Consider the following 1,126,851-nt stretch of genomic DNA (forward strand, 5'->3'; position numbering starts at 1 on the left):
GTGAAAAAGAACGTTGCAGAGACATGATTCAATTACAAGAATACCACTCCCACAAACATGTAAATAATATTGCTATTTTCACACCTTTTAAACAATCACTTCTACTTTCACACAGCAGTCTCAAGTGGACCTTAATTCCTTGATGCTGTAAATCATTTTTTTAAAGTATAAAAATAGAACACACTAGAACTACAGAAGTGACACTACTTTTGTAATTGAATCAATTTACAATGTAGCAATGAAGACTTTGCAACTCTCTTTTGTTGGTTTTTTGCTGAAAGATGTGGCAATTAGGAAATAAGAACCAATAAATCAAATAAAATCCTCCTCTTAACTTTGCTTGCATTTGAAAGAATTGACTGAGCAACTCTCCATCTTACCAGCTACAGAGTAAATCTGTCCAGCCAAAAACTGTTGTTGTTTGTAAACAAGATGCTTCTGAAGGAAATCTGATTTCACATTCCTGTGACTTGAAGGAGACAGGTTTCCTGGAAAGGCATACAAGGGGATGATGGCCAGCTTTCTTTCCAGAATTTCCAAGGATTCACACCTTTGGGTACAACACAAGCTTGTAGTGGGCACAAATGAGCAAACAAGCATAGAGGGGAGGGGAAACAAACTGGTATGTTTAATAACTATTCAGGTGTTACTAGTATTTTATTAAAAGATCTGGCACTAAAAGATTCTTTCTCATTTACCTAAACCAGTATTAAAACATTAAACTTTGGGAAAACTTTTTAAAAGTAAGACTAATCAAGCACTGATATAATTTGTAACTTTAGTAGGGACTTTTCATAACAGGAATTTTAGGAGGTAGTGGGTTGCTCAGTTCAGCATTTTCAAAAACAGGTAAAACAAAAGTCTGTCAGGAATTGCTTAAAAACAGTAGGTTCAGCTTGGCCCATGAGAAGGATTTGCCATTTTCCTTTCAACCCTCTTTCCTACATGAAATTAATTCCAGAAATAGTTTTGCTTCATATTGAGCAGTTATATAAGGACAGGAATAGAAAAATTTGATTCTTCTGCAAATTATAATTGTTAATATTTGTTCCATTGGTGACAAGATGTGAAATGGATTTCTGTTGCAAAGATGGTTTTAGTAATCTAACTATTAGACTCTACCATATGTATAAGTATTCAAAGTAAGAAAATGGAAGTAGTGGTGGTTGTAGTCAAGAACACTTTTTTCAACTCCTTGCTACTATTATATATCTCTTTTCTATTTTGTCATTCACATTTAATTTCTAATTTGATTCAGCAAAAAAAATACAATGCAACAATATTGGCTGCAGGTTATTGAAGAGCCTTTTAAAAGCAGTATATGCTTCAAGGAAATGCCCTGAATTTAGATACATGTGTTATTAAATGAGATGGTGTAATACTTTTATTGCTTTTGAAATTAATTTTCCTTTGTAAATAAAATCTAGTAGAAACATGTGCTGCTTAGTGAAAGAAGGGACAAATAGCCCCTTTAAAGCACTGATTTACAGACCTGAACAGATAAGATGTTGATCCAAACACTTTGTTATTACTATTTTTTTCTACTGAGAGGCAAAGATGCCTCATTTCACCAAAAAAAAATACAGCTGTAGATGCACAGCAACACAGAAAAGAAGATGGGGATTTTGATTTATGAAAGAAAAAGAGTAGAAAAGACAAACAAATAGAAGATTACTAAAATAAAGAAATAAAAGCCTAATGGGTAGCAGGTGGAGTTGACCACAGAAGACAAGCTGAAAACAATTGGGTTTTGTTATAGTTTTATTATGAATGGAGACAAGAGCTCAGAGAAGTCCTGGCTGTTGACTCAGATTTCTGGCAGTAGCTCTGTTTGAGGCAGCCAGCACCCCAACTGTGTCTTGATTACAAGTTCTTAATAATGACTGATCAGGTCTGTTACCACATGAATTATTTCTTGAACAGACACAAGGAAAACAGACACAAGGCTTTAATGGCTTCTTACCACACAAAATAAACAAAAGAAACACTCCTAGTAGGTTCATAAGACAGTGCAGGGGAATAAAGGTACATATATTACAGCTAGAAAATAAATAGTATAGAGTAGGAGCCAATGTAATTTATCAAGGAATGACAGTGATGTACAGGAGTTTCCCTTCACTCTACTGCCAGCAGGGTAACTCAGGATCAACATCTCCAAGGACACCTCCCCACACACTCAGAGAGTGAATTAGAGATTTCTGATTTTATGAAAATTCTAGTGGGCTTTTATATTTTATAGAAGTGCTGTGTCTGTCAGTCATGAATTTTTGCTTATCCTTTCCTATGCATTCAGGGAAAGATGTTTATTGCTGGCTAAGGATGTTTTTCAGCCAAGATAATTCACCACAAAGCAAGCTATTCCAGCTTAACTGAGCCATGTAGGGAAAAAAGATAAGCTTTTTCAGTATCAGGGCTGAAAAGTCCTGTCACACACTAGAAAGGAAAGAAGCAGCCTCAGCCAACTCAACTGCCTCTCTTACTACAGAGTACTGGGCACATAGCTTTAAAACTGGGTACTGTGGAAAGTGTCCAAGGAGGACTGGGAAAAATTGCCCCAAATCAACAGGGGTTTATTGTTTTCTTTAGCCCAGTTGCACTAAAAATGCCTATCAAGACAGACAAAAAAACAAACTTTAGCCAACTAGATACTCAGAAAAGCATGTCAAGAGAGAACATTGTACAGCAGGGATCTTACTGCTTTTCTGGCCTTCTGTACTATTCTTAAACAACTCCCTCAATCTTTTCTTTTTCTCTTTTCTCTTTTCTTTTTCTCTTTTCTTTTCTTTTCTTTTCTTTTCTTTTCTTTTCTTTTCTTTTCTTTTCTTTTCTTTTCTTTTCTTTTCTTTTCTTTTCTTTTCTTTTCTTTTCTTTTCTTTTCTTTTCTCTCCTTCTTTCTCATGGTTAATTTTTCAATTTGAAGAGCTATTGGTATAAAGCATGCCTCATTAGCTCGTGGGAGGTAGTAGTCTCCATTAATTCAGTTCTCACTTCATTTGCTTTGCATATAGTTATAATTAGCTTCAGAATAACTCTGGTAACTTCAGCAGATTTATAGCTTCAGTTTTATTCTGCATTTGGTTTTTCCCTCTTGTTTCAATGTGTTGTATGAGTTTTAAAAAATCAAAACCAACAATGATTGCTTCAGGGAGGAATTTAATGTTTCACTTTAAGAGTGACAGTCTGTTTACATCCCTCTGTATGTTGAGCTACACAAACAGTTAAAACACTAAGTGTTACACAATCTCCAATCATGTTTTCTTACACACAGGCAGAAATCCACACTGTCTGATGTGCATTCTCTGAAGGAGCAATCCTATGCCATGTATGCCAATCCCCACCAGAGTGGATGTGGCAGCACAGTAACACACCTCCCTCCTCATAATATTCTGAGCTAAGGAAGAAATCATGTCAGTATTTTAGTGACATCCTACAGTCAAAAGAGGATTTGGTCTATTCCTTGGAGGCATACTCCTGCAGTAAGGATACACATGCAGCACTACACAATTCAGCCTTGTTTATCTAGGCTGTCAGGGCAGAAATGCTATTTTAAGAAGGGCAAAGAGTTAAAGATGACAGAGCCACAGCATCTTCTGACACCTTTGTAAGGCTGATACCACAGAACTACAGAATTTTTAGGGCTTGAAAGGACCTTTGGAAATCATCTAGTCCAACCCCTCTTCATATTCACACACAAATTGTGTCAGTGTACTTAGTACATCAGCCCACCCCTGGCCAAGCTGATTATTGATTTCTTCTTGTGGCAAAAGCAAAGTGCTTTATGCCACTATATTGGGCCGTTTGGAGTAGGAGGAGGGAAATTAAACCCTTCAGAAAAGTTCCAGAGCTTTATATAAACTACCATTTTCTTGGCACATACCAAGGTACCACCACCAAGAAAGATGCAAACACTTCCAGAAAGAAGCCACAGCCTCTACTAGAGAGAACCCTAAGGTATATCTGATGTTGTAAAAAAGTTTAAGTGAAAAACATATGTGGCAAAAATAAGGTATCCAGTCCCTCCACAGACACCATTTGAGAACTGAGTGGGGGTTCAGGACAGGACAAGAGTGGGGTTTATAAGTGCAATATTAACAGCAATACTGCAAAGACAGCTGTTTTCCTGGCTTAAATAAAAGTCAGTCACAAAGCTCTGAAATCTCTGTGCATCCACAGTGTGCCTAGCCACCCTAAATTCTCTACAAAGCACTGACAACTCCAGCACCTCCCCAAGGAAACCAGAAACCTATGGGTTAATGCTCTGTAACTGTTATACTTCTCCCTTATTTCAAAAGCCAGCTAGCAGACACCATCTAAAGCAAAATCAGGCTGAGAGGAAGTTCTTCAATAAGTTGTCAGCAGCTCAGCAAATAGTAAGAAAGAAGTAAAGTGATGTTGCAAATGTTGGTAACCTGCCAAAATCCTGTTAACATCTTTGCATGGACTACAAAGTTGTGCCTTCTTTAGCAGTCCATATGCTGACTCTCAGATCTTGGAGAACAGCTCTCCCCCATGGCTGGCCAGCATGGGATCATTCCACTGAGCCAGAATGATGGTGTTCCTGCCTCACTCCACATCTTCCTAAGAAAAATGTTTTATTTGCTCTTCAATACCATCTTCATTACAGGTCAAACATTGGACTCTCAGGGATGTGATCAGTCACATCACTGCCACCAGATGAGCACCAGGCAAGTCCAAGCCCAACATTCAAGTAGTATCCTTACATCTGCCATAAAACCCATAGGTAATTTCACTCTGCTTGCTCACAGAAATGATTAAATGACATGCCTTCAACAGCAGACCACCTTGCAGAACAAATTGTGGATGGAAATCCAAACATGCAGAAAATTGAGCTGACTTAGTACTTGTAAAACTCCTGGCAGAGCCTCATGAGCAGAAAGTATGTTTGAGCAGCTTGTGCTGGTCAGATTTCAGGCAGGTCTTGGCATTTGGAAGGATACAAGAACAGTCCATTTTCCATATAGCCTGAGTCACCTGTCCCAGATAGTTGATTTTGTGTCATTCCTCCCATACAAGAGTCTTCCCTGAGACAACCAGTTAAAGAATTTTGTATCATATTGGACCTGCTTCATTGCGAGCACAAAAGAGAGTCAAGCTATGTCATTGAGAGGATGGTTATGAAATTATTTGTGATCAGTTTTGATGCAGAAATTGCATCAAAGAGTTGCTTATATATCTGCACAAATGTAAGAGATTTTCATCCTGACAACACATTTTCTTTTCTTCATTTGTCAGATAAAGTCTCCAGCCTGGAGAGATTCCAGAGAAAGATGATCCAAGGACTGGGAAGGCTGCCATATGAGGAAAGTCTAAGAGAACTGGGTTTGGTCCACAATGAGATGAGAAATGGAGACCTTATCTCCATGTTCTGGTATTTAAAGAGTGGCTTAAAAGACTTTTTAGGAGTCACATGGAAAAGAGATGGGTTAATGGGTAAATTTACTCATGGGATGATTCCAGTTGGACACAGGAGGAATATTTTTCACAATAAGAACAACATCTATTGGAATTATCTTCCCAGGGAAATATCAGATTCCCCCAGTATTGGATACTTTTAAGATTTGGCTGGACAAGTACTTGGTTATATCTAGACGGTGTTTATGCTAGAAAAGCTTGGATAATATGATCCCAGAGGTTCCTTCTGATGTGGTATTCTATGATTATATGATATTTAAATAGATGCTTTAAAAAAATAGGGAAAAAAAAAACCTGTAGATGAGAGTAAATCTTATGTCCTTTAAAATGCTGGGTATCTCTCCATGGATGTGTTCTGTGGCACACCACGGGAAAATTTATTTGGTTTCTGTTTGGTGCTTTATGAAATCAAGGTGACATCCAGAGAGAGCCCCGTGTCATCTCTCCCCACAAGCCCTTTTCCACCCCCCAAGCAGGACACATGTCTAGACAACAGTTCCTACAGCCCATCTGTGGCACTTGGAGATTGTGCCCTACTGTAATGATTTCCCTGTGCAGGAAGACCCTTCTCAATGACACCTTGGCACACAGCCAGAGGCTGCTGTTTGCAACAGAACAGAAATGCCTGAAACCAATTTGAGACACTATTTCCTGGGCCTGCAGGAGCTAGAACAGCCCTGTGTCAGTTCTAGGAGTGGTGATCCTATTTTTGTTATCCCAATTATCCATCAGACAAATGGAGAGGTCTTAGGTGAAGTGTCTAAGGTTACCCATGCCTTGGTCCCTTGCAGAACCTTTCTTCTATAAACAATAAAATAGATCATGGCAGACCTAGGAGGATATGGGGACTAATTGCTGAAAGAATCCATATTTCAAGCTGGAGAAAGCTTTGCACAATTTTTATTAATATTTGAAAAATACTGTTTCTCCCTTCCTAATGCATCAGTACTAGCTCTCTTCATGTTTTCTAGTTAGAGCAAAGTAGTGAGATGAACAAAGCCACGGCAAATGTTTTTAGCTGAATTTTCTCCACCTTTCCTAATTACTTTCCATTTAAGAGCTCAGCCAAAAGACTTTAAAAGTTGGCTATAATAAGGTAAAGGCTGCAGCAGTAATAGACTGTCTCTGAGTTTTTTGAGAGATGCAAAAAATTGCTTTAAAAAAAGAAAATTGAATTGCAAGCAATGCTGTGAAAGATCCAACATCTGGAAAAGGATTTGTGTTGCTAGCTACCATGAATAGTCTCTAATTATACCAATAGTCTTAATCCCAAGAAACTGGGGTTTTCAGCACAGGACAGTGGGCTGCAATCAAAGGCACACAGTGAATTCCAGTTCCAGAAAGTTAAAGATGCATTGAAAAGTCATAATGAAAGGTACAATTGGAAACATTTATCAGTGATTCTGTTCCAGCATGAGCCAAGCAATTGACTGAAATCACTGGAAGCTGGTCTGTTGGCTATTCAAAATCTAGATTGAAGAGCTGATTGAGCTTGCATACAAATTTTTAACTTAAGCTTTCTGACTTCAAACCAATGGGAGTGCATACTGCATGATTGAGAGGAGCTTTGACTAAGTACATCCAAATTCTGCCATTATATCCTCACATAGTCCAGATTTTCAACAGTTCAACCTTAATTTCCCATGCTGAGCAGACAAAAGCAGCACAAGTGGAGGGCCTTGTTCTTTTTCATAATTTAACATGAAGCAGAAAAATAAGGCAAGAAATTTGGACCCAGATCCCCATGGCCTCTCAAAGGTCTTGTAGCTGGGCTTTGTCAACAGAAAGACTCCAGCCACATTCTCCCCCATGTATTTTCCAAAAGTGTCATCAGAAGGCTGAAATCATTACATTGCCTTTTGCTACCTGAACATGCAATTCCTTGATCATCTTATTCACTTCATGTTTTCTTTTTTTTTTTTGTTGATATAAGAATCTGTTGTATGACTAATAAGTACAATACTATTGCAATTCTTCTGTCAATTGAAAGCATCAATCTGAATTGTTCCTTGATTAAAAAAAAATCACCTTTTAAGATTAAAAAGTGGTCTCTTGTCATTAATAAAGAAACTTTCATGTAAGAGAGAGATGGAGATAATATTTGGGATGCCATCAACTGACTGTATCTTTTAACCAAGAAAAATAAAGCAATTTTGCCTGAATACCAAAAACAATGGATATACAGGAATGGTGGTTACCAAATATTGTTCATCATTTAATGGAAAAAATGGGTGGATTATCATCAAGGATTATTACCCAAAAGATGGTTCTATTTCTTTTTTTGCATTTTTAAAACATGAAAGAAGGAGGATTACCTATGGTGACAGAAAGCTTTCACTTCTGCTCAGACAGCTAAAGAAGAGGCCTCCTACTACACAACTTTTCAGCAGTGATGAGTTGAGTATTGTGAATTGAAACACAGAACAGTCTACACAGAATCTGAAAAAGGCTCTCAGGAAGCCATCCCTTGACCAGAAATTCTTTCCTCCTGTTTCACCCTGTCCAGCTACAGCTGAGCCCATCTTCTGGCAGTGCTGGGCTAAGGTGTCCTGACAGAGGGGCTCTCAGCATGTAGGACCCAGGTCAGTACCAAAGTCACCTATCATTCTTCCCCAAAGCCTCACAGAGTGCTCCTTCTCCTAGAAGGGCAGGCAGAACACAGCCTTTATAAAAGCACCATGAAAAGCCAATGTATAAATGGATGTGCTTTCAGTCTGAAATTAAAACCTATGTCAATTGCAATGGCAGAAATATATGTTTTAAATAGACTCAATTTGCTTTCAGCAAAAAGACATTTGAAAGCATCATGAGCAGATTGAAGTTTCCAAAAACATAGCAGCTGCCAACATCAGAAATCTCTGGAGTGCAGTAGAGAGCAAAAGATCCTCCTCCACTGAATTTTGCCTGCAGAAAGCCACTGCAGCCTGGAGTGTCTGGATGTGTGGAAGGAATATATTTTTAAATGTGCATTAGTACCAGACTAGGTCAAAATACAAACATGAAAGAAGGCTTGATATTTCAAAGACTATGGAAGTGTACCATTCATTTTACCATTGAATGCAGCCTAAATTACAAAGCTGCAGATTTTTGCACTGCCAGGATTCAGCTCTACACATGCTTAATCAGTCACCCTAACAATAGAACAAGGCTGAGAACTGCTTTGCTTTCTTGAGAGATTATGTTGTTGGCATTATCCTGTAATGACACAACAAATTCTATAGACAAATTTTTCCGCAAAAGCAATTTCTCTCATTTTCACCTTAGAAAACCTGCACCTGAAGTAATTAACTTCACAGCAGTTTCATTCAGCAAAGTAATACAGCACATAAAATAAAATATTCATTAATAATACATTATGAAAACTGTAGTTAAACTATGACCAGCTAATGTAATAGCTAGCAGCTATAAAAATATATAGGACTATAAGAATATACAGGATTTGGTTCTTCACAAAAACAAAATATTTCAAACAAACTGAGGGATTTTGGAAAGAATAACTCTAGTAAAATTGCAAAGGACCCTCTACAAAATGGATTGCCAGGAGTGCAGTGAGCACTTTTTACAAAGTTTCAACCCATACTACAGAACACTTCCAAGAATTAAATCATTGATAATTTCTCCAAAAGCCAGTAATATATTTCTTATAAAAATTTCAAGGACCAGCCAATGATTCCTTCTCAGAGATGACTCAAACTGCAAGGAAACAGAACTGCATTACAAATAAAACCTTATCATGATGTATGGTGGAATATAGAAGGAAATGACTGAGAAGTGCACTGAATATAGCCTTTTGTTTTCATGTTAAAGCTTTATTTACTCTTTTACTCTGTCTTTCACAACCCCCTTAATTTCAATTTGTTGATGAATAATGGGAAACAAACAGAAGTCTACTAACCATGTCTGCCTGTGTTACGGTGTATTTTTTCCCTCTCACTTCTTTCTTTGCAGGATAAAAATTTGCTAATTAATTTCTGCCTAAAAGAGACCTTGAAGCTTAATGGACCTCGGGGTCTAATGCTTCAGCTTTTGTATGTTTAGCAGCCGCAAAACCTTTTAGTCAGAAAAGAAAACAAAGGCAATAGATATACTTAGTCCCAAGCTGGCTTTTTTTTTTTAACTGTGTAGCTCACCTTTCATAATTATTCTACCCATGCAGACTGAATGGTGCTGGAAAATAAATCAGAGGCAGCAAACTGACATGTCCTTTCTGAAAAGAAATGTTAGAAAAAAGCACATATGAGCTCCAGAATGCAGAAATACATTTTGATAAGGATAAAAACCTACTTTAAAGACTATTATCTCTTTCTTCACAAGGCATCAGATTTTCCAAGGCATGAGTCTGAATATGAAGCCAAGCTTTCTTTGGTACATGGATAAAGCCAATACAATCTAAAATGCCTACAGAGATACTGAGCTTACCAGCCACAAAGGCATCAATATAGATGCCCATGCCAACAGATCCTTCCATCTGTGTCCAAAACCTGCACAAACTGGCAATATTATACAAGACTTATAGGAGACACATGCTTTTCATTGGTAATCTATATAATATAGATCTATAAGAGAGCCAGGAATATAGGTGGTAGCACTTTTGGATGAGGTGAAAGACTCCCCAGTCTCCCTTGGCTGGGAGCAGGATCAGGTACCAACACCACAGTGCGTCCAAGGTGTCACAGGACATCCAAGACACTTCCACAGGACACGATGTAGGACTCACAAGGGATCTTTTCTTCCTGGACAGGCTGCTCCAGCCCAGGCAGCAAATCTCAGACAATTAGGTAGTACAGCTGCTGTTACAAGGCAACTGAATCCCTCACTAGAATCTTCATGCAGGAGTTTGGGCAACTGGACAGCTTGTGGAAAACTAAAATGGTGAGGTTTTGTTTAGGATTAAATCCCAGCATAGAGGTCTACATGGGAACCCTATTTCCCTGACATTCAAACAAGCTCAAAGGGTTCTAATTCATACTATAAATTTGTCACCAGAGACCCAAATATGTAACCAAAATGTTCATAATGAATAAATTTAAGCCTCAGTTCCCAAACTTCTCTCTTGCATTCTTGCCAACTGTGTATCCTCTCAAAGAGAATAATCTCTGTCCCCATCTGTACATCTCATGTTTCTCAGTTAGTGATGTATGAAGCCTTCTCCTTTTTTTTTTTACCATGAAAAAGGCACTGATGTTAATCTCATTACAACCAAACACATCCTCTTCTTTTTTGTTTCAAAACTTCTGGTTACAAAAGGAGAAAAAATAATTTCTACAATCATGCAATAAAAAATAGATTTTTCTTACTGATATCAGAAGTTTTGTAAGTGGTATTGAATGGACAAAGTCTGTTCAAATCCTTCTTCAGAGAGCAATTCCAGCTGCAAGGGCAGAGGGTACTGTCTGTAGGCATTTAAAACTGTTGCATGTGATCACTGTAACAGTGTCACTCCTTAGATCCTGTAAATTGAGGAAAACAAATTGAAGAAATTCATAAATGTGCACTTATTTTTTGGGGTTTCTAGGAACTCACATAATCACTTTTCATCACATACATGCTTCATTTACATTTTCAAACATAAAATAGAAAGCATTAAAAGTGCCTATTGTCTAGGTAAGAGACACTTCTAACAGCAGAACAGAAGATCTTTAATAGTACATACAATATACAATGGCTTTGGATAGTAAGTGAGAGTTAATTTCCCATTGGGAACATGGGATGAATGTGGATTACCTGTTTCATCCTTATATTGACTATTAACTAGAATCCTTATTATCAGAAACCACCTACAGTCTTTTTAAGGCTAGAAATATCAGAGACATCTGTCTTTTTCAAAAGAAAATAAAAGTTTAAAAAAAAACAGACTAGAGGGATCATTTACATTTGTAATATACCTATCACCTGTCCTAAATTATCATCAGAATGCCACCTCATGAGGAAAAAATAAATTCCTTTTTTAAAGCAAATAGTTAAAGTATATTAAAATCACCTGCAACTAGTCAGCCAGCTGTATCTTGATGCCTTTGCAGCTCACTACCAAGAGAAAGTTGCTGCTACACTAGTAAAGGATTCCCAGAGATATTCAACTGATCTTCCTAACATCACCTAAACCCACTCTAACAGTACAAATCAACAGCAAAGCAGTGGAGAGAGCAGGCAGTGGGAAGTATTAGGTTTCTAAGCCTTAACCAACACCTGAATTTCATCCAGATAAAGATAGAAATGCACAGAAGCGCAGTTCTCCTCCACTCCAAGGGCAAGTAGCATCATTTTTCCCTAGAAAACAAAAGCAGAATGGATTTACTCCAAAGGGAGATAATCTCAACAATTCTGCCCACTGATAGCTAACATCAAAATTAGGGCAAGCCCTCTAGCCAGGAGGCACAGAGATTGTTGACTCTGGCAACTCTGCTAAAAATTGTCAACTGGACATCAAAGGAGAATTCCTATCTGCTGAGAGAAGATCATAATTCACATTTAGTTTCAACCAAGATATTCTGCAGTCTCTTCTAAAGAAAGAAACAAGCAAGCAAACAAACTAGACTGAGATTTATTCCTTTATCAATAAGGAACCTGAGCTTCTTCTTGGCTGGATTCTTCTTCTTCATCCCCAAAATCAACTGCCATGCTAATTGCATTAAAAGCAAAAGATCTAATAGACTATTAATGAAAAGAGAACAGAATAAGAGGCCATTGCAAGACAGACAACATGTTGAGCAGCAAGAGGTAATTCTACTAAGTGCAAAATAACATTTACTCAGTCTTACCTAAAGAGGACTTTCATTTATTTCCAAACTCACGAAATTTTTAAAGTCTCCATAATGTTAACAAGAGAAAGTTCTCTCCCTAAGTAAACTAAAAAAAGACTATTTTAAAAGTAATAAGCTGACTAGAAATGTTAAGTTTTGTTTCTTTACATTATCAGTAAAAAAAAAAAGTTATAAGTAAAAAAATATTCCAAAGAGTTTATTTTAATTCCTACTTTTATTTACTGTTAATAAAATTTTCTTTATACCCTTTTGAAGGTTTGAGCCTGCTTTACCTTTCTCCTAATCCTATCTCACAGCAGGAAGTGAGTACACTAGTAAATAACCAGCACTGAAACCCCCTACACTCATCAACACAATAGTTAAAAAAAAAATCTCAAAATTAGAAAAATTTAAATTAGCAAACTAAAACCACGACATCAAATTGATGTTTCTGCCCTGTTTCAAACTGAAACCAACACATCTTTATTAGGAGTTTGCTTTCTTTCCTGTTGCCTGAAGAAGCTGGGTGTGCATCCAACAGATATCACGTTTCATGCCCATGTGTCCTCAGAAGGACACAGAAATTATCTGCTGATTAGGCACTTACAGACCTTGTCTGCCCATTCCAGGAATGAGGCTGCCTGTACTAACAGTGTTAAAGCTATAAAGACAGCATAGCTAAAACAGTTTTGGAAAAAAAAAAGGAGCAGAATTTCAGAAAAAAATACCTCTCTGGCACTCCCAGTTTTTACTCTCCAGTATTGACTCTGATGTAATTTTATTCTTCCATTTGTCTATATATACTCTATGTGAATTTGGGGAGAACTTAGACTGAGTAAGTCAGTGTTGCCATAGTCAGATGCATCTGTTGGTGAGACACCACTAAACTTTTCACCTCTCTGTGGCTGCCTAAGTACACTTTCTTTCCTTATCCATATTTCAGGAGTCCTTATGGAACATGAGGTTTTATTCAGAAATCCTAGCACTAAAAATATTTTTTATTCCACCTCAGAAGCCAGCAAACATGAGAAGACTAATTGAAGGACATGGAGATTTCAAAGTCTGGTACCATTCTGTGTTTTCAGCAAAGCTGAGCTAAACATTTGTTTTCTAAGACCCTTACCCAGCTAAAACAGCATCTTACAGTTTTGGGGGTTTAACACAGAAGACACACATGACCCTGTACATTGGATAATAAAAGCACAATACATTGAAGTAAAATGACTGCTATATAGGATGAATTTGTCCATCACTGTTCTTTTAATAAGTTTTGATTCACTTTCCTGGCTATTAATGGGACTTACTACTCCTCTGTTTTGCAAAATTTTGTATTTTGGAGGATAATACGTTGCAAACCTTAGTTTCTCTGTGTTCTTTGAAGACATCCCAAGCAAACGAATGATTTTTATTTCAGACTCTCATTTCACTCTGCACTTTCATTGCTATGAGGACTTTGTAATGATTACAAAATGCTTACCCAAGCAAAATAAAACTAAAAGTCATCTAAGGTACCCTGAAGTCTACTACACTATCATCAAAAATGTGTCTTATTATTTTCAATATTTTTTTGACTTAATGAAATGTGACTATGTAACCTTTCATTTTTCTTTCATCCAAATTCACACTACCATTAACAGCAGAAAAATTACATATTTTCAGGTGCAGAAGCAAGATATTCCTCTTTTTGTAACTAATCTAAGTCAGCTTTGATTAGTTACAAATGGCTTCATGTCCATTTTTAAGCCAAAATCTGTAGCAAAATTTGTCATGTGTTTCATTACATACACGTGCCATTTCTCTTTCATTGCAAAATCGAAATTAGTTTACAAACTCTAATTTTTGCTTTATTACCAAATGCTGATTCCTGGTTTCCTGATATTTTTGAGCAAAAGTTGCCTTTTAACTTTTCACATTTTTAGCAGGCTTTTTTTAATTCAAATCCTTCCATAAATGTATTTTCTACCTGCATATTTAAATGTGGTTTGTGGTTATTTTTTAAATTTAAACATTTTAAAATATTGTCTCTTATGCATTGCAATTAAAGGGCACCATTATATATTTCTAAACTCTGAAGCAGTGTTTTCTTACGGTGACAATTTTGTATCAGGAATAAATCACACAAAAGTGCATAAACCTTTGATATACAAATGAGGTCATAAAAATAATGTGTGAATTAGAAGCAATCTAATTCACACATAGACAAAATTGCTCCAAACATAACCTGCCATCCTCTGAACCTTTAAACAGACCTGTTAACAGAGAGGTTAATGACTGTGAGTAATCTAGATATGCACTGTTTCCAGGTTTGTTATTATACAGCAATAGCAACAATTCATAGACAAGCAACACCTGAGATGTTATTACAGTTGTTAAACCTAATTGCTTCCAATCCTTGTCCAAGGCAATCCAACACATGCTCAACACAAAAATAGGCATTGGACACTAATATTGTTTTAAAAATAGGTTCCATGTCCAGATAAATGATTTGTGAGCATGCTGCAAAATCTGGGTGAGTGTTACCCCAGTGTAGAAAAGTTATATTAAGCCTTCAAATATTTCACATTAAATGACAAAAGAAAAGATCACAACTTGAGTGTCCAAGCTATTTCTTCACAGGGATGTCTAAACACACATGAAGAATAACTTCCTTATATGATGAAGGAATATTCCTTCATCATATAAGGAAGGTCTGTGAATATTCCTTTCAAAAAGGAATATATCTGTGCTCTTTTTAGAGTTAATTCATATGGAAAAAAATCTTAAAATTGAAAAATAATATGAGAAGGGTAATAAAATGAACTTACTAACATGAATATGGCAGAAAGGAGAGATGCTGAAGTGAAGACTGAACAAGAAAGAAGACAGCAGCAAGTAAACATGCTGAACAAGCCAGCCATTAAAACCACTCCTGAAAATGCTGCTGTTTTGTTTTCCCTCCAGCATAAAATTTCACTCCAGAAATATGCTGTCTTCTAGGTAGTACAATTTCTAAAACCTACAATAATTTGCTTGGCAGTTACAATTTAGTGATCCATTAAAGACTTATCTTTAGGCTCCAGTTCTCTGAACCCATCAATCAGAGCTGAAGCAATAAAAGCTTGCTGAGGGCAGAATATTTGGGGCTCATTTTGAGAGCAGCTAAGCACCCTCAACTGTCAAAGTCATAGGTACAGGTCCCCAGCACAATAAAAAACCCTACTTCTCCTATTCTGTAATGCTGGTTTCCTTCACCTACACTGTCACTGAGCAGAGAAAATCTGCTTTAGTGTATTTCTCAGTAAGTCAGCTCTCACATTTCCAAGAGTAGCATGCATGACAGTGTGTTAGGATCAGAATCAGTCCTTCAACAGTAGTTTCATATTTTTCTTGGTCACAGTAAAGAGCTGCCTAAAACTACAGCAGACAAGGAAAGAGCAAGAAGGAGACAGTAAAGTTGTACTATCATGACAAGGAGCATTAAGGAGAAGCTGGACAGTCGCCTTCTCTTGCCACTGAACCAACATCCTTCTAAGATGTTCTAAGAGCTAAGAACTGCTGTTCAGAGTTGGAAAATGTTTGAATTCAGCAATTTTATTCAGCACAGGCATGGCTCTGGACCATCCCAGGTAAGAACTGACCAAGCTGAGTGTGTTTCACCAAGCTACCAGGTACAGTTTACCACTGGGGCTGAAGATCTGCTCTAGTCTGCTAGCAAATTTTTCTGAACAAGAAGTTGGGATGTGATTGCCAAGATGCACACAAGATAATAGTGTTGCCAGCTCCCCCACTGTTGGTATTTATCTCCTGATAATAGTATTTTTCTTCAAGCTCCAGTTCCTGAAATTAATGCCTCAGTTTTCATTAAAAAAGAAAAAAAAAAAAAAAAGAACCAAAAACCAAAACAAAAATAACAACCCAAAACAAAAACAAACAAAAAACCCAAAAATTCTGCAGATTTCTAGCTCTTTCAGTTGCAAGGAAAAGTTGGAAAATGAGACTTCAGAAGCTCTGAACATTTTAGAAACCCCAAAAGGGAGGTGTTTTATTTGGATTAAAGAAATTTGCTAAAAATTAATCTGGGGAATCTGATTCCCTGTTTGTTAATGCACAAGAATGGCGATGATGAGAAATACACAGAGGATCCCTAATGCAGGTCAATGGGACTCCAGGAGAGATACAGAAGATATTTTGGTCTTTTCTCTGCAAGAATAGCTCTAAACTAGTCAATAAAAATTGTCAGTGGGAAGAGAGTTGCTGTGACTTGCCTTCTTTATGTTTTATTTTCCTTTCAGGGCAGCAAAAAAGCATGCATGGTAGGCCTGTGTGAACTGCAGAGCTTGCATCATATGAGTGAGCAGGATAGCCCTAGCTGGAGACCAGCTGGAACACACCTGGAGAGGGCTGCAAAGGGACATAAAGTCACTATCAATTTATTGCCAACCAGCAGAACCATAAAGACACCAAACTCAAAGACAAGAAGTTGTTGGATACCAGATGGACACCAAACTCAAAGACAAGAAATTGTTGGATACCAGATGCCAGGGTAACAAGAAGAGTGAAATGGAAATTCCCATGGGTAAGGGGAAATGTGATTTAACTGGCAACACTAAAATTAAAAAATAATAATTCTTATGATTAGAATAGTAAAATCATTGGGATAGGTCTGAGGGAATAAAAGGTGTTAGTGGGTGATATGGTGTGCTACATGAAAGAGAAGGCATTTCTGGGGGAGTAAATGAGGACATTGAGCAGCACGTTCTGCACATATCAGTTTATGAATCTATGTGTTAAGGAAGGCCAGACAGTCTAAAAACAGGGTGTGTAACAGACCACTAAAACAGCCTGGGTAAGAGGATAAGTCCATCCCCCATAATGAGAAAAAATAGACATTTTATCCAGAGGAGTTTTGGTTGGACAGGATTAGAGCTGCTTACAGCAGGTACAGAGTATAATGGTCCAGCATGAACTCCAACAGAGAACTTTCACAATTGGGGTTTGCTTGAGCTGAACTGATGGACTAAAAGGGATGAACTGATGTCTGTGGTAGGAGCTGTTGCCTATTATTACCTGTAAAAGTGAGTTAAGACTACTTAGGGCACCACTGCTTCTTTGTTAGAAGTTCCTCCAGATTAAATTATTACTTATCAACAATTGGTTTCAGTAATCAAGAGTACAAATCAAGTTTTTGGTGAAATCAAAACATTTGTTTATTTTGTTTTTTCTTAACTCACTGTGGCAAAATATGGCTGCCCTTCTGGAACAGTCTTTAAAGAAGAACCACCTCATTCAGCTTGTGCTATGTGCCCCACTGTCAGTTGTGCCTTTGGAAAATCTTTCCAGTATCACATGGAGCAGGTAGGCAGTGTGCATGACCCCGCAGAAAACACTGGAAGACAGAAATACAGCAATCTCCATCTTGAAAATGTGGCTGCTTATAACCAAACCAGAGGGGGAAAAAAAAGAGGCAGAGTGCAAAAATCCCAGCATCAGATGACACCTATGGATCTAGGAATGCTCCTGGGACAAATAGCTTGATCTGACAGATCTAACAAACCTGTGACACATCCCAAAATCCGTAAATGCTGTTGATGTCAATGTAAGATGAACAGGGCTTGAATCTCACTCCATCAACCCTATATGCTCCTTTCTGATACCAGCAGGGAGAGAGAGAGCCTGAGAGAGGCAGCTGGGACATGGTTCTGTGCCATAAGACAAGGAGAACCTTTTCCACTCCTGTCAAAGGATAACCTGAATCTGTGTTGCAGTAAGGAGGCTTTTTACTAATCTGGAAAGCCCACAACACTGCACATTCACAATCACTAAAGTAGTATTCTCTTGGGGTGGTCTCACAGATCTCCCAGCCCTGGTTCATGCAGAGTTAAAAGCTTCATTCTTAAGCAGAATTTTCAAGAGATAATTACATGAACTTGATTTTTTTCTGGTATATCTAAAATAGGTGGGCATGGCATTCCTGTTTTTTCTTCTTCTATTCATATTGCAATAGAAAATGGCATTGCAAACTGTGGAAGCCATAAACCAGCTCATCCTAAACCATCTGAGATTTTATTTTGCCAATTTGTATTCTTAAGTACCACCTCCAGGCAGGAATTTGAGAAGAATGCTTTGTGTTTGGTTTATTTTGTCACAAGGTAGATATGGACTGAGTTTTTTAAATGCACCTATCTTATTTTCATAACACCTTTCCCTTTAATATGCTCAAACTGGAGTTGCCCACTAAAACCAGTAGTATGGAAGTAAAAATCCAGCAGTAACAGGAAGAGACAGTGAAAAAAAAATTATGTGCCAGTTACAGGGTTCTGGGGAATGCTGGAGAATTCATACAGCAATTGACAGTCACTAACTCCTTCCTCTGCCATAAGTGCATTTGATGAAGCTCCAAGAAGTATGTCAAGGTCACGTTTACCCAATTCTAATGAAGCAAAGCAAAAGTCACAATTTGTTAGCTATCCACTGGGAATAAAAGTGTAATTTTTTTTTAACAGCTAAGCAATTAAAAAGGCAAATGTGTTCCATATTGCAAGAGTGTTACTATATTAGATTAGGGAATGGTTCATGACCAAATGACACTGTTAATATGACCAAAAATTATCTGGTCTCCTAAATTACTATATTTCCCTTAGCAGAATGTTAATTTCAGGTTAGTAATTTTAATTGCCCTAGTATCTGACTGCTTAAAATTTCATTTCATGTCTTTTTTAAGTTGCTCCTCTTTGAATTTCTCTTCCTCCTACTCAGGGTTCTGTTTATTTTAATTGGGGGTTACTTATGCCAGATTGTGTACTGACTGCCCATGATTTTTTTAAACAAGCAATTTTTTTTTCAAACACACCATACTGTGGAAAGAGTCACTATAAATAACAGAAAGAATTTAAAATCCAGTCTCCCTTGAATGGAGGGTCTCTCTCTTCAAGATGCAACATCACCTAATAGTTTCATGGCACTACATGTTTTTTGCTTGATTCTGTCACCCTTCTTCATGCTGATTAAAAATGTCTTTTGTAAGCAGTGGCCCTGAAATCAGTGTAAGAGGAAAATAATCATTTTTACTTAGTCATCTGTTTTCCACAATGGTGGAACCATAACATGGCTACTTTATCCAGTGTGGAAATACAGGAGGAGACAGTAATTACATAACTTCTCCTTTTCTCTTAGTTTTACTATGAGAATTACAAAATAGCTTTACTTTCCCATTAAAGACAATATTTGCATAATGATTTCTTTCTTTACCAAAAGTTTGTTTCCTTGGTAACTAAAAACTTTACCACAAACTCCAAAGAACAACCAGCAAAGCAAATAAATAGTTACCAAGATGATTAAGCCAGGAGCACTGACCATCAGCAGCCATACAATGGTACCACAGTTTTTCTTAATCAAGTGCAGGTTCTGCTTAGGCAAAAATGCAGGGAAGGCTGGGGACAAAGAGAGAAAACTGAGAGAGAATTGTAATTAGTGCTGAAGGGGGAAAAATTGGTACTGATTTTTCTAAGACAAAATGTTTCCTGAATTCCTAGGAAAGCTGAACTGAAAAATATACGGGAACTTTTCCTGAAGATTTTACTGATCTCTAATTTATTGTTATTAATGAGGTACTTCTTGGGTACCCACTGGGTGCAGGACACAGTGAAGGTGACAGCAATGTATCTTTCTAGCTGGTGATGTGACCTGCCATTCTGCACTCTTGCCCTTTGGACATCTCAGTTAACTGAGCACATTCCTCAGTAAAACACACCCAAGGGTTTGGCACCCACTGTAACCACCTCTGGCCTTGCTCTGGCACTCTCTAATGCAACACTGAGCAAACTGCTCCAGGAGTCACAGGAGGGTGCTGTGATGGCCCCCTTTAACCAGGTCAGCACCTTCTGGCAGAGATTTCCCTAGAATAAAATATCCCACTAAAGACAGAAGTATGTGGGTAAATGGTCATAAATTAATCTTGTAGGTTTTACCAGGCGCAGTAATGACTGAAATGCTGTGTATGGTGTCTTTGTTACTCAATCTCCATTTCAATAGGCACAAAAAGTGAGAATGAAAGTTAGAGAAAATTATACAAAAAATTATTCTCTCCCAGAAGGTAGATGACTTTTCATTTTGGCTGAATCCTCATGTAAGGAGCAAAGAAGGCTTTTTTTAACATTTTCTATAAAGTGTATTTGTATTTGGAGTTGTTTTCAAGAAAAAATAAATCAGAGCTGTTTAAATAATAGTAGTTAAACCCACAAAAAGGCACTGATATTCTTTGGTATATGATTCTAATTCATAAGGAAACTGATGAATTCACAGACTTTGTTGAAACTTAACATGTGTTCAAATACTATAAGCACTGAATTGCTCGTGTACTTGCAAATAATTCTAGGAATCATTCTGATACCAGCAACTGAAAAATGACAATCACAACATATCATCTACCAGACATTGTAGCAGACAGATGTATGTTCCTTAAGAATCAAGGAAAAGGTATAGGTGTTGCTTTTTCAACAGGATATTAGATATACAGGTAGTTTTTCCAGTTAAATCATTGTCTTAGTGATTTGTCTTACTGTAGCATTTCTAAAAAAAAGTTATAAATGAAAGGTTGTACTGGCACAGAAGAGAAGAGAAAATAAAAATGCATACTGATTTTAAAACTTTGAAGGTACAGGTGAAATCACTTCACCTCATGAATGGGAGGATCTGCAAGAGCAGCTTTGGTTACTGTTTTGAGAGGTAGCAATAATGGCAAGATTTGGCTAACTGTAAAAGAGATAAAATAACTCCATAATGAGTTTACCACTATTAAATACTCATTGAAGAAATAAACAAATTTTTCTCTTTAAGAACAAGTTTAAATTGGATACACCACAGATATCACAGTATTTGGAATTCTGAATTGACAAATGGAGGATTAAATGTATCCATAAAACATTATTTTCATTAATTGAGATGCACTTAATGCATCTTGGTCCTCTGATTTTATTTGAAGGAACTGAATAGCAGAAACTTGCTGCTATGTCATGTGAATGTCACATAGTCCAGGGGAGACTAAAATAATGTACAGACCTGCAGAACTAACTACTCAAGACAACTTTTACAAAGAATATGAGCAAGAATAAATTTCCTTTGCAACCCTATATCTGAGTAAGCCACAATATCTCATCTACTAGCTACCCACATTTTCATATTTAAATAGAAAAGGAAAGGTCTGATATTATAGCAAGGTCATGATTGGGAGGAACTTTTTTGTTTGTTTTGGGTTTTAACTACTGTAAAAAATTATGACTGAACCAGTAGGCAAAAAATGTCATTGAATGATGAGACCTAAAGCTTCCACAATGTCTATTCATTATTAAAATTGCTTCTTATTGCAACGGGTGGGGAGCTGATGGTGAAACCCTTCACAGCCTTCGAACCTCAGGAAGTCTGAAACTTTTGAAGAGACACAGCTCCATTTTCTAGCATGTTTGGTGCAAGGTGAATGTCAGAATCCTAAAGGAAGTATCTTTGGTATTTTGTGTACACAAACTTAAATGCAGTACTTGATTGTGTGCTTTCAGAGGCCCCCAGGAAGCTGGTTAATCTTTGTAAGAGCTCTTCAAAACTAGTGGCTAATGGAGGCTGGTAAGTATTGCAAAGTAGATATTACCCTCAATGGGATCCAGTAACGATGTTTTCACAGTCTGAAAAACGACGAACGAATGAAAGAAAGAAAGGAACGAAAAAAGAAAAACGACAAAAGAATAAAAGAAAGAAAGGAACGAAAAAAGAAAAACGACGAACGAATGAAAGAAAGAAAAGAACGAAAAAAGAAAAATGACAAAAAAATGAAAGAAAGAAAGAAACAAAAGAAGGAAAACGACGAAAGAATGAAAGAAAGGAACGAAAAAAGAAAAACAATGAACGAATGAAAGGAACGAAAAAAGAAAAACGAAGAAAGAATGAAAGAAAGAAAGAAACGAAAAAAGAAAAACGAGGAACGAATGAAAGAAAGAAAGGAACGAAGAAAGAAAAAAGCGACGAAAGAATGAAAAGAAGAAAAGAGCGAAAAAAGAAAAACGACGAAAGAATGAAAGAAAGAAAGGAACGAAAAAAAGAAAAACGATGAAAGAATGAAAGAAAGAATGGAACGAAGAAATAAAAACGATGAAAGAATAAAAAAAGGAAAGGAACGAAAAAAGAAAAACGACGAAAGAATGAAAGAAAGAAAGGAACAGAGAAATAAAAACGACGAAAGAATGAAAGAAAGAATGGAACGAAAAAAGAAAAACGACGAAAGAATGAAAAAAGGAAAGGAACGAAAAAATAAAAACGAAGAAAGAATAAAAGAATGAAAAGAAGAAATAAAGAAAAACGACGAAAGAATGAAAGAAAGAAAGGAATGAAAAAAGAAAAACGATGAAAGAATGAAAGAAAGAAAAAAGAAAAACGAAGAAAGAATGAAAGAAAGGAACGAAAAAAGAAAAACAAAGAAAGAATGAAAGAAGAAAGGAAACGAAAAAAGAAAGACGACGAAAGAATGAAAGAATGAAAGGAAGAAAGAAAGATAAACGATGAACGAATGAAAGAAAGGAATGAAAAAAGAAAAACGACGAAAGAATAAAAGAAAGAAAGGAACGAAAAAAGAAAAATGATGAAAGAATGAAAGAATGAAAGGAAGAAAGAAAGAAAAACAACGAAAGAATGAAAGAAATAAAGGAACGAAGAAAGAAAAACGACAAAAGAATGAAAGAAAGAAAGGAACGAAAAAAGAAAAACGACGAACGATTGGAAGAAAGAAAGGAACGAAAAAAGGAAAACGACGAAAGAATGAAAGAAAGACAGGCAGAAGGAAAGAAAAACGATGAAAGAATGAAAGAAAGAAAGGAACGAAAAAAGAAAAACGGCGAACTGTTGTGTTGCAGATTTGACTTCCATTTATGATGTTTTCTCCTGTTTGTATTGTTCTCCCCATTTCGCAGTGTTTTCCCCAGTTTGTAATCCTAAGCATATTTTGATGGTCCAGCCCTCGTTTCCCCTCTTCCTGAAATGGTTCCCTCCCAGTCTGGGCATACTGCCAAGCCCTTGTCTTCACCTCCGTTTCCCTGGTTACCACCCCTCTTGTTGCCTTTCCCCTCCTCCTAGGCGCTGTCCATCTCCCGGGGCCCTGCCCATTTCTCCAGAAACTTCTCTCTTCCTTGGAGGGTGATTGGGCAGGTGCTCCCGGCCCCTCCCTAGCTCTTATATCATTTAGTTCTTGCCCGTGTCATTTATGTCCGATTCCCCTCCTCGGTTTCCCCCATTGGTTCTTGTACTGTATCAATACCTATGTTCCACCCCCTTTATATACTGCTGTTACTCATTACTCTCGGCCTTTTCTCGCCTGGATCCCCTGGACACAATAAAATCTCTGGGCTGCACCAGCCGAGTCTAGGTCCTCTTTTCTCTTAAGCTTCTCCACTTTTTCCTCACCTCCCGATATTGCTGCCCGGTCGAAGGCGCTGCCTGACGCCCCAGCACATCAAGGTAGTGCCCCTCCGCTGCTATCTGCTGCTGTGCTCCCTGCTAGCCGGCGCTTCCTCCTCCCCACCGCGTGGGGAGTTGAGACCCCTCGACACAGCAGCGCGGCAGTTTGGCGCACAACGTGAGGCGAGAGAAGACCGCCTTTCCCCGCGGCAGGAGTTAGTGACTTCGAGAGGAGTTTCACCTCTCTCCCGTCGCTCGCCAATTGCTTCGTGGCTGTCAAACTACCCTGCTCCGTTAGCAGACCCCGTTTTAGGGGTGGCGCTCCGGACAAAGATTTATTTTTTTTCTCGGTCGAGAAAAATTGGCTCAATTAGATTCTGTGGGGAGATCAAAAAATAAAACATTAGTTTATTGGAGTTTCCAAAATATTACAGCATTAAGAGAACAGCAGCAGAAACCGAGAGAACAACCACCCCCCCGTTCATGTCCTCCCAACCTCCGTGTTCCAGACCCTCGTCCCACCCCTTCTCTCCCTAAGAATAGAAGAACCCTTAGGAGAGCAGCTCGCGAGAGCACCGCGCCGGCTTGCTACCACCCGCCGGGCTCTCCTCAAGGCTCTCAGACCCCCCGCCTCCAAACTCCTGGCCAGACTTCAGAGGACTCTTTCCAATCCCCCACTTCCTTTCCCACTAAGTCCCCAGTTGCAAAGCCCAGAGTTAAGTTTGCAGTTTCAGAGAGTGGCAGCCCCCAGAACCTTCTACAAAATGGCTCCCATGGAGCCCAAAATGGCAGCGACCGCATGGCTTTTCCCGCCATCAGTTTTTTTTCTCCCCATAATCCTTTCCTTTCTCCCGCCAACCCTTTCCCCACCCCTTCCCTCTTCCACAACCCCGCCCCTAATTATGTTAATCCTCCCCCCAACCCTCCGCCTTTCTACACGCCCCTTTCTCCTCCCTCTCCCCAAACCCCGCCTTCTGTACCCGCCCAACAGGCGGAGCCAACTCCACCAGTTCCACCTCTCAGCTCCGTCCCGGATCCCACCCTCGGCCCCGCCCCTTCGCTTCCGGGTTCCCACGCCCCACTTTCCGGTTCCCACACTCCAGCTTCCGGGAGTGAAAGTCAAGGCAATTTGAATTCAACCTTACCACCTACAGTAACCGCAGCTCCTGTTTCTTACTTACGAGAGAGTGAAGAGCCCCCCCGAGCGCAATGGACCCCATTCCCCCATTCCACCATAAAGGAGTTGTGCAAGGCCCAGAGGGAGTTCTCCCGAGAGAGCGAATACTTCCGGGGGCTCCTTCGAGCCTCTTTGCTAGAAACTAATGTTGTTCCTGCCGATTTGCGGACACTTTTTCCATGCCTCCTCCCACACCAAAAACTCGGTATTTGAAGAGGGCCATGTTAGAAACTTCTTGGAGAACTGCGTTCTCCGCTCTGGACACTACCCTGGCTACATATGCCGAATCAGTCACTAAATTGAAGGGCTCGGAGAACTTCTCAAAGACTCTGACGACTGCGGCCAACTCAGCGATTTGAGGTGATCCCTCAACTGTAGCAACATCGGTCTCCCATTGCTGATTTTGAGGATCCCTCCAAGTCACCACAGACTTGTGGGATGCTCCGGACGCGTCAGTAAAGACAGTCAAAGCCTTTAAGGGCTTCCGGCTGTGAATTCTTTTTATAGATAATTTAAATTGACCGTCTTGATTGAACAATTTGTGGGCCAGTTTGTGAATTGAAATTTGTCCGGTGTAGGAATCCAGAGCAAATTGGAGGGCTTCATTCTCCATGAGGAGATGTTCTAACATGGCCTTGGTTAGTTGGCCCGATTTCAATTGGATTGGAATGTGGATGCATGTGAAGTCGACACCGGCCAATTCTCGGATCCGGAAGCGAGCCTTCCGGATCCGCTCAGCTATCAACTCTTGTGGCTGTGTCATTCTTTTGGACTTGTGATGGCTGAGGAACACCTACTCTATAATTAAGAGGGGGTCCTTCAAGCCAGGGTCCTGAGATGTCTTTGCTGACTCATCCCATTGAAAAACCAACCCATGGAGGTGTGGCAAATTTCCTAGAACGATGAATTTGAAAGGCAAAAAACAGTCTGGTTCTTAGAGTGAATCCTTCTCTAAGAAAGAACATTAATAATAGGCAGAAACCTACAAAGTGCCATAGCATTTGAAGGCAGGAGAGTGTGCTGGCATCATCCAGTCCTCATGACAGACAGGGAGAATTCCAACACCATATGCTATCAGCTGAAAAACGCCTACTTCTGAGTAAAAGTGCCCCTTAAAATTAAAATTATCTTTCTGCAGAACTCAAAGTCATTTGCATGTCTGCTACTTTTAAACAAGCTCAGAAGTAAGATTAATGGAGTAATGAAATTAACTCTGCTCCAAACCAGCTTTATATTCTGAGTCTTTCAGCAGGTTCTGAATTTCCATGACTCCTATGCAAACATATATTCACAGGACTCAAGTCAAAACTGTTTATCATCTTCCCCATAGCAAACACTAGTTCTCTCTTGCAGCATTGTTCTTTTTGTGGCATCTGGAGATTAGACAGTCAAACATAATTTAAAAAACAATTCAATGTTTAGCGTCACTCTATTTTCACTGTTTCTTCAATTATGTCATGTCACTTACCCTGAAGAATTAAAACATATCCTAAAAAATACCTCAGAAGAGTGATGCTTTCATGATGTATCACAAGATTTTGCTGTTAGCCTTATTCTTTTTCCAATTACCAAAATACACATTGCAGACAGACTGAGATCCTCCACAATGTCCAGAGGTGATTCTGCAGAGAAGCACAACTCCCTTGTACAGTGCACTCTATTGTACAGTGGCCTATTATAATTCCTTTGACAATGAAAAATCAGTGGTAAATCAATTAAAGTGCTCAAGTTATTGGCAAACTAAAAAATAAATACTGAAAATGTGGCAAATTGAGAACCTTTTTTTGGTATCAAAGCAAGAGGGATGGTTTTAGGGAGGTCTAACCAAGGGTTGAAAACTACTGCAGAGATAGCCAAGGGCAAAGTCATTCCATGAGTGCAGCCCACAGGGATGTTAATTCTCACTCTTTTAAGAAACCAGTAAGGGATGTACACCAAAAATATGCTGCAATGTTTAAGAGAGAAATGAGCAACGCAAATGCAGACTTCTGAAATGTGACATATTTACATTTTTTTCCTGCTGTATTTTTCATTGCAGGGATGATAGGATAACAATAACATAGATATATTTATTTTTTATACTGGATTTACATGAGAAGCTCACAATACCTGAAAAAAGCTATGAAAGCCTATCATTCAGGTTGTATTATCCAGGACACTTTGTAGCTTTCCAAAGTGGCCTAAACAGGCAATACAGGCCCAGGGATGGATTGTTATTTCTTTTCTCTGACTGACACAAAAGCCTTGCAGTGGGAAGGAAATTGTGTTGCGAATCACACGCCATCAAATGACTGTGGCATACAATGGGCTCCATATATCACCAGCAATATTCAAAACAAACAGATTTCACAGCACTGTCAGCCCATCAGGAAGTGGTTCACCTCCAGAAAGTCTTAATTTTCATTCTGAAAACCCTGCCAAAAGGGCTTTGTCTTTCTCTTCCATTGCAGCAGACTCAGCTGCCTGCAATACATTACACAATGTTTTCACTTAAACCCAACAACTGAGCTTTGTTATCAGAGCTATATTCAGAAACACACTTCAGCCTAAAATGGAATGAAAATCTATTTTCACCTGTTATATGGAGTGCATTTGCTTCTTCACTGAGGTAACACTATCAGAGGCACACACAGCTTAAACTTATTATTGATTTTTAGAAATTAAAGCCAGTTTCACATAGCTCAGGGCTTCCATGAGTCATAAAACTCCATCAGCAGTTAGTTCAGACTTTTTTTGTTCCTGGGGAAGATATGGATGGGTTCATGTGAACTGACAGGTGGAAATGTATTCAGTGTGAAAACTTCTAAAGGAATTTTTGAAGTATGACTTAGCAGAGAGAGGTTGATTTTAACTAACCTACGACCAGCTGAGTACAGAGACCAATTTGTAGAGAAATGAGGTCATTGCATTAGGGAAGTCTGAGATTCAACCTGCAGATGTTCATGCTGAATGCTTAACTGAACCTCTGGAGTCCTCGAAGCTACACTTTAAAAATGTATTTTTGGGTTTTTTTCTTATGACATATACATCTCATAGTAATGCAGAAAATGCTCAGACCACAGTCTCCAGTTCAATGACTTTTTCTCTTTCTTGTTTCAGGGTATCTAAAGATGCTAAGATGAAAAGCTGATTTTAAAATGAAAGAAAAAAAAACAGCTTACAGAAATAAAACCATACATTTCTTAAGAAAAAGTATCTTGAATTTTTTCATGGTGTTTCTATCACTACCCGATGCTTTCCTTTAGCTGATATTCCAGTACATACAACTATCTAAAAAAAGCCATTCTTTTTCTCACAAAAAAATATATATCAGATCATGCTCAAACTCAAACATGTTCAGATATGGAAAATGTCTGTTCCCTAATATGTCAGTAAGTAGAAGCTATAAATACTACCACCAAAATAGTTATTACTCAGACAGAGGCCACTGAGTCTCAGTGTCCCACTCTATAACAAGAAGTTAGCAGGTATTCTGAAAACAGTGAAATGCATAAAGCTATCCAGAAAAGAGCAAAGAAGAACCCCTAAATTTATTTTATTTCTGGAATTCTTTGTAGATGCTTGCCTCCCATCACCAACAGTGCACCTGTGCAAGTCATGAGCAGCCATGAGTTCCTCCAGGAGAATGCTCTGGGAAATGGTGTGAAAGGCTTTGCTAAAGTCCAGGTAGGCAACATCCATAGCCCTTCCCTCCTCCACCAAGCAGGTCATCTTATCATAGAAGGAGATCAAGTAAGTAAAGAAGGACCTGTCTTCCATGAACTCATGCTGGCTGTCCCTGATCTCCTGATTGTCCTGTCCATGCCACATGATGGTACTCAGAATGATCTGCTCGTGATGGCACTCAGCACCAAGGTCAGGCTGACACTTCTGTAGTTCCTTGGATGCCTCTTCCAACCCACCTTATGGATGGGTGTCACACTACCTAACCTCCAATCACTTGGAACTCCCCAGTTAACCAGGATTGCTTTTCAATGATGGAAAGTGGCTGAGAACTTCTGTCAGCTTCCTCAGTACCTTTAGGTGGGTGCCATCCAGTCCCACAGACTTCTGTGTGTTTAGGTGCTGTAGCAGGTCACTGACCATTGCCTCTTAGGTCATGGGGGCTTCCTTCTGCTCCACATCCCTGTCTTCCAGCTCAGAGGCCTGGTATCCAGCTGTTACTATTAAAGACTGAGTCAAAGAAGGCATTAAGTATCCCAGTCTTTTCCTCATCCTTTGTCACTGTGTTTCCCCCCACATTCAATCAGAGATTCTCCTTAGTTCTCCTTCTGTTGCTGATGTATTTATTATTGATTAATAAGACATTATTTATTGTCTTTTACAGCAGTGGCCAGATTAAGTTCTAGTTGGGCTTTGACCATTCTATTTTTCTTCCTGCATAACCTCATGACCACCTTGTAGTCCTCCTAAGTTTCCTGCCTCTTCTTCCAAAGGTCACAAACTCTCTTTTTGTCCCTGAGTTCCATCCAAAGCTCTCTGTTCAGCATGGTTTTTACCCAACCCTAATGTTTAATTCTTCTACCTTTCAGATTGAGATCATCCACAAGACCTTAAAAAAATTTTTAAGAGTTTTCCCTTCCCCTAATTATAGTTTAACAATTGGTATAATGAAGGGATCTAAGATCATCTACAAAATGGCACTCATGGGACAGCAGGTCCAGGTCACACACACTGTTTTCAAAAACTCTCCACTCATATGAGCGATCTGCATACCAGTGTAAATCATTGCTTTCTCAGCAAGTACATTCCTGTAAACTAATATTAATGTCAAGTTTATACTCATGAATTCATGCAGACTGAAAAGAGAAGTGACAGGCATTGATTTAATTTCTTGTCATGCATATATTTGCATAGTATTTACAGATTAATAAATGAAACATACCTTGTGTAAATCAATATCTACCCTGCCTGTATAGTGTAAACTTCATTATTCATGGTCTTATACTATGTTGAATGAAACATTAAAGATACAAGTAAAACTACTATGGATTGCTTTGAAGGACATAGGGAAGGTCATTGACTTAGAAAGAACAAAGAGAGGTACATGATTTCACAAATTTCACACTCTGACCCTTCTTTGGTTCTTTCATATTTTTTTATCTATTTCCCACTCCGTCAAACACAGATGAAAGCGTCTCAAAGGGTCATCATGAGAGGATACCAGTTAATGTTTGCAAATGTCTGAGAAAAAGAATAATATTTTACAGGCATGGATGCCTTCTAGTTTACAGCATCATTAGGTTATTCCCTAACCTTGTATGTCCATATGAAGTGACTATTTCATTTCAAAGAAAGGAGGCTGCATGATAAATAGAGGACAGCATTTGCAACCTATCTCCCCAGAGAATTTTATCACCATACAGTGATATCGTGATTAATTTTTGATTACTGTTGTAGATTAAGACAACATAATTTCAGCCTCTTTCTGTTCACTTTACAGAAACAAGACTCTGTGGAAAGCGCTCCATGTATGTGGAAACATCAGAAGTCCCTAAGTTCCTTTCTGGAAAGCACACTGGGTACAAGTGGAGGGAGTAGGCAGGGAGAAGAGGATTTATGATGCACTCCATAAAACACAATAACAGCTTTGTCCCAGGGGAACACTGCTGGCAACTAGAAGTTTGGTCAATCTAGTGGTCATGCTGGAATGACTGCTCTGGACAGCAGTGTAATGTAATGGACATTGGGCTAAGGTTTTCCTAGCTAACACTCAGGACAGAAATAGCAGCATTCACTGTGACAACACTTAGCTTCTAACCTGCTTGACAAGGCAGAAAAAAAAGTGTTTGGGACTGGAAAAAGTTCTGTGACAAGAAAAGCAGGAGATTTGTACTCCGCTCAGTCCAGAGCCTGTTCAGGCATCTGGACTTCCTTCCTTTCCTCCAGGAACTAAGGCAAACCAGTCCCCACAGCCACCAGAAGCCACTGGCTCCTGTGGACCAGGAAGCAGAAATACCTCAGATCATGAAGCTGATCGGACCCAGTAAACTCAAGGATGTCCCCCGTACAAAAAGGATGAAAGTGCTCCTCCCTCACCAGCGCATCAAGTATTTCCAGAACCCAGATTCTAACTGAAAAATATCAAGTAATTTCAGTCTGTTCTTACCACACCATGAGCATCTGGTGTATTTTCTGCCTTTCTTCTTCCATAATTGTTATCTTTGTGTTATCTTTATAACAGAGATGGACTGAGCTGAGATTAGGAATTGTATTGGGTTTGTGTGGTCTGGTTTTGGTACCAGGGGAGTTACTGGGGTCTTTTCTGTGAGAAGCTGCCAGAGGTTTCCTTCATATGCAGCAGAGTCAATCCCAGTGTGTTCCAAGATGGAAACACCACTGGCCAAGGCTGGGCCAATCAGAAATGGCAATAACACCTCTGTTATAAGATATTTAAGAAGAAGGAAAAAAGTTATTGCTAAGATGTAACTGTGGCCTGAGAAGAACAGACTGAGAACATGTGAGAGGAGCAGCTCTGCAGACACCAAGGCCAAATGCAGGAGAGGGAGAAGGTGCTCCAGGTGCCAGAGCTGAAATTTCCTGCAGCCCCTGGTGCTGCCCACGGTGAGGCAGCTGTGCCCCTGCAGCCCATGGAGATCCACCTGCAGTCCTTGGAGGAGCCCCACACTGGAGCAGGTGGATGCCTGAGAGGAGGCTGTGACCCTGTGGAATGCCCATGCTGGAGCAGGTTTCCTGTTAGGGCTTGTGACCCCATGGGATACCCACAATGGAGCAGCCTGCCCTCAAAGGACTGCTCCACATGGAAGAGTGACCCACTCTACAGCAGTTTGTGGAGAACTGTCTCTTGTGGGATGGACTCACATTGGAGGAGTTCATGGAGAACTGTCTCCCATGGAAGGCACCCCACAATGGAGCACAGGAAAGATTCCACTCCCTGAGGAGCAGCAGCAGCAGAAACAACTGTGATGAACTGGGGTTGTAACCCTCTATTTCCTGTCTCCCTGCACCACTGGTGGAGGAGATAGAGCTGGGAAGGATGGAGGGTGGGGGGAAGATTTTTTTTAGATCTGTTTTAACTTCTCATTATCTAGGTAGTACTACATTCAATTAATATCTCTAGTCTGCTTCTCTCACGAGGGTATTTGGTGAGTGATATCTCTGTCCTTATCCCAGCACATGAACCCTCCATTATATTTTCTCTCCCCAGTCCTGGCATACAGCTAGGGTCAACCCACTACAGGAATATCATCATGCCATAACACACAGTATTCCACTAATCTACTGACACAGTTTTGTGCCCAGATTCTATACATATTATGTTTGAACTTTTCTGGTTTTCATATATTCAGCAAAACCAGTCTACTGTATCAGCCAAGTTCCTCTAACATGGTATTGATCAAACTAGCATCATTTCCAAGCAGTGAAATGTTATTACATTGAACCTGGAACCAATTTTGATTTTCCATAACTGAAAAAAACCAAAGATGAATCATTGGTATTGAATTCCAGTAAAGAAAAGACAATCAGTAGAGATCATGGAGTTTTTCAGGAATTTGTCTTTCACCTGAAATTGTGAGCTGGGAAGCAGAAGAAGGATACTGAATGGGTAGACCATTCTTCTGCTGGAGACAATGCAATGGAAACTGTGAACCCTCATTGCTCAAGCCAAGCACAGAAGGCTGATGCTATGAATTTATGAAGATAAAATGCAACCAGAAAAATCCTCAGCATGCCCTGCCTGATCCTATAAAACCTGTCCCACTGTACCACAAGATCTAATCTTATATAGTTGACAGCACTATTGGTCTTTCATAACATTAAAGAAAATAAATCCCCAAAGAAAAAAATAAAGCTCACATAAAAGCATGGTTTAAATTTTGGGTTACTTCTCAAACACCTTTTGCTCACCCTGACTGATCTTAGCCTGATCAAATGGAAAACAAATCTCCACAGAAATAACATAGCTGTCTCACTGGGCTCTCAGATTCTTTGGAGGGGTGGAGAGGGCACTCAAAACTTTAAAGTGTTGTTTTCTGGTTCTCTTTTACCTCCTTCTCAATATTAAAAAAAAAAATTAAAAGAGCATAGAAAAGGGGGTGAAGTCCTTCAAACTTGGAAGAGAAAAACTTCCAACTTTCTTAGCAAAATGAAGAAGTTAAAAGGTTAAAGACTACTAGTGGTAACAGATGCAGGAAAATTCAAACACAGTGGCTTCTAAAATGGCTTAAATAAAAACTTGCAAGCATGTCCAGTCTTAATATTCAAACCCCAAATATGATTCTGAGGATATGAGAAAGGGAGTAAATGCAATAAGAGGGATCAGAAGTCTTCTGCCATCTTTTATCCAGGAGACAAACAAGTATGAAATGGATGAAAGGATGAATGGAGCAAGAGGCAGGCTGTCTGGTAGTCATATACATCTACTGCTGTGCAAATGTAGGAGGTTGAGGAAGGGATGGGGAAGCAGGATGACAAAATTTCACCCGTTACATCCTACCACATTTTTCACAGGGAGTGAATGAAAAGGGCAAAAGAAAATGGAAAATCTCTCCACTGGGAGAAATACTAGACTGTACATTGACAAAAACCCGATAAAGCAACTTGAAATCTGCTTGCTAGAAAATATGGGGCTGAGAGGAAAACAGCCAGGACTTCAAGTGCCAAACTAAAAGTCAGAACCTAGACACCTCAAGGAATAAAAAACTATTTTTGTTTTTCTGAAGTCACTACAGCCTACACACTTCCTCACACCTTTGCAGGAGCCCACCACTGCTAAAATAAAACACAGTTGCTGCAGAGAGACAACTTGTTGAGTACACAGCCAGACTGATCCTTTTCCAGGCATCATAATCCAGAGGGGACAAAAAACAAGATTTCTTTCTATCCCATGATCCTAATGGCTATTTTTGTTATTGTTCTTCAGCAACAACAACAAAACCACTGGAAAACTGTACTGAGCAGCAAACTAAAATATGCCTACAGCAAGAAGCAGCTTTTAAACTTCCATCTCACTAGTGCTTGTCTATACAAATAATGTCACCATGTCACTGCTTTCCTGCATTTTGTTACAGAATATTCTTCCCCCAGTTTTATTATGCTATTCTACTTCAACTTGATGAATTATCTATATTATGTTTTTTGAGAAATATTCCCTCTAGGGATGCACATATTTAATTTAGAAAGTTTTCAGCTGAAAAAAAAGGGTAAGAAAAACAGAAATTTCCACATCTCCACTTTTTTTAAGCTACTCCTGGGACTAGGACATAATTACCTACATTCTGCAATTGCCAGCCAACTCTTAGCTGAATGATGAAAATCAGTGGTACTGAGAAGTGACGTTTGGGCAAGTCTAGGCAGAAGGAAAAAAGAGTCTGTTAGCAAAGAGCAAGAATGGGAAGCTGAAATCACAACATGAGGGACCAGCCAAATAGTTTCTCTGACACTGAGTTTGTTTTTCTACTCTTTTCTCCATGGTTCTAAAACCACTTAGGCATTTAGCCAAAGAAACCAAACTCAACAACCTTTGTTTTGAAAGTGGCACAAAATAAGAAAATAGCTATTCCCACAACAACATTTAACATTTAGCAGGAGAGTAGGTGGGCATGCTCTGAATTGTGTGGTAAAACAGATTTAATGTCTGATAGACACAGATTCAAGGCTGAAATATGTGACTCCATGAATATAGTTTTCACTATTTCTTTTTCTCCAACATGAGAAATAAAAGGAAATAAAGTATGCAAAGTCACCTTCTCTTTTTGGGTACAGTTATGAATGGATTTTGTTATAATACTTCATTTCAACAGACTTTAAAAAGCATTGCTAATAAGATATCTTCTCCCTTCTGCAATGCTAAGGACCCCACAGGCCAAGCATGCATTTTTTGGCTTGTCTGCTGCACTTACAGCAGTCTATACCTCCACGTGAATACGTTAACTCATTCCCATGGTGTCAGTCTAGAACAGAAATTCATTGCTGGACATGTAACCCATTCAGGTGGGTTGATGCAGATACTCTTTTATGCTCAGAGATCTGTTTTGTCACCAAAGTCATTTTGAACAAAGAGACCCTATAGACTTTTTTTTAAATTAAAACCAAAACAACCGGAAAAAAAAGTCATTTTGGGAACATAAATTTCATCAGCTGAGTTGAGTTTCAAATAAGCTTGTAACTAATAATATGTATTCTGCTACTGTGAAAATCTTTATAGGACTAAACAGTCCATGAGGAACTGCAAGCCAACATTGCCATGTAGGAAAATAGTAGTACAAAACCTCCTACTTACCCTTCCTTCATATTTGTTTGTTTTATTTCTGTTGACTACTAATTGGTTTTTAAGAATTGTAAATACTTAAAATTCAAGAATGTTTATTTTGTTTAGAATTGGGACGTATCTTCCTGTGCATTCAGTTAGAATGTAAAACATTGTGCAAAAATCTTCCCAATTAAGCATGTATCACATAAACTTTATGGGCTTAGTGCTGTTTTCTTTTTTTCCCTTTTGAAGATCTGGCTCATTGCTGTTTTGTTATGTAGTGGAAATGATCCACCTGGAGAGCCTGGTAAGCTTTCCATTGCTATGCAAGTGTCCAAGGCTTTGACTTCACACAACAACAACAGTTCTTACTGAAGACACATTATAGCAAGTTCTAGACTTACAGTCTAGCTGTAATTTTGTCTCATCACTTGGTTTAGGACATTTCCCTCATAGAGGAATTTCATGGTTCTGGTTCACTGTGGATTTGGAACTTAAGGGTGCATTTCTGAAGTGGCTATATGTTCTTGTTTCCCAGTCGCTAATTGGCTACAATAAAAAGAAGAAAGAGCCCACTTCTCTAGTGATTTTTCCTTTAAAAAAAGGAGAGAACAGGGAGGTTCACTATTGCCTCATTGAGAAAAGTTGCTTACATACCCAGGGCATGTATATTGCTTCTTTCAACTTGTAGGTTCAGGTCAGTTGTATGACATTACAATGGATGCAAAGAGGTGACACTGGGGGAAAACACCTTATCTTCAGGAGGCATGTCTTCAATTTTCATTGCTCAGCACATGCAAAGACAGCTAAACAAAAAGAGAAAGCAGTTAGCCAAATTTTAAAAATCATGTTTATGCCAAGGGTTGCATCTGTTTCCTGAGCATGTAATACCCACTAGTTTCTTTGCATGGAGGGGAGGAGGTTACACATTTTGGAAAAGGTTCATCCATCAGCATCAGAATCCATTATCACATTTCCATAAGTTTTCACATACAATCTCTTGAGATGAAAAATTATGACACCATTTATTGTGCTTAGCCTTTGTTGCATTAAGAAGATGATCATATTTTTAGCTGAGAGTTTCATTACATGTAATCTTGACACTTCTCCTCTAAGTTTCACAGAGGGAAAAAAGTCTGAAGGTGTCTTGTAAATAGTTTTGTTTCTTTTTTTTTTCCCAGCTGGAAGTCTTGCTACAGATAAGAAATCAAATTTTGGTTTACCTATGACTGGAATTAATCTGTTCTTAGGCTCTTCAGGCTACTCACTTCTGTACTGACAGTCTTTACATTTACACCATTCTCCTCAAAAGGAAAGATATTTAGTCTTGCAACTACTTGGAAAGAATCTGAAACATCACTATACACAGAGTCATTCTTTTAATTGCAAGAAGCCAGAAGAAAAAACAGTGAAGGTGGAATAGCCTAGAGGTAGAGCATTTGGCTAGATTGTCAGGCTTTCAAATGAGTTGGCAACTGTAGGCTTCCTCAAGGAGATTGTCTGTTCTCTAAGGCCACCTTTACTCACTTGGATATAGTAAGGGAACTCAGACTGGAGGAGGAGGATCCAGCCCATTCTTAGGGGAGGCCCCACACCTTTAAAACTCATACTTTCCTTGTACCTTGAAATAGCCTGGTCCTGATGGCCTCCAGACTACACTGCACAACACTACTTTTTTTCAGAGCTTTGTACATAATAAAGTGGGTGAGACTAAAAATATTTAAAGGAATGATTTTTCAGCAGGAGTGACTTTCAGTTCTGCATTTATGATAATTTCTATATTATGTCAAAATTCTGGGCTCAAATGAATGTTTACTGTTTCAAAAATCTAAATAAATACATAAATTCAGACAATATAATGAACTGCAGCTTTCAAAATAAATATACAATGTTACAGTTATGCATATATTTCAAGTAATGACCATCTCATTAAAGTCTGAATAATGGTCAGGTAATAACTATTTCACAATACTGCATTTAAAGAGCAGAAGTTGAAAGACACAAAAAATTGTATTTACAGATTCTTAAAAGATATTTTTTTAAGACTTATCATCTTAGCAACACATGTCACAAAAAAGAAGATGCAAAAATAAATGGCTTTATATACAGGGCACTTTTCGTCAGTCTGATTTCTCAACAGTTTCTTGGCCAAAAGAAACTGCAGGCACCAACTTTATGAATTTCATGAGAGCCATTAAAAGGTAGTTCCAATTAATAAAGGTGGTAGGCCAAGATAATTTAGACCCTTTCTATCTTGTAGAGGTCCCTGAATAACGTTCAAGAACGTGGCACAATTTGAAAGAAGTGAAGGTATTTCTGCCTTGCATAACCAAATCTGTCCCTCCCGACCCTGCATTCAGCAGCAACATCTGTTCTCTTTTGACCCATGATAAGGTAATAATCTCAGGGTGGCCTGTGCTGGGTGAAACCATCCCAAATTTGTAGAAAAGTAATTTTTCCCCAGAAACAATGCTGCACACTTAAAACACACAGAGCATATAAACCAAAGTTAATTGAGCACATAATGACTCTTGAGTCATAAGGTTAAGTAGTGAAAAACAAGGAGATAAACAAATCCCCTACACAAGACCACGGAGCAAGCCAAGTTGTAGCTGAGGTAATACACTGCTCAGCTTTCCTTCAGAGAGAAACAAGTTTTAGGAAGTGAAGCAAAGCAAATCATGCATTACCTTAATTGAAAAAATGGTCATTGTATTAATTTGAAAGAAATGTTATATCAGAAAAGTCCTTCTAATCTTGTAAGAATTTATTTTAGGACTATTTCACGGCTAGAAAAACCACAGAGGTTATTTCTGTCTGTAGCTATATTTCCAGAACCAGATATATTGAATGCTGGGTCCCAGTTTAGTGCTAGTAAGTCAGGGCCTCCAAGTTCTGTCTGTCAATAGATGTTTACCTGCAATATTTAAATCTTTATACACTACCCAAACAGTCAAACAAGTCCTATCTATTTTATTGGATTTACTTATTTTTCCAAGATGTTTCCATTTTCCCTTTTTTCTGCTGCAGCTATTATTTTAATTTGAAACTGAAAGCTGTTCTTTAAATACAAAAAATTTCTGCTGCTTCCTAGTAATATAAATTTAGATTCCCATTCATTTTATTTAGGAAGTATTGTTGGTTTGCATTTTTTAAACATTCAGAAATCTAAAACTGCCTCTCAGAGATTAAGACAAGTGAACATAGATATCTCATTTTGCCTGTCTTTCATCTAGGATTGAATTCTCTTTTTCAGTTTGAAACAGAAAACTATGCTACAAATTAATTTTCTGGTCAAATAACACAATACAATAATTGCCATAAATTCAACTACTAGAATAATGAACATTCCTTCATAACAATCAAACCCAAGAATTTTGTAGTAGGGAGACAAAATAATAGCTAGAGTCATTCCAGGATTAAAATAATTATTTTATTACACACATGCAAATGATGCTTATGAAAAGCTCACTAGCCTTGAAAATTTAAGCAAGAATCCTTTCTAGACCCCCAAGATAGAATTTTGAGGGCTATAGACTGTTACATACTTCAGTAATAAAAACTGGTTGTATCTGTCACCTTCCCTTCTCTGCAGAGTATATTTGACACAGAGTGACATAAGTACTGTACTCTAGAAATGTGGGTAAGTGTGCTACTACCCAAACGTGGAAAAAAGTCCAAACAGCCCCTGCCTTGCAGATGTTAGCAGGCATTTCACATGCCATGGCAGGAGATGCTGTCTTTGCTGCAAAGCACAGAAAATAAAAGAAAAATAAATCAGTAGGGTCGTCATCCAAAATAGCGTTTGAATGCCTGAAATGTCATAAATCCCTCAAATTTTCTGACTGGAATCTTGCCCACGTCTTTTACTGCTTAGAAACTCTGTCATCATGGTTGTACAGGCTATTAAATGAAATCTGCCTTTTGCATGGGCAGAATTTCTTCCAAAGTTAATATCCTTGATTCCAAGCCCAAAAGAGGCTTGATCTAACAAGGATCCAGGAATTTTATCCTCCATGTTGCTGCAGAAAGGCTACCAAAACAGCCAAATAATGAAAGGAGTGGTGGTGCCTTCCTTTCCTTCTGCTGCAGCTCCATAACTGGAATACCTCCCCAAAGCAGAGAGAAAAGAAACCCCCTGACAGTTTCCAGTCTAAAAGGGTGATGATCATTGCTCCTCTCCCTTCCAGAGAAGCTGCATGTGCCTCTATAAAAAAAGAAAAAAACCTACACAAGACTAAAGTCATTTTTCATGTCTCATTTGCAGGAAAACGCAAAGAACGGGGAAACAATATGGAGAGCAAGAAAGGGGAATTTTGATTCTGGAGGACATATGGGGAACATGATTCTGATCCCAACCCCTGCTCACAGAACTACTCTTCCTGGGATGAAAAAATAGGGATTATCCAGAGATGACTGAAATTGTTTTTCTCAAAAATGAATTGGAGCTCTACAGAGCTTATCCAGTGCTAAGATGGTCAATCTTGCAATGATAGGTTTAATGAGGCCCTTTGGCATGTTATCATATCCTCCTTTTAAACTTACAGATTATAACTACAGATAACAGAGACAGTCAAAAGTCATAAGAATGAATGTCTGGAAAGTGGCTAAGCCTGGTGAGAAATTTTGAAGTATTCCTAGTCCATCTGTAGCATTTGTTTCAGCTCTTCTTCAAAATCTCTGATGTCACCAGATCATTAAAGCAGCCTCTTGTGGATTTCCACAATTTTAACAATGAGAAAGAATTTTTGATATAAACTTTCCAGCCATCTTTCCTTCAAATTAAATAGCTTCTTTTTTATTTTGCCCACAGGCTATGTGGAATAGTTGATCACACTGATCTTTATAAAACTCCTAAACATCTCAGAAAATTCTCCAGTCCCTCCTTTGTCTTTCAGACTTTCAAAATAACAGCCACAGTTCTTCCAAATTTTTGGGTTTTTTTTTTTTGTTGTTTTTTTTTTTTTTTTTGGTTTTGCTTGGGCTTTGAAACTTTCTCATAGGTACCAATGTTTTTTTTATGGATGCTATCCAATTTGTTTGCAACTTTTCTGAGGTTCAGTATAAAACAACAGACATGGTTCTCCAGATAACCTCACTGGCATGGAGTGGGGTACATTAATTACCTTCCCTGGCTGACACAATCTCTTCCTTATAATAACAATTCTGGAATGACATTAGGTTCCTGGCAACAACATCATTTCTCAGACTGTTTTATATGCCTCTTGTCATATAATCCCCTGCCTTTATCAGAAGTGCTGTTGTCTGCTTACTTCCACCTTTCCATATTTGTGTTTCATACTTCCCTGTGGAGAACAGAAGGCTGTGCTCAGGCTCATTTCATATTGCAGTTAGCAGAGCACTTTCTCAAACCATAAGCACAAATGAAAGATTGTGGAGCCACTGTTTTAATCTGTTTTCCTTATAATAATTTGGGTGAAGATTATATTTTTTTTGTGATTTCCTGTATGTTCTTGTCATTTTCAAGATCTAACCCTAATTTCTTACACCCTTTGCACTTTTCACCCAGACATTTTCATTTTCTCAATTTTTCCCTATTTTTTTCTTAATTCTTATTCTCTTTAACTTGGAAGAAATTGGAGAAAGACTAATTTTTTTTCTTTCCTTGTGGTATAAAGTTCATTCTTGATAGCACGAAAGTGTTACAAAATGTACCTGCACTAAGAAAGAAAATAAATCTTTGTACCAAAAATTGAAAGATAGAAAAATATGGGCTCAAGCCTGATCAAAAGATCATTTAGATCATTTAACTGAAGCAAGAGCCTTGGTGGGTTAATTCATGTCACAGGACTACTTAATTTAATGTAGATATTACCTTCTTATCAGGAAAGATGTCAAGGAGCAAATGTTACCTCTCTAGGTCACCAACTAAACTAACTGACCTGTTGGAAAGTGTTTTTCATAGGGGAAAAGATCACAGATATTGTAACAGTGGAGTATTTCACACAGAACCAAACCAGCAGAAAATTTATTTTGAAAATAAATATTTTGATTATTCTTTAAACAAGTATTTTGAAATTGGATAGCACAAAAAACCATCAAGAGTTTCTAATCAGCAGAGGAAAAGTTATTGCAATACCAAGGGGAAAGGGATCTGGGGGAAAAAAAGCAAGAGTGAAATGACATGTTTAGAAAAAAGTAGAAAGGGGGAAATTTTTTAAAAAACAGTATTTAGAAAGACAGTTTTCTACATATTGAAAAAAATGTCAGGATTTAATCTCCTCTTCGAAGGAGGAAACCTGTTGAAGAGACAGTTGCTCAAAGAAACTCTTAATGATTAATACAGAAGCAATTTTACCACAGACAAAAGAAAAGAAGTCCAGCCAACAGACTGATATGGTTAAGCCGTGGGAGTTTGTAGATTTCAAATGCAGGGAGAATGCATACAGATATGGTGAGAAGATCAGCTAAGACAAGACAAAAATCAAAATTTTAGCATGACAAGAAGAGAAAAAAATTATGGTGCAAACTGGAAAGGAACTGGCAAAGAACATGGAGAATTTTCCACACCTGGAAGTTTTCCATACCTTTCTTACTCTCCCTTGCTGCATTTTTGTGTGCTTTTCCTGTATTCTCATCCCAACATGAAGAACAGGGGTTTGCATCAGTCTGTCACACATCTAAAAACCTTCAGCCTGGTCTCCTTTGATCTTCTCTTCTAATCCTTAATCACATTATCTTTTTGCATTTTCTCCATGAGATCACAACTTCATTGAGTACAGCAGTTGCTATTCAGTATTTTGCTTCAACCTTCTTGTTCAGCTTATGATTCAGATTTTTTCTTCTCCTTTTTTTAGTAAACATATATACAAAGGTTTTGCCCAGATCACAAAATTGTTTGTTTCCTTCTAGTCTTTCCTTTGAGATGCACTGCATTTGAACACTTTAGAAGCATAATTTGTTTCTCTCCATAAAGCAATTGTTATGAGATGGATGCTAAGCTCTTTCATCTGAACAGGTGGGACCTGAGGCACAGAAAATGAAGTTAGAATTGCTAAAAGCATTCATTAATCACTGATCACCAAGTTTAGCCAAATAGGAGTGTGATCCTTCAGATTTTATGCAAGCTCAATACCCAGCAAAGATGTTAAAAATCCACTTCAGCAGATTAGTCCCTCAGTGTAACACACTGGAAACATCTGTGTACGTATAATAAAATATGTTTTTAAAGTATGTGCATATGTACAATATACTAATAATAATGATAATTAGCAAATAGTGCATAAATTGAAAAAAATATTATAGCTCCAAAAAACAGATTACAGCTTGAAATCTGTTTTTAACTTAAGACACCATGAGGAATCTGTTTGTTATTAAAAACAGAATAAATCCTCAAATTCCCCATACAGTTATCTTTGTATTGTGTCCAGAACAGGTAAAATTAAGTTGTCCTGGTGTCAGATTTTTCTTGATGTAAAATTTCCATGCTGTTCATGTACCATAGTGCTAAGCATAGTTGAACTAGGAATAGAAGCACTGGAAACAGATTCCTGACTTTCGAGTGAGAAATGTAATTTACTCGTAGCTGTGGAAGGACACATTTTTTCCTACCAATAAATTTTATCAGCCATTCAAATTCACAAAACTGGCTTATCACACATGGTTCACAGCCCAGCCATCAGGGGAGCTGGGCACTTCCTCTGCCAGCTTCTCTCTCCCACAGTGTCCTAAAAAGGAAAAATGAAAACATAATGGATGTAGCAAACCCTTCCTAAGCAGTTCAGCACAGCAGAGGAGGAGCCCAGAGGGGACTGCACAACGCTGTAGGGGACAGTCTGCAGTCCCCTCTTCTGGCTGGTTACCCCACCTGAAAGCAGGTGGAGCCCAGCCCTGTCAGCAGCCCAGGAGTCACAACATAGGTCAAGAAAAGAGGATCATCAAAGACCTGGCCAAAGCTCAAGAAATCAGGGTTTGTCTCCTGTAAGCAAAGGTGCTGTGCAAAGGGAGCAGGCAGGAGCAAGGGTTTCTAGGCAGGTCAGGACTCACAGCCAAAAAAGTGAGTTTTGAAGCTAGACTAGAACAAGGCTTAGAAGGTCATTTCAAGCCAGTTGGCCTCTAGTGACAGAGGGTTCAATGTCTTGAACACATTTAGAATTTAATTTAGTATAGGCACAGCACAGGTGTCTGCAAGCTGCTATGACATAAAACTGCAGGAAGCTGTGCTTACTTGGGTTTGTTCAGTGGCCAGAATACAGAAGCAATGAAACTGTTCATAATCTTAAATAGAAGCTTTTCCTCACTAAAAAGAATTAAACCAAATTAGAAAGTGGTAAAATTGAATGTTTCTGAATTTTTGTGCTATAGCTGCAGGTAAAGTAAGTGGAAAAGAAACAAAGTCAGAAATTATCAGATTACCTTGGGTAAAGTAAATTAACTTCATCCTTTCCAGTTAATCATATCCATCAAAAGATTTGAAAAATATCATTTTATTATCCTTCTTAATTATTCAGTCCTTCCCATGATTCTAATTTAAGCCAGCAGTAACTAGTACTAGCAGAAATCTAAGATGCATTATTTTTAAGTTATGTATCTAGACCATCAAAAACAATGAATATAGAAAGCTTTGCAGGTTTTCTCAGGCTGTTTCTATTTCAATACTTCTTGGCATACTACTGAAAAATAAAATCTCCCGTCATAACAAAATAAGTGTTCAGATCTACCAACCTCATTTAGATTCTTTTTACAAATGCCAGGGGGAAATTAGACACCAGACACATTGTCTGGTTTCACTAGCATTGTTCTAAGTCAGGTGTCTGCAACCTGCAAATCCTTAAAAAATTTCAGAGAAAGGTGGAGACCCTCATAGAGCAAATTTAAGACTATTCTAACTTGGATTTTGAGACATTTTCAGATACTCTAGGCAAAAAACAATTAACCATCACATTTTAAGTTTCAAGTCCGTGTTTAATTCAAAACAAAAATATCAATATTCAAAACAAACATATTCAAAACAGAAACAAAGACCTTTCTATTTCACCGTTAAAAACAAATGCTAGGGAAAATTACAGCTGCCAGGACAGCAGTGACTTTTGTCTCCATGTGATCCAATCTGTTCACTGCTTCAGGATGCTTTTGCATGTCCAGAAGCTTGAGATGTTCACACAGTGTGCTACAGGTTCAGATCAATGAGGAGCCACATGCAGACATAAACATGCAGGTGACTCCTGCCCACCACAGTACAGTAGAACCTTAGGGTGATCCAACAGAGCTGGGAATGAGCCAGTAGCAGTGACCTTAAATCCTGTGCTGTTTCAGCTTTGTGAATCAGAAACTGACTGATATTTGTACCATGCAATCTGTATATGGCATCACTGTTTCACATTACACCAATCCTCTAACCAGTTTCTACATTAAAATGTGAATTCCCCCTCCATTCATCCATCTTTTCTCCAAAGAAATTATTGCTCTCTCAATGGTCTATAATTTTCTGAATGTTTTTCTTCACAACAGAAAACTTACCATGCCTTTCTCTGTTCATATAGGGGTTCTTATATATTCCTATCCAAAATCAGGGGAGATTATTTCAAAGAGACAGAGAAAAGATCCTGAAAATTTGCCTGATCATCTCCATCTCCAAGCCTTGGAATTTCATTCAGTTCAGAACTTTTCAACTTTTCACTTCTGGCATCCAATCCCTCCTTGACTCAGTGAAATACTACTTCCCCTCCAAGTAGGGTGAATTCCTGCCATCCCTGGGCCAGCAGTTCTGTGCATGGTCCCCATGCCCCCATCACCCCAGCCCCACTCTGTGTCACCTCCTAGCATGGCTGGGTCTGCACCTTTTCCCTGCCTGTTCTTTCTGCCCCTTGTATCTTTATACTGAGGGGCCCTGACATCATCTTCCACAGCCAGACATACTCTGTTCAGCTCCTGCAGGATCCACCCACACGTTAGGAAGCTCCAAAGTTCTTTATAAATACAACCCAAAATTTGAAAAAAAGTTCACAGCACATTTACAGCAACATATAATTTGCAAGGAGAGACACAATGAGTGCATTGTTTAAATATAAAATCTGATTTTCTTCTCATGCAAAATACATTAATCCTGTCAAGCAACAGGCAACACTGTAGGAAATAATGTAGCAATATTTTTGCGGCCACATAGGAAACCACAATAACAGACCATACAGGGTGGTTGTATTTTTAAACAAAAGCAGTTTCAGTAGTTGATACTCATCTTCTCCTATCTACATTCTCAGAGCTCTGAAATGTGTGAGCCCTAGTCATTTGTCCAGCACCCAGACAATAATGTTCATGCAGGTGCTGTATCTAGGAGTCCTTGCCATGACATTGGGAAGAAGAACTCCAGCTGTCAAGTGGTTCTTTCATCTTCTGTGCTCTTCTAATGTTGGTGACCATGTACTGGCCTTAGATAAATAAACTTTTTTATATCTGTTAGGAGCTGTCAATTTCTCCATCCCCACCTCCCTTAGGGTTTGCTCACTGCCTTTGTCTCCCAGTCCCGGTGGGAAGCTGCAGGGAGATGCGTGCTAAGATCTTGCTGACCACCAGCACACACCATTCTCATAGCCATTCTCCTGACTTTTCCTCAGTGCTTCCACACCCAGGCATTCCCAGGTTCAAGATTTCTAGAATACCTACTCTGACACCATCTACATGAGAAAGGTTTTAGTGCTGCAGGTTGCAGGATGTATTTGGAAGAAGTCTGGGAGTTCAATAATAGTTACTTCTTCAGAAGACAGTGCCTAGAATGATTTTTGGGCATGTAAGACAGTTTGAGCTTGAACCCAAAGACAGCATTAATTGGAACTCTGTTCTGTGAGTTGGATGTGCACCAGTGGATATTGCACCAGTGCAAACAGCCCACTATGAGTAGTGGGGGATCACAGGAATACAGACTGAGTTTTTCACTTGCCACTCTCAAGGTTCATTTATATATCTCAGAGCCTGTGTAAAATCCCATCAAGGGAAATGCATTACTTTTAAATAAATTGAGGGTTAGGATATTTTCAGCAATAATCATTTTTACTTCAGTAGTAACTAAGACAGAAACATTCCTATAAAACATTCTCAAACAATTCTTTCCACAGAAGATCACACACACATCAACAAAAACCAAACAAACAACCCTGAAACTAAGCCAAACAAACAAATAAAATAAAAACCCTACTGATGGAAAACTGCTATACATACAGGCTTCCTATGTTCTCACAACATTCAACCTAACATATAGAAATTGTGAGCAGAATAGGAAAAATATTATGTATTAACCATACAAAACCTAGTAACAAAATTTAACAGCCAATAGATGACTCACCTGATATATTTGCTATTTGTTCCAGAGCCTGTGTATTTCCCTGCTCTCAAAACTCAGTGTCTGAGCATCAGGCCCCTGATACTACCCAAACACTTCCATGGACTGCCTTCTCCTCAGCAGCTCCTGCCTCAACCCCAAACTGGCACTTCCAAGTATCAGCAGTAGCACTACTATAAATTTGATCTTTACTGGGCATTACTTCACCCATATTGCTCATCTCAGACCCTGCTTTTTAGAAGAAAAGGTCACAGACAACAACATGCCCCTAAAGCAACTCACAGAACTGATAATGTTACATCTCCAGCACTTGAAAAACCAATGATTTCTCTCTGACAGAGTAGTTAAAGATCAGCCTTCTTATAAGTCCAAGCTACCATGGCTGCATACAGCATCAACACAGCAATAATATTATTAAAAAACAAATTGAGGGTCTAGATAATTTTCTGCATGTTCTTTCAGCTGGAGATATATATACATACATACATATATATATATATATATAAAGAACAGTATGTGGGTAATATTTATCTATTCTATTCTATTCTATTCTATTCTATTCTATTCTATTCTATTCTATTCTATTCTATTCTATTCTATTCTATTCCTTTCATTTTATTTTGTCTGTGCAATGTTCTTTCTTCCAGCTACAAAAAAAAAATTTTTTTCTCTTTTTCTTTGTTATTTCAGTTGTCAAGTATTCAAGGCTATTTGACTGCAGCTTGTTCACCACCATGAGAACAATTATATTGACAGAGAAGTGTCTCTGACAAAAAAGTATCAGTGCCTCTGAAAGTATAGCATTAAGTGCATTGGTATATACCTCAGGCTTCTTTGGGGCTAATAATAATAATAATGACAGAGAGATGTGTGATGCTCCCATGATGAGAGCTCTGGGCTCTAAGAGCAACTCATTTGTTCAGCTGCTTTTCCAACCTCCCTGCTTTGTCATTCCAAAACAGCAGCCCAGCAGCGAGCTGCCATGGCAATGCACAACATTTTCTGGAAGTAAGGGAAAGACAGGGCTACATCCCTGAAGGAAAAAAAAAAGGCTTAATCTAAACATGTCCACAGCTCCACACATGGCCAGAGGGCTGCCTGCATTCAACCCTCAACATGAATTTTGTCTTGAGAATTGGTAAAAGGAGCGGTTCTTAGCATCATATTTTAGAAAGCCATGGTCAATTTGGGGCTTGAAAGTGGCCTGGTTTTATGCTTTTACAAACAAACAAACAAGAAAGAATTCTGAAGAACTGAAGAACTTTTATTTTAATAAAAAGCATAATAACCACACAGTGGGATCCCTAGAAATTCCTAGCTGAAGCAGGCATTTTGCTAATATAATGCTTCATGTATAAACTGAATTGGTCTACAACAAATTTGTACAATTTCATTAAAATTTATCCTATACAACATAGAGATTCTAATACATAACAGAAAAATACATCTAATTGGTGTCATATTTATACCATCAATATTTGCTTTACAATGAAGTTCTAAATATGCATGGCTTTTTACATAACAACCTGACTACACTGCTTCCAAACATGACATTTCATGGCTGCATATGCATATTTTTAAATATTTTTTATTTTTAATCTGCATACAATTGCACTTATGTATGATGCACTTGAGGTTAGTGCAGTGGAACACATTTTACCCAAAAGGATTTGTGTCAGCTAATCTTCTCTATTTAATGACAGCAGATCTTCTGCTGAAGAAGTTATGTCTCCAGATTACAGATAACCTATTCCATTGAAGTGGCTGTGATTAATGATTTGCTCAGTGTCACAGCAGTGGCAGCCAACAATATGTTCCTGTTCAGCTATGCAAAATCAAAAGCCTGTGCACACTGGAAGAAGCAGTCCTTCAATCCTCTTAATTATAAATAACTTAAATTATTGTGCAGCTAATCATACATCACCTTACAAGAGGAAAACATCTGTAATGTTCATTTTTTATACACTGTCCACCTGGGGTTTTCATCTGCTTGGTTAGTTCATATTCTTTTTCAGACATTTCATAATATTGCAGCCAATAGGAATGAAGACTTTTTTGTTTCTGCATAAAGCAGGACTGCAGAGCAAGATTACATCTGCCAGAAATGGTGTGTGTCTGCCTCCATGCAATGCACTGACAAACAAATCCCACCCTGATATAGTCTCTACAGGTGTGAGGGAGTGCTGCTTTTCACACAGCACTCTGATTTATCTCACTGCTATGTAAAAAAGCTGCAAACAAGGCAGTTTAAGGGTAACAACACATCTGCAAGCACAGAGAAACACACACCATTCCAGCTGGGAACAATATAAGTGAAATTTCTGCACATGGCTGTGCTGCTCCCATGGCTGTTCTAGGGCTCTATCCCACCCTCCCTGCTCACATCCCACAGAGTGAAACAAAGGTGAGGAAGAGCCTGAAGGGAAGATTTTACTCTTTGCCAACATAGGTGAACATGTAATTTTTATATCCTGTATATAAAATTATCATGAACCTGAGTAGTTATGTCACATGTGCACAAATAATTGCTATTTGTATGGACCTGAGGATGAGCCCTTTTAAAGAAAGGTGGTACTATGAAGAGAATCCTACTTAAGACATTGAATATATTAATAATATCATTCTTAGGGAGTAAAAGATTATAGAGTTGCCATTACTATGTGGGCTAGCCTGAAAAAGTGTTTCAGGGATGAAAAATTCTCTTGTGTTATTTAGTGAGACAATAAAAGTGACAGCATCGAATGTCACCCTTTTTTCTGTGCATTTCGGGATGAGCTTTGTCAGAACACATGATCAGAATTCTATAACAATTTAGCATTGCAAAGAAAAAAAAGCACAGTGGATCTGCACACACTACATTGCTTGCAATGAAATGGCAGCAAGCATAGGAAGGAAAAATCAGGAGTACTTAAGATACATCTTATGTAGATATAATTGCATGATTTCCCCTTTAACCTCTGAACTCAAGTGGGCATCAAAGGTGCTCAGCACCCTGCAGGAGCAAATCCTTTCCTTCCTCTGCTTGCTGTACATGCCTGCCTTGTAGATATTCTCTGCTGCCTCTATGGCTTCCCCCTGCCACCCCTTACTTCTCTATTTAGGTACTCCAGGGCGTGTCACAGCAAGCTCTGCTCACACCTTAACTGCTGTTTTCCTTTTCAATCCATGTACATCTCACATTTTCTGTTGGTTTTGTCTAAACACAGAAGTGCTCCCAGTTCAAGCACTGTCATATCCCCTTTCCTGCAATCCCTCTCAGCTGCTGGAGCAAAACCACAGCTGTATTGGTGGAGACAGAGGGCTCCAAACACTCACTGCTGGCTGTGCTGTTCCCACCAAAGACCAAGGAACAAGCACATCTCCAGGAGGGAGCATGTGCAGGATGACTGCCCTGCTCTGTGTCAATCTTTTCAGCAATTTACATGAGATAATTAACTATCCCTCATGACACAATGGATAGGCCTTTTACCCTAGCTTTTGGGTTATGTGTCATAGATGCATATAGTGCAACTCTTTGGGTCTGAATTAAAACTATGGAAAGAAATCCAGGTTTCCATGGCTTAACCTAGCACATTTTTGTCAACCTTCACATTTCCAGAGAAATGTCATTAAAATGTGCAATGACAAAGTCCACAGTGCCAAGAATCACACAAGCAGAAACTATTTACCCCAGAACCTCCACCTAGCATAAGGGCAGCAAAGTCTCTTAAAACAGTTTGCAGCAGGATTATTTTATGTCCTGAGCAGGACCATCTACATGTCCTCTAAACTAGAAGGGCAAAAGCAATCCCTGTGGCACTGGAAACAGTGGAGTGAGTGGTGGAGTCAATGCAGGGCTGGCAGTCAGCAGCAGGGGACTCCTGAGCTGTAACTAACCCATAGAAGCACCTGATTTATTAAGTGGCCTTAGGCAAAATCCCTTCATTCCTCTGCTTTCGTTTAGGCATCTGTAAAGTGAGAACAGCAACGTGCACTTTGCAGGGATGCTGTGGCCATGGGCTGCAGTTGTGTCAGTGACTCCCAGCCACACTTTCCTAGGAAACTTTAGCCCACCCATGCAGAAAGCAAAGCCTGTTCATTCCCCTGGCACAGGCTCAGCAGAATAAAACCAGAATTGTGTGGAGGAAATTACCAAATTAGAAAGTAGAGCCTGAAAAACAGAGGCTGAAAAGGCATTGCATTCAAAAAGGCACCAGCTTATGTGGGATTTACTGAGCCCCAGGTGGATCATAAATATTCCTACCTCTGTTTGAAGGTTCTGGGGTCCATGAAGGGAGTATTTTACCCAAGGCAGAACACAAAAGCCACTTGATGTGACTGTAATTCTGACAAAAGTCAAAAGGGAACTTTTTATTCAGACATTTGAGCCAACATTATCAAATCTGTAAACAATATCCATTTTCTGTGTGTCATGATTCACTTCTGATATAAGCAAAGAGCCTTCATTTTTTACAGAGTACTGCAAAATACAACAGGTATTATCAAGAAAAGGAAAAAAGAATTGACATAGTCTATCAAATCTTGTCATGTTTTAACTGAGTCAACCACAGTAAACAACAAAATGTCCCAATGACAGCAGCTGAAGGAAGATGCACTTACAAGATAAAGTTCAGGCTTCATGATAAAGCACCCACTTGAGCAGTGAAGGGTGCACATGATCATTGCTTGGAGCATGTGCCTGGCAAGAAGGCGTTCTTACAGCCACAGAACTGGGCAATAATCAGACATGTCTGTCCCATTCTCCATCCCTATGCACCTGTGATATGTCTTCTGACTGCCATTCTCTGCCAAGCCAATTCTCTCATTAGCTTAGTTAAACACCTTCCTGTGACAAAAAGTAATTCTGAAACAGCAGTATCAGTGTGTTACACTCCCCTCCTGTTACAAAGCCAGCTACAAGTGGCAGGGACCTAAGAGCAAGGTGCACAGCCTGCACACTGCCATCTATTTCAGCCCTTTCCTTGTGCTTAGTGGCTTGACCTTATAAAATTAAAAAGGAACAGGCCTCCTATTTTTCTTCTAATTGTTGGAGGGAATGTTAAAACTATTGGAGTAAATTGTTCCAAACACCAAATCCACTGTTTAAACAGCCTCAACATTTATTCAAAGAAGGAAGAAAGATTTTCAGAAAAATGTTTGACGTGTAACTGTACAATTATTTGCATGTAATTGTTCTGAAACTGCTCTTTGATGCATTTCATTTTTGTCCTTTTTGGAAGCTTCTTAACAGGCTACTTTAATCCTTTTCAATGGCTTATGAATGATCTTCTGCACTTACCTGACAGGTAGTGTCATGACTCCAGTGATTCCCATACAATTACGATAATTACACCTTTTAATCTGCCAACACCCCTACAGCTCATGTTCCCACCTTCCTGCTCTCATCCTATCTGTTTACCTGTCATCACCTGTTTTTCCCCATAGCTGAGTCACCACTCCAAACTTCAGGTCTCTCTGACTCTCCTTCTGACATCGACTCTGCAACTGTTGTATGAATTTTGAGAGGAGATCTGTTGTGACTTTCTCAGGGTAGATTCATAGAAAACCCTCTAGTTCTTCTTTCAGCTAGCATTGATTCAGGGAAAACAAGGTGGAAAACATGCTGCTCACCTGGCTAGGTCATTTACACAGAATAAACCTATTCAGAAATCTACCAAATTAAAATTACTTTATTGCAGTAACGAGTGAGAGAGCAAGTGTCCCAAATCACACAGCTATCAGACTGGCATTGCAGCTGCCTAACAACATTTGAAGACAATTACCATTCAAAGCAGGGAAATACTATCTGACAGCATGAAGGTTCAACCAAAGATAAAACTATTCATGTTACAACCAATCACCCTGCATCACACACTGTGATGTTTGTGTACAGAGACCCCTGTCTAAGTTAAATAGCCCTTCTGCTATAATTTTGTCTGCAGTGGGAACTCCATGCTAGATTGTGACAGGAATAAGAGAGACTGTGAAGGGAAGAGCAGCTCTTTTCATCCTGTTTTACTCAATGCATTAAGTGGAGTTTTTATTGTACTTTGGTTCAATAATTTATAGTAATTGTTTGCAGTGCCTTCAAGATCCATTTGCAGGAAGTTAGGTCTGAGATCATTCCCTTTCAGCTGCACAGCAAATCCTCCTTAGAGTCCCCAACTCTGCCTCTTTCATCCCTACACAGAGGGCTAAGGATAAGCCAGCTGGTCACTGGGACATCAGGAAGACCCAAGGAGATTTGGGAGTATCATAGAGCAGGATAAGACTGAATCATCAGAGGCCTTTGTGCACAACCCTTGGAAACCCAGCAGGCTCAAACACAGCAAGAGCTCCTTCATCTGCCACTGGGGTCTGAGACAAGCCACTGCAGCACATGAGGCTTTTCTAAAAGGTTAAATAATTTATTTTTCATGTTTACAAAAGTCCATGGGCCTTGAGAATACTTTCCATCTCTCTCATCAGTTCAAGCCTGCTATACATTAAAGTACATAATACACAGCTAAAGACATTGCCAGGCTGGCTCTCTGCCTGCTTTTCCAATTTCAAAACACTAACCATCTTTGAAAAAAGTGCAAAAGATGTATTTGATATACATTCAAAAATAAACAGCTGGAGGGATAAAGGGGTGATTGTGCAGGGACTTCTCATTATAGTTCTACTATAAAAAGCCCAGAAAACAAGATTAAGTTGTTCAGCAATTGTTTCAAAGCTAATATGCAAAAGGAGGCGAAGAAATTGCTGCTTTAATTAAAACTGCAGGTAGTAGCAGCAATTGTGAGTGCATTAATCACAATCCCTAGTTCAGCAACAACTGATGCCTTCGTTTTGTCACAAGGACAAAGTGCTGCTGTACCATCATGGATACTGGGGGATGGATTCAGCAGTTCAGGAGGCTGTTGATCCTTCCTAGATGCCACAAGAAAGAGGTCCACTGCTGTAGTATGTTTATGCTAAATTATGACACCCATGTGTCTGTGGAAGAGCAGTGGGATTCTACCCATTCTTCCTCCCTTGTCCATTTGCTCCCAAATGATAAAAACAAGAAATATTTCTCTATTTATCCCAGCCTGACCAACAAATTTCTTAACCAAAAGGCAGGTAGGTGACAGTCACAAGACCCAGAGATTTCGAATGGCTGAGCTGTCTAATGATGTTCTGAAAGAAGAGTCTTGCAACTCAGGTATGATGCTGATGAAATATTACCATCATTCCTCCTGGAAGCGGATCCATTTGCCACAACTTTGTTGGCTTTTATTCCATAAATTCCAGATACAAAGGGGAAAATATGATGGTGCAAAATATTTTGCCATAATACATTAATATACTTACTGATTTAATAGTATCTATAAAACCTTTTAAGGAGAAAACTAGTATTCTTCTAATATTGTGGTATTCCTTTCAGTTGACTGAAATACAAAATTAAACAAAAGAACTCCCTTTAATTTCACAGACTGTGAGTCTTGCACAAAACTTTTAAAGATCAATTATGTCCCATCACTGCAGAAGTCAGGCTGAACTAAGTGATTTATGCATAAATAGCTTTATACAGTCAGCTACTACAGAATGAGCAACTCATCTGTTCAATGTGCATACAAAGTACTGTTATTTTTGTACATACTTTACCATTACATTAATCTTTCTGATGTTTTGTATTTTCTGTCATGCAGGCATCTTGTTGTACATGTAGCTCTGTGTGACTTTCATAAAACACTTGTGGTAGAACAAAATAGAATTTGGAATACAAGAGCAATTGTTTATGGATGGGCCTGTACAATATCCCAAACACAAAATGAAAACAGCAAATTAATCCTCTTCAAAGTCACCCTCAAAAATTTTCTTTCCATTCTTGTGGAATATAGAGGAAGCATTCTCCTTCCAGCAGAATAGCAGGGTGTGGCTTTTGAAGAAGTGACATTGCAATAACTTGTTGGGCCTTTCACATTAAACTGATGGCTTGCCTAAAAACTGAAGGCACTCTTCCTCATCTGGAGCAGGGCTAGCAATACTCAGGCAACACTTTGAAAACTCATTCTCCAACTCACAGGGGCTGGAAATATTAAATAGCCAATATATTGTGATAGAGCTTGTGTGCTCTGGTGAGAGCTGAAGAAAATTTTTTCTGCTTTATTTTTAGTTCTACAGTCCTAGCAGTCAGTCGTTTTAACACCAAGTAAATCTCAATGCTGCTGTGACACAGCAGCAGGACTCTGGGCAGTACCCACAGCTAATGGAGAGTGGGGAGGAGCAGGGAGCCCTTCTGGATCTGTCATTTCCCTCCTGCTGCAGGGAAGCTGCCAAGCTCCCTGCAAAGATAAGGTTGGGAGAAGAGATGAGGGGCAGGCTATGTCCCAGTGGGTGGCACAGCAGAGCTCTGTCACAGTAAAACAAAAGACTGCTTGTTGTTTACTCAGAGAAGCCAAAAATTATCATAGCAGGATGCTGGTATTCACTGGAACCTTTGTGAATCTGAGAAATGGTCTACTAAGTCAGAATCCAACATGAGAGCTTCAGAAATATTTTGGGCTGCCTCATAAAATATATCTGCCCAGCAGTGAAAAAGGTAGATTCATTAACAATTTCATTTCACTTTTTTAACTGAAGAATTAGAATCATATTCATAGTGGATTGCTAATCAGGCAGAAATGCCATTTTATTTTGCTTTTGAAGAGTCCTGAAAGTCTAAACTCAACACAGTACACAATGCAAATATTAAAGTAAGGAAGAAATTCTATGGCAGAGAAGAAATAAGCAATATCTATTTGGGCAGTGTCTAGCAGAGCAAAGAATCAACATTCAGAAATCCTTTGTGTAGTCTTGGGTCTTTGATCACCCAGTGGAGTAAATGAGTGGAGGTGCCCCTTTAAAACCCACCTGCAAAGATTGAAGCACATTGACGCAATACAAACCTTATCACACACCTAAATCTGTTATCTACAAGGAGCAGTTACAGCACTGTCATACCCAACAAAGCCTGCCCTGAAAACCAGGAAAGAACAGGCTTTTCTGCCTGCTTTAAGATGAGCATCTGGAAAACACATTTCTCTTTGGGCCTGAGGTATTGTTATTCATCCAGCAGCAGTGTAGCCGAGCCCCTGGGCACTGTGGTCTCTCTAGACCCTACAGGAGGCTTTGTGTCCTGTCAGTGGATGTGGGACCATTCTGGGCTCAGTCTGACTCAGGCTCCCCTCTCTTTCACAACCATGTTCTGGGTAGGGAGAAGAGAATGTCGCTATCTCAGTGTGCTGCAGAATGTTATAACAAAAACTGAAACAGAAATAACCATACAGGCTTAAGAGCCCTGTATCCAGCAGTCACCAGTCCTTAGGAGAATAATGAGGGACCAGGAAAGGAATTAACCAGAAAACTCTCATCTAAGAGAGCCTTTTATCAGGGGTACTTCCTCTGCTATGTCCTTGCATTCTCTGAGCACAAGGTACTTACAGAATTTCATGTTTTATTGTTCATCCCGTGTTTAAATTCAGCTAATGGATGGTACCAAATATTTAACGAGTTGGTCAAGGAAAGATTTTAAGTCATGCTGAAACACAGATGACTTGCAAACCCATGCTTTGCAGATTTTATGCAAGTGCTAGAGTGTCGCTATGGAACACAAAAGAACTAGATGCACACCGCTGCTCTAAGGTGAAGAACAAAAAAGGGAAGTTTATTTCTTGACTCTAACATTTATAGTTTTCTAAAAGTGACAGTGGATTGGAGGGTGGCAGTGCCACCTCTCCAATGCCACTGGGTAAACCAACAGTCTATCAAGTCTTTCTTCTTCCATAAAGGAATGCAAAACAATGTGTCATCTACAGACAGTGTGTGATAAAGTTCTCCACAAGAAGGTAAACATCAGAAGGCTTAGAAAAATCTTAGAAAATCAGGACGACACTAGAGCATCACAGCTTACACTTCAAACTCAGAAAATATTTTGAAAAACAAAGAACTGTCTGATTCCACAGCACTCTGCAACCTGCAACCTTTTACATATGTACCACACATAATGCAGCCAAACAAAAGCAGTATTTTTCATCTATTTCCCAGTGACATCAGCGAGGTACCTAACCAGGCAGATCATTTAGGAATGCATACAACTTTCAACACATAAGCAGTGTAATGCTACTCTCACCTTCCCAGCAGGGTAGACAGAGCTTCTGCTTTGGTAGATTTGGCCATAAATAATAGAAGACAAAGGAAAATACAGTATAATCTATTTAATAAGATGTGTTAGACCAAGAAGCTTAACACCCCTCATCAGATGCAAGGGAGTTCAGTGGCCAGTGTTATCCTCTGACAAGACATACAAACACACAGATCTGAGGGCAGACAGGGCAGGAAAGAGTGGTAACCCCCCTATTTTCTGAAAGGGCTGAGGTAGGATCATGTGTAAGATGGCATAACACCCCTATGGTAAAGAAAGGTGAAGTCTTCATGAATTCTGTATTACTTGTGTTACTATATACTAATGAGATAAGCAACTTCTTTTGTCCCTATTTCTCTGCTATGCTGATCATCTTCCTGAATCACTCCTTGCACAATTTCTTGGGTTTTGCTGAAGTTTTGCCTTTGTGAAGCAGAAGAGCACCAACACCTCCTGTGACTTAGGGAGAACTGTAAAACCCTGATTTGAAATGACCTCTGGGTCTGCTGCCTGGATGCTTCAGGCAGCAAAGGATCCACATGCTATCCAATTATGGTCTTCTGTGGCTGAAGGGAGCAGCAAGGGAATGTCACTCTCACTGGCTGGTAGCACAGCTGCTGAAGAATCTTTTTTACAGATTTTAAACATCAGGTCTCCCTTCTAAAGTAGCAGTGTTGCATAAACAGCACATGCTGTGCCTTAGCTTTCAATATTCCAGCTGCTGAGAACAACTTAGCCTGATGTCTGGGGAGGTTACTCTAAAAGTGTGTAACTACTGCATTACAGAATGATGTCCTACACATATATAATCACACAACCAGGTGTTATGTAAGGTAAACAGGTTTGCATGATGTATACACAATACACATACCTCTAAAGTCCATTGGAATCATCCATTAGTACAAAGAAATGTCAGATACTGTAGAACAGAAATTATTTTGTATTATTTATAGCTTTTTGTTTTAAAATTATGTATGTGCAGTCTTCACAAAATGATTCAGTTATGTACTGAATCCATAAGCATATGATCACATATGCTGTACATATCAATTTACACATGTATATATAGATATAGATGTCTATAGATACAGATGTCTGTAGATAGATATAGATACACATTCTCTGCAGGTCTTATGAAGGTCTTATTGTATGAAAAGGGAACATAACAGCTTGCTTCCAGTGAAATTACAGCTAAGGCCCTTAAGAACATCACTGCAGTGCCCACATGAAGAACATTAGTGATGGGGAGATAGGGGAGTAAGACTCACACTTGCATGCAAGGCAAGTTTACAAGGTTATTAAGAAGGCAAGGTTATACTTTTTTCTCCAGCTACCAGTGGCTGCTGAGCTCACTATGACCCAGGATGCATCTCCTCTCAGAGAGACAAGATACCACTGAACTGTTAGTGGCTCCCATCTTGCTCTTCAGCAAAGCCTTCCATCAAGCTGAAGATCTGGCAGTGTTTTAAAGGTAGCAGCATTTCAAAAGCAGCAGTACCATGCAAGTAATTCTACTTTTCTCCTTCTTTGCAACCTTACACACCACACACTCATACACAAAGCAAATATCTTCTCCTATATTTGTGAATGCATTTCTCTAATGCATGTGTACATACACAGCACAGAGTGGTTGTATAGGAGCTCAGGACAAATGGGTTTTAAAGCACTTAAGTACATACCCACTCCTACATATGCAGACTATCCAGGACTCTGTTACCTATAAACAGAACAAATGCAGATGAATGGAGAAAACTGCATAAAGCTGTGTTTGTCACCTATTTTATTTCTTTATAACATTTACAGAGGATTTTGCAGAGCTAATTCTCAATTGTTACTTGTCATTTTGCAAACATGTTTAACATCTGCTGCATCAGGTAAATGTGTAGCTATTTACCCTTCTGTAGAGATGGTGCTGATTACATAAAGGAGCAGGTGTATTTCTTGAGTAATGCAGCTGAAACAGAAATATTTTCTCCCAGGGGAAACCAGCCATGATGTATGAAATGTGCTGAGGATACAGGATGCAGTGCTTACTAGGTAAGTCTCAACCAATTCCCTTGCAAGGTATGTACATCAGGGGCATTACCAAGTGGTACCAGAATGTGTTGTAATGAAATTATTGCACCAACAACTGCAGACTCTGTGCTTTCAACAGAGAGGCCAACAGCATTTTTTTAATCAGCAAGAGAAACTAACTAAACCCTTTTTTCCCTCTCTCTGTCTCACACAAACACAAAACCTTTGCACAGGACAGACCCTTATGTGCTCTTCTTTCCTTTGGCAAGCACAGATATCCTAAATCCATGAGTGAATGCAGCAGGTCAGGAACGGGCTGTGCATTTTTTTACAGTAACAATCAAGAACCATTTCAAAATCTACCACTGTCTGCTCCTGGGCCAGTACCATTGTTGCCTCGTTCACTGGGGTCCCAGGATGAGGGAAGAGACGAGAAAGTTGACTCCATGTATCAGAAAGCTTGATTTATTATTATATGATAGATAATATATTAAAACTATACTAAAAGAATAGAGGAAAGGATCTCACTACAAGGCTAAGCTAAGAATAGAAAAGGAATGTGAAAACAAAGGTCTTCTCCCAGACCGAGACCAGCCGGACAGGTGATCTGTGATTGGCTCTTAATTGGAAACAACCAGATGAGGCCAATCACAGACCTCCCCTGTTGCATTCCACAGCAGCAGATAAGAATTGTTTACAGTTTGTTCCTGAGGCCTCTCAGCTTCCCAGGAGGGGAGAAATCCTAAGGAAAGGATTTTTCATAAAACATGTCGGTGACATACCATCACTTGCTGTAGGTGCTCTTTGCCATATTTAACCTCAAACTGCAGCCCACACCCAGCACTCTCTGCCCTGATGTCCTTGGCCGATTGGCATTCAGGTCCCAGGTCACACTCACAGCTACCACTGCATCTTCTTCATTTCAGCTTAGCTTTCCTTTCATCCAGACAAAGCATAGCACCTTCAAGCCATATCCCACACAGGCAGCCTGGCTTTGGATGAAGTTACCTCACAGTATTTACTACATCATTTGCTAGCTTACTCCATAATGGGCTCTGCTCCGGCTGCAGGCAGATCTAGTCAAAGTATGTTAATTAGCAAGCAGTCAGACCTATGAAATATTGGCCTGTTAATTATCCATTGAAAATTTTCATCTTACTGAACCACTTTTGAGCCCATCTAAATTGCTTCCATCAGCCCAGCAGAGTTGCTTGAGAGGTAGGGACTGCTACAGTACAAAGAGGGTGAACCTCAGTAATGAAACTCTTTCTGAGAGTAGTATGCAAATGAGATGTGTTTCATCCTTTATAGTCAGCAACTCTAAATGCTGTGTGGCTGCCCCACTCATTAGAGAAAAGGCATCATGCTGGATAAATACATTGCCCTCTATCCCTGTTGTTTCATTTCTCAGTAAAATTCACACTCTGGAAGAAGTGAGCAGTCAATATTATCCACTGAGCAATGCAGCGCAGTGGAACAAGGCTCTTGCAGAGAATACAGAGACACACTGCAGCCTTCTCACTTCTGAAAGCCAAAGTGATTTCCAGATGTTGTGCTTGCAAACTCTGCTCACTATCTGGAAATTCTGAAAAGGGTTTTAGTTCAGAATTGCACAGAAAGGACAATGAAATACTGCCCTGCTGGCAGTTCCAAGTTAGGTGCTGCTCTGACTTAATAAATTGTGAGAGACCACAGGTTCCTGCCTGATGGAGAACTTCCTTGGTGGGTTTTTAACAGCTCTTTGATCTGAGGCTTCACAGTGTGGTGCAAAGATTGACTGAAAGACACGGTGATGTTACTGAAGTTTGAATGTTGTTTGATTGCTGCTGTACTACCTCCCTTTGTCTCCTGTGGCACTTAATTTGGTCTTTCTTGCTCTTCCTCCCTGACATTTCTAATCACATAGAACACTTTTGTAAAGGCCAGGGGTGTGGAGCGGGATGCAGGCCATGGGATTGTTTTCAGCCTTTTGCAAATCCAGTGAACTACCACAGTATTTCTCTCTTTTGCAGTGGTGCTTTCCTGGAGTTTTCCTCCATTCTTCCATTGCATTTGTACAAGTACATTCAGAGATGAGAATTCAGAAAAAATATAAAAGCACAGACCTTGCAGGAGGTGACTTTCTCATTATTCTCTTTAATGGCATTGATTTTCTTTTCATTTTCACTGCTGAAGAAAAAGGAAGAACTGTAAATAAGAGAATAATGCTACTGTCTATCTGACATACTGTAATGAACAGCACCATGCACCTTGAATGAAAAACACAGGAAAGCAGTTCTATAAATCTACCATTTCCAGGGTCACAGGTAATATATTTATCGAGGTTTAATTTTTTTTCTGGCTTATCATGTAATGTAACTCTAGAAATGTAGAACCAGAAGATGCCCATGGGGTACAGTAGGACAGCTCCCAGAGAGACATTTAATGTCCTTCTCTGAGGATAGGGGGGTTTGGCACCTCTACACCTCTCCTGGCATGCAAGGACCAAGGCTCAGCTGCAGAAAGCCCAGGATGAGCTGCACCTCCCCAGCATGATCCTTCTGTCTCTACAGCAGCCCTGGACCCATGTGGTAAGGGCAAGCTGAGAGGACTTTGGCCCAGAACAGACCACTACTGCACCAAAATGAGTCACCCCAGCCTCCATAATCAATGAACTTTTGGGTAAGCCAGAGCCAGACATCAGGCTGAAAACTTCTGATCTGTCCTACCCCTCCTTGTACCACACACAGTCCCCTGTCTCTGGACCCCCACACATCCAATTATCTTGCATGAGCTCAACAAAAAACACTCTTTGACTATGCATGCTGCATTAACTCCAGAGAGAAACCTTTTCCTGGTATCAAAACTAAATATTCTCCCAATGTAAATTAGACTAATTTATTCTGGTCCCTCAGCAGAAAGTAAACCATAGCATAAATTACTTGTTCCAGAAAGATCCTGCTCCATCTTCCTGTCATACTTCAAGATAAAGCCTGACCCTAAGCAAGTTGAGGCATATGTTTTGAGATAGGACTGTCACAACAGAATCCAGCAGAGGGTAAGGATAGAAAGCTTTACCATTTCTTAGTGAGAAAGCTGCTTGGAAATAGCTCTTCTTGGGGTGATGCTGAGCTACAGAAGAGTAACTCATAGAAGTCTTACGTGGTAGGATTAGAGACAACTCAACAAGATGACTTAAAAAATTTGATCTGATGATAAACTGTGCAAAGAAAAAGTAAGCCTGCTTTAATTGAAATATTTCCTGAAATAACTGTTTGGAGATATCTGAGTTCATCAGTGAGTCAGACACAAAAGGAATGAAGCTATCTGCACTTACGCAACCAAATCCCATTTAAAAAAAAAAAAAAACCAAAAAAATCTCTATTGCAATGGGAGAAATGGGGGAAGGGAAGGGGAATAACCACTAGGTTAAGCTAACTAATAGTGTTTTTAAAAATTTAAACACTTTTTAAAAGAAAAAAAAGCCAAAAAACTCCAAACCCTCAAATGCATTTCTTTGCATCGAAGTAGCAGCCCAGAGGATATTGTGAATTTTTCTAGATTTCAGCAGATTATCAGTCATAGTGATTTTGTCCCTCTACTATTTAGAAATAAAACACTCACATTTTACTTGATCCTGGATGCAGTTCTTTAATCCTTCTTATAGAGAAGACTTTACTGAAACAGATTGTTGTACAGCCAGGTTTTTGGTATTTCCACTGCTGTATTTATCTCTCTATAGATTTCTGAATGAAAATAATCAGAGCATCAGCTTCTTTCCAACTGCACAGAAACAGGAAAGGTTATGAGTTTCACTGCTCAAGACTGCCTCAGAGTCCAGTATTTTAAATTAGGCCATTTGAAAGAGAACCAAACCCCTGAAAATGCCATAAACTTCCTCGAAGAGTTTGAATTCTTATACAAGTTAAACTTACTTGCAAGGCTGAATTTACAGTTAGCTTTAGTATAGACTTGCAACAGAGGGAGGGAGTAAATGTCATGATGCCATGCTGAGAAAGGCCTTTATGTGAAAGAAAAAAATACATATGTGAAATCCTGAAGTACTTGAAAAGCAGTGAATCTGAGCATTAGTGTCCAGAGAGGGAATTTATGTGACACACAGATTTATCTGCCCTTATGAGGTCAAGTCTTTTATACTGGTGGCTTAACAGTAGGAGCTCAGTTTTCGTGCTCACAGGAGTTTTATGACACTGGCTTTCTGAATATCTCTTTGCCTATCAAGCACTCACAGACAGGAATAAAGATCAATGTATTTTTAACTTACTTACATGGTACATTTGTTACAGATTATGCCACTTTAAATACAGACAAGAAGCCTCTGTGAAACAGACCTTCAGCCAAAAGATGAGTTCTGCCTATAAGAAAAGATTCACAAGAAAACATAAATGAAGAATTGTTGTATGCCAGACAATAAAAACATGGAAGGAAAACCACAGGAAGAAACAAGTTAACTGTACACCAAGAAATGCAAGCTGGGTCTAGTCAAAGACTGTCTAAGGAGAACCTAAAGAGCTGATACACCAGAAAATCACTAGCTCTTCCCCTCTACTTGTGCCAGACAATGCATCTGTGGGCTACTGCCCAGGCCTCTCTAGAATAAGCTCTACAAGTAGGTGGGAATTTTTACAAATTGATGTTAGTCATGAAAGGGCAGAAAAAAGGAGAGCAACCACTGAGCAGCAGGATAGTCCAGGGTAATAAGGCAAGCAGGAGGCAGTGGGAGCCACAGGGACAGGTGTGCTGGACCACACTGAGTGGGCAGAACACAAACAAGAAGAGCTTCAAAACCTGACACAGAAATCCAAGGTAAGGCAGATGCTGTCTGAAGCTACAGCAGCAACCTAAGATGTGACAGACTAGCTGTGCCTGAAGCTGCAGCCCAGCAAGGGCCAAGGAGGTGTGAGATTGACATAGAGGAAATGGGCTCTAACCCTGGGAGGCAAGTCTGTAACAGGGATTTGTTTGGATGATTGAAGGTGAGTGAAAGATCATGTTGACCCTGGTTTTATCGACTTGAAACTGTCTGCTTCAGCAGGTGAAGTGGCTGCACAGAATTTCCAGGTCCAGAGGGAACGCACCAACACCAGGAGGTACCAAAGAAACATCACCATCTTTCCCATGCACTGTAACTCAGACTTGGGGACATCACTCTGAACTAGTTGCATTTACCACAGAAGTTACTCACACTTGCAGCTCATATCTATTGGTTGCTTAATTTTTAATGCTTCCCTTAAGGAATTTCTAGATATCAAGACTGGCATCGTGCACATGAGGAACCTGGTAGCTGGAAGGTGGTACAATGTTTTAGAAGCAAAAGACAAGGAATCCAGCTCCTGCTCACAGCAGAGTCAATACAGCAGCACAATATTAGCAGGTAGCTTCAGTGACATGAAATTTAACTGATGCAAAAATGCAACCAAATACTGTAACTGAATGGCTTGTAGGTGTCTGCCAAAATCCAACTGTCTGTCACTCCTGTGAGCTCAGAGGCATCACAGGCTCCTGAGCAAGAGGAGTACATCAGCACCACCTCCTGGCAGCTGAAAACGCCAGAGATTTAAGAAACAAAGGAGAAGGTGAGAGAAAAAAATTCATCTCTATGTGGGAAAGACTGCAAAATCATGCTGTCCAAGCAGTTATGACAGTATTTCCAATTCCTGTAATGGTCTTTTGGTACCAGGATATATACCTGCTGTTTGGGAGCAGGGGTCTAGTCAATGCCTTGAATGACTACAGGGCACCACGGCAGGAAGAGGGGTAAGACATAAACACATCAAAACACATATCTTTGATACATAAGCACAAGGTTGAAGAAACCCCAAAAACTCTCCTCACATCAAATGTTGTCATCTGAAAACCAAAGCACTCTGAAACCTTAGTGGAATGGCCCGAAAGAGGATTTGAAATGTGTCTAATCAGTCCTTGCAGTGTCTGAGTACATTCTTGCTTTACTTGCTCCTCACAGCAGCTGCACCTGAGACTGTGGTCTCCTTACAGAAGTCAGAAAGGCAATGTCAGCATTGTCTTGAGCAGAGGAGAAGCAATTCAAAGACAAGTGCTGGCAGCTTTCTTCAGAAGGTGTTGGATCATGTACTTGAACATGATGGCCTCACAAAGGGCAGCATGCTGATTACCAGCACCATAAAAGGACCAAACAGCTCTCCAGCTCCTTCTTTGCACAATTGGCAGTGCAAAATGATGATGTAGGAGGGAAATATGTGAGCATAAAATGCTCCCTGACTCTGAAAAACCACGAGGAAGAAAAAAGGAAGAAACATTTGCAATACTAAATGAAACTGTATTATTCTTATGCCAATTGTTCAAGCTGTAAGATTACTCAAGCAGAACTGCTGGTGATCAGGAGGGCCAACTGGCAAATTGAAACCTGTTTATGTCTATGGGGAAGATAAAGGACCTAAAATAGATGGGAAATAAACCTTATAATTTTTAACTAAAACTGAAAAAGATGGTTCTGGGAGAAATCCTGGCTTTAATGTCTCAGAAAGAAGCTGCAAACTTCAACATTTCATGAAAGGTAAACAGCAAACTCTGTGGATCTACACAGAGAGCTTCTAATTTGGAGGTTTGACAATTAATTTTCTCACTCCTGAACTTCAGTTAAAGGTTCTCAGAAGCCCTCTTCTTTTCTTGATTTATATAGCCCCCTTCATTTTTTTGTGGCCAAATGCAACTTCTACTTTACATCAATAGAAAATCTATTTGCAGGCATTAGCAAGGTCTAGCACCATTTTTTCTTCTTGACACAGAAACAAGACCTTTATTTTAATAGTGGATTAATCTATGTGTAATTTTTGAAGGATAAATTCTGCTCATTCACTAAAAAAAGAGTGTTACAGGTAAATTTGATTTTTTAGGGACTATAGAATGGCATTCCAAGGATGGACTTGGTCCCTCTGCTCTTCAGCTTTTGAAGAGTCACCTGAGTAAATCCTTCTGCAAAGCTCCTGTAGGCTACTGTGTTACGTTCTATTAAACCTGGCAAGAGATGAATGTTCAAAGCTAAATCTCACAGATCCACTTCCCAAAGTCAGACTGTCCAATATCTCCATTCTCTTGGAATCAGAAGGAGGGGATATTAGTAACTGAGATGAGTCACAAATTCTGTGTCTCACCTACCACTGCCCAAGCATACTAAATACAAGGTATACCATCTTTATCCAAAAATTGACTGAATGAGTCTGTTTCACAGGCTAGAAAGAACCAGAGGAGGTGGATACTCAGCACACATACCCCCAAAAAAGCCAGGTCAGCTTTTGCTGAGGTACAGTAGTTTTTGTATTAAGCCTTCTGTTGAGGTTTAATATCCCGAAGCAATGTCAAGTTGATTCCTAGACTGGACATCCAGCCCCTATTCCAAGTTTCAGAACTTCCTGAATTTTTGATACTGAACCATAAAATTAAGGAGGAGGGGATGGATAAGCTGTCCATAGCTTCATCTCAAGTGGGCACTTGCTGGCCACAGTGAGAACCATAAGATAGAAAGCACCTATGGTGAAACTTCCTCTGAAACTTCCTCTGAAATTGTTCAATGTTTTCAAAGGCTGGGAATGCAGTTTTTCTTTGTTTGGTGCAACAAGCTCTTATGGAAACCAGAGGTTTAGTGGGACAGAGCTGAGACAACTAATCTGCTCAAAGCAAACAATCATCCAGAGAGGACTCCTCATTGCAGCAGGTGCTTCTTTGCTATGTGTGCCTTTAAATATGATAATGTATAGCACGTGTTTGAAGAAGGACAATAAGTATTCATGCTCCCAAGCTAAGGGAAAGTTACTCAAGTCTGTTATAAAAAGCAGTGTGCAAGAATTAGTATTAGTATCAGTTCTATAAAGAAGAATAACTATCATTGTTAAAAGGCCTAGACAGATGGAATTTAATTCAGAGAAAATTCTGGTGAACAAAAGCACAGACTCCAAATGTTTTGCTTACCCTAATAAAAAATTTCTTAATGACAAAGAGACAGCTATAAACATAATGGTTATTTTCTCCTAAATGGAGTATAAATATCAACTGAGAAGTTTGGCTTAATAAAACATGCTCAACTTTTTGCAATCAAATTATATAATTCAAGTTAAAAACTTTTAATTAAAAATGCTTTATAAATTGCATTCATTATGTATATTTGCAGTGATATATTTCTTTGCCCTCCAGAGCAATTTGTTTTCCTTGGTTTATTTTTTTTTCACTAAATAAATTATCCTCATTTACACAAAATGTTAATGCCAAACTCTTTATTAATAGGATAAATATGGACTTCAGTAACAACAAATTATGTGCTGTCACTATTAAATTAATGCTGTCACTATTAAATGATCTTCCCCTTCCCAGCCAAAGTTCACTGTTCAACACCAAGCCTGCAAATGGTTTGGCAGCTGCTTTTTTCAGCACAGCACAAGAAACATTCAAAGCAAAGATTTCAGGAGTTACTCTTTTGGGATGGTCTAGCACAATTTGATGTTTCCTGTGCCTTATTTTGAAACAGAACAGTGAATGTTTGCTGCACTGGCTTTCTTCCCACAGTGCTGCAGCAGATTAGGACGCACAGGAAAGCAAGAGGCAGAACAGATTGGCTCTGTTTCTTGGCTGACATGAACAGCTTGACATTTGAACAAATTTAGGTCATGAGCCCCCAAATATATTGTGTGTCTCACAGATTTTGGCTGCTATATAAGATGTCCCATCCTTACAGAGACCACACAGACAGAGGTAACTCAGTGGAAACAGGCAAATACTGCTTCCATGGTAGAATTGCAAGTGGCAGGACATATCCAGGGATAGCAGTGTCATGTTTTTCTTATAAAACCTTACTGAATTTTTTTCACAAGAGCAAAATTTCAGGACATGATCTTGAGCATTCCCAGCTCTGGAACCCAGGCAGCAAGGAGAAGGCAGCTACTTAATGCAGAACCAGGGACAAAAAGGACACAGCTGAAGGAGTAGGTTAGGACAATAGCTAAAGATCCAGGAGAAGCTAGTAAGCCTGAGATTATCTCAGAAAGAGGACTGACTTCAGAGAACTGATGAAAAGACCATGACTGAGGTAGCAAAGAAGGATCTCTAACCACCAAAGGACCTTTGTCTTTAAGATGCAGAGCATAGTTCTAATTTCCCAATTTTGGTAACAGCCATGGGCTAGAAAGCACCTTGGAAAGGGCACTTTTCCTTCTCCTTTATTGCTGGTAAACAGGTGATGACAATCTGATGCTGCTATCAGTTATTCTGCTGCTGAAGTCACAGAGATCTCTGAGATAGAAGGCTCTGATTCTGTCAATAGATAATGTCTCATGAGGAAATTTCTGTTATTTTTGTCTGCCTTCTAAAAACCCAAGACTACACAGACATTTCTTCTGAAGAATCAGTCAGGTTGCAAAGTCAAGGATTTGAAAGTTAATGAATGGTAGAATTAAGGATTTACAGACAGCATCCCTTTGTGCAAATTTGCTGTGACACAGTTAATAACTACGGGGTCAGAAGAAGCCAAGGTGCAAACGTCAACACTTGGATAAATCCCTTATTTACAGACTTATATTTTCCAGAGTCTGGATGCTTATCTAAGCACATTTTTTAATACTTTCAGTGGCAGTTGTTGGGTGCTCAGCAGCTTTGAGCATTTGACTTAAACATATTCAGTCAAGTACAAAAACATGAGATCTTTCCAGACATTGGCCATGTGAGAAAAGTCGGTGGACAAGCAATGACCAGGAGTTTTGTGGCAGGGTCCAGGACACTGTCCCCCCAGGGCAGTAGCATTCCCTTACCTGAGTCTTTTTCCTTATTTGCAGTTCTCTCTACTTCCTTCTCAACATTTTCTGTTTCTAGGTGATTTTGCAGTTCAGTGACCCTTGGGATGTTGGCCATGCTTGTGGATAACAAAGGTAGGAGAGGGAAGAGGAAGCTGCCTCATTGCTGTTACATGTGAAGGCACTCCTGGTGTGAAGGGCTTGAAGCCCTCTGCAGCCAGACTTCGGGGGAGTTGCCATCACTCTGGGGAGCCTTATTTGCTCTACAGAGAGAGTGGACAGTTTGTAGCCATCTCACTGCTGTTTACTCTCTTCACCCTTATGGAGGAAAAGCAGGTTGGAGAGTGATGAAACTGTAGCCTGAGAAGAGAGACAGACAAGGCTGTAAAGACCTGCACAAAATCACATGCTTAGCTTCCTTAAGGAATAGGGTACTCCATCTCTTAGAAGGACTGTTTCTGTCTGTCCCTGGCCTGACCTCACAAAAAAAAAAAAAACACACAATTTTCCCTCTTTACAGACATTGATTTTAATAAAATATTGTGGTGGGCTGACCCTGGCTGTATGCAGGATACCCAGCAAAACCACTCTGTCACACCCCTCCCAGCTGGACAGGGGAGAGAAAACACAATGAAACACTCATGAATGGGGATAAGGACAGGGAGAAATCACCCACCAGTTAACAATTAGTAAATATGGAAAATGGACCTTCTTGAGATAAAAACTGAGTGTAACCACAAAGCTAATGGGTGTTATCACTTTGTGTTTGTTCATACTTCCTGATGACATTTTGACATGATGCTTAGCCTGGAATGGAAGATACAGAAATATATATTACACTTGGCAGCCTGACCTAGATAAACAGTATATCACTTTCATGGATACAGGATTTACAAATGTCTCTGGAGACAAGAAACTTCCTAGCCTTTTGTGTTCATATCACTTTGGTCTCTCGTATGTTAAATTATTCACCCATCTATTTTCTGATAGCAAAGAGCTAGGCTTGACTCATGTTTTCTTCAGCAACATGGGTCTGCAGAGCAAAGAAATGGTAGCAGCAGGCTCCTGTGTGCTAAATCACTTTTGTGATTTACCTTGCTGTGAGCATGTGCTACACTAGTGCCCATTTATATTTTATTCAATAAGTCAAAGTGTGAATTCCAAAAATAAAACCAAAAATGTTTCCCTTATGGGGAAAAATAGTGATTCCCAAATACATATACTTATTTTTGAGGATATGAGTGAATCAACAGCATGTCTAAGCTTTACTAGGGAATGGTATCTGTGTTATTCACAAATATTTTTTCTTCTCCTCTAATAAATTAGAGGATGGAAGGGGAGGTATCTCTTCTTTGCACAAGAGCTTGATGCAACACAAAAAGCATTGAACCACTAAATGTTGATTCATTAACTATACTCCCAGTAGAAGCAGTATGCAGTATCTTTGCACTATGTTTTACATTTTGTGTGCATTAACCCTCATCAAACAAAGTGCTTCTCATAAATACATAGGAGGGTCATTTTAGTTCCACCTTAAGTAGAAGTTTGACTTGAAAGTATTTGGAAGAAGCACACTGGTGACACCCTGTCAGTGCTAACCACACTTCCAAGATTTATCTGGCTAGTCTTCCAAATCCAAATGAGCTGCTCTAGAGTAGATCTGCAGAAAATACAGTTGGAAGAAACCCTGAGATATCCCTCAGCATGTGCTAAAAGGGAGGCTGTCTGACCCTTCCAGGGCAGGCAGTGCTGTACAGAATTACATCCCCCAGCAGACTTTCCTTGAGCACGGACTTGTCCTCACCAAGGAGAGCAGTGGGGCCACCATGCTGGACATGATGGCAGCAGTCAGGATGCCCGTGTCCCCTTCCTGCTGCTCTTGTTCCACTCTGAGCACTGTGCCATCACTGCCTGCCAGCTGCCCATCTTTCTCAAGGACCCATCCATGTCTCCACACCCTAAGGGAATTTCACACCACAAACCAGCATCAGGGTCTAGTTGGAGCTAAGACCAAAGATGCAATGAACATGTGTGGGCTAATAAACACTTCACAGCATTACAAACTAAGAAAAAGTCTTAATGCTGCCCCCACATTTCTAGGTAGCCTTAAATGCTGACATAAGTAAGTTGCTTTTTCAAATTATGGCCACTCTAAATATATAGTATAAAGAAGCACAATAGAAAGGGCTATATTTTCATTTTCATGGAGTGGTGGGAATTTTTTTGCTAGGATGTGTATGTTTAAGATTTAAACTACAATATATGTTACGGAGTTCAAAGGGCAGGTTCAGCCTGTGGTTTTGCAAAAGCCCTGCTTGGAGCCATACTCAGGGTTATCTGCCTTTGACAGCTTTATGCTCATGTTATCAGCATGTTCATCTTCTCTTGGGGTTTTAGCACTCTGAATGTTTATGGTATGGTGTCTTCAAATCAAAATAATGAGACACAAGCATCTTATATATGTCATTGTCAGTAATTGACAGGGACTGCTTACGTGCAGACCCTCATGGCTGTAACCCCAGCAAAGAGCTTAAACTCTATATTGAACTATAACTCTAAATTTAGAACCATTATAGTCCTTCATTAATAATAGCAATACTCAGCAGTTGAGCATAGCAGTGCCTTTTATAGGAGAACCTTAAATGTGCAATGAAAGCACTAAACAAGCCACAAAACGCCCTTAGGTAGTTCAGAATTATATTGCCCCTTCATTTTAATAAGGAGTTTCAAGAGGTCTTTTTATAAATTTTTTTCAATATCTTCATCTAAATGTTTGAAAGGAAAACCAGGCCTGCTTAGCTTAGTTGTTATTAGGTTTTGTGAACCTTTCTGCTTCTACTCATAAATTTTAAGGCCCTGTGGAATAACTATGATCTGACTTCATGGATAGTACAAGATTGCTTTCTGCCCAGAAGATGGACATTTTCCAGTTCTGTAGAGCAATATTATATCCATATCCTTAAGACACCCATTATTCACTCTATACATATATGCCATATATAGTCTCAGTAAATCAGTCCTGGTAGAATGAAATCAGAGTTTGTGGGACCCATCTCTCTTACAAATTCCCTTCACAGTGGATCTTTCTCAGCTGAGTACATGTCACTGCCATCACCCCCACCAGAGCACGGTGGTTTATGGACTGGGCTCTGCTCAGTCACCTCCATGGCTAGACACTGCAGAGGTTTGCTGCAATTAGTGTGGCATTCAGTGTCTTATTGCCCAGAGTGAATTACATCCTTACTGTGAGCAGAATATTGAGTGCTCAACAATAAAAGATGATGGATATGTGCAAGGAATATTTTTTAACCATTACCCTGAGCCACGTGTTCCCCATTAGCATAGCAATGAACTACTCTCTTCTGAAATAGCATGAAGGGAACACCTGCCACAGAGGTTTTCTCTTTCCTTTCATATGCAACTCATTTCAAACATGCATGATGTGAGAACAAAACAGACTAAGCCATTATGACAACATATAAGGATGTGCATAAATTCACTGGAAAACAATAGAGTGAGGGAAAAAAGTCCAAACTAAACAGGAAAGGTACAAGTATGCTAAAAGGATGCATACATAGCACAGCAAACTGAAACTGCTCTTTTACTGCTTTGCTTAATGCTATAGAGGAGTAATTATATCCCCTTCAAGGAAAATAAGTCATGTGTAAACCACTGGGCACTGTATTTTTAGTATTCAAAAGTGTTTTCTATCAGAATAGGATTTTTCCTATTAAAAAACCTTTTCCTAGGAGCTTTTCTGTCTATTGTTGAAACAGTGGCTGATGACAAATCAGTGAAAAGACCCTCTTTGGACAGCAGACTGTGCTTCTAAATATAGCTCTTTTTCATCAGAGCCTGGTGGGATTTAAAAGTAGCAGTGTAACAATAATATTCCAGGTATGTGGAGAACATTCTTGTCAAACTGTTTGCAAATAAAATCCAGGAAATGAAAAGAGAGGATATGAAGGAATGAGGGGGGAAATGCTTTCTACTCAGAGCATCTTGCCAACATATAAAAATGCTTGAGGAAGGTTATTTTATTCAGAGATATAAGTGGAATATATCTTGGCAACATTCTTTTGTTCTGTAGAACAAAACAGAGTGGCTGTTGTTTATGTGTCCTATCAGGGTCTCACATATGAAGAACAGAAAAAACGCATGTATCAGCTACCAGTCTGCCTCCCAATAAACCCTGAACAAGAAAAGCAACATGACAAGGCACGTGTTAAATCAATACTTTCAACATCTGGCAGAAAGGAAAGACGTTAAATATTTTGTTGTTGAACCAGCTGTAATTATGATAACAAAGAAAGGAATGGGGCAGGAAAAACACAGCACCAAATTTAAGGCACATAGAAACTAGTGACTTTAAAAGAATTTAGAAAAACAGAAAGAAACTGTCAGGCTCATGATGCATCTGCATTACACCAGCAGCCTGAATACAAGGCATACATGTCCATGCTAGGAGACTTGCACAAAAAGAGCTGTTGCCACAGCAGAATCTTCTGTGGTTACTGAATCCTTCCTGCCCACTGTGTGGAAAGGTGTGTTTTGCTGGGAATACTCCAGTATCCCTTCTCAGCCAATACTGCCAGGTGCAGACCTCCTCTGCCCCTCAAGGGAAGGGGACAAATGTCTTGCAGTAACATTTACAGGGTCTCTGCAAGTAGCTGGTGCTCAGCATGATTCTAACCATCCCACCTGAGGAATCATGGGTTAAAATAATGTGTTTAACAGCTGTGGGCAGAAGGGCTCAGGTAATAGGTCTTGCTGAATGAAAGGCGAAAACCACAAATTATTCACTCTGTGAAGTCAAAGTCTTGACAGTTATTTGTAAAGGCTGCTGAGTGTCTTTTCTGACAGGTCTTTTTAGCAGAGACTGGTCTGGAGGGTTATGGAGGTTGCACTAACTCTTGAGGAAGGCAGGAGTACAAGAATACTAGGGGCTACTGCACAGACAGCTCTGCAATGAAATTTACATAAGTGAGCAAAAGCAAGGGGGAATACCAATTATATGAAAAAATGTGGACTTCAATGCTTCAGTCTCTGTCCTTTTCCACATGGAAACATTGGGGAGGGGGTGGGGGGTTGGTTGCATTTGCATTTTAAATGCCACTGCTGCTTTTTTCAGGTAGAGAAAACATTGGTTTTCATACTCTTTAGAATATATTTACCCAAAAAGCAAATCATCTGTAATACAAGACACATACACACAGAGTTCTTACTCTTATACATCGAAGACCCTGCCATTGATTTTTTTACTGAGAGCTCCCATGAGGTCAATGAAAGCTGGGAAAATGGGAACATATGTTTCAGTCTTGCCCTTGGTTGGGTAGCTACTGACACCTTCTTTATCCAACATTAAAGCTTCTTCATCACATTTTATGTTTCAAAGGTATAAGTTATTTTAAAGTAATTGACTGAGATAGTGATCTCTGGAATTAAGATAGGTGTAATTTGCATAGACATCTGCTTTACTATAAATTGCTGGCAAGGAAATGCAGTATCTAAACTTAAGCTGCTTTGATTATTCCCATTGAATTTAATATGTTTGCAGTTAAAAATCTGTGGGAAAGGAAAAGGAAAAGGAAAAGGAAAAGGAAAAGGAAAAGGAAAAGGAAAAGGAAAAGGAAAAGGAAAAGGAAAAGGAAAAGGAAAAGGAAAAGGAAAAGGAAAAGGAAAAGGAAAAGGAAAAGGAAAAGGAAAAGGAAAAGGAAAAATTCAACCTCTCAATAAAAGCAGAATGACACTACCAAGACTTGTACAAAGACCCTTATTTAGTTTTTATCTTTTGGATGATAACAACAGTGTAGTTACAGCTGAATCTCCAGCCATATAAGGATATTTTTAAGACACAATTTTTGGTTTTAGTTAGGTGTTGCTCAGATAGAAGATAAACCAAAGGAGAAAAAGAAGCCCTCACATACAGAATCCTAGTATCATAAAACCACTTTGGTAGGAGGAGACCTTTAAGATTGAGTCGAGCCATTAACCCAGCATTGTCAAGCCCACCACTAAACCATGTCCCCAAGTGCCACATTTACACATGTTTTAAATACCTCCAGGGATGGTGACTACTTTTTTGCATTTTTGGCTTAGCCAAAATATATTGCCTGAAGTGCATGGTATGAATCCTTCAGGTGTCGCTTGTGTAAGACTCACTCAAAGTGAATTAAACCCAGCACTGAAAAAATTTCAGGCTGGTCCTGCTTTTAGCAATGAAATTCAAGCTGGAATTACCCTGTACCCAGGCCATTTTTAGAGCTTTCTATTGTAAATGAAGCTAAACATAAAACACTAGTTTATAATGCCGGGTAAAACACTCTAAATTGCTATCCAGCATCAAGCAAAATTGCAATACTCTCTTTACTTCCCCCCTAAAAACCACCCTATTCTTTTGCAGTAAGTTTTCCAGTAAGTTTTTTTATACTCAAAACCAAAAACCTCCTCATTATTCTATTTTTAGTATCATTAGAGAAAGTTCTGTAGCAGGTCTGTTGGCATCTATGTGCCAACAAATTTAAATCCTTGTTAGCAGGCACTGTGAAACATCTGAGTCTCTGCTTTAAGAATCATAAACTTAGAGAAATAACAGGCAGCCACACAAACCAAGGATGTTGCACACCAGAAAGAGAGGGGGCACAAGGAGAGGTTAGGACACTCAAAATAGATATTTGGAATAATAACATAATAAGAAAGCCAGTATGTAACCTGAAAGGATCCTTGAGAGACAATATAATCCATTTCTTCCCTATAAACAGGGTCAAATGTGCCTACACTGCTCCTGGCAGATGCTTGTCTAACCTAATCTTAAAAGTGCACTTAAGGATTGTGCCCTCAAAACTCTCAAAGCAACGTGTTTCCATGAAAATGTACCCCTTTAACACCAGAAAGACTTAGGGATTTTTTTTTTTTTAATATTATACTGTCTCATCCAAACTTGCCTTCTACACTGAAAACCCATTTATTTTTGTCCTATCCAGAGAGAAATTAATATTTGGAAAGACTTGTTTTTCTCTTTTCCAGAATAAAGAATAAAAACCATCTATTCCTAATAAGATAAAAATGGGTACCAAGTTCTCATTTCTTTCAGAATTTAATTTACCCTCCACAAACACCCAAAGATTAATAATGACTTGAGATTGATTCAGCCAGTTTTTACAATATCCTGGCACAGGTGTTATGATCCAGATAATTTGTTAAACTGCTTTAAGTGTTCTCCCATCTGTCTTTCAACTGGTCTAGCTTGAGCTTTCATCCAGTTATTGCCTGTCTAAATAGCAGTTTGTCAAGTGATAATCTGAGAAACGGAGCTAAGAAAGATTTAAATATTTCCATATTTTATTTTTCATCTGTCCACAACTTTCCCTCTTCCCTGACTGGAATAGGTTTTTTCCCTGTTGTTGTACTTACATAATATGTATTTTACACTGCATGGTCTTGCTTTATTTATCTTCAGATGTCTTAATTTTTCTGGACTTTTTCTTTCCTTCCTATTTAATTCTTTACAATTCATCCTCGGTAACTTGACCAAATCTCCACATCCTCTCTTATTGCACTTGGAATTTGTTTTTAGCTAACCTTTTTCTTATAGCATTTCATATTCTTTCTCTTCATTGAAATTATTAATATCTGAAGATTTAATATAGCTTCTCAGAGAACTGCCAACAATTCTTAACTCCTTTTTCCATCTCAGAGTTGTCTCCTGTGATTAGCAATACCACTGCAGCCATAAATCTGAAACCACATGCAGAAACCTAACACAACCTTTGCACATAGCAGGGAATGAATTTCAGAAGCAAGAAATTACTCACAGAACAAATATGAGCTCCTTCTATAAATATGAAATGGAGAAAGTCTCCTTTCAGATGGTACACGAATTTTACAGTTTTTGAAATGCATAATGATGGGTTAATATTACTGCATTTAATTCCAGTAGTCAATGGTGAAGAAAGCATACTTTCAGAAAATATATTTCTATGGTGCAGGAAGCTGCACAGAGAATTAGAAGCCATTTAAAAGCTTAAGAGAGCTTTTCAGAAGGGCAAGAGTCAGCCACTCTGAATAGCCAGATCTAACTTTATAAAAGGTTCTGTTGTTTGGACATCATATTCACCAGGTGTCAGAGTGACATGCTTTAAATACTAAATTTTAATATTAAGTTACTTAACAAATAACAGACAAAGGTATGTCCGACTTACATGATACATATAAAGGTTTGGGTGTTCCCATGGAGACAGAAATGAAGCTCACTGAAGTCAGTGCAAAGCCTCAGATTTCCCTCAGTAGTCTCCAGATCCACCTTTAATGTGTATGAAAAGACATTGTGAAGTGAAGAGTTTGACAATAAACACAATCAAAACATGACTGAAGAGTTCTGCAGTCACACAGACTTGTTAACCAAGTAGAGGTACATGGCATTGCTGCTCAGGCATAGGGAAATAAATAAAGTCTATCCCATAAGTCAGGTCTGAGAAAAGAATAAATAGGTGGTGATGCAGAAAGATCTATGGACCTGTTTATCCTGTTAGTGTTGAGCCAAGCTATGACTTGGGAACATATTGGAGAACATATAATTCAAGTGACTTTTATAGTGCTGTATAACAGACTGATTAAATAGGCTTATAAAACATTTAAGGACATAGAAAAACTATTACAGATTAACAAAAATGGGAAAGGAAAGGCAAAAAAGGATCTGAAAAGATGTAGAGGACTTGACAGCTGACATAAAAGTTACACTTCACAAGTCACTGACACCCTCAGTACTTAGAGGTACGTAGACTTAGAGGTCGGTATATATTGGTGGCTTGAAAAGAAATTAAAATCTAGAAAGAGAAGCTAAAATTTGTCAAGAATATTAATTCAAAAATGGAGGTTTCCAGGCTGCATGTTAGGATGTGAACATGGTTTTGTCAAAAAATTAAATGGCAATATCTTTTCTACTTGAACATTAAAAAGGTGATATTTAGATCACATCTTGTCTTCTGGACATCAACAGAGTTCCAGACAGAAATGGATTTCAAATTCCATAGGATCTCAGAATTAAGGTAGGAAAATAGCTCAAAAATCACCAAGCTCAACCTTTGACCAACACCACCTTGTCTACTAAACCACAGCACTGAGTGCCATGCCCAGTCATTTCTTGAACACTTCCAGGGATGGGGACTCCACCACTTCCCTGGCAGCCCATTCCAATGCTTGACAAATTTTTCCTTTAATAATTTCTGCCTGACATAGAACCCTCCCATGGCCTAGCTCAAGGCCAATTCACAGCATGATATCTGTTAACAGATAATGCAAATTAGTCAACTACCCATCCCAAATGAACAAGAAGTTTAGGGCCTTTAGCAAATAACTTAATGCAGACCAAAAAGTAAATAGTAACAAAAGACAACACTACTCTGGGGGAACAGAGACCACATTGCTCTACCCAGCAGTGGCTCAGCATCCCCCCATTAGTGTAACTGCCCAGATGTATTGTTTTTCTCTTGAAAAACAATATATTGCAAAGTGCTACACTGAACCAGACAAATGAGGCACATACAGCTTTTCCCTTCTGCAAAAAGTTACATAAACTGGTGTCCCTAGGGGAGCTCCAGATTATTCCAAACTTGAAGAGAGCAAACTGCTAGGAAATGGTAAGAAGCAAATAGTATTTTTTGGCATTATTTTGATCCACAAATTTTGACCTAAGGAACTTAGCAAGAAATTACTCAGCACTAAAGACATTGAGAAAGGACTTGAGTTTTACGTGAGTTCAGGACATAAAGGTACTTCAAAGGGAAACACCAAAAGAGTAATGACAGCTGAAAACATTTCCTTTTTTTTTTTTTTTTTTTAATGTCACAGATCTTTTTAGCTTCTTGGCAAAAATAAATAATTTGAAAGCCATTTCTGTGGCACCAGATGGTTGAGGTGTTAGGCTTGCACCCAGCAGCTACAGGGGTTTCCTATCCTGTGGCAGCATGAAGGCCAAGCTCCTTTTACTTGCATAAAGTCTGAACCTAGCACCTAACAACATTAACAGCAGTTTCCAACCGTATATAAAACATCTCCATTTGTACCCAAGCTTTGCTTTGAGCCGTGCTAGAGATACTTTCTGAACAGAAATATGATCTTTTAGGTTACTTGCTGCCCTTAGAAGACTCAGACAGATAAAAATGTGGCCCAAGAGTGCTTATGTAAGAAAAATGGAAGGACAGAAATGTTTTTTTTTCCTTTTCAAGAGCATTATCTATTATCCAGTCTGTCCACACAAGAGTTATGATCTACTTTTTACACTTCTTTTAGATATATTTCTTCTAAAATAAACACATTTAAATTTAGCTGTTAAAAATGCTTATGTTCAGTAAGCATTACTTATGTTCAGTAAATAGCAACATAAGTTCCAATATTACCAGATTCATGACCCTAGAGCTTTGTCATATATTACTGGAAGTATTTACAGTACATGGTGGGTTATGGTGGGTTATGGTGCAGGATTTGGAAAGATGAGATAATCTAACAGTATGGTGGTACTTACACAGCCAGTTGTTTATGAAAGAATTAGAAAAAGATCATAGCTCCCATGGGAATGACTCAAGAGGAGATTAAGGTACTCCCAGAGCACAAAAAGCTGCAGGTTACCTTTTCCCAGCTGACATTTGGCAGCAGAGCACATGCACTTCCAGGCATTTGCACTGCAAAATGAACAACAGGTATATAAATCACCCAAAATCTCAGCTGTTCACCTGACAGTGCAACAAAGAGTAGATGATTAACAGCACTTAGCTGTGACTAAGCAAGAAGTGACATGAGATTTACTTCATGTTTTACAGTCAATAGTTCACTTTGGTTTTCATCTCTGCTTTGCTTTGCATTATACTTTGTTAATTGCTTCAGGAAATGGTTAGAGTCTACAGGCTGCCTGGAAATTGGGATGTTTTAAGAGAATGGACTGAAGTGCATTGATCTGAGGGATATGGAATCTATTCTTCCCTGACTGTGCAGAGCAACTGACCTTACCTGATTGCTGGAGTCAACCACTCTTGCATTAATAGTTTACAGCTGGTGGTCCCAGTTTTCATCTGTTTTATATACGTCATAAATCCTTTAATTGAGAAGCAGCCAATATGCAGGACTCTGTAACACATTGAAATGCCTCTGTTATTTGAAACTGGGGTTAGCTCCTAGGCATGGGTTTAATTCTAGTCAAGAAAAGTGCTTTCTGTTGGCATATGCTGTTAGAAAAAGCAGTGACATGGAGACTTCTTAATTATGGAAAAACACATCCAACAACACCTTTAGGCAAGTCATCATGAATATATGAACACAAGCACCTACCAGTAATCTCTACTGAACACAGGTCATTCCTCTAAATACAGTGCTGATACAGGACACTAACAGCACCTATCTCTGTCCTTTAGCATTTGTTAAATTACATTATATCACAATCAGTTGCTTCACAGAGGATATAAAAGATTTGAACGAAAAGCTATAAGATTATAGAATGGTTTGGGTTGGATGGAAGCTTGAAGATCATCTAGCTCCAACTCAAGCCAAAGGCAGGTGTGCCAGCCACTAGACCAAGTTGCTCAGAGCCCAGTCCAACCCAGCCTTCAACACTTCCAGGGATGGCGCATCCATGGCTTCTCTGGGCAACCTGTTCCAGTGTTCACCACACTCACAGGAAAGAATTTTTTCCTGACAGCCAATCCAACTCTGCCCTGTTTCAGTCTGAAGCCATTCTCCTTTGCCTCATCATTACAGGCCCTTTTAAAAAGCCCCCTTTAGGTGCTGGAAAGCTGCTACAAGGTCTCCCCAGAGCTTTCTCTTCTCCAGACAGAGCAACCCCAACTGGTTCAGCCTGTCTCCATAGGAGAGGTTCTCTAACCCTTTTGTCACCTCTGTGGTTCTCCTCTGGACTCATTCCAGCAGGTCCACACCCTTCCTATGCTTGGAAGCCCAGAGCAGGATGCAGCACTGCAGGTGGGTCTCACCAGAGAAGGGTAGAGGAGCAGAATCACCCCTCACCCTGCTGGCCATGCTACTTTTGGTGCAGCCCAGGGTACAATTGGCTTTCTGGGCTGCAAGTGCACAGTGGTCAGACATGTCCAGCTTCTTGCCAACCAATACCCCCAAGTCTTTCTCCTCAGAGCTGCTCTAAATCCATTCAGCACCCAGCCTGTACTTGTGCTTGGGATTGCCCCAGCCCAGGAACAAGACATTGCACTTGGTGTTTTAGGTCTGCACAGACCAACATCTCAAACCTGACAAGGTCCCTCTGGACGTCCTCCCTTCCCTCCAGCCTGTCAACCACACCACACAGGCTGGTGCAGTTGGCAAACTTGCTGAGGGTCCACTTAATTCCATTGTTCATGTTGCCAGTGCAGTTACATTATGTTTTTCCTTTGGTCTCAGATCCCCCCACAACTCAGTGCCTGACAAAACACCCCTAGGCATTCTTCACAATCAGACATGAACCAGAGGCACAAACTCAGAACTGTCCTTTAGCATTGCAGCTTTATCTGAGACATAGATACTTAAAGATTTGGTGGGGTTTCTCTGTCATATCCATTATTTCTGTGCCATCACATCTACAAAGCATTTTCAGATGATCCAACAAACTAAGTAGCAGAAGTTCTGTTAATTACTTGATGCAACCACTGTCCAGAGAAGAGGGCAATTTCTGTCCTTGCCATTTCAACCACTTGAAATACATATGAAAAATTTGAGATTTTAGCTTCTCATTTTGTTTCTGAAGCAGCAAAGTATCAGCCACCATTAGCTATGTGCAATGTACCTGAAAACAAATGAGAAGGGAAATTTCAAGTGACTCTTATCTATATTGGTGCTACCAGGAGTGCAGTAATTCAATTCCCATATGGACAAGAACAGCCAAAACAGAGCCTACCACTGCTTTTCAGCAAGGTAAACTCCACATAGTCTAATCTTAAAAAAAAAAAAAATTCTATTCAAGTTGTAGTGGCAAGTTGTAACCACTTTGTAGTTAATAGAGATCAATATACATTTATCTACTTCAGTTCTCTATAGATGAAAACTGATGAGGGAACAGTCATTATTAAAAGAGACGTTATGCTGAAGAAAAATGGATTAGGATTGCAATTTTCAAAGGGCTTTCTGTTTACTTCAGAAAAATTGTGCCTGCAAATAAATGTTCATGAGGCTGTGATGTTTTGCACACAAATTTGAGAAGTTTAAAGTGGGATTGGCAGGTCAGGGAAAATTTGAGCTGTGAACTGTTTTTCTCCTCAAAAGAAACAGTTATGGTAATTTCAGCATGTCCTGCTAGAAATACAGGTATCAATACACAGACCAAACTGTGCCATGCCCCCTGGCAGAAGGATAAGTGGTGCCTGCAGTCCTGCTGGGGGAGGCAGGGCAGCCCCAAATCCCAGCCTGATGGATAAGAGATGCACAGAATCTTCTCCCACCTTCCCTCCTCTCTCATTTCCACTTTTAGTTATTAATTTAATTTAGCACTTCAATTTGCTAGGAGATCAGCCTGCAGTTTCTCCATAAGTTGCTCTTCCCTCTCTGCAGTTTGTCCAGAATGGATTGGAACAGAACCAGGGAGGAACAGCTTTCCTGGGCTGCAGCTGGCACCTGAACAAAACCATAACTCTTCAGCTGGATTCATGAGCCCTGCCTCCCTGAGTGGAAAATGTTCATCCCCAGAGTGATCCAAGGGTCTGAGAAACAAGAGTTTTCCCCAGGCACAGGAGTCTACTACAAGTAAATCAGTTTCCTAATACCAACATTTTTCCTAAGTTTCAAAAATAAATTTCTCAGTCAAAAACACAAGAGTTTTGCCCTTCTCATAAATATTTTGAGAATTTGTCAATAAGCCCAGAAAAGTTTACAAACTCCCATTTTTCAGTTCCAGTACCTGTGACTTGATATGATTTTGTACATGAGTTTAAACAATGTTTTATATTTTTAAGGGAGCCTTATAGACGCCTGAATATGCACTCTCCTGGTTAACAAAACCTGTGTTTGTTGCTGTTTTGCATACCTGATTTCTGATGCTGTGGCACAAACCAGTTGTATGCTTTGGGAAATAGACAGTAATAAAATTTTCTAGTAAGTCTGTGCTGTTCAAAAACCCAAAATAAACTGAAACTCCAGAAGCTTACACAGATTTATTTTCACTTCTCACTAAGCTTGACAAAGAATTCAATTTGCTGCAGTGAATCCTGCATACCACCAAATTTTGAAGATCAAAGGCCTACTTTATGGTGATAGTGCTGCTTGACTGCTTCATTCCTTTGTAAGACTGACTCTAGAGCAATGGAAGCTCTTCTTTACTCTCTGGAATAATGGCATTATGTCAGCATGGATGATATCAAACCTTATCAATAAAAAAGTTTTAATGTATAGAGTGAAATAATCATTGTCCTTGCCTTCATGCCTCTTGCCCTGAAACTATGGACACATGGCCATGAGAAAGGGGAAATGTACTGCTCCATATTACTCCTTCTCTTGGACACAATTCATAACATAGCTAAAAGACATCTAAAACTGACCATAACTTCTACAACAAACCTGCATGCTGCAGAGGAAATGGTCTCACATTAAGTGTTCTTCATCTTCCTGAAAGTTTTATTCACTTCAGGATGGGGTCCCAGCATGTCTCCAACAAAATCTTGTTTCAAAAAAAGCTCAGCTTCACAGACCAATTCTGCATGAGCAGTAGCAAAGGGTTTGTCATGTCTTTGTGATTTACATGAGATTGTCATTTCATGAATGAGAAGATGGGCTTTGCTGACTCCAGCTAACCCAGAGCTCTCTCTGGGTTAATCCAGAGTCATATACACCCTCTCTCACTGAAGTTTCCACAGGCTACATCCTTTCTCTGTGCCTTTAATGTTCTTCCACAGACGTAAGTAGGGTCTCAACTTGGCACCACAATCCAGACCTTATTTAATGATTATTTTGTGTTGGGAAAGTCAGAAAAAAATCCACTTCAGTCCTCTCCAGGTTCATATCCAGGGTAAGAGAAAGAAGAAAACATGCAGGAAAAAAAAAAGAAATTCTACTGCAATAGGCAAAACTAAATCCAAATCTGCATCCACATAGGAAATGAAACTGCTCTGTAAGAATTTACCACTTTTTTATATATTAGCTCTCCAGAGATAAACTGCCCTTTGAAACATGAATTCTGGGTATCAAAGTTAACAATGAGAGAATGAAATTCCAATTACTCGCCTTGGGCACTATGAGAAAACCTCAGAAAATAAACACAGCATTTCTCCTGTTCCTAGCAGCCCTACTTATACACAAGGGGCAGAGAGAATTTGTGATAGAGAGGATTCCTTTCAAGGTCACATCACCATAATGTTTTGCACTTTTGTTTTCCTTTATCTTGAGGCTATTCCCCTTCCAGTCACTGCAGAACAGGGCAAGTTGCTACTTAAAAGCAACAAGTAACCTAAAACAGCTTTATTACCATGCTCTGGGAACCTGGGAAACAGATAAATAATGACTCAAAAAAAAAAAAAAAGCTTTTATCTACTTAATGAGCAAATGAGCAGAGACCAACAGGAGTCTCTGATGGAAAGCAAGCAACTCTGAACTTTGGTCCAATGCAATGGTTACAAGAGACTTTCATGGGGACTTCAGCATGTTGAAAAACAAATTTAAAAGAGGACATTACATGGAAGAGAAGCATACAGGAAGTATATTTGCCTGTTTGATAGAAATGCAATAATATAGAAAAAAAGTTCAGTTCCTCAAGATGTAAAGAGAGCACATCATAAAAACTCCCAGAGAAAACGTTAAACTGTAAAAAACTTACCAGAAAACAATGTTTATTCTAGGCTAGATGTTACTTTACATTTTAAACCAACCTTTGTCTTATGTCACACATTATCACCCTCATCTGAGAAGAGTATGTGCTTGCCTACGTACAGTCCTTCCATGGATCAGCTCCAGGACACTTCCCACTGCCAAAAAGGTCCCCAGAGGCCCCCTCTGGCTGGAGAGCCACTGGTGCCAGGGTCACTCCACCCAGCATCACTGGTGATACTGGGAGGAAAAGGCCATCCCCTCCTTCCATTGCTCCTCCTCCATCCAGCAGCACAGCCACTCACATAACTGCACTGGGAAATGGATTAAAGAAATAATCTGGACTGGATTAACCCTCTCAGATGAGGTAGGAGAAGCAATGGTGTCATGAACTTTACTTCTGATTATCTGTTGAAAACCTTTTTTTCCTATTTTTTCCCCCAGCAGAGCTGCAACGAATGCATAAGCAGACCACAGTTTGAAAACTAACTTTGCAGATATTATGCTTTTTATGTAGTTTTGCACATATCTGCTGGGAATTCTGCTGTGGCTATTCTGAACTGAGTCCATATCAGAAAGGACTCTAAAGGAGTGTCTGAAGGAACAAGCTAGAGAAATATGTGATGTGGAGAAGTCTTCCCATCTTTCAGTACAAAAGGTAAAACTGCATTGTGTTATCTTCCAGTTAGCAACACAATGCTGAATAATTATATTTTACTGTACCTCACTCTTTTAATTTAACTTTTCTAGGGAAATTGGGAGAATATGTGATTGTAGGCAATTGACCTCATCTGCTCCAGTATATTCCATAAAGCAGTATAATTATTAACCAGATTAATTTCTGGACAGTAAGAGCAGAACTCATCTGTTTTTATTCTCCATGGCAGAGGATGAAGCAAAGAGGACTGACAAGTGTTGGAGCATCATCTCTGAATGACCCACCCCCATCTCCATTGCACAAGGGAAGCTCCAGGGCTGCCTTGCAGAGTCTGCAGTCCAACACCAGAGCCCTTCCAAAATATTTCTGGCATTTTACCTGTAAATACACAATGTTTTTGAACAGTAGAGAGCAGGAAAGGGGGCAAGGAGGGGATTTCTGCTTGGCATGAGAAGAATTTTCCCCAGGGGCCACCATGCCAGGCCCAGTCAGAAGAGGAAAACTCCAGAGTTGACAGAAATAATTTACAGCTCTCATTGTGTTCTTTCCTTCTCTCATAAATAAGATAACACCCCCATCCTACTTAAAACTGCTGGCATCTCATAGCTAAAGACAGGAATCACATGATGAAATGGGTCATTAAATAAAGCAGATGCTTTTATTGTAGCACATTAACTTCTGTGTTATTCTGGAAAAAATGCTTATGCTTGGGCTGAGAACATGTTCTATTCCTCCAAAGTCAGCCTGAGCTTAAACCATTTGTCAAGCATTAAAGGAGTCAGACACACTGTAACAAAGGTCACTGAATGCCTCATACCTTCATTTGCTATAATTTTCTTTTTTTTTAAGCAACCAAGTCAATTTTTTACAGTAACCTGCACTTGGTACCTGGTTCCTGTCCCTGTAATGTCATATAGCACTTTGGCATCTGTAGCTGCTCCCTGGGAAATCTGGAAGGTTGCCCTCAAGGAATGGTGGTCCTGGTCAAGGAGTAGCTTAGGTTTGGGGACTTTGGGTTTTAGGTTTAAAGCAAACATACTGCACTTGTATCTGTCATCCCAGCTGATTTTTCCAACACACAGAGAAACATCCTGTGGGATTCACAGAGCAAATGGTGCAGAGGGGGGTCTGGGTAATGGGACTGGTGCATTTATTTTCCAGAAAAGACACAGAAAACCTCTTAAGAAGGACAAGAGATTGCAACACAGAAAATATAAAGGGAGATAAAGCCATTTTCACGTATTTACACAGCATGCTCAGTGGTAAAATCAGATCCTTTTAGCTTCTAATCAGATGGATGCTTGGAGCTTACCTCTTTGTTCTGCTTAAGGAGACTCTGTAATGCTCAGGTGAATGTTCTTCCACTTAATATGTGCTTTCAGTTTCTGGAAATACAACCTTTAACATTTCAACTGCTCATACCAAAAGTCATTTTGATGTCAGATTGGCACTGCTCAGCATTGCTTCATTGGAAGGGTTGTTTTCCCCCAGCAACGAAATAAATTATTCATAGCAAAGGAAAAAAATAATGCAACAAAGGTAGAAAGAGAATAACTCCACAGAATGGCTGTGCAGTGGGATTCTTCAGACTAAGCTTGGTAAAAGAATTTTGTATTGGGATATCCACTCTCTTATTTTTCAGGTTTTTGGAATGTGCCTCTAGATTTTGGCATTGCAATGGGTCAGACATCTGTTGCACCAGAGGAGCAAGTCACAGATGTGCCACAGTCCAAGGAAGAGACTTAGAAATAAAGGTGCAGCAGCTTCATACACAACAGCAATGCCCTGTAGCCTAGGGGATCCCCATCAGTTGTTGTCAGGGCCACGTGCACTTCTCTTCTCCCTTGGCATGGACACAACAGAGGCAAGTTGGAAAAGGCACTGCCAGGTGAGAACACAACTCCCCCATCACCCTCTTTGCACCAGGTGTGGGTAGTGAGGGAAAGATTTCCTTGTGAAAGGGTGGAAGATCAACTCAGAAAAATAACTGCAGAAGCCAGAAGTCTGGCTTCTTTTAAGCATCAGTAAGCCAGGAACAGATTTCCCTCCCCATTACAGTAATTTGGATTTCACTCTGCCTGCCAGAACCATTTCCTCACTGCAGCTACCCAGGCAGAGAACAGGGTGGAATGCCTTGTGCTGCCAGCACATGGCAGAATTTTCCACCAAAAAGGTAGGAAATTTCCTGCTCTGTCTTCTCTTGCAATAACCTCAGAATAAAACACACTGCTTAAGGCTGCCCAAGCCATCAAGTGTGGAGCTGCCAAGCTGCCTCTCAGTGACACAGTCCTATAGGAGAGAGGAGCAGCTGGGGCTGGGCAGGATGGAAAGCAGCTGGCCAGCCCAGGAGCAGCCTTGGAGAGCTTCCTGTGGTCTCAGCATAGACAGAGCATAAGGGAGTTTTGGGAAAAGAAGGGGGTGCCAGGGCTGCCCCTCTGACCCCCAGCCCAGGGGTCAGCGCAGCAGCTCTCCAGGCTCTGCCAGGGACAGAGCTTGGAAACCAGGTCGTTCTCATAGCCCTGATTTTCCAGGCACACACCTCCTTTACCTGTGCATCAAACTGCACTTCATGACCTTTTCTGGCCCCTTTTGTCTTGTCTCCAAAAAGGTAAGCAATCACACACAGTGGGGTACAGGAGGGGTGGAGGAACTGCATGCTCCACTTCAGCATGCTCCCAGGCTGAGCAGCATTAGGTTAGACAAGTCTGCTTGTCCTGTATTAGTCCTCAGCTGAGGTGAAAATAACTAAAAACTGTGGGTTAGTACTTTTTAAGCCTTCCAACAGAAGGGCAGAGTTCCTGGGCTCATACCCTTCCACAGCAAAAAATAATTATACCTTAATCCTCCCAGTTAAATGCCTATTTCTCCCCAATAGCAAAAACTTTAGTGACTAACCAGAACCTTAAGCTTACTCCAACTAGGAGATTTAGTAACTGCTACTTTGGACTGTTGAAATGTAAATTAAAATCTCCAAGGACAGCTCTCTAGCAATTTAATTTCAGGCTGTGCAGAGCTGTGGAGGAATGCCAGGAAAAAATCTCCTTCTCCTTGCAGAAAAAAAACATATTAAAATATGGAAGCAGGTTTGCAGTCTATTGTGCTGTCATTCCCCACATGCTGCCTGTGCCAAAGAAAGGGCTGGGAATGAGGCAGCCAACAGCAAGTCTCAGAAATATCAATGAACTTTACATGCAGTCTTCACGCTTTGCACTGGTACCAGAAACACTTGACTGCATGAGTCCTCAGAGATGGAGCAGAAAAGAACCAGTGCTTTACCCTGTGGGACACCAACCTAGAGTAAAATGGGCAAGGTCTACCACAGAAAGGTTGTGTGGGTGGGAAGAGAAAATATTTTGTCTAGAGCTGCTGAAATTGTCTGATCCAGGGGCTTGGATTTGTTGTATTTTAAGTCTATCTTCATTGCTTTTGAGTCCCAAAGGCCCAAAAAAGGCCTTCAGGGCAAAAGCTCCAGAATCAGCAGCGCAAACTATTGCTTTACACAGTGCAAAGGATGCACCCATGCAAGGCAAGACTCAGCCCTTACCTGTAACAACGAGGGCCTGGCATCCTTCTGCAGCAGAGACTCTGTGGTTCCTGAAGACAGCAGGGCTCAGCTGCCCTGCAGCAGGCTGGCCAGGTGGCTTTTCCTGCAACAGCTGGGAGAAATGTTGGAGAATCTTGAAAGCAAGATCATTAGATGTGCATTTCACCATTGCCACCTTCAACAGCAAAAATAAGTCTGTAATCACACTAAGCTTGTCTTCCTGTGGGGCAAATTGAATATGCTGGAAGTACAGGGCAAAACAAATAATCTGATTTATCACAACAGACACCAGTCCCCATTTATAAAAACTTGAATTTGTGCTGTACAGTTGTTCTACAAAAAGCCTCGGTAAGTCATTCGCTATCCAATAGCTCCATTGAGTTATCACAGGAGCAGCCATTACTCACAGTGACAGTCCCAGCACAACATCCCCTGCTGAGAGCAGGAGCTTCTGCCTACATGAAGCAGATGAAACTAATGGATATCCATCTGCCTGGCTGAGCCCAGCCCTGAGCCTGGCTGTGCACAGGGGGACAAATCCACCACAAGTGCATCTCGCCAACAGCAGCTACTCTCTGCAGGAGAAAACTGACATGTTGCTGCTTCTCTTTAGACAAGCCTGGGTTTTGTTGATTTGGGGGTTGGGGGGGGGTGTTTCTTTGTTTTTGTTGAGTGAGTGAGAAGTAAAAATAACTCCTACATAGCAGACACCAGGAACATCAGGCAAAATATGAGGGACAGGAGGTAGGGAGTAACATTCAAAAAGTGATGGGAGCAAGCTTGGCTGACCTGATCTGCCTGGAACACTGGGGCACAAAGGTAACCAAAGGCCTGGATATGAAGCCTTCTTTTGGGAAGAAAGGGGCTGTGCAGGTTATCTTGGGGGCATTTCTAATCCAAATCTATAATTTTATTTAATTTATACCTCACACCCTCCTACATTATCAAACATCTTGAAAAGTAAGTTTTCTAAAGTTGCTGCCTGAGGGAGATCAGAATTTCTTCCATGGCTATGTCTCTTGATTAGGAGATATTTCCTGGCTGCAGGCAGACATTGCTGCATTTGAGCTGATTCCAAACCATTTTTGTTAAAACCTATTACCAAGCCTTAGAATGAAAAGAGATGATTTATTCTCTAACCAAGAATAGTAAGGAAGAAACAAAATGTACACCAGTTATTTTCCTACTCTCAAAGTTGCTTCATTGTAATTTTATAACTATTTCCTCCATCTCCTAAAAAAACTAATGGAATCCAGTGTCTGAAAGCAGAATATTCATCTTCTGACTTTCTCTTACTCCAGTTTTAGGATTTTATATCTTCACTGCATAATAGGAGGAAGAAAACCCCAGTAAGTAGCTAGTGAGATTGATTTCTGGAAATGTCATTTAACCTCTGGGGGTTTTGCAGCTCGTAATACAACACAGCCAGTAGGGAACAGTCACATTTTGTGTTCATTCATCTGAGTAAGGAGAAAAAGTCAGTTGCTAGTGCCACGCATTTAGCAGGGGATTAGATGAATTACTATGGTCTGAGTCATCAGGGCCATGCCTGTGCTCCATCAGTCCCTGCACACCCTTCAAGCAGGGAGCTGCAGGCAGAGTCCTGCACCCCAGTTCTGCAGTGCCACCACCCCAGAGCAGGCTCCAGCCACGGCCAGCTGCCACCACTCAATCCCATGGTGAGTTCTGCTCCCAAAGAGACAGGAGGAGAGAAGGGCTCAGAAAGTCCTCCTCGCCACAGGCACCAAGGAAACACTGCCACTGACAACAAGGAGGAAAATTATGCCTACCTGGACTCTTTTGTTTGAAGCTTTGTTTAAAAGGAACACGAGGCAGATGGGGACAGAATAATCTGCACTAAGAAATGAAGTGGGATAACAAACTGACAACACTGAACTCCACTCTTCAGGGGGCACAGCTACACTCTTTCCTAACAGTATGTCCCTTTAATGATAATTCACTGGAAACAGTTCAAAATCACATTAATATAAAAAATAAGTTCTTGCCTCAAGTTTAAATGACAAAGCTCTCTGTTAATGTGCAATTCTTACTATCTCCTTCCCTGGATGCATATATCTAATTTGCAACTACATTACTCTGGGGATTTAAGCTATAAATGACTCCACCTGATGCTGCAGTACTTTTACCCCCCCAGGGGTGGGAGGATGAGAAGCAGGTTCTCTTCTGGACCATTGCCAAACACCACAGCACAACAATTTCAGTACCTGATCAGGCAAAACCTCTTTTAAAAGGCAATAGTTATTTACAGAGACAGTGAAGAAGAGCTGAAAGAACAGAGCTCTGTTGAGTGGCAGAGACACAAGAAATTACAGTACATCTCTTTGCCCAAAGAGGAAGAACAGCACTTAGAGAAACCACAGCAAAACTGGTCAAGTCATCCTTTATCCATGGCATCTGCAGCTACCTTTGCAAGGCAGGCGAGATGATGATAAATATGGTGCCAGATATGGCATTAAAGTGTGTCTTTTTCCTGAACCACAAATAAAGCTGCCTGCAGGATCTGCCTTCCCAGAAATAAATGTCAAGGAGAAATCCAGGGAAAACAAAGGGAGCTGGTTAATTGAGTGATGCCCACATCACACAACAGACATGATCCTACAGAATGGAGCGTGCAGTTCCAATCTGGCACTGTTTACAAACATGATGCAACTGGCATGGTTTCAACGTTGTTGTAACAGGTGAGAACACATACAGCCTGGGGAGGAAATGGCATTTTTATTGACTGACAGATTGTGGTACTACATTACATTGAACATCCCTATAAAAAGAAGAGTGAGCCTTGCCTAAAATGTGGCACTGCACTGTGCAAAGGTGAGCAGTGCAGTGGTGGCTTTATGAAGGTTCAGGTTGTCCTGCAAAGCTTTGCTGGAACAGCTGTGCTGGTTATGAATGTTAAATAAATAAGTAAATACAAATCATATCTCAAAGCTCAGCTCTGCTAACCCCTGGAGCAGGTACAGATATGCTTTTATCAGATGAGTTGGGCTGTTGGAGGAAGCAGTGCAACAAAAGCAGAATGTCTGTGTGTGTCTGTGCTGCAGGGCTCAGCAGACACCTGGTGCCAGCACAGCTGCTGCTCCCACAATCAGCCAGCCCCAGCACGAGCTGCCTGCCCCTGGGTACGTGCACACACACAGGGTGGGTCTGCAGGCACATATCCTGACCCCCAAGTCTGGTTACAGCTGTGGCCCTCAAATGTTTCTGGAGCACACACAGTCCTCAGCAGCTGCTGGCAGTGCTGACATGTAGAGGGTGATTGTAGAGGGTGATCTTGTCCCCCAGTGAGTTGCAGCTGGACCAGTTGCTGAAGACTGGAGGCAGGCCTGATCTTGACAGGCTACACCTGTAATCAATAAGAACCAGTGAAACATAAGAGTAAGGAAAGAGGAGTGGGAGGAGTCAGATTACTGGGAGGACCTGGAGCAGTCTGTGTGTAGAGGAGCTGCCCGTGAGGAACATCAAGAAGGTATGAAGCTCTGACAATACAAACGCCTTGTGTTATGATGATGCTAGAACCTATGATATCTAAGACAACACTGACACTCACCCCACTGCCACTTCCCTTCGGGCTGCACTTCTGGCCTGCCTAAAACCAGATTGGGGAAGTACAAAGCAGAGAAAAATTCTTAGGTGCAAATTTGACACTTCCGATTTTTCAGAGATCTGAATTGCATCTCTGCTAATTACACATCTAGCTTTTCTTACTCTGACAGCTTCCTGACTGACATTTCTTTTTCTCAGATTTCTGCACTCATCTTCCACCCCTACAGCAGCCAGTGCTCAAGTATTCATTGAGTAGCATTACTCATCAAATACCATTGAGAGTGAATGTGTAAATCCTGTAGACTGGCCAAATAAGTCTGGATGGAATGATTTTCTTGTCTTGCAAGATTTCAAAGGTCTCAGGTTTGGCTTTTTTTTGTGCACCCAGATGAAAAGTGATTTGGAAAAAGACTAGAGATCACATATTCCTCAGAAATTACTACTGTAACAGTGAGAAAATCTACCTCGGATTAGAAATATGTAAATTAAATCCCACTTTTACTTCTTTCAGAACAGGAATTTCCTTCAAAAACCATTCCTTCTGAGAAAGACATTTCACAAATAAGTTTAAAAAAACAAATTTGGAAGTTTCTTATATTTCTGACTAAAAAATTTTGCTCTGGACTATCAGACATGGAGGAAAATGATAGCAACTTACATTTGGCTTAGAAACAACTATATTTAAACTAATTTTTCACTGAAAGAAGACTCACCCTGAGTGCATACAGAGCTGACCATTTCATCACCTGCCTGTATATGTGAAGGTGGATGGCTTAAAACCTGTCCATTCCTGTCCCTCAAACAGCAGCACAAGAACGAAGCTCTTAAAACCCTCAACCTCCCCTCCCATGCCAGTTGTGCCTCCCCTGAATCCAAAATCTCGCTGTTCCTCCCCTGAATGACAGGGCTGATGTCAGCTTCTACTGCAGAGCAGCTCAGAGCCAGCCCTGACTCCTAACTGGCCAAGCAGGCCTTCAGTCTGCCAGGAATTTTGCTGAAACACTAATGAATGAAAAACTGGAGGTATTTCTCCTGCTTGTTATGTCAGCAGCACCTATGTGGGCTTTGCATATGCTGAGGAGCAATAAGGAAACATCATCAGAATTTCACACATCTGTCACTCCACCTCTTCAGACACTGCCAGCCACTGGTACAGCAAAAGCTTCCCAGTCTCTCCTGGGTTCATAAATCCGAGGGCCTTTACAACTCCCAGTATCCCTTAAACTCTCCCTCACATTTAGACAGACCCAGCACAGCATTTCCTTCATGAAATGCAGATTACACAGAGCCATAAGTAAGGCTCCTTGGATGAAGCACAGCTGGAATGTATTCTGGGCAAGTAAATATTTCACCACTAATTATGACACTGCCCAGGAGCAAGGACAGAGAACATCAGTGTTTAGACAACTAAAAAACCAATATCTACTACACATGGATACCCTTGCTCAGTTATAGTCAGTAACTTCTCCTGAGCTTGGGGCTTTGGTAGCAAATGGATGAGTGGAGAGTGGGATCTGAAAATAAATCACTGTCTGGGAAGGTGCTCTCTTGAGCAGTATACACTGATATTTCTTACAGGAGAGAGAAACGCTTTCTTGGCTTCACCTTTGACCCAGGTAAGCCTGGTGGGAGCAAACAGCAGAAGGAAAATCCTGCCTCAGGTGTCATGCTGTGCATGCAGCTCATATTCCATCCAAGGTCATTGCTGCTCTTAGTTTTCAGAAGCCTGTACATTCTTGAAGAAACTGTGTGTTTCCATTAATAAAACCCCTACAGTGTGTTGAAAAGATGGAAAGCATGAAATTGTGCATGGGAAGGTAGGTGGGAAGATTACCAAAAGTGTTTTCAGTCTTTAATTTCTTCCACAGTCTGAAGAAAAGCTAACCCATATTGTCTCTGCAGTTGCTTCAGCCAGTTCTTGTTCTTAAAATTCATGGAAATAATAATTTTCAAAAGTGCATTTGAAGGCCACACAGGATTCCAAGGCTTTTTTTTTAATCATGAGACAAAAAAATCAGCAGCTCACAAGAGATAAAGGAGCCAAAACTTACTAAGTTTTAAGATATCTCCAGTAGTCCCAGAAGGATTTGGTCCAGAGTTTGCCTTGTGGTCTAATCATCCTAAAGGCTGCTGGCAATGACAGAATACAACTCCTCTTTTTTTCATAGTGAGAGTCACATGAATTGATAAATGCTGCCTCATTTGAAAGCTGGGTGCTTAGTCCCTGGCTCTAACAACACTCTGCAGACTTAGGACTGATTAATTGACAGGCATTTGGGATACCTAGGGATAAATATCAACAACAAAGTGAAATGTCAGCAAGCAAATGAAATATATTGCAAGGCTTGTGTGGATTATGAAAAGCTGTATTATCAAACAAGAGAATGAAGTCAAGGGATAAGCAAGTGTAGAATCAGAGCATGCAGGAGGATAGGGATAATTAAGTCCAGGGAGATAATTTTGTAAACGTAGATTTACCAGCTTTAGTCAGATGCTCATCTTTGCTTGTATAACCAGCAGGTTTATTCAGAGATCATCTTGGTAATCAACTCAAGTAGAAGTGGCAATGTGAGGAGAAAAGGAGTCGCACAGTGGAATGGTTTGGTTGAAGAAAAGCAGAATTACAGTCTCCCTGCTGCCTGCTAATGATTTAATGACCTCAAATGTGATCCACAGTGGGCTGCAAAAGAAGCTGTCTTTTGAAATTCATGAAGAAGTTTCACATTTGTTATGCTCATTTCCAGACATAATTGTCACCAAATTAATGTATAAAAAATCCATTTTGTCTGTCACTTTGTGCTCAAGCTGCAATCCTTTTCAGTAAATATATACACATATATATACTATGTATGCACACACACACACACACACACATATATATATCAGCAAGTAAACAATAATGTCTCCTAGGTTAGAGTTGTGACCTCAGTGTCACCCAGAAAACAAGCTGTGTTAATTGCCCAGCTGCAGTACCATGAAAATAAACACATCTAGTTGTGAGAATTGCCTGTTCTTACCTGTTGCTGGGTGCCCCAGAAACACCATCTTACTTTGATAATGAGTCTGGCCAGAAAAGAAATCAAAACAAAATGAAATGTTTTATATTTCACCACTGAGTTTTGCCTACCATGAGCATGAGCTGGACCAACCGTGCATGGCGTTGGGAGAGGACTGGAGAAAAGCAATAATAAGAAAATAAGATAATTGCTGTGAACATCCAGTGTTAAGCCACCATGCCTTGAGGTGCCTGATTTCCCAGCAGTTCCTCAGGTGCAGTACCATGAGACCATTGATCCACACTGCATGTACAAGTGAAATGAAGGGCTTCCAATCTGCAGCCTCCAAACCCATAGGGAGCCCACGGAGTGATTTTAAGATGTCCAAGAAAGGGGATTACAAAAGCAAGCTCCTATACTCTCTGTAGGTTGGAAAGGGAGTTTTTTGGCCCACAATTGCTGGAAATTGAAATTCTCTGAGTAAATTCTCTAGCAGCCTAATGGGAGTGATAATCACAATCACAAGGTGTGACCTGTGGTCTCATAAGACCAGCACAACTGGCTGTGCCACCAGAGGACCCCTCAGCCTTTCTGCTGCAAACACCAAGCCAGAACCTGAGAAGCCTTTGCCACAGACATCTTGTTAAAACGTGTGCCCAAAACTTGCAATTCCAGCAGATGATAATTTCCCTACATCCATAACTTGTAAATAATAATAACAATAATAATAATGAACAGAGGCAATACACAGTTTGCACAAAGCACTTCAGTCTTTGGGGTTCATAAGCTTAGAATCAAATGGAAAATTGGAAAGAAACTTCAGTGTAGTGAGAGATTACAACCCCTATTATCATAAATTACAATGAGAATAAATGTGTATTCATTTTAAAATTTGTCAAGTCTGATTTCACTATTAAGCTATTGTTTCATTATGATGGCTTTTAAATACCTATAATTGCATGTTAGTTACTATTGTTCAGACCATTTTGTATGAACAGATAGGGAAAATGCTCAGAAGTAAATCCCAGGCACTGACTATTTTTAATAGTGCAATGCTTCTTCTATGGTAATGACTGGGGTACAATACCCATTAACCCATTCAGCATTCCCAGAGGAATTTAAGTCAAAAGCAATCTGATTAAGGTAAGGGCTTCCCATATCTGCTTTCTCTCCCCCTTCTCTGCTCAAATAAATATAAATGTGTGTTAGCTATGCAGAGAATCAATGAAATTATATTAAATTTGCAATTCAGCCAAGAGTCTGCAAATTCAACTAATTATTTATATATTTGAGTCTTGTTGATGCAGCAGTTATTGTAAAGCTCAACAGTCCATCTCTTTATTGTAACCAGCACCCGAGGCTTTTACATGCCCATTTCATTAAATCTGAAACATTTTGTGACCTAGTTAAGTGCCATAGGCAGTTTTCTAATTATTTACCAGAAATTGTGAAAAATGGTTTAAGCTCCTACAGTGCATTTTATAAGGTAGCATATTTTCAATAGGTGCCAATAGCTTGGTACACATGCTTTATAAATATTTGGATGTTTGGAAATCGTTACCGACTGAGTTTACTTCCCATAGGACTTCTGTGAAAAGCTTTGGTGGTGGCTGGAGAGCAGCAGCTCCTTTCAGGCTCCACACAGCAGGCCCTGCTCCAGGAAACTGTGAAAATACCCAAAACCCCCCATCATTCTCCCTGTTCCAATGGTATGAAAGCAATTAGTTTGCTGTTAGCAAATCCTGACAGGGACAAAGGAAGCCTGCCCAAAGACATTGGGCAGCCATTTTCAATCTGTAATACGACAAATATTGGTGCAAAAATTTCAAAATTTGTTTGAATCCACAAGGAATAGTTCACTGCAAAGACCTCCTGTCCATGGTTGCTAAACACCCTGCAACATTCATCAGAGGAGTAACAATCTCACTTTTCCTTGGCAGATATCCTGCCTCCCTAAACTCAGCTTTAAAAATGTCAGTGGATTGTACATTACTCATTTCCAGCTTAGAAGTGTCCATTATTAGCAAAAATGACATTTTGGTAGAGAGAGAAACTATTTCAATGTAATCTACAAATTACTTGCAGGGGTTTTAGCAAAGCAATTAGGGGAATTTTCTGGACTACAAACACTGCAGTGTGTAATGTGAGATTTCATCTTGTCTGATAGACCTGTTAGGATTTCCATCCAAAAATGCAGCTGTGTTTCCCTCCTTGCACACCACTCTTTAATGAATTATATGTGAAATTTTCTTCTTTCCTGTATTTTTTATTAGCACCTTACCCAACTTTAATCCATTTCAATCCTCCCGTTGTCCCACTGAGCAGGACAGATGTCCAGCAGGACTGCAGAAAAAGGGACAAAACTGATGCCTACAGGGCTCAGGAGCCACCAAAGAGAAATGCAAACCAAATTAAACCTCTAAAACTTCCCAATTAAATCCCAAAACTTCCCATTGGGCAGGGGGAAGCAAGGTGAACCAATTTAAGTTCATAAGCAATCATAGAATGGCCTGGGTTGGCAGGGTCCTTAAAGATCTTCTAGTGCCAACACTATTGCTGCCCTGGGACACTTTTCATTGGACCAGGCTGCTCAGAGTTTAATCCAGCCTGGCCTTGAACCTTCCCAGGCATGGGCATCCACAAGTTCTCTGGGCAACCTGTTCCAGTGCCTCACCACCCTCATAGTGAAGAATTTCTCCCTAATATCTAATCCAAACTACCCTCTCTCAATTTTAAACTGTTCCCCATTGTCCTGTTACTATGTGTCCTTTAAAAAGTCTCTCTCCATCTTTTCTGGAGGCTCCCTTCAGATGCAAAGGCCACAAGTAGGTCACCCCAAATCCTTCTCTTTTCCAGGCTGAACAAACCTGACTAGCCTTTCCTCATAGGAGAGCTGCTCCAGCCCCCTGATCATCTTGGTGGCCTCCTCCAACAGCTCCATGTCCTCCCTCCAGTTCTGGGGAGCCCAGAGTGGGATGCAGTGCTCCAGTTCCTCCTGCCTGCATGGATGATGCTGCTCCTGATGTGAGCTCAGCCTTCTGTTCTGCTGTTTGCTGTCGCAGCCAGCTCAGACACAGCCATGCCAGCTGCACTGGGAGGGAACACAAGCATGGATAAACAGAACATTCAGAATAATTAGATACCCACAACACTGCAAATCATTTAAACAGGGGTTTTCACACTCTGAAGAGTGGGATGGAGCTGTTCATGGCAGATTTTTAGTGGCTGCATCTGAACCTACTATTAAAGCAAACAGCAGAACAGAAGAGTGAGCTCAGGAGCAGCCTGCACCACCCCTGCAGTCAGAAGGAAGATTTCCTTTCCTGCCTTATGTATGCTGTGCTGCAGCCCTTACACACAGACCATGCCCAGCCCTGATGGCTGAAGAAGAGATTATGCTGTGACAGAGGAGTGGGAACAATTCCAGGTGCACTGCTGGAAGCACAAAGGTTTGAAGGTAGGATCAAATGAGAGATGGAAATCCAGCATCTCTGGATCAACATGAAATCCAACATGACAGAATCAGTAACTAGGAGTGTCCCAAACACCCAGAACTTTTAGCATCAGGATGCTAGAGGAGGCTACCTGAAATATTTGTTCCCATTAAATCCCAACGTTATTGTTCAGGTAAAATACCCCTTTACATATATTGTGCCTGAAAAGAGAATTTTCATCATTGCTCATTGTTGAAGGCAGATGAGACAGTCTTCTCCAGATGTGACACAGGAGGAGAAACAATACATGTGGTACAGACTGATGTAAATGGGCCAGAACTGGGGTAAGGAGGAATGGTTCCCCCCCCTTGCAGGTGAAGCAGGTAGACAATTTGCCACAAATCACCGGGGAAATTCAGGGCCACACCTCAAATTGAACATAAGCTGTCCCAGGCTCTGCAGCATGGTTTCTGAGTGGCAAGAAAGGAGATGTTCAGTGGGACAGCCCTAAGAGCAGCAGTGCAGCTGTGCCTGCTAAGCCAACATGAATCTGATACATTTATTAGGAAGAGAAAATAAATTTGTTAATAAATTCACTGTTGTCCCAACATACAAGTGTGTCTCCACAAAAAAAAGTGTCTCTGCCCACTGCTGGCATGTGACAGAGAGATCAAGAGATTAATGAAGCAGAAAAAGATGGTGTCAACAGCAGAATGTGTTACTGCAGCTGTACCCCTCCAGAGCATTAAACTGCAATTTGGGTATTTGCCCCCTTCCCCACAATTTCCCAGGGAGACCACATTAAGACACAATGAGCAAAGTCCAGATATAGGCTCAGCCCTGCCAAAATTTCACTTAATGAAGAGAGAAGAGAGGGGTTTGCAATCAGCCTGTAAATCTGGAAATATTTGGCCTTAGGGTCATACCTGGCATTAAAATGTGGTAGTTTCTGGTAAGCAGACAAGACTATGTTTTTCTCATCATAACTTACTGGTCTTCCCATCATCTTCCAGTTCACAGAGGCAAAATCCTGTTCTACCTACCTCTGACAGCATTTTAACCTTCTCTTTCTGGCAGGACTGCCCAGTTAGTCCCTATTTACCATCCTTCATAATGCAAGCTGGACACTGCACCTGCTTGCACATCCTGAACATGTGACTCTGCACTTTTTCATTACTGCCTCTGAAAACCATTCTGCATCCCTTTGTAATGCAGGTAGATAAAACTATTCCCTCCCTCCACACCCTATAATATTTTAATTTTTCATATCTTTAGTAAAGCAACTAAAAAATCATATTAAGTGATTCCTTTTACTGCTATTTATACCTAAGATATGCCATTTTGTGGTGCATTCATAAGAAATATGTATGCCAGAACAAAGAATTACTAAGCTTCACCCACAGTGCATTGTGACAATGCATTTATTTCTGGCTGTATTCAACCCCCACCAGTGGCTCACAGTGCATCCTGACAGCTGCCACTGGTGTGTGACCTCCTGAGCAGTCCTCATTAGTAGAGTTTCTTAGCCTATCATTTCACAAAAAAGAAATTACTATGGAACAGCTCCCAAATGAGCACCTCTCCCTGCAACTAAAATTCAAGGGATGAGACAAAAGACAGAACATCTGCCAGAGAAGAGGATATTTTGTATGTTGATCAGCAGTGGAGAGCAATAAACTATGTTCTGAAAACAGAAAATTGACTTCCTCCAAATCAGGAGAGCATCTATGCTTACTCTGAAAAGGAAAAGCAAGTGACTGACTCTGCATACAAGAGCAGCCCCAGTCAAAGGCAAGGGAGCTCCCCAGCCTTGATACTGTTCAGCAGGCAGAGGAAATGCTCCCTTTCCCACAAAGGCTGAGGTTGCTGGATGGTGGAAACACTATCTCTTCAGGGTAGGCATTACTTGAAGGAGAAAAGTAAAAGAAAAAAAATTAAAATAAAAAATTTGCCTTTCTGAATTTTTTGGTTGGTGCCTTTTAGACTCTTGGATGCTCTGTCCTTGAAACTAAAAGCTCAAATGTGACTGCAGAAACAGATTTTTTTTTTCTTCAGCCTTTTGTCAGGAACAAAAGCATTTGCTTACTGATCTACCTGAAAAGAAACAAGCACTACTTCAAATACCCATTCCAAATCAGAAACAAAAGATAAAAGCCAAATAAGTGGGCACCTGCTCAGGCTTCGTAAATTTCTTTATGCGACTTCATTTCTACAACAAGCTTCTTTACCTGGGAGTACTATTTAAACCTGGGAAAAAAAAAATCTCTACTTTAAAGCAATTCTGGAATGGAAGAAAGTAATTAAGTGACCAGAATACTGTTTTAAACATGTTTCAAGTGCTTATCATGAAGTTTTTTGAATGCATTTGACTGGAAGCTCTGGAAATAAAAACCACATCAGGAAAGAGAATATGCTGGTTGTTTCACTCTAGACACATCTCTAAGTCTAACACATTAGGGGAACATATCTAGAGTGTGGAAGAGAGCTCTGTCATCATGTCAAAGATGAATAAAATATCAAGGTATACATTTTGGATATTCAAGTATTGAAAAACTGTTGCTTATTATTAGGCTGCATGTAAAAAGATAAATTAACAGAAAAAAAGAGTTCTCTTATTCCCTAGTCAACCAAATCTGTCAAGCAAAAGATATTTTCATTTACTTTTTTTGGCCGGGTAGTATTTTCTTTAACATTACAAATTGTTAACAATTAGTTATGATTATAAAATAATTACTAAAATATGAGATCTGTTTCATGGCATCAGTCCAAAATCATTTGCTACAGCACATAAACTAGGATATGAAATTTGCTGAAGTCAGGGTTTCACTCCAGCTATAAAATCACAAGACTAGAATACAAAACAGACCATTCAAATACAAAGATATTTATGAACCTTAACTACCTGTATTTAGAGAATAAGAGACCAGCAATACCCAGAGCAGAAGTGTTTACAAAGTATACACAATCCTATTCTTTGGTCAATCTGTAATACCATAAATAGTTTATATTTGGGGTATTTCATCCAATCTTCAAGATCTCTCATAGAGGAGTACAATGATAAAACATGGGGCTGACTTTGGCTTTCACAACACTGAAATCAATCAAGTACCTGTATGCAGTCCAGAGGGATAATAAATTGTGTTTGTCACACCTAAAACCAATTTTCTGGGAAGGAATAAAAAAAATCTAACACTTCAGAGGAGCCCAGATGCCCTATATTTATTCTTTTTCTCCTGAAAGCCAGAAGTGAAGACACAACACATCTCTCCTTTTTATTTATTTATTTATTCATTTATGAACTTTTTTTTTTTTTAAATAGAGCCTTTCTTTTTAGATCTAGATTTCTTACTACAGCTGAAGCTTCTGCTTGAGGCAGAAGCTATTTGAAATGTTTGAAACTGCACTCTGGGCTCCATGTAGTGGCCTAGACTATACTTCATAAAATGAAATTATATTAATCTCAGCATTTATCAGGAAGCATGAAAAAGGTTAAAATGCCTTAGCCTTTTCATGAAAAAACAATTACCATGAAAAATCCTTTCTATTATATGTGTTTAATTTACTAGCTCCTTCTACATATATATTCTAGTTACAAGACATGTTTGTTTTCTTTATTGGTAAATATTAGGACAATATGAGATTTTAGATTAGAAAAAATGCATGTTGTTGTGAGCTCTTAGTTACAGAATTACTTGTTTCCACTACATCTCCTAGATACATCACTGATCTATATAATCCTAATAAATATTCCAGCAGGTCAGTCTCAAACAGAGTTGCTTACCAGGCAGATGATGTTTCTGGAGCTAAGAAGACACAGGAGAGTAATTTTCCCTGCAGCTTGTCCAGCCACCTTTGGTTATCCCCAGGCAAAATTACCAGGTACACAGAAGCATTCCTGCAGGTTTGATATGAGAGGTGAACCTGTGCTCTGAGCACAAGGTGTGCAGTGAGACTCATTAGCTGCACTGCAACAGTGACCAGACAAGTCTCTGGGGCACTGGGACTGGAAACACAGCCTGAAGTCTGGGATGGAAATAAACCACATGCAAAAAAGACACAAGAAGAAGAAATATGAGAGACACAGAAGAACATCCATGTGCAGAAATACCAAACACAGTAACACTCTTCTGTTTACAAAAACCAGGACAGTTAGGACCTGCTATTTTGAGAAAGTGAAAATTATATTTCATATAATACAAAATCACGCATCATGGTAATACAAGAATTCCAAGACTAAAAGTTTAAGTAACTTTAAAAAACTGCTTTAAAATTCATGGACTACCCAGAGAAGGATCATTGCCCACTTGTTTCCTTCCTCTCCTAAGCATCCAATGAGTTGCAGATGTCAGGGATGAGGTATGGACTAGAAAGTTACAGGACTCCCTCAGCTTCATCAGGTAGCAAAAACTCATTTCAATTCAAATGCTCAAGGAGTGCAAAGCAGCAGCAACAGCAATGAAAATTTAAGATTTGCCCATCAGAATAAATATTACAGAATAGGCAATATACAGATTCTGTATATTCTATATACAGAATAGGCAATAAGAATATATCAAGCTTGTTATTGCCATTCTATGCTATGAGGATTAGAGCTGGGAATGAGACATGGCAAGTAGCTCCAGAACTCATCACCTGAGTTACAGAGCTACTTTCTAACCAAAGGTTTTTAAAAACAGAAGGCATCATGACTAGTTTGTGTGCATTGTATTCGCTTATTTTTATTTTGACTGAAACAAGCAAAGAAATCCAGCTTTTAGATGTCCTTATGACCACTCATAAATGCAACTGAGTGCACTAAACCCCAGTATATTAAAATAATCTTTATAAATAATTATGAGCTGACACCCAAGAGCTAACATGGCTGAAATGACAAATTGTCATTTCATGATGTGCATTAGCCTAGTGTCAGTCAAAGCCAATGTATTTTAACCCATATCAAATTAGAACTGCCAGCAACTGTGGACTTTTCTTTCCTTGCACAAGGTACAGGTGAAAGGCCTGCCAAGAGAAACCCACATTTCTTTTGGAGCAACCTACAAACTTTCTGCATGTGCCATTAATGTTGGACGTGGCAGCACAGGTGCTGCATGTCAAAATGCTTCTGTGGTGGAAGTGCTGCTTTGGAAAACAAACCAGGCTAACAAAAATGTGCTTTATAAGCAGAAAAAAAATATTACAAAGCTGAAAGAGACTTGGACAACATCAGAAACAAGACGTGGACTATTCTGTCTCCAGAAGTCCCAGGCAAAGAAACAAGTAAAGCTTTCTGAACTAAAGACCTTGTCAGGCACAAAAGCATCCTTCTCATAGACGTAGATGAGAAACAGGCACAGTGCCTTTTGTTGTCATTGCAATGCCACCTCAATAATCCAGAATTAGGAGTCAGAAAGTGAAAGCTGGTGCTCATACAAGAACTTCTGCATTGTCAAAGATCCTGCAAAGAAAGGTTTGTGGGCAGCAAGAGAACACAGAGTAAGAGAGGTACAGACTTCATCTCAGGGTTATTTTGCATATGATTTGATTTCATGTATATTCTTACTTTGTATTCATTGATTTAAAATGCTTCCTCAGTACCCAATTGCTCATACTGGATAGGCAAGTGGCCAGCAAAGACCATGGACATAATTAACATCTATTTTAACAACCCACCTCAAACCTTCAACAATACATGAATTTAAAAATATCACTGGTCACAGTCCCTGCCATTTTATATTTTAATCATCTGCCCCTCATATTTGTTACATTCACTCATTACCTCATCTCATAATTTAAACTGCAAACTGGGGACAAAAAATATTCCGTCTTCCATATTCTTGTGCAGTGATACCACGAACCATGAGACCCTGCCACAACAGCTCCTTTGGAAATAATTGATGTAACAACATTGTTATAGCCTTCCAACCTTTTCTTTATCATTTTGAAGTATGTTTTTTGCTATATTTCTTTAGGAGTAGCAATGGAAGCTGCTGTCTGGTTTGCACCTCTTTGCATTTTGCACGATGAAGCCCACATCTTCAATGGGAAAAGTGTGATGTAGGAGTAGCTGAGTGAATGAATTCACCAGGGTTTGTCCTTCAGGGGAAGATGCCTTGGTTTTGTCACACTCCATGTTTTTGTGGTGCTTTAAAGTCACAGGACAGCAACAGAAGCCTTCTTTACACCGGGAAGTTAAGATTTTACAAGTCACTTACAAACATCCCACTGAGACTAGTTCAGAAGTATCTTTAATTACTAGACTTCAGTATTCCACCTGGCAGAACAAACATGCAAAGTAACCCATGGCTTTAATAATTTACCCTCTGCAACCACAGCTTGGTCTTACAGCTAATTCATGCTGTAGATTCTGCTCAGTGAAGCACCACAAATTATCCACACAAGTAAAAAAAAAAAAAAAAAACAAAAAAACCCAAAACCACTTTCAGGGAGTAGATTTAGGTTAAGCAACATTCAAGGATTTGCATGCAAGACTTTCACCACAGTGAACTATGAAGACATTCACACCATGATACATTAGACACACCAAACACATTTATTTACTTAGAGCACAGAAAGAGCCAACTCTTCATCCCCAAAACAGTCATTCAGCAACTGTTAAAAATTAAGACTCTTCTAAAGTACCCAGGAATAGCATGTGTTGGTGTTGCTTGTTTGATTTGAATTGAAATATTTAGACATTTGGATTTTAAAGGAATGCCAGCAACCTTCAACTTACTGGTTGAAAGAAGTCCAAACCAAGTAGCTTATCTCCTTATGCAGCTACAAACTGAGCATTCAACTTGTGAATGAATTCTCACATGAATTCAGCCTGTGAGAGCTGAGTTTTCTAAGCAGTTGGTCAATGCACACAGTACATCCCACCTGCCTTCAGACCCAAATTCCTGTCCTCACATGGAAACAGTCGTGAAGACCAGTTCAGTCTGATACTAGGAATCTCAGCCCTGTTGAGACATAAGTGAATACCCATTGCAGAATAAACTTTGCTCAGTAAAAGGGGTTTATTCACTTCTGTATAACGTCAATTTAACAGCTGTGAGAAGTGGTCCTTACTAAAGCTGGAGGTGCCCTTGTTTAGACAATTCTTCCAGATTTATGGATTGCATCAGCTCTTAATTAAATGGTCTCTGTAGTTATGATGATTAAGAAGAGGACAACTGGAAGAACACTGTAATTCAGTGTTATTCAGAAAGTAGAATAGCACTATTTTCTTTTCTAAGATTTTGTTGTTTCAAGCTGCGGAAAGCTTCTCAGGTGATTTTTGTTAGAGAAAAAGATTATTGAGTCACTCATTGAAGAAGACACAGGTTTAGGTCTACTAACATGAAGGGTAAAAAACAGTAACTTACTAGGAACAAACATCTGGCAATAAGCTCCACTGAATTTAAAAAAACTTCAGTAACAGACTAATTAAAGAAATACAGCAATTTTTTTTCTGTTTAAATGTAATTAAAACTTTTTTTTAACAATTCTTTCTTGTTGAGATTACCACAAAATACTGAATCACTACAGCTGAAGAGTGCAAGTGAAATTTTGAAACAGCATTAAATTCTATTTAGGAAACAAGTCTTTCTAGAGTTTGCTGCTTTGTGAAAAATAAGATCAACTCCCCTAGAGAAACTGAATTTAAACTGTGAACTGAGAATACTGGTGGCTGGCATTACTGCAGAGAACTGGGTTTAGTGCTCTAAATCTACACAGCAGTCAATTTAATAAATATTGAATTTATCAAGTTATGAAAGAATCATGTGCTAAGAACACTTCTTGCAAAAATATGACAAGTCTGTTACAGTACAGCTGTTGTTATTCAGACATAAAACCCACTTAGAGAAAGCACTTTAGCAGAACCAGTTATACAGCATGATGGCATTCACAGAGAAATGATTTTTCCCTCCCAGATAAGCATTTAAGCACCTTAAGTAAGTGTCACACAGGCGAACTGGCTTAAATAGGTTCCAGCTACCTACAGGAGACAAGTGGCTCTCCTCTGCCATTTAATTTGATACATGCTGGGAGCACACATTGCAGTCAAAAAGAGTGAATATCCCATCAAACTTGCTTGACAGCCAATTTAGATATTCCAGCTTGATGGTTGTGCTTCAGATAATTTTGGCCTTCAGGTTGGAAGCAGTTCAGCAGGCTGAATATTCTACTATTTTCATTTCTGACAAGGATAGTGACGTTGGTTTGGTTTTCCCTCAACTTAAATCTCATTTACATATTCTCCAAAACAATTCAGAAATCAGAATAAAAGCTTTGCTTCAAGAACAGGCATAACTCAGTGCAACTACATCCCCCTGTTTAGAAGAAAATTCACTTAATTTCTTTACTTATCATTTCTTTTGATGAAAACTTTAGAAAGTGAAAGAAAGGATTTTATTTCATATGGCCTATGAAGGTCTTCAGAATTTTCATTGTGTAGAGTTTTTCCTTGGTGAAGCATGAAAAAAAATTAAGTGCAGTCAGATTCTTTAATCCAAAACTACAAAATCCTGAGGCTTCAAGGTAAGGCCTTACATAGCTCATAGGAGGGAGCTTAAGCCAAAGCATAGAGGCAAGAGACACAAAATCTATGAATATCAGTGATGAATTCAAAAAGGATATTCCAATGTATTTTTTCCACTGCATAACAAATTTGAAATTTTTACAAAACAAAATTATAACTATCTTTAAATGAATGGTAAAAAAGGGAGAAATCTACTTTTTAAGGCTCATTTCTAAACATACCAAGTAGAAATAACCTGGGAAAGCACTTCTTTCACATATGTTTGCACTCAGCAGATTACTATGACTGCACTACCAACCTATTTGACTGCTGTAACTCGGATTACACACCCTACAACTGATATGACTACTATATTTAAATAATTCTTTTTATTTTTCTTATTTGTATATTGATTCAGACATTTGTACTTGTTATTCTTGATGTACTAAAGTATTGATGAAACTGAGAAGACCATAGGTGAATACCTAAATCCAAGTGAAAAGTTTCCCCAGCTGTAAAAAAATGTATTTCTATTAATGCCAGATCCTGGAAAAGGAAGTTTTACAACCATTCCTTAGGATATCATAATAGAGAGAAAAACTGGATCACTGTAGATAAAACCACTCCTCAACAGTGCCTCCAGATCTAACCTAGAGACAATGTAAGAAAACCTTCACCTCCTTCCTAAGCCACAGTTGACAAGGATTCTCCTTTTCTCCCATTCAAAGTCACACAGTAACTGCAATTATTACTGGTTTTCACTAACAGCATGTTAAGAACTTCACATATTTTTTAATTATGCTCCAATACCAAAGATCAACTCAGAATCAAAGTAATTCAGCATGTTCCCTGGGATTTTTCTACAGCCAACAATTTCTCTGAAAACTGTAGCTGGCCAAACCACTGACAATTCCAAGATCTGGACATCGAGTGAGTGAATCACACATCTCTGACTCTTCCATCTCTCTTAGATTGCCTCTATATCCCACGCAAAAGCACCACAGTAGCTGCTTGAAGCAAGGACACTTTCAGCTTAGAAGATTAAATTTGCATTAAGCATAAAAATAAATCCACATGTCACAGACTTTAATGGCCAAAAAGGCCCAGCAGGCCATCCAAATTGAACAGTGCAACAGACACCATTGCATTTCATCCAGTGCATGCATCCATTTGACTGGTTCAGTTTGAGCAAAGATAATTCTGATCTAAATTATTCTTACTGAAGTTCACTTCATGAGTTGGGCCATTGAGCATGGCAGAGATTTTCTGTTTGCATAACATCTCCCATGATACAACTCTGATCCTGAGTAGAATGCAATACTCTTCTGAAAAAATAAACATTGTGCAGTATGTTCTTCCACTATACTGATTTCTTTTTCACTACCCCATGTTCACGAACCATCTTAATTAAAATTTATGATTATATGACAAAACATCTTCAACTTGGCTGAAAACTTTCAGCTAGAAACACAGCTTCTCATGATGCTTACATTGTGGTTGTAACTTTTATTCTAAGAGAAACTGAGAGCTCAAAGATCTTCCTTTATTTTTGCAGCCTAATCACCAAGTCCTGCTCTCCCCCAACTGAAACACACTGATATCACCTTCAAGTCTCCAGCTATTGATCTACTTTTCACCTAACCCTCTTCTAAAGTCTTCCAGTTCTCCCTCTGCTAATAAGTTAGTATTTAGGTATCTATTCCTAATATTTCAGAGCTATAATTCATTCTTGCCATTATCCCAACCATTTTTATACTTGTTTTTCAATTAATTTACCTATATGAACACTTCAGGTTCCTTGTGGGACTGAATAACCTTTGTCCAATTCAAACACCGTAAATCCTTCAGCATTTGAGGGATTTAGACAAATCTCAGCAAATAAGTATGTTAAGGGGTGAAAGTCTTTATTGTTCTTTCTGTCAACCAGAAACCACAGGTAGAAGTTTTAATGTTGAGATAATACCACTACCAAGAGTAGTTCATGAGTACAATCAGAAAAAAAGTGATTCTTGTGTGGGTTTTTAAAGGACTCTAAATAGATATGGATTTTAGAATATGCTATATATACTTTAAAAAAATAAGTAACAACAGAAGTATCATGATGTGAAATACACCCAAAAGAACCACTTAAATTTGGAGACCTTGAATACACCTTTCCATCTGTAATTATTAATTGGATTTTCCTGATATACTTGGGGAAAACAAGGAAAGCATCTCTAATTGCTTGCAATCAATAAACTTACCTGAAAGCTCACACAGACCACAAACTCCTGGGGAGGGATGAGGGGAAGGGGTGAGAATGAAAGCAAAAGGAAAAAAACAAACAAAAACCCTCATGGTTGAGATAAGAGCTGTTTAATAACTGAAACAAAAAATTTAAAAAATATTATTCCAATAATAGTAATGAAAAGCACAGAGAGAAAGAAAACCCAAAAGAAAACCCAAAAGAAAGAAGTGATGCACAATACAGCTGCTCATCACACACTGACTGCTAATTGGTGACTCTCAAGTAACTCCCCTCAGTTTACACACTGATCATGTGTGTCTGCAGCATGGAATATCCCTTTGGCCAGTTTGGGTCAGCTGCCCTAACTCTGCTTCCTCCCAACTTCCTGTGCAGCTGCTCCCTGGCAGAGCATGGAACACTGAGAAGTCCTTGATTTAGAGTACACCCTGCTCAGCAACATCTAAAACATCTGTGTCATCAACATTATTCTCATTCTGAGTCCAAAACACAGCACAGTAACAGCTACTGGAAGAAAATTGACTCTGCCCAGTCAAAACTAGGATAAATTACATGGACTTAAGACTGTCAGAAACGTTCACCATTTTCAAGGCAATCTCTCCAGTCACCTCCATTTGCTGTGCTTTGGTTCATGCTGCCAAACAGTCTGTGTGCGCGCAAACTGGGTCCCTTCTGGAAGAAATTCACACCAAAGGCACATTCTGCACATTCCTGTACCTGCTGCTGACCACTCCAGCCACAGTGCAAGACAAAAACTAGCCTAAGGAAACCTCCCAAAACACGCTGAGAAGGAACGCAGCGCGCTCAGCGTCGGGTGCACGGCCGCGCGGATCAGCTCCTGCCTGGCTGCCGTGACAGGGGTGGCATCTCCTGTCATTCCCTTGGCCATGGCAGCACCCCTCACCTCAGCAGAGCACTTGAAGCCTCACTCAGTTTGGGAGCTCCTCAGCCTTCCTTCTGCTGAACACCCACCAGTGACATCCTCTTCATCATTAGATCTTGAAAGGCTTTGAAGTCAGAGACGTTTTATTGCCTTGGATGCTGGCACTTCACAAGCTGTGGGCCAGCATTCCTTTTGAAATACCCAACTCCAAACTGAACTGGGGCACATTTGAGATTAGAGGTTGGACAGAAAGAAAACTACTTCCTACATCAGCCTGACTGCTGCACAGAAATACATGCTAATAAGCTTTTAGCTTCTTCATAATGAGTCAGTTGGTAGGGTATCTTTTTTTTATTACTTTTTTACGTACAGGTGTCTAAACTCTGATTATGTTCTCTTCCAAGTATCAAAACCAGCTCTCTAAATTTAGTGCCAAGGTACAAATTAGGAAGCTGATTTCCCTCGGCTCCTCATACAGAAGAGACAGACAGACTCCTCCAGAGGGTAATTTTGATTATAAGAACTCCTACTTAATTACCATCCCAATATAGTTTAAAAGAAAATACAAAAAAAAATTTGCTTTGCAATATTTATTTAGTTGATACATAGAAAAATGATCACAAAAGGGGATAAAAATATTTGAACTTTTTGAAGAAAACCAAAAAAAGGTAAGTCAGAAAAAAATTACGTAATAATTGTGAAGAAAGTTTCATTTCCCATCCTTAAACCTACCCTATATAAGACAGCTTCCTAAAGCAGTAAGAATAAATACTGGTTGCAATTACAGCTTCAATATTTATCTTTCACTTTTTCAGCCTTCTCGAAGCACTAAATGCTTCTGGTCTTCCAGGTGGTGAAGTGCATATTCCTCAGTACAGGGACAAATTCAGCTAGAGAAAGGGTATTAATAAAAGAAAGAAAAAATAACAAAAATAATACAGCTGCTTAGTCTTCAGTGAAGTATGCTTCCAGTCCTTCCAGTTCTGTATCAGCTTTTGCATTTGAAGAGGTGGGAGTAGAACTTGAAGTTATGCTTTCCTGACTGTTATTTTTTTGTTGAAAGTTTCCCGGGTTATTGAATTCCTTCTTCGGTTCTCTACCACCATTTAACAGCTTCTGACTCTCTGTAAAGTACTGATTAGGATGATTCAAAGAAAACCCAATGTCCTCAACCTGGACATAAAAGGAAAGGAACACCAAGTTATCACACTTATTTCTAAAAACCATCTTTTTCATATTCAAGAACAGATTAATTAACAATTTAATAAGTTCCAATTTTGTTGAAGAAAAAGGCATCAGTTTGTAAATAATGCTTCAGTAAGTGTTAGCCTAACACATATCTAGTTTCATCAGAAGCTTTCTTCCTTCACTGCAGAAATAAAATAACTTAGGCATATTCAAACATTATTTCACACTGTCTTTACTACAGTAAAGAAAAACAATACTGCAAAGCATCTAAGAGCACATAAGTAAAATGGCATCTCTTTAGAGATGTAGGACTATTGAACCTACACCTTAAAATGGACTTTCACCATTCAAAAGAGGGAGTGAGAGAGGTCTAGAGTGAAATGAAAGTGAAAAATACTGCTAGAAGTTGTAGCAACTGCACAATATAAATCTTAAGTGAGAAACTTAAGATCTTAAATGTGAAACTGCAAATGGAAAAGGGGAGCTTCATGTCTTTCCCTGGTTTCCCAAGAAGGCACAAATGCAATATTTACAAGGGAGTGAGCTAAGACAGAAGCCCCAAAGATCAAACTTATCCTTGCTCTATCAGTGCCACCATCAGCACCTGACTCTGGATGTACAACCAGTACCACAGAATATTTCGTCTTCAGTGCAAAAAATACAGAAAACTAACATCAGATTTGTATTACTAATTTTTACTTCAGCAGATGCATTGTTTCAACTCTGGAATTATTTTATAAATGAACATTCAATTAATGCTCTTCAAATCTTTCAAATCAAGAAAGCTTTCAGCTTTAAAAGGAAGCTGTTCTGATGCAATGACCAAGAACCAGAGTCATAACTTTTGTATTTCTTTTGGGAGGCTCAGAAGTTGGAAATGCTTACTTTCAAAGCTGCTTTCACCTCCTATTCAAGGCAACCTGCACCTTCCCTCTGCCTGTCAGTTCATGTGAATTATAGGAACATTTTTTAAAAACCACTGCTCTTAAATTACCTTGGAAGACTCCTCAAACATGGGTACAACACACCATGGAAGACTAAGAGTCATATACCTGGTCATTTCTGCTCCCACTATATTCCTTTTTTCTCAGAAGGGAGTGGCCAATTCAGGCATAATAAGCAACACTGCACTCACAGAGTCTCCTGAGGACATACTGTGGCTAATTTAATATGCCAAACCCCATCAATTTAAATTTCAGCTGCTTGTGAATAATCATAAAGCAGAGGATCAGTGTGTGCTCTAAATGGAACCCTGATTAAATGCATTACCACTGCCTAGCTTAGCTCCATTAGAAAATGGTGACATGGATAACAAAATCTAATTCAGACATGAATTAGCAACTGTAGTCAGTGACCTTGCCTGAAAAATCTTAAAAGTAACAGTCCTAGCACTCTAATTTGGTATTCAAAGGCATAACGAAAAAAACAAACCAAAAAAGCTAACCCAAAGTCATCACTGAATTTGATTTTAGTCTTATCTGGATGAGTTTCATCCAGCCAGCTTTCATCCATGCTCCAGTTTTCATTACATGGGAACTAAATTACTTCTTTACATGAAAAAAGCTTAAAAAGAAGTGATAGAGTGAAAACCTGGCTTTCCTTTTAGAAGCTTTTAATGAGCTCTGGTTGTTTTAACCTTAAAATCTCAGTTCCCTTCAGACCAATTTAGGAGTCACTTTGTAACTCTTAATTTTATTCTAAACCCTTCTCTCCCCAACAGTCTGGAAAAAGCTGTAGAAGCAGCTCATTGTATGAATGGAGCCTACAACCATGTTTTCAGAGGTGATTGATGGTATTTGTGAGTTTTCACTTGTGGGTTTTTAAAAGTTATTTATGGGTTGTTAGTTGAAATTGTTGTATGATTCCATGTACTATTTTTTCCTTTTCAAACTTGAATGCTACTTAAATAAAAATCTATCAGAATAAGCTTAGACAACTCTTAATTAGAAGAATTCCACCCATTCCAACCAGCAAGTTTTTGTGAGAGCCTTAAAAAAGAGAAGGGGGAAGATTTTTTCATTATCTTCATTTGTGATATAGTGATATAGAAAGAATTCTGTTCTCTGTAATTTTCAACAGGGTTCAGTAAGCATTTCTTTGAATAAAAATATTCTACTCTGGCTGGAAATTCACAAGAAATTTGAACACAAGAATAGAAGTCTTTTTTTACATTAGACTGTTCATACAACTTTATGTAAGTTTTACAATGTTTTAAAGTAAAAACTTTAAAAGCATATTAATTTTAAAAGCCTCATCACTAACTTAGAAACTAAGTTAGCTGAGACTTACTACAAGAAATAGAGAAAGGAGATTTTTCTAAGTTTTGCCAATTCACACTGGTAAGTCTATCTGGAATCCACCATAGCCAAAAATGTATTTTCTGTGCAGTCAAAACTTTAAGCTTTTAACATGCAAAAGCTTTAAAACTTTTTAAGCTTTTAACCAACTAAAAAGACCTGGCACTTCAGACATAACTGTATAATCCATCTAAGTAGGTGATACGAGCACAAGACTTTTTTTGGATTAGCACATTTTGCACATACTGGCTCTCATACAAACTCCAGTTTAATATTCCTGCTATAGCAAACACTGTTTTGAAAATCCTGAAATAATAATTTGGAAACTATAACATCTTTTAACCAAGAACTTTTAAAATGACAGCTGATAATGCCACAGCTGGTATTAGAGAAAAACTACATGGAGCAATCATGGTGCTGCAGTTTTCCTTCTGCACACTTACTGAAGAGTTAACAAATTGCCTACAGAGATCTTAGCTCCTGCCAGGTCCATGAATGAGCCACAAAAATGATGTTTGCTTTTGATCTGTGGTTGTGGAAAAGTGCAACCAAAGCTCAGGAGAGGTGTAGCACTGAAGTCAACAAGCCCAGGTAACAGAGAATACAGACAGCAGCTTTTTGTTAGCCCATGCTATTCGACCATAGCACTGAAGTGCAAGGACACAGCCCCCACCACCACCCCCCAAAAATCTATCTCAGCCTCCTCACTCTAGTCCAGCTGCATGTATTAGCACAGTCTTGGTGCCAAGCACTAGACTACTGAAGCTGACCCTGTGAACTTAGAGAAATACAATCTTTAACAAGTCCCTGTTACAAAGTCATAGTCAATCTTATCCACATCCACACCATATCTTTTAAGAATTCCAAGCAACACCAACAGCTCTTCCCAACACATATCCAACACTTTCCTTGTAAAACTTTTACATAATTTAAATTAAAATTCTCCATGTGAGCAAGTCCATTACTTCCATGAAAATTTTACTTAAGATTGTTCCCCTGCTCAAAGAAACAATCAAATTTATGCTACTTGATTCTTCTGAAACTCCCTTCAATGAAAAACTCTGCTAGTGATATACAGGAAAGCAAAGGCTTGATTGCAAGTAAAGGTCACCAGCTTCAGAGACACATCTTTTACCTCCCCATAGGAAAAAAAAAATTAATAAAGCATAGAGCTGTAGAATAGAAAAATCAGTCCAAGAAGGCTGGTAACAAGTTGAGCAGCTAAATTCTGTAAAAAATTTGCCATCATAAGCATGTGCCATTCAAACTACAGTGTGTGTGTATTTTGCTTTCTCTCACTGAAATAATATCAAGGGCAAAGGAGAAAGATGATTGTCAGAACAAGAAGCAAAGACAGATATTTATATTACTACAAAATGGATAAAAAAATAATGCTTTTCTGGAATTTCCTATGGAAGAATGGAAAGACTGCTTTCCTAAAATGCATAGCACAGAGTTATCTTTTGATGAATGTTGACCTTGGGGTCCACAGTCATCTTGAGAAAATATTATTTCTACTGACATGAGCTTACACAGAGCAAGTGTAACCTAAATTTAAAACTGTGTATTATTTTGAAATTCCTTCCAGATTAGCAGACTTTTTCTCACATTTTCCAAGGCCATAAGACAAAGTGCTCCTTTCAAAACACAGCTGCCAAAACAACACTGGACACAGGCTCAGGGTACACCTTTGCCATACATTCATACATATGACTGCTGGAAATATGTGAAGACAAACACTCCCAGTTAAATCAATTGTGAAAACCAGTAAGAACAAAAAAGTCAGTGGTAAATGCCTCTGGGTGAGTCATCTAATCCTCATCCATATCCTTAGTAAGGCTGTTCCACAGTCTGCTGTTTGAAAGGGATGCTTCCATTTTTTGGTTTGTGAAGAGAACAAAGCTGTAAGAGCTGTGCTTCACTGGGTTGTTTTTTTGTTTTTTTTTTTGATGACAAGGAATCTTGAAACAGTGAAAAAGCTGGATCTTTGAATCAAGAAATCACACAGGAGATGGAGTGTGACCATTTATTATCTTGAAAATTTTTTGAGAAAATTTTAAGATCACTTTGCTTACAATTAAGCAAATGGGAAAGCTCTGAGAATGCCTATCTTGACTTAAAAAAAATAATCACACATGACTACAAATGTGAAAAAATACCAAATAAAAATTAACAAAAGGTACCATGAAAATGCTGAGATTAAATCAAGAGGTTTTAGATACTTTCCTTTCTTTTTTTAAGGTTTTTATGTGTTTTATCTAAACACATCAAACTTGCTCCATGTATTAAAGCCTACAAATTTGATTAAAAGCAGGGTATTGAAAAAGCTAAATGACTTGAAATAGATAAGATTCAACAATATTGACCTTTTCAGGAAGACAGCATAATATTCTACAACATCTTGTAATACTGAGGGTAATAATAACATCAATATCTAAATGCAGAAAATTACAAAGGAATACTTGAAATTACGAAACAGATAACTAACAAGGCAAAACAGTTAATGATGGATGGGCAAAGTGAAAGTCTCTGGGCTTCATTCATCATTTCCAAGGGTGAACAAAGAGTACTCACATCATGGGTCAGCTCGAAGTACTTCTGACAGGCCAGCTGGAAATGCATGCCCTTCACCAGCTCCAGCACCTGCACGGGGGGAGAGCAACGAGACACACTCACAAGCAGCACACATCCAACCTACTGATACTTGCAACAACAAGGTGTTCCAGGACAGCCTTGAACAACAGCTCAGGGACATTTGCAGCACATGACACCTGTGAATCCTACAAACAGCTGAGAACATTTTCAAATGCCCTGGCTATGTTAAAAACAAGATAAAACCACAGGAAGGTACGCCCGACCCTTAAAATGTAATTTCAATACTCTTAACTTCAAGAATAAGTTGAATCTATATTTTGGTAATATCATTGTGACAGTTATTGTCAAACTATCATATTGCAACATCTCTTCTATAATTGCAGACATAAATCTAGCAATTCAAGTGGTTGAAGCATGAAGCAATCAAGGACATGATTTGTATTTTTATTTTCCACATTACCAGTTCATGCAGATGCACAGCAAAATACTACTGTGCTCCCATCAAGAAAATTTAATGCAAATCCTTTAGACAAGTATCTATGAGAGGGGAATGCTTTTACCTTCAGTCAGATTTGTCCTTTTAGAAATGAAGCTATTTCTAGTCAAGCTCAGCAGAATGTGTTAGTGAATAGGCTGTTTTGAACACGTATTAGGAAAATCATGCCATCTTTTGTAAATAAAATTTGCTTTCCAATTCTACTTCAGGTAATCTCTTCTGTGCTGCATGAAGTCCCATTCTTATCACCAGAATGCAATGCTGGTTGAAATATTTTAAAGTTTCATTACCTCCTCCCTCCTTTATATAATCAAAATGTATGCTCTCTCTGCTTATCAAACGGAGAAAATTGCTGGAATTAAGAGATAGCCTCAGTGGAAAGGAAAATAGTTTTCAAGAAATGTTAATTTCAAGCCATTTCCCAAGGCTAACCTTTGTGTCAAACACAGCAATATACAGCTGAAATCCCTGCTGTACTCATTATCGGATGCTGCCTTGTATTTATTGACAGATATATAAATAAATTACATTTGCTGAATGGATAAAAACAGCAACACACTGCCAGGAAAGTACTTAGCCCCATTATTTCTCTGTAATAGCCCAACTCATTACAGTTCTATCCCTCTTGCCACCTCCTGCTAAACCTTCTGTAAAGCACAAAGGCCAAGGCCAGCTAGGCAATGAAGTCTGAAATCTGCCACTAGCTGTGTACATAAATATGTTTCCATTTTTTCTCCTCTCTCCTTGAAATTGACTGAAAAAATTAGTAGTTAAGGATTGAAAAAACTCATCTGTTCTTAGCACCTCAACTTCATATTGCCTTACATTTGCTGCTTGGTTCTTTACAACATAACCTATGCCATACAAAAGAGCCATCTCTATTTTAAAGAAAATGCTAACCATGTTACATGGATATAGTTTCTTAAAAAGTGTTTTTCACCTAATGTGGAGTAATTATCAGAAGACCTATTTGTCTGTTGGTTAGTTAAAAGAAACATTCATGATATTCTGTGGCACTCAGACCTGTCTAAATTGAATTTTCTAGTTGAAGTAAGTCAACTAATTCAATCAACTTCATAAATATTTAAGATTTTGTCAAAAATCCTCTAATTTAATCAAGATTACATGTAATAACATGATACCAATAAAATGTTTTCTAAATTTAGATGTAAATACATTTTAAATCTCAGAACCTTAATTAAGCAAACAAATTAGGTATGCACTAATTCTTAGTGTAAACCCTAAGAGATTACAAAAGTTAGTATATATGTAAGTTTCAACTGGCCCCATCATGGAGGATCAGGTTCCACTTCTGCATATATGAAAGGGAGGGGCAATAAGGGGCACATTTAACATATCTAAAGAATAATACCTTTAGTAGATTAACTTGCTTTATCAGGGAAGAAGTTGCCAAGAGGAAACAAAAAAGGTTAAACACTGCAAAAGAATGGAGCCCAGCTAGGAAGGAGCCCTCTCTGTGAGAGAAACTAACAATCCTCTATTAAAATAAAACAGATTTACCATCCCTAATAAATACTATCTTTTCTACTACATTTCTGTCCATAATGCAAGCAAGCTTGCAGCTGTTTTTCCCTAGTGATTCCCAGAAACAGACCTCCACTCAAAGCTTCATTCACAGCAGCAATCTTTTGCCTCCATGTACCTTAAGCCATTTACACTGCATTGCTTAATTTTGTAAGTAAAGGTACCCACTCAAGGACTTTTCCTGCTAGTCCTTATGTGCCTTTTTCTTCACTGCCATCTGCAACTTGCTTTTCTGCTGTTGCTCTACTGACTGCTAATGAGGCTGAGATGATGTTTGGCAGATGTATGCAGCCACCTGCTTTTATAGATCCTCAGCACTCAAAGTAAAGATGTTGCATAGCAGGACAGTTGGGGCTCTATAATTATCCATTGCTATTTTCAGCTTACTCAAAGTGAGTTTGGGTTTGGGTTTTTTTTCATTGCAGAATTAACTTATCATGAAAATCTTTCTACCATAGACTCAGTTATGTGTGATTAATTCTAACTTCTCCTGGAAACTTTCTTCAGCTGCAAGGGAAAATATTTTTACAGACAGCAATAACATAAAACTTTTTAAATATTAGATCAACAAGGAGGTAGTTAAGGTGTTTTTCACTGTGGTGGTCTTGTGGTGGGTTTTTTGGTTTTGGTTTTTTTTTTTGTTTTTTTTTTTCAGGTTTGGCAGTTTTTTGTTTGGTGTTTTGATGGGATTTTTTTTTCATTCATAGAAACATATATCAATATCAGAGGCCTAGGCACAGACTGGTTTATTTATTTCCATCTCTGTCAAGAATCTCCAACCCACCAAAACACTAAATTTGCTGAAGAATATTACACAAAGTTCAGTGAGAAACTTAATAAAAACCTTTAATTTAACCCAGTTATAGGAAAAAAACCCAGATTTTTAAATCAAGAGAAGAATTCTACTAGAAGAAAAAGCCTCCTTCTGAAGTTTTCTGCTGTTCATTGACATAAGTATTTTTCCCTAAAATGCTTTTTCTCCTAATAGAAAAGCAAAAAGAACTAGTCTAGACTCTGTTTCTTCTGTTTGTAGAACCAGAAATTTTTACTATTTTTTGTTTTTGCCATTGTTAATGACACGATTTAGGAAAAAGGTAATTTCTCCAAGAAAAATTTCTGAAACAGGTAATCGATATTTTGAAATAACTAATTCAAAGCCTATCATTTCTATCCCTCTAAATGTAAGATGTGCAGGCAACAAACTACAGTGCATTTAGTACAGCATCACAACAGATGCATTAATCACAGAATCATAAAATGGTTTGAGTTGGAAGGGACCTTAAAGATCATCTAGTTCAGACCCACCTGCCATGGATAGAGACACCTTTCACTAGACCAGATTGCTCAATGTCCCATCCAACCTGGCCTTGAACACTTCCTGGGATGGGACATCCACAAATTCTCTGGACAACCTGTTCCAGTGACTCATCATCCTCACAGTAAAGAATTTCTTCCTTATATCTAACCTAAACCTCCCTTTCTTTCGGTTTGAAGTCATTCCTCCTTGTCCTGTCACTACATGCACTTGTTCAATGTAGATTATGCAAAAACATATGTTAACATATTCTTTAATCTTTATATTCTTCAAATTGATTAGCTGTTATCAAACCTGATTTCATTAGGATTTTACCTAATTAGCAGTATCCCAGAGAGAGAAATGAAAAATCATGCACTATAAATTCAAATACTAGGCACTTACACATCTACATATCAGATGCTCAGCCAATGCTTCTTTCTCCAAGAAGCATTTAAAAAAAAAAAAACAAAAAAAAAAAAAAAAAAACACTGCTATCACAAATATAGACTAACCTAAGGAAAATGTGAAATTAATACAAGTTTAATAATTCAGTTCTTGGAATAAACATCAGGATTACCTCTCTGTTTCAAGCACTTTGATAATCAGGCAAGACCTGTAATCATCTGCTGCATTACTTAGAGATGATTTCTTCAGCAGATACAATCCTAGACAAGATACAGCCTCAGAAAATCTGGACTGGAACAGCAGGTTGGATCCAAAGCAAGCAGACTCACATATTCAAATGCTTTGATCCCTTTTTTCATTACTGACAGCACTACCAAATGAATGCAATGAAAGCAGTCTAATGCTCAGACTGACTACTGAAGTCATGTGAGGTCTGGCGGTATTTGCTCTTTACCATCATCACATCATCTTTCCCTTTTCACACTCAGGCTTGTGAAAAAGCCCTTTAGGATGGGGTTTGTTCCTACCATGCAGCAATCAAATGCTTTACCTGAATTGGAAAAATTCAGAAACTCTTATGAACCTTAAAGGAAAGAGTGCATGTCAAGAGAATGGACAGTCCCAGAAACAGAAGGCTGAGAACAGCACTAGAAAACTGAGCACCTTGGGTAAAACCACAGCCCTTAGGGCTAGACACTAGCCCCCATTGTGGCTCACATAATAGCCATGAGGAACAAGCTTCAAAGACAAGGAAGGACCTTGTTTGTGGGTCTGGAGGGATGACAGAATTCTCTAACCAAAAGATGAAAACCCCAGTGGGGTACCAATTCATCAGCACATAGCTAAATTCAAAATAGATGTTTGAAAAATTATGCATCATTCCCAGAACATTGGAACAGAGCAAAGAATGAGCATAAGAGGTCCTGAGCCCTGGAAAAAACATACTTTGTATTGAAATACATAGCTGGAAGGTCAAGCTCCAAACCATTCATTAAAAATAGGTAACTACCAGTTTGTAAGGGAGCTCTTGTTGGAGCTGGAGTTAACAGGAAGCCTAAGAGTCAAGGGGTATGGTTTGAGTGAAAGCCTGTCCAGTTACATGAGTCACTGAAAGACTGGTAAACCATCCATCCCCAATATCTATTCACAGAGCTAAAGGAAAAAACCCATTTCTGATACTCAGCAACCATCATCAACATCAGAGAAAACTCCTAAAAGCCCTGTCTGGACTGAAGGATCCTGACCTGTTCTTAGTCACACAAACATTACTGCACCATGAAAAATGGAGCAAAGAGGAGGGGCAGCAATGACAACTTGGAGACTGATGGCAACTATTTTTCTTCCTCTTCTCCTACTGGATATCTCAAAGACTGATTGATGTAAAAGATTAATTTCTCAGAAGCCAAGCACATCCAACATTTAATTTATGTTATTTTATTTTTATTAGGCTTTGCATGGAGGGTGTATAACTTTGTGAGTTTTCTTTGTTTAACACTAGGAGTGGACACTGAAGAGCCCTTTACCCTAATTGCACTTAAACACCACAAAAGTCATGGACAGGACAACATCCATTTCTGGGCAAAGAAGATGTTGATGGACACAGTTTTTCTTAGTCACTTTTGATAAAAAATATACTGCTAGTGAATCCAAATTCTACCTTACCAAAAAACCCAAACAAAAACCCCTAAACACATACACACAAAAAATAAAAATCACAATTCACATTAAATAAGGAACTACATTAAATGTGAAGATACTGTGTTACTGTGCAAATTCACTGAAGAAATAACCTCAACTAAATCCTACCCACACATACAGCAAGGCATATAAGCCAGTAAATCCTCACCAATCTTTCCAATGATTAGCAGGATGAAAAATCCTAGACCAGCATCAATTCTTGATATACATGAGGAAAAAAACCCAAAGGAAAGTATCTCTAGGGCCTGTCAGATATATAGATGCTTATTGATATGAACCAGAAGAAAACAGGGAAAAAAAGAAAAAGGAAGCAATACTCCTATGAAAAAGTATTTCAGGAATTGTTCAAGAATTACTATAATGAACAATAAACTCTTTAAAACTAATTTTTTCATTTGTATCTTAGTCCTTCCAAGGGAGACTAAACTGCTTTAAGTGGAACTTTCACATTCTTTTCCACATGGTACAACAGTCTGTTGATGCCTGACAAACAATGCTGACATTCCATATGAACTAAATACAACAATTTTAAAAGCAGGTTTTTCCTAGGGATGTAAAGCAGGTTCCAGACAGTTAATACACAGAACTGTTTGGCCTCAGCTTAAATCTCACCAGTACCTCTTCTTTCAATGAAATTATGACACCCTCTTACTGCCTTAAGATCTTGCTAGAGAATGGAGTGGGAGACACAGTTCTTCAGGATACATCTCAAAGTTCCAATTCCTACATTGTTTTTTGCTATATAAGATAGATTTTTCAATTTAAGATTACGTTTTTTAAAAGCTGATGAAAATTTCTGCTTAATTCCATTAGGTGTTTTATGTGCTTTCGTTGTTCAGAGGAAGTCAGCACAAGTGATAATGAGGAATGTAGGGGTTTTAGAAGTTTATTATAGAAAATAATTACATTTGTGTACTGACTACATAGTAATCATCCACAAGTCACTGCAAGAATAAAAATAAATTCCCTAAAACACTGCCAGATTCATTTAAACTTCTTTTCTAATCACAGTGCAGTAAAACAAAGGATAAAAAATTTCTGGATTGTCTTCACTATTGGAATAAACCTCTTCACAATATTAAACAATAAAAGGTGGTGACAATAATCATCACATCAGTGGGAGCATTGCAGCCACAAAGCCAAAATTCTGGTATAAAACTTATATAAGAAGAACTATTTCACAATACACAGTGACAAATTGCATATGGCATTCCTACATGAATAGAAAGTAAAATTGAAAAGCAGTGCCTTATTAATGAAAGTGTCAAGCAAAATATGCCTTACCTGAGCTATTCCACTGGGAGGGATCTTGTATGACTGCAGCTTTTGCTTCAGTAGCTCGGGATCACTGTGGCGGAATGGGCACCCTGACAGCATAAAATAAGCAAGCTCACAAACAAGGCTGTTTACTCAGGAGTTAGTGCAGAAAGGCACTCAAGAGACCAGCTAAGCTGTTCCTAATTGTCTAACAGCTTATTAATAGGAAAGTTAATTACCCATGTGTACAATTGCCTTTTTTTTTTTCTTTAAATAATTACTTTACCGCAGAGTTATCAGGGCACCACAGGCTCAAGAGTCACATAAAATATCCCACCATAAAGAGGCCACAATTCTTATTCACTGACAGGAAAAGAGTTTAAGTTAGTGCCTTACTAACAATGACAGTGTTGGTACATTTAATAGCTGTGGAAAAAACCAAGAAAATAAAAGTCATGAAAGTCAACTGGTCTTTAAAAGCACAGTCAGTTTTGGGACACAACTGAATGGATGACTCAGTATCAGCATAACAACAGAGAAGCAAGTGTAGGTTTCCCATGTCTACTCATACAGCTGTAGGAGTTTTTAAAACACTCTAGCAAACTTCAGACTCCCTGTACAATTGAATTCATATTTCAGAACACCTCTAATTGGTCATTTCTTAAAGCATCTGCAGATTTAAAGTCTCCTTGAGCTGCATGACAACATATGCAAAAACAGCAGTTATCAAGTCTGATCTAAAGAGAATAGTTCAAGACCACCGTGGTCTGGAAATTACGTACACAATTTAAGAGACTACAGGAGAGAATAGGTTCCCTAGCCAAGAGATTCTGCTGTTTGTAAATGCTTGGGGTTTTTCCCCTTAAGGAACTCACCATGGTAATCCCCTTGACTTGGTGGATTGGACATGATAATCTTCATGCAGCTGTATGGGGTATAATCAGTCCTCTTTCCTTCTTTCCCATAGTTGTGGCGAATGCTGTAAGCATATCCTTTGTCAAACTGAATAAAAACAGGAGAATAAATTCTTATCTATTGGGTCAGTAATTCTACCTTCCCTGCAAACAGAAATATTGAATAACAAAATAAATTTTCCAAACACACTCAAACTGAGGAAATGAAAAACTTAGTTGCTTGCTGCTAGCTTGGAGTTTTGTATTACATAAACTCGCATTTGTACATAAATGTGCTTTACAGACACAACTCAAGAGAAGTGTGTAACTGCACTGATTTAAGGTCTTTTCAGCTGATTCTGTAATGGCTTTAAAGATAAGATGATATAAATATCAAAACTTTGGACCCCTCCAATATTAGTAAATGGAGAAAAAGTAGTAATTTATAATCTTTCACAAATGCCCATAAATTGATTGCCTGATCAGGGGAAAAAAAAACCAGAAATACAGATTTCTTTTTTCAGGTTTATGTTCTTGTTCTCCCAAGGTATAATGTTGCACCTAGACTTTGCTTCAGCACTGAAGTTCAATTCTTCAGATTCTAAAATGATGTATACTTTGCTTGTATAAAAGATTTTTTCTTCTGTCTACCAATAGACTACCAACTCCTCCAATAAAATGAAATCTTCCTAAGTATATAGATGTAATCAAACATTTATCTTTACAGCTGGGCACAAAGCTACCAGTATATCATTTTAGTTCATTTATAAATCCTGTGAAAACCATTCAATTACATGAGTTCATGTCATTTTTTAGATGGTAATAGGTGACAAAATCTATAGAGGAATCAGATAACATACAGATTCCATTAAATTGCATTAGTTACTATATGACATGAAGGAACATTTGTTCAAATAACATACTTCAAGTTCTAAAAACCACAAATATGATAAAATTTTGAAGCATCATGTTTAGAATTACACCTCTTCAGTCTCTCTTTGCCTCAAGAAAGAACTATGACAATACATAAAAGGAACAACTCTGCTCTTGCTCAATTCAAAATTCTAGCATTAATCTCAAATTCTCCATCTAAATATAGACAATTCCTATAGGAATTTAAGTTGTCTTCTAAAAAAAAACATTTTAAATTAATTTTTTACTCTGACTCTGGTATTTTACTGATAGAAGATAATGTAATATACTGAGAAAAATCATTCAAACATACCACTGCAAACACTACTACTGCAAGGATATTCTCATCTCTATTGCTAAAAGTAGTTCCCTATTTGGCCTGTGGATGTCCAAAGAGTACTTCAGAATTCATATACCTATGAAATCTCTTGACTGGCCTAAAGATGACAAAAGCAAAATAGAAACATGAATGAAGCGTTTCAGATTAAAAAAATACAATGATTTTGAAAATATAGTTACTTAAAACTCTAAACCATAATATGCAAATATACATGATAAATGTGTGTAAAAATACACACAAACTTTGAGAATAAAATCCTAAATTGCACCTGACTCAAAGAGTAAAAAAAAAAACTTCTCCATCAAGATGCTGCTCATAATCAAGTCAATACAAGAAGACTAAAATTCAGCACTCATCCCTAATAAGGCTTAAGACATCCAAAGCTCTGAACAAATATTGACTAATTAATCTATACTGTGCATTTGACAAAGTGACTTTACTTCAAAAGAGTTTTTAAAAAGCAGGAAGGGGAAGAAGAGAGAGAAAATAGCATTTTGTTTTCCAGCATAGCCACAGGCAGGATCAAGCAGGTGGGAATACTCCTTCCTATTTATCTTTTTGCTCAGGAGATATAAGAACTGCTGGCCTGAATAGCAAATGAACACCACTTTTCTAGCAACAGAGCTGGGCTCACCAACTTGCCATTAGGCAGAATTCTCTGGGTGTGTGCTCACACTCAGAAGGGCCAAGGAACAACTCCCCACCCATTCCAGGACATCAGCAGCTGCTGGCCAAGTCCTGCTGCTGCTCCTCTTGGAGCTGCAAGTGGTCTGATTACTCCTGAAAAACAGCAAGATCAAATACAAAGATGTCTGCATTTTAATTTCCAACCTCTGCATGAACCTGTTACACTGAAGATGGAATCTGTGATCCTGTAGCCACCTGTTCTTCTACCCAGAAGCTCTGGAATATATCCTCCTTTACAAGAGATGAATTAAAGCACATTTCATCTTCTTAACAAAGGATATTTGAGCAAGCAATTAAGTTAGACTAAATTTTTTTCCCCAAGGGTTAAGCAAATCATGAGTGCTTCAGGATGTACTGCTTAGTTTCCTAGAAAATTACCACCCCTCTTTAACAGCTCTGTATACTAAAATCTTGAGCTGTACTTCTCACATCACTTGCCTTAATGCCCACAGAAATTACTTTTAGTACCTAACTCATTACTTTATGCTGAGAAGCAGCTCTTGCAGTAAATAGAAACAACAGCTACATAATAACACAGCACAGCCTTGGGACAGGTTGGATATTTTCTCACTGCTTTCTTGTAATCCTGTTTGGCTCTCTCTTCTTGCAGAGGCAGATGGCAGAGAACAACACAGCTACGTGGTCAAGTTGGCACATGTGCAGTTACACACACCACTGAGAGCTCTCTCATCCCTGTGATTCTGCTTTTCTTATCATTGATCAAGGAAGCAGGATTTTAGCAGGGCTAGTATCTGACAGGCTGTGTGGTCATTCTCAGTGGGAAGAAGCCATGAATTGGGGCATTTCATTGCAGAAAAGCGTCCTGCAGAACAGCCTTCTTGTACACTGGGGAGTGAATTCCATGGTCAGCCTCATTCTCTCCTAATACCATTATTCTAGGATGTGCATAAAAATAAAAAAAAAAAAAAAACACCAACAAAACACAAGGAGCAACCTGTTTTGCTAGAAAAAGCACCAAGGAAAAATTAGACATGTTTGAAATCTGCAGAAACATGAAGGCAGAGGGATCTGGTCCTTCCTATTTATTCTAATGCCCCAAATTGAAGTGGTTCAGGTAAAGTTCCTTGAACAAAATAAATTATAGACAGCACATATCATGCATGTAGATGCTTGCAGAATCATTCTAATTGCTTAGTTTTGAACTATTTTAGAGAAACAGCTTTAAAACCCACAAACTACTATTACCATCCATTCTAACTGCAATCTATTAAAAGGGCATTATGGCAACAACCTGTAAAAGGTCAGACTCAAGTGATTTGAAAAATCACCAAAAACTTTTGGTGATTTTTGTATGAAATTTTGAGGGGCTTATTGAACCCTGATATGAACTTGCTCAACAGTAATGATGCTGCAGGAGCAAGTACATTGCCCTTGTACTCTGTGTGACAGTTTCCACTGAGATGAAACAAACATAAGACACAAAAAATTATTCATAGAAAAGCTGGGTATGTTCTACACATTCCACCACAGTTGTGCTAAAAATATCAACAGAATTGCCAAAGTTACTATGAAACAGTAATACTGAAGCAACATCATTACACTATTGAGATGACCTACAGCTGGTCACACTTGACAGCAAGGATTCTCTCCAGCTTTTGAACTGTTTGGCCCACATCAGGACTATCTCACTCACTTTGCCTCTATTTAGCTCTCTGAGCTTTCTAAAATCTGCAAAACGTTTATAATTTATGTGTGAGGTGAATGGGCCATGGCTTTGGCAAGGGAGAACAAGATCAAGAAATGTATCTCATTTAAGCACTGAACTGATTCACACTGAGGCCAAGAAGCTGAGGCAAAGGCAGCCCTGCCAAAAATTGTCATTAGGATCTTGGAATGTGTAAGTCTAGGCATTAGCAGCAGTGTGAATTTTTGTTTTAAAAGAAACTGCAAGTCAACCCTCCAAGCTTTAACTTGATCACTAAAGACATGTTTATTTAGGGACTTCTCTTTCCTTTAAGCATGGCTGTAGGATGCAGGTGATGTCATCAGCAGAGCACTTCAGAGCAGACAAGTGGGGAGTTCTGAGGTTTTATGCACCAGGGTCTGCTGTAATGAACTGACATGTCCATTGTATGACACTGAATGAGCTAATGGTGATACTGGGTATCCTGGTGACACTGAGGCTTTCTTAGATAACTCCTACCTATAAGAAACAAATCTCTGGGTAATGATGAGTGGGACAAAGCCAGCCATCCAAAGTCAGGACCAAGGAGGCTTGGGAGACAGTTCACTTGGTATAGACAAGTGTACTGTAGCAAGGAACTTATCTTTTGCTTTTATGTGGTACATTCCCATGAGTATCTGGGTTAGTTAAGACACATGTACTGTACTAGACAGCCTTCACTAGAAGATACAAAAGTTATAAATTAGAGTATAAATAAAAAGGGATAGATATAGATCCAGACATCTAAAAGCTATAAATTTGGAACTGGTATAGCCTAATACCACATTACCATATTCCAGATAGGAAGTTCCAGATAGGAAAAGCTTTTTTCAACAAGTTGTGATCACATAAATGCATACAAGATCTTTAGATATGGAATAAGGATGGACCTCAAAAGGACCATTTGGCAGGTGTATGCTCTCCTTTGAAGGAAAGTTTTCAAGAGACAGAGCAGGAAAGTATGGGTCATGTCTGCCCCATAATTATCAGTTTGATATAACAGAATACACTTCCAAAGCTACAAGAAACGTCATTCCCCAGCCACTCCAGTCACTGAACAATGGGCATCATGTCATCACTGAAAGCCACCTTCTTTATATCACTTGCCATATTTGCAGATTATTATCTGTAAATATAACCAGGTGCCCCATAAAATTTGTTATCGAATCTCAAATTGAGCATGCATATTAGGATGGAAAATAATTTGCTGAAAGGTCTTGCAAGCCCTGTACACTCAGGTTCACACTTCCACAAAACTTTGAGTTAAAACTACTTTTATATATTCTTGTAAGATTTTATGCATCTATTCCTTCCAGTACTGGGAAATGGATTCATTTAAAGTCTATTAACTAAGCAAAATAGTGCACTAACTTTGTCTAGCTTCTTGACTGACCACTGATTAGTTCCAAGTCTGCAAAATTCAAAGAAGTAATGGCTTAACACCTTTTTTTTTTTTCAAACAGTCATTGGGTAATTTCCTGTCTAAAATTGTTGAGCCTGTGCAGATAACAGCTTCAGATTCATAAATTTATCACACACAGTCATGTATCTGCTGAAATAATTGGTTCTCTTTTTCATTCATTTCCTAGGCAGTCACTCAAATCATAACTGTTGACACTGCTTAGTTGGCAGATCTTTATCCAAGCAACTTTTTTTTAAGCTCATTCTTAAAATAACCTCAACTTGAGATTACCTTTTTGCAAGCACAGTTGTATTTAGGAGCACAAATAAATGCTTCTCTATCTGCCAACAACAAAAATTTGTCCTAAATTACCACCCTGTAGCCCAATTTCTACCTCAAAGGTACAGATCAGAGGCATCACCTAAAACTGAGCTGGAAAACGATTACATTGTGTAGCAGTCAGCACAGACCAATCCACAGCAGTATAAAAAACCTTTTCCCCTCCAGTTCCAGGACTATCAAACTACATGAGGCAAGAACACTTAGCACTGGAGATGGTTTTATCTACTATAAGAAAATCAGAATTTTTTTATATCAGTCAAACAACTTGTATACTAACTACCCATATGAGCATAAAGTGTGGGGCTGATGAACCAACTAAAATCTGATACCGTAGGCTTTGATTTTCAGCAGTCTAAGCTTGCCTTCATATAATTTAGCTAAATACACAATTTATGTGCACAATTTTTCCACACATTTACATGCACCAAGACTTTGCAAAGGAAAAGTAAAGCATAAACCACAGCAGGCTGTCTTCTGCCTCAAGACACTGCATCTAATTATCAGCACAGCACATCCTAAAGCCTTCTCTATAACAACTTAATTTTTCTTAGGCACATGCTTGGTCCCCTATAAAAGATTTTATTAGCTACTTCAAAACATTGCAATATTTTTTCTGTATCTAAATTATTCTGATGGTTTCAGTTGGGATAAAGTTAATTTTCTTTCCAGTAGCAGGTACAGTGCTATGTTTTGGATTTAGTAAGAGAATGATGTTGTTAACACATTGATGTTTTGGTAGTTTACAATTAGTGATTATTCTGAAACAAGGACTTCTCAGTTTCCCATGCTCTGCCAGTGAGGAGGTGCACCAGAGGCTGGCAGGAAGAACTGACAGGACAGTTAGCTATGGGATATTCCAGACACAGAAATCATAAACTGCTCTCAGTTGTGTGGGTGCTGCTGGTCACTGCTTAGGGACTGGGCAGGCATTGCTCAGCACATGGTGAGCACATTTACTATCTATCACTTGGGGCTTGTTGGGGGAGGGAGGAGGAATAGAGGGAGGGGGTCCTCTCTCTGTTTTTATTTTGACAACTAAGTTCTACAGAAGTAAAATAGTAACTAACTGCATCTGCAGAGATAAGATTCCACTGCAAACATCTAAATCCAGACATCTCTCATTATCATCAATGGTGGTCAATGCAATCAGAGCAGCCTGGGGAGCAATTCCATTTGCTCTGGAGGTTCATTAAATAAATCATTCTCTAGACACTATTGACTATATAGGCTAGATTTCTATTGGTCATAATGGCAGTTTATAACCCAAGAGAATGTATACTTAGGAGAAAAGAGATTTAGTACATCTGTATCAAAACAGAGAAATCCATACTTACATGTATACCACAGCACCATGTATTACAGATTTACAGAGAAGAGGGATGGAGACTGGCCAGGGACCCAAAGCCCAAAAACTAATTTCCTACTGCTAGTTCAAGCCCTATAAATTCCCTAAACAAGAATGCTCTCATATGATGTTCTATAATTGTTCTAAAATGTTCTATATGATGTTATGACATGGTTAAACCTTTTGGATCAGTGACAGAACAAAAGGATACTAAGTCCCAATCACATGTTTCAAGATGTCAGCAAATCCTCAGTATAAGTGCAAATTTCAAAAAAATTGATTTATTGTCTAGATTAATTGATAATTGGAAAAAAAATCAAATAATTTTTGAAATAAAATTACAAGGTGATTGAGTAATGAATAAATTTCCTCAGGATGATAAGTATTCCTTATGTCTACTCTAGAAACATATACAATTAGCTTTTTTGAGGCAGTCATAAAAGAATGACAAAAGCAAGGCAATGAAACACAAAACAATACATGGACAGTAAATGTTTATTAACCCTCTTGAACATAGAGTAAACCAGATATTGGAGCTGTCCTAACAGCATGGTTTGGCTTAAGACCACTGACATTCTCTCTCTACAAACTCTGCTGTAAAACCAGATTTTTTTATTTACTAACAGGACAATAAAAAACAAAATCACATTTTAAGATAATGATCAAGCAGAAGTGCAGAAAACCAGGTACCAGCCCTTGCTGTCACAATAAAGAGAACTGCTTACATACAAAGAGCACTTTATGTTCTATCTTATGCTAAGTGCACTATAATCAAGACATATTTCAACTCTAGACTGCAATTACAACAAGAGGCTTTCTGCACTCAACAAAAGAAAGCTTGTTTCAAAAATACACAAGACTATTTTCCTATCCTTTTAGGTTTTTTCTGACTAGAAGATTACCTGACTGCACAGAAAATAGGAACAGAAGAATAAAGAAGCTCCAGTACCAGACTGCTCTGAACTGTCACAGAAGAAGTAAAGCACATCTCATTTTCAGTGCCTGCTGTAAACTTCTAAAACCAGGGAAATAACTGTGGTAGCAAAGTACAAGAAGAAGCCCAGCTATTGTAATTTATTTTTTTTTAAGTTTGTTAGAATTCACTTGTATTGCCCCAGTTCTCATGACCCAAATTCAAATCCATTAAGTACATGAAATAAAAAAGACCAAAATAAATTGGAATTTAAACAGCAAAACTTGCCATAAAGGCCACATGTTTCCACTCCTACATGTACAGCAGGAGACCAAAAGAAAAACAGGGAATCAGAAAACAAAGAAACAAAAAAATCCAAAACCCCAAAAAAAACCCCATATTTAAGGACATTTTGTTTTTCTTCTTTGTAAAAGGACTTGAGAGGGGATGCAAGGAGATGTAAAAGCCTAGCCTATGGAATTCAGTTTCACAACTAAATGGCGTTGTACATTTCATACAAAATTAGAATCCAACCTTCTTTCAAGAAGTAGAAATACCTCTAACGTTGAAATACTTGAGCCCTATCATAATTTCCCTTTCCTAAATCAGTATATTAAATTTTCCAAACATAAATTGCACATAGAACAAAAAATATATGAAAAGCTGTTCTGTCTTTATTCATGAGATCCAGCAGATTTCAAAGACATGAGGCAGAATGTTAAATCAATTCTGAAAGCAAAAGTACATTTTTATTTACATCACATGCCTATTGTGATATATCAGCAGTGTGCACACTTGATATAATATGCTGCTTTTCTGCATGACTGAATGTGAAACACAGCCATGATTTATTGCCTGAGTATAGACTGACTATGACAGCTATATGATGTTACAGCAATTACATGGACATTATCAAAAAATGTATTCAGAATCCTGGGTTTTGTTTTTGAAAACAGTTTATACAGTTGCAGGATATCTGAATTTTTGATAAAATTATTTTAAAGCATTATTTCAACTGAGAGCATCAAGATTTAAAAAATTTCTATCAAAACTCTTCTGTTCAAAAAGCACAGGAACAAAACTGGAAGATACCTGCTGTGTCAATCAGCTTGTCCTGGAAGGTAGTAAAAAGATGTGAATGAAAAGATTTGCATCTCAAAAACCACTAACCCCTGTCTCAGAACTTGGGGTAAATAGCCAAAGAATTTAAATAGATTACCAGTGGTGTGTGTAGCAATGTGCAGCAGGCATTTCTCAGCAGATGGTTAGAGCTGTATGCTTAAGAAGATATTCAAAAGAGTCTGCTAAAAGCTCTATATTTAGTGACACTCAGATACTTCACTACCCCTAAACATAGAAATTTATCAGCCACATAGGCAAATCCATCTATTACTTTTCTTAAAATGTCATGGAATGACTTTCTTGCTGCTGCTGCAAAGGCCAATAAAACAGAAACCTCTTCTGACAAGTGCAGTCCATCTACACTGATGATGAAGGGCGAGGACTGACAAGTGATTCAAAACTACAAAAGGAATATTTGAAAATTAAAGGTCTGGCTTCACCAGTCATTTTTATACATGCAGTTCTAACAAGACACTACATCAAGGAATATGTACAGCAATGTGTGTTGCTGAGAATAAAACAAGTCATGAGAGAGCAGATTCTGATCTAAATTAGTTTTAGTACAGGAAAGATAATTATTGCTTTCACTCTCTTCACTGCAAGAACCTTATCACCAACCAGCTCATACATTAGATTATTAAATGCAGATTTCTGTGCTGAATATGTAACAACAAAAAGTGATTCTATTTCTTCTTCTGGTAGCTAGCACAGTTAAACATCACTAAAACTATGCCAGCACTGTTAATGTCCTGGAAGAGATATTACAGCTAGAGCTCTTCCCTACCCCTAAGACATGCCATTTGGGGCTGAAAGACTGCCCAGAATCTTCCTTTTTAACGTAATTCAGAAGATGAAAACTGAAAATCACACATTTTTAACAGGTAAAAAAATACTGAACAAATTAAAGCACTTTAAAGTGTATAATCATAGCCAAATGTCGGCATAAGTTCAGTGTTACCACAAAAACTGCAGAGTTCCAGTTTCAACTAGAATAACTGGGGAAACTGAAAAGGGGATTGAGTTTGGAGTGAAAGAGCACACATTTTTATTACCATTTACTACTGTGAATCCTCAAATATTTATATGAACACTATAGCCTTTATGTATATTACAGTCTAATACTCTTCAATGTTTTCTAGCACCTCATCTTCAGTTGGGATTCATTGGAATAACACCAATGAAGCAAAAATATGGTGAAAAATAATGGGTCTATACCAGATCCATTTCATTTAAGAAATACTGCTTTAAGACTTTGAATCTATTATGCAAAATCCAGTGGTTTTTTAATTAGAAGTTTCTGTAACAAAAATACTCTCTTATGAAAAACAGTTACAAAATGGAAGTGAAACAGATTTTTTTCAATATTTCTAAGCATAGATAACTGTAAAACACTGATATGCTGGTTTTTGGCTTGAGAAAGGAAAGTTTCAGAGGAAAACACGCAGAAATATGATTGAGTTTAATCTGCATCTACATTAGCTACAGGACACAACTGAAACATAATTATGTCCCAAAGACATTTCTTCCTTAGCATCCTTAATGTCACTGATAACCTGTAAGCACCCTGGGTTTAAAAGGTCAGGCAATACTGTTTAAAATTCTTACAAGTAAAAGGTAAAAAAGGGTTTGTTTTGTTTTTATTCCTTTCAGTGCTCAGAACTTCCAGTGTGTCAGTCCAAATACAAATTATATGCAAACTGAAAGAAAACAGTATCAAGTGAAGTTACAGATTATTCCCCTGACAAAAGGAACTGGGGCAGCATCTACCCTTGGAAGGGGTGTGCATGTGTATTTATGTATTTATGTTTATATAAAGTTGTAAATTAACAGTACCTTTACAGTGTTGATTACATATATACTAGGCATACATATATTACATTTCTGCATATGGGCAGAAATGGTGAAAAGAAATTACTTTCATCTTAATTTCCTGAACTAAGTGGAATATGTACATCTAAATTTTCATCATCTGACTTTTTATGTGTCAACTGAAATTACGATGTGTTCTAATTTATCTAATTCGGAACCAAAAGTAAAACAAACTATAAGAGAAAGCCACGTAAGAAGTCTCTATTTTTTTTTGTTTAGTAAAGAGGTTAGAGCAGCAATACCTACAAACATATTTGTGTGTTAACTGTGAACAATGTAGATGTTACTGGCAAATCTCTTTGCAGCAAAGTCAGAATTTTTATCCATCAGGAAAGCAGAAATTGATCACATCAGGCAGCAATATCCACAAATGCAACACGGCATGTTATTTTAATGACAGCAATTCCAAACCATTATTTATATCTAAGTCCTAATAAAAATCATTATCTGATGCAAACAACTTTAAACAATTTTGATTTGATCTCACAGCTTAATTAAACAGGAAAAAAACAGCTATCTCTAGCTCTGATTAGATGAGCTAATTTTCTTCAGTCTTTCCAGAATCACTGTGTACACAAGACTAAACACAAGTAACACTGACAGTGCTAACAGGGACTTCCCTCTAGCCATGGTTATATCTTTACAGGCATTGCTAATCATCTCTACTTCTGATACAGCAGGGAAGGAATCTTGTCCCAGACCCTCCCTATGATCTGGCAGAATTTAACAGGACTCTGCAAGAATTTATTGAAGTACGATCACAAAAATATCGAATCGTTTATGTTAGAAAGACCTTCAAGATTGAGTCCAACCATAAATTTAACACTGCCAAATCCAACACTAAGCCATGTCCCTAGGCACTCTCCTTCTTGGAATACAATCAAATACAACCCCTGTGAGCCTGCTTTCTCAGTCCTCTCACTTCCAGAATCCACTACAGATCTCCATCCTGCTGCTGTAGTCAATAGGCACACACAACAAATTGACAAAAGCAAACCATGCAGACCAGTGTGGCAGTAATCCACCAACAGGACTCCAATGAGCTTTCAAAATTCTGAAGCACTCCACAAGAAAAGGGAACAGAATGCTACCAAGCATAAGCAAATGTGCCCAGGACACACAGGACAAATTCCCACCTATAAAACACAACTTTAGATAATAATATATGACAGCAAGAATCTTGCACAGACAACACACATTCTGTGATAGCTATAAAGCAAAACAAAAACCCCATTTTAATGGCAATTGAAGCTTATTTTCATTCAGCTAAAGAAGGATATTATGATTTTATGATTCTATGATTCTAAACTCAGTGGCCAGATGACAGAGGTTTTCCAACAAAACCCTACTTGTCAGGCTCAGCTCTAAGTATTCATATGCAACCAAATAGTGAAGAACCAAAGCTGCCCACAACATAAGTCCTCAGGATTTCAGTTATTTTAGTCTTATTCCTCACTGCTAATTAGCAAACTACCAGAGTCAAAGGAAAATAAAACAATCTTTTTCCAAATACAAACAAAAAGAATACTACTAATTCAGCCTGACTTAAATGTAACACCAGAAATCCATGTATTGATGCTTGAAGTCGTGCTTTTAATTCTCATGGCTGGTTGTATAAATTTTTACTATAAAACAAATTCACTCAAAACACTTCTCCTGCACATTGCTTATTAAACTACAAAAGGGACTCCAGAGCCTTCTCTTCAGCCAGGATCAAGGTAACTCATCGATCTCAGCCACCATCCATCTCCATGGGAATATCAACTACAAAAACAGTTATGACCCATTTGAACAACACACATCTTCTCCTCCAGGCTGCCATTCATATGAAAAAACCACTAAGGAAGTTATATGAAAGGAGTAGATCTCCTGATGTTTGATTCACTGATACTAAGCTGATTTCTGGAAACCAACATGAATAATTTTTTAACTTAGTGTTCAGTGTATCACTGTCTCAGAGGCTGTTCAATTCCTATCAACCATCTCAAAATATAACTCAACATCTTGGTTGAGTCACTTTGCAGTTATGCACAAATACTCTGATTTCATAGACTTGCCTTTCTTTTCTTTATCTGGCTCTTTTCTTTAGCCTTTGGGGTTAAAATTCAAACTAAATATTAATTTTTAGTTCAAGCCTACATGCCTAGTATGTAGGCTTTGGACCATCTACTTACTGTCTTGAGACCCCTAACAACTGCACATTACTGTATTTTTCTTTGAACTTGCATTGAAATAAAAGATTTAATGTAAATTAAACAGTATGCTTGGGAATAAAAATGAGTCATGCAAAGGAAAAATGCATTTTCATGTTTCTTCTGACAATTAAATCACTTTAAGCCTGTTATTAAAGAAATTTCAAGAGCTAACTTCGTAGAATACAAAACACATTTTGAAACATACTGTTTGAAACATACAGTTATACTACATAAGTATAGCCATTCAACATATAATAATGTTATGAATGGAATGCAATTTTGCCAAAACATCATAAAAATTATTCACTCAAAATCTTTAAAATTCACTTGTCGTATTTCACTACAATTGGAGTATGAAATTGTAAATTCCAAATAATCAAAGACAAATATGGAAGTGGTTCTACTGAAGCTGATTTTTACAGTCATTGGTGGAAACAAAAAAGACTTTGTGATTTTATGGTAAGTTTAACACAAAACCACAATTTAATCAATAATGTGAATATCTAGGCCCCTGATAACCAATGAAAGCAACAACAACATTCTTTACTACACTAACACTTTGTTACCATGACATAGTCCTTCACTGCAGAATTCAGGAAATAAGATCTTACTGCTAATATATGCTGCACTTTTATTACAATTTTGTTTTATATGTCCTAGAAGAGAAAACAACACCTTCAAATTCTATTTCAGTCTTTATATATCTCAAGAGAATTCAAGCCTAGCCACCTATTTACATTACAGTACTACTGATGTACAACTTTTTTAAAATGGGGTTTTAATTCATATAGAGGCATTTCAATTTTATCTTTATCTATTAGATGTTAAATATTGTGGCTTGCTGTCCAAAATGTCATTCTAGTCTGCAGCTTTGTAAAGTTTAAATAATTTAAGAATAAAAATAGTAGATAACATTCAACTAGAGAATTATAATTAAAAATATTTAAGAATAAAGATCCTTTTCTGATTTATGAATCTAAACTTTCCTAAAATAATAGCCAGCAATACCCAATATAAAGGAGGCAAGTAAGAAAAATCTAAGAGCAAAACAACCCACAAATCCCTAAGAAATGAGAAAGTAAAATACCAAACCCAAATGTAACCAACTGACTGATAGAGAAAATATTCCTGAGGATTTAAGCAGGTGGAGGTTGTTTTGAAGAACCACCATATCATCCAAGCATTATATTAAATTGCACTGGGGATAGTTGTATGTGCTTAAAAGCACTGACCTGAAGATTGCCAAGTGCCTACTTCTACTTTCATTTAAATACAAGGGGCTTTTTAAATAATTGTATAGACTTACAACACATTAGAGCATAAACACTAATTTACATCTATACATTGTATTTGTTTATTCCATACTATCTTGTCTCCCTCTAGTGGCTGACTCTCACAAACACGGGCTTCTACTGCAGAATCACGGGGTAATTCAGGCTGGGCAGGACATCAGGAGGTCCCTAGTCCACGCTCCCCCTCTAGGAATTTCTGGTTGGCCTTGGTAGAAACATTCATCACCAGCTCTTTGCAATCAAGGTAAAGGCTCACTCTCGAATCCAGACTCAAGAACCTCCTAAGATCATTTGGAAAAGAAATCAAAGAGGCAGGAAAAAAAGTCACTGGAACTATCATTTGGGATGTATCGTCATCCCACAGTTTCATTGTTTTTTACCAGAGTAAGAGACATACTTCTTTGCATATTGATGCAGTATATGGCTGTCACATTATCTGTCCTCAGCTTCAAACACGACCACCACGTGTGGAAGAAACATTTAAAATATATCAATGATTCAACTCAAGTTCAAAAGCTTCATTGTGAAGGGTTTGCTTCTTTACCAATAACAGGCTCTGAGCAAGGCTGAATTTGAATGAACTTTCCTCTTCCTTCTTCCAGCAAAACATCTGTCATGAGGGCCTTCACCAGCAAGAAGGGATGAAGAGGCACACCTCAGACAACCAGAAAACAACCTGCTCCTTGCCATTTGCAATCAACTGCAATAGAAAACAACATGCCCTATGAAACTACAGTAAATTAATCTGGAAGACTGAGTCAGGATGAATAAGAGGCTTTGCCAGCCTGAGTGCCACCACATCTCTAAAGAAAGAGTCCTAGAACACAGGGGCTAAAGAGCTGTAAGAAGTCACAACAACAAGAAAGCTGTTCTGTCACCAAGGATAGTTTTGTACATATAGTAGTACTCCAGTTCTGGAGATTTACTGAATAAATAAACCCCCACGCTCTGACACTCTGGCACAATTTTAAGATGCACTTCAGTAGCTTATGCAACAATAATTAAAACTAGTGCAATATCAAACTGCAGCACCCAAGGATTTACTGTCCAACACAGGAGTGTATAACCAGCAACTGTTACTTCTGCACAAGGAGGTAAAAAAATCAAAGTACTAGAAGACAGCATTTTGTACCACCATATACCAATAACTGCTAAGAAAAAAGAATATGTATCACATTTATATGTAGCAATGGGAAGCAAAAAGTGAGGTGCTGCCTTAAAGCCTTCCATCTGTATAAAAATCTCAGATCCAGGCTATTAACTAAAGAAGTAACTGAATAACACCTTAAAGAAACTGATGCTGCATTCCTTCTTTCCTTTGTTTGAAATACTGCATTATCTTTCAACTCCTCCTTTTTACACTCACAGGTTAATCATACAAAAATATCTGAAAACAGTAACAAACTCCACTAGAATGATATCTGTTAGAGGATTTTATTTTCAACTATGAAAGCATTTTTTACATCTGCACTCTAATTATTTAATTTGTCTTGTCATCTTACTACCTTTGTGTATTTTTAAATCACACTGGAGTTACATCCCCCCACCATTTTTTTGGTGGGTTTATTTTGGACAAGGTCGGGAGTTACTTTTTAAGTAAGAATAGTGAAAGAATCTATGAGAAATAATAGCTGTTTACAGTAAGATTTCAATTTATAGGAAAAAACCCCAGTCTTAAAATAACACTGAAGTTATGAATCCAATTGGCACAACCATTCATTCAGAAGTAATGCATCTATTCCTATTTGGCAGTTGATCCTTTCATCTGAAAAAAAACAATTTACCATTTAGGCACTCTTAACCTAGCAATCTAAAGAGTAATTTTAATTGCAGTGCCTAAATTAGAAAATGTTTTATTTTGCATTCTGCATTTGTCCCTGTTGGGAACATGCCAATACATGACCATTCCCTCCCCCATTCCACCAAAAGAGCATCTCTACCTTCTTTCCTTGCAGGTGTTCCTTGATTTTTTTTTTCCCTACTGACTACCTGATTTGACACTTCATTCATACTTCATGGATTCCTCTCTAAAGGTAAAATATCATTTCTTAAGTTTTTCTACAGTGTTTTTATCAATGAGGCCTGAGGTATGTAAGTGATTCAAAGCACAGGAGGATTTCTTTTTGGTGCAAATTGTCCATATGCCTATGCTCAACCTGGAGACCATGCTTAGCCAGTTCACTGCTGATGTGCTCATGGCAACTTCCTTCCTGCTGAAGACTGAAGGTGTGTGCCAAGAATTCTTAGGATTGAAAATTGCCATCGATGTTGCAGCTATTGAAGACATAAATGAACAAACAATTTTGAAATCATAACCACTTCCAGCAAATTGAACACTCCCTCTATGCAATATTAGACTCAATAGGTAATACATCATTAACCTTAATCTTTACAAAGTATCATGCATATATCTTCACAATGCTCCAGTAAAATGAAACTGTGTAATTAATTATGTCCACTCTACAGGAAAGGAACAAGGGCACGAATGCCAGAAAAGAAAAATGTCAAAAGAAGAAAACAGCATAAAGAATTGTACTAATCTTCCTTTTTTCACAACATTAAACATTGTATGACCCTACTGTGAAAAATGACAGGCCACCAACCTCAGTTAGTGAATGAAAAATTAGTTTTGTCTTTTATTCAAGACTGAATCTGGTTATCCAAAACTTGAAAAGGACAAAAATTACATGGAAAAGCAGCTTGCTTGTGAAAAATGTAGTGACCAAACTCCTTGTTTGATTCACAATGTGCTTTCTAACTCTTGAAGCTAAAAACAGGATCATAAAACTTCATTTATTTCTAGGGCCTATCAACAGAGATACTATAATAGAAAGCCATAACCCTGTGACTGAAAAGCCATAACCCTGTGACAGGATCCATGCATGTCTTCAAACATGTGCATGTACATATGTGGCCAAAGAACAAGTAGGTGGAATCAGATATGTTCTCCCAATATTTTTTGAAAACAGAAATAACTAATGTGATCCTATTTTATCATTTCTAATAGTTTGTTTTCATTCTTTCAGTTCTTTTACACACAGGATATGTCAACTGAAAATTCCGGATTTTCCTGAATTCAGGTAGTGTTGTGGGTTGATCCTGGCTGGATGTCAGGTGCCCACTCCCCTCCTCAGGTGGGCAGGGAAGAGAAAATATAATGAAGGACTCAAGTACACAGAGGGATCACTCATCAGTTACTGTCACAGGCAAAACAGACTTCACTAGAGAAAAGTAATTTATTACCAAGAAAATCAAAGGAGGGAAATGAGAAATCAAAACAAGTTTTAAAACACCTTCCCCTCATCCCTCCTGTTGGCCAGGTTTGACTTTACTCCTGATTCTTCTACCTCCTCCCACAGGTGGTGCAGGCTGATAGGAAATGGGAGTTCACACATTTCTGCCATTCCTTTCTTCTTGGGGAAGGACTCCTTACACTCTTCCCCTGCTCCAGCGTGGGGTCCTCCCCACAGGAAACAGTCCTCCATGAACTTCTCCCATGCTGAATCTTCCCACATCCGCAGTTGTTCACAAACTGCTCCAGCACAGTCCCTTCCTTGGTGTGCAGTCCTTCAGGAGCAGCTGCTGCAGTGTGAGTCCCTATGGGGCCACAAAGCCTGCCAGGAGCCTGTTCCAACATGAGCTTCCTACTGGGTCACAGCCTGCTCCAGGCAGCCTTCTGCTCTGGCATGAGGTCCTCCATGGGCTGCAGGTGGATCTCTTTTCCACCTTGATCCTCCATGTGCTGCAGGGGAACAGCTGCCTCCCCATGGGCTGCACCACAAGCTGCCGGGGAATCTCAGCTCTGGCACCTGGTGCACCTCCTCCTCCTTCTTCTTTTGCACTGACCTTGGTGTCTGCAGAGCTGCTCCTCTCACATGTTCACCCTCTCCTCTCACTGGCTGAAGCTGTTATTGTGCAGGGGATTTTTAGCCCCTTTTCTCAGATATGCTATCCCAGAGGTACCACCCACCACTGCTGATGGGCTCAGCCCTGGCCACAAGGGCTCCCTCTTGGAGCCAGTTGGCTTTAGTTCTGTCAGACAGTGGGGGAGGCTTCTGGCAGCTTCTCACATAACCTAACCCTGCAGCCCCACGCACTACCAAAACCTGGCCACATAAACCCAATACAACTAGGAATTAATTAGCATTCCACTGCAAGATTTACTGCCACTCTTCTGAGATGGTCTTGAGACCTTTGTAAAAAATGCATTCTGAAGGTTTTTTAACAAACTACCCATCTCCTTTTAAATCAAATTATATTTAAGGAACTAGATAAACAGAGGTTTAGATACTCATTCAAATCATACCTTTAAATTCCTTTCTCCTTCCCAAAAATTTTGCAGACAAGTTGATCTGTCTTCTGGGTCTTAAAAGAGGCAAACGTACCATAACTCATTTTAGCCGACCTTATTTTTTGCCCTGTATCTTCTATAAATAGCATGGCCCAAAGAACATAAGGTAAGGAAAGATTGTCTACCAAGCACTCCAAAAATACTTCAGGGTACTCTGGAAGGCTGAGATCTCACAACATTAAATGCAAAGTATCATACTCCACGCAAAACAGAAAAAGTCTGAAACTCTGCTCTAACACACACCACAGGCCAGGCAGAGAAGGATGAGGAAGGATGCCTGCTTCATGGTACCTCAATTGTTCAAGATAAGGAGCAGTCCACAATCCACCAAAAATTAAACATTACATCTTCTTCACCCACAATACTCCCAAAAATATTGACAAGAGTGAGGTCAACGAATAATATGTCAGTAATACCTCCCATTGCACTGAATAGTATTTTCTCACTATTTTCTTGAACACATTCTTCTGTCTTCAGTCCCCATTTTCTTCTTTCATTCTCCAACTGTAAATTTGCTAAGGCAAGACTACTTCACACAGAGCTGTCCAACTAATTTTTTTTTTTTAATAAACAACAAAAAAGTCTAACCTTGTCTTTCAGACAGTGCTGGGTTTGGTCACTGATGTGCTTGGTGAATGAATTTAGTTACATAGTACCTGTACTTCATACAGGACACTGTTTTCCTAGTAATTTACTGGTAAGGTTTTTATAGTCCACACTTATAAAAGCCTCTTTATGGCTCGCCTTTTTTAGCCACAGTTCAGGTCAATACCCAACAAAATGACTAAAACTATAAGGAAAGAGAACAAAAAAAAAAAAAAAAAAAAAAAAAAAAACCCAAAAAAAACAAAAAAACCCACAAAAAAAAAACAAAAAAAAACCACCAAAAAACACCCACAAACGAAAAAAAAAAAAACCAACCCTCCAACCTTTAAAAAGGTGTACCTTTTGCCCAATTTTCTGCTTCAAAAAGCATCTATTAAAACCTGTAGCACAACGTACACATTAACTACCATCCCCACATTTACATTTTGTTCAATTACCTTATCTGCATCCACTTTTCCTCTGATAAACTCTTTCTTCCAGAATTCCAGTGCCTGCTCCAGAGTCAGGCCGATGCCTTTCAGGAAGAGCCCGTACTGCATCCGGCCTCCGTGTCGGAGGTGGTGGCTCTCACGGAGGGCTCGGTGCAGCTGCCGCATGCACAGAGGGAATGACTTCACAGACAGCTGACAAGAGAGGAATTTCTCTTTAAGGCACACTGATCATTTCATTTGTAGGACATGTGTTTACTGCCATTAATTAGCTCCATTTGAAAATGCCAGTGGCTGGAAGCAAAGATAGGCATGTACTGAGAGCCTTGGGACTGAGTTCATACCACAAGTGAGTCCATAAACTACCCAATTCAACAAGCATCTCACGAACAAAATCCAGAGGAAAGAGTAATACAGCTGGTACTATCAGACTGTCTCCAGCTACAAAGTTACACAGGTTTAATTGCTGTCAGGAAAAATATACCCACACTTGCATTACAGTGTTTCTTGACTCTGCTTTTTTTTAGCATCTGGAATGGCAAAATGACCTTTTATAGAGTTTTAGGGTTGGGGAAGGGGAGAGGATTTTAATTCACTGCCAGAGAAACACTACCATGGTTAAGATGGATGCTGAAAACACGTGGTTCCTAAAATTCGGATGAAGGAGTTATCTTTTGTAATTCTGCACAATTTATGCATGGTGTTTTAAATCCCATGTTTTACTTCTATTTTATTTACTTCCTTGTTTTCAAAACCCTGCATGTAAGTCAAAAATCAGCATTGGAAAGACCAATACTGCAACACAGTAATCATAAGCTTCATGGTTTGCAAGATTGTTAAATAAGAAAATTTTGTTGTATTCTGCTTATAATTATGTTAAGTATTTGTGAAAGTACACAAAATTGAACAGCAAATTAAGCATTTCACTGCAACTGCACTCTGAGTCTGAATCCTGATTAGATGCATTTTCAGCTAATTCTGCTCTGTCATGAGCTTCAACACAATTTCATTCAACAGTTACAAAGCAAACATGAATAAAAAGAAGATAAAGGCTTTATATTTAGATTGTACATAGAGGACTTGAATTTAAAAAGTTATATTTCAACATCCTATATGACTCCAGAAACACAACTTACAGCATCAATTTGCTCTAGAGAAATTTTTCCAGTGTTCTTTTGGACGCTGTAATCTGGACCAACATAAGAATGGCTGAAAAAGAGAACAAACAGTATGGCATGATTTAAAGCAGCTCCAAAATATTTTTAAGTTTAAAAGTTCTGAAAGAAAATAATTTATCAATTATAGGCTGCGAATATTTCATATCAGGCAAAAACTAGAAACCAAGTAATTAGGGCTCATAAAGCAGTAGAGCTTTATGAGTCATAAAATAATGTCATAAAACATTAAAGAAAACATAGCAAAGAAACCTTCTTTCCCTTCATCTGAAAGGAGAGGTGAGGGATCATGTAGGGTTTAGATTAGAGAGACCACTGAAGATCATCTAGTCCAACCCCTGCTCAAAATGATGTTTGCTACAGCAGGCTGCTTAGGATTTCATAAAGCTGGGTTTTGAGCATATCCAAGGACAGAGACTCATAAGCTTCTGAGCAGCCTGTTCCAATGTTCAACTACTCTGTCCAAAAAAAAAAAGGTTTTCTTATGTTTAGGCAGAATTTCCTGTATTTCAGTCTCTGCCAATTGCATCCTGGCCTATCACTGGATACCACTGAGAAAACTCTCACTCTTTTTTTACTCCTCCTTATCAGACACCTGTTTACATGCACTGATAAAATGCACACACACACTTCCTGAAATATATCTCCTCCAGGCTGAACAACCTCAATTTTCTCAGTCTCTTGTCGCACATACTGGTGAGCCCAGGACTGGACACAGCCCTGCAGATGTGGTCTCACCAGTGCTGAGTAGAGTGGATGGATCATCTCCCCTGACCTGCTGCAAGTGCCCCTCCTAATGCCATGCAAGAGGACTGTTAGCTGTCTTTGCTTCACAGGTACCCTGGTGGCTCACAGCTTGCTGTCCAGCAGGACCCCAGGGTCCTCTTCTGCACTCACAGCCATTCAGCCCTCAACTTTCACTGGCACGTGGTGTAATCCTCTCCAACTGCAAGCCTTGCTGTTTCCTTTTGCTGAACTTCACAGGGTTCCTGGCAGCCCATTCTCCCTCCTGCCAAGTCCATCTCAATGGCAGAGCCCCTGTCTGGTGCAAACCATCCCCCCCCAGTTTTATATCATGTGAGTCTTGCTGAGACCACACTGAATTCCATCACCCAAGGCAATTAAGTAGAAGCTAAAGAAGACAGAACCCTAGGTACTCCACTAGTGTTTACTGTACTTAATAGTTTTTTTTTTTCATCACATGAAAGGGATAAATAATTTAAAATATTTAAACCATGGGTGTCTATTATGACTAATTTTACTATAGAAGCATCTAAATTCCCTTTGGTCACCTGTCTGTTCACTGCCAGAGGTCGCTTTTCAAGTTGCAAGTCTGACATATTTTGTTCATTTTAAAGGAACTCCCAAACAGGCAACTTGGAAGCATTTGTATCATTTTTTCAGCTGGTGACAAAATAAACTGGAAACAGGGCTTCCATTTTCAAAAAAGCAAAATGGAAGTGATTCACCAGCTGTATAACATACATACCCAAGGTAACATAAGAATGCACAAAAAAACCCAGTTGGCATAAATGTGGGGTATAGTACCCCTGCTGAAGTACCTTCTTTTGGAACTTTTTCTTTTTCCACATTTAAAAAAAAAAAAGCACAGACAGGACTGATCGTGATACTGAAGGACTGTTCCACTTACAGAGCATACATCAAAAGACATTTTTAATTTCTCAGTAATTACTGCTAGAAAGAACAGTTTATAAAAACCTAACTTAATTGCTCTTGATCTTCAAATTAAGAAAGGTGTACTACTAAGGCATATTTTTACAAACCCAGTAAGATGTAGGGTAATAAAATCACAGAAGGTTATTGGCATTCAGAAGTACATCCAGTTATGTAACAGTTACAATAACACTGCAATCCTTGTTTGCATTCATTGCTCTTGAACAAAGTTCAATCATATGTAAATAAGCAGAGATACAATGAAAGCTATTTTTCCTATTCTGATTTACACTAAAAACAACAAAACATAAAACTCTTCCTATCTAATAAAAATTACGAGACTTTTAAAAATCAAAATAAAATGTCAGGGTTTGGGAACAGATAGCTCAAGCAGTAGAGCATCGTAGAAAATAAGAAGCATGATCCAGCAAACTAGATCTGCATCCCAATTCCCCATGCAGTACTGCCATGATGGAGCCTCAACACTTCCATTTCTAATTTACCCAGCATAATTTCAATGCTCTTAATACCAAGATGTATGTGTTCAGAAACAGCTTTGACTGCTGACATCCCATATTTAAGTAAAATTCTATTCTTAGAGACATTAAAAATTCTACAAAAAGAAACACCTGAGCAACCTGATCTAACCAGGTCTGCATTGAGCATGGGCTAGATTAAATCATCTCCAGAGGTTCACTTCAAGCTAAATTATTCCATGATTCTAAACCAGCTCCCTCTAATTGTATAGACCTTGTCCTCCTGCATATGACCATAGTAAGAAAAGTCTCCCATATAAAGTGGTAAAAAGCAATCATATATATTATATCATATCATACAAGAAAAAGACCAGAGTTCTCTACTTACCTTCTTCTACAAACAAAGTAGAAAGCTTATATGCATAGACACACACACACACACATATATACACACACACACACAAGCATACATACATATATATATATATATATATATACACACACATATACACACACACACACACAACTAAGAGGGAGGCAAAGTATTTACTCTAATGGTTCACATTTTCAGCAATCTACATAGGTCCATTTAAAGCAACAAATTAGTACTCCATTCATCAATGACAGCAAAATCTTCCAAAAAGAGCAGGGAGTATAGAATATTTGCATCAAGGAAGGCCCATGCTCTGAGAACTGAAATTTGGAATATGTTTTCTTTATAAAGGAGCTTAACAACTTTGCACATGCTATAAAAAAAAACTAAAAAAAAACCCCAAAACACCTTTATAAAAGCTACAACTATTTTTTGTTACTTAAAAGCAACATTAGTTCTATAAACTATGTTCCATGTAATTTATAAAGCTTTTGTTAAGTTGAAGAATTACTTATGGGTTTTTTTCCAAAACCAATCACACAGATGAGGTCTGTAAAAAACTTGTACCTAAGGCATTCTACCAAAACAATTACTTTAATCTGTATGAAGGAATATAGTCATGCTTTCCCTTTATACTACCTGAGATGATTAAGCAGAGGTTGTAGTCTCTCATCGGACTGTATGGAAGGTAGTGATCGTGCTGTTAGCTGGAAGAAAAAAAGAAGTACAATTAATAAAAATATTAGCTTAAAAAAACTGATAGCACTAGGCAGGAATTGTGTTAGAAGTCACACTGCATTGTTACAACTTTATACAACATTGGGTAAGACATAATTTCTCCTATTAAAAATAACTAAGCACAGACTTCCAGAATCTGAAGCTAGCAGAAATAATTACAAGTTAACAAACAGTGAAAAATCATTTTTCTAAAATTACAATGTGAGAAGAATTAAATAGCAAGACATCATTGAAAATGGCATACATTTTTCCAAACATATTTGAACTAGAAGTGATGTTGTGCCTAGACAGCCTTCTACTAATGTAAATATAATTCATGAAGCCATATTATATATAATTTACATTTGTATAAAAGCAATTCACATAGTATTTAGCACTAAGTGACTTTATTTAAACATGCCTCTGTGTACACTGTTTCCTTTTAAATGGGCATAACCTATTTTGCAATTTGATTGTTTTAAAATATTTTTCCTTCTAACTCATATGACTTGTTAAAACATTCAACTTTTTCTGCAAAAATAAACCTAGCAATCCATAGATTAACAAATACCTATCACACTATTGTAAAATATTAGTTAATTGGTGTATTAACTGAAAAAAATTGAAAAATACATGTATTAGATTTGCTTAGTATCTGTATATAAGGTGGCTACCTTCACCTATAAAAGCTACAAACATAGCACTTTGGATAATTCTGACATACATCTAACTCAAAATACTGAACATAAACATGCATTTCCTGATTCTGTGGCTGCCATGATTCTTAGGCAGTATTTTGAAACCTTCCTCTGAACAAAGTAGAAATTTCAAGATATTTCACACTGTATAAATAAGCATCAAGGTCTTCAGTATTTTAATGGTAACTCAAAAATAGCATGCAGTATTAATTAATTGAATTATTATACACACTAATCAGAAATATGTAACTCCTGAAAGACCACCCATTTGTTACATCCATTTCACAACCTTTGCTGCTGGGCAGAAGTCAGACTGCGATCAAATTTGAAACGTGCACACCTCAAGCTCCCAGCACCATCCACCCAGTAAATGAGAGGAGGCTCAAAGCAGCTGTCTGCCAAGGGAAGGTTGAAGCCACTGAACACAGGGACAGCAGGGAAGGAGGAAGGGGCCATTTCTGCAGCTGAGAGAGCCCTGGACTGCAGCAGTCACTGTCTCACAACACGGCTCTTCTCAGCCCCAGGAATCCCAAATGTACTCGTCCGATCTGACTGCTACAGAAAACATTAACCTGGCACTCTCAGCAACCCATTCATCCTCCTTTTAAAGAAGGCAGCTGTCTTGGCAATTACAGCATGACCACCATTCTCTTGTTTTATGGGGCTAGATTGAGATGCATATGATACACTAAAACTTCGGTAAACTCCGCATTTATTCAGAAGTTTCTTTTAATTAAAAAAAAACCCTCATTTTCCTGCTACAGAGTTTTAAAGGTCAATATAAGTATTCTATATTCACATCCCCTATAAAGTAACCACTAACTTTGTTTTAAACACAACAAGAAAATCAGAAATTATTTCTGAAAAGAACCTGGAAGCCTTCTAAACACCAACCAAAGTTATCAGAAAAAAGACCACCTGAAACACAATATGTTGCTTTCTCCATTATTAAGAGATACAGAAAACAGTATTTGTGTGCACACTCAAACACATGGGTATAATTTTACATAAGACAAGCATACTATATTTTTCTCTACACAGTACTTGAAAAACTGCATTTCATCAGGAAAATAAGCATGCATTTATTACAGGATGTTTATGAAATTCTGACTGAACAATGATGCAAGCAGCAAAAAAAAGTAACATTCAAAACCTGAAAAAGTATCAACATTATTATCAAAGTTGTATATACAGTAAACTACATTTCTGTGTAAGCACTATCAATTTACAGAAACACTGGTTTAAAACTAATGTAGGAGACTTGTAGTAATTGAGACAGAACCAAGACCTAGTGATCTTTAACCAAGATTGTTCTTGATGCTGCAATGAAAGAATATGGAAGAGGTGGCCTATGCTTGGCAGTTTCAAGATCTACCATTAAAGGCCAAAAAAACCAACCCCGCCTTGAAGTCAAAGGTGAATACACATGGCCAATATTTTTCTAAATCTGCAAATCTTAAGAGCAAAATGACTCCCCATTTTCCTCTACTATGGTGCCTGGACAAGGTAATGTTCTCTATAGACCATCTTATTTTGACATTATCTGTGAAAGTAAGATCTAACACTTTTCAAATCTTAGAACAAACACTTAGTCCAGTTATTTCAAATGCTTAATTTCAGGAAGATGTGGGACCCTCATGACACTGCTTTTTTCTATCTACCACTAAGGACATCTTTCCTTATACATAGTTGAGGAGACATCACCAAAATATTTAAATAACTTTAATTGAAAGAGCACATTTTCCTTCAACTTGCCTGGATTATAAAAAAAAAGAAATATTTTCAAGTATAAAGTTTCTTCTTATAACCTTATATTTTTATTAACAGAGCCACCTTGTAAATAAAAGCAGTTTTACAAAAGACATGGAAAATAATTGCTGGTGTTTTTAAACTGCTAAGAATTTCATGAGCTTTTTCAATAGCATCTTTCTAAAAGATGATCCCTTTTACACATTCCAAACTGAGATTCTGAAGACTTTTTCCAATGATTCTGAAATGAAATTTAGACAAATTCCTACAAGCACAGCCTTGCTTCTACTTCTATATGATACTCAACATAAAGATCATCATACCAGAGAAAGAAAAGCAGAAACATGACATTTGGCATTTTAGATACATGAAAGACATGAAAATGTTGTCAAGAGCCCAGCTCCATACTGCAACCTTGTTGAAGCAGTTTAATTTACAGAGAACATAAACCACTTCTGACTTAAGATAATTCAAGTCCCACGGCCTTGAATGGCCTTGGATGATCAGAGAAGGGGGCAGGGTGAGCTGCAGACAGGCACAGGCAGACACCTCAGAGCTAAGCTGAGCTGGTGACCCCACAACCTCACGTTCAGCAATAACAAGGGGTGGTTTTTCCAAAGTTGCCATTGCTCAAGGCCTGGCTGGGCATCAGTCTGTGGTTGGTAAGCCCTGCTTATGGGGTGTTTTGTTTTGGTTTCCTTTTCCATTGAATAAACTATTTTTACCTCAATCCAGTCATGTCACTGGTCACAGACTGAAGAGATCAGTGTCTGCCCCTCCACTTCCCCTTATGAGGATGCTGAAGACTGCAGTGAGGTCTTTCTTGCTCAGTCTCCTCCAGGCTGAACAGACCAAGAGAACTCAGCTGCTCCTTACACAGCTTCTCCTCAAGGCCCTTTGCAATCCTTGTGGCCTCCTTTGGACTCTTAACAGCTTAATGTGCTTCTTTCATTGTGGCACCCAAAACCTGCCAGGGCAGAGCAGAGTGGGACAATCCCCTCCCTTGCCTGGCTGGCCATACTGTCCCTGATTCCCCCAGGACAGGGCTGGCCCTTCTGGCTGCCAGGGCACTGCTCACTCAGATTTGACTTTCTGTCACCTAGGACCTCCAAGTCCCACTCCACAGCGCTGCTCTCCAGCCTCTCATCCCCAGTCCATGCACACAACCATGCCCCATCCCAGGTGCAGAATCTGGCACTTTCCCTTGTTAAATTTCATGGTTGGTGACCACCCAGCCCTCGAGGTCTCTCATCAGGGCCCGTGCCCAACTTATTGCCTGACCTATCTGTGCCCAACAAATGCACTATGGGCTATTTGTTCCCATTAAATGCATCACCCAGTTGAGTATGAGCCTGCATAGTAGCAAACTGCAAGAAGGAAAGAAGATAAAAGCTTCTTTTTATAAAAATGGAAACAAAGATACGACTAAAACATGACATCACAGTACGACCTGCAGCAGTAACTCATCTAAAGGAATGGTACACAATTAGAAGTTATCTTTAGTGGAATGAAATAATATTACCTTTGCTCTACTAATGCAGCATTACTTTACCTATTCAGGTCTTTCTCTTGAACTTTTTGAAACAGAGACTGACTTTAACAGTAGCTATTTAACATTAATAGGCACGACACTCATTCCAACTAACTCATTAGTACTAGACAAACTTTACTCAAAGATCTGTTTGGCCAGCATTTTAAGGTGTTTTCTAAATGTAACCAATCTAACAGAATATCAAATTTTATGTAACCAAATCATTCATGGTTTTTTAATTGAGTGTACTGTAGCCGTGCCATATCTGAAAGTCAGAATAACAGATCCCAGCTTTCCCCCTTCACTGGGAATAACTGAGAAACAAAAGAAGACAGTAAGATGCTTTCTGTGAAAGTTTTTACCTTAATTCCACATTTTTTTCCTTAACCCGAGTTTATCTAGATTAGCTATGCTTCTGGAGTATACATTTGATTAAAAGAAAAAACAATCTTCAGGAGATGTTACAAAATCCTTTGGGAAGCTTTCCTCTCCTCATTCCTATTTTAAGATATGGAACAGGTTAAAAATAATGCTGCAGAAACGTTTTAGTTCTACTCAAAGACTGTGCCATAATATTGTTATAGATACTCTACACAATTTACATATTCATAGGATCAACACTGAATCAAAGGACAGTTTGGGCTGGAAGGGGCCTTAAAGCTCATCTAGCTCCAAGCTCTCTGTCATGGGCAGTGACACCTTTCACTAGACCAGAGCCCCATCCAACCTGGTCTTGGACATGAACTCTGCAAATATCCAGCAAGATAATAATAAACAGCAGGCCTTCAAGTCTCAGTTCCACTTACACAGAGTCCATGAGTCCATATATAAGGCCATGCCTTTATACAAAAATGGCAACTCTACCATATAATGACACTTGAAACATTAATCATTCATGTAAAATCTCTCACTGCAATCCACCTTCCGCAACAAAAAATAGTTTTCATGTACATTTTATTCTAGAATTCAGCCTACATAGAGGAGGTAATAGTTGCAAAAGACTTCTTAATACATTTCTCTCTGATTAGAAGCATTGTTGATGAATAGAAACTCTAAAACTTTAAAACAAAATCTGAATTTCAGCTGGCTATTCTCTAAAATGTAGCATTAAAGGATATGAATTTTCTAGCAAGGCATTTTAATGCACCAGGCACCAAAATACTTGCATTAGATTAAATTTCAGACTCAATATCTAGAAAGGTTTTGCACTTCTGAGAAAGCCTTAATATTACTTTGGTTTGCCTATTTTTTTTTTTTATAGACATTTTAGAATTATATTACCTGGTTTGTATGATTTTGCACTAAGAAGTCACGAGATGCAGATACTGCCAGAACCCAAGAATTCAAGTTAATTATGCTCCAGAGAAACACCTTCAACATCCAACTAAGCTGCAGGCTGTCTCGTACCAACAGAAAGTGATTGATTTTGAAACATCAGCTATGGTGCTAATGTTGTTAGAAAATGTCACAATGCAAATGCTATGCAGCTGGGGAACCTGGAATGAGAGCAGTGTTTGCATGCCAGTATGCTGCTGTACCTAGACAGTTGACATTTTAACACTGATCAATTTCCTTTTGAAAGAAGTTGGGCTTTAACCTTTCACAGCATCTTACAAATCTCAAGCACTGTACAAAATTAATAAGCAATTTTTGCCAAGGCTTCTTCAGCCATTAAAAGTTATTTCAGCAGCACTTACACTGAAATATGCTCAATAAAAACTACACCAAACAATGAATGTTACATCTATTCCACAACACACCACCTATATAACAGCAAATAACATTCTTCAAAACTAACAAAACTATGCAAAAATGCTTCCAACATTATGAACCTTTTCTTTTTAATTGGTCAATATAATTTAATACATAAAGCATTTAGATTATTTCCATCTAGTACCGCCCAATTTATGAAAGGAAGGAAATAAATAACATAGACTAGCACTACTGGGCTTCTAGTATAAATGTAACAATTCTGACATTTCTAAAGAACAGGGAAAAAGTTCCCTCTTGAATCCCTATTGGATGATATGAGTGTCAATATGAGGCTGAACTTGGTTTTGTGGGTTTGCTTTTGTTTTGTTATTTGATTATATAAAACTCCCCACCACCTCCTCACACACACACACACCCCCACACACACTCCTGTTCAGAGTAACACAAGCAAGCCAAAAGAAAATCACACAGAACACTCAGTGGCCTTCTATGTTTAAGGAAAGCAAAGCAAAAGGAGCAACTAACTTATTTAAAAATAAACAAACAAAATAATAAAGTTGTATTATTAGCACTCCCATTTTCTTTTTGGACTCTAAAAGACAGGGCACAATAGTTATCAATGTTGCTTATATGCTGCTTCTAAACATTTAAAACCTAGATACGAGTATAATAAAATATAAATTGTGTTGTAAAATAGATCTTCTAAATTATAAATATTACATATGCAATGTCTTCTTTTCATTTTGCCAGTTAATTCAAGCTGTCAAATGACAAATTTTCCATAAGAAAATAAACAAAATAAGAGTTGTGAAAAGTGTCCTTGCTAGCATGTCCTAGATATTTACCTAATGCTTTAAGAATGCTGAAGAAATCAAAGTCCACTAATTTCAGCTCAGCATTTGTCAAATGCACTCAGAATTATAATTAATGTTTTCCTGAGGCACTTGCTTCTGAAAGTAATTGATTTCTTTTTCCCATTTGGAAATGTCTAGGCTTTCATATTCACGCTGTGGTATAAATAACACCTGGATTAGAGTCTCATATTTAGTCTTTAAAGCAAAATTTTTCAATCATTAAACCTTGTATAATTGCCAAACAAACTGTTGCTGGGTTTTGCAGCATTATTGCTTGTGCATATAATCATTTCACTTGCATTTGAGGGTGGCAGCATGTAAATGAACTCATCTCTTGTACTTTTTGGCATACCAAAATAAAGCTGAAGTTGACAGTTATGAAGATGCTCATCAGATATTTTCCCCCAAAAATAAGTTACTGATTCCACCTTTCTTACCACAGTGCATAGTGTGTTAATTATATGTAGATTGAAGAAGACATTTAAGAAGCTACCTTGTCAGCAAAATCCAAATCTTCTGTTAATAGTACTGCTTCCCACAGTTGTGAACATTCTTCAGTGATTTGATCAACTGACTTGGCCTTTACAGAGAGCTTTCTCAACTTTTAATTTAGTCCCGAGTCCTTTTTTTCTATCAGCTTTCAGATACCTACTATTTTCAAACCAAATAGACAGTGTACTGGAACACTCACCTTCACAGCAAGCATGGAAAATGAGATAGTTTTCTTTTACTTCATTTTATTTCACCATGAACTTCTGATTCATGCAAACAGTTCTTCCTCTCTTCATTACTGCTTACTATTCTGTGGCTGCATGCAAATTTTTTGTTTCTTCTTCTGGCATTATTTATGACCAGTTTGTTGCTTTTCCAGTCCTTCTCCCAGGTTCAGAGACTAAATGGTGATACCAGTACCCTAGAGTAACCTGGAATGTATTCCTCAGTTCCACTACACCATGATGCTTTAATTAACTCGCATCCATGGAGCATTACTGATGTGGGAGAGGCTAACTCAGATAGCAGTGATTTCCCCATGTCAATGTTAATGTTATGAGTTTAAAGTTTCACACACACACCCTGCCCCTTGCACTTCACTCGTGAGAAGGAAATTTAAAAATACAAAATCTTCATAAAATCTCTTCTTGGTAGAAGCTACTAGCCAATATCACGTAAGAAGCAATTGGTTAGAACATATGAAAGATTATTATTTGAAGACCCTCTACGTCATTGTCACAAACCATGGCAGGTGTTTCCATCACAGACTTCATCAGTCTAGCACTGTGGCCCAAAACTGCTTTAAGAACAACCACACTAGCAAAAGTTCTCTGATACTGAAGACTATAATGTCAAAAGAGAAAAAACAACTCTCTATATACCCATCCAATATACTTGACTAAAAGCTCATTCTCCATAATCATCATTACTACTACAGGGCTTCATCACTGTAGGCCTTCATAAAAACCTAGTTAAAAACTCTTATGTGTTTTATCTTTACAAACCCCATTGCTAAAGCCCTATGCACTACAGGAAATACAAGTCTGCTACTGCATAAAAATCAGGTACTATGAATCAGTTTTATTACAGAACTTCAAAAGAGATAGTTAGATTTTATTAGTACTAGGATTTTAATAATTGATATTATCATATGTCCAAGTTCTAGGCTCCCCTCTAAAAGAGAGATGGACATACCAGAGAAAGGCCAACACAGGGACACACAAATGGAGGGACCAGAGCATCTGCTAAGAGGAAAGGCGGGGAGAGTTGGAAACTGTTCAGCATGGAGGAAAGAAGGCTCTGACGGAGTCTACCAATGCATATAATACCTGAATGGAGGGTGCAAACAGGACAGAGCCAGGCTCTTTCCATGGGTAACCAGTGACAGGACCAGATGAAATGTGGACAGCAAACTGAAACACAGGAAATCCCATCTGAACACCAAGAAAGACTGTCTGTACTATGCATTGTGCATTTGGTTTTCAACTGGGATTCACAATGTGGCTGAGGTTTGAATGCACCTCTGAAGAACATCTGGTCCAAGCCCTCAGATTGAGCAGGGCCATCTAGAGCTGCTTGACCAGGACTGTCCAGGCAGGGTTTGAGTATCTCCAAGGATGGAGACTCTGCAATCTCCCTGAGTAACCTGCTGAAAAAAACCAAATACATAAAACAGCCCATAACACAGCAACAAGTATTTCTGAACTACTAAGCCTTCCTGTTTTGCATATAAGAGCTTCCATTCTCTAAGCAGCCTCCAAAGTCCACATTTTCATCTGCACTGAAGGGAAATTTTAAAAATGACTTGTGATTTTCTTAACCAATTCTAACAAGTTTGTCAAGTCTTTTTTCAGGAGGATGAACTGAAGGGATATTTTTGGAAACAAGATCATTTTACTCTTAGGTTTCCTTAAAAGAAAAATTATTAACAAAAGATCTTAAAAATCTTAAAATCTTGTTCCCAAAGTCCAGGAGCACTTCTTGAAGTTGACTCTTACCAAGGCTGTGCTCTTAATTAAGTCCTTAAACAATAAGATAGAGACACTAACATCTAGGGGAAAAAGGACACTATTACATTTTTCTGTGTTTAATGAGTTTCTCAAATCTCCATATATTTACATTTTTCCCTTGACAAATTTACTATACAATTTCAAGTAAGTTTAAATAATCCTTAAGAATTCCATACCTGATCTTTAGAAGCAAACAACATAGAAAAGATTTTATTACAACAGCCTGCATGACACCAATCTCATACTTTAAAAATTTAGAAGGCAGCATTTGAATTTCAACTGTTTAATCCTCTCAACATGTGGTACTGCTTGAAAATAATTGTTTTGTTGCTAAAACTTGGAAAAATATCCATATTTTAAAAGTAAAAAGGTATTTGGAACACTTTACCTCATTTGTGCATATTTTAAAGTATTGATTATCTTTTATTAAGAAGCAAAATCAAATCTTGCCAGCCTTTGACAGAGTTTTAAGCCCCAGTTTCCCATATGTTCAAGTACCAATGGTTACATTCTTATCTTTAGTGAGTAGAGCTAAAAACATGACAGACACTCAAATTTCATACAGCTAAAACCCAGCATTAATCTGAGCCTACTTATCATTTCCCAACATTTAACTTCATCTCAATTCTCAATTGCCAGTAACAAATTCTCAGACGTGAGTAAGAGTAAATGTTTAAGTCTTTGCTTTCCAAAACAGAAAAGGAAGGACACTTGTATCAAGGAGAACTACTAGCAACTCCAGTGATATGCAATCCTCTAATTTTTTTTTATGGTTATTTGCATTTACAATTATTACAAATGTTCTGAATAAACAAATACACTCTGACATAAGAACACTTCCCCAGGAGTAAATTTCACTAAGCAGAAAACCAAGCCTTCAAAACAGCTACTTATTTATAAAACAGAAATACTGCTGCCTTAGAACTTAACTCTGGAACTTAACTATTGACCTTATGAAGGCCTGTGGCTCAGAGCCTTCCAGAGCAGAAGTGTACACAGCAAGCTGCTGAAGTGAAGCTGAAGCTGATGGCTTCAAGCCCCAGGGATGTTCTCCTTCCCAGCCCCTGACCATGTACTCCTCATACACACACACTGTGAAGACACTGCTGGCCACCTCAAGAACTCCACACACACAAAAACAGGCACCAAAAGACTATGGAGTCCAGCAGCCAAAAGTACAGGATTGAAAGACATAAGTTGTTTGAAGCCAGATGACTGTGCAAAGGAAAACCAACCCAAATAAATACTACATCAGGTACTGCAAGGGCATTTCAGAAGGTAAGGTAAGCTACTTTACAGTAAAGCCTTCAAACATAGGAAGTACTAAAAAAGAGGATTTATGAAGAATGTACTCTCCTACCATTAGTCTTTGAACATGTCTGGTATCCATCTTCTGAAGCAAGAACATACTGTCAAGCAAAACCTGTTGCCAAACATCCTTTGTATTTTTGTATCACTCTAAACATTCTTCAAACCACAGTTTATGATCCATTGGGAGCCATGAAAATATAAAATGGCATTGGCCAAGTGTCTGGCAACAGACTGCAGAAGTTTGGTTTCTCCTGAGTCACCCCAGTTCAGCACCCTCAGGGCAGAGAAATAGAGGATGTAATTACTACTGGCAGAGGATCAGAGGCTCTAATCAGTAGTTCAAGTATTTATATTAGCCAAGGAACTCTTGCTGCTAGCATCAAATCTGTTTCACTATGGCTGCTGAGTAATTATAAAGCCCTGAAGGATCTCTAAGCTGCTCACAATTACTTGCAGCATGCTCTCATAACAGAAAATAACCCGTGTAGAGAAAGCATACATAAAGTACATAAAGAGCTACTTTCCACATAGTTCAGCAAAGCCATTGTTAAATATAGTATAAAACAACTAAGGTCTATGCACAATTAAAAGTTACTAGATCCAAATACATATCATACCAGTTCTGGGTAGTTTACCAACATAGCAACAGCAAATAAAAATTAAAACTTCACATACCAATGAGAGTCAGCTTACTAATTTTTTTGCAGATGGGTTTGATATAACCCTTGGACACCAAAATGGCTCCAAAGCTCTCACTAAACTGGAACCAGGTAAACTGAGTGACACTTTTGTTATACATACCCATTAGCTACTTTCTTATTTCTTGAAACAGTGTTCACAAGTCCTACTAAGCATACTTTCTACAGCACTCAGCATACTGCATCATCCTTATGACCATAAAAACACAGATTCCAAACCTGTGCAATTCTTTAATTTTGCTTTTCACAACACTTTCTCTAATGGTTACTGAAAATCATGTGAAAGCCCACTGTACATTTTGCTTAAGAAAATTACCTTCTTTTCACACAACTTGTGACTTTGCACCCTGACTAAGCCTGTACAGAATACTCAAGCAGGAGGAAAATTATCTGGGACAATAAGGTTACCAAGGTTGGGAAAATCATATTGCTTTCATCTACGTGCAAGAGATAATGGAAGAGGTTAGGAAAAAGCAGAAGACAATTCCCACAAAATGCCAGAGCAATCACAATCACTCCTCAGCCTATCTAGAATGTTGTTTTAGAAAGCAAAGGTAAATGAGAAATTTCTATCTAAAATATTCTCTCTTTTCTTTAAGGTCAATTCACTAAGTGAAAATAGAAGAACACATGCAACAAAACATCCTGATTTTCCTTTATTCCAACTTTCTGTTCCTAATGCCTTCAAGAAGTGACAGAAACAACTGTGTATTGTCCAAGTGTGCTTGGAAGTGTCACCCAGAAGATAGGAATTTGACTACATTTGTCCAGCTCTAGCTTTTTAGATGACAATATAAACTGGTAAAATGAAGAAAGAACAGATTACTGGTGTAATCTTGCCCAAATAACATCATCTACCTTGTTCTAATGCTTTAGGGAAGGGTGGGACAAAACCAAGAAGAATGGATGAACTCATAAGAGCTTTGCATTCTTACACTTGGGCCAAAATGTGAAACAATGACAGCACCCCAGGTAACACCAGCAGATGGGCTTTAGATACAGACAAGGTCAAAGAGACAACATCACCAAGGAGGCCACTGACAGCTTATGCCAAGTGCCTAAATTAGAATGCAACAAATAAATAAAAAATAATAGCCCTGAATAGCAGGAGGGGACTAACCCATGAACACTGAACACTGCAAAAGGCTAAACCCAAGAGGGAGCCACTATGCACAGAAACCAAGCCACAAGCCAAGACCTGACCTTGCTGGGAGTGCCCTGCTCAAAGTCCATGGTACCAGCCACAGCTTGACAAGAGGAGATTTGTTTGATGTAACTCTCTTTTATTAAAAGAATGTGGGAGAGGGTCATAAAACCATTTGGTGGGTAGACCTTGGCTAAGCACCAAACTCCCACCCAGCCATTCACACATTTCCCCTCCTCAACAGGAAGGTGGGAGAAAATACATCTATAAACTCATGGATTACTTATCAATTGCCATTATGGGCAAAACAGACTCAACCTGGGGAAATGCTCATACATTGACATCTATAAAAATAGATTTGGGTGGCAGGAAACAAAGACAAAAACCAAAACGCAGCCTTGCTGTGACCCTCCTCTTCTTCCTAAGCTCAGTTTGATTCCTGTATTCCCAATTTCATAACCCAGCCCTACCAAACAGTATAGGGTGAAAGGAAAATAAAGAGAGTAAATCAGAACCAGTGTGCAGTGTTTTAAGAGACTGCAATGTTCTTAACCGTATGCTCTAAAACACATATTAAATTGTCATGCAAATTTTTCAACTGTTTTTTTGTTTTTAAATAGCCAATTATTTATCTTTCAATTATATTTCAATGATATACTATATTTTTCAATGATACAATCTATATATGAACAAAAAGTACAGAAAATTTACTACCAGCAAAGCAATATTAAAGATGACTGTCTCTTCTGGAATATCTGGCAAGAAGCTGTTTTCTGCCAAGTAAGGCCAAATACCTTTTATTTTCAGGAAGAGCCACTTCAGCTCTGTCTCTGACATCTCCTGCCACTTCAGCTGTTCTTCACTGAATGTTTTATCTATAGAGTGCTCCAGATGAGGAAGGCAGTGTGTACATGGACTATAGAATTTTGTTTGCCTGAGACAGTCTGAAGCTTGGATAAAGTCAAGGATGACAATTTTCACCAAACTGGGCCCCTTTATCTACAGCACAAAGTGAATACTGTGTGGGAGCATTTGCCTTGCTCTTGAGCTGACCATTGCTAAAGCACTTTTCAACACTGTGAAGCTACCACTGGCCAGATCAATATTTTTCAAGAATATTCCCACTATGGAAATACAACTGGACAGTAAAACATCCCAACTTTGCACCAAATAAGCATCAAAAAGATCAAAAGAGATCAGAGATTGAAAGCCACATGCAAGGAAAGTCACAGAATTCCATCAGGGCTTCTGGGTAGGAACAGGTAATAGAACACAAGTTATACTAGGCTAAACAGTCAGGTCTAGATGCCACAAAATTTAAAATAAAAACCAAGACTGTCTCCATAAAACATCATTGCTTAACCCAAACATTACATTTCAAATCCTAAAAAAATCTCAAGTTCTTTTTGAACCAAAACACAGCAAAGATGTTTAAAATAGCATGCTTAATTTTTGCATATCACCAAATAATCAGAAACAAGATTCTGTCAATTCCCACATGTGTTTTCAATAAAAATGCAACTATTTTTCATATAGTCCTAATGGTTAACCAAGTACACCCACCAAAAAACCAACCAAATAAAAACCCCTTCACTCAAAACAAAAAGACCTTTACATTAATAGTCTGTTATGCACAAAAAAAAAAAAAAAAAAAAAAACACAAAACAAAAAAAAACACCAAAACAAAAAAAAACAGGAATCTCTATTGAAACCCTATTCCAACCTAGTTCACAGAATGAACTAGGTTGGAATAGTCTAATTTTTTGAAATAGTCTGTTTGGATTTAATCTTCCTTTGTGTGTTCCTAAGAATTTTTAATGACTTAGTTGATATAACAAAGACTGAGTAAATCCTCACCTTTTTTGAGAAAAGTACTCAGGACTGATAACGTGAAAAGGTAAAATAAGCCAACAAAAACATGAACCATTCTCACCATTCACCTTGGTTCATTAATGAGGCAAATATTGCCTAAGGAATGACACATCCATACCTTCAGTATACAAACACTAAGTGAATATGTCTTCTCCATAATGATTATCTGACCACAGCAGTGACACATATCTTCTACATTAATTAACAGTGTACTAAATTCAGTGACAACACTGATAGGTCTGTTTTGTTTTCCTAAAATTACATATTCTTTTGATTCAAGTTTTAAATAATAAACCACAAGAATAAAAATATTATATTTGTGTATATATATATACATATACATATATATTAAAAACTCCATTAGTCATTACAAGCATTTAAGTGCACTGCAAGATACACCAACAAATAGCAATTAACTTTTTTGTAAGAAAAATATAATTTATTAGAACTAGTTTGAGAAACTTAGAACACCTGTTTTAAGTCATACAGTGTAGTTTTAAGGTTGGTTTAGAATCACTTCATATACCAAAGATTTTTTACTTAATCTTGCAGATAAATAAAATCTTTTTAAAAAGAAAAGCAAGTAAGTATGAAAGTATACCTGACACTGTCCTTCTTCATTACAGACCTGCAGTTTCATGGGTCCATGGTCAGCAAGAGGCATGAAAAAAATCTTTACAAGTGCTCAAAGTGTTTTCAGCTATCTGTTTTTTAAACAGATGTTTTTCTGACTAATTTAATGCTGGATAACCAGATCATAAGAATTGATTAAGCTATACTTTAAATTCAACACAGTACACAAGTGTATACAGCACTGCAATTCTGACTGAAACTTCACAAAAAAGGCTTAAAATGGCAGGTCCAGGAGAACACAGAAAAGAATTTCTATTGTGAAGGTATCACTAACAGGGTTAGGATTTATAAAGTCCCATCTCTACTACTCAGGAAGTACTATGCCTCTTATTAGTTTTATTATTTTGAGAAGGACCATTGCAAACAGCAGGAGGAAATGTTGTTACAGGAGGAAAACAGCAAAACTGAGCTATATAGGAATCACTGCTTACAGACAAATTATGTCAGAAAATGTGTCAAATATTTTTCAAAGCTCTTTTATTGCTTTATCTTGCTGCAAGAGCAGACAACTGCAGAAGCATTCCAAACTGATATATTCTTTTACTCAAGCCCCTATTTCTCCAGTGGTTTACCAGCTAGAACATAGACAGCAACAGGATTTCAGCTTGTTCCTGGTGTGTGAGACAACCTAAATTTATATTGCCATTTAAATCAGGCAGATGTGAGCTGAAGCAGAAGCAAATCTGAACTATGCTTGCACTATATTAAAGTTCACATGCAGAAAAACTGTATTATGTAGAATGATTTTCAGAATGTACATGCCTCCACATATGCTAAACACACAGAGTTTTTACTAGAGATACCACCACAAGCCCTAATGACAAAATCATCATGTTAGCATGGTACCCTATTGCTACTTTCATCTACTTCTCAGTCATAGCTTGGCATAACACAGATATGCTGTGAAAGGTAATAAAGCCACATGTCACTAACTGTGGCTCTACAAAGAGTAAGTAACATGGTTTGTTTATTTACTTTTATTGCAGCCTATAGCAGAGCTGTGCTTTGGTTTTTTTAAGCTTGCTGAAGAATTGGATTTGTTGCCAGGCAGGGAACACACAACTCAACATAAGCTAGAACTGACAATAAAGATAATTCAACGAGAAAAGAAGTCTGGGAGAAAGAAGATTGTAAGACGCTCCATTCTCTCATTTTAAAGTTTTAGACACAACCTTGAGATATTAGCTACAACCTGGAATACATCTTTTCTACAAGGAACCTGACACACAATTTCATAACTGACAAGAACAAAAATCTGTGACTGAACCCCTGTGCCACTGTGGCTCCAGAGTACCAGGAACAGGCTGTGCTCTTCTTACAAAATCGAATGCAGGACAATGCTCTAAATATCCAGCTGGTAAAATGGTATCTATGGAGATCCAATACACAATATTTGCAAGAAAAGATCAAACACAGAGATCTTAAACTAGAACACTGGTCATATTAAAATTAGGTGTGATGAATATAACCACATTGAGACAAAAAACAACACAGGATGACTTTTACAGCCACTGATGATGATACATGTGTAGTATTTCAGGTCATAGAGGACTTGAGAGAAAATGCTCAAGCAATGACCTCAGAAAGCTGAAATGACAGGCAAACAGAAGCAGTTTTCGAAACAAATGAGTAGCCAATTAAGTAGTAACAGTTTTCTACTTTTTTTTGGTAAATCCAGATAGCATTATTTTCCAGGATCAACACTAGTTGGTAAAAAAAACATTCAGAGAGAAAGAGCCACTCATCTTTTAAAGATCACAAAAAGCTTTTAACATAGATTATTAAAAAAGGAACATATGTCCATTTAATTAAAAAAACTATGGCATCAGGAAGAAAATTAACTAAAACACTAGGGAAAGAAAATAACAACAAGGAACTGACCATAGAAATCATTGTCTGGTAAGCAGTCTCAACCATGATTACAAGAAAAATGTAATTGCTCATTTATGGTCAGATATTGGTTTAGTTGATGCCAAGTCTACGGAATGAAGTCTAACGACTGAAAGATTACCCTGTATGGTCCTAACATCATAGACAAAACAAAATATTACCTAAGACACTCAAAACTTGGAATGCACCAGATGTAAAAGATGGAGCTAGAGCTGACAAACACTCAGAGGCTTGGGGAGCGCCGTCCCAGCCACAGCCTCGCCCCACGGCGCTTCCCTCTTCTGCAGGGAAAACGCAGCGTCCCGCAGGGAAAATGCTCGGGCAGGCTCTGCCTAAGCCACACCAGGCTCACAGGCAGGCTCCCAGACCTCACCACATCACCCATGTGCTGGCCAGAACTCAACCTGCCACCGTGGCTTATAGAGTCAGCTCACAAAACACAAAACTGAGAAAGCCACTCCAAACTCCACACTCGGTGGGTAAAAATGTCCAATTGGAACACATGATGTCAGTTGTGGACCTGCAGCAGCCTGGAGACAAAATTCATACAAAGAATTTGATTTTTAGTATTTTGCCTGAGCTTGCTTTTCTGAAAGTTTCCTTAAATTCAAGCCCAACACAGAAAACAGAGTGTTCACAGAGCTCACTTTAACAAGCTGAATAAAGACTTCAGGAGGCAAAACAATCTAACTTGAAAACTGACAGAATTATCCGGAAGTATTTTGAAATTCCTACACTCTGCCTTTTGAATCCTACAAATACAGGAAACTTTTGAGTCCAATTATGCAGTCACTGAAATTTAATTGCTATAGCATTTCCATGTAATACTTAAAGCACATAGTTTAATTATGTTTGCTAAGTGACAGGACATAGTAAACAAAAAATAAAAAGAAGTACTGCATATTGACTTTCCAAATTTCCAAAAGTAAACAGAAATCAATTAGATCTTAAGTATTTTAGCTTCTAAGAGTAATGCCACAAATTAGAGACAAATGCAACTTTGAGAGCAATTCTAACCTTCACATTTTTCACTCATCTTTACTGATAAATTTCCAGACATTTACACCTTATAAAGATTATTTAAGGAAGCAAAGAACTACCAGTTCTTTGCAGTCAAAAAGGATTCAGTACGAGATCAACAAAGAAATATCCTCTAATGCCAAATCTGTGAAACCTGACAGGATGTACCTGAGGGTACTGAGAACTGAAGTTATGAACCCACTCTCCACCTTGGCTGGAAGGCTACTCTCATCAGCAGATGCTCCTGATGACTTAAAGGCAAGTCCTCCATTTATCTTCTGATGGAGCAGTAAGGATGAGTGGGGAACAACAGGCCAGGCAGCCTCACTCTAGACCCCAGGAAAGTCGCAGAGCTTAGAATTCTTAAAATGCACTTATAATTAATTTGTTTTTAACCAACATGGTTGCCTTCTGTCACAATAACAAGTACATCTGTGAGTAAGGAACAGCAGATCTGATTTGCCTTGGCTTTGACAAGACTTTTGATAATGGATCCCTGTATTTAAGCTGCAACTTTATAGTCCAGGTTAAATAAGATGGCTGAAAAGCTGTTGGAAGGTTGGAGTGATGCTAACACCTCACTGCTCATTGCAAAATGCAAGCAGCTAAGGATTCTATTCACAGTAAACCTGAGTAAGCCAAGCCTGGACAGTTCTGCACTGCATGTATTGCCTGGGCTTGTGTTGTGCCAACCATATTCATTGTCTGCAGGAGAAATTCAGGTGACCAATTGTAATTGAAATTCACCAAGCACAACTGAGAAGTCCCCTGCACAGGATGATGGCCAACTCACTGGAGAGCTCTTCCAAAAAAGAGCTGAAAATCTGGTAAGCAGTAGCTTCAACTTTGGCAGTAAAGCCAGGTAGAAAACACAGATGGTAGAATTTTACGAAACTTGCCCCAGTTTATCAGCATCTTGTACTGCAAGCCCCCAAACTAGACATAATATTCTAAATGTGGTCTATCAAGTGTAAAGTAAAGGAAGAATCAGTTCTCTCTACCTACCTGCTACACTTCTGTCCATACAGCCCAAGGTACTGTTGACCTTCTCTGCTGCCAGGGTGCTTTACTGGCATACACTGAAACTCCTGTTTGCTTACATGTGAACTACACTCAATCCAAACTGCATCACTTGTACTAAAAGTTTAAGCAATAGCATCACATAATCCCACTGTGGTTGTATTTGCTATACTATTTAAGAGGCTGATGGAACACCCTCCAATGACATGGGAAAATCTTGGAGACTGTGACTTAGATTTCACTAGTGCTACCCAACATTCAGAAAAAAAAAAAAACACGTAAGGAAAAGAGTTGAAGAACTAATCCTGAGCTCAGAGTAATCACTTGGCAGATGAGAGTATGTTACCATTTGCTATACAAAGGATTTCTGTGGTGAGCCACATCTTAGAAATAATAATAAAAAAACCCAACATACAAGACCAAAAGCTGCTTCTTTCCCTGAGAAATTCTCTGTGGCTTCTAGACAGTGTCCCAAAGGCAAAGGATGTTATGAAAGAAAATAAAATGGATTTCTTTTTTTCAAATATCTCATATCCTTCTCCTGCTTGTAATAGCATTCATGCCTGGGGAAATGTTGTCCACTTGAAAGAAGTGCTCACAATGACCCTCACACAGCTTCTGCACAGATTTGCCAGCAGTGCTGGCAGAGCACCCTGCACCGAGCAGGACAGGAGCTTTCATCCTCCACTACTCCACATCTACTCCTAAATCCCTCAGCAGCAGAGCACAGGTTTATGCTCACACCCTGTATGATGTATTCTCCCTTGCACCAACTGAATTCAAGCATCCCACATCTGTGCCTGAAAAAACCCAATTCTTAAGAGCTGAGTACCAAGTTGTGGACTTCATTTCATAAGAATTGCCCATTGTCTTGGAGCCATTATAAATTTCCAAAGTCACAGACCTAAACACGGTGCTGGTTTGAAAAACATCTAGCTTGAAGAATTTTTTATTATTGCCTCTCTAATTATTAGTTCAAACATCTCTGTTCTCACTGCAGGCTCTAATGGCAATTATCCTATAACATTTTAAAAAATATATAGATTAATAGAAATGTCTAATAGTTTTCCACTAGAAAGGGCAATAATGATGAAAACCAAGTATTATTCCACAGCCTAAATTTTGGCAAAAGCACATCATCAGATGTGCTACACTATACTCCCCTCTTCATTCTTCCTGAAATAACTTAAGATCCAAAGTCCAACTGGATTTGCTATTTAAAACTGGTTAGTCTAAAAGTGGCTAGCAGTACTACGAGTGATAAAAGCACTGACAGGGAAGAAAGAAAAGGTAACTAAGGGCATTAAGGTGCCTGCTCTCCAAAGCCTTTTGTTTCTTAGACAGTAACATCAGAGAACATACCAATTTTAAAAGCAGATTCACCCCAAGATATTTGTTCAGTAGCAACAATCTAGAGAAAGAATTTCAGTAAAGTTTAGAATCATATTTCAAAAGAAATAGAGTAATTTGCCTTTGAAATCACACTTATTAAAGTGTCTAACACAGCAAAATGTATTGTTTGTGAAAAATAAGAGACTGATTTTAAATTTAAATATATGCTAAAATAATTCATAGCTTTTATTTTTCCCTATTACATTTCTTTTATTTACTTGCTCATGCAATATGAGCTATCATCAACGTTTATTTAAAAACAAGTATTTGCTTTCTGTCAACAAGGGGTGTCAAATCCCTAGCATTCTACAATACTGCCTGGGAGACTCAACTCCTCCAAAAATTACTTTAAAAGCCTGTCATCTGGAGTAAGAAGTGATTAATAGTTTTATTCATTTACTCTGACAACTGGTGGCATTTTTCTCACTTTGAAAAAAAGTAATTCTACATTTCCACCATCCCCAAAGAAGATTCTCCTGATTCACACTTCAGTTTTAAAGAGAGAGATTGAGATTTGGGGGCAATGTGTTGGAATTTCCACATTTTTAAATTTTATTTTTACTGTCTATAAATCAAAAGGATGGAGTAAAAAGAAACATAAATAATACATGGGATTAAGAAATCTGGTAACAGAACAACCTTCACCTCACTTGGACATCGTAGCTACAAAAAAAACCAACGAAAATGCATTGGTTCTTCTTTTACTTAAAGCTCTAAGCAGTACACCCAAATTTAATCAATTTTTTTTTATGTGTACACACATAACAAAGGCTGCAGTCATTAATAAACCAAGTCATTTTGCTTAACATGCAACAGATGGTAATAAAAAGACCTTTGCTTTCTGGTATTTGTTCAAGAATACAGATTATTTAAATTAAACATCAATCCTTACAAACTAGAAATACTAGTATTTACATGAAAAGGAACTTGTTTACATAAATACTGAAAAAAATTACAGCCAAAAAGATCTTTCTCAAGCTACGTGTAAACTGAAACTGAGTATCTTCATTGGACTGTTTTTCCCTGATACCTCACCTTATTTTCTGCCTTCCCACAACTCAGACATTGGACAGCTAATTCAGTGTCCCTGCAAAAATCTACAGAGCACATGCAAGATTTTACAAATTTTCACATAAAACTGGAGACTTCCAAATACATCATCACCTTCCAAAATCCATTTTTACAACAAAATATCTGTATTAAAGTACTTTACTGTCTCCTCCCTCACACAGATACCATCAGACCAATAAGATGATAGAAAACATTTATATATGTTGACACTGCCAAATGTACATAACTCATGCAGGATCTATGGAATAATCCAACAGGAAATCCAATCAAAAGAAGCCCCAAATCAATGATTCCTCTACTTTAAAACATCCCTGCAGTCCAAACATCCAGGGATACAGCAGCACACTCCTAAGGCAGGTAGGTCAATGGCCACTAGAAGGAAAGTGATGATCCAGTAGGAGCCTGGCAGCAGGGCACAGGCAGTGCAGAGACACCTGATGCTTTCCTGGAGACAAGACATTACCCAAGCAGGGACCTGCTTCTTTTCAAGCCAGAGGTGCAAGATGAAGCCACAGCTGGGAAGGGACAGGACAGGATTCCAATGCCAAGTTTAACTACTCTAGCTCATATCTGCAGGCTAATTAAATCATGCTTCAAATATTTTAGGAATATTTTCTGTGGTAAAAATTCTGTTCAAATACACAACCTCTGAAACATACCCTGCTTTCCTATTATTAGGAAAAAGTTATTCTGAAAAATAACCTTCATTTATAAGAACTACAAAAAAGTCCACTTCATCTATAGCACAGGTATGCAAATTAGCAATTAACTGAAGAAGCAATACATTAACAGGTAAAATATCCTTTGGGAAACTGCAGTAAAAGGGAAAGTCATACAATGAGGCCACTCAGAAATTAGGTGCAGCAACACTGACAGTGACAAGCATTTCTAAAAATATTCACTTCATTTATATTTAAAGTCTGAAAATAAATATTCAGTAAGTTCAAAAAGCATATTGCTACTTTTTTCTTAAAAGAGTTCAAAACACTTGAGTTGTGTAATCAGTAAAATTAGTGGGGCTTTTAAAAATTAGTTTACAGTAGAATTTCTTTTAAACACATCTTGGCAAAAACATTGCTGAGATAAAACTTGTGCATACTTTACTCTGACATTCACTGCTTTAAGGAGTGCTCCAACCTCTAAAAAGATTCTATAAGTTAATCTGCCAAGACCTGAGATGACTACCAGGTGTTCAATTTATTTCAAGTCTGATTTTGATCTACTGACAGTCATTTCCAATTTTTCCTTCTGACTGAAAAAATGATTTAAAATTTAGCCCTTCCCCAAAGGTCGGCCAATCTTTATCATAAGTAGGAAAGGCAATGAACATGTTAATGTCACATGTGCAATGTACATTCCTTGGCTAAGGACATCACAACACTTTGCTAAGGAGAACAGCCATTCTCCATATTTTATTGCAAAATGTGTGGGAAAAAATCATGTAATTGGAGAGGTAGTCATCACAATTTTTAGTGATTCAACCCATTTCTTTTTGCCTGCTCCACAAACTTGCTAAGCCAGAGCACAGTGGATGAAATTAACTCCAGATGGATACTGCTACAGCCATCACATGGCCAATGGCTGTGGCTCACAGGCCACCAGAAGAAAATAATCAGGACAAATGCAAATTTGTAACAGAGTGTCAACCTGAGATACAGACTTTTGTTTACTCACCAACTGCATTTGCCATTGCAGTTATTTCTCACTGACTAAAGTGCATCATTCACAAATTATTGTTACCAGCATATTAATAAATGACATTTAATAGTGCCACATTAACTGACAAGTTTTCAGGTTATCTACCACACAACACAGAAATAAAATTGCACTTGCAACTAATATATTCAATTCCAAATTTTTTTCTGAAATTTGGGGAACAATTTATTTAGTTAGGCAAGCCTTCCACATGCTTCAAATACTGCAAATCTTGTTTTGTTAGCTTGACTATCACAAAATATCAATGTGGATTTGAAGACAGAAGCATTTTCATACAAATCAAGCTAGACAGGACTATGTAGAGACCAGAGCAATTGTTTAAGCTGCAAATTTTGTACTTAAACTATTATACTCCGTATGAAAGATGTTAAGAAGACAAGAGAAAAAATAAAGAGAAAAATACTGAATACGGCCAAATTTCATTTAGCCTCCTAACATTATCTATAATTACTTTATGTTAGCAATCTATGTGGTCTCTAGAAGGAACACATGTACTTCAATTAGTATAGGAGATAAAACACTGAAGGATGTATTTCAGAAAATAGCAATGGGACAACAGCCAAAAAAAAGCCACAAAGGCAAGTCCATAGTAAGTTGACACACAAGCTTCAGTCTTCTCTTGACACACACACATTCCCTCTCTAAATAATTTCCCTGAATATCACTTCTCCCACTCAAAATATCAATTTTATTCAATTGACCTGCACCTTAGACAATGACTTTGCAATACTCAGAAACCAAGACCAGCTGCTTCTCTGCAAAATTCTCACTGCCAACTTTACCTGAAAGATTCTGAGGACAAAGTCACTGTAATCACGTTTTACCTTACACTGCCTAAGTTATTACCTTACTAACCTTGTATGTGCATATTATAAAAATCATCCATTTATGTTACAGTGAATTACTATAAGTTAACACTGGGAACACAACACCTGAAATGAATTTCAAGTGACAAGACCATCATCAATCATACTTTCTCAACATTAATGCCACCACATAAAGCTTTCTGCTCTACTGCTTAAAAATATAGGTGTTTCAGGAAGAAAATGTTTCACAGATGGTGCTATGTATACTGATACTTTTCTCAATAGGAGATTTTTGTAACTATAGCATAAGTCAACCAAAACAGAATATGTGTTTGACTAATATTTCATTTTAAAAGACAAATCATTATAAATATTAGTAATGCAACTTATTTGATTCCCATTTCTAACTGTTTAAAAGATTACATGCCAAATCAGGAAAAGAATCAAGAAAAAATATACAAAATTAGAAAACACCAGTGAGGTCTTCCTCAAAACCCAGCAATTTTATTTGTAGACATTTTTGTAGACATTTTTTCAGATTACGAAAGATAATAATTCAAAGTTAAAAAGTTCTGGTATTAAATTAGGAAGAAAAATGCTCTATCAAGATTGTATGTATTAATACTGGAATCCATTTCTTATGGCACCAATTAGTGCTATTTCTAGGTTATATTTTAACTTGCCAACAGTAAGATGTTATATGATGTTCTGACAAAGAGTTTTCACAAAAGCAACTTTTTTGCAGTAATTCAGAGACCAGCCAAGTTATTACTTCAATTGCTAGGCAAAAAAGAGGCAGTATTTAAAAACAAGTATGATAAATCTATGGCTCAGTTATGCTAGCATAGATAATTACAAGTCTTTGTAAAATCAACTCTTCAACACACCAAAAAAGCACTCACAGAGCAGGAATATTTACACATTCTCAAGCATCAGCTTACAGCTTTAAAATATATTGTTCAAAAACCACTAAAACTTTAGGACAAAGCATTTTCCGAATTAAGGTTAAACGACAAACATTCAATCTATTTGAGTCAAACACTACTGGGAGGCATCCCAGTCAGAGTTGGGTTTTTCAGTATCCAGAATCCCCCACATCCTGAATTTATCAGGGAGCTGTTCCAGAGAAAGAGCCCAGGAAACACAGAAGCTAACATGGCTGTGTGAGCTGGAACCAGAGTGCTGAGCCTCCTTTCCTCCAGTAGCCAACCTCAGCAGAACCACAAGCCTCATGGCAAAATATCAGAAGAACAGCCCCAACTTTAGGGCCAAATTCCACCACAGATAAAGACAGGGAAATTGATAAACAATTACCACTGCAAGTGAACAGACTCAATGAGAGGGAAATAAATGTAATTTAGTGTCAATTAGACTCAGGTAGTGAGGAGCAGAGACAAAGAAGGCAAGGCCTTTGCTTCCCTCTCCCATCAGCATCACTGTGCCCCATCACCCCAGATGCCCACAGCTCCCCCAGGGCAGCAGGGGCAGCTGTGACTGGTCCAGAACAGCTCTTCTCCACAGCTCCTGCCTGCTCAGGATCCCCTCTGCTCTGGCATGGGCTTTCTCCCATGGGATGCAGTCCTTCAGGAAAACAAAAATGCTTAAGCATGGGTTCTCCACAGGCTGTGGTTCCTCAGGACTCTCCACCTGCTTCTGCATGGGTTCCTCCTTCCATCCTGCATCCATGTGTCTGCTGCTTCTTCCATCCTCTCCCCCTTTTTGTCTTACTTCAGGTTTCTCTTTCATGCAGTACTGAGTCCAATACAGCTCTGATACAGGTCTGTGATTAGTGTCTGAGCCATGACACTAAGCTGAATCTTCTGATTATTTTTTTTTAAATCAAAATTTAAAACTACTTTCCTCAAATATGAGATGCATAAATTTGCATGTTAGTGTAAACGCAGCGAAACCCTCATGAATAAAACATTAAGCAAACTTCTATGAATTTAAATTGTGTTACATTATAGAACAATTGTTGAGCTAACATTACAGCTCACATGTTACAGAAAATGTTTAAGCTTTCTAGAGTTTAATCATCATTAATGGCACAAGGAAATTATTTACTATCAAATGGGTCAGAGAATACATAAAGAAGGCCTTTGCAGTATTGATTTCACACATAAAATTAACATCTTCAGTTGCACTCGCAACTGCCAAGAAGGCTTGACTAATATCAACTCCTCTTATTATAAAGCCTCAAGAAATAGCCACAGTTGGGATGTCAAACTTGTTTTTAAATGATGAAAGAGAACATCTGAATGCTTCATGGGCTTGACCAGTAAGTGATTAAAGTGTAACTGACTGAACTGAATTTCTGCCACTGTCAACATTAAACTTTTTTTAAAAGTCAGTGCTATGAATTATTTACTGTTCTTTCAAAGCTCAGTGTCAACACATCAATTCACTCTCATTCTATTCCTCCCTTACAACTCAAACTAGAATCACTGTAATATGCAGGATGGTGACATACATCTGCAATGTCATGAGCAATGTAACAAGCCTAAGCAACCACCCAATTATTCAATCCTTTGAAGACCTAAGAAAAGCATCTTTAGCACAAGCACATTCCCATAAGGTATACAATTTCAGAACACCTTGGAAAAGACAGAACAGGCCATCATAATATCACTCCTGCATAGGCATAACTCCTTCCAAAAACCTGTGCACATGACTACTTAGAGTAGCACCAAATCAGCTCCACGAAGCAAAACATGGATCAAGTATAAATAGTCAATAATACAACCCACACTAGAAAACTATGGTGCTTTAACATTGAAAAATTGTGCCACTAAGAAGAGCTGTAAGAAACTACATGCTTGAAAAACCATCTCCCCAATATCTGTAACCAGGGTATTTTGTCCATTAGAAGTATACAGCAGACTGTGAAAACCAGAAGTATTGCCCAAAGTCACAGAATCAATTTTGCAAGAAAAGACCTGCGAGATGATCAAGTCTAACCAATGACCAAATACCACCTCACCAAGTGCCATGTTCAGTCTTTCTGCAAACACCTCCAGGCACTGGGACTCCACAACCTCCCTGGGTAGCCCACTCCAATATCTAATCATCCTTCAGTGAAGAAATTCCTCCTGCTATCCAACGTGAACCTCCCCTGGTGCAGCTTGAGGCTATGTCCTGTTGTGCTGTCACAAATCACCTGGAAGCAGAGGTCAACCTTGCTAGAATCTCCTTTCAGGCAGTTGTAGAGAACAAGAAGGTTTCCCCTGAGCTTCCATTTCTTCAGGTGAAACAACCCCAGCTCCTTCAGCCATTCCTCATGGGACCTGTGCTGCAGACTCTTCACAGCTCTGTTGCCCTCCTCTGGACACACCCCAATGTCTTTTTTTGAATTGAGGGGCCCAGAACTGGACAGAGGACTCGAGGTGTGACCTCACCAGGTGAGGTGTGATGAGTGCAGGGGGACATTCACTGCCCTGGGCCTGCTGGCCACACTATTGCTGATACAAACCAGCATGTCCAAGGCTTTCATTGCCACCTGGGCACATCCTGGATCATGTTCACCTGGCTGTAAACCAGCACCTTCAGGGCTTTTCTGCAGGGCAGCTTTCCAGCCACTCTGCCCCCAGCCCATGGCACTGCCTGGGGATGTTGTGAGCCAAGTGTAGGATCCAGCACTTGGCTTTGTTGAACCTCATACCGCTCATCTCCACCCATCTATCCAGCCTGCTCAGATCCAGATCTCCAGAGCCTTCCTACATTCCAGCAGATCACACTCCAACCCACCTTGATGCCATTCATGAATTTACTGAGAGTATACTCGAGTCCCTCATCTAGATCAGCAGTAAAGATGTCAAACAGGACTGGGACCAATACTGAGCCGTGGGGAACACCACCAGTGACCAGACACCAACAGGATGTGGCTCCATTCACCACCACAGCTGGGACCTGGACATCAAAATATCTAACAAAAGATACAATTTTTTAACCTAATTTTACAAACCCATTCTTTAGAAATAGCATAAGCCTAATTCAGATTATCATACCATTACAGTCCTAAATTCTCAAATTCTCATACAAGGATTGCCCCCACTAGAAAGTGCTGAGAACAAAGTGTGAACACCCAGGTGTTGCAAAACCACTAAAACATATTCCCAAAAGAACACACAAGTAATGCTTACCAAAGTGGTAATGTTATCAGATATATTCATTAAGAGAAAATTAAACAACAAAACAGGTGGTGATGTTCAAGGCTTTATTACTTCTTAATTAAGTCTGGCCATGATGCACAACTTCTATGCAAAGTCGTGAAGACCTCTGTATCACCAGAGGGCCTGAAATGAAACACATTTCTCTTGGGTGACTGCTCTTTTGCAGTGGACACAAAAAAGCACCCATGTCCTGAAAAAGCACAGGTAAACCAGCTGTACTTGCAGAACTTGGGCCTAGATCAAATAGCATGTCAACAACTACTTTTCACAAACAATACTTGAATTGTGCCACTGTGTCATAACTACTGACTCTTCAGTCCAGATATGGCTAAGGAAAATTGTTAAGATTATTCTCTGGATTTATATATACATAATCCTTTCTTTAAAAGTGCATTCCTACAGTTTCACTGAAATGTAATTGATGTTTATAGCTTTGCTCCAGTGAAAACTACACTAAGTATCCAGCTACCAAGGATCACACTTCAATTAAGCCTCTGGTGTAACAGAGTAGACTGACCTCAGTAAAACATGCTGGAATTTCAGCCTTCATTTCCAAAGACTCAGTAATATCCCTAGCATCTCTAAGCCATGCACTGTGCTGGCTAAAATTAGCTGAAACAGTTTACTAAATATAGTTGTTAAATTAATACATTAGTAATCAAAACCCATCAGGTTCAATTAGGGATAGAGCTTTGGGATAGGACAGAAATCACTAATCTTTTATCCCTTATGTAGAAAATATCGTTAACTTTAACAAACAAAGCTTATTTATTAAAAGACTAATGCAAACCAAGACTAAAATGAAACACCACAAGAACTTCTAATACAGCAATTCTGTAGAAGATAGTTTTCCTAGGTCATGACTGCTCAAATTTCTAAACCATGGCTACTAAGTATCACATAAAGAAGCACTTCTTTCCTATAATGCAGTTACTGCCTTTAAGGAAGCAACCCAGGTGAAATGATTAATATGTAAGATAGTGCGTGTGTTCTCAGATTTCTCCTCAAACTAAGTCAGGGCCTACTCACAGCAGTTCTTACAGTTTTTCAGACTTTTCAGCCATTCACACAACACACAAATTTCAGACATTCACAAAGCTTCTCGAAAGTTTTTGAATAGATGCAGATAATGTACATATTTAGCTACATTTCTGTGGAATACATTCTTTCTTTTTAAATCCCACACAAGCGATACCAGCTTTCAGCAAGAATATTATGCATCAACTCAAATACAGGCATCTCTAGTTGCAGTTCTGCTAAAGAGTTCTAATGAAAATGTTCACATAAAACTATCACAATTTTCACTGTACATTAAATAATTCTACAAACTCCAGTTATATTCAAAATTGATAAGACTGCAGTATACTAATTTTCTAATTTGATAAAAGAATGGATTTTTGCTCCCCACTGTTTGTTTACTAAATGTTTGTGGTCAACCTTGTCATTAATGTAACATAACAATACAAGGCTTTGAAAACATTTTTGAAAAAGTGTCACCATCATATTTTCTGAAAAATCCTTTGCCCAGGATTTCTTCTCCTGGGAAGCTGAGAAGCCTCAGAGAAAAAGGAATACAATATTATCTCATTTGCTTCTCCTGTGTTTTGCTGCTGTGGAATGTGGTTTGGAGATCGTTTATCCAACTGGTCATTGTTTGATTGGTTTCATGTGAATTGTTTTAACTTAATGACAAATCACAGCCAGTTGTGTCAAGACTCTGGAGAGAGTCATGAGTTTTTCATTAGTATTTTCTTAAGCCTTCTGTAGGTATCCTTTCTCAATTCTTTAGTATAGTTTTAGTATAGCATTCGTTAATATAGAATAATATAATATTATATTATAGAATAGAATATTCTATTATAGAATATTATAGAATAGAATAAAATAATAAATTAGCCTTTTAAGAACATGGAGTCAGATTCATAATTTTCTTCCTGCCATGGGGGACCCCGAAAAATACCACAAAAAACAATCCAATCTGACTTCATGTTATTCAATGCTGCATTTTCTGTGACTAAAATTCTGTGTATTAGACATGATCCACCCTTTTAAATCCTGGGAAGAGTCTCAGAGATATTGTAGAACAAGCAATCCCTGAACTGATCACCAAATTACTAACAGAAGGACATTCACATATAGTGTTTACTACAGATGTCCTAACTAGATATGACAACTCAAATGTTCATGCAACAAAAATTTTACCTTTGCCTGACATATTCTGGCTTATCCTCATTTGAGTTCATAGAATATTCAGGGTTAAAAGGGACCCACAAGGACCTCAAAGCCCAACCCTTAGGTGTGTGACCTGTACACAGACTGAACTCATGACCTTGGCATTATTAGCACCATGCTCTAACCAAGTGAGCTAATCTCAGTCCTTACCAACAGAACATAGAGTAAAAATCCACAACTATTTCACTTGTTCCTACAAAAAACTGTTGCAAAATGTTGTGGGAGAAAAGTTAGACACTAGCAGAAAAAACAGTTGTGTGCATAGAGCTAACATGCTGAATGAAAGGCATGTTACTATCTCTGTGCAAAACAATTGCTAAATCCTCTTGCACAAATTTCTCTAGAATGCACATTATATGCTAAATACCATCTGAAATTAATGGGCACAGCTCACAATGAACGTTTTTTAGTGCTGCCAGCACTTTTGGTAAGGTTTCTGGTATTCTCCAGATGGAAGCATATACATTATAACCCCAAAAAGGCTATTGTCCAGGAGTGTCACCAAGCAATACCACACGAGTTTGAAAATCTGACTTCATCTGACTTACCGCCAGTGCTTTAGACAATTTTGTCCTGTAGTTATTCAAAACTATCACATCAATCTCCTTAAATGGCACAAAGGCAAAGCCATCTTTAATAAATACTCTTCTGGCTCTAAATAAATCCACAGCATCTGCAAGTCCAACCTGAGAAGGAAGAAAAACCCACATTGTGGAATAGCAAAATAACACAGTAACAATGTTTACAGCCCTAGGATTCAAGATGCACCAGTAAAGCTTTAAGTCATTTTCTGTCTTTTAACAGTGTCTCCAGACAAAACTCAAAAGTCTGGGAAATTAAATTTTGACTTAGGAATAGCTAATCATTATTTTGGTGGGAAAATATTGCTTGCCTACAGAAAGTCATGCAACTAGGCAAAATAAGGTAGTTCAAAGTTTGTGTCTACAAGTATTGATCCAATTATGTAGCTTTGCATCACTTACTGATTTGATATTTGAAAAGGGATTTCTGTTTCTAACATCTGGAAATCTTTGATTCACGTAAGCTATGTACAAAAGGTTTTGCAAGCAGATCTGGAACCCAACCAGCTTCATTTCAAAGAATCTGTGGGCCACATCACAAATTTTTTCCTCTGCCCTTGCTCTCTTGCAAAACGAATTTCTGACTGATACAATCAGACCACACCTAATTTCAGCAACACATGTTTGACAATGTCTCCATCCTGAGCAATCTGACAGCCAGGTAAATTAAGTCATTTGTCTGGGAAACATTAAAATTTAAGATCATTTTTGTGGCAAAAGTAAGGGATGGCAGAAGAGGACAGAAGGCATTATTAGTAGTGTGAAGCTTCCTTCATTTTCCCAGTCCCACCCTTATACTCACATGAAGTAGAGGAACTCTCATTAGTCTTTTAGATACTTTCAGTCTTTTGGATTTACTGTGGCTATTAGGTAAACTTAAAATTGGTAACTTTGCATTTAACTGAAAGAAAGTGAATGCAGATCTATGGGACTCAGCAATTTTTTACTTACCTTATAGAACATTTGTTCTTTTACTTTAGGCAGACTGAAGCCAGGAGTTGACACACTCAGCTCATTAGCCAATTGATTTTTCAGATCTTCGCTAATCTAAAATAAAGAATTGGTTTTAAAACTGTTAAAATACTTTAGGATAAAAGCTTCTTTATTTTATTAGCATGATCTAAAATATTACTTAACTTGTAATATTATCAGTTTAGTTGAAAAGAGAAAAAGAGCTACATATTCAGTAAGTGATCACAAATAATTAATTAACCAGAAACCAGCAAAACATTAGTGGTCAATAATGTTAAGCAACCTTACCTCTGAAGTAGAAGGGCAGATTTTAAATTACAATAATTTTAAGAATTAACAAAAACTGCAAAACACACTTTTCAGAAGTCACCTTCTGTAAAATAAAAGTTGTGACAATCTTTGCTTGTCTCGAGATATGCATTAAAACAAAGCAAGATGAATAAATGGGAGTTAGTAAGGACTTCATCAGATTTTAACAAAAAGAAAAGTTTCAGTTTATTTTAAAATAAAAATTTAAAAAAGCTATATCTAATCTTATATTCAGGAATTTAACTTGCCTTTTTCTAAGGAGTGAGAACAATGGTATCTTTATTGTCCTTTAAGTGTTAGCGCTTTTGCAGTTCTTGGAACAAGTGAGCAAAGCAGCAATGCTCTAATTTAACTTGAAGTACTTGAAAATCCCAATGTTACATTTCCTAATAAAAACACTTCAGTAGTGCATATACATAAATATACATCATGGAACCATAGTATATGCCTAGGTGGAAGGAACCCATCAGCATTGTGAAATTCACCTCCTGGCCCTGCACAGGACACCCCAAGAGTCACCCCATACCTGAGAGCATTGTCCAAACACTTCCTGAGCTCTGTCAGGCTGTGCTGTGACCACTGCCCTGGGGAGCTGTTCCAGTGCCCAACCACCTCTGGGTGAAGAACCTTTTTCTGATATCCAGCCTAAAACTTCTAAACAGCTTCAGGCCATTCCCTTGGGTCCTGTCACTGTCACCACAGAGAAGGGATCAGGGTCTGCCCCTCCTCCTCCCCTCAGGAGGAAGTTTCAGACCCCAATGAGGTCTCCCCTCAGTCTCATCCGGGCTGAACACACCAAGTGACCTCAGCCACTCCTCATACAGCTTCACCTCCAGATCCTTCACCATCCTCATGGCCATCCCTCGGACACTCCATAATAACTCTGTCTCTTTCTTGTACTGTGGCAGCCAAATCCACATCCATTGGCATAAAATGCTTCTGATGAAGTATAATGGCAGTAGTCCCTGACTGAAAGGGTTTTAAACGTCAAGGAAGGCAGAATACCTTCTCAAAACACAGACAGAAGTGACACCAAAACATAGCATGCTGTGTGACACTGCTCTCACGAACTGGATGTGTGCTCCAACACCTACAGTGAGCTGATACCAGGCTGCAGTCACGGCGGTTTTTAGAGACCAGTCAGGAAGCAAGCCCAGACCATCACATGCAATAGATGTCAAAATGCAAGATAAAGTCACCCAATATCCTTTCTCTCCATGGGAGGGATATGCTTAAGCAGTTTTATTCTCTGAATGGAGCAGAATATCTAAGTTGTTGACCAACACTGATATACAGTTACATGGGCATTTCAACAAAACATTTTTCCTTCTCAATTGAAAAACCCAAGAAAACAAACAAACAAACAAACAAACAAAAAAACCCTGCTTCTCTTGGAAGTCATAGGAAGGACCATTTAATTTCAAACTTGGACAAGCATCTTAGTGAAAACAGTGATTTGATATATGCATAGGAAATAGCCAAGGCAGCAATGTTGACAAGGCTTATGGTTACCCTGTCTGCATCTTGATGCAATCTGTAGTACTCTCCCAGGAAAACCAGCTTTAAAAAATAATAAAGATGCCAGCAAGGCAGAAGAATGTAGCTCTGAATAGAAAGGAAATACACAGCATTATATTTCTGCATGTAAAAATGTAAAGCTCAGCAGCCTGTAAAGAAAGCATTCTTCTTTAACGAAGCAGCTGTATCAAAACAATTAAATGTGTTTCTGTAAATGAAACGAGAAAATACTTTCTATAAAATACTCTCATTAACAATCTTATTCTTGTTAGACTTTGAAAAATTCCTGCTTTTCATGAGGCATTGAAACTCTATACAAATTTCACACAGAGGTACCAAACCTCCATTATTCCTTCCAGATGATCAATTTCTTGTCTAAGTAAATATAAATCTAAGTCACTGCATCAGCCTGCAGCCTGCCTTTCACCTACCAGAGACCTAAGTTTTCATTTTAATTCCAAAATAGTGGCTTCCATTTTCAAATGTAACAGTTTTATGCATTCTTAGTAGAAATCCCTTAGGAGAGCCTGTCCACCGTGTCATTCCAAACCCTCACTGACTGTGTAAATACACTGACCAAATAAAAACAGTACAACACGGTGTATAGCAGTGGTGGTTACAATTCCACTATCTCTTCTAGTGTATCTTACTAAAAATAACTCCACCAAACAAACTAAGCCAAGGACAGAGCAGAGTTTTTTTCCAGAGAGATATTAAAGGAGTCCAGAAACTGTTTTACAGACAGGCCAGCAATATTGAGGGGAGAGCCAGAAGAGGGAAAGGCAAGAATTCCTTCTTTATTTTTTCTTCCAAAACAAATTAGCTTAATTTCATCAACAAAACTGGTTTTTTTCAGAATTAGACTTTATTTCAAGGGGGATTTATTCCAAACTTCACAAGCTGTCAATATCCTTTTTTATTAGTAATTTGACCATATCAATATTTTATACAGATACAGTGACAGTCATTTTAGATTTTCTTGCATGTCACTAGCAAACAATTTAACATTGTTGGGGTAAAAGTGATTCTGGTGAACCCTCAAAAAAAACAGGTTTATGGGCCATGATTAAAGATTTAGATAAGACTGTGGACAGCATGACCAAAAATACAGTTTTATCTGAAATTCAGTTTTTTAAACTAACACAAATATTGTTGCAAAGCACTATTTATTATATACATAAATGATACACAAAGATATTAAATAATTTACTACTTAAAGGCTCAAATATATTATAGGTTAGGCAAACATTCAGCAGCCCCACAACCACTTTGCTCCTTGCCTTTTCACCAAATTCACACTGCCTTCATGTTTTCAGGTAATATAGAGAAAGAGGAAGAAGAAACAAGGATAATCCTAGCCCCTACCTAAAGCTGGAAAATGACTCCAGAATGCATTCAAAAATAAAACTGGCTTCCCTAAAGACTGAAACATGAAAAATAACCTTCCATTGGCATTAATGATGTCACCATTTTCACATCAGACTGACTGAAGGCACAGTGCAAAGAAATGCACTACTCACAGTCCAAAGCCAGACTCAAGCTTTCAGTTAGGCCATGCCTGTACTGCTGCATCATGAAACATGTATCCCAATTTTTCTTAGTTCACAGAAGCTAGAAAAGCTTCTTTTTACTGTTGTTTTTGGGGTTTTTAATTATTTAAATAAGAGTACTACAGTTTGTATATTTAATAATTTCATCCTAAAATAGCACCTAGAAAAAAATTAAAAATTAAAACATTAAAAAAATTAGATATAATTAAATACCACTTTTAGGATTCTAACAGAGATTAGAAAGATAAACAGGCTGCTTAACTTCAGTCAGAACTCGGTGATCTTCACCAGATAAAACACTGTTGCTCAAAATATTAAAAAAAAAAAAAAAATAGAGTCCTTCTGAGGGTCTCACCAGGTCATCATCTGACCTCTCACACAGAACTGATTGAACTCACCTCACAGAATTCACTTTTCTGTGAATTCATTTGCCTTGTTCTTCCATAGCCATTTTAGTAAGCTGTGTCAGACTTTGCTTTGCACAAGCAAAGAACATCAGGACAAGGATCTTCCCTTTTCAGTGACACAGATCAGCTAGCATAGCTTGAAACAATTCAACAATTCACTGCAAATTCCTGAGACTCAGGAAAAATAAAGACAGAAAAAGAGAGGAAGGGAAAGAAGCAAGTACTCAGGACTAGTTCCATTATTTCTATTTTTATTGCTTTCTACATGCAGTTTATTCATTGACTTTTAATCACAGAACTGTCCTGGAAACACAAAGACACATAAATTTAGATTAAAATATGAATAATTTAATATGCAGGGCTTGGTTAAACAAACACAGTCAGTGAGGCAGTCCAAAAACTTCAAAATAAATTTGATATCACTACTCTGTTTTAATGAAGAGATGAAGATGCATGCACACATTATACTGCTACATATGTGCAACACTAATTTTCCCAGTAAGGAACAAGAAACTCCATGCACAAAGTCCTTTCCTTTTCCAAACTCAGCTTCAGGTATTTATGTGCACATGCCACTGGTGTCCTTAGAAAGTGAAGTTCCTAAAATTTGCTTTTAGTTACAAAGCAGCTGGTACTCAAGTGGCACAACACCCTTCCCAAACACAAGTGGTGTCAATCTGTACTTTGCTGAATTGCAGCTCTAGGCATGAAGCAGAAAAAATAGTAATTTCCTAATCAATCTCCTCCATTGCCACACATAACACTACAAGCTAAGGTAGGACTAGAATACCAAAGTATTAACCTAGATACCATTAAATTTGAGAATATAAAGTGTAATCAGCCAGTTAATGAACTGCTTGATTAGCAAAGGACACCATTCCCAGCTCTCCTACCAATTAAAAGGATGAAGAGCCTAAAATAAAACATTCCAGAGGCTTGCAAATCTGTCATTCACAAATCTGATGATTATCAATTTTATTTTGGCCAAACACAAATTAAGAAGAAAATTTTATCTTCCAAAATACCACAACATTATATCTTAGCTGAAGTTCAGCTTGCTGGCATACCTAAAAATATAAAGGGAAGCATTAGGAATTATCTTTTCTTATCCATCAATTGAAACATTGTTTGGGCTTTTTTTTGGAGTCAAGAGTGGGCACAGAAAGAACATTTTATGATCTGCCTCACTATGCAGCTCATTCATGGTTACCACAATGACAGAGACACTCAGTGATACAGATTCAGTCTCCTACATTCCTGACAAACATCTCCCAATATCCATTTAAAGGAAAGCTGAACAAAACAATCCCTACAGAATTACCTAGAAACACTACCACCTACAAGTTAGAGTCACACATCACAGTAGAGCTAACAGAAGACTCTTCTGATAAATATATCAACAAGTTTTCTTTCATTTAAAAATCCAGAGAGTAACATGAGATGCAATTTTAAAGAAACTTGTTAACAAATGTTTCTCTAGATTCAATCATAGGACTAGCCAGGAAGAGTGTTTCAAAGTTGGCAGACCATTTTCTGAAGCTCATCCCAAACAGCAGCTAGTAAATTCTACTTGCAGAGTAATTACATCCTGCAGAAACCATCCTATCAGCTTTTATGCTGCTGTATTAAGGAATAATATAAACATGTCCAAAGCTACTGCATTCACTGCTATGTAAAAAAAATTAATTCATTTTTGAAACACTATGAACTTTAACCACTACAAAGAACTTAACACCTTGATTATTCAAAAAAAATTTCTTCTTGTACAACACATGGGTATAATTTTTTTAAATACACTATTGATTTCCCAATTTTCTCTTTTCTCATTTCCCAAAAGAATCTCTAAAATATTTATAGAAAAAGAGAAGACACTTGATGACACCTTTCTGCTTGTCTAACTGTTTTTTCCAAGAATCCAAAATTACCAACTGCTAAGAACTGAAAATCTATAAGAATGTGGTTAGGATTTGCTGTTTTTTCACCTTTTCCAAGCCTTTAGATAAATGGCAGTCAAGTATGACCTGCTCAACTACTGACTGCTAGAGCACATAATCACACAAGTAGCATGGTTCCCCTTTCCACTTCTACCTTAAGCTAAGGAGCCTGGTGTACCAAATCCTATTTTCCACTACATTTTTGGCACAGCTGCCATTTCAATTTTACTTTAGAAACCCAGAATTACAGCAGAACATCTGCCTCAGGATTCAGCCTGTATTCCAAATGTTGTCTAGCTGCTTTCAGCTAGATTAAGAGGAAGAACGTTTTTACTCATCGTATCCTTACCACAGCCTTTTCTGCAACTTTTATTTCAAAGCACATAACTTTTTCAAAGCAGTTAGAGATGTACTTCATCCAGAAAGAGCATACATAGTACCTAGGGCAGAAGGATTCAGCCTTACAGTGGACTGTAAAGTTCCTGTTTAACTCAAATGATGAATTAAACAAAGCCATTTAGAAACAATCACAGTGCCCCAGTGCTCTAAAGGGGCCCAAGGAACTGCACATTTTGTGGTGTAGTTTGACTTTACTTCCACAAGTCAGTTTTAAGCAATAAGGAAGACCTTCTAAGGGTCCATTTAGATTTCTGCAGATAATCAGCATCTGGTTCTAATCAAACTGAGATGATTGCCAAATTAAAATTTTAATTAGCACTTTGCATCATTTACAAACTGTTGTTCATTAAGTTTATGAAGGTGAAAAAGGACATCCCCAGTAGCTATCTATTCTTTAATCACATCTATTACTCAATTCTACAATTTCATAGAATATCACCAACACCATATGTGCAAATAAATGCATGCAACTAGAATTACTGCAGCAAAATGCACCAGTTTTCTCCATAACTTATAATAAAGTAATGCTTACAGCTCAAGGATCCATTAGAGAAGAGTAAAGGCCCCATACATCCTGCAGTGCACCAAAAAAATTAATTATTTTAAAATAAAAATAAGTTTTAAAGCTTTTTAAAAAAGTATGTGAGAGAGTATTAGCACTTATTTTAAGCTTATTTAAGCTTATTAAGCAAATATTTTAATCAAAACCTTATCCCATCTACCCATCCCTCAAAATGTTAGTCACTAAAACACCCAGGCTGCTTGGCAATCAACCCAATTACTTTTAGGTGAGAATAACTCACTATGTTTGCTAAAGCACTAATAGTATATGTTTCACAGTCCTATTTAATAAACTCTAGCACTTAAAAAACCACCCTACTCCTAAGCCTTTCCACATACAATTTTGTTTCTGTTATGACTCTAAGCATGGAGTTAAATGATTGAATACATCCTTTTGGCAGCAAGGCATATTTCCCACTTAGGCATGCATCCCTTATGACTTTTGCTGTCAACTCTAAGACAAGCATCACTGGTTTTCAAGCAAGGGGACAAATACAAGATTTAAGAAGTGGAAAAGAAAGATACAATTCAGAACTATTTCCTCAGCAAATGTAAACCATAGCCTACTTGCATAGTTATTGTCTTATCTTGGCTTAAGTTTCCACACAGTAGTGTAGACTCCAGACAGTTTCTACTTTTCCCCATCCTGTTTGGGAAAGGAAGAAATATTATTGGATGCCCCTGAAATGAAAAGCCGGAAGAACATTCTGGATTAAACACCTGTTCCAAAATGGATAGTTATAGTCACAGCCCTTCAATGGTTAGGCATGATATTGAATAGTCTCTCAAATGTATCTGTCCTTGATAGGGACACAATCCAGTCTCTCTTCTCATTAACCCACATCTGATTTTAGGATCTTCTGTACCAAATAAAGGCAGTCATAAAACGTTTTCTCAAGAAGCTGAACTACGAATATTTATACAACTGCCCTACTACCAAGACAAATGTTTTTGAAGAAAGCATAATAGTGATATCAGAAAGTCTCTCATAGGACTTCTCTGATCATAAAAATGGAAATTAAAGAAGTTTAATTTCTACTGCTTAAAGCAGCTAAAAAGCACTTCAACTGCATCATCAAAGAGCTGTTGTGGAAAAAAATTCCATCGCTAATGCATTTTGCTTTTTCCATTTCATTTTGCAGTTCTTATTCCTTCCACTCAAATGCCTGCAGATGCACTGAAGACCTTTAGCTCCCCCAGCTGACTATTCCCATCTGCCACTGCTTCCCCATTACTATGATCCAAAGCATTTCTTAGAATACTGTGCATCTAAAAATTAGGACATCTGATTCTGCAATAGCTGGCTGTTACCCAGAAAATAAGGCATCTAAATTAGAAGTTATTTGAAAGGTCATAATATCTTTTAAATTTCAGGAGGCTATCCAGAATTAAAAAAGTTCAATTTAAACATGATTTTTTTCCTGCTCTGTGGAGTGAAAACAGCAACACAGATGTATTCAAGATGAAATATACTACACTTAGAAGTTTTTTTTGTTTTGCACAATGCAGAAAGATAATAGTGAACAGAAGCATTGCAGGAAATATAAATCCAATTACACAACATCCTTACACCACAGATTAAGACATGATAATGCCTCTTAATTTTCATTTCTTCTGGAAGCAACAAAGAGGTACTAACAGTCTGAAGATAAAGAAACCAGAACATTCAAAATGATGACCAGAATAACACCAAAAAATAATTTCAAAATTAAATTTTGCATTCTACTCCACTCTATATTCCAGTATGTAAGTTAAATTCCCAGAAAGGCGTAGCCACAAATCAAAGCATCCAGTAGTACTTATGAAAAAACACGAGACAAGCAGCAATGCACCTGTGTCAAAAAATCCCAGCTGAGTTAAGCTGATTTCACAGCCCTTATCACAGTGCACAGACCTCAGGGGCATAAAAAAAAGCAGGTGCCATATTGTGTCAAACACCCTTGAAGTCAACAGAACACACTTTCACATGCAAATGACCAAACAGTTCCAGTGAATCTTCTATAACCTCAGTTCAAAACCCATTGGAAAAGACACGTGTAGAATTTAACTCAAAAGGGAAGAAGGATGTCTTAAGCCAAGTTCCACAACCAAACTAAAATTTAATACTTCAGTTCCTAACTTGTATATTAAAACAGGAGCAGATCACATACTAAAATGCCACGAGGCACTGCAAGAGCTCTAGAGAATGGGTGCAGAGAAGAAAAATCTGATCTAAAAATTGAAGGCTGTAAAATGGCAAAGGACACTCACAGAAATGACAAAATACCACAGAAAGAAAGGCTTAAAGAAGAAACAAGAAGGTATAATGACAGAAGGCAAGTACAAAGAGAAGGAAAAAACCAAACAAACTTAACAGCAAAAAAGCCCTACCCTTCTCAATGAGTGGATAGAACAAGAAGAAATATGTTAGGTTTGACATTATTTTTAAAAAGTTAAAAGGAAAGTAAAGCAGCAGAATGATGACCACCACTGTGAGACTTGAATATGCAGATGTGGGGAAATTTGCTAGCAAAGTTGTGACATTTTCACAGACAAGGCAAATGGAACTACTGCCATTTTCAAAATGGCATTGAAAGTGTTGAAGGAAAAAAAAAACACACAAAAAAAAAAAAAAAAACCCAAACAACAACAACAAAAAAAAAAAAAACACTACACACACAGCACTTTGAAAGTAACCACAGAACATTTTGTCCACCTGAACAGAAGAGACCCTAAGACCATGCCCTGAGAGAGAAAGTGCGACTGCTGAACCTGAACAGGTTTTTTGGCAAGTTTTCACAAGAACCAAATGGAATGGACCCAGAAGTTCATTAGATGCTCCAAATCAGCATAAGATGTATCACAGACCTACAGCTGCAGATGCTAAAAGGACAAATCTTCCATTTGATGTCTAAGAACAAGTGGCAGATCTTGGAGACTTAAAATTATGTGAGACAAAGCAGACAAAAGGCTAAAACTCAGACTGAGAGCTTTAAAGGAGATATTTCTGACCATGTCAAGAACAGCTTTGTAGCTGAAGTCAGAGTATCAGTCACCTGTAAAACCATTTATTTAATATAATTCCTTCATATCCTGAATTTACTTTGCGATTAAAATATTTTCTTCAATGATTGTAAAATTTAAAAGATTCACAAATTTCCCTTTAAATATCTTTAAATCTGTTAGTGCCTTTTACTGCCAGAAACTGTCAGGCATCATTGATGTAATTACTCATTTTTAGGAAGATTTTAATACTTTAATCTCCTAAATTGATGTAAATCTCAACTGCACACCTGTGTTTGCATATTCTCTTTGATGGGCTCTGTCACCTTAAATGTCAGCATTTACTCCTCTTGAGTCCTGCTTAAGGATTTCTGATGCTCCCTACATGACTGACTTTGCACACAGAATATTTAATATGCCTTGAGTGCTGAAAATTACATGCCATACATAAAAAGCTTTCCTATTTATCTGGATGATGAGAGTACTGTCTCTTCAACACCTTTATCCTTCTTTTTTTTTTAATATTTAAAGAATAAGACAAAAAACATTCTGAAATACCTTCAGAACCATTCCATTACTCTCCTTTTACTGTGACAGAAAACCAATCAATGCATCAGGGAAAAATACTCTTAAAGCACAGATTTATTCTTGCTTTCCTTCTACCCTCATCCTTTCTCAACACTTTATTCAGCATCATGCACTCTACCCCTCGCTCATGCTAGCACAAATTGATAGGTATAAACAATAATATTTCAGAGTACTGTAAGATTTTGAGCACCCAAGCAATGTCCCACTAGGCTGGGCAGCACCAGTCCAGGCATCTTCCACACTTGCCAGAGAAGAGACTGGCCAAAGCTGTTCCTACAAGGGATTAAAATGCAATCTACATGTTAGTAGTTCAAAAAAGTATCTCAAATACAAACTCAAAACAAGCTTCATTTTTTTCCCCAAGAAATCCAGGTCCCAGAGGCTTCTTACAAAATACTAGAGGGACTAACCTAATCCAGTGCCAGCTTTGGAAAAACTTTCCAAGGAAGAAGTTATGTAACCTTCAAATTTCCATAATTTATATTAAATGAAGAGAGGCTCATTTTCATAAACATTGTAAAAATTTTGAATTGCAATAATCCTGTGCATATTCAGACATATTCCTCATACTGAAGTCATCATGTTTAGCTTGATTATCACAAACTTTACAGCCTTCCTTTTTCAAGTGAAGGGCATCTTTATAATCAGGTAAAACTGCCCAGAGCAGGCATTTACTAACTGTAATAAACACTGTGCCACACATTTTGCTCCATCAGCAATACAAATGTCAGCCACTAGACATAAGAAACACTATTAAAAAATTAAAACATTAGTTTTCCTTACATTCCATTTCTATTTTTATTTACATCAAGCTCTTGCTCTTTGAGTAAAAATTTCTTTAACCATGAGATGAGAGCTACTATCATATCAAACTCTCTAAAGCTGACTATCACTTAAAAAAGCTCCAAAAATCTGGTATTTTTTTCTTCTAGTTGTTAACAATTTCATTCCTATTTGCTAAGTAAGATCTTTCTATCAAGTATTCAAAGACCTTAAGTACGGAAAGATCCTAACTTCGTATTATCCATAAGTGGGATTGAAGATTTCTTGATTCTATAAAGCAATAATTCTCAATCCACAATTCAAAAAATGTCAGAAATTAGTCTGCAAAACCCTTGCAAAATATATATGCAAGTATCACTTTCTCATGCATGTAAGCAAATAAGAAAGGGTGAGAGTGACAGTTATTGAATCCTTAATTTTAGGTTCACTTTGTTGGTGCTGTAAAAGATGACAACTGTGACAAAACTGCACAAGACAATCCATTTATTCCTCCTCCCCATAAAAGAGTTGACTCTTTTAATAACTACTGAGAATCACTCCTTACAGTGGTTCTTAGAATTGTTAACATTGCTATGCCAGACTACACCAAGGTCAAGCTTTAGCAGCGGTGACCTTTCTCAGATTACAATTCTGAAACCAGAACCAGTATCTAGAAAATGCAAGGTACCTCTCTTCTGGTTACAGAAATTTAACTACAAGTTTCTTAGTGCATCACAAGCAATTGAAAGATAGAAATAGAATTTCTATCCATCTACCCATATAGAAAATGGATTGTAACATCAGAACTTACTTTCTTTTCCTGAAGACCATCTTTTTTTTCTAACAGGTAGAGCACAAAGTTTGATTTCAGTATTGTTTTTTGCATAATAAGCCATGAAAACATTGTAACTCCTAACAGGGAAGCAGGAGGAGAATAGCTCATCCTGATTTCCTTTTCAAAGGAAGTGTCTCCTTTTACAAATAGAACATTGAGAAAAATAATATTGGTATTAGAGTGGCCTTACTTTTGTAGTGGCCTCTACATAGCTCCATAGCATTTAGACCTGTTTCAAATACATATGGAATTCCTTAGTAATACTCAAGAGTTTTACAAATGATAGTGCAAGTAAGGATTAGTTTTACCTAAATCCCATGAGAATTGGAAGCAGAGGGTGAAAGCAGAAGTAGATTTTTAATGAAATTATGCTTTTTTGCCTCAACAGGACTAAGAAAGTAATACCTTCTTAATCATTTTGACATATTGAAGGCACATTCAGTAGCACAGAATCAAGCCATATTCCTAGCTATTTCCAGCAACCTACAAACATGAATTTATTCTTACAAGCCCAGATGCTGAAACTGTGACAGGAGGCTGGGGAATAAGCAACAAAAATACAGCTCCACAAACACACCTTTCACTGAAAGGAATGTTGAACCACAGAATGGCACTTCTAATAGTCTCTCAAAGACACAGGAAAGCCTCTGCTACTCTAAACACTCCACAAATCCTATTTTATCAACATGCACTGACACCAGATATTTCAGTCCAGCAACACATCAGCCACACACCTTAGAATACTTAAGTGATTCTAATAAGCAGTATTTTAAGGGAAAGGCTTTCTCAGTGGAGTGATGATTGCACAATAATTTTTATTCACTCCAGTTTATAATGAGAGCTACAGGCAAAGCTGGAGTTTCCCAACAAAACAGTTCACAGCTGCAGTCCAATATACTGTAAAAATCATTAATGAAGACACTGCAATAGACGTTTTCCTTTACTCAACTCAGATAAACAAAACAGCAAATAACAGCAGGAACTCTTTTAAAATATCACTAAAACCCCAACAATAGTTGTTTGTCCAAACAGATTTTGCATGTTCAAGGTTTTTCATCAAAAGAAATAGAATGAATTTAAGTCAAAAGGGAAAAAGTTTTGAATCTAAGTTAAAATGATAAACCAACAACTGTGGAATGAGAACATTCACAGAATTTTGGACAACATATTCTGCATTCTCCATAGCACGTACTTAATGAGTGAAAATCAAATTGAATATTAAAAGAAAATAGGATCATTTACATGAATGTGCATGTATAAAGTCTAAGTTACAAGGAAGCTTATATAATTGTACATAATTTATTTTACAATTATAAATAATAAATAATGCTTATATAAATATAAATAATCCTTAACCACAATTTGTAGCTACTGTATTTAACACCAGACTCTAATTTTGTGTTATTTAAGCTAACTCATGGTCTTGGTTATACATCCATAGCTCCAGTAGCTCACATAACACGCACAAACAAGAAGAGTCAAAATGTTTTTTAGCATACACAAACATTGCATGTCCCCATGGTGACAGTAACACAAAAAGCTACATTTTTGAGCAATCCATAGAGGATTTTCATACTTGGATTATTAAATTTTAACTACAGCCTCAAAAGCTATCATAAGCACTCACTGAATGCACTTACTTTTCTTTCCCACACAGTTTTCCAGAAGTCAGTGTTCACAAAAGGAACTATGCACAAAGTCCCCAGGTCACTGTAGTTTGCTGTAGTTTCTATAGCAAGAAGCCACATCTTAATAGTTAAAAGATTGTAAAGGTTCTAGAGCAAAGTTTATGAATAAAAACATATTTTGACCACGATTGTTTTTCAACCCAAGTCAATAATGTGATGAGAACAGACTGCACATACAATTCAAGTAAGAATCAAATGCAGCCATTGCTTTTCTTATTACTGAAACATTTAGGGTGAATTATCACACAATTCAGCAAGAAAGCAAGGTATTTTAAATATTAGTGTTATTTGGCCCAGATGGCCAGATAAGGCAGATAAGACCTTATCTGAAGAACACAAACTAGGGACCTGATAAGATGCATCCCAGAGTCCTGAGAGACTTGGATGATGTAGTTGCCAAGCCACTCCCCCGGATATTTGATAAGTCATGGCAGTCAGAAGTCCCAGGTGAACGGAAAAAGGCAAACGTTGTACCCATCTATAAAAACCTTAGAGAAAACCCTGTCAACTACCAACAAGTCAGTCTCACCTCTATATCTGCAAAGATCATGGAACAAATCCTCCTAGAAGCTGTGCTAAGGCACATGGATAAGAGGGAAGTGATTTGGGACAGCCAGCATGGCTTTACCAAGGGCAAGCCCTGCCAGACCAAACGAGTGTCCTTCTATGATGGAGTGACCACATCAGCAGACAAGGGAGAGGCTACAAATGACATTTATCTGCATTTCTGTAAAGCTTTGACACAGTCCCTCACAACATCCATCTCTCCAAACTGGAGAGGAATGGATGCAATGGGAGAACCATTAGATGGATAAGGAATTGGCTGGACATCTACATTCAAAGGGTAGGGGACAATAGTCAACTAAAACACAGGAAGTTTCAACTCTACATGAGGAAGAACTTAATGCTGGGGGCTGCAGACCACTGAAACAGGCTGCCCAGAAAGGCTGTGGAGTCTCCATCTCTAGAGACATTCAAAACTCACCTGGTTCCTGTGTAACCTGCAATAGGTGACCCTGCCTTAGCAGGGTGATTGGTCTGGATGATCTCCAGAGGTCCCTTCCCACCCTAACAGTTCTGTGATCCTGCCCCTCTGCTTTACTCTGGTGAGACCCCACCTGCAGTGCTGCACCCAGCTCTGGGGTCCCCAGCACAGGAAGGACATGGATCTGTTGGAATGAGTGCAGGGGAGGGATGACAGATGGATAGAACACCTCTTATGTTAGGAAAGGCTGGAAGAATTGGAATTGTTCGGCCTAGAAAAGAGAAGGCTTTGGGGTGACCTAATTGTGGCCTCCAGTACTTGAAGGAAGCCTACAAGAATGAGAGACACTTTTCACAAGGGCCATGTGGTCACAGGACAAAGGGGGATGGATTCAAACTGAAGGAGAGTAGGTTTAGATTAGAAGTAAGTTTAGAGGAGAAAAAAATTATTTAATGTGAGGGCAGTGATGTCCTAGAATAGGCTGCCCAAAGGAGCTATGGATGTTCCATTGCTGGAAGTGCTCAAAGCTTCAAGGCAAGGTTGGATGGGACTCTGAGCAACCTGGTCTACTGGAAAGTGTCCCTGCCCACAGCAGGGAGTTGGAACTAGATGATATTTAAAGGTCCCTTCCAACCCAAACCATTCTATGACCTATGATCTAATCCACCCAAAATTTTGTCTCAAAAATACTCAACAGCTTTAGTAAACCTTGTTAACTTACCTGTGTAACTACACATTTTTTCAGCTGTGTTTATAGACTGAAGCAGACTGAGCTTCTCTTGTAGCACAAAATTAGATCACTTAATCCTCACACACACTATTCCCCAAGTTTGGAAGTTCTGTGTGGTTAGGTTTTTTTAAAACCATAACTGCACTTTCTATTTTTTTAAACGTGATTGCTGAAACTACCTTGATGAGAATTTAAAACCAACAGACATGTGCAACATAAATACAGAAAGTAACACACTCACAGCTTCAAATGATAAGTTAACATGTTCCAGGAATTTCTGCATTAAACTTTCAGTTAGTTGACTGAAGCGATATCGGAAGAGATCCATTTCTTGTTGAAGAAACCAACGCCTGAGATCCTCACTGAAAAAAAAAAAAATTAAAAAAAAATTCTGAATATACTTTTTTTCTTTGCTTGAAAACTAGACCACAAACCTAGTGAACACAACAGTAATGCTGACTTTGGCATGTGACCCACACACACTGAGAAGCTTGGAAGTAAAGGCAGGAAACCTTCAGTGACACACACTCAATCAATTGTGGAGAGACAATACTTTTTATTTGTTTTGGATAAAATAATTGTAGGTAACATTCTCCCTTGGTATTTAGAGGACAGGTTTTTTCTACAACATGGCACAATATTTCTTCATTGTACAATTAACATCACAATTAATGTAATGAGGCAAATACATTTTGAAGGCTACTTCTTTTAATTCTCACTTTTGCTGTATCTCAAGCTGAAGAAATATGCATACATCTCAGTAAATACAACAATAGTGCACTCTACTCTAGCAACAAACAGCCTGGAAAGAGGCAAAATGAAAATTTAAGGCAATGAAGTTGGGTGTGGAACACAAATAGAACATTGAACTCTTGACAAAAGAGAAAAAGGGGTTTAGCAACTGCAGGTGAACAAGTAGAAGAACAAACAGGAACACAGGGACAGGAGTTAGAAGACAAAATAAAACAATACTGAAGCCAATCCAAATACTTTAAATATTTATGGAACTCTTCACATCTTAGTGCTCAGATTCCCAGGCATCAGTACATTACTCAAAGCTACAGCAAGTGGCTACCAGAGTGCCAGTAAAAAAAGCCACCCCACATGTGCAAGCACAGAATGCAGATGATGCTGTATCTCACTAGCACAGGGCACTCTCTTAAACTGTCCTGAGAGCCACCCTGTGGGCCACTCCCCTTGGAATTCACAGAGCACAGAAATACTGCAGTTCTCTTTACAATATGTTCTCTTTACAATATTTAAGCATCTTTTCCCAAAGGGAATATGTGAATCACAGAGTTGTTTGTGGTTTTGTGGACAAAACCTCTGCTTGAAATATGGCTTGAAGAAAAGTAATTATTACATAAAACAGCCAGACAGAAAGGCTGTTAAGGTGCTTTGTAAAATATAATCCTGCAGACAGTCTCAGTGCTTGGGATGTAATAATCAGTGCAACTTAAAATGGAAGATAATGCTCTAATGACTGATCTGTTGCAGTTCTTCTGTGGCCATCCTGGACTGCAGTTAAATCCTGGGATGTGACAATTTTTCCATTTTCCTTGATTTACAGCACATTTGTTTTCCTATGGGGGGAACCAAACAAAACAACACCACATATATAAAAACAAACAAACCACAAACATGATTATATATAATTTCTTTGTGGAGGCCAGCCAGTCTGTTGTTCCTTTCCTTCAGAAAAGCAGATCCAAGGCTGTAATCCCACATATCCACTTAAGTTACCATAACAAGAAAATACTATTTTATCTTTTATACACACCTATGTGTATTCTTCCTACAGCTGACAAAATAGCTGACAAGCTGACCTCACACGGCTGTATGTGTCCAGCAAATACTTCTAAACTGACTTTCCTAGGATCATCATCATTAGGGCACTATACATCACTTCTAAAGCCAAACCATATTTTATACTTATTATTCACTGAAAAAAAATGTACACTCATCTCATACTAAGAAGTAATACTTATTATCCAAACCCCACACCTAACTGAAAAGCAATGTCACTGACATTAGCTTCAGCAGCAGCTTGGTTAGTTAAGAGAGTAGGAGGACACTGAAGTGTAGATGTAGGGGTATCTCCTCATTTTTTGCCACTTAACTTTCTGGTGTGCAGATTACTTAGCAGTTTAAACCAGTTCACAGATTCCCAACTTTAAAAATAATATAAGAAAACAGCCTCTTTCATATAGGGAACAGCACCTGAGGGGCTGGGCTTGGAGTAGAAATAATCTTCACCCCAAGGAGGAAAAATCAGCATAATTGTTAGGAAGCATGAACAAAGACATACTCTAGGGAAAGCATGCAAATTCTTGTAAATCTGGAATTTAAGACTAGTAGCTCCCATTCCACAATTAATACAAGAGCTCCAACCACTTAACAGTGATTTATGAAAACTCTGGGCATGGCCAGATCACTGCTTTTCTAGGCAACCAACACCAATGCATTACTCAGAGTTTAAGTTTTAAAGACTAGACAGCAAGGGGAACATGGGTACAGATAACACACAAGAGGAAATGCTACTCAACAAAGAGGGAGCTATTTTAGCAGAGAAGTCTGATTTATCATTTAGAAAAAAAAATATCAGGGAGTAGTGAACAGGCCTTGCTGAGTCTGATAGAGAATTTATGTCCTTGTTATGTGACACAGACACAAATCAAACAAAAAGAAACTTTTAAAAAGCACAAAAGTACGTTTGAAAGTTTCCTGGAGAAAAGAGTTTTGCCATCAGAGCAGAGGTAAAATTTATTTCTTCCATCTTAAGAAAGTAAAGTGAAAATTATGCTCCTGTGACTTTCAAGGTTCTTCACAGCTGATCTGATGAAGTGATGAGAGCTGCAGTAGACAAAAGCAAAAATGCACACTCCCATCTACACGCAAATAAAATTATCTTTACATCTGCATCTGCCATGAAAGCAAATCAAACAAGATTATTCTGTTTCCTGGTCTTGACAGATCTAGGTGCCATTAGAAGAGGTGTGAAAGAAAGAAGGGTATGAATGAGACTGTTCTCTTAAGACTGTAAATACCCTGTCATACAGGAACAAGCTTTAAAGTCGGATTTCAGAAAGCAGAAGAAGCAAAGTCAAGAGATGATTACTACCTTACAAATTTAACTGACCAGAATGGCGGAGCAGAACCAAAACAATCCAATTTACAAGTGAGGACTGATAGAGACTAGAACAGAAAAATCGATATAAACTTTTACCCCTGGATGGCACTGTTGGCCAACTGAAAAAGCACTATCACAGGAAAATGCAAACACATGTACACACAGCTGTCTCAGGAACTGACTTCAACCTAGTTTGCAGTTATGTCTACTTAAGTGCACTTTTTCAATCACTCCTTTTTTCTTCTTCAACAACTTTCTTCTTCAACTTTCTTCAGCTAATGATTTGTGCCAAGCTTATTTTTCTGACCTAGTATGATAAAAACTTGAAGTACAGTATATTCTATTTGCCTCAATTTTATGTTTTGAGAACTTGCCCATTGTAGACAATAGAAATATCCCCACAGTAGCTGCTTTTCAAGCAAGAATAGAGAACAGTGGGCTACAGGCTCACCTCAGAGTTCTTAGAATGCTATTTTCCATGTTATGAGTAAGCACTAAATCCATCTCTTCAAAGTACAAGTAGAAAGCCAAAAAGCTGACCAAAATCTGCTTTATCAAAATGCAGCAAGTTCATATAAATGAGAACACAATGTGGCAACTGCAAGTTGTCTAAACAGCGTCCCAGAGCTCTATTCAAAACCCCTCCTCCAAAGATGCCTTTTCCCCCCAGATTACAAAGCCAGGCTCTTTCCTGCTGATTCTGTGCCCCAAAACAGCTTGTACTCATTTCTGCACAGCAGCTCACCTTCATCAATCTGCCTATTTCTGCCCTGCCTATAGTCTAATTTTTAAGATAGTTCCCTGAAACACAGGGTTTGAACAGTAGCTGCAATTTATTTACTAAGCAAGAATTTCAGTCAAATTCTCACCTTCCACAAGAGCAGAATTTTCATCAGCTACCAAGACCCTTAAAGCATCTCACCTCCCACAAAAAAAAAAAAGTAATGGTCTAAATAATAATAAAATGTTCAAAGTAAAGTTTTGGCTTTGTAATTAAGTCAAATTGATAATTCAAAATGCCACTAATACAAACCAGTATGTTTTCAGGGGCCTTTTAGACCCCAGACTACTCCAGGATACTACACTTTAGGGGGGTTTTGGTAAACTTACACAACATGTAAAGAAAGAAATCATCAAAATCAGCAGGACTAGTATGATCAAGGGAGTTTATAAAAATACAACAAACAGAGGCACTAGAAAGAAGACAATATTACACTTATTATTCACAATCACTAATTATACATGTAGAATACAAAGGGATTTCAGTTGCAATTCTGTTATTCTTTCAGGATTTCCAGCTACACTATCAGAGTCACTGGAGTGAAGGCTGGTATTGATCTCCCACCCACAACCTGTTCCTCATGGCACATGCATCATGGATCTAGCAGGCTCATTGATCACACACATTGACAAACTGCCTTCAGCACAGCCCAGATGTCTTTTGAAAGGACAACAGGATAGGACATGAATGATCTGGAAGATTTCAGGGTGTTTAATGTCACCCAGGGCCTGTCATGGTGAGGTTTCATCCATCTGGAGCAAGCTTTTGAGACCTTTGCTACTTCCTACTCTGATCAGATGTTCTGCAGCAGGAAGCCAAAGCCATTTCAAAGAAAAGCCCCAGCCATTCCAGCTCAATATCCCAGCTTAGACCACAATCCCTCCTACTCAGTTTCCCTGCCTGTTTTTACTTCAAAATCTGTATCCATGGAAGCACTTCAGTCATGTCAGCTATCACAGTATCATAATATGCATTCTATCACAGTCACTTTATTAAAATGAACTGTATTGCAGCCTTAAGTACAATTGAATCAACAATTCAAGGCACTTCATATCTGCCAGTTTTAATTCTAAAAAGACCACAGTGATAAGAAGACTTCACACAAATGTGTAACAAAATTACCTGCAGACATGAAGCACTGACAACCTCTAATTTCATCCAAAAACTATAGGCGAAACAAAAGAATGGGTTTTACAGGATCAACACTTTGCTTGAAATTTCACATAATAAAAAAAATGCAGTGCAACCAGCCACAGCAATGAATATGGACAAAAACCAGAGGCAGTAGATGAAACCTCAAACTCAGATGGTATTTTTAATCTGTCAGAAACAGTGCTCTCTATACAGTAACATAAAGCCTATTTAAATAGCCAGGTCTTTGGTCAGTTATCAACAGTTAGCATATACAGAAGTTAAACCATGCTATCAATCGCTGCCTGACAAACAGTTAATACTGATGTGTGTTCATTTAGAAAAAAGCTGTCAAGAGACTCAAATCAACTGCATGTGTTTAAAAGCCAAAAGCTTGTAAATATTTTAGTTATCACAAAATCCACATCTTAATTGATTACACATATCCCTCTCCATCACAGATGAGATCAGATTCCTAGCAAAAAATCCTCTTTGAGCCAACCTCTCTCTTTAGCAGCCATGCAACTCTGAAGCATCTGTAATGTCTGTAATAAAGCCCTGCAGTTTCTGTATACGTTTAAAATTAATAACAAGGGTACAGCATAATCCAAGAAGTACTTACGACTGGCAGTAGGCAAGGCGAAGTATGAAATGAGAGATATGATCTTTTCTTCTTGCCTCATAATCATCCTCAGCCAAAGCCTGTAGAATATATTCTTATTATTCCTGAGAAATAATCTCTCCCAGATTAAAAAATTCACAATAAATTTACCACTGTTTTCAACAGTGTGTTAACAGTCATCTTTGAGACAATAAATGCCAACTTATTGAGGAAGGGGGTTACCCTAAAGGAAGAAAAACTTCAAAGAAAACCCTTCAAAGAAAAACTACATCTCTGACAAAATGACAGAGCTGCAGTTTTAGAAAGAGCATTTCATCAACTCTACTTTTATTCATTATTCTTGAATGGTATAAAGAAAAAAAAAGTGCAAGAGCATTCCGTATCTTGATCTTTACTTACTCTGTAGGGAAACTTCAGTTTCCGGAGCTCAGCCTCCAACTTAACTTTGTATGCATCAGAACTTCTTACATAGCTCACACCGAGATTTTCAATTAGTTTAAGCACTGGGCAAAAAAAGAAAATGCCCATGTTAGAGACAACATGTTGAAATCAAACTAAACATATGGCAGCTTGGGAAAGGCACAAACTGGGGTAAGGCCACAGGAATTACTTTTAATGGCACGAGGAGGAAAAGGGTGAGAAATAGGGAGGATAAAGTGTGGCCAGTGAGTCCTGAGCAGCTGGCCCAATTCTGGGATCCATACTGTCAGCACGGAAAGGGAGACAGCTGACTCTGATGGACCAGTTTCAGTTGAAACATCGGTTTCAACTCTAATGGAAACTTGGATCCAGTGTTCAGGACTTCAGGGAAAACCATTGTGGCTGCCAGGCACAATGACCTGAAATGCAATACAGAGACATCAAATGTGAAACGCGCTCATAAACCACCCCCCCCCCCCCGTGTAAACCAAAACGACACAGTCCGACAGCTGCAATAAACGCTCATTGTGGAATCTGTCTCGGCTCTCCGAAACGCCCAAAGCAACGCGTTTTCCTTTAACGGGAGCTGCTGGCAGTAGAGCAGCCAGCCCAGCTCCGTGTGTGTCAGCGAACAGAGCTTCCAGGCCTGCCAGAAATACACAGCCATCACAGAAAGGATTCAGAGCATCAAGGGAGGGAAGGGACGGGAGGAAGGAGAAGGGAAAAGGAAGCAGGAGGAAGAAGGAAGGAGGGAGGGAGAGACGCTACTCACGCCTCAGGCGGTCGATGGCAAAGCTCTCAAACTCCACCAGGGAGATGCTTTCCGTGGGGGGCTCCAGGTAAAACTGCAGGCTGTGAGGGTACTGCTCCCTCCGGTCTCCAGCCAGCCGCGCATGCCTCTGCCTTGCTCGACTGGAGAACTCCATGTCTCTCGCCGCGGGGCTGCCCCTGGCCCGTCTCCACCACCCGAGCGCCGCTCCCGCCGCTCCGCCCGACGCGACCTGGCGGGACCCAGACCCGAGCGCGCCCGGCCCCGCGCCCGACTTCCCGCGCTCCCCCGGCCCCGCCCACTTCCGCACGGGGCCGCGCCTCCTGGGCACCCATTGGCTGCGGGCCGGGGCGGTGCTGGCAGGACCCACACCCGGCATGGCGGCCCCGGCATGAGCAGGGAGATCCTGGCAGATGTCCGCACATGGCACGGCCGCTTCTGGCACTAGCACAGTCTCCACTGTTGGACAGTTTTACAGTTTTGTCGCTTTTCCAAGAGAATCGTAGGATTTGCTGGTTTTGCCGCTGTGTTAGCGATTTTGCCGCAGCTGAGAGTATGTTGTTTTATGCCCCTGCCACAAAAAGCTACTTAACAATTTTTCCCTAGAAGTCGTTTAATGATTTTACAAGAAGTTCGGAGCGTAAACGGGTGGGAAATCAGAACTGGCATACAGTTTGTTCCAACAAAATGAGGAAAATCACTAGTTTAGGCTGCCAAGTTGCTAAGAGCAGTGAAAGGATCATGGATGAGGACGAGGCCTGGTCCCGGGACACTCCGGGCGCTCTGACAGACCGCGCCCTTAACAAACGCTGCCCCGGAGCCCGCCTGGAACTGCAGCCTGCCTCTGCAGCCACAGATTAAACGTGGTGCTAAGCCCAGCCGAGCAGGGATAACCCACTCCATCTTCAAAGCCGGTGCCCACATCCACATTGCTCGCAGTGCATACTGCCACGTTCCTGCTGATTCTCTGTGGCGTCTCCTCTTTGGTCTGGGCCAAACCACTGCCACGGCAGTATCTGAACGTGTTAGCAAGACAGAAAATCAATTTCATTCCCCAAGACTCCTCTGTAATTTTCCAGGGCAAAACAGACTATTGATTTTTTTTTTTGTATTTATATTTTTGTAATATTTAATCGGAAGCAAGTTCTTATCTTTTATCTATCTATCTATCTATCTATCTATCTATCTATCTATCTATCTATATATATATATATATATATATATGCATATATATATATAAAAACTTTAACCAGAAGCAACGTTTTTTCAAATAGCCACTGCTCATCCCACGCAGTTTCTTCCCTTCACCACCTGGCTGCAGCCTGAGTTGCTTAGGAGTAAGGAGTACATCTGCCAAAATCCTCCTAATATTTGTAAGAAGATGGAGCTTTTGCCTTTGTTAATACCCAAAAGATCTTACAGAGACTGGCAATGCACTGTCCAGAGCAGGTCAAGGAGTCCCACGAGTTCCCACATTTGCTTGGAGTGTTGTACCCAGCCTGGCCCAGAGGGGGAGAAGTACGGCAGTGCTGAGGAGCACAGCAGAAACCAGAGATGCATTTCATTTAAATTTAATTCAATTTCTACTTATGTTTTAGGGTTTGGCACAAAAGCAGCACCACACCTTTGCAAACCATGGTTTGCAGTTTGCTGTCCATCGCTAATTCTACTGAGCCACGTGCTGCTGATTTTTGACAGGTCAGCAGCTATGTCTACATATGTTGTTTCTTCTGTTTATTTTACTTCTAAATAAACAGGGTTTTTTCCCTTTCTTGCTGATTATTAATCCCCAAATTGTCTGTCAGTAGGTGAAGATCTACCTTTTTTTATTTAGGTTTTTTTTCATTTCAGTTGTCTGGTGACACTAACAGCATTGCAAAAAGATTACTTCTGCAGAAATCAAGAATAAAAATTAACTTCTATATTACTCGACTTAATTACTATATTACTACACTTAAATAAAACTTACAACTCAAGACCTTACCCTATCACACAAAAATTATTTTCTTGGGAAAAGAAAATAGACAAGTGAAAAATTTTCACCTTGGGGTAAACCCTTCCCTCCCCCAATTTCAAACTTTCTAACTGATGCATCTGTTGAAACCTGCAGATGGTAATATTTTTTGCTGTATTTTGGTTGCCTGTTTCTAAATGTATTTTCATGACTCACACAGTAACATTACCACTGGGGGCTGATTTTCAAAGTAGTTTTTAAGAGAATTATTGATGTTGTAACAACCCACCTCACAAATGTTTTACAACAACATCCATATGCTCAGCTGTCAAGCTGTCCCCCTCATCCCATGCAAACACAGTCCAATTCAGCATACCCCAAACTGTTCTGCTGTTTAATCAATGCACTGTTGGAGGAGAGGGTTAAAAGCAGAAGAATGGCAATGAGGAGGAGGAAGAGGACCATAGATTCACTCAAGTGACCTTGCAGCTGGGAATGTCAAGGTCTGGAGAGTAAAGGTGAGGTGAGGACTGTATATTATGTCTACTGCTGTTTATACTCTGTTTTGAGAAGCATTTCTGTGCAGAGATAATGTGATGTTTTGAGAGAATTGGAGGCACTCTCAGGGCCATGCTTAAGCTCCCTGGTTTTGGGAGAGAGAGAGGGTCAGAGATCATTAAAAAAGCCAAGAGGACATCTCAGCATGTTAGTAAAGTACGAGTAGTGCAGGACCCTTGATAAATTGGTGCAAACAGCAGGCCTGCTTTTCACTCACATGGACTGAGCCTAGCAGTGCCTGCCCTTCTGCCTGTGGGGTGTGCCTCTGCCAGGGTGCTGCCTTGGGATCTTCCAGTTAGCAAGGTAATGCAATAAATTTTCTTTTTGCATTGTGTTTTTCTGCTTGTTCCAGCTGCCTTCTTGTGTCAACACAGACACACAAACACACACACACACACACAAAATCCTTATTTGCATTAAATATGTATCATTGCACAGCTGCTAGTCCCACTTTTGTTATAATAGCTAACAGACTGCCTAATGCTAAACTACCAGAGCCCAGTTCTCTATTTGCTTAACTACATCTGCTAATAAAAGGGTAAATATGGTGATGCTGATATGTAGACTGGCTTTCTAACCCCATCCATCCCTCATGTCTGGGATGTTTGGATCTCTGTGGATGGCAGTGATTAGCACAAAAGGTCCCTTCCCTGCTTCCAGCTCCCTTTCAGCTCTTACTGTTAATTGACAATCTTACTGCATGTATTAGCCTGATTGAATTCTCATGTAATTCTGTCTTCAAATATATTGTACTAATATCTTGGACTTTTGGTCTTTTCACTTCTTAAAACGTTCTTCTCAAAAGATTTTTTAATTTTTACTTGTTCGAAATATTTACTTACATATTTTTCCCTTGTCTAACTCTATTCCTTTACTGATCTGACCTTTTCAGAAAGCTTTTCTTGTAGTCTGTTGGTGTAATTCCTAGCCCAATTCCTATTCCTTTTTTCCTGTTTTGCAGTTCTCCTTTTTTTTATTATTATTATTTCTTTAAATGTTTGACATCCAGGTTATACTGGGATTTTACTTCTGACTAAAATGCACAGATACCTCTGAACTTACTATAAATAGCAGGGTAAATGTTCTGAGCTGGCCTTTGAATTCCTGCAGGCTCTGAAGTGAGTAAAGCATGAATCATGCAGGGAAGAGAGGTTCAAAGGGCTGCTTTAGCTGGAATATGCTCTCAGTGTTAATTTATTTAAGTGGAGAGTAACAGTGGTCACATTCCCTTGTGACACACTAAATCTTTCTGGCTCACTTACACAGGGCTTACAAATCCCAAATTTATTCCCCAAATCCCCTGTCCAAGATTCTAGTGCAGAGGCAGAGAAAATCTAGCTGTATCTTCACAATCTTCTTAAATTTATCCTGACAGGTAGGTCTGTCATTTGCCTGTGCCTCTCACTGCATGCATCTTCTTCATACTGAAGAAGTTTAGCCTGCTGTAACAAATACATTCATTGCATCTTTCTTCAGTTATATATCGTATTTTTGATCCCTTTGCATAATTTTTCAAGGTACATATAGGCAAAATCTGCCCTGTCCTTGCACTAGGCTTTTTCCAAAAGGATGCTATCCTTGTATTTCCTTACAAGATGCTCCATGTACTTGAAATAATTTTGCTTGTCATGCTGGGGCCTGGGGGAAAGGGGGAGCTTGTTTTTTTTCTCTAGCCAATCTTCCTCTGGTAACTTGTGAGCATTGAATCAATATTAAAGAGGCAAGTTGAAGTATCAAAGATAGATGCACTCATGTATTTGAGAAATTAGAGCCTGAGTAAAAAAAAGAGAGAAAGATTCAAATTTCTACCATGGAAAAAAAAAAAAAAAAAAGCAGAACTCAGTCTTTTTTGTGTGTGGAGCAACAGCAAGGAGACAATTAACACAAACATCCAGGTGAGCATAAATATAACTTGAGTTCAGCCATTGCTCCATCATCTCCAAAGAGACGGGGGAAGTTTGAACTATCCAGAATCAGGACAAAAAAAAAGTAGAATTAATTTCTAGACTTAATTTAATCTACTGCATAAGGATCTTCTTCCTAGTATGTCTATGTTCATCATATTTAAATTGTGAGGTTCTGGAACATACAAAGAAGTTTTTCAAAGTCAGTCTGTTTGAAGGGATAGTGATGTTTTCTTTGCTTGGATTTTTATTACTACTAAACTAATTTACAGTAAGAAAATGCTTTTGTTACATGTAAGATTTAAGATTTACTGCTTTTCTAATACTCTCCTGAGAATATGCTCTCCTGTAACAGAGAAGAATAGAATGCTTTCTTATCAAGTAATCTGTAAATAATTGAAATATTTCATTAACCCCAAAGTATTGCTATCCAACATAAGAACTAGATATAGCTATATACCTAGGATTTTTAACTTTTTAAATCAGATAAAGAATTATTTGTCAGGATTCAGAATAATACATCTCCTCATCCCCTCATCTGCCATTCCCCAAAGTTTAAAGTATTTTTACAAGTAAAATCTCTTATTGACTGAACTTTTTTAAATATTATTCTGTCTCCATTAAAAGAAACCCACTGCAGTTGAAGGATTTTGCTCAGCCTTTTTGGTGTTTGATGAGGGGTATTGTATAATACATTCTTGGCCAGGAAGACTTCCTGTTTCAAGCGTATGACTTATGATGAAAAAATGTCCTATTCAGTCCTGACACATACTGGGTGTTCAAATACTCAGACACTTTGTAAAGCAGTCTGCAAAATTCCAACCTAATTGTAAGTAGCCAGCCACGTTCCAATTGCTAATAAATGTTCATTTTAGACTTACTCAGAGCATTTCCACTATTACAAGTGAAACCCACCAAAATAAACATTGGGGTAGGATTTATTCTGCCTAATCTAGCCACTAAACCTGCACCAACCTTGTAAGCTCTTTGTTTAAAGGAAATAGTTTTCCTGAGAATACTTGGAAAGAGGTAGGTATCCTGCAGGCCTCTGAAAGGACATCCAGACTGCCTAAATTTAGGTTCTTACATAGCTGATGGTTTTCCCTTTGTTTACCTCAAGTTTGCTTGGCTTTTTTACTCGCATGTTTTCTGGTTTTGGGGTTTGTAGTCTTCTTTCAAATAGAAGTGATGTTCAGGGCTAGAAACTTAAGTATTTTTGCAGATTAGGAGAACAAAGTCTTCCTTGCATGTAATACAAGGTCATCTTCTCCCTTAGGAATAGATACCAGCATAAGGAGTTAGAGATGACTTAGATTCCCTATGTAAGCAAAATGCCAGTTAATTGGAAGTTGCCTCTGCAAGACATATGAGATTGTGATGATTAACAAACATAACAACCAATTCTTGAGCACCTTCCTACTGTAAACTAAATATATTACTTTGTCTTAGTTCATAGTATTTTGCCTTTGTGTTAGTTTTTTAATGCTCTGTAATTTCCTTTGTCTAAAACTCTGTGGAAATTGATCTAAGAAAGTAAAACTGAGTAGAAAAAGTTCCAAGTAAGGCTCCTCTTCCCTTTAAGTATTGTCTGAAGGTGCACTGATTTCACCAGAAGCAAAATATAGCCTCAGAATATAAAACCCTAACCCCATCCACCAGCACTGTTGGAAATCTCCTACTGTAATGCTCCTTAAAATTCAGGACTTGCTGATAAAACTTGATTTATTTTCAGACTACAGAGCTAGAATAACTATTGGCACCAGCATCTTGGCAATCTTTCCTCAGGTCACCTACATGAATATGCAGAAATCTGGTACACACATTGTTATTTTGAAAACTACATGGCACATTTGCATTACAAATTTAGAAGTTGAGACTCATCCTAATAGCTTTTGAATAACCATTAAAATTGCCTACAATATAGCCACACTAAGTACAAGGGTTTAATATGTTTAAATTTCCAGTTAGAAAACCAAGTTTATCAGGTGCACAGCCATTAACAAAATATTGTTTTAAAAAAAACAATGCTATTAGATATCTTGATGACCTAACTTTTTAACAAATCTGGTAACAGTTAAACAGCAAGGGTGAATCACTAATGTATCTTAAACAGCAAGGGTGGATCACAATGTATTAGGCTTTATATTTTAGGTGATATTTATGAGTATAGTAGTAAATAGTATATAGCAGATCATGTTACAAATGCTTTCAATAGGGGCTACTTTCTCTTCATACATATTTCATTTTTATGGACCCATAACTTACATGAGTACCTGGATGGTATTACACATTTAAGTGCCTGCAGTTTTGCCCTCTCAATGAAGTTAAACAGTTAAATGTGGGTAAAAATTATGGTAATTATATACTGAGTGTTGAGTACATGTGGTGTTAAACTTTCTCATCCAACCCCAACTAATCTCACCACCTTGCAGAAGTGAACAGATTATATTCTCAGGGAACAGACAAGAGCATTAAGTTATCTACAGGCCTGTGGGCATCCTGGTTTTTGCTTTGTATACCTGTGGCAGCCTACCAACTCTATACAGGGCACTGAGAAAGCCCAAGCTCTAGGAGGGGAGTACAGAGCAGGCAGTCTCAAAAAGAGAGAGACAGACACAGGTGTCCTCAGAAGTATGCTGCTTACACTGCCAGCCTTAGATCCTAAGTCACCTCATCTGCCATTCCAGTTCACTTGGCACAACTCAGTCCACTCTGACAGTTTCTAGGCCCTGGGAGCTCATGATGCTCATTTCTACTCTGGTCCTATCCATGTTTGTGTGTGTGTTTCCCCCTATTTCCTTTCCCTGCTCTGTCTTCTGCATAGACAGCATTTGGGTTACTGCCTGCCCAGATTGCCCAGTTCCCCAGGTGTGCAGGCAAAGCTCATTTGCAGGCAGCAGTAGAACACTAGTCAGAGCAGCAACCCCAGCAGCCTGGTGTCCTGGACCACACCACCACAGTTCACTTCTTGCCCTCCCTCACAGCCCCACAGCCAATCCTATTTCTTCCCACACTTCTTTTCACCAGCATCTCACTTACTAACCTGCTTATTCTGCACCTCCAGGCACTTGCCTTCAGCAGTGGCAGACAAAGTGATTTAGACCTTGTTCTTCATTATGGCTCCACCTCAGCCTTGCCACCCAAGGAGTTTACAGTGTCCAGGGAAGAGAAGCAAATCTCCAATCTCCCAACATTCTGCCCCTCCAAATGTAGGCATAGACCAAGTAGGCAACAGCAACACTTTCCCGATGCTGTCTCCTGACAGTACTGAAATTCAAAGGAACACATCAGACAAAGGGCTTTTCTGAACATTCAGTTATGTCATGTGTAAAAAGAAGAGAGAGGGGATAATGACATTTTAGGTAATTAAAAATACATTTCCTATTACAAATTTTTGGTGTTGGAGGGAAAAGACTAGCTTAATTTCTCATTGCATTTATTGTTCTTCTTAATGTTTTACTGCAGTGATTTTTATTGAGCGTTTTCTTGAGTCTGGTATAAAAATATCTGCATTCCCTCATAAGGTTTCTGTCTCCCTCAGTAAACTAAAGATGGATCCACTAAATTCTTTTTTTGAGGTTGCTATAACAGATTCTTCAAAGTTCAAGGGTAATAGCCTGAATATTGATGAGTTTTCACTAGCAGCCAAAGAAAATATCAGGAACTCATTCTTCCTGGCATTTTTGACCTTCAAACAAACTGAAAAAAAAGGCTGGCTGGGATTTTGCTCGAGCAACCAAATTTATATATCAATTTGGTTTGCTTGTTGGGACTCTGTACTAGCCTGTTTGTCAGCCACAGTTTTACTTTGGGATACTATCTTTTCCATTCTCCACAGGACTGAGAAGGCAGTTAGTTAGTATATTTGGATATCTGTAAAAACTACTTCAAAATAAGATGGCTCTGGAAATTCAACAGTACAATTTCTATGTTGTTTTTGTGATTGACAGATCATTTTCTATCAGCAACAACTTTCTGTTTTAAATTGTGCTCTACTGATGACAGGTTGACTGTAAGATGCTTACTCGTGGTCTACAGAAAGAGACTGACCACACAATTAGAAAAAGTAGAATATGCTCTATGATTTAATTTTAATTAGGCTTTACAGAAAGAAGAAATTATATTTGAACTTCCTGTGTACAATAGGTCATGGAATTCACTCTCTGTATGGACCATACAATTAAAACTGGTCTAAGTTATCTGGTTTAGGAAAAAGTGGATCTTGGCATCTTTCAGTTAAATCCAAATTTTCCAGAGTAAACTTGAAGCAAAAGGGAGATCTGGTTGCACCAAAACTTAGGATAGCTCACATGCTGTGGTCACAAGAACATAGAACATATATCTGAAATTTGCAGCAAGACATTGCAAACAGTCCTGCAAATCAATAATTATTTATTCACATACGATAGCAAGACTGGGGCTGGCAGAGACCACTGTTCATTTTCTTATTTTACCAAAATGTAAGGGTTTTTTTTCCCCTATAATCTGGCTGTAACATGCTAGAAAATAAAATTCTATTGTCCTATAGCTTTTAAGTAAGGGTAGTTTTTCTTAAGTATAAAATGCTTTCCTCTCTTGCTTGCAACAAAAGGCTTATAGTGGGAGGGCCCATAAAGACAGAGGCAGAATATTTCCACTGTCATCTGTACAAAAACATTCCTAAGTTGTCTGTATGTTTTCCAGTTGTTCTTTTGCTTTTATTAGTGCTTGTTAGTTTCAAATTTCTTGCCTTATTTTCCTCCTTATGAATGTAAACATAGATTTCATTTTTCTGTCTACATTGACATTATCTCAGCCTAACAGTACATCATGGAAAGCTGGAAGATTTATCAGCAGAAAAAAGCTTGTTGGAAAAAAATCTGGGTGGTGGTAATTGGAGAGTGAGTCAGTGTCTGGAGTCCAGCTGTGCTTACTACTCAAGCCTGACTAGAGCAGAGTTACTCATATTTCTTCAACTATCTGAAACTGGCTTTTTTTAAAAAAATAAAGGAATAGACTTTATATATACTGGATACATTTTTGGCTGAGAACATTTGTATAAAGGCAGCCAATGATCTTTTTTTCTTTGTTGTTGTTGTTAGTATTGCAGTGGCATGCAAGAACCATGCTCTTGGAGAAGCAATTCATTATCTATGCACAAACCAGCATGTCTGAATGATGCTGTGGCATCAACAGCTCAAAATGCACCAAAAATAGTTTGATATACAATCAGTTCTGTGATTAATATTGCAAAAAACCTACATGCTGACCCTGGGACACAAAGCTTTGCTACTTCTTATTGCACACATTTACAGTGGTTGAAACTTAAGAAGCACAAATCAATTCATGGTTGGTGTTATTTTAATTACTGGCCTGTGTTATGAGGCTTGCATCCCAAACATTGAAGTTCTAGCTTTTGGACCATACATAATTTTGAGGAAAATGGCATTTAAATGTCCTTAGAGAATATTGTTAAACTAAATACTAATTCAAAGCAGATTTTATAAAATTGATGTCTTAAAAAATCAAGGTCATAATTTTTATCTTTTTTGCCAAACTAATAACGAGTTAATTCTAAGTTCTTCACAGGTTAAAGAACCTCAGTGTAACAGGGGATATTTGTTACCTAATTTTGTTGCCAAGACTGAAGGAAAAGACCCAATTGTGAATTGTTTACATATTTTAATTCCTTTACACTTTAACAATTCCTGTAAATTTTGAGATATAATTAAGGAGTTTTCATGTTTTACATACAATTAATGAAAAATGAATATTTAAAACAAAATAAGTAGTACAGACATGCTATTACAATTTTGGACTACACAGAAGCCAGGATGAAAACAGTACTACAGGTGCCATAATAAAAGTCAGGATTGAAATTTGGGAAAATAAAAAAAAAGAAATCAATCAAACACTAAGAGTCTCATTTAAAACAGAAAAAGCCTTTGACAGTCAGCTGGAAGAACATTTTCAGGCAACACTCACATTAAAGCTGAAATTTTGCCAGCAATATGATATCTAAAACTATTTCAGCTCATAATAAAATCTGATGCTGTTGACCAGTTTCTTATCTCAGTTTTTGGCTTGTTTCTTGCAGTTATAATTGTAGATAAGTAGGCTAAAATTTCAGGAGAGCAAGCTTGACAAGATAGTATGTCTTGTATTTGTTACAGGTATTTATTACACTGTTAGTGGGGTTTTAGATTGACTTGGTAATTTAAATAAACTAAAACAGAGAAAAGATATTACCATATTACCCTTTCCTCTCTGTCCCCATTACTCCACACAAATGCTTCAAGACTACTCATTCCACCTCTGTGTAGCTATAAAGCCAGCAGTGTCTGCTGGGGCGTAGAGAGCTGGATGTCCAAGTGGCTTTCTTCCAGATGGGAATACAGAGTGACCCACTCAGTCTGCAGGAACAGGTCACTGGATAAAGAAGAACCCTGTGATGCATCTGAGACCTGGCATAATTCCTAAACTCCCTATACCATTAGAAGTACAGCATTTATCCTATATTTAGGAAAGCAGATACAATTTTGATTTTTATGGATCACCATTTTTTCTTCCCCCTAGCTTGCCTACAGTCCCCTGCTCCATTTCACATACAGCCTCTTCCCCATTTGTGTTTCCTAGTTCCTCCTCTTCTTCCTCACTGCCTGAAGATGACAGTAAATGTGAGCATAGCCTGCTTAGTTTAGTGGTGGCTATCAAATGTGACAGATAATTTCAGCTGTCTTCCCCTGGGTGAACATAAGCCTCTTGCTTCTACTGCAGCTATCAATATTAAGGCATGTTGAATGTTTACCATCTCCAAAATGTTTATCTATCTATATTAATTCAAATTTACCATTACCAACTGCCAACTCAAACAAAATTCTGCTGCTGCTGTTCTATTCAAAACAGCCTGAAAAGGCAGCCAGCAGAGATCAACTTCACAGACAGCATTTGCCACTCAAATAGTGAGTCCCTGTCTTCACCACAAAATGTCATGTGGAATGGGGACAATGCTGGCAAGTTTATATGGTGCCTATCTTGCAAATCACAGCACACTGTTTCTGATGAAAAATAAGACTTTTTGTCATTATATTTCTTTCTAGGTTCTCTTTTATTTCTTAGAGAAGGTAGTTTATTCCTTAAGAATTATGACTATCAGAATTCAGTTCTACAGAACTTCTGAACAGTTTATCCTCCTAATTTCCTTAATTTGCCTATCCACAACTCTTTAGCAGTTTCATCCAAGGTATCCAGATGTCCCAGCTGTCTCAGAATAGCTGCTGATCTGCTGGCAGTGCTCAAGGAAATAGAAAAGCACACAGGAATTTTAGTCCTTAGCATTACCTTTATGTGTTAGCCCAGAATTTTCCAGATTTCATAGCAAAAGCATTTCCTGATTTTCATGAAGACATTTCCTTCATTACTATTAATATGAAAATTATAAATAGTATCTTCTGATTGTAGTGAGGGAAAGAGGAAAGTGAGAAGTCGCATAAAAATAAAGAGGATCAAATGGTTCTGAAACTCTAAATGAGAAATAGGCAGTTCCCTGGATGTGAGCCACAGTTAACTCTATTCAGGCTTCTGATAAGCAACATTTTTGCATCACTGTAATTATTTTACTTTGAAGGCAGCTTTAACTACTACAAATTCACCCATGAAGGAAAGCATTTAATAACTGTAAAAGCGACAAAAAAAAAAGTAAAAAAAACCTGTTCTCTTCACAGTTTTCTTTCAAAAAATGTTTGAGCTATGTGATGTTTTAGGAGAGAAATCAGTTTTGTCTAATTTTCAAATGCAAGAGTGTTGCCAACATATTTTATGAAAAATCCTTTACTTAGGATTTTTCCTTTCCTGGGAGCTGAGAAGCCTCAGAACAAACTAAACAATTCTTATCTGCTGCTGTGGAATGCCACGGGAAAATCTGCGATTGGCCCCGTCGGACTGTTTCCAATTAAGAGCCTATCACAATTCACCTGTTCGGCCCGTCTCGGGCTGAGAAGACTTCAGTTTACACATTCCTATTCTATTCTTAGCTTAGCCTTGTAGTGAAACCTTTCTCTTTACTCTTTTAGTATAGTTTCTATATCTTATATATCATATCATAATAAATCAAAGCCTTCTGATGCATGGAGTCAACGTTGTCGTCTCTTCCATCATCCTGGGACCTCAGAAAACCCCTGTAATACAAGAGAGACAAGCTCTAAAGGCAAAGTCAACATAATAAAAGAAAAGATAAAAAATAACTCTTACCAATGCTAAGGAGACTGATAATCAGTCACAAGAGAGAGCCTCGGTATAGAAATAAATCTAAAGCAAGCAGGAGGACCACCATGCACTACCCCATAACTAGGACATTGGATTAAAGTGCCAATATGCTTTCATTGCCACCATCACCAGGGACATCAGTTATATAAGAATGTGACATAAATATGGGAACAGACAGATATCCTTCCACAAATGAAGAAAAAGGGGGTAATTTCCATCAGTAGTGTTGAAAAATGAAATACTGAACAACTTGACAGAAAAGATTAGAAGCCACTCATCCATCTTTTACAATCACTTTCTACCCCTGTCTGCTCACTAACATCAGGGCAATGCAGAGCATAGGTGAGTTGCCTTTTCACACAGATATCTGCATCTGCACAAAGTGCAGGAGCTGCAAATACAGGAGCAGCTCAAGCACCTACTTAATGTGATCTGGTTTTGACAGTGATTGGTTCCAGATGCTGCAAAGGAGATTTCCACAAAACCCATGAGGAAAGCAGTCATGAAGAACTGATGTGTAAGGACAGATTCTTCCCAGGTTTACTGTTTAGCTGGTTCATGCCCTGAAGAATGGCATCTTATGCCCTTTCTAACTTCACTCTTTTCCATCACGTCAATAATGTATGTCCTGTTTAGTGAAGCCTGTCTCTTTCTGTACTCTGCTTCCCCAATCCCCAAGGCTTTAGCAATCTCTGCACCAAGGATCCTCTGACACTCCAGCTACACAGCCTCTGCTCAGAATGCAGAAAATGAGCTGTGAATCCATACAGAGACAAGGAAAATAAATATTCTAGGTATGGTGAGCCAGGATTATTAGCAGCTCAAGGATTCAAGATGGAAAACACTGGCACAGGAAGGTATAAAATCGTAAATTAACACAGAAGGCTCCTTGGCCCAGAGACTATTCAAGAGCTTCTTGGTCGTATCACCAGTGCCATGAATGTCAGTGGAGCTGGTGGTAGGTGACTGCTCAGCAGCCCTGGGCATCCATTGCAGGGAGCCATGGGACAGCCTGCCCTCCCCACTGTGACTGATGGCTGAGCAACAACAACCTTGAGTACCATATCTGGAGCAGTGACCTCTGAGGTCTTCCTTAACCTCAGAGGTCATTAAATCCAAGCTGACTTTGTGAGGCAATAAGCACCTGTTTAATATCTCTAAACTGGACATGTCATGCTTGTGTATATCATGGGATATGGACAACAGGCCCAAACAATCTAACTCAAAATAGGGCCCATAATAACTGATGTGTGCTTATTGCTGAAACCTACTAGACTCTGAACCTTAGTCCTTACTGAACAATAAAATCCATGATTATGTGTTGTATCAAATATTGGTGATGCCTATGTTGTATCAAACATTGGTGATGGCTATGTAAACTGGGAGAAATTGCAGCTGTATGGGTCTGTGTTGCAAATACCTGATTGAAGCAAATCTTTTTCAACATGCTGTCTTAATCTCTGTAAAACCAACTAATTCCTACCTCTCAATTTGCTTATACTGCAGCTATTTGACCCTTGACATTTTCAGCAGATTCACCATAGGTCTCCAGTTGCTACATATGTGTACAGTTTATTGAGTAGATAGCCCACAGATATGTCTATTTTGTTTTTACAAGCATTTTTTTTAAGTTACACTGACAGAGCAGTCAGCAGGATAATATTTCATGAGGTCATCTTTTGCATTAATATTTTTTTGCATTAGTAACGAGAATTTCCACAACAGAATATTGTTGCTAATTATATTCACTCAGCCAATTTAACCACCTAAAGGCTAAGTCTAATTTAACCTAATTTCCTTGCCTGCCTCATTGTTTACTGCAGAGAGAACATGGTCTCAGAGAGCAAAAGATCTCCAGTGTATTTTTGAAACTTACCCTATCCCAAAATGAATCACTCTCTAGGAGTCCTCCTAAGTGCCAGTCCGGAGCAGGTTTGAGCAGTTCCAAAAAAGGGAAAGGAAAAATAATCTAGGGAAAAATTCAGACTGCTTAGCTAAACTAACTAATGAGCAGAAGCAAAAAGCAAGAACAAACAAGAGCAAAGCAAAGCAGAAGCAAGGGCAAAGTGAAAAGCAAGGCAGAAAGTAAAAGCAGCACTATGTACTGCCCCGTCTGTGTGTCCTGCCAGCCATGGGGGAGTGGCTGATAGCAAAACCAAAACAAAACTTTCACTCTTCAGAGCCAGTCTTGAAAGCACAGGACGTAATATCCAGCAAAACCAGAAAACACCAATGGGGATACAAGCATCATAATGTCACCCTAGGACACAAGTGCAGGGACATGGACCAAAGCTTGGCCAATTGATCCCCATTGAAATTGCAAGACTTTGTTTCCCTTCCTAAAAAGAAATAACATTTCCTTTCAGGAAAGGAAACGATATCTTGCGAAACAGAAAAGAAAGGCTTACAAACACTCTGGAAAGGTGATGTGATCAAATCAAACACAATTGAAAAAACCCCAAAAAATCAGAAAATCAGGAGATTTAGTGACTACAGCAAAGTGGACCGGTAGAAATGAGGCGCAGTGCTGTCCTAGTTTAGGGCAAATTTTGGAGAAAACCTCCAAGAGGGGGCTCCTGCAGGAAGCAAACCCACATGGCCCCTCCCCCCAGTCGGTTTGGGAAGGATTCCCCAGAGAGAAGTGGAAAGAAACTGTTTATTTAACAGGCACAGCACCCCCAGCACACAAAATGAACAATACTGGATGACACCACTCTTTTACCACTCTGAAAAAAAGATGACAAATTCAGAAAGTGCCTCCTGGGGGTGATCACTGTTATCAGTCCCTCTGGCGCTGGGGGTTAGCTGCTGCAGGCCACAAGGTGCAAACTGTTGGTGTTTCTTTCCGCTCAATACAGAGGTAGTCAAAATGACAGATTTAAAATGGATGCCCAGCCCTGCTTTTTTGCAGTGTACATATGAAGTTCTCTGCAGATGGACTACAAAGAAATGGCATTACATAGACACAGCTTGAAATCACAGTTAGTTGATGTGAATGAGTGGTTTAGGTCTCCTAAAAAGTCACTATCAAAGGTATTAGCAAAATCACATGTAATATAAATTTGCATTTTAAAAACCATTACTTAAAACTTGGCAGCAAGTTTCACTCTTACTTATTACACGGATGAAGTAGGAAGGAAAATTGTTTTAGGATCAATTTGCATGGAGATCAGGGTCACAAAAGGGCAAGGGGGTAAGGGAGATCCTCCCACTGAGACACAAGACTCAGAGTTGACCCCTCACTTTCTAAACTCCTGATGGAGCCTAGGTTGAGTGGTTGAGTCCAACCTTCACCTCAGACTTGGTCAACAGCTTATATCTAAAGGGTTTAATAGCCCTTAATAATTGACTAACTTAACAATGAATGATACAATAGGATTTACAATAATCACAGCAGTAGCTTAACTACAAATCAGAGATGGCAATATTCACATTACACTTGCTATAAGGTAATTACATGAATTACGTACAAAGGTACCTGTTAAAATTCTCCTCAAGTTTGGTGAAATATCTCAGATAATAAAAAGAATTGGGGATGGGTATTACTAGTCCAGGATCCATCATCAGCTTTCAATAATGATCCTCCAATTACCTTGAGCTTGAGAGCTGGCAAGCTCTGAGAAGCATCCCACTCAGAGCGAGATGCTGCAGCCCAGGAAACTCAAAGAGCCTCACTCAGGACTGCAGTTTATAGGGTGACCAAAGGTTTGGCTGAAATCATCTGTCAATCTCCATCCTGGCTGTAAACTATCCAAGACTGCAATTACTGAACTTTCCTCAGTAACTATAATATTGTTCCACTTGGGCTATGATTCAGGCAGAAAAATGTTCCAATGCTATCTGTTAGAAAACAAAAGTTTCTAAGGTAACAGAAGTTCCTGGGAACAGACAATGTTTCTGATAGGCTCAAGGGGAGTTTAAGTGCCCAAGAATCATTAATCAAGACAGGCCTAACGAGAATTCCTAAGGTCACAGAGCAGCCTGGAGAGGAAGAGGGATGCACCACCACAGCTAGGACATATTATTTCAGATGCAGAAAGAAAACTTGAAATTTTCTACTCCAAATCAAAGCCCAAGTCTTGGTCTTTTGCATTGCTAGGTTTAAAGTAAAATTAAGTCGGTAAGCACAATGAGTCTTTTGCATAGCTGTTCAGGTCAAGGTATTTCAGTTTCTTTTGTGGGGTTTTTTTTTTGGAGGTGAGGGGTTGGAGTGTGGCATTTCAATAGGAGCCATCATCACCAAAAGCCCAGACTGTTGCTGTCCCTTCGTGGGGGGAATCCCCGGCTGTCCCCCTAAATTGTGTGTTCGCTGGTAGCAGCAGGCAGGCAAGGAGACTCCACAGGGCTTCTGAGGGTGCCAATTAGGTGAGGGTTTATTGGGGATCCAACCCCCAGGAGCAGCGTGGTTTCTGAGAGAGAAGGGTGGAAGGGAAAGGGAGGGTAGAGAGGGAGAACCTAGGGAGAAAAAGGGCCAAGAGAGAATCTCGTGTCCCTCACACAGTTTAACAAGGAGATTCAAAGTGGGCGCGGAATAAACCTTGGGCCAATGGGATTACAGATCCATGATACTGCAGGGGAGCATCACAGGCTTGGAAAAGACTGTACATTTTTAAGGGGTGAGACAGAGCATACCACTTCATTAAAATGTAACACCATGCCAGACCACAAGGGAGAGAGGCCGTAAATATGGTTTTGCAACTGGTCGTCACATTTAAGAGGGATACATAAAAACTGGAGGGTGTAACTACAAGTAAAATCAATGATCGAAAATCAAAAGTATATAATAAAGTGGGATTTTTTTACCTAAGTAAAAGGAAGGCTGGTTGTGGAGAGTGGTTCCTGATGATTTTCAAAAACCATAATGAAGGAAAATCAATGATAACTGCTAGGAAAATTTCAGGGTAGGCATCAGGAAAAATCTTCTAAAAGTTAAGAAGTTCCTGGGAAAAATGCCAAGTTTTCATTACTGGAGCTTATTAAAACCAAGACAAATGTCTATCAGGAATAACTTAGGCATAGGTGCTCTGTTCTAGGAAGACGGAAATAGAAAAAATACATCCTTAATCTGTAATATTTCATTATCTAAATTGTTTATTGTTTAAAAGAAATTTATTTTATTTCAGTGTTTCTTATGACAGGAACCTCATGAAGTTCAAAAAAGAGAATTGTAAAGTCCTGTACCAGGGGAAGAACAACGCCAGGTACCAGACCCTTAAGATTAGGTCAGTTGGTGAGATCATGCTGCTGATAACACCAGGGTTGTGGGTTTACTACCTGTATGGGCCATTCACTTATGAGCTGGGCTCTATGATCCTGTGGATCCCTTCCAACTCAAAACATTCTGTGATTCTGTAACAAGAAGCAGCTGTACCCACTGGGGCCACCCAGATGGGAACCACCTTTGGATAAAATGACCTCAGTGTCCTGGTGGACATGAGGTTCATCATGAGCCAGAAATGTGTCCATGCCACAAAGGTGACTACTGTTATCCTGAGCTAGGATGCAGGAATGCTGCTGTAGGCAGGGGCAGTAATCCTTCCTCTCTTCTCAGCACTGGTGGGGCTATACTTGGAGGAATAGGTGTCAAGGCTGGGTCCCTTCTTAGCTTGCATTTTGAATCAATGAGTTTCATAATCCTTTCTATGAAGAGGAAAGCTTGAAAGTAATCCTAAAGAAAATCAAGTCTCAGGACATTCTGGGAGTGAGAGTGTATGGAATGGAGGGGGAACAAATACAAGGCTTTTATTTTATGGCTGGGCTTCTATGGGACAGACACCTTTCATAATGGATGCTGTGTCAGAAGAAAGGGTATAGTATGATAGGGTGGGTCTCAGAATACAACTTGGGCTCAAAGAACAGGTTCTTTTCACTTTCTGACAGCTGTGGATTTAGAAATAGTTAGGAAGCAAAGTGTATCCCCAAATGAACAGTGCTGTTAAGAGCAATAGACTTGGAATTAGGATCTGATGATAGCCTCATGTACAAACCTTCACCTTTTCAAAATAAAGAAATCTTATCCCTAGTCTAGCAAAATATCCATATGCTTGGCTAAATTCAATTTATAACCCAACTGATATCTAAGCAGAATTACTCTTTTCAGCCCAAATTATTTTTAGAAGTAAGTCACTGGTGAGTTTCCACATATTAGTTACTGCTACCTCTGAAGCTATAGTTTGCTTATTTAGCAGGAGTTCAGAATTCACAGTGCAGCGCAGAAGTGAAGTGTGATCTGTATCAATTTCAATAGAGCCACTGGCAGGGAAAGTCAATCACTCTGCTGACAGGAGCTATAGACAACCTTCTTGTGCAAGGCAAGCTACAGTGCTTTGCCTGGTTACTGTGCCTTGCAGGGGATAGCTATGCAGTAATTTCCTCCTATTTTTATTTTCAAGGACATTTTAGCTGACATCAATTTTATCAATGTCTATTTTTCTTTGAAATTTGAAGTTATATAGCTGACTCCAATGGTATTTTGGAAAATACCTGGTGAGTTCTCCTGGCATTTACAGTAATGTGCTGTCTTGGTTTTGGCTGGGATAGATTTTTTCATAGTAGCTAATATGGGGTTGTGTTTTGGATTTCTGCTGAACACAGGGTTGACAACACAGGGATGTTTTTTGCTGTTGCAGAGCAGCACTTGCAGAGTGAGGAGTTTTCTGCTTCTCCCACTGCCCTGCCAGCAAGAGGCTGAGGTGTGCTGGGAGCTGGGATGGAACACAGCTGGGACAGCTGACCCCAACTGACCAAAAGGGTCCATACATATGGTGTCATGCTCAGCATATAAAGCTGGGGGAAGAAGGAGGAAGGGGGGACATTCAGGGTCATGGCATCTGTCTTCCCAAGTCACATGTGCTTTCCTGGAGATGGCTGAACACCTGCCTCTCCATGGGAAGTGATCAATTAATTCCTTGTTTTGCTTTGCTTATGTGTGTAGCTTTTGCCTTCCCTGTTGAACTGGCTTTATCTCAAATCATGAGTTTTTTCACTTCTGCTCTTCTGATTCTCCCCCATCTCAATAGTAGGGTGTGAGCAAGCAGCTGCATGGGGCTGGGTGTGCTGCATGGTTTCTCTTAGGTCTCCATCTTTCATCTTTTTCTGTCCTAACTTTTCTAAGATCAAGGTCACAAACAAACGTTAGTATTAGCCTTATGTTATATATTAAATGATCCAGAGCTACACTGAGAGTAACAGTCCCCAGTCCAGATGGGCAGCAGCTATCACAGTATGATGGTTGAATCAGGCAAGCCCAAATAACAAGGAAAGAGGGGCACCTAAAACATTTTCTCTTGTATGGGTCTATTTTATTTGCTTTAGGCACCAAACCTAATTCCTATTTTAAAGTGTCATGATTTATGCAGGATTAAAAAGATCAACCACCTTCAGAGATCTTTTGTATAAAGGTCAAATTTTTGAGCATTCAGCTCTGGACCAGGGAAACCTTGGATTTCAGTCATATGCCAGCTGGGCAGGGTCTGAACTCACTACATCTAGCTCTCTTGACATGTTTATGAGGGTTTTTTTGAATATGCACTACCAAGAAGGGACTAGATAAAAAAATATAATGGCACGTAATAGCATAGACCTTGTATTCTAATTACCTATCAGCATTTTTTTTTCCCCTTCTGAAGTGATATGTGTCTTTGGAGAACTGTAGAGTTATTCAAAAAATGACGTCTGTGATGCCATCAACCCTACTCTATAAGGTGTGAATGGTCCTCAACCCACCCTGAATAGCTATAACTCTGCCAGCTTCATGGGCAGCATAGCCAGGGCAAATTAGAAGCCAAGGGGCAGTGATGGACATGGCACCTTATACAGAATATGGTGATACAAATGATGCCCTAAATTTTAGCTTTCGTATTTTTAGATTCTGCCTTAGTGTGTGATTCTGAACTTCATGTAAAATGTTGTTGCTGTTGACCTCGTTTCAGAGAGACGAGACACACCCTTTCAAGGGTTGAAAAAAGCTGACTTTATTTTATACATCCCTTTATACAGAGTTTTATAAACCCTCCCATGTCAATCCCCTATTGGCGAGTAAAAAGCTGTTACCTCGTAGTAAATGGTCAGTCTTGGACAAGGTGTCTACATGCAAGAAAGAGTTGTTTGTGATATATTGTTTTCATTCTTTTGCTGAGACGTTGGGATTGTTGAAACAGGTGCAAGAAAACAGCCCTAATCTGTAGAATTCTTTTGCAGGGAAACAAGTTGCTTTCCGCCATTGCAGGCTTCTGTTTTCATGAAGAGCAGGTAGCTTTCTCCTGGCTATGTCGGACCAAATCAGGATTCAGTCTGCAAGGCCTTATACAGGCCTGCTGTTTGCCACCACAAAGTGTTTGCAAGTTCTCTTCACAGGGTAGTTAGACAAAATAATCCTTCTCCAGATTGAGAACCAAGGTGAGCCATTACAGCCTCAGGCCTGAAAACCATGAACAATGGTGACTTGAAGAGAGCAAACTGAGAGGATGGGATTTCATAACCTGAGGCTGTAATTGGGCAATTAACTCCAATATGTAAATGGACAAAAACTTCTAAAAGTGTGAAGACTCGTGACCAATCATCTATTTCCATCCATCTTGGGTCCATCTTGGGCAGAATCCTGGTTAGGCTCTTGTACTGCCCAATGTGTATCCTTTAAAGGCCTCTTAATAAATACCTACTTTATTCCTTTAATTCTGTCCAGCCTCTGTTCCAGATCAGCCTCTCTAGGCATCACAATCAGAAGGCAAAAGCCAATTAGGTGACAAAGAAACAGAAAATTTGCTAAAAACTTACTTAAATAGTGCAAGGGTGAAAGGGTGAAGAGTTAAGTTCTCACACCACAGCCCACTCTTGTCATGATGTTATATGAGCTGTCTGCCCCCAAGGACGGTAAGACAAGAACAGTGAGCACCATGTACCACAGCAGTCATCTTCTGGTGACCTTCCAACCCCATACAAAGCATGAGGCAGCATCTTGGCAGTTCTTCATGCTTACTTGCCCAGTGCTTTGAGTTATAATTTGGAAAAATGAAATCTAGTTCACATTCTTCTTGTGACTGATTTAACTTGTATCTTTTAATCCTCCTGTATATTCTCCCAGTATATTGGTAAATACATGATTCAGATTACTTGGGCAGAGAGAAGGCTTGACCAAATGATTTCTTAATTAATTCATTCATTCCCACAGCAAATTATTTCCTTAAAAATTCATTTATTATTAAACATATACGCCAACTTCAATACACATAAATTTTCCTCCAAGCTCATCATGTTGTATGAACACAAACACAAATATTCCAAAGGAATCTACAGTTACTAGAAGGCAAATGTAAAAAACCCCAGCATTATGGAGTAAGCACCTACTGGGATGTACAAATCAACTTCATTAACCAAATAACTCATAATTGCTACTCTTTTCAGCAGGTATTTAAAACAAGCCTAGAGAATTTTAAGGTATAGTACATCATATGTTGAGAACAAAAGAAATTACTATGTAGGAATGGAAACTCATCACTACTCTCAGGACTCTATATTTATTACTCTATTACTAAATTATTACTTTTCTATTAATATCTGATTCCTTCACAGGAGACATGAAAATTTTAGCCATTCTTGATTAAAATGCTAAGTAAAATCTCAGAAAACAAGTTGTTGTGTTATTTTTATAGTACAATTAACAACTTCGCATATTTTGCATTTTGTCAGTTGTTACAGTCTGCACTTTTAGTCCCAAATAAGTTTGCCTTAATTAATTGGAGGCTTAGTAAATACATACCCCAACTATCTGGCAAAGCATTTGACTAAACTCCATGCAGCCAAAATGTTCTCTAGCTCTTCTCCCTCTATTCTGTTTCCCAAAAAAACCCCACACTTCAGTTTTCCAAGAAAAATATCAACAAATTCCCCCCCCTGTGGCTTTTGAGTCCCTGCTCCAGTAGCTCCAACAAGACACCATAGTCCAGCAGGGCCACTTCATCCTCATCCCAGAGGAGAGGCTCAGCTCTAAGACTCTGTGGGGTGTGATTTGGTTGGGCCACACAGTGTGGGGGAAGAACTGTGTAATTGTGACTTCAAGTTGCTGTCCTCACAGGAATGAACACACTCCAGGTCCAGATTCCAGTGTTCTAATGAATAGTTCTAAGGGAATTTCAGAGAAAATCAGATCTTCACTAGAAAGTGCTGAGGCAGAGCACAGAAAGGGACACAAGTGAAGGAGGAAGGGAAGAAAACAAGAAGAAAAGAAAGGAGGAAGGAAGGAAGGAGTGAAGGAACTGTAGCCTTACATAAAAATATCAAGAGTTTATTTTAACACTTTTTTTTTACTCAGGTAAAATATTGGCACTTATTTGTCTGTACTTAAATCAAATACAAGGTTTTGTTTGCTACAGATTTATTCAGTTTAATTCTGTGAGAATGAAAGGAAAATTCTATAGATTTCCAAGCAAATTCACCTATTATCCTTGGGATGGTTTGCTCGACAGTTATGCCTGAGAGTTTTCTGATTGCTCGAATGCAGAATATCCAGCTTCACTCTTGGAGAGCATCTTTTTCTGCCATCTTCATTTCTACTTAGACAGTTTTACTGATGTTTGTGTAAAGAGGGCAGTAACAAAGGTTCCATTTTCATAGAACAGATTCTACTAGGTTTTGTAAATATACTTACAAAGGTATCTGGGATAAATGCCCATAACATGGTGTTCCACATTTAAACTGCTTTCCATTAGCAAGTGCCTGCAAAGACAGCCATCTGAATGCAAGACTTATAATGCAGAGAACTAATGCTTCCAAAAATAAGGACACACAGATGTTGACCACTCAATACAGTTAATGTACACCTTCCATCTAATAGAGTATGTTTAAAATAAGGTTGTTTCAGTCTTACATATGACATTAATTTACTTCAACAATAGTTTGGACATTACTCATTTTTAAAGAAACTGATCTTCCCATTTTTACTAATTCTGAATTACTCTAGTTCCTGAAAAATTCCTGAAATAGTACAAACATGGCAACCAGGCAAATATATTACCTGCCTAGCCACAGGGATTCACATACATATGTTTTCTTTTCCTGATTCTGAAAGTGAACTGTACCATAGAAGTGTTTACAATGTAGGCATTAGGTAAGATGAATCTCAGCCACACCCCCAACGTCTCCCATGATGAAAACAGGGAAATATAATAAGGTACGCTTCCAAAATATTACGTTGGTATTAGGCAGGTAACAAATTTCTCTTAATGTGAAGGTTGTCCAGTTCAAGGCCTTTTGGAACAGAGAAGCCCTGGCATCAGACAGACTCTAAGATTATGAGCATTAACAAAATTAACATATACATTTCAAAACAGAAACCATGCATAAAATCTTACTATTCCTTTGGGATTAAACTGCACAATGTTCAAATCCAAAAAGTATTTATTTAGGGTCCTAACTGATGCTACAACAAAGATGTTGCCTTGGGAAGCACAGGACAGGCACAGAGAGCTCTCTGTTGTGGAAGGCAGACTTCATCAACCACACTTGGCAACACCTGAGTGTTACTTGGCCATCTTTGAGTAGCAGGAGGGCCGGGGGCACTAAGGGCAACCACCCCAGCCAGGGATGTGCTCTGCAGTATGGGAAGGGCAGTTAAGGCAGTGGACTTCTTCCGGCAGTTTAACTTAGAAAAGCAACCAGCCAAAAAAACGAAAATAAGGGGTTAAGAAAGGTTAAATTTTCAGATTTTAAGACTAACACGTCTACAGCTATGCCAAAACTTAGCCTGTTTAATGTATAGCCTGGGAGCTAGCAGACCACGTACCACGATGATGGGCACATGTTGCTTAAAAAAAAAAAAATAAAAAAAAGGGGGTGCAGCACAACACACAGGAAGGCAGCTGCCTTCCGTGGTAGCCTAAGGAAAGCCCGCGGCGGATCACACGGGTTTGTTTTCCATGGAGGATGAGGTGAGGAATGCCGACGTATAGGGAGTGGACCAGGGATGAAGGCACCCGTAGGCAAAGATCACACTTGTCCGGATGTTTCCTCAGGAACCCAGACGAAAACCCCTCAAAAGCAACTTGTCCCTCGCCTCAAGCCTGACTGGGGCGCACTGCGACCGCATCCCAGCCCCGGAGCGGCTCCCGGGCAGCCCTCACGGCGGGGTCCGCCGCGGGGGCGGGGGCAGCGGGCAGGCGCCTCCCCGAGCGGCGCCCCCGGTCCTGACGGCGCTTCCGGGCGGGGGAGCCGGGATGTGCGTCCGGGTTGGGTCGGCCCCTGCGAGTGGTTTCCTCTCGCCTTCCCTCCATCTCCTCTTCCCTGCACCGCCGTGCCCTCGGAGGGAGCGCCGCCCGCCCGCTCCGTGAGGGGTTGGTGAGAGGGGCCGCGGGCGGGGATCGGAGCCGGGGCGCCCGGGGCCACGGGCGGGAGCGAGGCCGGGCCGGGGCAGGGGCCGGGGCGGCCGAGCCTCCACCCTCGGCGTGACCCCTCGGGCAGGGCCGGGAGGTGCCGGTGGGATGGATCCCTGTGCGGAGATCCGTGGGTGGCTACCTCTGTTCTCGCCCAAAATGGCCATCCGGCTTCCCGGTGCTAACGGGGCTTGCCGAGCTCCGGGCAGCCGGGTGTAGGCTAATGCAGGCAGGAAACATCATCTGTCTGAGCGAGCCGAGCGAAGAGATCGGGTAGCCGCGCTCTGCCAGCACGGGTGTGAGTATGGTGATGGGCAGAGCCTTTAAAACGGGAGTATTTCCCCCTCCTTCGAAAGCAGCGTCATCTGATTCTTGAGAGGAAATTTGCAGCTGCAAAATGTTACTGTGATGATATCCCGACATGGCAAAACGTAGGGGAAACTTAGCTTTAATCAGGTGAGCAGTGGAAGAGTTGTAGCAAGTCCGAGGGCGGTCAAGAGAGACTTCAGAGCCTTGGAACAACTGGTTGAGGGAGCGGGAACACAAGCTCTTTTCTGGCCTTCCAATCACAGGGAATGAACTAGGAAGAAAGAGGAAGAGCCTGGTGTTACAGGCAGAATTTTGGATTTTTGGTGGTGGGTCAGTCTACACAACAACCATGCCTGCTGGCAATAGATGGGGTACATCTGTTTCACAGGAGGAAACTACTTTTACAGAGTTAGTAGGACTCACTGAAGTCTTAGTCTAGATGTGAGCAGGAAAGGTCTTAGACTAGATGTGAAAAGGAAAAGGCTCCCTAGAGAAAAGTTTGAAGGATGTGGTTGAGGGATGGAGGTCCAGAGAGTGGTGGTGAGTAGATTCAAATCTATCTGGCAGCTGGTTGCTAGTGGTGTTCCCCAGGGCTTGGTGTTTGTGCCAGTCCTGTTTAAAAACTTTACCAGTGACCTTGATGAAGCAATCATGTTCATCCTCAGTCAGTTTGCAGGTGACACCAAGTTGGATGGGAGTGTTGGTCTGCTGAAGGGCAGGAAGGCTCTGCAGAGGCGTCTGGACAGGTTGGATTGATAGTCCAATGCCAGTTGTGAGATGAAACAAGGCCAGGTGCCAGTGCCTACACTTGGGTCACAACAACCCCATGTAGAGCTACAGACTAGGGGCAGAGTGGCTGGAAAGCTGCCTTGTGGAAAAAGAGCTGGGGGTGCTGGTCAACATCTGTTGAACATGAGCCAGTGTGTGCCCAGGTGGCTAGGAAGGCCAGTGGCATCCTGGCCTGTACCAGCAATAGTGTGGCCAGCAGGAGCAGGGCACTCAGCACTGCTGAGACCACACCTCAAAATCCTGTGCACTGCTCTGGGCCCCTCACTGCAAGAAAGAAACTGAGGGGCTGGAGGGTGTCCAGACAAGGGCAGTGAGGGGAAGGGTCTAGAACACAAGTCCTATGAGAAATGGCAAGGGAGCTGGGGTCATTTAGCCTAGAGGAAAGGATGCTCTGGGGAAACATTATTGCTTTCTACAATTGCCTGAAAGGAGGTTGTAGCAAGGTGGGGGTTGGTCTCATTTGCAAGTTACAAGCGATAGGACAAGAAGGAACGGCCTCAAGTTGTGCCAGGGGAGTTTTAGGTTGGATATTAGAAAAAATTCTTCACTGAAAGGATTATCAAGCATTGGAACAGGCTGCCTGGGGCTGTGGGGCAGCATTGCCATCCCTGGAGATATTTAAAAGATGTGTGCATGTGGCACTTAGGGACATGGTTTAACATTTGGCAGTGTTGGGTTAATGATTTGACTTGCTGATCTTTGAGGTCTTTTCCAACATTAACGGTTCTGTGATTTTGTAGTTCAGTGCCTCCATTTCTTCCTCATTAAGAAAAAAAGCCACCAAAACATCAGTGAAATATCTTTGCATTAAGCCAAATAAATTATTCTCTACTTCTAATTTTTATTGATTTTCAATTAGTAAGTGTCAAACCAAAGCTAGTTAAGTAACTTGCCTGAAGTCACTTAAGCAATCTGTGACAAAGACAGAAATAACTTGTACTATCTATATGCACCCTAATCTGTGTGATCATCTTGCCTCTTGCTTTCTATTCACAGCATTTTTATGAACATAATAGCTATTTACTTTGTTGACAGAATCAGTAGTTTCCTGAATAAACCAGAGAGTCACCTGAGACGCAAAGATGTTGGAAGAAGATATGGAGGTGGCCATCAAGGTGGTAGTAGTAGGAAATGGAGCTGTTGGGAAGTCCAGTATGATTCAGCGATATTGCAAGGGGATTTTTACAAAAGACTACAAGAAAACTATTGGTGTAGATTTCCTGGAAAGACAGATCCAGTATGTATTAAACAGACGACATACTATTGATTTTTACCTCTCTCTCTATTTCTTTTTTCTGTTGCAATCCTGAATTTATGAAGGCTTAGAAAACAAGGCCTGCTGTTTCTGAAGCACACTAAAAGGAGTTGTTTTCTCTCTTGCACTGTGGGCTAAAGTTATATCCTTTATTCTCCATCCAAAATTTTAAATTATAAAGAAAATCTGGAATATCTGCCGTACCAGGCTCTTTGACAAGTTTGCTTTGTATTCTACCACCAGCTGATTATTTTTAAATTTTTTTTGTGATATCTTGTGAAGAAGTGAAACTGCTTATGATAAAAGAATTACACAAATTTATTAGCCAATATAGAAAAAAATGACTGTGAAAAAATTAGTGTCTTTATGCAGTATAAGCAGGTAATAGCCTATTATGTTTGGTAAAGTGAAAAATTGTATGATAATGAGAAATAAGAAAATTCTATAAATTCTGCAAGCTAATGAAGAAGGCAAAAGCACCATTCTTCAGGCACCTAAGTTTTGTTTTGATGTCTATTTTATTTTTCACTGTAGAGGGAAACATAGAGGAAGAAGAGGAAAGGAAGAAGAAAATGTAATACAGATTGTCTGTAAAGAACATATAATGTAGTTGAGGGACTATTGCCATAGTATATTATGAAGGTGAATGAATATTAATAATAAGTTGCATTATGTTTAAATCCAGTTAATTTATTTGGATTACTCTTATAGTGTAGAAACAGAAGTATTTCCATGACATTTGCTTTGATTTGTTCCTGTTACTGTATTGATCACCAAACTGTCTTGTTTATTTCAGAGTTAATGGTGAAGACGTCAGGCTAATGTTATGGGACACTGCTGGTCAAGAGGAATTTGATGCAATAACTAAGGCCTACTATAGAGGTGAAAATACCATATTTGTTGTTTGGTAGTTGGGGTTTTCTTGGTCTGCACATCTCTAAAATATTTTAATATTTTTGTATTAAGAATTTTAGTTATTTCACATGTGTGCAAAGCATGCTTAGTTCAGCTTTTTCAATTCTTAAGTATTTTTTCTCTTTGTGCAATTTCCTTGTCTTAATTATGTCCACTTTATGCAGTAATGCCCTTTAGGAAATATTGAATGAAATGAGAGAAATGTCTGCACAGAAGCTGGACAGAGTGTAGACATTTAAACAGTCAGATGCAAATGTGTATTTTCCCTCTAAAAGTGTTTCATTACTTCTGTGTGACACACATTTGTAAATATTCCAAAAACTGTGGATGAGGCACATAGTAATTAATCCAAGGGGGGGAAATCTACCAGTCCTCCTAGAAAGACAGTTTACAGGGCACAAGAGTTCTTTTGCTAATACAGTCTGCCTCAAATACATTAAAGAGCAGTAACAAAAGTGTATTTACTTCATAAAATAAACTGTATTATTTGTGTAAAGGCAGCTTATCTATTTAACCAGTTACAAATTGCATACTTAAGTTTTCTTTGCTTATAATTTAGCAATGGTTCTGTAAACATTTCTTTTTGGGTTTTTTTAGTGAGAGAGATACAAATGACTCAGCAAAGATTCTGCTGTGCAGTTCTTGCAAACTAATTACCTGAGATGGGGGGAAAATATACTGCTATGGTATAAAATTACCTCCTTTGGAGATAAAGTAATGATTATGCCAACCTGTTTCAAGGTGTTACAGTCTTATGATCATTTTATGTTTCATAATCAGTTTGCTAATTGGTGGGGTTTTTTGGTGATGCTTCCTGTTGTTGCCTATGATTGATGATTACTATTTCCTCAGAAAAAAGATCTTCTTTTGTCATGTGGATATAAATAATTTACAGCTGATAAACTGAGCATATGAATTTTGGATGGTAGTAGTTGATTCTCTTGGAGCTTCCTTTTCACTGTCATGGCCTTTGGTCCTCTTGTGTCCTTTGCCCTCCCCAGTTGTTTCAAGCCAAAGACTTTTTCTCCTAATTACTGGGACTGATAGGTTAGAATATGGAGCATTGAGAAGAACTCAGGACTACACCCACTGGCCTCACTTACCACAAGCAACCTGCTGGTTTAAAAACAAAATAAAAAATTTGCATGAATATCTTGAAATAATGGTTATGACTGAAGCCCAGTGTAGTGCTGTTAGATCTCTGCTTGGAGTTCTTTGTACAGAAGTTCTTTCAGCACAGTCAGCCTGTTCACATTGTAGCAGCATGATGGGTATACAATAAATAGTTCAAGGTGTCAGATACAGAGGCTGCTCTACGCTAGGCTTTGACTCATGAAGGACAAGGGAAATCGGAAGAGCCTGGAGTGCAATTTTGGTCTAGCCTCAACAATCACAGTATTATAGAAGCAAAATTCAAGCTTACTTTGGAGATGCCAGGCTTTTATTGTTAATAAGGGGAGGACACCTCTAAGATAGGTCAGATAGATGCTGGCTGTTAATTAAAGGTTTGCCTCTCTCACAGGTCACTGTCCCACTATCATTGCACCAGGGCTTACGTACTCCCCTGGACACTGTGTATTGTCAGTTCTTCAGTGCTCACACTTGAATGCTTCAGAGTCTGTCTCAGTGTTTCTTGTCCAGGGACCAAATTCATTCAGCCTTGCAGAGGAAGAGCATTGGAGCTGAAAGTGGATTTGTTGTGTGGTTTCCTATGTGCAAGCGTGTGTAGCCAGTGCAGTTGCATGCCCACAATCACACAGTGCAAGGAGTACAGCAGCCTAAATTCAGAGCTGGGGGAAGCACTGTATATATTTAATAATTTCTGTTTTGCATTATCCCATGCATCTTCTCAGCAGTTTCTATGTGACTGAAGTCAAATGTTTCTCAAGCAGTATTTGATCATTTCTTTGTGCATGTATCTTCTTCCTTCTACTACCATACCGCTGGCATATCTTGAAGTTCCTTGGTAGGTTTTTGATGGAAGACAGACATCTTGCTCATCAGCGTGTTAGTCAGCTGCTGATTAGTCAAATTGTCAGGATCCTCGTTTTGTTGCAAAATAGTTCATTCTTCATAATCAAGCCTTCATAGGATTGCTTTTGTTTGCATTTGTTAACCCCTTTTGTCTGTAGAAAATATGATAATGGAAGTCCCTAGTGCAGTTATTTTAGGTACTGTTAAGGAGGCATTAAATCCTGCTGAGCCTGTCAAAGACAGCCAGGATCCACAGAAGTTAAAACATCAGCAGTAATGATGATGATACTGGATTTTGATCTCAGTGTGAGGCTTTTATAGGGAATATGTGTTTTCTGTCCTAGCTTGGATAGCTGAGGCAAAGTACTGAGTGAAATGAATAGGGTCAGGTGTAAAGCCCTGTGAGAGTCCTCTCAGGGCAAGGAATTTCCTTACACTTTCTATTACAAAGGCTTTGTACCATTATGAAAGGAAAAAAAATGTGGTTATGTAGTCTATGAGGATAGGATAGTCTGCTGAGACCAATTCAGATGACAAGCTCATGCTTTCCTTGAATTAAGTAGCACTAGTCTCTAAATTTTTTTCTGAATTGCTCTAGGTGTAAATATTTTGTCAGTGATTCTGCAGGCAGTTGAAGCATTTTAAAATATAGAGGAATTATCAGCGCAGTAATTGCACACAATGTCATTTTCTTCAGTACTTTAAAGTAGCTTTTTGGAACAGCTTCTTACAAAGGAACTTTAATTTAAAATATTCATGGAGAACATCCTGAGCTGTTATGCTCCTGTTTGACACTATCCTGAGCCTTTGCTGCTGGTGCCTGTTGTTGCACATAATCAGTTGTATGACAGAGGTGGTGTATGACTCTATTAGCAGTGGATGACCGAGATAGTAATGTTACTGACTCTTGAATTCTGTCAGTATACCAAAGGTGTTTAAATTGGTTAAATGGTTAAATTCTAGGGTTTGTCTTTTTTTTTTCCTCCTTAGAACTCTTAGATGGATATTATAATTTCTTAAATCATTTATGTTTTCAGTAAAAATACTGAGTATTTAGCTGATTTCTTGAAGATGAAAAGAATTTGCATATTAAAATCTCCGCCCTGTGATGTCTTCTGTTTAACTCTGTTGCCATACTAACTTCTGCACCATACTGAAGCACACTACAGAAAGATCACAATTGATACTGTTTTGTATTCAACTTGAGAGGAAAACTACTTCTGTCTTTTCTTAAATAAGCATCTTACAGAGTTATTGGATTAGTTAAGTCTGATACTTAGGATCCAGTGATTGAAAACTTTGGCAGATGTTTGGAAATACACGATAACATGAGTGTATAGAATTTGTCTTTGATGACACAACTTTTACTGTTGTTTGTTGTCAAAATCTTAAAGGTCCTCAAAAATATTTCAGTTTGATTCTTTATTAAAGCCTGTTGTATAATTTCCTTTTGAAATTAATATGGGCAAGCTGAGATATTTTTACTGTCCTTGGCCACTGCATTCTACCTCTACTATGTGTAAACTGAATAAAGTCTGATGTAGTATGCTACCTTCTCTTTACCTTCCACATGGCTTTTCCCTCTAAACTTACTGTTACTTTTGGTAGCATTCAGAAGGAATGGGTGGAAGGAGGAAGATGAAGTGGAGGTGTCTTAGTTTGGAAACTTCGCAAAGGATTTCTTGGTCTTGAAACTGAACAAAGTGATGTTAACAGATGGTGGGAGTATTTTAATAAATTCTGTCATCTCCATTAAGCTACTTTTTGAGATAATAGGCAGACTAACCTACTTTGGAAAGAATAATGAATTTTACACCTCCGTCACAGGAATTGCATCAGAATAATTGCATACTTTAGAGTACAGTGTGGACAGTAGGGAAAACAAACAGTTTTACAACACAAATAATAGGGGACATTATGGGAAAAAGCATTGCTGCTTTTTACTGGTAGAGCTTCAGTTGAAGTTCTTAAGGCAGTTCTTATTGTTTTGTATAAAACCGTACCAGAAGAGTCTTAATATGCATGTGGAAGAATGTTAAAGAGCATAGGAAATCTTTCTGAAAATGGACTCTAAACCTGGCTTTTAAAAAGCTAAGTAAAAGCAAACCTAGTAAGAGAACTTGTGTGCTTTGTGCCAGAGAAATAGAAAGATAAACAAGTACAGGAATCGGGGATACTTCATGAACTCAGAAATAAAATTCATACTGATGAAAAATTTTTCATGCTATATGATATTAATGGGAGATGTTCACCACAAGATTATGCTAGAGTCTCAAAAACACTGGCTATCTATTCCTTTCATACTCTGTTACTAAATCACTAGTACATTGAAGGCATGTAAATAATGAAATGTGCAAAGAAAAGCAGTTTCTGAAGAATAACAAAGGGCAAAAGACTACACACTAATATTTCAGCTGTGGAGGTACCTTCTCAGTATCCAGGGAGTTTAACTGTTGTTTATTTACAAAACTGTAACAAAAGGTTTTTTATAATTTATCACAGTGCTCTGATAGAATTATTAGACTATCTGATAGTATTAATTAGAAACACACTTATTTTCTCCAAAAAGCTACTAACAATTTACTTGAAATAATTACCACTTCATCTGAAAACCTTTTAAAGTTTTCTGCTTTTTGGAATCCAGATTACTGTACTACAAAGAATAATGTGAAATGTGCTTTACAGGTACTGCATGCAGGAAAAAATCTGCCTTCTGGCCTTCATAAATCTGTCTGTAAAACAGCAATAAATGAACCTCCCCTTCCCTTTTTCCAGCATTACCAGACCTCCTCCTTTTCCTTTCCCCTGCACACATTCAATATGCTGGAATTAGCTTTAAAGGTAACAGACCCATACTCATCATAAAGATGGCTGTAATGATCAAAATAATATGGCAATGAATTTTCATTTGGGGAATCTATGGCCAGTGGTTTGACACAAGGTGGTAGTAAAAGTGCATGTTTGTGGGAAAATATTAAAAAATCCCTCATATTTTAAATACGTTGCAATTTTTTTCTGTTGTTTATTGGCTAATTTGTGTGTATTTGTAATTTATTTGTATATTTCTAGGAGCCCAGGCTTGTGTTCTTGTGTTTTCTACAACTGACAGAGAGTCCTTCAAAGCAATCCCTACCTGGAAGCAAAAAGTTGTGACTGAAGTTGGAGACATTCCCACAGTTCTTGTGCAGAATAAGATTGATCTTCTTGATGACTCTTGCATAAAGAAGTAGGAGTTCTATTGTACTACTTTTAAAGATCAATAGGTGCCTCCTGTATTCACAAGTTTTAAAAAACGAAGTCTGTGAGAGTTTCTGGTGAGGAGTTAGAGTATCTGGGTTGTCCCACCTGTGTCCTGCATCTAGACATGCCCTAGAAGCACACGGGGTGGGTTTTGCTGCATGAGTGTAGATACTTGGGCAGATGTGCTGCAAAGCTAGAAGCTTTCTGTTTGTTTATTTCATGCTGCATCCTGAAGCCAAAAGTAATAGAGGAAAGACATGAAAAGTTTGGTTCTGGCATAATATGATTCCCACCCTTTTTCTTTTTTTCCTAAAAATCTAAAACTAGATTTTCCTCCTGTTAAAAACTGCTGTGCACCACTGAAGGCACACTGTCTGTTTGGCTAGTGAATGCTTGCTAATATTCTTCGCTTTCTTTAATTTGTTTTTTATTATTCATTTTTATCAAAACATTGTGACTCTCTATAGAAATACATATGTGGTAATATTCTCAAACTGCATGGTGCTGAATCTTCCTTGCTGTATTTTTCGTTACAGATTTTATTGTCAATTCATTCTGCGCTTTTGAATGTGACCAATTTCATTCTTGTCCTAAAATCAGCTTAACAAATGTGTTTATTTACCACAGCATTTCATGTAGAAAATAGTGCATGATCAAGTTGATCATTTTCCACTTCTTCAATTTCTATCATCTTCCTGAGAGATTTAAATTATTTCTTCTTTTTTTGTTGTTTCCTGCACTGGCTTTCTTTGTTGTCTGTTTGCTATCATTGATGGCATAAATCAGCTTCTACTTCTTCTGCAAAGAATTCTGAGGATTTTTCAAAGGAAAAGCAAAATTGCATTTGAACTCATCCTTTATTCATGGTATGTCACTTAGGTTTGGTTCTCAGAATACTCTGTCTGCCTCAGTAACAATCTTTCTGATGATTTGATTTTCCTTAGGGATGTATTCATAAGTTTCTTAAACTTTAACATAAGTTCTTTTCTGCTTCACAGAAAAAAGTAATTCTTGATTTCATCCATGCACTCATCTGATTGCATAGCATACTGCTTCATTAAAATATGCTTAAGGATTAATTTTTGTTGTTTAGAGTTTGCAGTGATACTGCTGTTAATTACAGCCTCCTTCCTTTTGATTTCACCAACACACTTCTTTGAACCCTTGGGAAGTTTTGTTTAATGAAGTCAGTAAATACTGGGAAGAATTCTTTTGAGTCATAAAGAAACTGCATGTAAAATACCTTCTTTTTATAGTGGAGATACTGTAAGGAATTAAGGATTAGGTATTTTTTGACTGTCTTGAATTTCTCAAACCACTTTGCCATGTTTAGCTTTAAAAAGGCTTTTTTTTTAAAGAATAAATGCTGACAAATGAACCAAGTAAGGGCTTACAAAGCCATCTTGTGTTGTGCAGTGAGGAGGCGGAAGCGCTGGCAAAGAAGCTGAAGGTGAGGTTTTACCGAGCTTCGGTGAAGGAAGACCTGAACGTGAGCGAAGGTAGGCGGTGCTGCAGGGGGGCGTGGGGGCAGCCCTCTTTAGATTCCATAGCAGCACGCCTTAAACACAGCTAAAATTCCCTGATTTTTATATTCCATAGCAGCACGCCTTAAACACAGCTAAAATTCCCTGATAGCAGTGGGTTAGGCCCATTTCTTTGTGCACATCTTTCTCTTCCACAAGCACACCCAGCTGCGAGGTTCACAAGTGCCAGTGTGTTAAGGCTCCTTAGTCCTAATGAATGTCAGTAAGCAAAAGCTTTTAAAACAAATACACATAGTAGAAGCTCAATTATTGCAACATAAAAATCGTTGAACAGATTATTTTGTAATTGTTAATAGTTAATAAGTAATTGATATTAAAATTATTTTATATTTTAGTCATATTTAAATAAAGTACATTAAAAGATTTCATCTCTTCAGTGTTTTGTCTACTGGTGATATCTGATTAGTTCCTAAGTACCATTTTTAATGTACTTAGTTTCTTAAGAGTAGTGTTAAAATTTTGAGTCTCTGTCTTTTGTGGACTGGGTTTGAATAATCATGTACTATACTCCCTAATTATATATTCTTGTTTAATTAGCCAAGATTAATAGTAAACTCCCTGTTTCTTCTCTATTAACATCATTCACCATGAGAAAAATCTGCAAAAGAAAATGTAAAACTCTTTTGTATCATCTTTAAATGAGTTGAATTACAAATGTAAATAATCATAACACATCAAGGTTCTGAAAATTCTGCTTTAGTTGTATATTTTTTCACATACCTAGGTCAACTTTTTATATGCTAATAAAAATGAGGGTAGCATTAGTTAATTAGAAAAATCTTGTTGCCAGGTTTTATTAATAGACTTATTTTACATGACTACTGTTTCTTATGGCTTCTTGCAAAATTATGAATATATTAATAAAATTAAAGTAAATAAAATAAAATTAAAGTAAAGTAAATAAAATTAAAACATTGTAAATTCCTACATAACTGTAACAAGTTCCAAGTTGCATTAATTGAAACATTCGGCAATATGTGCGTGCCACTGTTTTTTTTAGAAGAACATTGAGATTATTTCTGTGCAGGACTTTAGTACTGCAATCTGTAAGAGCTGGGCAGACACTGGAGTGACCTGGATTCTGCCTAGGCACACAGGCTTGCCCAGAATCACTCACCAGCTTGTGCTAAACCTGTGTGTGCAATGCACTTTTGTCACCGTGCAGAATTTTGATATAATTGCATGATGATGATGATGATGATTATTATTATTATTTTTAAGCATTCTGTAATATACCTTTTTTCTTTTTTAACTTTCCAGTTTTTAAATATTTGGCTGATAAATATCTTCAAAAGCTCAAGCAACAAACAGCAGAAGATTCAGAAGTAGTACATACAAGCAGTAACAAAATTGGTATGTATGCTATAATAAAAAAAAAAACATAGAAACAGTATTTTGTGCCATCAAAACTTATGGTCTCATCTGTTTCCTTATGGAGTTAATACAAAGTGAATCAGAGTCTAATTATTTCCTCCCTATCTTAGGATATCATCTCTCTGTAAAATAACTTTGTGACTCTTTAAATTACAAGATGGTCAAACTGATGCACAAAGTTTCCAGCTAATATCTGGCAAATGCCCTTTTACTAAATTCATTTAAACAAGATTGTGCAAGGATTTGAAAAGGATGCTTGTTGGGTTTTTTTAAATGTAATTAGCATTTCATAGCATTGCTCATTATAAGACTCATGGGGAAAGAATCTGGCATGTAATCAGAAGGTGTTTGTAAGTTGCCTCCTCTAAGAAAACACTGAACTTGTGCAGTTCTTCGTTAAAGCTCTTCTGAGTCAGGTAATTTATTTTCCTTAAAGCACTCCCTTTTTATTCCAGCCTTTTATTTACCTTTATATCAACAAAGTTTCTGAATTTTAATTCGCCATCTATGTTTTCTATTATGTTACTCAACTTAACGCAACTTTGTTCAGTTAGTAACATACACATACATAGATGAGTACATATGCTGCCCTTCAATTACACAGATGCATACCAGCTTTAAATACTGCCTGGCTAGTAATTGCAACTGTCTCTACTTCCAATTTAGCTGCAAAATTTACTGAAAATAGATTTAAAAGCTAGTGTATACATTTGAGGTGCTCTGCTATGCCTTAGCAGGTGCTGCGTCTGAAGTGTTCATGTATGATGCTGTAAAGCATAAATGCAAACAAAGCAGTAAACAAATGCAAATACTTCTCTTGTCTGAATTCTGTAGGTGTTTTTAATACAGCTGGTGGAAGTCACTCCAACCAGAATTCTAGCATTCTTAATGGTGGAGATGTCATCAACCTTAAACCCAACAAACAGAGGACCAAGAAAAACAGAAGTCCTTTTAGCAACTGCAGTATACCTTAGACCACTTTTGGAGGAAATTCAGCAGCTCAGAGAATTGAATGAAGTTGTGCAATTGAATACAGAATAAAGCCAGCTGTTAGAGGTATTTTTACCGGTGCTTTAGCAAATCATGTGCCTCCTAGACAGAGGGTGGATTTTGATGAACTTGCTGTTGCCATGGGTTTCTTGTGTGGCGTGAGACACCTGGTGGCAACACACAGAACGGGGCTGCCTCATGCACTTTGTACAGATTAGGTGAGCTTTTCCTTTCTCAAGGAATTATTTACAGAGCTATGAACTAGGTATTGCTGAATTGCAAAGCACATTTAATGTAAGGATAATACTTAAACGTATAGGTACGGACTGTAACTCTATGGCCCAAGGTGATGTAGCAACTTTGAAACTAAATTTCAAATATTAGAATTGGTTAGTCAGGACACTAACAAGATAAATGAATAACAAAAAACTACTACTTCATTTTATGCCTGATCATATTAATTTTCTGCCAGGATTCTGGCAGTCCTGTGGGTGCAAGATCCTTGCATTATATATATGTGTGCATTATATTTGTAAACATTTGGGATGAATATTTAGGCTTGGTTCCAATGTATACGTTACTTGGAGATCAGCTAATGATCATCAAATAGCATCTTCTAATTGTCCTTTAAAAGTGTTGCATTTCAAATGAGGCTTTCCAAGCTGCCACTGTGTATGTTTAACTTGCTATACTTTGGGCCTAAAAGCTTAGATTTAAAAATGCGTGGTGCCAAAAATGCTCCTTTTTACCTAATGCTATGCTACAGATGTTTTGTAAGTTTGTTTTTCTCAGTCTTAACAGGTTGAACAAATAATACTAATAGCTATTCAGAAGGAACATATGATCATATTCTTGTTCAAATTTGATTGTTGTATCCTGTGTCATCTTATGAAAAAGGAATTTTCAAAGTGGTGTAACAAATTATTTATCTTATTTGAAATTTTTTCATACATACCATAAACTAAGTTACAGAGATCCAAAAAATTGCAGCCGATTATATTCGGGAGACATTCTTGAATGTTGTCTCAGATTTAAAGTTAAGGAAATCTAATTCTGCAAGATGAGAGACATGGCAAAAAATTTTCAAAGTGCTTCAGTAATTTTACAGAACTGATGTAAATGTTTAGGAGCCCAAATCTAACTTCAGGGTTATTTGGGCTAAGGCTCCTAAATCACTAAGGTGCTTTTAAAGATGCTAAGCAAGATACCTTTTAGCAAAAATGAACACTTTATATAATCCTCTTCAAGAGCATGCACGCCTTTTAAAAACTATCCATTTTGTTTACATGTTTTTGTATGGTATGATATAATTTTAACTTTCTAAGATTTCTACAAGTCTGCCAGTGACAAATGCAAAATCTGCTGCTTAAAAAAATCAGAGTTTTAATAATTTTGTAAATGGTGTATGAGAATGAAAATTGGTTGAGTGATCCTGTATATTTTTCAAGGAAGGACTTTTCACTATGTGAATTCATGTAGGAAGCTTGACTGACTTTGTTTCTAAGTCACTGAGTATGAAAACTGAAATGTATTCTTATTCCCACTGTCTGCAGGGAGAGAAGTGAGTGGCAAGTTATGCACAAATACTAAAGATCTCTGAACTCTGTATTTTATGTTTACTGTATTAGGCTTGTATTACCGAGTACCGCAGTTTCTTTGCAAACCGTTAGAGATCTCCTGTTGCTGGCAAGAAGGAGGGCACTCCATCCCTTTTGCTATTGCAACAAAACTGTCTGTTCTTCACCGTAATGTTTCCTGTTTCCTGTGTTTTATCTTGCATAAAGGCCTCTATTTTTTAACAAGTGCATTTAATCGCTGTATGTATAAATGGAGTCAAGTCTTACCTGTCGTAGCAGTTTAAGAAGTAAGGTACTTGGGATAAGATGATTGATCATCACCTCACAACTTAGGGAACAGTGTATGCATGAAGAATTTTGAGAACTGTTTTTAATATGGAAACTTTTACATTTCACTGTCTGTCTACAAGTTTCATGAGGTTTTATTCATTTCTTGTGAAAAACAAACAAAACCACAAAGTATTTGAAACATCTTTTTTTACCTTATTTGACTTTGTACAGCGTACTGAAAAGTAAGTCTTTATTATGTATAATGACAATTTGTACTATTTTATGTTATACTGTAACACACTGTACAATTAGTATAGGTTGTTTGCATTTACAATATGTCACTATAAACTACTGCTTTTAACAACTCAGCAGTTGTTTCATAGGTGGAGACTTTACAGACTTGATAAATTTAAGCTATGTTGAAATGCAGTGCATGTACTTTAATGTAGGAATAGTTACTTACAGCAGTGGGTAACAGTGAGTTTTGATTTTACTCCCACCCTAAATCTGAAGTGGATCTTTCTTTGTTGAGACCTTGCAATGCTTGTTCTCTAACGCGACTGTGATGGAAACTGCTCAAATCAACATCTTTCTGGGAAGTACCCTGCATGTACGCTGCTTGAAAATTTTGATTCTTTATTCTACTGGGGTTAATGTGTAAGTGTAAACCAGATAAATTGCATAGTGCAGGAACCCTTAGGTATTCACATCACCCTTCAGTGGCACTAACTTTTACCTTTTGGAAGAAGAGACATGCCTAAGTGTTTTAGCACTTGTGTTGTCCATCATGAATAATTTTTATTACAAACATTACTTCATTCTCCACTCAAAGCATACTCATTAAAATATCATATGTTTTAGATAGAAAAACCTACAGGTGCAGGGCTGGTAATAAAAATGCTCTTCTCTTTGCATCCCTGGGACTGCATGGTGGGTGAGGATGTGGTTCTGTTACGTCCGTGGTACCCTGGATTAAGAGCAAGAGATTCTCGTGCCATAAGACACAAATTTCATTGCACTCCTGTATATTCTTTTTATATCTTTTGAATAGCTCATTGGCTGTATTATCTGAATCTTGCCACAATTCTTTGCCCTTGGCTGATAAAGCTACCACTAGCAGGAAACTTCAGTGATTGTTAATGCCCTAGTGAAATAGGGATTCACTAAAGAGTACGACACTACAGCTTTGTCACTTCTGTGTTGTATCCATTCAGTGAATGGGTGTTCTCCCAGTACGTGGGGCATCGTTAGATGCAAAGCAGTAATGCTAGGGATGTATTTCCAACTGGAAATAGCAAATCTCAAAGTTGTATGACTGATCACACTGATTTTTGTGCTTGTGTGTGTGTGGTTAATTTAAAAGACTTAAATCCACTTAAGACAATTTTGAAGCTTCCTTATTTTCAGCGTTTCTTAAGGCAACACTTTTGTAGTCAAAATGCCTGAATTACCACACTGTCAGTCTGATTTCCTGTTTAATTTTTATGTTTCAGTAAAATATTACTTTTTACTTTCTTCATTATTGGGCTGCAGCACGTCTGACATGAACTTTTCCTTCGCAGCATTTCTGTAGAGGTGGGATAATCTAAAGAGCATTGAGCAGCTGAACACGCAGCACTCTGGGGGGTTATATGTGGTACATGCACAAGACTCAGCAAGCCTGCCCTTGAAGCTGTTCATGCAGCCTTCAGGCTGAGAGTTCCAGGTGTTAACAGGGTGAATGATCTGCCCCTCTCTGTGGGAGTTCATCATTCAGCAAGCCAACACACATGCTGCTCCATTCCAGTGACACTACCTGAGCCCCTGCTGCTTTTTTAAGTGTAGTCATAGAACTTCAGTTGAAGTTTCAGTACCTGAACACTAACTGTACCAAAATTAGAGTGCAAGAATGGTCCAGCAGGCTTGAATTCATCAAACAACCTTGCCATCTTTTTGTAGGAAGCAAAAGTTGTGCAGATCTTCTTTCTAATGCACAAATAGTATTGAGAGAAGAAAATAATTCTCTGTTAAATATGGCATCCAAGCAGATAATCAAAATTATTACAGCAATGCTTAGATTTAAGATGAAAGGTGCCTGTAATAGAATAAGAGAAACCTGCTAATGTTCCATGTTGAAGTGTTCTATACGAGTCATCTCAAAACCAGGTGAGTCCTAGTACCGAACTGGACTCATTCTCAGGTTTCTAGTAGAAGGGTAATACTGATAAATAGTTTGTCAGTTCTGCAAAACTCACTAAAGTTGATAAGAAAAATTAAAAAATTACTGTGGACCAGAAGAAACACCACTCCCATTGTGAGGATTAAGATGCATTGTTACTAATGGCTTAAATGTAACTGGCTAAAAGAGGAAATGTACATAACTGGTTTTATCACCATCATGATCTCAAGTTAATGTAACAGATTTGTAGAAGAAAAAAGTCAACTTACCATAAATCCTCAATCAGAAGAATCAGTGTTTAAAACTGAGTATCTTGTGTATGTTGTTCTGTAAAATCCCTACAAATTAATTCTGCTGTTCTCTTGTAAGTGACTCTAGTTTCATCATGCGACTTAAAATGTTTGTTTGCTTATTGTTGGGTCTGATATAAGTCACTATTTTTGTTGTTATATTAAATTGACACTTTATTAAATTTCAAAAATTGCTGTAACTACAAGCTCTGCAACCTCAATCTGATTGAGAAACGTGTGCTTGATTCTTGGGTGTGTGCTGCTGACAGCTGGGATCAAAGGCAGCACATGAGAGCACTGGAAGGAACAAGTGTGGATGCCCCTGACAAATAGAAATGGTTTTTCTTAGCTCTTGCCTCTGTTTTCTTTACCATGTGGTTGAAATACAAAATAGGGATTCTTTTCTGCTCTTTCTGGTCATTTTGCTTTTTATGATTGGTCTGGCCAATACAGTGACAAGGTTTAAGTTCAAGGTTGTAGACATTGGAAGTGGCATTAAAGTATTATTAATACATCCAAGATGCCTGGTACATTTTCTGAAAATAAACAGGTATATAGTCACTAGTGATTGTTGGCTGGGGGTTTTGCATTGTTTTGGGTTTTTTTTTTCTTTTTTTTAGTAAAACACAAATCAGCACTTGTGTCTGCCTCTTTACCCAGGTATCTGAAGAATATCAGAGATAACATATTCCTGCTTCTCTTGCATGCAGTTTTGAACACAGAAAAATCAATGTGTTTGCTTAATACCCTGATGAGGATTAATTAGCAGTGTTTTAGGCTCATTACAGAGGCATTGGACTAGATTACCTTCATCAGTTCCTTCTAACCTGCCTCTTCTGCAATTCTGTGATAGCATAAAGTGCTATAAAATATAAAAATTCTTCTAGGTATCAGTACAATGAAGAGGATCTAAGAAAGAAAACAAAAAGCCTTTTTGCCTGAATAACCTTATAATGGCCTTAAAAATCCAAATACTGAAGGAATATTCTAAGCAACAAGAAGCCATCTTCAACTTCAGCGTTGCACAGCACAAGTTCTGAAAACAACCCAGGCCGTGTATTACTGTGAAGGGTTTTAATACTGTTGAACAGATTGAAGATTTTTTAAAGTGGAATGCCAGAACTAATGTCACCAACTCTTAGAAACTTCTCACAGTCTCAAAGCTGAAACTTGAACTGCATTTGAAGCACCCAACTGAAGTGCCATTTCTGCGAATTAAATGCAGTGACAGTGACCTCATAGCAGCTGAGGTTTCCAAGAAGGACAGCTCATGAGTTTTCTTGCAGAGCCCTTGAGGCTATTCAAGGCATTTAAAATCACAGGGCTCCTGACTGTTGGCTGTGCAGGAGCCTGATATGCAGGGTCTCACCATGGGCTGGTTCCCTTAAAGCATCCAGGTGTGACACTCCAACTGTAACACCCAAGGCCCTGCCACCAAGGCAGCTGTGGTGGGTGGCATCACTCAGACCCTTCAGGCTCCCATCAGCTGAGCTTTAACCTGCTGATGGCTGAGCCAGAGAGCACCCTGCTCCCCTCAGGGAACCACCAGCCTTGGGTGAAGTACTACAAGACTGGCCAGGCTGCAGGGGGTTACAAAATTCCAGGCACACCCTAAAATCTGCAAGTTTTGACCACAGCCACAGAGCTCAGTGGTGATGTGCAGCAGTTACTGTGAGTGAAAGGGTAGAAGATGAAAAACAAACCAAAAAGCTCTCACACAAAGAGCTGAGTAATGATGGCTGTACAAAGTACCGTCCTACACAAAACACAAATGTGGCATTTGCCAGGTGAAGAGTCAAAATGTTTTGCTCTGTGGCTTCATAGATGATGCAAAAGTGCAGTAGTAGCTGATGTACAATTCCTATTAGTATTATCTTTTAAAAATAAACACACAGCAATCTCAAAGCTACAATGAGCTTGTGGAAGCAGAATGGGGCACCAGGCAGGGAGGGGGGATTTTGAGAGTCAGGTCATTTCTAGCCTGGCTGGTGATCCCTGGGATACATGTGTTGCTTTTCACTTCCTCAGTTACAAACTGGAGGTAGCTGTCTATCTCTAGAAAGTACTGTGATCGGTTTATTCAAAATATTCAAAAAGTGCAAAATTATTAATGGTAATGAGTAGGACACTGAGTTGTTTATGAAAATACCATAGACGGTTTATTAATTCTTTTGATTTATTGCCATGATTTTTCTTTTGTCCCCAAAAGTCTGGTTCACACACTATGTATACAGCAGAGAAAAGCTGAAATCTCATGATAGGCCAAAACAACTTTAGTTTAAAAAACCCAGGAGAATGGAGGAAAGGCTAGATTTTCAGTTTCTGTCAGTTCAGCAGAAGCACAATTACAATTTGCAACAGAGCAGTATTGACTCTATAGAAGAACTGATAGCATTCCTTATTGCCAAAAGAAAATGCCAATGCTACCAAAACCCATTAAATGCTTGCACCTGGCAATCAAAGATACTTTGGTGTGTGTGGATGTGTACATATGTGTGTGCTCGTACAGAGAATTCTTTTCTTGGCTTCTGTGTGCTTTTTATGGGCACTTGCTCATCCTGTGGTTTCTCAGAAGTAGCTAAGAGGATGCGTTAATCCTGTTTGCTGTTGCAAGACTGCCGAACAGATGATTTCTGATGCTCCAACAATGTGATGGACTTTTCAGAATTTTCCAAGTTTCTGAGCAGAGTCTCTAGGCGCCTTTTGATTTTCTTCTGATCCTCAATGGCACATCCGATGACCACAGACTGAAATTTCTGATCGATGGGTCCTGCTGGCACGTCGGACGTGCACGCACCGTAAAGTGACATTAGGCGCATTTTGGCGTCTTCCAAGTCATCGAGGAGTTTATTGACGATCTCATCGATCATCTTGGTGGCGTGCAGTAGGGATTCCTGCTGCTGCGCGTTGCGGATGGTTTCTACGGAAACCTCCACAGTGAGGGTTCGGCCCATCAGGCGATTAGCAGTCAAATTGAGTTCTTCTCTCTCACCTCAATTCAAAACAAGAAAATATTCTTGGTTACAGGTAAATACTTTCCTGTGCAAATAGCATCATCAAGACACTGAAACTGCTATACCTTAGCAGCAAACAATCTTTTTTTTAAGTAAGTGACAATCAACAAGATTTCCAGAAGGCAGAAATAAGCTTTTTACATTTGCCCAAGTCATACTCATTTCACAGAAGCCAGTATCTGATTTGAAATGAGGCATTAAACTCTACTAAAATTGTAAGCAATGTTTTTCCAGTGCTGACACAATGCTTGCTGTGTCACTTCAAAGCAAACATACAATATTGTGAGAAAACACTCAGTAACAGAACTAGCTCATTGAGGACTTCTGTGCCTTTCTGAGGGAGAGATTTAGATAATACCCCAGAAAGCCATAAAGAGAAAACTAGATATAATAAGAGGCCATGAAAAAAAAAACCTATTTTCTGAAAGTATATCTGCTTTTCAAAAATATGAAATCCAGGCTCTTGAACAGGCAATAAACCAGCAATTTAAAGTACCTAATAATCAGGTTTAGGGAATATATCTAAAGCCATGAATCACACAACTATGACAATGATATTAATCATCAGGTTCTTGCAGGCTGTACACTTTGTAGCACTCATGCCAGTCCAGTAGTCAAAATAATTTTCAGCTATATCGTCATCATCATCAAAGACTCTCCCCAGCAGAGCAACATTAATCTTGCTGAAAACGTATCAGTGAACTGAGTATATGCTTTCACATACACAGTAGTGACATTGATGGTAATCCACAATGTTCACCTGAACAACATGAATCTAGTCAAGAAGAGAAGATCTCAGGATAATGAGTAACACTTCAACAACCTCAGCTGGCTCCATTGCTGCACCCTTACCAGCAGCAGAGTGCTGCTCACAAAGAGCTGCTCCCTAAAACATGGGCTGATTAGACTTTGGTTCAGTTGGAGGGTACAGGAAAGCAGCTTCTCACCTTCGCTGATGTGCCTCATATCCTGGCTGTTCTGTATATTGTGGATCATTTCAAGCAGAATTTCTTTCTCTTGCTCCATGGCAGATGCTGCATCACGGAAAGCCTCTACCCTGTACATGGTTAAACCAAACAAAATGTTTAAATAATAAAATAGCTGTTCACCTATATAGCTGCAAAGAACTCTTGTTTTAAACTTCAGCTGAGAGTAAGTGCAGTCAGTTCTTGGTTATCCATGAGACAGATTCTCTGACTTCATGACCTTCTCTATCTTAACTTCACTTTTCAAGACTCAGTATAATTTTAAAAAACAAACAGATGGAGGGGCAAATGGAAACAACAGCAATTCAATCAGACTTAAATTTTATTTTACTGACAGTGCTGTCCTCTCCTACTCTGTGGTTAATCCGGATATGCAGAGCGTGATGGTACTACAGCCCCATAGCAGAAGTCCTGTAGGCAACTGGCAATAATTATCAGCTGCCTAACTAGGAGAGAAAGGGACGGAGTCCCCATCAGGGAACTTGATAATGAGGGTGGCAGCTGCAGAGATGGAGGCAGCAAGGGGCCTCGGCTCCCTGTGCGACCGCCAGGCCAGCAGAACCCACAGAATCCACCTGCAAAGCAACAAACACTCCAGAAAACTGCAATGCACCAAACAACACCTTTCACAAAGGAGAAAACCCTGTGAGTGGGACAAAGCTCACACACTTTTATTAACATGACAAGGCCTTCCCCGAAACCAGTGGTGTGCCTTGGTCACTGGGAGAAGATGCTGGACTGCCTGCTCCCGCTGTCACTGGTGCTTTCCATGGAGCGATGCTCACTGTAATTCACAGAGGGAGGAAGCGCCTGTGGGAGCAGCTCCTATTTCTGGGCTTGCAAGGAAGCATGAAACTTGGTCGCTCCTGAAACCAGACCCCTACTCCAGTCCCATTACAGTGATGAAACTCACATGTAATGCAGTGAGGACAAGAGGAAAGTCCATCAGAAACTGTAACTACTGGGTCTTGGTAAGGTGTGTGGTTCTGTGCCCACAGCCTGCTCTCCTTGTGGCATAAAGTGCAGACTCAGCTCACCATGGGCAATGTGAAAATGCCCCATGAGAAATCTGAGTCCAGTTTCTTAATTCATGTCTTATTCCCCACACAGTTTTAAAGAGGGGGCTTTTGCATTCAGCTGAATAATGGAAAAGAACTCTAATGCAATACTTTACTTGACCTGATACAAAGAGGGAAATGTCTCACTCTCTTGGCTTTTCTCTGAGATTTGAGGGTAGGGGCTTGCAGAGGGCTTTCCAAGCTGGAACTGGCTACAAGAGTTGCAAACCATCAACTCTGTGTTCACAGGCGAAACAGAAAAGCAAGAGTATCATGTGAACCTGGCTGATGGTTTGAGATGCTTGCAAGGCACAGCTCAGGAGGTCTAGCTGCATCACGAGAATCCATCCATCTATCCTGAAATGTTTATGAAACCTGGCCAGAAAAGGGGAAACAAACCAAAACATTGTTAAGTCTCTTAGGTGCTCTACCCTCTTCAACATTTCTGGGCGCTGCCCTGAGACAGCAGTGGCTCATTGCTGTCTCTGCAGATGAGGGCACGTCTCCTGGGACAGGAACAAGCTGCTGCTCCTTCATCACAGGCTGGCTGAAGGCAGTAACTTCAGGAAAACAGCAGTAAGAGAAAAGAGGGTGAAAGCAGAAGACCGGGAGCATTTGAGGATATAGTCAACTCTTCAACATGCAGCCTGCTCACAAAATAATTCTGTTTTACAAAATATTTAACCTAATTTAGTCAGTGAAAGCACAGGCTTCAGGCCTTGCCTTTAATGTTTTTTTCTGAGGAGTGGGAAAATTTAATGCAATGCAAATTCATGCCAAGAGCAAATACTTTTAATTATTATTTTGGACTGGTTAGTAAGAGCAATGAGGTAGGTGGAGTCATTTCAGACTTCAGATGTCTCCACTTTATAATTTAGGAAGTCTAGTAATATTTTCAAAATGCCTTCCTGTGCCTTCTTAAAAAAACTAGTCGCTGGAAAGTTGTAAATTAAAATTCTGAAGTGCAAACTTTCAGTTTTGATAGTGTTTTAAAATCAGATTCTGTATATCATTGTACTGATGTAAAAACCAAAGTTCTGCCTTCAGTAGATAGATCAGTCCATGATTTCCACAGGCTTTGCTGGGTCCTAAGAAGAATGTGGAAAAGCTGCATTGCAGGGATATATCCTGAATTGGTACACTTCTAAAGAGATGCCTAAAATATCATTGCTTCCAAAGGCCAGCTTGCTATGTGAGGTAGGACCTAAAAGCCAAATTAACAGAATTAATGTTGCATACTGAAAAAAAAAAGAAAAACACAGTTCACCAACGAGAGATTTGATTGACATTAATTTACTAAAGGTAAATATAACCAAATCTTAAGAACTATTTTATTTGCAATAATTGCTACTTCAGAATTATTTTTTACCATTTCCTAAACTGTAATATAGAGTGCCACACAACAATGGGACAGGGTCACTTCAGAACTGTGATCTAGTTGGCAGCGGGGGGGAACCCAACAAAAAAAAATGAATACTAGTCAGACCAACTTCAGGAAATAATGTGTCAGGATCACCCATGCAGCCAGTTCTCATAACTTCTTTCAGAAAATTCATGGTTTATTAACTTCACAGGTTTCTGCAAATCTTTCTTTGCCTTGTGTGGGGGACCCAAAAAAAAAAGTTGGAAGATTTAAACCTCTAACAGAGGTGACTGATTTGGGAAGGGGTGGAAACACAATCCAAATCTCAAAAAGCAACCAACCAAAGAATAAAAGGTGAAGATAAAAGAACAGAAAATACTCATATTTATGCCCAGATATCAATTGTTTTGATGCAGCAGTACAGTCTTTTTTCCTCAGAGATAAAAACCTCCGATCATATTTTTACTTGGATTGTATTTGCTGCTTTGAACATCAACTAAATATTCCATCTATTACTTAACATGAAAAAGACATTCCTTACTTCTGATTTTCCCTGTTTGTGAGCAATTAGCTGAGCAATGCCTTTTTTTGCTACATACCACTTACATGAGCAGAGCATTCCCCTGAGAAACAGGTGGACCAGGCTGTGCTTTTGTTTCCAGATGAGAAACTTGACACCCGCTTTCTTAGGACAGCTGCAATAACTCTGTCCTTTAAACTACTGACTGACTTAAATAACCCACTATTAAAGCCCACGTGATGGAGGTTCAGATAAGTTTTCAAAGGAAATAAGAAACATCTGAGGATGGAGCATCTTCTTTCCTGAAATGGAGCTACTCAGGCACACTGGAGGGAGACAAAACAGGGGGTTTCACCCTGCCATCCTCAGCTCCTTCAGCTGAGTGTCCACTCCCAGGTAAGCAGTCCTGTGAACACTGAAATGAATGGTGGCAGAACACGGTTGATTCAAAGAACAAGATAAAAAGTTCAAAACATGAAGATAAAAAACACCCAGCAAGAATCTGACTTACCTCATGTACCATCACACCTAAAACTGTGTTTTCACTTAACCAACAGAATGCAGTGACTCATAAACAGAGCCTCTGGTCTGGCTTCCAGCTGCTCCTGAGATATCTTGGCACCCACAGCAACACGAAGGTCCAAGCCCTTACAAGGGGCAAACGTGCGACCTGCCCCCTTGCCACCTCTGCCTCGGGCACTCAGTCCCTGGCACTCCCTGCCACACTGATTCCCCTTCCCTGCTCACTTTCCATGCAGAAGAAATCCCCTCTGCAAACATCTATCAGGGAGGTACAAAAATACCCCATTACTGTTGGAAAAGAAGCTCTCACAGTGGAAAGAAAGGGAGGAAAAGGAAGGCTGTTCAAACTGGAGCAGTTTACAATGGCTTTAAACTGAAAGAAGGTAGATGTAGATTAGGTATCAGGAAGAAATTCTTCACTATGAGGATGGTGAGACATGGAACACGTTGCCCAGAGAGGTTGTGGACTCTCCATCCTTGGAGTTGTTAAAGGCCAGGTGTTTGAGCCACCTGTCTACAGAAAGGTGCCCTGCCAGTGTCAGGGGGCTGGAACTAGGTGACCTTTAAGGTCCCTCCTAACCCAAATCATTCTGTGATCCTGTGATGTCCAGAGGGATGAAGCTAGCTTCAGAGTTCAGTTTACCTTAAGCAACTTGAGAACTGAGAATTGTTGAGGGTTTTAATTAAAGGCTGTAGTTCAGTTTGACAAATTTTCACTTATTATATTTACAAGCAACATCTTGAGGGTCTATAGCAAAACCAAACAAGCTGGAGAAGGAGAAAGTTTGGAAGTTTTTCCTCCTGTCATTCAAATAAATTTAAAATGAAGCATGTTAATTAGTTGTGAATAGGAAAAAAAACATAAGACTTGAGTGACTTTTATGAAATTAGACTTTTTTTTTCTCATTACTATTCCACATTTAGAATTATGGCTGTCTGAAAGAACCACAGCAAACTGGGAAGTTTAATTGAAGATTTAATTGCTGGCTAACCAAACCGTCTGCTTTGTTTCAGAGTCACTCAGCAAATCTAAAACACATTTTTGCATATTCTCATGCTAATTTTTAGATTATATATTCATCATACGCCTAGACCTGGATGTAAGCAGTGATACTTGTTTGCAGACAGTGATTTTGTTTAGTCAAATTCAGAGAAGTCTGCAAAGGACTTCAAGGAGATTTAATCAAGCTAAGTGAAAGGCTAATATAACAGCACATGGAGTCCACTCCTGAATAATGCAAAGTAATGCAGGCAGAAAGGCGAAATAAAACTCCTGCATCCCACAGAGCTCTTTTAATTACAGGAAAGTCCTAGAAACATTCTGGGTGGTTCTGTGAAAGCTGCTGATCAATATGCAGTTGTAATGAAGGAAAGGGTGTGTTGAAACAGTACCAGAGGAGGTGAATCAGTGGCATCCTGCACATCCATCCACCTCAGAAAGGACACTATGTAATTTAGCAGAGCTGAGAGGACAGGGAAGATGATTAAAGGCAAGGTATAATCTCTCATGAGGCCAAACTGGGAAAAAAGTCAAATGGTATTAGTTTGGGAACATCAAGCAGCAGAAAAAGTCAGGACATGTCTTGGCACAATGATGAAATTCACATGGCATTTACAATAACTTTGGAAAAACACACCTCAGCTGCAGAATACAATACTGTTCACATTTTATAGTGAGACGTTTTAACACACCTCAGAGAGGAGGTGGGCACAAACACAACAAGAACATCCACAGTAAATGCAAAGGGGGGTTTGGAAGACAAGAAGCCTCACACGCCACCATACAGCACTGCAGCTTAGAGGCTTGCCAAAGTCCCCGAGAGCCCGAATGACACCAGGTTTTGTCCTCGGATTTCCTGCACCTTCTTATAAAACACCTGCCGCCGGTGCGGGATAGGGACGACAGGGTGGGACGACGGACACGCTGCACCGCGGGCTCGTACCCTCCGTGTCACAGCTCGCAGAGCCCATCCCCGCCCGCTAAAGGCTCCCCACACCCTGAAGGCTAACAAATCCGAAGCAGCCCTTCGCGCTTTCTCTGAAAAACGTCTACTCTCGTACAATCGTATAGATATTCCTATTTTCGTGTACTTCCAGGCCACGCTAACTCACCTTAGAGCAGCAGCTCCCATTTTTAAACTTTGCCCCCCATGGAGGAGAGCTTTATTTCCCTCGGCTCCCTCCGAAGCCTCACACCGCCCCCCCCGCGCCCCAGCCGGGGCAGGGCTCCGCGCCCGGCCCGCCGTGCGGAGCCACCGGCTCGGGGCCGGCCGGCTCCCCGGCCCCCTCCCAGCGCCCGGCCCCGGCCTCACCTGAGCTCCAGCTGGTCCAGGTTCTCGAGCAGGCGGCTGGAGCGGTCGGCCATGGAGGTGGAGCGGTAGAAGCGGCCCCGGAGCTGCCCGCCCGACTGCTGCTGCTGCTGCGGCTGCTGCTGCGCCCCCTCGCTGGCCTTGGCGCTGATCCTGGCCTGGGCCATCCCACCCGCCGCTGCCGCCGGCGGAACCTCGCTGCGGCCGCTCCCTCCCCGCGTCCCGCAGGCGGCGGCGGCGGCCGAATGCCGGCACCTCGCTCATGGCCAAAGAAGGAGCCGCCCCGCCGCCGGCCCCCGCGGCCACCCCGCCCCCGCGCCGGGCCCGCGGGCGCCGCCTCACGCAGCGCGGCGAGGCCGGCTCGCCTCGGCCGGGGGGCAACAGGATCACCAGACGGGCCAGGCTGGGAGGGACCACACCGGGTCAGCTGGTCCAGCCTCCCTGCCCCTCTCCAGTGAGGGAGACTCCACAGCCTCTCTGGGCAATGTGTTTCAGTGCTCGATCACCTCGACAGTAAAGTTGTTTATATTCAGGTGGAACTTCCCTTCCTGTGCATCGGTTTCTGCCCATTGTCTCTTGTCCTATTACTTGGCACCACGGAGAAGAGGCTGCTCCATCTTCTTGACACCCATCCTTTAGGTACGTAATCACATTGGTGATGTCCCCTCTCAGTCACCCCTCCTCGAGGCTGGATAGACCCAGCTCCCTCAGGCCGCCCTGGTAAGAGAGATTGTCCAGACCCTCGGCTGAGTTCCCTGCCCCAGCTCCCTGTCCCTCTCGTCTCTGCCCTCTCCGCTCCCTGAGGCGGCTGAGCCGCGCGTGGGGCCGCGGCCGCGGCAGCCGAGTGTCCCCGGTTGTGACCGACCCCGCAGTGTCACCGGCCACCGCACACCCCGACACACGGCAGCCGTCAGGTGCCTCTGCTCCTCGCTGTCACCATCCGGGGCACAGAGACACACCGGGCTGTCCTGCTCCTGTCTCTGCTCCCCTTTGTGACAAAAGCAACAAAACCTGGGCCGGCCAAAAGCAGCCAAAACCACACTGAACTCTGGCTGTAGTTCAACCAGGAGCTACAGGAGGAATAATAATGTTTTCAATATCTGTGTTAACTTTCTGTGAGATGGGAGCTATTGGTATGAGGATTTGTGTTCCAGAACGGGTCTGTATGGCTGGTTCATTGGTTTGCTCTTTCATTAAAGAAAACAAGCCCACAACTACCCAAATGTAATTTTTATTTAAGTCAAATTAAATAGTAAACTACAAAACCGAAACCAGTGGAAAGTGCAAGAAAGAGGAGGAAAAAAAATAAAGGGCTTTGAAAATCTGGAAGCTTGAAAGGAGAGAAAAGTTAAACGAGAGACAACCCTTACTGCAAGCAGAACCTGAATAGAATTCCTATTTAAAAAAAAAAAAAAATAGGTACTTTGGATATGCTACTTATGGTGCATCTTTCTCCTGCCAACTGCAAGAGCCCCCTACCACTTGCAGAAAAGCAGCTGTTTCACCAGCTGTAATTGTAGGATTCTACAAAAAAGCTTACTGGAAAGAAAAGTGGTTTATGTTCTGTTTTTATGCCAGAGTGAAAAGATGTGTCTATTTCATGGTAGCCAAGGCAGTGGATTTACATCTAGTAATGACTTGTCCCAAGAACATATTTAATTTGCCTGCATGAAACGGCACAAGCTGTTCTCTCACAAGCATCAGCAATTCAAGTCACACATAAGTTTTACTTGCCACTGCTCTGAGTATTTAAAAAGGAATTTGCTTATCCCAAAAGACAAGGTTTGGGCAAATACCCCATGGCTCTAACAGACCAATTTTTGGCACCCAGCTAAGAGGGATTTTGTTGCACAGGGATACTGTTTTGTGTGCTTATCCTGCTGTGATTCAAAATAGCTGTTTTCTCAGGCTCGTCCATTCAGAATGATATCATGTCCCAAGTACTCTCGTTAAATTAATTGACTCAGTTTTCTTTGTTTTATGTGGTTGGATAAGCAAGGCTTATTGCCTGCGAGCTCATGGAAATAGCTTCATTGGAACAAATGTTCCATCCATCTCTCTACAGGCTCTATAGAAGATAATTAAAAACCATTTCCCACCCCAAACAGAACCCCTTTGTAGCCATGACACATAGTTTGCTACCATTTATTTCCTGGGATCCTTCTATTCTTCCCATGCCAATTTATTAAGCATCAATTAGATTGGGTTTAAAAAGTAGAAATCAAAGTAGATGAACAGCTTTGAACATTTTTTTTCCTCCACAGGTAAACGGGTTTAATTCCACGCAGATAGAAGTTACAACAGCTGAATCAGAGGCGCAGAACAGCTCTAAGCATCCAAATGTATCACACTTGACTAAACCTCTTTAATAGCAAAAGGACATTTTACATGGGAAGGAAGAATAGCAAAACTGTGGAAACAAAATGCAAATTTAAATGCAAAAATGGTCTTCCAGGACAAGTCTTGAAATTATTGCCTGTAGAAACTGGGATATTTTCCCTTTCAGAGACTTGGAAGAACCTTGAAAACTGCTTTTCCTCTCTAGAGGAGATTGCCCCCACCCCCTCCATTTTTGCCAAGGTATGTAAAGGGACAATTGGCATCACTTTTCCAAAATAATAACGGTTGGTCTAGAAAGATTGGAGTCCATCTCAGCAGGAAGGAAAGTGATTCACAGCTGAATTGGGAGAATTTTGAGGACACAAAGGCAGGCATTGATTCCTTCAGGCAGGCAAGGAGGTAGGCCCCCCACACATGAAACAAAGCACACATTTCCTTCTCCTCCTTGCCATCAGTGGTGAAGCATGATCAGGACTGCTGGTGATGTCATGCTAACATCCCTGTCTTCTCTCATGTCCCCACATCTGTGGTCATGTGAAGGACTGCACAGCCCTGCTCTGGCTATAGGCATCAGCAAAAACATGAGGAGAGGGTGTGTCTCATTGTTCCTGCATTCCCAGCACAGCAGTGAAAACATTGGCTGTCTCTTGTTTAAACTACAGCATTGTAAAAAATGGGTGCTGATTGCAAAACAGCAATGAACAGAAGTCTCATTCACACGCGCAAAGTCCCTTGAGACAGCAGAAAGAGCAACTTTCCCAGGTCTCAGACATCTGATGTATCCATAGAAATCCCAGAGCCAGGGAGATGACCTACACCAAAAGCACTGCAAATTGTAACACTAAATAGCACCTTAATTCCAGCTTTGCTTTGTTGCAAACCCTGATATATACCTTGTCACATAACCTAACACAATGAGCTGTCATGGAACAGGATCAAAGAAAAAGTCCACACCCAAGAAATGCCATGTAGGATTATTTTCCTGCCTTCACCTACAGGAATTTAGGATTTTCAAGCTGAAAGATGGGAAATTTAGGTTAGTTACTAGGAAGAAATTATTTTCTGTGAGGGTGGTGAGGCACTGGAACAGGTTGTCCAGAGAAGCTGTGGATGATCCATCCCTGAAAATGTGAAAGGCCAGGTTGGATGGGACTCTGACCAACCTGGTCTAGTGGGAGGTGTTCCTCTCCACAGCAGGCTGGAACTAGATGATTTTAAGGCTTCTTCCAACCCAAAGCATTCAGTGGTTAAGAACCTTTCTTCTGTGCAGGTCTTCTGGAAACACAGCAACTCCCAGACATGGCTGAAGGATGCATCCATGGCTCAGGCTGGCCAACCAAAACCAGCTGGCAGTCTCCCCAGCACCGCAACAATAACAATAAAGACAGGCCAGTCTGACTTTTCAGGGTTTGTTTTCAATCAAAATACATGTCTGCTATCACAATAGGCTGCCCCCTTACTTCACACCTGCTAAACCTGTGCTGCTGTGTCTTTACTGCTGTTCTTACCAATGCTAATTAAAACTAGCCCCGGGTTTGCCTCTACACGCTGCAGTTGTTTGAGTGTGTGGGCAAGCCCCGAGGTCCCAGGCCTTTTAGAAGTGTGAATGAAGCCCTCTGTCTCAGGAGCAATCCGAGAGCTGCTGTGACCATTTTGGGGCATGCAGCAGTTCATTCTCACTGGAGCAAAGTCGATGATTAAATGAGCCAGTGCATTCTGTACAGCTGCAGATGCTTGGTTGATTGACAGTGGAGCTCTGAGCAAAAAACCAAAGGGAAGGACTACTAGAAATTAGGATATTGCAGTCAGTGGAAGCCCATTTACACAGATTTACAAAGGGAACTTAACATTAAATTTCCATGCACGCAGAGCTTTGCTGTTCAAGTACACACTTGGCACATTCTTGCCATTTGCCATAAATTATCTGACTTGTTTACACCCACTTTTAGAATTTTCTCGGGCCATATTATTTGACCCAGATTGTTACTACTTAGCACCAAACCACTTGAACTAAGAATTTCTACAGGAAACTTGAAGGGGCTTAGAAGTACCAAAGAAAAGTGCAGATTCAGACTTTCATAAAGCTGCTTAGCTGGAAAGAATTGCCAGAAAGTATATTTGTGCTAATGTAAGCCAATTTTTCTGAATTAATTTTGAAACAATTCATCATTTATCCTCCTCACCTCCTTCCAATTTACAGCAGACTCTAAACATAGCCAGGACACTGCAAGCAGATGCTAGAACACTTTCCTTTTAAGAAAGACGATGGCGTGACTTCATACCTCTATAAACTTCACTATATTTGGTAAAGATTTCATAAAGGTTTGCATTCCGTGACCACTACAGGAGCAGTGATGGTCATTTCTGTATTCCTTGAAGAGCTACAAAAATTAACCCAGCACCCAAAACATATATAGAAGGCAAGTATCTTACAGTCAGCTTATCTCTTTCTAATATTATTAAATTACAGAAGCAACCAGGCAGATATAACACTTCAGTGATCCAGTGACTTTAGTAACAGTTGTACTGTCTTATTTGGCATCTCAACTTGTCTCTGAATATAACCAAAAGGGATTTTGTTTTGTAAGAATGTGGCACACAAAGAGCAGAAGAATTAAGAGCCTTTTAGCAATCTCAAGTTGTCACAGTTTCAGTTTTGTAAAACTTAACACATGCACCGTACAGAAATTAAAAGCACTGAAATGAACAGCTGGTGGTAGTCAGGTAGAGATTAGACTTCTTTCTCATTAAAGATAAATACAAAGAAGCACTACAGAATTACTTTAGGCTAATGAAGGATGAACTCAAACATCACCACAAAAGTAAACGCTCTTGAAAAAGACATGACAAGTCACTTCTAGTACAAATGTACTGGGCAAGCCCCTTTTAGAGACAGGTTGTGCTTGTAAATGCAGGCAGATTTCTCAGCATATGAAGGACAAACCTCAAAAATTTCAGCCAGTTAAACAAGACTCACCAGACAAAACCAATGAATTCTGAAACACATTTACAAGACAACTTTTCTAGCTGAAGGTATTCAACCACAAGATGCTGGTGAGTAACAAATCACGTCTGTACATGCAGTGTTTTAAGAATCCAATTTTCTCTGTTCTTCTGGAAACAGAAGTATCACAAGCCTGTGATGGTAGAAAATTCCCCAAAGAAAAATCTGTGTTAAGAACCTCAGAGACCAAAATTTTCTTCAAAATGAGGCCAAATTTCAAGACTAGTTCTGAAGACTACTGTTATAAAAATAATAGAGAAACTAGAACTCTATTTAGTTGTTTTATAAAAGCCAAGGCAGCAATGGTTGGGACTTGCTATTTGTTTTGGTAAGCAGACGACAAGGCCAATACAATGTGTTTAATAAGTGGAGCTTCAAGTATACAGAATATGTGTGTACAGACTTTTTTTAATGTAACCAATGAAGTCATGGCCCACCAGGTACAAGCAAATTTTAAATTTATGACAAAATAAAATGTTATGAAAAATAAAGTCCATGATCAAATTCTAACATAGCAGAATCTGGAGAAGATGATCTATCCAGGTTTTAAACGCTGTTGAACCAAAGAACTTTCTCAGACTGAAATATCTTTTCATGTGAAAGGAATTTGAAACTTCAGGATCTAGATGGAAAAAAAACCTGCCCAAAAGCTTCTATAACTTAGAAGGAGATGCTTTTGAGGATAAAAATTGTTTTCTGTTTCATTCCACCCTTTAACAGAAGCTCTAGGAAAAGGGTGTGAAAAATACTGGAACTAAAGACAGTAGTAAATTAAATAGCTAAAGACAACTCAAAATCTCCCAAAGTAGGGCTCTCAGAAGCAGTGTGAACTACATCCCTGAATTTTACCAGAAGTACAATTAATCCAAGACTGGCAGTAGGAAAACAAGCAACAGGCACTAGGAAAAACCACTAAGAGGTCCTGTTCACCCTGTAACATTTAGAAGTCACACTCAAATGCACTCTAAGTGTTCAAACTATTTTCTGGCATTTGAACAGTTTCTTCAAGCTGTGTGATTGCTAATGAGTGCTAGACACCTCAACCAGGTTCTTTCTTCATTCTACTTGCTTCAGAGACAGCAATTATATCAGTGATGATTAGAAATAACCAGTGTCAGTCTTCCAGTTTTTCTAACCACGATGACAAACAGCTGTAGTTACACTGAGTCTTTGGAATAGTGAGAAAAATCCAGCCTTCCCCACACCATATTCTCCACAAGAAGTCACAAAAAGTATCTACTTGCATAATGATACAGCAGGTAGAAGCAAACTCACAAGGTGAGTGAATCATAAAAAAGAATTAGGCTGGCATTTTATTACACTGAGATTTCTTACTGATTGACAGCAATCATTAACTGAAGGATAACAGGCTGGTAAAGCTGGACAGTTTGCATAGGTATTTTTAAACAAAACTGAGAAGGATGACAGGTAATTTTAAACACAAATAATTTCACTTAAAGTAAGGACAGTACAAAAATAATTAGCACATTTACATCCATTTATCCAAGGCCACCTCTTCATGAACAGAAGAGAACAAAGCCCATAGTATACAGAAATATTACAGTTTAAATCTTCTCACATGTAGTCCAAACAGAAAGTAGGAAGTTTATTTAGATTCTGTTCCCTTAAAAGGTTGTTCCTGCCTCAGGTAAGGGAGAGGCAAAAGTCATCAAACTGTAAGCCATCAAATCCAAATACTCTACCACTTTTGAAAAAACGAACACATTTATAAAAACAAAGCTGGTAAACTAACTCTACAGCCTGTGGTCCTGATTTAGACATTTATAACAAACAGGACAGAGAAAAAATTATGGCCTATGAAGTAAAACCAGCCACAGGCAAGTGTTAGGCCATATGTTCAACAACCCTGGGATCTAAGCTTCTCTTTATAACAAGATTAGCCAGGCAAATCTGAGATAACTGGAGTTTACTATTTTTATCTGCTGCAAAGACCACATGAAAAAGTAAATAAAGACAATTACATTTTGTGACAAAAAAATTAAATACATGAACCAATTTAAGAAAAGAAATGTGAACAACCAGGAACCCCAAAATACCTAGTAAGATCAGCCTACTAATTAGGCAACAATTTCAAACTGCTAAATTGTAGAGACTTCGTCATGACCCCTTAGAAACAAATATGAAAAGGCTTAAAAATTTCTTTTTATCAAACATAACACATTGCTGTGAACATGAATAAACTCCAGCTGTTCATCAATATGACAGGACATCAGATTATTAATCTAACAATTACAGACATTTCAAAAGTGGCATTTTTGAACCCTTGTAAATAGATGAAACAAGCATTCTTTTTTGTAAGCAGTTCTGATGGCGTGGTGTTAGTGTACAGAAGTGTCTTCATTTACATTTCCTCAAGGCTCCTTTTGATAGCTTCTTGCAGTTCTGCATCTTGCAGTTCTGTGTCCTGCAGTTCTGCATAAATAAAAGAAGACTGTAATGTCAAACTGCAATTGATAACTAGCTATAAACACAACTACCTTAATATTACTACATAAAGCATGAACTTATTTCTGTGGGCAATGTCAGCAGACCGCAAAAAACCCCTAAGAAACAGATGAAAACTTCCTCTCCTTGTTTTATGCTACCTTTTCAACACTACAAAATGTGGAAAACATCTCTACAACTTTTCACTGTCTTAACCAGGAGCAGCCCAATGATTAGTTTAAGACCATAATTGCAACTCTCTATTTACTGGTCAAACTAATAGCAAGATTAGAACCCATATGTATGCACCAAAGAAAATAAACCAAGTATTAAAACAAAAAAAACACATACACATAACAAGCAGAGAGGTTTCAGTATTTTCATTCTAGTTCCTTATCCAGAGATATGCCCATACCTACATTCTGACTTGGCAGCAGTGTTGTTACTCTTACTAGGTAGGCCAGACAAGCAGATAAAAAGTCATTCTCAGCAATAAGAATAGTCTAGATCAGGGCTGTTACACTTTTGACAGTGGGGAGGAAAACTGCATTGCAGTCATCTGATTTCTTAACAATCTCAAACAACTTTCATAATACTCAAAAAAGAAACTGGTTTTGCATTACATTTAGGTTGTTTTGGGCACTAATTGCTTGGTGTTAGTGACTAAATACCATAAATTTAACAAGGTTTGTACACACAGCAAATATTAATATCAATAATATAGCTGGAAAAATTAAAGCAGTTTTCAGACACACTGTCATTCATTAATTATTCTTCTTCTGCTTCAGGAGGACACAAGCACATCCTATTAAAAAGAAAGAACTGTCTATTATGAAAAAGGAAACAGAATTTTAAAACTTTAATTATTGTTGGGCTGTTTTATGAAAGGCTGAAATTTGGAACAGAGATCATATCACTGACTGCTCTCTCATGCATCTCTCATTACTTTCCTATAATATCCAGAACTACTGATAAAAGAGAGTTGCTTAAAGAAAAATATTACATGCTCACAGAAACAAACAAAACCAAACAAACACAGAAATCCATGTGCTGACAACTGCTTGCATTAAAATATGTTATTTAGACACTAAGCCTGTGCAAAAATACAGAACAAGGTCCAAGCTGTGACTCATCTGAAGCCAGACTGCTTCATAAGGTCAGATGCCTCCCCACTGCAGCATCAGAAGTGCGGCCTCCTGCATGCACCAAATGCCACTGCTATCCCAGTACTGGGGGGCCTGAATGCACCAAACTTTCAGTGCTGGAGATGAATGCTGGACATTTAACAACAGTGTTTAGTAACAGCTGGTAGACTTACAACTGAATGAATTCTGGGAACATAAGATTCAGTAATCTGCTTTATCACTCAGTTTGTAGAATTTTTTTTGTTTTTTTAATTTGTTTTATTTCCATCAGATGGAGGGGAAGAATCAAGTCTTTCAACAATAAATTATTTTCAAAGCACACTGTGGTCTGTCACCAAAAATGCATGACTACACTGAACACCACCAGCAAGTTCAACAGCAAAAAGGATGAAAACAATTTCAAATAATGTAAGATAGGATGTGAACGGACAGATGTGATGTTGATTTAACCTTGTGCATAACTACACAGCTCTTTCAGGAGACCTGTGAAATGACATCTAATCTTGAATTGTTTATTCAGAAGTTCAACTATTTAGTCAATAGTTCTGCTCTGAGACAACACAGTCACATTAAACTGGTACAAAGTGAACTCAGTCAAGTCTTTAACTGACCGGTACCCTGTGGTGTCCAATGAAATAGATTTTTAGTTTGATGGCATACTTCTTAGGTTAGGAACTTTTTTTATTTATAACTCATCACAGCATTCTTCACTACTCAAGACTGCCCAGCCTAGTTTAGAAAGTATTCCTAACAGGTCACTTGCTGCAAAACTGATTCTAAGTTCACTTTCTGTATCTTTCATAATTAATAGTGCTCTTGAACACAGAAAAGTAAAATTGACAGACCTTCTTGTTTGTTTGTTTCTTCTAAGCTCCGCTTCAGTGTTTCTTTCATATCTTCATCCTCTTCACTATCTAAACCTTAAATGCACAAATTAAATAAATTATACATTGCTTCTAATAAAGGTATTAACAGCCTCTCTTGCATTTCTTTTACTGTAACATCAACTGATTTGAAGAGTACACTTTTTATGATCTAAAAAAAATCAAGATAAAAATACATTCCAGTGGTAGTTTAAGACAGCAACTCAAGAGACAATTATTTTTCAGCTACCTCCTGCCCCTTCTCCTCACAATCTAGAGGCAGATTGCTTCAATTTGTTATTATGTTAAAGCAGTAAAAAGAAATAATAGGTGCAGAAGCTACCGTGTCTACTGCATTTGTGGGATTTTTGGTAATATTCAGTTTTTTAAAATGACTCACTTTCTATAAATTACTCACTTTCTGTAAAATGTATCATGGATTTAATTATGGGAAGAAGTGCCTTAGTGTGTTTCTGCCTACATGACTGCAGCTGTGTTTCATTGCCCAAATACTGCATTTGAACAATGGAGTGCTAAAACTCAACCAAGCAGTGCAATCCAGCAGATGTTGCTGTTCAAGTCTCATACAAGCAGAACGTTGATAGACTTAGTTTAATCTCTTAATTCATCACAACCCAGCCCAGACAAAACTCCACAACCTTTCCCTTTCTTAATAACACTCTCACAAGGCTGGTTTCCAGCTCTGGAAGAACAGCTTTATTTTGCAGTGTCTAGTGTACCTGAAGTCGTGTGGGGCTTGTTTGGTTGGTTATTTAGTTTTTTGTTGGTTGGTTTTTTCCCCATTAAAGAGAGGCACAGGAAAGTACAGGTTAAAAGTCAAGCCAATGAGTCACGTTATGCATTCATGCTCCTGCTACAGGCTATTGCTATTTTGGGAGATGGTCTCTGTAATGAGGTCTTACAGTATTAGCAATCAACAAGGTCTCCTGCAGTCATAGCAAGAGAAGCACTCCCCTTAAATTCATCACATTTATTAATACATCTATACACTTCTGATTACATGAACCAACAAACAACTTTCTGATACAGCCATCTAATTTACTGACTGGGTGACTTGTGGCATTTTGAATTAGCCAACTTAGCTATTCAAATTGTCAGGTACGCTTCCAAAATTTGTTTTCAAACCTCTGACACACAACCTGTTTGAGCAGAACCTTGCTGACTTTCTCAATTCCAGGAATAAAAATTCCAACAGCTGGTGTCAAACAGTGATCAGCAGCCCAAAAATAGGCTAGAAATAGAAATACATAGTTTAAGTGGTATTTCTCCACTTACTTGGCAGACTGACTGTGAACTTTTTTTGAAGCTGCCTACTATTTCTGAGCAGAAGAGATACTAATTTTTACATCATTTTCCAAAGCAAAGGAAAGAAAAATCCACACCCCCTCATCCCCCAAAGCAGTCACTACAATTACCAATGAAAGGGAGGAAAAAGCACAAAGGAAAGGCTTTTTGCAAGTGGCTTCTCCCTTATTAACTATCCTTTTAATCTTCCAGCCTGGAAGACATGTCAGACTACTCCAAAAAGTTTTATACCTGTTAGAGGTGCAACAGCTGAAGCAATCGCTCCCTAACTCAATTCTTGGCTTAGTATGCATGACATAAGAACACATCCAGGCATGGGGCATCCACAGCTTTTCTGGGCAACTGGTCAAGTGCCTCACTACCCTCCAAGTAAACAATTTCTTCCTACCATCTAATTAAAATCTTCCTTCTTTTAGAACAAAATCATTCCTCCTTGTCTTGTCACTATCTGTCCATGTAAAAAGTCCTTTTTTATAAGGCCCCTTTAAATACTGGAAAGCCACAATTGTACCCTCCTCAGAGCCTTCTCTGCCCCAGGATGAACAACCACAACACTCTCAGCCTTCCTTTCCAGCTCTCTGATCATCTTTGTGGCCTCCTCTGGACCCACTTGAACAGATCCATGACTTTCCTGTGCTGAGGACCCCAGAACTGGACACAGCACTCCTTGTGGGGTCTCATGAAACCAGAGTAGGGGGGCAGAATCCCCTCCCTTGACCTGCTGGCCACCCCTCTTTTGATGCAGCCCAGGATGCCATTGGCCTTCTGGGCTGTGACTGCACACTGTTGGCTCATGTCCAGCTTTTCATCCATGAGAAGCCCCAAGTCCTTCTCCACTGGTCTGTTCACAAGCAGCTCTTCTCCCAGCCTGTACTCATGTCTGCAATTATCCCCACCCAGGTGCAGCACCTTGCATTGGCCTCGTTGAACTTCATGAGGTTCTCATGGGCCCACTTCTCAAGTTTGTCCAGGTCTTCCTGGATGACATCCCACCCTTCAGGTGTGTCAACTGCACCGCTCAGCTTCATGTCACCTGCAAACCTGCTGAGGGTGCCCTTGATCCACTGTCTGTGTCACTAGCAAAGAGACCGAAGAGCACCTGTCCCAAGACAGAGTCCTGGGGGTCACCATCTGTCACCAGTCTTCACTTTGACATAGAGCCACTGACCACAGCTTTCAGGCTATGTCCATCCAGCCAATTCCCTATCCACCAACAAGTCCAGGCAGATGACATCAGAGCCTTCCCTTGTCAAGCATTGCAGGTGCTCCATCATAAAAGGCCACCAGACTGGTCAGGCAATGTCATAGAATGGTAGAAATTGGAAGGGACTTCTGGAAGTCATGCTGTCCAGCCTCCCAGCTCAGTCAGAATCATCTACTGCCCAGGAATCTGTCCAGCTAGCTTTGGAGTACTACTGAAAAGCCAATGTAGTGGGGAGCTCCAAACTTGTTAGATATGACCTTACTGAATAAAGTCAAAGGATCACCTTCCTCAACCTACTGGCAACAATCTTCTTAAAGCAGCCCAGGGTACTCTGGGACCTCTCATCCACCAGAGCACACATTAGCTCACGGTCAACTTGGTGTCCACCAGGTTCTTCCCTACAAAGCCATTTCCCAGCTGGCTGACTCCTGGTCAGCATACATTGATGCCTGAGGCTGTTTCTCCCCAGATGCAGAACTCTGCACCTCCCATTGTTGAACTTAATGAGATTTACTGTCAGCCCTCTTCTCCCCTGTCAAGGTTCCTCTGGATGGCAGCACAGTTCCTGCGGTGTATGAACTGCCACTCCCAGTTTTGTGTCATCACACACTTGCTGTATGTATACTCTGTCCCATCATCCAGGTCATTAACAGACATTAAAGAGGATCAGCCCCTGTACTGGGACACAGCTGGTTCCTGACCCCCATGCCACTGATCAAGATGTTCCAGGTCTGGCTGTTCAGCCAGTTTTCAATCCACCTCAGTTTTCTCATCCAGCCCACACTTCATCAGCATATACTGCTGGCATCTTCTAATGAATGTTTAATTTTGAGAAACCAGGCATGTCCTATCTCTCTTGTTAAAATGCTCAGCACGTGCTATAGCTCCCAACTCCTGTCAGAGGAAAAGCAGCTGCCCAGTTGCAAAGGCAAGAGATCCTAAGATCTCTTGTACTATTCTCTAGTACATTTTGTCAAATACACATCTGGTAAGAACCTCTGACTGTACCTGTTCTTTCAAAAGAAATCCTACTGCTCACTATTGTCCTCACATACTGACATATTCCTGCTGGAAGAATGAGAAAACAGGAAAGCAAACTCTGGATGAATTTAGAGCTCAGAGTGATATTTTTTTTTTGGCATTTAATGTCTCTCAGAAACCTGTTCTGGGGAGAGACCGGCAACTTTCACAGAATATAAGCGCCACCCACTGTCCTGCCACCAAAGCACCACAGCTTGAATTTGGATTAGCTGCCCACACAGCTTAGGGTAACATCCCCTCCCTACATCTGATCTTCTTTTGCAACCACCCCAGTTACCACCAACCCTTTCCTAATTTCCATCAGGTTTACCACCAGAGACTCAACTTTCCTTCCCCAGCCTCCCTCCTGCTCCCTTACCACACAACTCACCTCTCGTCCACTGTACAGTCTCACACCCCACCTCCACTTCCCTCCTAAAACACTCCTTCTCTTAGTCTGTGCAGTAACTCCCAATCCCACCTGCCCCTTTCCCATTCCAATGTACAGCAGCATTCACATCACACCATCTCTCCAACCCCTGACCCTTCTCCTCTTACAGCTGCTTCTGGAGTTTTAGCGCTACCTTATGGATACCATTTGTTAACTCAGTCAGGATCCCAGGAATTACTTAGCCAAAAGCTTTAGATCAGTACCCCACCCTTACCTTTGTTAACAATCACATTTGGTATGTGTGGCCATGCTGCCTTTAAAATACTTTCCTTGGCTTCTAGAATCTTTTCTTTTATTCCTTTTTTCATATGCCCCTGGATGATTCTTCCCCAATACTTACTGCTCTAATCTCTCTCCATATTAAGTTAATATCATCTGTAAATGCAAGTACAGCTGCTCCCTCTGAGGGTTACCACCATACAAGACCTTTCTTCCTCCATGCAAAGCAAGCTTCACTCTACGTATCTCTGCCTACAGTTGCTTATTCAAGTGTAGGAGAAACAAAAATAAAGCTCCCAAGCTGCCACTCTCCTCCAATTGCATTTCTTGGAAACTGTGGCCAATATAATTATAGTCACTCAGACTTTCATCTAACATTTATCTTAGACTCCTCTCTCAAATTCAAAGCCAGTTTTAAGCTAAACCTCAAGAATTTTTTTTTTGCATGATCGGAGTAGTGAGGTCTTCCCAGTTCATCCACTGGCCTACAATTGTTCAGACTCATTATCTTAGGTCTCAGTACATAGCTTTCTCCCTGGGGCATATACATACAAGAGATGCCACTGACATACCAAACCAACTAGTAACTTCCTGCTGTAGCTAACACCAGGTTACAACTGAAGGGTGACTTTCTTATCACTCTCTACTGCAATAACCTGTGGCTGCTATAATAAAGGAATATATTACCAGAGAAACTATAATTCATTCATGGTGCATCACTCTGCAGATGCTCATGCCCTTCACATTTAGTTTCACATTCAGGAAAGTGGGGGCTGGAGGCTCTGATTTGCAATCTGTGTTAACTGCTGGTTTGGAAAAGCAGAAAAGGGACAGATGTAGTACTCATACTGGACCTCAAACTGGACCACACATGGACGTTCACCCATGAAAATCTTCACTAAGGAGAAATAAAGCAACTATTCTCAATGTCTTCTATAAATTTATTCTCCTGTCCTCTTAAATTATTTTGTTGGCTGTAGCTAAAACAAAAGATTTTGGGTATAGTGGGAGCTAGGAAGCTTGGGAGCATTCATTAAAATGAACTGGAATCCTGCTCTACCAAACATAAAAACTCTCATGGAAGCTGCATTTGGTAGCATTTAAACATTTCAGGCAAGAGCAGCAGATTGAAGACGTAGGCTGGCAACTCCATTTGAGCACAGTGAAATGTACTTTATGGGTCAGTGAAAGAGCTACGGTGGCTATCTGGCAGACAACACTACATTTAGTACACCACTGACAGGCTCATGAGACAGACTGGCTCTTTAAAAGAAAGGATAAGAAATACTTTCAAAAATTTGCTCTTATTATTTTAAAGAGTCTGTTTTACATAAGAGCTCAGTCACTGAAGGATCTCATTTGAATATAACTGGGAGAAATACAGTTAACCTAAAGACATCCACTTACACAAAAACAACCTGTCAACCAAAAAGTTGAGCATTCCTGTCAGTGTACAAATGGATGTGATGACCACAACCTACTATGAGCTTTGCACTCAACATTGTCCAGCACTCATTAAAAGTACTTTCAACACAAAGAATATCATCAAGACACAGACAATGGAATAATGATATTTTTCTGCACACTACAGGTTTTTTTTGTTATAAAGGAAGACATTGAAAACTCTTCTCTTCTGCCCTTCCCAAACCATAATATGCATGAAGCTCTTGTCATGTGTTGTGGCTTCACCATAAAGGCAAAAACCTTCTTCATTTATGAACTCAGGCTTAGCAGCATCAGCGAACAAGTAAGAATGCCTACTCTTTTCATACCTCAAAGGAAGTTCAAGCATCTCCTCCAGCCAAGAGTTTCCTATAGTAACATACATTTGGTATTGTCTTGCAACATATGCAGAAAATTTTATTTTTATTATTTATTTTAAAATAAATGCAGTACTACAGTTCCCACAACAGCTGGACTGGTACAACATTTCATAAGATGCACCTGTCAGATTGCCACATCCAAGGTGATTTAGGGAAAGAGCTTTTTCATTTTGCAGCTCATCCAATACCAACAACGATATGATATTTTTCAACATGAGTCTCTGTCCTGTTTCTCACTTATTTCTCTCTCCAGAATAATAGCCATAGGCTTAAGAAAGTCACAAAGCAAGCAATTCTTGTTTGCATTTCCTTATACTCAGCTGCTTTTCCGTAACAGGTCAACAAGTTATACCAGCCTATGATACACTGCATGACTTTCCATCTCAACCCTCCATCCAGTTTTGCCACATTAAGACTTGCAAATGATGGCTGATGCTGCTGAGCCACACAATATGTGTGTACTGTGTGGTGGCTTTATCTTTTTAAAGAAAAACTTTATAAACTCTTGGTAACAACATCATCCCACAATGCAGCAGACCTATGACCAACAGTGAATTCTCTAATATTATCTTTTAATACAGGACATGGAGACAAAGGCACCTCCTGCTGTCTGGGCCCCCCATTGCTGACACTGACTAAAAAAGGGGACAATACTGTTCCTTACAAGTTTGTTAAGGAATGCTAACAACTAAAGGAATCATGTGTCATTTCATCAATTTCCTGTTCAAGTTTTTTTTTTATAATGACCACTAGTGCACTTTAAGTGGAATGCACAATGAGCAGTCAGCCAGCAAGTTAAGGTTTGCAGCCTCCAGGTAGGGCCAATTACCATAACAGTAAATATTAATGTAGTAAAGGACATTGAAAGAAGTGTTAAATTAAGAAACTTCTAATGCCTGGGGTGGCCAGAAAACTCTCTAAGCATCTTTTCTGTATAAAAAATACCTAAATCAATTCCAGCTCACCACATATAATATTTACTTCCAGAAAGCTATTTAACTAACCTATTTTTTCCCCTTTAATCAGTAAATGCCAATTCATCATTCAGAGATAGCACTCCGCTTTAATCTTCTTTGTGGAACAGCAGTACCATGCTATAGCTCTCATAAACCTGTATCAAGACTAGCAGCGTAAATTTTCAGAAAACAGTTTAGGGCTAACTCAGAAACAACTTTCTCTAACATACCCTAAATTTACAACCCTACAAAACTGCAACAAGAAGCCAGAAAAGGCAGAAATGTCTACGGAGAAATGTCAAGTCTTCCAGGAAAACAGCAAAATACTTTGAAATGCTGGTAAGTACTAAAACTCAGCTCCAGTATCCTTGGCATGAAAACGAGCTGGCTAATAATGATGCTTTAGCAGGGTCACATTTGTTTCAGGCACAGAATAAATCAAGCCAAACAGATCTGAGAACAAATTGATAGCTACAACAAAAAGGGCTTTAAACAGGTTCTCTTGAAATGGAAAGGAGTTTTCAGACTCAAACATCAGTTTTGTCTCCTGCTATAATAAAGAATACAGGGATGACAGAGTTTTTTATATTGAAGAAAAATGCTTAATTAAGTCTGTTTTCAAAATATGCCCAAGCATAATGATTTTCTAATCTATTATTCATTGAAATACCACTAGAAGAAGCAGCAAGCAACAGTTTATGTTATCAGTGTAAGTGTTCCATTTTTTTACTGGAAAGAACTATCAGTTTACTAGAAAAATTGTGTTTAATGTTTACTTTCTACCTTTTGTGGTATCAGAAATGCTGTTTAGCAAGGCACACATCATGTCTCCTTCAATGTGGTGAGGATTCAGGATGCGAGCTGACCGCTGGGTCATTTTAAACTGGTTTTCCAGTTCCAGGAAGCTTTTGTCTCCAGAAAGAACAGTGAAAGGAATTTGCTTGGGCAGGTGCTCATCCAGACGACCGGCCTATACAAAACAAATAACAGTGTTGAACAGAGATCATGTTTTTATCTCATGGCATTTGGCTAGCTTTGTGCAAGACAGGTCTTCACTGGAAAGTTTTCTACAGCAATTTATTCCTGCCTTTATGATCCAAGCCACATTACCCCACTGTGAAAGGCACTGTTTCAAAAGTTTGATGCTCATTTCTTCTCTATGCACAATAGATACTGGTGACGGCCACCAGAATAGTATAGATGGAGTATGGAACAAATTCATAAAAAGCAGCATTTTAGAACTGTCTCTACATAAGACAAGTGATCTCTGCAGAGCATTTTAAGAGTAACTTAAAAAGCATGATGAAACATAAAACCACTGTTGCAAAAATGTGCTTATACTAATTTATTTAACTGATGAAGCACTATATGGCCTCAAGTTGCACCAGAGGAGGTTTGGATTTGCATTGAAAAAAAGGTTGCCAAGCATTGGAACAGGCTGCCCAGAGAAGCAGTGGAATCACCATCCCTGGAAGTGTTCAAAAATCACGTGGATATGGCACTTAAGGACATGGCTTAATGACAGTGGTAGTGCTGGGTTGATGGCTGGATTTAATGATCTTGAAGGTCTTTTCCAACCTTAAAAATCTATGATTCTACATTAGGAACACGAGTCCTCGTGGCATCCCAGATTCCCATCCCTCACCTGCACAACCCCAACCCTGCCAAAGCCCAAAGGCTACTGAATAAAGGCACTGCTCTTTGTCAGCTCAACAGGGTCTGTGAAACCAGCACCCATTCAACTCCATTGTAAAGATGGCTTGAAATTTCAGCTACTTGAAGAGAAACAAAGGTGTTACGTATCACTCTTAAAGAGAAACTGTAAGAAGTGCAGGATTTTTACTCTTCATTCAGGCTAATTTTTAAGTAATTTCTCAACCACCTGACCCCACTCAATCCAGGTTTATTATTTTTTATAGGGGTTGCAGAAATGTCATGGAAAGAATCTAAAAACATCATCTGCAATTAGTACTTAACATCAATAGCAGATACCATCTGCTACCCTTCTCTGGGTACAGGACACAATAAAGCAAGTGTGCCCTAACTTACATGAACACAGAGAGCAAAGTCTGCTGCTTCTCTTCTGGTACTGCAACGTGGATGAAGAAAGAAACATCCAATCCTCTTAAGATAATTGTAAATTTTGCAATGCACTGGAGGCTTCCAGTTGCTGTATCCTCCTATACAGTGAAGGGGAATAATATTAATAATAATAAAAACCAAACATGAAAAACAAACAAACCGGGTTTGGGTAGAAACACCTCTATGAATTAAGAATGCAAGAAGGCAAAAGCAAAACTGTCTTTAAAGACAGAATTTATTCTGACCAATGTGAAAGCTAAGAATAACATATAACCCAAATCCCCCCAGCCTTCTTATTCTTTAGATAGAAGGCAAAACAAGTGGCTAGCCTGATGGCACTCTATCAATTTTGTACAATTTTTTTTCTTCAAATCCTGAAAAGCTTATCTTCTAGATATCATGTGCTTTTAGACACAAGGATGTGTTTTTCTCCAGTTCAAAGCACAGTTACGCCTAATGTGCAGAATCAGAAGAGCTCTGGAAACAGAGTACATGTACAGAAATGCTTCTCTTAGGGAAACCTGTACTAGAGGAGTTACACAGTCAACATGCACTGTAACTGCCTGACACATGCCATGTCAGAACTCATTAAAAAGAGGATCCAAAATCTGGAGCAACGGCTGAGAGAAATGCTGGTGTTCTGACAAACCCATGGATGCAGTCAATGACGAGCAAAATGAGGCTACAACTGGGAAAAAAGTACAGGAATTTTCTAAACAGTATGCTAAGCATGTAGTTACAGGCTAAGAAAATAGGTGGATAATAAAGACAAGCTGAGTACAGACAAAACCAGTACCAGACTGAAACAAGTTGCCAAGGAAATGAAAGAAGCAGGAAGTCTCTCAAGAAGAGAGGAAAAACTAGAAGAGCCTGCCCCATAACAATACATATGGCACCATAAAAAGGCAAGCAAATGGAAGGACAATTTGACCAGAGTGACTAAGAATCTTTTAACATTCCAATGGCTACCAAATAATGGGTCTGCAACATGGAGTTGCAGACAGCAACAAAATGTTGCTTTTTCTGCTAGATGATAGAGTGTTTGGATGTAAGAAATTATTTTGAACAGAAAATGAAAGCAGTCATTGATGGCACTTGACATGAGGACACGGGAAACCAACGTTCAAGTAACCAGGCTGCAGAGGATGGTTTACATCAAAGTGCCCACCCACAGTCTGACAAAGAAAAGCATTCCTCAGTAGATTTCTCCTGTTTCCCCCCTGCCTTTTCAGCCTAATGGCAAGAACATATACCAAAAATGATTGCAAAGACTTATTAGGAGTCTACATAGAAATGATTTAGTGGAACCTGTCCATAAGAAAAAAATGCTGTTTGCAAGTTGTTCTTGTCTGCCCTCAGCCACTGCTATTTGAGAAAGACTTGTAATCACCAGCCCTTTTTTTTGGCTGCATAAATGTGCAACATAAGCATTTGACCAGGGCAGCTGAAAACAATGACAGACCTGTATTTATGTCATTTGGTAGCCCACAAACAGATGAAAGACATCTGAGTATCTGAAGACAGAAACAATATAGAGTCCAGACAATACAATGGAGGAACTTAAAGCAAAGCTAAGGCTGTACTAGAAACAGGAATAATAGAAATAATGCAGATATAAAGTATAAAAATAATAATTAAAAATTCAGAAATCTTGTTTGGGAAATGCAGGAAAAAAATGTTGCTGCATTTTCACAGGTTAAACAAACAAGAATAGCATGCCTCAAGTAACTATACAAATCTTTATTATGAGAGGGTACCTACAACAATAGATCCAGATGTGCCTGGGAGCAACCTTAGTGTTCCCAGGCTCAAAACCAATACAGTTGACACTAAAACTGGTAAATTTTTCTTTAATATGAATATGGCCCATTTTATTCACAAGTAACTCTTTAGCATATTTTTTTAGTTCAGGTGCTTCAGGGGCCATTCCCATGAGGCAGCCTGCATGTAGCAAACCCATCAGGAAGTAAGGAATTCAGTAGTGCTGATATGGGCTGTGCTGTGCCATCAGGCACCTGTGTGTAAAGCATCTCTGGGCACAAAACTCTTAACAAGCAGGTACCAGATTACAGGTTCAGGAGCACAGATGACTGAATCTCTACCACTCTACATTAACAGCTATACTTGCTCCGCCTTCATCAGCTAACTGGAAAATCTGTTTCAAAAAGGGAAAAAAAAAAAAAAAGAGACCCTGGCATCAACAGGCTTTTCTGTACAACCTGAGCAGCATAAAAATTTTAAGCTTTCAGAATAGACTCATTTATCTTCTATGGGAAGAGATAATGAAAAACACTTAGCAAGGAAGTGCAGTGCTAAAGTGTTCAGCAAGTGTAAAACATACCTGACCTACAATCTGGTAAGATGATGCCTGTGTTCCAGGCCATTAATATTTTGAAACTATCCCTTATCTATATTTTACTGAAGAAATCAATGTACCAGAGACAAAATAATTGTAAAGGTAGATACAGAGAAAACCTGTAGAAAAAGCATGAGGGGGACAAGCAGTTGGTTCAAAACCAGTTAGATAAGAAAAAATGTCAAGTTAAATGGATGCTACTGGCAGACTTTGCAAAGTAGTATGATCTTTAAGGTCCCTTTCAACCCAAACCTTTCTATCATTCTATGAAACCCATGACAATGTGAATTCCATCAATCACTGGTATCTTCAAGATGGGAAATACACCTATTGTTGTACAGGGTGACCAGGACCACTCTCTACAGAACAGGCCAGAGACAGAACAAAATTAAAAGTCTAAGAGTGCAAAATCATGCCTTCTGGTACTAAAAACCCAAACCAAAATAAGAAATCCTAGCCCTAAGAGAAGGACTTAGGAGTTAATATAATCACTGAGTACTATGGGTGCCCTGATAATTATGAAAATATGTTACAGCTGAAGTAAGTTCATCAGGGAAGCCAGAAAGACTCCTAAACAGTTCTGCAATGCTGGAAGTATTCTACAAGGACTAGTAGGAGCAGCAGAAGTTTAGATGGAGTTTGAAAAGTTCAAGAAGCAACTTTAGAAGCCTAGTGCCTACTTGCTCCTGCTCTTTATTCTCTCAGATTCAAGGAATCTCTGTGCAAGTACATGTGTAGACTTGTTAATCTTATCTTTTAATTTACTTCAAACATTTTTTTTACCTTGAAAACCCCAGATAAATGTCCCTTGGTTCAAGTTAGCTGGCAGCTGTGTGAAAAAACTTCCCCAGTTGTCCAGATCCACCAACACAATGTGAGTCATGGTACTCAGATAGTCAAGATCAGGAAGTTCACCATCTTCAATGGGATAAAAAGGACACATTAAAAATTCATGTAACTTTCTGGTCAACCAACTTGCTTTTGAAAACTCTTGTAGTCACTTATGTAAGTGAAAAGTCACAGAAAGAAAAGCTACAAAACATGATGTTATTTGGTGACTGCATAGATTTTAAAACCAACTGAATTAGCACTTAAAAATGCACAAATCAGAGAGAAAAGTAGAATCTGGCTATATGATGGTGTAGACCTGGACAGTTTTATGGTAAGCACAGAGAGCTGTCGTCCTGCACCAAGATATTTTAATAACTCATTTAATATCCGGCTGTGTACCCCAGCGATGGCAAGTGTCTGTGACATTCAACTGCCTGCCTGCACAAAAGCACATAAAATGTTCAGATATGCACTTTTTGCTGTACTTCTAACATAAATATCTACCTTTTAATCAAAAGCATTATGACACACTAGTAATCAAGAAACACTTCCAACTTCTGAACACAAGCAAACAATACATACTGGGAATACAAATTCTCAGCTGATACTACTTTTTGGCAAGCTAAGAAAGCTGAGATGATGGTATAACAGCATTGCCCACACAGAAAGCACTAACAGGCTCATAAATATTTATATGTACAAAAAAGGCAAGTTTCTTTTGAATGTGTATGATTGATCACTTTTACACTTCTAGGCATTAGATCCCTAACTGGGGTGTCCTTGATAGTCCTCTACCTCTTAACACCAAATTATGCTCCAAACTAATTTAAAAATCAAATGTTTTGGTCTCAGAATTCTCACATCTGCCTTTTTGTTGTTTGGGTTTTTTTTTTTTTTTTTACTTCATACAAATGGCATATAACAATAAATTGTGGAGTCTGAGTTTTGGAAATTCAAGTACTGAGAATTCAGTATTTGAGAAATAACAAGTAGTAAATTCTGAGCTCATTTATAGAGTGGATGTAAACAAATAGTATGTGACATGTACTGACAATGAAACAGAGTGTGTTAAGGACAGCAATACTTTTCTAATGCTGAAAGAAATTTTCTACATACTTTCACTAAGTTCTTCAGAATGTTCTAAGTCCTCATTTTTTATTTTCTTTCCCTCTATTGGGCCCTGCAGAGAAGAAAACTGTGGTCTGTCCTGAGTTTTGGATGGAGATGCTTGAAATTGTTGCTTGTGAGGTTTTCTGACCACACAAGTCCCACTTGCTGAAAACTTGAATACTGTGTCTTCTGATTCTGATGGAAGACTTGATAGATCAGGTTTCTGCAAGAAGCAGTGTCTCATGTGATAGTGCTGATGCGCGCTTTGAAGATCATCAAAGTTTTTGTTGCACGCAGCACATCTAACAACATACATCTCTCCCCTAGATTTTACTGACTTGTGACTTTTGAAATGAGTGTTCATATCAGCAATATTCTGTGCCGTGGCACAACACAGGCAGCATCGAAACCATAAGTTGCCTTTCTGCAGCATGGCTTTCTGACAGCTCTCATGATCATTCCTCCTGTTAATTTTGGAGACGTAAGTTGTCCGGCAACCACAGGTTAAGCGGTCTCCTTGTTCAACTGGGAGGAAGTCCTCATCTTTTTTTATTGACAGTTCCATCTGCTCAGGCACAAATGTATAGTCCATGCTATGAAGAGCCTTGTAATGGACTAGAAATTCTTCCTCTGTGTTGAAGAAGAGATTACCACAAAGGCCACAGAAATATTTAGTCTGCATCTCCTGATTATGATGCTCTTGGAAGTGCCGCTGTAGCGTTCCTACTTTCCGAAAATGATTTCTACATATGCCACATGAGTACCTGTGAAATGCATGGCTTTCTAAGGACATGCAATGCTGTTGAACACTCTCTTCAGACTCAAACATTTCCTCACAAATGCGGCACTGCCATTTTCCCACAACAGGACCATTTTCAGGGGACAGTTCCACAGAGGCAGAAATGCAGCCTTTATCTCCACCTGCAGAAATGCTCACTGCATCAGAAACAGATGGGATAGGTTCATCTTCTACAGCTTCTTGCTCATAGTAGTAACTATGCCCACCGTGAAATTCAGTCACGTGTCCCATAATATCCTCTTCTCTAAGATCTACAGAGCATGCTCTGCACCAGAGAAGAAAATTAGTCAAGTGTGCTCCTCCATGGAATCGACTCATATGCAGGCGGATAATGCTTGAGTTTTCAGCCAGCTTTCCACACACAGCACACTTGTGACAGATCCTATTTGCTGATAAAATGTGCTTTTCTACTGACTCTTCTGTAAAAAACTTCTGAAGGCATTCACAAAACCAGGCTTTTGCTTTGGAAGCACTACCTTGACTCTGGCTTGGAACTTTATCTTCACTTTTACCTTTTGAATTACTCCTCCGTTTTGAAGGACTAGACCCCATTTCACTGGAGGGCTCATCTGGACTCAAATGTCTTTTCAGCAGTGGTCTTGACCGTTCTGCAGTATAGGCCAAATGAGACTGATTTTTATGTTTTCCATTGACATGGCAGAACATCAAGATTGACTCTTCCAGTGTAGTAAAAATTCTAATGTTATGTTGAGTGGTTTGTTTGTGTTGGGTCATCTGATTCTTATCAGCAAACAGTTCATCACAGTTCTCACAGTAACCTCTCATTTTAAAGATCTCTGCGACTTGGGAGATGCTTTTCTTTGACAGTGCCATGGGCCCAGAATTATAACAACGTGTTCTAGAATAGATAAAAAACATAAAGGAGGTTATATCACCACCTGAAACATTTGTAAACTTTCAGATATACTCAATATATTATCAGTAGCTACAGCAGTAAGTGCATGGAAACAGGGTGCTGTGTACTTTAACCCACCTACCAGCTCGTCAACAAAACCATGCAATGTATATTTAGTCTCTGAAATTTGAAGAGAATTAAGCACTAATTTCCAAAGCTAGCAAGTAGATTGATGCTTATGTTTTTGACTGTATATTTTCAAAATTAAATGCTGTCAACTCAGAAACAGTGGAACAGCAAAAAGCTTTTGTTCTGTTACAGAAAATACAAAAAGGATTCTGACATTGATCAGCTTTCTGCAGTGGGGTAAAGTTAAGGGGGCAGGCTTTTGATTGTTTATTCAGAAAGTCAACATTCAGATGGTCCTAGCTGCCCTGAAATCCACTAGTATCACTAAAAGCATGTCTGCAAACCTGTCACTGATCTATTATAAAGACAACTGCCTTTCACAAACCTGAAATGAGCTGTTAATTCCATATGTGAGCGCAGTATCTTGAAGCAGGACATACACTTCACTTGGAAGGAGACCTCTTTGCACAGAGATATCAAGAGGTTCTTTGCAAAGGATGGAAAAGGTAGTGGATTGCCAGGCTTCACTGCATCTGTGAAACAGAATGGCAAAAAGTGCAACCACACCTTAGAGTTTTCCAATACAATTTCAGCCTCTCTGATGACATAATTACTATTGTTACTTGTCTGTCACAGGGTTCAGAATGCAAGCTGACAAATGTCAACTGAGCTATAGTAGCTGTGCAATAGAAGCTGTAACTAAATCCTGAATTGTTTTAATTTCTGTAACTATCTTATACCTGAATCTGTTTGCAGTTTATTTTTTCGTACTCAGTGACTGATTTTACTTCCCTTTTCCTCCTTCTACAATGCCAGGTCAATATCTCTTTTAGGAAGGTTATTACCTTCTTCTCCTCCACCTATTACCAGCTATCTGCTCTTACTAGATAAAATTTTGTTTTAAGCCATACAGTATTTTTTCTGAAAGAGCATGCAATTTATCTAACAAGGTCCCACATACCCTGACCATCTCTTTCTTTCTTTCCCATCCTTAATGTTAAGTCTTAAATTATTAGATGCAGGCCTTTCTGTTGTTCTGAGTATATACTCCACAGCTAATTCCTAGTACCAGCAGAGTAAGAAAATTCTACTGAAAAGATAATGGAAAATGGTTTATGGATTATATATTGTTCATGTTCTGCACCTTAGCAGGCAAATTTCCTTTGCTTTTTCTGTTTTAGTAAGATGTGATAATCAGCAGGCAGTAATTTGAGGTTATGCCTTTCAGCTAACTTCACTGGCAGATCTCAGGCCATGCTGATGATTATTAATCATGAAGCCTAACTAATGCAAAGTAAAAAATGGAGCACTCAATTTTTTGTTCTGAGTTAAGCACTCTCCAACTCTAAAGAAGAAAACACTAACTTGTGCTTTTAATCTTTTCAAAACAATAGCTCACCAGTAGTCTTTTTTAAAACCTATGACCTGAATTTAAAAGCATCTGCAGTCATCACATTCAGAATTAATAACCTATTTGAGACTAAAAGTACATTAGAGTGACAATGCATAGGGGAAAGTATAACCATGCAGCTGATTGTCACTTCACTACAAGAAGGCAGCAGTACTGACTCGACCTGCAGGGGATTCCTTCAAAGTCTGTCTTTTCTGTACATTTCCTGCAGCCACTCTAGGGGACACCCAGGAGTCAAAGATACATTTATGAAGATGAGAAATAACTCTATGAATCTTTTTGGCCATGTAGGCTTGTTCAGACAGTTGCAACATCTAAAACATGGCCACTTAGCAGTTCAGCTAACAGCAAAGTAAATGCTTTAATGCTTATTGCTCATGTCAAAAATAAAATCAGTACAGCTACGTTGGGCATTAACCCTGTTTGCAACACCACGACCAGACAGATCTTTCCTCTGGACTTTATTAAGCATGGTTCAGGATGTTCCCAGCTTACAACATCGCCAGTATTTCAGCCTTCAGCAGTCATGTAGTCCATGCAAGCCATCAGACCAGCAGCAATGTTCCAGCTAAGCACTCTAAATTTGCAATTATATGGAGAAGACATTTTAACAAGTCTTTGCCCTCAGGAATGCCAAGGGCACTGACAAGAAAAACAGCCTCCAAGCACACTACAGACAGTAGAGTAAGGGGAAAGAACTCAACAGCCACTCTGACTGGAATTGAAAAGACATCTGTTTTGCTCTGAGTGTCTATCAACATGCTAAATGTAAAGTTATTCAGGAAAGTAGTTGCATGGAGTCACTGGAGAATGAGAAGCTTATATGAGAGACTCAACAGCATTGCATTACAGCAAGTGTGATAGAGGAATAATTTCTACACAAAAATATGGATTTCATAGCATCACATTTAAGATCTTAAAAATAAGAATTCATTAATAACAAACTTTAAAACCTTAAGCTTTTTTACTAAGCAGAAAAATATAAGTCAGTTCCTATCTTAAGGATGAATTATCAGAAAAAATTAAAAGCAGTACACTTAGTAGCAACGTACCACTCAGTTCAGAAACCTGGACGTGTTTCTGTTGCGACATATGCTGCCAACACTCATCTCTTTTGGTGAAAAGGAGGAAGCACTTTGGGCATGCAAAACACTGAATATGCTGTGGAGGAATACCTTTTTTATGCCCATCATTTTCATTTAGCTGAAAGAGAAAATTATCTATTTAGGAAAAAAATTAAGTCAAGAAACCAGGCCCAATTCTTGTGTCCTCCCATTCCTCTCTCATTTCTGTCGTAATATTTTCACTTTTAGGTTTTCAGCTACCACATCTGTATTTACCCCTGTAAATACCCCCCGTACTTACAGCCTACCCCTCTGCATTTCAGCTCACAAGACACAAGGAAGTGGCCAAAGTACCACTGTCAAACCAAGCTACTCATCCACCCTTATCTACACCAGCCATTTCTCCATCCCCTTCTTGCACCATTGGGAGCAAATACCTTCCCAGGGACTATGGGCTCCAGCAATTCTTAGCTATTCCCTTTGCCCAGGCTGTCAGAAAAAGCTCCCTCTGTCAATAAAGCAGCTCTTTTACCTCATGTCAGTTCTCCTCTAATCTTGCTAACCCCTAACTCCCAAAATGCTGCTCCTCAGAGAAGCCCAAAAGGTCTGTGTTTGCTGTAGAAGTCAACTTCCACCACCTTTGTCTTCTACATCAACTTCAGAGCTCTGCCTTCAGGGCAAAAATCCTTTAGTTCTGCTTCTGATATTTCGGCTTGCTTCTTTCTACATCACTCCAAGAATCTCCATTTTATGCTTAGAGCTCTGATTAGGATTATCTCCCCATTCCTTACACATCAAAGTAATCCCATCTTCTTGCTGTCTGCAGTGAGACACTCACTGCCCTTCCCCCACCTTGGCTGCTACTCCTGCTAATGTCCCTGAACCCATGAGAGGCACACAACTTTGAAGCAATGGAAAAAGAGCAGGGACAATGCAGTCTTTCACCTTCTCAGGTATGCCTAATTATCAAGTTATTACTACAAGTAAAATTTAGTGTGATTTTCAGAAAGTCTAACACTTGCCCAAATTTAATGCAGTTTCTGGAGACTTGGTGTGAATATTTGTTATTGAAACACCCAATTTTGAAAATGCTATCCACTATCCAATTCAACATCAGACTGCTTAAATAAAACCCCCATCTCCTTTTTGCTCCTTCACTTTGCTATCAAGGTATTTCATATAACTTCCTGCCTTTACCTTTCATAGCTTTGGAAATAAAAAAAAAAGAAAGGAATATCTATCAACAACACCAATAGATGGACAAGAGGTTCGATGCAGAACTATGGTCCTCTTGAAAGCATATGAAAAATACAACCTAATGGTCAGATCTAAAGGGAATACTGTCAGGCTACACCAGCTGTTTGAAACACAGCAGAATCAGAGAAAATAATCTTGAAGAGTAAAAGAGAGATGAGAGAAAGAGGGTTAAGGAAAAAACAAAACAAAAAACCCCAACAAGAATCAATGTACAATTTTAAGTCTTAAATCCTCTAGTACATTCAATCAGGTGAGTAATTTATCCTTATGCTCTTGCCTTAGATAAAAGATGATCACTGTACTGCTGAGAGGTTGAAAATCTTTCACAGCATATCACACAGGCAAAAGCATTATGTGGGGGTCCATGTAATGTGACAGTTGGATCACAAGGAGAATGATCAAACCTGGAGAAGAAGAAATAATTAGCAAACTAGTCCCCTCTAAATAGTCAAATAGCTTTTTTTTAATGGGAAAAATTCTGTCCTTTGAAGCTATCAGACAAAAAACCCCCTATCTAACCAACCTGAACTATAAAAATTCCTTACTTCCCCTATCATGAAATGTATCCTGTACAGAGATGATTCTCCCTGCAGCTTACGTGTTAAAACAGCCACTTTGGAGAGAAATCATACTGATTTTAGGGGAATTAACAAAACCTTAATTTCATACATACACATTTTAATTATTTATTTATTTTTATCTCCCTGTACTAGTTCTGGTTGGGATGGAGTTCATTTTTTGTAGCAGCTTGCATGGTTGTTGTATATTGGATTTATGAACAGCAGTGTTGATAGCACAGAGAAGTTCTAGCTATTGCTGAGCAATGCTTGCAGAGTGTCAAGGTCTTTTCTGTCTTTCAGACTGTCCCACCAGCAAGATGTTGGGAGACACAGCTGGGACATCTGACCTCCAATGGCCAAATGGACATCCCACAGCATAAGTCATCATGCTCAGCAATAAAAGATGGGTGGAGGAGGAAGGAGATAGTTGGGAAGACAAATGCCATCACTCCAAGTAACTATCACATGTGATAGAGTGTTAATTCCTTATTTTGCTTTGCATGTGCACACAGCTTTTGCTTTACTTACTAAACGGTTTTTACATCAGCCCACAGGGCTCTCACCTTTACCCTACAACCCACTAGTGTGAGTGAGTGAGCAGCTGTGTGGGGCTGAGCTGCCTATAGGGGTTAACCCATGACACTGTCCTCAACTTCTCAGCATCCTGCCTATGGACACATTCAGTAGTTAAAAGGCAGCATCTGCTGGAATTAAACACAGACACACTGAGTACTGACTAGCAAGATCAGCTATGAACACACAGCCTATAGCTTTTGTTTCCTCTTTCCCTGCATTAGGGGCTTTTCTTTTTATCTTTCCATCAACTCGTGTAAGTTAGCCTTTTGGTTTGGATGAGGATATAACTAAACTGGAATACAGAAATCTGACTTCTCAAAAAAACTCAGATATTAAAAAATGCTCAGCAAGAGGAATACATCAATGCTGAATGAAAAAAAAAAAAACCAAACACATCAAGTAAAAAACTAAACCAAACAATAAAAAAAAAACCTCCATGAAGCTCATCTATATAAATTGTAACATATTATTTGGCTCTCAAAATGAAGTGTTGTCAGTACAGGCAGTTTAAACCAGACTTGATGCACATTCTTTCAATATTATTCCTTGCACTGAATTCTTGCAATATAGCTCCTTACCTTTGAAGGTGACCTAGAAGAAGATGTACATTATCAAACTGTCTGTTGCAGTGCATCACAGGACAACATTTGGGACTGCTGTTGACTCGAGTCTGACCCATCCTCTTAAAAATATCCTTTCTTCCACCATTAACAGAACCTGGTTTCAGACCTGTGTTCCAAAACAAAGTACTTAACCAGAAGATGAATTACAGAAGCTTAAGGAAACAAATAACACACAAGCCCTAAAACATTCTAGAATCAAATTGTGGTGATTCTAAAAACCAAACTAACAATCTGTCCTTCAGTCCTACTAGAGTAAGTCTGCTCTTTCACTGCCTCTTCAGTTCCCAGTAGTACAACTTTTCAAACAGGTGCTCCAAGCAGTATTTTAAAATTCATTAAATATTATGAAGTTACACTTCATCACACTTTCCTAAGCAGCAGCTCAACAGTAATATTTTTTTCTTCCAGGCAACTTGGCTTATAAAAAATAAATAACATTGCCTTACTGGGTTTTAGAAAATTTAAGATACAAGGTTTAAGTAGCAAAGCATTACAAGAATAGCTTTCATAGAAAGAAATGTTTAGAAACTTTTAAATTATATGCTCTAGCAAAATTAATACTGTAGGATTTGGTTATGCACAAGGCATCTGCAAGCTCAACACAATTTTCACATGTTCTACTCCGTAATGCAGGACTTTAAAACTATCACTCAAATTTAGTTTTTTATTCTTACCTGGCATTTTTAACCACTGGTCTACACATAATCTTGCAGCTTCTGTATCACTGTGTTCCCGAATAAATTCTAGTTCTTGCAATCCGTGAGCATATTGGGAATCAACTTTCTCCTAAGGGAAAAAACATACTAGACAATGTCGTGATCAAATTGAAAGAATAAAAGAAAAAGAAAAAGATTAAGTATGTATCTCAAAAGTTACATATGGGTTCCTAAAAACACACCCACAAAAACCTAAGTGAAGGGGAAAAAAAAATCTTACAGCTAAACTGACTTCTACTTAATACAATAAAAATGGAATGTAATAGAAAAAAAAGAAAAAGGTGTTTTCACTCTGAAGACTAAATTTAATTCTGCAGCTTGCACTAAATGATCAAGAGTGAACAGCCAAGCAGGAGGAAAATATTTGTATTTAACAAAAGGATCTTTTAGTCTTCCTTCTCAAGCTGCTTTAAAAGCTACACAGTTACCTCTGACTCCACTTTACAGTTGAAGAACTGACACAAACAGATGGCCAAATCAAAGTGGAAGAGACATAAAGGGGATGTAGGCCTCCAGACTTCAAGGCTACCTTGGACTATATCTAATCTAGCCTTTTACTCTGTTGTACTACAGTTGCATAGTTTACCATAGACTGCAACAAGCTGTAACTATGGTAGAATTATGTGATTTTAATAGCTTTTAACAGTGTTGGGAAAATTAGGCTGGGAAGTCAGCACATTTTCCCAACTCTGGATTTACATTCGTCCCTGTTCAATTCCATCAAGTTGTTTTAACCACATTCTTTCAAGATGTCCAGCTCCCACTGAGAGCACTCCTACCATTACATCCACTGACTGGATCTCCCAGTTTGTAATAAAAGTAAAAAATTCATTCTTTTCAAATGGCTGCAAAGTGCAACTAAAAGGACTCAACTTTCAAATTATGTCTTAAACACTGAAACTTTTTTCCTCATGATGAAATACTACCTGATACATATTTAATGCAGCAAACAGCTTCCCAAAAATCTCAGACAAAAGCAGATAAATAGCAAGGCTTGGTACATCATGGTTTGTGATAACTATTATTTTTCAATTAATTGAAATATTAGAATATCAGAATAATTGATACTAAGGTTCCACTGCTATATCTAGAAACAAGAGAAGTTTTTGCTAGTGGTTTTTTTTCATTTAATTTTCCCCTTAGGAAGTGCAATAAGACTAGAAAATTGATCAGTTGAAAGCCACTGAAAAGACAAAGTCCATGTAGTGCTTCACATGATGTCCCAGAAGCAGAAGTCTAGCTGCTAATTCCAGATATGCCTCACCAATTTTTTTATTTACTTAGTAGTAAAAACAAAGACACTTGTGACTACAAGGCCTTTACTATGCAATTCTTCCAAAATAAAACACATCCAATACCTTAAAGGCTTTGTTTTTCTCTTCTTTTTGCTGTTTCTCTACTTCAACATGGCGTGCCAGACGATCCAGGGTTGATGCAACTCGTTCCTTCTGGTAGTCAATGTGATCCTTACGCTTGGTATTTCCCTGCAGGTGGAAGGTTCAACCCTTCTTTGGTGATTGTTACATAACAGACACTAACGGAAAAGTGATGCCCAAGCATCACGACATAATTCAGCAAAGATACTCTTAGCCTAAATTCCATGAGCTACCTTGTATCTTCCTCTTCCTTTTTACCAGCATCTGTAGCTTCTGTTAAAAATACAAAACCAACTCTCCCCCTCCACATATTCAAGGGAATTCAACATTAACATTAGCCTCACCATGCAGTAGAGGAACATGCATGATTGTGCTGAGTGTCCTAGAAGTCTCCAACAAATGAAAAGTTTAGTAAATTCTTCTAAGTAAACAAAATCCTTCCTGACTTCAAAGCCAACATGCAGCCCATCTAAAAAACCTGCAAACTGCTATTGTTCTTTCCCTAACACTGCCCACTATCTTCAAAAAGGCAGATCATGAGCTTCTTCTAGCCTAAGGGATATGCCATGTACTGTAGTTTCCTCTTCTTACAGTCAGCTCTAGTAATGATCCCTGTAATGACAGACAGTGCATGCACAGAAGATCACCTCTCCTTAACAATCAGGCTTATTACAAACATCCTCTGCTGCAATACATGAAAACAAAAGTCAAAAGACAGTCACTGCTGCCAAAACCAACTCTAGTAGGGTCTGTCAATGTCCCTTTCAAAGGCCTTGCAGAGCAGGCAGAATCAGTTTGGGGGATAGATAAACTGATGAGCCTGCTTCTGACTTGTACATTCTTAGAATGGATTATGAAGGATTAGGCTGAGCTAAACCCAGACTGTCACCGGAATAAGGTTGTTCAACCCATATATTGTTCCTAAAGAGTTATTTTAGAAAGAAAAGGCTTTGTAGTAGACCAGGTATGTTTTCAGGATAGAAACTGGACACCCCAACTTCCAAGGCTGCGTGTAAAGTGACATTTTATTTCCAAACATTTTTCAGATGACTGAAAGACAAATAAAAATACCAACTCATTTCAAGGCGGAAAAATCAAAATATTTCAATACTTGTTATTTAGCACTTGTTAAAAATACATCTAACAAGGCTTCTGTGAAGAGTAACTGATGGGAAAAAATACAGAAGACCAATTATTTTATTCAACCAAGATGTCTAAAATACATTACAACATACTCACATGAAAATAAGAACTGCTGTTAGGTTCCTCATCCTCACTGCTGACGAGATCAATGCATTCAAGGACAGGCCTTAAAGGTCCTTCCTGAAAAAAAAGTGTTAAAAACACTCACACAAAAGCATCAAATTGCCTTCCTCAGAGATAAAATGTATAATCTCTGCCACATATTACCAGTTTCTTCAAGATATTAACAATCAACTACGTAGGGCAGGCTAGGAAGACCTACTGCCTCATGATGAGTAGCAGAGAGAAAAGCAGCATGGAATCCTCTCTGCTGCTCTTAATGCAGCTCATTCTTTACATTCTTCCACCTTTCAAGGCACTAAAGCTGTTCAGCTGGCCAGGCATGAACAGTCCTCTGTCTCACTGGGGAGAGGAGGGATGAAATCTTGCACAGATGACAAAAGCCTCTGTGAATCAAGCTGCCAGCCTCCAATTACCCACAAAGAGTAACTCTTTATGATTAAACAAAGATAACATGGTTTTCTAAATGAAATATTAAAAAAAATCCACTGCAGATTTGCTTCTGTAGAAACTGACAGGCTCTGTCATGCTTTAAAAAAATTAAACCTTTATTAAACAGGTGTTAGCAAGTAAGAGTTCAAAGACATACTCTGACCATCTGACTGTTCAATCAGCTCAATACTGTGTTTTGAAATGTTCAGCTCTGATCCTAACAGCTTCTTTAAGGACAGAGATTTTTAAAATTTGTGTTTACTTACTCAGGGCTCAATAACTAATAAAAACTTACAAAAGTGACAGCTGTAATGCAGAAATGAAATGCAGGGTCTAGAAGTTCAAGTGATCAAAACAATAAATTTAACACAAGTAATATTACACTTGTTTAAATGTTTTCTGCACACATGAAAACATGTTCTTTTTCCTTTCAAAATCTGTGCCTTTTTCTAGGCAATTTTTGTGTACTGTTTACCTCCACAAGACAAGCCCCAAACTGAAAGTTATGAGAGTTTTAATTACTTTATTTTCCAGATGGTTCAACTAAATAGTAATGCAAAGATGGTGCCAACCCTGAGAAATCCATCATTATAGGACAGTTAGGAAGCTGAGGATCAGAGAGCTTCATCCTACCTGTTGTAAACTCCCCACTGGATGAGTAGGGGAGTAAATCTTGACAACAAAGAGCCTGTGATGTCAAAACACCAATATGGACAAGCTCTCAATGAACAGCTGAAACCTGGGGCTTCTCGAGCTGACTATACTGACATACTTGGCACCCAGAAAGACATCAAAGTGTTCAGATGTACCACAGCACTAAGATATATTTGCTCTTCACATCTTATCAGCAGATCCTTCACATTTAAAGAAAAAATAAAGAAAAAAAAACAAACCACCCAAAAACTCCCAAAAAACAACCAACCAAAACCAAAACAAACACCCAACCTAAAAACATCCCCCAAACCCCCAACATGATCCACTTCTAAACAATCTTCCTAAGCCATTCTTCTCACAAATCAACAGCCGAGCAACAAACAAAAATCACAGCTACTTTTGTGAGTAGAATTTCTAGGTTTTTAGTTCTCCAGGCAGCTGTGGCATCTCTGCTGATATTCACAGCTTTGCCTGGAAGCATCAACAGAACTGCAATTTCACTATGCTATGCAAAATACCCAGTTGAACTGTTAATACAATCATATTTGTTTAACTGGTAAAGATGAAGCCTCATATCCATCTCCAAGGAGAGTTTCTTCTCAAGGCATTCTGTGAGGCTCATTTTTATCCCAAAGCTTTTTCTGAAAGCCCTAAACTGATCTCTTTCATGCCTTTCCTCATTTCACTCAATCTGTGGGTGATCTGGCTTAGCTAACAGACACCTTGTGCACTGACACACCGTGCAAGGTGTTTTGTTATTTTAGCTTTATGTGCATTCAGACCAAATGCCCAGTTTACTAAACAGCACAATTCAACTTCAGCTTAATTATACACAAAACAGCATACAGAAAACATGAATCTAGCTTTCATGTATGGGACCACAAATTTATGTTTGACAAATAATTATGTGAGCACAATTGTGTATACACATGCAAAAATACTTATTATCACAGAACAAGTTTACATTAAAGTAAATTTAAAACAATTAAGACAAGTTGTACTATTTGTAATCTAAATCTGTGTCCCATCAGACTTCCAACTTTTAAGACTGCTGAGAACTGACCAACACTGTGAACCAAAATGCAGTTAATAAATTTTGACTTTATAACGTAGGAAATACAAAAATTCAAGTCCCTGGCTGACTTGGGACAGGTGCAGACATAAGAGTTGCTTCCTAACACCACTGCCATTTTATTCAGCTCCGGCTGTGATGTAAATAAAAGCCAGAGAGACAAATCTCATTCTGAATATCTAATATCTAACACCACAGAGGTAAAGGAAGCAAAATCTTTAATTGGTAACTACCATGTTTTATTGCATTACTTAATCTGGTATGTTAACTAACTCTCCTCTAAGTCCAGTGCTTTTGGTGCAAACTGTGGCAACTTGAATTATCCATCTGTTCACAGGGCATTACAATTGTGAATTTATTCACTCTTGCCTTATCCTTCCTAGTAAGCAAATGGGGGCAAGACCATCCTATGTAAAGAACACAGCTTTAGGGAGTAACAGGAGTAAGAGCTTGCATTGTAGATTAAATAACAGGAGTAACAGCTTGCATTGTAGATTAAATAATATTTCTCTGGTGGTATGTAAAGCTTAAAATGTAATAATTTTAAATGGACAAAATATGTTTTAATGAAGAATTAAAAGGTGGAAAATTATGGAAGAATAATTTTAAGTTTCTTGAATGAGGGTGAATTGGACTACAAAAGCAGAAAATCTCTGGCAGCAGCAGATTGACAAAAAGTCCTTATTTGATGGAGTAAAAGCAGAGTCCTACAGTATGAATTCAAACACCCTAGTACAAGTGAATGAAGTAGGAAAAACCCACCCCAAAACCATAAAGAAAAACTGCTCAAAGAAACAAAAAAAACACCACTAAAGCCACATCAGACTTTCAAGAAGGAAAAAAAAAAAAAAAGGAGTGAAAGGAAAAAAAACACAGATCACATGGCCTACAGATACTTGTTATCTATTAAAATGAGCACAGGTCGAGATACCCCAGTAGCTTCTCTAATTCAATGTATACAGTACCATCTTGTGCACTGGGTCTTAGAGACATGCAGATAATCAGGACGCATCCATCTGTAACATTTATGAAGAGTGTAAGTTTCCAGTCATACACATTATTATATGGAAATGATGACTGAAAGCTTGCCAAGCAGTCTAGAAATCCTTTTGCAAAGTGCATAGTCACCTTCACTCAGAGGAGCAAATGAGATCTGAAGACATATTGTTGATATTAGGTGATGGCCAGGGTCACACACCTTTCGTCTCATATTCATCAATTACAGCAATAAGCTACTCACCTCAGGATATAAATACTGCAAAAAATTTGAGCAAAGTCATCTTCCTATATATAGAAGCCTCTCTTGGAAGCAATAGTCCCCGGGACCACAAAGGATCCCTATTATCCACAGGCAAAGCCAAAGAAGAAAAAAAGGTAGACAGAAGTGTTGGTTTTAGTTCCTTTGTTTCAGTTCTCTTTCTGTTCTTGGTGCTCCAGCAGCCCTTCAATCCTTTCCACTTTGCAAGCTATACAAGGTATCCTTGTTCACTGCCCAGCTTGAGGAAAATGAAGCCTATTCAGTCACCATCACAGAATCATAGAATGGTTTGGGTTGGAAATTATCTTGTCCCAGTTACCCTGTCATGGGCAGGGGCATCTTCCACTATACCAGGCTGCTAAAAGCTCCCTCCAGCCTGGCCTTGACACTCCCAGGAAAGGGGGGCATCCACAACTTACCTGGGCAACCTGCTCCAGCGCCTCACCACCCTTACAGAAATTAATTTCTTCCTAATATCTAATCTAAACATACTCTTAGTATGAAGCCATTCCTCCTTGTCCTCTTACTATATGCTCTTGCTAAAAGCCCCTCTCCATCTTTTCTGTAGGCTCCCTCCAGGTGCTGGAAGGCTGCAATTAGGTCACCTTGAAGCCTTCTCTTTTCTAGACTGTACAATCCCAATTCTCTTATTCCTTCCTCACAGGAGAGGTGCTCCATCCCCCATCATCCTGGTGTCCTGGGCTCACTCCAACAGATCCATGGCCTTCCTGTGCTGAGGACCCCAGAGCTGGATGCAGCATTGCAGGTGGGGTCTCACCAGAGCAGAGCAGGGCAGCAGGATCCCCTTCCTTGCCCTGTTGGCCATGCTGCTTTTAGTGCAGCCCAGGACACACTGGAAGTGGGCTGCAAGCACACACTGCCAGCTCATCCACCAACAACCCCAAGTCCTTCTCTGCAGATGCACATGGATACTTTTGCATATATAATGAACTTTAAACTCAATCAATTTTGCCCAAATCAACCAAAATATTAAGATGACTCAAGATATAACCAACTACTTACAATTTTTTCCAAAAAACACCTATCCTCCATACTACAGCACCTAAATACCCCTGCAGAAAAAGTCTGTATGATGAACTTCAGCTTTAATCAAACATCATACAAAATGAGGAGGGGGTCTAGTAATTATTCAGCATATTGTTCAAAAATGAGACAAATCTACAAAAAAGCAGCCACTAAAAATACTAGTATCACTGAATCACTTGACCTTAGCAAAATGACTTGTTCCTTCAAGAAAAACATCTTCAGATGGGTAGACGTGGTCCCTAAGGAAATGGTTTAGTGCTGGGTTAATGGCTGGACTCAATGATCTTAATGGTCTTTTCCAACCCAAACAATTCTATGATTCTATGTAATCCTGCCATCCAGCACCACTTCACTGTGACAGACTGGGGCCAGAACATAAGCAACGTGAAAAACATTCTGCTTCTCTTGGATATCCAACAGATACAAGAGTCTTAAAATTACATTCACATCAAGCAGGTCAGCATTAGACTAGGTGTTGTGCAATAAAGAGGACCTCACAATTTGAGAGGATTGTAAAAGGCCTCTAACATCATCATTATTTCCTTCCTCTTCTAAACTGAGTACAGTGATTTCAAATTTATTCCATTAAGTTTAGAGGGACTAATCATAAAGCAAAATGCTATGCAATATGATTACCAGGAAAGTTATCTACAGTCCCTTCTCACATACCTCACTGATCACTGTAATACCCCCCTCACCTGCTCAGATACTCAAGAACACATTTTCTCCACAGGACCAACTGACATCATCTTATACCCTTCCAAGAAAGTGCAGAGAAACCTTTAAGATTGAGCTGTTATCTGCCACAAACATTCACAAATAAATTACCTTTATGTTCAAGAGTAATGCTTTACATTGAAATATAATCATCATCAGAAAATGAAGATCCCTCTCCTGTTTACTGGACTACTGAAAGTGTATTTTTTACAAGCAGTGTATTTCCAGTACAAGCTCTACTTACTCCAACGAATTCAATCTCATCTTCACTTCCAGAAGCTGGTGATTTACTCTTGCGAAGGCTGTCAGAGTTATGAGACTCCATTATCTAAACATAAACAAATCATACTATATAATTTCACTTTTTAAGTTTTGTTTAACTATACAGCATTTGCCATTTTACGCCTTCTTTGGCTTTGCAGTCAACAAGTCTCTATTATCCACCCCTAATTACCAGTGACACCACAAGAGCTGATAAACGACTCTGACTCGGATCACGCTACTGTATTTTTCCAAATATGTAAAACGTGGTTTTATCTACAAAGCGTGCCAATGCCTACACTCCTCCACCAGCCGTAGCTGCAGTGTAGCAGCCCAAGGACATGCCCGAGCCTGAAACCCCAGCAAGAGCCGAGACCCGCGCTCCAGCCTAGCGGCGCTCAGCCACCAACCAGCCAAGGCCGGCCCGTAACAGCTGCGGGCGAGCTCGGGCGGTTTTAGCAGCTGCGGCTGCTTTGGGGCGCTCTAGGACGGCGGCAGAGGACTGAGCTTCCTGCTCCAAAACAACGGCGGGGGCTGCGCTGCTGACTCACGTTCCCGTACCGCACGGCCCCGCGGCACACGGCTCTGCGGGCTCCGCACACCGCGCTGCCCGTGCTGCGGCTCACCGGGCCCCGCCCGCGACCGCTGCGCTGCAACCGCCGGCCCCGCGGCCCGCGCCGCGCCCCGGCCCTGCTCACCCGCCGCCGGGCCCCGCGGGCAGCAACGCCCCGGCCCGCCGTGTCCCCGCTTCCTCTGCGGCCCGGGGGCGGGGCGAAGGCGCGGCAGGGCTCGCCGGGATCGGGAGGTGCCGCCGCCGCGCCCCGCGTTCCCCATGGCAGGGGCCGGCGCTACCGCGGCAGCACCATGGCGCGGGCCCCACGGCCGCTGCTTCGGGCTCTTTCCTTCTTTTGGGCTCTCTCCTTCTTCCGGCCTCCCCTCGTCCGCCTTCAGATGGGCAGCATCCAGTTCCGGCTCCGAGAGGGAAAATCCGCACTCCGCTTCCGGGGGAGGAGGAGGAAGAGAGGGAGGAGGAAGGGCGGCTATTGGGGCTGGCAGCCGAGGGGCGGGAAGGCGGCAAAATCGCGTCTCCGGGCCCGGCCGCTGTCCCGCTGCCGCTCTCAGCCGTGCCGTGCCGTGCCTGCTCAGCCTGCCAGTGCTCAGCCGCCTCACACTGTGCTCGATCCAGCCCAGGCATCTGCAAAGGTCTTTTGTGAAGATCTTGAGGAATGCGTTGCCAAGGGCAATGGTGAAGATGTACAATGGCCGTTTCTCCACTCATCTACCAGGGCAATCAGTATCACAGAAGTTTGTCAGTCTGGTCAAGCCTGATTTCCCCTTGCTGAAGCCATACTGGCAACTCAATGATTTTCTTGTCACTGAAAGGCCTGGAAATAGTTCTTGAGATTTGTTGCTTCATTACTTTCCCAGAGATCAGGATGAGGCTGACTGGCCTGTGGTTCTTCCTGCCTTCCTCCTTCCTGCCCTGCTTGAAGATGGAGGTGGCATTTGCTTTCCTCCAGCCTAAGGCACCAGTCCCAGACACCGTGATCCATGAAAGATTGTTGGGAGTGATCTCACCATGACATCTGTCAGCACCCTCAGTATGTGTTGGTGCATCCTGTTAGGGCCCTTAGACTTAGCATGCATATGCCCAGCTTGCTAATATATGTATTCCCTGGCTTGATCCTCTCGCACCAAGGGTATATCTTCCTTGGTCCAGCCTTTCCCCCTGATTTTTAGAGCCTGAATTTGTGAAGGCTGGTCTTGCTAATGAAGACTGAAGCAAGTACTGTGTCACTATATCATCTGCCTCATTTTGAAATGGGCCTACATTTTCCTTAGTCTTCCTTTTGTCACCTATGTACTTATAGAAGCCATTCTTGACTTTGACATCCCTAGTTAGATCCAATTCCAGTCATGCTTTATCTTTCCTAACTTCATCACTGTATGCTTGAGCAATGTTTCTGTATTTCTCTGAGGTAAGCCATCCTTACTTCCATGCTTTTTGTATGCTTCCTGTTTGTGTTGGAGTTTGACCAGGAATTCCTTGTTCATCCACATGTGCCTTGTGGCATTTTTGCCTAACTTCCTGTTCACAGGATGAACTGTTCCTGAGCTTGGAGGAAGTTATCCTTACATATTAACCAGCTTTCTTGGGCCCCTCTTGCCTCCAGGGCTATATCCCATGGACTCTTCCAGGCAGATCTTTGAAGACACCAAAATTCACTCTCCAGAGTGGTGAGCCTGCTTTTTATTTTTCACACTCCCCTCAGGATCCGGAGCTCCATCATCTCGTGCTCACTGTAGCCAAGGTTGCCTTGAGCTTTGTATCTCCCACAATCCCTTCATGGGTATAGGTCCAATAAAGCATTGCTCATTATTGGTCCTTGTTGACTCCTTTATGACTTGAAAGAAGTTACTAGAAACCTCCTGGATTGCTTATGTCCTGCTATATTGTCCCTCCAGCAAATATCTGAATGGTTGAACTACCACATTAGGACCAGGGGATCCCACAATAGGACCAGCAAATACAATGCTGCTCCTATCTAGAAAAGGACTGGGAGATTTCTCCATTATGGTGTCTCATAGATATTTCTTTGCTTACATTCAAGAGCTGAAGGTGACCTCTCCTAAGCTCCATCTTCTTGATTTTGTGTCCTGTTCATGCCATATCACCTTATGCTCTTTGCTTTTTTCTTTATCCATCAATCCCCCACAAGGCTGCTGGTTACTCTCTCAATTCTTAGTTTAAATCTCTGCTTATGTGGTCATGATCCTACTGGTAAAAATAGCTTTGCCCTGCTTAGTGAGGTGGATCTCATCTCTGTCAAGCAGAATGTGAATTGCAAGCAGGGTCTCATGGTCATCCAGCTTAAATCCTTGTCACCAACACAGGTTCTGCCAACAAGTATTGACTTGTCCTGTCAGTGCCCCCTCACTGCCAGGATTGAGAAAACATCACTCAGACCCCCATGCCCATGATTCTTGCTATTTATCTGCTACTGTTCTCCTGCTTCTTTTTGTCACCCAAAGTAAAAGTCAGTATGAATCATCTTTACTCCATGCCTTGGGTTTGCATAAGCTGAACAGTGTAAATGTCACCTGTGAGTTGTGTGTCAGTATAAAAGAACTGCTTGCACACACTTCACTGGTGAGTGCTTATCAAATCCTGTAAACACAGGAGAGAAAGAATTCAAGGTTGATTGTTAAATTTTGGTGTAATGCAAGAGAATAAACAACTATCAGCAATATCATATCACATACTGTAAGGATTAATTAGTGCACTTATTTTTCTTGAAAACACAGAGTTACTACTGTTAGTATTAAGCCTCTTTCCTTATGAATGTAAAAACAGCTTTATGATAGAAGATAGACATATTGAGCTGATAGTTGTATCTACTAGTTATATACTCATTGACAGCTGTATGACATTCACTCTTGTTGGAGAGTATAAACAATACTCATTCATCTACTTTTATTTCATTATTAAAATAATGGAAACCAGACTGCCATTTGGGAAGTCATTGTTGCTGCCTAAAGTTTAATATTTTACATTTGTTGCTTGAATTTGCTAACGGAAAGTTGATAGCAGTCATTCTGTTTGTAGCTTGCATTTGCACTTGATAACTTGATTCTTGAGAACAGATAATACAAGGACCTGTAGTAAAAAATTACTAGGGCAGCATGGTGGAACTATATTTCCAAACTCTGAGACTCTATGCAAATGATACTCATTTAGATATGAATTTTTCAGTAGTCATTAATGTAACTGTAAAACTCTCGCAAATGACCAGTCCAAATTTCCTATGTGTATGTAAACAATACAGTTAAGGGAAAAAAAAATAGTAAGGGAGTTGCCATGCAATAATTTCCAATATGCTAACAAAACTCTGAATTCCAAAATTTGTGTATTTTGTCTAATTCCTGTGAAAGAACAGTTGTCAGTCTTTGGGCCAGTTTAGGAATGTTCTTGTGCAGAGCTTGTTGGGGAGGGTAGGGGAGGTGAGGTAAGAAGAAGTAGGGGTTTTTGTGAGATCTTCATAAGATCTCCAAGTCCAAAGCTCAAATGAAGCCCAGATATCACATAAGATGTGGCAGCTGTTTCAGGGCAGACGATCTTTATAAACTCAGTAATGCTCTCTAGCAAGTAATTCCACATATTCACTGTATGCCCTTAATTATAGAGTAGGTTTAGATGAAATATTATTAGGCAGAAATTCCTTGCTGTGAGGGTGGTAAGGCACTGGAACGGGTTGCCCAGAAATGTTCTATCCATGGAAGTGTTCAAAGCCGGTTTGGATGGGGCTTTGAGCAGCCTGGTGTAGTGGAAGATGGCTCTGCCCACGACAGGGGGGATTGGCACTAAATGATCTTTAAGTTCCCTTCTAACTTGAACAATTCTATGATTCTAATTCAAACATATTTCAACAGTTTTGCTTCTCTCCTTGCTCCCTTAAGTGAAACACTGATTGCCTTTATAACTATTGATTTCCCTCTTGTATCAACAGGGCATACTGCCATTTACTCTTGATCTAGAAAATTTAGATATCTGGTGGTTTGGTTTTTTTACTCCTATCTATATACCCTAATAACAGGGGACATAAACTGAACATGCATTAAACTCCCTGATTCATTTAACAGTATACTTTTTTTACACTTTTTCAGTAAGGTTTGTATCCAGTTCTTCACATACCTCACTATTCTTCCCACCTTAGAAAACAAATGCTTTTCTGAGCACTTCATGATAAACAGCTACCAAATTTTTTCTACTCTAACCTTCAAATTCAATCTAATGTGCAGTAATAGAAATAAATAGTTCAAATTATTAGTTTTAGTATTGCTTACCTTTTCAGTAGTAAATGTCCAGTTACTAATTACCATGCAGTCTAATACCACTACAGCTTCTGTGGCAGCCATCAGTCTTCTCCCATTCTGAGGACTGCAAATAATGTGCCCTCTGTTGCTCATATCAGAATTTTACACTTTGGAATACCAGACATTTACCTATAGCAAATTAATTTTTAATGTAAATTTTGGGAGAAGCAGCACTATGCTGGTCTGATGTCACTTTCTATTCCTTCTGAAGTTTCTAATCTGTGATTATCTAGTCTTTAATTTTGTATTCTCTGAGTTTCTCAGGGTAAATGTTTTCAATTTTGAAAAAAACAGTTTTATTTTGTACCTTTCTGGCCATACTGCAAGACACATGGCCCTTTTGTTAATGGCATAGTTGTGTAACAGCTATTTATCTCCTGTCATCCTGTGGGATAACATTGTTTCTATACTTTAGTAGGAGGAAGGAACGGTCTTTTTGCAGCTCGATCACTTTTTATCCTTTGTTACAACATTAAAATATTTCCTTTCATTTGTTGTTCCTTTTGTCCAGAATACCCACCTATCTCCCTGGCCCATGCCTGGGAGCAGGTCCTCCACCCTACTATGAAACTCCTCCTACACTTTCTGTGGTAAGCTGCCAGCCCCACTGTTTTTCCTTTGGCAACTGACCAAGCCAGCAGAATAGAAAAGCACACAGTGCAGCGGGATCTTCAGTGCTGCACCAGCCACAGGGAGAGCAGCTGCTCACCTTTAGCTCCACCTGCCTGCCCAAGGGCTCCAACACCTCCTGGAGGGCAGAGCAGCTGCAGCTGTGCCACATCAGCTGGGACAGCTTTAAGGTTAGAGTGCCCTTGTAAGGTGGTCCAACTCCTTCCCCTGTCACCATGATATTTTCTGAAAAATCTCTTCACCAGGATTTCTTCTCTGGGGAAGCTTCAGATTCTCCCTGTTTTGCTGCTTTGGAATGTGATTTGGAGATTGTTTATCCAGCATGTGAATTGTTTTAATTTAATGACCAATTGTGGTACAGCTGTGTCAAGGCTCTGCGGAGTCACGGTTTTTCTTTATTATTCTTGTTAAGCCTTCAGATGTATCCTTTCTCTTTCTTTAGCATAGTTTTGGTATAGCATATAACAACATAACATAACACAACACAACACATACATAACATAACATAATATGATATCAGCCTTCTGATAACATGGAGTGAAATTCTCATTTCTCACCTTGTCCTGGGGACCTTACAAACATCACACTTCCCCAGATAAAATGATGAGCTTTACAGAAGCTGGCTTCGGAGTAGTTATTAAAGAGAAAGAAAGGAAGAAAAAAACCAAAAAAATGAGCAAGAGAAACACCCAACCTTGTATGTTAGAGTGTATCACAGAGGTGATCTAAGTAAAGGCCCATTAGACTGTGAGGACAATAAAACAGCACTAAAACATAGTAATGTTTCATTTTATTTGATAGAAAGTTGCTTCAAAAATATTATTAACTATATACACTATTATATATGCGGTACATACAATTACATGTACAAAATTTACATAATAGCAAACATCCTTCTATTACATTTTATAGATGGTAGTTAATAGCATGAAATAGAACTAAGATATTTCATACCTGCTTTCATCCTGATCTTATCTACAAGGAATTGTTAGGTGAGAGATGAAAAAGGATAGCAAATCACTTAATTTGTACCTCAGCCTACAACAAGTCTTCTCCACAGTGCCTTCTATTACTGCCTTGCTCTAGAACAGTTAGATTTGCAGCACTTTTTTTTTTTCAGTGGTATTTGGCTGATAACCTTCAGATTTTTTTTTCAGTGTTCACCCTCATATTATTTCTAATTTATTTCTGTAACTCAGATGTCCTGAAATCCTCCTTAAATCAAGCTAGATTTCTTCAATATAATGTAATTTCATTTTTCCAGTCCGATTCGTTAGTTGCTCGTTTGCCATGTCTGAAATAGATTTAGCTAATAGTACTCTCAGTTCTGGGAAGGACACTCAAACAGAAAAGCTATAGTCCCAGGTATTCTCTCCTTCCCATGTCAGCACACTGGAAACCTGAAATCAGTCAGGAAGGAAAAAAAAATCATAAAACCACAGGATATGCTGTGTTGGAAGGGACCCATCGGGATCATTGAGCCAGCTCCTGCCCTGTGCAGGACACCCCAGAGTCACCATGTGCCTGAGAGCATTGTCCAAACACTTCTTGAACTCTGCCAGGTTTGGTGCTGTGACCACTGCCCTGGGAAGCCTGTATCTTCCATTCCTCCTCCTAAGGCTGTTATAGGGTTTGTGTGACTGCCAGCTGCTTCCTGGAAGAAGTGCAGTCAGATCTCAAGGGCAACTGCCCAGATACTGGGATTTTTCTGGTCCTTGTCCCATGAGGAATACTCTGCCTGTCCACTTTTCTCTAAGCAAGGGGTAGCATACCAAAATCAAAACACAGGGAGTAGAAGCTGGCAACTCTGCCCTTTACTAGTTGCTTCCACTGAAGTGTGCTCTATTTCCCCACTGAAGGGACCAGGCACCCTTATCCTATGGACCTATTGGTCAGGGAAGAAGAAGGAGTAAGAGCTGCCAAACCAGCAGAGTACCAGCAGCAGAATCCCTATAGGAGAATTGTTTCCATAACTAAACAGGCTCTCCTGGAGGACTCTTCCCTGAGCTACAAAGGAACATGGCTTCTTCCATTGTCTTTCTACTTTGAGAGGTTAAAAAGTAACTGCTTCTTTCCTGTAGATATCTTCAAAGTTATAGTTTCATTGGCCTAGGAAAGTTATTTTGTTTTCCAAGTTAGTAGCAGCCTTAAACATCTATTTCATTTCTTCCTCTCTGCTCATCTCGCCCTGTGCTTTCTACTCCAGTGCTGGCCACAGTCCTCATCTCACTAGGAGATCTTTCTGTCTTCTTTCCATATCTCTATATATTTTTGCATTAATAAACAATAACTTTCTTTGATCAGTTCAGCAGTTTTCCCTCAGCTGTCAAGGTGAAAGCAAGGGGAATTATGGTTCCTCATATATATATTTTTTGGTAGTACTTTAAATAATGTTTTTTTCTAACTAAGGGGGACTCTACTTGTAGTTTTCAGTACAAGTTTTAATTACTGCATAACATGCATATATCTTATAACATCTTAAATTCAAATATATTAATATGCCTTCAATTTTTTTCTAGTCTATGGGATTTTCATTTGTTTGAGAAAAAAGTTCTCAGGCTTCTATCTCTGTCCGCTGTTGGACACTACCATATATCTAGTACAATTTAGATATTATTTCATTTTGTTTTATACTGTTTCTTAATCTCTGTTGAGCACATGAGCTGGAATGAAACACCTGTTATTCCTTGTCTGAATTCCTGAGATCCTGTCCACAACCCTGGTTGGGAGAGGGCGCTGGTGAGCTGCTGGTGAGTTGAGACTCCACCTTAGAAGAAGTGGGTTTGGAACACTCCTGCTGACCTTCTGGGGTGGGAGGTGGAGGAGTCAGGCAGCTGTCACTTTGAAGTTGTGCATTAGCAGCTGGTGAATCATCATCCTGCTGGTCTCGTGTACAAGGAGGAACAGCCGAAGAGATGATGCCCTGAGGAGCAGCTGTTGAACCACTGTTCAATGAGACAATTTATAAGTAAGTTTGAGATATTAACATTAAATGTGCAATTAGTACTGTTCTTAGTTTCCAAGCTGCAGAGATTATTTGTTAGCTAGTTAAATAGTTTTCTTCACTGTCACATTGTCCTTTCCCTTGTTTCACCTCAGTTTCATGGATCTGAGATGGAAATTTGTCTGTCTTATTGGATTTGTTTCCATATTTTTTTCTCTTGGATCATAACTCTACTCTGGGGAAAGGTGGAGGAGGTGACTAAGGAAGAAATACCAGCAAGAGAGGAAATAAAAGCCACAGCAACACCAGTTTTCAAAGATAGTAACTTTTTTGGATAAATGGTTAGTAAAGGTCCTGCACAACAGAATTTTCTCTAGGCCTCTCTGTACTTCATTGATGAAAGGTAGATTGAAGGAGTAGCAGTGAGATTATGAGCACTTTTAAATTGTCTTACTTTTCTTACAGAGAATGTGTGTCATCTGAGTTAATGGAATCAACAAATTATCTTGATTACTTAGATGGTGCTTAACTGCTTTGACAGCAAGGGAATGCTTAACAGATGTAAAAAAAAATCATTATAAATGCATCAGTTCAAAAGACACTATTCAGGCAATATCTGAATCGGTTGCAATGGATGTTGGACTGGATTTTACATAAGCACTGATCGATAACAGACATAAGGACATTTTTAAAATATTGAAAGGGCATTTTAAAAGTATTGGCTTTAAATTGGAAGGTCCATAGGCAGTATTAAATAACAACCCAGAATCGTTTTAGTATAGCCAAGGTCTTCCTATCAAGGCTTTAGGAATACTATGTGTACATTAGAAGACTCAGAAATTAGCAAAATGTGTGGATCCACCTGATTAATATAAAGATTTAAAATATTAAAGATTTTCATATTTTTAAAGAAGACAAAATCTGTGGTTCTGTGCTGTTATTTTTCATGTCTGTGTAAAGGACAAGGAAGAACACTGCAGTGAATCATTGCATACTGTGTATTACAAATACACAGGACCTTTAATTTATGAAGTCTTCTCATCTCTAGGAGAAAAGCATTAACATAGTAAACTTCATTTTTGCCAGGCTGGTGCATTTGTTTATTGTTTCCAGATGGAAAAACCTGTGTATGTGGATTTTCCTAAGAGATATTCTGTAAGTATTTATTAAATAATAATTCACAGATCACTGGTGGTCCATGGAGTACTACCAGGTGGCTTAGAAAGGAATTTTAGAAGCAAAGCACTACAACTTTTCAAACATTCGTATCATAACATAGACAAATATCTTGGGGTGCTTCTTATTTGTTGTTATTGTTGTTGGGGTTTTTTGTTTTGTCTTTTTTTCTTATGAAGTGTCTTACAGTTACAAATTTGGATTTTAAAAGCATGCAGGAGATAAGTGAACCAGGAAGAAGAAATATGCTACTTCGGTATAGAAAGTCTAAGTAAGGACAAATCTCTTTTCCCTGTCACCCTGTTTTAATCTCTTGTCCTGTTCCTTGCTCATTTCTTATTGGGTTCTTGAGGAGAGGCTGAGTCAGCTGAGCCTGTTTAGACTCAAGAAGGCTCAAGGGGATCTCATCTGTGTGCGCTATTGTCTGATGGCAGAGTGTAGATGGAGGCTCATGTCAGTGGGGCCCAGTGGCCGAACCAGAGGCAATGGGCAGAAATGGAAGCACAGGAGGTCCTGTGTGAACATCAGTGGAGCAGCGGCACAGGGTGCCTGGAGAGGCGGTGGAGTCTTCACCTTTGCAGATACCCAACCAAACTCTGAGCAACTGGGCTGAGTGACCCTGCTCAGAGCAGCAGGGGCTGGACCAGTCAACCTACTGAGGTCCCTTCCAGCTCCACCCTTCTGTGATATGTGCATTTGTTCTATGTGGAAACAGTACTGTGCAAATAGCTGACTTCACCAACAGTAGCCACGAGTTTGGTAATTTTGTATTCATTTCATTCATAAGGCAAAAATGCCCTTAGTAGGTAAGATGTTATTTAATAATTCCTTTGACCCAATAATTTAGACTCTTGTGGCAGTAAAGGATTCCAGCTTAGCTCACCTACAGTACTCTTATAACTATATACCAAAAGGTGGGATTTTCCCTATATTCACTTGTGGGTTAATTGGGGTACAACAGGTGACATGAAAATGGAATTGACTTGTCCATGGTGAGCCAGAGAATAATAAGAAATGTAAACAATGTCAAATCTAAAATAGACATATTCAGCAAAGCAACTCCATGTGTTTACTTCTGTTTTCTCTACCTGTAATTTAATAGTCTTGTGCTGCTTTGTCTGGCACCAATAACTATTTTTGTGCAGTAATGTTAAGCTGGACTGCTTCTGTATTATGTGCTTTTTGTACAGGGTTATGGAAATATTTACTGGCTTGGTAGTGCATATACCAAGTAGGTAAATATGTATTGTTACCTGAATTTTAAGACTGCTTTTAGGTTTTATTACTATGAAGTAATATGCAGAATTAAACAGTGCAGGCATTTTTTTAATGTGACTTACCAAAAGCTATGTTTCTGAAAAGCACCTGAGTTAAGGTCTTTGCTTAAAATTGGCTTCTTGGTGCAATTGTTCAGTTTTTGTCCCATCATTCGCCTAATTAAAGCATCATCTGTGTTTGGAAACAACTGTTTTGTGATTCCTGCAAAATAAAGAGATGATATATATTTTATATATATATAGACCCTCCAAATAAGGGAAACAAGAAACGGGTGATATAAAATATTTCTTGCATCTTTTAAAATTCCAGCTACTTCAGCTTCCACTCTAGTTACTTCACAATCTTTACAAACTCCTTCATAGACGCTACTCAGCTCCTGTTTTCCTTTGTGCCTTCCACATTGCTGCCTGCTCTTGGCAGACTCAAAAGGAACTCCAGGGCCACAAGGGCTCCTGTAATGAGTGATTTGTGCTTGCTAATCATTTGCCCTTATGTTCTGTCCTCGATCAGAGTCCTTTTCCCATCTTCATCAGTGCTTATGACTCTGAATCTTACTGTTTTTTTTCTCATTATTTTTCATTTGCAGGTGATGTCACTTTTAAAAAAAATTTCCCTTCTGTTTTGCCTGGCTACATTTTTTGAATGCAACAATAACAGGACTCAACATGAGGAATGTGATTCCTGCTCCCTTCTTTTCCATCATCTTCCCTGCCCTTTAATTTCATTTTATTTTGAAGTCCCACAATTTCCATCTTCTTTAAATAATCTGATTTACTAACTCATTTTCTACAGCCCTAGAACTCCCAAGCTTCCTTCTTATTTTTCTTTTTCTCTTGTATAATGTTGACACTTTTCTCTTTAAATTTCAGAGTATTCTCTTCTACTTTAACAAAATTCTCTGATTTCTTTATAAGCTTTGTCACTGAATTCTCCACAACATGCTGTATTCCATTCTCTGATTACCTTCTCTGATTCCCTTTTCAGTTTTGCTTAGGCCCTAGTAGGATTCAGAATCATTAAGGTTGAATAAAACCGTTATGATTGAGTCCAACCATTTTTCTCATCCCATTGAATATATATTATATACTATTACCACATTTTTCTTAAATGTCATTCCAAAACTGTCTCATCTTACTGCCTCTAAATATATTTTTACCATCCTACGCACTCTTTCCTTTTATCTCTCTTTGGGCTTTTTTTTTCTAACACGGTTCTTAAGAAAAAAGGGTTTTTGCAACTGATAACTTTTGAAACTGCTGGCTAACTTTAACAAAACTGTACTAAGGTACAGGAACTGGAGCTAAACTGAGAAGGGAACCAAAGAGAACTGCAAAGTCCAAGGGAATGGCAATGGGGGTGGAATTATAGTACAGTAATTAAGACTATATTGTTCTAGTATTTAGTTATAGGCGTGAATCCAATTAAAATTTGGCTTCATATGCTCACAAAATTGTGTTTTCTTTAAAGCTAATACTTCCATCTGAAATTATTTTCTGTCCTATTCACCAGATATTTTCTGCTGTAAACCTCAGCATAAATCAAATTTTGTTTGTTTCTCTGTCCACTATTTCTGTCTTCTACAGTCTCATTTTGCCTCTAGCACTATTTGAAATGTCAGAATTCATAACATTCACTAAACTTCAGAACACAGAAGACATAATTTAAAATTTGATCCAAGTGTGTCCTCTTTTTGCCTTCCCTTATCTGTTATTATTGTGCTCCAAGTTTGACTGTTGCAGGTTAACCTTGCAAGGGCTAAAACAATTTACAGTATCACTGTTCCTGAGCATTCATCTAAATAAAACCCACAGAATTCACACAATAGAAATATTACAACATAGCATTTCACTGGCAGTATTTTTAACAGATGGTTTTAAAAAGCACGTAGCTGAAGAAGGAAACAGGAAGCAGCTCATCACCTGAGCAGACCAGCTGCTAAGCATGACAGCCCCTCCCTCCAAGAAAGCCCCCTGTCAAGCCAGAGCCACAGTGAGTAATGTTAACAAGCCATCACCTATGATTTCCTGAACTTCATTCTGATTCATAGCTGGTTTTGCCGCTTTATCCTTTGAAGAAGAGGACTTTGCACCTGTCAGGCTGTGTGTAGCCATGTATTCATGTGTATAAAGTGCTTGCATCAAGTCATTTATAAATTTCTGAGGTTTGCTCTTGTTACAAAGTGCAATCTGCCACTTTTCAATCTTGAACTGGAAAACAAAATTGGTCGTAGGCATAATTACTGCAGTTCTCTAGAAATAATATATACTATTACCACTGAAATATCTTTTTCATTTTCTATTTCTAACCCTCAATTTCAAAAGCAATCTCTACAAAAGTGGGCTTGAATTAACACCACACTTGCATACTGCTCAGCATCTGGGACTATACATACAGCTTGATTATTTTCCAGAAGGAAGTGTGGGGCAGACTAAGGACCCCATGCATCCTAGCAAACCCTTCACCATCCTCATTACTCACTAGCAGAGACAGAACACGTTCAGACATAGCAAAAACCTTCTGCTTGCTCCTCATGCAGGCTGGCTGTGGTCCAGTTCTGGCATGGTTTCTGTACTGCCTTGGTAGCATGGCACTGTGCCCAAGCAAATATTCCTGCCTGTGAGCAGACATGCCCTAAGAACTGTGACATCTGGTCCTGGGCTTTGAGAGTGGCTTCTGCATGCAGCAGTGGTACAGCCAAAGAGTTTGAACTCTCCTAATAGGCAATTTTGAGCTACCTCTACGAAGTAAGGCAGGCTGCTCAGAAAATGAGGTCTTTTTATTTCTTTGAAGATGTTAGGTCAAATTTTGTGGTTTCCAATATGCAGTAAAAACACACCACGATAATTCTTAACAGACTTCTTTGGATTTTAGCACTCCATGACAACACACAGGAATGATTTGCATGGATTAGCATGACCCAATGCATAATAATGTTTATGTAAATTGTGAATGCAGACATTAGAATCATTCTTTTGGTTGTGACTTCATTTTTTTCATGTACAGCCTCTGTGCCTTAGATGTCTCAATCATGTTCTGTTATAATTGCAGAGAATAAGGGAACTTCTTTACTCAGTATCTCTGTATACATGTATTTCTACTTAACTGCTAGCCAGTGTCTGGAACAGGAGAAGAAACATAGCAGCCTCCAATTAGAGATTAACAGTATTCATCTTAGATTATCTTTGAAATACTATTACTCCCCTTTGGCATCTAAACAATTAGGCTGGAAGTTATCCCTGGATCTTGGCATTTTCTTCATGCATCCACATTCTGCCCTTAGCCACAGATATGCAAGGTCACTGAAATTAAAGTGAATTTGAGAGTGTACAGGACACTGAATAAAAGCTAATACTTCTCATCCAAAGTGCATTCTGCACAAAAGGAGCTCATTAGTTATGTTATCAATGCAATGATGACAGATTATTTTACTGATGGTTATTTTTTACATTATGCTATAGCAGTAAACTTTATACAGTATATAAAGTTTCATGCCTGAAATTGCCTTTTAACTGACCTGTTTTTCAGTCTGTTGTTCCTCATCTTCCACATTCAAAGTTATTGGTGAGCTGGAGTTACTATGCATAGCCACACAGGAATCTGCTAATGGATTGTGAGATGCCTTCCAAACAGCATGTGGATGCAGACTGGACGTGGATGATGTCACTCCCCCTTTGAGCAGCGCTTCAGCCATCCCTACCAGTTCCTCAAAGTGAGTGACTGCCTGTGGCAACACTGAAATCCGATGAAAAGTGAGGGGTAAAATAGTAATTGGAGTCTGAAGCTTTCAGACTCCAATTTCTTAAGCAGGAATATTTTTGCAATTAGATTCCTGTCAAATAATGCAAAAGACTCAAAGCAGTCAAAGACATTTCAATATACTTCTTTCCTCTTCCCTCAAATGCTTTCCTGCCACTGCTGTCCCCACCCATGAAGATCTGAGCTCAGTTTCTGGAATAGATCACTTCAGTGCAAGGCTAAGAGGAATTATTAGTTTATGCCCATCCTGGCAGAAAACAGACTACTTCTCTTTTTTCTTTTCACAATCTCAAAACCTCTACAAGTCCATAAAGCTATTGAATATGGGCTAAGTGATGTCTGCTTTTTTTTTCCTTTCAAAGACGTTACACAGACTTCAGGGGCTTTTTCTTTTTTTTAATCTCTAGAGAATATGTTTTAAATAACCTTTCCTCAAAGTAATATTTTCAAATATAAACTTTTATTGCATCCATTAAGAAGAATCAATGCAAAGCAAAAAATATGCAAGAGATAAAATATCAGCAAAATACAGAATCACTAAATTAAACAAAATACTGTAAAAGACTAAGATAATTGCTCAGGATGCAGGCAAATTTACTTATATGTGTGAGAAAAGTTATCAGACATAAAGAAAATGTTTACAAATAATATTGAAAAAGCTGGAGATGAATGATTCAAACCAAGATGAATAACAAAAGAAATGCAATCAGGTGGGAAATGAAAATGATAAACAGTTGCAAAATCATCTGACAATAAAAAAAATAACAGATACCACCACATTGTCTAGGGATGGTATGATGTAGCTGGCACAGGAGGGAGTAAATTCTCTTTAAACCTTATTCAATCACTAGCAGTTTGAAATTTTGGATTCAGTTTTGGCTGCCCTAGAGTAAGGGATAGGGACAAGTGCAAGGCACTTCAGAGATGATCACTAAGAGATGAAGGGTTCATTTACAGTGGAACAGAATTTTTCATCTCTGGGAAAGAATTAAATTTGGTGCATCTGAAACTAACTCAGATTATCAGTAATGAGGAATCACCAAAGTAGTTAGAAGTTAAGTAATTTCAGAATAAATTAAATATCAATTGATCAAGAAAGACTGCTAGTAAAAAAGGGAGCTGGACTGGTCACTGAAGTATTTGAGCTTAGCCAGTGGTTACTCAGCATACAGAAAGGTTCTCTTGGGAACAACTGGCAGGATTTAGACACATTTTTCATTTCTAACTCTATGATTGCATGGCCTCTGTGCAAGTCAGTAAGTGCTGCTGGAATTAAATGCTGCCATGTATCACAGACTGTGATGCTAATGGTAGGCCTTGATCATGTCAGGTGCTTGAGCATCCATAATTCCCATCCAAATGGCCTCTTATAAATCAAGCTTTTTCTGACCTTCAGGCTTTCCTCTTCATCAAAATAGTCCCAACTTTACCTTGAAGCATCACCAGGGATTGCCTTAGGCGGCAATTTTCTCTCATGGTATCTGTCAGCTTCCTCTTGAGACTTTTAATTTTGGCACATAGTTCTATCTTGGAGAGTTGAAATAAAGGCTCTTCATCATCACTGCTACTTTCACTGTATAGAAAGTTGCTTCCTGAATATGGTTCTCTCTGAAAAAAACCCCAAAACACTGTGATATCTAGAGCAACAACAACATAAAATCAAAGCATCAAAACTAACATTAAAATATCTGGCTAAATAAAAAAATTCTCTTGTATAAACAGACTCAATGCATTTTAATAAAAGATTTTACCAAACATAGCTGTTAGTATTCTACTTGAAATTAAAAATGAAATGTCAGTGTAATATGTAACTGTTAGGTACCTTTGTTCTTTCTCTCTTCACCAATTTTCCAAAGCAGCATCTTTTAGAACTGTTAAATTCACTATGGCAAAAATCCTATGTGTCCCTCAAAAATACCTTTCAGACTGCTTTCACTTGATACATTGGTGAAAATGGATGTTTACCTGTTTGTTAATTAGAGATGTTTCAAGTTGACTCAGGATGTTGGCAGGAGCAGATGCCTGCAATGATTTCTTTCTTTTTATATGTTTCATCATCTTCCCCTGTAAAAAGTGCATAACAGTGCCTTTGCATTCCTATCGAGCCTTTCATTACAGTATTTCACAATATACCATAAGTTTTTATTCACTGTGCACTTGACATTATGGGTTAGAAGTTTTAAAAAATGTATCTGTAACTTTGTTAACTTTGATGTTTTCCTTCCCTATATCTTGTCACTGCAGATCTCAGCACAAGGCACACCTCAGAAAACCTGTTCCCTTGCCTTTTTTAAGCACTAGTCAAATTTCTGTTTTACAGGGGAAAATGCAATGGAGCTACAGAGCATCAAAGCCTTGAATAACACTCATCTCGTGACACAGAAAAGGACAAAATCCATTGGCCTAAGTAATTACTCTGACAGGTTATTGTGCTGAGGTCCCATGTGAAGGCTGCCTGTATTCCTACCTTTACTATACATCCTTTGTGTGTTATATCATGAAGAATCAGTAGCTACAGTCTATTTCATTCCTTTATGGACCTAACAATATAAGGCACATAAAGACACAAACTCACCTTTTCCTTATCCAGGTCACTGTCCTCACTTTCTGAGAATATCATTTCTATCCTCTTCCTCTTGCCTTTTCCAAGGACTTGTATTTTTGTGATTTCATCTGCTCGTAATATCTTTTGCATCATTTCCACCAGCTCTTGGGGGTCATCTGAAGTGATGGAAAGGAAAAAGGCCAAAGCACAGACAATCAGGCAACTATACCTTAAAAGCAGGTTTCATATCAGACAAATGTTCTGGAACTGCACTCACCACTCATGTACACAACTTTCACCAGGTGCTTTTCTGTCTTTCTTTCTCCCACAGGCCAGTTTACTAGTACGTGCTCATTTGGTTTCAGAAGCCTTTCTAGTTCATTGTCATCACAGGGAAGGTCCTGGATCCACGAAGTCTCTCCAATTTGCAGTGAATTATCATTTACAAAATCAAACAGTGTGAATTTTTTCATTGTTAAGTGGCTTTCTTGTCACACAGATACTTCCTGAAGGACATCATAGGAAAAATAGCAGTTACTGTAGCACGCCACAGGGATGTTACAAGACCCCTATGAAAAGCCCCAAACAACCCTCCTTTTGCTACATATTGGTAATTATCTTGTAGGAAAATACCCTAAGGAAGTGAAAACTAGCCAAGCAGTAAGCTGTAGCCCTCTTGAAAGATGGTAGATGGTCTGTTTAACACCTGTACATCAGACATTTTCCTCCAAAACTATGCACAGAAAACAGCTTTCACCCACAGAGTCCTGGCTTTCATATTACTTCTATGTTCAGTCTGGCTGGGATCTCTACTGTTACAACATTTGTCTCAATAAAATTTTGAGTTCAGCTTCTGACTAAAAGATACAGGTGTGATAGAACCCTTCCCTAGAATGGAGGAAAGTGCTAGCTATTCATGCTATTAAGTGGAATGTATGGTTATCATTTCATGGTCAGGAAGACAATTACAACCACAGAAAACCAACCCAGAACTATCCAGGACAACTGAGTGGGTGAGGTATGACACATCCTGGCAGTGGAAAACTTGATGCACAAAAGAAGTGACAGGCTAAGGACTGGAAGAGAGCTGGGCTGCTTCATGATGAACAACAGCAACAAGGAAAACCCAACCCCAAATATACAGTTAAATCATTTGCCTCATAAAAAAATGCTTTTAAAGCAATGTGCTATTCCGAGTTTTTTAAAGCACTGAATTTCTCTACCAGGAGAATGGAACAAGTCATACTTTGATCTTTATTTTCCCAATTAGGATGATAGCTTTTCATGAAAGTATAAATTCTACTGGAAATGTAACCACTTCTTTTAAGTGCTGCCATTATACTCAGAGAAGATATTTTCTACTTTAAAATTATTAAATCAATACATAGAAAATCTGATTTTCAAACCTGAGTCTTCTTTCCAGCAAACATATGCTTATACTTTCAGCTCTGTGAAAGTATTTCACCTGTCATAAAGGTGAAATACTTTCACAGAGCTGAAAACTCATGAATTCCTAGATGTGACAGTGTGATTTGCAATTGACTTGGCCTCAATCAGTCAGAAGCAAATTTAGTGCCTCATGAAGGGGCTGTCAAAAAGGTAACTCAGAGCTAGAAAAAGAGAATTATGTGGGGCTATTGTGTCAAAGTGAAAATATCTGGCTGTACTGCTCTATGAAGTAATTTGTTTGCAGAAGCCCAGTTTGCCACTATTCCACATGTCTGTTCTATGCCTCAGCAGAGCTGGCTTTCCATTCAGGGGTGAACTTGTTAATTTGCAAAGGACAGCTGCAGTCTTGTCAACATATTTACTGATACAATGGGGCAAGCAGTATAGATAAGAAATCACCATTAAAAGGAGTATTAAACCAAACTTTACACAGAATATGCTTAGTGTGATAGTAGTAGGATTGTAAAGTATAGCCTCACTGGAGAAATAAGACTGTGTTTGCAATAATTGCCATTATTTTTCTTTAAAGATCAGAAAACATCCATCCCATGCAAATTCTGGAAGAGGAAGCAGCCTGAATATCTCTGCCCAGCATGATTCACTAGAGCCCTCATTCTGCCACTGATCCATACTGGATGGATCCTCATACCACAGACAGGGATCATTCAAATGAATAAACTTATAGACAAAACAGAATCCAAAGGAACAAAAGTTCCAGCACTGACCTCGCTTTGGACAGGTAAGGTCCAAACTGGAACTGTGTGTTTGTCTGAACAACAAAATCCCAGATTTGAAAAAGGTGGACTATGCAATCAGTGGGGCATCAGTATTCTTCCTCCTTTTTCAAAATGCTTTTGAATATATACTTCACTCAGCCTAACATTTCTCATCTGGCTCAAAGATGTTACTTCTGCCTCTGATCAACACAGCACAGCAATCTCCACCACCCAGTTCTTTGATTTTCAAATGAAGTACTTTGATATTTCCTACCTTGGCCTTGGCAGTTGTGAGCTACTTCTTTACCCTCCTAAAAGCCCACATAAGAGCCACAGAATTGCAGCAGAGTTAGAGCTGCCAGTGTGCTAAGTCTAAGAACTGATTGATTGGCTTCTATATTTTTTTAATGTCTCCCTGCAGTCCTTTAACAGTTTGTCTTTTGTCTCTCATTTTGTATTAAGACAAATATTCTCTGAGCCATGGGACATTCTCATGGTCTGAACTTGTACAGGGTTAGTAAACCAGCCCAGGATTTCCAGAGGTACACTGGATACACAGGCCCTTCACAGCATGCAGGGCAAGTGGTGATCCCCCACATCAGGCACCAGGGCTAGTCACATACACACTGTGCCAATACCACGTACATCAGTAACAAATCCAGAAGCTTTTGGAAGGTATCAGACCTGCCTACATTTTTAAACAGCTAAGGCAGCCAGTGGAAATGTGGACTTCTTGTTGTACAGAGTACATGAGAGCAGCCTGGTGCCACTGGTAGACACTGTGAAGCACATGGACAACAAAATATCTCGCACAGTCTTTACACCAGGCAAGCACCTGGATCCATGAAAATACATCTGGCCTCTTTAAGCTAAGGACAATTTTACCACGGTCATGGCAGGACATGGAGCTCAGCAATTTATCTACATTAGATATAAAATTCTTCTGAGATGACAAGATTTTTGCCTGTGGTCAGAGTGTGTTCTAACAGCTAAACCAATTTCACTAAGGGCCTTAACAGCTGCCATATTCTTTCAGCATGCTGAGAGAAGGAATATCCTGCTGTTTATAAAGGGACCGAGGCAGGAAAGCAGTTTAGGGGCAGCAACAGCAACCGGCCAGGCCCCCCTTTCTGTGCTGCAGCTCTACTGAACCTAAGCCCAACTGCTTGTGTCATGGGTAAAATGATGAAATCATTACATAGCCAAATGTGAATCCTTACATCGGAAGAGAGTGTAGTCATTCGTTGCAAGTATTTTTATGTTACAGAGCAATGGCTTCAGCTCCTGCAGTAGACATCAACTATCAAACTATGTCTTTTCACAGAATTTATTGCGACAACCCATGGGCCCTGGGGATAACATCTAACTGTCTGCTGGCATCATCTCTAGCAGTGATTAAAGGGAATGGAAAGGTAGAACAAAATGTCACTAATAAGGGAGAGGAATGGTGAAACATTTCACTTTCTGGAAGAGAAGTCCTGCAGTGTTTTCTCACTCTGACTTCCCACAGGAGTCAATGTGAACCTTGTCCAAGGACTGCTGGAGATGCTTCCCTCCAAAATCTTATTTGCCAAAATAAATCAAAGGCAAATTATAATGTATCACCAGAAAACAAACAAAATAACTTGGGGACTGAGATTAACATTACCAAACTTTTACTGCCTTAAAAAGGAAAGGTTGTCTAGCCACATTTGGCTCAGTCACTGCAGAAAGGGAGGTGATTCATCTCACCCTATGACACGTGTCTAAAAGACAGCAGATGACTTACTGTCTGGGAGAGCTTATTTCTCTTCACCAACTACTCAGTGACTATAAAGTTGGTATGTCTCCTTACAGAAGCTGGCCTGATCCAACCCATCTTGTATTATCTTTTTACAGTTTTGAACAGATTTTAAATAGTAGGATAGATTCCAGTAGACCAGCAGAAGTTATAGAGAGCCGAAAGAATGGCATAAGCAATCTGTTAAAGTGTATCTGGTTCTCTGTTTTAAATCTTTCTAACACAGTTCTGCAAGTCATCAAGTAAGATTGCTGACACTGAATGCTTTGTTCAGTGGTTCATTTGGAGAAGCATTACCCTGTATGCAGCTACTAACCACAAAGACATTATATGAGCTTTGAAAGCCACTTATGCTTTACAAAGTTATTTAATTCTGCTATATGCTCCATTTGAAAACACTACTGGTTTGAGTAATACTGAAATGCAAATTTACAATTTTTTACTATTCTAGGTCATTTGTAGAAGGGAAAAAAGAAAAAGGAAGGAGCCAAATAATTTTCAAGTTCTGCAGAGGAAACATTAATTGGACTCTCAATTTTTACAAACATGTTAACACCTCACATACTGCACAAATGCTATAAATTTGTAATCATGATATTGCCACACAAAAAGCCAAAACAAAAACAAATCAAAACTGCACAAGAAACGCCAAAGCCACCAAAAATCCACAAAGGTCACTTAAAGACATAGCTCACCCTTTGTCTGACACAGTCTGGTCCATTCAGACAGCGAACTGGCAGATGACATGTTGAGATCATTACTTCTCTTTTCTTTTAGTAAACACAGTGCAAAGTGTTACAAGTTTACAAGATGAGATCGTGTACCTACTTGACGAGTCTGATTCTGTTGGCTTAAAACAAGGCTTTGACACTGGTTTCAGCAAACCAAGGAACCACGTACCACAGATCAAGGCACCACGACCATGTACCACAGATCCATAATTATGTTAAATGGCAGGCTTGCTACAGAGTTGCCTTTAGTTAGTGAAAAACTGATGAGACTGGTTGAGAAAAACAGGAGATGTGCCCCTGCCTATCTTAAAACTGGCTTGAGCAAGGTGTAAGGACTGAATGGTGACTGGGTGAAGTGGAAGTTTCAGAGAAGCCCCAGAGAAAACCTGCACCTCTCTACCAGCCACCCTGCATAAGCAGCCTTGTTATAAATGTGGTCTTTTAAGGAGACAAAGATGTACTCAAAGACTTCCTAGTGAAGGTCAGACAGCCTTTACTGCCACCTCAGCTGGTGGAGGAGGACCAAAGTGTTTATTCTACCTTTTGTCAACTATAAATTCTGACCGAAAATAACCAAGACACTCATTAAGCCCTATTTGCATATCAACTTTTACATCCTAAGACTGCAAATGAAGAGAAATGAAAACACACCTTACATGTATAATCATAACACTCAAAACCCCACCTATGACATAAAGGAAGGGAGGGTTTGGGGCAAAGAAAGAAAAAAGGAGAGAGGGGGAAACCCCTCTGCTTATTTGGGATCGGTTGACGGGCTGTCCTCCTCCCCTGAAGGGAGGCCTCTAGGTGAGCTTTGTGCTTTCAGTTCATTGTAAAGACCTGGGAATATTTTTATATTTCTATCTATATATCAGTAATAGAGCTCTGTTACTATCACCCTCTGTAGTGATATACTGTAGTTAGTGCAATCACATCACCAGCAATCCTGAACCTGCTTTCCTATTATTTCAGGAAACTACTTTTTGTGAATCTGGACTGTGAAAGTTTTTATTGAACTCAGATCTGTAGTATTGAACTGATAAGCTGCACTATTATTAAGTCTGTGATCATACAATTTCTTACTGAACTCAACCAGGCTGGTAATTCTGAGTCAGTTCTAACCAGAAGCTAAACCCAGCTGCATCCAACCCATCTGATTTCTGAGGCCCAGGTGGAATGCAAGGGGATTTATTTTAGGCCAAATATCTAGTTTTAATGCAATACCTAATAAATACATAATAAAGCTAACATTTTATTATGTACTAACATTTTATATTATTTACCTTCTGAGTTCAGCCTTCAATTATCCCAGTTTTCCTTCAGAAAAAAAGACAAACCAAAACCCAAACTTAACTGCTCTTAAAATAAATCTACCTCATAAACACCTATTTATTTCCAATTTAGCATGATAAGTGGTAGTGACACATTTGGGTTGTGTTATTTAGACTGTCACATTTTACATTGAAGTTGTCAGAATATTAAATACAATGCTGATTAAAAACTTGGACTGCACTGAAGTCTCAAAGTTCCCAATAGCAAGTGTATGATGGAAAACCATATTTAAATAAGTTATATGCCCTGTTGTAGGTTTTAATCTTTTTTACCTGAAACTAGTGTAACATTTACTAATTAATTCAGTGGAATTAGGTGCTGTCAGAATACAGCACCTAAAAAAAAGTGTAGTGTAACATTTACTAATTAATTCAGTGGAATTAGGTGCTGTCAGAATACAGCACCTAAAAAAAGTGTGTTAGTGCTCAAAAGATTTACAGTGTAATATCTTAGTCATTTCTGGGAAAAAATAATTCAAAAGCACAAATCTGCTGCTCTCAGCTGAGAAATACAGAATACAGATTTTCCAGAATCATCAGTATCACTGTGTTCCAAATTCAGCTGGGAATCTGGGGGACCATCTATCAGAACACTACTGCAGCTTTAAAGACTCTAAATGCACAGAAATGATCCCACTTGTCTTCCACAGGAAGGATAAAACTCTATGATTTTATTCCTGATATTCAAGAGGTCACTTCCTCACTGCAGATCACTATCCTGGTGTGACTCTGTGAAATAACCTGAGATACTTTTCTAAGAAGGGATGCTATTCATGGTAAAGCAGCAGCTCTGGCCTTATTTACCCAGATGGCCTCCTTGACTTTAAAGCCTCAGCAGCATTTACAACTCACAGGATTACACAGAGAACTTGGTGCAAACCTTGTAACCACATTCTAAAATCTGTTGAGTGACCCAAGGAATTCATGAAGCCATTCTTACTTTTCACAATAGTGCCCTCCTCCCACATTTTAGCAGCTTAGGAGTTCCATAAAATAATATTAATACCTCAATATGCCAAAGTCCTTTGTAGGACTGTGGCTTAAATCAAAAGCTTGAAGAAATCTATTGGAAAAACTCTGATTTTTGCATCAAATGATTAATTTTATTTGTTAAATTTAGTGATAGGAAAGGCTGAATAATGAATTTTTAAGCAGGTATATTTTGTATGTCTGGAAGTACTCAATTTTTTCCAATCATTTATTCAGCTATCAGTGAAACATGGCATTTATTGTAATGGATTTCAAGAGAAGCCAGAAACATGACTGGGTTTTCAGTACAGGATTCAGTTCCAGATTAAGATGCTTACATTTAGGTGTCTCTAGTGCACCAGGTGTCTTAAGTTATTGCTGTAATCACTGGAGATGCAGGGGGCAATTTGGCTCTCTAAGCAGGTGTCTGGCACCACTGTTATTTGTACTTCTAGAGTAGCAGCTGAAGGCCAAGCAAATCTCCCACAGTTTTTCTTATGACAATTGTCATCCTTTCAGAGATGTCTCAGCCTTGAGCAGCTCCAACAGTCATACGTGTGAAGCCCCTACTCAACACAGTTAAAGCTTCATGGAAAGCAATTCAGCTTTTTTCAACTGCTGTAGGGTTGAAAAAATTAAATGTAGGGTTCAATTCAGTGGCCTAAAAATAAATGCATGGTGCAATCTTAGATACCATGAGTTATTATGCCAGGCCTCCAGCTGCCTCTTCTGATAGGAACATACTTCCCACTTGGCTTGGACCCTCTTCTGGGCTTACAATGGTGGTTACTAACTCCAGGCACCCCAAATGGCACTAAACACAAATTCAGGGAAATGCATTGTTCTCTGAGCCTCAATGATTTACCTGAGTTTAAATAGGAGCCTAGATATCTCATATGCCTATAAACCATGTAGACTTATTTATCTGTATTTTAATCCCACACTCAGTGAAAGATTCACATTAATGTATCAAGATGCCAAATAAGATGCAGGAAGCTATCTTAATTCTACATGACAGATTAATATCTTTATTAAATAGCTATTTCACAGCTGACAGATGGAGAACTAATACTCACTCCAATTTGCTTGTTTGCAAATGCCATGCACAACAAAATGTATTAATATACAGACCAAGAAATAAATCTCTATTTATTGAACTGGATGAAATACCTATGCTACAGGAGTTTGAATAATCCCAAGAAAGCTCTTTCCATGCAGGTTAATATATCCAAACACTTAGAAGCAATAAGTAGCCTTGAAGAAGGAACAGTCAACATGGCTCTGGAAAGCCAAACACTTGGCCGTGCTCTTTATGACCTGGCTTGGGTAATCCAATGAAACCCATTTTAACAGCTCCCAGATTATAAACATTAAAGAGCAGTGATCCATCACTTATCTCGTCTAAAGATGTTTATGGGATCATTAGAGAAAGTTTGATCACATGCAAATCTCTGCTGAGGTGCAATAATTGTGCATTTGCTCCATGCAACAGCCCAAGCAAACTTTTCCTAAAAGGCTGAAAAAATATTAGACATCCTTTCAATTTGGACTTATTCAAACAAACCCTCTGATAACCTGATAAAAGATGTTAAAAAGGATGTACCTTACTCTTTTTATAAGGTAGTAGAAACTCTATCTTTCATTCTACCCCAAAGTGTTATTGTTGGTGACATTCTCCCTTCAACTCTTAAAAGCAAAAAGTGAAATATCAGCTAGAAAATTCCAGGCTCTATTTTTGGCCAGTATTTAATAACTTAGCAGCATCTTTATTATCTCTACTTCTATGTCTTTACTGACTGTCATAGGTGAGTGATCATAGTAGAGAAGTCATGCCTGATTAATACTCAAAGTGCTTGCTCTTTTACTCCAAATCTCTTCCCCAATTGCTCTGGTTTTGCAGTATTTTGGTAGGTGGGAGGAGGAAAAAAAAAATCTGCATTATTATTAAAGGTCATGAACTAGAAAAAGAAACATTATATTGTCCTCTTACTCCAGGGAATATTACTTTGACTAAGAGTAATTCTGCACACACTTCAGAGAATTGACAGCAATGCATCTAGCAATGCATCTTCCCTGCAAGGATAAAAACCTCAAAACTTTCTAGAGCTATTTTTTCCCTTCCTGTAAAATTAAATGTCTTTTTACTGTATGTAGTTCAACCTAACTTGATGAAGTAATATAAGAGTAGAATAACCGCTGTTGTATATCAGCCTGAAACAATCCTTAAACAACTTTCAATAATATAGTTAAAATACTAATGAAGTGCAATTCCCTCTGGGATGTAAGGCCACAAACAGATTGACAGCTGCTACTCTAAACATTGCCAAAAATGACCACAGAGCAACTTTAAACCAAGGACAAAGGGGCACACTGCTGCTGTAATTTAAAAAAAAGTGCCCATAGGAGCTTCAGCAGTATATTTCCATCTAGGCTCAAGAACAGCCTCTCTGTCTAGAAAGTCAATTTATGCCTACAGGATTCCTGCTAGCATTTTTCCAGCAACACTCTAATCCATGAGTGTACAACTGTATGGCTCATTCTCCATTTGATTTACATTCAGTCTCATAAAAAGAGGGAATTCAAATATGAAAGTTGTTTGAGCTGGCAAAATAAGGACAATTACTTCTACATATATAAAACTGACAAGAATTTGGTTTTACATGGTCACCTGTGACACCATTTTGCAGATGACAAAATGTTCCAGCCATGGAGGGTTTAGTCTGTAGCAATGGAATCACTGAGTTTGGTCTTGGGTAAATCATACAACCTTTACATTTATAGTTCACCTTTTCTTTTCAATTAATCTGAAATAACAATACACGTTCACCTAATTTCAAAGATTCTGTGAGAATTAAGTAATGTTAGCATGCCTTTTAATCACACAAAGCACTGTATAGAGTAAACAATTTAGGAAGTTTTGCAGAATGAAGATTTGTAATAACCCTGCTGAATTAAGAACATATAATTTCACATAACAAATTTCTTTTAAATGGGTTGCCTATATCAAGCCAGTAAATGTTATTCTTTCAACTAAGAAAGAGTTTCCTAAAGTCTAATCATCCACCAGAAACACTCACAACATTTGCTATGGTATATTTAAGCTGCTAGAGTAGCACTGATGGCATTTTGTAATCTGTGAGTAGAATATTGAGGGGGAAAGTCAATTATTTCATTGAAAGAAGTTGATAACACAAAGATACTATGTCTTCTGTATTTTATTTGCTTGCCTCTGATTTTGACTGTGTTTACTTTGGTTCTTGTTTGATGAGGAAAAACCCAAATATTTTTTTAGAAAGTATTAGATGATTAGAGAACCCTTCTTACCAGTTAAATAGTCATTTAGGCAGAATATTTCACTTAATTACAATTAATCAATACAAACACAGCCCTTAAAGCACACCTACATACCAGTGAAAAGAGATGATCTTACCCTTTAACTCCCTCAGCTACTCTTCTGAAATAATTTCATGCATCATCTCATATTCTTATGTCCACATCCTCAGATCCAGCTTGTGCCCTTTTTCCCCTCAGCTCACTGACACTGGGAGTTTTACAGCTGCAAAATGAGGTCTACAAGGCTTCAGTCTGCAGGAGCAGAGGTGCCTTCACAGAGCAGTGGAGTGCCCTTGAATCCCATGGCTCACACTGGGGGATGCCAGCAGACCTCTGAAGAGATGGTTTCTCCACTCAAAATGCCATCACTTTTTTTTTGCAATTTTTTTTGTCTATCAGCCTAACCTATGGCACTCAGCTAGAATTTTTTGTTTCTTTTAAAAGGTGTGGCTGAACATCACCTAAATTATCAAGGAATACGCACTGGCCCAGAGACTGTGCTGCAATTCTCCAAGCAGGACAAGGGTAAGGGAAGAAAGGAGCTCCTTCTTCAGCCTTGCTGGGCAAGACTGCTAAGTCAGAATAGGCTATCATGAGAGAGCAGCTGAAAGAATATTTGAGGTCAACATTGCCTTTTCTCCCTGCAGGAGGGCTGCTGCTGCTGCTACAGCACATTCCCTGTTCAACTCTTACATTAAACTGCAGAAGTTTGACACAATTTCCATGCTGTTTTCCTGCCTCACCAACTTGGGAAAATAGGTAACTTGCATTCAAGAGTAACCATAACCACAGAAACATCCTCCTGTGCCTTTCCACTTCCAAATATTTGCTGGTCACCTCTTCTTTGGGGGTTCTCTGAAGCAGAACTTCCCTTTTTGACCTTTCTGACCAAATAATTATCACCATCTGCTCCCTCAGCATTACTCAAGTGAAAGGCTGCTTCCCACACTGCCACCAAAACCTTCACCTATGCCAGTGACTTGGTCACTGCTCTGTTTGCCTGTGGTCCCCAACAGAACAAGCATCTGCGGGACCCTACGTCCCACCTGCTCACAACTCTGCAAAAGTGCACTCATATTATGTGTACTCTGAAATGGCAGCAGGACCCCCAGCTTACTGCAGAATCAATAACTGCCTTCTTAGATTAAAAAATACATAATTCCACTTCTCAACAACTTCTAACCTCCCCTCCCATTCCACTCCCCGTGATCACAGTTAGTCTCAAGGATTTGTTACCTTCTTTTACTTCTCCTCTGCAATGACTTCGCCTCCAGGATTTCCCTTCTGAGGTCAAATCTCAGATGAGAGGTTTTAACTTTCTCTCTTCATTTCTTTTGTCTTCTCTGTTTATCATCCTTAAGATTTAGGAAAAGTCCCCTAAAAAACATTCTGTAAGGAATCTTAGATTAAAAGTGTGATACATATAAAGCTTATCTTAAATTCTCTTTATTACTCTTTGGGGAAATAAAAATCCACCCACATATAATTTGCTTATTTTTCATGTGTAGTAACCATCACTTTAAACTTTAATTACCATGGAAGTAATATTTTAACCATTCTATCATACCCTGCAGTATTTAACAAACATAGAGCAATAATGAATACAAAGAAAGCCAGAGCAGCAATTTGGTGTACATGTGAGATAGTTGACTCAAAAGCCTGGAGCAGCAGCTCTCTAAAAAATCATGCATGTCAGCATTTCTTGCAATAACTGTACTCGCTTTCATATCTGGAAAAAAATTAAGCAGCTGTCATAAAATTTATTATATCCTTTAGGAAAAAAATTATCCTCAAGACACCAGTGAGCTCTAACTCTTAGAAGGGAAAAGCTATAAACTAAACTAAAAAGATTTCACTGGAGATTTTTCTGTCAGATGATTTCTACACACTGTTACCTGAGAACAATGTGAAAAGAACTGCTCCCCCTCAGTTCTCTGTGAATTTACCGTGCAGTCACTGCCGTGCTACTTTTGCTCTATCATCCCACTCTGAAACAATAAATCAGTGCAGAGCTAAAGGTGTCAAAAAGTTTCCTGCTCCTGCAATATCCTGCAGCGTGGCACTGCAGCACCATGCCAGGAGGATCACACCAATTTCCTTCGTATTTCAGTGAGGTAACGTGGACTGTTTGAATAATCTCCAGGTAATCTGCATTAAAACTATGCTACTGCAGTGTACTGCGGTATTAGGAAAGATTTCAATATTGCACCACGTGATGCAATACAACCTTACAGCGTTTGGCATTTTCCAGGCAGTGAGGGAAAGCTTTGAATCCATGGCTGCAATGTAGCAACTTTCCATTTTACAAAGTAATAAGGCAGACTATTTTAGCTCACTCTTGGCGTATAGACTGAAATGATACAAAATTCCTGGAATAAATTATTATAGAACTAAAACTAATTTTTTTTTTCTTTTTTGACTTACACCCCCTCCCCTGCTATCATGAGCATCTTTCAATGACAACAGATTTCCTTAACTATCAGGATACAATTAAGTGTTACAATGTCATTAACCTTAAGGGTACAGTAAAGTGTTACAATGTAATTAGCCCAGTGATAAATTAAAATTAATAATCTAGAGATTATTTTTCCTGTTCTTATTTAAATTACCACAGATACATTTCCCTGTCTTTCGAGCTCGCAGATTTTTTAGTTTAGCTTAAATTTACATGAATGCTTTTCTGCAGCTTCATATCAGTCATATAAAGCAGTAACATTTCAACGGTTCTCCAATATTTACACAGAGATTTTAATTATTTCTATGAAGTTTTGGGAACGTTCTACAGATTTATGTGCTCACATCAAAGATCCATGAAAAGCATGAGTTTTGCCTTGAATGAGCTTTTCCCCGCAGTAACATGAGTAAACGCAAAATGGTACCTGGCTATATTTTCAGCTAGTGATTTTTTTGGGTTTTTTTCTGCGTGTCTGTGAGAGAGTTTAGAACTCCATTTCCAAACACCTCTGAAACAGCCTCTGAAAGTCTGGACTATCACAGTAACAACTACAGAGGTAGAAAGAGCAACATCGGTGAACTCCTGTTACCATCTCCATTAGCGACCTGCACATGGCAGGATTTTGATGCTGCACCAGCTGCGGCCCGGCGGCAAGGGAAGGGCACGGGGCTGACATTGGCTGCAGCGCGTTGCAGTTTCCCGCAGGGCGAGGGTCCCTGCAGGTGCTGCTCTGCGCAGCCCCGGCGCTTTTCGCGCAGGGCACGGCCGGGCAGCGCGCACCCTGCCCCGTCCTGCCCGCGCCCGGCGGCCACTAAACGCCGGCATCGGGGACACGGGGCAGCACCGCACCTGGTCACGGCCCTGGTCACCTTGTCAGGATGGATCTCACTATCACTTCCCAATCCCTTCCCTCGCCAGGAAACCGGCCTTGACCAATGCTTCGGGTACAGGTTACGCCACAGACCTCCTCTGCCCCACGGACCTGCGCGGGCCCTCGCCGCTGCCGACACCCCGCGCCCCTCGGTCGCAGCCCCTCTTTCCCCACGGGGTCCCCCGGTACCTCGCAGCAGCCATTTTCCGAGTCTCTCAGCAGCTCCAGCGGTGATGTCACCGGCCGAGTCTCCTCGGCGGCAGGATGCACCGCTTCGTGCTCCTTCCTCCCTCCCGACGCCGGCGGCACCTTCTTCTTCTTCCTTCTCCACTACCTCCTCCTCCTGCCGCCGCCCCGCCCCGCCGTGCCCGCGCCGGCTGCCATGCGGCGCCCGGCCCCGCCCCGCCCGCCGATGCCCGCGGGCGCTCCGGCTCTGCCCGCCGCGCTCCCCGCTCCCGGCAGCCGTGCGGGCACGGAGGGGCAGCCCCACCGCAACCATCGCCACCGCGGCGGCTGCTGCTGCTGAGTCACGGCCTGAATCTCATCCCGCTCCTCCTCCTTCTCCTCCTCCTCCTCCTCCTCCTCCCCCGCGCCGCCGCCTCCCGCCCGGCTGCCGGCTCCAGCAGCGCGGTGCCGGCGGCGATGCCCGCCCCGCTGCCGGGGGGAGAGGCTGCCCGGCGCTGCCCGGCCCCCCGCCGCTCGCCGCAGACCCGCGCACGCACAGGGGCAGCCGGGCGCTTGAGCCATGATTGCCGCGGCTTTCCTGGTCCTGCTGAGACCCTACAGCATCCAGTGCGCCCTCTTCTTGCTCCTGCTGCTGCTGGGGACCATTGCCACGATTTTATTCTTCTGCTGCTGGCACCGCAGGCTCCAGAAAGGGAGGCATCCCATCAAATCCGTCTTTTCAGGTCGCTCAAGGAGCCGAGGTAAGAGACGCTGCCGGTTCCTGAGGGCGGCGGGGGGTGTCCCCGGCCCATCCCCAGCTTTGTGCCGGCGGAGGGCCGCCGTGGCACGGTTTAGTCGGGCAAAGGCTTTAAAGAAAATTCAAGCCGAGCCCAGGACTGCGGCAGCGTTGTCTCCACCCATCCCTCAGCGAAACCTCGGCTAGAGGGAGAGAGGTGAGAGGCTGGGAAGCCCCCCCCCCCCCCCCCCCCCCCAGCCCTCCTTGGTCTGTCAAAGCGCAGCAGAACTTTATGCCCAACTTCTTCGCGATGAATTAAATATAAATGCCGGGCGGAGCTGCCGGCTGTGCCTGAAGGGCCAGCGCCGTCCCGGAGTGCGCGCCGAAGGGCGAGCGGCGGGGTAAACCCGTTAGCCGGGGCGAAATGCGGGGTGCAGCTGGTGGAGCCTGTGTGTCTTTCTGCTTCCCTTCCAGATGCTGTCATGAGAACTCATCACTTTCGCTCTGAGGTAATTTATTTAGCACGCAATTTCAAGGTCAGAAGTTGTTCTCTTTACCCGAATACATATTGTCGTGGTCTTTTGTTAATGAAATCACATAGCAAACTTTTCATTTTGCATGAAAAACATAATGTCCTCTTTCATCTCTTGGTTTGGTTTTTTTTTTTTTTCCTACCCAACACAAAATGAGCTCTTCATCTTTGTTACCCTAACCGGCCTGCCAATTCGTGTCATTCCCCAAGGAATTGGTTACTTGGAGAAAAGCTGTGCTTACTGTACGTGCCAGAGCTCCCTGTGTCCAAAAGCAGCCCTGAGCCCAGTTGTTGACCTCGCTGTAAATACGTGCAGGGCTGGTGGGTTTGTGACTGCAGAGCCTCTGCTCGCTGCCTGTGCCCACAGCTCTCACCTGCGCCCGGCTCCTGGCAGGGAAGTTGCCTGCTTCCCTTGGATGTTGCCGCGGGAGATCCCAGAAGGATCCAGACTACAAACCTGCTTGGCAGGGACCTCGATGTGTGACTTTGTATTCAGAGGTCAGGGGAATCAAAACTCTTACATGCCAGTGATGAAAGTATAACACAAACCCCTAGGGATTCTGGATGAGGAGCATAATTGCTGGGAAAATATGAAAAATAGTATTTGTTTTAGTACCCACTTAAGTTTCCATACTGCCCTGTAGAGCTCCTGTCTGGATATTTCTCTTGCCTGGTTTGCTGCTATTGATTTAAGGCATATCTTCATGCCATTGCCTATTATTCTGAAAGCCTTGAGAGACAGTTTTGCACCCAATGATATTTTTTAAATTATTTGCATTTTCCCTTACCCTGCTGTGGGTGTGAACATTATCCAATTATGACTAATGTTTTCAAAAGTGTGCATGGGATACATTTTTGCAGCATGGTTTATATTGGCAATTAGTTTTAAATTCTCAACTGCTTTGAAATTTGTGCACACCATCATAAAAAGAAGATGCCATGGGGAGTGTCCTGTCTTTAAACCATGAAAAGCCTGAGTTTGTTGTTCCAGTGCTCCAGTAAAGTGAATAAACAAATGTGTATCTCTGGAAATCAAAATATTTTTTCACTATTTAGTTTATCCAATATGAAATGCTTGGTTTCCATGTAAAATTCACTCAGTTCTGAGCCTAGATGGAGATGAAGTTTAATGTTTTAAAATACGTGCCATCCTGCATGGTGACACTTCAGAGGGAAGTTGGCAGAGTAATTTATTTTTATTGCTTCAGCATGTGGTTGTTTGTTTATCATCCAGTCAGAAGCAGATGAATTTAAAATATTTCGTAGAAGCTTCCATTAAGTGAAACATGCTAGAGTAACTGTTATATTCTTTCATAATTTTCTGTATTTTGTTTAGATGGACTAATACTACAGCTAGTAGTCAAAACTGGTCTTTTAATTAGGTGGTAGAACTGTTTTTCCTTTCATTTTCTGATGAGACTTTTGATAGAAAAATGATGACTCATTTGACAACATTAAATTTTCATTTTCTGATATTTTTTCAAGTAAAATGTTATTTTAATGAATCTAATAGAATTCATTAATGAAAAAACTACAGGCATACTTCCAATAAAAATATTGGAAACATTATCTGAAGCAGAATTTGACATTCTCTATCTATATCTTCACAAGATATTATGCACTTCCAACTGCAGTACAATGTTGATGAAAGCAAAGCACGATACATGAAAATATGGGCTTTGTATAAACCCCCCACCCCAAAAATTAATGTAATAGCTCCAAGTTTTATAGCACAAGGTACATCTGCTAGCTTCCACCATGCTTAGCTGTTTGTCAGGTGTAGTTATAAATAGTGTTTCTTAATTAGAATAAAAGATAATGAAAAACAGGCTGATAGTAAATAGCAGTGGGTTGGCATTCATCTCCTGAGAGCTGGGTTCAAATCTGACTTCCATCACATGTGAACGTGCAGGTGGTCTAGCAGCAGTGCACAGAGAATTATAATTGCCCTATCTACAGAGCCTTGGCAATTCCTGCATGATTGACTGCCTGCCAGGAAAGCCTTATATTTGGAAAAATGGATGTGTGCAAATTTATGTTGAGATTCTTTGCCACAGCCACAGCTCTCATGGTGCATGCCTTCATTGTCTATGTACAGTGAGAACTATTGAATCCTTTTCTTTTAATACTGGACCACACAGTAAAAAAAAAAAGACTGCATAGTATGGGAGGGTAGATACAAAATTTGAAAATGTATTTATGATCCTTTTCAGCCCTTCTGTTTTGAATTTAATATGCCACTTGTGAAATGAATCCACAAATAGTTCATTTTTGTGGGCCTTGATTTTTAATGTCTCTGCAAAACATGCCTCATTATTATACATCAAAAGTCTATGCAGATATTGCTTATTATAGAGTGAACTTAAACACTTGACCCCCTGCCTCAAAAGGAGATAAATTTGCATGAATCATTATGAACATAAAGTAGGTGAAAGTCTGTCTGTCTTTGTTAGAGGTGCTTAATAACAGAAAACATTAACTAGGAAGATGTGAGAGTTTCTTGAGATAATACAATGATTGTCTCCACCTCCCCACTAACACTTCCTACTGTCTGAAATTTTTCAGGCCTAATTTTTAATATATTTTTTATTTTCGGCCCTCAGGTTCATTATGACTGTAACTGCTCTGAAGATTTTTCCATTCCCAAGTTACTATAGAAATTCCATGAAGTCACAAAGGAATCACACCCAGAATAGTTAATGTTCCTAATCTCAGGGAGACCTAGATATGCCACTGCTTTAAAAAGAAAACAAGTAAATTTCCAACAGAAATATTCATTGCTACATGACACATCAGACTTTGATGTAGTTGTTTGCACTACTCTGTCTTTATTTTGAGAATCAGTTGTAGAATGAAATATCTGTGCTGAACCAAAACCACACCAAAATAACAATATAACTCAGAGAGAGTTTTACCAAAGTAGGGATTATGATTAATTGTTTGGCCTCCTATTATTATTATTATTATTATTATTACTACTACAAAATGTAAAGGCTATAGTTGATTCACTAATTTTATTCTTTTTGTGCTCTTTGTAGAAGTTGTTTTTTTCATGAAGCAAAGGAATTTTCTCTGAGTACTTTGTGGGCTTGGGCTTGACACCTTTTGATGTTTATCATTTTATGCCTCAGGAAGAGGTCTGAAAGTCTCCTGTACCTTTCAATTTAAAAACATTGCTTAATGTGTTGGTGTTGGCACTCGTGATTTAAATTTCGTTCTGAATTAATTTTCCTCATAGTTGAAGCCTCTGGAGTCACTGGATTATGTGAGATTTTTACCTTTCAATTAAAAGGGAAGTAGGCTTCTAGCCTTAGGCTGGAAGGATTTAATCTGAATGGAATAATTCTTAATGTCTTTTGATTTGGTGGTAAGAACTGTTGAAAAGGAAGGTTCTCATTCAGGATTTATAAATGGTTGGGCTTTATGAGATTCTGAAGGGATTATTGTGCTAATTGCTAAAGTAGCATTTTTCATGTTTTTGAGGGAAAATTACCAGATTTATAAATCTTTTTCCTGAAATTTTCTCTGAGCTTCACAGTTTTTCTTTATCTTACCTTTTATGTTAGGGATACTATGACCTCAGGAACTGAAGGTATCAGTGTCAGTGGGTAGTCAACAGCATGGTATGAGTTTGTATTTATTTAATTTTGACTCACATATTTTGGGCAACTTTCCTGTGAATGCTTCCACTGAGACCTACAGGTTGAAAACTACGAGGAAACAAATCAGTACAAGTTTTACAGTCCACTGTTAACTACTGACTTCACACAACTCAGGTGGGACTAAACACACCAATAAGATAAACAGGAGTTGACACTTTGTGAAAAAACTCTCTGTGAGGGCTGGCAGTGTGTGTTAACCATGTCTGTAGTGAAGGAACAACATTTGGTAGTTTGAATTCTGCAGACCCCACATTTTCATTTTAGTAGAGTGAACAGTTGCTACAAGGTTGTATATATCCAGTCTTTTTCAATGTTCTTATTGACAACATGGATGAGGGTATGAGTCTTTCATCAGTAAATTTGTAGATGACACTAAGCTGGGAATGTGTCGACCTGTTGGAGTGTAGGATGGCTCTGCAAAGACCTGGAATGGTTGGACGGATGGGTAGAGTCCAATAGGATGAAGTTTAATAAATCCAAGTGCAGAGTCCTGCATTTTGGCCACAATAACCCCCTGCAACATTATAGGCTGGGGATGGTGTGGCTGGACTGTGCCCAGGCAGAAAGGGACCTGGGGGTACTGGTCAACAGCTGGCTGAACATGAGCCAGCAGTGTGCCCTGGTAGCCAAGAAGGCCAATGATCCCCTGGCCTGTATCAGGAATAGTGTGGCCAGCAGGAGCAGGGAGGTCACTCTTCCCCTGTACACAGCACTGGTGAGGCCACACCTTGAGTGCTGTGTCCAGTTCTGGGCCCTCAGTTTGGGAAGGATGTTGAGATGCTTGAGCACATCCAGAGGAGGGCAACAAGGCTGGTGAGGGGCTTGGAACACAAGCCCTGTGAGGAATGACTGAGGGAGCTGGGATTGTTTAGCCTGGAGAAAAGGAGACTCAGAGGTGACCTTATCACTCTCTACAACTCCCTGAAAGGTGGCTGTAGTCAGGTGGGGGTTGGTCTCTTTCTCCAGGCAGCAACTGACAGAACCAGAGGACACAGACTTAAGCTGTGCCAAGGGAAATATAGGTTGGATATTTGGAAAAAGTTTTTTATGGAAAGTGCTAAAGTACTGGAATGGTCTGTCTGGGGAGGTGGTGGAGTCACTATCCCTGGATGTGTTTAAAAAAAGACTGGATGTGGCACTTGGTGCTATGGTTTAGTTGAGGTGTTAGGGCATGGGTTGGACTTGATGATCTTGAAGGTTTCTTCCAATCTAGTGATTCTGTGATTCTGTATTGTCATGACTAGACTGGTAGTGAAATAGTTCACCCAAAACTGATGTTATTTTTTGAGAGTAAATGGATTTTCTAAATTATCTATCATGGTACAATGTGTGTAAAACTATAGTACAACAATCTCCAGGAAATGTATATATTACTTTGTCATCACAGATGCCCAGAAAATTTTTCATAAACTTATCCCTAAGTGTACCTTTGCCATAATCATGCCCCTTCTGAGGCTGATAGTGAGACAGTTGCCTAAAAATATGGTTCTAGTTATCTTACAAAACAAAAATGAATAGTCTTTGAAGAGTTGCACCATAATTCATCCTGAGCATTGCAGTTATTTATAAACTGCTCCAGATATATGCAGCTCCAGTAAAAGGAGAAATCAGCAGACCCTCCAAGCTGAATTTGAGTCTTCTGTTTGATCGGAGGGAGTGCATCCAACAAGCACCACAAATGTGCAGGACTAGCCAGCAAAATACATTCATTCACCTATTGAAAGGATGTCTCGTTGTCTTTACAGAGTTGAATCAGCCTGAAAATATTTTACCTTTGTGTTTGACATGATTTCCCTCAGGATGTTTAAACTATTTTTCCATTAGCTGTCTAAGAGTTAAGGTTCAAAGGAAAATAAATAAGAGAAAAAATAAATTGTTTTCTTAGTGTAAGAGAGCACTTACGTATGGGAATGAATGGAGAGCTATAAATACAGGTTACACTGTATAAGGACAAACCGTTCTGTCCATTTTTCATAACATGTTAAATAATGTGGCCCAGACAGAGTATGCCACACTGAGCTGTCACATGGCAAACCAAGTATCACTGAGATTTGGTTTACTGTATGTCATCTGTCCATCACTCTGTCAGATTAAGTCACAGCAGTGCTGCCTTTAGATAGCCCACAAGCATCGGTGTGTGCTGAGGAAGAGCCTGTTCAGCAGTTGTATCACCAAATATATGGCATTTGTCTGGTTGCTGCAGCCAGACTGCTCAAGTGCTGAGCTAAACTAACTCCAGAGGAGCTAACTTGGGTACTTTTACTCTGTATTACAATGTAGTGTACAAATGCCTGATATATTTACTGAGTCTCTGGTTGTCTGTATCTCTGCTCTGGATTCTGATGGTCTGCAGAGCTTTGCAATGCTGAGGGAATCACCTCTGAGCTTCACCAATCACCTAAAAAAGTACTGACATTGTGTTATGGTCCACATCAGTGGTCAGGCATGGTCCTGGGACCTGCTTTATAAGTGAACACATCCTAATGGTTCTCTAGCAGGACTGGGAAAACCACTGCATAAAGATATACTACCTCATAAAAGCTCTCCTCACTCTTTAGTTTCCCATTAATATACACTTATGCCAACAACCTCACGGCCATCGTGTAAGTACTTAGACATTCATGTTTCTCAGTATCTACTGCTGCCTCTGGAAATGTGGGGTTTAGATGAGCTGCAGTTCAGTTGTGCTGTGTGCCATTGAAGTGCACACTCCCTCTACGCACGAGCAGAACTGTGATGTCAAGGGGACACAGGGAAGCACAGCTTGTGGCCATCTGCCTGTGCACAGACACATTGTACACGTGTACAGAACAGGAACTTCTAGCTACTGTCTTTTGCCCTAAACAAACCTCAGGCTGAAACCATGAATTAGAATAGCTGAGGTCATACTTGCAGTGAGAACGTGTATTACCACATATCCTGTAGAAGCTGTTCTAACACAGACAGAAGGGATCATGAAGGGCTCGATAGATCACACAAGCAAAGCTTAATTATCTGCACTGATTTCTCAGTTATTGCAGTTAGATTATAACGGTGACAGATCAGGTTGGGGATGTTCCTTCAGAAACAGCTTAGCTCTTTAGACTGAGGGTATTAAATGCAAGAAAGCACCACATGAACAGGGTAATATGACCCTTGGGGTTGTAGCTCTCCAGGGCTCTAGCGTGTGTTTTCCTTGGGCATGGAAATCTCACTCACACACTCTTCCATTCCCAGACTGTAGAAAGTAGAGGCACCTTTTGATATGGCATGGAAGAATGTGCAGAGCACAGGGTGAAGTCACCTTGATGTTTCATGTAGGATCTGATTCAGCTGAGCTGGCTTTTGGGGCCTGGTCATGTCAGACATGAGAGGACACCAGCCAGAGCTGCAGCCGCTCACGCTGCTCCGCATGCTCTGCAGCCCGGAGGGGTCTCAGGCTCTGCAGAGTGGGCACGTGGGCTCCTCCTGGGGCAAGGACTCGGCCCTGTGTGGCAGAGATGCTTTAGCATGTCAGGCTCACAGTGCAGACAGCTGATCTTGGCTTAGTTTTAGCAAAACTGCCTTGGTTTTGAGCTTGTTTCTTGTGCTTCTGGTTCAGCAGCCAGCCTGGTTACTTGTACCCAAAGTGTCTGAGCCCCTGCTGGGCTCCCTCATGCCCTACTGCCTTGCATCAAGGAGAGTCAGAGCTTTGCTGTTCCTGACTCATCAGTGGGAATGAAACATGAGCTGTGGCTGAAGTGTGAAAACACCATATCAGCTACAGAAACTAACTGCACTTGATGTTTGGGCAAAGACACTTTTCTTGCAAGTTGTGCAAATGTCCTTATCTCCCCTGTCCACTCAGCTATTTAAATATGGCACTCTGCTTCAGGATGGTGGGGTAGGAGGCAGAGCAGACTGGAAGTGAAACACAGATCCTACAGGCTTCATTGATGATTATATAAATTGATAGCACAAATTATACTGAAATACATAATCATGTCAGGCTGAGGTATTGTATTTATCCTTCTTCCTTGTTCTAGAAAGAACAAAATGATACAGCCAAGTTCTCTTCTGATCTGCCTCCACTACCTTCCTTCATGTGAAGGTAGCAGTTGGAAAGTGAGTTTGTAAAAACAGCATTCCCTTATGCAGCCCAACAAGCTCACGGTAGGCATTTACAGATTACAGTCTGTAGAACTGCTCAGCTGACCTAGTGTTGATGTGTGCTTCAGGATGTGCTGAATGGTTCTTCAAGCCTCACTGAATGTGTCAACTAAATGTTTTATTGGTGATAACAGGAAGCAAAGACTTGTTCAGGTATGTTGCTGGTATCTGAATCTAGTTATCTTAATAGATACCTGAATTCTAGCCTAGTTATCTTTTTATGATATATTCCTGTGAAGTGTCTCATCAGTTATGCATCTATTTTACCATTTAGAAAGCACAGACGCATCTTGACATGCTGTGGTGGGATATATTCTCTTACCAGTTTGTATTTCAAACAAGCATGCTGGACAAAAAAAAAGTAAACTCTTTGTATTAGATGTTTGGAAGCACTGCTATGGTTTAGCAATCTCTGTTATTTCTTATTCAGCTTTTTACCATAGTTTTAATATTTAAAGCTAATTTCTTCTGGCAGGTCCTTGATATATACTGGACATTGCCCAAGATGAAGAGACATGAAGAGATGGAAAATAGAGGAAGCAGGGCTGGAAAGGGGACATGTTAGGGGAATGTGCTAGTATATTTTAAATTAAACCTTCCCTTGCAGACCACTGATCAAGCAGTGCACTGATTTTTTTGTTCTTAAATAATTGTTCCCTTCCTAGGGAGGCTTGCAGTGCCCTGAGGTACAGGGAAGGAACTGGGACAAGCCATCACAAAGCTGCAGTGGAGAGCTGCAGGCGTTCTTGTCAGAGAGCGATAGGGCTGCCTGGAGAAGGGGCCAGCCTCTGGCTCACAGCTTTAGACAGGAAAGAGAATGGAAAGGGTACCTTGAGGCATGACTGGGTGTGCTGTTGGGCTGTTTGCTTGCAGATCAGCAGATTTTCCCTTACAGATGTTACAGCTTACCTGTGCTTTGATAGGAACCCTGACCTTATGACAGGAGAAACCAAACATGTCATGTTAAACAGCAGGGTAATTTAGCATGGGTTATTACACACTGTGTTCTAAATTCACACCTAAAGCTAGGGGGTCCTAAATACCTAAATACAAGGACTCCTATGTATTTACATGGGGAGGGACTGATTAGGAGCTGCAAAGCAGATTATTGATGTTCTATTTCATAAACTCAGTTGGGAAAGTAATCTTGTTCAGGTTATGTAAAAAGCAATTGCTTTAAATGCCTTTGAACATGTGGACTTATCTTGGAATATTGCATGTGCCAAATCACAGTCTTCAATATCTGAGAAATGGTTCCAGCACTGCTTAGAGTTTAGATTTTATAAGATAAGAATAATATCTCCTAAAATAAACATACGGCATGCAAAGCAGCATCAGTGAAAGCTTGCTAATGAGGGAGTAGAATGAGAAATTGAATGTAAAATCTTACATTTTATTTATTTTACGTTTTAAATCCTGATTCAGATCTTTATAGGAGTAACCCTTTGTAAGATTAAAAAAAAAAACAAACCAAAAACAAATCAAGAGAACCACACAAAAAATATTGCAATCTATTTTTTTAGTTCTGATAGAATCAAAATAGAACAAATACAGTTGCATCCTCCTTGGGTGTTAGTGAAGTAATACACTCAGTGAGTGTAGGTAATCTTCCTGTGATAGAAAATTTACATTACTTAGCAATCGTTACTATAAATATCTTGGAGAATTAGCTTGAATCTTGGATTTGGGGTGGAACTTGCAGAACTGGCAGTTAAATAAATGTTGTGGGGTTTTCTTTGGTTCTTTGTAAACTGATGATATTTGGGATGGAAATCTCTATGGAAGAGGAAGGAGGGAAAAAATGCAATCTTGGCCACTTTTTAATTTAGAACTTTTTTACAGTCTAGATGCATAGATATATGCATATATATATGTATATAAACATAAATGATTTTCTATGTAGCAGAAGGAATCTCAAATTTTTCTCTTTCAGTGTGCAGGGGAATTTCATATAATAAAGTTAATTAATTTAAACCTGCCATTTTAGCTGAAGTAGGTTCTCCAACTATAGGGTTTAATTATATTTCAGCCTGTCTGTAGAACAGCTGAGAATGCCAGCATCTTGAGAAGGATTTGATGCTAGCCATATAAATGCCTGCAGGCCCTAAGATCCTGTGCATTGTGTAGACATGAAAGAGTTCCAAGTTTCCAAGACTTAAACAGGTGGTACCTGGCAATTTAAAGGCTATTTCTTGAGGCCATTAGTTGACAATGGTAACAGATGACAATTCTCATGCACATACAACCACTGTCAGAAACCTTAAAAGCAAGAACACAAATCTGGATATCCTATCTAAGCTTCTTCTAGCTTTGATATTTATTAGTGCACCTTCATCTACAGGAATTACTCAGATATCTGGAAGGGCCTTTGAAAATGCACTTGAGTTCTGCTGTCACTGAGCTGTGGTCTAATGCTAGCTAGCACTTTCTCTGTGATTTACTGAAGTTCTGCCAGAAGGTAAGCTGGGCTGCAGTCCAGTGCCCACTGAAGTTAATGCAAAGATTTTGTTGACTTCAGCTAGCCATCAGATAATGCACTTTTACCTCTATTGATGTTAATGCTTACTGACTCCAAAAACCCACACTGGCTGCAAAGGGTGGGTCCCAAGATCAGAATTCTAACAACCAATATATTCCATGTAAAATACTTATACACTGGAAAAAATGAAAACTGAATATGGCTTCTTATCAAGGATGAAAATAGAGATAACGTATGATGAAGGCAGTAGGGCTAGTAAAAACTAGAATGGAGAGGAGAAGAATCTGGTGAATTAACACAATTGCACATTGAAAGAATGGAGGAGCCAGAGATCTATATCACTAAAGCAATAATGCACACATGGGGTAGCACTGATGTGCTCATCTGGTGCTAATAAAGTATCAGACAATAAAATAAAAAAATAAATAGAGAAAAATAAAATAAATACAGAAAAAATAAGACAGTGAAAGAAAAAGGTTCAATACATTATTCAATATGTTTTATCTGTAAATTTAAATAAAAGCAAAAGCTAGACAGGTTTTTAAGGAAATTTAAAATTCCTGGTTTTATGAGGAATGGATTAGAAATGAGAATAAGCAAAAACACAGCAAGGATAGCAGAGTATGACATATTTGGTTATCAAATACCAGACCATATTGGAGAAATGGGGCAAATGATGTTGTTAACCAGTGCAAGATTGAGTACATTACAGAGAAAAGTCTTTAGCCACATTCTTAATTTTTAGGTTTATGATCTTCAAAAAGGGCCTTTTGAATGACTTTCAACAGTTCAGTGAGGATTACTTTCAGATGTGTAGCCTCATTTGAAAGGAGATGGGATGGGAAATGTTTAAACAGAACAGAAAAACATGTGCTACTGTTATATAAATCAGTATTTATAAGAGTACTGTACTGAATTATGGGGATCCATCAAGAGTGATATCTGTGAAAGAGGAAATAGGAAACTCTCATAGGAAAAAAAAAAAAAAGTGATGGAAGAGACCAGAATAATTTCATGTAGAAGGAGAAAAAGAAAAGAAAGTCTTACGATAAAATATGGAATGATGAATACCAGATTGGAAGCAGACCAAAACCTAGTCACCATGGATCTGATCCATCCTATTTAATTTGGATACTCACAGTATGGATGTGTGTGAGTGAAGTGGTCAGTCTGGGCTCTGGGTATGGCCAATGGAGAGAAATATGTGCTGTGAGGGAATGGCTCATCTCGCCTGCTGGCTTTGGTGGCTCAAAGGGTAACCTGGGGAGGGGATGTCTGCTGAATTTTGGTCAGAGAAAACCCACACATGTTTCTATAGATAAGGAATTAGTCACTAAATCAGAGCTGTGAAGTTAAAACTTGGATGGATAAGATATTTTTTACTGAACACCTTATTGTGAAAGTAATTTTACACAGTGTGCTCTGGCATGCTGTGGCCAGGCTGGCAACGTTCATCATCGATTTGGGTATAAAGATGGACAGAATAGGTTCTTTCAATATTATCACATCCCATTCAAGAGGATAAAACAACCAAACAACAACAACCCAACCAACCAAAAAAACCCCACAAACCCCCAACACTCAGAGATTTAAAAGGATGAATTTCAGCTAAAAAAGGCTGATCTCCCCAGCCTGCTTCCTCATACAGAAAAGTTCACTTGAGACCAGGTGAACTAGCCTTTGGCTCTGCAGCAGCCTCCAGAGACACATCTCCATTCCTGTTTGCTGTAGACTTTGATTAGGAAGATCACTCTTCCTGGCTTCCAACAGACTCTAACTGGAAGGATGCACATGAATGCTTTTGCAGAGAAGATAATTCCAGGTTCAATTGGCCTCGTGTCTTCCTCTGATATGCCTAAAACTGGTTCTGGTGGTCATATGAGTTGTTTCTTTAAGGAAGATTACTTTAGTGTAAATCTTTGTGCAGCTATTTTGGTATTTGGGAGACAGGTTTTCTAAAAATACATGTTTGAAGTTTTGTTTGGTTTGCCTTGTTTCAGAATTCTACAGCACAAAAATGAGTCAGGCAGTAGGTTCTGGGAATGAGCAACTCCCTCCCAGCACAAAGAACAAGACAAGGTTTTCATTGCCCAGTGACACAGCATTCACATGATACTGGAAACTACAAATTGTTTAATGGTGCTAGAGCAACCTCGTTGTAATATCCCTGTGATTTTAAAATCTCCAGCTTTTCCTCAGTGATTTGGTCTCAGGTGGTGTACTGTGCTTCCCTGAGCATTTTGTAACACTTTTCTGCTCATCTATGAGCACTGACTTGACATCTAAAATAGCACTGTCTTTGCCAAACAAATATTTGTGTGATTTCCATGGTTTTTGTTTTGATTGCTGTATTAATCTGATGTTTTTAATTCTGGACTAAGCTGAGGGATAAATAACACAGATGACACAAAAAGCTTCTGTTCATTTTACTGTTTAGAAGGAATCACCAGGCACTCTAATTTTGCACTGAGCATAGGAGTAGCAGCTTCCATATGTTAAATCACTTTTGCCTCCTGTCTTCGTTTTTCATTACCAAATTTTGAAATTTTCTGGATTTGCCTCTTTGCTCTAGCAAAGTCCCATTGCAGGAATGAGTAAGCATTTTGGGATTTGGTCTGAGGACTCTGCCCTTGTAACATTATCTTTGTAGATACAGAATTAATTTTCCACCTGAAATCATGATCCTCTGCCTTTATCACATTATAATCCTCCTCACAGCAACTATTTGTGATACTGCAGGCAGATTATGACTTCAAGAGAAGAATGAGCCTCAGCAAACAGAAGCAGATGAGCTCTTAAAGAGATAAAGATCCCATTTTCTTGCTAGTAATAAACAGCAGAAGTGAAAAAATACAGAAAAATATCAAGGCAAAATGCTGTCTATAAACAGATTTTTCTGGAAATCACTGGTGACTTTTTCATATTGAAACATAATAATCAATAAACCTAGACATATTTTGAGGTGAAGCCACTTGGTGAGACAGACCCACATACTTAAATCCCTATTTGGCATGTGTTTCTAAGCACTTTTAGAGCTGCTTAGCTTCTATCAAATTCTTCTGTTACATAAACATACTTTCCTGAAGAGTTTTATCCAGCTAATGGGATGGGAGTGTGGTGAGGGAGCAGTGCAGGGTGTATCACAAGGCTTTGGCCAGTGGCCCTCACATAAATAAACCATAATGCATCTAGCATTTTAAAAATCTATTCTGATTTCAGAACTTGGAATAGATTTTCTGGGTGCTTTGGTCTCTTAAGGAATATTTTGACTTGCTATGGAATAATCCCTGATGCACACTAGCATTTTTTTCTAAAAGGAAATTTCCACGAGCAGTAAGCCCCGCTACAGCAGGCTCCCTGAGTTGTACTTTTCCTTCTTATCCCAAATAGTCCCTAGTACCAGGTGGAATGATACATTGTAAGTATCTGTTAGCTATTTCACAGTGTGGAAAGAAAACGGGGCAATTAGCTTTCCTGCTGCAATAGTGTGGCAGAGTCTCAGATTTACATCTTGGAATGTTTGGAGATCCTCCTAAAACTGCAAAGATCTGCTGGCTGCAGTGGCTTCCACTGTACTGCTTGCTTTGGTTGAGATGGGCAGGGTCCTGCTTCCATTCAGACCCAGGATGTCAGGGTCTGTCCTTAGCTAAACTCTGAATGATTCCATTGTTTCTGTAGAGTAGGAGGGATCATAAAAAAAGATTCAGGAAACGTTGGCTGTACCTTTGCATCGTATGTATTGTACAGCCCCGATGCACTGCAGACATGAACCTCCCTGACTGACTAAGGAGATTTGGGCTCTATTTCTGTCCCTCCTCTCCAGGGTTCATGTGTAGAAGGTTGTTCCTTGGAAGTTACTTCACCTTTCCACTTCAGCCTTTTTACATCATCTGTTGCATGCAATGTTATCTATAGCAATTACTAGCATGTCTATGTAAATGTGTGTTTGTGTCTTTTGGCCATTTAAGAGTATATTTACTTAATGTGGAATGCATTTAAATAATGAAGATAGCTGTTTTTCTGTCTGAGTGTCCAGGACAGACACTGCCTTCCCTTACAGTCTCATGAACATTAGTGGAGGAAATCCAGTTTTCACAGAGCCATACTTTTGATTGTTTCAATTTACCAACATAACAGCATTTTAGCACAACTCTTCTGTGCTGATTTCCTAATTAAAACAACAACAAAAAAGGCAAAACAAATCCCAAAACCCAAAAGCTAATGGAAGGAGGGAGCAAAAGAACAGCAGATTTATATGAAAATGTAGTGCTCCCACTAGTTTTCTGCTGGCAGGAATTCAGGATATTTAGATTCACAGCAAAGATTTCTGCAGTTTTATCTGAAATCTAACCTCGCAGAAGTTGGATTCTAAAATGCTGGCTTTGTTGCATAAGGACTTCAGCAGGTATTCTGCTAGAAGAAAAAAGAAAGTAGAAAATTAGGAATTGTTGCATCTATTCTTGGTTTTGAAAAGAAATATAGTCCTTAAACTGCAGACTGTCACTAAGGACAGATTTGGCTCACCTATTCTGAAAGCTGATAAGACTAAGTGAATGAATATTTACAACCTGGCCAAGTTTAATATCAACCAACATTGTATTCAGTACAAATGGCCCTTGTCAGACTTGTGCATGCTCATGAGGAGACTTGGTGAAATGAGAGAATGCTCATTGTAAATGCTCTGCAGGTAGCAATAAAGGGATAGCATTAGACATGTTGCCATTAAAGGAATGAAATTCTGTAAGGCCATGAGCCATTCTGGATGATGCTCAGAGGTTTTCCCAGAAAGCCTGTAAAAAGCATTTCTGAAGGGCAGCTTTTCCTGAGTTTATTAATTTGGCCAAATATACCCGTATTTCTGAGATGATATAATTGTTGCCACCTATCAGTTTTGCTTCACTTTCATTCTCAGGAAAAATGTCCACATTTTCAGCCCGTGTTCCCTAAAACCATTTCTCGTGAGGCCAAGAATTAACCTGGAAAATTTTAATTATAAATTTTAAATTAGAACTTTTTAGTTATTAATAACTAAAAGCGTGAGCTTACAAAGAAATGCAACAGGAGTTACTGCTACTGGCTGTGTCTATAATACACATAATTGAGCAACATCAATCAGATATGATATTAACAGCACTTGGCAGCATCTCTTTTTTGTTACATGCAGTATATATGGACATTGTATTAATTTAAGGTGAGCATGCCTGTACCTTGAGTTGTTAAGATCCAGTGTGATGTTGCAGTTGTTACACAGCCCATTTTGGGAGATGCCAAACACCATGATTCCCTTTTCTCTTGCAGGGCTTTAGATCAAGCCCTCGCCATGCCAGAAGACGAGTGACACCTCGCCTGGAGGAAACACAACCCATAGTGGAAGCTCACCACCTCAGTGAGCAGGAAACTTCTGTAAGAAAAAGGAAAATCAAGAAAAGCAGCCGAGTCCAACCAGAATTTTACCATTCTGTTCAAGTCACCCCAACTCGAAAACCTGTAAGTATTCTGCCTTTAGGATAAATAGCACTTACCATTATAAAGCACTTACACTTAGAGGCATGTAATATAATTCTAATTTTTGAGCTATTTGTATTCTCATCCTCTATTTAAAAACCTTTTCAGTTCTCATATTCAGCAGCAAATCCAAATAAAAGTTGACAAGACTGTATTTAATGTTGATGTATAACTCTAAAAAATAATCATGTTCTGAAAAGGGTTTTTTAATTTGGATGTTTAGAACTCATTATTTAGACTATAGACTATAATCAAATTAGATATTAAATTTTATAGTTTTATAGTGATATTACTTAACAGGTTTTTAGAGCAAATGTGCATTTTATTTAAATTTCTTACTTAGATTTAACAGAGATGCTATGTACTGAACTTAATTTCTATTAAATATCATTACTAGATTTAATTTTGAGATCTCTTTTACTTTATATAGTGTTCACAGTCTTTCTGCTCAACAAAACTTAGATCAAATCTCATGATTCTTTGCTCCTCAGCTTGATTTACACACAGTTATTTTAATACTGTTAACCTACTTTTAGTATGGAAATATGACAGTTTGTGGAGACGTACAGTTCCTAATGTAAATTTGCATGAAGACCTATCCTGTCCTGCAGGCATAATGCTTTTCTCTTTTTAATGAGAGCTCATTGCTTTGACACATTTTCTGAAGAACTTTTCTGTGCCAGTGTTATGGGGCTTGAACAACTTTTATAGAGTCAGTATTATTAAAGAGGTAATTATTGAGCATACCCTAAACCAGATTATTGAAGCTGCTGGAACCTAACTGAGCCTTCCTACACTGGTGTTAACTGGGCACCAAGAATTATCAGTGAGCTCTGAAAACAGTTTGAGGAAGCTTTCCTTAGTGGAATTACATGGCCTGAGAGAACAAGCAACTTCTGCAAAGAAAACCATAGCTGCCAACAACTGCCAGAATTTTTACCTAGTCTCTGAATTTGTTTCTCTGATTTCACTCACTAGTCCCCATTTTCCCTCTGTTCTCTCATACTTTTATTTATGGTTTGTTTTACACTGCTCATGTTTTTGTGTTTAATTTGATCTGATGGGTTTGTCTTCTACTCTTCTTAAAGGATCTGCTGTCACTTTCTTCTCAAGCATCTCCCTTTCACTCCCATCCTATCTGTCTTTCTAGACTACTTTGTCTAGCTCTGTTACTCATACTGAGTACCCAGCCTCCCACCAGGCTCCCTCACTTCATTATTCACATTCTGGGTTCTTTCCCTGCTTTGCTGTCCTTCCTTCACCTCTTCCATCATCAACTCTTATTTTCCATACCACTCCTATTGGGGTTTATTATTCCCTTTTTTCTTTGATTGTTTGTATTTTTTCCCATGGTAGCCTATGCCAAGGGTAAGCCTGCCTGTCACTGCTGAGGCTGTGACCAATTTCCACTGATTACCAACACTGGAAAAAGAGCATCAGTGCCACTGAATTCAGAGCTAAAACTGTAGAAATGGTGTAAGGAGCAAAACAAGCTTGGAAGAATGGATTAGTTATGCTAAGAAAGTCCTGCTTTTTCCGAAAGTCAGTAACGTGTCAGGGATTTTAGGATGAGCAAAATAAAAAATATAAGAACAGAAAATGTTCAGTGTTACTATATAACTTTACTTTTGTATCATTTCATGTGTCTGCTGTGTCTAAGATCTACCATGGTGTCCTAGGGAGTCCTAGGTTTCAACAATAATAAATCCCAGATTTAGAGAAAACTTCTCTCAGTGCTGTCACCATTATGTCACTTCCTTGAAATTGCTTTTGCAGTGTATCTTTTATACAGTTATATAGTTCTTTTGATAGCTTTTCCTTCTACAGCCTTGATGAATGCACATTTCTACCAAAAAAGAATAAATTATCTTTATTATACTACAATCCAGAAAATATAAGTCACTGATTTAATTTCTCATGGACATTGTAAGTTATTTTCAGTGTATTATTAATGCCATGGTGACAGGGTGAGTAAGGTTTATGCCATTGCCATGACAAATCACTGCAGTGAAGTTCCAGGCAGTCACCAGGATGTCCACCCTGCAGATTATTGCATCTTCATCCCACTTAGTCTCAATGTCTTGAAGCTGAGGGACTTTTGACCTTCATCTTGGTACAGTTTTACATTATTCAGTTCCAGAAATGCTCTTGTTAATCTGTATAATTTCTCCTCCCCCCCCCCCCCCCCCCGCCAATATTCCTAGCTCTGCCCACTTGAACCACTCTAAATAAATAATCTGTTGTCTTGATGTTTACATTATGGCCATATTCTGCTGAGTCACCACTTGAAAAAAGTCCTCTATGATGTCTGCCAACCAGAAGATATAATTTCCCCTCATAAAACAGTTCTCCTTTTTGGTTTATTTTTTTTTCCCTCCTCATGACTTTTTGTCCCATTTTTTTCTGACAAGAATGGTATCTCCAAAATAACTATAAAAAAAACCTTAGGGAAAGCTTTGTCTTTGCTCCAGCAAAATTTAAAGTCCTAAAATTATATTAGTCTGTTTTGTTGCCATATTAAGATATATGCATAAAGACTTTTCAGATATTTCATTTAAGGCTCTGGTGGATATTTAGATGCTAAGCTTTCTTATTCTTGCTAAGTTATACTATTTTGTATTTGGTGGGTTTTGTTGTGTCTAAGTCTTGTTTTGCAGTTTCTTAGCTGCTGCTATAATTATCTGAATTTGCTTGTATTATTTTTTACTTCCTGCATGGCAATCTGAGATCTTTCCACTATTGTTCCTGATCTTGTCAGAACTAAATTAGTTGTAATTGTTTGGATGGGAGTAATCCTGCTGAAGACAATAATTACTCCACTTGAATATCTGCATGAGGAGATGTTTGCAGAAATAGAACATAATTTTTCTCTGAAAATGTAATTGTTTTTTTTTATACCTTCCAGGTTGTTAATGGGGATATTAAATATATTTTGTGCTAATACTGATCCTTGCCAAACAAAGTTTATAAGCCATTTTCATTTTTATTTATCTTACTCTAGTGCAACATAAGCCTAGTGCTGAGGCTTCCCCTTGCAGGGCACGTTGTTGTATCTCATGCCCTCTAGGCCACTCTCTCATTAGTGGCTGTATTATTTGTGCTGACATTCTCTGTAGGTGACAGTTTTACATCAGCTTCATATGGAGGAGAGTGCACAAACCTGCTACTGACGTGTACTTTGAATTTTTGAACACAGTGGAGAACTCTTGAGAACAAACAGAACTGTGGGTTTTAGGTTGGTGTGACTGCATGCAAATCAAGGGAGTGTTTCATATTGCTCCTTTCACAAACTGGGTACCTGATTCTATTAAATTTTCTGGAGGTGTGGAAGGATGTGCAAAAATCTCTTGTTGTGAGCATGCTGCTGCCTAGCAATACCTCTCCAGGGCAGATTTTGAGAGTTCTATTAAAGCATTTTGAAAATATTATCTATATTTAAATAGTACTTCTGCTCTGATGCAAAGTATAAAATGCTGCAAGTTATTCATAGGTGGCCTTGAGTTGTGTAAATATATGTGGCTCCTGAGCTGTGGGGTCAGTTAGGCGTACAGTTCTGCCAAGCAATGTTTGTATGACTATGAACATAATTGAAAAGAGACGCTGTCAAAACAGCATCTTTTGACATCTCCATTGTTAAACGATTTGAAAGGCTCCTAAATGACTCATGCAACCACCAGGATTATTTACAATCGTGAGATGTAGTACCAAAATTTGCACTTTTGTTTGTCATGATCACTCTAAGACATGGCAGAGTGATAAATAAACCTGTTTCCTTCACTTTCAGATGTGAAAGCCCTCTTTCTACTCAAAAGCCTTGTACTTTACACATCCAAAGATGATCTATTTTGCCCCAGAACTGTAACAGCAGCATATATTGAGGTGATTAACTAGTGAATATTGTTACAAAGAAAAGTATCTCTGAAATAACCTACAAAGAATAAACTGATGACAAATAATGATCTCAGAAGCACTGCTGATTGTAGGTATTCCTCAGGGTCTCCTGATTTACCTCTTTCTAATTATTTAAGGAGTGGCCTTTGCTGAAGCAATTTAGCTCCTTAGGAATGGGTGTAGCATCACTATAAGTCACTACAAGGAAAACTGAGAGGTCACATGTGAAAAAAATCCAATGTGGGAATCTTCATTTGGCTCCACTGAGACTAATCCCGTGGCCAAAGTGAAATCTGCACTATGAATGCCCTGATAAAGAAACCATGAAAGCAAAGTTTGATCAATTTTTAATGCATGTAAAACCATAAGCTGTTCCATTCATGGTCTTTTCAGCCATCCTGGTTTACTTATATGTTGCATTTAAGCCTTAGAACTTATGGGAAAATCAGTATTAGAGTTCTGTCTGAAAAATACTTAGGAGCTTTTTTTAAAATATCTGATACCAAATAATTCATAGAAGTCCCAGAAGTCTCACATTTCTGACACCTAACTTAAGTACAATTTTTTCATATGGATAAAGTTGTTCTACAGGGCCCTTTAGGAGTTTTTAATATGTATCATTAAATAATATTAATTTTGTTAATTTCCATTTATTCGTACTCTGATGTTATGTACTAATTTTCTATTACCACTATGTCCTTTACATGCTATTTGAATGACCTAAAACATAGGAGATGCCCAGATTGCCCATCACTCTGCAGAAGATGTGGTTATTTCCAACTATTAGCTATTTAATCTATAGATTGCATTCATATCTTCTTTCTTTTGGAGACATCTGCTCATGCTGGATTGTGTCTCCTGTGAATTGCATTTAGAAGCAAACTTGGCAAAACACTATCATGCCATCTTTCACTTTCAGCATTTTTATTAACATGATATTAACGTTCTCAAACGTGTGGCAGAGCTGCGAGCTGTCAGATTCTGCACGCACGTGTGCACACACACATGCATGGGTCCTCTCTCAGGACAATCTGAGCACAGCCATAAGGAACAAACACAGGGAAACATGTGAATCCATATAAAAAGGGAAATAAGAACTGCATTTTTTTCATTTTTAAGACAGCTATGGTTCAGTCTGGCATGCAGCTAAACACAAACAGCACCACAGAGCTGTTTGCTCACTGCCCCCAGTAGGATGGGGAAGAGAATAAGAAAAAGGTAAAACTTGTGGGTAGAGAGAAGGTTTAATCAGACTGAAAAGGAAGGGAAAATAATAAGAATTATGAAACAATGTTCAAATCAAGTGATGCCCAGTGCAGTTGGACAGCACCTGCTGACCAATGCCCAGTCAGTCCCTGAACAGGAGGCTGCCACCTCACTCTGCCATCTCTCGCTGGTCAGAGTGACTCTGAGATAAGTTAGAAAATCTCTTTTCTCAGCCCGGCGGCCAAAGAAGGACTTAGAGTTCTTAATTTTTTGTTCTCAAGGTTGTTTATTGTTTCTTATCTATAAAATTCTTTCTCCTGTCCTGCTGAGGTCCACTCAGCAAGACAGTCAGAGGCACTCTGCCTGCCCCTGGGGCAGTGTCATCTTTATATACTAAAATTACATGTACAATATTTACAATTACTTTCCAATACCTATCACCTATGTTAGACAGTGAGCTTTTACTCTAAACTAATCTAAAAGTGCCACCATCACAGCAGAAGATGGAGGAGAAGAAGGAGAAAGGCTGGACATGCCCAGATCCCTCCATCTTGCTGCCTGAACCCCTGTTCTAAAAGCTCCAAAACATCTATTTTTCACCCTGTGATAAATTCACTATCATTCTACTTAAATTTTTGTGGCTTGTAATTCTTCATATAAGGTTGGTAATAGTTTTTTCCAAAGGCTAGATCAAAGGCACAGGGGTCTTGGGCTCTGTGCCAAGGTCTCTGAGCCCCCTGGGCAAGGGCTTGAGCCCTCCAGGGCAGCCAAAGGAATTTCTTGGGTTCCAACAGCCACCCTCAGTCAGCTCCCCCCAGTTCTGTTGCTCAGCATGATGCCATAAGGTATGGAACATCCCCTTGGTCAGCTGGGGTCAGCTGTACCAGCTGTGTCACCTCCCAGCTGCTTGTGCTGGCAACATGAGAAGATGAAGAGTCATTGATGTAGTGTCAGCCATGCTCAGCAATGACTAAATCATCAGTGAGTTATCAACATTACTCTTACCTTAAACCCAAAACATGGCACTGTACCTCTCTACCACAGCTGAAACCAGGACAAAGACTTAAAAGATATTGATGGGGATTTTGAGAAGGTCCTGACAGGTTATTAGGTGATGGTTTCATAAAGTTTTTAACAAGATTTAAGTTTCTGGCCATCTTAAGCATTTTTAAAAATATCTCAAGGAACCTACTTTAGGTGCACAGGATCTTTGCAAATATGACTATTAATGCTAAATCCAGTCATGTTTGAAATGAAGAGAAAGCTTTCAGTGGCCATTAGGTTGACTTTGAACTTAGTTCTTTTTTCAAGAGACTGTTTACATCTCTTTTTTGGACTGCTGTATTTTATGGCTTCTCTTATAGCAAGTAACTCCTCTTCATGAACAGATTTGCCCAGAGAGTTCATTTTCCCACTGTTCTTCCAGCTTCTGTGACCTCCTCCCTTGCTGCCTGCTCCCCATTTCCTCTTGGCTGCTTTTCCCTCTCCACCCTGAGCTCATCCATTGCGTTACAGCAATTGCCCGTTTCTTCCACTCCTCCTGCCCAGCTCCTAGGCAGTTTGGGTTTTTGAAGGGATTTCTTAAGGTGTATTGCCATGAGTTTCACTAGGCCCTGTAAGTGATTGCATTACTATTTTAGAACTACTCTTTCCTAAAACACAACAGTGATTTGTTAAGAATTACATCTGGGATTTAATATTATTGTTGTCTTTTTAGTGGTTTTTTTCCCTATACTGAGTTACTAGAGCTAATAAACATAGTACAAAAGAAACAAGTTAATTGATATAGGGCTAATAATTGATAACACATTAATGGAAAAAGACACAAGAAGTAAGCATAGCAGTAACAGTACAAACTTCTATTTAGAGCACCTTAACTGACTTCACTGCTAGCTCTTATTTGGAAGGTTAAGGCCATTTGAATTGATTGTCCCCTGATCAGATCATGCTTGTTTTGAATATATTTACTTAGATTTAAAGTCATGTGGCTGAAAATAACAAAAAATCTGTTATTGTTCTGTACACCATTGCAAATTATCCTGTACCTGTGGGCAAAGCCCTCTAATACAGCAGGATTTTTCTTGATAGGTGAGCTGATTTCATACCATTTTTATTTTGTCTGAGCTGACTTTCATTCCCAGGGCAAATGCTTATTTACTGAAAATGGGATGAGAGCTTAAACCAGTCTAACTCTTTTCCATCTAAAGTGTTCAAAGAGGGTCATAGTGCACCCTTCATCCTTGGAGCTGAAGCTAATTTGCTACTAAAGTAGGAGTGAATGAGAGAAAATATTATTCAACTGTTGTATCTAAGAAATAGAGTTGTAAAACTCTGGCTTGAATTTTTTTTTTTTTTTTTTTTGCCACCATCATTTTGCCATGATTTCTATCAACTGGGCTTTTGTGTTCATTGATAAAATTTTACTACATGCATGCAGCATAGCCTCACTGAGAAATTAATTTTTTAGCTGTTCAGAATTTTTCTTTTTTAATCCCAGTGTCCTTCTGGGAGAGCTAGTAATAGAAACCTAAGCTGCTAAAATGTGCTAGCAGTCTTAACTGTAAAAAAAAAATGTTTTATGTATGTGATTATAAATGGTAAATTCTGTACAGTAGCTGAAAGCAGGTTAAAAAAATTAATCAGCTCTGATCTTGTTGATAGTGTTGTTTGCACAACTTAAAATGACCAGTAATTGTCTCACAGATGCCTAGTAATTATAGTCTAAATGCAGATGTTTCCTTTTCCTTCACTGCCACAAGAGTCATTCTTCAGAGCTGTATTGTGTAACATCCTACTGTGGCACATAAAAGTACATCTTTATATAGCAAGGGACTCCCTTATCCATTTGTATTTATATATAACACTACACATGGGTATGATGTTGAAAGAATAGTTTGGCAGAGGCAAGTGTTCAGCTATTATCAAGCACTGGAATTAAGGTTCCACGTGCAGCTTTAATTCAGTGGATTATGCATGTGTTTTCATACAGGCTTTAATTGTATGATGGTGTACTGGTTTTTCACAGGATGTACTCTGTATTCACCACAGGGTGGAAGTGCTCTTAGGATGACTCTTACATGTAGGAGTTCTGCTGCAGAAGTTGTAAAGTGTATAAATGAATAAAACAGGAGGTTGCAGGAAGACAGAGGATCTTCTATTTCTTTAAAAAGAGAGAGCGCTGCTTTGGAGATTGAAGGGTGGGCACAGGGACACTGTAAATAAGCTGAACAACTGGTTTAAAACATTTTTTTTTATCTTCCATTTTCTAAGTGCCTGAATCAAAGCATGTAGCTGGGTTTATAGAAGTTCTTAAACTGCCATTCGCCACTGAAATCTGTATTCAGTGCTGTAGTCTGAGTATTACTAATATGTAATATTAATGGCTCTTAAAAGTCAGATCCCTGGCATCTCAATTTGACCTAGGTAAAAAAAAATTGATCTCCTGGTTTACTTTGCATCCTGTGTAATGGGAGTGAGGCAGGTAGATACTTCTGTAGTGATGAGCACAAAAAAACAGTCTATTAAATAATAGCTCCTTCTTCATACTAGTGTTTGAATACCATGAAGTAAGTTAAGCTCTAGGGCTGCCCATTGAACTGAGGATAACAAACAAAATACTGAATAACTGTTTGTGGAGTGAATATCACCCATCATTTGCACTAAATAAGAGCAAGAATTTTATTAAGAAAATCACTGAGGATGTAATACTATATGATCATATCATTATGACTGCATTGTAATATACAAATAAAAAGGCTGAAGCAAGGCTGCACGGTGAACCTTAAGTCTGGGATTTGGTAACATTTTAGTACTTTGCAGCCCTAAGAAAAGTATTTTAACAGGAACTTTGTGTTTAATTTTCCTACTGTTGTTAAAAACAAACTGGAAAAGCTCAACTGTGTAGCTCATTGGCAGATTTTGACTACAATATGGAAAATTATGTTGTATTTCAGAGAGAGACTCATGGCATTTGTATTCCTCATATGAATCAGTAACACAGGGGAGGAGGTATTTTTTTTCTAGAGGAACTCTCAGATATTTGCTAATGGCTGGAGTTGGGGTGAAATTTCCCTTTCCTTCCAGGCTTCTTAGGGCAATGAGCTTTCCTGTGCTCATTCTTCCCAAGTGTGGCTGTTTCTGCCATGTCTCCTCTAGCCTCCTCCTGACCTGCCTCTGCCAACTCCTTCCTTGCTATCCAGTTCTCACTCCTCTGCTGACCTTGGCCTTTTTGCTCTTGCTCTGCCACTTCTTGTTTCATTCCTTCATGTCACAGCCCTTCCCAGGTTCACCTGGTCAATCCTTTCATGCTCTGAGGCATTTGTTCAAGCTGTCTCTTTGATTTCTGTGCCTCCCTGTGGCCCCTGGTTGCATACTCCATTCCTTGGCTCTTGTCTGTCTTCTCTGAAACCTTCATACACACAGTTCATACCCTCCTTGTTCATTAAACTGCCTTGTTCAAAGCCTCTTGCAGAGGCAGCTCCAGTTTCATGCCAGCATGTCAGACCCTGAGCTCTCCCCAGTCTGCTTCCTCCAGCATCGATGGTCCCTAATCCCAGCAGTTACCTTGCAGGTCCTGTAGTCTTTATCCACAGTCTGCTGCTCCCTTGAATGCTTTCCAGCTGCAGCTCCCTGACTCTGTCAGTCTGTGTTTGTCCCTCAGGCTCTCAGTCCCAGGGTATTCCTGCAGCCCTTTCCTGCAGAGTGCCGGTTCCGGTGTTTGTGCTCTCCACATTCCCGTCACTCGGCTTCTTCCTCTCGCTGCCTGCGCTCGGCCGAGCGAGCCACGGAGAGCACAAACCAAGAGTCTCGTGCCTCTCAGGCCTGCCTTGCCCTGCTCTCCATGCCTCTTGTCCACACTGCCATCCACCTGGAATCATGGCAAGCCACGATTAAGTGCAAAGATTAGTTTTTCCTCTGGATCTCCAAGCTGGAAGGATCCTGGTCAGCTCCTTGGTGGGGATGGTAGGTGTCCTAAGCGTGGAGGTAAGAGCTGTGAGGGTGAAATTTGCTTGGTCATTCTGTGATGGTGGGGTATTGGTCTGGCAGATCTGAAACCCCTGGGATACTCCTCTTTTTTCAGAGGTGGTACATTGAAGACATTTTAGTTGAGAATTTTGAACCCTGTTTAAAAAAGCCTGGTAAAATAACATTGGTAGTTACCTGAACACTAGGAATAGTTAAACTATTTGCCTTTGCAAAGAAGAACTGCTAGTAGGTAAGGAGAGATTAAAAGAAGTTCACTTGCTCAGCAAAACTGAAAGAAGGTGAGAGGAGATAGTATGCAGGCTATGGATACAATGGGGAAGCAAAAAGGTTATTTAAGGAAATGAACATTGTTGTTGCCAAAAGCCCCCAAAAGACCAGGAATAAGGTTGAGGTGCAACTAGAAGATCACTTGTAATCAAGACAGCAGGAAGTTCTGCAGCAGTTTTCCTGTCAGAGTAGTGAGATCAAACACAAACATTAAAAGCTTTACTTTATACTCCCTGATGCCAGGGATAGCAGATGATATTTATACCTCAAAGACTTATCACTCTGACAAATCTAGACAGATTTTTAACAAAGATGGCAAAAGACTTATGTCTAGCTTAAAGCATATTCATATTTGAAGTATCCATCCCAAAGCTTACAGTCTTCTCAAAAAAGATCACTGGGATTTTTTTAGTCTTTACAAATAACTACTGGACGTTTTCATAATGTTGCTCCCAGGCTTCTCAGTCAGCTTTGACTAAAACTTTTCAAGAAAATTAAACCTTGAGAAGGAAATAAGATAAAGAAACTTAAAATTAATTTGATAAGAGAAAATCTCATAATTTAACTATTAAAACGGGTATGTGTAATTACAAGAATATGCATTTTCAAATAGTTTTATGTTGATTGATTGCTGGATCGAGTCTTCAAGTTTAGTTCTTAAACATGGATGATAGAATAAACCCCGAATACTTATTTCCATCTTCTCCTACCTTTAGAAAGAAAGAATGTAAATTCTCCCTACAGAGCAGGTAGGTGTTGTCTTCATGTTTGAAAAGCCTACCTGTTTGCAAAGACAGTTTAACATAGAGCCAGACCCTGGATGATCAGGAGTTTCAGATTTAGTGTATTTGCCTCCCAACTTTCTGCTTATTGTTTTATGACATTAAATACAAACTCAGAAACTCTGTAGTAATTTTCATGTTTCCTGAAAACATAGGTACTTGGACATATGGATGTCCTCTTAAGTGAGTGGCACAGAACCAAAGAAAAATATTAATTTTCTATATCTACATCTCCACTGGTGATTTTTTTTTTAAGTTCATCATCACTGGCTTTACATTGTCCTTGTTGGTACTTTAATTTGTGTGTGTTTTGAACTTTGACAACATGCAGTTCCAAGGGACTCATGTAGCCTGATTACATACATTGGATATTTTATGTTCTGCATTTCATTATCATCTACCCAGGTTAAACTGGTAAAGATTTACTAATGGGACCTTGCAGTTGCCCTAGATTTAGTCTTAAATTTGTTAAGTTATTTTACTTTAAAAGTTGATCCACTTTAATATCATTCAGTCTGGGATGTTAAAGGACAAAAATAGCTGTTCGCTTTCAATTGATATTCTAAATTATTTTAAATTAAAAGGATTTTTTCTGAAACACAGTGAGTAAAATCATTATTTTAGTGCTTCATTTCTGTTGATATTTATCCATTTCCTGCAATAAGTATAGGAAAAGAAAAAATATATTCCAGGAATTCTGAGATAGTTTAGTATAAGTGAAATATAAATAACTCATAATGAAACTGAAAATTAAATGTCAGTGAGTGTTGACCTTTACTTCCCACAGCTTCCAAAAAACAGCATGAAAGGACGCACTGCAGTGGACAATTTTCTTAAAGATAAAATGTGAAAGTACAAATTATTTGATTAGAATTCAGCTGGCCAGCACAATCTCTGATGTGTCATAGGGTTGGGAAATTTTTGTAATATGAAGATAATTTGGTATCAGCCTTGCAGCAGCTTTTCCCAGCTGGTTTGCCTGACCGAATTTGAAACCTGACCTCGGCTAATGCTTCCTCCCTTAGGAATGACAGTGTGCAATCCCCGCTGTTCTCGACCCTTTCAGCTCCTATTTCCAGGTGCTTTCCTGTTCTCTGGTGCTGTGCAATGCTCTGCACCATTTGCCAGCTACACCATCTTCCACTCAGTCTCTACCTGATCTTCTGCTGTGCCTCACCTATGACAAACAGCAATTCTTTCCCTCCTCATGGGAAATCACGCCTTGGAACTTGGCCGAATCCCTCTAACAAGAAGTATACTAAATGATTCTTTGAAATCATCCCCGTTACTGGAAACCAGCTCGCTTTTACAGCACGGTTGCCAGCCTGACTCTCAGGCGGCTCCTGCAAATCCCCTGATTTGGTGGGAGCCCGCCGGCAGCGGCAGAGGGAGCTCGGCTCTGCGCTGCGGAGCCCGCCGCTCCGGGACTCGTGTGCGCTGTGCACCCCCGTGCGGCACCGGCAGCGAGCCGTGCCCGGAACCCCGCCGGTGGATGCTGCCAGCTCCGCCCGGCCGAGCTCCCGCGGGACGCGGCGGCGGCGGCGCCCCGAGCGCCGCGCAAAGGGCGCTGCGGCTGCACCGCTCCTGCGGAGCGGCCTCCGGGCTGCAGTGCGCTATCGGAGACAGAGAATGAGCAGCTGTAGCAACTGGGCTGTGACCTTACCGGCCTTCAAGTCCTGACCCTTGCGAAGTCCCTGAGAGTAGGCTAAGTAAGGATGATCAATATTTTGGGGGATATAAAAGACACTTCACTCATGTCGCCCCCCAAAAAGCGTGCTGTAGTATTAACTGATGTTTTTCACTTGCACACACCATGCAAATCATACAGAAATAACAGAAGTGCCTTACATATTTTGATTTTAACAGAATATAACAACCTTTTTTTTCCCCTATGTGTTGTGCTAATGGACCAGGAACTTTTTTCAGAATAGGACAGATGTTCTGCATTATTTCCTATTTTTTAAACTGCTTTAATACGTTGCCCTGATAGTGGAACACTTATTTGGGACTTACAACTCTGTCGGGGAAAATGTGTATGCTAGAAGCATAGAGTCCAGTGGGATGAGTGGCACACAAACAGTGTGCAAATGAGGAACAATTACAGAATTAATATCAAAGCTGTTAATTTACTCAAGCAAAATTGTTCAGTTCGTTATAAACACCTTTGCAATAGCAAAGTAAAAAATACCTAGGTGCTCAATATCTCTGTGGACACATTACTCAGAAGCATCTCCATGCTGAATAAGAAAGTAGACTGTAATTAGTTAGAAGTTGACATTTCTTAATGTTTTCCAGATTTTGTTGTTATGAAAAATTCCTTTCTGAACTTCCTACATTACTCTGAAAATGAAACGACATGGTAATTGAAGAGTTAAAAAGCTTAAGTGGGTTTTGATTATTCATTTGGTTACTGCATGTATCAATGAAGGTAAGATAACCTAAAAGCAGATAGCTAGTTGTAATACACACAGATGCCAAAGACTGTTCTACCATTGCCTGTTCAGTTTGGAGTGGAGTCTTCTCACATAGCTTATCTTCCAGTATTGTAGCAGAGCAGACTAAAAGGCAGACTCCTTTTTCCTAAAACTGACATCTCAGTAGACTGATGGTGCACAATGAACAGTTGTTCACAGTTCACTCAACAGTGCTTTTGGCTTCTACAGGTAGGAGGAGATGTTATGAAATATAATAATGGGCTGTGAAGGCCTCTTTTGAAAAAAGGAAACCCTAATGGATAAAATTTATAGCTTGCTTTCAAAAATAAATCTGAGAGTTGGGAGATCTCTCCCCAAAACTTCAATAGCAATTGCTATTGTACTTGTTCTTGCATATTTCAAGCTGCTGCATAAATACTAACAAACTATTGCTATAGCACCTCACAACACTGTGTTTGGTTTCTTTCCAACTTTCTTACTATAAGCTAGAAATGCAGAAGGTGAACAAGATGAAAGTCAGAATCTGTCTCTGTGGGTAGGTGTGATCCAAAGGTACTGAAGGTTGCTGATAGCCAGAAGAAGGTACAGGCCTGAAGCAGGATGTTCAGAGCTGGGTGGGATTAAAGGCAACACTTTCTCTTCTATGTCAAAATCTGGGCCTAAGGAGAGGCTCAAAGGAACCTAATCCTGACTAAGCACTTGAGGAGCCCGGGTAGCCCCACCCAGCTGGTACAGCAAAGTGCTCTGCAGCAAGCTGAGCACTTCCAGCTCTTATCAGGAAGTGACCATCCTGCTTTATGAGATCCAGTTTTAGTTTATTATACAAACTGACAGCCAAATAGTCTCTGCCCTAAAACTAATTATGAAAGAAATTTGAGCTAGTATCAGACATCTCCTGTTTCTGTTTTTCTGCACTTACCTTTTGCTCTCTCTACATCACAATACAGTGAAGAAGAATTCAGTTGATTGGTTTTATTTAGAATGTATTCATTCCCTCCCTCACAACTCACATGTTTCAAACTTCACCATGGTGTACTGTACAAGGAGAAAAGATAATTGGGGTAGAAGTGAAGAGGGTCAGAAGGAAAAAATACTAATAAGTGATCTCCTCTTATTATAACAGATTATTTAACTGTATATTATTTTTTGCTTTTATGCAGAGCAAAGAGTGCATCATGTTGTTTCTCTGGATTATGCAGATTCTGAGTTTTAAATGGGTAAAATACCCCCCATGACAGCTGACAGTAAAAAAAACATAAAAAGTCAGACAACAACCATACATTTTATCAGATTTCAATCACTGTACAAATTTCTTCTTTAAGAAAAGGTACCCTTTAAGCCCCTTTATATAAAAAAATAAAATTGAGGAAAGGGCTGCAATACAAGTCTAAAATACTATCTGGCTTAATAGCAAATCTGGGATCTAGAATGGCTGAATGGAGCTGTTGCTGTGTAACAAAATATGCTGGCTTTAAACTGAAAGAGGGAAGATTTAGATTAGATATAAGGCAGTAATCCTTCATAATGAAGTTCCAGTGAGGCACTGGAACAGGTTGCCCAGAGAAGCTGTGGAAGTGCTCAAGGCCAGGTTGGATGGGGCTTTGTGCAACCTGGTCTAGTGGAAGCTGTTCCTGATCCAGCAAGGGGGTTGGAAATAGATGGTCTTTAAAGGTCCCTTCCAACTCAAACAATTCTGTGAGCCAATGATTCTACTACATCTGTAAAAGTTGACAACAACACACATCTAAAAATTAAAATAATTGGACGAGCATCAGGTTGCACTTTTGAAAGGCTGTAACAGGAGCTCCCACATGAAATGACAAATCAAACCCATCATTTTCTTGTCTCATGCCTTGGAGAAAACACAAATCCCTTCAATCTGAAGATACAGAGTAAAAGTAATGGCACCTTGCTGTCCATTGCATCCTGATAACATGTGTTTAATGATGTACCTTGAATTTCAACACGGAGCTGAACTGTTACTGTTCACACATCTGCGTTTCCCACTTTACCGTAAACAGGGAAGCCAGACATGGCAGCAGTCCTCTCCCTGCATCAGTGTTTATTTACGTTTCTGGAAGAGCTCTTTTTTGAGTATCTGGGAAGCCTAAGAGTGGATACAGTTTATACACCGAGATCAGTCGTTTGCTTGCCGAAGTCGCCTGGCAAAGTGTGACTTCAGGCTGCCCATCGTGCCCTGCTGCCCGAAGGGGCTGCTCTGAGGAATCGTGTTCCTTCCTTCCTTCCCTCCCCGGCTCCGTCCCGGGCAGCGTGGGGCAGGGGGAGGCCCGGGCGGTAATAACGAGCCCGCCTTGGCTCCCGGCGGGCCTGGGTCTGTCCCAGGGCCGGATTTACCAGTAGCTCGGTGATGGCAAATCTTCCCCGTGTCCTGGCGGGGGAGCCAAACGCCTTCGATCTGTAGCCGGGAAGGTTGGTGGGGCTTTTTTTTTTTTTTTTTTTCGGCTGTTGTTGCTGCTGGGTTTATTGTTGGGGAAGTGGGAGGCTCATTTGCGAGCTGTTTGCCCAGCCGCAGGCCACGGCTCTAGCCCGACATCCCTCCAAATGCACTCCCGCTAAAGACCGGCTATTTTTGGGGGGATCACCCTGGGCACGCCGCACACGCACCCTTTTCCCTCTCTAAATTCACACCAATGGTGAGCGGCGGCCCTCTCCCCTGAGCTCCTTTTCCCGTGAGATGCTTTTCCACGCCACGCGGGGCGGGTATTCGCCGGCGCCACCTGAGGCCCTTCGTCCCGAGCTGCTCCCCACGCACCCTGTCTGTCTGTCTGTCTCCCCGTGCAGAGCTCCGGCAACGCGTCCTACCGATGCTCCATGTCGTCCTCCGCCGATTTCTCCGACGAGGAGGACTTCAGCCAGAGGTCGGGGACGGTGTCGCCGGCGCCGGGGGACACGCTGCCCTGGAACCTGCCCAAACACGAGCGGTCCAAGCGGAAGATCCAGGGCGGCTCGGTGCTAGACCCCGCCGAGCGGGCCGTGCTGCGCATCGCCGGTAAGGCGCGGTCGGGGGCGGCCGGGCAGGGGCGGCCAGGGGGCAGAGGGACCCCCGTCCCTTCTCTTTCAGAGTGCGGCCCCGCCGAGCGGTGACTAAGCTCTTTGGCCGCCTTTTCCGGCTGGGTGAACTGATGCGTGTGGAAGGCGAGCCGAAACACGCGCAGGTGCGCCCATTAAACTTTCATGCAAAAAAGCATCGGCGGCCGGGGGCTGCAGCCGCGGCGGGGGTCGGCTCAGCGGGGCCGGCGCTTTTTTCGGCCCACAAGGCCGAGGCAGCCCCCGGCCGCTCTGGGTGGAAGCGCCGCGGGACCGCCCGCAGCGCGGGGAGAGGCCGCGGGGGCCGAGGATGCTCCGTGAGGGGCGGGGGACCAGGCGCCGGTCTTTGTCCGCTCGGGGTGGACGGGGACCGGAATGGAGCCGCCCCGGTGTGCCAGAGGCGCCGACAGGCTCTGGTCCGCAGCCCCGCGACAATTGATGTCGAAAATAGGGCGGAGGTCTGCACCACCCTGGCGAAAGCTGGAAAACGCCTGTAAATTAATCCCAGAAAGATGCGGCGGCGGTCTTCAATGCTCCCCGGGGATACCGCTGTTGTTCTCCCCAACCACCCCGATTATATACCCGTCTCCGTGGATCCTTCCCGGGACACCATTTCCCAGGGTAACCATTCCTAGCGGCGCTATTAGCGGGGGCAGCGCTGCGGAGCCGGGCTCCCACCAGCCACAGGATGCAGGCGCGACTGGGGGGGTTGCGGAGCCGGCCCGACCGCCCGCGGATCTCGCCGCTCCCCGCGGGCAGGATGCGCAGGACGGGGCAGCGGCGGGCCGGGGGCAGGGCAGCAGCGACCGCACCGGAGCGGGCCCGGCTGCGGGGTCAGGGCCGGGGGACAGCGGGGGAGCGCAGGCGCGGCGGTGACACCTGCGGCGGGGCCGCGCCCGGCCCGCCCCTCCGCCGGGACTGCGGGAGCTCCCGGCCCCGCTGGCTGCCGGCTTGGGGTCGCTCCCCGCTCGGTCCCTGCCCGTGAGTGCAGTATCCCCACCGACCCCGTCAGCGCTGCAGGCGTCGCGTCCCCGCCCCGGCAGCCGCCACCCTCCTCGTAGCGGGGGGAGGCGGGGGCGGGCGGGGGCGGGCGGGAGGCGGCGGTGGAGCTCGCCGGCCCCGCAGGCGGTGCCTCGGCCATGGGGCTGGAGCCGGGGTCTGCGGCGGGGAGGCGGCCGCCGCCGCCGGGCTGGTGCCGCCCCTTCGCGCTCCGAGGGGCGGCTACCGAAACCCGAGCGGCCGCCCGCGGGGGCGTTTCCTCGGCCGGGCTGGCAGCGCCTCCCCCCGCCCGCCCCCCGCCCGCTGCTGCCGGGGCTTTTCTTGTGCCATCTCCGGAGCTGCTGGCCGCCCGGAGCCGCACAGGCGGGCAGGGCTGGGCGAGCTGCTGGCCATGGCTGGCTACCTCTCCCCCGGCGCGTATTTCTACGCCGAGGAGCAGGAGTACCTGCAAGCCTACGAAGATGTGCTAGAGAGATACAAAGGTAGGGCATTGCTCCCCGCCGTACCGCCGCGCCCGCCCGGCCGGTCGCCGCGCCGGGTGTGGCGACTGCGGACCCGGGAGGCGCTGGCGGCCCGGTGGGGAAGATTGGTGGCCCCGCGTCCCTGCGAGGGTCGGTCTGGGAGCTACGGAGGTGGGCGGCTTGTGCGGTAGATATAAATACCATGTCACCTCACCAGTGTGTGACAGGCGCTCTCGCGTGTTTAAAAGTCGCTTTTTCGAGTGCAGTGCAGACACAAGGATTTATGTCTCGATGTACATTCATATTTAAAGCTTCGGTTTATTTTTTTAAATTAATTAATTTATTTATTTGGTAGTTTTGGGCTAGGGCAAAGAATTAGCTTAGTTCGTGTAGCGCCCGAGTTTTTTTTATCGTATATAGATAAATAAGGAAAAAGGCATTTATCAGGGTGAAGATGCATGCAGCTAAATTAATCTTGCTAGAAATCTAAATTGCATTGATTTCTTAAGGACATCGGGATTGAAGGGATGGTTTGGATGATTCACTGCTGTTTTTCAGTACATTTGCTAGTACTAAATCTGAAGAAGCTTATCAAAAGTGTTACAGCTCTGATTTTAATCCAAGTGCGAAAGGGATGGAGTTAACTGTTCGCACTGAACCTTCATCCTTGAAATAGTTCTTACAGCATGCCACAGCATATGCTGACATTTGCAGTGCTGAGTCCTTTTGTAATGTTAGGGAATAAGATGTTAGGTTTCACATCTGAAGTTTTTCAGCTGTATGTCTTTAATCAGTCCTGAAGATTTTTGTTAAATGGTTTCCACTGATGGGAATGGGAGTGGCATAGTTTAAGATATCTTGATTTGAAGATACTGATAATTGATTTTATTTGTTCAGTGTTTTTAGTAGCAGTATTTTGAATAACAAACCCTCAACAGATGGTTATTTTGACTATGAGAACTTGTTGGGTCTGAATGTACTTTATATTGGTGTCACTTACAATTTCATGTGTCATTAGCAGTATTGACTAATGACTCCTTTGTGTCTGTTGCCCATTGTGTCAATGCAGCAATGGAACATGTGCACCGTTTCTGTACTCAAAAGCATTAGTGCATTTTGGCTGAGAAATAATTACCATTTGATGATTGCCATCATCTTCAAAACTATGTCTTTTTTCCATTCTCTCATTTTTTTAAGTCCTCAATTTATATGCAGCTGATCTGATTTGTGCAAAATTTTGGAGCCAGTAGGCTGTTTACTTTTTAAATAAACACTGAGAAAGCTTGTTTTTCTGCTTTGGATCACCTTTTATTTCCTGCTAGAATCAGGTTTAATAAGGTTTCTTCTCATACCAATTACTTGCCTAAAAACCTGGGAAAGAGATTAGGCCCAATTTCCCCTATTTCAATGGGTGTTTTATCAGGAATAGGACTGAAAGGTCTGGTTTTTATAGATTGGGGAACAATAGGATTTTAATTAAATAAATTCTGAAAGCTAATTTACATCTCTGTAAGAAATAATCCACTTTCTGAAAGTATTGAGTATATCTTATTGTGGGGGTAACACAAAGTCCATTCATATGGCCATTTTCAGTGACTCCTGAATCCTGAAATTATTTGGAAGGATCTAATATCTGTTGTCTTAGTTTTTAGTGTCATATTTTGTATATTGGTATACTGTGTTTTGCCACTCAAGGTAGACTTTATGCAGCCATTTGGAGGCTGAAGGTTTGGACTTGTTTTAATTAAGAGGTATTGGAAATCTGGAAAGCACATTACTTTCTAAAATGTGTTTTCAAGCCAGTCATGATTTCCCATTCGAGTCCCAGTAGTATGACTTCACTACAGCAATTGTTGTTCTGATGACTTGCTATGGGAGCTGATCTAATCAGAAAAGAATTGCTACAATATAGGCTTTGAAGAGGGAGTGCCATTTCTCTGAATTTCTCAGTTTTGTAAACACCTCCTTCAGTAAATTTCTTGATCAAATGTGAACTATGTTGGCTTTATAAGATGATCTTCAATCTTTAATTTTAATGCTGATAGTTCTTTTTTTATATTTTTCTATTTTACAGTCTGCAGAATGCTTCTTACTCATCTAGGCCATTATCAGGGTGCCAAATTATCTATGTCCCAGCTGTTGAGTACTGTAACTAGCAGAGTCAGCTGTACAAAATTCATTGCCTGTCTTGGAAGGCTTGGGATCGTATGATGCCGCATCATTAAGATGTTCAGGCAGTTTGACTTAGGAAGATAAAAGCTGCCCTTTGTAAACGTAGAAAAGTGAAATTTTACCCTTCCTCTGTTTCTGTTTCTAAAGTAGGCTGCAGATTGTGAAGATCATGCAATACCAAGTACCTTGTTGTTTTAGGAATTGAAAGTTGGATATTTGTGTGTCTCCAAATTCTGTCTGCTGATCATGTCTCTGGCTGTGACGGTAAATAATTAGGCAACTGTTTGCTAAATCTGACATAGCACTCAAGTGCTGTTTGCTATGGGAGAGTGTTGTTTTCTGATCCCTGGTCAGCTCAGTTGCTGGCTGTCAATTCGTTTGGGTTGTTTTTTTTTTTTTTTCTTGATTAGTAATTATTTGGCAGTATTTCTAAAGCATTTTGATGGAGGGAAAAAAAGTCACATTATCTCAGATGTTTTAGAAATCTGGTTGAATCCAGCTACTTATTCAGGGGAAAAAATTGCTTCTTTGTTGGTAGCACCTCTAAGAATTCAAAGGCAAACAGAGAGTGGCAATAAAACATCTAGAATAGTTTATCTGAAGTATTTTACATATTTCACAGCTTTTTTATGTAATATGAGAAATCATACAAATATTTGTTAATATAATAATAAGATTCAACATTTTCTCAAAAAATTATATTTGAGTTCTCTGGGAGGTTGTAAAGAACTTCAAAAATTATTCTTGGTGCTGTGTAAGTTACCTCACAGTTGCCTGGGAACAAAATGTAATGAAATTGTAAGCTGTAGCCTTTTTGATAAATAAGAAAATGTGCAATAGTATTTAAAATACCTTTCATTTTTAAAGCATTAAATGCCATCTCTGTCATATGGCATAGGAATGCATTGTTTGGTGCCATTATTATTTGAGCATTAAATATTTGAAGATTATGATTTTAAGCTGTGAGTGCAAGATGTTCATTAGATTTCCTCTGCTATAAATCTGAAGTAATAAACTGAGAGTCAAGTTTATATATATAAATATATAATCTTCTTCTGAAATGGTCACTTTTTAATGTATTTTTCAGTTCAGGTAGTAAACTTCTATTTGAATAGCAGTTGCAACAAGCCTATTCTGAAAGATTTTGAACAATTATGTAAACAGGTAGTCTCCATTTTGACATCATTTTTGATAGGGGTACATCTGTTAATGACAGCATGACTGCAGTACCTGGAAAAGAGCTAATTCATGGAGTAAAGTGTTGAATAAATCATAGTTATTCAACAACATTCTTTAACTATGTAAGCCCTTGAAGTTTGAAATATAGGGTTGTCTGAGCTGTGTAGAGCTATTAATGCTGTAGATTTTATGCATCTGCATCTATAGGAAACAGATCTATTAGAAAATTCAGCTTGACATAACTGGCCATGAAAAATACAGTCTTGCAGTTCAGGGACTTGACTAAATTGTTGCTAATGCTAGGGAAGGTGTCACATGAATCTTTTGTTTGCAATGGGTGGCTGATGAGTGCTTCCTTTGGATACTTTGAGCTTACTGCATAGCCCTTATGTCTGTAGGAAGGAGGGGTAAGTCTGGGAGACAGCAAAACTCAGGAAGGGTTGTTAAACTCGGGAACATTCTGTTTCACTGTTGGCGTTGCTGTCTTGCTTTAAAAAGATCTGTAATACTACACATTCAGCTGAAGCACAGCAAACAGCTCTGGTTCTGTATTCTGAGAACAAAGACACTGGAGATGGACGAGAGCTAGCAGGTCATCTGATGCATTTTGTTGTCTGTGTAGGGTTCAGAGACAATGTAATTTGTTCTAATGATTGATTGAGGGCAATGTCAAGTAAAGCTGTTCTGACATTGGGTACAGGTTTTGAATTAAGATGGAAACAATAGATGCCTGTTGTCCAGCTCCTTTGAGCTGACTTCAAGAAGGGAGCATTTGCACAGAATGGTTTTTACACATCTGAAAATTTTGAAAATGAATTTTAGGAATTGGGAGGCTCCTAAATGTGTTAGGTATCAGATTTAGTCCAGGGATATTTTTCTTTAGAGGTGACTTCACAGAGCAAAGACTGTAGGGGCCATGATAGATGCTCCTGGCTCTGGAATATGTGAATTTCCTTATTTATGCTTTGAAGTCAGCAGAAATCGTGCTCTTCTGGGCTCTCAGCTGTGAACTAATTGGATCTTCTGCTTCAGGGTTGATTTTGAATGCAGAAGGAAATTCTGAAGTGAGTAATTGATTAGGTAGCTTCCACTATGCATAGTTTTCTTTGACCTCTTTTCAGGTGCTGGTAGTATCTAGCCTCTGGTCTTGGGGTTGATCACTTTTCCTTTTTTTTTCAAATGGGAAAGTTATTTTGTCTGACTATTGGGCAGTGTGGATTATCCAGCTGCACGTCACCTAACCCTTCTTTTGCCATCATGCCAATCTTCAGCTAGACAACCCTGTTGTTTCCCATGTTCCTAGCACATTTCCTACAACAGGCTACCCTCCCGAGAAGGAGGACTTGTAGCCAACAAAAAATGTCTTCAGTTAGGGATGGAAACATAATAGCTTTTGTGCTGTCTGAAGTTGGGCAAAATTAATGGTCAACTTGGGCCACCTAACATGTGAAACCTGAAGTTTTATTAAGTTTCAACATTCCTGGAAGTGGAAGTTTTGACTTTTAAAGGGCTTGGAGATGGGGTGTTTCCTTGAGTACCTTAATCTTAAATATGAACCAGATCGTGCTGATTTGACTTGTTTGAGGTGTTCACTTGAGCTAAAGGGGAGAGATCTTGGAGTAAAATAGAAAGAACCTGAATGTTGGCCAGTTCAGTGAGGTTTGTTTGTGTAAAGGCCTTGAGATTTGGGCAGCATTTTCTGAAGCTGAATTTGATGGGATACATAACCTGTGGCTGCTTCTCCATGATTTTAATAGATACCTGTTTGGTTGACTAAGGCAGACAGAGTTTGGCCATTGATGTAAATATCTTTTATAAATGCATTGGAGAAGACATCAAAGGTCTGCTTCTTTCCTTTTCTGCTACTTCCCAATTCCCATTGAGTCAGCAACATCTTTTAAATAGAGCTCATAGGAATATTCCATAATTCTTTTTTTAGTATAAAAACCAAGAGATGGTCAGGTTTGAGGGGAGGAAGAAAGGAAAATGAACTTCAGTCACTATTGAGTTAAAAGGTGTATTTTGTCTCAGTCTGTATTTCTGGTTGAGGTGTTAATAATTCTTTTCTGTGATCAACTTGGCTAATTTCTAGTGGTATTTTGCTTGAAAACCAGATCATGCTTTATTATTTTTCCTTTACGCTATTTAAAACAAGCCTGATTTGAGGAACTTATTCCACCATTTCAACATGTACTTGGAATTAACTACTTTGTAAAATAAAAATGGGCTTATTCACATGCTTGAATTTAAGTGCAAGTATTTTATAAGTTCAGGCTTAAAATAATAACATTTTGTAAATGTCAAATATGAATGCAGCTTATTGCTGCGTGCCTGAAATGTTTTCTGTAAAACATCATTAAAGCCATTTAATTTAACAAAGCCTTGTTTTTCTGTGGTGGGTGAAAATATTCATGTACTGAATGCTTCCAGTCAGCCCAGCTTTCAAACAGGTGAAACAATGCTTACAAAGACACTTCAGTCTGCTGGTCAAGTCCTGAAGGGCATGGTAATAGCCAGATCTTACAAGCTGATCTGTGTAGGCAGACCCGGTGCTTTTGTGGGGGAAAGACTGGCCTTGGAAACCCATCCACCCACCCAGGCAGGGCTCTTCCCAAGCGTGGGGCCCAAGTAATAGTTGATCCTTTGATAAGGCATATTCCTCCAAAAGTCAGGCCTCCTGGAGGGAATTCCAATTTGGCTGTAGCTGCCTTAAAAGCAAGTCAGCGTGGCTCCTGCTTTAATTTTATTTTACCTGGTGAGTACATGATTTTGCTGTGGAGTGTTAATCTATTAATTCCTTGGATTTTGTACAAGATCACAATAGCTGCCAAAACGTCTGTGAAAGGGTGAAGATTCTAGGCAAATGTATTGAGGGTTAAATTCTGTACCTTGCAATCACACAATTAGTGTAGCTATTTCTGTAAGACAAGGAGGATTAGGTCTCTGATGGGCTTTCCAGTGGCATAGGCCAAAATCTGCTCTTGATTATAGCCACATGGCCCTTTTGAACTTGGTTTGCTTTTAAACACATCTTCATTGTTCAGTTTCATAGTTAATATGTGAAATTACAGTATTTAATGGTATGTTCTGCAATGCATATAAATACAGATCAGCAGTTAAGTGGGGTTCATAACCTAATTGTGTTGGAAAACGAAATTAGTTTGGCCTGAGGTTCAGGTATCCAGCTATCTGACAGCTATGACACTTGGCACCCCGTGGATCTAAAATTAGTAGAGCTCTTCTATACTGGGATTAGAGAGATGTGTGTATGTTTTAGTTCACAAAATAGGTAAAAGTCTGATTTTGTATACAGCTTTCAGAGGCATGTTTTGGGTGTTTTGCAGATGAGACTATGGGCGAACAGAGAAGTTCCAGAAAGTCTCTTGGTCTCTTGCTGGGTACTGAAATGGATATCCTGTCAAAGTCTGCTCATAGACTTTGCTGCTGCCTGATAAGATTACCCTCTGTGGGCTCCTCATGTGACAAGTCTCCTAGGCACTGTAGAAGCAACATTAGAAAATTAGTGTAATCATTTGGACAGACATTTTGCAGTAATGTTAATGATGAAGCATCCTGAACTGTTGAAGCAAAAGAGCCTTTTTGAAAGAGAAATGGCACTTTCAGTGCTGTGGTTTTTATTCAAACAAAAATTCTGTTTATTTTGGTGGGAGTCAGGAACTTAGCTATTGATGTTTATAAATATTTAATGCTTGAAATTACTTTGCCTTTAGATAAATTTTTAATTTTGAGATAAAGGGTTTACATTACATCCTAGGAATTAGGAAATGACTTGTCTGGAGAAGCCACTGCTGTGTGGTTGTATATAACTTCTGGGAATAAGGTATTATTGCTAAGGTAGTTCTGGTTTCAGAGTAGGATATTTACAAAAGAACATATAGCAATGTGATGGCAACTCTCAATGACCTTCAATAGCAATCGGGCTTTTCCCTGCTGTTTGTGCCTTGGGACTTTTCCTCCAGTGGCTATGTGTTCATTACTAAGATCATAACCTGATGTTGGAAGCTATTTCATAATACCATGTATTTCAGATCAGTTCTGCATTTAAAATTCAGTTTTTGAAATGTTTTAGATATGAAATCTTCTCTGGAGAAAAAATAATAATAATTTTTAGAAAGAAAGCTGATTTATGAATTAAGAAGGACATACATTTCAAACATACTGAATTTTTTTTCATAGAGCAGACTTGTCAGGCTTTATGCCTTCTACCCTCTTAATTTTTAACAAAGCAATTGCTGAGAACATTTGTTGTGGTTTTGGGTAGGTTTTCATTTCGCTTTGCTGGAAATTTTTGTCTACCTCCAGTTTACACTGGAGTTAAAGAAGTCTTTGGCTCAGTATCTCTTTAAAGTAGAGAAGAACAGACACAGATGAGCCACAGGAAGAAAGCCAAAGTTGATTAGGTCCCTTGATGAAATTATCTTATAATTTTACCCTGCTCAACCGGATACTTTTGCACTGTATTTTTTCTTCCCCAATATTTTAAAATAGAGCCTTTGTTAACAAAGTCCATATAGTTCTTGTGAGGCCAGATCCATCCTACCCCTGAGAATATTCACCAAAATTCTCATTTTCTGCTGTTGCAAATTGTATTAAATGAAATCACATTGGTTCTTGCAGACCTTGTATGTTTCTACTTAAACTGTACATTTATTTTTGCTTTCTCATGGATATACATTTCCTTCAGATCCTGGATTTCACTGAGTCCAGCCATCCAACATGCTGTTTAAAGTGGGTGTATGGTAGGACTGAGCAGCATCAAACAGTTATAATCTAATTTATAAAGATTATATTAGTGTCCTAGAAACAATGCATTAATATGCCTTAATATTTTGACTGTCATACTGAAGCATTCTTTTGCTTTGGGAACAACATTATACTCAGGAGAATTTCAATAATTAAGTTTACACTTTGAGAGATAGTGTGTCTCTCCAATAATTTGCAATTTAATACCAAATGTAAGGATTTGATTAAGTAACAATAGCAAGTGGGTGATCATCTTTATTCTAAGCTTGAATGTCATTTGAATTTGGTGCCTAGATTTTTGTAGCCATTTCAGTGGCAACGCTGTGAATCATCTATTGCAGGTCTGGGTGTATGACTGAATTGTTGATGGATCTTTATGGATCTTTGTATAATTTGTTCTGGATACTGGTTTTTTTTTTTTTTTTTTTCTCTTTGCATTTCCTCATCTGATACACTCAAAATACAGACTCAAAAGTCTACTCACTTCTGATCTTCAATCATTTGGCTTTTTTTGGGAATACTTCTTCATTGGAGGTTGGGGGAAGCTTTTGTTTTTTTTAAAAGACTTACTTCCTAGCATCTGGAAGACCCTCTGTCTTTGGGTCCCCTTTCCTTCCTTCATTACTTTTAAGTTAAATTTTAGCTGTAGGTTGGATTCTTCTGCTGTAGGCAGAAGATGGGTTTCCTTTGAGGGTGCTTCTTGTGGAGTTGAACACCAGTCATCAGGCTGGTCCCTTTGCTTCCATGGTGGAAAAGTCCTCTATTCCGTTCTCCTTCTGCTGCCACTGACACAGAGAGCCCTCGAGCACCAGCTCCAGTCTGGGAGGCAGTGCAGGCTTCACTCCCTGAACTGTGGTTAAAGCTGTTGAGACATCTTTGAGCTTTTCCTTATCGTAATGAAATGTAAAAATCTGTGTGTGTTGAGTGAGATTTCTCAGGCTGTGTGGCCACGTGCTGGTTCCTGCTGTGAACTTGAGTTCCTAGAGTCAGGATCAAGCCTGACTGGAACTTGAGTATCAGGTCATGCACTGACGTGCTCCTGTCCCACTGTGAGAGAAATTCAAGGCTGGTTTAATCCCTGTCAGGGAAAGTGCAGAGAGAGGGAACACCACCAAGGGGACAGACAGATCACTTCTGAAATGTTTCCTTTGCTCCTGGCTTCAGTACTCTACTTGCAGCTGGATGTGTGAGCATTGCTGCTCAGGGTGAGAGAGGCAGTCTGGTTTTGCACTGCCAGTGAAAGCAAATGCTTCCACCCTGCTGTTAATTATGAAATACACCAAGATGTTTTCTGTATCTTAACTGCATTTGAAACGCCAAAGATTTGTTTTCCATGTGTTGGCTTAATGACTTGGCTGGTAAATAATTTTAGTTTGATTTATTTGCTTATTTTCTTCTGAGTAAATAAACAGATTATCACAGTATTTGTCTTGATGACTAGCAGTTATTGTTGACCAAGATGCTATATGAAATAATGGAGTCTACTTGCAGTTTGATTTTATCAGTGCAGCAAAAGGGAGTCTAACATTTTTGTATTTTCATAATTTTTTTTTAGTTAAAATGTTTTTTCTTCAATATTTCAAGATTAAAAATCTCAGGATCTACAAGTTCTTTCTGTGCCATGGTACTAAAGCATTTAATGTCTGTACATATTCTTCAGTGCTTCTACTATTGATGTACTTTGTGATGTGAGTGTGATTGAATGTAGTACTTTTGTTACATTAGTGTTTTATGTAGTGTATCTTTGATATGAATTTAAGAATTCCCTTTCATTTATTTTTTCTTTTAGGTAGTTCTCAAATACCTGGTATAAGATTTATTGATTTGTATGCAGCTAACAGACAATTTTCCACTGATAGTTTTGGTAGTTCAGAGGTGTTTACCTTCTGTTTGTAATTTTGTTGTTTTTTTTTTTTTAACTTTAATAATATTTCCTATCTTGCCATTTCTGATAGTCCTCCCAGTTTCAGTAAATGAATCTGAGTCTTAACATTTTGGAGTTCTCCCAATCCAAACACATTGTCATCATCAGACAAGACTGAATGTTTTTGTTTGCTGCCTTCTCCAGCTGGTTAGTAAATGTACAATACATTGTTGGCTTCTGGAAGACCACACCTTTTTCTCATGTTGGAAGACAGTCAAGATTCAAGAGTTTATTATTCTGTAAGTAATTTTTCAGGCTGCAAAAGGATTGTGCCCTATATTCTTGTTGATTTTTAGTTAGCTTTTGTAAATATGAGTCAAATTTCCTTGTATTTATATGTACACACACACACACATATATATATATATATATATACACTGCCATAAACATAGCTGTTTTTGCTTTTAACTCAAAGGAAATCAAACAGTTATGGAGAAAATTGATTTATCATGACAGAAATTATGGGAACAGGCTGCCAAGGGAAGTGGTGGAGTCACCATCCCTCAAGGAATTCAGACACGTGTAGATGTGGCACTTGGGAACACAGTTCAGTGATAGTTTTAAGATTGATCTCAGTGATTTTGGAGCTCTTTTCCGTTCCATTACAGAACATAACATTATATTACAATATATGATGTTACATCACAATTTTCCATTATGAGCGTTGTTCCCAGTACTTTAGGTTTGGTTTTGTTTTAATTTGTGCTTTCCAGTTACTCTTGGTGGAACTGATTAGAGCTACACCAGTAATCTCTCAAGCTTTTTCATTTATTTCTTACAGTTTATCTGGATAACAGTGATCTGTTCTAGTGTAGGTTTTTGTAAACAGCTTTGTTGTTTTTTCTCTGATACTTTAAGTCCATTCTGAATTTGTAGTTAGTTGGTAGTAGATGGCTATGGAGGCTGCTTGTTGGTGGATGTGTTTAGGTTTCGTGTCTAAATAATTTATTCTTTGGGACTTCTTTCTGTGATGAAAGTTAGTAATTTTTCTGTAAAGGAGGCTGTGGGGAAAGGAAAAACAAATTACTGTCTTAAAGCCTAGGTGGTTTCTCAGTAAAGAATTAATTCAGCTACTAAGCCTTTGCAGTGGCTTGTCTATTCTCACCACCTCCCTGATTCTGATAATCTGTGAACATCTGTGTTATTGTCTGATTTTGTATCACAATTCTTATTGACTTTTGATAGTTACTGTGTCTCCTGCTTCTTTTTTTATCCTGATTTTTCCCACCATTGTTTGGTTAGGGCTTCTGTCTGACTAAGAATTTTGCTATGCCAGAAAGCTTTCCTGTAACATGTGCCTGTTTACTTGATGGCACTGGACATTTAGTCTGCTAGCCTTCTGGTACCAGAGTAGATTATACTCCCTAACTCCATTGCAATCTCTTTCCTTGTTTAAAAATTACTTTAGAACTTTCCCTCCATCACCTAACAATATCTGTGGTACATCTAACAGGTAGGAAAATGCTGGAAATAGGGGCACGTGTGTATTGTAAAGCAAAAATTTCCCTTAGTACCTAATGTTCTCTCATTTTATCCTGTTAAGATATGTATTTGTTCAATGTAGCTTTGGTTTCAATGTCTCCTGCTTCTATGTGACTTACCTGTTATGCTTTATTCTGTTTTATAATTGTAAATCCTGGTCATTTTTAATATAAGTAATTTAAAGATACTATTATTGGCCTTATTAAAATCCATTGTAATTTTGACATTTGAAATCTTAACTGCATTAAGATTTTTCAGTGTTTGGTAGCTACATATTGATCTTCTAAAATTTCTCCAAAACTTGAACAAGAAGACATATGGAGTGAAATCCTCACTGTTAAATGCTAGTCATCCTCAGTCTTGTCCAAAATACTGACAGTACATTGTGTTATCATGCAGATAAATGTCTTGTTAAATTATATCTTGAGGCAACTGATCAAAACAAAGACTGAATCATAGTTTCAAGATTTAACCTTTCCAAATTAGCAGTATTTTTTTTTTCTGACTTGGAAGGCACGAGTGACATTTTTATTAACTTCAGTAAGTACATATTTATATCTGCCTCTTCTCCCAATTGTCTTGCCCATGCTGAAGGTTTCCTGATGGACACTGTTGGCTGCTTTGTGAAGGGTGGGATCTATGATCTGGTTCTTCCTGTGAGTTTGTAAACAGGAATTTTCATGTGTCAGTTGCTGCTGATATTTTTAGTATGACAACTCTTTTATCAGCAAGTGGAGCATTTTATCTCACATGCTGGGCTTTTGACATCAGGGTAAAGCTATTTTTATGTTTAAATTGGTAATGGGCTTGAATGTCCCAGCCCACCCTACTGGGCTCCCCCCATATCCCACAGTCTGGGATGCCATGCCAGCTCCCTGGGAATGACCCTCTAGTGATTCCACAGCAGGGCAGGTCCCCGCAGCCTGGCACTGCTGGTTCCACCTGTGGGCCCATGGCCTGCCTCAGCCCATGCCCAGGGAGGCTCCCAGTGCCTGGAGCTGCCCTGGTGTCCCTGGCTGGGGTGGTGGGCTGGGCTCTGGCTGCCAGACCGTGCCCTGCTGCCTCTCCATGAGAAGCACCCACCACCCCCAGCACCATGACAGTTCTCTGCACATCCATCTTTTGCTTTGCCTAATTTTGTCAGTGGTGTATAATTTCTTAGTTTGTAATTTTGTCCTATTTCCCGGCCTCGTGGTATGGTGACTTTTCCTATTAGAGTGTGGTTTACACCTGCCTGGCTTTCTGTGCCTTCCTGGCAGGCTGTGTTATATCCCATCCTGTTTAATGTGCTGCCATATTGTGATGACTTGGTAGAAAGATCAAATGTGTGCTTGAACATAATGGCTTTTATTATATTCATTAGCAGTGCTTAATTACTTTAACCTAACAACCCAGTGACAGAGAAGGACTAGCCATAGAACAAGTTCATTGCACAACTTAAAAGGTTCTAAAAAGTGGCTTCAACAAGACACTAAGGAGGTGGGAAGAGCTCCCTTAGGAGCTAGGAGAGGCTCACACTTTATGCATAAATATTGCTGGTTGGAAATATAATTAACGTTTGGGAAATAGTGTGATTCTTGTAAGAAGTGCTCTGGAGTGTGTTGCTATGCTGATTTAATGCCCAGCCCTCAGGCTGCCCAGTGCACAGAAAGCTCCTTTGTCTGCTGCAGCCAGGAAATGAAGTCTGGGAGGTGCTAAAGCCTTAACGCAAACTCAGTGATGTCTGGCAGTATGGGCATATGTAACAAAACTATATAGAAGACAAAGGACAAAGTCCAGTCCTAAATCCTGCCTAAGTCAGGATGTTGAATGCAGTGGTCCATGTTAGCTGTTTTCCACCACTGCCTTCTTCTCTGGGTATATGAATTTATAAGGAGTATTAGTATATCTGTGTCTTCTCAGAAATACTGCCTTCCCAGAGGAGATGCTCTTGGCCTCTGCCTAGCGTTCACCATATGCCAAAAATCAGATAGCAAACTGCCTGAATGTTTTCTGTGGTTTGCTAAGCAGGGTAGCCTAATCCAAAACTGAATGCTGCTTCTGTATGAATTTGCATAAGAATTACAGTGATTTGAGGGTTTGAGAGTTAGGTGTATTTTTAGGTCTCTCTGAGCAGGAAGAGTTTTGATTATCTGCAACTAGAATGACATGAGTATTTTTTGCTATTTGGGTAGGAATATAATGATTTTCTTTTAAAGCTGAGTTACTGGGTGAACATGGGGGAGTAAAAAGGCTAAAAGGAAAGCAAGTTATAGATTAGCATGCAGGAGAGAAAAGTGTAGGTTCTGGTCTTTGCTTCTATGGTTGCTTTTTGCTTATTGTTTATATCTATAAAAATTAAAAGAACAGGATGAAACACTGAGCTGTACTCTCCAGTATGGTAACACTTTCACAAATAACCAGATCCAAAGAAATTCCACTAATTTACTCCACAGTGACAACCCATATGAAATGTAGAGCTGTCAATAAGAAGAAGAATATCAAGAGGGGTTATGATACTGCCTTTTGAGTATGCAACTGTTCACTGAAAGCACTTTCTTCTCCACTCCATTGAGAGGAGAGGATCCACACAGTGATCTGTGATAGGAATCTCTATAAAAATTCCAGAAGAATCAGACTGTGGCAGGCAGCCCAAGCAGTATTTATGAAAAAAGTGGTGAAGATTTGGGAGATAACTGAGATTTCCCTTCTCCATATCACCTTCTGTTGCTGTCGTCTGGCTCAGAAAACGGGAGCTCTGGTGAGCAGCGAGCACAGTCTGCTCTCCAAGGGAGAGGCTGCCCAGTGTGATAACAAGGCTGGTGGACACACTGTCCCCAGGGCCCATGACCTCTGAGCAGGGCCAGCCTGGGGGCAGTAGCTGATTTGGATCCCCCAGGTGTTTTGGGGTGTGCCCTGGAGCCTTAAGACAGCTCTAAGGGCTGATGGCTCTGCAGTAGTGGCTTTCCTTCAGCAAGGCTAATAAACACCTTGCTGCTGGATCTGTTTGCAGGCACTGCATCCCTCCTTCCCTCCCTCCCTGATACAAAGTGTTATTTCTCAGTGTAGAGTGGTTATTTCTAATATTGTTACACATTCCTTAAACAGGGTATCTTTGCAGAGATTTCTTTGCAGTACCATGTTGTTCGGGAAGGAAAGTTTGAGTTGTTCAAGTGGACAAGAGATGAGTTTGTTCTTTCCCTGTGGCAGCCAATATATTTCCTTGGCATGGTCTGGATAGGAACTGCTGTGTATAGCCCAGATGCTTTAGTTTAGAGAAGGGGATCATCTGATAGAAGAGACTGAATTATGTGTTGAAGTATTGAAGAGATTCCTGCACAGTCTTGTACAGTCTCATGTAGACTTCATTACTGACAGTCCTTGACTATTTGTTTAATTACAAGCAACTTTTTTTTAAAATTACACTTCAGCTTGTCACTGATAGTTTTTCTGCATTTCGTCCTTATGTCATGATATTAAAGCTTCTCTTAGCTGTCAAAAAGCCCACTGCTGCAAGGTCAGCTTGGGATCTTGTGATCTGGAAATTTATGAATCTCCCCTTGCATGAATGTTGCCTTCATGACCTCATGCCAAGTGAAATATCACTTGAGCTATTTTTGGTAGTTCTTCAGTGACAGATTTCTACCTGAGTCTCCAAGCAACAGCATTTCACCACAATCATGAAAATCCTGTGGTTCATTTCTGAATGGTGAATTTTCAACTAAAACCTCCCTTTTTAGAACCACATTTAGTACAGAAGAAATAAATATAGGTCTAATGTTCACAAGGTTCTAATTTCTTTTACTGACCATTTCCTCCTCTGTTTTGGGATGTGGAAGCTAAGGCAGCACAGCTGTGTTGTCACAGATTATCTAAAGTGCATAACCTAGTTAATCCTGCCAAGATGCCAGCTGTCTGATAACCTTTTCCTCCAGCTGAACATCAGGGCTCACTCCAGGAGACCAGTTGCTGCATCTTCCACCCACTTCCAGGATAGATGTGAAGGGGAGTAAGTGCAGCAGCAAAGTCATGTGAACTCTGAACAGCCAAGCAATCAATACAAGCAGCACACTTTGGGCTGAGCTGCTGGATCAGATGTTCAGTTCAGGAGAAGGGTGTTTCAGCTGCTGCTTATCCATGGCAGCTGAAATGGCTCTTCCATCTCTGTTGGAGAGGATGGTGTTGGCCAGTCATGTGCAGAGGGAGTTACAGACCCACTTGCAACAGGGTATGAGAGTTTTGTACATTGTAATCCAGTAAGACCCAGGGCACATGATCACTTCTGCCATTCAGAAATGCCCAGGCTCACAAGCATCACGGGTTTAATGCTGCCTGTCTGCATCTGAAAGGACTGCAATTGCTGAGAGGTGTTGCAAAAGGACAAGTTGCTCTAGACTAAGATAAAACAAGAGATGACAGTGCATGAGCCAGTCTGTATTAGCTGCCTCATGTGCCTGCTCATGCTCACTGGTGAAATGGGATGTAACTAACTCTTCTTTCAGCAAGCACTGTGCTTCGAGGCACATCTGACATTTGCCTCAGAGTAACTGTGATATATCTGATATGCTCTGTGTCCCTTTGTTGCCTGGCCTCACAGTACCCCACTTGTCTTGGGAAGGCATTTCCTTTTCCAGAATGCAGCAGTCAGCATGATTGTTTGCCAGGATTAAAGGTAAGGAGTTCAGGACAGTCACTACCATACTTTGAAACCCGGATTAAAAAGTTGAGGCAAAAATTATTTGGCAGTTACGTCAATGCCAGTAAATTAGCGTGATTAGGACAATTGTGACACTGAGCATCAGTGCCATAGAGGAGCCTTCATTCATGGTCTGAAATTCTTTTTCTCCATATTGGGCTACAGCCAAGCTCTGTTGGCAATGGTGGATGACCCATGTTCACCCTGAACTGTGCCTGAGAATTGTCTGGGGGGTGGGCAGCTGGCATGGGCTGAAAGCAAGCTAGAGATATGTCCATTAAAAACTTACTAGAATGGAGGGATTTAATTCTGCTCCCAATGAACACCTGGCTGGTGTTTAATTTGCTAGTAAGGATCTAGTCTGAAAAGTGTCCTAAAAATTTTTACAACTTTCATTTTTTATAATTACTAGGCTATAATAAGTGTTACAATTGCTTTCAAGTCACATTAATTAAGCAATCTAAATTCTGATGTTCTATTTTAAGGAGTATTCATAGTTGGTAAGATTGGAAAAACTGTATGTGCATATTTAGAGCAAAGGCTTTTTATTCTGGATATCAAGCTATGGGGAAAATTTCCAAGTTAATAAGTGTTATTTAATTTGTTATGATGTTTATTTGTTTGAGAAAGTGTGCCATCTGCTTGAATAAGAGGCTTCAGTGCTTTTCCTGACCTTTTTATAAGTTGTTACTTTGCAGTTATGAATTCAGTTTGTGTTTCAAGTGCGCATTGTACAAGGGAGTATTTCAGTGCATAGGATAAACGAACTCATGCCAAGGACGTTCCAGGAAGGATTGAAACAAAAAAAAAAAAAGTGAATTTAAGGTTTAGTGGTATCACTGCATGTTCCAAGCAATGCTTAAGTGGTCAGGAAATTTATATTCGAGCATTGACAAGTTGGGTGCTTTCCTGTGGAACTAGCAAAGCTTATGAAGTGAAGTTAACCAAAGATGTTTGCTTTCCTCTTCGGCCCAGTGGGCAAGCAGCATGCATTAATATTGTGCGTGTATATATGTGTGTGTGTATATATATGTGTGTGTGTGTGTGTAAACTATGTATATATTTGAAAAAATATTTTCATATTGTTGGTAATAGAAAAGTTAATTGAACATGGAAATATGTCAAATCCATGCTGGAGTTAGCTTAAGTGCAGTGGAAATGTGGCTACTGGTTCAGAGGCAAAAAGGGAATAGTGAGCAATCTACAACAGAGTTAAAAGCTGAAGGCTTACATATGATCAGTATTCCAGACTTATGTTGTAGTAAAAATATTGGAGATTGTGAAATTGTTGTGCATTGTATGCTGCTGTTATGTTCTCTCCTGTAGCCTTTGGCAGTATTGACTTTGAAAAATGTTGAAGTAATTTTCTTGGTTAAGTTGATTGAGTGGGCTATTCCTCATGTTTGTTCCAAATAAGAGTTCGTGTAATGTGAAAGATAGATAGTTCTCTTAGGTAAGACTTATTACTTCTAAAAATATAATCACTTTGTAGGGAAGGTGATTTTTTAATCATTTTTTTTTCATATTGAAGACATTAATTTTGTTTCCTAAAAGTGGAGAATAATAGACTTTTTTTTTTTATCAAAAGATAGATTACTTCCTTGAAGGAAAATAACTGATTTAAGTCTTCTTCAGAAGTCCTTCAGAGAGCACTTAATTGTCCTTGTGTATACACAAACCTGTACTGTGGCTCTGCAGCATTAAATTCTCATTTTAAGAAATGTAGTGGCCATGTAAAGTCCAAATATTCAACTGATAAGTTCATAAGAAAGGGATTTTTCTTTTGCTTAATAGCAAAAAAAAAAAAAAAAAAAAAATCTAAAATAGGAAAAGGGCATTTACAATTTGGAAAAAAAAAAAAAAAAAGACCAATAATATTTGGCAACTGAAAAAAACAAAACCAGGTGATAAAGGAATAAATCTCCTGGCTTGTCACTGGTCCAGGAGCTGCCAGTCACTCTGTGCTGTGCAGAGACGTGGGATGTGATGTGCAGATGACTGCTCATCATCAACTAAATTTTGACAGGCTGTTGGAAAGCCATGGTAGCCCATAAATGTTTTCAGCCACCAGGCCTGAGGGACTGTGACCTTTTCAAAGTGGCATGGGAATGCCTTGGATTCCAGTGAAGGCTGGGCACTCCTGAAATGCAGGTCTAGCTCTCTGTGGGGCCACGATCAGCACTTTCCTGGTGAGATGCTCCGGCTTTTGATGTGGTTTCATGATGTGGCCATGTGCCACATAATTTCTTTGGAACTGCATGGAGAAGAGAATGTGTTGTCACTAGGGATAGCTGGAAAAACATATCTAGAAGGGGTCTTCTCATGATTGGATTTATTTATCTATTTATATACGGCTTATGTGTTGATACAAACATTTTCTCCCTATACCATGGTGGTTGGTTTTGTGTGTGTTTAGTGCAGCTTGAACTGTGAGGTGTATACATTTGGCCTCATTGCTGACATTTCTTTTTCTTATTTTAGATGTGCATAATAATGTTTTATGCATGTTTCCCTTGTTTCCCTTCTCAAAGAATTGTACCTTTGTTTGGGGCTGTTGCTTTGCAGCAATGTTTAGTACTGTGTAACATGTGTCTAGTTGAGCTGTAGGATACCCTGATTCTCTTTGCATTAACTTTGCCCTGGACACCCAACTTTATGTTCAGACTCACTCCTTTGGCCTCATTGAATTTGTCTCATCTCAAGTTATACATTGTTCCCCAGTTTTATCTTTCCTGAAGACTTAAAAAGCCTAGCTCAGGGAGAACAGCCTGGAGTACATGAGATACAGAGTGAAACTGGATTACTTCCCAGTCCTTGTTTCCATTGTGATGTGAAGATGATGGGTTAGCAGCTAATGAGGTGCACTCATTTGCTTTGTACCCTCAGACAGATTAGACAAATTGAGTAGTAAGCATCAGCCCTCATAGAAGCAAAGATTTTAATGCATAGGCTGATGATTGGAGTTTAATACTAATTTCAGCTTCAGATAACTCTATTGGTTAGAGGAAAGGGCAAAAAGAAAGGTGACCAGAGAGCATATTCTGTATCAGTACATCAAAAAATGTATACTATGATGGCACCCAGGTTTTGGGCTGGAGCATTTGAATTCAGAACAGTTTCAGAAACATCTGGTTCTCCAGCTCGGGGTGCTGCTGGCTGATATACTGACTTTGGGAAAAATCTTATACTCCTCTTCAGGGCAACTGAACCATATAATAAGATGGAATTACCAGCACTGTAAAGTTGTAGCAAAATGAACAGAAAATGAAAATGCAAATATTAGATTTTTGCTTTTCCAGCAAACTAGAATGCATTTAAAGGACTGAAAGAGCAGGAAAATATATAAAAGCTGTGGTGAATACATAAATCTGAGCTCAGAATATCATGCTGTGCTGCAAAGTTTTATTTTTACTGTGGTGTATTCATTATGCTTGTGGAGGTGTATGTAGCAGGAAAAGAAAAATAGTAGAAGTACTTAAAGAACTGTACGGGAAATATGGCAGAGTAGGAAGAGTTAATGTTAAAATATATTTATTAGGCTTGTACATATTTTTTCCTTTGTTTTCTTAATCAGCATTTACTTCATTTACTTTTCTTTCCTTAATACTTTTCTGCAATCTGAAAAAGGATCAAATGCTTGTGAGAGCCAAATGCAGAGATCACCTCTTACATGAAATGTGGACATAGATCCCTTGTTCCTGTTTCAGCAACACAAAACAGGCTCTCCAGGAGTGATGTGGAGTAACTGAATTTGCAGCAGACAAGATCAAAGGCAATGCTTACTTTGCAAAAGTCAACCTTTTCTTTTATACTGCCACTGCATTTTGTGGCTTAGGCTAACTTTCTGGAGTCTGAGGAATTTGTTCATTGATCAGTTAAATATCTTGGTAAAACAAAATACTCTGAAAGCATGTGTGACCACCCAGCCCCAGAAGATAAGGCCTCATTCAACCCAGTGTTGATTGTTGTTATGATACTCATGATAAAGTGATTCACAGACACTTGTAGAAGAGCTGACATGTTTAGTGGAAAGGAGACAATTCCTCAAATAATGTTTTTGTCTTGGTGACTTTTCTCCCATGTTGGAGTTACAATTGCATTGCATAACTGACACGATCACTGCATAGGGTTAATATAAGTTTGTAGGAAAAACTAGTTGACCATAATTCTTTATTTATCTATATATATTTTTTTTTAATGAGCAAATAAATAGCCATGCAATATGGGAGTCTTTTCATGTGAGAAATAAAACCGTGAAAAGAAATGCAGAAATTCCTCAAATAAAAAGGCACCCTCCCACACTGTGGGCTGAATAGATCACTGCTGTAATCAAGTACCTAAGTTCAGTCATCACTTAACTTGATAAATGTCACAGTACTGTTACTGCAAGTCTTGTAAGAATAAAGAAAAGGCAATGAACTGCTGTTACAGAAAGGAGGGAGGGACAGTAGTAGTTGCTCTCTTCTTCCCTGTGTGAACCATGATAATAGATATTTATGCTTCTAAAAGTTGATAAATTTTTGCTAGGTGTTAAAAGGCCTTTATGTTTATATAATGGATGAGGAAATTTCAGGAGCATTTCACGACTTGAAATAACACAGCTTCACTCCCCTTGCCTAGTCATTGAATGATGGTTTATTTTCTGCATGTAGAATTTGTTCTGTAGAAGTATTTTGAAGTTAGGATGCACAAGATGGTATTTGAGCTTGAGTTGGAACTGATTTTTGCCTTTAAACTTTTTTGGTGATGAGTTACTATGATGCATAGCTGAAGCCTGAGGTACTCAAAACTGGTAATGTTCTATCAAATAACAAGTTATTTTTGTTTGTTCATATCTGTTAGTGGTAAGAGTAGTCCACAATATACAGGTATTTTTTGGCAAAAAAACTATAACTAGCCTGGTGGCATGAATAATTTTCAGAGGAATAAATGTTAAGTAGTGCTGCTGAGAGGCATTTTTCAAGGCACTTACTCATTAAAATAAAAAATTACATAAGCATAATTTCAGAAATGGGATTTTAAAAACACTGTGTGATACTTGTTATAGAAGACTTAATATTAAATTATTCCATTGCAGTTTTGTTTTTTTCTTATTGCAGTTAATATTTCAATGTATTTCAGTCTCTTATATATGTAGAATTGCACTTCTGCTTGTACAGGGTGTTGGCAGAATGCTAGAGAGTATCACACTTAACAGGGAGACTAGATGTAATAAAAGACAAGCTGCTATGTGTGTTGTCATTTCTGTGATCAAGGCTGTGACTTTTGTAACATTTTGTTGAAAACAAATCCACTGAGTTGGTAGCTTTGTCTTTTACTTTTGTAAATGGATGATGTGTCTGAACTTCTTACTCTTGTGCTCACTGTTGTATTTAAAAAAACCTCAACAACCTACAACCCCCCCCAGGCAAAAAAGCCAACATGGCCCCCTTGCCAGTCATTACAGTATTGAAGAGCATGCACAGGGCTGTGACAGAAATGTCAAAGTCAAGAGTAATCCTACCTCATTGAATTGTCAAAATTAGGAGTGTGGGACCTAAGCTTAGAACCACATTTTTTGGACATACCCCTTTCTGTTAACTACAGAGTGCTCTCCATGTCTCCTACCTCACAGCCTGTCCATGTCTGATTTAATATTGAGATGAGTCCCAAGCACATCCTAATTTTTCCTTTTGTTTTGCTTCTTCATTCAATCTGAATCCTGGGTTCCAAGAAGAGAAAACAAGGGCGTGAGGATGTAAGAAAGCTGCAGTTTACTCAGGTCAGCTCCTTGTCTGAATAGTCTTACAGCCTGTTGCAGAGCATGGATACTCTGCAGTGCAGGTGTAGCCTAAGAAACAGTGAAGTTGTCTGATGGCCCATCAGCAGATGATCCAAGAACTTCTCCACTGGAAATTGAAGAATAATGCTGACTAATATGGTGTAACATAATAGAGACAAATACAATGACTTTGGCAGAGAGAAAAACCAATAAACATTTATTTTATGTGTTTTTGCAAAGCCATACACTAGCAATGTCTGTGTCTAAATTTTAGGGTTTAGTTCCTATTTAGAACCAGTGGATTCAGCTATAAAATGGCTGAACAACTGAATATCTGTCTGCTGGTTAATGGTATGGAAGAGCGAAACCTTATTTTGAAGAAGTGATTTCACATGCTATTTTTGAGTTAATATAAGAGCATTATTGTGCTTCAGTTAGGTTTCTTGAGGCCAAACATCTACAAAATTTATTTCCTTAGGATGGTGAACTTAGGGGAGGACAGTAGAAGTAAGTAGTCATGGTGAATCTTAAGCACAGGAAGCAGATAATGTCCAAAAAGCATCAGGGTATTTATTATAGACACAAAATATGAAGAAACAAGTCTCCAGCAGGTAAAACTCCAGCCATGAAAACCTGATGAGATTTCTCTGCTAACCCAAGCAGATTTGCTTTTGCTTCCTTCCTGAAAAACAAATCTGCCTATAATTGTGAATACTGACCCTTTGAAAACTTTTGTGTTAGTTATAGTAATTGTGGCTTATGTGTGTAGGAGAAAAGTAGAAAACCACGTTGAATTGTTAATTTTCCCACTCTTCTCTGAGTGACCTCTCTATAGGCTGACAAACATCCCTACTTGCATGTTTACTCACTTTTCCTTTTGCATGAGGAGGTATGAACTTTAAGGCTTGCATTTGATGTAGTTAAAAGGTTTTATGTTTTAAGTACCAGTAGCTATTCTGAATGTTACAGCTTACCTTATAATTGCCAACTATCCTTTCAGAATGCTAACTAACATTTGGGAATCCATCATTATCTGGCCCATGTTTTTGATCCATTCCTTCAGAATAAAAATGTGGCCAAGGATTAACTTTTGAGAGCTGGTGAGTTTGCATTTTTGCCTTCAGTACAACTGCTCTAGAGTCATGACACTTGCACAGGTGTCTGGTGGGATCTGGCCTGCTCTTTGATTATTAAAGCATCATCCATTGTGGTTTCAAATATAAAAATTTAGGATATGGTTACAGAAATCATATGACTGGTATTTTCCCCTTTAAAAATAATTGTTTGAGGTTTTTTGGCTGATCTAGATGTTGCAGGGCAATTTGTGTAAAAAAATAGAAACCAGACCTCAACAAAATTTTTGACTTTTATCTGGTAGGTGTTCTGACTTAGTACATATTTTTGGATTAAAAGGTTATGCATTTTATCTTCCAAATATAAAAATGGTCTCATAGTTTGAGTTGAGGCTTGGCATTGGACAGGCAAGCAGACAAGAATTATTTCCCAAAATTCCTCAGGATTTGTGGCCCAGTGCTGAAGGAAGTTCAAAGTTCTCTGTAACACTCATAGTTGCTAATTAGAATTTAGAACTGTGCTTTCTTATTTTTGACACTTGTATTTTTACAGGATTTCCAACATTGGCAGCCAAATGTTTAACATATTATTTTTTTAGCGCTTTCATGATATGTGTTTTTTCCATTTACACTTATTTGAGGTGTAAAATCAATTCAGGAAAATCTAATAGTAACAAATAAAACATGAGTAAGTGGTAAAGGTTAGGTGACGTTGCAGATTAGTTTCATGAAGCAGCAGGAATTTGAAGACCTGGTTGGAAATTGATGGGTCCACGAATAAGACCTGACCTTCCATAGATGTATGATTCAGCAAGTTAAGAGGCTTGCTAAATTCAGTACTTACCATAAACATCAATTCGCTGTCGAAACAAAATTTACCAGGACCGTTAATGTCCTTTGCTAAGAAAATTTTGTTAGGTGGGGTTCTATGGAAGGGTGCATAAATTTGTGTCTAAAATCCTCTTCCATCTATAACACAAGACTCTGGACAATGTGTGCTCATTATCATTTAGTTAAATATTTTCACTCTTGTTTCATGGGTGGCCAGTAGCTTAGTCGTATAGCTCAGAAGTTCTATATGGTTTTCTTAAAACAAAGTATGTTAAGGAAAAAATCTTCAAATGCCATAAACTGAGAAGAAAGCAGATGTAAATAGTAAGAGGTGAGGAACCTTAGTGAAAAAAGTGCACATCTTCTCAAGTTCAAACTATAAAGTGTCATTTTCTAGTAGTGAGCTCTCTGAGGCTGCTAGGTCATGCACATTCTTTGTGTGTTTGTAGAAATAGCATTACTGTGCAATTGCTTTGAAGCCAGAAACTACTGGGCCAAAATCTCTGCTGAAAAGATCTGGTATGGTTTTCCTTATTTGAAGTTAAAACCTGACCTTGCAAATACCTGGATTTTATTACAAAAGAAGAATTGTTCAATACTTTTTCAGTTGTGGGTTTTTTCCCGTAGTGGTTTGCCAGATACCTGGCAAAAAAAAATCATATTTTACTCTACCAAAGAGTAAAATATGATTTTATTATATTCTCATGAAAAAGAAAAGGAAAAACTTTGAAAAATATTTGTCAGCTATTTTTCAAAAGATAGAGAATGTGGTAAAGATAGTGAAAAATAAAGAATGTGGTGAGGTGTACTATGCTGACCTATTTAGTCTATTTCATCTCACTGTGATAATCCTGGATTATGCTCAGTAATTCTGCTAACACTATTTACAAGAAACTGTGGTCTTTTTTTCATTTTCCTAAAATGGTTTGGAAGTAACAGAAATATTTTAATAGTGATGGATAGTCCAGAGTTTGAAAAGTACTCATGCTTGGAGAGTAATAATTGATGAAAGAATTGGCTTTTCAAAATTGGAAAGAAAATGAGACATTTTCAAGGGGAAATATTCCAGACAATGGAAAAAAATGTGAGAATTGTTCAGATGGAGGCAACAGGGTTTGCAGTCTTGCAAGAACTGCTTTCTTTTTGTCCTGGAATAAGCACCTTTACCTCTTGTAGTGATGGTAGCCCTCTTGCCTGATTTGAGTGATTTAGAGGCTTGTTTGCTCTATATTTGAGAGTGAGATCACAGTTCTCCCCTCCCTGTAGCTGCTTGGACAGCACTGGTGTACAAGAACTTCTGTTGTATGAGATTTTTGTTCCCTATCTATGCTGCTTCCACCTTCCTCCTCAGTGAGAAAAAGACTCATATTTCATAGAAACATGCTCTAGTATTTATTTAGTATTGAATTAGGTTTTCATTCATGTCCATGACAGAAATATTTTTAGGGTTCCTTAAGCTTCCTAAGCTGTGCTGGGGGGGGGGGGGGAGTATGTGTACATAGTTGCATTTTCTATAATTTTTGAGTCACAGTAGTAACTTCTGAAGTTGACCAGTTAAGTATTAGGCACCATGCTATTGTGCCAGTGCATAATGGCACTAAATCCTACTGCACATGGAGAATATGCATTTTTGGGTAAAGAGGACACTGACGTTCTGATTTCCAATTTTGCTGTCAGTAGTAATGAGTTTTTAATATGCTACTGAAAAGTCTAGGAAAATTGGAAGTCAGAAACTGGCAGGTAAATGTGATGAATTTATTTTGGCCTTGCTGTAGGATAAAGGAGAGCTGGAAAAGTCAGAGCCTGCCAAACTGAGCTTCCTGGCAAGAAGAACTGCCCTACCTCAGTCCTTTGGAAAAAACACTCAATATGACTAGATGTGTTACAAAAATCTCTCTCATTGCATCTGGAAAATCGTTTGCAGCCTGTTTCCATCAGTCCAGAAACTGGAATGTTCGTGTCTCTGCAACTGATTTGCATCCAGAGCCAAGGCACAATAACTAAGATTGACTATCACCGATGGATCTCTGTGTCATCCTTTTTTGTTCCAAGTCTGGTGATTTTATAGGATAACAGTGAATTTTGTCTTTATGGTTCAATTTTTTTAAAACAATTCCTGTTTTTCATTTCTGTGGTACCTGTGTCCCAGATGAACCTTGGCTCCCCACGTTCTCTTGGACTGTGGTTGAAGACCTTGCAAAGAGCTTTGTGGCAACCATACAAACTGCATTGCAGATGGATACTTTCAGAGTTCAAAACAAGCTTGCTCTGTTTTTTAAAAAATTATTTTAGTATTATAAATTACTCTTGTTAATCTTACAATTTTAAGAGCTTTACATTTTAAAAGACTTTTGCAGAGTCTAGTGGTGCAAGAGCAGCATGATCTTATGACTGGTGAAGGATCTGTTGTTTAAGATTTATCCAGTTTATTTGAAGGAATCAGGGAAACCAAATTGGCTGGAGGATTTAAGTTACTCTCATAAATCATTCTGAACAGGAAATTAAGGAGGAAAAATCACCCCACTGTGAAAGTGGCAATGCACTGTGAGCCAGTGTTAAAGTGCAGTAAATAGGAAAAATGTGTTGTGGCACGACTACATGCTTATAGCTTTACCTGTGTACTGACTCCATTTATTCATGCCACATAATAAATATGCTTGCACACTTATGAATAAGCAGGACCAGCAATCTGCTAAGGTAGTTCTGAGCACGAGTATTAGTTGTCATCAGAGGTTCTTTTTTATATTGGCAATAATTTTTACCAGATGATGTAATTCTTTTTTTTTCTGACCATACAAGTGTAGTGGATTGACAAACTAAAAGCTCATATAGTTTCTCAAAGAGGGACACAGATTTACAGATATAAGGTATTTTATCTCTAGTTTGTGGTTCAGATGTGGTGAAGAAATGGTGTTTTGTGTCCTTTCTCTCTCTTTCCAACTTGAGAAATTTTTAATTCTTGGGATAGTTAAGCAGTCAGCTTGACTGTTTGGAGAACACTGTCCTAAGTCTACAAATATTGGATAGACTTAATGTTTTCTTCCAGGTATGTTTAAGAGTGCAGAAATTAAAAACTAACATGATTTTGAGTATACTGACTTGCTGCCTTATCTGCATGATACAGCACAAGAGTTGGGTTCAGCTTGTCAAGTTGTGATAACTGTTCTTGACTGTCTGGGGTCTGCTGGGGCACCTTCGTGTTGTCAGATGGTGGAATTGGCTTCCAACCTCTTTTGGCAGATGGGGAATCAGTTGATCTTCCAGAGATAGTGTAAAGATGTGATTTTAATATCTCCACTTATCTTCTTTACTCCTCCAGACAACGGCGAAGTGAGAAAACAGATGAAGTATTGAACCTTTGATTTTCTGTAATTTCCCAAAGTCACTTATTTGATACCTCAAGTCTTCATCTGTGGTAATCATGGAGGCCTGCAATTGTTTCCTGTCTGTGTATTATTTTAATGTAGTTTTGTTGGAAGGCTGTTTGAAGCTATTGCAGGTGCTCTTGGTGATACCCTGCTGCTTAGTGAAAAGTTCCAATATTCAACTGCTACCAATTGCATCTTTATCTAAGGTGATCATTTAGGCTATTTGAATTAGAATTTGAATAATAATGAGACCAAAAGAGAAGAAGCTTAAACACTCAGTTGTGGTCCCTACTTTCACCCATCTTGCTTTTTGTAAGAATGTTCCTCAAGGTCTGGGTGTTTAAGTTTGAGGGAGCCGAATCAGGAAGCTGGCCTGCCTGGGAGAACATATCCCTGTTGTTCATACTGCATAGCTGTAAGATTTTTTTGGCTAGTGATATGACTCCTACAAAAAAAGCTGTGCTTTCCCATGCCAGTTCTGGTTCTGGAAGCACTGTAATAAGATGCCTCTTAAAAGTAGTTAGGTAACGAGACAGAATCCCTCAGCACTTTCCAATTTCTCATCCCTGGAAGGGAAAAGTTGAAGTTAGTTATTTTAAATTCACTCTGATTTATTTATATGCTGAGTCCTTTTTCTTGGTGAGGACACATATTGCATTCTGGCATTGCTACCTCACATATGGCTCAAGAGGCTCAGATCAGGTTTCTGAGCATGGAATTAATCCCATTCTCTGGCTATTTCAGCATCCCTTCCATCATCCTGGACTGTATCAGACCAATGCCAGGTTTCCACTGTCCTAAAACTTAGAAGAGTCTAATATTATTAACCCTACCTCTCAGCTTTCTGCACTAAGGATATTAAGCAATGCTTTTGTATCTTGTTTCTAGGAAATAAGAGACAGGGAGTGTAATAACATATTATTAGATGGCAATACGTAATGGTTACAAGAGAGTGTAGGGGTTTATTTAAAAATAAATCATGTTAATTTACTTTCTTTACAAAGTCAGTCCCTACTGAAATAACACTGTGTACAATTGCCCTTGGAGTAAAACTTAAGGAAAGATTTTTTTTTTTGTAATCACTATTTCATCATTTGATGTATTTAGTAGGTGAACAGTGTTAAGATTGGTAATAAAGAAAGTGAATTTATTCAATTGAAATAAGTTGTTAATTTTCCACAAATGAATTTTAAGGCTCTTTTTCTAGGATTTAAACATTATATTGATATTGATACAGAAATACACATTGAAGTTTAGCTACTTGGCTTTTTTATCAGGCTGTGGAATTAATCTCACTTGCTTTGGGACTCAAGTTTTAGATACCCAACTGAGAGGCTTAAAAATATTGAAGAGTAAACTTTGCAATATTGCTTTTAAATGCTGTTTCCTCCTGAGTTGGTATAGCATGTTCCAAAAGTGACTTCTCTACATTTATTAACTCCACATATCTGTTAACTGTTTATGTGCAAAATGTACAGGTGCAAGTTCTGTGGTAATGTGACATCAGTCAATATTAGTCACTTCAGGTGTTACCTGCTCCCTGTCTGCTAATCCAAAAAGGTGGGTGCTAATCCAAACCCACGTGAACCAGCAATTAGTCTGAAGTAGATGACTATGTAATTGTTGCTTATTTATGTTTTTTCAGTTATTATAGGAAGTTTTGTAAGCTTTACTTAAGAGACTGGGCACCTCTGTATCTTCAGTCCTCTTTGCTTATGTTTGCAGTTCTCCTTTCTGCTGAGTTAGTACACCTCCATTTTGCCTAATTAGGATATTATTTTGGTAACAAGTAAGGAGTACATTCCCAAGCCTCTTCTTCCCTGTCTTTAGTATACTAATTTGTGTTTAATCATGGATGTGTAGTAAAGCTAGCAAACTTGGTATCAAGGGATCATGGTAGTTCCCTACGTAATTCTGGTCCTATTTTCCTGTAATGGAGCTGAGCATTTGCTCCTCAAAAGAGCAGTGCTAAGGTAAATGTTCTCATTTTCACTACTGCTGTTCGACTGTGATAAATATTTATGAAAACTGTATAGCTGATTGTTGAGACAAATACAAATGGTACACAAAAATAATGGTTGGCTTTTACAGAAAAAATGCACCTTTGGAATCACATAGCGTGAAAAATAATTCACAAAATTGTAACAGAAAGAAGGAGAGGAACTCCTGAAAATACCTTTGCTGGAAGATGTCTCTCTGCTAGGTCTCTGTTTTGGAAATGCAGAGCTCCAATGGGTGCCACTGATACCTGTGCTAGGAAAACTGCCAGAAAGCATTTTGGTTGTCTCCTTGCTGTTTGTCTCCTAAGATACCAAATGTGCATGGAACAGAAGTGGGATCTGAAGGACTTGAAAGTTTCTCAAGTTTCTGACTTCAATCTCTTTTGCCATCATGGAGATAGAACTCCTCTTACTCCACAGCTGCCAATAGAAAAGATTTCAGTTTTCATCTGTAGTATTCCACTGACATAAAAATATGATTTAAATATAGTATTGAAACCCATGGTGGGTTTATTCTTGTCACTGCTTTTTGTTGTCTTAGTCATCAATCTTCTTCTTTAGCTACTTTGAAAGGGCACCACTAAAAATTGATGCTATTATTTTTCACTTTAATATGACTCTTGTTCTGAAGCTTCACTGCTTGTCACAATCTAGATTTTTCAGTGGCTGTAACTGAAAGCTAAAGCTAAACCTTTGTTTTCCCAGAAGTTTTATGCAACTGAAGTCAGATGCTGGGAATTTGGATTCTTGTGTTAACCCCCCATAGAGGGCTGCTCCCTCTATGTCATCAGGTTGTAACTTTGGGTCTGGTGGCCCTTTTGAAAATGCCAGGCCATTTTAGGATGCTTATCATACCATGGCCATGGGAGTGGGGTTTTGCCTCTGGGTAGTTTGGTCTTTGTGACTGCACAGCTGTTGTTACAAGGATGGTGCTGCTTTCCTCTTTGGAATCACAGTCAGCTCTCAGACACTCACATTTATGTAAATAAAGTCTCCATCTTGATCTCACTCAGGTTAACAGAAGTGTTTCTCTTTGATTGTAACATCTTTAGTTCAGACTGTAAGTTTTTAATAACATAGGTGTATACAAGGATTTACTTATTCATATTAGGATTAATTAAGGTTATATGAGTTGTTCAGTATTTAGTCAAGTCACTAAAGAAATGATTATGATTGACAATGGTGCAAGATGTTTGGGAAACTCTCCTGGCACTGAAGTTTAAGGAGCTAAGTGTAAAATTCATGAACGCTGACACAGAATTGAGTAATGAATATCTTACCTTTCTAGTGCACTTGTCACACAGAAGTGATACTTGACACATCCTTATTTCATCATTTGGGATCAGAATTCTCTGGGTTTTCCTTAGTAAGTCTTTCTCTAAAGTATAGTGTTATCATTGCTCCTCTTATTTTTGTGCCTCACAACACTGTTGGTACTAAAACTTGCATCTCTGTGTTTTCTGGTTTTAGAAGAATCTAAGTTTATATTACAAATGGTCAGATTTTTGGCTTGGATGGTAACAGTGAAAATCTTGGTAATATGTGTCTTAAAGATTCAAAAGCTGAAAGCAATCAAGGTGAGGCTAGTAAAAACAAAACAAACACAAAACCCCCACAAAAATACCAACAAATCCCCAGAAAAAAAAATCCCCTGCCTTTGTGAATTTGAAGCCATCCTTAAGCCAAACTTGGGGGTCTTTTTAGAGTTGTGAATAGTCAGAACTATTCGCAGATATCAGACGTGGAAATACAAAAGCTGTATTTTCTCCAGATCACAGAGAGTTGGGATGGCTTAGAAAGACCTACTGGGGCAAAAAAACCAAACCAAACCAAAAAAAAAAAAAAAAAAAAAAAAAAAAACCACACCACCAAAACCAAAAAAACCAAACAAACCCCAGGTGCAGCTTCTGCAGTTAGCTTCAGCTTGAATAGGAAAAAAAAAAAGGGATTGTCCTTGTATCTGTGGGGTGTTTTGTATAATTGCACAATTTACAGTTGAGGTTAGGTGAACGGGGGGGTTTGACAGAGTGTGTGTTTATTGCTGTTGACATGTAAGGCCAAAGGTACTTGCAGTGCCAGGTACTGTTTTAAGGACTTGACCAAAATGATTGTACTTATATTCTGTAAAAAATAACTAAAACTGCCAGTGTTGGAAAAGATGGTGATGAGTATTTAATTGTATGAGGAAATGATGGCTTTTTTAATGCAGACTCTTTGAATAAAAGGGACTGAGTGAGGTTTTATGACCTGCACTGTAGGATAGATGCAGTGCCTTTTTAAATATTAGATGTGAAAGAAGATTAAAAGTATGAAAAGGACCTCCCTCAGGAAATAGATTAAGAGGAGAGGGAGTTGAAAATCATGGGTTTGTTTTTTCACTTGAAAATGAGTTATTTGGTTTACTTGCTAGAGTAGCAGAGGATGCAGTAATACTTCTAAATTCTTTCTGACCAGCTCATAGGCTGTGGTTGAAGTCAGCACTAAACCTGCCCTGAAGTAACATTCAATTCTTAAAGCTCAGATAATTGAATTGACAGCTGCCACCCAGGAGAATTTTCTGTTAAGCTTTTAAATCTGCAATGTTTTGCCAGAGTTTGTACATTTAAATTTTCTATATATTTCAGACTGTACCCCAAGTGGGTTGACCTAATAAAGATCTTTCCCTACTGTTGGGCAAGTCATTTAGTGCTAAACAAGTTAGGGAAAACACTTCAAAAGCAATGGCAACAGCGTGCCTTCATCTGCATGATGGATGTGTTGTGTGGAGTTATTGCTGGGAGCTGCTGCAGAGGAGGAAGAGCACAGCTGTGTTCAGTGTGTTCCTGGTGCAGTGCTAAATGCATGGCATGGAGGGTGGGAGCCTGTGCTGATGCAGGAGCTGACCTTATCGAAGGAGAAAATAGTTTTAAAAATGTATGACTCTTTCTAATGCATTTTATGAGAGAGCACGGGGAAAAACTTGGTTGTGCCTGAAACATGATAGTCCATTTATTTTCATCATTCTTGGCCTGGTTTGTTGTTGTGTTACTTTTGCTGAATAGTGATGCAAATCTCTCAGTTCCAGTGGTGATTTAACTTTGGCAAAGGAATTGTGTGGATGCAAGGCACACCCATTATTATTATTTAAATATTTCTATTACAGTGCCATTTTTTTAGGTGGGAGGTGAGGATACATCTGTCCTCTGAATGACAGAAAACAAGTGCATGGGAATGTGTGGACAGATGGAGAAAGATAATTTAAGAAGAGAACTAGGATGATTTGGCAGATTGTTGATATAAGTCACTTTTATGGAAATCCAGTTCTTGGACCAAGATGTCTTTCTTGAATGGGAAGAAAAGCAGATACTTAGTAAATTTTTCATTCTGTAACTTGAAATCTCTGTATATTCTGACATTAGATGGTCTCTTTTCTGTAAACACTGTTGATATTTGTTATCACAGGGACTAATCATTGTGGAAGATAAACAGGTTGCATTAATACACAAATTCATATACACACCATGTGGAATGCCACTACATATTTCATTTTTAACTTTAAAAAGTCTCTTCCAAGAGGTGGTGTGACAGACTATGACTGTTCAGATGAAGTGGAAGTTGTCCAGCCTTTCCCCTGCTGCTCACTGGGGTGCATCCATCAGAACCTGGCACAGGACTGGCCCCAAGGACACGGCAGCTCTGCGTGTGCCAGCCCATCCCTCCTGGGGCTCCTCTGTGCCCCAGCCATTGCCCAACAGGGCTGGGCTGCAGCTCCCTGGCCCCTGCAGCGGGTGCTGCTGGCTCCAGCTCTGCCCTGACAGGAGCAGAGTGACAAAGAGTTCAAACAAGAACCTCTCCTGCAGGTTTCTTTCCTTTGGGAGCCAGTTCAGCCGCAGCATTGTTGGGCAGCCAAAGACACACAGAAATGCTGCAGTGGTCACCTGGATTTCTCTTCATTTTGTTCAGGGTGTATTTGATTGTTCAGTTGGTCCCTGTCCTTTCTTATGCCTGTTCTTGGCACCAAGATAAAGTATTTCTCCTTCTTGGACTTCTTCAACCAGAACATGTTACCATTTGTTTTCATTTCCTCTGCCAGGTGCGATCTGCCTTGCAGCTGCAGTGAGACACAGTAACTTCAGCCTCTGACTCTGTCTTGCCTGGTTTGCTGACCCCATCACTCCTGGGCCAGGCAGGGCTGTTACCTTTTCCTCACTTCTGTGACTTGACAGGCTTCTGGATAAGCAGTGCTGCAGACGCTGTATCAGCACAGTGCTAATAAATGCTCAGGTGGTGAGAGCCAGGGGGAGCCAAGGCAGAAGCCTTCCCTTAATGGAAGCTGTTTTCTTGGCTAGAAAAGTGCAAGGGAACTATAATTTCCATTTATAAGTGCATTTGCAGAACAAAAGCTGTTGAAAAAGGCAAAAAAGAAAAAAAAAGTATTATCATTTTCAAGAGCTTTGAAAGGAAAAAAGCTAATTTTGGAGAGATTTTACTTTGGTAGAAAGAGCAGGCTCTAGTCTCTTACTGGACTAGTTTAATTTTTCTTTTCCCTCAGCTTTAAGTTAAAATATTTTTAAAATTTTCCTTATTTCTTGACTGTATCTGTAACTAGTGTACCCTCTTTCCAATGTATTGGAACAACAATGAAGTTGTAAGAAATGGGCAGATCACTAAAAAAAAAAAAAAAAAAAAGAAATTTCAAAATTTTCAAATTTTAAAGAGTTTCCGCAAGGCTCTCATAATGGAAATCAAGGTTTGTGCTAGGAGCTAGTTCAGAGGAATTGTACCAGACTCTGAGGCAGCATGGACCTTGTAGGAACCTTCCTTCCATATGAATGAGGATGGGTGTGTGGCTGAGCTGCAGCTTTTTGTCTCAGTTACTTCCCAAACCAGTTGATTTTTTTTCTTTTCTGTTCATGGGTCTTGCACCACAGTTACTAGAGTAATAAAATCCTGTGCTAAAATTAGTATTGGAAGGAGAGGTTCTTTGGAAAAAGGGGCTTTGCTATTTAATTCTGGAATTTCTCTTTTATAACCCCATTTCTCTTTTCTCTTTTATAACTCCATTGCATAACAACCATAACAACCTCGAGCTTTATTTTTGTTATATATACATATATTAATGTTTATTGATTACATAACATAAATCTATAGTTTTACAGATATGTATATATGCACTTGGGCAGACGTTGTAATGTTTTGTCTTGCTTTGCTTTCTGCATTCGTTCCTGTCTGATTGAGTGGTACAAAGAGAAGTACAGATGGAGGTGTAAGATTATTTTCACTTACTTCCTTTAAACTTTTTTCAGGGGGAGGCTTTAATTTTAAACAGTTTTTGCAGAAGTGTGGCCTAAAGAGGAGAAAAAATAAATTGCTGTAGGTGTCTGTTCCTGTAGTTTTTGAGTATTTTAACTATGGAAGACAGTCACTACCACAGTACCAACAAACTAACAGAGAAATGGAATACAACATGTCATCTTTTCTCTGTCTTTTGTCTTCTAGCTTTCTATCACCCCCCTTAACTGGGTGAAGACAGGAAAGTGGCACACAGTTTGTGCTGTACTGCAGACCCAAGGCCCAGTGCCGTGGTGGGGACAGATGCAGCCAGGTTCCCCATTAGAGCACACTGGCACCCTGCTTAGGTGGTGCTTACAGGCATCAGCATCCTCCACGACTGTAGGAAAGTGACATGGATGGCTTTAGTGCCGTTGTTGCTACTCTGTTTCATATTTTTAAACACTCAGGTTTAACCACTTATTTATTTAGGTGTGCTCAATGCAGGTTAGAGGTTTTCCAGAGTGCTCACAAAATACTGTGAGAACATTTAATGTCTCCACTCCTCTAGGTTTCCTAAATATGTAGAGCTGACAATGGGCATGTTACTGCTTTTCATTTGTCATCACTTTATTTCTGTTTTAAATTCACATTTGTGTTTTGTTTTTGAGGGAGTTGTTTTGAAAGCAGGTGTGTTTGTATATTTATCGTGTTTCTTTCTGAAGATGTCTAAGCAAGTCACATTGAACAGGGCATGAGCTTCCATCTGTTGTTGGTAACCGTGACTCATCTGTGTTAAAAATAACACTCTAAGCATGAATTCATTTTTTCTTAAGCTCTTCTGATCCTTTTTCCTGCAGTTCAGTTTTGGTTTTTTTTTTTTTTTTTTTTTTTTTTTGTCTATCATAAATCAATCTGGAAACCTAGGTTATATGTCTGTAACACAAAAAGCTACCTCGAAGTGAATATTTTGGTAATCACTATTGTGTTGTAACTGGAGCTGTTAATGTAGGGTGACATTCTTGCCCCTTATTAGTCAGTATGCTTTGTGCAGCTGTTCTGGATGGCATCTGGGGAGACAAATCCATCACACCTACAGTGCCTGTAGAGTCCTTGAAAATGAGGAATGTCTCTGCTGTAGGCTGTATGATTCTTAAAAAAAAGAAAAGTATCTGGGAAAATCATGGACTTAATAATGCTTGTAAACACATCCAGTGTCCTGCTGATTTGGTTCAGCCAGTCTAGTGGAGATGTAAAGGAAAGAATTAAATACAGACTTGGGTTCTTTTTTTTTTTTCAATCTCCCCAGGAACATTGTTCGAGCCAATCATAAGAAATTTTTTCCCTCATAAATAATCGTATTTTCACAGAAGCCAGAACTTCTGCTGTGACTACCATTATAAGTAATGCTTTGCAAATCCTGGTTTTCTTAATAATCTTCTCCCTCCATAACAATGTCACGCATGTATCCCTCAGAGATGTTGAAGGTAATCCTCAGCATTGCGTGTCTAGTCCAAAGAAATCTGCTGGGGAAACTGGTCTCTGATCCAGCTTTAAGCTTTGTAGTGTTAATAAATATTGTGGTTTTTGTTATTTGGGTTTTTTTTTGTGATGGTATACAACCTCATAAGCCATCTATAAAATGTTTGCCTCTGCACAGACAGTGGTGCCAGGCTTCCCTGTTATACAGCTTTTTGCATGCTTTACCTTTTCATTGTTAATATTCAGTAATCTTGAATTCTCTAGTCATAAAAATACAGTGTTTAAAATATAGCTTTTTGGCACAAGTGTCCTGCACTTTTCTTTGAATGATCTTGTCCTGCTGACTGGTTTTTAAGTCATGGATGGCTGCTGCAGCATCTGCCCCAGTTACTCCTTGTTTCATATTTAGAGTCTGCACAACTCTGGATCTAGTACTTTTCTTTTTCATGAAACTGACAGAAATTGGTATTCATCATAGTAATTTATAGATAAGAAATATATGGTCTCATTCTGGTGTGGGACAGTTTCAGAAGTTTTGTGTTGGGACTTTGCTGGATTGTGTCGGTCTGTGGTTCATGGAGTGTCTTTGCTCAAGATAAGTTTCATTCATACCTTCGTTGTTAATAGCAGAAAATATTGCTTATTTTCAAGGGAATCATTTAATCAGGTTCACTGTTTATTTGTAGCTGTACCTTACATGAAAGAGTACAATTTTCATGAGATTGGATTTGCTGCAGCAAGTGTAAAATAATCCTGGTTGTTGACAAAAAAAAAATAAAGCTGGTTGTTGACAAAATCCTGTGAAGTTGTAAATAAATTTGTCTTCCCCCCCCAAGCTGTAGTTGCACTGCTACCAGACTACTGTAAAATCAAGTCTTTCATACCTTGTGACTAAGCAGACTTGTATCTTATTTCGTTACAGTAATTTCAGACAGTAATTAATTTGATCCTTTTATTTCAGGCAGTAACTATTTCAGGCTTACAAGCAGAACTTTGGACTCTTAGCTTTTGGATAAAAAAAAAGCTTCTCCTTTTAAAGGACTGGGGCACTTAGAGAGACTCTGAAGTGGCATCTGACCTTGCTTTTAGTAAAGTAGTGTGGGTAATACAGCACTTGAGATAGGTCAACAAGTGAGCAGTAGCTCCCTATGTGACCAGGTGCCATACACTGACCTCTTTTACACCCTTCCACATTCCCTCTGGCTGGACTGGCCATGGCCTTGCTTGCAAGCTGCAAAACAACTGTTTTGGCCTGACAAACTCTGTTTGGGGTGTTTCTTATATGCATCATTGCATATGTAAGGCAAGACTTTGATTTGTTCTTAACACTGTGGTGACATACAAGAGAAGAGAGACACACCAGTCCTGCTTTACCCAGCCCTTGTGCTGTTAGCCTTCATGGAGCTTTGCTCCTGGTTTCAGGAAGGTGGCTCTGGCTCTGCCACAGTGGGCAACTTTGTCCATCCATCTGTTGTAGGGATGTGTTCCTTCCTGTTTGAATGAGAGCAGTGTAAGTGAGAAGGCAAATCTCCCCTGTGGCTGAACACATGATTCCATTTCCTTTTGCATGACGGCTGCCGTGGCTTCTTCTGGGAGCCCCTTTTGTCCTCTATGGTCATGGCTGTCACCTGGTCTCCTTTCCTCAGTTCTGTCACACAACCCTGTGTGTCAGGAACGCTCCTTGGCCTGGTGCTTGGCTGGTGCCTGTCAGGGGGAGCTAACCAAGGCCATGGGGTTCACGATTGACCTTTCCTAGCATACAGTTGCTGCCTTTAGGATGTCAAATCCCTGTGCGTAAAAGTGCTGTTAATTCTATATTGCAATAATTAAAAAAAAGCTATTAGAACAACATCCATTTATAGTCCAGTAATATTTTCAAAGACTAAAAATATATCCTAACTTGGATGGAGAGTGAAATTTTGTTCTGGCAACCCCAGTGGTGGTAATCAAACCCTCTGCCTGAGACAGGCAGGTGGCCTGTCACTCAGCCTGCCTCACTTACTGTCATCCTTCTTCTGTTGGCTTGTGTTCCCTGTCTTGGCATACATTAGACTTCTTAAGGTTATATTTGATGATAAGTCTGGTTTTAGTTTTTAGATCCTGTGATCCTTTCATCTTTAAATGAAAGAAAATAAGAACAATTGCAGCGCCTTAGCTTTTTCTGTAAGTAATTAAATATTGCAAATATTATATTTAAATAAAAGATGTGTAAAATCCATCATTTAGCAGTGTTTTTTTTTATGTGACAACTTTGTTTATTTACAGGGAATGTTTTGGCATGTTCAGAGCTTTGTATTGACTTTGCTTTATTTAATCCTTCTTCATCTTGTTTGGCTTGAGTGACTGCACTGAAACAGCTAAGTGCACTTCCCTTCCTTCCTTGCTTTTGTTGCTCTCTGTGGTTGTTCCAGTGGCTTTGCCTTGAATGGAGTACTCCTTGTCCTTATTTTCCTTACTCCTTTGAGAGTGTGATGGCTCTTTGGTGGTCTTGCCTTCCATTCAGGATTTCTGGGCAGTCTGATTGATCCTAGTGACATCTGTTGCTGTAGTGAAGTTGATTCAGAACTCCCTGTTGTATTGGTCCACAACCTTGTCTGCATGTTCAGTCACCTTTCCTCTTTTTTGTTCCCCTGTGTGTGTCACTGTTGAGAGCACTTAGCAGCCTCTAAGGCAGAAACATGTGACTCTTCTCCTCAGGCTCTTATTCTCAGACTATGGAGTGGTTCTGGAAACTTGCATTTCTTTCTGTGCATGCAGCATAAGCTTTCCTCCAGAGAGGTCAGAGTCCTGTACTGACTGTCTCAGGATCCATCTTCATAATTCTCCAGATGCTAAGCTTAACCAGTTACTTCAACATTGATTTTTACTGAAATCACTATCTTTGCATATTGCTGCCCTGGAATCCTATTCTTTCACTATTTAATGTATTAGCTTCTTGTCTTTATCTCCAGTACCACTCACAGCCCTTTCTGCCATATCATTTCTCATTCCTCAAATTTTCATGTTCTTCAGACAGTACCATTTTCACAACTCCCTATGCTTGTGGTTCTTGTGTTTGTTCTTTATCAGCTGCTGTTTATGCTTGGCAGTGAATTCTCAGAACTGACCTTTTAATCTCCTTTGAAACCTTAAAATCTCCATCTGTGGTGACACTTTTCTGAGCTTCTATTCACAGGAAATTATCAGAGGTCCATGAGGGAGTTTAGGTGTCCCAACTGCAGGGGATCAGAAGAGCAAAGGTGTCCCAGCTCCTTGAGAGCAGCCTTGGCACCTTGCACTGCAGAGTAAAATCCCTGGCTGTGGTGGTGCAGTTAGATGGGAAGGTGCATTAAGGTGGTTGTAGTAAATTTAATGTATAAACAGGTACCTGCCCTCATATCATCCTGAAGCCTTACTGACCCCTTGTTCAAGAATCTTTAGTACTTTTCCAGGACTGATAAATTTTACATGATCATAATGGATTATGCAAATGGTACTGTATTTTCTTAATCAATGCAGCCATGAGTATGGGAAGAAAATGGTTAACTGAAAAAATATGCTATTTTAATTGGCTGTTTGTGTTGAAATTCACTTTCAGAGTGGTAATTATTTCAGGATAATATGTATCTAATTAATTAGCACTATTATTCCCTTTTCTGTCCTGAGTTAACAGCTCTCACACCAACTTAACCATATAAGCATAGCCACACAGAGAAATTTTGTGGTTAGCCTCTTTTACTTGCATAGGTGGGTTGTTGGTTTCATTAAGGGCAGAAAATTTGTGCTCCTATAGAACTTTCACAGCTGCCTGTAATGTTAAAGGCAGAAATACATTTTGATACAGACTGAATATATATTGTAAGTCTGACTTAAATGGGAGCATGCAGAAGTTGGATAAATGCTCAGCATTTTTGCATGCTCTCTGTGAAATCTAGAATAAGAATTTAAGATGGGACAGAGAATTTGATGATCAGGGCCACCTGCCTGCCTAGGTAGACTTCCCTCCATAGCATGCTATTTCCAGTTGCTTTCCATTGTTTTCCCAGATGGTTGTGCAGCTGTATATGCTGTGTAGAAGCTCCATATTCAGTATAGCAACCCTGTATGTGAAAAGCAGTCACATATTAGTCTTTAATAATTTTCCTACTAACAATCATTTTGCAAGTCTCAGCATGGCAGTTCAGCCAGCTGGCTTCTCTTTACCTGAATGAAAAAAATGCTTTGTTGGTAAGTCTTTATGAAATGGATTAAGGCTGTAGATATTCCCAGTGAAACAATATGCTCAAACCTGTTTAACTCAGTGGAAGTATTTACTTTAGGTTTGTGTGGTAATCAAGAAAAGCAGTCAATGAGATTTTGAAATTATTGTACACTTGTGTTACAAATAAAATGTGTTCTTTGGGTCAAGTCTTTAGATTGAATTGGCTGGGATCCTTTTTTATTTTCTGGAAATCTGATAGTGGCTTCAAACCATGTGTGTGTTCTTTGTCTTCCTACAACACAGAAAACATCCTAGTAGTTGTTTTTATATTTCTTTGTTGTGGAAGAGAATCTTCCATTGTTTAGGAAAGCAAAGGGAGAACAAGGGGTGAGTATGCTGGTGGAGATGAATGAGGAGCAGTATCATATATGTCTGTGGAGTAAACATCAGCTGGTGAGATTTTGTTTTAAATGCTCAGTGATTTTGATTCTTGTTCCCATTATTTTGACATCACATGCAAACCAAATTACTCTCTTTAGTAGAAGTGTCTCAGAGTTTGAAGGTCAGAGGAGGGAGAGAGACCTAATGATTTAACCAAACCTAGCAGCACAGATCTCTGCTCATATCCCCTCTTTCCAAGCTCTCTTGAGTCTGTTAGTGGGTATGTTCATGCCCTTTGTATGCTGCATTACAGTTTCATAGTCGTAGCTGATACTGAGGTCATGGCCCCATGGACTGTGCTGTTCAGAGCTGTGTGTCACTGCTGTGTGTGGAAACATTGCTGCTCTCCCTCCAGCCCTGCTCTGTGGCACTCTGGAGTTGGTAAGCATTCCCCATGCAAGCAGAGGGCCTGAGAGGCTGGCTGAAGAGCTTGCAAAGGGAATGCTATTCTGGGTCTTCTTTTCTTCTCTCAGGACCTTTACATGGGTTTCTTGGAACATATCCCACTGCTTTTTCTCCAGGGGCAAGTATGAAAAGAAAAGCAGAAGGACTTGATCAAAAGACAGACATAGACAAAATCAGCCTAGATCTCCACTGGCTTCTGGGGATTTGGGGGAAATGCTGGCAGTTTTCTTAGTGCAGTGATGCAGTGCATACAGTAAGCTGCTGTGACCTGAGTCTGCACTGGATTGATGAAATAGGCTTTATCCTCATGAGCCTTTGTTTAGTTAGACATGTCTCTCCAGTGTGGGATTTCTGTTAAAACCTGGTTCATCATTTCAAAGCATATAGTCTGTCATGTGGTGCTGTAGAAACCCATTTTGAATTTGTGTCAGAACTTCATTGATCGCTTATGAAAACCCCCAAACAACCAAAAAAACCAAACGCTGTGATCTGATAAGTGAGAGCTGTCTTTGCTCATATTAAGGTGCAAACAAGACCACATGCTAAAGTCAATAATACTGATTTTGTTTAACAGGAAATGTGAAGCAGAGAGATAGAAATAGAAAATGGGGGTGTGGAGAGAGGATGAGAGCAAGACAGATTAGGCAGCAGATAGGTACCACCCATGGCACCACCCAGTGCCATCCGCTGATCCTTCTTCACCCTGGGCTTTCTGCTGGTGGGGGTGCCAAGGTCATTCAAAACTTTTCATTATTTATACATTTTAGACAACAAAGGAGTTAATGCTCATTGGCTACTGATTACTCTTATTCTATTGGCTAATGTTATTTAGTCTCTTTCTCTTCTTTTGAGTTAGTGGTTGTGATTTCCTACTGCTGGAATTACATTTTACCCAGTGTGAGCTGACTTCAGCTCTGTTGCTGAGTTGGCTTTCCTTGTAGTCCATAAATTCTGTCATGATCAGTGGTACATTCTTCACCCCAGCTTTGTTTACCTCCTCCTAGGCCTGAGATTAGACAGGTGGTATTATTGTCCAAGTGTTGTCTCAAGTTCCTGTCACTATGGCTTAACTTACAGTCCAAGTTTCAGGTATCCCCAAAGGAATATTGTGGGGAGACTTAGGTGGTGTTTGGTGGTTGCAGCTGCCATCTGTCCTGTCACTTGGGGTAATCTTCATTTACCTGATGATACGTGTACAAGCAGTTGCTTCTTCACACAGTTTGTTGCAGTGGGAATTTTTTTTCTGGGTACAATACCCAGGATGTGCTACCCACACCTCCTTGCACCAGCTGTGGGGTTGTCACTTCATTCTATACTTATCTCATGGCAAAATCTTTGTCTGACCTTAACAGTTCTTGAGGCAGGCAATTGTGATGTTAAAGTCCTTACATCAAGCACACAAACCTTTTTTAAAAATTTGTTTAAATTCTGGTTGGAGTGGTAATTTAACATGGGGTGATACAGTCACAAGTCAAGGGATGCTACAATAAATTTTGCAGGACAAGGTATTGCCTACTGATTTTTTTGTTGGACTTCATCCATCTACCATGTGTCTTGGTAGATGGATATGATATATTCACATGGGCCTTCTCTCTCTCATTTAGAAGGAAGAAGTCAAATAACACTGGAAACTAATTATTTTCATGATAGTGTTCCAGTACTGCTAGTTGCCATCTGTGCAGTTCTACTTCGTTGGGCTCTTTGTAATAGTTCAACATGTGTTCTGCCCTAGGGCTTAAGGAAAAGGTCTGCACAAAAGAAAATACTGTAGAAGGTCACTGAGCTTTGGGAGGTTTTTTTCACAGGGTATTGTGCTAATGCAAAACTTACCCAGGAGTGACTCTCTCAGCATAAAAGAACTAGACATGGAGACCTGCAGTGCTCCAGAGGACAAGAATATTTTCTTCTGTGATTTCAGTTAATCTGAATTGGTTAATGATGTTTTTTTTTTTAATGCCTAAATAAGAAAGTTGGATGCTCTATTGAGTTCTTTTGTTCCTTCCTAAGTGGAACAGGCTTATAGGTAACCACTACTGATTCATTATCTCCTGTGATCTGCTTATATCTCTTACTGATTTCTTGTCTAATTCTTCAGCTATCAACTTTGAGCAGCTGGGACCCTTGTTTCATTTATGATTCTGAATCTTTTAGAACACTCATTGCTGGGACTGGAAGACACTAGAGGAAATGCTTTTTGAACTTAATTTCATGTCTCTCTTCTGATTAGTTTTGAAGTAGCTACTTAACCATGCCAAAGGGCTGACTGAGATAGTATGAATTTTGAAGTCATCCCTCAGGGTTCCTCTTGGTTTTGATGTCTGTGCACACACTGAGATCTGGCAATATTTCCTTCCATACAGTGGAAATTATTAATTTACATTGCTGCAAATCATACCAGAAGTATGACTCTTCCAGTAGTTTAAGTTTCACATATTATCTTCTGCATGGGATGATAAAGCCAGGCAGGCCTGCAGTTTTAATGCAGTATTTCAGATGTAGGACAGCTGAATTCTTCATCCTGCTTCAAGCAGAAATACAAAGTAGTGGCTAAAAGGTGGTCCAAATGAAAATTTGAGTGCAATTTCCTATGGAGCCAGATGGGTGTGCAATTAGCAAATTGTTGAATGATTTCAGGACCAAAAGCATTTATTTGCTGCCAGTTGTGGTTTCATGTTCATCTGCATTTGTCGGGTTGAGTGGTATTACAGAATATCACAAGCTTAAATGGCGAGACAATTGTTTTTATAGTTTAGATTTTTTTTGTGTGTGTGATTTTTGTCTGCACATGGTCTTGGTTTTGATTTTGAAGGTGGCCATACCTCTGTCAGAACCAATGGAAATGCAGTGATGGCCCATTCATCTGCACTTAGGATTAAATTCTGACCTCCAAAAAGATCAAAAAGTCTTATTTTGTTTTTAGTAGACTATAAAACACTATTTTGTGTTGTGCCTTTAGTCTTTTTGTTTCAGCAAATATCTCTTGATATCAGTTGTGCCAGTCTGGGGTGTAAATATTGATGTTAATCAAGCCTGTCTGACATTCAGGCTGTTATGTGTGATCACTTGGGAAGCAGCTACTTTGGAAACTGGAAAGGGTTTAGCTGCAGCAGTTTTTCATAAGCTGAAAAATCTGTCTGTGACCTGGAGTGTGAATTCAGGGTCCCAGGTACAACTGGTTTACTACAGTTACTCAAAATAGGTTGATAGGTTGTTAAAGCATGCCCAGGGTCTGTCACAGGACTCTGAGGTCTTCCATGAGTCCAGGAAGCAAGTGTACCCAAGCCACGTGGGCAGCCGGAACTCCTGGGACTCCAGAGAAGTCTTTTCCTCCTGGCTCACTGTTGGAGTTCTTCCTGCTAGATCAGTATCTTACATAGACTCAGGGAACTGTGCTTATTTGTTTGTTTATAGAATTGTGTCTTTTGTATAAGAAAAAAGCCTTGAACTGGTGTGTGTGCAGCTGGAGGGGATGATGGAGCTAATGGTGATTTTATTGCTGAGTCTGTATGAAAATTTGATAAGCCCATCTAATCATTTAATGGATTATTGTGGGCATGAGAGTCTAAACATTGGATTTTATTTTACAGCAAGGTAGCAACATATCTTTCAGACAGAGCACTGTATTTTGCAATGCCTTTTACAAAAGCAAATAGAAGAATTTACATATGGCTAAGGACTTCTTTTATTTCATAAGTCTTTTAATTTTGTTGCAAGTATACTACTAACATATCAAAACAATTAATTTCAGATTTTAGTAGATAGACATAATAATCAAACAGATTATCCTGATACTTATTTGGAAAAAAATGCAGAGTTTCAAAGATAAGTATCATTCCAGATCACAACATTTAAACTTCTGTATTATTTTAAGTCTTCTCTCCATGAATTAATCTGCACTTTTGTTCTATTCCTTTGCTTGGAAGGTAGGAGGCTGCTGAAATGGATCACTGGAGTTGGCTGAACAAACATGCATCAAGTAAAGCACAGAGGAAAAGACAATATCTTTGGATTATGTTTGCAGCTGTTGCATTCAAGAAAACTTCATTGGGAAGCCCACTTCAGTGATGACTGAATGTAATGCAAAAAAAAAATGCTGAAGTTTCCCAGTTTATTTTCAGTCCTTGTATTTTTATTATGTGTTTTCTGCCAACTTTTACAAGACTTGCCAGTCTTTGATGCATTTATGTCTGTTGTCAAATTTAGTTTAAATTCAGCCTACAAATTACATTGCTCATATCTTAAAAAAAAATTTTCTCTGAAAACATTTGCATTTTTATAGCTGAATGCATACTCATAGAAACAACATGGCAAGTAAAATTTCCAATACTATTTTGTAAAAGAGAAATAAAAATATTATTTTTGAAAAAATGTCAGAGGTTCTAAACATTTTTGTATTTAATGAAGGCTGAACCTTAATAAGAGATGCTAATGAGGGCTTAACTTAGTGAAATGTAGCTGTTAACTTCACAATGAGTGTAAGTTTGGTCTTATTTGACTAAAATTCCAAGAAAACTGTATTATTTCTAGTTCATTCTTAGCTCTTAGTGCATATAGTTCACAGTTTAATAAAAATAGAGCATGAAGGGAAATCACATTTCAGAATAAGTGGGCAAAAATTTTTATTCTGATTCATCTTTGTAATCAGATCAGCTGTATGTGTGACCTTTCATCCCAATGTGTAAGAGATTTGATTGGTTTTCAGAGGAAATGAAACTGGAGAGAGACTTAAATTTTTCACAGACTTAATGGAAGCAACCAGAAAAATTAGGAGAAAACCTAAACTGAAGTTTGTATTTCTTTGCTATTTAAATGAACAACGCAAAGCTTAGAAAGGTGTAAATTGGAAATTCTTCCATAGCTGTGTGCATATCTGATGTGACATGATACACAAAGTGAAGCTTTATGGGAGTTGATTTGATTAGGAGAATGCAGAAGAGGAGCCACTCTTTTGAAAGAACCTTGTCAAACCAGTGCAGACCTCATCAGGGGGCAGTATTGAGTGGGATGCATTTTCTGGAAAAACACAGGATAGATGATCCCAATTGTAAAATTTTTGTTTGTGAGGGTGGAAGTTGACTTTGAGAAACATTGGGGAAGCCCTGTTTCACCTCAGCAGTGTCCTCCTCTCATGGCAGCTGGAAGTGAACAATACAGAAGGATCCAGTGGGACTTCTCTCATCCTTGGGGGTATGTGCTTAAAAATATTGCTAGCAGTGATGGATACACCAGCACATAATGCAAACTTTTCTTCAAGGGTTTAAACACAAATAAAAACCGTTTTGGATGTGAGAATTTTCCCCTAGGTTATTCCGGTTGCTGATGGAAACTTTGCTTGAATAGCCCAGCTTTCCTCTGTGGCACTGCATCAGTTTCACGTTTCAGGTATGTGAGAGAAGCGCAGTGGGAAAGGAGCTCCTTGAGCCTCATTCTTTTCTCTGGAAAGCTGCATGTGTATATGCAGTGGCAGCATCTTTCATGCCTCTTTGTGTATGTGGGGACCACAGAAGTGGTAGTTGAACCTTCCCATCCCTAGGCCACATGAGCTGGAGTTCAAGCTTCTCATGAATGTGGAAGTGATGGAATAAGCAGAAAGTGGGAAAGAGGAATGGAATAATTTCACCTGAATGAATAAGAATTTAAAATTGGGGTTTAGGTTTTCATTATTTTTAAGTGACCCTCAGTTAAATGATACATTTCAAGAGTTTGTGCCTTACTTATGAATGCCTAACAACATTCATTTTTGCTTGTATTTCTTAAATAGTAGGCAATATCCTATGTGTAAGGATCCTTAGTGTACTCTTTCTCTGCCTCTTGGGATTTTTTTTTTTTTGCAGTTCTTTCAACAGGATGAAACCCCATCATTATGACTTATCTGAAATCTCTTATCCAGATTTCACCATCTAGACTTGTTAAATATATATATAATTATATATATAGTTTGAATTCTTCCTTTTTGCATGTGCGCTTCTCTTGATCCATGCCCATACTATCTTTCTTCTGTATTTAAACTGTATACCTTACCAGTCTGTCTGTAGTTATGCACTTGTTTTGTATCTGGATGACAAGGCCTCCATTCAATTGTAAAAACAAAAAATAATGTGATGTAGACTCCAAGACAAGTTCCTACAAACTGCTGACATTATTCCCTAAACTGTCCTGATACAGTTGAATACCAACAGGGGAATAAATGAAATATCATGAGTTCTGATTTCATAAATCCAAGAGGAAGCTGATCAAATTTTAAAAAAAGAGGGGGTAAAATCTAAAATGTTGCTTTTAAGCATGACAGATGTCTCCTACTCAACAGCTGATTTAAAAATAGCACCATTATACATTAAAATGCATGAAGTGTTCTTTTGAAATCTAAAACATAAAGCACTATCTCTAGCAAAATATTCTGTTAGAGGAAACAAATGCCTAAGAAGAAGCTGGATTCATAGTGAGGTTACTATGAGAAAACTGTCATATTTACCCAGGACTTTTGAAGGTGAAGATGATAAGAACTTAGAGATCCTTAAGCCAACAACCTAAATTTTCGTGACAAATACTAAGTGTACATTGCAATTCTAGCTCTCTGTCACTTTAATTGGTTAAGTATTGCAGAGGTTTGGGTTTGGTCCTGCAACTATCACCCTTGTACACTTGTTTATCTTGACTACTGTACTGAGGTTAAATATACAAAACCACCTAGCCTCTAAATGTATTTTTCCAGTATTTCTTAGAATTTCTACAGGACCTTGCCATAGCTTGATATATTTACTGTAGAAGGATAAATGTATTTTTTATTCTGGGAAGGGCATTGCTAAAGTATGTAAGATTTTCCATACTATATGTCTTAATGGAAGTTTGACACAACAGCAGACAGTTTGTAGCCTTGGTCAGTACTCATACACTTTCATAATGGAGTTTTGTTTTTTTTTTGCTCCTAAATTGATCTAGGTAAGGCTATAACTAAGAATACTCACTGATTATATTAAAGATATAAGAACCTGTTATTAAGGTTATTCAACGCTCCCCTTTAGAAAAACATATAGCTTCAACTTTTCAAACTAGCCTTGTTTGAAGTGAGATTTTACCTTCCTGGAGACTGTTTCAGATGGTGACGGGTTTGTTGAGTGTCCCTCAGTTCCTAATTAATGAGCAAGAATGAATAATTGGTATAGACATGGAAGGCCTGTGAGAAGTTAAGATCAAGTTTGGATCAGCAGGAGCCACCAAGATAAGGTGTTTTAGCACAGACTGGAGAGATGTATTTGTTCCCTATTTATTGGATATTTTGTGATTCTGGGTAACACCCTAAAACAAAGGTTTTCCCAAGAGACCATACATTATTATGCTCTGTTTTCTGAATGTGATGTTGGAGATACCAGGGTCTAGCTTACAGAAGGAGTGTTAGCAGTACCAGGGAAAAACCTGTCATGAAATGAATTTTGTGTTCAGAGCTTGAAAAATGATGAGTGAATTGATGCTCCATTTTCAACAACAACATGAAATACATTTTTGAATAACTGTTTCTTAAATGAGTAGCATTTCTTCTATGCTATAGACATCAGTTTTCTAAAAAAGTACTCATTTGTATATGAGTATTAATGTGAGATGGGTGAGTATGACATGAGTTTTCTTATATAAATATAGGAAAGCCACCTGTCAGTGTTTTGGCAAATACCTGGGCACATGTAGAAAAACCTGTTGACTATCTGGCTATTCATGTATGCAAAACAGTATCAGCAGAAAAAGCAAACATAACTTAGCAAAGCCAAAAGCTGCCTAAGAAAAAGAGACTCCTTTTTCTAAGTCTATCACTAGGTGTAGGAACTCCAAACTTTGATATTGTCACCATTAGAATGAAGAAACCAGCATAGAAATTGGCAGCTCATGTGGAGAAGAAGGAGTTTGTATTCCTGCACTTATTTTGCATTTTCTTATGTCACTGTGGAGACAGGCACATTGTTCTGCTCATTCAAGCTGGTGGCATCTGGTGTGGTTGCTCAGAGAAGATTTCAAGTTTGCCTTGAGGTGGAGAGGAGCACTCAGTGGCTTCTGCATGTGAGCCCCAACAAGCCCATGCCGTGCTACAGGCTGGGGGCAGAGTGGCTGGAAAGCTGCCTGGTGGAAAAGGACCTGGGAGTGCTGATCCACAGTGGCTGAACATGAGCCAGTATGTGCCCAGGTGGCCAGGAGCACTTGTACATCTTGGTTTGTATGAGCACGAGTGGCCAGCAGGAGCAGGCAGGGATTGTCCCCCTGCACTCAGCACTGCTGAGGCCACAGCTCCAGTGCTGGGTCCAGTTCTGGGCCCCTCGTTGTGAGAAAGGCACTGAGGGGCTGGAGCCAGTCCAGGGAAGGGCAGTGGAGCTGGTGAAGGGTCTGGAGCTCAAGTGCTGTGAGGAGCAGCTGAGGGAGCTGGGGGTGTTTAGCCTGGAGAGGAGGAGGCTCAGGGGAGATCTTGCTGCTCTCTACAACTGCCTGAAAAGAAGCTGTAACAAGGTGGGGTTAGTCCCTTCTCCCAAGCAGCAAATGACAGGACGAGAGGAAATGGCCTCATATTGTAGCAGGGGAGGTTGAGATTGGACATTAGAAGGAATTTCTTCACAGAAAGGTTGTCAAACACTGGACAAGGCTGTCCAGGAAGATAACTGAATCACCATTTCTGGAGGTGTTTAAAAGACCTTTAGATGTGGCACTTGGGGACATGGTTTAGTGGTGGACTTGGCAGCTTAACTTATTAAAGGTCTTCTTCAACCTAAGCAGGTTTGTGCTTCTCCCCAGGAGAGCACTGAAAAGGCATCAATGTCATTTGTTGCCTTTGGTGTAATCCTGATAGTGAACTTGACTTCCAGAGAAACTGTTCTGATTTCCAGACACTCTGAGCCATGTAATTTTTAGTGGTTTGTGGAAGGGAGCATTGGTGTTAGAAGGATCTGGCTCCTGAGTTTGTGCTTGGAATTGAGGAATGATGTTTTTAACAGGTTATTCAGACTGGTGACATTTTACTGAGCTACTTTCCAGGTACATAAAGCATAAAAGACTTTGAGTTTGTCTGATATATCAGAATAATGTCTGCAGGTAAGAGTGGATGAGCTTAAGTTGGTTAATTAACCACAGAGGGTTTATTGTGATAATCTGTAGATCAGATTATCTAGCAATATGTGCTTTCTTTCTGCAATTCCTACTTCACCTGTGTTCTTAAATTACCTTAATGAGTATCTGGCTGCTGGTTTAGGGTGTCTCTTTCCTTGCTGCTCACTACTGGGAGAGGAAAAAAACCAGACTTCCTTGTTTGGAAAGCTCAACGTTTGTACTCAAATGTCTATTAGTGCACCTAAAAGTTAAAAAAAAAAAAAAGCAAAACCCTCAAACACAGATCCTTAATTTGTATCTTGTTGTGAGTTAAAGCCAGAGGGCTCATAGTTTTGATTGCTTGGACAGCACATGGGCTGTTTGCTCCTGTTTTTTTAAAAAAGGGGTGTTGCTACTCTCTGTCAGCCAGGAGAAGCCCTGGTCACTCCTTGGCTCTCCTTTCCCTGAAAAGAAAGGAAGCTCTGAAGTCTTGAAGGGCAGAATGAGAGAGTGTGGTGAAGACAGAAAGGAGGAGAAAGCAGAGCTGGTGGGAATCATGTGCTGCATGGGTCAGTAACGCAGCCCGGCGCGGGGCTGGCAGGGCTGCCTGCGGGACACCACAGAGCTCTCTGGGGGGAAGCTTCTCTCGAGGGGCTTTCTGTGGATTGCCTTCCTTAGCTGCTGTCTATGTGGTCATTTATCTGTTTTCTGCTTCATCTGGGGAGTTTCATTTGGTGTGCTCTGCTCTGAGCTTGAGCATGCTGAACGCTGGCACTGTATTTCTTCTCCTAGTGTGCGTTTGCTTTTCTGAGAACATTTGGGGTTTAGATTTAAAATCAGTTGTGGTGTTTTGGTGGCCTTTCCCCCCTTTAATACCGGTGTTTGTCACAACATGACAGGTGTCAGCTTTCTTCTTCCTGATGCATTTGGGTCTGTCAGTTACAGAATTTTTCAGTGTTTGTGTATTATATATGTATATATAAAGGAACAAGGGTAGTAACCATCAATTGTTTTGTGCGTTAGCATTTTAATTGAAAGCAGAGTTGAAATGAATAGTGACTTTGTATTCTAACATGATACAAAAAAGTGGATTTTTCAACCTTTTAGTTTTTCTAACTGTCATCAAAGTAACATTTCCCGAAATGTAAACTTCTGTGTAAACTTGGTCAAAACTAGATGGGGTTACCTTAGTAAAAAAGATACTTTGTACACATTGTGAAATTCTGCAGTTGAGAAACTTTGTGCTCTTTCTAAAAGAGCTACCCATAATGAAACAGTTAAAAGTGAAAGTGTTTCTGGAATTATTTTCTTTCTGATATTTTCTGTTCTCTACATTTACTTACTCAAAGCTTCCACCTTATTATGGTAAATAACTTATGTCAGAAATGGTATCTGGCTTAAATGATGGCTATGGAGAAATGTATGTAAAAGCAAAAGATTTTCTTAATCTGCCAGGTTTTTTTTTTCCCAGTGGTGCAGCTTTGCTCTCTAGTTTCTCTGTCTCCTCTTTATTTGGGTCTTCAAGTAGAATAAGAGACTGTAGAGCTGTGAAGTGGGGGAAAAAAGCATATGCCAGAAGCTTGGAATATCTTGAGTGGTGTGGAAAAAGCATTTAGGAAATGGCAACTCTTCTGTAGAGAGCCAAAGGTACAAGTAGGCTTCACATACTGCGTGAAGATTTCATTGCCACAGTGAGCTGGGGCTATAAAAGTTATAGGTGTGTTAAAAAGGATTGGAAAAAAACCAGAAAAAAATGTATCCATGACTATTAAATGCAAAGATATGAATGAGCATGTAGAAAGCCTGTGAGTCACATAAGAGGACTATGCAAAGGTTTCACAGGCTTTTACTTGTTTTGTTTTTGCTTCTGTTCCTCAATAGTAATTTCTCACTACTGTTATGAACCCCATAAGGTGCTCAGTTTGGAACAGGATGAATTCTTGTATAATGTCTTGCTGTTTTGAAAGACTTCAGTATCACACTAGAGATTTGAAAGACCTTCTGTGAATTTATTTTAATTTATTAATTGTTATATTTGCCCAACCTGAAAACTGTCTTTTTTAATATAAAATACAGGACTTGGTTCAGTCTTTTAGTGATGGCAGTGGGTACATAGGGATTTTGTTTTGCTACCTGGGTTCATTGCTCATTCTCAGCCACACTGCAAATAGCCTGAGTCAATGAAACAGCTGCAGCTGTGTCGTACAGGGCTGAAGGGCTCTTGCTATTTTAGACCTGCACAGGCGGTCCCAGTCCTAGTGCACTGTGACTCCTGCTCTGGGGGACTCTGGAATGGTGACCAGGCTCTCTAGCAGTTGTGTTGGCTGTGGCCCTGCTCAAGTAGCTGGAGAAAGCTCTTGTGCTGGGGTGGTGGTTAGATTTTCTCCAGTGTAGCTTGGCAGAACACATGCCAGTGCTCCCTGCCCATACGTGGGATGCTTTCTTGCCCTGAGTCCATTGCATTTATTATTTCTCCCCAGCGTTTTGTGAGCAATCATTGATGCTAATTGCCAGGCCAGGGAGCAAACTGCTGGCAGTGGCTGGGCCCATATCTGGGTTAGTGGACATCCCTGTTTATTTTGTAGAGGGTTAAGAGTCCTTTGTCTGGCTGAAGCTGTAACTAGCCCTTGTGTGTTTGGACAAGGGTGCTCTGCCAGTTGAAAAGCATAATGATTGAAAAAGTTAGCTTTCATATCGCAAAAAAATTTTATTGCCTAATACACCAGTAATAATTTGATTACATAGACCATGAGTAGCATTTATAGTTTTTAAGAGCTTGCCATGATCTTTTCAGTACATTTTGAATGCCAGTTGACTTCTTCTAGGCAGCTGGATTTTTATCAGTAGGCTACTGAAATACCTGAGGGGCTGTTGCCCTGAAGGACTCACCTGGAGCAGCAAGAAAATTTTTCATATCATGCTGTGATGTACTGAAAATACCATTTCTGTACTATTATTTTGATTTGACATTTTGGAGCTTTTGCAGGCTATTTTGTTTTGAAAATTTATCAGAAAATTAGTTTTCTAGAGGTCCTCATAAAAAAATCTTCTGCATAATTTGTAGAGCTGTTAAAACATTTGTTTTTCCTTTTTACCTCTAGATGAGCGTGACAAAGTACAAAAGAAGACATTCACAAAATGGATAAATCAGCATCTCATGAAGGTCAGTTGTTATTTCTGTCATGTCTGGATGACTGATTGCTACAGCAGTGATTGTGTCTGTTACTACATGTTTGATTTCAGGATGCAGCTGTGTTACATGTAAGGAAGATCTTAAATTGTGAGGTTTATGCATGTGCTTTGCCTTTGAGGAGTCATGGGGGAGTTGAAATGCTGCTCAAGGTGATCTGATTAAGTACTTGAATTTGAAATTAAAATGAGTCCAAGCTGATTTCTTTCTATAAGGCTTGGCTTATTTTTGGAATTAGTGTGTCATGGCTGTAGTACCACAGCTAAGGCAAATGAAGGAAAAAAAGGTTTGAAGTACCAAATTGAGGAGATGGGAATGACCTTGAGAGAGTGATCTCTAGATCATCCTGTGGCATCAATATGCTGCTCATGATTAGAAAAGAAGTTTTCCAGGGGCAAAAGTCACTTTTCAATATCTTTCTTTTGAGTAGCAGTGAACTTTGCTTCAGGGGCAGAACATATTATTTTAACACCATGTAGGGATTTTAGTTGACAGAGAACTAAAAGCTGTGAGTTCACCTTTACTGCATGGCCCTTCTGTTCTAAATTTGCTGTCTCTGGAGAAACAGACTGTATAATTACTTGACATAACTTCCTTTGATATCCCCCCTCACTCTGAGGTTAAATTCATGCAAAAGTCACATTAAATAAAGATGTATCTGAGCTGATAAAAATGAAACCTGTCAGAACTGAGACTTAATTAATGAGTGCAATGTTCAAATACTGTTGGAAAGATCTCCTTGCATTCATGTTTAGAGAAAAATAGAATTTTTTAGGGAACAACTTCATTATTTCTCTCTTTCTTGTGCCAGCTCTTATGGGTATTTGAGCAATATTGGACACAGAAACAAAAGAGAATTTCTAGAGGGCTGTGGATGTTTAAAACTACCTTTTTCCCCCCACATCTTTTAAAGTTTTGGAATGTATGTAGCTCTTGGAAATGGTGTGATGTGGGAAACTAACTAGGCTCAGAATTGGAATTGGACTCAAATTTGTCTTTTGCAAGAGACCTCTCTTCCAGAGGGATCTTTTGGTCCTTCTCATCATGACTGAGCCATCAGCCATCATCTTGCCATCAGCCCCTGTGCAGCACACAACCTTTCTGTGGGCAGGGTGAGTCTGGAGTCACAGAACTGCTCATACCAAAAGGTTTCCCTTTGTGAACTTTGTTAGACCCAAGGGAAGCATGCTGCATCCAGAAACAGCTGCTCCAGGGACCCTTCCTATGCAGAAACCTCCTCCATTTATTCCTAAAACATCCAAGTGGCCCCTTGTCCCTGTAGAAAATTTTACTTGCTAATGAGAAAAGACAAAAGGCAGTTCTGCAGCCTTCCTTTAATGAATTTTGCCTCATGTTTATAATATAGGAAATGTATCCATTGTAGAATATTTCAGAGAAATTAAAGGGGAAAAAAGGCATTCAGGAAGGTTGCCAGGACTCTGGAAGTAAAATGCAATATCCAAATCCACCATCAGGCATTTCTTCATCTAATTGAGGGTAATTGTTGTCATGTTTATAGGAGCTGCTCATGTTTTTGTGTATTAAAGAATCATTTTAAAAATGCAGCTTTAGTTTTCTGTGGGATTCAGAAAAACCTATCTGAAGCTTTTTGGAGAGCAATCCTTTAATATGGGTTAAAAATAGTGTCTTATTTTACAGAAGAGCAGTGCACTGAAAATGATATTTCTAGACAACTTCATTTTACCCATTTCTAAAATATGCACAGTCATCATTGCTATGCTGTCGACCTCTTGGGAGTAGCTTAAAAGAGATTTTGATTCTAAACCCGTAAAGAAATGAGGGTAAAGAGTTCACTCTAAATCCTTTTGCATTGCCTGCCAAGGTCAGTGGCCTTAGGCCTTCATTTCCAAATAGTTCTGGGCTGGGTGATTGCAGAGGAATAGACACAGATAGAAGAGACAGATGGGGTGTGTTGACTGTGTGTATTGCTGGCCTTGATCTTCATCTCAGACTGCTCGCTTTAGAATTCAATTTAAGAGTTGCTAGCTCACACAAATATAGTTTGACTGTAGCTCTTCCATTAACTTGGAATTTATGTAGCAACTCAACTTTGTCTTCTGGAAATATTTGAAAGCAGGTGATGATACAGTTGTCAGATTCCTGTTATTAGACATTGTTTCTAGAACAGTGACTTGTATGGGAATTAAAATCTATCTTTTGAGTGTTTTCTGCCTTAAGAAGTAAGGGCACATTTAGAAAACAGTATAATGTGGAGGGATTGTAAGAAAATAGCAGAGTAAATGAGTACATTTCTAGCAGAGACAATGACCTCTCCTGACATGAAGTTGAGCCCTCATTTTCAGCTACCCCATATTTAATACAAATCATATTCAACTCATATTTGTACATTCACTGCCAATACCTTGTCTCAGACAAACCAAGATGGGAATTGTCTCATTTCAGGCATTGCAATAGGTTTATTTGAGCTGGTTACCCAGACTTCTTTAGTAGATAACTGAGGGAACAGGCCCTTTTAAATGTCCCTCCACTGGGACATCTACCTAAGAGGATGAACTTTAAATTTGAATTTTTAAATTTGAATTTTATCCTAGAAATGCTTTTGCTCCACTGACTGTAAAAGGAAGTCATTGTGCTTTGTCTGTCATGTGTAGAGTTCATCAAGAAGCAGAAGAGATGATGAAAATTATGGGAGTTCTTGGGAAGGACCAGACCACACATGTGGACATGTCCCCATTATGGGCTTGGGGATGGATCACATTTTAATTTCATATTTTTTCCTTCCTATTTGTGTTCTTTGCTTTCTTTTTCCTCATATTTTCTGTGTACCCTGATTATTCTTTTGCTGGTTTTTTCTCTTTCTTTTCTCATCTCTTTTCACGTTTTCCTTTTTTATTTAGTGCTTTCTTTTCTCATTCTAATTAAGCTTCTATTTTCCCGCAGTCCTGAATTTTCATGCTTTTAAACCAATATATCCAAGAGGTTTTATTCTAGGTCAGCAGCAATGATGTTTTTATGAGTTCCATCTTTTGTTAGGGAATGGCATGGAAGCCTACTGTCACTCTCCTAATTAAGTTCTGTATTTATAGGATTTACTGAGTAACCACAAACAACAAATGACTATAAATATTTACCCTTCTGCTGTCTGTTGCCCATCTCTAGTTGCATTAGATTCAAAACGTGTGAGTGCATAATATTTAAAATTCACTGTTAGTCCCTTGTCAGTTTAGTTGAGCAGTAAAGCAAGTTATGTGCTTTGCTAAAATAGAAACATAGTCATTGCAGAAATATTTCCTGCTCATGTTCCTGAGATACCTAGCTTTTGACAGGTATTCAGTGGGTTATTTGCAAAATTCAGCTGTTTAAGTTATCTTTGAATTCCACAGTTTAAGGTCAAGTGGACTGTCACTACATTTTTTATGCTGAAATTTTTCTTTTGAATTGACAACAGATTTTCTGAGGACTGGTTGGAGCTTTAGACTTGCCATGGCTACTGTTTGCTGTCTGATGGTGTGGCTCCAGTTTAAATGTTATCTTTTATGTCTTGTTGACATACAGACTGGAGAGCTGAGATATTGGACTTTAAACTTGCCTGCTGCTGTGGTATGAGCTTCCAGGGAGAATTCACATGCCAGTGTAGTGTGGTGGTGGGGCAGAGGTCTCCTCTCTTCTTGGAAGCAGCCTCTGCTTCCAGCAAGGGTTTCACTCTGCTGCTGTAAAAATAGGGTGTTAAATCTTGCTTGAGCAGTAAGTAATCCTTGATGTGACAAGAACAGGTAAATTTGTAGCTGCAAGTTTTATTCTAGTGAAGTGTTCTCATGGTCCTAAAGTGCCCAAGGAGAAATCCAGCCTCCATGAAAGCCCACAAATTCTTCCTGACATCCTTTGAATTCAAAAGCCCAAAACTTAAGGAAATAGTGAGGCCAGTGTGAAACACAGGTGGAGGATGAGCTAAAAATCAGAAAATAAAAGAAGCTGTTGATGAAAATGGAATAAAAGCAGATGAATTCCTCTTTGTTGTTGATTTTCTTTTTCAAATCAATTAAAAAATATTTTTGTAGTGCAAGGTCCTAGTCCTGAGAGATTAAGTGGGCTATTTTGCAATACTTTGTTTATTTATTAGAACTTACGATGTACAGAAAATAGAAGTAAAGGCAAGGCAAGCGGAGACTGGCCAGTGGTATAGTGAACAGGTATTCCCTCTAAGGGAAAATGTTTCTTCCTTTTCATGGAATAAAAAGTTGTAGAGAGCCTCTTAATTGGCCCTCTAGCAACACTGTGTGCCTGGGCAGCTCCCTGGAGAGGGAGAGCTGTCCCCTCCATGGCACTGACAGAGCCCCCAGACCCCTGGTACCACCCGCAGCGTGGGCTGGGTTTTGGGACCCTTGGCTGACCATACATTGGGAGAAACAAGCTGCTGATGGGAGCAGTGGGCAGCATCCCTTCACATTCATTAGTTGCTCCAAAAGTCACTTTAAAAGGTGTTATTAACCAGAAGGCTTTGGTAAGTAGCAGGACAAAATACTTTTGGAAACTATTGCAGTGTTCAAAACCATGTACTGTGTTGCAGTGGTAGTGCATTAGCAAGGGAGAGAACAGCTTTTTGTTGTGCAAAGACCAATGAATAATTCAGAACAGAAACCTGAAGTTATTGATTCCTGTGTGTCCTTCAGGCAGCAGATGGTTTGCAAATGGCTTCTTAGGTCGATTGCTTTGTGAAATGTTCAGGTATGACCTTAATGGCATCAGGATTGACTATTCCTGATAGGGTGCAGTCATTCCTTGCTGAAAGCTGGCACTTTACTGACACTGGTGGTTATCATTTTAGATAGCACTCCTCTCTCTCTTCTCTTCCAGCCATGCAGTTAAAATGTCATTTAAAATTCCCCACTTCTGCTTTTAGAAATGAGTACTTTGTAGCTCTACATTGCTATTAAAGGATGAGGTGCCTGGTGTTAGTCTAATGCTAGTAGCTTTTTAAAAAATTCTTGATTTAACACCTTTTGATTTTGAAACACACTCAGAAGAAGCTGCTTCTCCCCCACCATCTTGTTAAATAAATTAAGACTGATTCCTTGCTGCACTGGTGCATCTAAATGAGCTTTGTGTACCCTCCTCCCAGTTTATTCTGACAGCTGCTGCAAACTGTGTTGGGCACAACTTCCATAAAATTCCACTTCCACGTGGTCCCAGCTTGCTTTAGGCATTGAAGGCAACCAGAGGATCAGTATTTCCTCCTCTATTTTGCAATTCAATTGTTTAGCTATGCCTGCTGTCTTACAGGTGGACAGAAGAATATTTCAATTTTTCTCAAAATTTTTTGCTGTTGTATTTTCTGGACTAATTCTGAAAGGTCTTGAGGGCCTTTTTCTTTGAGTCAGTCCTTCTAAAAATGTAAATTAAAAAAACTCTTGAAGAACGCCATCAGTTAATGGTGTAAAGGAGTTTTTTGTTATTTTCCCTGGAAATATGCACAATTGTAGTTTTTTCATTGTGTACACATTTTTTCAAAAATCCTCTATTTGGAGGTAAACTACACTGCTTAGTATGATCTGTAGCCATTTGCAAAGCAGCTCAGCAAGCCAACTGGGGACTTTTTTGGTGTTCAGTTAAAGTTTAGATGAGGGAGTAAAGTAACCAGGAAACAGTGAGAAAAAGTAGTGAAAAATGCCACAAGTTAAAGCTGCAAAAGAGGAGGAAATTGTGCAAAGTTTTAAAGGATAACAATGAATTGCATCACAAAAATCTCTCTGCCAGTAAGGAAATAATAAATAAATAAGCAAATTCAAGTCAATAAAAACTGTGCCACAGATTTTAAGTTTTTTTGATCCTCTTTAATGCATTCAGACTTCATGACTAATTGGGAATGGGAAAGAGAATAACTGAAACCAATAAATTAAATGTGCATGGAATATAGGCTAGCTTGAGCATATCGATATTTTTATGGCATATGGCCCTATTGGACCAGTTGAGCACATGCTTTTATGTGTGTTGGGTTTTTTAAGAAAGTGGTTAATATGGGTGCTCTTACATGAAAGAATGAGTATAAGGAGAACTAAGTCTGCCATGCAGTGACTGCACAATGAATTAGAACCACTAGAATCAATATGCTCCCTATTATAGACTTAATATATTAATGTATTAATTCATTCTCTTTTTTGTTCAGTCCATTGTTTGCAATTAGTTCTCAGCATAGAGTTTATTTAATATTATTTATTCCTTGGAGATTGCAAGAGATAAAATTCTAGCATTTGCAATTAAGTGTTGACTTCTTAATTAATTGTTAAATTATGCATGGGCTTATTTTTATCCATATACTTTTGATGTATCTGTATCTAATAATAATTTATATATCACTTCAGAAGTACTAGGGTTTGATCTAGCTCCCTTTGGGCTAATGTAACTGTGCCATTGACTCCAGTGGGAGCAGTTTTTGCTCCAGTATGTGGGCTCCAGACAGTGAGCAACTTCAAACATTTAATCTTAAACATTACCTAAGTATTTTGTTCTACAGTAATATTTCATATACTCTGGAAAGCGAGGCTTGCCCTGAGGTAGTGTAGGTGTGTGACAGTGTGAGGACCTAAGAAGGCATCATAGAAGAATAAACATGTTATTCCTGTAAGGAAATGTGTCCTCTGTTAAAGGTATTTATGGTGCTTTGAACAGGGACATTTAAAGGCAATCAGATAGCATCACAATGTTCTCTACTTAGAGTACCTTGAGTTTATTAGGAATAACAGTTTAGCTGCCAACCTTAGTATTTTTTACCTACTTCAGGCATGTTTGGAGTGTATTTCCTTTGGTGAGGGTTAGTTTTTGAGCTGAGTTTAATGTTATTAGCATTACATGTGCATACTTTAAACAATTCCTCCCTGATAAGTTACATTTGACAGCCTGTAGTACAGGCCAGGAATAGTGAGGCCAAGTTGGAAACACAAAGGGTGATGAGAACTGGGTGTACTGAAACACTGTGGCACACTTGTGGCCACAGAAAAAAGGCAGTATGGCTGCTGTTGATTGGAGGCACTGAGCTGGATCAAGAAAACTGATGGTGGATTTTTGGTCTCTAACTTAGCATTGGAATGACAGAACTGTGTTGCAATGGGGAAAATAATTTATCCTCATAATTGACAGAAGGGACAGAGTGAAATACTGCATTTGAAAACCTGCAAAGGAACCCTCAGCAGCCTATGTAAGAAAGGCATTTCTATGGCTCAGCTCAGCTCATCCCCAGGCAGGTGTGCAGAACACACTTGCTGTTCTGTGCCCTGCCTGCTGCAGGAGCTGCAGTGGCTGCCTCTGGTGTGGACAAGTTTTGTGAGTGAAATGTCAGCCAGAGAGACATTCAGCCTGGCAGATTCAGAAAGCTGCTATCAAAGCTGCTTTGTTAGATAGGTCTGGACTGGCTGGGAGGGGCTGCTTCAAAATTTAAAAAGGGAAGGTAATTTGGAAGCAAGTGGTTGTAAATCCCAGGCTCACTTTTCAAAGCAAAAAAGAGAAGTGAGAAGTAAAAGCAAGATAATGAACTGGAGAAAGCAATAGGTAGGGTCTCCTGGGGGGGTAATACAGGAGAGGAAGAAATGCAGGAGATCTGGCAGTTATTGAAGGTGTTTGTGTAAGAGGCACAAAGGCAGGCTACAGCCAGGCAGAACAGATAGGAGACATTGTATAGAAAATACTGCTGCTTTCAAGGTGTGTGAAATACAAAGGAGCTGTAAAGAAGTGGAAATAAGGGTATCAGGACAAAAGATTTGTATAAAGGAGTTAATAAAGCAATGTGGGGTAAAATCAGAGAAGTACAAAGTCCAGAATGAATTAATGTGACATGGAAGATCACAGGAAAAAGACCCTGTAATTAAGTCAAAATATGAAGAAAAAAGAAGTATTATTTAGAAGTGCATTAGCAAGGAATAGAAGAAGATAAATGGTTGTGACCAATGTAGAAATGTCTGAATTACTTTGGTCTCTTTGTTCTATAAAATGCTGAAATATGCTTTAATAAGATGAGGGTGAAATTCAGATAAGGAAACAGTGAATTGAAGAATATTTGTTAAGTGACATTTTCTTGTCACACAGCTTTATTTATCCAACAGTTAGTAACTAACTGATTTGAACATTTTATCATTCTATTTAAGAACTCAGAGGAGTGGGGGGACTTCTAGAAGTCTGCAATTACAATAAGCATAATACCTCTCTCCCAAGGAGAAGAAAAGAATGAGGACTTACGGACTTTGCAGGGTGATTTCTCTCCCTGGAGAGACTGTGGAACATCTGATCTTTGAAAGCAGGTGGACAAAGGGGAAGTGGAGCAAATGGTATGCCTATGCTTGTTTACATGGTGTAGAAAACCATGTAGTCTCATTAGCAGATTACTGTCACAAAATTTGAACGAAAGGATTGCTGATAGAGCTTGCTGGGGTATTGCCATTAATAATGGCTGCATCTGCAGCTAGAGCTGGTGCTGGGAAGAGCCAGTGCCATCAGCTGGTGCTGCTGCCATGGGTGCTGAGCCAGTGCCATTGGCTGTTGTGTCTGCCATGGGTGCTGTAAGGTGCTGCTGCAGCATCATCTGGCTCTGGGAGGCAACACCATGAGCAAGGACCTTCCACTGAGACAGAGCATCCCAGTGCCTGCTGCCCTCACTGTACATCATCTTCAAGTAGGGTTTCAAGCTCTATGACTTTGCAGGTGAAGGTACACCTGTTTCTCTCTGGCTAAAGCCTTTTGTCATGTCAGCAACATGTCATTCTTGCCCTGCCACAAACCTCACAGGGTTCATTGCTTGCCCTGGGCTGTGTTGGCTTATGCCCAGGGAGCTCCAGGAATGACCCGTGAGCTCTTCATCCTGCCCGTGGGCAGCGTGGTCCTTAGGAGACTAGGAGGCAGCCTGTGATTGTGCTTTCTCATAGACACATTGTGGGCACTTGGCTGGGAAACTCTGCCTGGCTGCCTAACTTCTGATCTCTGCGTGGACAAGGGGTTTGTAGCCATGTCTAACAAAGTAGAAGGAAGATAAGTTTTCTCGGAAGATCAAGAGTAGGTTGAGATAATTTGAGTTTGTTTAGTCTGAAGCTAAGAAGACTGAAGGGAGACATGATAATGTGTCCTCCTCATATATAAAAAGTGTTTATGCAGAGGCTGGTGAACACATGATTTCTGAGGTCAAACTTTAGGGGAAGGGACAACAAAAACATCAGTCTATTTTACAGGAGATGTAGTTCGAAGATTAGTGAGGAAAAATGTCCCTCTCTGTAAAACCAAGTGTAGTCAAACACTGAAGCACTTTTACTGTGTTTTACATTTCCTTCATTTGGATTTTCAAGAATTAATTAGAGAAGCATCTCCAGCGTTTTTTAGCCTAACTGCACAGGACTGAGTGATCTATTTTAACCTTATACTTCAACTATTTTGTGACAGCCTTGTAAGGCACAGCCCTTCTCTGGTAAAGTATTATTCAGCTTTTGAGCCTTGAAGCTGATCGCTGTGAAATTCCTTAGCAAAGCTTATATTTTTACTACTTTAGTGATTTCCATCTGCTTAATCCTACAGTTCCAGTAAGAATGCTTTCTTTTGAGATGGTTGTCATGTAAAGTGAGGCTTAGTGATGTTTGCTTTATATTCTTTGTTAAATGTTTATCTCATTTATACCATGTAAATAAAATATTTTTAAAAGGGGAGAACAGATGTTACAAGAGAGCAAATCTACTTGGTTGTGAGTCACACTTTTAGTTTTTTCTGAAATTTATAAATGCCTTTAGTCTTATATACAAAAACATCAGAACAAAGTGTACTGATTTGAAGAAAAATCTAAAAGAATTACAGTGGTGCAAAAGAGGAAAGAGAGATGGAAATGCTGTGCTTTGAAATCACAACTGGTGCAATAAGTGGTGTTGGCTGGGAGTATGAGTGGAGTGGCATAGAGCCTCACATGCCATGCCACATGTGTCATCAGCCCCTCCTGTTTTCTTTGAGCTATCCACAAAATGAAGGTTAATTCAGTGTAGTAGATTCTAAAAATTGCTGGACAGCTCTGTGACTTTATATTTTAGAACTTAAAATTGCAGCAGTGAATTGTGGAGTAGACATCCATTTTATGTTAGTAAATATGTATTTCTGCTTGTGAATCTGCAGGGGCTGCACTGAGGTGGTTTGCTGATCCCACTATGCAAATTTACAAGCAGACAATCAGAACTGTGCCAAGGATTAATAGCAGTGGGGGTAGTGCTGTGATAATAAGTAACTGGAGTGGGACCTGGGGGGATATCCTGAGTAGCTGGATCAATGCTGGTTGGAGAGAACCTTCCATCCTCTTCGTCAAAATGTTTTGAGATGTGTCCAGTTCTGTGCTCTCCAGTACAAGAGAGACATGGAGCTCCTGGAGCAGGTCCAACAGAGGGCAAAGAAGATGATTCAGGGACTGGAGCATTTCTCTTACAAGGATAGGCTGAGGGAGCTGGGCTGGTTGAGCCTCAAGAAGAGATGACTGAGAGGGAAGTCATCAATGTGTATGAGTATGTAAAGGATGGGTGTCAGGGAGATGGACCAGGCTCTTCTCAGTGGTATCAGGGAGGACAGGAGGCGATGGCAAGAATCTGAAGCACAGGAATTCTACCCTGAATATGAGGAAGAACTTCTTTACTGTGTACTTCTTTAGGTGACCAAGCACTGGAATAGATTGTGGAGTCTTCCTTACTAGAGATATTCAAGAGTCATGAATGTGCTTTTGGGTGACTCCAATATGAAGGTTGGACCAAATGACCCACTGTGGTCCCTTCCAATCTGTCTCATTCTGTGTTGCTGGTAATGGACCCATGTCACCGACATAGTTTATGAAAAATCCTTTACTTAGGATTTTTCCTCTCCTGAGAACTGAGAGGCCTCGGAACAAACTGTAAACAATTCTTATCTGCTGCTGTGGAATGCAATGGGGAGAAATCTGTGATTGGCCCCGTCAGACTGTTTGCAATTAAGAGCCTATCACAATTCACCTGTTCGGCCCGTCTCGGGCTGAGAAGACTTCAGTTTACACATTCTTTGCTATTCTTAGGATAGCCTTGGTAGTGAACTCTCTAGCTTTATTCTTTTAGTATAGTTTTTATATCTTATATATCATATCATAATAAATCAAGCCTTCTGATGCATGGAGTCAACTGTCTCGTCTCTTCCCTCATCCTGGGACCCCAGAAAACCATGTAACAGACCCAATTTTTTTTTTCTCCCTCTAGGAAGTGGAAAGGATTTGTGACATTTAGGACACTTAAAGTTCTTCTGTACATTGATGCTGTTTCAAATATCACTCATCTACTGATATCCACAAAAGGACTCCTTGATGTGTGTGTTTATGCCCTACTGTCTGATATATATGTAAGATTATACCTCTGATTGCACACTTGCTGATTTGGGGATTAGGAAAATACTGGAATGCATTACATGAAACAAAAATGTGGGATGTTAAGGACAATATCAAGATATTTAGCAATGGCCATATTAATGAATTTTTTTTTAATTAGCCAGAGTATATTTATACCTCAAAGCCATACTAATATTGTATGATTAATAGTTATCCAGAGACATGGGAAATAATTGAGGGCAGGGGCAAAATCGAGTATGTGAAAGCAATGGATGATTGAGTTGTCTGGGAGAAATGTGAAGGTTAGTGTGCAAAAAAAAAGTGACTGAACAGAGTTTTTTAAATACAAGGACAGGCTGATAGAGGGATGGGACACAGGAAGGGGGTTATGGTTGTCATGATAATAGAGTGTAAGGCATTGGGCAGAGGAGACAGTGAAGGATGAATCCAAGGATGCAATCAAGGATGAATCTTCACTTAGAAAACATCTGCTATAAAAAAAGATCCAGGGGTGTTGAACTCTCTCTGTAAAGGAGACTTGTTTAAACGTTCCTTAATAAAATCCTTAATAAAGGATTTAATAATTATTAATCCTTAATAAATAATAATCCTTAATAATTCCTTAATAAAGGAATTTTGAGTAACATTAGCTGTGTCTGCTACTTGTGAGAATTAATATCCAGAAACATATTCAAACAGAAAAATTCCTCCTGAGTATTACAGAAAGAACCGTTTATTCCCCGCGAACCACAGGAATTGTTTCCTGCAGAGCGGATTATTAGACTGTCAAAAGCAAAGAGTGAAAAAGAAGAGAGTGAAAATGAATTTTGGAACCACTCGGCCTAACACTGGATTTGCCAGACTGTGCTAGGAGCCAGAAGAGACCTGGCCCAAGGGTGTGTGCCAGCTCCTGGCTGCGGCCGGAGCCGGGCGGGCTGTCCAGCCCGGAGCTGCGGGAACAGCACCGCCTGCAGCCCCGCGGCTCCTGCACACAGCCCCAGCGCTCCTCACCGAGATCAAATCCTCTGCCTTAAACCTGCTTATTTACTTGGAACAGAATGAGCCAGGTGTAGTGTGGGGTTCAGTACAAAACAAGCATTGTGGCCCGGCTGTGTGTTTGGAGTTGGGGTCTTTCCCAGCAGTAAGTTTTGGGTTTAGAGCAGGAGCTGAGGGCCCAGGGCTGTGTGTGTGCGTGTCAGTGGGCACGGAGCTCTGGCTGCCTGCTCTCCTGGCGTGGCCCCAGGCTGGCTCAGCGCCTCGCTGCCCCGCGCAGCTGCTGGGGGGCATCACCTGGCGGGGAGGGGGCTGCGGTGTCTTGAGCCGTACTCATTCTTACACCCGGGATTGGGAGACATCTGTAGAGTAAAATAAGTACTCTTGAAGGTTTTTGAAGAAGCAGCTTCCTTGGCAGATCGGTCACGTGGGAATGTTTTGACAAATCTCATATTTTCACGATTATATGCTTCGTGGCTCTTGTTACAGCCTCTTCAGAATTTTAGAGTGTTTCTCATAGCATCTGTCAGGCTAGTAAATCTTTATTTTTGTACACAAATACATCTTTTTGTATTAGAGGGGTTTTTTATTCTTTACTTGGGGCATAGATTTGTTATCATGCACTTAGAGTTGCCACTGTGATTTCTTAAGCTCTAAAGATGAAAGGACTAAAACATGCATGTTCTCGAAATGTACAGAAAACGGTTTCCCCCATAAGTATAATTTTTAATAAAAGCTTTCCTTTAAAAACAAGCTGAAGTATGTTTTTAGGGAGCTGAAACGTTAGGAAAACTCATCAGGGTGTCAGGATCTCAACAATGGCCACAGAAGTTTTTCGGCTCTTTGAATGCTGATGGCATTTGCTGTGGAACACCATAGTCATAGGAGCTCTTAACTATTTATCTGTTATCTTGGTGAAAATTGTTTTACTGTTACTGAAGTGAGTGGGCGTTCTAAGAGATCTTTCTCCCACAGGCATTGACTCAGATTCTTAAAGAATGAATTTAAAGTTTATTGTGAAACTCACAGCTGGCCCTGTGCCAGCTGTCATTTGGACTTTTCTGTGACCTCAGTGGTAATTAAGGCCTGACCCTTTTTCTACCCCTAAACACACCCCTTACAGTTCTAATGTTTGAGCCTTTTCCCATTTTCCTTTGAAAAATCAGTAATTCTTTACATCTGGGCTGGGCATTTAATTAACTTTGCTTCCAGAAGCAAGGAGAGCAGTAGTTGAAAAAGACTTTCCCAGGCAATGTGGTCTGAACAGCCTCAGTTAGATCTGTAAGAGCAGAGTTCTTGATAACTCTAGGGTAATGACATTGATTTTATGAAGACTTGACAACTGAACTTCAGTTATTCAAAATAAGTATGGTTCAGATTTGATTCTAATTTTGCCTGTTCTGGAAACCATAAGAAAAGGTCTAATTTGGCATGTTCTCACAATGATCAGTTCAGCTTAATTATAATATGGAAAGGGAGCCTTCTGATGTTTTTAAGGCAGATATTTGATTATAGTAGTCTGCTTTCCTGACCCTGTAAAACAAAATGGGCTTTTTTGCAATTAATTAAGTGAGCACAAAACTCTGCCTTGTTTCCAAGTCATGCAGCTTGCCAAGGCTACAGTGATTACCTCACCTGCCTCAGGGATTTCCTGGTGGCCTCCAGTACATGGGCATTGCTTTGAGTTGTTCCTGCTTGACCTGATTATATTCTCTCTCCTGTCTCTTTTGCCTCCACTCTGGATTCCGCAGCACATTAATGTTTGTTTCTGCTTCTTCACATACTATTTCAGTTGAGAATGTGCTCTGTACATTTTAGGTGCTGATCTGGAACACACTACATCCTAACATGAAGGTCTGAAGGATCTGTGTGTTTGCTGGGTGTGCACCCACTATATACACAGAAATGGGCACAACCCTATTTTCCTGCCATATTTACTTCTAATCAAGAAAAAAGGGTGTGATTCTTCTTTGTTTTAGAAGAATCATCATAGAATCCTAGAACAGTTTGGGTTGGAAGGGACCTTTAAAATCACAGAATAAGCTGAATTAGAAAGGACCTACAAGGATCATTCAGTCCAGCTCCCAGTTCTGTGGAACACCATCCCCAAGAATCATGCCATGTGCCCAAGAGTATTGTCTAAACACTTCTGGAACTCTGTCAAGCTGGTGCTGTGACCACTTCCCTGGGGAGCCACTGCCCTACCACTAGCCTCCACTCTAGATTCTGGTAGTAGGATTCACCTTTGGGGGAAGAACCTTTTTCTAATACCCAGCCTAAACCTCCCCTGAAAGAACTTCAGGTCATCTAGTCCAATCCCCCCTGCATTGAGAAGGGTCATCTTCAACTAGATCAGGTTGCTTGGAGCCCCATCCAACCTTATCTTGAATGTTTCCAGAGATGGGGCATCCACCTCTCTGGGAAATCTGTTGTGATGTTTCATCATGCTCACTGTAAAAAATTTCTTCCTTATGTTTGGTTTAAATCTACTCTCTTTTAATTTAAAACTCTTACACCTTGTCCTATTGCAACAGGCTCTACTAAGATGTAGGTGTGACAGTGTTGGAGAGTGACCTGTGCATCTCCTGTCCATCTGTGTCAAGAACCAAGCTGGTTTTGCTTGCAGAAGTGGAAGTGACAGTCCTTCCCTTTCTACCATATAACTGTAAGCAGCCATTAGTGTGTGAAACTATAGGTTTTGTTCTAGAATCAAGACAAATAATATCAGTAAAAATTGTAAGAAGCAGGTTTTCTTTGAAGGATGGCTTGTTTTCTGCTGTGACTGATGGCAAAAGCAGAGATCACTATTGCAAGTTTGGTTCACTAAGCATTGTCATCTAGGGCTGCTTGAGATGTATAAGGGTGTTCAGCACAGACATCTGTGGGGGTCTGGCAAGCAGGAGCTAGGCAAGCATTAGTCCTTCTGGAGAAGAAGGGAGACCAAGTGGTGTAGCCCCTGCACATAAGCCAGCCCTTTAGGTAGTGACCAGGCAGCTGAATCATGCTCTTCTTTCCCTGTGTGGCAGACTGCAGGCAGTGGTGACAGGTGCCATGCTGCCAGCTCACAGAGGAGGAGGGCAAGCCTGGCAGGGAAGGGAGTTTTATAGAAGAAGCAAAACAGTGTTGGAGTCCGAGTGGAAGCTTTTGGAGGTGACAGCCATCTTCTTGGTCATCGTCTCTGGAGTGTCTGACATGCTGGGGTCTGGGGTCAGGATTCAAGCTTTGTCACTGCTACAGTATAAAAGCTGTTTTTTACTGGTGGTAGTGCAGAGATTGCCCAAGGCACTAGATTGCAAAGCATAGGCTTACTGGAAAAGGATGATATGAAAATATCTGATCCTTATGTCAAGGAGAATGGAGCTTTCCTTACCACAAACATCATAGTATACATGCCAGAAGATGAAGATGAGAAGATGAATCACTTCTGAAACAGTGCCTTACATTCACTCTGTCTCCTTTTCACTGGTGAAGCCATTTTGCTTTCCTTGTCTAAGTTTTGTCAAATGCACCTCAGCCAGTTGGAGTTTCCCACATCTTCCTTAAAGAATCTCTTCTCATGCCCAAATTATCAAATCTGCCATACTCACATGGGTATATTGGAAAAAGTTGCCTGAGGCAACATGTAACCTACTTTGCTTGTGGACCTTGTAAAATGTTGGGCTGACAATTCTGTGATTTCATTGAAAAGCCACAAGAACTGTTGTGAAATTTTATGGGCTCAGTAGATCCCACACATCTGTCCAGGGCCCTCCATCTGCATCTAGTATTTGTGATACTGTGTGTTTTGAAGGAGGCTAAAAAGGATTTCTTTATATGTGTTGGGACACAAGAGTTGCCCAAGTGTTAGAGGTGATTTTTCAAGCTTTTTCTGAAGTGTCAGTGTAGGATCTCTTGAGGAGTGCAAGATGCTCCTTTTGGAAGAAGTGATCTGACGCTTTGAGTGTTGCCCAGTTATGGCATTTTAGATGCACATCTCCTGCTCAGAGAATTGGAAAAAATTCCTTATTATGTTGCCCTGTACCAGGATGACTGGCACAGTATGTACTAAATAATTAATCCTCACAGTAATTGCCAGCTAGTGGCAGAACTAATACAGATACATAAGGTGTACTGCTGGATTTCCTGTTTTGACAGCCCTGTGCCAGTTTTTTCATATCCAGTGTGAGTTCATCTCTGAAGTGTCTGTGATTTCTAGAAAGATAAACTGGGGAAGATGGTTGTCTTTGTAGTACTTAGGAATCCTCAGAGCATAAGAAACAAACAGAAGGTTAACAAATGTGTGCTGTGAGAGACAGAACAGCAGGATAACAAAATTATCTTGCATCTAATGGGTAAAAAAGCAGACAGAACAGAAATAGTGGTATTTTCTCACCCCACAATTCAGATACTCACACACTTATCGAATCCTGAGTTTTATGTTGAAAAGAGTGTGGGCATCGACTTGGTGCTGCACAAACAGTTCTTTAACTGTGCTGTGCAGTGTCTTTGAGATGTACACAACATTCCCCTGTCCTTACCCTTATGTCCTCCTGTGCCTCTGGCCACCAGCCTGTGCTGTGGGTCTGTTCTGGCTGGGAATTCTGCTTTCCAAAGAGAAGTGGAAAGTGACACGTCCTGGGTGGTGGGACAGGTAGCCCTCTCACAGGGTTTTGTCATAAAGAAAAGTTGCCTACTTTTAACAGAAAGAGTTTAGCACTCAGTTTGATATAGTCCTTTGAATATAAAAATAACATGTGGATTAAAAATTAAAGATTCTTATGCTTCTCATCTTGCAAGTATTTATCATAATCAAATCTTGTATCAGGGATATCAATTATTTATATGGCTTCCCTTTACTTTCCTTTCACCAGAGATGTAGTAGGAGAACACCTGTTCTTTGTCTTTATTCAGCTTTGTAGTACTTTAATATTATTAGAGAAAATTTTTCTTAAATTTTTTTTACATTAATTGCTTGCAGGATTAAAAAAAATGTAGCTAAAATTAAAATGATACTATTTTGTGTATGTGTGTGAGGGTGTAAAACTTATATGTATGTATTAGAGTATTGGATAGTAATTTGGCTTTGTATGAAGAATTTCTTCTGTAGAGTCTGCGTAAGCGTTTTGGAAAAGATGTGTTGTAATTCCTCATGGAACAGTCTCCTAGATGACTTGTTCTGGCTAGTCTTCAGCACAAGCATAAATATGTTCTGGTGCTACTCTCAATTAAGATGATGGTGTTTGTGAAAGCAGATTGCAGGGTAATTTCATGTTTAAAGTTGGAATAAGAAAACTTGAACTAAAAAGCATTTATGAAGCTAATTTTAGGTATGGGGACAGTCTTTAAGAAACAGAGTGAATCTCAAAATTCCCCCAGAAGTGTAGCAAACTGAGTTGTTGTATTAAGTTGAAGATCTGGGATGGTTCTTGCTGCCCTCATCACACACATGTGTTGGCAATCAGAGTATGTCCTATAGATCTTATATTGGAAGTACAGCTCATCTCTAGCAGAGGTTGGGAAGAAGAAAATTTCTGATGTTGTATTTTATCCTAAGCTTAGGAAGTTTCTGATCACCAGGGAACTGACATTAAACTGGAGCTGTAAAGCCTTCAACCTCTGCCCTAGCAAGTCAAGAATCTCTGATTCTGAAAAATTAGGTCCTTTGTGTCACATTCAAAGAGCAGCTGGCTGGAATTGCTTAAGACATTTCAGATAAAGTTGTAATTAAGCTAATGGTAGGAATCAAGAAGTTTGCCTGTGGACAGACATCTCCCAGATTTGTAGTGCCTGTCAGTAAAGATGGATCTTCCAGCTGTCTTTCTTGTCATTGCAACCGCTCACAACCCAATGTCATGGTTCTTTGGTATGGTGTGTAAGGTGGATGTGTGAGTTGTTGGGAAAGCTCACTTAATACTGGGAAACTTGAGATGACAATACATGCTGTTAATTGGTGGATGGTATGCTTTGGTTAGGAAGTGTGTTACTTCCAGCCTGACTGCAGTGAGCTTGCATGCTGCTGATAATATATATCTGTTGGGTAATTTTTTGCAATCCATTCAATCTGGCTACTGTTGTCATAGGGGTCATTATTTAGGTCCAAATAGGAGAGCATCTGATATTGTTTAAATTGTCAGATGCTGACTTTTTTCATTGCTACATGTGTTCATTACCTGGAACTTAATACTGTTTTTCTTTTCATTGAAGTGATATAAAGTGTGATGAAACTCCAAGTGCAGAGACAGATGTGAATTTCACCTATTACAATTAATTTGCATTTGTAAATTTGTCATGAAAGTGAATAAATTAAAAAAAGCAATGCTGAGGTACAGCTGAGGTTTATCTGTATTTTTAAAGATATGCATTTATATGAGTGTGAATTCTCAGCTATAAACTGGGATCTCACATTTATTTTTTGCCTTTATCTGTGCAGGTTCGAAAGCATGTGAATGACCTATATGAAGACCTAAGAGATGGACATAACTTAATTTCACTTCTAGAAGTCCTTTCTGGAGACACCTTGGTAAGCTTTTAGATCATAATACAACGGTTTCAGATTGTTAATTCTGCATTTTCTCTGTTAACTCCTTGTGTATTGACTGCTGTAGATTTCTTTGATATTTTCTGTATCTGTGACTTGATACCAAAGACACAAGTTGTATTTCTGTTGGTAAATATGCTGGTGTGAATTCTGTGGGGGAGTGCAATCTGTTCTCTTCGTTTCTTGTGGCTAGTGAGACTTCCTTTCTTAATAGGGTAATGCACTATTTCTTCTGCTCTTTCCTTTCCTTTCTGATTTTTGTTTTAACAAATATTGGATGCTTAATATCTTTTTTGCATTTAAGGGAGTAACTTACAAATAACAAGGATCAAATGTCCCTGAAATTGTCTAACACACTCCTCAGGTGTCATTTCCTTTCTTTGTGAGCATTACTTCCCTTGCTTGGTATTTGTTCTCTTCATTATGTTCTTCTTTTCATGCTCTTCTTTTCATTTGTGGTCTGTCTTGTGTTTTTGCTGTCCTGTCTCCTGTCTGTTGTATTCATTAGCCAAGAGAGCGAGATTTTTTGAAGACCTTACGGTTGGTGAGTTCAACAGAAGCATGCGCAAATGAACAGCATGAGGATGTGGAGGATGAGGATAAGGGGGTAGGTGCCGACCCCCATAACTGTACTAATGTAGTGTTTGAAGTGTGGTGTCTGCTAATGTAAATTCTTAGTTTGGTGTGCTGCAGTAGTGGGCTGTAGAAAGGACAAAAGAACTTTTGTTGACAAACCAGGATACGTGTGTTTATGGTGGAGGTATGGTAAAGACAAATTTCAGTCTTTCTGTGAGCAGCTAAAACGCGAATGTTCAAGATTTCTGTTTGTTTTCTTTCATCAAACTGTACAAAACCATGGTGCAAATGTATACTGGACAACACTATCAAGAAGCTATAAAATAATTTTTTAAAAGAATAGATAGGGAAATACCATAATTCTATTAAATTAAGAGCTTTGTTTTTAACTTGCAAAAGTATTGTCCATATACAAGTAATTTAAACAAAGACTTGAAGGTTCTTCTAAGTGAAATCAATGGTAAAAAGTTGATTTCTCGTATTAGAAGCACCAGTTTACTATGTGCATGGTGTGTGTGCCATAATATTGGATAATATTTCAAAATAAAGTAATTCAGTGTGCAGATCTGTTTGTTAAAATTTACCACATGTAGTAGTGATTTTTATCAAAGCAGGTAGAGTTGAAGTTAAGTGACAGCTTTGTGTTGTGGCTACTAAAAAACCAGATAGTTTGTAGGGTTTATCTTTCTTGCAACAAATGCTGAATTATCAATCCTCTATATTTTGCCCATCCAGAAGGGAAATATCTACTCATAAAGTGTAAAATGTTGGGTGCTTGTTAGTCTGAGTGAGCTGTTTCATGCCTTTTTAGACCTTGCATTTTGGCTTTTGCTAAAGCAACTTGCTGTCATAGGGCCTGAGTGCCTCCCTGGCTCCCCTGTGTTGTGCTGCAGTTGTGATTTCAGTGGAACTTGTGTGCTTTTTCTCTGGAGTGCAGCATAAATCAAAATGCTGCATTATTTTATAAAAGAAATATTTCCCCTCTGAGATGCTAACTGTGTAATTTGGGATTTACTATACCTTCCTTGTTGTGGAAAACCAAGTTCCAGGTCTGCAGTCCTTCATTCCATCCGTGGAAGCTCCTTGTTAGCAAGGGCTGTAATGCTTGATCCTGAGTTATTGGTGTGAAAAACAAGGGGCTAAATAGAAGATTCTGTAATGGAAATTAAAATTCTTTTTGTTTCAGTTTATGCTTTTTATTCAACTTCATTTTCTTATGTTTCTTTTTGACAAGCATCTGATACTCCAAAGGGGGAGAAAAAGGCAGTTGAGGAAGGCTTGGGCTTTTCTGTGTGTTTCACAGTGGTTGTCTGAGGAAATGCTCATGTTCATGGCTGATCCCTAGCAATTGTAGTCTGCTTCAGTTTATTGCTGTGAAAGTTTGTGAAAAATCTGAAATAAGGAAGATTAGAAGGACTTGGATGTGATGTTGATGGTATAAATTTAACTGCTTTCCCATGCTGATCTGTGACAGCTAAGTATGCGTTTTCTGTGTGATTCTTCTTCTGGGTGATTTTACACTAACTGCATGCAGTTTTGCCATATTTCCATTAACACACCGCTCATTTTTATTTTACAATTTCTTTTTGATAGTTCTGACTTTGCTTTGAGGGGAGTGGCTTGTTAGTTTTTCATGCTTTAAAGTTTTCTACCCAAGTCAAGAGTTTAAACTTATACTCTAGAACTGTTCATGTTATATTATTCTGTTTGGAGGAAGATACTATCTTTATTAGATGCTCTAAATAAGTATGTATAGATATCATAATCATTATGCAGTCATACCATTAAGCCATGAAGTTCCATACAGAGGTAAGCTTTTCCATCACAGAGTTTACCAGAACAATGTAAAGGTCCATGACATTACTTATGGTTTTATTTGCTTAATACACTATAAATATTTTATAATAATGTTCAGTTTCTGTAGGTAATAGCCCTCTTGGCCTTAATAGTCCTTTACAGGGAACAGCTATCAGCCTGCATGGATCAAAGTTGGGGACCACTGATCTCTCTTGCCATCCACTGTACTAAAAAATAACTGCAGTTAAAATAAATAGCTAAAGCACACTTTTCCACCAAAGGTATTGACTTCATTAAAGCTGTATTGCTTCAAATGTTCTACATGGTATATTTAAATCAGTCTGTTTGTTCTTTTGTCTGATGAGAAAATCTCACAAGTACTGTTTTCCACTTGCAGCCCCGAGAAAAAGGTCGGATGCGTTTTCACAGACTGCAGAACGTCCAAATTGCACTTGACTATTTGAAAAGGCGCCAGGTATGATGAAAAGAATTAATGAAAATTTTGTCACCTATAGCTAATAAATAACAAATTTGTTCTGTTTTGTCTCTTGTGCATGTTGTCTAAAAGCTGCCTCTGTAGGCTCAGCTTTATGTCGTGCTTGAGATGGTTAAGAGAGATGTGGGTAAGGTAGTTTTACACCACCCTTTACTGAGCAATAACAGCAAATTCCATGTGCTATATGCTATTAAAGAGGAGAAAATTATGGGTGATATCCTTAGGAGTTGCTTATAGTAAATTTAACTGTCTTTCATGCTGCTCAGACACTGGCTGGTATGCAGTCTTGTTCACAATCTAATTTTTAGTGCAAAATGCCAATTCAAATATATTAGAATATTGTATGGGAGTTCCTTGTTTTGATTGTATTTGTTTTGGGAAAACTTTTTCAAATTTTGATCCTGATAAAAGCAAAAATGGTCTTTTTAGATGAGTTAGAGAGGTGTCAGAGTCACCTGGGCACTGTGGAAGATTTAGGCTTAATTTCACTTGTATCTCCTTTTAGCCAGGCACTTGATATTTACACTGTTGCATTTCTGCTGCTGTGAATTTCTTTCTGCTTTTCAATATCTTTTAAATGCTTACAGAAGCTTGATTTCTCCCTTTTCCAAAGGGAGAATAAAGGGATTTATCCCTTTATCGAAAACATGGAAGGAAAAACTGTTCCTCTCTATCCATCGGATCCCAATGAATTGACACTGAAAATCAACTCTCTCATTGGTTGATTTAAAAAAAAAAAAATTGTTTTTGCTACTTCAGAACTTTGAGAGAATATGAGATAGCAAACCATAAACAGATACTTAGTTTTGTTATGAAATCAGATGTTGTTTTGCATTTTGAAATTTCAAACCCGCCTTTTGGGTCACTGAATGGAATGTGTGCACTGAGAACAAAATCCTCCTTTGCTGAGTTCAAAGCAAACTTTTTCTGTTAACCTAAGTGAGCCACTGAACAAGTACTCTACAAAGTAAATGAATGGCTACTTGACAGTCACAATAGCATTTTGGCAAATTATCAGTGGGGCTTGCAGTTGATTAAAATTTCAGCCCTCTATTAGGTTTTTCTAAACTGTATTTAGGAGTTAACTGGCTCAGGTTGGCTCTGTAACTTCCAAGTGCAATGCTTTATTGTGATTATAAGGTAGAGAGAGCCCATATATTGATAATTTTGAAGCCTGACTTGAGAAATAAACAAACAACAAACTTTGGAATACACTGTCTTTCTGGCCAAGAGTGGGGTTTGGCACTTTTTTTCTCTCCAGATGGTAAAGATTATGTCTGCAGATCAAAAGAAGGACATGCCTTTGCTTGTTCAGTTGATAACAAAGTATCTGTTTAAAAGGGTGTATGCATGAAACTTTCCTATTGTAAGCATAAAACATCTTTTAGCTGAGTTATCCTTAACTGCTAAGCTATATGGATACATAATACATATAGAGAAATTAATACATTAATAAAATTAGACAAAAAACTGGAATTACTGAACTTACTCTGGATGTGATTTTATGGGAGTGTAATAACAGCAGCTCTTGTTTTAATCCTATTAAGCATTTGTTTATAGCACTATGAATGAGTACTGCATCTGAAACTATAATAATTATTGTAGTTTTTAAGCCATTGTTTACTTAAATGTGATACTAAATTCCTAGTTTCATCAAGCCAGACCTGTGTTTTAGCAGGCCAGTTCTCCTGCTGCTGAATCCTTGTTTACATACAGGAAAGCAGGGGCTGGAAGAACAGCAGTGATAACTTCCAGTGTCAGCACTGCCCTGGGACTGATACAGCAGCCACAGATCATTATATTCATGTTATCCTGCCCTGCTCTGTCGTGCCTTCCCCTGTTGACAAGAGCTGAGGCAAAGGGTATTTGGCATGGGGAGCAGATCTGCCAGCCTAGTGACAGCTGAGGAATTTCCTCATCCCGGTGTGAGTGGGAGAGGGCAATTCCTGGCGGGCCACTTACAGGCAGAATGCAATTCCTTTCTGTTTTTGAGAATGAAAAAACGCAGCAGAGTAGGCTCAGGAAGTGAGTAGTGCATCCTTTATAGTCATGCCTGTGTAATGCAGTATGTATTTGTGGCATATTTATTTCAATTTTGCCTGTATTTTCTTTCTATGATGGCAGGTGAAACTGGTTAACATCAGAAATGATGATATAACAGATGGGAATCCCAAATTGACTTTGGGGTTGATATGGACCATAATTTTGCACTTTCAGGTAAGCCTAGAATTGCTTGACTATATGTTTTTGGTCAGTTTCTTGCATAGTTGTGAGGAATGTTGACGTAGACAGGGCTCCATAGATTTTATCTCTTCTCTAATGTGTTTCTAAAGGTTTGGATGATGTATCTTATTTCATGATGTAAACTGAATCTCACGATTTTATTTGCCAATTTCCTGTGTGTGGAGTGAGAGAAAAAAAAGCTTCAGTTTTGAACATCATTAAAGACAGTGATTGATGTATTTCTTCAAGTGTTTGGACATATCCTTCTTGTTTTATTCTGCAGACTTCTTTCTATAAGTATTAAAATATATTGAAAAATTTTGAATATTTTTTTTCCATTCAGGATCTGCTGCTATGAGTATGTTAACAAGCTGTACTCTCAGTCTCTTCTAGTAGTTCCTCCCGTGTCAGCATTTGTTTCTAGTCTCAGCGATGGTGGCATGGGTCACCACACTAGGTGGCACTCTGGTTGTTGTACACTGGTGGGATTGTGTACAGTATAATGCAGCCTTACAGTGTGTGGTGTTAAATTGCTCCTCAAAAGGAGGCTTGCATAATGGCCCTGGCTGTAGATGATGTAATTCAGATGACAGATAATTCCCATTTAGTGACTGCGGCATTGTTAGCGATGAACTCCCTGCTGTGCAGGCATTTTAAATGATCAGAAATTCGCAAGATCGCACAGAACAAGTATCGTTCACTTAGGGGCATTCCACACTGGATTTATGACTGAGAAAAAATTTCTTAAAGCCAGAAAGGCTGCTAGGATCTAATGTGCCCTTCTGCAAATTCTATCGTGAAGCAAAGATATGCATAGGGCCAATGGTACCTGGATATAAACAGGGTGCACATCTTAGCCCAGACCAGCACACAGAATAAAAGAGAAACCCCTAGCAAGGACCTGGAGCTCCTTCAGCTGCCCTTATCATGTCAATCTTTGCTCCCACATGGTTATACAGAGAAGAAAAGGATAGGTTTAAATATGTTTAAGCATGACCTACAGAATTAGGCTATGATTGAAGGTTACTCTATTTTAAGAAGTAAATATTATTAACAACTTACTAATAGAAGCTGTTAGTGGAAGTTAAACCTTACTTGATGTGTATTTTATGTTTCTGAACTGATTATTAGGCTTTTCTAGAATGAAATTGTTAGTTTTTCTCATTAGGTGAAGCACAGGACATCTGGCACAATTTTAGGTGCTTGTAAAAAGTCATGAACATTAGTCCTGCAGTCGTAAAAAATGGATGAAAAGGAAAACTAATTTATATAAATTACCTTCTTTAGGTGAAGTGGTGTGGCAAGGATTTTCCCTTGTAAGGTAGTCAGCTCCATATGAAATATGTTGAAGAATTTAAATTGTAGCCAAAACACACTTTGATATGTCCTAACCCAAATAACTACCAACAAAATGTCTGCAAGCACAATTCAGATCTTGTAGATCTGTCAGAGTAGAATATTTCAGTTGGAGGGGAACTACAACGCTCATCTAGTGGGACTGCCTGACCAATTCAGGGCTGAGTGGAAGTTCAGGCATGTTGCTTAGGGCATTCTCCAAATGCATCTTAAACACTGACAGGCTTGGGGCATCAGCCACCTGTCTAGGAAGCCTGTTCCAATGTCTGACCACCCTCAAGGAAGAGAAATGCATCCTGATGTCCAATCTAAGCCTCCCCAGCACAGTTTTGAAGTATTCCCATGTGTCCAGTGACTGGATACCAGGGAGAAAAGAATCAGAATGGTTTGGGTTGGAAGGGGGCCTTGAGAATTACCTCATTCCATCCCCCCTTCTGGGGACAGGGACACCTTCAACTAGACCAGATTGCTCAGAGCCCCATCCAGCCTGGCCTTGAGCACTCCCAAGAATGGGGCATCCTAACATCTTCCTGGATCTGTTCCATGATCTTCCCAGGCACAGAGGAGAGGCTGATAGGCTGATAGTTCCCAGCATTGTCTTTTCTTCCATTTCTAAAGATGGGTTCCCTTTTAAAGATCTCAGTGCCTCCCTCTAGTTCCCCACAGAGCAGTGAGGTCGCTCTTCAGCCTCCCTTTCTCCAAACTAGACAAACTCAAAGTCCTCAGGTGCTCCTCTTAGAACATACTTTCCATCCCTGCCACCAACTTTGCTGCCCTTCTCTGGACATATTCAAGGACCTTCATGCCCTTCTTAAACTGTGGAGACCAGAAGTGCACACAGTTCTCAGAGTGAGGCTGCACCAACACTGAGTACAGCAGGATAATTGGCTCTCCCTACTGGCTGTTTGGGCTGTGTTTGGTGCCCCCTGCTATGGGGTCTGCCACCTTGATGACCTTCTTTTTCAAAATAATATCTTTAAAAATTGGTGAAAAAGTAATTTTAAGGATGACTGCTGGTGCTTGACTAAATATTAATCCTCTTTAATAAACATGAAGTAACTGAAGAACAGGATGTTTAAAAAAAGATACTATTTTGGTTACTAATGGCTGCAGTAAACCTACACTGAATGCAGAAGGGATTTGTAAAGTGGTGTATGGCATTCTGTGCTTGCATGACATTTCATGCATGACATTTCCTGCTATTTCTCTTTAATATGGCAATTCAGTGTCTTTGTCACCTGCATATGGCCCCTTTGGGTTCTGAATGTGAAGTTCAGAAGAATGTACATACTTAGACCTCAAATTGTTTATGCATGGAGTAGATCCCCACTTATTGGGAAAGTTGTGATTAGATTGTTTGTTTGTAAGACACCTAAATCCGTGTGCTTATGGGGAGCTATGTTCTTATGCAATTGTCTAAATTGTCCCTTTAATCTGATAATCAGAAGGATAGAGGTTTAGTTTATACTAGTACAGCCTAGACAGTGAATTAACTAACAAGCTACTAGAGGTTCACTTCACTCAACTAAACATAAACATCTGTGTCGTTGGAGATTTATGAGACAGCCAGGTGAGTATGAGAAGCATGACCTGGGTCTTATGAGAAACTCAGGCTCATCTGGGAAGAGACAGATCAAGAGTGATAAAATGCTTCTTAAATGGTGGAACACGTTTAGCAGTGGATTTGAAGGAGGACTAGAGGGTGAGGCTGATGGAGTAATTCAGATCACCTGAAGGAGCTGCCTAGCGCACCAGTGGAGCTACTGACTTGTGCAGCATAGTTGCTGTGTGTGTTCTGAGATGACACTTGATATCCAGTTACATTTGCAGTGGGAAGCAGATTTCCTTAGGTCTTGTGGTGTAAATGCTATCTCCATATGGATATCTCAGGTATTTTAAAGTGTCTCAAATATTCTAGATGGTCAATTGACTTTGTTATCCCTCTGCTTCAGGGTGTGAATCATTGCTGTTGATTGAACAACTAGTATAGGGCTTTTGATTCAGTCCCCTAAAGACAGGTGGCATTTGAGTGATACCTGAGGTATCCTGGAGTGTGCAGGACATGTGTATGGAGTTCTCTGATGAGACACCAGACCTGTGAGAAACTCATGATCTTCTGGACCTGCAGCTGCAGGCCAGTTGGGATATTGCAGGATATCTCAAAGAGCTCTAGAACCCCATGTTGAGGGAACTGAATCCTGCCCCCACTGCATAAAGTGATCTTTTCAAAACCTAGCCAGTGTGTAAACATGAATATCTAGACACTTAAGTGGGGGTCTTTTAACCTGAATTACCCCTTATTTTTCCCATCATTTGCAGAAGTAGTTAATTTCTCAATGAGCATAAGAAGCTGTTTGCTGTGTGACGTTACTGGCTCTGCTACACATCAGTTATGTGTATTCTAAAAACACTGCAATCTGGGAAGTAGTCAAGATGCCAGAGATTGTTTTTGGCTGTTGTTTGTGGCCTATTGTTTCTCTGAGTCATGGTCCTTATCTGGAGGGTATTATTTACTCAAAATAGAAAATCCCTCTGATTATTTGAATGAATTTAGGAATGGTTTAGGGGAAAGACATGATGGGAAAATACAAGTTTATACACATTTGAGGATTATGTTTCTCTTGCATCTGAATTATATCTATGGCTTTGTGAATTGGTATGCATAACTAGATAAATATAAATGTTACAGCACTGACTTCTGCAGCTGCACAAGTCCAGAAAGTACTCATTCTTCTGTGTCCCAAGTAATTACATAAGAGTTACTGAAAATCCGTAATGGGAAATCTGGTGGATTACTAAACTGAGTATGAAAGAAAATAATTTGTTCTGTGGGTATTGAAAAACCCCAATGCATCTATGTTACTAGGATTTATGCAAGCTTTCAATGTACGTTTTTCACATGCTTTTAATAGTAGATGGCTTAGTTTAAATTCAGTTTCATAATGTAATAGCTGTTAAAAGTTATTTTCCTGGCACCTGTAGAACATGCTAAATCAGATTATAGTATTTTGTATAATCATAGGCTGTATGTATAAATATACAAATTAATACTTTAATGGACTCCTTCAACATCCAATACATTTTCACTGACTACATTGGAGATGAGCAGCTATAATGAAACCAGTATTTGTCCTCATAAAGTCATCACAATTTTAGTAAGATTTAAATTCTGTGAAAACTGGTGATCATCTCTTTTCAAACCACTTCAAGCATTCTTTAAAAAATGTTAAATGTTTAAAGTCACTTGCAGTTGGTTGAAAAAAGCATGCTGAAGCAAAGAAATACTTTGAACTTCCATCTAGTTAAAAATAGGCCTTTGTGAATTCAGACCTTAAAAAATTTCAGGATGTTCTAAGTAATGACTCAATAGACTTCTCTTTCATTTTCATAATAATTTTTCAGCTGACAAACTGCCATTAAACACTTTTCCTTCCACTCTTCCCTGCTTTTGCTGTCAGACCTCTGCAGGATGCTGCTTTCAAGGTTCTGGTCAGTGATGATTCTGTCCAGGTGTTACAGCACCATCCAGCCCTCTCCAGCCACATGGGCACTTTCTCTCAGGCCTCCTTTGACACATGTAACCTCTTTACGTTTCTCTTGCTGGCCAGCAAATACTTTTTTGTTTGCTGCTGACTCCTCATAAACCTTTAAAAAAAAATCACTTTTGATTAGTCTGCCCCCAAGCAGTGTACAGACTGTTCATTTGGTCCAGCATCAGCAGCCAAACTTTTACCAGTGTTGGTGAAAAGGTGAGACAGGTGGGTTTGCAAGGCTGTGGCCTTCATACAGGGTGGCCAGAGGAGGAGGCAGCTCAGCTGTGGTGGCCCACTTCAGTAAATGACGTGCAGAAGACAGAGGGATATCCCTGGTAGGGTACACATTCAGTACCCATGCTGCCTGCTTCATTCAGGTGACCATGAGGGATCAGGAGAGCTGGGTCTGGCCTTCAGTCACTCTTCTCCTGGCAACCATTCCTGGTGCTGTGTGCCTTGTGGTCCAAGGATTGAAATTTACTCTGCCTCTGCTTTAAAATAACCAGAACAGTGCAAGGTCTGATCTTCTTAAAGATTTAAAAATGGAACTATGTGGCCAGTTGTCCTGTCTGTGACTGTATGTGATGGCAGGATGAAGTGTATTCCACATGGTAGCTGCATTGTCTGTCATCAGCCAATGCAGCTGTATTACCTGTCCTTCAGCATTTGTTAGGGTATACTCTTGTGATATTTTATTTCTCAGCTGAACTCCTAGTTGTTTCTTCTGGAACTCTTTGGTGATTTATTAAAAAAATAGTGAAATTCCTAGGTCTTAGGTAAGAAAATGGGTGTGGAATTCTTGAAATTTCTGGGACTCATCTGAATCACAGCAAGGGTAAGAGAAGCGTGAAGACTCTGTCCTTAATGCCATGGAGCCAGCAATAAGGAGCAAAATCCTCTTTTTGTAACCCATCTCACTGGATGTAAAACCTCTCCTGTTGGTGGTTATTATTTGGTAGTTGAACATCTCTTTCAGAGTTTGAGGAGTGGTTGTCAGTACAGCTCAAACAGCTCCAAACCTTTTGTTTGTGCTGGCAAGCCTTTATTTTTATCCTTGTTTTCTATCTTGTGCTACTTTAATTTTCACTTTCTATTTGGCTTATGTTTATCTCTCTGTTATTCTGCATGTGACCTTAGGGCTGTGCAACAAAATGCTTGCTGGTTATCTGGTATGCTGTTTTAGTGCTGTGAAATGACACGTCCCATTTGTGCTAAATGCTCCATTACCTCTGCTGTGTTGTATAAACACGCGAAAAGGAGGGGAAAGGGATCTTAGATCCAGATCTAAAATGCATTCCTAGTAGGATTTTGATAAAAGATACCTGGCATGGTTTGATTAGCAAAGTAGAATAATTTCTTCTGAACAATAATTGCTAACTATATGAGGCAAATAATAAAGTATAAATTAGGAGTGTACATAGAGCGAATGGTATCATAATTCTGCAAACTTAGAAATACACAAATACTCAACATTGCCATTTTAATGTGTTATGCACCTGTCCCATATTAAGAAATTATTGCATTTCCCAATCACAGACATGCTTGACAAATTACAGAAATCTGTGGTTAAGTGCAAACCCATACAAATCTGCATGAACTATTTATTTCATGTTTCAGTGTTAGTCATTTGTTTTCCATGTCTTAATCTTAACCTCTTGTTTGTGATTAAGCAGCCTGTAAGACAGGTCAAATTGCACACAAGTCTTGGTCTAATCCTTTATTCATGTTGTACTTAGGGGTTTTTAGTGCCAGAAAAAGTCTGTTAAACTTTCCATAAAACTTTGCAGCTTTGGTGGGTATAAATTTGTATCTTTTACATGTTTTGGTTAAAAAAATACCAACAAAAGAAGAAAAAAAACCACTATCAAGATAAAGAAAGACAGCAATCCCTGGTGGTTGTTTTAACAGCTTTCATCACCTGGATCTCTGCCTTAAACCAGTGGTGAGCTGCCATTCAAGTCAGTCAGATTAGTCAGATGTCCAAGACAAAGCCCTTGGTGTGGTCATCACTGTGTTGTGGTGGTTCTCACAGGCTTCAGTGGTAGTCTGTTTTGGTGCTTTAGAATATCATCTATCTATGCTCTAGCTGTCAGGTTTTGGAAGAAATTTAAGTATCCCTCTTCTGAACCTCCATTGTAGTCCTTTTAACTCTGTCTCTTTCCTTGCTGAGACCAAAGTTGTGACTTGATAGAATTTCAGTTAGCTGAAAGTGGCATTTTTTTCCTTAGTTACTAGCACTTTCGTTTATTGTCTTTGCTTATTTTGCTTAGGGTTTTTATATAAAAAAACCCAACAACTGATATAAATTCAATTTATCAATTCTGTTGTCCTTGATCTTTTCTTTGGTTCAAGAGTGTAAGTGACTCAGTTAAAGTGACTATAAAGTTATTATTTGGTTCTTGGGGGAAAAAAAAAGATTGTTAATAGAGAGCTGATAGCCGTCTCAGGAACAGCTGGTAAGTATTGTTAAGTCTCTGAAATACCTATGTATAGAAAGATAAAAAGGCATAAAGGCTGTTAATTATCTGCAGAGGTATATTTGGAATGCATTTATTCCTAGATAATATTTAGAAATGGATAAATCGTGGAGCTACCATAGAATATGCTGATAGACAGGACCCTTCAGGATCATTGAGTGCAACTCCTGACCCTGCACAGGACACCCCAAGAGTCACACCATGTGCCTGAGAGCATTGTCCAAAGGCTTCTTGAACTCTGTCAGGCTGTGCTGTGACCACTGCCCTGGGGAGCTGTTCCAGTGCCCAACCACCCTCTGGTGAAAAACCTTATCCTAAATCTAATCCTCCCCTGACACAACTTCAGGCCATTCCCTTGGGTCTTGTCACTGTCACCAAGAGAGAAGGAATCAGTGTCTGCCCTTCCTTCTCCCCTCACAAGGAGCTGTAACTGCAGGGAGGTCTCCCCTCAGTCTTCTCTTCTCCAGGCTGAACAGACCAGGTGACCTCAGCTGCTCCTCACAAGGCTTCCCCTCCAGACCCTTCACCATCCTTGTGGCTCTCTCCTAGGACTAGCTGCAGTTATACCAGGTGCATTCAAGTAAATAGACCTGGACATGCAGAAGTAGGGCAGGGTTGTTGGGAACACTGATCTTGTAAACAGTCCTTTAGATCTGATTCTTATATTTCTGCTGTTTCTCTTTTTTGTAAAATTCTGCTTCAGTGGCACCTGATTTTTGAAAAATTGAGTTACTCTTAAGAAAAATAATCAAAATTTAAAGTATGAATGAAAGAGGATGTACAAGATCTGTAACTCTGTAAATTACTGACTGCATTATGAAATGTAATTGTCAGCTGTAAAATAATAATGTGTTTCTTCTGATCTGTCTTGAATTAGATATTATTTTACACTTTTGTGACAGTCAGTGTGAAACTGAATCTACAGGAAATTGGGCATAACAGTGTACTTTAGGGACATTTTCTATTTGAAAGAAGATAGCATCATGGTGACTGTTAAAGAGATGTAAGCAGTTTAATGGAAATACATATCAAATCACACTCCAGTAAAGCTCAGTGAAATAATCTAATATAATACTGTTTAGAAACCTTGATACCCACATGTATTAATTTAAAAATGCACTTTCACTGAAAATTTAAATTTGCAGTATTTCTAGGGAAATTGTCTTCCCCTGTGAAATTTGTGGAGGAAGAATAACATTAGCAGTGTACTAGTGGTAGGTTACATTACACATTTTGAATTATAGAGCATGAAGATTTGCAGTTGTCCATTCAAATGCTGGAAACTTGTCTTTAATATTTTACATATTTCTGCTTTATAAAGATAATATTTTTTATATATGTTTTGAGACCATTATACTTTGATCTCTTTAACCATATATTATTGCTAGGTGTCTTGTTGTTAAACCAGAAACTATATCTGTGTGAAATGAAATCAGCCTTGGCCCATTGCACTGTAAAATCCTGAATCATCTTTTCTGATAAGAGAGAAGAAAAAGCAGTATGCATTTAGGTAAAAAAAGCTTTTTTTTTTTTTTTTTTTTTTTGTACAAACACAGAAATGCCATTTAGAAAGATATATTTTTTTAATGTGTTTTTCTGTTAATAAAGGGGACCCATGTCAGACCCATATGGAAGTGTGTTTTAAATCAGTAAGTCCTCTGGTCTTAGCTAAAAGTCACTTTTCTAAAGTAATTTTTCTAAACAGACTAGGATACAACTTTTTCATTGTGAGTAAAGGGATCAAATGTCACAAGTACACCTGTATGTTGAGCATGCTGCAAATGCAAATTGAGGCTAGGAAAGAGTTTTTAATCATAGAACAAATATCTACTTTGAAAAGAAACACGTTAGCATTGTGCCTGTGCATAGCTGCCCATCTATCACAGTATTCTGTGGTGTTACAGTATTAAATTTTCTGAGCATTAATGTCAAATATTACCCCAAAATTTACCCAAATTCATTCTCGATCCTGCCAGTAAAATGTGGGATACTTCAGTGGAACTGGCCTCTGGGGATAAAGTCTCTGGGTCTCATTATTGCAATTTCTTTTCAAATAAGCGAGGGAAAGTCAATGGTAACACCTGATAATGCCTGTCAAGTCACTCTGTAGTTCTTTCTCAGCATGAGAAACCATACACATCTGTCCTTGACGATGTGTGCTGGTTTTAGTAAATGTCACATATCCATGACAAAAACAAAGAAGAAAGTTAAAAAGATTTTTCCAAACAAAATATACTAGAGGTTAGACTTGCTTGCATTTTAAAAGTGTATGTTTCTGCTTAGTTTTAGGTATAGTTAGATGCTTCTTTTGATCTTATATTCAGAGTGACACAGAAATGCCTTACAGGAGCATGGGAGGAGAATAAAGCTCCATTTTTGTAAACAGTAAACGTAAGGTCTGTTTTCTAGATAGATTGGCTTTTGTGATTTGTTTCACTTTTATCTGCCAGAAGGTTTAACTCTGCTGCAAAGTTTCAGCCCTGGTACATAGTGTCACTGCCCTGAGCAAGCTGTTGTGCTTTTATGATGGCAGTGAAGCAGCAGGTTATTTATAGCTGACAAATCAGTGAAAAGCCACATTAGCTGCTATGAAAACTCCACATACAAATAAGAACTTGACCCCCAGCAAGCTGTCAGAGCAATTTCTGATCCTTTAGTTTAATCTTCCCTTTTGTGGATCATTGGGTAGGTAATAAAAGCATATGAAAGTGGAAAACAAATCTGCTGACTAAACCCCTGCCATTTACTGTGCTGCTTACTTTTGGATTTGGAGTGTAGCTAATAGCTTCAAAGGTTGCTACATATTTTTCTGCTTTATCTTGCTCAAGTTACTAAGTGAAACGGGAAGTTAAAATGCATGTGAGAAATTTCTATTGCTCATAACTGCTATGTCATCTCTGTGAAAGGCAATCAGCATTACAGCCCAACGCTGGAACAGTGATGTTTATTTAAGAGGATTGGTGGCCAGAAATAAGCCACAGTGTCTAATCAGACACAGGCCCTGCCTGGGCAGCCAGCCACAGCTTTTATTGCGTGTGCATTTCTCATAAGCAAAATGGCCACGTACTGGGACGGGTGCATGTGAAGTCTGGAAGAAATTGCAGTGGAAACAGCAGTTCTTAGCTTTCTGAGGAGGATTTAAGTTTATTTAAATATATGGGAATGAATGAAACTGTGTGGCTGTGAGTTAGAGACAGCCAAATGGGGAATGTCTGTGGATGTGTGAGGGCTGAGAAGGAAGAACAGTGTTTAGATCCTGCCAAAGCTCCCTTAAGTCCAGATAAACATTCCCCTGGAAGAAAATATTTCAGAAGAAAAAGGAGAAAGAAATCAACCGAGGTGGGATCAGATTCAGTGCACGTTAAAGAAAATGAAGAAAAAAGACAGTGTGAAGTGGAGATCGCAGAAAACATCGAGATTCATCCCAAGGGTGTGGGATTGGCTGACTTCCTCCCCGGGAGAGTGACAGTGGCTGGTAATGCTCTGCCTGTGAGTACAGACCTTTCAGTTGATATTGCTAAAGCAAAAGTTTTCTCGGGCAAAGCAAAGAGCAATTCTCTTTGTGGGGAGAGCTTTAATGGTGACAATCGGGGGCTCACCAAGTCTGATGAGACAGACACACAGTTAAAGGAACAAGACAAGAGCAATTCAGAGAAACACTGTGCACGGAAAAGGAAATGCTCACAGGATGATAACCGGAGAGAATTAGCATTCCTGCAGTCCAGTGGTCTTTGTTATAGAAAAGGAACTACTTTGGATTCTGCTCTCCACGTTTTAGGCAGACAACATGAAGAATCTGAGTTCAACATAACTTCTTGCAGAGTCATTGAAAATGTTTCAGAAAGCAGTAAATCTGAAAAGTTGTATCATTTTCTTTCTCAAAGTATAAGTGATCCGTTACTTGAACAAAAGAGTTTTTATCCTGGTGCTGTACTTTACCATTTGCCAAAAGAAAAGGCATTATTTGGCATTGCACCAAACAGGAGCAAGGTAAATATTTTGATACAGTGCATTGTCTTTGAAAGTTAGCTTAGGATAAGTATTTGAACAGTAATTTTTGTATTACAAAAATATCTTCACTATGCTGTGTGTGAACCTTTTACCATGCTATGATACTATGGATATTTGTAGGACAGAACATATCACTTGATATTTTTCAAAGGCTCTGTAATAACTCTATACTTTAGGACTATTGATATATTCTTATCCTGTTTTTCTCTCTGTAGTTTGATCTGCTTCCTAATTTAAGAAAGAGATTTTCATGTTAAAATGTTGCTAGAAGGTGGAGTGAATTTTAGAGTTCTCATTCACCTCTTCATGGCCTTGTAATTCCTTTGGGTTTTATATCAAGGAAAGGAATATTTCTAATTCTCTTCAGTTAGGGCTGGTAGGAACTGAAGAATGATAAAGGCAGCTTGAAATAGAACAAGTGAATATTAATCCTGTTAATAGCACTTTACACTTCTTTTAAAGGATCTTTCCTCCCAAACTCTCTAGATGAGCTATTAATATTAATTATTAAAATTCCATCTTCCTCTGAGGGTAGGATTATTTTGGTTTGGCAATAAAAGAAACAAAAATACAATCTTAGCTGCAGAATATCTGAGGGAAAGCAAAGTTTTGGTAACCATGCTTACCAATTCAATCCATATTTCCAATTTTGCCCCACCCATCTTCGGGATAACTGAAATCTGTACATGTGAGCCAAATGCTGATACCAGGGTCTGGCCCAAAACGGATCCCCCGTGCTCAGTGGGGACATCTGAGCTTTCAGTTGAATGAGCAGAGGGAATGGGCATATGCCAAAGGCATTCTTTCCAGCAAAGAGCTAACTAAACGTCTTTTGCCTCTATAATTTACTTTTCTAACAGGAATCAAACAATACTTTGTCTGAGCTTAGTTTTTTAAACATAGATAACGCACCCAATTACGACACGCAGTTCACAGTAGTACAAATAAACTCCTAATACACACAGAGATCTTTGCCCTCTTAATCTTAGCTGGAATTCAGGGACAGCTTAGGAATGTTCTTTGATTTGTACAAAACATCACTGCTGAGTAAGAGGGTATGAGCCCTTGTCTGTTCAGCTAAGCATGACTGCTTTTTCCTGAATAATGAACGTAATGCAGCTTCTAATACTGCTGCACTGATTACTAAAATGGGGTCTATACCTCTTGTTACCACAGAGGACGGGAGAAAAAAGACGTTTTCTTTTGACCTACATCAACTGATATTGAGAAAACATTGCATGAATGTGAAACTACTGACACATCAGACTAAATGCCTCAGTTGCTAAAATCAGTTCAGTTCCCTTTCTCAACCCAAGATTCTCAGTATGAGTAATTTTAAGAACACCAAGGTTTGACCTCTAAACAAAACCAGAAAAAACTAGATTTCAGACTTTAGTTACTGTACAAACTCATAACCACTTTCCTTCTGATTGTTTTGAGAATTAAAAAAGCATTTTAATATCTTAGATATCTGTCTTTTTTATACTAAACAAAGCTGGTAATTATAAGAGTTTGCAAAGGTCCTGTTACTGGCCTGAGCTGGCACACAAAATTTAGCAGTGAGCAATCTCAGCTTTACCATTTTTTTTACTGAAGCCTAATAAGCATTTCTCAGCTCATAATGTGGCCTGGGAGAGAGATGGTACACCAGAATCATGCATCTCTAGCTCATTACATACTTTTGTGCAGTTTAGTACGTTATGTCAAGTTTAGTCTTGCTTCAAGCCATTTGGAATAAGATGGAATCAGAGGGTAGACTTCTTGGTATCTGTATGAGTTTTGCTCTTCTGTTTGCAGTGTGAAAATGAATTGCAGAAATACAGCATCACTGTTGATCTCTTGAAAAAGTCTTCTTCAGTCTGCTCTGCTCTTTGGGCTCCAAACTGCATCACTAAAATCAGTGCAAGGAAAGAGCTTGAGGTTTTCTGGTGTTTGGATTTTGTATACTGTGTGATGCAGGGGAAATTTACAGGCTGAGAAAAAGCAGAAGTGAACATGTTCTTCCAGTTATAAGAGAGAGTATTTAGTGCCAGTTAAGACTTTAATCCTGAAATAGAAGGGTTGTATAGAGAATTACCTCTGTTGCTTTTTCTTGCATAACTTTTAATTCACAGGCTTTGAGATAATTTGGAGAACTGTATCCCTGGCAAACAACTGCTCAAACTCATGCAAATGCTGTAATTCGTTCTTTCCACGCTTAAGGAACAAATGTGCTCTACTTAAGCAGTTTATAGTGAGCAAATGATAGGCTTGTGTGATACAAAAGGTTCATACAAACTTTGCTTGGAAGGACTAAATTTTATGAGTAGAAGATTTGATTTCTCCTTAATTTATTTTCTGTTCTAGCATTCTTAGTTTAATAGTCCTTCTGTTTTCTCCTATGGGAAATGATGTTAGAAATATTGATGATAATGCATAGTTGGTGGATAAGTATCTCTACTGCCCTTATGGGATTTTCAAAGGAAAGATGGGATCTCTCCCTTTCTCTTACACCTTATTTTGTTGTGGTAGTATTTTACTTGTTAAGAAGTTTTAAGTTATTAGGGCACCTTGCAAACTAGGGCTCATATTTGTAGGTGTAATAAAATACAACCATTTGACTCACCATTTCACTTAGAGTATTTCTATTTCACTTAGAGCATTTCTAATTTTAAAATACTATTTCAATGTTTATGAAAAAGTCTGATATGTTAGCCTTGAAAGGTGAAATACTTTATTTAGAGAACACAAGTGCTCAGGCTGTTTCAGGTCTCAGGCTGATATTAATGTTCCTTAACCTGTAGTGAAATGGGTTCCCTCTATGAGTGAAAAGCCTTTTTCTTTCTCTTCAGATGGCTAACTAGGGTGCTCGGAAGATTTTGGATCAGAAACCTGTTCATCTTTGTGTAATAAACTGAATTAATATTTGAGTCATCCAAAATTTCAACTGTGAGCTTCCCTAATAGTCATGTTCAGAGTAAAAGTTCTCCTTGTGTTTGTGTCATGACACAAACAACTAAAATGTTGTTTATATCTAACACCAGATATTAGTACAGTCTTCAGAAGTTACCTTGATATTTGAAATTACTTGTTTCCAGAGGAATCTAGTGTTCACTCAAACATGCTGTGTTTGCACTCTCTGCAGTCTGAAGTGCACAGAGCCATCCCTGCTCAATTAACCGTGAAGGGGTAAGGGTTTGAACTCAGCAGTAAGGAGGGGCCATTAGCAAATTGCTTTGTTAGCTTGCTCATGTTAGAGTATATTAAAAAATCTGATAATTAAGGATTACACACAGAGGAGTTTCTGAAAATGACAGACAAAAAATATAGGTTTGGGTTTGTTTTTTGGTTTGTTTGTTTTTTAATGCTAGACATCTGGCACTTGGAGATGACATCATCTCTTTCAGAAGCGCTGTCTGGATAAGCAGTATATGGTTGACTTGATTTACATTGTGATCTGGTTGTTCTGTGATGAATAGAAACTAAAGCTACTGAAAAAACATTTAGTTTGCTTTCTTGCTCTAAAATACCAAACAACAAAGCTAACCCGCAGAAAAATCTTGCACTACAGCTGAGTTCCCTAGATTTTTACAAGAAAACTTTCAGAATGATTACAAGTTGGTCTTTTGCCACTTTGTATTTTCTGTTGTCTTTGCAGAAACATCTCATCCCATTGGTATTGCATTCAGTAAATACTCTTTGCAGGATTTTGATACCTAGAAACTTACAAATGATCACAGCTGCAGGTGTTCTCTATTGTGTTTTGAACAAAATAAAAGGGGGGTTTTCCCCTTCTGTTTGATTCTTCTTAAAAATGTGCTGAAGCTGGAGACAATAGGATGCAAAAAATGCTGTCAGGTTATTTAGGGGCTAGTTGAACAGTTAAAATTGTTTTGCTTTCTAGCATTGCTGTTTGTATTTTTCCCTTACATAGATCCAGCAGATACAATGGCCTGTGATAGGTATCTATCTATGAAGGACTGCATTCACAATTTGTGATTTTGGGGTTACTTGACTAGAAAGTAATGTATGTTTTTTTCCCAACATTAAGTTTATTTATAAGTTACTGTATAGGTGTAAATGCTCATCATTCTCTGAAAGTATGAGAGATGGTACAGCAGAAATTGCAGTGAGCTCCATTGCCCTGGGATCTCTAAGGGTCTTCCTCTAGTTCCCTGCTTCCCAGTGCTTCCCACCACCTTGTCCTAGGCCATGACATAGCAACATCAGTAGGCAAGCTATACATCATCTTTGACACTGTGATTTTGTGGCTCTAGTGTGAGAAAACCCCATAATTTCCAGCCTAGCCTGTTGGAATTCCCCCTGTCAGAGCCCAGACACAAGATATCTTTGCGTGCAGGGATTCTGAGGCTGAGAGAAGTTATGACCATCCCATCTGACCTCATGGGTGTAGCTGCCTGGCTTATGCCAGAACAGGGTTGCTGGAATTGGCACAGCTCAATTTACAGCTCTTCTGCAGCAAACTCAAGCACTTGGAGTTGTTTGTGGGCAAACCTGCCCTGAGCTGTGGCCTCAGGCTGGCTCTGGAGCCAGAGCACCTCTTGTGGGGAGCAGCCTCCTGCAGGTGGGCTCACAGAGGTGCCTGCTGTCTACCCACAAGCTGTGGCATTGCCTCAAGCCCTCTTGCCTCTGCCCAAGCAGCCCTGCCTGCTTTTTGTAGTGGCTGAGCTCCGTATTGTGGTACATAGGTTCCTATGTAATTCATAATGACACCTTATATTGTCTCTTGTTAGGATAAGTGGTAAAAGGCAGTCACTTAGAAAAATGCAAATATGCTATAGCACTTCTTTTGTCAAGGCACATCTTATTTTTCTTCCTTTTTAGAGTTTACCTTTACATTGAGTACAATTTCTGTAATATGAGGTACAAACAATACATGTACAAATTAGGGAAAAGTCTGCTTTATATTTATGCTGTAGTAGTTTTCCAAGGAAACTGACTGAACCTCACTAAGGGATGAACTAATGTACTATAAAGTAGTATTTGAATGTAGAATTCTCAATACTTTCCTGCTTTCCCTGATAAGAAGTTGATAATCCTTAGATAATACAAAGCTGAACCTTCTTGATCAGACAAACTTTCTATTTATAATCATTCAGTCTTTTCGTCCTATAATTAAAATTCCTAAAATCCTTCTCAGAAAATTTTGTCTTACAATTGTGATCAGTTTTCACTCAGAATGACTGTTTTGTCACTGAATTCTAGAATATGTACTATAAATCAATTTGTTTCAAGAGAGGAATTTCATAGCTATGAATAATATAAATATGGTTATTGTATAAGTGTGGCTATATATGTTTAAAACATATTGCATTTTATATATGCTTATTCAGTATTTTACATATTGGTTGTCATACATAAAAATAGATTGTATTATCAGTATAAATAATCAGTTAAATATTTTGCATTATGCAGTAGTGTTATATTATACCCAGAAATAAAGAGACTGAGAACTGGCTAACTGAAGAAAACTGTTAAATTTGTATTTCACATTGAAGATACTAAGAGTGCATAAGGATAAGACACAAAAGAATATTAATACAGTACCTGAATAATAATTGTATTCATGTATGCAGATACCAGACAAAAAAATCTCCAGCAATGGAGAGTGATTTTTCTGCAATATTTTAAATCATTCTTATGGATTAGATGTAACTAATTTTTACATTAACTGTGTTTTAGATATCTGATATCCATGTTACTGGGGAGTCAGAGGACATGTCTGCTAAAGAGAGACTGCTCCTGTGGTCACAGCAAACAACAGAGGGTTATGCTGGAATACGTTGTGAAAATTTCACTACCTGCTGGCGTGATGGAAGGTTATTTAATGCCATCATTCATAAATACAGGCAAGTACTCTGTTTGCTCCCTTAAAAATGTTAATTACAGCAGTTTAATATACAAAGAGAGAGGGCTCTATGGTTTATGCTGTAATAGAACTGCAGCTGTGGAGATGACACTGACTCTTCCTCGGTGATTTCCTGCTCCTTGCAGCCAAAGGATGCCTTGTTAACCTTTGCATGTCCCTCCTTCCTTAGAGAAGTATTTCCAGGAATCCTGTACATATTTCTTGGAGCATGTTCAAGCTGCTAGGAATTATGTTTGCAGAATTCAGTCTTTTCCACAGTTCTTTTTTGTCAAACTCTTGATTGAGTGTAGGCAGGGCAGAGGCAGAACTGATCACCAAAGTCCAAAACTTTACTGCTGGAGAAAGCCATCAACTGCTGTATGACTGTATGATATGTCTGAGATCCTTGTCTTCTTCCTTGTGTGGCTTTACCCTTGGATGGCCTTGGAGTGTAGAGCTTCTTCAGTGTTTATGTGTGGAGCCCAGACCTACTCTGAAATGCATTTCCTGTAAAAGGGTATTCTCATGGAAAATGTGACCAGCTGGCTTGAATGTTCTCAGTCTGAGAAGGGATTTGTGCTTTTGTGACCAGTTACCAGTGATTTTACAATGTCTGCTTAACTTTGTAAGAGTTACAAAGTTAAGCAGACATTGTAGAATCACTAGTGGCTGTGACTAGAGACTAAAGGTACAGGATATTAACTTGAAATACAGCTGAAAGTGTCTGCTGAGGGGACAGGATTTCTGATTCTGGATTCTAAGTGAGAATAGGTCTGTCTTGACAAAGCTGACTTTGGCATCAAGCTTGTCAGAGATTTAATCATTGATGTGATCATTGATTTGATCACTGTTCTCTCTTGGTGATGTGTCTTCTTTATTGTGTGTTTTTTTGGTTCCATAAATGACTAAGAAGGTTTGTGTCTTAGAAGACCACGTGGGAGAGTATTCTGCCTGCTGGGTTAATCAGTGTGTACTAACTTGTCCTTCACTGCACGAGGCTTTCTGGGTTTATCATAGCATGAGTAGTTTGTACTCTATGCCCTGGAGCATATAATAAGGAAGTTTAAGGGTACATGATTTCATTGGTATAATTTGAAGGAGTGTCCCCAGTAAAGGCAATTTTGGTGGTTTTTCTTGCACATCCAGTGATGATGTAGAACCTGGAGTAGATTATTTTGGTTTTGGATTTCCTCTTGTGGGACCACTTGGCCCACCACAGAAGGAGGTCTAGATAGACACAACACACATGTGATTCTTATGGGGATTAGGACAGTAAAGTAAAATGGGAGGCAGGTCCAGCCTTTTCCTCACAGGCTGTGTATAAAGGCTGCAAGCATCATGCACAGTGCTCTAAGTCCCTGAGAAGCTGACTGTGGCTGTGAAGAATGTGGTAAAATGAAGCTGCATCTCAGTCAATGAGGTTGTTTTCTGACATGCTTCTGTTCTGGGTAGCTGGTCAGGGAGGAGGTGCATGTCAGCTAGAAAGTCTCTTTTAGTAACATTGGCAAGACAAAAGGAAATAGCTGGCAGAAGACGAAGCTGTTTGACTTGGGACAGAACAACCAAAGGAATGAACATAGCACAGGCAAGTATTTGAAAAAATAAACAATATGAAAGATACAGAGGGATTGGACAGAGAAAAGAAAAAGGAAGGAACTTAATGAGATGAAGTAATGGAAAATATTTCCCAGAGCTTCTTCAGAACCTTGTATCTCTTCCACAGAGCAGTGTAGCCTTAATTGCTCAAGCAACTGGTAATTATGGTACAGACCAGTTAATAAATAATGAAAAACTTGAATCCTGTCCTCCAGCTGTGCAAATGTTAATACCTTGGGATATGACTGAATTGCTTTGTTGGATCAGTGTTTCTGGCATTACCCCATGAGTTTCATTCACAGTGTTTCAGCAGGGAAGAACAGGCACCTTTGACTCCAGTGCATTGCACAAAGCAAGTGATTCAGTGACTGGGGAGCAGAGTCCCCATTTTGTGTGCTTCTGTGCCAGTTTCCATTGAGCTTAACTTCTTTCTGTAAACATAATTTCACCTAAGGATTTTGCCCTTCCCAGGAATGTTTACCAACCTTATCTAATGTGTTTTTGCTGTGAGAAGTTACAGGTTGTTGGATTCCATTTCAAATGGAATGAGAGTGAGATTCTTCCACTGATTTCAATGAGACTCTATGTTTCTTTCCTTTTTTGTTTTGTACCGTTAAAACAGAGATAATAATTTCCAGCTATTGCTCACAAGAGAGGAATGATCTTCCCAAACAGTCATCTGTTATTTTTAACTATATTGTTTTACCCCAGAGACCTCTTTTAATGCTTCATTTGTCTTCTGAGCAATAAGTAGGTTAAACACTAAAAGATCTGCACAGTTCTGGCAGTGATTCTCCATTTGCTCTGTTTGTCTGTTTTAGTAGCTCCCAGGATCACAGGTAGTGTCAGGAGCTGGTCTGAGCATCCTCTGGGTGCTGCCAGCTGGTGTGCTCCACCAGGGTGGATGACCAGATGTGCTTGCTTGGGTGGTGGGGTGGGACCATGGTGCTGTCACTGTGGAGCACCCCCATGGGGGCACAGCTGTCAGTTGTGTTGCAGCGTGGCAGCCCCTGCACCAAGTGTGCTGTGCTCACTGGAGATATTTCTCTGCAAATGGGGGACAGGGCTCTTCAGGTGGGACATGACTTCCAGTCCTAGAAGGGTTTTAACTGGGCCCAGACCTTATTTTAAGGGTGTGCCATTTAGTGCTATGACAGTAAAACCCAAAGGCTCAAATACCAAGGTTTGTATCTGAAGCTGCAGTTGTGCTGAGCCACGGTAAGCTGGGTGCTGGATGGAGGGCACGTGCTTACCCGTATAAGTCCAACATGATCCAAACAGTCAGGGATCCATGAGATAGGGAGATGTCACTGTTCAGTTCCAGGTGACAGGATAGGAGTGGCAGGTCATAATTACCTTCTCTCCAGGCATATGTGATTTTTTTAAATTGCAAGTACATACCAGCTTCAAGACTTCAGGAGATTGCTGAGGCTGTGAAGGGCTGGGCGAGGAGCTGGGCTGTGACTCAGCTGCCAGCAGGCAGGGAGCCTCTCCCTTCAGCAGAACTGGCAGCCTGCCCTCTCTTAATGGCAGGTTAGAATTGTTTCTTTTGTTTTTCTGTCTTGACAGAGGATCTTAGCACCTTTTTGTGCAAGCAGGCTGAGATTTGTGGTGCAGAACTGCAGGAATAGTGCATGGATATGCCATGTCTCCCTGCTCCCCCAGGAAGCATGGGAGATACTCCATAAGGCTGGGATTTCCCTGTCATCACTGTCACACCCACTGCAGCATCTTGGTGCACACTGGTGGCCCAGTGGGTGACCCAGGTGCTTCCCTGTCCCTCTGTCCTTCCTGCATCCACAGCTGTGCTGGCAGTGCTCCATTTGCACTGTCAGGCAGGGATGTGGGCAGTGTACAGGTGCTGGAGCTCATACACTGGAGTCATTCACCCTCTCTCCTGAGCAAATCCAGGATATTTGTTTTTTGTCCCCTTGAGCAATGAGGGTGAGGTTGTCAGAGCTTCTCATAAAGGCCTTCAGTTACTTTCTCTCTCACTTCTATTAAGAGTACGAATGACTTGCCAGTGATTTTGTAGTGCTCTTTATATCAAGGAAAGTAATTTTATGAATAACGGAAAGGAGAGGAAAAATTTGCTTTATTTGAGGTACTTGGATCCATATACCACTTGATTTTTTTCCCACTACCAAATTTAGAAAAAAGTAATTTTTTTCTGTGTGAGAAGATTCCTTATATTTTCAGCAGTTTGCAGTGGTCCATGTTTACAGGGTAAAATTGAAGATTACTTGGCTGAACTTTTGAAGAGTGTAGAAAGTTTCCATTTACTTCCTGTAGACGGTGAAATCCCTGGGAACAGGACTTCACACTGACCTCAAGAACTGCCTTGGGGGGGCTCCATTGCAGGCCCTGGAGCTTGGTTTAATCATAGAATCACAGAATGGTTTGGGTTGGAAGGGACCTTAAAGATCACCTGGTTCCAACCTCCCTGCCATGGACAGGGACACCTCCCATTAGACCAGGTTGCTCATAGCCCCGTCCAACCTGGCCTTGAACACTGCCAGGGATGGGGCATCCACAGCTCTGGGCCATGTGTTCCAGTGCCTCATCACCCTCACAGAAAGGAATTTCTTTCTAATATCAAATCTAAACCTACTCTGTTCTGTAGGAATACTTGTCCTTACAGAGAAAGACCAAATCAAATGATAACATTAAGAAGTGTGCTTTAACACTGGACATTAACCAGATTTGTACTTGTATTTAAATATATAAGCTATCACACTGTTTTTTTAACATCCACATTTTTCCTCAGATATGTGGTCAGGCCCTTAGAGAAAATTACAGATACACTCAGGAGATTCAAGAATATGCTGTATGTCTCATCTGTTGTATCATTTGCCTTTTATAGCTTAATTTTTCATTGAGGATGTATGTTATTTTATTCAATATGTTGTGTTGGAAGAAATCTGACTTCAGGCAGTTTCAAAATTACGTGATGTTTCTTTTGTGCCATCATATAGTATGTAGCAAAAACCTGTAAGCCAGACTTTGAAGTTGAGGCAGACCTTAATCAGGGTGTAATGCCCAGATTTTTGTGGAGATACTATCACCTACACTTTGGAATCTTCATTCTGCAGCATTATCACCTTAAGTATTTCTAGTCACTAGGCTGTTTTGGGTAAATGCTCTTGAATTTTCTGTTGTTGCTGCTGTTTGTTGCTTTTTTGGTTTGAATGTTTTTGGGTTTTAGTGGTTTTATTTTTTTTATTATTATTATTATTTTTGTTTGTTTGTTTTGTTGTTGGTTTGGTTTGTTGTTTTTTTTTTTTTTTTGCTGCCTTTTGACCAGAAAGATGAAACACTATTTTTTTTTATACCAGTTATATCCCCTATATATATAAACAGTTTTTTTTCTATACAGAGTGAAAGCTGCTCTTGTTTCGGTAGGAGTCATATGCCAGATGAGAGCTAGTAATCTAAATTATAGATCTACTTTGCACTTGGCATATATAATTATTTTACAGCACATTCAGATAAAAAGTTATACCAAAGTAGCAAACCTATTGTTTTGATCTCAGACTGCTCTGAACCTTTAATACATAAGGAATACAGGAAATTTCAGTTAAAAAGTGTCTGAAATTGAATTTAAGAAATAGTAAAAATAATAGCAGTAACATTTACAGTTAGCTGGCACCTGTAGGTGTTCCACTAAGGACAATGGCTGTTGATATTCAGAAAACAGAATAACTAATTGTAATAGACTAAAGAATCTTATTTTCTAGAGAAAAAAATGAAGTGTAGAGGATAGGATCAGATTAATATCACACATGTATGTTTTTTGTAAAAAATATGTGCCCTCCTTTATACATTTTGTTTTTGTATTCTCACAGCTTTTACAGTAAAGAGTTAATTTTGATTTTAGCATTTACAAAAGTAATTCCAGGAATAGCATTGTGTTCTTGTGTAACTAGATAATAGCATTGGATGAGTAGCTTCAGTGGTGCCTGTATGGTGAAAAATAGTATCTGTCCAGGAAGCCCTGCAAGCTCAGTTCCCAGATAAAGACGCATTTTTAAGTTCTAGTCTCAGGTGTTAGGTCTGTTCTAGTAAATGAAGAGGGTCCAGCCCCTGCTTTCCAGCCCTGAGGGTAAGTGGTACAGCAGGGCTTGGTTTGGCTGAGCTCTCCCTCTGCCCCCAGACAGGGTGCAGCGCCTTTGGAGCTCTCCTGGGTCAGTGCTGCCCTGGAACTGGGCTCATGTATTGCCTGGCCCAGTGAGTGTGCTCACAATGGGCCACAGCCATGCTGTGGGGACGACTAGGAACTGAAGGCCATGGGCCCTTGGTCTGCCTTCTCTACACTCAGACAGGTCCAGTTATGTCTGGACTTCCAGGTGAATGTCAGCAACCATAGAAAATGGGAAAGACTGGTTAGGAGAAAAAGGGATCAAATGTGCTCAGGGCAGGCAGCAGTGTGACAAGCAAGCAGGAATGGAGTATACATGTGAAAGGTTTAAGAGAAGGAAACAAGTGAGGTTATTTCATGTAATGCTGTTCCAAGGCTTGCCAAGGCCACATGCAGACAGTTTCTATAAACTTTGGCACCACCTAGCAAGGATTAGAAATGCTACAAACAGGGAAGGTGGTGTTAGAGTTAAAAGGGGTACATTTTGAGCACAATAAAAATGTTTTTACTGTATTAAAGATTTTATGTTAAAGAAATACAGGGGTGTGATACAGACGAGCCTTTGTTACTGCTAAACTTTGTGCAAGACCTTAATGAAACCTTATAAGCACAAAGCCTGTGGTTTTAAGCTGCATTCAGTGTAGAGAGTGAGTGAGGAGATGGCTACTGTTCCCAGACAAAAGAGGGACAGAAGATAAGAGTGAATGCAGCATGGAAGAAATGTAGGTACACCGAGTGCTTCATGGGGGAGGGAGAGGAATAGAAGCTGTAGTGTGTTCCCAGAGGAAGCAGCAATGTAACAGGTCCATAAATGCTAGATAAAGTGAGACAAATTTTCCAGGGTCACAGTGCTTTGCTTTTGAAATATTGCTATCGTCACTCAGTCTGCTTTCAGAATTACACAGTGGATATTTTTCTGAGTATGCTATACTAGCATGGAGTAAGCTAGGTTGATGCCTGCTAAATAACTGCTCTGGTTTGGAACAAGCTGTTTCAGCCTTACCCAGGATGATCTGCTGTGCATGTATAGTTGGTTGAACACTAAGCTCCTGGCCAGCAGTGCATGTGGCATCCCTCTGATGTTAAAACGTGTTGCAACTGCTCAGGTACTGACTTGAATACATTCCTTAAGGGGAGGGATAATAATGCCTCAATTTGCAGAGACATGTTGAACACCCTTGGGGAATGAATGAGAAAGAAACTAAATATTACACAGTGTTAAGCCTTAAAATGCTAGGGGATAAGTTTTAAATAAAGAGATTAGTTAATCTCTGGGTTTGCTGGTTTTGGCTTGCTGTTTTATTGTAACCCAGCTTTAACACAAAGAAAATTTGACTTTGGTTGTGTTGTATCCCCCTTTCCATGCACCTCATGGTGGTTCCTACTATTTTCAACAGGTTTTGTTGTGTACAATAAATGAACTCTGTGTCGAGAATTGGCAATTTGGGAAAACATAAACTGCATTTAGGATGCTTAAAAATATTGACATGCTTTTAATATTAGTTGCCTGAGTATATTTCTAATGGATTTACAAATAGCAAGTTACCTAACCTGGAGCTTAATTGGATGTACTCAGAAGAATTCTGTGATGGCTCTTGGTAAAAGCTGTATTAAAATAGTACCAGAAGCATGCCTGCAATTTTAGCATCGTGTTGTGGTGGTGGTTAACCTCAGTGGGTATTAGATGGATGACTTCCAGTCAGTTGGGTTGATTAATTTCAGATCTGGACTTGAAATGATCTCTGTGTATGTTGTGCTGAATTTTACTGCTAAGTAACAGCTGAATAAGAGCTGTAAAAAAAAAAAAATTAAAAAAAATTTCTGTAACTAAGAAAAAAGCCCAATCTGGGATGAAATTGAAGCTTTTTTCTTGTCATTTTAATGGAAATAAAATGTAAAGTAACACTTTGTGATGAAAGGCCAGTTTTTTTTTTTTAATTCGGGTTTCACATGTTTTGTACTCTTGGATTGGCAAAGACCAGGACACCTAAGGGTGTCAGAAGTCTTAATCCAAAAGGATGTGGTGTCTGAGCAGTGGGGGGCACGTATGCAGTGATAAATTGCATAGGGAAATGTCTTGGCTCTCAGGGAATGCCTTTGGCAAATTTGTGGCACATGGAGAAATGGGTGCCTCCAGGACAGGACAAGGAGCCTTTGGGAAATTGTTTGAACTCTTTAGAGTACCTCGCTATTCTTCCTCATTGGTAACTGTAGTAATCCCACTGGAAAGCCAGTCTGTCAAGCAGCCACTACTGTGGTCTGGAGGGAGTATTCTCAGGATGCAGAACAGAAAAACATTTTAGCTGGGTTTCTTCATTGTCTTTTTGGTATTCACAGTTCAAGGAAAAGTATATCACTTATGATTATTTTTGTGGATTGTATAGTGTGGGTTGAGGCTATGAATTATGAACCTCATTCCCATTTAAATTTTATCATAGCTAAAAATTGCTGAAGTTGCTGTAGCATTACTGGTTTTGTAATGATGGAAACAGCTCTTAGTATTAAGAGAGTGTGAAAACTGATTTTAAAGCTAGTGAAAGGACTAACTGATCCTTTCTAGTTTCATTCATGTTTGTACTGAGTTTGAAACCTGCATTGCAAACTTCCTGCCAAGTTGTGCTTAGGGTTTGTTTTGCATGGCTAAAGATGAACTCCACGTTTAAGTAAAAGATCTTTGATATTGCAATGCCATAATTGTGTATTTACCTAAATTGATTGGTATGGCAAGTTTCAGGTAAAGTTTTGCAATGCTAACAAAGGTAGGACAGGCAGCTTCAGTAGGTTTGTTAAATTCAGCGCTTGTCAAGTCAAGGGCATGCTCACTAGAAGGAATTACCTGAGTTAGCTCTGTATATTGTTAGGAGAATTAATTAAGGTTAGGGCACCTGACAGCTTTTGCCTTCCTTATTCTAAGTGCAGTTAAAACATTCATTCTTTTTCTGTGGGAAGCCTTGATATAATATGTTGGGATATCTGAAGAATACACATGCATCTGTAAATAGTGTGCCCTGTTATACTATCCATTGCAATTGTTTTTTTTCAGTTTTATTCATCATATCTGGAAACTTTGATGTAAAACTATGAAGAAATAAGCAAAAGAGAGCTGAAGAGTTCAGATCACATGAGAATTTTTCAGCTCTCAAGGAATTAAAAGGGTGGTTTTGTTCATCTTTATAGAGGCACTGAGTGAAATATATAGAGATACATAAAATCATGTAATGCAGGCATTCATGTCATACCAACAGAAGAGGACAAACCAAAAAGGATAAAAGGCACAATGATAATATTAAGAGAGTATGGGGACCTGTGGAGATTTAGAGAAGATTTTGCCACCTACTTGAACAAACAATATGCAGAGCTGCATGCAGCAGCATGTTTTTTTGTTTATCACAGTTGTAAGGATAAGGCTTTCCTTTAGTGACAGTTTTCTAATTGAAATCTTTGATTTTCTCTGAATTCTGAACTGTTGCCTAACTTCAGTGAGATCACAGGTCAGTGGTTTGATGCATTGGGGTAATTTTTTTTATCACCATATCATATGTGAATCTAGAGCTTCTGAATGAAGCTCTAAAAAAGTTTAACTTCTATAAGCATTTCCAATGAAGTCTGGGGTGCAATGGAAGATAGTGTTAACTCAGAGTTGATATTTTATGCCCTTTCCTTGGCATGGGGCTTTTGACACCAAGGAACCTGCTTCAGAACCTTGTGCTGCATGTCCACATGGTGGTCTTTGATTGTGATGATGGAAGAGACCTGTACCTCCCTAATGCCACAAAGTCAAACCTCCTTTCCATTCCTGAGCAGAAACTCTCCTCTTCTTCTCTAAGAAATCAGACTGTCCCTGAAAAAAAACCCAGGGAAATGTGGTAGGCATATGCACAAGCAAAGGGTGCCTCTGACACTGAGATTAGGTCTCCTGGTCATGGCAAACGTGGGGAATCAAGACAAGTGTGTGGGGCACAAAGAATGCTATGGGGTAGCTGAGGTCTGAAGTCCAGCCATCATTCCACCTGTGTTAGTGCCTCAGGCTTTCTGAAGCAGGTTCTTTGACAAGCTGTTTTGAACAGGGCTTAGATTTGTACCTCATATGGGGACAAATTGTTTAGTAAGTTCTAAAACAGTGACTCTACACATAAACTAGTGCAAACATGTTGGTACTTTTATAACTGTGTTGAGACAGGCAAATGGTAGGCCTAATTATATAAGTTAAATAATATATTTTGCTTCATTGTCTCATTTGTAGAGTTCTTGGAAAAGTAACAGGGGATGCATATATGAAGAGATAGAGCTAAAATTTCAGTTTTGCATGAAAATTTATTAATTTTTGATTCCTTTCTTTGCAATGTTTCTGTTATTAACCAAAATCTCTACAATTGATGATTTTTTGGTTTTTTGTTTTTAAATTTTTTTTCTATAACTGTATATTCTGGTGTGGTCTTTCATTTGTCCTAGCAATCCTTCCATCCCTAATAAAGGCAGGAGTCTTTTTGGCACCCATCCTTTTCATTTGTCTGTGAACAACGAAAAAAAAAGTTTAACTTCTGTAAGCATTTCCAAGTACAGCAGTGGAAAAGCTAATTGAACTCTAGTGATGTGGTACACTTCACTCTGCATCTTCAGTCATGGTTTTTTGAGAGTTCTGCTTGGAAGTCTCTGAGTTAGTGTTTCAACTAAATATAAGCCAAGAATGAAATATTCTTTAATATCAGGTTATTACTCAGGCAGCATGCAGAGTTTTGACTGAGAAAGAATTGTGGAGATTAAACAGTTTAGATGGTTCATGTAAATAACTTTAGATTTCTCAGCCTTCTGAATGCATTAACAGAGTTTTCATGTGGAATATTACTCTGATATATATGTTTTAGTAAAGATTAACCTTGTTGTAACTTGAGCAAGTGTTATCCCAGAAGAATGAGGAGAAGGAAGTAACTTCTTTGTCATTGACTGGGAAAATAAAGTTCAGTTAAACATCTTTCTCTGTTGTGAGGTATCAAATCCCCTTCAAATATAATATTTTATTTTAATAGACAAACACTATAGCTGCTAATTTGGATCTTAAACTATTTTTCTAGGTATTAAGTTCTGGCAGTGAGAAAATCTACATGTACCTAATGTTATTTATTATGCAAAGCTCTGATTTCAAGCAGTCTTTGCAGACCAGAAGTATCTGCTGTTATCCAGATATTGTTCTCTTCCCTCTCTTTGTGGCACTAGGTATTGTTTTCTTGAATTTATCATAATTTTGTCAGCTTCCTAATTCCTTTTGTGTTATTTACACTTTTTTTCCCGTCACTTCTTATACAAATTGTATCTAATTTCTAACACCTACACTAAGATCTCAAATGGCAGCAGCAGATTTTTAATAAATTAAATGATTAATGGCTCTTGATGTGGAAGCCAAACCCTCGACTTAGGTGTGGCTGCAGCAGAAGCATCTTCTTTGCATGGAATGTTCCAACCTCACTGGTGTTTGGGATGTTTATGCGTGTTTTCATGGCAAGGCCCCAGCCTGCTGAAAAATCTGCCATAAGATGACTCACAATATTATGACAGAAGGTAGAGTCATTGTATGTTTCTTAAAGGGCATTTAGTTTAATTTGTTCTGATTATGCTTAAAACTACTTAATAATGCTATGCAAATTGATACAAAATAAATTTATAATACATTACAAATATCTTCTACAAAACTCATATATTTGCTCTATAGCCTTAAAAAAAATGGAAATGTTTGCCATAATGGACAATGATTTTATATCCAGTGTTTGCTTCAATTAATGTACTAGAGGATACTCATAGAGGATACAACTAGAGGATACAACTGCAATTTCAAGAGCTGAATTAGTGGACAGGTATTTCTGCAATCTTACAGTATGTAAAAATGGCATTTATTTCTATTCAAAATTGCAAAAAATCCCCACTAATAAACAAAAGGAATAATATGTCAATCAGTGATTTCCTGAGCCATGTTTTTTGGATGCACTTTTCTCAGGCTAAAAAAGTCCCTTACTGAGCTCTGGGAGGTAAACTCCTTTCCCTGTGGATTTGCAATACATCCCTCTACTACTTGTGAAGAACAAAGGGTGATCTGCAGAGGGGGAGGCCCCAAGCCCTAGGCAGCATAATCTTGCTGTGCCTTGTGCCAGGTGCTTTTGCATTCAGGTGATAATGCTTGTCTTTTCCCTTTTCATAAGCCATCAGTGGATTTGTTCTCAGTCAGCTGTGGAGCTTTCTGTCTGCTTTAAAGAACCAAAGACATGCACTACTGAGACAGGCATGAATGCCATCTTCTGTAGTATTTTCTCGTGGACCAAGACTTTAGATAAATATAGACCAGTTAATCTAGTTCAGTGTACTAAGTACTAAGTGTATAATTAGCTGGAAATGGCAGTATTCATTGCAATTTTCCCTTCTTCTTAAAGGGCAACTGTAATATAATCCAATGCTCGTAGGAGTTGCAGAGATGGGAAAATATGTTTAAAAGGTGGGGAGGCATCTCTTTAAGAGTAGGCTCTTCTTCAGCTTGGTGGTGAAGCTGCAGCAGTGATGTAAAATGATTTATTATGCAAGAGCAGTTGTTTTTATTGATTTTGTTACCTGTGTCTCAGTGAGAACCATGTTACCTCTTCAACTGAACGCAAGCGTTATTCTAAGGAGATTATTGTGTTAGTGTCTCTGCAGCTTGCAGCTCGTTTTCTGGGAATAGTCAAGGCTTTTACAACATGTCCTTTCATGTTCTGAGAGCTGGCAATCAGGCAGTGCAAGTGATTATTCTTGGGACATTTTTATCAAATGTGAAACAAATGTACAGAAGGCAGGAGGGAAAAAATAACCTAAGCAACAGTGTTACACTTACAAAAACCTGATTCTCTTGTCAGAACTGCTGTTAAAGCAATATTTATTACTCATACTGTCTCTATTATTGTGGCTGAAAGAGGAGATGGGGGTGCTCAGTTTTCTTTTCTAGTATTGTCTTCTATTTTTCATGGATTTTCTGTGCTGCTGAGAGCAACAGCTGATATTGGTTTCATTGCATTGTTTTCATTGCACTGAAATTCAGAGAAGAGCAGCGTGAGCTTGATTATGCTCCCACTGAGCATATTGGAAGTGGAAAGCCCCACTGCTTCAGGAGGATTAAATTGCACTGCTTACATTTTGTTATTATTAAATGTTCTTTCAAGGCATAATGAGTGCAGTGTTATTATCTGTCTTGTAGACTTGTCTTCAAAGGAGCACAAGGAACACAGTGATTCCCAATGGCTGAAAAGAAATAGATTTTTATTCACAGTGCCCTTGTAGTCAGTTCAAAGGCAAGATGGTACTGAGCTCCCCAAAGTTAATACCATTTTGTTATCAAGGGAATTTAGGGTGCTGCCAAATGAAATGTGAACATTAATTTTGAACGATTGTATTTAACAGTTTTATTTCTATCTCTTGCAATTACTTAAAACTTCTACTTGGTAAAACTAAGAAAACAATTTCTCTAGAAGCAAAAATGAGAACATTTAGGAACTGAATTGTTTGCTGAAAGTTGAATGCCAATTTCTTTTTCTTTTGGTGTTTTGTTTTTGGGTTTTTTTCATGGTTAGTCTGGTTTTCAGTAGTGTAGGATTTCAGTAGCAAAGGCTGCAGACCCTTGTGGCTCTAGTTGACTTCAGTGAGATGAGCTTTTGCTCAGCATGTTTGAAAAACCCTTATTTCCTTTTGATGGACAGCTGTGAGAATTCCAAGTGCTGAAAGAGGCAAGGAGCAACACACTGAGAATCACAAGATTTAAAACTCAGTTCCTACATAGTAAACATTGAGGACAATATTAGTTTTGAAGTTTTACATTAATTTAAAACATTAAAGTAGTGATGCTGCTACAGGATTGATACAGGATAATAATGGGCCTTAAAAATATTTGTAGGCTAGGTTGGCTTAAGACTATTATTCCATTAAAGCAAGCAAATTGTGGCTGGAAATGGGGTTTAGCAGGATGAAGGTGTGGAGGTTTAGTGCACGGGACTGAGTTACTTATAAGAGAATTGGCACCAATGTATATCTGAAAGCAGGGCTTAAATGCATTTGAAGAAGACCTCTTTAAAGCTCATCAGAAAATATTGAAGTGATGTTTTTGTAAGTAAACTTGGTTACTGTGTGGCTTCTGACACATGCTGAAGAATTTGATGCAGAATGTCTGAAAACTTGTGAAAGCAGTAGAAAGTAACTCCCTCCTGTGAAAGAGAAAAGTGAATTTAATCCTCTCAAAGGCAGTGGAAAGGACAAAGTGCTGAAATACAATGTCAGTGCACATAAATAAATATGCATAAGAAAATAGAGGTGTATGCAAAGGATGGCTGGAAACCAGCTGGTGCATGAAGAGCAGAATGTTGTAGTTTTCTGCTGCCTTTGCTTCTCAGTTAGCAGCGGTCTCAGCTTGTTCACCTGATTTTAGTGAAATCCTTTTATAATGAAAACTCTGTTGCTGTGTCTGTTCATGCTCATGGTTTGATTTACCGGTACAGCAGTAATTTAAAACTGGTAAAGAGTTGTAATCCAGTGTTGCTGTTTTTATTTGACAGGCCGGACCTGATAGACATGAATACCGTTGCTGTTCAAAGCAACCTCGCAAATTTAGAACATGCTTTTTTTGTAGCAGAAAAACTTGGTGTTGCCAGACTTCTGGATCCTGAAGGTAAGAGATCTACAGATGGCTTTGTTGCAAAACCCCCAACATTAAAATAAAATCCAGTCTGCCTGCAGGTTGTAGCTGTGGGCATTGTTACAACTATGTGATAAAGCACTGTTCCATCTTGCTCTTTTAGATGTCGATGTTTCCTCACCTGATGAAAAGTCAGTAATAACTTATGTGTCATCACTTTATGATGCATTTCCCAAAGTACCAGAAGGTGGTGAAGGCATCAGTGCAAACGTAAGTAGGAAAACAACACTCGTGTAGTGTGTGAGCTACATTAATAAAATTCTGAATTTCAGATCCAAAATGTTAGTTAGATCTTTCATAGGACTGCTGTCACACTTTTCTTTGACGTGGTTTTTCTAAGCTGAGATTTTGGAGTCTTAGCTATTTCATGTCATGGACATGAAAATATTTGTGGAAAGAGCTTAACCGAAAACATTGTGTCTGATTTGGAGAAAGATCAAGCCAAAGTTCTTACTTTTCAGTAGTGAATGTATACATTATGCCTTTCTGATTCTTACCAGCTTGAAATTTATTAATCTAGAACATATTTTGTTTTCAGTAGAATTATTTGGGATAAAAACTGAAGATGGAAATCATATATTTGAAAATTTTAACTGATCTTTAAAGAGCAAATAGATATTGTCTCAGAATTGCAGTATTTCAAAATCTATTTTCTATATATGTGAAGTCTTCAAAGCTGAAGCAGAAATGAGTTCTTGATGATTTTCCCCTCTTCTGTTATCTGGGTTTTGCTTTGGCAGGATGTTGAAGTCAAATGGGTTGAATATCAGAATATGGTGAACTACCTCATGCAGTGGATCAGACACCATGTCACGATAATGTCTGACAGAACATTTCCCAATAATCCTGTGGAATTGAAGGTGAGGTGTGGCAGCCTAGATTGCTTGTTGGAATTACACTTTATCTTACTGACTCAATGCATACTTGATCAAATGACGTGCTTGTTGATTTATACAATCAAGTCAACTGCAGAACAGTACTACTCCTTAACCTTTTCAAAGTATAATCAATATGTTGCTAGCAAATGAGCAATCAAATGCAAATCTTTACCTTGTCACTAATTGTTTTTTGTAGAACTCTAGTTGAACAGTATGAAGAATATTAGAAGTGGGTTTGGAGACTAAGGTTATATTCACTGTAAATAAAATTTGATGTTATTTTTCTGTAGGCACTTTATAATCAATATTTACAGTTTAAAGAAACAGAAATTCCACCGAAGGAGACAGATAAATCAAAAATCAAACATCTATATAAACTGCTAGAGGTAAGTTTTAACATCATTGAAACGTATAGAAGTTTCTTTTCTGTGGCGTAAAATAACAAGTACATACGAATTTTTAAGGTCTGGATAGAATTTGGACGCATCAAACTTTCTCAAGGCTACCATCCAAATGATATAGAAAAAGAATGGGGAAAACTGATTATTGCCATGCTGGAAAGAGAGAAGACCCTTCGGCCTGAGGTGGAGAGGTACGCTAGTGAAGATGTGGCAGGCTTTGTTAAAATGTTTTCTGTTGTTTTGACCCATATTGAAATTTGTAAATATCTTCTTCTGTGACAATGTCCATATTATTTTTCTAGATCAGTCATTTCTGTCTTTGTTCATGGTCTGAAATTCTCTACCTGCCTAGAGGCAGGTCCAGACATAGACAACTTGGGTGGGCTCAGGAGGTTGTGATGAACTGCATTCTGTGCCTCAGATCATCAAAGCACTTATACACATATATAACCACTTTCTTTGTGCACTTAGTCAAAGCTGGGTTTATACCACTTCACTGTGCGGTTCCATCTTGCTTTCATATAAGGACCATCCTCATCCTTTACATGAAATGTGTATTTTTCTTGGTGCACAGCATTGTAGAGGTTGAAAAACTTGGTACTTGAGAGCACACCAAGTGTTTAGATGTGGAAAGGCATAGCAGCCATCCATAGTAGGCTGTGGGACACTTTTTACATTGCTGATGACATATTAAACATGATTAAAGTCTTGATGCAGTCTGAGAGCATTTTTTCATGGTATGTCTTTTTAATTTCTGTGGGAGACACAGGTACTATCCATTCATTAATTTAAAAAACTCTCTTAAAAGTTAAATGATTTCTGGGGCTTCTACCTGTGGGTAGATACAGACACCTGGATCTGGATTCATTCTGCTTGACTTTATGCATCCCAAGGAGACATCTAAGGTCTGAACTACTTCCTAGAGAATCTTGTTGCTGACTTTCTGGTGACAACAGGGTGACCTGTCTCTCTGGTTTAGGTACCATAAACTAAGTGTAAGGAATCCAGACCATTTTATAGGAAGTCCTCAGCAAGAGAGATTTCAGTCAGAGGACAAAGCCAGTCAGAACTGATTAAACATGTGTCATGCTTACAAGAGCAAGAGCATGACTGAAATGGCAGATTCAGTAGGAGGTGTTGATTCACTGCACCCGACTGTGGAACAAGTTCCTACAGAGGTATATGAAGTTGTCCCCACTGAGTTTTCCCTCTTATGCAGAGCAGAACACTGGAAAGCAGCAGCAGAAATACAGCCTGCTAGGTCTTGTAGTTTAATCTGTCCCAACCTGCTGAAAGCAAAGTGTCTGGCTTCACCAGTAGAAATTCTGTTCATACTTGCAGAAAGCTGGATTATCTTTGTTGAGAATGTGTATAAATGACATTAGTTTATTTCTATTTTTTATATGTCTGAGCACAGATAAACAAACATGAACCTAACTTCCTTCCCATATTTCAGGAAGGGTAAACACACTTAGTGACAGGTCATATAGTGATAGTCACTACATGTGATGTTCACTGTAAAATGAAAGAGAAAATGTCATTAAGTGCTTCTGGCTTAGTCACCAAGTTAAAAGTATTGATTGATGTGGACACAAGAATGTAATTTGTGTTTGTTGCACTGGTTACATCATTATGAGGTGCTGATACAGCTGCTGGGGTGAAATTTGATTGTGGCAAAAATGTGAATTCAGCCAATTCTGAAACCTGGTAAGTAGTAAAACTTTACTTGCGAGTCTGTTGAATACATCTCAAAGTATCAACACAAACACACAGACAATGTGTGGCCAGATTGGTATATGGGATGAAAATTAGTATGGTGCCAATGAGGAGAGTGCCAAACTGAGCTCTAGTTTGCAAAACTAGCAGAGTTTGGCATTGCAGCAGGGGTGTGTCTGTGCCTTTGCTGAGCTCTGCTGCGTAAACAGTCACCTTATGGGATGGGTGTGGTTGTTCAGGAATCCTAAAAGCAGGCAGTGAAATACTGAAAAAATCACCCCAGCCCAAAATCTGAGTTAAAAAGTAAACTTGAAAGCAGTGATCAGATTTTTCTTACTTATTTTCTGGTCAAAACAGCTGGAAGTGGTTGGCTGTGCATGTGGAAGAAAATGAAGGGAAATTTTCAGGAGGACAGTGGGACAGGGCAGTTAGTGAAGGTGCATGCTTGGACAGTGAGGAATGACAGTAGGTTGGATGGTGTATAGGTGTCTCAGATTATATTGCAATGAGCTGATTAACCCTGATACTCCCCCAGTTTTATTGTGCAGTTCTATTTGAAGGAAAAGGAGTCAGCCCAGCCTGGAGGTTATTTGTACTGCAATGTCGAGTGTGGATTTCTCCCTTCGCTCCTTTTTGAAACTTTCCATTGAAGAGTCTGAGAGACACCACAAAGACTTCTTTTAGTTCTTACTTGGTTTATAGTTATTTAGTGACACTTCAATAAAATATTTGGTGTGTCTGTTTCCTAGAGACGCCCCATTGTTGCTGCCTAGTCTGTACTTGCAAAGCTTTAATGCAAGGTAGGGAAGCCAAAAGCAAGGTAGCGTACATAGCCCCAGGTAAAATCCTTTGAAGAGCTGGCAGAATATTAATTGCTGGGTTTTAAATGTGCATACAGAAGCCTATATAAAGGAGGAGTCTAGGTGTTTCAAAAGTCGGTAGTGGAATTTCATCCCTAGAAGCTGTACATTTTGCAGGGGTTTTAGCCTCATTTTTCAGCAAATGCAAACAGGCAGAAAATCTGTGCTCTGGATGTAAAGATGAATAGCAGTAGTTACAGCTATCATAGCAGTGATTCGCTGTTTAGCAACAGCACTAGTACTCGAACCAGTGTCGACTCCAATGAGAATTTCCTTTCTGTTAATTGTGGTCCCACGCTGATTAAATCTTGTATAAGCTTTGGTAATGGAACCTTAGAAGGGAACAGGTAACTAACATTTGTGCCTTGTGGTAGATGCTGTTGATTCATTTGTTTGTTTTTTAAAGTCATGCAACATGATTGTAAATATAAAAATAACATAGTACTTATTTATTTCCCTGAAATGCTTTGGCATCATCTAGGTTGGAAATGCTGCAGCAAATTGCAAACAGAATTCAGCGGGACAGCCGGAGCTGTGAGGACAAACTGATACTTGCCCGGAATGCTCTGCAGTCTGTAAGTCAGTCAGAGATTTTACTTGTCCATATCCATAAATTTATAGAAGTTGAATGGCAAATTTTTCTTAAGGGTTTGTGAGGGAAACCTTAATAGCTGCTACTTTTGTTTTCATTGTACTGTAAGGTAGCATATCTTCCAAGAAAATACCACCATTTGCCTAGGGTGTGTTCTGTTACCTTTTTTTTGTTGTTGTTGTTCTGTAGTTAATTAAATGCTTCACAATTGTTTCAAGATAAGAATAAGTATGTTTTTTTAAATAATTTGTAGAGCTGATACCTCTTTGCTTTTAGCTGCAAGGCTTATGATGTTCTCTGCTTTATTAAGGACACCAAGAGATTGGAGTCAGGGCTCCAGTTCCAGCATGAAGCAGAGATAGCTGGGTATCTTCTTGAATCTGAGAATCTTCTCCGCCAGCAAGTGATTGATGCCCAAATTCTTATTGATGGAAAATACTATCAAGCAGACCAGCTTGTTCAAAGGTATTTTACAGTATGTTTATGTGAATAAATAAAAGTCCCAAACATGGATTCCCATTATGGAAAAAAAATTCAGTTCTTTATAACTATGCTTAAACTTCACAGCCTGTCACTGGGCGCCTAAATATCAGATATTCTGGTGTGTGTATTGCCCACAAATGTTGAGGACAGCAGAAGCTATTTGTACTTATGAAAATGAAGTCAATCCATGGACATGATTTAATGTTTAATGTTTACTAGATTTCTGTGTGTAAAGATGTTAGCTTGTTTTATTGCATGTAAAATACATTTAGAATTTACTAACTTTGGTTTTTTAAATGGAGGCGAGATTCTGGAGGCAGCTGCAGATGTATTAACAAGTAATAAGTGGAGTAACATTAGTGGCACTGTGTACAGTGTTGGCAGAAAGAAGCATTTAAACTGCATAATTCTGTTTTATGAAGAAATTGCTCCAAAATGTTTTTTGGAATTCATCCTTGGACTGATTGAGATGAAGTACATAACTCCTTGGCAGTGAACTGAGGTGTTTGATCTACCCAACATGTAGTGTCTTGTAAGATTTCTGGTTTGCTGATTGTTCCCTGGATTTGTGTATGGTGCATGTTAGTGCCTATACCATTTTTTCAGTCTTTGCCTGATTTCTGCATTTATTATCTGTATAGAACTATAAGCTGATATTCCCTATGCTTTCTAATAAAGATATTTGCTTATAATATTTAAGTGCAACTAAATTGTAAGAGATAACGTGAGCTCATATCACTGTTCAGTTGATCATGATAAACCTTAATCATAAGCATTCACTGTTGTTTTTTTTTTTTTTTTAAATTCTGCTTTAATAGAGTTGCAAAACTTCGTGATGACCTGATGGCCCTACGGACCGAATGTTCTTCCGTGTACAGCAAGGGGCACGCGCTGACCACAGAGCAGACCAAGCTGATGATATCAGGAATAACAGAAAGCTTAAACTCAGGATTTACAACAAACCTAACGCCTGAATTAAATGCTGCAATGACACAAGGTTTAACACCTACTTTGACTTCTTCCAGTTTGACATCTGGCCTTTCATCAGGTCTGACCTCCAGACTGACACCAGCCATGCCTCCCACGTACCCGTCAGGCATCCCACCGCGGTTAATTCAGAGCTATGTGACAGGAGTCGACAGTGGGACTCTGCAAACACTCAAACTGATGCAAATCAGAAAGCCTCTCATGAAATCAGCCTTTGTGGATCAGAATTTGACAGAAGAAGAGGTGAACATGAAGTTTGTCCAGGACCTGTTGAGCTGGGTGGAAGAAATGCAGGTAGCAATTTTTGCAGAAACAGTCTGCTTTTAATGATTTACTCATTATAGATCATGGCTAATCTTTTCTTCCTGTTTGTAAGGTTCAACTTGATCGAGCAGAATGGGGTTCAGATTTGCCAAGTGTTGAAAGCCATTTAGAAAATCACAAAAATGTCCACAAAGCTATTGAGGAATTTGAATCCAGCCTTAAGGAAGCTAAAATCAGTGAGGTACTGCACCATGTTTTTTATTTCTTTGACTACTTTCTTACTGGGTGACCCATAAACTGGTGTTGAATTTCAGAACTGTGGTTGGATTTCACAGTCTTACCTTTATTTCTGATCTCTACATGGCTTATGATGAAATCAGAAGATCTAATGGTTTAACATATCTAACCTTTTTATTGTCTTTTGATCTCATATACCAAATACAGATTCAAATGACTGCCCCTCTTAAACTCAGCTATGCAGAAAAACTGCACAAACTGGAGAGTCAGTATTCAAAACTCTTGGTAAGTTAACCATACCTCTTCCATGTTCAGCTTTTCACTGTGCATAATTTTTGATAAGGGATGAGGTTTCAATTCTGATGCCTTTAAATCTTTTTCTTTTCCTTTTAATAAAGAACACATCAAGAAATCAGGAAAGGCATCTAGATACTCTTCACAATTTTGTGTCTCGTGCTACTAGAGAGTTGATATGGCTGAATGAAAAAGAAGAGGAAGAGGTTGCATATGACTGGAGTGAAAGAAACCCCAATATAACAAGAAAAAAGGAATATCATGCAGTATGTATTGCTAATAATACAAAGGGAATTATTAAATGATCTTTATTAATTACATGGAGTTCTAAAACTTTTTTTTTGTCTGAAAAAAGGAATTAATGAGAGAGCTTGATGAAAAAGAAGAAGTTATTAAATCAGTACAAGAAATAGCTGAGCAATTGCTTCTTGAAAACCACCCAGCCAGGCTAACCATTGAGGTAAGTTAGTAAAACCTGCACCAAAACAGGAAAAGTTTTGGGATTTAAAAGAGCTGGGTTTTGGGGGAAAGGGGGGTATAGAAGACAAGTGTAGAGAAAATTAAGCAAGACTCTAAAGTAAAGGGGCCTTCTAAAATTTCCTCTTCAGCATCTGTGTTCTATTTATCTTCCAGTTTCCAGAAAGTAAAACCGCTTTTTTAAAGTTATGATTACGCTTTGGATTGCTTAGATGAAATTTCCTGAAACTCTAAAATTAATTGCTCTGTAGAGATGTTTCTTTTCATGCAGCTTCTAGAGCTGTTGATACAAATTGCATTGACAGACTGAGGGCACAGAATAGTCCTTATGTGGTTTCTTTCCTGTTGGATTGAAAGAAATTTCAGTAAGAGCCTTTGTCATCACTTACTGTATGTGCAGGTTCCTAGTATGATTAGGGTTAGTTTCATAACTTGTCAGTGAATTATGAAACTTGTTTGGATGGTAAAAATCTGACTAGATGATATGATTTACTTCAGGCTTGAATCTAGTTCTATGTTATAGATGTAAACAATTTACAGAAAAATTTATTGTAGCTGTTGTAGGGTCATAACAGGTTTTCAAAGGAGAATGTAAAACACTTTTCCTTGTAGACCTTCAAGGAAAGAGTAGATACAGACAATGAATGGTAAAGACTGAAACAATAAAAGGCTGATTTATTACAGAAGAATAAAAAAGTCAGAGGGAATGTATTTTTATTGTTCTTCAGCTCTGCTAGTTACATTTGCAAAAAAGGGAAACATGGAGAAAACCCCTCCCTTCCTTCCTTCTCATGATATCTACTTTGAATAATAAATTACTTTTCTTGTAATGTGAGCAATTCTGTTCTCTAAAAGTATAGGCTGTTCTAATGTGCTCTTAGTGGTGTAGTGTAAAACACGCTGGGGATGCCTGTTACAAAACCAGGCCATCACAGTCAGGATGACTCTGCAGGTTATGCCGTCTCCAATGATGCTATATTGGGATATTTATAAAAATCCTTTAAAAACTATCCTTTTCTGCAGGACAATATATGCATTAATTTAGAATTCCTGGAAGACGATGGAAAAGCTGTTTTGAACGGGGGGTGGCAGGAGCCCGAGTCCCGGGGCTGGGCGGGATTTCCCAAGGGCAGGAGCGCCCCCTGCTGGCTGCTCGGGGGCTCCGCGCTTCGCCCCCGCGCCGCTGGGAGCCCAATGGGGAGCTCGGCCCCGGGCCCTCAGCGCTGTATTCGGGGCTTCTTCATCCCCCAGCTGTATCCCGGCAAGGCTCCCGCTGCTTTGCTTGAGCAAATAGGCACACAGAATTGTAGATGAGCCCAGACTGGAGGAATCTCTCGGGAGCTGAGCTCCCAGCAGGAGCTGGAGTACTAGCAGGGATTTGTTTGGCCGAATTCTGACCAGGCCAGAGGATAATATTTCACAGTCCCTCGGGGCAAGTTTTGTTTTGTTTGACTATGCTGTGACAGGGTTTCTTTCTCACATTTGTGTTTGCTGCATTACTTTTGTGTTTCCTAAATTCTGTAAAGGTATGGAAGTTGTAGTTTTCCTTTCCATTTATAAAATATATCTCTCTTCCTTAAAGGCCTACAGAGCTGCAATGCAGACACAATGGAGCTGGATTCTGCAGCTCTGCCACTGTGTTGAACAACATTTGAGAGAAAATGCTGCATATTTTGAGGTAAGAAAATAAATCAAACACAATACGAAATATTATAGGTTTTGTTCATAGTCAAAAAGTTCCACCAAAAGCTCTAGTTGTTCTCTCACAGTACCTGTAGAATTGACATTTGTCTTGTGCTATCACTAGATGATAAGCCATCCTCCCACTGTGTTGTCACAACTCAGTTTCCTCACTACAGTTATGTCAGTTCCCAGCAGATGAAAATCTGGCCTGAGATTTTTCCAGTGCTGCAGCTGCAAGTAGAGACTCTGAGAATGGAACCTTGTTCTCTCCCTGTCGTGCACAATGGGAGAACATATTCTAGATGGTTATTCCAGGACTACTCAATGCAAAATGGAATGTACAGCATTAACAATAAACAGAGCAGAGAACACCCCGACAGCAGCCACATCCCATGAAACACCCATCTGACTATCTCATTGTCACCCATTCACATACTCAGCAGATGATGAAATTACTTGCATGAACATGATAGCCAGAGGAGTTGTTTTGTTAGTTTTGTTTGGTTTTAATCTACTCATTTAAAACATTTACATTATAAGGATGAATCCTTAGTGTCTTCTGGGTTGTGTGGTTGAAGAGAAAGGGAGCTGATGAAGGGTTGAGATGCCTTGGATTGAGAAGGATGAGATCCCAAAGTTAGGAACGGGACAGTGGAGAAGAAAAAGCAATTTGAGCTCCTTGTGACAGGGGGAAGAAACTGGAATTCTGAATTTAAGAAATGAGGCTTAAGGGAGAGAATGGGATTTCCCTTCCCAGTTGTGCCTAACCAGGACCCTTGTATGGGTGTGCAGATACCCTTGCAGAACTGCCAGGTGTGGCAGCTCATTTCCCTTCCTGAACAAAATGTTTGCCCCAGCTCTGCTGCCTGGATTTTGCAGCTAGTTTCCACAGTTTGTAGGATTTCTCTGTGCTTCCTATATGAAAGTAGTTGTAATTCCAAGGAAAGCAGGATTGGCTTAATAAATTTTTTTTATTGCAGGAATGGCCTTTAACTGTAGGTTCAATAACTGCAGAATTAATTTTGCATGTAGCTTGTACCAAGAATAACTGGTGTTAACAGCGTGTGCCTTTTTGAAGAGTACATTTAGACATGAGATCATGAGTAGCTGAGTGTGGTGCAGTGGTCACTTCAAGTGACGAGAAAAGGTTGTTTTAAAAGACAGCACTTGAAAACTTCAGTGTAGCTGATTCTGTATTTTTTTTAGTTTGTTTAAAAATAACCCAGATTCTTATTTTGTCCTAGTTTTTCAGCGATGCCAAAGAAGCCATGGAATATTTGAAAAATTTAAAAGATACCATATACCGAAAATACAGTTGTGATAGATCAAGCAGTCTTCATAGGCTGGAAGACCTTGTCCAGGAGTCTATGGTAAGATCTTTAGTAGGAGCCTATTAGCATGAGCTACAATGAAACAAGAAATGTGTAGGTTGTAGTGGGATATAAAATGTGTTAAGATTATTCATTTAAAGTGAAGGAAAAAATGCTGATTTTTGTCAGAACTTATAAATAAATGACTATTTTTCATTACTTTAAAATACAGTTTTATTTGCAATATCAGATATATGAAGACAGTGGCTTCAGAAAGATACTTTGTTTTTGTAAAATGTGTTACTTTTAGGAAACACTGTAGAAGCAGTCAGGGGAAAAAAAACCGTAGCAGGATCAAAGAGGCAGTACTGTATTCTGGACATCTCTGATGATGTATTCTTTTCTTAACTGTTCTAGGAAGAAAAAGAACAACTCTTGCAGTATAAGAGCACAGTAGCAGGCCTTGTGGGAAGAGCAAAGGCAATAATTCAGCTGAAGCCAAGGAACCCTGACTGTGTACTCAAAACATCCATTCCAATTAAAGCCATCTGTGACTATAGACAAATTGAGGTTAGAAACTAAAATTTCCTCAAACCAATTACCAGTGTAAGAATTCAGCTAAAGTTTCATTAATTACCATGTTCCTGGAGAAAGCTGGGCTGTGAATTTCTTCCACCCTAGTAAACAAGAGCAAATCCTTTGGTTGGAACATTGGTTTTGTTGTTCTGTTGCTTATTTGTTGACAGCATTTGCAGAAGTGCTTTGTACAATTATTTTGTAATGCTTGGCTCATCAAATGATTCTGCTTTTCTGTTAATACTAGATAACTATTTACAAAGATGATGAGTGTGTATTAGCAAACAACTCCCATCGTGCTAAATGGAAAGTCATTAGCCCCAGTGGTAATGAGGCCATGGTTCCATCTGTATGCTTTACAGTTCCTCCACCAAACAAAGAAGCAATAGATACAGCCAACAGGTAGGGACAAAGTAAAACTACCTATTTTCTATTAACATCTACTTACATGAAACTTTGGTTAAAAGAATATCTCACAGTTTTTTGGTGGTTTTTTTTTTGTTGTTGTTTTTGGTTGTTGTGTGTTTTTGTTTTCATGTGTTACCCTGATCTGATGTTGGAATTTTTTTTTTCAGGATTGAACAGCAATTTCAGAATGTTCTGGCCCTTTGGCATGAGTCACATGTAAACATGAAGAGTGTGGTGTCTTGGCATTACCTGACAAATGAAATTGAAGTTGTTCGAGCTGGCAATGTTGCCTCAGTAAGTGTTATGACTAGGAAGGGCTCTTAACCATTTATTAGGAAGTCATAGGATGACTGAAACTATGTGAGAGCACAACCTGTTGCAAGAACTATTTGCAATACTGAAAATGACACTTTCCTACCTAATTTATCATTGTTACTGTTGGAAAGAGGAATCTAAGATAGTTCTTGAGGTGTCCCTACTTGTCCTTGCTATTGTTTGTAGCTGCATGGTGTTAGATGGGAGAAATGAAGTCCGATGTAGGGTTGGCTTAACAGAGACCTTTTCTGATGGGAAAGATTGAAAATGATTTCATGTTAAGTGTAAATTATCAGCTGTCAAGTGGACTTCAGCTAAGGAACAGTGAGCTTTGAGAACCTCAGTTCTTTGACTTTATCATCTTAGTAATTGATCAGTACTGCTTTTTGATAAGAAAGCATCACTGGAACTGTGTGAGTGATGCACCATTGCTGACTGTGCTTTGGGTCTATAATCTCTTACAGATAAAGACAATGCTGCCAGGTGAGCATCAGCAGGTTCTAAGCAATTTACAGTCCCGCTTTGATGATTTTGTGGAAGACAGCCAGGAATCCAAAATCTTTACAAGCGCTGACACAGCACAGCTGGAAAGGGAAGTTAATGTTTGCAAGCAATACTATCAGGAGCTTCTGAAGTCTGCAGAAAGAGGTAAAACTTAGCTTAGAAATGTAGAAAGATGTCCTTATGAGAGAGATTTTGTCCTTGATCTTGAGATCTCTTTTATCATGATGATATTGTTACTGCCTGTGTTTTTTTGAACCAGGCTCATTTTAACAATGTGTGCAACTCCATTGCATATAAGATCTTAATTTTTTTAAAACTTTATATAACTGAAGCTATGTAAAAATATGGGTGTGTTACATAATATACAGAATGCTACAAGAATATTTACAACTAAGAATTTATTATGTGCTTTACAGCTCACTTCTTAGTCCTGCATTCCTTGTTTTTGAATGTTTAAAAACCAGCTTGATTACTTTATTGAGTTGTAACAGAATTAGAACACTATTCACCCTGTTAAGGCAAGGAAAATGTCCTAGCTACTCTCCTAGCTCTATAGGATGCCTGTAGTTACTGCTGCCTTAACCCTAATTAACACTGTATAATTAAAGCGAGAACAGAAAGCTTAAAATAGCTCTTCTGATTTACTGTTGAGTAGTTGACGACTTGAAGAAATACAGCAGTGCAAAGCTGATTACTTCATTAGGAAAGTTCACTCAGCTTCAGGAAAGATGTGGTGCCCTGTGCATCTGAAAGAGGATTTTTGTCCCTAATACCACTGATAAAAAGAATCAGTCACTGAATTTAGCAATGTCACCATAGAGTAATGCCTATGCAGAATGTTATTTTTCATGTGTGAGGAGATGATTTAATAAAAACAAAATTTAAGAGTTCCTAAGATTTGCCTTCTAACCAGAATTTTGATGGAAAATGATGGCATTTTGGCCAGTCACGAAAACACCTGTAGATCAGTGATTATTAAGTGTGAGAACTTATGGTGAAAATGACATGATGACTTTGCTGGCTAACATATGCCTTAATTCTTTCAACAGAGGAGCAGGAAGAATCTATTTATAATCTGTACATCTCTGAAGTCAGAAATATCAGACTACGACTGGAGAGTTGTGAGGAGCGGTTAATACGGCAGATCCGGACGCCGATGGAGAGGGATGATGTGCATGAAAACGTGCTTAGGATTTCAGAGCAAGAGGTGAGCCTTTGAGAAAGCCTCTTTTACCTAGGAAAAGTTTTATTTAAAAAAACAAATATATCCTGGCTTTTGAGTAGAAGCCAGGAAGGTTTGCAGTCTACCTTGAAAAGAGGAGTCAAATATTTGGCTTGTGTTTGTGAGCAAAACAAGATGCTGATCAATGGTATCTCCATTAGTTTCCCTATTGCACAAAGGATTCTCTTAAATTTTTTCCAACAGTGTCATCATCAAAGAAGTAAAGGAGGGCAGTCGTGTACTCATAGTGATATGTAAAGTATATATCAGGTTGATGTAGGATGAAAGCACTATCAATCACCTTTCATTTTACAGAAACTGAAGAAAGAACTGGATCGGCTGAAGGATGACTTGGGAGTCATCACAGATAAATGTGAAGAGTTTTTCAGTCAAGCTGCTGGTTCACCTTCAGTCCCTACTCTGCGCTCTGAGCTCAATGTTGTTATACAAAACATGAACCAAGTTTACTCCATGTCTTCCATTTTCATAGATAAGTACGTACAGATGGCTGTCTTCCATCACACATGTTTTAGTTTATAGTTTTCGCTTAAATTGAAACAATTAGTATGAATAATACTGATCAAGGAGAAAAGGGAGTTAACATTTTAACATTGTATAAAGGCGTGCCCTGTGACAACAAAAGGCTGAAAAACATGAATGTGTTGAGTGTTGGCATTGATTTTTATGATTTTATGGTTTTATTTCATTTATTGTTTTCATGTTAAGTTCAGTTTTATGTTCAGTTAACTGGGGGTCTGTTTTTCAGATTAAAAACTATCAATTTGGTGCTGACGAACACCCAAACAGCAGAATCATTAGTAAAACACTATGAAACTAAGTTGTGTGAAGAAGAGGCAGTAACAGCTGACAAAAACAATATTGAAAATCTGATGGGTACATTAAAGGTAAGAGCTGGCTGGTGCCTTTTCATGGGCAAATCAAAAAAAAAAGACAGAAGCTGTCTGTCTTGTAACACCTGATTTCGTTACGCTTCACTCTATAGTGTGTCAAACATTATCTTATGTATTTAGTTTAAGGTGGTATTAGAATTAACATTTCAGAAAAAAAGGCAACTTTGGAGCATTAGGATTTGGATAGGTTGAGAGCATGTTCCTGCTGTTGCAAAATGCATTAAAATATCTGAACTTGCAAAAGTGGCTCTTGTAAATGCTGCAGAAAGATTTTCTTTGCTCTTCAGAAGACAGCACATACTTAGGGTAACATAAACATATATTTATGTTATGTAAATTTGACCACAATAACATTCTTGCTGCTGCTTCAGTGTTCTAATCAGGGTCTCTTAGGAAGTTTGGCAGATATCTTTGAGAAATTTAAAGACTGAAGTTCAGCTTTTTTTTTTTTTTCTGTATATAACTCATTTTGATATTACAAATTATGAGTAATTCTTTTTTGCTAGATAGAATGATTGGCATCTGCCTAATAATTTTTTTTGAAAGCTGTAGTTTCTGAGGTGAATGTGTTCATTTGACCTCTGTGTTTTGATCTATGTGTTGTGGGGATTGCTGTTACTTAGAATTATTTTGCGGTTTATTGCTTCAGACCCATTCTAGTGCCACTTGAGTATTTGAGTAAGCAGAAGTAAAATACTAATTGAAATATTTTCATTGATTAATTTATACAGCATGCTCATGTAAAATACTAATTTATAAAATAGTGTCATAATTTAGGAGTTATTTACAACTTTTTTTTTATCGCCTACTAGCAATGGAGATCTGAGGTAGATGAGAAAAGACAAACATTCCATGCCTTAGAGGATGAACTGCAGAAGGCAAAGATGATCAGTGATCAGATGTTTAAAATGCACAAGGAGCGTGATCTTGACTTTGACTGGCATAAAGAAAAAGTTGATCAGTTGGCTGAGAGGTGGCAAAATGTTCATTCTCAAATTGAAAATAGGTTTGTATAACTTTTTATTATATTCTGTTCATGTTTTATACTGTTTTTTAAAATTTATTTCTGAGGAAAAATAATCAGAAATGAATATTGAAACATGTCTGAGTAGTTTTCTGAGCTGTTTTTGGAATGTGCTGGGATGAGGACCTTTATTGTGCTGTTGACAACCCTGCCTTACTTTTCCACTGGAAATGTCTGTGACTGTTAAGCTTCAAAAGATGAACAAGATACAGAAACTTACTACTGACTGATACACAGTGGAGATAAATTGTACTTTTTCTTTTAAGAAAACCAAACCTGCAGAAATGGCTGGCAGTCCCATGGAAATACCATCTGTTTCTCCACATAATTAGTTCTGATGGGCTAAATTGATGAGCTGATTCAGCAGTTATGATTGGATTCACGTTAATTTGTTTTTAATTACTCAAGTGTTAAGTATGGAAGTTCTTAGCTTCCATGGACTTCTGTGATAATTTTGGCAACAACTTTTTGGTCGAGTGCCTTTTATTTTTTTAACTATCCAGTAGAGACAGTGCTCTAAATTCAGCCCTTTACTGTCAAGTTGATACTGAAAAATGTTGCTCAAGTGCACATGCCTATGCAGATGTGCAGATACAGTAGAACACACCTGTATTACACCTCCCTGATGTCCATAAATGAAATTCCTGGAAATGCTTTTTTCTTCCGTTCTCAGTCTTCACTTTCCTGTATGGAAAGGAAGCGGAACTGTAGAGACTGAAGAAAAAAGTATGGGCAAGTGTTGAGGAATTCTGTTCTTTGCAGTCTGAACTTATTTCCTTAAAAATGTACTTTAGTTTGTCATTATAGATTACCTGAAAAAGAGCACTGAAGATGGTGCTGTTGATATAAAAGTGACACAACAACTTGTCACCTTTTTGTCCTCCTTTTCTGAGGGGTGGATATACATTCAGGTGCAATATTGAAGTAATTCACTTGTAATTAATGAGTTTAGTTGTGTCTGTTTAACATTGCTGGAAGTTAGAAAGAAGATGGGGAAAAAGTCACTTATTTAAAGCTGGCTGCAGAATAGCTAGCTTAAGTTCCACCTCTGATTTTTCATCAGTTGTTAGTGTGACATAATTTAAATGATTAAACAGTAGTTTTATGAGGTACTAAAGTGTTCTTAAGTCTTCAAAAGGGTAAGCATGAAGCACATGCTCTACTGCCAGGACTGTATCCTGAACAGGATAGGCTGAAAAATGACTGCTAATGCATAGTGGCTTCTGGTGTAAACAGGACAGATTGTGGTAACTGCAGTACAGAGCTGTAAACAAGCTGCTTTCTGTAAATATTATCACTGCTTCTTCCTACCAGCTTGACACAGATAATCATTATACAAAACCTATGTACAAATATTGGCTGCAGTTATCGTGATCCTTTCTCTTTTTCATAGTTATTAGCTTTATAACATGCTTAAGTATGAAACCTGAGCAAAAAAAATTCCTTTGCTTGCTCTTTTTTAATCTCCTTTTGGCATCTTAAGAACAGCACTACAGCAATTCAAAGTATTCATTCCAAGTTGAACTATAAAAGGTTGTATATTTCTGTTTATTCTGCAGTGTTGAGTGGTCATATTTATATGATCTTTTAATTAGAATCATAGAATATCCTGGATTAGAAGGAATCCACAAGGATCATTGAGTCTAACTCCTGGCTTTGCACCAAGCAACCATCAAAATCACACCATGATAACAAGTAAAATTATAAGGATCATGAACGAAAAACTGTCAGTATCTCCCTCAGTATGGAAATTACTTTAAAGAAATGCACAGGCTTCTCTTTTTAGGTCAAAACATGATTTAAAATTAGATGTATGTGTTCAATTACTTTTGCACATTAGAATATTTTACAGTCTTCAGTTTTAGTGTAACTCCTGCTGTTTTGTGGGAAGCATGGAGAGTATGGTGAACCACTACTTAACTCCAGTATGGCACTCTCCTTCTTGATTCATAGGCCACATTTTAAATCTTCTCACTTCTTGTAACAGAGCTGATTGCTGAAGCAGAGCCCTCCCTCTTTCCTGGGGTTTCCAGTGCTCCTGGAGTTTTAAACAGTCAAACACTCTAATGAGGGATATATAGAGTTTCTTGTGTAGTAGGATCTCTCCTGGATGTCCTTTATGACAAATGGGAAGAGTTCATCAAGCTGGGAGCCCTAGTGTTTGAGAAGTGAATTTGGTGTTTAATTAGTGTTACACCACTATGTTTATACTGTGAACTGTAACAGAGCTAAGGCATTTGAAGCCTTTAAAGCCGTATTTGCCTTAGTGTTGAAATTTTTGTCTTTAATAATAATCTTCTCCCCTTTGATCTATCTTCTAAAATCAGGTTGCGTGACCTAGAAGGTATTAATAAATCTCTGAAGTATTATAAAGATACCTACAATTCTTTGGACACTTGGATTCAACAAGTGGAAGATACTCAGCGAAAGATTCAAGAAATACATCCTGAAAATAGCAAAGCATTGGCTAAGCAATTGAACCAACATAAGGTATGAGATGGATGTCATTGTGGCAAACCACTGTGGTAAGCACTGACCAAAGAATTACAGTATCAGTGATCTCTATATTGTTTATTAATATGAGTGACTTATATCCATCAGCCCTTACTGTAAAGCTACAAGTAATCACCAGATTTTATGATTTTGTGTTTCTAGTGCAGCCATGAATATATCACCCAGTGGCAATTGTCACTGTCATATAGACCAGATTGTTTGGTCCTCAAGTGTGCAAGAACATCAAAACCGTAAAACTTCTGGACTTGCCTTTCCACATAATTTCATATTCAGTGCTGCTTTTTTTATTTATGGATGTAGAAATATTTTCATGGAAGCAAAACTAAATTCAAAATCTGTCTCCTGCAAGAAGGAAATGCAGTATAAATAGACAGGATAATAAATTATATGCATGTAATGATATATTCCTGATTTTATTTTGAGTTCATTCACCAACTATTAACCTGGCAGGTTTTTTCGCTACTTCTGTACTGTAAATCTGATAAAGCTGAGGACATAGGCTTGAGCATAATTACTTGTACACAAGTTATGCATAGGAGCATATTAGATAAAGTAGATGCTAAAGAGCCATCTATTTATGTTAGATAATGTTAGATAAAGTAGAAATGTGAATTATAATGGTAATAAAAGTAACTTTTAAAGATGAAAATGTACATTCATAATTTACAGATGCTGGTTTCTGAGATTGAAATGAAACAAAGCAAAATAGATGAATGCCAGAAGTATTCAGAACAATACTCAGCTGCTGTGAAGGTAACAATAACATTACACTTATAGTCCTATCTTTTAGTGTCAGTATCATGTGTAATGCCAATGATTTTGTGTATTTTCTCTTGTACAGGACTATGAGTTGCAGACCATGACCTACAGAGCTATGGTTGACTCTCAACAAAAATCTCCAGTAAAGCGACGAAGAATTCAAAGCTCATCAGACTTCATTATTCAAGAGGTAAATTAGTTTCTTATGACAGGAAAATGTGAGTCTTTGCTTAAAACAGAGTAAACAAAAGAATTCAGTTTTGGATTTATTAATGATTAAATATGGTAATCCAAAAAAGACTGGTTTTTTTCTCTATAGATACGTGATATAACAAATATTCTTTTGTTCCTTGTGCTGCATTTTGGTAGAAAGACATTATAATGCAGCTGATTAAAAAAAAGTCACCCAAATGATAAAAAGCTGTATGAGAACTGTGCCTCACTAAAACTGTTAAATACTCCCCCTGGACTTGATCTTGATTGCAGTAAATAAGAAGTTCATCTTGACCATAGTAAAACCTACTGGATCTGGACACTTTGTTCAATTCTAAGGCAAATCAGCCTCATTTGGGTGAGAAAGATAAATCTGTCTCCCTGCTATCTCTTAGAGAGAGGAACAGTGACAAGCATGGCTTCTCCCTTTTGAAACCTTTTTTACAGGGGGAAGAATCAAGTGACAGGATATATTTGTTCAAGTGCATCTTGTTGACAGCATTGAATTTTGGAATCAAAATTAGAACTTTGTATTCCACAATCATGATTTTGAAATCAAAATCAGGATAGGTTCTAGAGCAGTGTCTATCACTTCTTTCAAGCTTAATGGGAGTGTTTACCTCTATGGCACTTACCCCCACTTTGTTTCTCTACAGTTCATGGATCTACGGACTCGGTACACTGCCTTAGTGACCTTGATGACCCAATACATTAAGTTTGCAGGTGATTCCTTGAAAAGACTGGAAGAGGAAGAGGTAGGTCCTTCTCTGGCAGTTAACCAAGCAAAAAGAACATCTAGGCAAACAAAGAGTAATATACCTGTTGGAATAATTCACAAAGTTACCAGCAGATGTGGAAAACTAAAATTTCTTATGTAGTGCACATTGTACAGGAATGTAGCAGTGTTAGTTAGCACTGTTATCATTCAGATCAGCAAAATCCTGTACCATCCATGCATTCTATCAGTTCTTCCACCTAGCAAGATGATATGATATGTTGAATTCTGATGGAGATGTGGTTAAAATTTAAAAAATAATACTTTCAATTTTAATACCCTAAGGCTTGATCTTTTTGGATAAAAGCACACTTTAAGAAGGCAAACTCACTGTGTATACCCTATGTACACATATTTTTAATATTCCATTGTATGCATTCTGGTCCACTTAGCAACCAACAAGTTCTTTCAACAGGGAGATGAAATGGACTCTTAATTAATTTCTGAAGTTAATTTGATCTGTTCAATTTTTTTTTTCCTTCTGCCTTTTCTACTGTATTGATTCCCTGAGGTCAAATAGCATTTTATTTATGCTTAAGAGTTGGATCTTATTAGCAAGAGTAAGTTATTGAAATTAGGCAGACAAATTACTCAAAATACATGCTTGCTGCAGAGCAAGCCTTCCAAATAATTGAGAAAAAAAGCCCTTCTAAATTTTTCACTTTCTTTTGAAAACTGTCTCTCAGAAAGAGATTATAAAGTCATTCGTAAGGACTACATTGTTTTAGTGTATAAATTGGATACAGTTGATACAGTACAGAGAACACTACCACATGGGTATAACTTTGATTGTTATTGTTAAAGAAAACACAATTCTTAAATGAGTGTTATATAATTCTGGTGCTTATTTTGTCTTTATTGGCTTTTCTTGCTATTGAATACCTCTGAAGCAACACCAACAACAGCATGTATCTTTGGGCATCAAGTGGTGGAGCAAACTGATGGAAATACATAATATTTATTGATAAGTAGCCATTATAACTGAGGACTTAATATGACTAGGAATGATAATGGCATCAAGGATAAAAAGTCAGTCAAATAACAAGGATCAGGAAGTCTGTGAAGGTCAACAGACTTCATGTTCTTCAAGAACAAATGGAATCTTCCAAAATATTTAGAGTTTCAGTCTGCTCTGTGTCTCCAGGGCTGCTTTTTTTTGAAATCAAGTATCCCCCATCTTCCTTCCTGCTCTGTCAGCCTTCTAAATCTTTGGTAACTTCTTTGAAGATAACCTAAACAGGTTTCAAGTCTCAAAAGAATATAATGGGTTTTTTTTTTCTCTTTAATCAGGGTAGCAAATCAGAAAAAGAATAATCTTTTTCAAAATAGGAATGAGGGGTTTTTTTCTTGCGGGAAGAAAAATTCTTCACAGACCTCTGAAGTCTGTGATTCTTCCAAAATTTTCTTTTATGCCAGTCCTTCTTCCTGACTCTCAGTAATGGCATTAATAAGATGGAGAATAAGGGAAAAATGAGATACTTTTCACCCTATCTCAGTTTAACCCATGTGCTGTCATGCTCAGAGTTTACCAGAGGAAAATCAACTCCAGCAACCTGTGAAGTCAGCTGAAGTCTTTCAACATTTGGGATGTAATGAAGATCTTGAATTGAGAGAAGAAAAGAAACCTAATGAAAGCATGATGGATGTGGAATATTTGCAAAACCAGAACTCTTCCAGTAAACCTGAATGCCCAGAAAATAAACTGGAAATGAACAAAAGAAAATTAAATGTAGAAATATATGACAAAATCAAAACTGATAGAACATTTAAGCAACCTCTAAATGTCAGTGGTCAAGAAAGCAGCATTAGTGGCAACAGAGACAGTAAGCTACATACAGAGCGTGAGAGTTTAATGGGTTTTGGTAATCAAAGTAAAGAAGAAAAAAATGGCAGAAAAGTTTGTTTTGTTTCAACTGAAATCTGTATGAGTGTGAACAGTGATCCAGTTGAAATGTTAAAGGAGCAGATTGCTAATGGAGAGAGACAGAAAACAGAGGGGAAATCAAAGAAGTTGCCTGAAGTGGAAATGATACACGAAATGAAAGGAAAAAAAAAATCAAGAAGGACAGGGAGGGACGTTTCAACAAAAGAAGAATGTGAGATGCAATCAGAATCTGATTTTGAGCTAACAACAAAGAAAGGTCAAGTAACTCCAAAAACTGCAGAGCAGGCCCTGGGTATCAGCCCTTACAAACAGCAACATTTTTCACAGAGAACTCATTTTCAATGTCAGTGTAAAGAGCATTGCTTTACAGAAAGCAAAAACCATAATACTTTAAAATCTGAAGACAGAGAGTTTCAAGTGTGTGGTGAAAAAGGTGATTCTCTTTCACGTGCAACAGATGCAACATCTTTAGAGAAAGTTGTGTCCTCTTTCAGAGAGCTGGAAGTGCACAGTGGAAGTGAGAAAACCAAGTTAAATTTTCAATCTATGAGCAATCCAGGTGTTTATTGTAGTGTTGAAAGGAGTATTGACAAACTGCAGAAAGCATCTCTGGATAGAGATTACTTCCTAGGAGAAAATGAAATCCTAGAAAAATCAAATTTAAATTCAAATAAAACCAAGACTAAAGAGCAAGAAATTTTGGCTCTTTCTTCAGGAAATATTTCAGAGAGTCACTGTGCAGCAAAAGTCTCTGAATCCTATCCATTAGATTGTCAAGTATCACCACTGCAGAATGATTTACATTTAAGTACAGAATTGTTAGGAAATACTGGTGATTTAAATGCAAATTTAAGTCTCTCAGGATTTTTTTCTGGAGAAGAGGATTATTTTCCATTATCAGAACATGAACTAGCAAAAAAGCTTTTAAGTCACTATGAAGAAGTAAGTGTGAAGAAAATACCACAGGGTAACACTTATGGTTTGGACAGCATAAATAGGAGTGGAAAGAGGCAGAGTGGAGAAGAACAGGGTCAGAAATGTAAACATTCATTGCTAGTTTCAGAAGTAGACAGTAGAGATGAGGGTAATAGCACAAAGGTCCCTGGAAAAACCACTGAACTCCAGAAAACATTTGGTACAAAAGTAGGCATAAAAGCCTCATTTGAAACTAAAGAAAAGCAAAAAAAGAGAGAGAAAGATAATGAAGAGAAAAGGAGCCCAACTGCTGTTAAGGTACCAGAGTTTTTATGCAATGCAAATGAAAGAGTTAATCTAAGAATGATTCTAAATCAATGCAAATCAACATTTGAATCACAAAATATGTCAAGGTCAAGTGATTTAAGATTGATTGAGCATAATTTAAACAATGAATATGCTAATCATGTATCAATTACTGTATATTTTGAGATGGTTAGGATTTTTAAGTTCTTAGAAATTAATTTGTTTGTTTATTTTATGTTAATATTTGCCATCCTTTTCTCCACCCAACTGATGCTCAGCATGTTGACTAAAAAAATGAAATCTAAGAAGTTGCAGTTTGTTACTGTACCCATATTTTTAGGTCTTGTTTTTCAAGGATAATACATTAGATTTTGTGTTTATGTGAGTATAAAAGATCTGATAACAAATCAATTTACATACTTTGTTTCTATTGGGGGTTGTTCAAAATTATAATACAGGGAAATATGGAGAGGAATTGGAGAAGCTGCCTTTGCATTAGCCTTTTAAGAAAGGTCTCAGATATCATACAAAAAGCCAAGTAAATCTGGTAAATTTTAAGTAACCCAACGGTTTGTTTGTTTGAAAACATTGCTGTGGTTACCCTTCATGCCCTGTTTGTACGACCATAGGAATATAGGTGTGTTCTTCATGTTAGTTCACATTTGGTAACTTAGCACCACAACAGTGCTAATGAAGACAAGGTATGTATAGTTTCAACCATATTATCATTGGTGATTACACTTCTTGCTTAAAAGATTTGCTCTGGATCTGCCAATATGTGGAGACTACCAGCCGACTGGTTTTCATTAAGATTTTCCTAATGACCATGTTTACACTTCTGTGTCTGCTCTGCAGAGCAGCTGTGCTCTTGCTAGTCCCCCAGCTGGGCCAGTGGAGGCACAGGGACTGGGGAGCACACCATGGAGCACAGATGTATGGGGGTTTGGATATTGCTCTTTCTGGAGGTGCTGCATCTTGGCTCTAAGATACTGCTTCTTTTCTTGGAGGGGATTTCCAAACTTTTCTTGTGTCATTTGTGCTTGCAAGCTTAAATCCTTGTTCCAGCTGCTGCTGAACTGATTGAGAAATGGTAGGCCACTTTCTCCTTGGGAATTCTTGCACACTGTGTTCCGGTCATTGTTTGCTCTACCTATTTGTTTGGAGAGAATGCCAGCGTGAGCTGTTTGGTGTTGCTTTCTGCTAAGAGGCATCTGACTCAAGTGAGAGGCTTCAGGATTTCTACGCTTTGTGGATGTCTTTGCCAAGGGTTTCATATTTGGCTAATGTAACTTCCTGAAGCCTTCAAGAGAAGGTGATGGTGGTGGGAACTGCTCATCCTGCTTTCTGGACATACCATGTATGCATGAGTAAGTATTTTCCTTTCTGCTTTTCTAAGAGCCTAATACGTTCTATATGCTGCATTACAAAAAGTGCATTCCAACTTATCTTCTTCTTTTACAGATTTTAAAGAATAAGGAAGCATCCGCACGTCAGGCATATTCAGATCTAATGGCACAGCAAAATAGCACAGCTGATGAGAATAAAAAACTCTTGGGAAAGGTAAAAACACTTGAGGAGATGTTGGAGAGTATGAAGAAACAAAAAATCCAAGTGGAACAGGAGCTCCCTAAAGTGAGAGAAGCTGCAGAAAAAGAGCGGAAGAAGCAGCAAAAGGAGATGGAGGAGATCTGTCTCCAGAAGACCAAAGCTGAGCAAGAGGCTAAGCAGTGTCGTATAGATCTAGAAAGCATTGAGAGGGAGAAAGCAGATGCAGAGCAGGAGTTGGAGTGTGTAAAGCAGTTCATTTTTCAGGCAGAGACTCAAAGAAGTATACTGGAAGAAAACCTCCGTGCTTTTCGAAATCAAATAGAAGAAAGTGTCTTTGCCAGAAGAAACCTTGAAGACCTTCTAAGAAGAAAAGATACTAATCTTCACGATTTAGAGAAACAAAAAAACACCTTGATGCAGGAGCTGAAGAAAAAAACAGATGGAGAAGAGAAACTTATGAAGCTCCTCAAGCAAATGGAGCAAGATCTTGACTTTAAAGGGAACCTATCAGAAATAAAACTGCAAGAAAGAGAAACAAGTGAATCCAGAAGGAAGGTTGAAGGCACATACTCTGTAACTAGAGAAACTTGCCTGCCAACTTTCACAGCTGGGCAAGGCAGCCAGTGTAGGATTGATTCTGAAATTACGAGTTTCCAGAAGAAACTAGAAGCCAAAAAAGTAGAAGAGCTTAAACAAAAGATAGATGAATTGACTCTTGCTAAGAAAAAAGCTGATAAAACTATTAAAGACCTGAAATATGAACTGAATGAAACTGAACTTCAAAAATCATCAACAGAAGAAAAGTCTCGTTTATTAAAAGAAAAACTAGATCAAGTCAACAGTGAACTGAAATGCCTAAAAATTAAGTTGGAGGAAAAAGACCAAGTAGAGCAGGGATATTTGCAACAATTGAAAGAACTGGACAGGCAGCTACAGAGAGCTACAGGTAAAGCTGAAGAGGTGATGCAAGAAAATATGGAACTTAAAAAACTTAAGATAAACTATCAGGAGGACCTGAAGTCTGTTCAGCAAGAAAAGACACAGCTAAAAAGGGAAATAGAGGAATTAACCAGATCACATACAAAAACTGAAATAACAATCAAACATTTAAATTCACAAATCAGTTCCCTTCAAAAAGAGAAGCTGGCAGCTGAACACAGAACACAGTCATGTAAAGGAGAAGCAAATAATCTTCAAGACCAATATAAGAAAATTAAAGAACAGTTGCTTCAAAAAACGAAAGTAGAGAAAGAAAACCAGCATGAAATTCAAATGCTGAAGAATGAATTAACCAAAAGCAATCAGGTGTCAGAAACATTGAAAAAACAGATAGAAGACCTTAATAAATGGAACACTGAAACAAAACTACTGATGAAGCAAATTCAATCTGAATCAGAGAAGATGAGTTTGGAAAAAGAAAATATTCAGAGGAAAAATGATGCTTTGAAAGCCCTAGCAGATGGTTTCAAAGAACAATTGCGTACAACAAATGAACAACTGCACAAACAAACAATAATTGAGCAAGAATTCATATGTAAAATCAAAAGCCTAGAAGTTGATCTTGCAAAAACAAAAGACTTAGCTAGTGACTATAAACAAAAATGTGATAAACAAAATGCTTCCGCCCTTAGCATTGACCGGGAGGTTAAAAATTTAAATGCTCAGATGAATGCTCTAACTGTGGAAAAGAGAATGAGTGAGCAGAAGATGGCACTACAGCAAGCTCATATACAAGAACTTAGTAGCAAATTAAAGAAATTGCAGGATGAACTCCATCAGAAGACTATGGATGAACAGATGGCACGCAAGAAGATGATTCTATTTCAGGAAGAATCCATTAAGTTTAAACACTCTGCAGAGGAATTTAGGAAAAAAGTTGAAAAATTACTGGAATCCCATAGCATCACAGAAAAGGACATATCTGGTATAAAACTAGAATGTGTTGCTCTTCAGCAAGAAAAGCATATGGCTGAGGAAAACATCATGTTGTACAAGAGGCAAATGGAAGATCTGCAAGAAAGGCTCAAAAAATGTCACGAACAGCTACAGCAAGGGAAGCAGGCTGAGATGGACTATCATCAGAAGTGCAGGAAACTCGAGGAAGAATTGGAAGCGCAGAAGCGCATGGTTGAGAGCTTGAAACAGAAGATGGATCGGCAGATCAGGGAGAGTGAACATAGGTTTCTTTCATTTCAGAATGAAGTTCAACAAAATAATAAGCTCCAAGATTCTGGATTTAAATTGAGCTGTGAGAGAAGAGGGAATGATTTCAATTACCTGAGTGAGACTGCAGCTAAAGAGTTTGAGCAGCTTCCTCCACGTACCTCACCGTTGTTAAGGCAGAAACAGGAAAGATCAGGTTTTAAATCTGATCAAATAGAAGAAAATACATTGTATGTGAGTGCTGATGACACAATACCAAGAGAGGTGCAGTTTCAGATGTCAAGCATAAACCAATCATTAGAAGATTCAAGTTCCCAGTCTTTTACGGAGTTTGTTTCGCAGACGAGTACACAGTTCCAGATAACTTTTGATAATGCAAGCCAAGTCTCTGGAACATCTGAAAGGGACACACTGAGAAACAGGAACCTACACAGTTCCAGACAAACCATTAGACATGGAGAAGACACAAAACATGAATTAGGAGTGGTAAAACTGCATCCCTTGGAGGTACACACTACATTTTGTGAGGGTTTGCCTTCCTAACGGTGCCTTTTACTAGTCCATTTGGTTGGTTGGTTTTGGTTATGCTTTATTACTATTCTGTTTAGTAATTCTTATGTTCCTATCTTGGTGAAGGGAACCCCTTCTGTCTTACTTAACACAAAAACCTTTATATTAGACCTTACTACCAGTTTTTTTAATGTCTATGAAAGATTATTTAAAAAATCTGTATTGAAAATAGGAATTCCCATACACTGTTGTATCTTTATTGATCAAAGTAAGTTTTGATTAACAGCAGTAAGCTCATATAGTTACAAACAACAGTTACTGATGTTTAGTCTAGTCATATTCCTGTTATTGAGTAAATATTTGAAATGGCAAATGCACTTCAAAACTCAAGGTTTTTATATATCTCTGCTCACCAGTCCTCATAGCAGTTCTCCTTTCTGACTTGCATTCCAGTTCTTCCTTTGGTTTCTCTGGTGGTGGATTTAGGAGTGAATTATATGTACAGCATGGTCTGCAGTTGTATTTCTCACTGTGTCAAAAACTTCCTATTTACAGATAGTGAAGAACAAGCATTATGACATGCATGTTGAAGTCACAACATTAAACCAAGAAAATGACAAGACTTTTGGTAATGAAGAGAGAATGTTTCAGGGATACAAAACTTCAGAAGGGTTTAGGAAAGAAGACTTTGGAAAGATGAGCTCTTTCTTAGGAGAAGAGGTTTTGAGAACTGTTGATGATGCTACTCAGCTGGAATATTTTACAGAGGAATATGATGCTATTAAATTTCACGGTCTCCGACATGATGTAACTGCCAGGCAGTTGACTGAAGTTAAACTTTTAGACAGGCTCACTGTTGAGCAGCTCATTTCAGGACAGAAAACTGTTGATGAGGTTCAGAAAAGTCTTGAAAAATTTTTAACTAAACCTACAGCTATAGCTGGGCTGTACCTTGAATCCAGCAAAGAGATACTCTCTTTTGCTTTGGCAGCAAAGAGAAAAATCATGGGAAAAGCACTGGCCTTAGCATTTTTAGAGGCCCAAGCAGCTACTGGTTTCATTATTGATCCCACAACAGGTCAGAAATTCTCTGTTGATGATTCAGTTGTTAGAGGGCTTGCAGATAGTGAATTCAAGAGTAGACTGCTTGAGGCAGAGAAAGCTGTTCTGGGTTATTGTTATTCTGGCAAAGTGCTGTCTGTATTTCAAGCTGTGGAAGCTCAACTTTTAGAAAGACAAAAAGGTAAAAACATCCTTGAGGCTCAAATTGCATGTGGGGGGGTTATTGATCCTGTAAGAAGTGTTCGTGTACCCCCAGAAGCTGCTGTGCAGCTTGGCTTGCTTAATAACACAATTTTAAAATTTTTGCATGAGCCTTCAAGTAATGCAAAATGTTTTCACAATCCAAATAACAGGAAAGCTATGTACTACTGTGATTTGCTGAAAATGTGTTTGTTCAGTGTAAGCAGTAAATGCTTTTTGCTTCCAGTTGGCGAAAGGAAAATAAGCAGTCCATCAGCAGAGAAAAGTCATAAAACTTCTGTAATAAATGTTGAAACAGGAAGTGAAATGACTTCATATGAGGCTTATCAAAAAAATTATATTGATAAAGCTACATATCTTGAGCTTTCGAAACAGGAATTTGATTGGAAGGAGTCTACGTGTTTCGACTCTGATGGAAATTCTTTTATTTTGCTTACAGATCTTAAAACGGGTGTACAGTTTAATATTGAGGAGACCTTAAATCAGGGTAGAATTGACAGAGCATTAGTCAACAAATATAAGGAGGGCCTCATCACAGTTAATGAGTTTGGTGATATTTTAGTTAGCAGTTCACAGCCAAATAAAGATTTAAACAGTCCTATTGCAGGGTTCTGGCTTTCTGAAACCAATGAAAGAATTCCAGTCTTGAAAGCCTCACGCAAAAATTTGGTAGACAGAGTTACTGCCCTCCGATGTCTTGAAGCTCAGGTTAGTACAGGAGGTGTAATTGATCCATTTACAGGGAAAAAGTACAGTGTTTCAGAGGCTTTGCAAAGGGAGTTAATTGATGATGGCTGTGCCAAGCAAATCCAGCAGTGTGAGCTGATCTTTACTGGGATCATTCATCCTGTAAGGAACACTGTTATGTCAGCTGTTGAAGCCGTGCATTTAAGTGCCATAGACAAAGAAATGGGCATGCGCTGCCTGGAGTATCAGTACTTGACTGGTGGCTTGATAGATCCAAAGTCTCATTCCAGATTAACAATGGAAGATGCAATTAAGAATGGTATTATTGATGCTATCACAGCTACAAAGATGAAGGATGAAAGATTGCACAATAAAGTTTTAACATGCCCCAAAACTAAGAAGAAGATAACCTACAAAGAAGCTTTAGATAGAGCTGTTTTTGATTGCCACACTGGGCTGCGGTTGTTAGAAGCTGCTCAGCCCATGAAAACAGGAATTTCCAGTCTTTACTATAATTCATAGAGGACAAAAGATACTAGTACTTATTTTGGGCTCTGCTTTAAAACCTGTTAAAATTAGGGAAAAAATCTGTGATGGACTTTATGGAAAATCATAAGTGGCGTTTTCTAGCATTAATTAGTTGCTGTAAAATTAAATGTTACGAACAACTAATTAGCACAAACCACTGAAGCTGGAATTAGATATTACTTATTGTAAAACTGAAATTTATAGATAGGCAGATTCATAATTTCAAAATGCAATCTATGTGTTCAGTCTTTACCTGAAGGCCGTGTCTGTCATTACTTTACATGTAGGTAGTGTAAATGAGAAATTCTACTGAAGTTGATGAAGTTAATATTAATTCAAAGTGGGTAGATTTAGGTGAGACAAGAATCATATTCCTGCAATAAGGTTGAGAGAGATTGACCATTTTGTGAGTGAACACAGTGTAGTATTTCATATGACCTGTTACTTATTTAAAATTACAAATCAGTCTGCAGATACCATTTGTTTTACAAGAGTGGCAACAAAATATGCAAGAAATAAATCTGCAGTGCAGTACACACACATGCATCAGTACTTTTTTCCACACTGATATTTCATTAATTTTAAGGGGCTGCTCACACCAGAAAGTTGTATTTCTTGTCCTGAGTTTTTCCTCTAATTTCCTGTTTTTTTTTTTTTCTTAGAATTGTCTTCTGCTCTAATAGGCAAATGAATTACAATTGCATATCAAATTTTAAAAAAATCTATTGAAATAAAATGTTTTCATTTTTACTTATGGTACATGGAAGGGCTTGAGCATGTTTTCTCAGTATTGATAAGTGTCCACCTAACAGATTGTACTTATATGTAAAGGAGAATATTTCCTGTGCAGAAAATGATTAAATGTCTCAGTATTTTACTTTTATTTTTTATTTTTTCTGTAGACATAAAAGCAATGTGTTCTTCCTAATTTTAATTTGGTAATCCATGTGCAGAATGTGCAAAATACTGTTATGCTATACTGGTTGTACATATCCTTACCTGAGGGTAATGCAAAGGCAGCAATTCAAAGATACTTTATATGCAAATGCTTTTGAGATTTTATCTGCTGAGTAATGGCTGGGGAGCTATGCTTTTTCTTGCTATCAATCATTTCATAATGATTGTATATGTGTATGAATAAGCACATTTATCATAATTAAAAATCACTTGAGGTATTCTTTTGTTATTGTTTATAATTATGTGCCATTTTTGTTCCTACATCAAAGTGTCATAGTAATGCATGTGGTGGTAAATAAAAGAGAAATAATTTAATGTTTATGTGATAATAATGGCATTGGGATAGAATTGTGTTTCTACAGACATATTAATGTTACATATTTCAACAATTTACATTTACATGTTTCTTTACAATTCATGGCACTCATCAGAAATCAATGGAAGAGGAAAAGAAGGAACATGTTGAGAAAGCTGGGGATTTACTGAAATGGGTGTCAAACCTCAGCAAGACACTCAGCAAAGAAGAAGGAGAAAAGGCTGAAAAGACAGATTTACCTAAGCAGCAGGTACACAGATGTCTTTTGAATAAAGCACCACTTCCTTTTTTTGGGTTTTTGCATAGATTAAAATGCCAAAATAATCCATAAATACATTTTTTATCCCTACAAATCACCATCCACATGTTCCTCATGACATAATTTCACATTCGGTTGTGAGTAGAGAGTTGGGTAAATAAACATCAATGTTTGGGGACACAAGCATGTTTCTCAGGAAGAAACTCCCCCTGCTTTTTCCAGACCTTGTGTATGACACATTCTGATACTGCATAATATCAGATTAGAGAAACTGGACCCTGCACACACTGTGTCAGCCTTTGTAGAGGGAGAGTGCATCCTGTCAAGATGGCATTTTGGGCACCAGGAAGGAGAAAGTTGGTAGGAGGGGCCAGAGAGCCAAGTTTCTATTTATTTGCTTTTGAAAAATTAATCTGAGGGTCTTCTTAAGAGATAGTCAAAACTGCTGTCCTAGGAAGTATAGCAGATCTTGACTGAGGCCTCTCTGTTATCACCCTAGTCCAGATGCTGTTGGAGTGGCCCATCTTGATGCCTTTGTATTCAACAGGACATTGTCACTGGGTGCAGTTTTAACTCAGACCATAAATTTCCATCTGTGAAGTTTTATGTCATTTCTAGGACCTACTCTGCTGGGCTTGCCCCATGAAATAGCTTAGTTACACCTAAAAAGTTTCAGTAGGTGAAGGCTTACCTGCACAGTGAGCAGCAGAAGGACAGAGCAGTGTCTTGTCCACATCCCTCAGTACACTGCTGGATGCGTCATCATGCAAACATGATTTTGGCCCTCTTGGCATCCCGTTCTTACTTTTGTATTTTGGTGATGCTTTCTGGTGCCAGAGCCACTGGACCAGCACGTGCATAAGTCCAGCTTGCTGTTGGGAAGGTTGGCAGTCCTGATACACTGTTCCAGCATGTAGCTTGTTCAGAGAGGACCAGTTCTAGCTCTGAGTTTGTCCCTATATCTACAGAAGGAAGTAAGCTTATGAACAAATTGATTGGTAAATTGCTTGTAGTTAAAATCAGGATTTGCATAAGCATTCAATGCTGGTCCTCTTCTGCCCTTGTTAATGACTATACTTTATCAGTGCTGGGCCAGCTCTCAAGTCCTTAGTAAGGACATCTCAGCTTACCACAGCAACTGTGGGCATCATCTCCTCTGCCCAGCCTGAACCTCCAGTGAGTAACCTGTGAGTTGGCTGTCTTGGCTTCCTGTGGGAGATGGCTGTTTGCTGAGTGTCTTTGCTTCCCTTGTGAAATGGCTTGGTGAGGTAGCAGCACCTTTCAGAGGCACCTGGGTATGTCTCCACTGAATAGCAATGATACCTTGATAAGTTGTGTAGAAACATGTAGAAACTGGTGATTTCATAGCTAATGTCAGCTGAAGTACATTTCACACAGAGGGAGGGGTTGCTGTGGAGTGTAGACAGGTACTGGGAAGAAAAGCTGATCCCAGTAGTGACAGGGTGCACACAGCAGTCACAGTGACACTGGTTTCCTGAGTAAAGTGGATTTTGTGACCCCCACCTGCTGCTTCAGCCAGCTCACCTCATCTTCTTGCACAGTGTATCCAGTGGTTCTCTTGGTTCCTGTGCAAGCAGTACAAGTGATGAGATTGTGGCTTACTGGTGGTGATTTTGGGCCCTTTGGTATGGTGCAGACAAGGACAGATTGGTTGTGTCCAGACCCAGGACAATGAAGGGCCCAAGCACCTTGCTCACAACCTAGCACCTATGTTAAAAACATCTCCAGCTTGCAGAACTCACTTTTGATAATTTGCCTTTATGAGTGCTTTTCTTTGAAGAAAAGAAAAGGGGGATTCTCAGGAAAGTTAGAAGATGAAATTTCCACAAGTTCCTCTACCAGATAAAGTCCTTTAGTGGGGAGGGCACAGAACTGATAGTGTGGAGAATATTAATTAATAATTCATTTTTTCCCAGGTTCTCATATTGCATTTATCTCTGTTATGAATTCCATGAAGGCTTGTGGTCTTCTGATATGTTTTTAAAAAAATTTGTTATCTCTCATTTTGGTGAGCAACTTCTTGAACATGACTATTGTACACAACCTTTATAAAGCTGCTATAAACAGTGCCAACTAAAATAAGTGATTTTAAATGATTGGTTAATTTTCCATCAAATAACATTTTGAAATATTCTATATGTTTTGCCCAATAGTTTTCCAAAACCAGCTTGCTTAATCAAAAGACATATCACAATGACTTATTCATATGTAAATGATGCAATTCCAATAAATCATATTGCTCTACTGATAGCCAGTATTTTTTTAAAAATCAAGCTCTTTTATTATTTAATTAGTCCCAGGTACAAATAAGGTTTTGTTTGTTTGTTTGTTTTATTTATATACATTATTAAGTCTTGAACACAGGTTGTTTATTTTTCAGATTTCTCTTCATGAAATGTCAACCAAGAAAGAACAAATAGCTGAAGCTCTGCAGACTACTCAGTCATTTTTAGCTAAGCACAGTGACAAGTATGCCATTTTTTATTTTTCAAATAATGTAAATTAATTGAATAAATACATACTGTTTGCTTAAAAAGAAATCATATCCTTATAGATCTAATTACATGTCACATACAGTTTGGGAGATTTTTGTCTTCTCATTTGTTGAAGCTTGATGCAATTTTGTTGTTTTCAAGAATTTGACTTGGTTTGTATACCTCTGGTCATCTTAAAAGTATCAGATATTTAACATTTTATTTGAAATCAAAATAATTAATGATTTTGTTGTAAATGCATACTTGAACTACTTATCACAAGATTGTTTCATTTGTGTCTGAAAATACAAATGTAATATAAAATAAACTTAACAGTTTAAGTTACTAATTTGCTGAGATATCTCATGACTCCTTGATGGTTATGTTACCTGTCTTAACTGGTAATCAGTAGACAAAGGCCCTTTCAAAGGTTAAATGCTCCTTTTCCTGAATAACTGCAATCAGATTGTAGCTTTCTTGAACATCTTTGTAATTAGGCTGTATTTTTTCCAGACTACTTGTACTAATTTCTGCTCCCTATTTTTAAGTAAAAGTAGGCAGATCACTCCCAACAACGTACAAATTACCCAGAGATCTCCTCCTTCCATTTTTTTTTCCTAACAGAATGACAGATGAAGAGAGACATGAAATGGAAAAGCAAGTTAGGTCCCTCCAGGAAAGCTACAGCTTGTTATCCAATGAAGCTTTAAAGCAGCTGCAGGAAGCACATCTGGGTGATGAAAAGATGGAAGAAAAGGTAACAAGATTCAAACTTGGATTTCAGTTTCTGTTGAGATTTCTTGCATGGTTTTCAAACCACATATGATCAACAAAAGAAGAAGCTGCAATTAACAGTGTGTGGAAGGAACTAGATATTTAATTGACTGAAGGTGTTGTGTATTTGCTATGAAATACTGTATATTGACCTTACCTGTGCACATGAGCATTCTATTCATCAAACTTCTTTTGAAGAGTCTTAATAATGTGTGCCTTGCATGAAGAAAGATAAGCAAATCATTCATCTCTTAACTCTTCTCTCAAAAGCCATTCTTTGATTGCTAGATAATTCTGTGTTTCTGCTGCAAAAATGACACCATAAAATAACATGTTAATCTCTCCCATATATCACTCAGAAATATCCTAGAAGTGATCTACTTTCAGATTTTCTTAAATTTTTTTCTGGGTATGAAAATGGGAGGACGTAATACAATTTTCTCTGAGACACTATGAATACATTTGTTAATGGATATTAGTCTTAAATATGGAGTGAGTATTCTCATATACATTTAGAGGCAGAGTCTGTGTGATGAGTTCAAATAATGTTGCCAAACTGACTTCATGCTTTCCATGTGAACTAAATGCAATATTTGGTGCTGGAGTATCTGATTCCATATTGTTGAGTGTATATACCGAAATGCTGTATGCTGTAAACATGAATAGCATGGTTGTGTTGAATCACATACTGTTTCCAAATATTCTAACCTTTCACAGACATTTATAGCATGAAAATCTGCCTTTCAGGTATATGTTCTATTTGCCCTCTCTGCAATCATTTCTTCTATTGTCTTCCACTAACCCTATTTATGTGTGCAAAGCATAGGTTTTCAATTCACAGATGCATGTTGGTTTTAAATCTTTTATCACATCGTGTGCTGTTGAATGACTGACATAGATCACTTGTGCATTTGAGCTGCTAACATTCACAACATTCCTCCAGGCCTGGTAAGTACATGTTTTTATGCTTATCATGCATTCAAAATCAAAAGAATATTTTAAACATACAGTCCAAAAATGATGATAGCTTTTCTTTTATGTTCCCTTTTAGATGAATAAAGTCATTGCTGGTGTCATTGACCAAAGAACTGGAGAAGTCCTTTCAGTCTTTCAGTCTATTTTAAGAGGTTTTCTTGACTATGACACTGGAATTAGATTGCTTGAGAATCAGCTGATTCTTTCTGGAATAATTTCTCCAGAATTAGGAGTGTGTTATGATTTGGAAGAAGCTAAAGTCCATGCCTTAATTGATGAGCAGATTCTGTTGCAGCTGAAAGAATTAAGTAATGCAAAGAAGCTTCTGTCAGAATCATCATTAGCAAATATTCCAGTTGTTTCAGCTTTAGAACAAGGTCTGATTTCGGAACCTCTGGCTGTTAAAATTCTTGAGAATCAGCTTTCAAGTGGGTATTTGATTTTGCCATCTACTGGAGAAAAGCTGTCTTTGCAGAATACTTTCCAGAGAAATCTCATTTCTCCAACATTATATTCCAAACTCCTGGAAAGACAAGATACGTGTAAAGATCTCATAGACCCCAACTGTGCTGAGAAAATTTCCCTTGAACAGATGGTTCATAGAAGCATAATACATGAAGCAACAGGGTTAAGACTCCTACCTGTGAAACCACAAGAAAAAGGGAGAATTGTGCTCAAATGTGGAAGGAAGGTAACTATTTTGAGGGCAGCCCATGAAGGGCTCATTGACAGGGAAACAATGTTCAGGCTGCTGGGTGCTCAGGTAATGTCTGGAGGTGTCATTGACCCTGACTCAGGGAAACGAATGACTGTGGAAGAGGCCATGAGACAAGGGATGATAGATCAGGACACTGCTTGTGGGATCCTCACACGTCAAGTTCAGACTGGTGGAATCCTTTGTCAAAATTCAGGACAACGCTTGACTGTTGATGAAGCTGTGCAATGCAACTTAATATCATCTACCAGTGCTCTGCTGGTATTAGAAGCTCAAAGAGGCTTTGTGGGACTAATTTGGCCTCACACTGGTGAAATATTCCCTGTATCAACTTCTTTGCACCAAGATATGATTACAAATGAGCTAGCATTCAAAATATTGAATGATAGAAAGAAAATAGCTGCACTTTACATTCCAGAAACTTGTGAAATAATCAGTCTTGACAAGGCTGCAGAATCAGGGATTATAGACAGTAATACTGTATCTGTTTTGACCAATGTGACTTTACCAGATAAAATGCCCAATGTAGAAGAATTAAAGTCCCTTTGTAAAAATGCTGTAAAATGGTTATCAACTTATGAATTTCTGCCTTCTGTATTTCATGGCTGTGAGGGGGAACATGAAGTTTCTGGCACAGAAGATCCCGTATGTCATAATCTAGATGAAGCTAAGAAACTATTCATGTCTTACCTGATGGTAAACAGTTATATGGATGCAAACACTGGGCAGAGACTTTTGTTATATGATGGGCAACTGCAAGAAGTCATCAGTATGTTGCTGGAAGGTGATAGTGCTGGGTACAATGCTGGTGTATCAGAAATGGAGTTTAGTAAAACGTATGTAAGTTCAAAAGGAATTGACCTAAAGTCAGGAGACAGTGTTCAGGGTGATCTTTCAGGTGTTGAGAATTCTTGTAACAACAGGAAATGTAATGAATTTGATGACTTTGGGAATTACGTATCTTCACAAGAAGATGCCCGAGTGTGCAGGCCAGATGTTTGCAATACTCTTGGTACTGAGCAATCAGAATGTACATGGGAGATGCAGTTAACTTCCCCTGCAGAACTCAGAAATGTAGAAAGCTGCACTCAAAATTCTATGAAGAGAAATGAACTCAGAGGTTTTTTTGAGGTTTCTGAGTGGACAGAACTCTGTAAGCATAACAATCAGCAGACAAATTCAGGAAACACTGAAGGGCATCTTCCAAATGACTCAAATACAAGACTTCTATCACAAACAGCGAAAGACGAGATTTTTGTGGGAGACAGTCTGGATAATGAAAACATGAATGATAAAACATTACAAAATTCCTTGAGCAGTGTGAATGATTTGTCAGATAAGGAAACATGGAGGGAGCTGGAAAGGTGCACAGAGTATGGGCCTCCCATATTTCAGGTTGACTGTAGCAGAATGGTACTGGATAACAGCAAGGAAGATAATTTTCAGAGAAGTCTTGATTCATCTGTCACTGCAGACACTGAATATAGACTTCCAAAAGAATTGGTTAGTCAATGTGGTGTCACACCAAAGTTTGAAGACAGTAGATATGATGGACAACTTCTTCAGGAATATGCAGGTCCATCTCTACAGGACTGTCTTTATATCCATGGAAGGCCATCCCAGGAGGATTGTGCTGATTTTCATAATAAACTGTGTCTGGAAGACAGCATAGACATGCACCATAGGCTTTCATTGGATGGTGGTGCTGTCATACATGATAGACCACCTCTGGGGGACAGTAACAGCACAGCACAAAGGCTGACAGAAGAAGAAAGTGATCTTATATTCCACAGGTTACTGCCATGTGACAGTAGTTCTGACTCATCAGTAGAGGGGGGTGATGGCATCCCACAGCTTGAGAGTAACTGCTTGCAGCATCAATGTGGTGAGGTAGCCTCTGAAGAGGACAGTTCTCAGTTGGATGATGGTGATGATGATGATGATGCCTATGAAACACCTCCAGGTGATGATGATGGCAGTGATGTCTATGATACTCCACAAATTGATGATGATGATGATTCCTCTGACAGTTCTGAAGGTAATGAGGGGTTTGACACCGTGCATTTGGGGGATGATGATACACCAGAGCCAGAATTGGCTGGAAGTTCAGTTCCATTAGGTTTTCTGGAGGAGAGAGGTGGTCGAATAACCCTAAGAGGAGAGACCAGCTTTTTTCAAGAACTTTCAGCTAATTCTGGAGAGAATGTTCATGTAAATGTGAAAGGACAACCTGAGAGCATAACTATAGCTTCTGCAAATGCCAAAACTATAGAAAAAATCCCTGAGGAAAGGGAAATAACAGGAAGTTTTGGAGAGAAGGAGCAAGAGTTACCAGTTGAGAGCGAAGGAACAAAGGAAGGAGGCATGAGCTATTTACGGAATATGTATGAAGCAGATGTACAAGACAGGAATGAGGAAGTTGAAATGAAAGCAGAAGGTGATCCGTGTGAGGAGGAATCTGAAGGTACACAGGAGGGGGAAGATTATGAAGAGGATTATGATAGTTATGATGACTCTGACACTGATTCTGACAGTGAAGATGAAATGGATAGTTTTTATTCACAACATCAATGTATAGGTAAAGGAGACCAGCTGTTAATGTCTGTAGAAGATGTAGAAAGGAGCAATGAAAACAATCAGAATATTGATGACTGGTGCTATTCTTTAGGCCACAAGACAGGATATACTTTGCAATTCCAGGCTAACCATGAAAATGGAAAACTATCCCCAGTAATATGTGAATCAATGTCAAATATTTCTGAAGAAAGATGTGTTGGTCTTTCATGTACCAGTGAAGATGCCAGACAGCAGGAAACAGAAGATGAATATGGGACTTGTGTCAAAAGTGAACGCATGCCACAAGATACGGCTGAGCCTATTCTGTCTGAAAATACCTTTCACACTGAATGGGTGTCCAGAAAGAGTGAGGAGAATAATGAAACACAGTTTAGGGTTCCAGATTCTCAGCTTCTTGATGCTACTGTAAAATCTGACATCAGTGTGACAGCTTACCTACAGCAAGATACTGATGATGACCAAAGTAGCTGGACAAACTTGCTTCTCTCAGAATGCTTTACTGATAGCATGAATAAAGACAATAATACCATGCCAATGTTAGATTCAAATCATGGACAGAGAGAGGCAGAGACACTAGTTGCAGAGGAAAAAATGTTAAATTATACAGAGCAACTAAAGGAAAGTTCATTCCAAATGGACAATAAATTCCTTACAGATACCCTTTATGTGAGTGATAATAGTTCACTTAGGGACCCAATACATCCAGTCACCAGTTGGAAGCATGGCCAAATAGAAATTCATACAGAAATTAAAAATAGAGTAAATATTATGGAGGAATGTGGTGTCACGGGGCTAAGTAATAGTCCCATTCAGATGGAAAACCTTGGGGAAATATTTGATGCAACAGTAATTAAAGCTGCAAGTAAAGAAAAAGTAAATGTTGCTCAAGGTTTTCTTGACATTCAAGGGGCAAGATCAGATGAATTTAAGAGAGGTGATAACATTTCTGCTCCTTTAAAACAACATACAACATGCATAAAAGAAGGTGGCCATTCAGAACTCAGTGAATTCTGTTTTGAGGACATAGAAAGAGGGGGAAAAGGTATACCAAATGAAAAGGATTTTCTGCTGAATCCGGGAAAAGTGCTTTCAAGTGAATGTAACACTTACTCTTTTCCCCCACCTGATACAGTGACACCAAAGGAGATTAGCATAAATAAAGAAACAGAGAGGCTTAACTGTCAAAATACTGACAGTGTTCTGAAAGACATTCCAGAAAACAAAAGCAGCAATGATAGTGAAATTTCCCCCACAAAACCAGGTGCTTTAGGAAGTATTGAGGATGCCAAAGAATTAGGGGATGGAAATGAAGTGCAGCCTACTGGGAGACATACCCATACCACTGATGTTTCTTCTGCAATTCTGAGTAGCATGGGGACTAAGTTGAATTATGGTGCCCAGAACAAACATGAGATGCAGAAAAACACAAAGGGAGAAAATGTCCTGGTCAGTGACACTTCCTCCCTTGGAAATGGTTTCAAAAAACAAATGTCCATGGAGTCATTGCAAAAAGAAATGGGACCCTGCAAAGACTTCCAAGTAAAGGAAGGTATTTCACAATCAGCAGATGTGTCTGACACACTAATGGAAGACTTACAGAATATTTTACAAAGGAAATTAAAAATGGGACATGTTTACTGCAAGCAGGAAGGTGAACCCCTAAGTTACTCTGATACCAGAACATTATTGCAAAATTTACTTAAAGTGGTTAGAAGGACTCAGCCTGAGAGTGAAATGTCTAGTGGGTCAAATCTGAAGCAAATAAGTAATGCTGTTAGAACTGCTTTAATGGTCCCCACACTGTGTACAGAGCCCAAGGACAGTGATGCTCCTTCACTGCCTTGGCCTGATTGCAGAAGTCCTGATCTTCTTCATGATATTCTGAAGCATGAATCCTGCAAGCAAAAGACAGCTGATTCAGATGAAAGGAAGAGTGAAACAGACATGAAAACTCCTGTTCCCAAGCTTGCTTCTGCTGAACTTCTGGATATTTTTCAACTCTCACTTGGCAATGAAAGTACAAGGAAGTTAGAGGAGCTGATAAATGTTTTGCTTAGGAGCTCACAGGTTGCTGGTACCACCACAGAGCAGGAGGGTAAAGGCAAAGGAGATGGGCTTTATTCTCTTTCCTCAACAGAACAATCAGAGCTTGGATCAGAAATTGATGAAGAGAAAACATTGGCAGATAACACAACCTCTACTTTGAAAAGTGATCAGGAGCATGGGAAGACAGAAAGCCTGTCCAAAGGCTTTACTGAGCCTGTTTTGAAAACAGAAGAAGAAGTCATGGGAGACACCCCCACTAGCATGGTAAGTAACAAGAATATGTGCTCTGTGCCCTGTGTTAGTGGAATTGCGTGGATCTTTCCGAGTGCTTGAGAGAACAATTGAACTGGAAAAATGATTGAAAAATTAGATTGTAAATTTAAAATAAATCATAATAAACCCAAGGTCTTTTATTGCTGATTTTCAAGTCAATTTGGAAAATATTTTCTTATTTTTAAACTCATTTTCAGTTTGATGGAGTACAGCAATGTTTAAAGTTAACAGAGAAAATGCAAGAACATTTGGCAGTGCTTCAAGATATGAAAAACCACCTAGATAAACAGCAGCCTATTAGTAACAGCCTGGAAATACTAAAAGCTGAACTGGAACAGCTAGAGGTAAGTAAAGTGTTCTTTATGCTTGTACTTCAGTGATGGGTGCTAGAAATAACCCTTAGGTTTAAAAAGGGAGATTCAAAATGTAATTAAAGCAATTCAGATTTAAACATTTTTCCTAGTAACTTCAAGTATTTTTTTATGTATTCTCTTTGTAGTCATTTGAATCAGGACTGGCTACCTTTGCAATTATCCTAAAAAAGGACATGAAGCTGGCAGAAGAATTCTTAAAGTCTTGTAACAGGGATATTCCAGAGGAGAAACTGAAAGAGCTAAAGATAAGCTATGACTCTTTGCAGGAAGCATTTTTGGAGGTCTGTGATAGATCTTCAATACGAGCAAAACAAATAGTCTGCGCTGTTGACTTGGAAATGGTATGTTTTTAGCAGTGTAAGTTTTTACCTTGATTTTCTTCAAGGTAATTTAGCTAAAAGGAATTTGGATTTTCTTTATTTTGTCTTACTATAAAGATACATGTGTGATTCAATTTAGTATGGTAGAAAATGTGAGTATACTACAGGAGCATAAATAATATACAACTTCCCTTTCTAGTCTAAGCTTGCAGGATTACACCAGCAGCTTTTAAGCCAACTGCAGAGATTTTCAGACTGGATCACAGACAACAATAAAATCATGAAAGACTTCACAGTGAATGCTAATGATATAGAAGAGATGAAGAAAAGTTTACAGCTATTTAAAGTAAGTGCTTTTTATGGCAGGTGTTGAAGTGTCAGTATTGCTCCTTATTATTAATTATTAGCTAGGTATTTTTTCCTTCTCAATAACCTCTGTGGCCTAAAGAGAGGACTAGAAGTAATTACTTAAGAAGACAACTATTAGAAAATCCAGAAATAAAATCTTGTTGATCTGCTTTTTCACTTGCAAATAAAGTTTCATAGAGTTAGGATTACTGAGAAAGCTATTGGTTCTACTTACATTTGTTGCAATAAATCTGAGCCTTTTAGAAATCTAATATATAGTACCAGTATTTCAGTGATTAAAATTGGATTTTTATGCATTGGGTTCAGAATTTTACTGAAGTTTAATTGTCTTCCAAATCAATTATAAGTGAGAACACAAGATGGGAAAAGATAAAAAGGTTTCTTCCCTACACATTCCATAAAATGAGTAATGGCAAACAAAGCAGATAAAATTTTTAGTAAAGTTCATATACTTCTATATGTATGAATAATAAAAATTATTTTAGTTGTTTTATTAATGTGCTTAAATAGAGTTCCAGAGAAATGGTATGGCCATAGGGGCTCCACAGTATGTAGCTGTTGGTAGAATTTGGCACATTGCTTGGAATGGTGACATTCTTGCTGTGGAGTTAAGAACGAGAATGATTTCAAGTATATATTTTAAAATATCTGTATCTTCAAACCAGATGTAACCTAGAAATGTTACATCAACCTGCCATTAATCTTTTAGAGTTGAAGGTCAGTTGAAGGTCAGTCAGTTTTCAAATATCCATGAGAGACTAAGGAAATAGAGATGTACAAGATCACGTATTTTATTCCTTGGACACAAACTGTCCTGAGGCAAACCATGCATAAGTTCTAATGTCATACCTGAATGTGACACTATGAGTCTGAGTTTTGATTTTCCATCGCTAAATTGTCTACCAAATGCATTTCAGCATAAGGGCTAAGAAGAGATGGTAGGCATACTTGTGCTTTATTTGTACTCAGTTTTATTTTGTTGCTAATAATTCCCTTCCCTTCATTTACAGAACAGTGCTGCAGAGCTCAGCAGTAAAAAAATGCAACTGGAGTCCACTGCATTTGATGTTCAGTTCTTCATTTCTGAACATGCTGAAGATCTTTCTCCTAATCAGAGCAAACAGCTGCTGAGGCTCTTAAATACCACCCAGAAATCTTTTCAGGAAGCACAGGAAGCAATAACTTCTCAAGTGGAAAGTTTAGAGACTCAGTTACAGGCAGTGCAAGAGCTGGGTGATCAGAAGGTTTGCCTTTCTGTGTAAATGTGTGCTGAATGTTTCTGTCTATGGATGAGGAATTTTTATACCAGCATGCAATATTGAGTGTATTTCTATCTTTTCCCTTTTTGCTACAGATACATTTGTAGTTCTGCAAAAATGATATTGATGAACTTTGGTGAATTATCATTTTTGTCTTTCTTTGTTATATTCACAGAAACAGCATATTAAATTAAGAACAGACACAGGTCTGCTCTTTCTAGCAATGAGAGAAATTTACTTGAAGTTTCTCACAAGTGTTGTTTCTTCAGCAGCTCTATCAGTAATTGATCTGAGCTATACTGATCACTGAATTTGCTATTGCACCATTCCATAACACTCTGGTCTTGCTGAAGATTTTCTTTCCCTTTAGTTTGCCAGGTCATCTGCTTATGTGATCTTTTCTCTAGATCTTCATGGTCCAAGAGCCAGATTTGTTAAAATCAGTGTAGCATGGATTGTTTTCACTGAGATGGGTTAGAGAGACAAACGTATGAGTAAATCAGCCAAGATACTTGCAGTTCTAGGTGTGGGCACTGGGAAAACTGTGAGTCAAGTTGGGCCAGTTACTTCTTCAGCAAGTGTAAGCAGCCTTTGTAGAGTCAAAAGAGGCTGATAAAATGCTGCAGCTTAACAGCACCTCCTCTTCTCTAATAGCTGCACTGCTAGGACTCAGAATCAAAACCTCAGCCCCTGGTTTAAGTGTAAATAAAAGTGCTTAAATATTCTGAAGACTTTGTATTATTTTGCCATTCCAAGAACATTTCTTTCTACTATATTTTGTGAAAGAAGCATAAATTGAGTATAGGAAAGGCACAGATAAGTTTTCTAGGACTTTGTAACAATAATGAGCTTGCATGTTTTGTTCTTCTCTACTGCTTAAAAAGTTCACAGTTTCTATTCAGGTAACATGTTATGCATACCAAAAAGAGCTAACTCACATTCACAACTAACCTCTATTTTGATGTCCTTTTTTTCAGAATTAATAGTGTTTATCACAGGTTTCAAGTGGTTAAGAGACTGGATTTTCACTCCTGCTGATGGAGATTTCATCCTTCACATATGTGCATGGCCAGACTTCTATTGGGCAATTCCATCAAACATGGTCTCTTTTACTTAAAACATATTTGAGGTTTATCCATAACTTCTGTATGTTCATCTTGCTCTTTGTACCACTGCTATCATGTTTACAGCATACTTTAAAAATAATTGCTTTGCAAAATTGGTGTTCAAAGATTTCTAATATCTGTTAGAGTGTTGGTTCCTGAAGTGAGGATTTTTTGTCTTATTGTTCAATTGTACTTGGCTCTAATATAGGATGTGGCTGAACGGCAGCAGGAATGCAAGGAGAAACTGCAGGAAATCTGTGATTTGCTTACACAGACTGAGAATCGACTCATCGGACAGCGACAGTCACTTGTTATTGGAGACAGCAAGGCTGAGCTGGAACAATACCAGAGCAAACAGGAGGTATGCACAGTTTTAGTCAGAGAAATTAAAGAAGGCTGAGTGCAGAGGAGAGTGACTTAACTCTTTTATTGAGTAACAAGGCCTGTCATGTGAGAGGAGAATAAAATAGATTTGTTTGACCTACCGAAAGTAAAGGCTTTAGTGGCATGCATTTAAACTGCTGCTTGTGAATACACTCCAGTATGTGCCAGTGGGAGAAGAGAAACTTCCAAATGAGGAAACGCTAGAATAGAGAGCATGTGCTACACGTTTCAAGAAACACTCTTGAAGCAGGTGTGAATTTTAATTTATTAGCTTAAAATTGTTCCTGTTGAATGTGATAAAATCACACATGTTTATTATGCTAAAATAATTTAGCCAGCTTTTTAACGGGCATCAGGAAGTGTTTATTCCTGTTCACAGTACTTTGAAAAATCTTGCTGCAGTTTTCTCTTGCCTGAGGCTTTCCATTGCTTTGTTCTGAATTCTGGTTCTTATTAGTGTTTTTTGCAATCTCTTCTGTGTTGTAGCAAACCCCTTTGAACTGGTTTGCTTTCCTTGCTCTTCAGCTGTATCCAGTCATCTCTAAGCTTTTACTCTGTCCTGATAGAAACTGAGTTTATGACAGTTAAAGGACTGAAGGATCTTCTTCCTCCTCCTAATGCTAGTTTACTATACTGTAGACCTCCAACTCTGTAAAAGAAGAAATTTCCTTATTCACCTTGCCTTGCTTTACCAATCTTTGAAGTAATACATCTAGTTTTTCCAAGTTGTACTTATAGTCAGACACCCCTGGGGTAGCTTTTAATATCTCTTACTGGTCTTAAAGATTTATGGCCTAAATGGGGTACTCCTGGTGAGTCAAGAATTGTTAAAACCTCATTTTTTTTCCCATCAGCTGTTTGTGATTGCCTAGCAGACTAGTTGTTATTTTCTGACTGATTTATTGGAATTGCCAGTCAAAAAATGCCTTAGGAGGGAATGGGGGTTAAAGGCAGGATTTTTTATATCAAGTCAGAACTTTCATCCTCAGTGTGCTGTTTGAAAGGGAACACAGAGATCTTGATCACAGGAGAAGCTTTTCTTGAATCAGGGTCCCCAGGAGAATATTTTTAATGTACTTGCTGAAGTGTTAAAATGAGCTGCAATTTTAGCTGCTGTATTCTAAAATTGCTGCAAAATCTGTGGTCTAGAATGAGGATCAAATGTTCTGTCTTACATCTCCAAGATTGTTACACTGCACAAGAAGGTGAAAAAGGTCATTGTTTCAGTAACTGGGGGAACGTATTCAGCAGTGTAATCATTACAATTACAGCTCCTCTCATATTTGGGAGGCAGACCAAGAAAACTGCTTTGGGTAAATTAAAACTAAAGATCTGTCCTCTATGAAATTCAATGGAAGTAAACATTCTTGAGAGACTGAAATATTATGATTGATGACAATAGAAGAAAAAAAAAATTGTATGCCATCTCTGGCCTGAAAAGACCCAAGAAATCTGGGAAAACTTCTACCCAGGAAAGATGATTGCAATTTTCTGACTTCTATTCAGACAGCTTATTTTCAGCAGCTTTCTGTCAGGATAGTAATGGATCAGAATTTGTCAGGAGATGCACTTTACTAACTGCAGTGTAGCAGATTTACTTAAGTCTTGATTTCTAAAAAAATAAATATATGTTCTGCATATGTGGAAACACAATATTTAAACTGTAGAACAAAGGGGAAAAAAGTGGGCTCAGTCTGAATAGGACTGTAAGCAAACAGATTTGCAATTTAAAAAAAAGTTAGATTGAGCTGCAACAACACTGTCAGATGTCTGCCTTTGATTTTAATAATTGTCTGCAATTTATTAATGTATCATGTGCAGCTAGGAAGGACCAGTCTCTCTTACTCCTAGAAGAGAGATAGTTCCAATGGAGTTAATTGGAAAGATCTCATGAATAATTTACTTACTCCTGTTTGCTTTCTTTTTTGTCAAAAGGAGATCCAAAAAGACATGAGAACAAGTGCCCAGACACTGGCAGAGATTGTGAAAAATACTGAAGCCTTCTTGAAAGAGAATGGAGAAAAGTTGTCACAAGAAGACAAGACTATTCTGGAACAGAAACTAAATGAAGCTAAGACAAAGTGTTTGCTCCTTAGCCAGAAGGCAGAAGAGTCCAAAAAAGAACTGGATAAAGCTATGACAACAGCAATTAAGCAGGAAACAGAAAAGGTGTTTAGGCAACTGTTTCATACCTTTATTCAAACCCTTTTTATGTCTTATGGTGTTAGTCGTGCAACTTAGTGTTGTGTGGTGGGTTGACCTTGTCTGGATGCCAAAAAGCCTTTCCATCACTTCCTTCCTCAGCTGGACAGAGGAGAGAAAATTTAGTGAAAGCCTTGTGGGTTGAGATAAGGGCAGGGAGACATCACTCACAACTGCTGTCACAGGCAGAACAGGCTTGACTTGGGGAAATTAATTTATTACCAATCAAATCAGAATAGGATAATGAGAAATAAAAATGAAATCTTAAAGATAACTTCCCTGCACCTCTCCCTTGTTCCTGAGCTCAGCTCTGGAGTTCTCTCCCTCATTCCCACCACTGGTGCCAGGGGGATGGGGAAAGTGGGTTGTGGTCAGTTCGTCACATGTTGTCTCTGCCACTCCTTCCTCCTCAAGGGGAGGACTCCTCACACTCTTGCCATGCTCCAGTCTGGGCTCCCTCAGGAGCCAGTCCTTTATGAACTTCTCCAACATGAGTCCTTCCCATGGGCTCCAGCAGGGTCCCTTCCAGGCACACTGTTCCAGTATGTGGAATGACCCCATGGGGTCACAAGTTGTGCCACAAACCTGCTTGAGTGTGGGCTTCCCACAGGGTCACAGCTTCCTTTGGTCATCCATGTGCTCTGGAGTGGGGTCTTCCCAGGGCTGCAGGGGGATCTTTACACCCCTGTGGCCCTCCATGGGCTGCAGGGGCACAGCTGCCTCAACATGGGCTGCACCAGGGGCTGCAGGGGAATCTCAGCTCTGACACCTTGAGTACCTCCTACCCCTCCTTCTGCACTGACCTTGGGGTCTGCAGAGATGGTCCTCTCACATATTCTCACCCCTCTCTTCAGGCTGCTGTTTTTCATGCTTTTTTGTTTTTACCCTTTTGCTATGTGATCCCAGAGTTTTTACCACCATTGCTGATGGGCTTGGCCTTAGCAAGTGGTGGGTCCATGCTGGAGCTGGTTGGCTTTGGGTCTGTTGAACATGAAGGAAGCTTCTGGCAGCTTATCAGAGAAGCCACCCCTGCAGCCCCCCCGATTCCAAAACCTGGCCAAGCAAACCCAATACATATTGATAAACTGTGGAGAGGTTAATATCATATTTCATTTGGGTAACTAATAAACTCTTGGTTTATTCTCTTATAGAATAAACAGCAACCTTTATATTAATCAAAATTTTTCTTTGATGTTAATGTATTTTAAATGGTTTATTTGTATATTTATTTGATACTTTGTGATCTTTAAAGAAGCTTTCTAAATTGAAACTGTTAAATTTCAATGTAGGTTGCAGCCATAGAACAGCTGGAAGAAAGTAAAAATACAATAGAAAACCTTTTGGATTGGTTATCAAATGTGGATAAAGAAGCGGAGCATGGCCGGAAATTTAAGCAAGTGATCGAACAGAATGGCACACACTTTGAAGAAGGAGATGTGAAAGTTTTGGAAGGAGAGGAGGATGATGTCAATGGGAATCTGCTGGAAATGCAGCAAGACATTGAAACTCGGGTGGATGGACTAGTGAAAAGCATAGATGATAATCTGAACCAGCAGTATCAGAAAGTCAAGGTATTGTCACTGGGTTTATTCAGCATTTAGGTGTACACTCCTTATTCAACATAAGTGAACTCAATCTCATCCTGTCTGTCACAGGCTTTGGAGGAAGTACTAGGAAGATAGTAATACACAGTGCTAGAAATTTCAGTAGTTAGAATATATTGCACATTTGTCACTTTTTTGCCATTACTGTAGCTGTTTCCTGCAAAGTGAGAGAAAGGACACATTCTGCAAGGTAAATGTAAAGAATCTTTGTGGTGAGTCTATTATTTTTTGTAGTGAGAAATTGGTGCAGGCAAACGAAATGCAAAAAGTAGCAATAAATTCATACTCTTTATGTGACTTTTTCAAAAATCTTTGTGATACCCAGATGATTCATCCCCTTTTAATCTACAGATTGCAAATTGCTGCAAATAATAGTTTACTGAAATTATAGTTTTTATTTCCTACAATTTTAACACATGGAAAAGCAGTGTTTCAAGGCTTCAGAAGACTGAGTTACATAAAATTACAGTGCAGCATTTTAAAAATAGATTTTCCTGGTAAGTTGGAAGCATTTAAAATAATAAGACTTTAGTTTTATTTGCTGACTTACAGCTGAGAAACCAAGAACCCTTAAGTGTGAGTTGATTGACACCTTCAAAAAATTATAATGCTTGTAGCTGATAGTATTTTGGATTTCCTTTTTTATTAAAAAAATCCCAAAACCAAAACCCCAAAAGCAACCTGAGAAAATAGGATTATTGGGTTTTGTATACATGATATTTTTACTTCTATTTTTTTGACAGTTAATTTCTGCACCTAGTGCCTACAAAATAATTGGCCACTGCAGTCATGGAAGAAAAACATACTAAACATACTGTTTATTTTATATAGCTCTTTTTTATGGGAGATGTTCAAGAGTGAATAATTTTTTGAAAGAATATATTTGAAATATGCTTTTCATTTGGAATATAGTACTAGTTCCTGGACTTAAATATTTTTATGAGATTGAAAAATATGAAAGCACAGATTGTATCTTGATTTTTAATGTCAACTGGACCTGTTTTATAACTAACTATATTTGATAAGAATCATGGCTCTTGATTTTGAAAAATGCAATTTCAAAACCCAAGTAATAATTTTTGTTCACTGAGTGTAAGAAGAAAGTATCTGTACTATGTTTGATGCTTTTACTCCTTTAGGTCTTCTTGTCTGTAATGGTAGCTACAATATAAGTAATGGGACATGGAGAGTTTTGATTTGGAAAGTTCCCTACCTTTGAATGTTTTATTTGTTAAATCCCATTTTGAAACAGAGAATTAGGAAAATTTTGATTACACTAAGTACACTACCATAAATGCTAAATAATCAGCAAATTAATGTTGTTAGGAAAAACGTTAAAGAGATTGACAAAGTCAAACTACAAAGTTGTGTTTTGGAATTACAGGGGAAAATGTTTGTGTGATGTATGCATCTAGGTGTTGCTGAATTGCAATGATGCTTGAACATTGCCACAGGGCCGTGGCTATATGGAAAAAACTACCATTGAAGATTTTGTAATTTTTTTTTAACTGCCCAGAAATATGGTGACCAAGAGTCACACTTTCACTAAAATTACTGACAAAATGTGGGGTTTATAATAAACAACATGAAAATTAGAAAAGCCTTTTATAATTTTGATGGTCTTTGTTTTACATGTCCTTTACTAAGGAACCATGTGAGAGGGTGCTGGTTGTAATTTATTCGTTTATTTGTAGGCTCAACACGAGAAAATTATTTCACAGCAGCAGGCTATCATAGTAGCAACTCAGTCTGCTCAGGCACTGCTTGAGAAGCAAGGGCATTACCTTACCCCTGAAGAAAAGGACAAGATGCAGAGGAACATGAAAGAGCTGAAGGCTCAGTATGAGACTGCTTTGGCTGAATCAGAACGAAAAATGAAATTGACCCATTCTCTAAGGGAAGAATTGGAGAAATTCGATGCAGACTATAGTGAATTTGAAACGTGGTTGCAGCAGGCAGAACAAGAACTTGACAATTTGGAGGCAGGGGCTTCTGACTTCAGCGGTATTATGGTCAAACTGAAAAGGCAGAAGAGTTTTTCAGAAGATGTTATATCTCACAAAGGTGATTTACGCTATATCACAATTTCTGGACAAAGAGTTTTGGATGCTGCAAGGTCATGTAGCAAAAGAGACGGTGTGAAGGTTGACAAAGATGGCATTGATACTTCAGCTACATATGCTGAAGTGCAAAACAAACTGGACAGAGCTTCAGATCGCTTCAAATCTCTCTATACTAAGGTAAGTTTTATTTCTACTGCATAGTAATGACTGCTGTAATTTATTTAGCAATTTAGCAGGAGGTAGCTGATGAAATAAACACCGTGAGAAATTGTAAATTCTTTGTTTCTTGAAGTTAGATAACAGAACAAGATGCTTTTCTAGAAGATGTACTTTAGTCAAGTGTCAGACAACTAAAGATCTGAATGGTGATACTTTGTGTTATAAGGAAGAAATGAGAACAGAGTTCTTCATTGTTCTTTCCAGTCTTAAACATGCTCTGAGACTGTGGCAGCTCAGAATGCCTTGAGTAATGTTTTGGGGAGGAAAGAAATTGTAATACTTTCAGATGTATAATATTACTTTATGTCACTTGCAATATTTCCCACATCTGTTTATTTACTTGACTCCCTGATAATAAAATGAGTGTAAGAAGAGAAAGACTGTGCCAAATATAGCATGTAAAGTTTTAATTTTAATTTGTATCCTGAAATAGTTCGTCCTGATATGACCTTTGTTGTCAGCATTAGGCATGAAAGAACTTAGTGATTTAAGTACAGCAATTATTTTCCACTGCTCTGCCAAGTAAACATTTTATCCTTTACAATATCAGATTAGTGTCTAACTAATGAGTAATTAGCAGTGCAAAATCCTCCATGTACCTTAGAGAGGGAAGGTAATCTAGCTCTCTGTGCCAGGTTCACATATGGAATCTCTGATAGAACTAGAAAAACATCACCAACTAGTCTCACATGCCAATTTCCAGCTGTTTTCAAAAAACCAGGTGTTGTTCAATGTTGATAATATTCCAGAACTGTGAACTCTTGACATAATTATTAATCAAACCATTGAAGAGAGAGTTGCTGTCAGTAGCCTTGGACTGCTATTTCGTATTTTTCTAAGATCATAGGTGAACTGAACTCCTTAGAGCTTCAATGTCTACTGGTTCAGTGTTGGTCTGCAACAGTGGCCGTATTTATCTGGAAATTTTTATCTCTGTAAGGTTTTCATACTCAGAAATGTAAATTCTATAAAGACATGTATCTGGCTGCATGGTTTAAAAAGCAGTGTAAAACTTGTTTTCTTGGTTTGTCAAGACAGCAGTACATTTACAGCAGCACATTTTCCTTTTCCTGCTAAACTAGTATGAATAGGACGGCTAAATTGAAAACTCTATTGACATGTTAGATTTCTCCAGTTGGTTTATTGAATTACTTCGAGAATGAATGTAAAGATCCCATAGCAAAATTTTCAGAGAGCTTATTTTTATGCACATAAAAATCCCATGCCAGCAGCTTGATATGTCAATTTTCCAAAAGCTATCTTTTCCATATATGCATTTACCAGGGTTATAAGGGACATGCTTTAAATATTTGACAATAAATACACAGAACAAAGTAGACCTTTTGTGTCTTTAAAGACAGAATTCTAAAAAGTGAGATTGTCCACAATTAGTGAGATTTTCCCAGCTGTAAATAAATTGGTAGTAACCTTTTTTTTTTTGTTTTTCGTAAAAGTTTCTTGCTTTTAATAAATACTTAGATTGCTTTTACTTTTATATAAATGTATTTGCACATGTGTGAGACATGATTTTATAGGCTTGTATGTTGCAGGAATCTTAAAGTCAGTTCTTGGTTAACTGGTTATATAAATAAGCAAGTTCTGTGCCTGCCCACCAGATGGAGACCAAGTACCATTTGTGAATATTAAAATACAGTCTCTGGAAGGTTCAGAATATAAATATTTAATGTAACTGTTTATAAATATTATTACTTGATACAATCAGATTTTGCTTGTGAAACCATCTCCAGAAAGTCTGAAAGAGTTTCACTGACTTTTTTATGTGACAATTCTCTGTAAACATTTTGGGGCATGCTAACATATAGGACAAATAGGATCTTGTTCAGATGAATGAAACAAAGCATATGGCAATATCAAACCATACCACTTTGGATTCACTATACAGGTAAGGTAGTTATGAAAACAGTACTCCACTGTCCGTATTTTAATGAGCACACATTTTCCTCCTGATTTAAAAAAAAAATTCTAGCTTCTGGTGGCTTTCTTTTCCACTTGCTTTCCATGTTTTTGTTATCAGAGTTCTCGTAAAGAATCTTTATATTGCTGAACCAAACATTATTCCTGAAGTTTTTCCTATTCTAGTACACCAAGTAAGATTCCAGTTGCACACCTGCATCAGTGGTTTAATCCTAAATCACCCTTTAGGAGCACAAGCTGGTAAGACCTGCATAGCCTTTCCAGCTGTCATGTCTTAGTTCAGAAATCAGTTAGTGAAATGATGGCTGGAAAAAATGATGCAGTATAACAGGAATGAATGTATGACTTAGAGATTGGTAGCACACAGTTTAATGCCTGTGTATTTGCTTTTCTTTTTTACTCTTTTAGTGTAGCATCCTTGGAAATAACCTTAAAGACCTGGTGGATAAATACCAGCATTATGAAGATGCCTCATCTGGACTTTTGTCAGGTCTCCAGGCCTCTGAAATAGCTGTGAACAAACAATTGTCAGAGCCAATTGCAGTGGATCCCAAAAATCTCCAAAGACAACTTGAAGAAACCAAGGTAAAAAGCTTTGAAATACAGCAGCACTTTTGTCCTAAAAGGAACTGTTTTTTGTCTGGAAAACAGGATGATCTAATATCATCCAAGTGGCTGCAGGCCAAATTCTTGCCTTGCATGGGGGCATGCAGTTCTCTGGTTCTGAAATTTGCCTGTCCAGAGAAATATCTGGAAAAGCACTGGGTGAAAAAAAATGGGGTACCAAGATGCCATTAGTAGTGGTGAAAGCAAGATGTGTTTTCTATCTCTTAGCAAATTATAGGGTGAAATCTGGAAAGTTTTTAAACTAAGAAAGGATTTAGTGATTATGGTTTGCTGTCAGAATAAGGCTTGGATAGGGTTCCAGACAGAGCAGTCCATTTGATTGTTGTCTGTGACTCTGATTTTTTTCTGTTCACATTTTGTGTTACTTCATTATGAAAGGGCTCATACCAGGTGAACAGTGTGATGTGAGTAGTCTGTCTGCCTGTTTCAGCTTCACCCAGTGCTATAAACCCTGCAGAGAGTGAATTTAACATAATTTTGTTGCACAGAAAAAGTGTTGTTTATTTTTCGTCACTGAGGAGGTAACTCATGACTTTATGTGAATCCTAGTATAGGCAAGACAAATTAGTGATAGAGCTTCTGGATAGCTGTATAAAGTGTAGGTTTGGAGAAGGCTTTAGGAAGCCAAGTATATGGTGAGTAATATAAAGTTTCATACAGTCTTCATCTTTGAACTGAGTATTATATTTTCTTAAGCAGATTCAATCACCTGTACTATTAAAAAATGGAAGATTATTTGTTTTTTAGTGAGCAAGACTAATGGTCAGGCACTTCCTCACTGTTTTGTGTGTGCTTGGTGAAGTATCAGTGCAGGTCAGACACATTTGCTATTGAAAAATCATAGTCAATGGCTTTTGGAAAGTACATGCTTTAACCATTTCTCTCACATTCAGCCTGAGCAGTAGTTACATTTATCTATGGTGTCTTTCAAATGGGCCACTGGAAATGCCCAGCACTTTGGTGCATGACAGCAGAAGGAGAGAGATCACAGCCATGTTTAAGACAACAAAATTAAAAGTGTGAATTGTGCACTCCTAACAATTGAATGTTTAGGTACATTTGTGCTTCCAAGCACTGAAAGAGTAGGAATAAAACCAATTACTGTTTGAAGCTTCATTTAAACTTTTTGTTCCTTATTCCAAAATGAATTATATTCTCTACAATGCAAATTTTCATGGATGTAATACAAAAGGAGTGAGTGCTAGAGTTCTTTTTATGAAATGTCTACATGGATTACTTGCCACACAAAAGAGCACTCAATGGCTATGAGTTGGGAAGAAGGGAGAGGGGTCAAAAGATTCAAAGGAAGGGAAAAAACAGGAGGCTGAAGAAAGCAAGCCAATTAATGAAAGCAAAACAAAGAGTATTTCAAGGAAGTCAGGTGTTGCAAGTTAAAGCTGTCCCTTGTAGCAAACACATGCAGCTGATAATCCAGCTAGACACAGACCTTGGCAGCATGGTGAGGTCTAATCTTTTTATGGGGATTAACTGTTCTTCAGAATATTCTTCACTGCCTCTGGCATCAGCTTGCTTGCCTTCTGTTAGCATACAAGGTTTTCTGGTACATCTTTTTCTTTGTTTCTTTGTTTCTTTCTTTTATTTTTTTTCTTTTTTCTTCACAAGTGCTAGCCTAAGCCTCTTCACATCTCTTAGAGACTCATTGTGTCAAATGGGTCAGCAAGATGATCTACTGTGCTCTGGCACACTCTTATGCCCTGGGTACCAGTGCTGAATGCACTGACAAGATTTCTTTATGCTGGCAGGGCACATAGGATTACCTTTTAATTCATATATTCATTAAGTATCAATGAATATAAAAAAAATAAATGAGATGTCTCTTCATTTTGGACTTGTATAAGTTTCAAGTGAATCAAAACAAACATTAGCAGAGAGGCCTGAAATAATTTAAAGATTATTTACCCTAAAGTACTCCAACCCACTAGAGAGATAAAACATCTAGAAATTGATTCAGCCTTACTGTTTTTGTTGACTCTGGAGAAAATCATGGCTGGGCTAGTGTTCCTTGGTTAGATGGACAAACCTAGGCAAAATTCAGCCACACTGCTTCAGGGGTTCCTGACTGTGAAGGCAATCATCTTGTTTCAAGCTATTCCTGTTTGTGCTTCAATATCAGCCTGATCCTTTGTCAATACCACTGCTGGTGAATGTGTAACTGCTGCTGATTGTATGCTTTTCCCTCTGAATTGTTATTAGATGCTGAGTTGAAAAATGTGTTTTTAATAGTCTGTACAAAGGGTCTTTAGAAACAATTAATCAAAAGACACATTTGAAGTTACATGCAAGAAATAAGCTGGGTCAGACAAGTATTCTAAAACATAAGGTAAAAAAGATGAACTAAATGAACTAAACTAGTGAATGAACTAAAACAAGGGCCAGAAGGTTAACAGCAGCCATAACCACTGGTCAGGATTTTTCTTAAGGAGAGGTCACAAATAGAGTTAGTTTATTCCAAGTACTGAGTTTAGGTTTTGTGACGTATCTCAAGTCTTGCTTATGTAAATATCAACTGTACTGAAAAGTATAACTGATAAAAGTGGAATTTTACAGGTTCTTCAGGGACAAGTGTCTAACCACCAAATTGCTGTAGAAAAACTGAAAAAAGCTGCTGAAGTGTTATTGGACACAAGGGGAGAGCTGACACCAGACAAAGATGAGATTCAGAAAACACTGGGTAAAATTGCTTTTCTTAATGCCTCTTTTCTATCACTTGTGTCTGCATGCATGTTCTGGAAGAGAAAAATTACAGAGCTTCCACATTCTTATGTCACTGTTGAAGTCCATGTTTTGTTGAGTCATAAGTCATTACAACACAGTAATTTTATTGTTGGTCTCTCTCCTTCATGGATCCATATGCTATTTGCTGTCATTTCATTTTTCTCTTTTTACAGAAATATGGATTGCTGAGCAAAGGTGGTGATTTGCTGAGGATCATAAATTCCTCAGAGGAAAAATGACTCCAAGGAGCCTGTTTACAAGCGGTTATTTGAAGTTTGCTTAGCTTAGGAATTACTTCCTTCTAACTTTAAGATACTGCCCATGAAGGTGTTGATTTTGGCAGGCTACCAGATGCCCACCCACCTTCTCTCTCACTCCCCTTGCTCAAGTGGATGGGGTAAAAATTAAGGTAGAAAAGTCCACAGGTTGACATAAAGATGGGGAGATCACTCACTTTTTACTGTCATGGGCAAAATAGACTTGACTTGGCAAAAATTAACTTTCATTTATTGCCAAATAAAACAAATAAGCAAATAAAACATTGGGAAATGCCAAACAAAAACAAATTACAGCAGCATTATCCCCCACCCCACTCTTTTTTCCGGGCTTACCATCACTTCTTCCTTCCCAATTAGTCCCCCTCCCTCCCTGCCACACAGTGCAGTGTGGATGGGACATGGGTGTTTGTGGCCAGTCCGTAATTTCTTTGCCGTGGCTTCCTCCTCACGTTTCCCCTGCTCCAGGGAGGGACCTCTCTGCAGGCTGAAATCTTTCAGGCTAATGTTCTTCCAGTGTGGATGTAGGGTGTGTTTCCTTCAGGAAATATCCACCTCCTCTAGCCTGGGTCCTCCATGTGCTGCAGTGTGGTTATCTGCTCCTCTATCCTCCACAGACTTCAGGGGAATCTCTTCTCCACCACTTGGAGCATCCCTCTTTCTTCTCTGACCTTCATGTCTGTAGGGCTCTTTTCATACTTTCTTGTCCCTCATTTCTCAGTCCCATGCAGTCTTTTCCCTTTTCTTAAGTGCATTTTTCCAGTGGCACCACCAGTTTGGCTGAGGAGCTCAGCCATACCCTGTGATGGGTCAGCTGGAGTTGGCTGGAACCATCTGTCTTCCATGGAGCAGCCCTTGACCCCCTCTGTTTGACATGAGCCAAAAAACTTGTCACTAACAAACCCTTACCACCACCAAAACCTTATCACCTACACCTAATACTCTTTCCTATCAATTGTCAGAAGTGTCAGCATGCCATTCACCTGTCACTGTGTGAAGTTTTGAAGTTGCTCTCTGTGTATCACCCAGCTATCTCTTCATAGAATCCCATAAGTAACTTGCAGAACTACAAAACAGAACAGTGGTGGCTTGACTCTTTGGAGCTGGTGATAAAACTCTATGGGAGGTGCATGGAGCTTGTAGCTTTCAGAGAGTTATTGTGAAAGTGTTGGATGTGTAATGAAGAACCATCTGGAAGAACCTCTCAGATCTCACAGTAACATAAGAGACATAATTGTAGAAGAGCTGTCTTAATACTCTGCTCTTTTATTTCCTGGGAACAGTCAACAGCTGTCTTAAGGTAGAGCTACTTGGAAACCAGTTTCTAACACTGGGAAGTACAGCTGTATGCTATTCCCTCATTTCCCTTGTCCAATGTGTATCTTGCTCTGTTTGAAGTTGTTGGTCTTTCCTTCCATGTTTTTACTGACTAAAGCTGAGCTTTTTTTCTTCATTCTAACGTAGCAATTTTTGACTCAACTGGCAAGTGCTGGTGAAGTAAGCTAAAAGCTTAGTTTGGCTAGAAGAATAAATTGAAATATATCTTCTCTTTATCAGATGATATTGTGGAAAGATATGACAATTTATCCAAATCTGTGAATGAAAGGAATGAGAAGCTTCAAGTAACTCTGACACGATCCCTAAGTGTGCAGGATGGTTTGGATGAAATGCTTGATTGGATGGAAGGAGTTGAAAAGAGCCTTAAAGAACAAGATCAAGTGCCTTTGAATTCTGCTGCTATTCAGGACATTATTAGTAAAAGCATTGTAAGTAGCCTTCTTTGAAAAAAGAAACAGTTGTGTGATAGTTCAGATTTAAAGAAAGAATTAAAATATTAGGTTGGTACCTTTTATGGATTAAAAATACTTACTAAAGAGAACTGTTGCATGAAGTGAAACTGCTCATAAGGATTTTTGTAGCTGAAATAGTTACACCAGTGGTCCAGCTGTAGTGGTTTGTTGCTTTATATGGTAGATGAATTTCACTTGTTAAAATTTAGTTGCAAGTAATACAAAGTACTTCTTGTATGTTTCAGATGCTAGAACAAGACATTGCAGGTCGCCAAAGCAGTATAAACACTATGAATGAAAAAGTGAAGAAGTTCATGGAAACAGCAGATCCATCCACTGCATCCACACTGCAAGCTAAAATGAGTGAGCTTGCAGGACGGTTTTCTGAAGCAAGTAACAAGCATAGAGAGAAGCTTATGAAAATGGAGGAATTGAAGACTAAAGTGGAGTTATTTGAAGGTCTTTCAACAAAACTACAATCATTTTTAGATGAGAAAAACCGGGCTCTAAGTGAGACAGAGGCACCAAGAAAGGATGTCAGTGAAGTGTCCCAATACATGCAGGTACTCTAGCATTCAATTTGTATGTGTTGTGGGTTCTTAGTCTAACTGACCTAAGTAACTGAATAAGGAAAAAGGCATGGTGGTTTTTTTTTCTAGCATTGGTTGCTTAGCTAAAATCAAGAGTTTAATTTTGAATGAGTGATTGTAAAGTCTAATATGAAGAATGTAATCCTATTTCGCAGGAAGCTAGTGTAGAACTGGCACAACACAAGAAGGATCTGGAAGTTTTGAAGCAGCTCCTTGAAGAACTTTCATTCCATGCTCTTCCTGGAGATAAAGCACTGGTATCAGAAAAAGTAAATGCTTTGTCAAAGAAATTCAAAGAGGTAGAGGAGACAATAAAAGAAAAGTAAGTTGGATAATCAGAGTGCTTCCATTTTGACTAATAACAAAGTGTGAATGTTGTGATTACTGCTATCCTTTTGTATGCAATCTGAAGACATTGCAGTTGACCACAGTAAAAAAGGGATTTTTTTCTTGGAAGGAAAAGATTCTATTTGAAAATGCATCTGTAGTTAGTCTATCTGGCCCAAGTTCTAAAAAAGGCCATAAAGATATGTAATTTTTCAATTTTTGTGACATTCACGGGATTCTGGGCAATTTTAAGAAAACCCTACTTCTCCCCTTCTGTGATAGAGCATAAATTGCTGCTTGTGTATGTTGCTTTAGAGTATTTTTTGGCATCAGGCTGCAAAGGGAAACTGTAAGAGATTCCATAGAAGTTACCTTTGCAGTAAGACGAGGTTTTGCACATTCTGCTTACAGTCATAAAATAAGCTTTTTGGCACTTTGAATATATGAATAGCAATATCAGATTAATAATATTTGTTGATTAATTATTAGAAGGAATACTGTCATTCCTTTGTCTTTAATTGTCTAGAGAAGAGGATGTATCATCTTGCCAGAAACAAATGGATGCTTTTGAGCTCCTTGTAGAATCATTAAAGAAATGGATAAAAGAGACAACAGAACGAATTCCAGCAGCACAACCCTCTCTGAATACAGAGGAGTTGAAGAAACCTTTGGAGGATACACTGGTAAGCCTTTGTAGAAGTGAAATCTGGCTGAGGGAAATAAAGTACCTATTACTTATATTGAAATACAGATTTAAGGTGTAAGCAGCCACAGTAATTGGGACTAGGGGTCTGCATTTACTTTCCCATGTGCTTTTGTAAGTTTGCAACAGATTCCCAAGCAGCAAAGTTGTTCCTTTCTGTACACTAATTCTCTTAAGTTTGAAGTCAGTTTTGTAATGAACAAATTACTGTCTTTCTTAACCAGAATTTAAAAGATGAATGGACATTAAAAGCACCTGAACTGCAGAAAATGAACAGCAGAGGAACTTTGCTGTGTAACCTAATCACTGCTGTGACTTCTCCTGCAAAACTGAGAGCAGTTGCCAAATCAGGTATGCTTTTGTATAATCAGGTAAGTCTAACATACCAAGAATTTTTAAAACCTTCAAGACATGTTTCACCCTTGGATTAGCATTCTGAATATTATGGCTTGTGAGAAAACAGTTAGCCATGTCTCTTCTGACCATTGTTGGCTGTGATCCTATTTAAACTGTCTACCTGCTGTAGTATTTCAGCACACATTCTCATTGTTTTACTCTGTCAAAATAATGTTAAAGTGTGATGATGTAAAAGTTTAGCATGTCCTAGAGTTGTTATGTAATAGTGAATAAAATTCAGTTTCACAGTTGCCTTCACCTCATCCCAGAAAGCTTCTGAGAATGAGAAATTGAGTTTTTCTGATCAGTGTTGGGTGCTTCACATATCCATCAAGTCTTCAAGCAGGAGAAATACAAACCTTGCTTTGCAAACTCTGATGTACCTGCACAGAGATACCTATTTAATGGCCAAAAGGCTATTCTGTGACACCAAGCAAACACAGAAAGGTTTGCAGATTTGTGGAGTTTTTGTTAGAAGGGTAATGAGGAGATGGTTTATATAAAAAATGAACCTAGGTAAATGTACTCATCCTACCATGAGTATCATAATTAGTATTAGTCAGTGTTTTACAGCACAGAAGGGAAACAATTTTGTATCTCAGCACGATTTTCCTGGGCCAAAACTTGTTTTTTGTCTACACCTTCAGCTAAATTCTACTGGCAATCATAATTTAAAGATAGCAAGCCTGTTTCCATGATTTTTTTTACTCTAGTGCTAAATATTAATTTGTTTTACAGAAACCAGTAATTCTGCCAAGTATCATTCCAGACATAGTTCAAGGACATTGGGACATTTTAATGGCAATAAGCACATTTTCAGTCAATTCTTGAACTGACTAGGTCTGGAAATAAATTCAAGTGTGTTGGCCTTCATTGGTCATCTGTAAATGACTGGGAGGTTGGGGACTGACAGAGGATACCTACTGGGCAAAAGTAGAACACTTTCTTTCTTATATCTCTTTGTAATAGCTGCCTCTAGTTTTGGTGTGGTTTTTTTTTTTTTGTTTTGTTTTGTTTTGTTTAGTTTGTTGGGGTTTTTTTTTACTTTAAATAAAAATCTTTCAAAGAACATTTTGGAATCTTCTATGATCTATTTGTTCTCATTCCTCTGCCTCTCTTCTACTCGTGCATCCAGATAGAAAAAATAGTTAAACAGCTATCACACAAGAGCAGCTATAATCCTCCAGACCAGAACATTTGCCCTCCTTGACAAGAGCTGTACTGTCTATCACTTTACTGTAGTTATAAATACCAGAGTCCAGCTAAAAGAGTGTGAAATATACAGGACTCTGGCTGGGGTCTGTGACTTCTCTTATCTGGTTTGTTTTCTCTTGCCATTCTCCAGCTGCCACTAATGTGGTCCTCACTGTCCAGCTGGTACTGTGCACAGCCTTTTCCAAGGCAACCATTAATCTTCCTCTGCTAATTGCTCTTCTGGGAATACGTGTGTGCAGGGGAGCGGGAAGTGATTCTGCCCACAGCTCTCTGCAGTGTGATCTCGTGGCCCTGCTCTTTGGTCTGACTCCATTTTACAAAGCCCATTAGCTCTGGTTTCAGAGGCTCTGATATTATGGTTAATCAGTAGGGCTGCCTTGGTGAGTGGCTGCCTCAGAGTAAGGATTTCAGGTATAAGAGTGCCACATTGCAATTCCTATCATGGAGCACATGCTTCAGTCTTGCTTATGACAAGATAGGGAGGGATTAATCCAGTTGGTTTCAAGAGCTTTCTGTACAGAGTTACAATGCATATACACCAGAATCTTTTTTAAGTTGGAAAAGACCCTTAAGATCATGAGGTCCAAACATTAACTCATCGTTGCCAAGTCAGCAATAAACCAAGTCCCCAAGGAGCACATATACATGTTTTTAAAATACCTCCAGGAATGGTATCTCAACCACTTCCCTGATGGGTAAAGGTGCCCTAAGTAAGCAGTGCCTTTGGTTGTGGTGTCTGCAACAAGCACTCTGGGCCTTCTTGCTGTTTAATGTTCAGTCCTCTCCCCAGTCACAGCATTTGCCAGCTCATCCTCTCCCAGGCTATACCTGTCCCAGCTGGGTAAAGCTGTGTTCTCAGCAGGAACAGGGTCCTTTGGGGGAGAGGAAGGAAGTGCTGTCAGCAGTTCTGGATGTGAATAGGCCTCACAGCTAGGGCATAGAGCTTTGGCTCTGGTCAGTGAGCAGCAGGACTGCTGATACACCATACATATGTGCACCCTTGTAAGGCATGCATGTACACCCAGCCTCTATGCACATGCTCTGCCTAGGTGATACCCTTATGGTCCTGGCTGGCTGGAGCTTCCTTCTTGAGGTTGTAATGACAGCTATGGATCATGCTGTTTTGAAGAGGAAATGAAGTGCTGGGGTTATTGTGGGAAAAGGCTCAGATAAGCAAGAGGCTTCATCTCTTTTGATCCACAGGTGGCACAATTTTAAATGGTGAAGGAGGAGCTCCAGGAACTCAAGATTTCTTGAAAAATAAAGGTCAGTAAAAATTTCCACATGTGATAAAGACTTGTTGCTTGCTAATTACTGTTAAATGTGGAAGTATTTTTAAATGCTGTACATAAATCTGCTTGTAGCAGTCATTATTAGGCTGAAATTTCACATCACCATCACATAAGACAATTACATTGACTAGGGCATGATATTATAAGTAGTTATAACAATACCTATCTTATTATTTTCTTTGAAGACCAACCAAATCTGGCCTTGTTTTCTGAATCAATATATACTTTTATAAATGTATATGGGGATGGCTATTTTAATATAAGATATGACTTTTGAGAAATACATTTCAATGGGGATTGAACTTTAGCGCCCATCAGTATCCACCACATGTGTATACACAAATATGTATATACAAAGACACCCATTTTATATACATTTGTATCACTGTGACCCACTCTTCCATAGAAACAAAGGAATTTTTATATAAGGACTTTAGAATAGCTGAACTGTAGCCCAGTATATTCAACTTTTGGTCATGGAATTGTTACTTAAAATACTAAAACAGCAATGTGTAGAGGGATTGAAACATGTCTATGCACTTGTATGTATCGAAATGACGATTTCTGTGAAATAAATTCTTGCAAATAGGAAATTACATTAGCTCATTCAGATGTAGTGTTGCCACATTTAGAGTGGATTGGGAATAACTCTAACATATTCAGTGACTTCTTATTTAGGGGACTATTAGTTCAGTACTGTTTCACTACAATCAGTATTGCTTCAAGGGCTTGTACCTTCTAACACAGTCTTCATGCACCTCTTTTTACAGAACTGACAACTGTTCAACAAGCAATGTCCAATATAAATCACAGCTATGAAGATCTGGGAGTTTTATTGAATGAAAAGATTTCAGAACTAGAAAGTATGCTTTCAAAAATGCAAAATATCCAGGAAGAATCAACCTCAATGATGCACTGGTTGCAAAAAATGGAAAAAACTGCATCAGACTGGGAAGCTGCTCCAACAGATAGTGAAGCAGTTAAAGCCCAAGTTGAACAACATAAGGTACTTTGTGTCTTCAAACAAATACTTTTTCTTGTTGTTATTAGGCAGATGCTATGAAATAACTGATACCTCAATCTAGCTTAATGTTACAGAGAGTATTTAAATGATCCTACTAAGCATATTAGTCAGGCTTAGAGCAAATCTGGCAAACTGTGTCAGTGGAGTAAAGGAATACTGTGTCAGAGAGAATGAGTTTTGCAGGTCAGAAAATAATCATTTTGGTTGACAGTTTGAAAAGGTGAGGCTATGCTGATTGTGCAATAAACTTTTTTAATCTCAGTAGTTTAGAGGATTATAATAGAATACTTTTAATATGTGAAGGGCTGTATGTGTCCTAAAGCTGTTTCTGCAGCTGCTGGCTCACTGATGCTCCACAGACCTCCCGTTCTCTGCAGCTGCAGTGGCTTATGTCTCTTCCAAGGCAGTGTTTCTCTTCAGCAGCCCTGTCATGCTTGTTAAGTTATAGAGCTGCACAACAACCCCCCTCCCCCTTTATAATTGACATGAGAAAACCACTGATTCAGCAGTAAGCTTCTGTCCTGTTTCAGCATTGGAGACTCATGCTTCCCTGGCAATGAAGGACAATATTTACACATGTAAGGTTCATCTAGAAATGGAAATGTAATGGATAAGGAAAATTCTTTTCTTGCTTGTGATTGTATATAAACAAAGACAGAATTAGATTTAACTGAGTTTCTTTTATACTTGGCGGGTCACCCTTAAAAATTAACCTGACCAGCTACCAACTTCCTCAGTGTTGGATAAAATTCAGACTAAGTGTGAAAGAAAACCAGCTCTTTTTTCTTAACAGAGAATGTGCAAAGCTATCATGATCATCTAACCCGCAGTGTAGTAATAGAAAAGTATTCACAAATAGTTGGAAAACTGAGTGAGTGCCCAGGCAAGAGTCATCTGATGCATTGGACCTTTTACTAGAAGTTCTAAATCAAGTACAGTTTGTTCAGTCTGGGTTTTGGATAATTAATAAGAAACACTCACTTCTGTCTGCAAGAACAGCATTAATTAGGATTTGCTGGAGTATCTCGGCTTAGAGATCTCAGGTTGTGTTCTGTTAGGTTTACACTTAAAACTCTGATTCTCTTTAAACTATGGGTTTAGGATATCTACATTAAATTGTCTGTGATAGCAGGACTCCTACTAAAGTAAAGGAGGCCACATCACACCCCTCTCTGTTGGAGCTAGCTGGGTTATTTCTGCTGTGAACTGTAGTTTGCATCAGTCAGTTTGCCTTCTGTACACAAATAGATTCCAAGTATATGTGGATATGATGGAACCTAGTGAATCTTACTTATCTGAATTCTTCTAGTTCTGTCACTTTTTTCAAATTAAGCAATAATGATTAATATAGTTTATATCTTTCAGGTTCTCTCTTCCAAAAAAATTGACTAGCAACATATGTCATTATAGCATGTTTTGAGATTCATAGCAGAAAAGTAGTATGTATAGGGTAGATATTTTTTTATCTTCATGTTTTGCATCTCAGTATTATGGACTGCAAACTTTACCATTCTTCTTTAGTGTCTTATTTATTTTATCACCTATATTTTCAGCTTTTTGAAACTGAATTAAAGCAAAGTGCAAATAAAGTGCAGGAACTGAAGGACAAAGTTACTGAGCTGTTGGAGAAGAACCCTAACTCTCCTGAGGCACCTAAGTGGAGACAAACATTGGATAAAATAGGTATTTCAATAAAGCTATATTGTAGCTCAGACTGATTTGGAAGTTGTTTTATTATGATTTTTTTTAATTTATTAGCAATAACAAGTATTTTTAATACCTTGTTTCCTCTTACATCCTAAATTCTATGGAAATCACTCCATTTACAAACATGTATATCTGAAGTAATTCCAGTGATGTCCCTGGGCTTTGAATTTGTATTAGTGCACAGGCTATAGCTTGACTCCCTTTTTGAGAGGCTTTATCTTTTTCAAACATTGTGCAGCTAAAATATAATTGGCCAGTTACAAGCAACATATATATTTTGTTCTTTTTACAAAATATAACAGATTAAGGTGATTCTAATTTCATGTAGAAAATGGTTTGAGTTGTTGGTTGTGATCTTCTGTGTGTATTTTTCCCATGAACTAGTGGCTTTTGGCATTTTGTGGGTTTGGTGGTTTTTGCTGTTTTCTAAAACTGTATAAATGTTGCTAAAAATTTTTTAAGAAGCCAATGAAAATAAAGAAAATGACCTTGCTTAGTCAATACATTTTGAGATATTATAGCACCTAATTGTCACGAGCTTTTAAAAATTGTTTTATGTTAATCATATTTTAAATAAATTATAGGTTAATAGCATGGTATGTCAATCTTGTTTCATAGAGATAGGCATTTCCATTGCTATACCAACAATAATTTTAAAGCTGAACATTTTTCCAGTCTGTCCTGATTGTTTCAGAGTGAAACTCTGAACAAAGTTTAAGTGACAGGTAAGGTCTCCAACAGACCCTTAGTAGAGCTGAAAGAGGATTTATACAGAATGAGCAGAGGACTGTGAAGCAGCAAACGGAACTGTAAAAAACAGGGATGAAAGTCAGGGACAGGGAGACTTAGCAAAATGCCAGAGCTGACTGAGCAAGCAGTGACAGTATCACAGAGGGGAAGGGGGAAGTTACAAGATTAAGACTCAAAGGCTGCTCTGGAAGCCACTTGCCATAGTGGAAAAGACCACAGACTGGCGAGGTGTGAACCTACGCTCACACAGTGCTTTTGAAATACCTATATGCAGAATATTCTCATTGCCCATTATTGAGTACCTGGTTTAAATTTCTTAGATGAATGTTTTTAGATGAATGATACAGACATTTGAAAGAGCTAGGCTTTTTCACAGGGCTGTTCAGAGTTGAAGCCTAATTTTTCTGCTTCTGATCCCCCTTGAAAACTTATGAGGCTTTATTATTGAATAAGCAGGGATATTTGTCTATCTAAATCAGGCACCTGAGTTATAACTGAGTAGAACCCTGTGCCTTCTATATCATTTGAGACTGAAGCCTAAATTTGGGGGTATTTCCTTTAGTAATATTCTAGTATAATTTTATTACAACTGGAATATTCATTGCTTTAAAAATTCCACACGTGGCTGACTGTCATCCAAGTGTATGTGGGTCTGACTTAAAAGATGTTATTTGCAGAGTCACTTTAATAAGGCATCTGGAGTTAATCAGCATGAAGCCTTATGAGAGAGCTCTGTTTATGTTTCATATGTAGTCTGCTGTCTCACAATCCATCTGCAAGAACATACATGCAATGTGTTAACATTACCTTTGTTAGATTCTAAATGGAAAGAGCTCAATCAAGTTACCTCTGAGAGACAACAAAAACTGGAGGAGTCTTCAAATTACCTGATCCAGTTCCAGACAGCAGAAGCTCAGCTAAAGCACTGGCTTGTAGAAAAGGAGCTAATGGTCAGTGTGCTGGGACCATTGTCAATTGATCCTAATATGCTGAATACACAAAAGCAACAGGTTCAGGTGAGTTGTGCCAACACACATTATTGATTTAAGTTTCTTCTGTCTTTTTACTATTAGCAAAGTACTATTTTGCATCTAGAGCAGAACATGGTTAGTATAAGCCATTAGATTTGTTTATCTTTAGGTATCAGCATACTTCATACTTGACTACAGTAATTATAAGAAAAAATTATCATAAAAGTGAAAAGAGATCAGAACAGGTAAAGAAAAATGTTGAGGAGACGTTGGTCAATATCAGTATAGTTTAAAATGAAGTATTTGAAACATGAACTATGATTTAATACTATGTGAAATACTATGACTCAATATTGGTTTGTAAGTGCTTCAGAAGTCTAGACAGATGGCATAAGACTATCATGTATCACTTCATAGTCCTTAAAAGGTCAACCTAATTGACTTAAAAAAGGTTTGGAATGTTCTGTAAAGTAAAGCCATTATATTTGTCCCTTCTTTTGCAAGCACTGTGACTTGCTGTCAAAAAACCCCAAAACAACTGAGAACCAGTGATATAAACTTAAAAGGTCTTACACTACACATTCAGACATTTTGTGAATTAGCCAAATAGTTTCAGTTCTGTAATAAAACATTGCAATATTATGTCAGAATACACCTTCTTTGAAGTTGTTTCTTAAGACAAATATCAAAACTGTCTAGGAAAGAAGACGCTACTTGAAACTAACCAGCACTTACTTTGCTTGGTGTGGTTACTTAATTACTGTAGTATTAACAGAATTCATTGTTTACTTGTATCTCCTGGTTGAATTTCTATTAGATGATGTGTAAATTCACCTCTTTTTTTTCTGTTTCTTTGATGTAGATACTTGGAAACAACACAGTTTATGTAGAAGGCACATTTATTTCACTGGCTTTTAAACTTGGATCCAGTCAATAGTAGAGCTTAGCTACAACAAATTCTACATGATGTTTTTGTCAGAAGCACTTTTTTCTCATGAAGTAAATCCTTTTAAAATTCTCTTTTTTTCCTAGATTCTGCTCAAAGAGTTTGACACCAGAAAGCCACAATATGAGCAGTTAACTATGGCTGGGCAGGGGATTCTGGAGAGACCTGGTGAACATCCACCCTCACATGAAATTGTAAAAGAGCAACTGGCAGCTGTGGCACAAAAGTGGGACAGTCTAACTAGCCAGCTGAAGAAGAGATGTGACCGAATTGACCAAGCCATTGTGAAAAGCACAGAGTATCAAAGTTTACTCAGAAGTCTCTCTGATAAGCTAAGTGCCTTGGATAGTAAACTCAGCAGCAGCCTGGCTGTGAGTACACAGCCTGATGCTGTGAAACAACAGCTGGAAATTGCTAGAGAAATGAAGAAGGAAATAGAACAGGAAATGAAGAATATAAATGCAGCACAAGCTCTTTGTGAAGAGCTGTCAGCACTGGTTGGGGAAGAGTATTTGAAAGCAGAACTTACAAGACAGTTGGATGGCATCTTAAAATCATTTAAGGATATTGAGCAAAAATCAGGTTAGTTTTTATTTAAAGAAAAACAGTAACTAAGGCATAAAGTAAGGTAAAAGTTTGTAATAGAGGTGAACTGAGCCTGGTGCCAGCTCTCTATCCAATCCAACCCCCAAGCAATTTTACATTAGAATTTAGAACAATCCCAATGCCTTGAAAAGGTAAGAACAATGCTTGGGGTCTCTAGTGAATGGGTTAGGAGATAACTTGGAGTAAAACAACAAGGCTTTTGTAATGTCTTCCTTCAGGTGCATCTTCACTGAATAAAGGAAAGGAGCTACCAGCTTCATAGGGGCAGAGTATAAACCAAAATAATAATTTTTAGGCAAATACCAGTTAATGGCTTAGTGAAACACAGGGGTAATTGTATAAAACTGCCTGTGACAGAAAGGGACTGGTAGTCTGCAGCCTCTCCTTACCTTGTGAACAGAACTGAGCAAGTAATACATTGCAAGTGATATCATACTTTGTTCTCCCTAGCAGCCTCAGTTTTGGGGTTTTAATTTCCTCTGGTCATGAGGAACTTCAAAGAACCTCCCTAGGAGGATGTATTGCCTGTAGGCCATGGGTTAGACACTACTGGGTTATACCACTCAATATTCCCTGTGCTTACACTGCCTAGTACCATGAATCACAATTGTGTGGTTTTTACCACCAAAATCTGCTGAAGTGGGATCCATGTAGACACAGACTGGATAAAGCTCACCTCATTTGATTCAAATCCAATACTGCCTTCACTGTTCTTCTGTATTTCAGGAATGAGTCTGCCCCTTGCAAGAAACTTGGTTGTCTGCCAGTCAAACTCCACATACTAAGGACTGGCTTTCTGAAAATTAATGATCATGCATAATACAATCAATATTAGTTATTTTTTTTACTGAATACTAACAGGTTCTGCTAATGAACCTCTGTGCTGCCTTCTCCTTTGTAGATAACCACGTTCAGCAGCTTCAGTCAGCGTACACCACTTCTCATCAGTTCCAGCAGATGTCAAAGGACTTTGAGGCCTGGCTAAGCAAAAAGAAAGAAGAGCTGAACCAGGCTCGTCCTGTGTCAGCCAAGCTTGAGGCCTTGCTATCACTAATTGAAGAACAGAAAGATTTTAAGAGGACAATGACTGATCAGATTAGTTCCTATGAAAGAATTGTTGCAGAAGGAGAAAGTATCTTACAAAAGACTCAAGGAGATGACAAAGCAGAGTTACAATCCCAAATTGCCACACTCAAGAATAACTGGGATGAAATGAATAAAAAGGTAAAAGAAAGGGAAGATAAATTAGCAGATTGTCTGGAGAAAGCCCTCAAATATAAGCAGCATGTAGAAAATCTGCAGCCATGGATAGAGAAGTGCCAAAGTAACCTGTGTGAATTGAAAGTTGGCATAAACCCTGTTGAAATAGAAGATTCTATTGTTCAGGTGAGGGCATGGCAGAAGGACCTGGATAAACACCACGGGATCATGGAACTATTAAATAATTCTGCTGAAAGTTTACTCAATGCAAGTCAAACAGATAAAGAAATTATTCAAGAAGAAACTAAGGTGCTGAATGAGAACGTGAAAGTGGTTACAGAACAGTTGCATAAGAAGAGAGAGTGCTTGGAGAATATGGCACAAAGACTGAAAGAGTTTCAGGACTCATCCAGGGAAACTGAAAGACAGCTTAAAAGTGCCAAAGAGCATCTGGAAGCTCATGACTCACTTGGACCTCAGTCATTCAGTAACAAACACTTGACAATGATGCAGGCCCAGCAGAAAGCCTTGCAAGCTTTAAAGCCTCATGTTGATTTAGCAAAAAAGCTTGCCCAAGACCTGGTGGTAGAAGCTTCTGATTCAGCAGGTGTTTCTGACCTCTTACTCCAAGCTGAATCTTTGGAGCAAGAATACACTTCAGTGAAGCAGCAAGTTGAGGATAGGTGCTCATTCCTAGAGACCAAACTTCAGGGAATTGGCCATTTCCAAAACAGCATCCGAGAGATGTTCTCTCAGTTTGCAGAGTTTGATGATGAACTTGATAGCATGGCTCCAGTGGGGAGAGATCTCAAGGTACTGCAGTCACAGAGAGAGGACATCAAATATTTCATGAAAAAGTTGGAGGATCTTATAATGAATAATGAAAATGCTAATAAAAACTGTAAAATTATGCTGGCCACAGAAGCTGAAGCTTCTCCTGATCTTGTTGGTATAAAGAGAGACTTGGAAGCTCTAAATAAACAGTGCAACAAGCTAAAAGACAGAGCAAAAGCCAGGGAAGATCAAGTGGAGAGTACTATTTGCCGTGTTGAAGAGTTTTACACTAAGCTAAAAGAATTTTCCAGTCTGCTTGGGAGAGCTGAAGAACATGAAGAGTCACAAGGTCCTGTTGGAATGGAAACAGAGGCTATTAATCAGCAGCTCAATACATTCAAGGTAGGAAGATTGCTTTCTTATTATTATAAAGTATTTTACCACAATACCATTTTATTAAACACCATAGTGAAAGAGACTGGTTAAGTGCAGACCTTAGAGGAGTCTTGTTTCACAGCAGTCTGTTCTGCCTGTATGTATTTTATCTGTTTTAAGTGGGGATCCTGTGCTCCAGAGAAACTTTCCTTTGCCAGAGCTTGGCAGACACTGGGAATTTTACATCTCAGCTCCCAATTCCTGCACCCCAATTCCCTCTTCACCTCTCTTCACTGTCTTGTTATCTTGCCTTTCTGTTTTTGAGAAACTGCATATTGTCTCTATTTGATGTCCATGTATTACACAACTTTCATCTTTTCCGTGGTGTGTATTTTAGACTCCAGTGTTCACATACCAGCCCACATTCACTTTGCTCATCTGAGTAGCTTAGGTTTTTTTCATCTGGATATAGGTTTCAGCATATTTAGGTTTAAGGTGTTACCTTTTTCCATTTTCTGTTCTGACACACTGACCAGTTTTACCTCACTGAATTCCACCCTTACCTAGAAACATCCTAATAAAAAGAAAACAGGCAAAACAATCCTCATATGATATTGGGTTTTTCCTGTACTATCCTTATCCAAAATGCACTCCAGAGTTTCTGTGTGTAGCTTTTTTAATTTGCCAGCTAGCAATCCATGTCCAGCTCAAAGAAATGCATTGCAGTGATAGTGAGTATTGAGATTTGCTGCTGAAATAAGTACAGATATTTGCTTGGATTAGGTTACAAGAAATGAATTTCCAGTGCTCACCAGAATGATTTATAGATGTAAGCAGTGTTTGAAAAAGATCATAAATCTCCTAGTGTCTATATAGTAGCACTGAATATTCTGAATAGCTTTGGTTTCGTTCCAATATAATATTGATTCAAATGTTTTTATGACTTGTACATTAGTTGACACTTGATGATAAAGCCAAACCTTCATTGCAGGATTTGATAAGCCATGCTGTTTGATGACCTTGGAAAAGAGTCATTACATGGCTGGCCAACAGAGGGTGCATTTTGCTTGTTTAAGCCATATTGGAAAGGAAAATTAAACCAGAGAACTTTCATCTGGGAATTTCAAATGGAAGTCACTGTGAGTTTTGGTGATCTTTGAGAATGCATAAATAGAGACAAAAATCTTGAACAAATAGTTACATTATGAGGAGATTCCATTAGACTGGGAGGATTAGAATTGTATGCCAGTCTATCCTAACAAGTCTATCTCAATTTAGAAGAGAAACAAATGGCTTTTCTGTGTATATGGTTAGTAAAACACTTTGGATATTGGAAAATAGCAACAGCTCCTGCTGTGAATGCTCTTGCTTACATTGACTGTACAGGACTTCGGTTGTAGCCAGTTTGGGATCTCTAATTTCACCACATTTCTTACATTTTCAAACATTAAGTGCAACTTCAGGTCTTTGTTAATATGTATTTTATACAATGAATTGTATATGTACAAATATGTGTTTTATTATAAAGAAAAATGTTTCTGGAGTTTTACAAGCTGATGAGCAGATGGTAGGAAAATCCAGTTCCCTGTGTGTTGTCCCAGTGTTGAAGTTCATCAGGGCATTGGACACAACACAGCAACTGAGCAGTTTGGGAGTGAGAGACCTGTGCAGACCAGTGGGGTGACAGCATCTCTGGTAATACAACAGCTTATGTGGTAAGAAGACAAAAACAAAAAAAAAAACCAAAAAAAACCCCAAACCTCTGGAGAGACATTAAGGAAAACAGTGATAGCAGCATGTTTACATCCAGAAGTCTACTCTGGGACTGTATTTATATGAGATATTTATAAGCTTAGAAATGTGTTTTGCTTGAAGCAACTATTCTAGGCCATGCTTTTGCTTAAGATTAAAAACACAATGCCATTAAACAGGAGGTGAAGAATGATGAAAAAGTGAAGGGGTTGTTTAAATAAGTGGGAAGCAAATGCAGAAATAAAACAACAGAGTGATGAGCCTTTGAAGAAGGGAAATAAGGAGACCAGAATGGGAAATTTTACTAAGTGAGAGTGCAGTTAGTGAAGAGATACTGTGACAGCAGGAGGATAGGGATCAACTCTCCTAATGCTTGGTGTCAGTGCTACTGGTGCATATCAAAATTTACAGTAAGTAACCTATCTGTTTATACTCTTTGCCCTTCCAGAGAACAGTTCTACCTGAGGCAGCAAACTGTAGGGAGACTGGATCCCACAGATCCTGCTCCACTCGTGGTGTGTTTGTGTTTGCTCTCATGTTTGTGCACGTACGCAAACACATACAACCTGAAAATGTGGCTGTGGCCACAAAACCACTGTCTGGCTCCTTAGGTCTTTAGCTTCTGTGGTCAGCTACAGTCAACTTTAGTTCCTCAAGAGTAAAGCAAAAGAGTTGTCCTTTATTATAGATCTATTAACATGAAATCTTCACTCTTCAGGGAAGGATCTTGTGTAATAGGCCAGAGGTGGTTTTTGTGGTTTAACCAATTTTTATGTACAAAGAGTTAGAGCTGTGTGCATCTTCTTGGCATGACATTAAAACACATACTGCTTTTTAAAAGATAATCTGGCTTTGAGTTGTATTTTATATATATATTTAAAATGCATATGCATACTTGTTTTATTTATATTTCTTTGTAATGTGCTTATTCCAGTCAGTATAGAGTGTTAAATTGAAAGTAGGCACTGTCAATGTTAAATTGTACGTAGCTGCCATCAGTGTCAAACTGTATTTATTTACAGTGCAGTTATACAATTTACTTTCTGTAAAAGAAAATTTTCAGAGCAGTTCATTTCAAAGTAGAACCATGACTCGTACTTCACTTCAGGAGGATTATAATCAAATGAAGAATTTATCTCAATTAATATGAAACACACACAAAACAGTACTAATTAACTTGGCTTTGTAAGACACTTTCTACCCCAAAGTCTGTATGCAAAGTGTAGATTAGTTCTGAAAGGAAATTTCAGTAAATTAGGTTTGTTAAGGTACACTGAGCGCCACCATTTTTCAAAAGCAAAACAAAAAAGAATTGTGCAAATGGACTGAGCCAAACACTGGATTTCAGTAGCAGCACAGTCCTAGAAAGTTTGCAGTTGGAGAAGCATTTACAGCTTGTTTCTCTCTGAAATAGAAAAATAACTCAAAGTTGAATTATTTTATGTCATTCTTCTTAGTAAAACCAACATGTCACTGTTACAGTTTTCATGAGTATGTGATTCATTTGATTTTTGCTTTTATTTTTGGATTTAAAGTAGATATAGTCATTAGAGGTTGCCTTCTAATTGGACTTTATGGGAATTTTTAGGTAGCCTGAGTATTCCTGCCGATAAGCTTGAACTAAGATTTTAATTGGCTTATGTTATAGAACCACAGAATTGTTTAGGTTGGAAAAGACCTTTAAGAACATTGAGTCCAATGTTAACTCAGCACTGCCAAGTCCACTGTTAGCCATGTCCCTAAATGCCACATCTACATGTCCTGTTAGTTATTTAGAGGGTGTCAGTCCTCTGATTTTTGCTTTGAAGGCAAATCATGTTGAAGGCATAGTCAGAAGTTTCTCTTTAATTTTCTCTTTGAGCTTAGTGTTGCACATCCCATGCACTGTTTACAACCCCTAGAATAAGATACTAAAATCTTCCATGGGATTTACTACACTTACGGTCTGTATTGAAAAGCAAAGGTAATATAAGCAAGTATGAAATTTTTTTTAAGAATTGTGTTTTGAAAGTGTCTTACCTATCATAAAAGTCTTCAGCAGAAACAGTGAAATATGGTAAACTATTTTTAAACTGTTAAAATAATTTTGCTGTTGAACAAATACAGACCAATTTCAGCTATGCACTTCGCCTACAAAATCATGCATCACTTTCTGAATTCAGCAGGGATCCTATCTGGTTTTGGTTGTTTTGGGTGCAAATAATCATGGATGATAGGACCTTTCATCAAAAATATCTAAAATTCTTTTTGCATCTTTACCATTATAGTATATTCTCTGCTAGAGGATCCAGAGGTGATTATCTGGCATAATCCAAATGGTATATGGCTGCTCACCAGAGAGGAGGAAGAGAGAATTTGTTTTGCATGACCTTAGTGTTTTGATTTGTAGCTGACTGTTTATTAAGTAAATCAATAAACATGAAGTGTGGTATGTTTGTATTTTTTGCATACAGTGTATCCTGCTTGCTGCTTCATGCAGAAAGCTCAAGCTGATTGCAGTGAATTCGCTGTGTTAAGTTTCAGCACTAAGTGCCTTATGCTGTCCTTAAAGTGAGATCTGAATTGTCCCTAAAGATGATGGCTGATGTCACACCAGCAGCTCAGGTCGTGAGTGGAGCTGCTCGGTCATGGCAACTCCTCCTGTGCTGTTGGCAAGTTACCTGTGAGTGTCCCAACCCTTCCCCTCTGTGATTATGAGCTGGAAGTGTAGGTGCGAAGTGTTGAACTGTATTTAATAGATGTCAATTTCCAAAACTGGAATCTTTGTCCTGATAGGCTGGTTTAGGGCTCCAATAAATCCCAGTGGGGAAAAAAAAAAAAAAAAAAAAAAAAAAAGCTCTTTCAGATATATTTAGGTTTTTCCCTCAATATTTTAATGTTTCTTTCAGTGGGAGCTGAATTCTTCAGGAGTGGCTGGAGTGGCTGCCCTGTCAGGCAGCACCAGCCTACACTCTTGCCTCAGGGCCAGTGACCAGAATGAAAATGGTCAAAACTGGACTGAAGTTTGAACGTCAGGTGGAGTAATCTGTGACTATACCAACAGCTAATCTAAACACTAGGCGAGTTTTTTTTTTAAAGTAAAACAGAGGTAAAGTTTCGGTGTAACTTTGGAAAGGAAGCCTCCATTGAAATGACTGCTTCATGAGACGGGGCGATGGCGTGCGGGCGCGGTTAAAGCCCCTGTTCCCCCCCTTCCCGGAGTTTCTCCCGGGAAGGCAGCCGGCCGGAGCGGTGTCGGCCGCTCCCCCAGCGCTCCGGAGCGGGCTGCGGCGGGAGTGATGTCACCGCCGGGCGGGCGGCGGAGCCTCCCCGCCGCCTGCCCTCCCAGCCCCCCGCACGGCACCGAGCGAGAAGCGAAGGCGCGGGCGGCTGAGCAGATACGGAGGCGGCGGGGAGGGCCGGAGGGAGGGGAGCCCCCGGAGCGGCGCTCCGGGCGCGGGCGGGCCGGTGGCAGATGTTTGCTGAGAGCGGAGCGGGGCGTTCCTGGCGGCTGGAGCGGGGCGAGCCGGGGCGCGGGGCGGCCGCGCCGGGCGGGACGCGCCGGCGCTGCTCGGCGGGGGTTTCCCTCCCTCCCTCCTTCCCTCGGCTCCTTAGCAGCTGCGCCTCAGAAATGAGGAGGAGGCGAGGGCAGCCCGCTAGCTGCAGCTTGTAGTCGGGACCTGCCGAATGTAAACCTGCCGTGCCTTCGGGGAACGCGCCACGCTTGCTCGGCTCTGCAGCTGCCTTAGAGAGCTCTCCAGGATGGCATCGGGAGAATCGGTCTGAAACATTCGTCTTCCGACGGGCTGCTGAAAGGACGCATTGGCTTGACTGCTAGAAAGTGATGTTTTCCTGTGGGACTTGTGGAGGCACCGCGAACAAGCCTGTTACAAGAGGAGGATAAGCTGCCTTTCAGATCAAGGTTATTTATAGCTACTGCCAAAAAAGTAAAGGGCTGTTTTATTATTCTTACTGTTCTGGATTTAACTTATTTCCCCCCACTCTCCAGGATTTTCTCTGTGCCTTGGTCAGGACCATACAAGTCACTGTGGATTCTGTCTTTTTAAGCTGCCGCACCGTGTTTTATTTATAAAGGAGATGGGACCCTGCAAGCCAGCTAAATGGATTACAGTTAAGCAGTCCTGTACAGAAGATAATGTACTGCCTTCTGTAAGACTTGTTCATTTGAAGGCTTCTTTGGGAGATTTCAGATACAGATTCTGACCTGGAAAAGTAAATGAAGTTTTTGACATATTTGGCTACTGCTGGTTTCTGCTATACTTTGTTTTTCTGTGACATTGGGACAGTTCTGTTACTTTCTTACTGAAGCACTTTATATTTTGGGGGGTGGAAAACCTCATATCCAGGTAAAGTCAAATTTAAACGGATGCACTGATTATGAATGACCTCAGCCACTTCATATCTTATGATGAATTTTTCATATCTATGCATCTTATGCTAAGGGCAAATTTACTATTTCTTCAGATTGCTAGTGTTTTTTAAATGTTTGCCCTGAATCTGTGAAAACGGAGGTATACTTGTGTAAATACTTTCAACATGGGGAAGCCACTTAGCAGGCCAGACTGCCTACGTCAGAATCCTCCATGTGTTGGCAAAGGGGAAGAAGACGAAGATCTAAATATTGAAGACTGCTACGTTCCCCAGAGGTCTATCTATGACACCGTGCGGCTGAATGAACAGATTGATTCAGGCTCCAAGGGCAGCCTCTCCTCGAGGCATTTCACAGACCGTACCTTACCCTACAGTCACAGAACACTGGACATCAGTACTTTGTGCTCCAATGGTGCCCTTACTTCTTCCAGTGTTTTTGAGCTGCGAAGCCGCGAAGCCAACAAGTTAGATGAAAAAATGATCTTTGATGCTCTTAAGCTGAACAGCGATATAATTCGGACAGCTGGGTTACCCAAGGTGAAGTCTCACACCGAAAAGAAGGAGCACAGACGATCGTGGAGAATGCTTGTTCCACCCAGCTTTCCAGATTACACTAATAGAAGTGAAAGCTCCTTTAATGAAGCTGCTGATCTGTCAGAGGCAGCTAGACTAGGCAAATGCAAATGGGGTACGAATTCTCTTACCTCGGAAGAGGATGATTCTGGTTTATGCAGCCCTCCAACAGAAAGGGAAGATAAACAAGATGTGCCCTTGGCAGGGGAGCAAACTCAAACACGAAGTCTTTCTTCTGCAGAAGATATCCATGTAGTAGGTCAGTTCAGACCATATATCCCAGCAATTTGCAGAGAGCAGCAAACCCCACTGCTTGCAAGCATGAGTCTCCCTGTCAGAGAAAACGGCAGACTGGCTTTGCATGACATTTTACCCTCTGGAAAAGTAAAACAAAACAATGCCCAGACATGTGAGAGTGATCAGGAAGAGATGGAGGGGAAACACTCTCACTTAGAAGATTTCAAAGAGAAAATTCTGTCACATGAAGATCCTCTTCAAGGTGATGGAAGAAGTATTACCCCTGACAAAAATGAAATGGAAAATACATATGAAGTTCATGAAAAAACTAAAATACAAGTCACAACAGTAGAGGAGGATTATGTGGATGACATATCTCTTCATGTAGATGTTTATTACACTAATGCTGCTGTAAATACTAGTGACTTGGATTTTGCCAAATATGAAATTTTATCTGATACGGAGGAATCCAGTGTAGCATGTACAGGCTCAAATGAAATGGCATTTTCTGTTCAACAGCTTGAATTAGATAGTACTGTAAACTGCCCAAAAGTTTTCTCAGAGAGAAATAAAGGCAATATCTGGACTGCTGGCATCCAAGACACCTTGGATACAGTCTGCAATGGCCTCTTATCCAACAAGGTAACTAGAAAAGAAATCCATAGATTTGTGAAATAGTTGTAGTGTAACCATGAAGATGTTTGTTTAAAACTCTTAAGTTTTGCCATCACTTGAAAATCGTAACTTAAAAAAAAAATAAATTATTTAGGCAGATGCAGTGATCAGTGCCATTTGCATAGCACGCGTGGGGTGTCCAAAGTAGGTGAAATAGTCAGTGTGGGAAATGAACTGGGGGCAAAGTCTGAGGGGGTGGTTGTTACTCCAGCTGTTTGGAGCAGGGCTGTTATTGCCCAGCTGGTGCCTGTTGCTCCCAACATGGAATGCCTCCTCCGTGCTCTGTCCTGGTGCTCGGTGACTGCGCTGAGTGCCGTCGCAGGCAATGCCATTCAAGGGCAGCTATGGCCATGTGTTCATGAGCAGCCTTACTCATCAAGGTATAAGCAACAGTATCAGATGGTTGTGGTTTCCAAAGCAGGCAGATTAAAGGCTCACCGCCTCTTCTGAAAGATGCCTTTTGCATTTGTGTGCCAGAAAGCAGATCTGACGTTACGGTAGTATTTTACAAGCACAGGATCTTGCAGTGCTTTGTGAGTGGTGGATGAGGTAAGAGAGTAAGGGAAGCTTTGTAATAAGGAAAGGGTGTTTGCCGGGTCTGTAATTTTTTTCTTCCCACTCTGGTTGAAATCTGAGATACTTCAAGCTTTGTTGCTAAGTTGTTCTGGTAAACTTTAGCCTCAGCAATAATTGTAATTTATTTTAAGCTTCTCTCCACAAAGAATGTGTGCATTTTTAAAGGGCAGATTATGTAGATCAGTCCTCTCTGTGGTAGGACGTTGTTCTCAAACGATGAGACTTTATAGCACATAAAAGAAGAATTTGTTATTGATTCTGTGTTGAAATATTATTCTGCCTCCTCCTTACCCTACAGTCAAGAAAAACACATGCATTTTCCTTCTTCTAGGAGCAGCCAACTCATTGCACGCTCTCAGTTTTCATGTAACCACAGTCTTAGAGGTTTTAGGGGTTTTTTTGTCTGTAGGAACAAATCTCTTAGGGACACTCAATTTATTTTACCCTTCATGTTTAGTGTATTTGCAGTAACTGCTAGATTAACTTGTCAAGCTGGTGGAAGTGTGCTCAGCCACCTGAGGTCTGCAGGTTTAAAAGCAATCACTTGCCACAGTGTGTTTGGTGCAAAAAAGGAGAGTTGCTGGTACATTCAGAGTGATCTCTGCTTTTTAGGATGCTGAGAAAGGTTGCTTTGAATGCACTAAGTGTACACCAAAACTGTTACTGAATGCTGCTATAGAAATTGAAGGATTTAGGGTCAAAAGTTGAGCATTCTTTAGCATTGTTTATTCATTGGTTATTTTTCACTGGCCTGTGTAATTAATTCAGGGGCTTCAGGCCATTTTCTGATCTCATTGACACTTGTGTCAGTGCAGCTTAATGCTGCTGAATACAAATGGAGATTTACGTTTCTGGTCCTAATGGTAATAATCTGGCTCTGAAAAAGCCTAAATACCTGCAGGACTAAAATAAACTGAAAAAAACTGTTCAGACTGTTGTTGGGTATGGTCAAAGCCTTGGTAATTAGCAAGAGTATCCTTTGAATGAAAGCCCATTTTCCTGGGTGTCTGCCGGGATACTGTTTCAACAGCATCTGTAGTGCCTCTTCCTCACTTGTTACCATTGTAATCTCCTTAACAGATCTTAAAATATCTCTTCCTTCACAGTTTCTTTGACTTAAAACTTTGGTTTTAGTCCTAGTTTGGAAAAATACTCACTTGTCTCTCTTGGTCTGTGCCATTTTTTGTTAGATTTTATTGATAGATAATTAAACAGATGAGTTTGCCCAGTCTTTTTTTTTTTTTTTCCCTCTATCAGAAGTTTGTTCAACCCCCTAAACTTTCACCGCCTCCCTTTTTCTCTGTCCCTTTCCTTCCTATCTGAAAGTACTAATGGAAATGTGTGCCATTTCCCCTTCTATGATGTATTGAATTTACTCTGTTTAGATTGAGTCTATTCTGTTTAGATTTATTAATGCTTTTTTAGGAAGGGCCTGACAAGGAATGGCTTCCTTTCTTCTAGACACCAGTTTTAAGTAACGTTTCTGTTGCATACTGTCATGTAAACATTATATGCATTTTATGACAGAAGTTACCATGTTTCATGTCTGTCTTGGGTTTCAACTGCAGGTATTCCAGAAAGAAGAAATTGAACCCTTACAAGTAAAACAACAGGAAGTAAATTGGTTGGGTCAGGGCCTTATTCAGAGCGCTGCTAAAAGTACCAGCACAGAAAATCTTGAACACGACCTTGAAGATGTCAACACCCGATGGAAGACTCTTAATAAGAAGGTTATTATCTTGTATACTATCCTGCTTTTGTTGTGTTCTGCCTTTTGATTATTTGCTTACTGATGTCTTTCAAAATACAGGAAATTAAATATTCACTAAGAATATGAATTGTATTTGCTTTACGCAACCACTTTCTTTGTAATTCTAAGGATAAGATTTATATTGCTAAAAGCTAGAGGTGTTGCTGTCATTTATAAGGTTTTGCCAAACTTTCTCTAGGTCTGTTATGGATTTTTTTATTCAGGAAAGACTCACAGAATCATGAAATGGTTGGGGTTGGAAGGGACCCCTGGTGATTCAGTCCCACTTTCAGCCATTGTTTGCATGTTTTTTCTGCTTGTTGCATTTGCTCGTGTACACTGTTGTACCTGCACAGTGCACAGAGCAATGACAAAGCCCAGCTTTGTGTGACTGGTGGAATGTTTCCTTTACAGCACCTTAAGGATTGTATTGCTTGAGGCATCAGAAAGTACCACTGCTTTGAAAAACTGGCTGTAGATGTTTTTCTGTACTTTTCAGAAGTCTTCCTTCAGCAGTAGCTGCTGTTGGGAAATGGAAAGGGTGGGGAGTATAAATGGTGCTCATCTTCTGCTCTCTTCCTGAAAGAGTGATGCAGCAGAACCAGATACACCTGTGGTTCACATATTTGCCTTCTCCTTTCCTATTTTTATTTCTCATTGATGGCATTATTGGGCCTTATTAAGAGCTGTTACTTTGAAATCCCGGCTCATTCTTTCTGTAAGGAAGATAAAGACCATCTGAAATGCTAGCATCCCATCAGTATATTTCATAATACTGTAGCTAGATAAAGCTGTAGTTAAGTGTAAGGAATTACTAGAGCAGGCTGATTTAGTGGGAGTCATTCTGTTCTTTTCTTTGGATGTCTTCAGCCCCAGCCCCTATTCATTAATCCAGATTCATGCTGAATTGTGTCATAGTCCTGTTATGAATAGTTACAAAAACAAGAGTTTGATATTCACAGTATTCTACAGATTTTGAAAAATTATTTCACAGAAATAAAATGAATAGGTGAGATCCCCTACTGTTTTTCAGGTTGCTCAGCGTGCTGCACAATTGCAGGAAGCCCTCCTCCACTGTGGGAGGTTTCAGGATGCCCTTGAATCTCTGCTTAGCTGGCTCATTGATACAGAAGATCTTGTGGCTAATCAGAAACCACCATCTGCTGAATTCAAAGTTGTCAAGGCCCAAATACAAGAACAGAAGGTAAGTGAAATGGTTTCAGAATCTCTCTCCTTCCACTGGACCAATGAGAATAAATTCCCAGTCTTTGGCAAAGCATAATACCTATTCAAGTGTATTATATTACACTGGGGTGTGCTGAGGTGTTTAAAGGAGCCATCTGTTCAAAACTCAAGACTTTGTAAAGGGTAGTAGGAGTGCTCATCTTCTTGGATATAAGACAGAGTCATACTGTGCAATCTGAGCTCTGGTTTAGTAACATTATCTGGAAAGGATGCTAAAGATCCATTGGAAAAAGAGAAAGCATAAAATCCAGTATTTGGGCATTTGAAAGGGAGGAAATAAAACCTAGTAAACTTTCATTCTAGTACTACCAAGATAAGATTGCAGATTATGGACTTAAAACCTTGGCTCTTGATCTTCATATGATCATTATTGGTAATTAGTTGGAATCCCATTGGAAAGTGGTCTGTGCTAATGTAGAAACTCTATCGGTGTCATCATCTTTGGAATATTTTATTAGTGGTTATAGAAAAAATAATGATAATGTATCTGATAAAATGTACAATTCATGCAGTAGGACTGTGTGGCCCACTGCCACCCAAGGATTTAATATAAAGTAATATAAAGTCCAGGACAGGTTGTCATCCTGGGATACCTGCGGTGGCAAAATGTTAACGTTACCAAAGGTACCTAGGGAATGGAGGAAGGGTGGATTGCAGGCAGAGGCATGTTTTATTCTTCACAGAGGAGTTAATGTACTACACTAGATTAGTGAACTCAACTGTATCTCATATAAGTGATGAGTTGATTTAGTTTTAGTATCCATTTTCCTATCTCTCTATGTATCCAAATTACCTCTGTGATACCAAATCTGGCAGGGCATGCAGTTTTCCCATATATGTTCCTATAAAATGTATCTTAATTCTAGATGGCTGGATTCCCCCACAGGGTGCTATGTAGAACTTTGTCCTCTATGTGTTCACTTTTTGGGCTGCCACACATCCTTACCTCAGAGAAACCAGGGTTGTTGTTTGGGCTTCATGAAGCTCTGGTGTTCTTAGGAAAACAACTAAGAAACTAAAATTGAGTCTGTGTTGGTCAGGGAAGGGGTTGATGTGTGTTATGTGTGTCTCTGATTAGCTTTGTTCACATTTTCATCACAATATAGGCATTGTGATTTAGTTTTTGGTGTTGTGGGTTTTTTTTGTTTGTTTTGTTTTAAGAGCTTTTCAGGAAGTCTACTGTTGTTACATTTGCATTATTGCAATATTTCTTAATAACCTGGTGCTGGATTGCTGTCTCTCCAGCTCCTGCAGAGGCTGTTGGATGACCGCAAGCCGACTGTTGAGGCAATCAAGCGCGAAGGGGAGAAAATTGCGGAGTCAGCAGAGCCTGCTGATAGAGTGAAAATCCTGAAACAGCTGAGTTTCCTGGACAGTCGATGGGATGCCTTGCTCAGTAAAGCTGAAACAAGGTACTTGAAATTCTTTCATGGGTTTGAAAAATGTAGACATAGCATATGATGGATGTTTAGAAGCAGCATGTGGAACTCTGTATTGTAAGGTACTACCATGCTTTTGATTGCATTGTGTCTTGATGTTGATATAATGGGTCTTCTGGGGGAAAAGTGGAGAAAAGTGACCTGAAGAGACCAAAAGCTCTTTAAAAAGTGTTTAGGCTAATGTGATAATCTGTTAGAATTAACTACATATGTATCTCTGAATATTTTATCTCTGTTAATTAGTTAGAATGCAAGTGTTTTGAGGCAAGAACCTGTTTTGCAATAGAATCAAGTGCAAATTTGACATCTAACAATAATAATGGCATTCTGTTGGAACTTCAAAGTCCTGAATAGCTACAAAGAAGGGGCACTCAATTCTTTCCTTTTTTGGGTATTTTTTTAATATCATCTACATAATTAGTTTCTGCATCTCAGAGGTCATTGTACTGTCAGTTGGAGATGCATGCAAGGTGCTGAGCTCCCTTAGTTTTCATGGAAAAAAAACGACCTTTAAAGTATATAGATATATATTCTAGCAACACAGAAAACCCTATCTCTTAAAAGACACTGAGGTCCACTTCAAGTTCCAGCTGGAAAAAAATCAAACCAAATCCATGCACACAGTATCTGTGTAAACACAGACTTACATTTATGAGTTGTTGTCAATGTATAAAATACCTGTAAAGTTATGAACTGGAAAGTGGCTTTGAATAAATCTATGTTGAAATGGTTACTGAACGTTTTCTGGGTGGGGATTTGAGAAGGACAGTCTTTTTCAGAGTAGAGAGAAGACTGCATGAGACAGCTTGGAGAAAGGCCTATAATTGAGAGTAAGAGAGAACTTGGGAAGTTGAAGAAAAATTTAAAGTGCACAGTGAAGCTTTACAGTGAAGAATAAATGGTTGTGTTGGGACTTAGAGTAGCACTGAACTGATCTCACTTCTGCTTTCTTCTAGTCCTTCTGGTAGTCTCTCTTTAGCTGAACTTGTTTTGTTACTTCATACTAATAATAGGATTATTTAATTAGTCAACCAGTAATAGACCATTATTTCCTTTTTTTTTTCCCTTCTTTTTTATTGAAGGAATCTGACTCATTAGCTGGGATAAATGTTAATGTCATGTTTAATTTAATAATATCCTCCTAGTCTGGTGATATCTAATTACAAATGAAATTGCAGCTTTTTCCAAACCATCATTAGCTGCAAGCTTGTCTCCATTGTTCTTTGGCTGGTCTCTAAAAATGAACAAGGAATTTGAGGATGATTTTGAAAACTATGTAGAGTACCCCACAGAGTGTTCCATGGCTAAATATGTCAAGTCTACCTTGTTTATAAGCCTTGGAAAACACATATAAATGTAGCTTTTATCTGGAACGAGATCCTCATTTGAAAAACATCATTGTGATGTTTTCATGTAGAAAAGTCTCCTAAAAGTCTGCTTGAATGACATTCTTTCAGCACTGCTTGTAGAGAAGACTTTGCTTGTTATCAAGATTCTTCTCTGGCATGTAGTAATCTGAACCAGAAATGTTTCAGTTACTGCTTTTCTGTTTTGGAGGTCAAGTCTCTTCTGCTTTATTAATGTTGTCTCACTAACTTAATTGAGAGCTTTTATCCAGGACAAGAAAGGCAAATTTAGAACCAAATAATTCTGTTGTCGTCATTGAAAAAATGTTTAAAGATGTTTTACAACACTGAGGAAGCATGGCAGTATGTTCTGGTTCAGTAAAGCATTTGCGTAACTTTAAAACACATATAATAGTGAAGGGAATGTAACTTTATGCTTTGAGACAGCTGGAAACTTGAGAACTATCTTAACTGGATAAAAAACAATCTTTTGCTGATTTGGGTGCTAGATTTTTTTTTTAGCAAAAAATATATGAATAAAGTGATATTATTTTTATTTTCAAAACTGGTATATTAGCCAAATGCTTTGGAGGTGTTTGTTTGGTTTACATTTTATTTGATTTTTACTTTACCTTGCTTTTCATTAAGTATCATGGATATATGTCAGTTTCATTTGGTGACTGGTTCCTACAATGAGATTGAATTATTTCTGGAGTGTTTTTCAAAGGATTCAAGGGATTTTTTTTCTTTATTAAAACTGTTTGACACTCAGTTCATCACAAAAGATAACCATTCCCTGGATGCATTGGTAGGAACCGTCAGCTGGAAGGCATCTCGGTGGTAGCGCAGCAGTTCCATGAAGCTCTGGAGCCACTGGTGGAGTGGCTGACAGCCACAGAGAAGAGGCTTGCAAATGCAGAACCCATTGGGACACAGGCTTCCAAACTGCAGCAGCAGATTTCTCAGCATAAAGTAAGATACAAACCACTCACTTGGTTTGGTCATTCTTTTTAAATGCTTCTGTAAAGCTGGCAAAGCTGATGCACTTTACTCATTTTACCATACTGTTTCATTTTCTTTCCCTTGTAATTTAAGTTTTATACATTTATGTTGACAATATGTCCTTTTTTGTTCGTTTTTTCTTGAGTTCCACCTAAATTTATTTTATGTTTTTCTGATTTTCTTTTCCATTATTCTTCATTATTGAAAATAAAATATAGGCCCTAGAAGATGATGTCCTAGCTCACAATAAGAGTTTGCATCAGGCCATTAGTGCTGGTCAGTCTCTAAAGACTATGAGCTCCAGGGAAGATAAAGATATGGTGCAGGAAAAGCTAGATTCTGCTCAGGCACGATACATTGAAATTCAAGAGAAGAGCAACAGCAGGTCTGAACTTCTCCAGCAAGCTTACAGCAATGCTCAGATTTTTGGGGAGGACGAAGTTGAATTGATGAACTGGCTGAATGAAATCCATGATAAACTGAACAAATTGTCAGTCCAAGATTGCAACACAGAATTGCTTGAGAAACAGCACTCTGAACTACTGGTATTTTGATTTCTGTTCATTTATTATTTAATTCACGTTTTTAATTTTATTTATATCCCCATGCATCATTTATTTTTATTAATCTATTTTGTTTAAAATACCAGTATGCTTATTCTAAATAAAAATAATATATTTTTTTGGGTCTGTGCTAACATAAATGACCTTTATTCATAGGATCTTCAGGAAGAGATTCTTCTTAGAAAACAAGATGTTGATTTGGCTGTACAAAATGGCTTAGAGCTTCTCAAGCAAACAACAGGTGAGAACTTACATGAAACTATAATTTGTCATACTTTTTCTTGTACTTGCCTAAGAAAATTAAAGTGAAGCTTGTAAATATGGTTCATATTTACTGGTTAAAGCAATCATAGTTGTTTATTTTAATAAGGTTTGAGGTCAGCCTAGGCTGTGTTTTAGGGCCAATTTTACTTTTAATGTAAGTGAGCAAAAGACCTTTTTTGCCTGCAGAGAATTTAGCCCTTGAATCCTTTTATTATTTTAAGTGGAAAATTATTCTAGTGAACCTGCATTCCATTCCTAATAGTGAGTTATGGACATTACTCATAATGGAGGGCTGTTTGACAGTGGACACAGTAAATTCCCTGCAGGCATCCACAGATGAACAAGATATTAAACTACCTATTACTGCAAGGGGAGAGCTTCAGCCATGGGAGCTAGTGCTGTGGGAAAAGTTTCATTCCAGTTATACACAATGTGTCTGTTCTGTAGATCAACATCTGTCCAGATTTTCCTATACTTATAAAGTTCTTGAACCTTTTGAGACGTACATATGTTTATGCAGGGTGGTATTATCCTTTTCTGTTCCAAACTTTGACATGACACATATTCTATGATGAAATCTGAACATTTCTAATATTATGGCTCGTAAATTTCAATGCACTGTTTTTCTTTTAGCCTTTCAAGTTGTGTTCCAAATGGACAGAAGTGAGGTTGAACTGTGATGTCAAAATCTATTGTAATTGAAAGTCTAGTTCGTAATTTGTACTTTTTTTTGTTGTTCCTTACATTTCAGCAACATTGTTATGTCTTTTATTTGGCCTTTATAAAAAGTAGTGTGAATTTAAGGATGGATTTCATTAATAAGAACATTTCTGTTTAAAATTGGATTTAACTCCTTGCTTTGTAATAGTTTAGTAAAGCAGAAAAAAGACAGAATGACTAATCCTGAACTGAGGTAAACTTTGTACCACTGTGGGTTTTAGTGACAGCAGGATAATCTTCAACACTTGAGGATTGGCCTTGTCACCTTGTTTGGGTTATTTTATAAATTAAATACTCAGATTTCTGTAGTATGTGGAGTTTGGGATTTTAGTGTTGTTGTTGTGATTTTGTTTTGTTGGGGTTTTTTGTCTTTTTAATATTTGTAACATGGGAAATAACATTCCTTCAATATTTTAGGTGATGAAGTTGTAATTGTTCAAGATAAACTGGAAGGCATTAAAGCGAGATACAAAGATATTACAAAATTAAGCTCTGATGTATCCAAGACTTTAGAGCAGGCTCTGCAGCTTGCAGGTCAACTGCACTCAACTCATGAGGAACTCTGCAAATGGCTTGATGAAGTAGAGATGGAGTTACTCTCATATGAAACTCAAATACCAAAGGGTGAAGAATTAAGCCAAGTACAAGAAAGACAAAAGTAGGTTTTAGAACCTGTGAATTATTTACTGTTCTGTGATTTGGGAAGGTTTTGTGTTAATTTATGCTTGATATGAAATAATTTTTTGAATAACTAATTTTAGCATCAGACCATTTGACTAAATGTAACAGTAGTTAAGAATCAAACTCTTTTTCCAGAGTTATCTGTTATAATCACTTATGAAATTAGGCTGAGGTTTATTTTTAGCACAGAGAAGCACAGCATTTTCTTCTTATTTGAGGAGCTACCTAAGACTGGGAAACTTCATAAGCTGTCAAACAAAGTTATTTTAGTTCTTTAGCTGTGGTATAAAACCCTATAAAGTGTCAGCATTTTAAACATATATTACTAATTCTGTTTAACAAGATCTATTTCAAAAGAAAAAATGCAGTGTAAGCTGCATGGTATAGAAAATGTTGAGGGTGGAAGCTTAAAAAAATTTTATTACATTTCTTTAATAGATGGGAAGTTCTATACAGGTAAAAGCTTGTTCCTTTGTGTGAATGTGTGCTTGAAATTTAATCCAGTCATTGCAGAAATAATTTGAATTCATCATATTTTGCTATATTGCATGCTGATTTCATTTGCTGATGATTTAGTTTCTTATGGACTTGCAGTTCACAACCATCCATTAGTTTTATTTTCTTTGGATGCTTCACGAGGTACTAACAATTCTTAGAAAAATTTCAGACAGTCATACTGAATGGAGACATATATTTAGGTTAGATTATGTGGAAAATTCTCTTAAGAATCACTTACCTTTCTATCAAACAACTTACAGTATCAAAAAGGTAGTACAGTTTAGCTGAAAATAAGTATTCTAAGTTAGCCCTTTGGTTTGTGTGGGAAGCATTTCAGTTCTGGACTCATGGAGTAGTCGAAAGAATGAAAAATCTACAAACTTTGTATGTTCCGTTCATATACTGCCATGTTTAAATGGTTAAATTATTTTAAATGGCCTTTTACAGGAGCTGAAAAAAGAAGCAAAGAACAACAAAGGCTTAGTGGACACTCTGAATGAAGTTGGCAGTGCCTTCCTGGAGCTGGTGCCATGGAGGGCCAGAGAGGGGCTGGACAAGATGATAACGGAGGACAACGAACGTTACAGATTAGTGAGTGACACCATCTCTCAGAAGGTGGATGAGATCGATGCTGCCTTCCTGAGATCCCAGCAGGTACTGAAAACTGTTCTTTGGACAGTAACAGTCTCTGGACGTGTGTATTTGAACAAAAGCTGTCCTTTAATAATGTTGCCAAAAGTTTGTTATGCTTGAGCAGCAAAAGGCCCATTTGAATGAAATGGGACTCCAGTGTTAAAATATGAATGCCAGAAATCTGTAAATCTGTACTCTGTTGTCTCCCTTTTTGTTGATGCAAACAAAAAATATTTTAGCTCAAATTGCTGTTAGTAATCTGTGGCTCCTTAAGTCAGAGTTTGCTTAAGAACTGAATGGCCCAGGTCTTTTGTACATCATGTTGTGTTAAGTAAAATATGGGCCAAGATCCCAAGCCACCTTTTCTGGAGGTGACACTGATATTGCTAGGTTGGCCATGCCTTTTAGCATCTGCTGATTGTCCAGCTCCTCTGCACATTAGACCAATAAAAGCTGGGTGACCTCGTTCAAGCTGTAGTAGAGGATTTAAAAACTTTCTTTAATATCCACAATGCTTTTCTTCTTGGGGTGCAAAACCTGTGTTATTTAATATGTGGAGGTTTCTATACATGTACAGAAGTATATGTGGATACACTTTAAGAGCTGGGCTCTAATTTTGTCACTAAGTAGTCTTGTATTTAAGCCAGCTTATAAATGCTTTGCAGAAACAGTTTTCCAGTTCACACATACAAATATTGGTGGAGATTTTTCCATTTGTTGTGTAGTTCCCTTAAAAAGTTGTAAGAGGACAAGGAGAAAGCATGTGTGATAATTTCAAAATTTGCTAAAAGCTGACTGAGAGGCAGTAATTCAGATTTTCTTCTAAGTGAGCCTAAAAATAACTACAGGTGTCTTTTTAAGGGGTTTGATAATTAATATTTTATCATCTCATTAACCTAATCCTCAAAAATGAAGGGTGATTTCTATTTTATTTTTTTAGTGAGATTATATAGTGGCTCTCCTTCAGATTTTCTGAATTCCATGAGTACCTTGCATCCTCTAGCATAAGCTGAGCAGTTTCAGATCCAGACATGAATAGTCCAGAGCTGCTATTTCACTAGCTAATGTTGGAAGAGCACATTGCACTCTCATCCTGCATACCCCTAACCTCCACTTCAGCACATCATCACAGTAAACTCCTATACACCATATCCTGTGATAGCTTTTGGGTGGCTTAATGTGCTTCCAGTAAAGGGTAAGATACTTCCCATTTAGCTATGCAAAATAAACATTTTTGGAGAAGCTGGGGCTCTTTCAGTTTGCCCTGTGGCAACTTGCTGAAGTGCCTATAATATAAAGTTTTGGCTGAAGGACAAAGCTGCTGAGAATACAAAGCTTTGGTTGGAGTAAGTGTGGGTTTTGTGTCAGATGTTCCTGGACCAAGGTGAGGAATGCAGCAAGAAACACAGATGATTAAGCAGAATAGCTTCATGTTGTGAATGGAAGCTGGAAGAATAATAGGCAAAGGCAATGCCCAGGGTTTTTAACTACCTGGGTGAAATGGTCCCAGACTAATAATAGAGAAAAATTCAGCTGCATGGTTTAGTCCTCATTTCTCAACACTGAAGGCCTTGGTGGGGTCCTCTAGTGAAGGAGTCCTATGAAAAACACAAGGTCATATTCTACCTTTTCTTCATTCTAAAGCAGCCATAAAGAGTGCTTTAGAAAGCATTCATGGAGAAAATCACAGCATCATCATATTCAGAAGTCAATCATTCCTGATCAGAAGAAAGTGTACCACAATGAACTATGCTTGGTTAAACTGGATGGGGATTAAGTAGGTGATTTTATAGTGACTCCAAGTGTAGCTGAGGGCCCATAAGTAACTGCCATATATAATGGGAAGAAAACATTTCAAATTTTGGATGCAGAGAGTACCAATTTTATGCTTTTTATTCCTTAATGTTGTTTATAAGAATCACAAGTTGAAAATCCTGTACCTTCAGCGAACTGAGTTTAGAGTTCTTCCCTTCCTCAATGCAATTTAACTTAGAAGTTTTAGTGCTATGCCTTGATTTTGTTATTTCCATTAAATATTTCCTCAGTATTATTTACATGCCCATGAATATTTGGTATCAGGAAGTCACACTGCAGTTAGTTTATACATCTATACATTTGAAATCATCTTCTCCCTTTCAGTTGTAAATAGAGGAACTTCTGAAAACCTTGATTGTGAACTGTATTTTCTAAAGCCAGGATTTAACTAGCACTGGTGCATGTACTTCATGCTAATGTTTACAGTACTGATTATTCCAGAACATACCTTTCTAGTAGGATGTCACAATATTTAGGACAAGTCTTACTTTCTGTTACTTTAAATGAGAAATGACACATAGTCAAAAAGAATGTTCTGCTGTTTCACGTAACAAATGGATTATAAAGGCCAAAAAAGATTGACTCATGAAGAATGAAATCTCAGAACTGTTTCTTTCATTTTGTGGGACTCATGATTAACCACTAAGACAAGTCTGTGTTAGTGACTAAAGTGAATTCCAGCTATATTAAGGATCAGGGCTGTTATGGACTACAGCCATAAAGGCACAGATCAGCATATTTTAAAGACAAGTGGGACTGAGAGTGTTCAGAATATTTCTGAGGAAATTGTGGGCATCAGCACCACAAGTAGCAGGTTCTGACCTAAAACATCCTGACAGACTTTCACAGTAACTCAGGGCTCTATTAAGGTTCAGGTAATGTTGGAGAGGGAGCAGAGTTTTAACAAATTCACTAAATAAAGTCTTACTAGTTTCTACAATGTGCATCTGATACATCCTGTGTAATATTGCTCTATGGCTTAGGCTCAAAGCTGCCCTGGTTGAGTACTGCAACATGTGCATGCTAAAATGTATGCCTATAAACTTGTTCTGAAGAGAGAATGTATGATTTTGGTTTTTTAAAATTTGTTCTTACATTTCAGGAGACTTAGATACCCACATTCTTCATTTAATGTTTTTCTTTGCAAATTAGTAAGAAACTCCTTTCATTATATTAGTACTTTTAGGAAATTTCTGAAACACTTAAATGTTGACTATTGTAGTCAGGAGTTGATCTAAGTCAGAAGGAAAAGGACTGGCTGTGTCTAAATGCTAAAAAAAACCCTTTGCATTTAATCTGAGGCCTAGATTTGGATGAAATCGTGTCTTTTATAAATTCGGTGAGGTTTTTGCACTAATTTATCTGAGCTGTGATTGTTCTGCCTTGATCATTTAATACCAAAGCAGCTCTTCAGATTAATAGGGTAACATCAAACAACTGTGTCTCAGGATAATTGCAACACTAGCAGTAATAATAAACACAGAGATGAAAAAGACATGTAAAAGTAGAATAAAATGAAAACAGGCAGTCCAGTTAAAACTCTGAGATTATCATCCTTTTTTATTTTCTTATGACTGTTAGAGAGCTGTAGGCTTTGGACAAAACTATTTGCTTCTGTTGCTTTGTCATGCTTATGAATTAAGCTGCTTGTAATACAATCCCTCAGAACCATTTTGGGCATTGTAGTCATTTATATAAAAATCTCAAATGGAAATCGAGAAGCTATCCTTCTAAAAATTCAAAAATATGCTGTTTAATCTTCTTTAAAATTTTTGAAACTGTTATTCTAATTTCATGTCTGTAGAACTGCTGAACTAATTCTTGTCTCCCTCATTTAGTTTGATCAAGCAGCTGATGCTGAATTTGCCTGGATTGCAGAAACAGAAAAGAAACTGATGTCTCTGGGTGATATTAGGCTTGAGCAAGACCAGACCACTGCTCAGCTGCAAGTTCAAAAGGTAAAAGAAATGCATTTCCAACTGTCATGTTAATTATTGGCCGGCACACTCTCCATCTAGAAAATGTACTGGCATGATTTAATTTTCAATCCAATCATAATTAATGCATTTCAAAACCAGCTTTTGCTCCAAATACTTTTTTTTAAAAATTATTATTCTAACCAACTTTTGTTGTGTTTCAAGGCTTTTACCATGGAGATTTTAAGGCACAAAGATACTATAGATGAACTTGTTAAATCTGGGGATAAGATTATGAAAACATGCACTGAAGAAGAGAAACAGATGATGAAGGTAAAGTTCCTTAAATTGCAGCTACAGTGGTAGATTGAAGAAAATGTACAAGTAGAAGGATTTCCATAGTGTCTTTTAAAATACTAATGAAAAAGCACTCATTGCAGTCACTTCCTGTCTGAGGATTGTAATGCTAGAGGAAATGCTGTTGTGCATTGCTCTCCTTCCTTCAGGATGTTAAGAGAACAAACGCTGTGTGCTTGCTTCTTTGCCTGACACTAATTTGGAGTCCCATTTGTCATCTTCATCCATAGTAAATAGTATTTTAGCCTATAGATGAATGAGTAAAGAGGTGTTAGTCATCTAGGTTGATGTGTGGAATCTGGCAGTTTATCTTCCGAGTTCTTTTGGGTCAGTGATACTCTGGGTGTGAGCATTTCTGTGCCAAATTCAATGGCTCTGCACCTCAGTGTGAGTCTTTACTTTCATTTCTGCTGATTTCCATGTAGACCTTGCTTGCCAAGATTATTTCATCCTGTCACAGCCCATGAAAGGCATTCTTATGACTTTGTTTATCACACACAGACACAGAGAGCCCAACGTCAGGGCTGCAAACATGTAGAGATGGATTTTTCATGTTGGCATTTAGGAAGGATTAGTTGTGGGGTTGGGATTTTTTTGCTGAATTACAGTGAGGCTGGGTATGTTGTGAAAATTCAGTCCTTCCAATCCATAAAAAACAATGCTTCAGTAATTGTGTTCTGCTGCAGGATCTCTGAATAAATTTGATTTGCTGTTAAGTGAATTTAAAATAGATGCGGTGTTCTGCCTATGAAACTGTAGTCATAAGGCAGGGAAGTTTTGTGTGAGCCTCTACTAAATATTTTTATTTGTAAAAAGTACTGTATATCTGTGTTTAAAGGTTATGCTCTGTCCTCTGGATAGCATCTCTGTACTTAATTTATATGCAAGACATAACAAATGAAAGGATAGCTTGCTCTGCCAAAGGAAAAAAAAAGCTTCTTCATAGTCAATGTCTTGATTATATGTAGTTTTAGCAAGGCTAGGATTTATGTGCATTGTCACATATAATATTTCATAAACATGATAACATGGGTAGTTTTCCACAGGAAAAATATAGCTAGTATAGCTAGTTGATACTTTCATTTATTATTACATGCCCAAAAATATTAAATTAGTAATGTATAAGCCTTATAGTTATGTCACTATTATCTATGTTATTAATGGTAGTACATTCTCATTAAGAAATGTAGGCTAACCTGGAAAACAGTGTTTTGTGGTTTCTGTTGCAAGTTTGTCAATGACAGTCACAACAATACATCCTATTATCTTGCCAGAGTGGGAAAGAAAACCCCACCAAAAAAACACCAAACCAAACTAAACATCCCAGCAGATGTTGTGTATTTTTCCTCTTGATTTGAATCAGAAATGCTGTGGAAAACTTAGTTTCTGCCAAGTGTCACTGGAGATAAGTGCCTGCAGTAAGGAACATGGGCTAAGATCTGTGGTCAAATCATTTGCAGCTTGACTAGAAGCTCTATGAAAAGTGTTATTTGTAAATATCACTATTGTTAAGTATATTCTAATTATTTTGCAAGTATTCTGGTCTACCTCATTGTTGATTCTGTCCACCTTTAACAGTGATACTGTAGAAACATCAAAATTGAAATTTTATTCACTGTGAATTTGTGCTAAAATTATCACAGAATGTTTGGAAATGAAGGTAAGAGACACATGGAAAAACATACTTTTTAAAAATTAATATTATTTTGCAGAAAAAAATTGAAAGCCTCTTACAGAAATATGATCAAGTCTGTCAAATGAACTCGGAGAGAAACCTCCAGCTGGAACGGGCTCAGTCCCTAGTTAACCAGTTCTGGGAGACTTATGAAGAGCTTTGGCCATGGTTAACTGAAACAGAAATGATCATCTCTCAGCTCCCTGCACCAGCCCTTGAATATGAAACTTTAAAGCAACAGCAAGAAGAACATAGGGTAAGCATTTTGCCAGTTTTGAAAAAGAAAGTGTTAAATATCAGGAAGTATTTTGCTTATGACTGTGGAGTACTCTGCAAAATTCTTAAAACTGAAAGAGGTACTCTTCTACTGAAAAAAAAAATTAAAACAATAATACAGAGTATACACGTTTTCAGTCATGTCTCTGCTGTTTACCAAACTGTGCATGGAAGCAAGAGTCTCTGGGGAAGGCAGCAAGTGATGTGTAAGCATAAAAGAGGGCTAAAAGGTAATAATTGCCATTGTACTGGGAGAACTGAAGACATAAAAGTTATTAGTTAAGAAGTATATTTAAAAGTACTCATTAATGTTAGTACTGGAACAAACCAAAACAGAAACAGAAAGAACAAATATGGGATGTTGGAGCAAGAAACAAAAGGGGGGTACAGTCTGTACACAGATGTGGACACATGCTGATCCTATGTATGCATAAAAAATTTAGCTTTTGTTTTGTTGGTAACATTGAAACTAAACTTAGCTGAGTAAGGAAGATGAACAATTAGAGGGCCAAGAATTGATTGCTTGGCTATCAATCCCATAGTAATTTATCATGTCAAGAATGTTTGTTGTGCAATAATTAAAATAAATAGTTGTTTACCATAGCATCACAAAACAGAGGTTACAGTGTTGAAGACTAGCCACTGTAGAGGTTTTCTTACATGGATATATAATCAGTTTGGATTAAAATTGAGGTGTTTCATAGGTGACTCCTAGCATCACATGGAATCAGATGCATCCCACTGAGGTTAAAAACCTTCATGTTTTGGCAGATGCAAAACCTGCACAGCCACTGGAGATACCTGTTTCTCCCTGCTAAGCATGGAGTAACCAGTGTTTTTTTTGTTTTAGCTGCCTCCACTAAGTGACTCAAGTTAGATAGCATGAACCCTGGCTTCAAAGTCTTGTTTACTTTGAGACCAGCTAATGAAATGTGCCACTCTTATGTACTGGTAAACACCAGGTTCACTCATTTGTCTTCCTATTATGTCCAGAAAGAAACAAACATGTTCTGTTTAGACTGGCTATATAACATAAGCTTTACAAGCTACCTTGATTAGTCACTGTGAACCATATCATGCTTGCTTTACTTGCAGGATTGTTCCTTATGTACTTTAATCATGCTGCTTCTATGAGAAGCCTTTCAGATGAGCTTCTATTTTTGCATATTCCCCGGGCTATGCCATTAGCTGAGATTTGTTTGTTAAATTGAAGATTAATGTCAGGCACTTTTAACACGTAATCTGCTCCGAAACACTTGTTTGCTAGAATTGTTTACCCATTAGTAAGTCATGGAGAAGACCAAATAATTTGTTGTTCTATTAAAAAGAAGAAGAAGGAAAAAAGGTAACTCTCAAATGTGAATGAGAATGTTTCTTTTCTGATATATTTGCTGCTGACTGTCTTTGTTCCAAGTTGTGGAATTCGTGGAATTGATTCTGTGTGAGTAACATGCAGTTAGTTTGGTTGGAAATGAGCTGTTGGCAGAGTATTAGCGTAAGGTTTAGACCCAGAAGTGTGCACTCTTGTGGCCTTGTGTCAAGTCATCTCTTTGTGCTCAAAAGTAAACCACACAAAATTATTTTCTAAAAATTTTCAAACTGTTCTTATAATCTTCTTTTCCTCCTCCTAACTAATTAACAATATTTTTCTTGTGGCAAGGTGTACACATGAAGTTACATTCAAAGTAAGTAGTTAGAGTCAGGGGGGTTATTTTCATTTCTGTTTGGTCACTGGGGGACTGAAGAGCTGTGTCACTCTCTTCCCAGTCTCCTCAATGTCCCCTCTTCTGGGGAGGAGCAAGGAAGAAAGCCAGCATCTGGATTCCTTTTTAAGGGAAGGACTGTAGTAAGGAGAGGGGAACTTATTTACACTGAGACAGATATAAGCTCTTTTCTGGGTTTTCATTAATTTAAACAAACTCTCAGCTGGGAGGAGCAGTGCATGTACCTCTCATGTTCCTGCGCTGGAGCTATTGGATAGAAACACATGGGGTTCCCAGCACTGAGAGGGACACTGCCTCTCACAAGACTGGTAGTTTTCTGAAAAGAGAGGGATGAGATGAGAAAGTAGATAAAATAAGGAAAGGATGGGGCTACTCACACAAACAAAACCCTTTCCCTTTTGTCAGTTCTATGGGTGCAAGCAAGAAAAACCTGAAATCCTCTGACAACTTGGAAAACACCTTGTGACTTTTCACTTCCACAAACTCCTGCACAGTCTTCAGCAAAATTTTTGCTTCTGGGGTGGATGATGAGAAGAAATAGAGAGCTGAGATCAAATATAATGCACTTACTAATCACTTGTTAAACATTTTGTAAGTTAAATAATAGTGCTGTTATAAAGACAGAGGGGTCTTGTGGCCAAAAGGGGAGATGCATAAACAAGGTTGATTGGTCTCTACTGATCACCCTCACTTGTCCTTTTGCCCTTTTCACTGATTTCTTTGACCCTCCCTTGTGCTGGTTTCCTGTTCTTAAATCAAAGGTAATTTGTATTCATTTTCTTGCAATACTGGTACTTCTTTCTGTGATGCTCTTCAATGACTTTGCAGCATGTGACCAATATCAACATGAAAAGTATGTGTGTGGTGGTGTGACACCCATGTCTGGAATATCGTTGCCCTTTCTGTCATTATAGGTACTAAATATGATGGGTAATGTCTGTTGTTAGCATCATATGCATAATCAGCATCTTATGTTTTGCCTGTAATCATATGTCCTGCCAGGGTGTTTCCAGTGTGTCTCTAGTTCTGATGTTTTATGCCTGCATAGTTCTGTGTTGGAATAGGAATGATCACTGGCAAAGCAGTCATTAACTTTATTTCTGCTTTACATTAGGGTGACAGGTATTTGTTTGGAATTTCTTGCCAGCTGGATGTGTTGGAAGTGTGGACAGTTGTAATGTGGTGGTGCAAGCATAAGAAACTGATAAGTTTTTTCATTTGTTATAGCAACTGCGTGAGCTGATTGCTGAGCACAAGCCTCATATAGATAAGATGAACAAAACTGGGCCTCAGTTGCTGGAGCTGAGCCCAGGAGAAGGCTTTTCTATCCAAGAGAAATATGTGGCAGCTGACACCCTGTACAGTAAAATTAAGGAAGATGTCAAAAAGCGAGCACTGGCACTGGATGAAGCCATTTCTCAGTGTACCCAGGTATCAATTAAGGTTTAAAGTATAATTGGGTTCATTCAATGGAAAAATACACATTGTCATCTTACATGGTTATAGCAAGACTAAGCTACTGTTTCATCTGGATTTTTCAACCTAATGGTCTGTGAATGTTCATATCACTGCTAATGGTATTGATTTTTCTCTGTCTTGAGGGATTATAATTTTATATATTGGTCAGTATTATAACGTCGCAGCCACTGAAAAATGTTAAAACTGCTTAATTTTTAAGTAAAACTAGTGGTCTAAAAATACGGCATTTGATTTTCACTTTTGTGTTCTCTAACTGGTCTGTTGCTAGCTAATCCTTCATTTGTAAACAAATGTTACTTTTGATCAGTTAGCTTGGGTATAGTTATTTCTAGAAATTAGCAGATGTAGTTAACAATTGGCAGTGGAACTAGTGGGTAGTTTAGCAGTGATAGTGGCATTGGCTCTTTGCTGCAGACTCCAAAAAAGGTAACATAATGTGCTGAAACTGTTACAGAAAAGTATTACCAGCAAATTTAGACTTCACAAAATGTCATCAGCATAAAACTCAGGTCAAGTTGACAAAAGCTGCACATCCTAACTTCATCAGCCTATGAAATTAACTTCAGTAAAATATTGCCAAATGCTGTGTTCTAGCAACTCTTAAGTATTGGCTAATTGTCATAACTGTTAAATATGGGTTAATTGTCATTAAATTCACACTGAAATTTTTTCCTCTACCCTAGATTCAGAAAAGAACTCAGTATAACTTTGTACATAAACCCATGCAAAAACCTGAATAAAAGTACCTTGTTCTATACTATTTTTTTTATGGGAAATTCCCCTTTTTCTCTCTGTTACCTGGAAATAAGAGCTATATTCTGCTTAGGTCTTAAGTACTAAATAAAGAAATACACCTTAAAGACCTTAACAATTCTACATTCTAAGTAATTTTGTCAGGTCATTATAATTAATGTTATATTCCTAGCCCCTGCAGCTGAGTTTAAGAATGTGAGGCAAAACTCAATGACATCAGATATCATCCTGCTTTTGAAGTGGTTATAGACATTTTATGTTTCATATGTATATACATATATATACACTAAACTTTCTAAACTTTCAGTCTAAACTTTCAGTCATTCTAAACACCTTCCTTATTTCCACCTCTAAAATATGCCTGATTATTTAAATCCTCTCTGTTTCTTTGTCATAAATGTTTAGTCCTCCCCGTATGTGGAGCTGCCAATTTGAAAATCAAGATATTTACTTAGAGTCCCTATTTTGTATGTGATAGACATCAACATGTTGTACTGGCTAAGTACAGAAAGCAAGAATTAGAAATACATTCTTTGCTAACACCTAGAACATAATCAGATGCTGAGAAATTACTGAATTATTTATGCAATACTTTATGGTTCATTTTATATACTAAATGTATACACAGATGGCAAAGCAAAACATTCTAATGCCCACAGAATGTAATTATATAAAATCTTTTTTTATGAAGATACGTGAATATGTATTATCAGATTTCTGCACTATGATGTTTATGTCAATGTTTGTCTAGACAGTCCTTGAAGAGTAATTATTTTACTCTTCAGGTTTGAAATTATATTAAATTGCACTGTGTATCAAAGGAAGAACATAATGTATGAAGCTAGAATGAGAGGTTGTAATGATATCATATTTTTCCTTTCAAGTTCTAAAACACTTTGTCTTATTTGTTGAAGTTGGTACAAGGTGACCCACTGAATGCACTGACAGCTTAAAAATGTGATGTGTGTCCTAAAATTAGATGCAAATATTGCCAAATCAATTTCAGTTTTTATCACTTTTGTTAGATTTTGTTGCCGCAATCAGTTTCTTGGAAGTCTTGAATGTGGGAAGGCTGCTGTTCTTTCATAACACATTTTGTTGGCTTGTATGATATTCACACTTCTAACAAAAACACTGAGGCCTGTAATGTTAGTCCCAGAGTCAGATTTGAAATGGGTTGTATGGTGGGAAAAAGCAATTATATTTATATTGCCTGTGTGTATTCATTTGAATAGAAGGGATGTAGCTATTTGTTCACATAAGGTAATCTTGTTTTGCTGTGTTCTTTCTTGCATCTTTTCCAAGTGTTATCAGGAATGCTTTTTGTAGATCCTGGAGAGTCATTAAATGCACCCATGATGTATCGATTTCTTTAATTTGAAAGGGGCGTGGTGGTGTGAGATCTTTAGGAGTCTCTATTAATCCAAAAGCATATAATAAAGGCTAACTTTGGACCTATTCCAAAGGCTGAACCACTTTAACACAGCTGTAATTTGGTTTCTGAGCACCTACCTGGGCCCAGAACAGGTCAAACATGGAAGGATGTAGTAAATACACTGTTGTGTGCTTTTAGTTGCAGAAAGTAACATATCTTTACTGCACTAGCAAGCACCTCCTGGCCAGTAACAGATGTCTTTTGGCATGACCTTACATATAAAGCCTTAATCAGAGGTAGTATATCAGTATGTTGGTCCTAACAGGAAAATGTATGTTTTTAATAGTAAAGTACAAATCTTTCTAAAATTATGAAGTCAGAAAGCCATGGCTCACTAAAGCTACACACTACATGAGTTTCACAGGACTAAATGTAAGTGGATTCTGCCATGTGTATAGTACTCTCAGAGGGAGTGTCTCAGGAGTGAACGCAAACTTAATAGAAAAGCTCTTGAATTTGAGAGAACCTATCATTTTGCAGAGTTATTTTTGTAATTTAGATATTAAAAGAGCCTAGAGGGAGGTATTGCAATTTGCACATACATATGTTCGATAGAGATGTAAAGTACTTTTTTCCAAGATCATTTCAGATGCCATTTTTTAGTTTGTTGGTTGGTTTTGTTTTTCTTCTAATATTCTAATTTCTCTGCTATTTCCTTCTGTCCTGTGCCACCCTCCTAGTTCCATGACAAGATAGATCCAACTCTGGAGAGTCTGAAGCGCATAGTTGAACGTCTGAGGCAGCCACCTTCCATCTCGGCAGAGGTTGAGAAGATAAAAGAGCAGATCAGTGAAAATAAGAATGTGTCAGTGGATCTGGAAAAACTTCAGCCAGTGTATGAGACACTTAAACAGAGAGGAGAGGAAATGATCGCTCGCTCAGAAGGTGCTGATAAGGATATGTCTGCTAAAGGTAATAGACTGAGAAAACTTTCATGTAGTGGAAATGCAGTAAGCTGCAGCATATAAAATTCTTCATTCCTGATGACTTCTAATCTGGGGAATGTTCTCCTGGAGAAGCTGCTTAAGATTTATAAAAACAAAACATTCGTTTAAAATAATTCATTGTGGATGTGACCTTTATTTTATTTTTAAAGGCCACTGTGTTTGTTTCCACTTAACATTATAAGGAGCCCTGCAAAGAAATATTTTAGAGTCTAAATTTTAAAATGTACACATATGTTTCTGCTGTAGAACTGTAGAGAAATTTATGACCAAGAATTGTTTGCCAAGGTAGTAATCTAGTTCCTTTGTTGTTTAGCTGTTCAAGATAAACTAGACCAAATGGTCCTAATTTGGGAAGACATCCAGACCTTGACTGAAGAAAGAGAGGCCAAACTGTTGGATGTAATGGAACTAGCTGAAAAGTTTTGGTGTGATCATATGGCTCTTGTAGCTACTATTAAAGATACTCAGGACTTCATTCGAGAACTGGAGGGACCTGGAGTTGACCCATCTGTAGTCAAGCAACAGCAAGAAGCTGCAGAGGTCAGTAGAAAGTATTTTCTTGATTTGAAGTACTTTATTTATGGTGTGCAGAGGAGAAGATATTATTTTGTAAAGACTAGGAGGGATAATTGTGTAGAAATTTTCAATAATGGTATCTCAAGAGTCTACAGTTAATAGCACGTATCAGTGCTTAATTGCAATGAGCATGCAACATGTGCTTGTCATTACATTTCCTTATTTGTTTGTAAATATGTACATAATAACCATCTCACTGAGACTTTGAAAAGTTGTACATACTTGAGATTCCTCGAGTAGTACGTAACATCTAAATGAAAGGTGGACAAATGTATTATGCTCTGTGTATTATCCTCTGAGCCTCTAATTATTTATACTGATAGTTAAATGTTTCAAGGTTGAATGATAACCTCTGACAAAGAAGACACTCTGATTAAAGAAATCTAATTTAAAACTTCCTGTTTACTTCTTATATCTCATGCAAAATGGTATAATAAACCACTGTTACAATCTAGACTGATATCAGCTGATTTCATCTGCCACTGCAAAGTGATGCTTATTTTTTAAGTAAGTCCAAGTGACTGGAAGGAAAACAAAGGTGGAATCCTGCTGTGTTCTTTGAAAATAAGTTGTACATAGGTTATTAAATTTAGTATTAGCAGTGTTGGCTTTTTTTCTCTTTGTAGGCTGCTAAAGAAGAAATTGATGGACTACAAGAAGAACTAGAAGCAGTTGTGAGCCTTGGCTCTGAGCTGAGAGCTGCTTGTGGAGAGCCTGACAAACCTATTGTCAACAAGAGTATAGATGAGGTATGGGAAATGCAGATGTTTTGGTCTGCTATGTGATAGCCTGCTCAGCTGAAATTTGTAATTCCCTACAACCCCAACAAACTTGGAAAATAAAAATTTTGTTGCAAAAGTGAGACACCACTGAAGCCTTTGTGGTAAAGTAAGATTTGCCTTTTGAGTGAATAAATCTTAGATTAGATTAGAACGTACACACTGTTTTATTTTATTGATTTATGGTTTAGAACTTTTGTAAAAGACAAGTGTTTTAAAAAATAGTCACTGATTAATATTGTAGGTGACTTGTAAAAAGTAATGCTGGAATAAATTTTGGATATGTATTCTTCATGCCAAGTGAGACATCTTAACTGAGACTATCCTGTTTGGATGACTATAAAGTACTTTTTATTTCTCCAGTGTTCAGCAATGTATGATTCTGTTAAGGTACTTTTATTATGGTGATGTAACTCCAAATGATTTAGTAGTATTTTCTCTACTAACTGTACAATCTCTGTTAATAAAAAATACTTAAACAGTATTGAAGTTTACAGCTTTTATAATTCAGAACTTCTACTGAATTCTGAAAGAAACTCGTTATGCAGTGATAGGGAGGACCAGAGTGTTAATATGGAATAAATGTGAACTAGTCATGCTTAGTTTATTTGTATTATTGATCAATGAAGTGTTAGTAAATGCACATTATATAGCAGTAAAATTCCTTTGTTTATTGGAGTAAATTGTGCTTACTTGCAGCTGAATTCTGCCTGGGATGCATTAAACAAAACATGGAAAGAGCGTGTGGATAAGCTTGGGGAAGCTATGCAGGCAGCTGTTCAATACCAAGATGGACTACAGGTAAGAAGATGTGATATAGCTAACCCAGCCTTGGGTCAGTGGGATTTAATGAGGTGGAAGTAAAAAGTGTCATGTGATTAGGCAGGTGACAAGTACTGCACTCTGGTTGTAGTGACTATTTTCTTGAGTAGGTAGGTTTTTTTCTCAGGATTGGTTGGGGTTGGTTTGTTGGGGTTTCTTTGCAATAAAGAATATGTTGGGTTGTTTTCTTCATGTCCATATATTGCACTGTGTTTAGATTCAAAATTAATGTCCCCTTGTTTGTTGATGAGAGCAGAGGTTTTTTGGCACCACACATTCATAGTAGTTCTGCTCACATTTTCTTGTGATAGTCAAGGCAGGTTAAAGTTGTGACACATTTGGTCTGAAAGGAACAGATCTGAGTACAGGTCTGTATACCCACTTGCTGCTATTTTTTTTGATTTGAAGATAATTAAAGCATTTAAGGCGCACGATTTTATTCCACCTTATTTATAAGTAAAATGTTTGAGTATTTTAAGCAAAAATATTATTAACATAATGTTGCTAAACTGTTATTCTTAGTATAATTTATATTCTTAGTATAATTTATCCTATCACAATACTTTAGAAGATTATTCCCTTTTTAAATCTGTAGGCAAATGTTCCAGCATTTTAAAGATATCTTGTACACTGTGCTTCCCAGAACTGATGAAGTTTTAAAGAAAAAGAGGGGCTGTACTTTAGAGGACCTTTAAAGGTCTCTTCCAACACAACCTATCCCTTGAAACTATGATCTTTTCTCTGTACATGCTGTTGGGGCTTTTGTAGTTGTTTGTTTGTTTTGGTTTTGTTTGTTTGTTTTTTTCTTGGTGGAATTACTGTCTTCCATGGCTCATTAAATCTTTAAAACTGAAATTTCACATCACACTGAGGGCAGTTACTTCTGTGTTTGCTGCAGATCAAGCAGCAGACCACTTCTTAATAATAGTGCAACTTGCCTGTTTTGCAGTGCACCGTCACTATGGGCTTTTGTCTGGGTTCTCCTGTGTTCTGGACTCTACTGTGCAGAGATTGATTAGACAGTTAGAATCATCACCATTTGGGTTAAGTGCTTTCTATTTCCTGTAGCTGTACAGGGCACATCCTACAAGCTTGGTACTTTGTGAAAGAGCTGTGTGTAAGTGCTGTCTTACACTCATTTCAATAGACAATATGGAAAGTATCATGGACAGATTGTTAACTGCAGCTGCCTCACCCTCTTGAGCACACTGGGCATAGTTTTCCTTTCCTCTGGGAGCCATGTAGCAGTGGGCAGCTCCAAAAAATTCTCCTAAGCATTTCTCCTTACTAGAATCTCCACAGAAATCAGGCAGGTGGAAGAGGGCCTAGTTGGAGGTGTTTTTCCCCTTGTGCAATTACTCAGATTGATGCAGGTGTTCATAATCCATGTGGAGTATTCTTGAAGTTCTGCATTGTATCAGGAGCCAAAGGAACATCCACAAAGTATCAGAACTGGGGAGACATAATTTATTTTTTATTTTTTTAAAGGCACTCTGCATTTTCCTTTAGAGATTCATTCTAGCTCAGTTATGGTCCTTCACTGCTTAGTATGTACTGAATAGGTGCTTCCATGTTCCTTACACAAATAGCTTTCTTCAAAAGTTTGTAATCCTCATTTAAGGTTTGTTATCCTTCCATTTTCACTCCACACAACTGTAGAACAGAGTTTGTCGTGTGTAAAATCTGCAATTTTTATGAATCCCCCGAAAGGTAAACAAGAAGTAGATTGCTACTCAGTATGAATAATTCTGAATAGGAGTCCAGTATTGCAGAATGTACACTCCTGTAACTGTTACATGGGTGTTTGTTCTATTGTATTACAAAGAAACCTAGTTTGTGCTGGGAAAGTTATTTTCTTTGAAAGAGAACAGCAATACCTTCTCTGGAAAAAAGAAAAGTTCTGATATTTTATTCAATACAACTTTCAAAAATAAAAATAACAGCATTTCTCTGCTCACACTTAATTATCATACTGTGATTTTCAGGCATTATTTGACTGGGTAGACATTGCTGGCAGCAAGTTAGCATCTATGTCCCCAGTTGGAACAGATCTGGAGACAGTGAAGCAGCAAACAGAGGAACTTAAGGTATGAACTAGCAATTTATTTCCTTTATATTTCCATTGTCTGTATTCTTCTGTGTTGTGTAGTATTTTTTGAGAGTCATATGCAATTTTCATTTTCAATTTTTAGTAAAAAAGAATTTGCATTAAAATTTTAAAATATTTAATATCAAACTTTTCATTTTAAAATGCACTTAATTTTAAAATCTATTCCAAATTTTGTCAAGGCTATATTTTATTTTTTCTGATAGCCCAAAAATAGTTGTAGTATCATTCATTCTCTTTCAGGAGCTATGAAGTTATTATGTGCAGGATTTTTTCTGCTGTGAACTTTATGTTTTCTTCTTTCTAACATGAACAGTTTCTTTGAGGCTCTGAGAGAAGGCCTCCAAAGCTTTCCTTTTTGCCGTTAGAGGCTTTATGTTCACACAGATCATGACATTCCCAAATTATGAGTAAGGTGAAAATCAAATTCCCAGTCTAAATTGGAAACTTGTCTTCATGGATTTGCGCTTGTGACCAAATATGCTCCTGATGTTGGGATGCTGTTATGCCATGTTTAAAAAGCAGAGATAGGTGAAGATCAGAGAAGGCTCTTGGTCTGGTTGTTCACTTGTACATTTTGCTGGCTGTGGGCAGGTTGTTTTATGTATTCTATGATGTAACTTCAAACCATGAATGGTGACCTTACATAGTTCAGAACATGTGTACACAAGATGCCTTCAGACTGTTGCACCAAAGATGTGTTAAAGAGGGTGTTCTACTGAAGAAAATTTGCTTTCACTTCCTTTCAAGAATAATTCCATTTGAAGTTGATAGCATTATCACCATCACAACCACAAGAGCTAAAACATAGAATCATTCTATGATTGTCGAATCGTTACTTGTGTTTCATTTATTTCTATTCTTTTTCTATTTACCATAGCAATTTAAGACAGAAGCTTATCAGCAGCAGATAGAAATGGAAAGACTGAACCATCAGGCAGAACTATTGCTAAAGAAAGCAACACAAGAGAGTGATAAGCACACTGTTCAAGAGCCTCTCTCAGAGCTCAGACTATTGTGGGACAGCCTAGAAGACAAAATTATAAGTAGACAGGTAAATAAGCTTGGAGGTGGGGGCTTTATTAATGACTTGGTTTTTTGTGAAAAACTCTTTGTTATGCATAATGCTTATGTTAATTTACACATTCCTTTAGTTTTGAAGCTAAAAAAGCTATATATAATAGGATTTGAATTCTACAACTAGTTGTTTGTAAAACTTTTTTAAACCTCCTTTTTAAATTTTCTGTCAGTAATGCTATGTCGAATGATTATATTTCATTTTGGTCATTATATGATGCCTTAAGTAGCAGTTGAAAACATGTTTATATGTGCAAAAGTAATAGTAGCTGCTGAACTGAACAATTGAATAAAATCCTATTAACTTAATATTAAACTATTTGGTGTTATTTCCTAAAATTAAAGCTGAGAGATGTGAAAGAGTCCTTTGAATTGTATTATTTTTCAAAAGTGGATAATTTCATGACAAAGAAAAGTTTTTAAAGTGATCATGCACCAAATTGCATTTATACTGAAAATATATTTTAAGTGATAAAATGCTACTAATACATCTGATGAAAGAGCTTTCAAACTTAACTCTGGTCTGGTATGACTTCTTCTGAGGCCAGGAATTTGAGCCTGGAATGCAAGGCTTTGCAAGGGAATTGCTAACTCAGCTGTAGTTATAAAGCATTGCCTGTACTGAGTAATTGTTCCTCCCTGGTTTTTATTCTGTCTTATGTGTGGACTCTGCTCTGGATTATGGTGACTAATGGTAATGTAAGACAATTCAATTGCATTGTGAAATGATTTTCTTGTTAACTTTATTTTTACTGTAGCACAAGCTGGAAGGTGCCTTGTTGGCCTTGGGGCAGTTCCAGCATGCCCTGGATGAGTTACTGGCATGGCTGACACATACAGAAGACTTGCTGAATGAACAGAAACCCGTGGGTGGAGACCCCAAGGCTATTGAAATTGAACTTGCCAAACATCATGTATGTAATTATTAACAATATTAACCAAAATGTTCTTTTGATATTTATCTTAGGGATGAGTCTTCTAGTAAAACTTCACATTTGATAAATAATTCTCTACATATACTTTCAAGATGCAGACTATAGCTTAAATAAAGCCTTAGAATAAGTAGTATCTTTCCTCCTACTCCTCCACATTCCTTCCTTTCTTACATATGCTATGCAAGTGGCATAGGTTTTAGCCAAAAATAAACAGCTTACCCTAGACTCCACCTCTAATCACCTTTCTTTGACCTAGAGGATTCAAAATCTGAACCTTCCTGAAGCAATAAACTCCTTGATTAGTGCTGTTTAAGCCAGGTCTCACAAACTGCATGACTCTTGCATACCTTTGGTTCTTTCTTCCCTCTCAATAGTGATTTGTTCTGAATTCTGCAAAATTGTGTCACTTGGGTTCAGCTAAGATGGAAAATGCTTCTCCAAAAATCTGTGCAAGCTCCCATCTTTGTCCCTGTGTTACTTGGGTTAAGATTTGTTTGTTTGTTTGTTCTAGTATTTTTACTGATCAGTGTTATTTTGAAGCCCATGGAAGAATGATTCTGCTATGCATTTATTTAGAACATCTCCTAGGAGTAAGAGATTTTCCCTGCCTCAGTGTGTAGCTCTGTGCTCTTCATAACAATGTGTTCTTTCTAGGCTTGAAGATTTCAGTCTAACCTCTCCCTTTAAATCTGCCATTTAATTTTTGGCCTGCATATGATGTAAAAAGTTCTCAGAGTCCATACTGAATTTTGAGAGAATTGATTGAAATTGACAGTACACAGATAATTAAAGTATTTTCATTGTCTGTGTTAACACAGCTGTTCAGCTTCTGAAAGCTTTTTTGGGTGGTCAGTTGGAACTTGAACAGAATACAGTATCTACATAGCCTATGTGACTATTGTTATAAACAGACCCTTTTAGAACAAAGTAAATAAAATTACAAAAGCAGGTTCTGCTCCACGAGCTTTTATGTTCTTATCAAACGGAAGTGTTTTACTAGTGAAGAAGCATTGAGACATCATTTGTGTCTGTGCTGAATGAGTTCAGCAAACACATGAATGAATCTACTTCCTTTTCATAATACAGAGTTTATAGGTTAAAAAGTTCACACAGTAGTGCATCCTGTGGTAGCCTGTAAAAACATCCACCTCTTGAATAACTTGGGAAAGAATAGACCTTGTTCTTAGTGAGTCTCAGCAGGAAGGAAGGGATAAGATGCATCTGCTTCTTTGAATACCTTTTTTCACCCTGTTAGGAAAATAAAATAATCTGATTCTTAGCTTAGAAGAATTAAAGTAAATGTGATGTGTATTTTGTATTCAAGGTCTACTTGTGACTTGCTATTTTGTATTGTGCTCCATGTGGTTTATTTTTAGGTTTCTTTTTATTTAGCTTTATATTTTTTTCCATGTGCTAGTACTTTGATGGAGGTCAGTTTCAGTCAGACCTGTGGAAGATAGCAATCATAAACTTGAATTTCTTAGAGAGGGTTTACCATTCTCTTCCCAACCATTTTGTGTATTTATTTTTCTGTTCTTTATTAAAGCTTTCTTTGCCCTGCCCTTCATCCTTCTGAAAACAGCATTTTTTACCCAAATATACCTCTACTGTGGTTGATGACAAGAGGTTTTCCAGCAGATGGAGGAGGTTTTTTGGTGTTAGTAGTTCAACCATCCCCCAGCTTTTAGCACAGGTCAAGTGTCCTGGTAGCCTGACATAATGTGAAAGGAGTTGTAGCCGTGAAATGAGCAAGAAGACATTGTGGCAGCTGGGTTGTTGTATAGCACAGCAGGCACATAGTATTCAAAGAAAAATCCTGTTAAAGGAAAGTATATAATTAATTTTAAAAGTGAAGGAATAGTTATTCCCTAGCACTACTGGAAACCTTTGATAATTTCAGAAATATATGCTTTCAGAAGGAATATATTATTTTTTTCCAAGATACAAAAATAAACTTCAGTATTTTGTCAGGATGGTTACTGTCAAAATTGTTAGTGCATTTGATTGAAGAAGTCTAAGAGCTTTAATTTCTGATACCTGTGCTGATGTTTAACTGTTGTCTTGTCCTTGGACTGCAACTGGCTCAATCAGTGTGAGTGCCTTCATTCAGTAACTTACCAATATGACCGTGCTGTGTTACAATTGTAGGTGCTACAAAATGATGTTTTTGCTCATCAGTCTACGGTGGAAGCTGTTAAAAAAGCAGGAAATGACCTGATTGAATCAAGTGCTGTTGAAGAAGCAAGTAATTTACGGAGCAAGTTGGAACTCCTGAATCAGCGCTGGCAAAACTTGTTGGAAAAAACAGAGCAAAGGAAACAGCAGCTGGATAGTGCCTTGATCCAGGTGAACAGGAAATGATCAAATATAGAGATAACTCAGAAAAGGTGTCTTTTACATGAAATACACAGATACATGTATTAGAAGTTGGCCTAAATCAAAACCATTGTGCAGATGCTCCTGAATCTGGAGAAAATTTGAATCCAGCTGTATCTTCCACAGCTGGACACTGTCCCTTACAGTGCTGATACGAGAATTCAGCTTTTGGTCTACGTGTTTGTAAAGGGTGAAATTTCTGTATAGGTGTATTATTCAGGGAAAACATTGTTCTCACAGTAGTTATTTTGACTGCTTTTATGATTTCTATGGGTTTTGTCCTTTAGATTGAATTGAGCTAGTTTGTTAGTTTGCTTTTTCCCTTTTTTCTTTCTTCTTCTTTAATTTCTTTTGATTGTTACAAATATCTGATTAAACCAGTTGCCAATCTGCTTATGTATCTGAGTTGGTATTGTAATGGAGAACATTTAGGTCATCTCTAAAAGGATGTGGTATGATTTAGGCTCAAGGTTTCCATGGTGAAGTTGAGGATCTGCAGCAATGGCTGACAGACACTGAACGTCAGCTGTTGGCATCAAAACCTGTTGGAGGCTTACCAGAAACAGCGAGAGAGCAGCTTAATGCACATATGGTAAGTATCAGTATTAGAATGCTTTGCAAATTGCATTTCAGGACTAACTATCTTTTAAGAGTGTTTTTTGTAAATACAGACTGTGTTCTACATATCACAAAAGAAATTTAATAGCCTTCAAAACAACACTGTAATTTACAGTGTAGCTTAGTAGCCTGTTGGGACATGCCCAAAGCTGAAGCATTAGTAGTGTTGAGACAAAATAAGCAACTTTTGCATCTTTACAAAAGGTGATTTTTTCAGTGATTTCTATTCTTTTCCCTTCTGACTCCATAACTAAGTTTATGATTTTTCTAAAGTTTGAAGATGAACCTAAAAATGGCCCACACTCACTAAGCCTTGACATAAGAGACTTGATCCTTTATTCCTTATATAACTAAAGCTGACAGGAAAGTCATCATTAGCGTAGAAGTAAGAAGGACTATGGCTGTGCTTTGATTAGAAATGGCAAGCTGACCAGGATGCCTGAATTATTCCCTTTCTTTCTCTTTTAAGAAAAATTCTGTGGATTTCTCTGCTCCCATAGAACCACAGAGTATACCAAAAGACACTAAACTTGATTTCTTGCCTCTAAGGAAGGTGGTTCTTACTGCTCCATTTCTGTAAAATCATGATGAGCTATTAGACCAGGATATAAGCCCAAACCTGGTGTCCTGAACCTCTGAATTCCTGGCTCAGAGGTAACAGTGATACTTACTGAACTGTCCTTGAATGGGAATATGCTTGACTCGACACTTCCAATTAGAATGCTGAATTGTCATTTTAAAAATCAGATTTTTTTTTTTTTAATGGTGCTAAAGATCGTTGCTTACCAACATGGGGCACTCCCCCCCCCCTTCCTTTTTGTCCTCAAAAATTTGCCAGTATCTATAACTGATAGGGAAAGTAATTTACAGTTTTAAAATCATATAAGACAGGAAACTAGATCCAAACACAAATATTTCTGTTGTTTTGAATCCCTATAATCCTTTTTTTTTTGTCATAAAAGAAAAACAAAAAAGGGGAAAAAATAGGTGGTGGGTTTTCTTCCCTCCTGTGAGAGTGGACTGTAATCATGATTCTCTGAAAGTCAGTGGTGATCTTCATCCTGCACTTAGATCAAGATGCAAAAATTTTCCATGGAGAGCTTCAGAATTTTCTTTTAGCACATTCTTTGCTAAGCAAATTTTTTACACTTACAAAGGCACTTAGTTAAAGGGCCTTTAAATTCAATGTTATAGTCAGAGCAAGTCTGACTGTCCCCAGTAATATGCACTGTAGATGTCCAATCCCTCCCTAGCTGTACGTGTACATTTTAACAGACTGTTACTATCCTGGGGGCCATCTGCAGGCACTGACTTGCTATCAACCCTTAAAGCACAGAACTTGCTTTCTTTTTGGTTAAACCTTAGTGCACATGTGCAGATATGTGTTAATTCTCTCTCTCTCTCTCTCTCTCTCTCTCTCTTTATTTATTTTTTTTTTTTTTTCTGAAATGTCAAGGCCACTTGTCATGTTGTGTACTTCATTCCAAATTCAAACTTGGCTCTAAGCAATTAGAACCAACTGTGGTAATTACTGATGTGAAACTGAAGCAGAAAGTTTTACACTACATTTTGATTTGTTCCTCTTTGGAAGTAATGATATGAACCATGTCCTTTAGTATAAGGACTGTTTCCACGGATATGAATAAAAGATATGAATAAATGAACCTCAACCATAATTGGTTCACAAATGGAGTTGAGATTGGGCTGCATTTCCAGCTAAAGCAGCTCCAGGAAAACAAAAGATAAGAAGAGACATTACAGAATACCAGTAGGAAAGGCCTTTAAAAGACATCTTTTTAGCTATCCCAGTGCTGCTCAGACCATCCCTCTCCTTTTCTTAAAACAATCATTGTTTTCAGTTTCTTCCTGAAGTAATGGGAGGAAGCAGACATGGGGACACCACTTTCCATAGTTCTCAGTTAGAAAACAAAGAAGCTTTCTGTTGTGTCAAAATCTCAAGTTCATGAATGAGCCTGCTTCTTGCTTTGCTCTCTCATGTGGTCAGGTACAGCCCTGTGTACAGTATCTCTTAACCCCTAAGAATGTTTGGTTTGGGCTCTTGTGTCCTGAGAATCAGAGGAAAATGTACTTTTCTTCTTACTTGCAAGCTGCATCTCCTTGTGATGATGTTCATTTGTGAGTCTGCAGCAGCTTTGTTGGTACATTTTGATTTGTCTGTTATCAGTACTGAACATATCTTTTTGAGTCAGACAGATGCATGGGAGCTCCCAGACTTTTGCCAGCTTACCTTTAACATTATTAAAAAAGCATCATTACTAGAATAGTTTAAACACATAGGTAAAACACATAGTTGCCATTATTATTACAGCTTTCTTATAATATCTGAAATGTTTTCAGTGCTCGTGCCTGGCACGTGAAGGAAGATACTGACAATGTACTATAAACCAGCCCTCCCAAGTGTCCCACCCACTTTTGAAGGGTATTGGATAGGTGTGGCCTTCCAGCACACTGTGTAATGCTGACACTTTTTGTGTTTTGGCTACAGATGGACTTTAAGCCAACCAAGTTGTAGCAACTCTACTCAATAAATGCAAATTACTTACTTTGCCAGTCTTTGAATCTCAGAGAAGACATTGACAGACAATACAACTTTCCATTTCCTGAGGAACTGTGTCCCTCATTTTTTCATTTGGCTTTTTATGAATTACATGTGTTTCCTTTATTAGTCTTAATCATACCTGATAAATGTTGGGGGAGGAATAAATATTATACAGATTTTTATAAAGAGTATTGAATTTCTACCTTATTATTTCTGATCCTTTCTTTATTTAGGAACTTTGTGCTGCCTTTGAGGCCAAAGAAGAGACATACAAGTGTCTTATGCAGAAAGGCCAGCAGATGCTTGCAAGATGCCCAGAGTCTGCTGAAACAAACGTTGAGCAGGACATAAATAACCTAAAAGAAAAATGGGAATCTGTGCAAACAAAACTCAGTGAAAGAAAAGTAAGTCTTTTTACATAAAAATAGAAGTGTAAAACATGCATTTAAGAGTGTTAATGATCAGTGCTTTTATGGATGCATACTTGTCTGTTTTTTATATTTAAAATCAGTTGTAGAGACTGGCATAATTCAGTAATATGTTTAGACAGTACTGGGGAAAATAAGATTCAAGAAGTTAATTATCCATAACTGGGGAGGAGTATGGTGAGAATGGCACAAGTCTGTTCCACAGAAATATGTTAACTGGTACTGTTAATGCTCATTTGGTAGGACTAGGGGTTTTATGGGTTTTATTGCAGTTAGGGGTTTTTATTCAGTGAGAGACTGGATGATCCCTCAAGTTAATCTCCTCCTCAGTACAGAACTGCTGTGTTAATTTTCCTAGATTTTACTCATTTTTTCTTAAAATTCCCAAACACTTGGCCTTTTACCGTTTACTGCAAGTGACTACCTTCTGTTGTAACAGATGAATAGCATGATTTCACTGATATGCAACATACGTTTTCTTGTTATTAATTTCATGTGGCTTTCATTCCTTCACGAAGTACACTTGTTCTAACTCAATCAAACAAAAAGAATACCTATGATTGCAAACAGAGAAACTCTCTGTACAGCAATGATAAGTATAAAGCACAAATATTTAACTTAAAACTTAGCTGTATTTCAAAGCTATAGTACTGATGTGTCTTAGGTAATAACAAAATAAAAATGACAAAATAATTAATATCCAATATGAGCACCTTCTTGCAGGAAGCTGTAAGGTTGGAGTGCTCAGTGAGGTCAGCGGTGTAAATGTTTGAAAATCTCTGATTGCTGTCTCATGATCAACAAAATTCTATATCCCAAATCAGTTTCTGTTGAGGAACCAGAATGACAGTTGGACTTTATTAAAAAGAAGTGCTCTAGGAAAACTTATTCTTCATTAAGTGTGAGAGAATAAATTTGATGACCTACTTGAGGCTCTTCCAAGTGCACTACCACCTTAGATTTCTGAAATTCTACTGGTTTTGCACTGAACTTGATAAATCCAAATGTTCCATTTGGATTAAGTAGTAGGAAATATGTTCTAATGTGGAAAAATATATCTTGATACTAGGGGGTGTATTTTCTATTCTCTGTTATACGTAATTTTGCTCTAAGTCTTGTATCTATCTCCTTCAATATGCTTGAATATAGGCTGTTATTTTAAAATTCAGAAACTTTGAATTGGAAAAGTGTTTTAAAATCCTCAAGTAAAATGGTTTACTCCAAAGTGCTGACCTAAAATGGTTTCCTTGGCTGAAGCCCCCGCACAATATCAGCTGCTATAAAGTATGACCTGTCTTTGCAGACCAAACTGGAAGAAGCCCTCAATTTAGCAATGGAGTTCCACAACTCACTTCAAGATTTCATCAACTGGCTTACTCAGGCTGAGCAGACTCTAACTGCAGCTTCTCGGCCAAGTCTTATCTTGGACACTGTCTTATTTCAAATTGATGAACACAAGGTATGTAAAGAAACAGATGTGTAATGTTTTTCTCCCACTCTGCCGAGATACTGTAACAATGTCCAAATGAATCCTATAATGCTGGCACTCAGAGAAACATTTCATTTGTTTTAAAATTGTGTTTTGTAGTCTTTCTCACTACATCATTCTTTATCAGACTGGGTTTTTTCAGTGTTTACCCAGCACAGTATTCAGTAATTTTTACCCTTTTTTTCCAAGGTCTTTGCCACAGAAGTGAACTCTCATCGAGATCAGGTCATAGAGCTGGACAAAACTGGAACCCACTTGAAATATTTCAGCCAGAAACAGGACGTTGTCCTTATTAAGAATCTGCTGATCAGTGTACAGAGTCGATGGGAAAAAGTAGTCCAACGCTTAGTTGAAAGGGGAAGAGCTTTGGATGATGCAAGGAAAAGAGCAAAACAGGTAATGGGACAACAGCTGTTATACAGCTCTTTGAACTTACTTGTAATTGCATCCAGATTCTTGAAGAATATGATGCTTTAAAGCACTTACAAAGCAAGCCTGGGTTTAGTGTAACAGACAGTGTTGAGTTAGTGGAACGATTCTGTGATTCAATCCCAGAGCACTTCATTTGGGAAGTGAAAGCATCATTTTCAACCCAAGCAGTGACTTCTGTCTGCAGTATAGGATAGTCTGAAAAAAGAAAGTTTCAGTATGGATTTCAGATGTGTATTAGTATCATCTCTCTTCAAAAAGAAGTTTCATAATCAACCCTGTATATTTTGAAGAATGTGATGAACCCTTTTCACTAATCTGTGGGAGTATTCCTTAGCATTTTTTTCTTGGGTCTAGGTTGTGTTCTGATTACACTCAACATTTATCACTCAATCTCTTATGTTAGTTACTAGACCATTATCTTCTGTGTGATAAGATATCTCCATTTATTTCCTTATAAACCCAGAGGGGTTGGTTTTTGGGGGGAGGGGGCTGTTTTCACAATTTTCTTTATTTGGGAGGATACGGGTTTTTTTCCTTAGATACATGTTTCCCTCTCTGAGGAACATAAATGATAAGATGCAAAAGGTGTGAGAGGAATGTAAGCTGTTTAAATACCAGCAGGAAGTTCTAGTTCCTTTCTATTCAAGGGAACATGATTATTCAAGATTTGGTAATGTTCACAGCTAAACCGTGTTCCAGTGTTCACCATTACCACCACTCAGCTCATAGAGCAAGAAGTTCTCTTGGCAATGAATTAGCCCATAAGCCAGTCATGCTTCTTATTCTCCAGCAGTTTCTCTTGTGCATTCACACACACAGCAGTTCTGCAATGAGATGGGTTTCATCTCAATATGCATTTACAAAGCTGAATACAGTGTTATTAAGATGACAACTGTGTGTGTGGAGTGTGGAAGGAGTACTGAAGGCTACTGGTGTCAAGGCCTAATCAACAGCCCTGAACAACAGTGCCTTAGATGCCTTGAAAGGTTTCTGAACTAGTTTCTTGTGCTTCCATGTGTAGGCAGCCCAGGCAAGAAGAATTTTCAAGAGAGAGAGAAATGACCAGCTTAGAAAAATCAAAACCCAAAGGGATGACACTTTGTGAAAGCTGGTTGAATCTTTACTTTTTCCCTGCTTCCTTCCCTGAAGTGCTCTTTTCTTTGAAACAGGAAGGAAGATCAAAAATCTGTTCCTTGCTCATCAAGATAGCATTTGATATAATGAGAGCTTTTAAGAGTGTTACAGGGAACATCTTGGGCAGTCATCCAAACAGAAGTTTTCCCCAGTGATTTGCTGCCATGGTCCCATATAAGCAATAGCTAAACCCTGTTCTTTCTGTATTTACTCTCCATTACTAAAACTGTAGAAATCTAAATGACCAACACATCAACAGGTGTTAGCAGTATGTCTCTGACAGATACATATGACACTGCACATCATGTACATTAAAGGTTGTTAACTCAGTGAAGGGACACCACTACACAGTGGGCGCATTGCTAGACCAGTTCTGTTTAAGAGACCAGGGAGAAAAAACACATCAAATTTTGTCTGTTTGCCAGTCTTGGTGGGGGTTTAATGATTTTATATTATTTCATGAACCAGTCAATTTTAAAGGCCATGCAAATCTGACTTTTCTTTAGTTCCATGAAGCCTGGCATAAACTTATGGAATGGCTGGAAGAATCAGAGAAATCTCTGGACTCAGATCTTGAAATTGCAAATGACCCTGACAAAATAAAGATGCAGCTTGCACAGCATAAGGTGAGTCATGGCACGCAAAATGCCCAGTGAAATGTAGGTAAGTCTTTGGGCCTCGCACTGTTCAATCATCAAAAAAAGTAGATTTGTGGCCTCACTGCAATGGGGTGTTTATTCACATCAAGTTAATTGATGGTATTTTAACCGGGTGTGAATGAAAAGAACTTTTCACAGTACCTGATATGTGGGGGAATGGTTAAAAATGAAGAGGAAAGAATAATACAGCACCACAGAAACTTGAAAAAGCAGATTAATACCATTGCAGAATAGGGATCTCTGAAGAGGCTTTCTTTAAGTTCTTAAACCAAACATATACTGTCCACTTACTTGGGTTGAGATTTTTCTTTTAATACTTCAGGACAACTTCAAAAGTGAAAAATAGTCTTAATCAAGTATTTTGAGTAGCAGTTGCTTTTTATATTAAGTGGAAATAATAATGAAATCCCCTAGAAAACACTGTGACAGTATTAGAGCAAATACTGCCTCCATATTTCTCTTTATTGCATTCAAAATTCTGAAACCATCTTTTCAGAAATTCAGCTGTAAATATGTAAAAATCTCTCTTATTCACTTGGCTTTTCAAACTCGTAATGATAATGTAAAGCTCTGTAATTCCATCAGACACAGCAAAAGCAAAGACAGAAGTAGTCTTTACTTCATTTTGACTGACTCCTTTAAAATGCCTAGAATAATATATTATTGAAGATCAAGTGGATGAGAGGTAGAATCTTCAGAGATATTAAGATTTCTCTTGGGACAGTTTCATTAAACACTAGAATAATTTAGTTTTCTACGTTTTGGCATATATTTACTTTTTATGTCAGTTATATTGTTCTCCATTTACTTCTCTTTTTTAATATTTCACAATATCCTGAGGGGTTTGCATATCTAATTTTTTCTTTTCACTGTAGCTTCTGGTGATTGCCTTTATCTCTGACAAGTTTTGTCATGTATAATAATGACTTCATCAGTCTGCTTTATTTTTTTATCATCTCTCAGGTTGCATTATGTGTTGGTCATCAGCCAGGAAACCATTCTTCTTTAATATAGTGAGAGCTGGCAGTTGGTCAAGCAAAAATAATTTTACCTGTGTCTGCTGTTAAAAACCTTTAGATAAAACCTATGTTAACATTCTGTTATGTCAACTCTGCAACTTCAGTTTGTTTTGGGATTGCTGCTGTTGCCAGAATTTGAAGTCAGTGATCTGAACTGGCGGGGGGATCTTGCTGTTATGATAGTCCGAGTTTTACTAATCCTGTAATCCTTTCACTCCTCCCTGTTCCTTACATATTCAAATTCCTCACAGTATGGTCAGCACTGTGACTTTGCTTTGAGCTTTTCAGGACCCTCTACCTGTATTCTGATCCCATCTTCAGAAATGTTAAACCTGAGAAACTTGATACGTGCTTTATACCTACAGCAGTACGTTTTATGAGACCAAGCTTCCTCAAATGGACTGGCAGACTCATCACTTCTGTCTCTGATATCTTTTCTTCAGCTTCTTTCATGTAAAATGCCCTCACAGCATTACAGCTTGAGTTGCTTGAATCTCATTAAAGAGTGGGATGAAATTGGTACAGGCACATAAGGATTGAAACTGGTGATCTGGATAAAAAAGATGAATGTGTGAGAGAGAGGGAGTTTGGTGAACTTTGTGACTTTAAACTTCAAACACCACCCTCTCAAGAAATCAACTCAATTGTTTTTTAATGAGTTGTCAAACCTCCCAACACTGCAACGTCCTTCCTTGTATTTTGAGTCTTTTCCTTCCACTCCCACATATACTCTGTGTATGTCTTTGTCTTTTCTGTCCAGCCTTGAAGGTTTCCTTGCTCCATTTAGTTAAGGATTTTGCTATCCCATCTGAATGTGTGCTGTAAGCAATAATTTGGACTCGCTCTTTGCCAGTCGTTACTGCCAAAAAAAAAAAGTCCCTGAAAAAGAAAAGCCAAGATAATATGTTTTCTCTCTCACTCATATCTAGCATGTTGCCAGGGACTTTTGGGGGTTATTCATGGTCTGTTTATTGGAATTTTTTTCTCATCTTTAGGAGTCAGGAATGGAAAAACCCACACTAGGTCACCCAGTCCATTCCTGAGCTAATGCTGAGTATTCTTACAGAACATTTATATAATTTTATCTCTATGTGCCCATCTTCCTTAGAAGGAAGGTATCTAGCTGAACAAAAATCTCAGTAATTAACTTACCTATCAGTTCCTGGCAGCTTAAACCAAAATCTACTCTCAGTTATACCTGAAGTCAAATGAAATTAGATGTGGTTTCATCTCAGGGAATGAACTAACTGCAACCCTTTGCCATCTTTAAATCTTTTTCCTGTATGATCTTTCTGTGGCAGCAATTTAATTGTGTTTCCTTGTGCAAACCTAGTGACATTGTGTAGTGTTAAATAGTTAACAAATCCCATCAAAGAAAAGAAGCAAAGACATACTGTTTGTATTGAAGGAACTGATATAAAAAACTGGTTATTTTGAAAATTGGATTTATTTTGTAAATCAAACTTGTGGTTTATTTTTTTTCAACTGATTCCCTGCTAGCACTTCATGTAGGTGTGAAATAAAACATTGCAAGCATTGCTGCAATTTAAAAGCTGCCCTGTTGGGCTGGTGCTGTCTTTTGCCAGTGTTCCTTTATTTAATTATTTTCTCTTGTCAGTCAGTTAATTCCTGTGTGGTATCAGATGAGCTGTCTTTCCTGTGCTCTCCTGTGTATGTGAAAAGCTTCCAGAGGAACTGTGCAAAAGGAGCTGGCAGAGCTGGCAGGCACACTCTGTCACTGTCATTGTCCAAAGTTCTGGGGCACAGAAACCTGCTTGTGATTTTTACTTCTAGCACAGATTGAGTTATTTGGATGTTTCCTGACTGCTGCTGCTGCTCAGAGATTTCCCAGCTTGTCCTTGTTGAGCTAATCCAGAATAACCTTTGTAGCTCTTGGGGAGCTTTACAAGTGACTTGAAATTTTAGCTTGTAAGAATGTAGTGCAAGAATGCTCAGTTAATGGCTCCCAAAGTAGCAGTTCTTTCACATCCTTCTGACTACTAGGCTGAAATTTGGGAATATTATGGTAGGGCAGTAATCACTGCCCTCACTGAAGGAGGAATTTTCCCAAAGTTGTTCCAGTAAGCAGAGAGCTACATTTCCAGAGAAGAACAAAAAGCAGGGGTCTCCTAGTGCCAAGTCCCAGGTGCACTGTGGCATTAGCATAGAAATTTTGCAGTCAGTTTAAATTATTCTTGCAGCAACATTTACAATTTATGCTGCAAATAGTATGCCAAAAACTAATTAAGAGTGGCCTGTAAGCAGTTAATGATATAAGGATATTTTCTTTTTTTCCCAAACATATAGGAATTCCAAAAATCTCTTGGTGCCAAACATTCTGTGTATGATACCACAAATAGGACTGGACGTTCCTTGAAAGAGAAAACCACTTTGGCTGATGACAATTTGAAACTTGATGACATGCTGAGTGAGCTAAGAGACAAATGGGATACAATTTGTGGAAAGTCAGTGGAAAGGTAAATGAAACTCAACTATTCATCAAATAAGAAAAATGCTTCTATTTTTGGAATTTGTTGTGTAAAAGTAGAAACAGAGTGACTAGCTTGTTTGATAATTAGGAATGCCAAAGCAGTAAAATACTGCAAGTGCATACTTTTTTAATGGTATTGTAGAAGAGTGGGGGAGGAAGTGGAAAGAAGAGCCCTTTAAAAAGGGAAACTTGATTTGAAGTTCTCTGGAGGTGCTGATTGACATCCAGCTGAGCATGAGCCAGTGTGTGCCCAGGAAGGCCAGTGGCATCCTGGCCTGTACCAGCAATAGTGTGGCCAGCAGGAGCAGGCAGGGATTGTCCCCCTGCACTCAGCACTGCTGAGGCCACAGCTCCAGTGCTGGGTCCAGTTCTGGGCCCCTCGCGGTGAGAAAGGCACTGAGGGGCTGGAGCCAGTCCAGGGAAGGGCAGTGGAGCTGGTGAAGGGTCTGGAGAGCAAGTCTGATGAGGAGTGGCTTAGGGAGCTGGGTTTGTTTAGCCTGGAAAAAAGGAGATTCAGGGGTTACTTTATTGCTTTCTACAAGTGCCTGAAAGGAGGCTGTAGCCAGGTGAGACTGGTCTCTTCTCCCAGGCAACAAATGACAGCATGAGAGGAAACTGACTCAAATTGCACCAAGAGAGGATTAGGTTGGATTTTAGGAAAAAATTCTTCTCTGAAAGGGTTGTGGAGCATTGAAACAGACTGCCCAAGGAAGAAGTCGAGTCACCATCCCTGGAAGTGTTCAAAAGGCACATGGATGTAGCACCTGGGGACATGATGTAGTGATGCTGGGATAGTGGTTGGACTCAATGATCTTACCAGTCTTTTCCAACCCTAACACTTCTGTGATTCTATTATTTTATGCTGAAAATATTTACCTAAAGTGTGTAAATGATTATTTTATCTGTGTGTGGTTGTTTGGCTTTTTTTCCCCTCTCAGACAAAATAAACTGGAGGAAGCCCTGCTATTTTCAGGACAGTTTACTGATGCTCTGCAAGCTCTCATTGACTGGTTGTACAAAATTGAACCTCAGCTAGCAGAAGACCAACCAGTACATGGAGACATCGATTTAGTAATGAACCTGATTGACAACCACAAGGTAATTCCAAAAATACGGGTTTTTAACTACTGAACTGCTCATAAGTGTAGCATTTTAATAATATCTTTATCTTTCACTATTATGTAATTTTTAGAAATATGAAATACTTTTGCAACACAAAATTAATCAACAATAGAAAATGTTATAAGACATACATGAAAGAGGACAACTCTTAGTGACTCATTAATACCAGTTAGCATTGAGATATTCTGTTTTATTGTGCTACCCTGTCTATTTATTAATATCATGTCATACATCACAAATATGCATTTGCAAATGTGTCTCTAGGGGCAAGAGATGGCAAAAATTATTTTACTGGAAAACTCTGGGGCAGACAACTCTTTTTCAGTCCATCTGCTAACTAAATGTCCCATGCACTTATCATGACTACAGCAGCCTTTCAGACCCGTGGGGCTTCTGTATATTTATTGAGAAAAGTAATTACAGTGCTAAAGTTATGCATAGATTTCAACTAGACCATGGCTCAGGGAGCCTGTGTTGGAAACCTGCAGTATGATGTTACTGAAGTGGTTTTGGATGTGGGAACAAGGAGGAGATACTGGACTCTCCTCTGAATCCCAGTTTTGCAATTCAGTATGTCAGAAGAAATGGCTGCTGAAGTTACTTGTGTTGAAAAGGTGACACATAGGCAGGGCTCTGCAACCTGGAAAGATTAGAAGGTGAAGGTCCCTCTGTTCATCCACCTGTGACTTTCAGTAGCTCAATCCCCACTGAGGAGGAGATTTTGGGCCTCCAAAAAAAAAAAAAAAAAAAAAGTGTTTGGAAACAACATGGGCATGGGTTGTCTATAAAAATTAGCCTGCACAATGCTTCAGTTGCTTCTGAAATCCCTCTGTCCCTCACACATAGGTTGCAGTCAGTGGCACAGCACACTGTAATTATCTTTTAAGAGCTTCTTTTAAGTAACTGGAGCTTGTTCAATCTACTGCTGTAGTGAACATACTCCCACATAAATATATGAATAAGCAGCAAGATCCACAACCTTAGTTAGATCCCCAGATGAGGATTTATTTCTGTTGGGGTGATTTTAAATCGTCTCCTTGATTGTTAGCTTTTTATCTGATCTTTTCCTGCCACAGCAATCTTATGTGTCAATCCGTGTCAGATCAATTGCTTTGGTAAAGAATGGAAAGCCATGAGTGGTAAGGAGACTAGATTTCCCATGCATTGCACCAGAATGGATTCTTGGGATCTGCCTGACATTTTCCTACCATATTCCAGTTTTTTTATGTTAGAAGAGAGCATTAATATCTTCCTATGGAATCCAATAAATAGAACTTAGGTGTTTTGCATTCTTGAATGGAGTTACTGTTGACAAAAATAAATTTGTATTTTCATTTCTTTTCATAACCAGTAGTTTTTTCTTGTTTTTAAGCATGTCTTAATGAGCTAAACATTTCAAATATATTTGATGGTGTCTAGGTTTTCCAGAAAGAGCTGGGAAAAAGAACAAGCAGTGTCCAGGCTCTGAAGCGCTCTGCAAGGGAGCTGATAGAAGGCAGTCGTGATGACTCTTCCTGGGTCAAAGTCCAAATGCAGGAGCTGAGCACTCGCTGGGAGACAGTTTGTGCCCTGTCAGTATCCAAGCAAACACGACTGGAACAGGCCCTTCGGCAGGTAGAGGAATAAAAATGTTGCTACATGTACTGTTTAAGAAGGAGTGAAAAATATCTTGCAGTTTACTTGCCAAAAATTTAATTTCATTTTCACTTGATGCCATTCCCTCTAATTTCATTTGAAAATACTCATTTACGTGCTAATGCATTGCTTACCTTGTTTATCCTTTTACCACAGCACATAAATAGTGCCTCCTAGCATTTATTATTCCTGTTATTATTAGTCTCTGCCACAAATGTAAAACAAATGTTTCGAAGACCTTACCATCTAAGGAAATCACTGAAGTTACAGTCAAATATGATAAAGAACTATGCCCCATTCACAAAAAAGTAGGAGGTTGCAATCATATTTATGCTTTTTGTGCCTTATTGGAAAGAAGTAAATTTGAGTATTGAAAAATTCTTAACTTCGGCACAATTACAATGCACTGTGAGGTACTTCAGAGAAAAAAAAAGAGTTGTGCTGAGTGCAGTCATGACCTCAAACAGTCTGTGTATGTCAGCATTATCTGGTACCAATCCTAATAAATAGGTGTATCTCTATTGTTTCCAAACATGAGATAATATGGATTTTCAGCTCTCTAAGATACACTAGCTTGGACTGATGCTAGAATGGGGCTCCTGCAGTAGTATCGTATCTGCTGTGTATAATATTCCTGCTCTGCTTTCCTCAGCAGACACAGTCCTGAACTTACTTCAAACACTAATTGTGTCTGAATATGGCTGTACCCAAAGGTGAATCTTTCTAGTTTTCTGTAGACATAAGAGTCACTCTCCAACAGGCTGTCAATTCATTTTGCTTTACTGGTGCTTTAGGCTGTGCAGACAGTAGTTCTCCTCTCTCCAGCTGGTCCCTGAAAGCACCTCCTGTGTAATTTGTCAGTGTAAAGACTGTCATGACATTCTCAACTGAGCTGCAAATACAATATAAATCAGATGGTTAAAAGCATGAACAGGCTTTTAGGCTTCCTATAATTTTTTTGGGAAGCATGAGCTGTTTTTACAGTTATGAAAATGTAGTGCTGTATATCCTTGACTTTTTAATGGAAAGATAATGTGCCGGTACTGCTGGATGATTAATGATTCCAAATGTGGGCTCAATCTCCCTGTGTAAGCTGCAGCGTGTCTGTCAGGTCATCTCATGAGTGACCATGACTTCTTGTATCTTAACAGGCAGAAGAATTCCACTCAGTTGTCCATGTCCTTTTGGAGTGGCTGGCAGAGGCTGAGCAGGCTCTTCGTTTCCACGGCATCCTTCCGGATGATGAAGAGGCCTTGCGAACGCTGATAGAGCAGCACAGGGTAAGCGAGAACATGCACAGGATCCTCTTTGTTCTAATGGCTCTGACAGGTGGTAGAACAGAGGAAAGGAGGCAAAGTCTATCCCAGGTAGTTCTATCCAGCATCCAGTGTTGGAGCCATTCTTTCTGTAGAGAAGCCAGAAATTCAATCTAGTTAAGAGCTGGATGTCCAGACTGGTGTTGGGCTGTTGTTTGAGTTGTCTTGGCTTATTAAAGAGAAAAATGGGCCTTTAGAAAGTTGCTATAAAGATTTAGAGACAGATGCAAGCCGCTGTGTGGAGCACAGCATGCCTGTGATTGCCACACAGACTGCTACAGAAGCAAAAGTGTATCTATCTCCTTTGCACCATTGACCTAAATAGACTTTTCTTGTAAAGTCATTCGTAGATGTCAGCAGAACAATGTTATCATCCCTGAACTTTGTCATGATGGAACAGCATGCTGCCATACTTCACATGCATTGGCCACTGGAATACTGCAGTGGCATAGGTACTGCAGGTAGTAAATTATAAGCCATCAAACTAACTTTGCAGTAATGAAATGGGAAATTGGCTAAGTAAGGATCAAAGAGGTCAAATTTCCACTCTCCAAACAGGGGGCTACAAGCATGCACAGGGCAGCCTACATAAAATAGTACCAAGGGTCTAGTGCCCACAGTGTTATAGAACAAGTTATTAGTCCTGGGTATGTTCATCATTGCTCTGAAGAAAGTTAAAGCAAAATGTATGAAACGGAGGTTGGAAAAGCATCCTGTTTAAATTGAGTTTGCTGATATTATTATGCAGAGGAGTACATGCAAGATAGGACTAATAAATGTTTCTTAACTGAGGGATTTCCAGTGTACTTAAAATGCAATGTTTTGAAAAAGTTTTCAGTTTTAGTTTAGGGCCCTGGAAACTGAGAGCTATATTTGCTAAACTGGCAAACATATATACACATCAAATGTGTGTATACATCAGTGTGTGCTGATCTAGCAACCTCACAGTGTGTTGACTAATGTTGGCAGCAGCAACTTAATGTCTCTGTTCAGTGAAATGTCTTTTAGCTGCTTTTCCTCCACATGTGCTTCACCAGTTCCCTTTTATTTGATTTTTTAATCTTCTGACAACAAAGAGAACTGAGTGAAATCTTAGGTCCCCTGAAATAATTAGAAAATAGAATTTTAAATGTCTTCCTCCTCACTGTAGATGGATTAGCAAAATATTTCTGTACTAATTTTAAAATTTGTGCTGCCAAAGCTGAAGCATAACTTGGAACCTCAAGGCAAAGTTTGTCTCTGAGAAACCCTGTCCAGCTGGGAAGGATGATAGCTAGCACAACACAACCAGTCTTGGTTGTGTAGGTGTGGCCATACTGTACTTAATTTTTTTTAGTTGGTTTTAGAAGGTATTTTCTTCCTGAAGGGCAAACAATAGAGAAATTTTCAAGCTAAGAAAGGTTACCACTCACACAATCTTTCTCAATAGGTCATCTCTCCTTTTAAGCTTATAACATTAGCTTTCAAGGAAACAAAACAAAAGAAAGGAAGAATCCATATATATTACTTTTAAATAATGTGTATGCATTATAGTGCTGCATACTACAATAAAAACCTATGACTAAAATTATTACATAAATATGAAATGTATCGTCCTTTTTTCATTGTGATTTTTGTAAAATAGTTTTATTGCATTTGTATTGAACTACATGTAGAAATGTTTTCTTCAGGACAATATTTTATCCAAATGGTACTGAGAGCTGTAGTGGGTTAATGCACTGCATTGCTCAAGGAAAAGCCTCCCATTTCCTCTTTTGTAAATGTGTCTATGTCACTGGTTTGCCACATAGTTCAATAAAGCTAGGGAGAGTTTAATACACTGTGACTTGGTGTCACAGATTCAGTTCTTGAAATACTCTAGTACAGCTGAGCAGGGGAACACAATGGGGTTTTTTGCCCATTTTCCACCTGCCTCTGACTTGTTTTGGTAATCTCATTATAATCAAATTCAACTTTTCCAAAAGCATGTTGAACTGAAATATTGTAAGGATGCATGTGTTTTTTTGAGAGAAGGTTTGCTATTATGATTTGGCTTTTAAACTCTGGCAATAATTAAAGCTTAAATCAAAATCAATTAGCAATAAATACATTTAAATATAGAGCCTACATATTCCAGGCTTCTAGAACAAGGTAGAAGAGATTATATATTACATTTTATTTCATAACAGCTTCGCCCTTACTTTGTAAAGGCACAGGATAATGTCATTATGAGTTGTTGAAGAACCTATTTTTACAATGTTTTGGTGATTTTGAATAGTCTCAGACCTGACTTGGCTCATCTTTAACTTCATCAGAAATCCAAAATAAATAGTGCTATGGCTGGAGAGAGGAAGAGTTAAATTTTCAGAGACATGCTTCCATTTTGTAGCTTAATTTAAGATGTTAAAGTATAAAAAAATTTCCCCTAGGCACTGAGAGATATTAGCAGTTCTAGTTAAGGATGCTCATAAAGACACACAGACTTGCATAACATTTAGGCAGAAAAGTAAAACCATTGTAGTAGCAATGTTTAACAAAAATAAAAGGGAAAGGGGAAAAGAAAAAAGAAAAAGAAAGGAAGAAATGCAAGCTATAGAAAGGATAGGAACCTCCTTTCAGTTGCTTTTCTTAGTGTTGTTTCTCCCCCACCACATCCATTTCTGGTCCTGCTATCATAGGAATAGCAGTAACTATGAGCTTGGATGCCTAAAGCTGTAAACATCCTTGTGCTTTTAGGAGATTTTTTCCACATGCTGTGTCTCTCCCCCTCAGCTGCTGAGTTGTCACATTTGTGTTAGTTTAGTAGAGCTGCTCCTGAACTCTGTCAACTTGTCTGAGCATGCAATTGTAGTTGGACATTTCCAGCCTCTGGTAGGAGCTTGATAGCTTATTATGAAGAATTACTGTGACTGACAAACTAAGTCATTGAAATGTTGCCAGTGGTGATTCTAACCATCATATAGCTGGTTTACAGCACTTCTAAATGCTGTGATTTTCCTTTGTTTTTTTATTAAGGGCATGCATCTTCCAAGGATTTAGATTGGGGTGGGCTTTTAAGGAGCAGCAAGCTGGGATAAGGTTTTAGAGCTTTGTTTAGCACTTTATGTGGAATAGGCTTTTTAAACAGTTTAAGCTTTTCTCATACAAGTGAAACTTTCCTCTGGCAATTTGAATCTGCTTGAGCAGTCAAGAGGCTCATGACCTTCCAGATTGTGCACTCAGATTTCTCTTGCAAGTTTTGTCAGCATCTCATTAAAATTATTACCTCTGTTTTAGGAATTTATGAAGAAACTGGAAGAGAAAAAGGCAGAACTGAATAAAGCAACAGGTATGGGAGAAGCTATTCTGGCTATCTGCCACCCAGACTCCATCACCACCATTAAGCACTGGATAACAATCATCAGAGCCAGGTTTGAAGAGGTCAGTATATGTTGAACCATCTTCGTTGCAGCCGTCCATCTTTGATTAGAGCACAGCTGACAACTAACATGGTAGTCACACTGTGAGGAAATGATCCAGCTGTTGAGAACTAAACATTTAAAATACCCATGGTGATGGATGTGAATACTGTGCTTCCCTAGGCTTTCTTTCAAAACTTACAGGGCTTTAAGAGCTAAAGCAGATGGTTAAGCTCCTTTGTTTGTATGTATTAAAGGAAATACTGTCTGACACTTCCCAAGTGAGGAATACCAATAGTTTCTAGGAGGAAATTGAAAAGTTACAAAGGAAAGAAAATACAAGGGCAAATGTGAAGGATTTTCTGATTATATTAGGGAGAATTTCAGTCCAAAATATTCTTAATCTAGAAGATATCTAAATGATTTAAGTGGCTACAGGTAGGTTGTGCCCTCAGTTGTTAAGGTAATAATTTCTGTTTTATATTTAGCTTAAAGAAGAACAAAATACTGGTGGATAGCAAAGTGTGGCTTCAGGAGTCCCCAGCAGGAAAACTGACACTAAATCCTGTGTGATCCACTAATACATTGCCTGAATGTGCTAGTTACTGTGTTTAGCAGCACCTAATCCTGAATATCTGTGGAAGAAATGTGTTGGACTAGGAATTCTAGTTACCTAGCTACTCTTAGTGATCAGCCACCACATTTAATACCTTTAATATGCAGACATCAGTAGGCCTAAGAAGTACCTCTGGGTTTACAGTTAGTTAATTTTAAAAACATAATGAATAGTTTCAGATGTGTACATAGTCATGTATTGGTTTCTTTGTCAAGGTCTTAGCATGGGCTAAACAACATCAACAGAGACTGGCAGGAGCTCTGGCTGGACTTATTGCTAACCAGGAGCTGCTGGAGGCCTTGCTGTCCTGGTTGCAGTGGGCTGAGACTACACTAACTGAAAAAGACAAAGAGGTCATCCCCCAGGAGATTGAGGAGGTTAAAGCACTTATAGCTGAACATCAGGTAAGGATCAGTGAGTGACATGTGTCACTCACAGGGGTTCACATCTCAGCTACACCGCGTGATCAAGTGCCAATCTCCTTTGCTATTTCTTCTTATAATAATTGAATACTGGGATAGTATTAGGAATAAAAGAAAGCCCACATGAAATGTATGATAGTGCTGCCACCTTAGATCTAGTGCTGCAGTGTGGCTTTACTGATTAAATATCAAAAATAGGTTTATGAAGTGCCAGAGGGAGCTGCTGGTGTAGTGAATGCTCATAGATTTACCCCAGCTTAAACACCAGAGCTGTCTCATTTCTGTGAACTGCAGTCTGAACAGCAGATCTTGGAGGCAAGATTCTGTTCTGTATCACCTCACCACATACAGTTAATAAAGAAGTTTGACAGATTGGTTTTTAGATTTAGCCTTCTTTTAACAGCCAGGCCAGAGTGATCTTAAAACCTTATCCTGCTGATTTTTCTTATCTACCAAACATTTATCTGTGTCTATATTGTGAGGCTGGCATTATAAGTGGGTTTCTTTTTAACTTTGGTGTTTTGCTATTGTGTATGTTTTTCATTCCTCTGGTTACTTTTGTGTATTGTTAATTAAGATCCCCTCTATCTGATTACAGACATTCATGGAAGAAATGACCAGAAAACAGCCTGATGTGGATAAAGTTACAAAGACCTATAAAAGGAAAGCACTTGAACCTTCTCCAGTACAATCTCATATTCCTGTCCTTGATAAGGGGAGAGCAGGAAGTAAGTAACAGCGTATTTTGGGGTGTGTCACACGTACCATTGCTCTGTCTGTAAAGTTTACAGATTGCTAATAATCTAATAGGTTTGATTAACTTCTGGTGAAAGGGGGTAAAATTCTCTTGGCTGACTTTTCTAATTATCTCTCATTTTTTATAAAGAGTGAGGAAATTTCTCAGACCAGACATGTATTTTTACATTTTGTCCTAATCTTCATAGCTAGCTGTTTTTAAAGTGTGCAGTCTTTCCTGTGCCCTTAAACTTCCAAGAGCAAGTACATGCTGAGTCTTTGCAAATCTTCCATTATCTGAAAGTGCAGACAACTTCACAGAGAGATATAGAGACAAAATTGTGCTCTTACTGTCTATAAAATTATATTAATCCAGTTAGAAGTGTATTCAGTGAAGTTGAATGGAAAGTGAATCATCAAGTGAGGAAATTGCTCTTTGTATTTTTAGATATACTTACCCATTGTATTTTATGCTTACCCATCCATGGAACCTGCTTCTAAAATGAGGTTGTTTACTTTGCAAATCTGAGAGATTTACAAAGATTTAATTTAAACTGTGCAGCTTGACTAGTGGAGCCCTCACTAGCTGCTTCTGGCTAGATAAAAGAGACTGTAACCACCATTGGGTTGTTCCCCAGCAGTGGTAAAAAAAGGAAGAAAAATCCCACTATATGGAATCATCTTGGGGTATGACCTCTTTTTTTGGGACTGGAAGGAATAACTTTAAGAAGGTCAAGTACACTTCATGTAAACATTTGTTTTGTTTGAACTGGGTGAGCCCTATGCCTTTTATCATGTTTTAACAGGAAAGCGTTCCCCAACACCAGGCATTTATCCCTCAGCAGCCCAGGCACAAATTGAAACCAAGAATCCACGGGTAAACCTTCTAGTCAGCAAATGGCAGCAAGTTTGGCTTCTGGCATTGGAAAGAAGGAGAAAACTTAACGATGCTTTGGACAGACTTGAAGAGGTCAGAAAAGCACTGTACAGAACCTACATAATTTTGCATTATTTTCTTTACCCTAGATTAAATCCCAATATTGTGAATAACTCCCATATTTGTTGTATTGTATTGTATGACACAGCTAACTGAAAACACTGTGATACATGTGCTTTAATGTGCTTGAAAAACTGTCATCATCATTTCAAGTGAGGAGAGCTGAGATATTTAAAATGCTTGTGTAGGTCTTTAAAAATCAATTATTCATCAAAACACAGATGGTTTCTATCTCATTGATGTTCTAGATTGATGGATTTCAGCTGAATAAAGTTCTTTCTGTTTTGTATTAAGCTGAGAGAATTTGCCAACTTTGATTTTGATATTTGGAGGAAAAAATACATGCGATGGATGAACCATAAGAAGTCTCGTGTGATGGACTTCTTTAGGAGGATTGATAAAGATCAGGATGGAAAGATTACAAGACAGGAATTCATTGATGGAATTCTTTCTTCAAGTAAGTTTTAAAATAAGTGTAATGTTGAACTTGGAACAAGCATCTCATGAAATCTTATTGTCTACACAGTGTGACCTATGCATTTTATTGTGTTAGAAGGTCACAGATTTCTTTTTTGAATTTAATAATTATTATTCCTTTGTAATTATTTTGCTTGAAAATATTTCTAGATTCTAGAAACTCTTTATAGTTTGTTTACATTGTGAATCAGGTTACAAATGTCACATTTATAATATTGTCTAATTAGTAGTTTGCTGGTTTATTGAACTCAGATTGTCATTCCTATAGTACACTAGCTACTTCAACAATTACTTTTTGATTGATTACTCATAATAGTTCAAAGTACCTAATGTAACCTATAAATGATTTTCAAAATCAGTTCGTAGGATCATATGAATTATTTAAAGAACTTACATAGAATAGTTTCAATTATAGAAGGAAACTGTAATTTTTGGAACCAGTGTTTTCATGAGCCATGACAATATTCATATACCTATACAGTAAGGCTTAAAATTCCAAGCAATCAAACTAGAAAGGAATTTTCCTAGCTTTCCTGGTGGATCAGTATTCCTTAGTTGTGGTGGTAATGGAAGTCTTCCACATCATATATGTGATCATATTTCCTTCTAGGAACAGACTCATAACAGACAAGGACCTAATACTTAAAATAGTTCTTTATCTGCAGACCATGGAGACTTTTGCTTTGAACAGTAATGATTCAGAATTGGACTGCTTCTAACTCTTTATGTTAGTGTTACTCAGTTGAAAAATATTGTACTCTGTACACAATTTTCCTCTTACTTTAGGAAATGCAGTAAAGGATCACTATATGTGAATATTGCCATTTTGCATGAATTAATAAAAATTCATGAAAAAAACCTAATGCCACTAAGATGTTAAATAGTTTACTCTTTTAACTCAGTTGGTATCAATTTTTTATGACCACCAAACACTCCTGATATAATCCCTGTTCATCACCTTGAAATAATTTTCTTTGACCATTTCATTGAGAATCTCTGCTGTGAACTTCATCTAAAGAGGGACTTCATGAACACCAGGCATGGATCTGCATTGAGAAGGCTTCGCATTCCAGATTTAATCAGCACTGAAATGCTTGCTTGACCTTTCCTCACTAGCTATTTATCTTGTTAATTTCTGGTATTTTATGCACTTTGAAGGTCAAAATGTTAGCATACACCCACACCCACCACCCCCCCCCCAAAATATATTTTACAGTTAAATCTGTGCCCTTGGTTTTGTCTCTGTCTTTAAGCCACACTATGGTACTCATTTTTATCCAATATCTGGGTAACAGTGGAGATTCAGATTGGGGTTTTTTTCAGAAATACTCCTTCACTTGTTTGAATGTCCTTATTTTTTGATAAGCACTATCTGTCACCAAATGCCTAATCACCTTTTAATATTTGTTATAAAGTTTCTCATTGTAATGGGATTGAAAAGCGAAAAAAATTGTGGTGTTGTCTTTGTTCTGCAGAGTTCCCTACAAGCAGACTTGAAATGAGTGCTGTTGCAGACATTTTTGACAGAGATGGTGATGGATATATTGACTATTATGAATTTGTAGCAGCTCTTCATCCAAACAAGGATGCCTACAAGCCTCTCACTGATGCTGACAAAATTGAAGACGAGGTGCGTTCTCTGCTTTCTTAGGTTGCATTCTGTTCTACAGGAGTCATATTCTGTAATAGTTCACTTTATTTTCACTCCTATTTAATTTGAAGTTTGCTAGGTACACAAATCTTTGGAAATGTGATATTTAAAGTAATTATCCTGTTGTGGTTTTTTGCAGGTTACAAGGCAGGTAGCGAAATGTAAATGTGCGAAACGGTTTCAAGTGGAACAGATTGGGGATAACAAGTACAGGGTGAGTCTTTTAAGGACCTCAGTTCTTTCAGCTTTCTTCATATGACATGGTTTACACAAGGAATTAGCCTATATGAATTCACAGGAATCTTGTATGACAATTATACATTTTCTTTAAGATTGTCTAATGTTTTTTTCTTGTTAGAACATATAGACTAAAAATGTAGAAAACTGATGATGCTTGTATTTATTTTCACTCAAACTACTGAAGCTGTTTTCAGTCATAGGAATTTTTAAGAACTAATGGCACACATCTGTACACATGCATACATATGTACAATATATCCTCAAAAGCTGGTCTTTCTGCCTAGATACCTTAAGTGTTTAAACTGTAGCTGTTTTCTGTTAGATTCATGAAAACAGTGACTGATATTTTCTTGTGGTATTGTGTTGTACTTCAAAAATCTTTTACCAAAGTGTATTCAACCATTTTTACACTCTTTTGTCATTTGATTGGAACATGCATACTTCTGAATATAAGCAAAGTGTTAGATACCTGCAGAATTATTTTAGATCACAGAAAAATAAATATCACACAGTAGAGAAAGATCTGCCTACCCTTGGATTCAGTAACCAGAACAATTTGAGGTAAAATATACAATATTTGGCTAAGAGAGATTAATAAGTACTTGTAGATTTTAAAAGACCACAGAAACAGCAATGGGAAAGAAACGAAGGCCTTGAATATTTTCTAATATTCAGTCTCTGGATGGCTAGCTACCTGCTCATCTCTCAAGTAGATACTTTATGTAGAATGTCTAATGTGTTAGTTTGCATGTGTTCTAGGTCATGTAGAGAATTTCCTGTAAACTAATCATGTCTTTCTTCCATTTTTCATTTCTTATCAGTTCTTCCTGGGAAATCAGGTATAAACCAGTGGAATGTGTTATGAAGTTTTTTTGGGTTTTTTTTTTTTTGTTTTTTTGGGTTTTTTTTTTTTTTTTTTGTTTTGTTGTTGTTTTTTTGGTTATTCTCTCTCTCTTTTTTTTTTTTTTTTTTTTTAATTCCCCCTAACACATAGTGATTTAAGCTTGCAATGGTCAGCCTTCTTGCCATCCTTTAATTTTCAGCTAATTCATTGCTGGTCAGCTGTGGTATTTCTTTAAATGCTGTGGAGCATTCCTTGTCTCAGGATCCCTCCTCTACAATCCCTCACCTGCTTTCTTTGGTCATTTTCTTCATTAAGGAGATTACTTTTAAAGGAACCAGATAATGGTCAGCAGCAATTCCCATAGCAAACAATCTTGAGCATTTAAAGTACAATTGTAGAGATTACAATTATCTAATCAGTTTTATAGTCAAATTTTTCAAAATCCTGTAATGTTATTTTTAGGCTATTTGATTAAAGACTAATCATGGCAAACAGATTGCAGTGCCTTATCACTTATTTATTGCAAATTGCTCAAAAATATTTTCATCTTTTCAAAAAAAAGGTACAGTCTCTATGCAATCAAGCAGACTGATTAGGAACCTAGCTGATAATTATTATTTTATTTCCTAACACAATAGATCTTTAAATACATATTTTGGAATTAGGCAAAATAAAATTGCTGTTCCCCTGTAGACTAATCCCTCTCCCAGAGTGTTTTCAAGGAGCTGTGGCAAGTCTATAATGTGCTGGAGCTGTGTTTAAGAATACTTTGTGTCAGCTGGGTCACTGGTGAGTCCTCCCTCAGGAGGAGATGCTGCCCAGTGCTCACTCCTGTGCTACACACAGATACACAGCTTCCTGAAGTGCTGAATCACATCTGCCCAGTAAGAATGGACACACCCTATCAGACACTGTTAGACTTACGCTTTTAAAAAGGCAATAATGGGTGTAATCCATTCTGGACAGGCTAGTGTCAACAGCAATAGCTATTTTAAATCTCAAGGTGTTGAAAATGTGCGTGCATTATTTTTTACTAGCAGAGCCTGTTGAAGTACAGAAGAAAACACAGAGCAGTGGATAACCTTGCCACATGCCTCAAGCAAGACATCTAAGCAATAATTTAAAATATTTTCCACATACAGAACAAGTCTCTTTTTGAAAGAACTGTTTGAAATTATGTTAATCCTCTTATCTATCATCTGTTCTCTCAGATCTGGGGAACATAGGGCATTTCTTGAGAAACTCTTACTGATGCAGAACGGCACCTACAGGCTGTTGTCAAGAACAGGCCTTTTTGTAGCTTAAACTCCTTTATGTTTTTACCTCTGGTTATTTGAAATAATGTTAAATACTGTTTAAAGAAAGTTGTAACAGGCTATTTTAGGAAGGAAAACAACTGAGTTACCATAAGAAGAAATGCAGTGATAGGTACTATTGCATTACTGTGTTACTTTCCAGCCCCACTTTCTGAATTAATTTCTAGCTGGGCAGTTTCCAAAGCATGCTGTATTTGACCCTTGGTGTAGTTGCATGATGGGGTCTAACTGACTAATTAGGTTGCAATAGGAAAAAAAATAAAGAAAAGAAGAAAGATACTATCTTCAGAATCAATAAAAAAAAAAAGTGGGAACAAGCCAGTGAAAATAAACAGTGTTAATTTGGATTCCTTTTAAGAAAAACCTGTGATCTACATATATAAAATGGTTCTTTGTTTGGCACATATTGAGTGCATTATTAAAAAACTCTCAGAAAAAATGCTCATGTGAATGTTCTTACTTATAAAAAATACGATTTATTATTGAATTAAGAAGGAAGCTTTGCTTTTGTTTGGTTCCTAAAAGTAATATTCCTTTAAACTTATTCTCTCTTCTTGGCTTGAATAGTACCAAACAACTAAAGTCATCTAACAAGTAGGGAGCACATTTTTTGTGTGGTTTGTTCAGTCTCCTCACTGGAGCCAGCAGGTACAGTTGAATTATGGCCAGCCTTCTCCAAGGGTCAGAGATTGGCCCAAAGAGGGGCATTCAAATCCCATTGGTTTTAGTGAGTGCTCTGCATGTTTGTGTGTGGGTGCACTGCTCTTGGCCTGGTGATCTGGTATCAAAATATTTTAGTTGTGCTGGCTTAAAAGTACTGAATTCTTCTGGTTAGTTTTCTTGAGATTGTGAGGTCAACATTTTGGTCATGCTTTCTTTGATCTGAATTTGAGTGAAGGTACTGCGTAGGGGTTTTGTTACACAGGTTTCAAGAGCAAAATATGCATTAGGCCTGGCCATCAGCCCAAAGGACTCATACAAGAACTTAGTATGAAACAGACTCTCATCTCTGAATCGTGAAGAACCTTGATGTGTAGTCAGAGGAATGACAAACATAATTACAGTTATTAATCATTCATTGCTTCTTTAATGTTCCCTTCCTCACATGCACCTTGCTGTAGGTAAGCAGTGTCAGCACTGTCGTGCTATACCTGAAAATATTCCCATAGATGAATCAATTGATAGAACTGTGCAACACCCATAACACATTGAATTTTCAGATTATATACTGATTGTTTGAAGTGATGCTGCCTTCCTTTCAGCTGACAACATTAAAAACCAAGACTGTTGCAGAAGAGTGTTTGCTTAAGATTTTACCAGTGAAATAATGCAAATAGGTCTTCATTAATTTGCACAAAAGCAGACTGTAACCAATCAAATAATGTACTACTAATTTTGCTTCTTGTATGACCTCAGAATTTGAGAATCAAACATAAAATTAAACCTGAGTTTCCTTCTTACCATCCTGCCATCTTCTTTTGATTAATGCAGTGCCATCTGATTTGAAATCTTAACAGCTTTAACAATCTGCATAAATAGATTATTTTTTAGCATTTACTAATTATTAAATATCAAATTAAACTTTTTTAAATGTCTGATTTTTTTAACCTATTAGTGTTGAACTGCATCTGAATGCCTGAGAATCTCAGATTGTCATTTGATTTTTGTTGCAGTTTGGTGACTCTCAACAATTGCGCCTTGTTCGTATCCTAAGAAGTACGGTCATGGTTCGTGTTGGAGGTGGCTGGATGGCACTTGATGAGTTCTTAGTGAAAAATGATCCTTGCCGTGGTATGTAACAGAACTGTTAAAGACTTGCAGCATATTATTTGGATGCAGTCACCATTCATTGTCTCAAGATGGAGATGGATTTGTATAAAATGCCAGTTGTTGTAAACATCATCTCACTAAATGTCACATTTTTGTGAACTTTAAATCACATGGTTGAGATCCTCTTCAGTTGCACTGATGTATGTCTGGAAAAACTGTGGTGTCTTCTGCACAGTTCCTTCAGTGTTATAGTGGTGTAAGTAAGAACTGAACTTAGCCCAGATAGACTTTATGGTATGTAAGTGGCTTGTATGACTTGGCAGAAATAGCACACAGAAATGTCCAATAAAACCTTCTCAGCAACACAATAAGTCAAAATAAGGCAACTGAACTGATGAGTAACACCACCACCACAAAAACCTCTGGCCAGTGACTCTTCCCACTCTTTCAGTCTCTATGTTTGTAACCTTGTCTTTTCCTTGGCATCTTCCCCAAAAGCACTTTGTAGAGCCCTGAGCCTTACACAAAGCAAGTGGAAAATGTTCTGGTCTGGAGGACATTGTGCTCCCTGGGAGCAGGGAGTGCTCTCTCACTGAGCCCTCCAGGGCATTGCATCAGATGAGCTGGTTTCTCAGTACACAATACTGAGGAATGTAATAAGGAATTCCAATAAATTATTGGATATTCATTAAGTATTATATCTTTCAGTGTCAACCTAGGAATGAATTGTAACAGTCTGCCCATCAATAGGCCTGAGAAAAATGTTTGGGGTACAACAGAACTAACCAAGTTAACCCTTCAATGAAGCCAGATCTTCTGAGGCACATTTTATTTTCTACTACTCTGCACTCTTGAGGAATCAAAGTAGAAAGGAATAAAAGAAGGACCCTTTTTCTTGGGTATATGTGAGCAGATGTCAACACACTGGGTCTAAAGAATACCTGTAAGAATACTCTGTAAAATCAACATCACTGGATGTTGTGCACTGCTACCTAATCCTTGCCTGGTTGAAATCAGTGATGCAGGTTCAAACTTTTCCTTCACCTAGGAAATTTGCATTTCCACCAGGTGCTCCTCCTTCATTCAGATGAATCGTATTGCAAAGAACTGCTGTCATAAACAGTTTTAAAAGTACTTCACCTAGTCATATAAAATCTCTTTAGCTTGTATTACTTCTTTATGTCAGCAGATAAATACCACTGCTACACAAGTATACTTGGGACTGTAGCCGAGTCTGTCCAAACACCATTTCCTTTTTGCCTAGGAAACCTTTGAGAACTCACCTCAGAACCTTAGGGACAGCTTTTGCTCAAGTCCTGTCTTTTGGCCTGGTGCTCCAAGTCTCTTGCATATGCAGCTGCTGTACTTGATTTCTTCTCCTGCTAACGATTTTCTTTAATGTGACCCATGTCCTGTGTCATTTTTTCTAGTTCATCATCACGGGAGTAAAATGTTACGTTCGGAATCAAACTCTTCAATTACCACTCAGCCTACTATAGGTTGGCAAACCCCTCTCTTTGTCTCCTTCTCCTCTTCTTCTCTCTCTTAATTTCCTTCCTGCTTTTTTAATATATGTATACTTTTAGCTATATGCTTCACCCATCATATTTAGCTTAACATGTTCCTACATGGGCTGGTGCTTTGCAAGCTAATTTTTTTGACACGCTTGAAGAGTGTTTCAAAAACAATTGCCATTCACACTGACACAGTTAAATGCTAACATGTCTTGCATTTATTCATGCAGAACATTCTCTCGTATGTGTGTTTGTATGTGTGTGTGAGTGCTTAGCCACCAATTACCTCATCATAGTTTGGGTTTTATGTTCATCATTGCATGTTGCCAAACTACATAACTTCATAGTTTTGAATAAATATATTTGCTGCTTTCCTGTAATTTCTTCTAGAACGTCCAAGCAAGTATTATTTATTATGAATAGCTGTAGAGTTAGCAAAACTGCCCATCAGGTTGTGTCTATGTATTAATAGTTGATTGATTAACAATGATTTAGCACGTTGAGCATTCCATTATCACGCTGACTTCCTTTGACAGTGGTTCATTCCTGCTGGCATAAAGTATTAGAATAAGTGAGTCCTGCACATAACTCTTCGTGTCTAAAATAAATGCATTACACAGTAATGCATTTTATTTATTGTTAAAATGTGTTGGAGTTGGCATGGCAAAAATGGCATTAACAGCCTTGTGACAGCTTTCATATCTGAGTCAAGGAACACCTCTCTTTGCAGCTAAAGGGAGGACAAACGTGGAACTGCGTGAAAAATTCATTTTGGCAGATGGTGCCAGTCAGAGCATGGCAGCTTTCCGACCAAGGGGCCGGAGATCACGACCCTCCTCAAGAGGTGCTTCTCCCAACAGATCTACTTCTCTGTCAAGTCAAGCTGGCCAGGCAGCTGCCCCACAGGCTGTTGCTACAAGTACTCCGAAGGTAAGGAGAAACCTACAGAACTGCACTGGTTAACAAATGGGATATAGATTGAATTTTTGGGTTTTTCCTCACTCCAGTAGTATTGGTGCTTTCTCTAGCTGATGGAGTAAAAGTATCTCCATTTTATTTCATAGTCTGAAGTGGATATGAGAGTGTTTTCAATATGTTTCCTCTACTGTTTGCAACATGGCAGTAGAAGAATTTCTACGTTTAAGGTGCCACATGAGCTAACCAGCAGTTTGGGAACTGCTCTGAAAAATCCACAAACCTCTCCATTTCACTTGAAAATAAACTCTGTCATCTCTTCATTTTAGAATATTTGTCATTAACTTTTTCTGCTTAGATTTTATTTCTACTGAGATTTTGAAAGCCTGGGTATCCTTCTCCATGCCATAGTTTTCCTCTACTGTCCTTCACATTTTGATTTACCATTGTTTCATACAGACACCACATCATTTAACACGCAACTATGGTAAACCATGGTTGACAAACAGCAAAACATCAACTCCTTCTAAGCCACCAGAATCCTCAGACTATCAAGGGTCATCTGCAGAGGTACAGTAAGGACAGAAATTCTAGTCTAATGACTTCCTTCACTAAAACTGTCACTTCACTAACAGTCACTAGAGTTTCAGTACGTCTAAGCTGCAACATCCTGTGTATATTAATGCATTGTGTTTGTTTTAGACCTTTGTCAAATTATTTCTTACTTTTTCCCCCTCCCCAAAGTTTGTTTGGTTTTGGGTTTTTTTAATGTTCTATTTTTCATGGGTTCTATTAATTTTTAGGAAAATACAGCCTCACTGAGCTAATGTTTAAATCTCAAATGTTTAATAAATCAGAAAAATATGGAATGAAAAAGTTGAGTAAATGTGGAAAAGTACTTTTTTTAAAGAAAAATAAAACATTCAATATACTTTGCAGGTTTCTTTCCTAAAATTGTTTACTTTGAATTCATTAAGTACTACAATGTTTCTGAACTGCAGACACGAGATTAATAAATCCTGATCTCTGGTGCAAAACTACTAAATAAAGAAATCCCCAATCACAGTGAAGAAGATGGCAAAAAAGTCTGGCTGTGATATATAAATCTTTACAACAACTGAAAGTTTTGTTTAGGGGGGTAGTGACCAATCATTGCTCTAATAGGATAGCTATTTGATGACTTAACAGGAAACTAGCATGGCTTACATGGAAATTGCTAGTTTAGCAATTAGGATTATGCTAGCAATTAGGCTGTATGACCAAAATTTAAAGGGGCTTGAAGCCAAAGTGTTTGCTTTAATGTCATTCCAGTCAGTGAAAAGATTGCAGCTGGATCATGCTGCACACTGATGTGTCATTTGTGGGAGTTACTCTTGCCCTGGGTTAGATGGAGGGCTTGGAGAGGCGAAGCTTGTGCTACCACCCCCTCTGCTGTATCTGCTTTTCACAAATCTGCACTTTGATGCCTATTGCTGTTCATGTGACACCTTCTGGTGTGAAGTTTGCATAATCTGAGCATGGCTTTTCTCAAAGATGCACAACAAACTTCCTCCTCCCTTCTTCTGTGAGTGGTGTTGTGCACACTGCAGGTGTGTTTGTGGGTACAGCACTGCAAGCACATGGGGCTGTGGCTTAGACTGATTAACAGCACAGAGTTTAGTCAGTTGTCAGTTTCTAACATATTCCTGTATTTTCTTTCATCTCTTAGCTGGTAACTGCAGTGAAAGATTAATTGATGGTACATTAAAGAGTTTATAGACATGGAAAGGTGTTGTTTTTATTGAATTACAATGACAGGAAAGCAGCTGGCCTGATTTCATATGGAGGCACTGTATTTCTTATCTGCTCTTCCAACTGCCAGTAGTTTCAGCGAGTTTCTTTTATGTAAACCAGTGTGGTTTAAGATTATAAACAGAATGGTTAGGGTGGGGTAGATTCAGTGGGTTTCCAAGGCATTCTGCAGCATTTACTGCCCAAGAGAGCAGTTACTCATTTTATATGTAAACTGCATTTGGGCTTAGGGCAAAACTGAAGAACAGGCTAGTTTTATTTTTTGCAATGGTGATTCTATCCCAATGCCTTGGCCAGAGTGCAGCAGCTTCAGTGGAGGTAACAATGTTCCCTTTCTCCTTACCCTCCCAAGCAGTGCCTGTATAGCAGAGATTCCCAGGGTGGGCTAGCTGTATGTCAATCATTGTACTTGGCTTTAATGACAGTTTAATATTGTGACCTGCCCTGTCCGAGCCAGCAGATTGCTCTGTAGTATCTCAGCACTCTTTTGTTCAGAAGTGGTCTAAACTGGCAACTGCCAGGCAAGCTTCTGCCAGGCCTCTGCTCTGTTCTTAGCTCAAGGCAGATTCCAGCAGACTTCTCTGGATCTTGGTTTTCAGTACCTAATTCTACCTACAGTCGTATGGGGATCAAAGGCACAGAATGGAGGATCCTGGGACCCAGGCCACTCCACAAACTGCATTCATCACTGCACTGTTTCTTCTTATTTTTGAATATTTATGTAGTATTTTTTTGTTATTAAATTACTGTGAAAACTGTAATTTTATTCTTATTTGCATACACCTCTTATCTAGTGAGTGATACTCATTTTGAGATCTGATGATTCAATTTTTGTGGCTGTGAAATAAATTTTTTGATTTGGGGCAGATTCAAGATAAATCAAGACTCATTTTGGAAATAAGAAAGCAGGCAGGGTAAGACTTAGTAGAGACACTGTAGGGCAGTAAGTATATTGACAACTGGAACTTTTGCAATTAGTCCTGTGCCCTTTTTTCTGTTTTCTCTTGATTTCGCTTGTTTTTTTTTTTTTTTTTTTTGCCTCCTAGCAAAATGTTTCTGAAATTTGGTAGCCTTGTTTCAGTTTTAAAAATATTTTCATCACCTCTAACTACAGCCAGAATGGTGGAAATTCAAGTTATGCAGATATAAAATCTCAGTATGTACCATCAACTAATCTTATGTGCTTGACTAATTATAAAAAGGTAGCTTTTTTCTTTCTTCATATGTGTTGAAATACACACAAAGATGCTAAAATGTTAAGCAGACTGTTGAAATGATTCTTTTGTTGTTGTTGTTTTACCTTTGGACTACTTCAAATGCAAACTGCTAAAGGAACATTCTAAACTTCACATTATGAATAATGCCCGTAGTGGCTTAAACCGATATTTCAAACTCACAGTGGATGTTATGATGATCACATTTTAAGCTATGTAGCCCCTCATACCAGTCCTTATCTTCAGCTAAAAAAGCATTTTTTTTGTTTTGTTTTGGTTTGCATAGGGAACACCAATACAAGGAAGTAAACTCAGACTGCCAGGGTATCTATCAGGGAAGGGTTTCCACTCAGGAGAAGACAGTGGCATCCTGTCAACAGCAGCTACCAGAGTCAGAGCTCAGTTTGCAGGTGAGTGTCTTGACTTCAGAGATTGATCTAGCACTTGCTTTCTTTTCCACCTGAGTACTTAAGGTCACATTAGGGTTCAAGGGAGAGATGTCAGAAGAGTGGGAAGGAGTAAAAGTCGTACAGTCTGCCCATTGCTGAGGGTGCACATAATCAGGCCCTCTGTTCACATGTTCAGCTCTGGATGTGTGAATTCATGACTGCAATCTTCTCAACAATGGCACCTCCAATGTATCTGCCCGAGGAACTAGGGAAGAAGCATTTACTCAAAGGATCCAGTTCTTTGCAGTATTTAAGTTGTTCTCAATTGTGATGGAGCAAAGGGGTGACTTAGTCATGACCTGTCCATTTCTTTTGGAAGAACTGCAGGTAGCAGCTGAAAATTGCCTTATTAATGGAATATCCCACAGAGATTTTAAAAGCAGTATACAAAAATAGAAAGCACTGAAGCTGTGCTTTTCAACACAGTGTTCTTCATGCACATGAGGAATCAGATTTCTGAAGATCAAAAACACTTAATAAGTAATTGGAAAATTATGAACAACCACATTAATTGTTTTCTGTTTAAGATTCCTTGTTGCATTTTTTAATTCATGGCACATTGTCTGGGCAGGTTTTTACTTAGCAGGCTTGCTGAGAGCTCATCTTCTCAGCCCTTTGTTAGGCAGGATGTCTACTTTGCCCTTGTTTACTTGCAACTTTCATCTGTATGGATTTGAATTATTTTTTTTTTAAGAGTGGTACACATTTAAATATTGGGATGTTTGTTTGCATCTCCAAGATGCCTATACTTAGATATCATGAATGTATGAAGAGACCAGATACTGAATTGTTTTTTGGATTTTTTTTCAATTAATAGCTGAGGAAATGGCAGGGGAAATAAAGGCTCTGGCTGTTGAGTGAAGGTACAATGCATATCTAGGAAGTCAAGAAAAGCTGCCAGGATAATGCATTTTTAATAAGATATGCTAGTGATGAATGAACTCTGTGTCAGCGTTTGATCTTGCATTTCCTTTTCTTTAATGTGAGACAGCATCATTTAGCTCGCCTGCCAGATGTCTAAAGTTTAGTTTGTGCAATGAGAAATTTTTGGGGTTGCCAAAGACCTAGGAAAGACCTGCACAGGTTTTCCATCCTTACCTTTAAACCTGGTGGTTACCTTCTCTCTTTCTAGACACCAGAAGAACTCCGAGCAGACCTGGTAGCCGAGCAGGAAGCAAGGCTGGCAGCAGGTCAAGCAGCCGCCGTGGCAGTGACGCATCTGACTTTGACATTTCAGAAATCCAGTCTGTGTGCTCAGATATGTCAGAGACTGTTCCTGCTACAAGCAGGCCGACACCCCGAGCAGGCTCTCGGCCAGGATCCACCAAGCCTTCTAAAATTCCAACCCCCCAGAGAAGGCCACTAGCCAGCAAATCGGACAAGTCCTTGAAGAGATAATATGATTGGCTCCATAAAGGTCTTTTCCTTTTGCATTAAATATTTAAGTTCATAAGATGTAAAATATTATGTAGAAATTACTGTGAAATATCGCAAGAGGTGGATTTTTAATTCTGCAGATGGCCTTATTTGTGTATTTGTCTTCTTATTTTATGTGTATAATTTTTGTCAGATTTTTTTGTTTTGTTTTGCCATATCCTGTGAGAAGGGGAAGAGTTCTAATGTAAACTAACAGTTGTACACAGTAACATGTAGAAAGTACACTAAAAATAATTGCCGAATGTACAGTGTACTGAATGTACAGTAAGTCTCTGCAACCTCAATAAAAAGGCCTATCACTATGTCATTAGTCAACAGTAAAGGATACCTCATGATTTTTCTTTAAAAAAGAAAAAGAGAATACTGAAAGCCAAAAGACACAATTACACATTTTGAGCTAACTAAACAAACACTAAACGATGTATGTCAAAACTACTAAGGAATACAAACACACATTCACAGTACCCTTATTTATACAGCATCTCTCAGAGAACTCACAGAATTAATTAAGCACTTGCCAATAATATGATACTCCAATACCTTGCAGCATTTCTGTGCCATTGCTTTCAATGAGGCCAGACACATTCTGGATATCTGAACTATTATTCTGTAAGAATATCAATATAAAGTGCATTCATGTAAATGTGAGGTTTTCTTTTGCTTGAGTGGATGGTAGCACTGTATCATTGAACTCATTTTGTATCAAAGCAATTTTGCTTGCAGAAAGCTCAGAAATAAACATGTCCCTTAACTTTATTTCTATTGTATTTCTTATTTCACAGGAAGGTAATTTTCTGTGTTATGTTTTAGAGCATATGCCATTTCAGATGACCAATAATTACCATAGGAACACAGGCTTTAATGTTATTTCCCATTATCAGCTATCTGATTTTGGTTAGCTACTGTATTTGTTTAATAAAACACTAAATTGCACATATCAGAGCATATGAAATTATATGTAATTATTGTGTGTGAACAATTATTTTCTCCATATTAAACTGTGTCATTTATATATCATGTATAAAACAGAGTATATGCCATGTATAGAGAGGAATTCACTTGCTCTGTAAGTCAGTGAAACATTCTAGCCATTCATGCATTCATTGAAAGGATAGCTAATAGCTCAATTTCACTGGAAAAAAAGGTGCAGCTTCAAATGGGAGTGCTGTAGCATGGCTGGATAGATGCTGTGGTAAGTAATGACAGAATCTCTAGAACTTTCAAATAATATCAGAAAGACTTGTGTGGGACTTGGCCAGATAAACAAAATAATACTCAAAAGACAATTGAATCAATTTGTATCAGGATTTCCTTCAACACAGAGTTGTACAAAGGTTTGTAGTAAGCCATGATCAACTGGTCCTACCTGGCTTGGGAATCAGCACGAGTGTGTACTGATAATTGAAGCATCAGTCTCTGCTGCACATTTTATCTTTCCATTTTTCACCTCTCCTGTTGCTTCTATTCATCCAGTGATTGCTTTCCCAGAACATTAAAATAGATCAGAATGACTTTGGTACTTTTTGAAAACCCCAACACCCTTGGTAGTTTTCAGTATTTACAGATGACAGCTGAAATGTCTCTACTTGTAAGCAGGAGAAAGGAAAAGGATAGAATTTGTGCAGTTGCATGGATAATTTGACTGAAAGAGGTGGTGGTGGTGTCCAGTGAAATTTTCTTGGTGCATTTTTTTAACCACAAAACTGATGTTCAAGGATGTGGGGAGGACAAATCTAACTCCTTTGCAAGGGTACATACATAGATTAGTACTCTGTATCCCAAGAGCAACCTACCTACACAGGAGGTGGTGTTGGCACCTACTTAAATCACCTTCTATATTGCAGTCTTAGCTCAAATATATTTTAATGCTTCATTAATTATGCAAATTTATGGAATTTTTGTATGACTACACTGTAACTTTATAGAAATATTAGAGGGGTGACTAGCCTGTGAGAAATCCAATGCCAGCTAACACCTAAGGACAAAGTAGATTACTGTGACTTGCTATTGATTGCAAAATGGGGGAGGATGGGACTGGTAAAGTGGGAAAGTTCATTTCTTGGCTGGAGAGAATCATCCAGTGTCAGAAACCAAATTAATAGTAAATTAAATAGGACTGGGAATTCAGTTAAAAAGCTTAATTCTGCCTCCAGATGTTATACCTTAATTAACTTCTTCCAAAAATTAACTGATTTAGGTTGATACTAAGAGACTTTTCAAATTCTGTGGCCTGTGATACAAAGTTCATACTGAGAAAAGTCTGAAATAAATAATGGATGCTCTATACTTCTGTGACCCAAGGAGGAATCTGCAGAATTTCATGGAAAAGGCATATTGTGAACATATGGATAAGTGATAGGTAGCTCAATTTTAGTGATCTTTGTAAAGATATTCGTGGTATTCAATATCCCTCTTTCTGTAATTGAGAAGCCTTCCTTCTTTGGTACCAGCATAAATGGGGGATGAAGGATCAGCCCTACAAGTACATCCCCTCAAACAATTGCATGCACCTCAAACAGTTGCATGAGGTTTTACATCCCCTCGTCATTGGAGATGCATTGTTTTCACCCTTTTATTGCCTTCATTTTAACAGCAGAAGTTGATCATAGATTCATCAGCCTGCTAGGTGACCCTGATTCAATTACAACTTAGTGTGGCCTACACTCCTATTCCTGTTTATTCTGTGATTGTCCTGCACTGTGAAGGAGCTGAGGTGATGGGCTGGGAAGAAGGGTTAGACAGCCAGTGGCTATGGGAACCATATTGTTAAGTGAATAATGTATATTTAGCACTTGGAAAAGCTGGCTCAGTTCTAGGCTTCTTTTTCATTTTCAACTCTCTGCCTTTCTGTTCTGCTGCCTTCAAAATGGGAAATTTTCCACAAATGTTCTGCAATCTGCAGGTGAAATCAGTAGTGATCTGGGGATACCTCCTGGTCTAGGCATCCTCAGCCTCAGTCAAGGTATATTGCGAACTTCTTTCATGCTAATGCAATCAATGACAGTAATTCAGCCTTTGCCTGGAGCACATCTCTTTACAAAAAAATACCAATGAGGTTATCTTAAATCTTAATTTAAAAACTAATGCATTTCATAAAAACAAACTGATGCAAGCAGCTATGCCATACCATAGTGAGCAGCAGGGTTTGGACCCATGGTTGCCATAGCTCTGACAGGGCTAGCAGCACCCCACAGCTTGCACATGAGGCAGGGGCTCTAGCATTAGGGGGGTTCCTCCTCTACTGTGTGTCAAGCAGACACATTGCTGAGCACTTGCTCTTAATGTTCTGTGAATGACCACAGGGATGGAAAATGAGCATTGCCTCATTCCCTGCACACCAGCTGCCCTAACTGCTTCCAGGTGTTTCCCATTCTCAGGCTGTTTGGTGGCACCTGAGCTCACTCTGGAGAAGAGGTTATTTAGCTAGATGTGTCTCCTGATAGGAGGTGGTGTTAGGAGGCTTATAGATGTGTGCAAGGTGAGTAGGCTTTTATAGAAGAAAGAAAATGTGTTTCCCTAATGAAACTTGGTTTTTTCTGCTGAATTTGAATAACCTGTTTGTAGACATGGAGGTGGAAGAGATGGTTGACTTATCTGCTTGCCTGTTTTTTTGTTTTTTCAACAGCGCAGGTAGGTTACTCAAGTCTGTGGGGAAAAAAAACAACTTATATTTACTAAAAACAGGAACAATGAAGAAGGAAAGGGAGCTCTTCAGAAATGGATGAGGCAGCACCCTAAATTCTTTGTAACTTGCACAAAAATGCTGGGTGGCTGATAGTATTGAGATGTTTTTAAGTCCTCTGGAAAAGAATTGTTCAGAGTTTTGCTGTAGCAAATGAAGTGGTATCTGACTGAAGCTAAAGGAATCTTGGGTGTTGTTTTTTCATAATTTATTAGTTGTTCTGATCAATTGAATTTGTTTAAATAGTCTGAATTGCATCTTGAGGTGCTCAAACTGTATTCCTCTATTGGAAGGGCATGATGAAGGTGAATTGTGTAACTTAGCTGGAATCCTGGCTGAGTAAGTATGAAAGTGTTAATACATGTGTTATTAGCACTTGGATACTTGAATATGAGTAAAAACCTCAAGCTATAAATCAGGCCCTGTCAGCATTTACAATACTATTTGTTCTTCTGAGAGGAGGCAGATGGAGTGGTGATAGCTTTGTCCTCAGGGAAAGCTGATGTAGAGCTTTTTGTAGGGGTCATGACGATCTTTACAACAATTGGAAAATTATCCAGTACCATTTCTTTTTTTCTTTTTGGAGCTTGATCCTAGCTCTTCCAAATTTTAGAGTCACAGAATAATTTAATTTGGAAAAGACCTCTAAGATCTTTCTGTTCTTTAGGCAGAACAATGGGAACTTAGGGATCTATGAAAGAGTTTGCAATGTCTGGGCTATTTTTAAAGACAGAGTTCACATGATAAAGAAATATCTCTATAACTTAAAAATAATTTAAAATATCAGAGTATAAAGTATAAAAAACACCAGTGGGGATGAGGAAAACAGTAAATATGAAATATTGAGGAACTCCACATTTGCTTATCAGAAGAGGGGATGTGACTTTAAGCAACACTGATTTGAAGCTTTATAGACCAAACCAATGAAATAAGGTAATTTAGGCTAGGTAATGTCCACCAAAGACTGAAGTAGCTAAGCTGCTACTTGGAGTCCTCTGGTGTCATGTGAGCAGGAGAGGACTGTCTAACATATAATGGATGTCTTTTCCAGAAAGATACTGGTAAGCTTAAGAAAAGTGCTGATCGGTTTAGACTTGGAAAAATGACAGAGGCAGTAATAAATGAGATAGTAGGGGAAGCCTGAATAAATATACTATGGAAGTGTTGGCTTAGCTTTTGAAGGGATGTCACTCCTTAGAAGCAGCCTGAAAGTCCTTGAAAGGATCAGTTAATGTGGACAAAGGTTGAGATTGACCACATGGCTTTGCAAAAGAAATCACTAATTCTCAAAGGAGCAAGCACTTATGGGATCAGAAGAAAGGGCTCACTGAGGGTAAATAGCACATTGCAAGCTAGGAAAGACAGTGCAGGAGAAGGTGCTCAGATATAACAGAGGGAAAAGTTCTACAAAGTAGCCCTTGACAGGTTTTAACACAAAGCTGCAAACGCTGGCTCAGAGGTTCCTGAAGTGCACATTGTTGGACGGGTGCTCTGGAAAAAGCATCGCTGCGTTTCTGTGACTCATCGCATCTCCTGGGGGTGTGCATTGCTTTCCACTGATGCTGGGGATCCTGCAGTGACTAGCTCAGCCCTAGCCAACTCATCTTCAGATGGCTAGTTTAAGTAGAAGGAATCCCACTCCAAATTAATGAGTATATTTCAAGCTAAGAAACACTGGATGGGATTTTCCTGAGTGGTTTGGGAATTCTGCTTCTAGCTTTTATTACTTTCACACCTTTTTGGTGCACTAAAGGTATTTTAGGGTACGCAAATTATGGATCATCATATAATTTGAGTCATTTCTAGCCATATTCAGGAAATGCAAACCATGGAAGAAGGGTGGAGAATCCCATCACATTTTCACTCTCATACTTAGGAGCTTTTGAGCATTCCTGGGATCAAACCCAGGTACGAGGGTGTTCCTCTCTGTGTTGCTTCCAGTCACATGTATCTCTGCAAGGCACCTCCCAATCCTGTTTCCTTTGAGTTTTTCAGTTGTTGATCCTCCTGGGATCCACTGGCACGAGGGAAATTACTGTGTCTTTCAGGGGACAGTGGCAGATCATGCACAACCTCAAAACTGAAACCATTAAAAAACTGAAGTAATTAAAAAGAAACCTCAAGACTGAAACCATTAAAAAACTGAAGTAATTAAAAAGAATACCGTGTTGACATGTTTCTCTTCCTTTCAGGTGTCCTATGGATCTGAGGAAGAGAAGTGTTTTTTTCCAAAAGACATGAGCTATTCATTAATACAGTGTGGTTGGTTTTGTTTTGTTTGGTTGGCTATTTTGTTTCTTTGTGGCATGTTTTTTTGTGTTTTGTTTTGTTTTTTTCCTATTTGCCTTCTAAATAAACACAATTGAGTATGGCCATACATGATTAGCTCTTTCTGGAATGAAGAAAAATAAGAATTTATTTGAATAGTTATCCAGTGAGAAGAGAATCCAGAGCAACAGTTTATTACATTGGAACTTAAGGCCAAAGCATAGACTACATGTTAAAGCAAATGTAGTTTCTTTTGTAGAAATATAATGAGATGTAGTAAACAAACCACAATTAAATTGGGCAAGCCCAAAGAATGCAAGAGGCTTGCAGTGGAAGCTGCTTCTATGCATTGCTATTGTTTTTTCCTCACAGAATGTATTTGCAAGTATAGCTGTTCTAAACTGTACAGCAGCTCTGCAGCATTTCCTATTAAAATGAGCAAACTGAATTTTCCAGCCCATGTGTATGGCTCTGTAACAAGAGCTGAAGTGATGCTTCCTGTGGCCAGATGGTGAGGAAGGTATGTGAGCCCCAGCTCCCCAGCTTGGCTGGAGCTCCTGGTTATGGCCCCACATAGGCAGAGCTGTCTCTTCTCCCGAGAGACCTGGCAGTGACTCCTGGGAGGTGATGCCTCATCAGTTCTGCTGTGTTTGGGAAGAGCACAAGCATGATCACAGTACTTACAGACACTAGAAAGCCTTTCTTAAGTCCACTGCTTAAATCAATGCAGACTTCTGCACAGGACTTCTACTAGTAGAAGGAACTAATGAAGAAATAATCTTTAATAATTTGTTATCTAAACACAATTCAAGCCATTCATTTCTCCCTGGTTTTTTGGTTTTTTTTCCCTGCCCCTCCAACCCCTCTAGCTTATCAGGATTTATTTAATCTTTCTAGGTTTCTGAGGAGGTTTTCATTCTTAATGATACAAAAGAATTTTAATGGAGTACTTGCTAATGGAAAAGCTCTTCTTGATTACCATTGGAAAGTTCAGCCCCTGAGTGAGAACTTTATATTTGGTAGCATTAAAGCTTTCCATGTGAGAGATCTCCTCCTCCCCTCCAAGTTCCCATTCTGTTTCCAATAATGTGTGCAGGGCTCTCCAAGAATGTTGCAGTGATCTCAACCCTGGTCAGTAGTAGCCCAAATCCTCCATTAGGCTGTATCTGGCTGCAGGGCCACCACCAACCTCTCCCCCAGTGCAGGAGAGCTGCCCTGGGGCTGGGGCACACTGCCCTCTTGGAGGCAGAGGGTAACAAAAAGTGTCTGTGGGCACAGCCAGGGGCTGGCAGGGGTGGCAGGCAGCTGCTTAGAGGCCTGGTTTCATGAGAACAAGGTCTGTCACAGCTCACCCCCAGCAGCAAGAGGGTTTATCCCCTCCCACCCACTGGACAGGCCATGCTGCAGTGAAACACTAGGAGAAGTAAACAATTAGCCAGGAATTTCTTAAATAGCAATACAAACTTAAAAGGAGAATTACCAGCTGGAGTTTTTCTATCAAAATGGCAGAGATTAAGGAATCTTTTCCTTGTCTTAGATATATGGCCTACTGTGTCCCAGATGTCTTTTCATATGGTCTGTACATAAGTCAGTCTCTGGCCCTGAATGCTGTGCTATTGAACTCTAGGGTATAAGATATGGTCTCCAGTACTACATAAATAAAAGCAAATCTTTTCAGCTGAGTAGTCAAATGATGTTGAGGGAGTTTGAGTTCAGGCAGAGTGATCTAATTTGGCTGTCAAAAAATTCAGTAAAAACTCTGAAAAAAAATTTAAATGTGCAAAGATTATGCTATGATTGTTAAATTATCAAAAAATTTTCAGAAGAACCTGTTGGATGGGCAGTATTTTAGGCAGCTGCATTAAGATCAACTGATGGTTTGGAGAATTCACTTTTGGGGCTTGCTGCTGGGTTTTTTGCAATTAAATGCCTGTGCGTGAGCTTACCAAACTGAGGTCATTTGGATGTATACATGGCTTGGAAGGTAGAGTTGGAGATAAAATCAATTGGATTAAAATACAAGAGGAGAAAGACATCATGGGGTTGTTGTGATATTAACTTGTAAGGAAACATTTTTTCTGTAAACTCACATGTGTAGTCTCAGAATGGAGCACCAGCTGTGTCTATCTCTGGAGAGATCTAGCTAACAATGTACGTCAGAAAAATTATAGCATAATTTATTCATACCTCTCAGAACAGCAGAAACAAGGCTGAAATCCATGTGTCTGAAAACTAAAGGTTTTGTACTAGTTCCAAACCTGTCCAAGGATGGTCTATAAAGAGTGATAAAATGCCATGGCAAAGAATAAAGCAAATTAAACCATAGTTCCTAATCAAACTCTGAAATAAGTGTTAATTCAAGGAAGAATAGACTTGTCACTTAGAGTGAGAGCAGCAAGCCCTGCGGCACAAACTTTTTTCCTGGCTCCGAGCATTGGGGTGTGGGGTGAGCTTGGGACTGACTTGAACAGGCCAGGAGAAAGATGGCTAAAAATCAAGTTCCATTTAATTTTTTTCCAGTCAATGTTTAGTTGTGTTTTTTGTCAAGGTTATTCTTTAGTTAGTCTTTCAGGAGGGGAGGCCGGCCAAAAGAAAAGAAGGACTCTCACATTCGATGTCATATCTTGCAAGAGCTATTCTTTGGCAGGGCTCTGTTCTGGGACTAAAGCAGGAGATGGACAGTGCTTCTTCAAGCTGATAACAACGTTGGGAGAGTCTTTTCTCAAAGAGATGTTGCAAAATGTTGCAAAGAAACAAGGCAGGGTATCAGGTTGGATGATATTGGGGCGTTTCTTAGGCTGGTATTTCTGTAAGAAACCAGTACAAAGCACTTGTGTTGGTGATTGTTCTACAGTTAAAAAAAAATAAGTCAAGTTACTGGAAATATGAAAAATGCCATAAATGATAGTTTCCTGGCTAGTCTTGGTTTGCCTCAGTAATGCTTCGGTGATGCTGTGCTTCCAATAAACATTAGTCTAACAAAAGACATTCTGTTTCCAGCACTTCTGATGGTGACTCTTGTCTCAAACCTAAATCTTTTTTGTCTGGTTTGGTGAAGTGGTTATGGCACTCTGCCAGCACTGTTCCTCTGTCACTAAAGCTGTATTGACAGTGATGACTAGCTGAGCTTGCAAGATAGGGATGGCATTTCTTGCTCACAGAGTCTGGGGTTTTTTCCTTGGACTTCATAGTTCTGGGTGGAAAAATGATGATGACTCTTTGGTACTTCTGGTGCCTGTGGTGAATGAGACCAAGATACAAAAAGCAATGTAAGAATGCAAAAATCAGAGGATGTGAGTACTTTGAAAAATCCCAAAAAAATGCAAGCCTAACTTTAATTGCCTTAGGATGTATCTTCATGTTCATACACATCTCTCCCTAGCATATCAGTACACCTGGAGAATGGAATCCAAAATGTACTGAAACACTTTTCTCTTTTTAGTTATTTTTTTTTTCCTGAGGCCAACAGGTGGTTGATTCAGAATGGGATAAGTATTCTGTGTACTTCCAAACTTTGTCTTATGTTTGAGATATCATGTTATCTAAGTCGTGTTCCAAAGAAACATTTAAAAGTAAAAAAAAAAAGCAGATGAGATGAGAGAGAAAAAAACCAACTCTTGGTGAAGACAGAATTGCTCTGAACAATGTGGTCAAAGAGCAAATGTTCAAACATATCTTGTTTACAAAGGCAGTATGTACCAAAGCTGTCTGCAGGACAGGAGTGTTCAGTCCTCCTAGGGAGTGTCCTAAATACAAATTAGGGTTACTGTGTCACTGCTGCTCCCTCATTCTGGTATCTGTAGCCTCTGCAGAGTGCTGCTCTGCTCTTACCATTTTACATCTAAAGAGTAGGAAGAAGGGAAGCAGGAATATGCCACCTTTGCAGATAGGAAACACAGAAGCAGATTAAGCCCTTTGGCTGGGAATATGCAGGAAATTTGCTAGCAAATCAGGAAACTGGTTTGGCACATGCTCATCTTCATCTTCAACCTGAGCAGAACATCACTCTTTCAAGAACATAATTATTTAATTATGTTTGTTTAGGAAACTAAATTTAATCCTCCTTGTCTGAAAAGACATCCTGGCCCATCTGATTTAAAAATAGCTACAAGTCAGTGTTTACTCATACATAATATCTGCTGGAAAAGGCATTGGATATGCTAGTTACAAATGTCCAAGTCCTGCAGTTACACTACACTGTGCCCATCAAATGTTTCTGCTAGGGAGCACAGGCTCAAGGGGAAACACAAACATGAATATTAATTTCTCTTTTAGTTTGGGGCTCTGGAATGTTTCTGTTCTACCAGTGTTCTAATAAAACCAAAACATTGACTCTTTCCCAGCAAAGTTATAAATAGAAAGTAGGCACCCTATTTCTTATACAGAAAGATAAACTGCAAAAGGAGATTGTGCACAAATGAAAAAACATCCAATTTAAAATGCTGATGTTTTACTTGTGTCTCAGAGCTGCTGCACTTCTGCAACATGCAGCTGCTATTTCTCCTTCATTTTCCCATGTAATTAATTTATTCTCATGACTGAAAACGGCATGATGCAGCACAAACAAGACAAATAGTCTTTTTGCACAGTGGCTCCTCTGTGTCTCTGACAGGTGAGCTGGTGGTGATTCTCAGGTCTAGATGGCCTCAAGCAGCTTTGGGGCTGTGCAAACCATGCAACCAGAATCTAGTAACGACAGAGGTCAAAATGTACTTCTGCTCCTATTTTAGAAATTTAGAGTTTAGGCTGGAAAAGTCTTCTAAGATAATTGTCCCACCATTAATTCAGAACTTCCAAGTCCACCACTATACCAGGTCCATAAGTGCCCCATTTACACAACTTGAAAATATCTCCAGGAATGGTGACTGTTTCCCTGGACAGCCCGGTCCAGTGCTTGACAAACATTTTTGTAAAGAAAATTTTCCATCTAAACTTCTTCTGGTTCAATCCACTTCATGTATATTTGGGTCTGGAACTTGCTTTGTAGATGAAAAAGAGCTGGGAGGAGTGTCTGATACTCCAGAGTGCTGCATGGCCATTCAGATGGGAAGAAATGGTGACCAGGAACCACACAATGTTCACTAAAGGGAGTATGAAGTCCTCCACCTGGGAAGAAGTAAATCCAAGTACTAGAATATACTGGAGTCTGACCAGATGGGAAGCAGTTTTGCAGGAAAAAAGCTGGGGCTCCAGGTAGATACAAAGTTGATGTGAGCCAGCAGTTGTCCTTTGGTACAGGTGTCCGGCAGCCTCCTGGGCTGCACCGGCAAAAGCTTTGCCAGCGGGTTGAGGGAGGGGAGCCTTCCGCTCTGCTCAGTCCTGGTGGGGCCAGGGGGGCCCTGTCCACTTCTGGGCTTCCCAGTACAAGACATGGGGGTAGTAGAGGGAGGTCAGCAAATAACCACATGATGAAAGGACTGCAGCATTAAAATGAGAGTGAGAGAGGGAGATGTTATCTGACTTGGGCAGAGATGGGAGTAAAGATGGAAACTGACTCTGCTCAGTGCTGTCCTGTGAAAGGAGGAAAGGCAATGTGCTGAAGCTGGACTGCAGGAAGAATATTTAGGGACTTTGCTGTGAGGATGGCTGAATGCTGAAAGAGACTGCCTAGACGAGTTGTGGAGTTGACATCCTTGGGAGACATTAAAAACCTTGCTGGTTGTAGTCCCGAGTGGCATATTGTCGCTGGCCATCCTCTGAGTGGGGGGCTGGGCTAAATGATCCCTAGAGGTCACTTCCAATCTCAGCAATTCTCTGAGTCTGTGACTTGTAACCTCATCTTACAATAGAAAAATTCTTGTTTTAAATGATATTTGATATTTATAGGATTTACTACTAAAGGAATATTGAGGAGCATCTGCCACAGCTAAGGCTCCCAGGGACCTGTTTATACAGGTAGACAAGATGTAGGACCATGAAAGCGAAGAGCAAAGAAACAAAGGGATTAGCTGAAGGCAAGCTGCAAGCCTTGTTTTCCTCACTTCTTGCATAGTACTCTATTCACAAGTAGGTTTTTTCTCCATCCTCCCCCCACAAAAACACTCTGGATTTTGTTTCTAAGTCTGCATGGGTAAAAAATGAGATATGAATGCACAGATCTCACTTCTAAATTCACTAATATAGATTATATTTCTGAAACAAGTTTGCCCTCTATTCAGCAGCTGGGGGAAACAGAGGTACATTCATTCTGTGAGAACCTCTTCAAAGGTCCATTCACAGCCATTCATGGGAAGTGCTACATTGCTGGGCATGTGTGAGAGAAAAATCACTTTAATTGAATGCATGAGTATCTAACTGACTGCCAGATTGTGACTGGCCTCTGTGCAGGCCCAAAGTTGCACATGTTCTGCTGGGAGCAAGAAACTCCTGTAGAGACAAGCCATCCTCTTACTCTGTGAGCTGCCCAGGAGACCAGGCACTGCAGAATGAAGACAAATCTGTCAAGGTGGCCATGGGAACTGAAAACAAGGCTTCTTGCAATACAGATCATTCATTTGGCTGAAAGACTCCCAAATGTGTCTTCTCTCTGTGTGCTGAGCTGTGAGCTGTAGGTACTCTGAATAGAGCTGAATGCTTTTAGGTTTGTGTAGGAAATGCTGGGTGTTAAGTTTTGTCTGGGATATGAAACTACTGGGAAGTAGAAGGATCAGTTTTATGCAGTGGTCTTGTGACTTTGACTTTGTCTCTATAGGTATCAGCAACCACCTTGTCTCTGTTCGAATTTTGTTCAAACTACACAAGGCTGCTCAAGAGCAAAGCTTGGATTTAGTTTCCCTCCAGTGCTATGGGATGTTATTCTCCTCTGTAATATGTGCCCACAACTCTTGCTCCATGGATGCAGAAGCGGTCACAAGTCATTCTATTTTTAAAAGTGGACTCCAGTTTCACTCCACCTTTGCTTGCTTGTTGTATAATATGTTTTTCATTTTCTGTCCTTCTGTTATTAAAAGCTAATCTACTTATGTTTTCCTCATAAAATACCTGATGGATACTGACTAATAATACAAAGCATCCATAAAGAAGGTGAAGAGGATGGGCAAAGGCAGCAGGGTATTCAGGAATGCACTTAACATTGTTCATTAAAAATATGTGAATCTGCTTCAGGAGATTTGATAAGCATTGATTTTGCTCATAGAGAGCAAAAGATAGAAAGCAGCCCCCCTCCCTCCTCTTTTTCTGCAAAATGAAAGGAACTGATGTAATTGTTCTAAATCCAATACAATGAAGTGCTATTGGAGCAGTGCCAGCAGTGTACTTCCTGCCAGTGTCTGCTCCTCCAATCAGTTTAATTATGAGCAATTGTTTGGGTTGTGCTGTGAAGAAATATTAGAGAATGGAAAAAAAGAACATACTTTAGGTCGCTATTTTGCACTGATTCATGGTTTGGCAGAAACCATTAACCAGATTTTATGCTTTACAACACTGTAATAGTATCACTGTGGATCAACCTTGCCATATAAGCACATACAGCACAAATCCACCGTTTATTTTGACAAGGCTCAAGTTGAAGCATTTGAAAAATGCTGAAATAACATCAGCTATTGGCTAGAATTTTTGGTTAATCATGTGCCTACTCTTATCCAAGGGATCTAAGCAGGCTATGAAAAACTGGCTATTGTTAATGTCTCCTATGTTTATCTGTCATGTCAAATTTTTATAATAATTTTTCTTGTGCTTGACACACTTCTCATGTGTTGCTGCTGCATGCAAAGGTATTTTGTAATCCTAGATCAGTTCTTTTGGAAGGACAGACTGAGGAAAAATGGTTCTTCTCCCAGCTTGCAGGATTGCTCTCCTTGTTTGATTGCTCTCTGATTGTTTTTCTTGGGATACTGAAGGTTTAATTAAGCTAACAGGATTGCTCTGGAAACGAATCCTGATTCACATGTACTTCAGCTTGGGTGGAATGGTTTCAATGCAGACTAGAGAGGGTGTTTACTGGGGCAGTGCCTCTGTGCTGATCTCTTCATGCAGAGATCTTGCAGGACAAAACCCAAAATGCCTATTAGTGCTGCTCTGCAGCCTGGTCAGCTGCCAGGACGGGAGCCAGCCGGGCATGGCACTCGGCTGTGGAGGGGAGGAAGTTCTCACATTGCTGAGCCTGATATAGCCTATCACATTAGTCTGATGTAGCCCCCCCTGGTGTCTTTCCTCTCCAAGCAGAGCATTTTAGATTTCAGACATTGTCAGATACTACTGCTTAGCAAACTAGGAAAAAAATCCCTTGGAATACAGAAAACAAAGAATTCATAGCACTTGTGGCAAGTTTTAGTTTCAGGGGCTCATGCCTAGATCTGATAAGACATGCTGCAAGAGCATGCTCCCTCCAGGAATGTCATATAAATTAGCCCAATCCAGATACTCTTGCAAGAAAAGACAAAAGATGCACTTGCTTTTATATTTGCTAATGGAAAATGTTCATTTCCCGCCCCACTCTCATGTGAGCTGTGTACATGCTTTTGTTTTCTGACAACAGAACAAATCTCAGATAACCAACACATCTCTCCTTGTACTGTGGGAGAATAGTATGGGATTACAGCAAATAAATTTTGTAAATGTGGCAGGTGGCATTTTGCATCTCTGCCAGGTCCTGCAGTCTTTACATTAAGCGTGTTTCTTAGATGTAGCTTAAGCCTGCAAAGTTCAAGGGATACAAGGGTCCAGCTGTTGGCAAAAATGGGGGGATCCAGCTGCAAATCATCTTTGACTTGGGCTGCTCCAATTCTGCTGTTAAAATGTAAGCAATGGTAATTCCTGGGAAGAGTGTTCTGAATTTCAACAGAGTTCAGAAATAATTGTGAGAGGAACAGAAGTCCTGTGTTTGGATCCTATGTTTAGTATTTTCTTAGATATCTGCTTAGCTTGAAGATCATTTGAGAGATCATATTTTGCCTGATGGGGTGCTGCACCTCAGTTATCTAAGCCTGTCTTGGAAAATACTTTTCCAATCAGGAAGCAGTGTTCTCTGTGAATACAAATCCTTCCCATGTAGAGATGTTGCAGAAGAAACAGTAATCTTTGTTCCAGGAAACAGAGAAAGGGCAAATGAAACTCCTGTTTAGAAAAGTAGGATCAATGGAGATAAGGAGATAAGATCATGTGATGCATTGTAGATGTAACCAGGGAAGAAGAGATTAAAATCACTCTATTCTAGATCAACTGAATAGAATAAAACCATTAAATACTATTTTATTCTAGCCACTGACATACTAATAAATAAGGGCAGAGGTGGATTGCATAAAGAAATTTCCATTACCACTGATGTTTTTAAGAGCTGTATTTTGTCTAAAAATAAAATTTGTTACATTGCCAGGGGTATAACTTTTATTTTTTCCGGCCATATTCTTGGAGTTACCCAGAAGAGTGTTGCTGATTTGAGAGCATGGCTATGACCTGCTCTGCTGCTGCCTTCTGCTGTGCCCTCAGGCACAGTCAAAATGAGATAAGTGCTTACCTGGTCCTTTTACCAGTCTCATTGTACTGCTTAACGTTTCTTGCTCATTGGAAGCTTTTTATGTTAGGGAAAGTTGTGCCCCCTGACATCCTCTGGCTGTTCAGTGTTAAACCTCATCTTTCCTTGCACTGCCTCATCACAGTTTTCATTTGTGTTAAGCTACCTCTTCCAAACAGCTTATGACTGCATTGAAAGGCACAGTTCCCTAATATATCCTCCATATGAAAGTTGGTATTTGTTTTATTTCTGCATTTTGTCCTCCTACCTTTTAAAACGTAATTTTATAAAGGATGTCCCCTTTTCCTCAACACCAGCCTTTGTTTATTGTGGGTCTTTGGGAGGGACCTTATTCAACTTTTTGGAAATCCAAGAAAACTGTTTGAAGTACATTGACCTTGCAGTGACTCTGGTAGTGTGCTGACACATAACTCCCTTGTTTTCTGGGAACACTCCTCCTTAGGCTATCACATTAGTCTGTCTGCTGCTTGCATTTTTTGCTACAGTTTCTACTGATTCCTCAAGTCCAGAGGTGAAATTTATTGGTTAGCAAGGTAGCCATTCAAGTTCCAGAGAATGCTTGAAGGAAAAAAAAAAATAAATTAACACTGAATGTGCCTCTTCATATTTCCCTGTTATTTTCACTATTTTATAGCAATGGCTGGAGCTGGGTATTAACACCAAGGAACATTTTGGTCTCCTTATACCATCTACAAGTAATGATTTATATATGGTCTTTGCACACAGCTTAGTATATGGATGAACTGTAGCATGGCAGTACTTATGCAATGCCTGAGTGTTGCTACCCAGTCCCATCTGTAGCATTAAGCTGTTGATTCAGGCCAAAATGACATCAGAAACCTTTCCAATTTTTGCCTTCATGTGCAATTCCTGGGAGCTGGAACCAGTCTTCATCTTGAGTGAACAGCTGTTTGGAAACAGTGCCTCCTCTCACCCCACCTCCCTTTTTGGTGGGTGGATTTAGTGGGAAGGATGAGTTGCTCCACGGCATCTGGCCTGAGCGTTGTAGAATGGTCCCAGTTCTGGTCAGTGCACAGCTGTAGCCATGGTACTCATTGTGCCATCATGGGGACTCTGCTGGATACCAGCCTGCAACTGCCCTCAGGTGAGGGGCTTTATCTGTTTATTAATTTTCCTTCAGAAAAATGCCTTGGAAGATCCCAGTACATCAGCACTGTGAAAAGCTCATAGTTGATTTGCACAGACTTATTCAAATTCCATTTGGAGCCCTGCAATGATTTTCTTCCATCTCATTTCTCCCATGTGGATTTCTCCCGAAAACCTGCCACGAGGCAGTGCCTGTCTGCACGTGTCTCAGCTCCCATGGCTCAGTGGCTTCTTTTGGCCTGCAAAGGTGCCCTGTGATCCTCCAGCAGCACTGGCTCCATGAGTGCCCTCAGCTGAGGGACACAGCTGCTTTGGATTGCAAGCTGGTCTTTTCAGACTGTTTCCACATTGCCCCCAAACACACTCTGTCCAGTCTCATCGCAGAGATTTTGGATCTGTCCTCCTGCCATGGGATGTGTGCTCCTATTTTCATGCAGTGCTTGTGCACAGTGATCACAGGAAGGGTCCTTCAAAGCAGCCCTACCTTTGCATGTTTTTCACTTCTCTGACTGTTAATTCATGGTGTTATTATTTCATGGCACCCACTGATTGAAATATCCTGTGATGTTTTAAAGAGCCTTTATTTCATTATAAAGTTCCTTAGTTTCAGTGGTTTTCATGTTTTAAGTTGACAAAAGTCTTTGGAAAAAAGACATTGATACTTTTTCTTCCTCTTCCCCGATATCTATTTCCTTGCAGTGCCCTCACCAGAGTTACCCAGTGAGTGAGCTCCTGCTCCTACAAGGGGTCTCCAGTACATCCATACAAGAGAAAGCAGCAGCCACCTTCATGGGCCTCCACAGGCTAGTCCTTTCCACCCAGCCCATTTTCATAGTTAGAGAGATTTAAACTCCAGGGAGCTACCCCAGCAGAGCAGTGCTGTGGCTCTGGCTGTGCCTGGCCACCTTGAACAGAACAAAATGAAGATTAATGGACTTGAGCTGACAGCATTAACTGGCCACTGAGACCCAAACTAATATCTCTGTGCAGTCTGTTGGCCTTACAGTATATAATCAAACGCTTGTCTGTTTTCATATTCTGTCTCTGCCACTGGCCAAGAGCAGATGCTTTGGTTAATGATGTTTATATCCAGGCCATCTTGCTAGGAGTCACCCTCAATACTGCTAAAATGACTATCCTAACTCTATGGTATATATAGGACCTTAAATAAGATTGATGTTAAAAACCCTCTACATGATATAACACGAGAGACAGTGTGAGAAACTCTCTGGTTACTGCTGTAATGAAATTATTTCCAGCTCACATTTATTGCAAATTATCTGCTTTAATTTTTTTTCATCCTCAAGAACAGTTTGCATTGTGACATTAGAATCCTTTTCATGAGTCTCTCAATTCATCTCTCCTTTCATGCTGCTAGCTATGTTATAAACCCTACAAGCAGAACTGGCGTTGCATCCTAAAGTGCATACTTCTTAGTGCTTTAAAATCTACTATTTTTTGAATACTTTTTTTGTTGGTGAGGCTACTTAACTCTGCAAATATGTTCATAAAGATAAAAACTTTTCAGGTCTCTCAAATATTCTTATCAGAAAATAATAATCTATTATAACCAAAATAGTAAAAACTAATTTCATTCTTTTTCCAATTGTAGAGCAGTTTTACACAAGTTAAGCAATAAAAGTACTTGGCTAAAGGGAACTTATGGTTTTGTTTTGGAGGGGTTATTGGCTTTAGATTTAATATGAACTTTTACCCTTTGGTTAATTTTTTCCTGCTTTGCCTCATAAGAATTCTCCATTGTTTGCAACCTGCTCTGTAGCTGAAAAATGTGAAGATGGAAACTCTTATGGAATCACTAACACTATGATTGGTACTGTCCTTCACAACGTAGATTTAATTCCTTTACTTTTTATTTTTATCTATTTTTTAAATCTGTGCCTTCCTTCTCTATCAGCTTTCTTTGTTCTGGGTGGTTGCTATTAAAGTGGAAAAAGCATTTAAAAGTTCAATTCCTACAGCATTCAGGTGCTAGTCTTCTAAGTACTCAGTCAAAAATGGTTGTGGTTATCTTCTGTTATTTGTGTTGTTTCTATTCAAATATGTTGAAGGAGTCCTGTCCTGCTGGGTATGCTGTAATTGTTCCTGTTGTTGGAAATGCAGTTTCCAACAAAGTGTTGGTTTGTCTATCTGGACATCACAGCTGTAGGGCAATCCAGCCTTCCTGTCAGAACCATCTTCTACACACAGATTAACAGGCCATGCACATGGGCCTGAGAAATCTGTGCTCTACAGATTTGCCACTTTTCTCTTGGCATCCAAAGGATTGAGATAAAATTGCCAAGACTGAGGGATGCTGCACCAAGACAACTGTCTTATGATGGTGAAGAGTGACCACCACTGGCAGACGGGACTGCTCTACCCTCTCTGCTCTAATCAGACTGTGGTGTTGGACTGGGGATCTGAAACAACTCTACTCTTGGGGTCAAAAAGAAAGATAGACCTCAAGGAAGAAAAGCTTTACTATACAAGTTTCAGAGTCTGGTCAGTAATTAAAGGCCACAATGAAGTCTAGAAAAACAGTACCTGTTAAACTCTGCTTTGTGCCCAGCAATTGACTTGAGACCATGCAATTGCTGTAGTAATTCTGCTGCTGTTTCTAATGCTGTTGAATAAGGAGTGATTTCCTACTACAGGTGTTACATATATTCTGCTAAACTTTATTTAGATACTGATGGCTGGTAAAATGAACACAGAGTACTAGGAATGAGAGATGTTTATAGGTCTTTGGTGATCTTTATGCCATACCTACTTTGCAGGAAAACAAGAATTCTTTGCTATAGGAATTTAAAAGTAGGTAACATAAAACTCAGCTGTCAAGCAAACAAAATACCTGGAAAGCTTAAAATAAAATAAAAAAAAAGGCCACTAGTCTATTTGAAGCAGAAACTACCCTGTCCAGAACATTCTTCAGAAAAACTGCACTTTAGACTGAGCAGCAGGGTTACTTGTGGAAAAGAGTAACTAATTTGAATGACCATGATGGGCAGAGAGTGTTAAAAAAAGGGGCTAAAAAATAGACTATGGGAGAAGTAGACAATGAAGCTGGTATCTCCAACCTTCTCATGAGGCTGAAGGTCAGGAGCTGTAAAGAAGCCCAGTCAGTAAAGAAGGTTAGCTTGACAGAACCATCCAAAGATGGTAATGAAAGGAAGCCAGCTCCTCCCACAGTATTCTGGCATCTTTTCCAAGAACAACGAAGAATTTGGATGACAGGATTAAGTGCAGTGCTGCTCTCTGCTAAACCACTGAATGCTCCTGGGAAGCAGTGCTTATGCTGCCTTGTCATCCTAGGAGATGGGTAGAAATGTTAAATTACAGGCAGTGGAAGAGCCTGACTGCTCATCCTAAGGTGTTGCTGGCATCCTTGGTTCTCCAGGCACCGCTTGCTTCATGGGTGGCTTCAGTTTTTGTTATTAATACACTTACTGCCTTTGAAGGAGCTTGCTAGCACAGGTAGAATCCCCAGCAGCTAGCAGGATCTCTCCTGGCCCAGAGGTGGATCAGCCAATTGTGTGAGTTGTGCCTGCACAAGATAACAGCCCCTCAGTGGGCTGCGGGCCAGCAGTTCTAGGCTGATGCCCATCCCTGAGAAGCATTGAAAGCCTGCTGGGACATGCTCCACATCCTCTCCTGCACAGACAGCACTGATCCCCCTGTCCTTACCTCAGCTGCAGCCTGCAGAGATGGGATTATTTCAGTAACTTTTATCACTCTGGGCACATTGGCCTCAGGGCACTGTCAGACTGGAGTGAGACATGCACACAACATGATGCTGGAGCAGTCTGTGCTAAGCCCTGCCAGCTACACAAGACATTTTGGTCTCTGTGCAACGTGCTTCTTTGGCCTCTTCCTTCTGGAAGACATACATTATCTGGAGTTTTCTTTCTCCTAGGCAATCCCTTATTTCTCAGATGAAACTTGTTTTATTTCTTTAAAATTTCAGAGGAGACTTGGTGTTTGTGCTGTCTATGGAAAATTTCATTTCAGCCTGTTCGACACAGATGTCTTTCTCTCTGTGGGGTAAGGAACCCAAATTCAATTTCAATGAAAAAAAATTATTTCTTTTTCCCTTTGCTTGCTCACATTTGTTTTTTTTTAATTTTGTTGCTCACAAGACTGTTAGGTTTAGCTGAGAATTTAAAATCCTACTCTTTGCATCAGCCTCTGGGTGATAACAAGTCTCCAGGGTTAGGTGCAAGACCTGGGTGAGTTCCCCACTGCAGCACTCTCTGAAGTTTGCAAATCTGGAAAATCTTTGCATGCTTTGTGGGAACTTCATGTTATTTCTCTAAAACATGGAAGAAAGAGCTAACAGAAGAAGAAATTGTAAAGCTTGTAACCAAGCCAGTTTCTAAAGTTAGGGTGGGAAGGTATGCAACCATTTAAAATGAGGAATCTAACCAGCTCCCAGAATAGTCTGGTATAAACCTGTTGGTAAAGAGTTTTGATGTTAATGGAGTGCCTATTGAAGGTATCATGCTTCTCAGTCCCACAAGTGTCTTTCCTCAGTGTCTGCTAACACACCTGTTTGCTAATTCTAAACATTCACTCGGGCTCCTTGTTTCTTTCCACTCGGAAATGTGACTAAAACCAGAGTCCATAATTGAGGAGAAGACCACAAAGAAATCAACAGAGATAATGAAGGTATCAAGAAGAAAAGAGACACATGGGTGAATGAGAAAACAGAGAGCTTAACAGCTTTGGTGCAAAGCTGCCAGATGTTTGACTGACATGTGAAAGCAGCTCAAGAGCTGCTTTTTGATAAGGACAAATGAAGATATTTTAGGATTTGAAGTGTAGGTAATTTTTCAAATGTTGCTTTTATTACAAAACTGGGCTGGTTGAGACAACATGCAGTCCTGGGGGGATGATGATGCCAGATTGTATAAGTCAGATTCAGCCCTCAGAAATAGTTTGGTAGGCAATCATAAGCCAAATGTAAAAAGTGCAATTAGATGCTAAATTTCATGCCAAAGAGGAAAAAAAATAAAGGAACTGCTAGCTGTGGATAAAGTTTTGCAAATCTCAGTACTCAAGAAAGATAACTAAAGCATCAGTCAGTGAGGATTTTTCCAGAGTCCACTAGATAATTAGGCAGAGCAAATGACTAAACCTAAGTCTTAAATCACGTTACAGTATTTTCCTCTGGTTATGGTGAAATTTGTTTAATACACTTAAGTTTCTCCTCACAAAGTTAGGAAACTATTACTAGTTTTCACCAGTGAATCTGTTTCAGCATATGCCTTTGTAATAAGTAAGCTTACTTGTAGGGCTTGCTCCTTAGTTTTTCTATTGGTATAGATTATAATAATGTATCAAGAAGTAATTTGGTGCTCAAGAAGTAATTCCAGTTTAAAAAAAAAAACAGATCAGCAACAGAAATACTCTCATTTTATTGAAATAGTTGTACTAGAGTTTTGTGTGCTTCACTATGAATCAGCTCAAATTCACTATCAAGTCTGTATAAACTAGTAAGAGGTACCACCTATCCTGTCAAGTCTGCCCTCATATCTGGACTTGTTTCCTACACAGAGCCATCAAATTCCTGGGAAGGGTATTAGAGATTCCTTGGGAATCTCTAATACCCTTCCCAACTGTTTGGTAACATCCCAAGTTCTATTTTTCATGGTGAAAGCCTGAAGGGGAAAAAACCCAGTAGTTAAAAACTACAAGTCCAGCAATGAGATGTAATGTCAGTATAGTGAGATGTCCAAAGTGACTATTTTAGTACTTAAAGTATTGGTGAAATTTCAGATCTGATTCTGTGGATGCTTCACTCTCAGAAAAGATGTGGTCCAGAGCTGGACGGACTTCAGAAACAAAGAAATAGAAAGATAGAGGTTTTAAAAAATCATGTCCTATGAGTTGAAGGCAATGTGATGTTTAGTCTAGAGAAGACTGAGGAGAGGCGTGATAACAATGTTTGTTAAAATATTTTAAGTGATACTCCAATGAGGAAGGGAATAAATGATATTCCAGAGGGAAAAAAGCACAAGAAGCAGTGTTCTTAAATTGAGGTAGAGGAGACTTCTGTTAAGTTTTAGGGGAACATAAGCTGTTCAAATATTAAAAATAGCCAAGGAATGGAGGATCTTGACAGTAGATGTGAGAGGTGATGGGAGCCCATTATTAGGATTCTGTAATAAATGACTATTTATATATTCTGCTGTGTAAATATCCAAAGTATGCCTGGAAGGATTTAGCTCGGTTTTTTAGCAGCTGTGGTGAGCTGCACAGTCTCTTAAGGATAATTGAGGGTGACCATTCTTCCACCATGACATGAACAGAACTAATGAGAAAAAGACAGAAGCTGTTGCTCATCCAGTGTAGGTGGTTTCACTCACTCAGGGCATGACACCTGGGTTTTGGAAATGCAGAAGAGGGCTTTGAAAAGGAGGCATCTGAAGGCAGGCATAGGGTCCACGTAGGTGTCAGCTCTGTGGGTGCTATTGCTTAGATGCTGCTGTTCAATATAGAAGTAACTTCGTCTTCAACCTTTCAGGGTGGTTTCTGCAGTCTAAACGTTCATCTTTTTTTCTGTTCTTCAAGTGTTGTGTGTGCTAATGCCAGGGCACCCAGCTCTCATGAACTGGAGAACCCTGTTCTGTTTATGTATACTTGCCTCCTTGCCTTAGAGCTATCACTGACACCCTCTGGGCAGCAAAGACTGCTTGGGCCGAGTCCACTCCTTTCCAGGATCCGGTTCCCCTAACCAGTATATCAGGCCATGGATGTTTCTCTTGAAGCAAGACACTTTAAGCACGTGATGTAGTTTTGCTGCTTAAGGTCTATTTACAGTCTGGACAGTCCTTATGCCCCGTGGTTCCCAGGATCGCTCTTTGTAAACTGTCAAACTGTCGCTTTCTGCCTTCCTTAAGAATTATCCTTAAATCCATATGCATGGGATGGCAGCCAGAAGTTGGTGGAACTGATTTAAGATGTGAGCTTATCTGCCTCATTAAATAACCAGAAGAAGCTGGCTGCAACTTTCCTTTAAAAAGCTCAGTCATACCAACAGCAGAAGATTAGGGTATAAATAATCCATTTGGCAGGGTTAATACAAAAATACCTCTCTGTTGCTCAGCACTTGTTTTTCATCCGTTTTCTTAGTTACGCAGCCTCGCTGCCTCTGGAACCCACTGTACAGTTTCTATTTTGGGCAGCTCCAGAGTGACGGCTTTTAGGGACCAGGGGCTGCGGGACTTTCTTCTCCAAGTGGGCTTTTCCTGGCATGGTGAGGGAATGGACACCCCGCTCACCAGCTGCACTTTGAAATCACACACATCTCCCGAAGCAGTTCTAAGCAGATAAGTCCATTTGTCTAAAGGTGCATCCCCAGCTCTCCTGCTTCCCTGGGAGTGCCTTTAGCTGCCTGGGACCCTCAGTCACCCCTCAGGCGCTGTGCACTCCCTGCAGTTTTGTTGCCTAAGCCTCAGGGATCAATGCAAACTTCAGGAATGAAGCTTTCCTTCTTTTCCTCCCCCCGCGTTCCCGGAGGCTGCCCCGGCCATCTGGCCGCATGACTCACGGCTTTTAGGCCCAATGAGGGGCCGAGACAAAGGAGTCATTCTTCAGCTCAGGCTCCGGGCCGCTACAAAAGCTGTGAGATAGGAATCTCTCCCTCCTGGAGACCCGGGCCCTCATGTGGCGCAGGAGGCCCTGCAGAGCTGGCATTGTGTCCCGCTGCTCCGCTGCTGCCCTTCCTCGGCACCTCCGGCCTCTCGCTTTCCCGGCCATGCCCAGGTTGTTTGCGGCAGCTGCGAGGTGTCTCCTCCCTGCCGTGTTCGCTCCCTCGCTTGGCAAGATGCTCTTCTGTGCCCGGCTGCAGCTTTGCCACCGCTGCGTGTGGCTCAGGACCCAGAGCCCCGGGCAGTAAGGTGCTGCTGAAACAGGCCAGGAGCCTTGCCCCTGCCCCCCGGCTGTCCTTGGCCCCGGCGGGACCCCCTTTCCCAGACAGGAAAACTCTATTGTCCTGAACAGAACCATGCTGCACTATCTATGCATCCATCAAATGCAGGAGGTGTCTTGCTTCTGCCTATTCACTGCTTGTTTCTGGGCTTTCCATGAGCTGTTAATTGAAATATAGTTTTAGTAGAGTATTTTTTCCAGTGAGTTAAATCTCTCAGTGCAAGAAAAGAGTACAAACCACCCTTGTGCTATGTTTGAAAATAATTCTTGTTTTGTTTTCTACAACCCCAGTTGCAGGGGTAGGTGTAACTGGAAGACTCTTAGCAGATACTCTGTGTTTGTGCCTGGAAAATCCGGGTCAGTCTGTGGTGTCAGGGCTATCGTATATCGAAACTAATGCATTTAGACTTTGCTTCATGTGTTTTGGGCTGATCAGAGCTCTGTGCCCCCAGGTGAACTTTAAATCACAGTCAGTTTGCTGTATTCCAGGTCTGAGCTGGTGCTCCCAGTGAGCTGCCTGCTCTCCTGGCAAAAATACTGAACTAAAAAGAAGAGACAAAAAAGGAGAGCAATGAGCCAGTTGTAGATGGGGGGGTAAGGACATCATAGAAGAGTAAAAGGCATCATCTCTTTTGCTCAGATTTTTGCATGACGTGGAGGTAATCCAACAGTTTAAGGCAGGGAAGATACTGGGGGAACCAGGCCAGGCATAGCAAAAACAAGTGACACCTCAGTATGCAGTGCCAGACTTCCAGCTGTGAAGAAACTGTGCAGATTCTCATCCCAGTGGTATAAATGTATGTTTTGTCAAGGCTGAAAGGAAGCTCCTGACCCTTTACTGGCACTTAGTGCTATAAAAGCATCAGAGTTAAGCAGGCAGAGACCAGTGGAAGCTAGGTGGAACCTGACAGCAAAAGCAGTAGGGAATACACTGTGAGCAGGACAGGGTGACACCCCAGGCCAGACAGGAAGCCAGCAAAATCGGGGAAGGAAAGACTCTAGCTTCAGTGTTTGCATGGGTGTCTCTGTGACAACCTTGGCAGGACAGTTCAGTCCCAGAGAGCTGTGGGTGAGATGTTTTTTAGCAGCTGTGAACCTGGTTATTGTGTGCACTGGGCCACTCCTTCTCTCTGCTATTGTTTCACTTTTCCGGCTTTGTTCCTTTTAACTTTTCCATCTGATCAGGCCCCATAGCAATTAATACTACTGTAAACAACCACTTAAGACAGTTCCATATGCTTTAGAAATAATATTCATGTTTTCCAGTTGGGAAACAACTGCATTGAATTAAACCTGCCCAGGCTCTTCAGCAGGCCCTGGTGACCTTACAGACACAGCACTGGGACAGTTATTCAGTCAATCCCTGCATTCTGTAGAGTGGAGCACTTCTCTTTTGCAGGATTTCCGCTCTGCCAGGACTCACTCTGTGAGCATTGTGTTACCTGTAATTACATTTACTACAGCATGTGCCAGTGAAAATAATTTGTCCAAGTCAGGAATGAGCATGAAGTAAATTTAGGTGTATGTACAGGTATTTTGTGCATTGTAACTACTCAAGATGAATTATATATACTGATGTCTATGTGGGTAAGTATTTCTTATGGATAGTTCATTCAACTCCGAAAAGAAGTAGGATCTTCCTTCTGCTTTAGGAGTTTTTAAATGTAGGAATAATGCTCCATAAAATTCTGTGTTTGTGTCCTGTCAGTGAATTCCCCTTCCCTGATTGAAATTGCACCTCTCACTACGAGATATCCAGTCTCTCTTGCATTTTCACTCAGCTACCAAGAAATTTACCTTATCTAAAGTATCAGCTGCTAAAACTGCTGCTGGTTGTAGGACAGTCCTGCAGGAGAGCCCTGCTATCTTCCATCCCCCAACCACAGTCCTGGCTCTTTGCTGTTCAGCAGTTCTGTTGCACAGTTATTTTCTTCACTTTCATGGTGTGCAGCTGAGTATTTGCAGTACAATCAGCTGCCAATATCTTAGTGAGAAACTCAGCAAAATTTTTTCTGTTTCTGAGAATTCCTGTTTTTGCTCAGGCTACTCTGTCCTGAATTCCCAGGGATATAATCAGGAATAATTCATTGTGTTTTCCTTGCAGCCTGTTGTGGTGTCAGAGGGGTTGTCCAGTGCACTCATTATATTATCTAGGTGCTCACTGATATATACCTTCATGCAACTGATAGCTCTTTGCTTAATTTACAATTTAAGCCACTGCATTTTGCCAGTATTTGCCAGGAAAACTCCCCTGCATGGTTCAAATTTCTGTCCATAATGTGTGCATTTTTCCCAGCATGTGCTCCTCAATATTTCAGCCCAAGCTCATGAAGTGACTGCTTAAAACCAGCACCAGGAGCACAACAGTTGTGACCCCTGGGATGTGGGCATCTGTTCTGCTCTCCTGCCAGGGCAGATTCTACTGCTGGAGCTGCTCTGTGGTGCAGGTGTTGCCAGCTCAGTGTCAAGGGTGAGCAGATGCTGGAGGCAAATGCAGCTGCTTCTGTACCATTGCTGACTCCAAACCATTTTGTGGTGACTCTTTGTAGAAGGTATACTTTCTGCCTTGTTGTCCTTATAAAAGTCAGTAGGAGAGCTCATTTCCAGGAGGATACCCTAACCATATAATGAGGAGAATGAGTTTTTGCAAGCTATAAAACACATGTGCATTCTTTAGTTAAAGATCTTTTACAGCTCTTGTGATTTAGACTAAAGACTTTTAGACAAGATGTATTTTATTCTCAGCAGTCTTTCTGCAGTCAGTCTGTCCTTACAAGGAAGATTATTATCAGTAGCTTTCCACGAAAAATCAATGTAAACTAGATGTATCTGCTAGTCAGATTATACTAATGAGAACTGCACACAATCCATTACCCAGATTCATTAAAATATTTTCCTTTTTTAAATTTGGCTTCCAGCTTAGAACAGCCTTCAAACTATTCCATTAGTGCTGCTGACTCCCCTTTCTGTTAAGCTAAAAGCCGAGATAACGTGTGCTCAGAGCAAATGAATGATGCAAGATGATCAGTATGCCGGTACAGCTGTGCTGGAGATTTGCGGTTGCATTTAAGCCATTGGTAAATTTACACAAGCATTTCAGAGATCAGACTGACTGGCTTCGAGGCAGAGCACAGTACCTTTCTCCTCTTGATACAGATGTCATTAGTTCTGGGAAGAATGGGAGTACCATTATTAGTACAGAATTATTTATACAGCAAGCACTATTTGTTTTAAGGCATGGTTTCTGAAGTGAAAATAGTCTCAGAGAGAGTCTAAAAACTTATTTCTGACTAAAATAAACAAATAAGTAAGGCTTTGTAAACCAAACGAAGTACGGAACCCTTCCAATGTTTTTATGAAGTCATTTGTTGACACAACTCAGTGATGAGGATGTTAAAGGAGGAATATTTAGTAAATATTTTGCTGCCCTCCACTGGACAACCAACAGCACATACCCAGCAAGGATGGTGCCATGGGACGGTTTTACTTCAGATGCAATTGAAGCCGTGTGTTCTACTTCAAGTGAGCATTACAGGGGTTTGATTTTTGAAGATAAAATTGGATGGTATCGATTTTAAACTGAAAAATAATAAAGATCTGCCTGGTAGAGCAGAGCTACCTGTGAAGGTGTGGACCAGAAGTTGTTTTGAATTCAGGGTCCAGAGGGATTTAGTCTTTCTACCCTAATCAGAAGAGCGATACAGAATTGGGGGTTTATGAATAGGTACCTGGAAATAGGAAACATGTACTGCTTTCTCTGCTCCTGTAATATTTTAATCTGTGAATATGAGATATCTGCAGGCATGTATGCCTGTGGATGATTTTGTGCTTAGTCATTGTACATAACTTCTGTGGTTTATAGCAATGATGTCATGTTGACCTTGCTATTAATTCATTAGCAACTTTGTACCTGCTGTAGTCCTTAGCAGAGGGATAACATCAGTATTGTATCTAGAAACATTTATTATAAAAATATTTTCTAGTTTGAATAATGTTCGAGATGATGGCCTGAAACAATCGTTTTATCAAACCAGGAGACTGCAGCAATCACTGGCACTGAAGGGCAAAACATTCTTCTGAAAGTAGAGGAAGGACAGCTTAGAAGGGAAGGGGATTTGCAAAAAAACCCCAAAGAAGTAGCAGAATTGCATGGACATGTGTCAGAATTGGTTGCTGAGAAGGCTGGAGGAAATATTCACTGTGTACCTACAGTTGGGAAATTTCCTGTGTAAGGGACACTTTTGATGACCACAGCCTTCATACATGATGTGGCAGAACACTTCCTTTGGAACTCATTAGGTTTCCACTTGTATATTGCAGAGCATATATCAAGCTGACCCACTCTGGCAAGGGACAGTTGTTAGGTTTGGCTATGAATATTTTCACCACTTATTTTGTTCTGACATTTTCATATGAAACAGAGGAAGTGGAAACAAACACAAGAAACATTAATCTGTTTGATTTTGGTCCAAGAAACTAGGCGTGATTCATATCAGACAATAAAAATGAACCACATGATAATCAAACCCTGACGAGCTTGAAACCTGCTGGTAGCTGTTTGTAGGAGGATGGCCACATTTGGTATTTTTTAAAATGTTCATGTAATTTGCAGTTGCTGTCTCAGTATTATAATTGAAAGGATTATGACAGAGCAGATTTTGGCTCCAGTCTAAGTTTGAAAGATACTAAATAGCTACTATGCTAGATTTAATTTATCCTAGTTGATAATCATGCTGCTGCTCTCCTAAATAAGTTTTATCTTACTATTTCTCCAAATGTCAGAGATCTATTGTTTGGGGTTTTATTTGTATTTGTAATGTTTCTTTCCTGTATTGCAGAAGTTCTACCCACCACAGTGTATCCATACCAGACGGCTGTTCTTTGTGATTGCCACTAACACACAGCATTTGGTTAACTGTGTTAGAGGAATTCTTGCATTTGATTTCTCTCCCTTTTCTTCATAACAACATGTGATTTTATTCAGCATAAGGAATTTTATTCAACAAAAAAGGAACAACTGTTTAAACTCCAGTTCATATAAGATTTTTTTAATGTTGTATTACAGGAATATTAAAAGCAATTTTTTCCCCCAAGGTATCAAGCACAAAATGTTCAGGCTGTCTTTTAAGGTAAATATACACATACTTTAGCAAAAATGGCTTTTTAAGAATGATGAGATTTGTTTTGACATTGGTAATTTTGATCTTTACCTTCTAAAAATAAAGAGGAAAACTCCTCCTGGCTCATTCTTATGGTGGTAATGATAAGAAATAAATGTGTTTAATATCATATCATCCTATGTTGAAAAATATCCATGTCTGGATAATTAAATTCAGGAAACAGGAAAGAGAAAATCATCAAAACGATGTGAAAAAAATAAGGCAGCTACAATAATCATCTAGTGAAAGTCTGTAGAAGAGCAGAAAGCTGACTTTTTAGAGCAAACTTTCACAGTAAACTCTAAGTGTTACATTCAACACCTAAATGCACTTCTCAGCAAAACAGAATTGAATTGTCCCACTTCTTGAGAGTTTTTAACACATGTTGGTTGAAATTCTATTATTTTTCCACCAAACATGAAGAAGTGCTATATTAAAGTTCTACCCATGGAAGATGCTACCTCCTGCTTTCTTATTGTAGAGGATTCTTCAATCTAAATTTCAAAGGATTTATTGTGTATATTTCTAGACCCTGATTTTATATATTAAATCTTATATAAATCTTTTGTTCTGTGTAGAGCTAGAGTATGCTTAGACAGAGATTCAGAGCGCATTAAATAAAAACAAGGTCATCAACATTGCTTTAATTTTCAGACATAGTTTTTTTGTATAAAAATAACTTCAAGGCTAATGCTTAAGAGGTTGTACTGGGTTATCCCTAACAGTGATCAGAATCACCAGTAACTGTCTGAATGATAAATACATATATAATGCATCCTACCACGCATACAGTGCGATTTCAGGTTGCTTTGGTTCTACTGCTGATACTCTGCAGTACTTCATTATGCCTGTATTTAATCAATGCTGCAGGTGTGCAAATATAAAATGGTCTCTCTTATTCCTTTTTTCTCCCATCTGAAATTTCTCATTTCGAATTAGTCAAAAATACTATTTTTGTTACAATAAGCATGCTATGATGAAGAAAAATGGAGAAGTAGCCATACTTTTTCTTCATGGTTTTATTCATGGCATTTTATATTTGAAATAGCCCAAAAAAGTCTGTTAATAATACTAAAATACAACATGTTTTGTGGGTTTCTTTTCTTTTCTGTTCTTTTTTTTTTTTCACGTGAGTGAAATGAACCTAAGTCTCACGGAATTAAAAATGTCCTCTTTTATTTTAACATAACACTCCTTTTTTTTTTTTTTAAATATATACATGTATATATTTTATTATATATTTATGTGTGTTTATTTCCTTTGTGTATAGAAGAATTAGGAGACGTCCTGAACTGTACCTTCATTTGGGATACAGTTTAACATTAAGCTTAAAATGGTTTACTTTCTCATGAAAATGAATAGAAAGCATCCAAAAATTATGCTATTTTATAAAGTAATCCTTCAATTTTTTTTCTAAATCTATGAGTGGGTTTTCAATGTATTCTGAAATCATAAATCTCCTTTAGTTGGTGTAACATGCTGTGTATCAGTACAGAAGCACTGGTGCTGAGCTCTACATGGCTGCAAGATTTCCACAGCTGCTGCCACAGTCCATGGTCTGCAGAGAGACACTGCAGCTATGTTTACACTACTGAAGCCCACATATAAATTAAGTGGATGCAATTGGGTTTCATGCAGCTGGATAAGAAATCCATTTCCTGACAAAACACTCCCTATTTGTGTCTAATTACCTATGGAATAAGCAACTCTGAACAGCAGATATTTTTTCCCCAGGGCAAGAAGTCATTGTTCGAGCTGGGGAAGGAAATGTCTCATACCTTCCGACTGGTCTATTGGTTTGAAAGTGCATTTACTGTAGAATGCACTAGGTAGCCAAAAGAAGGAAATACATAAAAATTACATTGAGCTTTCTTAAGGGAGATATCAAGTAATCAATTTAGGTGCAGATTTAGATTTGGGAATCTGGGACTGTGTGTTCTCCAGTCCAAACCATCCTAAACCTCTGGTTTTAGTAGGCAATGAGGAAGCAGGTCCATAATTTTGTCTTTGTCTGACTTCCTCTGAGGCAGCTAACAACCCCTTGGGAGTCACCAGTGCCAGAGCTGTGCATGCCCTTGGCCTTCAGACTTTCTTGGAAAGAAGAGGAGGGTCTTCATTCCTTTGAGCTGCAAAACCTGACAATTTTAAAATATAGTCCAGAAAATAACCAAACCAGATACATTTTCTATTGGCAGTAATCACAAGGTGCTTCTTGATAAGTATCTGCCTCTAAATAACAACTCCACCCCAAAGTCAAACAGATGGGCAGAAAACTCTACTGTCCTAGGGTGATAGACAAATTTGGAAGGACCCACCCCAAATAAATGAAAAAAATATATATTTCCAGACTGTAGTATTCAGACTTCTTCAGGGATTCAGATTGTCTGGAACCAGTGAGATAGCTGCAGTTGAAAAAATCAGATCACAAAATGTAGCCCACTACAGAAATCCTGCCATGAATCACAGGAAAAGCTCTATGCAAGTTATAAATCAAGCTCTCTCTGTGATTTTGTTTTAATGAGACAAGACACTACTAAACGAATAGATCATTGCATTAATTGCAATCAATACACATAAAGACCATGTTGTCATTCATGTGCTGACAGAAAGACAATCTCTGTGTCTCTTCATGAGATCAAACACTCCTGCTTAGAACTGTACAGAATGCAAGGAAAGATTTTAATGGTCCTTGACACAAGATAGCATTAAGCAAGAAAGGAAATAATGCAAAATTATTTCTTGATTGTTAGAAGGTCCATTTTATCCTTTAAAATAATGAGAACAACACTTGAAGATATGAATATATTTTGCCATGAAGCCATCAGCTCTTTTGGTTGGTGGATCAGGCAGGTGGATCACTGTTTTCTTCCTCCTGGTACCTGTTGGTGTTTGATGCTGACTCCCTGATGGGACTCACAGGTGAGTTATTTTTCTGAGAGTTTAACCACCTTTTGTTCCTAGTGCACCCTTTTCCACCCTTGTGTAATTTCTTAAGGAATGTCTTATTTTCATTGCAGTCATTATCCTTTTTTTTTTTTATTTTAGTGGGAATTTTTTGTTTGTTTGCTTGTTTTGTTTTTTAAGTCTGCCAAAAGCAATCACTTTTACTGAGAATTTTTAACAATCTTCAGGCAGATTCCCACCCCAACTCCATCACCCATTTATTAATCTCATAGAAATAGGGAAAAAGATTCCTGATTCTTACTAGAATAATCGAGCTTTTAATTGTGGAAAGCTTGTTTTTCTTTTTTTTTTTATAGCAGAGTTATCCCTCTTAGGGGCTCTTTACAACTAGTCAGTGTTTTTCTTGCAAAGGGAATTAAGTATTATTTATCCAGCTTCTCCCTCTAGTGGTGACCATAGGGCTCAAAACCCAAGAAAGTTTTCATGCTTGTGAGCTTTGTATCTGCAGGTCACACAATCCTGTGTATTGGTGGCACCCTTGTTTTCTGTAAATGCAGTGTTGTGGTTACTAACTAAGTCTGCTGTTTGTGAAAGAGTTTACTGTATTAATTTTAACATTTTTTGTGGATACTAAATGGAAGAAATTAGGAGGGAAAGAAAGGAATTGGAGCAAAATTGGGTACTATGAATGAAAAGTATTGTTCCTCGTAACAGTGTATTGACCTAAAACTTTCAAGAAAAAGAAAATTATTTTATTGTTGAAATCATTAGAGATGTAATTGCCTCCTAGTCTGTATTCAGTTAGAAGACACAGAACCTGAAATCTTGTTTAAGGAAGGGACTCTACTGGATACAAGTAGAGATGAGTTTAACCAGCAGAGCAGTGTTGGGGCCTGTGTGGAAGCAGAGGCTTCACAGGCTGATGGACACCGTGGCTGCAGTGCTTGAGTGGTCACAAGCTGTATCCAGGAGTAGAACAGGGCTAGGGCTTTGGTGTGTGCATTTGTTTTACCCATGTGTTTGTTTTCTAATTAGTGTCATGGTGTGTGTAGTTAGACAATTATTTTACTTGTCCCTGAGATACTTAAAGAAACTTGAAATTCACTGAAATGCAGATCAAGCCGCTTGGAAGGCTGCCGGAAACTTCCCGATACAGGCAGGCTGTGCTCTCTTCCCAGCAGTGCAGGCTTCCTCTCATGATTGCTTTTCCTGGTGATTATTTAATATTAGCTTGCCAGTTCTCCCTAATTCTCTGTGATTGTCTGAGAACATGCAGCTTTTTTTATTAAGACTGCACAGCTGAAATGAATTTATAAACAGAGCAAGTTTTAGTCTCACTCAATATATGAAGCAAGAACATTTGGAAACTGATTTTTTTGGTCAAAATGAAGAGGCTGATGCTCATAGTGAGTTCTGCCTGTGGAGGGGGCTTAGGAGGGGGTTGGGATTTAGGAATGGATCAGAGTTGCTGTACCTGTGAGCCAGCCTGCTGCTGTGTAGGTCACCTCCTGAGGGGTGCATGGGTGTCCTGCTTGATGTGGGAATTGCAGGAGTCCCAAAACATTTATGTGACTGCACTTGCAGTGTCTGCCAAGGGACAGCTTTGCTACAAGAATTTACAGCCTTTCTAATGTACTCTGAGAAGAAGCAGCTTGTGGTTCCTCACACAGCAAAAACAAAACCAAAGCCAGAACCAAGTGCTGTTTCCAAGAGCTGCTTGCTGCAGTCCCAGCTGGTTGCCTGCACTTGGCACAGACGAGCTGTCTCTCTTCACCTCCCTCTGCCTCCTCCCTGTCTGCACAGCCTTTGTCTTTGAAATCTTCTTCCCAGATGCAGGGGAAGAAAAGGCCTGCCAGCTCTCCAGTGCTTGTTCCTCCTCAGCTTGCAGAGTCACTGAAACTCATTTGCCAGCAAATTTGCCTTTGGATGGAAATCAGAACTCGGAAAATAAATAAAGCCTCTTCATTGCCCCCATGGAGACAGTGCTGAACTTGGAGAGTCACTGGAAACCCACAAAGCCAGTGTGTCAGCAGCATTCAGCAAAGGCATGGAGCCCCAGGCCACCAGATAACCCTTAAACACAGTCAGCTGTCCCTGAGGAGCTTTCCATGTCCATATGGAAGTGCTGCTGATTTCCTTTCATGGCCCATTTTTCTTTTAATACAACTACCAAGGGCAAAAAGGACAGTCTGGAAGAGTTATAAATATAGCAGCCATATGCTGCAGTTTTGATATCAAAACAAGGTACCACCCTTCTCTTACCAAGCTGGCTCTGAATCAAATAGGGTGAGAAGCAGAGCAGCACCAGGGTGCAGGTGGTCAGCACAATTTTTTGATTGCCTGCACACTGTGATCCCACAAAAATCTACAAATGTCTTCTCACACCTCTCCCTCTGCCTGTGGAAAGGCACCTGGGCTCCAGAAATCTGGCCTTGTGTAAGACTTGCTTGGCTCCTCTCAGCAGAGAGGAAGCAAGGGCCATGGTGTGTTGAGGATGGCTGCTGTGGGAATTGGGATTTTAGTCACTCATTAAGAAGTCAAAATACACTTATGATTCTCTGTGGGGGAAAAAAAAATAATTCACAGACTGAAGCATTCTGGTGTCACTCTGAGCAAGCTGTCATCCTAGCAGCCAGACCTAAAAGTACGTGGAGGAAGCTGAGAGGTTTTAAGCACTGCTGTCATGGTAGGCTCTGCTCTGGTACCTGATCTCATCCATGCTGTGCTGTTGCATGTCCTGCATGTGTGATGTGAAGGTGTCTGAAGCTCAGCTGTCATGTTTGCCAAATGCTGTAGGCTGCACTAGAAATGCTGGTTTCTCAGCCATGAGTGTTTCTCAGAACATAGCCTGCTGTGGGGATCAATCCTAGGGTTAGTAATGGCAGCATCTTCTCCTTGCACCTCCAGGACTGTACTGAGCTACAGGGTAAAGCTACAATATCTTCTGCCTCAAGGTGTAACTAGAAGGTGAATAGGAAGTGCTGTGCTTCAGCATGGTAATTAAAAAAATATTCAACTGTAATAAATTCACTTAGAGATGAAAAAATTCATTTATCTATTGTTAGCAGAGTTCTAGGTGATAGACTAGAATATTGAATTGTCAGAGTTGTGGCACAATTGTATAATTTTAGTGGATTTCTGCTTTCATAGGTCTCTGATTAAATTTTCTTTTTATTTCCTTAATAATGACAACATTCTTTTTCTATAGTACTGTTTAGGTAAGAAAGGTCAGAAAAGGGTACATGTTGGATGGAATAGCACTTGCCTTGTATTGTGCTTTAAAAAGTCTGACATATTTTGCTACCAAGCAAGCTAACATAAAATTTTAAGGAGAAAGTTAGTACCTGAACAAGGAGCTATGCCACTTTTTCATCAATTTTTTTATCTGAATTTTTTTTCTGTAAATGGTCTTGAAGGAGGAGAATTACCTTTTTTTACAAATGATATTAGATGCTTCCTGTGTGTAACTCCTTTACATCCCCAGAACCTTAGGCTAAGAAACTTGGTCTGTATGAAGACATGGAAATTGCTTAAAGTTACATAATTGCTTGAAAAATTAGATGAGATCAGTAATATAAAATTGCTAATTTGGTTGACAGGTTTGAATGCTGTAGTATTTTCTGTATTATGAATGCATTTCTCTTTCAAAGGGGGACAGCTCTTTGCCTATTTTAAATTCTCCCTGCAATGCCTACATGTGTCTCCTGCAGTTTTAGTGTATTATTAGAGACTAAAGTTGAAATACATGTAGCATAATGCCATTATCTTCAACAGAGCCATAAAATTGTTTTTACTGAAGGCAGCTGGTAGTACAAATTACTTTTTTCCCTTTGGGGAGTATCTGAAAGACTTGAAACAGAGAACAGCCCACAGCAAAAGCAGAGAAGGTTGATTTTATGACTTGTCTCCTACGTGAAGGTTTTGTATTACTCTTACTGTCGTCTTTCCATGTTCCATTGTCTAATTTCAACCAAATGTGAGTCATCTCAGAGTAAGTAGTCAAGGTCCCACAAGCTTTGGGAAATACAAAATAATAAACTCAAAACCATGAAAACCTAAACACCAAGAGTGGCTGGGGTTAGCACTCTGGTTTGAGCAAGAGAAACAGAACACAGCTTCTCTTTTTCCTGGCAGCAGAGGCTGGTCAGGCAGCAAATGCCATCTATGCCCTGTCAGAGGTCTGGAGTCCCTGCAGCTTATGGCAGTTTTCTCCATGTGCCAAACTGTGTAAAGGCTGGCAAAAGATATGGAAGTTTCCTATTATATAGTCTATTATTATAGACTATTCAAGGGCTGAGTAGTCTATAATGGGGATGTGTAAGGATCAGTGGTGACAAAGCATTCTGAAACAACCTTCATTTGTTGGCTACTGCAGCTATTGCCAAGTATGGTTTCAAAACTGAGAAACAAATTTGAAAGTTGTGTGGTAGGGAAAGCCTTGGTGTGCAAGGGGTGATACCAAAGACTCAAAAGACAGCTCTCTTGCTGAGTGAATACTGAATTGGTGCTGCCAGATTTCTGTACAATGACACCTTTCTAACCATGAGCTTTTCCTGATGACTTTCAGAAATTTGTTTCGGGTTACTTATGGTTTTTGAATTATCTTATTTTTTTCTGTCACAGAAATAGAGAGACTAAAACTTTCCCTGTCGTTAGACACAGAAGGATGTTTCTAGGGAGGATTTCTGGCTCACTGAATCTGAATTTAGCCTTACAAGAAAATTAAACCAATCTGATAAGATCACAGATATTTTCTTGTAAAGTTTTTTCTTATTTTTGTAAAAGCCATATTTTAAAACAACTACATTTGAATATTTGACTATAAACATAATTTTAGCCTTAGCTGGATACTAGAAGAAGGCAATACAGCCAAACACTGTTAACCAGATAATTACAGGGAATTTAGGAAGCATTTCAGTGAGATTTTTTGATGGAGCTGTTTCTGCTTTATTTTCCTAATGTTTCTAAACCTCTTTAACTTTAAAAGGGAATACTTTTTCCTGGAAATTCTTACAATTAGAAGTGTGTGAAAGAATGTTCTTGGTGCAAACTTCTGCTTCTGCAGACAGCATGAGGAAGTAACGTGCCAGCAGCTGCCCCCTCTCCAGAAACTTGCTGGTGGTTTATCCAGAACACTGGGATATTCTTGTATACCCTGGGCGCTAGGTAAGCATACTGGAAGAGAAAAATAAACCCATTTCACAAATCTAAATGTTTCTGAAGTACTGATATGAAACACGAAGGACTTTTATTGGTGTAATACTTGATTTTGTTCTCACTGAACTAAAGCTGAAATGAGTTTTCCATTTCCTTCAACAGGAACCAAGGGTGGTTTTTTACCTGCAGGGAAAAAAAATTCAGATTTATTGTTTGAATGTCCAGGCTATAGAGATTATGAAAAACTGACAGAAGCTTGTATGACAGAGGCAATGCCAGCTGGCTCCAAGGCTGAACCTGTCAGTGAGAGTGGTAGCACCTCTGAGATAATAGCACAGTTAAGAAGAAGGAAAAACATTAGTTGGGCAACTGCAGTCAGAGAAGAGAGAAATGAAAATATGTGAGACCAACAGCTATTCAGGCACCAGTGTCACTGAAGAAGAAGGGGAAGGAGATTTAGGAAGTACTGGAGCAGAGTTTGCTCTGCAGCCCATGGTGAAGACAATGATGAAATATAGGGAAATGAGGCCATGGGGTTCAGGAACTGTTAAGCTCATAAGCTCTGAAAGGGTTAAATTTGAAAGGCTATTTCATCCATTGCTTTGGCTGCCAGACCTGTTGTTGGGGACATAATAGCTGAGATACTGCATATTCTAGATCTGTCTTCCAGCTGGAGTTAAGGTCTTTCCTGATGAACCATATAAATGTGAAGCTACTGGACAAAGGGGAATGAGGGTTTAATCCTTTCAACTGCTAGAACACATCCCTCTGTTCTGGTCTGCTCAGCATTTCTCTCCTCAGCAAGACTATCAAGGGAGGGAGGAAGACAGAAATAATAACCATTCCCAAGCTTTCTCCTTGGGGAAGCAAAACAAACTGAGACACTTGTCTGCAAGTGACATGAGACTGAGTTATGAGCATGAGGAGCCATGAGCAGGAAGGATCTGCTAGTTCAAGAAGATACAGGAGGACATGGGCTTGGTGAGTGCAGAGATTTTAAAGCTGCTTTAACAAGGCAGGTGGAGATTTTTCTGAGGTTTTTTTTAAGGTGTTTTATCTGTATCTTTTTTTTTTTTTTTTTTTTTTTTGAAGAGACCTCACTAATTTAGAGGCTTGTATTTCTGGGTCAAGCAGAAGTCAGAGAAAGGTCTAAGAACAGCATAGTCTGTCCTGAACCACTGAATGTGTGCTAGTGCTGCTCAGCACTGAATGACATTTATTTCACTATCTTCACCTCAGCTCAGCAATCCTACAAATTCTTTTGCTTTGGAGGCAAAAGTTACAAATGACTCAAACTGACTGATGTGATGATTTGCTGATGAAATAAAGGATGACAGCAATATGCATTTATACTTTCATAGTTGTCTTAACATCTCCATTTTCCCCATCTTAGTGAAGAAAGTTCAGCCCACAGACTGGACTCTGCCTGAATGGGCAGTGGGTGGATAAAGAGAGCCTGTGAGCTTGCTTCTGAGTCCTAGGCCTGTAAGCACTAAATTGTTCATACCACAGATGTTATGGTTAGTCACACATAAAGATTTGCTGAGCTGATGGAGCTGATGATTTCAGAGCTTGACCTTTTTCAGAGTATTTTGTAATGCCTTGTCTTTTAAATCTGGTTGGGGTTTTTTTGGTGGGTTTTTTTGGTTGTTTTTGTGGTATTTTTGGGGTGTTTTTTTTGGTGGTTGTTGTTTTTTTTTTTTTTTTTTTTTTTTTTTTTTTTTTTTTGTGGTGGAAAAAAACCTAACAGCTAGGACTTTTCCATTGATTTATATGAGATTTAGTAGATTTGAAGAAGGCTTTTAGATGGAAGATTAATATGATATCAATCTTAATACAAAATGTTTTTCATGAGAATATTTTCTGTGTTGGAAAAGAAATTTTCTGATGTTAGGAAATGCCTCATCCAAGACTGATTGTATTTATTATACCACAGCTTTTTTTCAGTTAATCAGACAAAGCAGATAATAGATATGCTGTCTTAGGCATGGCTTTTATATCTGTTGTTGACTTCAGTGTGTGGCTCTGGGTGTTCTTACTTCATGATATTTGACCTGCTGTTAGAAAAAAAAAGTCATTTGTTTTATTAAGGGCTTTTATGAGGCAGTGATTACTGGAGTGTCTTCTCTGTTTTCTGATGAGCTAGATTTATTTGACAATACCTTGTATGCCAAAGGAGTCTTATATCTCCTTCAAAGCTGTGAAATGGAGGAAAAAAGAATGAAGTTCAGAGTGGGAAAAAAAGACACTTAAGCCCCTGAAAATTTATGTTCCACCATATTCCTGCCCATTATGACCCTGGTATTAGCTGCCTGCTCATAATCACACAGAGAAGGACATCTTTTCTGGGACATCTTTTGAAATAAACACAAAGGAGAGTTTTCATATGAGATATCCACTGGGTGGCAGAAGTAGATCAGAAAAAAATGGTATTCAAACATAGGAGGGACATACAAGTCTAGCCACTAAACTATTTTGTAGCAGTACTATATCAGCCTGACACCTGAGCTGGATGTATCTGAGAATAACATCTTATGAAATAATATATTAGATTGATTCTTCTTTCTGTATGTAAGTAGATTTCTGGATGTGCATTCTCATCCCTTCTTTCTTTTTTCCTCACCAACTGCAGAAGCAGCATTTTCAGAGCAAAAGAGGGCCTGGACTGCCCTGCCTTAATGATCCTTTTCTTTCCACCCCTTTTGATGGAAGATGCTCTGCCTGCAGCTGGAGGCTCTGCTGTTCTGCTCCCTTCCTGAGCAGAACTTGCTGCTTTGGAAAAATTACACAGGGAGGTGTCTTAAGCTCTGTCTACTCCAATGCTGCCATAGCTAAAAGCAATTGTTAGTATTGGTACAATGAAGATCCCTTCCAAAGGTACTTGTGCCCAGGTGATCCAGGTCCTTGAGCTGATCACTTTTACCTGTAGCTCTCCCTTTGTCTGACCTGGGTTTGCAACTCAAACCAGTTTAAGAGAGGAGCTGAACCCAATGTAAAATAGTGGGCAACTAGTTAAGAGATGTAGAGGAAAGCTGATAAATTAAATAGTGGATAACAATCTCCACCCCTCTGTGGTTAGTACTGGACAAGTTTTAAGCGAGCACAGTGAAAATGAAGGTAAAGGGGCAGGAGTTATGGATTGGAAGGCAATGAAGAACCAAGAGGTAAGCTTGATTCTTGAACATTTTTGTGATAAAACTAAATTTAAAACACAGTCTACATATTCCTGTCATATGTAATTCTGCTAGAAACAAAGCTCACACAGTGATCCATCACACTTCCCATGGGTGTGTGTGTGCTCTATTGTGATAACAGAACATCCTTCATCTGTTCACTGTAAAGCCCCCAAACCCTAAGTGACCTAGGAAATCCTGAATATAATGTTTCATAAGAATATAATCTAGGGGTTTGTAACAATATATTGTTTTGGTTCACCTCCTGTTTTGTTTTGGTGTTTTGTGTTTTTAAAAATGAATTTATTTTTTAAAAATAAATTTTCTACAGTATCTGTGAGAAAAAAATATAACTAGTGTTGTCGTAGTTTAGGATGCTTTTACAGAGAAGCTGGCCTTGTCGCCAGAATTTGTCTTTTACATCTGTCGTTTCACTGCCCTCCAAACACTCCTGCTTCATAACTCACTCTATCCCCCTTCTCTGCTCTCTGTGGAGCTCCTGCTTTCTTGCACTGCCTGGGCAGGAGAATGATGCCCTAACCAGCATGGTTAGTCTCCATGAATACTTTTGCCCTATTAAATTCAGGGCTCAAGAATGTCTTTATTGCATGTTTTATTATTGTGAGGCTGTGAGGGCTGTGGCTCTTAGAAAGACATTCTGCCTGGCAGGTGGGCAGAGCAGTGGTGGGATGGGCTGAGCTCAGCATCTGGAGGATTATGTCCAACTGCTGTAGGGCCATTGACCTGGAATGCTTTCAATTTACAAGGGTAGTTCCCAATAGCGTATTTCTAGCATTCTTTCTTTAGAGGGCCATGAATGCCAAGTTGTAATAACTAAAATGAGGTCAGCTATATCAGGCCCAAGCTATTTGACAGCACACTTTGCAATCTCTGGAATGAATTGGATGAAAGAAACTGTTCAATCTTGTTCTGGCATGACCTATTCCCCCTTTAAAACTAATTATGGCAGTATTATTCCACTTTGAACTCTACTGTTATATGTACACAACAGTATGAGATTTTGCATGTTTTCTTGACCCACATGGTAGTAATTTTTAGATAAAACTGCTTATAGCTATATTGTGTCTAATCTTTGAATGAAAATATAAAGATATGATTCCATTGAACGTGCATATTTGGCTACAAAAAATTCTGTATTCTATGCAAATCTTATACACAACTTGTTTTATCTTTATTTGAAAATCAGTAGAAGTTTCTATACAAAAGTTAGCGTTCTGTAAACAGGTGTGATGCATACAAATAATGTGTTTGCTATTTTGAGTTTTTTTCACTGAATAGCAACGATCTTAGTACACAGCAGCAAGAGTGGTGGGGGAAAGAAGGATGTTCTCCAATAGTCTGTATCTTTTTATGCCAGACGTAAGAAAGTCTGTTGGGTACACTCACTGAAGAATTGCACATTATTCAAATGGTCAAGGTCCAAATTTACTGTCAGAAACAAATTCTTCCAGCTAGGCTTAATTCTGGGTATTGTGGCATTGTGAAATCTTAGTATTGTTTAAAAAATCATCTAAATATTTCCTGGATGTCACTTAGAATAATTCCAAGTTTTGAAATCTGAATGAAAATTGTAATGTTATTAAAACATCTCAGAAAACTAACCCTAATCATGTTTTGTCAATATTTAATTTTGATGATGTGTAAAATGCTCAGCACAAAATTTGCTTGAAGAAAAAGGAGGATACCAATTTCACCACTTAAAAATAAAGAAAAAGCCCCTGAACACATTAAATATTGAAGAAGAGAGCTCTGATATTTTGGTTTGGTTGTTTTGTTGGTCTGTTTTTTTAGTTCTAAACATACAGCTGAGGTTACTTGGAATGCCCTACTGTATTTAAATTACACATGGTGAAATATGTTTATTTTTTGCCCTTGCTTTCTCTTGTAAGGAAAATTAAATCTAAGACACTCTACACTCAGTGATGGGGATGGAAATATTTTTATTCATGGAACACATAGGATAATCTTTATTCTTTTTATCTTTAATCTTTTTCTTTTTTTCTTCCCTTACTATTTAAATAAACAGCAGAAACTTAAGGCAAAGTTTAGCTAAATTTAAATTGTCATTAATCTATGCAAAAATTGTACCAAGTACTCATGGCTACTGTTATCAGCCCAGAAGGAATCATACTCTTAGGGACATTGTATAATGCTGACATGAGCTTTGGACATGCAGTGGCTTACAAAACTGCTTCTAGTAACTTGAGTGTATACATTTTCCAAGGAAACAGTCCAGATTTTCCGAATAAAAGATGCTGAGTGGAAGGACATACTGGAATCGGAGAAAAAAGCCAGGGTGTGGGAAATGTTAACTCACAGAGCAGTTGAGTAATGCCAGCTGGTCCCTGTTCCATTCCCCAGTGACCTTTCTGTAAATGAACCCTGGCATGACTCACTCTGCAGTCCCACCTCCACACCTTGCCTGCCCTCCCTCCCTTTGGGGCAGCTGAGAGCTGGCAATGGCAGCCACCTTCATTTGGCTCATTCATAACAGCAATTTGGTGTTTGGGCTTTGGGTTTTTTCAAGTCCTATGCATAACATCCCTTTCTTTTCCTTGGGTTAAGGTAGAATTCAGCATAATGTGATGTAAAACTGCACCCTTTCAAAAAGAAGCAGATTTTTGCCTTTCTTCTGTAAGGTTCATCTTAACACTACTTTTCAAAATTTTCTTCAACTGAGTATTGTCTTCTCAACTACCATCCTTTTAATTAGTTGATGCCAGTTAAATATGGTACATGTATTACTAAGGAAAACCAGCTCAGTATCAAACAACATGTGATCTACCATCTTTTTCTCATATGTCAAAGGGCAATTAACAGTGATGACTGCAAGAATATTATCTATTTATCTTGAAGGAAAGTATTAGTCTTGCTTCACTTCCTAGGTTTCCAGAAATCAAGTTCCCAAAGACACTGGGATCAGATTTTATGTCAGAGACACAATTTTATTGCACCAGTTTATTGCTGAACCTTGTGTAAGAACAGGATGGACTTGATTATACTTTGAGCAGTAGCACTTGAAACTACAGAACTGGAAAGAAAATTCAGTGGTTCAGTGTTTTCTGAACCACTCAGGATCCAGCAGACTTCAAAAGGAGTCAGAAAATCATTGAGCCATTTCAGTGAGCCATTGCCTCACAGAGGCATCATGCCATTTCAGGAGTCTGTAGCTCCTCAAATGCAATTCCATTTCATGTCCTCCTTTCTGATTTTTTTCCCTATCTTCCCCTCATGTTTTCCTTGTTTTTTCTGGCTATATCTCATATTTTAGCTCTTGAAATGGAAGGGGGAATAATCCATTTACTTAGTGGGAATTTGTATGTGTTAGGCAGACTGAAAGGGAAAAACTGTTCTTTTTGGAGGTGCCAGAAGTCTGATATCCAGGAGTTTTTCCAGGTATCTGTGTTAAAAAACCCCCACTGAATCTTAGGCTTGCCTTGATAATTTCTGATTAACTTAAATTTATAACACCCATTCACAAAAATCTCCATTATCTATTTTTAATGATATTGTTATTCCCCTGTTTCTTGTACTTTGACAGCTGTCTTTAGTATATTAAGTGAATGGTTGACAGATTATTAAGAATAGAAGAATTCAGTATAAAATTAATTTCAGTGCCTGTTTCATGAAGTTAGCAAGAGGAGTCTTATTAAAACTCGTGCTTAACTATGTAGTATTAGAAGAATGGAATATGAATAAAAAGCCTATATTTCTGTTCTAAAATCTACTGTAACATAATGCAAATCTTGAATAATTACTCTTATCTATTGTACTCAAAATCATGAATTGTATTTTACTTACTATAAATTTATAGATGTATATGAATTTTCAATAGAGAATATATAAATAATATTTTAATTTGATCAATTGCAGAGTATGATGAGAGTACTTTTCACAAACTTCTACTATGCTTTAATAATTATGAAGCTTTTCTATGGTAGGCTAGAACATGAACCAGGCAGTTTACTTAAGTAGCAGTGTAATGCTGCTTAACATTGTTTTCTCATTTGCTCACAACTTACACATTTTTGAAAAACCAGTAAAATAATATACACAGATGAGAAGGGGCCTCCTCAAAGAACCAAATGATGGAGGGAGAGGAAAGAAAGATTAACTTTTGTTTAAACATTATTGATAAGGAAAAGGATTGCCCTTTCTGAAATCTTAGCCCTAAGAAAACCTATCACTGATTTTCATCCATGTAAAAGCTATCTCTACATCAAGAATAAATTTCTAGTATTGACTTGGCTATAGTACAGGTGCAATATTATGTGATGTCTGACTTTGCCTTAACTCACTTTGGCTTCTGTATCTTTAGTGACAGGGGTACATAGGTTATGATAAAACTGAAATATTATAAATTCTTAATTAACACGACAAAAAAGTTCCTCTTGAAATGCAAAAAAGAATTATTTGCTTGATATTTGCAAAGGGACATGGCAAATGGAACTGTTACATTTAAAATTGGGGAACTGAAAAAATATTCAAGATGATCTTCTCTGAAGTCAAAAGTGAATAAGATAATAGTTGGAATAATGCAAAATGGAAAAAAAAGGACAAGAAGACAATCTTTTTAAATAATGATAAATAAACTTGATAAGATATTGTCTTGATAAAATGGGACTTCTTCATTGTTTGAAACCTTAAAGAGTAAATTAGGGAAACATCCAGGAGAAATTATTTAGGATGGGGGCTATGACTTACTGATATTTTTTTCCCCTACTTACGATTCATTGACTTCCATGACTTCAGCTTACCTCAAGCTATCATTATTTTAGGGATTAACACTAATGGTTGACTTTTTAATTGACTTTCACTAACTGTTTTAATAATTAGCAAAAATTTATTATTCAAACAGATTTTATTTTTCTGATACATTTAGGAATCTTTCTAGAGTGTATCTGACATGTGTCATAGGACATGTGCAGCCACGGTCATCAGGCTGGTCAGGTTCAGCATTTGATTATAGGCTTAGCCTGTGGTTGGACTCAGACTGATGAGATCCAGCTTAAAGTGATTTGAATGTTTCCATTTGCTTTCTGGACTTTAGAGAAGTCAGAGTACCACCGCTCAGATAGCACATCTGATTTGGTCAGCTTAAAGCTTTCTCCAGTGTTCCTGAAAATCCACTTTACAAAGTGGCATTTTTAGAAGTCATCCCAAGTCAAGGATGAAGTTACTCTCACTAGATCTGCAGCGATAACTAAATAGCTAACGACTGTTAGTTAATAAATAACTAAATAACTAACTAAATAACTAACCACTGTTCACTTTCCATCATTGTGGTGTTATTTGGATGCATATTTAGGCATCTTGTGAATTCACAAACATCATAGGAGTCACTCTGAATTCTGTGCTCCATGTATCTGTTAGTTCTGTATTCAGTAAGTAAATTTATGAAAAAATGGTGGATCTCCATAATAATCAATGAACTTTTGTAGTTCTCTAATTTTTGGTTTTCAACGGTTTTTGTTCTGTGTCAGTTGAGCTTGACAATTTTGTTTTTTCAAAGAACATACTTACTAGAAAAGTTTGACTTATCAGAAGTATATGGCAAGTAGCTGGAATGAGTCAGACATGGCATAATTTAGAAGTAATTCCCTCCTTCAGGATTAATATTTTTGACTATTTATCAGTATAGAAGAATATAGAGTAGAGAAGCTTGTATTTTCTGCTCTCTGAAGAAGTTCTATGTGCCCTTACTGTGCCTTCCTCACATATATAGGAGCTTGCCATTATTTTACTCTCTATGTTTTTGGACACAAGGTTCCAGCCCCACATCACTGACATTTTGTCTGAGGAAAAGTGAGTGATCCTTTGTAAATGAGCATTATTTCTCACAAATTTAAACCCTGACTTTTAAAAAGATTTGGAGTACTTTCCACTTCTACCAGATGTTCCACCCATGTTTAATGGGAACGGATGAAGTCATTAAAGGATGTGAGGATATTTTTTGATCCTTGGAACTTGGGTTATACTTTTCTCAAACATCTGAAATATCCCTGGTGCATTCAAGAGTCTAAATGGAATTCTGCATCACTGCAGAAGCAACCTACAGGTTATCATAGCACAGGTTTTTATTTCCCCTTCCATGTCTCTATGATAATTCAACTTGAAGGATAACCCTATAGTCAACAAGTTCAAACTGTGGATTTATTCTCTTCCTTATCTTTTTTTCCTAAGTATCTCTTGCATAATAAGGTGGATGATCTTGATCTTTTTGTGAATGAAGACTTCTGTAAGGGGAAATCTTTCTGTACCTTCATGTCTCTAATAGATGTTTGATACAGTTATAAGTTTAGAAGATGGTGGTGATCACTGCTTCAAGCCATCCTCTACCATGAAATACATTTTCTTTTTAATTACTATATGATATGCTAGAAGATACAGTGGGAGAGGGGCTGCTTTGTTCCAGCAATATTGCATAAGTTATATTTCACTGCTGCTTCTCATCATATGTCCCCACCTCTTTGTTATATTAGAGGAGAAAAAAACCAAAGTAATTGCTCTATCAATTTCCTTTCATTGTTTTTTATGGACATTTCTGTTGAGTTAGTTCCTAGGCTTTTTTGATCCTGGTGCTGCTTTTGGGTTCTACCTTTTAAGAAGCTTTGAAATATGAACCGTGTTGTACACTGCCCTCATTATGCCTTTTTTCTTCAGCTTCACTTACATCTGGTAATGCCTTTCCCTTGGAGCTCAATCCTTCATCTAGCTTGACTCTAAATTCTGCAAAAGAGCAGTCCCAGTTTCAAAGAGTGGTTCATAGTCTTACAGATTACTTGCATGTTGGTTTATTATCTTTCTAACTCTATTATGAGCTCTTTCTCAGAATGCGGGCAATGACAGAATGTTCTCCTTTCACCCTGCATGCAAGGCCATTGTGTCAGGATGTCACACTTCTTTCTACTGACCTTGAACACTCGAGTATTATCCTGAAACTCCCTTACTCTATTAGAGTACAGAGAATTCCTATGACTTGGATCAAATCCATTACCAAAACACCTTGATTAGAAACCTTAATACTATAACAGCACACAACAATTTACTATGAAATAAAACATGGAAAGTAAGCTGTACTTTTCTTCTTGTCTGCATTGGCAGAGGATTACCATTAGGCCCAATTTCTTCAACTCAACCACCTGACCACTTCTTTCGTGTGGGTCAGTAACCAGGGCAGCAGCTCTGCCCCTCCTAAGCCATGGATGTCTGGAGAGAAGTGCTACAGGAAACTCAGCAGCTCTGGGGTTGACCAGTTACTTCTAAAAACTGCTGCAAGTTCTCCAATAATTCCATTTTCCATGAGGTGGCAATCCTCAGCATAGGTTGTTCTACTCTCTGATGCCTCCACTGCACCTCTACCACAGGGGCTGGAGCCAGCTAAGAAACATATTTTCTCACTTAGCTGGCCAGTGACATTTTTTGTGAAACTTTTGCACCTTGAAGTCCTTCAGTATTTTCTGATTACATTGACAATCATTCAGGTTTTTCCTCTGGAAAAAAAACAAAAAGATTTTTCCATGAAATTTCCATGTAGTTTCTGCTTATTACTTACTACTCTCGATCGTTGTTTTTACACTGTGATCTCTCTTTCTTCATCAGGAACCATTTATAAAATGACATTTCACTCCAGCTTCAAAGTTCATCTCTTGAGCAGACTCTTACAGAAATTGCCCAATCAGCTGCTGCCTTCCTGTGCATCTGGTCTCCTGCTGGCAGTAACAATAGCAAGCCAGGCAATTATTAAAGTTACAGCTTTTCCATATTGAGAATCATCTATTAATGAAGAGCAAAAAGGAACTATATTTGAACACAAATATACTGTACATTTTTCTCCTAAAGGCTGTTTATTGTTTCAGTTCTTGAATGTGCTAGATCAGAAATCCTAGACTTACCTGATGTCTGTTTCCTTTTTGTGCAGAAGTCACCAGCCATAACTGTTGGGAACAGTTGGCAGGGCAGCATTTTTAGGTAGGACTGGATTTTCATCTTGTTCCTGTTATATCCAAAGCAACAGCAATGAAACCACAGCTAAAATGAAGTACTTCTCCATAGAGGTGCTTCCCAGAATGATTATTACATAACTCACAAGGTCGAAATCAGATTTTGGAGCTGCATGTTATCAAGCTGTTGTAAGATAATGATCTCATCACAGAAAAAGTTTTGAGTGTTCGCCAGTGCAAATATATTTAAAACAACTTTTGCCTACAGCACTTCTAAATTCAGTTCTGTGTTGATCAATATGGATTATATTAGCTCACAAGAGACGAAAATAGCTCATTATGTGGTTTAAAAGATACCTGAGTTACAGGACAGCTGTTGAATTAGCAAGTTCCCACACACAGGGACAAGACTACTAGAGTCTGCTGCACGTAGCATTTTAACTGTGATTTATCCTACTTTCATCCTTTTCTTCTTTTTTTTTTTTTCTTTTTCTCGTGACAAATCAGAATGATTTTGTTGAGGTGAACTTTCTGTACAATCCAACTGCATGAAAATGTTATAGTGGGAACAGTTTTTATATCTTAAGTCATGTTTAGTGTGGTACTCTGAAAATCGTAGAATGGTTTGAATTTAAAGGGACCTGAATCATCTCAGTTTAGCCCTCCTGCCATGGGCAGAGACACTTTCCATCAGACTGGGTCACTCAAAACCCCAGCCAACCTGGCCTGGAACCCTTCCAGGAATGGGCCATCCACAACTTTTCTGGACAATCTGTTCCAGTGTCTCACTATCCTCACACTGTAGTATTTCTTCCTAATATCCAATCCATATCTAACCTAGTATCTAGCCTGAGCTCTGTTAGTTTAAGGACAAAAAAAAGGTCTAAAGGTGCCAAAGTGCCTATTGAACTAATATAGCATTGTGCAGTGAAAAATGGGGAGCCTCTTATTTTTTTTTAACGGATAGAAATCTGTAATATTTCTGTAAAATCTTACAAGTACAAGAAATGTCTATTTTCCAAGTTTAGAAGTTCCTGTGCATTTTTAATACTTCTGTCTTCTGTGTTAATGTTCTGTAAGTGAAAATAAAATGCACTACCCCTTTTGTAAAGACCTGTTTAATTTATGAGAGCTATTGACATTATGTAATTTCATTCCAGATTTGTATAAAGACCTAGTTTAAATGTTCATAGAGTAGTCTGCTCAGTGTTTACACAAAGAGACAGGGTTCCGAAAACCCGACAGCCAATTTCAGTGTTTGTATCTCTAGCCTGGAGTGCCTACATTAGCATCACTAAACTGTAAAGAGCTGTCACTTAAACTTTGGAAATACAGCTTTTCAACCATGCTTGTTTTAAGCAATGGCTTAAATGACAGGGATTGTGGAAACTTCCGTTTTGCAAATCCTGGGCTCCAGCTACTATTTTCCAGTTGTTTCTTCTCATGCATTAGCTTTAATTTCTCTTTTACCAGCTCCAGTCCCTGCTCACCATAACAATCCAGAATTCATTTCAGAATCTTGACTGTGCCACTATGGTAAAGCAAAGTATGTTTATTGGAGAAGTGATGGAAAATACAGAAACATTGGTTTGCCATAAGGTGGTTGAATTTCTGTCCCTTAAAATACAACTTGTTCTTGTGGAGATGGTTTGAGAGTGTGATATGGTTGCTGACAGCATAATTAAGTAAATGTCTTGCTTTGCTAGTTCTCTGAAGCATAGATTCTAAGTGGTGTGATTAACATAGAGCCTGTGTTTATTAGCATTTCTTACTGAGGTGGTGTATCTGTTCCCCTTGTTGTGCTGCTTCTTTTATATTAAATCTGGTTTTGCTGATTCCTTTGCCAGTGATTCTTTAAGTGACCTTAAAACACTCATTTGTAACTTGTAAATCTTGACATTGCCTAGAATGCAACCTCATTAGGGTGTGAGGTGACACCCTGATGTCCTAACCATAGCCTAATCTCTTACTAAATTTTGCCATTCACAGGCAAACATATGATCATCAGAACCATAAGTACACTTTATGTATGGGACACCTGCTGAGGTGTACAGAAATTTTTGCTATTTACCAGAGTGGGCTTGATCCCATGAGAATTATCTGTCATCCACAGGTGTAAATTGAGCTGGCTCAGCATCTATGATTATCTCTGAGCTTCTTTGTTCCTGGCTGACTTCCTACTATTTAGTGGCCGATTTTACAGGTGGATAAAAGTAAAAATGGGCACAGAATTTCATTGAAACTTCATGCCAGACAAGCCTGAGAGCAGAAATGATGTTTGAAGCTAGCAAAAAATGTTTTTAATTTTGAAGCACAGGATATTCGGAGTTGGAAGGAATCCACAAGAATTATCAAGTCCCTCTCTTAAGCAAATAGCCCATACTAGAATTGAACCTGAAACCTTGGTATTATTAGCATCATCTTCTCATCAGCTGTGTTAATCTCAGGGTCATAGATAAGGAATATCAGTGTAGCTGTCTACAATATGTAGAAATGTCACTATTTTGTATGTGATAACTAGTAACAAATACAGAAGTTGATGTAACTCAATCCAGCTACATGACCTGAACACTATTGATTGGAAATTATTTAAACATGTTAATTTTTTTAACCATTAAGCAGAACAGTATATGAATTTAAAAGATGCTGGTTCATGACCAGTCTTTTATGCCCCACTTCATCTGCTCCATGTCCTCTCCTCACTGAAGGACATGGGAGAAGGCCTTGTGTTGCATCTGGGAGGAAAAAAGGAGAATTTGTGTCTGGTTAATTGGGGCTTGGGAGAATTGACTTTCACATGGTTTCTCCAGTGCTGAGTCATGCTACCTCCATGACTCACATCCTCAGGATGATGTTCTGCAAACACTATCCAATATGCACCATGTCTGAAAACACCAATATGCACACTATGGAATTCTTCTCAGCAAAGCCACTTTTGAGTAAAGTACTTCTGAGTACTTGACAGTACTTCTGAGTACTTGACAGTACTTGAATATGCAAGGCATTACAGCAGCAGGCCTACATAACAATGAAATGTTTATTCATGTGCATTTTATATTTTTCATTTTTTTTCTTTGACACAACACAGCTATGTTCCTGTCTATTCTATCCTTTAAAACTTCACTGAGGGAAAGAAAATGGAAAAATTAAAATTCTTCCTGAGCAAGGAAGAACAAGGGCTAACAAGTGTGATGCCTGTTTCAGGAGGAGGAAAATAGACATAGAAGGATAGTAGGTGTATACGTTTCGAAAGGTATTTTTCTTAATCCCAGTCAATAAAATTTCAATCTTCAATATATTTAGGTAATACCAGTGTTCCTCCTGAGAGTTTCCACAAGGAAACTATTTTCTGTCTACATAGCCTTGGCTAATGCAACTTGATTGTAAAATAAGCAGAAACTTAATTTGAAACCACAGAATCCTGAGACAAAGAAAGACATGTAGAACTTTCACAGTGTGGGAGGAGGATGACACAATTTTTGATTGCCTGAAGCTAGATAGGAATGTAGTGGAGACCTCAAAAATGACTAATTTGGATGCAATTTATGCTTAGATTTTAGACTGCCTTTTCATTTAATTTCATTTCTGCATGCCCTCACTGGGCACCATACTGTTTTATGCTTTACATAACAACATTTTTTCTCCCCTCTTCAGACCCATTATTTAGGAAATAACATCAAATGTTACTGACATGTAAAAAGCTAAAAAATCACCATTTTAATAATTTGAAAGTAGAAAAATTTTAATAGGGGAATAAACATGGTAGCAACACTATGATCTACTTGGGGCTGTGTTTACATCCACTTTGTGCATCATCTCTTCTACCACGACCAGGATAAGGGCTAACAAGACTTATACTTCTATCCCATTTTTTTGGTGTAAATTAAACAAAAGATTTTTTTGTGAAGCCTGGGAGATCACTGGTAGATTTATGTCACAAGACCACTGCTTTATTACTGTTATTTTCCAGACTTATCTGTAGATTCAGTTAAAGGCAAAGTTTATAAATACAGTGTTATAATGTTTCTAAAGTCATTCATAGGAGATAAATTGGTTAGAGTATCATCAAAGTTTGTGAATGATTCGTGCTTAAGGAGCCACAATACGTTGGCCATGAATGGTAGGAAATTTTTCATGCTATAAACAGAAATATCATCGTGTATAAACAACAGCCCAGAGGTGCTACACTTCAAGAAAATATTGATTCTGTCAGATTTAAAGTCTCTTACATTTGACATTTGCTATTATGTACTCTGCCCATGGTATAGTTATTAAGATTTTTCATGAACTTTTTTAGCTAAAGTTGGTATTAGGTTTAGGTATTGTCTACTCCATAGCAGTTCGTTTGCAGAATTTCTTAAGCATTTTTCTTCTAGTGGCTCTTTTTTTAATATGGGAAAAAAAATTATACAGAAAATAGACATATGTGTGTGTCTTCAGACAGATATATATACATACATATATGAATTCACTGACAGCAATCAAACTGCAGCATCATAAAGAGATATACATTTGTTTATGGCTGAGCTGCTCAGTTTCCCAAACATGTGGTCAGAGGGAGGATGGGAAACTATCAAAGATGTTCCTTTCACATGTCCCCAAATAGTGCCTTTCTGGGATACGATTTAGAAAGAAAAGCATCTTTTGATCCTTTGCTATGTTGGGGAAGGCAGACAACAGCAGGGTTGATTTTTAAAATTTCTGTCTTATTTGCACTTAACTGAAAGGTGAAAACCTTTTCTGTCAAGTGTGGAGGTGTTTGGCTAAACTTTGTGTGTAATGGGCAACACAGACACTTCCTGCCTTGCTCATTCACAAAAATCTGCTGCTCTTCAGTGATCCTCAAAAGAGGCTTCCTGTTAAAGCATATTTGGGCTACATTTGAAGCCAAATTTGTCTCCTGGCTGAATGAACTTTGCAAACACAAGGTTTTACACAGGCATGGGTATAAGGCAAGCAGGAAACATCTGGGGGAAGAGAGTGGATGAGGTTTCTTACCACAAAATAGATGAATTGATCATGGATACTGGTGTGCCCACAGTACAAATAAACCACAATGTCTTGGAAAAGCATCAAGATAAGAAGTTGGCCCCAGACCCTGAAAATGGCAGTGGCAGAGGGGGTAAGTGCCTTGAGTATGAGAGCAAGGAACCTCTGCTTGCAACTGCTGGCCATCCATAAGCCACACTGGTTTCTAATGTAGGTGTTCTTTATTCACAGAGAACTAGGGAACAGCACTCCCCTTTGCACCTATCAGCCTCAGACCCATGTTAGCCAGGCACCCAGTCTGATGAAAGCTAACACTTCTGCGTTATTTACTGAATGTTTTTCTCCATATGCATTCTGTCACAGAAGGGCAAGGCCTGTGTGACACAGCTCTGACGTTTCTCCAAGAGCTGTCATGGATGTGCAGGAACATCAATCACCTAGGTACAACCTAGACATGGGGAACATCAATCACCTAGGTACAACCTTAAATAAATAATCAGGGAATGGCCCCAGAGGTCTTAAATACTGAGCCAGGCAGGCTTGCACACCTCTTTCAAGTGTGGGGATTCTCGAAGTTTTTGCAAAGGTGGTGAGGAACACCAGCTCCTGCTTTTAGTAAAACCTCCTTATGAAAGTCATATGCTTATTGTCTAAACACAGAGTGTTCCCACTGGTCTGTCTCCTGGACACAGGGATCTCTGAGGCCAGGACTCAGAAGTCATTCTGTCCCTTCACCTGGAGAAGAAATGCTGAATGATGGGCAGGACTACTTCAAACCACTAGCCTGTCCCTCTGGTATCCATTAGAGATACTTATCCCCGATGCAGCCCGGGCTCGGGATGCTGTTCCAGAGCGGGGAAAGCCTGTCCGAGCCGGGGCCGTGCGGGACGGCGGGGGCGGCACTGGAGCTGGCCGCGGGCCAGGCAGGGCCGTGCCAGGGCGCGGGGCCGACGGGGGCGGCGCTGCCGGCGGGGCGGCTCCGCGGAGCCGAGGCTGCCGCGGTGGAGCGGGCGCGGGGCAGAGCGCGGCACGGCAGCGGGAGCAGCCGGCGGCAGGGGGGGCACCGCGGCCGCGGAGGGACGGCGAGCGGTCGCCTGCAGGTCAGAGGGGTCCCGGGGACGCGGGGGCCGGGCGGGCTGCCCGGGAGTGCATCCCTGCGGGGCTCCCCTCGCTGCAGGGGCAGCCGGGACGGGGACAGACACGGGCCGGGCACGGGCAGGTGCAGCCCCCGGGGCGGCCTCGGGCACCGCTCCGCAGCCCGGCAGCCGCCGAGGAGCCCACCGTGGGCGCCGGGGAGCCGGGGGGCTGAGATATGGAAACTTGTGCCCCCTTCTTAGCAGGGAGCTGACAGTGGACTGTGTCACTGATGCAGGGTTGGGTTTTTTTGGTGTTTTTTTTTTTTTTCCTTTTTTGCAACGTGACTGCGGTGCGTGCAGCAGATTGGACTAGCATGACACCCTCGCTTAGTTTATTGGCACGAGATGAAATAATTTATGTGCTGCTGTGTCCTTCTGTGCCATACAGAAACCTGCGTTATTCTTGCACTGTATCCAGTGCCGGGTTACCGGTTAACTGCTTTAATAAGTTGTGGCATTGGAGTACAAACTTTATAAGAATTAAAAAGTAGACGGGTTCATAATAACTGCAATTATACTTGTTTCTGTACCTGAAAAGAAAAATTTGCTCTGTGGGCCTCTTCTGATTATTACTATTTAGCTGTGTAATGCTTAGATGTACATAGTATTTACTGTGCTGAAAGGATCTGGTCTTCGAGGATTAAAAGGCTGGGAAACCTGTCCACTGGTTGATTCTGAAAGTCTTCCAGCTTTCAGGCACCTGAGAAAACCTTGTGGATTTGTTAGAGTTAGTAAACTTGGAAATTTTCTCCAAACCTTTATTGATTGTGGTTGTTCTTATTATATATATCACTCAAATATTTATTCAAATACATAATACTGAACTAAAGGATGAGCACAAAATATTTCTTTGAAGGATTGTGCTAAGTAATTTCCTTAGGAATAAAGGAATAATAAATTTCTTTGGAAATTTATTTTTTAGCATGAAGACTTTGACAGGATACGACATGTTAAAGATGTGCAAAATCAAAAATTTCATTTGGGGGATGCATAACAGGATTATAGCAGATGTGTGATGGCATCTCTTGGTAATTGTGATTTTGGGGTTTGTTTCTGGTATCAGTACTATCTGGGATTCTGGACACCAAAGTTCAAGCATTCTTACTAGTTAAACAGGAGATGAGTAGCCAAAGGTGGTCAGAGATCTAGGAAACATAATCTTTGGGAAAACCCTGAAAGAACTGGAGTGTTGCAGTCTAGAGAAGCAAAAACTGATGAGAGATGTGGTAACAATCTTTAACTGTGTAATTAGTTTCTGCAGAGTGGTGGAAAGCAAAGTCTTCTCCACGTGCAGTGGAGATATGACAAGAGCCAGCTTGCTGAGCTGCTGCAGGAAAGATCAGGTAAAATTGGTAGGAAAAGTCCTGTCTTAGTGTACACGTAATTGAACATTTAATGTCCATCCAATCACCAGAAATCCTTAAGACGAATGTGATCCTGCCTTCCTGTTGTCAAAGATGCTAAATGACCTCTCTAGGTCCGTTAAAGATTCCAGGGGTGGCAGATGCAACTAGCAGATCAGCCTGTGAAGTCGTACACTCTTGATGATGGCCATGCATATCAAAGAGCCAACTCTGTGAGGTAAACAGGGCTCAGTGATCCATTTGTAATATTGCACTCACATGCCTAATTTTTATACTAGATTTTTTGATTCTTCTCCCTTCTGCTCAAACCGCATTTGCCATTGAAGTCTAAGAGCAGTGGTGTGTGATCTGCTTGAACATCACATCTCGGTTTGGTACCATCACAACCAGTAAATTGATTTCTTGGTAAATGGTAGGAAATTTCAGCTTCATTTTGAAGTCCAGTTCTGTAAAGTGGATCACATGGTTTCTTTGAGTCCTCAGTAATTATCAGAGTGTCTCAGAAGGTCCATGAGGCAGAACTACTTAGGTTTAATTAACGTCTATATTGTCATTGTGGAAAGTACTCAGAATATAATTCAGTTTTCAAATGTACTTTGACATTTGTAGCTTGTCCTACTACATTTAACAAAGTTTTGCCTGCAGTATTAGCCAGACTAATTACAGAAATAGGTGACTGAAATGAATCTGGGTGGTTTTCTTCCCTTACCTCCATTACCTAGAGCTTTTTTCTGCTTAGCTCAATATTTATTCTTTTATTGTGTTCTTCTTTGTATTATATTTATGAATTTAAACGTTAATTATATTACAAATTCTACCACAATCTTTGCTTCCAGAAATTAGCTTCCCAGTCCAAAAAAGGATCACTTAAGTTTTTTTGAACATTCTTATTTTATAAGAGTGGGAACAGACAAGGTCTAACCCATCTTTCTAGATTATTTGTTAATATTTTGTGTTCTGTGTTCTGCCCTTAGTATTTGGAGAGGCATTGAATAAAGCTGATTCAGTCTTTCCAGTGTCTCTATGAAAAAAGAGACCCTTTCAATTCTCTTAGTCATCTGTTTTATGAAGATGTCTTTGTTTCTGCCTTTTTTATCTTCTTTGAGCTGACATGACCAGAGCTGAGCCCAGTAACCCTGCTGAAGACATGCTGTTCCTGAGGCATCTTCTGCTCCTTGCTTCTCAGCTGCTTTCCATCACATCCGTGGTGGCGTGGCAGGCTAGAGTGCTTGAAGTAACCAAGATGTGCCTTATAAAATGTCCTACTTTTGTTTTTTCTGGTTTGTTGCTCTGCACCCCATCAGAGTTTCTCTGAATCATCTCAAGGATGAATTTTGTCAGGGTATAGCAGTGGGGGCTCCCCATGGAGGCGTGGCAGGGATGAGCCTGGCCTGTCCCACTGCCCCAGCACAGAGTAGAGTCTCTGGGGGCACCAGGGCAGCCCCAGCCCTGCACATCTGGTTCCTCCCTGGGAATGGGCTGAGGCCAGGCTGGGACGTGAGCCTGCACTGGGACCTGACTCAATGAGGCCCATGGCCAGGTTGGGCCAGGCTGTGCTGTCACTGGGACAGGGAGTGATGGCCCAGAGGGCTGACATGGCGGCTCCAGTTGTGTGATGGACTGGTGAAGGCCTGTTGCTGCCATGAGCCCTTGACTCATTTCAGAGCTTCACTGACCCAAGTTTTGTGTTGGTAACATGTGAATCTACCCATTAGCACAGTAGCAAGTGTCAGAAATATCCGAAAATGTTGAGCTTTAGGGAGGGTGGGCCTACACAGCCTGGAAAGCCGACTTGGCCATCTGTCCCAGGGTGGCAGTCACAAAGAGACAGCCTGAGAGTTTAGCTCCGCCAGTTACACAAACCCACGGGGCCTCTAGGACGGGTGTTTTGCAATAGAGATGTGTGTGCTTGAGCACCGCGTTGTTCTGCAGCATTCCTTGGCTCGCCTGGCCTGCAGCGTGTCGGGCCGCAGGGTTTGCTGCCTGCTGTGCATTCTCTGCATGGAGAATCCAGTGCACCTCCTCCAGCGCCACTGGAGATCTTTGGGTTGAAGGTGGCTCCTCCAGCCAGGTCTGCTTGTAAGTAGCCAATACTAGTCATCTGGATTAAAATTTAGGGTAAGTAGACAATTCTCAAGAAGATTGCTACACCATGGCAATACATATTGCTTTGTTGAATAAAAACAACCCCATAATAATCAAGGCTTGACATTTCTTCCCCCCTTTTTGCCCATGAAAATAGGCTGAGCCCTGCAAGGCTTCTGTGTTCCTTCATTTAGAACTGGTCTGGCTCTGGAAAAACACAATATGTGGTCGAAGAAAACTTAGGCCTTTGGGAGCATAGCAGAAATGTCTTGAGGGACTTTCTTCCTCTCTCTGGTTTCTATGGTACTGGGGCACAGAAAGACTTACAAAAGAAACTTTTCCAAGTTACTATTAATCTGTGCAGGCATTGTTTTAAAGCACTGCTGATTGATTTAGTCTTTGAGGGTAGATGTCAGGCACAGTATTCATGATTAACAGCAGATAGAGACCAGGGAGATGAGAAATGTTGATCGTACTGAATAATACTATGAGTGGAGAGTACAAGGTAGATATGTGTCAACCTTTTGGAATTTTGTGTGATTTATATAATTTCAATGTTGAATAATTGATCTTATTATCAGTGTGCTTAATGCTGTAATAAAACAGGATTTAAATAGTGAGAAGTTAATAGCTGCTCCAAGTAAAACACACAGGCACTGGAATGAGACCCAATCTCTATAACTAAGAACATGCGAAAATTGCAGGGAAGCTTGTTTGAACTTGGTGTGGTGCAAAATAAAACTATCATTCATGCCAATGAGATTTGCATTTTTCCTTGAATTTTCTGTCTGTTCAAAGCAAGCCAGTTAAGTGTACTGTTTTAGCATGTAGGAAATTTACATTTCCACCTTGTATATTTGTAGTTTAGGGTTGCTTCATAATTCAGATTTTTGTATTCCAAGATTTTTCTCTCTCCAGTGGTTAGTTCTGGTAGCTTGTTCTAAAGCTCTAGTTTGAACTAACAACAAAGAGGGGCTGGAGGCTTCTAGTAATGACAGAAATGAATACAGATGTGGCAAAATGAGCCGGTTATGGAGATCACAGAGGGTAAGGCAGGGAGGGACAGGTCCTCTGGGGCAGGAACGGTTGAGAAGTGACTGCAAGGGCCCTTTGGCTGTGGAACTAGTGGTGGGGGTCTTCTGGCAGCTGACAGTGGGACAGAGGCATGAGTAGGGCTCAGGGACAGGGTAAGGTTTGGCAGAGATTTGTGGCAGCAGGGTCTCTTTCATTCCCTCACACTTCCCATCCAGACCAGTTCTTCTCATTGTCTTTTTTACTGTCCCACGTCGTGGGGTGCCTTTTATGGTCTCTGCAGTCATTCATTTTTACTCAAGCTAACATTTTTTCTTTCCCTCTTCATTGCTCCCTGCTAATCCTCCCCAGGCTTTGGGAAAAGGGCTGGGATCTCGGGGCCAGTTGTTCTTGCTGTCAGGAAGGTGATAAAGGGAGGTATGAAGAGAGGTGAGGGGCCTGTGCAGAGGTGAAGACAGCACTTCAGTAACCTTCTAGAGAGAGATTTACTCCTTTTGGAGTCCTGCATGATGCAAGGGATGTCTGGCAGAGAGGTAGAGCAAGTGTGCCTCATATACACTCAATCTCTGTCCTCAGAGATGGTGGTGGAGTACTGTGTGAATAGGTGCCAATCAGTGGTTCAGGCTGTAACTCTGCCATTCCCATCTTCTTTAGCATGGTAAAATCCGCTGCAGAAGTGGACTACTTGCTTACAAAAGTGCAGGTTTGTGAGTGTATAAGATGTTGAATGAAGAAGTGATCACTGGGTTTTTGAATGTTTTAATTAGGAAGTTAATCTTATCTGGGAGGGCTTTAACTCTTTAACTGTGGAATATTCACAGCTGTATATGTGCTGTGCGATAGAACTTGAAGGATATTTAAAAATACGTATTTCTTGAATCTATCTGTTGAGTAGGCTAGAAAAGTGTCTTTACCCAAACTGTCTTTGAAGGGGAAAAATTGAGTTGTTGGAATGAAGAGTGCCCCATCTTCGGTTGGAGTGTACATTACCAATGCCATTTGATTAGCTCAGAACTTTTTGTTATATTTTAAAGAATGCCTACTCTGCCCAAATCTCTGTGGGTTTTTTGCATTTAATCCAGTTTACCAAATATACAGTATTGATTTGCATTATCCAAACTGAAAGTTCTTTTCCCTTTTGTGTAAACCTTCAGAGCCATTGTGATGACAAAACATGTCCTAACTTGCCTGAACTAATTTTTATCCTACATCAAAAAATGGAAGAAAAAAAACAAGCTCTGAGCTCTAGTTTGAAATTAAGCCAATAATTTTTAAAGCATGCCAGCTTGTATTTTCCAAAATATGTTATAACAATCTGTACTTTCTTCATTAAGTAAACTTAATGATTTCCAAAAGTTTTCTTTTTAGTCAGAACTGTTTCAGCATATAAAAATGAGCCCAGTTAAGGTGACTCAAAGACACATAAATGAAGAGTGCTGCAGCAGGTATAACAGCAGGAGTACATCTAGGTGTAGCCTTTACTAGACACCTGGGAAGTCTTGTCAAAAGTACCTTGTGCTTCTTTTGGTCTCAGTAGGTAATTCCAACTCCCACCCCCTTATGAGCTCCCTGGTTCCACAAGAGTTTCTAGGAACATATATCTAGAGTTCTAGATAAATTTGCATAGTTTTACTAAGAGTACAATTTATAAAAATATCAGATTATTGAGCTCAGTTTAAAATTTGTGGTATAACCCTTGCTTCACTGAAGTGTGCAGACTTGTGCCAGACTAGCAGAGGAACTGCCAGCAAGCATGATGGGCTTTCTAGACTGTCAGTGTAATGCATACATTTGAGGGAAGATGTATGAAGTACTATGTAATTATTTTCCTGATATTGAATGCTGAGAAGGTTCAAATTGTAGGTGCAATTAGAAAACTCCCCTCTTAGTGTTCTCAAATGTATTTTTTTTTCTTAGTCTTTTAACCACCTGGGATGCCCTGGAGCTGTGTCCCCAAGAGAGTCCATTAGACAGAGATCTAAGCAAGGTCATTTTAACCTCTTTAGTTGTAACTTTCCTTGACCAGATCAGTATGTTCCTCCTTACTTGCACTTGGGATCTGACCCTGGTTTTCTACTGTTTCCTCTTTCCTCATTGCACATGGAAAAGACAGAATAATATTCCCAGCTGATTAAACAGTGTAAGCATAGCTGCAGTGTCCTGTGTGGAAAAGAGGAGAAGACACATCTGTGCAATGCTTACAGGGTGGGTAAATTATGCAGAACATGGCTTGATAGAAGAAGTTGAAATGGACCATGCAGAACTGGTAGTATTGTGAATTCATTCCTTTCTCAGTTGTTGGAAATGTTTCAAAAAAGCATTCTTTGGGAAGTGGCTCTGAGATTTATGTCTTGTGCCCAAGACAAAAACCCAGGAGAAAGTTGCATAATACTGGACTTCCATTTTATCAGAGGTTTGATTACCCATGGAAAGTGGACATGGGAGTCTCCAGCTCTGTAATTCTTGGGCTTGAGAGCACAGGATTATAAAGGGTAAAGTAGATCACTGATGGAAAAATATAAGCTGAACTGAATGTCAATGTCTTCGTAAGAAGCTATGTGCCTTCTTTCCCCAGGTGGAATGGTATCTGCCTAACCATCACATTTTGCTTAAAAAGTTTCCATTCAGAGGGAGCAGAACTGGGTGGATGAAAGTGAGAGAACTTTTGAGATATATCATGACATCCTCTGTCAACTCATGGGAGAGAACAGTGTGGAAAAGTATAGCCAGGAACATTGGAATTATAGTGCAGCCCTTCATAGCAAAAGTGAAGTGAAACTCTGTGTGGAAATATAATAATACAAAGTGTTAATATGTGGACAGGAATTATCAAAGACAACCCCCCCTAATTACCTTTCCCACTGAAAAGAAATTTAAATTCTCACCTACTGAAAAGAAGTCCTCTTTGTCCTCCAGAAGCTGTCATTTGCAGTGAAAGTGAGCATCAAATGGCAAGCCAAAGAAACCCAACCAAATAAATTAAATGGCTTTTTGAATAGCTGTGTCTAAAAGTTAAGAGAGAATGGGGAAATAATGGCAATTGGGAGATCTGGGAGGCATTTTTTCCTATCCCTGGAAAGTAAAATTGAGAATTCTTCAGGTCCTACGAAGAATGACACCAGCCATGAGAAATCACTGAAGATAAAATGTATCTAAATGCTCACAGTGTATTAAACTGTGAAAAATATGCCCTTTCAGTACAAAGAAGACAAAATGATAAAGGAGTTTTTTTGCTGTTTTACTACCATGGAAAAGAATAAGGGTTAGAGAAGGGGAGGAAGATTTGCTGAATAGAAATAACAGCAAATTCTTTTTAAAGGTCCTAGACAATGGACGTTTATGTTTGTTATTCCCTGGTGAATTTTCAATGAGGAGAAAAGAATGTAATTGTATGCCCCTGTGATTAAGTCCATTTGCTGTGCAAAGGGGCCCACATGGCCATGGCGTGCTCATGACTGGGCTGAAATGAACATTGACAAGTTTTGCCAAAAAGGGGAGGGAAGCCGGAACGCAGAGGATTTCATTAAGGAGCTCAAAAGGGAGGACAGCTGCACCTAATTTTCAGAAGCACATAGTTGTCTTTGAGGAAGCCAAGCAGTACCAAGAATAAAGATTAATTTTTATTTCCTAAAGAGCAAAGACATTCGATTTATTTTATCTTGTGTTTTCTTTTCTGATCTGGATTTAAATAAGGTATCTGCCCTCAGAAGAGGTGTTTCTAGCAAAGGAGAATTTCTTCTCTGTGCATGCATAGATGTACCTACTAAGTACTCACTGTAATTGTCAGTGGTTCATGGTTTGATGGTGCCTCTCAGTTGGAAGGAAAAGGCATTCAACAAACCATCCTGGAGCTGTCCAATACAGAGCATGTCCTTTGAAGAAGGCCTGGTTTTCTCTGTTCTTCAACACTTGACCATGTGCAGTTTTGGACTTGTTTCATGGTCACTGTATGTGATTTTTAAAAAGATCTGGGTGATACATGTCTCCAGCTCCTGCAGAATTACCTATAGGATGCTTATTGGGCAACTGCAGGCAATGAAATCTTGCTCAGAAATCAAAGAGCTATGAAAATTCTGTTACATGGTGATTTCATTCTGAAAACTTGGCTACATTAATACTACAATAGAACTCAGGCAATGATGATTGACACCTGAAGTAAATATGTAATCGCTTTAAATCATTAAACTGTTTTCTATGTTAAATAAACAGGAAGTAGCCTTTCTCTCCTGAAAATGAATCGGTCAAGATGTTGAGAACATTTTGATACAATAGAAAACATTAATAATTATTACAGAAATTGTTATGAAGTACTCCTGTGTCCTTTTGTGACAGACATTTTCGTACTTTTCCATGAAGTAGTTATTTTCTAGTTTTGTTGCTTACACCTTTTTCACTAGTTGATATTTTCAATCTATTTTTGTTTTCATGGCAGCTTAACAATATGACTGAAAAGAAACTGGCTTTCTGTATTTGTATATACACTTTTTTCTCCTTTAATACTATCTGAGAATCAGTTATCATGGACATATATAGAGTTCATCTTCAACAAGTTCATTCCAAAACACACATGAGAGTATTTGATTTTAAAGCGCTAAAATAGAAAGCAATGCTTAAGTTTTATAAAAGAGTTGCTAGTTGTTGTGGCTAAATTATAGCTGAATTGTGTGAATGCTCATGAATCATATAGCCCAAATAAGAACCAAGAATGTAATCACACATTTTGAAATAAGGCTCAGAGACAAGAAAATCTGTTTTAGTAAGAGTAGGATCTATTTCTTATAGTATAAGTAAGGAAACAGTAAATGATACTATACACACACCATCTTTGGTTCTTGATACTGTACCAAAGATTCCTCTAAAAATAAATTTTTTAAGGAGATGATCATTATATAAATTGAGATTGTAAATAACAATATGGAAGTATTTAGCCTATTGTGTGGATTGTCTAGAATTCACATACCACTTGCATAATTATTGAGGTCTCAAAGTACCTGAAAATACCACCATTTTTGCAGTGGCAAATTTCTATGAAATTACCCTGAAAGAATTCAGTTAGCATTCTCATAGGATTCAATATTTCCGTAGATTTGTATTTTGTAAATATATTATCAAAATTGGAGGAATAGAATTTCAAACAATACTTCTTTTTTTTTCTTTTACATGAAAGACAATGTTTAGTGGAGGTTTGAGCACTGTATATCATTCTGTAACTGGAAATAGAATAGCTGGTATTTAAAGTTTCAAGTTATATGGTGTAACGTGTATGCTTATTTATTTGGATTACTTCTTGATCTGTTTTGTTTGCAGGCCCAGTTGTACAGACAATTCTTTGTTTATTTAAGCCTTAACACAACAGATTACAGTCCAGGTGCAGATTTTATGATCCATAGAGATCACTATTCTTTTTTTTTGGTTTTGAGTGGAAACAGTCTATCCAGTCATTTTAAGTTGAAGAAGTCACACTCTGTACAATACTTGGTTTTGTCTAAACACACAGATGTTAGTTTTACAACTTGTAGGTAAATGCTATAGTTATTTTTACATGTCTGTGTTAAAGTTTACATATTTTTTATACTTCAGCACAGAATGTAGACAATAACATACTTTATTAAAAACAAATTTGTCTATCTCTTCCTTAGTATTAAATTATGTTCCTATATTCTTTGGCAGACGTAAGGTAATGTTATTGGCTTGTAGCCAATAGCACACTTAACAGTTTCTTTAGGATTTTCCTCTTCAGGATGTCTCTGAGCAGAACTGGAGAAGTGTCTCTCTGTCTCTCTGGCAGTCACTCAGTGATGCACTGAAGCACTGACAGCCAAGACCTGTGACAGAGGCTGTGCCTAAATCCAGTCTACCTTCACCACCACGACGTTGCCCTCTGGTACAGAGTTTTCAACACCTCTTGGTCTTTCTGTGTTCTTACCTCTTACCTTACTGGAGGACCTAAATATACAAATAAAGCTTTATTGCATTTTTGAACATTTTAAAAATTCATGTTAAATAAGTCTGCTAACATTTTTTCTTCAAAACAAACCTTATAGACCAGGAACATCATAAACAAGGGACTATGTTTAGGAACTCTTCATCTGGATCCATGTTAATTTCTTTTTCTGCATGTTGTCTAACATAAATTATTTATTGCTATATATTGGATAAGTTGGGTATATAACTTTTTAATCTTTATTTTTCTTCATAAGTATTAGTTGTTCATGCTGCAGTCTTGCTATATTTTCAACAGTTTATCAATCCCACATTTTAAAAGCTAACAGATATTTTCTAGTAACACTCTAAAAATTATTAGGAATCTCATCATCATGGTGAAAAAATATAAAACAAGTTACTTTATCTTGATTCTCCATAGCATAAATATAGGCACTGATGAATCTCTAGATTTGGAGTTTGCCACAACAAGAACCAGCAGCACCTCATTTTGTAACTAACTGCTGTGTAACTAGTACTTGTAAATTAACTGGAGCAAAAAATGTAAAAATGTGCTATTATTACCTCCAGCATCTTTTGTGTTTCTGATGAAAACATTCTTGGGAATGTTGGCAGACAGTTGAGAATTGGATATAATTAAAAAAAGGATCACTCCCAAAAGGGAGGCTGCAGAACAGCATGACCTGAGGAATCTGTGCTGGTGATGCTGTTAAACCATGGCTTTTTATTTGCTGTAGGAAATACAAATTTACATTTAACACATGCATTTATCTCCATAAGGCTTCTTTATATGAGGTCACTAAGACTGCATGCATAGTGCTTTTGTCCAACTGTGTAATCCGTCAAGTGCCACAATAAACCCTAGAAACACTACAAGTGTTTGCTCTGAAATGCTGTAAGTGATGCTCAAGATGTGCTTCCTCTTGTATATAAATTCATATTTTTAAACAAACAAACAAACAAACAAACAAACAAACCTGAAATCGACCACTTTTCTAAGAGCATGAATTTGATATTAAAAGAGAAAAGCTTATCTCAAGTTGAACAGCTCTAGAATATGTCTGAAATGTCAGATTTCTGACACAAATAGTAACTTTTTTTACTTTTTTTAAACTTCTTTTTTAACTTTGTATTAAAACTTGTGATAATATAAATTTTTTTTTTTTTTTTTTTTTTTTTTTAATTTGAGGTATTCCTCTGAAAGCCAAGTTGTAGACCTGCTTATGCAAGAAAGCATGACCTATACTTTGTTCAGGCCTGTCTGTTACCATCAATATGCTGGATAAGCAACTTGCCATAGGTCCTAGTAAGTGTGCCATGTTGCTTTATTCATCCTTTTGCAAACTACATTGGTGCCACTTCTTAATGGACTCTTTGGAAAGTAAGTTACTCGTGTCTTGTACATTTTGAGATATGGGAACTACTTCAGAAAAACTAATCAGTGTTTTTGAAAGAAAAAAATGTTCCCTATACTGCTATAACCTCTACTGGTCATTTAATTCACCAGTGTCTAATTTAGGTCAAGTTAGCTGATTCAGAAATGTGACACTCTTGAATTATTAAGAGATTCTAGGACCCTCATAGCAAAAAGAAGCAAAAAGCTGAACTGTTTGCACTTTTCTTTTGAACATGAAAGTTGCAATTGGAATGGCATGAAAGATACATTAATAGAATAATAAAATTCTTAAGGCTGGAAAAGACCTTTAAGAACATCAAGTCCAACTGCCAACCCAGTACCATTACTATGTTGACCATTAAACCATGTCCTCAAGGGAAAGTCTTTGGCTCTTTACTGTATGGATTATAATATATAACCCATATAATAAAATATGTAATCTCTTGGAATAGTCTGTGGTAGGTCTTCTGGCAAATAATATCTAACTGTTGCTCAAAAGAGGGAGAAAAGTGCCTGATTTATTTCGTTTCCCTGGTGGGAACCTAAGAGATGGGTGGGTGATGAGTGCTTATGACGGTTTGGGATCACTGCTGAGTATAGTAGCAAGTCTCATGGCCTTGGGGCCAGATGACTCTCTAACCCATATGTTGAAGATTTCTTCATGGATGTAGAGTGGGAAGAAGGAATTTGCCTTCTTCCCATGAGTAAACTGGCAAGATGGAACAGTATGCAGCCTTCCACCCCCACTCCATCCTTGCAGTGCCAGCTTGTAGGGAACTGCCTACAATGGCAGAGAAATTATTTTCTGCAGTTTTGAACATTGAGATTTCTAAGAACTTCCAAGTGCAGAACAAACTTGCATGCCCCTGTCTGTTGTTACTGTAAAATGAAACAGCCCTCAGCCTTCAAGGTAGTTCTCCTCACAATACCCTGGAGATTTAGGGTTGCACTCCCACTTAAACTCCCCCAGCCCCAAGACAGTACCGACCAGGACTGCATGCAGCTTCTGCACCCTCACTCCCCATTCCCCAAGAGTCCTCTAGAGTCCTTCAGGCGTCTGCCCTTCCTCTAGGTTCTCTCTCAGTGACCTGTAGCAATGCTGACACTCCCACAAGGAGCTAAATTACTTTCTTAAAGGCCATTATTTAAATAATCAGAGACAGGTTTACTAGCAGACACTGAGGGATATCTAAGAAGCAGCACTTCCTAGATCATCCAGAGTAATTTTCATCAGTTTATTCTATGTAGGTTCCTTCAGCAATATTTTTTTTTCCTTACTATTCCATAGATAATGATCTCAATATGCACTGTTGCTCCAAGATTGGGACAAAATAGAGCAGAATGTTTGGATGTGTGAAGTTGTATTGGGTTTATGTGGCCAGATTTTGATATTGGTGGGGGTTCTGTGATGGCTTCTCTGAGAAGCTGCTAGAAGCTTCTCCTGTGTCTACAGGATCAATGCCAGCCAGCTCCAGGGTGGGTCTGCAGTTGCTCTTGGCCAAGGCTGAGCCCATCATTGATGGTGGTAGTGCCTCTGAGATAATTTTGTTAAGAAGAAGGAAAAAACCTGTGCAATGGCAACTGCAGCCAGAGAGAGGAGTGGGGACATTTGAGGGGAACGGCTCTGCAGACACCAGGGTCAGTGCAGGAGGGGCACGAGGTGCTCCAGGTGCCAGAGCAAAGATTCCCTTGTAGCTTGTGGCAAAGGCCATAGTGAGGCCCTGCAGCCCATGGAGGATGGGAGTGCAGAGATCCAGTGGGAGGATCTCCACAGTTCGGTGGAGGACACTGCTCTGGAGCAGGTGGATGCCTGAAGAAGTTTGTGACCCTGTGGAAAGCCTGTGCTGGACCAAGCTCCTGGCAGGACTTGTGACCCCCCCTCCAAGGGACTCACACTGGAGCAGTTCATGAAGAATTTTATCATGTGCAAAGGACTTAACTTTGAGGACTTTATGGAGCACTGTATCCCATGGGAGGGACCCCATGCCAAAGCATGGGAGTCTTCCCCTGAAGAGCAACAGAGAAAAGGTGTGATGAACTGATTGCAACACCCATTCCCCATCTCCCTGTGCTGCTGGGAGAAGGGAGTAGAGAATTTGTGACTAAAGTTGAGGCTGGAAAGAAGGAAGGGCTATGGGGAAGGTGTTTTTAAGAGATGCTTTTATTTCTTATGATCCTACTTTGATTTGTGATAAATTAAAATAATTTTTCCCCTAGTAGAGTCTGTTTTGATTGTAATGGCAACTGGTAGTGATCTCCCCCTGACCTCATCTCAGCCCATGAATCCCTTGTTGTATTTTCTTGCTTCCTTCCAGCTGGGGTGGGGAGTGATAGAGCAGCTTTGCTGGGCACCTGGCCTCTAGCTGGAGTCACCCCACCACAGAAGTACAAGGCTTTTAAGTAGAAATAGGGAATTAATCTGGGATCTTACAATAACAAGCATGCTAAGATAAAAACCAGCTCCATGTTGAGATGTCTGCCTGGGACATTGGGAAATACTGGTGTTTTTCTACGTGAGAAAGTGATTTACAACATCCAGGGAGAACTTTGTATGGTATCTCCTGGCTTACTTCATATTTTTTCTTAATGCTTTTTATCTTTGTTAAGGTGAAAGCAGAGAAATACACAGGAATCTTCTACAGGAAGAATCCTGAGAGAGAGGGGTTGTATACTGCTCCCCATACTGCATCTTTCCAAAACTTTCTGGATGCAGCTTGTCCATTTATTTGTTGTTCAACTCTGCAGCTACTTTGTCCTTAGTTGCTTGGTGGAGTGAATGAAATCGTATGGTAGGGCTAGGAGGGAATTTTATGCTTTATAAAAGTAATAGAAATAATTGTCTCCATAGGCTGTAAGAGTCATTACAGTTCAAAGAAAGTGAGCTGGATAACTTGCTGGAATATCTTCAGTCTTTTTGCAGGTGTAAAGCAGCTGGGTGTAGAAGTTCTGCATGGTTTTAATTTTTGCTTGGGATCATACTTTTCTGGAAATGTGAGTATTTCTCAGTACTAAATTTTGGATATACTTGAAACAAAAAATGTTTGTTTCCCCCTTTGAGGATGCATGTGCTAAAGTTCTTTTTTCTTCACTCAAAAAAGTGTTTAAAATCTTAAGGGTTTGATTTAGCTCCACTGAATACAACTGTAATTCTTTCAAAGTTTTACTAGTTTGTGTCCCAAATTCCTCTAGAATTTCTATTATTTTCATTTCTTCTGCCATCACAACCTCCTTTGAGTGAATTGTCAATATTTTCAGTGAAAACAAGTCTAAGTAAATAGAATCCTATAATTTAAAAACAATAGAATTGGAAAACCTAAAAATCCTTTTTATCTTATATGATTCTTTCTGGATTGATGTCAGTGAGTTTGTATTTTGTTAAAATACTAACATATTATCAAATGTTTTAGAAGGCAGTCTACTTCATGATGCCTTTATATAAAGTCTAAAATACTACATTAAATTGAATAAACATCCATTCTTTCTATAGTGTAAAACAATGACATTGGGTTTTGAAGCTTGAACAGATAGTTTAATCAGCCTTTCCTGTGGCTATGGATTTATTTTTTTTTTTAATTAGTCTGATTTGCTTTTAACTGACTTTTTTCCCAGAAATTGTGGGAAAAGGGAGAGCAGAGTTAAAGAATTGCAAAGGACTAGGCTTTCAAAGGACGTTTTGATGCCTTAGGCTAAAGCAGGCATCCTTAGCATTATTCCTATCCTCTCCAGCCTTGGACATTACTTATACTAAAACAAATTACAGCGTAAAGTATAATTTGTGGAAAAAGACAATGAATTTCACTATTTCGCTTGCTGCTGGAATCTGAAGCTGTTTGGAGGATGAATAGGAGAAAGGAGTAGAAGAAAAAGATAGGAAAACTGAAAAATATATAATTTCTATATCTGATTCTGGTCCTTACTTGCAGGAGGCAAACAAAGCCTGCAGACTTATTCTTTTCTTTACACAGTAAACTTATTTTAAATCCCCTTTTATGTATTTCTCACTGCATCTCTCTTGTTTTCATGGCAAATGTTGCAGTCATCACATTGCAAATAACATCTTAGCTAAGCCAACCCTACCCTCCCTTCTTAAAAGTGTAGAACTAAAATAAAAAGATGGAAAAAAAATGTAATGGGAAAAGAAAGAAGTGGGTGAGGAACTATTAGCAGAAATGTATGTCTCGTATTTGACAACCTAATTGAATCTGGTAGCACTGACAATGTTTAGGTCCACAACTGTCTTGCTTTTCTGAGGACTTTGAGACTTCAGCAGTAACTCATGAACGATTCTGTGTATCTCTAGTCAAATGAGCATGATCCAAAAGTAGTCTTTTAATTAGAAGTTCTTACTTGGATTGATTCCATTTTTACATTGCCTTTATGACTCTTTTTATCAACACTCATTGTTAGAGATTGTTGTACTTTTCTCTTAGACCTAAACTGATTTTTGTAGTGGTTTCACTGCTAAATGATGTGTAATTTTATGAAATTATGTATAATTACTTTATATAGTTTCTAGTTATTTCATTATTTGCCCCAGTGACTGTTTCTCTTGTCAATGGCCCAATTGAACTCTAAATTCCTTAGTGCAAACAGAATGTTCTCCCAAACTATTGCACCAGGTTGTTATTTGAATTAATTTTTTTCTCTTTCCCTGTTTGGTAACATAGTTACTTATACATGTTGAACTTCAAGATTTCCTCTAGGAGTCAGTTGCAACATTTCTCATGCAGACTCCTATTATCATATGCAAGGTTAATTTCAACTGTACCATTTGAGTGTCAGATTTTATCCTGTGATCAGTTGTTTTGTTTTTCTTGGGTCCATCCAAGGAGGGAAAGTTCTGTGGAATCTCAAGATGCTTGATAAGAGAGAAGTAACAGCACAGGCCTTTCACAGACAGGATTAAATCATGGTTTCCAGGGAGACTTCAAATTCTTTTGTTGCAGCCAGAAATCTGAGCTGCCAAGTGTGGATACTTCCTTAAGTTGCCCATTCTATAGTGTTTCCCAGTCAGTTGTGTATCAGTCCAGTAGCTCAAATGCTGTGGTAAGCTCCTTTTTCTTTAACCCATAGTAACTAATTTCCAGGTCCTGGCACAGCATCTTCTCAGAGTGGGAATAAATCCAACAAAGTACAAAGTGCCAGAATAAATTAGATTTAAAAATACAAGTCTTCTGTGACTTCAGATGTTGGAGCATGAATCCAAACTGTCTCTGCTGTAGACTGGAGGAACATGTGGGTTTGTGTGCTTTACTGAATCATATGAAAAATAAACAGTCAGCCCATCTCATTTAAAAGCATTATTTGCTTTCAAAACTATGTGTAGTCTTACTTGGGTTATAATATGTGTCAACTGCTTGCTTTAGTCTTCAGTGTCTAGCATGGAACTTGGTATAAAGCCTTTATAAAATTTATACAAAGCCTTCTTTTCAAAATCTGCTGAGAAGATGATGAATTCTTAATCCTCTCTGCACCTTTATATAATCTGCATACTGCTTTATGCATCATATATGCATCAAAGCTACAAATATGAAGTGTAATCTTAGCATGTAGTGCCAATTCCTGTGAGTTTATCTTGTTTGTATTGGATACCTCTAATAACAGAAATTGTAATCATGTTGGAGAACGATTGCATTTAAACTACTGGTGCCCTGAATTTTTTCTTACCTATCCCTAAAATGTCTTCTGGAATGAAGATTGAAGTGGTTTGTTCTATCAGTAGTTTTGGCAGTAGTTTTAACAGTTGACTGTTAAGTCAAAAATTTTTAATGAGAGATTTAAATTGTATCTGTGGCATAAATAATTGAAATATCATGTTATATTTCATGTTATATTTCTCCCTCAAAACTCTTTTGAGGGAGAAATATAATAGAACATTTGAACAGCAAAACAGACCGTGCTGATGTGTACTTGAGGGACAACAGATGTATGTGCAGAGGCAGGTGAGATTGATTTCTGAAAATGGAGATGAGATGTGATATTACTGTTTCTCTGAGGTCTTCAATATTTATTCATGTTCTTCACATGTTTGGACATCCATTTTCAGCTGACTCAGCTTCTTTGCCATTCACTCTGCACAGCTCTCATTGCTGCAGCTGTGGACTTGAGCCAGAGGTCTTTGTCTGCATCCCTTCTCAATTTTCCATGTGTTTCTCCAGCTCCTTTAGGAGATCTCTGTTTTTAGTCTGTCTGCCAGATAGGCTTTAGATTCGTAGAGGGAAAGCAAACAGAACTACGCCCATCAACCTTTCTTGCTGTTGTATAAAGAGAGATAGCAAAGGTAGTGGAAATGGGTCAGGTGGCCCAAGCAATGCCTGCATTGGGCTTTTCTTTTCAAGGTAGTCCAGGCATTGCTTTCTGCTTGATTTCAGGGTTAGGAAATAAAATATCTGAAACTGTGCGCTAAGTGTACTTTATATTGCCATGTATTCATATATAGACTTAGTACAGCTAAGAATTAGGCAGAATTGAACCATTTTATAATGGCTTTTTATTCTTGTTGCACTAATACTTAGAAAAAAGCACAAAAGAAAATTCATAACATGTGTAACTGAAACACATAATTTTCTTTCTTGACCCCTCTTAATAAAAGCACATCCTTAATCATATGTTTAATGTTGTAGAAAACTCCTGGCATGAATGTAGTTATACTATTGATGATGCCAAAATCTTTTATTCCAACACAGAAATAGGAAGAATGGTATGAAGGATACTGATGAACTTGTCACTTTTGGAGATTTCATCTATTTATAGGCAATCTTGCATTTATGTGCATGTATGTAGGTGCAAACCAAGCTTAAATTAATCATATCTTTACAGCCTCACCCTTCCCAGGAAATGCTGTTATTTTAAATGTTTGCAAGTATAACAACCTCATCAGTTGTGCCTACCAAGAAAAACAAATGAATAGGAACATTATGTGGAAAACATGAATGCAGAATGGGACTGAAATGCAAGTGGAAATAAACACAGATTCAGATGAATTACTTGATGAAAGAAACTGACTTAGCCTCCTAGACTTTTTGAATGCATAGGACTGGTATTATTAGGTAGAGATAGACATAAATAGCTAAATGTAAATTGTCCTAACATTTTATTTGCAAATCCCATTAATTCTGAAAATGAAGGGAGCAAATATAAAAACGTGGTGATGAAATATTGCATTGCTTTTCCACATTACTTGATACATAATAATCAGGATTTTCAGGGTTCCTTTTTCTTGCTGCTCAGTTCCCATAGTATTGAGTAAATTTTGAAAATGCAAAGAATCTTCTGTATGTCCTTTCAGTCATTATTGTTGTAATGTCTTCATACTTGGCCCTTTGTACACCAAACTTAATGATCTGTAGTTGAACTATGAGAGGTTTATGCAGTGATGCAATATGAGAGAAGTGTTAACTTATTCTTGGAAAGCTTGCTAATATATATAACCTTTAGTCTGGTTATTTTCTCAGAATGCTGGAAAAGGTTAAAACCATACCCTTCCTGATTATCTTCTCAGGCAGAAACTAGCAGTGGGAAGAAGTAAAAGAAGAAACTCTTCCTTTCAGTGTAGTTCTTCAGCAAGAAATCTTCATGCAGCAGAGAAGCCAGAAGATTTCGGAGAGAAGAAATCTCTCTCTATGAATTTGAATAGTGACAAAACTACACTGAAAAGCAAATATTTTTGATTCTTTAAGATTCCAAATTGCTCTAAATGGAAAGTTTCCTCAGAGAGTGTTCATGAAAAGAATAAAAATTCTATATTTGGGCACTGGAAAAATTGCTGTGAAAAGACTGCATCAGTTAACTGCCCTTTGAGATGCAGAAGGTGCATCATAAATGCAAGGTGTAAATACTGCCTGACCTGCTTAGATGCATAAATTTTCTACTGAAAACTTAAATTGGATGTGAAATTATTCTGCTGTGCCTGCAGAAGAGGTGTCATTTGAACCTCTGTGCACTTCTGTACAGCAAAGCGGTTCTGGGAATTGCATGCCTTTGCATCTGTAACACACTGACAGTCTTGAATTAGTTTGAAAATCAAGTAGAGGCTGTTGGTTTCATTAATGGCTGTACCACATTTTCACTGTATAGGAAACTGAGTTCCATTCCCTTCCCAGTCATCAGATTTCAGTGGCCCTGTTGGTGCAAATGCTGCTGCACAGCAAAATTGCACTGCCCAGAAGAAAGCAAGAAACAAGTTGCAGGAACTGTCCAGTTGGTTAAGGCTGCCTGCAATGACAGCACGTGGGTGAGTTACTGTGTCACTAGTTTCCAAACTTCATTGAGTTTTCCTCCTGTGCACAACAAACAGTGAATGTGCATGGGTGAGGCTATCACCTGTCTCTGACCATGCTCTCATAGAGTATGGCTGATGCAGCCAGGTTTTATTTTACCACCTTTCTCTCCTGCCTTTGGTGAAGACAGAAATAATACTTTGTGAACCCTACTCTGGAGAACCGGTCTTAACACTGCTACCCCATTGGTTCAAGGGTGTGGTGTTAAGTAGTACTGCTAGGACCTTATCTGTTGTGTACACTCAGATGCAGAGATATTTGCCTGAGTCTTGATTTGAATCACTCAGATATATTGTGTGTGCTCTACAGCCCCTCATTTTGGGAGCTCAGAGCTCCCAAAGAAGTCTTTACGTAAGCTGTTTATTTTCCCTTTGTCTGAGATAGGCAGTTTTCCTTAGAGGACTGTTTCCATTCACTCTAACATCCCTTTTGCTATCAAACTGGCATATAAAATACCAAGATAAAAAGCATACAGTGGAAAGAATGGCCATAATGAGTCACACTAAAGATCCACCCAACCCAGTATCCTGTCTCAGTTAATACATCATTAAATATTGTGGCTTTAATTTAAACAATTTGGTTTTAGCTGGGAGATAGCCAAAGGTTTGCTCCTGCCACCCTATGCATCACCAGAGTTACAAAGCCTGGGGTTGGTTGCTGGGCTCTGTCCTTTTAAATTGGAAAAAGTAAACAACTATGAGGATGCCTTGAAAAATACAGTAACACATGTGCTACTTCCCCACTAATATTCTCTCAGGCTGCCACCCTTTACTTGAGCTGGATGCAACATCTGTGTATTTATTTAGTAACCCTGTATGAATTTCTCCTACATCAACTTCCATATGTTAAAGTGGTTTGGTATAACTGAGAAGTGGGAAAGCAGTTCTATATGTTTTCCTGGTTATGTCGTGTAAAACCACAAACGAATCACTAGGGAAAATTTGGAAAAAGACAGAGGTCAAAAGTTTTATTTAAAATATTAATTCCTGGATTGTGTGGTGTTTCTGTAAGTTTCACATAAACTTTTATTGTCTGTTCAACAGCTACTGTGTTGACAAGATACAGCAGCTCGGTCTCTGGAGTTGTTGGTCTGGCATCTCTTTTGACTGTTAAAAGTGCAGTGCTATAATATTATTTTCTTTCTGGTAAACTGTGCATTGGAATCCTCATTATCTGGTTGCTTCAGCTCTGGTTTTATCCTTTTGATTTTGTTTTCTGTTAATAGGTCCATTTTGGCCTACTAAACATTTATTTGGTTTATACCTAAAACCTTGTCGTGGAAAAGGCTGCAAGAGACTTTAGAATGATCAATTGTACAAACTACCAACAAACCAAATAATCTGTAAATTGTCTACCTCTACTATGGTAATATTTTTTTATGTATTACAAGCCTAATACTTATACACAATTTCATAGTTTAAAATAGATCCTTTTTCAAATAGCTGGAATAAAACCCTGCCATTTAATCTGTTTGAATGAAGGTGATATCCCAGTATTTGTGTAGCAGAACTGGAAAAGTTCTGGATCTAATGTCCTATCCTATAGACTCCAAGGTGTGTCTGATTTCTAACCCATTTTGACACAAGGTAATATGAATAACAAAATATGGCTCTACCTTGCAATTATCTGTAATCTGAGGGAGAGATATAATAACAGAATAATTATGGTCTTGCTTTATTAACTTTAGGGAATTACAATAGGTGGGAGTAGAATTTCCTAGAAGTTGACTGCTCTGCAGTGAAATGAATTCACCCTGAAAATTGCATTTTACATTGAAGGATGAGATGAGAGAATACAAAAGAGATTCAGTACACTTTCTTTCACAGTCTTGAAATTAATGGATCTCTAATACAGTACACCAAAAATGTATCTTTTGCCAGTATGATACCTTTTTTTTTCATTAAACATAATGAATAAATCTTTCTTAGTTAAAATAAATTAGTCAAATAATATTTTAATGGCAATATGGGACTTAAAGTGCATGTTTGCTTGACATGGGGTTATAGTTCATAAACCATGAAAGCAAAGGAGAAGTAAACAGAGGAAAAAAAATCAAAAGTTGAAGATATATGTAATCTTGTATGTTGCAATACACTCTCTGCAGGACTTGGCTTTGCTGGGGAAGGGCTGGGGCTTGCTGAGACCCTGACTGCTGGTGTCAGTCTCAGTCCTGGGGTAGAGGAGTGGGAACTGTCCCAGACTCCCTGAAGTGGCCAGGGGTGGGGCTGAGACCGAAGTAGCACCTCCCCACCAGTAATACATAAACACTTGCCATATTTTGGATCTTTTGGTAATGTCTTTTGATAATGGCTACAGAGTGGGATAGTGAGATAGTGTTTGGACAAGTGTGACTAGGAATGTAACCTACTTGTGAATGTTCCTAGCAGGAGATGCGTATAAATGCACCTTGGTGAAAACTGAGCTTCCTTAAAAAGGCCGGTGAATGTTGTTGAGTTTAGAATCTCAATTGTGGGCTTACATGACTGACACTTTTTGAGTCAATGGTTCATTGAAGTGTGGCCACATCTGGTCTTACAGATTTGATTCAGAGATATTCCTCAGACACAGTTTTTAAACTGCAGAAGCTTGGATTTCTTTTGGTAATACAATAACACTGTACTTTCTTTTCATTTTTCCCCATTTAGTTTCATATCAAGACTTTGAGAATAAAATACACATGGCACAGATTATAACATTTTTTCAGATGCTGTTAATTCTGCTACTTCATGATTATATCTCAGCTGAAGATGGCGAAACAAGAGCAAGTAAGTTTTAATTTTTGCATTTCAGATAAGTTCAACTTCAAAGCATGCCTCAAATTTTTCATATCCATTTTGGTGTTCACATGTATGCTTCTGTTGATGGTGATTTTATTCCAATATAATTTTCCTGGTGAAAATCCAATAATATAAAACTAAAATAAAAATAGCATAAATATTTTATTTCTTCATTAGGAGGGGAATACCTTTACTTGTGTCTTGGAAATGCCCAAGGTGGCAGATGGAACTGTTAAGCTCCAGTCTTGATTTAAAATTGAGTCTTGAGTATTTGTATTTTCATTGATTCAGAAGTCATGTTCTGAATAGCTTAGTGTTATGTGAGAAACTAAAAAAGGAAGAATAAGGGTTCTGTGAGAGGAAGCTAAATCCATTTAGCATTTCTCCAGCAGATTGTGGTCACTTTCTTTCAAGGAAGATGAAATCTTGTCTTGATCAGAAGTGTCCATAGGCAGATTTCAGGGTAATGCAAAGCTCTCCTTCCTAGTTGCAGACTTTCAGAAAACAAAAGGACAGTAAGCCTCATGGCCTCATGTGCCATGAGATCAAAATAATCCCTCCTGCTTTTGGCCATGTCCTTGGAACCTCATGTGTCAGTTATCAAAACCTCTTTCACAGTCAGTGGAAGGTGATTCCCTCCTTTAGAAAGTTACTCCTTCCATCTGAGAATGGGATTGTAGCATGGAAGGACTTCGCTATGAAAATGCTTGTGTCTGTCCATGGCCTGTAGTTGGCAACTTAGTCTAAAAACTAAGTTCATGACTGCAACTAGGAGAGCTGAATCCATGCCTAAGTCATCATCACAGGCAGTTACAGGTAGTTAGTAAATCCTTATGTGATTCCATATTCTGGAGGTTGAGCTTATTCACTGAATACATTTCTTCTGTAAAAATCAGAATATGCTACCAGCAACATTCAGTTGAGACTCAGGATATTATAATACAAGTTCTGTAAATGCCATGTAGCAGTGTCCAAAGTCGATTAAAAGGTATTTGTAAAAGGATTCTGGAGTGTTCAGGCTATAGCCTTCCTCTGCAGTGTGCTTGGTTTTCTAACAAAAAGGAGTTTTTATGTTCATCATCTCTGCAGATGAGATATGAAAAGACCCAATATATATTCCTCTCTGTTTATTGAACAGGATGCATTTGCCAGCTAAGGAAGCGGATTCCAGAATTTTTCAAAGTTGTTTCCGGAGCTAGTGTAAAAACCAGAAAATGGTGTGACTTTCAGGTCCCAAGTTGGATCTGTGTAGCTTACACAATCTTACACAAGTTTGCCCTGATGAACTCTGCTATTTTTTTTCAGCTGGAATGCGTATGTCAGTATAGATCCTAATATAAACACTAATTGATAAGAAAAGCATTTACTGTGGAAGGCAAAAGTGAAAGTGTTCCTTAAAATATTTGTTTGATTTTTTTTTTTTAGGTTGCCGAACTGCTCCGGCAGATTTAGTTTTTATCTTGGATGGCTCTTACAGTGTTGGCCCAGAAAACTTTGAAATAATCAAAAGTTGGCTTGTCAATATTACAAGAAATTTTGACATAGGGCCAAAATTTATTCAAGTTGGAGTTGTCCAGTACAGTGATTACCCTGTACTTGAAATTCCCCTCGGAGCTCATGAATCCACCGAGAACCTCATCAGGGAAATGGAGTCCATACACTATCTGGGAGGAAATACAAGAACAGGAAGAGCTATTCAGTTTGCCTTTGACCATCTTTTTGCAAAATCTTCACGATTTTTAACAAAGATAGCAGTGGTTCTCACTGATGGAAAGTCCCAAGATGAAGTCAAAGATGTAGCAGCAGAAGCAAGGAAAAATAAGATCACTTTGTTTGCAATTGGTGTTGGCTCAGAAATTGAGGAGAATGAACTTAAAGCTATTGCCAATAAACCTTCATCAACTTATGTATTTTATGTTGAAGACTATATTGCAATATCAAGAATTAAAGAAGTTATAAAACAGAAACTTTGTGAAGGTGAGTATAAAATATTTTAGGTGTGCAAAATGTAGTTCTGCACATATATTTTTTAATTTCACAAGCAGAATGCATGATGAATGTAAACTAAGGGACTTGATGTTCTTTATTACGATCTTCTTTTTTGGAAAGTCCTCCCAAAATGTTATTTTCTCTGTCAAGCAAAGAGGTAAATTTGGGAAAGATATGATGGTTTAACATAGTATGTGTTTAATTTCAATATGTATTCTGTTACCCTAAGCCCAAATTTTTTTTCATTAATAAAGTTTAAAAACTCTAAAATATTTCAGCAATTCTCGTAGTGCAAGAATATAGAGTTTACTTTATTGATTTGCAACTGATACTCACGCACAATCCAGCATTTCTTCTAGGGAGGTGAGAGGACAGCCTGGTATTACAAGAGTTCTTCTGAATACATACTTCTAGATGTATTGAAAAACCCAGAACAAAGAGTCCTGGCAAAAGTCATAGAATCGTGGAGTGGTTAGGATTGTAGGGGACCTTAAAGATCATCTGGTTCCAACTCCCCTGCCATGGGCAGGGACACCTTTCAGTAGATCAGGTTGCTTTGAGCCCCATCCAGCCTGGCCTTGAACACTTCCAGGGATGAGGCATCCATAATTCCTCTGGGCAACCTGTTCCAATGCATTAACACCCTGACTGTAAAGAATTTCTAATATCTGATCCAAATCTACCCTCCTTTGGTTTAAAGCCATTCCCTCTTGTCCTGTCACTACTTTTCATGCCCTTGTGAAAAGTCCCTCTCCAGGTGTCATGTAAGGCTCCTCTAGGTACTGGAAGGCTGCCCTAAGATGTCCCCACACCCTTCTCTTCTCGTGGCTGAACAACCCCAACTTTCTCAGCCTTTTTCCCACAGGAGAGAGGCTCCAGCCTTCTCATTAACTTTGTGGCTTCCTCTGGACTTCCTCCAGCAGGTCCACATCCTTCTTGTGTTGTGGCCTCAGAGCTGGACACAGCACTCCAGGTAGGAGCACATGAGAATAGAATAGATGTCTGGAGTTGTAGCAAGCAGTTATGATTCTTAGAAGAATTTTATAGAAGAGTTAGCCAAGACCAACATTGTAAAGTGACTCTTTTAACAGCATTACTGCACTGAGTTTTCTGAAATTTTGTAAAATAATTATTTTTTTTATTTTTAAATAGGATAGCAAATTGCTCCTAAAATGTATCACTCAGAGTCTAGTATGTCAATGGTATTTTGTACATGTTTTATTATCAAGAATTGATGCAAGTCCTATTTTGGTTTTATCATATTTCTGTACTTAGTAAGAGTGAAAAATAGATTTTGTTTGCTCTCACTTTGAGTATAAACTTCATTGAAAAAATATGGTGATACTTTTGTTGAGGATATTAATGTTTATTTCTTGCTACATTAAATGAAAATCTAATAATTCCTTGTGGCTGATGTAGTAAGGTGGTCTGTCCAAAAATTAAATCAGCTAAGTGGAGCAAAATTCTTTAATAGAACTTCATGCAGGGAGAAATTCCCCTAAATAAACACTAAATAAACACAATATTTTCGTTGACTGAAGTTTTAGAAATGCCATTATATTTAATCAAGATGGATTCTCAGCTTTCAGCACTAAGTTAACTAGTATCCTTTAAAATTCATCTGTGGTATTTCACATGATTTACAGCAGTAATCTGTGAATGTTGACTATTTATACAAAGTATTTATACTCTTTCACTTGAAGTGAGCCTTTGCTTCGTCTCCCTTATGTCATTCACTTCCTGTGTTATAGCATTTAGATGCTTCTCTCCCAGAGCAGTCAAAGCCACTTGGCAGCTTCATTTCTAACCACAATGTCTTTACCAGGTGAACTCCAAGAATGATAAACTGGAATTTTTATAGCTAAGTTGGGCATTATTTTGTTTATTTATTTACTGATTATCGTGTTGTTAAGATTGACTTTGACTGAGGGAGAGTGTTCTTGGCTCTCTCTCCACGAGAGCCAAGAAGCAATAGTCTGGCTGTGATCAACCACATGAAACTGCCTGAAAATTTTGCAACTGTCTCTTCATGGTCTTTTGTAAATGTCTAAAAAAATGCTAGCTTTTGCTCTATGGTGTTTTAAAATCCATTCTGAAGTAAAAATGCAAACAAAAAGGCCACAAGGTCAGCATTTCCTTTCTGGACAATGAAGACTGAGGTTTGATGGTTCTTGGAGCAAGTATTGCTTTTAGGAACAGGTTTGCAAGTGGTGTCTAGTGTGCCTTTTGGAGACTCTAGTGTTTGTTTTAGAGTACATCATGGGAATAAAGACTTCATGAGCCTGTCAGCCAGAATTGAATGAAATATTTAATATTTATTATTTATTCTGAAAGTCAAATGTTCCTGTGTTATCAATATGCTATAGCAAAAAAAAAAAAAAAAAAATTGCGTCTCAGGAATGCATTTCGAAAGAAAACCCAGTACAGACCTTAGAAGTTTGTCTGGAGGATGCAGAGAAAAGTTGCTTTGTCCCAGTTACTAGAATTTAACATCATAAAGTTATTTCATGCTTTAGGAAGGATGAAAAGGAAGGAAGGAAAATAAGCATCTGAAAACTATGTAAAAACACAAAAAGGCAACAAGATTTCAGAGAAGGCTAGAGAGTTGAAGTCCCTGGTACTATGGACTGGAAATACAACCCCATTTCCAGTGGAAGACAGCTCTTAATTTTGCCACTGATTTCTGTATGCTGTATAAAGTCTCAATTAGTTATCAAAATAGTCCTACCCCAAATTATCCAGAAGAACCAGAAAAGATCTACCTGACTGGGAATTTTTCATGTAATTTACCAATGTGCCACTGGAAAGAAAAAATAGTTTCCTAATGGGTAATTTTACATATGCTTAATTTGGTTGATTGGTACTGGTTTGGAACAGTTATTTTGGCCCTGATCCATAATAATGGCCCTCTTATATAAAGTATTCCTATTTCTGCCTTTAGTTTTTTATTTTACACCAAATTTTTAATATTCTAGCTGATAGGAGACCCTGTGCTTGTCAGTGTATACTCTTACAGTGTAAGAGATTATCTGTAATCTCTTGTTAATTGTGATGTGACCATTATCCAGCTTTGCTCTAAATGAGTTTGGAAAACAGTTCCATGATAATAATGCACACTTGAAGAAATAATAACCTGAAAAAAAGCACTATTACTCTTACTTAATAGCATAAGTATGTTGACTTAAATCTGTGTTTTGAGAAGAATGAGAGGGAATGTTTGGTTGGGCTTTGTATTTTCTTTTCTTTGAAAGCATTCAGGATGTAGATATTTTAATTTCCAAAATGTGTGCAGAGTTCTTGCAACTCTTTCTTGTAGAACAGATGGATAATTTATTTTTAATTTGGAAGTCAGGTGTCATTTTGCTGTGGAGAAGAAAGGAAAATTAAGGGGAGTTTATGTGAGTCCTGGCTGCTGCCCAAGTACCTGTGACAATCCCCATGACTGTCCCTTCCCACAACAGACAGGTTGTGCAGAAAATTAGCAGAATTTTCTTGGAGAATATATATCCTGCCTCCCCCACCAGAATGGGGGAGCTTCTGACTGCCCTGGGGTTGCTTAAAAAAGGGTAGTCATGCAGTGTTGCTCATACTGTGAAAAGAAGCCAGTCTAGACCTTTGAGCTGATGATTCCCTGGCACAGAGACAGGAGTTCTCCAGCCCATGGCTGGTCCAGATGGAGATAGGAGAACTCTCCACCCCTTCATTAGAATATATTCCTAACCTCTTCCCTGTCTATGAACTGCTGCTTTTCTGAAGAAACAGTGGAAAATGAATAATGATATTTATTCTAAACTGTTTAGCATAATTTTAATAAAACAAAATCTTTCTTTTTTATTGATTTGTTACCCTAATGTTTGTTTTAGTATGAAGTTTCACTGTCCTATTTATTTTTCTTTTTTTTTGTTTGAGAAAACTTAGGTTGTCACAGAAAATATATCACACACTCTGTTTTTCCATTGAGAATAACTTCAAGCAGATTTCAGTGTAACAGACAAAACAGCTCAGAGTCCATTTTGAGTTAAATAAAATGAAAATAAAAGTCAGAAATAATTTTATTTTTTTCCATTTTCAAACTGATTTTATAGTTGGGAAGGATGCTGAATTCAAATTGTTAGTGAATTTTGGAAATTAATATCTATAATTTTATATAATTTTGGAACCATGCAATTTTAGAGATGAAATTCAATATCTTTATTAGCCAGACACTGTAATACTCTTTAACTACAATTAATGACAATTCAAAATAGTATGTGAATGTAATTGCAGTAAAAGATGGCATCTTAATATTCTTGCTTTAAGTTCCTGAGGATCCTGCAAACCACTTTTCTCATGTTGTACTTAACTGACAGTTCTCAGTTTTCTATTTATTTCTTAAAAGGCTGATAAAAAAATTAGTTGGGTGGGAGGCTACTCTTCCTGGAAATCTAAAGTCATATTTTGGACTGTCCTTGCATTTATTACTTTTCAGAATCTGTTTGTCCAACAAGAATTCCAGTGGCAGCTCGAGATGAAAAAGGATTTGACATTCTTGTAGGATTAGGTGTGAAGAAAAAAGTTAAAAAGAGAATTCAAATATCAACCACTAATGCAAAAGCTTATGAAGTAACCTCACGTGTTGACCTCTCAGAACTAACAAGGTATTGAATTTTAAAAATATGCTTCAATATTCAGTAAGTTTTTTTTGTTTCTTTAAATGAGAAAGGCTTATTTTCAGATTTATATGAATGTTCAAGTACTGTCTTGTTTTTTCAACCCTTTTCCCTTATTTAGGAATGTGTTTCCAGAAGGTCTCCCTCCATCCTATGTGTTTGTTTCCACTCAAAGATTTAAAGTAAAAAAGACATGGGATTTGTGGAGAATTCTGAGTCTAGATAAGAGACCACAGATAGCAGTCACTGTTAACGGAGAAGAGAAAACATTATCATTCACTACAACAAGTTTAATAAATGGCACACAAGTTATTACATTTGCTGCACCTCATGTAAAGGTAAGGAGTATGTCACTCTCATGCTGGAATACTTCTTCAAGTACACATTATTGCACTATTCCCCTCTTTGAGCAAACCAGTTTTATTGTTTTCTAGTACAATCTGAAGGTTGTCTTTAATTCTTTCTTCAGTAGTTTCCAGTGGAATATTGTCTTAGCTGCAAAGAAAGATTGTCTTAGCTGCAGATGAGACAGAGGAGTGGAGATTGAATGACCCAATTCTTGCTTTTATAGCAGGAATATCTGCACCACATAGGTTGCCCTTCCTGCCACAGGGAGTATTATTTCTGTGAACAGAGAGGGCTATTTCAGCAGACAAAGACTGGGAAAGATTTGCTGCTGGAGCACTTCATGGCCAAGTGGGTTCAACTTTTCTGGGAAGTGGAGGCCTGCATTCAAATCCCTACTCCAAATCAGGCTGAAGGAATTTTAAATATAAATCCTCAGTGAAGGAAGGACTCCTATCCAAGGAATAGGTCTTAACTATGAAGCTTTTTCTAGGTAGAGGCACATTTTATTCTTCTGTTACTGGACGGAGAATTTTTTTGCTTTTTTTCCCCAAACTTCCTCCACCTTTTAATAATTATTAGTAGGTGAAATAATTTTTTATTGTTTTAAGAAGCTGTGTTAAACTTGATTTACTGGAAGCTATTAGAAAATTCAGTTTCAATTCAATACTCTATTTGTTTTTATCTATTTCTTGGAGCTGCATAAACAAATCAATCTTGATCATGCAGTCCCAGGTATCCATGAACTTCACCATGATAACACAACTTTGGCATTTTGTTTGTTTGTTTGTTTTTGTTTCTCCATGCTTGCCTTGCCATTATGGAGAGCAATAATTTCATGGCTTTTTTAGATCTGTGTGTCTCTAAACACAGCATAAATATCAATACACTCTTAATGAACATTTTTCTTTAGTAAACTTTTATGATAATCTATCACCTACCAATTTTTTTTCACCATAATTGGTAATCTGAAGTGTTTGAGACATTATACCAGTGCTGATAAATAGGCTTCTGGCTGCATATTTTTAACAAATACAGGTTTGAACTTGTTCACGGTCATAGACTAAAAAAAAAAAAATTCTATGTGAGTTATAAAATAATTCTGAAATAGGGATTGATTATTACCAATTGTCATATTTTCAATTACAATATTATTTGGCAATACTTTATTTGACTCTATAGTTTAGAATTATTTGTATGTGAAACCTGCAGCCTTGATCATCTCAACCATTAACAGCAGGCTGATTGTTGAAATGCAGTTTTATCGCTATTTAAATTGAAGGCATTTTGTTTTAAACAATGCTGTTTTCTTCATTTTTCTTAGACATTGTTTGATGAAGGCTGGCATCAAATTCGTCTCTTAGTAACAGAGGACTTTGTAACTTTGTATATAGATGGCCAAGAAATTGAAACAAAGCCATTACATCCTGTTTTAGGTATTTACATCAGTGGCCTTACCCAAATAGGAAAGTATTCTGGAAAGGAGGAAACGGTACAGGTAGGAATATTCTAAAACTACAGTAATTCAGTACTTCTCTTGTAGGTTAACGTTGCATTGCAGGCTTCTGTTTTCTTTAGCTTACTCTTCTAACTTAGACTAGACTGAAATTTAGTATGCAAAATTTAATACTTAAGAGAAAATAAAAATAATCAGGAGGAATTAGCAAAAATCATCTATCCTGTGTCATGGATGCTTAACTGGTCTCACTGATTCCAAGTACAAAATTAATGCAATGTGGTTGCCTGAATTTGGGAAACACTGTCTCAAAGTAAGGAATTTCCTCTGCTTGACATTTGCACTGATGGAAGGACATCAGTGTATCTATGGGTGATGCTGGTGAAAGAGGAAAATTTTGGTTAAGTTTCCTTCTCCTTGCTTTGCAGTCACAATAGTTTATGCTAGAAAAACTGACAGTGGTTTCATTTTGTTTTGGAATGTAGCAACAAAGCAGAATGGCAAAAGCTTTTGTTTACCTGATGGCAATGTTTTTATTAAATGCTTTTTAAAGATTTTACTGTATACTAAACACTAAGCATTAAGGATGCCTTCAGATGCTTCACCAGAATTTACTAATCCTACATCTAATATGAGCTGGTCTGTGTAGAAGCATCTTCCAAGGTCTGCTAAAGTAAAGAGATTGGGCTTGCCTGTGTCATTAACTTGTTTCCTCAAGTGATATTGGCATCCAGTATAGTTCATGCTGCATGAGTTTGGATCAATCCCAGGGAATATGGATGGTGATTTCTGTTATTTTAAAAAAACCTCTTGGACTGATTATTTTTATTTAAATAATTCTGTTGCAGTATGTTTAATTGGTTGTGCATATAAATCATTGTGAGTAACCTAAAAATATTTCTGTATATTTAATTGATTTTTAACTGTAGTGGATGGACAGACCTCTAAAGAGTCTTTTATGTTTTGAATTATAGTTTGATATACAAAAACTGCGAATCTACTGTGACCCAGAGCAAAATAATCGAGAAACAGTCTGTGAGATCCCAGGATTTGTGAGTATGATAGATGAACTTTTGAGGACTATTTGGCATTTTTTTACAAATCACTGTTTAAAGCTGACTTAATGAATTTTAAAAATAGATTAAACTACATTGATTCAGCTGGTGCAAACACATGCTGCTATGGACAGTCTTTGTTTCTACCTTAATTTGCTCACAGTTTTTTACAAGTTGTTTTAGTTTAGGTATTTAATGGTGTTTTTTGATATATATGAGCATAGAAGAATCTCAGAGTCCTCTCCTAAAATTTCAGATTTTAAGCATTATAGACTAATGAAACTTCTAGGTTTTTCAGTGTAAAATTCTTTAAATATGACTTTTGAACTTTTCTGACATACTCCTTGGTACTTGTCAGGTCATTTAATCTGTGAAATTTTGGTACATAATCAGCAAACCTTCATTTCTAAATCACCTTCTCCTGTTAGAAATATCTATGCTGAGGTCTGTGATAAATATCCCATTATCTGAAATGTTACTGTGATTTCAAGAAGTACATTAAGTACAAAACAGAAATAAAATTATTATTATGATTCATGTACACAATTAGCAAGTTTATGGGGACCCTTTGGCTCTCTCTTGGTCCTCTTACAGTTAATTGTGCACTGCAATGTAAGACATACACAAACAGATTTGGAAACCAGTCGTGACTGACAGAGCCAGATTTAAGCATTCAGTTCCCATCTCAAAGCATAGGCAAGAGATTGATTTAAACATACAGATTCAAAATAATCTCCTTTGCTTGGTGGCTGAAACAAACTGAGCTAAAGAATATCAGCTGCCAGTGTCCTACTATGTAGACCCACATTCCTCATTTCCTCATGTTGTGATTAGATTTAGTATCATTTGGCTGCTTTGACAATAGAACCATTGAATCTCCAGCATCCAGATTTTCTTTTTTTGTCAGACTGGCATGTGTTGCCAGCTAGTCTGTTTTTCTTCTTTTTCTTTGGGACCAGTCTAATGCATCCTGGGTCTAATGCATCCTTATCAGGGCTTTTCCAGCTTTCAATCAAGCAGCAAGTAGGTGAATGGATTGTTAACTGTTTTGAACTCTGACTCTGTGTGTCAACAAACTAACAGGTGCAGGAATACTTTTGTAAAATTAGTTTTAAATCTTGAAGAAAATAATTTAACTGCAGCACATATATTTTTGCTCTTTAAAAATTAAAAGGAGGACATGAAAAGTCATCAAATGAAAAATATTTTGTATAAAGAAAGCAAACACTAAAAAGTCTTTCACAGCTTATATTGTCTGCAATTTATCAAGGAGTTGAAGCCAAAAGATTGGTTTTTGCAATTTTAGTTTCACTGTCTGTTTTTGTAAATTAAATTTGAACTTTGTCCATGAAATTCTGGACTCCTTCAGAAAATAAAAATGTTGGATGATCTTCAAGGAGGAATACGTGGTTTGTGGTTGTATTCTGTCAGAATGTGGTTGTGTCAGAGTTCCTGAAATAAGAAGAGGCTTTATGTACTAATTACAGACCAAATTAATTCCCTTTCCCAGAGATACCTAGTTGCATAATAATTCTAAGCTCCTTCTATGATCTGTGGAAAATGAAAACTTTCTCTAGGGTTTGCTCAAGCAGAAAATTGCATGCAGAGGAAGCTTTCTGAGTCCACAGAATGTGTGTGAAATCTGCAATGACTATGTGCATTAGAATACTCCTGTGGCCAGTGTGGCTAATGGTGGCTACTAAACTATTAAGACAGAGAATTTCATGGTTGCTCTGCTGAAGTATTTTGGGTTGGATTGTTCTGTGGTGTGGCAGATACTGGACCAAAAATCAATTGATAGCAGAGTCTAATGCAGTCACAGGAAAGCAAGAAAAAGCCAGCCTTGCCTCTGTGCTGCTCTGTGTTTTCCCAGATGCTGCTTTCAGGCAGAAAGCAGAGATTTCAGAAATATTTTGGTACATTCTCTGACATGAATGAACATGCAGAGCCTATTTTTGATGAGAAGTTACTTCTGGTAAAAGGTTTGAACCAAATCTAAACATTTAGTGTGAAAATACTGACATGGTTTAGTATTAAGTCTGTCATTATCTTTTAAAAATTGCTACTGATGAACTCCCACTGACAGACCCTTAAAAACAGTTAACTAAATTATTTCATATGCATTGATAACAGCTGCACATAAGCCTCAGAAAGTCTAAAAACTTGAATTATAATTTCTTGACAGTTACAGCTCAGGAGTTATGATTGGTTTTGATAGTCTTTCCAAATGAATGGATTTTCTTTTTAGAAATATTGCTGTACTCTTAAACTGTGTTTCTTCTTGTTTCAGAATGGAGAGGTAGGCTCAGTCCTAAACTACTCAAACTCATTTTAAGGTAGTATTTGAGTTTTTATAAGCTTCTTAATATCCTAGGTAATGTGCATTTTGTTTTCAGAAGGGGACAGAGATATGCCAAGCTTAAGAGTGCTGGACTTCCCTTTCTTGAATTCTAGTCAGTAGGCAAATTAAAAATAATTTTTCTGAAAAAGCACATGTTTATTAGAATAACTGGTCTGATGTTCTCCCCCAGTTCAATTCAATTGCTGCTATTTGCAGGGGGTGGGGGATATGCACAGGGGATAATGCAGCTGTTACCTGCATTGTGCTTGTGGGGACTCCCTGAACAGGAGCTTATCTGAACACTCGATATGACAACTTCCCTAACCTTACCTGGAACTCCCAACTTGTACCATTGCAAAGGAAACATGGGTTTGTGTTTTGGTCAATCATTTGACCCCAAGAAAGAATTCCAGTCAAGAAACATCTTAAAAGCTGTCATTATTCTAGAAAATATGGGTAAAATGCTGTGGAAAGTTTTAGATGATTAAAAAAAAATCTTTTCATTTTAGCTTGGATTGTTAAATTTTTGCCTTTCCATAGGTTGAAGAACTTGCTGGGTTAGGGTTGATGGGTGAAAAAGAATTTATTTGATCTAACTTCAACATATAGATTTAGTAGAGATATACCTATAATAGATTTGATTTAGTAGCTCTCCCCTTGCCTGCCTGAGTAAAGCAGGTTTCATGTGAGGCATAATGGTGAGAAGTAAATATCACAAAAAAAAAAATTAATTCTAGAGGGTTATGTGATCTGCCAAGGTTTAGTGTTCAGTGCTGCAGGGAGCATGGTTTGGAGGAGGTCACCTAATGGTCTTTGCAGGATAGGCACTCTTGGGACCAGGACTAGTGACCTCTAGGAGTCAATGGTAGCAACTGTGTCCTGCCTCCCCTCAAGTAGCTTCATAGTTGGAACAAATGCCTTGGACGTAGGAGACTTGGAGTTTATCTTCTTTTCAGGCTCACTGCACAGCATTGCATGCCAGTGGTTGGGATCATTATGCTATACATACTATATATTACATAATTTTACACATTTTAAAATTAATTTGTTATCTTTGAGAATTGGTCACACTTTAAAATTATGAATATAGATTAGCTAGGAGAAGCGGCTTTCATGTTGCAAGATTTAAAATTTTCAAAATATTTGTGAAAAAACAGTTACGGGTGTCAGCCCATTACCAGTACTTACTTTTTAAATTTTTATTCTGGACAAAATGATTATGTGCCTAAAAAGTAGTTGGAGGGCAATATTCAGATAAGCAGAATGTCCAGCTGAGCAAGGGAGTGAATGCCAAGACCTAAGTAAAAGGCAGCCTAAGGAAGGTCAGCTTCACCTGGTGCTCCAGCGTGTTTGTTGGCTGCCTTTGGCCCTTGTGCTGATGGCTGTTTTCACTCTTGGTAGTGCATGAATGGTCCCAGTGACGTAGGCTCAACACCCGCCCCTTGCATATGCCCACCAGGAAAGCAAGGACCTCCAGGCCCCAAAGTAAGTCTCTGTTCTGTTTGTTGAGTGTATATAACCTGTCTTTCCCTGCTACTCTTCAGAAAATGATGGTGCACTGTTAATTGTTTGAGGATGAAATGGTTTGCTAACAAAATCTTAAAATGGAGAGAGGGGTTTCTGCCTTCTTTGTAAAAGAATGAACTAGATGTTTACTGGGAGAGCTGCACATTAGCTGTGCTGATGACCTCCTTTCTGTGTTGATGAGGAATCCTCATTTTTGTTATTGATCATCATTATTGTTTCATGTAATAGAATTTCTGTGGTCTTTTACCTTTTTTATTTTCTTTTGAAAAAAAAAAGAGGGAGAGAGAATGAAGTATTTATAATTTTAAAAGAATTGAAAAACCACTTCCTGTAAAGTATGAAGGAATATGAAATTTCACAACTCAGATGGCCTATATCTATTGCCTTAAGTGCAATTTTTCAACTACATGCACTGTAATATTTGTTTGGGGATAATTGAATAATACAGGTGACAAGGTGGTGCCTAACACAAAAGGCTGCAGAAAGTGAAAAGAAAGCAAATTTATGGTTGAATAAGTTGTCTCAATTATAATATATATTTGTTAATGTTTGCATACTGGACTCTAGAACCATATGCATTTAAACTTTATTTTGTGTTTGTGATATTAATGGAGTACAATAAATTGAATTAAATGAAAGGGATTTCAAAGTACAAATAACTGATGTTTTAAGCTTTTAAAGTTAAAAGCAAAAAAGTTCACAGTTAAATGGTATATTTTCAAGCAAATTTATTTTTGCTCAAATCCCAAACCTGGACATCTTAATTTGGACAACAATAATTCTGGGTAGCTTATTACTAATTTAGCAAATGATCACTGTTATGCTTTAAAAAAAAAGATATTATTTTATATTATCTTCCACTTAGTTCAGCATTACACTTCTGTGCTTTATATGTGAAATTATGTTTTTTCACAGTCACATTGAAAGCTAGTTTCCTGTTTCCCTTCTAATGTCCTCCCTATTTATAACAAATCTGCAGTTGAAAGTGACCCACAGGTCTGTTGATGGTTCAGGCTGAAGAAATAAGTACCTGCTTAAAACCCCTTCAGCAGTAAAATGGTTTAGAGGTCAAGGTTTTTGCTGAAGTCAAATCAAAGCTATTAGTAAAACAAATAGTCAATACTCTAGAAAGATACATTGAGTAGGGTGTTAAGTTCCTGCTTTTTCATGATAAACATGAAGCCTTGGCAAGCAAGTTTTATTTTAATCTCACTGTAACAGTGATTATCAAAATAATTGCAAAGAACTTTTAAGAGGAAATCTAAAAAATATTTTTTTTGACAGCAATTGGTGTGTGGAGAAGAGTTTATTATTTTGCAGGTTTTAATCCTGGCTCTTGCCTTTTTAGTGCTTTTATTCTTAATTCTTCTAAATCTTAAGAATTCTTCTAAAGAATTCTTCTAATTCTTAGGAATTAGGCTCAGTTAAAGCAAGTGAGAGATTTCTTCAGATAGAGAACTACTTAATTAATGAAGTTTTATTACAGATTGTTTCATCTATTTTATAACAAGTGCTTCTATTTCTGTTCATTAAAGGGCTAAAAGACTAGAAAGCTTTTAAGTTGATGACTCAACCTTGTCCTGTAACCAAGTGTGGATTCACTTGTCCAAATACTGCACAATGAGTTGGGGAGAACCTGGGGAGAATTTCCCCCCCCAAAACCAGTTGTTTTTCACTGTGGGAGTTGCTCCTCAATAGTAGGTCTCTGGACTTGTGGAGACTGTTGTGTGGAATGTGGTAGGGCTAAGGTTTCTTTGTGCTATTTTGAAAATACTCCTACAATTTTATTTATTTTGTGTGTTCACACATTGCTTCTCCATAGGGTGACCCTGGGCAGCCTGGGAATCATGGTTATCCTGGTCTGCCTGGTCCAGATGGTAAGCCTGTGAGTACTAAAAACTTAGTCATATATTGTAAATGTAAAACTAACAGGAGAAAAAACATGGAACACTGATACCACATTTTTCAAATTTAGATCATTTGTTGCCATTCTCTGAAACTGTGAATGTCATTTAACTGTATGTAACTGTTGTATGAATATGTCAATCATATTATTTCTGTTTCAAGGTAAAATGCTGTAAATATTAGATTTGGGTACTATTGTAAAGCCGAGAACAGGCTATGAGTGCTTCTGCTGGTCTTTGCATTTCTTTGCAGCAGTTATGTTACTATTTTCAGTGTTTACTCCGTAAGAATTTGTTCACTAGAAAGCACTTTGGGTTGCCTAAAATCCTATCTGTTTTTTTGAGGGCTTGCTCCTTGGTTGATAGAATTTCTTTGTAGGCTACCTCAAGTAGTCCGTCAAAATACGTAAATATGCATGTAAAATTAAAAAAAAAAATTGATCTTTTTTAGTTCCAAACTGATTCATTTAACTGTGATGATTCCATTTGTAAGCAGAGTTAGTTTAACAGGAAGAAAAGAGATGCTAAAACCAAAAAATGTAATCATTTCTAAAAATTGAAATTTTCCCTCTTCTAAGTATGGGACTTGTTATATTGAAACCTGAGCATGCTAAGCTTGATGATACAGATGAGCAGTCCATGCATGAATTTTTCATCAGTCCTACAAGCAAATATACTCATTTTACCTGTGATATAAAATGCTTTTATACTTTTGCTCTTTAAGAGCTTTTGATAGCTATTAAATTCAGAGGTTTTTTTGAACCAGAGTTAGAGAACACGATCTGAATTGAAACAATCAATGCTTTAAAATACTCCATTTTGATTTTAGACAATCCTGAAAATACAGATTTTAAAGTATTCCAAGATGGGGAAGTCTGTTTAATCAGAACAACTTTTCTATTGATATTTGGTGGTGCTTAAGCTTATGAAGAGGAGTTCTGGTCTCCTATAAAAGACAAGTATACAACTGTCTGAACATGGAGTTGCATGGGGGAAGGTGTCCATCACTTCTGACCATGCTGATTTCTAAAATAGATTTGCAGTATTGATAAGCATAGCAAAGCTGCCTTTAATCCAGCTAAGTCTGATATTTTGAAAAGTAAAGGGATATCATGTAAGCTTTAATGAAGGCAGAATGGACTGGATATTGGTAGGGCTATGTCAGTTTCTCTTCTCTCTTTTAACAAATAGATTAAAACTTCATTTCTGAAGCATCCAGTCAGGTACAACCATATTGTTTTAGAAACAATTTGTTATGACTCTTTCATACTCAATTAAAAAGATTTCCACTTCAAGGCTATTTATCCTCCCATAAGCACTAGAATTTGTAACACCATGAATAATGAAGGAGAAATATGTTGATACTGTAGACCTACTTTAACTTTGTAGACTTACTTTTTCCTGCAAATAAGTCATAATGTGCATAGATGGGCATTCTCTGAACATAAAAAAGATTACCAGAGTATCTCAGAATGAGAATCAAAAAGCTCCAGTACAGGAGAAATTGTATCACTTTGCTGAAGAACTTACATTATTTTAAGTGCTTGCAGATAAATCCTATAGCTTTATTAACTGAAGAATGTTTCTGAAATATCAGTTGTAGTTGTTGCACTTGTTCTTTGTAAGGGCATAATTGCAAACCAATTAGATCATCTGCACCTTTGGCCAGTATATTATTTTTCTTTACAGTAGATTTTTGGGTGCATTCCAGGCAACCTTTTAGCAGGAAAACAGATTCCTCTCTCTTTTTCTTTCTAATTACTTTTGCATTTGCTAATATGACTAGCACGTTTTCTGTGCTGTCAGTGATTTTTCTTGTCTGGGGAAACTTTGCTCATCTGAATCTTTTTAGTTTTATGTCTCAGTGAGCTCTGAGAAACAAGCTTTTAATTCAGACAGCACCATAGGCTTACAGGTAGTTGTGTAGTCAGATCTGTTTAATCAAATGGCTTTTGCATGAAAAGCACTTCCTGCAAAGTCAGTCTTTTCTGTTCCCAACCACATTTTTTATGTTCTTCTCCAAAGTCTTTCCTGTTGGCCTATTTGTTATTAATTTTCTTGGAACACTATAGCTGGTCAACAAAATGTTTCTTCCTCTGAGAAGGGTTTTAGGCATGCATTTATATTACTATATGAAACTGATTTTAGAGTAAAACATCTAATAAAATTTAGTTTGTTGTTTGTGGGCCAGCTATATTGTTGTAATACTTTATATTAGTTTTAGTCCAGAAAAATTAAAAACAATTCTTAATATTTTAAATCCTACCAGAACATAATTATCTACCTGGCGTTATCCAGTAAATTTGTTTACTCTGATATTTGGGGAAGTGAACATAAACATGACTTTTTTTCCGACATTACTTAAATGTTATTTTTATTAGTTTTGGTTAGAGAATCTTTGTTTTTTCCCCTTTAATTGCCACCTCTGTTTATATTCTGATACATACAGGAAAGATCAATTAAAGGAACTAAAAAAGTCGGAAAGTGAGAAGCATAAGTAATGAAAATTCATTTTTTCAACAAAAAATGTAATTTAGAAATGGAAATTATTAAACTGTCTAGTCAAGAAAAAAACACTGATAAATAAGTGCAAGGATAAAAACTATATTTGAATCTCAAGTGGAACTCATTTTCATGAACATTATTAATCAGAAAGAAGTAGTTGGAGTGATTGCTGGCCCTGGAAGCACAGCCTAACTGTGTGGTCACAAAGCCATTTTTTATTCCAAAGGTTGCTTTGTATGTACTGGGGAAAAACTCAATTCAAGGGGAAAAATAAATTATCAGAATCTATGCAGTGATCACTTGTGGTTAATAGAGGTGATAGGTTATCAGTCTGCTGACAGAAATTTAAAAAATCCACCCATTTGTCAATTTTGAACTATGAACCTTGCAGCTGGCAAATTTGGACAATTTTTGAGTATCCCATCTAGTTTCACTCATGAAAGTTTGGAACAATTTGCCTTGTCTTTGCAGTGTGTACAAGAAAATAAAATAAGAAATGTGAAAAAATAAACAGTTTACAAAAAAAACCTGGTGAGACCAACTTTACTGGTACAAGCAGATATGGAGTTCATGAGGCATCAAAAGCCTCACATATTATGTAATTTCTGATCATTCCAATGTATGTTTTAAAAGATTATAGAACATTATTACAGCTGTATTACCTTGAGTTTAATATTTGGTGACCAACGGAAGGCCAAATCTTTTGTGATGTACTTGCTACAAGAGCAATGATGAGTTATTTCAACAATACTTTTGGAGTAAAAATGGGTAATAGTTTCATATACACATAGAATTCCCTGTGCTACTGGATGGCTTGCCTGGGATTTAAGTTCTAAGCTCTGCAGCTACTTTTCTCCAAAACTTTCATAGACAGAGTTGATAATTCAGCTGTGAAATGCTGCTCTCAATTCCAGGAAAATTCATATTCTTTGGTAATACTGTGGCCTTTTTATTGTTAGAGTAAATCTTTCTGCTCTGTTCTGACATAGTTATGTAGTGCCTTTCCTGAAACCTACAAGTCTGGAATCAGAGCAATGCCTGATGCTGACTTGTGCTGCAGAGACAGCTGTAGAGCTCAGACAAAAGACCACATCACTACCTGCAGCAGCTGCCAAAGGCAAAGGATATAATAAGGATGATCATCTAAACAGTGAGCAGGAAGTTAGACTCCCTTGGTATATCATCTTATCTCCCAATAGCCTGAAGCTTGTGAACTTTTAGAACTGGATTTACAGCCTTTTATTTAATGATCTTGATGGATCTTTTTCCTCTGTGCTATTTGAGAACATTATGTTTAGGTAAAATATTCTGCTAGGGGCTCTGAATTATGAAGGCCTTGGCAGATGATGGAGTAGCTAATGGAGGAAAGTGTAATGAAAAGCAGAAATAATAAACATGGATACATGTCTGTGTAGTTACAGAAATTTCTGTTAAGATGTAATGTATTTTATGAAAAGAGTTTGAAGACTTGTCTTGTAATGCTTTAGATAGTTGTGCTTTAAAGATTTTCTGCAAGAAACTGCAACAAGAGATCTGCAGACCTTTCAGGGTGTTTCCTAAATGCCAAGTTAAAGTTTCCTTTTGCAGTTGAATTCCATTATACTTAGTTACATCACCCTAAATAGTTCTTTTTACTTAGTGTTTACAGTCCTTGAATATCTTTAGGCCATTATTATTGATCCCTCCTTCCTTCCTGGACAAATTGAGCTTGCTTACTTCTCCCTTTGTCTTTCCCAAGCAATCCTGTGTTCATGCCTTCATTGTTGATGTTGTCCATTGACTCCAAAAGCTTTTCAATATGGGAGTGTGCAGAGCAGTTCTCATTGCCTTATCTATACATCCTCTATTTTTATTTTTATTTTTATTTTTATTTTTATTTTTATTTTTATTTTTATTTTTATTTTTATTTTTATTTTTATTTTTATTTTTATTTTTATTTTATTTTTATTTTATTTTATTTTTATTTTTATTTTTATTTTATCTTATCCTTATCCTTATCCTTATCCTTATCCTTATCCTTATCCTTATCCTTATCCTTATCCTTATCCTTATCCATATCCTTATCAGACAATATATGCCTAGGAAGGCTGTCTAAACTTTTGTCCTTTAGGTGTGCAAATGCACTGAGATACACTGAGGTTTCCTCTGCTGTTGCACCCAGAGTTCTTTGCAATTAATTCTCGCCATATGTCCTTCTTCAATTTTTTCCCTTACAGGCAAACTAAGTTTCTTTTTCCAGTAAGGTTGATTGCTAATTTTTTGTGGCTATTATATACGTTTTTTGACCTAAGAAGTGTCTTCATTGTTTTTCCTTAAAATTATTTGCAAATTATTGCCATTTTATTTAAATTCCAAAATTTCATTTTATGTGTGATTTTTTTCAAATACCCAGAAATCTGGGACAAAACTAATCTTGATGTACTGCTGTTTATCACTTTCCTTTTAAGGATTTTCAGACACTAGAAAATTATTAGTACTGTTCTCACAACAGTAAACTGAGATGTAAATTTTGTGTAATCCTGATTTCAGATGAACTGATGCAAAATAATTAATGAGAATAGAAAGTGCTGTGGAGTAATGCTGACTGACAAGATTGATGAAAAATTATAGGTGGCATTCATTTTAAGGCATATACATTCAGGATTTAAATGGGTACAGAGACACAGGGTGTCTAAATTCTCTTAGTAGTCAACTATTTAACTAAAATACCACAAAAAGTATGGGATTTTGATGCTGTAAGGTATTTTGTCTTGCCCACACTACAAGACAATTATTGCCTCCCATATATTTTGTGCCACTGTCTTCTAACATTGGGTGGGGTCTCAGGTGTCTCAAAAGGCAGGAGCTGCCTATATTCAAGCAACTGCCTCCTAAACTGAATATCAAATTCAGAGTTAACTGGAACACTTCTCATGCTATTTCTGTGTCTTTTGAAAAGTTCATGAGAGAAGACCAAGCTCAGATAAAAATTTTTGGTTTTGGTGGCAAATTTAGGGTGTTCGCCCTATTTGAAAGAGAACCTTCAGTCCTGAACTCATAAACTGAGAAGTGAAATTTAACTTCTGTCCATTTTACATAAAATGGCAGCTATGGCACTGCTATTCTTGCAGTTATGTATGTATGTCACACAAGCACTCCTACTGAGGGCTTTGTGATTAGGGAAAGAGGATTTGAGCTGACTTTAATGCAAAAAAATTTGTAGACATTAGCATGTAGATTGATGATCCATACTGCAAAAGGAGTAGTGATACAAATATGTACCTATTTTTTATTAAATCTGTAGATTTTTTTTATTTTACAGAAAGTGTTTTTTAATTTGCCCAAACAATTCCTATGCTATTTGTACCAGACAGTGATTCTAACTTCAGTGACTTTCTGTGAATTTCCTTTTGAATCTTCTCTCTTCCAGCTTTCTATTAAAAGAACACATTGACAATGTGTTTGATTTGTATTGAAATCACATTACAATATTTAGCCCCGAGCTAAATATGCAGTTTTGTAAGCTGAAAACTCTTCTGCTGTCCTCCATTCATCTTGTGATTTTGAAATTCAGTTCAGTCAGGAAATTGTCCTCTTTTACTTCTTTCCCTGCTCAGTTAGAGGGAGAAGGGAAATTGTATTGCAGAGAACTAAATTATGAAATAAATTTTTATTTGTATAGAATTATATCCTACAGAAAGTCATAGCGATTTTTGTTTTGAGAAGAAAAGAATCCTAAACTTTTAAAGGCATTTTTGATTTGGTGAATTGTGTCAGCTACCCAGGAAGCCTATAAATACTCTGAGGATACTATACCATTTACAGTCAAAGCTGATTTTGCTAGAACTGCCTTGAGCACTAAAAGTAAAATGCTTGATAAAGGATCCATGTATGACAGAGACCTAGAATTCTGTTTACTTCTATATTAAACATTACCAGCTGGCTCATCGGGCAACTGCTCAAATGTCTTTTGGGAAGAGGGCACAGCAAGGACTCTCTTGTATCTAACCCAGCAAATAATGTTAGCTCTGCTTATTATTCCTAGGAAGCTCTGACTGATTTAAAGAAGAAATCAGACAAACATGTTGCCTCCCTTGCACTGAAATAGTTCTGTTAGCTCCTATTTACCAGTGTGGAAATCAACCCAGGAAATTTTTTTGCCAAGGTTTTAAGCTTGACACCCATTTGGAAATAGGATTATTATTTCTCTCAATTCCAATCAAGATCAGATTCTGGGTATTTGAAATTGGATAGCCCATTTAATGGGATTTATCAAACTTAGTTTTGTCTGCCTGCTGAAATGGCTGAACCAAATAGCCTCAGAATAATATTGAACAATTTCTTTTCTTGCTTTATAGGTTTTCTTGAAAAAATCCTCTTGGTAGCTCATTTTCTCCGCTGCAAGGACATGTTGTTAAATAAGCTGTGCAAATTTCTTATTCTTCAGTAACTTGCCTCTCTTAAAGGATTTTTTAAAGCCCTTGTTAATTTTGCATGAAAACTGGCTATCTTTGCTGTGCTAATTGAATAAAATACACCAAAATATAGACATATATTTTGGTTTCTGTAAAGGTTCTCTTGTTCTGCCAATGTTGATTTCTAGCAAAGCATTCTTGAAATTCTCCTTTTAACTCATGAATTATTTAGTATTTCTTTTTGTAGTCTCAGTCATTCAAACTATTTTTTTATTTGTATAGACTGTTATATACCTTCAAGTTCATAGCTAAGTGCTTAGTATCAAGAATGGAATTTTTTATTATGTAGAGATATTATAAAACTAGCTGCATAATGTACCAGAGCATACTTTGTTAAAGCTGATTTCTGTAACTGGATAAAAGCCTTTAAAAGTCTTGGCAAGTTTCAGCTATTTTTCTTAAGAGAGAGAGAGAAAAAAAAATGCATCTACATATGTGGATTAATTTCTTTTTTTTTTTTTCCCAGTGGAAAATAAAACAATATGTTTGTTATGCTTTTGTGTAACAATTCTAAAATGACTGGTTTTAGCTTAAGTCTGGAGGCTGAGATCTTCAGCTGCAGATATGAAAGCTTTTGAAAGCTGAAATCTAAATCCCAAATGTATGATTGTCATAGCAGTTGCTAAAATCTGTGACCTAAAATTATAGGGTTGTGACAAAAGTTCTTTAGTAAGCAGGAGAATTGTTTTTTCTTTTTAAATAGGTGTTTGGAAATCTGTGTATGCTGCTTTTGAACAGTCACAAGTCTTGGTTCTTTTCCTTAGGGATACCAGGGATCAGCAGGAACTCCAGGTATCCCAGGAACTCCAGGGATTCAAGTAAGTTTCTATTTCATTCCTAGAATTTGAATATCTGAGACAAATCCTGCTAAGTCTCTCTCAATATCTCATTTGTCATTGAGAGCTGAGGTGTGGGGAATGAAGAGGACTCAAGGGGTGTCATGAATCAGGGGCCATCCTTGGGTGAATTGCTTTGAAACTCACATGGCTTTGGGGTTTGCAGGTAGGCTGACAGTTAGACTGCAAATCAAAGCAGGGCTAGATAAAGCCTCTAGAAGATGGACTCTGCAGCTTAGACATTTTTCTGTCCAAAGGAAATTTTCACATCAAGCCCTGATTGACGGAGGAGAATTCTTTTTCTTTGTTGTACTAATTTAGTAGTCCTTACTGAGACAGTTGTTGGAAACCTGTGCTGTGTTTTACTTGTGGCCTGATCCAGTCTGAATGATAGTCAAGGATTTACTCATTTGTGGAATTAAATATCTGAGAGCCTTCTGGGGCCAAGAGCAAGCCTGCAAAATGCCATATGTGGAGTCTGTCTGATGGGCTATTGAAGGGCACATCTCTGGGCTCACTTGGTGACAGGTTGAGATTTTGAACAGGCTGATAGGGCTGTGTGACATTCTTTTTTTTTTTTTTTCTGGGGTGGTCCTTGGTCAGAAGAAAAAATTGTTTGAGTGTTCCTCACTCATGGATTATGACAGTGTGCCATGTTCATCCACACTGGGTACATGTTGTGGTTAGTTCTGCTTTTGTGTCCAGTCACCGAAATGTTGGAATCAAGCAGCTGACACATTGGTCTCTAGCCCATGTTGTGTCACACTTCTTTGTCTAATTCTGTATCAGATTGTATTGGTATTATCAGTATTTGAGCTGGTGTTCATTTCTTTCTCAATCTAGGGACCTCGTGGCTTGCCAGGTATCAAGGGAGAACCAGGAAAAGATGGGGCAAAGGTAAAAGAACCCAAACCAGAATTATAGATAAAAAGATTTTACTCTTACCGTTTATAACTTTTGGTTGTGCAGGTAATAGTATCAGTATTTTCACATGAGTGTTCTGTGAGAATTGTTTGCTAAAAGGGTAATAAGGAAGGATTAAGAATCCTAAATTTAAATTCTGAATCTGGCATTCTTTATTTTAAAAAGTTTATATAGGCTTTAGCACTGCTAGTGACAACTTTATTTCACTGAATAACATATACTTAGAAAGTGTATCTAAGTATGGGTACCTGGAAGCACAATACAGACATCTGTCAGAGTGGTTTCTTTTTAACTCTTTTCACCCTTTTTCTCTTTAAGTGAGTATCCAGATGATTTAGGCAGGAAATGCTGGATGACACTTTTTATCAGAAAACTCTGGCTAATTGAACCCAAAAATTTTTGTGGAAAATTCTAGCTGAGGTGTATTTACTAGCTTGGAGACATAGACAGATGTGGAAGCTTATATGTAACTGTCTCCTGGTAATCAGGATAAACTTGACTAGGGATCTTATGTATACACAGTGAATAAACTGCCCATTGGCTGTGGCCTTCTCTCACATTTCTGCCCTTTATTTAGAAAAGTTCTAAGCTGATTGTAATAACAATTATTTTTGTTTTGATTCATGAAAACTTCAAAGCCCTTTCTGTAAAACAAGCACTTATCTTCCCAACAGATCTTAGAATTTCTTTCTCATTGCCGTTCAGCAGAATTCTCAAATTCGTGGTTAGAGCTGAAAATTGTTTATGTGTTCTGTGCTTAATTCATCTCAATCGAATTGATTTTAGAAATTAATCTGATCAATCAGTCAGTATTGGGCTATGTGTAGAAATTAAGATGCTGCTGATGAAAAACTCCAGTTGCCTTGCAGTGTAGGGTTGTGACAGATAGAATATTTCCTATTGCTCAGTCTAGCCTTGTGTAAAATAAGCCAAGAAACATGGCTTCCACCACTATTTTAGAGAACATTTCCATTGTAAAATAGGTCTTGCCATTAGATTTTTTTTCTGGAAATTCTACCCAGATTTTCATCTCTTTATTTCATCCCATTATTTTTAAAGTTTCTGTTGTAGCTAATTTAAAATTGTTTTCATTTCCAAATGTTTTATTTTATCCAGTAATTAAACTACCACTTCTGAGTAGAAGTCAAGACTTCACACTTTTTCATTAAGAAGCAATGGATATATGAAGTGTTAATTTTATAACCTTTGCTGATTTTTAAATTCCATTCCATTGTCTGCTTTTAATATTTATTTGTTGAGAGATATTGTGATAGCATTAACCCACAAGCTGTCATTCCTGTGGTCATGTTCCTGCCTACTGAAAATACATGACAGACCTTTCCAAATCTGCTTAGGCATGAATGGCTTTGATAAACAGCACTGAGACATGTTGTCCTGGTTTAACCCTTGTCTTAGAATTTGAAAAATTATGTGAAATAACTTTCTAAGCATAGTTTACTATTCCTTTTATCTGATTGAAATATATTAAACAAATTGAATCATATTGTTGAATATAAAAGTAGGCATTAAGAGAAAGAAAGCATTCTGATTGCCCAAAATGATTTTGTGATTAGCTGTTTTTTCTTGTGAAGTAGTCTACTGAACCAAGCAACTAGGATTGGTTTTATTGTTTCAAATCAAGTAGTGACAAGTTGTAATTTAGGATTTCATTGATATTGCTCAAGGGAACTTGAAGACAAATTGTCTGGCATCAACAGCTAAAGTTTGGAATTCCTGATACCTGACACCTCTGAGAATAAAAAGAACTGGTATTTTGCCTTGTCTTTCAATTGCTTACTGCTTTTACCTAAGTGGATTATTTCTCCCTCTGAAATGAGAGCTCATTTGTCAAATTCCAAAGTTGTTTTATAAGTGTATTTTGGTTTAATTTAGTTTCTTTTGTAGAGCTGGTACTTAATATCTTATTTTTTAATACTCCACTTATCCAGAGTAAGCTGGTAGGAAATTTCACAAGGTCATAAATTGACTGCTTTTGAACCTCCATAAGACTTACGAAAAGATTACTGTAAATTTAGTCGAAAATTTAGTGATTAAGATTTTTCTTTTATGTAATGGATTTTGTGTAAAGATAAAAAAACCCTTATTGGTCATCATACCAATGTCATGAAGTTGATACTGTGATAGATTACATCTTTCCACTATTTGCTGATCACTTAAATGCAAGAATATGAATGTTATTGTAATATATTACCACTATTTTGATACAGGATTTAAAATATGTTTGCTGTTTCAGGGTGACAGTGGACTACCTGGTTTTCCTGGATTACATGGGATGCCAGCACCAAAGGTTGAAATGAAATATTTCTTGTTACAATATTCCTGTCTTTCATCTTGCCCTGTAGTTTAATATAAGGGGTAAACATGTCTATATAAAATATTATTTCAGAGAATTTGATGAATTGCTCTAGATGAATAGATATGAAGGTGATATTTAGGGAAGATATATGCCATGGGACTTCATTACATACATACCAAACAATAGATACCTCCTGTTATTTAATTTCTGTTTTGCTCTATGGGATTTTATATTAATTGGATTTTACTACTACTTAGAGGATTCTTCATCACAAATAGTGTTTTTAAAATAAAAACAATTATATGATTTTTTTTGTCATTCTACTTGAGTGACAGCATTTTGAAGAAAAGTTCTGATCTGTCACAGTGGTTTTAGTTCATGTGTGTGTTCCCCAAAACAATTTTTCCCATACGTTTTGCTCATCTGTGTTAGTACCCAACAGAATTTACCTCTTAGTTTTTCCAAATTTGTATTTTTGACTCTTCAAATAAGGTAATCAAAAAAGTCCAGCCCTTTCCAAGGAGCTGAATTTTCATTTAGGTTCCTGCCTATACTGAAGCAATGAGAATCACTAAGTGCTTTCTATAGAAAGTAGAAGCCTTAAGCCTGTGAGCTGTGGATTTTCTCACCATCAGTGTTGGGCATTCTGGCTTTCTCCTCTAGGAAAGCTGGGCAAATTTAGGATTTGCATTTAGGGCTTGTGCTTACATGGAGCTCTTTGCCTTCTTTGTGTCTGCTATACATGTTAACTTTATATATATATAAATATATCTTTATGTAACTACTTTTATTTTAAAAATTAACTTGCTGACATACATTTTGTCTAGGGAGAAAGAGGTCCTAAAGGAGATCAAGGAGTGCCAGGAATATATGGAAAAAAGGCAAGTGACTTTATAAACATAAATTAAAGCAAAATGCTATTGATATCTGTGATGGGGTAACCTAGACTGGATGCCTGATGCAAACCCCCAGGTAACTCTTTCAATCTCCCTTCTCGACAGTACAAGGGAGAATATAAGATGGAAAAGCTTGATGGTCCAGATAAGAGAGATCACCTGCCAGTTACTGTCACAGGCAAACCAGTAGCTACTTGGAGAAAATTAATTTTATTTATTAGCAACTAAAATAAGTCTGGATAGTGAGGAAAAAAAACAAGAAAAAAACAACTAAACCCCCTTCTCCTTCACCCTGCCTTTTCCCAGGCTCAACTTCTCTCCTTCATGGGATAGGAAATGGGGAGCAAGGTAGGGTGGTCTTTAACAGCTTCTCCCTGCTCTTCCCTTCACCCTCCGCCACTGCTCCAGTGCAGATCCTTCCCATGGGCCGTGGGCTTTCAGGGCAAACCTGGCCTTGCACGGATTCTCCATGGGCTGCACCTTGGCTACCACAGTTCCACCATGGCCCCTCCAAAGGCTCCAGGGAATCTCTGCTCCAGCACCCTCTTCTTGCTGTCTGCAGAGCTGCCACCTTTCTTCTCCTTCCTTATTTTGTTAGTGTCATGTTTCTGTCCCTTGTCAAACTCATTCCCCACTCCTGCTGTGGCTCAGCCGCACCATGCAGGGGGGCGGCTGGAACCAGCTGTGTCTGGCTGGAACCAGCTGGAATCAGCTGGAACCAGCTGTGTCTGGCTGGGGCAGCACCAGCCTCTCCTCATGGAGCCCCCATACTCCTACTGGGAACCTGGGCATGGGAACCCCAGACAACATAATTAATATTTTTATGACATGCATATTCACAGGAAGTGTAATTCTTTATTTACAGCTCAGAAAAATGTTCTGTGCTTTTACTGGATGTATTTACATTTAGTAACATGAAATTTAGTAATGTCAAATTTACTGGATGTATTTATATATAGTAATATCAAACTCATGCTCTGCTTATTTGGATATTCTGAGAACCTTTTCATTCTGCTAGTGGATTGGTGTAATTCATTTCCACATGGCACAAAATGCATGCATTTTTTATAACTATGTCTATGGTCTAACACACCATATACAAGGCAAATGTAATAATTGTATTGCAAAGTCTATGTTTTTTAATACAGGTGTACATGTAACCAAACAAGAGAGAGGGAGAAGAGTTAGGGGAGGGAGGAGAAGAGTGTGTGAAAGGAGTGATGCTGATAGCAGATGGAAAGAGAGATATCTTATTCTGTAATTTATATAAAGCAGAGAGTATAGTTGGTCATCCAGTGTTAACAGCTATATTTTCACCTGGCCTTATATTTTCTTCATGTGTTTAGTCCAGAGTTTTAAAAAATTTGAAAGAGCATCTGTGTTAGCATCTCTATAGTTTGAAGCATATTTTTGTTTATGTAATGGGGTTGTAGTTATTAACATCTGCCTGAGTTGAGAAAGAAACAGATCTTCTGTACTTTTTCAAAATAAGAAATAACATACATGAATTATTGGTGAAATGTATTGAATTTACAGCACAAACATTGAGCACTACTTACTTTCTACTTGTTTTTCTCAGGGTTCAAAAGGAGAAAAGGGTGATACAGGGTTTCCAGGACTGCCTGGGCGATCTGTAAGTTTTCTGAAGACAATTTGTCATTAGCTTTTGCTTGTTAATTTGCCTGCTTGTTAATTTATTGCTGTTAAATGTTGTCACAGGGCGACCCTGGCAGAAATGGGAAAGATGGATTACCGGGCAGTCCTGGATTCAAGGTGTGTAGAAATGGATATTAATATCTTGATAAAAGTCTTCAATAGCATTGCTCCTGGTGCAAACATATCAAATTGATTCTGTGGAGTATTACTGGAAATCAAAATAATGTTGTTACTGGGAGATGTGGAAGTTTACTGCAGCGATGAGCAGACTGCACTGTTTTCAGCTGTTCTGTGAGCAAAGGAAAAGCTTTTATTAAGAGTGTATTAGTGATCACTAGAGATTGTTTATGCTTTATCTCTGATATCCTTTTGTGTTTCTCAAACCCTATGATTCTGTTAAAGAGATTCATATACAAGCATACACTGGAGAACATAATTGCTTTTGAAAGGAGCTGCAGGAAAATTAGAGGAAAGTACCTTCAGTACCGGATTAATATTTTTGTATGTTTTCTTACTTTCTTCACTATGCAGTGCTGTTCATATTTAATGTAGAACAGTTTTTCAAGTCAACTAAGCATGTGTCTACTGTAAAAAAGGCAACAGGACCTGGTATTTCTATAATGTATTGCAGTTTGTGAGATGGATGTTTTGCTTGACAAGTTGTTGCTTGCACTGTTCTAATTTGTGAAAGCATAGACTTCAGTAGTACCAGTTATAAGTTCACAGGGAAAGGATTTTAATAATATGTGATGTAAATGCTCAATTGAATTGATCTAAAGAAGTTTTTCAACAGCAGCTTTGTTCCTGGGAGGTTTTTTTTAATAATAATGAAATTATCCAGGGCTGCTCAATTAATGTTACTTCAGCATCCAAAATGCATAATTTGGAGTGCATTTTGAATTTTAAATTCATATTGCTGCATTTGGAGATCTGGATCTTCTGTTTTGTGACCATGCTTGTCAAGTGCAGTTGGGGATGCACCTGGCATATCTGTCACATCTGCTGCAGCAGGGACATATGACACAAGACCTGTGAGAGACCTAAAACCTTAGGGAGCAGCTGTCAATGAGGTGGCTCCGGAGTGATGCCAGTGGAGTCGGGAGAGTAATTTAGCTCGGGGAAGGCAGACTTGTAGGTATCAGTTTAGTTGTGCACATAAAAAGTCCCTGGTGCATTTGAAATGAATTAGTGCCCAAAACATCCTCAGGGAGCTGAAAAATATGACAAAAGTCCTATGGAAAGCCAGTGCCTTTCAGGAGTGGGAGCAGACAAGATGCCATGGGGTATCTCAAGTATGACCAAATGTCTGTGTTTGAGCAGTGGAATTCAACTCCTGGTGTCTCCTCAGCTGAATCAATCCTCCATCAATTCTCCAGACTAGACTTCTGTTATCTGTGGTATGAGCTTGGTTACCTCCAGGAATTTATTTCAAATTAATCCTTTCTTATTTTATATATATATGTATGTGTGTGGTGTGTATATATATATATATATATATGCACACACATACACAGATATCATTGCTAAACTGGAGGAGAAATTTCTTCTCTGGTACTACAGAACACAGGAAACAAATTAGATATGAGATTTTTTTTCTTCTCTGGTATTTGATAACATGGACAGGTAATAGTCACAGTTAACATTAACATAAAATTTTCACTGTCACTGGGGGCAATTTAGAGTGAAGCATTGTGTTGCTAAAGCATGAATTTGGAGAGTACTTTCATATGTTTTATGCTTGTAAGCAATATACAGAGAATTCAGTATATTGTGTGGATGTGTGTACATTTAAGCTGAAAGTCATTTTCTAGACTATTTTCCTTATTGTAGTACCAAAAATATGATGTGCTCATTAGATTTTATTAATTTTATAATACAATAGTTAATAGAAGCCATATTTCTCATTCAAACATTTTGTTAGCCTGACTTCAACATCTGCTTGCTATAAAACATTGCTTCATTCTGGGTCTGTAATCAAATTCAGAACAGTAAAAAACAGGCTGTCTTTGAAGAAAATTTTTTGCTGGAGCTTTCCTGGTTTTTTACAATATTCATTTTGGGAAAGAATGTGGAAAAAACATGGCTGGAAACCCAGATGCTACCCATTGTTACTTGAAGTTCAGCTCTTATAATTTTAAGTTGATTAGTGCCAGATTATTTTATACATGTATATGTGTACATATCTATCTACATCTCTATCTATGCCTTTTTTATGTGCTTTTATTTCTGGAATTATTCAGATTTTCAGAATACTTCAGTATCATACATACTTTGATAAATATTTGATCGTTTTTTGTGTTGCTGTAATCTGAAGTACTTTGAAATATTTTTTCATACTATTATTTATGCTAACAATTAGACAGTTAACAGTCTAATTGTTATGCTAACAATTAACAGACAGTTAACAATTAACAGACAGTTAACAATTAACAGTCTGTTATTGTTTTATGCATTTTTTTCTGTCAGAAATTGCTGTTCTGAGTGAACAGAAAATTTTCTCTCATCTCTTTTTGCAAGCTGTTTGACAGCTGTCAGACACAACATGAGAGAATATTGGATTGATGACACTTCTTGCTGTGTATTAAACTGTTAAGAGAAGTTTGTTTGGTGAAGTCTCAATGTGTATTTATTGCTTTGAAATTTTACTTAGATTAAAAGTTTAATTTACTTATTAAAATAATAATTTTTATTGCACAAATAAAATTGTTTTCTTAAAACTTTTTTTTATTTTAAAGGGAGAAATTGGGCAACCTGGATCTCCAGGCCTAGAAGGACATCGAGGAGAGCCTGTAAGTGATTAAATTGCTGACATATCCCTATGTACTGATTTGATAGTTTTGTTGGGTTTTGTCTTTTCTATTATATATTTTTTTTGTTAATAGCTATTATACTTCATGTTTAGTTTATGTTGATTTGAATTGGTTGATATGTCTATTTTTTCAAAAATACTTGTTTATTTTTTGCTGTTCATCTTTAAATCTGATTTAATTAAAAGCAATGAAGAAGCCCTTGAAGTCAGAGACGCCTAAAAAGAAAAGATTCTTCACCATATTGCTGTTGTATATACTAAGATATATATATATATTTTTATATATATATATATATATATATAGATAGATAGATAGATAGATAGATAGATAGATAGATAGATAGATAGATAGATAGATAGATGTGGTATAAAGTTGTCTCATTATTAAATTCTGTCCTGTTGATGTTGTGTTATAGTTAGATATTAATAATTATCTACTTGAGGAAAGACTCTGGGTTTGACTCTCATTTCTCATTTCTAGAAGATAACATGGTTTATCTTCCTTCAAATACTTGTTAATCACATTTGTAAAATCTGTTCTTTCACTATGTACCACTGCCTTTCCTTTACCCAGTTTTAGTGGCCTTTTACTTCCTTGCATCTTCTTAAGCCTAACCACATTGTCTACATCTCTGTGCTTCTTGCTTCACTGGGGACTGTGCTGCTTTATTTTTGCTTTGCTTCTTTCCAAAGACATTGTTCCTCTGCTGGTATTTGGGCAGCTCATTTTCTCTCCCCTTAATATCTGATAGCGAGGCTTTGTCCTTCCTTGTTTCCTCCTTGTCCTCCTTTGTTCCTCCTTGTTTCCTTCCAGGCTGGCAGACTGCTTGAAGCAGATGAGCCAAGATAGCAGCCTTGACTGCTGAGAGACAGCCAGCTGTCATCAAACCATCAGCAATTCTTCTGCAGGCCAAGAGCAGTAAACAGAGCTCAGTTGGTGGAGCACTGCCCTACAGATGAATTCCTTCTGAATTACATTTAGAATTGTAAGATGAAGAGATACATCTTTATGCAGTCAGAAATTTCGTGGTACTGAATGTAATGGGAGGTAGTCTGAGTTACTGGATCTGAAATGTGATAGAAAGTTTTGGTAATGAGGAGTTGGAAATGACACTTCTAGCTGAAAAATTCTGAAAGTTTTTCATTGAAATTTTTTATATATTCACCAAAACCTTCTAAAACATTTTGAGTAGACTGCAAAACACTGAGAAATCATGCCCAAGAGACTTTCTTCCCACTTGTCTGGCTTAAGTGAAAAACACACATAATTCCTCCCCTGGTTTTATTTTATCCTCTTTTTCTGCCCCAAATAACTATGAGGTGCTTTAACATTTTACAGTCTGTGGTGTCTCCATATGTAAGAAAGACTGAATGTTAATTAAATATCATAAACTACAAATGAAGGGATTTCGGTTTATTGTAATTTAGTACACCTTAACGAATGTGTTGAGATAAAAGTGAGTTCTATTATTGTCCCTTGCCTTGGTTTGTCTTTTTCATTTTTACAAAAGAAATGTTAGTTGGTCATTGTGATTTTTAAAAAAATTAATCCAAGAAATGGAAGGGAAAGCATATTTCTGACCTAGAGAAAACTAAATAATCAATACTTTAAGAGCTGTCTTTCTAGTGTGATGGCATTTTTTAAGTATGAACTCTATCTACTGCTGAAATGTATTTTGGTTTAAAGTTAACATAAATGATATATATAATATAACATTCACAATATAACATTTTAAACAGTAATGTAAAGCCATCACTAAAGTCCCAGAATTTTGCTTTGAAGGGAAATGAAGTGGTAGATTTAAGACATTAAAAGTACTTAGAAGTCTTTTTAAATCACTGCAAAATAGAGGCAGACTTCCAAAATATAAACAACGACAACAAAAATTTAAACAATCCTAATAGAGCAAGCTAAATTGCATTTTTTCCTTCATTTATAATTAGTGGAGATTCTGAAGAGTTTTAAGGCTACATGCTGACCATGAGATTGCCTCAAGGTCACCATTAGGGAATGTAAGACACTGAGTCATCCCTGCCCATCTGCCTCTATTGCTGAGGTAGCACCATCCTGCATGACCAACACAGCACTTGCATCTATTTAGAGCCTGAAGGGGGAGCAAAAAGCAGCGTTTCTGCAGTTCATTGCAGAAATGTTGAGGTGAAAATGTGTGTTTGGGTTGTGGAAAATGAAAGCTATCTTCAGCTCTGATGTATGGGCTCCTCTATTCAAGTAGAGGGTAATTGGCTTTCACCTGTTGGAAAGTGAGCTTGATTTTGGGCACTGTGAGTGATGTCTTGTGCAACTTACTTGTTGTGTTGTTTCTGTTGTTCCCCCAATGTGTATTTGAAATACAATGTGTAAGTGTCTCTCCTTGGCTCCCCTTCTGTGGAATTCTGTGTAAACTACTGTGGTGAGCCACCCTTATAATTAGGGCACTGGTGTGGAAGAGAGGGATTGAACTGTGCTGTGCCATCCCTGGCACAGCCAAATAGGCTGCCTAAGCACAAGACAAGCCTTGGATGATACAGTTGAAGCTGGATGTCTTTAAATCATTAACTAGCCGTATGCAGCTGTGGCCCTGGGACAGTTGTCAGATTGTGTGGATACCCCACCCACACAAACAGACATGCAGACAGTCTTTATTTCTTTCATTCAGCCACATTAGTGTTAGACATGGCTTAATTTGTTAAGTTGATGATTTAAAAAATAGACATCTTATGATCACTCTTCCTTTAGCAAATAAAAATAACATGGTTTTGAAATGGTATGTGTTGAGGCATCTAAGGAGCGACTGTCTAGAATGGAGAGCACAGGTGAACTGAACTCCCATTGCCTCCAGCCATTGAGATGTGTGGTCATTTTTTGGACAGAATACTTCCTGGTATATTATTACTCTTATTAATCCCCAAAGTTACAATCAGAAAAAGTAGGTTGTAAAGATAAAAAAATAATTTCAAGAGATATGCTTGATTTCCCTCAGTAATACTTTTTGGAACTTCAGTTAACCGGACTATCCCAGTTCTACCCACTCTGTAGAATTACATAGGACAATATGGACAGAATAATTTAGGATTTGGTAAAGGTAGTAATCAAGCTTATTTTCCTGTTGACAAAACCAGGCTATGCAGTCACTTAAGTAGTTCAATGGCTAGTCATCTATCTTACTGATGACAGACTGTTTTGATAAATACATTGTTTTTAGGGACCAAATGTCTATAGAATAAATCAAGATTTATTTGAGCTTAATTTCAGCCTGTCCTTTTTAACATAGGTAGGGTTTTTCAGAATTGGGTTTCAGTGTAAGCTCCTTGTGTTTGCAATTATGCAGATGGGAACCCTGAAGTGAGTGCTTGTGGGTAAAGCTGGCAGGACATTTATAGCACTCTTCTAGGCCTAGCATATGCTCTCCTGCCACAAGTAATATGTCTGAGCATTTGCAACTGCTCATGTTTACTCTCCAGAACTCATATTTTTCAGAAATACATCTGCAAACACTTAAAAGGGTAGAGTTTTGTCTCAATATTTAGGTCACCGTAAGACCTCAGATGTGGCCTCATTTGTGCCAGCGATAGCAGCACAGCATGACTTTCAGCTTCTGACCTGACTCCCACTGTTATACCTATTCTCCTGGTTTCTCTATTCATCTTTCATAATTGCATCAGGAATGCCAGATCAATGCATTCTCTGGAAAAAAAAGTGTGTTTTATGTAGGCAATGGTAGCAGAATTCTTTTTGAAACATATTCAAGATACACTACAAGGTACAACAGAAGTTGTATTGTCTTCATAATGTGGAAATCCTGAAAACAAACTGGTATAGCCACATATCCTGTATGTTTGGAAAACAAATATAAAGTTGATGTAATTCTATTGCATTTAATAGCTATGCTGAGATTAAAAGGGAAAAAGGAAAAAGGGAAAGAACAATCCTTACCTAGTAATGTAGTAGTATGCAGACAAAGTTTGGGGTTTTTTTTGTTAATACTGTTTTCCGCTCTGTGTCAAGTAATGTTTTTCTTGATGCTCCTCATGTTGATATTATGTTGATTTATACCAATTTTAGGTACTAAGATGCCATTTACTCAGCATTTGTATCTTGTATTTGCATTTACATACTGAGTTAGGAAGTACTTAGGATAAAAGCAGGCTTAAAACCTCTACTGTATATCTGCGCAGTAGGCCTTGTGAAAAAATTCCTTTCTGGAAGTGTCACTTTATTTTTTATCCACCTAGTTTGATTATTGAATTTCTGCTTTTAATCTCTTCATAGGTTAAAGCATAAAGATCCTGTTGTATTTCCAGTGCTCAAAAGATCATGTTTTTTGTGAATTTATTACTTGTGGAAATATTCAATAGAACACTAAATACTCCTTCCGATCTTATATCACCTCGGATTAGGCCCTCCTATTATTAGGCCCTACAAAGAGCACACTCTTTGTAAATTCTCTATTAAGAAGAAATTATTTTCCATCAGTTTTTAAGAGAAAAGTGATCAGGATACTCAACAAAGTGGTTGGTGTGAGTCTATCAAATTTTTTCATTTCTGATCTGATATTCATGCTTTTCTACTAGTCTGAGTGATGGCCTCCTTTTCAAAGGTGACTGCATTACAGTCATAAGGGATGTAAAGATTAGCATTTTCTCTGCAAATTTTGTGGGTCTCAAAAGAACACCTATTTCTTTTTGAAAATTCTGACTTTCATCTGTAAATAAAAAAAATAATTTGTTATTTGGGTGGGATGACTTTTTTTATTCATAAACAGCTGAAGGTGATTATTTTTGTAGGCATGTGCCAATTATTTCTTTACAAGTAGGTTTAGTTGAATGCTTTTTGGTATTGTTTCTTTATTGCTTCTTCTAATGTCTAAATTGTAGAGGTAGACAGGGCATAGTCTTGCTGATGACTTTCTGAGTTCTTGAGCTACATAACAGATGTTGTTAGTTTTGTTCTCACTTGAGAAAGGGAGAGATGACAGCTGTGACTGCACAATACTTCCAGCAATCATTTGTTAATTACATAGTGCTGTAAGTCCAAACACATTTTTTTAGACTGAATGCAGGTTTTTCTGTCAAATATAACTTCTAAGTGGCTGTATGTATTTTGAGCAGACCTAATTTCCAACCTAGCTTATCTGCATTCTGACTGACAAGTTATTTTAACTAAATTAATTCCGTACAATAATTACAGAAGAGTTAATTGCTGTTAAGAAGATAAATATGAGAATAGTGCTGTAATAAAACAGGTAATTAAAAGATTTCTAGACCTTCAGGCAGGCTAATCTGAGTTATTGTATTATTCCCAGTTGACAAAGATGATAGAAGACATGACAGCATAGGTGCTGATCCAAAGTGTGTTAAATCACTGGAAAGATTCCCATTGAATTCAGCGTGGACTGGGGCCACAATAAATGCTGTAATAAACTTGGACCCACTCACCTATTGCAGCTTGGAAAATAAAGCCTGCTTTTCTAAGTTGTAAAGCTAACAGTTCTCTCCCAACTAACTGCCTGTTCATCATGATTTCTAATTTTTAAATTTATTTCCTCACACAGTGCAATTACATTAATACATTAATTTGCTATAATTATAATATCTTTTTTCTCTTTTTTCTCCTTTTTTTTTATCTACAGAGAGCTGGGAAAGTATTTTTTGTTATATTTTGTTCATTTAATGCCATTTTAAATTTGATAATTTGGGAAAATCATGTAGAGAAGAGATGGCATCCCTGCTAACATCTAAGACTGTTTTATAAATGCAATGTTAACAAAGGGGAATTCTTAGAAGTTGTAAGGAAATATAAAAGGAATAGTTGTAAACCCATTGTGGATGTGAATGGCATATGCTATAAGTAGTAGTAAGTGGTACTCAGAGTTCTCTGTTTTCTGCTTGTATGCTATAGTCCTTTTTATGGCTACCCTGGCACTTTTTTTACTAATTCATATGCAGCTTTGCTAAAGAGTGCAGTAATTGACTTCTAAGCACAAAATTAGTGGTAGTGATTATTTATTTTTATTCCATGAGTGATTCTAATGAGCTGGACCTGTTTATACACAAAACCACAGGCTCTTCTGAAGAGTCCGATTTCTTTTATGCATTGAAATAATTTGGGGTGTTTTTGGAAATTTTCACATAGAGACTTTAAGCTCAATATTATTCATCTTGGTTATCTGTACTAGAAAGTGAGCTTTAATTGCCAGATGAAGTGCTTTGGCATAAGCTTATTCTGTCTAGAGTAAGACACATATTGTTCCACCTGTGTTTTTTCCCCCTGAGGGAATGATGATATGTATCTTGAGCCTTTAGCTGTCATGTTTGCAGCTTGGCTTAGAGGGAATTTTGGGATCTGGTTTGAAACTAAGAGTGAATCAGTTTGGTGGTATGGATATATTCATTACATATCCAATATACTCTCTCATGGTAATATTTCCAAAAATATTAATAAATGTTTGCCTGCTTAAATTTAGGATGTGCATTTAGGAAATTGCAGAGACTGTGATATGCATGTGCTTACAAAGATCACTACCTTTTCTCTCCATACCAGAACCTAAATATTCTTGGTATTAATATTGCAGCGGGTTTTTCTATAGAAATTGGTTTTTTGGCATTTTAACATTATAGATATGCAATATGACAATGTGTTTTAAGTGGGAAAACATCAGTTAATTACAACAGATTATCATTTAAAAACATTTCTGATGAATTGTTTTTGTTACTTTGAGCAAATAATGTACTGATACATTTCAAATATATTCCTTAACATACTATTTCTTGGACTGAGAAAAAGACATTCTAAAAAGTCACTGGACTTGATCAAATGTAGATTTTTGAAAAGTTGCATGGACAAATCCACACAACTGTAAATTGATCCTGTGTTCTTTATCAGAAATTTCTTTATTCTCAGGTATCAGTTAAAAGTGCAGTTGTTGATTTGGCTTAAATTAAAGAATTAAAGCAATATAGTGTGTGTGTGTGTCTGTGCGTGTCTGTGTGTGTCTGTGTGTGTACCTGTGACTGGTTATTTCAACCTGCTAAAAATAACTAGTAAAGATCTTGGAAGTTAAATAGTACAATGGAATAAAATAGGTATACCTGAAGTGCTCAACATTCACTTCCTTTGATGTGATATTTAAAGAAGGACTCATTTGCATACTTTTGGGTCCACCTGATGTCAGTAGTAATATTTAGAGCATTTCTGAATGCATGTGCTAATTTCATTTCAGCTGAGAAAGGCCTTTCTGAAGGAGGAAAGGCTTGGAGGGAATGTTTGGACTGGTATATGTTGTGTATTTGGCTGGCATCTGACCTGTTAGTGCCCACAAAGTTGATGTTTATACTTCCCATTGTTTCACATGTGCTGATTAATATTTAAAGAACATAATCTCCTTTTATTCTTGCCATGCAATTTTCTTCTTACCATTTTATGACTTAGATAAATATCTGCTGGAATTTCCAGTGGCTCTGAAGACCAAGCAGAAACTTCCCCCAGCTAATTGCTATATTTAGAAACCAAACGTAGAGAGTAGAGTGTAAATGAGGAAGACAGTTGGTTAGAATGTAGCAGACATAAATATTTATGATTTCATTTGCACATTGCTGTTCTTTTCTATGCTTCACAACATTATTATAGTAAGTTACTTAACCACAAATAGAAAGAGGTTTACCAAAAGGATGTTTGATTTTCCTTCCTCTGATCCAGCTTCAACAGAGTAGTAACAATGTAGCCAGTTTTCCAGCTAGTCATCCTTCTTCCAGATGGGAGAAACCAGAGAAAAAAATTGTACCTGAGTCCTCAGAAGGTCTGAGTTACAGCCTCCTTGAGAGCTGTGGTCAGGGTGGTGATTCAAAGCACTCTAGCTGTATCTAGCTCTAAGTGCTGTATCTGGCATCAAATCTACAGCCTGCATTCTGAGAATTACCCAGAATGGTTTCATTTCAACTCAAATAGTCAAGTACGAATCTATACTTAGTCTATTTCTTTGATATGATTTTTTTTCTAAAGTGAAACTGATATCTGCATTTAACTCATCATTAAATATGTGTCTCAAATAGAAGGGGTCATTTTTGGTTTGTCTTAGACAGTTTAGAAATTTGGATGAATTAAAGTTATTTTAATTGAATCCCTGCAGAAAATACACAAGAGAAAAACAAACAACTTGTAGCAGGGCTACTTTGTTACTTTTATGTTCAAGTGGCAGTTGGGCTGTCAAAGGAATTAGTTACTGTTGTGTTTCTTCTGTGTGACCTGCTTGATCATTAGCACTGCATTATTCCTGTCCACAAACAGCTTTAAATGGGGAATTGAGACGCTGCTACTCAAGTCTCAGACACTCAAGTAAATATAGTGCTAGAAAATCTGAGGAAATGTGGCCCAGTAAGTTTCATTTTTTTAATCCTTCCATACTAAAATTACTGCAAATTGAGGCTATGGAAAGTTTTGTCAGAATACAGTCTGGCTTCTGATCCATAAAAAAACAAAGCAAATCAAAACACCATGATCCATAAGAGTGAATTTAAATCCATATGTGAGATTTAACTAATATTTCTGCTAATATTATTAAACCATTTTAAAAAGCAACCTTTGCTTCTTATTGTGTAAATTAACTTTTGCTTTTGTAGTTAGTTTCAGTAATTAAATTTAGCCTTTATGATTGCTGAGTGGGTCAAGGTGTGATTTTCTTTCTTTGTGCTCTGGAAAGGTTTTGTCCCAGCCTTTGTTCCAATTTTTCTTTGCTATTTCTTAAACAGGTAACAGCTGCCAAAGAGACTTGGACTAAAGGAATTATCACAGAACTTTTTCTCTGGGAATGGATAGGAACATATAGAAAATTTCTTTTTTTCACCTGTTATTTGCTGCCAGATTGTCTCTGTCAGAGCTTTGGGGCTTTCTTAGCTAAAAATGCAGGCTGGTCCATCCTGCTTAATAGCCAACAGTGGACCAGTTCTGTAGGAATTTTACAATCCCTTTTGGAACACAGTTTTACTGTTTTCTTCTGCTGTGTTCTCTGATCAATTTCGCAGAATCCGCCATATTAAAAAAAAAAAAAAAAAGAAAAACAAAGCATGATTTATTGGTAAACTTACTCCCTGCTAATTTAACTGAGTGGTTCCTTTCTATGGGAAAGAGATGTGGCTGAAAACTCTATCCATCTGCATCAGTGTGACCTGTGAGGACAGAACCCTTGGGTTATGTGGTGGGTGTAAGGAGCAGAGCAGCAGTCAGTGCCCTTTGGGGGGCTTTGCTGGCCTCAGCCTGCCTTGTCTTACTGTGTGTAAGGTGCTCAAGCACTGTGACCCTCAGAAGTTTTTCCCTGTAATTTAAGTGGTGGATAAATTTTAAAGCATTTTGAAGGCTTGTAACTGTTTGAGTATCAGTGTGTTCAAGTGTCAGACATGGGCCAGTTTGTCAGCCTTTAGAAGTTTGTAGGTTTTCTGACAGATTGAGTGTTGGTTATCCCAATCTCTAAGGCTGGTGCAAGCATGATAGGCAGAGGGAGGGCATCATGGTGTCACCTGCAGAGCTGGGAGTTCAATTTTGTCTGCCCACCTTTGGATCCGTGAAGATTTGGCAAGTCTGATGCTCGTACTCTTTTGAGAGTTCTTTACAAGAAACAAGAGTGACACCAGTTTCAGCCTGTGACAAGATATACATAGTTTTCATTTTCTATCAGGATTTCCAGCTTTTAAATTGTAGTTTTCCAAGGTCCGTGGTGTTGGCAGTGCAATAAGGGTCACTCTGTTCCACATTTAACATGTGTGTTTTATTGCTAATAACTGATTTGCCAAAAAAGTGTTTGAAAACTGTGGTCTTATAACTGCAGTGATCTTGGTAATGCTTTTTCCTTTCCTGAACTTAATTTAAAGCTGCTGTGCTGGTCCGGTGGATAGTCATTATGTCTGTGGGAATGCTTCTTTTTATGTAGCCCTTTTTTTTTTCTTTCATCTTACTCAGTAGTAGCAGATTCTGCTTCATTGAATTTCTTTTCCAGTTTTATATATTATCTAAATTTGGTTTGTATCTTTCATTCTATTAGGATTATCAAGGATTTGCTATAATCCTTTAAAAAGTGTTTGATTGTTGTACTTTCATTCAAATTATGGGTTGACTTGTACTTTTTTGCAAGTCTCCAGTAAATCTCTCATGTATCATCAAGTAGGCTTTTTCAAATAGGGATCAATAATACATAAAGACTTGAGTTTTCCAGGTGTTTAAAGGGATCATGGGAACATGTGGATAGATAGATATCTTTTGTGTTTCTTGTTCTATTGCTGTAGTTTATGTAAGACCCTTTAGGGTCATCTCAGCATTGCAGATTTTTCAGAGTGGAAGGAACCATTTGATTGAAACATAAATCAGAGAACTCATATATGCTAGAAAAACCATATTTTTATCAAGAGGAAATAAAATAATAAAGACAAGTATACTAAAGTTCTCTACATCTACCTGGGGAATTGACTGCAAAGCAGTTTGCTCATAACAAAATAGCATTTGGAAATACTCTATAGTTTCACATCTTCCAGAGAAGAGATAAAATTTTATGATTATGGATATGTTACCTGTAGCCTAGAACTTTCTACTTTCCATAACAGGGTATCCTGTCCTACCAGGCATTAAAAAAATGGGGAATACTAAAGACATTAACAGAAAATAAAGAATAAAAATGACCTAATATGTACTCATTTTAAGACTAAAATAGGTTTTGTTTTGTTCTTAAAAAAGGTCTTCTGTGTGGTTTTTTCTGCTGCTTGCAAGCATAAAATTAACCATGAGGGAGGTGCAAATAATCCTGGTACTAGCTGCAAAAAGCAGTAAATATTTTGAGAAACGCAGCTTGTGTCTTAAGTAAAAATGCTTACATCTAGTTAAACTGTATATGAGGCCCCAGGCAATTTCCTTAAAGGATTTTTTTGTGGGGCTGCATGGAAGAAAGTCCATCTGTTTAATATAATCCAAAACAAAAATAGACACCTCATGATTAATGAAAACTACAGGAAAATTTTTCCAGGGATTGTGAAAACATTTTCCTCTTATAGTTCAGTTCTTAGAGTTCCATTCTATTACAGTTAAATCCATTCTATCTGCCAGATATTATCAAAGAATGGAAGATTTATTTAAATTGTTGAAACTGAAATAAACCAGAATATTTATACAGAATTTTATAACTGTCAAAATTGAGGTTCATCATCACAACGGGAACAAGTTAATGCTTTTGGGTGTTCTGAAGTCCCAGCTGTGCAGGCTGCAGCTGAGGAAGCATCCAGGGATTTGGTTGCATACTGAGATGTGCTTCATTTGGCAATGTGATACTGAGACAGAAGCAGATATCAAGGGGTGTGGGATTTGGCTGCCTGGGCATGGCCACCAGGAGCCATTGGAGTTGTATGAGGACAGCTGCAGCATCTGGCAGGCACAACACAGTTTTTAGAGCAGAGTGAGATCTTTTTCAAAGGGCAGATCTGCTGTCCCACAGCACCATCAGTGACACTAGAGATTATTTCAATTATCTACATGGCATTCAGATGTCACTTTAGGTCTTGAGGTTACCCTGCAAAGCCTCCCCAGGCCTAACCAAGCCTTAGAAAGCTGACGGGCTTCTAGGTACACATAGTTGAGACAAGATAGAAGATAAATGATTAAACAAGCAACAGAGGCTCAATAAAGAATGACAGCAGTCCTTACCTAGTCTCCAAAAATCTTAGGTAGTTGCCAGACAGGTACACAATGACATTAGTTTTTAGGCACAAACTCAGCTGTGTGTGATAAAACTGCAGTTGAGAATTTTTAGAATTAACATGACTTTAAACCAAAGAATTAGATTTTCTAGACTCTCTTGCTGGCTTTACATTTCATGTGATTATAGCACTTGCTGACAAAGGCTAAAATAATGAATAATATTACAGGCTTTCATGGGGTAAGGGAAGACTTCCCTTTTAAGGGAAAATTTCAAATAAAGGAGGAAGGCACTGGAATGAGTGAAGGTAATTGATGAAGTCAGATTGATGATGCTGAAAGAACTGAGGCAGTACTTGTGATTAACTTGATTTTTAAATATGAAGAAATACTGAATAAACCTTTCATGAAGTTTGATGTAAAAGAAAAAGGGGAACAAATTACCAATTCAAATTACAAAAATTCCCCAACTCACACAAGGTTAGAAATCAGTAAAGCACAGTAGATGGTTTGATTTTCAGATATTCTGGCTAGAAATGTAACGCTACTTTCTATTGCTATTATATCTGCGCATGTGATATATACAAACCATTTAACATGCATTTCCTGGAAAGGCAAGGAAAAAGAAACTTTAGATTTACAACTCCTTTTCATATTTTATATAAACAAAATGTGCTCAATAGCTTTGCAAAGGACATCCCCAAAGGCAAGTTTTCTTTTTTTTCCTATAGGCCAATGAATCATGAACTATTCCACAGCATTGATTCTATTACTCCCAGTGGGTGGCAGTTTTCCCATTTTGTAACAGTTCCAAACATTGTTTTTCCCTTAGTGGCAGAAAAAATCCATGGTGAATGTGTTTCATATTAAGTTTTGATTAAACACAGGCATTTGTGATAATTTTAGTTGCAATATACTCTTCAAAAAAATTAAATTTTTGTCTTACAAATGGAGTAAAACTAACTGCTTTGCCTCCTCATATTTTAAAGTTAGAATGCATTTTTTTGATAATTATAGTAAAGTTTCTTTGCCAGCTTAGTTATGTCATCTTACTAAATATAACTTCCTATTCAAAATGTCTATGGAACAAAACAAAACAAAACAAAACAAAAAAAAAACCAAAAAAAAACCCCAAAAACAACAACAACAAAAAAAAAGATGCTCAAATTCTAAGGATTTGTATTGTGAATGAAATCTCTGTTTGGGAACAAGACACATTTCCAAAGCTTGATTTAGCTTTTGACTTACAAGTTAGGTAAGAAACTCTTGATATCTAAACTACCTTTTAACCTTGTCTTCTGAGAAAGTGTAAATAATTCTAATTGGCATAACCAGAGGTTATCCATGTTAATGGAAGTAATAGATTGGGACAGATAATGACAAAACAATCAATTTTAATTTTTTAGTTATTCTGGAGCTGATTCTACAGAAATTTGTCCTTGTAATTACTTAACCATAGAAGCTACACAGAAAAATAACTCGTGAGAAATACTCATTCTTTATGACCAAATTAGCCACTTCATTCTCCTTTTGTGCCAGTCTACGTGTGGAGAGTAAATTAAAATCTTCACTTAATGCCCTCTGGAATTCCCTCACATCGGCATAAGTGATATATATTCATGCTTAGCTGAATGAACCGTAAGAGAATTTTAAGGGTTTAGAACCAGCTCTCACTGACATAAGGGTCTAATTTCCACACACCTCAGTAGTGCAGAATCAGTTAGAAAGGGAAAAAAAAAGGGGGAAAGGAAAGGAAATATGACTTAGTTTTACAGTTATTGTTCTTGTGGTTTCATCTTTCTTTGTCACCGATATAAAATTAATGTTGTGTACCAGCAATTTATTTTGACCAAGAAAGATCAACACAGCTCAGCAGGACATTGTGTTTCTTCTGGGCATGCCCATATCATGGTAAATCATTTGTTGTGTTGGATAGGTGTGTGGAACTGTCTTCTCTGAGCCCTCCAAATTCCATAGAAATGTAACTGGAAGTCTCTAGTACATTCAGGACAAGAAGATTGCTGCCTAGTGGGATGTTTTTCAGCATATAATAAATTCTGGTTTATATTACAGGTAGAGACACTCATAATTTGGATTTATATTTTACAGCTACAGAAAAAAACCCTACATTATTAAATATTGTAATTATATTAAATAATTATATTGAGAACTCACTGATGGGTCTGGAAATTCCTAAATGTGGTGACAAACATGCCCTATTTCCCATCTCTTTATTTGTCCAAAAGATCTAAGAAGGTTTACTTAAAAGCTAAGAAGAGTTATATAACGTAATGTGAGTGGAGGTCTCAGTATGATGCATTATTTTCGAGTTATTTTTATTGCATTATTTGATCTTTTCCTTTAATGATAGGTACATTGGATTTTTGATGGTCTGTAAAATGCTCAGGATGTAATTGTTAACTCATATGCCATTGGCCAATGAACTGTTTCTACTTTGAGGGTCATTATTTATTAGAAGTGGGTGTAAACTGGAAAACAATGGGACTATCTTTTGCACAGATGCAATTCATATGGAAACTATTAGGTTATGGCTGTTACATTCATGTTATGTTTTCCCATAGAATACATTTGTTTCAGTGGTGTCTAGAACAGTTGTCTTGTCTTCCCTGCACCATGTTATTTTCAGTATTAGATTAAAATGTAAAGTCTGTAAGCCAAATTCTTGCTGCAGATTAGTTATGGTACAAGTACAAACATTGTCTGTCCAAAAAATTTGAATAGTTTTTACTTGAGAGAGAAAATAGACTAACTGAATGTAGACTTCTACATTAAGCATATACAGAGGTCTGTTTTAACCTGAATCATGTTCGATTAAATGATCACTGTTGGAAAAATGTGAGATATACTGTAGAGCTGAATGAGCAATGATGCTGAGGAAATGGCAGAGATTTTCAAGTATTTATGAAGGTGGAAGCTAGTATACATCAAGTAAAACTGTATCTGTCTCTTTAAAGTCACTGTATTTTAGATAATATGATCTGTCACGTTGATGGTCCCATTGACCAGGGCTTTTGCTTTAACTTATGAGGGAAAGCTGATGGATAATGTAAAGTGGTTCCTTTCCATGTGTCAGTCAGGGTTTTGGGGCAAGCAAGAGCATATGAGCCTGCTGAGCAGTAGACAGGGACTACTGCAAAAGCAGTGGGGAACAATTCAACATTAGTGTTTCACTGTATCTAGAGTAGTCTGAATGTTTCCAGCTGAAGCTCTTTCTCCTATATGTTTTTGGTGCTTTGAGGGATTTTGGTATTCTTGAGGCTTTTTTGTTGTTGGCTTTTTTTGTATTTTGGTTGTTGTTTGTTTTATGTTCTGTTCTGTTCTGTTTTGTTTTGTTTGTCCCTGCCCATATTTTGAACCCAAATCTTTTAGGCAAATGCCAAAAAATTTCTGGTGAAATTATTCCATATATTTAAAAGGTTTTCTTTTTCCTTCTCAGGGAATTCCCGGGATTCCTGGAAATCAAGGAGCAAAAGGACAAAAGGTACTATTATCTGTTCAAAACACAGTTAAAACCTATACTATATATACACATTCCAAACTAAGGGTTCAGGCTTAGAGAAGAGTTTTCATGGTGGGGATTTATTACATCAAATCATGCTGCAAAAGACTGGAGACAATTCATGGCGTGGTTAAAAATTTCTTACTAGGTTTTACTTTACTTCAGAAAGAATGAATAGTTTAAAAGGAACCATGCTAATTTCCTAATACATTTAGAAACAATCTTAACTATTTAAATCTGCATAGTTAAAGAATATATTAAAAAATGTTAAGTATACATACATAAGTCATAGAATTTTTCTCTTTATGTAAAAAATACAGGGTGAAATTGGACTGCCAGGTCAACCAGGAGCAAAGGGGTCACCAGGAGATACTGTAAGTTTCAAAATTGTTTTGTTATGAACAAATAATTGTGGTGTTGCCATTCTGTGCTTGTCATAAACAAGCATGCAATGGCAAATACAGGAGCAAACTAGCATTTGCAGGTTGGAAAGACAAGGCTATGGTAAATGTAAGTTTTTAGCTCAATGACATATTTGCAACATGGAAATTATTTCTTTGTTATCCTTGCTGTTACTTTAAGCTTCTTAATATTTTGACAAGAGGTAAGTTTATGTTTTTATAGGTTCTTGGATTCTGATAGTTGTTAAGAGACTGCATTTTTCAGTTTAATAACTTGTCTGTCTCACAATTGATCTCTCCTGTCATTTTCTGAGGTCTTTCCCTACGAAAATCTTCATCAGTGAACTTCTCCTTGACATACAGTAGTCAGGCTGGATTTCATCTATTTTTATAGACAAAGGGGGTTCTGATGTCCCTTTGTAGTGTTAAAAGTACAAGTAGTATGTATTTATATCTTCAAGGACAAATACAGAATACTCAATGGTTCTCTAAAGGGGCTTTGATATTAATTTCTCAATCATCAGTACTATCACACTGTTAAGACCATCCTAGTAGCCACCTTTCCTTGCATGACAGGAATAATCTCTCCAGGGACCATTCTTTCCCACTTTCAGTGACTGCAGGGGTGTTATGGTGGCTTGTGCCTCACTTGGTTGGATAAGAGGGACCTTGAAGGAAGAGGATGCCAAGGACCTCAATGTGGACCTTTTAATCCTCATCTTTCTTGATGAATCTCTTTAACATCCTAGCTAAGGTTACCATCTTCTAGAGTGTGTAAGGTCAGACCTGGAACCAAAATTACTTGGGCTTACATCCCACTGCAGTATTCCTTGATCTGAAGAGAATCCTTGTTTGGATGGAGTTTAGCAACACATATGTTTGACCACCTGTCCTGTGTAATTACATGTCACTGCATGCCAAATCAGCCATCTGAGTATGAAAGTAGCTACTAACCTAAGCATCATTTATATACTGGTGTGCTGGAGTGTTCCTCATGGTATGGCTTCTCTTCTCTTCTCTTCTCTTCTCTTCTCTTCTCTTCTCTTCTCTTCTCTTCTCTTCTCTTCTCTTCTCTTCTCGTCTCTTCTCTTCTCTCTTCTCGATGTCTACTTCCTCTTCTCTTCTCTTCTCTTCTCTTCTCTTCTCTTCTCTTCTCTTCTCTTCTCTTCTCTTCTCTTCTCTTCTCTTCTCTTCGATATAGTTTTAGTTGGAGACAGAAATTGTAATTAGTTTGGAATTTTAAAAATTCTGGGCTACTTTGTCATCCAGTACATTTTGAATTTCTTACACAGTATAGTTACCCCATATCCAAACAGCATCTCCTCCTTTCCTAATTACCACAGGCACAATCACTACATCACAGCTGTCAGAGTAGAGAGTACACTAGTTAATTTTGTTTTCATGAACTTTGAGGACTTTTCCAGCTACCTCCTAAAGATCTCTGGAAAAAATAAATCTCCTTGACAATCAGTTATTGCAGTTGTCCAGAACAAATTTGGATGAAACACTGCCTGAACTCTAAGTTTAAATGTCCCTACTCTTAGTTAATACATAAACATTTGTTCTCTCACCTATGCCTCCTAACTATTTTTATTGCCTGTTACTGGAATTTATTTCTCCATTTCTTTCTGAGCAAATTGGAGCAAAATGCTAGAGGGAAGGCTATATCATCAACTCCAATAAAGCCTTGTGGGATTCCAAAGTGCTCATATTTATTTAACTCACCTACCATATTTTCTTCAAATTTTATTTAGATAAATAACATCTGGTTCATGATAAACTTGAAAATAATTTATTTCTCTTTTCTGTCAATTCATTTAATGTATTTTTTTTTGTCACCTGATAAATTAAGTAGGAGAGTGATGCATGGAATATGTGAATATATTATATGGCGTTAGGGAATTTAAACCAGAAGAGATAGTGGGATTTTCCTTGTATTAGTCACACTGAATATGTTTGTTCCAGAAAACACAGATGGAAAGCTTGTGGATGGTCTATTAATAGCTTGGGAAAGTTCTTCAGTAAGAAGCTCTTCTTCAGTAATCACTATCCCTATTCCATTGCCAACACCAGCAATTTATTAATTTACCTGACATATAATTTCAGCTCTGCAAAATAGGATAATAATGCTATATTTTATGTCCTTGTTCTACACATTTGTTCAGGACATTCTCTTCTAATTTTTTATAGTTTTTAGATTCTGTTCACAAGCTTTTCCTATATTGCATCTGAAAATTTCCTTCTTGCAGTGTTCTGATTTCATTTAGTAGTTTCCATGTAATTTTTTAAACAAAACAAGTCAGATATGGCCTAGTAATGAAAGTGTAAGAAAGGAAACCAGAAAAAATGGACTTTATTTCTCCTTTTCCTGCAGATGTATTCTTGACCTTTAATTATACTAAATGTATTTTCTCATTTGCCTTCTCTGTTGTGTGTTTGCAGGTCAATGTGGATACATAGCTGAGTTAACTTTAAAAAAAAAAAAAAAGCTATTCTGTACCTATAGTATTTCTGCTTTATATAAAATGGTTGAAGGACATTTTTGGTGAGCATATGCCACTTCTGTAACCCAAATACTGATGTGGATTTCATTAGAAATTATCTAATGTGGTGGTAGAGTGTCTATGGCCTAAAGAATAAGTTGCTATATTTATTGATGGAAAGTTTTGGTGACCAGTATTTTCTAATCATAAAGCAGGCAAGAAACATTAATTAATCTGTGGTTAATTTGTATTAATCTTTGGTTATATCCTTTAAGTTTTAGTTTAGTTTTAAACAAATAAAGTTTTTTTTGTTTTTTTTTTTTGCAAAGCTGAGTGGTTATCTGTATGAGAAATTATATCTGGTTTTGATTACAAGTGACTTTTGAATCACTTGTAAGAAGTCTGAGATAATGTCAAGGGAGTGAATTGTTCCTAACATTTATTATTAAATAGAAGGTGATTGGTTTTATTTATAAGAAAGTGAAGATTAAATAACAGCAATAGCAGTGAATTTTAAAAATATTATTGGTTGGAATAATTGATAAAATTTAATCTCTGACAAGTTAAATTTCCAGGCCTTAGTTGTTTGACTTTCTGTATCATTTTTCATTTCTGTATTATTTTATGCTGCTCTTATTGCAGATTGTATTTCTCAGTATTTAGGCAAGTCCAAGTAAAACAATAATAATATATTGATTTTATTGATGCATGCAGTTCTAGACTAAAAGTGAAGTGAGATGAAATGGTGAAATAGAGAATTGCTAACACCAGATGTGGAAAATGTGATTAATGGGAATTCCTTCCTGGAAAGTATTATTTCAAAGAAGGATTTGTTTTCTAATGTATACTTGAGACTAGCTTTAAACAGAAATTAAGGAAGTCAGCCCTTTGATGATTAAATACTCCTTAGCTCTTATTTTAGGTAGGGAACAGGCAACTAAACATGCCTTTATGAACATGATTCCATTTGTGGAGTCCAAGAGGTTGTTTTGGCTTTGTACATGTGCTGAAGTGTCATGATCTGAAATGGCAGAAGTATTGGGTTCTTGAATGAATAGCTTAACTCAGAAGATTTTGCAGAGGATACAAAGGTGTGGCCCCAAAAGTAAATTGCTCCTAATAAATCTCCACAAATTGATCCACAATGGATCAAGTTAGGACAACCTTTAAGGGACGCACAGTCAGAAAGAAGAAAGAGAATTATGAAATGCCACAAATACTTATGCTGATTTTGGAAACCCTATACAGAACCCAAGAAACTTTTGTGTCACTTTCAGTTATAACTAAAGACACATTACAAACTGGGTCAAGTTGAAGAATTTTTCTCTCAGGAGTATTCCATGACAGCCTGTTCATTTCTCCTGTATGACTTTTTTCTATTGCACAGTAGCCCTTCATTGGAAGATCTGCTGTAGTCATTTAGACAGTAGAAGGTCTAAATAATCCACTGTACTGTATCAAAACTCTAGCCTGTAGAGTAATAAGATAAAAGACATTGTATTTACCGTTTAATTCATGAAAGAAATAGAATAATGATGCTACTAATACAGTACCAAGCTCATTATTCCTCTGTTTTAGTACAGAAATGTCTCTCTCTTTTTCATAAATAAATAGGGTTTGATGGGACCTGAAGGTTCACTTGGTCTACCTGGAGCTCCTGGGCCTAAGGTAAGTGTTTGACCTAATTTGCTTGTGACTGATAAATGACTGCTTTGCATGCAAATTTGATCTGGGCAATGCCAGGATTTTGTAGCTCATTTTTTGGTGTATTGAATATTGGTGAGCAGCTGTATGATTTTCCCTGTGTTACCTTTTATGATAGTTCAGTCTCAAGAGAGGTTAATATAACTCAGTAAATGGCATCTGTCATCCCATGAGGTTTTTTAGCAATTGTGGAAGTGGTCATGAGACTTTGTTTCAGGTTTACAGTCCTGGAAAATATTCTGCAATGCTGGAAACCTGATAATTCTCAGTATACATCTGGACTTTCCCATGTTACATTTATTTACATTTTAATTCTGTTCAATAACGTTCTGTGCTGTTTCTTCCACCCAAGGTGCCAAACTTATTTCAGATGTAACTTTATTGATTGCGCTGCAGCTACAGCAAGAACTAATTTAACCAATGTTCTCAAAAGCTAAAATAAATACTACAAATTCAGATTGGTTAGTGTAACTTTTTTCTTTAATCCAAAATGAGTTTTGGACTAAATTGTAAGTAAGTATTGAATTGCATGTCCTAGAAAATATTTAGGAATACAGAATCCTTTTCCCTAACTTTGCTTTTGCATTTAGATCCCTTTCCCATATAGACTATTCTACATCCAAAAGTGCAAGACATTTATTTATAATTGTATACTGCCAGTAGCATTTTTTTAAAGTATTAATGCTTTCTATGGTCAAGAAGGTTGAATACCTATTATACAACTAAAAATTAAATAGCTGTATTTCTGTCTGTGAAAAAATGCTTTTATTTTGTATATTTATCTCACTTAGAATACAAGCTGTTTCTTAGAGAATCGTTCTTAATAAGCTCATTCTTACAGAAGTCCACCATGATGTAGTCAATAATTTTTAGATTTACTGTAAATTCTCTGCTGAATATATGTCTAATTCCATAGGCTGTGATAAAAGCCAGAACATAAATAAGTATTTTGACTTAGACAATTAAATAAGATGATGAAAATATGAGGTCAGTACACACTAACTTGGTGTGACTGTGTGAGGCAAATGAGGCAGGTGGAGAAGCTGGCAGATCAGGTTTTGTCATCAGTATCTCATCTTGCCTGAGAGAAAGTTAAACCTTCAGGCTATCTGTAATGGGGAAGAACTTCAGCCTTTCAGTCACTACCTGGGCCCATTTTTAAGAGTCAGTGTCTCAGCAGTGTCTGTTTATGTTTGTTGGACATACCACCTGTGACAGAACATAATGATGTATCCCCCACATTGTTATATAGGGTGATAAAGGTGAACCAGGAGTACAGGGGAAACCAGGATCATCAGGAGCCAAGGTAAATATGATTCTGGAAGTGTTCTAGTTAAAGAAGGGATTAATTTACTTCTTCATGATCTACTAATTTTCCATTATTTCCCCATGTTAATTAGAATGCACTTTGTTTCATACCCAAAAAACTAGTTAACATCACATTGCATCAGAATTCATTTGATGACTTACTCTTACTAATTTTGTACTAGATTTTAGGCTGTGAAAATCAGATGTTCATTAAGTACAAGCCCGCAAACATTGTTACTTGAGGTAGTATTTTTTGTGTAATTTTGAAACATAGACTGTATTAAAAGACAATAAAAATAGATACTGAATGTGGCTTCTCTTCACCATCCCTTCAAAACTCCTTCAGGCATTTCAATCGTCTTCAGTTGTAAAATGTCAAAATGTCATAGCCAAAGTGTATCATATGGCCTTGAGAAACATGCAATGTGTGTTTTTACACACAGCACATCACTGACACAAAGCTATTGTATTACTCAGGGAGATCTAGGAATACCAGGGGCTCCAGGTGAACCAGGCTACCCAGGCATTCCTGGTACCCAGGGATTAAAGGTAAGTATTTTTTCCAGTTTTACATTAATTGCAACTTTTTTTGGAAGTGCATTTCTTATAAGTGATCATTATTTTACAAAATCCTTTCTCTAAATATATCATTGTTATTAGATAACAGTTGGCCACATTTAAAACAATAATATGTCCATCCTGAAAATTTTCTTCTGAAGGATAAAGCCCTTGATGTGAAGGCATTTGTGGTGAGTTGACCTTGTATGAATGCCAGGTGCTCACCAAGCTGCTCCATCACTCCCCTCTTAGGCAGGGCAGGGAAAAAAATCAAGAAAATAAGATGGGAGAAAGCTCATGGGACAAGATAAAGGCAGTTTAATAAAGCAAAAAGAAAGGACATGTGGAAGCAAAGTAAAACGGAATATTTATTCTTTGCTTCCTGTCAGTATGTGTTGTCCCACTCATTCCTGGGAAGCAGGACTTCAGTACACACAGAGGTTTGGAAGACAAATGTCACAATAATTAAACTTCCTCTCCTTCCCCCTTCCTTTAGCTTTTATTGCTGGACAGATATCTTATGGTATGGAATATCCCTTTCAGTTTAGGTCATCTGCTCTGGTTATGTCATAGAACCATAGAATGGTTGTGTCTGGTTGTGAAAGATCATCTAGTTCCAACCCCCATGTCGTGGGCAGGGACACTTCCTTCCACTGGACAAGGTGGCTCAAAGCCCCATCCTACTTGGCCTTGAACACTTACAGGGGGGAGGTATCTACATCTTCTCTGAGCAATCTATCTCAGGCCTCATCACCTTCAAAATAAGGAATTTCTTCCTAATAAACCTAGTTCCAGTTTGAATTCCCTCTTGTTCTGTCACTACAGCCCCTTGTGAAACATACCTCTCCAGCTCTCTTCTTAGCCCCTTTAGGTGCTGGAAGGCTGCTCTAAGGTCTGTCCAGAGCCTTCTCTTCTCTGGGCTGAACAACCCCAGCTCTCTCAGTCTGTCTTCATGAGAGATGCTCCAGCTGTCTAATCATGTTCATGGCCCTCTGCTGGACTTGATCCAGCAGATCCATGTCCTTCTTATGTTGGGGGCCCTGGAGCTGGACACAGGTGGAATCTCAGGAGAGTGGAGTGGAGGGAGAGAATGGCATCCCTTGCCCTGCTGGCCACACTGCTTTTGATGCAGCCCGGGATGCAGTTGGCTTTCTGGGCTGGAAGTGCACATTTCCAGGTCAGGTTAAGTTTCTCATCTGTCAACATGAACAAGTCCTTCTCTGCAGGGCTGCTCTCAATCCCTTCTCCACCTAGCCTGGATTTGTGTCTCCACCTGGCCCTAGTTTACAGGAAAAGGCAGGGATTTGGAGAGAGAGCCTTGATGTTGCAGGGAGCTCTGCTCAGCAATACCCAAAGCTCTGGTGTTTTATCAACACCTTTCTAGCCACCATTGCAAAGCCCAGCACTATGAGGGCTGCTGTGGAGAAAATGAACTCCTTCTCAGCCAGACCAAAGAGGGCTTTACAGAAATAGAGTTAAATCAGGCATTTCACTTTCGTAAGAAGAGAATGGTTGAAGGGTAAAGAGACAGTAAGATAGAAGGGTGGTGTTATAATTAAAGTTTTATGGAAACCCCATGCAGAAGTATTCCAAGAGATTTCATCTTCTGCTCCAGAAGGCACACATTTCTTGTATGTCCAGTGTCATGTATGCCAGCCTCATATACGTGTCTTACATATACTGGAGTATATCACATGTCAGGGGACACATATATGGACATGCCTTACATTGACTAGAGCATGGAGTCAGTGTCATAATAATAGTTTAATTAGTTTCATTATCACTATATATTCATCTCAATATCTAGGGATTATGTAAGGCACATGTACTAAGACAATATTTTATGAAAGATGATATTGTTAAAATTTATGGAACTTCTCTAAAGATGCCTTTGAAAAGGTCATTTATTTTATATGAAGATGCAAGTTAGCTGGAATTGCAAGTCCAATGACATACTGGAATTATTCAGGAAGAAAAATGCAGTTTGGGCATCTGACAGTAAAAGTGAAACCTTTCAGCTATAGGGGATTTTAAAACTTGAAACAACTGAGTATTTTACTTTCAAGTACAATACAACAAAATACTACTGCTGGCATAACTGTCTTCTGATGTTCTGGGATTTTCAGTCAGGTAAATATTTGCCATGACAAAAGTCTCCTCTTCACTACTGTTTGCATTTAACTAAATATTCTTTTATTTTCCATCCCCTCCCCCCCCAAAAAAAAACTAACCCAAACAAACACACAAAGTTTTGGCTCTTACAAGAAAGCTGACAAAATGGACCCAAAAATCTTCATTCTAATTATTTTCTTTATTAAATGCAGTTTTGCACCCCCTGCCCCAGTCACAGATCTGTCTTTTCTTTCATGAGCTGCTATGTTCATGGCTCAGCATTTTGATTTATGTCTATTTAAACATAAGATGTCAGAGTTAGAGTAAGAGCTGTCTCCCATAACTTTAAGTTTCCTTTTCAGTTAATGAAGAGAGATGGCCACATTTTCGGAGAACATATTTTAGACCTCTGTTGTTAATTGGAGTGAATAGTTTTCATGCACTGTCTGTTTCTCTCCTATGTCAATTAGCTGGTCTTCAGACAAGTTGATAAAACTCCATACCTGACCTCTAAGCACCATTTACACCCTCTGATTGTCAATCAGCCCATTATTATTAACTTCAAACATTCTGAGGCAAAACAAGTGGGTGGAAATGGAGCTTAGTGCTTAAAAATTTTGATTTAATTTAAATATAGAGGTGTTTGTGGTGAAAAAAATACTTTCTTGTTTGTTTTGCATAACTTATGCATGCAGTGGTGTATTCAGCTAAAATTTAACCCATAAGAAATATTGCCTCCCTTCCTGCCTACATCCTCTCCACTCCCATACACTGAGTAGATAAAATCCTGATGGACTTGCCACCTCATTATGTTGTATTTTTAAAATTTTTTACTCGGTATGTGAGCATCCACTTTCTTTTTTAATTTTTTTACTTTTTCTGTGAGTATCCACTCTCTTTTTGATAGTTGTTTTAATTACAAAGTCCTTTCTTAGCATAGCTTTCTAGACTTTTTTTGTGTACATGAGGATAAAGTGATTTGTTTTCTTTCAGTATAAGAAAAAGCAGTTTCTTTTGTAATTACTGTGTTAAATTAAAACACAGACTACATGTTTTAGAGGTGACTCATGTTTTAATGGAGACCTTTCTTCTAATATTTTACAGGGGGAGAAAGGAAACCAAGGTGACACTGGTGTACAGGTATATCAACTCTGTTTCTAGTGAAATCATCTGGAATTGCTATTTTTACAAGTCTTAGGTATTAATTCAGACAGGGTTTTTTTAAGATTAAACTCCACAGAAGGTTAACTTGAATAGCAGCAGTAACTCCCCTTCAAGAAAATCTGCATTTCTGGGGGCCTGAGCAGGCTGTTGGCATTTGGTGCAGAGCTGTGTGCTCCTAGCAATGGTGCAGGTGCAGGGGGCAGGTTGTGCTGCTGTCCCAGAGGCCTGGGGCATCACCCAGGACTGTCACAGGATGTGCTCTGTCCCTGCCTGGAGGACACAGGATCACAGAAACACAGTCAAAGTAACTTCACCTGGCCTCTGCCTACCTACTTTACTATTAGCATGTGGGTTTTTCCTCCTTGCTATCTAAAATCATGGAAATACCTACAAGAAAAAGAAGAATATTCTGTCATTACTTGGATCCTGGCTTGGTTCCTCTGTGTTCAGAGTAGAAATTTTATTCTTCACAGTTTGTGCTCTGATCTCTTTGAAGAGTAACTTTTCAGGTTGATTTGTCCTAGTTTAGAATGTTTTTAGTATTTAGCTCCTTGTGGGGTTTTTTTTAAAGTCTAATTACATGTGCCAGATAAATATATATTTTATAAAATGTGCTTCTTTTCTGAAGGGACTGAAAGGAGAAAAAGGAAGACAAGGAAATCCAGGCTTACAGGTACTGTTTAAATAGTGATCCTACTTCAAGAGAGCCATAGTGATCCTAGCTTGAGGCCATGATTCATATTTGTTTCTTAGCACTTCTTCCATCCACAAATATAGGTGTTTGCATCAGGTGAAATACCTTTATGTACAACATGATAACATAGTTGTATAAATTGCCTCTTAAACACTCTTAGTTTTTTTAAAATAACAAATATAACACATACAGAGAAGACAGACACTTCTCCAGCTGTGCATGCTTGAAGGAGGAGAGGAAATGCATGTGAATTGGAGCACAGGAACTTGATATACAGGAAAAACATTTTGCTTTGAGGGTGGTCAAACACTGGAGAAAGTTGTTCATAGATATTGTGGCAAAACCTGTCTGGACAGCATGTTGAGTTGATCAAGCTGCAACTGTTCTGCAAAGGAAGTCACTTTCAGCCTACATGTTTCTGTGTTCTGTGATAAGCCTACATGTTTCTGTGTTCTGACCATAAGTGCATTTCTTTTATTACTGTAGTAAAGCCTTAACAATAGAATATTTTTATAAAATGGTTATAAGTATTATAGAATGCAGATAACAGCAAATAGTGACTTTTGTGTAAAGGTTATAAGAGTGATACTTGAGATCTTAAGATTTTTGTTAAGCATGTATGTACCAGGCCATAATTTCATACATTTCATTACCTCCTAGACTATACTGGGAGTCTGGGAGTCACTATTGACATCTTCTGTGCTCATAAATTACAGATGTTTCCTGTTTCAGCTGTAAATCAGTGAGATCCAGTTGTTTCTCTTTAACTCTAGGCCAGTGTATTCTGATTGTGTCATAGTTGGCGATCTTGTTATTCCACACAAAATAGCTGTTAGTATTTATAAATACTTGTTAACTGCATAATCTATGTCGTGTCTAAACACAGAAGTATTTTTTAGAGGTACATATCTAAAACTGGACTTGGAAGGAAGCCACGGTTGCTTTTTTCAGAATTACAGCATTGATACAGCTGCCTGTCTAGCCGGATGGACCCGATTCCCAGGGATTCTGGGCAGGAGATCTAGACTGCATGCTGCATGTTAGTTAACACTCTTAGAGATATGTAGGTTGAAAATAGTTCATTATTAAACCTAACCACATTTTTTAATAAAGAAATAGTTTAAACTAAAAGACGGGTCATTGACTTAACCAAATATGATGTCCTAGATAGACATTTTACAATTTAAACTATCTGGTTGTTTGTTTGTTTTCTTTTTGCAAATAATGGGCAATTTTTTCATATTTTTATTATTTTAGTCATAAGGGCAAACAAAGTGATAGTGAAAGAAAATGTTTCTTCTTTACAGATAGAATGATGCAACTTAATTGCTGTTTGCTTGCTTTCTTTTATTTTGGAGAAAGCTGAAAAAATAATACAGACTAAGTTTAAAATTGTTTCCCGTGCTTATCTGGTTTGGTCAGGAACCAAAAAAGTCATTCATTTAGTAGACAACACAAGATCTTTCCAAGAATTCCCAAGACTCTAAGACACCATACAGATTTCCTTGCCCATAAGAGTGAATCAGAGAAGTGAACTGCCATCTTGCCATGGGACGTAATGATTAGTAACGCCATAGAATCACTTGGCAGAAATGACACCAAAATAATTTGCTGTGTTTCCAAGGCTCTGAAATTAATTTCTGTCTAGTAAGATGGTATTAAACAGATTGAATCAGGAGTTGAGTTCTGCTTGGACACATGCTCTTTCTTTTGTAAAGCCAATAAGAATTTGTCTCTTAAATCTATATTATATTTATATATTTATAATATGTGTGATATACCCAACTTATCCTCTAGGTACATGATATTCAAGGTAATACTGAACTGTTCATTCACCCTGATATAAATTTTTCATCATTATATGCAGCCTTGTTTTTTGTACTATAGCAATCAGAGAATCTTTAAAAATTACCATTTGTGATTGATTACTGAAAACAAAGGAAAAAAATATCAACTTTTGATTCCAAGTAATGTGGCTCAACCTGCATTTTAAATTCCTTTTTCATCTTATTTTTAAAGGGAGTAGAAGGATTGAGTGGAGAACGAGGAGAGGTATGTATTTTTGCAATGATAAATATAGTATTACAAAATTATTCCATTTGTTTCTGCAGATTAGGTGATCTGTAAAATGTGTGTTTAGTCTTACTTCTGTACTCACATGTCTATAAGCAACAGGGGAGAAATTGAAAAATATCAAAGAAATATTAGTTATAAAGAGACAGAATTAGATATACATTTAATTAAAAATTATTAAAGCCAAACATACACTTTATGAGAATTAAAAAGCTAAGAAACCAACCAATAAAAAACCAGGGATTCATTGAATAGAGGAAATATTCAAAGAAAATAACTAAAGAAAAAGAATCATTGTGTTGCATGTTGTTTAAAAATTGGTATTTAAAAGATTAATTTTTTTGGCTATTATTTATTTCTTTCAATATTTTGTAAAATCAGAGTGTACACTTTCCCATTAATCAAATAGTTCTTCAAATTTATTTAGATATTGTTTGTTCAAACTTTTTCCTTAAATCATTATTGCATATCAATAGCTGGATACATTACTTGGAAGATCCATTCTGACAATGAAAATATTTTATCCATTTTAACATATAAGTTCTTTCATATGCTTCTGTGGTTCTAGAATATCCTTCAGTTGCAGTTTGGCTTATAGGTGTTTTACTAAATTATTGCCAAAACGGGTAAAATATTCTTTGTCTGCTATTGAATTAGTCTCCTTAGGTTTTGTAAAACACAGCAATAAAATATTTCTACTGGAAATTAATTTAAATAATTTCCTGCTATGTATTAAGCTATAACAATGTCATTGTGTTTATTATCAAACCTACAAAATTAGTTTATTTTCCATTTCTATAAAATATGGGTTTTGTTAGACTGATTTCTTACAAGTTTCTTCAGCCTGTAAGTCTCAGCACTTACTGAGCTATTTTCCTTTCTTTGCTTTTCTTTGCCAATAGCAAGGGTCAGCAAACAAGGCCCCACATGGATGTGGTTGAACATTAAAACACCAAGATATACTGTGGAAAATTCCCTCTACAGTTTCAGTTGTTTCTTGGCAAGTTCTTCAGGCAGTTCTGCTGATGCTTCCAACATTTTCTCCTGGTGTTTTTATGCTGGCTTCTTGCCTCTAATGTTGTTCTACAGTAGATGCTATTTCCTCAGTATTCTCTAGTTCTTAATGCCTTCTAGCCCCTATAACATTTAGTTCAGATTGCTCAGCTTGCAAGTCTTTTAGGTAAATATAGTCCACAGGGGTAAAAGAAATTAAAATCTAAAAAGAACCAAAACAAAACCTCTCCTAGCTATAAAAGAAACATGATTTCAGACCTCAACACATACAGATTCTTGTATAGCCACAGGTAGCTATATAAGCACCATGTGCTTATCTCTGAGCCTTGCTGACTGTTTAAGTGAAAAGAACACCTTTGCAATTATGTGCTAGAAATGAGCAAGCACAAATCTACATGAGGTAGCTAAGAGGATCCCTTCTCCGTGACTACAATATTTAAGATGACAATACCAAGAAAATAAATTACAACTCCAACTTTGGAAGGAGATGTATCTGAATAGATGCCTGACTTTTGAAGATATGGACTGCTGTTCAGGTGATGCCCCTGAACTGGCCACCCTTCCAGGAGTACTCTTAACTGGCATCTGTCACATTTTGTCTCATTTCTCTGTTTCTTTAAGAACATGAAGTATCTGCCTGATTTTACAGCCTAGCTTATAAATCTCACACTGAATTTAAAGCTTGTTACCCTGCAGTGATTCATGTAGAGAATTCTGGGCATTGTTGCTAATATTGACCAAGCCAGGAAGCTTTGAATTTTTCTGATGTGAGGAATCTTGATAAGTAATATAGGAGATGTTACAAAGTAATAAAAATACCATAATTTAAAATTCAGTGGAAGTCTATTGAGACCATATGCATGAGCATTTCTTCTATTATTTGCTTCAATAAGTTTGTCATATATAATAGTCCTGTTCTCACAGTTCCATCTAAAATAGTTGGAAGTGGAGAAAGAAAATTTTTCAGCAGCTGATAATGTTATGCAGAAGCAGTGCAAACAAGGGAGGAAAAAACTCATAAGGGAGCAAGTGTAATATACTGACTTTAATCTTGGGCACATACTGATGTTTTGTTTTTGCCCTGCTCCATAGCAGGGAAAGAGTTCCACATGAACTATTGCAGGAGGTAATTCCATACATGGAGCCATTGCTTTGGTGAAGATACATAAAAATATTTTTCAGCATTTTTTTACCTTTTCCAGTGAAGCAAACAGACTACAGCTACTATCAATCAGATGGAAAAAAAGAAGCAAAAAAATTCCCTATTATTATTTTTTCCATTGTCTTATACACTGAAAATATAAGGTAAAAGGCTTTAAGTTTCCAGGAGCTTCAGTGGTGCCAGAATTGCACATCTAATTTTTCTGGCCTTCTAAGGATTTTAATATACTATAAAATTTTTTTCTGATTCTGAGGAAAAAGTGAATAAAACCCTTCCTTTCATGTGTTAATAATGAATTGTAAAATGGGTCTTGAAAGTTAAGAAAAGGTAATTTATTTCTAATTGTCTTTCGTAATTTTATCTCAAACAGCTGCTAAGGAATCTGGAAACTTCAATGCATTTTAGCAAAACAGATCTCATCAATATCAAGTTAATTTTCATTGGCATCACATTAATTTTATGAAGAAGAACTGAAGAACTTCAGTTAAGATTTCTTAGAATATGTTTGTTTGGTACTACCTACCTTCCAAATGATCTCTGAACATATAAGTGGTTTTTCATTGATTTTTTTCAACCCAGAAAGGTGAGAAAGGAGATCCAGGCATTCGAGGCATCAGTGGACAAAAAGGAGAATCTGGTGTTCATGGTTTGATTGGACCTCCTGGCCTCCGAGGCCAGCCAGGAGATAGAGGACCCCCAGGACCACCTGGATCAGATGGAAAACCTGTATGTATAAGAATTCAAACTTTTCATTTTGGGTACCTTAAAAACCAGAAAGAATTGCATGCTCTGTTCTCTGTTCAATTCAGGCACGAGAATTTTCAGAAGAGTTTATTCGACAGGTGTGTTCAGACGTACTGAGAAGTAAGTTGGAAAGCTTCTTTACTGTTGTTTCCTTGTTTGAAGTGCTAAAGAAGTTTCCTGATAATTATAGAAATGCTTTTTTGAAAGCAAGTTCCATATTGCCAATTTATTCGTTGTTTTGCTGCATGTGTAGTACTATATTTCCACATCACAGGCTCCATACATTACCATCTTGTTTCCTAAAAGTATATTCTCTTAAGAGGGGGAACTGATTTTGTATTAGTGGTTGCGGCAATACTTTTATTGTTGCAACACTGCAAGCAATTTTTTGTTTGAATTCTCCCAGCCCAGTTGCCTGCCATTCTCCAGAGTGGAAGACTACAAAACTGTAACCATTGTCAGTCCCAAAGTGCTCCCCCAGGACTTCCAGGACCACCAGGTCCAAGAGGCCCTGAAGGCCCAAGAGGTTTCCCTGGCTTACCAGGGAGTGATGGTGTTCCAGGGCTGATGGGCATGCCAGGTCGCCCTGGGGCTCGTGGGACAAGAGGTACAGTGTGTGTGTGTGGCACAGTGCTAAAGGCCTTTATATCTTGGGTTTCTGTTCTAGTTTTGGATGGGATTAATGCAGGGTGGAGTAAGAGAATAGCTGGGCTTGCTTGGCTGAATGGAATTGTGACCATGGAGCAGAGTGGATGTTTCACTGCCTTCAGGGAACATGTGACAGGAGAGAGAATACAAGAACACAGTCATTGCTCAGTTCTGGTCTACTATATACTACAGTCTACTATTGCTCACTTATAGTCTACTCTAAACTCTGTTCTGGTCTTTTTAGACAGTTCTTACTCTCATGTAAATATATTTTACCTGCATTTAGATTATTTTTTTAGCTTAAATGTGCATAGACATAGATTTTAAAGTATTTCCTTGTCTTCTGGTTTCTTTTCTTCCAAACATCTTTGTTTCTGCTTTTTTAAGGAACAGTATTTATTCACTGGCTAGTTACTAGCTGTGCTGATTATAGACATCCAACAACTTTTATATTTATATTCCTTTGATTTTCTGACTTTTTGTCTTTTTGTCCTCTTTATCTCAAAAGGATTTTTGCTCCTTTCTTTATAAATATCCTGGGTTCTTTTTAGGCAGGCTAAGGCTTATGCTTTCAGGTAACTCAGCTGTCCAAGCATTCCAATTGATTTCTGTGGTGTATTTGCAGATTTTATGTTAAGTATGCATATATAGTCTGGAACTAGAGCAAGGGACTGGGTGGAGTCCATAATTTGTTAACTGGTAGCCTCAAAATAGGATCATACAGGAAAGCTGCATGAAACAACAGCTGGCTAGTAATATGCCAATGGTAAACAGACAAATGGTTGATAAATATTTACTTTCTTTGTCACTACCTGTGACCCAGCACACCAAATTAATTTTGTATGTACTGATGATTTGCTTGTACTACTTTTATAATTTCATCTCCAACAGGAGAATTTGCTTTTGAAAGATTACATATTTAATTCAATAAATATTATCAAATGCTGATTTCTGACTTCACTGGATGAAAATGATGTGCAAAGATATGCATGTGTTTGCTAATTCACAGGACTGCCAGGGAAGAATGGTGCAAAAGGCAGCCAAGGAGTTGGTGTTCCTGGGATCCAGGGCCCCCCAGGACCTCCAGGTGAGGGATGGTTCAGATGGTGCAGATGGTGCAGATTCAGTGCATGCTAATAACTTTTTTAAAGTGTGGTTTGGAAAAAATCCTGATGTAATTTGGAAAAACTTATATACTTTGTACACTTCTTACTTACCAAATATATTTTAGAGTAATGCCTGTTGCTTGCATACCTTATAAATTGCCATATAATACATTATTTAATATCAGACAGGTCCTGTAAGAGATTGGTATCTGAGACTGCTGTTCCTTGATAGATGGATCCTGAAGTCAGCTATATCTGAAAATTGAGCCCTGATATGATCATTTGACTTTTAAACATTACTTAATGAAGGAAAATATTCTCCATAACATTAGTGTATGCATACAAAATGTAAAATTGGCCATTTGGAAGATATATTAGGGCCCCACCCAAAGCCAGAGAAACAAATAAGAAATAGAGGGACTGATTCTTGCCATGGTGGTTCCAGATTATATGATAAAGTAGAATAGTGTACTAAAGCAGATTTTCATAATCTCCTTTAAGTGTTTTCCATGAGATTTTAAAAAATCTTTATATGATATCATGTTGTTTATGTAAATATATAAGCAGTTTGTAACAAGAAGTGTCTTTTGCAGGAAATGAAGTTTTCTTTATCTGCATACTTCACCAAAGAGCAGGGGCATTGTGTGTTCATACTTGCTCTTTTTCATTTTAATAGTAATGCATTTATTTATCTATTGCATGTGTGTTATTAAGGTCCTGAAGGTCCACCAGGCATGAGTAAGGAAGGACGTCCTGGAGAACGTGGGCAGCCTGGTAAAGATGGAGATCGTGGCACTCCAGGAATGCCAGGACCAGTTGGACCCCCTGGAATTTGTGACCCATCACTGTGTTTTAGTGTAATTGTGGGGAGAGATCCATTTAGAAAAGGACCAAATTATTAATTTGTGATATGATAATTTAGAGGAATAGTTACGGTGCTTATCTTTCATGGTCTTTCAAATCTCAGGAAGGTGACCAGCAATAATCCCATAAGAAAGAACAAAAGTAACTCTGTCATTAAAAGCACTATAAAAAATTATCTCAAAGGTTATGCATTTCTTTAGACAAGAAAGTCCAAAACTACAGTAACTTTTTTTCATACCTTGCACTGGTTGAATCTCAAGTGTTTTTAAAGAGATTATCAGTTTTAATAGAAATAAAATTAACTATAATAATTGGTATTTGGTATTTAGTATTTAAGTGTCCTATCATTCTCCTTTTACCTCTCTTTACCAAAGTCCTTTGCAAAATTGCTGGAAACACCACTGGGAGCAGAATTAGGTCTTAAATGGCATTGGTCAGGTATAAATAACTGTGAAATTTTTCACATGCAGCCAACATACACAGTATTTGATTTTGAAAGAATGTGGCTGGCTTTGACTTCATATGTGTGCAAATTTCATTGCCTTATGTCCATTTCATATTTCATTGCTCCAGATGTGAGTGAAAGCATGTTATCAGATTTTTATGAATTAAGACAGATACTTGGACTCATCGAGAAATGCTACCTGTCTTGTCATGCAGCTCTGCTTGAAGCCGAGGTCAAATGCAAAGGTAGAACTACAGGTTCAAGGGCCAAGGTTTTATTGAAGTACTATGAAATGTCAAAAGTTTCCATGTGGATGATTCAACTCATATGAAAATAGCATTAAAAATAAAAAAGACTAAAATCCTGACATAGCTGGCTTTAGCTATGATTTGACAAAATTAAAGATTTTAAAATGTTTGCACAATCCCAATGTAACAGTTCTGTGTAATGAAGTATCAAGTTACATACTCTTGGCTGTTTCTGCTCAAGGACTGCATTACCAAATTGAAGAAGCAGGTTTACAAGGAGAAAGGTCTAACTGGTGGCTGACCAGCTGCAATGTTTGTTATGCTGTTTCCTTTTTCATTTTAAGCCAGCTGTGTGTAATTTTCATTGTATGCTTTGCTAATGAAGTTTATTGCTTGCTTTTACGTAAAGAGCAAAGGCACAGTTCCCATGAGAATTTAAAATCAATTTCTTAAATTAAGGCAGAGTCCTGTATTAAGTTATCTGTGCTTCATAAGTCACTTTTTCTGATGTGTTGTTTTTCTGTTGTCCTACTATCAGAGACTGTTAATATGCTTGACATTCAAGGTAAAATAAAAGACACACTTTCCAATGAGGTGTGCGGTTGAGTGAATTATGAGTCTGAGAGGAGACAAAACCAAGACCAACCAAACAAGGGCAAGTCAGAAAGACCTCTGACTACAGTGAATACAAACAAAAGACCAGAGTTCCCTAATTGTAGAAAAATCCTCTTGATTTTCAGCCAGTTTGATTGGTAGCTTTGTTTATGATTTTACTTGATCAAATTAACACATATCTTCAGCTTAAATTTTAAAACTAGTGGTGGTTTTGTCCCTCCATTAGTCCTACTGGAGGGTTGTTTCTGAGTGACTGACTGAGGATCTATGAGTAATTTCCAGTTTGCATCTATTAATTGCCCCTTTCTTGCAGTTTTTTATATGTATGATCAATTTCTATTTGAGCTCACCTTTGGTTTTCTGTCTGCATTTCTGTGCACTGTAGCAGTTCCCTTATAGTTCTTGACAGCTGTTTGTCTGCTTTTCCAGCTCCGGAACACTTCTCTTTTCAACAGACTTGGGAGCTCACAGTTGAGCCAAGGTGATCTCATGCTCTTCCTACTTCTCTGTCTTTAAAGGAGATGAACTGTTTTTGTGCTTCCAGGAAAAGAATTTTAGAAAAACTCCTGGCACGGTCTAGCTCCTTTATGCTTCATGGAAGCTTCCCATGAAATTCTTCCCAATTTAGGTCTGAGAGAGCTGAAATTTTCTCATCTAAAATTTAAAACGTTTGTTCTAATACTAACTTTCAGTGTGCTCCAGTTCCTCTTGTTGCCCAGGCTGTGTGCATTGATATGCATACACTTGAGGTGGTTGGTCTTCTGGCTGTCATCTTGTCAGCCTGCTTAGGAAAATTTGTCTTAATTTTTTTTCCATGCAAATAAAAGAGATAGTTACTTATCCTCTGTTTCTTCTGGTATCTAAAGTACCTCAGTCTGGTCTAGCATGAGTATTTCTGTACTGTGCTGCTCAAAGAGTACAATCTAGCTACAGTTATAAAACAAAATCTCATGTTGGACCCATTTCATTTAATATGGTAAGAACGACTGAGTTAGTAAAATAAATAATTAGGAGGCTTCACTGAATGTAAAACCAAATTCAAAGCCCTGATCTGCAAAAGGGGGAGATTTGATGCTGAATTGGTTGCTTACACTCCTGAGTTGTTTGGATGCTTTGAGCTTTAGTGCTGCTGGATCTCTGACATTTTGCTCTCAATTTGAGTCTGTGAAACTCTGGCATTTCTACAAAGAAGAATTTGGATTTGACAATCTGGAATTTTCCAGAAGACATGCTAACCATCCAGTCTGTGCAGGTGCCTTTTAGAAAGTTAGTAGTAGTAGCTTAAATACATGGAGACACTTTGGAAATGTAGTTCTACATTATTAAATGCCCAGGAGCTCTATAGGAAGTATCTTGCATGCCAGTGAAATGCATATGTTATAGCCTAGGAACCTGTGATTTCAATTATTGCTCCTTAAAATTTTATCAAGCCAGAATTAAGCAGACTTCATAATAATTTAATTTCCTGACTTCATTTGGTATAATGGGATTATACAGCAGTGTAGGTGTGTCCAAGATTGTATCTTGATTGGATCTTTTAACTGAGACTATGAATATATTTCCACATCTTCATGTGATTTTACAGTAAGTGGTTAAAGAAATGGTATAAACTTGAGTATTATCAGATTAATGATCCACAGGAGAGAGACTTTTATTTACTGTTGATGCAAACTATATGAGGTTCTTGCAGATGTTAATCTTTAATCAGAAGCTGTGAATTAAAAAGATCACAGTGCAACATGTCACCATCTCTGATATTCTCTGGAAATAATTACTAGAAACTCTGCTAACTGGCATTTACTTACTCTCCTGATGATAGTCTTTAAAACTGGATTGTGGGCTAATTTTTTAAGCAGAGGGCAAGATTAAAAAAAAAGTATGGTTTGTTTTTCTTTTTGGTAGCATTTTTGCTGTCTAACTTTGAGTTAAGAAGTATCCTCTCTGGTTGTCTAGTGCCTGTTGGTAGGCACTAGAATCATAGTAGAGGAACTATGATTCACTACACTAAATTTTTAATATGGCTTCAACTCATCTCTGTGTGCATAAAATAGATTTACTATTTACCACTTTACTATGCTCATTGATTGCTATCTTCTCTCAGTTTCTTAGACATGTATTTGGACATAAAGATGCAGAATGGGAAAGTATTACTGTGGGAACTGGATTTCTTAATGAAAGCCTAATGCTGTATGGATGGTGCTCAGCAATTTTCACCTCTGAGAATCATGATCTTAGAGAAGTTTGGAGTAAATACACATGGAGTGATGTATCTATATATAAGTAGATATGATTTAGTAAAAGACCAGATGTCACAGATGGTTTCCACATGTGCAGATTTATTTGGTAAATATATACATGTATATATCGTGTGTGTATATGTGTATATATATATATATCTATCTATATATATATCTATATATCTGTGTGTGTGTGTGTGTATGTGTATGTATGATTCTCAGTTCTTCATTTGTTTAACTGAAAGGTATCATAGTCCTACAAATAAAAATAAAATCATAAAGTTGCTTGGATTGGAAGGGGCCTTAAATTCCAGCCTTCAGCCATGGGCAGGGACATCCAGTGCTTCACCACCCTGACAGTATTTCTTCCCAACAATCCCAATTCTCTTAATCTTTCTTCGTAAGAGTGATGCTCCATCCCTCTAATCATCTTGGTGTCGCTCCTCTGGACTCACTCCAACAGGTCTTTGTCCTTCCTGTGCTGGGGCCCCTGCAAGTGGGGTCTCACCAGAGTGGAGCAGAGGGGCAGAATCCCCTCCCTCACCCTCACCATGCTGCTTTTGGCGCAGCCCAGGACACGTTTGGCTTTCTGGGCTGCAAGTTGACATTGCCAGGCCTGCCTCTCATCCACCAGCACCCCTAGGTCCTTCCCATCAGGGCTGCTCTGGAGATGCTCATCCCCCAGCCTGGATTGATCTCAGGGATTGCCCTGATCCAGGTGCAGCATCTTGCACTTGGTCTCATTCAACCTTGTGAGACTGCCATGGGCCCACTTCTCGAGCTTGTCCATGGCCCTGTGGAAGGCATCCTGTCTTTCTGGACTGTGCAGTCTGGAAATCTAGTCTTGTAAGAACTGAACAGTCTCAGTCCTTCTACTGCTTCAGAGCGAAGGGGTCATTGTCAGCTTCAAGAGTAGTCAGCATATGTCAAGGTTGGTTGGCCTTTCAGAGGAGGAGCTGAGAATTGCTAGCTGTGCATCTTTCAGAACTAGAAAACCTCATTTCTGTAAAAACTCAAGGTGCATTAAAATGAAGTTTCAGTACATCGGACTGTCCTGGCAATGAACACTCACTATGGCTCACATGGATTGAATCAAATCTCTGTGAAAAGATACTGTAAGTTTTTCCTGTAGGGAGAACACATAGGTGATAAATCAAAATACCCGATAGTCCATAGTCAGCAGAGACCATAAACCCTTTTAAGAGATATTGTCTTCTGGAGTGCTATTGAAATGTTTAAAACTTGAATTAATATAGAAACAAATTGTAGGTCATTTTCTTCTGTTGATAAGCAGGATTTTCTCATAGAGGACATCATCTATGTATCTTGGAGAATTTAAGTCCATTTTTACAATGGGGAAATCATTACTATATGGTTCCTGATTTTTTTTATTTACAAGCATCTTCCCTCTCCCAGTATTTGCATAGAAGTGCTTTTTCGTATCAAAAAATATTCTGGCGACATTCCAATATATTGTGTTATTCTGTGCTATGGTTTTCTTTCTTGGCACAAAATGCAAGCACTAGATGTTTTTTCAGAAGTCATATCTGGCCACTCAGCTAGCTCTCCTGTGGGTATATTGGCAGGTTGAAACTCCTTGGTTGTTTGTGATAGGCTTAAAAAACTAAAGCTCTCTGTACTGATTTTCTGATACTTTTGCCCAATTTTATGCTTGTAAAAGTATGTAGTATCCACTTAAGGAAAAGGTAGGTGAGAATTCATCAGAAGATTTAGCCATTTGACAGTTACCATATCATATGTCCATAATGCTTCCAAAACATCTTTCTCATGTTGGAAGCTCGTAACTCCAAAGAGTGTTTATTTTTTTTTTTTTCTGATTTTCCTTTTTTTAAACATGAAAAAAAAAAAATCAAGGTATCTCTGGGAAACATTGAAAACACATATTGAATATGATGTAAAAAGCCCCCAATAATGCAGAGAAAATGTGTTTCAAATAAATAACATTATTGAACTGTTGAAAAATATAGTGCTACCAGAGAGATGGAGAAAAAAAAAAGCTCTCTTCTGACTGGGACATGGATCTTCAAGGTATGTAAGATGGGGAATCTGGGAATGAATGGCTACCTTTAATGTAGCAAAGATGGATCCTGATGAAAAGAAATGTCTTTTAAGCAGTATAGGAGTCTGGGTAGCAAATGAAGGGGAAGAAAAAGATCATCCACTTTATTCCTTAATTCTAATATAATAGGTATTGAATGAATTGTGCTTCTCCCTGTCCTTCTCAAAAAAAAAAAAAAAATAGGGGAAAGCACACTGTGGGTATAGCACCCCTCTTGATATGGAGGAACAGACCTCCCAAAAGTGAAAGCTCATGATGAATGTGTCAGTGATGTGCACCAGCAATCTCTGACAGCTGGGACCAAAGGTCTGGATGAGAATTCAGGATCAGAATAACTGTCTCGCCCTGATACTATCTAACTCCTCCTCTGGAAACTGGCAAGCAAATGCTAGCACTTGACAGTATTTGTGTTTTGAAAGTTTAAAGATATTTTTTTATGTACACATTAGTCCTTTTACAATGCTTGTCAGGAAAAAAAAAAACCCAAACCTAGAACAGAGGAAAAAGAGTGTGGCTTTGTGTGTTGTGGTCACATAAATCTTGTACTGAATATCCAAAGCCATCTGTGCTCAGGAACTGGGCTGCTTTGCCTTTCTGAGGAAGGGGCTGCACTGGCCCCTTCCTAAAATCCTCCATACTTCATTTTTTTCTCTTGTACCAGGGTGTCTGTCGCACTCAGGAATCCAGCAGCCAGCAGCTTTCTCCAGGGCAGCTCATTATTACTCAGACTAACAGAAACACAGTTCAGAAGTCATTTACTGTTCAGTATTCACTGTAACCAGATCACTGCTAAATTATGAATCAAATTATTGTACATGGTAGTGTTTTTTGGAGGTGTCTTCCAACAGGTGTACATACCACTGAGCTCATACAAAAGCAGCTACTGGAGGTACCCACAAAATACCACCTGGCAAAAGCAAAGAGGCATTAAAAGTTACTATCAGTGTTCCTTTAACATGTGGATGTAGCAGATAATAAATAAGAAAACTTACTTTTTTGGTAAATAAATTCAGGCAGTGTCAGTCATGACAAAGCAAATTTTATATAACTCAAATTAGAAGTAGATTAGCATCATTTACCTCACAACAACATCCCTACCTAAAGGATGTCCTTGTATTGCATTCATACTGGCAAAATCGTGAGAAACCTTGGAGTAATATTTGACAGTAACTCATCAGTGAATCTTCTTTTTTTTTTTCCTCTATCTGCAATGAACTTTTTTTTTAAATCTCACTTTCATTTTATTTTTTTTTCTTTTTGATTACATTTGACTACATTTCTTTTTGACTACATTTCTGCTTTTGTTAAGCTTTTGTTCTGCTTTTGTCATGGCACAGTCTGTATGTGTCTTTATCCACATCTTCCTTCTACTTCAGTCTCTTCTGCTGTGCTTGCAATGCTCCTGTAATCAAGAGGTGCAAAAGCCAGGTATTTCCTTAGATCCTGAGGAATAAAGGGAGTTACTGGCAGATGTGCAGCCTGTTGACAGCTGTGTGCATATTCTTTTGCTACCATGAGATTGTTCTCTCTGGTTGCAAAGTTGTGTGAGAGAGAAAGGGCTGTCTGGAGGAGGGGGCTGAACGAGTCTGTGAGCAGGACTCATGGAACCGATGCTGTAAGGAATCTTTGTGTGGTGGAAGGGAGCTCTGAAATATTGACAGGGGAAACCAGCCTTGTGTGTCTATTACCAGAGCTGGAAGGACATGGTAGTAAAAATAAGTCCTAAGTGTCTCTTAGGACTAAACTTCTTGCCTGTTTGAATTTGGTTTCCTGTGTTGTCTAATCAGCAAATACAGCTCAAACCCTTTACTATGTGTCCCTTTCTTTAGTGCTTAAAAGTTGAGGCTGAATGTTTGTTTTATTAAACAAGTTAGAGTTGGTGAGAGATATAATTAGGGGCAATTGAATGGATTGCAATCTTATTTTCCAATATAAGTTATATTATGCAGTGTAATATAGTCTAATATTGATGCCTTAAGTTTTTGCTTTCATATTTTTCACATGAAGTGACAGCACATGCAGAGAGTTTCTGCCCCTCTCCTGGGGTAGAGAGGGAAGCTCTGAGAGCATGGTACCCCCAAGGGGTACCTGAAATAGCTGGAGGTAGCTGGGCCAGGAACAGACCCTGTCACAGGGCCAGAAAAGTTGCTCTGTGACAAAACCTTCTTGGTTTTACACCGACAGTGGAGGTAGGGCTTGAATTGGGGCACCAGACTAGCTTTACATCTGTTTTTTAGAAGCAGTTTCACTGCTGTCTAAATACTTTGGGGACTTCAAAAGAGAAGATGTGGAGCACTGAGGCTGAGCTGCTCTCTGCATCCAGCAGTGGCACACAAAGGGGGATTTTAGGATTGCAGCTTTTGACTGAAACATTCAATTAGTCATTTTTAGGGTTGGGCCAGTTCCATTGTTGGTCCTGGGCCCAAATGAGTGCCCAAAATTACTACACACATAAAAGACAGAAAGCTCCATACCGAGGTTTATAATTGCCCTCCTATAAAATTCCTCATACGATTCCATCCTGAAGGAATTGTTGCATTTCCTTTGTTTCACAACTTTGTATATTTTTTCATTCCTGGAAAATCAAACAAAGCTTTTGAAGTAAAAAGACACAAAAGAAGGGGAATAAGGAGGTAGGGGGAAGAAGCCCACAAGGCAAATAAACCCATTACAATCAAACAAATAAAATGTGCATGTGTATACAAATGGGAGATATTAAAAAAGGCAGTCAGAAGGCTCAAAGCCCCACTATTTGCCTGAACCCAAACTTTTTAAAAAAAACATAGCACAAAAATCTAGCTGGGAAATTCCATACATAGACACATAATTACTTCTTATTTTATTGTGAAACAGAATCTACATGAAATGGAAACCAATCAGGTCTAGTAGTTGGAAGGGGCTGCTATTTTCTTAATCTTCTTTTTTTGGTCTCCCTTTTTTTTTTTTGCCAAAGCAAGAGATGTAGGACAATGAAACACATTTGTCAAAAAAACGCAAAGACTGTTTTACTTCTTTTCAATTTCTCACTCAAATGGTTAATTTCCTCATTCATCTTACAACTTTTCTCCAAACTGGATATGGATTCCTTATTGGACCTATGTTTTCTAAAATCTGTGAGTTAAACTGCTCAATTTTTTCATACTCTAAAGGATTTTGTAGATCACTACTACATTCTTCCTCAAATATCTCTTTTTCTGTTCTTAATCTACTTTTGTATAGGAGTCTTTCCATGCCATCCTTACAGTCTCTTTTTCTGAGCTTTTCCTAGTTGTATGATATCCTGAAAAGCATGATGGCATGGCATGATGCAGTGAGTTTTTTCATGTTCTGTACTGTTTCTACTGGTTTTTGATGTGTTTTCCTCCTTTACTGTAGTAATTCCAAATAATACTTGACTTTCAGCTGTGGCGGAGCTTTAAATCAATGTTTTCACAAAAATACTTAGAGCAACTCTGAGGTATTTGAAATATAATAAGAAATTCAGACACACCTTTCTGTATCTGTGATTTGGAACCCTTTTCCCCCTACATCCATAGGCTTTCACTTGCTGGATAATGGTTTTCATCTTCAGTCTATTTAATTGCTTGGTAACACTTTCTAGTGAAAAACACTTTCTGTTTATTGTCCTATTCATCCAGTCTAAGAGTTGATGATCCTGAGTACATCTCTGCCATCTGTAAACTTGGCAATATTTGTGAACTTATTATTTGTTCCATATTTCAAATAACTTCTGAAAATATGGAGCAGCAAAAAAGACCTGACAGCAGATTCTTGCTATCTCAGTCTATTTCTTTTTGCCTAGCTTTCTGTCTTTTAACCAATTACTAATGTTCTGGGAAATTTTTTACTCATGATAGTTTCTTTTAGCTTAGCAAGGGATCTTGCTGAGAAGCTTTGAAAAGTCAGGCATACTCCATTCCAATGTTCATCTTTAGCTACAATCTTATTATTATATTTTCTTGAGAGAGAAACAGAGTGTAATTTTTTCTCATTTTAGTGTAAATGTCCAAACTAGGCTAGATTAAATCATAAAAGTGCCTGTTCTCATTTACTGGGAACTAAGGATCGCTATGTTGGGAGCAGCATCTACAATAAATTTATATTAAAAACAGGCAAGATTCATCTTTCTCTCTGGCTGAATCTGTACTAGAAAGTGAAATACTGCCAGTGAATGTTTTTGTGTCAGTGAATAGAGGGAAAACTCCCTGGCATGATGTTCACCTAAATAACTGCCAAATTCAGTTCAGAAGTGAAAACTTTCCAGAGACCTTCTCGCAAAACATGTGCATGTAGGCACATATAAACACCACATTTTAGACACCAAGACAGTTCATCAGATTAGACACTGCCAGCTCCATCCCAGGTGACCTGGTTGTCTGGGGAAGTTACTAACTTATCTGATTGGGAAATTTAATAAAGCATTAGCTAACTATGAGAGTATTAATGTCCCCTTTCTATTTCAGAGCTCCCATTGGTTTCAACTATTTATGGACAATCACTGTTGTCCTTATCATGACTGTGGTTGCTATTTCCCTCTACCCCAAATCCTACATGCATATATTTCCAGGTGACCCCTAAATCATCTTCCTACTGTATTTTATTTCTGAAAAATGGAGATCTTTGTTAATTCTGTTTCCAAGAAATCTTTGTTATTCTCATTGACTAATCATTTTGAAGGTATGAAGGCTTCCAGATTTTGCTAGGGCTCTTTACTTTTGGATGAAATTTAGGATGGAAGATATTCATCAACCTAACAAATTATCTTTCCTTTTTTCTTTCATGCCATTTTACTCACTTATCCTCAATGACTGAAATTTCTTCAAGAGTTTCAGATGATTGCACCTAAAAAGTTTCCATCCTTTCTTTTAGGGTGCTACAGCATGTCTATGCAGCAGTCTCTTTGTAGCAAAAAAGAAAGAAGCCAAAGTGCTACCAGAATAGATATGCACATACACAGGGTATATTTTCTTTTCCTTATACTAACTGCTTTTATTTTGTCCTTATATCCTAAGCGTGTGTTTATCTCATACTATCCAAAAGAGGTCAGTCATTGTCTAGCCTTTTCATACACTGAGGAGAGTTGAGGAGAGTATAACATGAGCTCTAGTGGTTTCTGATCTGCTCACTTTTAGTCCCAGAGGAACCATCAATTTTTATGTGGGTTAGCAATGTAGTGGAGTAGCCTGTGATTCAGATGAGCCCTGGCAGCTTTTCTCTAAGTGGAGTCCAGGCCCTCTGCAGTGGCACTTTCTGATACTTCACAAGTCAGCAGATCGTTCTTTCAGCTTCCTCAGCCCTGAGTCCCAAAAGCACTGCTCCTTGAAATGTGCAAGCACCACTATAAAGAAGAAGCAGAGGCCTTAGGACACATTTTTCAAATTGGTAGGATAGGTTTCTTGCAAGTCACCAAGACAGAAATCAGTTATTGGCCTTGGCTGCTGAGGCCAAGCAAGCAGCATTTCCTCACTGAGCGACATTCCTTCTCTCCTGCCAGAGTTGCTTCAGATTCCCTAGATAACCTAGAGCCTTCACACTTCCAGACCTTATTCTGCTTCAGGCAAATACATATTTATTATATTTCAGTCAGCCCACTTCCTTGTCAAGCTCTCCTGCTGCTCTTGAGAGGACCTCCTAACAGCAACGTTTTGGATGGACTTTTTAATTTTGACTTCCTGACTTTCAGTGGATATAAGACCCAGTCTTTAAGACATCTGTATGAGTAGATCCTCATATTTATTGGCATCCCCATTTGAACACAGCCTTTACAGAAGCAGTGGAATGTATGCCAAGCAGACGTCTCCAATGAAGGTCCATTATGTAGGGGCCCTCCAACACTGAAGTCCAAACATTTTCCTTGCACATTATTATGATCTTCATTTTCCTGCTCTGTACTCTGATAATACCTTTGCACTACCTCTTTACTTTCCTTTTTTCCCATGGTTTTCTTTAGGTGATTAAATAAATTTTCATTGAAGCCTGGAGTATGTTCCTACAAGATAGTGATTACAAAAATAGATACAAATAAGTGGTTATAGTGATTGCAAAAATGGATACAAATAAGTGGTTATTATAACAGATATGTAATTTGGGGAAGCCAAGTAGATGTTAGCCAGGGTAAACTGGTAGGACAGAGAAACATTGAATAATTTAGATTAGAAAGGACTTCTGAAAGTAACGTGGTGTCTCTGCTCAAAGAAGAGCCAAGTTGGAAATTAAAGCCTACCCTGAAGTTAAATCAAGCTGCTCATCCATAAGGTCAGCATTTTTTTAGGGCCCTTTAGTTATGGACAATACTCACATTTTATGTAATGGCAGAAACTTTTATTTTACTCTTCTTCTCTACAAAAAAAAAAAAAAAAAAAAAAAAAAAAAAAAAAAAAAAAAAAAAATCTTATTTTATAGCTATTTTGTAGATTTCTGTCATTTGATGAAGAGGTGACAATGCTGGGTATGTTAAAGACATAATGCAGAATGCACCAGAAACCAAAGGAGAAAAGATGCCCAGGAGTAACAGACAAGAGCAGGAACAGAAAAACTGAGTTAATGTTATCAGCCCACTTATCACCAGTTCACCAATCAAGGCAGAGTAACAGAGACAACAGATTGGGAAAGCATTCTTTTATTGACCTTTTGCATCATTGGAGTGCACATTTCCATGACAAATATAATTTTCTAGCAGTGGTGTTCTTGAGGAAAGGGTGAAAAGAGGAGAATAAGAAAGGCTAGTTTGAACCTAGCACTAGGCAAGTAATACATATACTGGAAGGGTTCCATACGCATTCCTGTACAAAATGTGCTTCAAAACAGATTTGGGATGTGTGATATGCTACAAACATCTGCATTTTGTGGGCTCGTACAAACTCAATCAATGCATTGTCATATTTGATTCTCCTTGAAACAGTTTTGCTTTTGGTTACACTTAATTCTCTAATAGCTAGCTCCCTTCTGATTTGCTTTTTGCAGATCAGGATATCAAATGAAAATATAGTGGATACTCAGATCTACTTTTGAAACTAATAGCTACTGTTGTCCAGAGCAATAGCTAGAATCCTAACAATAAAACTATTTTCTAGTGACATGGCAGCAAAAAGCTTTGGTTTTCTTTTGATACCTCTAATTAAGCAAAGTGAAACTTATCTAATTTGCAAAAATTTACATGGTAGTGTAATTCCATCACAGGATATTCCAAATTAAGCATTAAGGAACAAGACAATGTCATAAGCTTATCAAAATCAAAAGGTGATTTCGGGACACAGTTACAGCAATTCAAGCCCTCAGAACTTGTAAATAACATCGCTCATCAGAATTGGTTATTAGCTAATTTTCCATTTTCTTCTTTTCCTTAATTGTTCAAATACACTGAAGGCAAAACAAACTAGAAAGTTACTTAGCATATGTTCTTTGGAGCACTTAAAATTGCTGGGAATCATCTAACCCATAGTTAAATTATTTGCACAGTTTGTTGAGCTGGAAAAAAGTACATGTAGCTAACATAAAATTAAGCAGCTCCTGTGTGCAGCTGGATTCGGGGGATTCTTACTTGAAATCTCTGAGCTAATAGAACTATCACATGTGCTGGCTACAAAAATGCATCTTGTTACTTGTTGTAGGTCATTGCCTGTGGAAACTTGCTTCCCTGCCTGATGTTAAAACATAGCACTTCTTTCTGTAAACATAGTAAAGAAAACTGGAAATTTCCTTATTAAGACTCATTATTATAGCCTTGGCTTGTATTTTAACATGATGTTCTCTAGTTCAAGTATATTGTCCTTTTTAAACATGTAAGTATATATATATACATTACTTTGCAGCTAAAACACTCCCTGAACTAATAGCAATATGCAGCAATGTCTGTTTGTTCAATTTTTCTTTTCCTTTCCAAACTGCATCAGTATTTCATATCATCTGGATCTTTGAGGAAAACATGTCTTAAAAGAAAATTATTTAGATGATGAAATCAATAAGGACATAGGAAATTTGTCAATTCCTCACTACTAGAGTGAAAAAGACATACAATACTTTTGGAAGATGATTATGTGGAATTAGGTTGAGAAATAAACAGGTCTTTCAAAATATGCTTCTTTTGAGGAGCACAAAAAGAACACAGTTTTCACTCTTGAATTCTCAACCAAGAGGAAAACTGGAACTCTGCAGTATTCTACTGATGGTGCTCCAGGGAACACCTGATCATTACTGTGCACCTTTCCTTTTCCTTTGATCAATTTCATTTAAGGTTCTACTATGTCAAAATGGCAATCACTCCATATTTACTTTTCATTCATATAAATAACAAATTTACAGAAAAGAAGCAATGCCATATTTATTTAGATCATCTGTCCATCATGCCTGTTATTTTGTACTTTGCAATGACCAGTAGCAGACACTTAATATAAATTTAATATGGATAGAATATGCTACACCTGCTCACTTCCCTGGAGTGAGTTCCTCCTTTATGACAATCAGTGGTTGTAAATATTTCCTGAACTGTGGGTCTCAGTTCAGGACTATCCTGCTGTGTAGCCTCTAAGGGATCTAGTCTCCATGAGAATTTTTAATGCCTTTTGGAGCCTTTTGGACTTTTGACCTCCCCAACATCCTGTGATAATGAGTTCCACAGCTTAATTTGAATGAGATCTAATTATGTGTGAAAAATTATTTCCTATGTTTATTTTAAACTTTCTGCCTGGTAAATAAAGTGGGTACTTCCTGATTATTATACTAAAAAAAACAGTGACTAGTGCTTCCCTATGCAATTTCTCTACAAATTTAATGGTTTTATAGACCTCCATCATGTCTCCCTTTTGTTATGTCTGTCCAAACTGAAAGACCATGTCACATCTTCTTGCATTAAAATGACTCCATATCTTTTTTTCAAAGATGTGCGAGTGTACATAATGATGGAAGAGTGAGGTGATGATGCTCTTGATGACAACAACTCACAGTAAAATAACTGTAGCTCCATTCCTTTTCCAAATTAGAAGGACTTTTGGCCAGCCAGACAAAATATTTGTATGAAGCCTATCAGGCTGAAAAAATTTCATAGTTTACATTTCTTTTTCCAGAAGACTTTACTTGTTTTTCTCATACTCACACCTGACCTGTATGACCATTACATGACTTTGCATCAACTGAGCCCTCAGTAATTAAGTGAAGAATCCTTGAGAGTGCAATTAAAATGTATTGTAATTATTGAAAGCATTACCTGATCTGCTGTTTTATATGAACACAGAGACTACTTGGGTAAAATTTAATAGTTGGCCAGGTAAACCCAGCAATGACTGAAAGCACATCAACTGAAATTCTCTTTCGGGTTCAGCATTATTATTCTGAAAAGTAGAGAGTCATTATTTCTCCAGCATGTGTTTCAGGAGTGTCTCTATAAAATGAATGTTACTTGTGATGAGATTACCTATTTATGATATTCTTAGTTAAACTTTACTCTGACATTTGTTCTTTGTAGTTCAGAATTAGAGTATCTTAAATGCATTATTTAGTTGAAAATAAAGAACACTCTGCTTCCAAGACCACACAATGGCTTCTGCTTGTCCCAAATGGCATTGGACGCCTTTGTGAGGACAAGTGAATTAAATAATTTGTATTAATGAAAAAGAATGAAAATGTTTTCCTTTATTTTAGAAAGATGTCTTATTTGAGAGGATCATGTAAATCACATTTACTTTTTGATTTATGTTCTTTATTCCTATGGTTTCATCTGTACTCTTAACGTAAGTTCCTAGAAAATAATTAGCTTCTATCCTTTGAACACTGATCAGAAGGAAGCCTCCAAGTCACAGTGTATATACAGTAATCAGAGCATTACTGCCTCATCTTTCCTAATCAGAGCTGTGTGGGGGAAGAGCTGTGGGAACTGACAGGAAGCTCATCTGGAGTCCCAGGAAATCTGTCCCAGTGTTATTACCTAGTCAGTTCAGCTGATATATTTCATCCCCAGACATATTAAAGCAGTTGGAAAGACTCCAGTAGACTCCAATGGGCTTACATCACACAATTACATGACTGCTGGAGAACTGGAAATTGAGAGACTTTTACTTTATCTGGAAATTCTTTTAAAATCAATGTAAAGTGATATGGGAGTATCTTAACAGATATTCATCTTAGTGCCATTCTTGGTTCCTCCTAAGTACTGCCATTGCTGAATATTAAGGAGTGAATGGACTTGAGGTTTAATAAAATATTTCCTTCTCACTATCTGGGCAAGGATGGAAGCTTTTGCAGCACGTAACTGTGAGGGCACTTTTACTGACAAGACTGCAGTTGTCTGCAGCCTTAGGCACAGGCACTGAGGCGCTCGCTGGGCCCTCAAGGCACTGGAATGGGTTTTTTCCCAAAATAATTTCAGTATTTCATTTCCACTAAAGGAGTTTCCTTTCTATTGATAAATTAATTGTCTGACATAGACAATTGCAGATGTAATTTTCATTACTTTGCAAAAAAAATTTAAAAATTTACTGTCTCAAGCAAGCCTTAGCATTCTCTATTCTCTATGTCATGTTATTATCCAGACTCCTTACCTCTCTGTAAGGAGAAGGCATGAATTAGTGATTTCTTTGTGGACAACTGGGAACAGCTCATGACATTTAAATGATATGTTAGAAACAATTATCTACTCTTCCTTTTCCTCAGAGAGCTCTGAGCCTTCACACTTAAACCTACTCATCTGCCTTAGTGAACTCAGTAAGACTACGAGCTTTAGGACTGAGCCATTTGCAGCAAGTTTGGTCTTCAGGGTACTCTTACTGATTTATTTCCATTTACAAGGTACTGTGAGTTGGGCAGTATATAAAACACTTCTGATGCAATATTAAAAGATGAAATTGTGGTTTTGGACTATTACTGGCTCGAAATTTTGAGATTCAGAAATAAATATACTGAAGTCAGAGTCAATCCAAAAAGCAATCCCATAGGCATGCCTGTTTCCTGGCCAAGCATTGTAGTCTTCCTATACTGATGCTTTGCACTCAGATTTAGGATTTCCCCAAAGGGCAATAACTTCTAACAAGACAGATTTTCATTTCTGTCTTTTATGGACCCTGTAGCTCTCTAAGGAATGCCAGGGAGATGTTTTGCTGGATAAAAAGTCATGAACCAGCATTGATTTGTGAAATGGTCTGGTCTGTGGTGTACTACCTTATATACTGTATAACACACAAAGAGTTAATACAATTCATATCATGTGTGCTGACTATAAGAAATCAGTGTTGACATTCATTCAGGCTTGTTTCTATAAGGAAGTACTTCAGTTATTGCCTTTGTCTTCTATTAAGTTGCCTTTCCTTTTCGCCAAGAAGCATGTTTTTTTTCAAATGAATCATTAATTTTTTTCTAACATGATTATTTTGTTTAGCTAAATTTTGAGGCCCTCTTAATAAGCTGGAAGGAAATCTTGATAAGAAACAAAACAGATCTTGAATTAGTTGTCTGAAGCCATTTTTACACTCCTTTAAAAAGACCAAGGAAATATTTCAAAGGAGTTCAAAGGGAGGGAGTAGAACATTTGGTGCAGATGGTGACTTTATGGTATGTGACTGCAAATGAATGGCAACGTAAAATGTACATTTTTACTATCAAATGTAAACAAATTTGTTTCTTATTGTTTCTAGGACTGTTTTTTCTCCTTGTTTTATTTCATAGCATGTATTGATTGTACTTCAGCAGCTGGGTTGACTCTGGGTTCTGAATTAGTTAGGGTTATTTATGTGACCGTAAGTCTTTGTTGAGTGTTAAATATTCATTATAGTTCACTACAACTCTCATTCAGTTGCAACTATTTTGATGGGCTATGCAGTATTTATATATTATAATAGCACACAGCTTTATGAACAGAGTTGCAATGCTTTTGGACCTCCGACGTATTTGTCTTGGGTAAATATTTAATAAAAGCTGAGCTGGTACTGCAGCTTTGAGACATTAAAAAAGTCTCTCCGTTGATCTGCCTGTTTTCACCACTTTGTCAAATTTGCTTAAATCTTGGTTACCTTGAGATCAAAAGTTTTTAGGCAAGTTAGGATTGATAGTATGGTATAGTTCTTATTTCATTTTTAATGTTTTTTTACTGAGTAACCATACAAGAATAACATACCAGTACTGAACATTGTCTGCTGTTCTGTGTCCCGTATTCTCTCCTCAGCTTTTGGCAATCAATGGCTTAGGGATTTCCTGAATTAGAGGCAGCATCTGGACCATCATATTTTAATAGCCACTGGTGGACCCTTTCTTCATGAATTTGCCTAATCTCTTCTTTAACTCCATTTATGCTTTGGCCTTAACAACATCCTGTGTCAATGAGTTCCAAAATGTAATTATGTGTTGTGTGAAAAAGTACTTCCTCTTGTTGATTCTTAAATACTTGTTATGGGCAAAGTGCATTCTCTGCTGAGTGATAACACTGTTTTCTTTACTGCACTTGGAAGCAATCACACCCTGGACAATAGGTGTTCCCAGCAGTAGGCCAATGTTGTTGTTTGTGGACATCAGTGAGAAGAGTGACAGGACACAAGAGAATTGTGTAGAGGCCCCTGGTTTATTTGACTTTATTCTGTCATGAGACTGTACATAAGAACATTATGCCCTTAAACAGGAATTGCAGTGCTGGGTCATTTATTGATGATGTTTAACAAACTAGACAAGTGTTTATTGTAGGCTCTTCCTCTTCCCATACTTCGCAAATGAACTGAAATATAAACTCCAGTTTACCATACATGGTTAGATGCATGTTTCTATTGCTCTGTGTTTAACAACATACAGTTAATATATTATGCACTTAACACTTGTGTTTGCAACACAGATAATGTAGTTGTCTAACCCACAGGATATACTTACTGTGTCAGGGTCAATTTTTTCTGGCCAAAAGCTTAGAACTAGCAGCTCCACTGAGGGGATTTCACTGTCTAACCAATATCCTGAGCAGCAGGATCAATACATTTATTTCTAATAAAGTTTTATTTGTTAGTGAATGGTTTTCCAGATAAGTCAATTTAAGTGAAATTCTAATTGTTTAGAACTTGGGCTTTTTACTTATGCAGCAAAATAAGAGTACAGGGTACTCTAACCCAATTTTACTAAAGAGACCAGTGCCTATGAGGCAGGAAAAATTTTATGCAGCAAGATCCTCTTATTCATGTCAGCAACGTCCCAAAAGATTGGGACAAAAAATAGATCTTCTGTGAGTTAATTTTGGATTATATCAAGATGTTTACTGTTTGAACTTGCATTTGCAGTACAATCCTACATTTTTAAGAGGAAGATTAAAAAACTAGTATTGCTATAGATGACAGTCACACTTTTCACATGGGTTTTGAAGACTAGAATGAAATTGTTATGAGAACACACCTGGCTGCACTTTAATATTTTCTTCTCTTTAATTTTTCATTAAATGGAACATATATTTAACAAGCAGTAGGAACAAAAGGTGGCTAAAGAAACACTCTACTTGCAAAGGAAAATGAGATACTGCTTTATGCTCAGATGGCAAAGACTTTCACAATATTGCTAACCAGTGAAAGTGTCTGAAGACATGAAAATGCAATATACTCTATAGAATATATTTTGAGGGGGATACAAATTTCATATTCTCTGTTGTAAAATTGTAGGCACCTCCCTAAGATGTACAATAGTCTCTCTGTCTTCTCATATATAGAAAATCCTAAAATAAGATCTTCGAAGGCAAACACTTAAATTCAACTCCTATGCCAAAAAGAGACACTACTATAGGAAGTTTTCCATTGCTGGAATTCAGAATTACCCTTTGGAGGTGCATGAAGTTTGGTGAGGTGAACTTCCTCCTTGCAGGTCTCACTTCAGGCAAGAGTTGTGAACTCTTTTGCAGGTGCTGAGGGAACTCAGAATAGTGTAGAAGTTTACTAGAGGGAAATTACAGCATTCAAATGGACTGTGGGGTCAGTTAATGAGGATTTTATCTTCTACATATTTTTCAAGCATTTGAACCTACTGATTCATGCAAACTTAGGAGGTCAGACTGCAATAAATTCAGTCAGTACCATTTAACTTACTTTTCACAAGCATTTCCAGTGAAAAGTTTTCTTCTTTTCTTTCAAAGAAAACTAGCCATTTTCTTCTTGGCAAAATATTCAGTAATAAAACAGTTGTTTAAAGCCTGGCTTGCACAGGGGCTCCAGAACTCTGCTTACAAATCGTCTTTAAAATACAGTGGTCAGGATAGATGAGCTACAATTCACAATAGGGTACAGTATAGTCTTCAAATATTTATAACTGATACTTCACAAATATCTAGTTTTTAAATAAAATCAAGAAATCCTTGTATTAGGAAGAGAAGAGAGGGTGAAATAACACAGAGGATTTATTGGAAAATACTTGTAAGTGTTCAGGACTGGCTTAAAACATGTGGTCAACATATGTATATATTAGCTGAAACCAATACGTAGTTTCCACTGTCCAGGAACATAAAATTTATTTTGTAAATGCATTTTTATGCCAATGATTGTAAGATATTATTCTTCATATCAGTGAAACCCAGTTATTTCTTTATTGACCTGACCAAGTAAGCAAGAGGAATCGGCACTTGTGTTAGCAAAACTTAGATGGCATCCGATGCAGCTCAGTTTCTGAACTCAAATTTTTAATAACTGAGAGTAATATTTTGAGGAAGAAACAGTAAGACAAAAATACTATGGTTTTTAATATATGGTAAGAATGGAGGAAAATGAACCTGCTTTTAAAAATGTAAGATTTTGCTTGGGGGTTAGGGTTTGGGTTTTTGTGGGAGGTTTTTTTGCTTGTTTGGGGCTTTTTAAATTTTAAATAGTGGATATCTTTGTGTATAGCTTTTCATTTTAAAAGTACATGTTTGGTTGGTTGGTTAGTTGTTTTTTTCCCCTAAGCTGTTCCTACTACAAATGAATTGTGACTTGAGAGAGATCCAGCACAACACTAATGATAGTTCCTGCTATATTACTACTAAAATGAACTGCTTCTGAAAGAAAGATGAGTTTAAATACATAATCAATCCTGATTTAGATTAGTCTCAAAATCATTACATTTGATGGGTACCTTGTGCACTTTGAAAGGTACCTTGTCATTCTTAGCAGAATTGGCTTTATTACTATTTGTTGCAGTTTCACATGACCTAGAACTGTAACATGCAGAAAGAACTGCTGGGACCCCACGCCAGCAGTCTGCTGCAGCATCCCTGGAGTCACTTGTACTCTGCCACAAAGCTCCTGAGGAACAAAGGGGCTTGGTTGCTCAGCATGTCAGGAGCAAGACAGCTTGTAAAAAGTGTAGAGAAAAACCCCACAAAAAACCAGGGAGTTACCCAAAACGGATGGTGTACTGTTGTGGACAGAAGTCAGCCACAAATCACAATCATAACTGACACTAAGAGCTTGTATTTCATATATTTGGACACTTTTAGATCAACTCCAAATAGCTGAGAACTTCAGTTGCTGGTAAGACTTTAATTTTTAAAAAAATTTTTGCTGGGGGGACATTTGTGCATTGTATGATCTTCCAAGTGAATGAAAGCTTCACATTTCACTGGAATGGATCTTTTTGTCTCCATAGCCATAACTATTTACTTTCAGGTTATACCTACCTCTTAGGGACTTTGTAAAAGAGGTAAATATGTACTCTTAGATATGCAGATGCTTATTACTAGTAAAACAGTTTTAGAAGGAAATTAATGTTACTTAAGATTTTTGAGAACCTCAGAGGGTCTTGTCTTGTTCCACAGAACCCAAAGAGATGTCTTCCTCCTAACTTCCTGCACACACCCATGATTTTGGTTTCAAAAGTTAAGACAAACAAATAGGGCCCACAATTTTCCATTGCATTCTTAAGTAGATAAAAAATTTTTGGACATATTACCCTGAAAAGCCTTTCTTTGCAGAAATGGTATAATTTTAGGTGGATTTGAAATAGCCATAAAGCAATGTGTACCTTAGGAAGCTGAGGTAGCAGTAAAGCCCATATTTATGGTATAAATTAGGAAGAAAATAGGACCTGCAGTTCTTCAATTAAAGTCTGGAATGTGCTGTGAATCAGGATAACACCTGAGACACAAGATCTTTGAGCAGTGATCCCCTAAGGAAAAAGCATTTCTGCTTTTTCCTGGAATAAGGCTCTAATATGGGACAAACAAATCTGTGGCAAGGGTTATGGTCTAGCTGGGTGAAGCTGGTAAAAAGCCAAAGATAGGAACTTGAATTTTCAATGAAATGGGGCTGTTGAGATAAGCAGGATTAATCCTGACTTCTAGCTGTGTGGCTAAGATGGGGCCCTTAAAAGAGACAATCAGGGAGTTTCCCAACCATAACTGTAAAAAATAAGATCTGATCAAGAATCTGGAGAAAAAAGCTTGGATCCACAGTGGGTGTCTGATGACACATAAGTCCCTGCTACTGAGAGACAAAGATCACATGAACTGTAAAGGAAATGTTTGTGTCTGGAGATGGTGAAATTTCAGCTGCTGGAACAAACATTTGTTTGGATTTTTCTTTCTGAAGAAAACTTCAGATTTCTTCTCCACAGGAAGAACAACACTAAAAACAAGCCCCTGCATGGAAATGAAGAAAGGAATTTCTGTGAGGAAGTTTTAAGTATTATGGAAGTTAATTTGATTTTTAGGATGAAGCCTCTCTTTCTTTTTTGACTGTGAAGCAATCATCATGCAGAATTGTAAATCATTATGCAAAGCTTGTTCCAGTGTGGCTTAGCTGTTAGCTGTGTTACTGCTGGGAAGAAAAAAAAATAAGAAATACACCCTAAATTTTAAAAAACTTTTCACATAAAGGAGATTTTTAGATTTTCACATATGCCTTGATCTCTTCTTTGGTTGAATATTGCTAGGCACCCTTCTTGGACAACTTAGAGTTTAGTACAAAGCTGAATGTTGTCAGATGAAGCCCTGCAGACTTGCTGACTTGCAGCTGAACACAAACGCTCTTTTACCACTGAGTATCCTTTTTCATTAGATATTTTCATTTTAGAAATTCTCAAAAGAAAAGTGCCTAAAATACAAGCATTCATATAAACCTGAAATCTCAATTTGGATTGTCTACTCAAATTGGAGTAGACAATACTAAAAATTACCCTTTAAAATAGGAAGTGGAAATTCTACCCTTTAGAAAAAGGATCTTTGCTGAGAGTTTCAGGTGAAGAGTCAGGTGGAATCTGCACATCAGAGCAGTTGGATCAATGTCTTCTGAGTTGGTCTTATTTACAGGTTAAGTACTCAATAATAAGCAGCAATGATCTGATGATCTCCATGAAACAGTTCATTTAGCCATTTTTAAGAATACATTGCCATCTGGTGTACAAAATTTCGAATTTCTATTTTTGGTTTTACTATTTAAAATCCAACGTCCTCGGGCAGAAAACTTCCATCATTTGATTCTAACTTTCTGAAATCAACCTATTGACCTGAATGAACTAAAAACTATTGTACTTTCCAATGCAATTGTTTTGTACAGTGTTTCTAAACACTTGTGAATTCGCACTATGGAAATTATACATTTAAATTAATATAGAGATTACTTACATCTAGGGGCTTTGTTTCCCAGTGGCTGAAATATCTATCTTGTTTTATCTCTAAGCGAAGAAAGGAAATCAAACATAATCCTAGAGAAATAAATTGTGCTTTCATTAGTAAGACAGGCACTGCACTGAGGGTGCAGCATCTTTAGTGCCTGTACCTCGTACATAGGGAAGTTTAAAAAAAAGCAGACGTCCATCCCAGACAGATTTTAGGGGATGCTACACTGATTTAAATTAAGCAAAGGTTTTATTCCTAATTTCTAGCTTGATTAAACAGCAGATTTTGAGCAAGTACTTTCATTTGGTCTCACAATAAACAACTCTGAGTTTGTATTAGCTTTTTATATATATGTCTTCAGATCTTCCATAATCATTGACCAAGGGTGATTATGGTATTATGAAAGCTAGTAAAACTGGCTCCTCAAATATTGTGTTTGTCATGTGATAGGCATCAAAAAATGATTTTCCTATTACAAATATCAGCAATAAAAAAAAATTTCCTTGCTTAAATACATGCATTTTTCTGAAGTGTAAATAAAATTCCAAAGTCTTTTAAATGCAAGCAAAACCTCACAGTTCTCCAAACCCCAACTGCACCCAGTTTGATGAGAAATGGAGCAGTCACAGAGTCACAGAATATTTTGAGTTAGAAGGGACCCACAAGGATAATTTAAGGATTGGTTCTGAATTTCCGTGCAACGATTTTTTAAAAATTATTCTAATGAAGTTTTCAAAAGTTGCCTTTTTTTAAACAGTTGATTTCTAGTTTGGATAAATTTAAGGTAAACTAGCTGAGTGACTTTCTAACAATGGCACTACACACGCTGCTCTGTGTCTCTACAATGTCTGTCTACCACAGTGGAGTCCAGCTCTCCTTGGACATGAAAGACTGCCATGCTAATAAACATGTTTAGTACTAATCTTTCTTATCTTGGGTTTCTGAGGACCTCTTTTTCTCTTCTCATGGAATCAGAGGAACAAACATATGAGGTTACTGGGTCAGGCTCAAGTTCTTCTAACAATGAACTTTGATTTGTTTAATTCATCTGTCAGGATTTGTTTGGCTTTACATAATTACTTCCAGACTTATCTGTGATAACTTAATGGCTTACTTTTGTTGTGACCTTTTTGGTAAGGTTGTATATAAAAAAAATTTCACTGATTGCTTAAGAGGATGTGGGCAGTATTATAAAAGACATTTGTTTGATTAAATGGTAATTAAAAAGTGAATGCAATTAAAAATACAGTTATGACCAGCTCTTGTTCAGTCTGACTCTTGTGTAGCTTAGAGGTCAGTTTATGCTCTTGCTTTTAGTGGCTATTACTATTTAATATGTGTATGCTAGAGTAAGCACAGCATAAATAAAAAACTACAAAATGGTTATTTCAATCCCTTTAGAAAAAGTAATTGTCTAAACTAAACTTCTAGTGGATTGCATTTTCAAATTCTGCCTATTATTTATCCTGATATTGTTTGCTGCAGTTAAATTGGAACTCACATAGAAATCTGACCCTCAAAAAGATGGTCATTTTCAACAGAGAGAAACGTTTTGGCACATGCTGCAGAAAGCTAGAGCTGTCTTGATTTTTCTAGGTTCTCTTTTGGTATAATTAAAACTTCAAGGGAAACTGGTCCCAGCTCTGCATGAGAAGATAGAGATATGGTTGCACAAGTGTGGGAAGACAGTGATTGTTTGCACTTTCTGATGTAAGAAGGAAGACTCCCTAGATCGCCATCTCACTATGACATCTTTATCTTATCCCTGTTAAACTATGCTTTGAACCTGATTGCTGGTGAGTCAGGAAAAATAAGGAGGAAAACTTAGTACAAATTAGAGTTGTTTAATTATAAATGTAAATAAGAAAAATTAAAGTTGTTTGATCAGGCTAAGGAATCAAGAAAAATACATCAGTTTTAATATCAAGTACAGACTTTTATTTCTGCTTCATCAAAATGATTCGCAACATTAATTCTGTGATCACATTATAATTTGTAAATGAGACAGCAATCTCTTTTTTTCCAATATATCCATGCAATCACACTGAGCTAATCAAGACATAAACTGATGCATTTTATTTTCTCACTTGACTACCTTTTCATCTGGGGCAGAAGCTAAGGAAAGCCATGAAGTCTTGATTTCTGTTTCCAACCTTTTTTTCTTGGTCAATTTTAATAAATTTTAAAAGTCCTACCTTATGAAGCTTTGCAACATATCAGACACAGTTGCAACACTTATATTTAACAGTGCTCTCAGGGAAATAGAAAATTGATGTGACATGTTCATATAGAAACATGTTGCATTAATTGAAAGAACTTCCAGGTCATGGAATAAACTAGTTGTTTCCCTTATTTTGGGGCCTTGTATTTGTTTGCTTTGTTTGGTTATTATTTTTTTGTTTCTACTTAGTTGTCAGGGGAGAAAATGTTTGTAGACTCTGCCTGTCATTATGCTATTTGAGAATAGTAAGTATTTGTACTTCTCTCTTTAAGATTTGTAACTAGCCTTGAATGGCAAGCTAGTTCAGTTCATTTATGTTTGGATGTTTAACCAAATAGAAGTCTTAATGGACCTGAAAATATTTAAAATAATAGTATTTTCTCTCCAGACTTTATGCTGAAATTGGATTCCCTTTTGTGTTTTGTTAGCAGTTTTAACTGTAAACTCATCTTGATCTATTATCTTTAAGAAACTTTAATATTATAGTGCTGTTCCCAATCTGCTGTGCTAGTGCCAGATCTAGATCTCTCCTCATCTATATTTCTTCTTCTAGAATTAAAGTCCTAATTCAGGCCAGCTGCACAGGTAGCTTATGTCTAGGGTTTTTTGCCAGTGAAAAATAGCAAATAGTAATGAATGCTCACTGTGGATGTGGGAGATGGGCAGTTGAGTCTCTGCTCTAAATCAAGCATGAGCTGTACCATCTGTAGTAGGTATTCACACACCAGATGAATCTCCCAAATATTTCTGTGCTGACCTTTGGCTCTTAGCATGCTCTGAACAAGTCCATAGCTTTAAGGTCCACTAACAAATTGGGTGTTTTCTATAATGTTACATCTGTAAATGACAGTAATTGTAAATTGCTGGAGAAGCTCCTTAGTAGAAAGCATACCTATCTGTATGACTTTTGAAAGGATGGAAGCTTTGAGACTTAAGCTAATGCAACTTTGGCTGTCTCTTCCTTTTTCTCCCAACCCTTTTCTGATAGAAGAAATATGTGACGTGAAGTTCAAATGTCAATATAGAACAGTTTGTTTCATCTCTTCTTTCCCCTTGGCATGCAGGGCAGTTGGGTAATTCTCATTTGAATGTTTGATGCTATCTGAAGTCGTGTGGTGTGCCTCCACTGAATCTGCTTGCCCTCATCCCTACTTGAAACAGAATTTCCTCTTCCTGTGGAGCTGTAGAGCTGTGGGGACTTAGAGTCAAGTTCAGAAAAGGGATCTTCAGGTCTTCTTCTTGTCCCTGTTTCAGAATTATCAAATTGACATATCGGCCATAGAGAAGAGAGCTGGATTCTGCTGTCATATCTGAGGTAGAAACGGTCAGGATTATGACTGGGAATGTAAATACAAGAATGTATGCCTCTTGGGACTGACAGTTCTGATTTGTGTATCTGAAATAGTAAATCCATTGGAAGGCATCTACAGGTACCAGAAAGGAGGTTGTAGCCCTGTGGGGATTGGCCTTTTCTCCTAGGGAACCAGTGATAGGACCAGTCTTCAGCTGTGCCAGGGGAGGTTAAGTTGGACATTGGGAAGAATTTCTTCCTGGAAAGAGTGATTAGGCATTGGAAGAGAGGTTGTTGGAGTCTTTTCTCTGGAAATGTCTGACTGGATTTGGCACTTGCTGCCATGGTATGGTTGACAAGGTGGTTTTTAGTCATTGATTGGACTCAGTGATCTCAAAGGTCTTTTCCAACATAATTGAGTCTGTGATTCTGTGAAGACCAGCTAAGAGGAATATTAATGCTCAGCTATGCAACAAGTATGATATCTTCTGGCTCTGTTTGGACTAAAGGTTGTAAAACTTTCATTTCACTTTATACTGGAGTAATTTTTTTGTTTTAGATTGAATTTACTGTATGTAATCATCTACAAGAGACTGGGAGGGTTTCTGAAAGCACTGTACCATTGTTTGGAAGAGGTTCTAACCAGTATATATGTACACTGTCTTTTAACCCTTTGCATTTTGACAGCAAACCATCTCAGGCTTTTAGTTGAAACTGAAGCCATTACTTTGGATTCCTCATCCAATTCCAGATTGCCTGATATTATGATGCTTTTGGTCCTTGGTACAGACTTGATGTGCTTTAACTATGCTCTGAAGTACTTCAAGTGATAAAGCTATGGTAATAAACCCATTCAGTGTTTAAATTTTGCATTTATAGAATGTATATTAATGACTAATTTTCTGGGCGGGAACTTGTCTCAGAGAAGATTTTCGAAGTGAGCCTGGTTTAGTGACACTTGCTTTTCCAGGCAGCGCGACTGTTTCTCCGCGGCTTTTCCTAGCGGCATGGAAGCCGTGAGCCTGAAGGCAGCCTGTGAGGTGCTTTACCCACTAGATGGCACAAGATACTTTGGACCACAATATTTAGCAATTCAAGAAACATGGACTTGTATACTATGCTTTGCCCACAAGTACAGAGATTTAATTTCTTACAAGTTTATCTGGTCCTACATTATCCAGATTCCTTTGAGCATACAGCCCCACTCTCTCTCTCTACAAATAAAACAAGTAATAAGTAAATTAGTAAGTAAAAAAGTAGGTAAATAAGTAAATTTAAATTGCAAGGGTTTGATTGCAAAAATCTCATGATACTTACATGGCATTGAAATCAGAAATGCTTGTAGAAATTTCTGTATAAAAAAATCTATCTAAGTGAAGCTGAAAAAGTGCAATGAAACTGATGCAAATACTATTGTGTGCAATGTTTCCGTTATACTATGTGCAGTGTTTTGAGACTGTATATATATAATATAATATTTATATTTTAAGTGCTTTGTATTGGGTAACATACTGAGCTGATAAGCTTTTTACCTCGTAATAGTTTCCATTGGCATGGATATTCAGTTTAATGTGGCTTAGGTACAGCATTGTGACAAGACAATAATTCTTGTTTTGCCAGCTCTTCCTAGAGCATTTGTTGCTCCAGCAGCTGGAATCTTCATTGAATAATGCAGCAAATGTGCACTGCACATATACATAGATACAGAAATCTCCTTCTGTGATGTATACATGCATTTATGTAAATATGGATCTGTGCTTTGACTTTTTTCCCCCCTAAGTGTTTCCCTCAGCATGACAGAACTCCACAGTTGATGATGCAATTGTTTACTGTGAATGTTTTTCATACAAATTTGGCTTCAATATCATCTGCAGACTGGAAATACTGAAAAGTCCAGCTATGTCTCGGGCTGAAGGTGGTAGAATCTATTCTGAAAAGGTCAGTGGAAAGCAAAAGTGTGTAAAAGGCCTTAACTCCAGCTAAACTTATTTTATTGTTTTCTATCCATGGAACAGATGAACTTCTCAATGTCAGTAGAAAGTTTCCAAACAGAAAATTACTTGGACCTCAGTTTGCTTTAATTAACTGTTAGTTACTTAACTTGTCCTCGTGACTTAAAAATATCCTAGATATGTAGATTATTTATTATTGAGACTAATTGATATGTAGATTATTTATTATTGAGAGTAATTGAATCACCCATGCTTTTAATATTACCAGTTCCAAACACTATTTTTCATCCCGTTATGATTTTTCTGAACTGAACATTTTTTCCGGGTACTATTTTATATCCTGGCTGAGCCTCAGGCCGAAATGTTTGAAAATTTTTGGCTGAGAAGGTTTGGGAAAAAAGATTATTTGCTCCATGTTTTTTTAAAATAAAATCCTGGCCCTTTTTTTTGAATGAGTCTTGCTGTCTGGTGCTCTGGAGTAAGGGATTTGAAATTCTAGTGAGGAGGAATTGGTAAGGAAAGGCATTTTGGAGTCAGAATGCGACCTTTGTTACTCACAGCAAAGTCTATCACAGGCCTTTGCAAAATCTCTCTTGCACATAAGTTGTATAATTTCCATGGTTTCTCTGGGTAAATGTGTCCAGGAGACATATTTACACATCCCAGGTCTTCCAGGGAGGGCGCAGAGCACCCCCACAGCATGAGTGAGCACGCTGCCCTCCGACCATGGGACTGTGGCCACAGACAGGAAAGGATCAGGCTGGATTCATCACTCCCCATTTCATGCATCTCTGTCAGCCACTGTGTGCTGCTCCCTGCATAGGCTTTCTTAGGCACAATACATGTTCTGTCTTTTAAAGTCTGCTGCCAGTGGGTGGGGTAACCCAGCTCAGATGTATATATTTCTAATCTGGATGAATCTGATCTGATGACTCCAGTGAGAGAACTGGATATGCAGTTCTGCAGAAGGAAAATTGAGCTGACTGAGCATAAAAGAATGCATGTTCTCAGCACAAATTTGTTTCAGGTACAATGTTTTGCTTGACAAAGGAGACATCCTGAAGGTACCTCCTCGGTATTTTTGGCATCAGGCAAAAAGATAGTGATATATTGCTGGAATTTAACTATGCTGTTTTCTCCCTAGCTTGTTTTGAGTCTGTGTTCTTGCAAGAACGTCTCACACAGAGTGATGTCAGTACCCTCACACTACCCTTAAAATTCTAAATTCTTGGATTTCATATGGAATACCAAAACACAAATTATTTTTTGAAGGATGCCCTTCCTCCTATTGTGTAGAGGATGTCCATTGTCTTACTTTAACTACTGAAATGATAAGCTGATACAAGCAAATTATTTTGTAACTTGTTGGAAATTGCCTTTTATTTTGGATTTTGGTTTTATGCTGTTGTTTCTTAATCCTTTTATCAGGCAGAAAACATAAACATCGTCAAACTTGTTTCGGTTAACTCATGTCTCTTGTAGAAAAATTGTGCTGTCAACTGCATTTCTCAAGTGAGCTAAACCTTGCTTTCTCTGCTACCATTTTCAGACCTACTATTTCACAAATCATGCATCTCAAGAAACAATTACTGCATAAATATCTTTACAGTACTGTGTAGAAATCAGCCTAACCTCAGCATTTCATAGAGACCATTTAGGCTAAATAAACATATTTTATTACTAGATTGGAAGAAGATTCTCTGGACAGTATAATGCTATTTCTCTCTACTTTGCTTAAGGGAACTATTTCAGTGAGATCTGTCACACAGAATGGCATTCACGTTAAGAAATACTCTTTCTTGTGTATGAGAAGCTGTTTGAATATATATAAATAGTTTTGTTAAAAAATTGCCTAGGTTGGGGTTTTTTCCTAGTTTGCTATTTGTACACAGAAAACAGAGGGCAAGTCATCAACAAAGGGAAATTCCTTCTGTGAAATAACATTTCCAACTGATCAGGTATCCATTAAAGTTCTGGGCAGGTTGGCAGACAATAAAGCTACTTTGGAGTTGTGGTTCTAAGCAGATTTTAATGCTCTTGCTGATTCCATATAAATATTCCAAGAGTACTTACACTTAAAACCAGTTAAAAAATCAACTGTGTCACTTGGGGGTATATTTGGGACTATATTCCCTTTGTTGTTGCTGTAAAAGATAACACAGCACTACTTTAAATATACGTTTCCTGTCTCCCATAAAAATCTTGGCTCTTAGTTTGCTTTCATGTTAGCAGAAGAGATTAGTTCCAAACAACATTAAGAATCAAAGAAACTCAGCAAATTGAGGTGCCTTGAAATATCTGTCAAATAAATCCAATATAATGGGTTGTTTGGTTTTGATAGTGAAACAAAACAAACAAAAACAACATCCCACATCTGCTAAAATTTCAGTACGGTGCTGGAATGGAGGTCAGAGCTTCCTCAATATGAAAAGGAATCCTGTTACGGGGATAAGTAATCAACCACCTGGGAGAATATAAAACTAAAATGAGAGGTGTCCACGGAGACACAGCAGTGCTGCCAAGTTAAAGATTTAAATCCAAATAAAATATTACAGTAGTCTCAGGTGATAGCATCCATAGAAGTTTGGACCTCATTAGGGGAATTGAAAAGCTTAGAGCTGTTTCCAGTAATAACACTCAATTTAGTTGGTTAAATTAAAGCCAAACTAATCTCCTTTCCATGAAGTGTTTGAACAAGTTGTAGAAAACTCCCCCATCAGTTTTCTTGTAGGAGAAAGAAATCTCACACAAATAGTGCTGCAAGACTGAAAAACTCTTTGCAGCAACCTGGCAATTGCCATTTGCACTTTGGTGTGGTCCTATCTCTTCACCTATTAAACAAATCTAGAGACTTTGCTGTTTCATCCTTCATCAGGTCTTATAAAATGAAGCTTCTGGGGAGGGTTGTGGTTCGCAAGTGTCAGCTTTCATAATGAAAGTGGTGAGTTTGTGATTTCAACAGAAACTGGTGGAATTTGGTTTGAAAGAACTGAAGTAGAGTTTTCCTACTCATGTGGCATCCTCAGTGTTTTTTTCATTTAGACCTCAACAGCCTATAAAGGTTCTTAGGAAACATTTAACTAGCCAGAGTAAAAGTGAAGAGATGACTTTAAAGGAGTTGTTGAAACAAGGAACAGAACATGTTTGATACATTAGAAATCAAAATTAAACTGAAAAATCTACCAAACTAAGGAAGAGCTATCTATCTTCATAATTTAAGGGACAGCAATTACAGAAAATGATTATGTACATACAGTGTATGTGAATATCCATCAGCAAAGCCTTTTCTATGAGCCATACTGAAAACATGGCAGTAAAATTATAAATTCAAAATATTCATTGGTGATTACACTTAATCAGTCATTCTTGGTCTACCCCACCTTAAACAGTACTAGTGCCTCTCACCTTTTGCATTTTTCCATTTTTCCATGACACTTCTGAATCAAGTGTCAGAGGTACAGCAAATTTGGTTTTCCCATTTCCCTTGGCATTTTTGAATATATACACAGCCAGACTGAATACCTTCTCTGTGTTAAGATTTACCAGCTATTTTACTCTGACTAAAATTGGGGCACTACAGAAAAGGCTGTAGTGATATCATCAGGATAATTAGTTGTGGACATTGTGGACATTACTCTGTTTTGTATACAGAGTTTTAGTAAATGCTTATAAATAAATCTTTAAATATATGACCTGTCTGTTGCTCTTTTTTTTTCTTTTTTTTTTTTTTTTTTTTTTTGTTACTTACTGTGTTCTAAAACTTATCCTGGATCCAATAAAGTGCTTAAGAGGAATTTGCCTCAGTGAATTTTTGCATGTGTTTAAAGGTTAGCATATGCTGGAGGGCTTTGCTGAACTGGATATCTTGGTTGTATCTGGTGATTTATCATGCTTTTATTATGCTGTCTAAATTTCTCATGCTTGTCACCTTTGCTTTCACAACTTAAACAATTTCTTACTTTAAAAATTCACTTTACTCTTAATAAGTAGTGAAAAATGTCACTTTTCAAAGCAAAAAGTGTCCCATGGAAGCTGTGTACAGCAAGGATAAGAAACAAAAGATGAGGAGATCAATGAGAACTGTTGAGTCAATTGGACTGAGATCAAGAAACTGCTTTCCTATCTTAGATAAGGAGGCATGTTGCTACAAACTCTCAATCCTTCAGTGTGCTGCCACCATTGTGTCAAAAAACTTCAGTGTGGTCCATTCAAAGCTTTTGATGTGACTTTGAAAAGATGCTTAATGTGTTCAGGGACGAGCTTAGAGTAGCAGAAGCCTACAGAAAGGAAGACATTGCACCAGTAATGGCTCCAGACACCCACAAAATTATTCATGGGCAAGTTATGGTTACTTTTAATTGTTTACAGTTTAGGTAGGCTATGCTGTTGATGAGGGAAAAGCTACTGACTTTAACTTGCAAAACTTCAGCTTGACATCAGTCTTGCAGGTATGGTCTTATAGTCACTAGACATACCAGTGATTTCTGAAGAAAAAAATTGAGATTCTGCTTTGGTCATAGATGGGAAAGGAACGTGGGAATGTGCTGGATGGGTTGGATTTAGCAGCCTGGAGCTAAGGGTTACAGGAGCAGAAAGACTTACTCCCAGGCCATGAATGTTTCTTTGCTGGCTGACCCAGGCAGAGCATGCCCAGGACACCACTAGTAATAACCAAGTTTTTTTTAGACACACAAGTGTCTAGAATGCCTTAATAACTTAGACAGTTACAGAGAAGAAATTAATTAACAACCTCATTTAAAAAATAAAATAGCAAAGAACAATGCTAGAACATTCAAAGGTTAAGTTGGTATTCCATTAAAATACACCCTGATTTTTGCAACAAAAATTTGCGCTCTTCAAAATAGCTTGTGTTAATCTATGTTGCACAACACGGCCTTAAAGGCACAATGATGTTGTGGTTTTGATTCAGTGAGTTGTTTAGTCACAAAAAAATTCCATTACATTTTCCATTCCCATTATTAAAGTCTCTCTTTGCCCTTTACTAAGGCTCCTGGTATAAAAATTGAGGTACCAGGAAGTAATAAAATAATTTTTTTTTAGGAAACAATTGATCTAAAGGCTTTTTAATGTCTCATTTTAGATAAAAAATGTTAAAATTAAGCTGTGCTTACTTAAAAGCTACCCTACAAAAAGCCCAAGATAGCGCTTCTTGTTGAGACAAAATTAAATGGAAGCTGTCCTGTTGAAAGGAATGTACACTTGGACCCCAAGTTATCACAAAATTATAATGTGATTTTATTTTATTCCTGAAATTGCTAGTCAAAGGAATTAAATTATAGGTATGAATCATGTGCCTATGGAATACAGCACATTGTGAAACTAACTACTCATTTATGCTTTATTCCTATTGTATAGAGAGTCTAGAAGGTTTTGGAATTTTTTTTTAATAACCATGTATAGCTCTCTTAAACTCTGTGAGTCTCTTTGGAATATAAGCCTGTTTATTTTATTGTGTTCTGTTTAGTTATTCTAAAAAAGAGTTACAGACACATAATTGTAGCCATCTGTTGTGTTTTAAGTCCAATCTAGCCCAAAAGTCAAAAAAGTCATGGCAACAACTTATAAAAACAAAGGCAATAATATGAACTCACTATGGTTACTGGTGAACCTTTATTTCTGCCTTCAAATGAAGTAAGTTTCCTCAGAGAATTATTTTAATGTTTGATTTATTTCTTTATTAAATATGCCCACAGTTTGACCAGTTTCTCTATCAAGATTGTCATATAGCTGTCTCCTTGATTGTAAATTGTGTTTCTCCAAAAATATGAGTTCTCCTATGATAAAAAATGAAGCCCTAAGTTAAACCCCAGTGCTTGCCATATATTACTTTAGAATAAACCAGCAAGCAGGATTAAGATTGCTTAAGAAAATTTATTAGTGGCGATGAATAATATTTATCATATGATCTATTTAACCCATACTCTGACAGATTTAAAATTCATTATTTATACATTTTAGATATTTGATGTATTAAGTTTAATAATTCACTGAGCTATTTAGTAAATAGTTTCCGCAATTAACTTTATCAAAATGTCTGTGACTTTTATGAGACAATGTTGATTTTCAGGATTATTCTGTCTTCTAGATATATCGAGTTTGTAAGTGCATCACAGTTGTTTCAGCTAGGAGTGATGCACTGGTACTTGCACAGTGAACAGTAAATGGCACTAGTGTGTTGAAAATAACCTCTACCTGTATTGGATAAGGTCAGATAGATGCTTTCTGCTACTGTAGATTGTTGACATGGTAGATTTCATCAATTCTCTTTTCTCTACATTTATGGAAAAATCCCATTATAGAAATCCATGTACAACTACCTTTACTGAATAATTCACAACCCTAGCTCCTGTTAAACAGAAAAGCTGGAGTGTTTGGAGAGCAGTGCTGTCCTTTGAGGAGAATTACAGACTTCAGAATCCTAGTGGCTTGTAATTTCTTGAGAAGGATGAGGATGCCCGAGGAATGAAGTGCATCCTGGCTAGACCCATTCCTCTCTTTTGACTCTGACAAGCCTACCCTTATGCTTGCCGTTAGGCAGGATGGATATAAGTCCCAGGCACCTCAGGAGAGATGGTGGCCCAATGACAAATGGCTGTCTGCCCTACAAGGTTCCCTAATAGTCACCAACAAGGAGCTAGGTTGTTTCTGTCAAGCCAAAGTGGGTCCTGGAACACTGAAGTAAGATGAAAAATAACAGAGATCAGTTTCCAGTTGTACAAGTCATCTTATGGGAAATAAGAGGAGATTTAGATAATGGACAATTTGTAGATTATTTTATTCAGGTAGTAATAATCTAAATAAAAAGGCAGGTAGTTCACACTGCTGTAGATTAGAGGTGAAATAAGAAATGTAAATGATAGTGTCTGGGCAAACTTCTCTCACTAGCAGAAACATCGTGTGAAAGTGAACTGTTATTTTTCTACTTCTCATGTGTTGAGTTAATTGTTTGTAGGTATCTGTGCTTTTACTCTTGATACTTTTATTAAATATGCCTAGTGAGCATGGGAGTGACCATGTTAACCACTCCCATTGGTATCAGCCTCATACTACCATTAAAACGGGATGGTGGAAACCTGCTAATTTTTTTTTAAAGGTGTACATAAATACTGGTTTGTAACCTAAAGATATTAGCAGCATGATGGTAACCACCAAGAGCTTTGGTCCATAACATTTTTATTCTTTCCTTAAAAACTTACACTGAACATTTTTCGTATTTTCTTGAGCTACAATGAAGAATTTTCTATAAAATATAATCTCTTTACAAGTCCCTCCCTTTTTTTTGCTCTTCTACTTTTTCTTTTGACAGACTTTTGGTTCTCTCCTAGTCTAAGTATTTTCAAAGTATTTATCATTAACTCTTGTTTTTGTATGCATTGTTCATCTGTAACTATATGTAGCCACTGTCTTTTAAATTTTAATAACCAGGTTTTCTGGTTTCATGCATTTCTTTTATTACCTTTTATCAAATAACACTGTAATTTAAAGTAATATTTTATGTCATCTATACAAAGCATTAATTTCTTTACTACTTTATCCATATAAATATTTCTCTGACTTTGAGTATTATTTCATTACAAATAAATCAATGGGTAAAATTGTGGCATGCCCACGGTTCAGAAAGTGAAAGATGCATGTGGCTGTTGAAAAGATGCTGTGCCAGACTGGAATCTGATCAGTAACACTATTGGTAGCCTGACTTAGACATCACCCACAGACAGCTGGGACTACCTGGAAGAGGTCCTGATTTTATGGATTTTTTGTCATCTAGAGCAGGTAAGAGAAATAATTTTAGGAAAAAAAAAGACCTTAGGACATTTTCAGTATTCATCCCAGGAAACTGAAATACTGATGACACCAACTTAAATGCAAGTGGAATGTTTTGGGATGACTTAAAAACAAGGTTATTTCAGTAAAAAATTAATATTCCTGAAGACCAGAGGTTTTTAAGTTTCTAATCAGAGACTTAAGACCAGAGGCTTAAGTTTCTAATCTCATCTGTTAAGCAGGTGGCTGTGCAAAACCATTTGTAAAGTATTAGTAGGATTAAAATATTGCAGTTGTGTGTTGCGGTGCTTGGAATGTCAGTTTGCTGTAAACCTCTCTCTCCCATTTCATCTCTTCCAGTCTCTGGTTAATATTAATCCAAGCAAATAGTGCAAACATTCTGGGTGTGATAAAACAAGGCATAAAAGCGTGTTCATAATTTGGATTATTTGAGTTATCCTTTCAACTGATAAGCAAATGATTGAGTGCTCTGCTGGAATGGGGCCAAAGTACATTTTGCTGCTGATTAGAATGAGTTGTGCATGAGCTGTAACAGACACCTTTATATCCAACTGCACCCCTGTGAAGGATGGAGCTGGAACATGGTGGACAGGATTGTTATTCTATTAAACAGCCAGAAAGTGTTCATGTTATCCTTCAGTACTGCACAAGAACCAACCAACCAACCAACCAACCAACCAACCAACCAACCAACCAACCAACCAACCAACCAACCAACCAACCAACCAAAAAAATGTAAGAATCATGTTCTGTGAGTGAATAAGGAAACAGGCTCATTTCCACAGTTCAAATGAAAGAAAGATCTCTTGCTGACTTAATTAGGTGCACTGCTTGACTAAAGCCTGCTAGATTTGGCCAACATTTCCTATCATTCCAATGTTATGACTGAAGTCGCAGGAAAAAATTCCAGCTGAGAAGGAGTCGTGCTTCACACTGCTTTCAGAGAACAAATGGAAGATGACTGCAGAACCTGAAAATGGATTCACAACTGCTAATGATAGCAGATAATCCTGTTGCTCAGCTCCTGTTGAGCTCTCAGGTTTAAACACCCTTCTGTTTACACATAGCATGAGATAGAAGAGGTTTCCTGTCAGGTAAACAAAACAAAGCTTTTGCTCTTAGCTCTTATACATTTTGCATAGGAAACTCTGTTTTGATAAATCCTGTAAAAACAGTATTGTATTTCCAATAAAAATCCTTAATCATTTATTTTACTTAATATATCTTTTCTGGTTTTGACATCAGGTAGCAGAGATTTAGATGCATTAGTTTCCTATTTGTGTATCATTCTTGGGAGACTAGTATCTAATTCTGGTTTTCTAGCAATGATTCCTAATAGTATTTTTAATTATCTCTCTTCTTCTTGAGTAGCCTAAATCTTGACAATAACTCAGGTTCATCTTACAAGATGCTCCAAGAGGAAAATCTGTTGGTGTTCAAGAACTTCTCTGTCAGGCTGTCTTCCTCTTGACCACAGAAGAGACAATTATACTCTATTTTTTCTGACTCACCTCTTTTTCTGTAAGTTTTGTCTCTGAAATACATGCATATTTTCAAAATTTATTACTGCTTTTAAAGGGCGTATTTACTTCCCTCCTATGGCACAAAACAAAATGCTGCAGTCAAATACGTACTCCTAGGAGATGGATTCTACTTGTTTCTGCTTTCACCTTTGCAGGCATCCTTTTCTGGGAATTAGAAAAAGTTTCCCCATAAAACATGTGGAGTTGATAAACGTGATGTCAAGGCAATCAGTCTAGTCAGTTTGGATAAAGGAATCCGATCATGGGGCTGTTTTATTTTTTTTTTTCTTCTTTATTGCACATTCAGTCTGTTTGTTGGTCCCTCTTGTTTCCTGCATGATGAAATATTGCTTGAGCTGTATTTGGAGAATCAGATGAAAAGGTGTTTTAACATATGATCAAGCAGAGAAAAAACTATGGAACTGAACCTACATTAGTACTGACTGCAATAATACTTCATTAGCATTGCTCAAATTTTCTACGTTTTCTAAACTCTGCTGGTCATATCCCACCCTGATTCCTTGCCCTCAGCTCCATAAGGTGTTGGGTCCCTCTCTCACTGGACAACTTTCCTAGACAAGATTGCTCCTTCCCTTGTGTAGCATCAGCTGAACTGGAACTTGCTTGATATCTCACCTTACAGCATTCCCTCTTTCTCATGATTAAAAGCAGGGTGCATGTCAGAAAATGAGCTACAGTTCATCTAATACAATCTTATTTTCCTAGGGACCTCACTGGACCTTGAGGTGGGCTTTCTAGACTCATACTGCAGCCTTTCCAGTCATCCCACAGATTATTGCTTGCTCATCAGTTCTTCTGACTGAGCATTATCACTGAAATATGTTTTACAGCTTTTTCCCTCACACAGTTGAAATCAATGCTACCTAATAAATAGTTAGTGTAGAGTGATTTTTAAGATATTTGAGGTCTCAGATAGAGATATTTGTGATATAATTTCTGAGTATTTTCTATGAATTTTGTTGCTGTCTATGTCTTCCTTCACTTCACTTTGGAAATGCTTTTCAAGGACTCAAAATATAAATAAAAACATTTTTGTCCATTTTTAGTCATCTCTTTGCTAATGCAATATGATAAGTGCTTCAGGATCCAAAAGAAAGTCACAAGACAATGTCAGTATTTTCTAGATAATTTTCATCCCATACCATGTAGTGGTAGATTATATTCTATGCTCTCTTTTCCTCCACTTGGAAGATCCAAAAGCAGCAAAGTCTTGTTGAAGGTCCTGGCAGGAGGCAAACTTCTGTAGGAGGAAGCAGAGAGAGATCTCCTGGTAAGGCTGACTCCTTTATCTCTTTTCTTAGTCTGCAAGTGTGTTAGAGAAAAGAAAGGAAGTGACATAATTAACTTTGATAATCTCTCTGGTTGGCAGACAGTCCTGGGGGAAAATGACTGAATAGTGTTAGTTGGAACAGCACTGTTGTGAGGCCAAACAGAGAGAAAGAAAGGGACTGTGAACAATGCTTTTAGCTGAGTCTGCTGTACTCAGTGCCAGTCAAGCACATAAAAAAAAAAAACAATTTGAGAAAAATATTCTACTTGTTATGAACTGCTTCAATTCATGTGTTGTTTCCAGTTAAAAATGCTAAATGCTTATGTAGATCTCGTTTGTACATGTGTCTGTATAGCTAGAGCATATTAAATTGCACATGGGCTGGTGTGATCTACTTAATTATGTGCATATCAAGGTCCCTTTCTAAACATCTAATTACCTGCTGTCAAAATTAGAAACATAGTGCTTGTGGACAAGGCTTGTAGAGAACTTGCTATTTGTCAGTGCTGGCTGTGGAGGACACACTCTTGCAACATGAAGAACAGCTGAAAGAAACCAGGAAACAAAGGCAAAGCTGAAAAACTGAAGGAGTATGTTAGTAGCAGCAGCTGCTGCAGAGGTAAGGGTGAGGGTGAGGACAAGGCAGGTGGGGAGCATGGCCAGCAGAGGCCACTGAGGGTCTGAGGTGCTGAGTGGTTGCAGCAACCCTTGTGGCATTGTCCCAGTGCCTGGCTGGCTCCTCCCTGACACTGACAAACAGCTGGTGTTTGTCAGTCCACTACAAAAGCACCATATTTTTTAATTTCAGCAATGTACAAGGAGGATAAACAGCCCAGTGCCAGGAACTCCTTCTCTGTCCCACGGTGGGAGCTGACATGATGCTCTTGTTGGGAAAGCAGAGACACTGTAATTGTTTTGGTATCTCTGGGTAATGGGGTCTGTTGTACCTGTCTAGGGCATTAGGAGAGCATTGCCAGAGAAAATGGTTTCTTAAGGAAGGCCTGCATAGTACAGATTGAGGCAGATAACACAGATATTACAGTATTGTACTTCTCAGAGACTTAAATTGTAAACCTTTTCTGGTCAGAGATGAGAGGAACAAAGATCTTCATAAAAAAATATAGATCAACTGAAGTCATCAAAAGACAGTTAATAATGACCTATAAAATGCATGCAATCTTCTGGTCAAAAATATAAAATGTATTTAAAATATTTAACAAAGAAAGACTACTAGAGGCAAGAGTCTCTTGTAAAAGAGTGTCCTGGCAAGAGGGGCGGTATAACAGTCAATTATTACAAACAAAATCCAGGTTTCTTAATTAAAATACAAAATACTGGCTCTGCTGTGTAGCCTGTAATAAGTTATGTCTTGAGAAGACTGTAATTATGCTGGCGCCTGCTAGTGCTGCCATAGTTAAGTTTGTCACCATTTCCATTATAAACCCCATTTTTAAGCAATTTATAATGTAGCCATAAAACATGATTTTAGATTGAACTTGGAAACAAAATTCTGAGACTGAAAAGTTTTGTTTCTCTCTCTCTTTTTTTTCCTAAATACAAATAATATGTTTGGTCATCTTTATGCTTTTTAGGAGAGCACTAAATAAGCATGAAGTTTTATGGTTTGAGGGTCTCTGGCCATTCTGTTGTATAAACATATTTTATTTTTTTCATCTGCATTAACAGGATTGGTCATTGCTTGAAAGCAGAGAATTTTAGTTCTTTAAATGTCCATAAATATAGGAAAACAAACTTCACAAAGCTTTACAGAAATAATGAAGACTGATTAGCTTTGAATTACGATGAAGAAATGAGAACTTAGTTAACTTGAGCCTCAGAATGAATTGCTGCAAAATGCTTCTGCCACGAGACTGACCTTCCCTTTCTAGCACCCTTCTCATGCCAAAGGAAGATGTCAGAGCCAGGAGGCAACTACTTCTCAAAGGTGGAAGCTTTCCTGCCAGTCCATTACACCTGGTTCTTCTGGCAGTGCTCACAGGAGCATACAGAAAATATCCAAATACCTAAAAGTCATGGAAAATTCTCATTGATTTGTCACAGCATATACATTTTATCACTAAAAGGAGAAAAAGAGGAGAAAAAGAGCACAGAAAATATTGGGCATCTGCTCAAAGAGATCACGATGAGAAGGTACACTCACATGCTGGAGCTATTTTTTTATTTTAGAAGTATTTTTATCATATGTATCGTCCTAATCTAAGCTTTTCATGTGCAAGACTCAGTTTCTTTTTTGTAATTCAATGCTTCTTTCTAGAGGGACAGTTATATTTTTTGATGACTAACTAGCACTGAACAACAGATAACAAAACCAATGAAAATATTGTGAATCCATTTCCCGAAGGAAAACACTGTCCTACAGTCTCAGTCAGCATCTGTAGCTGTTTTATAATTTGTATGGCTTAGCTAGAATTCCTTCAGGAAATACCATTTTTTTTTCAATTTAGAGGTCTAAATGTTAAGGAACAAACACTGAAAGTAGTAAAGCTAAAGAAGCAGAAATGAACTGTCTCTTCCATGTTTACAGATTACAGATTACAATGTAGTTTCAGTTGCAAGTGTTGCAATGTAAATCATGTTCCTCTTGCCTAAGCCTACTTTACACGATCCTTGGATTACTGTATTTGGCATCATGCAGGTCCTGTTTTCAGACCTCTGGCTACATGAAGGAAAGCTGAGTAGGTACAATAATCTTTCAACTTCAAAGTAAAGATTTTTGCAGAAAATTTACTGCAGATTTTAGGTATATACTTTCTGCAGTATTTCAGTTTTTCTCAACCACCATAACAAACATCTGAGAGAAACAAATGGATTTTCTAGACCAACAGCGTAAACTGATTTTTCACTTTATTCCTTGCTTTGCCAGCTTATCAAATTCTGGTTTGAACAGACTGCTGTAGTAAATACTGGCAGCAGTTACCGATTGTTAATTAAATAAATTTTATCAGCTGTGGCCAATTGTAATAATTTTGCAAGATCAAGGCATTACAAGCTAGAAGAGAGTATGGTTGAATGAGAGAAATTCAGGAAAACAGTATTTTATTTTAAACACTTTTATTGATTTGTGTTTTATCATTGCCACAGTGCTATAGCATATGGGTTTATTAAATAGACCTACATCTTGAACAGTTGAATTTTTTGCTGGATTGAAAACTGGATAACTGGGCCCAGAGTGGTGCTGAATGGTGCCACATCCACTTGCTAACTGGTCACTAGTGGTGTTCCCCAGGGATCAGGGATTTGGACCAGCCCTGTTTAATATCTTTATCAATGATGTGGACCAGGAAATAAAGAGCACCACAGTCAGTTTGTGGATGACACCAAGATGGGCAGGTATGTTGATATGCTGGATTGCAAGAAAGGGTATTTGGATGGGCTGGATCAATGGGTCAAAGACAATTTTATGAGGTTCAACATGGCCAAGTGTTGAGTCCTACATGTGGGTCACAACAACTCCACACAGAACCCCCACAGGAGTGGGGCTGAGTGGCTGGAAATCTGCCCAGCAGAAAACCTGGGAGTGCTGGTTTATATTTGGCTGAGCATGAGCCACTGTGTGCCCAGGTGGCCAGGAAGGCCAGTGGCATCCTGGCCTGTACCAGCAATAGTGTGGCCATCAGGAGCAGGCAGGGATTGTCCCCCTGCACTCAGCACTGCTGAGGCCACAGCTCCAGTGCTGGGTCCAGTTCTGGGTCAGAGTGGAGCCTGTCCAGGGAAGGGCAGTGGAGCTGGTGAAGGGTCTGGAGCCCAAGTGCTGTGAGGAGCATCTGAGGGAGCTGGAGTTGTTTAGCCTGGAGAAGAGGCTCAGGGGAGACCTTATTGCTCTCTTTACCTACCTGAAAGGAGGTGTTAGCAAAGTGGGGGTCTATCTCTTCTTCCAAGTAATAAGTTACAGAACAAGGGGAATTGACCTCAAGTTGCACCAGGGGAAGTTTAGATAAAGAAATTTTTTTACAGAAAGGACTGTTAATCAGTGAAACAGGCCGTCCCAGGGAAATGGCTGAGATACCATCCCCAGAAGTTTTTAAAAGACATAGATGTGGCACTTTGGGACATAGTTGAGCAGTGGACTTGGCAATGCTGGGTTAATGGCTGGACTTGATCATCTTAGATGTCTTTTCCAACATAAATCATTCAACAATTCTATGTAGAAAGATCAGTTAGCACATGCCAAAGATTTTAGGGTGCACATAGTCTAGCACTTGTACCATGTACATCTTTTTCTTCCACAATCCTCCTCCAACAGCAGGAGATTACTAGTCTCTCAAGGACTGTGTGATTCATGGTAGTGATCACTTTCAATTGAAAGTACCGGAGCAGCAGCTCCTTTTTTACTGCCTGAGAGGCCAGCTGATCTCTTACAAAAGGGGAAACTTTGCTAAACAAAGGAAGTAATTTTAAAAGAAGGAAATAACATCTGTCTACAGATATGTGAAGAGGGAAAGAAGAAATGTGAAAATGGAGATGGTGGGGAAAAAAATATTTAAAGTTTAAAAAGCTGAAAAGAAAGTCCATGTGGGATCAGAGGCAGCACATTCAAGTGACAAACTAGATGTAGAGAGATGTAATAGGAGAAAGTATTGGGAAGAGAGGGAGAGAGTGTATAAAATGAAGCACAGGAAAACGGTATAAAGCCCCCAAAACTAATTTAGAGGGATATTAAGAGACTGCTGCACTATCCCATTGCCAGTAGAGGTGCTAAAGGCACGGCTATGGAATAGAGTAGCAAAATGCTCAAGGGAAGAAATAATTCCTGTATTTAGATAGGTAGAGTATTTCACGATATGAACAATAGTGCAGTGCAGCTACCTAGAAGGCATCCGTTTAGAAATTAATTTCTGTTTGAATCTGCGGTTGAAAAAAAAAAGGACTCCAGCAAGAAGCAGAAGATGTTCCCTGGAAAAGCACTTCAACCAGCCTGGGAACAGCACAAGATACTTCTGGCCGTGCTGCAGCCAGAGAACAAGGAGACCAGCAGGTACCAGTCTACAGCTGGGGCACAATAAAACCCTTCTACAAGCTGAGCCAAGAATAATCTTCTTTAAAAGTGCTTTACTACTTGCAAATGTTGTTGCTCTTGTCCAAGTGTTTTGTATTTGCTTCAGAGCAGTTCCATTTTTTTTTTTCCTTTTGAGATAATTAGGGGCTTATTTTAAACCAAAGGGGATTGCTGGGAGTTCTTTGGGTTTTTAAATTATACAAATGATAGCACTGTGATGTTGAATCAAATTATTAATTGTATATTTTGTTGTCCTCATTTCTGAAGTATGTGTGAAACAAAGTTTTTTTATTTCTCAGTCCTTGAATACAATAAGTTTCAAAAAAGTCCTTAGGCGGATTGCAAAATTATTTTTCTCAATTTTCTTAATGTTAAACAAAAGGATAATTTTAAAACTGCAGAGTTTTCTGCACTGATAGTTTAACAAAATTGTGTTTGTACTGTGAATAGAACAAACTTCACAAAGGATTGTACTTAAAGTTGGAGCCCTTTCTGTAAATTTTAAACAAAGAATTCTATTAAATGCCATCTGTAAAATGCTTGATGACTTACCTCCTAGGCTGATTTGTGATTTGTCCTGTGCTTTTGAATACCTGGATGAAAAACTCTTTTTCTACAGGAAACTGGTTGGTAACAGAATAAATAACACTATAATCTAAGTATTGAACACTTCCACATAATAAGTGTTAATTTGCAATGGATTCCTCTTGCTGTAGCTTAAAATGGAAGTACTCTTTCTATAAATAAATATACTTGGAATAAAAGTGGTTTGCAAACATTATGCTTAATTTATGTCTCAGCTGCCAATTTCTGCAGTGAATTCTACCAGTTTTAACACTGTGCCTGTTACAAATGGAATTACCTTTGCATTAGAAGATGTCTTTCAATGATGCAGAAAAATATATTTGTGCTTCATTTTTATGTTAGCTGGGTAAGAATACATCTGTCATACAACATCCAACTCAATAAAATAAAAAAACTGAGTGAAAGTTATGTACAAGTTTATTTGATTGGACATTTGGAACATTTGGACGTATGCATACTTATGTCCAAAGTCTGAAATGTGCACCTTATGCAGTCCATGCCACTCTAAATCTGACTTGGATACAGGTAGTGCAACAGGCTTGCCAAATTATGGTGTCCGTGTCACATTTTTCCCCCAGGAGATGTTCAGACTACTTGCTTTCTTTTTCCTGGGGAATCTGTAGCTTTAATTATTCTCCAGCTTTCATGAAACCTTTTTATAGGAGTCTTTCTCCAGGTACTCTTTGCAGCAACAGGCTTGCAGGGAAGTAACAAGAAAAGAATTAAACATTTTTAATGCTGAATCATCTATTTATGCATAATATTGATCTGAATGTCAAATTTAGCTGGTCATTAAGGAGGGAAAGGGCCATCAGAATTATTCTGTGTGCATGCATATGTTTCAGATTTAGACTACAAATGTCCTGAAGAGGGTCGGCCTTTTAGCCTAATTTGCCAAACAGTTGCAGAGAACCATTGCTGTGGGGAATCACCCTCTATTGATGTGACATTGAGAACCAAAGGAATTCTGCATTGAGAAGCCTTCCACTGATTTTTGTATATTTTTGAGTAGTGGGCATTGCCCACAAAACCACTTCTACCTTCAATGATTACAGTGGTCTGCTGGGTAGCTATATTTTTTTTCACCATTATAGTGAATGGTGATCCATTGGAATGCAAGATTGGCAAGATCTGGAATCCCAGGTTTCATTACTTCCTCTACCATATTTTCTCTAACATTGTTTAGATTAGTACAAACATAATGAGCTCTGAATTCACTCATCATGTGCATACATGCCACATTGTTTAAGAAATTCATGCAGCTGCTTCCTATCTTGTACTGCCAGGGTGCCTGCACGGTGCTCTGCTGCTTTCCTGCCTCTGAGTCCCTGCTCTCCAGGTGCACCACTGGTTATGCGCTCCTCTCTCAGATATCTATCCCTAAGGGGAGCTCACTTCTGAAGCCATTTAATTTTCCTTTTATTTTTAAAGGGCTGGGTAAGGGCTGTTCAGGTGACTTCTTACGTTGCTACCAGGTTTAGCATTTGGGAAAGAAAGGTCTATCTGTGTATATCTTGACATGCTGAAATTGTACATATTATTTTTTCTTTAGAAGTTCATTGTTTCATATTGGAAATGCAAAATGGGGTATATCAGCGATTACAGACACCTTTCACTTCTTTAGCAAGACTTTCCATTTTAGAGCTGTGTCTGCCCTGCATGAAATACCCATGCTAAGACTGAGTGTTTATGGAATATAGGCTTATGCAAAAGGACATTTTGTTTATATTAATAAAAACTTTTTAAAAAAATATTTCTGTGTTCCAGTCTGGGACATTTGGTGCCTGAGTGTAGTGCAAGTTTTTGTAAAATAAATGCTTTGTATTTATGTTATTTGTTTGGTTGTGGCTCTATCAAAAAATAACAGGAGCTCTTTTCATCAAACATCTGATTACTAGTTTAGATGTGTTCTTACTTAGTTTCTGTCTGGAAAAATGTTTGCTACATAAAAATACCCTTTAATTTAAAGGCATTTTTGGCTTTTTTATTAAAAATAAAATTAACTACTGTGGAACTTCTAGTGCCATAATAAAGGAAATTTCTGTTGCTGTACATACTGATGGGCTGAGGACTTAAATCCTCTGAGCAATCAATCTGCTGGCTTTTATGAATGCTTAGGGAAAAAAAGGAAATATATTACTGGAAAAGAGAAAGAAATCTTGTTGCAGGATATGCGATGGCCAAATTCAGAAAAGACATATGTATGGTAAAGTGTCACATATCATTGCAACTGACTGAGCAGAACAAATGAAAAGAAGAAAAAGAAGGAAATAATACTTTTCTTTTAACAAATAGATTTTGAATAAGTACCTTAGTGAGGAAAGAAAATGTATTCTGATTGTGATTGCTCTTCTGCCAAGAAGAACAAGAATTTTACTAAATATCTTACTAAGTTTAGGGCCAATTCGGCAGGTCTAGCATGAGATAAATCCTTTCTTGGGAGAAGCATTGTTCATTACATGTGCTGATTTATGAGAGAGAATCAGCTGTATTTAGGTGATGTCTGGACTAGAGTGTAAAGCTTGTTTGTGCTTAATATACTAGATAAATTGTTCTCAGCTTCTTAGGGTGTGACTATACTTGCTGTCACACTCCCAAGTTTATTCAAGGACTGTGTGATTTGCTGAGTAGGTGTCATGTAAAGGAAAACCCAAAGCGATGGATTTTATGTAGCTAGTTTTTTCCCCCTAATTTCATGTTGACAAAAAACCTTTTTTGTCCCTTTCCTCTACCCTTCATCAAAGTAAATTCTCCTCAAGGCTAAAGGCAAATTTTAGCAGCAAGGAAAATGACCACCAATAATGTGAGCAGTATGAAATTTAACACAGTGATTTTGTTTTAGTGAGAGGAAAACAACAGTTACCTGCTGTCAAAAAATTCCACACTGAACCTTATCTTCATGGGCAGCAGCTTTAAAATCTATTTAATATTCCTATTTTTTCAGTTAAACTTAAGTTAATAACAGGCTGTGGGATTAAACCTTAACTTTACATATTTACTGGGAAAAGTAGTATAGCAATTTATGAGTAAAAATGTACTTTGAATAAATTATCATTGCAAATTGCAGTTTATGAAAGTTGTGACTATAACCATAATCACAGCCTTGGCTGTGCACAATTTGAAATCTTGCTTGCTGAATAAATTTGTTTTCATTCAGATTGCATTCCCAACATTTTTAGAAAAGAGTGAATCAAGCCTCGCTTACAAAATTTCCCACAGAGTTTATTAAAAAGCTCACCTTTGTTTGCTAAACTTGCCTAAAACGTAAACTTTTCTTGAATTAGTGAGTTGCTATTTTAGTCTGTTATGAGAGTTTCCTGCTCAGGTTTAATAAACCATAGACTCATAAGGAGACTCACAAGAGCTTCCATATTATGCCATCTATATATCCTAAAATTGTTAAAGTTAAAATTGATTGTACAAGCTATTTCAGAAAAACCAGCCATTAGCCAAAATTAGGTATGTTACTGTGAATTGGAGAGACGGGGGAGAGGTTTAAAGCTCTATCTGGCAAGAGAAGGGTTAAGGACTTTTTTGCTATACCCGTTTCAAATTACAATGAGAAGCCTCTTCTTTCCCAGCAGGGTTGTGCTTACATTAGTCTTTAGATCTCTCTTGAAGAGAGCTGTTATATTTGTGCCTGCTACAGTTGGAAATAACAGTTCAGAAGCTGAAAAGGGTTGAATGGATTTACAGAAGGTTATTTTTTGCGAGTAAATTCATGGCAACACAGTAATTTGATTAGTACATCCTTTAGAATTACTTTACACTCAAGAGATTCAAAAGATGTTAAAGTTATCTCCAGGCTGCTGGACAAATATGTGTTACACCACCAAGGTACAGATCAAGACAAATCTGTGACTCAGGATTTTATCTTGGGAAGAGCGCAAGGTGTACGAAGAACTCAGAATAACGAGGGAAGATAACTCTGGGAACTACAATGTGTCAGAAGAACATCTCTTGCTAATACAGCTCCCCACCAAAGACCTGGTTATCTAAGGTTTATATAGGAATGCCTAGGTCAGCTGACAAAATACTGGTCTTCTGCTCCATAAATGCAGAAAAAACGATAACAACAGTGGAAAACTGGAAGTCTGAATTTCAGCTTTCTTAGAAATAACTGCAACCTGACACATTTCATAATATTTAAACAGGGTGGGGGGAGAGGAATCACCAAAGATATTACGATGTTACGTTTAGAGATGACATTGACATGAAGAATAGGTAAATTTTGTTTTTCAACTACTGGGAAAGCAGACCTCATAGGAACTCAGAACAAGTAGGAGAAAAGTTGTTGTTTTTTTTTTTTTTCCTTGTTCTTTTTCTTTTCAAAGATGAACCTAACTGCGCTCAAAGCTTTCATGGGCTTGCTCTGGAATTGCTGGGTTCTGGTGGGTCACGCACAGGGAGGTTTAGGAGACAATCATGTCCATTCGAGTTTTATTTACAGGAGGCTGCGGAACCATGAGAGAAGGGAGATTCAGAGAGAGATTCTCTCTATCCTGGGTTTACCTCACAGACCCAGACCATTTTCACCAGGAAAGCAGGCTTCTTCTGCACCCCTCTTCATGCTGGACCTGTATAATGCCATGACAAATGAAGAGGATTCTGAGGAGCTGGAGTATTCACTAAAGGGATCAATGGCAGGGGAGAGCAGAGGGATACGAAAAGGATACCCTGCCTCTCCAAACGGATATTCGCGGAGAATACAATTATCTCGCATGACCCCCCTGACCACACAGAATCCTCCCTTAGCCAGCCTGCACGACACCAACTTTCTGAATGATGCTGACATGGTCATGAGCTTTGTCAATTTAGGTACGTGGAAATGTTTTTTGTTCTTGCTCTCCCTGACAAACTGTTAATCTGCTCTTGTGAAGGGCAAGCCTCTCGGCCGAACTGTAACCTGTTCTAAAACAGCAGGATTGAGCCCGGGCTGCTGTGCCACCGGTAAAAGAAAAATCATATGGATGGTAAAGTAGCTACATTGTAGGTGGCCATGGAAAAGGATTTTTCTCACTGTTTATATAAAGTCAGTTTCTATAACTTCCCTCTGCTGGCTTCTGTTTTCTTTCTTTCATTGATGTAATGAAAATTCTAGCCTTAGGCCAACTAACTCCTTTTTTTTAAATCTCTAAAAATCAAACACTTATGCCTATTGCTCAGTTATTTCCCTCACTGTTTTCCTTAAAGCTTACACATGAGCAAACATCAGTTGTTAATATTTTGAAGCCTAAAAAGGTATGAAAAGGGAAAAGTTAAACCATTAAAAAAAATTCTTGGGTTATTTAGTGGGGTTTTTTTCTGTTGTTAAGAGTCAGAATTTTATTATCTTTTTAGTTGAATGGCTGGATTTTAAATAATCTGTTGCTGTTCCTTTGTTATTTCTATTTAATAACAACAGGCTGTGTTTTATTATACTGCTATGGTGCTCAGAATTTACAATGGTTCTTATTTTCTCTGTCATAAATAAATTAAATGACAAGTAGAGTATTAAACACCAGAAACATGCAAGCAAAGAATGCTTTTGAAAATTATATAAATTCAGATACAAAACCTGATAAAACTAAATTATATTGGCTTCTGAGTGTAATAAACATGCTTGCCAGTTACATTGTAGGAGAAAAAGCAGTTACAGATTTCTTTACTAAAGCACAACTTAAATCTCATCTAGAAAGCTGCAAATAATTCAAGATATCAATTTAGTATTTTTATAAGTATTTGAAATGCTGCAGGACTCATAAATTTGGCTAAAAAAGCCACTTCTCATTGGACCAGAATAGCAAGAGATTTAATTGAAAACTTGAAGTTTCACAATAAGCTGAGACAAATTCTGATGAACTCTTGTTTTCCAGGGTAATACTTACTGTAGAAACTTTTTAACTGCGGCACATGTTCCAAAATACCTTCATTTTATCACACACATTCTGTACCTTTTATGTCTACCAGGTTTTAGTAAATACTAATACTCCAAATACTAAAATTCTAGGAAAGTAACATTCTAGAGTTTATTTGCGATAATAATAAAATCACTTTTCATTAGTTATTTGGCTGACAAGAGGGTGTTCAAGTCTGAGATCTTTTTCCTTAAGAGTAACAGATGTCCACACCTCTAAATACATTTGCTTGTTGTGTTTGCTCCGGAAATAGCAGGTTAGGGAAGAAATGGAATCTGTTTTTTTGAGTATGTGTTCCTTATCATTAGGAAACAGTTATATATTGCCCATGCATTACTTTTAAATTAACATTGCGTGCCTCGATTTACCCAGAGCATCTGGAGTCAGCTGAATTTGAAATAGCAAAGTTATACAGAAAATCAGAAATGCTTTTATCCTTAGCATTAAATTTTCCTTGTGTGTCCTGAGAAGTACCCTCTGTAAATATATCAGGGACCATTCCATCAGCATCCCTGAGGACTATTTACATGGGACCTTTGATTTCAGAAATGTCTTTGATTACAATAGAACTTCTTGCAGTGAATGAGTAGAAGTCTTTGAAGTTTCAGACTCAGATATGTCCTAGGCTGATCCTACTGTGCTTTCCCAGACAAAAACCTTCTCTGGAAGAACTCAGGTTTCCACTGATTGTCTTACCTTGGGTAGGAATTTTCTAATATTTGTCTCATTTGTTGGGAAGCCAGTGCTGCCTTTAAAAATAATTCTGAGAAGCTAAAGCTTATATTGAGTTTCAGAACTGTGAAAACTGGGGCTGAGATGCTGTATTTTTCTAGTGATTAATATTAATGGACACCATTAACTCAAAATTCTGTGTAAATTTCAGTTTTGATTTGGCATCTGTAAAATTAAAATGTGTCTCAGCTCTAAGTTAGTTTAAATCCTAATTCACTTTAAATAACCTTCCATACAAGTTGGATATTGTGGTATATCACACATTCCATGGTGTAAAATGCGTGAAAAATATTGATGACCAATATAGATTAGCTTCAACATTTTTATTAAGCAATCCTATGTTTCAGTGTAATTAACATAAAAATGAAATAAATCATGGAAACAAGTAACCATTTTATATGATTTATGCAGTATGAGATTGTGACAGATGAGGGCAAGCTCTTTTAATGGAGAATGGGAAAAAATATGCAGTGATAAGTGAATGCTAATGCTGTACCTTAAAATCAATAAATGCTGATGCAGCATGGTAATAACTCAAATGGATTTAGAATTGAAGCCCCAGACAACTCGCATCAAATAAATCTGCTCGGAAAATAGTATTCACCATGTTCATACTTGCACACCATTAATTACATAATGTGTAATTGTAAAACTCTATTAATCATCATGATATTTTAAATTGAAACTTTTGTATATAGTTGTACCAGTTATAAGAATTTAAGACGTATATATTGAAACAAGAAATATGTAGCTGAGAGGTTGGATAGAAATTATTAAGCATAAGAATTGAAAAGACTGAATAAGATTTAAAAGTAAAGAAAAATAGACAAAAGCAAATAATTTAATATTAAAGAATAAAAATTTAAACTCATATGCTAACTTTGATTAAAACCCCAACCTGTTGGAGCTGCAAATACCTCACTTTCAAAAACAAATTTAGAAAATAATTATCAAGGGAACTGCAATCATAATTCTGTCAAGCAACCAGGGAGAAAAATAAGAATACATTTACTTTTCCTGAAGTTAAAATTGTAAACACCTGCTCTTTCTACTGGAATTTATATCAGAATTTCCATCTCTTTCTTTCTTGAAAGATACAACAAAGCAGAGACTTTGTCTTGTCTTGTGTTTTGTATAAGACTGTGTGTGTTGGCAACTCGCCATAAATATTGATGAGTGTAACAGAGGAGTTAACTGGGTTTGGTCCAGCAGTCAAGGAATAAATCCTCCACTAAACACACTGGGGTTTTCAAAGATCTGATTATATCACCTTCAATTTCAGAACTTTGTTTTCCTGACCCGGTGTTTTTTTTTAACCTATTATAATATTTTATTGTATTATTGCAAAACCCCAACTCTTTAGAGTTCTGGCATCTTCTTTTTTGGCTAGTCTCCCAAAATGACATATATAGGATACCCCATTCCCCAGAGAACAGGCAAATAATACTTATGCAGTCCAACTCACTTTTTTGCTCACTCAAAATTTAGTTAGGGAAGGACTTTTTTAAGATAAATGTTAGTGTTCCCACTCTTCACCTCTTACAGAAAGAGGGGTATTGAATAAAATAGATCTGCATGGATGAGGCTTGGAAAAACAACAGCCCTTTTGTAAACTACATTTAAACAACTCAAATACTGATTTTTTTCATTATCATCAAAGTGATCATTACATCCACTAAACTTAGGTGTTCTTTCTCATGCCATTCAAATGGTCTGTGTCTTCATTTTTTTTTACACCACGTCTGGTAATTTTTCTCCTAACAGATTGTTTCATTTGCTAAGGGAGCCTGTTTGCTTTCTTCATATTTTCCTGTTAATTGATATGAACCTTCCATAAATGGGAGGTATATATCTGCTTTTTTGGTTTTCTGTTATGTTTTCTTTTTTAGCATATAAAATTAATTTCAAAAACTTGAATGTGAAGATCACAATAAAATTTGTGACCCCCGATGTACATGTGCTAAGGAGGATACAATAATTACTGAGATTTTTAAAGTAACCAGAGCAACCCAGAAAGACATTTTTTCTTCTTCACGGACAATGTGAATGATTCCACAATCTTGAATAATTTTGAAACCGCACGTGCTGTGTTCAGTTCTTAAACCAGACGCGGAAATTTTGTCTGAGGCACAGAGGACTGTTCATATTTCTCCAGCTTCTCTGTCCCAACTTTGAACACTGTTTTACAGATTATATGCTTCTTTCAAACCTGAATCATTAAGTAAATACATAAATTCAAAAGATTTATAGCCCATTGTGTTCACTGGAGAATGCTAACATGGTATAGAACAAATTTTACAGCTACTTTGAGAAACCTATAGTACATCAATCCACACCAAATACCTGTAAAAATATATTCTTGTTACACATGAAAAAGAAAGGATTCCTTACTGCAATTAGACCCTGAGCATATATAGTAGCTCGTTTCTTAAATTAAACTAATTCAGTTTCTACAACCTTCCACTCACAGCTAACATATCATCAGCGAGGAATATGGAGTGCTAAGCTATAAAATGCCAGGAGCTGAGGAAGGGGTTTGAAGGATACATACAAAAAGGCCTCAGGATCATTAACTTCTCTCCTAAAGCTCAGGAATGAGCACACTTTCTTTCTTTTCCACAGGATTTCAGATGTTGCTGTCTTAATTTTAACCGTACATGAATTTCTTTGGCTGTGGTACAGTTTTAGTGTATAAACCTGGGCTTCTAATGAAAATATTGACACAGCCTTAGCTGAAGTGATGGAAAGAGCACTATTATCTTGCCTCGAACAGAGGGATGCTATTGCAGAGATAAAACTTGTTAAATTACAAATAGACCTCATGTCTTTAATTGTGGAATTGGATCAATACTGAGAAAAGATGAGAAAGTGTCTGTGAAACTCTTATTCAATGGTAACCCCTAGTCAATAAGGAGTCATTTTTCACTGTTTTACATAGCATTTAGAGCAAATTGGATCAAGAAGGTCTCACTTAATTTTCATCTGAAGTAGACATCACTTGACATCTTGAAATTCTAAGACTTTTTTCTTCTTTATTAAAGTTTCATCACCCAGTGAGTGAACAGAATGAATTTCATGTGACCTAGTACAGTCAGGCATTAGAAATAACTATGAATTTTGAAATAATTTTCTATGGTCAAATTAAGTATTAAAACAACTCTTTGCAAAATACTTTTGTTTGTTTCTAGAACAAAAGGACTTTACTCACAGGATGACATGAGCTAAAAATCCTCATCCAATACTTACAATTCATTAGAGTTTTAACCAATATTTGTGCAATGGCAGAGCAGGTTTTTGGAGATTGCTTTTAATTTTTAGAAAGAAATATTCCTCATATCCCTTTTCTGAATTACACTACATTTGTTGTTTTATATTGAAATACTTTATATTTCCTTTGAAATCTCTCAAGTTACATGAATCTTAAGAACTATATAGCTCTACCTCAAAATAGGTTTGTGTGCCCCATAAATATCATCTAACAAAATAATGTTTTTATAACTGTCAATTAATTTTTTTGCCAAAGTTAACACTTTAAATCCAAGTAAATTATTGTATCTACCCAGCCAAAAAAATGTCAAGCTCTCCATTAACTGGGGTATAAAACTGTCTGACTCTCCTTGCAGACAGGTTTGAAAGAATTTGCAGATAACTGAAGAGAAACTGATTTAGCAGATGGTTAGACGTGCATGGTGAAAAGCTATATATATGTATGGATATATAAAAATATATATTATTATTAATATTTTTCCCATTGGGAAGAACGGCTGACCCAGTTCCGCTTCTTCTTTAGAAAGTGTTCCTTTCCAGACTAAACATAGACTTTGGGTGGAGTTTGGGGGATTGTATGTATTGTACAGTGCATATTTTCCCAGGAAAACACAATCTGGCAGTGACTCTGGCTAACCATGAAAGAGAAAGAGGCAGGCTTGTGGAGACATCTCTGCGTGGAGAGTATTAGGGGAGGAATCCTGCCATGGATTGGATGGAGAGCCTCTTGGTTCTCTCCCTAAACTCTGGGTTGTTTTCTAAGATAACTGGACAACTTTGGCATCTATGTCATCTCCCACACTTATTACTCCTGTTTTTTTTTTTTTCTGAATGTTAAATTATGCAAAGAATTTTACTGTGGCTACCTGTCTACTTACTGCCTGAGTTATGGGGGTACTTGTGACAGGTCCTAATTTCTTTTCTCTTTTCTTTTTAGCCATGGCAATTCCTTTCAGCTTGCTTTCATAGGCCCACAAACTAATAGAATTTGGAAAAAAAATGATTGATTGCAGCCTGATCATTCTAGGTGTCCTCTGGTGTTTCCACATAGCTGAGAATGAACAGTTTATGAAGTGCCAATTGCAGCCTCCAGCTAAAGAAAGGCTCCCCAGGGCTTCAGGAGAGCTCTGGCTGCTACCAGACTTTATAATTATTTCCCACACTTTTCTCTATCCTCTCCTCCTTGTCCTTTCCCTTGTCTCTAACCCCTGCTGCCTAGGCAGGGTCACTGAACTTTAGTTTTATGTCAGTGGCATTTGGCTGTAGAAAGGATTAAAGGCTGAGAAGTGGTGAGTCCAGGCGACAGTGCGGGAGATGGAGAGGGAAGGAATGAGAACAGGCACGACAGGAAAGCAGCAAAGCAGAGCCTGGGCTTTAGAAGGAGGACATCCCTCTTCCCAGTAGGCAGCAGCCAACGTGCAGGGCTGGATACCATGGGAAAGGTTCACAACAGAGAAACAGCCTCTGCAGAAACTGTTGGAAGATTTAGTCCTGATCCTCTGTGCCTCGTGTGGAGCATGATGTTGCAGCACTGAGAGCATTTCCCATGCCAGTAGGATTATAAAAGTGGAAGTCTGTCCTGGTAGGGAGTAGGTGAATGCAGATGGAGAAAGAGCAAAGAGCATGATAAAGAGAGATACTGTACAAATGAAAGGCAAAATTAGCGCAGGAGTGGGTTTCTTCTCTGAGTAAGCCTTGAAGGAAAAGGGAGCACTTTTCTCCTGAATCCCTTGTGGCAGAGCAGCTACCTCAGCCTCCCCAGGCACTTGGCTTCCCAGGCAAAACTTTTCATCCTTGCAAAACAAAATGCATCTCCCCCCACCCTTCGGTATGTGTGTGCTGGGAGTACACAGACGGGCTACTAACGCTTGCAGCCGTAAATAACTTGGAAGCCGCTTTTAAAAACCGCAGGTTAAAGGATGAGGGCTGCCATGACGCACACAGAGGCTGAGATCAGAGCAGCAGCTAAGAGGGGTCAGGAGAAACAATGAATCCCCTTGTTCTGAGTCATATTTATGAGTGCTCCATTGCACCTAAAGTTCATATTTATTGGCTAGGCCATGGGGTTTCCCTATTTGCTCATCTCTTAAAATAACACCCCTGGTTAAAATTTCCTATAAAACACAGAAATGCTACAGCAGGCAGAACTTGTCAACCCTGACAACTACATTATTTAAGTTTGTGGGTGGGGTACACCAAGCAAGAGCTGGTTTGTGTTTTGTACTGAATTATGAATTTTTTTCTATACAAAACACGACTGTAATAAAAGTAGAAAAGGAAAGATTTTGTAGCTCAGCTTTCCACTCGGAAATTTCCCAGTTATTAGGAGATGCTCCAAGTGGTGAATTTCGGTGTTTAGTTCCCAGCTCTTTTTGAGCAATTATCCTGGTGCAATAGATCAATAACCTGGCTTTATTAACCACTGCTATACCACTTAATATACATGTGGTACCTTACCAAAATGTGGTTCTACCTTTTTTCCCACTGTAATTCAAGGCAAACTGAAGCAAAAATTAGTAATGAGTCACAACCTAGAAAACTAACCAGGACAGCTAGTGCTGGTTCCTGATATGTATCTGTAGCTTTGACCAGTGACTTTGCAGAAGCAAAATTCCACATAATTCTCTTTTTCAAGGAGAATCAGGATGAGGAAGAAATTTGTACAACTGAAATTTTTACAAGGTTTATCTTTATCTGACTTAACAGTATTACTTATTCAGACTCCATGAGAAGGTCTTTTCCATCTTCGATGTTCTGTCTGCATATCCCTTTGTTGACTGGGTCAATTAAATTAAATTGTTGTTGTTTTATTTCCCAGGTATTTGACTGTAGTCAAGTTAATGAAGTTAAATTCACATGATCTGGTAAGGCTGTACCCCTATTCCAGAGTAATTATTGTAAATTAAGAGCAATTTGGCTAGGCATATCCATTTAAAACCTTTATTGTTTAAAAATGGAGGAGAAATACACATGGGGTATGCAGCTATAAGATACTGCAAAATAAATTAAAAACTTAATTTTATTGGACTTTTTCAATTGTGAATGGCATAATTTTTGGGTGTAGAGGTGTTAAATTCTGTTCTGACTAAGAAAATTCTGGTAAAAATATGTGTTCTGTTTTGTTCTAGGCCTTAGAAAAAGAAGGAGCAGGGAAACTGAATGAGCAGGGACTCTGATTTTGGAGCAGTGGCCTGATGGTATCTGGTGCCTAGAGCCATGGGGTTCTGGTGGCACAGTTTTCAAAAACAATAGCTGAGAAATTGAAAGAGTGGGAGAACAGTAGTGCGGATGACATCGCTGTGGGAGCAAGTCCAAGCCCAGTGTACAACCCCATAGCAGCTGTAGTCTTTGGGGTGGTGGAGATCCAGCAGGAACATAGCTCTGGGAAGGTTGTTCCCAAGATTAGCTCAGCTGGAATTCTTGTCAAAAACTACAAGTCACAACGTGCCAGTGATCCCAAAGGTTAATCTGCTGCTCCTGACCAGGTTACCTTGCTGCCTCATACATGAAAATTAAATGTATGCAAAGGTTTTGCAGTGAGTCAGTCCCACCCCAGCTGAATCAGAGAGTGAAATATCAGAGCAACCTAAGAGGAAAATCCTGAAGAGCCCCAGAGAGAGAATAAAAACAGTGTGCTTCTGTTTTCCAGTCCATAAAATGAGGATGGGCAAACACTCCTGCGTTCATTTTCTCTTCTGTGCATTGCCATTCTTTGAAGTTGCAGATGACTGTTACAGCTTTCTTCTTGTGTTTTACTCTGGCTGTGTGCTCTGTAAAATACTTTGCTTCTAAAAGTCTCACAACACCTTGCATTTCATCAGGGTGATCTCAAATGTTATTTTAGAAAGGGCTAGAAAGGCTCTTCTATAAGGGCAACAAGTTTGCTGTTCTTAAAACACGGTTTACATTTAATAATGAAAATGAGAAAGAGACACTGGAATTTAGGCACCAAAACTGAGATTTGTGTTCTGGTGCAATGAAGTGTGGCTAGCTTAGCTCTTGTTCTCAGAATATAGGTTTGTGTCTCTCCGAGTCATGTGTGCACGCAAATCAGTCTGTGTGCATGGCTTTGTGCATGTAATATACAAAGCATGTAAATCTATTCAGTTTTAGTCACTGGAATTTTTTCCCCCTTAAATCATAATATTCTTTCCCATCAATACTATGTGGCTTTAACAGCCCTGACCTTTCAAGCTGCCTGTTTGGACCAGTGTTTATCAGATGACCATTTGACCTCCTTGTTAATTGTACTTAATTACATCCTGTTGTAACATTTTGAAATAAGGAGGCGAGTTTATGGATCTGCTCCAAAGACCCGAAGACTAAAACGGCAGCAGAATTCAGTGGTATGAGGTGCTGAGTAATCTTGTAGTGAGGCTGACGAGAGCTGTGGTCTGTCCAGTCAATGGCAAAATGAGGTCCTTAAACCAGTCCTTTTCCATTTAGGATCATTGGTAATTCTGTGAATAAAATCACACTTTTTTTTTTTTGTTTGGAGAAGGGCTTCTCCCCTCTGACTAACAGCTTGGATGCTTCTTCAAATAGATCAAGAAAGGAGTGAGATATCAACAGTACTGCAAGGGCTGAAGTTCACATCGGATGATATAAAAGACAGTAGTCTCCACAAGTGATATCTCTGTTGTTTTCCAAAATTTCAGTTTCTTATGCTTCCATAGAATTGCCAGTTCCCACGACTTTTTTGAAACTTACATAATATTTGCTATGAGATTTTTCTGTGCATTGATGATTTATGAGCACATCTAAGGTTTCAATAAAGATCAGCAATTATCCCCTGCAGCTGCAGAAAAAAAAAAATGAAAACAAATAAACATCCAAAAAGAGCTGCAGTTCTTGAAAATGGTCAGTCTAAAGGCTCAGAAAGCAACTTCAAGCGCTTTTTATTTTACAATGCTTTTCATATAGTCGACGGCTTTTAAAACCATATCACTTCTCTTCTTACTAGTGATAAAATATATATATATGTGTGTGTGTGTGTTTGTGTCCTTTTCTATAGTTGCTGTTCCATAGCTTACTTTCCACAAATCTGTAGTAAACCTGATTTCCTAAAATACATTAAATAAAAAGGGAATAGAAGTTATAAAATTACCATTACCAGGTGTAAATCTAGTCCCAAAATTTTAAGGCAAAGCAAAAGAATACACCTTCAATTTTGTTGTATTATAACAGTGATCAATAGACTTCTTGCAGAAAGAAGTGTCATAAAAAATTTGGTGTTTTTAGTGGGTAATGGCACATCATTATGGTATGATTGTGATGGTTTATCATCCAGCATGAGTCAAATTCTAGATTAAAAAGATAAGTTACTTAGGGCTGTGCTGTGAGCTTTTTGGCTGATGAAGTACTCTGTGAACTGAACACTATTGTGTAAGCTAAAACTCTGTACTGTCTTTCATGTAGCAAAGGTTAAACCTATAGTTCAATTAAACACAATTGCTTTTACATAGTTAAATATTTTTTTTTGTACTGATTTAAATGACAAGCTTATGTGATTTAAAAAAACCCACAGAATTTGCTGGATGTCATAGTAAGATATTCAAAAGATCATAATTTTTAAATTCTCTTGGGTGTTAATAGAAAATATACCCGAACACAAACAGTTAAATATGACGACACTCAGGAAGGGCTGATTTATTTTTCAGAATTTTGAGAGTTAGTATAATGTGACACTATTGTGATATTACACAGTATTGTATATCACAGTAATTTAAAATTACATAGTATTTCAGAATAAAGTTTTTTTAGTTTCTTTAATTCTTTTATATTATATCCTATAGCTATCAACTACGGTTCTTCAAAAGATAATTTTTTTTCATCAATTCCTAAAGTATTGAATTAATAATCATGTTTAATGAGGGTTAATGAGGCTGTATATAATAATGAGATCACATTTACAAAGACAAACATTTTTAGATATATCAAATTTTTAATTTAAGTAAGTATATCTTAAATTTATTTATAATTTCATAAAATATAAGTACTTTTTTTTTCTATAGAAATAAAGATATGTGAAAATGCAAAATCCAGAGGTCATTGATAATGTGGAGTAAATTATAAGACACAGATCACAGAATATTCAGAGTTGAAAGGGACTCACAAGAATGAAGTGCAACTCTTAAGTGAATGGGCTATATGGGGATTGAACCCCCAGCCTTGGTCATACAAGCACCATGCTCTGCCAAGTGAGATAATCTTGAGGTCAATTAGTTCAAGTTCATGCTGCAATTCATTGGATCAGAACAAAGAGACTAATGTCATTAGGATTGACAGCATATTGCCACTGCTTTCATTGTCCAGCAGTTGTGTTCTGATTCCTCCATATTTGTAGGTATTCCTTATAAATGCAAAATACAAAAGATGTTCTTATTAGGATGTGTGTGTGCACAGGAGACCTTGTCTGAAAGGCGTCTGTCACTCAACTGGAACCAGTACACAGGAACACTCGTGAGCTGAAATCTTGGCTCCATGGGCACAACTACCAATCAAGTTGTGACCTGTTCATGCTGTGTTTACATTACCATCTGCTGCTGCACAGTAATGAAGCTTCTTTTATTAACATATCACTATATCATTAACATTTCATCATTATATCAGTGAGATTTACCACAAACTCCATTAAATCATGCTGCTTCTCCTTGTCTGCAGGTAGGGAGCATGTTTTCATCAAAATGGGAATGAAAGCATGTATCCAGAAGACGAGACTGTCATGCTTCCAGATAGACAAATGGGTTTTTTTACTTTTTAACCCTATCCCTAGAGATTAGAGCAGTTGCCACTTCTAAACTAGTGGAAACACAGGTTTAGCACAAGCGTGGGCAAAGGCTGATCAGCTGCTGCAAAATGCATGTGAAATATTCTTAGTGGTGTGCTACCAAAAAGGTTGCAGGTCAGGCTCCCACTCCCTGCTCATTCTTACCTTCTGCTCTGAAAGAAATACAAGTTTTCCTGGGGCACATCAGCTCAGCAGAGTACAAGCTCCAGGAGACCATCTTTGCTGTTCCACAGAAGTGTTACACCTATAGTGGGATTAACCTCTGCAATCAGCTTAGTTATTGTGTTTGTAACTGTGTGAGGAGTATGAGAAATGCAGTCCCAGGTGGAATAACACTGAAATGCAGAAATATCACAAGCATGTCCACAGTCCTGGGCCACCAGCTCCATGTGGCTGTGCCTGAGCCAGGAGCAGATGACCTCCTCAAATCCCCTCCAACCGCAGCCTCTCTGTGACTCTGTGACAGAGTAGCTACAGGGAAGGAGGACCTTACTCTTGTCTTATACATTGACATCAATCACTGGGTCTTTTTTGGACAGGAGTGATGATCTTGCATCAGACAATTGTTGGATGAACAGTATTGTGTGCTCAAAATGTCATACTTTCTAGTTTGGAAATTATTTCCCTGCTTATGTTATTTTGACCCTCCTGTGTCTCTCTCCCAAAAAAGTCTATCCAAAAGAGCCTGCTGTGTGGGATCACAACCTACTGTCACGTTACCTGGAGTTAATCTGAGCTCTTCACATTGTTTGTGAAGATTATTTTCCCTTTCCTTTGGCAGTACAGGTGTGATGTTGAATGGCCAATCCAGAGGTATTTTATTCACTAACTGTCAGTGAGTTTCTGCCCAGAAAGAGGATCAAAATGATCAATGATTTTGGTAAGTTCTAAACTCCTTTCAGAGAAAAAAACCCACTTTTTTTTTTCCCCTTCTTTTTGAGAGGACTTATTCCATATGGGCATGAAATTATCTCTGGGAGCATAAATCATGGTCAGATTGGACTGACAGAGCGACGGAGGAGAGGGTACATTCTGTATCCATATTAACAAGGTGTTAAAACCACAGCCACATCCCAAACTGGTTGTTAAACATCCCAAATTGCCATCTGAAAGTGCCATTTCTCACCATCCCAGGCCAGTCTCCTATCTGCTCTTCCTCCTCATCTTCCAGTGTGAGGGCCTGCCCCTACTCTGCTTCTGGCCCTGTTGCTCAGTTTCTCAGCACCACCACTTAGGCTCTCCTAGGTGGGTCCCTGGTGTTGGACAGCAGCAAGAGTGTGCAGGACAAACCTTCAAAACAAGAGCCAACAGATTATAAAAGATGAAGCTTGGTCTCCGTACATTTTTAATTTTAAGGTGATGAGTCAGTGTAGTGATAAGCCCAGTATACATTTGGGCAACAGAAGTATAAATCAGAGGACTTCTGATTTTATTTGAGCCAAGCTGACATAATAACTAAGTGCACAGCTGGTGAGCAGCTATTTTTTACAACTGTATTTATATCCTATCTATAATATAGTCTAGCAAATTTTTTTTATTTCTTATAGATAAAGAAGCCTTCTTCTGCTTTCTAAATGAGATGCTCTTGAGGGCTTACTTCCTTATCCTTGTTACAGCTGGACTGTTTTTATGGAATGTTTGGTCAGTGTTAATGGTATGGGTAATATTAAAATACTCAGATGTGAGCACAGAGTAAGCAGAAAATATTGCCTATCATCATATCCAGTTTAACGTTCAGACACAACTTCCATGGAAGCATTTCCAACAAATTCCACAGCAGAAAAGAGATGGAGTTTATCAGACAACATGGGTGAATGGTAAATGGTAGAGTGACTTGCCACCTCTGGCTGGAAGTGAGCAGAGGGTTAACATGAACAGCAACTAAGGAGATGTGAGAAGATAGAGTGCACTTTAATGTTTAGCTTTTCCTCCCCTGCCAGTTGCCCTATGATGATATATGCCCTTTCACCCTCCTCAGAAGTTATGTTCCATCTGTATACTTTTACAGTGTCAAAACAGTTATAACTTACACCTATTTTCTGACCATTGGATCCCAGAGGTATAACTTTTGTTTCTATTCAGTTGCAGCTGAATCCAAGAGGGATCTTTTTTTCTGTCATTTGTTAACCTTGAGGTTGTGTTGATCTGACATCCTGACTTTCACACACAGTCAGAAACCTGGCAATAATTGTTAGTTTTCTTTGTGATGATCTGTGATTATAGAAAAACAGAATTAAATGTGAGAAAAATGGAAGTCTATTGACAGATGGTATCAAAATTTACTGGCTTCGCCAAAGGTGAGGCAAAATAGACATCTTTGAAAACAGCAGGCAAAATTAGCAACCTGAAGTGGTGGTGGAGTAAGGATTAGCTAATTTATCTATGCATTAGCTCAGAACTACGTAATAGAGGGATTTTTGTGGAGTTCTTTCTTTCCAAGTAAAAATTTATTTATCACTGATGAAACTGAATGCAATCAGAAATCTAGTAGATTTAGATTAACACATGTATTTGTGATTGGAGCACCTTTGTAATACTGTGTGTCTTAACAAAGTAACCACAGGGTCCTTATTTATTAAAGATTAAATAGCACATACGTGCAGTTGTATCTTTTGTTGTGCTTTGTACTACAGCTGAGCAACTGGAGTGAAAGATTTGCATTTGTCAGGTTGAAAGATACAGTGCATTATACTGTCAAAACCATCAGAAAAATGAGATTTTGAGGAACCACATGGCCAACTATCTTTTGTGTTAGGATTGTGATAGTACCCAACCTTAGACTCTCAAAGTTCTGTTCACTTCTAAAACTCAATCTCTTTGTCTCCTCTTGTTTTGGCCGGGTTCAAGGCAGCATAAGAAAAGCAGGGTGTTGCTTTCCCACTTATTTTGTATCAACAACTGAAAGCCTTCCAGCATTTAATTATCTTTGGACCAGCTGCAGTGCAGCACTTGTTTTGACTTGTTGAGCAAGTGCATTTGACTTGGAAGAAGAGTAAATTGAATGAATAACACATGTTTAGCAATGAAATTTTTAACAAAACATTGTCTATTGAATGAAGACCAGCAATTTCATTAAACCTTCTGCTTCGCAGCATAATTTAATGTAAAGTAACAAGAAGGTATCATGGGTAATCTCACAGTGTCCAGAGCACCTGGGAGATTGTGTGTGAGAAAGCCAAGCCCAGTTATGCCTCTTTGATTGAGGCATTTCTTTAGGTATCTGCTTATAAAAGTTGCTGGCAGGCCCTGTAACATGGTTTCTGGGAACTCTTTCCTTCTCATGGTGAATGCTGGAAGCTTTTAACTATTAACTGAGTTCTAATTCTGAAAATAATTCATGAAAAAAAAGAAAGAAACTTATCCTTTTATATATTCACTTATATTCAACATGGGTATATACCTTTCATTATTTACCTGGGTACTGTCTATCACTTACTAAAGTGAAACATTTATTTGTAATTTACATTTATTTATAAATGTAAAACATTACATGCACATTTTGAGGGGATTAGAAAGTAGAAATCACATAATTTGAAAGTCCACCTTAATAATATTTTAGTGTTTATTTTGGAGTTTCTGAAATGTGCGTTTTGTTAATTGGCAAGGATCTATGAGATCTTATTGACTAAAATAACAAAAGAAATTAACATTTTAATAATAGAACAGCACTCTCAAAAAGTGTCATACTATGTCCTTGATTAAAATACATTCATACAGTCTAACTTTTTCTTTTTTTATAAAGTATGGGATTTTGAAATGCATTTCTTTGAGGGTTAAAGGAAAAAAACCCAATAAGTGAAATATTTATTTTGAAAAAAGACAGGCTGTCAGGCTGTTTTTGTGGGTTTGATTTTTTTCACTATGCTTTCTCTTTTCCTTCTTCCTTTAAATTACCATTGATGAAGGTTTTTTCATTGACTGCATTTTGATTTGAATTACTATGCAATTTATACAGTTCAATAAGTCTGTTCAATTATAGAAGGGATGTTCAACCACTAAAAATTTGGATTCAATAAGTATTTAATTTATTAAAACTGTCAATAATTGCACAGTATTTCATCAAACAATTTTCAAACTGCCTCTAATTTTGGTAAACAAAATAGGAAAATGTTGCTCATTGATGTCAATAACTGACCTGAAAATAAAGGATTTAGTGAAATAACTCTAAATTTACAGCAGTGTATCTAGCTTCTGCACATGACTGATCAAACTTTATTCTTTGTGTTTTGAAAAGAAAGTTTCATGTGAAAGTAATTTACATTGTTATTTCAAAACCACATCTGTAAATATATAATTACTTTAAATACAAACAATATAATAATAATAAACGCAGAGAAACTCAAATAAAAAGTACTGCAATAAATCAGTTTTAAGAAACAGAACTGTTGCAATGAAAAAAAATTCTCCAGACTTGCCCTTTCTAATTAAGCAAAATCCCCACTGATAAAGGAAACAGCTTTGCTCCAGTTGGAAGGGGATCTGAATGTAGATTAAGTTTCTGACAATGACTTTCGTGTCTAAGATAGGGTATGTGTGGAATGTAATTTTGAGGACTTCTATTTTCAACCTCTGCCTACATTTTTTATATATTGAGAAAGGCCTTTAGGATCATTGGATCCAAGTATTAAACATTCACTGACAAGTCCACCACTTTGAGGGCTTCATGCTGCTCCCTGTACCTGTCTTCAGCCTCAGGGAGCTGGAACCCAGAGAGCAACTGGCCCAGCTCTACTAAAGGCTGAGACAAAGAAGACATTAAGTACTGAAGCTTTTCCCTCATCCTTAATCACTGTATTTTCCCCCACATCCAATGGAATGGAGATTCTCCTTTGCACTCCATTTGTTGCTGATGTGTTTAAAATAAGCTTTTCATTGTGTTTTAAGGCCGTGCCCAGATTACATTACAGTTGGGCTTTGGCCCGTCTAATTTTCTCTCTGCATAACCTCATACATCCTTGGAGTCCTTCTGATTTCCTGCCCCTTCTTCCCAAGTGCAGGAACTCCCCTTTTTTTCTGATTTCCAGCCAAAGCTCTTTGTTCAGGCAGGTTGCTCCTCTTCCCCACTGGCTGGTCTTTTGGCACAGGGGGACAGCCTGCTCCTGGTTTTTCAGATCTCTCTCGTGAAGGATGTCCGTCCTTCCTGGACTCCTTTGTCCTTCAGGTCTGCCTCCCAAGGGACTCTGCCAACCAGCCTGCTAAACAGGCAAAAACCTGCCCTGAGGAAGTCCAGAGGAGCAATTCTGCTGACTCACTACCTTACTTCTTCAGAATGAAAAACTGCATTAAAACTGCATAATTCTGTGTTTGCTGTGCCCAAGAGGCCTCCAGCTATCACATCACCCACCAGTGATTCTCTGTTCATTAGCAGCATGTCCACCTTCCCTAGCTGAATCCCTCACCAGCTATGGGAGGGAGTTCTCTTCCACACATTCCAGGAACCTCCTAGACTGTTTTCTCTCTGCTGTGTTGTATTTCCAGCAGACAACTGGTAAATTGAAGTCTCCCATGAGAACAAGGGCTGGTGACTGGGAACATTTCATTTCCCTCTCCATCCTGGCTGGATGGTCTGTAACAGACTCCTACCAGGATAGCTGCCATTTGCCTTCCCTCTGACTCTTACCTATAAGCATTCAACCCAGCTGTCACCATAATTAAGTTCTAGGCAATCAAAACCATTTCCTAATATAGAGGGCTACCTCACTGCCTCTCCTTCCTTGCCTATCCCTTCTCCAGAGTTTATAGCCATCTTTAGCAGCCCTTCAGTTGTGCAAGACATCCCATCATGTTTCTGAGGTGACAGCTACTTCATCCTAAATGGAAGACATGCAGTGGGGAAGTTTTGTGGTTAAAACACTCAGCGGAATGATTATGGCAATGTAAATGGTAAATGTCTATTGTCAAATAATAAAAAGAAGTCAGGTGTGGGGAAAAAAAACCCATTTCATTCTCATTTTGGACCTGAACCCCTGCATTTCTTCTGTGGAATGGCTGAGGATGTCCCACTGCTGGGTTCCTGGCATCCTGGCAGTTGGGACACAGTCACTGAAATCAGCTGATAAGGATTGAGCTATCCTTTGAGCAAGGACTATCTACTGGAGCTGCAGCAGACCAGAGGGGAAATGTAAATAAACTCTTTTGTTCTGTTTACTGGCTGGTACAAGACAGTTGGCCCTTAACAAGCAGAATTGTCTCTCCACTGACCATATCAGGCAGCCTGCTCTGGTGTCCAAAGCAATGCTTTAAGGACAGGTGACTGTTTTTTTCAATTTCAATGTCTAACTCAAAATAGATTCCCTGAGTTAAGATCAGGATACTTACCATTCTAAAAAACAGATAAACCTAGTAAAGCAGTAGTGCTTAGAGAAGTAGAATCATAGTCTGCTGCTTTTTTTTTTTTTTTTAAATCACTACTTTAGGAAATTATTTTTCTTCATTCTTAGAATTTAAAAGTCCACCTGATTTAAAACCTTTTCTAGAAGGCTGTAATAATCCCCATTCAAAGGCCAATGAACAGGATGAAATGGCTGCCACTTACTTCAGTTTTAACTAGATATTACATTTTTAGGACTTCCAGGGTAAAAAAAAATGAAAGGCATGCTTTCCCAGATAAAGTGATTTTCTAAAGTTGGTATTCATTTTCTACAAGTTAAAAAACTTACAAAGCTTAAAAATATAAAAATATATATTTTAGAATCTGTAATCTAGTCTCTCTTCAACTGAGAATGACACTGTGATGAATGTCCTTAACTTCTCTCAGAAGCACTTCATTGAAATATTTACACCTAGCATAGCTGTTTTATTTATTTATTTTCTTTTTTAACCCTGTATGCTTCTCTAGAATAATTTTTCACCTTTCCACACACCCTACAAAACATTTGTTGCCCAAATTTATGAAAGGTGAGTCACTCCAAACAGTCTCATCTGTGATACTGGAATTTGAATGAGAGAGAGAAGAGCAAGAATGGGGTAAACAGCTATTTGATGTCTGTCTTTTCACAGTAGCACAATAGCTAATTCCTAGGGCCTCTGACCTTTCAGTGTCCTGTAACAGAGTACTTGCATTAATCTGTTGCTTATCTGTCACCTACCACATTTGATATTTCCAGTCTCTGCTTTCAATTATCAGTCATTAGAGGCAGCACTGAGTAATTTCAGGAGAAAATGCCTGGAACCTTTGACCTGTTTTGGTCAGATAACCACAAGTGTTCACTGTAGATAAACTATCATTTCATTATATTCAAGATGTAAATGAGTGTCGTTTGTAGTGTATCGGGCTTACTGTAAACTTTATCACCTTGGAGTGATTAAAACTGACTGGTTTACTTAGTACTTATGCAAAGAATTTAGAGTCAAACAGTGAAATTCAGTGAGATTAGTGCAAATGACCCTTTCTAGTTACACAGGTCTGTAAGACCCTCCATTTTGCCTTGGAACATAGATTTAGTAGTTAAAAAGTGACATTAATTTGATTAGTGAGGCTTCACTGTTTGTGAAGCCAGTTGGGACCCTGGGATGTTATATTGTAAAATCAGCTTATTACAACATGTCTTTCAGCATATCTTTGGTTAGTTATCCATTTGCCAAAGCAGCTTTCTCTTTGCCCATGTGTCACAGCCACACACCAACATCTCCAGGAAAAGTGAAGCCCATATCAGTGTGGAGCTAATGAAAGGGCACATCTAATAGTCCCTCATGCACTATGACCTAAACCCATTGCTAGCAGTTTTTATATTTTTAAAGCTCAGTCAACATAATCAGATATTTATAGCTGAATTTCTAAAATACTGATTGCTTGTTAAACATCTATGTAAGTGCTTTTGGTGTTTTTTAGTTGTTACTTTTTTCCTCTCATAAAATAAATAGTTTTGTTAATGCAAAACAGTGCATGATATTTTACTTTGGTGTTAAAGAAGACCTCTTTTCAAAAATACCATTTTTTCTGTAAATTTGACTTTTTTTTTCTTCTTAGAGTTGGACTTAGTGTTAATACAGTGTAAATGTTTCATCAGTTTGCCACATGGGTGGAAAATATCATTCTTTCCCATCTTACACACAGGTGTTTGTGATATTCCCCTGAGCCACGACTTGTCTGATGTAACTGTAGTGCTGCATATATTAACTTCAGGTGGTATAAAAATACCATTTTAAAAGTCAATGCTAAGAATCCTGACCAATGAGAGCAAAGGAAGATTTTTCTTTTCTTTTTTTTTTAATCAACATTGCCCCTAATATTCTACTTATTTTTTACTCAGAAAAATTATGTTCCTCCAGTGATTAAAAAATGCTTACTGTTTTTCTGGTCAACTGGTTTTTAGATGCTGTGATTTGTCCCTCAGAAATGCATTTTGGCAGATATACTGAGCAGGGCTGGAATGACATGAGAACATTCTGAAAGGACTGAATACTTGAAAATTTTAACCTGTGTTTTTCAGGCTGCCAGTGTTGAAAAGCTCTTGCCTGTGAAATAAAAATATTTGAGAAATGGTGCCTCCCTGCACATCATGCTATTTCAGCAGGACAAAAGACCTGACAGATACCCTACTGAGCATTCACAGTCTTGCCTGACAGGGCATTTATTAGATACAGAAGAGACCAAGATTTGTGTATTTTCAGTAATAAAATATTCATTATCATTAAATAGTATTTTACTTTTTTAACTTGGCTACCATTCTAACTATTGGTCATTACTGTAACATGACATGACCATTACTGGATTTTTTGCAGTCTGCTACATAACGCAAGGTTTTAATTTGTCTACATTCTGGATTCACTGCAGAATGGGACCTCCTTGGACTCGGGGAGTTTTTGCAGTGTTGTTCAGTGCCTGTTTCCTACAGCCCTTCACTCCTGCAGACTGTTGCTGCCCTGAAGTCCTGGCCTGCCTGCAAACGCTGTCTTGAATCAGAGAAATTTTGAACTTGTGTCCCTTTCAGATGACAGTGCTGCATCTTCCTTGGGTATATACATGGAAACACAGATAAGTGCTATCTGTGTGAGTTGTAACAATTAATTTGAGGCCCACCAGAGAATGGCTGTCACTGTTCTTTCAGCAGTTGTGAGTGATCCTGAGAGATCCCCACTGATACAGTTAAGGGTATTGTGGAGGCTTCTGTCCAAACTATAACATACAGGGAGACAACTGCTGTTTCTAAACTGATGTTACTAATTAGAAAGTACTTGGTAGAAACTAGACAAAAGGAGGCTTCAAACCCAAATAAAAATCAATCTGTCCAGTAGTAGTGGCATTTAAACCTTTCATTCAGCATCTAATTATTCGATATTTACTCATAGTGAGTAGTGCTTAGTTACCCATGCATGCTAGTAAATACTTGTTGAAAAAATACTATCCAGAGACAGCAGAAAGGTTTGCACTATACTAAGTCTGTGTTAAATATAGTTTTCATTTGAAGGTTATTGACATATGTGTTCCATGTCAGTTTTGAAATGCTCAGTTATAACCTCAGAAACTTGGAGCTGACTCTTTGTACTAGAGAAAACCCTCCCGGCTCAGTGCTTTTGCATATGCTAATCTCTGCCAAGCTCCTCTGAAATGAAAGGCTTTACATGGGTATTTAAAAAAAAAAGCAAACAACTCCCAACCCTTAAGTCAGATCTCTGTATATATCTCACGGTTTAGAAGCAGGCAGTGGAGCTGCTAAATAGACTGTATCCTGTTTCTCTTCAGTAGCAGCCCATCCATCTCCAGCTACAGAGCAGCCAGTTTACATGCTTCTGCTGCTTTTCTGCTTCGCTTTTTCTACCCAGTGTTCGATGGCAAACCCATGTAAGCCAAATATGCACTTGAGCCAAGTAAACCTCACAGTTAGCAGACAATTTTCCTTTTGTCAGCCAGGAGAAAGTTCATTTTCACTGAAGATAAAGTGTTCTTGTAGCCTATATATTTTATTCTTTTTGGTTCTTAAGGCAATACAGGCTTGTATGTAAAAAACCATAAAAGCTAATGAAAGCAAGGAGAGTTTGCAGTCTTGAAAAGGTGACGGGGAAGTACACTGTAAAGAACTAGTTACATGACCACAGGTGACTTAACTAGTAACTACTGCTCTGAAAATAGTGTTAAATGCTTTTTGTTCAATAGCTCCCACTTTAGTATGTCCATAACTATGCCCTTACATGGCAAGCCCAAAATGATTTTTTACCTTTTAGTGGATTCCTATTTTGTAAGACATCATATACATTATAATAATACAGATGTGTAGGTTTATACATAAAATTATATAATTTTATGTATATGCATGCAAACACATACACATTATGTAGGTAGAAAAAAATTTTTGGGAGGGATGTATACATAAGCATGTCAGTATAAATATTGTAATAATGTACACATTATTTATACATGTAACGTTTAGTAATGCAAATGTGTGCTTTTTCAGAACAGGCATTGTTCCTCCCTCAGATCTGAGGACTAAAATGCAGTAAAAGAGCTGCAGTTACAGGAGAGAGTGTTTAGGGAAGCTGAGTGCAGCCATAAATGTTTAGTTGGTTATCTAAACCAAATCCCAGCTCTGCCTTTTAGACTTTGTCCACCATAAATTAAACAAAGCACGTATGTCATGAGGCAGGTAGAACTTTCCAGAAGTGAGAAATTCTGTCTTCCCACGGAGCACAGCTTATTCATAGGTCAGTGATACACTGTACTCTGTGGAAGTGGAAACCATGGATCATTTTTCTTTCCACGTCCTTCTAATCTGAAGTATTAATCCCATAAGGCAATCCCTAGCCAGTACTATGGCCTGTAGTTTCCGCTGTCACATCAAAACATATATTCCATTGCAAAAGTTGCTCCTAACTCAGAATCAGAACTGCAGCAGACAATGGAAATAGACCCAAACCAGTTATAAATTAAAATCCTCAGGTTTGTTCCTCTTAAAATTCTGTAGAAACCTCAATCAAGTAATCATGAGGTTTGCTTTTTTATGTTAAATTGTGACCATGTCAGAAGCCATGGGAGCTGCACCTGCCCACCAAGAACAGGTTTGAGGGGACTTCTCAAGCCAGAATTGTACATCCCATGCTGCTGGGGTGCCAGAGCCACTTGGCCCTGACCCACAGTTCCTTCTTCTGACCACTGGAAAGATGACGTGTGTGCCAGTAGAGTACAACTTGTGCTAATTTATGTGACTTAACTGCTTCTTAACTATGTAGTTGTTGCAGTGCACTTTAGTACCACTTTTATTATGTTAAATGGAAATGAGTTGCATTCCTCTCATCAGCCTGGTTATTAGAGGCGATTAGTGTTTTTCAAAGTCATCTATAGTTCTGACATTGCTATTGCTGTGCTTATGGCTACACTGAAATCCTAAATCCTTTCGCAGCTTTAGTTTGTCCATATTTCTAGTTGCTTTACAACATGCCCCCTTTCAGCTTTTTTTGATATTCTTTCCACTCCAGCTTCTGGAATTTATATAAAAGCCACGGAGGTTTTTTTTTCCTTTTGAACTGAAGATACTGGGCTGGAGGAATTTCCTTTAACTGGAAGTATGTCTGGGCTTGTGGTTTTATTATTTGCACAGTTTTATATTGTCATGTTTGTTAACCCCCGAGCAGAGGGAACGCTCCGTTAATCATGGGAAATGAGCATTTATTTCACGTCTTTAATTGACATTTAATTCTTCTTCTCACAGTTGAAAGGGACAAGGACTTCTCCCACCACCGAAGGCACTACAAAGAATTCCGCTTTGACCTGACCCAGATCCCTCACGGAGAGGCAGTGACAGCCGCCGAGTTCCGCATATACAAAGATCGGAGCAACAGCCGCTTTGAGAATGAAACCATCCAGATTAGCATATATCAGATCATCAAGGAGTATCCCAACAGGTATCCCAGTCCTGCCATGGACTCATCACATAATGAATTCCACCCCATTTGCTTGTCTTAAGTAGGGAGGCAATAATCGATCATGTGTCCGCCTGAGAAGGCATCGTTGTTACCACTGTGGCTTTTGCCGTATTAATTCTTAGGCAACAACAGCAAGCACTGAACAAGAAAAAAAATTACCTTAAATGTAATTTATTCCAGGTTTATGTCCAAATTCACCAAATAATCTGCCCATGCACAGAGTGGGTGAGGGTTCACATTCTCAGCAAGCAAATGGAGGAGTCCCATGCACAATCTGTGTCTAGATTTGGGACTTACACCATTTGCTGACACTGAGGTACTGCAAGCCAAGATTCACTTAGCTCCTTAGAGGCAGAAAGATTGTCTATCTTTGATTATTTTGAAGAAGCATGGCTTTTTTGCTTGTTTGACAATTCTGCAGAAGGTAATTAAAAGATAAACTCATGCATTAAGATGACGTGCATACTTAACACATGCTGATCACTGTAACTGAAAACTAAAAAAAATCATAGAATCATCTAGGTTGGAAAATATCTTTGAGATGGAGTCCAACCATAAACATAACACTGCCAAATCTACCAATAAACCATGTCCCTAAGTGCCACATATGATGTTGCACATGAGCAAATCCCTGAATTTGAGTTTACAGAGCTCTGTGTATGACATGTTTCCGAGACTCTACAGGACGTCCGTAAATAAACAGATTTCACCAGGCAAAATAGATAAGTACCTGAAAATTATAATTGAAAACTACTATCAGTTCCAAGATGCTTCTGAAAAAGCTACATAGACCTAAAATATAGGGATTGAAATTAAATTAGTTTATGTATTTTCTCAGAAAAGGCAGGGGGAAGTTCTATTTTAAGATAAACAAAAACTCTCCTTCATCTTGGAACAGATTTCTATCCCAGGAAGGTTTGGCAAAACCAAAGAAAATGTCAGCTTAAACTTGCAGAGTATTTGGGAGGAAATAAAAGCCCCATCACAAGTTAGCTTGAAGGCTGGGCCAGAATTCAAATCTCTTTTCTGCCCACAGAATCTTGAGCTTTTACCCTCCAGGTCAGACCTCTGAACTCCAAGTTATAAAATATTTATGGCTATAAACAGGGATTCATTTTACACCAATGGAATCAACAGGAGGGAAAGCACTCATCCTTACAGAATACCTTTTGATTTCTTAGTAAATTTGGGGATGAGTAAAATAGTGTAGGGTTTTAATTTTTTTTCACCTCTATCTTCAGCTTCCCAAAAATTCTTCTGTCATAGGTTCTAGAAGAAAATTATTGGAGGAAGGGATGAAGCAGGGAGGAACAAATCACATCTTTTTAAAGAGCACAGGTCAAGGCTAAGGAGATGAAAGCTTTTCACCTGAGAACTCAGATTTTTTTAATGAATTAATGGGAAAAATTAGTTGTTCTAATACTTCTGATGTTTTGTTTTAAAGTTTTTGAATATTTTCACACTTGGTGGTTTGTATTCTATTTTAGAGAAAGCAAAGCTGTTTACCACTCAGATGAAAATCACAGTTATCATCTGACTTGTTCAAATGGCAACTGCCTCTGTGAAGGCATTAAAGAATGCTTTTGATTTCTTTCAATGCAGAAACAGAAATTTATAAATGCTTTATATTTGCATTTACAATTATAAAAGCCCCATGTCCTCTAATGGAAGCATGCTGCTGAAAGGAGGAACAGGCAATGACAAGCCGTGCATTTGATTTCACCAGTGGAACTACAGAAGCTTCAGATGTAGACTAAGTGTTTCTCTCCTGCTGTTGATTTTGACAGTTTCTGCCCCTATGTAGGGATCTTATAGGCAACTGCCTCAGTGGAACAGGACAGGAGAAGACCACAAGCTCTTCACTGTTCAAATTAGAAACAAGAAAATTTTTCCACAAGCCCCTTGCTGTCTCCAGGCAGAAGAGAGCCCAAGACGAGCTTCCAGGAATTTTTATTTTTCCAACAAACCCAAACCTTTTGGTTTTGGGCCCAGACTTCACTTGTGATTTTCTTGACTTTGTCACCTCAGGTTTATTCTACATATGTACATTAGGTTTCAGGTATAAAATTTTTAGAAGCTGCTACTACAGAATGTGAGAGGGAGAGAACTTTGAAGATGGGGAAGCACTGGAACATGCTGCCCACATAAGTTGTGAATGTCACATTCCTGGAAGGTTTCAAGGCCGGGCTGAATGGTGCTTTGAGCCACAGCTCCCAGTGTAAGTTGTCCCTGCCCATGGCATGGGGTTGGAACTTGATGATCTTTGAGAACCCTTCCAACCCAAACCTCTCTGATTCTGTGATTCTGTAATATCCCTCAGTCCTTACCAGAGGGATTCCACAGCAAAACTGCTCCTCCACCCTTTGCTTGGAGCAGGAAACACAGGTGTCTGACAGGACTCTGCAATCCCAAACACAGTCCTGCTGTGCTTTCAGGCAGGGAGTGCCCAGGGGCCAGGGTTTCCAAGTTGCATACTGAGGACTGTTCTGTAGTCTCAGGCATTCTACTGTCTCTATGGCAGCATGGCTACTGAAGTGTGTGTGTTTAATTCCCTCGGAGTTTGCTGAAGTTCCAGTTTTTATTTGGTCTAAGGAAATGTTCAACATGGCCCATAGCAGGCTGACTTCCTATGGAGCCCCACCATTGACTCCTACCCAAGTCTCTTCTCAAGACAAAAGTAAATATTGTCCAATTGATGCCAAATCTTTGTTCATGATTTGCTGGTAGCTAACCACTAATTCAAGTGAACTCTGAGCGCTCTTCCCACATTAGGGAATGCTCAAGTGGCAGTAAGATACAAAAGCTGGTTTCCAGAATGAGGTTAGAGGTAAAACAGCATTATTGGCACGGCCTATTACACTATTACAGATTATTTGGTCTGATCAGGACTGCTCTGGCTTTGAAGGAACATGTAGATGGCTTGTTCCACCTTTACTTCCTTAAGGGTCCCAGGAGATGTGGAGCTTCTTAGATGTTCTGCTTTAGCCTCTTTGTTGAAATTCTTAACTGTGGTAGCATTTCTTTTTTAGAAAACTGATCATTGGGGACCAGACTGAAATCACTAAACTTGAAGAGCCTCAGTAAAGGTGCAGCCAATCAGCTGCATTCTGCCTGAATGTATTCACTGTTGCATTTTGGGCTGTTTATGACATAATGCCTTGGGTTTTTATTACGTGTTGTGGGCTATATTTTAAATAGAAATACTTTTTAAAATTCAGCCAAAATTTGCAGCTGTTTTTCATTTTAAGTGTGATTGCGTAGAATAAAGGAGAATTTTAAAATTAAAAATGTCACAAAATACAATGCGAAGGTTGAACGAATGACATGAGCTAATGGGGGAACTCTGATCCCAGAGCTCCTGCTGCCCTCTCAGGGGTCAAGTTTTTACCCTGTATCTGTATCAATTGTGGAAGAAGTTGTTATTTTCCCTGAATTCTTTTCCCTGAGTTTTACAGACTTTGAATTTCTATAGTAACATGCTGTTATGCAGGCTAAATTATCAGTATTGGTCCAGATACATTTTCTCCATTCTTCCATGTGCTCTCAAGAATCAGTTCTGGTTTTCTCTAGGTAACCCCAACTCATTTTCGTTTTATTTGCTGAGCTAATGAGTAAAGCAATCTGTCTCTTTAAAGTTTATTACCCTAGCCAGATCACTGTACTTGCAGGGAGACAGACAAGTAATTGAAATATCAATACCAAAGACACTTTAGTTTGTGTTTTTGTTGCAGTACAAAGTAATAAAGTCACATTGAGGAAAAATTTGTCCCTCATAGGAATTTCTGGTCTGCAACATTAGTAGTGCCTTATTCTGATTTGGCATGGGAAATATTGTGATTATGAGAACATTTAGTATCAGACCTGAATTTGGAATGAAAAGACTCTGTATGAGAAACCAATTATGTATTCTAGGAGGAGAAAAGACAAGTGTGGAATTATATCACTGTGGTATTGTAGTATTTTATATTCCAAACACTTTTACAGTTTTCTATTAATTCTACTGAGTGATGCAAAAGTATTTCTAAATAAACATCTCAAAGACTATTACAGTTGGAACTTTTCAGGTTTAAAATTCTGATAAAACTGCTTATTAGAGAAAAAAAGTTGGCATTTAAGACTCCAGAGACTGCTATTTATGAGCTTGTGGTACGTTGTTCATTTGTTCAATGCTAGCATAGCAGGTCAGGCTCTTTTGAATTGTAAGATTTTCTTCATGTTAACTCCAGAGGGGAAATGTAGGTTTTCTCCTTGTGTGGTCATTAGCACAGTTATACTAGAATGGAAGTAGCAAAAGATTATCCTTTAACAGAAGGAAAAAAAAAAGCAGTTTGAAAAAAAAAGCCCTTACACTTCCCTTTTTTTTTAAATTACGTTCCTTTATATTTTCTGAGCTCTTTAACCCGATTTTGCAGAAATATCTCACACATAAGTAAACATATGCTTGTCATAGTTCACTTGGTCTTATTTTCTTCATTATTTAGCAACCACAGTTTCAAAAGGTGCACTTGATGCTTTTTTCAGTATCAGACCTTCTGGGAGCATTTACTGTGTTTAGATAAGACAGGAACTTTTAAGGTGTCTTTGTGATTAAGCACTGTAAGAATACAGTGACAAGACACTAGCAATTTTAAATCCACTTTTTCACACAAAGCCTGTTCTTCCTGGTTGTCTTTCCTCTTTTAAGCATGTATTCATTCTGTCTGTTAGGTGACAGTACAATTCCCAGATCTGTGTGAGCCAAGTCTGCCTGTAGCTGACTTGTATAGTAAAAAATTAGAATAAAACATTTTTCTTGTATCTTACTGTTTTGACTACTCTCTATGGCATAAAAAAATAGGTTTCTATAACTATAGATTTCAGTTTACAAGGTTAAATGGTGAAAACAGTTTTTAATAAGCCATGCTGCTTTGTAGAAGCGTGTAAAATGAAACTGATGAGAGTTAAATATCTTGGGTTTAGTCTGGTCATTGTAGTAAATTACTTGTAATACAGACGATGATCTGGAACCAATTGTGTCACGAGATACGTGGAAACAGAATAAATAAATGACCCATGCTCAAAATTTAGTAACACAATTATACTAACTTCCCTGAGCAGCCCTTCTGAATTACTGGAAGATTTCATGGGAACAAATTTGAAAATATACCAGGGAACTGAGGGTTAAAATGTAATAATTATATTATTGAATAGATATGTAATTTCTGCTTTGATGTGCAGACTTATTTTCTAAACATCTGTAGTAATAGGAAACGGTCTGAACTGCCATCTATTCATGTTTTGTCATAGGATACAGCTGCTGTCATATGTTATTAACAACAGATCTTTTTAGCAATGCTATACCTCTGAGTTTTAGTTGAAACTGGGAAGTGATTTTAACATTTTTTGTCTTTTATGCTGAAAAGTTTATAAAAGTGAATCTTCCTGAGGCATTCTAATGTTGAAAGATGAATTTTTTTATACATGGCCCCAATTATGTTGTTTGTGTAGTTATATCAGGAAGTTGTATTTTTCAGATTTTCCAGAGCTATCATTTCTACATGCTGAAACTCAATTCAGAAAGGCCTCTTAGGGGAAATACCTGTATTATACTTGCCAACTACCTGTCACCTACATCACATGCTGTACTATGTCATAATGAGGATATGTCAAAGGATTATTAATTTGGATTCCAAGAAGTTATTGTCAGCAAGAAAATTAGGAACAAAACCAATAATATTTGAATGCCTTAACTCTCTATTTTCTTTAACTTAGGGATGCAGACTTGTTCCTGTTGGACACAAGAAAGGCTCAAGCTTCTGATGTGGGCTGGTTTGTGTTTGACATCACTGTGACCAGCAATCACTGGGTGATTAATCCACAGAACAACCTGGGCTTGCAACTCTGCGCTGAAACTGGGGACGGTAAGGTCCAAACTACAGATCCCAATGCCTTCTGTGCTCTTGTCAAACCTTCCTGGGACTTTTTTCTGGATGGCTGTTTTTTAACTTGACTGGGTGGCAATTCACTGAGAGTTTATAAGCAAATACACCACTCCTATCCTGCTGTTGATGTGGTCTGCAAATTTTCTATTATTTTCTATTCTTTAGAATATTGCAATTAGAAAACTAACTGAATCAAGTGAAATTGGGTTCAGGATAAAAGCTCCTACATACAAAATTAAGATCCCTTTTAATGTTCTACCACTGATGATTACATTCAGGAAAGTCAGACAGATTTGCAGAACTTCTTGGGCTGAAGCATAGAAAAAGTTATAAAATAATCCTCAGAGCCATTCAGAAAATATAGCATCTGTTGATACTGATGTTGAAGAAACGTTAACAATAGGGTAATGTGGAAATTAGTTTTCTTTAATTTGAAAAAAAAATTATTATATTTTTTATCTTGAAATGGGTTAAAATTTTGAAATTTTAAAACTTTGGTTAGTTGAAAATTAGAAAAGACCACATCAAAACTGAAGTTTTGAGCTGTGGGGGTTTTTAGCACAAATTTACTGGGCTACTGCATTGTTCATAGTTATGCTCTTCATTAAATTTGAAAATGCATCTCAATGCAAAACAGTATTTTTAGAAGAAATGTTCTTTACTTAGACTTCTTTAGAAACTAATAAAAAGAGACTTATATACTGTTTTTTCTGTGATGGTTCACTTAATCCATACCACTTTACAAGCAAACTCAGATTTAACTCTTTTTGTCAAAAAGCTTTTTATGTCAGAGGTCAAGGGATCTATGATGCCAGTTAATCTAAACCTTAGCTGACATAATATTAATGAGTAGCAGAAGAAACCCCGGTGTTAGGATTAATATTTTTTTCTTCTTTGTTCTGGCTACATTTTCTCATAGGTTTTGATCTAAATTCTCCCTCAGGCTCAGCTGGGCTGTGAACAAAGCATCTCATACTTTTTCAGCAAGTGCCCTGGCTGCTGGAGAGTTATGCAAAAACTGTCCTTTAGGCAGGATGCTTCAGAGGAGAGCTGGCAGGCTTGCACCAGAGCTCATGGCCATTCCATCTAATGTTACCTTACAGCCAGAGTACAGCCAGTGGACAAGGGGGGCACCAGTGCAGAGCAGGCCAGGCTGCTGCCTTCACCCAGCCTCCAAAGGCTCCACTCCTGAGCCTGGACTGCGTGGGGAGCACATCTCTCAGGCAGCCTGGTTTAGTCAGGCCATTTTAAAGCTCTTACAGTTCTGGGGAGGTGACACCTCCATCAGGAATCCAAATTAGGTGGGCTGGCTTCTGGCCAGCTTTCCTGCTCCAGAATAAACTCCATCCTTGACTTTTTTTTTTTTTTTTCCCAGCAGATTGAACACAGAAATTTTGTTGAAAATTAAATATCCATGAAAGGCATTCATTAAGAAACCCTGCAACCAGCAATTTGTTGGTTCTAGCCTCAAAATTACATCCGTTTGGTAAACTACAGGAAAGTTTGCATGGGTAAAAGGAAACCTTTAGGTTGATACACTGAAGAAATTGTAAAAGAATAGCTCATGTAAATATTTCCCCTGTCCTACTCCCAAGATCGGAAAGGTGATAGATAATTTTCTATTTTAAATTCCAAAGCCACAAACAGCTTTACCTTTTGCTCCTTACTTATTTGACTTATTAAAGAATTTGCCTTTTCCCTCACTTTCTGTTCCCTTTTTCACTTTATTTGTACAAGGAGTCCACTTCTAGGGACTAAAGTTTTCAAAACTATAGGATAGACCTATGCTACACTGCTTCAGTTTAGCACAAGCAAAATCATCCTTTCATGCTCTTACAATTTTGCTCTTAAGGCTTTGATTATTTTTATTGGGTTGCTGTTACTTCTGGAAGCTATTAGAAACACCAGCAGTTGAATGACACGTTTGTGTGCAGATGGAACATGAATTTTTATACGACTCAGTGTGTAGCGGGCTCGGTTCGTAACCCAGAGGACCCCACCCACCTTTCCTCCAACCAGTTCTCTGTGAGAGCTCAGGGACTGGCTCAAATCAGCTGCAAAACCTTCCCTGGGCTCGAGTGAACTTCAGGCCATGCAGGTCTGAAGCACATTTCTTCATGCCTCCAGCTGTCAGCCGAGTTTACAGGAGGCATAGTACTTCTGTCCCCATAACTGGAGAGATGTTTATGATAAGAGCTGATCCATTAACCTTCCTATTGCAACAGATCATTAAACTAAATGGGATTCTGTTAAGTAAGAGGATCCCTGATTGAGTTATTCTGGTGCTGCACTGGGGTCCTGGATAATCAAGTCTGTAAATACACACTAATTTTTGGATTTATTCATACAGCTAATATGGGGCACCAATAGTTGCTGAGACTCCAGGGTGCTATTACATTGTTATCACTACCATTAAAAGTAATCTTTCTTACCATCATCTATCAGAGACATTTTTGGCAATAACTTGTGTATATTTCTTTGCATCCCTGAAGATGGTGCAATAATAATAATAATAATAATAATAATAATAATAATAATAATAATAATAATAATAATAATAATAATAATAATAATAATAATGTCTACATAAGGAGTAAAAAATATTTTAAACTAATACAAGAGTGTGAAAAAAAATCTTTGGAAAAATGTCTGGTTGTTGTACTTCATATTTTTCCCCCTTGGAAAATCCTCAAAAAAGTACAAAAAAGCCACATGGCACTGGAATGTGTTTTATTTTTTCTTTAGGACAGTATTTGGTATCATAGGTCTCATTTTAGCATGAAATGTAGACTTTTTCTCTTAATGGGACATTTAATTTGAACAGTAAGAATAAAGGTTTGCATGACACATATGGAAGCTGTCAACATATAATGCACTCTTTCCCTGGGGCTGTGGCAAATTAAGGATCAGGTTTTTTTTATTCTCTTTTTTAATGTATCCTCAACATTCTGCAGCATCCCCTTTTGGCTGATTCTCTACTTTTGACACCAAAACTCTCTGTTGTGATTCAAATGAGAGGTGATCTTTTCACGCTGAAGGATGCATGGGTGTTGGATGGATTGCAGCATAAAATCAATACAGATGCCCAAACAATTTGAAAAGCTCCATGCAACCTCTTCCTGTATATATACCACATGTCTCCTAAGACTAAAACTTGTTCTAGTGAATCAGCACCTTTGTATTAACATTTAGCATTTTTATAAGTGGATGTTAGCAGTGATCTGAACATCACTATAGCTGAAGGGATATAAACAGCTATGAGAGTAATCCTTTTTCTATTTATGTCGTTGCTGAGGAGAGCCTAGAGTTGTTTACAGGGAATGGGAGAGGGAGATAATGTGCAGCGTGATTGGTGGTGATCCACAGAATAAAATGGATTCCAAATACACAGCTCTCAACGCAACATCCTGAGTAGCCCCACAGTCAAATAGTTCTGTGCCTTTTATTAGATTACTGCAGTTCTCACTTATTTTTCATCTACCAGCACACCAGAGGGGAAGAAACTGGTGTCTACTTTGAAAACACAAAGATTAAGATTTCTATTACCACATAGTCCCACAGAAGGTTTCTTTGGGCTTTCTTGCTTTTTGAGGGCGGGCAGGCAGCAGGAACCCTCAGCTCCCTGACTCTGACTCTCCCTTCAAGTATTTTTTTCCCCAGAGCAAAAGCAAACTTGAAAAAAATAGGTTACTCAATCCAACTGAAGCCTGTGGAAGGCTAATTTCCCCTCCAGCATGAATTTGGGTATGCTCTGACTGGAAGGTTAGGTTCTTAACCCCACATTCTGCATGAAGGATTGGTGAAGTTCTCCTCCAGAGTTGTTGAGAATGAAGCTAAAAAACAGTCTCTCTTTTTTACCCTCTCTTCTTTTTAGCCTGGATCTTCCAAGGCTAAGCCTTCAGAAAGGCAGCTTTCTCGGTGTGGCATGGAGTGGCTGGTTTGCTTTCAAGCCATGATAACCTGCGGCAGCGCTCCAGCCTCTTCATGTACTTGGCTGTATATTTGATGTTGTTTTGGCCTCACCCTTACCACACTAAATGTTGTGAATTTATCCCACAGCTGGCCCTAGACCACCTTGGCATCTCGCTTGCATGACCATGGTAGCTATCAAGTACTCTGCAGGATGCTGCTGGGTTGTTACCTTTAAACCTCTTGATGGATCTGGTATTTACAAGGCAAAGTATGAGGAGCAATGTCACCTCCATTACTGTCCCTATAATGGGGTAACTTAGGAAATATGTATTTTTATTGATATACATATGGACTTTGGCAGGCAATAGCTCTGACTAAGTTCTGGGCCATCTGGAAGCCATATAGCCATGTTAGCACAGCACTGAACCCAAGCTAATACATCCTGCCCCTCAGCAGGTTTTATTAGCTTGGGCTCAAGCACTGCCTAAGTACAGCTACATTCATTTCTGGTTCAGAGCTGACTTTGGCCAAAATTGCACTAGTTTTAAATTAAACGGGTTCGGCAACACAGTGGTGTGAAACAAGCTGGGGGGATGAGTCTCTCTGTCTCCAAAACAGGGTGATCCCATGACAGCTGTCCCCATGAGGAAGGTCTCAGTGCTGCCTTGGGGTTGTGTTCACTGTGGTGGAGCTGGCACAGGATGTAAGTGCACCAGGAGCAGAGCGGATGATCCAGTTCCAGCAGTCTTTAATTTGCTCAGATAGGTGGAGCCACAGTTTCCAGCGGGGTGCAAACGCGGTCCGCGCTGTGTCGGCTCGCAGCAAGTGAGCACAGCCTTCCTTAGTAAGGGCACACTCACTTCGAGCAGAAGGGCCAAGGAGGGGAGAGAAACGGGCTCCCACCCCTTCTCCTACCACCACTGGCGCACACTGGTCCTGGCTGTGCAGCTGTGCAAATCACCCCACACCCTGCTCCCCAGACAGATGAAGGATACAGCTGCTTCTCAACACCATTAGTTTAGAGATAATGACATTTGTGTTCCATTCCATTCAGAAGGTTTTTATCCATTTTATTCTTTAGTGGATGACCAATTAATCTAATCTCTCCTTGTTTTATTGTCTTCCTGAACACATTTTTTAATGGTGCAGAAAAGCCCCAGGATTCCCACAAGCCACTCACAGTTTAAGTGCATTAACTTGGAAGGATAAATCAAGTACTTACAGAGCATTTTTGTGTATAATTGCAACTGATTTTCTTTGTGTAAGCATATATGGTACTGCCACATTATACAGCATATCAGAGTTCCTTATGTGTTCCCAAGTGCTTTCTTCAAGAGCTTTATGAATACAAAAATTAACACAAAAAGATACCCAAAATTCCTTTGAATGAACTGAGTAAAAACAACTAAACGTAAGATTTGACAAACAAAAGATGAATCTAGTCTTGACTAAAGCTGTGAAGCCTAGGAAAGGCAGAGCAGAGCATCCAAGACCACCCATTTGTCAGAATTCCTTAAAGCCTCAAGGGAGAAGAAGAGTTAATAAAACACATAAAGCATGTGTCAAAAGCATATTTTATGTTGTTATAGATAAATGTGTCCACCAAAGGAAAAGTCTGAGCAACAGTTTATGTAGATAATACAACAGAGACAGTAAAAAATACTTCAGAGTTGGAGTGTTGAGGATGTGTTATATATAGACCATCACATTGGTCTTATTAGCTTTTCTCTTGTCTTTTTTTAAAATAAGCTTAGGTAGCCAAGCTCCAGCTCAATTCTTTTGTTTCAAGTCCCATTGCTCTCAAGAGTGCTGTTCAGGCATGAACAGCCATGAAAGTTTCTCTATAGTTTTGAAAATTACTGTGTCAGCCTTTACAGTCAGAGCCTATGGGCAGTTTTTGCTCAAATATTAAATGTTATTGGACCTTGGATGCTCAGGATCTTTCTTTAAAAGGCCTTTCCTCAGTTCAGATGTCACTGCCCAAAAGAAGGAAATCCTAGGTGTGGCATTGGAACTTTAATTTTTTTTCAGCAAACTGCACTGAAATGTATTCTCAGAATTGCTAAATTTTTCATTTCTAAGTACAAATCACCAAAATAACTACTGTGACCTAGCAGTAGCGGTTAATCGATAAAATGTGTTTTGTGACTTCTTGCACACTTTTGAAAGTAAATAAGTTCTTGTTTTTCATAACAAAATGAGTGGTTTGGTGCAGGCTGATGACTCAGGACAAAATAATGAAATTTGGAATTAGTCATTGTGCTGTGTTGCCAGTGTAAATCTGGCTAGGATGCATAATGACTGAAAGCTCTTGCAAAATAAACATCTGATCAATATTTTACTTAAAATATATATACTGTCTGAGGAGATAAAGCCAAGGCACAGATCTTACTGTCATGAGCATCCACACTGGCAGTCTCGGAAAAAGTCAGCTTTCCGAATGTTATAAAAAACAAGGATATGTCTCCAGGTCAAGACTGCAAGACAGATTATTATTGAAAGCTTGAAGGGCTCTTGCATTTCCATTTGGAGCAGCTGGAGGGGAAATGAACTTTTAAGATGGAACTTGATCGGTTCAAGCAAAGGACTGTATGATATGGCTGCATGTGACAGAACTGAAGCAGACAGAGGGACACAGCAAATAGCTCAGCTGTTGTCAACCCAAGTGCAATTCCTATTTTGTGGGTGAAAAAACAAAACCCACAAAATTGTCAGGATTGTTGAGATAGGACCTTTTTGTAAGCTGAACTTCACAGGTATTTTTGCAGCAGCGATTCCTTTATTATTAGGGGAGAGAATGTGAAAAGGCAAATAATATTCATTCAGTTCAGTCAGTCAAACCCAAACTTCCATGCAAGCTTTTATGCAAACTGCTAAGGGCACCTTACTATCAAATAGTATAAAAGCCAAAAAGAAGTTTAAATGCCAAGTCAAACAAATGCATCTTGCCAAAGACTCAGAATCCCATGAATAAGGACTAAGGAGTTCAGCACATTTGAAACATAATGCTTTAAATAAGTTTTAGTCTCCAAATATACCTGCCAGTATGTAGAGGAGATAATTAATTGTCAGAGCAGTATTGAGAAGTGCATGCCAGAATGTGAAGAATACAATGGCTCTGGACTATCACTACACAGAGTAAATCCATCTATTTTGTTTTTGGGGTTTTTCCTAGATGCAGGGACAATTGCAGTGGCTAAGTTCAGTGGAGCAGGCACTAGCAGACTGCTGGTTACTTGCACTTTCTACTTTTCTTCTGAAATCTGAAAAAAAATCTTTGAAATCCTCAGAATTAAAGACTTGATGGAAGAACAGAATGGAGCCCATTTTTCAGAATGCTTGACAACATTGTTCCTAGATGCTCAAGAGAGGCAGAAAGACAAACCTCGCTGTTTTGGTTTTACAAGTTTCATCTGGCTGAAGCTCTGAGGGTAGTTAAGCAGGTCAGCCTGAGTCATTCAGCTGACTTTAGAAAGTATTGCTTTAATGCCACAGTATGGAACAACTGCATGCCCCAGAGACCTGGATTTCCAGTTGCCATTGAAGCCAAGAGTTTTCAAAATGTTTACAAGAAACGATAGATTAAAAACACTTACAAAAATGAATGCTGCAAGGGGAAATTCAGGAGAGAGCAAATTTTGTTTTTTAATGTATGCTGAATTTGACACTACAAACTAAAATAAGGGCTACCTAACAAGACCATAGCACACACAATGGAGCTGTGGCAGAAAGCTTGATGCTTTTCAGAGGCAGAATGCTTTGAAATACCTCCTGTTCAAGAAGGGGCAATGCTTTTTAGACTGGAGGCAAATATCCCCCACATACACATTTTTTCCTTTTTTCTTCCCTTTTTTTTTTTAATAAAGGATAATAGAAGTTCTGTAAATGAAAAATTTCTTTTGAAAAGAAGCAACCTAAAATGGAGACAACATATGTAGTCTGAATTTCCAAACCAAACAATTCAGAGATCCTCCTCAGAAGAAATATAGCGTCTCAAGGGCAGTGTATATTTTGATTGCTTCATCTTCTGAAAGTTGCAGTTAAGCTAAGGTATATGATAAACTGAGAGAGAAAAGTTTAACAATGTACCCACAGAAGTCAATAAAAGTTTTCCTCTGCACAAGAAGCATATCCAGAGCATATACCATTCCTGAATTGAACAAATGAGTCCTAAAATCTTATGCTGGCTGCTTAGAAGATCAAGCACATAAAGGAATATAGTCTCATAAGCTGTTTCTCTGTGTAAAAAGGCTGTGGGTAACAGGATTAATTTTTTATAGTATATCTCTATACCCTGGATAACCAAGTAAGCCTTAACTTGTGGAATCTTAATAGCCATCTCATTGCTGAAGTCTAAAGGAAACCCAGAGGAAACTTAATAATATTAAAAGTTATTTTAAAGGGAGTTCACATTGGTTTGAAGGATATTTTGCTTCGCACACAATATCCACCATTGTAAATTCAGGGAACCTAAATTTAAATTCAGAAAAGCTTCACACACCTTTACAGTTCTCAATATATAAATCTAATAGTATTCTCCATATGTCCACCAGTAAAGCATTAATATTTTACAGATAAAATTAAAATTCTGAAAGTCATTGGAATGAAAAGTAAAGAAAAATAGTAAAAATATTCCCTCTAGAAATGAAGGGAAATGTGGAACTTTGTGGTGAGAAGCTAGCTTGTCCATGTTGTTATGAATAGAGAATAGCATGTACAGTTTTTCATATCTGACTTGCAACAGAAGATTGGAACATATAGAAATAAATGTTTCTGAATTATTTAATAGTAACTCAAACACATGAAAAAAAGAATTAAAGAAACACAAGACTAAAAAAGCATTTAAAATGAAATCAGAAGCTTCAACAAATATATTTTTCCATTGCAGTCAAAAAAGTAATTATCAAAATTGTTCAGAATATGTTGCCAATTACTCTGCTCCATAACTGCTAACTTTCTCAGTTCTTCTCTTGCCTTTGCCGGGCTCTCTGTCACTGGAAACATCTTAAACCAATTTAAAGTGCTACACCTGAATAAACATGTTGTAAAAGTGTTTATGTATTGAAGTGGGTCAGTTCAAGGTATGGTATTTGGCTGGAACTTCTAATTTCTCTTTTTACTGCAAAAGGGCTGCCAGAAGGAGGAAGTCTGAGCTGAATTAATACATTTGTTACAGTGGAAGTAGAATGGAAACTACTTTAACCACAAATCAAACTGCCTCTTTCATTTACGCCAGTGATAGAGTTTTTTTAAGAAATATAGACTCTGGCGTGCAGCCACTGTGAGTTTGTGTTTGAAAAGGAAGCCTATATGCTTATTTCTATAATGTTTACTCCTATGCTTGTTTTCAAGTTCTTTTCCAGGGTGATTGAGTTAACAGCATTATACATTTGTGAGGCAGATGCTCCTTTGCTGCCCACGTACCAAATTTTCCAGCGGTTTTAGAAGAATGCCGAGGCGCCCCGGTGCCGCCCAGCGCGCGGTGCCAGTGCCCGGACCCTCCCTGGGTTTAAAGGACCTCTGTGTCCCCACCCTGCACAGCTGCACAGCTTCACATGACACTGTCTCATTTTCTGACAGCTGAAGGGCTCTGCATAATACACGTACGCACAAAAGTGTTTATGCTGCCAAAATAAATTCTGTTAAGAGTGAGGGTTTATTTGCTAAAATGTCACTGATGCAGTTTCAGTGACTTGTTTTGCTTTCCTTTCTTTCAGTGAGGCTTAGACCACATAATATAGTGAGGTTACCACACACTCCTGACTGAACAAATATTTTAAAGAAATATGCACATCCCCTGGGAACAGAACCAGAGTCAATAATACACATATTTCAAACTCTCTTCTCTTGGACAACTGAATGGCTTCCTACCTTTACTGGTGAATGAACATCAGTTTGAGTAACACTGCACAATATTTATTTTTAAAGCAGAATTGCATTTATTAGCTATGCTTCTATTTGCTACTGGTTTGCTTGGGGGATTTAAACTTCCACGTCCTACTGAAACAATGCAAAATTAGGAGACCTCATTACGTTATCCTTTCTATAGAAAACAGACTTTAATGGGACTCGTTTATTTTTCACTTCTATAGATGTATGCATGAGACTGAATTAAAACTGTAATGAATAAGATATATAACACACAGAGACTGCAATTTTATTAAATAAAAATTCTATCTTTAAAGCTGTTGAAACTTTTGCAAATTGTTTAGCTTTTTTGTCTTTTTAAGTTCTGTTCAACAAAATGTGGATAGACTCTTAATCATGTAAATTCAGGATTGCAGCAAATTCCTTGCTATGATTCAGTCAGCAGTTGAGCTCCTGCTACTGCCTTGGGAGGGACAAAACTTCACCTTTTAACTTCCAATTTCCATTGCTTTTAGGTCGAAGTATCAATGTTAAATCTGCTGGCCTGGTTGGAAGACATGGGCCTCAGTCAAAGCAACCATTCATGGTTGCATTCTTCAAGGCAAGCGAAGTGCTCTTCCGTTCTGTCCGAGCAGCCAACAATAAAAGGAAAAATCAGAACCGCAACAAATCCAGTAGTCAACAGGAGTCCTCTAGGATGCCAAGCGTTGGAGGTAAGGTGGAGCTATGATTTGCAGTCTTTTTATAGGAGGTATGGGCACCTGCTCAAATGAAATGCAGTCACAACAGCTCAAAAAGGTGCTGCTTACTGGCTGAACTGCCAGAAACAGTGTTCTGACTCCTCTTTCCTCATGTTGGCCCTGGGTGTGATCTACTTTCTGTAAGTCAGATCAATTACACTTATCATGGGCCCCAGGAGGGTGAAATGACCAAGCAGTTTAAGAAAGTCTGTGTCTGAGCTTGAAACAAAGCCTACACAGTATGCAACTGGATGATATCTTTGCTATGCATAAGTAACAAGAGAGGACAAGGATTGCACCCCTACTACTTGTCTAGGAAGCCTCACCAAAACTGCCTCTCAGCTGAAGAAGGCAAGATGTAACACAAAAATCTCAATACTGGAAATGAGGAAGCTTAACCACTCTGCAAAATCGTAAACTGTTTAGGAATTAAACCAGCTGACAAGTAATGATATAAATATAAGATATATCCTTCTGTGGAGTGAATTTGGTTCCTTATCTGAAAGGTATGGACAATAATTCACATAAAAATGTTCTTAATCGCTTTAGAGCCTGGAATAAATTTTGCTCCAGTTTTTCCTGAAACAATCCTTTCAGCTGAAGGCACAAAGTCACTTTCTAAATATACTCACTTCTGAACAAACATTTCTACCTTTTGGGGAAAGGGTGTGAAAACGTTGCTTTCTAGAAGCATGGCAGATTTAATAACAGCATATCAAAACCTCAATATAAGTGCTGTTCTTAAATCCCATGGAAGTCTAAAAGTAAACAAATCAATATTTTGTGGAAGGAATTTAGCCTTGGGGTGGGGCTCACCTATTTGAGGAGAAGTGTTATAAGCAATATGCATTACTTATATCTGTCTCAGAACCTTGACAGAGGCAGTCTAAGACTACTCTAATGCAATGAAAAAGCCTTTCCCAGATCTTTTGCAGGAGGAAAATTTTACCATAACAACCAAAAATTACTGCTGAGTTGCCAAAGAAATCAAAGAAATTATTTAAATAATTTTTCATATTCTCAGGAAAGTCTTCTAATTTTGAGAATCACATTATTTTGGATGAAGGGATAATCACCTAAGTACATGGTACATGCAAGATACCTAAATATATAGGTATCACACTTTCACAATCACACTTTAAGATTGAATCCTATGTATGTAGTGCATGAAAAAGTGAGAACTGAACAGATTTCTTAAGCCTTGTTGATTATACCAGGGAAGCCAAACACAAGGTCCTTGCTGCTTTAACCTGGGAAAAACACAACCTTATCACATTGCATTGACATAAGAATTACCTCAGGGAGAGCTGTCTGTAAGTCTCAAAATACTTTTCAACCTTGTTTCTGCATCCAGTTGTGCCCCAGACCTGTTGTAAAACAAGAAAAATCAGAGCTTCTCTAGTGAAATGTGCATTATAAAACAAATGTTCTCCTAATCTTTTTAAGGTCTACATAAGCATAGAGTACGCCACTGCATATGTTAATCCATGGCAGATCTCTTTCAGAAGAGATTGCAGTTCAAGAAAACCATACTGGTAAAAGAAGATCAGGTTAAGAAGCAATTGCACAGACAATTGCATCAAAATCAGAGGTATTGCCTAGAGAGGGTGGCATTAAGATATGGGCAGGCTGGAAAAGATGGCAAAGCTGAAGGTACATAAGTGACCACAGCTTCACATAGCAACATCTGTAGCAAAACTGCTTGAAGGTGTAGCTCCTGCACTGCGGCAAACCACACTCCCTGCTCTTGCCTTGCAGTTTGCCTCAACAATCCCCATGTCATAAATCAACAAACTTGTTTGGGTGTCATTAATGATTGCTCACTGGAATTTTCCCACCATGGGTGATCCAGAATTCTTTTACCAACTACTGCAAATATACTCATGAAATACTGTGGATGAGCATTCTGAAGGCTGCAAAGGAAATGTAGGGATTCTATCCAGATGTCACCAGTGTGCAAAAAAGACATAGAGAAGAGAACATTTTCTTATTTCTCTGATCTCTTGACTCTTTTCAGAATATAGTTACTCTATATGGAGAGCCTGCTATCAGAGAAAAGCTGTGATCTTTTTCTTTTTTCCAGCCCCAGGATCTGGGGGATATACTGCATCCCTTTAGGTATGTGGTGAAGGCTAATTGTCCAAGTTCTCTACAGCTTCAGTAATGAGAAGAACTTCAAAAGTAAAATTCACCTGTTCATATTTAAACACAAAAGTTTTGGGGAAAAAAAACCAAAGAATTTTGCCCATCATCTTTCTCATGGAAGATAGTCAATAGACCATATTCAATCCTCATTCATTCCTTGAAGCAAGACACTTGACACAGAGACCGGCAAAGATAATCGTGTGATGTAGGTCTTTTGTTTCTAAGTTTCTTCCATGATCTTGTATCTACAGCAAGAAAGACAGACACTGACAGTGGAAAATGCTCACTTACATAGCCAGAGGTTATGTAGACAGGCCCAGATAGGTATGTTGTCATTCATGTATGACAGACTTCTAATATCTCTCTGTCTATTCATCAGTCTCAACTTTACCACAATCATGTCTTCACTTCCTCCTTGCTTCTTTCTTCTTCATTTTCTCTTCCTTTTACCCCCCTTGTTATTTTTTCTTTTCTCCTGTTTCCCCTTGCTCTTGCCTTTTTTCATCCTTCTTTTGCCTCTTGCATTTTGTATTTTGCAGTCCTCTTTTTCCCTTTTTAACTTATTAGATTTCATCAATTAGCTTTACTGTGTTCTCAGCTTAATGAAAAGGAAAGCTCCAGCACACAACCCAGCTCTTCACTTCCAAAGGACATTTTTTTAATTATTCATGAAGTTTCACTAAATCATAGAATGGTTTAGGTTGGAAGAGACCTGGTCTGGTGGAAATAAGGGGGGGTCCCTGCCCCTGGTAGGGGAGTTGGAAGTAGATGATCTTTAACATTCTGTGATTCTCTAATATACACAATCTCAATATAAGAGAAGAAAATATTATATATTCACTATTATAACACCTGGTAAATTGGTGGCAGACTTGGGGTCACCATCCCTGTGTTGCTAAGAACTTCAAGAGGAGATGATGTCAATGCATTGTAAAGACAGACAGAACTAAGCTTAGCATTCAGGCTCTACCTGCCTGCTATGAGCAGAGGATTAAACTCTTTTATTTACCCAGTTTTATTTTTCTCAACTATAGATAGAAGAACAAAAAATTAAAATGCCCAAACCAAACCAAAACCAGGCAGGTTGTTTACAAAGTACATCACATAACTCTCCCCCCCAAAAAAAACCTGGCTACATTTTAATTTTTTAGTTTTGTCTAAAAAGACTTACTGTGTAACTGGGCACTAGGGAATAGCCACATTTAAATACTGAATGGAAACTAACAACAAAGCTACATAATTTTTGTTCATATGGAGATAAAACCAAGAAACAATATTTAAGATTGAATTTTGTGTATGCTATTGATTGGTGTTACACAAATGGATTCAAAATAAAGTATTTTGCAATAGTATGTATAAGCATGTTTTTATGTCTTTATTTCCCCTGGAAAAAAAAATCTCATTAAATTTCTTATACATATATGTTATTGACCTCCTTCCACAGCTTTTTCTGCTATGTAGGGGTTTAGATTCCACTGAGGAACAATGTTTTCTCAATCACAATAGCCTGTGGTTTTGATTCTTGACAGAATAAGCATATGGGCTTTGAAGCTACAGTGTGTGAAATTGAATCCTTAGCACCAGATCTTATTATAGATGTCACATTTGATACTTACATCAAATGTTATATTACACACAACATTTGTCCTACATGAAAGGTGGGACTCAGGGAAGAATTCAGACTTTCCTGAATCTCACTTTCTTTGTAGGTGAATGGGTTGGATGGCTAACAGTCTGTACATGCTGGCCATTTTATCAGGTGTTCTTCAAATGATGTGACCACACATGATTTGAACCTATATTAAAATGGCTCAGAGTATCACAACATCAATGATGTCTGTGCAATTACTTATATATGTATTATTCAGATTTTCTCCTTTAACTGTAGGATGTTATGCTACATCCTGGCCCTAAAACCTCTGAACATGTTCTTGAATATGAAAATGTCACTGAGGGAAAGCTGTCAAAACCACAATCTTCAGCTCTCCTTTGTTTGTCTGCTTGTGTGCTATTAAAAAACATATTGTGACTTTCCTGGCTTTCTCATGTGCATATTTTCCACATTTTTCAGTCAGAGTTTTTTTGCAAAGTGACTTGTATTCTATATGTATGATTTTTAAATTCCCTCTAATAGCTAGGACAGAAAAGCTCAATATTCACCTCCTATGAGCACTGATGTTAGTGAAAATGAATATATAGAACTGTGTGAAGAGTGATCAGTGAACACAGCTCCATTTTTTTAAAGTTCATTTAAGTTTGACTAGCTTCACTATACTTCTAGAGTGTGTGCAAAACCCATTGGATTATTACATACAACTCAGCACAGGGTATGACTCAGAGATTTTGGTTGTATTAAAGGCATATGGATTTTTGAAAAATTGTGATGTCTTAGGGCATTCTGCCTTGCTTCCAGTTGCTAGTCCAAAAAGAAATAGAGATCCTTTGGGATGTGGGGGTATATTTTGACCCTTCATGCTCTGGGACAACTGAGAGTATCTGAGATGGCAATACATAACCAGCTATATGGGCAGATCCTTTAATGACTATCATTTAAGGGCTAGAAAAATTCCACAGGAAAGAACAAAGTCTTTAAAAACTATGAGGATTTGAGGAATCATAGCTTAGAAAGCCTAGCTTAACATCCCTGATGCTTATCTTGTATTGCAAATGGACATATTTGTGACTTGTGGACCGCTTTTGACACAGTTTTGGGAGCCATTTTGGGCCCATGTGTATTCAAGAGAAAGTAGATACACAGCTTGTTTAAAAAATAAAGAAAAAGCCTATTCAAAGAGCATGTTACCAGTAAAAGAAAAAATTGTCTGTGTATTTTGAATGATGTCTTGTCGAGTCTCTTCTGGATCTGGTTCAGTCCAACCTTTTATTGGTAATTTGGATGATGGAGCACTCCTCCTCTATCTCATATACTCTGGGAACTTCCAGAGAACACATTCTGTTCTATTGTTCAAGCTACTAAAAAGGATGCTAATACCAGCACTGACTGTTTAGGGACCTCCCTAGCAACCAGCTTCCAGGTGACTCTGTACCACTGATCCCAGCTGTCTGGGCCCAGCAGCCTAGACAAGTTTCCATCCATTTTATTCTTACCTATCAAAGTACTCTAACCTATCAAAATTATTGATTGGTTTGACCAGTTTGACTCGAGGAATATTATGGGAGACCATATCCAAAACCTTCCTAAAAGCAAAGGGATCAACACCCAGGACTCTTCATAAGCCCACAAAGCTAGTCAGATCATCACAGAAAACAGTCAGGTTGGTTAGGCACAGTTTGAACTAGTAAATTCATGCTTACTCTGCCCAAAACACCTTCTTTGTTCTTTGTGTGCCTGGACAGTTTCCATGAGAATTTGTTCCAAAGACTTCCCAGAAACTGAGGTTAAGCTGATTGGCCTTCTTGAAGAGGGGCATGACATTTATCATTTTGAATCATTGGAAATGTCTTTTCTTGTATGAATGCTCAAAAAGGGCAGGAAGTGACTTTGCAATGTTGGTCAGTTCATTCCCCACCCTGAAATTCATCCCTTCTGCTCACATGGACTCATGTATCTTCAAGCTGCTTAACTGATTCTGAACTCTTTCTCTTTTGGTGTGGGTAGAGCTTCAGCCACTAGGGTCAGGGACTTGGGAGTCCTGAGGGTAAATCTTGCCAGTAAAACACAAGACCAAGAAATCTCAGGCTGCATTAACCTCTTCTGAGTCCTTGTCACTAGGTCCTTTGTTCTACTGAACAACAAAGCTGTATTTTTCTTATGTTTTCCCAGGCAACGTGTTTATATTATTTCTCTGTGGTTCATCCCAATTACACATTACTTTTGTTTCCTATTTGAATTTGAATTCAGTCAAGATTTTCATAGACAACCACAGTGGATTTGTGCCATATTTGCTTGACTTGCAACAAGTTGCAATGCTGTTGCTGATGGCATCCCTCAGAACCTTTACTCTACCATGGTTCCTGCAGCCCCATCATGCTGCAGTTCTCATCAGCATCCTCATCCCCAATCTGCCCTTTATTCATTGATTTGTATAGCTACAACAGACTCCTAAGGGTGACAAGGCAGGAATATATTAAAAAAAAGTTTGGAAGCTGATTACTTGACAGTGTGGTTTTACTGCAAAACTCCTATTCTGGGTAATACCACTAGAAAACAAGCCTGAAATAACTATTTTACTTTATTTTATACTGGTTTTGGTTGCGACCATCACATCTTTGGAAAGACACAGAGAAGCTGAAGACAACCCAGAGAGGCAATGGTAGCAGAAGTCAGGTTGGCTGACAAGAAGCACTTGACAAATTTGCAGAAAAATTCCTCTAGGCCATATATTTGGAAGAGTGCAAGGATGGTGGTGAAGAACTACGTAGATTAGTTCAGAGACTGTGGAAGTTCCTTTCATTTTATGGGAAAAAGGAGTTTTTCTCTGAATCTTAATTATCCTGAAATTTTTCAGAGACCTTCCCATTTCAGTCTCAAATCTTATAATGTTAAAAAAAATTCTAAAAATTCATTTTCTGAAACAGAAATATTTGTTTTATTTTTCCATGTCTTTGTTAGAGTTTTGTGGAGGTTTTTTTGTTTGCTTTTTCTTGTTGTTGTGGAATTTTTTTGTGAACTTTATTTTTTTCCCCAGAATGGTTATTTTGGTTCAAAAAAGTCACCTTAAGCATTCTTGAATTGGAAACAGAGAAGACAGTCTGCACTCCCTGCTCTGTCACATGCCTCACTTATGGCACCACATGAATAGCTGTATAAACCAACTTTAGGGGCTAATGTGGTGAAGGCATGACCCAGTTCCCTTCCTTTCCTGTTACTTAGGAGCAGTAAGGAACAAGTACTAGAATTTCTCCAGGAGTAAGGTTGTCATGGAAAAGCCTGTGTGGAAGGTTCTTGGTGTCCTTCTATCCTGACACATCTCTGACAGAGAGCTTTCAGTCCTTTAAAAAGAACCTGTTAGTCTACTTGCCTACATTAGTGTTAGCAATTAAACATCATCAAGTGGTGAATAGTTCCAGAATATATGGTAAAAATTAAGAAGTATAATATGTGCCACCATGTGTTTAACTAAAAGACTGTTGGAAATTCCCTTGTTTCAGGACACTTTTTATTGCTGTTAATTCATTTTTTGGAACTTGGCTACGTTCTTTACCTGGCAATTAAAACTGTGCCAACCTAGAGATGATTTCCCTGATATTTTGGATCAGGGTCTCACTTGTCTGCTTTGATTACCTGTGTGGATATTAGCAGAGGTGTTACTCAGTTGGCCAGCAAATAGACATCTTATAAACCTGTTTCCCCTAATACTGCATGCATTATTTTTCTATTGTACAGAAATCATATCAGTCCGACTGTGCTGATTCTGTATTTCCAGGTTTACATTGCCTTTACAACTAACCCTAGGAATATAAATGACACTACTGTTTTCCTTTCCTTTGTACAGCTTGGTAAGGATCTCAAAAATTGCTAAAGTTTGTCAATTCTAGCAATGCTTCCAAATAATTTATTGATGTTATTTACTTCCTGTAGATTATAACACAAGCGAGCAAAAGCAAGCATGTAAGAAACACGAACTTTATGTGAGTTTCCGAGACTTAGGATGGCAGGTAAGATTATAAATGCTCTTTCCTAACAATTCAGACTGGGACAATCTATTTTAAAGTTTCCCATTATTTACACTCTGCTTTCTTTATGGAAATTGGTATTAAAATGATGAGAGACAGATTCTTTAAATGCATTTTGTAACAAATCCTTATCAATGTTGTTATCACTATACCTTTACCTTTTTTAGCTCTTCTCTCAAAGATATTGCATACATTAGCGACTTTATTATATGGATTCATTCACATAAAGATAAATCTAAACTACTGCTCAAGAGTTAAGTGAATCTGCACTAAATGAAACCAAAATCTCCATATCAAGTAATGAAAGGTTTTAAATTTTCACTAGTTCAGATTTAAATCCCCCTTGTTCAGTGATGTTTGCTGCAGGTCGTAGAGATTTCACTGGGGTAGGGTCCTTAGGGAAATAAATCTTGGATTTATTTCCCTAAGAAAAACAGGCTCAGTGATCTTTATGATACCATAGCTAATTTTATATAATTTCTGAGGAAAACTCATCTTGCCATACAGTAACAAAAAAATAATATACTTACAGTAAAAGGTCACGAAGTCAGAGGCAGGGCATTATGGGAAAAGCTAATAGAGATCAATCTAGGGGTTTTTTCCAGAAAGCAAGGAACTCTCTATAAAGAAAGAACAAGAAGGCCTTCAGCAACCTCTAACTATTGCATATATAGGTAAGAACCCAGGGATGGTTGCCTGTGCATTTCACATTTCTCTGAATTATTTTGCAACCACGCTCCAGGAGCAGAACAAGTCTATGAGGAGCAGAAGTGTGCTGTCTCTTTAGTGACAGCTCAACCTTAATGTATCTAGCTCAGATTCTCATATGGCCTCATTATCCTTTCTGGTACTTTGTAGTATATTTATCCCCACAGCAGCCTGAAGAAGTCGGCAGAGGCTGTTTTCCCAAGTCTGCAAAGCATAATTACCCTGTCCAGGGCTTGTGGTATTGAACTCAGGCCACTGAACAAGTGAGCCATTGTCTCTTGGTTACAGGGGTTTTTTTCAGATATCGGGGTTTTTTTTGTTTGTTTTGTTTTGGTTTTTTTTTAACAGTAAATTCTGGTATGCTCCAAGATGTGCTAGACTCTCAGATCAGTGGCCATAGTGGCCACAGTAGTCAAAGAAAACAGAAAATCTATTTTTAACACAAAGGCTTCTGTAAGAATTAAGAGTTTCAGCTGGAAAGCCAGAGCTACACTACAACATTTGATCAGTGAAACACAGGGTGAAATAAGATATAAAAAAAAAGAGATACAAATCCCAAGTAGCTACTTGATTCTCTCTGCCCTTCCTGCAGCACCTCCATTACCTGACAGAGGAGGAATTCAGCAAACTAAACACAGAGCTTTCATTAACATTTTAAAATATTTTCCCTCTTGTGGTCTTTTGCCCATGCTGTGTTGCTTGAAACACTGAAAATGTATGATTCATTGACATACCAACAGGTAATCCTTAGCAAAGCTCTTACCCAGTAATACAGTTAACAGTACTGACTATGCTGAAGGAAGAGAATGCATTTTAATTACTTTTGTTGCACCAAGAAGTGCTCAAGACTTTTAGTCTGGAAGGAGAAGTATTCTGCAAAGATATTTTAATCTTCAATCTCCCTTATAGCCTCACTAGCTGGTATTCTTTACAGATTTTTTGGTTTCATTAATTTTCATCTCAATTTTGCATGAACAAAGCAAGTACTTTTTAAAAAAAACAAAAACATTCATTTCATGCCACCTTCTGAAGTTCATTTTGTCATTGAGCAAGTCTTATGTTGATATAAATTCCCTGAGTGAGAAAATATAATGAGTGGATTTATTTGTTGTTGTTTTAGGATTGGATTATTGCACCGGAGGGCTACGCTGCGTTTTACTGTGATGGAGAGTGCTCTTTTCCCCTTAATGCCCACATGAATGCAACAAACCATGCTATTGTTCAGACTCTGGTATGCCTCTGACTGTGTTATAGTTGCCTATGCTGCAGTTGTTTGTGTCTTTGCTCAGAGTCTGACTCTTCTGTTTACCACTCCTGAATTTTGATTATTTCTTGGTCAATCGTAACTCATTTCAAAGCCTGCTTTAATGATTTTGTTGGAGAGAGGATGAACTGTTCAGAGTGGCCTGTGTGTTAGGTTTCACCTCCATTTCAAATGCAACAGCACATGAGAAGACTGTGTTGTATTACTGGAGAATTGTGTAGACAGGAACCAAAGGGGCCCCTTGGTTTGACTTCCAAGAGTTTTTGCAGCTTATTGAAGCTCAGTGCTAACATCTACATGTTATACCTTCCAGAAATGATGACACTTGGCCACTCTGTGGACCTCTGTTGTCAACTGTTGGCACGGATTCTTACACTGTAATTTAATGTGAAGCTTTGCAAACAGATGCATTTGCATGTACGAAATTGTGTTCAGTCATGCCTGGCTTACAAATGCAATTTAAAAATAAGTGTGTTTGGATCTGCTGCTCTGCCTGGTACATGTAAAAGGGGATTTGCAGCCAGCTTTCTGCCTCTGCTAATTCTTATGTTAGTCCTGCGCCTCAGCTGGAGCAGCCAAAAAGATGATCTTAGTTGAGGCAGCTGGCTAAGCCTCCTCTACCCCAGCAGCATTCAGCTACAGAAATCATGACCTTTAGACTATGACTAAATGCCACTACATTTGAGGCCAAAGTCTGGTCAGTCTGGTCAAAAACTGATTTATCACCTGTGCCAGCTAAAGAACTGGCTCTGAATAGCACTGGTATTAGCAGAATGATTAAGAAGGAGAGGAATGAGAGATAATACACAAAGAGGGAGTCACAGCACGAAATGAGAACAGGAAAGGGTTGTCATCCCCAGTAAGTTTCTGGAACGTTCAAGACACCCAACTGAGATTAGAGAAACATGGATTTAAGTTTCCGTTTGATTTAAACTAATAATGGTAAGGTATCCTGACTATCAGATTATGCTGATGACTCTGTCCATGGATAATGATCTTTTTCTTTTATTTTCAAATCAAAATCTGTGCCTGAAAAACCTTTTCCCCTTGAGAAATTAGTGGAGTTACTACCTGGGATACCGGCTCAAACACCCCCCTCAAATTTAAACCCCACACCAAAAAAACCACCCCCAAACCAAGCAAACAAACAAAAATAAAATTTTATTTCTTTCTGATAGAAAACGAGTTCTGCTTGTGAAAATTGCCAAGTGTTTCTACATGAGAGGGATATTTTCAAAAACTCAGCATATGCTGAGAACTTTTCCTTTCCATTCAATTTTTCATTTACTCACCTTCTCCAAGTCCAGTTACCAGAGCAAATTATTCCTCTATACTAGAATTCCAGTCAGCAAAATTTACAAAAAGGAGGGAAAATATCAGAGGCTGAAAATAAGTAGAAGTGTGTTAAGGACTTCAGGTGAAAGGGAACAGAAAATGCCAGTTGGCCAGGAATACAGCAATGTTCTTAGAAGACAATGAAGAACAGCATTTCTGCAGTCCTGAGCAGAAAAGAAGTAGGTCAGCAAAGCAATAGTTTAGAATTACACAAGCATTGTCCAGAAAAGTTGCCAATATCACTGAGATCCCCAGGTTAGAGTTCCCTCCTGCAATTATGGACTGTTAAATAAGAGTTGGCTCACTGCTACTTTCCTGTGTGTTTTCCCTTTCCAAAAAATGGTTATTTTCCCATTGTCAGGAAATGTGTGTAGTTTGTCCTATTTTTTAAATTGGATACTTAATTTTTGCTCTTTTTATGGCCATTTTGGAATTGCGTGTCTCCCTTTGCATGTACTGTACATGCATTCAGCGCAGCCAAAAAATCATGAGGCCAATTAAGTTTTAGCTGTACATAAATTAGATGAGATAACAGTAGTTTAATGCTTTCTGGTTTAAATTATACAAAACTCAGATTTACACAAGGTGTGCATATGGGGATGGCTTGGGAAGCAATTATTCATATGCTCCACCCTAATCCAAATGCAGTCACCTCCTGGCCACAATGATTACACCATTCTGAAAAAGCCTGCTCTTTGGTTTGGGAAGTGATTGTTCCTTGGTACCCCTCCAAACTTAACTGATTCTTTTTTATTTTCTTTTGTAACAAGAATAGGAGAAATACAGGCCAGTACCTCGCTCTCTCCCTCTCTTGCTTCTCTGCAGTTGAACTCAGGCAAACAGGCAATACAGATGCATATAAATAAAAGACAGGGTACATTTAATAAGCTCTATAAATTTTCTTCTCGTCTCCTGCATCACCCTCAGAACAGGCAAAGGGGTAGCATTGACTTCCTGGTCATGCAAGGCAGTGGATTATCAGGTTGGCTTGCACTGAATTTAGGGTAAGCACTTGAAAAGGCTGCAAACATCACTTCCAAGGGGGTATTGTGGGGCCAGGGATCTTCCACAGGGGTGGCAGGGGCTGGTGGGACCACGATTTATGGCCGGACAAACATCTGATCAGGTCAGGCACAATCATTTTTTTCTCCAATGCTTTGCTATTCATTTGTTAAATAGTTTTTAAATGTGTGTCTAACAGTTACAAAACAGCTACTTCAGGATTTATTATTGCTCATTTCAAAAGACCTTCTCATGGTAACTGTTATGTAAAAATCGTTTCCTGATAGACTGTTCTCTGTTGTCTGGCAAAGGCTCTGGGTTTATATCACTGCAAGACAGATGGCTCTAACAGATTTACAAAGACTTAACATACAAACAAAATCTATTACTGCTGAAGTCTTCATCCATGCCTTAATAATCTGTTGCCCTCTCTATTACAACTCCCTCTTCTCTGGCTCCCCACGTTCCAAGCCTTTAGCGTGTGTAGAATAATACATCCAACCTTCTTTCAAGTACAAAGAACTTGAATTTCCCCCATTTTATTTCCACTAGATCTTGTTTGTTCTGGGACACTTTTCAAAACTCTTTTCTTTTGCTTAAATCTTTCATTGATATTTTCAGCCTGGTGAACATAAAGACTTCTCTGCCTCAGTCCCTGCTCCAGATATTCTGCCCAGCTGGCACCCACAATATGAACTGATTTTTGTTTCAGTGGAAGTAGAATTGGATCCACTGATACCTAGATAAGACCTTAAAATGCACTCATGCTGTCTGAGACCCCCCATTTTACCATTTCATAGGCTGAAAACAGTTTCATTATGAGGCTTTGCCTGCACAACCTTTGCTGTCTGCAACAGATTTTCCTCCACACTGACCCCCCACCACAGGAAAGCATTTTAGGACTCACTGGGGTCTGCGTGAGACCTGGGGCTTGAGCCTTTGCTCCATGTTGTGCCTTGTACTCCGCAGAGATGGTACGGACAATATGTTTAAATGTTTTCCTGAGCAGCTGCCTAACTGCAGTTCTCTAAATTTCATCTGAAAACCAACTCTCTGTCTTGGCCTCTTCTCATTTATCTCTCCATCTGCTTTCATTGAAAAACCCTGCCTGTGCAACTGAAATAAGAAAAATGTGCTGGAGGTAAGCTGTACTTTAAAGTTGCTAACCGAGGAAAATTTGTGACCGCAGCCCTGGCTGAATTGCAAAGACATGTTTTGCACTGACATTGTCCTTGCACCTCTCTGTTTGATATATGAGCTATGTATTTATCTGTCTTTCAGGTTCACTTGATGTTCCCCGATCATGTACCAAAGCCATGCTGTGCACCAACAAAACTGAACGCCATCTCCGTGCTCTACTTTGATGACAGTTCCAATGTTATTTTAAAAAAATACAGGAATATGGTGGTGCGTTCATGTGGCTGCCACTAAAATAAAAAAAATAATCTAAAGCAGAGGGTCTTATTCAAAATTGTAATAAAGTCAAGATATGAGCGTTGCTGATGAAAAGGCAGGCCTAAATTTATTCCATTTCATGTCGTCTCTCATTTAATTGTACAGTATAATGTACATAGTAGCTTTTATTTATTTAAAAGTATATAGTTTCTTTGGTATGAGCAAAATGTCAGAACCATTTATTTAATGGGTCACCTCACTATGCAGCAGAAGTTCACAAATTAATTTTTCAATTGACCGTACTGAAATTTGCTTCATCTCATTTCAATATTGTAAAGTAAAGCCTTTTTGTATAAAATTTTTTTAAACTAGAAACTCCAGAAGTTCTGTAACTGCTTTTTCTTGTTAGAGGAACTAAAATGCATTTGGTCATATTTTGCCAATGATAACTGTGGCAAGGTATTTATTTAGAAAAAGGCACAGGAAGAAAAAAACTAAACAAAACCGCTCAGCTAAACATATTTTTTCTTTTAGAACTTCTGCTCCATTAGAAAAAGTGAAATGTTGAACAGTGCTTAAGTAAATAAATAGCTTATAAAAATAGAAGTGAAAAAAATTGCACATAATTGTTATAACTACTTTCTTTAACAAGATGAGTGTAACTGGAGGAGTATGTTACTTTTTGGCTTGTGACCTGCAGAGTTTGCAAAAGGCTCCAGGCTTCAGAAATTCTGTGTAGACAGACTCTTGCCTCCATCTATGACTTTCCAAGTTAACACTAAAAATTGAACTACAACATTCTTACCTCAAATCATATCAGTCTATTATCTATGACACTGCTCTGGCAGGTATTTTTATATTAGTGTACTACAAGCCAAAATCAAATTTACAAAAACCACACAAGCCTTCCCATTACACACACAAGCTACTATATGCACAAAGTATACAGAATACAGGGTATGGAAGGGCTTTGCTTTATTTAGCTCCCACTTCTGGATGTGTTTTAAGAGTGTGCAAGGGAAGGCACAGGGGGTGCAGCAGTTGTCACATGTTTAATCAAAAATCTTATCCCTGGTGGTGGCTGTTTTCAGGTAACAATAAAAAACACCTTTCATAAGATGATGTTGGGTAACTTGCAGCCTACTTGCAGTCCCACCTGCTTTTCTATCAGGTGGGAATTGATTTAAATAATGGGACTCAATATGGAATACTTTTTCTTTCATTTAGTACTTGCAACTTCAATAGTTCTTAAATCCATATCCACAACTTGTTATTCCCACTAAATTTTGGCCTCAAGATAAATCCTTTGTCTTTGAATGGCACAACCAATCATAAATTACCATTCCCATCACCACTACAGACAGGTTTATTTTGAATTAATTACACTTAATGTCTTTGGGCACCCCTTTGTTTTAGGCTATGAAAATGGGAAAATAGAAATGTTTTTCTCTCTATTACATGGCTAATTATCACATATGCTTTTATCATGAACTGCCTTCATTAAAAGTGCTTCCTTTAAACCATTCACAAAGAGTTGCTAAAAAATGGATAGGATTGATAAGTTTCTTCTTAGGCAGTCTAATAAGGTAAATTCTGACTTCTCTGGTTACTTAAAACATATCTCAGAAAACTCAGATGATTACAGACTGGTAAAATCAGCATGCGTGTGACTGTGTGTATGCATGTGAATAGGCAGCTGTTGTTTTTGCAGAAACTAATTTATTTTATCTTGCTGTTGGAGTAATACATAAATTCTTTCTATGCATACACTCAATCAAAAAAAAAAATAGCAGTTCTGATTTCAGCCTTGGGAACTCTTCCTCATTAATAGAACAGTTCCATTTTGCACTCCTGTCTGTATTCTATACTGACATTACCTACATATCTAGATTTAGTTGCAGTTCATGCACAAGAATGTATAGGAAAAAACATCTGCATCTGAATTACCATTTTAGAAAAGTTAAACTCCTCTGTCGTATTCTAAAAATGACTGTTTTTTGTATAAATTGGGTAGGTGGATATGCTGGTTTGAATTCAATTTATTCTAAATGGAATTTGATGGACACTAAATTCTGGGTACATTAAGTAATATATTTTTAAATAATGGTGTACCATTTTGAGATTAAGAACCTGAAGATTATTGTTATATTATTCTTTAAAATATGCTGTTGGAATATATTTCTATATTTTGAGACATAATAAACTTGTAATAATGTTTTCCTCTGCTGTGGCTTTGCTTCTTAGATACATGAAAAAATGACGCTGACTTTTAAAAGGAAAAGCAGGAGATCATCAATGGTTGTGGACAGATTTTGTTATAGTTCATCTTTAGAACAGACATTTTGCAAAATTACTTTTTCTTTGTTACTTCTTAAACAGCCGATGGTGAACCATTTACACTTCTAATAAAAATCGTACCTTCAAATCACACCTTCGAGTGCTAGCACTCCACTCAAAACACACTAGAAAGAAAAAATGTTTTTTGAAATTCCTAATAAATCCATAACTGGTCATTCCTCTGTTTGCAATAAGGGATAGCAGCACCAAAGTTTCTAAATGCTCTGGAGAAGTAAATGTAGACATGGTTTTCATGTAAATCTGTTCAGATAATCTCTTCTTCAGTAGTACCAACTAATGCAGGACTTCTTGTTCTTTTCCTTTGTCCTATCAAATACCTGTTATTTTTTATACATTTATGCATAATATAAACACACATATTTAATACAACATGTACATAATTATATGAAAGTTTACCCTTATCTGTAGCTGTATCCATTTCTCTAGTTATGAAGACTCTTCCATTATCATTTAGGACACAAGAGCTTTGCTCTTTTTCAATTTGTTGAGGATTTCAACATCCTTAATAACTGGAACATCAAGGGCTAAAAACCCAAAAAACCCAGAATTGATGTTGCAAAGCTGTCTGGTAGCTGACAACATAGCAATACATTGAACCACTGTAAAACCCAGCTGGAGAGGTCTCGGAGAGTTGTTGGTGTGGATGCCTTCAAGCAAAATGGTGATCATGCTTCTTTCCATTGTGCATCTATCTGAAATGCTAACATGTCCTTAACAATGCCATGACTCTTCCTTCTGCAGCAGGCTGTTCAGGTAAATATGCAATTGTGTGAGTGCTTAGGTATGTAGTGAACATGAAGCCACTCACGGAGCTTGGGTATCTTCAGGAATAAGAAACCAGGAATTATTTGCTGCACATGAGAGTGCAGCTGATTGTTTTGCATACTGGGATGCATAAAATTATAAAAGAGTACTTAGTCTTTACATTGTGAAGTGAGTCAACTGTCAGACCATTTGGGGCCTCATCTTGGTAAATGGTAAATGTATGAGTGGTGTGAGTTATATCTATGATGTAGACACCTTAACTGAGACTCTCTTAAGGGACAACATAGAAAAGTTGCTTTTTTGGATTGCAAATCACCTATTTCTCTCCAAAAACTACAGCGTAGGTTTAGGACAGTGACTCTGCTTTAGATCTTGTTTGAGCAACTGTAGCCAGTGACAATCCCTGACACCTTAAAAATAACATTACATTGTTGAGAAAGTTTTACTCGGATGTGTTTTTTTGTATGTGAAGCTTTGACAAACCTCCTGTTATCATGATGGGATGTCACACTTTTGTTTGGGATTATAATTTTCTCTACCATTTCCTAGGGAAAGGTGTGACTGCTGACAGTGTACTACTTCTGGTTTTGTTGGTTGTTGTTTTCTGAGCTTTTTTTCAAATCCTCTTTTGGAAAAGTTTAATGATAAATTGAATTTACTCAAAGATTGTTAAAAAAATGGCTTAGGCTTGTACTCATAAGACTCTGAATTGCTTCAGCAATAACCAAAAAATTCTAATTACCAGGACCTTAAAATTACATTATTTTCAGTCTCTACAGCTTTTTTGCTCACAAATTCAGCTGTGTAGAGGGAGAATCCGACATGTGGTGCCTGAATGACAAACCAGCCACATGTGAATTATACAGCATTATCTTTTACTATCTCATCTGCAGTCATAGAACTTGCAAAATGTGATTTACAATGTGTTACTGAATTCTTACTCACAGGGCTTGAGCAAGATCTTGATTAAAAACAAAAGAAAACTAAACTAAAAAATGCAACAAAAAACAGTGAGAGGAGGTTTTCTTGCCATCTTAATTCAAATAAATCAGCACCAAACGTGGTATATGAGGGGTTGTGAATCTCATGTGAATTAAAAGGGCCTTTTGTATTCTGTTTTCCACATTTACAACATATGACACAGACACTTCTCCCAACTGTTATATTTCCAGCTAAATGCTTTCTGTTCTCTTCCTGTACTTTTTTGCTTCCAATAGACACCACTGATAATTCTTATTAATATGAATGAATATTTTCATTGCTCTAGCAGATGTTAATGCTTTACAATAGAGGAGTGTGCTATTAGTATTGCTAAATTTTACATGTGCAGGAAAGTGGAGAGGCTTGACAAAGAGAAGAGCAGATGAGAGACAGGATAGGCAAGACAACGAGGCCTCCAGTGTCCCAGTGCTCTAAACCCTGTCCAAACCCCTGCTCTAAACCCTGCCACTCTTGGCAAGGGATGCATACACTTGGCACTTCTGTCCATGCAACTCATAACTTTAAGGAAAAATAGGCAATCTTAGGGCTTACCTGGACCTATACTTTCGATTTACAAAATAGTTTTCTATTTTCATGGTTATTTGTGTGCAGAATGTAGACCACACCTTTCCAATGTGGGAGTGGTGGAATTTAAAAGCTACTTCCAGGGAACCAACAACAATCTGGCAGCAGATCTTGGAGCACCTTTTCAACAGGGTCGTAAATCTGTACCGGTAGAGTTGAAGGCAGTGTTACATCCCTCCTTTTTCATACATTTTCCTCCTCCTCAGTGGGAAGTTCAGCAATGTGTTGAGACTGGGACTGTGTTCATATCTGTATAGCAGGGGTTCTCAGGCCAGATGTTGGCTGGAGATGTGAGAGCAGCATATTTTCTAGGGAACAACTCTCAGAGAATAATATTGCAGCAGAGATATGGGAGCAGATCTTCTCTGTAAAACTTGTCCTGGTCTCTTCTGGGTTTCCAGCTGACTTATGAGCAGAAACACTTGTGGAAAAGAGAAAGGTCTTTGACAAATTGTAAGGAGAAAACTTTGTGGGGGATCTTTCTGGCATCTCTGCCCCCATAAATTCCTTGACAGAGAAGTCCAGGCTTGAACCTGGAGCTACTCAACTGCAGGGAGACCAAAAGTTGGACAAGACATGGTAGAGAAACACAGTGCATGTATCAAACTCCCTAAACTGATCTAATTGGAAAATAAAGCTTTTCATGCCTGCTTATTTTCTTGGTTACTGAGCTGTTTTGCCGCAGGAATATGTGTTCCCTTTTATTTGGGCAAATTTTACGTCCACCACTGGGATTCCTTTCCAAAATTAGTGTTTCTCCCTTAACCTCTGCAATGGCTCTTTTCAGCCTTCTCTGCATGTTATCTGTTTTATTATTCAAGACTAACAGCTCCCACTGGGAGTGCTCTTTCCTAGACTGTGCTGCAGGGACAGAACAAAGACAAGACCTGCCAAGTCAGTTACTTGTTTAACCGGGATGTGAAACTTTGAGAAATCTTTTTGCTTATTTTGTCTTTCCTTTTTGCATGTATTTGGATTTTTCTTGGGTTTTTTCTAGCTTGGTATGAGTTCTTGTGGATAGAAATACATAGGAAAGTGCATAGGGTTCCATGAAACATGTCTGTGAAAAGGATTAGTGCATTTAGCAAGAAACAAAACTCACTAATTAGTTTCATCTTTGAAAATTGAATTAGTGGAGCTAATTCTATTCCCTGTAAAGGAAAGATTTTTTAGCAAACTACTGAGCTTGAAAACATTTCATGTTATGAAATCTAATAATTTAGTGAAAATTTAAGAGTTTCTAATTAGCAAGACCTATACTGTGTACCTCAGGACATATATCCAAGGACCAGATCAATATTCTTGGATGTATTGGTGAACATACAAAATCTATCAAAATTAATAGTGCCCTTGAAATACTTGTAAACATACTTCTGATTTTTTCTGTTTACCCATATTGGACAGTGAGGTAATGGGAATGGTATTCATGTCAGAATACAATTAACTCCTTAATTCTCAGATTTTTTTCTCCTTATAAATAAGGCCTGATGCTTTTACTCTTTCCTCTCACTCATCTACAACAAAATATGGCTGAAGATAACTTAAAACTACAGGAAATTAATTTCATGCTCCATAATTGAACTGAATGTGGAAGTTCCCAAACTTAGAAATTTTAAAACCAATCATGAAAGTAGTTTTTAAAAAGCTTTTGAAAAGATCCTTGCAGATCTGCAGAGCTGACAGCAGCACTGTAGAAGTGGCCATTGGGCCAGAGAAGCCAGGACTGTGTTGGCACCTGGCAGAAGCCCCATCAGCCTGGCAGGGGCTGTGTCTGCAGGGCACTGATGAACTCAGTGAGGAGCCAGCAGCCCATGTTTGTGGAAAGGAGCCTGGAAGCTGCAGGGCTCCCTCTCTAACACAGTGCAGACACAGGGGCTGTCCGGCAGGGAAACAGAAGAAGTGTCTCGTAGAATGGTGCACAGTAGAGCCCACTGAAAATGCTTGCATCTAATCATAAAAGTGCTCAAAGATATGGCTCTATTTCAAAAAAACAGAAACGTATTCATTGTGAAATTCCCACTCTGGCTAGAATTTCTCCTGACATTTCTGAGTGAAGCTTCACTGACATTTTCACAGAGGTTTGCTCATTTTTTGGCAGGAAAGAATTTGACCCCTCTCTTCAATCATGTTACACCCCATTTCCACTGACTGTCTCTTTTCCCATTCTCTTGGCTTTTCCCATGATGTAAATACACACTGCAGTAGAAGCAGCAGAGTTCCTCTGGATTTACTCTAGAATAGCTATGTAACTAATAATAGCTAAGAATAGCTAATTGCAAAATATTTCCTTCAATGTTTTTCTCTCATTCCTCTGATTTTTTTTCCCTTCACTGACCTTTGATGCCGAAAAAAGCTGTAAGAAATGAGCCAAATAATAATTGTTAAGGCAGAAATCATGCGAAATGTACATATTTAAATTATTTTAATTAGGTAAATTATTTTAATTAGGTAATTAGGAATGACATAAAGCTGTTATGTCATTCTCCTTACAGTCATTAGTTACATGGCACTGCCCTGACTCTAAGCACTAAGCCCTATCAGCCTTCCAGGAGAGCAGTCTGCTTGAATTTTCAAGCAATGCCAGGCTGTCAGGCTGTTTCATTTCACAGATGTGATCTTTGCAATTTTTTTAACAGATTGCTCCTCTGGAAGTTTACTCAATACAGTAACCTTCTTCAGAAGGGCACTGGAGTGCAGGCAGGAATGGTAATCTCTCCCATTAATGTATTTGGATCACCATGAGAACACTTGTCCCCAGTTTGGTTTCCTTCATGTACATGTACACTCATTATATTCTAGATTTTAGGAACAATAGTGTGGCTTTTTCAGCAAGGAAGAGAGCTCTGTCAGACAGTAAAACACATCTGTGGTCATTTCTACTTGGTGGTTCTGCCTCTATAATCTAGTTTTCATGATTGCCCAAGACTACAGAATCCATATCACTCATCATATCAATTATAACAATTAGCTTTCCTGTGGACTGCTCTAATTTCATGCATTTCCAATCACCCATTTGTTGTAGGTAATTACTATGCTCATTTGCTTGCAACCAAATGTTTTAGTAATTATATGTCTGTTTCCCCATTTTCCCACCAACATCAGCTTTTTCTCTTTAACAGTCACAGTGCAATTTTTTCACATTGCAGAAAACTTAGTACTCTGCCTATGAAGAGTTGTGCAACCTCCATTTTTTCCCTTTATAAAGACAAAAGGAAGTGCTTTCAAAGCAATTTCTATATGACATAAAACAGTGGTTCTATGTAGATATTTGAGCTAATAATGCTTCAGAGGCTATGAAATTATATTACTGCCTATTTCCAGTTTTTTTTGCAGTACCAGCAGCAACTCAGTCAGAACCCATATATTGACATGGAAACACTATGAGGGGTAGAAAGTAAAAAAAATGTAATTTTTTGTCATTTGAGGTTTGAAAAATCTATTTTTTTGTCATGTGAGGGCTGAAATGATTTAAATTAGTGTGCAAAAGTTTGTGAATGGCAATTTAAAATGTGTTTTCCTGTGCATTTCCCCCTTGATGCAAGCAAGCCAAGGTGTAGAATTAAAGGGTGCCCTAGCGAGTACATTTCTGTGAGGTGTATTCAGTGAGATGCAGAACACCAGCTCACATGGAAATCAGCTTTTCATTTACACTTAGGGTTTACTTTCTCTTGCGTTTTCCCACGGAGACTCAGCTGCCTTGAAAGTTCTGTTATAACAGCACCATCTTCTGACTAATGTCCTGTCAGGAGTACTTCTGAGTACTTTTGTCTTTGGTTCATTGCAACTGTGAGGGTCCTACTCCTGTGAAAAGGTGGCTGCTCCCCTGCTTTACGCAGTGCTCCAGAGATGCAGTGAAGTGGTTAACCATACAGTGCAATCATCTGTGCAGAGCTGGGAATTCCTTAAGTTTGGCAGCCCAGTGTTGAAATGTACACACATTTCCAATGAAAACGTAGAGAGAATTAAATTAAAACAGAAAGAGTTCTGCTGACATTTTTGATGCTGATTCAGTTCTGTATAAGGAAGAACCACTGACAACACTTGCATTGGCAGTCTCTTCCAAGGTCAAGACTGTATGCTAGATATTTTGAAAAGTCTACTACAGTATAAATACAGCCCAGCTAATAAAGTTTTAACCTTATTTAAACTTTGCTTGTGTGCAAAGATGTAGAACTTCAAATTACTAGAAATTGTTGGATAGATTTTGCAAGAGGAAAGTGTATCATTTTCATATCAGACACATTAACTCTTGGCTATGTTCTAATACATGTGGATCTTTTCTTCCCATTACTATCTGGACAGTAGAGACAAGGCAGGAGTGAGTGACTGTCAGCTGAGTATCAAAGCAATTTAGTCAATTAATTTTGGAAAGTCTAGAGACCAATATTTGAAGTCACTTAAGCAGTTAATTTAATATAAATTACTAAAACTTCAGGGACAGTTTAAAGGGCATAAGACCAGAGTTAGAAGTTTCCTTGGTGCACAAAAATTAGATGGGCTTAAAAGTTCTGGGTTGCTTCCCTGCTTCTATCATTGATTCACAATGAAACTTTGGAAAACAAGTATCCCATATCTGCATGAATTGGTCATGCCTTGATAAAGGACAAGTGAAATTAAGAAGGCTTTTTGAGACCTTTTGACATTCAGATCCATTAAGCAGAGCAAAAATAGTGCAATTTGTGGCATTAGATGCTGTTGTTGGTTTGTTTCTGAATTCTTATCTGCCATACTTTGTGATACACCAAAATTTTCACAGATTTGTTAGCCTCCTTCAGTTCTCATTTGTAATACAATAATAACATTTGCCAGTATCAAAGGAAAATTAAGAGGATAAATACCTTAACATTAATGAGGGGGTCAGATAACAGATCGTTCTGTTTGTGCTTATTTGTCATTTGCATGTACAAGTCCAAGTGTGTAAACACATGCCATCTGATATATTTCTTAATTAAAAGAATATTCCTTCATTAGAAAATTGTATCTTTTATCTAATTTTCTAATTTTCTCCCTTCAAGGTACTAATTTTTTTTAATACTGAAGAACTCCTTCAGTCATAAACAAAGAAAATTATTTGTTCAAGCTATTTTTTTGTTTATTCCCTTGAAGTGACTTTCTCCAGTCTACGAAATGTTACTGTTCATGTTCTCAGAATTTTCTAGATTTTGTGAAAAAGTCTGAAAAACATAATGTGCAGAGTTTATGACTCACTGTGTCTGAGAGCAATTTTCTCTAGTTAGTGACTTAGTGAGAGGATTCACTGTACTGTAGCAGTCTTTGCAGAATTTTATGTTAATGCAAGGTGCAGGTTAGAGAGAACAGAAATAAATGCCTAAATAGACATTGTAGTTGTGTTGATTTTTATTCCCCTCATGACATAAAAGTGAATAAACTGGAGAAATATATGCTATTGGTTATAGCAATATTCTTTACTGTATAGGTCCATAGGGATATTGAGTGTCACCAAAAACTGAGTGGTCTGGGGCTTATGCACACTCAGGGCCATCTACAATTGCTCACTTCAGTGGCCTTCTCCAAAGCCGTGGTGAACTGCCTGGATCAGAACACTCCTTGCTACCATTTCTCCACCTATTTTCAGAACAAAAAGAAAGGTGGATGTAACTGTAGAGCTCATCTAAAAGGTCAAGAGAAAGAGAGCTATCTCAAAATAGCTTGGAGCAAGACGACAGACTCTGCATTCAATTAAAATATTCGTGAGATGATACCCCCAGATGGATTTACTTCTTATGTTGGTTTCTAGCTATACATGTTTTTTTCATCTTCTGCACAACAAAAAGTAGGGTCAGAGCACCCCAAGGGAACAAAACCACTTAGTCAAGAGTATAGATGCCCCAAAATTTATAATTATCTTCATTTTCTTCTTTCCTGGCTCTAACCCTGTTTACACTGGTGAACTATTCTGCATATTGAATTCACATTCAATACATTAGTGACTCTACCATGCACATGTCTTTGATATCTAAGCACTTTTCCTCTTCCCACACTATCATTGAAAAATGGTTTTAGATGTCTGTTTGTTAACATATGTTCTCAGCATTTGTATATCTCTGTGTCTTTCCACGTGATATTTGTTTTCCTGTGCTTTATTTGTATGTATAAATAAAGAAAATGTCTGTTGTTGGGATACAGATTGGTCTTTGGAAAGGACTTTAGCCTTTTGCACTCCATCTATTTCAAAAAAGCAAAGTATTGCTGAGCAAAACAAATTGGTTTATGGACTCAGTATACTGCTGGAAGGATCAGAACACAATGTGATGGTTCCAACCTCTATATTTTGCCTTTATCTTTTTGATTTCCCTGGAAGATAGGTAAAAATCACATGGAAAAAGCCTTATGTCTCTGGGCGATGGACCTGTGCTTGGTGGATTTGTGGCTTCTCCAGGCAGTGTATGCAGCATGGTGCTCAAGAGTAGAACATGACTTCTCCCTGAAGGACTGCACATGTTACACGTGCTTTAGGGCTCCCCTGCCCTCCTCTGTGCAAGTTTTGCTGTTGTTTTGGGATTGCTGAGCACTGGTGTTTGTCCACCCATATCAGCTCAAATTGACATTGTTAAAGGGTGTCAATGTCTTTGCATGAAAACAGAATTGCTCAGGCTTGCACTTTGGTACTACTGTATGTTGCTTTGCTCATTAATTTTTGGGATGTCATGCATAAGACTAGAAGCTTTGGTCCTTGAGCTAGATCTGCAATTTGTGCATTTTGGAGCAGTGCTATTATGTTTGGCTGGTATCACCTAGAGTTTTGACACTGTCATCTTATTGCAGCAGAGAAAAATGAAGCTTTCCCACGTCATACAGTACTGTGCACAGAAAGAAAACCTGGATTCAGCAACAAGCATTTATTTCAAAGATAATTTTTGCATCTTTCCAAATAATGAAAAGATGCAAAAACCCCAGATTTTAATCCCATGGATTGTGCTGGCAATGGAAGAGTCTTAAAATTTGACTAATTCTTATTATACTCTTGTTGTTTTATGAAAAGCTACACATATTGTGAGTTAACAATTTTAATAGGTGATTATTAATACAGATTTTATAATTAAAATGGAGGTAATAGGAAGTCTGATCAGAATGCCAGTATAAAATTTTCTTCCTCTTGGTTCCCATGAAATTTTCAGTTTTAATTCTGTTGAAGTAGTTTGAGAATTTAGTCTTCCTCTTATTTTTACCTGATATTTAGATTTTTTTTTTCATTTCTCGGTGATCAGACACTCACAAGAAGATATTATTAATTATAAAATACAATGCATGAAGATGCATAAAGATGTGATCCTCTATTGTCTTTTTGGCTAACAGATTTTTTGCTACAAGTGCTAAAATTGCATTTTAAACTTCTTCATGAAGGTCTGAAGGATAATTAAAAGTATAAGAATGGCAGACTGTTGGCTTTGCTGCATGCTCATTTGGGCCTCACTCAGAAAGTGAGAGAAATCAAATTAAGGTTTGGATAAAAGTGCCACATAGAAAGTAAGACATTATGGATTGGGTTTTTATGTCTTAAGAACTGGGAAACAAGATTGTCTGAGGCTAACTTAACAAAGTAAGCACTGTAAGTTATATAATTAATCTTATTCATAGACATGTATTTTTCAGCCACTTTTTCTAGTGCTATAGTAATAATAGTTATCAGAAAACAGAATTTATGACATTCAATGACAATCTGTCTTTCAAACAGGCTCTAGCTGAGTACTAGATAACCTGGTGCTTAGTAATATATGGCACTTGGAATCAGGAGTCTGTTGTATAACATAGAAATTATTACAGCCTTTACAATTAGTCTTGAATGGTTTGGAGATAGAATGGCTAAAATTCTCAAAGATACCCAGGGTAATTAAGGATTTCCATACTTTTTCAAAAGCACCTTTGTTATCATGAGTTAGAAACCTCAGATGTATATAGGAAACCAAATGTTCTTTAAATGCTGCAAAAACTATCATCCAAACATAAATTCAGATAAACATTAATATAGGCATCACTGAATCCTTCAGTTGCCTGAAGTCTAATTTCTTCTGGTAAAGTTCCATAAAATGCTTAAATACCTCCCCATGAGAGGTACTTCAGTACTGGCTACAGTTGCTTAGCAGCCTGATGCCTTAATGTTTGCAGCAGGCATTCCCTACCTGTTTTTTTGCTGGCTCAATGGGCTGTGTGCAATCATAACCTGCCTTAGCTTTTCCAAGATCCCAGGGTTCTGACCTCTCCCTTTCTCAGTTTGTTTGGCCTTCTCTGTGCTGAATCATTTCAGCATGCAAATCCGACAGAAAACGTTGGATGTGAAAAAAGGTGGGTTTTCCCTCAGCATGCTGACCAGGATCAACACAACTCCAGCCAAATGCTCAGGTGAGTAAATAGAAAGGATGGGAGAAAAGGGTGGGCAGGACCATTTGGCTCAGCGTTTCTGCTGTAGAAACCCACCACTGTCAAATGCTGGATTGCACCATGTGGAAAAAGCAGGAATAAGGATGTTTTCTTCACCACAGTGGTTGTGAAGGTTGTTTCCAATCACTTAAACCATGGAAGATTTGCACATTCATTTTTTCCATCTGCTTTATTTGCCATGAGCACTTTGAGTTGGGCTCTCATTTGGAGGCCACATCCCCTGACCCTATCACATGGGCTACTGTGCATCCCACTTTTTCTCCGTGGTAGCAGGTGACTCAAGAACTGAAGCAGACACTGCCAGACCCTCCTGGAACCTCATTGAGCATCCAGCCCAGCTTACTCCACCCTCTGGGAATCCGAGCAGCCTGTGTCATCTTCCACGCATGGACTATCCCTGCAGCTCCTCCATGCCTCTCTGCTTTCCCAGGTGTGGGAAAGCAGAGAGGTGTTTTCCCAGACGTGCCATCCCCAGCCATATGCGCCTTAACTAGACATTACAAGTTGACTTTCTCTTCTGAAGGATATTTTGGGATGAAATGGTCTTTGTATTGTCTGACAGAATTGTTCTTCTTTCAGTAGCACACTTAAATCTTTGTGTAGGAGAGAAAATATGTTCATGATTATGAGGATCATTACCTTCATGGCTGAAGAACTCACATGGGATATGTGGGCTGTAATCTCCTCAAGCTGCTCTGAACCTCACATTACCACATCTTGCTCTCTAGCACTCTGGTTTTTGGGCAAAAGGGAGCACTGGCACTGGCATGACTACTTTTTACCACCAATAGCACACTTTTTTTTGCCTAAGACTGCAAAATATTAGTTCACGAAGGAATTCATGGCATGGATTCCAGTTACACAGGGCCTTCTTTTCTGGCAGATCTTCAAAAATTGCTTTAGCAGTATCTGCTCCTTAGCTTAGTCAGTTCTCCCATTAGTTTTCGTTCAGAGGCAGCAGCTTCAGTCTTGCTGATTACTTTTGGGGATAGTGAGATATGCAAACCCTTGGGGTTATGGTGCTTAGCTTTTTCATTCACTATACCTCATATACAGACCAGGGTCCTGGCTGGAAAGGGAACTTACACCTTTAAGTCCCTTAGAAACTTTTGAAAGTATCATTGCCTGCCATATTAGCTGAAAAATGTTTTATGCAGAATGTGATACTCCCTCCTTGCTTCAGGGTATGTAATGTGGACTCTGAACCCTGTGGTCACTGTGAAGCCTCCCATTCACAGACAAGTTAAAGAGATGTGGACCAGAAAAGCTTACTGCATTTCTCTGGCAAATGTAATGTGAGACCCTTACATAGTAGCTGATCTAATTTTCATCAGACTCAGCTCACTATTTTAGGAGGTTTCACTGCAGAAAATAAAGGATTTGCTTCCATGACTGTATTTCAGCAATCAGCTTAAAAGTATGGGAGCTTTTTCTTCTTGTCCTGCATTGTGAGCTTTAGTTCTGTTCTATGATTGCCAGTTAAAATTGTGTTTTCCCTGTGACTGTGGTGTTTGAGAATTGTCTCTATAACTAAAAAATCGTAAGACCATGCACATTAGATCTGAAAATGCTCACAAGAATTTTGTACATTTGCCTCATATATACACTTAAAATATATCTCATGAAGCAGAATGGCAATTTTAGTCACTGTAACTCTGTCTGCTCCAGCTTAACAGGGATGGGGCATGGGATCATCTCATTTCTGTGTTCTTCTGTTGTTCATCTCCAAACTGCTGGTTAATAACTGCAGGTTTTTCTCTGGACACAGCTTTGGCTCATGCTAGCCAGCACTGTCTCACAGGCTCAGTTCAGGGATGTTATGAGCTGGGGATTGCTGCCAACAGGCAGGAAGGGTGAGGCCCTCCTGCACGGGAGACAAGTACACAGGGGACGGCTCTGTGGACATCACCCTGCCAAAGCATTTGTCCTTGGAGGCATGGGGTGAGCCCTCAGCGATTTTATTCATTAATATGGATCTACAGAGGGCAACAGACCCTCTGTAGAATGAAAAAGAACCTTCAGCAAGGATAAGACCTTTGTTTCAGCCAGAGAAGACTGATCTGTCCAGACTTCTCATATAGCAGAATATAGAAAAAGTCGCCAATTGAACATTGTAACTTGCTAAGAGGCTCTTTCACTTTTTTCCCTCCAGATTGTATTCCCACTTGATTTCACCCTGATATTTTAAGAGAGCTGGGAGAGGTGCCACTGTCAGGGGGAAAAGATTATGATGAACAAAGGAGCAACAATCCAAGATTGTCCTGCAGAGACCAGGGAAGACTCAAGACAAAGTAAATAGTTATAAAGAACAGGAAAAGAAAATCCATAAAATTGGGCAATTCTTCCCTCATTTAGACATGATTGATTGTTTTGAATACTACTGATTTCTGAATTAAAAGAAAAATAATTAATTATCCAGACTGCTTAGCTTTATGTTTCTTTTTCATTTTGATTTGCACATTTGTTATATTGGATCAAATTCATATGACATTCGATCTCAGAACGTGGTTTAAACTTTTGTTTAATATCAGTTGGCTCATTAAATTGGCTTAAAGATTTTTATATTCCTTATAGGATATATGGCTATCTTCATTCATCTTTAATAAATAATATATCACTACCATATAATTGATTGTAATATTCATATTTATTGTTATATTGAATTTCATAAGTTTCTGTTAAAAACATTTCTTTCGTCTATATGTTCTAATTTTGTTCTCCTTCAAATTTTTCCTTTTTATTGTAACAGCAAAAATTATTTGAAATAAATAATTTCCCTAAATGATATTGCTTATTTAGCTTTCTTTTTCCTAATGTAGAAAAAATTATACAATCTTTCATATGATTAGGGAACAAAAAACCCAGAGTACCTAAAAGAGACATGAAGATAGAAGGGAAAGCCAGAATCAAACATTAACATATAAGCTTCAAAGAAAAATCTTCTTTAACTGAAGAAACAAAAGATTTGAGGAGTTCTTTTGTCTTCATCAGAAAATACCAGTTATTGGGGGGATGGAAAAACAGAGTTCTAGGACTTCTCTAAACAGAATAGTCTGGAGTCTTTGTGCATGCTAAAGGAAGATTTTGAAACATTTTTTCATTAGTTTGGCACTGAATTTAAAATTTGATAATACATTCCTTGAATCATCTTTTGCTGAAGATGGCAAAAATGTAACTTTTGGAGTGCATTTTCTCTAATTCAACTACTTAAGTTTGCACAGCTGGGAGACTTCTATTTTTCCTGCAGCCTTTTCTCCCCCTCCCCCATTCTGATTTGTTATTGTTTGAAATTCTGAGAATGTTTTACACACATTTTCAGTGTACAACATTTGGATCCTGATAAACGAATGACAAGTATGATATAAAGCCTTGTGGAAGACCCTGCGGGGTCTGCCTAGAGAGAAGAACACATCTGTCTCCAGCTGTGCACTTATTTAGGAGTGAAATTGCTTGTCCTGGGTTGGGCAAAGACAGTAATTATTATTTTTGTTGATGTGAAGATCAAAGGTTATTCTCAGGAAGTAGGGACAAGGACTGTGGTATTTAGCAGGAGAGATTTATCCAGGACATAATTTAGTGCATGTTTTGCACGTTAACCTGGTGCTAATGCATGTAGATGGCAGAGAAATTGTAAACAGGCTCATGTAAGATAAGCTATAATTGCTGAAAAGTAAATTAATCTACTGGTCATGAATCTTCCACAGTTAGCAGAACCTTGAGCAGCTGCTGCATTCCACAGTCACACTTTGAAAAGAAGCTGCTTGATCTGAGGATTTCTTGCTACAGTGCAAATAACTTCTTCCTCCTGTCCCTGTAGAGCTTTTTGTTTATTTATGTGTTTATTTATGTACTTCAACAAAAAACCTGGTTTCAGGAGCAGTATGCAGTTTTAGACTGATATAACTCACAAATTTCTTCCCATAAGAGTGAATCCCTTGGTTTTGTGATTTGCAGTGTGCAAACTGAGAATACCCTCCCCCTCCTTCAAAACCACAGAGGCAGGAGCTTATAAATATGACTTTTCATAACTGGGTGTAGTATAACCTCATGGTCAGAGATGAGATACAATATTTATTTCTCCACAATTTCCTGATGGTGTTTCCATGAAATAGCTTTCTCATGTTTCTCATTTCTAAATTTGACTTATATATGCAAATACATTTACTCTTTCAAAAGTTGCTCAGTATAAAAAAAATTATACAAATTGTGTGAGAAAAGTGGGGAAAAAAAAGCTACAGAAATGATGATTGAAATCCCTTACAGCAGACTAAGATTTAATTATTATTTATGCACTATTATGACACGAACATTTTTCAATAGTAGTGACATGGGCAGACAGCTTTTTTGTTTAAAAAATATGGCTCTCACTATCCATAGAAGCTCCATGGTTCTCTTTACTAAATCAGATGCTGCTGAGATTTGTACTGTTTTAAATAAAGAAAATGCCATGAGCTAAAACGAGATATACTGATATAAATCCAGAATAAATTATCTTAAATTTACGCTTAAGCATAAAATGTTTATGGCCAATTCCCATGACAAAAATAGTCCGCCTGGAAGAGGTTTGGCAAAAAATCAGAGACAGCAAACCAGTTTCATAATTGTAGCTCATTCACAAATATTAATGGAAACATGTTTTGCCATGTATATTAAAATTCAGTCATTTATCTCATGAATAATTGCTAGGCTATGAAGAAACAATGAAGAGAATGAAGTTCCAGACTCTTTCTGTTCTTTCTCTGTCTTTGTTTTCATTTCAATATGCTCATGAATGCTCATCCAAGGGACCAAAACAGATGGCTTCTCAGATGCTTTGCTGTGATCCAGTCATCAGATGTCTGAGGGAAACAGGTAGTGGTGTATTACACAGGGAACACCTGAGCAGGCTTTGACATGATAGAGAAGTTTTCACCAGAAACAGATCTGGTTTTCTAATTTTGTGCAGGCCCTGATAAATCTCTCAGTGAAGACTAATCTGCTATTACAGCAAGTGCAGCCAAAATCCAGAAATTCTCTGGCTAATTCTGGCTGCAAGCCAAACCTCACAGTTTCCCCATTGTGCTGCCCTCCCACAGAATAAAATCTTACTGGGTTCCCTTAAAATAGCAAATGAACTTTGAATTAATTGAGGGAAAATCAGCTCTAACAATGAAAGACAGGCTACCAAGTCTTCCTAGAGGTTACTCTTCTTTTAACATAAAAAGGCTAAACATAACATAAATTTTAGCATCTCAAGGATGTGGGTAAATGTAGCATTTCTGTGCATTTAAACCCTTAAGATGGGATGGATCGATGGGTATGTGACAGGAAGTCAGCAACAGCACGTCTTGGAAGAGGAGACTCTTCCACTGGGTCCTTTTCGAGTACACCAAGCAGAAACCAGCAGGTACAGTGAGGCTCAAGGTAAGGGATTAGCAGTCACTGCAGGACTGAGATAATTTAAAGCTGACATACTGCAAACTTCAGCTGCTGAAACTGTAGCTTCCTGATTTACCTTGGTGATGAAGAGCTTCCATGTAGAAAGATGTCATCGGTGCCAGCGCTCCGTAGTGTCAAGTTGCTGGGAAAGGAGCATGGTGAAATCAATAGCAGAGTTTGTGGGCATGCAAAGACCATTCCAGTAGCAAAGCCAGGTCATGTCAGGTGCAGTGGCTGCTATGGTATCTCTGGGAGTGAAGCAGCCATGTGTGCTTTCTGCCTTTGCTGACAGCAGTTGTGGTACGACACCAAAACTACTATAAATATAACAAAATTTGGGAGAAGGTTATCCATAATCCTACTGATTAGTATAGAAAAAGTTTTGTCTACATAACTACCAACAATTAAATTAAAAAACCCAATAATGTCTTGTATTATCTATAACTTCCTGGTTTTTAAAACGGTTTTTTTTTTCACTTTCAGAATGTTCTCATGCATGTCTTTTTAATGTTTTTGTTTTATTTTGCACTTATTACTCAGTTAGCTCTGGTTTCAAAATTTCCCTGAGTAAGACTGAAGAAAAATTGTTTTGTATCACTCTCTCTTCCTTGGAAGAAAAACAAAAAGAGACTCCAGGCTTGTCTCCTTCAAATGTTCCATAACAACAAAAGGGCAAAACCTTCAAAAAAATTTTGGAAAAAATGTGCACATAATGGATACTTTATACACAAAAGCATGTGGAATAAAAGTTTGCATAATTAACCTCTCAAGTATGGGGTGAACATTTGCCAGGTATGTTGTGTTTTCCAGGATGAATTTTTCCCTATGATTTTACTTATGTTTTATATCTTGTGGTAGAAACTCATAAAAGTTAATATAGCACTGTTAGTCACTTAATAAAGACCAATAACATTAGTTGTCCTGAGATGGGGAGAGCAATTGAATCAGGTCATGCTACTGACTAAGCCAGATTTCACAACAACTTTCAACAAATATATAGCATGTGAATAAACTCCTTAGAGGACAATTTCATCTTAGAAAAAAAAATAAGAATAAAACAGACAGTGTCATTATAAGCATCCAAATTTTGCAAACCTCATAACTTCTTAGTATCACAAAAACATAGTTGTTTCATAATGTCACTGGGGAAAGCGTGGTAAACACATATTATTATAAACTGAAAAAGCAACCAATGCAACAGCACATTCAGTGCACCAGAAAAATTTTTCAAAACATAAAAACAAAAGAAAAAACACCATTTCCTCCAAGCCCTGAAGATTTTACATTTTTTTTCTTTCCAAGACAATTGCTGACAATCTGCTAATGAGGCCTCTTATTATGCAGGAATGTTTACAGTCATTAGACTTCAGGCAAAGTTCATCAAAAGAATACAAACAATTACTTTAAAAATACCTGTGACACTTAAAAAAATGCCTCAGTGACACTTAACTCATCCACTTCCAAACTGCAACTGCAAAGTTTTACAGGTTACTGCAGAATTTGACTGCAAAGAAAGCCATGGTGCATGTTGTAGATCAGCCCTCCAAACCCACAGATCTGCTTCCGACTTGAAAGATCCCATTTATCACCACATTCCTCTCCTTGTGAATCACAGCAAGGCACAGCTGCTAGGTCTGGGTGGATCACCTTGCTCAACAGAAAGATCAACTGGCTAAAATAAAGAAGGAAAAACAGAGGGATTTCCTGCCAGCAACTGGAATGAAAAGTGACATATGGAAATGTTTCTTCATACCATTCGTGGTTAGCTGGTGGAACTGATTGCTGCAAGAGTTCATTGGGACTGGATCTGAGGGAGGCTGGATATCTACCAGTATATTTCTAATCCTCAAAAATTAGACTAGTAAAGCCCAAATATCCAGATGGGAATGCTAGAAGACATAAAACATCACACATTTCAGGAAATAAGGTGGGGACCCAGCTGCTGTCCAGTTGTTAGACAAGAAGCTGTCCATGAGGCAGAGTGCACCCTTGTTGCTACAAAAGCCAACGAGCTCTACTAGGAAGATCACTGTCAGCATGTCAAGGGAGGAGATCCTGCCCATCTGCTCAGCCCTGGTGAGGTCACACCTGAGTGCTGTGTCCAGTTCTGGGCTCCTCAGTACCAGAGAGACACGGAGTTCCTGGAGTGCGAGGATGACTGAGGGATGGGACCATTCCTTAAGAAGAAAGCCTGAAGGAGCAGGGCCTGCTCACCTCAGGAAGAGACATCTGAGGTGGAACCTCATCAATGTCTATGAGTATCTAAAGGGAGGGTATCAAGAGGATGTTTCCAGGCTCATCTTAGTGAGGGAACAGGCAGAAACTGATGCACAGTAAATTCCACCTGAATCTGAGGAAGTCACCACGAATGATCACATCTTGGAAGGGATTGCCCAGAGATGTTGTGGTGTCTCCCTCATTGGAGGTACTCAAGAACAATCTGGATGTAATTCCCTATAACGTGCTCCAGGATGGCCCTTCTTGAGCAGGGAAGTTGGACTTGTGGTCCCTTCTCACCTTACCCATTCTGTGATTCTGTGATTTACAAGAACATCTTCTGACACTGCATATTTATTTCACCAGTATTTGTAAGTGGATTAGAAACAGACCAAGCATGTCAGGAGACTGACAGTGTGATAATTTGACAGCTGCTTACAATTTGGGCCTTACCAAACAGCTCTGCAGCAGTTTGTATCAAAAGTGAGTTGGTATTGTCACAGAATCTCTCAAGCTGGAAGGGACCTGTAAGGATCATCAAGTCCATCTCCTGACTCCTTGCAGGACTACCTAAAACTAAACTGTTTGAGTAGTATGAACCTCATCCAGATGCTCCTCGAACGTGCTTGATGCTGTGACCACTTCCCATCAAGTACATATGCTTCCATTTTTGAGTCCTAACACAAGTTTTAATGCTGTGGTGTTTAACTAGCAAATCATCTTAGTTTCTAGCTTCCGTGAACAACCTATATTCTTCTCTTTATTGTCACAAAACCTTTGATCCTGATGATAACCTGATTTGTCCATTCTGCATGCCTGAGATAGGACCATCAAATGTTAAAAATGGTGGAAATTGTGTGGTGAACTTATATTCTGCTCAATAATGCAGAAAGTAGATGCAGAAAAGTTCAGGGGATAAAAATTTCTTAGCTTAAAAATCAATGCAATGACAATTCATACAGAGGTATTGATCTCTGTGAGAGCAGAGTCTGTCAAGAGGAATCCTTATGGTCACACTGTACTATTCTTGCTGCCCTCTGCAATCTACTGTTCCTTTTATTGTTACTACTTTATTGAATCTGTACCTGTTTGGTGTTTGAAGTAGATTAAACAAATTTCTATCCCGTTTTCCTTGTAAACACATGATAAGTATTACTGAACTCATGATAAGTATTACAATGAACTGACAGCTAAACCATTTGTAGAAGTGAAATTTGACATCTGAAAAAAGCTTAAGTTTTAGCATTAAGATACCATTCAGTCTCTGTGACTACAACTATTCACTGCACTCAAATATAGCATGGGAGTCTTCTCCTGTCCTGGTCTTGTAGTACTCCTGTTGGGAACTCTTTATAATGTTGGGAAAAGGCAAAAGAAGCAAGCTCTGCTCCAGATCAGAGCGCTACTTGCACCCTTAGGCAGAGCATGGTTTATACAGAAGCTAGGTTAGAGACCCTACATTGCATTTTTTTAACTTCTTCCACCCCACATACAAGGGTCCTTAAACTTCTTGTTTTAAAATGATCCAAATGATCACTATATGTCACAGAGGTTTTAGATAATTTTCCAAAGATTTAAGAAAATAGAAGTTTTTTCAACCCTTCTCCAGTGTAGTGCTTAAATCTTTGTTACAATGCCTGAGCACATATAATGGGAGGAAACTTATACATGATTGGAAACATAGGACTTAGCACTAGAAAGGTTTTTAGGCAGCATTATATCAGTAAATCTCTGCACAAGTTTATTGCTGTAAATTCAGTCCCATTACAAGGGGTTGTCTAGTGGTGCAGCATTCCCTGTTACAGGGGCAGTAGGAAGTCATATTTAACTCAACTCATGGTCTCTGACCATAAGACCCTCAGCTGTGTCAAAAAATATCTTTTAATAGCTCTCAATATTTATTTTAAATTTAATAATTTCCTTTTTATGCATATTTATTTTCTGTCCATTTTGTACTTTTATCTTTCCTTGTACTTGAGAAAAGAGAAAACAAATAAGAGAGTTTTCATGATCTGTTTTTCACGAGTTATCTCAGTGACAGTTTGGCAAATATTTCTTGGCTAGAAGGAGAGTAGGAGAATATGCAGACAGGGTGCACCATAAAATTTTATGGAGAGCATTGTGAAATCTATGCATTGGGTCAATCTTCACCCTGTGCTGTGTAGTGTAGTGTCTGGCCAAGCAAGAAACTTTCTCTAGACTAGAACTTCCACTGAACAGTGGAAATCATGTATTTCCCACTACCAGGGAAACGGATTTCCTTGTCCCAGTCTGAGAGCAGAGTACAAACAACACCACACTTTCTGGACTGGACAGCACCGCTTGGTTAAAACCACAGAAGAAAAGACTGACTGATCTGTTAAATTAGAAAGGGAAATTAGAAAGGAAAAAAATTCTTTGGAAATATTCCCAGAAATAATGAAGCACTAAACCCCCTAACATTTGTCTATATTATATGGTTTGTATTGTTTTTTTATAGTGTGACTCTTGTACTGCAAAAAAATGCTCATACAAAATGTTTGAAAAGTATTCTGTACAGCTAATGAATACTCTAAAACAATTATTTGCAGGATGAGTCATGTGTATAATTCAGAGTGTAAATACACATTCACTTTGGTGTAGTAGGAGAAATAAAACTTTTCAAGATTAAAATACAGTTTCTCAAGTTTCAATTTTAGAATGAGTTTCCATTTATTATATGGATTCAGATTAATCTTAATTTTAAATTGGTTAGAGAGCCCTTCAATATTAATCAACAGATTTTTTCCAAATAACATGTTTTTTCTACCTTCCTTTCTTGAGTCCTTGAATTTAATAATGTTGGGATTTCCTGCTCCAAAGAGGGATCTGCTAAATAAATTTAAATGAAATAAAACGTTTAAAAAAGAATGAAACGTGTGAAAAATACAGTCTGATAAGATCAAGAGTCTGACTCTACAATCCCCAAAACATGACAATTTGAAACTAAATCTGAATTGATGTGTTCTTGAATTGCTATTCTGAAACATTTACTTCTTTCTTTAAAATGTTTTCCCAAGTCCATAACCTGAACACGAAGTTCATGTAGGAAAATATTCTAGAATAAGGCTGTTATTATACAAGCCCCATAACTCCCACGGAATTTCCCTTATGAAAGGGAACTCCAGGCTGGCCAGTTGGCTTTCCAGTCATCGTTGCTGGTAGACACATTTCAGTGGGGTTATTATTGTGGGTAATGCCCCATATGTTTCCTGCATTAAGAAGGTGAGGGGAGATGAACACCTGCCATGACATAAGTCATAATGAGATTCACTTCGCAAAGTAGAAAAGTCCTAAAAAATGAGTGGAAAATCTCTATTTCTGAATTTGAAAGTGGAGTTGTAGAGGGGGCTTCCAGCCAAAAGCCGATCGGGTTTTGAAATGGATGACAGGGATAGCCTGCGTCTTGCATTTGGAAGGCTGTGGAAGAGGTTAGAAAAGAAAAAGAGAGAAGCTGTCAGATTTTTAAAACAGAATTATTGATTCTGGTTTTGGATGGCAGCACTGACAGGCCTCACCACTTCCTTGGTGTTATGCAGCAGGCAAAGAGAAACGTTCGACAGTAAAAGTACATTCCCACATGGCCCACCACAGATGTTTTGTAGACATGGCAGAATGAACCAACAATAAAATAACTGTACTTGGGAGCAGGTTTGATAATGCCAAGTACAGTAAACATCTGCTAAGATGCAACTGTGAAAGAAAAAAAAGAGAAATCACATAACTCATTTCTATGATGAACATGTCAGACAACGCTATGACAGTAGCTGAGAGGCAGGGCAGGAGGGGCAGAGGGATCACTTTTCTCTAACCAGGCAGATGCTGAGCTTGGCCAAATATCTGGTCTGACCCATCTGTGGCTTTTCAGATTTTCAAAAACCAGCAAAATAAAAGGACATGTGAACTGAATCCTCTGCTGTTTTAATTTTAGTTGGTTCATCCAACAGTTCAAACAGAGCTATATAAATGATGGTTTTTTTGAAAACCAAACAATTCTTTTACCTCTAAACCTTTTCCAGATTTGATTTCACGGGGTGAAATTAATCCATTGTGAAAGCCTGAGGTGCCTACAATGGAAATGCTGACAAACTTTCAGCTATAGAAGTGTTAGAAACCCACCTCAGACGTATTGTCATTAATTAAGCAGATGAAACAGAAAACAGAAAAATTAGCTGAAGTTCAGTGGTTACTTGTTGCAAATTTGTAAATGGGGTCTCTACCATAGAGATATGTAAAATGATGCTCCTGTTAAAAGTTATGTGGAAAATAAAGGTTCTCAGCAAGCTAATTTTACTCTGTTAACAAAGCATGGTTTCAAGCTATTCTTGTTAACCATCCACCCACTTTCTTTTCCTTCACCACCTCAGATTTGCAGATAGGAGGTACAATTACTGTCCTTTGTTTCATCCTGAGATCTCCTTACAAAATGAAGCCTGCTTTTATCCTGTTGAAACCTATGTGCTTTCCTTCATTGTGTAAAGCTAAAGGAGCTGATGTCTAACTTTAAAGTAATCCTTTGTGTTGTATTTTTTCCCCCCCTCCCTGCCTCTTTGTTGTATGTATAGCCTAACTGTGTGCCTTCAATTGAACTTTTCCCCTGCCAAATCACACACTTAAAGCAAGAAAAAAGACGATGGGGTGAAATCCTGGCCCGGGGTTATGTTTCCCCTCTTGTGGCCACTGCTTTTTGAATTGCTTCTTTTAGTCCTGCCCGAGTTGTTTTACCCCTCCTGGAATGGAACTGTTCTGGTGGACATTTCTGGTGCAGATGGTCTGCTGCAGTGAATGGGAGGACAGGAATTTGGGGGATTAACTGGCTTTGACACTGTATTGGGATAATGATCCAAGAATTTAAGGACCCCACTCTTAAGAAATGTGCAATTTTCATTATGACCCCAAAAGAATTATGATAAAGAAACTATATATTTGTAATTATATTTGCATTTTTATTCCTCTGATAGCCTGTTTTTCATCTGTCAGGGCATGTCAGGAAGATTGACTTTTCCAGTGTACCTAGTGGGGTGTTCTGGGCATTTGCAACAGAAGAGGATGCTGAAAAAAAATCAGAAAGGGGTGTAGAAATAAAGTTAGCAGAAAACCACGACCACACTAATAATAATAGTCATCATCATCATCATCGTCATCATCGTCATCATCATCAAGATACTGTTGACAGCAGTGGTAAGAATCTTGTCCACTAGTCTGTGCAGAAAGAAGGTGTTGGTCTGCAAGATCAATATAGTGAGGCTACTGGAACATAAAATTTGGAATGCTAATGCTGGGCTGTTTCTCCTGGTAGACTTTGCTTTTTCTTTTAGGCCTGTGCCATAGGTGCTCTCCAAAGGAGCCACAGGAGGTGGGACTAATGGAGGCTTGTCAAAAGAGTGTGTGCCTGAAGACTGCACCCTTCCCCCTTCCTCTGCAAGAAGCTTCAGACTGTGCTGATTTCCAGGCCATCTCCTGCATTTCCATTACGTATTTATATTAACACCAGTAAGCACACACTGAGCCCTCAAGGCAGCACATGCTTTGTGTTGAATGCAATCCACAGGGATGCAGAGATTGAAGGAGATATGTTTGATCAAATAGAATGGGAAGTTTCACATTTCTGTATCTTTGCCTTCATTCCTCAGGGAGACCCAAGATGCACACCATCACAATCCTCAGAGAAACTGCTTCTTCCTTACTCAGTATCAGTTTGCTTCTGAAAATGAGGCACACCCTTTCTAAAATCAGTGCTGTATTAGTGATGTTCAAAAGATACAAGTCTTCATACTGCCTTCAAACAGATTTGCAGGATGCTCTAAACTTGTTCACAGAAAACTTGTTTCACTGTCCACAGACACAGCCATAATCTTCCTACCATCTATGCTCATCCTCAGCTGAAAAGGAACAGCAGTTCTACTATGTTTACAGTATCTAGACACTTGGAGTTTTCCCCATTATTATTTTTTCTATCCTGTTCTCCTGACAATCTAGGGAGCAGATTTTTAACTTTCAACTTCATCCATGAGATGGATACTAAAAAAACATCACAGACACCTCTGGTGTTTGCATTTTGCAGAGGATGTTGAGAAACTGGAGAGGCTGCAGCATGATTTGAGAGCTGGAGACAATAGCTAAACCCCCTCAATCTGCTTAGGTTATCAAAAAGAAGACAAATTTGACTAACTCACTGTGTTTAAGTACATCTGCTGAAGCGTTTTGACCTTGTAAACTCATACAAAACAGGAGTTTCATGAGGACTGAAAACACAAGCAAATGTCAATGAATTCAGAGCATAGAGACAAAAGCGGAAAATCTTTTTGTTTTGGGACTTTAAAACCTAAAGCTTATTTCTGCATTTGAAAAGATTTTAATTTAAAGATTTAACTAAGTGAAAAGAGTTAAATAAAAGGGCCTAGCTAATCATTTTATATTGACCCAAACCTTTTGTTTTTTAAAGCAAACACTGGGCTGACTCATTATGCTGATAATAACTGCTCTCGTGGTACAGCTACCACTGTGTTAATTATTCTAGTGCTGAAGAGAAATCCCCTGGGGTGGGTTTTGTACTTTGAAGCTGATCTAATTAAAAAATGCAACAAAGTTCTGGAACTATCTGAGGATTCTTGAGTATGCAAATAACCACCATTGTCTAGCAATGATAAAGTTAGAGCATGGTCTACCAACATTTTATTCTGATAGTTTTTCTCACATATACTGAAAAGGAGGGGGAAAACATATTATTATTATTATTATTATTATTATTATTATTATTATTATTATTATTATTGTTTTTTGGTCTTAGTAATAATTTAAATCTTTCCCGTGAGAACCTTCTGATGTAAACAGCAATCTTCAGAGGGAGCTTTTGTACTCAATCTAAAAATTTTTGATTTGAAGATGATCAGCTTCATGAAAAGTATTTGCTAAAATAATCATTATGAAAATTCCCGCACATTAACCAAAACATTTTAGAATATTTAAACTGTCACATGCAAGGTTGTAGGGAATTCAAGAAAAATAGACATCAGGGTTAGACTGTTGAAGCAATCAGGAAAATGGGTCCCTTAGGGAGACAACCCAAACTTTTTTTTCTGAAAGAGGAATCTTAAGCTTGGGGTCTCAGTGAGAGAAAGAAAAATGTGAAGTAAAAGAATACATTTTCAAAATTCCTATGAAGCAAAGTCTTGATGTGTTTATGCAGCCCTTGTACCTGCACTCAATATGTCAGAGTAAGTGGTAGTATTTTTCTCTCACTCTACAGAATACCAAGTTTAAAGACAATAAGATTAACAGTCTCCAGCAACAGTACTTACATCTGCTCCATAGGCCAGCCAGCAACTCTGGACTCCTCCAAGCTGTTCTGAAAAAGAAAGCATTTGAATAATTGGACAAAGGTGCTTGGTGGAGCTCTAAAATAATCACTACCATCCCTCATCTTTCCCAGCCCGAAATATACATTTGAACTCTATCTTTTAATCCTGTTTTTTGGCAGAGCAGCTTTAATCTCTTGCCCTCCATTCTAAGAAAAATTCATCCGCATGTGAGTTTAAGTAGAAGTTACTATTTATAGCAGTTTAAAGTGGTTTATATTGTCTAAAGTTTTATTATACTGTCATGATAAATTTGCAGGCTTTTTTCCCAGTGTTTTGCTGTGCATAGAGGCTCAGATGTGTACTCTGCTTACATTGTCTAACTACTGAAGCTGGATGATTCTTTTTCTTCCCATAACAATTACCATTACCCCTTCATTTCCTTTTCTAAAATACCATTTGAGATTATTTATAAAATAGTTGCAAATTGACTTGCATTTTTTTAATTGTTCCTGCCAAGTGAAAAATAAAGAAAAAATCTGGTAATGAGAAATTTCCAAATGCTTTAAATCCTGTGGTTTTGTTCATAGCAAGTCTAAGTCACCATTCTTAACTCTCTTGCCACTGTCAGTGCACCCATAGGTAAGATGCAACATGTTGGCTTGGATATTTGATTAATTGATGCCTTAAGCCCTCTATCTTATCATTTGAAGTGTTTCAAGCCTCTTCCAATTGAATGCAGTGTGATGGTTCTCACTGCCAGTCTTTGTGAACTCCTGTTTAAACTCCTAAAACATCTCAGAAACAATTAGTTAATGTTACTTTGATAAGAGAGAAAGGAAATAAGAATTGCATTGTATATTCTGGTTCTGTGGTCATATAGAAAAATCAATTATTTGCACAGCCTGCTACTCACACCCTAAATATTTGGGTGATGATTTCCTGGATACATTATGTTGAGCTAATACAGAAATTTGATGCTGTGTTTTGGGTAGGGAAAGGTCTAAAAACTGGCTGGATTACTCACTGGCCTAAGGACTGCTCATTTCTTAGCGACCTTTACCATAGGAAAACCCAGGTTCCTAATGACTGCTTTATTTTATTTTAATTCCATGGTTGTTGTGACAGGATGAATTATCAGATGTAGGAAAAAGCCAGCTGGGTTTAATTAATCATTAGCCCCCTCAGCATTTGCTGGGAGCTGTGGCAGTAGTAGGGAGAAGGTTCTGAAACATCTATAAGATGGACTCAATTCATGTACACAGCAAGAATTTTTCGGGAGCCTCTGAGTGTAAAGGAAGGTCTTTCTAATGTGAGGTTAACAGATTGAAGGGCTCAATAAATAATCCTATTCTGATCAAATCTCGCTGTGCCTACTTTTGTGCCTCTCCGTTCAGAAAAAGATGTATTTCAAATAAGAAAGGAAAGCAGAGTGAAGGATCTAAGGTCTTGAAGATGTTATTTATCTGGGAAGAATGAATGAGCAGTGCTAAACTTCAAGAAGTATGCCTGGTGAGAGGATCTGAAATAAAGAGAGGAAGAAAAAAGTTTGATTTCTTGGTCAGTTAAGGACTGGTCAAGAAGTATTAGGCAGAAACCACAGTAGGAAGGTACAAGTTACCAACAGGAGAACTTTCAGTGATTAAGAATAAAGGAACATGTTCCCATATTCCTGGGAAAAGCCTACCTCCAAGTAAAGTAGGGTTGAGCCTCCAGCACCATCCTGTCTTCTACCAGCAGGGAAACTCAACTTTTGGTCATCCTCCAGATGCATGCTGTAAACCTTAGACTAGTGGTTTCCAATTTGGAAGATAAGGCATGATCACAATGAATGCAAATGAGCAATCAAGTCTAAACTAATGAGTTTTGTTTCTGCAGGGCAGTATCAATATTGGTCTTGTGGCTGGTCTGCAAGAGGGAGGAGGCTGAGGAGCCAGCCCCAGTAATGCATAGGGCAGGGTTGATCTATGTTCCTGACTCAGTAATATGAATTCTGGTTCTAGAAAAGTTATTCACACAACTATTTGTTGCTTGGGTTTCAGTCCCTGATCTAGTGTATAAAACAGCAATGCTTCAACAGAAAATGAGTTTACCCACTTGCACCAACAAGATTTCTAATTTTCTAGCCTTTCTTTAAAGGTAAGTGTTAAAATCCTTCAACTCAGAAAATTCATTGGCTACTGCCTAGAATTGTGCTGCCTAGATTTGTGCTTTAACCCCTGAAGTACTGAATAATAAGAATAGAGAAAGATTCTTCACACCAGATATTTTGTGAAAAATTTGGCTTGAAGAAAACCAAATGAAGCTATTGTATATATTCAGCACGATTTATGTATAGTTTTAGGTGACTGAAAAGGAACTTTTCAAGGAAAAAAAAACCCACACCTTCTTACAACTGTAAACTACTGCTAAGATGTTCTAGCACTTTTAATTATGTTAAAGTGTTAACACATTTATTCATACATAGTTATACTTCATGTTTGGACATGATCTCTTCGAATATACTGTCTTCACTCTTTTCTGGAAAGATATGATCTGACAACAGCTGTTATTCCTATGAGAACTATGTCCTGAGTATTGTTTAGGTGTTTGCTGCAGTTTTAAATGTCTTCAGGAGACCAGGGAACACTGCTTGTCTATAGTTTATTTTACAAAGGGACAAAAAAGTTAACTGTGTCATGATCCTAGAAGATAAAAAAAGAAAAAAAAAAGGCATGCTGTTTTTTAATTAGAGCACAATGTGTGCAAATACCTCTTTTTGACTCTGCCCTCAGATATTAAAATGCAGCACCAATTGCAACAGACTTAACTGCTTATAACATGATAATTTTTTTCCCTTTTTGCCCATTTATCAAAGTAACAGAGCATTAGAACAGTTTCTCACTGTATTTACAAATAATAATAATAAGTTTAAAATTTTATCCCCATACCATTTGTTGCTTAACTATTTCAGGGCAACTGTGATAGAGTACAAGTAAATGGATTATTGGTTTCAACATATAGAACCTACACATTTCTCAGACAGCCCAAACAAGTACTTAGCTTCTTCTTAATCCCCCACTGCCTAAAGCAGAGAACAATTGTTTTTTGAGCCACAACTCTGACTACTGCTCAAATTTGATTTTTGTTTTCTCCTTTCTTTCCCCTCTCATAGCTATCAGTGATGGCATTGAAAACCACCATGAGAGAAAGGTGAGCCCACCACTGCAAAAAGGGAAATGAAATAAGCAATATAAGTGCAAGCCAGGAAAAAAATTATGCAAAATAGAAAAAGAATATTTTTTTGTATTTTCTCTTTCTATGTTTGTGTTTTTGCTATTACTTCCCATTTCAAGGAAGAAGTTTTCCCATTATAAGCTACTTTTTTAAATTAAAAGAAAACAAAACTAGCACTAGTAAAGAGCTCTATGTGCAGTTTTTAATGGGGGGGAAAAAAGTTGTAAGAATCTCAAGAGTAGATGAAGGGCTGTCAAGTCCTATAGCTGTGACAATGCTTGTGGGAAAGTCTGGAACAGCAGGGAAGAAAGTGTGAGCCAAGAAACCTGAAAAATAGTCCAAGTACTTTCATAAAGTCCTTCTTTTAATAATGTGGGTTTAATTTTCATAATATATTACCATTTGGTTTGTTTCTTAGGGACCTGTGTTTATTAGAGAGCATTCCCTGAAGCTGTTGGTCTATGGGAGTTCCCCTAAACTCCCTCAACATGCAGCTTTAGTGGTTTTCCTCTGTTTTGAGAGGGTACATTAATAACCACATACTAGTCTAGGCATTAAATAGGCCACCCACCCTTCCAGAAGTACAGTTCACATTTCTATCCACTCTTAATGGCAGCTAGCCTAATGGGAATGATGTCAAGGGGTGCAATGAAATACTCCGTGTGCCTCTTTACTCCTGTCTTTGTGAGGACCTTGTCCTGTTTGACAGCTATTTGTTCAGTCAGGCAATGTTACAGAGGGATTGATTTAGTGCTGAGGAGAAAGGAATGGTGCCACCTTTATTATTAGCAGAACTGATGTCCAGCTTTGCTGCTGTCCTTTGGTCATGTCTGCACACATATGACCTGGAAGACATTCTAAGTACTCATAGCTCTCAAGTTTGTCAGTCACACATGCTGCACAGCCATAATCTACAAGCAACATTGGCAGAGGTGGGAGCCTCATTTTCTGGCTGACTCCAGATTGCTTATTCTCACTTTTGCAACTCTCTTCCCATCTGCCTCTGGCCAGCTCTGCTGAGTCCCAGGAGCAGACACATGGGCACAAATGAGGTTTCTGAGGAAGTGCATGGGTGTGCATTTGTGTATGTACAATTTTTTTATTACCAGAGGGGCTGGCAGCTCTGTTTATTTAAAGTTGCCTGGCACTTTCCACTACAAAACCTAATTTCCAGTTGCTGAGATCGAACTATTCTATCTGACATATTTCAAGTCAACAGCCAACCTCCGATTCAGAAGTTTGCAAGGGGCATGTGTGCATTTATTTGAAGTTATCAGGTAAGCCCCTTCAGTAGTTTCCTGAAAGTTAAGGACACCAATGCTTTGCTTTACAAGCAGTACTTTTGCCACATTAAAGAACACAGCTCTCCAGCGAGAGCTGATGCCTTCCCAGCAGCAGGAGTGTCTGCCAGCTCAGTTGCTGGCATATTGGCAGCTGCTAATCCAGGTGAGTACTCTTTCACTGATAATGTGTCCAAATCTGGCCGGGATTTAAGTGAACACATCAGAAATTGCAATCTGCCATGTAACTGCAGCTTTGTTTGCCGTTGCTACAGCCACCTGAGGGAACATTAACTGGTTGACACTCTAGTGTCCCTTAACTGACAAGGTTCCAGATTCTATTGCTGCCAGAGCAATAGAATGGCTGACAACCATCCTATGAAGTCCTTAGGACATGCCTCACAAAGCATCATGAATTTGATAGCTCCACGTTCTGCATGTGACCAACATTCAGTGATCTAAAAGGGCCAGGAACCACCCTCTAGCTCTGATGTTTGATAACTTGGCTGCATCCACACTGTATAACACTCAATCTGGTGTCTCCAAATATGTGCAAGACATATATGCACCTAAAAATTTTGTTTGTGACATGCTAAAATTACTGCACTGATCTGTTTCTCTCTGAGGTACTGAATTCACTACTCTTCCAAATCTGCCTGTGCATTGTAGCCATTCCTTTGATGTTTCTCAGCATTCAGCAGCCCAGTTAGCTACTTTTCTGACCAGAAAAGCACACAATGGGGTTTGCAAATCCCTCTGTGACAAAGATTCTTCGTGGAAGGAAAAAAAAGTAAGGTATTTATAGCAAAATTCATTCAGTAATCATATTTTCAGACTGATTGGTGAAGAGGCCAAAATGAAGGTGGCTCAGAAGGACCAGAAGGGGTACATCACAGCAGGCAGTCCTTACTCACCAAAGGCAACTCTTCTCCATCCAGAGCCCAACACTTGTCCCTGCTATCAGGCCGCTATCAGCAAATGCTAAAAATGTGACCTATCCCTTCCAGTGATAATCAACAAAGAGGAAGATCCATCCAAGTGTGATATCAAGTTACTTCATTTGTTCAAGTGGAAGAAACTTTGTCTGGTTTAGTGGGAGATCAAAGGGCTGTTATATCAGGTTTCTCTTTTATCTTATTTATTTATTTATTAAATTTCCTTTAAAATGAAAAACCCAGACGTTCTTCATACATAAAAGAATAATAATCTAATAGTTTATTGAGATACTCATCATTTAGGAATTCCCAGACCAAACGTAATTTTCACCCTTTGAGTATGTATTTTAAATATGTGATTTTATTTATGGTTTTATTAAACATAAATATAGAAAATGCTGTATAGCTTGCATTGGTATAAAACTTAATCAGATTTTTTTACAAGTCTTAATCACAATGTGCATTTTTCTCTGTTTCCTAACATGTAATCTTTTATTATTGTGTCTGTTTTACAAAATTTTCTTGAACTGTTATTTTTTTAAAATTAACTATTAGCTGTCTAATATAAATTTCCAGTCAGCTTCTGAAAAAAATCTTGTTTGATTGCTCCTTCTTACTAGAATTGCCTTCCATGGATAATGAACCTAATCACTTAGATAGTGGAAATACCAGATTAAAAAGCCAATCAATCATTTCTAATAATTTTTAATGTAGTGAAAGGAAGAAAAGGACCCCTAAAACAGCACATGATGTTTTCAAGCAGAGCAGCTTTTAAAAAGCTTTTATCAACAGCAGCTGTCACAGATGGGTTATGTTAGTCAATAAGACTCCAAAACAGGGAAAAAAGCACCCATGCTTATATAAATGAGAAGAATATCAGCTTGATTATAATACTCTTTCACTGAGAGAATATACAATGCTGGGCTCGTCTGTATTTGCTTAAACATGAGTGAAAAAGTGGAGACCATAAAAATACACTTCAGAGCCCCTTTTCCCTTCTAAAACACTCCCATCAATTCATATGCTCAGTGATTAAACAGAACACCATATATCATTCTGCATATTTTGAGCACTTCGTAGGAGCCTGGATAAGAAAAGTGCTAAGAAGATCTTAAAGCCAAACACTGAATTGTTCAGTCAAGGCATAACAATTTATTGCCAAGTTTGTTTCTGAACACTATAGATATTTTTATCTTAATGTATTGCAAATTGATGTAGTTACTCATTTTTATTTGAATCTTTACAGAACCTTAATTAAAAAAACCTGTTATCCATAAAATTAGCATAGACAGTCACAAGCCAGAAGATCTTAATAATCTGAAAATTAATAGAACTTTGTCTGACATGAACTCACATTTTCTGATTGTAGTCATGTCAATGGAATTAAGTGGAGCGTACTCAGTGATTCTTGTAATCTGTTAAAACACGGCTCTTCATGAAGTGAAAATGGTGACAGTTATATTTTTCAGGTTCATTGAAGAAATAATTAGCATCAGAACACTGATTTAAAAAATATTTCTCTAGCCAAATCTATCAGCATAATAGAGCATAATACCTCATGAGTATCTAATGACAAATCATCTGTTTTAGTCTCTGCTATCAGGATTACATTCTTTATTCTTTCTATGCATGTAAAGCATATAATAAAAAATGCAAGCATGTTCTTGTTCTTATGTACATAGCACTTGTACAATCATAGAATTGTTTGGGTTGGAGAGAACCTTAAAAATACTCTAGTTCTAAACCCCCTGCCATGGGCAGGTACATCTTCTGGGTCACTCAAATTCTCACCCAGCCTGGTCTTGAACACTTCCTGGAATGGGCCATTCACAACTTCTCTAGACAATATATTTCAGTGTCTCTCCACCCTTATTTGAGAAACATAATTCCCTTAGGTTCCCCAGTTTGTGTTCTTGGCAGTCCAGTGGTGCACCTTCAGCAAAAGAGTCACTAAAGAGTTTCATTTTCTGAAGAAGGTAAGGATCCAAGTCACCTGAAGTTAAGGTGGGACCTTGGCTGCATACTATAGGCATCAGAATATGACTGAATGGTGGTAGTACTACTGTCACCTCTTATCTGAAGAACAGGCCAACCACTTGCATCCAAAACAAGAGAAATGTAATGTTTTAGAACAGCAGTTTCAATATCTGAATCCATATTAAAGAGCAGGTGAAGTATGGATGAGGGTCAGATGTCTGAGCACTCTCCTTTGGCTGTCCCTCATACTCATGTAGACTAATGTTATCCACACCTTCCCAAGGAATCTGTCTTCTCAATTTATTCTATAAGGAATGCAGAGTCTTGACTCAGTGACATGAATTTCTTTTGCTAGAAAGGACACCTGCAAATCAGATGTAGTTAAGCCACATCAGCATGCTCTTCTCAGAATATAACCTAGCAAGAGAATATCACCCACATCAAGTGCACATTACAATGGACTGCAGTTTGAATTGCACAGGTTGCTGCACGCAGAGGATCAACTAGAGAACAACCCATCTCTGTATTCACTTGTACTTCTTTCCAAACTTCTTTTCCCTCTTATACCTGATATTTTGGTCTCCTGAATATATTAGAAAGGTTTCTTTAACTACCTGCCTGACATAACCATCGGCTTGCTCTCAGCAAGGAGGTGTTGGAGGAATCTCAGGACAGAAGTTGTTCACTGCAATATATAGAAAAAGAACCTTCTACATTTCAACTACATTCAAAAAAACTCCTAACTCTGAACTACAATCCTTCAGAGAACAGGGTTCCCTAATGAGTGTCTTTTGGCTCCTTAAGGACTACAAACTTCATAAGTTTTCCTGTTGCTGACATCCTCCTTTATTCAAATAGTCTGAGCAATATAATTAATTGAGAAGAGTAAAAATCAGTCTGCAATTAATTTGAAGTTTGCTGCCTGCATTTCAGATCAGCCACATTCTGTATTTCTAAGTCTATCTGTTATTTCTAACTCCATTGATCTAGTAAATACTTCCTTCCCCTAAAATCCTTGCCCTGCATTATTGAAAACCACAGACTAAGGAATCTGTAGGAGATCTATTCTGAGCTTGTCTGTAAGTTCATTTTGGATATCTGCTAAATATACAGAGTTTTCTCAACTCTTTTAAAGATAAGACATGGGCAATTCTATGTGGGAACTATCATATAACACATTGTAAAACTTTTAAAAGTTTAAAATGTTTCACTGTATCAAGATGCCAGAAAGATAAGAAAGGAATGTGTTAGTTTGCTCTTAATAAAGACAAAGGGATGGGTCAGTAAGTTATAAATAGTAAAGCTGCTAAAGATTAAGAGGTGCAAAATTATAAATAAAATGATATTACTATTTAACAGGAATTAAATTCTTGGATTTTGTACATTTTGTTCATGTGCACAGAAGCAATATATTTAATATTAACAATAATATTATTTTGATAAAAAACTATTTGGCAGAATTATAATGTAAGAATAAAGATAATAAAAAAGGTAATTAAAAATAGAACTGTCCTGAATGTGTCATAAATCCAAAATCTAAATAAAACAACAAAATTTAGTTCAAAGTGATGGTAAAATTGAATTTGTTTGAATATGAAGTCTTCAAGTAGTCAATGAACCAGTAAAACTGAACTCACTGCAGCTAAAAGAGGGAGAGACTATCAATGAATTCTGCTTAGGAGTGAATGATGTAAATGGCAAGAAATGTTACTTTACTTACTACAAACAGAAATGTTGCTTATTTTTTCTTATTCAGTGCTAATGAAACACAGAAAAATTTGAGATTGCTACTTCTCAAAACATATTCAGAATGAAATACTGAGGCAACCCATCCTTCTATCTAGCAATTTCTTTCTCTTTTCTCTTCTTTCTTGTTTCCACTGCAGGAGGATCTTAGCATAGCTCTTACAGAGTACTAGCCCTGACTATCAGATTTTTTTTCTTATTTTACTTCACTGTAGAAGAGTGGAAAAGCTATCTTTTCCAGTGGAAAAGCTTGTATAAAGATAGCAAAGATACCAACCTTCTTGTTCACATTTCTGTCAAGTAATTGCCATTGTTTGGTAAACCAGAGGAAGAAATTCAGGCTGTATGTAATATTTTCACTCAATTTCCTCTTCAAAGTCATGAACTTAGTTAGTAGAGCTGTAGTCTCTCTGCCAAAATACTGTGTATCTTTGGCATTCCCAGATAATCAGACATAGAATATAGTCCTGTAGGTATAACTGAATTCTGAATTCTCACTGTAGTATAAAATACACTTGGGCAGCATTTTCATTACAGCATGTAATCCAGCTGAATTCTGTATGAATGCCTCAGAATTCCTCTGATGAATATCATATTTGCAAAATAGATTTGACAGATGTACAACAGTTCGCAAAGTATTTAACAGAGACAACACCCCCAAAACATGATTAATTCCAAAATAAAATGAATAATAAAAAAGCTTCAATGTAATGAATCTGAAAGCCTACATATTTTATTGAAGTACCCAAGAGAGTCCAATCTGCCCAAGAAAAGTGCTGAACCTTCTCAAAAAGGGAGGAGGAATATCTGCACTCTAAAGAGCGCTTACAAAATACCAATTTTTTAAGTGACTTTAGGACTCCTAAGACATACATTGGTAGGAGAAGTATTTTATTTGGGTTTTTAAATTTTTAAATTAAAAAAGGCTTGTGAAAATTATTCTAATGATTTGTTTTCAAAACCACTGCAATTCATTACGTGAGAGAACAAACATTCTGAAGAAGTATAGCTGCCAAACTGGTTTATAAATTAAGGCAAATCTGGAGCCTTTTATTTTTGCTGTCTTTCTGAGATTTCAAAATTTTGTAAAGCTGTACTTAAAGCTATACTTAAAGAGACACTTATTTAATTTTGATTACTTCAGATGGTGTTTCTGACTTTGCTGAAGAGATTGAAAACTATAGATATCATAACTGGGTAAAAGAAATTTGTTAAAAAGACAGATATCTGATAAAATCTTTCATTAACTATCTATTTAAATTCCCTTAGAATAAGGGAATAAAAAAAAATTCATAATATATGAAACAGATGTTTTCAGAATGGAAAAATGTAGACATTTTATGCAATTAGCAAAATGAACTATAGTGTCCTTTTTCTGTTTATACTTTAATGCAATGTGAGGTGTCTGAACTGCATAACCACACATAGCTGCTCCTTAACTATGTAGTTAGCAAATCTGTCATCTCTTGTTGCCTAATATCAGTTGCCAGGTGATCAGAATGGAGTAACTAACATTATTGTTATATATTTCTTCTTCAAGAGCCATCAGCTGACTAGGCAGACCTCTACTCAGTGTGATGCCTCCTGCCCTGAAGTTTTTCAGAATGTCAAGGCCCTGGACAGCAGTTTCTCTGCTCTTCCCCTCTCTTCAGTGCAGGCAACCACCCTGAACATAACACAATGCAACCAAACCCCACCCAACCCAATTCAAGTCCATAGTCCATAAAAGAGAAAGAAAACCTCATTCCCCCCACACCTAACTCTGGGGCAGGTGGAGACAATGGAAGTTTTGCCAATGATCTCAGTAAGAGCAGCACTCTCTAAACCTCTTGTTTTCCAGCAGGCCAATAAACATCTTATTTACACAGTGATAGCAACATATTTGGACCATATATTTTTGCTTAGAGTTAGACTAATTTAACATTGGGAAATGTTATATAGTCATAAATTCTGAAAGTTTTAATAGGGCTTTTAGGTATATAATCTTCAGTAAAACAAGAAATTATGCAGCTGAAACCTGATGGTCACTCTGAAAGCGCTATTGAGGTACCATTTTCTTGTATGTAGTATGGCTGTTACTAGACATATGGGCTTTTATATCAGAATAATGAATGAAAAGTAGACACTGTTTATTTGTAATATATGCTATTGAGCATCTGAATTAATGAAATGGAATTTATGGATGGATAGCATGCCCAAGGAAGTAGAAAAAAATTACTGCTTACAATTCAACCTCTGACATAAAGAGTGGCTGAGACAGAATTTTGATGTGTTGCTGGTTTTGTTGTCTCTTCCTGAGAAAATGTTGTTTCAGCACTAACTTCAGCTTTAGAGGAGGGAGAGCAAATATCCATGTTATGAGCAGAGTTAGAAAGTAGACCAATTTAGGCAAATCTTCTTTGCAAACATCAGTCTACCTAAGTGCAGATGGGAAAGGGTTAGAGCTAGGGCTATAAAGGGCCTCACAGACTGAGATTCCGGTTGGATGCAGCCTTTTCTGACTGGAGAAAGAGAAAAAGGTAACTGTGATGGAGTTCTGGGATGACCACATCTGCCCATTAGGGGCTGGACATCCATCTCTCTTTACACAGAGTTACCCAGCAGCCATCATTCACATAAAAACTCCCAATCCATTACCAACAGTTGACCTTGCGACCTTACGTTAAATGCTTCACATCCCATTACTTTCCTCCCAAGTCATTTCTTTTCCTAATTTTTTTACAATAATGCACTTCAGCTTTGTCACACATTTCTGGCTCCAGTTCTGGAAAATGTTTCTGTTCCAGAAAACACTCCACTGTGTGCTTTATTTTGCTTATCTCCTGAAATCAAAATGAAGCATGCTGTTACCGTTTGCTCTCCATAGAGATAGAACGAAAACACGCCTCCAAGCTTCTCTGGGCTCTGAATGGTGGCAGTTATTTTTTCCAGTCTGTTTCAAACAGAAGAACTAATGTAATAATAAATGCATTGAAATTAAATCCTAATAAAGGGTCTTCAGAAGAATATTCATGTTTCCACTTTAAAAAAAAGGCTTATTATACTTGTAAAAGATATTTGAAGCATTCTAGCTTTCTAAAGGATTGCAGCATACTTCTGCAATAGCTTGCTACCCATTACTGAATAGATTTAATTATACTTGCTCTGTAGTAGAATTACAGTTACAGATGGTTTTTTGCTACTGATTGGAACGTCAGTAATAATTTAATTAGATATTATGACAGTTTCCATGGCTTATATGTTAACACAGTTAAATTCTCTCTGTAAACTAATTTTGAGAACAAATGTTTCTGTTCAAACTCTTTTACAGTGGAAATGTTTCAAAGGTAGAAAAAGTTAATTACAAGGCTTTTTTTCCTCTTCTAAATCCTCTGAAGGAGCAGGAACATTTTCCATGGAAATATGGTCAGTCACTGAAATGTCAAAGAGGCTCTAACTAAGCAGTATATGGAAAGTATATGAAATTTAAACGACCTCACAATTTAAGTTAAATGGTACTATTTATTTATACAGCTAGAGTGACCCTCAGTGTGCAGAAGATATGCTTTTTACTGCGTGGTTTTCATGGATGCGAGAACATTGAATGGCTGTATTATATTTAATTAAAAGCAATAGTGGGCCTAACCAGATGTTAAAAGGGCTTGATCTGAACAGTGTGTTGACATCACATGAATAGGAGAGGCCACCTGCTAGCTCCACTTTTGGCTTTGTGGATGATTTGCATTCCTGTGGCCTGTTGCTCTGCATGATTGCTCTCAGCACTTCACAGCCCCATGAACTGTTTAATATCATGGATACCTTCCAGCCATGCAGGCTATCTCCTTTTGTAACATCAGTGCAAAAGAAAGAGTGACCACTTGCATGATTCTGATGGGTAGAGCATGATGTTTTCACTTAGCATATACCACATCAAAGAGGAGGAAATGCTTTTCTATAAACCAGATTAAGATAAAAATTAATCCATTCTTGCCTGAGACCATTTTTTTCTCTTTCTGCAAGACGCTCATCATTTGAACCTGAGTACAGTACAGTTCAGACTGTATCCTTGTTTTTTCATTAGAGCACAGAATGTTTCTTGTTTAAATATGGAAAAGTCAAATATGTGTACTGTTTGAACACTGATAAACCCTTCAGTAGCATAAATGAACAGAAAGGCAACTATTAGACTTCATGTGCTTTATCACTATTAGACTGCCAGTGCATTCCTAATTGCTGTTATCTTTCAGAAAAACTACAAATATTCTAAAGGGAGAGGCAAGAAAAACGTAGTTAAAAAGAGAAAGAAATCATTATACCATTTTCCAGTAGGTAATAGTAAAAGACAAAAGAATAATTTCAGATCTGTGTTTCTGTGAAGTGTCCTTTCTTGAGATTACACGTGCTGCATGGAACTCAGTTCAAGCTCCTTGTAAGTTCCCAACTTGAAGGTTCTTGTACCATCATTCAAGGAGTGGAAGGATGCCATTATCTAAAAATAGCCAAAGTTATTTGCCAGATTCCCTTGTTTTTCCAATCTATATTTATTTCTGCAGTGATAAGCTGACTTCATCGCAGCAAGCTTTCAGTGACATTTTCTTACAGTTTTATACTACAGTACTAAATAATAAAATAATGATATGTTTGCTTTTGTTTTTGTGTTTGATGTTTCTTTTTCCTTAGGCAGTATAATGATTTAAGGTACAAGACAGTAAATTCAAATGTTAATTCATAACAGATTTATATACAAAACATGATAATTCTCTTCTAACGAGGTAAAAATATTTTTAAAATTTTAAACATTTTAAATCAACTTCTTTTTATAACCTTCCTGACAAATTATTCAGTTACTTAAGAACTAGGCTAAGGGAGCTTAAAGAGGAGTTTATATACCCCAAAGCCTCTTTACCTGCTTAACTCTAAAACACAGATTTTCTGACTCCTTATTTAACTAACTACAGTATATAAGATTCCTATGGATTTAAACTTATGATTTCAAAGTTCTAGCATCACAAATTTTATTTCTCAGCATATCCACAGACAACTCAGTCTTAAGGCAGAGAGAGAGCAAAGACTTAATTTTGAATTCCACAGTAGACAATGCACTTATCACTGCTGAGAAATGTAGTTTCAGTTCCATCCTTTGGCTGAAAGGGTCTGATCTAACAGTGTTTCTAAACTGCCAGGCTTCAGAGGTTTCAGGGAATAGGAACTGTCAGTTTCACCTGCTTAATTAAGGTTTTCCACTGACTGATTAAATGTTTTCTAGTCAGTGGCTGTAATTAAATAAGTCAGTAACTCCACAGCCTGCTGATTCATATTACCCCTGGAAAAATTATAGTGATGGCTAGAGAACTTCTGCAGTTAAATGCAAGTGCTCAACATCAGACAGGATGTGAATCACTACCACTGGACTATGGACTAAACAGAAGGCATTTGATTGTTCTGGTTTCCATGAAAAAAAACTGCTCTCAGTTTTCAAACTGAAACATAATGAGAGGGAAGTATCTCTCTAATCTTTAATTAAGCACCCCAAGCTTTTTAAGGGATGAAGCCAAAGATAATATCCTATTTATAGCATTTTAATTTGAAGAGCTTGGGGATGTCCAAGACATCTGTGGCATGTTTGACAGATGCCACAGGGCCTGCAGGAGAACTCCTCCTGTAGATGGGCATCCAGGGGACTAAGGCATCTCAAATTTTGTAAGCAGGCATGTTAAATTTAGGCAACAGAATCTCAGTAAGGGTATTTAAGCTGGTGTGATAGCAGTTATCTAATCAGCACAGTCTAGAGAGTGATCTCTGTGCCTGGAGCTGGGAATGGCTTTCCCATCTCTAAGGTCTGCTTTTGCTAAGTTTTTCCTGGCTGCCACTGGAGCTCATGTGCCTAGCACAAAGACAAACATTTGCATGGAGATACATTTTTCTCATATATTATTTTGCATATCAATTCAGGTGTCTTAATCATGCACTGACTCTTATAATTAGTTGTCATATTTTCCACTTCTTTCACTGTGATCAGTACAACTATTAGCATTTAGAGAACATATTGCCACAAAAGAAAATGTTGAAAATCACCTAACTCTACGGTGGCCATGGAAGCCAGGTATTGTACATGTGGACTTTCACAAAAATTGCAATTATTTATGCATGCCTTCTCCACAGCATCAGAAAAGTGCAAAGAGAAGATTGATATTATTGCATTGATATTATTCCCCCAGTGAGCTATCTAGCAGTACTGGGTTTGACCAACAGCTAATATAGCTCATGTCCACCACTACTGGAAGGGCACTCCAGCCCTAAAAAAGCTGAAGGACTTGAGATTGGCAGCAAATTAAAGTTTAATATGTACTGCAATTTGTATCTTTTAGAATCCTACATCACTTCCCCATCATAACTGTGTGTTAACTGCCATTACATCCAAGTATATGAAGTAATAAATAGGTCCCAACTGCCAAGTAAATGCTAAAAAAGCTCTGAGGCATTTCTTCTCCATGTGGGAACCATCTCAAGTGAACTGTACTTCTGTAAAAGGAAAGTTATTACTGCTGTTCTACAAGTGCTTTCCTTCATTAGAAAGCTGCCATGGAAAATGACAAAGAGTTTACTCTTTTGTTGAGTGCTCTGTAAATGCTGTATGCCTTCTCCAGATACTGCTTTGCAGATGGAAATATTTGAGGTGAGGATGAATGCCTTACTGAATTGTGACCTGCTATAATACAAGCTTGCTTCTCAGCCTAATTCTCTCTGGTTTGCACTACTCAGGTGCTGCAAAACAGCTGCTGGATTAGCTGATCTATGCATGTTTGAATTCTCTTGTGTGCCTAAATCCTCATGTCATGGGGATAGAAAAGGAATGAAAAACTACGTACCAACTGACTTCCAGACATAAAAAAAAGAAGTGGGCTCACCCTGAAGAGGTGATAGTCCACGGCATTTCTGCACTCCACTGATTCCTGTATCTTTGGCTCTATGCACAGACTTGTGTAAATTTGAAGCAGAGCTAACTTCTACAACAGTCAAAATAGTTTCTGCTGAACTTCAAGAACAGTGAAAGTGACATAAACCCATCTTTCCCACCCATACATGACAGAGGCTTGTGCCTAATCAGCACTTAGTAAGGAATTTAAGTAGAAAAGAATAAGATTATATAAATTTCACTTTTAAAACAAACTAGATTATCATCCCTTTGACTGTATCACAGAGACAGCTTTATGATAATATCTCCAAATATATCCAAACATGATAAGGAATTGATAGTGGATGTTTTTGTTGTTATAGCAAATGGAGTGGTAAGGCATGATGATAACTGCTGCTGTGCATTGCTGTTGTATATATAATGATGGGGTTGCTGGGCACCACACTCTTTAGGGCTTATCTTTGTCTATTTTTAGGCAAAGTGTTAATTGAGTGCAAATGTGTCTGATTCTCTGATGTAGAGAACTGTTCTTTGTTGACAGTCCTTAGTCTCTTGATTGTTCTTTTGGTATTGGCCAGCTGTGGTCTCGAGTGATGAAATACCTTAAAATATGAACTGTGCTTTCTTCAAAGTATGCATTTTGCCTTCAATATGGTGAAGTAATCACATTCTTACATGTAGCTTACAGGAAGAGAACAACTTTGCTATAATAAGTACTGGGGGCCTCAGTTCAAGGAAGGAGAGGATGCTAAGGAATGTTAAAAGCAGACACTGTTATCACTCCCTTTGAGTACTGGCTTTACCTTCACCTATAGTTGCTTCAGCTCTTTCCCCCTCTAACCTTGAAGAAAGCCTTTCATAAATACAGTGACATAATTTATGGAAGGTGTAGCACTGGGGAAGGACAGAAAAGAGAATATCTCCATCTTCCCTTCACAGTATTTTTCCAGAAAATGTATAGGCAACCCTCTGGATTCCATGTAGGTTTGCTTACAAGTGCTTTGCAGAGATTAACAGGTGTGGACAGAGTGCAAATCTCAACAGCTGGAAATCAACAGTTACAGAAAGAATTTGGTGCAGTTCTTAACAATTTGAGCTTTGGGAAACAGCTGTTAAAAAAAAAAAAAGAATCTAAATTTTTGAATCAAAAAGCCACCAGATAACTGCCTTTTTATTTGCTGTGTGTACAGGAATTGGTAAACTTTAAGTTGTAAAAGTCTCTCACATCCACAGCAAAGGTTTATATAGATCTATGAGACTCCATCTTGCACCTGGTAAGATTAACAATAAAGCTAGGAGGGAGTAGTATTTGATACTTTTTTCTGGATTTTCTGTAAATCTTTAGTTTTGATGTAAGTTCAAAACATTACTTAGGTAGTTCCCTTGAGGTCGTGGTAACAGATTTTCTTCTGCTGTTGCTGGTGAAACTCAGTAGCAAATACAATAATTCCACAGCCTGGAGAGGCCATACTGAAATTTCTTGCAACTGGTGTCTGGAAAAGGGCAAAGAAGGAAGGAAGGAAAAGAAGAAGGGGTTAGGAATGGAGCATGCTAGTCCTTTTCCTTCCAATATAAGTTCTGGAAAAATGACTGCTTTCAACCTACAGAAAATAACCTGGACTGCAAAAATGAGGGTGGTTTTCCATCTTTCAGTCTCCTGTAATATTTCTGTGAAACCAACACAGGAGAACATCCACTGAAAACAAGGAACTAGTATGGAGTTCGAAAAAAATGAATTTAAAATTCTGTTATCAGAAAGAAGTGATATTCCTAAACCACTTCATTTTGCTTAATTACCCCGTAGAAATATGTTACCTTTGAGGATTTGATTTTTTTCCCCCTCTCTGGTACTTATATGCACATTAGCAGGTATCCTGAATCTGGAATATCTCTTCTTGAAGCATGACTGTAGTTATCTACAGTCCTGAAGCACTGCACTCTTCACAGTTAAGAAGGCAGAGCAAAGGTCAATGGAAGCTCAGCTCATGACTTTTTACAGTCCAGCTTTTTCTTCAGCACACAGTTTGAGGAAGTCCAAGCTGTGGTGTTTCAGTCTCATGAATGTCTTTTGGCTTTCATGTCAGCTTGTATTTAAGGGTGGATAACTGTTTTAAAGGGCACTTGAATTCAGTGCCCTTTGTAGCACACTGATCTGCATCTGTTTAAGAAGTGTTCCATGTGCTTTAGGCAGATGATATTTCAAGCCATTCTAAAATGTTTAAAGAGTCCAGTTTTTCTGAACTGACTGCAGCTATGCTGTAATTCAAATTTGGACTTTTGGAGTTATAGATAAAGTCAGTATTTCAGATGTGCTTTGTTGTGAAAATAACAGTAAAAATAAAATACCTCTTCAAAATATAAATAGAGGAAAAAATAAATATATGTTTAATATTTTTTTAATGGGTTATCTTTTTAATTTGGAAAATTAAGTTTTTGGGGATTTTTGACACTGCTGGTACCCAACAAAATCAATTCTCCCTGTGGCAATATGGAAGTTGTCAGGCCCAAAATATATAATTGCAAAAGAACAAATCATTAATTCTGGCTGAACAAAAACACTGGAGATGATTCTCAGAATGAGAAGAACAAAACTTTATGAGATTATATAACGGATTTTGACACTCCCCATTGCCACATGGGAGACATTAAATCAAAAGGACTGATCAAACAGAAAAGCAGTTTGACCTTGTTTCATTATGCAAAATATACAGCTGAATAAGTAAGATGGGGCAATATATATGGATGCCCTTTTTTCCCTTTCTCTTTTGTTCATTAGAAAATAAAATCAGAAGTTGTTGTGACAGAGTATGAGACAGATTAAAATTCAGAGGACCTGGAACTGCTTTTTGTTTTGTTAGCCTTAAACCACTTGTTAGACAACTAAAGTAGATGCACAGCCATTCTAGAAAGGCGCAGGTCACAGTACTGGGTGTCTGCCAATCCCATACAAAGCATGAATCCTCTCTAATTTTGTCTGTTAGCCTCACACAAATGTCCTATAAACTACAGTGCTTAAAGATATCTGGCATCCATGCTTATGAACCTGAGTGACAGCTGAACTAATTGTGAAGAAGTCATAAGGGAAACTGGTCCTTGCAAGTGTTTATAAAGGATGGTTCTCTGGTTATGTCTGGTGCTGCTTTCATGGGTAAACAAGTACCCTGTGTGTAATTTAGATATAGTAAATGTAGATACATCAATATGTGAATGTTGGTAGAAATTTAGAAATTATGTGAATGATGTGCAAGCTCACATCTCAATATTAACATTTTCCAAGTGTGTGTGTATTTGCATGCATTTACATGTGCAAATTTTCTCCCTACAAAATATATTATTGGAAATCCTAATCTAGTACATTTTCACACATATTGAGAAGGAACTATTCCTTTAAACTTAACATACATTATCGATATACATTATGTATCATCTTCTAACTCACATACTTATAAAATCTAATTGGGATCACTAGGTATCCTTCCTATGTACAAATTGCTGCATTTATTTAGATTTCCAAATTTTACATTAAACACAGTAGCTAATGCTTTTCTAGTGTAACAGGCTTATCATATAGAACAAAATAACAATAATGAATCTGCTCAGACACTGGAGGTGTGGAGAGACTTATGGACTTTAATAGCTTTCATATAAAGTTGGTATATAGCATATATGCACTCAAGCACTGTCATTTTGGTTCATTAAACCTGATGGCATATTGAAATGTCTTTCTTTCTGCCTTGCACAGCTCCTCATTATAAAATATTATGTGTCTTAGGTTAAGAGTGCTCAGCACCTCCCAAAAGAGAGACCTTAAGCAGCGCAGTCATAAAGTTGTGTTTCATTATGTTGATATTAAACATACACTTTTCAGATTAGGTATGAATTTTATGCTGTTCACGTTTTGGTGGCTTGCTGTTTTCAGGTTTGTTGCCTTTGCTTTACAGTAAGAGGACGGTTTACAATGTGGGACAAGCAGCTGCACCTTGGTAACAACAAATATATTGCAGAAATGCTAAACAACCATCCCTAGTACTGCTTCCCTGTTCCACTTTGCTTCTGATTGGCCACACCAGGATTATCACAGACCTGAGCCTGTCAATTTTGCTGAGTTGTCAAATTTGGGTGGCAAGTCTCTGAAGCATTCATCTGACATCAGGGAGGTTTCATCCATACAGAGGCTTTCTCCTAAACAAAATGGATCAAATTGAAAGTTGTAATTTAGAGCATAACTCATACATTGAATAACACAACTGCAGTCTGCCTGCCATTTTTCATGAAAAAAATATGCCTAACTGTTACTTCGCTGAAAAATACATAAGTAGACTTTCAATATAAAAGATAATTGTTATTTAATAGAAGACTGGTGCTTTGTTTGAGAAAATATACTTTATCACTAAGATTAATGTCTGCAGAATTCCAGGATGATTTGAAATAAATTCCAGTTGGAGAGCAAGGCCCATCTTAGACTGGTTTTCACACTCTTTGACTTGCAGATCAGGGTCTAAAAAGTTTACATCTCAGTGGGAAATGTCCTTTATCTACTTTCACAGCAGGTGAGTCTGTCAAAGGTGAAGAATGATACCAAGAAGACTTCCAGTCCACTTTATCTTTCAGTCTTGTATTGCTTTACTAAATTTTTTAAACAGTTCATCAGGTTAGTCCCCAAGCTTTATTCTCTATTATTACACTAATTTTAAAATTACACTATTTTGACTGCAGGAATAATGAGAAAAAGTCACTGGGGATCAGCTGTGGATATATTGCCACTCCTTTGCTCATGCTCTCGTGGGGCGGATTAGTCATGTGTGGGTTTAAAACATCCCTACAGGCAATGTCTTATTGCTTAAGGTTCAGAAATATGAATAATAATAAAACTAGCCCATAAGCTATTTAGCTTGCTAGAAATTAAATTTAACAGCTTCAGCTCATGAATCCAGCTGTAAAAGTACATACAAAGCATTAAATTAACAGCAACACATGGAAATCTACAGGATCATATTCCAGAGGAACCAAGTTATGGGTTTGTTTTACCCATTAATCTGGTAAGACTAGACAAAACAGTTTTCCTTTTTTTTTCATAACATTAAACTTCTTATTCCATTAACAAAATCCTTCTGTGAAGAAACTTGCAGCTGCAAAACAGTATTTGTAACCCTGCCTTATCGTTTGCTCATAAAAATCATAAAAAGACTGAATATGTCAACTAGTCAACTTCCTTAACCCTGTAGCTAGAAATTGATGGACTAGGATGGCTTAATGCACCCATGAGATCATCTGCTTTCTTCTAAAAATATTGATGAATGCTACTGAAGATATTGGGAAGTGATTCTTTCACTCTACTTAGCACTGGTAAGGCCACAACTCTAAAACTGTGTCCAGTTCCAGGCCACTCAGTTTAGAAAGGATATTAAGTTGCTGGAGTATGTCCAAAGAAGTGCAACTCTACTGATGAAGGGTCTAGAGCACAAGTCCTATGAGGAGCGGCTGAGGGAGCTGGGGTTGTTCAGAAAAGGAGGCTCAGGGAAGACCTGATCACTCTCTACAACTGCCTGAACTGAGGTTGTAGCCAGCTGAGGTTTGGTCTCTTCTCCCAGACAACCAACAACAGGACAAGAGAACACAATCTTAACCTGCACTGGGGGAGGTTTAGGCAGGACATTAGGAAGAAGTTTCTCACAGAAAAGGTGATTGGGCATTGTAGTGGACTGCCCAGGGAGGTGTGGAGTCACCATTCCTGGAGGTGTTAAAGGAAACACTGGATGTTGCACTCAGAGTCACAGTCTAGTTGACAAGGTGGTGTTCAGTCATAGGCTGGACTTAATGATCTCAAAGGTTTTTTCTAACGGAATTGATTCTGTGATTCTGTGAATACTTGTTGGGGTAGTGCAAGAGTAGAGCAAAAGCGAACATGTGGCAACTTGTCTTCCTCTAGACCCTAGATGCAACATCTGTACAAAGGCCTTGTCATTACACAGGATTTCAGGATTTCTTATTTTGCAAGGGGGGAAAAAGTGCTTTTTCTCCCTTTTTCTCCTTTTTCCCATTTTCTAGGGGCAAATCCTGATCCTGAGGCCAAGATAACTCCTTCTATATTACACTTGTATTTTAGCAGCACAGGGCAGGACGACAGACTTTGAGGTTATGTCTCTGTACAGAGCAGTGTACCAGTAATGGCTAAGAATGGGAACCAGCCCAATGACCAGCTGCTAGTGAGCTCTCTTCCTTCTGCAGAGTAGTGAGTGACACCAAGAACAGGATGCTCTTCTTGCTTATTCCCCAGCCCCACAAAAGATGAATCACTATCAAAGGCTTGATTCATATCTTGTATGAAGTCAGGTGTCTCCTGTTGCCTGGACATCCTTTACTGATAGGCAGCATTTTCAGGAGCAAGTTGACTTTATCACAGCCACAGATCCATCAGCTTTATTGACTTCTGATGTCATCCCTCGCTGTGTTGCTAGATGAAATCACAACTGAGCAAGCATTGTTCATGTTATCATGCTTATTGCCTATTCAGGTATTGTATATATTATTATGTTTTGTAGTACTACAGATAGAAGGGCTTACTTACGGCACCATAAAAGGGAACAGTCAAGTCTTTAAAATTATGACCTGATTAGTATCCATATAAAAAACATGACATTGCATATTGGTGCACATGATGTGTTTTGTTTACATCAAATGTATGAATTAAGATACCTTTTCTGTCCATATTAAAATACAATTAACACCAGCTGTAAGGTCTAGCTAGGAAGTAACCTGTCTTAGGATCCGGAATCCATTGGTTACTATAGGAAATCAGACAGTCATTTAAATATGCTTCTAAGTAGAAGTCTCTAATTCCACCTAGTGTCAACCTGATAAATAATTATTATATTTATAAACTTTCTTTTGTAGCTATCTTTTCATGCATATAGACAGTAGTCCTTAGAATTCTGCTGAGCTCTTGGCTTCCAAGATGTCTTATGCAAAGAAAATAATCCCTACAAGTTCAGAATTGCCCAAATATGTGCTGTAATAAGAACACTGTATTTAGCTTGAAGTGTTCTGTCTGACTTGCAATAGATTCTTGTTTTGAAGTCTCAAGGCAAAATGTGGCACATTCTATTTTAATCTTGATTAAAAAGGTCATAATTTTCTGATTTGTCATGATAATGTATTAGGAATCAAAGGAATCACTTGTTTTCTTAATGGTATGGAAATAAAATGTGCAGTTTGTTTTTAAAAACTGAATCACTGTTTAAGGTATTATTCCTAGGAAATACATTTTCAGTATTTCCTCCCCTTTTTCTCTCAGACTAGCAACACAACCTATTTAAGCAAGGCATATTATATTTTTTTCATAAAGATTTCTTTCAAACACCCTTTTTTTTAAGTCTCCATATTTTGTTGGAATATGTAGAATAATAGGCCACTTATGTTATGCCCAGTTAATCCTGAATGTGCATCTCATTGATTGAGGACTTAACTCTCACTTTGATTCATACCTTGGAAAGCCCAAATCACTGGTGTTGCTCATAAAGACCTTCAAGGATCACTGACAATAAAAAAATTATTTTTCTTTAATTCTTTAATGAATTATTTCATTCCATGTCTGTATATAGCACCAATTGCACAGTAATTCATTTCAGATAAACTACATTTTGATTATAATGCAACAATTACTGCCCTTAACAGGCAATTTATGTTTCTACAGAATGATCCTAAATCTGTTTGGACAGACTAAAGTATTAATGAGAATAATGGTGGTAAATTATTCATCAGGCAGTGCTCGTTAATTTAGCTGATTGCTGCTGATTTACAGCAGAAAGGACATTTCAGCTATTTTTGCTTTTTCCATACAATTGTTTTCTGAGTGAAGCCTTCATCAAATTTATCCCTTGAAGTAGAAATTTATGCCCCAGTTAGAATTTTACCTCCAGCTTCAGAGATTCCCCACCTACTCCTCTGCTGCTAGAGCTGGCTTTGGCCTCTCTTCTCTCTAAGAATGGCTGAATGAACTCCCTTTGTACCACATTACTATTCAAATGCCATAGCAATGATTTGTTCAGATATCTAACTAGGGCAAACAAAAATTTTCCTTGGTTTTCTTAAAAAGTTTTTAGCAATGCACGCACTTCTTCATTATTACAATAACTCCTTGTCACAGATAAACAGAACAGCAAGAGATTTTGTAACCTGTCTACCATATTTTCCTAGGTTTTCTGCCTAAAAGGAACAGGGTTGGCTATATTTTATGTTCTTTTGTCAATAATAGGCTTTAAAAAGTTGATCTTTTTTCTGACTACCTTTCTCTAACCACATTTCTATTCTCTTTTGATAAACTGGGATAGGAAACATGTTTTATCTTATGTCTGGATACAGTCAATCTCAAGGCAAGCATGCAAGTGTGGTTATATTTTCATATGTTCATTGTTAGCATCTTATACACATTACCTGAATGATCTCTTGCTGGAAATCATTGTTTTAGTAGAAATAAAATAGTCTACAGGTACAACCAAATTCCTTTAGAACTCGCATTTTCTAAATTAGCATCCTATGAACTTTCTATCCATACTATAGAAAACATATGCATCAAATGTGTAATCTCTGAAGCAGAGAATCCTGTCCGTGATGGTAGCCAGCACCAGATGTTTTACATAAAGGTGCAAAATCCCCCTACAGTAGGCAGATGTTGGATTATTTCTCTATTAAGGAGGTCTCATCCTAAACCCTGATACTTAAGAGATTGTCTGAAGCCCAAAACCATGAAGTTTTATTTTAATTCCAGAACTCCTCTTTAGTGTCTCACTAAGTTTTACTCTTTGAGAGTGTTTGTTGTGGAGCAGTGGCAGGAATTGAGTTATGTGGGCTCCAGATGTAGTTCAGTATTGTTTGCCATGCTGGAGTAACATGCAAGAGAAAAATCTGCTCAGAGCAACTGGAATATTAAACTGCTTTGCTGTTAGTTGCTGGCAAACATAAAAGAGTAAAACACAGCTAGAAAATCCCATTTCTCAACATTTTAGAAATTAAAGTGATATTCACTGAGATGGCAGAGGACATGTTCCTGACTCCAGGCTATACTGCTGCTAAACTCCAAATTCTTGCTACAAGACATGGAGATCTCTGTCCTTTTAGAAACAGTTGTACATACTTTTGTAACAGAAAAGTTTTGGCAACATAAATAGAGTGGTCACTACATCAGGTCCAGATGTAAATGGGTAAACACCACTGTGTTTACAATGGGAACACAAGGTCATTGTCTCATGAACATATGTGGTGACAACACTATGAGAAGGAGCAGGAAATGGATGCTAATGAGGCTGAAGAGCCAAAGTCTCTCAGGGACCAATTGTGAAAGAAAGTTAAAGCTCCCCTTCCCGGCTGTCAAGCACTGGAGCAGTCCTACTGCCTCTGTGGCTGCAATGCTCTCTCTCCTGCCTGGGCTAGGTCTTCTGGCACCCCATGGTACCTGTTCCCCTTTGCTCATGCTTCTCAAAAGACCCACTAAAAGAGAATTATAAAAACTCATACTACCTCCAATCTCTGTTAGTGGTCTCCTTGAGCTCAGAATAACAAATCTGATTCATAAAAATTGAGACATTGTGTCAAATGATGTTCCTTGACATGGTGCAAATCACCTCAAAAATTTTAACTGAAGTTCGGCATGAGCAGAAAAGGAACAAAAAAAGCTTTACAAAAAACCAAAACCAAAACCAAAAATAAAACCACCAACCCAAAATACCACAAACCAAAAAACTCCAAACACAATAAAGTCCAAAAGTCTGTTGACCTTCTGAAAAACTATAGATCTTAAAGAATCTTACTGCACTAGGATCTGCAATACATAAAGGTCAAAGAAAAGTCAGAACTGTAACACTAATGTATTACTAAAGAACTAATGAAATACTTTAGGCATTGTTTTTAATTCTTTAGCACTCAAATTCCTGGCTATACAGCGATGCAGTGTCAGCATTCAGTCTGGCATTTAGGATTCTCTCCTAGTAAATGGGAAGTGTAGGTCCAATACTCTGAAGGCTTCTCAAACTCAGCCAGGAACTTTGTAGTGTGATGTTTCCTCTGTGCTTGATGTTTTCTACTGGCCAAAGTTCACTGGCTACCCATCCAACATGTGCTGCCCTGCCTAGAAAACAGCAGTTTCCTTCATCATACTGGAAAAACAAGTTTGCAGCTAAACTGGAGCAAACACTTCCCTGAGGGTGATATGGACACCTGGATCCCTCCATTTACTCCTGAAAAAATGCAGCTCAGGCAGCTTAAATCTTTCTAAAAGATTATAAATGCAGTAATGCCTAATTTAAGTGCCTAAAGTAGGAGGTTTGACTAATGATGTCTCTGTCTATTTTTTTCGTCTGCAGTCTCATGCAGAGTGGATCTGTTTGTTGTGAGTGTGTGCCCCACACACACTGACTTTCCCACAGTGGGATGGGGGAGAAAAACAAAAGCACCCACCAAGGTGAGAAAATCTGTGAGTTGAGATAAAGGCAGCTTAATAGGTAAAGCCAAGATGTGCCTGCAAGCAAGGCAAATAAGGAATTGACTCAGCACTTCCCATTGGAAGGCAGGTGGTCTGACATTTGCAGCAAAGCAGGGCTCCACCACATACAGCTGTTACTTGGGAAGACAAATGCTATAAACCTGAATGTCACCCTGTTTCCTCCTTCCTCAACTTTTATTAGTATGTTGATCATTTTGTGGTTGGCTGTCCCAGCTGTGTCCCAACTTCATGCCCTCCCCCAGTCTACCACTGAGAGAAACAGAGAAGGATTTGACAATGACCAGGAATAAAATAATAAAACACGGGTGTCTTATCAACACTGTTCACATCACAATTCCAAAACACAGCACCATTTAAACTGGGATGAAAACAATTAACTCCATTCCAGCTAAAACTAGCACCTTGTTGTACTAGGACCACACTAAAACTTCTAAAAGTCATTATATGCAATCAGAAAGATGAGAAAATTATGAATTTTCCTAAGAAATTTCTAGTTTTTGTGTTGTCAAGTAATTGTGATTCTTAGAGACATGGTTTAGTGATAGACTTGGCAGTGCTTTGTTAATGGCTGAACTCAATGATTCTAAAATTCTTTCTAAACCTAAGCAATTTTATGATTCTCTGAAAATTCTATGAGCTGACACATGGACCTTAAAACTCCCTGATGTAGTATGTGAAATAAATCTCTTCTCATCCCAGTATACAAACAACTGCTTTGGAGGTGAATTGCGTTTTAAGTTGGAGAAAGAAATAATTAAAGCTAGCATGGAATGGTTGATACTGCAAATATCATTCTTGTTATGAAAAAGAACACTGCTCTGTTTCACAGAATGTTGCTTAAACAACACTGTGAGTCCTAAACATAAGTAAGATGTATTCTGCTTCACAGTATGACAGAAGCATTTTAATTTAAAGCTATTGTAGGTTTTTCCTGCCCAGATGAAGTTTACAGATAAGTGCTGTGGATTCAAGAATGTGTTTTTTGTTGTAAATGCTACATGAAGTAGTGCACATCAATTTTTATGCGCCTAAATCTTGCATTAGTGATGAAAATAGCAAAACAAGATGTAAAAACCTTGACTTTTTCCAAGTTTTTTTACTTTATAGTGCTGTTGCTGCCATTCTGCTAAAAAGGAAATCTCTGAATGTCAATACCATTCCAGTAATTCCTATGTCAGTCTTTCCTCTAGAGTTACAGTATTCATTTGCCTGGTTCAGTCTTTACTATTGAAGCCAAAAAATACAATTCTTTGTCCTACTTATGCATACTACTAAAGAGGATTTTAGATCATAGGACTCAGCTGAAAACTTCAATCTGACTCTGAAGTTAAATACAAACAGAAATGGAGAAAAAAATATATGCACACATCTACTTGGTGATCTCAGATTACTTTGTATTATGGCACATGTGATATTTGTTTTTACCCTACACTACACACTATTCCAATTTATTTTTCATTATTTAGTGGTATTTTGTCCAAAAGTTTTTGTTGTGTTGATTATTTAAAAACTGCTTTCACTTACTGTGGATGCACATTTTAATTAGTCATTGTTTAGGCAAAATTATATGAAGTCAGTTGAAAAACACAAAACTGCCATATAAAACATGAGCAAACTACCTTGGCAAGCACATCCCTTATGGGCAAACACAAAATTTTTTTTTCCTCTTAAGTAATAACTCTGTCTTTTTTACTTTTTAATTGCCAAATTAGGCAAGTTTATACTGCACCAGAAAACTTCTCAATTGTTTGTTTTTTGGTTTTTTTGGTTTTTTTTTGCCCTGAGTAATGTTGGTGACAGAATAAATAGAAAAATTCTAGTGTCAAACTGGTCACTATACTATAATTTAAACTGTTGCTATTGCTCTGGAACAATTTAATGATGAGGCATAGCAATCTGGGACACACTGCAAGTAATTTTAAAAGTTCAGTTTTACGGCAAATGCCTCAAAAAAACCCTCAAACACTTACTCCTGGTATGCTCACAAAATATGTTTTGCACGTTAACTTAGTAATTAGAAGATAAAAATAAAAAAAGAACATGTACATTTAGCTTTTGGGTTTGCAGCATCCACATGCATTTGTGCTTTATTGCATAATGCCTAATTCATTTTCAATTGCTGGACAAGTTTGAAATAGAGAAGTAGCATATGATTTGTAGAAGATGATTTGATACTAAAATATATATCTAAAATAAATCAGAAGAATTGCTCCCGAAGAGAATAGGAAAGGTTCAGGTCTTTAACTCTTTTTTTTCCTGTTTGGAAAGCACCACTCCCAGAATGCACTGCAGGCACAATTTTTCAGGTGGTGATTTTGTCCTGTTTTGACTAAACTCTGATAAAAGCTCTCTATTTCAGAAGCAATGAATATAGCATAAAAGCTGTTCCAACACTTCTTTATCCAATAAACGTTTCCTAAGAGTTGTTTATAGTTTATCCTACATGCTGTAAAAGGGTTACTTTTTTGAAAAACAAGAGAACCGGCTTCACTGACCATCAGTATTATTTTGTTGTCTCTTAATAACATAAAGAGAGGAAGGAAATCAGAGGTCACTGCATATTGCACCTTTTAATCCCTATAAAAAATCACATCAGCATTTATTGGCAGAGAAGACTAGGTGGAGATGGAGCTACTAAGTACATTGATGTGAAAAAAAGTCTGTATAACAGTAGGCAAAACAATTGCTCTGAAAAGGAAATATATTCTTAAATATTAAAATAGCACCTTGAAAATCCATTCAGGAATTGGCTCATAGTTTCTCCTGATACTGTTGAGTGGTAGGTCAGGTCACTGAGACAAAGAAATCACAGTCTAAATGATGGAGTCAGACAAGGGACACATTTGGTTCAGCAGCATTTTTGTCAGTTATGAAAATATCTCAAATGGAAAATGCTATCCATAAATAAGCACTTTCTGCTACAATTCTCTGCTGTCCTTGATATGCCTCATAACAATTTTAGGTAGCTATGCAGGGCTGGTACTTTGGAGACCACCCAAAGACCCAAGGGCTGCCAAGTACAATTCCTGCTAGTGTAAAAGTCAGCACCCTTTACAAATGTAAAATAACACAGCTTATGACACGTCCCCTTTTTAAGGACTCTTTGTATGGGTGTATAACTATGAAACCAGGTCTAAACTCCCAGAATTTCCTTATTTTCCTTTTTGGTGCTGCATAGTAGCAGGAGAAGAAAGTTAAAATATGTCCCTTTTTGTGTTTGCTTGTTTTACATTGCGATCTAGTCGTCACAAACCCTACTATCTGACCAAATTAGTGAAAGAATAGGAAAGAACAGGCTCCAACATCTGGCAAGACATTAACTTGGACTTTCTTCTTGATTGTGTCTGTTTCAAATGCCAGGTGTCTATCACCTGGGATATAGTTTTATTTTGGCAAAGTAAATCTATTACTAACTCTCTGAAGAATGCCGTCTCTGAATGATGCTGCAGCTAATGGAATACTGATTTACTGCCACAACTGTAAAGGATATTTTTTAACATTGTGTTACACGTCCCATCAATTTAGATCAACCAGACCTACCATATGTGAGAAGTTATCTACATTTTTCTCCAATAAAACTGAAATGATGAAAGCTTTGCTTTCCCTGAGGTATGATCCAGTATTGGTAGTCCCATTGTTTTTTTTTTAGCCCTCATCTTTGTCAGGGCTGGAGCATATTATTCGTGCAATGCTTGCCAGAATTCTATGGCTTACTTGTTGTTTGAGACTCACCATATGTGTCTTTGATCCCTGCCTAGTAGGCACTTTGGCTGCTAGCCAGTTTGGCACTTATGATTATCATCAGTATGAATAGCTCCCTTGCTTCTGATTCTGTCCTTCTTGCTGTCATCAAATCACTCTTTAAACAACTTTCTTATTTTCTTTCAGATGCTTATAAATGATCAACCTATTTTTACCACGCCTTTCTTGGCCAAGGTTTTGTGTCACACTGCAGGAAATCCAACAGCTTTATGTTTCCACTCCTAATGATCTGACTGCCAACTACCTGTGTAACTGCATGGCAACAATAAGGAGTACAGAAATATCTCTTGTGATAGTGTTTGGAGTTACTCTGAATATTACACAAATATGCCTGTTTTCCCCATCTGGTTGGCTCGGTGGCATGACTTCTTTGAGAGACTATTTATTTTAGACAAAAGCATTCCTTTTAATAAACGTTTTAAAACCTTTGACCAGAATGCAGTGTGAGCCAATGACAATGATAAATTCAGAGGAGTATCAGAATGATAAACAGTTTTAAGAGAAAAATGGAAAGCCAAAAGCCAGTTGTGCACAATTTCTACTCCCTATCCTGATACAGCACTAAACACATCTGAGCCCTTCCATGTGTTCTAGTAAACTGAAGTTGTTCCAAAATGCCGTTGTTGAACAAAAGATACACAGAATCAAAATAAGGAACAGCACAGGGCAGATAAAAGTCCAGACCATGAGAGGCCCACATGCTGTTACAGAAAGATCTGCCAGAAGTGTCCATTATTCTTTACCTGACCCTGCAAACCCTTCAGTTAGTAAATATACTGGTACTATCACAGGACAAGGATATCTGCCTTCATGTTAACACACAAAGTGGGGTGGAGTAAGTTTTGTAGCCTCTGAAAGCAGAGTATCAAGATGATTGTGTGTGCCTGAAACACAATCCTCTCGGAGCTTCTTACTTTGTGCTGTCCAACATGACTCATGTTCAGCAACGACAATCCATTGCAGCTCTAGAGGTTTTAACACACAGGGCCTTTTTCAATAGAAAGATTGTCATACCCTTCTCCCAAGAAACATGCATATTTCAGATGAATGTGTTTTATTTACATGCCTCTTGTTTTTGAAACAACTCCTTGCATTTAGAAGGACCAGTTGAAAAATTCAGTGCAAAATTGGCAAGGGTAAAAAACAAATTCTGGTTGCAGGGAGGATCAGAGGTAGAACAGAAAAGAAACAATGAGAAACTGTTGCCTGAGAACTCAGTTTGGGATTACTTTAGAATGTATCTGTTATATTTTCCTTCTCTGTCCAACAACATTGGGAATTCAGATGAAGATGTTTTTTTTCAGAATATGTGGTGGTGCTCTGGGTCTTGAAGCAGGTTTGTGATAGTAAACATCCACACTTGATGTAGGCTGGAAAGGCCACTGAGGTTTTAAGCCCTACAAAAACAAAACAGTAACAGACAAAACCAATACCATTAGAAGGGAATAGATGAGCAGAAAATAGCAGTTTGATATATAAGCTACCTGCAGAGCATTACAATGCAGCTGGTTTCAGAGGTATTTGTAAGGAAGATGATTAAAGGCAATAAGAAATTTGACTTTGGAGCTGGAATAACTCAAGAACAGGCGAGGTAGGTAGGAGAAGTACACTTTATTCACAGACATACTCCTAACTTTCTTATGATTGCAGTTATCCTTTTTCCTGCTGGCTATGAAATGTACAGAAAAGTGAAAATGAAATTATTAATCTTAATAAAATGCCTTTCCCTTTACATATACCACTTTATCACTAATAAACTTTCACTGCAAGACAAAAAAGAAAGAAATTATTTTTTTGCCAGCTTGTCCATATTTTATCTCTAACTATAGAGGCAACAAGACCAAAGCAAATACCTAGAGCCAGCATTTCAGGAAAGCTTAGTGGAATTTTGAACTGTGAAAATAAAATATACTAACTGCATCAGATAGCAGTCAGTAAAGAAACTTCCTGGCACTTTTCAGTGGCCAGATTTGAAATCACAAAGATGACCACCAGTGATTTTTTAAATTTTTATGCTGGATTTTAAATATCTTATTTCTGAAAAGCCATGATTATCCTTGAAAAACAAAAGCTTCCCAGCCAATCAATCAGCATCCAGGTTTGGTTTACAATGGCTATGGAAATACAATTTTTAGATGCACAGAACAAAAAGGATGAAATGCAAAACTGAAAAGGAAAGATGGAGCTTTGAGAGAATCATATCTATCTGTGAACAACTGAAACAGAGACTTGGTGGTAAACCTGATAATCTTTTGCAGAAAATGATTGATGGAAAGGTTAATAAATTTAACAAAATATCCCTGATACCCTAGAAAACAAATGATCCAGAAACAATTTTTGCTTGAGAGGAGTTTGGAAAGTAGGCTGACACGAATGTAAGGGAGCAGACAAAATATAACTTGCTGCTGTGGAGAGAGCTGTCGAAACTTGAACAGTACTACATTTGTAAAGCTCTAAGTTTTTGCTGTCTAAATGGAAAGCAGAAATGCCAGAGTGTGCACGAAGCCTCCTGTCACCTGGACGCCCGAGCGAGCACGACCTGGGTAATCTCGCACCGTTCGCACAGCCCAGGGGTGCCCAACAGGACACGTAGGCTTGGTCTGGAAGCTGCCCTGTCCCTTCCCCTTGCTCCTCTCTTTCACCCCTGCTGCCTAAAGCCTTGCCAGGTCAGGCTGGGCCCAGTGTCCCGCGGGCGTGCGGTAACAGAGGGCAGGACGGCTGGCTGTCCCCATGCTCGGCCCTCCCGGTTGCAGGCTGCTGCGGCGCCGGCCGAGCCCGCAGCGAGTGCGGACACCCACTGCTCGGCTCCTCATCCAGGGAGGCGAAAGGGGCAGGAGACGAGAAGGGACAGAAGGCAACGAGGAGCAGGAGGCGATGGGGGGCAGAGGGCGAGGAGAGGAACCGGGCGAGCCCCGGGGCCGGCGGGCGTGAGGCGGCGACCGCCGCAGCCGCGCGGGAGGGGACGCGGCGGCGCTCGCGCTCCGCCAATCGCGGGGCCGCTCGCGCGCGGGCCGGGAGGCTGCGCCCACCCTGCGGCGGCGGCTGCCGGGCGAGCCATGGGCACGGTGCCGTCCGCACTGAAGCACTGCCTCAGCTACCAGCACCTCCTCAAGGAGCAGCTCTGGATCGCGGAGCCGCCCGCGGCCGCGCACCCCGCGCAGGTACCGCCCGCCGCGGGTCAAGGGATGGGACGGGGCCGAGCCGACAGGGCGCGGCCGCCACCAGGGGGAGGACGGGGCGCCGCCGCCCCCTCGCCGCCCCCTCGCCGCCCCCTCGCCGCCCCCTCGCCGCCCCCTCGCCCCTCAGGCGTGCTCCCCGCGCCGCTGCTGCCCCTGCCCGGCCGCAGCGCCCGGCTCTCTACTCTCTCCTCTCCCCTCTCTCCCGCCCTGGCGGGAGCAGCGGGGAAGGCCCTTACCCCCAGCCCCGCACCGCTGGGGTGTGTCTGGTCAGTGTTCCAGCACACGGCCGGTGTTAACCGTGTGTCAGGCAGTGCGAACACAGGTGCGTGGTACTGGGCAGCGGTGAGACAGTGGCAAACCGACTCATCAGTGGTCCTCTCCACGCGTGATCATTCACCATGTGAAAATGATAAAAGAGCAGGGTGAGACGCATTTGGGCGGGGTCACGGCGCTGCCCTTGCGCCACGCAGCTTGTGTTGCTCCCACGCGTTTGCTGTCGAGGGAAGAGTCACTGCAGCCGTAGGGGTGCGGAGGCAGAGCCGGGGGCAGTCACGGAGGGCTGAGTGAAGGTGGCTGCTCATCCTCCTGTCTGTGAGCTGTGAGCAGATGTGGACCACGGCTGCAGGTAGTGAAGGCTTGTTGAGGCACCCGGGCAGGCTGCGAAATCAACGGCATAGGCCATGACCGTCCTAAACATGGCTTTGAAGGGGAAGAAGTGAAGCGAAATTACCAGCATATACTCTCTGGACAGTCATTCGGTCCAACTCCAGCTCCAGTAATCAGTCAGTGCTTTAAACCTTTAAAAACATAAGCCAAGCCTAGAACAAAATAGTTTAAACTGTACTTAAATGCATTTTTAATTTTCGTTTTTTAAGAGTAGCTCTTGTTTGTTGCATCTTTCTTCTGTTTTCAGATAGGTGGTGGGATCATCTTCCATTTTTCTCCACTCTTTGGAAGTGAAATTTAATTCCTATGTAGCAATGTGACTTCAGAGGTGGAGAGATGATGAAAAATGTACTGAGTGGTATGAAAACTGGCAGCATTTTAATTTTGCTACAGGTGCTCTGAGGCTCATATCTCAAAAGATGCATATATGGAATACCCAAAGCAACATTGTTGTGAGCATAGAGCTTTGTATAGGTAGGCCCCATAGAGCCTCCAGCTATCATATTTCCCTGGGAATAGTGTCTATCTAGCATTAAATTTTGGGGGAAAAATCAACTTTTTTTTTTATGGTAAAGAAATAAAGTAGAAATAATGGACTTTAATGTACTAGGCCTGAAGCAAAGCACTATAATTCTTTTCGTGTGCCCTTGCTACATTTTGGTGCATCATTTCCTTTCAAAGGATCTGAACATTTTTTAAAAGTTTCCTTCAAAATAACTTGATATGCCACTTGATTGTGTCAGTCTCTCTCCCCTTATCAGATGAAGCATTTGAAAAATCTTTTGCAACAGAGTGGGCTTGCAGTTAAATCAATCATTAACATCTTCTCAGAAAATAGTAGATTAAAAGAGAAGTTTTATTTATTGTAATGGATCATTTTACTTAATTTTTGCTGTGCTTTTCTTTTATTTTCATCACCATTTTTCTTCAAGGAAAGAAAAATCTTCTGTCCAAGGATACAGAAGGATGTCTTCATCAATCAGTAAACAGCAAACATGAGAATATACAGCAAGCATCTTCCCCATGCACATTGATGTGGGTGTGAGCTGCACAGTAGACTAATTAAATCTAGAATTGGTCATTGTTCATGTTTTTTCACATTTGCTTCTGCATTAACTTGCTGTGATTTTACATGAATCTGTTCAAATTTACATATTTCTCACATGGATTCTTAAACAGCCCACAAAGGTTTTGCTTATGTAGGAGTGCATTCCATACCAATCCCATTCAAGAAAAAAAGTGTTCCTTGTTACATGATCTATAACTCTACTGGCTCAAGTAATGGTTGTAAAAGGTTTGTTGGTCTTTTTTTTTTTTTTTTAATGACATCATATGCAAGATAGTTATGGCAGCACCACTGCAATGATATTTATGAGAGCACACTAAGAAATAAAATAGGAAAGAGGGTTTAGGTACAAGAACAGTTTCCCAGAAATAATGCTTTCATGGCTGATAAAAATAAAGAGTTTATTTACTTGCTGAAATATTTTCAGGAGTTCCTCAGGATTTTTCTTTAACCACCAAGTAAAATGTAAATGTTGCTGCCAGGGCTCTTGTAAAAATAAAATCATTCTATTTATTATTCTGTTTCATCTAGAGACCCCAAATATATAATAATTTGGTTATATACTGTGCTGACAAATTTGTAGTCCTGTTCAGGTTCAACCACTTGAAGCTCTACTAGAGGTGAAATAATGGGTTCTAAAGTGAGTAGTAGAATATCTTAGTCTTTGTTTTCCCTTCTTTTTTCTGTTTCATTAAGCCACCCATTTTTGTGGTATTTTTAGAACAATATTTGACTTTAAAGATAGACTTGCTTGAGTAGTAAAGTTATTAAAAATGAGAGACGAAAAGTAATAGGTAATTTGGCTAGGTGGCTAAATAGACAGTAAATAGAATTTTCTACTACATATTTGAAGAAGTTACTAATACCTAATTCAGTGTTATTAAGACTATTCTGTATTGCATCAGAGAATTACTAAACACCTGACTGGTCAATGAGACACCACATTCATGTTGCAGTGTGTTCATCTTTCTCCATATTCTTAATTTCTTAACTGCTTGCTTCAGAATGCTTCTGTAATGCTTCATACAATGAATACAGTTCAGTTTCATTTTCTTAGCATTACCCCAATGTATATGGTTTTTATTAACAGGTCTGATTAACTTAATATTAGTTTATTTTTATTTTTTAAACTTAATCTAGTTTATTTTTATTAAATAAGAGCTGTAGTCACATAAGATTTTGTTGAAGACATGGATTTATATCAGAACTGTAAAATGTGCTGGCATCTATGGAGAAAAGAGGTGGCCATTGATATTGCAGTATTGGGAAGATTTCTGCAGAGATCAAGGTCATTACTGGTGGTGACTCACAGGATTTGACCAGAGTGTGTAATGTACTTTGTGGTCTGCTTTGTGAAATGCTCAGGCTGAGCAGCAGGGAAGGTGTTTATCTGCTGCTGGTGTCCTCTGGTTTAGCAGGAACCTTCTTGCTGGAGAAGAGATGGTCTGAGAGTAATTTACATTGATTGGTCTTGTCCTGCAGACTTAATGTTATATTTTCATGTAGGCTGGAATGGAATTTTGATGCATTAGGAATATGCTAAGGACACAGCAAGGAAGAGCTGGATGGCTAAAGAAGTATTAAAGACTGGGATGAAATTCAAGGATACAGAACGATTAGGTGCTTTGAGACCTAAAACCCAAACTAGAAACTTTGATTTTATTGTTAGAAGAAACTGAAGAAGAACCTTGGAATCCTCACAAATCGTAGGATGAATATTAGCTGCCAATATAGCTGGTAAAAAAATCAAGTTATGTTGTCAGATAGAGTAGATCAAGTATTTCTAGTCAAACAGGTAGATGTTGATGCCATTGCAAAGAAGCTGTATCTATTCCATTTTGGTTAGTCACGTTCAAGAAATTGAATTCCAGCTGGGATAAGTTAGGTCTTGCATCTTAGGTCTTAGGAATTGGAGCATGATTTGGGAACATTGATCGGGAAGAGGGAGGTGAAATGTAAAATGTCTTGGGTCTGTTTGATATCTAGTGTTAAGACCTGGAGGATGTGTGGGCAGGGTGGGAAGAAGAGGAATTAGCTGTTTAAAATAAAGGAAAATGTTGCTACCCACAAACACACACTTATACTCAGTCCATGTAATAAATATAAAGTAGAAATTTAAAGACAAATTACCCATCGGTGGAATTCTTTAGGAGGTTTGTAATCACAGTAATGAGGATATGATTTAGGTTTACTAAAAGGATTTTATTATGTGGTTTCCATAGTAGGGAAGATTATTTGGTTTTTAAGAACTTTTAATGATTATAATAAGGAGTAGAAGATAGATATTTAAATGTTTTAAAAGAGACCATTGCATGTCAATGCAATTACATTGCATGGCTTAGAGAACTTTGTTAAGGTTAGAGTGTCAACTTTAGCGTGAGTGTTCATCTGCTGCTTTAAACTGGGGAATTCTACTCTGCAAGAGGGTAGTGGCTTGTAAACTTCTTTTTCTTAAACTGTTACATTTATGTACTACTAGCTAGGTGTACTAAGGGGTATATATATATATATATAGTAAAATAAGAATATATTAGGAGTCGTAGTTTGGTGAGGGCTACCTACACTTACAACAAATGAAGCAAAAATTAGACAAAAATATGACTCCAGTCTTTTATTTCGCTGGATGTAGCTGTGACTCTAGGAAGTGTAATCTGTCTAAATAATACTAATGTGTACTATGTTATGTTGTAGGATTTCTGTCACAGACTTAGGCTGTCATATGGAGTGCAATATCCAGAATCATTAATGGTTGTTCAGGACATTATCATTGGAAAGTTATGTAACCAAGGTGGAACAGAAATGCCAGGTGCTAAATGTATAAAATAATAAGCAAAAACTTGGGTCCTCTAATTTAGACAGCTAACTTCTGTTTCAGAGCCTTGATTCCAATGATTTATGTGCTACGTGCCTAAATACCCAGACTGAAAATGCACAGATTAGGATTCCCTCATCTCCTCACTGCATGACACTCTTGGATCTAGAGATGCACACAAGTGTCTTACTTTTTCAGTTTAATGTGCTAGTTTAGATTTTGTAACAGATTGTCGTGTTTTAAACATATGCTAGAAACCTCTCAAATTTATTTTTAAATTATCTCAAGAATAACAGCAAAACCCATAGTCTATGTATATATAGTCTATGACAAATATATATGTCTTACTCACTTTTGTTTGATTCTTGATTCAAATTACAGCATAAGAATTGAGGCATATGGTATTATGCAGCCTGGGAGGAGACAGCAGATCTCTTTTATTTGAGTCTTTTAGGTACACCTCAGAGCAACTGATTTAAGACATACTTTATTTCATGTTCTTTTTATATCCATGAAATTATATATTCCATAAAAAAATTAACATTTGCAGGCTCTCATCAAATAACTATTTAGACCATTTTCATTTTTTAATTTAATTTATCAAGCTAAGAAGTACTATAAAAAATTGCTCACAACAATATTGCAAGTTTATTAGTTCACTGTGACAATTACCATACATAATTTTTTATACCCTTTTTTAAAAAAAAAAATTTAATCTGATGAAAATTTCATGTAAGTAGAGGAAAAACAAGGTAGTTTTCCTGGACTTAGTGTTGCAGTTTTTGTTTCTTAACTCTTTCAGTGGATGGCATTATTTAAAGATACTTAATGAAATCTTTGTAGAGAAAGTATGTTAATTTCATTGGGCAAAGATCTTTTTTTCCCCTCTTCTCTTTGTCCACCATTTTTACCTCACTCTGTGTTTTCATCCTGACCTTGTGTTGTCTTTCATATAAACTAAGATGAAATAATTGATCACTAAGTGTGATCACTGAAGTTCCTGGTTTCCATTCCTACATTCTTCCAGCCCTTCTGTATTTTTTCATATGCATAAGCCTTGTCAATACAGAACTCATAAAATGGATCTTTTTATCAGTGAATACATTACAATAATATCCCAAAAATGGGACTTTTTTTTTGCTTTGTTACAGATTCCAAGGAACATTTATTTTCTTAATCTTCTTAAGATTTAAAGCATACAAAGTTATTAAATAGAAATAATGTATTTATATATATTATATAAATGTAATTATTAAATACATATAATAAATAGAATAATAAAGTGGAAGAAATTATAATTTAAATTATAGCAATCTATGAAGTTTGTATCAGCATGCTGTTTTTTCTTGTTGAATTTGGAAATGATGAATGACATATGATTTATGCTGACACTGAAGGTAATAAATAAAACACCCTCCCACTGAACTGAACTGGAGTGCAATGCTGAGCTCTTTCTGAAATGTTCTTTGAAGTCAGGAGGAGTTTCCCCTTCAGAAGAGCAAGTCACTAGACTCATGCCAACTTTTTCAGTCAGGTATTTTATGTGAGTAAGATCTCAAGAACATTGAAGAGAGAGAGTCTGAAAAGGCTGAGTAGTTGGTTTGCTAGGGGTGCCAAACAGGTTGTGAGAAGTTCAGAAGCTGTTAAAGTGTAGGTTTGACCTAAGCTGAGTCACTGACTTTCAGGTTTTTTTATACCATTGGTCTGTAAATACTAGACAGATAACAGGAGCTTTTTAGTTGATAGACATCTATGCTATACTGCTATTAGTAAGTGAATTTAATTTTTTTTTAATAAAGGTGAAAATACTGTAAAGGATTTGCTTTGCAAATTTGGTAGCTAAAAATATGCACAGGAAGTTTTTATTCAGACCCCATATCTGCTTTTTGCTGCAATCCCATTTATGACTTTTATGCAGTAAGAAACTGGTGCAGTGTAGGTACAGTCCAGAGATAAAGCTGTGTTCTCGTCATCCTTCTTTCACTACATAGATATTTGAGGTGTTTAAAAAAGGTGATGGTCCTCTGAAATTTTAGGAGCTGAAGGCTATTGAGAATCTTTAATGTGTCAAGTATAAAAGAAGTTATGTTTAAAGAAACTGTGGAGAGCTTCAGAAAAGTAGTTATTTAGTACTTCAGGCTGTGTTGAATTCTCTTCTGTTGTTTAGCTCTCTCATTTATTTAACAAAGGTATAATATTTTCTGTAGCATTCTTTTTTTTCCCCCAAATGTATATTTAAAAAGATAATGATAGTTGTGTGGTATTGTAAACTTGAATGGCAAAATGTGCCACCCTAAAAGTTTGCTGGTGCACGTGATAATGCAGATGTGGACCTTGACATACAATGTTATGAAGTACTATGCACTCAGTCAGACTCATCAAATAATTGATCCTCAGAAAATGCTAGAACAGAAAAACAATAATTTTATGTGTGGGAATAAAAATTATGCAGAAATTTGTAGGAAAAGGTTCTGTCTATCTCATCCATCTATCTTCTATAACTTAGGAAAACTCACTGGAATTCTGAGAGAAGTTGCTTTCTTGATTGATCAGAAATTTCTGAGATAAGAGCATGAGCAAAATCAGACTTTCATACTGTGCTAAATACCTGTAAAACAAATTCAGCATTTTTGCTTTTTAGCAAAAGGGAAATATTACTGCTGTGTTAATGTATGCTTTTATAGCCCTTTTGGGGTAGAAATGTCACAGTGGTGCACACGCTTTAAAATTAAGCAGTGCAGTAGAGATGAAGGATTTTTTCTATTTTGTAATATGCCGATAGGGACATAATATACAATTAATAATAAGAATTTTAGTATATAAGGTATTATCAATCATACACATTTTATTATCTGGTCTTTTAATTAGTCACTTCAGAGGAAAACTGCTAAATGCATGGTTTACAATTCAGAAAAATATTTCCACAGACAGTTTTAAGGGTTGCCTTTCAAACTTAAGTTATTACAGTTAGAAATAATCAGCTCATAGCTTTTTTTCCCCTAAGTTTTATAACTTAAGTGGGTTGGGTATCATGTCAATGGTGAAGATTTTGATTAAAATTTGGGACAAAGTTCCAATATTGCAAGAGATGAAAAAGATCCTGCAGGTGATAAGAAGGAAATTATATTTACTGTTGGAATGTTGTTATAGCTGATATTATTTTTAGATAATTCCCTTGCTAAATGGAGATTTATTTTACAGTTTGGTGTAAATGAATGAAAGTTACTCCAATTGTGGCATTAAATTCGAATTTATTTGGATTAAATATTCTTATGAGAGTCATTCTCAGCAGCTCTTGTGACAAAAACACAGATTTATTGCATGCAGAAACTGCTAAAAGGTGCACTGGTGAAAAAATTGTGCTGGGTAGACATTTCTTCTTTGTTTGAGTGGGGTTTTTTTTTCACAGATGTTAGCTGTTTTGTATGGGAATAAAGGTGTTAGTTTATGAGTTTCTTGGAAAAAGAAGTTTAAAGGCTTTGAATGGAGGAGATGTGTGGACTGAAGTGCCAGAGGACATTGCCGGAATGTTAGGTGAAACCCATAGGGAAATAATTCAACAGCAGCATCTGGAAAGGAACTGTATGTGGCTTTAGGGCTTACTTTTAATGCAAGTAGTTAAGATGAGATTAAATATAGGTGAGAAATGGAGGAGCAAGTTAAGTGATGAAGGTGTATCATGTGGAACACTGGGATTAGGGAGAAGATTGAATAGAATCCGCAGCTGATCACATCTGAATTTTTAAAACCCTGGAAACATAATTTGAATTGAAACATATACTAGCTTCATACAAAGTAAAGCAGTGTACATGAATATTTTATTGGGGAAAGAGAAGACAGGGTATAGGCCAGTTCATTGGCCTTGGCACGTCACTTTTGCCAAAATGGGATGAATGAAGATGGTGGAAAGTTAAGCTACTAAGCCAGTTGGCTGTTGGCCATGCAGAGAGAAATCAACTGGTGATTGACAATTTTCTCTTGTCTCCCTGCCATTTTTTTATATTCTTAACTTGATTCAATTTCCTAAGCAGCACTCTTGTCTGGTGCCATGTGAGATGCCCTAAGGTAGCTGAGATGGCTTATAGGATTGGCAGGTATTGAATAGGATTTACTGGAGACTCGTGCCTTCTGGCTCAATGGCTAGAGGTCAAGTCAGATGCATCCCAAATGCAGAAGGGTGCCTGTACTTAGCCATCTGACCTGTGCCCCTACTGTTTGCTGCATTGTTGGATAAGATTTTGGCCATTGCTGACAGTGCGGAGAAGTGGCTTCATTCAGTTGGCCATGTTTCACTGATAGTGCCATTTAAGATGCCCTGTAATATCCTCCTTTACCTCCAGCTTCCAAAAAGCCACTGGTCCTCTGTCCTTCATGCTGTGTTGAGGGATCCTTAAGACATTTAATGTAAATATATACAGTGACTGCACAGACCTAGGACTCCTGTAGACATAACTGTGTAGATACTTAAGGATTGTTAAAGTCCAGTTGAGTCCTATCATTAAGAACATTTCAGGACATTTTGAGCTCAATGAGTGGTCTGGCTGCATTGCCATTTAGTCCATAACTAGTATTATCTGTTGCCAGTCATTGGAAAAATCCCTCAGTTGAGTTTATGTGTCACAGTAAAATAAAATACAGCAAATATTAGTACTATTAGATATTTTTTCCTTTTTTTTTTGTCCTTAGTTAATACTGGTCTTATTACTAATTTTACAACTACATAAATTTCTTTCTCCTCAGTTGAGCACTTTATTATTCAGAATATGGAGGTTTAAAAAAAAAAGCCAATCAAACTTTCTAAATGTACAAAGTCTGGAAGTGAAAGCAATAAAATTTGAGAAATATAATTATTCATTTTGCCAAGACAACTCTTAATCTTCTGAAACAGACTGAAGTGATATATTCCCAATTTGATTTTGTCATTGTCATAGTTCTTCCAGTACCAGTATTTTTTCTTCTTTTTGTTCCACTTCAATGTGTTCAGGTTTCCATGATATATTTTTTAAATTTCATGTAAGAAAATTTTAAAAGTCCTTTAATTATTTTCAGCATAATAGGAAAAAAACAATTTTACACAATTGACTAATTTCATAGTGAAAATGAAAGATTTTAAAACATCATGAATGGCGTCATGTTAAAGATGTAATTTCCTTACCATTATTGGGAAATTATTGTGGTAACACTTTACAGATGCTTTTTTTTTTTTTCCTAAAGAAGTTTATAAATCACAAATTCTTCTGAAGGATGATTTGCCAACAGTGATGAAATAAATAGCCATTAGAATACTGTCATTTTAATCAGTATCTTTTGGAAAGAGAGCTATGGAAAACATAGTCGTGGGCCACCTGTACTTAAATTCATGATTTACTTCATCTTTTAGGCCCAGCCTTTGGACACAGAAGATTATTTTGATTGCAATAGTAATGGAGAATAGTTGATTTACTTTCAGCTTTTAATTTTAATTCTTAAAAATCTATGCATAACTCACTTCTGTTGACAATGAGTTATTGAGAGAGACTTACCTGATAGGGTGGATGGGCAGTATATTCATTTCCCCCCCCCACTGATATCCTAAAGTATTTTAAAGAGCAAATTACTTGCACATGTTGGATTTGTAATGATGATCATGCCTCTGGTTTTTCAATGTGTGTGGAAAAACACCAGTCTTTCTCCCTTCTAGAATTCTGTCTTTAGTCTTGCCTGTAAAACACCGTACACACCATAATACTATTACCATAAATAATAGTAAAGGAAAGTGTGGGAGGTTTTGGCTCCAGTGTCATCAGTATGCTGTTGATCTCTGTTCTCTGTATCCTTTTCATCCAGCCCAGATGGCAAAGTATAATTGCTTTTCCAGGCTTTGACCAAGATAGGGATATGGATGAAAGTGAGTTGGCTGTAAATCAGCTTGGTTAATGGAGAAATGCTGCTTGTTAGCCAAGGGAAGCATTTAGGGAAATAGAAAAAGGTAATGTATACACCATGTCCTGAAAATACATTTTTAATTTTTGCTGAAGTGACTGGCAGTGTTGGCCTCCTGTTAAGAACAGAGGTCTCTAGTACCATTTATTATTGATTTCATTGTAACACAAGTCTAACTGTGGTTGTCTATGCCTCTGCTACCACCTGATGCTACTAATAGCTTCCTTGGTCATTATTTTTCAAGTTATCAAAAATTGTCTGTGACTTCAGCACATCTATGTGCTATTTTAGGTTGCATGAACTGTTAGCCGTAGTTTGGGTATTCAGATGTCTGCTATTCCATGTACTCTACACAGCAACAAATGTATTTTAGAAGGTGTCAAGTCATCAGTATAATTCTGAAAGTTTAGTCTCATACAGGAGACCATTATTTGGCAAATATAGTCTGTCATTTTTGTTGTCAGGTTATGAATGAATTTTTTAAAATATAGACATGAATATTATAGAAGGTATTTTTTTGTTTTCAAAGGTAGTGAACAATCTTTGGGCTTGATGTTATCTTTCTGTTTGTCCTGTAATGCTGCTTCTTTTTTTAAGAGCATCCAACATCATAGCAGAGAATTGGACATGTCTGTTAGACACTCAGACTCCAGTTCCTGAGATTTCCTTCTTTGAAGAACTGTCAGAACAGCAATTCTGTTAGCCTGCCATATGCCTGTGGAATTTTCTGACCCACTGGAGCTTGCATTAGGTAAATTTTAAGCCATGACCACAGGAGATGTCTGTGTGACTCTATACTGACATGTAGTGAGTTGTCCTTGGCTCATAGTTGGAATGTAGCATGGACTCCATGATTTTGATATCCATTTAAATGTGTAATGTATGTAATTCAATGTACATAATTCATATTTCTTCCCTTTGCTTACTAAAGGGAAAACCTTCTGGGGGTCTGTAGCTATCTTCACATCAAAATTGCTTCATAGGTATTTTCCAGTGTACTTTCACTGGCTTTGTTCCTATGGAGTTATAAAAATAGCAATGAAATATTAATAATTAATCTTAATTAATAATAAATCTTAAATGTTGATCATTATATGCTTATATTTCCACATATTTTTTATATAATTTGAAATACTATTGGTAATTGTATTTTGTGCAAAAATTACATATGTTTCTTTTTGAATGTTTATATTAATAGATTTTGCTCCTGACTATTTTATAATGGGAAATATATTGGGAAATACTGCTTTATTGATTTTCTATCCCTCATAGCCTTCTTTACTGTGTCTGTGAGATAACACCACCAGTTAGATTGTGTGCTATCATTTTACCAGATCTATGCTTTGTAAAGTTTTGGGGGTTGAAAGCCATATATGGAAACTTACAAAGCAAGGATTAAATCACACTAAAGCTAAAGAATATGGGCTAACAATTCATGGCTTTATAGCCTGCTACTCAGAAAAACACTTGTCTGGCTTAGTAGTTCAGTGTAGCGCATCAGTTTTGAAAGACACACTGTTACATTTGGTGTCATGGAGAGATCAAGAAGAAAATCTAGTTTATGAAGAAACCGAGAAAGTCATAAAGAAATATAGAATAATATTGCTGCAAGATCAGTATGGTAACACATGTCATTTGTTTGACTAAAAGTAGTAGTTTCAGAATGCATCCCAAACCCATGACATGCTAAAAAAAACAGTGAAGAATCTTTAAGCTTGTTTACTACTTCTGAACTCTGCACTTCCTCATGGAAGGGGAAAATTAGTAATAACCTAAGAAGGAATTTGAGTTTAGTCTGCCCTGTGATATGAAGAGTACAACAGAAAACAACTTTTACCCTTTCATACATTTAGAAATGTATTATTATTACATTTTATTGTTATGCTTTTACAATAAAAGTGAAAGTAGACACCTCCAAACAGTATTCAAATATATGACAACGCTCTCAATTAAACAAAACAGATAGTTCTAGGCTTTCAGTTTATGTGTGTTCATAGATCAAGCTGAGTTCACTTCAATTGGTTATATGAGGTAAATTGTGTCCTGCAGCTGCAGGCAGCTGCAGGTTCTGTTTTCCCATCCATTAAGAACATTCACTGTAAGCAAAAGAGTGAACAAAAGTCATAGAAAATAATCAGCAGGTGTTTCACCCAAAGTATGTGAGAGTCGATCTCTTCTGATCTAATGTAAAGGAAAATAGACTGGGAAGTGAGGAATTCCTCCTGTTCCTTCTCTCAGACTCCTGCAGACAGAGGTTATATTGATTTTTTAACTCTGTAGCTTTTTAGGAAATGTACTGTTCTGTGTTTGTCTGAAAGAAATGTTCTTTCTTATAGAAAGGAGTTCCTTATTTCTTTTGCTACATCTCATTGCATTTTGCTAAGACCAGGGAAGTACTGTGTTGTGTAATTGGTTTGCAAACTTAGTACCTCTGTGGCAATTGTCTATGTGATAGGTGATTTAGCACAATTCCATATTATGTTTAAGTTTTCCTTTTATAAACATAATTCTGTTTGTGTATCAGGCAGAGCTCTTTTACTACTAGTTAAATTTTGGTGTTTTTTTTTTTTTGTCAAACCCTTGTTTGTTGCTTGAATAAAACATTATTCTTTGGGATTCTTTTGGATGTCATAGCATCTGATAGCTGTAGCCTCCAGTGGATAAAAATATAAATCAGAGAGAGCTAATACTCAAAACACTAATGTTCAGATGTATTTTATGAGTGCTGCTACTCTAATCTGAAAAGTGTGATATTTCTGGCCTTCATCAACAAAGCTTATCCTTAGGGTGCTAAGCATTAACAACTACTATGCTTTTGTTTTAGGTGCAACTGATAGAAAGGGTCAAAGGAGGGAGAAATAGGCTGCATTCTAATCCCAGCCTGCCTGAATTGGGTTAAAGAAATACTCAAGGAATATATCTCTGAATTGGATGTTAAGGAACAAGGTTCAGATATTACAATGAACTCTAGGATAAGAAATTTCTCTGTCAGGGAGTAGGGAGGGCCAGCAGCTCCTTAAGGGAGGGACCTGAGGCTGGTAACAGGCAGTCCCACAGGAGCCAGGTGGGGTGAGAAGTGTAGGCCTAGAGGGTATATCCTAGAGGGTAGGCCTAGAACGGGTTCAAGCACAAGTCCAGGTCATTGGGTGAGTTTGTGGTGTTAAGGGAGGTCCTAAGTTACACCTGGGAGTTCAGGTCAGTGAGTCACAGTCAGGCTTTAGTCCAGTGGTGGTAAACAGAGTTAGCCATGCAACCATGTGCCTATCAGGCAGGTCCATAGTGATGAGAGGGATCCAAGGTCAAACTGCAAAGTCAGTCCATGGGTCTAGGTCTGGATTGATGTGAATACTCTGTTTACAAGGGAGTCATGGGAAAACAAGGAGGCAAGAATTAAATTGGTCTGATTTGCTTCTAGGCTGTAGTTTGGGCAGAATAATAGAGATCATGCCAGTTGCTCCAAAGAGATGCTCTGAAATTACTTAGTATCCTCTTCATTGGACTGATGCTAGCTGAGGTTTCTTAACCTTGGTCTGAATACCTTTGCTAGATCTGCTGTGGCTTTGGAAGACCTATTGTAAAGGGTTTTCAATACGAATAGTAATTTATAGATGGTTTTTTTATTTTTGAAATTTGTAACTATGTCCATGAGTAGTGTAGTTGAGTGTGACTCGAATGTTCTAGTTTCGTGTAATAGTATTCTTAACACAGCAACTGGATTTTTTTCAGTCTTTTGGGCATTCCTTAGTAATGTCATTTGTTACCTTTTGATTTGCCAGCTCATCAGAATACTTGACAGAATTTTTTTTCCAAATCTTAATTTCTATTTTCTAAATAAAAGTATTAGTTTTTCCTTTGTTTAGTAGTTAATATTATTTGTACTTTATCACTTTTGCCTTTACCATTAAAATCCTCTTTGTAAACAGGATTAGATTAAACAACTGGCCACTCCAGCAACATGAGCATAGGATAGGATTTAATGGAGACTCATGCTTTCTGGCAAAATGGCTAGAGGTCAAGTCAGGTGCATCCCAAATGCACCAGGGTGCCTGTACTTAGCCATCTGACCTGTGCCCCTACTGTTTGCTGCATTGTTGGATAAGATTTTGGCCATTGCTGACAGTGCGGAGAAGTGGCTTCATTCAGTTGGCCATGTTTCATTGATGAACATAACTCATGATTCAGTTGATAAGCATAAGTCTCATAATTCAGTTAAATTAATTTTTGTTTAAAATCATATTTCTTACTTGTTCATATTATTTGCTTTTTTTGTACACAACCCTGCAACAATAAGAAGTAGTATACTAGCAGATTATATTGGAATTTAATAGTTAATGTAAATGACAATAGACTATTAGGGCTATAATTTTACCATAGAAATCCTTACAGTGAGTTCTCTCCCAGTTCAGACCATCCCCTGATATATGTAAATCACTACTCTTTCCTAAGCTCAAACAAACCTTCTGACCTCAGTGAATATTTGGTTTATTCCAGGTGAATTAACTCTGCACTTAACTAATTTTATTCTGTAATGATTTACTTGGATTTTATATTTTGCTGTCCAATGAAAATCTACAGTTGATTGAATGTGAATATGTCTACTCATTAAGTGCCAGCCTACTGTTTTATCTATGACATCCTAGTTTATAGCCCAGCATCAGTTTTGTCATTTCATTTTCTTACTTAGTCAGCATCAGAAACAATATGGAGAGTCCTAAGCGTTATCTTGCATATTGCTTTTATTGAAATGCATCTGGGATTTCAGTGGAATTTTGTACTCCACTGTAACTGCTTGTTTGTGGTATGTCTGTGTTAACATTCAGGTCATGAATATGGAATGATATAATAAGAAAACTTCACGTGATGAAAGATTCTCGGGGTTGAAGGTTTTTGCTAGTCATGGTCCATTCATGGCTACTCTTCTCCCAGTGGTCATGTCAGCAGCATGCAGCAGAAGTTCAAGAATGAATACTCAGTCTATCTTTACTGAGGGATATTTGTCAGGTGCATCCCACTGTTTTTTGAATCTTCTCCATTTTTTCTCTAGTTAAGCTGGGAATTAATATGTTTTCTATCTGCCTTCTAGTAGTGTGAACTACGTGAACAAGGATTTTAATTTCTTCCTGTTTATTTCCTCTATATCTTGTAAAGTTTAGAGACATCTAAATGTTCAGAAGATTGACCAGTTTTCTTTGTTCTCCTTCCAGCAATCATGTTATTTATCTTAGAGCCTTTTCCCAGTTTTTGGGCATTTTCCCATGTCACTGCAGGTATACATTATGGAGTTATGATGCCACCTCCCTGCTGATTCTTGTTGAAAACTGCTTTCCTGAGTAATTTGTACAAGATGGACCTACCTTTGTTCAGTTGTCCTCTGTGCCAGAACACCACCTTGTGGAAAAGGAAAGCAGAGCTTTATCTTATTGAAAAGGATCAGGATTGAAAAGACCTGAACCTCCAGATTCTTCTCTTTTGTGTTTTTCAGTTACCTTTGAGAAGCTCTGGGTAATATTTGCCATTGCTATTTCTGCCCTTATGAATGACCTTCATGGAATAAGAATCAGAAGGCTGAAAGAAGCTCAACACCTTAAGTCAAAGTAGTGACAGAGCTTAAAAAGTGTGTTTATTTAATCTTCTTACATTTATTGTTGAATTAGGGAGATTATACTGCTTTAATTAAAAGTTACTAGGTTTTTCTGTAATGAACCTAAATTTGCAGCTATTTATAGTTGAGAGAAAATGTTTCCATACAGAAATTTGGCATTCAATGTCTCAAGCTAAATGGTTTGGTTTTCCTTTTTCTGTTTCTTTTAAAAATACTCTTTGGCTGCATTCTGTTTTGAGAGAGGCAATTTTTTTTGGTTTTATATGCTTTTTGTGCTCCCTTGGCAAGGCTTGATACATGGAAAAACAAATTTTCCAGGCTCTTAGTCTTTTATGTCAGCTATTTCCTTTTTGATATTTAAAACATGATACTTTGGTGGTCATTACTTTCTAACAGAGACCCTGTATTATTCAATAAGCAGTCGCCCTAAGTATTTGCCAATACTACTTTTCATATATTGTTACATAAAAATGGTTCATATCGTTTAATCTAGTAAATATTTTTTATGAAACAAAATTGTATACCTGACATGTTTAGTGGTACTAAAATTGGTACTTGTGTATTTTTGCAAAGTTCACCATTTCTCATTCATTTAAAATATGAAAACTGGTTTGCATTTTTCTATTTATTTCTATTTTCTATTTATTATCTGTAGGGCATTTAATGCCATACTTAAAGGTGCTGAAATTTTCTAAGTTGGTCCCGTCGGTTCAGAAAATCATTCTTTTATGCAGGGGTGTGGTGTACGTTTGAAAAGCTCTGGTCATAGTTTGGGGAAATGAGTCCTTCAATTCATGAAGCTTAAGTCCTGGTTGAGGTCTGATGCCATCCAGGTAGTAAACAGAGAAGTGTTTAAACTCTGCCTAAGTTCTTACAGACTTCAGTGTGTTCTGTGCACTTGAAGCTTCACTAGTGAGTGCATATGGCATTGAGCCTGGCACAGAATATGACTCATGGCTCAGGTGATTTCTTCAGATGTTATTTAAGTAATGTCCAGATATTCTGCAAGTGCAGCACTCTGATCAGAAAACTTCCTAGAAAGTGGAGTCTCCTTTTTCTTCCCAACAGCTTTGCCAAGTACATATTTCCTTCTCTCTTGGAAGAGTGTCCCAACAGCTAGTTACTGAGTATTCATTCACAGGACAGGTGAGATTCCAAGGAGTTCAGTCGTCCTTGGATTCAACTTGAACTACAGCATAGAAAAATGCTAGACCCACTTTAGCAGAAGATGGTACACATACTCTTATAGACTCCAATTTGTTTCTATGTTCTATTCAGCAGAAATGGACTGTAAAATGTATAAATATTATACCCGATCGTAAGTATTCTGCCTGTCTTTGACTTGCTTGTTATCTGAGCTTCAGCAATGCAGCATAAGAGAAATGATTAGTTATGCTGGGGAGAAAGATATCAGAGCAGAATGTATGAGATAAATAAGAAACTGGCTGAGGAGGAAATAGGAGATAATGTTGAAAGCAAATTTATTAGACTGGAAAGACATTGCTGGTGGAGTTCCTCTTTCTTCTTAGCATCTTTCTTCTATAGCATTACTCTAATTTTTTTTAGATAATACATGTTTGTACTAAAATAAGATAATTATAGTCCAAAAGTTTTCACAAGAAAGTATGAAGGTGCTACTATCTGCTGATAATCGAAGAACAGGAGACATTTTCAGTGCATTGGATGCCATACAGACAAAACTGAGTGACATTGAAGATAGGAGTAATCAATGTACCAGAAATAAAATTAGATGAAATACGATGCAAAACAAGACTCCTTGGGACTCAGAGCCAAGAAGTTTATTCTAAGATGTTAGTTCATCAGCTTGAAGAGTGTACAGATTTGTTTATATTACTGCCTTGAGTTTGTAGTAAGTGGGAGTCATTCCTTATGTGGTATTCAGTGTTGTTCTCACTCCGTGAACAGTGAATTCAAGTTGAGTCTGACTAGTGAACAGGAAGGCTATAGAGAAAATCAGGGGGTGAGTCACTTGGACTATGGTTCAAAAAGATTGTATATCTGTATCACAATATCACAGACAGAAAATAAAACCAGTACTTGAATGCCTTTCTGCAATATCCCCTCCAAACTTTTCACCCCCATGAACTCCAAGGGCTGTGGACATCACCTGATGTGGCTGTGGGAGCTGTTCTGAAAAGACAAGTACAGCTCTTGATTTTCACAAAATTTTGCCACAGTAGGCACTAAATAGGATTTACAAGATTTGGCCTAGAAAATGAACGCTTTTGCTCTCAAAGTTTTATGGACATTTTTCATGCTCTAAATTATGCTTTGGTTCACATAATCTATTTTAGCTCTCTTTTTATTTTCCAGTCACAGCTTCACTCATAGCACAGCTGTGGCATTTGTCTTGCAACAAGAAGGATCTGATAATCATGAAATAACCCAGATTTATGCCTGTAGTGCTGAAGCAGTGCCATATTTGTGAAAATAACTTAAGAGGAACAATATGCAGCAGATGTGAAGGTTTTACCTTCACATTTAAGTAGGTTTATACTGTCAGTGAGTGTGGGCTTAGCAGGGCCTGACAGAGTTTCAATTTACCAGATGTTCCAAGTGATCAAATAGATGCTATACAGCTGTTTCCTATTCTTTTTACTGGGCTCAGATAAATACACAGTAAATGGTCTGAAATATATTTATTGTATTTTGGCAAGTCCTGCAGAGAACTGCCCACAAGCACCAAGAATGCAGGGAGAAACCAAGGGTGCTCATAGGCATGCTCATTTTCCATTACTGAGGAGAAATTAGCAGCCGTTTGGTTTAAACAACTCTGATGATACTAGTCAGGGAGGAATAAAATATGGGGTTTTCCTTTGGTTGTGGATGTTGTGAGATTAGTGGCTGTATTTACAGAGTGTCCCCAGTCTGGGGGAGCTGTTACTCCCATAGGCAGAAGCTGTCCCCCTGTGCTGATACTGTCGCCCTTCCAGTGGTGTTAAACTCCCAGGAGAGGTGCTGGGGTTTAGAGCAGCTGTCCTGCAGGTAGCTCGTGCTAATCCCAGCTCAGGCTTTCAACACTGGAATGGAGAAACTGGTTTGGCTTCTGTTCTCAGTACAATACAGAAAACAGGAGATTTCCAGAGCTCCTGGCAAATCTGCCTGTGTCTCTCCTGTCCACTCCTGAGCATGGACAGAGTGCCCCAAATCAGCCATGGGGTATGTTTTTAAGGGCACACAGCTTTTGGTTCAATCCAGCCAACTGCTCTGAACTGTTCCTGGACATCTAGGCCCAGTTTACATTAACTGCCACACATGTCAACTTGATTCAATCACAGAGCAGCTAAATAATAAAAAAGGAAGTTTCATATCCCTTCACCTGCTTTCCTGTTCTCATTTCTCCTTCCTCCCCCTCCAGTTCCCCATGCTCTCCTTAGCCCTTTGACCTTACTGCTGCCTCCCTTCCCTCCTGTCCCTGTCAGCTTCCTGCCTTTCCAGAGCTGCACTTACATCTAAAAAATTGTCCTTCTTATTTACTAGAGGCTTTCTTGTTTGTCTTTAAATTCTTTTTTAAAACCTTCATCTCCAGTCAGAGAAATAATTTTCATTTTTCATTAGTAATCTCTTTAACATTTCTTGACTGCTATGTTCTTTTCAGATTTATAGCCAGGTCTTGCAAACGTTGACAGAGAAGTACCTGTTAAGTTAAATTGAGAACATTCAGTTATGAGTTTGGAGGGCTGGATTGTTCATTGGAAAGATTTTTGAAATGGAAATATTTTTCACTGTAAAACTCAATGTTCATTTATGGTTCTATATACATTTTTAATAAACCTTTGTGACCTCAAAAGAGCAGTGGAACATTCACTAACTTCTCGTTTTAACTTTTATTCCTTAGGTCAAGGTGTGGAACATGTTCTCACAGATTTTTAAATGTGCTGACCAAACGTAATGTTGACAATATGACTTTATACCCAGAATTATATGAAAGGACAAGTATAAGCTGTACCTTTTGATCTTGGTGTTGATCTTAATTGTTTTATTTTTCAGTATTGATTTTTATTTCAGGAACCTCAAGCATCTGGATTACCTGAGTACATAAAGATTGTAGAAGTTGGCCCAAGGGATGGATTACAAAATGAGAAGGTAACTTTTCTGTTTTTTTTTTTTTTTGGATGTTAGTGTTATTTTCATTGTATAGAACATGTACATACTGCTAATTATGTTTCTTCCATTTTGTATTATTAAATATATCTATTTTCATATTGATAACTTACCTTTATATTAGAATGAAAGTGGATTCCTATTTACTCAGCTTTTAGATCATATAATTTCTTTCTATTCTTGGCTAAGTAGCCTTTCTGTTACTCAGCATTTAATTTTACTGGACTTTGTCTTGTCAGTCAATAATATTCTGCTGTGACATAATTGGTAAACACAACGAAACACTGGCTATCTTTGTAACTTGTGTTTCTGCTTCATGTGTTAATGTAGAAGGAATAGTAAAATAGTTTTTATCATGTTTCCTGCTGAAGAGACACGGGAGAAAAATATTACTCTTTTGATAGCACTATTTGCCTGAAGGGTGGTAGGGAAGCATGGAAGAAGATTGGAAGAGATTGTAGGGTACATGTATAGAAACAGTCATCTATTTCCACAAACAGGAGGATAAGGTCTCATATATCATTGTTACTGATATCAGAGATGTTAGTGGTATTAGCAGAATAGAGTTACTCTGCCACAGCTGGGGAGCTTTATTCCTCCCATTTTTCACTGGTGGCACTATTAGTATTTCCTTTGTCAGTTCTTGTTAGTTTGGTGTTTGGTTAATAACAAATAAAGGGGCCAAATCTCTAACCAGTTACACAGAAATGCTTCCTTCTGTGATGGACAGAAAATGGAGTGATATCATGTATACTGCCCAGTACCTTCCTTATACTTTCTTTATACTTCCTACTGTCAGGAAACGGGAGAGTTATGGTAAAATGTGTAAGAGTAGTTAATTATTTTATAAAAAAGTATTGCTTACATACAGGGAACGTTTCACTTTAAAAAGTTTCTCATGTATGAAATACTTTGCTAAAGTTTGTCTCCCTGTCTATAGGTGATAGTCCCCACTGATATAAAAATTGAGTTAATCAACCAGCTTTCCAAAACAGGCTTGCCTGCAATAGAAGTGACCAGTTTTGTTTCATCCAAATGGGTGCCTCAGGTATGTAAAATCAGCTCTATTCACAACTATTTCAATTTAAATGCCATTCCACTTATTTATGTAACATTCAGTTCTAACTAAAGATTTGGGATGGTGACACATCATTAATATAATTTAATGTTGTTCCCGCTTCTTTTCTACTCTACTAAAACTAGTAGTCATTGATGTAAAAAAGAAAAGTAGTATACGTTATTTTCTTTTTCTCTAAATGAAATATAATTTTCCACATTTGCAAATGTGTTTGGAAGGTCTAAATTTGGGACTTCTGTATATGTAGTAGTAGTTAGGCACATTATTATTTTGGAGTTCTAACACTCTATCAGCAACTTCACTTAAATTTTGATGAATCATAAAAATTTTCTTATTATTTTTCCAGAATTAATTTTTTCAATGGGTAGAATTAGCCTTTCTGGAATTGGCAGCAAAACTGCATTAGCATTAGAGTGCCACATTTCCATTTGAGACTTAACATTACAAATTCAGGCTTCGTACTGAAGTTTACTATTTAGCGCCTCTTTGTGCAAATTAATTATTTCCTGCAAACATGGAAATAAGTCAGTATTTATCTATATAATTGCAACTGTTTTTCAAGAAATTGCACACTTGTTTGCACAGAAGCATTTGAATACTATGTATTTGACAAGGAGCATACAAGTTATTTACAAATTAAACAAGAAGTTAATTAATTTGAGAAAATACTTCAGTTTTAACAATGTCTATTGCATGTTGCACATCTGACAAAATTTAGATGAACTTTGTCCATTTTAAAATGAGAATACATCCTGGGCCTGGACTGTGTTCTAGGCTTTTCTCTGAGAAAAACATAGTACATCCATGCTTATTCAAGAGTTAACAAAGCGAATTGTACAGCACACTGAGGGACTCCTTTGCTTTATTTCAGTGTTCTCAGGGTCACCAGAGAAGAGTCTAGAAGAAGGGTAATAGGAAAGGCGAAGAGAAGAGTGTCAATGCAGAATTTATTTGGCATCACTGCAGGGGCAATGATCTCTGGTCTGCTAAAAGGGACTAGGTTAAGTTTTTCTAAGTGCCTTCACACTTTGTCAGTTACTGCAATAGAGACTAATGACATTTTTCAAATCTTAGAAGAAAATGTCTAAAGCAAAGTTGTATTTCTTCCTTTCTTGTCTAATTATTTCCTTTTCCTCTGAGCCATTGTGAGTATCAAATTTAGCACAGGTTTGTCAGTTTAGAAAAAAATGAGCAATCCCTTCTTATCTCAAATTAATTCAATTAATACTTTTTTTTAATGGCTTAATTAGTGTCTAACTTTTTTTTTTATTTAAAAGATAAGATTGTGTTGCTTTGACAGAGTGTGCAGTGTTGACTTTGTCTTTTCTTTGCTCTTTCTTTTTTTTATAGGTCATGGGAATAGAATTTACAGTTATGTTTAGATCACTCATTCACTTATTTCTGTTTTAGTATTTTAAGTTTTTATGGTTTCCCATCCACTGTTGTCTTTGGCAAAGATATTTTTTTACTGAAAAATCTAAAAGAAAAAGTTCCACAGTAGCAAGGTGCCATGTAAAACAGGATACCACACCTATAACATAAACAGCCAAAATTATAAATATCTACTATTAGGAAGCTTATTTTTAAAGAAATTGGGAAAAGAAGTACTTTATTACAATTTAAAATCTTATAACATGCAATATGTGCAAAGATGGGATTTTACTTACAGGAAAAATAGCAATGGGACAGATTTAATATTTATAATATTATTTGGATCTGGCAGGTTTATACTGGTTGAAAAAGTGTCACTTTGGTTTTCCAGTATATTTTAAGACAGGCTATAATTGTGGAGAGTGAATTTAGTTCCAGCATTTGACATTTAATTTATCATTTGGTTTCAGACATTCTTTTTTGCCCTGAGAAATGTAGTTACTACTTATATTAAATTAAGGGATGAAAAATTGTTCTTAAATAACTAAGGTGCTAATAGAGATTTTTTGTGAGGTTATCAGACCAATTTGCTTCACATAGAAGCAAACACAAAAATTTTTGTTTTATCACTTATTTCCTGATAAGAAAAGAGTTGTGTCTGGCTATAGAACACCTTTTGTACCATATGTCCACTTCCTTATAGATACATATTGGGCTTATTTTTGAAGAGGAATACATAGGTTTTTCTGGTATTTTTTATCCATTCATTTTCACAGAGGGTAGCTGATGACAGGAAGATTCCAGGCTACAAGCAGTATTTTTAGTTAATAGTGTGGTATAATTTAATACCATGTATTTAGAATTGTGGTACTGCATAGCTATCAGGAAGGCATCTGCTGAAAGTGAGGGGCAATGAAAGCTCTGTAGTTCATATATCTTTTTACATGGTACTTCTCAAAATACTTTTCACCAGTGTGGTAAGAAATAGAAATCCAACTTAACAGTGTTTGCTTGAGAGATTTGCTTTTATGAGAACTCATTTAAAAACATTTAATGTGCATTATTCTTTTTTTAAAACTCAGAATCTTTAAGACATTAAATAAGAGGGATATGTTTTATTCTGTATTGTTTTCAGGTGTGCACAGTATTGAAAAATATTTGTTTTCAACCCACTTATTTTAAGAAAATGTGCTTCTCTAAAGAATCTGCCTTTTATTAAGTGATTAAGTGTTTCATTCATCTTTGTCAGTACACGGAATATATTTAATCTTGAATGTAAGAGTGAAAATGTAATAGTATCTTGAAAAGGCAGATTTTCTTTTGTGAGGGGACACTAAGGAAAACAAGTACTCTGATCTTTGTTATAATAAAAAAGTATTTTCTTCTTCAGAAAGAAACTTCTGAATGTATTAAAACATTGCACTATGCGGACATCTGGATTTTGCTGTCTCTCTAAGAATACATGTGTTTAGTCTTGAAATGTTCTGATTACAGTTTTGAGTAATTCAAGTTCAGCTATGCTTGACATTGTGAGGTTGCATTTATCCGAGTGCTGAAGTTTTCAAGATTTCTAGGTTTCTTAAATCTCAGTTATTCTGTTAATTCCACCTATTAAGTCCACTGAAGCAAAGTTAAAGTTGCTGTAACACTTCATGAACAGCATGATCATAGGTCTGTCAACCTATGATGCAAATTATATTTTTACAGATAAGACACAAAGGAACACTGTCAAATTCTTAGCCCAGTTCTATATTCACACAGATCTAAAAAAATTGCTACACTAATAGTCAAAAGCTAAGAAATTAAAAAAGAGTATTTGTACAAAATCAGTTTAACCTCCTTGTTGTTAGACTTTTTGTATGAACTGTAAAAGTAATGAAGGCAGAAACACAGTCTAAGCCAATTTCTATTTAGCTATATAAAATCAGAAAATAACTGCTGATCAATACAAATTATTTATTTATTTATTTATTATTTTAGATGGCAGATCACAAAGAAGTAATGAGGGGCATTGAGCGGCATCCTGGAGTCCAGTATCCTGTTCTCACACCTAATCTTCAAGGTTTTCATTCTGCTGTAAGTGCTTTCATAGGTGTTGTCCACATTTACCTCTTTTATGTTTCAGACACTTTCAGTTCAGTACCAGAATCTAGCTATTTAATATCAGAAATAAGCTATAGTTTTTTCACTGAAAACTCCCAATTTCCTTTATGAAAAATGGGGAATTCACAGAGTGATGTTAAGCTCATATTTTAGTGTAGGCATTGATCAGGAACTTTGTAAGTTCCTTTAAATTATGCTTGTATGTAAGGGGCAAGACAGTTCTTTCTCTTTGACTTGTTGGCCCTAGAAAAGTTTCTGAAGAGTGTCTTGGTGGAAAACACTGAAGAAGGATGAGGAAATTCATTTAAATGAAAAAGCTTTATAGCAATTCTGGATTTCATTTTGGTTGGGTTTGAAAGTTTAAATTATTTCAGTTCTTCCAAAATTATAGACTTGAAGTGTGTAAAAGAGTGAAAATGGAGCAGTTCAGTCTTCTTAAAATATACCCATTGTTAGTCTAATCTTTACACTTCTTTTGTTTTTTGAAAATTTTTAGTTTCTGCTTTTCTGTTTAGTTTAGCTTCTGCTTTTGTCCTGATGTAGGAAAGCATACTGCTTGGTGGACATTTGTGGTCTAATTTTATCATTCAGTTCCTATACTGAAATATCTGTTAAAACACAATCCTGTGCTTAATTGCCTTAACTGTCAACAGTCAGAATATAGTGCTGCAACTTTGTCTCAATGGTAGCTTGTATGAGTTTAATTAATGGTGTTTTATCTCTCTACTGTAGTTAGTGATATAATGAAGGGAAAACAATGAAAAAATACTTGCAGATGATTCCTGCATTCCTCCTTGCTGATGTTTTTTCCCCTCTGAAAGAATATTTGTCTCTGTATGGGCTGCTGAATTTTAGACATTATCCTGAAGAGGCAGAGGGTAAAGGCAAAAGCTCCATACTTTTTCATTGAACAAGAGCATTAGTCTGACTGGAGAGTGAGAGTTATTAACATTATTCTGACTGGAGAGTAATAGTTAACTATTTTAACTATTAAGCTAAAGTGTTTTCTTCTCCTATCAGTTGGCTTTCAGCCTTCTAGTTTGCCTCATGTTAGTTGATTTACTGAGGTACTGAATACAAGCTCAGGCTAGTTGCCCCTTCAGTGAAGGCACCACATTTACACATTTTCTAGACTGGTGTTTGCTAAGGCTTCTCTCAGCAGACTCTCATGTACACATTTTCCATATTATCCTTATCGACTGTGACACCAAGACCAATTGAGCCCCTGATCCTAGAGTTGGCTCTAACAGAGAAATCCCTGTTGGTTATTGTTGCTGCTCAAGGCATATGCACACAGAGAGCTTTCCCAAGCATGAGAGTGACTTCCTGGTATTCAGGAGGAACAGACGGTGTGACAGTTGTTGTATGATCTTTTCCTTTTCTGAAAAGATATATACAAGTATTAATATTAATAATATTTTTTGTATAGCTGGTTCATGTGAATTCCTACATCTTATTCCCTTTATCATTCATCACTTTAAAAATATGTTTAACTAATTGCTAAGAAGAGGTAGAAAATATGCCACAGTGAATGATCTCAAAATTTGATTCAATCTGTCTGTATGCTATAGCTTAAACAAAATTGGAATTAAAATTAGATTTTAGATATGTATGACATACTTAATATACTTTAAAATTTTAGAATGTTGTACAGAATTAAATGCTCAACCTAATACTTTAATATAGTATCATGACTCTGTTTTCTTGAAATGTTTTTTTTAGATTGCAGCAGGAGCTACAGAAGTCTCGGTATTTGGCGCAGCATCTGAATCTTTTAGCAAAATGAATATTAATTGTTCAATTGAAGAAAGCATAGAAAGATTTGAAGAAGTCACTAAATCTGCAAGGAATATGAATATTCCAGTGCGTGGGTAAATATACAGATTCTAAAGTAATACAGAGATACTGGAGTCATTGTTACGAGGGTTATTTGGTACCAGTAGAAAAGTTTATTACCAAATTTATACATTGTAGATGAACTGTAATAATAATCTTAACTGTGATTTTTATTTTTAGGATTGAATATATTTAGTTATTTTTGCATATTTAACTACTGATAGTAATTCTTTTGCTGTGGAAATTGAAAAAAGAAAGAAGTATTTATGAGATTTTATTATAAAAATTAGTTTTTACTGCCACAGATGACAGAACAAAATTTCTTTTGTGCTGTTGAAAATTTGTAACACTAGCACCTTAAAAAAATGTCCTACAAATTTTTATTTTATTATAAAATTCATAATCTATTACTGCATACATTGTAGCATTAAGGTGTAAAATTGAGAATACACATTTACTCTTAAGAAAAAACTTATTCTTTACATAAGTTATCCTGAAAACCCAGACATTGAAATTTTTGAGTCTCCAGTGCATAAAAATCTAGAATTATACAGCATTTATGTTTTAATTTAAAATTATCCTGAATGGTACTAGTCTTGAACAGTATAGATTTTCATTTCCATTTTCTTTTGCATCACAGGTAAGAACTACTTACCTAAGATTATTTGTGAAGGTCCTTGTGAATGCAGAAGGGCTCACATAGATTCAAGCAGAATCCCCAGCAGTGAGATTCCTTGAGGATTATTAGCAGTGTAAACTACATCATGCTCAGAAAATACCTAGACTTGAAAATAGGTAGAGGTAGATACCTCAGAGGCCAAGTACCTGAAAACCAGTCTGGGAATAAATTCTGGTTTCTCTCTTTGCTCCAGAAATAGTGATGAGGTAATGGTACTGCGCACGTTTTTTCACAACGGTGTGTGGTTGTTTGAGCATTTGCCTGGAGAAAGGGAAATCTGACTTCTAGTTCTAACTGTGCCCCAGAGGATCACAGATCAGCGGTATGGTTTAGGTTGAGAGAGAACTGCGGAGATCATTTTGTCCAGCCCAAGGATTTGTGGGTGTTGGTTGGCAAAAAACTCAACCTGAGCCAGCAGTGTGTGCTCACAGCCCTGAAAGCCAGTTGTGTCCTGGCTGCATTAAAAGCAGGATGGCCAGCAGGGCAAGGAAGGGGATTCTACCCCTCTACTCTGCTCTGATGACATGCCACCTAGAGTGCTGCATAGAGCTGTGGTTCCCCAGCATATGAAGGTCATGGAACTGTTGGAGCAAGTCCAGCAGAGGCACTGGAGCATGTCACTAACAAGTTCAGGCTGAGAAAGTTGACTCTGTTCACCCTGGAGAAGAGAAGGTTTTGTGGAAACCTCATAACAACCTTCCAGTATCTGAAAGGGGCTGCATGGAAGCCAGAGAGGAGATCTTCATCAGGAACTGTAATGACAGGACGAGGAGGAAAAGCTTCAGGATGAAAGAGTAGGTTTCAACTAGATACTAGGAAGACATTCTTTACTGTGAGTATCTTGAGGCACTGGCACAGGTTGCCCAAAGAGGATGTGGATGCTGCAACCCTGGAGGTGTTGTTCAAGGCCTGGTTGGATGGAGCTCTGAGCAACCTGATCTATTGGAAGGAGGTGTCCCTGCCCATTTCAGAGGTGTTGGGACTAGGTGATCTTAAAGGTCCCTTTCAACCCAAACCATATTGTGTTTCTATGATTTTCACAGACACACAGACACACACACAGACACAGACACACACAGACACAGACACACACACACACATACACACACACCAATCAAGGATAGCTCATAAATGCTCAGTTTCCTTTTCCTTAGCCTGGATATATTTCAGGAGGAAAATCACCGAATAGAGAAGTAGGGATGTTCACTGTATTAAGAAATAGCAACTTGTACCAGAGTTGAAGTACTTTTTCCAGTTGCTAATCTGCCAGTAGGGTCATATATGAGACACTTCTCATATAAGAGGTCTGTTATTTAACAGCTGTCTGCCACCACTGTTCATCACTTTTTTTCTAAAACTAAATTCTGAGTTGAGAACATAACTAGCAATTTGAGTTCTCCAGGAGGATTAAGCTCAGGGATGCCTGAATTTAGGTCCCAGACAAGCATGGTTAAGGGAATTCAGATAAAACAGCAAGTGTATAGCAACAAATCTTATCCACTTGTGAACACTTTTACACTAAACTTCTATTTTCTGTTTTTTTCAGATGTCTAGGAATGTCAGGAAATATTTTCTGTTTTATATTCCTGCATTTAACTAATAAAATTCAACTAAATGGTGTAATACAGGCAACCGACCATACTCAGAACCTATGTTTTGTAGAAGTTTTTGGATAATTATGGAGGATGTCAAAGAAGGGACTTTGCAACTTGTCCACAATGATGAAGAAGCCCCTATGGTGTACTGTAGATTGATTTTCTGCTTAAAATATTAACTTGGCTTCTATGCACTCATTTTCATATGTTTGAAAAAGTGGCAGCGTGGTGCTTCTTGCCCTCCCTCCCCTCCCCAATTATGTCTATTGCATTTGTAACATACCAGAAGCAATTATTATGGCACCCATACCTTGATGTGATGGAAGTTAATATTCCCATGACAGGATTCTACAACATTCCCAAACATTTATTATCTACTGTTTGACAAACCATGTGGCTTTTATTTTTCTTCACACAGAAAAAGAAAGAAAATAAAAGGAAAAAAAAAAAGAAGAAGAGAGAGAAAGAAGTAGGAGGCAGAAAATTGTAAAACAGAAGAACAACACAGCAAAAAAAAAAAAAGTAATAATTTAAAGAATGAAAACAAGGAAAAGAGATAAAAGGGAGGAATACCAAGAACCAGGTGGTGAAGCAAACAGAACAGTGCAGAGATGAAGAAAAAGGATATAATTGAACTCAGGGAAAATACAATCAGATTATATTTTGAAAGTGCTTACTTTGTGTATTCAGTAGAGATATCTCTTATTTCAGTGCAATATGCAAACATAAGATAAACTTCATACAGTACATGCAGGAAAATTTTATTGAGTCTGTCATGCCAGGTGCAGTATATTACAGAACACTTCAACAGAGAAATGCTTAATATCAGATATGCTACAAAGTGAGCCGATTCAAAGTTGTGAATGAAAATCATGTAAGTGCACTCCAACTTTCTTCCTTAGGCTTACAGGAAAAGTGAATCATTCCGAAATAAATAGCCATTAACAGAATAATTCAGTTTGTGGTGATGCCTTTTCCTGGTCTTAGAAAATTGAGAGCCAAACACAGTTAAGGATAAGGGGTTTTACCTTGGTATTTTAACAAGGATCCTTCCTTATTGGTGCATCACTTCACCAAGGTGGAATGTGCCACAATGCACACACACATGTGATAAATCAGTGTACAGTTTTATAGACTTTACAAATTAGCATATCTTACAAGGAGACCCCCTGTTTACAGGATGTGTTCTAGAGAGATACTGGGTTTGGGATCTTGGTTTCCCAAGATAGTGTGGGGTTTTCCAGCCTCCTACTATGAGGACTTTAGGATGTTTGGTCTCCTGGCCTAACAGAAATACCAGGGCTATGCTATTTTATTAGACCTAAGGAATTACAAGTATGCATGCTAAGAACACTGAGGATATGATATATAAAAGTTGTATGAAAGGTACATAAAAGAAAAGGCAAAAAATCATTTGGCATCAGTGGGACTGTAATGATGTAAAGGATCCAAATAAAGAAGATATGAACATTGAAGAGAAGCTGCATTTAAGTGAATGTTGTGTGTATCTTCATCACATTATATTAGTTTGAGAATTAATTTATCCAGTAAAAAATTGAAGTTGAGGCATAAGAGATAAGATGATGGACTAATGTTACACTTTAACAAATCAAAAAGTTTAAGAGAGAATTGCTGGTATTTTTCCAGGTCATCTAAGATAACTCAATTATAAAGTAGCCAGTCTGCTAAAAAAACTTGCTGAGAATCTAAATTGCAGAATATGGAGCCTTATTTCATAACAAAAAGCCTTTTCTGAGGCAATAATTCTCAGTATCCACTAAACATGGATTTCAGTATATGGAAATATTGAAAGTTTTGAACACTGTGTTAGAAGGTAAAAAAGAACTGGTAAACCCCATACATTTGGATTTTAAGTGCACTTTTCAAAAATCCATCCCAGTAAGATTTTGAAGAGTCAAAGTAGTAATTTATGAGAAATAAAATAGTACTATGGATCAGACTCTAGGCAAATGTGCTTTAAACAGAATAAAAGTATTGTGATGCATTCACTTGTGTCCCTCCCTGTTCATACTTGCTCAGATGCAGTCCTCATGGGTTGCAGTAACAAGAGTCTATGGAAAGCATTGAGACAGAATGATTGCTTAGACATAATAATCAAAAGGGATTGTTTAGTGTCCATTTACTTGATTACTTTTTTTAAGCTCCAGTATATTTTCTTGAGTAGGATTCTGAAGACCAGAAAAAAATTGCAGAAGCCTGAATATTGAAATAGAGGATTCACAAGGACTTCTTTTTTTAATAGTAGATCTCCCAGCAGTTGAAAAAAGGTGTAAAAGGTGGACTTAAAACTTAAGTTAGTTGAAAAATGAAAGAATGCCCTTAAAGAAGCAGCATCAGTTTTGAGCACCAAATCCAGGAAGTAAGTAAATCTGTTTACAACATTTCAGATGCTTGTGAAGAGGGAGGTTATGCAAGCAGTCTGACATTTCAGACTTAATTCTAGAAAATTAAACTATGATTTTCTCTGGTAGAAAAGCCTGCACTGCTGTAGGGGATTCATTAGTACTTGAGAGAAAGTAGTTCATTAGTTCCCAAATATTGCAGTACATTTGGAATACTTCTGGAGTTTTTAATTGTATTTAATAGAGATAAAACTCTGGGTTTCTCTTCCTCAATGAAAAAATTAAAAGATATTCAGAAAGTAAAAGTTAAACTGAGATTTCACAGATATATTCAGTGCAATCTAGGTGACTTTTTCTTGGAAATAAAACAATAAAATAATTATCTGTTAAAGTCTGTGATTTTTGATCCTATCTTTAGCTGTTGCTAAGGAAGCTGCTTTTAGTGACAGAAACAATAAACAGCATTTTGGTATCCTGATTCCAGTAATTTTTTTTTTAAATGCTGAGACAGTCAAGGATTTGTAGCAAGTTTTATTTTGATAGTCAGTATTTTGAATAGATGCTCATAGTTTGACTGGTTGTTACTCAGTTGAAGATTAATGTGAGGTTTTTTGTTGTGTAGATATTATTTACTGACAATAATTATATATTCTTTTTCACTATTGTTATAACATGAGGCACATCTGAGCCTGACCACATAACAAGCCTCATCTTGTCATCCTAAGTTTTCTAGTAGTTACTAGAGGGAAGTAGGCAACCCTCTTGCTGTGGTTTACTGTATGTGCTTTTTAAAAGTACCTGCCATAGGATAAGATGAAACACTCTCTGGATGACCCATCCTTTCTGCTGCAAAGGAGTTTAGGTCCATCTGATGTTGGTCATTCTACAGGTGGCCTGTCTAAGGCTGGGCTGTGGATGACTATCTCTGAAATCAGGAATAAGAACAAATTAATCCCATTCTATTTCTGCATAGGCAAAGGATTAGGACCTTGTAATTTGTGTAAATTACAAGAAATAGAAGAAATGTAGTAATAGGCTTTGTTCTGCAAGGTGTCACAAAATGAAGTTATTGACTATACAGAGAAAGATTTTTACTCTGTGGACTTAATTTTTAATCACCCTTTTAGACATTGGCTGATTTAAAGAACCATCACCAAAACCTGCAGCTCTTCCTCAAGCAAGCTCCCAGGACTACACATTTTAAATTCTAATATAAATTTTGTAGGCTAAATATTTTGCTACAATTGATAAAGTAATAAAAATAACAATATGCATAAACTATATTTGTGTTCATTTCAATACAGAGATTGTTTCCTCTCTAAAGCACTATTATTGTTTAAAGTGTTATTTATTTGCAGGAAATGGATAATTTAGTGCCTTGCCCTAACTCCTTATTTGAGCAGTTGAAAAATACTTCCAAAAATAATTTTAAGGGGTTCAATTTGTATTTCCTATTTTTATTGGCAATTTACAATTTATGTAGTGGGCATAAATCATTGGCAATACTTGGATCTTATGAAAAATGCACTCAAACAGTTGAAACTAAACTTTTAGCTTTTGCATGTCTTACTGTTACTACAGCTGCACTAACATTGACTCCATCATCATCCAGAGAATTTATGTTGTCAGCTGTCACATTTAAAATCTGTAGCACAGTCCACAGTTTTCTAAATGTTTACTAAAACAGTTCAAATGTTTATGAAGAATTGAAATGTTGCATATGGTCTTAGAAGTTGGACCATTTATTAGCATCATAAAGGAGCAGGGTTCTGTTGGTTTTTGTTTGGGGTTTTGAGTTAGTTTTTAATACATGCATAAAAACTTTACAATAACATCTGGGACACACTCTGTGAAGACACTCAGCCAAGTCAGTTGTGAACTGTGGTCAGCTAATTACTACTATGTGTGTTTTACATGTAAAGTGACACAAAATAGTGCTGGTTTTAAATTTGCACCTTGCAATGCATGATTCAGGTACTATTAAAAATATCACAACTTCAGTGATTAAAAATTAAGTCTTAACAGCCAGGATTGATAAAAAATTGTGGGAAATGGTAATTGAAAGTAATCACTTGGATTGTCTTTTAACTTGTGTATCATGAATGTACATATAAAGAAAATGTTAAGTAAGTTCTGAATAAGCTGTTTTTTTCCAAGTTGATGTATTCCATTAAGGTAGATTCTTCTAAGTTTATATATTCCAGAATTTAAAAAGACGCAGGAGTGAATTGCAATTAATACTATAGAACAGAAAAGGAAGTAAGGACTGGTATTTTTCTGTCTTTTCCAAAAATGGTGCTTTGGGTCCTGACCATGACATAAAATCGGAGTGAAATCACTCTGAACCATTCAATACTACATACGACTTCCTTATTCATAACAAAAAAAGAACCAGGTATATAAGCCTGAAAGGCTGTAATTTTTTCCTTTACTAAAATACCATTTCTCCATGGTCAACAATTAAAAGCAGTATTTATGTCCCAGACCTGAAAAATGTTCATGTGAACAGCCCTTTTAAGGCTGTTTGTTCAAATGTGAACGTATATGCAAATATTTAAAGATTGAGTGTTAAAAAAACAGATGCAAATGATTGCTGTAGAATACCTCTAGAAGCATTTCCTTACAAAGCCACTGCTTCATAAATTAAAGCACATGAAATCAAACATTAATTCTGAACTGCTCTATGTAATTCCTTTGTTTATGTCCTATGCCTTTTAAGAATAAGTTGTACAGTGCAGTTCACAGTACATAAAAGCATTTTGAAATGTATCACTATTTGGCTTACATCTGTGTTTGTACAGAATTCAAATACTGGTTGATATACTTGAAATATAACAATATTTTTTTCCTTGACAAATAGATAACAAACAAACACACAACTATGTTGTGTATTATTTTATTATTATTATTATTATTGCCACCTTTTATATTATGCTATAATAAAGCTTACAGGTTGCAACATACTTAATACTTTGTTGATTATAGGAAATAATTATTTGTTCATTTTGGTGCTAATATATATTAAAATATATAATCAACACTGAAAGAATTTATTTTAGTTATCTTTGTCTTGGGCTAATGATATCGGGATTTCTTTTGGAAAAGAAAGGTATGGAAGAATAAATTCTTTTTGTTTTAATGTACTTGCAACAATCGGTTTTAGAAACTAATAGTGAAGGCTGTTTTGTTTATAAAGACACATCCTGATTATCTAAAACTCCTGTTTATCAAGATAATTGCATCTTTATAATTCAGTTCAACAATGTTATTTTTTTCTTCTTGTATTACAGTCCATCCTAAGTAACTTGAGATATTTGGATGGCCTTACATTACCGAATCTTTTAGATGTAATTAGAAATACAATAAGATGAACTCAACAATTCAGTTTTGCACAAATCACACAGTTTGAAGCTGTGTGTGTCTTACAAATACAGACAGAAACTCAGAACTCATATTTTCTGGTATTCTGGAATACTTAGGGCTTCAATACATGTTTTTCATATGGCTTTAAATTGCCCATGTTAAAGGCTACGCTGTGTAGTTTAGCATACTCACAATTATTTTGAAAATATTGTTATTTATACTATTTTCACTTTTCTGGATAGTAAAACCAGTGTAACACCTTCATGTCACTATAAGTGAGCATATAGTTGGGGTTATGGAAACAACAAAATCTGGATGAGCATTTAATAGACTTGGAAGGAACACAATTTTGTATGTGAATGGTAAAAAAATCCACAGGGTTATGCAGTATTAAGCCAGCTGGAATCAGTGCCCTGGAGAGGTTTAAGGAGCCAGAGATTGCTGGGATAAGGGATTTAGTGCATTTCTCTGTACTGGAAACAGGTTAAGAAAAGGATCTTGGAGCCATTGTACTGACTCTATCATACTGGATGATTGCACTATGTGAAGGTTTTCCTGAGGAATAAATTTCTACCAACTTTTAGCCATTGTTTTGTACCTATAGTGAAAAAATATTAACAGTGGGCCAGAAGAGCTGCTTCAAAAAAAAAAAAAAAAAAAAAAAAAAAAAAAAAAAAAAAAAAAAAGGAAGAAAAAAGACAGATCTCTGTAGGAAGTAAAAATGATCCCCATGTCTTCTTAAAGGGTAGCATAAATCAGATGTGAAATGTTAGTATAAAATTATAAGATAACAGTGTGGTACGCTTGGTAGTATATCACTGATAGCTCCATAGGTAACTAAAGAGAGTTATTGAAGGTTAAGTGGTTTAGTGGCCCTTCATTATTGTAACAGTTTGGTTACTTTTTAGAGAAGTAGCTATTTTGTAGAACCTAGTTCAGTATTTTATTGTAGTTCACAATTTAATAGTGGTTTTTTGGCATTTAAAAATATTAACAAATATTTTTTCTGTAGTATTCACTGTGAAAAGGATACATATTACTTGTAACCAGCCACTAAATACATGGAGAGATATTTTTTTCTTGGTTTTTTTTTGGGGTGGGGGGGGAAGAAGGACGGTGTTTGGGGTTTTTTAAGTTGTTTTTAAAATCAAATTTGAAAAAAAAGATCCTGGCCTTATTTATATATTCTGGACTTGGCGTGGAGAATCTCTTTCTGGAGGAATCTCATTCTCTCTCTCTTTATTTCTTTTTGTTTTTCTCTCCCTACAGTAAAGACTCCCTCTTTTTAATAAATGGTTTTCTTTGGAAAGAGAGAGAATAGATCAACCTTAATATTATGAATTCACCAAATGATAGGCATGTACACTTTAGCACAAACATGCAATAAAAATAAATACATCTGCAGTGAACATGGTAAATTATATGCAAACTTACACTATAATAATAAACAGGAAACAGCAGCATCTGAGTCTGCAACTGGCTTCTCAGGAGGCTTCTTGCTTCCAGCTGTGGTAGCAGCTGTGGATCTGGCTCTGGGACTCCTGCTAAAACAAGTTGACAGAGGGCTGATTACAACATGGAGTTCAGTTTCTGCTTGGATTCATTTTCCTTTTAACACACTTTGGTTAAGAAATATTTGTTCATTTACCCTGTTTGTGGTTTTATATCCTTCACTTCACAGGCACTGGGCTGTCGTGATTATCACCATTCCTAGTGACCTTGATCATGGGGACCTTGTACTGTCTATACCATTTGTGGAACATTGAAATTTGGTTTTGGCATACTGGAAGAAATTGAAAAAACTCTCTTCCTCTTCCTTCTCCCTCCCCATCCCTAGAGGCTGTTCAGCATTTTTGTGCAATACATTACACAGTCAAGTTGTTGTGTGGTTTTTTGGGTTTTGTTTTTGTTTTATATGCATAGGAAACAATTTAGTAGTAGGCTGAATGATACTGATCTGCAGTGAAATGTGCAGACAGAGGAGAGACTTGGTAAACTCTGCCAGGTGAAACAAGTAGAAAACTTATTTTTATCACTTTTTCTTATAGTGAAGGATTCTGATTTCTCAAAACCTGAGTGAGCAAAACAACATATACTTGTGTGTTGCTAAAGCATCATGTATCAATGTGTTCACTTGCAAGTCCTTCTTTCCATCTCTGGCTTCATGAGCTGTTTTCTTTTTTTGTGTGCTGAAGACTTAGTTAAGCTACGTCTGGCCTTGATTCAGCAAAGATTTACGCACATATTTAGAATTAAACACTTCCATTGCAGATTCCACTTTGTGAACTCTCAAATACTTGCTTCTGCTCTCATACTGTGGAGTGTCTCTGGTGAATATTCTGAGACCGGAACAGTCTCCTTCATTATGTATATTTTTTAGTTTCAGTCCTGCTATCTTTTTAGAAAACAGCTGTATTCTCCAACTTAATTAAAGTCACAAATTAAATCCCAGTTGCCTCTGTAATTTATTGTTCAAACTCTTCTCTTTCCTCTGCTGGTTTTCTTCACATAGGGTCTTGCTTTTTCTCCTAAGAAAAATAGATACCATATCCTCTTCCTTCTGTCCTTTCTCCTCCACTGTCAGAGCAGCAGAAGTTTCTTGTCTACTTTCCATCCATACCCCCTCCACTTGCCCCAGTGACCCCATGTTCTGTTCTTCCTCTTATTTCTTCCCTCCCTTATTCTCTTTCTTAACCTCTCACTGTCCTCTGGCTCTTTTCCACTTGCAATATAAGCAAGCATTTGCCTCTTAAAAATTGCACCTTTGACCCTACTTGGTTCTTCATATCATATCTCATCGCCCATCTCTTCTTCATTCCTAAGCTCATGGAAGGCGCTGTTTATAATTACTGTCTAGAGACCCTCTTCTGTGATTCCCTCCTATAACTCCTACACTTTGGCTTCTGTTCTTTGCTTCCAACTGCAACAACTCTCACCAAACTCCCTGGTGACAAGATCTCGGAAACAGTAGTCTCTCCTCATTCTTCTTGATTTGTCAGTAATGTTTGCTGCAGTTGACCAGATTATTCCTTTAACTTGTGTCTTCTGCTGCTCTCTGTGGCTCTGGTTTGGTAATTTTCTCCTTTCCAAGCAGTTCTGCAGAATGTCCTTCAAAGTTGTTTCCCATATTGGAGTTATGTGGGTGGAGGTCCTGGGGCTCTGATTTATTGTATTCTCTTGTGATTTTAATGCCCTTTGGATTCTTTCATACTCAAAAGTAAAAGAAAAATGTAACAGCCAAATTTATGTGTAGATAACAGATCTACCTTTGTATAGAAGCATATTTCCTCACACATCCACTTAATGGTTTGGAAACACACAAATGCAATTACAAAGCATCCCACACAGCACTGCCTTAATTCTAGATTTCCTGGCAAATGCTCAGACCAGACACATGATTATTTTCGCTCTTTCACACAGACGTCCGTGTGTGTTTTCACATGCTAGGCACTCCGTACCCCACTAGCAGTACTCAGTGCTTGCCTGCCTGTGTCCCTGCTTGCATGGAGTATTCTGCAACTGACTCAAATTGTATTTCATTTCCGATAAGAATACAGCACCTTCTCAAAAATGATTTCACAGGGCTTCATTTTAAGCCCTGTGTCCTTCAACATTTTCATAAATGACTTGGACACAGGACTGGAAGGGATACTCAGCAAGCTTGCAAATGATACAAAACTGTGAGGAGCTGTCAACTCCCTCGAAAGCAGGGAGGCCCTGCAGAGAGACAAATTAGAGGGCTGGGCAATCACCAACCATATGAAGGGAATGTGCCACATTTTGGACTTGGGATGGGGCAAGCCTGGATGTACAGACAGACTGGGGAATGAGGTGCTGGAAGGCAGTGCCACAGAAAGGGACCTGGGGGTCCTGGTCAATGGCAAGTTGAATATTTGTCAGCATTGCCCTGACAACCAGGGGAGCCAACCCTGTCCTGAGGGCATCAGGCCCGGCATGGCCAGCCAGGCAAGGGAGGGGATTGTCCCTCTCTGCTCTGCCCTGGGGTGGCCTCAGCTGGAATATTGTGTGTGGCTTTGGGTGCCACAATACAAGACAGATACTTGTGAGCATTCAAAGAAGGGAAACAAAGATGGCAAAGGGCCTTGAGGGGAAGCTGTATGAGGAGCATCTGAGGTCATTTGTTCTGTTCAGCCTGGAGGAGACGGAGGGGAGACCTCATTGCAGTTACGGCTTCCTCATGAGGACAAGAGGAGGTGCAGACACTGATCTATTGTCTGTGGTGATCCGTGGCTGGACCTGAGGGAATGGCCTGAAGTTGTGCCAGGGGAGGTTTAGGTTGGATATTAGAAAAAGGTTCTTCACCCAGAGGGTGGTTGGGCACTGGAACAGGTCCCCAGGACAGTGGTTACAGCACAGCCTGACAGAGTTTGAGAAGCATTTAGACAATGCTCTTGGGCACATGGTGTGTCTCTTGGGGATGGTGCTGTGCAGGGTCCAGGAGCTGGACTCAATGATCCTTGTGAGTCTCTTCCAGCTCAACTTATTTTGTGATTCTGTCTGCTATTTTATGTCGTCTATTAAAAATGCTTATCCTGATGTATGTCTGGAGTGCACTTTGCTCTTTTACAGCTGCATTTTAAGTATTTTGCTTTCAAATTTAATGTTATCACCACATCTCTACTTTTTATTCCAACTCATTAAGTGAAAATATTAGATAAAATTCTGCCAAGCTCATTCTTGATGAAATCTACTGAAAATTTGTTTTTTTCATTCTTAACAGGACATTGTTGTCTCTCTGGTAGGAAGTTCTTTTCCTGTCAAATTCTTTCAGTAATCCCTATTTTCTCCAGTTTAATATTGAATATCAGATGCCCAGATATATTACATCTACCATATTTTCCTTGTTTAAAATGTCAGTCTAGTCACTGTGGTGTAAGTATGCAGAGAGTTCATAATCTCAAACAGATTTGTGTATTGTAGCAGGCAGATTCCTCAGGTCACCACATACTTTCATACCCCAGCAGGCCCAGCTGAATTATGTGAGCTCAGGCAAGTTTCTGCTCTCTGGTGTGAACCACAGGGAGTATTCTGTTGTTCTCTAGATACCTTTTGGCCTGCTTTTACTTTTGTTTGCCCTACTCCATCCCAGATGTTGTTCATGCCACATTATCACTACCAAATGCATGTCTTCTTGATCTGACATATGGAGCCATTAGGAACCTGTAAAGATATGTAAGTAAAGGGAGCATGTGCACATGCATACTATATGTTCTGCATTTACTTAGAATTTAGTACTGTTCTTAATCACTTCATAAAAAGTGCTGTGGCTGATATTGAAGATAATTTCAGGAGGTGTATGCAGTCACTAGCTCTAGGCACTGTAGTATTATGTAAAAAGCAATCCTTTGGGTCTGAAATTCTTCACGCTTAGTTTCATTTGAAAAACTGTATGCATAAAAAAATAAAGGAAATTATCCTGAATTGCTTTTCAGTTATATGTCATTGAAAATCAGGACAGTGTTTAAGTGTTAACAGTAGCTACATTATCTTTAACGTAGATATGAAAATTCAGAATTTTGGAATTTAAACAGTGACATCTAAAGTGGGGCTGATAGTTAATGAATTCTGTGGCCAAGTTGCAGAAACCTGGTTTTCATAATGACATACAGACAATTGAAATCATGCCTAGTAGGCATCTGGATTAAAATTATGAGCAGGATGTAATGGACCCAACCACTTTTGTGGAAACAAAATTCATTTCCATTTCTTTGTCAGAGTAATCAAGCTCTTTCTAGATTTAAGGTTGGCTTCATTCTTACTGTTACTTCTAGTAACATGCCTTCATATAAGGGATGGAATATGGTCTATGCATTTAAATATGGACATTTTTTTCACAATTTGTTTATGCCTGTTACTGATCCTAATTTCACATTCTATCAATCAGTTTCTCCTTCAGCTGCAAAGAAACAATACATCCTTTACCCCATGGATCTTGACTACATACAAACTGGCATCTGTTCAATCCCTTTTGCATTATACAGTGTATAATTTTACATTATATCCTTCAGTGTTGAGCGAAAGGGAACGATGGGAGATCGATGAAGGCTCTTGTTCTCCTATTAAGCAGTTAGTTGAGCAACCTCCCACTGGGCCTGGGGCTCTGCAGGCCTCTGAATCTGTTGTAAATCCTTTTAAAGTCACACTTTTGATTTTGACTGGATGTTTCTGGTTAGTTTAATCATATTCCTGATCAATTTAAGATAAACTATTAGAAATTTAATTAGAATTTCATGGGTCTTAATTGTCATTAAAAAGAGGAAATTTAAGTTGAATTCTATGCTAATAGAGCATTAGGGCTGAACAATGGAAGTTTGGTTGTGGCTTTCAGTTTTTGTTCCTTGTGGAGCCAATAGCTGCTGAGGGACACAGTTTGGCTTCTCAGTGATATCTTTCTCTGAATACCTTGTGAGAGCAAGGCAAGGCCAAGTTTGAGCTGACTCTTGCAACTTCAGATGGAAATACCAAGAAAACCAAGTCTCCTACAACATTATAGACTTGGCCACATTTCCAGTCCTTTACAACTGGTAACATATATTGAGCATAAATTAAGATTTGCATTGCTGTTCTGTGATCTGAAAGGAAATTTAATCAACCACTTGTTGTCATCTGATTTTTCATTAAAATCTTTATTCTATGTTGATTGGTTTAAGTGTTCAAAATTATATTTAATCAATTTTTAATGTAACGTGGATGAATACACATACATATATGTATAAACCAGAGTATTGTGTGTTCTTTTTGTTACAGGTATGTGTCCTGTGCCTTGGGATGCCCATATGAAGGAAACATTGTACCAGATAAAGTGGCAGAAGTAAGAGTGAATTTCTGGCTTGTCTTTTTAATGAAACAAAAATACATTTAAAAATGCCTATAAGTAATTATATTACTTAATCATAAAAACATCTTTAATGGATAAAATTTAAGGAAAACAAGTAAAAAACCTAGCTAATACTAAAACTTGGTGCATAACCTCACTTAACCATATACAGTCATATGTGAGAAAAATAGCATATTTTGATTGGTATCAGTCATGAGAAAAAATATTATGCAGTATTTCATCGAGCAAGAACGTAAAAAATTACATAAGAAAATAGAGTCAAGCACATATGTGAGTGGATTATGTTGTACAAGAAGGTTTCCTGCACAGCTTTTTGCTTTTTAAATCCATTTTGTGCTGGAATAAGCACACTGTGTTGTCATTGTGCTTCTGGTGAGGGTCATGTGATTGACATGAATCAAAACTCACCCCCAACATGATTTCCTAAATTGCTCTAGTGCCATGATAGAATAAGTTGCACCTTCCCTCCCTGCCCCTTTTTCTCATTTAGAATATAGGATAAGGAAGAAGATGTCTTAGTCTAGCCCTTTTTCCAGAAGAGAGATGAGTGAAACAGAAGTAAAAAATTTTTGCAGGAGGGCAAAGAAGGCATCAAAGCTTAAATGGAGTGGAAAATGAAAGTGGAGTAAAAATTCCAAGAGGCTTAAGACAGAACATGCTGTCCTTCCACCTAGAGACAGACTTGTCTTTTCTGTTACACTTAATCACCTATTGTTGTTGATCTAGCAGAGTATCCAGACTATTCTAATTTGTGGCACTAGCAACTAACATTTGTCTGATAGGTCCTATTCTCCTGCATCTTCTACTAGTATACACTCCAGATGGAATTTGTGATAATACTTCTCCCACATGATCCACACACACTCAGACTCTTGGGGAAAAAAAAAAAAAAGCTGATTTGGAAGGTTGTCAGTATTTCTAAATGTATTTGTTTTAATATGAAGTGAAGGTTAGAAATGACACAGCTTTAGTTACAGCAGTGATGACATACTGCTTACTGTGTTTCCCAACAGGCTTCTTTCCATGTGTTGCTTGTTTTTTACTGAGAAAAGCTCTATTTACTGAGAAGAGCTCCTTCTCAGTTTGTCAGTGGGATTGCTATTTAATGTTCCAGACCTGCAAACTTTTACTACACCGTTATTTTATTTTCTATCTTCATCCTAGTAAGTGTCATCTTGCTTTCCTGTATAGGACTGTGTATGTTTTCATGATAAAAGCTGCCACATTCAATTTTTTAATTCCATCCCTGATTCAGCCAGCACTGCTGTATATATAGAAGCATCTGATAGCTTTTATATAAATACATGCAGAGAATCAGCATTACCAAAATTACTGGCTGAGTTGCTACACTCTTTCAGAGAGCTGCTGCTCTGGGCATCACCTTTTTGGGATAGAGCATTTTGACTCCCTTGACTGTGTATTGCAATCAGCAGCTATGATTGAAAGGTTTAGACACTTTTTCCTGCAGTCAGTAACAGTGACCATTTTCATTTTTTTTAAAGCAAAATATTTTTTAACTGAAGCAAAAAGCAATTAGAAGAGGTGGATTATTTCAGTCTACATGCATTATTACAGATTGTTGCAGACTACATTAATTTCTGGCATACTAGATATGTAAGTGCCTTACACATAGTTATTGAGTGTGTTTAAATTCAGACTTCAGACTTCTGGAATCTATCAGGTATATTTGTATGGTTCTTTATTTAAAACAAACAAACAAAAAAAAAAAAACAGTTTTCTTATCCTAAAATAATTTAGCTAGACTTATCTTATTACTCTGCTGATTCTTGAAAGGAAGTTACTGCTTAACCCTTTGTCATTTTGTGGTTTGAGTATTTCAGCTTTCGGCAGATAAAGCCTGAAAGTTTTCAGAAACACTGTATAACATCCTTGAAGCCAGTTGTATAATGCATTATCATATAATTCCATTGTTTATTTGGCTGGTTTTGTCTTTCTGCCTGCTTATTTCTTTCTTTAGCTTCCTTTTAACCTAAAGCAGTGAATACATTAAGTTAAATATTATCCAGGACACATTCTGATTAAACTATAGAAAATGTACCTACTCTCATTTGAATATTACTGGATCATTAAAGTTTCCCCTACAGCACAAGAACTGCTGGTTTTTTTGATTGTTAGTTGCTTAAAATAATCTATAACTGGATTATTGGCTTTTTTTGTGTTCAGTATAGGAGTATAGTTTTCAATATTATTTCCAGGAGTAGGATTGTTCACATGCCCAAGAGGTTGCAGTGCTGGTTCCCCAATTCCCATTTTGATCAATGCTTGGTGTCAAGCAATGTTTCTAAGGGGAGTAGCACAAGACTCATATGCATAGCAAAACTGCTCGGTGGTGCAGAACACAACCCTGTTCAATCAACAAAGCTGAAAGCTCACAATCACATCCTGATTACATAGAAAAAACAGTGTATTCTCTTCTCCCACACTCTCCTTCCAAAAAGCCACATTGAAAACTTACAAAACTATAACTAACAATCTGCCTTCTACTATGATAGAATAGAAAATTCAGTATAAAAACTCCCATTCAGCTCCCAAGCTATAAATTAAATATAGATTTCTTTTTCAGTTTAGATCATGACGAGTCAGCAATGATGCTCAGCTTGCTAAGTTTCACCCTCTCTCCCATCTTTCAGAACTCTGCATTTAGGAAACTGAAAAACCTAAGGACTGAGCATGAAAAAGTGAATGCAATATGATTTTTAGCAGTTTATATAGTCCAAGTTATAACTAAAATACTTACCTAGAAAAACTTTGAATCGTGGATTAAAAAGAAGAGGGGGAAAATGGAGTACAGTTCTTTGCCCTGATCTTAAAGAAACACTAAGATTTGGGATTTACCTGAATGTAATCCAGCACTAACTGCAGATGATCCTTTTTCTTTCTTACAACAGCAGTCTAGTGAAAATGCCTGCCATGTGTTGGTGATATAAAAATATTCTGTGAGATTAATCCCTTTTGCATTCCTGTGAATGTCCCTTTCTTAAAACGTATGTTGAATTTATGTGTATATGAACCAGGGAATCTGCCTTTAAAGCACAGTTTTACCACATATGCAGTAGTCATTGTACTTCCAAGCCTTAAACAGGATGATTCAGACTATTTCTTTTTTTCAGCTGTTCTTTTTCAGCTGTTCTTTGAATTAAGTGAACAGCAATATTAATCCAGCGCTTCCGAGACTGCTGGTGCAGCACTTTGTCCGCTTCCTCAGACATGCTCACAGCAATCCCACTGATGGAGTCCTGGAATTGTTTTAACAGCAGACTGCAGTGTGACTTAAGATGTCTTTTTGGAAGAGAGCTGTATTTTTTCATCTCTAAACAGTTAGTTTCTAAACTGGGATTCCGTTCCAGTGGAGTGGTTTTTGGGATCTTTCATACACAGCGGGGAATCCTAAAGGGGACAAACATATTGAGCAGCTGAAAATAAGGTGGAATCTTTCCAAATGAATCCAACAAAAATAAGATGGAAAGCTCCTGCATTCAATTCCTGAAGCAATATTTTCAGTGAAAATATGATTTTGTGCTTCTGAATATGTTTCTCTCCATGCAAAAATTATGGAGCCAAACCTCAGTTTTCACTCATGCAAAGAACTCCTTGAAGACATAATTCCAGAAATATTTAAGGCTCTGCTTACATAAGTAAGGCCTGTTTGTATATGGTTTTGTTTGATATTCAGAAAATTTTTAAAACTTAAGGACTAGAATGTTAATTAAGTTGCAGTTTTGCTTTGTTAGTATTTTAATGTTTGATTTCATGAAGAGCAAGCAAAATTGATATTTCAAAATTAATGTTGACTGCAGCACGTTAAAATTTCAGCTTTCATTGATTTTTTTAAGTGCCAGGAGAAAGAAAATTGAGGCTTTTTGTTAATTATTTATTATCTTTGTTGGCTTCATGTAATATGCTAGCAAAAGGACAGGTCTTTACCCTGCACAACTTGTAAGCTGAAAAGTACATGGAGAAGACCATGGGAAGTGGGAAGTCCCCAGAGAGAAGAAAATATTAGGAAAGGGCTTGACAGAAACTTCATTCATAATTTAAAAATTTTGCTCCTTTGGATTCTGTGGCAGAGTTAGAAAGCAGGTTTTTGATGGATTTGACTTGGTTAGCTATTCCATGTACAGAATGTAGCAGAACTATAATTTTGAAATAAGAGGATCTGTGGGATGTTCTTCTTCTATGGCAGTTTTCAAGAATGAGTATGGGTTGTCTGGTAAATAGATTCACCTCAGTAGGTCAAAACCTAAAACCTGTTCAGAAGTATGTCCTTTATAGTGTTTGTTCTTGACCCTGTTTTATACTCTTTCATCTTGACCTCTTGGTGTTTTTCTGTTTCCAATCAGGTATCTAAGCGGCTGTACAGTATGGGCTGTTATGAAATCTCTCTGGGAGATACAATTGGTGTGGGGACACCTGGAAGTATGAAAAAAATGCTGGAAGCTGTTATGAAAGAAATTCCTTTGAGTGCTCTTGCTGTTCACTGTCATGACACGTATGGCCAGGCGTTAGCCAATATCCTCACAGCCGTGCAGGTGACTTGGTTTTTCCTTTTTTAACATGCAATAATAGTACTCTTATTTTAATTCAATGTACAATTTTAAAAAATCCTGCCATTAAATAAATCATTAGAAAAGCAAAAAGGCACTCACTAAACTTTAAGGAAGTGTTCCTCAGACATCAGATTGTCTGCTGGTATTATTGCTGTTGTGTTGCTTTTACCAGGAAATGTCAAACCTTTTATATTAATTGCCTTCATTTCCATACAAAATCACTAAGAAACAATTATGATTATTACATTTCATTGACAGTAGACGGAGAAGGGACATTAAATAATTCTTTTTCGATATCTCAGACTCCAGTTTTCTTAGGAACTGCTGTATGCTTGTTTTCCACTAAACTAAAATTTCTGCTTTGTAGATGTGTCTAAAAGTAAAATGGAATAATGCATAATAACATCTTGATTTCAGATGGATTAATCTAAAATATTGTTAGTTACATACACAGAATAGTCTAGATAATTTTTTCACTACTCATGTGCCATCATTATTGTTTTTGTTTATCAGTTATGCCTACCAAGTAAGATTAGCAACAACTTTATATCTTATTTGATCAGCTTTCTAATCTGTGCCTAAATTATCAGAGTTAACTTCCATAAGAAATTCAGAATAGGACACAATTCAAAATACAGACTACAAGTTCTAATGTAGTTTTTGTCAAGATAAAATCTTGATAAATATCTTAAAATGTGTTTGCCTCACTGAGGAGGCTCCTTTTACAAAGCGTTACAGAGTCATTAGCTATTTACAAATTGTGGGCCTTTATTGTTCTATTTTATATTTAATGGTGTCTTCTGTTTCCATGCAATTCAGGCAGTCATTTTGAAGGTCAAAGTTTCCTTTGTCTGACTTGTTATTTTGGCAGAGCTCATATTATGTTATTTAGCTACAATTGTGTTAACAGTGTTAGTGGTATACATCACAAGAAGGAGCAAGGAAAGTTTCAACCTGGGAATCCACAGGCATTTGATTAAATATGGAATGACAAAATTTGGTGAGGAAGGTTCTAATTCACAGCATTCACTATTCACCCTTATTCACTTTTACTGTTACAAATGTGTGTATGTACCATGGGATAAATAAATTGCTAATTTCACAGTTAGCTTCAGTTGCAGATGCAATAGCTAAAAGCATGCAAACCCCTGAGCATGGGAGGAGTTGGCCATAAAAATACTTGAAGCATTGTTTTTCAAATCCTTCCTATAAATAATTGCTGTCATGGTGCCTACTAAACACTGAACAATGGCTATGCTTTGTTAACTCCAGCATTTGTTGTAAGTGATTCTTGTCTCATGTTTACCTCTTGTTATCTTTTCATTTAGTTCTTAAACCAACTGTGTAAGAGCTAAAGGAAAAAAAAGTCTCTTAGGTACTTAATGTGCAGTTTAGGGTAATTAACATGTGAATTCAAGAGAGCAAAAGACTTAAATTCCTATTCAACCATCTCATATTTCTGGGAAGGCAAGGGTGCCTGAGACCCACCAGAAAACTTCCCTCTGTTGTAAAGGTCTCCTAAAGTACATGTCTAAAGGTGCAGTGGTTTTGGCTGAGCTGAACTTGTCATAGAGTTTGCCAAAAGTCCTTGATGAAGCAGGCATTACACAGTCTCTCTGACTGGCTTTGTGCAAGCAGCTCCTTGGCTCACGTAGAAGAAGGTCCCCAGGCTTTTGGATCCTCAAACAGCATCCTGTCTTGTCTCTGGTCAAAACCCTAAGGCAGCTAGCAGTGAATTATAACTCCTTCTAAAGCAATACTCCTTTTAAACAGGGACTCCTAAATTGCAGGTAAGCTGTGGTGAAAGTGCTGAAGCTGGTGAATCAGAGTGCCCTGGTCACTTCTAGTCCCTGCTGTCAGCCTTGCCTGTGCTTTCCTTTCTGCCAAAGATCCAGGAATGGCAGAGCACTGGAATAAAACCCCTTGTCTTCAACTCAGCTGCTGTTTCCTAAACCAACCTCTTCTCAGACACAATTCCTTTTCCTTCCCCATTTATGGGTCTGCGTGACCAACACAATATTTCAGCAAGAGTGAAATGTGTTTGGGGGGTCATAGAAATAATAGGCTACAGTTATTGTTTGAAAACAAGTTTAAAGAACATTCAGCAGGCAAATTACCCTCTTCCTAAGACATTCCTGAACAACCCCAGGCTGAGTACTGTTGTATTATATATTGTATTTCCTAAGAATTAATGAATGACAGCTGGAAAGCCACAAATCACTCTGCACTAATTCAGGCATTGCTTCGATGGGAGATCTCCTAGGAGTGGAAAGAGTTGCTGGTAATTCAGTAAGTGATTTTTTGTACTGATCACATTGTTTCATGCAGGATTATACTGCCCAGAATATTTTCTTTCATTTGGGGCTGATCCAAAGTCATCTAGAACTGACAGGCCATATCTGTATAAGAAATTAGGAGGGCAATAGTCTTACAATTTTAGTATTCAGTTTTATATATGTTGTTTTAGCAAAAGGATAGGTAATGAAAGATGGGAGAGAGATTAGCCAAATTTTAAAGAATAAGTAATTTTTTTAATTGCTGAAGCAAATAATTAGATAGAAAGGAAATTCTCTTCATTTTATGAAAATAATCTGTGTAAAAATGTGAGTGATGCTTCAAAAGAAACATTTAAATATTTAAAGTAGAAACATGTCTGGCTCTTGGTTTAATATAAAACTACCAGAGTATAGAATTTACTAAAAAGACAGTTCAGAAGAAATGATGTGGAGATCTAGTTAGAGGTTATGGTCTTTTGAGTAAAATTACATATGTGCATCAGATAATATGACAAACACATAGTGTAGCTAACAGAAATAGTAAAACATTTATAGGAAATTGTTACAGACCTCCAAGGAAGGGTAAAAAGATGGGTCAGGAAATTTCTTTCTGGAGAGGCCCTGGCAAGGTAGGCCTTACCTTAGCTGAGATCTATGGAGATTTGAGTTTCATTGACAATTGACTTCTGTTGTGTGTATAGAATTGGTGTGGAAAGGAAAGTGTTTAGTGGAAGTGTTAAAGAACTCTTTTCTTGTAAAACCTGTGTAGTTGGCAGAAATAAATTTGTCTGTCTTTATAACATATATTCAAACAAGAGAAAGAATATTCTAAGAGGCAAAGAGGATATTTGTCTGTCTGTGATACCTGAATAAAGAAAACAACCCCATGATTGTCCCACAGAATTTTATCAAATACAAATTGCTATCCTAATTCATTAAAATGAACTGATCCTTACACTATGAGGATCAAATTCTAACTTCAAGAAAAGAATTATAAAACCTTAATGACATAGAAAGACCAGGGATTTTTACCACCTTGTGTAATCATGTTCACCGTATTGGACACAGAGAGAGGAATGAGATTGATTACATGCCAAATGAAACTTCATTTTATGAGTTCTGTCTTTTTCCAGAAAACAGGAATTTTTTTAATATAAAATTTTGTACTTTAGTACCAAAACCAGAATTTATCAAGCCTTTAATTAAAATTTCAAGGTTCAGACCGCAAAATCCAGAGTTGAGGTTTTTATTACAAACATAATATACCCCCTTTTCAAGAGCTTACAATATTTAATGACATTTTATTAATTTATTTAAGATACTTGAATTTTAAAGATGAAATAACTTAAAAGAAAAGTAAATCCAAATAAAAAAGGCTGACTGCTGACCTCTTCCCTGCATCACTTAATTGAGTTGATTCTAGTCTCTTGGTGTATGCTGGAGATCCTAACTAAACTGCATTTTTTTGTGCATCCAGTTTGCTTATGTAGTAAAATCTGGGTTCACTCAAAGGCACTGAGTATTGGCCTGGCTTTTTTAACTGCCAGAAACAGGAGAGGAATGTGAATGTAGGTGCTGAAGTTCATGGTTTATTAATTTACAAGGATCATTTTTTACAAGAATAGAGCTTACAAGAGCCAGCAGCGTGAAATGGTAGAGTCTAAGTTAAGGAGCTAAAAAACCCCTGTGTTTAAAATTCCCTCCTCCATGATTTACATGAACTTCCATGCAAAGCATCAGATGAGATGAATCTTCCACCCAAAACCATCTCCTGGATGTAGCTGTCTATCTTGTCTTTTTTTTTTTTTTTTTTTTTTTTTTGTTTGTTTTTTCCAAGTACAGGATTTGGTTTTTATAGCTGTTGAACTTGCTTGAAGCCACAAGATGTCATGGCCCCCTTCAGGTGCAGGTTAGAGGCCAGCTTGCTGCTGAGATCTCTTGTCCAGTAGCTGCTTGCTGCTAAGGATCCTCAGTGCAGGCTCCCTCTCCATCTGGCAGTGGCTTTAAACCTGAAGCTCTAGTGCTTGGCCCTTGCCTGAGCTACTCTGCAGCAGCATTGCAATTGCATTTGTGCCATCTGCTGCTGGCTTGACTTACTGGCTTACCCCCAGACCTGGCTGATCTTGTCTGATCCTGTTTATTGTGTCCAGACCTGATTCCAATCTTGAATCTCTGACTCAGCCTCGTGGCTTTATTTTTCTTGTGATGCTGCTGCCACTGCCTGCCTGGCTATGACTCTGGACTCCTTGCTTGCCTCCTTCTGTGGAGTTGTCTGTCCTTGCTGCTTTTTAGGACAGTCGAGTCTATAGAGAAGGGACTGGCAACCAATAACTTGAGCTTTAAGGATGGCTTTTAATGGCAGGTGGTGGAGTTGGCAGGTCTCATGTGCTTTGATCTTGGAGCTCAGCTGGAGGCTTTGTCTTGCAGAGGCAAGATATTCCTACTTAGTTAAATTCAGAAAACATTTCCTGGTGTCTGGGTGTAAACAAAGCCCTACCAGTTCTCCACTTGCAGCTCTGTTGGTAAAAAAACAGACTCAAGAAAGCCTGAGAAATTAGTGTTGGTGTCTGACAGCACTTAAAAATCTCTCTCAGGTGCTAGATTATGTTCACTGACATTTTCCTCTTAAGTTTTCAGATCTGCATTTCTGTGACTGACATAAGAGAATATACCTGTAATGCTCATAGTGAAGAATTTCTAAATAAATGCATCATATGTAAGAACACTTCTGTACTAGAAAATTCACTGGACGTTTGTGTCCTGCAGTCAGTTCTTTTACCTTGGATTTGTCTGGAATATTTTAGTAGATATCTACAAGGTTAAGGGCTCATCCTAGCTTGTCCCAGTGAATGACTAGTAGTTACAGCTAAAAGTCAAGCAGGTTAGATAGCTGAATAGAATAGAGGAGTGATACAATAAAATAATGGTAAAATGGCATGAAAATACGGATGGAAGTGCTGGAAGGCTGAATGAGAAAAAGGCAAATGCATGTGAATAGTATTCCAGATAAATTGTTTCAGGGTTTCTGTTGGCTATTTATTACCTTTTTACTGAATTATACATACAAATGTGTATACAGTCACCAGTTAATCTCTTGATTTAGAAAGAAGCAATGGGATAATTTTCTTCAAGTACAGTTTTATGAAACTGTGTTAGAAAAAGTTATAAGCACAATACCTTAAATTTAGTTTTCACAAGCTTTATGTATTGATCAAGAAAAAAAAAAAAAAAACAAACCCCAAACCAATACCTTTTCATTCTTCATTTGTAAGCAACATTGTCTTTTTATTTCCCTGAAAAACACAATCATCCAAAGCTATAGTGCAGTACAATGATTTGACACTTCTGCTTTAAGGCAGAGATGATAGATAAGTAACTGTGAAAAAGTGTGAAACCTAGCATGTACTCATTGTGCTAGGAATTCCTCCTGTAACAGTGATTATGCACTTTTTAGCTGAGGAAGCTGGTCCAGACAGATTTCTCTGTTGCTACACACATCAAAAAATACTGGTTTGGGGGAGTTCTGTAGTAACTGACAAAATGAACTTGTGTTGACCTGCCAGAATTCTTGCTTCAATGATGCATTAAATAATACTAGTATTTTGGGTTTTTTCAGCAGTGTGCTGGGGCACTCACTACCTGGCAATTAAATTATTTATATCTGAACTAAATTTTAACAGAGCAAAAAATAATCGCGACAGTTCAGTTAAAATTTTAACACTGTCTTACAGGCTGTTTTTCTGAGCTAATAGGGAGATACTGTATGGAATTAAGGAGGTACAGGAGACAGGAACCACAACATGCATCTTGGCTTGTCCTTTCCTAATTTGACTTGTCACTGAACTCATGGCTTTTTCTTACTTTTTAAATTTTATTTGTAAATCAGAAATAAGGCTTATCTCTTTTACTTTGTGAAAAAAACAGAGATAGATCATCAGACAAGTACAGATAGTTTTTATGAAGATTTAAAACTTAATGTTTGAAGTTGAAATTTAAAAACAGAATAGATTTCAAGTTTTGTGTAGAATGTACTTTTTAGATTAAAAAAGCTAAGGTATATGAGTGAGCAAATGATCAAAATACTTATGTGCCTAATAAAATTATCTGAACCCTGTAACCTTGCATTATGAAGCACAATGTGAGCATAGGAGAAACTTGCCATATGAATTATGCACATATTTGGGGATGTCGAAAAAAAATTTAATATGCTTGCATTCTTATTTTGGGGAAAGCATAGAAATGGAAAGGCTTCAGCAGACCTCACAAGTTATCTTTCCTCTGCTGTTTACAAATATATGCCAGGAAATTGCAGAAGACTAAACAGAGATCTCCAGAAACTAATTTCAGGGTTCAGATAGGGAAACATTACAAAAAAATGCAACTTGACTGAGGGTAGCTGTACAGAATTCAGGAAGGGCTGGTCATGCTTCAGTATTTTGCTGGAATTCTTCAAGGCAATCACTGCCAAAGAAGACAAAGGATGCACAATGGCCATCATATGCTTTGATTTTTTTAGAAAACAATTTGCAATTTTCTGCACTGGAAGTTCATATTAAGGTGTGGAGGCATGTAATAAGTGGAAAGTTGGCTAAGTGGCAGGAAATAAATGGAATTATGAAACGGAACTTCTTTAAGCTGGAAAGCACCCATCAGCAGAGTTGTGCATATATTGGCTTGTGGATCCTAGGTTTTCCTGCTTAAATGAATAACTTGCAATACTGTACTGCTCATGTTAAGGGAATTGTTCTAACTTGTAGGAATTCAATTTTTCAAATTTTAGATTTCAGTTGTGAGTAACAGGATAGCTAACACAGTTTGTAAGTGGAAATTTGTGTAAAATTCTAAAAGACACAAAAGAAACTGAGATCAAACACAAGGAAATGGGAATACATAAAATTTAAGGTAAAGCAAGAGATTACTGCAACATGCCTGGTTTTTTTAAGTAAGGGTATTCTCAGATTTCTACTTTTGGATTTTTCTAAGAATTAAGTTATCTAGGGCACTTACTGGGTATTTTCTGGGTCTGAAAGTATAAACAGTACTTTTGAATTGTTAGCAAGCTAGGCAAAATCTTGTCAGCAAAATAAAATTCTTTAGAAAACATCTATTTGCCTTTTTGTTTCTGTTTCCTTTTATTCCCCCTTCCCTGTGGAAATGACATAGCATTTAGCTAAAGCTAGCAATTAAAATAGCAGATGTTGGAGACAAAGAAGTACATGATATTGGGAAAGCATGTGAGTAGAATTGTCTGAGATTGTAAGCTAACAAGACAGGTGAATAATACTCTATTTGAAAGCAAATAAGTTAGGGGGAAATGGCAGGTGAATTATGCAAAAGTAGCAGGCTGCAAAATATTCATTTTCTTCCTCTGAAGAAAACTTAAAAAGAGGGTGTCTGCTGTGAGAAAATAGGAAAAAACCTTTCATTCAATCTAATAATATTGCTACTGTGAGCAGTCAGCTAGTTACTGTTGTAAATGAAAAAACATACTGCACAAATGGATAAATCAGACCTACATACGGGAAGAAAATGAAAAATGAAAACATAGGTGTTCAGGCTCAAAATCTGACAGATGTTTTCCAGTATTTTGTCTTTTCTTTTTTAAAAATGTTTTTGCCTGTAATATCAGCAAAATAAGGGATTAAGCAAATGAAGAAGCAGCACCACTCCTGCTCTTTTCTCAGATCAGTACAAAAGAATTAGCAGCCCTAGTTTTACTCTTCTCTTAGATCAGTGCAGAAGAATTAGCCACTGCATTTTTATTGCTTTCTGCTGCTTTTTGCAGAATGTGCACAGTGTGCAATTTCTGACGAACTGTAAGCTTTTGACCCTTATCCTTATGCTTCAGAAAAACTTGATAGTCTGAGAGTCCACAAATAAATTAATCCTTACTATTATTATAACTGTTACAGTATAATTGGGGAAAAAACTAAATGGTAGACTTTGTTTCAAGGTTCTTATTGTTTGAATATTTTAGGATAGGAAGTGGAATATATTTGTTATTGTATATTGAAATAGTAGTGGGAGTTCCTGAGTTAGATTTGTTTACATGCATATACCAATAGGTAGACTGTATGTATGTTTTTTTGTGGGTTTTGGTTTTTATTTGAAATGAAATTTAGCTTACTATAAAGGATTAATGAATAATAGAAATGCACATTGTTTAGCTGCCTGTAATATGCTGAAATATTGGATTTCAGAAGCTTTCAGACCTAGTTACTGAACCAGCAAACCTCAAGTTTCAGGATACTAATAAAAGAGAGCCTTCATCATGTATAGATTATTCTCATCTTCAAATTACTCACTAGAGCTGACTTGCAACAGTAGACATGACTTTCCTTTGGCTTACAATCAAGCCTCAGCCATCTTCTAAAGTATTTTTAAACATTTAATTTTTACATGGGAATCTATGAATCTTTATTTATATCTCTGCAGATTCATGTATATGACTCTGTGTCTAAATGGAATATTAATGGAAAATTATTGCAGCAACTATAAAAATAAAATTTGAAGTGTTTTTAGTTTTCTGTCTTAAAAGCAAAGATCATTTCTATATAAATAGTATTGAAGCTGTGTATTTATTTAAAAAAAAAGTTGGCCCAAAGATTCTTTTTCTGTACTTGTGTCCTCCTTGCACACTTCTTTTTCTTGGAATGCTGTTTTATTGTATTTTGCCTAATCATGTCTTAAGTGCTTTAATTTGTGAGTTCCCCATCCTGTAAGTGGCATTCATTTGCACATTTCATTCTGCAGTAATTTCCAGTAAATTGGAATTTCATTCCAATTTAAGCCTCATGATCATTTTCATTAAATCTAGAACCATTAAACCCATACTGATTTAGTTGAACAGTACCTAAAATACATTTCTAATATTGCTTTCATTATTGTGCATTTTTGTCCTCTCGTGAATGCAAAAAAAAAGCAGATTCAGAGAATTTACTTGAAATGGTTCTCTGGTCTTCATCAGATTCTGCTCTGCTGCATCTTTAATTGTCATATCTGGAACCATAGTCTGAAAAAGGGAAAAGAACTAGTATTAATAGGATACTAGTATCAATAAGATTGTAAGAAGCTTGCACAGTAGAGCTTGCAAACAAGGCTCACACAAAATTGCATAGAATATAATTTCGATACAAAATTAGCAGATTGCAGTTGCTTTTTATGGTAATACTCCACACAGCCTGTTAGTGTCTAAGTCCCCTTCCCTTTGCTGCCCTTTGTAATTCCTTTTTGCCATTCTTGGCCTCTGTCAGTGCTTAAGCAGAGTAAATATCTTGCTGGCAGCTCCCTGGCAAGAGGAAAGAATGATGTGAACTGATACCGTGCTCCTGCATTCACCTAACCTGAATGTTTTCCCTGGTACTTAAGTTAATTTTTTTCTCTCTTTCACTGTTTTCCTAGTCATTGTTTGATAGTTTTAAGTCCACATAGCCAGAGCAACAGTGTCTTTACAGAGCCCCTTTTATCATCCCAACAGTGTCTTGTTTAACTTGACTATTTAAATGGCTAAAAGTCAGCATCCTCCAGTTCTAAAGTGGATTGGGCAGCAATCCAGCTCTTTTTGTTAGAGACAGACATTCATTTTTTTGGACTAGAAACAAATTACTTCCAAATGCTGGAAATGTAAGAAGGCTTTAAAAAAAAAAGGGTTTCAGGTGTTTATAGAACAAATTAGTATAAAATAGTTTTCAAAATGCTAGTCCACATTTAAAATAAATATTTAGTACTTTTAGAAGCTGTGAAAATACAGCGCTAAAAACCTGAAATCACTGATCCTTAGCATGCATAAGAAGTATGGTGAGGGCACACTGGTGTCACATTCCCCGTGCATATTTCTATTATGCCTTGGATTGCATGCCTAAAAGGTAGTATTTTGGGGTGGTTTTTTGCATGATTGATAGGGACTGGCTGTAGGTTTAATGAGATGACTGCCTGTAGCAATCAGAAATTGAACTGGTAACTGTTATTTTACAACAGTGTTTGATTCAGTTCCTAAAAATGAACATCTTGATTATCTAGATGACTGGAAAATAAAGTATTTTCATTGGTCTGAAGATTGTTTCTTGTGCCTTATTCAGCATTATATAAGCACTCTTTCATCCACAGAAAGACAAATTAGTTCTCTGCAATTGTTACTTGTCCCTTTTAGTTTTATGGTGTCTTGCTTGTCTCTCCCACACCTTCCAACTTCCACAACAAATGAAATGGATTCCCACAAATACAATCCTACTCATCTGGCTCATCTCAGAACCCATCCTTACAGGCCCATCCCATTCTCCCTTCTCAGCACCCCTGTCACAACATACATTTCTTCCTCGGTTGCTGTCTGATCAGCTGCCATGGTAATTGGAGAGATGAGGTTGGATGTCTCCATAGGGTTTGCATTCCTACAGTTGCTGTGTCATTCTTTTAAAGGGCTGCCATGCTCAGCACATCCTGCCCTCTCTGGCACTGTGGCCAATTGCTGTGTAAGGTTTGCATCCCAAAAACCAAAACTCCAGACTGACAGCTATGGATAGTCCCTAAGGGTGCTAGTTCCCAGACTGTGCCAGAAATTGCTCCTGTCTGCCTCAGGGCAAAGCTGTGCCAAAGACTATGCAAGAGTTACACACAGTGGGCAGATGAATTCCAGTCCTGATGCCATTTAGGTTTTTGGTCATATGCATGGACACAAAAGAGCACAACTTCCTGTGCATTAGCTACACAAAAGAGAGGTTTTTGCTGTCATTCCTAGTAGCATTTGTGGCATTCCACAAATGGCACTCCATAATGACATCTAAGGATATCTCTGGAGATGAGATTTCAGAGGTTCTGGTCAGATCTAAATGTGCTGCTGATGTCTCTGGGGATTTGAGCTTATATGCTGGACACTTCAAAGGCATGTGGAGCAGTGACAGAAGTAAAATACATTATTTCAACATAATTTAAAAATAATTATGAAAGAAAATTTTCAAATGAATGGTCAAGATACAATTAAGTACCTTAAAAACCGTTGTTTTCAGAATTTAATTCCTCATTAATTTGCATTTTTTTAAAAAAATAAATTATTTCTATAAATGTTGCTTGACTTGTTTTTAGAAGTTCTCCCTATAATCATGTGGAACTTTAATCTGTACACATCAGCTAGAAGAAGATAAATGGCTTTTAGACATGTTTATTTTTCTACTTGATGGGAATTACTCCCTCTCCCTTTTTACCCTGAAGTAGTTTTTCTTAAAGTTTAATAGCAACTGTAAAAAAAGGACAGAATCACTACAATGCTTCCCTCTTGGAAATTATTGTTTTCCTGACCTTCATTATTTGTGAATGTGTGTATTCTAGTTTTTGCTGGAAAAAAGAGGACATTGCATGGAACCTGAATTTCAGACCTAAGCAAGAGCCAGAGGAGTTTGCCATGGCTGGAACAGACTTGGGGAATGACAAATCCCAGGGTCTCCAGCAGGGAAGTGTACTGTTTACAGGATGATGCTTCCTTCCTTTTTGGGCAGCTCTACAGACAGCTGTGCTGAGGGGGTAGAACTAAACCTCTGGCCATTCTTGCATATTTACAGCTTCTCAGAAGGAATTTTGTTATCATCTAGCAAACAATGAAGGAGGGAGAATTATTTCCTATTTTGAAATGTATCAAGTGGCTTTAAACAAGATCTTAGTGTTTTCTAAGGTAAAATGAACTGCAGAAAATCTCTAGATAACTGTGACCAGGAGGCTGGAGTTCTGAACTGACTCCAAATGAGTGTTGGGTGGATCTTTGCAGCTTGGGAGAGCAAGTGAGCATTTGCATAAGTGGAATAAGTTGAAGATGACTCTTCACCTAAGACAGAAACCAAAGCTGATGTAGTACCTAAAGTATGACAATAATTTTTTTCATTCTGTTCTGTGCAGAAGCAACACAGAAAGAGTCTCTTGAGTCAAATAATTTGTCGCTTATCTTTTTTTTTCTTTTGAAATATTGCACTGTGACTGGAAACAGCCAGGCATTCAGAAATAAAAAAACATTTTTATAATTTTTAAACATAAATGAATGGTAGTGTTATACACTCCAACTTGCTTGTTTGCTTGTTTACCTTTTTCTTCTTTGTTGCTTAGTGCAAATGATATATGTTAAGATTGCCAGAGGCAAATGGTGTGATTTGCTTAACAGAGTTCATTCAAATGCATAAAGTAAACACTTATAGAAGGAAAGATTTTTTCTCCCATGTTCGTAGCAGTTAAGTTTTGCCTGCACTAAGAACTGCAACAACAGGAAATAATTTTTAACTTGATGGAGTAATTTTTCCTCTAAATAATAAGCCAAGTAAACAAAAGTAGATTTAGCAGAACAATATAACATGCATCTATAGTAAAATACAGGGTGCTAAGTTGAATGCATTTTTAAACAAAAGAAGTGTTCTGGCTTTACTGCTGGCACATACATTGGATAGACAATTACAGGTGTCTTTTTATAAAAAGGAGCTTCCATCAGAATAAAAGAAAAATCTTTTCAAGCATTATACATTTCGTGGCTCCCCACCTTAATGCTGTCCCTTAATTAATCAATGTATTTGAAGGGGAGGCAGTGTAACATGCTAAGGTACTGTAATGTAATGAACATTATAAAGTTGATCCAATTATAATGGAACAGTAGAAGATGATGAGAAACTATCACATTATAAAAAAACTTTTTTTGCATTATAATGAAAATTATGATGAAAATTTTTTTTAAATAAAAATTCTCTCTGCCTAGGGTGGCCAAAAATGCCCTATTTGATTGCATCTTCTTTGCCCACGTTACTGTAATTATTGTTACTGGACTGATTCCCATCCTGGAATTCCACTCAAGACACTGTATTTTTTGCACAAAATATAAAGTGCTACTTCCTTGAAATTATACAGATGAATGACTAAAACATGTATTCCATAGCTCTTAAAGGGAGATTGTTCCTTGGTTCTGAATTTTTGCAGTAGATTTTCTAACAAGACCTTAGTGGTCCCATTTGTTAAGTACATTTGTCTGAGTCTTGAATCAAATAAGGATGTGCATAGCCATTTGCAAGTTCGCAGGCTATTTAGCAAGAATGAGCTTTAAGAAAAAAATGCCAGTATAAGTTTTATTTTCCTTGGTTAAAAAAAAATAAAAAGGGAATGATCAAATTGTAAGCAAACAAAAATATCTGGTACTTTACCATACTATCATGTTTACTGTAATATTGCCATGATTTTGGCTTAACTAGTTGGGAAACTGATCTTTAGTTACTCTAGAGAATGAGGTGCAAAAGAATGAATACATTTGGTTTCGGGTTTTGTGTTATGGCATTTGATGGAGTTGTTTACTCCATTTGATGGAGTTTTTACTCTTGCAATGATTTTCAAAACACAAATATCAGTGAAGAAGAAAAAAAAAGAAGCAGGATAGCTGCTGCAAATATTTTGTAAAATGTCCATCTGAAGCCTCTCAACCTCTGGTAATTAGAAGCCATACTGTGGAGATTGACAGGGTAAATTACCAGTTAATGTTTACACAACAAAGCATATGCCCAGTACAATATCCTACAGTGATGTTACTGAAACCAGAGTCCGGAAATGTACAGTGGAAACAAGACGTGGTACTTTTCTTGTGCCAACATAAACAGCAATTACAGCACAGTGTGAGAGAAGTCATAAGAAATACTACTGCGTATCAGTAGTTCAACAAAGTCAGCACTTTTGTGTAATTGCAGGGGAAAAGGGCTGAAAAACATTACAGATCTCAGCAAGAAATGGGCCCTTTATACTTTTAAACTGATCCTTGATAAAACAATGCCGGGGTCATGAGAAGGCTACTCTGCCAATTTTGCTTCACTGTGGGATCCATTGACATCTGGCTGAGCTGCGGAAGCTGGAAAACTTCTTTAATATTCTCTTGACAGTAAAGTGGACATGTGGAAAACATTCTAATCTGTTAATCTTTGGTGCTCCTGAAGAAAAAGGACATTTGGCTTTATACTTTGTGATGATAAATATTTTCTCCAATCTCGCTGTAAAGTTAAAAGCATTTGAATCGAGGATGCAGTTCTTATTTTGCATATATGGGAGAAGATGGATGTGCACCTGTGCAATCCAGAAGATGTAAAGAATGCCGGGAGTTTTTTCTAAGGTTAGTTTACCATACATCTTGGAAATCCACCTTTCTTTATGCTGAATGTGGTTTGTCAATGAATATTGGTGAGCAAAGTCTCTGAACCTCTGTACCTCCTACATACTGAAGTAGAATAAAGTATTGTTTCACTCAGGGGATTCTGAAAATGGAATTAAGAGAGATTTGAAATAGAAGTTAAGTCTGAATAAAAAGTTCTGGTTTTATTCAACAGCATTAACTGTACCAGTTATTTTTTGTTGACTGTAATATGGAGTAATAGTGAATGATGGAGATACATATCTGTTCAGCTTGAGTAGGATGCACAATTGTTCATTTCTGTTGTGAGATTTATCTCCAGAAATGAGAAAAGGAATCTCTTGCATTATAAAATAACTGCTAGAAAAATATATTATATATTCCAAGTACAAAGCATCTATTACACATTAATACAAAATGCAAAAGATACTATGGATTATGTGAAGACCAAACTAGGATTCAAAATCCTACATATCCTAGTAGTACATTCTAAAATAATATGAAAAAATGTAACAATGCATGAAGGCTCAGGATGAATTGAAGTCAGATGGCATTTTAATTGCTGTTATTTTGGTCCTTTAGATACCCTGATGCTGAGATACGATAGTGGTACTGTGGAATGAAAATTGTTCTGCTCTCCTTTCCCTGTGTTTTTATAAATGCTGTTATTGTTGGAAATTTATTTATTTTAAAACAACAGATGTTTTCTGTCATCAATCTATTTCATTTGCACACAGTGGTACAAGGTAGTGCCCACTGCCACTTAGTGCATAATGCTGCAAGTATTCTAGTTAAAAGAAGTGAGATAAATTACACCTCCAGGAGCAATTTGGTCACCCAGCTTAAGCTGAAGAGTGACTCAACACAAGTTGGTCTTCCAGTAACTAGAAGGGTTGAGAGCAGGCGGAAGCTAGCGAGGACAAAAAACCAAGATTGAAAGAATATGTAATTTCTTTCTAAGGTACAGATATAGTAAGAGGGGTACATATGATAGATTAACATCATTATGTGCTCTCTGAATGTAGGAAAAATGCTTTTCGAATGCTGTCATGCTTGGTTTGCCATTTTCATTGACAGATTCATGCATTCCACATTTGCCACATGTACTTCAAGCACTAGACCTTTCAAATCAGTGCCTATCCCTGAGTCTTCATAGTAGTCCTCTGCCCTTTTCAGTATTGTGGCTCACAGAGAAGTGCACTGCCTGCAGCCTGCATCTCAAACATTGATTTTTACCTGTTCTGTCCTTCATTCCACTCATTCTCAGCTGATACCCCATATTATGGAAATGCAGCCATTTTATTTTAGTGGGTATTTGTCTACTCAGCTTATCCTCTGTGAGCCATCCATGGAAGTAAGTGGATTCTTTTTTTCTTTCATCATTGGACCACAGCAGTCAGCAGCTCCAAGCATTCTTTGTCTAGTCCCAGCTAAATTTGCCTCTCCCAAAGCTACCCTCAGTAACTTTATCATGGAGTTAAGTAATCATTTCTCTTCCCTGTCAATTCCAAGCCCTCTGTTTATTTTCCAGTTTATTTTTATTCATTTATGCATGTAGCATATGAGAAAGACCTTGTTTTTACCTGATGATATGTAGGTCACAGGCAACCTGGCATAGCTTTTGCATCTCTGGACTAGATAGTTCTATCCCAGCCTACCCCAAAGCTCCCCTTTGCCTTTTCTGTCTAGTTCCTACTTTCCCTCCAGATCCCAAGATTATTATCTTCTCTTCCCTTCCTATTTCATTGTTCTCCTGACTGTGTTCAAACTTTTGTCTATAGAACAAATACCTTGTGTTTATAGATCAGGTTATTTCATGACATAGTAAGCAGATAAATTGTTAAACCATCACAGGTTTGCTTGAGAGCAGCAGCTTCTGCTGAAGAGCATCCTGAGCAGTAGCTACTTACTTTGAGTCAGCAGCAGCATCTGGCAATGCCCTGGCTTGCCTGGGCAAAGAAGGAAGGGAGACTGGAATGTCACTTACTGTTTTGATGATCATTGCATCTTCATGAATTCCAACAAGACCTTGGTGTGCCTCCTGCTCCCCCTGCAGCTTTGTGATCCTTAGCAAGGGAGATCTGGAGTTGAGCACAGCCCCACACCAGCAAACCCCAGTGTTTTTAAATATAAGAGTGCACATATTCCTAAAAGGAGCACAATCAGCCTGCACAGGCAATAAAAATAATGATTTGTGAACATCTGCTTCATTAAGTGTGTTATGGCACAGGATTTTTATTAGCATTCCAGAATCTCAAAACCAGTCTCATGTTGAATGGAATTGATTCCCCCTAAACATTCATGAATGTTTTCTGAAGAACCAGATCTGCAACACAGACCTCACTGCTCAGGCTTTTTGTGCAGGTGATGCATTGTCAGTCAGGGACACAGATATTTCAACTCAGGCTCAGAGAAATTGCTTCACAATTCTTTGTGGAGGTTAAGGAAAAAAAGCATGGTCAGCTGCTGCTCTCTTGACCCTTGGGCATTTTAACTCCCAGACTGAGCAGTTCCTGACAATAAGGTGGCAAATAAGGTGGAACTTCCCTAAGCTTGTAACAAAGTCCAGACTAGGATCTCTTAAGATCAGTATCCCTTCTGTGCCAAACTTGAGACTGCAAAGCTACAAAAATATCTCCAAGAACCTAATGTAAAACTTATTGAATATTAATGTACCAGAGTGGTTTTCTTCCCCAAAACTTGTTCCTGGAAGTGACCAAGCCCATTTTTCACTGAAACTTTCAATACAATCCAATCTGAGGCAGAGACAAGGTATGGAAAATATAAGTTCCAGCAGTTAAAGATTGACAAAGTAATAAACAACTGAAAGTGGGGCCTTATGACGGAAAGTGTTAGGGAACTTTAACTCTAGATGTCATTGCCAGCTTTGCTTATAATAAATATGTCAGTAGCAATATGAAAAGATGTGTACAATGAGTTAAAGGAATGCAGTATTAACCTATTTTATGTGGCACGTCTGCCCACAAATTGCTTGCATCTCAATATGTTTTGCAAGAAAAGGATTTTTTTCCCCTCGATGAATGTATTAATTTTCAAACGACGTGAACTGGGAAATTAGATATTTTAATGTTACAGTGACACCCTGTGGCCAATAGGGATGCTGTTAAAAGCAGTTTTGTGGTGTGTTTACCTCTGGCAAAAGCAAAGAAAAAAAAGGAGCAGGAAGGAAATGGAGATAACTTTCACAGATTTCCACAGAGAGGTGTTATCCCATTTTATTGCCTTATACATAGACAACTATGATTTTAATTTCTTGACTACCAAAATAATATTTATTTGCATGCATTTATTATATTGAAATACAGGAGAATGGCAAGCTTTGATTTTAGACAACTTGACAATGTACATTAGGGAAGGGCCTTTGTAGCCACTGAACCTTACCAAGCATTTCTGGCATAGTCATTTCTGTGTCTGGCTAATTCTCTGTCTCTCTGCAGGAGAGGGTGATTCTGCCAGTGGCATCCCATGTAGTGGTGGCTAGCAGACTGATGCCAGAGAGACACAGTAATATGGCATTCCACACACCATTCCAAGAGTGCCAGCTAGGCACTGACTGGGCTCCAGGATTATATAGCATTAGCCTTGTTCTGCCTTTTGTGTGGGCAGCCTTTGACCTGACATTTCTTACTTCTTCCTCCCTGCCTGCTGCCTTCCTTGAGCAAAAGCTGAACTAAAGCAGCCACTCTTTGCAGTATCTACATGCCCCTGTCTTTAAGGCACTGGCCACTGAACTTCACAGTGCTGTGGCCCCTTGACTTTGTGGCACAAATCTTTTCCTCTTTAATACATACCTTGTATCCTTGATATTTTGCTTTCAAAATCTCATCGTTTAGAAGAAGCCTAATTTATGAAAGACCTGATTTATAGCTTCTGATTTATACCACATACTTTCCTGGAGTTACTGATGCTGACCTTGCCATTTTTAAGAGAGAAACGAAGTTAAAATCCTGCCAGACAAACGAGGTTTAAAGATCAGTAAGGAAGGAGACTGACTGTCCCAACAAGAAGTTATGGGGAGCTAGTAAAGCAAACTGAGAAACATGAAGCATTTATTATTCACTGGCAATAATGGTTTCCTGTTAAAATTGGCTGTTTGACAAAGGTGATGAATTTAATTCCTTGCTTTCTCATTAGGGAATTAGGAAGTTAGCATGGGACAGGAGCAAAAAGTCCTCTGCCTTCTCTGGAGAGTAAGCTAAAGCTAGCCAAAGCTAAAGTTTGGAAGGTGTTCAGGAACCACTGTCAGGAATTTTGTGATTTTCAAAAAGTGTCAAAAAATGTTGAAGTACTGTAGTTTTCCTGGAAGCCAAGCCATTGTTCACCCCCACACATGTCCATGTGGAAGCAACTCAGTGAGTGCTCATTTAGGACATAACCTATGAAATACCTGCAGTAAAACTTCTCATGAATGTCAGCCCAATTTAGTGCCTGTCAGGAAGTGACAGTGAGACTGTGGACTTTTAAAACGTCATGACAGTGAATTTTTTGCAAGCTTGGATTCCTTAAAGGATTGAAACTCATTATCTCCTGTGAAAGTCTGACAAATATGAAAGATATGATGAAGGAAAACACCTTGTTTTATATATTTTGTCAAATTTTAGGTTTTACTTTAGAGCTCCTTTTGCTTTTAATGACTGCAAAGCCAAAACAGCTTCATAGAGTGCAGAGGAGTTATTTATTAGGTGCTATTTCAGACTCTGTGCTTGGACAGACTGGGCTGTAATATCAGCCACCAAATTAGTTAGTAGCACTGCTGAGGGATCTTTTCCAACATCTGTTTTTAGCACTGTTAGATTGGAGCTTAGAGTATGGATTATTTAAGGATTTTTTTTGAATGGGGCCACTGAAGATGAACTGGAGTGATTCTGCACTTGAGTCAGCAAACACATTATAACTGTCTGTACAACATGCAGGAGCAGACAGATGCAGCTGACCCTGTTGCTGAAATAGTGCTACCTTGCAGTAGATATCCTTTCAAAAGCATTGTGAAGAGAACTTTAAAAGACATTACCTTAAAGGAGAGACACCTGCTCACTGCATGTTAAGACCACTGATTTGAAGAACTGTCAGATTTGAAGGTCAGTCAGGGTTGCTGTATTATATATGCCATGTTTAGACCTTGTCTACCAGTGGCTTTATGTTCAAATAGCAAATACATCCTGATAGAGATACAATTTTACAGACTTCGTGTTTATGCACTAGGAAGTAATGGATTAAGTGTCCTGTGGGTTAAAGCCATCCTCCCAAGGATGCAACCAGTGTAAAGGTGCTATTATTAGACCTTCTCCTTTTTTTTTATATTTAGCCAAAATAGTCAATGATTTAAAAGACAATTAAAAGAACAATTATCCCTGTCTGTCATGTGGAAATTACTACTCCCACTGCTTAGTCAGCAGAAGGCATCAAGGTTTTGTATGCTCTTGTATCTACACTAAGATAAATTGTCTGAGCCTATTCCAGCTTCCAGTAAGGATACTTTGAATTACTCAGACAAGGCTGCCTGAGAATACAAGGGTGTGGTTAGACACAGATAAGTGTTTCATGTTACCTTCAAGTGGCTGTGGTATCCCATATCCACCCATAGCCACCAACACTCTCAACAGAGTTATCAGCCGCCTGTACCCCACTGCTGTGAGATTTGCACTGCAAATTCAGAATCATGGTGGCATCACTAGTGTTTGTACAAGGATATCAAGAATTAATATGTGTCAATTCAATGTCTTTAGAAAACATGCCCTTTTAATGCTGGAGGATATTGGTTTTCTTTTTGCAGTGAGTGCCCTGTGAAGGACTGGAGCAGACTTCTGACTTTTTTGGCTGTTTTTTTACCAAATACTATTTAGTTGATACTGTATTTCCTGTTTGTGCAAAAGGACAAGAATTTATTGAGATAATTTTTTGGGATTAGAAAGTGACTATTTATATGCTACTGAAGCTATTTCTGAGTCTGCTGATATTCCTTGGGAATTTAACAGCATTGATGTACCTCACCATATTATTTGCCTATAGTTTCATCCCTATGTACAAGTTACTGAAAATGAGTGCATGAAGAAGAATGCTCAACAGTTATGAGAGATTGAGAAAACCTCCATGAAAGACACAATAATTTCTGATGTAAATCTTAAACTCAAACTGAGAGAGAAGGCATAGGAGTGGGATCATGCTTGTATCATGATCAACATCCACCTGTTAGACACCCTTTTCTGCAGACCTCCACCATACCCTAAATCTTTCCAATAAGAAACCTAACATGTGTCTCTGCATGGATATTTGCAAGCTGAGAGATGCCACTGTGGAGCTTGGGTCAATGACTTCTAGAGTAAATGCATGAATCTTAGCAGCTAGTGCAAAAACAGACAGAATTTCCAGCTGTTGTGAGTGCACATTCTCTGTGTGCTGGACACAGATGTGTCATATAACATTTTCTGACTGGTGGCCTGCACAAACAAAGAGTGTGACAAGTGACTGAACTGTGAAACATGCACTTTGGTGGTTCACTCCATAAGTCAAAAATTAGTGTACTTTAAAGTACAGTATCTCTTTTTAGAGACTCTTATTATGTGAGCAATATTAAATAGTACTCTCTTGTCTGTCATAGTTATGCCCCTCGACTCCTTTGAAATCTTTATTACAGGCTTTGAGCAGCTACCTAGATCAAGATCATATTCTCTGTCCAATAGGAATAGGACCTGGGACAACACTTTCTTCTTTCTTATTGCTCTCCAGAGATGTTGGAAGTTCAGAGTCTGTAAGGCCAATGATAAAACTATGGAGTGCACTGTTAAAACTAGAAGCAAGTACAAAAAAACCCACATTAGGGTAGTTTATTTCAGAACTAAAAAACCAACTACTAGGTATATTTGGAAAGGGGACTTAGAAACTGCAACATGCAGGATGTATCATTTGCCTACCTTGCTAGCTACCTGTATGCATGTCTGGGAAGGAGAAGCTCATGCTCCAGACCAGCCGCAGGGACAGGTGGGTTCCTCAGGAGGGGGATCAGCAATGTAGTCAGGCCTCTAAGCCAAATTCCTGACTTGCATATGTGGGTAACAAGCATGGCTTAGCCTCTGAAACTCTCTGTACCCAATGTCAGGGTTTTGAAAATTTATCTCTGCACAGGAACTCTTGTCCTGAATTTCAGTCTGCCTGACCTGTCAGGCAGACCTAAATTATTCCTGTGGGGAAGGGAACCCTCTAGTGCTCTGAAGACACTAAGAGCAATTTGTGTTCTTTAGGAACTTGCGTCTTTGAAGACCTAATAATTGTTCTGCCTAATTCCCTTGCCTGCTTCTGATTATCTGTAGAGCCTGAATGCCTCCAGAGGCAAGGGGAAGACTGAAGAGCCTTCTCTGACAAGGGAGACCCAGTGTCCTGGATCACATACCTAACTTATTGTAACAGAAAACTATTGCTTTCCAGTTTCAACTTCATTTTAAAAACCAAATCATAGAAAGAAGAGGGTGCAAAAGCTCCCTAAACATATCTGTGGAAGTCACTGGCTCAGTTTTTTTGCCTCCTCTCTTATCAGTCTCCTAGGGAAGACTTTATCCCATAGGAAATAATATTATCTCCTGGGTGGAGTAGCATGATCAGCTGCTGCTCTCTTGACCCTTGGGCATTTTAACTCCCAGACTGAGCAGTTCCTGACAATAAGGTGGCAAATAAGGTTCCCTAAGTTTGTAACAAAGTCCAGACTAGGATCTCTTAAAACCAGTATCCCTTCCGTGCCAAACTTGAGACTGCAAAGCTACAAAAAATATCTCCAAGAACCTAATGTAAAACTTATTGAATATTAATTTACCAGAGTGTTCTTCTTCCCCACTTTTTATCATGAATATGCTGAGTGGATCAGAAGAGAGAAGACATTTGAATGCAGCAGGAAGAAAACAAAAAGCAAACAATTATTAATTTACCACAGCTGAGTATTTTTTCAAGTCAAGATAAAGAGAGAAAAGACTTAAAACCTCTTTCTCTAAAACAGCAATCATCTTATCTGCCAAAATCACATGCAACAGACCATTAGTTCTTTGTTCTATAGCCTGTGTTTGAAAAGTCTTACCTTATAAAGAAGTCAGGACTAAAACCATTATAAGGAATTTCCTCCAAGGAACGCATCCATTTGTGGAGAAATATGTGTTTTATGCATGGTAACTAATACATATGGCCTGCCATTTATGAAAAATTATAAATAATACTCTGTGCTGATGCTTCATTTTTGTGTTGTTATTTCCAGATGGGAGTTGCTGTAGTGGATTCATCTGTTGCAGGACTTGGTGGTTGTCCCTATGCAAAAGGTGCTACTGGAAATGTAGCCACAGAGGATGTGATATACATGCTGAATGGTCTGGGGATCAACACAGTAAGATATTTTTACTTTCTACTCAAGACTTTAAGGAAAAAAAAAAACATTCTAGGAAACATATGATATGTACCTCTCAATAACTTGTGCTGTACAACAAAATATTCAGAGCCCATAGAAGTTTTTACAAACCCAGTGCTTTAATATGGCTTGACACATAACAGGAATGATGCTGTCTTCATTAGCAATTTAGAATAGAACTGGTTTGTGTATTTAACATAATTTGAATAATCCACTTCTTCCTACCTGGAGCTATGAGGAACTTAGTAGCAGCTGCTTTGTGTCATTGCTCTGCCTCAGTAACCACAAAAAATGCAGTGCTGTAGACATTGCTACAGAAGGCTGGGCATCTCAACAGTGGCTGAGCAGAGCTCAGCTTTTGTCACAGTTCTGGATTTGGGTCATAGTGGTTATTAATTTGTTGTCAATTTTTCTGACTTCAAAGTTGAAAAAAGTTGTGGTGTTTGGCACCCAAGCACAGGACATTGTTATTTCTCAGGTATCCACTTAAAATATTTCAAAATTGTACAGTACTTGTTACTGGCTAGGAGGCTTCACAGTCATTTTTATTACCTTGGAGGAGAGGACAGACAGCTTATATGCCCTGAGCTGCATTTTAGTGAACCTTAGCAGTGAGCATCCACATCTCAAGAGCACTCAGTTAGTATCCCTGGCTGGCTGGCATGTTAATTACTCTGTATTCCTAGGACTCATTTGCTGCCTTCTTCAATAAATGTGCTCTTTGGTCTTCCTGTTGGTCCCCATTTATCTGGATATGTCCCATAATGAGTTTGTGCTAACTCAGGCATTGCCATAGCTTTATGTTTAATTTACACATGGTCACGGAGAGTCCAGTTCAAAGGAGAACATATAAAGAACGGCCAAAACTACAAAGTGTGTGGTTTGCATTTAAACTCCCACAGAAAGAAATCCAAATGTCTGATATCTGAAATAGGAAGATTTGCATTATTGAGGAGCTCATTGGAACTTAGCACTTGCTTGTAGGCTGCAGTTCCGTGTGGTGTACACGCCAGTGGAGTTCCTTGACATGAAAGGATTACAGAACTTGTTTCTGAATTGCACATTCCCTGGGCATGGTTAAAGCATATTCAGTGCCTTACAGAGTTCACTGTAAGCATTTGTCTGCTCTCATTTGCTTTTTAGGGAGTTCAGGGTAGATCTTGTACACCACACGGAACTGCAGCCTACAAACAAGTGATAAGTTCCAATGAGCTCCTCAATCAGAAAATGTTCAGTCACATAAGTCCACTGTACAGGTGGACTCTGTTTTGAACTGTTTGTACACACTTTGGGGGAGCTTTTCTTCATGAAGAAGATGTTGATTCTTTTGAAAGAACACAAATCTTTGAAATAAGGAGAGGAAATCATGCATTTCACCTTACATTGCTGTGCGCCTTAGGCTCACGCTTTCAGTATATTCTTTCCTTGGGCAAAATACTCACTGACCTTCCCAACTGACTCATAGCAAAAGGAAGCAATTAAGCAAAAATAGTTGGATTATATGAAATATACCATGTACCAGGCTTCTAGATAAAATGGATTAATCTGTTAACAATCTGGTGGCCAAGCAAGAATACAGCTTGTCCTAAAGGTTGATAACAAATCCCATGGAGACAATCTCACCACCAAATGCTTATTTCTTCTTTTGTTTGGTTTGATGGTGATTTTATTTAGATTTTGTTTCATTTTAGATTTTAGATTATCCAATATCAAAACACAAGTCTTTGCTTTTTGAATCCTTTTTCATGCTTTTTTTCATGAAGTTTTGTAGTGTTGGATGATAAATACAGCACATATTTAGACTATATTTTTCTTCTAACTTCTAGCTGTAATTCCAGCTCTTTATTCCAGATTCTTTTGGGATTGAAAGATGTTAGTCCAGTATTTGGTCCACTGCTGATGGGACAAGAAATCACTCTCAGAGTAGTAGAACCTTCCAAACAACTAGAAGCTGTAACTATCCATAAATCACTGCAGCTTTACTGATCCCCATTACTGACCTATAACATGAATCAGGCCCTTTGTTTGCAAAAATTAGACCCTGGAGCAAAAATCTTGGAGTCTAAGCATTTTCAACATGTGCATTTATCATTCTTAACATTTTTCACCTCTTTTTTAGGGAGTAAATCTTTGTGCCGTGATGGAAGCTGGAAACTTCATCTGCACAGCTTTGAACAAGAAAACAAACTCAAAGGTTGCACAAGCTTCCTTCAGTACTGCAACTATCAATTAAATGGATTTTTCTTTTTGCAGCTTGATTACATTTTCCGTTTACCTTGACCAAGGACATTTGCTTTAGGAAATGAAACAAGGAAACCATTGCATCCAAGAAACAAAATAGAACCGATATATAATTTTTTTTTAATGGGAACAGTTATTGTACTGTACTGTCTTGTCAGGAATTGTCTGATTTGTAAGTAAGAAATAAATGACTGTAGTACAGAACCCTGTACTTTGTACATCTACAGATGAGAAAAATGTATAAACACCAGGACATTCTACCATGTCTTAAATTGAATTTTTAGTTCTTTTCAGGAAAACCGGGTAGAAACAGTGAGTACATAGTTAATTTTTAATCAAGATGTCTTTCAGAACAGTACAAATACTTTCAGTAGTTTATGAGATCTCACATTGTGTGTGGCCATTCTATTATGTATTTTATTTATCTGAATTCTAGCTTTTCATTTGTCAAGTCACTGTGTTATGAACACAGAGCCAAATCTGAATTCACTGTAAGACTTTTTTAGCAATAGAACTTCTTTTAAATTTTGTTTAACATCTGCTAAATTATGGATGACTTTATCTTGTTCCAAGACATTGTGGTGAATGGCACTCTGCCAGATCCTTCCAATCCTCCAGCAAATTTCCTTATTTGTTACATATGTTAAATTTGTTGTAGTTGCATTTTTTTGTCAACTTATTAAAACCTAATTGTATGAAGCAAATAAAAATTGGCAAGGTTTTTAGGATAATAGTATTTTGCTGGACTAGCTTACCCAAAGGAGACCACTTAGAATTACTTTTTTTTGTGCTCTATTGATAATGATACTGTTCTTTTAAATGCCTTAGTTCAAGATGCCAATGAACTGCACTGTTCAATAATCAATAGGTTAGATCAATAATGTACAAAAAAAGAGCCTTATCCTATATACAAATGTTCAAGCGTGCCATGAAAATACTGCCATGTTTTTCATGCTGAAACTTCACTACTCTTACTGGTTGATCATGTAGGACCTGTCTGTCCTTCTCTGTGTACTTAATTTGATCTATATTTTTTCTGAACATGGCCTGTTGACATGAAAATCTAAAACCCTGGACTGTGGTCTTCATCCATAGTCTCAATTTTACTCAAGATGAAAGAAAGTGGAAGATAACACATAAAAAAAGAAAAGGCTGAATAATTTTTTTGTCTGGAACTCAAGTCTTCCAAGTTACAGCTGAGTCATGGTTTGACTTCAAAATACCAAAATGAATTTTTCTGAGATCTTTTAGCCAGTTGTGTACTTTAGAATTGGCATCATTTAAGAAAGCTAGGTTTTGCATTCCAGGCAACACAAAGCTATAAATTTGTTATAATACAACTATTCTGCATATGCCACAATGATAGTCAAAATTATTATAAGCTACTTTGTTTCACTCTTCTCTTGGTAAAAGTCAAAGGATAAAAAAATAAATGTGTTCAGGTGAGCCAAAAATATCTTGCCTATCATTGCAAAATACTTAATCTTTCCTGCAGAGTCTAGTAAGAAGTACTTTCAAGTACTCCTAAACCTATGAACACCCTGATTTTCTTGACCTGCCCTGGATGCATGGTTGGATCACCACAAAAAAGCTCTTTTTGCTTTTTCCCCATGTTTCAGCTGGGGCTTTGCTATTTAGCAGCCACTATAGCTCATATATCAAAACATGAACTTAAATAAAACCAGGTCTTGAACCATTCACAGGCTTAAAAACTCTGTAATGAATTAGACCCAATGAAGAGGTAAGGAAACTGCAGCAGTACAGTTAAGCCTAAACATGATGCCAGAACTGACATCTTAAAAACTCCTTAATTTATGTATCATTTACCCCTGAAGGTGACTCACCTTACTGTAATACTTTCCTGTTTAATAATAATTTTTCCTGTTTAGTTTTCTCTGTAGGCCCAGAATTGGCTCATTTTGAGCTGAAGTATGCAGTTTTCATGTAGGTCCTGATGAATTTTCTTCCACCCAAGACCCTCTGAGCAAGCATGTTTAATTAACATAAACCATATTGAGCTTCTCAAAGATTGAAAGTGAAGTCAGCCCTTGAAAAAAAAGCAGTTGCGATGCAAACCTGAATGTGAGACCAAACAACTGAACTGAGACTGTACTTGCTGCTCAGCCTAGGGGGATTAAATACACATCCCTGACAGGACCCAAGGGAATGGCCTGAAGTTGTGTCAGGGGAGGTTTGGGTTGTATATTATAAAAATGTTTTTCACCCAGAGAGTGATTGGGCACTGGAACAGCTCCCCAGGGCAGTGGTCACAGCACCAGCCTGACAGAGTTAGAGAAGTGTTTGGAAAATGCTCTCAGGTACATGGGGTGAGTCATAGGGATGGTGCTCTGCAGAGTCCAGGAGCTGGACTTGATGATCCTTGTGGCTCCCTTCCAACTCAGCTTATCCTGTGATTATAAACTTAAAAAGAACACGCTTTCTCATAAATCTGGATTAATTTGTGCCACTGGGTGGACTGGAATTAAAAATTCCTAAGCCCAGAAAAATCCCAGGAAAAGAATGTCAGTGCCTCTGCAACAGATGGCAGGGTTCTTTTTCCTGAAGGTGGTGGTGAGGCCTTCAATTATCAGCCAAGTAAGGAACTGAACAGATTGTGTCCATTTTTATGCCTCTGTGCACAGTGCATCCTAGGCTTCTCAGCATCTGGACTGTCTGGTTTGCAGACAGTTGGCTCTTGATTCAAGGTTTTTGTTTCTCCCTATGCAGTGAAACAGGGTACCTATTAAATCATGTAGATGAACAACCTAAAATGTCTCAGTTCTTTATTGGGTCTGTTTTAGAAACTACTTGGAAACTTGTGGAGAGCCTTAATTGCAGGTCTGTTATTCTGTAATGATGTGAGCATTGGAAAAGATGAGCAGTCACATCTGGAGCCTGTACTTTACCCACATGTTCAGCTTCAACCACATCATGAGTTATTGTAATCCAGGGTTGAGGTCACAGACAAATAGATTGTTTGTCAGGATTGTTATGAGAGAAAGAAATATAGAGCCAGAATAAAAAAAAGCAAACCCCAACCCAGTGTTTATGTGCCAAAATTGCCACCTGGGATGAATTTAGGTTGGTGGGTCCAGGTGAGCAGTCTATAAAATCCTTGTTTAGTTGTAGTATGACTGAGAATCTTGAGACATCTTGTGTGCTGCCTACTGACATTTTCTAGGTTTTAAAAATGTTGCTGCTCCACTTTCCTGGGCTGCCATAATTTTGACTATGCAAAACATTTTGACACCTAATCTCTGGCTTCAAAAAATAAGCATGTGTTGCTTTTAATAGCAAAGGCTAATCCAATAGTCATGCCATGAGCATGCATCGCTCACGTAGGCAGCATTGAATTCAGCTCATGGTGAAACAGCTGAGACTATACCCCTTGAAAAACATGCCAAGACATGGAATGAGGCTCTCCAGTGCTTCTGACTTCCTAAACCTTTATGCTTACATTCAGAGTGACCCATCACTAGTGGGTGACCCATCACTAGCTCTTTTAGGCCCTGTCACTGTCCCCAGCTGAATACATCGCTGTAACTTCACCGTGACGTAGCCCCCTGGCTGTGGAGGGCTTGCATCCAGGTGTTTGGCTTCCATGAGCAGGTGTTCTTATCACTGTGTCATTATAAAAATTTTAAGTCAAGATATTGCATTGTTGAAGGCATGACTGGTGTGCTTTGTTGGAGGAAAAGTTGATCAGTTCCAGTAGTATGGGCATAATCATTCTCCAGTGCCTTCCAGAACACAGCAATGACATAGATCCCATCCAGTTCTAATGTCTTCCAGCAGCAGCTTGCTTTGTAGTTTAAACTTTTATGTATTAGGGCAACTTGGCTCTGGACCAGCACTTTAATGGCTCATTTTTGTGTATAACCAGAGCTTATGAAATAAGAACTGAATATTCTAGTGTTGTGAATAAGTCCAGAGAGGCTGTGGCTAATTTTCCTCTCTTAATAGTGTCATTTGAGTTCATAAAACTTTTATTATTGTATTAAGGAGTCACAAAATGAAGACTGCAAGTCTGTGAGATAAAATTCTTATGTTTGGGATCAGTGTTGTTGAAATGAAATAATGCTTACTTAACCAAAGAGTTAGTGTGAATGTATAAGATCTGCCCATTTTTTTCACTGAGTTTGTTTTAAAAGGTAAAAATATTGTTTAGTTACTGTGATATCAGATAATCGTTACTTTCTGCCACTGAATATTTCTATGATTTCTGACACTGCCTTCAGTTCTATTCACTGATTGTGAGGTATCTAGAAAAGTGGCTAAACAGGTATGAAAGTGGCAAGAAGTAGATGAATTCCATTCTTGACTTGCTGATCAAAATTATTCAGCTTTCCTTTTGTTATATTTTTGAAGATTATTTTTCACTACAGCCCTGCTGTAATGCAGTGTTGATCTTCATTGCTGCAATAACACAGCAGGCAGAAGGACTGCAGCCAAAGTCAACTTAGTCCTTTGAAACCAATGGCAAAGAGATGATATGTTTGTCAAGGAATTGTCATGTATCCGCCTGGTTAAATGAATTTGTGATTTTGCAATATGTGGTGTTAGAGCTGAAATAAAATCTCTCTCTCTGTTTATGGAAACTGATGTGCTTATGTATTATGCCAGATCCAGCAGCTCTGACTAACCAGCTCATGCATACAGCATTAGCAAATATAAGCTGTCACTGACGTGTAGGCCTGTGTTGACTTTTTTACCTTGCAATCCATTTTGAGTTCTTTTTCTTAAAATTACCTTTTAATCTGGTGTTCCTGTGTGTTTTTATAGCAGACAAATCTCTTTTAAGTTACTGGGGAAACATTTCTTTCCTCCATTAACTAAACATTAAAAGCTACAGGCAGGAATGGAGGTAGGAGTTCAAAAAAATTCAATGAGGCATTATCTAACTTCAGTTGTTCCAATGCAGGATAGAAATCTGTGCTGTCTAAGTGATGTCTAAAATTCCCTACATGTTTCATGGCAGACTGAATGACTTCAGCATGTGATATGAAACATCAAAATGCTGATGAGAGAACTTTCTTGGCAAAGTCAACAGCAAAATTCCCTACCCCATGCTACTCTTGAAGTGCCTCAACATGACCTGCAGTTAGTTATCTTCACTAGCTTGAACATAAGGGTTCGTATTTTCCTTGGTGGAAAGACAGCTACAGTCATTTCTAAAAAGAACTGAATGGTGTTCTCTGTTTTATGGCATCATCTTCTGGTGTTGGTGCTGCTTCCTTCCATCATCTGTGTTCCTAGCTCAGTCTGATATCCAGCTCAGAGCACCAGGATGTGATTCCCACAGCAGCCTCAAGAGGCTGAGCCCATGCCTATCCAAGCAGCTCATTCTTTTAACCACACAACCAGGTGAGACATCCAGGGAAAAATGTTCATTTTGAAGAAATCAAAACTCACTGTGGCATAACAGAAGTAGAAACTTGGGATTTATGGCCTTGTAGCTTCACACTGCATAAAGAAGAGCTAGTCCTGTGTATTGTCCCAAAAAATCTTCACACATTTAATTTGAAACAACTGTTAGATAAAATGCATAAACAAAGAAAATACTGGAACCCAGCATTCTCCCTTTCAGATGGGAGTGCTGTAAAGCAAAAATTCATGCTTTCTCCCTCTAGCCCAATCAGCCTTCATTTCTTCACTTTGTGATGTCCCAGGTCCAGTGGAAAGAGGATGAATGCTACAAAATGGCATGTGTCCTGGGAATTTTGTCATCAAGAGACTTAACTTTCCTCATCTGGGTATTGGATGTAGATGTCATACTCCAGGGAAAAATATTTTAATAAAGAAGCTCTTACAAAATACTGCTTTTTCTTCTATCATGGTTAGACTCAAAGGTCTTAAAGGTCTTTTCCAAACTAACTGAATTTATGATTCTCTGTTCAGAAAATTGTGAAGCAGTTCGAGTATAATCAGGATCACAGGAATACAGATCATCCCAGCAGAAATTCCTTTATTTAATAACTAACACCTAGATACAATTGGCAGACTATTTTGTACTCATGGAGTGGTGGGAATGCACTTTTCCCATTAAGCATCTAAGTCATCTCTTAAGAGAGAGCCTGTGAAATTGCAGACCAACACAAGAGCCACTAAATATCTTGCTGTCTCTCAGAGTACCATACCCTCAGTTGCAAATACATTTTATATACTTGTTTGTGAGGGTGTGTGTCTAAGCACATATTTGAGTTGGATTTCTCGTGTCTAAATGTAAGATAGGCAAAAAAAAGTTTCTAGGACAGAAGGTAATTTTTGTTGTTGATTGAGGTTTAGTAAAATCTGAATTTCAATGTATCTCCTCAAATTTTGTGACATGGAGGATTCACTGGTTTTTGTAGTCAGACTGAAAGCCAGCAAAGGGTTCATTTCAAAAGTACATTTCCTGAATAACGAAATGTTTTTATCCAACATATTCTCAACAGTATTTTCAATTTGAAATCTTCCCACTTCACAGTTTTACAGTGAAGAATATGAATATAGCACTTTGGTGAGAGTTAAGCCAGATGCTGCAAATTGCTGGACTGCTAAAGGAGATATTTTTGATTAACAAACAAACTTCTCAGTTTCCATATTTTTGTCCAAATGCTGATTTAGTAATTACAGAACATTTGATTTCAAAATAAAAAGGACTTTCTTTGGTTTATGCAGATAATAGAGACAGAGAAAATCCATGTTGTAATAATTGTTTAAGATTTCTAAGCCTCTCCCCAATAGAACTCCACACTTGAGATTTTGCTCTACAGCAATAATTTTCCAAGCTCTCAAAGCTAGAAGCAAGAGTCACATAGAAGAGCAGAGATTCTTGCTTTTCTGATCACATTAATTTCTAGTCCTAGATCTGTCATCTAGCAGTAGATGTAGCCCTAGATCATTGGTCTCATGGTCAAAACTGGAGGTGAGTTACATTTAGTGATAATTCAAACAAAATTAAAACTAATCACAGTCAAAATAAAGTTAATTAATCAAATGCTGTTATAACAAGACAATACAATGTGCTATTCATGGTAACAGCTGAATGAGAAACAGCAGTCCATTATTTTGTGCTCACCAGAACTAGACTGTCACAAAGATTTAGCAAAGGCAACTCACTGGTAGTAAATAGAAGTTTAAATCTAGCAAAGCAAGTCAGCTATGGAGAGAAATCCAGAGCTCATAGCCACAGAGTGGGATCCAGAATGGAGTTTAGGGACCATGGCTCCCAGAACAGTGCAAGGGGACAATTAGGCACATTGTGTCTTGCCTAGAGACAATGAACAGGAAACACAGATGGTGAGATGGGTCACAGTTTCTCCCTTGAGAAACAGGCACTGCAGCCCCAAGCAAGTGACTTTCTCCACTGGGCATTCAGGCCAAAAAAATGCTTTCTAAAGTTATTGTACTCAAAGTGACAAACCCCACTCATTTCTTTTAGAAGCATATTGGAGGAGAAACTAAAGACATTTTCAGCAACAAGATTTTGGAGTCAAAGCATTATTCCAGAGAGTAATTTAATCTTAAGGGGGTTGTAATCCTGATTTCCTCCTACCCTGCTCCACCATCAAACTACAGGCAGCTTTACTGTGACAGCTGCTTCAGGTACTTGGTACCTGGGGGCCAGGTATACAAAACTGCCTCATATGTGCTCTTTATCAGGTCTCTAAAATGTTTCTGAGTGGATTTTTTAAAAATTTCTTCCAGATGAGTTGAGATCAGAAAGGGTGGGCTTCAAAGATTGTTGATACAGCATTTATACCAGTGTCATGTGGATCTAAAAATGTAGGAAATGTACAGCTTAGGACAAATCTGTGAATCTACACAAATAAGAGAGAGCACAGTTTTACCAATTTTACCCCTTTTTTTCAGCTTTTGAAACGCTAAAAATAAGCTAATAAATATAAAAAATATTTTGTATGCTTAACTACAAAATGTCATAATTTATAGCAGTTTTTCTAATATATATTTTATTATCACATATGTACAACAGGCTGGCTTTCAGGAATAGCCTTAAAAAGCACAAGCAAGCAGCAGAGTAGTTCATCTGTGACTTTTATAATGGGCCATAAATGTTTCAGAAGAATGGTCTGGCGAGGGACTTCTTGACTCATATTTTGTTCTGCAGGCTCTGAAAACAAAGAATGTACATGTATTTAACAATAAACTACACAGCTTTTAGTTTGAACTCTGGCTTAATTGAAATCAGTGGCAAAATTCTCCTCTTTTTATGGTGAACACTGTGGTATAAAATAAACCCCTTCATTGTTATTAATGCATTGTTCTTTCTTCCATTTTCTGTATTCTTTAAATCTGAATTTTCTTTATATGCTGAAATTTCTGTAAATGCAAACCTAAAGAGAAAGCCTCTGTTCCCACATATCCTTGACTTGCTTTTTGCATTTTTCTACAATTCCTCTTTGATCTGCCTCAGAACTTAATAATGAAATTTGACTGAATATCCCTCCCACTATATATAGCTCCTGCTACATCATGTTCTGTAACCTATCATCTGACAGTGTAATTCTTGAAATCTGGCCATTTAATTTGGTCCAAGAAAATGTATCATTTAAGAAAAGGCCATGTTCCTTTAACTAAGTGAATGCACATTTCTGTTTTCTTACCAAGCATTGGTGTACGGGCAGTTACTCACACAGAGGGAGGGAGGGAAGGAAGGAGAGAGGGGGGGAAAGGAAAGGATGGCAGGGATGGTGGGTGTTGTTTACAGACTCCTGTGAGCAAAAATGGCATTTGGCAAGAATATTAGCTACAATAGCAGCATTCAAGATTTGGTTTCAAAATATGTTATAATGCTGAATATTCTCATTTCCTTTTTGCATTACCCCTGCCTGCTATGGGGCTAGGAATGTAGTCTCACAGAATTTCTGAATTCAGATTTCACCTTCCCCTGCCATGGGACAGGAAATGAAACCTCCCAAAGCCTGGGATCTCTGCATGAATGGAGGGCATTGTAGATACATCTCATATTTCACTCTTCCCTGCTGACACCCACAACGTCAGTTCTTTCCATCACTGGGGCATGCTGGACTGTTTTTAAAGACAATCACAAGGTCCACCTTTTAACTAAGTCAAAACATTTTATTTTCTGTTTTCTCAATTTCCTAGAACTAGTGATTAATATCCCTATCAAATTACCTGATCTTTAGGAGAGTCAACAGGACTATTCCTAGGATGAGAGCTATGCAGGAGGAGTAAGCAATAATGTAGACAGTTTCACCTAAAAATAAAAAAAATAGAACAGAAATGAAAACTTTGCTTTTTTGGTAATAAGAATCAAATTTGAGATCTGTATTGGAAATCATACATATGTGAGCTAAATTAGACATTAATTTTGACAAAAGTAATTAAAAGGAGGGAAAAGACCTAGATGTGTGTCAGTGGTAGGAATAATTCTACCTTTGCCATTTGACCCAATGCAATTTTCAGTCTTCTTTTAGTAAATACCAGCTCCAATAGCAATTCATATGTATAGCAGTACCTTTCACTGCTGTAGGGGAACAGTTTGTACTGTGATTTTTATTTTGGAATATTATCCCTTTTGATTTTAAAATGTTAATGTTATTCTGTGTATCAGAGCTGAATTGGTTCTTATCAACTAGACTTATTTTTCTTTTTCACATATTACTGTAGTTGCAGTGTGGAGCACTGCTTCACCTAGAATCAAATCAAGTTATGGATTTAACACTTCCATAAACAACCCACAACTTAACATAAAATGGGATTTAACACTTTTTCTGGGCCCCATTCCCATGGAGTTTCCTTTTTCTGTTAGGCTTCTCACCAAAAAGTCACTTTGGTGGCTTATGTACTACAAATTCCAACTGCTGAAAAACTGGGAGCTGTTGAAAATTTTGTTTTCCAAAGCAGGAGTAACCTTTTTTTCCTCTGATGTAATGAATCCATTGGTTTTGATCAAACATCTGAAAGAAATATTTAAGTTGGAAGTGCAATATAAGCCCTGGGATGGAGAGATGTGACAAGTGGCCACAAATGCAGAACCACAAGAAAAAACAGGAGACCTTTGTGTGACTTTCCTGATTCTGTTGTCTTTGTACACTCAGTAAGTTTTGTTTATAGAGGTATTCAAACACAGAGGGCCCTGGCTGCTCCTGAGCTTCTCCATCCTACACAGCCAATGAAACATTCACTAAGGAAGGGATGGATCCCTGGACCCAGCACTTCTCTGGGCTGTGAGAAGGCCATGTTCTGGTCTCTGAATAAGTTACCACCTATTATCTGCTCCATGTGTTATGTATATGCATATATGTATATATGTTATATACACAAACCCTGCATGAGACATTTCTGTGTGCTCTGCATACATGCAGCAGGTGTAGTGTATCACATAATTCAAGCACAAGGTGGTATGGATGCTGGAGCAGCTCTGGGAAGAGAGGGTGAATAGTTTTTCCATAGCAAGGACACCAAGGAGCTGAGCAGGGTGTTGGACCCACCTGGCTTTTATTGTAGGACTGTGCTCACTTTTTCTCAAAAAACTACCCCAAGTTCAAGTTTTCCAATGTAAGAAAATGAAAGCAGTGATCAAACCACCAAAATTTGCACAAATTGAATGAACATTTCATTTAATCCAGTAACCTACTGGAAGATACTTAATATGGTGAATTTTTGAAGAAAGAGGTCTATCTGAGGTCTATCTTAGAGAAGGACTGCTAATAACATATTAAAAACTACATCAGCAGTTGGTGTAGCTCTCAAGTCACAGCGTTTCTTTAAGATGATGGGTTTTAGCAGAAGAGCAATTTGTAGGCCTTTTTTTCAGTTTCTGAGTCTTAACTGTACATGCAGCTATTTTTGAAAACTTTTTACAAGTGTAGGAGCAGTTTCAAGGGCAAAAGTTTCTTACTTTTTTGAAGTGGAAATTGGCTTTCACACATATTTTAGGCAAATAGAAACTTTTAAAGTATGTCACCACAAAAAATTATTATATCTAACATTATATATTGTACAGTCATGGATGCTTAAAAATGGGCTAATAAATTTTCAACAGAACATTTTGTTCTTTGTCTTATAAAATTTGTAAAAGATGCTTCATTTCAATCAAACAAAACACTGAAGTGACCAACTGATTTTTTTTTTTCTGTTTTTTGGACAAAATCAGAAAAAATGCTATGTTTTCTATGAATTGCTGGTAAAAGAGATGTTGATTCAGTTCTATCAGGAACAAAGAGGGATTTTGGTGAATCTTACTCTATTGTGGATGTACCTGCTTAGGTAGAGCTAGTGCATATTCATCAAACAGATTAATCCCAGCCTCTGCTCAGAGGTTTCTTGGCTACCTGCAGTTTGTCACAGGCTTTTTTGTACATTTATAAAACTGTCAGACTGACAATGTTTGATACCTTACTCATTAAAGGCACTGGAGCTGAACTAATCTCAGTTCCCACAGCAGCTGGTACACTTACAGATAAACCCTGCCAATTACTTGTTTATCTAAATACTCTACTCCTCGGTAGGAAATACATGATAACACTACAATTTAAGATGAAATTTCAACAGTTTTGGATCAAGTCAAATTTTATTGTATTTCACAAGAAGTGCTCTGTATTTCTAGCTTCCACTTCCATAAACAACCCACAACTTATCCTCAAAACTCCATGGTGATGAAAAGAAATCCTTATTTTCCCACATGAATCACTTTTCAAACAAAGTGCAGGAAGCAATCTTTTAAATTATTTGGATCTGTAAAGTCACTGATATCATTTGCATAGGATAAAGCCAAAACCAGGCTGAAGACGCATAATTAGGTAGGCATATTTAAAGTTTAGAGAAGTGTTATTTGGTTTATAACTTTTTGATATTGTTTCAAAAATGAGATCAAATTCAAGTTTACAGGAAAAGCCTCATTAACTTTTATATGGTTCTGACTCCTCCCACATCTTGCTAACGGAGTTGTATCAGCCCAAAGACGACTGTTGGCCTGTTCTCTCCTGAGAATGGAAATGTGTTTAAATCCAGTCCAGATTTTTACAAAATCCTGGTATCACATTTTTTACACCGAACCTGGAACAATAATTTTTCCACTTCCATGGTCCTATTTATTTACAAATATATTTGAATATATGTATAAACACTTAGATTTATTACTTATTGTGAAAGACTCCTTCTATTAAAGCAATTTTATCCAATGGGATGTTTTGCAATGCTGCTGAATAAAATAGAGAAATCTAACTGGTTTTTGAACAGTAGGCTATATTTTAAAGAATAAACCTAAGAAAAAGCTGAAGATATACTGAGTTTCTTCTGAGCATGTTCATCTGTAAATGGCCATTCATTTCATCTGGTGAAAGAGTTCCTTGTAGCTTTCAGTGACAAACTAAGTTAAGGATTCTTCTGAGATTTTAATGTAGAGACATCAGCAGATTTTATCTTGAGTTTTTTTGAGCAGAAAACAGCCAAGAAGCAAATGTCTTCAACTCTCTTCACACACATGAAAGACCATAATTGACAACTCAACTGTTTTGCCTCTGTACCCTGAATTTGTTTTGGGATTTGATTTCATTAAAGAAAAATATTTTGTAAGGTGATGATTCCCTTTGCAGCCTGAGCAATTCACATTTATTAGTGTTTGAATCTAGGACACAGAGGTAGATTTTTGGCAGTGGGATTTATGAAACAATTTGCAGTATGGTTTTTACCATCAGGCAGATATCCTGAATCAAATTCTTCTTCTTGACCTGACTTCCTATGACACTTTTATGGCTTAAAATTTCCATCTCACATACATGACAGCTACAATAGAAAGAATATTTTATTGTATGGTTTAGGCTGGTCAGCATTCTTTTTACTTTTCTAAAGCTATCCAAAGTTCTGTTAAGGCTTCAAGGAAAGTAGCTTTTTGGAAAGTATTCAGACTTCAATGTGAACAGAATTAACAGGGTGCAGGCTGCTTCTTGCAAATATTTATCTGGATCTCTGAGTGAAATGTAAAATGCATTTTACCCACTGAAAGGGTCTGCAGTTCTAACTAGTCACAGGGGTGCAATATCTCAATTTTGCATTTTCTCAGTGCAGTATTTCTTCTATTATGACTTGCATTGTTTAACCTCTAGAGTCTCGTTCCAACTAGGGATTCAGCCTCCCTCTGCAATTGGCAAGGAGAAGGCAATACTTTCAGCAAATGCAATCCAAAAAGATTGGACTACTCTTCCTTTGAGGGTCCCTGACTTTCTTCTCTGGCTACACAGAGCACTTGGATGGCATGCATGATTCTCAAGTAACTTTAATGCTAATGCTACAGCCAAACGCTTAATTATGTACAAAAGGTCTCAGGAATCCCATTCCCTTAATCCATTTTTATGTCTTTTTTATCCCTTATCCAGGTTGCCCACTTCAGCAATAGTTGAAGGATGGAGAGGTTAGAAGTCACTTCATTTTCTACTGCATGCAGAGATTGAATTATTTTTTTCACCGTCAAAAGTGTTCTGTAGGAACAGTTCTGGGAACTAATTTGTAGTATTAGTCTGGAGAATGGTAATCTGCCCTGCACAAGGTAGAACAGGTCATTCTCATTAGAGGTGATATTTGTGCATTAAGCTCTTTAGAGTTATCATTCTGTAATTGGGCCCCTCAAAAGGAAATATAAAATAATATTATTTCAGCAATGAAAATATTTGTGTACTAATTCAATATCCTTTAGCTTTATGTTGCTTAATTTCTTACTGTAAATGCACAGAAAGAAAAGTAGCAGCTCTAATACAAGGAAATGATAGTTGCAGTTCTTCAGCCCAAGGGGTACTATGTGCTCTCCTGTTGTGTATGAAGGTAGGGTCTGATGGAGTGTAACTCAAGCCCCTTCTCAGATCACTTACTATGGTTTCTAATTTTGTTGCTGTAACTACTACAGAAAGTCAAGAGAGATAGAAGTAGGTGTGACAACAAAGATAATAATTTGTATTACACATTATACTACTACTCTCTAATGACTGTAAAGAGAGTCAGGCTCTGGCATGCTTAATAGCTTAATTTTCCTCAATTATAATACAGTGATTGTGAGACATCTATTTCAAAACCATTTGTCAGAGTAATTGGTTCAGTCTGATTAATTTTATTTTGTGGATATATGAGCTAAGCCAAATATGAAGGAGCAACAGGTCGAGCTCACTTGCCTGAACCCACCCAAGGAGAGCAGTGCTGAAGAGATCATGGAGTGACTTGCCCAAACTCACCATTAATTGCAGAAGAATGGAGCTGTGCTCCAGAAATCTTTTTCCCTGGCATTTCCGTATTTACCCAGTGAAAACCCTTCTCCTGAACAGAAATTTGACCTGGGTATTGGAAAGAAAATATTAATTTAAAATATTACTTTAAGATAATAATAGAAGTGCATATTGTTTGATATTTTGTTAACAGCCACATAATTTAAAAAGGGAGCTATTTAAAAATACTGTTTACTGATATTTGAATGAGTGCATAATAGTTCTTCCTGTTCCACCTCAGTTTTTCTTATGGATGACAAGCATGCTTTGAAAATACTCTCTGCCACAAAAAAAAAAACTTAAATTCTCTTTTCACATAAACTGTTTTAAAAATAGACCCACCAAAAGAATTGGGTCCACCAAACCAATACAGAAATGGTGAGAGAGGGGTAGCAGTCTGAATAATTTCTACAAGGCAGATTTTATTCCAGCTGTGTTGTTAGACCTCAACAAATTTTTTCAGGAAGGCCTGTCCTCTGAGTGGGCATAATTTCATGTATATATCTGAAAATACATATTTTCTGTTGAAATGAAAAATAGTAGGTTTACTTAAGTAGTATAGTTTATGGAGTAAGGCTAAACCATAGAGGTTTTTTACATCTGCTCCCTCTCATGAACAGCAAGCTGAGAAATTTTTGTAATATAAGAAAGGCATACATTTGCAGCCTGAAACACTGTCCAAATAAAAATGGACTAAACCTACCTGTAATATGTTTTTTTTTTTCTATGAGATCCAAAAGTACAACTGAAACTAAAAATATTTTGGAAACCTAAACTTTTTCGTTCCCTCACTGACATTTTTTCTTATTCCTGTTGAGACACCAATCCTGCACTGGCAATTATCCACACTGTGCTTGTGTTTCACACAGCAGCAGTCAGTCACAATTCTTGCCTTTTACTGGGTCTGTAGCCATCTCAGTGTGAGCACGGCCTCTAGAACCAGCACTTGTAGCAAAGGCAGTGCCATGCAAGAGTAGGAAGGTGAGATGGTGTAAACACCTCTCACGGGTCTGTTCACACCAGTTCTGGAGGCAAAGATCCCCTTCTCAAACCCTGGGTATTTTCCTGTCCAGAAATGCTTCAGAGTTACAGATCATTGCCATTGTAAGAGTGAAAGTCAGCCAAAGATCACCACCAGGCCAGAGGAATAAGTCAGCCCATGGGGTTGGGTGGGCACTGCAGTCACTCCACATCTCTGTACTGCCACGCAGAGAATGGCATTAAAAACATGCTTCAAAATAAAACCCATAACCATCACCATCATCAGTTTAGCTGCATCACAACTAGACATCTAGGGAAAAGAAAAAATAAAGCAAAAATAACAATTAGCTGGAAGTGGTCTGTAGAGTAGCTACTGATCCACCAAAGGCTCTGGATCCCCAAATTCTTTTTTGTTTAACTACCAGGAAATTGTTACACAACACAAGAAACATAAACTTCTGTTCTTCAGTCCCAATTAGGTTAGGGAAGTTTCAATCACAAAAAACCCTCAAACCATTTTATCCTGAGACTGCTTCAGGGAATGGCAAAAGCTCGTCAGCAATTATTTGATTATTCAGACCTAAGGATCTTTTTTTTTTGCTTTGTAGGTTAAGACACAATCAACATGATGATGTACTCACTCATTTGGACTGTTAAATTCAGCCCTAAAGCAAGAAAGTAAATAATATTCATCAGCAAAATCACTGCTAGAAGTCTCAAGTCGAAGTGTGTTACATTATCACTTTTCCAGGGGAGTTGTTACAAGATTTTTAATATTTTCTCAGAGTCTGGATTTGAGTAATGATTAACTAAACTTAGTTCAGCAACTTGATTTTAATTTTTGGGTAGCCTTTGAGTGACATGAAAAAAAACCACACTCTTATCAGCAGTACCATTTTAGTTTCTAGAACTAAGAGAGTAGCTGTTTCATTCAATGAAATGCATGCACACAATCCATAAATGTTTTCAAAACACTGTCCATCAGGTAAAACCATGAAAGAACAGTTTCTTTTCATTGAAATCTTTAGGTATCATTACCTCTCCCAAGTTAGTTTAAGAATATATACAATTTTGGAGTACACATGTAGAAGATAGCCGGCACAGGGCATGATACCCCAGTGAGTTACATATCCTGAGAGGATTTATATTGCAAAATAGTTGGTGAGATAAGTCAGAGATTTGAGGAGAAGAGAATACTTTGGTCTGTGTTCTGGTTGATGGAGCAGATGTCTGCATGCAGCTGGAGCACTGCAGAGGAACCTCCAGGTTCAGTTTATACTGCAGGAGACCAGGAACCACCCTATGATAGAGAGCCACCCTGTGATGTGGCCCATGACACAATAAGTGGGGACAAAGAGGAGCTTTGCTCTGAAGGCACTTTGCAGATTCACACTAAAACATTAATATTTGCTCCCATATTGCCAGTTATTGCATTAACAATTCTCCAAACCAAAGGCTTGGCAAAGACATGTATATTTGACAAAAATATTTAGTTAATTTAAGTACATGAAAATCATTACTGGATCTGAGAAAGTACCTATATTTCATCTCAATTTCACCCCGTGCTTTTACTGAAGGCCTCCTTTAAATAACTGAAGCTATTTTCTACAGAATGAATGCTGTTGCTAAATATGTGTAAGGTTTGCTAATATTCAAGCTCCAAAAAGAAAAGAAAAAAACCCAAATGCTACTTTGTATTATTTGTAAAAACAGTGTACCAAAGCACAACATTAAGCCAAGAACAGGATGACTTTGGACTTTTCTAATCTGCATATTAATACAGACTTTAGAAATGATTTCTTTATTTAAGAAAATTCAAGTAATGAAACATGTAGTCAATTTCATTGGTTTACTACTATTATAATTTTTTCCCCAAACCAGGAGAAGAAAAGTCTATGCTCAATTTTTGTTTTGATTTGTGTTTTAAAAAATCCACAGTTATAGGTCTTGCTGAAACTAGGGGTAGCAAAGATGTAGCAAAGATTTGATGTAAATTAGGATCCTAATTCTCTTTAAAACCAATTATTCTGTAAAGTTGTAAGTGCTACTCACGTAAGTCACTGAAGCAGGATTTGCTGTGCAGCATGTGGTGGAAGAGCTCACACAAAGGCTGCTCCAAGGGAGGCAAATTTTGGCAGGTGCACTGAGTGTGCAGCATCGTGCCCCAGCTGCTGACATAGGCTGCTTTGCAATCAGTGGTGGCAGAACAGGGCACTTCATCCCTGAGCAAAGTTTCAAGACAAGCTTCATCATTATAACATTTTTTTGTCACATGTCGCCAACACTTTGACCGAAAAGCTGTGTATTTTTTCCTGGTAGGGGAAAAAAAAAAAAGAAAAAAAGTGTACAATGACACTGTAAAAAATGTGATTTCATTAAAAGACATTTAATGAACACCACTAAAGGGAGTGTATTTCCCAGGTACCACTGAAGCCTCAAAATTTGCAATATTCAGTGATAGCTGACATAAGTTCTGCTCTGATTTTGAGAAAAAGCAACTGCACTTCTAATCAGCACCTGCTTCCCTGAGTCCAGAAAATACAGTTTTAGATACTCAGAGAAGAAATGTGAATACAGGAATTAGACCAGTAATCCCAATGAAACCACATCATGTGCTGTTCTAGTGGATCTGTTTTTGAGCAGTGTAAAGGAAGAATAAACATTCAACTTATTTAGCATTAAATAATCTACATCCAATGTCAACCCTTTGGCCCCCCAAATGCTAACACAATACAAAATGTCAAAGGCTCAGGAAAAAGTACAATTCAGTGAACTTAAAGATAAATTGATAGCCAAGATAAATTACATAAAGAATTAATTTGTTACCCAGCTCAATAATCTCAAATTATTTCCATTTATTTGCTGTTGGGATGGAATAAAATTGGCCTTTAACACACTGTATATGACAATAGAAAATATCCATTATAAATTAACTAAAAAAATGTAGATAATAGTTAAAAACAAATTTATATTAAATTTTAGGGGATGATAAAGGTAAACCCTAGTATATAGTACATTAAGTTATTAAAATATTCTTCCTTAATCATAAATGTTATTATATGGTATATAATAACATACATGTTATATTTGTTCTTAATTTGCTATTGATATTGTGTAGTAGCCACAGGCATGTCACATGGAAAAGCATGGACTGTTGCAATACTAGAAAAAATGGCTAGAAAATTTTTTGCAAATATTTTTATTACGCAAGCAAAGATCTCAAAGCAGATGCCACCTCTGTTCTAATGCAATTGTTTTCATTCACCTCCTGATTTATGAATGTGACTAGCCCTTACTCACAGACTAATTTTGCTAATTATATGCATTTATTGCCAGTGCCAGGAAACATTAATGCTCCCAAAAAGATGGGGAATTCAGCCATAATAACATTACACATCTATACATGTACAGACATACATTTATAGCTCTTTGGCCATTCTCACTGACATCAATCTGAATAATCTGCACAAAACCAAAACCATCTCTTGGCCTCCTGGTTTATTGACTGAAGGTTAATTTGAGCACAACTTTGAGGTAAAATTCAACTGTAATCCACAAGGGGACCACACTGAAAAACAAAGTGGGCCAATTGACTGTCCTTAAAGGAGGCAATTAGGATGAACTACAAACATGGGTAATCCTGTTGCATGTTTAAAAAATATAAAATTAAACTTTGAAAAGGCATTTCTTGAGTTCATGAGTTTGGTGGTCTGTGCATGATTCAGGCCAGGTTTTTGAAAGCTTTATGTGAGTATCCTTGAGATAAATAGAATAGGAGAAAAGATTTTTGAACAGGTCAAGCTGGTTGCATGGCTGAAGGGTAGAAAGGGTCAGACTCTGCCCTCAAAATGTAATTTCATTTACCAGACAAACTTTGTCTGGTCTGCTGTCCAACTTGGGCAAACTGCTGGAGGGCAAAGGTGCAGACAGGCAGGTGTTATCTGAAGAAAGGGGTAATGAAAATATGCAATAGCATAGTTTTTCCAGCAGAAATGGTGTTAAGTGTCATGATACAGGCAGAAGAAAAGCCCACATTGGATTTCAAACCTTTCTGAAAATTAATCATTTCAGTTTACTTGTGGGATTACTTCTGGAATTACCACAATTGATCCAAACATCTGTGATGATATCAAACACAGCAGATACACTGCAGAAAATAATTTTGTTATAGCTGGGATATATAGAGTATAACAAAAATGGTTTGACAAAACCATGATTAAAAAGCACCTTAGTGGGCAAAATACTTCTACTCACCTGCACAATTCATTCTCTTCACAGATCTGGATTACATTCAGACATGATGGGGGTGGAACTACAGTAACTGCACAGGGCTGGCCATGGAGCAGTTCCTTGGCTCTGTGGCAGGATTCATCATGCTGGATGCAGTCACAAAATATCATCATTTGGGCGACTTCAAAAGGCATGTTTCCATAGAAGAACCTGATGGCTGCTTGACATCCTTCCATGTTGCACTTCTTATTTACTGAGCAAACTTTTAGGTACAGGGACAGCTGTTTGTTACACACTTCATCTTCAACACACTCCCTGTTCACATCCAAACAGCTCCTGTTTGTTTTGTGCGCTGAAACCAATAAAAGCTTTTAAAATAAAATCTCAAGAAAATTTTTCTCAAGTGATGACTGGTAGGTGTCCTGTCTACATAATTCCAGTAAATCAAGCTTGATTCCCAAAACTCTGATCCAGCTCTTCCTCCTTTCTTGCTTCTTTTAAGCCCATTGAGTAACTTCATGATTCTTTCCTGCACTGCTTGCACTGCTCACAAGCAACCCTCCTGAAACAGCTGAAATCTCCAGAGTGCAGTCTTATGCTAGGCTAAGTAATAAGTAACAAAGAAGAGAATATAAATGGCCTTTTTGTGCTTTTAACATCAGTTTAGGTATTTTGAGACTGTGAAATAAACCTTCCAAAGATATATAGAAAGACATCAAAGAAAATTCTAGACCCTAAAATGTTTATGGGATAAGATTTGTCTCTGTAAGTTTGCCAAAATACCTGATTTTATTTTATTTTTTTATCAATTACTTGATTGTTATACTTTTGGGTTCTTCTTTACCCAGTACCTTAACTGAAGATATATTTGGTCTATTAAATCCCTGCTCATCCATTTCAATGATAAGTATCAATTTTAATCTAAAGGTATGTTGTACATTGTCTGAAAATTGACCTAAAATTATTTATTAGGATTCATGAGTAAATTCAGACTTACCTTGTTTGGAGAGAGCAGATAAACCCCATTGTAATTTTGTTTCCATACTAATATTTTCTAGAAGAAAAAGATACAGGTACAGGCATCAATTGTAAGTAACATCTTAGCCTTTTAACTTTAAAGTATTGACTATCTTGCTGGCATAGTGCCAGGAGTAAAAATAAACAAGAACAAAACAAATTAATTTGACCAAGTAGAACCCACTAACAAATTCTAAATTCAGTATTACATATATTCATAAGTTTTGGGGTCAAAGCACAGTTTATCAAAGGCTGGTCCTAGCATTTTTGACATAATTAAAGATCCTATGGACTCAAGAAGAGTTTTTTAGAGCTTCTCAGAGCATTATAAAGTCAGATTTCTTGTGAATACATAAAAGCCAGGGGAATTAATGTGTTTATCAGTGGACTAGTTTTCAAGTTCAGCTAACTGCTTGTCATGACCTAAAGTCAAGGCTAGCATGCAATTATTGCTATTAGTAAATTATTTTTGTTGGTCTTATACTGCTTCTAGTTATAGTGAGAAACTGAAACTGACTGGTTTAGATCAGGTTGTATCAAATTAACACCTTGAAGAACAACAGTATTTGCACTCACACAATCATTTTGTATCAGATTCTGAATTTATTTATAAATAAACATCCTAAAATTATAATATTTCCAATGTTGAATTGCAAATGGGCAAAAAGCCCGTTTTTTGTAGACTGTGGACACTACTGCTATGTACAAAAGCATTCAGACTGCTGGAAGGGCGATAACTTGCACCAGATTTTTCTCACCATCAACATGAGCATTATAGCCATCATCACTGCCATCATGTTCACCAGCTCCTGAGGCTTGGCCCTCCTGCGAGTACTGCAAACAAGGGTTGTTAAATATTCCCTTCCAGATTTTAATGCATCTCGCCTGGAGCGGCTCCGAGCAGGTGCACGTTCCCAGAACTGTTTTCCTCAGCTCCTTCCAGGCCAGCAGGCACTTTCCAGGCCCGGGAGAGCGGCAGGTGCCCGCAGGTGCGCGGCAGGAGCGCTGGAAGCTCCTGTGAGCAGCAGAGCAGCGAGGCTGCTCCCGGCAGCGCCGCCTCGCAACGCTGCAGCTCCGCAGCTCCTCGGGCTGCCCGGGTGGCCTGACACCCAGTCCAGTGTCTGGCCTCGAGGGAGACTCCAAATAGTCTGCAGAAATAGGTACAAACAGAGTTATAAATCGAATGGGCGATGGGTCATCATCACAGCACAAAAACTCAGGAAAAGGGTGCTTGTCTTAATGCATTACAGTGAGTGAAACATGCCTAGTTTAATTCTGAGCTGTGTGTAAACACAATGATTCCTGTCTTACAAACTAATGAATCTTCCTCATGTTTACTGTGCACTGTTAGCTGTATAGTACAGTCCACTCTAACAGTTCAGCTGCAAAACAGTAGTAAAAATCCTCACTAAAATTACTGCATAAGGAGTTTAACTTCACATAATTTTAACCACCTACAGTTTGGACATATCATGGATTATCATCTTAAGAAATGCATCATTTTTAGAGAATGACAACTGCAGAAGATGGTTGATTCATTACCTAAAATAGCAATTTAAGTTAGACCAGGAGAATTGCTCCTGAAAGTGCCTAGCAACACCATATGCTGTCCCTTGTAGGTAAAGTCAACACTTCTGTAAGTCCATCCAAACTTGTTTCTATAGTGGTGAGAAATCTAATCTCAGCTGACAAAAATAATATAATATTACATTATTTTGTGACTGTTCCAATGACATCAACATTAGGTTTCTGATACCCATCCTTCTTGTTTAAGGCAAGGAGTTTGAGGCAGATCAGGATGTTATTATTCCCTCTGCAATAGGGCCATATAGTCCAGTTCTGGATGAATGTCTACTCTAGTACTATGATGAGTGCTGTGTGATGCCAGTAGGGTGTGATAGACCAGTGCCAGGAATCACTTTGGAACTCATTTTGCAGACTCATTCACTGGCTGATTTTATCTCTCTTGTGTTAGCTTTGCTAATCATTATGCCAGGAGTCTTTGGACCAGAAGTTGCAACTTCTTCAAGCACTAAGCAATTCTCAATTACAGAGATAGACTTTCTGCAGGGATAAGAGTACTCAGAAAATTAAAAATTAATTGTGGGGAGCTCAGCCCATTGACTACAATAGACTTTTTAAAATATGCACTCCATATATTATGTACAGCTTTATGCAGGTGGTGACTATGACCCTAACCCCAACATTTCCTAGATGTAGTGAAGATCCTCCTGCAACACAGTGGGACACAACTGCACTCCTGTGCATCCCCATGCACTCATCCTCCCATTCAGAAGTTACTGGATGTGTCTATATACACAAGCTAGATCCAGTGGCTCTCAAATTTCCCTGGGCATTGAGTAAGCCTCAACACACATTGTGTATTCACTCTTGCTTTCCAGTGGATTCATCAAAAGTTTTAGAAGCCATTTGAATTTCTCACATGCATTTTATTGCTTTGTGGCATTTCTTTCATATGCATGCTGGAGCATGAATATCACAGAAAAGACAAGACTAATTTTTTGGGGGCATTTATCAGACTTGAGAATGTGCAAAGCAAGTTGAATCCACTTAAAATGGTGGTTACAAAATTACTGGCTTTGGTCTTCATAATTACAGCTTTATATTTAGTTACCTTTATTAATGCTGCACAGTTTCCCAAGCAAAGCTGTGATGCTACAGATATGGTCTGTAGAGCAGACACACTTTCTAAATTCTGGGTATTTGTCAGCCAGGACCTGGATTATTCTATTACATACAACAGTGTCTTCTGCCTTGCATCTATCACCTAGAACTCACCATTAAAATTATAATTTCATTAATGTTTATGAATGCTTAAGGGATATGGTTACATAAAACAATTCAATTGAAGAACAAAAATGATAGGCTTTGCCAAGAGAAGATGGTTTGTCATATTTTACAAATTTTAAATAATATTCAAAGTAATATAATAAAGCTGTGGATACAATACTGACTTCTTTTATTTGATCTAATCCATTGGCAGAAGATCTGCTCTCCAAGTACCTAAAACCTTAAACTCACACCTTTTATTTCAGGCAGGTCAGGCACTGAGAGCAAACTAAAAAGGTGCCTAGGAGTGGAAGGGACACAGCCTGAACTGAGAGGCTTATCTTGGTCCTGTGCAGTAGAAATGAGGTGCCTGGTACAGGGACAGGAACACACAGGGCAGGCTTGAGGCATCCCTGTGTGATGGAGTGAGAGACAGGACACAGAGGGCATACCCAGCCCCATGATAATGGTGATGAGAACCCCAGGCTGAAGAGATGCTTGCTCTGGGTCAGATTCTCTCTCTCATGTGAGGAGGTGCAAGCTTACAAATGCCATTTGGCTATTCCCTTGAACCCCTACCCCACAGAACAACTTCTCTGCCTAAGTTTAAGAATGACAACAAATTTAAAGTAGCCCAAGAATAGTCTGATTTTTAGGATTTTTAGAATAAAAAAGGAGGGAGAAGTTAACATAGGAAAAAAAAAAGGTGCAGAAACTTTTGTTTGCTGGCCCAGTTTCAAGTCTGTTTGCATGTGCACTTGGACTCAGTGGTAAAGACACTCACACAGGATGTCAGGTCATATGTTCCACATACATGTGGTGAAAATAAAGAGCAGTTTGTGGTACAAAGGTAAATCAATCAACTATATACTTTATGAGCTAAAATATTCTCAAAAATATTATTGTTATGATGTTAGTGAGATTGTGTGCATCCTCAGCAGATCTGCTGATGACACCAAGCTGTGTGCTGCAGTTGGCACACTGGAGGGCAGGGATGCCCCTGGAGGGACCCTGGCAGGCTTGAGAAGCAGGACAGTGCAAACCTTATGATGCTCAATGAAGCAAAGTGCAAGGTCCTGCACCTGGGTCATGGCAATCCCAGACACACCTGCAGGCTGGGCAGAGAAGGGGTTGAGAGCAGCCCTGCAGAGTAAGACTTGGGTGCAAAGGTTGATGAAAAGCCCTGGGCTGCATCAAGAGCAGCATGGCCAGCAGGTGGAAGGAGGTGATTCTACACCTCTGCTCTGCTCTCATGAGACCCCACCTGGAGTGCTGCAAACAGCTCTGGTGTTCCCAGCCTAAGAAGGACTGGGAACAGTGGGAGCAAGTCCAGACAAGGGCCAGGAAGTTGATAACAGGACTGGAGCTCTTGCCCTACAAGGACAGGCTGAGAAAGTTGGGGCTGTTCACCCTGGAGAAGAGAAAGTTGTGAGGAGAGCTCACAACAACCTTCCAGTATCTGAAGGGGCCTAAGGGAAGCCAGAGAGGGACTCTTTGTCAGGAACTGTAGTGACAGAACAAGGAGCAATGGCTACAAACTGAATGAAGAGAAATTTACGTTAGATTTTAGGAAGAAATTTTTTACTGTGAAGATGATGAGACATCGGAAGAGCTTGCCCAGGGAGGCTGTAAATGCCCCATCCCTGGCAATGTTCAAAGCCAGTTTGATAAGGTCTTGAGCAACCTGGTCTAGTGGGAGCTATCCCTGCCCATGGCAGGGGGGTTTGGGACTACATGATCTCTAAGGTCTCTTCAACCCTTAACATTGTATGATTCTATGATTTATTATTGCTTAAGTTGAATCTATTTAATTTAATTTAGGTAAGTTTTATTTTGCGAAAACCAGGATCTACCTTGTCAATACAGCTATGTGGATCCCCAAACCAGCACATTTCCTCTCTTTACCTCACAGATATTAAATGTCTCACAATATGTAAGAGAAGCAGTATGTGGTTCACAATATCCAGCCAGGTCACAGGGCAGCATGAGCATTGGTTTCAGCCTACTGAGCACACAGGCTGATGTCTCTGCCCTGCAAATGGTGCCTGCCTGCTTCCTGCCTTGCTGTTCCCCCAGGTGTGGGGCAGCAAAGACTCTGCACTCAGTAAAACTGCAAAGTGACAAGTCCTGTGTCACCAGCACCATGGGCAAGCTTAGATGTGAGCAGAGCTTTAAAATCACTTCTATGCTGTTGACACAAACAGCAGTGGAGGCAGTGGAGACAAAGCTCTGCAAGAGGGAACAGCACATTTTGCCACTGCCTGAAGTAATGAGGATCAGCTGCTCCTGACTTCACACCCCTGTCCTGATCCCCTTTTTTCAGACAGTCTCTGCATTGCCCTTTCTCCACCTGCTGACTAAGGAGGGTTTGGGGGATATATCAAATAATACACTACCAGTGGGGAATGTCACAGGCCAGCAAGAGCTGCAGGTTCCACTCCAGCTCTTCCACCAGCAAAGGAGGTGATGGTGACTGGGATTGCCTGTATCTCTGCAACCCCTTCTTCAACTTTCCTTCTACTTTTTCAGAAGAACATCATGACCCCTGACCCTTAGCCCTCACAGTTCCAGAAGTCAGGGAACTCAGGAGATTAATTGAAGGTCGCAGACATGGGATACTCCCTGACCATAAAAATAGGATGGAAAGGATGCAGTGACATGGCCCATGAAGATGAGTGTGTGGATATTCTACTCTGTATTTATCGACTAAGTAAGGGATAGTAAAAGAATTTCAGGAAAATATATTCTAGTAGAAAGAGAGCAATAAAAATCAGGAGGTGCTGGTGTAAAAATTAGCATGTTCACAAAATTTATGACTGTCTTTTTCAAGGTCCAGAGTAGACTTTAAGGGCGAAGGTGAGTAGAACTAGAAGAATAAACCCAGTATATTTTGTGCAGCACCCCAGCCTCACTCAGCTCACCTGTCTCCATGACACTGACAAGTTGTGGCCAGGAGTCAGGGGCTGTGTACAGTGATCTCACTGTGCTGGGTCAGCACCTGACAGCTGGGGCTGGGGGAGAGGCTGTGGAGCTGCCAACATGCAAAGGGCACAGACAGTAGCAGGAAGCACATCAGATTTATGGGGCTCCCTTGCATGACTTCTTGAAAACTGTATGGAAATAACCTATTATCAGTGTTGCTCTGTTTGTACATGGTATTGATTCAGCTGTGATGAACAGCAGAAAATATTTTATTACTGGTTTTCAATTATTGTTCCTTTACCAGGGATTAGTTCTAGGTAATATATTTTATCTTATACATATGCTTCTAAGGCATTTACAAAAAAAATGCTCTCTCAACCTAATATCTGGCAGTCATTATTCATAATTTGATTTATTTATAGGTACACAATTCATGTATACAGGACCAGAGATAGACATGACAGAATAGAAGCTGACACTCCCAGGGTGATAATCTCTGCTTTTGCTTAATCAGCTCTCCAGTCATCTCAGTGGGAATTTAATTTGAAGACTACAGGGGAAAGTGTGAGGTTTTCCTCTTTAGCATTGGTGAGACCACAGTTTGGATAGACCTCCAGAGATCCTTCCAACCTCAATGAGTCTGCTATTCTAGGAAAAGTAAACTCATCCAGATCTAATTCTAAATGTGATTCCTTAAAATGTAACTGATCTGAGTTGTTTTTTCCTTTTGAAAACTTTTCCTGTTTCTCATTCAGAAAAATAAAGACAATTTATACTTATGGCTAAATCAGAGTTCAGAAATGTCTTTTTTTTTTTTTTACACTGAAATAACAGAAGGAAAACAAACAAATAACCAATCCCACAAATACACCATAAAAGACCAAACCTAAAAGTCTTCATTTAGCAGTGGTTAAACTCGCTTGTTATTTTCAAAATGAAAATTTTTATTTCATCAAAATTTAATATTTCTATCTTTTCTATCCTGACCTGGAATCTGATTCATAGACATTTTCACACTGTTTTTCCTTTCCACCATATTTTGGCCATAGAGGTGAAAGAAGGACTGGACCCTGAAGATTATAAACTGAGACTCTGGAAATGCTGCTGGAGTAGTGGGGAAGCAGTGATGGAAAATTTGACAGAAAAAGGAGTGACTTAGGCAGTAGTTTGGAGAGTGTTCCCAGACCTGCACTGAACAGCAAAAGATGGAGGTGCTGTTAATGTACACACTGAACTTTGAGAATAAAGTCTGATGGACTGAGTTATTGAACTTGTATCCCAAAGGAGTTTAATTATAATTTGTAGTTAGGTTTTGCACAAAGAAGCTAACAGAACAAATATTTACCCCATTATCTATTGCCTTCAAGTAACATGTTTGTGCTCAAAGGACATTTTCCATTCCTACAGCATGAAGTTTCTAGACTTGCTCATGACAGACAGTATAATGTTACTCTTATTAATGATGCTGCTGGTAGGTTTTCCATCACTGTTTCTGTGGGCTGCCTGAGAGGTTCCACCAGCTGTCTGACTGGATTTACATGCTCTGGGATCATGGTACCTAATAAGCACATTTAGTACAATTTGTCCTAGACCCAACACAATATCTGAGTGCTCTGCAATGCTGGAGAGTCCTTGCCAAAAGCTATTATCCTAAGGATACATACAGATGCAAATCCAAAGAAGCAGCACAAGAATGGTTTTTTTCTGGAAGGTTTCTCTGGCCCAGTTACAAATATCATTAATATCAGTGAATAAGTACATAGGACAGTAAGAGAGAGAAATGGCATATTATGGAACAATGTCATACATCCAAAGGTGGGGCACAGAAGTAATCAAGCTGGCCCACTTCATCTGGCTGCAGGGTATCAAGATTAACAGGCTACAGAACAAATATATATCTTTGTGGCAAATAGTCCTGGTGCTAATGTGTTTGTGAATGATGTGAGAGAAACAAATTCAGCTTGTTCTGTTTTGGTTCTAGAGAGCTCATCTTTAGGGCACTTGAGCCAGAAAGTACTGCATATTCCAATATCTTTTTTTTTTCTAAACAGCAGCCATATCTTTTGAAACTGTTTCATTTCACACAAAATATTCAACAGATCAACAGAACAGGGGCTGAAGCCCAGCTGCTTTGGGAACTGTTATAACTGTTATATTATCATGCACTTTTCTTTTACTTCATCTGTTCTTTAAAGTATTCAGGCATTCTATGCAAAGTAGATAAATATTTGGAAAAGGACACATTAAGAAAGACTCCAAAGAGAATTTTCTACTCTAATTATTTTAAATATTGTCTTGTGGCTTGGGATATTCAGGACATCAAATACAGACAACAGATCAGAAGACAGAGGCATTCATTCAGGTAGCTCACACTAGAGGTGAATGTTTTATCTGTTTCTTATTCTAGTACAATAATTAAAAATTACTCTAAGTGACTAGTACATTGTTTTGGGTATTGTGTAAGATTATAGAACCACAGAATTGTTTAGACTGGGAGGGACCTTCAACCCCTCTGCCATTGGCAGGGATGTCTTCCACTAGAACAGGTTCCTCAAAGCCCCATCCAACCTGGCCTTGAGCACTGCCAGGGAGGGGGCAGATCAACCCCTCCAAATTGTGTCAAACAAAGTTGGAACTTCTTCTCTAGTTGCACACAGACTTTATTTAAGAGGATCCCACAAAATCCTAATTTTTGCTGAAATCAGATTTCTTGAGTTGATTCAGGCTCTGACTTTGCTCATAGTGCAGAAATTTCATTTATCACTTGGAGAGAAAATGTCACTGTTACTAAGAGTAGCATTGGCCATAGCAAAGGATTTCAGAAGCTGATTGTCTTTTGCCTTAATTTTTCTCTTTAAAATCTCACTGACTGCATTTAGTTACCACAGCGATATTGTAATAAACTATGAATATGCAATAGCATGTAGCAATTCAAAACTAAGGTGTGTACACCACACATAATTACCTGAAATATTGCAGGCATCTTCAGCCACATTCCAGACACTCTCACATCCGTTTCCAGCATTAACACATTGCTCCTTCAAGTGCAGACAGTCAGTAGTCTGGACAGTAGATATACATGTGAAGTAAATGAACAACACTGTAAAAACAGAATATAATGACTATTTAAAGCAGTAGATACTGTACTGACCCTTTTCCTTCAAACATTGATTTTAAAAATGTAATTTACTATAGTTTTTCTATAGATTCAAATTGCTATCAAATTAAATTTTATCAGAACAAAGTTTTCCTCTGTTTTGCAACTGGAAAATTAAATGTTCAAAGTGTCAGTGTGGCATATTTTGCATTGGTTTTACCCCAGTATTATAACAGTAACCATAGTTATATATGACATCGGTGCATGGATACATAGAAATTGCTGCAGTTCTGAGATCCATAATAAATTACAGAAAGGAAGACAGTATAAAATTCAGAAGAAACAGTATTTTATAAAAACAAAACCTCACCAAGCTAAGCTGTTTAAGAATTCCTATGAATAGAGTGTGTGAAAGATATTTGACAACTACACAACTGTTAGATAATTATGCGATTTTATTTTATAAACACAGTACTCTTCACTGTCTTTACTTTTACTTCACAGACTCATCATTTCTTGAAAGCAACCCTCACATATATGCCTTCATCTGCTTTCCTGAGTGCATTGAGCCTGCTAATTACTTAAAAAAGTTCTGAAGGTTTTAAGGTAAATAATTTTAAAGCAGCACTGCCTGTGACTTATCAGTAGAAAATTAAATTGCCTTGTTAAAAAAGGATAAATCAGCTGGAGTTTAGCTCTTTCATTAACATTCCCATGGTAAGACAACCTCTAATTTGTAATCATGTGTCTTTATTTTCTATAAAATGAAGTTTCAGTTACTGATTTTAGGCCTTATCAAACTACCTGCTGAATACCTGATGTGTTTTCTTTAGTTGCTGAAAACCACAGCATCACTCTGACAAAATACCTTTTTTTTTTTACGTGCCCCGCCCCCCCCTGCCATGTTCAGGTAAGTTCATGTGGATTTTGAGTGGTTTTCAGCACTGTTTAATCCCTTAAACATCATTTGCAAAAAGCATGAACTACTGCTTCAGGATTTGTTCAGACCCTACCTGAAGAAATTAACCTTTTTCAATTATACATTTTAGAGCAAGAAATTATAGATCAAATATCCCTCCTGATACCTTTAAAGAGCCACTGTTTAGAGGAGATGTCATCCCTTCTGGAAGTTATTTACCAGTGATATAATAATGCTGCTGTAAGGAACACTTTTTGGATGCATGTTGATAAATATGAAGTAGCATTGAATACATAATAATTGACAGGTGCAACAGCATCTAGTGTGCCTATGAGACAGCAAAGAGGCCACATGTGCTTATTATAGCTGGTGCTAATCCTTCCTCAGTTGTGCATATTCCTGGCAGGACTGGTGGTGATTTCCAGCCTGAAACACTCCTAGGCTGTGTCTGTCCATCAGCCTTGAAGACATATTGACAGAAAAAGCTTCCATTTCTTAGCCTTGAGGAATGTGCAGCTGGCCCTGTCCATTGGGACAGTTATGGCTTATTATGACCACATTTTAGTTCTAGGATTGTCTGCAAAAAGGTCTTTTTTATTTTGAAATTACTCTTTGTTTTCTTTGAAATTGCTAACAGATGACAGAAAAAAAAGTTGCCAAATACATTTGCCTTACAGGGCAAAATGACTGCATATATAAAACAATACAAAATTATAAACCCACAGATTTATAATAAAAAGATATTTTGTGGGATGACCATTTATCTATTTTTAGGTTCTTACACAACAGAAGATTTACTCATCTGACTAGGATTCACAGCACAAAGTCTCTGTGCTTTCTTCCTCATGCTCAGACAGTTTTCAAGGACCAATGGCTGAGACAGTCAAAACAGGACTGACTGCACAGCCTTCCTGCTACATTTTAGGGAGTATTTCACACTGCTGCTCATTTTAAACCTACCTGGAAACTGGCCCCAAAATAGGACGTGATGTTTTTTCAAAATAAAGAGGTGAGTAGCATAATCTATGATTTAAGGCACTTCAGCTGAAGGAAGGGCTTCTTTAGGTCTAATGACACATTATGGATGAGTCTTTGATTCCTCAGCAGTACAGAGGGGGTACACTGCCAGAAACCTACATGAAACAAACTGTCCTATATGACTTTGAGTCCAGGGCACTGTAGTTTCTGCAATTTCTTAAACTGACAGATATTACTTTAGTTGCTCTCTTTACTTATTTACTCTGGTGTTTGGAATACCAAGGGATTCTGCATAGAAGAGTTGAGGGCATCTAAGAGTTAGTTTGCAGCTAAAACTTTTAGAGGGATCCATATTGACAAGAAGACACACATTCAAATTTCTACATATGTCTTCATTTTTATGAAAAGGCCTATTGATTCACTGGGTAGGTGTAAAATTCTCTGTTCTGTGTAGAATTTGCTGCCTAAGGTTAAAAGGAGGCAGAAAAAAAAACATTTTAGCACCTTCATTTTGCAAATTGGGAACTGAGGAATGGAGGAATTTCCTAATTCTGCAATCCTAAAATAATGTAAATAAATAATAATGAATATTGGGAAACCAAGCTGTGGTTTCTATTCAATGGCAACAGCAGTGGCACAACAAGCTCCAAAGGCAAAATGGCAAGCTGCAACTGAATATACTTCAAATATAGTTGAAAAGTGATGAAAGACAACTTTATTTTAACAAAATGGGGCAGAACTACATACGAAATATAAGCTTAGAGTAGTGGGGTTTTAAGGAGAGAAGAGCATGTATACAGTATACAGTGAGGAGAAAAGGAGAATAACAAAAATTAACATACAACATACTTGTCTCATCATATTGTCCAAATCTTTCTGTACCAGCTTTGCTGATTTTCCACTTTTTCTCCACTCAAACCCGAAGGAAGTGTCAGCAGCCCTGTGTGTAGCACTGGCAGCGCCCAGCTCTCCCCGCCAGCCGACAGGAGCTGCTCATTCAGAGCAGGTGTCCCCGCCGCTCCCCTCCTTCCTTCCCGCCGCCCTGCCCCAGCCCTGCCGCCGAGCTCCGCCGCTCCCCCAGCCGCTCCTCGGGGCCGAGGCGCCGCCACCCCGGGGACCAGCGGGAGCAGGAGCCGTGCGGAGGGAGGCAGGGATGGAGGGGAGGAGGGGGCGGCAGGAGCTGCCCGCCCGCCGCACTTACCGGGGCCGAGGAGCGCTGCCATGGCCGTGGCGCTGCCGCTGCCGCCCGGCGGGGCCGCAGGTGCCGAGCGGGGCCGCCCCTTCAGCACCGGCCCGGGGACAGCGCCCGCCGGCCCCGCCCGCCGCTCCGGGCGCTCCGAGCGCGGCGCTGACAGCCGCCCGGGCAGCGCTGCCCCTGCCTCTGCCCTCCTCCTACGGCCGGGGCACGGAATGAAGCTTCCCACCTCCGGGAGCGGCCTCGGCTGCCACTGTCACACCCTCTGCTTACATTTCTCCTCTTGCCACAAACGCTGAGCCGGACTGCGTCCAGATGACACGCAGGAGGTCTTCGGCATCATCCACGGGATTTGGCACTCCCTCCGCATTTAGTTCTCACTCATTTGATCTCCAGAGAAACTAGCAGAGCAGGTCTTTGGCTGCTGTCTATAAGCTCCCTGGAAAATGCCTGTTGCTATGTCCTATGGCCTTCTGTAAGCACTTTTCAACACATTTTAGAAATGAATTTTTTTTATCTCAGATATGGAATACAATCTTGACCGGTTAAGGAGAGAGAAGGCCTATGGAATATGGTGGACAGCAGACTAGGGGAACAAATAAATAATCTATAGTCTAGCCCTAGACTGGACTATGAGTGTAACCTCAGGTGTTTCACTAAAATACCTCAAAAACCAGTTTGCCAGACAAGTCAGCAGCTGAGCTGGTGCTTAACAATGAAGCAGTCAGCCATAAAGGATGCAGACATACACCTGCTGCCTCCAGTGTGTGTGCTTTGCTTTCACAGTGGAAGGAGGAGGAAGTAACAGATCCCTACCGATTTCCCCAAGCTACTCATGAATCTTATTTTCACAAATATTGAACTGCATTTGGTCCTTAAATGCCTAAACAAAAAGATGTCATAAAATTTTCAGCTTGGCTATCAAGAAAGACAGATATAGTAGTTGAAATCCTGTCCCTACTGACAAATCAAAACTTGACCCAAAGTCCAGATTTCAGTTATATTTCTTAGCTCAGGAAAAATCGATCTTGCCTGTAATTTCTCTTTTAATTTAATTTACACAGATTTTTAGCTAGTTTTTTAAACTGCATTATTTATGTAAGCTCCTAATGATTATTTATGTAAGCTCTTAATGATTACTACTACAAAATTACTAAATATTTGTTTTTGAGCTTTTTAATTGTTCAATAAATAATATATTACTTCACCCAATATATCCAACAGCCACAGAAAACCCTAATTGTCAAGTAGAAAGGACAGCCTGGGAGATTAATGTAATTTTAGATGTGAGACAAATTCTAGGTTGGAAAGGTAAATTTGCCTTTTCCTTTAGCCATTGTAATATGCAGCAGTAGATTATGATACATCATTGAGTGAGGGCTGACTTAATGTTTGGTGTATTCTCCATCCCATAAAACACTCTCCAGGTTAATAACACATATCAATTTTGCTAAAAGCAGAGAATGAGATAGTTCTCTCTGTTTAGTCCAGAAGAAAAGGAAAAACATAGAGGTTTTGGAGGTGGAGACAGGGAGATATTATCTTGCATTCATTGTGACCACAAGGCACAAGCTTATCACTACAGTGACAACACTAAAGGAGAAACAGGTCAGGCTATCAGACCTTCAAGACTGTGAAATATGTTGAGAGACAAAGCACCAGAAGGATGGTAGCACAAAAAATCATATCTGCAGGAACAAAAATTCTGTGATTTAAGCCCTATGTTTAATGCTGCTGTGGACAAGCAGAAACAGTGGCATGAGAACTCAGCTTCTCCACTTATCTCCAGTTCAGTAGGGGAAATATTGGAATAACAAAGCAGCTAGAGGTAGCAAAACCCAATTATGGCTCAGATTTTAGATAACATTCAGTATCTATATGCTGGATAAGAAATGTTCATTCATTATACACTCTTTTCTCACAACTATTTCTATCTCCATTGCTGGCTATTGCTCACTATTGGGTTTATTTATCCCAGTGATTATTTCAATTAAAAAAGTTATTCCTTGAATTTTGTAAAACTAAAGAAATAAAAGCATAAGAATATTTTCATCAAAAGTGTTTATTTTGAATGAAAAATCTGTTCATAAAAATAACCAGACATTTTTATTGATAAACATATTTCACCAATATTTAGCTTGATGGCCACAGTCTCTGGCAAAAATTAGTTACTGCTCTCTAGCTATCCTTAGAATTTCAGATTTGATGTAACATCTAATTGTATAATTTGTGTCTGAAAGATATGCTGTTTACTCAATAGAAATTGTCCAGAGAAAACCCAGAATCATTTGGTAATGAATGTCCCATATTTTATTTATCTTCTCCACACAAAAAGTACTGCTAAGTTAAAGTTGTGGTTAAAAGAAATTCCTAGAAACGTTGAAACATTTTAATTCTGGAGATCTAAGTGAAAATAAGAAAAGATAAAAAAGAGAAACAAGATATGCTTTCTCTTACAAAGACAAAATTAAGCCCAGAATCTCTTTTTCTAACACAGCACAGAAGACCTCCAAAAACTGCCATTGACCTTTAGTGATGTTCTTGCCTCAGAACTAACTCAGCTAACACAATTTAGGTATTAAGGTAGCAGCAGAAAGAATACAAGTTGTGTCAGCAGGTGCTATTCACCCCCCTCTTTAGAAAGATGTTAATTAGGATTTATCCATGAGCATCACTAACAGGGATATTTTGGTTCTTTCTTTGTTGGCCCAGGTTACTGAACCCTTTTTCCCTTGGTTTGTCTCACAGGGATCTGGGAAACACCACTGACAAGGCATAAAAATTTTGCTGGCCTTCCACAGTGACCCATGACCTTCTATGTTTGAAAAGTATACATACTCCCCTCTTATGCTGTCCAAGTTTTCTTAAATAACTTCTGCTTTCTATTTTCTTTCTTCAAGGATAAGCTAAAAATATATTTTCTGAAATAAAAATACAGCTTTCCCAAATTTGGGCATAATAGACATTATTCAACCATGGGATGAGATATTTTATGTCTCAAATAAATGATTACTGATAATTATTTTGCAGCTGGGTTGCCATACCAGTTTTTAACTTTATGACTATTTGTTTGCTTATAACTAAACAAAATAAAAACTTAGAGGACATTTTAAATTCCATTTTCCATATCTTTAATGTCTTAATTCAGCAGGTGTTTGTTCAATCATTTCAAATTATATAGAAAAAATATATATTTTGTTCAACACTCTTTAAAAATTCTGCATTCTCCATAGTTGAAGAGGAAAAAGAGTCTTCTTATGGTAAAGGAATTGCAATAGCTATGAAATCAAATCCTGTTGTGCTTTCCACAATTATTTGGGTTTTATTTTTCTTAGAAGAGATGAAGCAAAATAATTCCTTAAAATAACATTGATATAATAGCTATACTTAAAAATGAAGTGATTCCTTACACATAGGAATACTGAAAATCCTATAATTTATTTAATATTTAAACATTCTGTCCATTTAGATATTTTTCTTAATTCTTTTTTAATTAAAAAAAGAGTATTCTCCTTTTTCACTTTAAATAGAAAACTTTAATATCCAAATGAATGCAAATCCCTTTCTCTCACTTAACAGCAATGTAAACTAGAAGGAATTGCAACAATGTCAAGTAAAACAGCTGTTGGGGAAGGCTAAAGCATAAAGTGATTAAGCACTTCATAAAACTACAGTTGCCATGACAGATAATACATTGCATGACATTAGGTCAAAGAAAAACCTAGAAAAAATATTTACAAAAGGTAATCAAATAACACCTGGTCAATTAATAATTGGCTTTATAGAAACATTTGTATACATGAGACTGTCTTCTTCCTATGCCAAATAATTTTTAATAAAAAAGTCCTCCCTCTCATCTTACCTGTTCTTTTGAAAAATCTGGACTGAAATGCAAGAATAGTGCCATAGGGAAATTGTATCCCAGGTTCTGATAATTAGCCTTTTTCTAACCAACAGACCACATTTTTCCAGAAGACTAAGTCTCCACTGATGCACCATGTTCATCCTTTGAGAAAAGTACAATACATAGGAGGAAGCTCCAGGCCAGAGAGATTATCCCATAAATAGATATATAGATTTGTAAATTGATTGTATCTTTAGTATTATGTGGCAGTTGAGAGAGAAGTCATGAAAATGAAAGAAAACTTTTGTTTCCTACGTTAAAGATTTTCAGAGATCTTCTGGAGCAGCACTTACACATTACGGACTAAAATGAGCTACCAAAGTTAAAATGTCCAGTCCTTCAGAGGTGCTGACACTTGTTATTCCTATTGGCCTGAGCAGAAAATTTGAGCCTATAGCACCTTTGAGCATCACATAAGTTTTATCTAAATGGTTACTTTTTAGGCACTCAAATTTGAAAAAAATAAAAGGCTGTTTAAGCGAAATCTTATGAAAATATGTGACTTTCAGCACTTTGGATTCACATCTTAGAAGCAGGTCTGTACTTAGAAAAGTAATGTGGACTCTCCCCAAATCAATCTGAAGTGAAAGTTCCATAATAAACATAGAACTTACTACAAGTGGATTTGCAGAAAAAGAAGTGCAAAGTAATGCCAGAATATCACTAGTGCATAAGTAAGCATTCCTTGTACATGAGTCAATCATTTATAGAAAGAGGATATAAATAAATCATGTTTGAGCCTTCTTTCAAATACTTAGATTTCTTTATATGATACATTTTAGAATATTTCACAGCATCTAAAATATATAAAAATAAATATCTACAATATTTACAAAGTATGATACAGTCCAATCTTTATAAAGAATTGTAAAGACATGTTCTTTAGCTCTTACTGAGGTAAGTAGGTTTCTGTAAGACTGAGAAAAAAGAGGATAGGCAGTTATTTTGAAGGAACCCCTTTGTCCAGTGGTAGTCTGTAGCCCAGCTAAAAGCATGTGACACTCTGTGGCAGTTGTGGTGTATTGAGCCAAAGTCATCCTTGCTGTAACTCCATTGAAGTGAGTTTAGTTATGCTAGGGACAAATTTATCCCACTCTGCATTCTCTGGCTTGACAGTGTCTTCTGCAGAAACCCTCATGGCTTCGTCTATGTTTGAAGTCATGTTCATCCCAGGTATGTGGAGATGCAGTTCTGCTGACTTCAGCGGGCTGAGCATAGCTGGGATATCTGTAGATAAAATAAAGATTTCAAGATCATTTCACTGCTTGTATCAGGTGGCTGGCTAACTGACTCTGATTGTCTCTCTCTGAACACTATGCAGGTGATAATCTATTAATAGAATGGTCCTCCAGAAAGTATTTCAAATCGCATTTGAAAATTTGAAGTGAAAGTTTCTTGACCGAAGACTAAGGGCATTTCTGATGCGTAAATCTTGATTTTTTAACTTTTCAACATTTTCATGTGTTCCACTACTTATTAATATGCACTCTTTAGTAAATTGCACTGTGATTCCTTATTCAGATGCCTCTCTGACCAGCACAGCACCATAGCTTCCCGTATTTAAGTCAGTCATGGAATCATTGATCATTTGGGTTTGAAGAGACATTTAAAGACCATCTAGTCTAACTCCCCTCTGCCATAAGCAGAGGACGGAGATAAGAGAATAAATGAGAAACAAAGGGTAAAACGTAATTTACAGCCACACTGTCATGTGAGTTTCATATTTGTAACTTTGCTTGTGCTGTACATAAAGGAATAGCAACACTACTGAATTCAGGCAAAAAACTCCATTCTTCTACATTAAGTGAAAAGTGGCTTCCCAGCTGTTCCTGAAGACATGCAATAGCCTACTTAACATGAAAAAGAACAAAAAATTTTGGAAAATAAATTAGTATGAATTTCTTATTTGATCAGCCTAACTTACACCAGAATGCATGCTGAGCAGATAATTTGAAATAGTAAAGACATTACAGTAGTTCAATCTCTACACCCAATTTTGATTAAAACATTTGTTATAAAATATACCACAACTTCAGCTAATTAGATGAGAATAGAATAGAGCTGTTCATAAACACAGTCCAATGATAGGGAAAATAATTTTCATACTTTCAAATACTTATTCTTTATTTATTTAGGAGTCTAAAATAAGTAGGTATGCAAAGAAAATATTTGTATAAAATATGACTGCTTTGCTCCCCAGCTATCTGCAACACGACTTGAAATAAATGTGAGAAATTTTCTTCCCTCATTAAAAGTTATGGCATATTCTATAAAATATTTATTTTAATTTTCTTTTCTTACAGTCAATTCTTAATTTTAAATACCCTTCTCTCTTTGTTCTCAGATCCCAGTTTTGATGGATGCAGAATTAGAATTGACTTCTATGGGATCAAAAGGCATAGGGACCAGTATACTAACAGTGGGTGATAGATGCAGTACCATTTGATGGAATTGTGTTTATGTTGGTCAGTACAACGTGTTCTGAAAGTTTGGAAACGTTATCAAAATTGCTGATCTGGGTGGTCAAGGATTTCCGACTCTCTGTACTGGCACGACCTCTGTTGAACCGTTCGTCATGGTGGCTGCGAATGCCAAAGATGCAACAGGAAAATGCTGCTTTAAATTCTTCTCTAAATTTCCCTGTCAACCACAAAAATGACTCATGAAAAAATTGTACTATAAACCGCATTTCATCAAACTTTATCTATTCGGATATAAAGGAGTTATCTACAGCAAAATTAATGCGAACCACCCAGATGCTCTTCTAGTGCAAAAGCAGAGAATCATACTTTCATCATCTTGGAGAAAGACAGAAAAATGACAACCTTTCTAAGAAGACATGTGAGGTGTGATGTGAAGACAGAATAATTCTTGGCTAGACAGAATGGACAAACTAGAATGATAAATGAAACCACCTCATAGATAGTCTGCTGATTATTTACGTATGTAACAAAAAATAATTGGGCAAATACAGGCTTGAATGATTGAATCCTTACTTGATATGTGAAATGAGAGAGCATGGCTAATTTGTATTTTATCATTACAAATTTTAAAAAAAGATTTCACAACGTTTGACAATCCCATGCTTTTGGGGCTCAGAGGAAATTGTCATTCTCATACTACACACCACAAAAAAAGCTACAGTGGGCCAATATGTAGTGAGGATCAATAGAGTTTTGCCTCCCTGTATTTAGCTGCAATACTACCAGGTCAGGTCCTGATTCTGTTCTCCAAGCCAAATGACACAAATACAAACTAAGACAAATCTATAAGTACACAGCATCCTGGCTGGTTCATTGAAGTTGACCCTACTTGGCACAGTCTGGCCATGCCAGTACTATTAAAGACTCACAGCCTCCAAACCCCAATATTTGAATAAACCCGCCAGCTGGGGACAGCCCCCAGACTGTGCTACTTGCCAGAGAGCATCCAGGAGTATTTAGAGAAATGGGAATTGTTTCAGATCAAAATCATGCCAGGAACTTCACTACCACATTCATGTCACACTCCAGCACTTGGACTCAGGCCCTGGCACACTCTGGGTTACTTCTTAGTAGACAGCTTGAGGGTAATGGGATACTTCAGGCAACTTTTTCCAAGAAGAGGATCTAGCTCCCACTGGAGGAGCTGAGCTGAAGTTACATGGTCATTAATTTTTGCTATGTTCAAATTACACTTTAAACTTGAATTCTAGGTAACAGTAACTTACCACTGAGGAAGTTATAAATAATAGGATTGGCTGCACTGTTCGCATATACAAGCCAGTGTGAGAATGTGAACCAGGCATAAACAGTTTCTCTGTCATCAGCATGATTAAACATCCCCAAAACCCTACAGAAAGAGAAAAGCAAACCTGAAAGATGGCAAAATTAGAATTCATTTTAAAAGATTTTACATCTTCTAGCCTGATTTTATCTCTGATGACCTATTTGCAGCTCCACAAAAAGGCTGATTCAGCAGTGCTCTCTTATTTGAGAGAAAGAAATCCTCTCCCCAGCCCTCAGCCTCCTGTCCTGGTGGTCTGGCACAGCTGGGACTTTACCATGGTGAAGATGCACAAGTTTTCTGCCAAGTAACTAAATTCATCTAGTGTCAGATAAGCCAAGAAAAGACAGGAAAAGTTGCTTTTGATGTACTTATGTCACTGAGCTTCCTGGCTCTAGGCCTCCCTCCAAATATCTCTGGAAGTGAAAAGGCATTGAACTGGCCCCAAACCTGAGGCTACCGTAGCAGCTTCTGCCCTCCAGGGAAATCTGCATTTCCCAGACTCTTTACACATTACTTCTGCCATTCAAATGAAAATCTAATTCTGGGCCTACTCTGTGATTTTTGTTGAGGCAGCCTGGGTATTTCCTCTGTTTCATGTTGTAGGTGGCATGAACCATCTTCTGGAAATAGTTTTCTCTCTAAATTTTCTACAAAGGGACTTGAGAATGTAAAATATTTAAATTAGGCCTCAGGGAAGGGCCAGAATTGAGTGGGATGTATTTAAACCTTGAAAACAAAAATGTTCCAATAACACTCCAATTTAAAAGCACCAATAACATGCTCATTTGCTCATTATTTTTAGGATTTTCAGATCTTCTGCTATGTGCCATTATTTATTGGTATTCCAGAGGGCTCTTGAGGCTTTACCAAAGCCTCAGTCTTTCAAGCACTGTACAGAAACCAAGAGTGTACACAATTACATACGAAATGCACAGAGAGAAAAAGATAAAAAGTTAAAATACAGCTTCATAGGACCAATGGAAGGGTTAGTCTAAGGTCTCAATCTGTACAGGAGAAGCTTAGGTTTGAACTCAGCATTCACAGCCCTTAGAGCCAAGCCACAACACTGCACTCTGCTGCTAACCTTCAGCTGCTGCTTTGGTGACTGCACTTCCACGGGGCATTTACAGCAAACAAGCTGCAATCCCACGTAAATGATGAGGTTTAATGAGACCATTTTCATGAGGAAGATCTTGTTAATAAAAGTTCCACAATCCAGCCTCTAGTTCAAGTACTATGGATAGGTTATAAATATATATATACATATATATGGTTTATAAAACCTTTTCTTGCAATGGTATGCTTATTTTCCACTTCTTTATCATGCAATAGGTAAGCTTATCCTTCAAAAGTGTCTGTTTGAATAAAATGAGTCTTGTAACAGAGAATTCTGCTTTTAGACAGAAAGCTTTACCAAGTGTTTATATTTTGAGATAAACTTTACCTTTTCAAGACATTAAGGATGCTAATTGGTAGGTAGCAAAGTGCAAACACCAGAAGGACGACCATTAGCATACGTGCTGTTTTCCTTCTTGCACGAATCTGTTTTATTTCAGCTGCCACAGCACTAATCTTTGACTTTGTTGATTGTCCCAGCCCTCGGGGCTGTGCTGAAGGCTGCTGAGGCTTCCATTTCTTCTGAACAACAGAAGAAGTTCCTGGGATCTAAGGCAAATAAAATAAGGGGCATTTTGAAAAACATTTTAAAAAACCGATTTTGTCTGCAGATGTAACAAGACAAATACACACCTTGACATACACAATGTAAGTTCACAGGGATAGAAAGGATTTTTAAATTAATTTAATTGATATAGCTGCAGGAAACAAATTGAATTTCAGACACACAGGAGGGACTGCATAAAAAATTGTGTTTAATACACAGATATCAACTGGTGTCCTCAAATTTTCTTTATTTCCCACGTACCTTGCCTTGCCTATGTCTTCAGACATCAAAATTACCAACCCTATTGCTACTATTACATTGCTACAAAGTTCTACATCAAATGTTTTGTTGCATAGCAGAGTAGTTTTTTGCCATTACCATGCTGCTAATATAAGATACCAAACAGTTTTTCAGTACTGGAAACCAAGGATTTAAAGCCTGCATAACTCTAAATGCCATAAAACTTCCATACATGCAGCCTAGATGACAGTGAAGTAGCTAAAGAAATAATCACAGCTGAATTGTGGATCTCTCTGCAAAGTTCTTCTAAACTGAGGGAAATCATGGAAAAGTGCCAAGACACATGTTGCAATGACTTGCATGTATTAAAAATATATTGCATACTATTAAAAAAAAAAAAAAAAGGTTTTTTGTTTTATGTGCCCTCACGTAAGACAAGCCAAGTAAAACAATTTTGCTTCAGTTCTTCTAAATTACTTCCTGCCTGCAGCAAAATGTGAAAGACTGCAGATGCCAAGGACTTTCTCAGAGAACTCTATTACAGTTACATTTATAATATGTTCTATGTCATGCAGTGTGAAAAGCTTTTAGCTAGAAATACAGTTTTATTTATGTGTAGTACAATTGTGTGAAGGGTGACTAATCTCACGAGAAATATTTCAACCTCAATAATATCTGAAAACTTCCCATTGTCTATTTTAATCTTTTTTTTTTTTTTAATCAGGGCTTATCCAGGCAAACTGACTAGAAAATTATGAAAATTTTGCATTTATTTAAGAAAGATAAAAGTAAGCTAAAAAGCATGCACATTCAGAATTGTTCTGGAAAACCTACTATGCTGGGGTTTTGTGGGGTTGGGTGGGGTTTTTTTCCCCTGGTTTTGGTTTTGGTCTATTTATTTATTTATTTGTTGGCTGGGGGGGCGAGGGTGGGGTTGTATGTGAATATCTTCAGACAAGCCCTTAGTTCAGCATTAATGCACATACCAAATATGATTTACAACTATTGGAACATTTTGGCAAAGTTGCCATGCAAAGAGCAGGAAATCCATGAAGCAAAATTGGGGATAAGTTATAACATTTAGTTTTTACTAATGTATCCATGGATTTAAAACTCAGCCTCTTGCACTTCTACTGTGGATTCCCAGTCACACAGCTGAAACCAGCAATTAGCAGCTTGACAATTGCACATCAGTACTATTGCAAGGGATCTGCCCTACTTGGCTGTAGGTGTAGCAGAGAAGTGATAGAATTAGAGGAAATGGTCTCAAGTTAAGCCAGGGGAAGTTTAGATTGGATATAAGGAAACATTTCTTCACAGAAAGGGCATTCAAGCCTTGGAACAGGCTGCCTAGGCAAGGGGTTGAGTCACCACTCCTGGAGATATTTGAAAGATAAGTAGATGTGGCACTTAGGGACATGGTTCAGTGGTGGACTTGGCAGTGTTATGGTTGTTATGGTTGAATTCAGTGGTTGTTATGGTTGAATTCAATGTCCTTAAGGGCCTTTTAAATGTTTCTGTGATTCTGTATGTACAAGTATACACAAGTGTACACATGGGAGCATAATGCATTTATTTGCTTGTCAGTAATAAATCAGAGAGATAATTTTGAAGCATTTGTGTAATTCCAAGGTTTTATGAAAAGCCTATTAGCTGTGAATAAACAAGTACTAAAATTTAAAGTTTTACTTTCTTATGTACCTTTTCTCTACCCCCTCTGATAGTTGTCAAGGGGCTTACAACCAAAGAAAATCTCTCAAATGCAGTATCAGCTTGCAAAGTTTGGGAGGGTATATTTCAACCACCAAAAAGAAAATGGATGAAGTTCCTAATTATTAATACACATGTACTTTAGTGTCAATGCATTTCGACATCAGAAAATTGAAGATATTACAAATTATGTATCAACATTTTCATCATATTCAGTACATTCAGTTCTGTTTGTACAGAATCTGGTTTTAATCTACTTAAAATCCACACAAGAACATAGACTTCTAGATTACTACTTCCTTACTAATAATTAAAATTAATTACTCCAAATAGTATTTTGCATGATTGTACTTGTCTTTATAAAGGTGAGTCTTTAATTCAAAGATCTCCTTGATTTATACAATCAGAAATTTTAAGAGCTATTACACAAAGTATGGCAATGATAACTTGTAATTCAGTCTTCCCTTTTTTCATCTGAAAATTTGCATCTACTGTTAGTTGTGGTTTTTCTGTCATGAGCATCTGAAAGGCTCATTGTACCTTGCAATAAGATCACCCTATTTAACTGAATTTCTGGTAAACAGAATGATTTTTTAATTGAAACTGTTACCAGAGAATACATTTAGAGCACTTCATTCATTTGTGCTCCATGATTGATTACAGCACACCTGCTGCACTTAGAAAAGTGCCTGATGCCTGCAGCCAAGTCATAGTTGATAATTGATGTGCAGTGGTTTTAATTTCACTTAGTGCAGCCTCTTATGCATGGTGCTACCATCTAGGCCAGGCAGAGGGACAGCTGTCATTTGGCACCACTGATAGCACTAAGGCTGTAGGAGAATTTCTCTTTTGTCACTGAAAAAAAAAGGATCATCCTAACCTTGCCAGTGTGCAAAATGAATTGGGAGAAGGAACATTGTGAAGAAGAAATAGACCAGCTAAAACAACTGGGCAGTGGAGGTGGGGGAACCAAAAAAAAAAAGATTGGTTTTCAGTCATTCAACTTCTGCTCTGCATCTGAGCCAGCAATTTCACCTGTGTGAAGATTAAGAACAACTGCTTTGCATTAACTTAGTGAAGAGCTTGAGAGGGTAGGCAGATTGTAAAGAAGGTATAGAAAGGAAGGTTGAGAAGGATTGTGGTGATAAAGTCATTGGGTGATACAGGACAGATTTGGTAAGGCAGAGCATATTAGAACTATGTTTAGACTGGACTTAATAACAAAACTAAGCAAGAAATCCTTTGCTCTGGAGAAGAGTCCTCTCAAAGTGTAAAGGTTAAATTTTATCTCCAAGCCCTCTTGTTATTTAATCTTATCAACCTAAGAAATTAAAAGCAAAAATAATAATTTAAAGCTGACAAGCAGGATAAACAGCAATTCTGGTTAAACCTAATCTGATTAGAAGTGACAAAAATTGCTGTTATGACTTAGGGACGATAACAAAAAGCCTTAAAGTGGATTTGGTATTTCCTGTATATGAGTTACTTGTGAGAGATATATTCTGTCAGTATAAGATTTTACTTTTAATTTTATCATATGCATATCTTGGAATACAAAGTCTATTTGTGATTTCTCTGATGAATCAATTTGAATTGCATGAAAAATATTCCTGATGGGGCAGGTATTATCCCCTGCCCAGGACAGCCTCAGAATTGGATGGTATCAAACATGCTGGTGAGAGAGAAGTGATTCATGCCCAGATGTTTATGGACATATGAACTATGTTAGGGCCCCTTGAGAGGGAATATCTTGCATTATTTCTTCAACAAGATGAGTATTTTGTCCTTTTTAGAATGACAGTGCAGCTGGTGGTGAACTACAGCTATAGATAAATCCTGGACAAAGCAGAAGACATCAGAAAGCACCACAGTCTGGTGCATGACAAATTACAATACACACAAAGTAATTTTTTTAATATTCCAGAAAAAAATGAACATCATTTTGCCACTCAAATTCAAATGTTCTTTGTTTGTCTGCTTGGTGGTGGGTTTTTTTTTTGTTGGTTTTTTTGGGGGGGGGGGGGTTGGGGGTTTTTTGGGGTTTTTTTTTTGGTTTTTTGGGGTTCTTTTTGTTGTTTTTGGGGTTTTTTTTTGGTTTTTTTTGGTTTTTTGTTTTTTTGGTTTTTTTTTTTTTTTTTTGGTTTTTTTTTTTTTTTTAGTGTTCTTGTTTTCTTTCCTGTATTTTTTATTTGAATCTTGAAAAAACAAGATGTTCACATTAGAAATTGTGTCAATTATTTGTCATCAATTCACATAAAATGTTATTGGTAACAGCCAGCTTCACATCAGGCAATTCCAGTCTCCCAATACTGATAAATGGACTTTCTAGTTTTTATTTCGTTCAGATTGGACCTGCCATCTACCTGAGTAAGAAAAACAAAAATAAAACTAACAAAATGGAAGGTCAATCTTAAATTTTGACTGCTACAGGAGATTTTAGCGGTAGAAATAAGGTCACCTAAGGTATTTTGGCAAGCATTTCAGATACAGAGAGAGGTTTTCCTTCTACCTATAATCAATTTTTCTGATGCCTTTTACTTTTTTCCTGTCTAAGAGAAAGCCGTTCACAGACACGAGAAAGCCGTTTACTTTCTGACTGCCTTCATTTTTCAATACATCTCAATGCCTCTCCAAGGTGGCTGTATACCTGCATGGATGGAAAAATCAAAGTCCTAAGTGACAAAAAGGAGTTTATTAAGGAAGAGGTTGTACATGGGAATCTTCACAAAGCTGCCAGAGCAATTAAAGAGAGCCAGTGCTAAGTGACTTACCTGGCGACACCACAGCTTCCGGAATATTTGCAAATAAGCCAACACCATAAGACACAGTGGGGCCATGTATGTCACCAGAAAAAAGCATGTGTGATACATTTTGGGGTAAACCTCAGCTGGAAAGAGAATTCAAATAGGAAACGTGCATTTGAATATACATACATTTCAAAATCACCTTAAGGAAAATTATTGATAGAGATAGGCATATTTTTCAACATAACAGGAAGATGTTCCAAATAATATAACAGTCAAGATTGTTTTTTTAATCACTTCTAGAAACATTCTATTAGAAACATGCTTTTTATCCCAATGATCTCCTATATCACATTATTGATTTCTTGTCATATTATTACTTTACGTATGGAGTGTTAAAAAATTTTACTTTTTGTTAAAACAGTGATGGATTAATTTTGTTATCTAAAAATGAAATGTTATCTATAAGTGAAAAATTTTGCTATCTAAAAATAGGTAAATAATTATCCAACCTACCTCATCCTTGACATATTGAAAGGTTGTGAGTCATTAGTTTTAATTCTGCAAAAGCTGCTATGTAACCCTGTTTAAACTGCACAATGCCTCACCTACAAAGACTGCAACTGCAAACTACAGCACACAGGACACTGATGGGAGGAGGGACGCACATTTCATAAATCACTTGTGGGTGGCAGAATATATGTCATTAAGATGCAGTAATTAATTACTGTTATTAAATTTCAAGAATAGAATCAATGCATTCAAGTGCCTTAAACCTAGGAAATCTCCAAGATAGTTTTTAACTCAGATTTTAAAATAATCAGTTTTGTAGTGTTGTGTTATAATTTCCCATTTATCTCTTTTCAAAAGACAACTTATGATTGTTATTTGCTTAGAGAAAGCATCTTAGAAGTGCTGTGAGTGTATGGAGTTTTAAGAATGTTGCATCTTCAGCTCCATCTGTAGTTTACACCAGAATGTGCAGTGCCTGAAAACTTGTCTTCTACTTTGTAACATTAAATGTAGTTTGCTGTTTCCAGTTGTTGGTGTTAATTACAACTTAACATCTGTGGATGGCCTCAGAAAAGGAATGAATATTTTGGACAGTAACAACACATAGCAGAATAGAGACTGCACCCCATGAACAGTTAAATTACAAGGTAATCCTAAGCATTGCATCTTGGATAAAGAAGGAAATTTTATTTTCATTTCCAGAATTTCCAAATGTTTCAGGATGATAAGGTCTGCAAGTGAAATTCTGTATTGATTGCTTTTTAAATTGAAAAAAAAAAAAAAAAAGAAAGAAAAAAGGGGAGGGGGTTGGGAAGTGTTGCATGAGATCAAAACTTTGGGGCATCAAAGCTATTTTCTGCCTGTTAAAGTGACTGAGTCTGTGGACCCTATCAAAGAAGAGCATGCCAGGAGAATTTCAGAGCTTGTTCAGACAAAGATATACAAAGACTTGCCCCACAACTCTCATAGCAGGGAGGAGAACACCATAAAGTAAATTCCAGGCTCACTCTCAAATGCAGACTCGGGTAATCTCACAGTTGCCATTGGACCTGAAAGTGCCTGCTGGTACACCCAGGAAACCTTCAGTATCAAGGAGATGGAAAAAGTTCATTCCCAGCAAAGGTAATAGAGATGCTGCCGCTGACATTTGATAGTTTTGATAGATCAGCGTTCAAAAAATCCAGATGAGTAGTATTTGACTTCTTACTTGCTCTGAGACCCTGTAGCAAACCAGCTCACCAGCTCCTACCTAGCAGCTGCAGCTGCTAACTCTTCATGTCCCTAGGGGAGCCAGACCATTTGGGGCAGGTTTTTTCTAATTGGCATTAACCTGAGATGATATCTTGATTGATGATCTCAAACTTGCTTCTGCATTCCAGAAAATGCAGCCTCACAGCAGTCCTGCTAGCCAGGGAAGTATTGACATGCATGCTCCACAGGTGGAGAGATTAAGGAGCAACTGGAGTAGCATGCCTTATTGGGATCACAGGAGGTCAGAACTGAAAGTACATTCCTTCTGCTCAGGAGGAGGTGCCACCTGCCCCATCAAGGCTCTGCCGGCAGCCGGGCCCCTTTCAGGTAGAAGGACCGTACATATTTAAAAGGCCATCTGGAGTTTATGACTTCCAATTTAGCATTCCAAGTAAAGTAAAACATAAATGAGCCCAGCTATCTACAAAGAACTGAGGACCAGGTTGGAGGAAGATCCTAACACTTGCCTTTGAAGTTTAGCCACCTGGAAAGTGCCAGCTGCTAAACATCAAAGGAAACCTGTCCCTCCTCCACCCAGGGCAAAGCCCTTTGCAGAACTTTTCCCTAAGAAACATGACTCTGTTTAGCTTCTCAAGCCAAAGAAAAGCTTTAAAGCTGTTTGACAATCCCAGCAGCAAGAAGGAGGAGGGCTGGCTAAGGACACTATTCATTTATCAAGTGAGTTCCAGGCTCCTTGAATGCAAACATCAATCAGTCTGTGGTCCTGCCTGACTAGGATGGCTGAGACTCTTACTGCCAAGCAGAAGAGGAGAAAAGGGTCCTTGCCTTCTATGGTCACATAATGGACTTCAGGACAGGGGGAGATTGTTCTTAGCTGGAGTAAGCACCTCTTTAAGAATAAAACAACGACTCTCATGTCTCTGGCTGCTAGTCTATTGAAAAGAGAGAATAAAACATAAAGCAAACAGGTGGTCATAGGGGTTGGACTGGATTCAGATCAGCATTCCTACTCAGCTTCATTCATACACTGTAATTACCCCACCTGATAAAAAGGATCAGTATGTTTAAATGAGCTTTCACCTCTCTACTGCAGGGGTTATTAAACACATTTTAAATGTTTCTAAAACTTCCCTCTCCAAGTGGTCTTCCAGTCCCAGAATGAAATTTGTAGATTGAAACTATGGCTTCTGGATTTTTGCCATAATTTCAGTGTATTTGTGTAAATGCATATATACATCTATGTATACATACACATATGTAATCAAATTGAAATAAGCACTCAAAACATTTTGATAGGTCTAGCAAATGAAATACTCTTTATAGCCATAGTGCTTAACAGAATTGGCACTCATTGACAGCTTCCTTAAGAACAAAAAACAGGGAAAAACAGGACTATCAAGTTTGCTGAGCATCAGTAGCGTTCCCAGGTTCCCTACTCTCAGGAAGATATCTATGAGTTTCTGAAGTTACCAACATAAAGAAGCACTGCAACTAAAAGTGTATCTTTTTAAATTAAAGCTTAATAATTAGGGATGTTAGGATAAAAAAATCAACCACATGATGCAGTGCTTCCAAGTAAGTTCCTATGTCAGAGTCCTTAGGGTTAGCTAATACTAATATTGCATCTTGAAACTGAATATATTGTGCTTGAGTTATCAACTTACAATAACACACAGCATAATTTTAATATTTGAAATATTCTGACTTCCTTCTACATTAAAATATCCCAAGAGTTTTTCATTAAATTCTGAACCCTTTGATAAACAGGATGTATAAAGCTTCTTGTAGTACTGCAATTTCCAGCTATTGGTTTTCCAGAAATAAGACAATGTGGTTTTGTACTATTGTATGAATAGTCTAAGAGGAAGAGGAACACAAAGTCTTCCCTTTGTTTCCATTCAGCCACGCAGTATTGGGAAAGAATTATCTCCATATTCTTTTTATCATTTGCAAAGGGCTTGGCTAATCCACTTTGGCTAGCACTCTCTTCTTGAACACCTCTAAGACAATGTACTTAGCTGACTTGGACACATGGTGAACTCATTTTAATATACATTTCTTTTATTTTGGCACTTTATCATCAAATTCAGCACAGCAATTACAGACTATTATAGAGCTGTGGCCAACTCTGGCTCCTTAAGTGAGCCTGCATAGGTCACATGTTGGATCCTTCTGCATTCCCAAATAAAATATTGTTATTAGACAGTACTCAAGATGAAAAACCCTCAGCCTAGAACTGGCAATGAATTTTACATTCAGGAATGCCAGAAGCAATTATAAAGAAATTGAGCCTTGTTTTAGGCTGAACTATTGCTCCATTTGCAGTCACTGGCAGTTTTCCAAGAGCATGCTCAAATCTTATTAGTCAGGGTGGCGACTATTTGTTCACCACTGAGGAGCCCAAGTGTCACAGTACTGATCAGACCTTCTCTCCAGACAGTCATCAGACTTTTATGGTCTCCAGCAGCTGGTCCTAAGTCTGTGTAGGGTACAGTGTTGTCTCCTGCTTTGGCATCTCTGACATCTTCCTGGACATGGCTTTCAGTTACTCTTCCATAGCACCTCATGCTTCAATGGCCCTGGGGTCCCAGAATTACAACAGACTTCCAAAACACTTTAGAAAGTGTTATTGAGCATCCTCTTTTTGCAGTCCCAGTCTTTAACATTCACAGTTTAACATCCTCAGAACATATGGTGTACATGATATTCTGGAAAGATTTTATCAGATGTACTGTAATTTTAGACAGCATTTATTGTATGCAGTTCTAAACAAAGCATTAAACACCCAAAACACAATTCCTTTCTCAAAATTGCCTTTCCTATAGGACTTTCTCAGGGACTCTTCAGTGTATGCAAAATTTACATCTTCACTTTCTCTTTGCAAATATGGGTTATTTGTAGCAGCATTAATTTCTTTCTCCAACATCCTCCTAGATAGCTCTTACTTTGACCTTCTATATTTGCATAATCAAAAGAGGCAAAATAAAATCCAACAACAGCAATGTAGCTATTTTCTTTAAAAATATTAACTTTTTATTTCTTCTTCCAGCTTTAAGGCTCACCACTCTCTTCAAACCACGGCCTTACTCTTTTCTTTTGTTCTTCTTTTTGTGGGCCTTCATGATTTCAAACCCTATTTTACAGTAGAAAAACTGCATATTCTACGCTTTGAACTAACTCAGAGTCCTTAGAAATTTTCAAGAGAAGGGAAATTATTTTAAAATTACACTCTACTCTCTATAGTCTGAAAGGGATGTGTAAATTATATCTGTATATCTGTAATCCTCATTGATGAAATAGTTAGCTCTACTTTTACTAGGCAATTCCATGATTTTTAGAAATCTGCTCATAATTTAATGCATATAGTCTTCTTTCAAGTTACTATGATAAGCTATTATTAGAACATGGAGATTTTTTAAGGATATCTGAAATTCACCAGCAGAATAACTAGCAATGATGGTGCATGGCCATTAGAAGCATTATTCATTTAAAAGGCAGCAAGATAAAAATAGGATTGTTGTCTTTCAGTGGAGTGAAAAGTTTCCCATTTCAGAAAACTTTTTAATATAAAATTATTCTTTTCATGCTCGAGATAAATAATAATTTTAAAAAATTGGAGTGTTTGTACTCCCTTTCTGAAGCCAGACACAAAAGAATTGATTCTATACACAAACACTTGCCTTTGTTATAATCCCCTCTGTCTCTCCAAACATCCAAGTGAAGGCTCACATCCTAACCTGAAGACCAGTAGATTTAAATTTAGACAAATACAATCCATCAGAGTAGAGTCTTGCAAACACATGGGAGTTTGGGTTGGTTGTTTCTTTTTGGTTTGTTTTTTATTTTTTTGTATAGTGGGTGTTTCACCTCAGGCTGCAACGACTTCAGCACAGCTGAACAAGAGGCACCGTTTAAAACATTTCTAAACTAACTACAGACTCTGGAGTTCAAAAGCAACACTTTTCCATTGGGAATCAAAAAGTGGCCAATACAGATCTGGAAATTCTGAGATTACATTCCCTGATGGAATGCTCTCTTGACTTCCTAATTAATTAACCACATCCTTTCTTAGGCTGAGATTAAAAGAATCTTTGCTGCAGAGTTAACCCTGAAGTGATGAAGGCATGAATAATTGCTTCTGCGCCAAAATGAGTGGGCAAAAATTGTACTTGGAATGAATGCTGTGAAAGAAAATAGAAACATAACTACTGCAGTATCCTGCAGCAGAAGGAGATACAAAATTTTTCACAGATGAGGGAAGAACACCAGAAGTAAAGAGCAGATTTCTCCTCTCCAATGAAACACTAAGTACAATACAGCTTAACAGAAGCTTCTGCTCAGCTACAAACTTAGAGCATGCCTTTGTCAGCAGTGAGTACCAGTGAGCTAGTGGCCACCTCTGCCCCCTTGCCTTGTCCCAGGGGACTAACTGGGATGAAGGAGATAAGGAACAGGGAATGTGATACCCAGTGTCTTCTCATTATAATCCTCTGGTGGCTCTGTGAAAGCTGTTAGCAGGGAAGGAACTTCCAGAACAGCACATGGAAGAGCCCTCAGCAGTTCAGGCTGTTTAAGCTAATTTATCATGATAATTAAGCACAGGTGAGCCAGTTGTATTTTATCACAGGACTGGAATCTTCTTCTACAGAGACAGCTCTGGGAAAATATCTGATTGTGTTTCAGCCAGACTCAAGGCTACTAAACAGGCACCTTTTAGTTATGTGCTTTGGCAAACTTGGCTTTATTATCCTGTGTGTGAAGAATGGTATTACTGATGGCCATTATATCCAGTGTCAGAGTCACAGCATGTAGCTCCTGCACTCTGTTAGCACTGGAGGTGTGCCAAGGCCCACCAGAGCTGAGCCCTAACCATTCGGGTGGGTGGCTCACACCACTTGCTGTGAACTAAGACAAAATAGGAGTAGTTACTCCCTGGCAATCCTTACAGCTTCTTACAGCTTCAGTCAGACATAGAACATGCTAGATTCAAAGGTAATCTGGAAGTGCAGGGTTACACTTCTTGTATAGACTAATTTGCAACTGATTACTTTCACAAAATTGTTTAAATTATTTTGTCCGTGACAAATTTCAAATTTTAGATAGACTCACTACCTTATATTGACGACATCTCTGTAAATTCTGCAATGACATGTAATCTGCACTGAACTCTCGGGAGATGCCTGTAAACACTAGTCAAATGCCAGCAATTAGCAAAATATCAGGTAAAAAGAAAAACTGTTCTTGCATAGTTACTTCTTAAGGCTAAGTACTGAAGTCTTTGTCAACCTTCAATGTACATCAGTCACAGAATTACATAAGCATGAGCATTGAAGGGTGGGAACATTTCTACCCTCTGGGAAGCATTAACATGGTCAAGACACTAGTCAGCCTCATTCATTTAAAATTCATTTAAAACATATTTTAAGCCTCAACAACACAAAAGAAATTCACAGAAGTTTCACAAAATTTGAAAAAATTATAGTTCCTGGAAAGTTTATATAATCAAGAACATTTTGTGTTATGTTTATACGAGTTGACTTCATATTAACATCTCCTGACATTTTGATTGCTTCATTTAACACCTCCTGATATTTTGATTACTTTATAGCAGTACGAAGTCAGCTTGTATGGTCACTGACAGACTCACCTCCCCAGTGCTCATCACACACTGTGAACAAGGTGGTTTTATTGGCTAATCCTGGGAACACGCTGCTGCACTCCATAACAATAGCCTGAGGAATCATTATGATGCAGGACACAATCCAGATAATTATAATGCTGTTCCTTGCTCGTTTGGCTGTGCTTTTGAACATCAAAGGGTGACAAATCGCATACCATCGATCCAAAGCAATGCAGCTGAGTGTTAGGACAGACACAGATACTGAAACTGTCTAAAGAAAAAGAAATATTACATAAATATAAATGTGGGGTTTTTACTTGGAGTTTTGAAAATTATTTATCATACTTTCCCCCCAGAGTTTTAAAAATTATTTATATTTTCAGCCTAGTTAGTTCTTTATCTGCAATTGTTAAACAGACTCCCAGAAAAAAAGACCTGTTTTAAAATAACTTACAGAATTACAACAGATATCCTCATCTGCTGTACTCCTACTAGAATCCTCAAGACAATTCACACATTAAGATGCTACTAAACAGAATAGGTGTTGCAAAAATAAAAAATCAAATTTTGAAATAGAAAATTTAATCAACTGGGAATGTATAAAACTTTATCTGAAAAAAGCTTTTAAAATATTAGACAATGAATTTTATCTTTTTTCTTTGTAGAAAAAATATTTGTTGGTTTCTATGTTCTAATAGCATACCAGAGCCATCATTTTGCTTTTTGTTTTTACAAGAACAATAAAACTCAAGATCTCATGGAAAAGACCTTGACAACAATCAGCTTAAGGTAGACTAAGACATTTTACCTTTTATTCAGTAAAGGAAATAATCTGTCACTTCAGTCTCATTGTTTTAATTTGTATACTTGGTGATCACTCACTCTTCAGATTTTCTTTCAGTAGAATGGAGATTTTGAAAAAAAAAAAAAAGTTGTGATTTTGATTGTATCAAGTAGAGCTCATAGCTGCTGGAGAACTTTGCCTTTGACAAAATGGTTCTTTGGCCATCAAGGTTTCTTCTGCAAATATAAATTGTGCTGGAGGCACAGAGCTGATGATCTGCATGCATTCTGAGGACTGCTTAATTCTTCTGAATTTTAATGACTACAAAGCCAAGCACTTGTCATTCTAGTTTATCCAGTCAGTTCATCCATACACCTATTCTTAGAAAAGGTATTTATCAATCATTTTGTTGCAATTTTTTTCAAAATTAGTTAAGTCCAGGGGTAAATGAGAAGCAATTACTGCTTAAGGCAATAATCAAGTCCCAGGGAACCTGGATACTTTGAAACAAATTCAGTAAACATAAAAAAAGCCCATACTGCCTTCAGAAGTTGGATTCTCTGTCCTGGACAGTTGTGTAGCTGTTCAGATCCACACAGAGAGAATATTAATGACTTTATTTCTATTTACAGATATTTTTATTGCTTTACATCCCTTCTGAATTATCAAAAATATCACAAAAAGTAAAGAGCATCAGAAAAATACCCCAAAAGATGTATTGCCAAAGTCCAACAATCAGATGGATGAAAACCAGCCTTTATTGTGCATAATCATATTCCCAAGTGGAAGAGTCTTTTAGGCCTCAGCATGTACTCTGAGATAGCTACTCAGTATCAGGTATGGACTTCCATTGGATTAGAAATATTAGGAAGATACTGTTGTCATTTCTGGTTTTCCTAACATGGCTAATGTGTACACAAACAGAAAAATAATACCTGTAAGTAGGGAATCACTTTGCAGAGGGTCTGCCCAAAGAACCACGTTTCTGTGATGTCCACAACTAAAGTTGCTGGAAGACAAGTAATTGTGACCAGAATGTCAGCCAGAGAAAGATTCACAATGAAATAGTTGGTAACGGTCCGCATGTGGTGATTCTTCCACACTGCAAGGCAAACTGAATTTGGAAAGACAAGTTAGTCAGATGGAAATGACTTAGGAAAGGCTTTAAGAGGAAAACATTTGACTTTGTGGAATTAAGGAAATGTTTGTGTCCTTTGTTTAACACAGAATATCTGAGTGTGCAAGAACCATGTGTTTCTTTTAGAGTGGAAACAAGAGGGTACATGTAGAGAGATTCTTGATTCACAAAGAATAGCTTTCCACAGACTGCAGGGTGGGAAATAATCCAATATATAAACATCTTACTTCTCTGCTAGTTAATCTTCAGTAACTACTCATACAACTTTCTTCATTTCTCTTTCCAGCCATTGGCTCTACTCTACAGCAATACTCATCTATACTTTTAAATGTTTATCTATTTTCTTATGATAGCATGATGCTTAAATCAATTACTACAATGCAGAATCTTGTAAGCTGTACAAATATAATTTTGTAAAATATTTTTCTGGATTTAATATAAAAACATGTGCAGAGAATCTGTAAGGATTTTCTGGATAACTGATTTGAATTAAGTTAATAAAAGTAATTTTTGCTGTGTTAAATGTTACATTTTTGATGATGATCAAAAGCAGCATGTAGCAGGCACTTTATAAGATATGCCTTTAAAGCTTGTTTTGTATATTTTATGTCACTCTTTTTCAAACTGAAAGACTTTTAGAAATGAGGCAAATCAATCTTTAAAATCACTACACTAAATTCATAAGCTGCTGAATTAAAAATGCCATAATTAAGTCTAGGAAAGTAGCAGAAAAGTAATTTTAAAAATAATTTCAGAAGGTCAAACCCTGAGTGACTGGTGCAATCAAAAGCATTTGAATTATTTAGATTTTTAAGTTCTTTCACCCAAAGATCTTTAAAAACTAATGCCCAAAATTTTCCAGAAACACCACAATACTTTTTGTAAGACAAGAATACAATTCACTGTACATCAAAGGGTCTTCCCTGCAAACAATTATTCATTCATCATGCACATTCAGATGAAGATTCAAAGTCTCCTAATCTGTCAGGATATAGCACAGTGCTTAATTTAGATATACTAAACAGATCAGAGAATGTTAAAAAATTGAGCTAAAAAGGTCCTCAAGAGGTTGCCCAAATCTAAAATAGAATCTGTGAGAGTTAAGACACTCTGTTATATTTAAAACAGATGGAAAAAAAATTACACAGACTTTAAGGCACATAGGCTCTTGAGATCAGATGCTTCTTTAGATCCTAAGAAGGATGATGTGCCTGAAAGCTTCTGTCTATCTTCCAGCTGTATCAATTGATCTCATAAAATATATTACTTCATTCCACAAATCTTGCCTTATGTCTCTAGAGCAATACAACTACAGCAAGACTACAACTAAGCAACTGTTGGCAAGTTTACATTTGAAAATGTGTTACATTTGAAGATAAAACACATCTCTTAAATGTGTTGCATTGTTTCATTATCTTCCCTACAAAAAAAAAAAAATCTTCTCATGTCTAATCTACTTTTATTTTGCTGCTATTTATATACTTTTTTTTCTGCACATAGGCAGAAATGAGGAAGAGGTTTTTTTTGTCCTGTAGCAATGCTTCACATATGTAAGGATTTTTGTTATACATTTCCTCAGAACTTCAGAGCTCTTTATCTTTTATTCTTAGTCATTCCTTGAACTTCTGCAACCATCTTTGTTGCTGCTCTCTGGACACTTTCAGATGGAATTGAACCTTTCTGGTGAGAGTGCAGTGACCAAAACTGGCAGAATACACTTTCAAGATCTTACCAGGGCAGTGGCAGGAGCTGAGATTGCAGTACTTCTTCATGGGGGATATGTTTAGACACAGACTAGGACACAGAGAAAGGGAGAGGCTAGGTGGCCTTCAGTTTCTCTAAGACCAGATTTTATCAACTATCTTCTTAAGATTTAGGCTTCCAAGATTCATCTAAAATCTCTGTTGTGATGCAGCATATGCTCTTCATATATTTTAATGTGTTGCAGAAATAGCTCTGGATTCTGTCGCTTGTATCAATTTAATTTTTGTTACATATGTATCATGCTGTCATAAATGCAAATTAAAATCTCTCTAAAAAGATCTTCACTGTTCTTGGACTGGTTTTGAAAAGAATACATAATAAATTTCTTCTACTGTTTTCTTCCTGAATACAGAATTTCAGGTTTTCTTAGTTTTGGCCTCAGATACCTGAAAGGCTAGGCTTATAAATTAAAGGCTTAAAGGAAACATCATATTGATTGTATTTTCTTCTCATTTGGAAGATTTAAAGTAACTACCAAAGTAATTATTTCTACAGCATTGCATGATAATTACAACATAACAAATCAGAGCTTTATCACTGTCACTTGTGCATGGGGTTACCACAGTTACAGTCTGACAGTACAGAGGCAGCACCCACGAATACATTGCTGCCCCTCTGGAACATTGTTTGCAGTTGGAAGTGCAATGCTGGGGAAAAAAATGCAAAAAAAAAACGTTTCACTTTAGATAATTTAAATATTTAACTCTAAAAATTTCAAGATCTGGACATTTACTTATGGCTGGTTCTTTGTCTTAAGCACAATTCATATTGAGAGTATGGTCCTGTCTTTACTTGGACAAAAGTTGAAGTTAAGTGGCAATGATTTTCTGTACTTCTTATTGTTTTTATCAACAGACAAAAATTAAATAAAAAGTTGCATAAAAGTTCAGAGTTTGGCTACTTTTCTCCTCATGTTATAGTTTGAACAGTCCAGTGTTCTATCCAGTTCAGACAGGTACATAATTTACAGCCATGGATGTCAGTGCCTAAAGGTGCAAGGTTTAAGCAGATATGTTTGGTCTTTGACCAGGCCTATTCCCATTCCCGTGCTGGTCCGTGTGAAAAAGACCTGAACAGAAACATTATTTCTGGTAAAACAAATCCATTAAATTGACAAATATGAGGTCAATCTCACTGGCAGCCAGCTGTATCAGAAATCAATTCATAGCATTCTGCATGTCGAGTTCAAGGCTGTATGAGCAAATGAAACCTTGTGATACCCCAGAGATCTAAGAATTACTACCATTTTCATCTCTGACACAAAGAAAGTGAAGTGCAGAACAGAAGTTGTTAAAGGCCCTACAGTAAATCAAGCACAGAATGAGAAACTTGGACTCCTAATTCCCTGTTGTGTACTAAACCTTCCAGATCCCACTGGCTTGACACATGGAATTCAGATGAACTTCAGTATTTGCTGCTCCTCAGAGTAACGTAAAAGACTGTGCCTTTTGCTACCCAGGATGTAGCAGTGCTCAGGAAAGCCAAGGCACAGAAACTACCCTGAATTTCCTTGAATTCCAATCTGTGGAGATAGGCACCAGGAAGAAGAAAAAGCCTGATAGCTTACAAGCATAGAAATGCAAGACAATTTATAACTTTATATTTCTCTGCTTATGCTTGTACATTTCCACTTTTGACCTCTTCTCTTCTTCACAGCACAAAATATTTCCCATTCTTTTTATGGCACATAGCACAAGAGCACCTTAATCAGCTTTAAGTTTACATAAGTATTTACATACTACCATAATAATTAAAGATCCCAGAAACTCATTCCATGAACGTATTAAAAAAAAAAAAAAAAAAGAAAGAAAAAAGAAAAAGAGAGAGCTTGTGAAAAAAAGCCTCTGAGGAAGAAGTATTTTGAAACCAAGCCAGCTTTCTCTGCCCTCATTGCCCTTTGCTGTTTGCAGTACTGTTTTGAACCTGCCACAAGCATAGGTAATGTTTTTTTTCAGTGCAAGGCTAAAAAGCTGTGAGGATCTGCTACAAGTTATTTGAATAGGACAGAATGATAAAAATTCCTAAGTCCTAAATGACATAAAGTTAGTTGAATACATTCCTTCCAGACTCACTCTTTCTGAGTTTACTATAGCCCAAGGTTACTCAGTAGTCTTGGACAATAGCTTCATTAATGGTGTTCTAGCATCTAGAATCAAGAAAGATTCTCTAGCCTGTGCTCAAAACCTGCTATTTTATAGGCATGAAAAATAGTTTGACTATGCCACTGAATATTGTGCAGCTAGTTAAGTGTCAGAACAAAAGAATTTAATATACTCTCCACTCTATACACTCCTTTAGTTACACATTTTCATCCCAGGCAGTTTTACAGAGAAGCACTCAGCTCACACAGAAACACTTGAGTAAGATGCTAGGGAAAGAAAGTTCCATGGAGGTGAAATGCCATCTGCCTACTCAAACAGAAATAGCAGAGAGCTGTGAATTTCCACTTATCTTGAAGAACAGAAGAAAGGATAAGAAAGGTAGTAAAGATTCTCAGTTGGGAGTGTATTTTACCAAAAAGTACTTCAAAATCATAAAATAGGAGATGAGGCCAGCAGCAGCCCTCCTAAAAAGCTTTGGAGATACCATGGCGTTAACAGGATGCCTGTTTAGCTGGAACACAGGAGAGTGGCCCAAACTAAGCTCTTTAGACTTCCATCAAAAAATCTGTGAAATAGAAAAATAATTTAATAAAACTTCAATTTAACATTATGTGCAAAGCTTTTATGCAGCCTTTGATGTTCCTAGCTATAAATGGGACTGAGAAAGAATGTGGGGAAAGTGGTGTTAACACAGACACTGAAGAAAAGAGGATTAGAAAGGGGAGAAATGTAAAAAAGCAGTTATGAAACACACTTCTGCTGTGCATGATTTTCCCTACTGCTAATGGAACCTAATTACCTGTCCAATGTCTTGTATTATTTTCCATAGTTTTGCTTTTACAAAACCAGTCGGAGTCAGAGCTACTCCTGCGAGAGCAAACAGGCAGGCCAGGCTTCACAGGGGGCAGCTGCTTTTCTAATGGCTGTCAGACTGCCCCAGGTCCTTCGTCTCACCGGGGACACTTCCCTTCACTTTCCAGACTTCAGCAGAGCTTTAAAAAGCGAAGCACTTGTTGTTCCCACCTCTTCCACACAGTGTCAGTAAAGGCTCGGAAACCAGCTGGAGTCGCCGGGCTGAAAGCCTTTGGAAAAATTTGTGGAGGCTCTCCAGAAGCCAGGACAGTTCTGTGACAACGGAGCCGCTTTCTGGACCCATCCTCCAAACACTACCTCCCACTCCCCAAAAAAGTCTCACAGGAAAGTCCCAACAAGGACAAAAAAATAAAAGGTTGAAATCAAAGTTAAAATTTAAGATGGATTGCTATTAGAAATCCACCAAGAAAGCTTCACCTCATATTCCTGAAGAAAAAAACCTTCTCTAATGTGACAATATAGTGAGATTGGTATTTTTCACCTACAAATTTAGTCCCTGCGGTTTAGTGTCCTGAGGCATTTTAATTAGAGGCTGTAATGGTGTTTAATCAATTAGCACAGCTCATTGTATCTCAAGCTGAATATGAAAACAATAAAAAGGCTCCATCTGGTATAAAGTGCAGCTGCTTGCCTCCTGGAAGATTTATGCTGTCTTGAGCATATTAAACACTGTGCTGCAGTCCTTCCACTGGTGGATTCCTGGGTCAGCTGTCATTTTTTTTTCTACATGTCAACCCTAAATCATTTCCCTTACACTCCAGAAGTCTTGTCAACCTCTTATTGAGTGGGTCATCTTTCAGTGCAACTTCCTGGCCAAAATAGAAATGTAATTTCCATAACCAGCAATAAATGACATTTTCTTATATAGAGGAACCACTTTATCTCTTATCTAATTTTTGATGAATAATAAATCCCAGATGGAAGTAAACAAAGAATTATCATATTTCATTCTAAACTACGATGATTTTATTTTGCTTTGGTAATTCAGTCTCACAACTGTTTGACTGAAATATCATAATATAGTCATCCAGAAGTTATTTGGAACTGATGCTGTGATTATAAGACCTGGCAATCAGCATCTCCAAATGCATTAGGCAGAGAGCTTCTAAAAAACTTTACTCTTTCACAGTATTTTACAACCAGTGACAAAACATGGGATAAATAGTTTTAAATTATACATTATTTATTCTCTATCTCCTAACCCACCCACCCCCAATTGTTTTCTCCTCACAATTAATTGCTTCTCTATATGGAATTCTTCCTCTTGTTCTCTTCTGGTGATATTACCTGCTGCAAATCAAGGTCTGAGTGGTGGGGTTTGGTAGCATATCTACTTAGCCTTCCTTTCAACACAAGAGAATTTTGGAGAGCTAGATCCCCTGTGAAAACAGTGAATGTATACTGCTGGAAGGAAAAATGTTGTCATTCAAACTACCTTCATTATGAATGACTCCTGATTAAGGATTCTTCTGCTTTAACTTAAAAGTCTAAAAATTAGGTGCTTAAGAGTAAACTTATATTAGGAAGGCTTCTCATGAGTCTTTCAATAATTTCATTGATGATCTTGATTAAGGGGAAAGAAACACTTTAAATTGCAGAGGATATTTAATTAGGGGTCTTTGAAACCAGCAATGAGAACAAAAGATCTAAAACAAAGCAATATCTTCTGTGAATAGGGAGCTATCTAATCCTTAGGCTGTCCATCTCTTACCCACTATTCAGCTCTAAACTCATACATTACTTCATTTTTACATAACTAATCTTATCTGAAAGAAAGGAGACCAACATGAGACCAGGCTTACATTGAAAAGTAATGAAAGTATTTTCTTTACAAAGAAAATACACTGTTTTATACAATGTTTATTATAAAGGAAATACTGAAAAAAAAAATCCTGTGTCTGGTAACAATGCCTGGCAGATAAGAACTGTCCTTGAATACATGATGTGATAGCTAAAAAGACAGACAATACTCTGAGCAAAGGAATTACATGGCCTACCAGTGAGGCAATAGCTCCTCATCAACAGGAAACACTAAATGTGTTCAAACATGTGTGAAGAAATTCTTAGAAGCATGACAAAAGGAGCAGGTGGCTAGGTCATGCTCCCTATGTATCACATATAAACAAGTGTGCATGTGTAGGTTCCATCACACAGGAAAAATGCCAAAACTGTAACAAATGTAGTTGAATAACACAGAACGCATGAAATCCCAAAGTATTTTGTTGAACATCAGTTTCATTGGGATGTACTAATGGGGAACTGTCACCCACAAAAGACAGTGAGGATCTACATAAATAAAAAACCAGGCAACAGCAACTAGTTTGCTTGCAGCAATATGTTTTCTGAGGTACAACAGAACACTACCACATGTTCTATTGTACCAAAGAGTAAAGAGTTGTGGGGTTTGGGTTATTCATGTGCTCCAGCACACTTCTACTTCTTAAGAACTGGCTTATCAAGGCTTTAGAGAAGAAAACAAGAACTGAATTTTGTGTAGTGGAAGCTTATTTCTGTGGATCACAACGAGGAGTAAAAGCACAACCATCAAATTGGCACTGGAATAATTTTCTACTCGGCCACATTACATAATCTTAGGCATTCAACAATCTAATGGAAATGGAAGTTATTAGCAGAGAATCAGCTATGCTATAAAAACAGACTGCCCAAAATGCCTGGTTTTGTCAGCTCTGGAGAAAGTGAAATGTTCCATCACTGAGTTTTCCTAATCTAACTGTATTGATTAAGACTGACAGATTGGTTTAAAATATCCAGCCCCCACCCCCCAGTCATTACCAGTATTAACTGGCAAACCCAGTCATCTCTGCAGAGCTGGCTATACTGATTGACTAGATGTTTAATAATAATAATTGATATTATTACAAATAAAGCCTACAAAATCTTTATCTACACTTCCTATTACAGGTGGAAGAGTCAGAAATTTAGATGTCATACTGTAAATGACACTATGATAAAAAGATTTCACACTTGGCTGATTCAGTTGAAAGCTGCATGACATTAAAATGAAAGTGTGTTTCACAGCTGAAATGCTGTGCAACTTTGAAAAAATATGCTTCAAAAAGCATCCATCAGTCACTGCAACATGAGTTTCACTAGGAAAAACCTTTCCATGTCCACTGGAGATGTAAGACTTAGTGCCTTTTCTGCAGGATATCCAAAGAAAATACAATTCACTATGCTAGTGACATGTTCCAGCAAATATCTTGCATATTATACAACTTCTGAATCTGTATCACAGATCCTCATTGTCAATACAACATTCCACAAACTAGCTAAAATCCTTGTCATCCTTGCAGTCCTACTGTGCTAAGAACCAGGAGAAAGAGCACAGTTCTGTCAGAGCTGAGTGCACCCCCAGGCTCTGCAACCTGTGCCTCTGCTCAGGAGCTGGCTGTCCATGCTGAAGGACAGCTCTGGTAGGGGCAGCCAGAGCTGGGACCAGGCTTCTGGGAACAGAGCTTTTGGAGTTTTGGAGTACTCTTTTGGGAGTCAGCCTTTTGCCCCAGAGCAGCATTTAAGCTCAGGCTCTCACACTAGGCTCAGGCAAAGATCAGGTTACAAGCATGGTTTTGCCTTGCTGAATTTGATTGTAAAACTCATCCATTGACTTGATTTTCTGGCTTAACCTCAGACCTGTTTCATCAGAATAGATTTGTCTGGTGGTTGCTGGGAGGTGACTGAAACCTGGTAAACATCCTTAGAGCTACCAAGCTCTCAGGCACTGTGGGACTGTGTTGGTGAGTACACTGCCCTGTCAGTCTTGCTGCTGCCCTCAGCTCCTGGCACCCCTTCCCCTGGGGAACAGTCCATCACAGTTCTTTTCTGACACATTCCACTTGTGAAACAGGTAGTAAGTCAGCTGCTTATGTCCAAGAAAACAAAGAAACTTGACATGCAACACCAAAAATAACATATGCTTTATAAACAAAACAAAACAAAATAAAAAACCAAACCCTTCAATTTTTTAGTTTTGAAAAATGGTGAGTAATCACTATATTATGCAAATACCAATGTATTTCAGTTGATACTCAAACTCTTCTATAAATTGAGCTCATTCTTTCTCTATCATAGGTAGAAAAAGGATATACATATTGTCTCATTTCCTATGTGCTGTCTTCCTAACAGTGATAAAGCCATTCTAGTTATTCATCCAACAGATAAAGGTGACTCTCATGCTGATATTACAAACAAAGTCTTTCAATGCCAGGTTCCCTAAGGAATCTGAAAAAAAAAGAAATATAATAATTTAAAATGTAATTAAATGAAATTTTCCTCATCTACAGCAACAAAATAGGATTCATGAAGATCATTTAAGAGAATACATGACTCATCCAATTCTACTAACATAGGCATGTATGCCTCAGTATTCACTGGATATCTTTAAAATTACAACAGAGCAGCATTTGAGAGAGCTGCCTATTCATAGGCATTGAGCAGGACTCAGGTGTTAGAGCTATACACTGATTTTTTCTGCTCTAGCCCTAGAAAAATCAAATAGAGGCTGTTGAACTCTATGAGTCAGACTATGAACTCTTTGAAGAAAGGAGCATAGTTGGGTTCTTACAGATCTCAGCAAAACTAGCAGTTACTGTAAAACAGATAATAAATAATACATCTATCCAGGGAGGGGTAAGTCTCTCCCAATCTCTTTCTGACTTGGAATGAATAACAAGTATCACCAAACTGTGTGAGTAAATAAAGTTGCTGAGACTTCTCACTGATGTACTGCATGGTCTGTTACCCTTGGAAGCCAGCAGTGTTGAGGACTTTCAAGCTGGGCACTGGCAGGCTGTATGTGCTAAAGACTGCAGCTCCTGCCAAGAGCCCCAGCAGCCCAGCTGGTGGGATGCCAGAAGGTTGCTTGTTTTGCCTGCAGTCCTTGATCAAACCAAGTGATCTCTGCTGCACATTTTCATTTTGATGAATGCATGTTCCCTGAGAGAAGCCATTTCATTAGAAAAATCCTGACCCATGTGAATGAATAACTTCAACAAGGGTCATTTGCATTCTTCATAGGTATAAACAGAATTAAACATATGTAGTTGTACATTACCTTGTAGTCTTACTCCAGTTATTAACTGCTGCAACCAATCAGCCTGGAATGGCATCAGCAGCCAGAGACCTCCAGACATGCTAAAAATATCTTTTCTTCTTTATTATCTAGTTTCCTATTTTCAAGCAATGTTTTTAATGGCCTATTTTCAAATAAAGAAGAAAGAGGTCTTTACAGTCAACATACATTCTACATTAAGAAGTTCTACATTTTGCATTAGGTGTGCAAAGAAATTGCAAGAGTTTCACTGATCTGGAGTAGCAAAGAAAATTTTTGGTCTTATTTGCAAAACAGAAAATCCTTACCCTCCACACTTGTTCTGCTTCTAGTGATAAATAGTGACCAAGTGAAGAAGAAAATAGGATATATCATCATACTGATCTGGCCATCTAGATTTCAGATTCCCTTAATGTTCATGTAAATATATCACAAAATCATCTTAAAATCTGCTTCCTTTCCTTGACTTACACTGAAATACCTGATGAGCAGCCAACCCAGACATACAAGAGAATGGTTGACATGAAGCACTGTGTGCAATACTGAAACCTGCATTCAAACAGCAACTTGCTAATGTTTTTCGCTTTAGCTGGTTTGTGCAGCAGCTTGGACAGTTTGTGTCAACTCTCCTAATTAAATTGAAAGCCAAATAGCAATGCAGCCCTTGTTATATGCTATTATTAGTGGAATTCCTGCTGTGTATCTCACTCAAGAACCCAATACATGTCAATCAAAGTTCAAGCTCCTGATTCTACCCTTGGTTGTTAATTAACTGTCAGAATGCTTCAATCCAGTTTATTACTAATATCTAAGGAATGTGCTGTGCCTTCCTCTTGCACAGATACAATTTCTGGGACTCCCCTTATCCCATGTGAGTGCACAAACCAAGATAAGAAAAAGAAATATAATTTTCAGCACCACACAGGGAAAGGGAGGGTTTTCCCCAGTGACTTAAATGTTATTTGAATAGGATGTGTTAAAAATAGAACCAAAGCATTGATTCCACGCACCATGAGCTCTGCAACACTGGGCAAATGTAAGCAAAGAAACTTAGTGCATCATTAAGGATGATACTATGAAGCATTAAGGATGATACTGTAAAGCACTAGTAGCCACTAAAGTGCTCTTTAGAAGTCCTGCTCTTCATTGAGAAGAACCATGACTAAATCCCAGATTAAGCTCAGATATGGATTTTTCAAGCAGCAGAAATCAGTTTCTCAGAGATATCAACATGTGTACTGTTCTACATCAGATTTCACATGTAGTAAAAAAGTTCCTCAAAAATGTCTTTGTAAAGAGCATTAGACCACATCCATTTCTCTCCTCAGAATCACATGAGCCTGCAATCAGTGCAGTGTGAGCTTTCTTGAATAATGATGAGACAGTTCAGCTACCAAGCACCTGCAGAGACCACAAACAGTTCTTCCATGAACAGAACCAGCAATATGGAGCAAACAGCTTGAGGAGGATCATAGAATCATTTGGGTTGGAAAAGACCTTTAAAATCATTGAGTCCAGCTGTAAAGCTGAAAGATCTAGGATAGATCTTTCAGATAGATCTAGGATAGATCCTTTCTTTTGTAGGATTTACTGTGATTTAGAGGAGTGGCCAGAAAGGTGTTTAGTTGCTTCTCTGTCCATTTTAAGACAGAGATTTGCTACCATGTACTACAACTTGGAGAGAGAGATTTCAGAGGACAAAAGGTGGGCATTCCACCTTTTGTAAAAGATGGAATCCAGGTGGGTGCAGTCAGATGCCAGTTTCCATCCCAAGCAAAGAGTTAATACACATAAATGCAAGGAAAGAACAGCTGCACATCCATAGTGGAATAATCTCTATTTGTGAGTGCACAGAGAGGAAAGCTTTTCTTCTCGTGGCTTTTCAGAGGGGAAAAGTGTAAACAGGGCGAAAGCTCCCAGAGCTGAAGATTTGACCTTGAATTTTTACAGGTGAGAGAACGGCATTCTGAAGCTTGTCTACAGTATCGGTGGAGTATAATAGGTAAGCACAGGTGGTACTCCTAAAATAGTCTTTGCTCAAAATCATGAAGAAGGACAGCTTTTATCCTAGTTTAAAATAAAGCCTCTTTGCCAGGGTTATTATGTTTACACTGTCAATCAAGCTGGCTGCCGAGCAATGGACTGAGCGAACGTGCACACAGGCACTTAGGGCAACGCTACAGAATTACTAAAAAAATACCCACAATCACCAATCCGTTGAAAATTTTAAAAATGCCTTAAAATATTGCCTTTGGCTGCAGTCTCATTTGCATCTCACTTCGGGAAGCCTGTAGAGTTTGCAGTGACAGCCCTGACACGCACAATTCCTTCTGAAAAACATGAATGAAAGACCCGTATGGCGGGGCGGGGCCCAGCGCGCTCCGTTCGCGGCAGGATCACAGGATGGACACAGGGAATGCCAATGGCCTGACCGCAGCCCAGGGGTTCGCCGGGCGGAGCCGGCTCCTGGCGGCCACACCGCGTCCATTCATAAACGCAGAACTGAGTGCAGCGCCTGCTCCGCTCCCCCGGCCACCCGCAGCCCGGGCGGGGGCACGGCCGCCTTCGGGAGGGGGCACGGCCGCCCTGGGGAGGGGGCACGGCCGCCCCGGGAGGATGTGTGCACACGCGTGGCCGCCCTCCCCTGCTTGTTCCGAGAGCCCCCGCCGTGGGCGGTAGCGCGCTCTGGGCATCGCAGCGGAGAGATGGGGAGCAAAGAGGAGCGGTGGGGGGCAGCGGGAGGGCTGCTGACGGCCAGACCGCCCTGCCGCTCCGGCCCGCCGCCACAGCCCATCCGTGCCCTCCCTCCCTTCACTCTCCTCAGCTCTCCACCACACTCCAGCGCCCCTACCGCTCCATTCGAGGCGGCCGCCGAGCAGCGCCGCTGCCCCCGCCGCCTTCTTCAAGGATGAATGGAAGCGGGAGGAGGCGGGCTCCAGGAGAGGCGCCGCCCCGCCTCGCTCCCTCAATGAGCGCCCGGGAGGGGCCGCCTCGCCCCCGCCCCACGGCTCCGCTCCGACCGCGGGAGGAAGGAGCCGCGCGTTCCGCGCCTGCCGGCGGCTGAGGGAACCCCGCCGGTTCCCGTGGCGGGCCGGGCACCGTCCTGGTCCCCGCTTCCCTGTCTCTGCCCGGGAGAATTGCCCCGCGCTCGATATCCCCAGCGCCGGCCGGGGCTCCGCAAGGGAGCAGCATCCGCCGAGCGGGCTGCGAGGCGGAGCCGCCGCCGCCGCGCCGGGAGGGTTCAGCACCTCGGCCCGGGGGACAGGGGCGGGAGCGGGCCGGCAGCCGCGGCTTTCCGTCGCCGGGCCGCCCCGGTGCGCTCCGCCAGCCCGCTCCCCGCGCCTGGCCCTGGACGCCAGCGGCCGCCGGCGCAGCCCCTCGCCCGCGCAGGGGGAGTGGGTTTTTATGGCCCCTTCCGCGCAGCCCGAACTTTCCCCCTCGGCTGGGGACTGCTGCCTTTCCAGCGGGGTGTGCCAAACCCACCCCGGTTTCCAGCCACCCTCCGTGCAAAACCCATCTCGGGAAGGGAGAACGGGAAGTTTTGGGGAGCTCGACTCACCCAAGACGTTCCCAACGAGAGCCACAATGAATACGACGATGTAGCCGGCTATCAGAGCCCATTCATATTCCTTGGGATGCAAATACTCCTTCCAGAGATATCGCAGGAACTCCTCATCATCGTAGTCTGAGGAAGGGGTTAAAAAAGCCTCCCGCGTTTCATTTAGTTCCGACCCACTCGTCCAATTCCTGTACGGAGGGGAACCATCCTCTGATTGAATTCCGGACATCCCTAGTGGTTATTCCGGAGGCTGGAGAAAAAACAACAACCAACAAACCCAAACCCAGACCCTCTCAGAGCATCCGAGCTTTCTCCCGCCCGTCCATCGAGGCTTGTGGTTGCCAGTGCGAAAAGCGGGGTGTGGGGAGAAAAATGACGCGGGAACTTACGGGAACCAATGCGGGAACAGGCTGGGGATCCGCGTCGGTCCCCAACGCGCCCTGACGAGCCTTTTCCCCGACCGGGCAAGGGGTGCAGCCTCCGCGGGGGAGGCTTCACCCCCTGCACCGTCGTGGAAAAGGCTGGTCGGGGTAGGCTGCATGCCTCAGGTGCCGGAGTGCACCCGCCCCCGCTGGAAAAGTCACGTTCGATTCAGACGATGCCGATTTTTGTTCCCCAAACCGTGCACACGCACCCTCACATACCCCCGCATCCCTGCGTGCCTCCCCCCCCTCTTCCTCCTCCCGCTTCAGCTCATCCCCAGCTCCTCATCTCTCCCCCAGCCCTACGTCCAGCTTGCCCATCCCTCTTCTGACTCGGCTTCTCCTCGGTTTCTCACCCTCTCTTACACAAGCACTTCTCTTTACACCTTTCTACATTAGATTCCAGATATATTCATGATATTTGTAAATTAAAGGCTGTGGAAGGCTGCGGTGGGAGGAAGCACAGGGTTAAAGGAGCCATTAAAAATCAGTGGCTAATGAGGCTAGGCTGCCTCATTTCTGTGCTGATTTGAAAGTTAGGCTAAAACGGGAACACTGTGGGTTTCCCAACACTGGTGGGAAAATCCCTAAGACAGCTGAGCAGATAAATGGGAGGTTTCATTGGATTTGAAGATTGTGAGACCTCACTGTAGCTTGAGTTTAGCATGCATTCACTGTGCTGAAAATGTTTCAGACATCCAGCTTGGGATCTCAATACAGAACTGCCCCTCAGCCTTTCTGAAATGGGCTCAGCTGGCAGAAAGCAGTTCAGGAGAACCTAGAAGTGCCAGTTAAACAGCTTGATAGGTTTCCTGGCTTCTGGTCATTACTTATTGAAATATTTTCATACTTTGCCAAGTGTACAATCTCTGAAGGAGAAGGGATAGGTCTGAACTTGCCCTCCATGACTGATAAAATCCCCTCTTGTTCAGGCAATCTGTTCGCTTCATATCTGAATCATTTAATGAGTCTGATAAAAGTGCCATTTCTACCGGGACACGCCACAGCTAGCTCAGTCAAGCATTTCAGTGCAGGGTCTGCACCTCCATAGAAATGGAGGAAGTGTTATGATGCCACTCTACTTCCAACACAAGCATAATAGAGAGGCAGATATTCATTCATTAACACTGTGTATAGAGTGCTTAGCTCTAGACAGTACTTTAGGCTAACCAATTGTTTTTTATCAGTGTGCAGCCTTCTCTACTGCCTTCAAAATCCAATGAAGCATACCTGGAATGCCTCCTCCTATTTCTATAGACCTGCTCACTTTGCTTTAGTTCCTTCTAAAACAAAGAAAAAAATTCTTTCCTGTTCCACAGGGAACTTGAGTGAACCTTTTGGTCAAAATATGTTACAGAGTGAAATATACTCAAATATACAGGTAGGATCAGCATCTGTCTTACATCAATTAGAAGGGTAGAGTTGGAAAACACCATAAACAAAGATTAGATACTCTGCAGCTAATGAAAGCACCTAAGATTATGTTAGTTGAGGTATGAATATTGAGAAGTGATTTAAACTCTCCTGACAATGTGGAAACGCAGAATTACTTCAAACACAAAAAGAGTCCTATTTAAGGAGCTTGTCCATGGTCTATGCTAGTGGTAAAGAGATTTAGAGAATGACCACTTGGTAATTAACAACAGACAATGACGCTCATGCTCCAGCTTGCTTCCATGTTTGTAATTCCACTATTTGCTTCCAAGTTTCCAAAAAAATCAAGTAACGTCTTTTTTGACATAAAGTTTCTTTCTCTGTCACCAGTAGTGACTCCACCTGCAGTGCTGCATGCAGCTTTGAGGTCCCCAGCACAGGAAGGACATCAACATTTTGGAGCTAGTCTGGAGGAGTGCCATCGAGGTGATCAGGGGGATGAAGCACCTCTCCTATCAGGAAAGGTTAAAAGAATGGGATTACTCAGGCTGGAAAAGAGATGGCTTAGGGGTGACTTAATTGGAGCTTCCCAGTACCTGAAGAGAAAGATGGAGAGGGACTTTTGACAAAAGTATGCAGTGATAGGACAAGGTGGGGGATGGATTTAACCTGAAAGAGGGTAGGTTTATACTAGACATCAGGAATAAATTGTTTCCTGTGGGGGTGCTGAGGAACTGAAACAGGCTACCCAGAAAAGTTGGGGGTATTCCATCCCTGGAAGTCTTCAAGGTCAGGTTGGATGGAGCTTTGAGCAACCTTGTCTGCTGGCAGGTTCCTTGCCTATAGTAGAGGGGTTGGGACTGGATGATCTTCAAGGTCGCTTCCATTCCAACCCAAGCCATTCTATTACTCCTATGAATAGTAAGGAATGGAATTAAAAAGGTATAAATATTTGGAAAAAACAGGAATTTTTGAAAAACTTGTCACAAGACTCATTCATTCAACAAGATTACAAATTTGATTGATAAATACATAAATAATAAATCATGCAGATTAATTAGCTGCCTAAATTCAGGATTTCTAGGGAATAGGAAGACTTTGTTTTGATTGATACCACACATTCTGATCAGGGAGCAGGCTAGTAAAGAAATCAGTGCAGTACAAATTATAAAGATTAAAAATGGGTTAGCTAACAGATCCCAGAATGAAAACATAGACAAAGAATCATTGCTGAGCCTATGGATTCCTACTATCAGTTCTTGGTTCTGTCATACTCATTCTTCAATGACCTTGAAGAAGCTGACCTGAAGAAGCTGATTACACCTGACCCAAAGATCAGGTGTAATCAGCTAAACACACATGCTCATCCCGAATCTGTAGCCAGAAAGCTTCATTTGATCCTTGGTTCTATAAATAAGTATACCTGTGAAAAGATTAAATTTTAAAGTATGTGTGAAACTTAGGGAAAAGATTCACCATGTACAAAAACTCAGCTACCAAGGAAATGGTTTCCAAATGCAGCCATTTTTGCTATGCACTTTAAAATCAAGATCAAATGTCTTTCTAAAAGATAAGTGCTAGATGAAATGAGAATTAATTCAGAAAAATCACATGATATGGAATGCAAGAGGTCAGACTATATGATTATGGTTGTCCCCCCCCGGCTTTCTAATTTGTGAAAGTGTGTTAGCTAAATCAATTCCCCTGATGAATTTTAGTTCTGATTTATCTTTTCTTTTAACTATTCTATCTACATAAAACTTGGTGCAACAATTTAAATCTGTTCCTTTCATATGGAAGTGTACGGCAAATGTTCAAAATTATGTAATTCCTATTTTAACTGGTGGTTTGTTGGGGTTTTTTTCAGTTCAAAGCCTGCTTAAAGTGTGTTTTTTGCAAACTTCTATAATCAAAGAATATACTGGTGAGAAAGCACTTAAAAGAACCTTAAATTCAAGGACATATCTATTAACCTTCTTATCTCAGGAGAGTACTTTCTGGTACTTTATTTATCTAAAAGGTTCACATACATTGATATGTTTTCTAATCCACAACTTTCCATCACTAATCCAAAAATACTGAAATTAAATTACCAGCCCTAGAAGATGTATCTTGTGGCTTTCAATATCTCTTACTATATGATATTAGACCATATGAATATAAATCAAACAGAATTTTATGCTTTATTGCATCTGATAGCTCACAGGAACTGGCATTCATAGAGGATAAACAAACCTTACTTCAGCATCCAAGTTTATCGCTTTGTCAAACACATTTCCCCCTCCATAACAATGATTTTATTGCAGACCTGCATTTTTATTAATCACACAAATAGGTAGCATTTTTTTCTTCTGTCAGGGACTAGCTCTTTCATTTAAAAATCTATTTGATTTAGAGGATTAGTTCCATAGTAGTCAAATACCATATTCAATCAGGACCCCTTTTCTCAGGCCAGAATTAATTTTGAATTTTTTGCAACTTGGTTTAAGAGGCAGCTCAGTGTAAAGTTTCTGTTCTGCCTTTGTTGAACATTTTAGCAGGTGATTTTGTTGTTGGGAAGCAAACCACATGAGCACAAGCACTTAAGAGAAACAGACAGCTGTGCTGGCAGTAGAGACAGACTGTGTGAATGCTTTCCTTTCCTTCCTTCCTTCCTTCCTTCCTTCCTTCCTTCCTTCCTTCCTTCCTTCCTTCCTTCCTTCCTTCCTTCCTTCCTTCCTTCCTTCCTTCCTTCCTTCCTTCCTTCCTTCCTTCCTTCCTTCCTTCCTTCCTTCCTTCCTCCTTCCTTCCTTGCCTTCCTTCCTCCTTCCTTCCTTCCTTCCTTCCTTCCTTCCTTTCCTTCCTTCCTTCCTTCCTCCTTCCTTCCTGTCCTCCTTCCTTCCTTCCTTCCTTCCTTCCTTCCGTTCCTTCCTTCCTTCCTTCCTTCCTTCCTCCTTCCTCTCCTTCCTTCCTCCGTCCTTCCTTCCTTCCTTCCTTCCTTCCTTCCTTCCCTTCCTTCCTTATCCTTCCTGTCCTTCCTTCCTTCCTTCCTTCCTTCCTTCCTTCCTTCCTTCCTTCCTTCCTTCCTTCCTTCCATCCTGACCTTCCTTCCTAGTTCCTGTTCCTTCCTTCCCTTTCCTTCCTCGTCCTTCCTTCGGCCTTCCTTCCTATGCCTCCTTCTTCCTTCCTTCCATTCCTGCTCCTTCATCCTTCCTTCCTTCCTTCCTTCCTTCCTTCCTTCCTTCCTTCCTTCAACAGTTTTTTTTCTCTTCTTTTGTCTTTTCCACAAAAGATGCCCCTGAGAGTAGAAAACCACCAGCCTTATTGTTTATTTATTTGAGTCATCCTGCCCAGCCAAATTCCAGATTTTGCCCATGAAGATCCTCTGGCGTCTTTCCTTCTATAATGGTATTTCAAGGTGGAGGTGCTGCTCCCTGGCAGCAGTAATAAGTAGTTTCTGAGGAGCAGATGGGCTATTATCAACTAAATAGTGAAGACGATAAATGAGCAAGTAGAAACAAGGTAAGAGCAAGAAAGGAAGACTGAAAGAAAAAGCCAGGGTTAGAAATCTATACAGCCATAAATTTCCTTGGGGTGATAAAGATAGTGGCCATCAGACAGTGAGGTGAAAAGGACCACAAAAAAAAAAAAAGATGTTTTACTGTACTTTTTTGTATTAATTAATCAGTTACCCTTATAAGTAAATAATGATGTTCCACCACACAATGCATTTGCAACACCATGTTTCCTTTAGATCTGTTCTAGTCTTAGCATCGATTCAGTGATGAATTGTAAGCTGAAGATTCAAAACTAATTTTAACATTAGAGGTAGTCCTCAAACCTGCTGCTTAAGTTTTTTGAACTGGGGGTATGAGAAGAATCCAACAATTACCCTTGTTGGGCAACCTCAGACATTTTTCTCTTTGAATGCAGAAAGCAGGATCCTCTTAAGCAGAATCTTGATTTAAACAATTAAAAAATTTGCAAAGATATTATTACCCCAATATAACAAGAGTATGAACAACACTATTGATTTATTAGCTGACTAGCACCATTAAAATAAGTCAACGCTAAGATAATTTGCTCTGTTTCTAGTACTGATCAGATAAGAAAAAGTAGCTGTTGGTTGGCTCATGCCATCTTCATTATTAATATTCACCAATGCAGAACATATTTGAAGTGAAAAACTCTGATTCTAGACTCATTCACTCTACTGTAAATTAGGAGTATCTTCATTCATGTCAGTAGAGTTATGCTGCTGTAATAAAATTAGAATAATAGAATGCATAGTTGTTCAAATTCAGACAAACTGAAAGCAATATGAGAATCTGATTCTCAGTGAAAACTCTCTTGTCCAGCTGGGAACAGAATTGCCTAACATCATGTTAAAGATATAATTTCCAAAGGTGTGTAATGCAAGTATATAAAAAAGTACACTGCTCTACCATGCTTTTCTTGGTCCATGTGCTTATTAACAGCCAAGTACTAAAAGGGGTTTTAAAACCTCTTTTTATTCTTTTACAAAAAGAAAAAAAAAAAGGTTTTGATATATGAAAATGAGTGTGTACCATCTGCAGTATTCTCTCTTCCACCAAGTCTACAAATATTTAAAAGCAAATACATTTAATGATTAGGGCACAAATCCAAACATAGATAGAACAAATTACAATACACCTTTCCTGAAAATGTCTCTGAACTGTTTATGGAAGCTGAAAAACAGAAAAACAGATGTCTGCTTATTTGTTTTTTTGGTTTGGTTTTTTTTGGTTTTGGTTTTTTTTTTTTTTTTGGTTTTTTTTTTTTTTTGTTAAGTCAAGCCATGCTCAATGTTAATTTCAGTCAGCAAGTTAATATATGTAGAAAAAAATCTCTTCTTCATTAATATATGTGAGCATTGAAAGTAATTTTTGTAGAAGCTAAGACAAATTTATTACAAGTCCACAAAAGCTGTTAAATTAAGCAGTTTGAATGCTACATTGCAGTCAAGATCTCTGAAGCCAGAGAAAATATAACTTGAAATGGAACCTTTTAAAATATAATAATTTTACCTAGAATGTTCTTCTGACCCATTTGGAAATAGCAGAGGATCTGTAGTGTGATCTGAGACAAGATAGATGCTTTCATACTAAGTATTTTGAGGAATAAGAGGGAAGAGGAGCACAGCTTTTTTAAAATAAATATGTTGGTTAATTTAAAGGAAATAAAGACCTTTCAAATGAATTCAGCACATAAAAATGTATGATTTATTGCAATGTTTTCATGGTGACTAGAGCATTGGATTTGCCTTTAGCAACATAGACATTTTAAGCAGATGAGATAGATTAGGAATGGGAAATGAACAGCAGCAAAGATGGCTTTAAGGGACTTATCACTTCCAGTGTTATCAAAGCTAAATGACACCAACAAGTATGAGAGGCTTGTGACCTGTACTTTTCTCTTTGTGTTCACTGGCCTCCTGACAGAAGACCAGAATAAAAGAACTATGTCGTGCTATTGCTTTCATCTAACTGGTTCTTTCTTTGCTCTCTAACCCCTCCTGTTGCATGAGACCAGCAAACCCTCCAGTCCTGGTTACACCTCTGCCAGTGGCCAGGAATGGATGAGTAGAGGAGAATATGAGGGTAAGGCAAGTTTGCAACGATACTCCCCAACTTTCTATCTTTGAGCAAGCTGCTAGTTAGCAGCTTCCTGAGGCAAGTCATTATGTCTGGTTTACAAATAGCTCTTTGCGTGTTTTTCCCAACAATTTTGCTTAATTGTTTCCTGAGCCCATCTGAACCACTGACTTCCACTAAAACTAGAAGTTTTTTACAGTGCTCCTCCTTTTCTACCTTTAAAAGTGTTCCTAAATAATTTTTATTGTATTTGGTTTGTTGCTCATACAGTGTAAAAATGGAATATTTCCCTTTCCAGTTTTTCCATACAATTTGTGACACGCTTTTCTTCAGTCAAACCCTCCTCCAAACGATCTGCATTTCAACAATCATTTTATTTTTGCTAATTACCTTAGCATAACTGAAAACTTTGTTACCTTTTATATTCGCACCCTGAATCATCTCTGATCTGTTTAAATAAGGTCCAATTAACTCAGAAGAGTTTTTTTCCCTGTCACTTGTTTGAATTTTGTTGGGTTTGTCCTATACACTATGCTTCATTTGAGTACAGCATTCTGTAACTTCACTACCAGATGAATCACCTCAAATGGCACACTTTTTGGCACATTGGCTTTCTGATAGTCAATTTAAAAACTTACCCATTTTTCTTTTAAGTTCCATCAATGGATCTGTTTTTCCTTAGATAGACTGTGTCCCTAATATCAGTTTGATCTTTTATTAAAGTTTTCCCGTTCTTAACAAACTGACTCTGCTCTTTATGCTGTTTCTCAGACATACTGATGCTGCATTGTCTAACCCTGTTCATGGTACTGAGAACACTTCTCAGGTCATCTTTATTCAAAGATTTTCTATAATCTGTTGCTACTATTCTACAAAATAAAGTTAAGTTTTCAGAGAAAAAAAGAGAAGTGTATTGTCATGAGGAAAGCATCAAAAGCATTTATTTTCATGTCATTGTTCACCCCTTGCTATTTTGTTCCTTAAGGTGTGATTTCTTATTCTGTTTAGGTATGCATATTTTCACATGGTATTCAAAGATTTTAGTGCTGCCTTGATAGTTTATTCCATGCCTGCTTTATTTTTTTTTTCCTAGCCTAATAAAATATTTCAGTTAGGTAACAGAGAAGAACGTAATTTCCTCCTATTTTCAATGAACTGTTGCAGGAATATTTTTCTCATTCATTCTATGAGCTTGTAGGTGGCTACACATTACTTTGGACTGCAACGTGCAGAACTTTGCACTAATTTCCCTTATTGTTACAAGGTTTCTTGTGATAAAAAAACATGATTTGCCCATCAGAAATTGAAGTCATAATGGCATTCCATTCCAAAAGAAAAACATAGAATTTGTTATACATTTTGTCATAGAAGTATGGAATTGTTAAGGTTTGAAGGGTCCTCCAATATAATCAAACCCAACCATTAAATCAGCACTGCCAAGTCCACCACACCACCATGTCCCAAGCACCACATCTCCGTATTTTTATGAACACTTCCAGGGATGGTGATTCCACCACTTCCCTGAGCAGCCTGTTCTAATGTTTCTCACTCTTTCAGTGAAGACATTTTTCTAATATCAAATCAAAACATCCCCTGGCACAACTTGAGACCCTTTCCTCTTGTCCTATCACTTGTTACCTGGGAGAAGAAACCTGCCCCCACCAGTCTGCAGTTTCCTTTCAGTTACTTGTGAAGAGCACTAGCATCCCTCATGAATCTCCTTTTGTCTGGACTAAACAAGCCCAGTCGCCTCAGGTGCTCCTGGTTTTGGTCTTGTCCTCCAAGGTCTTTCAGCCTACGGGGCCAAAGTGCACTGTTTGCCAGCACAGCCTGCACTGACTGGTTTTTCTGTACTTTACTTCTGCATCTATGTCCCTAGCATAGGGATATAGCTAGAGAGAAGTTTACTAGGGATATTGTTAGAGAGAAGTTGGAAACTCAACACTAAATCAGCGTGAAGAAGTTGCCTGTGCTTCTAAAACTAGAACTTTTAGTGGTCTTCTCCAGCTCCTCAAATATTGGTCATTGCTTTCTTTTTTCATCTCATATTTTCAATTGCATGTTTCAGAAAGTCTTACCTTGACTGGCTGTGCATTAAAGAATATTATTATTAACCAACGTCCTATTAGACAGTGGCTGCCTCAGTTTTTTAGTCTGCTAAACACCGTAAGCCAACAATTCAGCTTGAAAAAAAAAGAAAATCAAATGCCCCAAAATGCCAAAAAGAAAAGGAAATGTTAGAATGTCTAGATACAGATCAACATTATACTGCAGAAATTAGCCTAGCCTGAATATCAGATGAGCCTTTTAGTGAATTAAACCCATATTTTTTCATCTCAGTCAAGTCACCTTGCATTTTAGAAGTCAAATCTACCTTCAGTTCTCATGCCTGAGAATACCACTACTTATTATTATGTCTTCCCTTTGCCACTTAACAGTGTTTGACCCTCAGATAATTATAGTTCTGCTTTTCCTACTGTAAAGATGTGCATATGCTTTGCAGGAAGAGGAGGTTTATCTATTATCTATGGAGGGGTGAAGGAAGAAATAACTTAGGGACCATCTTCGCTGCTGGTAAAGGCAGTTTTGGAAGAATCAGCCCTGTGACCAAGCCTATGGAGACTTACCCACCTCTTGTGCAGCACCACATTGGGGCTGGCAGGGCCCTGAATGGGCTCAGATGTGTGAGAATACACACATCACTGTTAATTTGGGCCATCAGAGAGAAACCCATCAGCACAGGAACTTTCCTTGCTTTTCCTTGTATTTATAAGCAAGCTGCCAGCTCAGAGTTATGTTATTAAAAACTATTGTAATCTTTCACAATACTGTTACACATTGAGGCACCAACCCTGAAAAGGGTTAAAAATGTGAGGCACTGCTTAATATGCTTTGAGTGATGAGTGTGAACCAGGAGATTGCAGCAGACCTGCATCTTTAAGTTCCTTTCAGCAAGGATTTGGGGGTTAGGATGTCTCAGTCTCTGCAGTTCTTCCAGTGATTGTGAAGATAAATAATCCACTTCCGTGGGGTTCAAGACTATAAACAAGACTGAGTCTGTGATACTTTTCATTCTTTCCTCTTCTAAAATGCAGTTATATTGGCTGCACATTTTTCATTTACAGCTATAGAACAGCTCTCAAACAAGGCATCCTTGTCTCAGTTTAATTTCAGCTGGATCAGATTAACCAAGATGCTCAAATAAAGATCTAAACATCTCATGGCAAAACATGAGCAGAGCTTGGAAAAGTATGATTTGAAAAAGCACTATTCATTTTTTTCCTTCCAAGTGTTCTGCCTGTTTAAATGCTTAGAGCTTCTCAGATGTTTTTTGTTGTTTTTTTAGTGACTTTTTCTTCTGACTACTTCAAAACTTTAGGTGTGAAGACCTTTTCTTGTGAAGCACAGCTGAACTCTTAACATTTTCAACTTTATGAGGATTCTGTATGTTTTTATACATCATTGTCTGTTGCTTGCAACCATCTATAGAAAACTCTGTCATATTTAACCTCATCTTCTAGTTACTCATCTACAAACTGAGTTCACAGAATTTCCTTAGTGTAAATGTCTGTAAAAAACATAAATTTTAGGTGCTATAAGTGAAGAGGGTGAAGGATGGCAAGTTTAATACATAAATTTATATGAGTAATGTAAATCCTGATACTTGTGTACTGAAAATATGCAGACTGAGTCCACTAAGTCCAAACTAAATGTCAGAACATGAGAAATCTATCCCTTCCTTTAGCAATTTTGTCTCCTTTCTGTAAATTTGCTTAGTCATTCAATTTGTATAAAAATATTTTTCCACAAATTTTTCTGGCTTCAGTATATCTACTCTCATCTACAATTACCTAAACAGAGTTGATTTATAACCTGTGTAAATATTTATATATTTTTTAACAGGACTTATAAACTGCTCCTTCATTTTCCATTGTTCTTCCCAGAGGAAAAAGACGGAGCTGGATCATGAGATGGAGAAACTACACTGGAAAATGAGCTGCTGAAAATGCACCCCAAATTATTTGTTACTTTGTTGTTAAAGTTTACTGAAGGTCTCTAATTAATATGTATATGCAGGGAGAAAGGAAAATTAGGGGAAAAATATAAGAGTATGGTACAATTCCACAGATCAATGTTGTCCCATCAGTAATACTGTTAGAAGTGCTAGGGAATCTATCACTCAAAGAGCACATTGCAGGTCTTGAAGATCTTTGTAAAAGAGTGGTGAGAATGATAAACATCACCAGAATTTCTTTACAAAATTATAATATTTTACCATAGGAAACAAATCAGAAAGGTCAAAAATTAACAACAGGATGAAAGCAAACTACATGTTTCTGCTCTAACTCATGGCAAAAGAAGGAATCACAGAATGAAAGTAGTAGTGGGAAATAAAGGATAGACCAAACAGCTTTTCTTCCAACAAGGTAAAAATAGACTATAAAATGGATTAAGGTAAAACAATGAACTACTTTTTAGAAGATCCCATAATCAATATGTACAACAAGAGTATTCAGGCTTGTGACTATTAATTATAACTAAAGGTTTGTCTTAGCTTTCCTGTGTTAGAAATTAGGTGAGATTTCTCAAGTTTCCTGTGGAAATCCAATTGCCCATAAATTAACACACTATGGAATCCACTAATAATCTAACAAGATGCACCTTAAAATAAGCTAAATTTCTTTTCTCCACCAATTCAGCTTATTGTAAGTAAGCCAATTATACCCAGATAAACTGTGCATCCCCTGTTGTCACAAAATCACAGTAAACATAGAGAATTACAGTTGAACGAAGTGCCTTTCAGTTTACATTGTTATCTTCAAAATAATTTAAGAAAAATATATTCCATCTTGAATATGAGATTGCAATATCTGTGAATAATTAAGAAAACAGGCTTTGCTTTTGGGTAAAGATGAAAAAAAATACACATCAGAATGATGCCAAAAGATTTTTGCTTTTTATATATTTTTAATATATTTCTAGCTCTGTAGACTATTATTGTATAATTATATAGTTTCTTAGCTAACTCCAATACTTTTCCTACCTTGTTAGGCAAACACATTCCTGGAATCCTGTTTTAGTCTTGCATCTTCAGTGAACCAAGGTTGTTTCACTTTCCCATTTTTTAGACATAAACAATGTAGGGCTAGAAGCAAAAGGGAGGCTTCAGTAGGGGGCTGAACCAAGATGGGAATTACTTCATTAACAGTACTTCTAATTGGGGATTTTTGTCAATTATGCTAATTTGCTAAACTTATAAAGGCATTGAAGCCCTGTATCACGTGCTCATTTTATCATCTTTATCTTGTTTGGCTCTTAATTTTAGGGGTTATCAAGCAACAAAAACATAAAAATTTCAATTTAGATATGCAGATTAACCCCCCTCCCAAATTTGTACCTGTGTGACAGGCAAAATAACCTCACAGAATTGCAGTAATAATATATTCTTAAAGCCTGTACTTGGGTTTTACTCAGCTCTCCTTCTACAGAGAATATGAGAGGCTAGCATAAATTACCTGGAGACTGTCCTATATTGCTCTTCAGCAATTCAAGATATTTGCATAGGAAAAAGTTTCCTCCTCCTAGACCCATTGACAGAGCTTTATATTGTAGGCTGAGACCACACTGGATAGAAAGAAAAAGGGTTCACACTGCCTCCTGTACATCAATCCATCTCCTAGGAAACTAGTATTTAATTCATTACCCAGAAACTGTTCCCTCACTCTGCTAGACACAGCATAGCCAGATAATATTTCTCCACTCTGTGGAAAGGAATACATTTAAGATGCAATATAATTTTTGAAAAACTTACAGTTATCTCTGTGGACTTTATTTCTATTTTTATTTTAAAGCAGTAATAAAGAAATCAAACATGACTTATTAAAGATTAACAAAGTACTCAAAACGGCAGTACTCAAATAATCATATATTCATTTTAGCATTAATGGTTTGAACAGGCATCTGGAAAATGTATCAAACACACAGGAATGTACCACAGACCAAAGGTAGCACCTTTCAGTTGTTCACCTCTGCTCCACATGTTCTGCTAAAATGCTGTAAACCAGTTTGAGAAAAGTTCTGCTGCTTAGAGTAGAATTTGACTTCAGGTGAGCAAAGCATTTACAGCCTGCTTGTCTATGTGCTTGCCCCTGTAGTTGCTATGCATGCATTGAACTAAGAAGTGAAGCAATGAATGCAATTTATTTAAATGGGGCCAGGGGCTGTTCTCTGGTCCTGAGTGAGTGGGTCACAGGTTAGATACGTCAACACCACTTTGCTCTCAGCTTTGGGTCTTTTGATGGCCTCTCTGCTGGTACTGGCTGCACCTATACAGTAAACTAAGCAAAACCTTTGCAGTGCCTGAGTATGATTTGGAGGGTAAACGAGGGCACGAGCCATTTCCAACATACAGTTTTCAGGACACCACACATTTTCCAAACTCTGTTGACAGGAGTCACTCTAGGTTCCTGGCTTGTGTATTTGTCCCTGGACATTCTTTGTTGCACTTCTTGAAGATGGGTGTAACATTTTTGATTTTTACACTCAGTAGAAATCTGCCTTGATTGTCGTGACATTTTTAAGATGATAGAGGATGAAATTTGCCAGTCAATGTCAATGACATTTGCTGGTTCCTTTAGCATTACTGGATTAATCCCATCCCAAATAGTTGAATTTTTTAAAGACTTCCTTAAACTGTAGCTTTCTCTGGTGTAAATAGTGTCATTTTCACACCTTCTCCAACCAGATGCAAAAGACCTGAGAGCAGACCTTGCCAGAAAAGACTCTAAGAAAAAAGTCATTGAATATTTTTTCCTTTTCTGTGTCCTTTGCCATTAGATGAGCACACTGAGCAGCAAACCCACATTACAGCAAAATTTTCCTTTTGCTGTACAGAAAGAAACTCTTATTTTCATTCATAGACTTCACCAGTTTCAGCTCCAGCTACCATCTGACTTTGCTAACTCCAGCCCTAGATGTTTAGGCAATAATATAGTATATAGTAAATCTGCTATTACCATTACTATTATTTACCATTACTATATAATATAGTAATGGTAAATCTGCTTTCAGAACAGGACATGATAAAAATGTTCACAGTCACCCAATGTGAAAACCTCAACCTGTACAAACACTTCTACTTCAAAAGTGCTCATAATTTTTTGAGGAGTGTTAAGTTAGGCCAGGCATCATCAATTTTTCAAAGCTAGCATAAAACATTAATAAATAACCCACCACGTAGAATCACAGAATCATCAGAACTGCATTCATGGCCTTATATTTCATCTGTGTACGGCTAGTACTGCCAGGTGACCTGGCAGCACTCAGATCTTGTGTGGAGAATGGTTGAGCCATGGCCTACAAGGACCTGAGGAGTGAGCAGGGAGCTCCTGGTTGCCTCTGCTGTCGATTCCAGCTGCCTCTCCTGTCAACCATATGACAGGTTGCTATGTCAATATTTATTTCCTGCTGCAATACACACTGTTTACTTACTTAGGATGGATTTTACTTGGAAGAGAAGTGCCTTTGATGTTTTCTGTGACAAGTACTACATGCATTGTGTTTGGACTGAGTTTTCAGTTAAATGAAATTAGGCAGTGCAGGTAATAAATCATAGCCCTTGAAAATTAGAACAAACTGCCTTGTTCTTATTCCAAAATGCAGCACTTAAAAGAAAACCACAGTAGCCTAGAAAACATACCCCCCCCCCCGAATTAAAAGAAAACTAGTCATCTCTGAAGAAGTTATTATGGGAAGAGACACAAAAGAAAAATGTGGGAGGGCAAACAGGAAAATAGAGATGTGCAGACCTATCTAATGACCCAGAGTCACTCACACTGTTGGAAATCAGACTCATGTTTCCCAGTATTTTATACATCAATCCTTTTCATCTTAGAACTACAGGACCATTGTAGCAATGTGGCATTCACAAGCCTGAGCATTTTAATATATTCTTTACCTCAGAAAGTATATACTTTCCTTGAAGTAGTGGATCACAGCAGAGCTGTGGCTGTGTGTGCCATGAGCTATGACTGTGTGTGCCATGTTATTTCAGCTGCTAATCAAAGCCTCCATTCCCTGTGCTGGGTACCTGTTGAGGGTTACACACAGGGGAGGCTGCTGGAAAGGCTTGAACAGATGCTGCTCTTAATCAGCACCTATTAAGTTTTCTCCTGAGCTCAGTTTGGCTCCTTGGAACATGGAGGAGTCACTTAGCTATGTCTAGGTCAGGTGCTCACAGGGGTGATGTTTAATGTAAGACATCATGAGGGCTGGTACAGAAAACCACTGTGCTTCAAGGCAGGCAGCCAAGCACCATCGCCAACAGCTCACAGCCCTTTGTGGGAGCTTCCATCTGAGTAAACAAGTGGTATTTATCATGAGAGTGAGGCTATGCCTATACTAACAAATTAGTATGCCAGACACAATTCTCCAGAAATTGCATCGATACTACTGAACTATTTTACTCTTCAAATCAGGACACTGTGTCCAAACTGTACTTCAAGTCACTAATATAAGCCCAGGTGTAGTCTGAATGTGCACAGCTCCTGTCAGTTAGAGGTCCCTGGAAGTTTGGTGAATTTTGAGTGAAACACAAAGAAACATTTGTGTTTGAAGAAAGGTGTGTGGTGCAGCATCACATGAATATTTTCCTCGATGCATGGGCATGACTAGACAGATCAACTATTATCACTCAAGGATTTCTGTTACAGAGGTTCAACGAGGTTCTCAGAGCAAGAGATAGCTTCGGGCCACTTTAAATTCTTCCACTTGCTCCTAGCCTCAAGGCTTTTTCAATACCAGAAAAACAATTGCAGGAATGTGTCAGTGGGTCTAGTAAAGCCTAAGGAATTGTCATTTTAAAAAATCAGGAAACATTCTCAATGTTTTGACTTAAAGCCAATTGTTTTTGGTAGCTATCCAAGTATCCCGGAAATTTTTCTTCAGTGATGCAAGAGATGCCACAAAATTCCTAGGGAGCAACTTGAAAAAAGTTCTTTAGTCATAGCTTTAACTATAAGGAAGGACAATTATAACCTGTATTACAATCCACATTTTTTTCACATTTATATTACTCCCAGGAAACCAAGGTCTGCTAGCAAATTCTTTGAAGGATTATAACTTCTTACAAAGATGTGAGCTAAATAAACCCGCCATGGGAGGTCTCACTTTATCAAGTACTGGCAAAGATGGGTATGGTGCTGATTTCTTCTGGGATATAAAACTTCAGGTGATCAAATTGATAGGGAATGCTTTACAGGAAAAAGCCCTCAGCAAAATCCCCACAAATTCTTCACATCTAGAAAGGCATCAGAGCAGAGAGTCACATCTTCAACATAAAACAGATAGCTCTAGGCAGAGAAGGGTGCACAATCCTTAGTGTACATTTAGCACACTAAGATTTACTTCCCCTCCCTTCACTCTTTCTTAAGGATTAGCCAGTAGAACCTTAAAAAAATGAGCATACTTGCAGGGCTGTAAGTGACAAGCTTATATTATCTGGAGTGAATAAGAAAATAAACCCTCTGATTTTATTTTCTGAATGATTATGTATAAAAGAGGCGAGAGAGATCTAAAAACAAAAAGGGCAAGAAATCCAAAGGGATAACGTATTGGGCTGACAGCAAAAATTCAGAGCCTACAGAGTTTCTGTGTTAGGAATAACACAGGAGGCAATAATAGATGTTTGGATACAGTACAGAGGAAGATTGAAGGAAGTACCATCAACTCATGGGAAGCTTACAACATGTTTCTATTTGTGAAGAATTTGAAAGATTTCCTGCATGCTGATGGCAGACATATTTCAGACCTAACATTACTCCACTTAATTTGAAAATAAAAGCTCTTCTGTACATTAGGATACAGGCTTAGAAGAGCAAACTGTTGGTTAAAAAATTAAAGAGAGATCTCACTGAAGCTCTCCATGACAAAACCTGTTCAGACAGTTATCTATGCCAATGTCTGAGTCCAGGCATTGGAACTTCAATGTCCACAATTCAAAATGGTTAAAATTGTTCTAGAACTGGTTTTTACTCAATAATTCCTCTGCTAAAAAATTCTGGGGAATTGTTCAGCAGGTAGCACAAAGAAATATTCCCAGTAGAGTCCATGAATAAAGAAACCTCCTGTCCTGCAATCAGCTTAACTAAACTTAGGCAGCCTAATCCTGTCAGTTCTCTTTGGGATTGGAAAATGAACCTGGACATTGTTACTTTGCTGACACAGACACAACCTGAAAAAATTTTGAGCATATCACCAATGTAGATTTATTTTATACCTTTCCATCTAGGAACTGGTGCCCTCTTTCATTTGGTACTGATACACGGAAAAATTACTTTTCAGATCTTTTGTGAATATGAAAGTAGCATGTGAAAATAGTAGTTACAGTTGCTGATAGTTAAGATGCTTCTGTTGGAGGAAAAAAGATCTCCTGATCTCAAGGGATCTAACTTTATCATTAGGATAATGTCATTTGAGTATGATTAAAAACAACTCTTGTAATTCTTGCACCTTCAGCACAACTATATTTCAAAAATAAAGTTCAAACTGTAGCACGTTTGATAATAAGTGCTAAATAATTTGCTTTTTCCACTGACTGACAATCACATACATTCACTGAATTATTTCCTAGACAACCTAGTGAGAGTTCTGTGATTTCCATTATTCATTACTTTTTGAGCTGATAGTAGACAGGAACTCCCATAGCTGTCTTCATTTTGAGAATAAATGAATGATAAAAATGGGATTTTTTTTTTCTTGTCCTGCACATACAGCCTGTTTTCCCTCAGTACAAGAGGGAAAGGACGTTTCTCTTAGTTTCTCTGGTCATTTTCTCAGTCAGTTTTGCACCCATAGAGCATCCTTTTTTGAACCAGGTGCATGGCTGGTTTTCACCCTTTTTTTCCTCAGGTGTGTGTATTCTTCCAAGAATCTTCAGGCCTCTTCAGTTGCACCCAGTCAGAGGGAAACCTCTCACAATGTGTAGCTCATCTTTGTCCTGGCTCTGATATTCCTCTCATTTTTTTAGCAATTGTTAATTTTATAGCTTTCAACCTGTGAAGAAGGTTGAACTAGGCATGTTTTGTTTGAACTGAGTTTGGTATTGTCTGTTGACCCATTCACAGAAACCAGTAACATCTTTCAGTACAAGAAATATCTATTCTGATCTTGTTATTTCCCAGGATTATTCACAGTGCAAAAAAACCATTGCAAGTTTGATGACAGTTAAATTCAATCCTGCCTGCTGGAATTCCAACGTGGCAGTTCTGCTGGCATCCCTGATACTTGACCCAAACTTGAAAACTCCATCAGTTTGTAGTTGCTATGCCAACAAATCCTTGGCTATGAACCAGCTTCACAAACTGTCAGCAGAAAAACCCTGGGAAACCTGAGTGACACTGAAGGCCATGTAGGCACCTGCCATTGGAGAAGTAAGGATAAGAACCTGGAGCATGCATGGGGATTGGAAGAGCTCATTATCATGAAAATCTCCTGATTTCTGTTTGCCTTAAAAGTTAATAATACTTGCATTCCATTTAATCAGAAATTGAATGGCTCATTGCTTACACAGGCACAACTTTGGAAGGATTAACAGGAGCTCCTCTGGACAAATTGGTCAGCAGGTCCCTTGGCTCCACACTGAATGCACGACAGCTGCAGGAAGTGTTCAAAGTGTGGCTGAATGAGTTAAGCTTTATGCCTCTGAAGATAGAACACAGACACCAGATTCTGTTTAATAGAAGGCATTCTCTTGGCATATGCTTTATTTATGACAAAATAATTTAGATGCTGAAGTGGAATATCCAAGTCAGGATTGTCATCCTCCTAGAGTCAGAGTGGAGACAGAAAGCAAGGCAGAAAAGTCTCCAGAGAGCTGAAATCTTAGACTTGTCTGGAAGCCTTCCGGAACCACAGAAGGAACGTGAAGGACCTGTGTGTTGAACTTTAGTGTCTTTGTCAGTTGGTTAAAGAGAGTCAGAAAGGTTTTACCCTGGTATAAGGCTTGAATAGGTGCCCAGTAAGAAGAAAGGATTGTTGTGTACCTTCTATCTGGAACTTTAGGAGCTTTATCGTTAAATCCCAACCCGAACTTGACACACATTACTCAGATCACTCTCAAAAACAAAGGTGGAACTTTCTAATGTTACCTAGCCAATTCTTAATAACATATGGAAGAGAATGTACTTCTGAATCCACTTCAGTTTTTCTGTGCTGTGCAGAAAGCTGTATTCCCTTCAGTTTAATCCAGAGACACCAATATAAGATTTCCTTTTTTCTTCTGCTAATTCTTTATGTTTAAAAGATTTTCTTTTTATGTAAGTCTGTTTGTGAGGTTTGGATATTTGAGTTAAAGACCTAGAAGCTGAAAATTAAATATAATTAAACACAAATTTAATCTTTGAACCAGGTTTAACTTTACTTTTATATTTTTAGACTAAGATTCTAAACTACTTACAGCAAATATCTTGTTCTCCTAACTTTTTCATTCTACTGTGACTCACATTTTTAATTTGGCCAGTTTCAGCTGATAAAATAGCATTAGACATTCTTGTTTATTGCAAGACTATTCTGCTTTTTAGAGGTGGTAAATTCTGCTATTTCAGACAATTTTAATTAGAATGCAAGACAAAATATTGTACAAGATAAGTGGATGTCTTATCAGTAATAAACCAACTTAATAGAATGTGATGATATTACATCAATTCTTTAAAATGCAAAGTAATGAGTACAGCATACTCCTGTCTGGTAACTTGTTCCTTGAATTTCCATTGTTAATAAATGGATGCTAAAAATTGTTTTGATAGGTTATAAGGTACTTCATGGTCTTTCTTCCTGATTAACTTACTGCTATTTTTAATATTGACATAAGAATCTGCAGTCTGTTCTTCTCAGTATTTTGTCTAGGTTTTATTTATCAAACAGTTTACCAAAAAAGTTAATTTTTGGAAAAGAAATGGCAGCTGAGCAAACCTAAGTGCAGGACTACTCAGAACAAATACAGAAGTATCAACATCTGAGAGATTTGCATCATTCTTTTTGTTGCCTATAGTTAACTTGTACTACTCCTGAATCATGAGATCACTTTCACCAGAAGCAGGTGAGAAAAATGGTCAATAATACAAATTCAAACATATCTATAACTGATAATGCATTTGATAGATTTTGTGATCTGCCAGTTCCCTGAAAGTGAAGCATTGTCTACAACAAAAAATTCTCCCTTAAAAAAAAAATTAAACACATGGAAAAGAAAATAAAATAGGTTCAAAATGAATATTTGGGTAAATATTAGAAAAACTGCATGCCCGCAAACCTTTGATTATTTCTATTATTTGGATATCTGTTTGGCTTATCAGTAGACACAACGATTTAGCCATGAAGATTTTCATCTCAAGAAACAGATGCTGTTCAAACTGGATTCAAAAATAACTGGTTCTGTGCTGTTTGTTTGGGGTTGTGCTTCCCAAAACCGTGTCATTAACACGGGGATTTAAAGGTAACCCTCAGAATTATGGGAATTATGCCCATGTAACTTAAAAGTAAAACAAAGAAACTCCACAACAGCAATAAAAAACCCACACAAAAATCAATACTGTAGCTATATATATATTTGCCTTCTTTTTTGTTCTCAGCAGTAGGGTATATAATACAAATTTAGTAAATATCTGACATTTTCTGAGAACTAACCAACATTCTCTGACACATATCATGCTATTTGAAACTCCTTAAAGTGTCTAAGTGTATGTTTAATGAAACCAAAAGAGCAAGTCTACCACTATCTCTTTTTCCCTTTTAATTTTCCCAGAGTTTTTTTTTTTCAAATTTAAAAGGTATTTTTATGCAAGTACCTCTATTATATTAATCTGTAGCCTGGCATGTCTTACCTATGTTTGTAATACATCAGCCCTCCTTAGGGTAAAACCTATTTTTGTGGTTGTAGTAATTCTCTGGTGTGTAGAACTTGGACATTGTGCTTGTCTTTTATGGTATAATATCTCACAGAGCACAGATGTGGAACCCCACTCTCAACATGCAAGCAAGAATCAAATTCTGTTTTCTTTTACATCAGACACCCCAGGAAAGCCAACAGAATGAATGACATGAGTGAAATTTTATCAGTGGCAAATTGCTTTAGGATGGCATTCTGACCAAGCTGGATTAGAGCTGGTCCCTCCTTGGACACTGATGGATCATCTAACTCTCAACAGAGCTCAGGGATGTGCTGAAGTTCCAGGGCTGGTCCCTGCAGGCAGCAGCAGGTATGGAGGGACCAGGCAGGACCTGTACACTGCATTATTGTGTGTGGCTCACACACTGCATTGTTGTGTACACTGCATTATTGTGTGTGGCTCACACACTGCATTATTGTGTACACTGCATTATTGTGTGTGGCTCACACACTGCATTATTGTGTACACTGCATTATTGTGTGTGGCTCACACACTGCATTGTTGTGTACACTGCATTATTGTGTGTGGCTCACACACTGCATTATTGTGTGTACACTGCATTATTGTGTGTGGCTCACACACCAGGCTCCACGCAGCACAGTGGGAGCAGAGCAGCAGAGCTGAGGCAAGGCCCTCAGGTGTGGGGTTCCTCCTCAGCTGCTGACAGCCCAGGAAGAGTATGGGAATACAACAAGCATATAATGATACTTCTCACACATAAAATTCCAGCTTCTAGTGATTCATGAGCTAGGCTATTGGTATTCAAGAGCAGATTGGGTTTTACTCCGTAATATTGTCATTTAATCCTATCGTATTTTCAATATGCACTGTCTGCTTTGAGAAGGATTTCCTTTTTTTACAGCTATATTATGCAATTGTTGAAGTTACTCTGTGAAAGTGTGTGTGTTAATGCTCCATTCATATCCTGCTTAGGTCTATCAGATGTCCTTGTGTGTAGAGAGATGTAAGTGGGAAGAGAGGAGCTGTGTCTTTCAAAGTTCCTGTCTGTATTTCCTTACAGGAATGCTATCAGTGCTGCCTTGTAGAAGAAATACAGTGTGACTGCCAAAGACATTAAAATCTGTCAGTAGTAACTATTACTAAGGATGACACTGGATAAAATTTGAGAATATGTAGAAAAGTATGATATGGACATTTCCACTAATTTCTTTAATGTTTGTCTCAGGTATCCCTAATGAAATCAATTACTGCAGTTAACATCATAAAAACAGGAAAGAGAAACAGCAAAGAAATAGCCCATACATTAAAAACAATGGTCTGCATATACAAAAATGCAGTGTTTGTAAATAATGTGGTTTTTCTGAAGAAATGGAAGAGTTGCCATTTCTGGCATTCAGTATACTAACGTTTAGTTTTACAAAAACTTTTATTTTAGAAAATAAAAGAATGGATGATCAGCATATCTGGCATATGCATGAGGTAAAAATGGAAATTTGACCAACAGATTATTTCATAGAAAACTCTTAATTTTGACTAAACTAGACTACTTTGTAGCAGGCTTTTTCCATACATTAAAAAGAAAGCTAGTTTAAGAGGAAAAGCAGTTAGAGGTCTATTGAACCTTGACTATTCAATGCTGGCCCAATATCAAACACACATCATTACAGTTTAGCACATGCTTAATCTAACATTACTGCTAGAGAACTGCTTTGAATTATCCTGTGAAACACATTATATGGTCAGCTATCATTAGATAAAAATAATTTGATATAGTAACTGCTTCAAAGTCGTTTTTAGACATCTAAGGTTTGCCAAACTGGGCTGAAATGAATGATCTGAGAGATTATAGGAGTTCCAGGGGAATTTAGACATCCAACAATGAGACAGAAATGTATTCCATGTCTGAAAACTTTGACATAATTCAGTGTTTTCTTATTTCAATATATTCACTAGCTCTGATGGTTTTTTCCTACTTATCCCTGAGCGGCTCACAGTAAGCATTTGATGCTTGCTATTTTAAAACCAAACTCTATGTTTAACACTACAAATTACATTATATATCCTTGCTGTATAATTTTAACATAGACTGTAGAAGTTCATGTCCAAAAAAACAGCCTAGAAATCTTGCAGTTCAGAGCTCTCCACCTTCACTTGGCACATTCCCAGTCAGTCAGTTTTCTTCAAGGATCAAAATTAGGTACCAGTGCCTGCTCAGAAATATGGTGGAGTAGAGAGCTGGCTATTCCTCTCAACTTTAACCTCCTGTGTGACTAGTTGAAAAGTGTTCAGAAAATGGCTTAATAATTCCAGAAGCCTGAAATCTAAAATACTGAAAAACAAACCAACAGGCACAAAAAAACCCTCACAATATTTAGAAAGTGTTTTCTAACTTCAAACAGGTGCAGGCTCTAAACCATTGTCCCAGAGGACAGCAATCATAGCCAACATGTTTTAAAGCTTTGAAATATTGTTTAGCCTATCCCTTTTAAGAGATTATTTTTTACTTGCCTGTTCTGAAGATTGCTTAAATCTTCTCTGTGGTCACACTTTCTCCTTTTTCTACTGAGCAGTTTTTGGTTTATGAGCATTTTGTGCGATTGATTTATTTCTTCGTACTCCTTAATTAGCTACATTGGCCTTCCATGCCCTTTCCTCCTTAAACCCTTGTTGGGATCAATTTCAATTAAAGATGAGTTTGTGACATAGAATTCAGGTCAGGATCTTGAGGAAATTCAAGAGTTTGTGTTCAGTTTTGAGGCCCAGGGACTTGTTTAACTATATCTGCTGAAACTTGTCTCTCGTTTAAACCTTGATCTAAAAACTTGACAATGGATGAATGTGCCTTATAATTTGTTTCTGCATCATAAATCCCAGAATTAATGATGTAAAAAACTATTACCTAGAGGGTATTAGTTTCACTAGTTTCTTTTTTCAAGGCTGAGAGATTACAGAATGCAGTACTCTTGTGTTTTTTTCCTCAAATTCAGTATTTCTATTTCTGTAGCCTTATTCCCAGTTACAGACCAATACTTAAAAGAAGACCAACATTGCAGAAAATAAATAAAATATTCCTTTGTTGAAGCATCATATTTTGATGCTTGTTGAAGCACCCCATTTTTGGTATAGGATCAATTCTACTCCTTTTTTTTTTTTTTTTTGATTTTTGAATTCTACTCCTTTGTTTTTTATGAGTTTTGAATGAAAATTTTCTGGTTCACTGCAGTTTGCCAGATGTTGCTCAGCTGTCTTCACTACATTCTATTTTCTCCTTAGTTCTTTCGGGTTGTTGTTTATTCCCAATATTCTGTACAAAATGGATTTTCTTTTGTGGAGACATGGAGCCTCAATGTGCTTTCCTCTTGACATGAGCTGCAAGCATCACAAAGTTTTATATTCAGCCTAAAAGAAATTCCCTATGCCAGGTTACAGCTAAGCCTCTAATCAATGACCCCAGCTGACTTCAGTGAGTCTTCTAACAGCAAGAAAAAGATTTTTTTTTTTATGTGTCATTTTACAGATCCAGTTTAAAGCAAAATAAATTACCAGCTTAGAGGCACAAGAAATGGTATCTCCAATTTCTCTGAAGAGGTGAAGATGTAAGAGATAGAAGCCTATAACTGAAGGTAGGAAAAGGAAGGATGCAGCTTAAAACACTTTATAAGTTCTTAAAGGTTCTTAACATAGACTCAAACTACAGGTTCCTTCTTGGGAAAAAAAGCTTTAGCTTTCTGGTTTTTTGTTTCCCCTTGAATTGAATCAGCCTTTGGTGACACAATGCAGGTTTAGTGTCTATAATCAAATCATCACTGAAGCTCTGATGACTTTCTAAGAACATCCACCCCCTCCCAATGACTCTGCTCCCCCAGCCTCCTTGCTGCTGGGGTGGTGTGAGGGGCAGAGGAGGCCTTGACACTGTGGAAGGGCTGCTCAGCAGTAACAAAAACACCCCTGTGTTATCAGCACTGCTTTCAGCACAAATCCAACACACAGCCCGTGGCAGACATGAAGAAAGCTAACTCTACACCAGCCAAACCCAGCATGTATGTGCTTCTGAAACTTGTCTTTCCTTGGGGTCAATTACCTCCCTGGAGGTCTGAGGTTCATTTTTAAATAAAACAGAAACATAGCAAGTCCTCCCCTGATTTCAGGCACCTTAAATAAAAGGAAAAAAAAAAACATTGTTTGAAAAGGAGGCAAGAGTAGAGCCAGCCTTATTAAATATTAATTATTTAATGGTAAACTTGAACTGTTGGCCTTCCTCTGTTTTAAGAGGTTTCCATCAGTATTTAACTCTTAGGATAGAGACATGATCAGAGGGCTAAAAAGCTTGACAGACTAGGAGAAAGTCAAGTCATCCCTGTTGATCTGAGAAAGCAAGATTCTTCAGATGGACAAAGCAAAAGAGAAACCTCTCGTTCTGTTTTTTGCTGTTAGGATAATTTCTGCATTTTATATTGAAGAATCTCTAGAAAATTACAGGCTCCTCCATACCCTCAGTTAACTGGTTGGTTACAGTCAGCTTCCTTCTTTCTGTACCTATTCTACTACCAATGCTCTTGGCTGCTTGCTAATCTGATTTCTGTAGGGGATGGAAGCAGATTATTCAGGAACTCCCTGGAAGTGGATTTGTGTTCAGATATGTCAACGTGAACTTCCTTGGGACATACAGAAACTGGAAGCAAGTTTCTCTCTTTACCAGCCTACGCTCTTACCCTCCAGCCCCACTTACAGATTCCAGCAGCACAGGAAACCACCTCTCCTACAATCTGCTTTACAGCTGGTCAAACCCACACTGCCACTAATCTCAGCAGTCAACAGAGCTGGATGTTTAAAATTATACAGCTTTATTATGCTCTTTGAAATTTTGTCATATATAGATACAGATTGCCTTGAGAAAACAAGGTTTTTGTGATCTCTATCTGGGTCACAGGCAAAGCAAAGTTCATGGTCACAAGTGAAGTCTTCCATTTAAACACAGCTGAAAAATCCACAAAACCATATATATACCTTTTTGATTCTGTATTTACTCTTAGTATTGCAGCCATACTTTAGCTAGCCCTACCAAGTTTGGAACATATTGAGTTTATAGGCTTGCCATAAGTTCTTGGAACAGAAAGGGTTTCTGAATTAGGCCACTACATTAGGCTGATTCATGTGATGCATCTATAAGCTGTGTTTATTCTAACCGTTTTCAGTCAGCTGGCAAACTTCCAAAACATTTCCAGGGAGATGGAGATTTTTCAATTTTAGATTTTGCAATTTTAGACTGTAATTGTTGCTCATACAATTTGGGAACAAACGGTGCATCCCTGCAAACCTGTGAAAGTCAGTGTTGAATATCATGTCAAGCTGGAATAAATTGAGATGTTTTGGCAATGAGGATCAAAATTTAAAATAACTTCAACAAAAGAAAGATGTGACACAAAATAAATAGAATAAAATTCAGTGAAGTTAAATGGCAGAAAAGGAATAGTAAAAGTACACTGACTAGGCCTCAGGTCTTGAAAAGAGGGCCTGGAATTTAGGAACAAAAAATAAATAAATGCACTAACCCTAAAGTGAGAAAAGGAAAAATTTTAGCCTAATATTACAAACACAAGCAACATGAGAACTAATTGACCTGTTCCATTAATTACTGTCAAGATGCCAGCTGGAGATGTTTAAGAAACTGTGAACCAGCTTGGGAAGAGCCAAAGAAGAACCACAAGCAATTAAAAGGGCTAGAATATGTGCCCCCTTAAAGAAGATTGAATAAGTTATCTTTGCTAAAAAAGTAGATTAGTTACAAAGTTTGCTGTAACAAATTTTGTAACAGCATTCAAGTGCACAAAAATCTATGACAAAAAAAAGAAAAACATCTATATTTTTCTTCTCTTTCTATACTCAGGATAGAACAAGGAAAAATGACCTTGAGTTATAACCCAGAAGATTCAGATAGAGGAAATTTTCTTATAGTAAAGCTAGACAAGCACTGGAAAAGATATTTTAATAGGGTATGAAATCTCCATCTCAGAATGCTTATTTAAAAAGATTAACAACCTTATCTAAGCAGGATGGATGAGGGGGTAATGGATAGTATTGGACCAGGCAATCTCTGAAGATCTCTTACAGTCCTATTTCATATTCTTCTCTGTACACAAAATTTTATTACTTAGAACTATGTGACTAAAACCTGAAAAATAAAGCATCTCATCTGATAACAAAACTTACTCAGTGGAGGGATACACACGTGCCATTTGCTGACGCTGCCACTTCATAACTGCTTTGTAAATCCACATCACACTTGGGATCACAGGATCACAGAATGAAACAGGTTGGAAAAGACCTTTGAGATCATCAAGTCCACCTTATGACCTAACACCTCCTCATCAACTCAACCAGCAAGTGCCACATCCACTCTTTTTTTAAACACTTCCAGGGACAGTGACTCTACCACCTCCCTGGGCAGAGGATTCCAGTGCTCAATCACTCCTTCAGTGAAAAGTTTTTTCCTGTTGTCTAACCTAAGCTTCCCCTGGGGCAGTTGCAGATTGTGTCCTCTTGTTCTGAACCCTCACCTGGATACAACCACTTTCAGGTAGTTGTGGAGAGGGATAAGGTCACTGTAAACACCATTCTGGGAGGCTTAGTTTAATTTGACTGAATAAAACTCAATTCCCTCTCATGAAGTGATATGTTCAAAAATATGAGAAGAAAATTACTGCAATGTGGTATTTTCACTAATCTTTGGCTGTGATTTATAAGATGTGCATTTCTTTCACACAAAGGCAAGTTAAAAAGCCCAGTTTAACACAAGTGATGAAAGTGCAGAGAAAGGACATTACTTTCTTCCATCTACCTTCCTCTTTCCCTTCATCTTGTGACAAGCTTATTTTCTTTTTGAAAAACAGCTTTTGATCTGCTTTTCAACAAAGAAACATTCATATTTACATTTTCAAGGTACTGTTTTGAGGCTTGTATAGAATAATGATGACCCACATTACTCCTTGACATGCCAGTCATACTGCCTCTTTGGTACATAAGCACACAGTTTGAGAGGCTATAGTGAAAATACACCAAAGAAAATGTATCTCTGCAGGAGCAAACATGCATCCTTGTGATGAGGGGAAGACTAAATGATAGGAATTGTTTATCTGTCATAAGGACATGAGACCCTGAACACTGGCAACACTGGCTAGTATTCTAGAATGCAGAGAAGGTGTTTGTGGATGCTGTATTCAGGAAGGCTTTTGGTTTCTTTTTAGCTTTCAGAATCTCTTAACATCTCTCACTCCCTACTCAAGTGCATCACTGGCACACAGAAGTTTTAAAATGCACACGATAGCTGTTTTATTGTTCAAAACACTGATCTCACTATTGATCAGCTAATATACTCAGTATTCTTCCATTGCTGTGGAAGGACTGGGAAAGCTTTTTGTCAACTTTTTCTTCAAATTAACTGAGAAGTAGAAGTGTATTTTCAAATCTTATGAGAATTTTACATTTAGAAGAAATTTAAAGTGTCTCTGTTTTGTTGCAGTCATGAGCATTTAAACCATGTTGTCTCTATGAGTCTGGGGAATTTTAATGGGACTGATAGTGAGGCCCTGAAAAAATGTTAAAGTAGACTCTGAAATGTTAAGCTTTGTGTTTCACCTGCGTAAGTAGTATAATAAATGATATAATTGTTAGAGGTGATGATTGTTTAGTAATTAAAAATAATTATTGTATAATCATAAGAAGGATCATGAGAAACTGTATGTTCCTAATCTAAGGAGGCTATGCTTGGCTGAAATCTATGTATAAAATTGAACAATCCAAGTTTAATAATTAACATGAAAGTTATATAACAGTAGAATATAAAAACATGTTCATCCCGAACTTATGTCGGAGAGAGATTTGGGTTTGTACCCCTGACACCCAGAGCTCTTCAATAAAAGTACCTGCATATAATCATTTTTCATGATTATGAGTTCCTGAGCACTAACAGGGCTGCCTACACTCCCATTAAAAATATCCTAGGAAGGCATGTTCTTGGATGTGGTTCCAGGTAACCTGCTCTACCTGACCCTGCTTTGAGCAGAGGCCGGAACTAGAGGAACTCCAAAGGTCTCTTCCAGCCCCAGAAATTTTGTGCCTCTGTGAATTGCCCTTCTTGCCCCCAGGGGAATGGAGATGTCTTATGTCTTCATTGCTGCAGAATAGTCAACATTGCTGCAGAATAGTCAACATTGCTGCAGTTATGCCAACATGGTAGGCTGCCAGTATGAATTTAATCAGATTTTAATGCTGAATAATCAAAGAACACATTTGTCATTTTAAATATTGGATTATTCAGATTGTTCAAATTATGAAGAAAATTGATGAATTCAAAGGCTGAGACTCAGACCTCAGTTTAATTCACGTGGATATGCATGACAACATGATTTTGCATTTTAAAAAACAGCTAACACATAAACAAACTTAGCAACTATAAAACTCTAAACACAACCCTGATCTTATATGAAAATCAATGAAAAATACACAGTGCTTTTCAAATATATTGTACTGGACACATTGCTTTGCTGTATTTATAAGGAAAATGGAAAAAACAGTATAAAAAATTACAGATCTGAAGAAAACAAGAAAGGATTTGTATTTTTCTATGACCAAATGATCTATAAATCAGACATGTTGAAATGTTTCTATTTGTAGGTAGAGTTTGCCACATCAGCAAAAATTATCTGATAGTTATTAGTGGTTTAAGAGGAGGTTGCAGAACTCAGGAATATCCACTGTTATACTCTGCAAGTCTTCTTCCAGCCCAAATCTGTCTCCTGTTTGAGAAGGGGAAGTGCATTTCATTACAGGTATCAAACCTGGGAAACTTGGTTACAACTGACCTTTAGCTATTCATTTTACAAAATTCTGCATCCAGCATAATTACAAAGATTTATATGTGTCAAGAACATTACAGCCTACTTGAGATGGGACTTTGTGTCTTTAGTGATAAAATGGCATTGAATTTTAGATTGCTGATGATTTAATAAATGATTGTGTAGTATGTGTAGGTGGAACACCATAAAAATAATTATTTTATACATATTTATACACATACCTACAGATAGATCTAGATCTAGATGATATAGATTATATAGATGAAATAGTCGCCCTGATTTTTTAAGATTTTCTAAGCCTTCTCATGTTGACATTCTTGTAGTAAACTTTCTCACACACTTTCTGTAAATAACTTATGGTTTTGCATTCTTTTATGGAGGAGGAGAAATTTGATGGACTGTTGGTTTGTCCAGTGTCATTGGAGAGGTGGCACTTTCACCCTCCAATCCACTATCACCTTTGGAAAACTATAAATTTTGGAGTCAGAAAACAAACTTCCCTTTTCTTCACCTTGAGAGCAGCAGTATTCTTTCGTGTCCTATAGTGACATGATATAGATATAGATACATAAAGATATATATAGATAGGCATAAATATAGCAGGGGGGACATTTCCTGGTGGTAGACATTTGTAATTAAAATGTAGAAGGAATATGTGGAAAGAATGAAAGACTTCACTTCCTTGAAAGAGAATTCTTTAGGGGAAGAATCTTATTTCATGAAATTTGCTATTTCTTCTTGAATAAAATCAGTCAAGTTGGAGAAGATCTTGAAGATGGTTGAGTACTACCATTAACCCAGCACTGCCAAGTGCACCACTAAACTATGTCCCTGAGTGACACATCAACATGTCTTTTAAACACTTCCAGGAATGGTAATCAACCGCTTCCCTGGGCAGGCTGTTCCAATACCTGATGACACTTTTCTTGAAGATGTTTTCCTAATATCCAATCTAAACCTTCTCTGGTAAAGTTTGAAGTAATTTCGCTTGTCCTGTTGCTTGTCACTTGTAAGATGAGGCTGACTCTCACCTCTCTACAGCCTCCTTTCAGGTAGTTGTAGAGAGCAATAAAGTCTCCCTTCAGCTTTGTTTTCTCCAGACTAACCCCAGTTCAAGTTCCCTCAGTCCCTCCTCCTATGACTTGTGCTGCAGACACTTCACCAGCTCCATTGTCCTTCTCTGGACACTCTCCAGCACCTCAATGACCTTCCTTTAAGTGGGGGGCCTGAACTGGACTCAGCCCTTGAGGAGTACCTTCACCAGTGCCAAGCACAAACACTGCCCTGGTCCTCCAGGCCATGCTGTTGCTGATCCAGCATGTTCAGATGCCTCTGCAGAGCCTTTCTACTCCCAGCAGGTCAACACTCACAGATGACTTGGTGTCATCTGCAAACTGACTGAGGGTGCACTTGATCACTTCATCCAGATCATCCATAAAGATGTTAAACAGGACTGGATCCCACTGTGAGCCTTGGGGAGCCACCACTTAGGATTGGCTACAGCATTTATCACCACTCTCTGTGCCTGGCCATCCACCCAGTTTTTACCCAGCAACCGTGTCCCAGTCCAAGCCACGACCAGCTGGTTTCTCCAGGAGAATGCTCTGGGAAGTGGTGTCCAAAGGTTATGAAGGTACAGAAATCCAATCTACCAGCAGATAGGGGAGGAAATCAGTCATTTAATTTGTGAGTTTTACAGATCAGATTTATGCAACAAAAAGAGAATATAATCCAATTGCTTAAAAGGTAACTTCTCAAACTGACTTCTCAAATTATCAGTGAATGGAAATTGAAATAGAAAATCTTGTGGTTTTGCTTTGTGTATTTAGTCAGTGTATATAGAATTCCATGCTGAATTACAGATATTTAGGAGTTAGACCTTTTGAATTCATCCTTCATTAACGTAACATGATTGGGAAAATCAAAGAAATGGGCTGGTTTTTGCTTTTAGTTTGATATCAAAATAAATACAGGGGAGAAGCCTCTGAACAAGACAGCAATGAGACAACAGATGGATGAATCATTGCAGAGGCTCTGATAAAAATACACTGACCTCATTCAGACATTCAATCAAAAACCCAATCTTTTGTTGTTTGTATGAACTTTTCTTCAAAATGTAGCAATTAAAAATTGATCATCAACAGATTTATGTTATGTGAGGTTCTTAATATCTCAGTTCAACTCATTTTTTTGTCTTACCTATTAGCATATAAACTTACAGAAAATAATTTACAGATTTTTTGAGAGTATGCAGTATATTTACAAATTATTTTGAACAGTATTTAAGAGTCCTCCTGTGCTACTGAAATCAACTAGGATATCTATTTATCTATTAGTCCAAGTAATCTATATTTATTTAAAAAATGGAGACATTTTAAGGAGTCACAATTTGAATTCTAAGCCCATCAGAATATACCTGAAGTTCAAAGCCCCATCTCTGTGTCTCTGGATAGCTTATAAAAAACTACACTTACATTGGATAGCTTATAAAAAAACTACACTTAAAGCTGGCAAAGAAGAAACTCACTGAAATGAAAGGGTTTTAAAACCCACCCTTCTTACAATTTTGACAGTTGAGCCAAAGTTATTTTTGATCTATCTACATTGCAACCAGTGAATTCTGTTTTCCTCAACAAGGAAAGCAGTTGGTGCTGAGGATCTGATATTCAGACTATAAATGTCTCAGAGGGCTTTTCCTAGGAATAGGATGGCTTAGTCCCTGCTAAGGAACCACAGTCTAGCTTCTTTGAAGAGTTGTTGAAGAGCTGCATGGATGGTGGTGGTGATAAAGGGCATGGCTTCCATATCTTAGATGACAGGAAGCAGTAGGCTACATCATTGTGCTCCTCTGATCTTCTCATCTGCTCTTTTGCTCTCTGAAACAAAAGATATGAGTTATTTTACCGCAGTGGATGAAAAAAATCTGTGGATACTTAACTGTGGATGAAAAAATCCTTCTTTAAGAAAACATCCTGGCAAAAAAGAAGCTCAGAATTATAAACTTCCATTCTGAAGAAGGCAAAAGCTCCTAATTCCTTGGTGAGTAAAAGCAGTTCCTCAGTCCCAACTGAAGAGAAAACAACAGGAAATTTATTATTATTTATTATTTCCTGAGAAGCTGGACCGTGTGAACTCTTATTAAGGAATATTCATTGTATGCCATATGAATCCCCTCTGTAGATACAAGCTCTCATTCACCATTTTTCAGATGGGTCCTCGCGGAAAGGTGGCACTGAGTGTCTAAAATTAAAAAAATAACACCTTGATCAAACTAGACACACAGCCAAAGTGGCAGAGGGTCCCAGTATATTGAGGTACTGTCAGGTTTGGCAACAGTTAAGCAACACTTGGACTTTAATTTTGACTGGTTTCTTAGACACAGAAACTTAAAGGCTGATTCTGAAAAGGGTTTGTAATTTGTATAACAGTCATCCTTTGTGAGAATGAATGACTAGTATAAAAAAATCCAAAACATTAATTTGTAACAAACAATATTCTTTCCTTGATATCAGAACTTTTATTGACAAATATAGCAGGGAGGTACAATTGATTTTTTCAAAAACATTCTTTATCAGCAGCATATGCAGTCAAATATAATTTCTGTAGCTCATCCATCAGTTCTCCTTAAACCTGTGATTTAATCCCTGAAATATCATCAGAAGTGTGAATTATTTCAAGACTCCAGGACTGACTGAGAGCAAATACTGCAGAATCAACAGTATGTTGAATATGAACTCACAACCACACCAGAACATCTGCTTCAAAAAATGTCAAATAGAAAATAAATTTTTATTTAAATTTTGAAGGGCAGCTTTCCTGCTGCCAGACTCTATTTTAGGAAACTTCTTGAGGAGATTAGTCACATTAATTTTCCCACCTAGTGAAGAGGGAGATTCCTTCTGAGACTGAGTCAAGGTATGTGTGAATGGGAAGACTGAGATTACCCCCATGTTGTGTCTCTGCTGATTAGAGTGAAGCATACACAAGTATGCTTCATTTTCCTAATCCTGCTTCCCCCAGGAGAGAAACCAGGCCATGGACAATGACAGATATGGAAGTACCTGATGAAGAAGGCTCTAGCTAGGGTTATGTGAGGATGCATGCTTTACAATCAGTCTAAGCAGACCTTTTCTGAACACAGATTGGGTCCCTGGTACTCTTTGCATTTTTTGGTACCTCAAATAGTGGGCTTAGTCTCTATTACTTCTATTTGACTTCTCTTCCCACAATTTTCCTCTTTCTCACCTTCTCTGTAGTGCATTGTTTAACCCTTCATATCCAGCTATTTTTTTTCCAAAGGTGACTGACACTGGTCTGGTCGTTTTGACAACATCTCTTGAAAGGTTAATATTACAAGGCTCCTTCTCCAGAAAGAGAAAGGATTTCTCTTCTCTAAAAGGGAAGATAAGAGTAGGTCTGAATAGCTTTAAAAGGCATTTCTTCATTCACTGAGGATAGAATACTTCTAGAATAATTAACTCCACTTCAGTGAAGTGATCCTTTCTTCCAATTACCTTCTACCTAAATGCCATAAGCTCTTCAAGTCAGGGACTTCCTTTCATGTCTATAAATGCTAAAACCACCAGGCAGTAGTAGATTAAATGCATGTTTAGATATTATAATTATTATGATACCTTGTGGCAGAATTAAACTCTCACTCAATATTCTGAATTCTTCCCTCTTGAAGCCTGTAAGGAACAGACATGTGATCCAGACAACCCATGGAATAAACTTCAAGTATCTATGGGAGGAGAGAGCACATGTTCTCCCTTAAAGATGCATAGTCAAGGACCTTTTCAATGCAGAAAGGGATAATAAGAATAGATGGAAGACATAAACAAGAAGATGTAGAGGCACAAACCTGACAGACAAGCATAATGGAGACAAAGACAAGAAATAAACCTGTCTGGTCCCAGTAGTTTGTGGGCTATCAAGAAGCTGCAAGCAAACCTGGACTTTGCAAACCTGAGGGTGAATGAAGATGGAAGGGAGTCAATGGAGCTATGCATACTAATCAGGGAATATGCAGGAAAAGGGGGAGCAAGGAGAAATGAAAGAGGAAACTGTTAGAAAGGGGCATAAAAGAGGCTGGTTGCATGCAAAATGGAGCCATTAACACGCTTGTGTGATAGAGCCCTGCAGCTGATCATCACAATTCATCCTATCATTTTATTACACACTGTAGCTCTGCATGATCTCACCTGCAGTTCCACATGGGTGAGGGCAAGGTCTGAGTGTTACCTACTGGGGTTCTGGTGTGGGTAAGACACTGGTTCAGCAGTGGCAGCTGAAGCAGGAGCACGGCTCACAGCTCACATGCCTGGCACCAGTTTGGGGGTGAGGGGAGCAAGTGTCTGTATCACTCTCAAGATGGGTGTGCACGGGGTGTGCATCTGTCATTCAGCACCAAACTCTAAGCTGGACTCAGCAGCAGCTGGGTGCCCTATGCTGGGCCCAGAACATCACAGGTAGAGTCCATGGGGATGGGGGGCTTTGGGGTGCCTGTGCAATGAGAATGTGAGTCTGTATGTCATTTTGCAGCAAGCCCTGAGCTAGACCAGCTGGCAAATCGAGGACCCAAGGGGTGGGTAAGAGGGTCTGGAGTCCAGGCAGGGGTGTCAAATGGACAGAAGGGTCATGGTGTACTCAGGGAATCTGTGGCTGTGTGTGTGCTATTGAGCCTGGACACTGCTGTGTGTGTGCCCACCCAGGAGACCTGCTGTGTCTGCCAGCCCCAGGGAGGAGGGCATGGTGCTCTCTGTGCTTCTCTGGTGTGATGTGAGTCCTGTGCATGTGCAGCATCTTTGGGCAGCCAGCCACATCCATGTCCTCTAAGTGTCCTGCATTTCTGGGACAAGGGTTCTGCTTCCCTAGGGGATGAACCTGAAAAGGAAAAGGGGCTGCCATGTCTCACAGCCTGGGCAGAAACTCCAGGTCTCTGGGGCACCAGGTTGGGCTCCAGAGGTCAGGCAGGAGAAAGTCTTGTGACAGACCAGCAGGAGGTGGGAGCTGCCATTAACAACTCTTAGCAATAACCCCAGTCAATTTTACAATAATCAATAGTGAGTAGTCAATAATACAAATTTTTGATCTTTAAATCTTCTGTTAGTCAATGAGAAATAATTACCCTCTTTTTGGAAGTTATTTGAGAAAAAAAATCATTGTTAAGGTACTCTCTAACTTATGTGTATCCAAAATGACTTTTGGAAAAGGCCCATTTAACATTTCCAAGAAACATTAGTTCACATAATTTTTATGTTTAGGAATAATTATACGGTTCCACATACGTAAGAAAAAGGAAAAGTAATTATTTCTTCAATAGATCTAATTACAGAAAGGTTTTATGGAAAATGGAAATGTCAGCTTTCAATTAAGTTCACGTTGGACACAAATTCAAAAACGCTTGTTTAATCAAAAATAAATATTCACTCAATGTAGTGTATACTGAATAGTTATAGTAAGAAATTATCACCAAACCAGAATAGGAAAAGGTAAGTTCCTACATTTTATGAGATTCATTCACTGTTTCATTGTTTCTGGTTTCATTAATATGTTCCTGCAAGGAATCATTACATAGATTAAATGATCACATAGAAACATACTTTTTCCTCTTTCTCATTCACTCCTACTTCAATAGCAGAGAAACATTTTCCAGTCACCCAGATGCAATACACCAGGAAAAAACCCTTAACAGGTGTCATGATAGCTACCTTTCTCAGTGTCCTGAGCCACCTCATGCTGCAGTATTTAAAGAATGGAAGAGAAAGTCCTATGCTCATCCTCATCAGCTTCTCATTCAGGAACACTAGACTTTCTGTACAATCATGTAACCCTCAATTAAAATCCAGGGGAGAGGAGATGTAGAGAATACAGCAGTCACCTCCAACTTGCATTCTTTTCAGAGTTGGGAAAAGAACTCTGTGGGACCAGGCCTTCAACTGTTGATCTTGAAATAAAGATATTAATCTTGTCATCTTTTCTGTTACTTGTTTCTTAATTAAATTCTTAATAAAATTATTTATTTGTTACAAATTACAGGTGCACAGGTGCAGAATACACCTTTTTGGTATGCAAGGGCTGTCACATGAAAAGTAAACCAGGGGTGTGTGGTTGATGGTAGGGTTCTTCAGCACAGCTCCTTAGCACTTCAGGATGGGGTGCAAAGCACCACAGTCTAGGAGTCATATGAGACATTGTTCAACTGAGAACAGCAGGCAGGGATATTAACACTTTTGACAATGATTACTGAATTTTAGATGCCTATGTGCAGAGTGAAAAAATGAATAGGCAGCAGAAATTTCTGGAACTGCTAATTTTCAGCACTCTAGAAAATCAGCCTGTAGGCATACGAAACCGGGGAGCTGAATCTGAGAAGGGCTTCTGACTGTATCAGTCTCTATCTGTAAGACTGGCCTTTGATTCTTCAGGCCCTGAAGATCAATGGGAAAGTCTGGAGCAAGGAGGATTTTCCTTGGAGGAGGAGGACCTGGTTAGGGAATATTTAAACAAACTGGACATCCATGAGTCTAAGGGGTCTCATGTGATACAACAATGATTACTTGGAAGTTGGCCGATGTTGTTGTAAGATCACCCTCAATTGCCTTTGAAAGGTCAATCAAGAGAAACTATGGAGAGCTAGAAGGGACCAAATAAAATTCCAATCTTCAAAAAGGACAAGAAGAAAGATCTGGAGAACTACAGGCCAGGCAGCTTCACCTCAGCTCCTTGGGAATATGACAGAGCAGACATTTTCAAACATATGTATTGCGAGAAGCTGGTTAAATCTAGTCAGCATGGATTTAAAAAGGAGAAATCCCTCCAGACACTCCTGATAGTCTTCTGCAATGAAATGTCCAGCTGAGTGGCTGGGGAAAGACCAGTGGTTGTTGTTCATCTTGTTGCTAAGAAGATATCCCACACTTTCATAATATCCTTCTCAACAAACTGTTAAATGTTCGATTACCTAACCAAAATGGACTGTTTGGCTCAAAGTGGGTTGATCAGCAATATGACATCCAGCTCACCTGTGGTGTACTGGAGAGGTCAGTGTGAGAGCCACTATCGGTCAACACTGTCATTACCTGGACAAGGGGACACAGTGGTCCAGCTCTGCTGAGGTCAAATTTAAAGTACTGTGTCCAGTCCTGGGTGATCCAGTACAAGAAAGATGTGGTCATAACAGAGCAGGTCCAGCTCAGGAGACAGGAATATCTAATACACAAAGGGAAGCTCAAAGAGATGGGATTGTTTAGAGAAGAAAAGGCTGAACAAGAGGAATCTCATCAATATGATGTGATAAATAAACCTCATGGGAGGATATAAAGAACAGGGAGTCAGGCTTTTTTCTTTGGTATTCAGTAAAAGGAGAACAAACAATGAGCACAAACAGAAATACAGGAAATTCCATTTAAACATGGAAAAAAGTTTATTACTGCAAGGATGGTGTCCTGGAACAGGTTGCCTAGAGACATAACTCAAAACCTCCAACATTTTTTCTGGAAAATGCCTGCAGGGGACTGGGCCACTGCAAGCATGTCAGAGACCTGACCACTTCTGCTGTCCTTGGCAAGTAGGGAAGTATTGTTTCAACAAGGAAGATTGAAAACATGTTTGATTGCCTTATTTTGAACTTATTTTATATACTTGAATGCTGAATCAAAGGACTCAGCTGGGAAGGTAAATATAACCTGAGGCTCTACAAATCAGGTTGAGTTCACAGAGAATGGTAAAATAAAAATAAAAATGACACAAAACCCAACCAAAAAACACCAAAAATTTTCTCTGAAGGTTTGTTGAGTTCTCTGGTCAACTGAAATGCCATTTTTTCTTTTATGAATACCATTAAAACATAGTCATAACACTTAAAATTATGTTGGCCTTGTGTGGAAGCACTGATGTCAATTCCATTTCTATTGACTAGAAATTAATCAGTGCAGAAATGGTTGTTCTTTCTTCACCCAGCTAATTTAGAGAGATTTAACAACAGAACATTATGTACTTTTTGCCTTTCCTTTTCTGTTCTCATCTGATGGCATTTGCTCAAAAACACAGAGAAACTGATTTTCTGTTAGCTCCTGCTGAACACAGCAGCTAACAAATCTAGTAAGACAGCCATGAAAATCTGAAAGTAAACATGAAGACAATATATGACAACAGGATATTCTTTTTAAATGGTGTATTGGCCTTCATCCATAAAGAAAAGAAACATCACTGCTGGAGTTGCTAATGTTTGACCAGTAGATCAGAGATCACACAGGTAAATAAAAGCACTGGTTATAGCCATAGACAAAAATTAGAATATTTGGTGGAGGCAATTTTGTTTGATATCACAAACATCCTGCTACATTCAGTGGGATACTGGGAATCTAATATTATTTTATCTATTACTTTTATCATGTCAAAAATGTATCAGGAATTAATTCCTCTCAGATTACTGAACCTCACCCTGGATGTCTCTTGACAGCTTTCTTTGGAGAAGAGGAAGGTTATCTGCACTGATTGCTTTCTCTTGTGTCTGCACTAACTCAGTCTTCATGGAAAGGAGCACTTTGATTGTCAGCTACAGCCATTCAAGGCACAAAAAAAAAAAAAGCATAATTTGGATGTTCTTTGAGATATTGGCATCTAGTTTTGTCATACAGGGGCCAAAACCCTTAATTGAGATGACCTAATATATACTCATCTTTCCCTCTGAATTACCCAGAGTATAGACTAGACATATCCCCAAAGGCATAGAAGAAGTTGAGAAAAAAAGGAGAGGTATCAAAGGAGAGTCATAAAAGCATAGACATTTGGGGACAAAAGCAAGAAGGTAAACCTTGGTAAAGGATAAGAAGAAAAGAATCCACCAGTGTGCTAGTAATAAGAGGACATTCTGGTAAAATGTGGTACCTTCTTTGGATGGTACTCGATGCTTTTTTTGGGTCTCAGTCTTCACAGTAAAAATTGGCTTTCAGTCATTCTCATGTACAGTCTGAGAACACAGAATCATAGAATTATAGAATAGTTTGGGTTGGAAGAGACATTTTAAGGTTGTTTAGTCCAGGCCCTCTGCAATGACCAGGAACATCTTCAACTACACCAGGTTACTAAGAGCCCCATTAAACCTGCCTCAAATCTTTGCAGGGCTAGGATATCTACCAAATTCCTGGGAAACCTGTTCCAGTGTTTCACCACCCTCATTGTAAAAAAATTCTTTCTTATATCTAGTCTAAATTTACCCTTTTCTAAGTATAAAACCACTTCCCCTTGTCCTGTTGCAACAGACTCTCCAAAAATGTCTATTCCCATCTTTCTTATGGGTACCCTTTCATTGCTGGAAGGCCACAATAAGGTCTTCCTAGAGATCCTCTTCTTCAGGCTGAACATCCCCAAATCTCTCAACCCATCTTCATACAAGAAGATAAGGCTGATCATTTACATGGTCTCCTCTGTAACTGCTTCAGTAAGTACATGTGCAGGGGACCCCAGATCTGGATGCAGCACTCCATGTGGGGACTCACCAGAGTCCCCACGTGGAGTGGGGACTCTGGTGAGTCCCCACTCAGAGGGGACTCTGGTGAGTCTGGTGACTCTGGAGGGGACTCTGGTGAGTCACTGTACTCTACTCAGAGGGTAGAGTACAGTGAGCAGAGCAGAGGGCCAGAATCCCCTTCCTTGCCCTGCTGGCCACACTGCTTTAGATGCAGTCTAGGATGCAGCTGGTCTTTGGGGCTGTGAATGTACATTGCCAGCTCATGTCACCCATCAGCACCTTAAGTCCATCTCAGCAGGGCTGCTCTCAATCCCTTCATCCCCCTGCCTTTACTGATACCAGGGGTTACCCCAGCCTGGGTGTGGCCCTGTTGAACCTCATGATTTTCTCTTCTCAAGATTATCCAGGTCCCCCTGCTGTGTCAGCTGCACCACTCGGCTTGGTGTCTCTGCAAATTTGCTGAGATCAAGAAAGATCAAGAACAACTTGAAGTGGGGAATCAACAGGTTAGGGAAGGTGATAGTAGTGAGATACATGGAGCTGTAAGAGATTAATTCAAGGGTGCTGAAGTGGCACATTGTTATGAGGAGGTTGACTATCATCTGCAGAAAGGAGATGACAGCTGGAGAAATCCTCTGCCAGGTGGAAAAAGTTTAAAGCTATGCTTATCTTCATGAGTAGTAAGAATCCCATTGAGAACAGTAAGCTGATCAGCCTCACCTCAGTCCCTGGAAAGACCTCAGAGCACATTTTCTTGCAATCTATTTCCAGTTTATTGAGAGACAAGAAGATAATAAGGAACAGACAGCCTGCAAACCCTGCTTAATCAACATGATTTTGAGTTGGTTACCAGGTGAGGATGAATAAAGGGTGAAGGGCTAAACTGGAGGGCTTTAATCCAGAGGAGACTTGAGAAGCTTGAGGACTGAACTAAGAGAAGCCTTACAAAGTTCAACAAAAAGACGCGCATAGTTCTGCTCCTGGAGAAAAATAATCCCTTAATAATAATAGGTGGGGAAATAGCTGAATGTATAGCAGCCTGCTGTAAAGGACCAACAGTGTATGTGACATTGTAAGTCATTCTACATATTTGTTACAGTCATTCTGCAGACATCCTAAGATTAAAATGAGTCTTTAATCTCTCTTCATATTGTATAGAAGATAACTGGTCATGGCTTTGGTTATCTCCATGGGAAGGACACTTACCTGATATCTTGCCTTTTTTTTTACTTCCTGTGAACTTTTAATGTCATTGGACAGCTCAATAGTATCTGAATTATCTTTAAAAAGCTTAGTTCTTACCTAAATAGTCATCACTTCTAAGTTTGCATTTAATATTCCCATTAAAAATATAGAGGTAGCAAAAGGGCTTGAAGAAAATACCAGCAGGTAAAAAGGCAAAAGAAAGTGTTTAAAAAAAAAATAAAAAGGAAAATCTGTAGCCCAGTGCAACATCTGAAGTATAAGACTTTATATGTAGAAAACAAATTTTTATTTATTTTTGTTTTATGAGCAATAAAAGTGTTCTGGCACAGTGCAGCAGTTTCAGGTCATGGCATCATGTGGCCCAGACAAATTACACCTAATGGCCTTAAAGAAAGGAGCCAGAAAGCTCTGTGAACTTCATATAGTTTAATGAATTATATATTAGGAATTAATCTTTGAATATGGAAAGAACCCTCTGGAAGACATCTGCTCATATATTTCCAATATTTAGGCATGATAAAAAGAGTGAAATGAAGCATCACTTCTAAGCTATATAATAACTAATTCACTGCCAGCAGCAGTGACTTTTCATGTAACTCACCAACACTGAGTGATCAACTATATACTCACACCCCTTGCAAGGTGTTCAAAGCATAGTCTTTAAAGAGGGCAGATTCAGGGGAAAAAAAAAAGGATCCTTGTGATGCAAAACTTGAAAAGCACACTCCATCCATCTAGTCAGAGAGAAGCTAAAGAGGTTACTTCTCCATAACAATTCATGTGTGCTTGTAACTTCCTTTGTAGGATATAGAGAACTATTTCAGACCCAGAGAAAAGAGCATGAGATAGCAAAGTTGCTAGAAGTTGAAGTCAGGCCACTTCCCTGAGGATGAAAATATAATGTTGGAGCAATTCATAAGAGGTGGGGGAATGTTAAACTCTTGCAGAGATATTGAATTTCATTTTAAAAGCCAGCCATTGATCCATCTCCTGGGAGGAATCCTGTAGTCAGTGCTCAGAGCAAGCCTGCCAAGATCACCATGTGGTCCCATGGCACCATCTGGGTTTCTCTGTGCTGAGCTGCCCTGGTATAATGCAATGGCACATCAGACTGGGTCAGAGTCCTCAATGCATGTCTTGTCCTGTGCCCAGATCTTGGCTGTGACCCCAGTATGGACCAGTGTCTCTGGAGCTACCAGAGCAAGCTGTGTCCCACTTGAGGCTCTCTGCATTGCTAGTGATAGCCCTGCAGGGGGGATAATTGCAGCCTGTTTCAAGCTCTTCATTTGGAACCACTGTAGGCTTGTTTTGAATTCTGTCCTATCACTGTCATTCACATTAGTCTGCGGAAAAAAGCACCTCAGACTGAGAACCTCACCTGTATCTCCCACTGTATACATGGTCAAAGATAGCTGCTCAAGTTGAATGTTAAAAGCAAGTGACCCCTTCTACACCACATTGACAGAATGCTCTTGCAGAGTCTTCACGACTGACTGTTGGAAAGCAGCTGAAAATACTCCTCCTGTGGCTGTAAAACGAGAATTAAATCCAACATTTTAATTTTTATTAGGAAGATTAGACAACAATAAAAAGGAATAATTAGCAAAATTTTAAGAGCCTGTTGTTATGAAATGTAACTCCAAAACCCTGCTCTCTTTCCTCCCTTTGAAGTAATAAATATTTTCTGGCTGTCCGTGCCTAAGCTTCCCGCCAGCTCCCAGCACATTGTGGCTGTGCTGGGACATAATTGACACCATTAACAATCTGTTAGTCAAGGTTCCTGGAAAATGGTGTTGGCAAACCTAGGGGTTGATAACATGGATTGACTGATATTGCATGCACTGAAGGCCAGCTGACACACCTAGTTCAGTCCTTATCTCCACAAACCCAGGAGGCAGACACATTTGAACTACATTGGATGGATCTACAGCATGCACTAATTCCTGAGCTGGGGCCAGGACATTGCTGTTATGCCCAGCCATGCCAGGGCCAATGCTGAGAAATGAATGGTGAGGGAAATACTGCTTGGGTCTGTCCTCTAGCCTGCTTAAAGAAATAAATGCACTTAGAGTTGTAGGCAGGTGTCTCAGCAGCACTACACTAAGAGCATCACAATTACAGTGATTAAATTACAGAGCTATGAAAACACCCAGTGTGACTTTGAACTTGAATTCTCTGGTTTCAGGAGAGGACTAAAACTTGAAATGTTATTCTGGATAGCAGCCTTATTATGAGGGAAATATGTGGTGTGAACATAATGTTAATGGTACCCAGCCGTTCCTTTTGCCTTCACCTTCCATTCTGTAAGTGCTTATATAGTAATATAACACCACTAAATACATGAGAAATAGCTTAAGAGTCTGACTGGTAACTGAGTATGCTAATACACCAATTTTCGATAGTAGATGAAGCCCAGAAAGAACAAAAATACACAGAAGGCTAAGCAGAGATTTCATGAGAATAGAGGGCATGCTGCCTTATCAAAACCAAGAAGTGAAATATTATTGTGGTTTAGGTGCCTTATAAAGAAAATAATTTCTGGGTTTCTGAAAATCTAGGATATCCAAAAAATTGCATGTCTAAACTAGTAGAAAAAGGGTAAAGGATTCAGCCATAACAATGTGTAAGCAAGCTCATTTCCCATGGCTCAGAAATCACAAAATAAAAGCAGAACATATTAACATGTCTCTGCAGTTATTTCTGTCTACCATCCCCAAAGACTAATCAGCCTATGAATACTTCACAAGCTCATCACAGACAAAGGTATACTTCATCAACTATGATAAATACAAAAATCAACTTGAGATGGTGGGGTGCTCTAACACCAGCTGGAAATTAGACTCCAAATAAGCCACTCCCCTTCCCCCTGCCCCTTCCGACAAGAGATGGCCAAAGGCAGAGGCTGTGGGTTGAGGTAACAATTTACTGAAAGGAAACGACCTTGGAATAAGGAACACACAGTAACAGCAGCAATATAATTGACAAAAATATAGGGAAGGAGAAGGTGCTTTACACACAAAAGCTGCTCAGCACCTTGCCTTAGCTCTGTGTGGCTGTTGGGATGAAGGCAGGATGGAGGACGCTCCCTGTAGGTTGAGGCCACAAAGATGAGATGGCAGCTGCTCCCATGCAGCAGCCCAAGGTTTCTCCAGACAAAGACAAGATGGGAGCTGCTCCCCGCAGGTGGTTTTTCCGAGCCCTGAGCCCAAGACAATGAAAAACAATGATTGACAAATGCCCAAAACCTGGACCATCTATCTGTGCTGTGCCATTCATTGTTTCCCAGGCTGCTGTTCTCCACTGGTTCAATCCCACAAGGTGCCATTGCTTTGCACTGCTCCGCCCCACTCCACTTGGCTCTGTGGGGATCCCTTCAGCTGGTCTGGGATCAGGATCATCTCTTCTGCTCTGTCACCCATGGACCCTTCCCACACCAGGACCACTTTTCAGCACCACTCCTTGGAGCTATGTCTTGGAGAAATGGGAAGGGTACAGGCAGCAACAGAGGACAATGTCTGCAGGGCTGATCCCGACAACCTCCCTGATGGAAAGAGTGAGGCAAAATGTCACACTTCTAGTGATAAATTCGTCATTTATTGTCCCTTAAACCATGTCCCCAGTGATGATGTGGGTAGCACAGAATGGCACCGTGGCCATGCCACATGGTGCTAAGCCATGCCCCCCCTCTGCATTCAGAACAGGTGGGTATCTATGCAGGGATTCAATCTAAGATGAAGATATTTAAATTAATGCGTCTGTAGGCACATCTCATTCTTTGTTAGGCTCCATGGAGGTGGAGTTGTAGAGAAAGCAGCTCATCCCTCAGCAGTAACCAACAATGAAATATGGATGTCAAGTATTTTCTCAGTTGGTGTATGGTACAATACCTGGTTTCCAGTTTTCAGAGGGATGCAAGTCTCATGTAATCTGTGCCTCAGTAGGTATAAAGCACTTCCCAGTGTGTCTGAACTGGCACTAGGGGACTACATAGAGGCAACTGAATACTGCCCATAATACTGGTTCAATTAACTCCACTTGCTGAAAAGAAAACTTCAACACATACAGCACACCTAAACACCAAAATGAGAGTCTTGAACAAATTCTGCCTCCAAAATCTGTTACAGAAACTCTGTATGTGATAAGAAGCACATGCTGTAACAGACTTTTTGCTGTTAGCTGGCATGGGTAGATGAATTATAAAATTACATTACTTCAGATGAAAGATTAAGACTAAATGAGATGCAATTGCATAAATAGTCTGAATTGGGATATATCCCATGTTTTCTTTAGTTGTTACAGGCTCCAGAACCTTTTAGCTCAACTAAACTTGATATAGTAGATCAAAGTAGGATAACTCACATTTGAGAGATCTCAGGAATCTATCTTCTGCAGGTCAGCTGAGGTCTGGCCAGGTTGCTTATTCCCTCATTTCATTCAAGTCTTGAAAACCTCCAGGGATGGAGCCTGCTCTATCTTTTTGGACAATATGGTCCAAATGAAATAGAACTTCAAGCAGAACTCAAATACTTTGTGCGCCCCCTTCGGAATGTTATTTAGAGTTTAATTTTCAGAAATACGTAAGCATTGCATGCAGTCCTGACTGAGAACGAGGAAGAAAAGGATTTAATTAGTCATCCACAGAAAATATCAAATTATGAGCAATTTTGCAATAAGTATCATTAATATGATCACTCTGGACACTATGTTCTTGTTTCAGGACAAGAGATGAGAAATAGCTCACAACAGATGACAATATGTGCAGTGATTGGTATGTGACGCCAGACTCCACCTTTGCTCATAGTTAGGACTGCGTGATGTCCATCCAGCTCCTCTCAAGAAATTAGGTTACAGATACAGAAAATTACTGAAGAGTGAGAAAGAGGAACATCAACCCAGAAAGGGGAAGTTAACCCAAAAGATCTTACCAGCAATATTTAAACCAGATTGAATCTTGGACCCTCTAGAACTAACTAGCACAATCCATTCAGCAAAGAAGGCACTGTATCATAACTGGGGAACATATGGGTTTACAGTGACGTCCTCTTCAATCGTCTGCAGGTGTATTAGATCTTTTCTATTCACAGTAGGTTTCATTAGAGATGTTTGAGATGTGTTTTTAGTAAGGACAGTGACATTTAACCACTACCAAAAGGCTTTCTGTGGGACAAACAGGTAGCTCTTATCTCATGATATACCTATCATGTTTAAATTTGCTCATTTATAAGGTCAGAGAAGTACATGCAAAAAACCCCCAAATCAGTACCAAAAAATTATACTCACATACATCAAAATAGTCTAGCCAGTTAATGAATTGTGGAGATGTATTCATGACCAAATAACCAGGAACTTTAGAAGTAATTTAGTCAATTTGAGAAACAAATTTGGTTTGGCACTTTACACAATTGTGTAATGGAATGTTTAATTAAAAATTGAGCAACTTGTCCAACCTTTGTATTTCCTGGCTCTGATTTAGCTAGGTTTGTTATATAACCTTTCCTTTATGACAGCAAATTACATTTTGTCTGTGAACTCAGGAAACTTTTCCCACATCAGCTGTGGGGACAGATGCAAGGTCACCATCCCTTATCCTTTTTCAATGGCCAAACATCAAAGGAGCATGGAAAACATAAAAACCTGAAGGTCACAATCCTTTCTCCTCTGCTACAACACCTCAAAAAATAAAGGAATTTTTTATTTGAAAAATTGGGGAAACTTTCGTGGAGAGCATGAAAATTGTCAGCATTCAGAAGAAATACATTTCTTCTTAGTCCCTTAATATCCCACTCAAGGCTCTCAATTCATTAAATCTGATATTACGACTTCCAAAGTAAGCTACAAAAATTCAGATCAATGTGGAATCAGCAGCTATTAGTTCTTAGAACAGTAATTAGTGTTCATACTAGAATTTCCAAAAGGAAGACTATTGCTGTTTACCATTTGGGATCAGTGGATTTTAAGTTAAATTTTATATGAAGTGATGCAGTACTTTGTTTCAGGCAATACTGATTCAGTACACTAGAGTTTCTTTAAAGCTGCTAATCTTCAGGCCACAGAAAACATACCTCTAATTGAGAAACAAGCCAACACTGATTTTGGGCATTACTTCTTGATTTTGTAGCTTGTTAGCCAAAGTAAATGACGAAGCGCAAAGAGAGAAAAGGGAAATAAGAGCTAGGGATAATAATAATATGATAAATAGCATATTTTAAAATTAAGTTTACTATTATTATATGAAAACAGCAGCTGGCAAATACAGTGAGCCCACAGAAAGTATGAATATGGAATGGGAAACTCATCATCCATTCTCAACTACCAGCTGGAGCAGAGAGGTGTTGCAGCTTGCTTCCTGTCACTTTAAGTCCTTTGGCATTATAAAGGTTTGTGTACCCCAACAACCCCTGCAGTGAGTGCCTCCTTATAGATGCTGTATCTGCTTTTGTTATTTTCAAGGTGCATTTTAGTGCACCCAGACCAGGCCTTAGGACCCAAGAGAGATGACTGGGAAGAAGTGGAATTAGGTGAAGCAGCCTGACTCATATGAGAGATTAAAATGCAAACAAATAAGGAATTGCTCACCGTGTCTTCCAACAAAAGAATGAGGGCAATTATATAAAGCCAGAGGGTGGCTGGTCATTCCAAAAGAGAAGGTAGCTCCTCTCAGTGCAGGTGTAAGCTGTGTTCATTAAATACATGTCTACCTCTTCATTGAGAGAGCTTTGACCTGCAGGGTGGTGAGCATTCAGAGTACCCTGGTGTCCTGGTAATCTCTGCATCTCCCCAAGGCCATTGGGGATGACATGATGCAGGATCAGATGGACTGGTGTGGTCATCCTTTCTATTCTCCCTGCCTGTATTTCCCTCATGTTAAAAATTGCCAACAGCCTTCAGATTCCCTCCTTAGTGCTCACAAGGGTGATCCCTCATAGGAAGCAGAAGACAAAGAGCAAATACACCTCCTGATTCTAATTTGCCACTGTAGCTGCCAACAGGAGAGACAGTATGGCTCTGTATTTTTCCCTTAAGAATAAGCAAAAGAAAACGAACCCTCTGACCAGATATATTCTTCTGAAAGCAGAGACCTTCAGGGCTTGAATGAATACTGATAAGCACTGAAATATTCACGGAATTCAGCTGATTTTCCTGTGGAAAATATCTTGGGATCTTGTATGGGAATGAAACAGAGATCATGGAAACCATGACTGCATGCAACTAAGTGAAAAACACTGACTTTTAAGAAAGTTTAGCTGTTTAAACCTCTGCATAGCACTCTCAAATAAATTTGAATGAAATCTTCAAATATTTTGCTGAATATTTTCAGTAAAGATTTCATAGTCATATCATGGAGAAGCTAAACCTTAGCAGACACTATCCAACAATTGAAATGTAACTTGTAAACTCAATCAAGTCTAGCAAATGCAGAAAATCCCAGGTGGAAAAATGTATATTTATGCAAGTTTTCCAAAATAAGATGCTTTTGCACAAAATTTAAAGATATAATTATGGTTTTAAAAGTAGAAAAAGAAAAAATCTTTATACTTGGCAATTATGTTCCAGTAAATTGGATCATTTTCAGTTCATGGATAGTTACATGTGAAATCCTACTGCATTAATTTAAAGGTCACAGCTTCACCAGAGGAGTGATTTCTCAGCATGTGTCCTCTGCCCTTGACTTTATTATGGTTTGCTCATTCCTAATATCTCTGTTTATCAGTTTGGTATCCTTGCTGGCTACATCATGCATTTTTACAGCAAACATTATGAGTAAAAGGATAATTTTTGGAAATGAAAGTCTGAAAGTTTGAAAGATTTATTGATTAAGGAAAAAAATAAATTAAAGGGTACCTGGCTCTTACTATTTAAATGTATCTGTACTTATTCAGCTGCAGGTTGAATCTGGCTAGAATATTTCATTTGCCCTTGACTAATTTTTCATAATTCTCTCCTTCATAGAAACACATGACAGCTGTATTTGTATAAATAGAACTAATCTTCTGATCCAAAAAAAGTAAAATGGCAATTTTAAGAAAGAAAAAACATATTTACTCAAATAAAAGAGCATCTTAATATGTTGTGTACCTGCATTTTTAAGGATATTGATACTAAAAGTACAATATCCTTAAAATATTTCACTTACATGCTGCAGAGATTGACATTTGTAAAAATGACAACCTCTGTAGCATGTAAGTGAAAAACCAACAAAAACTTATCATATTTGCACCAGTCTTGGAGAAAAAAAAAGCAAGTGAGGGAAGGCAACAAAGCTGTATAGTCACGCTTTTAATAACAAGCTCTTTTACTCACTAGATAGAGGGGGCTGAAAACTTTAAGTCAAGGCCTCTACTTGTTATTTTTTTGAGAATAAACCAATACATCTAGTTCAATCTCTGCTACTCCTTTTGCAGTTATAAATTTTGGAATAGAAAGTGTACCAGAGCAGTATTTCCCAATTCTGTTATAAATTGCTGTGAAAAGATATTATTGTTATAAAGTGATATAAATTTTATTGGTGACTGGGAGAAGAAATTTATATGATCATATGGTGTTTTGTGAAATTTTGTGATAAAAAATTAAATATTGTGAAAAAACTTAACAATGGATTTCACCTGGGACTTTCATTCTGTGAATGGTTCAGGGCAACAGAAAGGAAAAGATAATAGACAGAAACAGTTATTAAAATTAGACAGCTCCTTAAATCCCTAATTAATTTGGGATTTACATTTTGACTCCATGTGTGTATACAGAATACATGTTATGAAGAATGATAATAAATAAGGTATTCTAGACTGAACAGTTATACAAAATGCACCAGGCAGAAGGTGGTAACCTCCCTATTTCTGCCTCTGTTCTCTGAGTTTAGTGTTAGAAGTCATGTATTACATTTTATTAAGACATCAGAAAACTGCAGACATGCTCCTAGGCTTGCCAAAAACCTGTGCAATTTGGATTAGCTCACCAGAGAGCTTAAGTGAAAAGAACTGGAGATTCTCTGTGGCATTTTTGAAAGCTCAGAAAAAGTTTCAAAATGATGGCTCTGTCAAGCAGGAAAAAAATAATGAGAGATGGGCAATCAGTTATTGGTATAAGGAACAGACAGTACTTGTAGGTAGAAGGGGTGTACGGAGGAGGGAGCAGGAAGGCTTCCATAAAAGTGGGAAATTAAGTTCATGATCTACTGATTAGACTGATAAATTTTCATACAAAGAATGAAAAAAGGTTATTGATGGTCAGAAGACATTCAGATAACTACCACATCAGGCAGGTAAAAACCCACCATTCCTTTGTGCTGACACTACAGCACAAAAGTAAATAAACTTAATAAAAATAAAAAACATAATCTCTTTGTAGGAGTGAGTTTGCTCAGTTTAAGCTAATGATCTCTAAAGTCCTTTCTAACCCAAATCAGTCTATGATTCTGTGATCCTTTGAGACTCCTATTCCCTGGGAAGAAGTGGATTTGATTAGATTTTCTGTGTGACCTTGAATGAGGGATCCAAGGCCAAATGTACTTCTTATGCTTTATTCACTGTTTTCATCAAAATGGATCTTTCCTTTCAGTAAAGTAATGAGAACTGTTTTCCTCCTTTTCAGGCATTAATTCCTTTGGTTGAAATAACTTTTTTATTTTTTACTTGTTCCATTGTCTTAACTGAGTTATAAAAATGTTAACTTAGATGCTGCTAGACTGGGAAAAATTTGGCTCTGCATTGCAGAATTTCATGCACAAAAATGATGGCAGAAATGCACTCTGACTCAGGGAGATACAGCAAGACTAATTCATTGGAGCCTTTAAAATGCAGTTTGGAAATGAGAAAAACCTGTGGGATCTGGTTTCATGCAGGTACAGTAATAGTCTTTCTGCCTCCTAGATGGAGCTAAAGCACTTGTCTCCTGTATCTTGGCTTGTGGGATGGAGGAAAGCAAGTAGCATGACAAACATTATTGTTTCCTCTTGCATTTCTTGATTAGTATTGCCTGCATTTCTTTTACATTTTACAGAATACATTTTACAGAATAAAATTTAAAAACCTTGGTCTCCATTTGGCAAGGGCAATCTTTTGTGAGTGTAAATCAGGATAAAGTTCAGGATAAAGCCATTTTCTGCTTCTCTGCAGGCAGAGACAGTGCTGCTCACTAGGTACGTGCTTCAGCAAGCTCCGCCAGGTACCCAGCTCAGCTTCCTGGAAGACTGATTTCTTCAGCTCAGTTTTCTTCCCTGTAATCCTCATGAAGAAGAGATAGAGCACTTCTGCCCCAGGACAGAGACTGAACATACAGCCTAGATGAGACCTCTTCATAAAGGAAGAGATGCCACACTGTTGAAAGGGAGGAATTTGAAAATAGAACCCACAAAACAAGGCACCATCATGAGCTAAGTATAGACACAAAAACAAAGCAAACCTTGCAGCTTTTTTTGACATGTGAACAAACACAGTTCTAATAAAACCTTGCAAAATCCCCCCACAAGTGAACAAAACAGTGCTATTCAAACAGTGTATTCTGTTTCTGGGAAGGTCATACAGGGTCAGGAAAAGGATGTTCCTCTTTCAGAGTTTTAGTGAAACTTAAGTCAAATCATAAGCACATGCATTAGGTCTCTGTGCCTGTCTATGCAACTCAGTACGTGTCAGTATGCTGAGACATTTAATTTCCACAGCCTCATTTGGGGTGAGTGCCAGCAATTCAGTCTACTCTACCTACCAACATTTTGGGGGGATGAGACCAAAAGAAATGGAGGAGGCTTATCAAACCAACCACAGGTAACAGTGGAAGGGGAAGAGACAAAAAACTCTTCAAGCTGAACAGAAATATGGAAGACTCACAACAGTTATGATCAGAGTCTAAGAACATTAAAAAAATAAAACTACCATGCTTAAAGAAGACTTTTTACGTTTAAAAAGGGGAAGAGGATGAAGAGGTGGCTGGTGTCCAGTGTACCAGCTGAAGCTCAGTGTCAACTAAAATCTAGGAAAAAGATCCTGCCTATCTGGAAGACAAGGTAGTTAGTGAAACTATTATAGCAAGTTGGCAAAGCAGAGCCACTTCAGAACAGAAGGTCAAACCCTGTCCCCTGGGTTACTGGGCTTCTGTCTGTGCTTTTGGACTCATGAAACAAGCAGCTCTGAAGTGCAGCCAAAGAGGCACTGCTGAATCTTTATGCCTGGCATCTGGCCTGTCTGCATTGCTTATGATTTTAATGGCATTAATTTATTGCAATATCGTATGATGGTTGTAAATTATTTAATTTGATGCTTGAGGTAATTTTTAATTATTTAATTTGTATTTGTTCCCTTATATTGCTGCCTATATTAATCTATGACACTGATCCTACAATTACTTCCTTATTGGTGAACCTCTTTTCTACTGTGGACCTGCATAAAAGGTCTATGCAAATGACAAGGAATTTTCTCACTTCTTTTAATTAAGCAATAATTGTCTATAAAAAAACCTTCTATTTTTATTTTATTCTATGCCTTATTCTCAGTCTATCAAGAAACCATCCAAAAATAAGTTATTTTAATAATATTTGAGCCCTAATTATCACTAGAATTTGGTCCTTGAGCCTGCTCTTTTGGAGTGATGTACTCTACAAAATGTGTTTGTTAGGGTAATACATCTGCTTTAAAACCAGACCAGGTTCATATCTGGAGACTGAGGCCACAAGCCATAGGATTTAGCTGTGGGAGTCATACCTCCTCTCCAGACCTCCTAGTTCAATGTTATTATGCCATAAAACAACAACATGTGAAATTCAGCCTCCCCTTCAATATTTCAATATTTTTATTTCTCCAGGATGCCTAAGTATTGCAAATACACAACACTGATTATCAGCCACATTCCATAACAATTCCCTAGTTTATATACTCTGAAATATAACAATATTAATTTAACTCTGAAAAGTTGCTTGTCAAAAATGAAAATATCCTATGCCCTATAAAACAAGTTAATATTCTGTAATTGTGTATTCTATGTTTTGGCATGGGACTGAGTATAAAGCAGACTGAAATAAGGAGCATTATAAAAGTCTTTAAAGAATATCTACATAGGCCATATTTTGTCATCCTCCTCTGGCACAATCACTGCTGAAGTCTTGGCCTGGTTCTCAAACACAGCAGATGCAGCTCCTACCATCTCACAGACCTGGTAACACAGCTGAGAAAACTCTTTCAAGTTGTGCCCTCATGTTTACATCTCTCCTCAGATCTATGCTTATGTATGCCCAGATGTGCCTGAAGGATTAAAATCACATTAGTGCGTGGTGTTTGCTGGCATTCAAACAACTTACAGGAGGAGATATTTTGTCCCTGTGCACTGACAGAGCTGCCATGGAACCAGTTTGCACTCAGGAGTGTCACGGCAGGTTGAAGGCTTAGCTAAGAAACCAAGCCCACAGTCTAATCTATTGCTGAGCACAGCTGAAAACTGATGTTAATTAAACTGCAATTACTTCATAACAAGGCTTGCATGTCAATTGAAGAGAGAAGGGAACAACATGAAACTGATGTCCTGGATCATTGAACTATCCAGCCATAATGCCCAAGGATACAGAGCCAAATGGCTTTGGGATTACTGCAGCCTCTGTGAACTGGAGCATCAAAATCCTAATGGAGGCAAAAGTAAGAAGGTATTCAGAGGCTTTTCTTCACGACTGTTACTTGAGCTTGAGCTGTAGCAAATTGACATTTAAATGAAACACCTCTTCTCCTGGTGAAAGGGATTCCTCCTGTGCTATTAGCGAGCTGTTTGCCATCACACATTTTAGCTAGACCAGCAAAAAAGAAACTGTGATCCAGGTTCTAGCCAGACAGGTATGAGAAGCAGAGAAAACAGATTGCAGGGAATGAGACCAGTGGGAATACTGGTCTTGCAGATTAAAATGCTGCATGATTTTATGAGCTACAAAACAGTCTGGAACACAGATATGCCCATGGATGATAGAGATCAGAAAATTAAGTTTGGAAAAGTAAGTAAGGCTTTACAATCTCTTTACACCTTACAAAAGTAAGTAACAATTTACAATCTCACTTTAAAATCAAAGACTCATGAAACAAACAGATCTGAAGTGCAGCCAAGGGACCGATGCTCGAAACACTGTAACTGCTAAAAGTGTTTGGGGAGAGAGATTGCAGAGATATAATTGGGTGACTGTTTTGCCTTAGCTTTTAAAACTAAAACCAAGAATCATCAGAGACAGTAGATACGCTCCAGAGTTGGGTAATTCTGGTATCCACAAAGAAAATCAAGGAGAAAATCTTAATAACAGGCTAATTTTGTGAGGTATAGCAGCCTAGTTTCTAGGACAGCCTGTTAAGAGAAAGTGAGCTTTGCCTCCAAACATTAAAGAGAATTGGCAGGAAAATACCAAAACCATGATCAAAATTATGATGCTGATAAAACATAGCAAAAAATTTATAAGGTTAAATCTGAAAAAAAAATACTGGACTAGAAGACAACAAACAAATATTCAGTGACATTTTAGGTCAATGTGAAAATATTTCAGAATTTTTTTGTGTTTTTAAAATTGCTTTTTAATAAAAGAGCCATTTTCCAGTTGTAACAGTCACAGAGGGGAGTTCTGCTCTGACAAAAGAAATGCTTTTGGAAGAGAACTGTTCCACCAGTTCACAGCAAAGAGAGACAACTTAGTCACAAACTGCCAAAGGAGAAAAGAAGGTATCTTAGGTAACTTTTGCTGAATGCAATGAATATGAGGTCTAATTCTATACATCATAACACATTGTGAAAGACATTAATTAATACATTGCATTATATTTGCACCCTTGATGAGCAGTTCCAGGCAACAGTAAGATGTGGTACTACACACAGTAAAACAGTTCCCAAACTTTAGAGTTGGCCATAACCTCAGATATAATAATCACATGAAGTTGGTTTTTCTGTCAGCAAAGTGCTGCACTGTGGGTAGAATAGTGTCTGTTTAAGAGGATCCAGACTGCAATAATATCAGATTTAAGACATGACAGCATTTATTTTATGCATAATTCATGCCTGGAGATAAAATAATGCCTAAAAGGAAAGAGACCTTGTATTTTGCCATGAACGCCCATACAGGGAAAAATACTAAGTGTGCAAAGAATACTTTGGTCACTCATATAAGTAAACTTTTCAGATTTGAGAAATCACAGCCTATTTTTTAGAAAAGGTGGTGATAGGCCTCTACAATTTTAAAGTCAAGAGCTACAAGGTCAGAATTATCAGCCTCTGAGTGCTAAATCATGCCTGCAAGATAAGTATTGACAGCAGATTCTGCAAGTTGTAACATGCTGTTGTTTAGCATATGAATTAATGGGTCACAGTACATGCCAACATATTCAAGTGTATTTAGTACATAACTGGAAGTGAAAAGCAATGCATGAGCCCTCTGGTTTCCCTGTCAGCATCAGTGGTCCAAGCTACAGACTAGTGTTCTGAATGTAGATGAAACTTGCTGGCTTCTTTCAAGTTCCCGTGGTGCAACAGGTTCTAGTGAGGCTTGACCCCAGGAAGTACTCTGCAGATTGCAATCCAATAAAGGATGGCAAAGGTGTAGAAAAACTGCATCCTGGAGGGAGGAACTCAAACTGCCTTTCAAACTGGAAAGGAAGAAGTTGGAAGTGTCACTATGACATCAGTATGAGTACAACAGGGCTAATGGGAACCTACCTGCATCCACACCTTAATCCGGTTTTACAAGCACCGAGTCCTCTGATGTTATTATTCCCCATGCAGCACACAAAACAGGAGCACCCTGCCCTCATACAGACAGACAAGGAAGCTCAAATAGGATACAAATATCTGGGATCTGCGATTTCCCATGAGAGGGAAAAAGAACTGGATGTGGACAAAAGCTCATCTTCATTATTGAGATGGAAGACAATGGCTTCTGAGGTGTGAGCCTTAGTGAATACAACGTATAAAAAGTCCCAGATTAGCCCCAAGTGTTTGCTGTGTAAACATGGCACACACAGGGCAGCAGGGCTGTACCAATAACATGTCAAAAACTTCCACAGCTGCATTTGCTCCACACTGCATCCTAGCAAGTAAATGCATTCAATAAGGCTGGTGCATACTGCCTACACATCTGCCATCCTTCCAGTCTTGGAGCTGGCTCAGCCATTTCTAGCTTGAATGCTCCAATGTGCTTGCACAAGCAGTCACTTAATTCGCTTTCAGGACAAACTTTGCATGTTTATAATCCTTGTCTTTTTCCTTTAATAATTATTAGGGCAATCTTCCTCATACCTACGTCATGCAGGAAACATTAAAATTGTATCTGAGTGAAGTAGTAAATGTACCTAGTTTTTTATAAGAAAATGATAAGCTGTTTTCATGGAAGATGATATATCATTCTCCTCTGTTGATTCATGATTGAGAAAGACTCTAATTCTTATTTATTGCCCAGTTTAGACATTAAATTTTGGAAAATATTTAATGGGACATATAAGAGTTGAATACACCAATTACAGTTATTAGAATCACAGAAAAAGGTTTGATATCTCCAGGCTCTAGGCCACAAAACACACCTAACAAGAGACTATTTGAGCAAAACCTTCAGGACCCCTTCTTTTCTAGGCAATTTGTGGGACAGGGCAGTGCTACACCACAGAATAGAGCAGCATATGCTCATTCCAGCAGCAGATCCAAATGGCACATGTCAGAACCAAAATGCTGAATATCAAGTAAGATACCATAACACAAACAACAAGAAGCACTGACACATAGATGTGACACCTTGTAAAGAGAGAATATTTTACATTCTGACCTACAGTTTTCTTCTGGTATCACAGAGGAATTAAAATAATTTTGGACAAATTTCACGAGTGTGTATTGGCTTAAAGGGCTTCTCTCCTTACTGCATTGATGGTGAGAGAAAATAGGTAAGTAATTTAAGTGACTTACACACCACACTGGGACATGTGCTTTTTCTGCCTCAGTGAGCATCTGACTTTAAAAAATACAGATCTTAAGACTCTTCAGTCTTTGTGAAAACTGCCACATGAATCCAAAATATTGGCTTGAAGAAAATTATTTTATTTCATGGCAGTTAAATTGGTGTAAAGTAAGCATGATATGTCTTTCAAACCCATCAAGGGACTGTTAGATACTTCTGCATGGCTCTGATTTTGAAAACTGATCTCCAGATTGCAGTAAGAAAGCACTTGTTATTTCACTTCTACTTTTCTCTTATGAATCAGTGTGTTCTTTCTTTTTGCCCACTCTACACATGGTAGCATATATACATATATGTATCTCCAGAATTCTACACACTCTAACACAGACAACTACTAAAAGACTCCCTTGATTTTGTCTAGAATTTTCCTGAGGTTGATGGCATGCTATTTGAATGCCCCTGTTAGAATATCTGTTATAGAAAGGACCTGGTTTAAAGTGGTGATTAAATTAAACTCCAGCTATTTCCTATTGAAAGGAAATATTGATTAATTTATCTTTTTGGAAGAAAGAAAATATTAAAGAATGGGCAAAGAAGGAGCTTATCTGAGACAAACGTGGTATAAACAATAGAAGTAAAGGGGCTTAGGACTTCAGTCTGCTGTAACAGGCTTCAGTTATTCCTTTGAATTGTGGTACCAGAGGTAGACCATAAACAAAAAGACACACACAGAAATAAAGGATATGTCTATATCTATACAAGACCAGATTCAACCATGTTGCATTTAATATTTCCTGACCACAAACAGCTTTTTTGCACACAAATTCATAGGTATGTACAGAGATTGCCTTGACTCCAGATGTCTCTGAAAAGTGAAATTTGAGGACACTTGGCACCCCACCACATATCTAAGATCTCTCTTTGTAAAGAGATGGATCAAGCAGAGGCAAAGTCATCAGCTTTTCTGCCAGCATCTAGCCCAAATCAGCTCTTCAAGGCATAATCATGGATGTCTGGCTAGCATAAGAGTTAGTCAGGAAGATATATGAAGCTGAAAACATGCTCACACACGAGTATTAGGGTGGTGTACATCTCTTCCCACCCCTCCTTTCTTAACCCCACAACTTCTGCATCTGTACAAGAGGAATTTTTAAAAAGAAAAAATATTAAGATTATATTTTAAGATTTTTTTATTCATGTTAGCTTGCTCACTTTTAAATTATCTGACAAATGGCTTAATAAGAGAGTTGTGTGTCATTTCAGGGGCATGAGCACTCAAGGGAATGCCCTGAATGTATGACAGGGGAGGTGTAGGTTGGATATTAGAAAAATCTTCTTCACCCAGAGAGTGGTTGGGCACTGGAACAGGCAGGAAAGTGGTCACAGCACCGAACTTGACAGAGTTCAAGAAACATTGCAATTTGGACAATGCTCTCAGGCACATGGTGTGACTCTTGGGGTGTCCTGTGCAGGGCCAGGAATTGGGCTTTGATGATCCTAGTGGGTCCTTTCCAGCTCAGAATATTCTGTGATTCTGTATGATGGTAATCAGTCTTCATTATCCTACAATATTCATCATTTCAGAGATTCCACTTTAAAAGTCACCTTGATTGTGTTATCAGTAAGATAAGAAATGTTATGGCTTATCTTTTTGTGCTATCCTCATGACACACCTTGGCTTGAGTTTAATGGGCTGATGGGTTAATAAATAAAATGAAGAACTATTCAGTTCCTGTGTTGTTTTTAGAAGCCTTGCTGTTGTATTGCACTCTATCCTTCCTTTTTATTGGCAGAGCTGGAATGAGACAGGGCAGCCTTGCCTCCAATTTGGTTGCTGCTTAGAGTACAGATTTCTCTAAGTTGGGAATAATAGAGTTTGGGAACAATTTAATTATAATTAAGGATGATATTTACACATTCCTTCCTGAGGTAGAGCCGAAGATAAACACAGCCAAGAAAATAGCTGTGCTAAGTTCGAGAAGACCTCTAGTAGGGACTAAAACTTTGAATATTCATGAAGGACTATGTATTTTCCCGTGACATCAGAAAATAAACTCCCTTCAGCCAAGCAGGCTTGCGGGCAGGGAGAGATAAACATATGCCAATGAATTACACTTCTTCCATCTTCAGTAATGAACACGCCTCAGAAGTATTGCAAAGAGCTAACTTAGGTCAGATTTTGTAGCTCATGACTTAATTGAAGGCCTGTTCCTCATTCTGCACTAATCTTACATCTATTTCCATGGAGATGAAGGTTTTGAATGCATTCATCCCTGGATGACTTCCACTCCTTTGTTATTAGGCAGGTGTGCAGCATGCAAGACAATCACCCCAGAGAAATTCTGCCTGTTCACTGTGCTTCAATGAATACGAACCTTTCAGGACATTTTGTAACCTGCACTTTCAGGTGAGTCAGCAGGGAGTATGCTTAAGTGGATAGCCATGCCCATAATCAACAGGCTTGGCTTGCAGACTTCAGAGTCCTCCTTGGGTGTGACATCTCTGAGGAGAGCCTAAGAAAGTTCAGAGTAGATGAATAAAAAATGCCATTCTAGTGAAAACCCTTTAAATTTTATTTAAATTTTATTTTCTGCAGTCAAAACTTTTCGTCACCTGTGTCAGTGTCATTACTATGGGCATGCTCTTGATTCTTCCTCTCCTTAGACCTAAGCATTTTGCACTGAGGACACCTCCAGGTCCCACTGTCCATTGGACTATAGACATCTACTGGGTCGTTTCAGGGTAGATTCAGAGAAGAAATTTTAGAAAAGAATTGAGCAATATCCCCTTTGCCTTAGTTTCCATTCCCTTAAGAGTTTATCTTGCAGGCTCGTTGTTTATTAGACTTCACTGATATTTGTAGATCAGATCTGAACCAGGTGTTTTCAAGAGAAATACTGTGATTTGAATAAATCAGTTTAGCACTTTATAAAAAATATCAAAACATGTACTGAATGTCTGTTTATAAACATGAAGATGTTATTACAAAGTGCACAAAATTTCCCAGACATCTGTGATAAAATGAGGACTCCCAGCATACAATGAGTCATATTTTCTCTAGGGCTGAGGTATTCACAGCTGAGAGAACAGCAAGAGGGTATCCAGGTTAGCTGTAATTCAGAGAGAAACATGAGAACCAAAAACTAGATCAGAGGTGCTTTGGTCTCTGCTCCCTCCCCAGACACCCCTACTGGAAGGTGACCAAGTTGAAACAGAAGTGGGTACTGCTGAGAGTAGACCAAGGAACTCCTCAGTTTGCCATTTCTAGTAAATTACCTAGGACAAAACAGATGTCTGAGGCCTAACATTTTTCTCTTGAGTCCTCTGAAGTATTGGTAAGACACCAGTCGATACCTCAAGGGCATCTCAGCTTTAGTCCTATAAAACCACCTCACTAGTGCACATTTGACACCTATACCTTGAGAACACTGAGTAGGATTTTAATTGTGAATATTAAATAATTACAACTTCACACAAAATAACAACACTAACAGCAGTAAAGGAATATTTATGGAATATGACCATGAGTAATGACTTCAATGTGGGTGATCCTGACCTACACAATGGTGCAGCAAATCTTCTGTAAAGGACAAACACACAAACTTCTGTCCAATCTCACATCACTGGAATGAAAGAAAATCCCTGTGAAAGCCAGTGGATTTGTTCAGATGCAAAACTAGTAGGAAAAGACCCAGTTTTCTCCAGGTCCTGTGATAATCATTAATAGGCAATATTCACAAAAAATGCCTGGCAAACTTTGCACAAGAGTTGCACATTTAAATGCAATAAAACACTTTGTCTTCACTATTTGTCTTCATTCCTGCTTGTTGTTTGGGAGAGGTTCTGAAGGGTTAACCACACAGCTGGGAGGCAAGGAGATGCAGGGAAATGTAGCCAGCTGTTGAATGAAGCATCAAGACATGAACAGGACAATTACTTGAGGCAGTTTTCCTGCCTAAAACAACAGGAAGCTTCATCTACTGGATATGAATTTTTAACAGGAGACCTTTGAAGTGACTTCAAAGACTTCAGGTGATTGAAACAGATAAAGGGAGCAAAGGGAGAGGCCGACCCTGTGCCATAGGAGGGGCTGGGATGCAGAAGGGAGTCGGCTGGGGATTTCAGACAGGAGCCTGGCCAGCTCTCCTGCTCTCCAGCTAACACCAGGGACTAACAGAGCAGCCTCCCTCAAGGACTGCACTATCCACTGCTTTCAAACAACAAGTACACACTGCTTTGTTTCATAGAGAAATATGTTCTCAGCTGCTGGTGGTCTGCATCTCGTGGAGTGAGCACCCTGACTTGCCTGGCTGTGAGGCCATGGGTGAAGGAAGCATCCCAAGGCTCTGCTAAAACCAGGTTTAGGAGAGGTTGCTCATCCACAGGAACTACATCTGGGGCTAACTGCAAGTTTTCTCTGAGGATGTATTGATAAGATGCTAGCTGAAAACAAAAGTATTTTTGGGATAAGGGCACAACATCTATCCTTCACACCCCCTATGAGTTATTCTAACACATCCTTCCACAGGATTTTCTGAACACTGACCTGAAAAGGAGCAATATTTTCCTTCTGTTTCAGAAAGCAAAGTCTAATGCAGCTGCTGTATCATAGCTGGCAATTACAGAAATACTAGCAATAAAGGAATTTTCTGAAGGTTTTATCCATAACCCACAAACTTGTAAAAAATCTCATTATTAGCATATTTGGTATTAGCAAGCCACCCTTTAGAAAAAAACACTGCTAAGAAATTTTAAATGCCCAATTTGGGATTATATTGTGGCTGGAATATCAGTAAAGTGCAAAAAGCCTTTCGAAGTATCTAAAACAAAATGCAAATTAATTTTGTTTTACTGGCATGCCAGCCAAGTTATTTAGTTAAAGGACTCTCTACTATTTGCAGAGAAGGAGGAAGGACTAATTCATAAACTTCCAACACAAAGTTATTCTTTCTCACACAGAACAACAGTCTAAATTTTAAGTTCTCATTTAATATTTGGTTTCACTCATGTTGCTTCATTTTGTACCTGACTACAGGGGGGGTTGTTTGTGGCCTCTTCTCTGGGGTGGGAAGGAGGAAGAGTCTGAAATGATTTTGTGGAACATCTGTGATGTTTTGTGGAGCAACAGAAACTCACAGGTCACAAGATGAATAATGCTAAACTCAATCAGGAAATGCTGAATCTGTTAAAAAAAGATCCCAGAGCGCACAGAGGTGGCTCATGTAGACATAGTCTGCAGATGCTCAAACAGAGCCATGAAGTGCACAGTGCAGCTTGCACATTAAACCCAAAGGTTACAATAAATAACCTAAATAACCTGGGTATCCCTTGAGGATACTCCCTCAAGGAAGAAAGATTTCCAGGTGAGAAGAATAGCAGCAGCTCCGTTTGCAGCAGCAGTTTCAGGTTTCATGCAGCAAGGTGGAAACAGAGGTTTCCCTCTAGCCACCCTGCACAACACCTCTGTGGCTGCTCCAGGACGTGCCAGGGACGTGCCCTGCCCTGGGGGCTGCAGGCTGGAGTGAGAATGGGACACACCACACTGTCCTGCTGCACACAAGGGAAGCTTCAGCACAGCCACAGTGATGCTGGGCAGCTGCACAGAGTCAGCTGTTGTAAAATATCCCAAATCACAGAACAACAAAAGAGAGATGGGACCATGTCAAGGTGATATTTAAAAGTCATTCCAGTCAATCCCTTTTGGCTGTTGTTTATCTTTACCCTTTTGTACATGCTGTCTTCTTTGAAAGTAAGTGCTCCTTTTTGAACTGGTTGGTCTGAAATTTCCACTTCCAGAGTGACCCAATGCGGTGGTCAAGCTGCTTTGGAAAAGTATCTGTAAATATTCTAAAGTCTAAAAATTCATAGAAATAGCATCCTCCTTAAAAAATTGGGAGCTACTGACAGAGACTTGAGGATTAATTTTACATCTTCTACCCTCCCTTCTGAGTGGTTGGTCCAGTAGCCCCCAACATCCTTCTTAGTTCCATGGGAATCACCAGCAGCCTTCCTTCTCCCTATATTACACTGGCTTTGCACTCAGTGCCTTGAGGACAAGCAGACACATAGATGCCTAGAATCTGTCAGCTCATTTTTCCACCTTGGCAGAAAATTGTGAGAAAAAAATGATCAACAGAGTGAAATTAATTCTACAGTTGTTAAGTAATGTTACCTTAAAAAGCAACAAACTTGGAATTATTGTTTTGTTGCCACAGTAGATTTCTTAAACCAAAATCAAACATTTTAGTTTAAGAGCACCATTGAAACAAATATAATTATTGCAGAACAAGCCATGTAAATGCCTTCTTAGTAAAAATTCCAGAAATCCAGAGATATTCACTCAGAGTTATACTGCTGCAAGTGCTGCAGATTGCAATGACCAATGTTAAAGATATTTACACAGCAGAGTTGTTTCCATCTTTTTTCACAAACCTGTGAAGTTACACTCAACCTATTCAAATAAACCTAGCTGCAAGTTATAGAAGCAGTTTCACCTAGAGAAGAAGCAGGAGAAACTTTTTCATCACTCTGTCCTGAAGGTTATAATAACTCAGAAAATTTTAAAAAGGGATACATTAAAAAGCCATTTAGAGTTTCTTACTGTCTAGACAGAAAAGATATGAGACTGCAGCCACTAACTGTACCATGGACACAGGAGATGTACTGTATCTTGCCTGCTATGATGCAGACAGGTAAATGGAAGAGTGTTTGGTTTTTAGGGTTTTTTTGGGTCTTCTTGTTTGGGTGGGGTTTTTTTATCTGTTTTGTTTTGCTTTTGTTTTTGTTTCTTTTCTTTTTACAGTGTGGTTACTATGTACAGTAAGAGCAAAAATGGACCAGAAACTACCCCAGCTAAAGCACCTTCTGCATAACACCCAATTTACTCCCACTGATCCAAGTTATCAAGCCTCAAAAGCCAGCCTGGTTTCTTCCAGACTAGCAAGTCACTGCAGACACACAAACTGTCAGTATTACAATTTCTCACCACCTAAATTCTGCTTTGGTCACCCGTAATGGGCCCAGATCTTGCTGGCACAGAGACAGTCATCTCACCTTTCTCATACCTCTGCCTTTAAAGTTCTCAGTTAAGTTTTCCTCCATTTTTTGTATCTAAGGTACCAGATACAAAAAATTGTTCCATCTATGCCTGGTCTTTTTGTGTCCCTGGTTGGTAAAAGAAGTCAGCATGGAGCTGAAGGAGAACCAGTATCTCCCCAGAGCTACCCCTGTAGGAGCACCACTAATGAAGATGAGCAATCAGGTAGTAAAAATCAGGCAAGGACAAGAGAAGAGTTGTCTGTTGATTGCTGGAAGAAGAAATCCATCTTTTTTGTCCTTGTATCTGTCTCTGCTTCTTTATTTTAGCTTAGTGGACAAACAAAACATAGAAAAATGGGGTTTCATGATGTGTTTAGAAATCCAGTCCTAGCTGGCTACATAAGAAACCTGTGCTGCTGAATCTTAATCTCCCACATGCTAGTCCAGTACTTAATTTAAAAATATTGCCCATCCTGAAAATCAGGACTTGGGACTGCCCTCTCTGAGGTATAAATCAGCATGGAAATTACCTTAAGGTTGTTTAGAAGCAGCAGCTGTGGGCTCTGGCATTAGCTGGAAGTAATGAATACATTGCTGTTTTACAGCAAGCAGAATGCATTTATTCACACTACTTTCACTTTATGATTGGTTTGTAGTTTTTCATCTATACAGGTAGTGTGCATCATGTACAGAAAAAGAAAATCCAAACCAAAAAACTCAACCAACCAACCAAAAGAAAAACAACAACAAAAAAACCTCAAAACCAAACAAAAAATGCAAAACCAAAACCAACCAACCAACCAAAAAACCCCAAAAAGCTATCTGAAAAACTCTGTCATCAGGTTGCTGTTTTCTGTACCTGTTTTTCTGGTGATGAACCTTTTATGCCTGCATCATCATCAAACTGAAAGCAAATTAATTGCATGTTTCCTAAGTATTATATCCTGTAATTGATTACTAGCTAAAGCAAAACTCAAAGAACACTCTGTTCTTGAAGGTCAGTAAGGAACCATCTGCAAAACCAGAGTTGTTTATTAATTAATGCACTTGATTCTGGGGCATTTTACTACCTTGTCAGATCAAACAAATCAGTATTAAGTATTGACTGATTATTAATTTAATTCTATAAATTCTGTATGTACAAAAATATCACAAGATATAATCACTTATCATGTGAAGACTACTATCACACTGGTACATTGACACTGAACCTCAAAAACTGGGGGTGGTTTAAATGCCAGTTTTGTCATCTCTTCAGTAGCCATGTGTATGCTTTTGTCAGCACTAAAGAACAGAGATATCTGAGCAGGCTGTGAGCTGTGGCACTTCAGATATTTTAGCAGCCTCATTATACCTGCAAAATTGACTGTAGCTTGCATATTTCTCTGGAGTACCATTATGCATTGATGCTGATGCTGTGCTGGACCACTGGACCACCACATGCATGGGTAGCAGTGTGAGGAGAGAAAAAGAAAATTTCTTTCAGGAAATAAGAGAAAACTGAAGACCAGGTCCTTTACAATGATTGTGTGGTTTTGATCTGTGAAATTTTCATCAGACACCAAACACCACAGACCAGACCTGCTTGAGACTTCTCAGAAGTGCTTACAGGAATAGCCAATAATTCAGTGTACTGACAAGGTCAGATTCCTGCTTCATATGGTTTGGTGTCACTTTGTGTGCTTTCCAGTGGAGAAGTGACAAATCACTCCACTGGTTCCTGCTTTGGCCTTCTCAGAACTTCCCCCTGCCACAACAGTCTGCTTCCAAATAAAAAAAACCCATAAAAACTATTGATGGGAGAGATTTTTTGGCTTCCTCTCTTTTTGTGATATTTAGGAAGATTGTTTCAGTTTCTCAAACAGTCTCCCTGCCAGCAATAGCAATCTCACTAAAGCCTGGTGTGGTCACTCATCAGCATCAAGAGAAAAAGCTTTGGGACTGAATTTCCTAACTCCTTAATCTGACAGGGCACGAGTCAGAACAGGATACAACAGATCTTCTGCCTCTAGGTTGAGCTTCACACTGAAATTAAACACATAGAAGCAGATACTGGGAGGCTAGGGGAGACATAGAGAGCATTTGGACAGGAGTTCATGCACTTCCTGGGAAATACTAAGAATGCCAGGTGAGGTATCCCCTGCACTGGGTGCTGAACACCCTGCTGGGATGGGATCTGCCCCAGCTCTGCTGCTCAGAGTGGGCAAGCTCTGCTCTCTGCTCATGAAAATAAGACTGGGCTCTTGCATCAGGTAATTACCTGAGATTTAAGTGAAGGACTGAAGGCACAGGTGAGCATAGAGCTCTGAGTGAAGAGCTAGCCTGGGCTTTATGAGATTTTTAGTTGCCACCTTATTTTGTTCGTCACTTTGAAGCACTGCTGATTTGGCTTGCTGCTGGAAGGGAACTAAAATATGCCAATGAACATTTTGGTTGCCTCAAGCAAGTGGAGGGATTAATATATGTTTCTGCCCCATGAATCATTTTTGCATTTAATTGAGAGATGTACAGATGTGGATACAATTGTTATGGTAGAAATGCACTGGCCCACATTTCCTCTCACATTAAAAGTATTTCTAAATAGTTCAAGAGCATAATGGCTCTTGTTTCTCAATAAGAGAAGAAAGCATTCCATTATTTGTGAAGGAACATGCTGAAATATGCTTAATGGTATATTTCTTGAAACTTAAGGTACATAAAAATTGCAAAGTCATGTCTGTTGTGTTTCAATAATTTTGGAACCCAAGGCAGTGATGATAATGGATTGCATTATTTTAAATTCAAAGGAATAAGATCCATTAATTAATAAAATACTTTTGATCTTAAAAAATGAAAAATTAAAAGGTTTTCTTTTTACCAAAAAAAACCCCATACAATACTTCTTGCTCAAGGAAATGCAGATGAAGTTAATGTTGTTTAAATTTAAACTGTCAACTATCAACTTCATTTATTATGAATCTCTCAAGGTAATGAGATTAACATTTTTATAAATAATTGATCTGAAAAATAATCCAAA

At 38.3% G+C, this 1,126,851-nt stretch overlaps 12 protein-coding genes and 3 long non-coding RNA genes across 24 annotated transcripts; 7 read left to right on the top strand and 8 right to left on the bottom strand.

The window, feature by feature from the left end:
• Positions 1–9,560: 9,560 nt before the first annotated feature.
• LOC127059353 (uncharacterized) lies at positions 9,561–11,699 on the bottom strand. The gene is made up of 3 exons (XR_007777043.1): positions 11,620–11,699; positions 10,731–10,883; positions 9,561–9,640 (listed from the first exon to the last, which is right to left on the bottom strand). It is a non-coding gene; the product is annotated as an uncharacterized LOC127059353 (long non-coding RNA).
• A 98,577-nt stretch (positions 11,700–110,276) lies between these two features.
• PRIM2 (DNA primase subunit 2) lies at positions 110,277–201,291 on the bottom strand. Its single transcript, XM_018919497.3, has 13 exons — positions 201,015–201,291; positions 200,222–200,325; positions 199,823–199,902; positions 194,400–194,520; positions 178,890–178,985; positions 177,906–178,043; positions 147,260–147,327; positions 144,059–144,131; positions 142,932–143,117; positions 123,417–123,543; positions 122,569–122,651; positions 115,823–115,891; positions 110,277–110,936 (listed from the first exon to the last, which is right to left on the bottom strand). The coding sequence occupies exons 1-13, from the start codon at positions 201,166–201,168 to the stop codon at positions 110,709–110,711; spliced, it is 1,527 nt and encodes a 508-aa protein (XP_018775042.2). The 5' UTR covers positions 201,169–201,291; the 3' UTR covers positions 110,277–110,708.
• A 24,557-nt stretch (positions 201,292–225,848) lies between these two features.
• Positions 225,849–242,921, top strand: RAB23 (RAB23, member RAS oncogene family). Of its 2 annotated transcripts, none has more exons than XM_009094422.4 (7): positions 225,849–226,001; positions 228,170–228,371; positions 229,186–229,271; positions 234,348–234,504; positions 235,935–236,017; positions 237,323–237,415; positions 238,271–242,921. In XM_009094422.4, exons 2-7 carry the CDS (start codon positions 228,217–228,219, stop codon positions 238,408–238,410), a joined length of 714 nt encoding a protein of 237 aa, XP_009092670.1. In that variant the 5' UTR covers positions 225,849–226,001; positions 228,170–228,216; the 3' UTR covers positions 238,411–242,921. The 2 variants fall into 2 exon arrangements, with proteins under 2 accessions (XP_009092670.1, XP_009092678.1); XM_009094430.4 differs by having other exon boundaries at positions 225,849–225,997.
• Positions 242,922–244,854: 1,933 nt separating this feature from the next.
• Positions 244,855–252,717, bottom strand: BAG2 (BAG cochaperone 2). The gene is made up of 3 exons (XM_030236387.2): positions 252,497–252,717; positions 246,683–246,792; positions 244,855–245,713 (listed from the first exon to the last, which is right to left on the bottom strand). Exons 1-3 carry the CDS (start codon positions 252,658–252,660, stop codon positions 245,313–245,315), a joined length of 675 nt encoding a protein of 224 aa, XP_030092247.1. The 5' UTR covers positions 252,661–252,717; the 3' UTR covers positions 244,855–245,312.
• A 204-nt stretch (positions 252,718–252,921) lies between these two features.
• On the top strand, positions 252,922–256,231 carry LOC108962735 (uncharacterized). The gene is made up of 3 exons (XR_003945735.2): positions 252,922–253,132; positions 254,758–255,073; positions 256,104–256,231. It is a non-coding gene; the product is annotated as an uncharacterized LOC108962735 (long non-coding RNA).
• Positions 256,232–259,120: 2,889 nt separating this feature from the next.
• ZNF451 (zinc finger protein 451) lies at positions 259,121–292,674 on the bottom strand. 3 transcript variants are annotated; one of them, XM_030236386.2, is made up of 15 exons: positions 292,438–292,670; positions 291,723–291,806; positions 286,275–286,358; positions 285,018–285,143; positions 283,618–283,729; positions 282,899–283,049; positions 281,462–281,588; positions 279,916–280,066; positions 277,838–277,985; positions 276,980–277,326; positions 274,511–274,645; positions 271,339–271,469; positions 270,073–270,259; positions 262,273–262,347; positions 259,121–260,270 (listed from the first exon to the last, which is right to left on the bottom strand). In XM_030236386.2, the coding sequence occupies exons 2-15, from the start codon at positions 291,801–291,803 to the stop codon at positions 260,200–260,202; spliced, it is 1,926 nt and encodes a 641-aa protein (XP_030092246.1). In that variant the 5' UTR covers positions 291,804–291,806; positions 292,438–292,670; the 3' UTR covers positions 259,121–260,199. The 3 variants fall into 3 exon arrangements, with proteins under 3 accessions (XP_030092246.1, XP_030092244.1, XP_030092245.1); XM_030236384.2 differs by having other exon boundaries at positions 275,675–277,326; XM_030236385.2 differs by lacking the exon at positions 262,273–262,347 and having other exon boundaries at positions 275,675–277,326; positions 292,438–292,674.
• Positions 292,675–297,714: 5,040 nt separating this feature from the next.
• On the bottom strand, positions 297,715–322,917 carry BEND6 (BEN domain containing 6). Of its 2 annotated transcripts, XM_018919531.3 has the most exons (10): positions 322,768–322,917; positions 320,489–320,641; positions 309,221–309,449; positions 308,974–309,119; positions 308,364–308,462; positions 307,829–308,006; positions 306,157–306,374; positions 304,657–304,849; positions 302,705–302,843; positions 297,716–300,189 (listed from the first exon to the last, which is right to left on the bottom strand). In XM_018919531.3, the coding sequence occupies exons 3-10, from the start codon at positions 309,414–309,416 to the stop codon at positions 299,925–299,927; spliced, it is 1,434 nt and encodes a 477-aa protein (XP_018775076.1). In that variant the 5' UTR covers positions 309,417–309,449; positions 320,489–320,641; positions 322,768–322,917; the 3' UTR covers positions 297,716–299,924. The 2 variants fall into 2 exon arrangements, with proteins under 2 accessions (XP_018775081.1, XP_018775076.1); XM_018919536.3 differs by lacking the exon at positions 308,364–308,462 and having other exon boundaries at positions 297,715–300,189.
• Positions 322,918–323,290: 373 nt separating this feature from the next.
• DST (dystonin) lies at positions 323,291–612,223 on the top strand. Its single transcript, XM_050972635.1, is given in 102 exon segments — positions 323,291–323,504; positions 323,954–323,988; positions 339,579–339,767; positions 356,155–356,362; positions 411,009–411,070; positions 429,832–429,921; positions 432,710–432,787; positions 434,933–435,025; positions 452,091–452,257; positions 466,552–466,664; positions 466,795–466,901; positions 467,432–467,551; positions 467,860–467,955; positions 468,034–468,161; positions 471,028–471,121; positions 471,449–471,603; positions 472,440–472,902; positions 472,985–473,113; positions 473,317–473,394; positions 473,508–473,669; positions 473,759–473,863; positions 475,463–475,558; positions 476,808–476,933; positions 477,291–477,443; positions 477,697–477,851; positions 478,025–478,151; positions 478,637–478,820; positions 479,726–479,883; positions 480,214–480,392; positions 480,665–480,803; positions 481,622–481,815; positions 484,161–484,323; positions 485,017–485,100; positions 485,189–485,296; positions 485,976–486,074; positions 487,617–489,212; positions 497,288–497,422; positions 499,833–499,921; positions 500,551–500,683; positions 501,752–507,277; positions 507,484–507,630; positions 507,786–508,001; positions 508,180–508,326; positions 509,360–509,593; positions 510,923–511,075; positions 513,034–513,267; positions 514,590–514,871; positions 516,599–517,144; positions 519,530–519,706; positions 522,317–522,440; positions 524,317–524,525; positions 524,795–525,112; positions 525,295–525,461; positions 525,993–526,149; positions 526,394–526,520; positions 528,984–529,046; positions 529,843–530,078; positions 531,650–531,779; positions 533,370–533,569; positions 534,557–535,052; positions 535,978–537,452; positions 547,178–547,339; positions 548,393–548,563; positions 549,850–550,016; positions 552,202–552,361; positions 552,610–552,936; positions 553,111–553,195; positions 554,356–554,600; positions 555,568–555,771; positions 559,404–559,523; positions 559,707–559,814; positions 561,551–561,769; positions 564,741–564,944; positions 567,861–568,092; positions 568,441–568,667; positions 569,330–569,452; positions 570,182–570,283; positions 572,290–572,391; positions 573,292–573,465; positions 574,247–574,402; positions 576,572–576,769; positions 577,263–577,391; positions 580,211–580,381; positions 581,709–581,864; positions 582,084–582,290; positions 583,967–584,086; positions 587,446–587,615; positions 588,568–588,727; positions 590,171–590,365; positions 591,538–591,666; positions 594,958–595,101; positions 595,911–596,099; positions 596,716–596,845; positions 597,659–597,822; positions 598,144–598,306; positions 599,802–599,956; positions 600,117–600,191; positions 604,051–604,168; positions 606,392–606,591; positions 607,036–607,146; positions 609,868–609,991; positions 611,163–612,223. Coding segments are annotated over 102 exon segments (24,897 nt in total). The 5' UTR covers positions 323,291–323,323; the 3' UTR covers positions 611,429–612,223.
• LOC127059410 (uncharacterized) lies at positions 337,950–349,533 on the bottom strand. The gene is made up of 3 exons (XR_007777168.1): positions 349,446–349,533; positions 339,488–339,681; positions 337,950–338,690 (listed from the first exon to the last, which is right to left on the bottom strand). It is a non-coding gene; the product is annotated as an uncharacterized LOC127059410 (long non-coding RNA).
• LOC115485002 (plectin-like) lies at positions 489,577–497,188 on the top strand. The gene is made up of 3 exons (XM_030236391.2): positions 489,577–490,567; positions 490,662–493,418; positions 493,977–497,188. Exons 2-3 carry the CDS (start codon positions 490,710–490,712, stop codon positions 495,891–495,893), a joined length of 4,626 nt encoding a protein of 1,541 aa, XP_030092251.2. The 5' UTR covers positions 489,577–490,567; positions 490,662–490,709; the 3' UTR covers positions 495,894–497,188.
• Positions 612,224–666,289: 54,066 nt separating the features above from the next.
• On the top strand, positions 666,290–755,455 carry COL21A1 (collagen type XXI alpha 1 chain). Of its 2 annotated transcripts, XM_030236346.2 has the most exons (30): positions 666,290–666,371; positions 689,152–689,271; positions 690,709–691,260; positions 695,741–695,909; positions 696,043–696,259; positions 697,591–697,764; positions 698,697–698,774; positions 701,068–701,076; positions 702,520–702,603; positions 704,468–704,530; positions 712,273–712,326; positions 713,188–713,241; positions 715,523–715,576; positions 716,413–716,466; positions 718,061–718,114; positions 718,201–718,254; positions 720,873–720,926; positions 736,072–736,116; positions 736,455–736,508; positions 740,633–740,686; positions 741,975–742,028; positions 742,508–742,579; positions 745,805–745,840; positions 746,493–746,537; positions 748,578–748,610; positions 751,387–751,533; positions 751,617–751,671; positions 751,958–752,158; positions 753,209–753,286; positions 754,020–755,455. In XM_030236346.2, the coding sequence occupies exons 2-30, from the start codon at positions 689,184–689,186 to the stop codon at positions 754,205–754,207; spliced, it is 2,874 nt and encodes a 957-aa protein (XP_030092206.2). In that variant the 5' UTR covers positions 666,290–666,371; positions 689,152–689,183; the 3' UTR covers positions 754,208–755,455. The 2 variants fall into 2 exon arrangements, with proteins under 2 accessions (XP_030092206.2, XP_050828454.1); XM_050972497.1 differs by lacking the exons at positions 701,068–701,076; positions 702,520–702,603; positions 704,468–704,530.
• A 42,845-nt stretch (positions 755,456–798,300) lies between these two features.
• BMP5 (bone morphogenetic protein 5) lies at positions 798,301–859,706 on the top strand. Of its 3 annotated transcripts, none has more exons than XM_030236489.2 (8): positions 798,301–798,404; positions 803,461–803,828; positions 827,342–827,534; positions 833,307–833,455; positions 843,772–843,969; positions 851,684–851,760; positions 853,607–853,717; positions 857,369–859,706. In XM_030236489.2, the coding sequence occupies exons 1-8, from the start codon at positions 798,316–798,318 to the stop codon at positions 857,516–857,518; spliced, it is 1,335 nt and encodes a 444-aa protein (XP_030092349.1). In that variant the 5' UTR covers positions 798,301–798,315; the 3' UTR covers positions 857,519–859,706. The 3 variants fall into 3 exon arrangements, with proteins under 3 accessions (XP_030092349.1, XP_018775230.1, XP_009092759.1); XM_018919685.3 differs by lacking the exon at positions 798,301–798,404 and adding an exon at positions 802,607–802,847; XM_009094511.4 differs by lacking the exon at positions 798,301–798,404 and having other exon boundaries at positions 802,607–803,828.
• Positions 859,707–918,849: 59,143 nt separating this feature from the next.
• HMGCLL1 (3-hydroxymethyl-3-methylglutaryl-CoA lyase like 1) lies at positions 918,850–994,760 on the top strand. Of its 3 annotated transcripts, none has more exons than XM_030236029.2 (9): positions 918,850–918,992; positions 939,108–939,185; positions 940,144–940,251; positions 943,633–943,728; positions 945,478–945,626; positions 960,360–960,423; positions 964,812–965,000; positions 987,682–987,807; positions 989,948–994,760. In XM_030236029.2, exons 1-9 carry the CDS (start codon positions 918,888–918,890, stop codon positions 990,059–990,061), a joined length of 1,029 nt encoding a protein of 342 aa, XP_030091889.1. In that variant the 5' UTR covers positions 918,850–918,887; the 3' UTR covers positions 990,062–994,760. The 3 variants fall into 3 exon arrangements, with proteins under 3 accessions (XP_030091889.1, XP_050828407.1, XP_050828408.1); XM_050972450.1 differs by having other exon boundaries at positions 918,859–918,992; positions 939,090–939,185; XM_050972451.1 differs by lacking the exon at positions 918,850–918,992 and adding an exon at positions 919,497–919,635 and having other exon boundaries at positions 939,090–939,185.
• Positions 994,761–996,085: 1,325 nt separating this feature from the next.
• GFRAL (GDNF family receptor alpha like) lies at positions 996,086–1,022,483 on the bottom strand. The gene is made up of 9 exons (XM_030235273.2): positions 1,022,424–1,022,483; positions 1,019,194–1,019,328; positions 1,011,275–1,011,664; positions 1,010,497–1,010,553; positions 1,009,524–1,009,851; positions 1,007,322–1,007,581; positions 1,004,259–1,004,357; positions 999,208–999,289; positions 996,086–998,182 (listed from the first exon to the last, which is right to left on the bottom strand). The coding sequence occupies exons 1-9, from the start codon at positions 1,022,443–1,022,445 to the stop codon at positions 998,095–998,097; spliced, it is 1,461 nt and encodes a 486-aa protein (XP_030091133.1). The 5' UTR covers positions 1,022,446–1,022,483; the 3' UTR covers positions 996,086–998,094.
• A 4,871-nt stretch (positions 1,022,484–1,027,354) lies between these two features.
• Positions 1,027,355–1,059,620, bottom strand: HCRTR2 (hypocretin receptor 2). The gene is made up of 9 exons (XM_009094541.4): positions 1,059,469–1,059,620; positions 1,059,080–1,059,267; positions 1,045,511–1,045,689; positions 1,043,819–1,044,062; positions 1,036,474–1,036,589; positions 1,031,534–1,031,754; positions 1,030,031–1,030,152; positions 1,028,761–1,028,961; positions 1,027,355–1,027,548 (listed from the first exon to the last, which is right to left on the bottom strand). Exons 1-9 carry the CDS (start codon positions 1,059,618–1,059,620, stop codon positions 1,027,355–1,027,357), a joined length of 1,617 nt encoding a protein of 538 aa, XP_009092789.2.
• Between the last annotated feature and the right edge of the window lie 67,231 nt (positions 1,059,621–1,126,851).

The sequence above is a fragment of the Serinus canaria genome, chromosome 3, assembly GCF_022539315.1.
Source record: "Serinus canaria isolate serCan28SL12 chromosome 3, serCan2020, whole genome shotgun sequence".
In the NCBI taxonomy this organism is placed as follows: domain Eukaryota; kingdom Metazoa; phylum Chordata; class Aves; order Passeriformes; family Fringillidae; genus Serinus; species Serinus canaria.

Bases quoted from the DNA above. Each gene is read 5' to 3' on its own strand.
- PRIM2 (XM_018919497.3), bottom strand. From the start codon at position 201,168: ATGGAGTTCTCCAGTCGAGCAAGGCAGAGGCATGCGCGGCTGGCTGGA. The intron at 199,903-200,221 runs GTAAGTAAAGAT...TATATTCTACAG, and splicing joins AACTGAAGTTTCCCTACAGA to GCTTTGGCTGAGGATGATTA. The intron at 147,328-177,905 runs GTAAGTCAGATG...TTTTTCTTCCAG, and splicing joins AATTGTCTAAAGCACTGGCG to CTAACAGCACGATCACTACC.
- RAB23 (XM_009094422.4), top strand. From the start codon at position 228,217: ATGTTGGAAGAAGATATGGAGGTGGCCATCAAGGTGGTAGTAGTAGGA. The intron at 236,018-237,322 runs GTAGGCGGTGCT...TTAACTTTCCAG, and splicing joins AGACCTGAACGTGAGCGAAG to TTTTTAAATATTTGGCTGAT. The intron at 237,416-238,270 runs GTATGTATGCTA...TGAATTCTGTAG, and splicing joins TACAAGCAGTAACAAAATTG to GTGTTTTTAATACAGCTGGT.
- BAG2 (XM_030236387.2), bottom strand. From the start codon at position 252,660: ATGGCCCAGGCCAGGATCAGCGCCAAGGCCAGCGAGGGGGCGCAGCAG. The intron at 246,793-252,496 runs GTGAGGCCGGGG...AACCATGTACAG, and splicing joins CTGGACCAGCTGGAGCTCAG to GGTAGAGGCTTTCCGTGATG. The intron at 245,714-246,682 runs GTGAGAAGCTGC...TTTTGAATTGAG, and splicing joins TATGAGGCACATCAGCGAAG to GTGAGAGAGAAGAACTCAAT.
- ZNF451 (XM_030236384.2), bottom strand. From the start codon at position 291,803: ATGGAGTCTCATAACTCTGACAGCCTTCGCAAGAGTAAATCACCAGCT. The intron at 281,589-282,898 runs GTAAGGAGCTAT...CTTCTTCTCCAG, and splicing joins CTTCTAGGTCACCTTCAAAG to GTTTGATCATTCTCCTTGTG. The intron at 260,271-262,272 runs GTCTGTCAATTT...TTATTTATGCAG, and splicing joins AGAAACAAACAAACAAGAAG to AACTGCAGGACACAGAACTG.
- BEND6 (XM_018919531.3), bottom strand. From the start codon at position 309,416: ATGAAAAAATTCACACTGTTTGATTTTGTAAATGATAATTCACTGCAA. The intron at 306,375-307,828 runs GTAAAGTTGGGA...ATCGGATTTCAG, and splicing joins ATCCCTGGTGATGCTTCAAG to TGTTGCCACAGGCAGTCACT. The intron at 300,190-302,704 runs GTAAGTCACATT...CTCATTGAACAG, and splicing joins TTTCAGAAACATAGCTTTTG to TGGTTCAACAGCTGCTCCTC.
- LOC115485002 (XM_030236391.2), top strand. From the start codon at position 490,710: ATGGCACAGCAAAATAGCACAGCTGATGAGAATAAAAAACTCTTGGGA. The intron at 493,419-493,976 runs GTACACACTACA...TCCTATTTACAG, and splicing joins TAAAACTGCATCCCTTGGAG to ATAGTGAAGAACAAGCATTA.
- COL21A1 (XM_030236346.2), top strand. From the start codon at position 689,184: ATGGCACAGATTATAACATTTTTTCAGATGCTGTTAATTCTGCTACTT. The intron at 718,115-718,200 runs GTAAGTTTTCTG...ATGTTGTCACAG, and splicing joins CAGGACTGCCTGGGCGATCT to GGCGACCCTGGCAGAAATGG. The intron at 736,509-740,632 runs GTAAGTTTCAAA...ATAAATAAATAG, and splicing joins AGGGGTCACCAGGAGATACT to GGTTTGATGGGACCTGAAGG.
- BMP5 (XM_009094511.4), top strand. From the start codon at position 803,345: ATGAACCTAACTGCGCTCAAAGCTTTCATGGGCTTGCTCTGGAATTGC. The intron at 803,829-827,341 runs GTACGTGGAAAT...TTCTTCTCACAG, and splicing joins CATGAGCTTTGTCAATTTAG to TTGAAAGGGACAAGGACTTC. The intron at 833,456-843,771 runs GTAAGGTCCAAA...CATTGCTTTTAG, and splicing joins CTGCGCTGAAACTGGGGACG to GTCGAAGTATCAATGTTAAA.
- HMGCLL1 (XM_030236029.2), top strand. From the start codon at position 918,888: ATGGGCACGGTGCCGTCCGCACTGAAGCACTGCCTCAGCTACCAGCAC. The intron at 945,627-960,359 runs GTAAATATACAG...TTTTTGTTACAG, and splicing joins ATGAATATTCCAGTGCGTGG to GTATGTGTCCTGTGCCTTGG. The intron at 960,424-964,811 runs GTAAGAGTGAAT...GTTTCCAATCAG, and splicing joins TACCAGATAAAGTGGCAGAA to GTATCTAAGCGGCTGTACAG.
- GFRAL (XM_030235273.2), bottom strand. From the start codon at position 1,022,445: ATGGCAGCGCTCCTCGGCCCCG. The intron at 1,007,582-1,009,523 runs GTGAGTAGAAGT...TTCCCCTACCAG, and splicing joins GAAGAGAATGAATTGTGCAG to GAAAAAATACACAGCTTTTC. The intron at 998,183-999,207 runs GTAATTTGATAG...CTTTGTTTTCAG, and splicing joins TTGACTCTCCTAAAGATCAG to AGCCTGCAGAACAAAATATG.
- HCRTR2 (XM_009094541.4), bottom strand. From the start codon at position 1,059,620: ATGCAGCCTACCCCGACCAGCCTTTTCCACGACGGTGCAGGGGGTGAA. The intron at 1,059,268-1,059,468 runs GTAAGTTCCCGC...CCCTCCGTACAG, and splicing joins CTGTTCCCGCATTGGTTCCC to GAATTGGACGAGTGGGTCGG. The intron at 1,036,590-1,043,818 runs GTGAGTCTGTCA...TTCTCTTTCCAG, and splicing joins GTGTGATGAGCACTGGGGAG to CTGAGGTTTACCCCAAAATG.